At 39.4% G+C, this 1153433-nt stretch overlaps 3 protein-coding genes, 1 long non-coding RNA gene and 2 pseudogenes across 34 annotated transcripts; 2 read left to right on the top strand and 4 right to left on the bottom strand.

Moving 5' to 3' along the window:
• Positions 1–139797: 139797 nt before the first annotated feature.
• LOC129030147 (uncharacterized) lies at positions 139798–141435 on the bottom strand. Its single transcript, XR_008500568.1, has 3 exons — positions 141345–141435; positions 140385–140649; positions 139798–140242 (listed from the first exon to the last, which is right to left on the bottom strand). It is a non-coding gene; the product is annotated as an uncharacterized LOC129030147 (long non-coding RNA).
• A 5750-nt stretch (positions 141436–147185) lies between these two features.
• LOC129016069 (uncharacterized) lies at positions 147186–166344 on the top strand (annotated as a pseudogene).
• Positions 166345–210364: 44020 nt separating this feature from the next.
• Positions 210365–340775, bottom strand: CEP170 (centrosomal protein 170). 22 transcript variants are annotated; one of them, XM_054500986.2, is made up of 21 exons: positions 339917–340093; positions 311589–311734; positions 308154–308243; positions 298027–298105; positions 286962–287020; positions 286703–286865; positions 285252–285386; positions 277055–277531; positions 272275–272438; positions 271795–272088; positions 258662–258811; positions 255584–255710; positions 250221–252053; positions 242144–242378; positions 228258–228435; positions 225900–226070; positions 222118–222206; positions 215347–215440; positions 214221–214272; positions 212549–212674; positions 210365–212069 (listed from the first exon to the last, which is right to left on the bottom strand). In XM_054500986.2, the coding sequence occupies exons 2-21, from the start codon at positions 311691–311693 to the stop codon at positions 212059–212061; spliced, it is 4632 nt and encodes a 1543-aa protein (XP_054356961.1). In that variant the 5' UTR covers positions 311694–311734; positions 339917–340093; the 3' UTR covers positions 210365–212058. The 22 variants fall into 22 exon arrangements, with proteins under 22 accessions (XP_054356961.1, XP_054356970.1, XP_054357001.1 ...); XM_054500995.2 differs by having other exon boundaries at positions 228288–228435; XM_054501026.2 differs by having other exon boundaries at positions 228339–228435.
• On the top strand, positions 340191–585501 carry SDCCAG8 (SHH signaling and ciliogenesis regulator SDCCAG8). Of its 4 annotated transcripts, XM_054501156.2 has the most exons (19): positions 340751–341112; positions 355228–355393; positions 356112–356197; positions 359686–359799; positions 371379–371504; positions 378168–378296; positions 389605–389669; positions 392886–393074; positions 401639–401777; positions 415748–415900; positions 425884–426018; positions 429051–429167; positions 462734–462876; positions 499725–499852; positions 501991–502099; positions 510404–510535; positions 534495–534626; positions 574480–574606; positions 585166–585501. In XM_054501156.2, exons 3-19 carry the CDS (start codon positions 356186–356188, stop codon positions 585193–585195), a joined length of 1980 nt encoding a protein of 659 aa, XP_054357131.1. In that variant the 5' UTR covers positions 340751–341112; positions 355228–355393; positions 356112–356185; the 3' UTR covers positions 585196–585501. The 4 variants fall into 4 exon arrangements, with proteins under 4 accessions (XP_054357120.1, XP_054357131.1, XP_063524066.1 ...); XM_054501145.2 differs by lacking the exon at positions 534495–534626 and having other exon boundaries at positions 340191–341112; positions 355241–355393; XM_054501192.2 differs by lacking the exon at positions 534495–534626 and having other exon boundaries at positions 340768–341112.
• On the bottom strand, positions 352905–353362 carry LOC129009035 (rRNA-processing protein FCF1 homolog; annotated as a pseudogene).
• Positions 585502–587152: 1651 nt separating the features above from the next.
• Positions 587153–952296, bottom strand: AKT3 (AKT serine/threonine kinase 3). 7 transcript variants are annotated; one of them, XM_054501224.2, is made up of 14 exons: positions 952279–952296; positions 940002–940159; positions 789233–789358; positions 758359–758470; positions 737230–737374; positions 728701–728832; positions 699453–699518; positions 698029–698097; positions 657142–657264; positions 647915–648043; positions 636929–637143; positions 629724–629811; positions 598010–598112; positions 587153–590899 (listed from the first exon to the last, which is right to left on the bottom strand). In XM_054501224.2, the coding sequence occupies exons 2-14, from the start codon at positions 940045–940047 to the stop codon at positions 590814–590816; spliced, it is 1440 nt and encodes a 479-aa protein (XP_054357199.1). In that variant the 5' UTR covers positions 940048–940159; positions 952279–952296; the 3' UTR covers positions 587153–590813. The 7 variants fall into 7 exon arrangements, with proteins under 7 accessions (XP_054357199.1, XP_063524139.1, XP_063524162.1 ...); XM_063668069.1 differs by lacking the exon at positions 952279–952296 and adding an exon at positions 951275–951399; XM_063668092.1 differs by lacking the exon at positions 952279–952296 and adding an exon at positions 942927–942945.
• Between the last annotated feature and the right edge of the window lie 201137 nt (positions 952297–1153433).

The raw sequence follows: 1153433 nt of genomic DNA, 5'->3' as shown, positions 1-1153433 counted from the left end.
CTCAAGAGCCTAAGGGGATAGACCAGCAGGTGAATCAATATGAACACATTCTGAGATATGGCTGTATCTGCCAAGTATTATCACCTGGCTTCTATCACTCTCCTCACTTTCCTGCCACATAAATATGCACCTCCATCCACACCCACATATACATACTCCAGCAGTCTCCCTACCAAAAGAAAAAATAGTTATTAATCCAAGTCAGTGAATAAACATCTACCATATCCTAATTTCACGTGGTTAAAGGGTATCTGAGTGGATCAATTCTTTGGTATGACCTAGTTGTTATAAATGCAAACTGATGGCTGAAAACTTTCCATTACGATTATGGAAAGAAAAGCAGTTTTAAAATTAAGGGGAGTTGTATATGAAAAAATAAAGACATTTCCATTGTAACCAAGTCTGGAAGGACATAACCATGTCACACTAACATGTACCCTCCATTAGTTGCTTATGCAGTCTGAAATTATTGCTTTGATTTAAAGTATTAGCCACTGTTAAAAGGTATAGATTATATTCTGTGCCTTTTCCAGTCATTAAATGCTTAATGTGAATTAGCTTCTCTGATTCTGTTTTACAGCAAAATGAGAGTAAAATGCTGCTGAAACTGTTCAAACCCCTCTGCTATGTGTGAGAGCTGTGGGAGTTGATCCTGGCAGAGGTTCTGGAAAAGGGCCAGACTTAGGACTAAGCTAGGCTAAGGACTGTGGAAAGTGGAGCCAAGAGAGAACCAAAGATGGTATATGAGGCAAAGTCAAAGCTGAGACCCAAGAATAGAGCCCTAAAGAAATATTAATCCAGAAGGTCAGAAACCATGAGACCAGGCAAGGTGGCAAATCCAGAAAGAAATGCAGCACAGGACTAATAAATTAAAATCATGGAGGGAGGAGAAATTGGCCCAAAACTTATACAGATGTCTCAAATATGAGTTAGAAAAATCGTTTAATGGAAGTAGAGCTCTTCTGAATGTGATAAAAGGAAGAAATATATCTGCAAAGTCTTGCAGGCAAAGTCAGCTGGTCTAGTGCCAAATCCTATCACCCACCATTGAGATGGTACAGGAACATCCGTGGTCTCCATCTGCCTTTGGTCTCTCATTTTTTTTTTTTTTTTTGAGGCGGAGTTTCGCTCTTGTCACACAGGCTGGAGTGCAGTGGCACGATCTCGGCTCACTGCAACTTCTGCCTTCTGATTTCAAGTGATTCTCCTGTCTCAGCCTCCTGAGTAGCTGGGATTACAGGCACATGCCACCATGCCCAGCTAATTTTTTTGGATTCTTAATATAGATGGGGCTTCACCATGTTGGCCAGGCTGCTCTCGAATTCCTGACCTCGTGATCCGCCCACCTAGGCCTCCCAAAATGCTAGGATTACAGGCATAAGCCGCCACGCCCATCCAGGTCTCATTTCCTACCAGTGCTAGACCTCCACCTCCCACACATGTCCCCAGAGGAAACAGTCAGGATGGAGACATAGATTTTAGAGACTAATGGAACAACTGGCTTGGTAAAATGGCATTTCTTTGCCACTCGTTGATCCCCCAAACATCAGAGACACTGCTGAGTCAAACCCTCCCGAGTGCTGGACTCTTGCTTTCTTTTCCTATATCGCACCACACTCATGAGATGTCATTAGTAGTGATGTTTTATCTGTCTTCACCTCTATAAAAAAATGTTTCAGGAGGACAGGGATCTCTCTGTCTGATCTAATGAGTCCCTCATGCCTATTGGAATCTGGTTCTTAATACATATTTGTGGAATGAGTTAATGAAAAGAACACCCTTGCTCATTTCACAGATCAACCACCTAGATTTCATCTACAATGAATAACCACCCAAATCTCTCCAAACATAGGTTTCATCCTGAAGCCACTTTGCCAAGATTAGATACAAGTTCAGGATAAATGTATTAGGTTGCTGCAAAAGTAACTGCAGTTTTGGCCGGGCACGGCGGCTCACGCCTGTAATCCCAGCACTTTGAAAGGCCAAGGCAGGTGGATCACCAGAGGTCAGGAGTTCGAGACCAGCCTGACCAACACGATGAAACCCCGTCTGTACTAAAAATACAAAAAGTTAGCTGGGCGTGGTGGCGGGTGCCTGTAATCCCAGCTACTTGGGAGTCTGAGGCAGGAGAATGGCGTGAACCTGGGAGGTGGAGCTTGCAGTGAACTGAGATTGCGCCACTGCACTCCAGCCCGGGAGACAGAGTGAGACTCGGTCTCAAAACAAACAAATAAATAATAAATAAAAGAAAAATAAAAATGAGTCAGCTTGACACATCTGGATGAGAGCAGTTAGTCAGGTGATTATGATTAAACCAGATCAAACTTTGTTAGGAGGAGGGGGCATTAAGGGGTTTGCCCTGAGGTGATAGTTTATGATTTAGCTGTGGAGAGATTTCTCTCTCAAGCTGAGCATCACTGACACCAAACAGCGTGGGAACAGGACCCTTCTAAGAGATCATGAGGACGTTTGCCTGATATACCCCAATAGGACTGAACTGGAAGGTATTTGTGGCGAACAGAATAGAGCTCCCCAAAGATGCCCATGTCCTAATCCCTGGAACCTGTGAATATGTCCCCTTACATGTCAGAAGGGACTCTAAAAATGTGATTAAGATAAGGACCTTGGGATGAGGAGATTATCCTGTATTATCTGGGTAGTTCCAATCTAATCACCTGAGTCCTTAGAGGAGGAGAATCTTTTTTAGCCAAGTCAGAGAGAGATGTGCTGATGGAAACAGGCTCAGGGAGATGCAATGTAAAAAGGACTTGACCCATTATTCCTGGCTTTGAAGATGGAGGAGGAGGCCAGGAGCCAAGAACTGTGGGTGGCTTCTGGAAGGTGGAAAAGCCAAGGAAACAGATTCTTCCCCAGAGCCTCCAGAAGGAACTCAGCACTACCGACACCTTGATTTTAGTCCAGTGGGACCCATATTTGAATTTCTGACCTCTTTGCATTGTTTTAAGATACTAATTTTTGGTAATTTGTTATAGCAGGAAAAGAAAACTAATATGGCATTGGATATGCCAACATCATCTCTTTGTTGTCTATTGCTACTTTGACAAATTTTGTGTAAATAATATATATATATTTTTATATATATATATATATATATTTTTTTTTTTTTCCCCCTGAGATGGAGTCTGGCTCTGTCGCCCAGGCTGGAGTGCAGTGGCATGATCTCGGCTCACTGCAAGCTCTGCCTCCCGGGTTCACACCATTCTCTTGCCTCAGCCTCCCGAGTAGCTGGGACTACAGGTGCCCGCCACCACGCCTGGCTAATTTTTTTGTATTTTTAGTAGAGACGGTATTTCACCGTGTTAGCCAGGATGGTCTCGATCTCCTGACCTTGTGATCCGCCCAGCTTGGCCTCCCAAAGTGCTGGAATTACAGGCATGAGCCACTGTGCCCGGCCGACAAATTTTGTGTAAATAATAAAGCCATAATGTTGGGTTAGCTCCCTAAAAATTTTTTTAAGTAAATAAATAAAAGCTCTTTGGGCTTAAGACACACATCCATTTGAGGAGCCTTTCAGTATGAACCAGAAGTTTTCCTTACCAGACGACAATTTCTTTTTGTTTTTCTGCCCTTCTAGAATCACTTTCTGTTTACAATCTTTTCTATCTTAGCACACAGCTTTATAATGGTAGAAAAGATAAGCAAACAGAGGTCTGAAAAGATTATGAGAAAGCAGTTTTGCTTTGGGTTTTACCTGCTTAGATGGCAATAGACACTTCAGATTAAACTCTACCTGGAAATTTAAGCTCATTAGTGTTCCGTAAGGCAAAAGGGACCTCAACAGAGGTGAATTAAAAAAAAATAGAATTGGTAAAAATGAGCTATAGAGGAAAAAGAATGCAAGCACTTTTTTCCTCTGAAGGATGTCCCTTGGGGACAGACATGGGTGTTCTCTAATGTAATTTAGAAAGATTTCAATAAATCTTTTAAAAATTGTTTTAAAGTTTTGGGGTGTACAGTGTTAAATTCTCAGCCACCTTGAAAAACTCACCATTCAGAATAATATAATCCCCCGGGTCGCAGATAGTGAGTTGTCTGCCTAATTCCAGTGGCTCTCCCCTTCCTTCCTCATAAACACTGACACTGGCCACAACAAAGGGATAAGTACAGAAGGGAAGTAGATAGAGCCCTCCTATGGAAGTGGTGTAGCTCTGGTGAGTTGGAAGCAGAATTCCTGTGTTTTAGTCCTGCACTCACTAAGGTACAACAGTTTCTGTACTCAATAAGCACTTCCTGTACTCACTAAGGTAACAGCAATTTCACCTGCAATGCCTGTCTATACCAAAGTGATTCCTCTAATGTTCTATTTTCCCCCAACAGGCCTGTCCTGTTGGATACAGCATCTTCTCTGACTTTCACCCCAGGATCCAAAGAGTCATCAAGTTCCCTATATTAGCTTGAAAGTCTGTAGAGGGCAGGTGATGAGCAGAGTCCTGGCTCTGGCCCATTCATGGTGGTAATCTCCCCAGTTTCCAAATGCATAGGAATGTAAAGGAGGGACTTGGCAAATGGCAGAGTTCCTTACCTATGAAATAAGAGCTGTCATTAGGAAAAGCCAAGAAGCCCCCAAAACTGTCCCTTCCTCTGTCCCACCAAGATTGTGGTGATACCATGTTCTGAACAGAATGACAGATTAGTGCCACCCTCAAAGTCATAAAGCTTGCAATGGTGGTGAACCTCATCATTGTCCCCACTTAATTCCACAGTCTGGCCACTTAAATAAACAGATGGGTTATGGTGGAACATGGTAGGCATCCACAAACTTAATGAAGAAGTAGCCCAGGCCGGGTGTGGTGGCTCATGCCTGTAATCCCAGCACTTTGCAAGGCCGAGGTTGTTGGATCACAAGGTCAGGAGTTCAAGACCAGCCTGGCCAACATGGTGAAACCCCGTCTCTACTAAAAATACAAAAAATTAGCCAGGCATGGTGGCAGGCGCCTGTAATCCCAGCTACTTGGGAAGCTAAGGCAGAGAATTGCGTGAACCCAGGAGGCAGAGGTTGCAGCGAGCCAAGATCGTACCACTGCCGTCCAGCCTTGGCGACAGAGTAAGACTCCGACAAAAAAAAAAAAAAAAAAAAATTAGCCCAATTGTGGCTTCTGCGCTGGAAATGTTCTCCTTTCTAGAACAGATCAGCACAGCATCTCACGTGGGATGTGTTTGTTGATCTGGTAATTTCGTTCTGTTCAATACCCCATCAAGAAAGAGGACCAGGAGCAGTTTACATTCATAGTCTTATCCCAGGGCTGTTAACACCCCTGTTTTCTTAGTAACATTGTCCAAAGGGAGATTTTTTTGTCCACACATTCCACAGAGCAGCATACTGACTCACTATGTTGATAACATCATGTTCGTTGGATGGGATGGGCAGAAAGTGACAGGTTCCCCGGATGTACTAAGACAAATACAATCCAGAGAGTGGAAGATAAACACTATAAAGATTCAGAGACCTCCCACATTCATGAGTTTTTGGGGATCCAGTGGTCCAGGGCATGCCAGGATATTTTCTCTTCCAAGATAAAGAATGAGTACTACATCTTGCACCTCCTACCACTAAGAAAGAAGTACAATTCTTGCGATGCTTTTTCGGATTTTCAGGTAGCATATACCAAACTTGAGAATGCTACTCCAGCTCACTGATTAGTAGATTCAGAAATCTGACCATTTTGAATGGAGCCCAGAGCAAGAATAGAGCCCTGCAACAGCCCAGAAGATCCCATGGTGCTTGTGGTATCTGTGGTAGATAAAGACACTGAATTGGGGATCTGGCAACTCCCATGGGAGAGTTTCAGGGTAGAGTCCTAGGATTTTGGACCACTTGAAAATCATCTTCTAGAAGACTAAGGGGTCCTCTCCTACAGACTGAGCTCTGATGTTAGATCACCAAGTGACCATGCAACAAGAATTTCCCATCATGAGCTGAGCTATTAGACCAATCAAGTCATAAAATCAGTAGGCATAGCAGCAATCCTTTGTACAATGGAGGAGGAACACCTAGGCTTTGGCACAAGCAGGACCATCAGGCACAAGTAAGCTGCATGAACCAGTGACCAGGTTCCAAAATTTCCTACCCGCTTGTACCAGTGCCTCTCTGTCCTATGCTGGACCTCTCTCACCTATGTCCTAATGCTGGAGTTCTTTACAACCAGGTGTCAGAGGAGGAAAAATCCTAGTGCGGGTTTACACGGATCAGTTTAATATGTTGGTGTGAGCTGAAAAAAAAAATAAAAGCTTGCTGTTGCACTATGGTTTTATTTAAGCCTGGGCCTTAAACCCAGTGCTGAGAAGAAACACTCCCAGTGGACAGAGCCTCAGGAAATGCCTCTGGTCCTCCTTTTTTTTTTTTAGGAGAAAGAAAGAATATATGCAGATGTCTGCCCACTGGCAAAATGCTTAGCTGGTTTGTCAGAGGCCTGTAATGAGCTAAATTGTAAGATGAGAGACAAAGACATCTGAACAAAAGACATGTGGGTGAAATTAATTATGGGAATGGAATTATGGGAATTAAGTGTGCAACTCTTTGTGCTGTACATTAATGCCCATCAGAGAGTATCCATTGTAGGAGGGGCACTAAACAAGCAGGTGGGTGGGATGACTCATCCAGTAAATGTTTGTAACACTCTGTCTTTGCTTCTCCAGGACTTGTAAAATGGGTCAATGCAGAGCATGGCCTCAGTGCTACAGAAGGAAGCCATGGATGGGCCCAACACCAAGGGCTCCCTCTCACCAAGGCTGATCTACCCAGTGCCAGAGCTGCTTATCCAAACTATAGCAGCACAAGTCATCACAACTATGGTACAATAATGTCTGATTACCACATAGGATTTGGCATAACACCACCTTGGACTAAGGGATCTGCTTTTCTGCAAAGCACGTGCAACAGTGGTCCCTGACTATGCTATGCAGTGCAGTGGTGCATATGCTATGCAGCATACAGTACTGCACCACACAGAACCTACCAGCCTGACAGACTGATGGAATGGTCACTTCATGTGCAGCTGCACCGCTAGCCTGACGATAACGTCCTCCAACATCAACATGCTTTTAATACACATCCTTCAGGATGTGCTACATATTTCGAACCAGTGGTCCTTACACGATTCTGTATCCTCAGTAGATAGACTCCATGGGTCTGGAAACAAATGGGGTGGAAGCACAAGTGCCCCCACTCACCGCCATTGCTAGTGCTCCACTGGAGGACTCTATAGTTCCGGTCTCCACAAATTTAGTTTCTGATGGTCCAAAGAGCCTTATCCCTGTACCAGTGGATAAGACAGAGTAGAAGTCTCTCTATACATAAAGTTATGGTTACTATCTGGCCATTTGAGGGTCTGTATTCTGGTAGATCATTAGGCAGAGAAGTTATGATATCAGCAAGGGTAACTGACCAGTCGTAGAGTTACTGCTACTGCTAGAAACAGGGAGTGAGAGGAATATATTTGGAATTCAGATATTCACTAGGACATACCTTGGTGTTCTCATGCCTAGTTTTAACTTTGAACAAGCAATTAAAGCAACCACCACCTGTCAGGGCTATGGTAAGCAGGTGCTCAGAGCCCTCAGGGCTGGAGGTCTGGATCACCCAACTAGGCAAGCTATCTATACCAGCACACATGCTAGCTGTGGTGGGGGAAACTGGAATGGATGGTAAAGGAAATGGTTCATATCAGTTACAACACCTCGGACAACTGTAGCAGCTTCTCTCACTGTTGTGGGCTGACTTGTGTCTCCCTCAAATTCCTAACCCTCAGTGCCTCAGAATTGGACTGCATTGTGGTATAGGGCCTTTAAAGGGGTGGCCAGGTGCAGTGGTTCACACCTGTAATCCCAGCACTGTGGGAGGCCGAGACAGGAGGATCACTTGAGCCCAGGAGTTCGAGACTAGTCTGGGCAACATAGCAAGACCCTGTCCCTACAAAAATTTTTCTTTAATTTTCCAGTTAATCGGGTTAAGAAATAATTTTTTTAAAAAAGGGAGTGATTAAGTTAAAATGAATCTGTTAGCATGGGCACTAATCTGACTGATGTCCTTATAAAAAGGATAGATTAGGACACAGAGAGCCACCAGGGATGTACCTACACAGAGGAAAAACCACATGAAAATACACCAAGAAGACGGCCATTGGCAAGCCAGTGAGGGAGACCGCAGAAGAGCCAACCCTGCAATGCACTGGTCTTTGACTTAGCCTCCAGAACTGTGATAAAATACACTTCTGATGTTGAAGCCACCCGGGCTGTGGTATTTTGTTATGGCAGCCCTAGCAAAATAACACACCTACTAACACTTCACTTGTAAAGTTTCCCACAGGAAGTGTGTCCCAATGCCATCTTAGATAATTTGTGATGGGACTGAATGAACTTGTTGATATGTGAGTGGTGAACATGGCAGTAAAAGGGGTGGACTATGATGGCTGACGTCAGCCTTCCACCCAGGTCCCCTTGACCCCTTTTGCTGCCTTTGTGTGTCCCTTGCCCTCCTGCCCCTATGTGCTTCGCTCCCAACCACTCAAATGTTCACTGCATCTTTGCAGGACTGCCCTCAGGTTCCTGGAATCACTCTGAGCACAAATTCAGAGAACTGGGTATTTTCCTCCCCCAGCCCCACACCTGGTTGTGAACAAGAGGGTTACCTAGGCCTATGGCAAACTCTGTGACTGTGGAACAGAACAGGGAGACTCTGGGATGGAGGCCCCTGCCCACACATGGAAACAGCCTGAACTGATGGCTCCCAAACACCAGTTATCCATGCAAATATGTTAACAGTCTCAGGAAGGGAAAGGCAAGTTATCATTTCTTTTGAAAATTATATACCTAAAAAAGAAACTCTTTCACCAGAGGAAATCGACATATCAATATAACTATGATTGCTGCCAAGGAGGAAAATTAGCCAAAAAATACTTCTTTTTCAGAGACTTCACTGTCAAAGACAATGAGGTAAATACAGAGTATGTACTGACATGTCTTTTGCTCAACTGATCAAAAAAAATAAAAATAAAATAGAAAAGCAGACAAGGGGACCCCTTTTTATGTCAGATGGAAATAGTTCCTCTTTGTCTCAGAGGCAACACTAGCAATGGGTTGGGTGCTTTGAATCCCTCTTTTTTAGTGCCAAGCCCCTATGGACACTGTAAACAATGAGATATCTGCAGAAGGCCAGCAGTTATCTCTAATTTGCTCACTTCTCTTTTCTCAAAATCTTTCAGTTTCCTTATCTCTAAAATAAACCACTCTGGCTATTTTCTATTTAGGAAGTAGAAGGAGGAAAGATGGCTTATCTTTATTTATTTGATGATTTATATACTGTGTGCTTCAGGCCAGCTCACAGTTTTAACATATAGCACAAAGGCACAACAGGTCATTTAAACAGAGAGAAAAAGGAGTGCATGGGAAAGGAGAGGAAATAATTGGTGCTAGTAGATGCCACAGCAGAACAAATTCCTGCTGTATTAGTCCATTTTCACACTGCTATAAAGACATACCCAAATGCTTATGAATAGGAAGAATCAATATCGTGAAAATGGCCATACTGCCCAAAGTAATGTATAGATTCAATGCTATCCCCATCAAGCTACCATTGACTTTCTTCACAGAATTAGAAAAAACTACTTTAAAGTTCATATGGAACCAAAAAAGAGCCCACATTGCCAAGATAATCCTAAGCAAAAAGAACAAAGCAAGAGGCATTACACTACCTGACTTTATACTACAAGGCTACAATAATAAAAACAGCATGGTACTGGTACCAAAACAAGTATATAGACCAATGGAACAGAACAGAGGCCTCAGAAATAACGCCACACATCTACAACTGTCTGATTTTTGACAAACCTGACAAAAACAAGCAATGGGGAAAGACTCCCTATTTAATAAATGGTGTTGGGAAAACTGGCTAGCCATATGCAGAAAACTGAAACTGAATCCCTTCCTTACACCTTATACAAAAATTAACTCAAGATGGATTAAAGACCTAAACGTAAAACATAAAAACCCTAGAAGGAAACCTAGGCAATACCATTCAGGACATAGGCATGGGCAAAGACTTCATGACTAAAACACCAAAAGCAATGGCAAAAAAAGTCAAAATTGAAAAATTGGATCTAATTAAACTAAAGAGCTTCCGCACAGCAAAAGATACTATCATCAGAGTGAACAGGAAACCTACAGAATGGAGAAAATTTTTGCAATCTATCCATCTGACAAAGGGCTAATATCCAGAATCTACAAGAAACTTAAATAAATGTACAAGAAAAAAACAACCCCATCAAAAAGTGTGTGAAGGATATAAACAGACACTTCTCAAAAGAAGACATTTATGTGGCCAACAAACATGAAAAAAAGCTCATCATCGCTGGTCACTAGAGAAATGCAAATCAAAAACCACAATGAGATACCATCTCACGCCAGTTAGAATGGCAGTCATTAAAAAGTGAAGAAACAACAGATGCTAGAGAGGATATGGAGAAATAGGAACGCTATTATACTGTTGGTGGGAGTGTAAATTAGTTCAACCATTGTGGAAGACAGTGTGGCGATTCCTCAAGGATCTAGAACCAGAAATACCATTTGACCCAGCAATCCCATTACTGGGTATACACCCAAAGGATTATAAATCATTCTACTAGAAAGTCACATGCACACGTATGTTTATTGCAGCACTATTCACAATAGCAAAGACTTGGAAGCCACCCAAATGCCCATCAATGATAGACTGGATAAAGAAAATGTGGCACATACATACCACGGAATACTATGCAACCATAAAAAGGATGAATTCATGTCCTTTGCAGGGACATGGATGAAACTGGAAACCATCATCTTCAGCAAACTAACACAGGGACAGAAAACCAAGCACTGCATGTTCTTACTCATAAGTGGGAGTTGAACAATGAGAACACATGAACACAGGGAGGGGAGCATCACACACCGGGGCCTGTCAGGGGGTGGGGGGCTAGGGGAGGGATAGCATTAGGAGAAATACCTAATGTAGATGGTGGGTTGATGGGTGCAAACCACCATGGCACATGTATACCTACGTAACAAAACTGCACGTTCTGCACATGTATCCCAGAACTTAAAGTATAATTTAAAAAAAAAGAAAAAAAGAAACAACTGACCACAGGCTAATTCTGGCTGGTTTATAGAGGCTACACACTTCAGCTTTCACATCCCTGTTTCACCTTTTAATGTCAAAGACTTCATTATAATACATTTAAAGGTTACGTCTCCACCCCAAAGTAAACACAGGACACACAGCATATAACATACATGTTTGTTCAATACATATGCATAAGGACTCATTCATGAATATTCATAGGTGCTCCTATAACCTGTTAAACATGTGTGTTTAGCCTACCTGTTCAGCATAAACCCATGTTCCACCCTCTAATCCCTCAAAGTGCCTATTTCTGGCTTCAGCTGGAGATATCCTTCCCAGCCTGTAAAAACAGCCACGTTGCAGGCTGTAACCCTTTATAAGAAATAGTCTCCTAGGCCGGGCATGGTGGCTCATGCCTGTAATCCCAGCACTTTGGGAGGCTGAGGCAGGTGGATCACCTGAGGTCAGGAGTTCAAGACCAGCCTGGCCGACATGGTGAAACCCCATCTCTACTAAAAATACAAAAATAGCCAGCCGTGGTGGCAGGCACCTGTAATCTCAGCTACTCGGGAGGCTGAGGCAGGGGAATCACTTGAACCCAGGAGATGGAGGTTACAGTGAGCCGAGATCATGCCACTACACTCCAGCCTGGGTAACAGAGCAAGACTCTGTCTCAAAAACAAAAAAGAAAGAAAAAGAAATAGTCCCCTTTCCAAATTTATAGATCTCATGATTTTTCAGTTAACAATAAGATTAATACCCCAACAATCACAGGCGTGAGCTAAGGGAGAGGTGCTAGAACCACAGCAATGGATGTTGTGGGAGTCCAGGGTACTTGCTCAGGCAGCTTGCCCATGCCCTGTGGTCCTGCTCATGCTCGATACCAAATGAACCACATCATCTTATAATATATTGTTGCTGGACCCACTCCCCCTTGTGACTTCATGGGCCTGGTAGGATCTAGTTCCCGACAAGCAATTCTGGCCACATGGTCATTTCGTGCCCACAGTCAGGGTCAATTCTCCATCTCTAGGGCCCAGCAGCAGGCCAGGAGTTGTTCTTCAGAAAGGTGTGTAATTCTCTTTGGCAGATGGTGTAGCCACGTTCCAGAACTCTGAGGGCCTGCACTGTGATGCTCTGAGGCTTGCCACAGACTCTACACAGTATCTTTTTCCATCTCTGATACATGGACAGCCCTGTCATCAGAACTGCTCGATCACAGCCTGACCTGTGACAGAGCTCATTCCTGCCCTGGGCTCTATACTCAAAGCTGACACCTTTGTATCACCCAGTGTGGTATGGATTATGCTGCCCTTAAAACACAAAGAGGCCCACTATGTGTTCTACTCACTGCTTCTTGATAAGAAATGCAAGATTTAATTATTTATCTTCTAGTTTACAGGGGATATTCCAACGTACCTGTGAACCCCAGGCACCTAAAAATGGAACCAATATGGCCATCCCCTCAATCTTAGATTTCTCTCCCGCTCTCTGGAGTACATGTATCTTACAAGGGCCTCCAGCATGTTAGCCACCTCTTGCTTATCCAGACTGGTTGACATCATCTTTTTCATATAACGGGTGTCCGGATGAACAAGGTCTGTATTGCAGAGGGCAGGAGAGTGAGCATAGTCATGATACAAACTAAATATACACATATATACTGTATAATATACCATATATATAGTGGTCCATTCCATTAGATCTGAAAGTATTTCAGATTGTCTTTTATAAGTGGGACAAAAATAAATACGTTGGCCACATAATAGCCACAGACAAAGTACCCAAGGCTGTATTAACCTGCTCCAGTGGAGGTGCCACATTCAGAATGACAGCTTGGACTGGGGCTATGACTCAGTTGAGCTTGCAGGGTCCATCTAGCTTCTGCAGGGCCAGACTGATGAATTCAACAGAGATATGGTGGGGATCACCCTTGCATCCTTTACATCTTGAAGGTTGCTACTAACTTCTTCCATCCCTCCCACCACCCAACACCAGAAGGAGATACTGTTTTAATTTACTTTCTTAACCAGGAACAGTAGTTTCAAAGGCCTCCACTTGCCTTTTGTCACTAAGAAAGCACTTAGTGCAAATCCCGTAAGTCCTCAACAAACCCATGGGGAGCTCCAGAGCCCACTGGTGCCCAACAGAATAGTCCCATGTTGGGCCAAAATAGCCCCTGTGTCATTCAGTCACCTGATGCAGGTGGTCCTTGGAAGGGGGAGTCTCAGGCAAGGCAGGTCCAGGTAGCTGAGCAGACCCTGAGAGAGCTGACAGCTGAAGGGTGACCGCTAACCACGCTCCCCACAGCTGGGACAACAAGCCTTGTTGGAGGGGGAATCCAGGCAGTCATTCCCTGTCTGGCCCATGTCCTAGGAGTCAAGCTGCTCTGGAATCCCATATGGAGGGGTCTTCCTGGCCATGGGGCAGCTTGGTGGAAGGGCCACTTGTAAATTTCATCCACAACAACTGCTAAAACTGTGGTAATCAGCTGCAGAATCCACAGCATCCCTTCACCTCACACTGTTCAGTGAATCATGAGCCAGGCACTGTTTGCAGCTCTGTGCATGAGTTATTTCATTTGATTCTCACAGCACCCAATAGAGGGACTACCCTCACTCTGTCCCTGTTAACACAGCAGGAAAGCGAGGCTTAGAAAGTGGAAGTAACTTGCCTAAGGTCATGCAGCTAATAAAGGTGGAGCTGGGATGCCTTTCCTCTTACTGCTTTTGTAGCATCATATTAAATAATTAAATTTTTCTGCAAAGCCCAAAAGTGAAGGAGGAAATGCCTGGTGATGTGAGAAATAACTTTATATTGCTTTTTATTTGCTTGCTGGTTGATAATGGAAATAACTAGTTCTGCTTTATCATTATTTTCATTATCAGTTAATTATTCTTCATATTTTCTAATGTTTAAGAATGGCCCTGAATCTTTTCTTATTATCATTATTCAATTAGAAACTATGCCCCAGTTTCTATCCCTCAATAAATCCTGGAGTGGTGTCTGTTGAGAATGTGTATGGGTGAGAGAATAAGACAGCTTCTCTTTCTAAAAATACATTGAAGCAGGAGAAATAGGTTGTGCGTTAATTTTTTTTTCTCTAAAGCAGCTCAAGACGGCATCTCTCTCAGCTCATTAATTCTCGAAACAGCCCTATGAAGATGGCTACCAAGGAGCTTTCCCATGTTTCAGAATAAAAAGGAAGTAAGTGGATGGAGGAAAAGAAATTGAAACACCAGGAAGAGCTTATCTTGTTAGAAACTAAGTGTCTGCCAGTGCAGGAGCTAAAATCAGACTTAATTCAAACCTGCAGTTGGGAAATGATTCCTCTATTCTATGGGACAAGTAGAAAGGGCATGGAAAAAGTATTCTTAGGGCTAACTTGTTTTTAATCTAGAAAGGAGAATTTGTGGCTACACAGGTATTCATTATATTATTATTTGTACTTTTCTGTGTTTTCTGAAACATTTAATACAAAAAAAACTTAAATCTGAAAGAAAGAGAGATGAAGGGAAGGAGGAAGGGAAGAAAAAGGAAGGAAGGAAGGAAGGAAGGAAGGAATTATTTTTTCCACACACGTTTCTTTTTCCTGAAAGGAGAAAACAATTTTCTGAATCAATTTATAAAAATAAGCAACCCCAGCTTTTCTTCCTCTACCACCTTCCACATTTAAAAACAAACATGAAAAGCAGCATCCCCAAAAGCAGAGTAATAAACTTTAAGAAAGGCCAGGTACGGTGGCTCACGCCTGTAATCCCAGCACTTTGGGAGGCCGAGGCGGTTGGATCACAAGGTCAGGAGTTCAAGACCAGCCTGGCCAACATGGCAAAAACCCATCTCTACTAAAAAAAAAAAAAACACAAAAATTAGCTGGGCATTGTGGCAGGCACCTGTAATCCCACCTACTTGGGAGGCTAAGGCAGGAGAATCACTTAAACCTGGCAGGCAGAGGTTGCAGTGAGCCGAGATCGTGCCATTGCACTCCAATCTGGGCAACAAGAGCATGACTCGGTCCCGAAAAATAAAAATAAAAACTTTAAAAATAAGCTTGACCTGATCTTCTTGTTAAGTAGTTTCTTCTTAATAAGGACACTAAACTTATCAACAACAAAGCAGTGGAGGATATTGCACATTTGGGCAGTGTGATGACACCCGTAAAGCAAAGGCAGTGTGGCATGATGGGAAGAAGGGCCTTTGGCTCCAAAGAGACCTGCATCAATATGTGCAGCTCTATCATTTACTAGTGGTGTGGCTTGGACAAGTCATTTAATCTCTCAGCACTTTTCTCATCTGCAATATGAGGATAAGAAAATCTAGCTCCCAGATTGTGCTTAGGACTAAATGAGATGATTTGCTATAGTGCCTGGCATAAGCATTAGCAAACCCTCCTGCCTACCCACTCCTTTACTAATAAACAGGCTTAATAAGAGAGTTTTTTCTGCATAAGAAGCAGAGCTCTTCAGGTCATTTTCAGGTGCAGCACTTGTTACATGAGCCCTTCTCTGCAAATGAGCCAGGATGGCTTATTCCCGTAAGTCTTTTTGGCCATGTCCAGGAATAGCCAGGCATCTCTCTTCAAGGATGATATTGGAAGAGGCAAGGCACACACTACACCCTGACTCTCTAATAAGCCTCTAATTTAATTTGCGTGTCTCTGGGCCTATTTATTGTCTCTGATCTGATGGTCCCTGAAGCAGCTCTAACGAGGTTTCCACATGCTCCAGACTCCTGAAATTTGGGAGGTGATTGCAGGTAAAGAAAAGGTGGGTAGGGAGAGAGCATATTCACAGACTCGGAATGAAAAGGACAAAGAAACACTCTGGGAGTGTGATCAGAGGCTGCCTTCCCCAGGGTGGATCTCAGCACACAGTGGACTTTCCTTCTGACAGTATTCTGCATGCCCTGCAGGGGCAAGGTTTGCCGTGGACAGAATTGGAGAGAGTAAGCCCCAATATCTGAAGGCAGGGTAGAAAGACAAATTTTATGTAGAGCCAAAAGGCTCAGAAATACCCGTGGAGAAAAAGATAAAAGCTTTGTTAAACATGCCGCCTGTTCGACCGTCTCTGTTATGAATGGCCTCTACTCTCCATGGAAAGGAGAAAAGCCATGTTACCTAAAGCAGATTCCACTCACACGGCGCTCACCAGTCCTCACTGCCTAGCAAATAGAGCATGAACAGCTCAGACTTGTTCAATATCACCTCAATTCCGTCTTTTCAACCTTGTCTCCAATCAAGATCCTCTTCCCCAAGACGGAAGAAGATCTTGAATGGAGACAAGCTTCAAAAGACAGAATTAATAAAGGATAGACTAATTGGGTTTGGTGCCAATACTACTTACCTCTAAAACATCCTGTTGTTTTCCTGAATAGGGATTATGAAACGGTCAAAACTATTTTCATAAACATAGTAAGATAACATTTGACATTTTCACTTTCTTTCTCTCACAAGTGTAACAGTGATGTTTTCCAGAGGTTATATGATATATTCAGAATTATCTGAAAAGATCATTCAAATACTCCTCTGTTTTCTAACAACATATCTTTGTGAGGGTGAACTTTGTTCCTGTTCTTCAACCAAAGCAACATATTGTAATAGACTGAAGGCAGAAGCGGAATCCAGCAGTCTTCTGCTGAGCCAGACAATAAAGAGATTTGCCAAAATGTAAAGCAACACCACGCTTCTCTAGGAATATTTTTTTTGTTTGGGGAGATTAGTTATTTTTCATATATAAATGTTATTTATGCTAGCATTGAATGAATTTATTGCTGCTATTTTAAATAAATAAATGAACATTTAATGTTTTTAATTTTAACATAGTAAGAATTAATAGGGCCGGGCGCGGTGGCTCACATCTGTAATCACACCTGGGATGCCGAGTCAGGTGGATCACCAGAGGTTGGGAGTTTAAGACCAGCCTGACCAACATGGAGAAACCCCGTCTCTACTAAAAATACAAAAAATTAGCCAGGCGTGGTGGCACATGCCTGTAATCCCAGCTACTTGAGAGGCTGAGGCAGGAGAATCACTTGAACCTGGGAGGCGGAGGTTGCAGTGAGCTGAAATTGTGCCACTGCACCCCAGACTGGGCAACAAGAGTGAAACTTCATCTCAATAAAAAAAAAAGAAGAAGAAGAATTAATAGCTATGACTCATATAAACAAAAATTCTTTAGAGTCTGCAGTTATTTTTAAATGTGTAGATGTCCTAAGACCAAAAACAATTGAGAACCACTTCCCTAGCCCTAAACATTTAGAACTTCCAAATTTTTTCTGCAAGATGAGGTCTCCCTTCTAGGTAGCTCCCTTGAACACGATATAAAAAAATACGCTGCATCCCCTTGTGTGACCACGTCTGACCCATTAATAATGCTTTGTCTCAACCAATCAGTAATGCAGGTCATACTTATGTAATTTCTTCTTTTCTGCAGTGGCAAGGAAACCAGCCTTCCTCAGTTTCTGCCCCTTTATGCTTCTCAGGGTGAACCAGACACTAATTCACTATTCCCTCAAACTGCAGGGGACACCTCAAGCTCACAGTTTGAAGGAGACAGCACCACTCCCAACCTTCCCATAGCTAGGAAATGAGGCCAGGGGCAGTGGCTCACACCTATAATCCCAGCACTTTGGGAAGCCAAAGCAGGTGGATTGCTTGAGCCAAGGAGTTCAAGACTAGCCTGGGCAACATTGGTGAAACCCCATCTCTACAAAAAATAATTAATAATTTTAAATTAGCTGGGTATGGTGGCACATGCCTGTAGTCCCAGCTCCTTGAGAGGCTGAGGTTGGAGGATTGCTTGGGCCTGGGAGGTCAAGGCTGTAGTGAACTATGATGGCGCCACTACACTCCAGCCTGGGTAACAGAGTGAGACCCTGTCTAAAAAAAAAAAAAGAAAAGAAAAAAAAAAAACACCCTTCCATAGCTAAGGAATAGTGACTTTGACTTTGTCCAACAGCTGTCTCCAAAATTATCTTCCCTCCTCCAACAACTCTCAATTATTTCACATCCACAAGCTGGTGACAGGTTTAAGAACACTGTGAATTCTCAACCCTAACATCTCCTTCTTCTGAACCCCTGTACTGCTTATATTTCTCTTATGGTTTTAAAATCTGATTTGTGTACAGTTGTTTATGGCCAGATACACACCTTACCCAAATAGAATGTAAGCTACTTGAGGGTCTGATTTTTGCATCTTCTAATCTCTAGAACTTAAAACAAGTAATGCTGATTACGCATCGGTAGAATTGCTAGAAGCTAATTCTAATTCCCAAAAGGAGATGATCACAAGAAACAATTACTCTCACATGGAGTTCTTCCTCATTTTTCTGACACTTATTTTAGATTTCTTCTATGTTATTGGTAAAAAAAAAAAAAAAAAAAAAAAAAAGTGGAACAATGCCACAGGAAAGGTAAATCAGAGACTGCCAAGGATGAGCGCTCCATCCTCATAGCTTAAATAAGGATCTCCAATGAGGCTGTGGTGTGATTTAGGAACATCATGAGCCTGTTCCAGGGGATGTGGCTGCAAGTTCAAGACAAACTGACTGCACCCATTTATACCATCCTCCACAGCATCCCAGAGACAGTGTCACCACCCTTTTCGCACACAGATGTGAGCATTCACAGAATCATAGAGCATTTGTGTAAATAGGGCCTCCAGACATCTTCTGGCCTCATTTGCAAATGAGTTATATGTGTGCTGCTCAAATCCCTGGGTTAGCTAAGGGAGGAACACTCCCTCTGTGACTCCCAGGCCAGTGCCCTTTCAACTGCACTGATTACACAGGTATCTGGCTATGATACAGTCACATATCCTGACAGACACATAGATCAAGTCTGAATAGGAAGATGTCAACTTAAATAACAAGCAGAGACAGGCTCTCTAAAAGAAATTTATTTGGAAATAGAGTGTTGCAATGGAAATATCTGTGCCATGGTAAATTATGTGTGTATTCAAGGAAATAAAAGCAGACAAATATTTTTAAAGAACAAAATGAGAACAATTACATAATTATTTTTAAATAATGATCCTTGGCTACAAAGATCAAAAGATCAATAGCGGCCACGCAAGGTGGCTCACACCGGTAATCCCAGCACTTTGGAAGGCCAAGGTGGGTGGATCACAAGGTCAGGAGTTCGAGACCAGCCTGGCCAATATGGTGAAACCCCATCTCTACTAAAAATATAAAAATTAGCCAAGAGTGGTGGCGGGCACCTGTAGTCCCAGCTACTCGGGAGGCTGAGGCAGGAGAATCGCTTGAACCCAGGAGGCAGGGGTTGCAGTGAGCTGAGATCGGGCCACTGCACTCCAGCCTGGGCAAGAAAGTGAGACTCTGTCTCAAAAAAAATAAAGATCAATAGCATGGGTGATGCCAGTCTGAGATTAGACAGGCAGTTGCTGGAAAAATGACCCTGCAGAGTATTTTTCGTGTAAGCTTATGATGGCCTTTGTGCAAGGCTATGGTTTTTGTGGGGTCTTTTTTGCTGTCAGGCATATAAGCATGAGAGCCCTCTCTTCATGACCTTCCTTGACTCTGTTTGTCAGGGTTTTCTTAACATTAGTGGCTTCATTTTGGTTCTGATAACTTTTGCAAAGAGAAGCTTCAAAGGAAAATTTGTAGCGGGAAGAAGAGAAGCAGGAAGAGAGGGAAGGATGGTAGGGAGAAGGGAAAAGAAACTGGAAATAAAACGTTACTATGGGCACAAAAAACCTAAAAATACATTTACTTTTTAAAAAGAAACAAAACTCTGCCATTTCTCATTCTTCTTCCATTCATTGTCTACTGCTGCATAGCAAACTTCCACCAACAGCGGCTTAAACTAACTCTCACTTATTATCTCAGTCCTGTAGGTCAGAAGGCCAGGCAGGGCTCAGCCAGCTTCTCAGCTCAGGTCTCAAGAGGCTGTCATCAAGGTATCCACTGGGCTGTGCCCATACTTGGAGTTCAGGGTCCTTCCTGAAGCTCATTCAGATTCTTGGCAGAATTCAGTTCTTTGTGGTTGTAGGACTCATACCCACTTTATTTCTTAAGGCCAGCAAGAGACTATCTGTACTGCTTTGACTCTGACTTCAGAAAGTGCCCAGTGCCACCTCTTTTAAGGACTCATCTGATTAGGGAAGGTTCACCTAGAATAATCTCATTTTTTATTAATCCAAAATCAACTGATTAGTAACCTAATCACAGAGTCACATCTCATATCTTCATTAGCTCCATCCACACTTAAGGAGAGGGGACTATACAAGGTACGTACACCTCAGGAGGTAGGATTTTGGAGGGCCATAGCACAATTCTGCTCACCATCATCCACCCTCTGGCCCAGTGATTTAGGTTTCTCCCAAATACAACAGACATTCACTTCCTACCAGGGTTCCCAAGAGTCTCATTCTATTTACAGTAACAGTTCAAAGTCCAAAACCTAGGTCTGCTTTTCCATGGCTATGGTCCAAATGTTGGTGTCCTCCCAAAATATATATAGTGAAAACCTAATCACCAATGAGATGATATTAGGAGGTGAGCCCTCTGGTAAGTGATGAGGTCTTGAATCCTCATGAATGGGATTAGTGCTCTTACAAAGCAGTTCCCAGAGACCTCCCTTGCCATGCCAGGTAACAGCAAGAAGGTGTCATCTTGTCATCTTGCTGAATCAGAAAGTGGACCCTTACCAGACACCCAATCTGCCAGCAATTTGATTTTGGACTTCCCCGCCTCCAGAAGGGTGAGAAATAAATATCTGTTCTTCATAAACTTTCCAGTTTATGATATTTTGTGATAGCAGCCAAATGGACTAAGACAGCCACTTATGGATTTTCTAAAAATGAAAGTAACAATTCTAGGCCACCTGTCGGTTAAACAAAAGTGGATTTATTATTTTTAAACAAGAAAACACTTGTTAGGAATCCCATGCCTGTCCCCAAAGACTGCTCCTAGTTTGCAGGCCAGCAGTGGTTTTCCCTACCTCTGCACTATCATTAGAGGCTTAGAATTTGTCAGAGCACTAGGAAGGGGACCTCAAAAGCTGAGCAACACACACATATCCAGCCTCTGGCCCTGTGATTCCACCATGTGGGGAACTAAAAGGATGTCATTTCAAATGGTCTCTGGCCCCTTATTCATTGATTAATCTAAGCTTGTGACACAATAGTTCCTCCAATTCTTAGTATGCAAGAGAGTGGCAGGGAGGTGAGCCAGACAACTGGTTACACTTAAGGCAGCAGAGACAGCCCGGGATTGTCTGCTGCTATCTGCGAGCAGTTCAGATTCACAGCAGGCATGGGAGAGAACAGGGAGTTAATGGGAAAAATACTTTCCTGTGGTTTATCTTCTGCAGACAATATCTCCTATAACTTTCTGGACTTCATCAGTACTTCTTCCTTAAATACTACAGGAAGTTTGGAAGATCTACCTAATTTCTTTTCAAGCAATAACTTTCTGATTGTTTTTTAATTTTCATGGCTGCTATTACATATGTATTTATCTTTTTTATTTTTTATTTTTCCTTCTTTTTTTTTTTTTTTTTGAGGGAGTCCCGCTCTGTTGCCCAGGCTGGAGTGCAGCGGCACAATCTCAGCTCACTGCAACCTCCACCTCCCAGGTTCAAGCGATTCTCCTGCCTCAGCCTCCCGAGGAGCTGGGATTACAGGCCCCTGCCACCACGCCCAGCTGATTTTTGTATTTTTAGCAGAGATGGGGTTTCACCATGTTGGCCAGGTGGATCTTAAATTCCCAACCTTAAGTGATCCACCTGCCTCAGCCTCCCAACATGCTGGGACTACAGGTGTGAGCCACCACGCCTGACCTAGATTTGGTATATATCTTTGAAAATAAGTATCAAGTATCACTCATATTCTGCATTTTCTTTTGTCTGCATGATCTATCAAAAACTGAGAGGCATATTATCTACCACAACTATTGTGCTACTACCAATTTTTACTTATATTTACAAAGATACTCACTGGCTTTTTATACTTCAAAACTCTGCTATTCGATGTGTAAAATGTCATTATTTTAAAAGACTCATTGAGGGCTGAACCCCTCATTTTCAATAGCCCTCTTGACTAGTTCGTATTCTCACTTAGTATTTTAACTGGGGAACTTTTGGTCTTCATTTCCTTTTGAGGTTTCGAGTTACTTCATTTTAGCTGTTCCTCCTTTAGATGGCATCTTGCTAGATGTCTGTTTTTAAGTTCATTCTGAGGAATTTTTTTTTCAATAGGCGAGTTCACTCCCTTCTACTGTTAAGTCAGTTTAGTGTTGTCATTCATTTCATCTTGTATATTTGTAATGACTGGTTTTTTTTGTATTTTTTGGGTTTTTTTTTACATTATTCTATTTTTCTTTGCTTTCTCTTTGGGATTTTGATAGTTTTATAAGCTGTTGGGTTCTCTGTGGGCTTGGCTTTCTAAATTTAAGTTTTATGTCTGAAGTTGCATTACTCAGTACCTCAACTTCTGACATAGGAGGAAAAGCAAAGAAATAACACAAAATTGAGGGGAGTGGTTTTCTTTGGGAGTAGGCAGCAGGGTGGCATAGAGTGGAACACATAGGTAAACGCAAATTATGGATATTTGTTCAATATCTTAAGTTTGGGTGGTGGGCTCCAGGCACTCATTATACTCATGCTTGCTTTTTTTATTTATTTTTTATTTTTTATTATTTATTTATTTATTTATTTTGAGATGGAGTCTCACTCTGTAGCCTAGGCTGGAGGGCAGTGGTGCGATCTCAGCTCACTGCAACCTCCGCCTCCCAGGTTCAACCAATTCTTCTGCCTCAGCCTCCCGAGTAGCTGGGACTACAGGCACACACCACCACACCCGGCTAATTTTTTGTATTTTAGTAGAGACAGGGTTTCACTGTGTTGCCCAGGCTGGTCACGAACTCCTGAGCTCAGGCAATCTGCCTGCCTCAGCCTCCCAAAGTGCTGGGATTACAGGCGTGATATACTCATGCTTTAAACTTACATACATTTCATTTATATTCTCATGTATATGCCAAATATTATTTTAAAGAATGAAAATATAATTGTCAAATTCATAAGTATTGACTTCTTCCAAAGCTTTCATTGTTTTTGTTCCTATCAGCACTCTCTTCTCTATCTCAGCATACCAGTTTTTCTTGTTATACTCTTGACTTCTTACCCTGTCTGTTTTGGGTAAACCACTATTTTGATAATGTAGCTTTTAGTAAAAGACTATCAAAAACAAAATGACATGCACGCAATGATTTCAACAGTCCTAAACAAGCAAAACCTAATAAAGCATGTAAACAAGGACTACAGAATAAGATACAAAATGAAAATATTTTATGTTAGTGTTGTGAGATTATGTATTACAGTTTTTCCCTGGAATTGTTCTTTGCTACCTCATCATTTAAATTAAAATGTCAACAAGAAACAATAACTATAGCTGTGTAGCCTACTTACCCGTGCCACGATGAAAATATCACACTACAAAATTTTTTGTATTTGTATATTATGTTATATTCAAAAGTGTTTTAGCTAACCTGCACATTGTGCACATGTACCCTAAAACTTAAAGTATAATAATAATAAAAATAAATAAATAAATAAAGTTAGAAACAGTCTCTTTAGATGAATGATTTTGGCAGATTATGAAAGCCTAAAATTGTTGGCAAACTTGAACCTCAAAAAAGTAATTTGATGCCAATTAGCTATTTAAACATGCTTAAGATAACTGAAGTGAGAGAAAGGAATGAAAAAGAAAGACTTATCTGAATAGTAACAACACACAGGAAAACAGAATAATTTAGAGCTGGGGAATTAAAATAGTCCTCGTTTCCTCACAGAACAAAAGGAAAAAATACTCTGAAGTCTTCGTTGCAATGGTGTGGAAAATTTATGTTTGAACAAGCTGCATGTTTGAAAAGTTGCATTTTTAAAATTAGTTCAGATTTTAGCAATTAACTTCAAACTAGCACAAAAGTGTTCCTACATGGAGCAGATTCAATTCGAGGCTAAAGGAAAAACACCTGACATTTTAGTTAGCCTAAGCAGTCAGTCATGGATAAACCTCTAAGTATCTTTAGGATTTCTGAGGTGTGAAAAACAGCTCTGGACCTCAGAGTCAAAGGTTGAATCAGAGCTGAAAGTGGACTTTGCCGATCAAACCTCCGTCAGCAACAGCAAATGTTACACAGACGTTGAGACCATTGGGAGAGCTGAGTGCTTGTGACTGACATTATTTTTATCTGAACCCCCTCTCCAAATACCAGTGGATCCCTGGGGTTGCCAAAATAACTTAAATGCTCTTTATAAGAAAAGCTTAGGTCATTTTTGTCAATGTGTTCAACTTGCCAGATTCTTTGAAAGCACCGATTCTTGTCTTCAGTACCATAATGAAGAATCACTTCTAAGCATTTCTAAATAACAATCATCATGTTACTACATCCAAAAAGTCGTTTAAAGCATGTACTTCAGAATAATCATATTTAAATTCTTCCTTTGACTTCATGTCCCAGGGCACATGGAAATGACAGCTGCTGTGACATATGGAATTGGAGGAGTTTCTGGGAGAATTGGAAGGTAGGGGTTTGTACTCTGGCAGTTTCTGGGTAGGTATCGCTTTCATCTCCCACCATCACCAAGGAGCTGGAGTAACCCATGGCAGCCAGCTCTGAGAAGACACCATGCAGCGTCTTTGTGTCTTGGGCCACAGTGGGAGATGTGGGCTTGTGAGTCCCTTCTGCCCAGTTCACCAAAGATCAGGGACTGGCCCCAGATGATCTGCAGCCACCATGATGCTCTTCCCATGAGCCACGCTCCACACTCTCCAGCCACAGATGTTCAGCACTGCTTTCAGCTACATGATAGACTCATGGGAAGTGTTGGTGGCCTCCCAGAAAAACACACCACTCTCTTCACTGACAGCAAAGGACCAGGCATAACCAGCATAGATCTGGGGACCCCATTCCAGGAAAGCCAAACCACTTGGGGGAGGTGGACCATCTCGTTTTTCTGTTCCACGTGGTCCAGCCAGCAATAACCACCACCGCGTCAGAAGAAGATGTGCTTCTGGGAGTCCAGGACCAGCATGTGGTTAGCTCTACAGACCACATCTGCACAACCAAGTGTGGTAGTGGCAAAATCTCCTAATCTTTCTTCTTCTCCATGAAGACGGCCACTCGCCTGGGCATCAGCTCCCAGCTGGACTCTATCCACAGCAGTGGGGACATGAACTTCCCATCATGAGTTGCATACCAGGTGACCATATTCAGGGCTCCCAAAGGAATAAAGGTTGGGTTTTTTTATTTTTTGTTTTGGTTTGTTTTGGTTTTAGTTTTGGTTTTTGCAGTCCATCATCCTACTGAATTCAATCCCATGGGCCATTTTGGTGAATGGCTGGCCTCGTATACCTTCTGCGCAGGGCTAGGAACTGCATCTGTCTGACGACCAAGCCCCACCTTCTGCATCTTGTTCTTTCCAAAGGCAAATGCAGTGCCCACTTCCAGCAACACTGGGGTGTGGCTCCACCCATAGGCTGCTGACACAGTAACCCCAGGACTGGGACCCTCTGTAAGTTTGGGGGCTTCAGCTTTCTTGGTGTCACCATGTTTCAGCTGCCCCTTTTCATTTCAACTCCAACTCCACAGATTCCCTTCTGTGGTGATAAGTGGACTGTACGAAGCACATGTACCCAAAACCACTGCCTGCACCTGGACCCCCAGCAGGCATCCACTTCTATGGGACACCCACAAATTCTGACTGGGGATCATGGTAAGCATCTTGTTATGTAAGTACTTTTTTAACCAATCAAGTCCCAGCCAGTCGCTCTCAAAATCAAGGCTGCCATTTGCACTTAGAACCTTCATATTTGCTGCACACCTTGGTGTGTTTGGCTCCATGATGATGACAGCCACGCTTCCCACCTTGTTGGCCACCTGGTCTGCCATGCTGGGTGCTTGCTCCTGCAGGGAGCACCTCAAGTTCCAAGCTTTCCTTCTCGTTCAACTGTTTGATGCTGCTGCTGCTGCAGTACTTGGTCCTTGCATTGTTAATAATCACCTCCCTTGCCACCAAAGGGTTTATAATGCTTGCAATAATACATAGCTGTGATGTTACTGGCACAAAAACAGACACATGGACCAATGGAACAAAATATACAACCCAGAAATAAAGATGCACACCTACAGCCATCTAATTTTTGACAAAGTCAAAAAAAAAAAAAAAAAGGAATGTGGAAAGTACTTCCTATTCAATAAATAGTGCTGGGATAGCAGGCTAGTCATATGCAGAAGAATGAAACTGGATCCTTATCTGTCACCATATACAAAAATTAACTCAAGGTGAATTAAAGATTTAAATGTACAACCTCAAACTATAAGAATCCTAGATGAAAACCTAGGAAATGCCATTCTGGAAAGAATTTATGACTAAGTCATCAAAAGCAATTGCAAAAAAAATAAAATTGGCAAGTGGGACCTAACTAAACTAAAGAGCTTCTGCACAGCAAAAGAAACTCTCAACGGAGTAAACATACAACCTGCAGAATGGGAGAAAATATTCACAAACTACACATCTGACAAAAGTCTAACATCCAAAATCTTTAAGGAACTTAATCAATTGAACAAGCAAAAAACAATTCCATTAAAAACTGGACAAAAGACATGAACAGACACTTTTCAAAATAAGACATACAAGTGGCCAAAAAACATATGAGAAAAATGTTCCACATCACTAATCACCAGGGAAATGCAAATCAAAACCACAATGAGATACTACCTTATGCCAGTCAGAATGGCTATTATTTAAAAGTTAAAAAACCACAGATGTTGGCATGGCTGCAGAGAAAAATGAGTGCTTATACACTGTTGGTGGGAACATAAATTAATTCAGCCACTGTGAAAAGCAGTTTGGAGATTTATCAAAGGACTTAGAACTACCACTCGACCCAGCAATCCCATTACTGGGTATATACCCAGAGGAAAAGAAATCATTCTCCCAAAAAAGCACATACACGCACATGTCCATCATGGCACCATCGGCAATAGCAAAGACATGGAATCAATCTAGATGCCCATCAATGACAGATTGGAAAAAGAAAATGTGGTACATATACACTCATATAGTTTGGATATTTGTCCCCACTCAAATCTTATGTTGAAATGTAACCCCCAATGTTGGGGGTAGGGCCTGGTTGGAGATATTTGGGTCATGGTGGTGGATCCCTTATGGCTTGGTGTTGTCCTTGCAACAGCAAGTGAGTTCTCATGAGATATGGTTGTTTAAGTGTGGGGCACATCGCCCACTCTCTTTCTTGCTCCTGCATTCACCAAGTGAAGTGTCTGCTCCTGCTTCAACTTCTGCCATGAGTAAAATTTCCCTTGGGCCTCTTCAGAAGCCTAGGAGATGACAGTGCCATGCTTGCACAGTTTGCAGACCCATAAGCCAATTAAACCTCTTTTCTTAATAAATTACCCAGTTTCAGGTATTTCTTTATAGCAATGTAAGAACGGCCTAACACCTATACCATAGAATATGATGCAGCCATAAAAAGAATGAAATCATAACTTTTGCAGCAACATGGATGCAGCCTGGAGGCCATTATCCTAAGCAAACAAGAACAGATGGAAGAATAGAAAACCACATACCTCATGTTCTCATTTATAAGTGGGAGCTTAATATTGGGTACTCATTGACATTAAGACGGCAACAATAGACACCGGGGTCTTCTAGAGCAGGGAGGAAAAGGGAGGAGGGCAAAAGTCAAAAAAACAACTATTGGGTACTATGCTCAGTACCTGAGTAACAGGATCTTTCATACCTCAAACCTTAGCATTATGAAATATACTCAAGTAACAAACCCGCACATGTAACCACTGAATCTAAAATAAAAGTTGAGGGCTCACGCGTGTAATCCCAGCACTTTGGGAGGCCGAGGCAGGTGGATCACCTGAGGCAAGGAATTCGAGACCAGCCTGGCCAACATGGTGAAACCCCATCTCTACTAAAAGTACAAAAAAAAAAAATCAGCTGGGCATGGTGGTGCGCACCTGTAGTTCCAGCTGTTTGACAGACTGAGGCAGGAGAATCACTTGAACCCAGGAGGCAGAGGTTGCAGTGAGCCAAAATCACACCATTGCACTCCAGCCTGGGTTACAAGAGTGAAACTCCATCTCAAAAAAATTTAAAAATTAAATTAAAAAGTTGAAAAAAATATTGTAGGACAAAATGATACAATACACAGCTCTGGTCTACAGATGAATTTCTCATCAGGTGCAGTTGTAGTAGTCTAAAAACCCTAATTTGGGGCAATCTGTCATTGGAGAAAGTGAAAGTAGTTTATATTAATCAAAGAAGCTATGAGCTACCTCCCACATGTTCTGCAGACCATGGAATTGTATGAAACTCCTTTGAAAGCAACATGAGTATATCCAGATATAGTTCGATGAGGCAGTAAGACCACTGCCACCAATTATTTAAAGAAAGCCTGTCTGGTGACAGTCATGCCAAGCCCCTGAATCCACTTTAATGGCAGAAGTGGACACATAGGCTTAGGAAGTTCAAGTACTTTATGAGTAACGTTCTCTTATCATACATAGAATGCAAAATGACGCATTTTTTTTCTTTTAAAAAGCAAAAGACGACTGAAGCTGCATTGCTGTTGGACTTTCTGAGATCCTATTTTATAAGTGATTCAACTTGTCCTGTATGCTTTGAAAGTGCTTTTTTTTCTTAATGTTTAACTAAAATATTTACTCATAGTTTACTTACCAACCCTACAAAAGAGGTAGTTAACTTGGGCTGCTTGCATTTCCTGCCTGCCTGGCTGCTGAACTTCCTGGGCCCAGAGAGGCCATGCCATTGCCCAAGCTTGGCTATGGGGGGCTCCCCTGACTTCCTGCTAAGCTGGCCTGGAGTCCTTGATGCACAGAGATGCCTGCAACAACGAGGTGGCCCCAGATTCATCCCATGTGCTCCTGCTGGCCGTGGCACAATGATGGCCTCCACAGGACCCCTGCCACTAGCCCTCAATCTACTTCTTTGCTGTGGGAGCTGATGAAGCTGAAATGGCTTCTCCTTCTGAGCCAAGTGCATTGCCCATTTAAATTTTTTAATTGTTGAATAGTACTCTTATATAGATACACTTTTCTTTTTTCCTTTTGCTAGTTGATGATGAGTATTTGGGTTGTTTCCACTTTGGGTTACTACGGATAGTGCTGCTATGAGCTTTCACATGAGTCTTTGTGTGGACATAGGTTTCCATTTATTCTGAGTACCTATCTGGGAGTGAAGCTGCTGAGTCATATAGTAATTCTACATATGGCACTCTGAGAAACTACCTAATTGCTTAACAAAGTGGCTGCATTCATTTGCATTTCTGTAGGCAATGTCTGGGGGGTCCCTATTCTCCCTCTCCTTGTCATCACTTGTTATTGTCTATTGTTTGATTACAGCCACTCTAGTGAGTATGAAGTATTGCATTGTGATGCCGGTATGGATGTCTGTAATGACTAATGATATTGTACATATTGGAATAGTATATTTTCCTTGGAGAAATGCTATTGAAATCCACTTTACATTTTAAATAGTTTATCTTTTGTTAATGAGTACTATGAAATGTTTTTGTCTGAATAGTTCATGAGCAGATTTATCATTTGCAAATATGTTATTGCTTTTGGTGACTTGTCCTTTCATTTTGAAAGATAAATATGCAAATAGATAACAAGCAGTCTACATATAAAAAGAGAACTCTGAACACAACCTACAACAATCAGTCTCAACAGTCTAGTCTTGATTAGTAACTGACAGCTGACCTAACTTTTGCCTTTGCTTCCAACTTAGGACCAAACTGAGAAGGCCAAACATGCACTCTTACCAGGAAAATAGAATATTCAGCTTCTGCTAAGCCCTCCTGCAGCTTCCCCATGTCAAGAGCCTCCAATCAGGACACATCTGAAGCCTTGCCTCTTTTTCCACTCTGGAGTTTTCCCACTCCTCTTCTTGCCTTTGAGTCTCCAACAAACACAAGTGATGGTGGCTAATTCCCTTGCTAGCGCAAAGCTGGGATACACAGCTTTTCTTGTTTTCATTTTTGTGGTCTCCAATTATTTCCACTGCTATTATGGAGGTCCCACTGAGGTATCTCCTGCATTGTCCTTTGCCTTGGACCTTATAGTTTGACCAGCACCCACCAAGGCATCTTGTTTCTTCTGTTCATGGCTGCCACAGCAGCACTGTTGTGATACATGAGCACTGGTTCTGAACTCTCTGTCTTTGCATCGAGTTCCTTAGGTATTTATTCTGCCTTTGGTAGAATAAATACCTGGTTTTTGTTATTGGTTCCTACTTTTTTGACATTCTTGGTGGAATCTGGTCTTCCCATTCATTCATTTTGCTGTCTCTATGTTACTGTTTTGTCTTGTGTGACCCAAAAGTGTTGTCATAAGGAGAAGAATGAGAGGGTGAAGCGTAGTCATAGGCCCGAGAAGGCTGTTGTTCAAGCCAGCCTCACACACCGGCAAATTTGTGGTACTCATTGGTCAGACATCCATTTGGACACATTTTGCTATGGGTCACCAATGAAATTGGATGAAGTTCTCCTTTATACTTCCTTCTTAGTTCTGTGCATTCCAGTTGTGATCCAGAGAGTAATTTTATTTATTTATTTATTTATTTATTTATTTATTTATTGGCTTTCCACCTGCTAGCAGAACAGATTTTTGTGCTTTCATCTGGAAGTGACCAACTGTCAGGATGAGGACCCAAGACACAAGGTGCATAAGCATTACTCTCCTACTGCCTGCCACCAGCTCTCATGGGGCTAAGTCCGAGTTCTCTCTGCTTCCCAGAAAAACTCCTGCTCCTTGTGTGTACTTTCATTACAATGCTCATTCTTGTGCTGGCCTTTCTAAATAGCATTACTTCATCAAGAACCGGGCCTTCCATGACCATTCTGGGGAAAATTTGCTTTCAACAACATTGCTCATTTGAGAGGTTCCTTAAGAAAGAAAATGAATAAGATTTCTCAGGCCCAATGAGCAGTACATTTTGGTTGGTAAGCAGAAGCTTTCAAATGCTATTCTGAATCAAGAATCGTTTCATTAAATCTTCTCTGGCCAAACCTAAGACACAATTTGACACACTTAAGCAACTACAAACTATTAGGTTGGTGCGAAAGTGGTTTTGCAAAAACCACAATTACTTTTGCACCAACCCAATGGATTCATTTTCTTAGTAAACTCTCTCCCACTTTCTTGCCCTCCAGTTGACCCTTATATCCAGGTGTCCTTCTTCCCCTTTCTCATCCTAATCTCTCTCCTTCTGCACCTTCATCCTATCCTCCTTCTACTTCTCATTCAGATCCCAGACCCTCCCCAACAACTCTCCTAAAACTCCAAACGACCAGTTGCCTCTGAAGTTTCTTCTGTTCCATAAACAAGTTTTGCCAGCAACTGTAGAATTTAAACCTGGGACCCAGCTGAATCAAGAACTACAATTAAAGATTTTTCTAAACCCAGAGAAGTTTAGCAAACTCCAGAGGAGACCAGCAAATATTCATAGAAGATTATAGAATCCTCTGAGTGCAAGAGGCTCAGGGTAACCTGATGCTGTAGACCAGAGGTTTCTGTCCCCTCCAATTCACATGTTGGAATCAAAACCCTTAAGTGATGCATCTGGAGGTGGAGCCTTGGGAGATGATTAAGTCACGAAGACAGAGACCACATGAATGGATTGGTGTCCCTATAAAAGGGACTCCAAGATGGCTCCCTCATAGCTTCTGTAATGTGAGGACACAGTAAAAAAATAAAAATAAATAGCTGTTTCTGGCTGGGCGCGGTGGCTCATGCCTGTAATCTCAGCACTTTGGGAGGCTGAGGTGGGCAGATCACGAGGTCAGGAGATCGAGACCATCCCGGCTAACACGGTGAGACCTTATCTCTACAAAAAATACAAAAAACTAGCCAGCCGTGGTGGCACACACCTGTATTCCCAGCTACTCGGGAGGCTGAGGCAGGAGAATTGCTTGAACCTGGGAGACGGAGGTTGCAGTGAGCTAAGATCGTGCCACTGTACTCCAGCCTGGGCTACAGAGCAAGACTCCATCCCCCCTCAAAAAAAAAAAAAAAAAAAAGGCTATTTCTGAACCAGGAAGCCAGCCCTCACCAGACCACTTGACCTCAGACTTCACTATCTCTAGAACTGTGTGAAACACATTTCTGTCGCATATAAGCTATCTGGTCTATAGTATTCTGTTCTGGCAACCCAGATGAGCGAAAACACCTGACACATCAACTGGCACTCATAATTTTTGGAACCTCTGATGCTAAAACCTTGAGGGCAAAAGGTGACTGATCTGACTTAGAAATAAATCTACATGATCCCTGTTTCCACAATAAGCCTGAGAGTCAAAAAAAAAAAAAAAAAAAAAAAAAAGCCACGAGCAGGTCGAAGTGTCCTTCATTCAAGCCTAGGCGGCCTCTATGCAGGTCGGTTGGCCTGGATGGGGCCTGCAGCATCACGTGCACATTGCTTTTGTGCAACTGGAGCCTCTGGAGCCCATCGGGGTAGAGGCAGACAGTGAGGAGGCCTGCAGCCTGGAAGACTTTCCAGGGATGTTGTTTGGGGGCTCCAATTCCATTAAAATCTGTGCGGTCATTTCTGTGTTTAGAAAGGCCAGTGGAAAGTGACTGATGTTGGTGACTCATTCTCCTTTTCCAGCTCCTGCTTAATGTCTAGAGACACAGGCAATTCCAGTGCTGGCTCTGGTACAGGGGCTGGCTGCTCCGGAGCCAGAGTCACTTGCAGCCCTGGGCCTCCCACACATCGATCCAGCACCACGGCCAGCTCCAGAGCCACAGTCCTCCTGCCCCGGTCCTGGGACTGAGCCAGCCCCGGCGAGGCGTTGCCTGACATCGTGGTGTCTGTTGCCCCCACTCGCCTCAGCCCTGGAGCTGGAAGAGGCCCCCCGGAGAGGCGACGGCCAGCAGGCCTCGCGCTGCTCTCGGTCCTGGGCACCGGGACAGCCGCGCAGGCGGAGAGCAGGGCTGGCGGGCTGGCTCCTGGGCCTCACTGAAGAGCTTCCCGCGGGCCAGGCTCAGCCCCAGTACGACCTGAACAACGCCTGCTTCTTGCAAGCCGCCACCCGGCCTATGGGCGCGAACTCCACCCGCTCGTCCCCTCCACGTCCCTGCCTGGCCTGCCACTCATGGGGGCGGACGGGGCGGGATTCCAGCAACTCCTCCTCCTGCATCAGGACGTGGTCTCTTCCTCCAGCGACTGGGACCTGCCCTCAGCTGAGCGTCTGAGCTGGGGGCCTCTGATGTGCTGCCCAGGGCGGACTCTTCCTGGTTGGCAGGCAGGTGGGAATGTATTTTCCAAAGGGCACAGGCCCAGGCAGGACCTAGCAGCTGCGCCTTGGGGTCACCATTGCCCCCATCCTGCCCAAGGACTTATTTATGTTGTTATTACTTCAAATTTCTACAAGAATTTGGCTTTTTAATTAAAACTCTCATGCCTTCTTTAACACCCTGGTATCAGATGGAATTGTTGAAGCTACCATGAAAATCTCCCACAGTTTCCTCTTTTTGTTGTGGATGTTTCCATGAATGAATTGTGATCTGATCAACTGTTACTGTAAATCTTTCAGATTTAGGACAGATTCCTCTCCCAGCACCTAGGGCCCCCTGTTCTGTCTGTATCGAGGACAAAGATTAGCTAGAAGGAATCTCAAACTTCCTTTACAAATGCAAAAACAGATTTGCTGTCTATGTGCTTTGCCAAACAGAGAGAGACAGGGGCCATTGACACATGATGAAAACAGCTTCTTCTGAGACGGGGGAAAAGAAAAATAAGAAATATGAACAACCACAGTAGGTCCAGCAACTTTTCCACAGAGCCAGGCACTCAGGAGCCACCTGTCATGTCTTTGGCCATTTCGTTCCTACAAGAACCTCACTGAGATTCATCTTACTACTATACTTTTCAGAGGTGCAAGTTGAGGCTCAGAAAGCTGCAGTGGCATCACTAGACACAGCTAGTAGGTAGTAGGGTGTGCCTTGAAAGAAACAGACACTCGCCTGCTGAACAGCTGCTCCAGGTGTAGCAGGACAAGCCGCAGACAAAACCCCTCAGACACTGAGTTGAAGAAGTAAGGGCTTTATTCGGCCGGGAGCTTCAGCAAGACTCACGTCTCCAACAACCGAGCTCCCCGAGTGAGCAATTCCTGTCCCTTTTAAGGGCTCACAACTCTAAGGGGGTCCGCGTGAGAGGGTCGTGATCCATTGACCAAGCAACGGATATGTGACTGGGGGCTGCATGCACCAGCAATTAGAATGGAACAGAACAGGACAGGGATTTTCACAGTGCTTTTCTATACAATGTCCGTAATCTGTAGATAACATAACCAATTAGGTCAGGGGTTGATCTTTAACTACCAGGCCCAGGGTGTGGCACTAGGCTGTCTGCCTGTGGATTTCATTTCTGCCTTTTAGTTTTTAGTTGTTCTTTCTTTGGAGGCAGAAATTGGGCATAAGACAATATGAGGGGTGGTCTCCTCCCTTACAGGAACTGTAGGATGGTGGCGAAGTCCCACTAGGAGCCCAGGAAGCTCCTGAAGGAGGGGATGGTTTGACCCCGGAAGGCTGGAACCAGGGATTCCACCAGCCTCTCCGTTGTACCTGGCTGGGGGGTCCCTCCGCATAGTACAGATCTCCCCTAGGTTCAGAGTATGCTCATTTTCATACTAGAGAGGACCAGGAAGGACACAGTCAGTGACAGCATCATGAGCCACCAGGGAATTGGGATCTGGAGATCAGGCTAGGAAGCCTCAACCCTTCAGGGACTTGTGCATGTGGAGGACATGGGTGTTCATGGTGAAAAAGGTTTTAGACTTTCAATGTAAAATTTGATGGGGTGGGGGGACAGATATCCATTAAATCATTAATAGCTTCAAGGCATCATCATAGTATTTTGGCAACTGTGGAGCAACAGCACCCACCTGTATTAACAGCCTGTATGGAGAGCACTATCCAAGTGAGTCCTCAAAAAAAAATACACTCATTGTATAGATGAGAAGACACAGACTTTTGGATGTCAAACAGCTGCTCAACAGCACAGGAGTCAGAACAGAGAATCATCCACAAGGGAGGCTGCATGAAATTCCCTCTAAACTACCTGAGGCTCGGCCTGCTCCTGCCATGGAGGAGAAGGGCCTGGGGAAGCCTCCTTTCCTCTCCTTTTCAGAGACAGTGCACAGGGCAAGACACTCTAGAAGAACTCTTTGGACTTAAAGCAACATAATTTGTTTTTCTTCCTTTAACATTAAAGGGAGTCTTGAGAAACAGCTAAAACAATCCTACACCTGGCAAAAGGGAAAATGTCAGGAGACTCCAGGGAGAAAGCTCATCAGAGGACCTAGGGGATCTGAGCATTTGGCTCAGGGAAAAGAAGCCCCAAGCAGATATTAAACAACTGAAAGACAACAAACACATCCATTGGGAAACGGGAATGAAAGCAACAACGTGATTGTATTTGCCACACAGACACCAGGTTGGCAAAATATTAAAAGAAATGTTAACCTCCAGGGGAGGCTGAATGCAGGGAACCAGCTACCTTCAGGGACTGCTGGTGACAATGTACCTGCTACAGCCCTTTTGGAAAGTTATCGGGCTGTAGCTATACAAATCTGACATATGTGTACTCTGGAGGGAGTTACTATATGTTATAGGATGAATTGTGTTCCCTCCCACAAATTCATATGTTCACGCACTAACACTCAGTGCCTCAGAATCTAACTATTTGGACATATGCTCCTTAAAGAGGTAATTAACACGGCCAGGTGTGGCTACTACTCGCTCACACCTGTAATCTCAGCACTTTGAAAGGCCGAGGCAGGTGGATCACCTGAGGTCAGGAGTTCGAGACCAGCTTGGCCAACATGGTGAAATCCCGTCTCTACTAAAAATACAAAAAATCAGCCAGGTGTGGCGGCACACGCCTGAAATCCCAGCTACTTGGGAGGTTGAGGCAGGAAAATCGCTTGAACTTAGAAGACAGAGGTTGCAGTGAGCTGAGATCGTGCCACTGCACTCCAGCCTGGGTGATAGAGCGAGACTCGATCTCAAAAAAGAAAAAAAAAGTGGGTTCATTGGGGTGGGCCCTAATCCACTATGACGAGAGTCCTTATAAAGAGAGGCAGCAAGGACACAGGGAGGCACAAGAGAAGACCTTGTGAGCACAGAAATAGAAGACAGCTGTTTACAAGCCAGGGAGAGGGGCCTCACAGAAACCACCCCAGCCAGGAGCTTGATGTCAAATTTCTAGCTTCCAGAACTGTGAGAAACTAAATTTCTGTTGTTAAAGCCCTTCAGTCTGTGATACCGTGTTATGGGAGCTCTAGCAAACTGTTGCAGCCTCTTCAGACACACATAGAATGTTCCCTGCAGCCCAATGGGGCTCTGTGTTCTGTGAGACAACACATCGCAGACAAACAAATACAGTGGCTTCACCCACTTTTTGTGTACAAGTCCCCCTTTTGTAAAACAAAAACAAAAACAAAAAAAAACTCCCTAGTAAGACTGATGATTTGTTTTTGTTCTTTGTCGGAGTGCACTGGCATGATCTTGGCTCACTGCAACCTCTGCCTCCTGGGTTCAAGTGATTCTCCTGCCTCAGCCTCCCGAGTAGCTGAGACTACAGGTGCACACCACCACACCCAGCTAACTTTTGTAATTTTTTGTAGAGGCAGGGTTTCACCACATTAGCCAGGCTAGTCTCGAACTCCTGACCTCAAGTAATCTGCCAGCCTTGGCCTCCCAAAGTGCTGGGATGACAGGCAGGAGCCACCCTCCCCGGCCAAGACTGATGGCTTTTGCTTTTTTTGAGACAGAGTCTGCCTCTGTCTCCCAGGCTGGAGGGCAGTTGCACGATCTCAGCTCACCGCAACCTTCATCCTGATTCAAGAGATTCTCCTGCCTCAGCCTCCTGAGTAGCTGGGATTATAGGCACCCGCCACTGCGCCCAGCTAATTTTTGCATTTTTAGTAGAGACGGGGTTTCACCATGTTGGCCAGGCTGCTCTCGAACTCCTGACCTCAGGCAATCTGCCCACTGGGATTACAGGCATGAGCCACCACACCCAGCCTATACTGATGGTTTTTAAGGTTTGGAGAAGGTCTACCGAGGCAATGGAGCTTTGTGCTACACGAGAGAATTGCGGTAGATAGATAAAACAATAAAAACAGTGATAATGTGCAAAAGATACTCATGGCCTAGTGTAAAGCGCCACATGGTCAGGCTGTTGTGAGGACTCTCTTCTGAGTTGCAGACTTCAGACTTCAGGTATTATCCTCACCTGGCAGAGAGGGAGGAAAGAGCTCTCTGAGGTTCCTTTTACAAAGCCAGTAATGCCAACCATGAGGGTTCTATCATCAGGATAATTCCCTCTCATCTCCTAATACCATTGCATTGAGGATCAGAGCATCAATATTTTTTGCTAATTTCAGATTCAGGGGTACACGTGCAGGTTTGTTACATGGGTATATCGCATGATGCTGAGGTTTGCGCTTCTAATAATCCTGTTGCCCAAATAGTGAAGATAGTACCTAACAGATAGTTTTTCAACCCTTGCTCCCCTCCTTTCCTCTCTCTTTTCAGGATCTCCAGTGTCCATTGTTCCCATTTTTGTGTCCATGTATACCCAATGTTTAGCTCCTAGTTATAAATAAGAACATGCAGTATTTAGTTTTTTTGTTTCTGTGTTAATTCACTTAGGATAGTGGCCTCCAGCTGCATCCATGTTGCCGCAAAAGACATGATTTTATTCTTTTATGGCTGCATAGTATTCCATGGTGTATATATATGACATTTTCTTTAGCCAGTCCACCACTGATGGGCACCTAGGTTGATTCCAGGTCTTTGCTATTGTGAATAGTGCTGTGATAAACATACGAGTACATGTGTCTTCCTGGTAGAGTTATTTATTTTCCTCCGAGTATCTACCCAGTAATGGGATTGCTAGGTCGAGTAGTAATTCTATTTTTAGGTCTTTAAGAAATCTCCAAACTGCTTTCCACAGAGGCTAAACTAATTTACACTCCCATCAGTAGTGTATAAGCATTCCCTTTTCTTCACAACCTCATGAACATCTGTTATTTTTTGACTTAAAAAAAAAAGTTTATTTTAGGTTCGGGGGTACCTGTTAAGGTTAAATAGGTAAACTGCATCATGGGGGTTTGTTGTACAGATTATATCATTACCCAGGTATTAAGCCAGTACCCAATATTTATCTTTTCTGCTCCTCTCCCATCTCCCACCCTCCACCCTCCAAGTAGACCCGTTTCTATTATTCCCTTCTTTGTGTTCATGAGTTCCCATCATTTAGCTCCCACTTTTACAAGCGAGAACATGTGGTGTTTGGTTTTCTGCTCCTGTGTTAGTTTGCTAAGGATAATAGCTTCTAGCTCCATCCATGTTCCCTCAAAATATATGATCTTGTTCTTTTTTATGGCTGCATAGTATTCCATGGTGTATATGTACCACATTTTCTTTATCCAATCTGTCATTGATGGGCATTTAGGTTGATTCCATGTCTTTGCTATTGTTAATAGTGCTGCAGTGAACATTTGCATGCCTGGGTCTTTGTGGTAGAATGTGGTAGAATTTCTATTCATCTGGGTATATACCCAGTAATGGGATTGCTGAGTCAAATGGCATAATAATTCTGCTTTTAGCTTCTTGAGGAAACTCCATACTGTTTTCCACAATGGTTGAACTAATTTACACTTCCATCAACAGTGTATAAGTGTTCTCTTTTCTCTGCAACTTCGCCATCATTTGTTATTTCTTGATTTTTTAATAATAGCTGTTTTGACTGATGTGAAGGTGTATTTCATTGCGGTTTTGATTTGCTTTTCTCTGATGATCAGTGATAGTGACCATTTTCTTATATGTTTGATGGCGGCTTGTATGTCTTCTTTTGAGAATTGTCTGCTTATGTCCTTCACCCACTTTTTAATGAAGTTATTATTCTTGTTAAGTTCTTTATAGATTCTGAATATTAGTGATTTGGCAGATGTATAGTTTGTGAACATTTTCTCCCATTCTGTAGGTTGTCTGTTTACTCTGTTGATAGTTTCTTTTGCTGTGCAAAATCTCCTTGGTTTAATTATATCTCAGTTGTCAATTTTTGTCTTTTTGCATTTGCTTTTGAGGACTTAGTCATAAATTCTTTGCCTAGGCCAATGTCTAGAAGAGTATTTCCTAGGTTTTCTTTTAGAATTGTTATAGTTTGAGGTCTTACATTTAAGTCTTTAATCCATCTTGAGTTTAATTTTGTATATGAGAGGCAGGGATCCAATTTCATTATTCTGCATATGGTTAGCCAGTTTTCCCAGCACTATTTAATAGGGTATCCTTTGCCCATTGTTTATGTTTGTGGACTCTGAGGAAGATTAATTGCTTGTAGATGTGTGGCTTTGTTTCAGGGGTCTCTGTTCTGTTAGTCTATGTGTCTGTTTTGGTACCAGTATCATGATGTCTTGGTAGCTGTAGCCTTGCAGTACAGTTTGAAGTTGGATAATGGGATGCCTCCAGCTTTATTCTTTTTGCTCATGATTGCTTTGGCAATTTGGCTCTTCTCTGATTCCATATGAATTTTCGAATAGCTTTTATTCTAATTCTGTAAAAAATGGTGTTGGTAATTTAGTAGAAATAGCATTGAATCTGTAGATTGCTTTGGGCAGTACGGACATTTTAACAATATTGATTCTTCCAACCCATGAGCACGGAATGCTTCATTATCCATTTGTTTGTTTCATCTCCATTTTTTTCTCATCAGTGTTTTATAGTTCTCCTTGTGGAGGCACTTCACCTCCTTGGATAAATGTATTCCTAAGTATTTTGTTAGGTTGGTGTAAAATTAATTGCCATTTCTGCCATTGAAAGTAGGGGCAAAAACCGCAATTATTTTTGCACAAACAGAATATTTTTTGTGTGGCCATTATGAAAGAGATTGAGCTCTGGATTTGGTTCTCAGCTTGAGCACTGTTGGTGTAGAAATGCAAATTATTTTTGTACATTAGTTTTGTATCATGAAACTTTACTAAAGTTATTTATCAGGTCTAGGAATCTTTGAGCAGAATCTTTAGGGTTTTCTAGGTATAAGATCATGTCATTAGCTAACAGAGATTTGACTTTTCCTTTTCCAGTGTGGATGCCTTTTATTTATTTCATTTGACTGATTGCTATGTTGAATAGGAGTGGCGAGAGTGGAGAATTTGCTGCTTTTGGAGTCTTGGCTGGAGATGGGTGTATTATAATAGTTTGCTAAGTCTGCCATAACAAAGTACCACAACCTGGATGGCTTGAACAAAAGAAATAGTATTGTCTCACAGTTATGGAGGGTACAAGACTAAGATCAATGTATAGGAAGGGTTGGTTCTTTCTGCTTCATGCCTCTACCCTAACTTCTGGTAGTTTGCTATCTTTGGCATTATTTAGCCTGCAAATAAATCACCCAATCTCTGCCTTGAAATTCACATGGCACTCTGTCTATGTGTTTGTCTGTCTCCAAATTTCCCCTTTTTATAAGGACACTAGTCATATTGAATTAGGAGCCCACCTTACGCAAGCATGACCTCATCTTAACAGTTATTATATATATAAAATTGTGTCTGCAATGACCCTGTTTCCAAAGAAAGTCACATTCTAAAGTACTCAGGATTAGGACTTCTACATACACATTTTGGGGAGACACAATTCAACCCATAACTCTTTGGAGCTTTGCTTCTAATATGGCATTGATCTCCCCAAACCCATGTGAGGCACCTGCTCTCTGGGACTTTGAGCCTGAATCCACTAATGTCAAGAAGTAGGCCTGGTTATTATGGTTGACGCTGCTCTGCAGATGTTTTATAGGTGTGGAGGCAATGGAGTTAAGAGTCAAGAGGCTCAGCTGGGAGGATACAATGGTGTCTGTACCTGCACAGTTGCATTTGAACTGGCCTGGGCTCTTGGTGACCTACATTCCCTTGGTTCCTTCCTGTTCTCCTAGCTTTATTTGCCAATATGTCTCCAAATTTGTGCTATCTGATGACTTTCCTGTAAGTCCTGTTTAGCTCCCCTTAGTCAGAGTTGGTTTCTGTTGTTTATAACCAATACACTTGCCAAGTACACATGCTTCATCACATTTTACATGTTTGGGGCTCATCCTATACTTAAAAATAAGACAATAATTCAATGGCACAAGTTCAGAAAATTTTGTAATTGGACCTTTAATTTTGAACAGCCATTATAATGAGGAGATTCCATTGTACTGGAATGGGTTGTGCTCCCAATTGAGTTTAAGGTAAACTAACTTCTGCCTGAGCAAATGAGTCCTATGGTATGATTAAGTAATATATATCATGAATTCAATTCCAACTGACTTTATTTTCAGATAAAGTTATTGAATGAATGTGACTTATTTTCATTTTTTTCTTTTTCTCAGAATTTAAAAATACTTTCAATTCCCTGTGCTTAAAAGTCAGTGTGGCGATTCCTCAGGGATCTAGAACTAGAAATTCCATTTGACCCAGCCATCCCATTACTGGGTATATACCCAAAGGACTATAAATCATGCTGCTATAAAGACACATGCACACGTATGTTTATTGCGGCATTATTCACAATAGCAAAGACTTGGAACCAACCCAAATGTCCAACAATGATATACTGGATTAAGAAAATGTGGCACATATACACCATGGAATACTATGCAGCCATAAAAAATGATGAGTTCACGTCCTTTGTAGGGACATGGATGAAATTGGAAATCATCATTCTCAGTAAACTATCGCAAGAACAAAAAACCAAACACCGCATATTCTCACTCATAGGTGAGAATTGAACAATGAGAACACATGGACACAGGAAGGGGAACATCACACTTCGGGGACTGTTGTGGGGTGGGGGGAGGGGGGAGGGATAGCATTGGGAGATATACCTAATGCTAGATGACGAGTTGGTGGGTGCAGCGCACCAGCATGGCACATGTATACATATGTAACTTACCTGCACGTTGCGCACATGTACCATAGAGCCTAAAGTATAATAATAATAATAATAATAATAATAATAATAATAAAAAAGAAAAAAAAAAAAAAAAAAATTTGTCTCATCAATCATTAATTTAAATTTCAAATCTTATATTAAAATGCACATGCTCTTGACAAACAGCCAATATTTTATTTTATTTTAAACAATTTTTTGTTATAAAAAGGCAGTTTTATTTAGAAAGACCAACATGATTGTAAGCTAACTTGAACAGCTAGATTTTACAAGAAAATATTTGACAATGACTCACATCTGTAATCCTAGCACTTTGAGAAGCTGAGGCAGGTGGATCACCTGAGGTCAGGAGCTCCAGACTAGCCTGGCCAACATGGTGAAATCCATCTCTACCAAAAATACAAAAATTAGCTGGGCATGGTGGCAGGCACATATAATCACAGCTACTCGGGAGGCTGAGATAGGAGAATCACTTGAACCCGGGGGGCAGAGGTTGCAGTGAGCCAAGGTCGCGCCACTGCACTCCAGCCTTGGTGAAAGAGTGAAACTCCATCTCAAAAAAAAAAAAAAGACTTTAAAATTCTTTTTCTGATGTCCTTGAAGACTTGGACTCCATTTATTTGCACCTTTTTCTTGCTTTAGACCTCTATCTTCAGACTGGAATTAAGCAGAAACATGTTTCTAGTGTTAAAAATTTAAGTTTCTTCATATACAAGAAAAAAAGGTTAAAGATTATGGTTGCTAAAAATTAAAAGTGGACACACGAAATTCCTATAGTATTTCAAAATGAGGTCTTATTTTTATTTATCTATTATTCATTTTTCATAGATAACCCTAAGAAGTGTTGAGTCTGGTTTACAAGAAGCATTTATAATTGTAATGTAATTATTAAAAAATTGGCTAAATTTATGTCAAAACATCTTTTTCTCCCATACAGAAAATTCACTGTTGAAGAATTACGATACTATTTCTTAGTGAGATGGATGAGGGAAGGGAAAACATAAGATTATTAATTGTTGTTTTAATTATACTTTATGAGGTAAGGAATTTATAAAATGAAACAATAAGTATCATATTTTATGTCAATTTTGTGATATAAATCAGTTGTGTTTACAGATTCAAAGCCAAGCTTGAAAAAAACTCAGGAGTTAAGGGGCTGATAACCTTATAAACTGTAAAATGTGTTAACAGCAATAAATTGTGCTCCCTCAGTTCAAAGGGCATTCGATTATACTCTGCACTGTCAGGGCCACTCACATCGGAGCTCATCTTGGAATGATAAACAAGGCAGATCTGCAATGTACACCAGAAAGTGACAAGACACACCTGTCACTACAAGTTTTGAGACAAAACAGTAGGCACTTGCAGACAGCTGTGTCATCCATGAGTGAGTCTGCTTGAAGGCTTGGCAACAGGCAAGAAGAAACACCTCCAGTCAGTTCAGACTACTGAGACTGGAGGCCCATGTGCTAAAGGACCTTACATGTCATGGCCAGAGTTTGAACCTTGCTAAAGGCCAGGAGGAACCAAAGAACAACTATGTGAAAAGGTGAATATCATTTGCATAATTGTTTCAGATCAGTTATGGGATGTGGAGAATCTATTGGAGAAAGTCAAACATATTAGGAAAGCATGGTAAGAAGCAATATTGTCATTCTAACAAGAAATGATGAACTAAGTAGCCAGAAGAATAGGGAGAAAAGGATACATTTGAGAAATAGGACAGAGGTAAATCTAGAGCACCTCCTGTTTGGTTTGAATATGGAGAACAGAAGAAAGAGTTTGGGGATTAGGGGAATATTGATGATGGTGATGGGGTTCAGGATCACACTATCCTAAAAGATGGCACCTTGGTATTTGAGAAAATAGCAGAAGCAGGAACATCACTTTCCCTTCCCCCTCGCCTTCTCCCCTGAAGCTGGTCATAAAACCTAGGAAGGTCATTCTCTGACATTTTCCCACCCTTCTCCCCTGAAGCAGGTCATAAGACCCACATTCAAGAGGTGCCCTCTCTAGACCCAGAGGAAAGGAACATCCTTATCTCTGAAGGCACAGGGACACAGAAAAGAATCGGAACTAACAGGTCTTGCTAAGTTCCCCCCAGTTTGTTACCATTAGATCATACTTTTTGTTCCAAACATTCTTCACAGCTATCCACTTCTTCATCAAACCTAGCATTAAAAAGCCACTGGTTGGCTGGGCGTGGTGGCTCACACCTGTAATCCCAGCACTTTGGGAGGCCGACACAGGCAGATCATTTGAGGCCAGGAGATTGCGACCAGCCTGGCCAACATGGAGAAACCCCATCTCTACTAAAAATACAAAAATTAGCAAGGTGTGGTGGTGCCCACCTGTAATCTCAGCTACTCAGGTGGCTGAGGCACAAGAATTGCTTGAACCTGGGAGGCAGAGGTTACAGTGAGCTGGGATCACACCACTGCACTCCAGCCTGGGTGACAGAGTGAGACTCTGTCTCAAAAAAAAAAAAAAAAAAAGCCACTGGTTTACCTGTGTCTTTGAGTCTTCATTTCTTTATGAGGTTTCTCATGTCATATAAAATATATATTAAATGAATTTGTATGCTTTTCTCTTGTTAATCTGCCTTTTGTCATACAGGCCTCAGCCATAAACCTGCCAAACCTGTCAAACGGTGAGGAAAAGATTTCCCCAATCCCTACAGTTGTGTAATTCATCACATACAAGAGATCATCAATAAGATTATCATCAATGGATGAATGGATAAAGAAAATGTGGTATATATACACACTGGAATACTATGCAACCTTTAAAAAGAAGAAAAACCTATCATTCGTGACAACATGAATAGACCTGAAGGACACTGTGCTAAAGGACCTTACATGTCATGGCCAGAGTTTGAACTTTGCTAAAGGCCAGAAGGAACCATTGAATAACTGTGTGAAAAGGTGAATATCATTTTCGTAACCATTTCAGATCGGTTATGGGATGTGGAGAATGTACTGGAGAAAGTCAAACACATATTAGGAAAACATGGTAAGAAGCAATATTGTAATTCTAACAAGAAATGATGAACTAAGTAGCCATAAGAATAGAGAGAAAAGGATACATTTGAGAAATAGGACAGAGGTAAATCTAGAGGACCTCCTGTTTGGTTTGAATATGGAGAACAGAGGAAAGAGTTTGGGGATTAGGGGAATAAGCCTGACACACAAGGACAAATACTGTATAATCTCCCATATATGTGGAATCCAAAAATGTTGATCTCATAGAAACAGAGTAGAAAGGTAGTTACCAGAGGCTGGGGTTGGGAGACGGATGGGGAAAGGAAAGATGTTGATGACAAAGTACAAAGTGTCTGTTAGACTGCAGGAGTAAGTTTTAGTAATCTATTACACTGCATGGTAACCACAGTTAATAATAATGAATTGTATATTTCAAAACTACTAAAATAATACATTGTTAATATTCCTACCGCAAAAGAAAAGTTGGTGAGGTAATAGATATGATAATTTACTTGATTTAATCTTTTTTTACAATGTATATATAGATTAAAAAATCCCATTGTACCTTATATTTAAATATATTTATATTTAATATTTACATTCACAACCATTATTTGTGAATTAAATAAATAAAATTTCTTTTTAAAAAAGATTTAGCAATAGATTTGTCAGCAGAAACCTTTCAGATGTGAAGGCAGTGGGATAATATGTTTAAAGTGATGAAAGAAAAAACTGTCAAATAAGAAATCTGTATCTGCAAAACTGTACTTCAAAAATGAAGAAGAAATTTAGACATTCCCAAACAAAAGCTAGGGTGTTCATTACCAATAAACCTGCCCTGTAAGAAAGGAGATGAAATAAATGCATGATAGACAGCAACTCAATGACAAATGAAGATATTAAGATCTCTAGTAAAGATAAATCTATAGGCAAACATAAAAGCCAGTAATTTTGGCTTGTAATTTTGGTTTGTAACTCCACTGTTTATTTTCTGCAGATTTAAAAGCCAAGTGCATAAAAATTATTTTAAATCTTTGTTATTGGGCACACAGTGTATACAAAGATGTAATTTGTGACACCAATAACAAAGGAGGGGACAGAGCTATATAGCAGCAGTTTTTGTAGGCAATTTAAATTAACTAGGTATCAATTCAAATTAGGCTGTGAAAAACTATAGAATATTATATTTAATTCCCATAGTAACTATAAAGGATTCACAGAATATACAAAAGAGGAAATAAAAAAGAAATCAGGCCAGGCGCGGTGGCTCATTCCTATAATCCCAGCACTTTGGGAGGCCAAGGCAGGTGAATCACCTGAGGTCAGGAGTCCAAGACCAGCCTGGCCAACACAGCAAAACTCCATCTCTACCAAAAATACAAAAAAATTATCTGGGCATGGTGGCACGTGCCTGTAATCCCAGCTACTTGAGAGGCTGAGACAGGAGAATTGCTTGAACCCAGGAGGCGGAGTTTGCAGGGAGCTGAAATTGGTGTCACTGCACTCCAGCCTGGGTGACAGAGCAAGACTCCATCTCAAAATTAAAAAAAAAAAAATCAGAACATACTACACAAAAATCAACTGAAAACAAAAGAAGGCAGTAATTTTAAAAATAACAGGCAGGCTAGGCGTGGTGTCTCATGCCTGTAATCCCAGCACTTTGGGAGACCAAGGTGGGTGGATCATGAGGTCAGGAGATCGAGACAATCCTGGCTAACACGGTGAAACCCTATCTCTACTAAAAACACAAAAAAATTAGCTGGGTGTGGTGGTGAGCACCTGTAGTCCCAGCTACTCAGGAGGCTGAAGCAGCAGAATGACGTGAACCCGGGAGGCAGAGCTTGCAGTGAGCCGAGATCGTGACACTGCACTCCAGCCTGGGTGACAGAGTGAGACTCCATCTCAAAAAACAAATAAATAAATAATAAAAAAATAACAGGCAAAGAATCTGTAAGACATACAGAAAATAAATAATAAAATAGCAGAAGAGAACACTTTCTCATCAGTAACTATTTTAAATCTCAATGGATTAAACTCTCCAATTGAAAGCCAGAGATTGGCAGAATGGATACAAAAATATGATTCTGGCGGGGTGCGGTGGCTCACACCTGTGATCCCAGCACTTTAGGAGGCCGAGACAGGTGGATCACAAGGTCAGAAGATCAAGACCATCCTGGCTAACATGGTGAAACCCCGTCTCTACTAAAAACACAAAAAGTTAGCCGGGCGTGGTGGCAGGCACCTGTAGTCCCAGCTACTCGAGAGGCTGAGGCAGGAGAATGGCGTGAACCTGGGAGGCGGAGCTTGCAGTGAGCCGAGATCGCACCACTGCACTCCAGCCTGGGAGAAAGAGCAAGACTCTGTCTCAAAAAATAAATAAATAAATACATACATACATAAATAAATAAATAAATATAGATCAAAGTCCTAAATGTAAGAGCTAAAACTATGAAACTTTGAGAAGATTAACATTCAGAACATACAAAGTACTCATAAAACTGAACAAACACAACCAAAACCAAATAACTCAATTCAAAAATGGATAAAAGACTTCTACAGGTATTTCTCCAAGAAGATATACAAATGGTAAGTAAGCACATGAAAAGATGTTCAACATCACTAGCTGTTAGGGAAATGATAACCAAAACCACAATGAAGCACCATTTCAGACCCTTAAGGATGACTATTATCCTAAAAATAAATAAATAATAATGACAAGTGCTTGCAAGGATGTGGTGAAACTGGAACACTTGTGCGTTGCTGTTGGGAACAGAAAGTGGTGCAGCTGCTGTGGAAAACTGTTTGGCAGTTCCTTAAAAGTTACACATAGAGTTAAGTTAAACTGTATGATCCAGCACTTCCACTTCTAGGTATACACCCAAAAGAACTGAAAGCAATGGCTCAAACGGATGCTTGTACAGCAATGTTCATAGCAGTTTTACCTGCAATACCAAAAATTGGAAATCCAAATGTCCATCAACAGGCGAGTGGACAACAAAATGTGATCTATACATAAACAGAAAATTATTCAGTCTTTAAAATGAGTGAAATTCAGATACATACTACACTATAAATGAACCTTGAAAACAGCGTATTAAGTGAAGTAAGTCAGACACAATAGGACCCATACTGCATGATTCCCATTATACAGAGTACCTAGAATAGGAAAATTCATAGAGACACAAAGTAGAATGGTGGGTACCAGGAGCTGGGAAGAGGGGGCCATGGGCAGTTTTTCTTAATGGGTACAGAGTTTCTGTTTCAAACGATGAACAAGTTCCGGAAATGAATAGTGGTGATGGCTGCACAACATTGTAGATGTACTTAATGCTATTGAATTGTAAGCTTTAAAATTATTAAAGTGGTAAATGGGTAAATGTTATGTATATTTTACCACAATAAAAAGAAGGAAAATATTTTAAAAAGTGGTGTTTATTATCTGCACCAAAATGCTGATTGACATTTTAGACAACCAGTTGATTTTCTTTTTTCATTTCTTCTTCCTCCTCTTTTTTTCTCCTCCTCCTAGCTCCCTCCCCCATCCCCCATTCCCTTTCCCTCCTCCCTTCCCCTTCTTCCTCCTCGTCCTCTCCTTCTCTCCTTCTTCTCCTCCCCTTCCTCCTCCTCCTTCTCCTCCTTTTTGTAGAGATAGGAGTCTCCCTATGTTGCCCAGGCTGGTCTTGAACTCCTGGCCTCAAGCAATCCTCCTGTCTCAGCCTCCCAAAGTGGTAGGATTACAGGTGTGAGTCACCACACCCAGCCTTGATTTTCTTAATCCAATCAAATACACCATCATTTATTTTATTTAAAAAAATCTATCAATAGCCTGAATAGTCAATGATATAGTTTAGATATTTGTTCCCTCCAAACCTCATGTTGAAATTTGATCCCCAAATTTGGAGTTGGGATCTGGTGGGAGCTGTTGCCTCATGGACACAGATCACTCGTGAAAGGCTTGATGCTATCGTCAGCATATTTAGTGATTTCTTGTTCTGTTAGTTACTGCAAGAACTGATTGTTAAAAAGAGACTAGCACTTTCCTACTCTATTGCTCCCTCTCTTGCCATATGATATTCTGGCTTCCGTTTGCCTTCCACCATGAGTAGAAGCAGTTTGAAGCCCTGACAAGAAGCAGATGCTGGTGCCATGCTTCTCATATAGCCTACAGAAATATGAGCCAAATAAATCTGTTTTCTTTATACATTATCCAGCTCTAGGTATTCCTTTATATAAAGCAACACAAAAGAGACTAAGCAAGTCAGTTTATTCAAAATACTTGACCCAGTATTTCTGTGTACACAAAGTCTGCATGTGGCAACAAAACACCACCAAGATCCAGGGACAAATATCTTCCAATAAGATAGCTATCAATGGCCTATACCACTGCAGGACTTCAATCTCAAATAGGTCATATCCTACGTTTTGCAGTTTCCACAGAACCACTGACAAATCACAGCTCAAGTGTCAGGAGCTCCAAATGCCAACTCTTTATGTGATACGATATGGAGAGACTCCTTTCAAGCTGTTCCCTCCTGCCAGCCTCATCTCATGGCCAAAATTTTGTACCTTTTGAGGTGTTCTGAGGCCATGTACCTTTTGTGCTCCATTAGAGCCTCATGCTTCCTAAGTGTATGTAATTGTTTTATTAAGGCATGAGTATCAACTATCACATGGCAGCAAGCAGGTGCTTAAGGAATCAGGCAAGTGCGGTATGTTTCCCAGAGGTAGAAACATGGAGAAACCAAGAAGTCCCATGGGAGAGCCCTGCTGGGAAAGGCATCAGCTGGAGGCAACATGACAAAGTACCTATGACAAACTTTGCCTTAAACAAACAAACAAAAAAATCAAAATTCAAGTGCTGGTTCTACCTCTTATTGGCTTTATGAAAATGAGCAACATGGCCGGGCACAATGGCTCACACCTATAATCCCAGCACTTTGGGAAGCCGAGGTGGCTGGATCATCTGAGGTCAGGAGTTTGTGACCAGCCTGGCCAACAGGGTGAAACCCCGTCTCTAGTAAAAATACAAAAAAATTAGCTGGGTGTCGTGGCGGACACCTGTAATCCCAGCTGCTCGAGAGGCTGAGGCATGAGAATCACTTGATCCCAGGAGGTGGAGGGTGCAGTGAGCCAAGATCACACCACTGCACTCCAGCCTGGGTGGCAGAGCCAAACTCTGCCTCAAAAAAAAAAAAAGAAAAGAAAAGAAAAGAAAAAATTAGCAATGTCTTCAACTTTGAGATGAAAATAACCTTAGAGGTCTCAGTTCAAGCTCAGATTCACTGTAGATGTACCCTCTTCAGCATTCCTGGTGGGAATGAATTCATTCTCAAACACTAGGAGCCTACCAGTGCGATACAGTCTCCCAGGGGCTGAGAGTTCAACAGTGGACAAAACAAAGTTCCTGCTCTCATAGAGTGTACAGTCTACTAGAGGAGAAAATAAAAACTAGCCAATAAATACTTAACATATCAGAGAGTGATAAGTATAGAGCGGAAAAAGTGATAAATGATGGAGAATGACGGTGCTAAGCTGAGCAGAGGCAGGAAGTCGCAGTGAGCCACACAGATGAGCTGAGACAGTTATCAAGACAGTTACTTGCTAGCTGAAGCTAGTACAGTCTAAATTGTTCACATGGATTAACTTTTTTTTTTGAGACAGTCTTGCTCTGTCACCCAGGCTGGAGTACGGTGGTGCAATCTCAGCTCACTGCAACCTCTGCTTCCCAGGTTCAAGCAATTCTCCTGCCTCAGCCTTCCAAGTAGCTGGGATTACTGGCACACACCACCACGCCTGGCTAATTTTTGTATTTTTAGTAGAGACAGGGTTTTGCCATGTTGGCCAGGCTGGTCTCAAACTCCTGACCTCAGATGATCCGCCCGCCTCGGCCTCCCCAACTGTTGGGATTACAGGCGTGAGCCACCAGGCCTGGACAACTTCTTTAATTGTGTTTACTCACCATCCAATTCTCTGAAGGTGGATCATTTCAGGTAGAGAGAACCTGAGTTGAGCCAAAGACCCTGTAGTGAGGAGACAGCTTGACGTGTCTGAGGAATGGCCACGGAGCAAAAGAGGGAAGATTTACAGAGCTATGGCCAGAGAGGTGGCAGAGCCAGATCCCACAGTGCCCTGAGGGCCATTGTTGGACTCTGGAGTCCTCTGAGTGAAAATGATGCATTTGGAGGGTTGCAAGCAGAAAAGGCATATGAATTTTCCAAGGTTTTGGAAAGACCCCTCTGGTTGTTGGAGGGAGAATGATACTTGAGATGAGTGTATTCCTTTTCTATTGCTGCTATCTAACAAATGACCAAAGTGGTAGTGGCTTAAAACAATATAAATTTGTTACTTGACAGTTCTAAAAGTTAAAATTTTGACATGGATCTCACTGCACTAAAGTTAGGGCGTAGGCAGGGACACATTCTTTTCTGAGTGCTCTACAGGGAAATCCACTTCCTTTCCTCTCCTAGCTCTCAAAAGCCACCCACATGCCTGGCTCCCGGCCCTGCCTCCATCTGCAGATGCAATAATGGTGGGTGAAGTCCTGACCTCTCAACATTCTGGCCCTCTCTTCTGCCTCCCTCTTCTACTTTTAAGGACCCATGTGATTACACTGGAGCCGGCCAAATCATCCAGAATAATCTACCCATCTCAAGGCCTTTAACTCAATCACTTCTGCAAAGTCCCTTTGCCATGTAAGATAACATACTCACAAGTTCCAGGGATTGTAAGCTATTTCTTTTTTTTTTTTTTTTTTTTTTTTTTTTGAGACGGAGTCTGGCTTTGTCTCCCAGGCTGGAGTGCAGTGGTGCGATCTCGGCTCACTGCAAGCTCCACCTCCCGGGTACACACCATTCTCCTGCCTCAGCCTCCCAAGTAGCTGGGGCTACAGGCGCCCACCACTATGCCTGGCTAATTTTTTTGTATTTTTAGTAGAGATGGGGTTTCACCCTGTTAGCCAGGCTGGTCTTGAACTCCTGACCTTGTGATCCACCCGCCTCGGCCTCCCAAAATGCTGGGATTACAGGCATGAGCCACTGCACCTGGCCGACTGTAAGCTATTGAAGAGTGCAGGGAACTACTGCCTTGAATAATTATCTTAGACATTTATTCTTGAATAATGCACATTCTGCATCCTATATATATTTATTACTTCATTTAAATCTTATAAAAACTGTTTCAGGTAGGTATAACCATCATCCCTGCTTTATAGCTGATGAATCTGAAAGTTACAGCTTTTCTAAAATCACATAGCTTCTATGCAAAGAGCTGGACTTTGCACCCAGGCCTGCTTAACGTATCCCCACGCTTTTTTCTTTGCTTTTTAAGAGACAGGGTCTTGCTATGTTGCCCAGGCTGGTCTCCAACTCTTGAGCTCCAGCAATCCTCCCGCCTCAGCCTTCTGAGTAGCTGGGACTACAGGTGCAAGCCACTGTGCCAAGCTCCCCATGCCTTTTCTACTGCACTATGTCACTGCAATAATAGAAGAAAGAACAAAAGGTAGTAATTTTTTTAAAAGTTTTTTAAATCTGTTGGGATATAAGAGGGAGGGAAGGCAGGAAAGCCTAGAATTCTTCTGCCATGAGTTGATTTTCCAGCAAGATTGTAAAGAACAATGTAAGAGCCCTGCAAAGGAATTAACCTGACTTCCCGGCACACTACACTTCAGACAATTCTATCATGTTGAAAGCCATTAACAATGATGCTCTGCAGGCATCATTGTTATTTACATTAATGTTCTTATGGTAACAGACCATAGAATTAAAGCTTTCTGGACAGCAAGCCAGACATGAAACAAAAATGGGGAATGAATATATAAATATATATTTTCCTTTGACCTATTTCTAACAAGCTATTTATTGGTTATTTCAATAGAAAACTCAATTAAGGATTTTCTTCCCCCACAGACTTTCCATTTTTTTCTTTCTGCCTAACACACCCTCTGACTCTAATTCACTCTTGTTTAATGCATTCAGGCTTTAGACTGTAGTGCTCCCCAAATCAGATCCAATAATGCCTCAATCACTCATTTTCAGAGCCTTCCTAATTAGGACACTTATCTCCTCTCCACAGAAATGCACTATTAGTGCGCTTGTTTCTTTTCCCATCAAGGAGGCAACACAGGTGAGTTTGTGGGCAATCTGGCCAGAGCTCCAGCTAGACGGCTCCCCAGTTGCAGAGCAAAGCAGTATTCTTGTTTGGAGGACTAGGGAGGGGGTATCGTGTTTTTTTCTTTTGCATGACATTGCTTATGCTGTAAGCATACAGTAAAGTTTATGAAAAAGCCCTACCTATTGCTGCTCTTCAATTTACCTATTTCTACTATAAAGAGAATTTGGGGTAAAGGGAGATCTCTAAATCTCAGGGACAGGGGTTCTGTAGTTGGAAAAATCACTATGCCCCGGGCATGGTGGCTCACGTCTGTAATCCCATCACTTTGGGAGGCTGAGGCGGGCGGATCACGAGGTCAGGAGATCGAGACCATCCTGGCTAACACGGTGAAACCCCGTCTCTACTAAAAATACAAAAAAATTAGCCGGGCATGGTGGCGGGCGCCTGTAGTCCCAGCTACTCGGGAGGCTGAGGCAGGAGAATGGCATGGACCCGGGAGGCGGAGGTTGCAGTGAGCTGAGATGGTGCTGCTGTACTCCAGCCTGGGTGACAGAGCAAGACTCCATCTCAAAAAAAAAAAAAAAAAAAAAATCACTATGGATGATTTTGAGAGCCCTTCACTCCGCTGTAAAGTAATTATCATTCTTGAAAATCAGAGGCCAACTTGACTGAATTCATGGAGATGGGTTCTTTGAGGATTTCTTTGGGGGAGCAAGGGGTCATGACGTAGCATCTCCCTGATGCTCTTACGGAAACAACTTGCAAAGTTTCCCCATTACAGCCAGAGAGGTGCACAGTGTTCCCAGAGCTATCAGAGTGGCCAAGCAGAAGTCAGCAACTGTCACCCTGAGTGGCTTTCTTTCTTGATCATAGAAGACACCCCGATGCTCCAAGTGGATAGAAATATTGAAACTCACTACCTCCTCCCCAAAGTAAACTCAGTCTTGAGAAAGAGATCAGTCTTCCGAGTTGGACTTAGACCAAACTGTAAACAAACCCTTCTAAAAGGTCTCGACTTTCAGTTCTAAGAAAATAGAAAGCTACAACCTAACAGAAATCTAAGCAACAGAAAAGCTCAATTTTATGTGCCTTAAAAGAAGTCCTAAGCCCACAACTCATTGGAATACAATGGATTGGTTCTGCTCTTCTCTTATCTTGTTCACTGGACTTGAAGGAAGGGGGAAAAATGGTAATTGCCTCAGGGAGCCTGTGCTTTAAAGGACAGAACAATGTCACCTTAGGTCTGGCAGGAGCCAGTAGCAGCCTGCATCTATTAACATATTTTAGTTAAAGGAGATTCCTTCCTAGAGGGACAGCCAGTGGAAAGATGCTTTAACTTTTCATTTTTAATACATGACTGGTTTCCATAGAGACCAAGGTAAAGCTGCTACACAGATTTTTCTTGGAGCAGCCAGGTGACATCCTTATGCCTGAGGGGTACTCTTCCTGCCTCCTTTTCCCTCTACTGCCCTTGTTGCGACTCTCTCAGGGGGGCAACAGGCACTTTGCTGGAAGCTGAGAATGCAGACACCACGGGAGCAGGGCCAGCTACATAATTTGTGGGACCCAGTGCAAAATGAAAACGCAGGCTCCCAGTTCAAAAAGGAGGACAAAAGTGCTGTTAAAGGTGCTAAAAGACTTTCCTTTTCCTTCCACAGTCTTTCTCTCTCTCACTTGTCATGATGCTTTTTCTTTGCAATTGAATTTTGTTGTAAGTAGAACAAAATTGAAATTTCCAATTAAACAGAAGATTTTACTATTCACCTTTATAGTGTTCATCTTTAGAATGCCAGTTTTATGTGCGAACATAAGAGCATTTAATTAAGGCAGAATCACAGAAATTACCCAATTTCTATTTTATGGCTCATACATACGTAGGTATTTTGTCTTACCAGGATGGTGGTAATGCTGCACAAAGCCAACTCAGCTGTCTCTTTTCCACCTATTGATCGTGCACATATTCTATCAATGCACTCTATCTTCAACTTACTGATGGTTAAGGAAGAACTAAAAGTAAAAGGAACAGTGGGTTTCTCTACATTGCCTTTTCCTTCCATGTCCTCATTTTCAGCACAGGTGTTTGACTAACACTGGGAAATAACACAAGCAAGTAAGAACATGATAGGGCTCCCTCGTCATGCTTGTTTCCTAAAACTCAATTTCCTTTCTCCATTGGAAGTAAATTCTGGTCCAAACAGAAAGTGTGGCTTTTTGGGACACTGAGTCATGGACTGTCACACTGTCAGAAAAAAAGGAAGATTCAAAAGAAAAAGTTTAAACAGTGGCCCAAGATGGCTTCAGTTGGGCACATGAGTAATTAAACCTAGGCCTACAAACCAACGCTGACCTCTCGCCTGTATAACTGAAACCAGCCCATTTTTCCATAGAACTAATATTTATGGTTTTTTGAGTACAAATAGAAATTGACCCCATCCCGGAAAACCTGAAACTTACACTTGTCTTATCTGAGCTTCTTTCACAGGACATTGACCACCAGGCCCTCCAGATAGTATCAAAGAACTGAAACTTACCAGCTCGCCGCATCCAGACAATGAGATGCCAGACTTCACACCCATCACGATGGCCTAACCGACTACCTGCTTCCCATTGACCAACTCCTCTTCCTTATCTCTCCCTAATTTCTGTTTCCCATACATAGTTACATTCCTTCCTCATTCTACAAACCCCAAATTTTAGTCAATTAGAGAGACAGATCTGAGATTTATCTCCATCTCCTGGCTGATATCACCTGCATTAAAGCCTTTCTTCCCTGGAAATATGGCCAGACACCATGGCTCACGTCTGTAATCTCAGCCAATTGGGAGGCCAAGGCAGGAGGACAGCTTGAGCTCAGGAGTTCAAGGCTGCAGTGAGCTACGATTCCACCACTGCACTCCAGCCTGGGTGACAGAGTGAGATCCCATTAAAAAAAAAAAAAGAAAGAAAGGAAAAGAAAAGAAAAAGAAAGACAGAGAGAAGAAAGAGAGAAAGAGAAAGAAAGAAAGAGAAAGAAAGAAGGAAAAGAAAGAGAGAGAGAAAGAAAAAGAAAGAAAGAAAGAAAGAAAGAAAGAAAGAAAGAAAGAAAAAGAAAGAAAGAGAAAGAAAGAAAGAAAAGAAAGAAAGAAAGAGAGAGAAAGGGAGAAAGAAAGACAGACACAGTGTCTCAGTGACTTTCTGTGAGGCAAGCAACCAGATCTTGGCCGAACCTCTGGCAATCAGCAACATAATTGGAGTTTATTAAATATTTCACTGGCAGATACTGGTTGTAATCCTGTTTATCAGATGTAGAACAAAGACCGGATGAAATCAATCACCCTCCACCAGACCCTAAAATGCCTACACAGTCATTAACTTTCTCCCTACCCACTCAAACACACAGTTACCTTATCTTATGTATATAGTCACTGAGCACCAATCAGAATCACAAGAACGTAACTGTTGCTCCACCATCTGCGTTTGGTGCTACATATATCCCCCTGTTAGAAAATGTCGTATGTACCCTGTGCCTCATTTAAGCTACTTTAGGACATAGTCTCAGTCTCTGCTGAGTCTGTGCTCTCAGGTTGAGCACATATGTTCAAGAACAGATCTGTGATTTCTCTAAGTTCTGGCGTGTTATTCGACTTTAGGTGGAAACTATTTACCTTGTACTCACTTTGGGTCTCATGAACGGCCATGCTGCGTAAGTCAGCTGTGGTTCTATGCTCGCACAGTATTGCAAACGCTATATGCTCACGTGGCGGCATACAACAGTGGACATGCGTATTATGCATCTGTCCTTGGTTCATGCTCCATTGTCCCATCAGACTGCACTTAAAAAACACACATTCAAAGATAAAATTGTAAGGAATTTCAAGACGGTGTCAGATCATTAAACTCCACTGGTAGAGCTCTTCGGAGCACCTGGCCTTGTTTGACTAGACGGGCCCAAGCAAACAGCCCTGAGTTGGGTGATCTGGGCTGTAATTTTGATTCTTCCCCTCACACTTTATAAAGTACCTATTGAAAACTCGGTTTCCTCCTCTGTAATATTAAGGCAGAACATTAGCTCCGAGGTGCCTTGATATAAAAACTATGCTTCTGGACTGATGGCCAACCCAAGCCTGAGAACTGGTTTAAGTGGCTCAGCGCAGAGAACCTGAGGGAGCCAATGATCCATATTCCATTTTACCAGCTAGACATTGAAGAACTTGACTCACATTTACACATTCTCTCCCACATCCAACTCCCAGTACAGCTCAGTTTGACAAACTTGCCTGACATAAGAACCCTCTGGAATATTTGTAGGATCCCGAGCCCCTTCCCCCACTCCCTATTCTCCAAGGATCACATTCAGTAGCTATTCTTACCCTTAGGCAAATTTCAGAAAGCTGGTCTTCTAATTTAAAAACTCTTGCAGTAAGCAATAGAAAATCATTTAAAAGATGCCCGTTTTAACCAAAAGCTGACGTCTCATCTAACCAAGAGACTGATCATTCACTTTGGCATTCATAGGACCCCCTCGATCTGCGTGATGTGTAGGGCAAAAGAAGACAGGCTCGGGGTGGGCAAAGGCAGTGGCAGAAGTGAGGATCGCTTATTAGCAGGACAGTAAGGAGACCACCTGCCTCAAAAGCTAGATCAAGGTGACGAAAAACCTCAAACTGCAGTCACAGAGTACATTATCAAATCACGCCATCACCCAGACTAGCCTCTGGCATTAGCAGTTTAAAAGCCTGGAAAGGAAAGCTTGAATTTCAATCAAAACAAAACTCAAGTGAATTTTCTTACAGGTAAACCTGCTACACAGTCTAACTGCTCAATTTCTTTTCCCCTCTTCTTGACTTACAGTGCAGGCAAAAGCTGCTCTGTTTAAAACCGTCAGGTCGATTCAGGCAAAATTTAAGATCTTCAGTGGAGCCAAGTCAGTAAAGTCGGTTGTTTAGTTCCCACATCTGAAGACTGAGATTCGTTGACTGAATATTTCACTATGAAACCAACTGTAGAGACCTCATGTAGACACAGCTTAAGATTGTTCTTTGCTACCATGGTAATGTCTCCAGAATACTGAAACCTATTTCTAAGAAATCAATATCAAAAAATGAAAAGAACAGTTACGGAATATTCCCCAACACACAGTGCCTGATCAAAGTACAGATAGACTTGGAACTTGATCGCACCTGAAATAGGATCTGTGGCTACCCAGCATCCCCAGCTAATGATTCTATCTGAAGTCATGTCACAGAAACCACTGTAAGAATACTTCCTACCAACTTGGCAATAGAGATGGTGTTTGTTCCTTACATGAAAAAGAGCTATGCTGTCCAAGACCCAAGTGTGTGCTGCGTGAGTTAAGAAACGGGTAGGTGGTTGGCCATGTGCAGCGGCTCACGCCTGTAATCCCAGCACTTTAGGAGGCCTGGGGGGCAGATCACCTTAGGTCAGGAGTTCGAGACCAGCCTGGCCAACATGGTGAAACCTTGTCTCTACTAAAAATACAAAAATGAGCTGAGTGCAGTGTGTGGTGGCGGGTGCTTGTAATCTCAGCTACTCGGGAGGCTGAGGCAGGAGAATCACTTGAACCCAGGAGGAGGAGTTTGCAGTGAGCCGAGATCGCACCATTGCACTCTAGCCTGGGCGACAAAGCGAGACTCCACGAGACAGGAGAATCGCTTGAACCTGGGAGGCGGAGGTTGCAGTGAGCTGATATCACGGCACTGGACTCCAACCTGGGCGACAAAAGCAAGACTCCCTCTCAAAAAGAAAAAAAAGAAAAGAGAAAAGAAATGGGTGGGTGGGTCATTAAAAAAAAAATGCAGAGAGGGAGGGAGAAAAAAGACTCCCTAAGCAAACTTTGTGTATGTGTGCATGGTGAGGATAAAACTCATGAAGATAAAATTCACCTGATGAAATTCTAATTGTTATTATTAGCACAGCTTTACCTTTTACATAGAATGGTAACCCCTTTTGCACCTCTATGTTTTTTCCTAGAGAAGAGAAAATTAGCAGTTTTGCTGTCAGAATTACAGCTGCAGCAGTTTTGGTCATTCATGCCATAAGGTTTGACCTTCATTCACCTATGTACTGACTAAAAGCTGAAATGTATGGGAAGCAAAAACTCATAATAAAAAGAGAAGCTTATTGTTATAGCTTGGCTTTATTATATTCCCCAAAGAATGAAAGTTATTCTCTCACTAAATTTCTGCAGTTTTGTTTTAGTATTAAACATTAAATAAATATTATTAATTTACAAATACTGATTTTGGCAGAAACTTGCACAGCCTCAGACTTAGCCTGCATTCAAATCTGCTGATTTTGCTATGAGTTTGTTTTTTTGGAGAATAATGTTACATGACTGCATTTATCCTATTTCTGGGCTTCTAGTAGCAGCTTAAATCCTTAAAGTAATTAAAGTTTAAAGTGCCCTGCCAACCGCTGTAGGATGATTTCCTCACTCAATGCTTGAATTTCATCTCAAGTCCTAACACAGCTTCCTATCCCTGCCACTGCTCTTTTGACAATAGGAGTGGCTCAATATTTTCACAAATAAATATTAAGCACCTATTATGTGGCAGGTGTTATTTTTAAACACTAAATCCTTTAAACAAAGGATAAACAAATTAGATAAACTCTGTTTCATTCAGTGAAGGGAAGTGAAATAAATGAGCAAAAAAATTGGTTAATTTCAGATAGTCACAAATGCTATGATAAAAGGAATATAGGATGATACCTACAGTGATTCTCAAACATGTTCAATTGATAGTGGGCCAGGCACAGTTGCTCACACCTGTAATCCCAGCACTGTGGGAGGCTGAGGCAGGTGGATCACCTGAGGTCAGGAGTTTGAGACCAGCCTGACCAATATGGTAGAACCCCATCTCTACTAAAAATACAAATATTAGGTGGGTGTGGTGGTGCGTACCTGTAATCTCAGCTACTCCGGAGGCTGAGGCAAGAGAATTGCTTGAACCCAGGAGGCGGAGGTTGCAGTGAGCTGAGATAGCGCCACTGCACTCCAGCCCGGGCAACAGAGCAAGACTCCATCTCAATAAATAAATAAATAAATAAATAAATAAAATAAAAATTGATAATGTCCACAGAGCGCTGGAGTAAAGACATAGGCTGTGGGTAGCGGCTCCCCCAGGCCTTCCCTAGGGTGGAGAGGTCACTATGGCAGCATCCTTTTTTCCCACCAACAGCACGCCGATTACGGCAGTAACTAAACTGTTAGATAGAACTCTCAAGGAAGGCCTTTCTGAGGAGATGACACTTGAGCTGAGACCCAAATGATTGTTACAGGATTAACAAGATCATATGTCCGCTGCATAGTATCAGACCAATTACATTGAGACAGAAGCGTCTGCAGCAGAGAAAGAGTTTAATGCTCACTGGGCAACCAAGAAAGGAGATGGGAGGAGGCCAGGTGCAGTGGCTCATGCCTGTAATCCCAGCACTTTGGGAGGCTGAGGCGGGCAGATCATGAGGTCAGGAGTTCAAGACCAGCCTGGCCAACAGGGGGAAACCCCGTCTCTACTAAAGATACCAAAAATTAGCCCGGTGTGGTGGCGCATGCCTGTAATCCCAGCTACTCAGGAGGCTGAGGCAGGAGAATGGCTTGAACTTGGGAGGTGGAGGTTGCAGCGAGCCGAGATTGCACCATTGCACTCCAGCCTGGGCTACAGGGCGAGACTCTGTCGAAAGAAAGAAAGAAAGAAAGAGAGAAAGATAGAGGGGGAGGGATGGAGGGAGGGAGGGGAGGGGAGGGGAGGGGAGGAGGGAGATGGGAGGAAACCCTCAAACCCATCTCCCTAAGGAGTTCTGGTCTGGGGTTTTTAAGGGAATTATAGAAGGCAGGGACCTGGAAATTTGGGATTATTGATTGGTTGGGGTAAGGCAGATGAAATCCTCAGGATGTGGAAACTGCATCCTTTGGTGAGTCCACTTCTCCTGGGGTCCTTCAGACCAGCTGTCATTAGTGCCGCTGGTATGCAGAACCTGAAGGAATACGTCAAAGGGAAAACCTAATATTTTGTAATGTTCAAAATGTTACCTATAGAGCAGTTAAGGGGAGCTACAATCTAGGGTCTTTGTGATTCTAGGACAATAGGCACCAAACTGCTCTAAGGAAGCAGTTGAGAGAGCAGGCTGGCCTCATGATGAATGCTGAGTGTGCTGCAAGCTGGGTTTATTTTCATTCCCTCTGCCCCCCGCCTGCTTCTTCCTGATTAATTTTATAAAGCATATAGGGATGGTGTCACAATGAGAAGATGCCTGTGATCTGTGAGTCTGGGGTAGGAGCATCCCAGGCAAAGGAAAGAGCACATGCAAAATGCCTGAGGCAGGAAAGCACTTGGCATGTTTGGGGAAAGCAAGACGCAGAATGGAAGGTGAGGAAAGGGAGAGAGTGCCAGAGGCCAGCTATGGGACCCATAAGCCTTGCAAGGACGTGGGCTTGATCAGAATTGCAACAGGGAGCCGCGGGAAGGTTTTCATCAGGAGACTGACATGATCTGATTTACATTTTTTTTTTTTTTTTTTTGAGACGGAGTCTCGCTCTGTCACCCAGGCTGGAGTGCAATGGCACCACCTCAGCTTGCTGCAACCTCTACCTCCCGGGTTCAAGCAATTATCTGCCTTAGCCTCCTGAGTAGCTGGGGTAACAGGTGCCCACCACCACACCCAGCTAATTTTTTTGTATTTTTAATAGAGACAGGGTTTCACCAAGTTGTCCAGACTGGTCTTGAACTCCTGACCTCGTGATCCACCTGCCTCGGCCTCCCAAAGTCCTGGGATTACAGGCGTGAGCCACCACACCCAGCCGATCTGATTTACGTTTTAAAGGATCACTCTTGCTGCTGTGTGGAGATGATTCCGAAGGAAGAAATGGAAGCTGGGAGGCCAGTTAGTGAAACAGGATACTCCAGGCAGATTACCTGGATTTGCATCCTGCCTTGGCTACAAAACTTACCTAAGGAACTGGGTCTATGTTTTACAGTCTACAGAATGGAGACGACGATTGATTTTAATGTCCAGGAGACACTGTTAGAATCAAATGAAATGACACAAGTGAGAGGGCTTTGAAAAATACAAAATGTTTTATGCATCTAAGGATTAAGCCACCCATTTCTAATCTCATCTCCCTAAACTGCCCTAAAACACCACATCTGACACTGCTTCTTGCTCTATGCCCTTTCAGCTCCCTACTCATTAATTCTTTTGGATGTGCCATGATGTACTATAACAGAAAACATAGGTTATAGTATATAGTATGGTGCTATAAATACATAACCACAAAACATGGTCCCAATTTGCATTGCTTGAAATATATGTTTCTATGAAGAAGACTAGTATTTGGTGATCTGTTCTCCATATAGAAACTGTTTGGATGACCCAAAACACCATTCTGGAAAACACACACACATACACATACACACACACACACTCATTTCATACACACATTAATACGTGCAGAACTTTCTTAGAGGCCAGAAAACATTTCAATTAAGAATTCAGATAATTGGTGTCTTAACCAAAATCCACCTGTGTAAAGAAACAACGTGGCAATCAGAAAAAAGTTCATGAGGACATTTCCTGGTTCTGCCACTAAACCAGGCTCAAGGTTCACTCATCTGCAAATGTATTCATTCAGCCAACATTAAGTCAGTGCCCATTTTGTTCAGTTTTCTCGTTTAACTTCCATAGCACCCTGTGAGTAATTATCATTGCCCCCATTTGACAGGTGAAAAAACTAAGGCTTTGAGGAGCAAATGACTTACAAAAGTACTACTAGTTAGTGGTAGCGTAGAGCATACCCAAAGCGCAATCCCAGTGTGGAGTTCGTGGGGCTCAGAGACCACTCCAAAAGGAAGGCCTGAGGAGGCGCCTCAGAAGCAGATGTTTTTCTCTAACCTCCTCCTCCCTTCCTGTTTCTGGCCCCTACAGCTTCCCCGGAGTTAGCCATCGAAACTAGAATCCCTCTTCCCCAAGGCAGGTCACAGAAACCGGAATCCCTTTTCTCCAAAGCCAGCCATAAAACCTAAAAATATTACTCTAACTTTTCCTCCGCCATTCCATGTTAAAAAACTGTCCATGAAGAAATTATCTGACCTACCTTATTTGACTGCAGGTCATAAGACCCCCATTGCAGAAAGGGTCCTGCCCCACACCCCAGAAGGAAGGACTACACAGAGGCCAAGAAGGAAGGAATGTATACTCAGAAAGGCCATCCTCTCTCCTTCTATTCCAGCACAGAACAGGGTCACATCTAATGCACTCACAGAACAGCCCGTGTGTTTAATGCGTTGCTTTCAGTCCATTTCACCAGCGTGTGAGAGCTCATGTGGATGATACATGCTTTCCCCTTTAGTTTCAACTCAAAGACATCATTTCTCAAAATAAATCTACACAGACAGGCCTTGCTAGGTTTCCCCACTCACTCTGTTAGCGTTAGATCATTCCCTCTTTATCCAATCATATTTATACGTGGCTGTTCATACTATGTTGAAACTAAGCATAAAAATGGACACTGTCAGCCGGGCGCGGTGGCTCACGCCTGTAATCCCAGCACTTTGGGAGGCCGAGGCAGGCGGATCACAAGGTTAGGAGATCGAGACCATCCTGACTAACACGGTGAAACCCCGTCTCTACTAAAAATACAAAAAATTAGCCGGGCGTGGTGGCGGGCGCCTGTAGTCCCAGCCACTCGGGAGGCTGAGGCAGGAGAATGGCGTGAACCCGGGAGGCGGAGCTTGCAGTGAGCCGAGATTGCGCCACTGCACTCCAGCCTGGGCAACAGAGCAAGACTCTGTCTCAAAAAAAAAAAAAAAAGGACACTATTCTCCATTTTTTGGTCTTCATTCTGAAGGCTCCCTTGTATACATATTACATAAATGTGTATGCCTTTTCTCCTTTGAATCTGCCTTTTGCAAGTTGATTTTTCACCAAACTTTGAGACCTTTTGGGCACCTTGGCCCCTCCTCATCCCTCTCTAGACTGTGAGACCATTCACTGCAACTTCTAACTGCTGCTGGTGAGGGAGGAAGGCAGTGAGAAGGCATGCAAAACTGCATTTCAAATCAAAGGACAAATTCAGACCAGACGAGAACTAAGATAAAAGAGCCAGTCTTTGAAAAACATTGTTGTCTATTTCTCCTCTAATGTGCAGAGAGGTAACTGTTAAGAATCTGAAAATGAATCAAACACACTTGCTCAGCAATAAAGAAGATGTAATTTACTATATATTTCCTGCACTCTCATTCCAAGTGAGGGGACATGGGAGCAGCTTAGCGGAACAGTTCTGTACAATTTAGTTGGAAATGGTGGGTGGATATTAACACAACCCTCTTGGGACGGAGAAGAAGCTGTTAGCCCAACCTCCACCTCCACCTCCTGGAGTCTGGCCAGGCTCATGCTGTGCTATCCGGATATCCACAGTGAGCAGCCCCCAGGCACAGAGCCAAATCCAGAAGCAAGTAAAGTTCAACTCGATCACAGGAAAAGACTGGAAATTCACTCAAAGGGAGGCGTCGGTGACTTATTATGGCCTAAAACATGAGGCCTCAGCAAACCGTCTTTCTCAATGGTCTTTGTGCTCTCTCAGGACTCAGAGCCTTTAGGAAAATGTCCTGCTGGACCCATGTAAGAAAGAAGGACTGCACAGCATTGCTGAGCCTTGAGAAAGACCCTGAGAACACGCCTCCTGTTAAGCAGCTTTGGAAGATGTCTTTGACCTAGCCGTCTAGTAACCCACAAGCCAGTAACCTATAAGCCAGTTCTGCCAGAGATGCCTGCACAGGGTGACAATTCCAGGATTATACAACCCTCACAGTCTTTCCTAACATCTGCCTAACTCTGCCTATACAGTGCCCTTCTTCTGTTCTTCTGGAAAACAGAGAATAATCTTCCTTCCCTCCCCTCCCCCGCCTCCTCTCTCCTTTCTCTCTCTCTCCTTTTCCCTCTCTCTTCTCACACAAACACACACACACAACCATCAGTGTTGCAAGCCATTCCATCTGTCCTTCTCCAAATCCAGGCCACCTAATTAAACTCCTCCAGGCTGGGCGTGGTGACTCACGCCTGTAATCCCAGCACTTTGGGAGGCCAAGGCGGGTGGATCACGAGGTCAGGAGATCAAGACCATCCTGGCTAACATGGTGAAACCCCGTCTCTACTAAAAAAAATTAAAAAATTATCTGGGCGTGGTGGCGGGTGCCTGTAGTCCCAGCTACTTGGGAGGCTGAGGCAGGAGAATGGCATGAACCCGGGAGGCAGAGCTTGCAGTGAGCCAAGATCGTGCCACTGCACTCTAGCCTGGGAGAGAGCGAGACTCCGTCTCAAAAAACATAATAATAAATAAATAAATATTCCTCCAAAGAAGAAGAGAAAAACAGCAAACCATCTCCATTAACTTTCTTCACTCCTAGATTGCACATACAGATATCTTGTAAACCCTCATGCCCTCAAAGACGGCATTCATTACTCTGGGCCTGCCATGAGAATGATCTCAGCCCTTTGGAAGGCTAGGGCAAGGCTGTCTTCTGAAGTTCACCATACTAACTTCTTGTCTCGGACACACCCTTCATCGCTAGTACTTAAAGAGGCATTGAAAAGTGAAAATAACTCTGAAGACCTGAGAGGCTGATAACTTGGCTACTTTGCAGTAACGTGCTGGCCTGGGGATTCACAATCTCTGTTCCTTTCCCAGGTTATTTAAAGGGACACATCTCTTGATTAGAAAATGTACCACTCATGATGTCACCTGAGACAATCACGGGGGGGCAGTGAGTCCTGAGTATTTGTGTCACTCGTGTGGCCAACATTTCTGGATAATGAATACCATGCCTGGCACTCCTGCCCACGCTCTCTCAATCTATTCCAGCATAGAACAGGGTCACATCTAATGCACCTACAGAAAAGCTCTTGTATTTAATGCGCTGCTTTCAGTCAATTTCACCAGCATGTAAGAGCCCATTTGGATGACACATGCTTTCCCCTCTACTCTCCGTTCAAAGACATCATTTCTTTAAATAAAGTTTCAATCAGGACAATAAGCCCCTAGCTACTTGGACAGTGTTCCTCAGGCCCTTCTACTTACCCACACCTGCCACCCTGCTTAGCTGACCCTTCCATTCATTTAGCCAGTCGTTCCAAGAAGCATTTTGTGGGCACTTCCTATGTGGTAAAAGCTGGGCATACCCTGGGCCATGAAAATGAATTATCTCTGCCCACCAGAATCCCAGAGCCTAGCTGGGGAGACAAGTACGAAACTATCATAATAACACGACACCTGTGAAAGAAGAAGGACTCTTGAGATGCTACAGCAACACAGTGATGGAGAAATTACCAACCTGAGTGAGTCAGGAAAGGCCTCTCAGAGAGGGTGGTAAGAGAAATGGTATTTACTGTGGGACTGAGAAAAGCATAGATGCTTACCAGGTGGAAACAGAGGGCGTAAGGAACCAACACTGATCAACAACGATGGGGTCAGACACTGGGCACTCACCTGGTAGTTCCAGCATCAGACAAAGCCTCACTCCAAGTCCTTAAGACACTTGGCTTAGTCTCTGTACATTGAGAATCACGCACCTGCCCTTTCAGGGAACCTCTCATTTAATTAAGCAGGAAATCAGTGCTCGGCAGAGAGGAGCGGCTTGCTCATCGTCATCCCATGAGTGGTGCCTCTTGTTTTTTGTTCTCCCTGACTCCACTTCCAAGTAAAATAAACCCTTTCTTAAAGCATTCTGATTCTTCATGTTAAAGCTTCCCTTGCCGAAAGAAAAGCATCCAAATGCCAAACACTTGTAGGAAACAATATAGAGGCATCATCTCAGACAGCAATGTGTATAAGCCATTACTAAATCTCATAACAGCAATCACACTGGCACAGGCAGAAATAAGGAAAACTTAAATGTAATAAATATGGCTCTTTCTTTTTAGAATCCCTAGTACATGTTCAGTAGTAGCCAACTAATATCATTTAGGAAAACGATATTAGTTCTATCATTTAGGAAAATGACAGTTGAACGTCATTATTCAATAATTCAATAGATAGAATACCCATGGCTGGAGAGTCAAGATCTAGAACAGTCTCAACATTGACTCCACGTGAAAACCACCAGGGAAGCTCTTTCTGTAAGAATCAACGCTGCAGGCCGGGCGCAGTGGCTCATGCCTATAACCCCAGCACTTTGGGAGGCCGAGGCGGGTGGATCACCTGAGGTCAGGAGTTTGAGACCAGCCTGGCCAACATGGTGAAACCCCGTCTCTACTAAAAATACAAAAAAAAAATTAGCCGGGCGTGGTGGTGGGCACCTGTAGTCCCAGCTGCTTGGGAGGCTGAGGAAGGAGAATGGCGTGAACCCAGGAGGCAGAGCTTGCAGTGAGCTGAGATCGTACAACTGCACTCCATTCCATCTCAAAAAAAAAAAAAAAGAGTCAATGCTGCAAAGCGATGAAAACCTGCGTGTGGAGGTGGGGCCTGGTAGAGCTGGCCCTCAGGCAAGGGGAGAGCCATGGGTCTTAGAGGACCTGGCCCAGGAAGAAGACAACCAGCAAGGCCCTGGTCATGGGATGACAATGAGCAAACCACTCCTCTCTGCTAAGTACTGGTTTCCTGATCTGTAAAATAAGGAGAAATTTGGTTGTTTACAAGGTTATTGTCTGAGTCATGGGAGGGAGTTTGGATAGAAATGCTTTATAACTATCAAGAATCCTTTAGAGAAAAGGGAATGGTATCAATCAATAGCAACCCCTCTAATTGATGTACTGGGTTATGGGGACATGAAGTGTCATGTTGATATTTCTAGTACTTGTTTATCTCAAATGCCTTGGAGGGAAATGGTACATTCATAAAAATGAGCAACGTGGAGGAGCATGTTTCTGGAGGTGAGTTACCAACCTTGATTTTCATGTGTTAATTTTGAGGTGCAGGTAGAGAGGTCCACAAGACAGGCAGTTGAACAGGTAGAATATAGCTTGAGAGAAATTAGGACTAAAAATACAGATTGGGTAAATATCTGTGTATAATTTGGGTGAGATTGATACTTGCACAACCCATAAATCTGCTGCCTGGGCCGGGTGCAGTGGCTCACGCCTGTAATCCCAGCACTTTGGGAGGCTGAGGCTGGAGGATCACGAGGTCAGGAGATCGAGACCATCCTGGCTAATACGGTGAAACCCCGTCCCTACTAAAAATACAAAAAATTAGCCGGCTGTGGTGGCAGGTGCCTGTAGTCCCAGCTACTCGGGAGGCTGAGGCAGAAAAATGGCTTGAACCCAGGAGGTGGGGGTTGCAGTGAGCCTAGATTGCGCCACTGCACTCCAGCCTGGGTGACAGAGTGAGACTCCATCTCAAAAAAAAAAAAAAAAAAAAAAAAAAATATGCTGCCTCAATGTCTTTTGAGCCTTCCAGACTTTCCTTTAATAGTTCAGTAAAATGGCTCCAATTTCCATGTGCAGTCCATTTGAGATCAACTCTCCTGGACCTTGACTCTCCAGCCATGGGTGGAGTATTCTATCTATTGAATTCTTGAATAATGATATTCAACTAATATTATATTCTACGGGAAACCCAGTGCTCCCACTAAGATTTCTGTAGATTCCCAGAAAATTAGGGGTGTGGAGTGCAGCTTATGTTTATTACAACTTTTCCTTCCATTGAATCTTCTATGTCCTTTCTAATTGGTTTGTACTGACTCACCAAAGCCCCACTAACACAATGTCCCACACTTTATGTTTTTTGTTTTTGAGACGGAGTCTTGCTCTGTCACCAGGCTAGAGTGCAGTGGCATGATCTCAGCTCACTGCAACCTCCGCCTCCCGGGTTCAAGCGATTCCCCTGCCTCAGCCTCCTGAGTAGCTGGGACTACAGATGCGCGCCACAATGCCTGGCTAGTTTTTTGTATTTTAGTGGAGACAGGGTTTCACCATGTTGGCCAGGATAGTCTCCATCTCCTGACCTCGTGATCCGCCTACCTTGGCCTCCCAAAGTGCTGGGATTACAGGCATGAGCCCCACGCCTGGCCCTGTCCCACACTTTTATTAGGTTTGGCAGTAATGGCAGAAGATAAAACCAAGACCAGGAATAACTTCACCTTGACAGTTGGACATCCCGCCCCACCCCACCCTTGGAAAATTTCTCCTTGAATGGATTTCTCTGCAGTCCTCATCTGCTTCCCTGTTTGTAGCCCCCTTTCCCTACCCTGCCTACACACTCTACTCGGAGCTCTCTAATTCTCTTCACGTTTCTGCTTTTGCTTTCAGTTCTACTTCCTGAATTGCCCATGGAATCTCAAAATTCTTCTCCCTTTATCATGCAGACAAAGTCAGCTCTATCTTGTACTTAATGTCACCCAAACAGGTTGTGTCAAGGAGGCGTTGTACTTTTCTGTCCATAAAAGTTCCCCTCAAGCTGCATCAAGTCATATTCTTAAACAATAGAAATATCTACCCATAAAACAAGGTTCGTGACTTCTGCAGATGACAAAAGCAGCCGCAGCTATCTCAGAAAAGACATATTTTCTTCCCACGACATAAAGAGAAGGCTACAGTATTAACAAGTACAATAGCAATAAGTTTTTAAGCATAATCCATGTGATGAGGGAAGAAAGAATTCTGATATGTCTTATAGGCATTCTACTGTTTGACTCTCACAACAAATCCATTTTACAGACAAGGAAACTACAGTTCAGAGAGATTAGGCAATTTACCCAAGGTGACACGACTGCTTGACAGAGACTCAGAGCCTACCATATCATTCTTAAATGGCTACAGCCTCACCACTGCAGTGTGTGCTGACAAATGTTTAACAACCAGCTCTACAAAGACAAAATCCTTGCTTTGTACAGTGCCAATTCCCACAGTGAAAATACGCCTACCAAGACCAATTTCAAGTTACCAATGTGACATCACTGAATACAGAGCTGGGAAGGGATGGACAGCAGCACATCTTTGTAGAGTAAGTCCACCGTACAGATACAATACAATAGACAAAAAACCCAAGAGCATAGATGACAATAAAATGTAGTCCAATCATTGGAAAGTGATGAGTTTGGTCTGGCACGGTGGCTCATGCCTGTAATCCCAGCACTTTGGGAGGCTGAGGTGGATGGATCACCTGAGGTCAGGAGTTCAAGACCAGCCTGGCCAACATGGCGAAACCCCGTCTCCACTAAAAATACAAAAATTAGCCAGGAGTGGTGGCAGGCCCCTGTAATCCCAGCTACTCAGGAGGCTGAGGCAGGGAGAATTGCCTGAATCCAGGAAGCCGAGACTGCAATGAGCTGAGATCACGCAACTGCACTCCAGCCTGGACAAGGGAGTGAGACTCCATCTCAAAAATAAAAATAAATAAAAATTTTAAAAAGTGATGTTTTACATATTTATTACCTGTTTTAATATGTTAAATAACATAAACATGTACAAATAATATATAAAGGCTGTAAATTTAAGCAATTTTACCTTTTTATAATGGCTAGGTTTCATAACCAACTTGTGAAATTCCTGAAAATTTAACAATTGTTTCTAGCAAGCCAACATAAGGCATCTCTAGCATGCACACAACTGCTCCTTGAGGGTGCCATAAATATAATCCAGACTTAGAGGAATTAGGGACGGAAATAACATCAAGACAGAAAGAGAATCAGAAACATGTTCCGTGAAGAGGGCAAAACAATTCAAGAAGCTGGGGCTGGAGATTGGGAAGGAAAAATATTTTCTTTTTTTTTTTTTTTTGAGATGGAGTCTTGCTGCTCTGTCGCCCAGGCTGGAGTGCAGTGGCACGATCTCGGCTCACTGCAAGCTCCACCTCCCGGGTTAACGCCATTCTCCTGCCTCAGCCTCCTTAGTAGCTGGGACTGCAGGCGTATAACGCCACCACTCCTGGCTAATTTTTTGTATTTTTAGTAGAGACAGGGTTTCATTGTGTTAGCCAGGATGGTCTTGATCTCCTGACCTCGTGATCCACCCGCCTCAGCCTCCCAAAGTGCTGGGATTACAGGCGTGAGCCACCATGCCCAGCCAAAGGATAAATATTTTCTTAAGCAATGTGATAGTGTTTGGAGTTTAGATACATTTGTCATGAGTTCAGAATTCAATTCCATAGACAAAACGGTTAGGAGGCACCACGGGGGTGTTTGTTATTGATCATCTTAAAGTTATAAACAAAACAGGAGCCTAATGATGTCTCATAAAGAAAAAAAAACATGAAATCATAATGAATATCAGTACTCTGGGTTTAGGAAATAAATGCTGGCTTGGTTTGGGGAGCTAGGTATCTTTTTTTTTTTTTTTTTTTTTTTTTTTTTTTTTTTACTTTATTTTAGGTTTGGGAGTACATGTGAAGGTTTGTTACATAGGTAAACACGTGTCATGTGGGGTTGTTGGAGAGATTATTTCATCAGCCAGGTTTTAAGCCCAATACTCAATAGTGATCTTTTCTGCTCCTCTCCCTCCTCCCACCCTCCATCCTCAAGTGGGATGTTGTTTCCTTCTTTGTGTTTGTAAGTTCTTATCATTTAGCCCCCACTTATAAGTGAGAACAGGCAATATTTGAGATCTAGATATGTTAATCTACTCCAAATATCTTTTTATTATTAATTTTTAAATATTTTCCTATTGGAATAATCCTATGAGGATTTCATGCAGACTAAAGATCATTTTCCAAGACTTTTGGCGTCACTCCCATCTGGTGTAGGGGGTGGAAACAAAGCACCCCATATACCGTTCCTGCTGTCAGAGACTGGGGAACAGAGACCAAGAGAGACTAGTACTATCTAGTTTGGAGACCTGAGCCCAAACTTTGTAATTTGGGGACAAGTATATTGGCTTTTTTCAGCCTCAGTTTACATGCCCCCCAAAATACTGATCATCACGACTGGCCTATCTGGCTACTTATCCACATGATAGTGATGACAATGATAAAGCCAAAGTACCTGGAATCCAACTCACTTTGAGAAATACTGACTGAGCACATAACTTTTGGTCAGGCACTGGGGCTAAAATCATAAGCAACAGAGACACGATCTCCGCCCGTGAGGAATGTTCAGTGGATTGGTAAAGCAAAGGGTGTTTAGAGAAGCACAAGTCTATGTACGATGTATGCCTTTCTTTTGTGATTTGCTGTTCAAGAATATTCTTTGGCAAAACCAAAAATTAAAAAATAACCCATGGACCTCCAGAACTCGCAGGATTTTCTACACAGCCTCCTAAAATCCGTTCACTGTGACGCCACCATCAGACTGGATGAGCTGTGTTTATATAATTAAAAGAAAGGGACATAGTTACACTGAGATAACGATTTTCATAATAAAAAAGACCCGTCATTAGTACCAGCTTCAAAGCCAAGACAACTTCTCCTTCTTGACAATTTTTTTTATTTTAAGAAACTAAATAGATGGTTTCATCACAAATAGACAGCATATAGAAGATAATTATATGGTGAAATGAAGCCAAGATAAATGCCTAAAAGTTTTTTCATCCTTCCTTATATGGCTGTTGTTGGCAACAAGATTAGTTTTAAGTTGGACCCAGGGTATTTCACCTTGAATGTCTGTCTTTCATTGCATAACAATAAGTTCTGGCTATTGTACACTGTGTTCAAAAATCTAAGACTCTGTTATTACTGGCTTAATGGCCTGTGTAACCTAATTTAAAATAGGAAAGTGAACTTCAGGTTTTCTCTCTTCAGTTTACTGTGAAGTACGTATTAGCATATCACGGTCTTCTTGCTATCCTTCATCACTTACTGTGTCTCCAAGTGAGTTGGCCACGTCATGAGTTTGATTCAAAGATACTTGGTTACAATGGCTTAGAAGGACACAAGGGAACACAGTAGACTGCAGATGGGGAGGTTGTGGGCTTTCAGAGGCGCAGAAATTTCCATTTCAATCTAGATTCTACAGTTCACTGATGATTCAATGTGACCTTGAGCATGAAGGCAGATATATCTGATCTTTAGTTGCCTCATCTGTAAAATGGGACTAGTGACTGCAGTAGACAGCTTCTGTGGGGGCTGCCCTCTCTGCAAACACAGAGGTATGGGTCCCAAGGGGTCATGAGTGTACCAAGTAATCTTCCCACCTGTATTATGTATTAGTCTGTTTTCACACTGCTGTAAAGAACTGCCCGAGACTGGGTGATTTATAAAGGAAAGGGGTTTAATGGACTCACAATTCAGCATGGCTGGGGAGGCCTCAGGAAACTACAATCATGGTAGAAGGTGAAGGGGAAGCAAGGCAGCTTCTTCACAGGGTGGCAGGAAGGAGAACGAACGCAGGAAGAACTACCAAATGCTTATAAAACCATTAGATCTCAAGAGAATTCACTCACTATCATGAGAACAGCATGAGGCAAACTGCCCCCAAAATCCAATTACCTCCACCTGGTCTCTCCCTTGATGCATGGGGATTATAATTCAAGATAGATTCGAGTGGGGACACAGAGCCTAAGCATATCACCACCCATATGCTACAACCTGACTCAGCCCGAGGCGACACCTGGCCCAATATAAAACAACTCAATTCTCTTTCCTGGAAATTGGATGTTTGTACTGAAAGGCAGAAACCTGAGAGTCTTTAGTGCAATTAATAATAATAATAATAATGCAAACACAGATAGGGTTTACTGTGTACCAAACACTGTTCTAAGCACTCTTTTCTATTAACTTGTTTACATCCTCAGAACACATCTATGTACTATGTACTAGTAATATTATCACCTTTGCTTACAGATGAGGAAACTGGGACCAGAAAGTCGGAACTGAAGTCACATTCATAGTAACCTTTTGGGGAGAAGATGTTCAAAGTCCTGCCGCTCAGGTCCCTGGGGTTGCCCAGGCTCTGACCCTTCCTGAATCTTGTGGTCCAGCTGTTAGGATTCTATGGGAGACCTCAATGCTCCCTGAAAAAATGCCTCTGGCTAAAGTTGGCCAGAGTCAAGTTGTTTGCAAACATAAAAGATTGTGTGCAAACAAAAATAATAAAATATTTATGAATGCAATACTAACCATTATGGTTTTTAGAAATAGCTTAGGTAAAGCTGCTAACAAGGGGCCTAGCATAGGCACAGGAGAGATTCTAGAAAAATTTTAGCACTGAACCATCACAACTATCCAAGGTCCTCTAGTCCCCATAGAGTAGACCCTCGGGATATAGCTATAATACCACTAACAATAATCATTGTTGAAAGATTCTTCTGTGCTTGGCACTGCACTATGGGCTTTGCTTTCATTATCTCATTTGATTCCTACAAAGCCTCTGTAAGGTAAGTACTTTCCTTCTCTCTATTTTATGTGTGGAAAAGCACAAGTCTGTTTCCCTTCATCACTCCCCTTCCTCACCCCTGAGTGGAAGCAGGGTCTAACTTAGTATGATAGCGACAGATTCTGTGAATGTTAATGTCTGTGAGGATCTGACCAACATCAGCAAGAAAAGTTGGCTTATCTTGCAGATGCTCTGATTTACAGAACGGAAAAGCCCTAAGGCCTCTCTGACCTACAGTATCTGAATATAGAAACACTGGTCATCAAGATGGGAGGCACCCGCTAGAGGGAGCTGGGACTCTGAGGTGCAAAGAGTGGACCGAGGAAGAGAAAAGATCAGAGGAGGAAGGGAGACAGAGAAGGGGCTCCCCAACACTGCTGAAGTCCAGCCTGGAGACTTGATCGGGAAAGAAGGGGAATCCCGTGGATGCTGAGGCACCCATCGTCTGTCAAAGCCAAGATGGTTTCCTAACCAATCATGAACATGACCTGTGAGACACTATGGGCAGTGTTAGGGGTTTCCATACAAATGAGGACAGTTTAGCCGAGAGATGTTAAGTGATCTGCTCACAGTCACACAGCCAGAGTTGGTAGAGGCAGAATCAGAACCCAGGCTGTCTGATTCTGGGGTCCATGTTCCTCACCCACTATTCTACACTGCACCCTCTTTGGCTAGATAGAACTACAGGTTGTTCTGGGTTTCACACCTTGGAGCTTTATTTGACCTGGATTTGTTCACATCAATCCCCAAAACCTTTTTGAAATCCCCTCAAAGCCATGCTCAAATGCCACCTTTTCCAGACGCTCCAGCCTCAGCACCACTCTCTCTTCCTCACCCCCAAATGTGTGTGCCCTCCCCCAAAATTCATATGTTACTCTCCTAACTCCCAAAGTGATGGCACTAGGAGGTGCGGCCTTTAGGAGGTAATTAGGTCTTGAGGACGGAGACCTCGTGAATGGGATTGGTGTCCTTATAAAAGAGACCCCAAAGAGGCCCTTCCACCATGTGAGGACACAGAGAGAAGGCATCATCTATGAACCAGAAATTGAGCCCCCACCAAACACCAATTCTACTGGCACCTTGGTCTTGGATTTCCCAGTCTGTAAAAGTGAGAAATAAATGTCTGTTTTTTATAAGCCACCCAGTTTAAGATACTTTTGTTAATTTTGTTAATTTTCTACTTTTTTCTTTGTAGAGATGGAGTCTTGCTATGTTGCCCAGGCTAGTCTCAAACTTCTGGGCTCAAGGGATCCCCAGGCTAAGGCTCCTGAGTAGCTGGGACTTCAGGCATGCCACCACAGCTAGCTAAGGTATTTTTGTTATAGCAGCCCAAACTGCCTAAGACATCCCACAGCACTTTACCTCCCTAAACCTCACAAAATGAATTCTGCTTGGCATGAGAGCTGGTTGGATGTGTCTCATCTCCCCTACTAATTGAGGTCCTCAAGGGCAGAGGTATTTTATACATTTTCTACTTCCCCCGACTCCATCCCAACACACACACCACCACTGTCACCACCAGGACAGTGCCCTGCACTTGGTATTGAAATACCAAGAAATAGGTATTGAAGGAGGCAGATATTCAGAGATTTCAAACAACCACAAACACACCACAGGCTCAGAGAAAATGTCGAGGTCAGTATCTGCTCCTGCTCCGTCCCTCAAGGCCAGAAGGCCAGCAGGAGTCTTGGAGTCAACTGTTTCTGGAAGCTTCTTCCAAAGATAGTGATATGGTATCTTATAAGTTATCTGTTGACTCTTTATACGTGAACAGTTAATTTGTTGTCTCATCCAAACGCACACACAAAGAGACCAGAAGGAAGCTCCTACGGTAGAATCAATAGAATTCACCACATTTACTCCGGTAATTTCCCGGGAAGCCAGTTTGATATAGGAAATGCTTTTCTAACCGCAGGTGCCTCTCAGCTCCCTGTCCCCAAGCTTCAAGCTGTGCCCGGCGTCCCCTGGTGGTGACGCAGCCAGCAGTCGCCCCTGAGGAGCCACCTCCCGTGTGGCTGCAGGATGTCACCACAGCTCCTCAAGTTCCACACTCTGAGCATCGGCCCGGGAGCGAACTACCGACTTTGGGAGGCGAAATATCTTACAGAAGGAGTGTGGGAGAAGAAAAGGCATTATAAGTAAAGACCATCTTAGAACCCGTTAACTCAAACCACCACAGATTAGTGTCAGTGAGCAGTGAGGATGGGGCTTTTGAGAGAAACTGTTCGATAAACCCTGATTGAAAACAAGCCGGGGAGGCAGCCTGGGCTTCAGCTGGCACCCTTAATTGTGTTGCTGTTAAATTTACATACCCATTTGTAGGGGTAATTGCAAAATAAAAGAGGAGCTAAGAAGTGGTGCCAGCTTTCTCCCTAGTGGTCAGGTCTTGCGTTTGTTTGTTTGTTGAGACGAGTCTCGTTCTGTCGCCCAGGCTGGAGTGCAGTGGCACGATCTCAGCTCACTGCAACCTCTGCCTCCCGGGTTCAAGTGATTCTCCTGCCTCAGCCTCCTGGGTAGCTGGGATTACAGGTATGTGCCACCATGCCTGGCTTTTTTTTTTTTTTTTTTTTTTAATACAGATGGGGTTTTACCACGTTGACCAGGCTGGTCTAAAACTCCTGACTTCAGGTGATCCGCCTGCTCCAGCCTTCCAAAGTGCTGGGATTACAGGCATGAGCCACCACGCCCGGCCAGGTCTTCCATTTTACAAGAGCGAATGACCCAGCTGCAAGTCAGGGCTGACCTGCCAGGCAGGTGGGCTCATTCTTCTCACCCTGCACACCTCCCTAGTTCACAGACTCAACATGAAATATCTGCTCTTGTGGAAGTTGTAGGAAACATTTCTGTGTGCAAAGTTCTTACATTAGATTGCATGACTGTGCTTTTCTCCCACGTACTTGACAGCACTCTCATCCTCATGTGCTCAGGTGAGCTGCCCTTTTCAATTCACACAGGTGTTACCCTGTGCTTAGTCCACAGGCTCCACATAAGCCAGCTCTGTATTTCATTTTTTTTAATTTTTAGACACAAGGTCTTGCTCTGTTGCCCTGGCTGGAGTGCAGTGATGCGATCATAATTCACTGCAGCCTTGAACTCCTGGGCTCACGTGATCATCCCACCTCCGTCTTCCAAGTAGCTAGGATTATAGGCATGGGTCACCATGCCTGGTTAATTTTCAGAAAATTTCTTGTAGAGATAGGGTCTCATTATGTTGCCCAGGCTGGAGTGCAGTGATGGGATCATAGCTCACTGCAGTCTCGAATTCCTGGGCTCAAGCAATCCTCCCACCTCAGCCTTCTGAATCCAGCTCTCTATTTCATGTCTCTTTTGTGCTCTATCCAAAAAGTCACCCCAAAGCCCAGTAGCTTGAATTCCACTTCCTTGAAAGAGCATTATTAGACCCCACCTCAGAATTACCTAGAAACTACCTCCGGCTGGGTGCAGTGGCTCACATCTGCAATCCCAACACTTTGGGAGGCCGAGGCAGGCAGATCACCTGAGGTCAGAGTTTGAGACCAGCCTGGCCAACATGGTGAAACACCGTCTCTACTAAAAATTAAAAAATTAAAAAAAAAAAATTAGCCGGGTGTGGTGGCAGGCACCTGTAATCCCAGCTACTCAGGAGGCTGAGGCAGGAGAATCACTTGAACCTGGGAGGCGGAGGTTGCAGCGAGCTGAGATTGCGCCATTGCACTGGGTGACAGAGCGAGACTCCATCTCAAAAAAACAAAAACAAAAACAAAAACAAAACAAAAAAGAAGAAAGGAAGGAATGAAGGAAAGAAGGAAGGAAGGAAGGAAAAAAGAGAAGAAAAGAAAAGAAAACTACCTCCCAAACCTAGGATTAGCTGTTTGTAATGGTTCTGAGTAAATGCTATAAAATATACGTTTATTTTTGTTGCCTATCTGCCTTGTGCCTAGCCCTCTGCTAAGAAGGAAGGCAAACCTAGGTGCAATGATGATGGTAGATGATTCAACTCAGCCCACAAAGAAGGGCTAAGCTATAAGTTGTACGGGCTGCAGAATCCAGAAAAGAAAGAGAAATAAGTGAAGCCAAGTAATAGGGATGCGTAGAGAGAAGATTGGACTTGAGCTGAAACTAGAAGAATGGATAGGCTGTAGATATGCAAAATAGCATGAGGAAAGAGGATTCTAGACAAGGGAAGCCTCAAAGGTGGGAATGAGCCCAGTGAGCTCATGCTGCATGAGACCCAAAAAGAATGTTGTGCATCATAGGGAATAAGTTCTTGAAAAGGAACAATATGGTGGAGGACCGTGAAAGGATCTTGAAAATGTGCTTAGTGATTTAAAATTGACATATGGACTTTTCAAAGACTCCTCATCTCTCTACCCAAGTGGGCCAGCTCTTTTTACATTTTTAAATATACTTTTTACTTAAATACTGCATGCCTAACTGAAGCTTTAGCAAACATGTCTTGAGTGTCAGCTGTGCCAGGGCCCTAACTGGGGCTAGAAAATTGTAGATGAAACTCTTGACCACACCCTCAAGGAGTTCTCATGTGTATGAAGAGGCTCGCGTCCACATAGTTAGAAGTAGTGGTTGTCTCCAGGTGGTAGAATTTGGGTGGCTTTTGTTTTCTTATTTGTAATTTTCTAACTTTTTTCCAACTTTCTTCAAAGAGAAAATATTATATTTTTATAAAAATAACAACAATGTCAGCCGGGCATGGTGGCTCACATCTGTAATCCCAGCACTTTGGGAGGGCAAGGCGGGTGGATCCCTCGAGGTCAGGAGTTCGAGACCAGCCTGGCCAACATGGTGAAACCCTGTCTCTACTAAAAATACAAAAATTAGCCAGCTGTGGTGACGGGCACCTGTAATCCCAGCTACTTGGGAGGCTGAGGCAGGAGAATCATTTGAACCCAGGAGGCAGTGGTTGCAGTGAGCTGAGACCACGCCATTGCACTCCAGCCTGGGTGACAGAGCAAGACTCCATCTCAAAAATAAATAAATAAATAAAATAAAATAACAATAATGTCTATATAAAAATCTGATGTGACAAATAGGATAGAGTTTAAAAACAAGGTGCTTGGGGAAAGGGATGATATTTCCCTTGTGTCAAGAAAAGAAAAGAAAAGCTGAAAAACAAAACCAAACTGTTCTCGAGATTATTTTCAAATAAATTTGTAGAGAGACACTATATAGGATAGTTCTGAAGTTACACAAAAGAAAACGACAAGGGAAGATGTTCTAAATACACTAAACATACTATTGGAGACAGATCCCCAGGGATCAGCCATTTGAAGTATGTAACCTTTGATAAAAGGCCCTCTGAGAAGGTGGCATTTAAATCCAGGGACTCAGTGCTAGCTCCCTTTCTTCTCTTAGTAGCTCTGGGAGTGCCCATCAAGAACAGCTTGAACCAGGGTTCCCTCCATCATGCACTTTTCTACAGCGGTCTGTGAGCAGAGAGCTCTTTACATCACATCTGCCAGGGTCAGCCATGCAACACCAGTCTCAAAGGTAGAAGCAATCTTCAGAGAATACCTAATGTTCCCTCAGGTCTGTTACCTGCTTCTTTCACCATTTCCTCTCACTTGCCCTTTCACATGCAACAGATGAGAGGGATCAGGGCTTCGGTTTTAGAGTTGAACTGCTTCAGCTGAGTCTGGCTTCTCCCTCTGCTGACTGAGACTGGAGCTACTTACTAACCTCTCTAAGCCTGCTAAGCCACATTTTCACCTTTTGTAAAATGGGCATGTGGATAAAAGGATGGATGGATGGATGGATGGATGGATGACTGGATGGATGGATGTATGGATGGATGGATGGACGGACGGATGGACAGATGGATGAATAGATGGATGGATATAGAGATAGGTGGGTAGCATTTTGGGAGGCTGAGGTGGGTGGATCACTTGAGGCTAGGAGTTCGAGACCACACTGGCCAACATGGTGAAACCCCATCTCTACTAAAAATACAAAAATTAGTTGGGTGTGGTAGTGTGTGCCTGTAATCCCAGCTACTCAAGAGGCTGAGGCACAAGAATCGCTTGAACCTAGGAGGCAGAGGTTGCAGTGAGCTGCGATCACACCACTGTACTCCAGCCTGGGTGACAGAGTGAGATTCCATCTCAAAAAAAAAAAAAAAAAAAAAGAGAGAGAGAGATAGGTAAGTAGATAGATAATAGATAGATGACAGATAAAATTTGATCGTCCTAACTAGCTTCCTGCTTCCAGTGCTACCCCCAATCTCATTTTCAATTTAATCAGAATTATACTTTCCCATGCTTTTTTAAAAAATCAAATGATTCTGTAAGTCCTCTCACGAAACAATAGCATTCCCCAATCATTCCTTTACCATCCTATTTCCCCCTCTCTGAAAACAGCCACCTTCAATTTGTTTAATTAATCTGTTGTATTTACCTCCGTATCTCTGAATAAATCATGACTAGTCAGTTTTTGGCATTATCTATTGACTTGCTGCTGTGGAGAATGAGGGTGTGGCTTTTGTTCTCTGACTGTGCACCTCCTAGTTACCCTATCTTCACAATCCACTAATTTTGATTTAATAATCAGGATTTACACTATTATTACTCTGTAAACCAGTGATTTTTAGATCTGGCTTAATAATGCCCCTTAAGAGGAAATTGGAAGTGTGGGGCAGCATTTTGGTTTGTCAGAGTACTGGGGTAGGAGGAGAAACTGGATCAGTGGCATCTGGTGGGTGAGGGTCAGGGATGCTATAAATTCTGCAATATGCAGAACACTGCTGCACAAAAAATTCCCCAAATATCAATAAGTCCTCCCGAGAAGCAGTTAACACTATTTACTGCTAATCTATGCATATACAATGGTTACCTTTCTTTCTGGGGCAACTTTTTCTTTTCCCTGGAGTTAACAATTGCCTTGATGTTTTCGTTTTTATCCTCTGAAAGCTTTCATAATCATCTCTTTGTTCCTCAGTATTCTGATATTTCACAATGTATGTTAGTCTGTTTTCATCCACAGTGTCGGGCATTCAGAGAACCCTTTCAGTCTGAAGATTTCTGTACTTTAGTTCTGGATTATTTTCTAAAACTGTTTCTTGATTTTTTTTCTGTCTCTTTTCCCTGACTTCTTTGATTAACTCATGCTATTTAAGTTTTGAAATTCCTGGTCCTCAAATTTTCTTAACTTTTTTCTTTTTGTCTTTAATCTTTCTTTCTTTTTTTTTTTTTTTTTTTTTGAGACAGAGTTCGCTCTGTCACCCAGGCTGGAGTGCAGTGGTGCAATCTTGGCTCACTGCAACCTCCACCTCCTAGGTTCAAGCAATTCTCATGCCTCAGCCTCCCAAATAGCTAGGACTACAGGTACACACCACCACGCATGGCTAATTTTTGTATTTTTAGTAGAGATGAGGTTTCACCATGATGGTCAGGCTGGTCTCAAACTCTTGGCCTCAAGTGATCTGCCTGCCTCAGCCTCCCAAAGTGCTGGGATTACAGGTGTGAGCTACTGCACCCAGCCTAATCTTTTTGTTTGCTATATTTCCAGGAAGATTTCCTTAGCTTTTCCTTCGAATCATTCCACTGAGTTGATTTTTGTTTTGTTGTGTTATGTTTTTAATCACAGCTATGGCGGTGGGAGTAGGTCCCAAGATCTTTTTGTTTTCTAAATGTTTCTATTTTCTAGCATTCTATCCCTGATCCATAGATGCATTTTATCTTTTCAGGGAAATTAGTATAAATAACTTTTTGTCTGATTTTGCATTTTCTTTTTCTTACAGGGAAATCTCCATGACACTTTGTTCTGTTTGTGCATTTGTCTGGCTTTAATAATTTATATTATAATATAAACAATGGAGCCCAAATATCTGGTGATCCTTGGCAGTCTGTGAATATTTAAGTGAGGTGCTAAAAAGCTGGCTGACTGTGCACATAGCTGTAGACCTCCCCACAAGGTGATCTATTCACACTATTTCCTTGGGAATCCCCATGTCAATATCTGAACTTCTTTTCTTAGACTAGTACAGTTTCCCCAGAAAAAGCTTTTCTAATATCCTGCCCGAGGGTTATAAGTTTTGCTGTCAACTTTCTAAGAAGTCATATGCTATGTAAACTTTCATTTAATTCACCTGTTTTTATTCTGGTACCCCCTTCTCCCACTGTGCCTGGGTAACTCTAGAGACCCTCAGTTTTTACCCCTTCAAAGAATGAATCTTCAGTCTTCTGAAGGGGGCAGGAGGGACAGTCACCAACTGCACGGAATGAGGGAATCAATTTGCAAGTCTATTTTCTTCTTAAACTGACCATCAACCAATGCTTCAACCTTCACCTCGACCTCATTTCCAGAGGCACCTGATCTTGGTGATTCCTGAGCCTTTGCAAGAGCTTTGGAGAGGAGGGTTATCTACAGAATAAATCAGAATCTCTGCTTCTCCCATTGTCAACCTTATACCTGACAAGTCAGGTACTTTCTTGGAGCTGACAAATCAGATACCAGTCACCCATCTGTTTTTCAGCTTCTAAATTAGTGTTGCCATCATGTCCTCTTTAATTCCCATTGTACTTACAGGTTTTACCTTTTTATTTAAATTTATGGTCATTTTAGTAGGGTGTTGGGGAGAAGCAGAGCATAATGGGAAAATGGACCCACTGTCATTTTGAAAGTCCTATGATTCAGTCCTTACACAGCAGCCAGAGTGATATTTTTAAAATTCACATTAGATCCTATTACTACCCGGAAACCAAATTGTCAGTGGCTTTTCATTATCATTACAATAAAATTCAAACTCTCTCTGGCTTATAGTTACCTGGGCTCTGACAAATCTTTAGTCTCATTTTCTACCCCCTTGCCTCTTTTTCACTAGATCCTAGTCACTTTGGCCTTTGTTACTCATGCCATGCCTGTTCCCACCTCAGAGCCTTTGCACTTACTGTTCTCTCTATTGGGAAGCTTTTACCCCCAGGTCTTCCATCAGGCTAATATTTATTTATTTATTTATTTATTTATTTATTTATTTTTTTTGTGAGATGAAGACTCACCCTCTTGCCCAGACTGGAGTGCAGTGGTGTGATCTCGGCTCACTGTAACCTCCGCCTCCCAGGTTCAAGTGATTCTCCTGCCTCAGCCTCCCGAGAAGCTGGGACTACAGGCACATGCCACCACGCCTGGCTAGTTTTTTGTATTTTTAGTAGAAACGGGGTTTCACCGCATTAGCCAGGATGGTCTCGATCTCCTGACCTTGTGATCTGCCCACCTCAGACTCCCAAAGTCCTGGGATTACAGGCATGAGCCACCGCGCCCAGCCCTAGCACGCTAATCTTTTGTCATCATATCTCAGTGTAAATGTAACCTCCTCAGAAAGACTTTCCATGACCACCCAATCTAAAAGAGCCATCCAATCACTTACCACCATATTACCTTGTTTTAATTCTCTGCACAGGCTTGTGCATGATTTGATATCATCCTTGTTCATTTGTTTGTTTGCTGTGTTTATTACAAGAATTTAAGGTCAGTGAGAGCAGGGGCCTTATTTTCTTATTCACTTTATCTTGGTGCATAGAATAATTCTTGTATTAGTCAAGGTTTTCAGAGAAACAGAACCAATAAGCTGTGTGTGTGTGTGTGTGTCTGTGTGTGTGTGCATACAGAAAAAGAGAGAGATTTGTTATAAGAAATTAGCTCACATGATTATGAAGGATGAGAAGTCCAGACCCAGGAGAGCTGATGGTGATAGTTCCAGTCAGAACCTAAGTCAGAAGGCAGGAGAAGACTAACATCCCAGCTGGAAGACAATCAGACAGAGAAAGAATTCTTCTTATAGACCTTTTGTTCCATGTAGTCTTTCGGCAGCTAAGAAAAGATCCATCCACATCGGGGGAATAATTTACTTTCTTCAGTCTACCTATTCAAATAGTAATCCCACTTACTGGGTAAAATGTACATTATTTGAGTGATGGATACCCTAAAAACCCTGATTTCACCACTCCGCAATCTACGCATACAACAAAATTACACTTGTACATCATATATTTATAGAAATGTAAAAATAAATAAGAATTAAATTAAATTTTTAAAAATGTTAATTTCATCCAGAAACACCCTCAGAGAAACATCAATATTTGGTTAGAATATTGTCTAACCAGCCAGGCGCGGTGGCTCACACCTATAATCCCAGGACTTTGGGAGGCCGAGTTGGGTGGATCACAAGGTCAGGAGATCGAGACCATCCTGGCTAACACAGTGAAACCCTGTCTCTACCAAAAATACAAAAAATTAGCGGGGCGTGGTGGCACGCTCCCGTAGTCCCAGCTTCTTGGGAGGCTGAGGCAGGAGAATCACTTGAACCCAGAAGGTGGAGGTTGCAGTGAGCCGAGATCATACCACTGCACTCCAGCCTGGGTGACAGAGTGAGACTCCATCTCAAAAAAAAAAAAAAAAGAATATTGTCTAACCAAATATATGAATATTGTCTAACCAAATATTTGAGCACCCTGTGGTCCAGTAAAGTTAACACATAAAATTAACCATTACACTGCCTGACATTGTTCAATAAGTGTTTGTTGAAAGAACAAACAAATAAGTAGGGAGAGAGGGCAAGATGTCCAACTAGACACAGCCAGGTGGAACAGCTGCCACCAAGGGACTGGGTTGACTGGCGCAGTCCTAAAAGACCTTCAGAGGGAAGGCACTGAGAATGAACTGGGGGCATGGGGGAAGACACAGAATCTGGGCTGAAGCAGGAGGAAGCTGGGAACACTGCATGGGGCTACCATGCACTGGGACTCGTTCCTGGCCCCCAACAACTCTGGGGGAATGAGTGAGTTGAACTGGCAAGGAGCAACCCACTCTCACCATAGGCCTCTGGAATCCTAGCAGGAGGAGACCCCTTGACCACCACGCACACCCGAGTTGGCAGGGAGAGCTCTTAGAGAAGTGGTAGGAGCAGCATAGTAGCTGAAATAGAGCCCAGAGGGTTTGCTGTAAGAGTATGTGTAGCACAACACAGCCAGGGAAGCCCGTCTCTCTTGGCTCAATTTGCACCGGTAGGAGACTTTAACCCTAGGGGAACTGTCAGACCTGAACTCTGCATGGTGGTCTTGCATATCAAATGGGGCCAGTCTGATCTGACCCTGGCCTCTCCCAGGGTCCCAGCCTGGCCATGCCTGCTTACAGGGCAGCCTCAGGTCCCCTGGAGGCTCACATCATAACTCCTGTGCTGGCAGATCCTGTCTGTCCAGTGGACAGCTCCAGCAGTGTGGCCCCCATGGCCACTCACCAGCCCACCTGCTCCCTCCCCACACTGCAGCCTTCCCCCGGATCCATGGCAAACCCCCACATCACTTTGTCAGCACATGTGTGCACAGGAAAGTTTTGCCTTCCTTGCCCCAGCACTTTGGGAGGCCGAGGCGGGCAGATCACAAGGTCAGGAGATCGAGACCTTCCTGGCTAACACGGTGAAACCCCGTCTCTACTAAAAATACAAAAAATTAGGCGGGCGAGGTGGTGGGCGCCTGTAGTCCCAGCTACTCGCTCCGGAGGCTGAGGCAGGAGAATGGCGTGAACCCGGGGGGCGGAGCCTGCAGTGAGCCGAGATCGCGCCACTGCACTCCAGCCTGGGCGACAACGAGACTCCATCTCAAAAAAAAAAAAAAAAAAGAAAAGAAAAGAAAAAGAAAAAGAATGCTTCTGAACCGTTGGTGGGAGTGTAAATTAGTTCAACCATTGTGGAAAACAGTGTGGCACTTCCTCAAAGACCTAAAAACAGAATCCCCATTTGACCCAGCCATCTCATTACTGGGTATATACCCAAAGGAATATAAATCATTCCATTATAAAGACACATGTACACGTATATTCATTGTAGCATTAATCACAATAGCAAAGACATGAAATTCACCTAAATGTCAATGGTAGACTGAATAGAGAAAATGTGGTATATATATGCCATGGAATACAATGCAGCCATAAAAAATGAGATCATGTCCTTTGCAAGAATATAAATGGAGCTGGAGGCCATTATCCTTGGCAAACTAATGCAGGAACAGAAAACCAAATGCCACATATTCTCACTTATAAGTGGGCATTAAATGATGAAAATACATGGGCACATAGGGGAGAACAACACACACTGGGGCCTACTAGAGGGTGCAGGGTGGAGGGTGGGAGGAGGGAGACGATCAGGAAAAATAACTAATAGGTACTAGACTTAATACCTGGGTGATGAAATAATCTGTACAACAAACCCCCATGACATACGTTTACCCATGTAACAAACCGACACAAGTACCAGTGAACTTAAAATAAATTTTTTTTACAAAAAGAAAGGAAGAACAAATAAATAAATTCTCTGATTTTAACAGCGGTAGACCCTCTTCAGGTATACTTGAAAGTGAATGGAGTCTGTTTCCTTGTGCCCCCACACACCCTACCCACACACACGATGCTTCCACCAAGTATCCCCAGCTGCTTGCAAACTTAGCTCTAAACCTCTGCTTGGCATCAGGGCTAAGGCCAGTCTTCTCCCAGCCTCACAACCTCTGCCTTGGCACTGTCATCATGCCACACTCTTGAGAACATGCTCCAGAACCTGGCTTAGTTAGAGACTGCTCTTTTCAGCTCAGTAATCCCCTGCCCACCCTAGGTAGGGCCCATGGCAATGGAGAGGAGCATGTGGAGGAAGGGTTTGGTACCTCTGAGTTTCAAAAGGGGCCTACTGCAGGGATGGAAGGAAATCTGAGAATAGAGGTTTAGAATGACTGAAAATGCCACCTCTGTGCTACTGTGGGACTTTCAACAGCCCATTCCCACAGCTGTTCCTTGAACCCCCACCATAAGCATCTCCCTCCATGATCCACGGGTAAGGGCACATCTAGGAAAGCCTCTAATTGACAGGGCAACTCTCTCCTATGATGCTTTCCAACTGATGTGTCACCTATCAGTTCCTTTCTTCCAGCATCTACATATACAATTCCAACTCCTCAGGCTGTGCCAGCACTGATCAAAGCACTACCATCTAGTTATAGTAGTGACACTGTGGAAGAAATAAAAACAACATCTCCAGCGGCAAGATCACAACTCATCATAACTCTTGGTTTGGCAGGATACTACCTATCACTGATGCAGTGGTACTTATGTGCTGAGTATTTAAGTTATTAACCCACTGTGGCTGAGTGGGGAGAATGGAAGATTCTGGAGTATGGAGAGAACTTCTTGCATGTGGTTAGTGTATCTAACAAACATGTATTGAAATAATTGGTGACTCAATAATCTTTTCGCGCTTTAAATCTGAGTCCAAGGTACCCTCTGTAAGGAAGCTAAAATTCTAGCATTATGTTTCCTGATGTGGAAATACCCCTTCCTGAAGACCCTGGAATTCACATTTGATGGTTTTCTACAGAGGACAACTGTCCTTAAACCTCCTAGGAATAAAGGTCTTTGAGTACCTGCTCCTCTGTGCCTTCTACCTTTAGTAGTGCTTTAGCCACACTCCCAGCACAGCATTTGCTCCAGTGCTTTCTGGTGAGGTGTCTATTTCTTTGTCTTCCCTGCTAGACGACTAGCTCCTGAGAACACAGGCTACACCTTGTTAATTGTAATCTCCCAAGTAAATGCTCAAGAATTCATAACCAATGGCTACAGTGAATCCAGGCAACAACCATAATAAAACTGAGAAGAATCAGATTTCTTGGCTATCCAGAAAGTAGTAGAGAGTCCACTATGTTGTTCATTCTTAGCAATAATAAGTAGCTATTAAGCAAACTTAGCAGTCATATGCTAGGCAAAGGATGGAAAATTAAAATAGCAATTGTCAGACACAGTGTGTTTTATGTAAAATTGCTTCAGAACATTCAGGCAATTATGGGGATGGGAAACACACTGGGGCAGTCACAATTTCAGTGAAGTTTTCTCCTCTGTTCCAGCCGTCCCAATAGCAACCCTACACATTTGAACCATAGTGAATAGCCACACATTTGAAAGGCTTACAACCATTTCTTTTTCCTTTTTTTTTTTTTTTGAGATGGAGTCTCTCTCTGTCTCCCAAGCTGGAGTGCAATGGCAGGATCTCAGTTCATTGCAACCACCACCTCCAGGGTTCAAGCGATTCTCCTGCCTCAGCCTCCCGAGTAGCTGGGATTACAGGCATGTGCCACCACACCCAGCTAGTTTTTCTACTTTTAGTAGAGACAGGGTTCTGCCATGTTCACCAGGCTGGTCTCAAACTCCTGACCTCAGGTGATCCGCCTACCTCGGCCTCCCAAAGTGCTGGGATTACAGGCTGAGCCACTGCACCCGGACACAACCATTTCATTATCTCTTCCCACCTTTCCTCCTTTCCCCTAACCCCCCACAACACAAAAACTAATTAGAAGGTATCATCCTCACCATAGCAACATCAGATATTGTGCAATGATTGCAGCGCACTTTCTGGTGACTGTGCGGCTTATACCCCACTGGATGCAGAATGAATTCATGTGCAACCTCTCCCAGATAACTCCTGATTCAGAGCACTCTTTGTTCAGTTGCCAGAAGTAATAGTGCTTTTTATTTTAGGAATTTAAGAAGTTTCTTCTTTTAGAATCCTCACATTTCACAAATAAATTGCTGAAGGCCATTAAAAAAGAATGTCCTATTTTCTCTGCTATTTATTTCCTGCAGCACCTACTTTTTCAGAACTGAAGACTTAATGCCATTCATTCATTAGATATACATCCAATCAAGCTCAAAATCCATGGCAATCTTAGAAAGGTGCAATTTACCAGCCCCTATCTTGGACCTGGAGTTTACAAATATATAGAATCTTATCTTGTTAAGGCAGCTGAGGAGTTTCAAAGGAAAGATGGAACTTGATATCTACTCTGCAGTTGTGAATCCTACCTATAAAGTCAGTCTCTCTCCTGGGTTGCCGATAAGGCTTTGCCTTGTATTTTGATAAGAAAACAAGACTACTGGACTTGAACATAAGGGTGATGGTGAAGACTCCTCCTCAGAAAGTCATCTTCAGCCAAGCATGCCTTCCTAAAGTTAGCCAAGGCCAAGCAAGGTACATTTCAATTTACAAAGAATGGAAGTGGAAACTCAGTGTAGAAGAGGGTGCCTGGGAGGAACAGCCAGCCATGTGCACGTGGACCCACAAGCAGATGAGAAGGCAGACTCTTCCATCTTGCTACTTGTTACTGCTCTTCATTATCTACACACAGAAAGTGTAGAAGTCACAGATCCTTTTTTAGAAACTCTGCTATTTGTTTCATGTCAGACTCCCCAGAACATTTCAGCTGAGTATGACTAAGCAAAACTTACTGCTCTTTTCCTCTCCTTTAACCTTTACTCACTGGTGCTAACAAATTCAAAAATAGCCAAAAAGTGAGCTGGAAAAAGAAAATCGAGGACAAAAAAAAAAAGAGTTCAAATCAGAATAGCTGGTTCCTCGGACCTTGTAAAAGTTATTCTCTCAATGAGTGCAGATGCCAAATGACTCTAGATTCATTAACTGATTGCACGTTGCTGACATCTTCCCTTGAGAACTCCACTGACATTTCAAACAGTGATGCCCACATATCTGCACAGGAAACTTCTTGTATTTTCTCAAAGAAAGTTACCACTCACGCCTGTAATCCCAGCACTTTGGGAGGCTGGAGGCAGGCAGATCACGAGGTCAGGAGATCGAGACCATCCTGGCTAACACGGTGAAACTCCGTCTCTACTAAAAATACAAAAAATTAGCCGGGCGTGGTGGCGGGCGCCTGTAGTCCCAGATACTCCGGAGGCTGAGGCAGGAGAATGGCGTGAACCCGGGAGGCGGAGCTTGCAGTGAGCCAATATCGTGCCACTGCACTCCAGCCTGGGCGACAGAGCGAGACTCTGTCTCAAAAAAAAAAAAAAAAAAAGTAGCGATATCTCTTTAAAAACCTAAGAAATAGATGGCACATCAGAAAATCATTTTCAGGCCGGGTGCAGTGGCTCACGCCTGTAATCACAGCACTTTGGGAGGCCAAGGCGGGTGGATCAAGAGGTCAGGAGGTCGAGACCATCCTGGCTAATATGATGAAACCCCGTCTCTACTAAAAATACAAAAAATTAGCCAGGCGCGGGGGCGGGCACCTGTAGTCCCAGCTACTCAGGAGGCTGAGGCAGGAGAATGGCGTGAAGCCGGGAGGCGGAGCTTGCAGTGAGCTGAGTTCACGCCACTGCACTCCAGCCTGGGCGACAGAACGAGACTCCGTCTCAAAAAAAAAAATAATAATTTTTAATCAAGCAAATCTTCTAAAGTCAACCTGAGCCGTCCCAGTGTGGATTTCATCTTTGACCAAATTTTTTTAACCAGCATAGAGGAGAATAAGCGGGGGAACCAAGAAGATCAATCTCTGCCTCCTGTATTTTCATGAAATTAGAGCACCAATCTCTTTAACTGCTGTTCAGAGATATCCAAAATGCCACAGAAAGCCCAGAAGTAGTTCGTTTGCAGAGAAAGATATACTCTTCGTGGTCGGGGGGTAAGGGAGAGTTCTCTTTGCAGAACATGCAATTTAAAGGCTAGTTTGGTGCTTGATACACAGAGGACAATCACTCAATAAATGCTATTGACTGACAAATAACCTGAAAAGCCGTCTGAATGCTCCTGGAATTAATGAGTTCTTATCCCCCTTCAGCCTGTTTTTATGTTGGCATTTGAAGCATCATCCTCAGGCCTCTGTTTTAAATAAGTCATTTTGGATTCTTCTAGATCTTTAAGATGCCTTTTAATTTCATGGACCTTAAAGATTTGGGGTCAGACCACCAAAGATGATGAATGTGAATGGAGGAGCCATGGCTTCTATGATTTTAAATAATCTTTCTTCAAATTGGGTTGACAGTCACTGAGTACACAGAGAACTAAGCCATCTTTCTCCTAGTTGCAACTGATGTTCTGGCTGCCCTGGTAAATAGATGATTCCAGATAGCACAGAGTGATGCCCATTTCCTCTTCCCATAGGTGCCTCCACCTCCAGTCTTGACCTGTCACCTCTTAATTTGTAGATGTCTTGTGCGGTGTCACCAGAAAAGCAACATTACAGCAACTTCCCCTCTTTTGCATATTAAGGTGAATTGTGTCTTTGTGACCTTTCTTGGATGTCTGAAAATGGGGTAATAAGTGACAGGAGGGATGTTAAAAGGCATCAAAGTGGGCTGAGTTTATTTACATGGGAAATGGCAGATAATTTTGGGCCAATAAGTATAGACTACAGACAGAAGATAATATGGTATTAAAAAAAAAAAAAAAAAAAAAAAAAAAGGAGCCACCAGAACAGAGTTGGAAAGAGTTTTGAAAGGGGAAAAAGGCTGGTTGTGGTGGCTCACGCCTGTAATCCCAGCACTTTGGGAGGATGAGGTGGGTGGATCACTAGGTCAGGAGTTTGAGACCAGCCTGGCCAACAAAGTGAAACCCTGTCTCTACTAAAGATACAAAAAATTAGCCGGGCGTGGTGGTGTGTGCCTGTAATCCCAGCTACTCGGGAGGCTGAGGTAGGAGAATTGCTTGAACCTGGGAGGCGGAGGTTGCAGTGAGCAGAGATCAGGCCATTGCACTCCCACCTGGGTGATGAGGCGAGACTCCATCTCAAAAAAAAAAAGCCTGGGAGGGTGGGGCAGGAAAGAGGGCTCAGTTCAGATAAGGGAGGAAAAAACTACAGGAGTAACTGTCATGTTCATGAGTTGCTGAGAAAGGCAAGTGGGAAAAAGATTTTAATAAGCTTGCTCCATATTGAGAATGATCTAGAGAATTATTCATAGTATTAAAATTGCTTTTCAAAAATCGCTGCTGAATGTCAGGTCGCTGCTCTTGCGAATGCCACACTGTGCTAAGCCTGGGCCACCAGGGAGCTCAGCTTTATAGGAATTAGAGAGGTTGTCACAGTTTCATCCAGTTCTACTCTACCAGCTAGAAATGTATATAAATGCATCATGTTGTTTTACTTGTCTCAACATTGCTTGATAAGAAGTTCCTCCTTAAAACATAGCTCCACAGAATCTGAGAGCTGGGTAGGACTTCAGAGTCAATCAAAGCAGTCTGAATGCTCAACCCTAATGAACTTAATTTAAAAAAAGAAAAAGTAAAACCTTTTGTGATTTCTAAAGATTTTATTAATTTTAGAACTTGGGATATACTTGATATAGTTCTTTTTATAATAGACTTTAAATCCTCAAACTCTCAAGTTATTGATAAACTTTTTTGGTAACAGCTTTATGGAGATATAATTCACATAGTGTATAATTTACCCATTTAAAGTGTACAATTAAGTGCTTTTTAGTATATTCAGAGTTGTACAAGCATTATCACAATTTTAGAATATTTTCATCACTCCAGAAAGAAATCTCATAGTGTTTCACTATCACCTCTGAACCCTGCTATCAGCCTTTTCCATAGCCAACCAGTAATCTACCTTCTGTCTCTATAGAGTACCTGTTATAGACATTTATACAAATACAATGATAATTTGTGGTCTTTCATGACTGACTTCTTTCACTAAGCATCATGTTTTCAAGATTTATTCATGTTGTAGTACATATCAGTGATGTTTATGGACCTTTTTTAGCCACATAGTATTCCATTGTACAGATCTACCACATTTGCTTTATTCATTCATCAATTGATGGGCACTTGGGTTGTTTCCAACATTTGGCTATTTCAGCTATGATAAGTAATGCTGCTATGAACATTCAGGTATACATTTTCACGTGGACATATGTTTTTATTCCTCCTGGATATATACCTGGAATTGCAGAGTCCTTGAGCAACTCTATGTTTAACATTCTGAGGAGCTGTCAGACTGTTTTCCAAAGTGGCTGCACCACTTCCCATTTCCACCAGCAATATATGAGGGTTCCAATTTCCCCATATCTTCACAAACACTTGTTTGTATCTGATTTTTTTGTTACAGCCATTCTAGTGTGTATGAAGTGATTCATTGGGGTTTTGATTTGTATTTCCATGATGACTAATGGTATCAAGCATCTTTATGTGCTACTGGCCATTTGCATAAATAACAGAGAAACGTCTATTCATGTCTCTGCCCATTATTTAATTGAGTTGGTTCTCTTTTTATTCTTGAGTGGTATAAGGTTTTTATATGTGCTAGATACAACTCCCTTATCAGATATATGACTTTCAAAAATTGGCTCCCATACCGTGGGTTGTCTTTTTTTTTTTTTTTTTTTTTTTGTGATGGAGTCTCACTTTGTCACCCAGGCTGGAGTGCAATGGCATGGTCTCGGCTCACTGCAACCTCCACCTCCTGAGTTCAAGTGATTCTCCCACCTCAGCCTCCCAAGTAGCTGAGACTACAGGCACATGCCACAGCACATGGCTAATTTTTGTATTTTTAGTAGAAACGGGGTTTCACCATGTTGGCCAGGCTGGTCTCAAACTCCTGACCTCGTGGTTAGCCTGCCTCAGCCTCCCAAAGTGCTGGGATTACAGGCATGAGCCACTGCACCTGGCCGGGATGTCTTTTCAATTTCTTGATAGTGTCCTTTGGAGTATGAAGGTTTTTAATATTGATAAAACCCAATTGATTTTTTTTATTTGATTGTTTGTGCTTTTGCTCTATTTGGCCATTGCCAAATTGAAGGTCTTGAAGATTTACTTCTATGTTCTCTTCTAAGAGTTGTATAATTTCAGCTCTTACATCTAGGTCTTTGATCCATTTTGAATTAATGTTTGTATCTAGTGTGAGGCGAGGGTCCAACTTCATTGTTTTGCATGTTGATAGCCAATTGCCCTAGCACCATAAGCATCTTTCTTTATTGAATGGTCTTGGCACCCTTGTTGAAAATCAATGACCTATAGATGCATTGGTTTAATTTCTGGTCTCTCAACTCTACTCAGTTATGGCAGTACTCTCTTGATTGCCATTAGTTTACAATAAGTTTGAAATCAGAAGTGTGAGTTTTCCTACTTTGTTCTTTTTCAAGATTATTTTAGCTATTCTGAGTCCCTTGCAGTTCTGAAATTTAGGCTCAGTATGTCAATTTCTACAAAGAAGCTAGCTGGGATTGTGTTAAATCTGTAGATCAATTTAGAGAGGACTTCCATCTTAACAATATTCCAGTCTATGTCTATGGAATCTCTTTCAATTTACTGAAATCTTATTCAATTTATTTCAACAATCTTTTGTAGTTTGCAGAGCACAGAAGCTTTGCACTTCTTTGTTAAGTATTTTATTCCTTTTGATGCTATTATAAATGTAATTGTTTTACTTTCCATTTAATATTGTTTGTTGCAAGTGTATAGAAATATAATTAATCTTTACATATTGATATTATATTCTGAAATCTTGATGAACTCATGCATTAGTTTTTAAAGTGTTTTAGAGGATTTCTAAAAATTTTCTACATACATAATTAGGTTGTCTGTGACTAGAGATAGTTTTATTTCTTTCTTCCCTATCTGGATGCCATTTGTTTCATTTTCTTGATGAATTTCCCTGGCTAGAACCTCTAGCACAATGTTAAATAGAAATGATAAGAACAATATATCCCTGTGGGTTTTTGTGGACGTCCTTTATCTGGTTGAGGAAGTTCCTTCTGTTCCTAATTTGTTGACTGTCTTTATCAAGAAAGCATGTTGGATTTTGTCAAATACTTTCTCTATTGAGATGATCACATGGTTTTTGTTTTTTTATCATATTGATATGGTGTATTACATTAATTGATTTCAAATGTTAAACCAACCCTGCATCCTTAGGATAAATCCTACTTCTCCATGTGCTTAATTCTTTCTGTATGTTGCTGTTTTTTCTAGAATTTTGTTGAGGTTGTTTGCATTTATATCCATCAGAGATATTGATCTATGGTTTTCTTTTCTTTCAATGTCTTTGGCTTGGTATTACAGTGATACAAGACCCATAGAATGAACTGGGAAATGTTCCCTCCTATTCTACTTTTTGGAACAGTTTGTGAAGAATTTATATTAACTCTTCCTTAAATGTTTGGTAGTGATCCATTCATTTTCTTATTCATAAATATTTGTCCAGGGTCTCCTAGGTACAAGGTTCTATACCCTAAGGATACAGTAGTAAATAAGTTCCCCACCCTCAGAAGGCTAACATTTTTGCCAACTTTGAGGGTTTTGTTTCAATACCTGAAACGTGAATATTTAGTTTATTTCTGCCCTTCCCCATGATAACTTAAGATTTAATAACAACAAAATAAGTATAAGATAAGGACATAGATAAATTTAGTATTCTGATTCCCATGGGCTCCATTTAGGATTTAGCATAAAATGAACTCTCTTACTCTTTCTCTTTTTCCTCTCTTCCCACCCCACACATACCCATTTTCTTTTTCCCTCTTTCTCCCTCTCGCTCTTTCTCTCCTTCCTAATTCTAAGCTCTACCTCCTGATCACTGCCCTGCCTCCCTGTTGACACTTACTCTTGCAATCTAATACAGGATTTTAAAAAATATATGAGTACCTTACCTAAAATAATCCCTGCTACTGTGTAAACTAGTAAATGTGTCATCTTCCTTAGATTTCTCAGTCTTTGAGAAGTTATAAGGATTGCAGGTTCTACGGCATAGGGGAGGCATTCTTGGGTGTGTGTGGAGTGTCGAGGGCTTGCTTTATCACTCTAATCACAGCATCTTGACAGTTTCTACTACAGGCAGGACTTGTTCTGACCTTCCCTATACAGTTTTCCCCCAGGGGTTATAGGAATGTTTGCATTCAAAACAAGACGTCTGTATCTCTGCCACAGATTCTGGAGATGGTCAATGCTCCCTGAGATTGCTGAGGCTGAGAGGAACCCTTCAAACTGCATCCCCAGCAAAAGAACATGATTTTTCCCCCCATATAAGACACAGCAGAGAATTCAACCCCAGACAGCCACAGGATCCCCTTTGACAGGTTGGTTTAATGCTCTAGGAAGATTCTTCTAGACAGTCTTATCATCAGTGCCTGAGAACAGAAGCTTTAGAAGCCGACTCTAAGGAAGAAGCGAATCTCTACAGAATGGACCATTCACTGTTCTAGTGATCACAACCACAGAACCAGTACAATTCCTTCTCTGGTAATACATTCATTCACAGCCTTCAACAAACATTTGGTGACCACTTACCCTATATCCAGGACTGTGTCAAATAATTACGAAGCTAAGTAAGAAAAGACTCTATTTTCCAAGAGTCTGAACTCTGTGGGGAACTCCCAGTCCAGTGTAGTATATAGGACAAGGTACTTGCTCCCAGCTTAAGCTCCTCATGCTACCAGAGGACCCGGACAAAAAAACTTTATGATGGCCTGAGGTTATGAGTTACATTTAAAGTTTCAATACAATGTAATTAACATCATAATATAAACAGGAACATTTCAGGAAGTGTCTACACATCCCAGAATTCCATAATAAAGTGAATAAATGTCTATGAGCATCTCTTTGTGCCAGGGACTATGCCAAGTGTTAAAACACGACACTGAATGAGACACAACCCTTTCCCTTTGAAAGGGATACATTTAGTTCAGTAACTCAAATAAGAAAGCAATTCTGTCAAAAATGATAAACTTCTGAAAGAACCAAAGCAAACTATAAACCACAAGATTACTGTTACAAAATACACTAAAGCCCTTGTAAGGCACAACTTACTAATTAACAATGTTCCACAAAGACTCAAAGTCCCTGGCAATCTTCAAATCAAGTGTCAAACTACTCTTTTAATCGATTTGTTTTGTTTTGTTTTTGAGACAGAGTCTCACTCTGTTGCCCAGGCTGGAATACAGTGGCACAATCTTGGCTCACTGCAACCTCCACCTCCCAGGTTCAAGCAACTCTCCCACCTCAGCCTCCCGAGTAGCTGGGACTACAGGCACCTGCTACCACACCTGGCCAACTTTTGTATTTTTAGTAGAGATAGGGTTTTACCATGTTGCCCAGGCTGGTCTTGAATTCCTCACCTCAGGTGATTCACCTGCCTTGGCCTCCCAAAGTGCTGGAATTATAGGTGTGCGCCACTGCAACTGGCTGATCTGTGTCTTTTTAACCGAAAACATGACTAGAAAGATACCATTCCTGGATCCGGGTATCACAAACCATTTAATATCTTTAATAAGGCAGAAAGCAACATAAAATAAAATCTCCTCTAGGTCAAAATGCATACTTAGCATAGATTTGTGTGGGTTTTTTTTTTCTGATTTCCACTATTAGTTCCAACATTTGCCTTGTGCCCACTCTGTAGCAATTGTACAGCAGAGCTGAGGACTTTCATAAGAGGAAGGGAAACAGCCCAGGGATAAGGTCCCAGCCTTGGAGCAGCCCTGGATCCTGCTCCAGGAGTTTCTGCTCTAGGATAGGAGTGAAGACACAGCTACAATATTTTAGGGAGAAAGTGAAGTCCTGATTAAACCCTGTTAGGGCAGCAAACTAACAAAGGAAGAAATAAGGTATGACCCAAACCATATTTTTTCTCTTTTTTCTTTTCTTTTTCTTTTTCTTTTTTTTTTTTTTTCAGAGTCTCACTCTGTCACCCAGGCTGGAGTGTGCAATGGTGCAGTCATAACTCACTGCAGCCCTGAACTCCTGAGATCAAGTGATCTCAGTCTCCTGAGTAGCTAGGACTACAGGCGTCCACCAACATGCTCAGCTAATGTTTATATCTTTTGCAGAGACAGGGTCTCACTATGTTGCCCAGGCTGGTCTCAACTCCTAGCCTCAAGCAATCCTCCTGCCTTGGCCTCCCAAAGTACTGGGATTACAGGCATCAGCCCCATGCCTGGCCCCCTATGATTAGCATATGTTTATTCATGTATTCTTATTAGTTGAGAACCCCATCTCCTATGTCCGAAGGCTACATGAAAAAAAAGAAGATACTAAGACATACAAGATAAGCTACCAGGGATACATACACAAGTTCTTAGGGCTGCTGGAAGGATTGTCCATCTGGGCTCAAGCCAAGCACAAGCTGGGCAAAGAGGGACTGAGAAAGGTATCTGGACAAGAAGCCACATCCTCTTAAGGTGGTAGTTCACCACTTAGGTGAAACTAGAGGGGAAAAGGTCAACAATGCTAATGATCATTTCAAATGTACAAAGTGCCACTGCTCACCACCCTCCCTTACTCGATCCCACACACCCCTCTCCCCAGCCACACTGGGACCTTCTGGCTCCTGGATGTGACTAGGTTCTACTTCAGGGTCTCCACATATGCTGCACCCTCAAGTGGAATATTCTTTCCCCTTCTCTCCCTTGGGTAATGGCTACTCATTTGTCAGACGTTAGTTTAAATGCAACTTTTCAAAGCTCCTTTCTCTGAGTCTTCATTCTACAAAAAAATAGCTCTGTTGGCCTCTCTCATGGCATCTTACATACATTTGCTTCAGAGCATTTTTCAGTCTGTGGTTATATTTTTGTATTTAGATTTTAATCTGTCCCCACTACTAGACTACCTAAATGAGGGTGAGAATCACATCTGTTCACCACTGTATACCCAGTGCCTACCACATGGTAAGGTGCAAAAAGTTACATGACGCTAAATGGATTTCAAGTGCAAGAGAGATTTTCATAGGTCAGAGCTAAGACCAATGGAAATAAGACTGTACCAACACTATAAATAAGAAATTCTTATTTCCTTATTAGCATCACAATCAATATATTTGTAATATAAATTAATTATAATGTATTTCTAAATTATATGCCCTAATCATTATGCTAAGTAAGGAACTTGCCATGTCGATACATAATGAGATCTCAGACACCAACAGGGTTTGAGAGGAAGCAAGGTGATCCCCTTGATTCTGAAAACAAGAGGGTGTTGGGCATTGCCTGTGTATTAACTACTCTACTAGATGTTGAAGATACAAAAATAAATAAGAAAATATTGATGATCCCAAGGTGCTCCTCTTTCATCATCATTCTTTTTTTGGTGTTATTTTGTTTTGTTTTGAGATGGAGTTTCGCTCTTGTTGCCCAGGCTGGAGTACAATGGTGTGATCTCAGCTCACCACAACCCCTGCCTCCCAGGTTCAAGTGATTCTCCTGCCTCAGCCTTCCGAGTAGCTGGGATTACAGGCATGTGCCACCATGCCTGGCTAATTTTGCATTTTTAGTAGAGATGGGTTTTCTCCATGTTGGTCAGGCTAGTCTTGAACTCCCGACCTCAGGTAATCCACCCACCTCTGCCTCCCAAAGTGCTGGGATTACAGGTGCGAGCCACCACGCCTGGCTGGTGATCATTCTTAAAGAAAGCATTTAGACTAGAAGATCTACAATAATCCAGACAGAAATTTGTTGATCAGGTTATAGAAGTCACCTAGCAAACTCCATTGGGACTGACCTGCAGACAGGTCCACCGTGATGGGCAATGAGAACCTTCAAACAGCATCTTCTTGGCTCCCTCATGCCTGTCCAGCAACAGCACTTTAGGTGGTATGAGTTGATAGATGATCTCTAAATTGAATAAAAGGCACGCATCTAGAAGTAGATGGCCCCAGATGAAGCAATTCTGTGAAGAGACCTCAGAGATGCAAAAAAGTCCTTGCCTGCCCCATGAAGAGAGGGTTCCAGAAAGAATGTATTAGTATGCAGGGGTTGTTATAACAAAGCACCACATCCTGGTGGACTTAAACAACAGACATTTGTTTTCTCATTATTCTGGAGGGTAGAAGAGTGAGTTCAAGGTGTTGGCAGGGTTGCTTTCTTCTGAGACCTCTCTCCTTGACTTGCAAAGGGTTATTTTTTTCCCTGTGTCTTCATATGGTCTTCCTTCTATATGTATTCATGTCCTCATCTCCCCTTCTAAAAAGGACACCAGTCATATTGAAATAAGGCCCCATCCTGATGACCTCACTTAACCTTAATTACCTCTTTGAAGACCGTGTCTCCAAATACGGTTGCATTATGAAGTAATAACCCCTAGTAAGGGGTTGGGGCTTCGATATATGAATTTGTGGGGGAACACAATTTAGTCCATATCAGCGAGGAAGCAGAATATTGAAGACAAATTGCCCTTATTTCACAATTTTCACTTTAAAATCAACTTAGTCCCCTCTCCTTAGTCCTGTTCATATTAAAATGCCACTGCCCAGAAAAGAAAAACAAAGAAACCTGATGCAGCAATGAGCTCATGCTTACATTCACTAGGACACATGAAGCCAGTAGCTCCCAACACCTGGCTCATCAAAAGAAGGTCTTAGGATCAATTTTTTTTAATCTAGATTACTGGGCCCCATCATGTTACCAAAATATTAGGGGTTCAGTCTAGGTCCTACGGCTTGCCACACAGAAAGCCAATCGATCACTAACACAATGAGTATTTCTAGAAAAGAAGGCTTTAATCAGGTGCTGCAGCCAAGGAGATGGGAGATGAGTCTCAAATCCATCTCTTTGACTAAAATTAGGTATTTATATAGCAGGGAAGAAATTTAACCATGCAGGAAAGCAGGAAATAGGGAGAGGTAAGAACAAGCAGTTGGTCAACAGGAAGCAGGTAGTCAGTTAGGCAGTCATGAAGGGTGAGGGGTCTGTCATTTCATTGTCCGGATGCAGTGATCTGGTAAGTTTCAGTTCCTCGATACTATCTGAGAGGCTGAATAGTTGGTTTCCTGAGAAAGGAACTCAGATAAGACAAATGCAACTTTCTCAAGTTTCAAGACTAGGAGTGTCAATTTCCATGTTTATTCAAAAGAAACCATAAAAATCAGTTTGATGGGACAACTGGGTCAGTTTCAGTCATATACCAATGAGGCCGGGCACGGTGACTCACACCTGTAATCCCAGCACTTTGGGAGGCTGAGGCGGGTGGATGATGAGGTCAGGAGATCGAGACCATCCTGGCTAACACGGTGAAACCCCATCTCTACTAAAAATACAAAAAATTAGCCAGGCGCGGTGGCGGGTGCCTGTAGTCCCAGCTACTCAGGAGGCTGAGGCAGGAGAATGGCATGAACCTGGGAGGCGGAGCTTGCAGTGAGCTGAGATAGCGCCACTGCAGTCTGGCCTGGGTGAAAGAGCGAGACTCTGTCTCAAAAAAAAAAAAAAACCAATGAATTAGAAATATCTAGTGAGTCTGTATTTCTCTAAATCTCCTCAAATGTTTCTAGTAATTAGTAAGGTTTGAGAACCACTGCTTTTGACTTTCTGGAAAAACTAATAATTGTTTTCATGGGAAAAAAGTGTGTCTTGTCACTTCCATATTAATTCTCCCCCATCCCCCTACCCCTGCTAAGGAAATTCTGCATATGATAAGTCATATATAAATATTTGGATTGAGCTTTACCAATAAGCTTGCAAATAAAGTTGAGGCTAAAACTTAAAGAATTTACATGCATTCATCCAATCATTTATTAGAATCATTTAGCTACCAACTGTTGGTGAGTACTCACCAGATGCCAGGCTGGATGCTAGATGCTGGAGATGGTGTGGTGGACACAATGTGGTCCCTGCCTTTGGTCCTGCTCTTGTATGTTTCTGTGCATAAAGTCTCCTGCTTTCAGAGGAGGCAATGGGATTCTTCAGCTTCTGGCTGCTGTCTGAGGTTTAGACTCATCAAGGTGAGGAATGTATTTGTTGCCAGGCTGGAGTGGGGAGCTTCTCCTGAGGGTTGTGGCCCAATTGGAAAGCCAGCCACAAATCATGCTCAGATTGATAGTGCTCTTAAAAATAAGTTATTTCCTGGTCTTATGCCACTGATGGTCTTGTCAAGAAGGACATTAATCCTATGCTTCCTTTAATCACATGCCAGGGTTGCATACAAGCCAACTGAGACAAAAAAGGTACCTATACAGCTGCATATAGCAAACTGTTTAAATGACAGCCCTGGCTCAAACAACTTTTCCAGGATGTGAGTGAGTGTGTGTGTGTGTGTGTGTGTGTGAGAGAGAGAGAGAGAGAGAGAGAGATTAAGATTCTCACTGGCATTTGCAGATACATTTCCAACTCAGTATTAAGGGTAACAAATAGGCCTGGCCTGTTGGCCCAAGACTAATAGTAAGGACATGGCACTTAGCCAAGCTTAATTCCCCTGCTTGGTTTCTGGCTATTCAAAGATAGCTCCAGTGTCCAGACTGCAGCAGTCTTTGCTCCTCTGTTAAATACAATTGTGCCAATAGCCAAGGACACTAAGATATTCGTGATTCTTAAAGACATCAAGCAAGTGTGAAGGGGATGATGAAATACAAATTAGCCTCATCTAAGATATTGCTCTTTAGGCTGACCTTCCTATTAGTTAGTTGTGAGAATGCAGATTCCCTTGTGGTTTGAGAACCGTTATCCAGTCCAGCTGGTGCCCACAATCAGGAGATTCTTTGGGACTAAACAAATGAGACTTGCTCACTCTTATCTTGACCTCATCTTTATTCCTCAGCTCTTCCCTTGTCATGCAAAGTGGATCCTATTTTTCTGGGACTATATTCCAAACTGCATCCGCTTTAGAACCAAATAAGTCTCTCGCATTCCCCCTCCACTCCTTGCAATAGTTTTCCTTGCCTCTCTAATGTGCATATCCCCTTCAATTACATGACTGGACCAGGAAAAATCTACTTAGCCTTAAGCCAATGACTCCAGATGATCATAAATAAACACCAGAAATGCTAAAGTCGTCCCTGCATTGGCCAAGAGCTCTTTATTTCTGCATGCTCAATGGAGCAGAGAAAAATGGATTAGAGCCTGGAAGAACATGAGTGTAACTACTGTTCATTGATGATCAGCTACTGCTGTGTTTTCAATAAAAGGGTAGGTCTCCTCTCTCTGACCCTAATTTGATTCAAATATTTTTACCCTCTAGTTCAACAATTTGAATGAATGTCAGCTCCCATATCTGGGGAGAGAATTGGGGCCTGAGATAGATTAGGATATTCAGCTCTCAACTTACCCCAGCAAGTTCTGACAATACTGTACCATCAGACATAAACCATTTTAAATTCCCACTTATTCTCTGCAGAACCTGACTCTCAATGGTAAATTACAGGAATAAAGAGCCATCCTCTGGAGGCAGAAAGTGGGAGATTAATAACAAATAGCATAAAGACTAGTTAAATTTATTTATTTTTAATCTAAGTATTCCTTTTATTATCAGATTTGGAGCTCAGAAGAATAAGGAGGTCAAAGAGGTAGAGAGAATACATGTGGCTGAGATTATATAATGCCATTCTAACAAAGTAATAAAAGTGTCATAAACTCCCTGACATTTAATATCCTAAAGGACAGCTAGCAATCTCAAGGACTAAATAGCTTAGGAAATTTCCTTTAGAGATAAAGAGTGTGTCTTCAATCAAAGGGCTGTGGACTCGGTCACTCATTCACATTTTACGATGACATGGGATGATTTACTTAAAAATTGAGAAAACAAACCATATCCGCAAGCGCCAGCTTCGAAGCAAAACTGGGAAAACAAATCTACCTATACTGGCCATTTTAAATGAAATAAAAGCTTTCTGATTAAGGTTTGCAGATTTCTTTCCTTGTTTTCATCACAAAGAAAAGAGAAATGGAAAGGAGAGAAGAAAGGCAAAGCCCACTGCTCTTTGAAATACAGATCACAACGCCCACAGGACCATATTTTTCTTGGATATGTACATTTTTATGCAACTAAGCATTCCTGGATTTGGGCTCTGTTAGGAAATGTATCCAACAACCTGATCACTAGCCAGAAACCATAGAGTGAATGTTGAAGAAGCTGACCCACATATTTCCAAGGTACCTTTAAAATACATCTTTTTTAAAGATGATCAGTTCTTTTGGTGATTCACGTAGCTGGGCAATGGTCCAACTTCACTGTCTAATGTCTTTTTCCATGAACACTTTCTCAGCAGTGGTCAGGTGAGTAGCACTGACCACTCAATGCTCCACTTTAGTTTAGGACATTGAAAGCCACAAGAGAATGTTAGTACCACCTCCACAACCAGAACAAGTGAAAAGGTCTTCAAGAGAATAACATTTTTCAGGTCCTCAGAGAGCTGAGATTATAAAGTAACATATTGAATTAAACTCATGCTGCTCCAAAGAGAGAGGAACGTACAACCTTTTCATTCCCAACTTGTAGGCCAAAAGTGGACATAATCTCCAAATGGGGAAGAACCTGACAGGCCTCATCAACATTTCAAAAGTTCCTATCAAGCTAAACCAATTTAAAAATGCCTATTAGATGGCCAGGAACAATAGTGTATGCCTGTAATCCCAGTACTTTGGAAGGCTAAGGTGGGAGAATCACTGGAGGCCGGGAGTTCAAGAACAGCCTGGGCAAGACAGCAGACCTGTCTCTACAAAAAATGAAAAAATAAAAAAAATTAGCTGGGTGTGGTGATGTGTGCCTATAGTCCCAGCTACTCAGAAGGCTGAGGCAGGAGGATCCCTTGAGTCTAGGAGTTTGAGGTTACAGTGAGCTATGATTGTGCCACTGCACTCCAGTCTTGGTGACAGAGAAAGACTTTGTCTCTAAAATAAAAATTTTAAAACCCTATAAGTTGCTTAACAATTATTTACAAATAATAATAATGACTAGTGTTTAGCATGTTATATGCTCAACTTCATATATTATACCTCCTAACTCTTGAATCAAATACTGCCATTGAAAAATTTTTAATAGATAAATAACACATGGCTTAGCAAAAGTGAAATAATTTGCTCAGAAACTATTTTACAAAGCCTTTAGCCCAGACCAGGCTACTCTTCCACTGCTGTTCATGATCAGAATGCAAATCAGGAGGTGCTTATATTGCTAAAATTTTCTGAATATCTGGGGCAGATTTTCTTTTAAGTCCCAAGGAATCGTTGTGACATTCCCAGGGAAATGCAAAAACCTGAAGTTTTAAAACATATGCATGCTTTCAATTTAACTGCCCCAAATCATCTGAATTGATCATGAAACCAGCCCAATAGCCCCATAGAACTGAAGTTCACGGGTTAAAAAAAAAAATAAACATAGAAATGGACCCCTCTGGTCTTAAAACTTGAGAAACTTACATTTGTCTTATCCGAGTTCCTTTCTTAGGAAACCCACCATCAGGCCTCCCAGATAGTATCAAGAACTGAAACTTATTAGATCACTGCATCTGGACAATGAGATGCCAGACCCCTCCCTAATTCCTGTTCACCTACACATAGTTCCTGTTGACCAAATCCTCTTCTTTACCCCTCTCTAATTCTATTCTTCTACATGCAGTTAAATTCCTTCACTGCTGTATAAACCCCTAATTTTAGTCAGTTGCAGAAATGGATTTGAATCTGATTTCCCATCTTTTTGGCTGCAGCAATCAATTAAAGTATTTTTCCTTGGCAATATTCATTGTCTCCATGATTGGCTTTCTTCATTATTATTTTAATCTATTCATTTATTTATTTTGAGGCTGGGCTATGAGACTGGCTGATTTTTGTATTTTTGGTAGAGACAGGGTTTCACCATGTTGCTCAGGCTGGTCTTGAACTCCTGGGCTCAAGCGATTCACCTGTCTCAGCCACCCAAAGTGCTGGGATTAAAGGTGTGAGCCACTGTGCTCGGCCCCAGTGATTGGCTTTCTGTGCGAAGAGCAATAGGACCTAGAGCGAACCCCTGACATTTTGCTGACAGTTATTTAAATTCTCAAAGGAATTATGCAGGGAAATTAAAGATATGCAAAGACTAAATGTTGCTTGAAATAAATATTTAGATGCCTGAACCCCTCATTGCATAATCACTCTTGACTTTTTTTTCCTTAGATGGTATAGCTATGAAATTATTATAAAAGATATCATAAAAGTTAGAATTTAAAATGTAAATATTCATTCCATGCATGCTTTGTTCAGGAATGTTACAATGATTTAAAACTAGAATAATCTACATCATCGATGATATTTAACACACTACTTATAAAGGCTTAATATTTAGAATTCAACCCAATTTCTATTTCAACACTCTAGACTGAGGTGGTATCACTTGCCCTTCTCATTTAAACAAGCTGAAAGAAAGGCTGTTCAAAGGGGAAAACATGCTTCCTAATATAGATAAAAGAGGATTCTGTGTCTCAGCCAGCCACGGTGGTGGCCCGTGCCTGTAATCCCAGCACTTTGGGAGGCCGAGGCACGGATCACCTACGTCAGGAGTTCGAGAACAGCCTGACAAACGTGGTGAAACCCTGTCTCTACTAAAAATGCAAAAATTAGCCAGGCGTGGTGGCATGCCCCTGTAATCCCAGCTACTCAGGAGGCGAAGTGGCAGAATTGCTTGAACTCAGGAGACAGAGGCCGCAGTGAACTGAGATCACATCACTACACTCCAGCCTGGGCAATGGTGCAACACCCCGTCTCAAAAAAAAAAGAAGAGTATTCTGTGTCTCTTTGAAACTCTTTCTGGCTACGTATTTCCATTAGTTTCATAACAGTTTCCCATTCTTCACTGAGAAACACGGGCTCAGAGTGTAACCACACCGGACCAATCTGGCTCAGCTTTCATGTCACAATGTTGTAGTTGTTTTTCAGTTGTCATAAAGCACAGATTGAAGGTCACATAACCTGAGCATGCCCAGATGAACCAAGTGTGCAACCACAGGGGGAAACCTAAGAGCTCAGACTGACGGGAAGGGACTGAATTAAGAAGTGGATACAACATGGTAGGATCCAGGGTCTACTTAGATCAAGCTCTGGCATCACCCCATGGCAGGATCCAGACAGATCCTACCTCCCAGCATCATCTCATTGCAAGATCCAATCAGATCACATCTCATCACCTTATGCTTATAAACCCAACCCAAACCCCAGCACAGGGAGACAGATTTGAGTATTTCCTCCTGTCTGCTTGCCAGGTGACTCACAATAAAGCTTTTCTTTTCTCAAAAGTTGGTCCAATATTAGCCTCTCTGCACCTTGGGCAGTGAGCTCATGATTACTCAGTAATGACAGGCCTTAACTAAGAGTTACTCAGAACATGAGCCATCCCTGCCATGAACTACCTAGAAAGATGATGTTGATGGCAATGACGATGATGATGGATAATTGTGAAATAGTCACTAAGTGGCTGGCACAGTGGCTCACGCCTGTAATCCCAGCACTTTGGGAGGCCGAGACGGGCAGATTACTTGAGGCCAGGAGTTTGAGACCAGCCTAGGAAATATGGCGGAACCCTGTCTCTACCAAAAATACAAAAATTATCTGGGCGTGGTGGTGGGCACCTGTAGTCCCAGCTATTTGGGAGGCTGAGGCACGAGAATTGCTTGAACCCAAGGGGCAGAGGTTGCAGTGAGCTGAGATCACACCACCACACTCCAGCCTGGGTGACAGAGTGAGACTCTGTCTCAAAGACATAGATAATAAAAGTAAATAAATAAATATTCCCTAAGTGTTTTATGTTAGATTATCTGGTTTAAAAGTCACAACAGCTTTCTTAGGAGGATATTATTATTGTTGTTATTCCAACTTTATAGATGAGGAAACAGCAAAAAGATCTAAAGTGCCTTGCCCAGGACCACATAGCTAGAGAGTATTAATACCTGGAGGCAAACCCAATAATCTGATTCCAAAGCCATGTCCTTTCCTCCATTTTGCCTCTGAGCCACTAGAGCTTACCATATTATATACAGTCTCTTGGACTCCTAGTCATAACTTGTTAAACGAGACCTTTAGTCTACTGGTTTAAGATTCTGGATTCTCACAAATTCCACCCATGGAAATAAAGTGTGTGGATGCATAAAATGCACTGGAATACCCCTCACTTCTCCACCATGTCAATGTATTAATTAGCAAGTGCTTATTGCACGGTGGCAGCCTTTAGCTGGATGCTAAGGAATGCTCCTACTTCAGGTTTTTAGTATCGCTTAGAAATACTCATTTTACTGGGCCAGGCACAGTGGCTCACGCCTGTAATCCCAGCACTTCGGAAGGTCAAGGTGGGCAGATCACTTGAGGTCAGGATTTTGAGACCAGCCTGGCCAGCATGGTAAAGCCCTGTCTCTACTAAAAATACAAAAATTAGCCAGGCATGGTGGCGCATGCTTGTAATCCCAGCCACTCAGGAAGCTGAGGTGGGAGAACCACTTGAATCCAGGAGGTGGAGGTTGCAGTGAGCTAAGATTGTATAGCTGCACTCCAGCCTGGGCAAAAGAGCAAGACTCTGTCTTAAAAAATAAGAAGAAGAAGAAATACTCATTTTACTATTATTCAATAAATTAGAAGTTACTTAGAGATACTTTTTGAAGCAAGTTCTTGTCATCAAAACAATACTCAGGCTCTCAACCTTAGCGCCATTTTCTTGGAAACCTCTGCACCATGAGCGCCAAGTGGAGGAAGAAGCGAATGCGCAGGCTGAAGCGCAAAAGAAGAAAGATGAGGCAGAGGTCCAAGTAAACCGCTAGCTTGCTGCACCGTGGAGGCTACAGGAGCAGAAACATGGAATGCCAGACGCTGGGGATGCTGGTACAAGTTGTGGGACTACATGCTACTGTCTAGAGCTTGTCTCAGTGGATCTAGAACTTCATCGCCCTCTGATCGCCGATCACCTCTGAGACCCACCTTGCTCATAAACAAAACTGCCCATGTTGGTCCTCTGCCCTGGACCTGTGACATTCTGGACTATTTCTGTGTTTATTTGTGGCCAAGTATAACAACCATATAATAAATCACCTCTTCTGCTGTTTTAGCTGAAAAAAAAAAAATACTCAGACACACAGATCTTCAATGTTAGAATTTTTAAAAACATGAATTTTTAAATTTTTGAATTTAAATTTTTAAATTTAATTTAAAAATTAAATTTTTACAAATTTACAAATTTGTAAATTTTTTTTTTTTTTACAAAATTCATGCTTTTACAAAAATTCATGCTCAGTTGTCAACTGATGTCTGATCTCAATTCCTACAGCCAACTACCCTAAACTGCCTCACTTTGGATTATTTTTAAGCAAACCCCAGATATTAAATCATTTCATGTGTAAATAACTCAGCGTGTGTTAACAACTCAAGGAAAAAATTCCACAGAACCAGAATCTCATTATTATACTTTTAAAAAATAATATTAACTTGTTACTATCAAATGTTCAGTTAGCATTCCAATTTCTCTGATTGTGTCCTAACTTTTTTTTATACTTTGAGTATCATGTTGTTCTTTGTCGTAATTAAAGATTATCATTTCCCAAAGTGTCTTCCTTGAGATGTTAAGTGTTGTTATGCAATTCTTAAAAAACATCTTGTGGGCCAATAAATTTAGAGGACACTGAAGTAAAACAGAGTTAAACAGATTTCTCACCGCAGGACTTTCTTTTTTCTTTTCTTTTCTTTTTTTTTTTTTGAGACGCAGTCTTGCTCTGTCGCCCAGGCTGGAGTGCAGTGGCGCAATCTCGGCTCACTGCAAGCTCCGCCTCCCGGGTTCACGCCATTCTCCTGCCTCAGCCTCCCGAGTAGCTGGGACTACAGGCGCCTGCCACCGCGCCCAGCTAATTTTTTGTATTTTTAGTAGAGACGGGGTTTCACCATGTTAGCCAGAATGGTCTTGATCTCCTGACCTCATGATCCGCCTGCCTCGGCTTCCCAAAGTGCTGAGATTACAGGCGTGAGCCACCGCGCCCAGCCTCTCACTATAGGACTTTCTTAAGCCTTCGATATATTAGTGTGCATTGAGACCTTCAACAGAGGCACTTGGTATGCAGCTTTCCCCAAATCAGTTTGAACATAAATATTTTTTTCTGAAACACACCTTAGAAAATATTGCCAGGGGCAAAGATTTTTGTCTCAGTTTTCTTTTCCTTGTGTGAAATTTAATGGAGTTCATTTTGTCCTCCTAGAAATCTCAATGGAGACCAGTTTCACATGTACACAGCCTAAATTGTGTTAATGAAGGGATCGTTTCAGAAGAATGGTTACACAGTCAGCATGTGAGTAGAGCAATGGCCACCATATTTTCTGCAAATAAAAGTTTAATATATGTTGGATTGATACATGGTTTGAATACATGACTTAGCAAAAATGCACAATATTTAATCCAGCACTATTCTTAGAATTCAGCACGTGTGATAAAGCTTTTGGATAAAATGAAGCTGTTCTTTACCAGGGAAACAGCCCATTCTTGCTGTGTGACAACTTGCATAGTGACTATGCTTTCCAAAAACCGATAGAACATATTGTATGAAATAGGATTTCTGTATCGCAAGGGGCTAGAAGTAAGCGATCTGAGAAATATAGATTTAATTCCAAATGTAAGAAATGTCTAGGACATTTTATCAGTTTATAGACATAACAAGGCAAAACATTTGCAATTAGGTGTCTCTAAGAGGTTTGAGATGTGCTATCTTTGAATGAGAAATGGCTGCATAGAGTTATCTAGTTTAAGCACTGGATTTTCAGTTTCTCTCGAGGTACATGTTCTATGTCTAGCGCTCACTCCATAATCCTAAAACCAATACTATAAAGAAAAAGTGGCTCAATTTATGTTTCAAAATGAAAGCAGCTATACTGGCAGAGGACAATTATTTCCCATCTCCTATGAGGGACAGGGAGAAAATGGAAGGCTGAAATAATATTATATTAGGATTACACTTAGTTGGCCCAGGTGACCCTAACTTTTCTGTAATATCCCCAGGATCATACCCTCCACCAGGGCTAGTCTTTGAAATGCCCCCTATCTTTTAATCTAAAACAGTCACCATCCCCTATGTAATGAGAATGATGCATATCTGCCAAGGACCTTTCCAAAGCCTGTATCTTTTAGGACAGTCATATGAGTGCAGTAGCCCAGGGGTTATGTGTTGTTTCAGGATTTTACTTAGCTAACTTGCTTTCACTTGGGCAGAAACAGCAATCAAATTAAAATGAGTGATGCTAATTGGGAGGCTGGTTGATTTCTATTTTCTTTTGCATCAACTGCTCTGAGAGCAAAGTTAGAAAAGTTTGTTTTCGCTGGCAGGCATCGGGAACATGACTGCAATTACCACCCTCTCATTTTCCAAGCTAAGGCTATAAAGAGTGAAGAATGACAAAGTCTTCTTCAACTGCAGCCGCATTTTTTGAATTGCTGGTCTATGCGAAATTTCTCTATTGCCTCTAGTTAAGGACCAGGCACCCGTATTGAGGCAGTAGCACCAGGCTTGGCTACGGAGGTACAGAGTCAGGCCCTAGACCTTCAGGGGTTTGTAGTCTAACTGGGGAGAGATGGCTAAATTATCAATCATGGAGCATGTGGTCTCCTTTCTTTCCAACTTTTTATTATGAAAAATGTCAACAGTCAGAAAAGCTAAAGGAATATACTGAGCACCCACATACACCTTCGATTAAAAAACTAACAGCTGCGATTACTTGCTTTATCGCTGTGTGTGTGTGTGTGGTATTTTTGAACAACTTGAAAGTAAGTTGCAGAGATCATGACACTTAAAACCCCTAAATAATTCAGCCAGATCTCTTAAAAATAAGAACATTCTCCTATCTAACCAGAGTACTACTATTATATCTAAGAAAATTTTTAACTCCCTAATACCATTAATATCCCATATATATTCAAATATTCTAACTTGTCCCAAAAACATCTTTTGGTGCTGTTTTGTTCTAACCAGAATGCAATTAAGGTTTACACATTAGATTTGGTTGTCATGTTTCTTTAATATCTTTTTTTTCGAGACAAGAGTCTCGCTCTGTTGCCCAGGCTGGAGTTCAGTGGCACAATCTCGGCTCACTGCAAGCTTTGCCTCCCAGGTTCAAGCGATTCTCCTGCCTCAGCCTCCAGAGTAGCTGGGATTACAGGCGCCCACCACCACTCCTGGCTAATTTTTGCATTTTTAGTAGAGACAGGGTTCTGTCATGGTAGCCAGGCTGGTCTCAAACTCCTGACCTCAGGTGATCCACCTGCCTTGGCCCCTCAAACTGCTGGGATTACAGGCGTGAGCCATTGCACCCGGCCTCTTTAGTATCTTTTAATCTAAAACAGTCACCACCACTCCTCTTCTGTCAGGACACCGGCACCCTGACTTTTTGAAGCGCTCAGGCCAGTTATAGAATGTCCTGCTTTATAGATTTGCTTCATTGCTCCCTCATGGTATCCGTTAATGTTTTTCTCTGTCAATGTTCCTATAAACCAGAAATTAGGTCAAAAGTCTTGATTAACCAGATTAAACATGCTTGACAAGAAAACTTAAGTACAAATATGAGACGGTGCGGCAGTTTTAGAAAACAATCTGGAAGCTCCTCAAAATACGAAGCATGGAGTTCCCGCCTGATCCGGCAGTTCCGCTCTGAGGTACACACCCAAGAAAAATGAAAACACATCCAAACAAAAAGCTGTAACAAGCGTTCATAGCAACATTATTGATAATAGCCGAAAACTGGAAAACAACTCAACTGTCCATTAAATAATAGATTTTTTAAATGTGGCAAATTCACTGGTGTTGTGGCTCACACCTGTAATCCCAGCACTTTGGGAGGCCAAGGCGGGTGGATCACTTGAGGTCAGGAATTCGAGACCAGCCTGGCCAACATGCTGAAACCCTGCCTCTACTAAAAATACAAAAATTAGCTGGGCATGGTGGCACACACCTGTAATCCCAGCTACTCGGGAGGCTGAGGCATGAGAATCGCTTAACCCAGGAGGCAAAGTTTGCAGTGAACCAAGATCACACCACTGCACTCCAGCCTAGGTGAGAGAGTTAAGACTCTGTCTCAAAAAAAAAAAAAAACAAAAAAAGAAAAAATGTGGCATATTCATACAATGGAATATTATACAAGGAATAAAGTGCTGATATCTTGAGGAACGTTGAAAACATCCTGGGTGAAAGAAGCCAGTGACAAAAGACCACATATTAATAATATATGATTCTACTTATATAAATGTTCATAGTAAGAAAATACACAGAAAAGAAAGTAGATTTGTGGTTGCCTAGGGCTGGGGGTGGCAGGAGGGGGATACAGAAATGACTGTTCATGGCTATGGGGCTTCTTTGGGGGTGACGAAAATGTTCTAAAATTAGATTCTGGTGGTGGTACAACTCTGTGAATATAAAAAGCCTTTGAATTGTATCTTTAAATGGGTGGATTGTGTGATATATGAATTATACGTAAATAAATCTGTCAGAAGAAAATGTTCATAGATGCTGCTATGCATTTTGTATTGCGTCACATCAAGAGGCTCCCAAGTTCACACCATCCCCTGTTTAATGATGCTCAACCTCTTAGTTGAGATGGTGACCTCAGGTCTCTCCAAAGGAAAGGTTTGCTTTCCATTTGTACAGAGCGAGGAATCTGTGGGGTGACAGATTGAAAGCACACAAACAGCCTGCTCCCAGCATCTTCCCACCTCATGTTTTAGCAGACACTGCTAAGTCTGGTAAGACACTGCTAAGACTGACAAGTCTTACTGGAATCAATCATTTCACGGGATTACAGAACGGCCAACAGTTCTTCTTACAGATTCAAAAGCTCAGACGGTTTGACAGACTTTCCAGAGTCACTAGACAGGATGGTAGCAGAACAGGGACTAGAGCCCAGGGCTCCCTTTTCTAGCCCACTCCTGGTGCCATTGCCTTAGGCTGTAATTCACCTGTGTAGAAAGAGAGCTTCTGCTGCACTGAGGGGCAGGAAAGTGCTGAATAAGGAGTATTTCAAGGATCTGGCCGCAAAATTATTGCCTCACAACCTGGAGGAAATCTAGAAAGACTTCCTGGATGAGGTTGGGCTGTTGCTGTAGGCCTTGAAGGTTAATTAGGAAAACACAGGAGGAATCCATCTGTAGCAGAAGCAAAGAATCCCAGCAGGAACAGCCTCAGCACAGGGGAGAAACACTGTCAGTGAGCAAGGGAGTTAGAATTAGTTATAACCTAGCACTAAAGGGCATGAGCTCTAGAGAAAAATTGTCAGGATTTGAGCACCAGCTCTGCCACTTTCTACCATAACCTCTCAGTGCCTTGATTCCTTGGTTATGAAAAGGGGATCGTAGTAATACCAACCTCATGGGGTTTTTATGATAATTAAATGAGTTTGAGAACAGTTCCTAGCAATAGTAAGTTATCAAAAATATTGGTTACCTTTACATTGCACAAAATGTTTGGATGGCAATTTGCCTAGAATAGGAGTGCTATGGAAGTTAATGACAGCCAACTCCCTTTCCTTCTGGAAACATGGCATTGCACCTGCTCAGTAAGCACCCTTGGGGACTGCTACTGCAAGAGGCAAAGTGGGTTTTAGGGAAATAAGACAGGATTGAAACCAGGATATCCGGGTTGCAATCTCACATCTGCCGCCTACCACTGAGTGATGTAGAGTGAGTCCCCTCTCTTCTCTGAGCCTGTCTCTACAGTGTAAAATGGAGAGGTTGGACTAGTACATGTTCAATGACCTTTCTGCCTCTGACCTCTGACATGTGATTCTAAGAGTCTTCAGTGGGTATGGGTATTTCAGCTCCTGCATCCTGCTTAGAGCTGCTAGGTTATGTAGAGTTGGCTCCTAGAAGTCTAGGGCATTACTTCTCTGATGTCAGGGTTGGTACATCTCAGAGCATCCAAGGTTACCTAAGGTTAATTCCATGTATCCATTTATCCATTTATCAAAGGGGGTAGATTCTTCCCTCTGTTGCACAGAAGATTGGTTCTAGAATCCCCACATATTCCTCATTGACCATACTCAAGTACTATACTCAGCCCTGTGTACAGAAAAAGTTGGCCCTCTGTATACGTGGGTTTCTTGTCCAGGAATACTGTATTTTTGATCCAAGTTTGGTTGAAAAAAAAATCCACTTATAAGTGGACCCATGAAGTTCAAACCCGCGTTGTTCAAGAGTCAACTGTAGTTTTAAAAGACTCACCTGAATTAAACAATCCTACAGTGAGTATGTAATTATTTTTTTTTTGAGACAGAGTCGCACTCTGTCGCCCAGGCTGGAGTGCAGTGGTGCGATCTCAGCTCACTGCAAGCTCTGTCTCCTGGGTTCACGCCATTCTCCTGCCTCAGCCTCCAGAGTAGCTGGGACTACAGGTGCCCGCCACCACACCCGGCTAATTTTTTGTATTTTTAGTAGAGACGGGGTTTCACCGTGTTAGCCAGGATGGTCTCCTCCTGACCTCGTGATCCGCCCGCCTCGGCCTCCCAAAGTGCTGGGATTACAGGCGTGAGCCACCACGCCTGGCCGTGAGAATGTAACTTTTTATAGTTACTCTTATTGTGAGTCGTAAGTAGCTCATTGTGTCAATGTCATAAAAGTTATGTTTCTTTCATTGTTTTCTACTTTTTAGTCTATCTGCAACTTATAAATAAGCATGTTGGCTAGAAAACAGAATTCGTGGCGAAAAATGTAAATCTTTGTTTGCACAAAGGTTTCTTTGACGCTCATAAGTACACAGCATGAAGCACATCTAAATGTGTATGTTATATTTATGATTGAGAAATATCCGGTGAAAAACATAATTTTGATGTGTCCTCAACTCCACATTCCATAGATAATATTTTCCTTCTTTCCATTTTGAGACATAGTAGACAATCAGCAAAGATAACTGATTGATATTATACCCTACAGTGGAGAAAGAGGGCTGAAAACATCTCCAAGCTGACCTGTCCTCCCCTCCCCTCCCCTCCCCTCCCCTCCCCTCCCCTCCCTTCCCCTCAAGACAGGATCTTGTTCTGCCCCCCTGGATGGAGTACAGTGGCACAATCATAGCTCACTGCAGCCATGATCTCCCAGACTCAAGTGATCCTCCCACCCCAGCCTCCCAAGTAGCTGGGACTACGGGTACATGCCACCATGTCTGGCTTTTATTTTTTTGTAGAGATGGGGTCTCCCTATGTTCTCCAGGCTGGTTTTGAACTCCTGGGCTTAAGCGATCTTCCTGCCTTCACCTCCCAAAGTGCTGAGATTACATGCATGAGCCACTGCACCTAACCTCATTGTTTTCTTTATTCCTGGGTTTCCAATGCCTAGAACAGTGCCTGGTATAAAAAAGTTACTAGAACAATATTGGATGCTGTCGTGGCTTTCAAACACATCCACAGGTCGGGTGCGGTCACTCAGACTGAGAGATTCAAGAGAGAGTGGGGAAGAAACTGTGGTGCATTTTGTGATCTAGTCCCTGAAATTGTATGCCTTCAGTTCTGCTTTATGCTAAATCACTAAATCCAGCCTACACTTAAAGGGAAAGTAATTATGTTCTACTTCTTGAAAGGAAAGATGTCAAGGAATTTGTGTGTGTGTGTGTGTGTGTATTTTTTTTTCTTTTTTCTTTTTCTTTTTTTTTTTTTGAGACAGAGTCTCACTCTGTTGCCCAGGCTGGAGTGCAGTGGTGCAGTCTTGGCTCACTGCAGCCGCTGCCTCCTGGGTTCAAGTAATTGCCCTGCCTCAGCCTCTCAAGTAGCTGGGGTTACAGGCACCCACCACCATGCCTGGCTAATTATTCTATTTCTAGTAGAGATGGGGTTTCACGATATATATAGGCCAGGCATGGTGGCTCACGCCTGTAATCCCAGCACTTTGGGAGGCCGAGGTGGGTGGATCACGAGGTCAGAAGATCAAGACTATCCTGGCCAACATGGTGAAATCCCGTCTCTACTAAAAATACAAAAATTAGCTGGGTGTGGTAGCACATGCCTGTAACCCCAGCTACTTGGGAGGCTAAGGCAGGAGAATCACTTGAACCAGGGAATTGGAGGTTGCAGTGAGCCGAGATAGTGCCACTCGCCACTGCACTCTAGCCTGGTAACAGAGCAAGACTCTGTCTCAAAAAATATGTATATATATATCTATATATATACACACACACACACACACACACACAAATTCCCTGACACTTTTCCTTTCAAGAAATAGAACTTAATTACTCTCCCTTTAAGTGTAGGCTGGATTTAGTGATTCATTTCTAATGAATAAAACAAAGCCGAAGTGTCTGGGCATGGTGGCCCACACCAGTAATCCCAGTTTGGGGAGGCCAAGGCAGGAGGATGGCTTAAGGCCAGAAATTCGAAACCAGCCTAGGCAATGTAGCAAGACCTCATCTCTACAAAAACAAAAGTGTAAAAAGTATTACAAATTAGCATAAAGCAGAAGTGAAGACATACAATTTCAGGGACTAGATCACAAAACGCACCACAGTTTCTTACTCACTCTGTCTTGAATCTCTCGGTCTGAGTGGAAGCAGCTGATGTATTGTGAGCAGCCCTATGGCAAGGCCCACATAATGAGGAACTGAGGCCTCCAACCAACAGCCATGTACATGAACCCTTGTGGAGCAAATCCTCCAGCCACAGGCAAGCCTTGAGATGGCAGCATTCCCAGCCAACATCTTGACTATAGCCTAATGGAAGACCCTGAGCCAGAATCACCCAGCTAAGCCATTCTCACATTCCTGACCTTTAGAAACTTTACAAGAAGACAAATGATTGAGGTTGTAAGCCGCTAAGTTTTGAAGTGATTTGTTATGCTGCAATAGTAACTAATACAGATGCATAAATGAATGAATAGAAAATGTGTTGTACATTTATGTACCCGAAGAGTGTCAATATCCAAACATCTTTTTTTTCTTTTCAGTTCTCCAATTTATTCCTTTTTTGGTTGTGTCAGTAAACATACAACTCCGTGGGTAATTTTGTGGTAGAGCTGTCAAAATAACAATAAAAATATAATGAAATGTGATATGATCTGATTAAGATCAAGTAAGACGTGTGAGAAGTCTAGCAAACTGGAGGGAAAATGCTGAAAAGTCACACTGGCATGAGACAAAATTCTCTGTCTTGTCTTCTCCACACTCATACATAAGCTGTAAGTCCTCTTTTCCTCCTCCTTGTAGAGAATAAAGTTGCTTCCCCTGCTCCTTCCTTTTTGCTTAGGGGAAAAAAAAAAAGCAAGCTGTAGATTTTTAGCAGCAGCAACCTGCTCTAAAGTAAGCCATGTTATCTAGGAGAAACAGGAACATTTCAATCAGGGCTAAGATGATTTCCTTAAGGATAAAGAGCCCAATATATCTCAAATGGAATTTTCCAGGAAAGGAACATATTGTGAGTCTAGCTCCCAAGTTAGTCTGCTGGCTAATACACTGAGAAGCCAGGGTTACTGGTTGTATCTTTCCAAGCCAGTATGGTTAGTTAGGTTGGTTTCAACATGGCATAAATAAATCCAGACTTCTGAGTTTAGTAATCACAGTATTAGAGGTGACACTGACTGCTTCAACAACAACAAAATTAACCCCAAAATGTAGAATGGCTCTCAACATAATAGAAGTTTATTTCTCATGAACATAAAGCCCAAAACACACATCCTTGATCAGTAGGAGGCGCTCATCTGAGCCAGGCACCCAGACCCTTCCATCTTGCGACAGACATATGGCTTCCCATCTGCTGTCTTTGTCCACATGGAGACAGAGAAGGCACACAAAGAATTGCAAGGTAGAGAGTCTGTGGGCCAGGCAGTGAAGTCGCAGGCATCACTTCTGCTCAGATTTTCTTGTCTAAGCCTCAGTCACTTGGGCTCCTGACCACAAAGATCACTGATAAGCACAGGAAGAAGGGGAGACAGACGCTTGAACAGTTAGCCCGTCTCTGCCACAGTAAATGGCACCCCTTACACCTGCAAGGCCATAGATAACCTCCTCAGCCGTCTCCCCTCCAGAACCCATTCCATTCTTACCTGCACCCCTAACCCAAGACAGATTGAACCCCCTTCCTCTCTGCTGCAGGGAGATTCTTGCACCCATCTTATCTCCATCATATTAATTATTGCTCAATTGCCATCATTTATGGGCCTGTCATTCCACTACTGTGTTAGCATCTGGAGAGAAGAGAGCATGTCTTTTCCTCTGTATATCATGGTGTCTGGCAAAGAGTAGACACTCATTTTAAGAGATAAATTGATAGACTTAAGGATGAATAAAGTGTTACTCAAAACAAGTCCAAGTAAAACAATATGGAGAATTGTGTGTTAAGACTACTTTTTGATAGAACACAAGGTTGGGCCCAAAGGCTCATGCCTGTAATCCCAGCACTTTGGGAGGCCAAGGAGAGAGGATCACTTGAGCCTGGGAGTTCAAGACTGGCCTAGGCAACATAGTGAGACCCTGTTTCTACAAAAGAAAAAAAAAATTAGCTAGGCATGGTGGCAAGTACCTATGGTACCAGCTACTTGGGAGACTGAGCTGAGAAGATCACTTGAGCCCAGGAGTTCGATGTTACAGTGAGTTATGATCATGCCACTGCACTCACCCTAGGTGACAGAGCAAGAGCTTGTTTCAACACAATGTGAAAAGGAAATATAAGAAATAGCAGAGCCATGCCATATTCAAAAACAAAGGACAGCTCTTCTGGTTCCATCTCCTATCTGTGAAGTGCCAAGACAAAAGCAAGAATTCTAGTATTTATGACAGTCTGGTCATGGGCCATGCAAACTCTCACTTCAACACTCGTGTTTTTAGGGTGTCTAGGATGTACTGCCAGGGACCATAACAGGGTGAAAGTTGGACCTGGGCTGGGCACGGTGGCTCACGCCTGTAATCCCAGCACTTTGGGAGGCCAAGGTGGGCAGATCATGAGGTCAGGAGATGGAGACCATCCTGGCTAACACGGTGAAACCCCGTCTCTACTAAAAATACAAAAACAAAATTAGCTGGGCGTGGTGGTGGGGTAGTGGGCGCCTGTAGTCCCAGCTACTCGGGAGGCTGAGGCAGGAGAATGGCGTCAACCTGGGAGGTGGAGCTTGCAGTGAGCTGAGATCGTGCCACTGCACTCCAGCCTGGGCAACAGAGCAAGACTCTGTCTCAAAAAAAAAAAAAAAAAAAGAAAGAAAGTTGGACCTGTAGGGGAAATGACAGGAAGGCAGACTTGGTCATAATTGAAGAAAGGAAAAGACATGGAGCAGACATCAGATGCTCTGAAGTTCTAGTGTTGGCCCTGCCCTTGGCTAGTGGTAAATCCTTGGATAAATCATTTAATCTTTCCATGCCTCAGATTTCTTGCCAGGGAACGCATGAAGTTGGATTAATTGGCCTTCCATATCTAGAATCCTAAGACTCCTTGAACTAGAGCTTGCCAACAAGCTTAGGAGGCTGGTAGCTCCCCATCAGTGAAAGTATTTGAGCAAAGGTGAGATGACCTTAATAACCATGACAGCCTCCTTTATTCCGTGCTTACTGTGTTTCTGGAAGTGTGCTAAGCATTTCTTTTTTTGCATGCTTCCTCTTAAGAATACTATGGAGTAGGCACTAATATCATCCACATTTTACAGGTAAGGAAACTGTTTACAGAAGTTAAGTCACTTCCTGAAAGTCATTCTGCCGCCCAGTGGTGGTGCCAGGATTTGGGCCCTGACTAGTGTCTTGCTGTGTGTCTGTGTGCTGCATTTCTGTGCTTGGAAAAGTCTGACTGGATGGCTTCATAAGGACACTTCCCTTTTTTTTTTTTTTTTTTTTTTGAGATGGAGTCTCACTCTGTCGCCCAGGCTGGCGTGCAGAGGCGCAATCTCAGCTCACTGCAACCTCCACCTCCTGGGTTCAAGCCATCCTCCTGCCTAAGCCTCCTAGGTAGCTGGGACAACAGGCACATGCCACCATGCCCAGCTAGTTTTTGTATTTTTAGTAGAGAGGGAGTTTCTCCATGTTGCCCACTCTGGTCTTGAACTCCTGAACTCAGATGATCTGCCTGCCTCGGCCTCCCAAATTGCTGGAATTATAGGCGTAAGCCACCGCGCCTGGCTGGGACACTACTTACTTATGGAAACTATACGTTAAGAAATTGAGTGACTGGGCCGGGTGTGGTGGCTCACGCCTATAATCCTAGCACTTTGGGAGGCCGAGGCAGGCGGATCACGAGGTCAGGAGATCGAGACCATCCTGGCTAACACGGTGAAACTAAAAATACAAAAATTAGCCAGGCATGGTGGCAGCTGCCTGTAGTCCCAGCTACTTGGGAGGCTGAGGCAGGATAATGGTATGAACCTGGGAGGCGGAGCTTGCAGTGAGCCAAGATCACACCACTGCACTCCAGCCTGGGAGATAGAGCCAGACTCCGTCTCAAAAAAAAAAAAAAAAAAAAAGAAAAAAAAGAAATTGAGTGACTGGCCTGGAAGGAGAAAGGGGAAACTCCTGAGCAAAAAAGCCCCTCCTATTTTTACAGTCTTAGCATTTACAATCGCATGCTGGTCATGGGGCACGGCTCCTATGGGCCTAAGAAAGCTTTCTGAGCTGGGAGGACGAAAGTAAATCAAAGTGTTCTGCCCAGCAACAGCATGTGGGACACCAAGGCTCAACTGAGCTGAGCAAATAGAAGACTTGAAATGGCTTCATTTCAGTGGGGGTTTGTTTAGTAGTAGTTGTTTTATAATTTTGTTTCTGTTTGGTTTTTTGAGATGAAGTCTCGCTCTGTTGCCCAGGCTGGAGTGTAGTGTAGTGGTGGCACTATCACAGCTCACTGCAGCCTCGACCTCGTGGGCTCAAGGGATCCTCCTGCCTCAGCCTCTGTGTAGCTGGGACCTGACTAGCTGGCCAGCCATATCCCGCTAATATTTATTTATTTATTTATTTATTTATTTATTTATGTATTTATTTAGGAAGAGACAGATCTCCCCATGTTGGCCAGGCTGGTCTCAAACTCCTGAGCTCAAGTGATCCTCTCACCTCATCCTCACAAAGTGCTGGGATTACAGGCTGGAGCCACAGCAACTGGCCTTGTTTTGTTTCAGTGAATAAAATTGCCTTTTGAGGGAGCTACAGAGGCAGTATAGCAGCTTGGAACCCAGGAAGCTTCCTTGGTCTTGTGTTTCTAAGGGTCCCAGACATATTATAAGCAACTGCCCCTGATGGAGGCGCTAGCGTATGAAGGGCTAGGTTCTGGAGCTAGACCGCCTGGACTTCTGTCTTGATCATGTGCTTTTGGGAACACGACCTATCCTGTCAGTGCCTCACCCTCTTCACATGCAAAGTAGAAACAATGACAGCAGCTGCCTCGTTGGGGTTACTGTGATGATGGATGTCATGACTTAAAACACATAAGGTGCCGACAGCAGTGGCTGGTACACAATGGATACTTAACAGAGCCATTCCTTTCAGGGTCAATGGGGTGATGACTATTTTATTTTTTTCTTTTTTTTTCAATTTGAGACCAAGGACTCAAGAAAAAAAATTCAGGCCAGACGTAGTGGCTCACGCCTGTAGTCCCAGCACTTTGGAAGGCTGAGGCGGGTGGATCACTGGAGGTCAGAAGTTCAAAACCAGCCTGGCCAACATAGAGAAACCCCACCTCTACTAAAAATACAAAAATTAGCCGGGCGTGGTGGCACATGCCTGTAATACCAGCTACTTGGGAAACTGAGGTGGGAGGATCACTTGAACTCAGGAGGTGGAGGTTGCAGTGAGCTGGGATCATGCCTGTGTACTCCTGCACTGCAGCCTGGGGGACAGAGCAAGACTCTGTCTCAAAAAAAAAAAAAAAAAATCATCCCGAAGTCATCAAGCAAGAATAACAAAGGTGGGCAGGCAGGAACTACTCAGCAGTGTAGAACGGGCCCTAGAAGCAAGGATTATTCCAGAGTCATCTGAACTCAGACTCAGAAGCAAGGATTATTCCAGAGTCATCTGAACTCAGGCTCAGAAGCAAGGATTATTCCAGAGTCATCTGAACTCAGACTCAGAAGCAAGGATTATTCCAGAGTCATCTGAACTCAGACTCAGAAGCAAGGATTATTCCAGAGTCATCTGAATTCAGACTCAGAAGCAAGGATTATTCCAGAGTCATCTGAACTCAGACTCAGAAGCAAGGATTATTCCAGAGTCATCTGAACTCAGACTCACAGGCATCACGGACTGGCCAGTCCTGCCCCAGCTCAAGCCCTGATACTAGGGGGGCCAGGCTGGGTGGGGGCGGGTAGGGGGTGGCCCTTGCAAAACAGCCTCTATCCTGTGCAACAGTTTATAATTCAGCAGTGTGTTTTGTTTTTAAGATATGTCCAACTGGATATATGGCATTGCTGTTAAAGCTGTTTTTATTACCTGATGGAACTACAAGAAAGCCTAGGGATGTATTAATACACATAGGGTTGACAGGCCCATAACTATAAAGTAATGGCAGGCATTATCCATATATATTCATGGAAGTGGGAGTCCAGGGGCAGACACAGAACATTCCCGGAGGGAGCTGACCCACTTTATTATTTTTACGTAGGTTCAGATATTATTTCTCAGGTACAGCATAAAATGATGCTTTATTCCATCAACTATAACCCAGGCACACAGTCATTCCATTTCCCAAAGGAATACCAGCAAATAAACCTTCAGGCAGCAAACAGAAATGCATTTTCTCTCCTCTCCCTGCCTTCTTTTGAGGAACAGAATTAGCAGGTTTGCCTAGAGTACACTCTTCTCTCTTGAACCACATCCTCAATCCCCAAAGGGAACACAGTGAGATCTGCCCCAAAGGTAGTTCAAAGTTGGGGGCCCTTTCATTTGCTAGGATCTAACCCAGCTACTCAGGAGGCTGAAGCAGGAGGATCACTTTAGGCCAGGATTTCGAGAGCAGCCTGGACAACATAGTGAGACCCTGTCTCTACAAAAAAATTTTAAAAATTAGCCGAATGTGGTGGGGCATGCTGTAGTCCCAGCTACTCAGGAGGCTGCGGTGGGAGGATTGCTTGAGCCCAGGAGTTTGAGGTTATAGTGAATAGTGACGGCATCCCTGCCCTCTATCCTGGACGACAGACCAAGGGTCCAGCCCTAAAAAAAATTTTTTAATTAAAAATTTTTAAATCTTTAAAAATTAAAAATCTTAAATTTTTCTTTAAGATTTATAAGAGGACTCAGTAAAGGCTGTGCTGGCAATAACATCAAACTACTGAATTCTTTGAGACTCACTGGAGATTGTTATTTTGCATGACATAACTAAACATCTTAACGGTTGACTTAATTACTTAGATGTCAGTCTGTGTGTTTTTGGTGTCATAAGTACAAAGCTTAGAAATGTTACTTTTAGGGCCAGGAGCAGTGGCTAACACCTGTAATCACAGCACTTTGGGAGGCTCAGTCAGGCGGATCACCTGAGGTCAGGAGTTTGAAACCAGCCTGCCCAACATGGTGAAACCCCGTCTCTACTAGAAATACAAAAATTAGCCAGGCATGGTGGCAGGCACCTGTAATCCCAGCTACTTGGGAGGCTGAGGCAGGAGAATCTCTTGAACCCGGGAGGCAGAGCTTGCAGTGAGCCGAGATTGCACCATTGCACTCCAGACTGGGCGACAAGAGCGAAACTCCGTCTCAAAAAAAAAAAAAAAAAATTACTTTTAAAACAAAGTACTAGCTCATCTCTAAGTAATACTATTTAAGTAGGCAAAAGCCCCTGCAGGTAGCCTGAACTTTATATACCCTTAGCTGAGGGGACAGAACAGAAATGATATGACATTTACAGAAACCCCTTTGTGGCCTGGCCTCATTGGAATTTTTTCTGTTAGTTAAATAAAGACTATTTGTTTCTATTGATTAAAAACAAAATAATTCATATGATGGGTTCAAGAAAACAAATTATTTCCCTAATGGACAGTGTAGGTCAGGACTAGAAGCAAACAAGGATCTTCCATCGCTCACACATCTCAGCACTCAAGCAAAAACTCAAAGAAAACAATGATACTGACGGCCACGTCATGCCCTGTGCTCACACAAGGATGCCAAGAGGCTTAATATGTGTTCCTTACCTGGACCCTTTTCACTGGATCAGAAACACGGATGTCTTAGTCTGATAGGCATCCTCTGCTGATGCATTTTAAATGATTGAGTCAATAATTTGATGGGCCACTTTTTATAAGATGCTACGATACCCTATGAAGCACTATTAAAATATTCATTTTTCCGCACACCAGATGTGGCCCGATTGTTCATAACCGATATTGGTTCTCTGTCAAAAGGACCAAAGGCAGCCCTCTAAGATATTTCTCACAGATATTCCGTTTTTCAGTGGCTAGGGAGACATGAATAGGAAGCAAAGCTGGGTCCCTGCACCCACGATCTTTGTGCCATCAAAGTGCCACTACTGGCAGGTTCCTGGGCACCATCTAAGACCAACCCCACTGTGAGGTTGAAGGAGGCTGATCAGAACAGTGGTCCTCCACCTCTGCCCTGACTTCCCAAGTCATCTTCTATTTATGTGGAATTATTCCCATAACTGGGGCCAGATGATCCCACCCTGGGAAGACTGGGCAAATTCCCAGAATGCTGACCTGAAAGTCCAATTTTCCCAATGTTTCTGCTGTTCCCATGTCACAAGTCTTTGGGCAAAATCTCCCAGGCTTGAGAGATTTCAATCCAGCCTGGATCACCTCTCCACTTCCTCCATCCCAGAGTGAAATTAAAAATCCCGTCTGCTGTCGATAAGGAGTCCCTTCAGGCCCTAAAGTTTAGGAAGAGGAATCCCTATCTTGTCTTCTTCACTGTCATCCCGGCACATCAGTTACTTAAAACAATCCAATTTCAAGAACTGATAGACCTTCATTTCTGGACATGCCAAAAACAAACAAATTCCAGAGGATCGGCTTCAGGGTGGCAGAATGGAAGGAGTAAAAGCCAACCACGGGGCCAGGTGCAATGGCTCACGCCTGTAATCCCAGCACTTTGGGAGGCTGAGGTGGGCGGATCACCTGAGGTCCGGAGTTCAAGACCAGCCTGGTCAACATGGTGAAACTCCGTCTCTATTAAAACCACAAAATATTAGCCAGGCATGGTGTTGGGCGCTGGTAGTCCCAGCTACTCGGGAGGCTGAGGCAGGAGAATCACTTGAACCCAGGAGGCGGAGATTGTGGTGAGCGAAGATTGCACCACTGCACTCCAGCCTTGGTGGTGAGTGAAACTCCGTCTCAAACAACAACAACAACAAAAAGCCAACCATGGGATCTGTGGCACAGCTCTCACTTTCACCATTAGCTCAGCCAGGACTGGCGAAGGAGTGCCTACTGGAGAATCTTATCCTCTGTTCCTTAGCTGTTTAGATGTATAAAGCCTGAGGGCTTTGCACCTAATTAGGGTTTCAGAGCTTTGTTTTTCTCTCATCTAATTACATTTGCCCTGTGGGGAAGAGCCTCTGGTCCAGGAGGCGTTGCTCTCTGAAAATTTGTCTCAGCCCAACAACAGGTGAAAGGTGAGAAGGTGAACGGCTCCTCTCCCCACCAATGCAGTGAGATGCAGAGCCAGGCCCTGGCTTCTTCTTGCTCCTCTCCTTTCATTATCTCTAACTCCAGTGTCAGCCCTCAAGCAGTCCCCTGCTTTGTCACCCCTGGCAAGGTGGGGAATGTTCTCTTAACCTGCAGCTTTCTCCTTCGGGAACAAAGCGCAGCCTCTTAGCAGCTAGAAATCAACTCCTGCGCTCGGGGCCTTCCAGCCAGACCTTCTGCAGTGCACCCTGGTAGGGGGTAAATTATCCTGAGCTTGGAAAATGTGACTGAAATCACCATGGGTTTTCATAAAAGACGTTTCCTCACCTTTGGTTACAACTCAATTCAACTGATCATTTCCCACCCTGGATCTCAAAAGAAATTTCTGTTTTGCTTCTGGGTATGAGCCCGGGTGATAATGAAAGGTACTTAGGAAGCCAGGCCTATAGAAGCAGTGTAGCCCTCAGAGGGGCATGGCTGACTTGGCTAAGAGTAGGACAGGGTGTGGGGTTGAGGAATCCGTGGGGACTCAGGGCATCCTGTCGCAGACACAGGAGCTGACCCAGCCACAGGGTCACAGGACAGCCTGTGTCACCACAGTCTCTGTGCAGAGTCCAGAGTTCACAAATGAGATAAATGGACATTTGCTGACTGGGGTAACTCAGCATCTATTCACCCTATTTCCGGGAAAAGCCTCAATTTACATGTGGGAATGGACCACGCCCTTATTGTTATAGGAGTTATTAAGAAATTATTTTAGGCAGATAGAGAGGAAAAGAGGTCCTTGGGAAGTTTTTGTTTCTTTAAAAGCAGGTCTAGAAACCTTTCTTGTCTAACAGGAGAGCCCCAGCTCTAAGAGCCACCGGCAAGCTTTGATATGCAAACGCAGGCCACTGGAAACTGAGTCCACCCAAACATGGAGATTCCAGCTTTCTTCCTTGCCCCAACAGGTGGCTGGCAACACGGCCGCCCCCACATATCCCTACGTGTGTAGAACATCATGGCGCCCTGTATTTGCATCTTAAAAGGCTAGAGTGGGAGGGCCAGTTTTTTCACAGGCTATGTGAATGACATGCCTGGTCAAACCAATCCTCTGAGCCCTATGCAAGCCAGCACCGCCTCCTCCAGCCTCCTCATATAACTAGCTGATTACACCACACACACACCCTCCCCCTACATCCCCTCTCCCCACCAGGGTTTTCTCCTGTTCAAATCCCCTCTCCCGCTGTCTCTGTACTGGGGAGCTGTTTTCTTCTTCCTTCCTTCTTTCTTGTATATTAAACTTTTCACTCCTTAAAACCACTCCAGGTGTGTCCGTGTCATTTTATCCAAACGTGTGCTTGACCAAGAACCCTGGTGTTCCTCCAGTCATCTGAGCCATATCATTATCTCATTCTATTTTTGATGGCACTAACCACCACCCTACCCTGCTCCATCAGAGCACTCATCCTCCTGAGCTCTGTGAATGGCTCAGGATGCACAAGTGAGAGAAAAATGTAGCCAAGTGAGGAGGCAGAGAGAAACTGCCTCCTGGTAACACAGTGTGCGCCCCTGGATCAAGCCATGCCTGAAGGCAGGTTATTCTGAACTTTTACAATAAGTGCTCTTTTTGTTTAAATCATTTTGGATTGGGTTTTTGTTCACTTGTAAGCAAAAGCACACTATGATGAAAGGGGATATGAGACAAGTATCACAAATCCAGAAATGGGGAGGGCCCAACCCCAGAGCCCAGGCCAGTCAGGGAAGTGAAGAAACAGACAGCATCTGAGACGCCTATGCCCAGTATCCAGGGGCTAGGTCCATGGTCTTTGAGCCTTAAGATGTAGGAGATCCCCGTGGGGAACTTTACAACAGCGTAGATTCCCACTCATTCCCACAGCCAATTCTCATCCTTAAGTCTGGAAGAGGAACCAGAGGTTTGGTTTTTAACCAATATCCAGGCAATTTGGAAGCAGATAACACAGAGAATACTTTGAGAAACACTTCCCTACACTCTGAGCTGGGAGTTAAAGGACGGGGTTCCAGTCTCTGCAGTGAGGCAGTGGCAAGAGCTCCGTGGGCGGGAAGAATATTAGGCCAGAGCTTAGAACAGGACTACAGAAGCAAGCATGGAATGGAATGTCACATCTGGTGATTTGTGACATACAATGAGCCTGCAGATCACAGGCAATGATTTTTGGAAACTCATCACACAGCAGTTTGAAGCAGCAGGAACAACGATTTGATCCAAAGTGCCATGTGAACACTTCCGAGTCTACAAACGTTTTCATAGGTCAATCTAAGCTGTTCCTCCCAACTAACCTATCTGGCAATTAGAGATTAGGAAATTAAAACTCAGAGTGTCTAAATAGCATGCACAAAGCCACAAAGCTCACTGGTTCAGTAGCCTAGACCTGGGTCCCAGTCTGTCTGACACCAAACCCCACACTTTTCAAATAATTCTCCCTTCCACTGGGGGAAAGGCTGGGTCTCAGGAAAGGTCTAAGGGACACACAGTGTGGGGATCAGTGAGACCCTGCTCAGCAGGCCCAGATGACGGAAGAGGGTGCTCCACCTGACTGCACAGGAAGGCAAGGCCATTTTAACTTTGCAGCATCTTCAACTCATCTGGCTCAAGAAATCCCAGCCCAGCTTGGGGATGGAGAGTAGAGGAAGACAGGGGCACCCTTGCAAGTGAGGACTAAGCTCTGATTTTTTTTTTTTATCTTACCCAAATTCCCTATCTAAAGGGTCTGGGGAGTGATGCCCTACAAACCATAAATTCTCAGCAGATGGATTTTATTTAACCCTATATATCGTGACTTACTTTCCAACCTGACTCTGTCATAACATTATGAGACAAGGAAGAAAATCAAAATATTTTACCCCAAAACATGGGCTTTTTTGTCCATATCTTGAAATGGCCCTGCAAATCTGTCCTTTGTGGGGGAAAATTTGTATCTGTAAAGAATCTTTATTAACATAGCTAGATATTTTTCTTCCAGGCCCTCCCAATCCTAAAGAGATTAACTAAAAGTCTAGCACTTTTTTTTTTTTTTTTTTTTTTTGAGACGGAGTCTCACTCTGTCACCCAGGCTGGAGTGCAGTGACATGATCTTGGCTCACTGCAACCTCTGCCTCTCGGGTTCAAGAGATTCTCCTGCTTCAGCCTCCTGAGTAGCTGGGACTACAGATGCCCGCCACCACACACAGCTAATTTTTATATTTTTAGTAGAGATGAGGTTTAACCACATTGGCCAGGATGGTCTCAAACTCCTGCCCTTGTGATCCACACCCCCCTGGGCCTCCCAAAGTGCTGGGATTACAAACGTGACCCACCATGCCTGGCCAAGTCTAGCACCTTTTAAAGATCTGAATAGCAAACATTTGTCATCTATTGTCTCTGAAGACAGCCTCTATAAGACTTCAGAAGAACCTTGGTCTCCACCATCTTTTATCTTAACTTGAAAATTTCCTTTCTATGGATCCCAGGTCTTTAGACAAACTCACTGAAATTTACCTATAGCCTGGAAGTACCCCTCTCCTCCTGCTTTGGTTCCACCTTTCTGGACCAAACCAGTGTATTTCTTAAATGTCCTTGATTGATGTCTCATGCCTTTCTAAAATGCATAAAACCAAGCTGTACCCCGACCACCTTGGACACATGTTCTCAGGCCCTCCTGAGGGCTATGGCAAGGGCCATGGTCACTCATATTTGGCTCAGAATACATCTCTTCAAATATTTTACTGAGTTTGACTCTTTTCGTTTACAGGAGCAATGCAAATGATTTTCTTTGATCACAGTGTCAGCTCCTGACATTGGGATGTGCCCATCTGTGCTGTTGACTCTTCCCTTGGAATGAGAGAGGGAGATGGCTCCCAGTGTGGTTGGAAATCACCCCGCTCCACAACAACACAGTGCAACAGGCCCCGGCTTCATGCCCATTCAGTTCAGGACAAGTTTTTCGGAGCATCTATTCTGGGCCAGGCCCGTAGGATACTAAGATGAAATAGAGACAGTTCCTGCCTTTGAAGTGTGGTGATTTACTGGTGGGGAGAAAGGAAGAGGCCCATGAAAAGTCATGTCTGTAGAAGGTAAGAAGGGGCACAACCGCCATGGCAGGGGAGTCACAAAGGAGAAGCATTCAGCCCGCCGAGAGGTCCCAGGACCTTCCTGGAGGATCAGTCCCCAAACTGACTGTGACAGGGAGCAATACCCAGATAACAGCAGAGGCCCAGAATAAGAAAGAGTCTGTGAGTGGGCAGAATTCCCTCCAGGGTCATGCGGGGAGCTGACTTCTGATTAGGGCATTTCATCCTTCTCTGAAATGCAGCTGAGAACTGGTCAGCCTCACTCCCTTGCTGAGGCCAATAGCAATCCCTGACGACCTCGCCACAGGTCCAGCAGGTGCCCCATCCACACTTTGTCCCTAGCACCTACCTGGAAGCTCCAAACACCTACCTGAGGGGCCAACTCTGACTCCCAAGGAGGTGACACCTCCTGCCCCTTGTTGATAGAAATTGATAAGGAAATAGGACTGAGTTATAAGCTTCTTTCCATGTCAAATATTTAAAGGCAATATAATGTTCATGTTTAAATAATATTTCATGTGTAATTAAACAATCCCTTATTGTTAAATAGATGGGTTCCAATTTTGAACTGCTATAATCTGTGTATGTGTCCTTGATTAAATCCTTAAGAGAAATCCCTAGAAATATTATCTTAGGGTCAAATGGCTTGGATATTCTTTAAACTGCTGATAATTATGGGAAATTGCCTTCCAGGAAGGTTATAACAATTTGCCTGATCCCCAGCAGCAACAGACTTTACAAAGTACTCAGTATCTAATATTTAACTTTGATAAAGATAAGTTTCTCCCTTCTTTTTCACTTAAAATGCTGTGTCCCACCCACTTTTCAGTGTGTCTTCACACTGACAAGATGGTTGGCTAATACTTCAGAGCTTGCAAAGCATCTTTATAGACTTTTAATCCTCCTAACAACCATGAGAGATGGAGCTTACTATTATCATCCGTGTTTGCAAATGAGGCCCTGAGAAGTTGAGTGATTTCTGCAAGGTCTCAGAGCCAATAGACACTGGTAATGAGATAAAACACAAGGTCCCTTATCTTTGGAGCCCAGTGTTCCTTCCACATAGGTGGTTCTCCATCCAGGCTGCCCAGGAGAATGTGGAATCTCCAGCAGTTCTGACTTAACTGGCCTGGTGTGGATGTCTGTGATGGGTGAACATTCCCAGACCCTTTTGAGAACCTGATAAAACTGGTGGACCCATTTCCCAGAAAAAGGGACGCACAACAAAATAATTGTCCTGAGTGGGTCTGACAGAATCAAATGAACCCTTTAAATCTGGATCTAGAAGTCAGAGACTGAGAATGTCAGAGATGCAAAAGAGATGCAGTACAAGAGAAATCCTCCTACTGATTTTGAAGATAGATGTTGGCACCCTGTGTCAACAACCTGAGAGTGGCCTTGAGGAACTGGGAGCACCCCAGACTGACAAACAGCAAGAAGAATATGGGGACCTCAGTCCTACAACCACAGGAACTGAATTCTACTGACAACCAGTGAGCTTGCAAAGAGGACTTGGAGCCCCAGATGAGAAGCAACCTTGGCTACCCCGATCTCAGCCCTGTGACATCCTAAACAGACAATCCAGCCATGCAACACCCAAACTTCTGACCTATAGAAACCCCGAGATAATAAATGGGCATTGCTCTAAATCACCAAGTTTGTGGTAATTTGTTACACAGCCATAGGAAGTGAATCAACCTGATGTATCTGAGCGCCTACTAGGTTATCATTAAGATTACTCTTCAAAGGGAAAAATTATTTTTCAAAATGTTTCTGCCCTACCTTCCATGAACATCTGATGATGGATGGACACATGCACACGTAAAGGTAGACTGTGTTTAGGTGGGCATGGTGGTGCATGCCTGTGGTCCCAGCTACTCAGGAGGCTGAAAGAGGAGGATCACTAGGGCCCAGGAGTTCAAGGCTGCAATGAAGCTATGATTGAGCCATTGCACTCAAACTTGGGCAACAGAGCAAGACACCAGCTCTAAAAAAATTAATTAATTAATTTTAAAAAACTGCTGAATGCTATAAATAAGATTGGAACTTGCTCTGCTTTTACAAGATCACTGTTAGATGACCACTGACAAGAAGACCGTGCGCTGGTCTCTGCAGGAAGCAGGGTCCTGGGCAGCTCTGGGGGCAGAGGAGACAGGCTTGGGGCAGAGACACCTCAGGGCATTTTCAGAAAACAGCCAAAGCAGCCATTCCAGCTTGCCCAGGTAGATGGCAAGTCAAGGGGAAATGATTCCAGGAAGGTAGGGAAAGATGGAATTCTGGAGAGCATTAGACCTTAGATTGGGAGTCTGAACATCTTTCCGTATGCATCAGGAAGTCATGGAAAATTCACAGACTGGAGTGACTTTGGCAAAGGTGGGATTTAGGAAGACTGATCAAGGCACGGGATAGACCCACGGATGAATAGGTTTCTGGTCAGTTTGTCCCTGTGGTTTTCTATGCTGGGGAGGTGGGAATGTGCTGACTGAGTCAGCCGTGGATTTGTGTCCCTGCCTCACCTCACTCCCCACTGTCGTGGATTTGTTGGCTCATCTGTAGTGCGCTCCCTGAAGAAACACTCAGTTCACTCAGCTTGTTTCTAACCCAAAATACTCTGCAGGGCCCATCCTCTTGTCTTTGCCTGGGGATGCCAGACCACAGCACTGCAGCTGCCTTCCACCTTAGCACTAGTGGGCTAAATGATGACTGCCTTGCTGTCCCAACACCACCAATCAAAGGGAAGACATCACCACTGGGGTCAGTACAGCCCAAGTGACAAAGTCTATTCCCTCCTTTCTCTCCATCCCATGGACCCTTGATTTGCTAAGAGGGAAGATACTTTCTCATGGTTCAACATCACTTAATCTGCACAATTGCTTCTGAAGGCTGACTCAGCCAGAGACCCTTGATATCTGGGCAAAAGTGCATATAACTTTTAAAAGGGTTACTACTGTTTTAATATTCCATCTGTCTTGAGTCAGACCACCACCAAGGGCAGATCAGATCAGAGTTAATACTATATATCAAAGTCCTGCCATCAGCCTGTAGGATTTATTACTAGCATCTGTCCACTTCAGAGCTATGAGAACCAATGGAATTGGATCTAAGGTTTTGAGTTGGCTCTTCTGCATGGAAATTTGATGCAAACGCTCTAATTTATTGGCCCTAAAGGGCTTTGGCAAGTCATTTTGGCAAGTCACCCACTGAACATAGAGTGAAATTTGCAGAGGTTTCCCCTCTCTCGAACAGTGGTGTTCTCAGCACGTACAGGGAAGTTCTGCCCCCTTCCAGCCGGGTGAGCTAGGGGATTTTGCCTACCCTTTCTGAGCCTCAGTTTTCTCATCCATAAGATGGGAATAAAAACATGGTCCTGGATACATGTCTCATGCTAGGCACCAAGGCAGGGTAGTCTTTCCCCTGAACACCTTGCTCTTGACCCATCACCAGTAAGGCATGCATTCATTGCACAGAAACTTAGGCATAGGCCTACCAACGTGCCTGATGTTGTGTGAGGCCTGACCCCTGTGAGGATGCACTTCCATCTGTGTGAATGGATTTACAAGACCAGCCCTCACTCTCAGGACTGAGGGCACTGGTGCTCTAACTTGTCTGAATATTGGAATCAGCTGGAGAGATTCTGTAAATTACCGGTCCTATTCCACCGCTGAGATTCTGATTTCATTGCAGCCTGGTCATTGGGATTTTTAAAACTCTCCCTAGGAATTCCAATGTGCAGCCAAGTTTGCAACTACAGGGAGCCAGGCTAGTGGTGCGGTCAGCATGGTGATAATTGGGCTCAGGAACCTATGACCTCAGCTTCATCAGGAGACCCGCTGTAAGTATTGGCCCAACAAGAGGGAAAGGAGCTGAGTCAGATGATACCACTGAGGCGCATGAGCAAATGAAAAAACAGGAACCCAGATGTGAAGCTGGGGCTGAGTGTTGGAGATGCCACTATAGAGACCCTGGTCTTAGCAATCCAGACTTTTCCCCAGTAGAAGGGAGAGGCAAAGATTATCCTGGCAGGGACTGTGTAAGGCCTTTCAAGGTTGACCGTCCATCTCACCCTGCTCGCTTTCCCTCCTTCCCTGCAGAACAGCCTTTCACCTGAATACTCCAGGCTTTTGGTGAACAACCCCTGGGCTTTTGTACCCATTCACACTCAAAATCAGGGGGAATTCCTTGAAATGGTTAAAATGCAGAAGTGAAATTTAGAAGCCCTATGAATGAAACAACAATCCAACAAAAAATTCCCAACACTTTAAGCAAGTGCTTTTCAGGCAGAGCCTTTAAATTGCTACTGTCCCACAAGATTCTGGAATCGTGTGTGTGTGTGTAGAGCAACAGGTGAAGCAGCAACCATAAGGTAGCCTGCTTCAGGTCTGGCACCTGTTTTCACTGCTGTCATGCCCTCTTCACGGAGATCCTGACTTAAATATGTACACATGTGAATGCTGATTTCCTAGCATGAATTTTAACTCAGCTGCTGCTCAAGCATCAATGATTCCCAATTCCCATCAGAGTGAATGGCCCCTTCCTGGTCTCTGCAGTCAGTCCTCTGAAGCTGCTCAGCTGCACCCCTGGGAGCTGAGGGGCCAACTCTGACTCCCAAGAAGGTGACCCCTGTCTCCCTTCCAGGGCCAGAGATGCAACATCACACACACACTGCCTTTGGAACGTGTGATTAAGCTTTTGGCTGCCAGTAGCCTGACAGCTTCCAGCAGCTTTGTCTGCCACTGTGTCCGCTTCTCTGTGCCAAAGTCGCTGAAACAAAGGGACTGCAGATGTTGCTGTGAAGTCCTTCTGCTTCTCCAGGACAGAGGAAAGCACTACATTGGGTGGGGGGTGGAGCGGGGGGTGATGGGCTGTGGGAAACCTGCATGATGCGCGTGAAACAATAAAAATGAAGCTGATTTTCTTCATAGCATTTGCTGCTGTAGAGATACATTTGTTTCTGTGTCCCTCTCACTGGAATGTAAACTCTCTGAAAGCAAGGACTTGGCTTATTGCTGTATCCCAAGAGCCTGACACAGTACCTGGCACATGGTAGACACTCAATAGATGTTTGAGATAGGGAGGGAGGGAGGGAGAGAGGGAGAGAGGCAGAAAGGGAGGCAGGCAGAAAGGGAGGGAGGGAAGGAGCAAGTAAGGAAGGAAGGGAGGGAGGGAGGGAGGGAGGGACATAGACTGTGGAGTTGGATAGACTTGGCTTTAATCCTTTCTGTAGCAATTCTAGCTGTGTAAAAATACGCGAGTGAGTCATTTATTTTCTTTGAGTCTCTTTCTTCATCATAGTACCAATTAACAGGGCTGGGGTAAACAGAGTGATATATGTAAGGTTGCTAGCACTATTGGCAATCAAAACATGAGAGCTACTTATTTATATTGTGAGTATTACTACTACTGATATTATTAGTTCTGGACATTACTAATGATGTGAGCACTGGCCTTTCATCAGAGATTACTGGATAAGGAACATTTACCATCTGGTCTCTGCTCATTGTGCTAAAGTTCCTTCTTTATCCAACAACACTTTCTACTGTTTTCCCAATTTAGTGAAAGGATTAATCTTTTCACTCTCATTCTTCCTGTTTTGTTTCCAATAATATGGGTCCCATCCTTCCTCATGAGATGGGTATCTCAGCAATTGAGCCCACCCCACCCACATATTTGACCCTGATCTAAGACCCTCATTTCTGGGAATGAACCTCAGATCAGCCATGATAGAGGGTAGCCTGGTTTTATCTTTTTGCTTCTGACCAGGATCCAACAATTCTCATAAAATTTTCCCCAGCCTGTTCAGTGGAACTGTCAAAGCATCATTTTCAAAAAGTGAAAACATGATTCTTATATAAGTCTATAGGGAGTGTGTGTAAAGATCTGTTTACTTCACAAAAGAAAGAACCAGAGGATGGTAAAGCTGTTTGAAAAGAGAATTGGAAGGAGAAAGATTTGGATAGACTATCAGAAACAGCATGCTGACATAAGTTTGCTAATTTGGAAACCTCACTCGTTAATGTCCTGTAGAGCAATAAAATCTTTTTACAGGACAAAAATCATTTGTATCTCTACCAAGCAAAAATTAACATGTAACTTGGCAGAGTCTGGGCCCTAATCAATAGTAAATAGTAAGTCAAACAAAAGTTCATTCCCTTAGAGAGTTAAAAAAAGCTTTGGTGGTTTGTTAGGCAACCTTCCAGTATGGCATTAGAAAGACGTGCAGTCATCCTATTTTTACTTCCAAGTTTGGGATAATTTTTTTTTTTTTTTTTTTTTTGAGATGGAATTTTGCTCTTGTTGGCCAGGCTGGAATGCAGTGGCATGATCTCAGCTCACTGCAACCTCCACCTCCCCAGTCCAAGCAATTCTCCTGCCTCAGCCTTCCCGGCAGCTGGGATTACAGGTACACACCACCACATCTGGCTAATTTTTGTATTTTTTAATAGACACAGGATTTCACCACGTTGGCCAGGCTGGTCTCAAACTCCTGACCTCAAGTGGCCACCTTGGCCTCTCAAAGTGCTGGGATTACAGGCATGAGCCACCATGCCCGGCCAAGTTTAGGATACATTTTTAAAATAAAATTGGTCCCCCTCAGCCTGGTGGATGTCCCTGCAGAATGTAAAAATACTATTATGTTCTAGATGCCTGATGCTGTCAATTCTCAATGGCCAGAAGAGGGCATCTGCGCAGATCAGTTCAGGTGTCTATCCCTGGTCCGATCGCCGGTGCCCAGGGTAGCATATCAGGTACACAGGGCTGTTTCTTCACTGCTATTGGTAGAGCAGCTTTTCCAAGAAGGGGATAGGCTGGAATGGAAGAAAAGAGTCCAAAGAGGAAGGAACAACAACCGAAAGAGAATTGCTTTCTTTTCAGTTGTGGGAGCACCAGTTTAATGCCTCTTTTCCACACTTGCCCAGCAGAGGAAATGTTTGAGCCGAATGACAGAAAACCTAGGGTAGCCTTTTTGGTGCCTCCTGACAATCACAGAAGCAGGCTGGGATCCTACCCAGGTATGGCAGAGCAAGTGAGGCCACCTAGGTGGGAATCCTTACCCTCCTAATCCTGCAGGTTCACTTCACAATCTTGTGTAGACCTTAAACCGTCATTTAGACAGTTATATGAAATGGGGTTTTTTCTGGAGAAAAGGACAGTGAATGGGGATATGGGGATTTTTTTTTTTTTTTTTTTGAGACAGAGTCTCACTCTGTCACCTAGGCTGGAGTGCAGTGGCACGATCTTGGCTTACTGCAACCTCCGCCTCCTGGGTTCAAGTGATTCTCCTGCCTCAGCCTCCCGAGTAGCTGGGAATACAGGTGCCCACCACCACACCCAGCTAATTTTTGTACTTTTAGTAGAGACAGGGTTTCACCATGTTGGCCAGGCTGGTCTCAAACTCCTGACCTCAGGGTAATCCACCTGCCTTGGCCTCCCAAAGTGCTGGGATTACAGGCATGAGCCACCGCTCCGGGCTGGGGATTTCTAAGTCCACTTGGCTCTCTCCCCTCTGGGCCTCAATGGGCAGCATTTTATCTGTAGCCTTTTGATCTTATAATAGTTTAACTAATGGATCTATTTTGAGTAAGGACATGTACAAATCCTTTTGTGATTCCAGGAGGAGATAAGAAGTACAAAGTGCAATTATAAAATTATCATTGTCACCATCATCTCCAATGGATCTATTGCAAATAGAGGGCCATCATTACTGCTCTTAGGCTCCCTTTAGGATTAGGGATGCAGATTATCATCTAGGTCCTGTGGTCTCCTGGAGTGAGCAGGGAGCACCACCTCCATTAGCTGAAAGAAAGAAACGTAAATGTTATGAGATGAGACTAGGGCAATGACTCCCTGTTCTTGAGACAACCAGTCAATTCAGTGTCAAAGAGAAACTCAGTAAGCTTTGACGCCTTGCTCTTAACCTACAAACTCGGTACAGCCACAGAAAGAACATGGAGCAAAATGAAGAAATGGTTTAGTTCCTGTAAGAATCCTTCCATGCTTAGGCATTGTTTAATCCAGATGACTGATTTTTCAAAGAATCTTGCCATATCTGATTTGAAAGCACACAAAGTAAGTGGCTACTTCACGCCTTGTCTCTTGGCTCTAGGATCATATTGGGATCAGGCTTCAGGATCAGGTTCTTTGCAGATCAGAAATGGCATAGGGGAGTGTGCCGGGGATCAGACAAACCTAAGCACACATCCAGATTCTGCCATTTTTTTTTTTTTTTTAGCTGTGTGGGAAAATCTCTTTGCTACTGACATGGTTTGGCTCTGTGTCCCCACCCAAATCTCATGTTGAATTGTAATCCCCAGTGTTGGATGTGGAGCCTGATGGGAGGTGATTGGATCATGGGGGTGGTTTCTAATGGTTTAGCACCATCCCCCTAGTGCTGTCTCATGATAGAGTTCTCATGAGATCTGGTTGTTTAAAAGTGTATAGCACTCCCGCTTTAGCTCTCTTCCTCCTTCTCCAGCCAAGTAAGACATGCCTCCTTCCCCTTCTGCCATGATTGTAAGTTTCCTGAGGCCTCCCAAGCCATGCTTCCTGTATGGCCTGTGGAACTGTGAGTCAGTTAAACATCTTTCTTTCTTTCTTTTTTTTTTTTTTTGGAGATGGAGTCTCACTCTGTCACTCAGGCTGGAGTGCAGTGGTGTGATCTTGGCTCACTGCAACCTCCACCTCCAGGATTCAAGCAATCCTCCTGCCTCAGCCTCCTGAGTAGCTAGGATTACAGGTGTGCGCCACCACACCCAACTAATTTGTGTGTGTGTGTGTGTGTGTTTGTGTGTGTGTGTTTAGTAGACACGGGGTTTCACCATGTTGGCCAGGCTGGTCTCTAACTCCCGACCTCGTGGTCTGCCCACCTCGGCCTCCCAAAGTGCTAGGATTATAGGCATGAGCCACCGCACCTGGCCCACCTCTTTTCTTTATAAGTTACTCAGTTTCAGGTGGTTCTTTATAGCAATGCAGACTAATACAACTACTTTGAGTCTCACTTTTCCTTATTTGGAAAAATATTTTCATTGAAGTGTTATGGTGAAGATTCAATACAATTAAATGATATAACATATGTAAAGGGCTTATCAATAACCCAGTGGCTAATAAGCAGTCAAGAAGTGGTAGCTCTCAGTATAGTCAGCCTCTAAGAAGAGAGCAAATGTTTATTTTCAAGAAGAATTATGCAGAAGGGCCACTTTCAGTCTACCATCCCCCCAAATTCCATGAAGGAAGGATGGTGTGAGCAGCAGGGGAAGAAAGGAAAGTGGACATGAGATACCATAGAACCTGCGAGGAATGAAGTCCCTCTGTGTGTGCCTATATCAATAATTTAAACTTACACATTCATGAGATGCACTGTGTTTATTAGGATGTACAGTGCCCCTAAGAATCTGAGAGTTCCTGAGAGACAGAGACGGTGTCTTATTCATCTGCTCTCCCCAGGTCCTGGCTTACTACCTGGCACTTATTGGGTAATAAATGTCTGTTGAATGCATGGAAAAAGAAAGGTAGGAAAGGTATGAAGGAGAAGATGGAGGTCACGACCAGTAGAAATCTCAGCCATTCTGCCTGGGCTCCATGTCATCTCCCTGCTATTAGGCCCATCAGAATGTAAGCACAAATGCCTAGAGAATGACAAGCTTCTTTGGGACTCTGCTGACCAGACATGACATAAGGCTGGACAGCTCCTGGGGAACTTCCAAGAGCTGGCTCCGGGCAAAGTGACTAATCCTAGGAGCTGCTGGCTTGGCTGCCTCTCTCCCTTCCTTATTTCCAAGATTGGTCACCTCCTGCTCTGAAATAGCAATTGATTTTCAGACATGAGTTGATAGAGCCATGATTTTCTAATACTGTTCCAAAGGGGCTAAAGTACCTCTGAGGAGCAGTGCGGGCTAGGATCAAACTCTCCCTACCTTCCACTCCACTCCACTCCCTACCTTGCCCCTCCACCTCTGCCCACTTTCTATTTCCTCAGGCACAGCAGCTTCTACCTTATGGATTACAAATTCTGGTCATCCATCTATGGTTGCATTAGGAAAAGAGTACTTCTACTTATTTTCTTTTCTAACCACTGCCCTAGAAGAATAACACCTCACATTCTCTGGTAGACTGAAGCCCGCAGCTGCAAGGATGCTCAGAAAACCAGACTTCTATTCATTGGCCACTTGCTGCACTTTCTGTCCCTCGATCCTTGCAACATACCTTTGAGGTAAGCATTAAAATCCCCATTTACAAGTGAGAAAACCAAGGCAAAAGAGGTTCAGTTTATTTCAGGCTCAAATGTGCCTCCAATAGCTTATAGCCTCTACAGCTAGTGTTTGAACCCAGGTCTGAAACAAATAGGATTGAGAAGGGGAGGGAAAAGAGGAACAGAAATTCTTTTCTATAAAACAATTGTTTATGCAGCCAGCATTTCTTAAAATCCAGTTTGTGCCTACGGACATAATCTTTGAATTTGCTTTGTTTCTCGATGAATAACTTGGAAGCTATTCAAACAACTTGGAAGCTTCCTTTAAAAGGAACATCAGGAGGTGATTTTTGACTAACCCTAGGTGTACTTTCTAAGCCAAATAGATCTGCAAATAAGAAAATGAGAGGACGTGAGCTTGAGGAAAATGATAGGCATTCCGACCTCACCTGCTTGCTGACGACCTCCACGTGATTTCAACAATGATTTCAAATATTTCACTTTTTAAGTCAGTGTGACTTAAGCATGAAATTGGCTCTCCCTAAAGCTCCCCTAAGGCCTAAACAGTCATCATTACCATAGCTGTGACAGGGAGACTGTTGAATTTATAATCTATTGGCCATACACAGCATAGCGTATAAACCTAGCTCATGATTTCTTTGCAATAGAAGTGCACTTTTTCATCATATTCCCTTCACAACTTACTCACCAGATCAGACTTTGAGCTCTCCTCCTTGCTTAGCCTGGATCATTTGAAATGGTCATCCGTCCTTTGGCCCCAATACTTAAACTAAGGCCTATGAACAAGAAGATAATTTTCTTCAGTGGGACTTTTTTGTTTAATATAATATTAGATATTTCCCCTGATACAGGGCTCAATCTTTTTCTTTTTAAAGCAATATTTCTCAAAGTACTTTTCAAAGAACTTAAGTTTTATTATGCACTTCACTAAAAGAAAAGTCTGTGATCTAATAAGTTTGGGAAATATTGAGAATTAGAGCTCCCTCTCAGATATGTACTGTAGCCACTCAGCTTGTTACAGATGAAGTAAACATTGTAATATTCACCCAGCTTTTGAGGTCTATTAACGTCACCCAAATGAGTATTCCATGGAATGCACTTTGCAAAAACCTATTATTCAAGAAAATTCTGGAGCACAAAAGCTATTAACATAATCCCATTCACAAAATCACACCAAATATCTAAAATCATGTTTAAAATCTCCTAGAAATGGGTTGAATTGCCCACTTCAGAGACAAAGTGATTCTTTCGTAATAACAAGTGTTGTTTAGTGAGTACTTGTTATCTCATTGAATCCTGAGGACTACCTCACAAGGTAAGTATAGCTCTTTTCATTACACATGACAAACAAGGCTCGGAGAGGTTAAGTAACTTGCTCAAGGTCACAAAACTGCAGAGCGACAAAACTGGAATTTTGAATCTAAGCTCAAAGGGTCACCAAACCAAATTTGGGTCCACCCACCCAGCATATCAAAGTCAAGCACTGATATCAGCATTGGTGAGACAGAAGTTGAGGCATTTATTGCAGGCAGCAAGCAAGAGTATCAGGCAGCTGATGCTTACAGCCTAATCTCCCTGATGGCATATGTGTAAGGGTTTTTAAAGGTGGGAAGGCAGAGGTTGCAGGCAAGGTCATACAGTACATGGAGGCTACGTATTGGTTTGGCCAAAAAAGGCAAAACATCTCAAAGTGAGGGCCCACAGGATAGGTGACCATTAGATGAATTCAAAGATTTTCTGATTTGAGACCAGTTGCAGTGGTTCACACCTGTAATCTCACTGCTTTGGGAGGCTGAGGTGGGTGGATAACTTGAGGCCAGGAATTTGAGACCAGCCAGACCAACATGGCAAAACACCATCTCTACTAAAAATACAAAAATTATCTGGGCGTGGTGGTGTGCGCCTGTAATCCCAGCTACTCAGGGGGCTGAAGCATGAGAATCGCTTGAACCTGGGAGGCAGAGGGTTCAGTGAGCTGAGATCGTGCCACTGCACTCCAGCCTGGGCAGCAGAGTGAGACTCTGTCTCAAACAAACAAAAACCCAAAGATTTTCTGATTTGTGATTGGTTAAGTTTTGGCTACAAACTTGGGTCAGCAGAAAGGAATGTTCTGCTCTGGCCTGTGGGTGTGACTGCCTCCTGGTCCCTCAGGAAGAAAATTAGAACAAAGAACAGTTGTGAGAGTTCAGTCCTCAGTTCCTCCTTATCTGAGATCTACGAGCCAACAGGTGGTATTTTCCATTTAGCCGGGTCTGGGTTTCTACAAAACAACTCAGGGACATATGTTAAGATGTTATCTGTAGTTTCTATAGGGAAACAAACATTTTGTGGCTCTAATTTTCTTTTTTTTAATTATACTTTAAGTTTTAGGGTACATGTGCACAACGTGCAGGTCTATTACATACGTATACATGTGCCATGTTGGTGTGCTGCACCCATTAACTCGTCATTTAAGATTAGTTTGTGGCTCTAATTTTCTTGGCTATTGTTTTAAGCTATTATTACCTTCTTACTTATCAGGGTGCTCATCTACTTCTTGAGGCTAGCCAGGCGACTGGAATTTTCCCTGGAGGGACTCAAGAGTTTCCTTTATTTTTCATGCCTTAAATGGGTCTGATCTCCCTCTTCAAAGATCAAGCTCTTAAGGACTATGCTATTGTTGGATTTTTCGTATTGGAGCAGAACTTCCCTCCTACTCAAGAACACCCCTTCTTCAGACAGCCTGGCTGGGTCTTCATCCTGGGAGAGCTCATGAAACACAGACCAGATCTTGGCCCTCACATGTGTCTAGGCAGAGCTGAGCCTGAGCAACGCCAAGCGTTCCCCCGGTTTTACATGCCCCAGCCAATCCAGAGTCAAGATCCACGCTCAGCTCCTTCCCTGCAAAGTGCTAGTGATGAAGGATGGGGATCAAGTCAGCAAACTCCAGAAATGGTCTTAGACTAGGAGTCAAGCCTTGAGATCCTATTACACACCAGATTCATTCCCTGATTAGAGCTGCTGAATTCTTTCACTCCCACTGCACTCGTGCTAAAGTTTCTTTCCTCCAGCCTCCTAACCCCAGAGGAGGCTGAGCCATGATACCCATTGTCAAGCAACAAATATTTAAGGAGCCCCTGAGGTATGTCAGGCACCATTGTAGGTGCTGGGACAAGTGAATGTGACCAGGAAAGTCCCTCCCCTCTCAGAGGTTCTTAAGTTGGAGGACAGAAAATACAGAAATATAGAGTCTAATATAACAACAGGGAGTAATAAACACTTTGAAGAAAAATGAAGTGGAATAAGAGGGTAGGGTTGCCGTAGGGTTCTCTGGGCAGTCTTCTATGGGAAGGCCACTTGTTTGGGCAGAGAAACAAAAGATGTCTGAAAGGAGGACTATGGGCCCCCCATAAGTGCGCTCCGGTCCGCGCACAGGGCAATGGGCATGTAATTCCTATGATTAAGACCTAGAGTATGTACACTATTCCTGCAGTAGACACTGAGACTGCCTTAGCATGTTTCACAGCATCTGAGTTGCTCCGTTGGAGGAAAGTGCATGTGATGGGCGTTCATTTGCTTCCGCCATCAGACATATTCTCTACCTTTGTCCTTCCTACAAGATTCCCTAGGAAGGCAGGGCTCAGTGGCTCACGCCTGTAATCCCAGCAATTTGGGAGTCCGAGGCGGTTGGATCACAAGGTCGGGAGTTCAAGACCAGCTTGGCCAACATGGTGAAACCCCATCTCTACTAAAAATACAAAAATTAGCTGGGCGTGGTGGCACGTGCCTGTAATCCCAGCTACTCAGGAGGCTGAGGCGGGAGAATTGCTTGAACAGGGACCCGGGAGGTGGAGGTTGCAGTGAGCCAAGATCGCACCGCTGCACTCCAGCCTGGGCTACAGAGTGAGACTGTCTCATAAATAAAGAATAAATAAATAAATGATTCCCTAGGAAGCTGACTCCCACTGAATGTGCCACTCAGGAGTCCCTGCTCTCTGGATTACGATTGAGTTTGCTCAATGCAAGGCCCCAGCAGAAATGTTGAAAGTAAGAGCAAATAGATACTTAACCATTCTTTAAAACAACAATGATGTATACTTCTCTGGCCTCAGCTCCTGTGGGGACGCTCCGGTGCCAGTCCCTGGGTGCTTCACCATTTTTAGTTAGTTCCTTAACCTTGTAAACAGACCCTTCACTAAACTCTTCCTAGTTAACCCTTTGAGAATGAAACCATTTCCTGCCGGGACTCTGACAGACACAAAGAACCCACAGCCGACTGCTGGGTGTGCGGCAGAGCTAGCGCATGGCTCCACACTGCCATCTTGGGGGCTGGCACAGGCTGGCACCGAGTCTGGGGAAGGGAGCTGGGGCTGGAGGTGTGGATGGGAAGACCATGCATAGTTGCTTCCTGATCAGCTCTTTATCTGATTGAGAGTGAGGCAGGGAATATTAGAGGGAAACTTACAGTGGAATTCAGGGCTGAGGCTGCTATTCTTTTGCTCCTTGTAACTTCCTACGGTGTTGTCAGCATCCACATACTTCTCTGTGGGGTTGGTCTCAGAGCCAGGTTACCTCGTCTTAGGTCCAGTGGCACCCTGACTGGCTTGGTGTCCTTGAACAAGTTACCTAGCCTCTCTATATCTCAGTCCCTCAGCTGTAAAATTTAAAAAAAAAGAATAAGAGTACCTACTCTATAGCATTGATTTGAAGATTGAATGAGCTAGTATGTATACAACGTTTAGAAGCAGTGCCTGATACGTAAAAGGCTCTCAACAAATACTGTCCTTTACTAGTATCCTATGTGTCTGTATCAGAGTTGGGGGAGTGGGAGGACAGAAGGAAATGGGAGAAGGTAAAGAGATGGGCAGATGATCTCTAAAGTCTCTCTGGCACTAACGCAATTCTTTATTATGTGTTTTGTCTGGCTCTTCATATTGATAGCTGTTCCAGAGGCAATCAATACCTATTAGTCAGTTTTATTCTTATTTTTTCTGTCTGATCTTACAGGGGAGCAAACTGAGGCAAAGCATGAACTTACTTCTCAGGAAATTAACCATTATGTTGGCAATCACTGTGATTATTTGAATGGCAGCATCTGGACAAATTTAGTCACATGAAGCACAGAAGAGAGATTTCTCATGGTTAAAACAAAGCTCTCTTTATTTGCTTCTGCTGATTAAAAAATCAGAGCTAAAGATACTTAAACACTACAGTTAAAATGCCATGGCTGTCTATTGGCTTAATGAATTCTCTTATGAAATCAACTCTAAAATGTTATCCATCATAAATCACGAAAAACCATTTTTCTTATCCTCTTTAGAGCTTTGCAATTCATCTTAAAGATCAGTGTTTACATTCTCTTCTGTAGGTTGTACAATAACCTTTGGCCAGAAAAAATAAAACTCTGGCTTTCTGACTCATAGGTGTGTTCCCTTTAACAGAAAAAGAAAATATGTCCTCTTTAAAACTGGTGATCATTGGTCACCTCAATTTTATTGAAGTTCACTTCTGACCTCTTTAGATGTAGTTCTCTACATAAAACTGCCCAACAGAATTCTCTGTCTGAATGCCTCCTCCACAAACACAATTTTAAGAACTAAAATCATCATCTTTCCTTCCAAATGTACTCTCCCTATGTCCCCAGGGCTCTCCATGTGTAGAGCTGAGACCATTTGCCACTCAGTTTCCTCACCCAATTAATTACAAGTCCCAACAATTTTCCTTTTTTTTTTTTTTTAGACGGAGTCTTGCTCTGTCACTGGGCTGGTGTGCGGTGGTGCAATCTCAGCTCACTGCAACCTCCGCTGCCTGGGTTCAAGCAATTCTCCTGCCTCAGCTTCCCAAGTAGCTGGGATTATAGGTGTGTGCCACTACATCCAGCTAATTTTTGTATTTTTAGTAGAGAGGGGGTTTCACCATATTGGCCCAGATGATCTCAATCTCTTGACCTCATGATCTGCCCACCTTGGCCTCCCAAAGTGCTGGGATTACAGGCGTGAGCCACCATCCCTGGCCCAGTTTTGCCTTTTTAACATCCCTCAGCTCTTCAAATCCATATTCTCTTCTCTAACACCTCCCCATTCCCCAGCTCATAATGAACTCTTGAGTAGATTACTACCATCACCTCTCAAGTTGTCTTCCTGGCCCCATCAGCCTTGTGACCTTCAAGTTCATTCTCCACATGGATGTCAGAGTAACTTTCCAAAATGAAAATCTGACCACGTTACTCTCTTGCCTAAATCTGCCTATGGCCGCTGTTAGGAGCAAGTCTAAACTCCCGACACTGGAACATCAGGTCTTCGTGCTCTGTTCACTGCTTCTCTACCTCACCTGCAACCAACACCACTCCCACATCCATATTCTGCTCACTGTGTATCATCAACATGAACAGGAGGTGGGTGTTTCAGTCCCCAAGAAGACACTGGGCCTTTTCAATCATCTACTGCTGTGTAATAACCACCCCGCAAACTGACCACATGATTTAATTTTGCCAGGGTTCCTTCCCTGGGCTCTGTCCAGCAAAAGGGTTTACTGAGCTGGCAGGTCCAAGATGGCCTCCCTCACAGGACTGGCTGTTGATGGGAGCCTTGATGCTCTTGGGCTCACCCCTTATCCTCGTAGGTTAGAGCTTCTTACAGTGGTTTCAGGCAGCATCTGAAGACAGTAAAAGCAGAAGCTCCAAGGCTTCTTATGTTCTAGCCTTGAAAATCACACCACATTGCTTCCTTCATATTTTTTTTGGCAAATCAGGTTGCAAGGCCTGCCCAGATTAGGGTAAAGAGCCTCCTTTTCTTTTCTTTTCTTTTTGAGTTGGAGTCTCGCTCTGTTGCCCAGGCTGGAGTGCAGTGGTGCGATCTAGGCTCACTGCAAGCTCTGCCTCCTGGGTTCATGCCATTCTCCTGCCTCAGCCTCCCGAGTATCTGGGACTACAGGCGCCTGCCACCACACCTGGCTTTTTTTTTTTTTTTTTTTTTTGTATTTTTTTAGTAGAGATGGGGTTTCACCGTGTTAGCCAGGATGGTCTCGATCTCCTGACCTCGTGATCCGCCCGCCTTGGCCTCCCAAAGTGCTGGGACTACATGAGTGAGCCACCGCACCTGGCCAAGAGGCTCCTTTTCTTGATGAAAGGAGTAGTGAAGTCACATTGCATGTCCTTGCAAAGGGACATGCAGACCACATTAGTGAGAATATGTGCCTATATTTTGCAATCTCTAACGTGGGCATAAACTAAATGTTTTCCAAAGGGAACAGGGCAAAACAAAAAGGACCTTGACCACTCCTTTGGCCCTGAATAAATCCAGGAAGCCTAAGAGTATGACTATCCTGAGGTAGAGAGAGGGTCACATGCTGGATAAGAGGTACCTGGGCTCTCCACTTACAAGAAGAGAGCATGGTTACATTTATAATCACCATTCCCAACATGCTGTGAGTGCAGGCAGCTACCAGGAGGAGAACAAAGAAAATAACCAAGACACCCATCTCTAAACCTGTTAATTTAATCACACGGAACACTTCTATTTAAAATTCCCAGGGGTTAAGATGTAAGAATGCTTATCAAGGTAAATGCTGTTCACATTGCTTGGAGTGTCAGACCTAGATCTCTATCCATCAGAAACAACAATATCAATAACAACAGCAACATGATGATGGGGCAATTTCTGAAAAGCACCATGTATTTTATCGATACATGTCCATTGCAGAAAATCCAGGTGAATCCAAAGAAGAAATAAATGTCTTCCACAATCCCATAGCCCAGAGCTAACTAACCACTATAAAGAACCCAGTGTGGTTTTAACTAATGGACCAAAAGATGCTCATCAAATGCTCTCAGCTTTCCTGAGTGCCAACAGGAAACTTCCAGCATCTCTGGTCTCTCCAAGGCTGCAGGTGTCTTTGCCCATAGTGCCTGTTTTATGTCAGGGAAAGAATCAACCTGGGAGCCAAGCCCAGGAATCAGGATGACCAAGACATACTGGACAAGGAGGGAACAAACCCATCCAAGGACACTCAAGGACAAATCAAGCAAATGAATTCAAGGGAGACCTGCTCATGGTCTGTTTTGCTGCTCAGCAAGGCTGGGAAGCGCAGTGGAAGATCATGCATTCCACCCCTGGGACTCCTCTGCCAGAGCCTGAGAGCTTTCTGCTGCCCACAGGCTAGGGGTAGGACAGTTGGAATTGATCCATGCCTTCTAGCTAGATGGTGGGTCCCCTCAGTCTTGGGCATGGTGACAGCCCAGCATCAGACAGAGGTCAATATCAAACTAGAAAATTTAATAAATGCTGTCAGATTTGTAGACCCCAGGAAAATATAAACTGCCAATCACGGAGGAAAAAAATCTCTCAATGATCTTATCTTTATGATTCCCTTGCTGCCTGGAAATTGACATTTCCTTGGGGATAATCTGGTCAAAGGATTGGTGAAGGTGGAAGGGAGGCAACCTCCGAAGGTGGGGCCCTCTGCTCACCTGAGACTGGGAGGGCCTGAGGTAGGTGTCTGTGGGGGCTGGGGAGGAGGATGGGAGCAGTGCTTCTAGATGTTGCCACTTTCTCCTCATTAGATAATAACAAATGGGTGATTTCCCTAGTCACTGCAGTGTGAGGAAATCTACAAAAGTAATTTCCCAATACACTTTACAGGATAGGTGGAGAAACCCATGAAGCACAACTGCAGTGGGTTATAAAAAACGGCCTTCCAAGTTGAGCAATAAATTCGTTCAAGCAGCCATTCTGAAGGACAAACGTGGCTCTGTATTTAAGAGGGGCATTCCAGCACTTCTCTAGCCACTAGGTTGACAATGACTCACCAAAGCCTCTGGTAGCCACCACAGGACGCCCAGAGCATACGTTTTAAAGCTAAACACCGAACTGCAGACTTCGGGAGTAAGTGAGCTGATTGGTTTTTATTTTGTTTTACTGCTTTTAACATTACAGTAACTGTTATAGGTTCCAGCAGGCTAACTGGGTAGAAATGAGTTTGGTTTCATTTAGCCTCTCTAAAGAGAAAGCAAGTCAGTAGACCAATACCTAATAAAAGCAAAGCTGCCAACAATTGAAATTGCCTGGGCTGCTCTGTGTGTCCCACATGCATGGGTGTGGGTGCCAGTGTGTGTGTGTGCACGTGTGCATGCATGTGCATGTGTGTTGGGATAGAGTAGTAAGAAAATGGGAAATAATAAGAATGTTCAGTCCATAGCCTTTCATTATAAAAAGGTGAGCTGTAATAAATACTAGTGCCACATTTAGCCAAAACTTTACTCCAGCCAAAGGTGATATTTTCATGATAACGTCCTGTGATTGCTTTGTTCTTCATCTTTTATGTTCTTCCTAGATGGGCTCAGAACATGCAAGAATTAAGTACACATCTTATTTTCCAGTGATAATGCTACCAGCAAATTCTGTTGTTTGTATAAATATCAGACACGTTTATATAACTAAACTAGTGCTTTGTTTTGTTAATTCAGCAAGAAATTAGACCAAATGGTGGCTTAGTGCTGCATTGATTTGGCTATCAATTTGTTTTCACTTTTCTGCAAAAATTTAATACATTATTAAATTGAATTATGCTGATGCCACAGTTGTTCTTATCTCAATTATCTTAAAATTCATTTAATCTTTTTCCTTTGGCTTCATTATTCAAATTTTAACTTCAGTTCTCAAGATTTTATCTGATGGAAGAGATGGAGTCAATTACTAAGGACTCCATTGTGCTTCATCATGCCAGAGTTGTAAAATAAATCTTTTAAAGGAAATTTACTGTGATTTTTTTTTTATTTAAGAGCTTCCTCTCCAGTTGAGCATGTAAGAAAATTATACCAGGAGAATACAGTAAACTCTATGAGGCAAGCTATAAACATGTAGCATTGTGATTAGGGCTGGTTCTCCTTCTAGAAACATGGTAGGATTGCAATTTCTTACCATCCTTGAAGTTAGAGAGAGCCATGTGACTCATTTAGCCAATGAACTGTGAGCAGAATGACATATCACTTCCAGCAGAAGCTTTAAGAATCTGAGAGACATTCATACATTTTCCATGTGCTGTAGCCTTATACCCAAAGCCTGGGTCCCAAGTGACCATGACAGGTAGAGCTCCCTGTTGAGCCACAGAGATTTAGGGAATGGCTGTTAACACAGCATAATCTAGCCCATCCTGACTAATCCGATATTAACATGTATAATAAAGAATTCTATCAACACTGAGGGAAGATAATTAGTTAAGGTCCTAGGTTGCAAGTCTCAAAACCTCTTCTAAGGATTGTAGACAGGAAATTAAATAACTTCTAGTCCCCAGAGTCCCCAATCTCCTACCATCACATCCTAATATGACAGAAGTAATTCCTGAGTTGCTTCTGAAACCAGAGCTTCCCTCAGAACCCTTAGCCTGCCAGATGGCTTCTTGGAGAGCCCTCACTCACTTTTCTCCTTCTGCTATTGCTGCTCATTCACTACAGCTTTTAAAAATTCATCTTTATCCAGGAACCTCGCTTCTAGAAAAGTCATACAGGTGCTTCCAGGAGGCTACATGGACACCCATATTTCTCTAGCCACATTCATTAGACAAATGCAGCAGAGAAGAGAAGCCTCAATAATTATTATGACATGGCATGTTAGGATACCAAGTAAATTGCATTTGTAAAATGTGATTTTCTGTTGGTGTTCACTCCTGCTCTACTGACATTTGGTAGGTATTATTGACTGACTGACTAACTAATGTGGTCATTAGTCTTCATAAAGAAAGGCTCTCTATAAAAACAGAAGGATGCCCTTTTTCTGGCATTTAATATGTAAGAAATTGCTTCAGATAGAAACCAGAGTTGCCTGATTACTATTGGCACAGGAGAAATGTATTAATGTGCCTTTCTAGTAACAGGTTTTTAGAAAGTCAAATATAAACAAATCTGTCTATTTGTGTGTGTGCATGTGGTGGTGGGGAGGGAAGAAAAAGGGAGGGGGAAAGAAAGAGAAATAAGAACCAAGTTTATTGTACTGTATTCAGCGGGAAAAAATTTTCCCAAGGTCCTAACAGAAGAGCAAAGTGCCACTGTCAATAGCCTCAGTAGTGTTAGGGTTGCTTTTATTTATTTATTTTTCCTTTTTTTTTTTGGACAGAGTCTCACACTGTCACCTGGGCTGGAGTGCATTGGCGCAATCTGGACTCACTGCAACCTCTGCCTCCCAGGTTCAAGTGATTCTCTTGCCTCAGCCTCCCAAGTAGCTGGGATTACAGGTGTCTGCCACCATGCCTAGCTAATTTTTTTGTGTTTTTAGTAGAGATGAGGTTTCACTATGTTGGCCAGGCTGGTCTCAAACTCCTGACCTCATGATCCACCCACCTTGGCCTCCCAAAGTGCTGGGATTACAGGCGTGAGCCACCGCCCCTGGCCCGGATTGCTTTTATAGCCAGTCTTCAGGTGCCCACTGTAGGAACAATGTCATTTAACCCTCGGGATTATTCTGTGCCAAATCTGGATAATGACTAATATTCAACACAGATATTCTCAGCTGAGAAGAGCAATTAGCAAATTCATAAATTAAGTGCTTGCTTCCTTTTTAGTCAAATACAAACGTTTGTTAAAAGATATTATTTTGCTTTAAACTTTTTCTCTCAGAAATAAACAGATGTTTGAATTCCCCAGTGCTGCTTGAGCCTCACACCATGTCATCCTGCCAGGCACCCAGATCCAGTTCTAGAGTTTCACATGATCATGAGTGTTGGTTAATAAGTCAATGTGAACTGGGAGGGGAGATTTTTCAGGAGTGCCACAGGGCTCTCCCTTTAATCACATACACTCCCTGCTTTTATTGGAAAGTGTACAGTGATGTCAGAGTGCCCCAGAACGGAGCTAGTTGGAAGACTACAGTCACAGGGATGCCTTAGTGAATTAATAAGGTTTTAATTTCTGGCTCTCAACCATGTAGATGCAAAAGTTGATTTATCAATACGTGAGAAAGGATGAATCTTTCTGAAGGTTATGTCATCACACTCACTAAACACACAGAGAATAATGTATAGAATCTGAGTGCCATGTTATCAAATTATACTGAGACTCTTGCAGTCACACGGGCTGATATGTAAGCATCGTCATGCCTAGTACAGACTCTCTCTGCAGATGAAATTATATGGGTTGCTAAATTATAATCAGAACAATGTTTGGTGAGCCAAAACTACAACAAGGGAAGCTAATTGGATGAATTTATAAAAATATGCCTCAGCCAAAATAGCTTAATGCAGTCTCCCTTACCATAAGGATAATTGCCTAAAGGGACAGTAATATTAAAGACACTAGGAATAACCTCTCTACTTTGGACAGTAGACCTGCATAGCCCATTAGGCCTCAATGAAGTCTTATGCAAGACCAGAAGCCAATTTACCATTTTAAGGTGATTCTCCATGTTTCTGCTCTAACTGTGCTTCACAATACTCAAGACACCAAATCAGGATGTTCCCTGGAGTGCAGGGAGCTGTCCGTGGTCCTGAGCAGCTCTCAGCAACCCGAAGATTCTACTGACTCCTCATCAGACTTCTTTCTCACTGGAATTTTACACCTGGGCTGTTAACACCAGCCCAGGTCAAATTCAAAGGAGCGAAAAAAGCTCATTATGAAGGGTAAAATCCAAAACATTGTGCATAAAGATATGTGTGGACAACTTTTATACATAAAGATTTCATAAAGCCAAAGAATCCGGAAATGAAAAGAGATACACAAAGAAAAATGATGGTAAATGAGACATTAATTTACCCTTCTAATCTCTATCACAGCAAAAAGATAATTAAAAAATCCACATGAGGACCACAAAATACACAAAAATTATGTAGCAAAGCCTATAGCCTGAAAAAGTAAACATTGAAATTTGTACGTCCATAAAATGTTTACAAAATTGAGTACATATTACACATCCCGCCCCAAAAACATCTAAGCAAAGTAGAGAATGTAGAAGTGCTACAGATTATATTCTCAGATTATGACACAACAAAACTAGAAATTACAGCAAGGAAATTTAAAAGCTTTCTCTTAAATAATTCTATGTCAAAAAGAAATCCAGGCCGGGTACAGTGGCTCACGCCTGTAATTCCAGTACTTTGGGAGGCCAAGGTGGGCAAGTCACTTGAGGTCAGGAGTTCAAGACCAGCCTCATCAACATGGTGACACCCTGTCTTTACTAAAAATACAAAAATTAACTGGGCCTGGTGGCACATGCCTGTAATCCCAGCTACTCAGCAGGCTGAGGCAGGAGAATTCCTTGAACCCAGAAAGTGGAGGTTGCGGTGAGCTGAGATTGCACCACTGCAGTCCAGCCTAGGTGACACAGCAAGACTCTGTCAAAAAAAAAAAAAGAAAAGAAATCCAAATAAAATTTCCAGAATGTGTGGAAAATAGTGACAATAAAAATATTACACATGTGTAATCCCAGCATTTTGAGATGCCAAGGTGGCAGGATCAGTTGAGGCCAGGAGTTCGCAACCAGCCTGGACAACATAGGGAGACTCCATCTCCACACACGCAAAAAAAATTTTAAATAGCCAGGTATAGTGGTACTTCTTGTAATCCCAGCCACTTGGGAGGCTAAGGTGGGAGAATCACCTGACCTCAGCAGTTCAAGGCTTCAGCAAGCCATGATCATATCACTGCACTCCAGCCTCAGCAACAGAGCAAGATCCTATCTCAAAAAAAAAAAAAAATCACATGTGGGAAATAGCTATACCACAATAAAAATAAATGTATTCAGTATGAACAACAAAAAGCTAGTAAAGGTTGAACAACTATCCCTAGGAAACTGGAAATAATGTATTAATAAATATGAAGGAAGGCTAGGCACGGTGACTCACATCTGTAGTCCCAGCACTTTGGGAGGCTGAGGCAGGCAGATCACCTGAGGTCAGGAGTTCCAGACCAGCCTGGCCAACATGGTGAAATCTTGTCTCTACTACAAATACAAAAACTAGCCAGGTGTGGTTGTGCACACCTGTAATTCCAGCTACTTGGGAGGCTGAGGCAGGAGAATCTCTTGAACCCAGGAGGCGGAGGTTGCAGTGAGCTGAGATCATGGTACTGTGCCTGCACTCCAACTGGAGCCACAGAGTGACACACCATCTCAAAATAAATAAATGAGAAATCAGAAACTAATAAATTAGGAAACAGAAACAGAACTAATTTATAAATCAAAACACTATGCCTTGAAAAGAGGGAGAAAAATTCTGAATTAAGGAAGGGAAGAGATGGTTGGAGAGGAAATGGGAGAAGGCAGAGATAATTGAAGGAGCAAAAGCATCTGGAGAAGCAAAGCCACTGAAAGATGAACAGGGCTCTGAAAGAAATGCTTGATTGTTATCTTTTCAAATGACTGCAGTTCCCAGTGACATCATTTTTCTCCTCCCTGGCAGTCTGAGGGGCAGTTCACTTATCTCCTCCCCTCCCCTATTCCTCACCCCACACTCAAAACCAGTCTATGCTCCTCTCATTCTCATATGACAGATTTCAGATGGCATTCTTATTTCCCTGATTTCTTTTTGAGATAGCTTCCATTTCCCTCCTCTATATAAAACCGCCATTTATTAAATGCCTACGTGGACCAAGCAGTCCATAAGGGCTTCACAGACAGTTTTATTAAACTCATGCCAAAACTTTCAGGTTTTATACCTACCTTATAAAGAAATTGAAGCTTATAGAGTTTAAGTAATGTTTCCAAAGCCTTGTGGCTAGTAATTCAAACCTAATTTCTGCCTACTCCAAAGTCTATTTTTCCTCATGATACTATACTGCCTCTCCATGGATAAAGACAGAGATTACATATTAATAAAATTTGCACAAAGTCGGCAAATTGTTGGAAGGGAAGGCTAAGATGATTAATAAAATCAAGAGCCAGATGATCTCAACAACCTGAAATAACTGGCTGACAACCAACTTGAATAACTCCCTGCAGGTGAAGTTCAAAGTACTATTTGGGGGTTTTAAAAAAGTTTGACTGGGGGCAGCGGCTCACACCTGTAATCCAAGCACTTTGGGAAGCTGAGGTGGGCGGATCACAAAGTCAGGAGTTCAGGACCAGCCTGGTCAACATGGTGAAACCCCATCTCTACTAAAAATAAAAAATTAGCTGGGCGTGCTGGTGGACGCCTGTAGTCCCAGCTACTCGGGAGGCTAAGGCAGGAGAATCGCTTGAACCCAGGAGGCGGAGGTTGCAGGGAGCCGAGACTGCACCACTGCACTCCAGCCTGGGCGACAGAGCGAGATTCCATCTCAAAAAAATAAATAAAATAAAATAAAATAGTTTGATATATTCAGAATCAGGGAAGTCTGTTGGGTGCAGTTCATTTGAAAAATTCCTCAGCATTTTAGTGGTCTGTATAGTCCCTCTATCTGTCAGGGTCCTAGCAGGAAATTGTTGCACTCTCATAGGATTAAGCAGAAAGAGTTTAATGAAGGGTCTCTTTCCAGGGTTAAGGGAACTGCTAGGGTTTAGATATTTGACCACTCCAAACTCATGTTGAAATGTGATCCCCATTGTTGGAGGGGGCGCCTAATGGGAGGCGTTTTGGTCCTGAGTGTGGCCCTCTCGTGAATGTCTTCATGCCATCCAAGTGAGTTCTTGCTCACTCTCTCTTTTTTTTTCTTTTTGAGATGGAGTTTCACTCTTGCTGCCCAGGTTGGCGTGCAGTGGTGTGATCTTGGCTCACTGCAACCTGCACCTCGCAGGTTCAACCCATTCTCCTGTGTCAGCCTCCTGAGTAGCTGGGATTACAGGTGCCTGCCACTATTCCTAGCTAATTTTTGGTATTTTTGGTAGAGACAGGGTTTCACCATGTTGGCCAGGTTGGTCTCAAACTCCTCACCTCAGGTGATCCGCCTGCCTCGGCCTCCCAAAGTGCTGGGATTACAGGCGTGAGCCACCGTGCCCACCTAGTTCTAGCTCTCTTAATTCCCACAAGAGCTGGTTGTTAACAAGAGCCTGGCACAAACCCCTTCCTCTCTCGCCACATGATCTCTGCACATGCCAGCTTCCCTTCCCCTTCTGCCATGAGTGGAAACAGCCTAACGCCTTCACCAGAAGCAGATGGTGGCGCCATGCTTCTTGCACACCTTCAGAAGTGTGAACCAAATAAATCTCTCTTCTTTAAAATTACTCAGCCTCTGGTATTCCTTTATAACCACACACACACACACACACACACACACATACACACACACATACACACATGCACGCACGCAAAAGCAGACTAAAACAGGAACTAATTAGAAATGGTGAAGCACCGAGGGACTGGCACCAAGGCTTCCCAACAGGAGCTGAGGCCATAGATAGAAGGACACATTCATGTTATTTTTTTGTAATGGTTATTATTTGCTCTTACTTTCAAAATTTCTGCCAAGGCCTCCCATGAACCAAACTCAACTGGAATCTAGAAAGCAGAGAACCTCAGTGGTGCATTCAGCAGAAGTCAGCTTCCTAGGGAATCTTGCAGGAAGGGTGAAGGTAGAGAATCTGGTGGGGAAGCAAACAAATGCCCATCACATACACTTTCCTCCAACAGAGCGACTCAGATGCTATAAAACATGCTAACTCAACCTCAGGATCTGATTACAGTAACATACAATCTAGGTTTTAATCATCAGAAATCACAGTCCTATTGTCTTCTGCACAGACCCAAACACACTTGGAAGTCATGTTCAGTATGAATACCTCACAGAGAAGGAAATTTACACACGAGAAGTACATCCAGAGAAAGCCAGCTGGCATGTCAAACATTCAAAAACTCAGGGTGTTTGGGAAAAAAAGACTCAAGGAGACAAGTATGAAGCATAACCTGTGACACTCCATGCGGCAGACGTTAGACACATGCAAGAGAGTTGTTGGAAAGCGGAATTTATCTTCATATAAACAATACTGAGCTAAATCTCAATATTTCAGATCTCTAGAACTATCCATTAGTGAAATGGATTGCCAATAGAAAGAGTAATACCATATCACTTAGAATACAATCATGGACGAGGCTGCCACCTGCTGTTGGGGGCCACTGCAGAAGAAATTCCAGAACACTGGACTGGAGAGCACCTCACTTTCCTTACAGCTCTAAGTTTCTGACTCAGTGACCTGATGTCAGTACCATATACACAAAGACCCACTTACACAGATGACTGTTCTTCACACTAGGCCCGTGGAGACAGGTATAAAATTCTGAATTTGCTCAGATACCTTCTCCGCCACTGACATCTAGGCATTACATAATTCATGCCTTCATATTTAATCTTTGAAGTTTGCTACTTCTCAGAGAGACCAATGAGTAGTGACCAAATATCCTGAAGCTGAGAATGCTTCTACCTCCTCTCAAAACAACAGAATATTCATCAAAACACAGCAGTTCTGCACTTAACTTTAGGCCTTTTCTAACACCTCGTTTCTTGGCAGTAACTGTGGCCAGAATAGTTCTTTCCACAGAGAAAGGACCTTTTGAAAGGATAGGGTCTCTAGATAGAAAAGCAAATGCCTCATTCCAGAAGGTCTTCGAGAAAAAAATGCTGTGGTGATAACAAAGATAACTGATTATAATCTATTCTGTGAAAAAAGCTTATGAAACAGTATATGTATCTAGTCCCTAAGAGCTGAATGTCTATATATAAATATAGATATATACACATACTCTCAAATAAATAATAGTTATCTCTAACTAGAGAAATTCTAGTTGCCTTATATTTTCTTCTTTTTCCTTACTATATTTTCTACAATAAACATGTGTTTTTAACAAGAAAAGTCTTTTCTGGTGTGCTTTTTAATTTTCTTTATTTAAGCGAGAGTGAGGCTACATAACTACATGGCTAGGTAGACTTTTAGAAAACTTGGCTGCTCTAGAAAATTGACATATCCTGATTTCTTCCATAGCTTGGATCTTGACCTAGAGGGAAATATAAAAATGTTGATTTGAAGCTGAGGAGTGCCATTTTCACTGCTGAAGCAGTTTCATGGATCATGAATTGGAGAAATGACTTCAGCAACATAGGTGTTAAAAACAGAAAGCACAAGTGACCCACAACAGATGATGGAGAACAAAGAGCAAGCTGGGAAAAGTAGTGGCCTTTAATACACACACGATTAATTACCTTTGGAAATGAAGCAACACTCCGCTCTGCTCACCAAATTCCCTTATGCAATTATAACTTAAAATGGCTCATTTTATAAAACCCAAGGGTACCAAGTGATGTGCCACAGGCAGGGTGGAGGGAGCGGTCAGTCCCCACGGAAGCAAGAAGGCACTGTCTGCAGAGAATTGAAAAAGAGTTATGACACTGAGTAAAATTGGGTCGGCTTTTGAAAAATCACTATGCATCAGCAATGCTACCTGCCCTTGGTACATCGCCAAGGGCATCATAAAAGCCCCAGTGGAGAATTTGCTGATGGGACAAGGGACTTTCTTCTCCAATCTTGAAGAATGTAGCTTTTATGATGTTTGGTATATACCTCTATTCCCCCTCTTACTTTTGTATTTTCCTCCCTCTCTTAGCTTCTCGTCTTCTGTCTGTTTTGGTTTGTTTATTGGGTGGCAGGAAGAATATGTATTCCTTTAACTAGAAATACAGTCAATGGGGTCACCTCTGTTCCAAAAACCTGAAAAAGGGCCAATTTAAGACTGGATAACTTCTGTTGATTTGTTCCTTTCATTAGCATAACATTCCATTTTAACTTGATTTTACTGTCACATTGCTTTCTTTTTTATTTAAAGGTTTGCCCCTGAAGGCTGGGCATGGTTTCTCATGCCTGTAATCCCAGCACTTTTGGAGTCCGAGAAGGGTGGATCACCAGGTCAAGAGGTCATGTCCATCTGGCCAACATGGTGAAACCCCGTCTCTACTAAAAATACAAAAATTAGCTGGGTGTGGTGGCGCACACCTGTAGTCACAGCTACTCAGGAGGCTGAAGTGGGAGATTTGCTTGCACCCATGAGGTGGAGGTTGCATTGAGCTGAGATCACGCCACTGCACTCCAGCCTGTCGACAGAGTGAGACTTTGTCTAAAAAAAATAAAAAAAGTTTGTCCCTCAAATTTCCTCTGTTCTTTGAAAACCTAATATTTTTCTTCTTTTTTTCACTCCTATATTTATATGCAACTTTTCTATAAATATTGGGGCTTGATCACCCAAGGACAATGCTTTTGAGATAAATTTTACTTCTTATATGTTGTATATTATTTTTCCAGGTATCTTATCATGTTTTTATGCCATTGTGCTATTAGAATTGTATCACCTTGATTTTGCAAGGCTAAGTAGTTTCTCCGTTGCATCTCTGATTATATAAAGTTAATATGCCTACAGATTCCACAGGGCCTGAAATACTTTCAAAATTGCAGGCTCTCCTTTTTCATTCATATGGTATTTTTAGTTTTGAAATTCTTTTCAGGTAAAGTTGAAAACCAAGTACAGAGCAAACATCCAGAGGAACAATCCTATTCTTACAATCCTACTGTTTTAGTTCAACTGGATCTATCTCATTTTAACCACAACGAAACTGAGACATAAAGAGTGCTTTTGGTTTGTAGACTCGTATAAACCCCAGAATTCACACACTACACAAATAGCAGCAGGAAAGGCCAAGGCATTGAAAATGCTAGAACATGGTTCCAGTAGGACCCAGTGTTAATTCATTTTAAGAGTAAACTTTTTTTTAATTATTATTATTTTTTTTGAGGGGGAGTCTTGCTCTGTTGCTCAGACTAGAGTGCAGTGGTGTGATCTCGGCTCACTGTAACCTCCACCTTCCAGGTTCAAGCAATTCTCCTGCCTCAGCCTCCTGAGTAGCTGGGATTACAGGTGCCTGCCACCACACCCAGCTAATTTTTGTGTTTTTAGTAGAGACCAGGTTTCACCATGTTGACGAGGCTGGTCTTGAACTCCTGACCTCAGGTGATCCACCCCCACTTTGGCCTCCCAAAGTGCTGGGATTACAGGCATGAGCCACCGTGCCCGGCAAGAGGAAACTTTTATAGCTCTTTTTCCTTCTAGTATTCTTTAAAGATAATGAACTGAATCTCCATAGTATCGAATGTGCTATCAGGTAGTAATGCAAGGTGCTGAAGGGAGGTACGGTCACACTGGAGATGTTTAGCACTCTGAACATGCCTCTTTCAGGTTAACTTATTTATAAAAAATAGCTGTACCTTGGGAGCCACATTTTTTCAACAAAGTTATTTAGTATCGCTGCATTGTGTGAAATTTTATCAGAGTAGTGAATCACTTAAATGGACAAAACTTCCAATCAATCACAGAAACAAAGAGCATTTCAAAGATAATCCCCCTCTGACACCATTATGGTTCTTTACACAGCCATGTAGAAGTACCTACAAATAACAAGAATTAGTGTTATCATATATGCAGAGAGTAAAATTGTGGTTACCAGAGGCTGGAGAGTGAGGGGATCAGAGACACATTGGTCAAAGGATACCAAATTTCAGTTAGACGGGGGGAATAAGTTCAAGAGATCTATTGTACATCATGGTGACTATAGTTAATAACAATATGTTGTATGCTTGAAAATTACCAAGAGAGTAGATTTTTAAGCATTCACATGTTTTATACTGTCACAATTTATTCTTACAATAATTCTGGGAGGTAAGTGTTATTAAGCGATTTAATGGTTGAGAAGAATGACGCATTTTTACCCATGGAAACGCACTTCAATAATAATGGTTAATATTTGTTTTACCTTAAACACTCTAGTATGAAGTATATTTTATACAATTTGACAAAGCTATTCACCACTAAACATAACCTAGTGACCTACAAAAAAATAATTATGTGTTCATAATATGTGTTTACTGAGAGAACATCTTTAGCCCTAGAGAGAAGTTCTCTTATTCACGCTTATCAAAGACTCCTTATATAGGAATAGTTTACTACCAATAAAGAGACTGCACACAGGCATTTAAAAGTGACTTTCCCAAATGTTACATAGCAGATCAACAACCAATACTGGAACACAATACACACATCCTTACCTCTTATCTACTCTGTAAGCACTCAAAGGAGACCTGTTTATTTAAAAATTATGAAACTGTTTGTTTGTTTGTTTTTGAGATGAAGTCTCGCTCTTGTCCCTCAGGCTGGAGTGCAATGGTGTGATCTCGGCTCACTGCAACCTCCGCCTCCGGGGTTCAAGCGATTCTCTTGCCTCAGCCTCCCGAGTAGCTGGGATTACAGGTGCCCGCCGCCACGCCCAGCTAATTTTTGTATTTTTAGTACAGACAGCGTTTCACCATGTTGGCCAGACTGGTCTCAAATTCCCGACCTCAGGTGATCTGCCCGCCTCAGCCTCCCAAAGTGCTGGGATTACAGGCGTGAGCCACCACGCCTGGCCTAAAACTACTTTTAAAAAACTTTGGACATAGTGCCTTAAATTTGTGATTTATATAAATATCTCTTCTATTTTCATAAATTTTACTAGGAAGTAATGTTCCAGGATACACCGAGAAATCCTCATATGAGTTTCTTAAAGCTACGATGGCAGAGGCTACTAGTAGCTTCCCAGTATCTATTCTCCCATGTTTCTTACTAACACGAACCTGATTTTAGCTGGGCACACTGACATCTGGAATAAAAGACTTATTTCCTAGGATCTCTTGCAGTCAGGTGAGGGCCTATGAATAAGTTCCGACTGAAGACACACAAGCAGAAGTGTTGAGAGAGATTTCCAGGAAGTCTCTTTTATGGATCTGGCTTATCTAGGAAAAGTACTCTTTTGCCCTTTGGCCTCCCTCATCTTCCTTGAAAACCGCAAAGAAGTCTGTAATGGCTGGAACCCTAACAGCTATTAAGAACCCTGAGGTGACCACAGGGAGTAAAGTCACATACTAGAGTGGACAAAAGATAGAAGGAACCTGATTCCCTGATGACTATGAAACTGTCCTCCAAACCCTGGTCTACCTATGTCAAGACTTTTATTTTATGAGACCCAGAGATAATAGTCTGTTCTGGGAGGCAGAGGTAGGGATTCTGTTATATAGAGCCAATCTAACAAATACAACCATCACCCAAATACAGCTCCCCACTCCACTCACCACAGGAAAACTGAACTGATAGGCTAGCCCTATAAAAGTCCCCTCACTAAAAAATGACAAACAGAAAATTAAAAAAGCAGACCTGTAATCCCAGCACTTTGGGAGGCCAGTGTGGGCAGATCTCCTGGGCCAGGAGTTTGAGACCAGACTGGCCAACATGGTGAAACCCCAATTCTGCTAAAAATTCAAAAATTAGCCAGGTGTGGTGGTGCACGCCTGTAATCCCAGCTACTCAGGAGGCTGAGGCAGGAGAACCGCTTGAACTTGGTAGGCGGAGTTTACAGTAAGCCGAGATGGCACTACTGCACTCTACCCTGGGTGTGAGCAGGAGAAAATTATCAAACTGGAATAGAAATTCCCCCTCTGTCAATGGTTGATTTAGTGGTCTCAGACCAGTTCACTGACACAGAACAACTAAAAACTCTAGGCAGAGATTAAAAAAAAAAACAAAAACCCTAATTGTTTCAAGGTTTCAGAAATGTATGAAGACAGTGAGAATTTGGAGGGGCTAACATCCAGAAGAGGAAGGAATCCACAAAGTCAGATCAAGCGTCTGGGGCCACCTTAAACCTCATTATAACTGTTGATTCCCAAAGTAAAAGCAGCAGCCAAGAGGCAAAGGAACACAGCAGAGGTACTGGCAGTTTCACAGAGCTGAAAACACGAGAATCAGAGTTCAGGGCCCCCTGATGAGGACAGTCCTGATAAACACCTCAAGATTTTGATTGGAAACCCAAAGACCTATACCTGGAATAAAGTTCAACTTCAAACAATCTCTATTCCTGATCCTGATCCTACCTTAGCCTAGTTGATTGCTGAATAAGCAGTCAATCAAAAGAGAGAGAAACTAAACAGAAGAAACAGATCCCTGGAGCTTCAGATACTGGAATGATAAGAATGGCCAAGAAATTAAAGTACAAGATGGTAAATTTTGGCAGAAAACTAATGACTCTATGAAAGAGTCAAATGGATTTTCTATAACTGAAACTTTGGGAGGCCGAGGCAGGTGGATCACGAGGTCAGGAGATCGAGACCATCCTGGCTAAAACAGTGAAACCCCATCTCTACTAAAAATACAAAAAAAAATTAGCCGGGCGTAGTGGCGGGCGCCTGTAGTCCCAGCTACTTGGGAGGCTGAGGCAGGAGAATGGCGTGAACCTGGGAGGCGGAGCTTGCAGTGAGCCAAGATCCCGCCACTGCACTCCAGCCTGGGCAACAGAGCAAGACTCCATCTCAAAAAAAAAAAAAAAAAAAATATATATATATATATATATATATAAAAAACTGAAAATTTCAATGACTAAAATTAAGATATTACCAGATAGGTTTAACAGCAAATTCCATAAAGTTGGTAAGAAAACAAGAATACTCAAAAAATGGAAAGAAGTAGAAAATAAAAGCACTGAGAAGCATAGAATGCAAATTTAGAAAAGAGCTTAAGAGACATATCAGACATGGTAAAAGGTTTAACACACATATAATCAAACTTTCCTAGCTCTGTTCACGGAAAGGGCCTGGGAGCATGCAACACCTCAACAGCAACGAGCACACCTGCTACCTAGAACCTGGTTTCTAAAAACCATCCTCCTCTAAAAGAAAACAGGGCTCTTTGAAGAAATGGTAATTTCAAAGCTAGAGCAGAGAAGGTATAAGATGAGCCCAGAATATCTTTTTGTACAAGAAAGTAAGGCCATGCTCAAAGAATGATGGAGACATGACCAAAAAAAGCAGAGAAGCCAACTTGAAAAGATTCCAACAGGCCAAATATGGGACAATTTGAACATCAGAATAAAATAGTGACAGTAACAGAATTATAACCCATTGAAGAAAGTAGGAATTCATGACATCATATTAATATAAATAAAAATTGAATATTGAAATTTATTAAGGGAAATTAGATATTTATGTAGTCTTAAGGTATCTTCTCACAAATTACGTATTACTTACAAAGGGGAAAAGTACAGCTTGGCAGGTGAGAATCTTGGCAGAACCACTTTAATCAATAGGTTTAGTTGAGCATTATCAGTAACAGAGTAAATCAAAATCATGAGCCACTTGATGGATACAATGAGAAAACAAAGCATCACTTCTGTGACACCCTACAAAAAATGAATCTAATAATGAGGAAACATTAGGAAAAAAAAACAAAACTGAGGGATATTCTACAAATAAATTGTCCTGTAATCTTCAAAAATTTCAAGGTTATAAAAGTCATGAAAAACAGACAATCTTTTCCAAACTCAAGGAAACTAAAGAGGCATGAAATCTAAATGATTAATTCTGGATGTCATCTTTTTGATATAAAGAACAGTATTGAGACTATTGATGAAATTTGAGTGGGGTCTGAAGATTTGTTGGTAGTAGTAAGCTCAAGTTAATTTCCTCACTTTGATCATTGTACTCTGGTTTTTTAGAATGTTCTAGTCAACAGGTAATATGAATTAAACTAACTGAGGGTGACAGGGCATTATATCAGCCACTTATCAATAAACACTACAGAGAAAAATAGTTCCTTGTATTGTTATTGCAATTTTCTTTAAGTTTGAGATTGCCCCCTCCAAAACAGTAAGAATTTTCCAAAGCAAACAAAAGATATCAAGCCACAGATTCAAAGTGCTATAAACTCCATGCATGATTAGTTCTCACTCATAGGTGGGAATTGAACAATGAGAACACATGGACACAGGAAGGGGAACATCACACACTGGGGCCTGTTTTGGGGTGGGGGGAGGGGGGAGGGATAGCATTAGGAGATATACCTAATGTTAAATAACGAGTTAATGGGTGCAGTACACCAACATGGCTCATGTATACATATGTAACTAACCTGCATGTTGTGCACATGTACCCTAAAACTTATAGTATAATAAAAAAAAATCATACCTAGGTATATCACAATAAAACTTGACCTCAGAGTTTCTAGCTCTCAAGACCAATTCCTCTCATCCTGCCACTAACAGATTTCTCCAAACATCTCTGCACCTCAGAGTGCAAATACAATGAAACATTTCACTCTATTGATAGGAAGGATCCTTCACTATCCTCTACCAAGGACTTCCTCCTTTGTTGCTTCAGAATTTTATTGGAAAGGAACATCCATTTTATTCAAAGTACCTCCAAACCTGCAATCCTAAAGTCCAGGCAACTCAATCCCAAAAATCTGCTGTAGATGCCCAAAGGCTGTGATAATTAAGTCTTCAACATTTCTACTTTTATGGCTCCCAGTCAAGATAGAGCTGCACCAAGTTCAATTCCATTTCTCATCAAAGATGATTTTTTCCACTTTATGATCAGAACTATACAACCTTCTTGCTTTGTCTCAGCATGCTGTTGCACCCACTGGCAAATTCTTAGGTAAGACAAAAACACAGCCTCAAGGGCAGGTAGTAGTTTTTCCAGAAAAAGGTAAGGCAATCATTTATCTTGGTTTGCCCAGGAAAGTCCCAATTTATACACATATGTTCCCTCAATCTGTAGGCTGTCTTTTCATTTTGTTATTTCATTTAATTTTTTATTATTTATTTATTTTGTAGCATCAGATCTCATTATGTTGCCCAGGGTGACCTTGATCTCCTGGCCTCAAGTGATGCTCCAACCTTGGCCTCCCAAAGTGCTGGGATTACAGATGGGAATTACCGCACCCAGCCAATGTGCAGAAGGTTTTCAGTTTGATGTAGTCTGATGTAATCTTACCTATTTATTCTTGTTGTTGCCTGAACTTTTGGTGTGATATCCAAAAATATCATTGTCAAGATCAATATCAAGAAACTTTCTCCCCTATGTTTCTTATACAAATTTTATGGTTTCAGATTTTTCATCCACTTTAATTTTATGTATGATGTAAGATGAGGGTCCAGTCTCCCCAGTGGTGGATATCCAATTTTCCCAACACCATTTATTGAAGAAATTATTCTTTCTCCTTTCTCCATTGTGTTTTCTTGATGTTCTTGTCAAAAATTAGTTGAGTTTTATATGCTTGGGTTTATTTCTGGGCTCTCTATTCTGTTTCATTGCTTTATGTCCTTTTCTTGCCAGTGCCACAGTGTTTTGATTACTATAGCTTTGTAATATAATTTGAAATCAGAATGTGTAATGCCTGTAACTTCGTTTTTCTTCTCTAAAGATTTTTTTTTTTTTTTTTTTTTTTTTGCCATTTCAGGTCTTTCGTGGTTTCATATGAATTTCAGAATTGTTTTTCCTATTTCTGTGAGAAATGCCATTGACATTTTGATAGGGATGGTGTTGAATCTATATAATGCTTTGGGTAGTATGGACATTTTAACACTATTAATTCTCCCGATCCATGAACATGAAATATCTTTCCATTCACTTGTGTCTTCTTCAATTTATTTCATCAGTCTTCTACAGTTTTCATTGTGCAGATCTTTCACTTCCCTGGTTAAATTTATTTCTAGAATTTTATTCTTTTTGATATAGTAAATGGAATTGTTTTCTTGATTTCTATAAATTATTTCTTATAATACTCATACTAACACTAAATTATTTTGATTTGTCAGGTGGAAAAGTGAGGCTCGAAGAGGTTAGAAATAACTTTTCCAAGGTCACAGAGCTAATTGTCACAATTATAACTCAGCTCTAGTATGTGAACAAAGATTTTTTTTTATACCAAACCAAAATTATTTATTTCTACTCCACTGCTCTGTCATGGTGAGTTTTAGGTGCTAATGGGAAAAGGTGCTCTATGATGGTGTCCAGTAGACAATTAAAATTCAAATCTGGAAATGAAATCTGGACTGAAGATTTTTTTAAAAATTAGCTCTCATCACATGCAATCAGTTGTAGAAAACCTTAGCATGGCTGAAATTTTTCATATTAAGAAAAGACTAGAACTTGGCCAGGCTCAGTGGCTCACGCCTGTAATCCCAGCACTTTGGGAGGCTGAGGCGGGTAGATCACCTGAGGTCTGGAGTTCGAGACCAGCTGACCAACATGATGAAACCCCATCTCTACTAAAAATACAAAAAATTAGCCAGGTGTGGTGGCACATGCCTGTAATCCCAGGTACTTGGGAGGCTGAGGTAGGAGAATCCCTTGAACCTAGGAGGCGGAGGTTGCAGTGAGCCAAGATCGCACCATTGCACTCCAGCCTGGACAAAAAGAGCAAAACTCTGTCTCAAAAGAGAAAGAAAGAGTGAAAGAGAGAAAGAGAGAAGGAGAGAAGGAGAGAGAGAGAGAGAGAAAGAGAAAGAGAGAGAGAGAGAAAGAGAGAAGACTACAAATTGAGCAGGAACCTGGGAGGACCTATTGCTTAAGGGATGGGCCAAAGTAAGTTAGGGCAAGAGGCCAAGGTATGCCAGAGACCCAGGACAAAACACAGTGCAGAGTGATCAGACAGAGCCAAATGGGAGGGTCATCTATGGCAAGCCCTCCCAAGTATGTGTGGGTGAAACGCAATTAAATTCAAAATCTCTCAACCCAAAAATTTTCTCTGCAAACAATTAGAGAAACAAAACAGTTCATTATTGAAGAAGCATTAAACCAGAATGTGATGTGCACTATAGGCATTCCCCTAAGACACTCAGAATCCACAAAGACAGAAAGCAAGCTCACCCTTTTATACCGCCAAGCAGAAACAACCTATTACGTACATGTTCTGAAATAAACAATAACTAATCCTCAAGAAGAATTGACAGCACCATTTGTCACATAGTTTATCCTTGATTAACCTGGCAATGGGGGTTACCATCTATGTTAGTTAATTTGCTTTATACAAAGGAAAATAAATGTTTCATATCTTTGTGACAGGAGGTAGTTTTGAAAGTTGGAGCAAGGCACCCACTATCACCCAAGCTAAGTGTATACACTTCCACAGAACCTGGGAGACAGGGGTGCTATTTCCTTTCTTCCTTGATGTTTAAATTCCAAAGGGATTGTTTCCATGTATTTGAGAAAGACCCTACCCCTGGGCCATAAAGCTGCAAAAGGGGCTAGCTAGTTTTCCAAAGGGTTTACATACGTTTCAAAGACAGGAGGAAGAATTTATAATGACAAATTTTCTGAAGTAAATGCTCTACGGATGGAGAGAGAAGTTCCTTTCCCTATTTTCAACAGCAAAAAATTAAGCCACTTATTTTTAATTTGTATTTGCATTTACCTATGAACAGACACCTTCATGCATTCAATGAAGATCTAAACTGAAGTTTTTTTGTTTTGTTCTGTTTTGTTTTTTAAGATTAAGCAATGCAATGGGTTGAGGAGTGAGAAGATGAGGGGTATTAAGGACCGAGAGCCACAGTACTTTGCAATAAGTTTAATCAGGAAGAAAAATAGGGAGATAAGACTTCTGCTAGAGGATAATGTTTGCCGCAGAGATCCAGTCAGGTTTATTTGCTAAGGGCATGGAGGCAGTGGAAAGGACAAGTTTCAAAGACCAGGAAGGCTACCAATGATGGCGCAGCGTTTTGGAGAAAGTGAGAAGAGGGATAGTTAAGAGCTGGGTGGAGGGGTTCATCTTGGCCAGGAGGAGAGACAGACAGCCCTTCTCCAAGTCCAGGGGATGGCAAATAAAGGATGAAAGGAAGGATGGGGATGTATACGTTTGAAGGAAATGGTAGAGGAAGTAGACAATGTTTCTGTAGTCTCTAGGGAACTGGAGACAAAGAGATCCATTAAGAGGAGAATCATAGTTCTTCAACAAACCTAGGGGAAGGCAGTGTGGTGCCTTTGGTTTATGAGCCAAAGAGATGTGAGTGAGTCCAGATTGATATCATAGCATTGTGAGACTGAAATTAGATGATTATAACACGCTGTCTTAGTCGGCTTGGACCGCCATAACAAAATACATACGGTGACTTAAATTGAAACTTACTTCACAGTTCCTGGGGCTAGAAACCCAAGATTAGGATGCTAGCATGATCTGGTTCTGGTGAGGGCCCTCTTTCTGCTTTGCAGACAGATGGCTTCCTGCTGTTTCATCACATGGCAGAGAATGAGAGCTCTCTTTCATGTCTCTTCTTATAAGGGCACCAATCCCATTCATGAGGGCAGAGCCCTTATGACCTAATGACCTCCCAAAGGCCCTGCCTCCAAATACCATCACATTGGAGATTATGGCTTCAACACATGAATTTTGGGGGTTCATTCCGTCCATAGCATATGCCCAGCACAACACCTAGCAAACAGCAGTCAGCCAGTAAACAGTAACTGTTAATATTACCCTAAGGCAGACAAGCAAATGCTAGAGCCAAGACTAGAATCAGCACTCATTGTCCTTTCCTTTGTGCCAGGCTATCTTTTGCCATCTGGGTGACTCAGACAACTTGTTTATTCTCTGGGTCTCAGTCTCTTGCAAAATTAGGGGATTAACTTTATTGATCTAAGTTCCTTAATCCCCGCATCTTTGGCATTGGAGAGGAATCCATCAGTCAATTGGCATCCAGAAACACTGCAAGAGGGCATGCTGGGGCTTGTCAGTCCTCAGAGTGGAACAAGGAACCAGTAACAAGAAAACCTTGACACAGAAGCAAACTCCTTTAGCAGTTCAGTCCAACAAACTTCGTTGATAGCCCACTGTATTCTAGGTACTGTGCTGGGAACTTGATGTACGTCATCTCATTTAACACTCTTACCCACCTAGATTAGGTTTCATAATACCCATTTAACAAATGAGGAAATATGAGTCTCCAAAATCATGCAACTTTCCCAAAGTCACGCGGCTAGAACAAGCGGGACCAGGATTCGAACTCAGATATATTTGACTCTAGAATTCAAGAAATTTTCACGACTTCAGGCCCAGGAAAGATTCTTATCTTGTGTCTCTCTGCAGAAAAATCAATTGGTCAAGGTCAAATTAGGGGCTATAAGTGACTCAAGAGGGTGGAAAAACACCTATAATAGGGTAGTGCTCATAATGTATTAAATTGTAAGAAAAAAATCAAGAAAGATTGAAATTTAGTGGGCATCCTAACTGTCTCATCCATCTGGGTTATTCCTACCTTTCACTGTGATTGACCAGTCTATTGTACAACCCTGTGGAAACAGAAGTTACCTGCAGAAACATGTTAGTAATCAAATAATTTCTGCTATACAAAGATAAATTCTGTCCCAAGGAAGTTCAGTTGGCTTCCCTCCCTCAGGTGGAGGACGACAGTTTTTTTTTTTTTTCTCATGTGCTTAATGTAAATACATTCAGCATGCTTAATAATAGACTATAATTGTGTCTGCTGTTTGGATTTTCCTTTGAACAATTTGTAACAACTTTCTGGTTCCCTCGTGTCTCCATTTTCTATTTGTATGAGGGTCAGATTGTATTTTTTTTTTTTTTTTTTTTTGAGACAGTCTCTCCCTGTCACCCAGGCTGGAGTGCAGTGGTGCAATCTCAACTCACTGCAACCTCCGCCTCCCGGGTTCAAGCAATTCTCTGCCTCAGCCTTCCGAGTAGCTGGGATCACAGGTGCCCGCCACCATGCCGGGCTTATTTTTGTATTTTTAGTAGAGACGGAGTTTCACCATGTTGGCCAGGCTGGTCTCGAACTCCTGACCTCAGGTGATCCACGCGCCTCGGCCTCCCAAAATGCTGGGATTACAGGTGTGAGCCACCGCTCCCGGCCTGTATCCTCTTTTAAAATCAATGTTTTCTCATCTTCGGTTGTTCCTAGTTTCAAATAGTCCCATAATAAGAGTTGTATCTAGCCTTTCCGGGTCATCATCTCTTCCTGAGTGTCACAAAAGTACCCTGCCTGCCCTTAACCTAAGGCATCGCATTGTACGCCTGTGTCAAAATAACTCATGTACCCCATAAATATACACACCTGCTATGTATCCACAAAAGTTTTTTTAAATTAAATTTAAAAAATAAAAACACATTTAAAAAAAAAGACTAAGCTATGGAATGATGCTCATGTTACCGGAAAGAAGGAGAAGATGGAATAGAGGAAGTAAGCCTTGCTCTTTTCCGAACCCTGTGGAGTGCAAAAAGGAACCGGGAGGTAGAGAAAGATCAAGGTCAGACATAAGCAGTCTCCTTTCCTTACTTCCCTAAGATTTGAACCTCACGTGGGGATGGGGCTAAGGAAACGGGGAGGTAGCTAGAAAAGCATCCAAGAAAACCAGTCTGTTTCCCTGCTCGTGGGTGGAGAGAGCCTAGCCTCTTCTGGAAATCTCATGTTCAGCCTCACAAATGCGCGAGGGCAGGCTTCTGGCGGGGAGCTGACTAGAGAGCTGCCCGGGTCTACTCCAGGTTTCCACATGGTGAGCAGATGAGCCGGAAGTCTGCCATGAGGGGATGCGGAAGTGCTGTGGGTCACCCGACACAATACCGGATGCCCAGGTAAGTTTGAATTTCAGATAAACAACAAATAATAACAATTATTACTGTTATTATTTTAGAGACAAGGTTTTGCTCTATCGAGCCAGGCTGGAGTGCAGTGGCGCAATCACACCTCACTATAATCTGTAACTCCTGGGCTGAAGCAATCATCTCACTTCGGCCTTCCAGAGGCAAACAATTTTTAAATATTCATTTAGTTCCATGCTTATGCTAAAAATTATTTGGCGTTTATCTAAAATTCAAATTTAACTGAGTGTCCTGTATTTTATTTGCTAAATCTGACAACTCCCAGAGGCTCCACAGCCTCCTCCTCCTTGCTCCACCATCGCGGGTGTCCCGGAAACACACGCAGACACCGTCCTGGAGAGGGACCGAGAGCAGAAATCTGAAAGTCCATGTTATCCTAACAGGATCATCTAAAAAGGAAGAGATTTTGTTACCAGTAATTAGCAAGTTTAAAGTTGTTTTTCCCACCCCCTCCTGCAGGTAGGAATTCCTGTGAAAGTTTAATTGGATTAGATATAAAGAAATCAAGAAGCTGTTTTCCTTTGCACATCTAAACAGTATAGGTGTTAAAGTTTTGACTCTTGCTACGCTGGCTAGAAGAGATGTTTGGGGTAGGTGTATGGACAGTTCCTAAAACACAGGGCCAGGAGAGTGCCCGTGCCCTCCTGAAAGAAGTACTAGAGGTTCAGCTACATCCAGAGGCTGGGAGCAAATGGCACATGCCCATCCCTTCTTGTACCTGTTAGGGTATCTGGAAAGCATGTGGCTCCCCAACTTTCTATGATAAACGGTGAGAATATGTGCTTTGTTTTATATTCATTGCTTTTGCTTATGGCATATCCAGAAAACCACAGGGAACTTCTACAAATGACTAATGGAGCAATTAAATTATATCCAGCAACTAAAATGTCCCTTAAACAAAGGCACCTGAGCTGCTCTCTCCCGGAAGGAATTACACTTTCTACTTCACAAAGCTTTTATGAAGATTAATAAATTGATGTTTTCAAAGGTGGTTGAGAACTCTGGATAGCAGTGTCTACATTGACTGTTTTAGAAATTTATGATAATTTGCATTACTACAGTACTTATTTTTAGACTCAAAAAAACTCAGAAAAAACCAGAATCATGCCTTACGTGATTAGCACCTTGCCACATTGGTTATTGAGCACTTAAAATGTAGCTAGTCTGACTGAGGAACTGAATTTTCAGTTTTATTTAATTTTAACTAATTAAAAGTTAAATAATAGGCTCATGGAGCCAGTGGCTACATATTACACAGCGCAGCATTAGAACAATGACAAAATAGGAGCATTTAATATTTTAAGGGTCCAGCCCATAGTAAGGTTCTAGAAATAATCATTACAATGACACATGATTATTATACATATTTTAAACATCTAGACAGGGTTTCCCAGACTGATTTTGCAAATAGCACTTTTCCCTCAGGAAATATTAAGTTTAATAAAATGTTTGATTAAACAAAATTAAGCAGGACTTGTCAGATCATTTAATATTTATGTACATTATGCATATTATGCATATTTAAGAATAAGACATCATATGCAGGCTTTTTCAATGTTTCTTCCAAACTTATTTATTCCCAGAACCTCTTTTAGCCACAGAGTACACGTTAACATCTCATGAAACTTGTGTTTGGGACGTCTTCTTAAAGACAATTTGGGAAATGCTGGTGTGGAGAAAAGTGATGCAATAAACTTAAAATCTTGAACCTCTACAGTACTACTTTTGAAATAAGCCTATGTCAGCATTAGGAGTTGATGCTATTCATTATTTTACGGTTGATAACCTTTTTTTTTTTTTTTTTTTTTTTGAGACAGAGTCTCACTTTGTCACCCAGGCTGGAGTGTAGTGGTGCCATCTCGGCTCCCTGTAACCTCCACCTCCACAGTTTAGGCGATTCTCCTGCCTCAGTCTCCCAAGTAGCTAGGATTACAGGCATGTGCCACCATGCCCAGCTAATTTTTTGTGTTTTTTAGTAGATACGGTGTTTCGCCCTGTTAGCCAGGATGGTCTCGATCTCCTGACCTCGTGATCCGCCTGCCTTGGCCTCCCAAAGTGCTGGGATTACAAGCGTGAGCCACCGTGCCTGACCTTTCTATCACTAGTCTTACCCCATACATTGAACCTAAACTGCTCCACCTATATTCTGTTGTGGCAATCACTAAGAAAAGTTTCCACAATAGTGACTAAAACCAACTTATTCTTAAGCATTGGAGCACATTTTAAAAATGTATTCTTATAGAAAACTTGACAATTTCTATACATAATAGATTAAAACAGTATAAGTGCATGTTAGACATATACATTTACGATGACTTGTAATCATGATAGTAAATGAAAATAATAAGAAAAATTTCTTTTTTTTTTTTTTTTTGAGACGGAGTCTCGCTCTGTCACCCAGGCTGGAGTGCAGTGGCGTGATCTCAGCTCACTGCAAGCTCTGCCTCCTGGGTTCATGCCATTCTCCTGCCTCAGCCTCCTGAGTAGCTGGGACTGCAGGCACCCACCACCACGCCTGGCTAATTTTTTTGTATTTTTAGTAGAGATGGGGTTTCACCGTGTTAGCCAGGATGGTCTTGATCTCCTGACCTCATGATCCGCCTGCCTCAGCCTCCCAAAGTGCTGGAATTACAGGCTTGAGCCACCGCGCCTGGCCAACAAAAATTTCAAGTTGGGGCCTATGGACATCGAAAGCCATCTTACATCTTTCTTAGCATGTAATTGATTTTGGTGTTGGGAGGCATTACTTGGTTGGGAGGCATTTGACCATAGCAACTGTATCAGTCAAGGTCAACCAGAAGCAGAAGCATTAGATTTTATAGAAGATAGAAATAGAGATATAGATACAAGTGTTAGAGATATAGAAATGATAGATGAGAGAAACAGATAAGAGATAGAAAAAGAAATATAGAGATGAGATTAAAATAGAGATGGTAGAGACAGGGATAATAGAGATAGACATAGATATATACAGGGTTTTGTTACAGGTATGTAAGTTGTCAGAATCAAAATGGAGTCGCTTATGTTAAGATAACCTTGACAGATAGAGCCAGGGAAGGACATGAAGAGGATTCTCATGCTTACATGCCTGCTAACAGAAACGACCATCAAAAACAGTAAAAACTACAACTTTGCACAAAGGCTGTCACAACCTTACATGAAAAATACTCCTGCAAGGACATCTGCCCAGCTACTGCCTGTACACTCTCAGACGGGCATCACCCTTGCTATTGTTCTTTGTAGCCCAGGATAATTATTTCAAAAACAATTATGTAATCCTTCTTATTTTTTCCTTTAAAAATCTTTGTCTTCCTTTAACCTCCCTGAACACCAACATAGTTTACTGTTGCATGCATATTTCCATTGCAGTGCTTTATTCCCAAATAAGTATCTTTTAGAGAGCTTCTCTCTGTTATTTAGGTTGACAGAGGTATTTAACCTTAAGCAACTGTGGGAGCTGGTTAAGTCATCTCTGAAAAGCTGTTTTTGTGTCTGAGGGAAGTTGACATCTATAGGGTGGGCAGTTGAGAAGTGTGTTAGGCTGTTCTTGCATTGCTACAAAGAAATACCTGAGACTGGGTAATTTATAAAGAAAAGAGGTTTAAATTGTTCACACTTCTGTAGGCTGTACAGGAAACATAGCTGCAGTATCAGCTTCTGGGGAGGCCTCGGGAAGCTTACAGTCATGGCAGACGAAGCAGGAGCTTGCATGTTGCATGGTGAAAGTAGGAGCAAGAGGATGGGGGGAGGCGCCACACACTTTTAACTAGATTTTGCAAGAACTCACTACTGTGAGAACAGCACCAAGGGGATGGTGCTAAACCATTCATGAAAATTCCACCCCCATGATTCAATTACCTCCCACCGGGCCCTACCTCCAATACTGGGGATTACAATGCAACATCAGATTTGGGTGGGACAAATATACAAACTATTAATATATCAGAAAGGAAAGATGGATATTAAAAGAGAGCAGGCCGGGCACACTGGCTCACACCTAATCCTAGCACTTTGGGAGGCTGAGGCAGGTGGATCGTGAGGTCAGGAGTTCAAGACCAACCTGGCCAAGATGGTGAAAGCCCATCTCTACTAAAAATACAAAAATTAGCCAGGCATGGTGGCAGGCACTTGTAATCCCAGCTACTTGGGAGGCTGAGACAGAGAATTGCTTGAACCTGGGAGGCAGAGGTTGCAGTGAGCCAAGATGGCGCCACTGCACTCCAGCCTGGGTGACAGAGTGAGACTCCATCTCAAAAAAAAAAAAAAGAAAAAAAGAGGAAGAGCAACGTGAAACCACAATCAGGAGCTGAGCTGGAGCCCACAAAAATGGACTGAAGTCTCTTTCAGTTCTTGTTGCATCTGAGCTTGATGGTGACCTTGATGTCCTGCAGTAACCAACACCATCCCAGAGCTCAACACATACCCAGGAGTGGGAGAAGCTGAGGCAGGCTTGGGAGTGGGGAGCAGTTGCAGGCCTGACCCCTGCCTCATGCGAACAAGGTGAGCCAGGAGATGAGTGACGAGGTGTGTGAGCTACACAATGGCTGCAACTTTCCTTGCTCCCCGCAAAGATTCCTGGAAGAATCTGTTCTGTGGCCCATCCCAACCAAAAACCAATAGGAAAGGTAATTTTGGGAAATGTAATTCAACCAAGCTAAACTGACACATTAAAAAACCACCATAGCAACTAAAATAGCATTTGTGGGATAGCAGAGAATTTCAATTACGCATGTTCTTTCTTTTCCCAATTAGCATTGACAATCAAAAATGTGTCTGTGGGTGGTCTATCCAAGTTTATCACATAATGAATTGTTTTATAATCACCTTTCCCTGTATTTGGAAATCCTGCCAGAACACTGTGATGAATTTATCACGTACACATAGCTCAAGCTGCTTTTTAATGGAGAGGAGATAAAAAGACTTACAAGAGAATAAAAACCCACTAAATAATGCTAAAGAAAGATTCCATCTGTAGAGAACTTCCCCTCAATACCCAAGGTCACAAGGAAAGAGGTGAGGGTATCTGCTTTAAGAAAGAACAAGGTGGACCAACTGCAGAATGAGCCAGAGTAGAACAGGAGAGTTAATGAACTTGAATTTTAGTTGCCTTAAAAGGATGATGATCCAAGCATGAGCTCTCGAGGTTAATGTAGTCTGATGCAGGAAAGACCTCAGTGGTAACAAATTTTTTTCCTAGGGATGGCCCAGAGGTCATTTTCCATCGTGAGACAGGAAAGACCTGGAAACAGCTTAATTAGGACCCAAAGTGTTTTAGTGGTGCTAAAAACTGGTGAAAGCAGCGGCCAGAATCCTTCATAGACACAGTGGTAAAGGGACTGCATTTGTGAGATCCAGACCAACTTCAATTGATCTCCAGTGGATGCAACTGTAGAGCCATCCCTGGTGGTCTGAAGGGAGAAAAGCAGCATCTGTCAATGGAACACCTGATGAAGACAGGCCCGCAGCAGAGAACAGCTGGCAGCAGAAGGGACTGGGGGACTTCTCTTTAGGAGCTGGGTTTCTGGAAGCCAAGCAGGAAACACACACAAACACACACACACACACACACACACCATCACCATCACCTTCACCTTCACCTTCGTTGAAGGGGTAGGCGGCACTGTAACAATAAGGGCTGCAAGTTCTAAATGTTCAGAAGATTTTTTAAAAGCCATAAAGATGGAACAAGGGCCGGATGCAGTGGCTCACACCTGCAGTCCCAGCAATTGAGAGGCTGAGGTAGGCGGATCGCTTGAGCCCAGGAGTTTGAGACCAGCCTGAGCAACATAAGATGATCCTCTCTCTACAACAAAAAAACATAAAAATTAGCCAGGCATGGTGGCGCATGCCTGTAGTCCCTACAGGCTGAGGTGGTGCACATCTGTAGCACCTGAGACTCCTGAGTAGCTGAGGGACTACAGGGAGTCCCGGATTGGCCCCAATTGTTCATCCCTCCTTAAATCTATAATTTCTACTGTGTAAATTTGCAGTTCCTTCCACTCAAGATGTAAACTGCCCCAACTCATAGCATCGGGCTTGGCCATGTAACTTCCTCCTACCTCAGCCTCCTGAGTAGCTGAGGGACTCCCTGCTGAGGTAGGAGGATCACTTCAGCCCAGGAGGTTGAAGCTGCAATGAGCTGTGGTCACGCCACTGCACTACGACCTGGGTAACAGAGAGAGATCCTATCTCAAAAAACAAAAGATGGACCAAGACATGTATTAGGTCATTCAAAGGCCATTGAGTTCACAAGAGATGCAAGGAACATTGAGGATTTTGTGCTACTGGATTAAAGGAGAGTTATACTTTCTATACCTTAAATTCTGAATATATATGCGTTTTCAATTTCTTATCTCCAGGGGATTCAGGGACTGAGATTTCTGCCCCCCTCCCCCCAACACACACAAACACTTCCTGATCCAATAATAACAGACATACCCTTTCTATCCTTGCAACAGTCCTCTGAAGTAATCAAGGAAGTGGGATTTTTGGAACACTCAAGCTGATAAAAGCAGCCTGGGGATGGAAGCGTGCTGGGGATCACGGCGTGATGGAATAGGCCCAGGCCATCACACGGCATCAATCAAGAATCACAGGCAGCCCACGTCTTAAGTACCATTATGGACTAGAGACCTGCACTTAAGCTATGCAGTGAGCTTTCTGCCTGTTCACATAATTGCCTTTGCCCAGAAAGGACTAATGATTTCTCAGGATGAAGAAACTGTAGTAAGATGTGAGATGCCCATTTATGGCTAATTGAAGATTAATGAGGTTTTAGTGCCATTTACCAAGCGTTAAATCGCAAACAGGTAATTTCTAGGCATAACTACATGAGGGCTGGGATTTCACTTCAATTCTCCAGGGGAGATGTGTGATTGTGGGCAGCCACAACTTTTCACTGCTCACACAAATCCCACAGAGTTGCAAAATGTGAGGACTGAGTATTCTTTTGTTTACTTACTGTGTGTAAAACTACAATTGGCCTTCAATGTTCTTGTGTTTGGCTTATGAAAGAATGTCAAATGTTACGAATTATCAAACGCAGTCTTCATCAGCACATAGAGCTGGTAATTAGTATTATATTAAGCCTCCTAATGAATCTATGATGCTGGTAATTCACTGTCACCTTGAAACTGTCCTGCATCCCCATTTTCCCAATTCTGCCCTTCAGCAAATATAAAAAGTTGCTTTTGATCATAAATTTACTAGCAGTGGTAGATTGAACTATTGTCCCCAATTTTTCATCCCTCCTTAAATCCATAATTTCTACCACGTAAATTTGCCGTTCCTTCTGCTCAAGATGTAAACTGCCCTTACTCATAACATCAGGCTTAGCCGTGTGACTCCCTCTGCCTAAGTGAATGGGGGCAAAAGTGATGGTTTCCTGGTTCTGTGCATAAACTTTCAGAGGCTACAATGTATTTTACTTTTCCCTCTTGGGTTTCTGCCATTTCCAGGAGAAGAACACGCCCTAGCTGGCCTGCTAGTTCAAGGGCAATGCAAGACACGTGGAGCAGAGATGGACCCAACCTGTGGCTGACAGCTAACCTCAGCTGAACCAAGTGTAGATCAACCCACGCCAGCTGGCTCACAGCTCCTGAGCAAAAGCAAGACAGCTGTTTTAAGCCACTGAATTTTGGGATGGGTTGTAAAGCAGAGCCAACTGATTATTGATTGAGTATCTGTGATATTCTAGCCAGGGGTTAGGAGCAGGGCATACAGAGATGTGCAAAACATAAGTCCTTGCCTCCAGGAAGGGCCAATCTTACCGGGACATTGTGTCACTTCACAACAAAGTACTTCTGACTGGGAGGAGGGTGCAGAGGGCCAGGGCTCCAGACTCGTTTCCAGCATCACTTTATTTCGCAAGTTCGGCGTCAGTAACATAAACCATGACTGCCGTGGTGCCGACAGAGAAATCTAATGAAGAGGTTATGGGAATTCTTATTAAATTTGGGCTTTTGCCCAAACTCCAGCAGCTGCTTTTTCAAATATATTTTTTTTTCATTTTCTAAAACAAAGTCACTGAAAGATCCCTATAAACCTGTGGTTCTCAAAAAGCTGCAAAAGAATCCCAATGGCAAGTGAGTGGCTTTATTTTCTTTGGAAATTCAGAATCCTCAGGGATTCTGATTCAGTCTGTCTGGGATGTGACACTAGAATCTGCATTTTTTTCATGCTTCACTATTCTCCCTTTACCCAGCAAAATTGTGATGCTGTAAATCTAGAGGCCACTATTTGAGAAATCCTGCTTCAAATGGCAAGCTTCCTGGGGATAGTTACCATGGAAATTGACACGAATTTACAGGGACCTCATCCTGGATTTATTGGCAGAGCTCTTTGGCTTGTTCTTTAACTTCTGCAACCTTGTTTCCTGATCCCTGCCTCTTGACTTGATCTGCCTGAACTCTAGATATTTCTCTGAACTTAGTAGGTGCCTATTATGGTTTGGCTATTTACCCTCCCAAACCTCCTGTTGAAATTTGATCCCAGTGCTGGAGGTGGGGCCTAACAGAGGTTTGGGTCATGAAGGCAGATCCGTCATGAATAGATTAATGCCCAGGATGCGGCATGGGGTGGAGTGAGTTCTCACTCCATTAGTTTCCAGGAGAACTGGTTATTAAAAAAGAGCCCAGGCCAGGCGCGGTGGCTAATGCCTGTAATCCCAGCACTTTGGGAGGCCAAGGCAGGTGGATCACGAGGTCAGGAGATCAAGACCATCTTGGCTAACATAGTGAAACCCTGTCTCTAATAAAAATACAAAAATCAGCCAGGCGTGATGGCGTACGCCGGTAGTCCCAGCTACTTGGGAGGCTGAGGAAGGAGAATTGCTTAAACCTGGGAAGTGGAGGTTGCAGTGAGGCAAGATCGCGCCACTGCACTCCAGCCTGGGCAACAGAGTGAGACTGTTTCAAGATTAAAAGAAAAAGAAAAAGAGCCTGGCACCTTCCTGCTCTCTCTTGCTTCCTGTCTTGCCATGTGATCTCTGCACACACCTGCTCCCCTTTGTCTTCCACTATGAGTGGAAGCAGCCTGAGGCTTTCACCAGAAGCCCAGTCTTCCAGCCACCAGAATTGTGAGCCAGATAAACCTCTTTTTAAATAAATTACCCAACCTCAAGTATTCCTTTATCACCACACAAATGGACTAAGACAATGCCCAACCAATGTTTTTTAAATGAATTAATGAGCTTGTCACCACCTGGATCCAGACACCTGCCTGTCTGTCCTTGAGCGCTGACTGCTACAGATCTGAGCACTGGCCTGATGCTGTGAGCTGGCTGCCCTGATCTGTCCCAAAGTTCTGAACTGTCCTCATTCCTTCCTCCTCCACCCCACATCCACCCTACCTCCTTGTCTTTCTCTGTTTCCCTAATACTGAGGGGTGACTTTCTTAGCTTCATGTTCATTGGGATCTACAGCCAGTGGGACATCAGCTGCCAGACCAGCGTCTCTGCTATTATTGAGACTGGTCTGAACTCTCAAAGCTTCAACGCATCTTAACAGATCTTAAGGAGGAAGAGAGGTGGAAGGTTTCTATCTGTAAATAAGAACTGGCCACCTGTGAATACACTGAGGCAAAACAGAATCAAATGCCATCCCAGAAATGTCACAGTCAGGGTGCAGCAGCCATGTTTACAAAGCAGATTGAATCATTTAGAATTATTGAAGTCTAGTCCAGAATATGGTGCTGCTGGCTATTTAATAGGGATCGATAAATAATTTCAGCACATAGTGAAATTAAAACTCTGCGTTGCCATCTGGAACTTGGTGTTCACATGCTGATTAGAAACCAACTCGCTGATGTGATTCTATTTCTCACAATATCCTTGAGCACAAAGGAAGTTTTTCAAAAAAGACACACAAGAGAATGAGGTCAGGTCTGGTCTGCATGTTAAGGAGATGCTCTCAGATAGAGAACAGGAATTTTTTTTGTTTCGTTTTTCTAAATGGAAGTCTCTGTTTAGTGACCCCCTCCAACCTTGGGATTCTGCCTTTTTTAGATGCTGCTTAACATTAATTATCACTTAAACTCATTGCAATTTGGAGACAAATAAAAGGAGGTTATGGAGTGACATCTTTTAGCCAGTAAACACATAGCCAAAGGGCTGCATGTAAATTCATTTGTGGTAGGTCAAGTGACAGGTGTGTTTTGTTTTTGTTTTTTTTTTTGAGACAGAATCTCACTCTGTCACCCAGGCTGGAGTGCAGTGGCGCAATCTTGGCTCACTGCAACCTCCACCTCCTGGGTTTAAGTGACTCTCTTGCCTGAGCCTCCCGAGTAACTGGCATTACAGGCACCTGCCACCACGCACGCCTAATTTTTGTATTTTTAGTAGAAACAGGGTTTTACCATGTTGGCCAGGCTGACCTCAAACCCCTGACCTCGGATGATCCACCTGTCTCAGCCTCCCAAAGTCCTGGGATTATAGGCGTGAGCCACCTTGCCCGGCCTCCTGACCATTTTAATTCAATCAGGAAGGTTGTCATTTAGAGGAATCCTATGACAGATTCTTTAGTAAAATCAAAAATTGCCTTAAAATATATAGATGACAATAAAAGTTTCATATGGATGCACAGAACACATTCCTATACCTCTCTAAAAGCACATGTAAGTTTTTATTTGTTCTAGCATTTCTATGTAACTTTATTATACCTCTGGCTAGTCTGTTCACTCTTTTAGAATGGACCTTCCTGATCATTGAATTCTGTCAGCACCTATCTCATGCTGTGAACAAAGCAGGCACTTGTTTTTATTAAATGAGTATCTGGAGGGTGCAATTTATTTTGTTTAATGTGGCAGCCAGGTGACATATGCCTCTCGTTGGTATCAAAAGATGACACTTAAATCAACTTTGAAAAGAGTTTAAACTTGTGTTCAAGAATGACAGATCCATTGATGGTATTATCTAAAATGACATTGCCCAGAATTTTTTTTAGGACAGCTAGCATTGTCATATATATATATATATATATATGACTATATATATATGACTATATATATATATGACTATATATATGACTATATATATATATATATATATATATATATATATATATTTGGTTTTTTTGAGACAGAGTCTCACTCTGTTGCCCAGGCTGGAGTGAAATGACGCGATCTGGGCTCACTGCAACTTCCACCTCCCAAGTTCAAGTGATTCTCCTGCCTCAGCCCAGTAGCTGGGATTACAAGTACACACCACCATGCCTGGCTAATTTTTGTATTTTTAGTAGAGACAGGGTTTCACCATGTTGGACAGGCTGGTCTTGAACTCCTGATCTCAGGTGATCCACCGGCCTCAAAGTGTTGAGATTATAGGCGTGAGCCACCGCACCCGGCCTCTCTCTCATATATTAATCTCCCTCAATGCCACTGTCAGAAAAGGAATTCAGTAGTACATAGACCAAGGGTAGGAGGGCAGGAGATGGGGAGAAGCGGTACCCTGACAGAGCTAATGGTCCATCCAGGTGGGAACTGATCCACAAGGTTAGTAACCATCCCCCCAAGCCAGACTGGAAGTCAGGGCAAAGCCCCGATTTCATTAAAATCCCAGCACCCAGGTGACAATTACAGAAACAAATAAAAGATAATGATTCCAAATGGAGCTGTTTTTCCTATGTGAACTTATTACTTCTTCAAAAATAAAAGCATTTCAAAACCTTTTTGACAATACAAAAACAAAAGAATTAGAATGAGTGGGTCTTTAATTTTAAATGTGAAATGACCTTAACATAATTCATGCCTTCAGTGTACGTTTTGAACACCTATCATGGGCTTGCCTGTAAATCATTCCCAATCTCTCTCTCTCTGCCAAGTGAGGCCACTGTAAGAAAGCAAGCCCTCACCAGAATCCAACCATAACGGCACCCTGATCTTGAATTTCCACCCTCCAGAACTGTGAGAAATAAATGTCTATTGTTTAAATCACCCAGTCTATGGCAGCCTGAGTTGACCAATATAGCCTTTTGCATCTAAACAAGTTTTCCACACCTACATTTTGAGATTTAAATAATATAGCCATTGTGTAAGTAAGTCTTGTATTTCCGCAAATATAACATGCACTTTTAACATTCAGATCTGATGGTTTCATGTGACTTATAACCCAAGTATAAAATGTGTGGGTTTTCCAAAAAACCTATTTAATCAATGACGACCTGTGAGAGGAGTCAGACACAAACTACAGATACAATTTCAGCATAAGTGGCTCAGCTTGGATAGTGTGTGGATATGATTTATCCTAGAGAGTACTTTATATGACCTTTAAGGCACTTTTCAATCCTCATAGTAGATGGTTAACTGAACATACATTCTGATGACTGAAGATTCCTTTTTTTATTTTCCTTTAGTGATACGGAGTCGTGCTCTGTCACCCAGGCTGGAGTGCAGTGGCGTGATCTCGGCTCACTGCAGCCTCTGCCTCCTAAGTTCAAGCAATTCTCCTGCCTCAGCCTGCCTCAGCCTCCCAAGTAGCTGGGATTACAGGCACTAATTGGGATTACAGCTGGCTAATTTTTGTATTTTTAGTAGATACAGGGTTTCACCATGTTGGCCAGGATGGTCTCCATCTCCTGACATCATGATCCACCTGCCTCAGCCTCTCAAAGTGCTGAGATTACAGGCGTGAGGCACTGTGCCTGGCCATGCATGCCAATTGTATACAACCCAAAACAAGGCTGAACAAGGAAGATCAGGAGGCCAACCATTGCATAGCCCAACCTTTTTCTTTAAATGAGTAAACTAGCGTGAGTGTGTCACTTGATATAAACACCAGCAAGTAGAGGAGGAATCTGCTGCAGTCCCACCTGAGGCCAAAGGGACCATATGGCTGTGATGAAAGTGAGGGAGAAGAGATCTGTCAAGATTTAATTCACAAAAATGAATGATCACCACAACTTCCAAGGTCATAAAAAGCAAGGAAAGACTAAGGAACTGTCATAGGCCGGAGGGAACTGAAGAGACATGATGCCTACATGTAACGTGGCATCCTGGATTGGATCCTGGAACAAAAGAGGTTACAAGCCAGGCGCGGTGGCTCATGCCTGTAATCCCAGCACTTTGGGAGGCCGAGGCGTGCAGATCACGAGGTCAGGAGATTGAGACCATCCTGGCTAACATGATGAAACCCCGTCTCTACTAAAAATATATAAAAAAAATTAGTCGGGTGTGGTGGCAGGCACCTGTAGTCCCAGCTACTCGGGAGGCTGAGGCAGGAGAATGGCATGAACCTGGGAGTTGGAGCTTGCAGTGAGCCGAGATCGCGCCACTGCACTCCAGCTTGGGCGACAGAGTGAGACTCTGTCTCAAAAAAAAAAAAAAAAAAAAGAGGTTGCAAATGGGAAAGCTGGTAAAATCTAAATAAAGTCTATAGTTCAGTTAATAACAATGGACCAGTGTTGGTTTCTTAATTTTGACAGCTGTATCACCACGATAATACAAGATGTTAATAACAGAGAAAACTGGATGAGGGAGTATATGGGAATTCTCTGTACCATCTTCACACCATTTCTATACATCGTAAGCTATTCTGAAATAATAAAAAGTTGACTTTGAAAAAATTGATTAGTAACAGGAGAGAGAAAAGAATACATGCCCTCATCCAGCTGTTGGAAAAGACAGAAACTTGTTTCATTCATTCATCTATCTGTGCATTTATTTAATAACTTCCATGTGCTAGGTACTGTTATGGCACTGTAAAAACAGCACTGAATAGGCCGGGTGTGGTGACACATGCCTGTTATCCCGGCACTGTGGGAGGCCGAGGTGGGCAGATTACCTGAGGTCAGGAGTTCGAGACCAGCCTGGCCGACAGAGCAAAACCCCGTCTCTGCTAACTATACAAAAAATTAGCCAGGCAAGGTGGTGGGCACCTGTAATCCCAGCTACTCAGAAGGCTGACGCAGGAGAATCGCTTGAACCCAAGAGGTGGAGGTAGCAGTGAGCCAAGATTGTGCCACTCCAGCCTGGGAGACAGAAAAAAAACAAAAACAAACAGAAAAAAACAGCACTGAATAAAACACAATTTTTACTGTCTTGGAGTTCTAATTATTATTATATTCACCTTGTTGTTCTATCAAAGATTGCTAATGATCACCTAGGCACTGATACCTATAACTCGTGTCTTAAAATACTTTGTCCTGCCCAGTTCTCTTCTTTAATTTCTGCCTTGGAAATATTTCTAATGCATAATATATAGAGCATAATACATGCTAGTCAATGTGCTAAGGTTTTATTGCATTAAAATTATTATTATTATTATTATTTTTTAGAAAATTTGCTCTGTCACCCAGATTGGAATGCAATGGTGCAATCATAGCTCACTGCAGGCTCGAACTCCTGGGCTCAAGTGATCATCCCACCTCAGCCTCCCAAGTAGCTGGGACTACACCTGTGCATCACCACGCCCGGCTAATTTTTTCTTAATTTTATTTTCAGACAGGATCTCACTATGTTGCCCAGGCTAGTCTTGAACTCTTGGCCTCCTGAATCAAACATAATGAAACATTATTCAGCCTTAAAAAGAATGAGAATTTGATACCTCATAGTCGAACACCGAAGACACTATGCTAAGTGACATAGGCCAGTCACAAAAGGACAAAGATTGGATGATTCCACTGTTGTGATGGACCAAGAGTAGTCATATTTACAGGGAGAGAAAGTAGAATAAAGGTTACCGGGGGACTAGGGAATTATTTTTTATTTTTCAGCATATCCATACTTTTTTTTTTTTTTTTGAGACAGAGTCTTGCTGTGTTGCCCAGGCTGGGGTGAAGTGGCGCAATCTTAGCTCACTGCAACCTCTGCCTCCTAGGTTCAAGCAATTCTCCTACCTCAGCCTCCCAAGTAGCTGGGATTACAGGTGTGTGCTACCATGCCTAATTTTTGTATTTTCAGTAGAGATGGGGTTTCACCATATTGGCCAGGCTGGCCTTGACCTCCTGGCCTCAAGTGATCTGCCAGCCTTGGCCTCCAAAAGTGTTGGGATTACAGGCATGAACCACCACACCTGGCCCATATCCACACTTTGGAATACTGCTCAGCAATTTAAAAAAAAAAAAAAAAAAAAGGAACAAAATATTACTCAAAAGCATAGATGAGCTCAAAAACATTATTGCTAAGTGAAAGAAGTCGCAATCAAAAGCCTCAGACTATATAATTCCATTTGTATGAACTTCGAGAAAGGCAAAAGTATAGAGACAGAAGATCAGTGGTTGCCCTTGGCTGGGGCTTGCAAAAGATTGATTGCAAAGAATTATAACGAAACTTTATAAGGATAAGGTGCTATTCTGTATTTTGATTGCAGTAGAAGTTACATGACTGCACACAAATATCAAAAGTCATCTAACTGGGCCAGGCACAGTGGCCCATGCCTGTAATCGCAGTACTTTGGGAGGCCGAGGTGGGTGGGTAGCTTGAGGACAGGAGTTCAAGACCACCCTGGCCAATATGGCAAAACCCTGTCTCTACTAAAAATACAAAAAAAAATTAGTTGGGCGTGGTGGCACAGCATGTAATCCTGGCTACTTGGGAGGCTGAGGCGCAAGAACCGCTTGAACCCGGGAGGCAGAAGTTGCAGTGAGCTGTGATCGCACCACTGCACTCCAGCCTGGGCCACAGAGCAACACTCTGTGTAAAAAAAAATTATTATAGGGCATCGAACTGTATACCTGAAATTAGTAAATTTTATTGTATGTAAATTGTATCTCAATAAAGCTATTTTAAAATTATAAAACTTGGCTGGGCACGGTGGCTCACACCTGTAATCCCAGCGCTTTGGGAGGCGAGGTAGGTGGATCACCTGAGATCAGGAGTTTGAGACCAGCCTGGCCAACATGGTGAAACCCCTTCTCTACTAAAAAATACAAAAATTAGCTGGGCATGGTGGCGCTCGCCTGTAATCCCAGCTACTTGGGAGACTGAGGCAGATGCGCCTGTAATCCCAGCTACTCAGGAGGCTGAGGCAGGAGAATGGCTTGAACCTGGGAGGCGGAGGTTGCAGTGAGCCGAGACTGCGCCACTGCACTCCAGCCTGGGCAATAGAGCGAGACTCTGCCTCAAAAAAAAAAAAAAAATTATAAAACTTAAAAAATAATGTTAATGATAACAGAAGTTTGAGAATCAGAGATAAATTGTTTGTGTAATGATTTTTAAAAAAGGGGCCAAGGTCCTTCGATAGCTCAGTTGGGAGAGCGGAAGACTGTAGGTTCATTAAACTAAAAAAGGGGCCCAATTTTTTTACGGTTCAGTTTCTAGAACAAGAGTTATTCATCTGTAAGTCATCTGACAAATAGATAATTTTTTAGCACTCTTTCCAATTACTAGCATGTGTTTTCTTTGTCCCAAATCATGTTTAACACATCATTTATACTAAAAATGCTAATTAAAACAATTATGGCATACTTCTAATAATGTTAAAAATGAGTAATAATACTTAACCTAAAAGGGTAAATTTATAATAGTACAATTTCAAGTTTCAGAAAGCAGAGAGGGAAGGATATTTCAAGACTGGAAATATTCCTGCCATTCCTTAAATCACATTCCTCAGCATCTATTCATTTAACAAATATTTATTAAAGACCTGCTACACTCCGAACTCTTTCTACATGCTTCTGATCCATCAATGAGCAGAAAACACAGATATGCATCAATTAGGTTAGTTTGCAAAATCTCAGCGGCTTCTAGCACAATAGTTCATTTCTGACCCATGGGACCTGACCATTACTGGTTAATCACAGCTCTGCCACAGATTGTCATCTTTCTAGGACCCAGCCTGATGGAGTAGCCATTATCTGCAACTCTGAATAAACACATTGTAGTTCAGTCACATTTTGGAATACTATTCAGCAATGAAAAGGAACAAGGTGTCATAAACTCAAAAACGGGTAAACTCAAAAATACTACTGCTAAGTGAAAGAAGTCAAATGCAAAAGGCGTTATGGCAGGATAAAGAACATGGTAAACCACATGCTGACTCCTGTAACTTCTGCCTACAAGTAACAATGCTTTTGCTTATATGTCAGCAATCAGACCCAGTCACGTAGCCATGTCCAAGGCCAATGGGGTGGGGAAAGAATAATCCTCCTGAGAGGGTTAGAGTATGTATTTGAATAATAGCACAGTTTACCGGTTACCTATATATAGTAACATAGAAGGAAATAAGGGTTGTAGAAAAAAAGAATAGGGCATACAGGATTGGAATGCAATGATATGGAGCAGGATGTGGTGTTAAACAGTTCTCAGTTCTTCAAACCCTGAGAAGATTTGAAGGAGGTGAGGGAGTTGGCTAAGCAAAATATGAAGAAAGAGCATTTGAAGAAGATGGAACATCTAGAGCAAAGACCTTGGAGTAAGAGCGTGCCTGAGATGCCGGAGGAATGGTAAGGAAGCCGGGGTGGCTGGAGTAGATTAGGAGCACGTAGTAGCTACTCCTCCTACTGGAGGTCCTCACAGCAATGGGGTAGGACAAACAAAGAGGACTTTGTCATCATTGTAAGAACTTCAGTTTTTACGCTGAGTGAAATGAGCTAGTACAGGGTTCTGAGCAGAGACTTATTATCTAAGTCACCTGTTAAAAGATCACTCTGGGATGGGTGCAGTGGCTCACGCCTGTAAGTAATCCCAGCACTTCAGGAGGCCGAGGCAGGCAGATCACAAGGTCAAGAGATAGAGACCATCCTGGCCAACATGGTGAAAACCCATCTGTACTAAAACTACAAAAATTAGCTGGGTGTGGTGGCATGCACCTGTAGTCCCAGCTACTCAGGAGACTGAGGCAGGAGAATCGCTTGAACCTGGGGGGTGGAGGTTGCAGTGAACCAAGTTTGTGCCACTGCACTCCAGCCTGGCACAAACTCCATCTCAAAAATAAAAAAAATAAAAAAAAAACACCTTGGGCTGTGTGCGGTGGCTCACACCCGTAATTCCGACACTTTGGGAGGCCAAGGTGGGCAGATGCCTTGAGTCCAGGAGTTTGAGACCAGCCTAGCAACATGGCGAAACCCTGCCTCTACAAAAAATACAAAATAAATAGCTGGGCATGCTGGTGCCTGCCTGTGGTTCCAGCTACTCCAGAGGCTGAGGTGGGAGGATCGTTTGAACCAGGGGAGGCAAAGTTGCAATGAGCAGAGATGGTGCTACTGCACTCCAGCCTGGGTGACAGAGGGAGACCCTGTCTAAAAAAAAAAAGATAACTCTGGCTATTATATTGGGGACAAAGGGAAGAAGCAGGGAGACCAATTAGGAGGCCATTGCAAGAATCCATGCAAATGTCAACGGTGATTCAGACCAGGGTGACAGCTGTGAGGGTGGTGAGAAGTGGTCAAATTCTGGATATTTTTAAAGCTCAAGTCCATGGCATTTCATGACGAATCGGATGTGGGTGTGAGAGAAAAATAGAGACAACGATGACTCTAAGGATTTTGTTTGTTCGTTTATTTGCTTACTTGGGTAACTGAAAAAACAAAGTTGGCTTAAGGACCTGAAGACATTTTTCAAAGAAGACACCAAAATGTCCCACAAGTACATGAAAAGATGCTGAACATCATGAACCATCAAGGAAATGCAAATCAAAAACACAATGAGATAGCACCTTATACATGTCAGGATGGCTACTATAGAAGACAAGCCATAACAAGGGTTGGTGAGGATGTGAAGAAAAGTGAACACTTCTAAGCTGTTAGTGGAAACATAAACTAGTACCCCATTATGGAAAACAATATGGAGCTTCCTCCAAAAATTACAAATAGAACTACCATGAGATCCACCAATCCCACTTCTGATATATATCCACAGGAAACAACATCAGTATCTCAAAGAAGTATCTGCACTCCCTTGTCCATGGCAGCACTATTCACAATAGCCAAGGTGTAGAATCAACCTGTCTGTCAACAGATGAATACAGAAAATGGAGTATGTATATACACAACAGAATAATATTCAGCCTTAAAAGAAGAAAATCCTATCATTTGACACAACATAGATGAGCCTGGAGCACAGTATGTTCAGTGAAATAAAGAGTCAGAGAAAGAAATACCGGGTGACCACACTCATTTGGAATCTAAAAAAGTCAAACTCAGAAGCAGAGATTAGAGGTGTGGTTGCCAGGGGCTGGGGAGTGAGAGAAATGGAGAGAGGTTGGTCAAATGGTACAAACTTTCAGATAGAAGATAAGTTCTGGAAATCTAATGTACGGCATGGTGTCTATGGTTACTGATTATTATATACTTGAGATTTGCTAAGAGAGAGCAGATCTTAAATGTTCTCACCACACACAGACACACACAGAAGGTAATTGTACACCAAAAAGTGTCTGAGACAGGCCTTGATCAATTTAGAGGTTCATGTTGCCAAGGTTGAGGATGCACCGGGAAAAAGAAACACAAGTTACCATACAATCTGTGGCCCATGTATTTTCCAAAGAGGGTTTTGAAGACTTCAATATTTAAAGGGGAAAGAGCAGCAGGAGGGGAAAAAGGAAAGAAAAGAGAGTGGGTAGGTAGCCAGATAAGTGGTTATATTCTTGTGAAACTTTCATTAGTGCTTACTGAATTCACATGTTACATGTGAAAGGAGGGTGTAGAGGTACAGTCAATTACGCATTCTCGTCACGCTCAGTAAATCTGCATTTTACATAAGATAAAAATAGAGTAGAGAAAGAAGTCAAATATTCATTTGTTTTGGGGTGGGCAGACGGATGATTTCTAGTCTTGTCTTTGTTCCATACCCATGAAGATAAGCTGTTAGTTATTTTACATTGTCAGGGTGATCTGGTTTGGCTGTGTCCCCACCCTAATCTCATCTTGAATTCCCCACATGTTGTGGGAGGGACCTGGTGGAAGGTGGTTGAATCATGGGGGCAAGACTTTCCCATGCTCTTCTCCTGACAGTGAATAAGTCTCACGAGATCTGGTGGTTTTAAAAAGAGGATTTCCCCTGCACAAATTTTCTCTTTGCCTGCTGCCATCCACGTAAGATGTGACTTGTTCCTTGTTGCCTTCGCCATGATTGTGAGGCTTCCTCAGCCACGTGGAACTGTACGTCCAATTAAACCTCTTTCTTTTGTAAATTGCCCAGTCTCGGGTGTGTCTTTATCAGCAGCATGAAAATGAACTAACACACAGGGTGAGGGAAGCCACCTGGAGAGGTATGTGGCCTTCTATCCTGCAGCTATGAGTTTAGGAACAAAAGGAAAGCAGGTTTTGTTTTTTGTTGTTATTGTTGTTTTTTGCATGACTCAGCTCCCAAACTTAACTTTTCCCTTTGCCATAGGGGGTTTGAGGTCCCAGAGATTTTATTTTCCTTTCACATAACCACAGAAGGCAAGGGACATCTTAACTCACTTGATTATGGTAATCATTTCACAATATATAAACATATCAAATCATCACATTGTACCCCTAAAATGTATATAATTGTATTTGTCAGTTATAGCTCAATAAGGCTGGGGGAGAATAGATTTATCAAAAACACATGAAAAAAAAAAGAATGGCATTGCTGTAACTGAGGTGGGGAAGGCTGCAGGTAGAGTGGGCTTGGTATAAGATGGGAGATCAGGGGTTGAATTTAAAACACGGTAAGCCTGAAAACGTCTGTGGGATACACAGGCAGATTCCCAGTGCACCCTGGATGAAGTTAGTCTCAACTCGGGTTCTCCCGTGTCACAGAATGTCCCCTGGAGCCAGAGTCAACAGATCCAGGTGGTAATGCTGGCCTTACCACAAAGAAGCCCTGACTGTGGGGAGGCCACTAGTACACTCCATCTCTCCTCATCTGTGCGGTGGGTCAGTAAAACATGCCAACAGAGTTATTCTGAGCATTCTGTGACATAAGTATATGGCAGCACTTTGCCAATTAAAACATAGGATAGAAAATGGCCTGGCTGCTGCTGCTGTGGTTCGTGGTAATGTTCTCATCCAAGAGGTCAGCCGGCTGCTTTGGGATGAAACACAACAAAAAGTGGATCACATTTTCCTGGAGTCTCATGATCCCAGGTATCCAGAAACACAATTTGGAAACACGGAAGTTATTTTTCTTCCTTTGATGTGCTAATTTTTCATTCCAGCCTACTCCACTCTGGGCAAATCTCTGTAGAATTCCTTGAGCAACATGAGCTCTTTTGCTGACTCAGATAAAATTGGACAGTACGTAATGTCCTGTGACCCTTGCCTGGAAGCGATCCCAGCTGGCTGCCGGGGTTGAGTCTGAGACCCTCAGGACCAGGCTGACCCTGAGGCCTGGCGACTGCCGAGCTCCCTGTTCAATGTCTGGAGAGCAGCGGGCGTAGCTGGGAGCCGGACCCTGCGTGGTTTGGAGCAGCGGGACACTCACTTTGAGACAGACAGACCTGGAGGTGAGCAACCACTTTCCACTTCACTACGTGGCGCATGATGGGTGTTCAGCAACAAATATCAGACTGCTGTCTTCTCCGGGCCCCGCCCCTGGCTTAGGTGAGTGGTCTGTTTCTGCCAACCGTCTCTGATTTGGGGGTCATAGGAATAGAGTACGGAGCAGCACGCGATTCCCTTCCAGATGTCTATCCCAACACACCCCAAATGCCTTTTCATTTCTCTCACAAAACATTATGACTCTGTTATGCGTGCATTGCCTGGGTTCTTTTTTCAAGCAATTCAGCAGGATTACATAGAGCCTCTTGGTGAGGGGATGCCCATACATTTCCTGTTGAAGTATAAAATAATTCTGCCCACTGTTTTATTTAAAAACCACCTAACTCAAGGCTCCAGGGATTTCCTTTCCTCCTGGTAGCCCGGGGTTTGGTGAACTCATCAGGCTCCCCTCACTTTGCGCTGCATTCTTCCTTGGTTTCCCCAGATGTACAGCCAACAGTTGTAACTAGACAGGTGCAGACATGGCCTGTATATTGATATTTGACATTTCTAGCAGGTTATCGCAGGTGTTTGTAAGACAGCCTTAATTATAAGCTTCTCATTATGATCTTAGAGTCTAAGATAAAAACATTTTCATGTATTTTTTTGCTTTCTCCAAATCCAGTGAGGGTGAATCATGGCTACTTAGAGAATCCAAAGTTGAAAATCGAGAAAAATAATGCAGTTTAGGCCAGGCATGGTGGCTCACGCCTGTAATCTCAGCGCTTTGGAAGGCCGAGGAGGGTGATCACCTGAGGTCAGGAGTTTCAGACTAGCATCTGCAACATGGCGAGTCCCAGTTTCTACCAAAACTATGAACAATTAGCTGGGTGTGGTGGTGCATGCCTGTAATCTCAGCTACTTGGGAGGCTGAGGTGAGGTGAGAGAATCACCTAAGTGAGCCAAGGGAAGTCAAGGCTGCAGTGAGCCATGTTCACACCACGGCACTCGAGCCTGGGTGATGGGAGTGAGACCCTGTCTCAAAAAAAAAAAAAAAAAAAAAAAAAAAAGGCAGTTTAGGCAACATTTTGTCCTAATGAAGCCCCTGCATCATCATTATCCTTATAACACACATTTTTTTTTTTTTTTTTTTTTTGAGATGGAGTCTCGCTCTGTCGCCTAGGCCGGAGTGCAGTGGCGCAATCTCAGCTCACTGCAAGCTCCGCCTCCCGGGTTCACGCCATTCTCCTGCCTCAGCCTCCCAAGTAGCTGGGACTACAGGCGCCCGCCACCACACCCAGCTAATTTTTTATATTTTTAGTAGAGACGGGGTTTCACCATTCACAGGATGGTCTCGATCTCCTGACCTCGTGATCCGCCTGCCTCAGCCTCCCAAAGTGCTGGGATTACAGGCGTGAGCCACCGTGCCTGGCCAACACACACTTATAACATAAAATGTAAAGGGGGAAAATGCCTTCTTTTTGCTTATTTCATTAAGGATGTAATAACCCTAATGGCCTTTCATGAAGAGCATTTTCTCCAAATGCATTGCATCGGGACACTCCCGAGGGACTCTGGAATGGATTTACTGCTTTCTCTGAAAACCAGGACGTGGCCTATTTCATACAATATTGTTTGATTCAAACACATAATAATAAAAAATAATAATTTTCAGTGCTAAAAGTCAGCAACCCTGATGTACGGTTTTGCCCCCTGAGCGACGAGATGGGAACAACACATGGATTTGTCTTCTCTTGTGTGACTGAAGAAGGGTAGAGCAGTAGGTTTTCATCTCACACAAACCAGGAGATTGCCATTTTCTCAGGATCACCTGGATGGCACAAATCTTACGCCCTGGCTCATACCCTTCGTCCATCTCTTACTCTAGCTATTGCTAGAGCAAGCAGCTTCGAGCAGATGTAACCTTCCAGCACCTCCCCTCTGCTTCCGCTTCGAGCAGATGTAACCTTCCAGCACCTCCCCTCTGCTTCCGCTTCGAGCAGATGTAACCTTCCAGCACCTCCCCTCTGCTTCCGCTTCGAGCAGATGTAACCTTCCAGCACCTCCCCTCTGCTTCCGCTTCGAGCAGATGTAACCTTCCAGCACCTCCCCTCTGCTTCAGCGTATCTCTTGCATTTTGACCCCACAGCATGGAACACCTGCAGCAATCGGCCCAGCACTCACACAAGCATCATCCCAACGCACAAGAGAATTTGTGCCCCAAGAGCACCCCTTGAAGAATCGGAGCTGGAAACTGATGAATAAAGGCTCCCTCCCTCTTTCAGGCGCACAGGCAGTCCATTCTGAAGTCACTCCGTGGCTCATTAGGAGCCCCTGGGCAGTCATGCCCCAGCTGCCTCCAGGAGTGACCAAGCTGAGATTGCACTCTCATTCGCCTTCCTTCCTTCCCTGTGTCACTCTTCCCAATCCCTCTATCTTGTTTTCTGGGAACACTTTCCCAAATTAGAAAATTCTGGAGGCCAATTAAGGCAGTAAGCCAGGGAAATGTGTTATGTAACCCTGCGATGAGCTCACAAGAGATATTTGGGGACTTGGAGAAGTCCATTCCCTGTATCTAGGCGAGACCACAGCTAAGTCATTGACCAAAGGAACTTTGTATTAAAAGAAACAAACAAAAAAACTTAGAAAAATGGAATTCCAAAATCACCATTAGTAATTCTATTAGGTATTCAGATATTCATTGACTATAAATGTTCCTGAATGCAAAGCAGGAGATACAGAGGTCTGAATGTTGGATGTAAGACTCGTGTCTGTAATTGCACGAGCCAAAGAATAAGCTTAATGGATCTGGGTTCTGCGATTTTGTTCTTTTCGGAAGTGCTAGCTCAGTTTCAGAAAAGAAGCTCAGTGTCATTTTTTTCTTTTTACATTTATCTCCATCAAGTTCATGACAAGTAGATCCAACGATTTACTCTCCTTCATCAGAAATACCAGAAATTCACTCTCAATTTCAGTCCTTTAACTGATTGGCATTCTTTAAACATAATGAAGGGGAAAAGGAAATAGATCTTAAAACATTTTTTAAAAATGTGAAACAATTCAGGCTACAAAAAAAGCAGTAAATGATAAATTGTGTGATATACCACCAAGATAAAACAGCTATTAATATTTTATGTTATTTGCTTCAAACCCATCTTTTCAGTAAACAAACATGCTATTTACTTAATAAACAAAATATTACAGTCCAGCTACTGCCTCACCCAGTGTGCATCACCCTCTCTTTCCCTCCATCCCTGGACATAACTCTATTCAAAAATTAGTGTGTATCGGCCGGGCACAGTGGCTCACATCTGTAATCCCAGCACTTTAGGAGGCCAAGGAGGGTGGATCACTTGAGGTCAGGAGATCAAGATCAGCATGGCCAACATGGTGAAACTCCATCTCTACTAAAAATAAAAAATTAGCAAGGCGTGGTGGTGGGTGTGTCTAATCCCAGCTACTTGAGATGCTGAGGCAGGAGAATCGTTTGAACGTGGGAGGTGGAGGTTGCAGTGAGCCGAGATTGTGCCACTGCACTCCAGCCTGGGCAACAGAGCAAGACTCCATCTCAAAAAAAAAAAAAAAAATTAGTGTATATCATCCCCACATCTTCTTTCATACTTCTTCTGCATAAGTATACATCCATAAACAATATATATTAGTTCTCTGCATTCTAGTTTTTGTTGCTGTTAAGAAGTCTAGTTGAAGTTCTTGGTAAATAACCTTTCAATCACCTGACATAATATTGTAAACAGAGAAGCAGACTTTTATTAATGCCTCATCAAAAGTAAGTTTTTCACCAGGAATATGCTTGTGAATGCAACATAAACATTTATAAATGTACCATTCATCAGTTTTCTTTCCTGATGGGAATAGCAAAAGAAAATAGAATTCATCAGAACTCCTGTGCCTCTTTGGCACAAACTTATAGCAATACAATAAACAGCAAGTACACCTATGTGTGAAGTCTTATTTTGTACACCTCAACTATCAAAAACATAAACTTGATCAACTGTGCCGGAGGAAAGACTGAGTATCTTTCTCTTCTCTCCATGGAAAATGATATTACAAAATTGTTGTCACATGCTGGGGCCAGCAAAGAAAATATAGCCAGACAATACAGGAAATGACATTTCTCAAAAGATGACATACAAATGGCCAATAGCTATATGAAAAAAAAAAAAAGTTCAACATCACTAATCATCAAAGAAATGCAAATTAAAACCACAATAATATATCATCACATACCTGTTAGAATGGCTATTATCAAAAAGACGAAAGATAGCAAGTGTTGGAGAGGTTGTGGAGACAATTTATATTTGTAAGTTTGTATAGTTATTTGTATTTCAACACTATTGCTGGAAATATAAATGACTACAGCCCTTATGGAAAACAGTATGGCGATACTTCAAAAAATTAAAAATAGAACTGCCATGATACAATAATCCCACTACTGGGTATCTATCGAAAGGAAATGAAATCAGCATGTTGAAAAGATATCTGCACTCCCATGTTCATTGCAGCACTATTCACAATAGCCAAGATATGGAAGCATCCTAAGTGTCCAGCAGCAGATGAGTGGATAAAGACAACATGGGACGTACGGCATATATACACAGTGGAATGCTATTCGGTCTTAAAAAAAGGAAATTCCGTCATTTGTGACAACATGGATGAACCTGGAGGATATTATGCTAAGTCAGAGAAGCCAAGCACAAAAAGACAAATACCGCACAATCTCATTTGTGTGTTGTAACCAAACCCAGGTTCAGGTACTTACCAAAAGTCAAACATGAGATACAAGAGTTGGTGGGACAGGCTGGGTGTGGTGACTCATACCTGTAATCCCAGCACTTTGGGAGGCTGAGGCAGGTGGATCACTTGAGGTCAGGAGTTTGAGACCAGCCTGACCAATATGATGAAACCGCATCTCTACTAAAAATATGAAATTAGTCAGGCGTGGTTGCACGTGCCTGTAATCCCAGATGCTTGGGAGGCTGAGGCAGGAGAATTGCTTGAACCTGGGAGGTGGAGGTTGCAGCAAGCCAAGAGATCAGATCTTGCCATTGCACTCCAGCCTGGGCGGCAACAAGAGCTAAACTCCATCTCGAAAAAAAAAAAAGCGTTGGTGGGACAAAAGCCACGTTTGTTCAGAGAGCCAGTAAACCAAGAAGATAATAGCACCCTAAAGTGCCACCTTAAGTCAAGACAAATTTCAGTCTCTTTTTATGTTAAGAGCAGAAGAAAGAGGAGGGGCCTGGGATCAATAGGTGACTGTTGACCACAGACATCTGGGTGCCAGTAAGGATCCTAGAAGGTGGGGAAAGTCTCAGCTTTTGGTCAGATCACAATGCTCCTATAAATCTTTTTATTTTTTATTGTTAATAGGCTCTTGGTCTGTCACTCAGGCTGGAATGCAGGGGCATGATCATGGCTCACTGCAGCCTCAAGTTCCTGGGCTCAAGCAATCCTCCTGCCTCAGTCCCAGTGTCTGGGACTATAGGTACACACCACCATGTGTGGCTAATTTTTCCATTTTTTTGTAAATATGGGGTCTCACTATGTTTCCCAGACTGGTCTTGAACTCCTGGACTCAAGTGATCCTCCCACCCAAAGTGCTGGGAGTATAGGTGTGAGTCACTGTGCCCCGCTCCTATAAATCTTTAACAAAATATAGTTTACATACTTCTTCTTTAATCTCAGATGGCTGTTTTTGTGTTTTATCTCGTGCTCTAAAATTACCCTAGCCTATGTGCTGGAATGGGTGAAGGCCCCTTAAACAATAATGGAGTTAGTTATGTTCTTTTGCTGTTTCACTGTTATACAATGTGAAATCTAAAAATGTCGATTGCACGGAAACAAAGTAGAGTGGTGGTTACCAGGGGCTGGGTGGCTGGGGAGATGTTGGTTAACGGATGCAAAACTTCAGTGAAATAGAAGAAATAAGTTCAAGAGGTCTATTGTAAAACATGTTGATTCTGGTTAATAACAATATATTGGGCCAGGCACAGTGGCTCACACCTGTAATCCCAGCACTTTGGGAGGCCGAGGCAGGCAGATCACCTGAGGTCAGGGGTTCGAGACCAACCTGGCCAACATGGCAAAACTGTGTCTCTACAAAAAAAAAAAAAAACGAAAATTATCCAGGCTTGATGGCGCTTGTCTGTAATCCCAGTTACTTGGGAGGCTGAGGCAAGAGAATTGCCTGGACTTGGGAGGTGGAGGTTGTAGTGAGCCGAGATCGGGCCATTACACTCCAGACTGGGTGACAGAGTAAGACTGCGTCTCAAAAAAAAAAAAAAAAAAAAAGCCAACATAATTGTATTCTTAAAGATTGCTAAGAGTAGATATTAAATGTTTGAAGTACAAAAACATGAAAAGTATGTGAGGTAAGGCATATGTTAATTAGTTCAATTTAATAACCATTCTACAATGTATACATATTTCAAAACAACATGTTGTCAACAATATACAGAATTTTAATTTGTCAATTGAAAATAAAATTTTTTAAATCCATGAAAAATTGTAGAGGTTTATTTTTCCTGGATTTGGTGATGTGGCTTTTCTCCCTACCCACTCCCCCCGCACCCGGCTTTTTGAAACTTTTGGTTTGTTGTGACTTCTAGTCTCTTTCTAAATATTCACTTTACTGCCAAATTTTGTATTCATACTTTTGTATTCTTTGTCTTTTAAATGGCTTCCTAAATGGTATACATCATCAGGCCCTCAAAATGTGCTCCACCTCCTTTGAACCACAAAACCCCTGGGGATCCTAATCCAAACAGCTTCCACCCTCCCCAGCACTCTCTCTCGTGTTGTGCCTGCAGGCTTTCTGCGAATGCTCCAGGCATGCAAAGGAAGGAAGCCAAATGCTCCAAGCTGCTGGGTGTGTGACTCCTGGAGCCGCAGCTCGCATGACTTTGTAAAGGGCATGCCCCACACAGGGCAGGTGCCCCAGCACCAGGGCTCCCTCCTCCTCTCTTGGCTTCCGACAATGAGGCAGCAGGAAGTGATGGACAGCACTGTGGTCATCAAATGGGGATGAAGTTAAAATGTGTTAACCAAATGCAAACACTTTGGGGAGTGAAAGTGGGGCACTATTCTTTTTTTTTTTTAAGTCAGGATCTCACTCTTGCCTCAGCTGGAATGTAATGATGTGATCAGGGCTCATTGCGCCTGGACCTCCCAGCTCAGGTGACTCTCCTACTTCAGCCTCCTAAGTAGCTGGGACTACAGGTGCGTAACAACATACCCAGCTAATTTTTTTTGTATTTTTTGTAGACACGGGGTTTCACCATGTTGCCCAGGCTAGTCTCAAACTCCTAGACTCAAGTGATCTGGATGCCTAGACCCCCCCCCAAAATGTTAGGGTTACTGGTATGAGCCACCTTGCCTGGCCTTCATTTGCCAGATTGTCCCAGAGGAAGTGACCTTGGCTGAAACCCTGGCTCTGCTTCTTCTGGCTGTGGGGCGAGAAGTAAATAACCAAATCTGCCTGGGCTTGTTTCCTGGCCCCAAAAAATGGCAATAAGAACTGCCTCAGAGGCAAGGTACAGTGGTGCACACCTGTAATCCCAGCAATCTGGGAGGCCAAGGCATGAGGATTGCTTGAGCTCCAGAGTTTGAGACCAGCCTGGGCAACATAGTGAGACCCCACTTCTACAAAAATCAAATTAGATGGGCATGGTGTTTCATGCCTGTAGTCCCAGCTACTTGGAAGCTGAGGTGAGAGGATTATTTGAGTCCAGGAAGGCGGAGGCTACAGTGAGCTATGATCGCCCCACTGCACTCCAGCCTGGGTGGCAGAGCCAGATCCTGTCTCTGAAGAAAAAGAAAAAAAGAAAAAAGAAAAAGAACTACGTCAGTATTTTGTTAAAGGTTAAGGTTAGATTACCTAGATATAGGCTCTCTTTCTCTCCACATATATCTGTATATCTATCTATATACACACATATATATTTAGAGCTATGTATATATACAGAGAGAGGTATAGCTATAGATAGATCTATATAAATATATATAAACAGCTATCTGTCTTTACATATGGATATATATTTATGTATCAATCTACAATCCATAAACTTGGATATGCATGAAATATCACATTTTCTCTAAACCAGCTTAATTTTTATTTCAAACTCCCCTTCACAGCAGGCTGGGAAGATGCTTGAACTCAGTCTTTTCGAGGTATTCCACTGCCCCCTCCAAGATATGCTACAAACTCCCACACAGTGTCAAGCTCTGCACAGGAGTTACCTTGGAGAGCCTGTTGTCCCAGGAGCCTGACCCATAAGTCCTAGGGGTCCCTGCTGCTTCCATGTGGACATCAAATCAAGGGGCCTGTTTCCCAGGATGCCCGCAAGCCCGGCTGCCCAGACACACTCTGCTGCAGCTTTTCCTCGGGGCGTTGTCTCCGCAGTGGCTGTGCGGTGGCCTCTCTGGGGACCTGGGATCCTCATTGTTTAGTGCGGAAGAAATCCTTTCTTCACATCCAGCTAAGACATTCTATCAAAGCCTGAGAATCTGCTTCCTTTTCATTTCTCTTAAAAAAATCATACACATTCTAGGCCGGGTGCGGTGGCTCGTGCCTGTAATCCCAGCACTTTGGGAGGCTGAGGCGGGCAGATCACGAGGTCAGGAGATCGAGACCATCCTGGCCAACATGGTGAAACTCCGTTTCTACTAAAATACAAAAAATCAGCTGGGTGTGGTGGTGCACGCCTGTAGTCCCAGCTACTTGGGAGACTGAGGCAAGGGAATCGCTTGAACCCTGGAGGCAGAAGTTGCAGTGAGCCGAGACCGCACCACTGCACTCCAGTCTGGCGACAGAGTGAGACTCCATCTCAAAAAAATTCATACACATTCTACTAAGGGCTTTGGTCCTGAAAATCGCAAAACCAGAGAGAACTGCAGTTGAGTTTTGCTTTCTACCCTGCCACATCTCTCCTCACAGTACATGAGCAATTGGGTTGGCCAAAGGGAGAAACATGGGGAAAACAAACTTTCACAATACTGCACTGGCCACACAGCACCTGCCGTAACGAAGGGGTTCGGTAAGTGCTTGGCCCTTTTCCTGGAAATGATACCATAATCACTAGGATATACTGATCCAGCCCGAACCACTGGCAGCCTTTAGGTGGGCAGAAGTGAAATGAGCAAAACATTATGGTGAAGCAATAGGACTGAACATTTCTGAAAGAAGCAGCTGAAAGAAAAATAACTTCTGGATGAAAGAGTGAAAACCTGGTGAGTCACCCATTAAGCAGGACAGAAAGAGAGGCAGCATTACTGACAAAGAACTAACAAAACATTTCTTCCAGAAATCTGGGGGAAGAGAGCGAAGAGAACAATAGCTGAAGTCTGCAGAATAGCCACTAATACAGCAAGAAGATAACTTAGAGCTCAACTACTCAACATCGCCCCCACCCCATTTTGCAAATAATGAGGCTACAGCTGAAAGCACTTGCACAAAACCAATGACATATTAAGTTTAGCTGCAAGATTCCTAACTCCACCAATTGGCTTTTTACTATAATTACAATATGTTGTCTTTTTATGACTGAAAATAAAGAGCATTGAAGAAGTCAGTTGGACCAGGGTTCAGATTTTGACTCTCTCACTTACTTTGTAACCTAGAGTCTCTTATTTTGCTCTAGCCTCTACTTCTTCTGTAACATAGGACTAAGAATTCTTGTGTAAGAGTCTGGGTTGTTGTGAAGATTAAATGAGGTACTGAAGGACCCAATACAGTGTCAGCATATTGTAGCTGCTTGTTTTAGAGTGGTGACATTAAGATTCTTTCCAGTTCTTCCAGTATGCTTCATTTTGATAAACTAAAACTCTTCATGAGAAATATCCCGTTTGCTTTTTTTTTAAAAAAAAGAACACATATCCATGATCTTATTTAACTCATTAATTAATGACGAAACCAATAATACATTAAAACCAACACAGAGGAAAATCTAGAGGACATGGAGGCAAGGAGGAATGCAAATAAATGCAAAACTGGCCACTTTCATAGCACCGTAACCAGTTGCGTCTTCACCTGACATGTATCCATTCTCACAGTGTTATAAAGAAATACCTGAGACTGGGTAATTTTTAAGAAAAGAGGCTTAATTGACTCACAGTTCTGCATGGCTGGGGAAGCCTCAGGAAACGTACAATCATGGCAGAAGGCACCTCTTCACAGGGTGGCAGGAGCGAGAATGAGCGCAAGCAGGAGAATTGCCAGACTCTTATAAAACCATCCGATCTCGTGAGACTCACCCACTACCACGAAACAGCTTAGGGGAACTGCCCCCATGATCAGATGACCTCCACCTGGTCCTGCCCTTGACACGTGGGGATAATGGGGATTACAATTCGAAGTGAGATTTGGGTGGGGACACAGAGCTAAACCATATCAAGATGCATCATTCATTATTTTCTTTTTTTGTTAACAGCTTCATTGAGAGATAATTCACATACCTGTTATAAATATATATGCAATAATTTACCTGTTGTAACTGTACAATTCAATGGGTTTTTTTTTGTTTGTGTCTTTGAGACAGAGTCTCGCTGTATCACCCAGGCTGGAATGCAGTGGTGCGATCTCGGCTCACTGCAACCTCCACCTCCAGGGTTCAAGGGATTCTCCTGCCTCTGCCTCCTGAGTAGCTGGGATTACAAGCGAGTGCCACCACGCCTGGCTAATTTTTGTATTTTTAGTAGAGATGAAGTTTTATCATATTGGTCAGGCTGGTCTCAAACTCCTGACCTTGTGGTCCGCCCACCTCGGCCTCCCAAAGTGCTGGGATTACAGGCGTGAGCCACCCACCGCGCCTGGCCAATTCAATGGTTTTTAGTGTATTTACACCGTGGTGCAACCATCACCACAATCAATTTTGAATCTTTTCATGATGCCAGAAGGAAACTCTGTGCCTTTTAACCGTAACTCTTAACCTCCCACTTCTACCCCCACCCCCAGCCATAGTCAGCCCATAGTCTATTTCCTGTTTCTATAGATTTTCTCTCATGGACATTACATATAAATGGAATCGTACAATCTGTGGTCTTTTGTGGCTGGCTTCTTTCACTTGACGTACTGTTTTCAAGGTTCGTAGTTGTTGGATCATGTATCGGTGCTTCATTTCTTTTTCTATTTGAGTAATATTCCACTGTGTGGCTCATTTTAAAATACTGACTGCATTTAGTGTGCTTTCATGAGAAGCAAAATATGGAGAACTCTGAGATCTAATGGTTACAGCTTTCAGTTTCTCTCCATGAGAGCAGATTCCTGACACAAATATCAGTTTCTGCATCCAAGCCATGAGGTTCAGTACTTTTGTCTTCTGGCTCTTTGTTTGAAATTTATATTTGCTTTCATACAGCTTAGCACAACCTGGCTAAAAGTAAATCCCACTCAGGCCATTGGCCAGTTTTCCATGGTGGCAAGCACAGTGGACTCTTCTGGAACTGCATGTCTGGAAAAACAATATAAAACAAAGGAGTCTCTAGAGAACATCAGCCAAATATTATAATTTGATACGGTGACCTGAGGTCTGATCTGGGGGCATGTGCTTAGAAATATCAAAAGAAAGTAGGCAGCTTAACCTCCTCTTACCTCCTCTTACCCCCTCAGCTGTTCCCAGAAAGCTGTGGATGAGTTAAGTTTGCCTCCCCACCTTCCCGCTCACCCGTTGTCTGCCCTTTTACCTGCTAGCACTTGGTGTCCTTCAGGGCTGTTGCCACTCCTTCCAATGAGGGAACATCTGACCAAATTACTGAATTACTAAGAAATTGCTGATTCTGCAGGAAGTTTACATTTCCAGAGAAGAGGCCAAGGAAAGGGCCATATGATTTGTACACAGAATCTCTAACAGTGGGGGCTCCCTGAAGCCTTTTCCTTCAAACTAAGTGCATAATCTTCTTTTTCTTTTCTTTTCTTTTTTTTTTGGAGACAGAGACTCACTGTATTGCCCAGCCCAGGCTGCAGTCCAGTGGCATGATTTCGGCTCACCACACCCTCTGCCTCCAGGTTCAAGTGATTCTCCTGCCTCAGGCTCCTGAGTAGCTGGAATTACAGGCACCCACCATCACGCCCTGCTAATTTTTGTATTTTTAGTAGAGATGGGGTTTTACCATGTTGGCCAGGCTGGTCTCAAACTCCAGACCTTGAGTGATCCACCCGCCTCAGCCTCCCAAAGTGCTGGGATTACAGGTGTGAACCACCGTGCCCAGCCCCAAGTGCATAATCTTAGTTCAGACCCAACTGAGATCAGAATTCTGCTTGCTCCTTTTATTTATTTATTTATTTCTTTTGAGACGGAGTCTTGCTCTGTCACCCAGGCTAGAGTGCACTGGCGCCATCTCGGCTCACTGCAAGCTCTGCCTCCCGGGTTCATGCCATTCTCCTGCCTCAGCCTCCCGAGTAGCTAGGACTACAGGTGCCTGCCACCACGCCTGGGTAATTTTTTGTATTTTTAGTAGAAAAGGGGTTTCACCGTGTTAGCCAGGATGGTCTCGATCTCCTGACCTCGTGATCTGCCTGCCTCGGCCTCCCAAAGTGCTGGGATTACAGGCGTGAGCTACCGTGCCCGGCCTGCTTGCTGCTTTTAATCCATCCATCCATCCATCCATCCATCCATCCATCCATCCATCCATCCATCCATCCATCTATCCAATAAACATTTATTCAATACCAGTTTGGTCAGTCTTTAAGCCTAGTGCTAGGTAGAAGGGAGCAATCTGGGCTGAAAACTTTTTCACAAATTGTATTAAAATTATGTATTTGCCTCTCGTGGTAGGGTTTGAACTTCCTCTTCCTTAAGGACAAGGACTGTATTCATTCCTATGAATATACAGATGATGATTACCTAATATGCTTGATCATAGAGATACTTGAAAAAATGACCGCATATATGTTCAGCAGTCAGCCTAGTGCTCGTCTCTTGGTGGTGTGGATGAGGAACCAGGGATCTCTCCAAGTGGTAATAGAAGATTACGGAACCCAAGCTGACCACAGTCTGTTAGCACACTTTATTACACCTGCTGGAGCTAAATGAAAAGGAATACAGTTCAATGATGGCCCTTCACAATGACCATTGCTTGCTTTTGTCCTGTGAAAGTCAACTTCTTCCCTCTGAAGCCTGCTTGATTCCTAAATTGACCCTGGAGAGGAAAGCAGTAGCTTTGGAAAAGTCACAGTGACACTTGCTAGTAATAGGATGCTTTGGAGAGCTAAGAATCAGTATAGCAATGCAGGAGAAAGAGGTGACGTGCTCCCCAAAAAGCAGTTTGAGGAAGTAATTATGTGCATCAAAGTTATAGAGAACTATCCATACCATTTTAACATGGATCAACTTTATTGAGAAATAGTTTACATATGATAAAAAGGATCATTTTAAATGTACCTGGTGAGTTTCATGACATGTACTCACTCCTGTGAATAACTGCCGCCATGCCCAAAAAACTTGCTTGTGATTTTTTTGTAGGCAATTTCCTCTTACCTCCCACCCCCACTAGCACTGATCTGTTCTCAGTCACTACCAGTGTTTTGTACTTTCTAGAATTTCACATAAATTGAATCATAAAGCATGCCCTTTTTTGGGCCAGTTGCTTTAGCTCAGCATGTTTTTGAAATCGGCCCATGTTATTGTGTGTCAGTAGCGTGTTTGTTTCCATTGCTGAATGGAATCTCATTTTATGAATGTTTCACTATTTGTGATACATCCTATTTGTGATCCATTCACTTGTTGGTGAACATTGGAATGTTCCCAGTTACCAGCTATAACAAATATGGCTTCTATAAGCATTGTGTACAGGTGTTTTTGTGGACATATGATTTTATTTCACTTGGGTAAAATACCTAGGAGTGGAATGGCTGGGTTGTGTGGTAGGTGTACATTAATAAGGAATTTCTAGTTTTCCAAAGTGGTTGTACCATTTTTTCTTTGTGCCTTTTTGAAAATGCTGTTAATATTATGAAGTCTTATAGGGCAATTAAAAATTTAGGGTAAATTGATTTTTTTTTTCTCTCGAAGGGAAGACTCTGGGCTATAACCGTAGACAGACTGGTAACAGGAAGCAGACGTGGCAAAGTTCACAGATCCTCCATATGCTGGACATGATGGTCTTTGCCAAACAGCTGAAAGTCTTGGCCATGAAATGCTGCTTTTCATCACCGAGTAGACACTATGGAAAAGTAAGTGAGAAGCCAGAGCTCCAGAGACTTGGGTGCAAACATTACCATGGAAATAGCACAAAGAGACTTTGTGTGTTTATTTAGTTTCAAATTTGATGGAAATTTTTCTCATTCAAGAAAAATCCAACTGTCACTACCCTTGCTCATTATTGCAAATTGGCATAGGAGCCCCTACACTTTTTATTGTTTTATCTCTAAGTGTCAGGTTAAGACCATGCTGCTTTCTGCTTGCTACACTCCAGTCACTGTTTGTCTTGAGAAATTTCCATGGTCATGCTCTGTTAGTCCAAGGGGTGGTTATTTACTCCATTTTATTTGGCCTTGCTCAGAGACAAGCGTTGTAACAAATAGCTTGGGAGGCAGCCCACTGGTCACATAGCTCTGATGTGGAGTCACTGGAGTTTCTATTGCAGCCCTGGGTTTCACCTCTTTAAAACAAGCGGAGAGTACAGTCAGCTCATAAGTCGACATGGTTCTTCATCGCATTCTTCCTGAAGCACCCAACATCCAGCTTTCAAGGAGACAGTTCATGATCTCTTTCAAAGAATCTGTTTCACATAACAAAGACATTCTTAGCATTTGGTCATTGCTTGTCATCAGTAGAGAAGTTTACTAGGAGAAATGTCAGGATCCCCAGCTCTAGAAGTTCTACTCAAAAGCAGAGGAAGGGCCTGGTGACCTCTTTGGGTCTGTGGTCACGAGACAAAGCTGCAAAGGGTGAATACAAGTCACTTGGTTTGTCTAGGCTCTACCAGTTGTTTGCTGGGTGACAGCCCGTGGAGAATGGTTATAAACAGTTTGGATTTCCAAGTCAAATATGTGTTGATCAAATCCCAACTGGGCCGCTGCCTCAGTTCCTTCCTCTCTAATGTAGGAGTAACAGCTTATTAATGAGTCGTGAGCATTAAAAGGGACAGTGCAGGTAAAGCATTTATTATACTGCCTAGAAAAAACAGCCCCTCACTCCTTGTTATATTTGTTTGAATTACCCTAAATATGACGTTGCTGAACCAGTGTTGAGCATTTCTAGAGCTAATGTACTATGCCTCAAAATTGAAAGAATTTTTCATCCTTCAGTTCAAGGTTAGACCTCACAGTAGCAGTAGTAAGTTATAGTGGTAATAATAACTCTAAAATATTTTAATTAACAAAATCTACAAAATGTTTGTTGTACATTGTAGGATGTACAAGAGTTAAAGAGAACTAAATATTCAACAAGAATCTGTTCCAGGTGGTGAGGTGTTAGAGACAGAATGTGGCTGACGGGGAACTTTTCCTTATGGTCAAGATTCAGGAAAAGCAGCAACAAATGTAATAGTGAGATAGCAAAAGGACTAACGTAACCAATTCCATTTACTCCTAAGAGGCTTTGACCCATTTCTGCACGTAGGCTAGGACGCTTTTAGAGCACGGGGGTAAAACACAAAAACAGCAACCATGTAGTGTTTGAAACTAACTGCGATTAAAGCATGTAAACAACTATGTTGTGTTAAAGACTTACAGGAAGAAGCAGGCTTGGCTACTGTCACATGAGACACCATTACGCAAAGACAAAGACACTTCATAAACCTCCCCCAAACCCTTGCTGGCAGCCAGATGTCTGTGGTTGTTGGCCCCCCGCCTGTTCCCCTTACCTAAACATAGAAGACAAAAAAAAAAAAGCCTGCATTTGTCTCCTATGTGTAGAGATCCCATTCTACCTCACCTTAGAGTGAATTGTTTACACAGCCATCTCCCAATAGACTGTTTCTTGAAAGTAAATACGTACATCTCAATTGATGCTGATTCAATTAAATACATTTTTATTTTGGTTTCTAAGAAATTTCTGTATTATGCAAACTCAATGAAAGGAAGATTTGAAATGACAAAGAATCAGAAAAAGCTTTTTGAAGGAGAACATTTCATAAAGTCATAGACAACTTAGACTAAAAGGGACTTGGATAATAACACTAATGTCCTAATTTTGCAGATGAGAGGGAGGAACACACTGATAGCTAGAAGGGAGTGGGTCTGGATCTCAAACTTCCAAGTCTGATTTCCTTTCCAAGTTAGAATCCTTTCAGGCAGAGAGGTGGCAAGCAAATCCAAGGAGAGATGAAGGAGGCAAAATGGCACAGATGTTTCAAAGCAAAGGGACTATCCAGGAAATGAAGATTACTTTAGTTACCAGGGAAGAAACGTGTATATGTCATGGGGGAAGGGAAGAGAAAATGCACGTATGTGGCACAGCCCTGTGTGGTGCGATCAAGTGAAGGAAGCTTTATGAAGAGGTTGGCGGGACCTTGAAGCAGGAAGGGGAGGAAGACGCAGGGTACAGAAGGATGAAAAGCTCATGGTGGTCAAGAAACTTGTAAATGGTGGTAGAAACTATAATGGGACACATAGATACGCACATAAGAAAAGGGCCAGAACACACGAAGTCTTAAAAGGTTAAGCTGTGAAACTTATAATTCTGAATAATAATGAGACATTCAAGATTCTTGAGCTTGAGTGATAGGATTAAAAAACAGTATAAATTGATAGTTATCAAATTTAAGATGACAAAGGTATTTTAAATTTCTACTTTATTTCCCAAATATATCACTGTCATAAAGCTTTCTGATGATCTAAAGCTGCTTAAAAATAAAGACCTTGTATATGCACATTACTTTAGGACACTAAGCTAAGTGAATTATATCGATCATAATCTGCTAAGAAAATTTTTTCTTTAAATAGTCAAACTAATAAGAGATTTCACAGTAACCACATATTAATAGAACTGGAGGATTCTTTCTTTTGCTAAGCCTTGGGAAATGCTTTATAATCATTTGATAAGTTGATGAAGTATTAGCAAGCAAGATGGTAAAAGAAATAAAATATACAATCATTGTATAAAGTTCCAGAAACACTTTATTTAAAAATGGAGTTGTAAATGCATAACAAAATAACATAAGTAATAAATGTAACAAAAATAAATAAGGAGGATAATGTATTCATACAAAATAAAAATAACATAGTAAAAGGCCAAATGTTTATAATTGAACCAAACTGTGTAAACACTTAAACAAGAATGTAAGCAGAGTAGATTCTAATGTTTTCCTAAACTCCTTACCTTCTACTTCCATGTGGATATAATCAGTACCCAAATATTAAATAAAAGAGGGAGCAATGCTGATTATTTTGTCCAACTTTTTCTTCAAATGGATTGACCCTGTTTTAACGTTTCGTTTATTCCTTCAAAGCATTTGTATCTTTCCATTTATGTTCTTTAAAAACTTTTTTCAGTCTTCCTTTATTAGACAGAATGGGGAATTTAGCTTTACAAGGAGAATAGTTCATTTACCTTTTTCTTTTTTGAATTTAAAGAAAAATAGGAGATCCATTATAGTTTTGTTTTTACATCTCTATAAAGTTTTTTTGCATCTTTATTAATTGGTCCAACAATACAAGATTTTAAAAATCCTGTAAAGTCTTGAAGTATATGGAGTTACTTTGTTTCTTAAAACAAATATAGCACAGGATTATTGTGGAAATATTAAAGACCGTTTCATAAAAGTTGCAGTTTAACCTTTATAGACTGATGGGGTCAAGGGGGAAAATCCAGGTCTACTAATAATATTTAACTGAATTAAGATACACCCCAATTATAGTGTTCTGGAAACACAAAGGTAATTTCTTTTTAAAATTATCCAAATGTGAACTTACTGGAAAGAGAAAAAACAAGTTTAAAGAAGAAATTTTTCATAGGCTTCTTGTTTAGTAGCACAGGCCAAAGGCCTTTGTCGTTGTCTTGCAGGGTCCTTATAAATGTGTAAGACAGACAGGATTGACTATTGAGTCCTACAGGGAAACACACAGAAGCAATTCATTGCTTGGGAGTGAAACTATCAACTAATCTTATGACTACTGGTTCTCCAAGTCTCCTAATGAAGAAAATTTTAACCTCATGATCATTTCAAGGGAAATTTTTTTTCAACTGTCACATATAAACTTGGTAACACAGGACCAATATACATGTTCTGAGTTTTAAAAATATACTCCACCTAAACTATCTGTCTAGTTTAATCTTTCTAGTTATCATTTAACCTAAAATGAGAGACCAAATCTTATTTCCATTAAAAAAAAAATGAAAAAAAGTGCCAAATTGATCTTTTTGAAAGTGGAGTAAAACACTGTGGGGTTAAAACAAATACAGTATTATCAATCTCCTATGTACAAAAAAGACGGTTAGTCCTTATTGATATATAGATATGTCCACCTACCACTCCCAGCAAATCTTAGTGCAAACATAATAGTTAATTTCCGTAAACCCCAAGACAATTTACGTATCAACAAAGTTATATAAATCACATCTATGTTGGAAAATTTTAGGACACAGAGTGACTGTTGTGAAAGGTCTGCTTTACTGTGGAGAGTACTTATGTCATTGTGTCCAATGGTAATGAGTACTAATATAAATCCTATTATTAAGAAGCAAATAGAATGGTTTAACAAATCTGTACAGATGAAGAAGTCCATTTCAGGGAGCAGCTTGGCACAGGAGACACAGGGGTTCAGAAATGTTGGCTATTTAGTTTGCTTGTAGGTCACAGCATGGCTTAAAAAAAAAGAAAAAAGATCTATGAAGGGAAAGGGTGTAATCATTAAATTCAATTTGAAAATCATAAAACCACAAAAGGCGACACTGCCACAATCTGCTTTTTCCTATTTGTGCATCAAGTGGTTATCTAAATGGTTTGAAAGGATTGATATACTACATTATATGTCAAAAATAAATAAATAAAATTAAGAAGACAGGGATTCCAAGATTGTAGCTGACCAAGCTGTCTTGTTTTGTGTACGTCAACACTATGCTGCTTCCAATATTCCTAGTCATTCCACAGGTAATGATTTTTCAACAATCAAGAGAAAGTCATTCATGTGCTGTAACATCTTCCTCTTCCCCATCGGGGTTGAATCTATTGAAATGTATACTGAAATCAGCCTCAGATTCAGCATTCTCAAATTCAGCTGAGGCTGAAACAGCAGCAGGATGAAGAGCCCTAGCTTCTGGTTGGCCAAGTGTTGGTGTCTGACCCGGGCTGTGGTGGTTATTCACAGGGCTGGACTTCTGTTTCGGTGGAGATGGCAACATAGCACTGGGAAATCCCATGTTGTTCAGAGCCTCCAAAGTTCCATCAGGATCAATCATAGCATTGATTGCTAAAGGGCGGGAAAAGGAAATAATTCTAGATGCAGTTACATTCACATATAAACACTGTTTATGATTTGGATAATATTTAAACTATCAGTGCGTATGTGATCTTAAATGTGGCAAATCTTCCAATATTATATTTAAAACTCCATTCTTAGTTATTCTGTAGCTGTACTGTAAGTTACCCAGCCCTGAATACTTTCTCTGGGTCCTCTGATGTGGCACTTAGGGGCATTTCAGAGACTTGTAAGTCTGGTATTTGAAGATGTGGAATTCAAGAAAAATCTTGTTGAAATTTGTCTTCATTATTGTGAGAGGATAGAGAAAATACTGAATATGATTTTTAATAAACATCTAAACCCTATTTATCACTCAGATAACTGAGGTATTAGCTGCTAAGTCAGGGTTCAGAGTAACCTCAAGGCTGGAGAGGCCAGAAGAACATCAGCATACTTTGAATGCTACCATAGAATACAGTCATTTAGCCTGGCCAGAGTGCTAGGGTATCAGTTGTATATACCACTGAGATACAGGGGTTCCCTCAGAGCCTACAGACTAATATCACAGGGCAGCTTGCAAAGGCAAACAGACTTGCTGCCTGTATGGGAGGGGTCAGTTAAAGGTCAGCTTTCAGTCCAAAAGATCTTTGGGTTGACATGGAAAGTTCTCAGCTGTGACTTTCAATTTGGCATTGGACACAGTAGGGAGTGGGGAGAAGGAAGTAACACAGACGTAAGAATCATGTAGAAGGGACTTTTAAAAGTATACCCCCAGTCTACCAGCTAACAAGCACTGTGTTAGCAAGCCACTTTTACTCATGGGGTGTACCATACATAACCATTAGGTGTGTTGGGGCTAAATAAAGATTAAAAATCATTTTGATAGAATCCACATATGTACCTATGATTATTCGATAAATAAAGACTCAGTAGAATTAGCAGTTGACTATGGAACCTGCCTGTTGTACCACTGGGAACTTCGAGGTCAAGACATATATAGGCATTAATGCACAATCCAGTTCTGACACAAACCAAACAATGTCCCTGTCAAAGTTTAGAGGGCAGCCTCTTTCACTTTCTTCTCTCCTTTCTCTTCGGCTCTCTATGGCCAATATGTACTCATTTCTTGTCAACCAAACAACTAGTATTTCTATTAGAATGTAAGTTTGCTTCAGGTTACAGCACCAACATAATTTAAGAATTGTCAAATCACACAAATAATGCTAATTAACACAACTTTATTATATATTTTTCACATATTATTTATATGTAATACATAAAAAATTTCAATTAGTTTATGACATCTAGCCTATTGTCAAACCTATGAACTAAAATATGCCCAACATATATCTTTATTATATTTTAAATTTTTATACTGGGTTTAAAAAAATTCCTTTTTATGAGTAATGTGAATGTGTAGAACTCTATATTTTACGTATGTCATTACATTTAATCAAATAACATCCTAACAATAAGAATATTTTAAGAAATATCACTTAGAAGGCACTTATTCTAAATTATTAGCTCTTTATACTTAATTCAGTAGTAAATTTACCTTGTAGCTGCTTTTCTACTCTTTTCAGTTCCTGTAAGATAGAAGAAATCTCCTGCAGAGAAAGCAATAACAAAAATTAGCCTACTTTTAGCTAAATGTTATCACTTTACAAGCAATGAATTTCACTGTCACTTTATTTGGAACACTTAATATTATCTACATGGTACTTACTACATTAATAGCAACATGATATGAAATAATTATGATATCTAGTAAACAAGATTCAAATTAAAATATTTAAACTAAAATGAAATAGAATAACTTTTTCAATGAGATGATTGTAGCAGATGAAAAGTTTAAAGTCATTTACTACTATTTAAGCAAAGATTTTTTTTTATTTTTTTATTTTTTGAGACCGAGTCTCACTCTGTCACCCAGACTGGAGTGCAATGGCACAATCTTGGCTCACTGTAACCTCCTCCTCCCAGGTTCAAGTAATTCTCTTGCCTCAGCCCCCCAAGGAGTTGGGATGATAGGCGCCCGCCACAATGCCTGGCTAATTTTTGTATTTTTAGTAAAGACAAGGTTTCGCCATATTGGCCAGGCTGGTCTTCAACTCCTGACCTCAAGCGATCCACCCTCCTTGGCCTCACAAAGTGCTGGGATTACAGGCGTGAGCCACAGTACCCGGCTGCAAAGATTTTTTAAAATTTTTATTAATCAACCTTGCAATGACTACGTAAAAATGCCTTCAAATTATCTTTGTAAAAACATATAAACTGCAACCGCAATATTATAAATATATTCTGAGCAATGAAAATCTGTTCAAATTCTTTTAAAAAGAAGATAAGCATTATATTAAGTAAATGGAAACAACTTATGTCAACTTAATATTTTCATGTTAAATTTGGTTCTCTTTAAAAATTTCATGTTCTAATGTTCAATTATTACAAGAACAATCTATACTAGTAAGAAACACAAAAGGCTCCTCCTTCATACCCTCTGCAACTTTAAAACAATCAACATTTTAAACCTGTGAGTCAGTAGAAGAAATAAAATTTCCCAAAACTTTGCATTTATATCTTCTTTTGAAAAAGCATATCAACGAATAGCTCAAAAATAAGGGTCTTTTCCTTAAAATAAAACTCTATTAAAATGTTTTAATCTTCAAGAAAAATTACTATACCATGCTTGAGGTTTTCACAATAGGGACTTCACTTTCGGCTCTTAATTTGCTTTCTATGTCATCCCAATTCCGATCTTTGTCTTTAAATAATATTCTATAAATCAAAAAACATAAGCATATAACTTTTTATATTTTAAAAACCTATTACTTTTTTGTTAATAATACCAAAGCAATGTATCTTTTCAAAGGTACACAAAGAAAAAAAACCAACCATTGCATAAACTGAGAATTAAAATACTAAGCCAACAGTACCAATTAATTCATGTGTATGAGCTCCAATTGAATGCTTATGAATACATGCATAAATTCTTTACTGTTTATCTTATTCTTTATTGAAAACAAAATATAAAACAAATGTAAATGATGTTATGACCTCAAAACTTTAATATTTATAATTTACAATACAGTAATGCCCTCTTATCCACGGTTTCTCTTTCCATGGTTTTAGTTAGTGGCAGTCAAGCATGGTCCAAAACTATTACAGTATTTTGGGAGAGGGAGAGAGAGAGAGAGAAAAAAAAAGACCACATTCACATAACTTTTTTTTACAGTATATTGTTATAAATGTTCTATTTTATGATTAGTTACTATTGTTAATCTCTTACTGTGCCTAATTTATAAATTAAACTTTATCATAGCCATGTATGTGTAGGAAAATACACAGTATATTAGGTTTTTGAACTATCTGTGGTGTCAGGCATCCAGTGGGTATCTTGGAACAACATGTATCACCTGGGTATAAGGAGAAAAGACTGTGTAACTGTCACTTATAAAGAAAATGCAATTTTATTCAGACAGAATATATGCAGTATAGGAATAAGTGAGATGAAAATAGGTTGAATTAGGTATAAACAATTGTGCCTGTTAAGACCTCTTTATATAAGAATAAGCACCTTATTGATCAAGAAAAGTGTGTATATTATTTTAAAGACCAAAAATTGGGAGTACTTACTGTGCTTTTCTTTAAAAATTGTTAATTCGTGTTAGTATACTTGCACATAATAATCTATTAGGAATTAGGATGCTATCCTTTTGATAAAAACAATTGCCATAAAGATAATTATCCTATCATTACCCTAACATCAAATAACTTATAAAATAAAGGACCACAAAATTTTGATGTGTCTTTCAAATGTGGGACACTTTTCTAACACTTTAGAATCTATCAGACATGATTCAGTAGTTTTAGAAAGATGTAAATACTAGCTACTTTTTTGGTTTCTTTTAAAATTTTTTCAGTAAGTCTGGAAATCTAGTTTAAACAACACTATATAACCCCATGTAAATTTATTACTACTGCAAGCTGATCAGCATTTAAGTAGTAAACTAAGTTAATATTTGTGCTGGTATTTCTTCAAAGATCAACATGCCAGACATACCTTATTTAAAAACATGAAATTCATTAACATCACATCAAGTCTGGAACATTTGCTTAAGGTGGCAATGAGTCTAGAATCTGGTATATGAATATTCTTATGGCCTACTTATTAAATTTTCTAAACTCAAAAAAAATGAACACCCTTGCCAGCCATCTTTTCTAAATTGTTATGTTCTTGTAAAAGAGTCCTTGCAGCATTAGGACAGATGGAAAATAAGGAAATAATGACTATTTCATGGACCAACTTAGAACTGTAATGGACTTATACAATAGAGAAAGACTCTGTTTAGTCACACAGTGCTAAAAATTCAGTGAATTTTTCCAGAGGATGGCTACTGAGTATAGTGTTTGTGGATCTAGAACTGTTAAACTATAGACATTTCACCTTTGGTGAAAATGGGTTTTTCATGGGTTGCCCCTGAAAAAAAAAATGCCCCCCTGAAGAAATAAATGGTTTATTTTAAAATACAGTTTGTTGGCCAGGCACAATGACTCATGCCTGTAATCCTAGCACTTTAGGAAACCAAGGTGGGTGGATCACTTGATGCCAGGAGATTGAGACCAGCCTGGGCAACATGGCGAGACCTCGTCTCTATAAAAAATACAAAAAAATTAGCCAGGTGTGCTGCACATGCCTGTAGTCCCAGCTACTAAGAAGGCTGAGGAGGGAGGATTGCTTGTGCCCAGGGAGGTCGAGGCTGCACTGAGTGAGTGAGTTGTGAACATGCCACTGCACTCCAGCCCATCTCAAAAAAAAAAAACAAAAAACAAAAAAACAAAAAACAATTTGTAATATATAATAGAACAGATCTAAGAAGTCAAACTTATCATTTTGGCATTATGAAATAAACTTTACTATAATATTTACTATAATATTTAATATTTAAATACTAGAGAATCAGAAAATCAGACCAAGAAATTAGTTTAGACCAGGCTATAATGATCAGAACTTGTTTTTGTTTGAAGGTCCTTATCAATTTTAAGCTGAAAAAATAATAGCTTTCAAAGTGATATTCAGATTATATTATAGATTCAAAATAAGCTAAACTTCAGCATGAAAATACATAAAATTCCAAAGCTTATTTCATTCAATAATTTAAGAATTAAGTTAAAATACTTTTGATAAAGCCATTGGGTTTAGGGAAACAAACAAACAGAAGTCTCAGGCTCCTATTCTATGAGCCATAACCAATTCTCTAGTACTATCCCTTAAAACATGTGAACGCGGAGTTGCGAATTGAGAGTCTACCAATGCAAGGCCGTGCTACACAACCTAAGGGGGTCATTTTCACATGGAATGCAATGAGAATGCTGTACAACAGGAGTTCCTGTATAAATATTTAAAAATTGATTCCACAGACAGTGTTCATACAATGTAAATACGCGTGCCTCTAGGATGAACCCCAGTAGACATTTGAGGTTATAACTCCTGACACAAAGCTTAAAGACCAGTCGATTCTCAAACTACCCTGGCACTTTCCATGCAGAAGGCCCAGGTCTCTACCCCTTAGGTTTGGTTATCACAACTCAGACCTACCTTTGAATAGTATCTTCTTCCCAAAGCCTTCCCTAATCATCCTAGGTGAAAGTGATCCTTCCTTTGCCTTTATATCTCTAACTGAGCACTAATCTATTATATGCTATCTTGTACAATAGTTGATTGTATATGTGCCTCACCTTGCCAACTACACTGGAAACTCTTTAATAATAGAAATGGTTTTATCCTCATTACTTTCCATAAAGCCTGCCATAATGCTTTATGCATAGTAAAACTCAACACTCGAACTGAAGGCAATTCAAATACATTAAACATTCTGTATTTATGTATAACTTTATTGAGGCATTTTTATGCATCCTTTTTTAAACTTTATAAATTCTGTCACTTTCTGAGACAATACAGTTTATCAATCCATCAGCAATGTCTTCTTTGTTCTCAATTTTAGTTCAATGTCAAAGCTACAAAAAATATTTTTCTTTGGGGGAGACTACAGAATGTAGGACAGCTGCTCCGTGGTAAGGAAGAGAATGGTACAGGGCAGGCAATCTGTGAACATCTGCTGAATAAATGAATGAGTGGTTAAGAATCCAGTTATCAGGGATGGACCTGTATTTCAGTAGGTAGGATGAAAAAACATGGTATACTTGTTTACAGGTAAGGAGACTCCAGGGTTTTCCAGGTGCAAGCCACATGACCATACAAGACTCTCATGATATTTTTACAGATAGCACTGGTGTATCAAGAGGACCCATATTGGATATACTAGCTTCCTATGGTTTTTAATGATAAAATCCAAACTCCTTAACAAATTCTGCCAAAACAGATTCATCCTCATCTCTCTAGTGTCATCTCTCACCATACTCTGGCCCTTTCACTTCACATAGCCTTTGAGTAACTCCTCTCCTCATCATTCAGGACTTAAATTGCATGGCAATTTCTCTAAGCGCCCTTCTCTGAATTTCCCAAATGCCCTTGCTATGGGCTTCCATAGTAACCATCCTATATTTCCCTTAACACACTGAACTATAATTACCTGTTTACCTGCCTTCTACACTCAAATGTGAGGACATCAAAAACAGTGCTAGACAAATAACATACAGTCAAAAATCATTCAATGAATGAATGAGTCTGGAGACTTTATTCCCATATAAGATGATCTTAACCAATGTTTATTTCATTTATTTATTTCTTTGGTTAACAATCCTTCCATAATGCCCCAGCTTTAGAAAATAATTTTAGTGGAACTAAAATAAAAATGATAACAATTATATATTACATTTAACTACAATGAATGCTTGAGCCAAATCATGATATTAATAAGCAGCTGTGTGATTGAGGCCTACAGATTTGTTTATTCATGTGTAAAAACTAATAAGTTAAGCTTAAAATTTTTTCCCTACAAATTTCAGTTAGGCTTTACCCCAGGGAATGGTGGACTTCATTTGTCTCTGGCCGTAGGATATATTAGCAAATCATAGGTGAATGGGTTGCACGGTGAAGGAGATTCTCTTACTCATGAAAGAAGTAAACCTGGGAATGATGGAGTCACTAGGGGAAAACATGTACTATATCTCACGTATGACAATAATAGGGTGCTAATTACTTAATCACTGAGTGTGAGTAAAAGAAAAACAATGGACTCATTTATAAGCCCTATCAGGATTTATAAAATGTGGTATTTATAAACAGCATGCAACTAATTTAATTTCTCTAAAATCAATTATAAGCCTTAAAATTTTTTAGTTAATACGGTTCCAATTTATACCTGAAATTAATATTGTTATTATACTTTTTATCTCATCGTGTAACCAGTGATTTGAGTATTAAGAAAAAGTTGATGCAGGTTATTGGGCTTCAAGTGGAAACAGAAAATGTGAGTAGTAAAATACAGGTAATATTCAAGTGAAATAATGAAATTAAGTCAAATCATGTGTAGATAGCAGAAATAGCTAACTTAATACAAGCTGACTGGTTTACATGATATAGAATATAAATTCCATGAGAACAGGGGTCTTTGTTTTGTCAATGTCTAATTATAAAGTGCCTAGAATGTACCTAATACTTATTTGTTAACAAATAAATATTAAAATATTATTCTGTAGAAAATTAAGTCTATTTAAAATTCATAAGAATATATGGGAATTGATAAAGGTAAATTCTCTTTAAAAACAATGGATAGGTACGTAATGGTAGTCATTAAAAACACCTTCAACATTATTTATATGTACAAGGTACTCTTTACGAAAAGCCAAACGTTAAACATTCTATTGCTGTTTTTTGAGATGGGGTCTTGCTCTGTCGCCCAGGCTGTGCTGCAGTGCCACGATCATGGCTCACTGTAACTCTGAACTCATGAGCTCCAGTGATCCTCCCATTTCAGCCTCTCAAATAGCTGGGACTACAGGCATGTGCCACCATGCCCAGCCAATTTTTTTTTTTTTTTTTTTTTAAATCTCGCTTTGTGGCCCAGGCTGGTCTCCAAGTCCTAGGCTCAAATGATCCGCCTGCCTTGGCCTCCCAAAGTGCTAGGATTACCAAGCATGAGCCACTGCACCCAGACTCAGCTGTTTTTTCACTAAGGCAGCATGCCTCATATGCCAATCAAATATGGAGGGGTCTGTCCATACATTTCACTCATACTCTTTGGGGAAAGTAAAGATCTAATTAAGAGAAAAGATCAAGGTACAAAAGTAGATAAAATATGATCATATTTGTATAAACCTTTGAGAAATGAACCCAGACTGGGGAAACACACCCACTATTAGATATAATATATATTTTTCTGGAATATTTATATTTTTTAACCATGTTCATGTATTACTTTTGCTAAAAAGTTACATATTCTAAAATACATAGAAAAATGGGACAAGACAGTGCAGAATACATTACTTTTAACATAAGGAATTTTAAATTAATATTCTTTTAGGAGGCAATAAAGTGAAGAGAAAGTCTGGTACACCTTTAAGAAATTATTATTTATTTATTTATTTGAGACAGAGTCTCGCTCTGTTGCCCAGGCTGGAGCGCGGTGGTGCGATCTCGGCTCACTGGAAGCTCTGCCTCCCGGGTTCACGCCATTCTCCTGCCTCAGGCGCCTGCCACCACGCCCGGCTAATTTTTTTGAATTTTAATAGAGACAGGGTTTCACTGTGTTAGCCAGGATGGTCTTGATCTCCTGACCTCATGATCCACCCGCCTTGGCCTCCCAAAGTGCTGGGATTACAGGCATGAGCCACTGCGCCTGGCCACCTTTAAGAAATTTTTAAGATACAGGCTCAAGATAAAAAGAAAGCTCTGTTTCTTAACATGCCAAGTAAAATTTACCTATATAGGCCAACTTTCTATATTTCCTTCTGAATTTCTCAATTTTTCTAGAAGATGATGCAAACTTCGTTTACAGTAACTTAAAACAGATTGTTTTAAGTTAAATAGACTGTTTTTAAGAATACTTCAATTTTTAAATGGTGCTTTTGAAATTGTTTTTGAAAAAATTTAATGGCTTCTTGGTACTCATCAAATGCTGATAAAATATATTATTTCAATATGTAAGCAATATAGAATTATATTTGTGTGGAATATTACAATTCACAAACCATGTTCAAATACTGTTTCATTACATTTTAAATTTTAATTATAGGAATCAGAAATAAGCAATAGCAGCATGGATTTCTGAAGTACTGTTGAATAAAATCTGTAAGTCTATTTATATTTTGAATTAGTAATAAATTTAAAGTTATAAAGTAGTACTGGACAGATAAATTTACTTTGGGACAAATTTTTCTGAAGGTAAACATATTCATTCTGATGATACGTTTTTAACCTTGAGAAAAAGCAACAAAAAGCTAAGTGAGGTGATATTAAAGTTAAAAAAAACATAAGCTATATGTACATGTACCTGATCTTTCCAGCTGTCTTATCTATAGATTGTCTTATCTTCTTAGAGAACTGAAAGACGGATGACAGCAGCAGATTATCTCCCATGACCTGAAACAGCCAAAGAAAAAAGTAGATATTAAAATATTACCCCTGTATTGCATAACTACTGAGATCACTAGTCACAAGTCACTATAGTTAGGGGGAGTTAGTATTTATGCTTATTTTAATTATAAACCAATGAAGAATATAATTAATATGTAATTAAAATGAGAAAGTGAAAGAAACACTATTAACAAAGGAGTTCTTATTATTAAATAACTTGTCAAAGTTTCCGTATTATTTTGGTCATATCAGTTTCCAAACACAATCCATTTTATCCTCAGTTTATCTTCAATTACTGTTGTGATCCTGTCTCTCTTACTTCCAACTGAATTATAAAAGAGAAGATACAAATAACTTACAGTACTAAATTTATTATTTATTCTTTCACCAAGTAATGTGAATACAGAAATCAAGAAGAGTACAATCCTTGTTCTCCAGCAAAGAGTCTAGTGGGAAAGATACATTTTAAAAAATTTACACAAAACAGTAAGTTTTTATACTGGGTGTTGGTATTACTCCAGTTGAGATGCATGGGCAAAACCAGGGGTCACCAACCTCTGTAAAGAGCCAGAGGGTGAAGGTTTTAGTCTTTGAGGGACGTAGGGTCTCTGCCACAATTCCTCAACTCTGCCTTTGCAGAGTGAAAGCAGCCATAAATAATGAGCAAATTATGCATGTGGACATAGCTGTGTTGTAACAAAACTTTTACAAAACAAGTGACAGGTTGGATTTGGCCTATGGGCTGAAGTTTGCCAAGCCCTAGGCCAAATCATGAAAGGGAAAGCTAATGAAGCATGGTAGAAAAAGGACAAAATTTGAGTCTAGACGTGGGTTTCAAAATGAGCTCCTTATATTGTCAGTACTATATCCAGAGTCTGAAAGAAAACAGAAAATAAGGCCCTAGATGGCAAAAAGGTTTAAAGGCCACTGGGGGAGGTGACGGTAATATACAGGGAATACGATTACATGTTTTATCAGAAAGCCTAAGGCCTACAAAACAAGAAGAGACGTTCATATACATTTTGGGATTCAGTGCTGTAAGAATTCTAATGAGGCCGGGCGCAGTGGCTCACACCTGTAATCCCAGCACCTTGGGAGGCTGGGGCGGGTGGATCACGAGGTCGGGGGATTGAGACCATCCTGGCCAACATGGTGAAACCCCATCTCTACTAAAAATACAAAAATTAGCAGGGCGTGCTGGTGCGTGCCTGTAGTCCCAGCTACTTGGGAGGCTGAGGCAGGGGAATTGCTTGAACCTGGGAGGCAGAGGTTGCAGTGGGCGGAGATAGCACCACTGCCCTCCAGCCTGGTGACAAAGTGAGACTCCTTCTCAAAATTCAAAAAAAAAAAAAAAAGAATTCTAATGAAAGAGAGTTCATTGATGAGTGGCATAAATAAGGAAGTGATCATGGAAAAACGTGAACTAACTTCAGAATGACAAGGATTTGAATTTAGTGGGTAATAAAACTTTATTTAGGTTGTGAAAAATAACATTGTCAAGGAAAGGATAAATAAGCAAAATGGTTTTTGTGGGCCTTAAGAAAACAATCAAATAAGGATGGAAGACATATACAAATTAGGAAGGCATGAGAAAGGGCAGGAGAGTCTAAGGAAAGATTGCAACACAGAATAGGATATTTCTTTTTTCTTTGCTCATGAAGTTTAGTTTGTTGTCACAAAGTATTAAATAAATTCCTGATATCAACCTTGAGATAACTATCAATCTAGATGTTTCCATTCTCTTTAAAAGCATAAACTTCTTCCACATAGTTTTATTATGTTTGGAGAAATTTGTCTTCCTAGACATCAGGACAGAATGAGTATGAGTAAGTTTAGAGAATAGGCCCTTTTCCTGAGACCAAGAACAAATCAATTATTAGGCCAGGACAGATCAGGTATGCTGTAAAACGTTTTAGTATACTTCAATTGTAACTTCCAGGCTAGTTGCATACTTTTCCACCAGGTAGATCTTTTTCTACTCAGTACCACGAGAAACATACATATTCTTACATAATAATCTCAAGATCTTATTCCTAAATCCAGGGATCCACAAATATTAATCTATGATCAATCTCTTCTTGTCAACTGTTTCTTTCTACATTATTCCTCTACCCAGCCCTTAAGCCTATACCACCTCTGTGTGTTGTTCCTAAATCACCTCTTTCCACAGTAGTATTTGAAATAACCATTCTTTTATGAAGAAACTCCTTTATATCTTTGAGTTTTTTATTACTCTATTATTGTTCGATTTGGGAATATACCAGTTTATACATTCACTTTTCAGCTGATGTAAACAGTTTCCAAGTTTTTGATACTGTCAACAATGTTACTATAAATTTAACTTCTACTGTCAATGGGAAAGGGTTTTTCTTGTACATATACTAGCAAGAAAATTGCTAGATCATGTGATGTCTTTATTTTCAACTTTAGGAGATAGTGTCAAACTGTTTTCCAGAGCTGCGGCACCAACTTAATTAACCTCCACCAGCGACACATAAGAAAGCCTATGTATCTACCTTTCCTCCAATACTTAACATTTTAAGACTTTAACATGTCAACAATTGAATGACTATAATCTCACTGTAGTCTTGACATGCATTTCTCTGAATGCTCGTTAAGTTAAACATCTCTTCATGTTTTGTAGGCCTTAAGTATTTTCTTTTTCTTTTTCTTTTTTTTTGGAGACAGAGTCTCACTCTGTCGCCCAGGCTGGAGTGCAGTGCTGCGGGTTCAGCTCACTGCAACCTCTGCCTCCCGGGTTCAAGTGATTCTCCTGCCTCAGCCTCCTGAGTAGCTAGGATTACAGGCACATGCCACCACGCCCAGCTAATTTTCGTATTTGTAGTAGAGATGGAGTTTCACCATGTTGGCCAGGCTGGTCTGAAACTCCTGACCTCAGGTGATCTGCCCACCTCGGTATTTTCTCTTTGGTGAAATGTTGTTCATGTCTTTTGCAGATTTTTCTATTGTGTTTTTTAATTGATTGGAGGCAGTTCTTTATATATACTGTATACTAATCCTTCATAGGCTGTATGTTTTGCAAAAGTTTGTAACTTGTATTTCTACCTTATTTTTTAATAAAGAAAAAGTCCTTAATTTTAATATACTCAAATGTATCAATTTTCTAAGGCCAAAACTTTGTGTTTCTCTTAAGAAATCACTCCCTAGTACAATATTGAAAGATATTTGTCTATATTTTTTAAGTAAAAGTTTTACAGTTTTTCATGCATTATTTAAGAACTAAATTCATATTCATGAACTTAAATGAGAAAAAGCAATTACAATATTATTTTCACTAACCTCTAAGTGACATAATTATTTGTATATGATGTGATGTCATGGTGAAATTTCATTGCATTTATTAAGGAGAATCACTTTCTCCCCAGCCCTACTTACTGAATGGTTCCTCCTTTTCTCACTTACGGAACATGCTTCATGTTCTAAATTCATTTGGAGAATGAATTTAAGAACTAAACTCATATTCATGAACTTAAATGAGAAAAAACAATTACAGTATTATTTTCGCTAACCTGTAAGTGACATAATTATTTGTATATGATGTGATGTCATGGTGAAATTTCATTGCATTCATTAAGGAGAATCACTTTTTCCCCAGCCCTACTTACTGAATGGTTCCTCCTTTTCTCACTTACGGAACATGCTTCTTCTGCCATATGTTAAAATTTATAGTTTACTTACTTCATCCCTGCTCCAGGTTCTCCGCCTTGTAATTGTTAAGTGATCAGGAGGCTCTGCTGCTTGAGGTCTTGGATCACCAGATCGACCGTTGTTTCCTTCTGGTGTTTTAGAATGAACTAATGGAGGAATCTTTCGGAAGTTGAGGCTTTCATCAAAAACACGATCAACCAACTAATGGGACAAAAGCAAACCTTTATGAGAACACAGTAATTTGAAAAAGTACCAATATTGGCATTACAATTTTTATGATTAGACAGAAGTTATTCCATTCTCAAGTAGTAACAGAGGCATGACATCTTCAATAAACCAATTACTCTTTCTTTTTATAAGCACTTCAAATGTATTTCCTTTATAAAATCGAGGTTCATCTACATAGGTTTTATTTTATTTTCAAAATCCAAAATATATAACTATGTTAAATTTAATTCTTCCACGGATAAGATTTTCTCCAAATGGAAAACAGATGGTAAATAGAAAAAAAGCTGAGCCATGTAGATGGACAATGAGTTCATTTTACTCACATTGCCTTACCAGTGTAAAATAATGTTTCTTTTTCTTTTAGTTTCCTATCTTGTTTTTTCCTCCCCAAATCCAGGTGTCAAATTTCTTCACAAGATACACAAATCGCAAATTCCAATTAAGTTTACAAAAGGAAAATTTTTTTTAATCCACAAAATAAATATTTTGATCTTAGTCAAATAAACTTTTAACAATGCTACAGAAGTTGCACATTCTAATAGAAATGATATACTGCCATCTACGGTGCAAATCACAGACATACAATACTAAGTAACTCGGGTTTACTGAAGAGGGAATCAACCTAGTACAATATTCTGAAATAAAACAAAAAGAAAATGAAGTTTATTCAATGAAATGTTTAAGTAATTTTACTGGGTCTGAGTGAATGTATAATCATGTTAGGTAAAATTTAGTTAGAAAGCTGAGAAAATAATATCTTCATCATTTTAAATGTACCAGAAGAATTGTGTATGTCTTGCCACCAGGACGATCCTTAAGGTTTTCATCAATAAGGATGATTTCATTTACAGTTACATTTGATCAATGTGGTAACAAAACTCTACACAGATTGATGAAGTATCATTTAATAAGTTAAACAACACACCGAAGGAAAACAAACAAAAAAGTGACCATTGAAGAATCAGATTAAAGAATGTGACAAAAAGCAAATGAAGAAAATATTATTGGCACAGTTTACCACAATTAAATTTGTCAAAAAGGCTAGCCATTTTTTGCCTACTATTTAGGATTATCTTGTAAAACTGAAGAAGCAGAATAATCAATACCAGGGGCTGGCAAACTTTATTTATAAAGAGACAGATAGTAAAACCTCAGGCTTTGCAGCCATACAATCTCTGTCTCAACTACTCAGTTCTGCCCCTGTAGCAAAGTAACAGCCATAGATGATAGTTAAACAAATGAGTGTGGCTGTGTTCTAATAAAACTTTATTTATGAACACCAAAATTTGAATTTCATGTAATTTTCATGTTGCAAATTAGTATTCTTTAGATGTTTTTTCCTGCCATTCAAAAATGTAAAAACCATTCCTAGTTCTTTGGTCTGTATTAAAACTGGCAGCAAGGCCAGTTTGCCAAGCTCCAAACACAGAAGTTCATTCTCTTAAATGCCAATCCTTTGCTTACATTTCTGCCCCAGATCAAAGCAGCCAACACGGCCAATGAATACCATTAATTTTGTATTATATGTTAAAGGCGCTGTCTGGAGCAATGTTATGCAAATGGTGCCTCCTGGAGTTGTACTGTAAGAGGCCCTGATATTGGATGGGTAATAGTCTATACATGGTAACTTGTATTCCAGACTTTATAAAAATGTTCTGAATATGTATTTGTATGTGTGTATATTACATATATATTTCAATTTTTCAAAATATCTTTATGTGTATGTGTTTGTATTTATCAACAGAATTATTAAAGCAGTGAAACTGTAGGATTTTTCTCTTTGTTATCAGAGTATCTTCTAGTTAACTAGTGATAAAAATACTTTTAATTGGAGCATTTTCATAGTCAAACTGTATAGAAACTTTATACAATCATTTATCAAATTTTGGGTTGCTTTTCAAGATACCATTTATATTCATGTTTCAAGTGAAGTTATGGACCAAGAATTAGCAGGCAAAATGCTGTTTCTAAAGAATTTTCCAGCTTCATGTTAATAGTAGACCAAATGTTAGCCTTCACTAGTTTTGTTACAAAAACATAAAATAAACTGTTAAAGCAAAGTTGGAAAATGCAGAGCTTCATGCAAACAGGGAGGGTGGACATAACTAAAATAAACTAAGCAAAAAGCTAAAAGCAAAAGAAATAAAGAAAAGAAAGAACCTTATGCATTTCTCCATGAAGATCTCCTACCTCTTCTCTAGTGTCTATGGCAGAGCCAGGGGTGGTGGCAGCAGTGCTTACTGTGGTACTAGGGGCAGTGCCTGATGAAGTCACTGAATCTATCTCTCCTGCTACATCGTTGATCTCCCGAGCAATGAGAGCAAGATCTTGGCTGATCCTGGTAATAATTTTAGAAAAGAAGTTTAATCCCTTTTAAATAAACAGCTCTAGAAACAATCATTTATGAGATAATCAGTCATGTAAGTTGTATATCTAATTAAATATTTGTACCCCAAATTAGCTATTAACTATTTTGATAATCAAAGTCTTAAACCTTAATTCCAAAATTAAGATTAATGAAACTAAACTCCAAATAACCTACAAGATATCACCTTGACAAATGTATTTTAAATGCCCTTGAGTAGAGATATGCCCTTAACATACACTGTGTTAATGACTAGCATTAATATATCACAGGGGTTCTTAAACTTGGGGAATAATGGATAGAATTCAAGGAGTTCATGAACTTAAATGAGAAAAAACAATTAACAATATATTCACTAACCTCTAAGTGACACTTAGCATTTCTTTCAATTATAAATACAGGCAACAAACCACAGTGGTATTAGCAATACTGGTGATTTTTGTCATCAACAGAGATCACATTACAGTTGCTACATGTATATTTAAACATCATTTATGGTCATCACTACTTCAAAACTACTGAAGTCATTAAACACATAACAACATTTTATTTAATGTTAATAAAGAACCATAAATTACTCTATTACTTTCAAATATTTTGATAACTGAATTTCAATATAATTGGATTTCTTTGTAATTCGTTTATGTTTACACCTGAGAAGGACCCTACAAGCTTCACAAAATGGCCAAAGGGGTCTACAGTACCAAGAAATTAAGAACTCTGCACTCTTTCATAGAGCACTTTATACTATGCACAGCACTTTCCAGTACATGTTATGTCACTTGAGACCCACAAAGTTCTTTTGAGGTAGGATTTATCTGACTTTATCACAATCTCAGAGAACCTGAATGGCTTGCCCATGATCACACCTTTAGATGTAGCTAAGGCAGGACTGGATCCAAGCTTTAGTACTCATTTCCATAAAGCCATTTGCATTTTTACCTACATGGACCGAAGAACTAAATAACTGTTACCTGTGATAATCAAAGGTGAAAATAGAGATTTTTCTTTTAGATTTTTTTTAAGAGGGAGAAACTTACAAAACCTACCACTGATATTCTTGTTTTTTGAGAAACATTTCATTTCAGTAAGACATTAACGTTTTCCAAGCTGCATCCACTGCCCATAAACTCAGTGTGGCTATTTCCACAGGGAAGGTTTTGGAATGACAGAATATTATTAAAAGTATATGTCAAAGTTTCTGCAGCTTCAAAATCCAAAGGAAATACAAAGTAACTTAAAAAGAAAAAAAAAAAAAAAGAGCCTAGGAGATCTGGCTATATTGCCCAGGCTGGTCTCGAACTCCTGAGTTCTAGCAGTCCTCTGACCTCAGCCTCCCAACTAGCTAAGATTACAGACACGTGCCTGGCTTAAAGTAACATTTTTTAACTTACGCAAAATGTGAGTTTGAAAGACTTTCAAGCACATTAGTAATTACATAAAAATTTAGATTTAAAAAGAGAACTAAGTTGAAGTTTATGGACCAACAGAACCAATTTATGGTCAATATATAAACTTTGTAAGAAACGTCAGTTAATTTCTCATTTATTTATCAACACAAAGAGGCAGGAAAAACACCAACAAATATTTACTGATTGCTTATGATGTGCCAGGCACTGTGCTAAGTCCTAAAGACTACAGCAATGAAGAAGCACACAGGGTCCTTGTCCCCATGAAGCTTAGAATACACAGAAGGCACCATTATGAGTACATTGTAAAGCAGCTTCATAGTCCTCAACTCATTTAATTCCCACAGCCACTCTGTAAGAGAAGTATTAATCATCTTGTTTTACAGATGAGGAAAACGAGGCACAGGAGAAGACGTGCGACCATTTTTTTGGCCAAGGTCACACACAGTTAAGTGCCATAACTAGATCTTTTCACTATGTCATGCTACATCTCACATGATTGCTCCATATATAATTTTTTAAAACATATTAACTGTTGATGTGATTCTTTTGAAAATGTGTTTAAAGTGTTCCCTTATATAATATAGCAAATCCTTGCAATTCCCCAAAATAAATGAACTAGAATAAGAAACAGAATAACCAAGCTTAATGAGATAAACTACAGATAAGCATCATTGTATCCAAAACTCTATTTTTCATTAATGGTTTTTTATGCAGACGATCTGTACAATGAAGTTTCTAATATTTGTCGAAAACAGTATAAATTAATTAGAAAAAACATGGACAACAGCAATCTCCACATGTGATATAGTAAAATATGTATTAAAATGAGCAATTCTTAACATATACACAACATATATTGTTGATTTGAAAACCTAATAGATATTTTCACATTTAATTCCATTTTATTACAAAATATGGATAAGAAAATAGCACTGAAGGAACAAAACAGAAGCTAAGGGTTCAGTTCTCTAACATTAGTCCTAGTCTTTATGTTTTCCCGAGTGTCAGAACCACTGACTCAATTTCAACAATTCTGTAGAAATAAGTATGCATTATTTAAGAAAAAAAGGTGAGATAACATGAGAAATGTACTTTAAGTCATAAAGTTTATAATTTTCCTATGTAAATTATCTCAGTCATAACACTTTTTTTTCACTGCAGGGTTGTATACTGGAAAAAATAATTGTACATTTGGGTATATTGGAAGATTAAAGGATATATTAAAAATCAGAGTTCTAGTGATGTGTATACCCAATTAAACATACAATCTTTGCAAGATTATATATTATTACAACTATAGTAGAAACAAACAATCAGACTTTATTGATTTAAACTGCCAACAAAACATTGTTTTAAACTAGCTATTTAAAAATTTGCCTTTTATTATTTTTTGAGGTGGACTCTTCACTCTGTTGCCAGGTTGGAGTGCAGTGGTGCAACCTCAGCTCACTGCAACCTCTGCCTCCTGGATTCAAGTGATTCTCCTGCCTCAGACTACCGAGTAGCCAGGATTACAGGCGTGCACCACCACGCCTGGCTAATTTTTGTATTTTTGGTAGCAATGGGGTTTCACCATGTTGGCCAGGATGGTCTTGATCTCTTGACCTTGTGATCCGCCCACCTTGGTCTCCCAAAGAGCTGGGATTACAGGCGTGAGCCACTATGCCCAGCCAAAAATTTGCCCTATTTTTTAATAGCACATTCGTTTTCAAACGTTTTTACATGTAAAACTTTCCAGAAGATACACACATGAACCTCTGGAATTAAGTTTCCTTTGATATTACTGGAAAAAAGCAACTGGTGGGCTACTAATGAAGTATACTAGCTTTAGAATCCTAAAACCAAAGCTTATGACCGCAAGTCAAACCTCCTGTTACTTTAACATTGGCTAAGAGATCATAACTGTAATGACTCAGCTTTCAAGAAATAATTTAAGTCTAGTTTGTAAATGACCAGAAGTGTTAAAATGTAAAATGAGTTTAAGGAGAGACATTTAAGGGTCATTCCAGAAAAGCTCATGGTTTCCACACTATCTGGAAGAGTTTAGTAAGCAAAAAAAGTTTTGTAAGAGGAAAGAGGGGATATCAGCTGAAAAGTACTCAGGAAAACTGGAAAAAGAAAATATAAGGAAAAAAAAGTCTAACGTCAATTATTCTAAGTGAAGTAACTCAGGAATGGAAAATCAAACACCACATGTTCTCACTTGTAAGTGGGAGCTAAGCTATGAGGATGCAAAGGTGTAAGAATGATATGAATTAGCTTTTAATCCTTGTATAAATTATGAACTCGTTTGGAACACAGGCTCTGTGTTTTAGGTTTATTTGCCTCCCCAACTGTGACAAATATGGTCAGCAATTCATTAAAAATATGGTTTATAACAGGATGCACCAGGAAAACTTTCAAACTGAACAGAGGTCATGGCAATGAGATACGGGAAGAAGAATGCAGAAGAGACTAGCGACCCCTCTCCTTCCCAATTCCTTGCAATGGTATAAAAGCCAGTCAGCCAAATAATGAAGAGCCATATTATTTTTGAAGAGTCAAGGATCCTGTATCAGGCCCCAAAATTTCAAAGGCAGGTATAAAGTAAAAATTCATAAGCATGTGGCTAAAACATTTTTTTATTTCCATAGGTAAAAACAAATTTTGTTTCATTAAGTATTTGGTTTAGCTTGTATTTTTCCTTCTAAGTTATTAGCTCACTCATGCTCTCCCCTGCACCTCAAATAGAACAAGTATAGTGGTTTAAGGTTTACAAGGCATGGGAAGAAAAAAAAAAAAACCCCGAGATATTAGCAAATTAACTTCACTTCATTTAAAATTCTCATTGCTTATACAATGCAGGAAAAAGTACACTTGTAAGAGACCCTATACTAGCACACAGAGGCAGTAAAAAGTCAAGTTAAAAAGTACACGAATGCAGGCACCAACTGGACTTATATAACAGGACATGTAAGGTTTTTACTTTGTGCATGAGCAAAAAGTTCTAGATGTTCCCTAACCAGTAAAGACCAATTGTGAATCCCCTATCTAGAGGCAATCCAGATGGAATGCTCAGCATCATAGGCTACGAAGCATGAATACTTAGCAAGGTCAAATAGATACTTGGAAATACTATCTCCAAATAAAAGACAGTATTCTTATTACTACACTGCCTACAAATAAAAATACAGTATTTTTATTAGTATATAAAAAAGTACCCAGATGTGGCTTTAATGTGATTAGGCTATAATTTTAAAAAATGTACATGCCTTGTAAATACTTGTAACTACATTTTCCCCTGAAGCCTTTTCCTGGTTTTGGCCCATCATTCAAGATTATTTTTCTCAGCTGTTAAAAGCAATGAACATAACCACATTTATGCTATTCTGCCAGTTAACTGGATCTCTTCTTTCTTTTTTATTAGACAGCACATAATTTTAATACAGCCTTTGGCTTGTTGTGAAGCCATATCTCATCTTCAGTTCTTCTTGACATGCCTTTCATACAGATGTGTTACCACTGTAAACAGCTCAAGCAGATCTTAAGAAATTCACTTAAGGTTTCCTAGAAATGTGATTCATATGAGTTCTGTATTTTAAATCATGACTTTCAAAATGAGCTAAAATATTGTATAATGAAATCAACATATGCAGGTGTGAATATAAACAAGCAATACTGACTTCCATATATGGCTCCTTGAAATGTTTCATTACTGGATGATTGTATCTTATACAGTGAATAATGCTATTATGATAAAACAGAAATACAAGTTCTCACATCCTAATATTTTTTTCCCAAAAAAATTAACTGTAGCTAGGTAAAAATGGGGCTAAGACAAGGAATTTCTACGTAAAAATTTTTAGAGTTTGACTTAAAAATTTTCAATTTGGAATCTTGAGCATTTAAACTATTCAAAGCCTACTGATAATGAGCTAGATATCTTTTTTTAAAAAAAAAAGAGGCTGGGCACAGTGGCTCACACCTGTAATCTCAGCACTTTGGGAGGCTGAGGCAGGTGGATCACTTGAGGTCAGGAGTTCAAGAACAGTCTGGCCAGCATGGTGAAACCCTGTCTCTACTTATACAAAAAATTACCCAGGCATGGTGGCATGCACCTGTAGTCCCAGCTACTCGGGAGGCTGAGGCAGGAGAATCTTTTGAACTTGGGAGGTGGAGGTTGCAGTGAGCCGAGATCACGCCACTATACTCCAGCCTGGGCAACAGAATGTGAGACTCTGTCTCAAAAAAAAAAAAAAAAAAATCCAACAAAGCAACAACAACAAAAAACAAAGGAGACATAGACAAATTTGGGAAGACTCCAGGCATCATTTATTCAACAAAATTTATTTGGTATCAGTATCAGCTGGGCGTGGTGGCCCATGCCTGTAATCCTAGCACTTTGGGAGGCCGAGGTGGGCGGATCACCTGAGCTCAGGAGTTTGAGACTAGCCTGGCCAACATGGTGAAACCCCATCTCTACTAAAAATACAAAAAAAATTAGCAAGGCGTGGTGGTGTACACCTGTAATCCCAGCTGCTCAGGACGCTGAGGCACGAGAATTGCTTGAACCTGGGAGGCAGAGGTTGCAGTGAGCTGAGATCGCACCACTACACTTCAGCCTGGGTGACAGAGTGAGACTCTGTCTCAAAATAAAATAAAATAATTTAAAAAATTTATTTAGTATTTACAAAGCAATAGTTAGGAATGATTCCATGATCTCACAGTACAGTAAAGAATAAAAAGTCCAGGCAAGAGGCTTAAAGTTTAATTCATGTATTGATTAACTCATACATTTGACTTACATACCAACTATAAAGAAGGTTCACAAAAAAAAGTTTCCTAATGATAAGGAAAGATCTTTCTCTTCCATTAGTGGAAACTGTCAGTTAATTTGTTAGATGTTAGTGGCATTTTGATTCAATAATAGAAGACCTTAATGAAAAAAATTTGGCAAACCCCATTCTTTATGCAACAAAAGCATGGAGAACTGGGAAAGAGTTACGCTGAGCCACAAAAGATTTAGGATGGGATAATAATGAGTTGAAATTGGAGGTTTCTTTTGGGCAGCAAGAGCAATTTAATGAGTGGCCTAATTAGAAAAGCAGTTTGAATAACGTATATGGAGTCTACTTCTAGCCATCAAAAGAGATAGAGATTTAATTTTTTTAAAGGCATCTCCCATTATTGTGAATGAAATGTTTATCGCTACAGATAAGTTACATTTGGTAAAATGTAGAAAGATTCTAGTCTCGAAACCAGACTTATGAATATGCTTCAAATAAGCAGAGGAAGTCGCAAATAAAGAGGTAATTAAGAGGATAACTTTAAATGTTTTAGCAAACCCATGCTATCTCCACCAGAGACAAAACCGGCAAGTTAAAAGAAGATGGTCTGACGTCATCTGACAGCAAAGTATTTACTCAATAAACAAGACCTGAGATAGCCAGAGTATTTTTAGAGACTCAGGTACAGACTATGAGGAAGGAATAATGAAGTTCCAGGAAATGTGGAAAACTACAGAGAAACTGAAGAATCACTGTCATCTGAACCTGTGGGCAGATGGTTTATTTCCCCACTCTTGTTTGGATCTGACCTAGCCCAACAAAATAACAGGGCCTAGACTTTAGATATTATGAATCAACAAATTATGTCTTAAAACTGACTTGGCAGATACGCCTTATTCCTTGATTAAGGTAGTTTTTATATCCATAGTATTTTCTCCAAAACAAAAAACATTTTGGTATTATCAAAGCTCACCTCCAATCACAACCCAAAATGTAGTATATCCTTCAATTATATTGTAATTTGAAGACTTGTTAGCTAAATTGCAATACACAGAAAAGCATTACATTACCTTACAGACAATAAGAAAACCCATACCACTGAATTCCGACAACTAAATTAAATTGGTTCCTACCAACAAAACAATAAAAGCACAAAGCTTTTAATAATGTAGTAAAATTACAAGTAATTTGGTTTTTTACTGTTAAGATTATCACTCATTCATAACTTTAACTGTAAATATTTTAGGCTTGAAAAACATAAACCATAGTTCTATTTTAAAATATTTTCAAATATATTTGATCAGTATTCTTTTTATTTGAATTTCACTAATAAAATTATGTGTGAAAGACTTAGTAATAATAAAAGCTTTTTGTCTTACCATGCCAAGTGAGTTTCATTGGGGCCAACAAATCGGGGAACGGGACTGATAGGTGTTCCGTGATACATCTATTTTTTAGACAGAATCTCGCTCTGTCACCCTGGTTGGAGTGCAGTGGCGCGATCTCGGCTCACTGCAACCTCCGCTTCCCAGGTTTCAATGATTCTCCTGCCTCAGCCACCCAAGAGCTTGGGATTACAGGTGCATGCCATCACACTTGGCAAATTTTTGTATTTTTAGTAGAGACAGGGTTTCACTATGTTGCCCAGGCTGGTCTCGAACTCCTGACCTCAGGTGATCCACCTGCCTTGGCCTCCCAAATGCTGGGATTACAGGCGTGAGCCACCCCGCCCAGCCAACACAGCTATTTAACGATCACTTTAATAATAAAAAACAAACTACTTATATACCACTGTTTTTACTAGGAGGACAAAAAATTTTTTAATAAATAAGTTTGGATGGAAATTTGAACAGAACATAGGTTGAGATTCTTAAGCACAAATAAGGTAAGCCCAGCATTTTATAAACTGTAGAATGTAATGCTGATTCTGAAATTCCAATTATATCTGGATTCTCATAAATTTAAACATGTGAGATCTATACAAAATTAAAAGCTCCAAATAAAGTTCTAACTACAATCATAAACCACTGTTTTCTCTGTATCCCTCTTAAATATATCATTTATTGACTACTGACTATACGTCAAGCACTAGGTTAAGTATGTGCATCAACTTGTCAACTCTCTCAGGTTGGCACCATTATGTCCATTTTACAGATGAGATCACTAGAACACAGTTAATTAACTCACCCTAGGTCACACAGACCTTGTGGTCAAGTTGGGTTTGAATCTCAGACCAAGAATATGGTCTGAGTCCAGAGTCCATATTCTTCACCATTCAGCTACACCACATCCCTGTCCCTGAGGTTATCTCAGAGTTCAGCCGCATTTGCAGCTCCCTCACCATTCTCTGGTGATACCATCTACTACAATGCCTCCAAGTATTTACTCTTTACGAATGACTCTACAACGATGAGTCTGGCCCTCATGGCTTCCTGTTTCACAGCCACAGTTCAACTGTCCGCTAGATTTTTTCACAGGACTATCCTTTAGGCATCTTGGTGTCAGTATGACCAAAATACAACCTATCTTCTTTTCCCATGCCTTTTGTGTTCCCTACTCCCACCAATCTCCCATCTGATCAACCATGGAACCATTTTAAATTCTGTCTTGCTATTCTGGCAATCATCAAAAGCTGGGCCTCTTGTGCCATACAGCCAAGTTGTGAATGCAAAGGAAAAGTTCTTGAAGTAAATTAAAAGTGCTACTCTAGTGAACACAGGAATGATAAGAAAGCAAAACAGCCTAATGCTGATATGCACAAGGTCTGAGTGGTCTGGATAGAAGATCAAACCAGCCACAACATTCCCTTAAGCCAAACTAATCCAGAGCAAAATCTGAACTCTCTTCAATTCTGTGAATGCTGACAGAGGTGAGGAAACTGCAGAAGAAAAGTTTGCAGAGGTCAGTTCATGAGGCTTAAGGAACGAAACCATCCCCCTAACATGAAAGTGCACAGAGAAGCAGCAAGTGCTGATAGAGAAGCTGTAGCAAGTTATCCAGAAGATCTAGCTAAGATAATTGATTAAGGTGGTTATAATAACAACTGATTTTCAATGTTGATAAAACAGCCTTTTATTGGAAGAAGATGCCATCTAGGACTTTCATAGCCAGAGAGAAGGCAATGCCCAGCTTCAAAGCTTCAAAGGACAGGCTGACTCTCTTGTTAGGGGTTAATGTAGCTGGTGACTTTATGTTGGAAGCCAATGCTCATTTTCCATTCCAAAAGTCATAGGGCCCTTAAGAATTATGCTACATCTACTCTGCTTGTGCTCTACAAATGGAACAATAAAGCCTGGATTACGGCATATTTACAGTGTGGTCTACTAAATATTTTAAGACCACTGTAGAGACGTACTGCTCAGAAAAAAATGATTATTTGCAAAATATTACTGCTCACGGACAATGTAGCTGATTACCTAAGAGCTCTGATGGAGACGTACAAGGTGATTAATGTTGCTTTCATACCTGGTAACATCCATTCTGCAGCCCCTGGATCAAGGAGCCATTTTGACTTTTTTTTTTTTTTTTTGAGACGGAGTCTCGCTCTGTCACCCAGGCTGGAGTGCAGTGGCGCGATCTCGGCTCACTGCAAGCTCCGCCTCCTGGGTTCACGCCATTCTCCTTCCTCCCTCAGCCTCCCGAGTAGCTGGGACTACAGGCGCCCGCCACCACGCCCGGCTAATTTTTTGTATTTTTAGTAGAGATGGGGTTTCACCGTGTTAGCCAGGATGGTCTCTATCTCCTGACCTCATGATCTGCCTGCCTTGGCCTCCCAAAGTGCTGGGATTACAGGCATGAGCCACCGTGCCCAGCCATTTTTTTTTTTTTTTTTTTGAGATAGAGTCTCGCTCTGTTGCCCAGGCTGGAGTGCAGTGGCACAATCTCAGCTCACTGCAACCTCTGCCTCCTGGATTCAAACAATTCTCCTGCCTCAGCCTCCCGAGTAGCTGGGACTACAGGCACGTACCACCATGCCCAGTTAATTTTTTCTATTTCTAGTAGAGATGGGGTTTCACCGTGTTAGCCAGGATGGTCTCTATCTCCTGACCTCATGATCTGCCTGCCTCGGCCTCCCAAAGTGCTGGGATTACAGGCGTGAGCCACTGAGCCTGGCCCATTTTGTCTTCTAAGCAGAAAATGTATTCCTTTATTTAAGAAATACATTTTGCAAGACATAGCTGTTGTAGGTAATGATTCCTCTAATAGATCTGGACAAAGTAAATTGAAAATCTTTTGGAAAGGATTCACCATTCTACATGCCATTAAGGACATTTGTGATTCATGGAGGAGGTAAAAATATCAAGATTAACAGGAGTTTGGAAGAAACCGATTCCAACCCTCATGGATGACTTTGAGGGCTCAAGACTTCAGTGGAGGAAGTCACTGCAGATACAGTGGAAATAGCAACAGAACTACAAAGACTAGAGTTAGAAGTGGAGCCTGAATATGGGACTGGATTGCTGCAATCTCGTGATAAAACATTAACAGATGAGAAGTTGCTTCTTATGAATGGGAAAAGAAAGTGGTATCTTGCAATAGAATCTACTGGTGAAGCTGTTGTGAGCACTGTTGAGATGACAACAAAGGATTCAGAATATTACATAAACTCAGTCGATAAGCCGGCGGCAGGGTCTGGGAGGACTGACTGCAGTTTTGAAAGAAGTTCTACTCTGGGTAAAATGCTGTCAAACAGCATCACATTGCTACGAGGAAATCTTTCATGAAAGGAAGAGTCAATCAACGTGGCAGACTTCACTGTTGTCTTCTTTTAATTAAGAAATCACCACAGTCATCCCAGCCTTCAGCAACCACTGCCCTCGAATAAGTCCACAGTCATCAGCAGGGATGTAAGACCCTATGCCAACAAAAAGCTGATGACTTACTAAAGGCTCAGATGATCACTACTGTTTTTTAGCAATAAAATATTTACTTGTTTAGGTATATACATTTTTTTAAGAAGCAGTGTTACTGTACACAGCATAGTGTGAACATAATTTTTCCATGCACTAGGAAAAAAAAAATTGTGTGACTTGCTTTGAGATATTTGCCTTACTATAGCTGTCTGAAACCAAACCTGCACTATCTTCGAGGCGTTACTGTAGATAATCTTCCAGTATAATTTGTAGGTTGAATGTATTTCATTTGGTCATCTGTAAAGCTGGTATTGTAGCTCTGTTTACCCTAATATTCATAAAAACCTGCATCATGTCTTACATTCCTACTAGATGGAAGTCAATATCTGTTTTCATAACAGAGAAACTGAGGCAGGAGCTACCAAAGCACATGCATCAGGGATACCTGAAAGAAACCTTCCCTCATCAAATTGAAGACCAAATTTGCCATATCTCGCTTATATACTTCATATTCTAAATGGAGCTTGCTTTTGTGCTTTAAATTTAAATGCAGGTAAACAGTTATTATGTACAGATTAACAAAGTGCTGATCAAGTGAAATAGTCCTAAATTCTAAACAGAAAGAGTATGCTAAAGCATAAAATATTTTTGTAATAAATTAAAAATCACTATTATATTTCTCAAATAAAAGTGTCTTTATCTATTACTCTTTAAATATTGCTCTCAGCACAGGAGTCTTTTAGGTGACAGTAGTTCATTTAAATAAATAAAATTATTTCTCATATTCTACTTAGTTTGTGATTCATAGCCATTTGAAAATAAATTTTCTCACCCTAAGCAAACTTATCACTGCTCTATAGAAACATTAAATATCAGCATTTCCTTCCATATTTTGTATCTTTCCTTCCTTCCACCACCCTCCTTTTTTCTCCACATAAAACAAACAAAAAAATCACTTCTCTGGCTTTGAGATATATAGCTGGAAAGTATAACTTGAAAAATTAAAATCCCAAAGTCAAGTTTTATTAGCATAGTGCTACTGACAAACTAGAGGGATAAGGCATGAACATCACTGTAGGATAAATAGCCTGGTCTTAAAGTCCTGCCATAGATAATAAAAAGTACACATTGATAATAGTAACACTATGCACATAGCAAAATGGAACCAAGTGAAAATACAGTGTATAGCCCTTATTCCCTTTTCTCTTTGTATTACAACTGTTTTTTTATTTGGGGGTAGGGAAGTGTATTTGGCTCAGAAGAAGGTTTTTAGTCTTTCTAGTTTGGGGTAGAGGGAGCTTGAGAGAGGAGGCCTCCTGCCAGGAGGCATCTAGACATACAGGCACCACTGGATCTTGTGTAGCTGGACATCTTTTTCAAGGGAAGGGGAAAAATGATGAGACAAGAGTAAGACCTGTTGTTGCTAGCTGCGCCTGGAAGTACAAAAAATATGTCAAGATGCTCTCACTACAAGCATTGTGTTGGCCCATAATGATCCATGGATCCCAAAGCACATATATGCCTTTCCTCTAACTAGAACTGGCTTAAAATGCTTCAGTAATTACTCTCCTAAAAAGCTATTTGTATCATAAAGCAAAAATGTTTTAAGCAGCACAATGAGATTAGAAAGGCATGTTCTCTCGAAGAATAAAAGCAATGACAAGTGAATAGTCTTTAAAAATAAAAAACTAAACATTGCATCAAACCAATGAGCCAGAAAAAACACAATTCACAGAAGTCAATGAAATAAAGAACAAAAAAGATGAACATTAACATAGAGTAAAAGTTTCTTGTTTTTTAAAAGCATCTATGAAATATTATGTATAAACTCTTTAATAATGTTCTCAAGTATACAACTTGAAGATTAAGGTCTTAAAGACAGAAGTAAGCTTAGTATGTATACAGTGAAAATGTTTAGGTAACATATGGTATACTGCAGTAAAATTTAACATCTCACAAACTTAAAACAAAAAATCCTTATATTTTAACTACTATAATATCTGCTTGAGTATAATCTCTCTTCAAAGTTCAGCCATAGTAAGTTATTAATTTCCATAAGTTATTAATTAAAAATCGTATCTGCAGCATAAATTTTTTTGTACATAATCTAAAGGTTACTATAAACAGATTTAATCTTCAAAATAGTCATAGTTTGTTTTACTTACAAAGGGTTGAACTTACCACACTTAATGAGCTCATAAAGTATTAGTGAAAATCTGCTTACCCTAATTCTCTCCAGAGAGCAGTAGCCACATCTCTAACAGGTATACTATTACATCTTTGGAAGTTTAAAGGAAAGTAATCCATAAATTGCCTGCAGTTCTTAATTATGTAGATCTGATACTGCCTACCTTTCAAAGTTATACTTACTTATCACCATCTTTAAAAGAAATTCTTAAAAAAGGGAGGAGGGGGGAGAGAGAAAAGGTCAAAATAAATTAATTCTACAATATGTTAGTGGTACAGGCATAGAAAAAAAAGGAAAAAATCTGGATAGAGAGTACTACTACTGACTAAACGGAGTTCACAGTTAGCTGTGGATTTCAGTTCTTAGACTTTTAGTAAAAATCAAGTACAAGCTAAACTTTGTTACCAAGTTGTAATGTTCATAGAAATTTTCAATTCTTAAAGATAAGTCCTGAAAACCAACCTGGCTATCTCTTCTCGATGAGCAGTCCAATCTCGGATGTAGTCTTCCTGCTCTTTAATCCGGTGCTTGAATGAAGAACTAGTAGGCATTGCTGATCCAGTGCTCTGCAAGCGAGTGGTTTTCAGGGCTGGAGAAGTACGTAGACGGGTATGTTTAGGGGAATTACGGTTTGATCCAAATTCATCTTCTGAGGTGGAAGCATAATCAGTAGGCAAGCGCCTCCATCTTGAATTTACTAAATTAGTTTAATTATTAAAAAAAGAATTATTATGTTATCATTTAAAGGAGGTAAAATAAAAGTCATGACTTCAAAACACCATGAGAGCGCACACACACCACAATTTTCAATAACTGACGTACACATACCTCACAAAAACCATAAGTCTACTACTCCTTAGAGATAGAAACATTACACTTCGGTGAATTAAAAACAATGAAGAATCAAAAACAATTGAAAGACCATGTTTTCCACAGTGTGGTGAGTAAACATTCAGATGAAAAATTTCACTAATGATAAACAACTAAGCAAGCTCTATCCATCGATGTTTAACTGGAGTACTTTTCAATTGCAAATATTTCTTATTTGAGTGAAAATATGAATTTTTTTTTTAAAAAAAGACAGTAACAACATCAACGACAACACAAATAAAAACAAGGGAAAAGATTTCCTCATGCCACATGGACTTTCAACATGGAGATGGTAAAAACTCTCTTTTCCCAACATACAGATGTGCATAATTCCGGCTGTGGAAATTATGCCTTTATGGCAGAAAAAAAAAAACATTACCTCTGTCATTCAACATCCTGTTACGCTATGGTTGGAAAAAATCTTTTTACGTGGTAAAAAAACACAACAAAGCATCTTCAGTACAACTCTCTGCTGCTTTGACACTGAAAGCATATGGTGAAAATAGACAATGGCATAAAATCTACAAAAAGCAAAACTGTACAAGCTTTTGTCACAACCATTGACACTGAAGGCACAGGAGATACTGTGAAGAGTCACATTAAAGAAAGTGGCAATCACTTTCTTATTTACAGTTAGTAAAGACATTAAAAAAATGGTATTGCTCACACATTTAAAAAATCAGAAGACAATGCAGACACTTTACTACTGTTAATATGAGAATCAAACATACAAATAATTTGTGAAGCATAAATAGAGATAAAAAAGAGAGATAATGGCTAATTCCTGGTAAACTTAACAAGGGCAGGAACAATGTCTGTTTAATCCAATAATGTATACCTAGCACTTAGCTGAGTGTTGGCTAGCAAATGTTTAACAAATATTTTTGAAAAAAATGCAAGAATTCCTGGATATAAACATTTACTTTTCCGAAACCCAGTGAAAAGCATTAAATGTTATTGGTGTTTAAAGTGATAAAACATTAGCATCTTCTTCCTTTTTAACAGAAACTGACCTAAGCTGCACAGAATCCAGAAATTCCTCCACTCTAATTTTATGCCTTTTATGTCTTTTCCTCCAAAAACTACATTTTCAGCTGGGGATCTCTAAGGCTGAGGTTGCTCTCAGATAAAACTGGCATACATTGCCACCAGAACTGGCTTAAGAAACAGAGAACTCTACAATGAGGAATATGCCATAAATTAGAGCTTATCAATTTGTCCTTATTCACACCCCTATTTGGAGATCCTGATGTTTGGAACCAGATTCATTCATAGGTATGAGAGAATGAACATATGCAGAAAGTTCATGGCTCTCGGTAAAAGTGTATGCAAATACATATACTAGGTAATTAGTCATAGACTTTTTTTGAGGAGCTTAAATATAATTTCTGATTTTAACATTGTAAGATAATTTATTAACATAGATAATACTTTTACCATGGTGATAATGTACTCATTTCTAGATATAAAAACTTTCGTGAGTTGAAGTGATCCTGAGACTTGAAACCAATTTTAGGAAAAGTTTAGAACAAGAGTAAAGAGGTTTAGAAAAAAATTAAGAAATATGGCAGGCAAAATCAGAAATAGTGTAAACAAATTTGTACTTTTCAAAAAAGCATTTCATTAAATGCTAAATGTGTGTTTATTTTGCTATCTTACAATAGTGTTCATAAATAAGAAAAAAATCATTTGTTACATCAAATGTCCTTATTTTTGATTAGGCAACTATGGTCACTATACATATGATTGGAAACTAGAGAGAAAAGAAAAGCAATTAACAAAGAGCTTTAATAAACTGCAGAACACATGAAAACATAAGTATGATAAAACTAAGACAGTTAATTTTGAGGTAACTTAGAAAGAATGGCATCGATGGCTGATATATTTCGTGGCAGACTACATGAAAGCAGAATGAGAAATTGAGTACCAAGTGTTATTAATATATGTTAAATGTCATGTGACCACCTATAAGTAGAGTCATGCTAGAATTAACTTTTAATAGTCTGAGCTTAGGATCAAAATGCAATTACATTTTGAGGAAAAAAGTAAGAGAAAAACTTCCTTTTCACAAACTTTCCATCTCTTTTCATAGGCTGGTCTACCTAGAAGTCAGTAAGAATAGTAAAGCTACTAATAATATCTTTTAAAAGCAATCGGGGCCGGGCGCGGCGGCTAACGCCTGTAATCCCAGCACTTTGGGAGGCTGAGGTGGTGGATCACAAGGTCAAGAGATCGGGACCCTCCTGGCCAACATGGTGAAACCCCATCTCTACTAAAAATACAAAAATTAGCCAGGTGTGGTAGTGTGCGCCTGTAATCCCAGCTACTCGGGAGGCTAAGGCAGGAGAATCACGTGAACCCTGGAGTCGGAGGTTGCAGTGAGCTGAGATCGCACCACTGCACTGTGGCCTGGTGACAGAGCCAGACTCCATCTCAAAAACAAAAAGAAAAAAAATCAAACGAATACAGCATATTTTAAAAAGTAAAAGGTAACATCTTTAGGTACGTTCTTTAAAATTGAGGAGGAAACTGGATAAAATAATCAGCATACAGCAGAGAAATAAAAATGTGATTAAAAATCATTAAGCAATTAAGAGCTCCCTTTGCCAGTGGAAAACATATCACACATGGGATGCTATGAAGAAAAGCTCCAGTTAACTCTGGACACAGTCTGTGTAACGACAAAGAGCAGAGCTGAGACTGAGTGAAATGATGGCTACTGGTGGAGAAGGGACTGGGAAAGGGAGTTCAATGCTAGGCCCTCTAACCTGTTATTTCTCAAAGAATTTATTTCAAAACTTTTTGCTTTCTTAACATTTGCTTCCAAACTATAGCAGCTACCCAACCTTATTTTTTTCTGAAGAAAGTTCCCTATCACCTGCTAATTAACACCAAATAAACTTCAAGTTAAAATATTTTAAATTTTCCCCCATCTACTTATTTCATATAATTTTAGAAGAATGGCCTTTGACATGAGTCTAAATTCTTCCATTTACAGAGAAGAAACAGGCCCAGAGAGGTCTTACCTTGCTAAAATCAAAGTATAAGCCAGGTCTATGGACTCCCAGAGTTCAAAACGAATTCTCTGATATTCCAAGTGTTGTATACATTCTACATTTTTGTTTCCAATAAGGTTTTTGTGTGTGTGTGTGTGTTTTTGAGATGGAATCTCTCTCTGTCACCTAGGCTGGAGGGCAATGGCGCCATCTTGGCTCAAGCAATTCTCCTGCCTCAGCCTCCAGAGTAGCTGGAATTACAGGCATCTGCCACCATGTCTGGCTAATTTTTGTATTTTTAGTAGAGACGGGGTTTCACCATGTTGGCCAGGCTGATCTCGAACTCCTGACCTCAGGTAAACCATCTGCCTCAACCTCCCAAAGTCCTAGGATTATAGGCATGAGCTGCCGTGCCCAGCCAAGTTGTTTTAAAAAGACATCCTAAATTTCTCATGTAATGATAGTTTTTCTGATTTCTATCTGTGTTGAAGAAAAATTTTATTTCTTTCTCTTGAATTTTATTCAGCTTAAGTAACAATTTATAAAAATAAATTTGATTTTCTTAATATATTATTAGGCTCATTTGATGGGTTGATATTACTAAGGCATTTGAAGGTGTTTGAAATGCCTATCTCTAAGAGACTTATTCGTTAGTAAAGGCCTAGACAGCATATATATTAAAATGAAAGTTCCAAGATGGGCTTGATTAAGCTTGTAGCTAGAGCTACAGCATTCATTACAAAATTTATTTTTTAATTATAAAATAGGCAACATTCCCTCTTGTGTTGTAGTACTAAACTACTATATTCACTACAAAAACATACTATCACTTATGATGTCTAGAGAATTAAAAAGGAAAAAAAGAGTTGTTAGTATCATATTTCTGTGAATGTTCCAATTTCTTTGTTGGCATTAAAACATACAACTATAGATTTTGCAAACACACTTCAGAAAACACACATTGCATCTTCATACAATATAAGAATATTTTAGTGGAAAATTACCACAAACATGTTTTGAATGTATATTTATGAGCATTCAGCAATAAGATCAGTTGGGGAGAAAAACTGCTGACAATGCTCTGTTTTGTCCTTTGACCTGGAGAAAGAGTTAATTCAAGCCATGCATGTCTAACAAATGTTAGAAATGCAAATTTCTACTGCCTATAAATTTTGAAGGTTAGAATTAGAAAGGGACAGCAAACAGTCTAAAAAACTTCTAAGGATATTAATATAATGTTTTTATTTTCTAAAACGTGCACTTAAAACATAATGAAAACCAAGTGCTTTATTTTGATAATTCAAGGTCTTTAAATTTAAATATATCTTGCCAAAATAAATCTGGATATTTCAGTTACAACTTGATATCAAGAATCACTGAAGGAGACCGGGTGCAGTGGCTCATGCCTGTAATGCCAGCACTTTGGGAGGCCGTAATGCCAGCACACCTGTAATGCCAGCACACGGGAGGACAGACCAGCCTGACCAGTATGGTCAAACCTCTCCTCTACTAAAAATACAAAAATTAGCCAGGCATGGTGGCACACGCCTGTAATCCCAGCTACTTGGGAGGCTGAGGCAGGAGAATCACTTGAATTCAGGAGGCAGAGACTGCAGTGAGCCGAGATTGTGCCATTACACTCCAGCCTGGGCAACAAGAGCAAGATTCCGTCTCAAAAAAAAAAAAAAAAAAAAAAAAGAATCATTGAAAGAATGTTTTGGGGGAAAAAAAACTAGTTAAACTCCTAGAAGCAAATTGCAAATTACATCAGAGAAACATACAGAACTCTTCTCTTAATATTGCTAAATCTGAGATTTCTAATCTTCTATTTTTATCACATACGTTTCTTTAAAAAAAAAAACTTTTTTTTAATGGAGACAGGGTCTCACTTGTCCCAGGCTGGAATGCAGTAGTGTGATCACAGCTCACTGCAGCCTTGAACTCCTGGGCTCAAGTAATCCTCCAACTTTGGCCTCCCCTAAAATACTGGGATTACAGGCATGAAACACTGTGCTGGCCTAAAAATATTTTAAAGACATCATCTAAAATACAGAATTGGAAACATTACGGAATTATTTTTACATATCCAATTGGGACAATATCACAAGTGCTAGGTTCAGATTATTTCCAAGGTCTTTAAAGTTTATACTGTGCACAGCAACACTGATCGGCATGATTTAACATTCTTTTAAATCATGTTTCAAAAGTTAAAATTTTTCTTTTCTTTTTCCATTCAAAATATTATAATTATCTTAAACAGAAATGTTATAATATCAAAGGCACCTAAATTAGCAAAATCAAACAGGTTTGTTTGTTTGACCACCTTTTCCATACAGCTATTATAGTATGTTCTCACTGAATGAAAGATCCTGGCCACTGTCATAGGTAAGCTGTAATACTATAAGTGGGTATCTTGAGAGAATCTGAATATACAATCGTAGATTACAATGTGGCTTTACGTTCATAAGGTGGAATAGAGAATATAAACTGGGTAAAATATCAGAACTGCAAAGATTTTAGTAAATAATACCAAAACCTTTATATTGTATGTTGACCTTGCATATACTCCTGATAATAATCCAGTAGATTCTAGCTGTCTTCTGGAAGCTTGCATACAAGTAAACACTCAAACTATTTCTTAGAGCTAGAATAAATATGGTAGAAAAACAACAGGCTGGGGATTAAAAGTCTTTGATTCTCATTCCGCCTCTGCCACTGCCATGTGCCCAGGGCAGGTTATTTCCTCTCTTGGCCTTCGTTCCCTTAAGGGAATAATAACCCTTCTAACTCTTAAATTCCATGATTCTAATTATTTAATATACTGCTAGTAAGTATGAAAAGACCAAAATTATATACCTCAATTTGTCCTAGGGAATTTCATACACAATTCAAGGTTCTTTTTGGACACAGAAAACTGAATATTTATCAAGTTCTGTATTCAAAGAAGCGGAAAATAAAATTTATCTTTATATATAGCATCTTAACAGTTGTTTCTTAGACTTGCTGAAGTAATCATATTTAGCTTGCCTCTCAAGCCTTATCCTAAATATCGAGGAATAAAACCACATCATGTGTTAAGAGGTACTCCAAGCTACCTGGTAACACAGAAATTATGTTAAGACAGGAAAATACATACATATCGTAATGGAGATGAGGTGATAAAACAAGGAGTAGAGCAGAAGAAATTTCATCAGGAAATGCAGCACAGATGAAATGTGAACTGAAGAAGTAGAGCCATAAGCAAAAACAGAATGAAAATAAACCAAAATATAGTAGTTTTAAAATATTTGGCAATAAATTTGTGAACCACCAACCAAAGCTTCAAGTGTGGAAATGAGAACTGGGGTAATAAGGAAAATGTTGTCTATTTTTTTTGGAATCATGATTATATGTTATCTGGCTTCAGCCTACATCCATTTCCACCATAGGCAGTGACCATCATTACCAAACCCACTGACCAGCAAAGAGAGACAGGTGAATGGAGTGGAGGAAAGCAGCAGTGAAAAGAGGAAGAAAAGTGAAAAAAGTGTCATATGCCAAGTACTGTTCCTTTAGGGTCTTGTAGGATATAGTGTGGTAGATGTAAACCAATCAAAAATAAAAAGATGAAATTTCATATCAACTTCCCCTCCACTCTTAACTCAAGACTTAGGGCTCACTTAGATGTCTGCCTACTGAAAATAATCACACATCTTCAAGTCTGTTATAACAGCTGGCCTCCCACACTGGCCTTTGCAGCCACGCCCACATATGAGGCTCATTATGAAGTAATGAGAACATGCTTATAGGACACAAACAAATATCCACCTCATTACTCTTTGGTCACACATGTATCTCAACGGCTTCAGCTCTGAATACAAAGCACATAAGCAAACAAATATAACAACATCAGTTAAATTCTGGTGGAGAGTAAGTAGTTTTTGTAGTTGTTATATTCAATTACACCTAATTACTAGAGTTAAATGATATAACAGCACTTTGTGAGATAATGCTCATAACCAGTTAAATTTCTACAGCCCAGTTTGGCCAATGTATGCTGAGTGATTCCCCATGAATCCATCTTCTTTCACTGAAATAAACTAAGGGTTAGTTTTCACCTGCTCCAACTATAAACAGATTTAACTTTAAAAAGTATAGGTAAAGTATGTGAGACATTTCAAAATGGGTAGGGAAAAAAAAGAACAAAACATTGATTATTTCATTTAACTCTGAAAGGAGTAATAAAGCATATACTGCTTTTCTTCAAGTTCGTAAGGGCTTTGAATTATGTGAGGATATTTAAAGGTTAAACATATGCTTTTAGAAGCACAATGTTAATTCCTATACTTTAAACCAGATAATTCCAGATAATTTAATTTTGACACACACATCCAAATATATCACCAACTGGAAAATTAAAACTCCTAAATCAGCTCAATGAATTACTAATTTTGAAATCACTATTTTGCTCCAGGACTCTAATTGTAAGTATGTATAACTTCTGACTTTTCCATTTACTATGCTAAATAAAACTATTTTATAGACCCCCCAACCCGCTGCCCCGTGTATCATAACTTTTGTTTTGAATGAGTATCTTGGGAGGACAACTAGAACCTTACTTTTTTTTTTTTTAAAAAAAGAAGCCCCCAAATATACAACATGCTAATGCTATTAGAAATCTGGATCCAATTTACCTGAAGCAGAGCCATGAGCTGAGGTCATGCTTTTGACCTTGGAGTCTGAGAGTCGAGAGATACTGTTAGCTCTAATTCTAGGAGAAAATTTATCTGATGGTACTAATCTGGCTCCACTTCTAATGATGGCTTCTGCGGTCCTCGAAGAGGCACTACTTCTAGAAATTGTTGCTTCAGAGTCACTACGAGCTGACAGTGAGCCAAGTCGTGTTCTACGAGGCTGAGCCAATAAATCAATCCGAGAGATGTTACGCCTTCCTGTGGGAGGTTTTGATGTAGAACTTGTTGTGGATACTTCAGAAGCAACAGATGCTTTGTCAGCATCGGCAAGTTCACTGTCTGAAGCTTCACCAAGTCGTGCTCTGCGCAAGAGGGAAGTCCTGGTAGGTCGTGGCCTTGGAAGGGTGGTTGATTTACTGGATGAACCAGATATCACCGGAGAAGTCTTAGATTTCGTTACTTTACTTCCTTCCAGTTTGGAATGTACATGCTCATCAGCTGAGGTAAGTGGAGTCCGTCCATGAGGTTTACAAGAGTAAGTTTCTTGATCAGATGACATAATATCAGAGATGGCAGAATGAGGTACACTAGAGGTTTGGTCATCATCTGTTAAGTCTACTGAAGGCTGTCTTATTCTCCCACTGGACTGAACAAATTTACGACCATCTGCTCTTGAACCCACATCTGTGGAACGACTTTTTGTTTTCTTTTCCATTTTATCCCTAGCACCTGAAGATGATGATTTTGTAACATCTTTGGAAGGAGAACCTGTGGAACACCTATCTTTATAGAGGCTAGTGAAACTCTTTCGCTTTTGGGTTGACTTTCTTTCAGTTTCTCCAGTAACCAGACTGATTGTACTAGCTGTATCTACATCAGATTCTGGTGAAATAGAATTGTCTCTATTATAACTGGGAGTATCTGGTCCTTCATCAGTTTTATTATCTTCACGTAGTTTAGCTTCTAGAAAAGCCATTACCGCTTCTGTGTCTTTTAGAATAAGGGTTGTGTCCATACTAGAATCAGGATCCAAAGACTCACTTCTTTCTCGTATTCTACTTGCAGATGTTAATACTAAAGAAGAAGGAGTAGAGGAAGTCTGTTTATTTATATGGGGAATAAGTTCTATGGGTATGTTTGGGCTGGGTTTTTCTATAGTGAAGCTCCCTTGTCGCACTAATGACTTGGAGGATTCCTTCTTGTCTCCTCCCTTTGGAGTCTGACTTTTCAGAATTTCCTCAGCTTTTCTTCTCTTGCTCTCACTTTGTGCCACTCTGTCTCCTTTGCTTGTAGAATGTCCTGAATTTTTTTCTGGAGGTTGTGATTCTTGTTTAAAAGGTTCCTCCCTACATTTATCTGTCTGACCTGAAACATTTTTGGAAGACAATTTAGTAGGTGTCCACTGAGCCTCCTCCCTTTGTTCTTGTTGTTGAAGTTTTGCTAATGTTTGCTTTACCAAAGAAGTTTCCTTATCAGTTTCACTTTTCTCCTTTCCAGGAGCAGAGCTGCCTAAGTGAAGTAGGGTTTTATTATCTCCACCAGTTTTGAGAGTCTCTCCATTTACTGCCCTGTTCATTTTACTCAAGGGTCTGTCAGCATCTTGTTTATCTTTCTGGTATACCTGTGTAGGTGTTTCCTTCTCCTGAAGTTCTGTGTCTTGTTTTTCTCCTATCTCTGACCTCTGTGTTACAACCTTTGCTCTGTGGCTCTCAAGAGACTTTTCTTCATTTGGAAGCTGGGGAAGAGTTCGTCTCCTTCTCTCCCCCTGGCTAGCCAAGGAGGTTGCAGAGCCAGTACTTCTCACTGTCATGCCAGACTCACTGAGCTCTGTCTCTATCAAATAAAAACCATAAAGAAGGAATTGATTAAGACAAAAAAAATACAAATAAAAGGAGCATCATACAGCTGTCTGTCAGTATCCATGAAGACTGCTTCCAGGCCCCTTATTCCCCCAGGATACCAAATCCCAAGGATGCTTGAGTACCTTATATAAAGTGGTATAGTATGTGTATATAACCTACTCACACCCTCCCATATACTTTAAATCATGTTTAGATTACTTATAATACCTAATACAATGTAAAAGCTATGTAAATAGTTGTTATACTGTATTGCTTAGTGGATAAGTACAAAAAAATAAAGACCATACACGTTCGGTGGGGATGCAATCATTTCTTTTTCCCCTCTCAAATACTTTCAATCCTCAGTTGAATTCACAGACGCAAAACCCACTAATACAAAACCTATAGATAGAGAGGGCCAGCTATATTACATTACATTTTGAGATGTAAGTTAAAAATGACTTAAGTATACAAAACAAATGAGCCAGCATTGTGACTAAGTAGTTTAAGTACAATTTCAAGCTGCACAAATAAGCAATTCCTAGAGAAGTCAGGAAGGCCAATTGTATGAGATGAAAATTAGAGTCATCTGATCATTTTTCTCCTTCCATATATTTAATTTTCTATTTATGAATTGACAAAAATTATATATATTTGTGGTGTATAACATGATGTTTTGATATATGTATACCATTATGGAATGGCTAAGTCAAGCTAATTAATATATCTATTACCTCACGTACTTATCTTTTTTGTGGTGACAACATTTAAGATCTACTTTCAGCTATTTCAGATATACAAGGCATTGTTATTAACTATAGTCATAATGGTATAAAAGGGTCATCTGATCTTAAACCTAAATATATTGCTCTTCTTTCCTCTTAATGTGTTTTATAGAAGGGAAGTTCACTGTGTTCATTCTCACTTTTGTAACTTTCCATCCTTGAGGTTTACTCAAAAAACCAGAATCTATTGTAGATTTATACAGAGAATGTCAAATAAACATTGTTTGTTTTCTATATTTTCAACTACATAGTAGAGAAGAACAACATATCTAGTTTTTAAAAAGTATTATCTACTTGAAAGAATGACAATTTTGGATTTCCTAAGTAAAATGAAAAATGCAGAACTTTTAACAACATTTAAAAAAAATCTATAGCTGATTAAAAGAATTTTAAAAATTGTAAGTATGTTAAATAGCAGACTTTTCATAGTTAGGACATAGCAAAATTTTATAAATTGAGGAATTTTTAAATTATAGTCTTCTGGTTATTAATGCCACATACGGAAATACAAAATCCCTTTCTTTTTTTTCAAGTAGAAGCCAATGAGAAAATACATATTTTGATTTTTCCACATGAGAGAATTTGAGAATATTTAAGGATTTTCCTGACTATTAAAAATGGAATGTATTTCTGAGAAAACGGAAACATCTTTTCAGGGAAATATAAATTAACATATAAAGCTTCCTAATCTTTTAGGGATAAATGGAGAAAAGATACTAGATATAGCTTCAGTGGGTCTTTTTTTTTCTCTTTATAATCCTAAAAGTTTAGTATTTAAATATCATATCAATACAGTGGTTATTATGGAGGAAAATCCATACTGAACTGATAGATTTAACTTTAATTTAGTCATTAATCATGTTATATCTTGTTTTGTTTCTTCTTTCATATATCTTATCTCCTTAGTGCTAACTGAAGCATCTAGAATGTAATGGCTACTTTATTTGTATTTTTCTAGTATTTCTCATACTGCCCCCTCCTCATATACATTCAACATGTTTAACAAAAACGTTTTATTATTTAAGTGGATTTATCAGCTTATGTAAATAAGTTCATTTAAATATGATGAAATAGAAATGAGATCATGAAAGCTAAGTGATCTATTATTTTTTATAACAAGGATAGAACTTTGCTTTTCACAGATAGATAATACTTAATAATTTTATAATAGATTCTTTGGTAAATTAATCTAGCCTTCTGTCTGGTTTCTTTGTTTCCTAAACACAGTTTATATGAACCAAATGACTCTGTTCCCTCAAAAGAATTTCTGGTAACACTATCAATAACTCCTAGATTCTAATATAAATAAATGATGTAGCTTTTCTAGTACACTGCTATGTAGCTTCCTCAAATACTTCTAATACTTACAAAATTCTTAAAACAGATTTTTGGGGTGCCACAAGCCTGAGACAAAACAAATTTCCATTTTCAACCAGGATGAAATTAAGAAAACAGATAAAAGCCACATACAAAATCTCATTGAGGGTCTTTTTGTTTTTTAACTATAAGTATTTATTTTTCAACTTGGATAAGTTTTTTATTTTAATTTTTTATTGTAAGTTGACAATTTATATTGGAATACGTTTATGGTGTATAAAATGTTGACCATAAATACAATGTGAAATAATTAAATCAAGCTACTTAGCATATTCATCACCTCAAAGAGTTAACATTTTTTGTGATGAGAACATCTAAAATGTACAGTACTATATTATTAACTATATTCACCATGCTGTGCAGTAGACCTCAGGAAAAAAAAGCTTCTTCCACCTGTCTAACTGAGATTTTGTACCTTTTGACCTTCATCTCCTCATCCTCCTTTCAGGGTCTTATTGTTAATTAGAAAACTAATGAACAAAAAATAATGATGAAATCCTTGAAGGTACACAATTTCATTTTGTTTAAAAAGTGTTTATATTTCTGTTCAGAGAAATATAAAAGGTAATAAAAATCATACTACATAGATTTGTAAGATTATTAATTTCTTTTTCACTAAATGTACCACATGAAGTAGGCACTCAATAAATATCTGTTGTATTTATGAATGAAATCGTTTGGACCTGTCTTCAGCTTATTTTTAAATTTTAACTTACATATATAATATATATGTGCTTCATCTTTATATGTAATATATACACACACATATATATGCTTCATCTACAAATTATTTCCTTATCTTCAGTTAAGATTATACTTTAATAATAGCTGCATCATTGGTCAAAATCATATCTTAAGATATTAGCATATCAGAAAGAGTAGGAAGAATTTTCATTTAAAAGTAAAGACAAAATTTAAAAACCATTCTTATTTTCAACAGCAGAAATTTACAACTAAAATTAAAAGTGCCTCGGAATGAACTATTAAATCCAAGCTGGTGTCTGTCCACCTGTCCTTAGGAAGTCTCAACTTATGAAGTCCACAAAATTTCTCAAAAAAGAGTTTTATCACTTAGAATTTGTCCCCTGCTTAAAATCCCTCAAAATATACAATATCTAATAAAAATCAGCTTTTTACTTATAAAATAAATTCATTTATCAGCATGAGAATATGTGAATATGTTCATTTAGGTTTAACTTACTTCTTACTATATAGATTTGGCTTGTTTTTTATAATAACAACTGATATATGATTCACAAAAAGCAGAGAAGAGTAAGAGAAAGAGAGAGAAATGGAGAAAGAGAAGAAAAAAGGGATAAAGAATGAAAGGGAGAAAGAATGAAAGGGAGAAAGAGAATACCATTCTCTAAAGGAAGAGATGCAGAAAATTCCACTATCCTTTCTTCTTGATCATGCCTTGTATGATTGGCAGCCAAACTAGCCCACTGTGAAACCCAACGTTTGCTTCCAGATGAAGATGTGCCTTCCTAAAGGAGAAAAATAAGAAAACAAAATCATGCAGCCTGGTCATATCTGAGTCTCATGAAAGAAAATTTCATTTAGTCACATTAACTTGTCATACAAACACATAATTAAACCTCACCTTGCTATATTATCATTGATTAAATTTTCTCTTATATAAAATAAAAATTCTCTAGAAAATAAAGATTTTCTCTGAAAAAAACTGTGTTACTAAAAATGACACCACTCAATGAAAATCCAAGACAAGCCAAGGCTTCATATGAAAACTATAATGACAACTAGGGAGTGGAAAGCTATGATGAAAACTTTATTACGAACTAGTCAAAACAAATATTTTATTAAGAGTGTCAGATTTGGGCCGGGTGTGGTGGTTGATGCCTGTAATCCTAGTACTTTGGGAGGCCAAGACAGGTGGATAACGAGGTCAGGAGATCGAGACCATCCTGGCCAACATGGTGAAACCCTGTCTCTACTAAAAATACAAAAATTAGCTGGGCATGGTGGCGTATGACTGTAATCCCAGCTACTCAGGAGGCTGAGGCAGGAGAATTGCTTGAACCCAGGAGATGGAGGTTGCAGTGAGCTGAGATCGTGCCACTGCACTCCAGCCTGGCAACAGAGCAAGACTTTGTCTCAAAAAGAAAAAAAAAAGTGCCAGATTTAATACATTAATAATGACAAGCTAAACACTGAAGAAGTGAAGACTTCAAATAGATAAATCACTATAAGATTTCAAGAATAGTAGGTAAGAATAGTAAGTATAGGCCAGGTGTGGTTGCTCCTGCCTGTAATCCCAGCATTTTGGGAGGCCAAGGCGGGTGGATCACCTGAGGTCAGGAGTTCGAGACCAGCCTGGCCAACATGGCAAAACCTCGTCTCTACTAAAAACACAAAAATTAGCCAGGCATGGTGGCATGCACATGTAGTCCCAGCTACTTGTGAGGCTGAGGCAGGGGAATCACGTGAACCCGGGAGGCAGAGGTTGCAGTGAGCCGAGATGGCACCGCTGCACTCCAGCCTGGGAGACAGAAGGAGACTCTGTCTCAAAAAAAAAAAAAAAGAATAGTAAGTGTAGAGAATGACACACATACAGTGAAGCCTCCTAAGGATACCAAAGCCTGCTGCATCCTTAATCCCATCCAAGGTTTTCTGTTACCTGCCCACATTTCTGAGTAGCAAAGGTGGTACCAGAGCCATGTGGACCATACTACGAATACCAACAGTGTAAGTGTCACTGACACACGCTTATGTAAAACCATTCTGTGAAGAGTGTTCTAAATGTCCTGTTAGGTAATGTTAGGTTAATTCCTACAAAGGAACCTACTAGGGCTATAGCTTTTGCTTGGCAGGGGTTGAGGGAATAGAGAAGAAAGAAGAGAGTCTATTTAAATTCACATTTACCAAAACCATTCCTGAATTACTCAGAATGGCAACATATTGCCTCAAATAACTATCACCTGCTTTCAATAAGTAAATTAAATATCTCATAAAACAGAAACCAGAATAAAAATTCTCCCAATCACGGGGAAATAATGATCACTAAAATACAGTAATTGCTTTGACAGTTTTCAGGAAATAGGCCATAAAAAGAAACAATTTTAACATTAATAAACAAACATATAGGTCTATTTACCTGTATGTAAAAAACAAATCTTATTTATACTTCATACAAATGTAACATTTTATTTATATTTTCTTTATTTATACCTTGATTTTCTTCTTTTATATTTTATTTTCTTCTTTTATTTTCTATTTTCTATTAATTTATATTTGTATATTACAAATTAGTTCATTTCCTGAGAGACAATATAGCATGAGTCAGAGAACGAAAGCTTCCATTGAAGGTTAGCTCTTATTATCTGAATAAATAATAATTAGTACTTATGCCTTAGATACTTTTTTTACATTTCTTTTTGACACACCAGTGTGGTATGAAATTCTAATATCATTTCTGATAAAGGTAAAAAACATTTGTTAAGTGCATAAATCTCAGGCAAGTACTATGCTGGATGCTTTATATACTTCATTAAATTCTCTGTAAATAGATTTTATCAAAAATGCCATTTGTGTAGATGAGAAAACAGAAGATTAGGGAGAAGTGACTGATTCAAAAGCTTTCAGCTAAAAGTGGCAGCTCTGGGTCAGATCTTTCTAGCTCTACTAAGCATACTGACTCTGTAATTATCTTAACCAAGCAATCCTTAATTAATTTCATATTATTCTAATTATATCCTGGGCTGTACTGTATTTGCAGTTACTGAGGTATATAAATTGTATCTATCAGGTAGTGCCCTCCTACATGTTTCCTGGTATGATATACAGGAAACATACTTCCAAGAAAGTATAAACAGCGTATGTTTCTTGTTTTATCTCATAATGCCAATCAGAACCATGAGCATATAGCTCATTAACTGCTTACTGAAAACTAATATTTTCCTCATTGACAAATGAATATTTCTAAAATCTAATAAAAATTGAAGTTGAATTACTGCAAAATTGCTTTAGGCTTTCATTAGAAAATAAATTTCAAAAAATTTAGCTTTTAGAAGCATTTTACAAGGAGATACATTAATTGCTTAAAATAATGTAATTTACAAATGATAAGAATTCAGGCCAAGTGCGGTGACTCATGCCTGTAATCCTCACACTTTGGGAGGCTGAGGCGGGTAGGTCACTTGAGGTCAGGAGTTCGAGACCAGCCTGACCAACAGGGTGAAACCCTGTCTCTACTAAAAATACGAAATTAGCCAGGCATGGCGGTGCACGCCTGTAATCACAGCTACTTGGGACGCTGAAGCAGGAGAATCACTTGAACTCAGATGGCAGAGGCTGCAGTGAGCTGAGATCCTGCCATTGCACTCCAGCCTGGGCAACAGAGTGAAACTGTCTCATACAAAAAAAAAAAAAAGAATTCATACTTTATGCATACAAATAGGTACACAGAAGAGATGTATACCTCTGAGTGGTGAAATCCAGATGTAGTCAGTGGTTTTCTTTCTTCCATTACTGCTGCAGCAGAACTGAGAGCCCAATCTTTTATTAGATCTTTATGTTTTTCATTGATAACAGGCCTATTATAATCCTGATTGTCATCTACTCCAAACACCTAGAGGGAAAAATTATTTTATAAATGAAAATGAAAAGTCTGAACACAAGATTAATATGTGAATAATATAATTAACTTCAGAGGCAAATAAAAATATTCCAAATTATTTTTAATAGTTAATTTCAAAACAAAGGAAAACTTCTTGAATGACAGTAACAGCTAACTGTGATAGCTAGAAACGAAAGCAGGCAGTCACAGCTTATGTGAAAGTAATTATCCTTTTTTTTTTTTTGAGACGGAGTTTCGCTCTTGTTGCCCAGGCTGGAGTACAATGGCGTGATCTCGGCTTACCGCAACCTCCGCCTCCCGGGTTCAAGCGATTTTCCTGTCTCAGCTTCCCAAGTGGCTGGGATTACAGGCATGCGCCACCATGCCCGGCTAATTTTGTATTTTCAGTAGAGACAGGGTTTTTCCATGTTGGTCAGGCTGGTCTCGAACTCCCGACCTCAGGTGATCCGCCCGCCTCGGCCTCCCAAACTGCTGGGATTACAGGCATGAGCCAACATGCCTGGCCGAAAGTAACTATCCCTTTTTTAACATTTAGCAAATGTCTTGTTTGATTAAAAAAAAAATATTCAAGACGTATTTTATTTGTTAAAAGATTTAATAGGCCGGGCATGGTGGCACACACCTGTAATCCCAGCACTTTGGGAGGCCGAGGCGAGTAGATCACTTGAGGTCAGGAGTTCCAGACCAGCCTGGCCAACATGGTGAAACCCCATTTCTACTAAAAATACAAAAATTAGCTGGGCGTGGTGCCACGCACCTATAGTCCCAGCTACTTGGGAGGCTGAGGCAAGAAAATAGCTTGAACCCAGGAGGCGGAGGTTACAGTGAGCTGAAATCACGCCACTGCATTCCAGCCTGGGGGAGAAAGTGAGACCCTGTTTCAAAAAAAAAAAAAAAAGATGTAATAATGCTGTTAAACACTACAACAATGCAAAGAGTTAGAAAAAAGTATCTCCTCAGTTTCTTTTCAGCTTCTTTGCTCTATTATTTTTGTGACACTTGTTGAAAAACTATAAACATGTGGCTCATTTTATCTGTTCCTTCCCTAGCAAATGTTTACCATTTACATATCTGAGTTACATTTACACATAAAATTTTCTAAGATGCCATTTTATTGTATAATTGCCACATAGTAGATAGCATAATTCTCAAACTATATTTGCCTAACAATCCCTTAAAGACCTTTGTTTGAAATGCAGACTCCAAGCCTATTCAAGATTAACTGTTTCAAAAAGCAAGTTGTCAATGTCCAACACTTCTGAAAAGTTCTAAATACAAAGACCAACAATGGCGTGCTTCTTTTACGGGCAGGACCTGAGTCTTACTCATTCCCTGGCACACAATAGGCCCCGGATGCCACAGAATGGAATGGAAAAATTTCAGGCATATACAGTTTAACATTCTATTCTGCTATTAAATCTCCACTCTGTTCCCAATTTTTATTCTTTATAGTTATTGTTTGTGGCTCTGATTATTACAATCTAGAAAAATATCATGCATTTGAATGAGCAATTTGCAGACAGGATCTTTAGGATATAACCAGAGAGCCTTCATTTTCTATAAGGAGAAGCTACCTCAGGCTAAACTATTTTCTAGACATAAAGTTTTAATGGTCTTATAGTACAGCTATCTGTATCTAAAGTTCATACTTAGTGAAACAGATATCAGACTTTCTCATTCACTAAAACTTGAAAATTTTACCACTAGATGGCCTTATTACTTAATATTTAATTCTAACATAACTATAATTGTCAAGAATTATGATTTAATATTCTCCTGAACTCAATATTTAAATATCTTTGCTTTAAGAGCAAATTATATATTGTTTATTTTAAATCAAATATGAATTTTAATACATGGAAGCACAATGTACAGAAGGGAAAAAACAAAAACTGCTTCATTTTGCTTAACATTAGCATTAAGTTTAACAGCAGTGAAAAAACCAGAGTATAACCTGTGTCCTCTACCTTTAACCCCCACTTGTAAAGAAAGCAAATTATAGCTATTCAAGTTATTTGTGTCCGTCTTTAAAAAAATTAATCATTCCTAACTCAAGTCACTGAACTCCAATTTTACTGAAGTTTATTTCCTTATTTTATAATTACTAACAAAAATCTAACTCAAGTTTTAAAGTTAAAATAACCACATGAGTACTTGCATTTTGCCTCTCTTTGACATGTAATTTAGAAATTACCTTGAGTGATTTTCTGATGAATATTCTAATCCACACTAAAAACTTGATTTCCTCAAACATTTTAAGCACCAGCAGTTTCAAATAAAATATCATGAACCTCTCTAAATCACTTCTGACACCACTTTGAAATTCAGACAACAAAAAACACACGAAGAACTAATCCTGTGAGGAAGGGGAGCTGAAGCAGGGCAGAAAATACTTGGATGATGTTCGAAAGATTCCTTTTAAAGCATTAGAGACAGCTATACATACATTATTAAGTAACAATTATTTCTTCTCCAAACAAGTGGTAGGGCCTGACCTACTACAGTGTGGGGAAAGAAGCCTTCAAATTTCACATCTGTTTTGACAGCGTTTTGACAAATTAATGATAGCAATGACTACCAATCCAGATTGAAATCCGTATCTATGCGTTTCTGCCTCTAAGTAGAAACACATCCACTTGTGACAACTTTTATGTGAAAACAAAGATATAAAGTTTATACTGTCTATATACTTAAAGTTAGTGTACTTTTCACACTTATAAAAAAGGTACCTACAATCTGAAAAAAGAGCTGATAATTGTACAGAACTAGAGAGCTCCTCAAAACCAAAACCAAGTATGCTAGGTTCTCTCACCTTTCATTTTAGATTCTGTTCCCAGGTGATTTCACCTAGGAACATGCAAGGCTTCACTTCAATTACCAACTATATAGACTGTCGCTTACTGTCATCCCACCTGCTGGAAGGCTCAAAGGTATTTCTTTTTTTTTTTTTTTTTTTTTGAGACGGAGTCTCGCTCTGTCGCCCAGGCTGGAGTGCAGTGGCGGGATCTCGGCTCGCTGCAAGCTCCGCCTCCCGGGTTCACGCCATTCTCCTGCCTCAGCCTCCCGAGTAGCTGGGACTACAGGCGCCCGCCACCACGCCCGGCTAATTTTTTGTATTTTTAGTAGAGACAGGATTTCACCGTGTTAGCCAGGATGGTCTCAATCTCCTAACCTCATGATCCGCCCGCCTCGGCTTCCAAAAGTGCTGGGATTACAAGCGTGAGCCACAACGCCCGGCCTCGAAGGTATTTCCAACACAGTATCTCAGCTCGAGGCTCATGAGTCTCTTCTCTGGCCTGGTCTCAATCCAAATTCCAGACACGAGATAGTACAAAATCCAGGTCTTTCACTCAGCTAGGAACTTCTGTAGGCTAGAAGTCCACAGTGGGGAGGGAGATGAGATACCTAATTTTTATGCTTGTATCCCAAGTTTGCCAGTTTCTAATTCTTCCAGAGTAGGATCAAAGGAAGGCGGAATAGGACAGGAGTAGAAAACTTCTTTGTGAACTTGCACTTGCATGGAGAGCTGTCTGGGCCTGGCAGATGTTCAAAGACAACTCATTCATATTGGGCGTAGGAAGTGGCTTTCACATATTCTCTCCTACAGGTCCCCCGATCCGAGTAGATACATCTCTATTTGTGGAGTGAGCCACAATCCCTCTGCCATGGCCTTTAGGTCTGGGGTAAGAAGGCAGTACCTCCCTCCCTATCCCACTCCAATAATCATGAAACAATCTTTTCTTCTGAATACATTTGTATATTTGGCATTTCACTTTGGGATTTCAAACCCAAAGCTCAGTGGCTACTCTAAACAATTTTAACAACCTGTTACTGAGGAACGGCACTTACTCTCCACAGGCTACTTGGCTAGCCACTGCAGGGGATTACAAAATCTGTATGACAGTCTTTGCTTTTGAGAAGGTTAGGTCTGATAAAGGAGCTTATAAAAAGAAGAGGCTGTCACCTGAAAGAACCATGCAGGAATATTCTGTAATTAAAACCAAATATCCATAAGAACCAAACTATATTTTTAGATTTTAAAGTTTAAAGAGACTAAACATTCTCCAGATAACAAACTCGTACAATACAAACCAAACCTATGAAAAGTTTGACTGATTTTTTTCACTAGCATATTATGATCACAGTCATTATTGTTTAAAAGCTCAGTCTGTGCAAAGATCCACAGTGTCCAATTCTGAAATCAGAATGGTGAGGATGGGGGATACAGGGTCAACTTTCACGGGGATAAATATCCTACCTATTGAATATTTGCAGAGAGGTGAAAATTTACATTTAGTAACATCAGATACAGGAAGCTTGCTGATTGTGACAGAAAATAGAGACCATTGTGAAAGAAGAGAAGCGCCATGGGGTAAGATGTAGGCATAAAAATATAGTAATACAATGTAGAGCAAAATGATAATTCAATAGCAATAGTGCTAATTTATCAGTTTAAAAAATATCCAAATCAGTAGGAATTCAGAATTCATATTCCCACAGAAATGAAAAATATAATGGCAGATTAAACATCTAACTTCTACAGTCTTATTTTAAAGTAACAACTGAAAAACAGTATTGCATTAGTATATCACATTAAGGTGTCCAAGTAAAAATGTACTCAAGTTTCAAGTTTCAACCTCAGATAACCAGAACATCTTTCTCCTCAATGAGCAAAGTCTTCTTGGGTAAGGAGAGCAGGGTCTCTGTTGGATCAAATCAATAGTAGAGGTTCCCATGGCCCATGAAAATAATTTGACACTTTAAGAATTAAGAATTATGCAGAATTCTAGCCACTAGTTTCAAGGAACTAAATCAGGATGACTTAAGAGGAGAATTTATTTTTGTAATTGTCTATGAAAATCTAATTTTACTTTTAAAAATAAAAATCCCTTAAAATTCAATGGAATAAGTTATTCTGAATATTTAACACTGTGATTTTTATCACATATTTGTCATCAACTTTTAAATTTAAAATTCAGACAAAATTATTAGAAGAGCACAGAAAGGTAGCCAGGAGAGACATTTTATAATTTATCCTGGTACACAAATAAATATGTGTACATGCACATTCACAGCAGTGTTACAACAGCCAAAGGAAGAAACAACACAATTACCCATCTGTGGATGAATAGATGAATAAAATGTGGTTTATGCAAGCAATAAGATATTTATTCATCCATAAAAAGGAATGGGCAGGGCGTGGTGGCTCATGCCTGTAATTCCAGCACTTTGGGAGGCCGAGGCGGGTGGATCACCTGAGGTCAGGAGTTTGAGACCAGCCTGGCCAACATGGCGAAACCCACCTCTACTAAAAATAGGAAAATTAGCCAGGCGTGGTGGCATGTGCCTGTAGTCCCAGCTACTAGCGAGGCTGAGACAGGAGAATCGCATGAATCCAGGAGGTGGAGGTTACAGTGAGCCGAGATCAAGCCACTGCACTCGAGCCTGGGCGACAGAGTGAGACTCTGTCTCATAAAAAAAAAAAAAACACAGGGAATGAAGTACTGATACAGGTTACAACACATGTGAACCTTGAAAACATTATTCCAAGTGAAAGTAGCCAGACACAAAAGGCCACATATAATATGATTCCATTTATATAAAATGTCTAGAATAAGCAAATCCATAGAGACAAAAAGTAGATTAGTGGCTGCCAGGAGGCTGGGAGAGGAAAGAATGGGAAACGACTGCTTAATGATTATGAGATTTTGTTTTGCAGTGATGAAAATGCCCTGAAATTAAGATAGTGCTGATGGTTGTACAAGCTTGTGAATCACTGAATTGTACACTCCAAATGGCTAAAATAGTCAATTTTATATTATATGAATTTTACCTCATATTTTCTTTAAATGGGACTCTATCTTCTTTTTGTTTTGATATGGGTCTTGCTCTGTCACCCAGGCTGGAGTGCAGTGGCGCGATCTTGGCTCACTGCAACCTCCGCCTCCCGGGTTCAAGCGATTCTCCTGCCTCAGCCTCCCAAGTAGCTGGGATTGCAGGCTCATGCCCCATGCCCTGCTATTTTTTTTTGTATTTTTAGTAGAGAGGGGGTTTCACCATGTTAGCCAGGATGGTGTCAATCTCCTGACCTCGTGATCCACCCGCCTTGGCCCCACAAAGTGCTGGGATTACAGGCGTGAGTCACTGCGCTCAGCCTCTATCTTCTTCCTTTGCTCCCCTGTCTGGGTGAAAACATGTTCTTAAATCTTTGTTTTCCCTTTTAACCTATCTTGTGTCCTTGATTCTCCCCATTACTTAGAAGTCTTACATCCATAATCTCTTCCCTCCCATCACTTCCTACATCTTTCTCGATTTGCTCTTTCTTTCCTATCTTCAAATTATACTTAGATCTCATCTAATTCCTCTAAAATTTAAATGTCCAATTTCTCTCCTTTTTATGGTTCATTCCCTGGTCACGCATCCCCTCTTACAGTCCCTATAAGCTGGCTGTTCATCAATAATCATATTCCCCTTTCCTTGCCAAGCAGATTTTCCAGCTGGAAGCTGTCAGGTAGGTATTGCTAGGAACTCAAAGGTAAGTCTAGTCTATTTATCACAGCATCTCCCTGAAATGTATACATTTCTTCTTCTAAGACTATCTTTGCAGCTTTCATACTTAATATTATGAAGCTAAGTTTATAATATATACAAGGTTTTAAACTATATATTTTAACAAGTTATTTTGGAATAAAGATATAAACTAGTTTCAGCATATAAAAATGCAGAAAAATTTCTTTGTGGGGGCCTGGTTGGATTTAATTAATCTATAACTTCATTGAAATAAGTTAGCCAATATACAACGAATCATATACAAATGCTAACAAATGAAAAAGCAGGTCACAAATTTTTCTTTCTCATTCATTCACATTCAAAAGATATTTATTGAGTGTCTATTACATGCCAGACACTGTTCTAGACACAAGGGATACAGATGTGAACAAGACAAATAACATCATCTTAGAGTGGACAAACAGAAAATAAACCAGATGGAAGTGAGTTCTATAAAGAAAACAGAACATGACAATCTGATGGAGAGACAGACGAAGTGAATGATGCAGCTACTTTAAATAGAGTGGTGAGTAAAAGCCACTTCAAAGTGAAATTTATGAGATGGGTATAGAGTTTCCATTTTTCAAGACAAAAAGTTACAGAGATGGATGGTGGTGATGGTTGTGCAACATTTTAAACGTATTTAATAACACTAAACTCTACACTTAAAAATAGCTAAGATGATAAATTTTATGTTATATATATTTTCCACAATAAAAAGATGGAAGGAATAAATAAAATGAATTATGAGAAGCTAGGCATGCCAAAAACACAAAGAAGAGCTTATTAGATTGAGGGCACAATTTCCTCAAAGAGGAAAATAAATAGAATTTCATACAATAAGAGAGAAAGGAAAATGAGGGCAAACCTACTATGTTAGGCCTCTGGCTGAATAAAAGGTGAGGGTTCCCTCATGAAGCTTTGGAAATTAACATAGCAGGAGAGGGTTTCTTAAACCCAGGAAGGAGGCAGCAGAGGTTAAGAAGGGTTGAGGAGAACTAATCAGAGAAACCAAAAGTAAGCTCTCCTGGTAGAAATTAAAAAGAAAAAATTCTCAATATAGAAAAATTTGCTCAGTCAAAAATAAAAATGCTGACTCTGTTGTCAAAGTCTTCTCCTATTGTCCAAGGCTCTTACTTGATCTCCTACTCCTTGAGTTCCCATGCACATCTAATTTTCTATTTGAGTGGACTTTGGACATCCTGCCTTCCTCTGAGTTCTATGTAGCACTGTCTACATAGATTTTGATTCTGGTTTATCATCGTTTCCCTAGCTCTTACTTGGATCTCATCTTAAATCTAGTTGTGACTTTCAGGGTTTGGAATATTTTCACAGGGTCCAGATCCTCAGCACTGACTTTCTTGAGCTGTTTGACTCACTACTGTAAATGTTCTTCCTCCTGTGTTTCTAGTTTTGTTATAGGTCTCCTGGCTCTAGATTCTTCCATACCAACTGTTGCTTATAGAACCAGCAGTGACCAGGCCCTATGAGGGAAGAAAAGATGCTAATAAGAGGCTTTGTTGGGGGGGATATATTGATACAATGAACAAGAATCAAAACTCAGGACAAGAAAAGTATCTGGCAGAGTTGGTCTATGGCATGAAATTTATGAGGAGAAATATTTCAAGAGGATAGTTCCTCAAGCCCTCCACAATGATCATTTTTTCTTGTTCCTTTAATGTTTAGCTTTCTGTTCTTACCACAAGTTTCTCCTATTTAGCTTAGGAGGTTAGGGAGTAACCCTGACAAGGTCTTCCTCTTGCCTCAGTGGTTATCTCTTTTGATGGAAGAGTGGAGAGAAGAAACTGGTACTGTGATGGGAAGGCAGTTATCAGAGAGGCCAAGGGAGAGAGGGTTGGGAGAGATAATTACTACTATGAGAGATAAATGCCTTTAATCTAGGCAGTCAACAGCACTTTCTTATAGTGTATTTCCACGTAAACTTAGAAGTAAAACTTAAGAGGTCTTTATCAATATCAGGTATTTGTGTTAACATTTTAAAGGTGAATTTGAGGACATGCATAAAATAAGGTGATCTATTGAGAGAGACAGCCCCAAAATACAAACCCAAATGCTGTAATCTCATAACTTGGCGACAGAAAAAGAGGGTAGGTAGTTCACTATCTTTTAACTACTACCAGCACAGAAAAATAAGGATACAGCAGTTTAGCTTGGTCATCTCTTTAAAGAAATCCTATTTTAATGTTATTCAACTCTTCCCAAGGTAAGATGCAAATACATGGTTTGCTCATCTTCTTTAGCCCAAGAATTACAATGTATTTTGGAGAAAAACTGAAAAGGCATTCTGTGCTCATCATAGTTAACATCAGTGTCATGTGATACTGTTGCTTACTGACTTCTCTTGGCTCTGCTTTTGATTCCAAGATGCTACATATTCCTTTGGTTTTCTCTTATTCCTGTTTCATACTTTTCAGTTTCCTTTGTTCGCCCTTCTCCTTTGTCCATCAATGTTGGTGTTGCTGAGATTTTCATACTTTATTTCCTCTCACCCTATACATTTTCTCTGACTGATCTCATCTCTTATTTTGTATTCAATTACTGCTATGGTTTGGATGTGCTTTGTCCCTGCCAAAACTCACGTAGAAGTTTAATTGCCAGTGTGACAGTGTTGGGAGGTGAGGCCTAGTGGGAAGTGTTTGGGTCAAAAAGGCAGATCTCTCATGAATATATTAATGCTGTCTTGTGAGTTCTTGTTCTTATGGGAATGGATTTGTTCCCTTCATAGTAGACTGTTATAAAGTAAGGCAGCCCCTCTTGTTTTGCCTTTTTGCATATGTCCACTTCCCCTCTGACTTTCTCTACAATGTTTTGACCCAGCATGTAGCCCTTAACATAAGCCAGCCATATGTGGAGCTATGCTCTAGAATTTCCCAGCCTACAGAATTGTGAGCTAAATAAACCTCTTTTCTTGATAAGCTACCCACTCTCAGATATAGCAACACAAAACATACTAAGACAGCTGCCCTCTATTGTCTAATAATTCCCAGATCTGTATTTTTAGCCGAGACCTCTTACCGAAGATCTACTCATTAACTGATTGACTACTGGACATGACAGCAGCTTTTAGATTGCCTTCTGTGCTTCTGACATGTCCAATGTTCAATCCATACTTCATACTTCTGACAGTGACTCGACCATGTCATTGCCCTACTTAAATGTTTTCAATGATTCCCCACTGCCTTCAGCATTAAAGTCCTCAGTATGATATATAATGAGCTTCAATATCGAGTCCAATCTCATCTCTTCAATAGTAACTGTGGTCCTCTGAAGAACTCATGTGTGATGCTGTGCTTTCGAATAGGCTATCCATATTTCTGGAAAACTCTACCTAGAATGCCTGCTATGGGATTAATTACGTATGTTTCATGAGTAGCTCAGCTGGCAATATTTATTGAGGACATTTTATATGCTGGCACTAGGTTCCTACAGTCATGGAGTTTACCACATTTGTTTGTGTCTCTCTCCAATGGGAGTGGGGAGGCAAATGAATAATCAGTGAACTAGTGAAGCAGTAATAAAGCTTATGATTAAAATGAAACAAGTTGATGACAGTGACTACTTTTTTTTTTTTTTTTAACTGAATGACTGAAGACTTCTCTGAGGAAGGAATGTCCTCTGAAGACCTGAGATCTCCTCTTGGAAGCTATTGGTAGCTTTCCTCCAACAGCTTTATTTTTAAAGTATTGGTTTTCGTCTGTGTATATCTATTCTAGTACACAGCCATTTCTTGAGAGAAAGAGCTCAGTCTTTTCATTATGAATCACCTTCTCGTAGACACAAAGCCTGGCACATAGTTAATGTTGAATTAAAGTTGCTAAATAAATGAATCAATGAAATAGAACACATCTCAAATGATGACGTGAAAAAGAAGAGTTAGACCACATGAACGTTTCCAGGACCAAAGAACATTTAAATTCAGACAAACAACAGCTGATGGCCCCAACTTCCATCCCACACACCCAAATTTCAAAGTGGAGAAACTGGACGACAACACTCATCCAGGCAACTTGATATGATGCCTGTATCTACTCCTATCCTCCCAAAGTGCTTTTTCTGCCTTCCTTCTGGCTGTTGTTGGTCTTTGTTCTCTTCATACCCACAGGTTACTTCATCTTACTCAGACATATGATTCCTGCTTCTATGCTTTTGTTTTCCCAGAGCCTGACTTTAATTAGCCCGAATTTGGCTTTAAGCTTTATGTGGATTCAAGCTAATGGAATCTTAGCTTTTTTTCTTTGGTAGTCACAAGATAATGTAGTGAGCTTTGTTCTTCCCAGCAATATGGTGTCAGCTTCATTTTCTGGTTTATACAAACTAACAATGACTCTGAACTATGTACGCAGTCACATACTACCATTACCCCTTTAAATGACCCCTGCTCTAAAGTCTTGGGTTTCTCTATCCATAGCGTGACCATGTAATTTGCTGTCAAAATGGACTCTGAGAATAAAAAATGATGCTTATGATAATTGTAGGCAACAGGTGTAAAACAGGTTTTGCGGCCACTCTCTCTATCCAGCAGTTTCCTGAAGAGTTTCATCTGTTACAATGACTTCTTTCTTGGCTTTCTGCTGTCCTGGCCAAGCTAGCCCCTCACACTGTCACTTTCACTGTGGTTTTATATTTAACCCTTTCAGTGTTGAAAGAACATTCTGGGATTTGTCAATACTTTATGTAGAGATTCAAATGTGGAAACTCCTAATAACAGTAATGATAAAGCAACACTTATAAAGCAATATAATAAGACAGGTATTGTGATAAGCCTTTTATATGTTTTATTGAATTCTTTTTATAATCTAGTGATATCTCCTCTGTTTCAGAGATAAAAGAGACAGGCTTAAAGAAGTAACTTTACCCAAGGGCACACACTAGCACATGCAAAGTTTATATTTAATCCCAGATCTGTCTGCTTACAAGTGTCCATGTTCTTAAACTGCACTCTCTCTCTCTCTCTCTCTCTCTATATATATATATAAAATCCTTTACTGCAAAATAATCCTTTAATGGGAAGACATCAGCCATTATGATCAGTCATTAAGAAACATTAGATGTGTCTTAAACGCTATACTTTTCACATTAACAACTATAATATTGCTCACCTATTTCCCAGACAATGGGTCTCCAAAAGTTTGGAGTTAAGCAGCTCAGTGGTAAACTTTAAGCACGTACTCCACAATAAATGTATGTTTAGAAATTATATGTACTCTCTTAGAGTGTAGTAAGAGATTTTATACACTATAGAACACAATCCAAAATAAAAATTAAAAATATGAAAATAAAAGTAAACATTAAGTTCTGATATTTTTCCTGCATCCCGAAGGGTTATCTTATCTCGCCCTCCTCCCTGAGAGGCCATTCCAGAAACTCATCATCTAAATACGTGCATCTCAAATGTTAACGTGCACATTAGTCAACTGGAGATCTCATTTCTAATGTAGATTTTGACTTGGTATATATAGGATGGGCCTGAGAAGCTGCATTTCTAACAAGCTTCCAAGTAATATTTATGCTGCTTGGAGCATATTTGAGTAACAAGAGTGGATTTGAGTATGGAGCGGATTTGAGTAACAAGAATTCAAACAAAAGATTAACGTTTAGCCAAACGGATACTGCTATTTTGCAAGAGGTAATATTAGCTTGGTGCAAAAGTCACTGCGGTTTTTGCCATTACTTTCAATGGCAACCTTGATAGCTGATTCTAAAGTCAACCTTTCACGACCATTGGCAAAACTGAGAAAAATTACTTTTTAAACCATGCAACAATCCTTATACACTCTAACCAATAATATCAAAGAACATACTTGAAATGTAGATAACCATCACGACTGGTCATATACATGACTAAACTAGTAAACTAAATCATAAACAACTGATTTTGTTTTCATATACTTCTCCTCTATCACCAATGACAGCAGTGAATAGAAATTAAGAAAAAATACAGACAAAGAACAAAGCTAAAATAAGTATTTTCATCTGCTTCCAACATGAAATCAGCAGGCAGGAAATCTGTGGTTAACTATTCTTGGCTAATATCTACATTTATGTTAACAGAGTTATAGCAATGTTTGTTGGTTGTTTCTTTTTATTTTTTAAATAAATGCAAAGCAAGAATGTCCAAAGCATACTATTTTAAAAACCTATCTTTAATTTACACAAATTTCAAAGGTCCAAACCTTTTAAATGTACAGAGCTTTATGTATGAAACTCAGGTAAATTCAGAATATCAGCAAATAAAATCACAAAGCATGTTGGTCTTACTGTTAGTCTTGCAGTTCCCTAACAAAACCCTAAAATTCACATACCACTGACTGCATGACAACATCTCATGCTGACTCTCCAATAATTTCCACCAGTCAAATACACCACACAACAACTAAGATCACACTCAAATTTCAATTATTTACCTTGTCAATCATTTTTCTTGCTTCCACTTCCTCACTGTTGGGATTCTCTAACTCAATGGTATAAGTACCCTTGTCACTTTGGTCATCATCATTATCCTTTTCAGAAGTAGCAGAAGTTGCTTGATTTTTTAACATTTTATCCATCTCCTGGCTTGGTCTGTGCCCAAGACTCCCTGAACTTCTTAATAATGCAGTTTGTAGGAAGGGTATTGACACCGATGGCTCCTCTGATTTCTGTTTTAACAATTTCCCATGTGGAACACCATGCCCCCCTCTGTGATGCGCAGAGCTAGTCTGTAAAGACAAAGAAACCACTTTGGCATCTGCTGTTGGAGACTTTGCTTTCTCAAGTTTTGTATGTGGTGTTGAATGTGTAGTTTCCTGACACAAGATTCCCGCACTTTGAGTAAAAGAATATGACCTTCTTTTTCTGGGATTGTCTTCATCAAAGAATGCAATCATAAAAGCAGTTTGACTTACAACAGCTTGGTCTTGATGGTTTTCAGTAGCCTGGACCTTCTGTAGCTTTTTGTGTTCTGAATGGTGGCGTCTTAAGTGTTCCTCAAGAGTTGCACGTTTGCTACAGCGCCTGTGAGCCCCAGCGTTCTCTGAATCACTTTGCGTACCATCATCATGTTTATTTCCTGGATACAAAAAGAAACCACACAATAGAGAAGGAAAAAGTCCCATGTAGAAATTTAGAAGCATACACAAAAGTGCTATTTGTTTTGCTCCCCTCCTCCTTTTCAATCCAAAGTCATATGTTCTCTTCAGTAACAGGCTCGGCAAACTTGCTCAATTGCAATGGTTACATTCAAATTTTATCAACTAACAATGAGGTCCTTTATGAACAACTGAATAGGATCGCCTTTCTCCAAATTTTAACTTTATAATGTTTCATCAATGTCTTAATAGATAATCGATGCTCTATCTCTGCGATATTTGTATTCCTAACATCAATAAACATTAATTCTGCCTTCAAATTATACACCTTATTTAGCAATAAAAAATTTGACTCTAGCATTAGAGATGAAAAAAGACAAGAAAAAGGGTAATGTCACTGAAATGCTTACTGTTACACAGGAAATGAGAACACAAGTATTGTAAAAATGTGATGAATCTTAAGCTTCACTGATGTTCAATACTTTCAGAAGCTCAGCATATTTTTCCTTTTTATTAAAAAGATTCAAATTTGTAGTCCCCACTAATTATTGCAAAATTTTTTCCAAATATCTTTCCAGCTATGAGAATTTTTGAAAACTGCATTTGCACTTGAAACTCTAGTGGCTTTACAGTTAAAGAAAGCATGCTGAGAGGTCTATCAATGCAAAGGGTCATCTATGAAATCTCCACCTAGATCTAAGGACCACTGGGCAAACAGCATGGTGCTAAATATAACCAGCTATTTTCCCCATGAAGCATACCAGGTTAGAATATATTTGAATTTTGAAAGATCACCTCTTTAACAAAGGTTTTTCTATTTTAGAGCAAGTAAAAGCCACTAAATAGTTACCCTTAATGGTTCTGTTAGGTTTTGGATGTGATGACACAAAAATTATTTTTTTCCTGATTTAAAAATTCTCATTATCTAAATAATAAGTATATGATAAAAATAATCAAATGATATTGTATTATAGCATGAAATTATTAGAAAGTCAAGTTATTCTATGCATGTTTTAAATGGAATCACAAATCAGAGCTTAAATTAGTTTTAAGCTTCTTTAGCTATAAATGAATTTAGTCAACAAGGTACATTCTAATGCTTCCAGGACTAAATCTGATTTTTAAATTTACCTGGGCTACAAATTTTAATCTGAACACCCACTGAATAATATGGTACCAAACAAAATATGGTACCAAACAAATAATAATATGATCAGACATGAAAGACTTGGGGGTGGGAGAAGCAAATGACCTATGTCTAGGGAAGTTGAGTGTTAATGTTTATAGGTTGTTCCTAATGAATTTAGAGATTACTAACTGGTCCCAATGATTTAACACAGAAACGCTAGTTATAAAAATGTGGTGCATAAAAGGAATGAGAAGACACAGAAGAGAGAACTGCAGAACACACAGAAAAGGGTCATGTCTTGGAAAAGTAATAGGCAAGGGAAACAAAGGAAGTAAGATCAAAATGAAGGTGATTTGGAGATCACGTCTATCAAATAGTGATTAATACTATAAAAATCATATGACAACAAATCTGAAGATCTTTCTTCAAATTGTTGACTACTCAAAATGCAATCTGAAAAGAAAAAATGGGATTAATTAATGAAATCCCTGCCTCAGGTAATTAAGCTAGGAATAACAGATAGCAGATGAAAGGCAAGCCCAAACAAACTCACTAGTTCAAATATAGACTTCATTAAAAACACTAGATTTTACAACCTATTTCACTGTTGTATTGGCTCTAATTGAAAAGGAATCCAGTTTCTAAGAGCTGAAAATAACTAAATTCCAATATTCGCTGTACCATAAGAACAAATAACAGATCACGCACATACAGAAAAATTTTAATGAAAATATCATCTTCACAGAATTTAATTCTGATTCCAATACATAAAATCTGGCACTTAGTGGTATCAGGCCCTTTCAAATATCTTTCCTATAACTTGTAGTTCAAAACTTTTCTTATAAATTAGTCATTTTCTTTTTTGGAAAATTACCATTCCCTCTTGTATTTTGTCAGGGTTATACCAGTCAACATCTCATAACAGCTGCAATTTTCTGTTTCTTCTCAATAAAAAAGTCACCAGGAAACAGTCCTCACCAAGTTCTTTACTTTCCTTTGCTTATCATTAACCAAGCCTAAATACGTTGAAGTCCTTTTAATATTTTTAGGGTAGGTTAGCTGTAACAACTCAGTGTGGCCTAAAGCAGTGGCAACTCTCCTAAAGGGTTAAAGTGTATGGGGTTTATTTTCCTCACTGTCCCAAAGCACTTGCACTTTACTCTTGTAGGAGCGAAGTTTTTTGTTTTAGTTTTGTTTTGCCTACTTTCAATTCTTTAAACAGTTGCTGAAAACCTAATTTTTGTAAAATTTTTATTATTTGCTATAATTACATTTATTTAGAGTCTGGCTATATACTTTTTATATCCTACATCATGGAAAATTGTTATTTAATGATGGAAGCTCTGACTTTTGGAGAAACTCACATGTCATTTATACACATGTCCAGAAAAGTAAAATGAGTCTATCTTGGATCAAAAATGAGTTATATTCACAAAAACACTATCTTCAATGGCTTGTAAAATGGTCTGAAGGCAAATCCAAAAGAAGAGTTCTCACATTGGCACCATACTGGAATGTAGGTCTACCTATAAATCAACTTTGAAGGACAACAGTAAAATGATTACATAATTTCTAGTAAGGGCTTAAAAGATCTAATCATTAAAATACAGATACAGTATACATGTGGACATTAATCCCTCTATTTGGAATTAGGCCCACAAATGGGCCTCGTGAAGAGAGAATGTTTTAAAATAATGGCTTAAAAATAATAGTCAATACAGGCTGGGCACGGTGGCTCACGCCTGTAATCCCAGCACTTTGGGAGGTTGAGGCGGGCGGATCACGAGGTCAGGAGATCGAGACCATCCTGGCTAACATGGTGAAACCCCGTCTCTACTAAAAATACAAAAAATTAGCCGGGCGTGGTGGTAGGCGCCTGTAGTCCCAGCTACTTGGGAGACTGAGGCAGGAGAATGCCATGAACTCGGGAGGTGGAGCTTGCAGTGAGCTGAGATCGCGCCACTGCACTCCAGCCTGGGCGACAAAGCAAGACTCTGCCTCAAAAAAAAAATACATAAATAATAACAGTAATAATAATAGTCAATACAGAAAATACTTATAATGACTAAAATAAGTTATAAATGGGTTTAATAAAGGTATTTTTAAAATGATTATATTTTAAAAGGATATTTTACCTCAGTTTTTGTTTATTAAGAGTGGTTTTAAAAAGTCTAAGCTATTTCTAAATTCTCAAGGTTCAGCTACCTCTTATACTGTACTAGGATATGAATATTATTTATCCAATTCATATAAACAGCCTATTTATTTGTGAGTGTTAACCTATATAAACGAAATGTCTCAATTACGTATTGTCTAGAAGTAAAAGGTCACAATCATGTCTCAAAAATACATATGCCAGGTAACTGCTGATAACTATAATTAAATATTGTGATAGGCTCCAACAAATAATTAGGTAATCACATCATCTCGCTGTCAGGAAATGTCTTAGAAGCAAATCAGAAATAAGTGTACAAATACTATTTCTTCATTACTTGATCAGAATGCCAGGACACAAGGTACAGATTAAATCAGGGCCAGTCTTGTCATTGACAGAGAAGTCACCCATTGTTTATTCAAATTAGTACCTATCACATGTTCGAGTACTAGATGAAGTGTTAGGAGTACAAAAACTCCTAATATAGTAAAAGAATGGTCAGATAAACATGTAATCACAATTTGTTCAAAATCGTTTTCCTTATAGTTAGCTTATTAAATAAAAGATAGAGTAACATAAATCTATATTCAATGAATTCTAAATTTAACTGGCAAAACCAATGAGAAAAAACGATTATCTGATATATCGATGTACAAACATACAAATTTTACTAATTTTGGCTAAGTTCTACACAAATGAAGTATATATAACTGTTTCAAAAATGAACATTCAGCTCTAATTTTCATCAAGTCCTAATATTAAAAAAATTTTTAAACTGGATTAATAGATCCTACCAAATATTTCTAAACCAAAAATCTTTGTTTTATGTGTAAACACTGAGAATACTTTGAAGCACTCCATCAATGATGTGACTGCATTACCCAAGTGGAATTTTGGCTCAGACCAAATGGCTTAAAATTTCTTTCAGGATCTAGATATTGATCTCAATAGAGAACAGAATTGAATATATCTTTTCCTTAAATCAAGAAAATGATGGAACTCGTTTTCTAGGGAACTCTACTGGTGAACTTAATAAATTTTATATTTCTAGAAGAAAAAGAAACATGTTTTACAGCATAAATATAAGCTCATAAAACCAATCTGGTTTTGTCAAGAAAATGAAGAAAGACTATTTTGAATGAGGAAGTTGGACATGGGCAGTGTGGCTTCCTGTTGAGTTTTAAGACTAAATATAACCTTTGAAAAAAGCAGAATGTTTTCTACCATGTAAGTATCTATGAGTAGTCTAGTAACTGAAGACCAGATTTTCTTTATCGTAAAATAGGAAGTTCTGAATGATCAAATCACTTTACCTTTCAACCTTTTCAAGTACACTGGAACATCACTTTTAATGCTTTTAGAATCCTCTTCTGTTCTTTCCCATAGCATTTGAGGAGGGTTGTTTTGTGCTAGCCAGTCAGCGACTTTGTTTTCGGGTGCCATCATTCCTGTTTGAATCCCCGGCAAGTCTTGAGTTCCAGGAGAAGACTTCTTGGACTTGTGGCGCTGATCAGAAGTAAACTTTGTCACATGGTCTCTAATAGTTACCTTCCCTGGGGTACTGTCATCAAATTCAATGGTAAATGAAGCATGCCCTGCACCTGTTATATGGGAACTTGGTGTGTCTTTTGTTGGGATTTCATGAATAGTGCTTTCTGTTATTTGTGATGGTTGCTGGAATTCTTTTGTAGGGATTTCAAAATAACTTGGTTCCCTACAGAAAGGAAAAAGTACTTCTTCATTTGCAGCTGCAGATTGTTCCTCAACTTGCTTGGCATCTATGCTGCACCCTAATGAGAAAAATAAGAGAAAATTCAAAATATTTGATTGCTTCTGGCACTTGAGGGAGTCTGGTAATGGCCATGTGTACTACTCTGTGAGAACCAGAAGGCAGATCACAGTCTGGATGAAAACCAATGGCATTTATATCACAGAACAAATGTCACAGAGAAGAAAGAATCTTGATTGTAAACATGCTATTGGATTACCAATAGGGGATGGAAGATAAGCAGCAGCAATGGCAAATGAGAGCAAAGCAGTTAAGAAATGGATCTTGCATGGCTAGATCCGTATTTTTTCCAACTTGGATCTAGAATTCATCAAGGTCCAAAAGAATTAAAATAAAATGTAGATGGAGATGCATGTTCAATGTATATATAAAAAGTGACAGAAAAACCATGAACTCCCTTCTCAAGTCACCAAGATGAGATATCTGAAATATATATGAACACATGTAGTGCTCCAAAGGAGAATAGGTACTCAAATGAGAATACAAACATGAAGTAAATATGTAAGTGATCTTCTGGAAGTAATGATTCCACTTACCATTCTTCACCATTACATTCAGAAACACTACTTTCAGAATGACAAAGATATTGCTGAAGTGCGATCCTTGCAAGAAGATACAAACATTTTATAAAGACTAAAACATGTGGTTTGCAATCCAAGCAGCAGTGTGAAAGAAATAAGGTTAAAATAGGAAATTCAGTTTCCAGACAATAACTCTGGAAGTTTACATTTCCATACAGCAGAATATGCAAAAGTGTCAAAAATCCTTGGAGGAAAGCTGAATTGTAAACCTCAGATTAACATGAGTTGGCAGAAGGAGCAAGCAACTCTGGAACACTATCACTATTCTTCTGTTGCCTCAGAATCTAATACAAAAGTATAAAAATAGATGCATTTATGAATAAAATACATAAATGAAAATGACAACTAAAACGTTTTCGGTATGCAAATGCAAAATAAAAAATTAAAGATGCTATTGTCCTGTTGTTGAAGAAGCAAAGCATGTCCATTATCAAAATGAAGAGCAAGTTGAAATGAGACATATTTCCCTAAAGCTCAAAAAGAAATTCTGCTTTTAAACAGATTAATAGAAAAATCACTTACAATTTATTAGGAAAACAAGGCAATACAGGGAGACTAGGTTGTTTCCAAACATTTTCTAATTAAGTGAAGCATTTGGTCTTTTGAAACATCTTTTCAAAGATTAAATTTTAGTGGGATCTGTCAGGTACTATAATTGGTTTCTTGACAGCAGTCTGAATATGAAATAATATAAAACCTGACTGCTTTTAGGTTACAGAAGAATGATATAGTAACATCTCTCTTTCATAATCAAGCATGTGGGATAGGGCACGGAAGACAACAAGCTCCATTTCCACAATAAATATCATAATAATAAATTGTCCAAAAAATCTAAACACAAGGCAAAGAGAACATATAATATGAAAGAATAAATTGTAATTTTCACTGTGAAAAATTATCCCTTTTAAAATCTACTCAGCTTTCCTATCATTGAACATGAAAGGAAAGTATTGGAAAAACTCTACATTATCAGAGAAATAATCATACATTTATATGACATGACCTAAGTTTAAAAAAATGTTTGATTAAAGAGTTAATTTATCTTTTTCTTAAAAATAAAATGTTCAGTTGGACTTTTGAGTGTTTACTCTGAAGTCATGTTAGTTAAAATTTCCATTAGAATAAAATGTATTAACTGCTTCTCATATATTAATAGTTCATTAATGTTATTTTTCTATTTTTTCAGACATTGATTTTTTTACTATGTACAATGTACTGTACTTGATCAAGTCCATACAGTACAACTGGTTCATAAACTTGTCCTCTCTCCCTCCCCCCATATAGATATATACATATAGTTTGTTTTTGCTTTGCTCATCCTTCAGGTGACAGAACAATGTCAAGGTGGTAGTTTCTAATACCACTACACAGAGAGCCAAATCAAACTGACCCACTACACAGAAAGCCAAATCAAACTGATCCACTATATAGACAGCCAAATAAAACTGATGTGGCTCAGCTATGAAGCAAGTAACACAAAAAAGCTGGCCAGGGATATAGCACTTATCAACCACTTGTTGCTCATGATTCAAAGGAATATTATCTCAATTTTCCTCCCTTGCAAAACAAGCTCACAGTTAACACTGACATGTTTTAACATGTTTCATGCATTAAAACAGCTGAGATCAACAACTGCACCGCACTGTTTTGAAGGTCACCATTCCCACGTTAGTACTACTTCAAACTCGCATTCATTCAAAGCTAGAAACTTGAGACTTATACAAGTTAATAACTAATTCATCTAGATATCAAGTACCTAACCATGTCAAGTAGCACAATAGAGTGGAAAGGCAGCAGGCTATGATCTGATGATCATAACCAGGCAGCCTGGTTTCGTGCAAAGCCCAGACAAGATCTGAAATCAGATAAATCTTATCCCTAATCAGTCTGCAGTCCTCATTTTCCTCATCATAAAGTGAGAAAACAGTATCTTCCCATAAGATTGTTGTGAAGATTTAGTGAGATGAGTATTAAGTGAGATCATGTAAGTTACCCAGAACTAAGCAGGTACACAAATAAATGCTTCTCCCTCAAACTTCAAAAACAGCTGAGAATCAGGAAGACAAAAAGCTAATACCAAAACCTAACTCTAAAAAACCCAAGACAAATATGACAATGCCTATCCTTGAATATTCATAAACATTACTAACAGTTAAGATCTTCACCGAGAGGTTTTTACTATTTACTCAGATCACATGTAGCAAAGCTTGGGCAGGGTACAAAAGTGAGGATTAAGGACAGACAAATTGCACCAAGTGGTAGAGATAAGATGAAAAACAAGAGCAGACAAATGGCCCCAAAAACATGGTAGTCCAGTACCATTGAATATATAGGGCAAACAGTCTTATATACTACAGTCTCCTGAGGACATTATTGTAGGGCAGTATCAGTATTATTATATTACTAATATATTTGATTATTGATTATATCAATATTGCTATTGATATATATGAATAATAATAGTAATACTGATATTGATGATTGATGATTCTGAGTCATAAGAAAGTTTTAAATTATACTGAACCTTCTCCGCTTAACAAGGTAGTAATATGGGTAATTAATTTAATAGAAACTTAGGAAATGGTTAAACTTTAAAAAAACTATCAACTGTAAAAGTAAAGTTCAATCATCTGGAAAATTCATTATGTGGAAGGATTCATTTCTCTAAAGATGACAAAAACAGATGAAGTGTGGTCCAACTACACTTGAGAAGTACCTAATAGAAAAACTATAAGGGGTCTTCTAATCAACATAGAAAAATAAAACACCTTTCCTCCCTCAGAACACTAACAGAACATATTCTGGAATTTAGAAATTTAACATTCATCTATCTTCAAAACTCATTTTGTTATACCAAATTAAACTAAATAATATAGTAAATACTTGTTTAGACTAATATTATATTATTAATCTCAATTACTAGATTTAAAAAATTATTTAATGATTGATTATGACATAATTAATTCCATATATCTAAATCAGAAAAGCAATTGGTAATAATCTGCTTATGTTCTTAAGGTATTTTATGGCTGTGTTACCTTAACACAATATGTTATAAGGGATACTTATACTTCATCCAGAATAAATGTTCTTTTCATTCTTCTGTACTAAATTCAATGAAATATTAAACTTATTTGAGATGACAAGGACTATAATTATAACAGCTCATTCTGCTTAAGACATCCATCCAACCTAGTCTGTTCAAGCATGTCAAATTAAGAAGACTGGGAAGCTCCTTTTGCTTAAAAGGAGCTACGACTTGAAAATTTCCAAATTTAGTTTCGCTGGATTAAAAATCAACATAAGAGAGCCAAAAATCTACGATTCCCAGTTGCACATGCCATTTCAAAATGTGTGCAACAGTTAAAGGCCTTTAATTATAACCTAAATTAATTGTTGAGACCAAGTTAGGAGGTAGAAAAGCATAGCTGTAAATAAATTGAGGACAAATTTTCTGTCTTAATATGATTAAAAATAGTCACACAATTTCTGGAGAACGAAATTGCTCTAAAGTAAATATTTGCTTAAACCAGGGCTTTTTAAGCTATATGGCAAGTCTTCAGGAGTTTCTGGATATGTATGAACCCACAGAGAGGAACGTTAAAAATTACTAGGTAGTAAACACTCTATTATCCTTTCTGGAATGCAACTCTAAAAATTAATAATGAAGAAGCAAATCACTTTTTGCTTTCACTAAGAGTATGCTTATAGGATAAATTATTAAACTAATCACGTATATTCCACAATTTGAAACTTAAAAAAAAGTTTAAATTTTTAAAAATACCTTAATTTCAAAATGACCACATTAAAGAACACTTGATATACATTTCAAATCTGATTCTACAATTTCTGCTGGCTTCATAAATTATTTCAAGACAGTAAACTATTTTCCTCATCCTATATTTTAAAAAGCTGCAAAAGATAAATCTGAAACAGTAATATCCTCATACTAACATAAGAAAGCAAGTGAGAGTCTCTTAAGGCTATTACTAATCAGCTGTATCTGACAGGACACTTTAAGGAATTTGACACAAGACATAAATCACTGAATTATTACTCAAAAAGAATCCCAAGATTATGAGACGGCTTTTGGTCATCTAGCAGAAAGAGCACACAAGCTGAGAATTCAGTTACATTCATATAGATGAAAGCATTGCTGGATGCTTCACATTTGAAATTTATTTTATTATGCTGAGCTAGGAGGGATCAATTTTTATGGCTATTTGATTTTGGAGTGTTTGTTTAAATCTTTGTACCCTATGAAGTATATCCTTTTAGAGTGATTGTGTTTACAAGAGTAATGATGGCTGAAATATTAAAACTTCTTATGGTTAAGAGCGTGGACTCTGGAGTCAGGCAATCTAAGTTCAAATCCCAGCTCCATTATTTGTAGTTGGGTGACTTTGACAAGTAAATTAATTTCAGTATGCCTCAGTTTCTTTATCTACAAAATCACAGTAACTACACCTTTAGGTATTGCTGTGATGATTAAATAAATGCATACAAAGCACTTAGAAGAATGTTGGATAAAGTAAACACTATTGAAGTGTTAGCTATTACTGTAAATCATGGTTGTGCCTTCTGTACAAAAATTACATATACACTTGATTGTATAAGTTACGCGCTTCAGATTTCAAAAGCTGTTTTGTGTGTGACAGGGGAGGGCTAAAATTTTAATGGCAAGATAAAAATTACTATCATACTGATTTTCAGAGTTTGGTGATAATTATATTCAGCTATGTTTTCTTAATCACCTAATTGGTAAATCTTTCCCCCTCTCAGTACTACTAGGTGGCTCTAGGGCACAGTGATAGCATATTATGTGCTACTTGAATAAGACATGTATAGTTTAGTTGTGGGGAGGAGGCACACACACAACATAGTGAATGAAACTGTAACGTACTGACGACAAATATACAGACATCATTTAGAATGTATCTCTTTATCATTTAATGTATGTGTGTATTTATGTCTGTGGGAAAAGAGCAGGCAGGAATCAGCATAATTTATGGGGGATGCATTGGGAGAGACCACTCAAACAACCGGTAATGGGATGTAAGGCTGACCATGGAAATTGGGACAAAATTAGAAAACTTTGACATGAACAACTTAGTTTAAAATCTATTTGGCAGGCAAAAGACAGTCATTGTAGTTTCTTGAACAAAGAAAATAAATATCAATTTAGATGCGTTATACAAAATAAACTGCAGGAGGGATGAAACCAGGAGGTTGGTAGCCCAATCATGACTCAGGACGGGGGGCAGCGTGGGGAAAGGCAACAGACCTAAGGATTAGACAAACAAGGTGAAGGGAAGGGAACACACAAAATTTACAAATAAAGCAGACATCCTTGGTTTTCTTTCAATATCCTTTCCCTGTTCTTTCCTCCTCAAAGGACTCCAAAAATCTCTGGCATCCACTCTTTCCTGACATAGATCATGTGGCTTAGGGGAAAACTAACACCACACACAGCTTCAAGGTGAGCAAGACTGGTTTAAGGATAACTAACTTGCCTTGCCAAGGACTGGTTCAGAAATAAGCAGGTGCCCCTCTCCTGAACCTGTGAGAGGCCAATGAGATGAGAGATGTTAAGAACTTTTGGCAAAGTTCTTCCAAATTCTGGAAGGTCTTCCGGAAGTAACGTTTTCGCTTTCCTGTTGGATGTGATCAAAGTAGCATGTACCCCTTCCTGCTACTGGCAGGCAGCCTATGAGAGTGAGGGTAAACTCCTCAGTCTGCAACCACTATGAAGAGCAAGACTGAGAGATGGAGAGAAGCTAGCTAGCTGATGACGACATTGTTGAGATGCTGAAGTAAACAACCCTCATGGGGTTCAGTTATGTGAGCCAGTAAATTTCTTTCCTGTTTAGTCTCAGGCAGCATTTGTTATTGACATCTGAAAGCATGCTAAGTAATACTGTTTCTGTGCATAGGCATGAAGAAAACTGCTGGTGACAGAAACAATAAAGCTGGGATGGGAATTTATTTGCAAAGTTGACAAGTTCAGCCTTGGGCACTGTAAGATCAAGTTGACAATGCTCGCTTTTCTAGACTTGTATCCATTAGAGCATACCTAAAGAACCAATGTTCTTATTCTCCAGCTAAGAAAAATGTCCTATTTATCTTGTAGAATTAGGGTGAAAAGTAGAAAAGTGAGAAGAGTTCTCATGGAATTTATCCTTGTTTCAGAGCCAGACTTAGTCTTCCATACTGAGCCCAGATGCCTGTACTTAATTCCTCCAGTTCTGGATCCTTGTCTGCTGTTATCTCAAAAACTGGCTGCTCCAACTTTCTGTTCTCATGTCTTTGCAAGGTCCTTATGTGGCAACTGACACCTCCATTTGCTTCCTGGAAGTCTTGATTTTCTGGTTTATGGACTGAACCACTCCATTAACAATATCAGAAATATCAAAAATATGCTCCTTGACTATTAATCTGAGAATCTGACCCAGAACTATTTTTTCATTCTGGCTGCCAAACTCAACTAATCTTGTTGCTGCCATTTCTCATTACAATGAGCACACTGAGGTTTTGAAGAATTTGTAATTTCATATCACATTTCTGAACAAAGTGGGAATTGTTCATTTAAAAATATGATTAAGCCGGACATGAGATGGTGTGTGCCATAATCTCAGCTTCTCGGGAGGCTGAAGTGGGAAGATGGCTTGAGTCCAGGAGTTCAAGACTAGCCTGGGCAACACAGTGTGATCCCATCTCAAAGAATAAATTAACTAATTTATTTTAAAAATATGATTATATTCTGGGGATCTAATGAAAACACAAAATTAGTGCCTACTATTTTGGTCTAATTGATATATTTTAATAATTATTTTTATATACTTAAAATGCCTAGTTATATCATTAATCTACTTTCCAAATCTTAACATCTCCTTTAAACTGTAAAAAATATTTTAAATAGAAGTGCTTTATAAAGATATTAAAATTAATACTTTACTTATAATCACACATAATTTTAAATTTTACATTAAAATAACAAGGCCATTAAAACATTCATCAATTTAAAAAAATCAAAGTATAGAATACTAGATCATCTCTTTTCATGGTCGACAGCTGTTTGCTTAGATTACAGATGCTTCCCAAAATATCCATTTAATGTCGCAGTGATTGAGATTTTTTTACCTGATGTTGCAGCTTCATGATTTTTTTCTTCAGGTTTGCCGTTTGACTTGAGAGCTCTTTTTTCATCCACCTCATCGTCCCCCCACCATGACGGCTGCCCATATAATGGAGTACCACGGGGCAGAGCAGAAATATCTGGAAAGAGGTGGGAAAAATCTGTCTAAAGCAGATGAAACAGAAAAGAATACACTTTCGCAGAATGCTAGAACTGCCTGCTTGATTAATTAAATTAAAAAGCAAAGTACAGTCTTGATGGCTAAAATGTACTCTATACTGAATTAACTTGGTATTTGTGGAAGATCTTATACAATGTTGGACATGACTAAATAAATAAGATTTCCACTGGGTGGTATCTAAGTAACACAACGTGCTACATATCTCAATAGCTTTTTGTTAAAGTGTTATGAGTTGTTTGCTATATAATTGAACCGCTTGTAACAAATGGCATTTTACTTGAATTTAGACAGAAAGTGACCTCAGAAGAACAAGTTTGTTGAAACTAGCCAATAATCAACTAGGAAAGAACAAAACCACTCTGATCAGAAATGGCTCATTAAGGCTAAATGTAAAAGACAAAGCTAAAGTAAATTTTCACGAGTAGCTATTTTCCAATTTTTTTCAGCCCAAGGGCACAAAAACTAGCTCTTAACAGAACATATTTTTGTTTGAGCAAATGCAGTAATGCCTATTCATTTAAAAACTTGTTTCTGTTTGAATGGGATTATTTATGTAAGGCATTTTATAACGTTCCTACAATTGTAAATTATTATATGGTGATATAGCCACATTTGATTTAAAAAATTTTCCTTTTAATTCGTTTTCGTTGTTATGCTGCAGAAGAAAATGCAGACAAACATGAAACAGTAAGAATATTATAAGGTAAACTACACAGTTAACCCTCTGAATCTGTAGGTTCTGCATCCATGGGTTCAATTAGCTGCAGATGAAAAATGTTTTGGGGGAAAAAATTCCACTACATTCCAAAATGCAAGACTTAAATTTGCCTTATGCCAAGTACTATTAAACAAATGAAGTGAGGTGTATGCATTGTATTAGGTATTATAAGTGATCTAGAGATGATTTAAAGTATACAGGAGGATGTGCACAAGTTATGTGCAAATACTATGCCATTTTACATAAGGAACTTGAGCATCGTGAATTCTGGTATTCATGGGAGTCCTGAAACCAGTCCCCCATGGATACTGAAGGATGACTATATTTACTTCCTTTAAACATTTAAACATATTAAGTACACCTATATACAACTGCTATATATAATTATGTGTTTTATAATGTTTCCTAATGAAAGCACTGGTAGCATTAAAACACACTCTGAAATTATCACTATTATAAATTATTTTTATACGGACATGGCCAACTTTCTGAGAACAAAGCATGCAGTGTCTTCAAGATCAAGTATAAAGATGGTCTTTCGAGAGAGGCCAGCTTACCCATGGCTTTTTCCTCGGATTTCAGTGCTTCAGTAGTTTTGTGCTGCACTTCAGTAGCAGCGTCTGCTACCTTTGAATCTATGCTTTTGGCACTTGCAGATTTGGATAATTCTGATTCTGAAGATTTTTGGGACAACTGAAGCTGAATGGTAAACTTCTCATGCTATAAAACATTTAAAAATGGAAGTGAAACATCAAGAAGTAAAATCAACCGTAGTGAATAGTAGATCTGCAAAAGAAGTTAAGTAAAAACTGTTACCTTAAGAGCTTCTTCAGGGACCCTCATTTCTCCTTGTACTACAGTGAAAAGATTTGTATGTAAACGGGGCTAAGGAAGAATATAACCTCAAATTTCTGGTAATTGAGCTAAAAATCGTCATCAAATGCAATTTAGAAATTGTTCTATTTCAACAGGTAATTATAGCAGAATTATTATATTTCTCCTGAATAGTTAAATATTAAAATATGGTCACCAATGTAAACATTTTCATTTTAAAATACTAAAAATCTTAAGATCCAGCAAGTTTTCTAATTTTAAGTAATGGTGGCCCTCAAGAAGCAAACAACTGGGTAATTAATCAGAGCACAGAGACATTTTCAATTTTCACTAACAATAATATGAGATAACTACAAAGAAAAAGTACATGCATCAAATTATATTGAGAGCTAATCACAAAAATGTAAGGAAATATCTCTTCAATGATTAACCAACAGCAATTCCTAAAAGAATTTGATTACTCAAACTTCATAAGCAGTGATAAAAATGAAGTTCATTTTGCAAGTGCAAAAGAAATGCTATAATTAGGGTCCTTACAGCAACCACAACCGTGATTGTTCCCCATGAACTGCAATCAAGGTCATATTACATTATCAAACAATGGATTCTATACCAAGATTAGATTAGAACCAAGTGCTAGATATAATGAATGCCTTCATTATTAAGCCAAAAAGAACAATGCCTCTGTACATTAAAAAGATCTATTCACTAAAGAGTAGAGGCCACATTTCCCACCATTACTTAACTCTGTAATGAAAGGACTTTTATAACCATGTACTAAGTTCTATTCCTTACCAGTTCAGAGCACTCATGACTTCAAGGGCAGAAAGCTGTTAACTATCATGACTACTTGGGGGAAAAAGATGACTTCCCAAGGATAAGGGAAGTAGGAAACTTGTATTTATTCTAGGTTTCTACTTGTTAAAATAATAAAAATTCAGAATTGTAAATATAAAGAGTTTTGGGAAATATTCTGTTCAATTCCATTAATCCTTCCTGTTTCATAAATAAAGAACTTGGGTAATGGACGGACAGAAACCAAAACAAGAGTCTAGTCAACTGAATCCCAGGCCAGGGCTCTCCTATTCTCTACATTGCTTTTTCCTATACCTTTGAAATATTAAAATTTTCCTTTTTGTCACATTCACACACTGGTGTATATTTGCTGGTACATATGGAAGTACACATCTCATAACTAAGTATATTTAATAAAATATAATGTCTAAATTGCAAACATGTGGAATCAATCTAAATGCCCATCAGCTGATAAGTGGATTAAGAAAATGTGGTATATATACACCATGGAGTACTACTCAGCCATAAAAAAGAATGAAATAGTGTCTTTTGCAGCAACTTGTATGGAACTGAAGGCTATTATTCTAAGTAAAGTAACTCAGAAATCAAAAACCCAAATACCACATGTCCTCACTTCCAAGTGGGACCTAAGCTATGGGTACACAAAGGCATACAGAGTGGCATAATGGACATTGGATAATCAGAAGTGGGGAAGCCAGAAGGCGGGGTGAGGGATGAAAAACTACCTATTGAGGTACAGTGTATGCTACTCAGGTGGTGGGTGCACTAAAATCCCAGACTTCACCCTTGCACAATTCATCCATGTATCCAAAAAATCACTTGTCCCCTAAAGCCAGTGAAATTCCTTTAAAAAGACAAAAAATGTGATTAAGCTATTATAAGAAAAAACCTAGAATTTGATAAGTATACATACATTCACATATTTATATAATATGAATTTTATATAAACACATATATATAATATAGAAAAACACTGGCACGACTACTGCAGATATTATTGAAGTTTTTCATTCTTTTCTGAAAATTGCTTTTTATCTGATGTGGTTACAGATGTGAGTTCCCTGAAGCAATATTATGGTAAAAACTTTGCTTTAAATATAATAATAATACCGTCTAGTAACTTTGTTTTATCCGCAAAAAACTCATAAACAGCTAGAGAAAATTCATAGCATTCCTACTTTTTCTATGAAAAAAGGCATTAAAAATGGACAGTCATTACCATTTTTTCCATGGAAAACACAAGTGATTTCAGCCTGTTGTGAGGGTTTTCGGGTGCTTCAAGCTTACCTCCTGGGAGTGCCTGAAGGCAACTTCCCAGGGCTCATCTGGGGTATCCTCTTTAAACCTAGACACTCTTCATGTCATGGAAAGCTTGAGAGGAGCCATCCTTCTCAGGTTCAAACATTTTACCTTCCAAAAATGTTTCTGTGTGTGGAAACGAAGAAGACCTCAAGAAGCCTCTTGTTTGGGTCATTAATTCATCTGGGAACTCTGGTGTAACTGTGAAATCTGGAGACTGCTCTAGCCCCAGCTTTTCCCTCCAAGGCTACCATCTTCTTAGTGGTGCAGGCCTATGTAGCTATTAACTTGCTAATCAAGAAAAATGACAAACTGAGGTAGAATAACGCATGGTATCAGTAAGTTATAAAAAGTTTGAATTCTTATTTATTAAAAAACATAATTTGACAGGTTATTTCTCCACTTCTTTATATAAAACTATGATTGCTATTCTAAGCCATCCCCCTGTACTGACCTAAGTCAATTTATTCAAGAAATGTTTATCTAAAAGTAGGACTGTGGAAACTCCCCTGAATACTAGTAACGTGTTCTTAGATACGGTTCCTCCCACTCTTTTATTTTAATAACAAAATAAAAAACAGCAAAACTTTAAACAACGTTAGTCATTCCAAGGAGTATGACCTAAAATATGAAGTGTCAGATATCACTGTAAACATATCTTTCAAAAATCATGTCAGATAAATAAGAATACTTGAATAAAATTATTTTATACAAGGAAAGATCAGAAAAACATATTTTTTAAAATTAATATATTTCATACATGCGATTTTAAAAAATATGTAAGGCTATCCCTAGAAATTCTTAAGGTTACCCAAAAATGTTTCCTTTTCATTAAAAATATGGAAATGTTCTCTCACTTAACAATAATTGATAACAAAACATACAATTATGATAAATTAGAGTCCACAGAGCATTAGTAAGGTAGGTCCTAGGAGACAATAAGGGTTTAAAAGAAAGTTAACAGCAGGAAACTTTCTAAGGGGAAAATTGTATCTATTTGCTTAATTTTGCCTATACCTTCAAAAAAATGTATCATTTTATTTTAGGAGATGACTATCTTTCCAACTTGTAGAAGATCCTGTTCTTTAAAAACATAGTTTTCAAACAACTGATTTAAACTTCTCTATCACTTCATTTTTTCATCCAAAAAAGCTCATTTCCATTAATTTTTAAAATTTAGTTCTTTTAAGCTTTGAGAAATGTCCTCTATTTTTGAAATTTGAAAAATATTAATATGTTCATGTTTTGTTACGGATATCAACCACATAAATAAGGAAAAATCTTAACTTCTGTGAATGAAAGTTCTTAATTTTTGCTTACGTTTAACTTCCCCTTGATCATTTCAGCAGCCGTTATCTGGACAGCCCACCAAACAGTGGTACATACAGTGCTGGAAGTACAGGTTAATTATAGTTTTAGATGCTATGACATGATGTGTTGGAGTTTTCTTTAACCTGGTTTCTAATATGACTAACCCAATCATTTTGTGGGCCATTACGCAGGAATATACAACTTCTTTGGGAAAATATATAAATCACAATTTTAAAGTAGAAGGTACTGGGTTCTTACTTATGATGACTTATATGATTAAAATGATTAGGGGGTGGATCTTGTGATTCAAGATGTTTAAGTAATGTGTAAATAATTTCCCACAAAATGTGGAAACCATACTATACTCTGCTTTTCCTCCTAGCACATTAGTGGTTTCTCCTTAGTCTCTTTTACTGGTTCCTAATCTCACTCATCTCTTAATATTGGAATGTACCAGGTGTCAGTCCTTGAACCTCTTATCAAGCTATATTCATTCCCTTAATGATCTCATTCAGTCTTACGGTTTTAAATATTATTTATATAATAAAAATCCCCATATTCATATCTTCAGCTTCTACTTCACCCCTGGATTCAACTTTACATTCAACATGCCCCAAATCAACTTCTCAGTCTTCTGGATAAGATGGAGTAAAAAGAATTGGATTTATTCTCCTACATTAAACAACTAAAAGATGGGTAAAACACATGATACAATGTTTTACAAGACAATTGGCATCAGGCAACAAAAGACAATGATCTCCGAGAGAAGGGCAACAAAGCAAGAGTCCAACCACTGCCCCAACTCACTGCCCTGTGAAAGTTTCTAGGTCACACTGCGAGGAAGAATAATCCAGACAGAGCCTGGCAGACTCCCTGAGTTGTGATGGAAATGAAGTCAAAAGTCCAAGCAAATCACCATTGCTGGAATTCACAGGACTGAGGACTGAAGAGAAGCCTGCACAGAAAGAGAATTCCAGAGATTTTCAGTCTCCGGAAAATATCAGAGATAATAGTACCCAGTGCCCACACATAGGGCCAGGAATAGTACCTACTCTCAACAGCTAGACTGTAAAACCTCATGCATGATTCATGAGTCACTGGGCAGAGCACAAGTCAGCAAACTTTTTCTGTAAAGGGCCAGATAGTAAATCTTTCAGGTTTCTCAGGCCACATGATCTCTGCTTCAGCTACTCAACTCTGCAGTGGTAGAGCAAAAGTGGCCACAGAAATATGTTAATAGATGGGCATAGCGATGTTCCAACAAAACAGCCTGAGGACCAGATTTGGTCCATGAGTTTACTGACCCCCCCACAGTAGAATATACATACAGAGAGGTCTTGCCTCAGTAGTTGGGAATAATTAGCCCAGAATAATCTTAGAAGCCTAACAAATCTTAAAGGAAAGACTCAAAGTGATAAAACTGTTTCCAAATAACTTGTATTCCAGAAGAATGCTCAAAAATACTTCTATAAATACTAAAATATGCACATAACACTCAGCAAAGTAAAATTCACAATGCCCGCCATCTAATAAAAAATTACTATGAATGTAAAAATTAATCAATGGAAATTAACCCAGAAGAGATGAACAAATTTTAAAATAAATAATGGTGGAGATTTTTTCCAAATTGGATTGAAACTATAAAGCCACAGGATTTTAGAAGGTCAACAAACCCCAAGGGAGTAACAAAAAAACAACAAACAAAAAGAAAGAAGAAGAAGGAAGAAAAAAGAAAGAAGAAGAAAGAAGGAAGAAAAAAGAAAGAAGAAGAAAGCTACACCAAGACACATCATAATCAAACAGTTCAAAGCCAGGGACAAAGGAAAATAATGTGAGAATACAGTGGAGCAACATCTTTAAAGTGCTAAAAATAAGAAAAAGCCAATTTCGAATTCTATACCCAGCAATAGTAACTTTTTTTTTTTTTCTTTTTTGAGATGGAGTCTCACTCTTTTGCCCAGGCTGGAGTGCAGTGGTACAATCTTGGCTCACTGCAACCTCTGCCTTCTGAGTTCAAGAGATTCTCCTGCCTCAGCATCCCGAGTAGCTGGGATTACAGGTGTGTGCCACCACGCCCAGCTAATTTTTGTATTTTTAGTAGAGACAGGGCTTCCCCATGTTTGCCAGGCTGATCTCAAACTCCCAACCTCATGATCTGCTTGCCTCAGCCTCCCAAAGTGCTGGGATTATAGGCGTGGGCCACCGTGCCCGGCCAATATTATCTTTCAATAACTAAGATGAAATACTTTTCTACACATATAAAAGCTGACAGAATTCATCACCAGCAAAGCCATAGTACAAGAAATGTTGAAGGAAGTCCATCAGGTAGAAACAAACTGACATTATGTGAAAATATGGATCTGTACAAAGGGATGAAGAATACCAGAAATGGAAGGTTCATGGGTTTTAGAAATAAATACAACGGATATAAAAATATGTATTTTAAAATATGTATTTTAAGATTTTAAAAATTATTTAAACCTCTTTAAATGACAATTGACTTTTTACTAATAACAATGTAGTATGGGGTTTGTGACACACATAAAAATAAAATATATGACATCATAGCACAAAGGTCAAGATAAAAGAAAGTATACTGTTGTAATGTTCTTGTACAACATGTAAAGTGGTATAATGTTACTTGAAGATAAAACTCAAAATTAAAGACAAATTATAAGTCCTAAAGGTACCACTAAAACAACAACAAAAAATTACTGCAAATAAGCCAACAAAGGAGATAAAATGAAATAATAAAAACTATTCAAATAACTCAAATGAAATCAGAAACGGGGAAAAAGAAAACATAAAACTAATGGGTCAAACACGACACAAATTTCAAGATGATAGATTTAAACCTAACCACATCAATTATCACATTAAATGTGAATGGCCTACATCACCAAATAAAAGCAAAAATTATCATATCAGATAAAAAAGTAAGAACAACTATATGCTGCCTACTTTACATGTAAAGACAAACAGGGTAAAAATTAAAAGTATAAACAGACAAAAGAAAGTTGGAACAACTATAATATTAAGACAAACTAGATTTCAGAGCAAAGAATCTTATTATGGATAAAGCAGGTCATTGCATAATGATAGAGGGGGATAATTCATCAAGATAGCATAATAATCCAGGTTGTCTATGCAACTAATAAAAGAGCTGCAAATGACAAAGCAAAAAGTTCTGTGCAAGGAGGAGGGGGCGAACCCGTAATTATAGCCTGAGATTTCAATACCCCTTTCTTAATAATTGAAAGAGTAAGAAGACAATAAATCAGTAAAATACAGCAGACCTGAACACCCACCAAGCCAACCTGGCCTAACTAACATTTATAGAACATTCCAACCCCCAAATAGCAGAATGCATATCCTTTTTAGGTACATATGGAACATTTACCAAGATAGAACATATTCTGGGCCACAGAACAAGTCTCAATAAATTCAAAAGGATTTGAGACATACAAAGTATGTTCTCTGAGCAAAATGGAATTAGAAATCAGTAACAGAAATATATCTGGAAAACTCCCCAAATATTTGGAAACTAAACAAACTTATAATCTATGACTCAAAGAAGAAAATAAAAAAGGAAATTAGAAACATTAAGGTAGTAATTGGGGGAAAATTTATAGCTCTAAACACCAGTATTAGAAAAGAAAGGTCTCAACTGAATGACCTCAGCTCCTACCTAGAAAAAAGTTTAGAATAAAGGTAACAGAAATCAAATAGAAAACAGAAAAATGTGAAAACTTGGTTAAGCCTAAGGCTAGTATTTTGAGATGATTCTTCCCATTTTCTCCACAAAACTTGCTCTACCTACAGAATTCTCTATCAGTTATTAAAAGGATGCCTTCCTTTTTCATATTGCTCAGGCCTAAATTCTGGTTCATCCTTGACTCTTTCTCTTACTCTACATCCAGTCGAATCAGAAAATTTTATTGGCTACATCTTCAAAATATACACAGAATCCTTTCATTTCTACTTCCAGATATATCACCCTGGTCCAAACCTCTTTTATTGCTCACCTGAACTACTGCAATAGCCTCCTAACTGGTCTCTCTTTTCATACCCCTGCCCGCTCCACCCTTAGTTTTCTTTGAACAAGAGTAGCCAGATGATCTTTTTAGATGTATGTCATTTATCACTCCTCTGATTTAAAAAAAACAAAACAAAACAAAACAAAAAAAGCACCTCCAAAGACTACCCATTTCACTCACAATAAAAGTCAAAATCCTTATAATGTCCTACAAGAACTGATATATTCTGACCCCTAATATACTCATGTTCTTTGCTGGCTCCAACCACACTGGCTTTTAAATGCTATTCCTCCAATATGTCAAACATGTCTCTGCTTCAAGTCCTTTGTACTATACCCTCATCTGTCTGCAGGACAATATCTCCATATATCCATATGGCTAACTTCTTTACTTTCTTCACATCTTTGCCCCAGTGCTGGCTTCTCATTGAGGTCTTCGTGAATATTATTTTTAAAACTCTAACTTCCCACTTACCAACACTAGCTCTCTGCCTCCCACTTTCACTTTTTTCCATAGAACTTACCATCCTCTAATACCCTCACTTCTAGTGTGTGCTGTCAGTCCCTTCAACCCCATTAAAGTGTAGGCTACAGGAGGACAGTGATTATGATCCATTTTATTCACAATTATATTTCCCAAACCACTGGGACTATGCCTGGCACATAGGAGACATTTAATAAATAATTAGGAAATGAATAAACTTAGGTTTCCTTATCAGCCTCATTTTTGGCTACCTGAAGATTTATTACCACTTTTTGAAGTTTTTCTTGATTACTGCAGCATTTTAGTACTCCTTATGAGTTTACAGTCATTTTAAAAGCTTGTATATTTCACTGAGTATGTGCTTTTCCAAATCACTTATTTCTCCAGTTACAAAAAAGACTTATGTTGCCTAATTCTAGTCTCAATCCATGTTAAATTGCTCCTTCTATTGATGTAGCATTTTATTTCATTTATTTATTTATTTTAGACGGAGTCTTCCTCTGTCACCCAGGCTGCAGTGCAGTGGCACGATCTCGGCTCACTGCAACCTCCGCCTCCCAGGTTCAACCAATTCTCCCTACCTCAGCCTCCTGAGTAGCTGGGATTACAGGCACCTGCCACCATGCCTGGCTAGTTTTTGTATTTTTTGGTAGAGACGGGATTTCGCCATGTTGGTCTGGCTGGTCTTGAACTCCTGACCTCAACTGATCTGCCCACTTTGGCCTCCCAAAGTGCTGGGATTACAGGTGTGAGCCACTGCGCCCGGCCTGCTATAGCATTTTAATTAAAATAGTTTTCCTCTACAAAGTATAGCAGTTTATAGACTGCCTATTAAGATTAATTTTAATTAGAATAAAGTACAAAAATGTCTTCAATCTAGTATAGCTAAATACAGAAACAAGTAAATACATAAAATCTGCTTTTAAAATTACGTATATAATACAATTTCTGCCACCATAACAGATACCTTTTTTTTTTGAGACGGAGTCTCACTCTGTTGCCCAGGCTGGAGTACAGTGGCACGATCTCGGCTCACTGCAAGCTCCGCCTCCCGGGTTCACACCATTCTCCTACCTCAGCCTCCTGAGTTGCTGGGACTACAGGCGCCCGCCACCATGCCCGGCTAATTTTTTGTATTTTTAGTAGAGATGGGGTTTCATTGTGTTAGCCAGGATGGTCTCGACCTCCTGACCTCATGATCCGCCTGCCTCAGCCTCCCCACGTGCTGGGATTACAGGCGTGAGCCACCGTGCCTGGTTAACAGATGCTATTTTAAAATAATAAAATTATATGAGCCTCCTCTGGGCATCCAGACAGTAGTTATGGCTCAACACTAAGTATTTGGGACAAAACATCTGTACCAACAATTTTAGACAGACATATTATGAGCTGGTACATAAGAGCAAAATGTCTGTTTGCTGTTAAGAAAATAGTATACTATGTGTAAAAGCATGAGGTTTTTTGCTCAATAGTTTCTTCTTGATATAAAATTCAAAGTTGACAGAGTTTTACTAAAACTTGAATTTTCTAGTATTTTCTCATGATTTGAAACAGTTGATGCCAAATGGATTAAAGGAGGTATCTAAATTCAAAATATACTTGTATTTGTTCTTGATGAAACTTAGGCTGGTAGAAAATGACACCCATTCATTAAGGCTTTAATGCCAATTCTTAATTATTTTGCGTGAAGCATTTTTTTTTAAAGACTTAAAATATATACAAGCATTACTATTTAATGGTTTGGCTTTTTGTTTATTCCTCTGGCTCTACAAGTGTGAACATTATAAAGTATCCTACAAAACTTTTAGATTTAAAATTTAAAAAATTGTAATATTATTTTTCGCATTTTTTTTTTTTTTTTTGGTGATGGAGTCTCTCTCTGTTGCCCAGGCTAGAGTGCAGTAGTGTGATCTTGGCTCACTGCAACCTCCGCCTCCTGGGTTCAAGCGATTCTCCTGCCTCAGCCTCTGGAGTAGCTGGGATTACAGGTGCGTGCCACCATGACTGCTTATTTTAAAATTTTTTTGTATTTTTAGTAGAGACGGGGTTTCACCATGTTGGTCAGGCTGGTCTCGAACTCCTGACCTCGTGATCCGCCCGCCTCGGCCTCCCGATGTGCTGGGATTACAGGTGTGAGCCACAGCACCTGGACTATTTCTCGTAAATGTCAAGGAACACTTTTATAGTGTTAATACATCTACTTTGAGCATCTACTCTTTTTTGCTGAGACTATGCTTTTTCTGCTACAGTGACAAAAGTCCACCCAAATTGCTATGCTTAATACATTCTTTATTACCAAAGTCCCGATAAAGGTAGTAATTCCAAAAAACTAAAACTCAAAAAAAAAAACCTTCAGCATAATGTGGAATAGGTGTATTTTAATTAAACGTACATAAATCCTTTTTACAAAGCTTCTTGCCTACTATGAATGGAAATGTCTTTCTTCTTCTGCAATCATGCTCCTTCCCTTCACTAGAGATTCTTCATGCTGCCCCATGCAGTTTAATACAGTCATGTCCTTGTTCAATTATTAGATTCCTAATTTTAAACATAAGAATTTTAAATACACACTAAATGCATAATGTGGATTAATCAGAGAGCGTAGGTCTTAGAAGACACAGGATATTGAAAAGTTTGAATTTAATAGGCAGTATAGCTGTGATGCATAAAACAGTTAACTGGAGGGATGGAAGGAAAAGTAGGTTTAAATTCTTACATTCATCCCAGGAGGCTGATTCATGCATCATGTTCCACCTGAAAGCAATCCCTAGGCTGGACTAAAATTAAACATTCCCCTGTCCTCTCCCCAGTTACATTCTTTGATGCTCAAATTATATATGCAATAGCACTTCAGTGAGACTGATGCTGAAACTATACAAATAGAGAGGAAAAAAAAAAGCTGAGTCCACCAACTTTTCCATGATTATTTTTAGGAACAGGCATAATAACTAAAAATATATATGTATTTTAGTATAGGAATGCACCCAATAAATAGAAATTCTGGGATATCTATATTGTGAATTGTTTTAAAAATGTTAATTTACACCAGAGTAAACATATTTGAATAAATTTAATAAGTACATAAAACCATTTAAGGATATCATATCCAAATCTCAGCTTATCTTCAAGTTTCAAGGTGATATAAGTCTGTTCCGGAATCCTTACATCATTCACAAAAGTCTACAAGGAAATAAAAAAAGATGTTAGGTTACATATGAGGTATTAATTCTTACATTTCAGATAAGCAAATTCTCAAATCTGAGAGTTAAAAGCACATATCATATGGTGGCTAATACAGCCTGAGTATCATAAGATGTGCCACACAACCTGTAGGCTCATAAATGATCTTATACTAAGCCTTTTATCTCTCTTACTGGTAACACACAAAGAACCCAGTGCTGCCAAGATGAATTTAGGCACTTAGAATAGTTCCTAAAAATGGTGCCAAGAAAAGCTCCTAATCTAAAGCTGGCAAACCACAAAGGGTAAAATATTTAACTGTTAATATGCCATCAGGGTTTGCTCAACCCAGTTTTAGCTTTTTGAGAAATTCTGTCTATGTGTAAGCATTGACATCTCATTACTTTTATTTTTGGAATTATTATAAAGAAGAAGAAGAAAATTTACTTTAAGAAAATAGAATAAAACTCAATTTAGTTTGGAATTCTCATATGGGTCCTTTGGATCCCTTTAGGAATCTGAGATACATTATAAGGTTTCAGTGATCTTATTTTTCTGATATGTTGAAATTCTGCTATTTTATCATCCTAGCAACTATTTAATATTTACTCATCAATTATTCCAAACAACGCTAAAAGTGATCCAAATAATAAGACAAAAGAATAACAGAAGCAATAACCAACAAAAAAAATCGTAAGCCACATTTACTATTATATTTTCTTTCTTTTCTCTCTCTCTCTCTTTCAGGGTCGCGGTGGTGCAATCATGGTGCACTGCAGCCTTGATTTCCTGGGCTCAGGTGATTTTCCTACCTCAGCCTCCTGAGTAGCTGGACTACAGGTGCATGCCACCATGCCCAGCTAATTTTTGTGTATTTTTTGTAGAGACAAGGTCTCCCTATGTTGCCCAGGCTGATCTCAAACTCCTGGGCTCAAATGATATGCCCACTTTGGCCTCCCAAAATGCTGGGATTATAGGTGTGAGCCACCGTGCCTGGCCAAATTATATTTTCTAGTGGGCATATAAAAAAGGAAACAAGATAGAGGTGAGATTAGTTTTAATAATATATTATACGTTTCACCTAATATATCCAAAATAGTACCATTTCAGTAAAGTACCAATATAAAAACTAACAAGATATTTCACATTCTTTTTTTTTCTTTTTTTGGTACTATGTCTTTAAAATTTAGACTACTCCACATTTCAAGGGCTCAACAGGCACACATGGTTAGTGGCTACTGTAGTGAAAAGCACAGACCTAGAAGCATGATGCAATAGTGAAATAAATCACTATTTCATCATTCTTTAGTTATCTTACTGCAGTGGCCAAAATATTCCTCATCTTTCCAAGAAGATATAAAAGACATCTGGAGATATAATCTTTATACATTTTGGGGTTTCTTTTTTCACCTATTAAAGAGCACAGTTGAAAATTCAGAATTTCTGATTTAACATTCATAAAGGCAAAGAGAAGAAAACAGACAGGAAGATATTTCATAATTATAAGATAAATACAAGCGACAGCGGGATTCTAGACTATGATAATGGTGATAAAGCTGACAGCATATGCAAAATTATCAGACTCTGTCTTCAGATGAAGACAGTCACAGACACATTTTCTCCAATGCAAGAATCAATGAGAAAGAATGTGTCCACGGAAAAAAAGAAATTTTCATCCAGTTAGTCATTCAGTAAGAATCACGTAGTATTTTTCAAAAAGAATCTGAATGATTTTGGGTTTTGTGGGGGTTTCGTTTTTGGGGTTCTTTCTGAGACAGGGTCTCGCTCTGTCACCCAAGATGGAGTGCAGTGGCATGGACCACATCTCATTCTGAAGCCTCGACCTCTCAGGCTCAGGTGATTCTCCCACCTCAGCCTCCTCGGTAGCTGGGACTACAGGCTTGTGCTACCACACCCTGCTAATTTTTAAATTTTTTGTAGATGGGGTCTCACTATGCCATCCAGGTTGGTCTTGAATTCCTGGGCTCAAGCAGTCCTCTTGCACTGGTCTCCCAAAGTGCTGGGATTACAGGCATAAGCCACCATGGCCAGCCTCATTTTAAAAGAAGTGTCATATTTTAAAAGAAATATTGACAGCCTTCTTTTTTTCCATCTGTGTTCCAATACTTATTTGATATAGTATGTAAGTGGACATATACTCAACACAAGTATCTACACAAAGGTGACTGGAAGAGATGATGTAGACATAAAATTATTGGATTGAGCTTCTAATTATTGTTTATAAATCTAAAAATAACAAGTGTTTTGCACTTTATGGAGGAAAAAAGATGGCTATCCTATTAACAAAATTATAAGCTGTAAAGTCTTTTTTTTTTTTTTTTTTTTTTTTGAGATGGAGTCTTGCTCTTGTTGCCCAGGCTGGAGTGCAATGGCGCGATCTCAGCTCACTACAACTTCTGCCTCCCAGGTTCAAGCGATTCTCCTGCCTCAGCCTCCCAAGTAGCTGGGATTACAGGCGCCTGCCACCATGCCTGGCTTATTTTTGTATTTTTAGTAGAGATGGGGTTTCACCAGGTTGGCCAAGCTGGTCTTGAACTCCTGACCTCAGGTGATTCACCTGCCTCAGCTTCCCAAAGTGCTGAGATTACAGGGGTGAGCTACTGCGCCCAGCCAAAATTTTTACAACACTGTGTTTTGACCATGCAAGAACAAGAAGAACCAGAAATAATACACTAGAATTAACTAAAGACATACAGTACTTGAGATCTGGAATCAACATTTATAAGATGGATATATGTTCCAGGTGAATACATGTCAACTGATGAGCAGTTAGTTACATTCAAACAACACTGCCCATTTTGGGTAGTATATACATTTAAACACCAGGAAAACATGGAATAAAAATTTGAGTTTGTCATGTCTAATTTTTTATTAAAATTTCAAGTTGTTTTAATTACCCTTTTATTTTTACTTTTGTAAATTATTTGTACAATATTTTTTTTAAAAAGGGTCCACTGGATTGTTGCCGGAAGTCAGCGACCCTGAACAGAGGGACCAGCTGAAGCCATGGCAGAAGAACATAATTGTGAAGATTTCATGGACATTTATTAGTTCCCCAAATTAATACTTTTAAAATTTCTTATGCCTGTCTTTACTGCAGTCTCTGAACATAAATTGTGAAGATTTCATGGACATTTATCACTTCCCCAATCAATACTCTTGTGATTTCCTATGCCTGTCTTTAATCTCTTAATCCCGCCATCTTCGTAAGCTGAGGATGTATGTCGCCTCAGGACCCTGTGATGATTGTGTTAACTGCACAAATTGTTTAAACAATATGAAATCTGGGCACCTTGAAAAAAGAACAGGATAACAGCGATGTTCAGGGAACAAGGGAGATAACCATTAGGTCTGGCTGCCTGAGAGCTGGGCGGAACAGAGCCATATTTCTCTTCTTTCAAAAGCAAATAGGAGAAATATCACTGAATTCTTTTTCTCAACAAGGAACAGCCCTGAGAAAGAGAATGCGTTCCTAGCGGGAGGTCTCTAAAATGGCCACTCTGGGAATGTCTGTCTTTTACGGTTGCAGATAAGGGATGAAATAAGCCCCAGTTGCCCGTAGCACTCCCAGGCTTATTAGAACGAGGAAATTCCCACCTAATAAATTTTGGTCAGACTGGTTGTCTGCTCTCAAACCCTGTCTCCTGAAAAGATGTTATCAATGACAATGCGTGCCCAGTGGGACATGATACTTCATTAGCATTTTTAATTTCACCCGGGTCCTGTGATCTCGCCCTGCCTCCATTTGCCGTGTGATATTTTATTACCTTGTGAAGCATGTGACCTCTGTGACCCACACCCTATTCATATACTCCCTCCCCTTCTGAAAATCACTAATAAAAACTTGCTGGTTTTGCGGCTTGGGGGGCATCACGGAACCTGCCGACATGTGATGTCTCCTCCGGATACCCAGCTTTAAAATTTCTCTCTTTTGTACTCTTTCCCTTTATTTCTCAGACCGGCTGACACTTAGAGAAATAGAAAAGAACCTACATGAAATAATGTTGAATTATCGGGGATGGGTTCCCCCGATACTGGATACAGATGGTAAATGGTGATGACTATTTTTACTGGCATACTGAGAGTTAAGGGCCTAGAATTTGCTAAATTTATAGAACACAGAACAAAGGTTATGGTTAACTGCCTATGCAGACATCAAATAAACACCCAACAAGTTTTTCTTTGATAAACTGAAATTTAAAAAATTACTTTATTCTTTCCTTTTATTTTATTATTATTATACTTTAAGTTTTAGGGTACATGTGCACAATGTGCAGGTTAGTTACATATGTATACATGTGCCATGCTGGTGTGCTGCACCCATTAACTCGTCATTTAGCATTATGCGTATCTCCTAATGCTATCCCTCCCCCCTTCCCCCACCCCACAACAGTCCCCAGAGTGTGATGTTCCCCTTCCTGTGTCCATGTGTTCTCATTGTTCAATTCCCACCTATGAGTGAGAACATCCAGTGTTTGGTTTTTTTGTTTTTATCATCTTCTATTTTATTAGATTTGAGATGGCCATGATAGCTTATTTGAGAAGACTGCCCTTCCATGATGAGGAAGTTACAGTAAAATACGTAAAGGGATTAGGTTATTAAACTCTCATATTTCTATGCATAAATAGCTCTTTGTAATATGCCATAAAATAAGTTTTAAGTCTACAAAAGAAATTAGAAAAAGTTACAATCTTAGTTTCAAGCATATATATAGAGACAGGGGAATATCATTAAGACTCTAGATTATATCTTGGAATGATTTATGAGTAATCCTAAATCAGAAGCTTCCAACATGTTTTAAAGAAAGGTTGAAATTGTAATACAAAGAAAATTCAAAGGCTTCAGAGACTTATAAACTCTAACTTCAGGTTCACTTCCAAAATGAAGATTTCAGTGTTTTAAAACTTATGTCTTGAGTTTACTAAAGTATTCGGAGGATACAGTCATGCATTGCTTAACAATGGGGCAACATTCTGAGAAACACATCACTAAGCGATTTACTTCACTGTATGAACATTATAGAGTTTACAGTACTTACACACACCTAGATAGTATAGCCTACTACACACCCAGGCTGTATATCCTATTGCTCCTGGGCTACAAATCTATACAGCATGTTACTATACTGAATATTGTATGCAATTGTAACACAGATAGGAATTTTTCAGCTCCATTATAATCTTATGGTACCACTGCCGTGTATGTGGTCTGCCATTATGGGATGCATGACTGTAATTACAAAACAGGAGAACTGAGGAAAATGATGCCAAAGAACGAAAGAAAATGTTAATTTACTAATGTCTGGTAGGCAAAAGATAAACAACTAGATACAGTATTGAAGAGGAGTGCTACAGTTCTGAAGTTCTGAGCCAATTTTATTTGAAACTTGTCTCTAATAACCTAAAACACCACATTTACTCAAAAGGCCTGTGATGACCTAGAAGATCCATTTAAGTTTAAGATTGCATAACTCTCTTAAATATTAAGCACCTGTTGTGTGTTGAACATGTGTACTAGGCACTTTCAGAGATCGAGAAACATACAATTTTACATGCTGCCATTTATGACAGAACTATTCCCTAAAGTCTAAAAAGGCTTAGGAAATATGAGCCAGACACAAAATTTCAGTTCACAAAAATGCAAGTGAAAACATCTGTGAGGAAACAGTCTCCTGAAGGTCTAAAATTACCAGTGGAAAAGAGAAAATTTCAAAGAGCAAGAGGAAAAATCATTTAACTAGATCAAATTTTAATAACTTAGATACGGAAAAAAAAATGAGTTTTGTTTCTTTGTCAGTGCCATTTCAACACACCAGGTAGAGACCTGGTGGTGAGGAAAATGAGGCAAAGTGAATGAAGTAGCCATCAAGATGTTGGAGTCCAGAAGTGGCAATGTTGGGATTCGAACTCAGGTCTCTGAATTACAAATCCTATGAGCGTTCCACATGAAGAAAGATTAGGTGCCCAAGCTAAACCAGCTCCCAAAATTCCTCCATTCAAACCACTAACCCCACAGAAGTAAACCAAACTTAAATAAATACCTATTTAATTTACATACAACTAAATGACACAATTGATAGTATAAAATCATATAGCCAGCATACATTACATTGATGATCTGGGAAAGTGAACAGAGCACAACCACCTCAATCTCTCTGCCAGCTACGAAAGCCTCCTCTCCTTCCCTAAGCTTTCCTTTCAACCTTTAGTGATGACCATTCTCTACGCTGTACCACACAGGTGTGATGCTGGCAGGAACTCTAGTGTGCAAAGGGGACACAATGTGTCTGGAACGCAGACTGCCGATGGGGGCAGTCCAGTAACAAATGGCAGGTTTGCAATGGCACAGGAGGGGTAGGGCAGACGCCATGGTGGCTACCAGAGGGGCAAGGGCCCCAGTGCAGGAGGCAGGAGGAACTGAAGGCAAACAGGGGTTCCCAAAGAAAAAGAACCTTCAATGGGTTTGCAGGAAAATGGCCCGTTAAAATATCAGCAACGGAACCGATTGTAGCTTTCTCAGGCAGAACAACCTCATTTCTGGTGGCAATTCTGTAAATTGTAGATCTAGGTCCCTTGGGAGTGTATTCTGGGCTAGGGTGAAAGGGGACAGGAGTGGAAATGATCATTTTTAAGTTGAATTTAGTTGGTAAGTGATTTTTCTAAACAGTAACAGTGAATTCTTTGAAAAGTATACAGTCTACAGGTTGCTAAACTTGTCTTTGCTGCTTTTCTTACCATAATAAAAATAACTTATATTTACTGAATGCTTACTATGTACTGTTGTTTAAAATTATTAGCTTATTTATATCTTCACAACACATACAACACACTCACACAACCTGTGAGTACCATTTTATTATTTCTATTTTTTAAAAAATTGAATAGAGAACTTAGGTAATTTGTCCAAGGTGACATCAAAGCTGGGTTCATAACCACTACACTGTGTCCCCCTGCCTCCAAAATTACTACTTTTAACCTGATTAACTTAAAGTTCTAGAATAATATGGATAATAAGAGTAAATAGGTTGTGAATAATAGTCTACAAGTTCTCTTATGACTAAAATGCATGATAGTTGGTAGTTCATAGACTTTTGACATTTTTTGGCTGCCAAAGACCTTTGTGGCATGTTTCTTAGCCTGTCATTTGGGTAACAGTATATTTATCATTTATGTAATGCTTTAAAGTTCTATACTAAGCGCACACTCAAATGTACTGTTACATTTAATCCTCATAACAATACTACAGAGCGGGAATTATTTCATCATTTAATAGCTGAAGCAAGATTCTGCACTGCATCTTTGCTTTCATAAACTTCAACTCATTACATGTTTACACACTTCGGAAGGTAGTATATATGAGGAAACTGAATTTCAGAGAGATTAAGTGATTTGTCCCAGGTTACACTGCTGATAAATAACAGATCTGAGTTTCAAATCCTGGTCCTGATTTCAAGCTCAAAATGCAGATGTTGCTCTCAATGAGTTAGTATCTTTCACAATATTATTGAGTATAATCAAATTATAAGAAAGGCCAACCTAGAAAAATGCCATGTTTCACCTGATTATTTTTGGAACCAACGCCAAGTAATTTCCGTATTTGATCACAGGCTTTTAAAGACTAAAACCCTGATGTAATTCCCGCTTATTGTTTTCCAAAATAACAATGTAAAGACATACAGACTACCACTGTTCATCTGTTGTCAAGATGAAACTTTCTAGACTTAATATAACATTGTTAAAAATTCCACATATAGAAGTTAAAATTTTTCACTATAAATTCTTCAAGTAGAAAATTAATTCAATCCCACTCAAGAAAGATTTACTGGGTTCATGCACCGTGCAGAGCCCTCTGCTAGGCACTGTGGTCACAGAAGCAGAAGGTACATGAACTTATTCAGGAGCTCATAATTCAGCATAGCTACAGAGGTATAAAAGTAGATTTAATACTAGTCTGATCAAGGACACAAAGGCTTATGGGTGTGGAGAAGGAGGAGAGAAATTCTAGCAAAGAGGAGTTGAGAATCAAAATTGCTAACATTTATGCCTAATGTTACAACAGTTTCTACCTACTTTGCCTATCTCTGTTAATTTTAATCCTTTCAACATGTCAACATCAGCAGGTTAAAATTCCTAAGTAAATGGGCGTCTGTTTCATCTCTTCAAAAAGAAGTAGAATTTGAGCTTTATTTTAAAAAATGTGTAAAACTTTTATAAATGGCAAGGCAGATGGGAGAAATAGTAGACTGAAGAAAATCTAACAAATTATTTGAAGAAAGACATAGCACAGCAGGAAGACTACTGTTTCGGAAGAAGAGCAAGGGAAAATGTAATGATGGAGCATCAATCTGGAAAGGCGGATAATGCTAAATGTGAGAGTTTTCAGGGCAAACATGAAGAACATACACTCAATTCTATGTGCTTTGAGAAAAAAAAAAGGCTTGAATAAAACCAACAGAGAAAAAAAAAAAGGCTTGAATAAAACCAACAGGAAAACATGCCTATAAAAAATTTGTATTTATCTCAAAGAATAAATATAAAAGTCCTTCAGTAGCAGGCCAATTCAGAATTGATAAAAAAAATGTATTACCATCTTTGCCAAATTTCTGCATGTTCTTGTACATAATGTTTGATGTACATTTGAAAAGCATGAATAGTCTGAAGCAGTTGGGATGCACTTATTTCTGTTAAATTCATTTTAAGAATTTCAACAGCACAGATAGGAACAACACAGTATTTGCTTGTATTAGCAGAACCATAAGAAAATGATGGTTTTTCTTCAGCACTCTTTTTAGTTTGTGGCTACTTATAATATGCCAAATGTAGACAGACCAAATGAAGAAACAAGAAAAAATTCACTTCAGTAACACAAAAATATATTTAAAGTATGAATTCCAAGAATAATGAACAATGGCGTTTAGATAATGTACTATATTTGTGAAGGCAAATGGTTGTGTTGTTTCACCTTTTTTACCCTAGCAGAGAAAGTTGTCTACCCTCTGGCACCTTTCCATCTTTCTTTTCTTTTTTTTTTGAGACGCAGTCTTGTTCTGTCGCCCAGGCTGGAGGTCAGTGGTGCCATCTCAGCTCACTGCAACCTCTGCCTCCCAGGTTCAAGTGATTCTCCTGCCTCAGCCTCCTGAGTAGCTGGAACTACAGGCACGTGCCACCACGCCCAGCTAATTTTTGTATTTTTAGTAGAGACGGGGTTTCACCATGTTGGCCAGGCTGATCTCGAACTCCTGACCTCAGGTAAACCATCTGCCTCAGCCTCCCAAAGTGCTGGGATTACAGGTGTGAGCCACCGCGTCCAGCCCTGGCTCCATCTTTTTTTTTTTTTTTTTTTTTTGAGACAGAGTCTCGCTCTGTCGCCCAGGCTGGAGTGCAGTGGCGCGATCTCGGCTCATACAAACTCCGCCTCCCGGGTTCACGCCATTCTCCTGCCTCAGCCTCCTGAGTAGCTGGGACTACAGGCGCCCACTACCACGCCCGGCTAATTTTTTGTATTTTTAGTAGAGACGGGGTTTCACCGTGTTAGCCAGAATGGTCTCGATCTCCTGACCTCGTGATCCGCCCGCCTTGGCCTCCCAAAGGGCTGGGATTACAGGCGTGAGCCACCGCACCCGGCCCCGGCTCCATCTTTATTTTCTAAACTTAACCATTACTTCTCTGTCCCTGAGAGTACTTTTTTGCATTCTCACTACCATGACTTTTTACCGTTTTCCCTCATAAATTACAGTCATATAGTGAAGTCAAGCTTAGGTTCCAACTCCTTAAAGAAGTCTTCTTTAGCCATCACAGACAATGACAACCACCTTCTGGATTCATCTGCTTATACAGTTTCTTTGGAATATGGGCTAGTTTCATATTCCATTGGATGGTCCCCAAAGTGCTATGTACCTGATAAGCATTTAAAAATAACATACAAAGTAAAGAAAAAGAAAATGTAGCTAGGAAATGTAATCTAATTTTTCTTCTTACAATATTAAACAAATGTTCAAACAAGACAAAAAATAAACCGTTGACTTACCCCATTGAGGCTGCCCAAATCCTTCACTAAATGCTCATCTGTAGACGCATCATAGTTGATGACAGCATGTTGCTTATCCACACTACGAGACTGAAAGGAATGTTTTCAGTTAATAAATACAAGAAAATACTAGAATAAATACCAGTCACATTTTGGCTAGATACCTAATATTAATAGGACAGTAAATACAGGGAACTATCAAAGTAAATGTGGATTAAATGAGATTAAAATAGTGCCACTATACAACAAAAATTTTTAGCATCACTCCCCAAAGAGGAAAGCATAAATTTTTAAAGATATTCTTTTCTACTAAATTCACATGTTCTACTATTAAGAATTTACATCAGCTGACTTCGTTGAATGTATTAATTTTTTTAAATTTAAAACTGTTATAGAGAAATCATGTGAATTATAATTTTACCATGTTTTACATATCTTATTGTAAAAAACATTTACCTTGTAGGATTTTCTTCTTTCAAAACAAAAAATGAGCATAAACTATTTAAAGAGTCCAAAGATTTAGAGGAAAAGGGACACAATATGACATGTTTCAGAACAAAATTATCTTCACTTAAAATATGGGCTCTAAAACTGGAATTCACGGGACAGCTCTAAGAGGGAAAGGGACTGGAAGTAAAAAAAAAGGTATTTTAATGGCAAACTGTGGTTTTTGAAAATTGCTTTTAAGTTTCTTTTAAAGTTTTCTCTCTCTCTGTCTCTCTCCAGAGCTTAGTAAGTTGTCTGCAGATGGAAGCACCCAAAAGCAGAGCGATAAACCTGTGGAAATTGGCATTGAAAGGAAATATCATTATTGTCACAGAAGAAACAGTCTGTGAACCAGTGAATCTGAACTTGATCACCATGTATTACGGGGTTACTGTGTGAACCCTGGTATACTAAAAGCAAAGAGAGTATGAAAAATGGGGAACAGACATGACTTCCAATTTTTGGTCCAACATGGAAAGAATCTGAAGTCATCACTCCCATCTTCATAATAAGAAAAATGTTGAACAAACTGAAAACCAAAAACTCATCTTAGTTTTTCAGAGACCTGAGGTCACAAGGCAAATTACCACCCTGAAAAGTAGAGAGACAAGCAAATACAGAGAGAATCACAGCTTGCCAGGAGCAGAAGCCTCCGCCAGAAACAGCAACCAGTAGGACAACTTAAAGGTGAAGTGATTAATTGCTGGAGACTTGAGGGTGGACCAACTTGAGATTTTAAACTCCTGCATTAAATCTAAATATTACTTAAAATTCATTTTTGTTTTCATTATTTTAAATTTTTATTCTTCTGGTTAAACTAATGAAATACTAAATTCAGTTCTTAAGTTGTCAAGAAGCAACAAAGCACCACTCAGCAAAATAATTTCACCATATTGTTGATGTATCAAGCTGATCTAGTCTAAGGATAAAACCTCCAAATGTTGTTAAGAGAAGTGAGATTTCAAGTACATGTAGGCTCTCAATAAATACTGAACGGATCCTCATAAATAATCTCTCTCTGAGGAAAAGAGTACATAGGAAAAGGGCAGAAATCCTTTGGACAATGGACTGAAATTCAAAGAAAAAAATCTAAATTAGAGTTGAGAAAAGGCAAATTCCAAAGCAAAGTGAAATGTTACCATTAGATATAGGAATAAAGGAGTCAAATGGCTACTCATGGAGCCAGAGAATGGTGGCTTTCGAAGGAGTGTGATAAACACAGATGAGGGATATTGAGAAAAAATGATTTGGGGAGGAAGTAATTTAGGACAGGCTGCTTCACTAAGTCTACGACTTGTTTGAAATCTGGAATATCCTTAATCTACAATGTACCCTGCCCTCCAACTGCTTATGGTGAACACTGATGGTACATAAACACCTACAGCAAAAGATAGAGCACACTTAAGACCTAAGAGAACAACACAGTCCACTGAGTAGAGTGAGACGCCATTACAACTCTGGGGATTAGGGAGTGAGGAGTGGGCCTGTTATGTGGGATCACAAGAATACATCGTTTGTTTGTTTAATAAAGACAGTAACAATTCAAGAAGAGTAGTCAGGAACTCAAGGCAAAGAAGATCAGTTTAGTACTCACAGAACAAGACAATCCCATTTGTGTAACTATTTTTTTAAAAAAGCAGCCAACGAAAAAAAATTCCTATGTTTTTAGTTATTATGAAGTGTATATAAAGTATCAATGTGTTTCAGCACCCATGACAGGAATTAAGCAGAAGACCAAGATTACAGAACATAATACAGATCTAGTGACTGAGTCAAGGAAAACTGAGGGAATAGGAAGAATATGTAATGGATATCTAACCACTTAAGCATTAAACTGTTTTCATTTCTACATAATCAAATTCACATTTCCTCTAGATTAAACTGAACCAGAAGGTGCATGACAACTTGATGTTCACAACCCATTTGGATATTTCAATGAAAATTTAATAAAAATCTCTCTGAAATACATAATTTAAATCCTAACAAAGACTGCTAACTTAATCACGTTTCTGATACTAATGGGAAAACCTTAGCTGATCTGAGCTTAAAACTGCAAAGACAGGCAATTTTGACCAGGCCCTTTTTTTCCTGTTACTTAAACTTCTGGTAAGAATGAAAGACTCCAGTCCCTGTCCTTTTATAGCAAGGGTGTCCAATCTTTTGGCTTCCCTGGGCCACACTGGAAGAAGAAGAATTGTCTTGGGCCACACATAAAATACACTAACAACAGCTGATGAACTAAAAAAAAAAAACCTCATAATATTTTAAGCAAGTTTATGAATTTGTGCTGGGCCGCATTCAAAGCCGTCCTGGGCCTCAGGTTGGATGAGCTTGTTTTATAGTGTTTTCCCTGTAAGAATCTATGCCTCCTCCATCTGATTCTTACTCCTGTAGAGACCCTCTTCCTGAGACTGTGCACTCTTGAGGATCCATTTTACTTGGAGTAACTTACAGTAACTTTTATACTATCTGTGTGTATCACATAACATCACGTTGCATACCTTAAATATACACAATAAAATTTACTTTTAAAAATTGTCAATAATCTTTACTTATGCTTGAACTCCTGGCAGGTATCATAATGAACATCTCTAAAAGTGATGAAACTAACTTCCATTACCACTGAAGTATCAGTGATCAAAATTCAGTTTTACTCCATGCTATGCTGATTTTTGCAATGTCTTATTTTAAAAGCATATAATGTGAAACTTTCTGCTTACTAATAAACTTCTTTATTCTGAGAACTTATTTTTCTAAATTGAATCCTCAAGACTTAGAACTTTTATTTAGATGATTCATGGGGGCAAAAAATTAATTAGAATGATAGCTGGAGCTAAAAGGAGAGAAAGTTCAAATCTAAATAGCACTGTTTTCTAAAGGAGTAGAAAAAGATTTTACACTAATTTCAAGTTTTGAACAAACACATATAGAGAAGGTTGATGCAATTACCTGCAACATGAGCTCACAGTCATCTCTTCCAACAAAAATCATTTCTCGTGGCAGCCTGTGGCGAGTGCCTCCACTGCTCACCAAAAACCAGGATGTTAAGCTCATTTTCTGCTTAGCTTCTAAGTCTTTGGCAAAGCTACGTCATCCTGAAGAGAAACATGAAGAAAAATATACATTCAGATATTTTTAGCTTTAGTGGCTATTCACCAAACACTGGAAGGCCTAAGAATAGAACTGCATTCATCAACATTTATACTTAATTAAATGAAGTGTCCACAGGTCCCAGGAAATGACATATACACTAAATTCTCATCAGTGAAGTAAGCCCACAGAATCCACTAAGAGTCCAGTTAAAAAGGAAGAGATTAAGGCAATAAGTGGGTGCTCAACTAGCAAACTTTCATAGTTTTCATACTTCTGAAAGCCTTTTAGCATAGTTTATAAAGGTCTATAATCCTCAAGTAAATGCTCATGTTAGCATCATGTTAGTATTAGAAAAATAGCAATACTGTACCAATAAATGTCTTAGGTACAAATGGTCTGAGAAAGACACAATGAATTCAGTAAGTATATAAGATACCTGATTAAGAACTATGTTGACCAAATAAATTGCTCCTTTGTCTACCAGGTGTAAACCACAGAATACAATTTCAATTTCTTTTTCCTCACATGTACTTTATTTTCTTAATACGTTTTCCTAGAGGAGCAATTCTGAAACATTCTGTCCTTGGGACCCTTTTATACTCTTTAAAAAATGAACTCCAAAGAGCATTTGTTTACATGGGCAATACATATCTATCTATATCTATATCTATATCTATATCCATATATATCTACATATATATAGATAGACATGTACATATATACACATATATATGTACGTATATATATAGTTTACATATTAGAAATGAAACTGGTATTTATTAATTCATTTAAGATAACATTAACCCAATTTCATTTAAAAATTACTAACATTTCTATAACAAAGTAACCATATTTTCCAAAACAAAAATAAGTGAGAAGAGTAGCACTATTTTACATTTTGCAAATCTCTTTAATGTCTACCTTAAAAAAATAAAACCGGTATCAGCTTTGAATTTAATCCATTGCCATATACTGCTTAACTTGAACTATATAAAGAAAACCTGGCTTCATACACATAAACAGGTGGAAAAGAGAGAGGTATTTTAATAGGCTTTTCAAATAATTGTAATTATTTTGTAATTTCTTTGATACTACATAAAAATTATATAAGCAGTAATTTCTTGAAGGTTTTTTGCAATATGGAATCTGAAACCACATTAATGAACTTTTCACACAATGTTATAGGAAAATCCATCTTATGGCTGGGCACGGTGGCTCACGCCGGTAATCCCAGCATTTTGGGAGGCCGAGGCGGGCAGATCACCTGAGGTCAGGAGTTCAAGACCAGTCTGACCAACACGGAGAAACCCCGACTCTACTAAAAATACAAAATTAGCTGGCATGGTGGTGTGCACCTGTAATCCCAGCTATTCGGGAGGGTGAGGCAGGGGAATCACTTGAACCCGGGAGGCAGAAGTTGCAGTTAGCTGAGATCACGCCACTGCACTTCATCCTGGGCAACAGGAGTGAAACTCCGTCTCAAAAAAACAAAAAAAGAAAAACCATCTTATACTTTGATGGGATTTTGTAACACCATGTATTGGTCCTTGGGAAAATATTCATTTCCTGAGTAATGCAGACCTTCCAAATGTTGACGTGTTTCATTATACTATTTTAAAACATCACACTCGTTAACATTACCACCTATCTTACCATAAAAGTCTTTTAAGTACAGGGCAGCTGTGAAGCTCATGATGGCAGAATCAAGTTTTCTAAAATTCTAACTTCCTCTTGACAGCTCAAATATTATCATTGGTCAAAAAAAAAAAAAAAACAAAAAATCCTGTCACTTAAATTCCTTGAAGTGACAAGCTCACATTGTCTGTCAAACACCCAAGTCTATATAACCAAAATGTGTCTCTCAGTCATTTGTTTAAAGTAAAGTGGTATTTTATTAAATCAAGCGTCTAGTTCTGCAGACAACTCATATAAGGACACAATTTCTCCTTCAGAAAACCACAGCACTTTGGTATACAGCATAAGTGCTCTATGTATACTTCTATTTAGTCACATAGAATATTCGAAAGATGTGACTCAAGGGTCAGATTTAACAAAATTAATAACTTTTACCATTTCATCGAGAACATCCTTAAGTGAAACTGGCTTAAAAAACAAACAAACTCAGGAGTATACAGCAATGATGAATACAATTACTCCTTGGAGAATTTGGTGCCGCTACTTTGATTTATGCTAAAGAGTCAAAAACTTCCATTGTTTTTGTAATGTCAGGGCAAATGTCAATACAATAAAAAAGGCAAATAATGCTTTGATGTCATTACAAAAAAGGTTTTGACCCTGTGGACCCTTGTAAGGTTTACCGAAGGCCTGTGGACTGAGAGCTTTGAGAACGGTTATCCTAGAGAATGGGGCTTGGTCATTAAGGGAATAAGCCCTGGAGTCATATAGACAGATATGAGTCTGAATCCTGGTTCTACCACTTTTTATTCTGCATGACCTTAGACTAGCTATTTATCCCATGTCCCTTAGTTTCTTCTTCAGTAAAATAAGAATAATGTCAGTTTGCACTCAAGTTCTTTCTTATGAATCAAAAGAATAATACTTGTAAATATTTTCCCATTCAATGGTATACTCTACTACACTTGAGTTAGAGGCAAACTATACTACAGTAAAATGAAATATTCTGCAATAAGAAATATATCTCTATATATTAAACCAAAATCCTGTAAAATGCAGAACTTTATGTTAAGGTAAAATCTTGAATATCATATGTTATCTATACACACATGAAAAAACAATGGGTTTCACCAAAGCAAGTAAATAATTTTCTGTAAAGCTACAACAATCAACTCATACTCCCTCCTCAGCTTATCTGATATAGTAGATTTATGTGGATTATTAAATCTCCCATTTACTCAACTCCTTAATGCAGATGTTGTTGGTTTTCCCTCTGTCTACTTTGTCAATTTGGTTTTTAGCATTTCTTTCCCTGGTTCAGAATATATACTTCCTGGCCAGGTCTATAAAGGGGAATCCAAATTTTACTGGAGAAAAAAGCCCTCCAATCTAAATATAGTATATAATTTGCATACTGTATTTTCAGGGGACGATTTTAAAACACAACATGAATAAATAGGTCAACAGTTACAAGTTTACTCAAGGGAACTGAAACAAAACCCAATATTAAGACATGTTAAAAGAAAATAAATCCAGCCTACATAAACTAAAACATGACAGCCAAATACGGATAACAGAAAGTTTCTTAATATAGCAAAGTCCCAGAGTTAATAAGCATTATTCATATGCTCTAAAAACATACTTTAAGTATTTACATAATATCAAGCATAATTATATAAAACACAAATAAATATGTAATATATAATTGTACAATATAAACATACAATAATTATACAGTTGGATAAAATAAAATAAAAACAATGGCTTTTTACATATTTCATCTTGACTTTAATAAGACTTAAAACAATACATAGTTTCTGAAAAATACAAACAAAACACATAATACTCAAGATGTGGAATATTTATTTCTTGAGCTGGGGAATGACTCTAAGTCCACTTACAGCTTCTCTGCTGAGTGGGAATGTGATATAACAGGAAGCTACTGTCTGTTTTTATATGAGACTTTCTCCCTGTCAGACAGCTTTCCGACTGGTCCCTCAGTACTAGATACTCTTTTTCTACTAATTGGATATTACTAACACCCACACATGCATAAAACTGAAACCTGGTTGGTAGTTTCTTCAGTAGCCAAGGCACGTGATTCAACTCAGGTTCCGCTAAATGGTGGGAAAGGAGCCTTTGGGTTTGCAACTTGTACAGAACACAACCAAGGTCTTAACCAGATGTGATAGCAGGTATATTTCTTTCCAGAATTTCTGGATTAGTCAAATAGACATGGGTTTTTGAATAGACTTTCTGAATTAAATTACCAGTCCCTCATGCTTTCTAAATGACTGCAAAAATATATACATTACGTTTCTGCATTTCAGGTATCCTGCTTGTAAGGGGGAAAAAAAAAAGGACAAGAAGATAGCATCTAAAGATGCAATTGACAGAAATGATCTGAAGTGACTATTTTGGAACTCTGGAGTATAGTAAAAGAGGGTGATAAATGTCATAGAATTTCCATCTTTCATGGTAGCAGCTATCACTCATTCCACAGCCACAATCCCAACAGCTCCAAGAAGCAGCCTGGAGACAGCCTCCTGCATTCCTAGTGTGGCTTCCTGGAGCCAGGGTACGCAAAAAGGAACTAGTCTTCCAAATACTGGATTGCATGATCTCATTGTTGCTTTTGATTACTGAGAAACCAACACAAAAGCTGGCCACCAGTACTTCAATACCCACGGACCTAAGAAACTTCCAAGGAATTTATTATATAAAGACAATGTGTGTGTGTTTGTTTTTCTTTCTCCTTTTTGAGGCCAGATATCGAAAGCAATCTTTATCAGGTCAATAGCTGACCACAGAGGAAATAGAAGAAGCTTCAGTAACCACATTATAACAAACACTACACACCTTGCAAAAACAGTTTACAAAAGTCACAAACAGTTCATCACTTCAACCCTCAACAAGTAAGATTCAGCAATCCCTGGAGAGTGGAAGGATTACATTTCCAGATCTACCACAACATAATGTTTAAAAGGTCTAGTTCTCACCAGGCATGGTAGCCCACATATGTAATCTCTCCACTTTGGGAGGTGGAGGCAGGAGGATTCCTTGAGCCCAGGAATTCAAGACCAGCCTGGGCAACATAATGAGACCTCATATCTATGAAAAATTAAAAAAAAAATAGCTGGGCATGGTGGCATCCAAGAGGTTGAAGCTGCAGTGAGCCATGATCATGCCCTGCATTCCAGTCTGGGCAACAGAGTGAAACACTGCCTCAAAACAAATAAATAAAAATAAGATAAAAAATACAGTTCTCAAAAAATAAAAAATAACATAATGAAAATAAACAACAAAAGATTTGACAGAAACTCTCCCGTTAAAGCCCATTGTAGTTATTAGTCAAAGGTGTTAAATCAACTATCTACTGTCTTAAACATGTTGAATGAGCTAAAGAAAACCATCAACAAAAAAATTAGCAAAACAGTGTATGAGAAAAATGAGAATATCAGTAGGAAGACAGAAATTATGAAAAGGAACCAAACAGATTCTGGAGCTGAAAAGCAGAATAACTGAAGTAAGAAAAACTCACTAGAGGGGCTCAAAAGCAGATATGAGCAGGAGTTAGAAAGGTTCGGTGAACCTGAAGATAAGAACACTGAGGTTGTCTTATCTTCAATATGAGAAGCAGAAAAACAAATGAAGTAAAATGAACAGAGCCTGAGGCACCAGTAGGATATCATCAAACATACTAATATATACATTTAGGTGTCCCAGAAGGAAATATGACAGAAAAGTATTTGAAGTCTTAATGGAAAAATACTTTCAAAAGACATCAATACACACATCCTAGAAGCTCAATAAACTACCAGCAGATAAACTCAAAGAGCTCCACACAAGAAACATTACAGTCAAATTGTCAGAACCTAAAGAAATAGAAAGAATTTTGAAAACAATGACAGAAGTGACTCTTCATGTACAAAGGAGCCTCAGTAAGATAAACAGCAGATTTCTTCTCAGAAACTATGGAGACTAGAAAGCAGTGGGATAGCAGTGGGAAAAGAGAAGAAAAAAAAAAACAACTGTCAACCAAGAATTTTATACCCAGCAAAACTGTCTTTCAAGCATTATTATTATTATTATTATTATTTTAAGCAAGCAGAAATTAAGATATTTCTAGTTAAACAATAGCTGACACAGTTTTTTTTTTGTCAGCACAGTGCCCTACAAAAAATGTGAAAGATATTTGGGCTGCAATGAAAGGACACTAGACAGTAACTTAAAACTGTGAAAAAAATTTTTAAAACCACGGATAAAGGTATCTATAAAGGTAAATATAAATCCACTGTTTTCACACTTTTCATATGGTTTGTAACTTCTGTTTTTCATATATGGTTTAATAAACAAGTTCATAAGCAATAATTATAATATGTTACTGGAAAGGGAATGTATAAAGGTGTAATTTGTGACAATTATATTACGGGGGAGGAATGGAGATGTGCACAAGCAAAGTTATCTGTATACTCTTGAAACTAAATTGATATATTCAAACTAGGTTTATAAGTTTAAGATATTAATTGGAATCGCCAAGGTAACCACTAAGAAAATACATTAAAAATATACAGTAAAAGAAAGGGAAATCAAAACGATACACTACAAAAAAGTTCAATTTTTAAAAAGACAATAATAAAAGAATAAAAGAAAAAACACATAACATACAGAAGACAAACAGATCAATGACAGAATTAAAACCATCTTTATGCTGGGTGCGGTGGCTCATGCCTGTAATTCCAGCACTTCATTTAAAGTGATTAATAATATACCTAAAGCAAACCCCCAAATTCTTCCATTTTTCCACATCAGCAATCCTCATTGTCTTTTCTTCTTCTTCTTCTTTTTTTTTTTTTTTTTTTTGAGACAAGGTCTGGCTCTCTACTGCTCAGGCAGGAGTTCAGTGGCAAGATCTCAGCACACTGCAACCTCCACCTCCCAAGCTCAAGCTCCAGGCTCCCACCTCACCTTCTTGAGTAACGGGGACTACAGGTGTGCAGCACCACACCCGGCTAATTTTTGCATTTTTTTAGAGATGGAGTTTTGCCATGTTGCCCAGGCTGGTCTTGAACTCATGAGTTCAAGCAATCCACCCACTTCAGCCTCTCAAAGTGCTGAGATTACAGGTGTGAGTCAACATGCCTGGCCTTCAGTGTCTCTTCTAATACTGTAGTACTCGTTCTTGAAAGCAGACTAGACATAATACAAAATTATATCAGTCTCTATCTTCTGTGCTTATCAATTTCAGCATTTAGGAAATCTCAAAGAGTATGAGAAAGTACAAAACTAACATTTCCTTTTGGTAAGTTTATTCCCATTCCCCCAGGGCAGAGTTAGCCATACTTTTCTCTGTAGTCCCACAATATTTTGTTCAAACATTTATTATGCTACAATTTAAAGTATAATTTTTAGTATTAATAATTCTATACTGTAATGATATGATTACACCTCAAGTTGATGAGCTCTTTGAAGGCAACAAAACTGTCTTCCTCCATTCCTCCCTTCTTTCAACAGCTATTGAGAAGCCTGCAGAATCCAGACACTGAGGATCAAGGACACATAAAGATAAAACAAACAAAAATATCTTGCCTCAAGGAACTCACTACTGCAGGGAATGGTAGTAGATGCCATGACAGAGATAAACCTAGGGTGTTCCTAGAACAACAGGAGGTTGTCATTACTCCAGGCGTGGATGGTGACGGTAGGGATGGTATCATTCTAAACCAGCACAGAGACACTTTTTCATCTTTGTATCCCTTGAGCCTACCCCAATGTTTCATCTACAGTGAGCATTTGACAAGCTATTTTTCAATGAATGAGTAGCTTTGGAGCTGCTACAAGTCTTGAAGTGAGGATAACCTAGAAATCTCCAGGGGCAGGAGGTGAAATTAATCATCTAACCTTTGACAGCAATTCAATCTAGCCGTTAAAAAATCCTAGTTATAGTCCTCTTTGATTGTCTCTTTCTTATTCTTTATCTTTTTGTCACATAAAGCTGTTTTCACGAACGATCTGAGAAAAGTTGAAAGCTCAGACACTTGGGTGTCAGATGGACGTGAACACTGGGCCAGCATCACAGTTCTATTTACATGGAACTATCATTACATTTACATTTAAAGCTATCATTAACTTTAAAAACTGACTTTCCTGCTAAATCTGAGTTCTTTTCATGATTCAGTGGACTGAAATGTTAATATCTAAGTTTTACATTCTAAATAAACATGAAACAAAGAAAAACTCTGCAGTTATTGAGCACAGCACACAGCTTCACTACACAGGTTTCAAAATTACATACATTTTACTGCTTTTTAAAAATATTTCAGGCCGGGCGCGGTGACTCACGCCTGTAATCCCAGCACTTTGGGAGGCCAAGGCAGGCAGATCATGAGGTCAGGAGATCAAGACCATCCTGGCTAACACGGTGAAACCCCGTCTCTACTAAAAATACAAAAAATTAGCCGATCATGGTGGTGGGCGCCTGTAGTCCCAGCTAACTGGGAGGCTGAGGCAGAAGAATGGTGTGAACCCAGGAGGCGGAGCTTACAGTGAGCCAAGATCACGCCACTGTACTCCAGATTGGGCAACAGAGCAAGACTCCATCTCAAAAAAAAAAAAAAAAAATATATATATATATATATATATATTTTTTAAACGTTGCTCCTAGTCACATATTATTCAAATTGAGGAATGATGGCAAGAGGGCTCTGAATGATGTTAATTACTATAATACTTAAGTTGAGACAGGCAATAATAAATAAGTGCACTTGATATATGACAGTATTACAAGAGAACTACAAAATAGTGCACCATATCACCCACAAAAAGAAACTGGTTTACTCAGATTATTAAGCCTGAGAAAAAATCATTATTCTATAAATGATAGTGTATACAATTACTTGAGCTAAAACACATGTTAAGGGCAGTCTATCCTTATGCTCTGGCAATTGGCTGGCTGATTCATCACCAGATGGCTTTACAGAGATTAAACCTCCTCTTACCCCACAACTCCTGCTATTGCAGAGAAAGAAATAGCTGGCCTCACATTAGGACTATCGGTCTACACAGTAGAGAAAGAAATAGCTGGCCTCACATTAGGACTATCGTCTACACAGTAGGAAATGCTTTTCTCTAGCCTATGCATTTCTCATTTTAATAAGATATTATCTACTTAGGCATCCATGTGACAACTTTTCTTTTGGTACCAACAGGCGTGAAAGGGTGACAATATTCTCCATAGGGTTGGCCCAGGACCTAGCTTTGTTTCCTGAAAGAATAAATCGTAGGAGAAAGATGATCTGGTTTTCTTAATAAAATCAATGAAAATCTAAACAAAGGGGGGTTAAAAGTGATACACTTTACCTTACAAAATTGTAATCTGAACCAGCAGTAAAGCTTATCAACTGAAATAAACACACTAAGGCATTGCATCAACTGGCATCTGTAATTTTGCCATGTCATTTTACCCCATCATACCAAGTATCTAAAAGATACAATTTTAAACAAATGTATAAATTCAGGAATCCTATTTTACATTTTCACCCCTAAAAAGTCCCTAACAGAAAATATATCCTCAACACCAGAAGTCTGTCTTTTGATGCCACGTATTTCTGAAAATGAAGAAATAATTAGGGGTGGCATTTCAACTAAGGATTCATTATCAAATAAAGTCCAAATATACATCATAGTAACTCAGGATCAAGTAAAATGCAAATCATATATTATAAAAGCAAATGGTTTTATTCATAATTGGTAGCATTTATTGACTACTTAATATGAGTCAGGCACTGTTCTAAGAATTTCACATATAGGTGTGTATATAGACATAATAGGTTTTAGCTACAAAAATTCTTCAAGTTCTAGAAAATGGACATAAACATTATATACTGTTACACATGAGGACCCCATTTTATAGAGTACTATAAAATAAAACCCAGTTTGTTTCTTCATTCACAAGTAGTAAGCACTATAAGATACTGGGGAAAGAGAATGGATCAAGATAGAAAAAGTTCCTAATCTCATAGAAGCAAAAATAAACAAATAGCTAAATAAATGAATAAGAAAACTTCAGGGGCAGTGGGAGGAAAGAAACATGAAAAAACAAAGAGGACAGGATAACTTGGGTGGTGCTCTTTAGGCTGGGGTGGTCTACGGAAATATCTTTGAGAAACTGACATATGCTTAGAACATATTCAAAAATTCAGCTCTGCTGTATAATTAATTTGATGTGGCACACATAATGAAATATAATCTTGGAAAAAATTCATGTATTTAAAATCTCCACCCTTATTTATATAGTTACTCCAAAAGGATAAATCCACAGCTGTGCTTTTTTTGGATACTTACCAAGATACTTGTTTCATGCTCATGTGAACAAACTCATTACTGGGAAAATTTCTGCTTTCATACACTCATGATTATTCTGGAATGACTACTCTAAATTTTACCTTTATCATCTGCCATATACATTATTAATTCTTTTGTGAAAGGCAATTAAAGCAAATAGGTATAAAGAAAAAATATAAGCTGCAACTTAAATCTGATATAGCATTAAAACTAAAAAAAAAAAAAAACTTCTCATAAAAATAAGTGAAAATGACATTCCAAATACCAAGCCACATATTCTATGTCTGAGTTTATTATATATTTTTAACAGAAGATTTAGATTTGATGGGAAAAGCTAGCAAGCCAGTGATTTAATAAAAGATTTCTTCATAAAAAACATTCAATAAAGTGCTTAAAGAAAATACTTAAGAAAAAACAAGTTATACTTTTCCATAAATTATCTAGGCATTAAAAATTCTTGCTAGTTTTCCCTGCCAGTTTATGAAAAATGTAAAGTCTGACTTGTTTGCTTTTGTAGAACTGTACTACCCTCACTAAAGCATACTTTTGTTGCTTTACACCAAAAAATCAATTGACTTAGATTCAGACATTTATCAAGTACCTCCTTTGTGCCAGTAATTGTGCTACCTGCTTCTATTAATACTTGCATTCTTTCATTTAACTCCCAAAACAAGCATTCAAGAAACATTTTTCCCTTAAGAAAACTAAAGTTAAAGGCTTACTCAAGGTTACAAACGCAGTATAAACAGGAACCACCTAGATTCAAATCTGGGCCTTCAGCTACCAAATATGGGGCTTTTCCCACAAATCACTATCTCCTTTGTATTTTTCTTAAATATACCTTAAAATGATGCAGGTGATTCTGCCAGTCTCGGATTTGGCTAGAGTTGGAGTATGACTGATATGCAATATATTTTAACAACGAGTTCTCTAACACTCTGTTTGGGCAATAAATGCTGACAGTTCATGTAAATTTCAGCCTATTTTCAACCTTCTCAGCCTCCTGTTTGGCCACCAGCAGGCTCCAAGATTCTCTCCTTGAGAAGTTCACAGACAAGAAAGAATCAATCATTTATTAAAACCAAAAACCAAAAATCAGCTGGCCAAAAATCAGCGGATCAATCTAGAGAAATGAGGGAAATTTAGTAAACTGGGGTACAGCATGGATTAGAAACCTAGAATCTGAAAGAATAGTAAACTATCTGCAAGTTCACTAAATAACTATAAATCTAAAAAACTGTCAGATCATAGAGTACTAGGAGCAGGAAAAGACACACAAAGCTGTTTCAAAGAGCGGAAACTGTCTACAGGAGGGAGTGACAATGGGAAGAAAGCAGTCTGGGTTAAGGGTCTGTCAAGACCCTGAAAGTCAAATGCTTTGATTCACTGTTCTTAGCTCACGCATGACAACAATTTCTCTGCCATGTGTCTGCAATTAATTTTAGCATATCACTAATTCTTGTGCCCTTAAAAAGTGGTTTCTGTTCATCTTCAATACCTTTTCTGATTCACTATACATTAACTATTTGGGAGGTGGGTACGAATTATTTCCACTGCAGTATCAGTATAACATATGAAAAGTGAATTGAAACTTCAAAGTGTAGAAAACTGAAACATCTCAGAGTCTATTTTAAGCAAGAATGTACTTAGTGAATATATCACTAACACACTTTACTGTATAACAGTAAGTTGCTAATTACTAGCCTGAATTATGCAGTTTTTCTTTTTATCTTCATGTTAAATTATAATTTTTACAAATATCTCTATACCAGCACTGTGCAACAGACTGTGATGATGGAAATACTCCTGTCCAATACATTAGCCACAAGCCATGTGTTAACTATTGAGCACTTGAAATACAGCTAATACAACTAAAAAGATGAATTTTAAGTTTCATTTAATTTTAATTTATTTAAATTTACATATTCATACATGGCTAGTGGCACTCTAGCTAGTTCAGCTCTCAAACTAACAAATGACACTATTATTTACCTTAAGGATCGCTTTCGTTAAATAACTCATACTTATAGCATATAAACATGCAGAATAGTTGATAAAATAATGCATGCTGGAAAAGAAAATTTTAATCTAATCAAAAGAAAATAAAGTGCTTTGTATTTTAATTTAATTAAGATAGTATCACTATAGGCCAGGCATGGTGGCTCATGCCTGTAATCCCAGCACTTTGGGAGGCCGAGGAGGGTGGATCATCCTGAGGTCAGGAGTTCGAGACCAACCTGTCCAATATGGTGAAACCCCCGTCTCTATTAAAAATATAAAAAATTAGCTGGGCCTTGTGGCGGGTGCCTGTAATCCTAGCTACTGGGGTGCTGAGTCAGGAGAATTGCTTGAGCCTGGCAGGTGGAGGTCGCAGTGGGCCGAGATCGTGCCACTGCACTCCAGCCTGGGCAACAGAACGAGACTCCATCTCAAAAAAGATAGCATCATTATGACTTTCATACAAAGTAGTAAATTATATAAACAATTGGGTTTATCTTTTGTCCAAAATTTTAAAATATTCATTGTATTGGCAAGACTGTTCTTTCATATACTGTAATTCTTAGGCTATGGATGTTTAAAGTGATTCGGTTTATCTTTACCAGAATGCCATGAGGTATGTAACAGTTCAATGGAATTGTTCTGCAGTTTGATTATTTCTGAGAAGGTGAAATAGAAGAATTCTCTTAAGGGAGGGAATCGCTAGGCACAGCCAGCCTAAAGAACACTGAACACTGGGAGGCCGAGGTGGGAGGATCACTTGAGCTGAGGAATTCAGGACCAACCTAGGCAACAAAGTGACACCCTGTCTCTACAAACAAATGAAAAAATAAAAAAAATTGCCGGGTGTGGTGATGTGCGACTGTGGTCCCAGCTACAAGGGAGGCTGAGATAGGAAGATCACTTGGGCTCAGGAGGTCAAGGACGCAGTGAGCCAAGACTGTGACATTGCACTCTAGCTGGGGCAACACAGTGAACTGTCCTGGAAAAAAAAAAAAAATAGTGATATATTTCATTTAGAGAAGAGCTTCTGCAATTTTGAGGGTAAAAAGAAGCTAACATAGATAAAAGATTATTGGTATTAATAGCCAACAAGTGGAAGTAACCCAAAACCTAATGGTAGATACATTTTTTAAAAGTATAATTTTCCTCATTATATTTGAATTTTCTTTTAGCAAATGTACTAGAGTGTATGGTATATATACGTGTATTAAAGAAAAAATCAAATCATCTAATTAGAAAGTAATTTTATAACAGAACTCAGTCCACATATTAGTAAATTTGAATTTCCAAAGTCAAAGTAATTTTTGGAATTTGAACTATGGTGCTAATAGTTCATGGTTGAAAATGTCCTCCTGTTAAATCTAATGATCTCTAGTATTGCTATCTTAAATTACCTCTCAATATCTTTGACCATTCTTGCCTTCTACAAGTATCAGTCTGGTTTCCTCTCACTTCTGTGGGCACTCCTCAATCTCTTTGAAAGTGTCTACTTTTTCTTTAAATTCTGTTTTTAGGGGGTTACTTCCCTATACATAATCCCTTTGGGACTTCTTTGAAAACCCTGGGCTTCCAATATTGCTTATTATAATGTTACACATATAATTTCAAATCAAAACCTTTTTTACAAGATCAGACCTTCCCTTTGCTTATGAGTCATTTCCAGTTCAAGGTCCTCACGGACTCCTCAGATTTAATTTTTAAAAAACAGAAAGATCCCTTTCATCTAACGAAATGTGCCTTTTTTCCTGTTCTCCCTGTCTTAGTGAATGGCATCACCAACTGCCCAGATATTTTCTCTCCCACTCCCGCTTTATTTAGGTAAGTCATTATGTCCCTTTGATTCCACATCCTAAATATCTTTTTTGGTGCCTTTCCTCTTATTCCACTGGTTCTTACCAGTAAATTACTGCAGAACTCTTTTACCTGAATCCCTTGTCTCTAGCCTCCCACTCTCCAAATCCTTCCTCTCTCCAGCTATCAAAATTACATTTATAAAAGTAGATGTAATAATTTCACACCCCAATTTTCAACAGCTGCCTGTAGAGTTCAAGATAGAATTCAAACTCTTCAGTTTTGAATAAGAAGCCCTGTTATCTCCCCATGTTACTCTGCTCCTCCGTTGTGCTCCATGTCCAACTGAATTTGAAAATGAAAGCTCTATGCTGTCCCAAGACCCTTCACAGTGAGCTTCCCAGCAATCACTGCCCCCAGAAAAACACCCATAGAATTCCCAGCCTCTCAATTCTGATCACCCGTCTTGCCCTTCACATATACCTACAGCAACTCCTAAACTTCTTTGTACAGAATATATTTATTTTTGTTTATTTCCCTTATAAACTGAGTTGCTTGAGTAAAGTGGCTATTACTTCGTAATCCTGGTATCTCTTGTACCTTGTATGGATGCCTGAAACTTTAGTAAATGTTCAGCAAATATTAATAGGTAATAGCGGCACAATACAAACTTTTCTGGTGAAGTTTTATCAATAGGCCAATAGCCATACTAGAGATCTGACATAAAATTCACTGGGAATTTTCTGATTACTTAGTAATATGAATACAATCTGGCCGGGTGTGGTGATGGCTCACCCCTGTGATCCCAGCACTTCGGGAGGCTGAGGAGGGTGGATCACCTGAAATCAGAAGTTTGATACCAGTCTGGCCAACATGGTGAAACCCCGTCTCTACTACAAATACAAAATTAACCGGGCGTGGTGGCACATGCCTGTAATCCCAGCTACTCAGGAGGCTGAGGTAGGAGAATTGCTCGAACCTGGGAGGTGGAGGTTGCAGTGAGCTGAGACCGCACCACTGCACTCCAGCCTGGGCAACAAGAAACTCCATCTCAAAAAAAAAAAAAAAAGAATACAATCCATTTAATACAAAATAAATCAGACTAGAATTGCAATAAGCAATTCATAAGATCAGTTTCAAGATTCATCTCCTCACTTCGAAAGTGAAGCCGTTCACCACCACGGTTAGACGTTCCACCTTATTTCCTTAGAAGACAACCCTTAGTTAAGGAGATCACCTTAAGCTAATGGCTCTTAGACCTGGAATCACTTGCGGAGATTTTTACACACAAGAACACTTCTATGTGTATATGTATTTATCAACGTCTAGGCTTCATACTTGAAGACTTGAACTTATAATGTAACTGGTAAGGTATGGGTACCTGTATTTTTTTTTGAAATTCTGCAGATTTCACTGTGCACAGATTAAGATGCACTTATTTGTTTATTTATTTATTTTTGAGACAGAGTTTTTGCTCTGTTGCCCAGACTGGAGTGCAATGGCACAATCTCAGCTCACTGCTACCTCTGCCTACTGGGTTCAAGTGATTCTCCTGCCTCAGCCTCCCAAGTAGCTGGGATTACAGGTGCCTGCCGCCATGCTTGTCTAATTTTTGTATTTTTAGTAGACACGAGGTTTCACCATGTTGGCCAGGCTGGTCTTGAACTCTTAACCTCAGATGATCCTCCTGCTTCGTCCTTCCAAAGTGCTAGGATTACAGGCGTGAGCCACCGTGCCCAGCCAGAAGCACTAATTCAAACAACAAAGTGCTTAATGTTCCATTTTCACACTATGAAAACAAAGTTCAAAGTTTTAATAATATCTAAATGAACACAGAATTGTAGAAGGCAAATTTCATTTTGTGTAGGAGGGTGCCTCTGAACATAAAAATGAAAAGTTAATGAAACACAACTTTTTGCAAGAATTACTTAGAAGTACTAAGGAATATGAATATTTTGAATCACAGATTCGGTTCAGACCAAGTGTTGCAAAAACTACAGGTGTGCTCCACATTAAGACTACAAAACTAGAATGTGCAAAATAGAAAAACCAGACACTAGCAATTTAATCGCCTTATAAAACAATGTTAACAACATCTCTTTCTTTACCAAAATGCTATTATAACTAAAATAATTGCTTTGTGAATTAAAACATGATAAGAATGCTTCACCTTCTATAAAGGTATTTTAAAATATAAAAGAAGGTGATGATATGATGAGAGCTATAAAGAGATTATCTTAACTAAATCAAGAAAATGTAGGCCGGGAGTGGTGGCTCACGTCTGTAATCCTAGCACTTTGGGAGGCCGAGGCGGGTGGATCACTTGAGGTCAGGAGTTTGAGACTAGCCTGGCCAGCATGGCAAAACACCGTCTCTACTGAAAATATGAAAATTAGCTGGGCGTGGTGGCAGGCGCCTGTAATCCCAGCTAATCGGGTGGCTGAAGCACGAGAATCCCTTGAACCCGAGAGGCAGAGGTTGCAGAGAGCCAAGATCTCGCCACTGCACTCCACCCTGGGCGATAGAGCGAGACTCTGTCTCATTAAAAAAAAAAAAAAAAAAAAAAAAAAAGTATATATTTCTAATCTCTCAAACGGACTCCTTCAGCTTGGATTGCATGGGGTGACAATACAGGAGGGTAGGGGGAGTGGGCTATGAAGTTGACTAGGAAGATCAAAAAGAAAGAAATAGAAAAGGTATTAGAGCACAGGAAAAGCACAATGTACTGATTTAGAATGCAGACTGGAGGAGGAGACTACAAATTGGGCCCAAGAACAAGAGAGAAAGGAAAGTCAAACATTAGAAATCCTAGTGGCAAAAACAGACATCTGAGAAGTACATGAAAGCAAATGGTTGTCAAAACAGCATTCTTTGATGAACTATTCCTACCCTCATCTTGTTATATTTGAAGGGCAGAGGATGTTAATTTGGAATCGACCCAATATCCACTAGGAAAAGGTGCCAGATTCTAGTGATGAGTTATGTTCTTTTTTCGGGACAGTCTCGCTCTGTTGCCCAGGCTGGAGTGCTGTGGCGCGATCTCTGCTCAATACAAGCTCCACCTCCCGGGTTCACACCATTCTCCTGCCTCAGCCTCCCGAGTAGCTGGGACTACAGGCGCCCGCCACCACGCCTGGCTAATTTTTTATATTTTTAGTAGAGACGGGGTTTCACCGTGTTAGCCAGGATGGTCTCGATCTCCTGACCACATGATCCACCCGCCTCAGCCTCCCAAAGTGCTGGGATTACAGGTGTGAGCCACCACGCCCCGCCAATGAGTTATGTTCTAAATGTTACTCACAATAAACACTAGACCTGCTTCTGCCAGATACCAAACAGTCCCATCCCCTTGTCCGCAGGGTATGGTACCCTCCCCAAAGTTCTAAATTTTACTTTATTTACCTTTCACCGACTTGGATTCTATTTGTTCATACCTCTCCAATTCATGAATTTTGAATCCTTTTTTTTTTTTTTCTCCGAGATGGAGTTTTGCCCTATCACCCAGGCTGGAGTGCAGTGGCGCAATCTCAGCTCACTGCAACCTCCGCCTCCCGGGTTCAAGCAATTCTTGTACCTCAGTCTCCCAAGTAGCTAGGATTACAGGCATGCGCCATCACGCCCAGCTGATTTTGTATTTTTAGTAGAGACGGGGTTTCTCCATGTTGGTCAGGCTGGTCTCGAACTCCCGACCTCAAGTTACCCGCCTTCCTCGGCCTGCCAAAGTGCTAGCATTACAGGCATAAGCCACTGTGCCTGGTCCTAAATTTTGAATTGTTGATTCTTTATAGTAGATCCTTAACATTCTGGAATTTGTTATACACCACTTAGAATCATAGACAAAAGGCTAGGCGTGGTGGCTCATGCCTATCATCTCAGTGCTTTGGGAGGCCGAGACAGGAGGATCGCTTGAGCCCAGGAGTTTGGGGCTGCAGTAGGCTATGATCATGCCACTGCACTCCAGCCTGGGCGACAGAGTGAGAGGGAGGGATGGAGAAAGGAAGGAAGGAAAGAGTCATAGGGTAAAACTTAAAGCAAGGGCTCTCATTTTTTACTAAATAGACCAACACAGAATTCCTCATGTAGGTAAAGAAGGGTAGAGGGAGAGTGGAAGTGGAATGTAGTAAGATATAAAATTTAGAACGAATAATTTACTCCTGGATTTGCCACTAAAGGGTAGAACCTCTAGATCAGAGAAACAATATAAGCTTCCCTAAATAGCTCTTTAGCTTAAAAAACAAAAACAAAATTCAACTTACCATTCTGATTTATTTATTTACTTATTTTTTGGAGACGGAGTCTTGCTCTGTCACCCAGGCTGGAGTCCAGTGGGGCGATCTTGGCTCACTGCAACCTCTGCCTCCCAGGTTCAAGTGATTCTCCTGCCTCAGCCTCCCGAGTAGCTGGGACTACAGGTGTGCACCACCATGCCCGGCTCATTTTTATATTTTTTTAAAGTTGAGACAGGGTTTCACCATGATGGCGAGGCTGGTCTTGAACTCCTGACCTTGTGATCCGCCTGCCTCAGCCTCCCAAAGTATTGGGATTACAGGCAGGAGCCACCACGCCCGTCCATCATTCCTCTTTAAAAGTAGACACCACACACACACACACATATACACACATACACAGATGCCCTACCCCCAAAAGGAATAACTCAATATCATCTGTGTCAATTTAGCTACCTGTTTACAGAAACACCTAGTTCACCAATACTACTGGAGTGAAAAACAGTATGTTCATTTTTTAACTATCTTTTTTTTTTAATATAATAGTGATTGGTTGGAAAATATTTCAATAGTACATTCGGAAAATGTAAAACTGAAACATAATTAGCCTCAATTAATTTAAGAGCACTTTAGTTAAACACACACAAATACTAATATCTGCAATTTACTTTGAAATGCATCAAAATACAAGATACGCTGATGAATGGAATGATAAATAAATGGCTAGGTATGTGATAAAACTGCTATCGTGTTCCTAGTAGAATCACAATGGTGAGTATATGAGTAGTCATTGTGAAATTCAACTGTCCTGTACATTTGAGAATTTTCATTACAAAAAAAAGAAAAAAATCTAGAATAACCCCCCTGCCCAAAATAGAGAGCTCCTTGTATCTCACACTCACTCACACATACACACACACCCTCAAAAACTTACATCCCAATTTAACTCTAGTGAAAAGAGGAAACTAAAAAACAAATAGTTTAGAAAGTAAAAACTCTGGGCCAGGACCCGTGGCTCACGCCTGTAATCCCAGCACTTTGGGAGTCTCAGGCAGGCAGATAGCTTGAGCTCAGGAACTTGAGACCAGCCTGGGCGACACGGTGAAACCCCATCTTTACCAAAAACACAAAAAAAGTAACTGGGCGTGGTGACATGTGCCCTGTATTCCCAATTACTTGGGGGACTGAGGCGGGAGGATGGCTTGAGCCCAAGAGATCGAGGCTGCAGTGAGCGGAGATCCCCCCACTGCACTCCAGCCTGGAGGACAAAGTGAAACCCTGTTTCACAAAAAGAAAAACAAAGAAAGTAAAAACTCTGGAGAGTTACACAATAAACTGACACAGCAGGCTATATATGACTAAATACATTCTAAAAAAAAAAAAAATCAATTAACACACTTGTATGTAAAAATTCAAATCACAAATATAATAGGCATGTATTTAATAAAATTTTATGTAGTGAGATTATTTCATAAGGAAAAGGAAATGAGAAATTTGACTATATACATGTTAAAATCTTTGTTGGGTAAAAATAACAAATTTAAAAGGCAATGACAATCTGGGAAAAAATTTTACAGTATCTATTACCCAAAAATTGTTACAAGTGAGGGTAGCAGGGTGATACAACAGAAGTATGGTGATCCTAGAATCTGCTACAAGTGAATATAATGATGAACATTCCTTTAGAAAAATAAGCAAAAGGCACACATACAAGCAATTCAGATCAGAAATACCATGGCCAATAAGCATACTTTTTAAAAATGTTAAGTGTTATTGATAAGAGAAATTTAAGTAAGGTTTTTTTTTTTTTTTTGGTTGTTGTTCATCAAAGTGGCAAAACTGTCCAGATTGGGTGGCTCATGTCTGTAACCCCACCACTTTGGGACGCTGAGACAGGAAGACTGCTAGAGCCCAGGAGTTTGAGACCAGTCTAGGCAACAAAATGAGACCTTGTCTCTATAAAAAAATAAAAAACCTTGGCCAGTGCGGTGGCTCACGCCTGTAATCCCAGCACTTTGGGAGGCCGAGGTGAGCGGATCACAAGGTCAGGAGTTCGAGACCAGCCTGACCAACATGGTGAAAAAAAACTTAGATGGGCATGGCAGCCCATGCCTACAGTCCCAGCTACCTGGGAGGCTGAGTGGGGAGGATCCCTTGAGCCCAGGAGGTAAAGGCTACAGCAAGCCATGATCACACTACTCCACTCTAGCCTGGGTAACAGAGCGGGACTTTGTCTCAAAAAAAAGAAAAAAGAAAGCAAATTTTAAAAAAGATATGTAATATTCAGCACTGATGAAGGGGTGAAGAAACACACAGTTTCATATGCCAGTGGTAGAAGAATAAACTGATATAAACTGGAGGAGGTAATTTTATTAAAAAGTTAGAAAAGGTTTAATTAGTAGAATTCTGCATTTGTATCTGCATTGTATTTTAACCATAATTTGTTGAAATCAAAGAAAAACATTGATTTGCACAGAAATTCAGAGTTAGAAATGTCCATTACAGTGTTGTTTACTTTTTTTTTTTTTTTGAGACAGAGTCTCGCTCTGCCACCCAGCCTGGAGTGCAGTGGAGCAATCTCAGCTCACTACAACATCTGCTTCCTGGATTCAAGCGATTCTCCCTCCTCAGCCTCCTGAGTAGCTGGGATTACAGGCCTGTGCCACCACGCCTGGCTAGTTTTTGTATTTTTAGTAGAGACAAGGTTTCACCATGTTGGCCAGGCTGGTCTCGAACTCCTGACCTCAGGTGATCCACCCGCCTCGGCCTCCCGAAGTGCTGGGACTACAGGCGTGAGCCACTGCGCCTGCCCTGGTTGTTTTTATCCTCTTTCTAGCATCAAGCCCTTTTTTCTACCCTCAAGAATATTATAAAATGATGTGCAAAACTGCCTACCGGGATAGAATGCATAGGAAGTAAAAAACTATTCCTACAGACTCAAAATGAAAAATATTTTTATTTGCCAACATAGTTCTTCAAATCTAACACTATCAAGTTGGTACCACACTTGGGGCAATAAGGGAAGGAGACCCCTACCTGCAATTATACCTTTCATTTGGTTTTTACATCTACCTCATTTGGCTACCACAATAAACCTCTGAGGTAGCTGGACTATCACTAGCTTCCTGATAAATTCTTCCCATGAAACAGCATCGCTTCTCCTGTTCAAACATCAGAGGAGGCAGCAGCTGCCATACTCATCCACGTAGGAAACAGCATTGGCCTCTTTATGAGTAAAACTTTGTTCAGGGCTTTAGATTTAGTAGTTGCCAGGGGAGAATAACTGTGAACATTCATGTTGATAAACCAGATTGAAGAAAGGAAATTGCTTTCTCAGAGACCATTCAGAAAGAAAGAGGATACTGCCTGATTTCTTATGAAGTATTTAGGTGATTAAAGGTGATACAGGTGACTGATCACTCCTTATCTCTGAAAATACTTCCTTTACTTGGCTTGTGGGACAACACACTCTTCAGTTTCCTCACACCCCACTGGCCACTTTTCAATACTCCTCGATGGCGCCTTCTCTTCTGCTCAGCTTTCCATGTGGAAGTACCAATTCTCAATTCTTGGATCTCTTCTCAGTCTAACTCCCTAGCCAAGAGATCCCTTTAAGTCCACTGGTGATGCTTAACATTTAACTATCTTCAGTCCAAACCTCTCCTCTGAATTCTTGACTTACATATCTAACTGCCTACCTGATGTGTCCACTTGGGTGTTTAACAGACACTTCAAACTTAACATATCCAAAACATTTGACTCTCTAAAGCCAGAAACTAGTAACTTTCACTATGGCCACTACTGTCGCTCTAGTCTAAGCCATTAATGTCTCTTAAACCAGATCATTCCAATCATTTCCTAGCTTATCTCATGGTTCCCAGTGTTTTAAAGAATTCCCAGAGCCATTCTTTAAAAATATAACCCAATTTTTTGGCTTTGCTCAAAATCCTCCAACGAACACTCATAGCACTTAAAATCAACGAATAAAATCTCTATGCAACCTCATTTCCTCCTATAAGCACCTTTTCCTCACTCACCTTCAGCCACAGTGTTCTCCAAATTCACTTATCCCGTTCCTGCCTCAGAACCACTGCACCTGAGCAGAATACTCTCCACTCAGATACCTACAAGGCTTGCCTCCTTACCTAATGCAAGTTCTCTGCTAAATGTCACCTCAGAAAGAGGGATTCCCTAACCACTCTAAGATAGTTCTCAAGGTGTAGCATAGTGGATAAAGAGGCTATTTTTTTGTGTCATAGAGGGGACACAAAATATATATTTATATTTGCTTGAGGTGAAGAAAAATTCATGGCCAGGTGTGGTGGTTCATGCCTGTAATACTAGAACTTTGGGAGGCTGAGGAAAGAGGATCACTTAAGCTCAGGAATTCAAGACCAGCCTTGGCAACATAGTGAGACTTCATCTCTACAAAAAATTAGCTGGGCATGGTGGCGCACACTTGTAGTCCCAGCTACTCAACAGGCTGAGGTGGGAGTATTGCTTAAGCCCAGCAGGTCGAGGCTGCAATGAGCTGGGATCCTGCCCCTGTACCCCATCCTGGGCGACAGAACAAGACTCTGTCTCAAAAATAAATAAATAAAAATAAAAAAAAGTTCACTGAAGAATACATAAGAAATAATAAAAATAGCTACTTACTGGATTGGCAAAAGTGGTAACTCAGCAGATAAGATGTAGGGTGAAGAGGTTTTTCATATTATTTCTTTTCAAAATATTATTTGAAAACTACCTGAATGAACACTTGAAAACAAATTTAAAATAGCAGTCCTCCATCACTATCTCTTTACCTTGATTAATTTTTCTTCATAGCATCTATCCTTACTTGACTTTATATCATAAAAGAATTATCCATATCCTCCGTTATATTGTAAACTTCATCTAATTCCTTTACTACTGGAGGATATAATGGTTTTCTCTTTAATTTAAAAAACAAAACAAGGCCAGGCGCCATGGCTCACACCTGTAATCCCAGCACTTTCGGAGGCCTAGGCAGTGGATCATGAGGTCAGATCAAGATCATCCTGGCCAACATGGTGAAACCCTGTCTTTACTAAAATACAAAAAATTAGCCGGGCGTGCCTGTAGTCCCAGCTACTCGGGAGGCTGAGGCAGGGGAATAGCTTGAATCCAGGAGGTGGACGTTGTAGTAAGCGGAGACTGCGCCACTGCACTCCAGCCTGGCGACAGAGCAAGACTCTGTCTCACAAAAACAAAAACAAAAACAAACAAAAAGCCCCAAAAAACAAACAAACAAAAAAACCCATCCAAATGGTTTTCATTATTTCTGTGTCACCTTTCCTCCCAGCATCTTTTATTTATGTAACATTTATTCTATTTATAAATGTGCATGGCTTCGTCCTTGGCTATATTAAGTATATGGCCAGGATGGAGACATAAGAGTTTGGCTTGTTAAATTTATAAATGTCAAAAAGCCAGGAAGGAAAGCTAATCCCTTGGATGACAGAATCATGATTCAAGAAGATCTCAAGTTTTAACTATGGCTACATTCACGGAGATGAAATTTAATAGGGGGCAATGGTAAAATACTGCTTTAAAAACATCATCTGTGTGTTTATACACAATGGGAGAAATCTAGCTAAGTTTAAAAATGTTGATTTATGTTGACTACATCAGTGGTTTCCAGACCAATTTTTCAGAAAACAAATTAAGAATCAACATAAGGCTGCCAACTTTTTACTGGTTCATTAGGAACACTAAAAGAGAACAAAACGCCATGACCAACATCAAAAGAAACAACACCTATCATTAATTAATATGTGTTCCTAACACTATCATTTTTAATAAAGGCCATTTATGAACATTAGAAAAGGAGAACAAAATCTCGAAAAATAATCCCTTGAATTACATAAATATAACTTGAAAAGCCATGTAACATTTCTCTCTCTCTGTTTTTTGCTTTGAATTAGCAGAGATGACTGTTGTTAAAGAGTTGATACAATTTTAGACTTTAAACACAAGTGTATGGCTTGAAATCAGGAAAGGGACAATTTCACTGCACTTTGCATTCAGACCATAACTGCAGAATTAAATATGGAAACAAGATCAGAACACAAAGAACAGCACTGACAAAACTGATTGAATCCAGCTGAGAGATGTGAGAGATGGCAAAGGAAACCATATGAAATTGGAGGTGTTTCAACATTTAGACATGAGAAAATCTAGCTAATATATTGAGAAAAACCTTACTTCATCTTACTCCTAAAGACTGAATTGCAACCAATGGGAAGAAGTTATATAGTAAAAGCAACTACTAGCTCAATTTAAGTGAGATTTTCCTATTACACTTTTTGGAAGCTACAGAGGTTTTCCTATGTCCAGGGAAGGGTTTGTGGAGAAGCTGGACCCAATAACATCTCAGAGATATTAATAGTGGGTGGCACATTGTATGAGTTGACTTCTAAAGTTCCCTTGAACTCTAAAATTTTATGAACCAGAGTAAGGAAATAAGTGGTACCCTTTAACTTACTAAAAAAGATGAGTAGAATGAATTTTGGCTTTAGCCAAAAAGACAAAGGTTCAATTATAGGCCCTATCACTTAGGAATGTGCAACACAGAGGGCAAAGTTATTCACTAACTCTATGCTTCAAATTTTTTCAATGTGTAAAAATAATACCTTAATTTAGAAGTTTGTTGCATAAATTAAATACACACACACCACACACACATAAACTTCCTGGCACTTAGTAAATGTTCAATATTTGGTAGGTATTATTCAACGATTCAATAAATACTGTGTTTCAAAGGGTAATATTTTCTAATCATTTATTAATTATGGATATACTTAAAAAATAACTTGTTCTCTGCTATGTGTCATTTGTTTTTCAGACCTCAACAATGCATGCTTGGGATTCTTTTCCACTTCTATACTTTGTGCAATTCCTGTTTGCATGTAAGTAGATTTTATGAGGTTTTCTTTAACCTTGCTTTTGCTGTTTTGTTTTCCCACCTTTATTTGATATAGAAGTGGGCTTTACCAGTAACACACATTGGCTATGTCACTGGCTTTGGCTAAAACATTTCTGCTAAACTGGACAATATATCCAGTTGAATCAACCACACTACCAGACAGATGTTTTTTATCTCTCACGATGGCTAACTCACTGCTGAACAATCCTTCATGAAATTTTTGAGTAAGTAAATCAAAACCTAGGGTATTTGATTCGAAATTTTGGTTATTAATGAAATAAAGATATTTCTTCCCATCAAAAGTATCCCATTTCTTAATGAAACAGATCAACAATGAACGCTCCAGTCAATATTATCTACCCACCCAGCATTCTTCAAACGGCACGTAACTGCTCTTTTGTTATACTTCCAGAATAATTTGCAACTGTACAGATATTTTAGTTAGCAATTAAATATCAGGTTGTCTGTCAGATACTTAGTTGAAGAGTACACTGCTTAACATCCCAGTGTTTGGGACAAATAAGAAAGAAAAGTCTTTACCTATTAATTAGTATAGAAGAAATATTTTTCATGAATAGAATTTTGTTGAATAAAAAACATTTTAACAAAAAAGCTTAAGCATATACAATATTTAGTACTAGATGAGCATTATCTAATTGCAATCAGATACAATAATAAAACTAGTTCTTTTTTTCAGTAGATAAAAAGGAACAAGAAATTGATACTTAGAACAAATCAAACAAATCACGAAGCACAGAATTTAAAAAAGTGCCATAACAGCATTAATATGCAGAATGTATGCTAAGGTTTACAGTATAAATTTCACTATTCTAATGTTAAAATAGGGAACAGGCAGATTATTTCCATACAAAATAATCTCAGAACACAATGAAATTTACCAGTAAAATACATTTAAAGCATGATTGAATATAATTCCACATACCGAAAATTAGTTACAGACTTTTAAAGTTGAAATTTAAGATAAATAATAAATCCTTTAAAGAAGTCTATTAAAATGCAACGTAAAATTAAACGATTAAAATTATAAGGGAAGAAAAAAGCACTTTATGACAAAATCAACCCAATATAAAACATAAAGTTAATATATCTTAACATGTAAATTCTAGTTTAAGTTGAAAATAATCACTAATAACTCATTAATGATTACAACTCATTAACTGTGGCAAAATAAACATCATAGGTTCTTGTTATGCGGAAATTTTATTTTTATCACAGCCTATAGAGTTGATCATCATACTATTATAAAATACTATTGATTTTCAAGAAATAATATTAAAACCTACCGTTAAGTAGCTACCATTAGGTAGTAGGGAAAACACTGTAACACTTCGTTTTTATGAAAAGCACATGTCAGGACATCTTTCCTCATTTAGTAAGTTACTTTATAAAAGTAAAGGTCCATTTCAGGAGAATTACTACCTTTACATCACAAAGGCAAGAAGTAGATTAATAACCGTGAGAATCAAGTTCAGTGATAGTCACAGCCTACTCAAGGAGCACACAGAGAAGCTTTCTATACATTTTCACAACGTAAAAGGGCTAGGGGGACACAGGAAAGATCACTCTGCAGAATGGACCTTGAGTTTCATTTGGCTCTGCCTTCCATTAACAGTCTGGCTTGGGCAGACAAGTCAGTTAACTTTCTGAGTTTTAGTGTCTTCCTCTGTCAAGTGCACTTGGGCTCTTCCGTGTTATCTGCAAAGTTAGGAAGAGCTAAAGGCAGCCCTAGTTTTACTTTTTAAAAAATAATGACAGAAAAATACATAAGTTGCTATTCATCAGTGTACTGTTTCCAGAGCTGAATTCCTAAGTCTCTGAAGCATACCCAGTTAGGGTTATACCAGTGAAGATCCAGATACTATAGTCATAATGTCACTCTGTCCTCTCCCATTATTCCTCCACCTGCTCCTCCCCATCCTGCTTTATTCTCTCTTCTGGTGTGTTTTAAGAAGCAACGCCAGCAAACGGCTGTATGCACTGTAAGCTTAAGGATGAAATATTTTTAAAAGATGCATTTTCAATCAAATGTATCATCTGCTTCGCCAAAATCCTCCCAAATGGCTGAATTCTCATTAAGAGAATAAAAATGAGTTAACAACTTCGGAAACAGAAATGTACTGGGCCAGTTGTTTTGTTTGTTTTACTTGCTTAAAAAATAAAGGGAAAGATGTATCTATTCCCTCAGGAACATAAATGCATTACCCGCCCAGTGAAAAAACAATTCTGCTGGTTCATTTCCCTGACACAACAGCTTCGTTGTCAGGCCCTCTGTAGCCCAGGCTCCAACGTCACCTAGTAATTTTATATTGATCACCTTGGCAGTGCTTGGACTCCAGCAAGCATAGTCCCTGTCTTCCTTACATTCCTCAAAATAAATAAATAAATAAATAAATAAATACATAAATAAAACTCTACGAAACACCACCGAACAGAGATTCTGTGACTTAGTATACAAATCCCACGTCTTCCCGCCCTGTGTTAGGCAGCTGCAAATGTTATTTTTTCATCGCTTGCATAAAATGGAAGAGAAACGTACCAAAACCCTATATTTGAATCCTAGGACAATGAAGCCGACAGGAAGCCACTCTCTCCTCCCCCGGGTTTACTACCGAGCCAGAGCCTCCGCGGGGTGCAGTCGCCTGGCAGGGTGCATGACACCGCGTCTTCCACGCCCTCCCAACGCGTCCAAAAGGCTGCTCGCCTGACCTCGCCAACAGCCTCACACCCCAAAACCAACCACACAAAAGGGATCGGCCCGGGGAGCTGCTCCAATCGGGGAAAAATCCCTTCCCCAGCGGCAGCGCAGCCATTCCCTCCAATGCTCCGCCCGCACCCCTCGCAAACTGCTACGGCGGAGGGGGGAGGGCTGCACAAAGCCAGGGGAAAGCTGAAAATGATTCAATGCACTTAGGGGATGCGGAGGCGGCGGGAAGGGGCTCGGGAAAGCCGGGGGGCCGCAGGACTGGAGCTCCCGGGGGCGGCGGGTTGGGGGATGGGAAGGGTGGTCCCGTCAAGCCCGGGGTCCCAGGCGGGCAGAAGGTGGGGGTGGCGGCGCCGCGCGGAGCATCCGGGAAGCGCCCCCTTCGCGGTCCAGCCCCGCACCCCCGCCCCGCGGCGGGCCGCGCCCGAGTCCTCGCCGCAAACCCGAGGAGCAGGATGTGGAAAAGCAGCCGCGGCGGCGGCGGCGGCGCCTACACCGAGCAGCCGATCGCATCACTTACCCCTTACCGTGGAGAGAGGGACCGGACGGGGGAGGCGGGGCGCGTCGCGTCCCGTGAGTCTCTCGCACGCCGTCCTCCCCCCACCTCGTCGTCGTCGTCGTCGCCGCCGCTGCGGTCGAGCTCCGGGGCCCTCAGCTCCGCCGGGCAATAACGTTATTCCACACACGCCCCACACATAGCGGTAACGGCAAAGAGCGACTGCCTAGTGCGCAGGCGCCTCGGGAAAGGGCGAGGAGCCGGACCCTATCCCCTCCTCCTGCCCAGTTCCAACGATCCCTTACTGCGCAGGCGCCAGACACAGACAATGAAAAGGGGTTGTGCGAGGGTCTCACCCACACGCTTTTCCAGCTTGCCCACTGCGCAGGCGTGCCCCGAAAGACCAGCTTGAACAATGAAGAGGAAGGACCTCGGCGTTAGGTGGGACCGCAACCAACAAGGACTACAGTTCCCAGCGGGCAGAGCGCCAACTCCAAGTGGAGGTCCGGTTGCTGGGCATGCTAGGAGTTGTAGTGTCGGCCGCCTTTACAATCTAGGCTGTTTGGAAGATTTAGAGCTTCTACTTCTTGAAGATTTATTCGACCGTTTTAAAAAATCTCGCAACTGAAGCAGGGTTCAGAGTTTACTGTCTGCGTCCTTGAGTAGCCTAGGGATCAACTGCTGCATATTAGCAAATTTCGAAGCGTCAAGGCCTTCAGTGAGCCCTTTCTGTCATTTGGGTGGTCTAGGCAGCCGAAGAGTGGGATGGTGGCGGGACTAAACCAGGCTGCTGGGTTGGAAGAAAAGGGCGGGGCCTGCAAGCCTGTCTCTTGGCAGCAGGCTCTGGCAGCCAAACCGTCCAAGCTAGCGCCTGGAGCGCAGTGGTTTCTGGGAATTGTAGTGTAGCTGGAAGGCTCTCAGAATTGTGGAACTTGCAGGTTCTGAACGTGAGGACTACAACTCCCGACGTGCAAGGCGAGGGCCAGTGGGTGGGAAGAGCCCCCAAGAGCTCTGTGCGGGATTCTAGGCTCCCCTGTGACAGCCGCGGCAGGAAGCAGGCGGGCGCTCCCCGGCCAGAGGCCTGTTGTTCTCGGAAGGGAGAAAGCTGGACATTTCCCCACGTAACTCCCAGCTCTGGGCCTAGAGTGTGTGCATGGCGAAGTCCCCGGAGAACTCTACCCTGGAGGAGATTCTGGGGCAGTATCAACGGAGTCTCCGGGGTGAGTTGCTCCAAACCGCTGTCCCTAGCCCCGAGGTGCCCAGGGCCTAGTGGGCGGGAGCAGACCAGGTGCGTTTCCTAACACCTGGGTTCTGCCCCGTCCAGGCTACAGAGGAGCAAGATGGATATTGCTGTGGTCTTTTGAGGAGGATGAAATAGTTTGATTTAGTTTTTACAGTTAAGCAACGATGTTTCCTCAGATTCCCGTAGTTACCTGAATCAACTCCTTGATCTTAACTTGGCATCTTTCTTAACCGGCGACAGCAGAAACTCTTGGATAGCTCTATGCCATTTTTGTTCAGTTCCCATGCGTTGCTATTTAATCCAATAAAAGTCTGATTCACAGTTTTTACACATTTAAATTATGGCACAGTGGATTGAATGTGATTTATGGGATCAGTGGGGGGAAACACTAATAATTATTTTAATCACAACAGCCCCCCCTTTAATTGGTCTAGGCTATTTACATACAGTAAATCATCTGCAGCTTACACCAATCGTATGAATATTTTACACATGGGGAAATCGAAGCTCAGAGAGGTTGAATTACAGGCCAGAGCCCACACAGCTGGTTAGTTGCAGAGCCAAGTATTATCAGGCTTGCCTTCAAAGCCTATGTTTGTATTTAGCAATCAAGCCATAATTACTATTATCAAAACCTTATTAATTTAGATTTTCTTACCACATTACCCTATGAGCAAGTATCTGTACAAGTAATGTCTGTATTTATTTTCCTTTAAGCTCTGTTGGACTTAATGTCTGTACTTTTAGATGGCGCTGTCACCTTGGACAGCATATATAACATCTAGAAATTTCTATTCTGTTATAATGGAAGTTATGGAATTGTCCATAGGGTTATTGTAGGGAGCAAATGAAATAATCCCCATAAAGCAGTGATTTTAATACTTCTTAAAATGTTTACCTATAGTAAGAAATAAATTTTATATGGGACATATGTGTACATATAAACTATAAGTTTCACTGAAGAATTTTTATTCTACTAAATGTAATAAACTCTGCTTTCTATTCTGTTGCATTTTCATAACGCTCTAGGTCATGACTGTTTACGACATTTAGAATACTAAGTTATGAAGCATATGTTGTTCTGCATAATATGCCTACTATGTGTCAGTGCCTCCTACTATGTGTTAAGCATACTAGGTGCTAGGCATGCAGTAAGGAACAAGACAAAGTTCCTATCCCCATGGAGCTTCTGGATTAGTTGGGGAGAAAGACAAAAAAAAAATAATTATAGATTACTATGATAGAAAGTAAGGGTAAAGATCAGTGCTTACTAGACAAGCACTCATTAAATGTTAATTGTTATTTATACTTGTTACTTAGAGCAAAGTGAAGGTTTTTCAATATTAGAAAGTTTATCTTCTCATGACTCTAGATTTTATAAGGGTTACTATGTATTGTTACATCTGTCAATTGTGTTACAAACTGTCGACATTCTCAGTATTCAAACTGCAGGAGTAAAAAAATCGGTTTTTAATGAACACCTTCCTCAACCTACTGATGTTTCAAGATCTGTTAGATACAAAATAAGCACTTCTAACTTTTCATTTGGAAGCAAGAAAAATACTTTGCACAATGATATGAGTAATTGTAATTTTTAAGATTAGCAAAAATTTTTTGTTTTCATTGAAAGTTTTTCCTGATGCTTCTCTTCCTTTGACCTTATTTTAAGTCTTTATATAATTGTTGGAGGCTATTTAACATTAGGCATTTTGATGCAGTAAAGGGGTTCATTTTAAATTAATGTTATAGTAATATGTTTAATATGAGTGGTACTGCTTTCAATAATTACAGAAGGAAGAGTTTTCATTCAAGGATAATACATTTTAAAATTAGTTTGAAATAAAATTTAACTTTAGTGTGATAACAAAATAAGGTAGTGGAAACATTTCACCAAGAGCAAATACAAGGGATAGAAAAAGTTAAACAACTTTAAAAAAAAGTCATAATTTTAACAGTGAATCAAGAAATGTAACCTGAAATGTTTACGGGTTTTTCAGGACATATCATTTATTTAGTAGCACTTTTATTTTTGTATGTTAGCTTATATAACAGCTTCTGGAAGGAAACAAAACAGAATTAACCCTGAACTTAAGTACAGTCAGAAGTTCTTCACAAATATAAATTGCTATTTTTGAGTAGTATAATTTATTTATTTATTTATTTATTTAGAGATGGAGTCTCACTCTGTCATCCAGGCTGGAATGCAGTGGTACCATCTCGGCTCACTGCAGCCTCTGCCTCCTGGGTTCAAGCAACTCTCCGGCCTCAGCCTCCCGAGTAGCTGGGACTACAGGCACGCGCCACCATGCCCGGCTAATTTTTGTATTTTTAGTAGAGACTGGGTTTCACCATGTTGGTCAGGCTGCTCTCGAACTCCTGACTTCAAGTGATCCGCCCACTTCAGCCTCCCAAAGTCTGGGATTATAGGCGTGAGCCACCACACCTGGCTGATAATTCCCTTTAAAGTATTCTGTTCCTTAATAAACAATGCTGGAGTTATGTGGAAATTCCTTATTTTGAATGTGCCTAATAATTTAAGAATTGTATTACTATGGAGTAAGATAAAATGCAGTTTAAAGTTCTATGTCTTACTTTGTTTTGGTTTTGTTGGTTTGTTTGGTTTTGTCTACCCACCATTACTTCCCCAAATGCCTTGCGTAGTTTATGATTAATGGAAGCCTAATAAACAGTCTTGGTCTTTCCTCACCGGTTATTCCTCTAGCTTGTAAATAACTGCACATGTAGTCACTACTAATATCCCTTCATTGATATTCAGCTAGGAAGTAGCCGCATAAAAATGCAAAATGCTTTTCCTATTTTCCGTGATCGTACTTCCATTTTAAAAAGATCTTTTCCTGGGGCCGGACGCGGTGGCTCACGCCTGTAATCCCAGCACTTTGGGAGGCTGAGGCGGGTGGATCAAGAGGTCAGGAGATGGAAATCATCCTGGCTAACACGGTGAAACCCTGTCTCTACTAAAAAAAATACAAAAAATTAGCCGGGCGTGGTGGCGGGCGCCTGTAGTCCCAGCTACTTGGGAGGCTGAGGCAGGAGAATGGCGTGAACCCGGGAGGCGGAGCTTGCAGTGAACCGAGATCGCGCCACTGCACTCCAGCCTGGGCGACAGAGCGAGACTCCGTCTCAAAAAAAAAAAAAAAAAAAAAAAAAAAAAAAATTTCCTTATTTCTTTAATGTTGGTACTATTATGGTTTATCAAAATTTGAAGTTATAATGTGAAAACTGAGTCACCATTTACTTTCATGTTTTTAAAATGAGGTTGGGCGCGGTGGCTCACGCCTGTAATCCCAGCACTTCGAAAGGCCGAGGCTGGCGGATCACCTGACGTCTGGAGTTCGAGGACAGCCTGAGCAATATGCAGAAACCCTGTCTCTACTAAAAATACAAAATGAGCCAGACGTGGTGGCAGGCACGTGTAACCCCAGCTACTCGGGAGGCTGAGGCAGGAGAATTGCTTGAACCTGGGAGGCTCAGGTTGCGGTGGGCGGAGGTTGCAGTGAGCTGAGATCGCGCCACTGCACTCCAGCCTGGGCAACAAGGGTGAAACCCTATCTCCAAAACAAACAAAAAAAGATCTTTTCCTCATTTCTTTAATTTTGGTACTGTTATCGTATATCAATAATTTGAAGTTGTAATGTGAAAACTGAGTCAGCGTTTACTTTCTTGCTTTTAAAATGAGATCCTTGCCTCATTTTGACCCTGATGATCTTGGAGCAGCTCCACATTCACCTTTCATCCATTCCCTTACACTTTTCAGTGGATTTGCTGTTTGACTTCTCTAAAGATATCTCTTGCTTTGGGTCACCTATGCCCCTTTACAAGATATTGAAGACATTTAATGATTCTTCTTCAAAACCAGAGTTCTGGCAGAAAAACTGGAAGGCTTTGTTGCCCCCACAGATCTGTTGTATTATTCCTACATAGTAAATGGTCTGAAAGTTTCCAGTGTGGTTAAAAGTGTATATATCCTGGGTATCCTGGGAACCACAGAATTTAATCTAGAACTGGAAGTGATTTGGGAGGTCTCTTGGCAGTAAGGTTAGGTGTTCATTTACTCTATGGGTAGTTATAATTCAACACCCACAGAATGGCCGAGAACTACATTTGTAAGTGGGCAAGATAGCACATGCCCCTTCTCTAAATTCAATACATCGTTGTATAAAGCCAAGAGGTATGAAATGAACTATTTCATAGCCAAGAAAGGGTGAAAAAAAGCCACAATCACAGGCAATCCAGGCCCTATTTTAAGTACTGCACACTTGAGTGTAAGGGGATATCAGAAAGGAGAAAGATTGCTAGAAACGCAGTATCTTAGCCTTAATAACAGAATCGTGTCTCATCTCTTGCTGCAGCGTTGGGAATAGATAACAATTTTACCAACAACACCTGTATACATGACTCACCTATTCACCTCATTCCTAGCCACCTTTGGTTGGGTGAGTATAAGGAAAAATGAAACAAATTTCCTGTATGACAGGAACTCATAATTTTCTACATACATTTTGCATTCTGGTTTTACCTTTTTCTTTCAATGTTTTGGTGTTTCAGCCTTTAGATGAACTTATGGGAAGAGTGTGGTGGAGTCAGAGGAGAGAATGTGGAACTAGGAGCCAGGTCACTGAACTTACTTTTGCTTTGCTGACAACCATCTGTGTAACCTTAGGCAAGTGAAAGAAACTGCTCTTGGATTCCCGTTTCCTCAACTGTAGAATGAAAAGTTTGGACTGGATGTGAGAATTATTGCCTTTAGGTGCCAAGCAAATGATCAAAAGGTATGATGGAGTCAGTGGAAGACATTAGGGAAATGATGAGGCTTATGGCCAAATTGGGCAGTTTCTGCTTTTTCTAAAAACATTTCAATTTCTTTCTTGCTCCCTCCCTCTTTGCTTCCTTTTTTTTCTTCTCTCTTTTTCCCTCTTTTCCTCACTCTTTTCTTCCAAGAAGGAAGCCAAGCAAAACACACCTAGAGCCTGATTCCCCTTTAGACACCACTCTCTGACCCTTTGATCATTAATGTTCCTTCCAACAGCACTTGGTTGGACGAGATGAATGATAAGGGCTATGTTATTGTCTTATGGAAATGAGAGTAAGGAGTTGAACCAGATACACAGAAAGTGAGAGGATGAATATGGGAAGAAAATATATAATCTCAGGGATGGGCCTTGTCTTTATGAATTGATGTAGTTCAAGAAAACCAAAGATAAGGTTGGCTTTCTATGTTTTGCTTGTATATGATTAGCACATCTATCCAAATCCTGCAAAGTGGCTCACAATTGTAGAAGGGCTGTGTTAGTCTTACTAGCCAACAATTTGGTCAGTGTATTAGCCAGCAGTGATATCATCTGGCTGTCTTAAGAAAACATATGTGTAACTCAAATAAGTATTCCTGTTTTCTTGTAAAACTTGTATTTCTTTTTTCTTTTCTCAAATATTTTCTGGATTTTTAAATATTGTTTGCCATATACACTATATAGGAATATACACACATAAACATGAGGGGTTTTTTGCCGATAAAATTCAAATTATACATATTCATTTTTTGTTTTATATATTCATGTGGCTTTTCTTTCTTTTTTTTTTTTTAATCGCAGCTCACTGCGACTTCCACCTCCCAGGTTCAAGCGTTTTTCCTGCCCTGCCTCAGCCTCCCGAGTAGCTGGGTTACAGGCACGTGCCAACACACCCGGCTAATTTTGTATTTTTAGTAGAGACGGGGTTTCTCCATATTGGTCAGGCTGGTCTCCAACTCCCAACCTCAGGTGATCCTCCCGCCTTGGCCTCCCAAAGTGCTGGGATTACAGGCATGAGCCACGGTGCCTGGCTTTTTTTTTTCTTTTGAGACAGGGTCTTATTCTGTTGCCCAGGCTGGAGTGCAGTGATGCGATCTTGGCTCACTGCAACTTCTGTCTCCTGAGTTCAAGCGATTCTCCTGCCTCAGCCTCCCGAGTAGCTGTGATTACAGATGCCACCACCACGCCCAGCTAATTTTTTTATTTTTAGTAGAGGCAGGGTTTCACCATGTTGCCCAGGCTGGTCTGGAACTCCTGGCCTCAAGTGATCCACCTGCCTTGGCCTCCCAAAGTGCTGGGATTACAGGCGTGAGCCATTGTGCCTGGCCTCATGTGGCTCTTCTTAGTGCCTTTAACTTTTATGATCTTTTATTTTACTAGAACTTAAAAGTACAATCTCAATTTTTCTTTCCTACCACTGATGAGATAAAATCGGCAAAAGACAGGATTTAGCAACCAGAAAAGAAATGAATGTTCTACAAGTAAATAGTCATCCCTGGAATAATCTAAATCAAAGCTATGTTTCAGTGTTAGGAGATTGTAAGGGTACTTTTTCATGTTCTTTGTCAGAAATAGGTATAGAGTAAGTTTTTTTCAAACTATTGAGATACTGAGAGTAATAATATTCTCTCCTGGGATGTTTAAAGACTTATGATCTGATCACATTGCCAGTTTGTGCTAAGATTTTCACCGTTTTACTTGATGATAACTCTTATCAGAGTCCAAAAGTAGACAAGGTAGCTAGAAATGCCCTTGTGCACTGGCTAAAGCAATCCTGATGATGGCAGAACTTCATCAAAGCCCACTGGATACTTAAAGGGATGGCCTTAGGGCAAATATTGCTTTTAGGCCCTGAAACAAAATTAAGCTAAATATGAATTCTGAGCTCTTGCTTCTGATGGATATAACACCTATTCCTGACACCTGGATCAGATGTGTCCCATCATGGCACTGTCGGTCTCAGGCTGTGTCCTCCCCACCAGCACTCCTGTGGCAGAATAGCTCACTGTCATGCTCATTTTCCATCAAGAGGCGGCAACAGTTACAATGTAATGTGGTCAGCGTGATAGCAAGTCTCCCCTCAACACTGAAAACTCTTGTTTTATTGATCTTGTTTTATTGACTTGAAAACTGTCTTGCTTTATTGATTTTTTTTTTATTGTCACAATTGGGGGTGGAGATGAGTGCTGCTGGCCTCTAGTAGGCAGAAGCCAGGGATGCTATTAAACTGGCACAACAGAGCCCCTTCCAAAAGAGAATTATCAGGTCCAAACCGTCAATAGTACTGAGGTTGAGAAATCATGATCTAGAAGTACAGGCTTTGCTCGTAGCCCTTGCTCTGCGAGAATCCTACTTTACAGTAATTACAAGTAAGGATATACAGATTGTATTTGCTGGTGATTTTACCTATGTTCTTTGCCAGCCTGGCTAGGTTTACTTCTTTTATCAGTGGAAAATGACAGGTGCATCAGTCCTCTCCATTGGTGCCAAAGAAATACCAGGTGTATCCCTCAGAATGCATATAGCCAATCTCCTGGATTTGCCAACACCCACATATCTTTAATGATCTTCCAGACATTGCTTTCTTAAGATGTTTACATTGTTTATCAGATTATCTTTTACTCCTGGCGCCAACCACTTTAGCATGTTTTCAGTTATTAGAGTCTTAGGATAGTATTTTCTTTGAGATTTAAACAAAAAAGTATTCTACATAGTACTTCTAATCTCTTTCACAATTCTAATTGCCTTTCACAAAGCCGGCATTGTCTGATTTTTCGATTCTGCTGTTTATATCTTGGTAGTGTTACCTGTTGGTCCTCTAGTAAACAGTGACAGCAATCTTCTGAACTAGGCTGAGGCCCAGTCAAGTGTGGATAGACATGTATTTCTTATCTCACTGTGGTTTCATTTTTCTGCATGTCTGCCCTAATCGAAGCTTGTGCTGGGAGCTGCAGTGCATCTCATATCTTGGCCTCGGGAGGAATGGTTCATTGCATATTTTCTCAGAGACAGCTGGGCGCTTCACAGGGAATGGTCCCCCTCCCTGTCACCAGGGCAATTCTCTTTCACATCTCCCAGGACAGATGGAGAATGAAGAAATTAATAATTCATAGTGTGTATTTAAGTGGTGATTCTTCCTAGACTGAGATGTACTTGCATTTTGTTCAAAAACATCTTGATGAAGAGAGGCCCAGTGGTGACCTAAGAGTTAGAACATAGGAAGTAGGGAAACTCTACTAAGAAAATGGACAAGACAGGCCAGGCAGGGTGGCTCACGCCTGTAATCCCAGCACTTTGGGAGGCTGAGGCGGACGGATCACCTGAGGTTGGGGGTTTGAGACCAGCCTGACCAACATGGAGAAACCCTGTCTCTACCAAAAATACAAAATTACCCAGGTGTGGTGGTGCATGCCTGTAATCCCAGCTACTCAGGAGGCTGAGGCAGGAGAATCGCTTGAACCTGGGAGGCGGAGGTTTCAGTGAGCGGAGATTGCACCATTGTACTCCAGCCTGGGCAACAAGAGCGAAAACTCCATCTCAAAAAAAAAAAAAGAAAGAAAATGGACAAGACAGACTGAAATTAGCCAGCAGCCATTAGCTCAGGTACCTTTTAAGTGCTCATTGTACTGATTGATGTTTGGATAGTGCATTAGCAGAAATATTATTTACTTGCACTTATGTTCATGTGATTTGTAGGACTCAGGGGTCCTGTTTGTGTCTGTAGTCATAGTTAAGTTTATAGTCAGTTCCTGGTTGGTGCTGGGGAAAAGAAATCAGGATGCATTCATTGTGAAATACCCTTACTGTCCTCTCAGGAGAGAAGAGGAAATGAGTCTGTTCTCTCTCTTGGTTAGAAACAGATAAAGCTGTGTCCCATTAGCAGTTGGATAGGAAACGATAACTGGAACCTTCTGTCTAATCTGGTTTCCTTAAATTTAAGGAGCAGATAACTGCATGTGGGGAGTAGTGCTCTTAATAAGGATTATGGGGGCTTCAGTTGCAATGGCTCCAGTTGAAGAGCCACGGGATTTCATCTGTCCTGAATCATCTGAGTGTTCTTCTTCTTCAGATTAACTGTGTTTATCTGTTATAGTGTATAATTATGCTGCTTTGTTATGTATTTGAAAAGCACTTAGCATGTTTTGAAATGTAGAGTTGAAATGACTTTAAAATGTCAACTCTGTAGTTTTAGTTTTAGGGCACAGTTCTTGCAAATTCCTGCTTTTCCTCTCTGACTCTAGTAACTCTGAAGTCAGTAGTTGCAAACAAACAAACCCTAAAGCCTTGTGTGTCACTTTTCTTTGGGATAGTTGTTGAATTCAATAGCTCATTATTTCACATAATATGTTCATAGTGCAATTTAACATGTAGTCTTTGAACGTTATAAATTCTAAAAGATTAAACAAGAACATTAGAAAAGGAATGAAAAGTGCTCTTAAAATCCTGCCCTAGGCCAGGCATGGTGGCTCACTCCTGTAATCCCAGCACTTTGGGAGGCCAAGGTGGGTGGATCACCTGAGGTCAGGAGTTCGAGACCAGCCTGGCCAACACGGTGAAATCCTGTCTCTACTAAAAATACAAAAATACAAAAATTAGGTGTGGTGGCACGTGCCTGTAATCCCAGCTACTCGGGAGGCTGAGGCAGGAAAAACGCTTGAACCTGGGAGGCAGAGGTTGCAGTGAGCCAAGATCGCGCCATTGCACTCCAGCCTGGGGACAGCAGGGAGACTTCGTCTCAAAAAAAAAAAAAAAAAAAAAATCCTGCCTTTCTTGTAATCTGATGAAAGAACTCTGCCTACAGAGGCTTTTAACTATGTAAATTCTTTCCATATTTTTTTTCTTTTTCCTAATATAGTTTATTAGCTTTTACTCAGACTAGGTATAAATAAATAATTATCCCTTGCCTTAAAGGTGAAGTCATTTGAAAGCTCCATGGAATACATTTCTTTTTTAAAAACGCAACAAAAATTTTTTATTGTAAATTGACAATTTATAATTATATAAATTTATGGGTTACAAAGTGATGTCATAAATTGTGGATACAATGTGGAGTAATTAAATAAAGCTAGTTAACATATCCAATACTTCCAATACATTTCTGTGATGAGAACATCAATTTTGAAATGTGTAATACTCTGTTATTAAGTATATGCACCACACTGTACAATAGAACTCAAAAAAAGTATAAAACATATTCTTCCTGTCTGAGATTTTGTACCCTTTGACTATCACTGAAATTTTTTTTTCTTTTTCTTTTTTTTTTAATGAAACAGTCTCACTCTGTTACCCAGCCTGGAATGCAGTGGTGTAATCTCGGCTCACTGCAACCTCCGCCCCCCGGCTTCAAGCAACTCTGTTGCCTCAGCCTCCCCAGCAGCCAGGACCACAGGCACACAACACCACACCCGGCCAACCTTTTCTGTATTTTTAGTACAGATGGGGTTTTGTCATGTTGTCCAGGCTGGTCTTGAACTCTTGACAGCAGGTGATCTGCCCACTTTAGCCTCCCAAAGTCCCGGGACCACAGACGTGAGCCACTGTGCCTGGACTAAAATTTTTATGAGACAAAATATCAATTTCAAAACAGCATCAAAAAGTGAGTAGGCCAGGCACGGTGGCTCATGCCTGCAATCCCAGCACTTTGGGAGGCCGAGGTGTTTTTTTCTGTACTAAAAATACAAAAGTATTTGTCTCTACTATAAATACACACACACACACACACACAAAATTAGCTGGGCACTGTGGCGTATGCCTGCAATCCCAGCCACTCAGGAGGCTGAGGAAGGAGAACCATCTGAACCCTGGAGGCAAAGCCACAATGAGCTGAGACTGCACTACTTGCACTCCAGCCTGGGCAACAAGAGTGCAACTTCGTCTCAAAAAAAAAAAAAAGGCTGGGCGCGGTGGCTCACGCCTGTAACCCCAGCACTTTGGGAGGCCGAGGCAGGCGGATCACAAGGTCAGGAGATCGAGACCATCCTTGCTAACACGGTGAAACCCTGTCTCTACTAAAAGTACAAAAATTAGCTGGGCGTGGTGGCGCCTAACTGTAGTCCCAGTTTCTCGGGAGGCTGAGACAGGAGAATGGCGTGAACCTGAGAGGCGGAGGTTGTAGTGAGTGGAGATCGCGCCACTGCACTCCAGCCTGGGCGACAGAGCGAGACTCCGTCTTAAAAAAAAAAAAAAGAGAAAAGAAAAGAAATATACATGATAGGAATTCCAGGAACCTTATAGATTCTTCTTTTAAGGTCCCGGTCACCGGGCGTGGTGGCTCACGCCTGTAACCCCAGCACTTTGGGAGGCCGAGTCAGGCGGATCACAAGGTCAGGAGATCGAGACCATCCTTGCTAACACGGTGAAACCCTGTCTCTACTAAAAGTACAAAAATTAGCTGGGCGTGGTGGCGCCTAACTGTAGTCCCAGTTTCTCGGGAGGCTGAGGCAGGAGAATGGCGTGAACCTGAGAGGCGGAGGTTGTAGTGAGTGGAGATCGCGCCACTGCACTCCAGCCTGGGCGACAGAGCGAGACTCCGTCTTAAAAAAAAAAAAAAGAGAAAAGAAAAGAAATATACATGATAGGAATTCCAGGAACCTTATAGATTCTTCTTTTAAGGTCCCGGTCACCGGGCGTGGTGGCTTACGCCTGTAATCCCAAGACTTTTGGAAGCTGAGACGGGCGGATTTCACCTGAGGTCGGGAGTTTGAGACCAGCCTGACCAACATGGAGAAACCCCGTCTCTACTAAAAAATACAGAATTAGTCGGGCGTGGTGACAGGTGCCTGTAATCCCAGCTACTAGAGAGGCTGAGGCAGGAGAATCGCTTGAACCCGAGAGGCGGAGGGTGCGGTGAGCCTAGATTGCACCACTGCACTCCAGCCTGGGTGACAGAGCGAGACTCCCTCTCAAGAAAAAAAAAAAAAGTCCCGGTCAACTGTGGGCACAATGTAACACTTACACACACTTAAGGCTGAGTTACTCTCTGCACTAAGCAGTCAGTGCATAGGTTCCTGTGTGTGTACATGGTAATCGTTCAAATCTTGGATCCTTGGTGATCCTTAGAGCCACTCGATACTTCTGCCCCAATTTCTCAATTTCAGCCATTACACAATCAGTTATACAAGGGATACACTTGACATACAAACAGTCCATCATTGACTGCACTAAGTCCAGTTTGGCTTTTATGGAAAAGTTGATAAAGTTGGTATCAACGAGGATGTGGTAGGGTGGGCCCAGCTGTGTATTATATTGGCAAAATAAGCAGGAAGGGTGTTGGCGAACTTCTCTTTCCTTTAACGGGCTGGGATCCTTCTTTTCTTTCTCTTTAGGTTTTAATCTATCCTTTTCTTTAAGCCTCTGATCTCTGAGACTAAGCGTTTGCTTCATGGTTGCATAGTTCCTTGTTTTCTTTTTCTTCCTCATGGTCACGCCACACTCCTTTTTCTTCCGTAATCAACAACGGCGGAATGCTTTTACCTGGAATACGTTTTTATGTTAGTCAAACGGTCTCGTTCCTTTCTAATAGATTCAATAAAGATAAGTGTTTTATTCGTGGATTTAAGGGTATAAATCTAAAGCTCCGTGAACTGAATTGCTTATCATGTAACACTTTGATTTTCCTTTTCCATGACCAAATCGCTTTTCTATTCTATTTTCTAATACTAAGTTATTGTAAAACTATCACAGTTTCATATATTCCCAAAACCAGGAATGCGTCTTATCTGAACTTCCTTAAACTCATGATGAGTCAGAGGAGGCCAGTTTTCATTAGTAATCAGCGCCAAATTCATTTCAAAGAAAGATCTGTGTGGACATAGGACTGGTATGGAGAAAAATATGGAGATAAATTAACTGTGTCTCTTGCATAGTTGAGTAATAGAATTTCATTGTCGAACCCTGACCTGAAATACATGTTTTCTTTTATCAAAGTAGAAAATGAGTTGCTGCAAGTAAGGAAACTGTATTAGATATTGTATAACATAGACATTTTTTTCTATTAAGTACTAACATTGCTTTTGTTTCTGTTCCAAACTTTGAAATCAGTGCACTTGGAGAAAATGGAAACTGCTTTTCAAGGTCCTACAGAATATATGTTTATAAATATATTTTCATACATGATTGGTAATGAATCAGGTCTCTGGTGCCATTGCAGTTACAGGGCCTCTGGTGCTGGAGTCCTCTGGAGGACTGGGCTGTCAGAGTTGGGCAGCGGGGTGCAGTGCGGGGAGGGTTTTTCTCTTTCTTCATGGGGTCTCAGGGCCTCTCTCTTCCTCTCCACGTATGCTCTTCACAGGTCTCTCCAGCAGGGTAGCCAGATATCTTACATAGCGGCTTAGGGCTCCCAAAAGCAAACATTCCAAGAGGAAGCAGAAGCTGCCAGTCCTTTTAAAGATGAGGCTTGGGTCTGACATGGTATAACTTTTGTTGCATTCTATTGGTTAATGCAGATTACAGGCCCAGTCAGTTTCAGATTAGAAGCGAACAAGGGAATGAGGCTGGGTTCCTTGGAGGCTATTTTTTTTGAAACAGTCGCTCTGTTGCCAGGCTGGAGTGCAGTGGTGTGATCTCAGCGCAGCCCCTTGGAGGCTATTTTTAGAGATGAACTATCGCAGTAATATACCTTAAAAATACTTCATTTTAGACAGTTTTTGTGTGTTCTAGGGGTGGTCAGTTGCACTAACCAAGAATCTATGAGGTGTGGTTAGCCAGCAGTATATAGGAAGAGCTGTACTGCCGGGGCTGCCACTATAAGCACTTCAGCTATGCAAATTTTGATCAAAACTAGGCCAGACATGTGGATGTCTCTTGGTGGGGGAGGGATTTCCTGTCCCCAGGGACAATGAGGCTTCCCTAGGTTGGAACTGGGTGTGACGCAGTCCCTCTTGCTGGCTCTTCCCACCTCCCCACTGCTCCTCTTGTCCCGCTCTGTCTCCAGGTTGGTAAAGGAGTCAGGCATGATGGGAAGGAGAGCACTTCCCTTAGCAAGTTATTGTTTAATGGGAGCTGGTGGGAAGAGTCCTGTCATTTAATCCTCCTCGCTGGTGGTGCTATATGTAGTGAAATCAACTGCTACAGTGGTAGGGGCCTTAGAGATCATCAAGTCCTACCTCTAAACCATGAAGTTAACCTTCTCTCACCATCTTTGGCACATCCCTCAGCAAGCTAGAAACAGAACTCTGCATTTTTTCCATAAAGTACGAGAAATAATGATTTCACTTTTAAAAACCGCCTTCTTGAGCAAGTGTCCGTTTGGTCAACCAAATTTCATTGATCCTAACTTTCATCAGGTTGTTCTTGCAGAACGTGCCAGTAGAAGCATTCACCAACTGAAATGTGCCCTGAAAGAAGGTGATGTCACTATTGGAGAAGATGCACCAAATCTTTCTTTTAGCACCAGTGTGGGAAACAAGGATGCCAGGACAGCCTGGCCCGAATTACAACAGAGCCATGCTGGTGAGTATGAATGTCAATCCTAGTCTGAATGATGCATAGTGAATTTTTTAAACTCCGTAGAATAATAACTCCATTCATTCTTCATTCTGCTGCTATGATGTTATTCCTGAAACACAAATCAGATAATTTAATTCCCTCGCTTAATCTTTTTTTCCTTTGACTTCCCAATGCTTATAGGCTAAAGCCCAAAATTCTTAGTTATAAAATAACAGTGTTTTCCTAAGATAGCTCCAACCTGCCTCTTCGGCTCATCTTTGTATACTTCTCATGCTAGTCATCCATCTCACAACTCATATTCTAATTATAATAACCTCCTCTCTATGCTTTTATGTTTTGACATGTGCAGTGACTTCTAATTGGAATTTTTCTTATCCTTTTCTGCTTGGTGAACTCCTTCCTGTTCATCCTTGCAGTGTTATCTCCTCTGTGAAAACAAGCACAGTTAGGTTCTTCCTCTTCTTGTAGCACTGTGCATAGCTTTAGGTCTACATACAAACTTATTTTGTATCTATTAGTGTCTCTCTCTTCCTTGCTAGAGTCTTAGCTCTTAAGGGGTAGAAATTCTTTTTTTTTTTATGTTGGTCTTGTATCCCCAGTTGATAGCAGAATTCTTGATGCACAATATATCAGCAATTTTTATTAGTTGGAAGGTTGGATGGGTGGTAAGAAACCATGGATCTCAAATAAGGTTAATAAACCCTCTGCTTTTGCTGTATAGTTAATCAGCTCAAAGATTTGTTGCGCCAACAAGCAGATAAGGAAAGTGAAGTATCTCCGTCAAGAAGAAGAAAAATGTCCCCCTTGGTAAGTATCAACTTTTCCAAGTTGACAAAGCATTCCTATGTTTTACTGTATTGTGTTATTTTGTAGTACATGTTGCAGAAAAAATTTAAGCATGGCATGCTAATAGTGAAAAACATTAAAAGTAATTCTCTTCCCTCTGATTATTTTGGCTGGAAAAATAGATTTCCATGGCAGAAGGAATCTTGATTTTTTAAATTTATTATTCACTTGGGAAATGGGAACAAGGGAATAGTTTGGAGAATTTATTTTGCAACTGTTAGCAAAATATGTAATATAAATATATAATATATAATAAATCAATAAATTATATAAGTCAGGAGAATATATGTAAAAGATAAAGTCATTATTTTAGTAATTTCTTTTTTAGAGGGTCATATCTATTGTTGATCATTTTTAGAAGTTACTTAATTATAATTATAGCCCTCCTTTGTAATATTTTTTAAATTTTGAGTGTCAAAATAATACATTTTATTTTTAATTAATTAATTATTTTTTTTGAGACAGAGTCTCATTCTGTTGCTCAGGCTGGAGTGCAGTGGCATGATCTCGGCTCACTACAACCTCTGCCTCCCTGGTTCAAGCGATTCTCCTGCCTCAGCCTCCCTAGTAGTTGGGATTACAGATGTGCACTACCACACCAGGCTAATTTTTTGTATTTTTAGTAGAGATGGGGTTTCGCCATATTGGCTAGGCTGGTCTCCAACTCTGAACCTCAGGAAATCCATCAGCCTCGGCCTCCCAAAGTGCCGGGATTATAGGTGTGAGCCACCGCGCCCGGCCTCAAAATAATACGTTTTAATATGTAATGTTCTTCTATATGTTAAAATATATGGTTATAAAATAGTATGATATATAAGAAGTGGTGCTGTATTTCTTCTGAAGTTGTTTGTTATTGCTTTGGCAGAGTGTATTATTTCTGATTAAAGCATTTTATGTGCTAAAGGCTGAGATAGATGTGAGTGAAAGAACTCTGGACCAGATTTAAGTGGACAAAATAATAGTCAAGGGCTTAGTTCTATCTAGGGTCTATCACATACTCTCTAAGATATTGTGCCTGTCTCACGGAGTTTTTGGAATAATGAGATAAGATTACATACTTAAAATTCTTTAGAAACCTATGAAGTGTTACATAAATATAACATGTCATAGCAGCAAGTAACCACCTCACATTTTCAATGTGTTTTATAGTTCAATACAATGCCTATATGCTGAAAAGTATGGAGACATGTCACTTTCTTTTCTTCACCACTGAAATATCAGAATATCACTCCCATACGAACACTTCATTCCAGGCTGACACATGCTTTTAAGCTTAATTCCCACTTTAGAGAAATGTACTTCATATGCATATTCTAAATTTATAGATACAGATTTTATAATGTTAGTAAAACTTCTCATTATTTAATAAATTTATTACTATTGACATCTGGTTTCTAGCATGCTCTTAAGCACAGACTGGTGGAATGCTTTTAAGTCTACTAGATGAAGTTGCTTTATCTGTTGAATGCTCAGACATGCTTATTTGCTTTTTAAAGTCTGAGCAGTGATATTATGGAGCTTATTGAATCCAGACAGGCAGGAAGACCTTCACTAAGAGAATCAGTTTAGTACATACAGAGTGCATTTTAAAATACACAAGTTTATTTATATGGAGCTATGTAAAAGAATGGAATTTAGACTCTATATGTATACAGGCTACATGTAATAATTATAAACCATAATAGTAATAATTAGCTTTTTAAGATTATACCTTTAGAATGCACTTGCATAGCCAGTATAACATATTAGAAATACATGCATATATTGAAAGTAAAACTGAGGCACTGTTGAGATGGAAAAAAAGTTATTACTTATTGTCTTAAAATGTAGATATCCAAACTAAAGCCCTTCAAAGTAGACACAAATAATTTCATGTGAACATTTTTCATACAATATTAGCTTGAGCTTTTAATTTTTCCCATTGACTTCCTCCTGTATACTCATAGTAGTAATTTATATTTGCCTAACTTCTGAACCTATTTCTATTAATGGAGGATGATTATAATTGTTTGATTTCTACTCATGACAGATAATTCATTTAATTAGAGTTACTTTGGTTTTTAAATTTCTTAAATATACCAAAAAGCAAAGCTCTATTTTATTTTATTCTGCCATGATAGCTGGTACTTGATTATCATTTAAAATGTCTGCTGTGCTGAGAAAGAGAGTGGCTGAGAAACAGACACTGTGCCTCATTTCAAGCTTTCCTCTGGCTTTGTTTAACTGGTTGACCCTTGTTTTCCCTTTTCCTGATTTCCTCATCCTTTAAAAAAAAAAATCATGTGATGGGTATATGATTTTACAAACTATTTTAAGATAAGGTAAGCTATACATTAACAATCAGTTCCAGGAATGCTACAGAGCTAAAACAGCATTAGCGTTTTTTTGAAATCTCTTTGTTGGACCCCTCAATGCAGTGTATCTCTACTTTAGGGCTCTACTCTTGGAGGTTCTATGCTCCAGAACAGCATACACTTGAATTGCCTTCAATACTAGAGTCAAAAATCAAAAACTACATTTTGCTAATGTATCCTTTTTGAAATGGAATTTTATCGCATTGACACAGGCTTGGCATCAAACGCTTCCTAAAGAATCTCTCCTTCACGGAGCTGCTGCAGTTTTAGCTAGCAAATCCTCTTCCATGGCAGTTTCTTGGAGAGAGTTGTCCCTTGTATCTCAGCATTACTGAATGGAATGTTGTTTTTCCAATTTGTTAAAATAGTTTATTCCAAGCCAGTTATACTACTGCTACCCCAGCATTTTTCCATTCACTATATGTGCTTTTTATAACCACTTTCACCATCCATTTTTAAAAAAAAATGATATTCACATCCATGAATCTTGTGTATTTGTGGAATTTATAGGATAGAGAAGCAAGTATTTGTATTAGTCCATTCTCGTGTTGCTAAAAATAAATGCCTGAGGCTGGGTAATTTATTTTAAAAAGAGGTTTAATCAGCTCATGGTTCTGCAGGCTGTATAGGAAGTGTGATACTGGCATCTCATTCTGGTGAGGGCCTCAGGAAACTTTCAGTCATGGTGGAAGGTGAAAGGGGAGCAGGCATTTCATGTGGTGAGAGCCAGAGCAAGAAGTGGGGAGAGGTGTCACATTCTTTTAAACAACCAGATCTCACCAAAACTCAGAGCAAGAACTCATTATCATGAGGATAGCACCAGGATTCATTCATCATGACCTAAACACCTCCCCCAGGCCCCACCTCCAATGCTGGGGGCTACATTTCAACATGAGGTTTGTGGGGGACAAACATCCAAACTGTATCAAGACTATAAGCTACATTGTGATCAATCGTATGTTTCTATCACATCAGTGCAAAATTGAGTATGGAGAAGGTAACAACTGATTCTTTGCTAAATCCAAACATGCTTAATTTGGCTTTTTAAAATTTATTTCTTTGTTTGTTTATTTATTTATTTATTTATTGTCATAGAGGTCATTAGAACATGAGGAAACCAATATGCCTACTATGCACGACCTTGTTCATATTATTTATGACCAGTCTCAATATATTCATCATTTAGAGGCAGAAGTTAAGTTCTGCAAGGTAAGTTTCTCATTAAGAATTTAAAACTAAATAAATTAAAGCTTATATTAACTATACATTGTATTAAAATTTGCTACTATAAATCTTCATGTTTGTAGCAATACATTGACAATTGCTATTCTTACGTGATTGAGAGACTGATGTGTCACAAGAGCTTGTCAGACTTGGGAATGATGCTCTTGACCATACCACTTCTGATTGCTTGATTTCCCAGTAGTTCATTACTATGTCTAATGATTTCATAAAATGCTCTCATATTTCAGAAGTTTTCCTTCTCACCCCACTTGCTGTAGCCCAGCAAATGGCAAATGTTTTGGAATACAAATACCAATCATTCTCCCACACTTGTCAACCTATTGGAGCAGTGGTACAACAATCAGGGATTCTAAACTGGTAGACCAATTCTTCTCCACTGTCAGTATTAAGGCTCTTACTTTGACTTTGAATGAGAATGGTTCATAGGGTACTGACAGTAATGATCAAGAAACCAAACACATCATATATAGCTTGTGACACTAGAAGGTTATAAGCTCAACTGCGTGCAGTTTGCTAATGTCATTAATGCTAATAGAGCCTTTTCATCTTCCCAAAGTATGTCGTGTTTTACTTCTTTTTTTTCTATTTCTTTCTCTCTCTCTTTCCCTCCCTCTTTCTTTCTTTCTAGTATCAGTGTATTAGATTGTATGATATTTTGATAGGAATTACTGATATCTCTTGCATCATGTTTTTATATATAGTATATGGTATTATGTATTATATTGTTGACATTTTAAGATGCAAGGCCAGTATGTAACTTAAGGAGGCTTTAGATGTTTCACTGTCCTGATTTTACCAGGGAGTTTCTGATCTTAACATGTAATTTCCTGTTTGTTCTTGGAGGACACAGTCATTAATATACACATGGTCTTGGATTACCAGTAAAGATGAAGTAATATCCTAGGAACTATTTCATTAACAAGACTCTATTAATCCCTAAGATGTTGTGGATAAAACTTGAAAGATATAAAGCAGAATAAATTTACCATCTAGTTGAGAAGACAGAACTATTCCCTATTAACACCATAAGGAGCATATTAGAGAAAATAGTATAGGCCTTTACTTCTTGGTATAAGCTATAATTATAATAAGAGAAGAAGGTTAGGAAAAGCTACTGTCTTTGGGAATGTTTCTATGGGAGAGAGAGATCTTGAACCAATCTTTTTTTTTTTTTTTTTTTTTGATGGAGTCTCGCATTGTCACCAGGCTGGAGTGTGGTGTCACAGTCTTGACTCACTGCAACCTCCGACTCCCTGGTTCAAGCTATTCTTCTGCCTCAGCCTCCCGAGTAGCTGGGATTACAGTCCTGCGCCACCACGCCCAGCTAATTTTTGTATTTTTTGTAGAGACAGGGTTTCACCATGTTGGCCAGCATGGTCTCGATCTCTTGACCTCGTGATCCGTCTGCGTTGGTCTCCCAAAGTGCTGGGATTACAGGTATGAGCGACGACGCCCGGCCTAAACCAGTCTTAAAGGAATAGGATCATTTAGATCAGCAGAAGGGAGATGAGTTTCATAAAGAGAATGGCAACAGTGAAACACAGTATTCAGGATGAATATGGTTTGTGGGGGCCATAAGGCATCTACTTTATCTTCCTACAATGGAGAATGTCTCATAGAAATAATGAAAGTAATCCTGAACTGGTAAAATGGAAGATTATGGAAGCCTTGACTGTCAGACAGAGTGTACATTTGATACATTTTAGTAAGAGAAGAATAGAATTAAAATAATGTTTAAGTGGCTTAGAAAGATTTTGTTTATTTAGTTAATGGACTTTATTTTTTAGATCAGTTTTAGGTTTAAAGAAAGGTTGAATGGCAAACACATAGAGTCCTGTATCCTCCTTTCAGTGACATCCCTCACCTAATAGTTTCCCCTGTTATTGACATTTGTTACAACTGATGAACCACTATTTTAAAATTATTATTATCTAAATCTCCCAGTTTGCGTTAGCTTTGTGTTATACATTCTACGAATTTGACAAGTGTATAATGACATATATCCACCATTACAGTATCATATAGAATAGTTTCACTGTCTGAAACATCCCCTTGCGCTTCACCTATTCGTCCCTCTTCCCCTCCGCCCCTTCCCTCCCATCCCCTGGCAACCATTGATCTTTTTACTCTCTCCATAGTTTTGACTTGCAGAATGTCATATACTTGGAATTATTCTGTATGTAGCCTTTTCTGACTGGCCTATTATACTTAGTAATATGAATTCAAGGCTCCTCCTTGTCTTTTCATAACTTGGTAGCTCATTTCTTTTTATTATTAAGTAATATTCAATTATATGAATATACCATAGCTTTTTTATCTGTGCACCTATGGGAGGGCATCTTTATTGCTTCCAGGTTTTGGCAATTGCTAATAAAGCTACTATAAGCATTTGTGTGTCAGTTTTTGTGTGGACATCCGTTTTTACCTCTTTAAAGTAAATACCAAGAAGCTCAATTTCTGCATCATATGGTAAGACTAATTTTAACTTTGTAAGAAATTGCCTAACTTTTTTAAAGTGGTTGTACCATTATGCATTATGCAGTAAATGAGAGTTCCTAATACTCCATATACTCATTAGCATTTGGTGTTGTCAGTGTTTTAGATTTTAGCTGTTCAAATAGATGTGTAGTGGAACCTCATTGCTGTTTTAATTTCAATTCCCTGATCACAAATGATGCTGAGCATCTTTTCATATGCCTATATTCCACCTATGTAACATCTTTGAGTGAGGTGTCTGTTCAGGTCGTTCACCCATTTTTAAAATCAGGTTATTCGTTTTCTTATTGTTGAGTTTCAACAATTCTTTCTGTATTTTGGATGCCAATCCTTTATCAGATATGTCTTTTTCAAGTATTTTCTCCCAGTCTTTGACTTGGCATTTACTTCTCTTAACAGTATCTTTCAATGAGCAGAAATTTTTAATTTTAATGAAGTTTAACTTACCAATTTTTTTCTTTCATAGATTGTACTTTTAACTTTGTGTTTAAAAATTTATTACCAAATCCAAGTTCACTATATTTTCTCCTTTCTTCTTCTAGTATTTTATAATCGTTTATTTTACATTTAGATCATGTTTGAAGGATAGTTGTCCATATTTTTGGGTCTATTTCTGGGCTATCCTGTTCTATTGATTTACTTGTCAATTCTTTGGCCAGTATCACTCTATCTTGATTACTGTAGCTTTACATTAACTCTTGAAGTTGGGTAATATCAGTACTCTAATTTTGTTCTTCTTCAATATTGTGATGAGTATTCTGGGACTTTTGCGTCTCCCTGTAAACTTTAGAATCAGTTTGTTGATACCCACAAAATAGGATTTGGATTGGAATTGTGTTGGATCTATTGATCAAGTTGGGAATAACTGGCATTTTGATACTATTGAGTATTCCTATCCATGAACATGGAATATCTCTATTTACTTAGATCTTCTTTGATTTGTTTAATCAGTGTTATGGTTTTCCTCAAATAGATCTACACATTTTGTGAGATTTATACCTATTTTATTTTATTTTTGAGGTGGAGTCTCGCTCTGTCACCCAGGCTGGAGTGCAATGTTGCAGTCTTAGCTCACTACAACCTCCGCCTCCCAGGTTCAAACAATTCTTCTGTCTCAGCCTCCCGAGTAGCTGGGACTACAGGTGTGTGCCACCACACCTTGCTAATTTTTGTATTTTTAATAGAGATGGGGTTTCACTATGTTGGCCAGGCTGGTCTTGAACTCCTGAACTCGTGATCCACCTGCCTTGGTCTCCCAAAGTACTAGGATTACAGGCATGAGCCACTGTGCCCAGCCACCTATTTTATTTTTTAGTAGAAATGGTATTATGTATTTAATTTCAAATTCCAATTATTTATTGCTAATATAGAAGAAAACAATTGACTTTGTATATTGACCTTGTATTCTGCAACCTTGGTATAAGTCACTTATTAGTTCCAGCATTTTTTGTTGATTCTTTGGGATTTTCCTCATTGACAAGCATATTATCTGCAAACAAAAGGCAGCGTTATTTTCTCCTTTCCAATATATTTAGATTTTGTGTTTTTTACATTTTCATTTATTTTAATTAAATTTTTTGAGGAAGGGTCTTGCTGGAGTGCACAGGCTGGAGTGCAGTGGCATGATCATGGCTCACTGTAGCCTTGACATCCTGGGCTCCAGTGATCCTCCTACCGCAGCCTCCCTAGTAGCTGGGACCACAGGTGCACACCACCATGCTTGGCTATTTTATTATTATTATTTGTAGAATTGAGGTCTCATCATGTTGCCCAGGCTGGTCTTGAACTCCTGGGCTCAAACAGTCCTCCTGCCTGGGCTTCCCAAGGTGTTGAGATTACAGGCTTTAGCAAATGTGCCCAGCCAGATTTTATTTTTTTAATTGTCTTATTGCATTAGCTAAGACTTTTGGAATGATGTTGAATGGTTGTGAGAGGGGCCATCTTTGTCTTGTTCCTGATCTTAGTGGGAAACTACTTTCCTACCATAAAGTATATTAGCTATAGGTTATTTGTAGATGTTCTTTATCAAGTTGAGAATGTTTCTTGTATTCCTAGTTACTGAGAGTACAGATGCCTCACGACTTAAAATGGGATTGCGTCCTGATAAACTCGTCGTAAGTTGAAAATGCATTGAATATACTATAGAATATTGGTTGTTTACCTCTGTGATTGCATGGCTAACTGGGAGCTACAGCTCACTGCCACTGCTGCTGCCCAGCATCATGAGAGAATATTATACTATATATTGCTAGCTTGGGAAAATAACAAAATTTGAAACTTGAATTATGGTTTCTACTGAATGCATATTGCTTTTGCAGCATAATAAAGTCAAAAAAATATAAGTCAAACCATCACAAGTCAGGGACCATCTGTGTTTATCATAGATGGCTGCCTCATTTTGTCAAATGCTTTTCCTGCATCTTCTGTTAAAATTACGATTTTTCTTCTCAACATTGTTGATGTGATGGATTACATTAACTGATCCTCAAACGTCGAACCAATGTTGTGTAATTAGAATAAATCTTACTTTATCCTGGTGTATAATTATTTTTTACATTGTTGGATTTGATTTGCCAGTATTTTGTTGAGGATTTTTTCATCTATGTTCATTAGACATATCGATCTGTAATTTTCCACTCTTGTAATGTTTTCACTTGGTTCAGGTATTAGGTTAATGCTGGCCTCATAAAATGAGTTAGGAAATACTTCCTCTTGAATTTTATGAAATATATTATAGATAATTGGTATAATTTCTTTCTTAAATATTTGGTGCAATTCACTAGTGAACTTACCTAGGCCTGGTGCTTTCTGTTTTGAAAGGTTGCTGATTATTGATTTAATTTTCTTGATAAATATAGGTTTATTCAGATTATCTATTCCTCCCTCTGTGAGTTTTCATGGATTGTGTCTTACAAAGAATTGGTGCATTTCATCTAGGTGACTAAATTCATGATCATGGAGTTGTTCATAGTATTTCTTTGTTATCCTGTTTTTTAAACATTTCTTTATTATCCTTTTAATGTTCATGGGATCAGTAGTGATAGCCCCGTTTTCACTTCTGATCTTAGTATATGATAGAATCTAATTGGTATTTTCTCTCTTTTTTTTCTTAACCTGTATAGAGTCTTATCAATTTTATTCCTCTTTCAAAGACCCAACTTTTGATTTTGTTGTTTTTCTGTATTGATTTTCTATTTTTAATTTCGTTGATTTTCACTCTAATTTTTATTATATGTTCTTTTCTGCTTACTCTGGAATTAATTTGCTGTTGGTTTTCCAACTTCTAAAGTAGAAGCTTAGATTATTTATTTGAAATATTTCTTCTTTTCTAATTTTTTTACACTCCTTTTTGCTGCATCCTTTTAATAAGTATATAGCTTTTTATCAGTCTTATTTTAATTTTTACTTAGTTGAAAATATTTCTAAATAGATCTTGATACTTCTTTGATTCATATGTGTCATTTAGAAGAGTGTTGTGTCATCATCAAGTATTTGGGGAGTTTCCCAGCTATCATTCTGTTATTGATTTCTGGTTTAATTCCATTGTTGTCTGACAGCATACTTTCCTATTCTTTAAAATTTGTTAAGGTTTGTACATTGTAGTCTGTCTTGGTGAATGTTCTGTGTGAGCCTGAAGAAAACGTGTGTACTGCTGTTCTTGAATGAAGTAGTCTATAAATGCTAGTTAGATCAGTTGATTGATGCTGTTGTTCATTTCAATTGTGTCCTTTGTGATTTTTATCATTTCTGACAGGGGATGTTGAAATTTCCAACTGTAATAGTGGATTCATGTGTTTTCCTTTGCCTCATACATTTTGATGCCCTTTTATTAGGCACATATACATTAAGACTTGTAACGTCTTCTTGGTGAATGGACCTCTTTATCATTATGTAATGTACCTCTTTATCTCTGATCATTTTCATTGGTCTGAAGTCTGCTTTGTCTAAAATTCATATTGCTACTCCAACTTTCTGTTGATTAGGGTTAACATGATATGTCTTTCTTCATTCATTTATTTTTAATCTATCTGTGTCTTTGTATTTATAATTGGCTTCTTTTTTTTGTTTTTAGATTTCTTTTTTTTTTTGGTTAGAGATGGGGTCTTACGATATTGCTCAGGCTGGTCTTGAACTCCTGGGCTCAAGGGATCCTCCCATCTCAAGCCTCCTAAGTAACTGGGATTACAGATGTGAGCCACCTTGCTTGGCTATTATAGGCTTCTTGTAGACAACATATAGTTTGTTGTTCTTTTTTAACCATTCTGACAGTCTCTTTTAGTTGGTATATTCAGACCGTTATATTTAAAGAGATTCTTGTTATGATTGGATCAATGTATAACACATTTGTTACTATTATCTTCATTGCCTTTATTTTTTGTTTCTTTAAAAAATTTTTCACTCTTTTTCTACCTTCTCTGGCTTTTTTTTTTTTTTTTTTTTTTAGAGATAGAGTCTTGCCCTGTTACCTAGGCAATGATGTAATCAAAGCTCACTCCTGGGCTCAAGCAGTCCTCCTACCTCCTGCCTGCTGAGTAGCTAGGATTACAGGCATGCACCACTATGCCTGGCTAATTTTCATGTTTTTTTGCAGAGATGGGGTCTCACTATGTTGCCCAGGCTGGTGTCGAACTCCTGGCCCCAAGTAATCCTCCCACCTCAGCCTTCCAAAGTGCTGGGCTTATGAGGTGTGAGCCACTGCACCTGTTCCTTCTGTGGCTTTGATTGAGCATTTTATATGATTGCATTTTATTTTTTATTTTTGGAGACAGAGTCTCTCTCAGTCACCTAGGCTGTAGTGCAGTGACGCCATCTTGGCCCACTGCAACTTCTGCCTCCTGGGTTCAATCAATTCTCATGCCTCAGCCTTCCTAGTAGCTAGGACTACAGGTGAGCCACCACAACCAGCTAATTTTTGTATGATTGCGTTTTTCTCCTGTCTTAACATATCAATTGATCAATTGTACTTCTTCTTCTTTTTTTTTTTTTTCTTTACTGGTAGCCAGTTGATTGATGCTGTTGTTGTTTGCAGTAGATATTTATAACTAACTTGTTTACTTTCAAGTAACCCTATGCCACTTCTTGAATCGTGTACATTCCTTATAACAGAATTCCCAAGCCCTCTCTCATCCTCTATAACATTTCTGTCATTAATTTCAGTTATTCATAAACTAAAATTACTACAAACACTATTGGAATTATGATGTTGAACACAAAGTGTCATCTGTCAAATTAACAAGAAAATATTTTATCTTATATCCACTTATTCCTTCTTTAATACGCTTTTTTTCTTTATGTAGATGGCAGTTTCTGACCTTATCACCTTTTCTCCTTTCTGAAGAACTTTTTTAGTATTTCTTGCAAGGCATATATGCTAGCAATAAATTCCATCAATTCTTGTTTGTCTAAGAAAATATTTTTCTTTCTCTTTTGAAGGTTAATCTTGCTGAATCCAGAATTCTAGGTTCGTGGGTTTTTTCTTTTAACACTTTAAAAATTAGATTCATTTTATTCTCTTCTTGTTTGCATGGCTTCTGCAAAGTACTCCCAGGTAATTCTTATCCTTGCTTCTTTATAGGTAAGGTTTTTGTTTTTTTGTTAGTTTGATTTTTGTTTTTAAATTATTATTATTTATTTGAGACTGAGTCTCGCTCTATCGCACAGGCTGGAGTGCAGTGGCGAGGTCTTGGCTCACTGCAACCTCTGCCTCCTGGGTTCAAGCAATTCTCATGCCTCAGCCTCCCGAGTAGCTGGGATTACAGGTGCCTGCCACCACACTTGGCTAATTTTTGTATTTTTAGTAGAGACAGGGTTTCACCATGTTAGCCAGGCTGGTTTCGAACTCCTGACCCTCACATGATCCGCCTGCCTCGGCCTCCCAAAGTGCTGGGATTACAGGCATGAGCCACCGCGCCTGGCCTGATTTTTGGGTTTTGTTTGTTTGTTTGTTTACTTTGGCTTATTTTAAGATTTTTCTCTTTGTCTTTGATTTTCTGCAGTATGAATATGATATTCCTCAGTGTATTTTTTGGGGGTATTTATCCTGCTTGGTGTTCGGTGAGCTTCCTAAATCTGTGGTTTGGTGCCTGTCATTAATTCAGGAAATTTTTCAATCATTATTGACTGAAATGTTTCTTCTTTCCCTTTCTTTCCTTTTTTGTGTTCCTGTTTATTTATATATATATACACACACACACATTATATATATTCATTACACCATTTGTAATTGTACTGCTGTTCTTGTATAATTTTTCTGTCTTCAGTTTTTTTCCTTATTGCACTTTTTTTTTGGAAATTCTGATTGACAATTCTTAAAGTTTACTAATGCATTCCTCAGCTATATCCAGTCTACTGATGAGCCTTTCAAAGGCACTCTTCATGTCTGTTAATAGTTTTTTATTTTGAGCATTTTCTTTTCATAGAGTTTCCATCTCTCTGCTTGTATTACCCCACTGTTCTTGCATATAGTCTATTTTTTCTATTAGAGACCTTAACATAGTAATCATAATTATTTTATTTATTTATTTATTTTGAGATGGAGTCTCACTGTGTCGCCCAGGCTCAAGTGCAGTGGCGTGATCTTGGCTTACTGCAACCTCTGCCTCCTGGGTTCAAGCGATTCTCCTGCCTCAGCCTCCCAAGTAGCGGGGATAACAGGCATGCACCACCACCCCCGGCTAATTTTTTTTGCATTTTTAGTAGAGATGGGGTTTCACTATGTTGGTCAGGCTGGTCTCGAACTCCTGACCTCAGGTGATCCTCCCACCTTGGCCTCCCAAAGTGCTGGGATTACAGGTGTGAGCCACTGTGCCTGGCCTTAGTCATAATTATTTTAAATTCCTGGTCTGATAATTTTAACATCTCTGCCTTATCTGAGACTGTTTCTGATGCTTGTTAAATCTTTTCAAACTGTGTTTCAGTCTTTTAGCATGTCTTGTAATTGTTTGATGAATGCTGGACATGACATGTTTGGTAAAAGGAACTGAGGTAAGTAGGCCTTTAGCATGAGCTTTTATGTTTATCTGGCTAGAAGCTAGGCTGTGTTTGCTGTCACCGTACATGTCAGAGGCTAAAATTTCCGTCAGTGTCCTGGTCTTGTCTCTTCTGTTGTCTATGGATTACCCTAGTGAGTTTTTCCTAAATATAGTCTGAGATATGCAGTTCTTTCTGTTGAATTTCTGTGTTAGTATACGGGAGCCCTAGTGATGTGGTCATTAGATGTGGGAGTAGAGGGAAGCATTCAATAGTCCTATGACTAGATCTAAGTCTTTTAGTAAAGCCTTTGCCTTGGGCTGTGACATTCACAAGTGCTTCTCAGTCTCCCCTGCCCTTTAAGTTAGACGAGATAGCTAGAGGAAGCCGGAGGCCCCTTCTCCCACACGGAATGCAAGAGGGGGCTGGAGTTGGATTTCTCTTTTTTTAGGCCGGTTAGGTGGCAGCAGCCCTCCAGTCATTTAGACTCTGGTAAAGTCGTTTCCCTTGAGGCAGGCCTGTTACAAGGGACACAGCGTGCCGAGCATATTTCAAACTGGCTGCTTTTCTTCTTCCTTTAGGTTGCATAACGGGATTTTTCTCTAGTTTTTACTGTGAAAACCTGGTAGTGTCCTGGAGATAAAATTGGGGAAGTGGGGCAGTCCTCCTATGACTGGGTCTTCCTGGAATTTTTTTTTTTTTTTTTTTTTTTGAGACGGAGTCTCGCTCTGTCACCCAGGCTGGAGTGCAGTGGCGCGATCTCGGTTCACTGAAACCTCAGCCTCCCAGGTTCAAGCCATTCTCCTACCTCAGCCTCCCGAGTATCTGGGACTACAGGCGTGTGCCATCACACCCAGCTAATTTTTGTATTTTTAGTAGAGATGGGGTTTCACCGTATTGGCCAGGCTGGTCTTGAACCCCTGACTTCATGATCTGCCTACCTCAGCCTCCCAAATGCTGGGATTACAGGCATGAGCCACTGCGCCCGGCCTGGAATTTTTAACTCTCAAACTTGCTGACACTGAGCTTCCAGCAAGTCATCAATTATGGTTTAGATTTTCTACCTCCTACAGAGGTTTCTGATTTCCTCCTGTAAATTCTGTGTCTCAGCGTCCACCCATCTCTTCAATTTTGGGGCAGCTGTTTTCCCTATGACTTCACTTCTCTGATGGATCTAAGAAAAGTTGATTTTCAGTTCATTCAACATTTTTCCTGTTGGGAAGATGGGAGTGAGGTGTTCCAAGCTCATTACATTCCAGACTGAAAATTGAAAGTCCACAATATTTTTTTAATTACAGCTTTTTATTATAGCTTTGGGTTTTTAAAAAATAATAATTGAGAGGAATTTTCACATGTTGTACAATAGCTTTTGATTACACTAATAGTGAATATTAGGTTAAGTATTATATGATTGATATGTTGATATTATTGAAATGTTTTTCCAGAGACTGAGGTGCCACTCAATAGCTATTCTAATTATTGTTGACCTGTAATTTCTTATGTTACATCCTGTAATTTTAATTGTTATTGATTCGTAATTCTTTATATTACACCCTGTGAGGACAAGGAAATACTCTTTCAGAATTCTCCATGAAATGTTTTACTACAATTCTCTCTTATTTGGCTATCATTTCATAGATAATCATCACACCCGTCTATGCCTTTCTATCTCAGAGCCTCCCTCTATTTAATCTTCCATCAGTTTTTAACAAGTTGATGGTATTTGATCATGAGTAATAATATATCTTATTTTTCAGAATCTACTCCATTCTTTAAAATCTCTTGGATAACCCTTTTAATTAAGGCTTTTCTTTGAGCCTCGATTCCTTGGAGAAAAGGAAATTATCAGAAACGACACACTTTTGTGATATGCCACCAGCAGGCCCATTACTATACCCCAGCCTTCTCTTTGTTATCTAGCTAATGGTTAGGTTGCCTTGTTTGTCTGAATATAATTATATTTCAGGAAAAGGAGAACATAAGTCTTCCATACTTTATATCATGCTGGGTCCTCTAATAATCAACAGATAAAAACACTGCTTAATAATGCTTAATGTATTTGGTTTTGTTTATTATAGGAGGAACTCTCTGGAATGAAAAATAAAATACAAGTAGTTGTGCTTGAAAACGAAAGGCTCCAGCAAGAGCTGAAATCTCAAAGACAAGAGGAGACACTGAGGGAACAAACAGTTCTGGAAGCATCTGTGAGCATTATTTTAAATCATAAATTTTATTTTAGTGTGAATATTCCCTTCTGCCCTCTCTCCTCGCCTTCTTAGCTGCTTAGATTTTCTCCCTGAAGTGTGGCCAAAGTACTAAGTTGGTATTTGTTTGAGACCTCAAATATCAAACTTCACTGTGGCGGAATGAATCCTCAGATGAAATGATCTCGTGATGTTTGCTACAGTTTCCTCTCTGAGCATACCATTTCTGCCTTACCATATGGAAAGAGCCCGTCTGAAAGCAGGAAGTGTGTTATACAGGAAGGACTTTGCTAAGTCTAGAAACTGTTCAGAACCTTAACTTAGATTTCTGTTGAATTTCTCTAAATTTTCCTTGAGGTCTGAAATCTAATGTCTAATTAGCTGCATGATGTAGCAGAAAAAATGTTGGCCTTAGGATCCAAGAATCAAAATGTTAGTCTTCCCATTGTCACTAAGAAGGCTGGTGTTTAGCAAGTAATTTTAGAAGGCTTTACATAGCTTAATCCCATATGTCCTTTATTTCTTTATTGGCAATTTGAGAGGATTAACCTATACCAGGAGTTTTCAGTGCAAATTCCTGGACTCCATCCCCTGTGAGTCTGATTCACTTGGTCTGGTTGGCTCCTAGGAATCTAAACTTTTATCAAGTTGCCTAAGTGATTCTAATGTCAGTGGCCCAGAGTTTGAAGAACGTGGGGTCAGATTATCTCTATAATTCTGTGACAGAGAATTATTGTGGTGACATTTAAATAGTGCTTAAATCTTATGACTTATCAGAGTACTTTTGTCTTAAACTTTTTTTAACTGTTTTGCTATAAGATATAGTCACAGCTTGTTCTGCTTTTTGGGACAAATTCAACTTTCCATGCGGAAGTTTTCATACTTGCCTATTCCAGCTTCACTTTGCAGTTTACTTTGGTGGTTTTGACTTTGTCATCATTAGTAAATCAGCTGTCAAGAAAACATGAAAGTCTTGATGTTTCATTGGGATATCCTCTAATTTTCGTTTTTGAAGTTTTTTTTTTTTAACTTGAATTGATGGTTTATAATCCTTGAGTTGTATATGTTAGGGTTTGCTATTGAGAAGTATAGGAGTGTATTAACTCTGATAAATGAAGTGGGCTAATTAGTATTTCAGTTTAATTTTCTGCAATTGCATTTAAGTTTGTGATCAGTTCTTTTCTCCTCACTGTATAACTTTTTCCTGAAGGTTTGTATAATTATTAGTGGTAAAAACTCCATCTTAGTTGCTTATGATTTTAATGTCAATTTGAGGAAGATATCACCATATAGAAAATACTTAGAAGTAGCTTATTTTAAAAATATTCATTTGCTTTTCTTCCAAACACGTGGTCACTTAGCAAGCAATGATTCAATTATTCATAGTCCTCAGTATTTATGTAATGCCAAAGAAGTGGAAGAAGGGGAAGTGAAGTGAGAAAGGAAATTAGGCAGACAAGTGAATCAGAGGGCAAGAGAAATGAGTAATGCAAAAGGGGAAGGAAATGATGGTCAGAGCACACATTCCTTGCAGCAAGAGCAAAGAAAATGTGCTAAACAAAACTACAGTTAGAATCATAGAAAGGATAAGGTTTTAGAGAGGTTTTGTTGTTTTTTTAAACATTCATGTGAGCTAAATGTAATGCAGATATTGAAATGATTACTGCAGATATGCCAGATGACCTTGATATCTATTTTAATGGTAGTCTTCTGTTATTTGTTGTTGTTGAATTGTTACCCCCACGTTTTACCTGTGTAAGTGAATTGAAATATTTCAAGGCCAGATACAGTGTCTTATGCATGCAATTTCAGCAGTTTGGAAGGATGATCACACGAACGGATGGATCACTTGAGCCCAAGAGTTTCAGACAAGCCTGGGCAACATAGTGAGACCCCATCTCTCTAAAAAAAAAAAAAAAAAAATGTAGCCGAGCATGCCGATGTACACCTGTGGTCCCAACTACTTTGGAGACTGAGGTCAGAGGATCCCAGGAGGTCAAGGCTGCAGTAAGCCCTGATCACGCCACTGCACTCCAGCCTGGGCAACAGAGTGAGACCTTGCCTCAATAAAAACAAGACAAACAAAAAACCAGACATTTCAGCAATACATGCATGGTGCTGTGTTACAAATTGTAACATGAATAAAAATGTTTAGGATATCTTAAATATAAAAAATCAAGAAATATCTTCTTTTGGGGGGAAGGGGTTTTTGTAAAGAGTCAATTAAAATGTTGGTGCTAAATCTTCCCTTGCTATATTGAAATTTGCTGATTTCAATATAGATTTTCAGTGTTTCATAATGCCTTTTAAAAAAGATAATTGAGGTGGCCAGGCGCAGTGGCTCATGCCTGTAATCCCAACAGTTTGGGAGACCAAGGTGGGTGGATCACGAGGTCAGGAAATAGAGACCATCCTGGCTAACATGGTGAAACCCAACTCTACTAAAAATACAAAAAATTAGCCGGGCGTGGTGGTGGGCACCTGTAGTCCCAGCTACTTGGGAGGCTGAGGCAGGAGAATGGTGTGAACCTGGGAGGCGGAGCTTGCAGTGAGCTGAGATTGCGCCACTGCACTCCAGCCTGGGCAACAGAGCGAGATTCCATCTCAAAAAAATATATATATATAATTGAAACATTTATATGATGTATTAGATTCTCTCAAAGGACAGAACTCATAGGATATTATATATATATATTAAGGGGGGTTTATTAAGTAGTATTAACTGACACAATCACAAGGTCCCACAACAGGCCATCTGCAAGCTGAGGAGCAAGGAAGCCAGTCTGAGTCCCAAAGCTGAAGAACCCACAGTCTGATGTACAAGAACAGGAAGCATCTAGCACAGGAGAAAGATGTAGGCTGGGAGGCTAAGCCAGTCTAACCTTTTCATGTTTTTCTGCCTGCTTTATATTCGCTGGCAGCTGATTACTTGGTGCTCACCCAGATTAAGGGTGGGTCTGCCTTCCCCAGCCCACTGACTCAAATGTTAATCTCTTTTAGCAACATCCTCACAGACACACCCAGGATCAATCCTTTGCATCCTTCAATCTAGTTAAGTTGACACTCAGTATTAACCATCTCATATAGTAATAACTAACATTTATTGATGACTACATGGTTATAATGTGCCAGGCACTGTGTCAAACACTTTATTTACGTTATATTACTTCAGATTTGCAATAGCCACACAAGGCAGGTGTTATTATCTCTGTTTTCAGAGGAGTAAATTAAGGTACACAGCTGTTAAGTAACCTAAGTAATTGGCCTAATGTCACAGAGCTAGATAATGGCAAAGCAAGGATTCAAACCCAGGACTATCTAATTCTCTAAATACACCCAGTAGAACCTTAAATTATACCGCCTTTCTGCGTAAGTTAGGAAGAGCTTGTCGACATTGAACCAAACCATCTTTGTTTGCAGAAGATAGAAGTTTTCCCTGGCAGAAAAGAGAAGAACCTCCTTTTTATTGTCTCCTGCTTGTAGCCCTGGACTTGGATGGTAGCCTGCAAGGCTTTCAACTTTTGGTCTAGTTTATGACCTAGAAGTTAAAGAAGCAAGCCATTCAAAGTATATTTCATTCCTGTCCTGATTTTTCATCACTTTTCCTTCTCATAAAATATTTCCTCATGGAAAGCTTTTTTCTAGAGTTCACAAAATCAAAATAATACGAAAACATGTTATTTATTCAACATTTTGTCATGTGTCCAGGAGTTTTTTCTTAAGGAGAAAATTTCTCGGCCAATATTTTTCACGTTTGTTTTCATCCCGTCTCTTACCACGGCTCCCGCCCCCCAATCCCCCGCCACCCAATTAAGAAATCAAAGGTTTTGAATGATCTTCAAGGATGTAACGTACTTAGATTTTTAAAAACATCTTGGTTAAGTAGCATTCAAGTTTTTTAAAACTATCTGTGAAAGAACAAAATGTCCATTAGACTAGCAATTCTTTCCAAAGAATGATAATATTTTATATCATAAGTCAGTGATCTGTGGTCTACATGCTTCCTCCAATTTCTCCATAGAAAATTAGTACCACCCTCCTTCATTGATCTCAAAAACAACTTTAAATGCAATCATATCTTAGGGGATTTGATTCTACCGAGAGAATCAAGTGCAGACTCATTCCATGGTGTGGTATACTCTCAAGTCTCTTACTTGATTCTTTAGCTTCATCTTCTGACATTCATCACCTTATATTTTGACCTCTAGTAATGCTGAATTGTCTAAGACCCCCCTGCAGGCACCATGCTGTTCCATACCTCTGTGACGTTTATCATGAGGTTCTCTCTTCTTAGAATGCCCTTTCCATCTAGCTTACCCTTACTTATCCTTCAAGATATCACACCAGTGTCAATTTTTTTCTAGAAAACCTTCCTTGGATTTCTGGGTGCCCTTAGTATCCCTCCTGTGTTTTGGCAGAGGCCCCTGTTCACACCTTTGGCCTAGCACTCACATTATTAAATTGAAATTACCTGCCTGGGTGTGTGTCTCCCTTATTAGACTGTAAACTCCTTGGAGCTAAGATTGATCTTGCTCATTTTTGTCCTCCAAGCTCTTAGCACAGTGTCTGAACACCATAGGTGTTACACAAATGTTTGCACTAAACTGAACTTCCAGAAGAATATGAAATAGAATATCAGAGTACTACTTAAGATGAATGTAGTTTACCACATTCTAGCGTGATATGACACTGCAGTATAGTTCAGTGTCTGGGGACCTGTCCTGTCTTGTGACTACTACCATATCCTTTGGCCCTTAGCAAGTGTTCAATAATTATTTGTTGAATTAAATTAATATACATATTTTAATCCTTGTTGTACACATAAATTCCCCAGATCGTTGGGCTGCTTACTACATTGAATGTTGAGAGGGTGACAGAGGTTGCAACTAACAATGGGTACACTAAATTCAACTTAGGCATGTTTGGTTTGTTTGATCAGTTTTGAGCCAGTGTTTAATAATGTTTCACATGAAGGACCAGATATCTGGTCATATGAATTTTCACTCCCACATGGCAGTGATTGACTGGAATTGAGTAGTGGCTGCTTCCTTTGGATGGTACACATTTCTGTGGTTTGTCACAGAGCCTACTATTCTTCCTTTTTGAATCCCTGGCATGCAGGCTGCATGTCAACTCTATCACCCTACATGCACCGTTTCTTTTTACTGAAGATAAATATTTTTCTGGAAAGGCAGAAGATCATAATAATAAAGGACTTTAAAGGAAAAAACTGTTCCTTTTTCTCATAACGCTTCTGACACCAAATGTTTGGGATTGTTTTCTCCTACACCTGGCCATTCTCTGTTTCTCTGTAGATACCAACTAGGTGTCCAGTGATTCAGTTCAATTCTGACACTCACTGTACAGTATCAGACCCACAGGTTAAGGGCTCAGTTCCACATGACTGCCTGCTACTTTAGATACCAACTGCAAATAGTAGGTCTCTTGGTTATCCACAATTCTGTCTGATTTGTCTGTAAATTGGGGGTTCCTACAATCCCTTCCTCATGTGTGATAATCTGCTATAATGGCTCACAAAATTCAGGGAAACACTTTGCTTGCTATTACTGGTTTATTAATATATAAAGGATATAAATGAACAACCAATCGAAAAGACACATAGGGTAAGGTCCAGGCTGGTCCCAAGTAGAAGAGCTTCTGTCTGTGGAGTTTGGTACGCCACCCTCTTGGCATGTGGATGCATTCGCCAACCCAGAAATTCTCTGAACTTCATCATATAGGATTTTTATGGAGGTTTTATTACACAGGCATGATTGGTTAAATCATTGGCTGTTGGCGATTAAGTCAATCTCCAGTCCTTTCCCCCCTTGAGGTGGGGGAGTGGGGCTGTAAGTTCTAGTCTTCTAATCATGGACTGCAGCCACCAGTCATCTTATTAGCATACGAAAGGATACTCTTATCACCATGGAGATCCTAAGGGTCTTAGAAGCACTTGTGTCAGAAACCCAGGACTAAGACCAAATATTTTAACGAAAGATGCCCCTATCACCCATGTCACTCAGGAAATTACAGAGTTTTAGGAGTTCTGTGTCAGGAACCAGGGACAGAGACCACATATATATTTGGATTCAGATTGACAGGTTTCAGATTCTAGTGCTGCCACTTATTAGCCACGTCCTACCTCTGTGACCCTCAGCTACTCTATGTGACTCAGTTTCCTCCTGTGTAAAATGGAGGCAACAATGTAACCTCTCTATCCCATAGAACTGTAGTGATTAAATGAGTTAATATATATGACATACATAAAATGGGGTCTGGAACATAGCAGCATTTTGATAAAAATCATTATTAGCCATGCGTTTATGAAACATGGAAAATGAAAGACAAACTAAGAGAGAGGTGTGTGCTTCAAGAGTATATGTCTTCAGAGGAGTAAAGAATGATTCCATTTGTTGAATGCACTGAAATCTAGCCCTCTTTGCTCATATTTAGATTACTGCCTGTATCTGAAGGAATTTTACTTTGCAACACTTGTAGAATATGACCCTAATAGCCTGAAAATGTGAAGTGATTCTTGACCTGTAGTGTAGAAGCATATGCTTTTTCTTTTCATCGTAGGTAAGAATCGGTATTCTATTTGTAAAATATGCATGTTTATTTAAAGTTGAATTCAATTGCAGTTACTGGCATATTTTATTTTAGGGAAACATGCAGAATTCTTGGATTACAACAGGTGAAGATTCTGGGGTGGGCGAAACCTCCAAAAGACCATTTTCCCATGACAATGCAGATATTGGCAAAGCTGCATCTGCTGGTGAGCAGCTAGAACTGGTGAGTATTTGGGTGCTTTTCTCTTATACATCTTTTTTTCTTTTTCTCTTTTGTACTTTTTTTTAAATTCTGGTAAAATATATATAACAAAATTTACCATTATAACCATTTTTAAGTGTACAGTTTATCTGCATTAAGTACATTCATAATGTCACTCAATCATAAACATTATCCATTTTCAGAACTTTTTGATCATCTCAAACAGAAACTCTGTACGTATTAAACAATATCTCCATTCCCCTCCCTGCCAACCCCTAATGACCTCTCTTCAACTTTCTGTCTTTATAAATTTGCCTATTTCAGATACCTGACATAAGTGGAATTAAACAATACTTGTCCTTTTGTGTCTCGCTTATTTCCCTTAGCATAATATTTTCAAGGTTCATTTTGTTGTAGCAGGTGTCAAAATTTCAAGACTGAATAATGTTCCATTGTATGTATGTTACCAAACTTTATCCATTCATCTGTTGACTGATAATGGGGTTGTTTCTATCTTTTGACTGTTATGAATAATTCTGCTGTGAACATTGGCATACGAGTATCTATTTGAGTCCCTGTTTCAATTATTTTAAGTATATACCCAGAAATAGACTTATTGGATCATATGGTAATTCTTCATTCTTTTTTCTTTCTGCTCCTCAGACTTGATCATTTTAATTGTCGTTTCTTAAAGTTCACCGATTCTTTTTTCTACCTGCTCAAATCTGCTCTTGAATACCTTTAATAAATTTTTTATTTCAGTTATTATACTTTTTAGCTCCAGAATTTCTGTTTGGTTCCTTTTTATAATGTGTTTTCCTTATTTTCTTTAGTTCTTTGTCCATGTTTGTCTCTTGGCTCTTTGAGTGTATTTAACACAGTCATTTTAAAGTCTTTCCCCAGTAAGTCTGATGTCTGTGGTTTCTCAAGCATAGTTTCTGTCAGCTTATCCCATTCTTTTGAGTGAGCATGTTTTCCTGTTTCCTTGTATTCCTTGTTATTGTGTTGTTGAAAATTGAGCATTTCACTATCATAATGTGATAACTCTGGAAATCTTTAACTCCTTCTTTTCTAGAATTTGCTGTCTTATTTTACTGTTGAAGGCTGTAATAGTCCTTTTGTTTTGAGACATTTCCGTACTATTTTTGTGAAGACTATTCCACATCATGTGTGATTATTGAAGTCTTCGTCTATTAGCTCATGTTCAGCTAATGTTTGACAGAGATTTCCTTGAATTCCAGGAGCTGAAAACAAACACCCCCCACTCCCCCCAAAACGTGGGGGTGGTGGGGGGGAGAGAGAGAGAGAGAAAGAGAGAGAGAGAGAATAACCCACCTCTCCCAGTCTTTTTAGATTGACTCTGTGCTGGGACATTCTTTTCCCATTTAACCAGGCTTGCTCTGAGCCTAAGGATCAGCCATAGGTGAAAGCTTATAGTCTTCTCAGGATGTTTCTGAGTGTGTATCTTTCCTAGGCATACTGTGACTTTCTAAATTCCCCCCCACACAGCTGCTTTTGAACGTCCTAATTTCCCAAAGCGTCAAAAACAATTCTATTTTAAGACCAAATAATACTTTTCAATTCTTTGATGTATGTAACAGACGTTTATTCTTCTCTTGCTAACCTCAAGTCTTCTTTGCATTAAATTTGACATGTCAGAGTTGATCAACGATGATGAAAGAGTGAGATTAACACTGTAAATGGAATGTTCCAGGGGAAGATAGAATGAATCGTAGTTCAGGTTCTCATTATCATCCACAGATGTTATAGTTTTCTAAACATTACTTCTGCCCAGTCGCCCTCTCCTGTCTTAGTCCCTAATCCAAGCTTCATTCTACTTGGGAAAGAGTACCCTTCTTCAAAAAAGAAAATTGGAAAGACTAAGTAAATTGTATCTTTTTTTCACTATGTGAATAATTTACAGTAGCTACTTAATACCTACAGGATAAAGACCAATGCCTCAAGTCATCCACAATTTGCGTCAAACTAATGTTTGAGACTAGTTTCACACTCTTCTCCTGTCTTTTGTTTTTTGTTTCTTGTTTCTTTTTGAGACAGTCTTGCTCTGTTGCCCAGGCTGGAGTGCAATGGTGCCATCTCAGCTCACCACAACCTCGGCCTCCCGGGTTCAAGAGATTCTCCTGCCTCAGCACCCCAAGTAGCTGGGACTACAGGCGTGCACCACCATGCCCGGCTGATTTTTGTATTTTTAGTAGAGACGGGGTTTCACTATGTTGGCCAGACTGGTCTCAAACTCCTAACCTCGGCCTCCCAAAGTGCTGGGATTACAGGTGTGAGCCACTGTACCCAGCCTCACTCTTCTCCTGTCACTCTTACAAATCTTATCTGTAGGCATGCAGACCACTCACCAGTTGCTGCTTCATAAATTTATAATCCACTTTCATTTCTCTTTGAAGAACTGGCTTTGGTTTATGCAGTCCTCCCTCCCCAAAATGTTCCCTTCTTACCCTCTACCTATTGAAATGTTTCCAGTCTTCGGGGTGTAGTTGAAATGCGCCCTCTCATTCTGCTTTCCCGATTAGCATGTCTTCTCTCTTCCCTTTTCTGCATTAGAATTCCTTTCTCTTTTATGCCTCCCCCTAGCACTGTGTTTATGACTATTGGAGACTCATCTTTTTTCCCTGTTTGTGAAAAAGGTCAATTTCTGCATTTGTGTGCTCTACCTCACAAATGTTTTTCACTTTTTCCAAGGGTTTCATTCTGGGACTTTTCTGGGACTTTTCCAAGGGTTTCATTCTGGGACTTTTCTTTCTCTTGTATCTTTTCCCTCTCAATGGTTTATTCTTTTTATTTATTTATTTTTTTGACATGGGATCTAGCTCTGTCACCCAGAGTGGAGTGCAGTGGCTCAATCTCAGCTCACTGCAACCTCTGCCTCCTGGGTTCAAGCAATTTGCCTGCCTCAGCCACCCAAGTATCTGAGACTACAGTCATGTGCTACCACACCTGGCTAATTTTTGTATTTTTGGTAGAGATGGGGTTTCGCCATGCTGCCCAAGCTAGTCTCAAACTCCTGGCCTCAAGTAATCCACCATCCTCAGCCTCCCAAACTGCCGGGATTACAGGTGTGAACCACTGCACCCGGCCAATAGTTTATTCTTAGCAGAATATGTTCTTTAATAGCTCCCATAAAGCAAATAAACCCAAAATATATTCTCCTGACCCTACATTCACTTCCAACTATCACCCTACGTCTACGTTCTCCTTTTCATACCAAAATTTTTCCAAGCAGTTGTCTATATTTATGTCTCCACTTCTTTACCTCCTATTCTTGCTTCAGTATGCTTCAGTTGAGCTTCGTCTCCCTGTAGTCCACCCCAACTGCTCTTTTTAAGGTCATTAATGACTTCCAGCTATCAGTCCTCATTGCTCTAAACCTAGTAGCAGCTTTGTATAACATGTACATTTGTTCACTATACCCTCCTCCTTTATATTTTCTAAGACACAATTTAACATAACATTCAGTAAAGTACACAAAACAAAAATTTACAGCTCAAAGATTTATCTGTAAATGAACACCTATGTAATTATCACCACTTTATGCTTCTTCCTAGTTACTGCCCCTTCATGCCTTTAAAGATAATCATGATCCTGAATTTTCTGAAAAATACTCAAGAATGCATCGTTAAACACTTTTGAGTTCTGTTTTTTCAATGTTATATAAATGGAATTGTATAGTATGTATTCTTTGTATCTGGCTTCTGTTGTCCACCATTATATTTGTTAGATTCATCCATGTTGTTGCGTTGGCCGAAGTTTGTTCATTTTCTTTGGTGGGTCTGCTATATGAACGTATGACTTCATCCATCTGCTGTCAAGGAACGTTTGTGTTGTTTTCAGTTTGCAGCTGTTGTGAGTAGTGCTGCTATGAACATTCTTTCATCTGTTGGTGTGTATGACACAAATTTAGGTTGCATATGTATGTTGGATTGGAATTTTTGGTCTCAGGATATGTCTGTGTTCAACTTGAGTAGGTAATGACAGCCTTCCAAGGGGTTTTATCAGTTTACACTCCTACCCATACAAGGGGTTTTATCAGTTTACACTCCTACCAGTAGTACATGAGTTATACCTTTGCTCCATGTCCTTACTAATCATATAGTATTGTCAATTTTTCTGGGGAACTTATAGTGCTATCTTGTGATTTTCATTTGCATTTCCCTAACTACTAGTGTGATTGAGTATTGTTTCATACATTTATTGTCCATTTGATGCCTCTTTTGTGAGCCGCCTATTCAGATATCCTTCTTCTTATTTTTATTGAGGTATGTATCTGACATATTTATTTGGGGAGGTCTTTATATACTCTGAATGCAAGCCCTTTGTCAGTATATGTATTATAAATATATATTCCTACGCTGTGGCTTCACTTGTAACTCTCTTGATAGTTTGCTTGCTTGGTTGCTTTGATGGCTAGAACTTCAGTTTGTTTTCCTTAATTATGCAGTTGTTTTTTATGTCCTTTTAAAAAAGTTTTTTTCCAACTACAGTCATGAAGATATTCTTCTACATAGTCTTCTAGAAATTATAAGTTTCACTTTTTTTTTTTTTTTTTTAAGATGGAGTCTCACTTTGTCACCCAGGCTGGAGTGCAGTGGTGCGATCTCAGCTCACTGCAACCTCCACCTCCTTGGTTCAGGCAATTCCTCAGTCTCAATCTTCCAAGTAGCTGGGATTACGGGCGCATGCCACCATGCCCAACTAATGTTTTTGTATTTTTAGTAGAGATGGAGTTTCACCATGTCGGCCAGACTGGTCTCGAACTCCTGACCTCAGGCAATCCACCCGCTTTGGCCTCCCAAAGTGCTGGGATTACAGGCATAAGCCACTGCACCCTGCCTTTTTTTTTTTTTTTTTTTTTTGAGACAGAGTTTCGCTTTTTTTGCCCAGGCTGGAGTGCAATGGCACAATCTCAGCTCACTGCAGCCTTTGCCTCCCAGGTTCAAGCGATTCTCCTGCCTCAGCCTCCCGTGTAGCTGGGATTACAGGCACATGCCACCACGGCCAGCTAACTTTGTATTTTTAGTAGAGACGGTGTTTCATCACGTTGGCCAGGCTGGTCTTGAACTCCTGACCTCAAGTGATACACCTGCCTCGGCCACTCAAAGTGCTGATGCAAGCACCATGCCCAGCCTATGGTTTTACTTTTTGCATTTAGATCTACAACCTACCTGGAATTTATTTTTGTATATAGGGTCATAGTTTGTTTTTTTCCTATGTGTTTATACATCCAAGCACCATTTCTTGGAAAGGTAGTCCTTTGCCTTTATGATAGTACCTTTCTCCTAAATAAATTGTCCATATATATTTGGGTCTATTACTGGACTGTGTTTTAGTTAATTGCACTAATACTATACTGTCTTGATTGTTATAGCCTGAAATCTGGCAGACCAAGTCTTCCAACATTGTTCTTTATCCTTTGGCCTTTAGCATTTCCAAATACAGTTCAGAATTGTGAAGTTCCAAAAGTCATTTTGGGAATTTGATTGAGATGGCTTTAAATTATAGATTATAGGTCATTTGAGAATCAACATTTTATGATATTATCTAATCCTTGTAAACTGCATATCAGTCCACTTATTTGAGTCATCTTTAATTTTTGTCAATAACCTTTCATAGTCTTCTGAGTAAAGGTTTCATACACCTTTCATTAGAGTTATTCCTGACTTTTTACTTTTTATGCTATCATAAAGGACACATATCTTCCAAATTTTTATTTTCTAACTCCTCATTGCTAGTATAGAGAAAAACACATGAGTTTTGTATTTTGATTGAATGTCACTTTCTTTTGATTAGTGTTAGCATGGTATATTTTTTCCCTCCTTTTACTTTTAACCTATTTGTATCTTTTTTGAAGTGAGTTTTTATAGAAAGCATATAGTTGGGTTTTGCTTTTTTATCCAGTCTGACAATATTTGCTTTTTTTCCTCCCTCCCCCACCAAAGGCAGGGTTTCGCTTTTGTTGCCCAGGCTGGAGTGCAATGGCATGATCTTGGCTCACTGCAACCTCTGCCTCCCAGGTTCAAGTGATTCTCCTGTCTCAGCCTCCCAATTAGCTGGGATTACAGGCACATGCCACCACGCTCGGCTAATTTTTGTATTTTTAGTAGAGACGGGGTTTCATCATATTGGTCAGGCTGGTCTCGAATTCCTAACCTCAGGTGATCCGCCTGCCTCGGCCTCCCACAGTGCTGGAATTACAGGCATGAGCCACTGTGCCCGGCCATATTTGCTTTTTAATTTGGGTATCTAGACCACTGACATTTATTGTGATTATTTATACAACTCAGTTTAAATACACCATCTTGCTATTTGGCTTCTTCTTTACCCATCTCTTATTTGTTCCCCTTTATCTCTTTTTCTGTCTTCTTTGAATTTTTTTTTTTTTTTTTTGAGATGGAGTCTCACTCTGTCGCCCAGGCTGGAGTGCAATGGCATGGTCTTGACTCACTGCAACCTCCGCCTCCCAGGTTCAAGCAATTCTCCTGTCTTAGCCTCCTGAGTAGCTGGGACTATAGGCGCATGCCACCACACCCAGCAGATTTTTGTTTTTGTAGTAGAGACGGGGTTTCACTATGTTTGCCAGGCTGGTCTTGAACTCCTGACCTCGTGATCCACCCGCCTCAGCCTGCCAAAGTGCTGGGATTACAGGCGTGAGCCACTGTGCCTGGCCATGAATTAATTATTTTTATGATTCCCTTTTGCTTTTTTTTGTTGGTCTGAAAAAAATCTTTAGTACCAGTATTCACTTGATTGCTCACTTCAGAAACCCAGGATTATTTTTAGTGTATTTTTCTCTCCTATATCTATTCTGTCATAAAATTCTGTCAGTTTTTCTCTTAAATATGTCTATACTAAATCCTTTCTTTTTAATTCCTACTGCTTGATTGCTTTTGTTCATGTGCTTATCTCTTACCTATGTATTTGTAATTACTGGTTTCCCTTTCTTCACACTTCAATTATGATTTAAGACTCAATTCTGATAAAAAGTTTTGAGTGGCCCACCAGTGTTTCTTCTAGAGGGAAAGTACAGGAGACATGTGTACCAAATAAAAGTCTTGATATTTTTATTCTCCTTGTGGCCCACCTTTACCTATTTTGCCCATCTCCAACCACCTCTCCACCTCACATTTTACATTCTAGCGATACTGATCTACTTACTTTCCAAACATGGTTTGGACAGCTTCTGTGCCTTCTGCTCTACTGGAAATTATCCTTCAAATCTTAACATTTCCTCTGTGAGGCCTTCTTTACTTCTCTTTGGCTGGATTAGGAGTTCCTTCCTCTCTAAATTTTTCAGTTTCCATATACTTCACTAGAGCAATTTATGAACAGTTCACCCTTGAATAATATAGGTTTGTATTGTGTGGGTTCACTTATATGTGTATTTTTTTCAAGAAATGTATCAGAATTTTTTTTGAGATTTGTGGCAGTTTAAAAAAACTTGCAGATGAACCATGTAGCCTAGAAATAAGAAAAAATTAAGAAAGAGGTATGTCATAAATGAATGAAATATATGTAGCTAATAGTCTATTTTATCATCTACTACCATAAAATATACACAAATCTATTGTAAAAAGTTAAAATTTTTCAAAACTTAGGTACACTGTCACTTACAGACTGTACATGGAGTCATTCTCAGGAGGAATGCAAAAAACATAAAGATGCAGTATTAAATTATAACAGCATAAAGTTAAATGTAGTACATACTGTGCTACTATAATAATTTCATAACCACCTCCTATTGCTATTGTGGTGAGTTCAAGTGTTTCGAGTGTCTGCTTAAAACATCGTGTGACACCAGTTAATCTCTGCATAAACAGTTTGTCTTTCCAGTAAATTGCATATCACAATAAAAAGTGATCTCTTGGTGGTTCTCGTGTAGTTTTCATCATGTTTAGTGCAATGCTGTAAACCTTGAATAACACCATGAGGCCCATACAAAGTGCCACTAGTGATGCTGGAAGGGCTCCCGTGAAGCAAATTCATGACATTACAGGAAAAAGTTACATTGCTTGATATGTTCCATAGATTGAAGTCTGCAGCCCCATTTCAAGTCTGTTGCCCCATTTCAAGATAAATTAATCCAATATAAGGACCATTGTACAAAAAGAAAAGGAAATTTGTAAAGCCATCACTGCAGCCGTGCCAACACGCACAAAAACTTTGTACTTTTGCACAATGTTTTGTACAAAGTTTGCACAACGTTTTGCACAAAGTTTTGTACAAAAACTTTGTACTTTTGCACAATGTATTTTTATCTGTCATGGAAAATGCAGATTTTATATGGGTACAGGATTTCTATAAGAAAAGCATACGTGTAGACTCTAATATAATTTGAGAAAAAAAAAGAAGTCATTTTATGACAACTTAAAACAAAAGGAAAGTAAAGGTATAAAGCTGGAAATTTTAATGCCAGCAAAGGATGGTTTGATAATTTTAGAAAGATATTTGGCTTTAACAATGTCAAGATAACAAGAGAAGCAGCTTCTGTTGACCAAGAGGCAGCAGACAAGTTCCAAGATGCCATTATGAAAATTATTTAGGAGAGGCTGGGTGTGGTGGCTCACACTTGTAATTCCAGCACTTTGGGAGGCTGAGGTGGGCGGATCACCTGAGGTCAGGAGTTCAAGACCAGCTTGGCCAACATGGAGAAACTCTGTCCCTACTAAAAATACAAAAATTAGCTGGGCATGAGGTCACGTGCCTGTAATCCCAGCTACTCGGGAGGCTGAGGCACGAGAATCACTTGAACCCAGGAGGTGGAGGTTGCAGTGAGCCAAGATTGCACCATTGCATTCGAGCTTGGGTGACAGAGTGAGAATCTGTCTCAAAAACAAAACAAAACAAAAAAAAGGACGAAAATTATTTAGGAGAAATGATATCTGCCTGAATAGGTTTTTAATGCAGATGTAAGTGCTCTACTCTGGGGGAAAAAATGTCACAAAGGACATTTATTAGTAAGGAAGAGAAGTGAGCACCAGGATTTGATACAGGAAGGGATAGGCTAACTCTACTGTTTCGTGCAAATGTACTCAGGTTTATGATCAGGATTGCCCTTATCTATAAAGCTCCTAACTCACGAGACTTGAAGGGAAAAGATAAACACCAACTTCTAGTCTTTTGGTTGTGCCACAAGAAGGCCTGGACAATGAGAAACCCTTTTCTATACTGATTTCATTGATACTTTGTCCCTGAAGTTAGGAAGTACCTTGCCAGTAAGAGACTGCCTTTTAAAGTTTTTTGATATTGCACAATGGCTCTGGCCACGCAGAACCCCATGAGTTCAACACTAAGGGCATCAAAGTGGTCTCCTTGCCTGCAAACACAATGTCTCTAATTCAGCCTCAAGATCTAGGCAGTCATAAGGACCTTTAAGGCTTATTACACATGGGTACTCTATGGAAAGGATTTTCAACACAATGGAAGAGAACCCCAGTAGCAAGAACATCATGAAAGTGTGAGAGGATTACAGCATTGAAAATGCCGTCATTGTTGTAGAAAAAGCCATGAAAGTCATCAAACCTATAACAATGAATTCCTGCTGGAGAAAACTTTGTCCAAATGTGGTGCATGATTTTATAAGATTTACAACAGTCTGTCAAGGAAATCATGAAAGAGATTGTGGATGTGGTGGAAGAGGTTGGGAGTGAAGGGTTTCAAGATAGAGATCTTGGAGAAATTCGGGAGCTAATAGACACCACACAAAGGAATTAACAGAAGATGACTTGATGGAGATGAGTGCTTCTGAACCAGTGCCAGAAAATGAGGAAGAAGACATAGAAGAAGCAGTGCCAGAAAACAAATTGACATGAGATAATTTGGTAGAAGGGTTCTGATTATTCGAGACTGCTTTTGACTTCTTTTATGACGTGGACCCTTCTATGATATAGGCACTGAAACTAAAGCAAATGGAAGAAGGATTGATATCATATAGAAACATTTTTGGAGAAATTAAAGAGCGTAACAAAGTGAGACAGAAATTACCACGTGTTTCCATAAAGTTAACTAAGTTTGCCTGCCTCTCCTGCCTTCCCTCCTAACTCCTCCATCTCTTCTGCCTCTGCCATACCTGAGAAGACAAGACCAACCCCTCCTTTTCCTCCTCCAACTCAGCCTACTCAATGTGAAGATGGTAGGGTGAAGGCCTTTATGATGATCCACTTCCATTTAATGAATAGAAAATACTATTTTCTTTTCCTTATGATTTTCCTAATAACATTATCTTTTCTCTAGATTGCTTTCTTGTAATAATACAGTATATAATACATATAGCATACAAAATATGTGTTAATTGTTTATATTATTGTTAAGTCTTCTAGTCAATAGTAGGCTATTAGTAATTAAGTTTTGGGGGAGTCAAAAGTTATACATGGGGCCAGGCACAGTGGCTCATGCCTGTAACCCCAGCACTTTGGGAAGCTGAGGTGGGCAGATCACTTGAGCCCAGGGGTTCGAGACCAGCCTAGCCAACATGATGAAACCCCATCTCTACTAAAAATACAAAAATTAGCCAGGCGTGGTGGCACACGCCTATAATCCCAGCTACTTGGGTGGCTGAGGCACAAGAATAGCTTGAATGCAGCATGTGGAGGTTGCAGTGAGCTGAGATTGTGCCACTGCACTCCAGCCTTGGCGATAGAGTGAGACTCTGTCTCAAAAAAAAAAGAAAAAAAGTTATACATGGATTTCCAACTGTACAGGGGTCAATGCCCCTAACCTCCATGTTATTTAAGGGTCAACTGTGATTGAAATTCTTCATTTTTCTATTCCTTTCTGGGATATTTTATAAGTAAGTTCCTTGCAGTTCAAGCCACCTTCATCTTAGATACACAATAAATATTTGTTGAATGAAAGAATAACTGGATACCAACAGAGGCTTGTAGGAGTTAGTCTATCATCACGTGATATAAAACTTTACTTTTGATCATTCATCTAGCACATATTTATTATATGTCAAATATTCAACAGCCACAATGAAGGATTCTAATAAGATTTGATCTTTGCCCTAGTGGACCTTATGGGTTACAACTGTTTTTCCCCAGAGTCACACTTTTAGGGATAAGACCTGATATATGCAATTTTGAAAGACAAAGAAAATCAATTTTATGACTCAGCAGTTCTTTGCAGGCATTCACACAATAAAAATAGAAAATTTCAGGTGGACTAGGGAAAATATTTTCTAAGAAGACATGTTTCCCGCATGTTGGGTAAAAAGAAAAAAATTGAGTTTAATATTAAAAATTAAAGTTTACTTATAAAATACAGGACATAGAGAAAAATGTACTTCTATTTTTCTTTTCTATAGGAGAAGCTAAAACTTACTTATGAGGAAAAGTGTGAAATTCAGGAATCCCAACTGAAGTTTTTGAGGTAAAGTGAAATCGTCCATTTATATTCATACCAAAAGCATAATGATCTTAAAATATATTTGAATGTTTGCTGAACTTCTAGTTTTAGTCATTATCAGACTTACTTGATGACATTTTATATACACTTTAAAAAATTTCCTCAGATTATTAAAGGATAAAAGGGCCTAAAATTGAGTTCTTTTCCAAATCACATTCCCATTTCTTCATCAGTTGTAAAATATTTGTGTTTTCTTGTAGAAATAAGAATCACGGCCGGGCGCGGTGGCTCACGCCTGTAATCCCAGCACTTTGGGAGGCTGAAGCGGGCAAATCATGAGGTCAAGAGATTGAGACCATCCTGGCCAACATGGTGAAACCCCGTTTCTACTAAAAATACAAAAATTAGCTGAGCGTGGTGGCGCACGCCTGTAGTCCCAGCTACTTGGGAGGCTGAGGCAGGAGAATCGCTTGAACCCGCGAGGCGGAGGTTGCAGTAAGCTGAGACCACGCCACTGCACTCCAGCCTGGCGACAGAGTGAGACTCCATTTCAAAAAAGAAATAAGAATCACTAACTGCTCTTGTAGAAATTATGATATTCAAGAAAAATAATGAAAATAAAGCACTTTAGTTTTCAAATTATTAGTATTTTTTCTCTGTAGTCTTCATCTAATTTTAAAATTGCAATGATAATATAATAGTTTGAGTATTTGTATACATGATGAATTTGAGTATATATGACAAATATTCATGTACTTTTTATAGAATCTATCTATTAGACATCCCAGTAAGACCTATATATTATAGATTAACCATTAGTGATTTATGTATAATGAGTAGAAAAAGACAGCAGGAATTAATATTTTTGTTGTTAAAGATTATTTTTAAATAGTAGTAATGAAGTAATTTTAAATCAAATAAACTTTGAAATACTGTTTATAATTTTATTTTAATAAGTCCGATTTGAAATTTTAAAATCTTCCAGGCCATATCCTATCTAGAGACATAACTAGAGTAATACTAAGAGCCAGAACTCAGCTGATTGTGGTGGCTCACGCATGTAATCCCAACACTTTGGGAAGCCAAGGCGGGTGGATCATTTGAGGTCAAGAGTTCGAGACTAGTCTGGCCAATATGGTAAAACCCTGTCTCTACTAAAAATGTAAAAATTAGCTGGGTGTGGTGGCACACATCTGTAGTCCCAGCTACTCAGGAGGCTGAGGAGGAATCACTTGAACCTAGGAGACGGAGGTTGCAGTGAGCCAAGATCATGCCACTGCACTCCAGCCTGGGTGACAGAGGGAGACTCCATCTAAAAAAAAAAAAAAAAAAAAAAAAAAAAACAGAGCTAGAACTCATAGCTTTCACCGTACATGCTCGTTTATTTTTTAAATATTCTTATGTTTTTCATAGATTACCCTGATTAGTTTTAGGATTTCTCTAGAGATTTTTACTTTTTTACAAAGAAACGTTAACATTTAAAAAATACTCTAATTTTTGCTTTCATGCTTTTTGTCCTATTTTATTTTATTTTGATTTTTTTTACAACTTGATTCTTCAGTTTTTAAAGTGATGTATTTCTAGATCATTGTACTGAAGGGAATGTGACTTATTTTGTCTCATTCAGAATCCATATATTTCATCTTTAATTACATTAACATACCAACTTGTAATGAACTAGACTTTGTTCTCTGAATCCTTCTGTTTCTTCATTTTCTTTTACTATAATTTAAGATTATTTAAAGAGGCATTTTCATAAATAAATAAAATCAGTCTTCTTTTCAACTTTTCTTTTTAACTTTCTCTTTTGCCATTTCTAGTAACCAAATCTACTTGAGTGTTTTGAGTTTGGAGCTGACCAAAATTAGTAATGGGGACCCTTTGACTTTGGAATGTGCTTCCCAAGTTCTTTTTATAAAGCCTTTGAAAGTCAGACGTTCCCTACATGATACTGAAAAAGAAAACTTATCATGTTGCTGTTATTATTTTGGGGATAGGGTAGAAGCAGCTCCTTTTTCTTCCCCTCAACTTTGGAATGCCATTCCAAACTTTTTCTTTAACCCTTAGATTGCCTGTGAGTCTTTTGTGCCTCTCCTGGGTTGCTTGAAATCCCCCAAAATCTCAACGGTTGTCTGACAGCCAGGCTGTTGCCTTCTCCTCTGTGACAGTGAGCCAGTTAAGATGGCCACAGTCCCTGAGCATGGAGACTCTGACAATGACAACAGAGAGTAGACAGAGATGGAGATAAAGTTCCTGCCTTCAGTAGTCTCATTTTTCAGCTAGAAAGTTTTTTTTTTGTTTTTTTTTGTTTTTTTTTTTTTAAAGTACAAAAGAACCATCTAGGCAAGGAAGCTCAGTTGCCAAGGTGACTTTAGCGCAGCTTTACTGGGATAAGGTAGGAAAATACAATCCATGTACCAGTCATTTAATCCTTAAAAAGTCACCTTGGAGAAAAACCTCATCCAGAGGTGAGCTGATAAAGTAAAAACAAACAAAAACTGCACCCACACCCACACTCACACCACCCCCACCCCCACCATTCCCCAGCCCTTTCTGTAGCAGTCTGTATGTTTCCAGCTAATAGCTACTACCCCTGAAATCGTATGACTGGCAAGTTCTATGTAACTTCCTTCTGTAACTTACTTTCTTTTGAAACAGATCTTTGTAGAAGTTCGTTGTTAGATAATTATCTATCTAACAGTAATGTTTTCCTCCTGAAGAAAAATGGGCAGTAATAAACTAGTCAAGGATAAAATCCCATGTTTTTTTATGTAAACTTTTAAGACACTCTAAAAATTTTAAGAGATTAATGCTTGAAATAGGGTATTTTCCTCACCTCAAGTGTGTTGTCTTATATTACCCCACCCCTTTTTTAAGGAAAATGATTTGGGATTTATATTTGGAATTTTATTTTTGTTTTGTGGTTAATATAACATTAATGGAGGTTGGATCCTGGGACAAGAGAGCCAGTATCAGGCAGATTCTAATCTATATTAAAATCTTACAAGAACTTAAGCTAATTATGTAATTTATTCAAGTCTCATCATATTCAATGTGTCAATTAGAATCACCACACCAAAGTTTCAGGGTCGTGGTAAAAATTAATAAGGTATTGGATGTAAACTAAAGCATAAGGTGAACACCCATAAGCGATAGTAGTAGTTAACATTTTGATGATTCATTTTAAAGTCATGTAATTTTACCTGGCCATTTTCTAGAATTTTTTCACCCTCTTTTTAGGAACGACTTAGCTGAATATCAGAGAACTTGTGAAGATCTTAAAGAGCAACTAAAGCATAAAGAGTTTCTTCTGGCTGCTAATACTTGTAACCGTGTTGGTGGTCTTTGTTTGAAATGTGCTCAGCACGAAGCTGTTCTTTCCCAAACCCATACTAATGTTCATATGCAGACCATCGAAAGACTGGTTAAGTAAGTATGCTTCTACGCACGGAGACTTTGGCAATATGGAAAATTCTGCCTTTAAAGGGGCATTGTGTTCTTTTAGCCCTATGCTAAGTCACATGTGATTATTGTTAATCTTCAAATACAATGGATTTTAAAAGGTTCCTTCATTGTAGCTTCCTTGAAGACAAATGGGTAGGTTCTGCCATGTCACCATGTCACTTTGAACAGAAACCATGCCACTTTGAACAGATAATAGTATCTCTTGGTTTCAGTCCATCTTCCAGTGAGAGAACTGAACTAGACAGTTCCTTACAATTCTGTCCAGTTCTATGAATCTATGATTACAAATCTAATACTATTCTTAACAAAACTGAATGTAATAGAAATTCCTTTGGTTTTGCCATATCTTGGATTTTTCTGCTGTACTTCAGGTAGAATGAGTTATTACCACATCTTCATCATGTGTCTGTTGTAAGGAATATTATAAGGACCCACTGTATCCCACTATTGATATTTGAGGGTTAACTGAGAACAAGTTACAGATGACCTTTTGTGTTGTCCAAGTTTTCATCTAAGCTGAGTGAAACAATTCTCTCTGTACATCTGTTTTGTTCTGTTTTCACTATTCCAGAGGAGACCTTTTCCTGTGAAAATTTTATTCAGTGGAAATTGAGAATTATTATGTAATATAGAACCCAGTGGCAGTTTATAGTGTATGTTCTTCCATGTCCCCTACTTTTCTCTGTGCTCAGTGTCACCTCTCTCTATCTCCTGTGCTCACTTAAATAACCCCAGACCACTTCCTTTTAGAAGAAGTCTCTCACCAGCTCTGCCCCATTTTGTCCTCAACTGACTTACGTTCCTTTCTTCTGTGGTCATTAAGATCAGACCGATTTTGCTCCATGTCCTGACCTTCAACAAATTCCTTTTCTTTTCTGAGCCTGGCATCTTCTGTTGTTTGGAGGAAAGTACCTGCTTCTTGAGATTTAAGACCTTTCTGGGATTTTACTAAGGCAGGTTAGCCTGTGACCAGAAGTACTGCTTTTGAAACTGACTGCTTGGGTTCATATTCTGGTTCTACTGCCAACTTACCATGGAACCTTGCAAAAGTTACTTAACCTTTTTGTGCCTCAATTTTCTCATTTTTAAAATGGTGACATAAGTACCTAACTCATAGAGTTACCTTCAGGGGTCACTAGAGAAAACCTATGTAGTGCTTAAAACACTTCCTGACATATAGTAAATGCTCAATAAATATTAAAACCATTCTGTACCTTCCATACTCCCAAGAATGATCAATATGTCTTGTAGCTGTGGTTTCCACACATGGCTGACCCACTCAGGTGGGGGGTGGGTTGCTGTTGTTTTTGAGTTGAGGTCTCACTCCATTGCCAAAGCTGGAATGTAATGGGACAATCATAGCTCACTGCAACTTTGAACTTCAAGTGATCCTCCTGTCTCAGCCTCCTGAGTAACTGCAGACATGTGCCGCCACACCCAGCTAATTAAAAAATTTTTTTTTGGTAGAGATGGGGTCTCACTGTGTTGCCCAGGCTGTTCTTGAACTCCTGGCTTCAAGTAATCCTCCCACCTCAGCTTAAAGTATTGGGATTACAGGCATAAGCCACCACACCTGACCTAACCTACTGATTGTTATATGAACATAGAATTTCCAGTGTAGACTGACTGGTAGTTTTTTTTGTTTGTTTGTTTTGTTTTTGTTTTTTGAGATGGAGTCTCTCTCTGTTGCCAGGCTGGAGTGCAGTGGCGCAATCTCGGCTCTCTGCAACCTCCGCTTCTCGGGTTCAAGTGATTTTCCTGTCTCAGCCTCCCCAGTAGCTGGGACTATAGGCACCCACCACGATGCCTGGCTAATTTTTGTATTTTTAGTAAATACAGGGTTTCACCATGTTGTCCTGGATGGTCTCGATCTCTTGACCTCATGATCCACCTGCCTTGGCCTCCCAAAGTGCTGGAATTATAAGTGCCAGCCACCACGCCCGGCCCGACCAGTAGTTTTTATGATCTATACTGCTTGGTTCTGTTTTTGTTAAGTATTTTAAGTATTCAATATGTTATTAATTTATTCATATATACTCAATATAACTATTAAATATGTATTAACTATTTTCAGATACAACGAACAAATGTAGTAAACATTTATTATATGTCAAGGACTGTGCTAGACAATTTAAGAACATAATTTTTAAAAATCTTAAAGCATTCATGAGGTAGATATTATTACCCCCGTTTTATAGCTAGGGAAATTGGGGTTCAGAGAAGTTAAAAATTTGCCTGTTTATATTTGAAAAACAAGAACAGAACTGTACCTTACAAAAATAAATTCATGGTAGTTTAAAGGTTCAGATGTAATTCAGACTATAAAAGCTTTAGAAATAAATATAAAAAATATCTTATAGTTGTGGGTTATAGTCCTAAGGATGACGTGAAAAGTGGAAGTCATAAGGGAAAAAAAGATACATTTGTTTCTATTAAAAAATAAATTCCTTACAATAAAACATTACATATTCAGTTAAAAGGCTGAGAAAAAATATTTGTACTATACATGACAAAAGACCGATGGAATAAATTTCCTTTGAAACAAACAAAAAGGACAAGCTGCCTAGTTGCAAAGTAGGTAAAGAATAGAAATCAGGGAGCAATAAAAGAGGAAGATGTCAGCATATGAGAATGTATTTATTCTATTAGTATTTGAGGAAATACAATCAAAAAAGAACAACCCATCAGACTGACAAAATAGAACAAGATTGATAATTTCAAGAGTTGGGGAGGTCATGAGTACACAAGTATTTTCACACTGCTGGTGGGTTCATAAATTGGAAATACTTTGGAAGTAAATTAGTACTGTCCATTCATATTCAAATTGTGCATTTCACTTTTCAAAATCTACCCTCAAGAAAAAAACTCATGTACATGCATAATGGGGTATGTATAGGGAATGCTTTTTGCAGCATTGTTTATAATTATGTGAACAACCTAAATATCGTTCAAAGGAGAGTAACTAAACATTGTTTAGATAAACTATGACATTTTGTGCATAGTGTGTAAAACGAAAGTAGTTCTATGTGTATTAATGTTGGACAATCTCCAAAATATATTGTTGCAAGAAAACAAAACAAAATGGCTAAAGATACATCTAGTATGAAACCTTTTATATTTTTTAAGTCCATATACAACCATACTACATTTTTCCCCTTCGAGGTTCATAGATATGCACAGAAAAATATTTGAAAGAGTAAACACCAAATATTTAACAGAGATTACCACTAGAGAGGTGGACGAAGGCAATGAAATTGAAAGGGTGTCAAATAGGCCTTTAACAATATTGGTAACTAATTTTGCAAGGAGAATATCGTTTAAAAATTAATTTTAGAAAGAAGAAAGCATATGAAAAGTTGCACATAAAAAGAGGCAGAGCTTAAAACTAGGTAGTCTAGCAAAACTAATAAGCCAGGCACCATGGCTCATGCCTGTAATCCCAGCACTTTGGGAGCCTGATGCAGGAGGATCACTTGAGGCCAGGAGTTTGAGACCAGTCTGGGCAACATAGGGAAACCCTGTCTCTACAAAAAATTTAAAAATTAAAAAAAAAAAAAAAACCAACAGATAACAAATTATTATGTTGCCTTTTATATTATCCTTCTAGATTATGAAAAAATATTTTTAAAGGAAGCTATAATGTTTCGGTTACTTCCAAGCCTGGCAGTCATTCAGAAATTAAGATTCTTGATCAGTTATATATTCCTTTCTCTCTATCCTAAATTTGAGCTTTTAGCCTCTTAAAGTAAATGTCAACCTACTTAGTTCAATTTTCTGCCTTGTCAGCATATCACTGTCTCATGTTCTGCTTTAATGACAGAAAGGATATTAAACCTATTAACACTGAACGGTTTCTGCTTTTATTGTCAGGGAATTCTTTTTCTGTATCATTCTCTTGGCCTAACTTACTAATGTAGAGTGCTGGATATTGAGTGCTATGCTAACTTTGAAGAGTGTCCAGCACCTTTTGGGTTTGGATTTCTAGTTTTATGTATAGTTGGAAGCCTGACCCCTCCATAAACTGTTATCATATTAGCTGAATGACTTTAACATGGAATGTTTAAAAATGATACCTTAAATATGATAAATCAAAAATTTCCTTGTAAATGTGGTATTGTGACAGCAGCTTTCAGCTCCTTTGTTGCATCCTTTAGCATTTACTATTTTGAATATATATTCATGACATAAGAATGGCTTGATGGCTGGGCATGGTGGCTCACACCTGTAATCCCAGCACTTTGGGAGGCTGAGGCAGGTGGATCACTTGAGATCAGGAGTTTGAGACCAGCCTGGCCATCATGGTGAAACTCCATCTCTACTAAAAATACAAAAATAGCTGGATGTGGTGGTGCACGCCTGTAATCCCAGTTACCTAGGAGGCTGAGGCAGGAGAATTGCTTGAACCTGGGAGGCGGAGGTTGCAGTGAGCCAAGATTGCGCCACTGCACTCCAGCCTGGGCAACAGAGAAAGACCTTGTCTCCAAAAAAAAAAAAAAAAAAAAAGAATGGCTTATACAGTTGACAAGGAGGGGATCAGGCATGACTTGGAGACTAGGCCACCCATATGTTTCTGTGGTTTCTTAGGACTCAAGGACTTTTTGGAGAATATACTTAACAACTGTTGATGACATTGGATGTATTTTGACGTTGATTTGAAGTCTTCATATTGTTTCTGACCTTTCGCCTTTCACTTGGCCTCTTTATGCCGTGAGGGAGGTAGGAGCAACAGTCGCCTCTTTTTCTTGCTTAATGATCGAAATAGCTTCACATGGTAATCAAGATGGAACTGCTTAAATTCCTTTCTGTAGCTCACAGTACCTTGGAGAAGTTTCACTATACTTTTCAAAAAAGAGAAATGATTCCAAGGGTACTTTTGTGGGGCTTTAGTCCAGGTTGTGATTTTGGAGTGGATCATTGGCCTGCTCTGCATAGTTGGCTTTAAAAGACTACAGCAGGAACTTCCCAGAAATGAGGAACAAAGAACTGTTGTAGTCAGCCTTCTAGACTTTCTTTTTAAAAACGGTGTAGTAACACTTATTAGTGATGCCTAATAATGCTTAAAATTAATAATAACTGGAGTAATTTAGAAATTATAAGACATTTCTTAGCCACTCCACATTTCAAGGTGAAGCTCATGCATATACAGTAGACCAACTCTTTTGCTTAAACACTTGGCTGAGATTGTTAAGGGACTTTCTCAGTCCTTTTGGCCCTGATTGCTGTGCTAAGTTTCTTAAATATTACATGCTCATTAGTGCATGTAAGTACGTGCTTTTCACCCCAGAACACTCATGATCTTTACATCATCTTTCTGCCTCAGCTGCTCTTTCATCTGGATCATGGAATGGTGCAGGGTTAACACAGTGTTGCTGGCTTTGCTTCAAGAAGCTCCTTGAATACATTCATCAACACATTCACATGGTGTTTCCAAGCACTCACGGAACACTTGCCATGGAGGATGGTAATTTGGAGAACTGCCCTTTCACTCTCACATTGATATGCCACATGTATCTGTACAGCTTCCCATTGTGAGAGCCTCATTCAGGTGTGGCTCTGGGCTGGCCCTGTGGACTGCGGGACCTAGAGCAGGACTGTAGCTAACTGGGCAGTTACCCTGGGTGGCTGGAATCGGCTGTTTCTGAAAGGCAGATTATATAAGTAGCACTGTTAGTCCCAGGGGATAAGTGGGCTAAAAAGTGAAAGCTCAGACAAGATGAAGCCAGATGGACACAGGAATAGAGTAGGAAGCAAGGCCTTGTGTTGAGGAGAGGGGACTGCCAGCCCAGGGCTCTTTCTAAAAAAATTATTTGTGGGGTTGCTTGCTGCTATTTGTTATGTGGACTGGCTGAGTCAAAACCAAACCAAACCAAAACCAAGATTTAGTAACACCTGAGTGAATGAGTAGATAATCCTAAATGCCAAAATGATTACCTACCTGCAAGCTTCCCAGGTGGGCTCAAAGCTACCTTGAAGCATGCGTTGCATTTGCCTTACAGAAAGGTGGAGTGTGTCAGCCCAGTGGTTACATGGAGTTTGAGTGTAATCGTTTTGTGGTCTCACTGTTGAATGATGGGCTTAACAAGATATCTGTATATTGGAGTTTTATATTTGATAATTTCTGTGGTTCCATAGTGTAAATTTGGGGAGTTAATATTCTGAAACACTTTTGAACCAGAACAACTGAACTCTAGTTTCTAATTCAAAATAGGTAATGTTTGCAGCTTGGACCATGAATGTTAGAACTGAGAGGGAGCTCTACTTCACCTCTTTTGACACTGTCCTATAGCAGACTGTTTATTCATTTATTTGTTTTCTTGTTGTTTATTCTGTTGAGCATCTACTGTGTGACAAACACTACTCTTGACAAGAGGATATTCTGAAAAGAGATAAAGTCTATTAAACATAAGTTTCCCATAAGCAGCAAGTTTGTTAGATTTTTATCCTGTTGTGGATCTGTATGTTTGCATACTTATAAACACTGAGCTTTTTTGATCATTCTTTTTTGAGATGGAGTCTTGCTCTGTCACCTAGGCTAGAGTGCAGTGGCACGATCTCAGCTCACAGCAACTTCCACCTCCCAGGTTCAAGCAATTCTTGTGCCTCAGCCTCCCAAGTAGCTGGGACTACAGGTGCGCACTACCACACCCAGCTAATTTTTGTATTTTTAATAGAGACAGAGTTTCAGCATGTTGGTCAGGCTGGTCTGGAACTCCTGACCTCAAGTGATCCGCCCACCTTGGCCTCCCAAAGTGCTGGAATTACAGGCGTGAGCCACTGCGCCTGGCCTTTGTTGTTCATTCTTTTTCTGTGGAACTTTGGCTTTGGTGATTGCATGGTATCAGGAACAGATGAGAATCTCATTGAATAGTTAACTTTTGCTCTTCATTAAGTCTTAGTGATTTAAGAAAGGTGACTGTAAGATGCCTATATTGACTTGCTGTCCTTAAAGAGTGAATTTTTCTTTTCTTTTGGAATCATAGATCCTAAATGGATTGCATATCCTTGATAAAGCTAGACCTCTTTTACATTATAGAACTTTTATGGAAATGCAAATAGACATATATATTCAATTTTGCTGGTGTTTATTTTTTTACTTAACTAGGATAATTTAATCTTGCCTTGATTCTTCCACTTTGTTACATAGTAATTGTGTTTGATTATATTCGATTAAAACAATTTACTTCTTTTTTCATTTCCTTGGAAGAAAAATTATTTTTATCAATTTAAAACAAATCAGGAAATTCTAAAGTGAAGATCACTCTGCTTTCATGAATTTTACATTTGCAGCAACTTATTCTTTTTTAAACAAAAAGAGCTTTTATGAAACTGCTAATAATTGTAACTTTGTTCAGTATTACGTTTCTTCAAATGTGGCTGCTTTCCAAATACCACAAATAGTTTATTTTACCTTTAAGAGATGTTTTAAATTGAATCATTGGTTAATTCTGAAAGTAATTCAAGCAGAGTTTATAATCCTCTAAACTATGACTCTTTAAAACTTGCTAATTTAAAAAAAAAATCATAGTTGGCCCTTTTCTCATAGTTTAGAACTTGGCAATGAAAAGGAAACTGCAAGCATTTACTTCAACTGAATTTGAAACCGTGGTTTAGTCTTCAACTCTTTAACAAAACAGGGAATACCATATGTAACAGTCCAACATACATTTTTTGCTTGTTGTGTCTTGAAAGTTTCCTGCCTCACTTTCTCTTTGTCTACTGGATATTTTTATTCAGTTGATAAATTGCAAATATCCTAGAATATTTTATATGGGACTTATTTAATCTATGAGATTGTATCCTTGCTGTTTTACATGCCAGAGCATTTTGGCATTTGGTTCACTTCTACTCCCAATAAACAGCTTAGGATAGAGTACTTCTGAGAATTGCTGAAGAGGGGTGGGTCTTGGCAATGATCAAACCCAGTGGGATAAGATTGTGTTAAATTGTGAATGTTATATGCATAGCCAGGAGATTTGAGGAGTTCAACAGTACTAATCATGGAACAACAACAAGTGTTCATAAGTAACTGAAAGAATGTAATTGAAAGAGAAGCGCAAAAAAGAGGATAGTGGAGAAAGATAAAAAGGAAAGGACATATATTTGTTCAAGTAAATGAGAATCTGCTGCACGGACAAAGCCTCAGTCCTTCCTTAAAATGTTGACTGCTACCTTGATTTACAATTCGTACCTTCCCTATTTTGCTGCATTTTTCCTTTTCAGCACCTCCCCCAATTTTTAAAAAACTAATTTGCTCTTCTCTGGGCTTTCCCTGCAGCCCTCTCCACAACAGATGATTGTCCCACACAGATGCAGTCCTGCCACAAAGGCTCTTAGCCTTTCTGGCTGCTCTGCCTGCCGCTCGCCAAGTGAGGACAGAGGGTCTTTCTCTGGGGTGTGCTTTATTTAATATGTGCTCAGCCGGCCTACCCTGGCTCTTCTAATACATATTAATACTTTCTTCTCCCTGACTTATGAGGACATGATCGTTTGATCATTTCTTGTTTTGAATGTTCTTTTTGTGCTGACAGAGAAAGAGATGACTTGATGTCTGCACTAGTTTCTGTAAGGAGCAGCTTGGCAGATACGCAGCAAAGAGAAGCAAGTGCTTATGAACAGGTGAAACAAGTTTTGCAGATATCTGAGGAAGCCAATTTTGAAAAAACCAAGGCAAGTCTAATAAGATGCAAATAAAAGTGTCTTTCTTTTTTTTTTCTTTTTTCTTCTGAGTATTTATTTGGTTATTCTTCTATAACTAAACTCTGTTTTTCAAACACACAAAGTGAATTATCAATCTGTTAATGTTGACTTTTCTGAATTAAACAAATTTGCTATTTGGAGAATTCTTACTCCTCTGCAAATACTGTTGTTGTATCACTGTTCAGAGAATGTAGTACAGTATAATACTTTGAGAGACGTATATGCTTAATCTTTTGATTTGCTGATAATTTGCAATGCTGCAAAAATCTTAACACCCAGGCATTAGTTTGTGTATGTTCGTATATGACTAAAGACAATGTTTTTCCTCAATAATTGGGAAGTTTTGAGAAAATCCAAATATACCAAAGACAATAATATATACATATTTAGTAGCATTTTTTTTTTTTTTGAGACAGGTTCTTGCCCTGTTGCCCAGGCTGGAGTGCAATGGCACGATTGCGGCTCACAGCAACCTCTTCCTCCTGGGTTCAAGTGATTCTCCTGCCTCAGCCTCCCAAGTAGCTGGGATTACAGGCACGGGCCATCATGCCCAGCTAATTTTTGTATTTTTAGCAGAGATGGGGTTTCACCATGTTAGCCAGGCTGGTCTCGAACTCATGACCTCAGGTGATCTGCCCACCTCGTCCTCCCAAAGTGCTGAGATTACAGACGTGAGCCACCGCGCCCGGTCTTAGTAGCATCTTTGAGTCTGGACTTACTGTAAGATAACTCAAACATACTTAATGAGAATAACAGTTTATACTTAGTGATCAGACGGTGTTATAGGCACTTTGAAGAACAGGAGGTTACTGTTGATTCATTACTGTATTTGGGGACCACACCATAATCCGTTAAAGTTGCATGTATTTTCCCTAGACACTCTAGCATACAATTCAAGTTCTTAATGGCCACATGTAGCAAATATTGGACAGTGCAGATATAGAGCATTTTCATTATCATGAAAAGTTTTGTTGGATAGCACTGGTCTAAACCATATACAAATCTCAGTGTTTTATTAAAATATTAGGGCTACATTACTGGGTATATACCCAGAGGAATATAAATCATTCTGCTGCAAAGACACATGCACGTGAATGGTCATTGCAGCACCCTTCACAATAGCAAACGTAAATGATGGAATTGATGGAATCAACCTAAATGTTCATCACTGACAGATTGTTTAAAGAAAATATGGAACACAGACACCATGGAATAGTATGCAGCCATAAAAAGAGTGAGATCAGATCTTTTGCAGGAACGTGCATGGAGCCGGAGACAATTATCCTTAGCAAACTAACGCAGGAACAGAAAGCCAGATACTACATATTCTTACTTATAAGTGGGAGCTAAATGATAAGAACTTACGAGCACAAAGTAGGAAACCACAGACAGTGGCATCTCCTTGAGGATATAGGGTGGGAGGAGGGAGAGGAGCGGAAGAGATCACTATTGGGTACTGGGCTTAATACCTGGATGATAAAATAATCTGTATAACAAAACCCCATGACATGAGTTTGCCTATGTAACAAACCTTCACATGTACCCCCGAACCTAAAATAAAAGTTAAAAAAAAATTAGGGCTATTCAATTCTGCATTAAGCCTCTTGTCAGCCATTGCTATGTCCATTTGTCTTTATCCAGTTCATCCATAACTCTTCCCATTTGACCCTCCTGCTTTCTGAAACTTAGGTTCAGTTATGACCAAACTCCCCAACATACTGTTTCTTCAAACTCTCCTGTTTCTTCATTTGTTGTGAGCTCTAGCTGTCCCTCGATACCATGACTTTCAAAACCTTCAGTGACGGCCCTTGTGTCAGTCAAGTCGTCTTATGTGGGTGTGATGGAGGAAACCCCAGTTACTTCACTCCTGACTGCCATTTCCAGGGCTTTGTTTTGGCACTTACTCTCAGGTCCTATTCCTCTTTGAAATTAAGCTACCACTCTGTGTTAATCTGTTTTGCATTGCTATAAAGAAAGAGCAGAGACCAGTAATTTATAAAGAGAAGTAAGTGGTTTATTTTGGCTTATGTTGTGCAGGCTGCATATGAAGCATGGTGCCAACATATGCTTCTGGTAAGGCCTCAGGAAGCTTTCTCTCTGACAGCAGGCAGAGGGGAGCAAGCCTCACAAGGGAGCAGGACTGAGCGAGGAGGAGAGGGGCCAGGCTCTTTCTAACAATCAGACCTCAGGATAACTAATAGGGCACCAAGCCATTCATGAGGGATCCACCACCATGACCCAAACACCTCCCACCAGGCCCCACCTCCAACACTGGAAGTCACATTTCAACATGAGAGATTTGGAGAGGACAGATATCCAAACCATATCACACTCCTCTTTGAAATCAGTGTTGTCTCTCTTCTCCCTAATCAATAAAATCTCTCAATTGAGAAGGCGCTTTTTGACCCTTTCTATTTTATTTTATTTTTATTTTTATTATCCTTTTTTTTGAGATGGAGTTTCATTCTTGTTGCCCAGGCTGGAGTGCAATGGCGCAATCTCAGCTCACTGTAACCTCAGCTTCCTGGAATCAAGTGATTCTCCCACCTCAGCCTCCCAAGTAGCTGGGATTACAGGCATGCGCCACCATGCCTGGCTAATTTTGTTTTTTTAGTAGAGACAAGGTTTCACCATGTTGGCCAGGCTGGTCTCGAACTCCTGAGCTCAGATGATGCACACATCTCGGCCTCCCAAAGTGCTGGGACTACAGGCGTGAGCCACTGCACCTGGCCCCTTTTTGAAAGTTTTAACATCTGACCCTTTCCCCTTCATTCTATCTCTTTCTTCATCCTTCAATGTTTGAATTTCCATGTTGTTGATACACAAAACACTAATACTCTTCAGCTTCCTTAACTCTACTATATCCCCTACTTCTACGCTAACCTCCCACATGAACTGAAGTGCCCCTAAGATCTCAAACTCTGAAACCACACTCTCTGACTAGGGCCTTTTCTCTTCTTTCCTCCCTATCAAAGTTAAATCTACTCCATGTCTTCATTTTCGCCTCTAGTTCTTCAGCATTCTTTCGTTTTATCTCTCATTTTATCTGTTGTGTCCAGGCTGGTCTTCTTTTCTTCCCATTTAAATATAAATTTTACCATCTCAAATTGAACTCACATATTCACTCTCCCAAATCTGCTACGCCTTCTGTATCCTCTTACTGGATGGCACTTTTATCCACTAACATGCTCTGATCAGAAAACTGTATTTCACCCTGTCCTTCACCCCTAACTTTTAGCCAGTCACTAAGTACAGATCTGAGTTTCTAACGTTTTCTTGAATTCTTTCCCTCATTAACACTTTTCTTATGGAAGCTAAGTAATCTCTGGATGTATCTATTACACTTCTTCCTAGCTTGCCTCCCTCCTTCGTTCCACTCCCTACACTGCAGCCGGAAGCCATCTTTCTTAAAGACACATTTGATCATGTGACTCTGATTTAAAATCCTTCGGTGAATTTTCACTGCCTTCAAGACAGTCTCCACATTCTTTCCCATGCCCGTGGTCTGTCATAATGTGGCTGCCTTTTGTCCTCCAAGGCTGCTGCTGCTTTCCTCCTCTCGCAGCCTGTCTCCCAGTACACTCAGCTATCATCAAAGGCAGGAGGGTTTAGGGGGTGAACATGGGCCTACTAGAGTTAGCCAGACCTAGATTCAACTTCTGGCCCCACCATTCACTGGCTGTGTGACCTCGGACAAGTTACTTTAACTTCTCTGTGTCCCAGTTTTTCCTCATGTGTAAAATGCAGAAATATGTGACTCCTAGGATTGTGAATGAGTACTGCATTTTAAAATGTATATTGGTTATCTTATACAAACCCAGGCAGGCACAAAATATTTTCTCAATAAATAGCAGTGGTGTTGATAACCCTGCTGATTATCCCATCCTCTCTCCAGCCTCTGAGTCTTTGTATGTGCCATGTGCATTCTTCTCTGCTCCAGTGCCTGTATATTACTCTAGCCTTACTTGTCTTAGCCTACATGGTACTCCCTCTAGGAAACCTCTGATCTCCCCTGTCTAGATTTGATGTACCCATTATATGCCTTTATAGCAGGGTTTTTCAACCTTGGCGCTATTGACATTTCGGGCTATGTAACTCTTTGTTTTGGATGCTGTTCTGCACATTGTAGGATGTTTAGAAGCATTCCTGGCCCCTACCTACTCAATGCCAGTAGCTTACCCTCCTCCCCCAAGTTGTGACAACCAAAGATGTCTCCAGACATTGTCAAATGTCCTCTGGAGGGCAAATTCACCCCCATTTGAGAACCACTACTTATATAGCATTTATCAAATGTATTATTATTGCTTGTTTGTCTGTATCCTTCATTAAACTTCAAAAAAAAATTTCAGCTTTTATTTTCGATACAGGGGTACATGTGTAGGATTGTTACATGGTAGACCCAGGTATTGAGCATAGTGCCCAGTAGGTACTTTTCCAGCTCATGCCCCCGCTCTCCTCCCACAAGTTGTCTGCAGTGTCTGTTGCTCCCATGCTTATGTCCATGTGTACACAACGTTTAGCTCCCATTTATAAATGAGAGTATATGGTGTTTGGTTTTCTGTTACTGCATTAACTTGCTTAGGATTATGGCTTCCAGCTCCATCTATGTTGCTGCAAAGCACATGGTTTCATTCTTTTTTATGGATGTATACATTCCCTGGTGTATATGTACCACATTTTCTTTATCTAATCTGCCATTGATGGGCACCTAGGTTGATTCCATGTCTTTTTTTTTTATTTTTTATTTTTTTGAGACGGAATCTTGTTCTGTTGCCCAAGCTGGAGTGCAGTGGTGTGATCTTGGTTCACTGTAACCTCTGCCTCCAGATTCAAGCGAGTCTTCTGTCTCAGCCTCCCAAGTAGCTCGGATTATAGGTGTGCACCATTACGCCTGGCTAATTTTTGTATTTTTAGTAAAGACAGAATTTTGCCATGTTGGCCAGGCTGGTATTGAACTCCTGACCTCAAGTGATCCACCCGCCTCGGCCTCCCAAAGTGCCGGGATTACTGGCGTGAGCCACCATACCCGGCCTCCATGTCTTTGCTATTGTGAATAATGCAGTGATGAACATTTGAGTGGATGTATCTTTTTGGTATAATGATATATATCCCTTTGGGTATATACCCAGGAATGGGATTGCTGTGTTGAATGGTAGCCCTATATTAAGTTCTTTGAGAAATCTCTGTTAAACTTTAAAATTGTCACCAAGCCAAGGGCTTGCTTCCCTATGCACATAGAAGCCAATGCTATGGCACTGGCTTTTAAGAAAATACAAGGCTTTGTTGCAAGTTGACTGGCAAGGAGGCAAGAGGCCACACTCCAATCTCTCTCCTTACCCTGTGGCAAGGTCAGGAAGATTGGTCTCGGAGGCATTTCGAAGTAGCCCCAGGTGATACCAGTGCAGCCAGTCTGCCAGGGTGCTGGTATTCACAATGAGGAGGTTAAACATCTCATGTACCCCACAAATATATGCATCTACTATGTACTCAACAAAAATTAAAAATAAAGTAAAAACAATTAGGAGGTTAAAGCTTTTTCCCAGTGCACATGCCTGGACTACATGACTTGCAATTTTGGCTTAGTGCTATCTGTAACAACTTAAACAATGGTTAATCAGTCTGCGCTAGTCCCTTGGTGACAAAATCTGTGGCATTACGGAATTTCTCCATCCTGATCACTGTTAAATCCATAGCATCTGGCATAGATCTCAGCACATAATAAATAGGTACTCAGTAAATATCCACTGAGGAAGGAAATTGCAACTCAGTTCTCACTAGCACTCTATAATTCCTTTATTCTTATCTTTCCAGCTTACCTACTTTGCCAGCAAAAGTACCCAGTGAAAATTAGGCCCAATCACACTTTTTTTTTTTTTTTTTTTTTTTTTTTTTGAAGGCTAGTTTGAGCCTCCCAAGCATTGCTGAAGGAAGTCATTTAACAAAGCCACTTAATAGCCAGGCACAGTGGCTCATGCCTGTAATCCCAGCCCTTTGGGAGGCTGAGGCAGGCGGATCACGAGATCAAGAGATCGAGACCATCCTGGCCAACATGGTGAAACCCCGTCTCTACTAAAAATACAAAAATTAGCTGGGTGTGGTGGCGCACGCCTGTAGTCCCAGCTACTCGGGAGGCTGAGGCAGGAGAATCGCTTGAACCCGGGAGGTGGAGGTTGCAGTGAGCTGAGATCATGTCACTGCACTCCAGCCTGGCAACAGAGTGAGACTCCATCTTAAAAAAAAACATCCACTTAATGAGTTCCACTGAAGAGTAATACTAGTCACCTTCAGTGGTTGTAGGTACTGTTGAACAATTCCTTTCTCTGCAGTTGAAGACCTTATATACTCTAGCCAGGAACTCCACTTTCCTCACTTTTCCAACTCCACTGCTGGCACCTCACTTTCATCGGATGACCTACTTCTCACTTTACTAAGATTAGGACCAACTGACAAGAGCCTCCTCGGCATCTTCTCATCCCTCGAATGTCTCCTCTCCTCATGTCTCTTTTCTTTTCTGGCCCTCTTATTTCCCAAGATGAACATCTTTCTCCCAGTTTTTGATGTCTCCCACTTCTATGTCATCACATTTTTCTTGCATCCTTTATCCTTTTCTCTCCACTGTTTTTCCCCCTCATCCTTCCCATAGCCTTTGTTTAAGTAAACAAAAAGCAGCTTTGCTGTGATCATCTTTCACTTTGTTTATTACCATCCATTCCTCATCTCACTGGCAGACATCTCACAACAGTTGTCCACCCTGGTAGCTTTCCTTTCACTTCTGAGCACATCGTAGCCAGGCTTTGAACAAACTGTAGCCTGATTTCTTGTTACTGAAGTGCTCGCTTAATGATCACTGGTCACTTCCTGATTACCAAACCCAGTGACCTCATCTCAATCCTCATTGGACTTAAACTCTATAGATTTGGAACCCTGTTAACTATCCTATCATAACATACCATCTCTTTCCCTTGATTTAGCTGATATATTACTCTCATGGGTCCACATTGTACCATTCTTGTCTACTCTTAAGTCTCTTTTAACTTGTTTCTTGTTTTCCACAAGTCTTAAGTGTGGACGTTCCTCAGAGTTAGTTCGCAGCCCTCCTCCCATGTTGCCTTGACTTCCTGGGATTCATTTCTCCTCACGTGGCCAAATATTACCAGTGAATACGCCGACATTATGCCTTTAGCTTTAACTGCTCTTCTGAGCCCCAGCCCTACATGTTTTGCTGCTACTAGATCTTTTTTTATGGATGATACACTGCTGGCGTCTGAAACTTTACACAACCAAACCGTTCATTGGCTCCACCTTCCCATTTACCACTCCTTTTCTTTCTACCATTTTCTCTATGATCGTCTTCAAACAAAGGCATCACCATCTTGACCACAGTCCTGGCTTGCGTTCTTTAAAACATCTCGGTTCTTCCCTATGCTTGCTCTTGACATTCCATCAGTTCCCAAGCTCGCTCGCTCTCTCTCTTCAGAGTCAAATTTCTATTTAACTATGCCTATCTTTTCATTCTTATACCACTGCCCTGGTTCAAGTCTTCACATCTTCACATGCTTTTTTTTTTTTTTTTTTTTTTTCAGAGACAGGGCCTCACTCTGTCATCCAGGCTCGGTGGTGCGGTCATATCTCACTACAGCCTTGCACTCCTGAGCTTAACTGATTCTCCCTCCTTGGCCCCCCAAAGTGCTGGGATTACAGGTGTGAGCCACCGTGTCCGGTGGTATACTTCACGTATTCTTATACCGAGTATGCAGACAATTACAATAGCTTTCTAATTGGTTTCCCTCAAATTTCATCTAATTCCAGCATACTTTTCACAGTGCTCTCATAACATTTATAATTCCTAAGTTATAAATCTCCCTGTTTAGGTAGCTCCCCTCTTGCAGTAGAATAAAAGACAAATCTGGCCCCATTCTAACTTTGCTAGTCTTCTCTTTCACTCTGCTCTTTCATATCACCTTCACTGTTTCCAGAACATGACTTACAGTTGGCCATTTTCATTGATTTGCTCATGCTATATTTTTCTGCCTTGTAATAATCTATGAAATATCTATTCAATCTATGAGGTTCAACTCAAGTGGCAGTCTTCCTGAAGTTTTCCCTAGCCCCTTCTTGTTTGAATTAACTTCTTTTTCCTCTGTATTCCTATTGATGTGGTGTATAATTTTGGTAGTTGTTTACACAGTTTTCTCCACCAGAAGACCTTGAAATCAGGTCTGTGACATCTATCATTGTATTTCACACATGACCATTTACGTCTTAATTAACAATAAATGTTTGTTCAGTGGAAGACAATTATTATTAATGTGAAATTTGTAATTAATTTTTTTAAAAAAATTGATAACTGAGAGCAAGCAACACTTGTCCATTAGGAATCTATAGCATTTTCAGTAAATTAGTAATAATGAATGCAAGGACAAAATGTATTGCAAGTCTAGTAATTTTTATCTAGAAGGTATGTTAAAACACATTAGAATTTTTGCTTTCTAAGCACATTAAAAAGCCAGATGGTATACATATTTTAATTTAAAACCCAACTACTTATATTACGGAGCGATGAAATGGTTACTTTGTTTAGTTCCTTGACGTTTGTTGCCATCTAGTGTGGCATTTGGGTATCACACGCTAAGTAGAAGGAATTACATATTTACATTCTTTGTGGCAGTGAAAATGCCTGAGGATTTTATAAGAAAATAAATATATAACTTGAGAAGTATATAATGCCATGCAAAGATTCTTGTGTGGCACTACCTTGGATAAACTCCCTACTCTCACCACTTTCTAGGTCTCTGATTTGGGCAAGTTACTGAATGTCTCAAAGTACCAGTTTCTTCAATTGAGTGATAAGAACCAATTAAAATGTATTGAGAGGGTTAAATAATCCATATATGCCACTTAGCAAAGTATCTGGCGCATAGTAGGTGCTCAATAAATATTTTTGTTTGAAAATGGAAGTTATTTCAATTGGTGATAATTTTAAAAGAGGAAAAAAATTCACCTGGGACTAAATGGTGAGAAAAAGTAGAGGCTTTTGCAGTCACACCTTGATAAAGCTACGAGACACCTTGATAAAGCTATGCAAAGCAGATGAAAAGGTTAACCAGGCCTTAGGCCTGCCTGCTTGTGTTGGAAGGGAAATTGTTGAGAGGTATGTGGAAAGGCCTGAAGGCAAGGGCTGTGGCATGAAGTTACCGTAAGCATATCTGTAATGACATAACCCTCTAAGGAAAAAAAAATTTCTTTTTTACTCATAACAACTTGAACAAAGTACGTATTTCAAATTTGCTAAGACCTATCCTGCCATATACATACCTTTGTGGGTAAGTGGTGTGAACTTTTAAAAAAAGTTAATTATTGTGTATACATAATAATTGTACATATTTGTGGGTTACATGTGATATTCTGAAGATTAGTTTTTAAAATAGCAACCTGGTAGGTTGAACAAATATTTACAAAGACTTTTTCCCCCTTTTCAAATATCCAAATTATTCTGTTTCTTGGATTACAGGGAGTCAGAAAGGCAGGAATTAGAAACCTGGATTAAAAATAAAGTCAGAAAAGCATTGAGTATTTGGTTATAGTCACAAGTATAGAAAATAATGCTTCTTGATTTGCACGTTATCTGTCACAAAAGAAAAGTATAAATATCTTGAAAAATGGTACATAGGAATAGATTGGTAAATTTCTGGTTAGCAAGGGTTTATAAATTAAAATCAATAGTTTGCATTATTCATAAGTTAGATGCTTGAAATGTGTTAATCTTTTTAATTTTGTGGGCTTTATTATTACATAAAAATAAAAATGTTTATAAGCTTTAAAGTTCATGTTCATAGGTGTGAGCTGTGTATTTTTCATAAGATCTTAATTCCTTAGTTATGAATTATTCTGTCACAAAGATTTCTTGAAAACTAACCCTAGCAGTTGGGAAGTACTTTTATATTATCTACAATAGGTTTCCTGTTTTAAAATTTTAGCTGACTAGATATAAATTTTGTTTTCGAAAATATTTTGACTGCCTAAGATAGTAGTGCCTACCCTTTGGCTTAATAAAACCAGGACTGGGAATATCAAGTCCAATAAACTGTGTTTGAAAAAAAGTGTTAATATGTCAACACAGAATGACCACAGCTAAAGAAATTCTCAGAGAAGAAAAGGTACCTTCAGGAATGAGTCTGCTGGGTGGGGGGAATGTATAATTCCCCAACTTCCCAAGACCTACAGCCATTTCCACCAAGGAAAGGGCTGTGTTCAGGGAAAGGGAGAGAAGCCAGGACTTGGGAACTACTGAGAGAAATAACAGCCGCAGGCCCCAAATTAACTTTGTCACCTGTAAAGATCTATCATTTAATGGTAATTGCCTGTTTATAGCATTCAGTTACTATAAAATTATAATTTATAATTTTATATAAATTAAAACTATAATCATTTGATGGTAGTTGACTGTTTACTGACCTAGCCTTTGAGAAGTCGGTTATTATGTCTTTACTGAGTGGTTATAGGGGTACTCAATCAATAGGGATTCTGGAAAATAGGAGAAGAAACTCTAGAATTAAGAGAAAGCTTTAATGGAGATAGTGTATAAATAATTGTTTACTAGACCCAAATCTTTTAGTATGTGCGGTCCAGTGTGAGAGAGTTATCTTTAGAAAGAATAAATCATTTTTCTGATTCCAAGTGTTAGTACGCTTTTCTATTTTCTTCATTGTGACCGGACATATATGTTAAAATCAAAGCAAATAAAAGTAAAAGCTATTTTTGTTTGTTTGTTTGTTTTTGAGATGGAGTCTTGCTCTGTCGCCCAGGCTGTGGCATGATCTCAGCTCACTGCCATCTCTGCCTCCCGGGTTCACGCCATTCTCCTGCCTCAGCCTCCTGAGTAGCTGGGACTACAGGTGCCCGCCGCCACGCCTGGCTAATTTTTTGTATTTTTAATAGAGACAGAGTTTCACCGTGTTAGCCAGAATGGTCTCGATCTCCTAACCTCATGATCCGCCTGCCTCAACCTCCCAAAGTGCTGGGATTAAAGATGTGAGCCACTGTGCCCGGCCTTAGAAGCTATTTGATAATATGGAATCGTTGGTTACATGCTAAGAGACATTAGTAACCAGTTTTTTGTTTGTTTGTTTGTTTGTTTGTTTTGTGTGTTTTTTGGGGACGCAGTCACACTCTGTTGCCCAGGCTGGAGTGCAGTGGCACAATCTCGGCTCACTGCAACCTCCGCCTCCTGGGTTTAAGCGATTCTCCTGCCTCAGCCTCCCTTGTAGCTGGGATTACAGGCATGCACCACCACGCTCAGCTAATTTTCATGTTTCAGTAGGACGGGGTTTCACCATGTTGGCCAGGCTGGTCTCAACCTCCTGACCTCAAGCAATCCACCCGCCTCAGCCTTCCAAAGTGCTGGGATTACAGGCGTGAGCCATCGCACCCAGCCAATAACCAGTTTTTAACCTAATATTTTTATTCAGTGTTTTGTTGCTCATTACTGATCATCAACCATTGGTGGTGGCCAGTCCTAATAGAGAGAAGACCATCCACAAAACCAAGGCCTCAGCAGTGGCTTTGTTTACATGATTTTACAGCTTCTCACTTTGTGCTTTTCACTGTATCATCCTATCTTGGCATTACACCTCTTATCCTGCCAGGATTATTTACTGTTGCTTGTTCCTTAGTTGATTATTTGAATTGATTCTGTAGGTGCCTTTCATGGTAGCCTGGTTTTAGATCTTCAGTCTCTTCCCCTGTTCCTATACTTAATGATGATGACTCCTGAGTTTTTGTTCAATTGAAAACTTTCTGATTGGATATATTGGTTTATATTAAGTAAGCATTTTGTGTATTCATGCCAGTAGTATTCATTATATCAGGGAGAGTTATGAACATTTACTAGATTCATGTGAAATACTTTTCACAAGAGCAATTACATTTTGAATCACAAAAGTAACTCATTCCTATTTCAAGCTCCAAGGGCTTAAATTATAGAAAAAGTATGCCTTTTCATTTATTTTAATATCTAATTTAAAATTTCCTTTTCCAGGCATTCTCAGCTGGAATTTGGACTTGGGACTACCTCCCTAGAAGAATCATTTTTTACTCATTGTATTTGTTTATTAGTTAATCTGAGACAATTGAATTTTACCTTTATATTTTATGCCTGGGAGCATAGAAACTTTTCAAAAGAGACCAAAAGAAATTGGAGTTTAATGTTTTCCAGATGAAGAGAGGAAAATTCACATATCCTAGATATTTATTGTCTGTATTTATTATAGCTTTCACCAGAGGGAAGCATAACTATGCATAAAACTTACAGTGCTTACTGAGGCCATTTCCATCTCCATTAAAGTCAAATGTGACTATGAAATTTATAATCACACAGCATGTAAGTCATATGAGACCTGGGGTTCTTTCTACCATTTCAGGAGAAAAGAGAGGTTGTGTGAGGTGGATATTGTACATAAGGGCCACTGGAATAAGACTATAAGATACTATAGTACCTTACTTTTATTAGGATTTTTAAAAATTGGGATTTTACTATGCAATCTATGTATGTAACTAAATTACATTTGTACCCCATACATTTATACAAAAAAAGTCCTCCCCAAATTGGGATTTTTGAAGTCATATTTTATTATTGGGTGTTATAAATAAAGATATTGTAAAAGTGGCCAAAATGAAGTTAGAGAGTTTTTATTTCTGGAAATGCAGAGTGGGAAATTTACAGTAAAGAATAATAATGAACTTTACCAGAAATGGAAGATCCTTATAAAACTAAGTAGTGAATACTGTCTTGAGTCTTTCCATTTAACTTACGATTATTACATAATTTTTACTTCAGTTGCATGTTTAAGGAGAGTGAGCTAAATTTTCTCTTAGTTATATTTAAAGAAACTTGATTATTATATAGTATTAAACAAAAGATGCCTGTGTGTAATGATATATTCAACATTTCATTTTAGTATTTTGATCTATCATTTGAAGTATTCCAATAATTTTTATCCATGAGCAAATAAGAAATCAGTTAAATTGGATACTTACGTATTTCGTGTAGTATCAACATGATATATAATTGAAATATTAGAGGACTTGGATACTTACGTATTTCGTGTAGTATAAAGATGATATATAATTGAAAATATTAGAGGACTTGGATACTTACGTATTTCGTGTAGTATAAAGATGATATATAATTGAAAATATTAGAGGACTTGGATACTTAGGTATTTCGTGTAGTATAAACATGATATATAACTGAAAATGTTAGAGGACTTGGATACTTACGTATTTTGTGTAGTATAAAGATGATATATGATTGAAAATGTTAGAGGACTTGGATGCTTACGTATTTCGTGTAGTATAAAGATGATATATAATTGAAAATATTAGAGGACTTGGATACTTACGTATTTCGTGTAGTATAAAGATGATATATGATTGAAAATATTAGAGGGCTTGGATACTTACGTATTTCGTGTAGTATAAAGATGATATATAATTGAAAATATTAGAGGACTTGGATACTTACGTATTTCGTGTAGTATAAAGATGATATATGATTGAAAATGTTAGAGGACTTGGATACTTACATATTTCATGTAGTATAAAGATGATATATAATTGAAAATATTAGAGGACTTGGTGTTTCTGGTTCCCTGTTTTAAAATTCTGACTCATCTGTAGCCCTCCTCAAGGTTCATCACCTGAATTTTGTCATTGATTAATTAATATGGCTTTAATCATGAAAATTGAAATATGTCAATAAATGTAACATTTGGATACTCTTTTAGGTCAATAAGTGGTATTGATAAACAATAAAAAATTATTCTAATGGGCTTTATAGTGAGTTTTAACTATTTTAAATATACTTAAAGCTTAATTATCTCATTTTCCCCATATTTTTTCCCAATTCTAAACTCCTCTTTCAATCTGTTCTATCCTGGCAGGCTTTAATCCAGTGTGACCAGTTGAGGAAGGAGCTGGAGAGGCAGGCAGAGCGACTTGAAAAAGAACTTGCATCTCAGCAAGAGAAAAGGGCCATTGAGAAAGACATGATGAAAAAGGAAATAACGAAAGAAAGGGAGTACATGGGGTCAAAGGTACTTAAGGACTCTGCTGTTATCCACATTGCAGAAGAAAGGTTTTTTATGATGCCATTGATGATTCCATAGGCTGGAGTTCTTGAATGAACTTTAAATTTTAAAATCGTTATTATATAAGTAGTTAAATTTCCTATAATTTAGAATTCATAAAAATGTTTTATCTTTTCATATATTTCTCAATAGTTTATGCTGATCTTTTCAAATAAAATAATCAGTTACATTCCATACAATGAAATTACAAAATTTACTTTAAATCCTGCCATTCTGTTGGATTCCCTCTCTCATGTTTCCCAGAGGCGTGCTATGATACCCAGATTTATTTCAACCTTGGCTAAATCAAGGAGGGATGACTTCCCTGCATTATCTCCTACCCCTAAATTAAATATGCAGAAGATGAAACACTTGTAAAGAACTGAGTAACCAAGAAAAAGTGATTATGCACTCTGTATGAAATCAGTTCTGACAAATTACATGATGAATAATGACGGTAACCAGATGAAGGGAGAGATTTAAGGCAAAAGGAACAGATAACATGAAATGTTTTCAAACACTTCACAAACTAGAATAGAGTTTGAAAAAGAGTTCACAAACTAGAATACAGAGTTGAGTGGGACCTAGCTTTAAAATTGCTAACTAGACTCGAGCAAGTTGTGGTCCATCAAGTAACCAAAACAACTGTGTTACATGTTTGTTTTTAAAAGTGGACTCAGAGCTTGTACTCTAAATGTTATGTTGTTATCAGATTCCAATGTGTGATAATTAACTCATTCAATAAATATATACTGAGTATGTGCTGTGTGCAAAGCAATGTGGAGCCCTAAGGATATGTAAAGAGAAAAATCACAACTTCTGCCCTGTGAGTTTTAAGTCTTAATAAGAGTAAACTCAGGCATTTCCTGTAAATGTCCTTGTCTTCTTATCCATTTTTAAAAATTGTGTCTGTCAAAACCCTACTACCTACCTTCTCTGCCCTGGATTGGTGATCTTAGCTGGTAAAAATCACACAGCCTTGCAGATGACACGGCTGTAGACTCCAGGTCTTCGGTGTCCACGGTCCTTTCAGTGCTTTCCAGCAGTCCTCTTATGCCTTCCTCTCTCTTCTTCATTCCACACTCAACAGATATTAACCAGAGGGGCTGGGAATGTTGTAGTCACAGGAACGATGCAGTTTCCTCATGAAGCTTACAAACTCGTAGGAGAAGTAGACATTACACAAATATTTTCATAAGTGAGTTTTCGATCATCATTGTGATAAAGCCATAAGGTTCGGTTTAGGATATCGTGGGAATGTGTAACAGGAATCTGACCTCGTCTAGGCAGTCACGAAAGACTTTCCTGAGAAAGAGATGTTGAAAATGAGACCTGAAAGCATTGATGAGTGGTCGGGTGAAGAGGGGAAGAGGGTTTCAGGCCCAGGAAAATAACACACCCAAGACTCTGGACCTGGAAAGCATCGCACTTTCTAGGAATTTGGAGAAGGCCCTGATGGCTGGAGCATAGAGAGAGAGGAGCAGAGTAGTGGGAATGAGTTTGGAGAATTATGTTGGGATGGAATCATGAATGGCTTTAAAATGCATATGAAGGATTTTCAATTTTGTCCAAAAAGGGATGGAAAGCCATTGAATGGCTTTGAATTTGTCAGTTTCACGATGCCATTTATATTTGAGAAAAATCATTTTGTCAGTGGATTGGAAGGAGAAACAGAATAGATGCCTGGAGATCAGCTGGAGATGATTATGGTAGTCCAGGTCTGGAGGTGACTATCACAGTCCAGGTCTGGAGGTGATTTTCGCAGTCCAGGTCTGGAGGTGGTTATCGCGGTCCAGGTCTGCAGGTGATTATCGCAGTCCAGGTCTGGAGGTGATTTTCTCGGTCCAGGTCTGGAGGTGATTATCGTGGTCCTGGTCTGGAGGTGATTATCGTGGTCCTGGTCTGGATGTGATTATCGTAGTCCAGGTGGGAAGTGATGGTATCTTAAATGCATTTCTTTAAAGACTGTTTCAAATCACTTGTTCTTCTCAGATTCTCTATAATACCACTTTTCCTCTTGTTCTCAGCAGAGAGCCTTACTTACCTAACAAAGAAAATTGAAGCCGTTGGGTGATGACTGCCTCAACTATTTATCTTGCCCATGCCTTAAAATAAATTTTCACCTGTATTCCAACCCAGTCTGAATGGGAAAGGCGTCTTCCTAATCCTTTCCGCTTCCCATGGACCTCGTCTCCTTTCACCCCCTCAAGGAGCTCATTCCGTTTGTTTGCTCCACTCTTCTGAATCAATCTTTCCTTCACTACAGTCTCTTCCTTATCCTCAGGAAAATACTTTCAGATGTCTCTTACTGTTGAAAGAAACAATCTTTCCTGTAATCTGTGGTTCTTAATTTTTGGTACGCAAGAAGTTCTAAAAATCTGATTGTCCAAACAGTACCCCACACCCATTACATCAAAATGTCTGAGAGGAGCATCCAGGTGTCAGTGTGTTTGAAACTCACCTAGGTGATTCCAACGTGCAGCCAAGGTTGGAAACCACTTCAGAAATTCCATCTCCCTCTTTGACTCTTTCTTTTAATAGTCGAGTTTCTTGAAAGATTTGTCCATACATGTTGTCTTTATTTTGTCACCTCTCACTTACTCTTCAGCCCACTGCATTTCAACTTCCATGCTACAGCCAATGAAATTACCATTGCTATGTTCACTGAAGATCTGTTTATACTATATTTACTGATTTTTTTTCAGTCTTATTCTCCTTAGAGGATTCTCTTTCCTTTTATGATTTCTTTGAATTCATATTCTTGATTTGGGAGAATGATGATGTGTGCTTTTTACATTACTCTGAGTTTAAAGTGCCTTTGAGGCAATAAAGGAGACACATCCAGAAAGCAGCTTGATAGGAGGTTCTGGAGTTTAGCAGGGAGCTAAAGATTTAGGTGTCTTTAGCAGTACTATAGCTTGAATTCCATGTATATATAGCCTTAGGACCTAAAGCTTCAAGACTAAAGCTATTTGATTTCTAGATCCTTAACTGTATACTGAGCTCCCAAACCAGCTTTACTTTCCACCTTCCCTATCCCAGTGGACCTACTATTTATCCAGTTATCCAGCACAGAAATCTTGTCACCCTTTTCTCCCCCGTCTTTCTCACCCCACACATCTCATCATCACCAGGCTCTAAGACTTAAGTCCCTGAGCATTTACATTGCCCTGTCTCTCTATCCTACTGCTAACCATATCTCATCCTTGGATGGTTCCTATAGCCCCTGTGGTGTCCTTGCCTCCAGTCTCACCTCCTTCCTATCTGTTCTCCAAACTGCAGCTGGGATGATCTTTCTCAACATGTCAGTCTCTTGCTTTAAAAATCCTTTCACGTCTACCTGCAACCTTGGATAAAATTTAGGATCCCTTATCATAGCATGAAGACTCTACCATATTGTTCCTCTCTTTGGCTCTCCGGTGTTATGTTCCTTCGTTTTTCTTCTTTGCACCCTCACCACACTGACCTACTTGTGCTTCCCCAAGCATGCACATATGCCTCTCTTCCATACTGTTTTTTCCAGTGCAGGATATTGCATGTGCTTTGCTCCCTGGCTAGAGGAGTCTTCCTCTGCCCTCTTTAACTGATTCTTCAGAGTTGTTTGTTTGTTTGTTTGTTTGTATTTGAGACAGGGTCTCACTCTGTCACCCAGGCTGGAGCTCAGTGGGGTGTTCACAGCTCACTTAGCCTCGACCTCTCGAGCTCAGGTAATCCTTCCACCTCAGCTTCCCAGGTAGCTGGGACTACATAGGTGTGCCACCATGCCCGGCTAATTGTTTGTGTTTTTTATAGAGACAGGTTTTTGCCATGTTGCCCAGGCTGATCTCGAACTCCTGGGGTCAAGCAATGCACCCTCCTTGGCCACTCAATGTGCTAGGATTACAGGCATGAGCCACTGCACCTGGCCCGGAATTTTTCTTGGTACCACGTCCTCTCAGCGCCTCCCATAACTGAATTGGGATTGTCTCCTGTGGGCTTCCATAACTCAATTCATTACAAATTCATGTTGAATAGCTTGCCTCCCCTAGTTCAGTGAGTCCCTTGCATGTAACATCCTCAATGCCTGGCACATTCCTCTCATATAAAATATGCTCAGTATATATTAGATGAATGAAGGAATGAATTACAAGGAAAAGAAAAAAGTCCCTATGCCATTGGGAAGTTATGGCTAAAATGCTGAGAGTTCAGAGCATCGGAACTGATTGTCTGCAAGAGATCGTGGAAGGCTTTGGGGAAAAGATGGCGTTTTAATTGAGCTTCCAAGAATAGATGCGGTTTAGAAATGCAGGGTATGGGGGAAGGAACGCCACTTGTAACCAATATGAATAAGACATGGAAGGGAGATGAAGTTGCGAATTCAGTGTTGTGTGAGAGAGAATGGTATCAATAGCAAACACCAGCTATTGTTCACACCTAGGAAATTTGTATTTTTTGGTTGTTTGCTGGAAACCATTTGCCTTGCTGAGTTCTACTGTATAGAAGTATGTTGATGAGAATTCCTGATAAGAAAGGAAAAACAAAGGCTGATGTGTGCCTGGCAGTGTTCCAGGTGCCTTCATATGTAACAGAACCTCTCTCTTTTACTGACAGTTGTTTCATGAATAAAGGTGGTGACAGAAATGCAGCACATTTTTTATGTATCATTTGTTTATTTATTTATTTTTAACTTTTAGATTCGAGGGAGTACATGTGCAGGTTTTTACTTGGGTGTATTGCATGATGCTGAGGTTTGCATTACAAATTATCTTGTCACCCCCTACATAAGCATAGTACCCAGTAGTTAGTTTTTCAATCCCTACCCCACTCCCTCCCTCTCCTCTCTAGTCATCCCCAGTTTCTGTTGTTGCTATCTTTCTATCCGTGAGTAGCTAATGCTTAGCTCCCACTTGTAAGTGAGAACATGCAGTATTTGATTTTCTGTTCCTGCGTTAATTCACTTAGGACTGCGGCCTTCAGTTGCATCCATGTTCCTGCCAAAGACCTGATTCCATTCTTTTTTATGGCTGCATGGTATTCAGTGGTGTATATGTACCACATTTTCTTTATCCAGTCCATTCTTGATGGGCACCTAGGTTGATTCCATGTCTTTGCTATTGTGAATGGTGCTGCAATGAACTTGTGAGTACATGTGTCTTTTTGGTAAGACAATTTGTTTTCTTTTGAATATATACCCAGTGATGGGATTGCTGGTAGAATGGTAGTTCTAAGTTATTTGAGAAATTTCCAAACTGCTTTCCACTGTGGCTGAACTAATGTACATTCCACCAACAGAGCAGAAGTGTCCTTTTCTCTGCATGGTCTGTTGTTTTTTGACTTTTGAATAACAGCCATTCTGACTGGTGTGAAATGGGATCTCATTGTGATTTTGATTTGCATTTCTATGATGATTAGTGTTTCAGTCTGTTCTCACACTGCTATAAAGAAATACCTGAAACTGGGTGGTTTATAAAGAAAAGAGGTTTAATTGGCTCTTGGTTCTGCAGGCTGAACGGGAAGAATGGCTGGGGAGGCCTCAGGAAACTTTCAGTCGTGGTGGAAGGGAAGCAGGCATGTCTTCTGTGGTTGGAGCAGGAGGAAGAGAGAGCAGGGGGAGGCGCTACACCCTTTTAAACAGCCAGATCTTGTAAGAACTCACTATCATGAGAACAGCGAGGGGGAAACCGCCCCAACGATCCAATCACCTCCCACCAGGCCCCCCTCCAACATCGGGGATTACAGTGTGATGTGATATTTGGGCGGGGGCAGAAGTCCAAACCATATCATTGCTGAGTGATCTTGAGCACTTTTTCATGTTCGTTGGCCATTTGTATGTCTTCTTTTGAGAAGTGTCTGTTCATGTCTTTTGTTCATTTTTTAATGGGGTTCTTTTCTGCTTGTTCAATTGTTTACTTTCTTTATAGATTCTGGATATTAGGCCTTTGTCTGATACATAATTTGCAAGTACTTTCTCCCATTCTGTAGGTTATCTGTTTACTCTGTTGATAGTTTCTTTTGCTGTGCAGAAGCTCTTTAGTGTAATTAGGTCCCACTTGTCAATTTGTGGGTTTTGTTGCAATTGTTTTTGAGAACTTAGTCATAAGTTCTTTCCCAAGGCCCATATAGGAAACACCCAGAATGGTGTTTCCTAGGTTTTCAGCTAGGATTTTTATAGTTTGATATCTTACATTTAAATCTTCAATTCATCTAGGGTTAATTTTTGTATATGGTAAAGGGTAAGAGCCCAGTTTCATTCTTCTGCATATGGCTAGCCAGCTATCCCAGCACCATTTATTGAATAGGGAATCCTTTCCCCGTTGCACATTTTTGTCAAGTTTGTCAAAGATCAGATGACTGTATGTGTGTGGCTTTATTTCTGGGTCTCTATTCAATACCATACATTTCTGAGCTAGAGTCATTGAAGTTGATTTTGTCCCTAGTAAGCCCTGGCTGACATTTGATCTCAAGATCCTGCTCTAAATAAAGATGTATGAATAAAGAGCTCACAGTGGTCCTAGCACTGAGGTCCCAGCTCTCACCAGGAAATGGCAGAAAGTGGTTTTGGAGTAAAAGGATTTAGAGTTGAATCCAGCTTGACCTTTCTGTGACCTTGAACAATTCACTTAACCTCTCAGTTTCAGAGGAGTAAATAAAATTAATAATACATCAAGAATTGATAGGATTAAGTGAGATAATGTTTAGAAAATATCTAATATAATGTCTGACTTACCGTGGGCATTTAATAAATTTTAGCTTGTGGCTGTTGTTTTAGAGAAAGAGAGAAGGAGCCTTATTGGACAGATTTCTTGGCCCTTCCTGTTAGTAAAAGCAGACAGACTTTTATATAAAGCCCAGCTTTACCTTTTACTTATTAGTTTGAATGAACTTGAGCAAGTTACTTAGTTTTCTGAATCTCATTTCTTCAAATGAAAATTAAGTCTATATAATTCCTTCTCTAGGGGATTTAATTATTTATTTATTAGAGACAGGGTCTCACTGTCACATAGGCTGGAGTGCAGTGGTGTGATCATAGCTCATCATATCCTCAAGCTACTTGGCTCAAGCAATCCCCCTGCCTCAGCCTCCTAAGTAGCTAGGACTACAGGCATGTGCCAACTTGCCTGGCTAATTAAAAAAAAAAAAAAACTGTAGAATTGGGGTCTCATTATGTCGCCCAGGCTGGTCTTGAACTCCTGGCAGTCCTCCTGCCTCAGCCTCCAAAAGCAGTAGAATTCCAAGCATGAGCCACAGCACCCGGCCTTTCTAAGGGGATTTAAAGAGAGAATGCATATCACACTGCCTGGCACCAGAACATAATGACTGACCAATTAATCATAACATTGTAAGTGCTAGGTAGTTAAAGTTAGTGCTAGAACAAGAATCTCTGCTTTCCTAACAGTAGGAATACTTGTGAAATGTATAGATTTTCTTTCTTTCTATGTTTTTTTTTTAATTCCTCCCTTACTTTTCTTTTTTTTAAAAAAAATTCCATTTGTGTGGGAAGCTGTAGGAGAACAGATGCCTTCTACCTAGACAGGTTTGAATCATTCCCCATCAACAGTACTTGCTGTGAGTTTGTGTGTTATCTTCAATAATGGTCCTTGGTTGCACTGAGCACTCAGCTTTGTTAGTTCATTCAGTCATTGATCATTTATTTATTGAGCACCCCCTGAGGTCCACACGTTTTCTCAATTGCTTTCCTTGACAGTATCCATTGTTAAAATCCTTAATTCTTGTATCTCTTGCATAGGGAGTACAGCTTCATACCAGGTTCAATACACTAGGGACTGCTCTGCAGAAATTTCTATCAGCCTCTCCCAACCTGGGTGTCCTTGCCTCTTCCTTACCCCTGTCAAAGTTTAAAGGACTTACCTGATGTCAGCGTCCTGGACATCCAGCAGTGTTGCAGCTGTGTCTGTGTTACTTCTGGCTCTGCAACAGATGTGGATGGAGAAGCTCCTGCCGTGTAATGTTGACTTCCAGATGGTGGGCGTGGGGAAAAAGAAGGTGTGACAACAGGAGGGGAGACCTCAGAAAGTGGGCGACAGGAGGTAGCAGACAGGTAGTGGGCAAAGGAAGGAAATGATGGGTGGCAGAGGGAGGAATCCTAAGGAAGGCGAGAGATTTGTGACATGCCTTAGAAGAGAAATGGACTAGAATTTATAATTAGCAAAATAAGTGTCAGTATATTTACTTCAAAAACCATACAATGTTAAGATGTTTACCATCAGTTATGTATGTCCACATAAATAAGCAAAATATGATTTTTAGTAGCTGATAAAGTTTGTTGCTGTCATATGGTTCCAGAAGAGCTATAATTACACATTCATAATATATATGCTCATGAACTCGAAATTTTAAATTAAGAAATGAAATTGATATTTTTGATTTGTTATATTTAACTTCTTTTCAACCTTAGGTTTATATTGTAATGTGCCCAAGAATATTTTTTAGTTTGTTATCAGTAAAGCTAATTGTATGTGAAAATTAGATTTGTAGACAATCCTTTGATGATAGGGACGTGTAAACAACCATAAGTCAAATATAAAATTCTCTACTACCTTCAGAAAAGTTAATTAATATATCTGCCTAAATTATTTTCATAGGGTCAACTTTAACTAGTTCTGTAGTTCAAAGGCAGACACCTTTCTTCGTTTTATTGATGTCAGGGCCTTAATTTACTAAAACTTTGGTTCAAAGTTGATTTTTATCATAGAATTTTAGTAATTGATTTCAGTTATAAAACTGAATTCACACCCATGTCAGCATACAATGGTAAATTTCAAGCATCATTATTTAAAATGTGTCACCAGTTCTTGTTTTAACAGATAAAAATTGATAGGTATTCCTATATGTTTTGCTGCTTCTACATTTTAAAAACTGCCAGTACAGTAAGATATTAAGAGCCTAGAAGAGTGACTTCCTGGAAAAGAACAAAACATAATTGGAAACCAAAAACTATAAAGGATAAATCTAAGCTCTAGAAAGCATTTCTAATCTTGAGAAGAAAAGCTGAGAACCTAATATCCATAGAGTCCATTGGAAAGCCGTTTATTCTAATTATTTATTCATTCATCAAATATTTGGTACCTCTTGAGGAACTTCTACTCTAATGAGGAAACAGGCAACTAAAAATAGTGGGATGAGTACTGTGGTCGAGGTACACAGAGGTGGTGGTGTGATGGAGGTATATATACTGAGATTGTAGGAGCACATGCCATAGTGATATTCAAAATATTAATCTCTACAGTGTAGGAAATAGTGAGAGTAGACACAGGCTACAAACAACAGTCATGACTGTCCCAGTGCACACTAGCTGAATATCAGCCCTGAGCGTGGGAAGGGTCACCTATTTGTGGTGGGAACTAGAGTCAAGGAGCACTTCCTAGAGGAGAGGAGATAATGGCTGAGCTGAAGCCTATAGGAGAAATGAGGGAGAACTAGATAATAGGGGCAGCTGGAGTTGTGCCAGCAAAGGGCACTGCACAGAGCCTCTTCTTTGCTGGTTTGTGGGAAGGGGAGTGGGAGCCATAGCAGAGCAGTTGCTCTCTCTAAAGAACTTCCTCCCTGACTCTCCCCATCAGTCCTTTCATACCTTCCATATGGAAGAAGGGTTTAAGAGTTGTATGCTCCTGTATCTCCTTGGAATTTATTTATGGCACTCTGTTTCATAACTTAATTGGGTGTTTGATAACTGTCACTTTAGGGTTTCAACTAAAACCTTGATTTTATCATCTTGTTATACATTTTTCAAAATGAGGTTAGAGATCAGGGGACTGAGTAGAAGAGAAGTACATATTTCAGTTCACTGGGCATAGGCGAACAGACGAAGGAGAAAAATGAACATACCCAATCCACAGAGAAATGGCTCACAGAGCCCAGTGACTATGCTGAGATGCTACTAATTCAAGAAAGTTTTAGTATTTGATTTGTCAAATGACATTATTGTTTAGGACTTATATTTTCCCTTACAGATGTTGATCTTGTCTCAGAATATTGCCCAACTGGAGGCCCAGGTGGAAAAGGTTACAAAGGAAAAGATTTCAGCTATTAATCAACTAGAGGAAATTCAAAGCCAGCTTGCTTCTCGGGAAATGGATGTCACAAAGGTACAGAAAGAGATTTTAGTGTAATCGTTACTTAAGGAAATATTTTATTTGAAAAATGTTTTCCTAATGTACAAAACTCTTACTGTTATCAGGAGGAAGTTTGGAGTAGAAAAGTTTTGTGATTTCAAGAATAATAAAAGGCCACCTAATGGTTACTCAGCAAACATTCAGTTACTGTATGCAGCCCCTTAGTGGGTATTGCATGTACAAGGATGAATTAGACACCAGTCATGGCCTTGAAGAGCTTAAGGGTTAAGTGGCAAAGACAGACTTACAAATAAATAAGAGTTATATTACTTTAATTATTGAATATTTGATAAACCTTGTTTTTCTAAATTAATTAAGAGTGCCTTGTTTTTGCCATAGATAGCATAAGGTTGGTGTTTACAATAATTGCCAAAGACATATACTGACAACTTAAAAGGTGTGCTTGACATAAAAAATCTTCCACTTCCTTTTCCTTTTCAGACTTGGTCATTAAAATAAAGATTCTAATACTACAGGATCTTATTGGTGCTTAAATTTATACTTTAAAATACTACATTGTGCTATGGGCATCACTGGTTTGTGAATCAAGAACTAAAATGTTTAGTGGTCTTTACTGGCAATGATTAAGATACATATTGTAAGAAATACTAGAAGTCCATCTAGATTTCAATAGTTAATTGCTTTAAAACTAAGAAACTAATAAAATCAATTTTTTTTACCACTAAATACACAGGTAATTTGCTTAAAATACTCTTTGCATATTACCTTTTATTCCTCAATCTATTTTCCTAAATTTTGACATATTTGTAATGCCATTGTTGCTCTATAATTCAGTAATTAAAATTAATTTTAACATGTATTAGGAAAGGGAGCCATTTTACCCTTTTTCTTGAGTTTCTATAATTCTCCATTTGCTTTTAGAAATTCCTGTTAGCTAATGTAGAAGTTTAAGAAGCTCAAATTTTTGTGTGGAGATAGGGTGGAAGCGAAGGAATTAGTTCAGAAGGATGAGAATACTTAACCTAGATTTATAGGTGAAAGCTATGATAAGACAGTTTTCAGTTGTTAATGGAGAGGCAGCTTTCTGTTGAAATCAGTACAGCAGAGAGAGAGTTCTCTGTCTCAAGAACTAGCTGAAAGGACATATGCATCAGAAGAGCGATTGGACTAAATCGCCTTGAAGTTGCTTCCAACGTGGAGATAATATAGTTCTGGTTCAATTTAATGTGTTAATTTATTTGAAATAGAATTTGAGTGCTGTGGATAAACATAGCAAATGCTGAACTGAAAGTAGTAAAGCAGGGAACCGTATGAGTAAAATGAAGGGATAAAATAATTTTAAATAAGACCTGATGCTTAAACAGTTTTTACATAACAAGTTTGTATTGGTGTTGGGTTTTAAACATCATGGTTGTATAATTATTATCTTCTGATGTTATCAATTCGGGGTTTTATTCCATTTTATTCATAGACATAAATAGTAATAGTGAACAATTGAGAAAGAAAATAGAGTATGGCTCCTCATTTTTTTCCTGTCACTCTGAATTTGTAATTTTTATTTAGGTTTAAAATTAATAGTTTTTATACATTTATAATTTTTGAAATGGGAAGAATAAACTCTCTCACATTGAAGGCATTTGAACTTCCAATAGAATTTTTAATAACTTCATTATTGTTCTAACTTTCTGAGGGCTACTGGGGAGAAGCCTGTTGACTTTTTCTTCTGTCTTGTCACTATAGCTTTTAAACGTAGGTTAAATTTATTTTTAAAATTACTTTTAAGGTTCTCTTTTGTTTGTTTGGAGACAGGATCTTGTTGTATTGCGCAGGCTGGAGTGCAGTAGCTATTCACAGACACTACCACAGTACACTGCAGTCCTGAGCTCCTGGGCTGAAGCCATCCTTCTGCCTCAGCCTCCAGAGGAACTGGAACTACAGGCATGCGCTACCATGCCTAGCTTAAATGCGTATAGGTTTTATACCTTAGTCTGTTCTAATACCTCAGTAATGATGAAACTGATTTCTAAAGTTTCCAAAATCATTATTTTTGGAGAAATACCAAATACTTGAAAAGTTCCAAGAAAGCATAACCATGAGATAATATATTAAGAGCCATATATTTGTAAATTAGAAGCCAACTTAGCTGACTTGTACATTAATTGAACTTTCTATAGGTTCTCAGTTCTCTCAAAAGGCCCATAATTTGCTTGTTTAGATTTATCTACTGATTACACTTTTCAAATATATTTCCATTTCTGTAGCAGTCCTAGATTCGAAAAAATAAATAAAACAAAGTTCTTAGTGTTAAGTATAGAGGATGATACACAACACTTTTAAGATACTATGTATGTTCATTATTGATGCTGTATTACAATTATTTCATTTAAATGTGTATTTTCCTTTTATATTGAATGTTACAGTCGTAAGTGCATGGTGTGCTTAGTTCCAGTCTATGGCTTTTGCCAGAAAATCTTCCTTAACTTGAATACCTCTTATTGTGTATGATAAGATGACATCTGCAAACCTTGCAGTCAATGCTGGATATTACAGACCTAAATATCAATAGTATGTCTATCAGCAGACAAAACTTCCTTTATACATTTCCTTTTAAAGAGCATAACTGATGAAGTCTTTAGAAGAAAACTTTGTAATATAGAGTGAATATTTAACTGTATCAATGTGAATGAATAATAACATAGCTTAACATTTTAACTACTAGCTTTACCTATTTAAAGGTTAGATGATAGTGCATTTTGGTTGATAATATGCAATTGAAACTGTTATATAAAATAATATTGGAAATATTACTTAAATTCCTTAGTTATGCATTTATCTGTAATTTCAAGTTGTTAGAATCAATAATCCCTGATGTTGCTTCTGAATCTTAACAAGCTACGTTGAATATTCTAATAGAAAATGGCATTCTTAGAAAAGTTTTGCTGTATTTTATCTATATGACCTCTAGGGGGCACCAAAAGATCTAATTGCAGGCATTGCCTGGTAGATTCCAGCAGGTAATCATCCAGTTTTTTACAATCTAACAGGTGTGTGGAGAAATGCGCTATCAGCTGAATAAAACCAACATGGAGAAGGATGAGGCAGAAAAGGAGCACAGAGAGTTCAGAGCAAAAACTAACAGGGATCTTGAAATTAAAGATCAGGTAAGAGAGGACACAGCATAATTGCAGCAATTACAGATATGAGTAGCATTCTTTCTCAAGTTGATGTTGTTTTATTCCTAATTTATTTATTTGTATTGTTTCTAACTAATGGGATGATCTAGTTTACACTGTTAGGAAAATTTCTTTTATAGTTGCCTAAAATTATCACCTTTCACATGAAATGGTGAGAATACAACAGCATGCATATAAAATTCCAATCTGACAGGTCATAAATATACATTTGGATATGTGTATCTATTACTTACAAAAGTAAAAAGAAATGTTCTAATGCACAGTTTGAACCTAAAATATACATACATAAAGTTCTTGAAAGATGCCAACTTGAATCCAATTTTAAATGAAAAAGTTTAAAATTCGTAAGATGAGATGAGTTGATATGTAAATATGTCAATCAAATTGATTGTTGGCAGAGTGAAACCAGTTTTAACTAAGATAACCATGAATACGTTTGTTCATGAAGCCTAAATACAGTGACATTAGAAATGTTAGTGGATAAAAGCTGCGTACTTTAATTTCAGTTTGAACAGATGTTTTATGTTATATCTTTATTGAGATGAAGTAGATAACTCCAATTTTAGTTGACAACATGGATAAAGTTTTTAGAGAGGCAGTTCTAATAGGCTGACTTTTGATTTTCTATTTTTATGTTACAGTACAGGACCTTGAAGGTTTTCATTCTTTATATTCAATGAAAGCAGGTTGTTTATTCGATTAAAATAATAAGACTGGGTTCTTAGTGTCAATATTTTAAAATAATTGTTTTAGAATTTAGAAGTAGGTCACTCCAAATAAGTGTTTTCAAATATGTTTCTCGTTCGAGGTTTTTCATCATATTTTCCAACATATTTTCTCTTTTGAGCCAATGAAGTCTTTACAACAAATGATACAAAGACAATTGGGAAAAGTATTGAAAATGAAAGTGATAATGAAGATTACAACAAAAAGCTTTTCAAGTCGTAACTGAAATCCTAAGTACTAAATTAAAATCCTGGCAACCAAAGTAAAATTCTGCTTTTGTACCACTATATTTGGTGTTGTAATGGGTTTTACATTTTCAGAAGACTTTTAATTATTAACATGTGCAAATAATGAAACATTTTATTTCATCCAGTTGGGGGCGTGCCTGATAGTGGAATGGAAAATGCTTTCTGTCAGGGACTGAAGGCCTAGGTCTACTAAGTTTATCACAGATAACTTTTCTTTCCTGATATATTGTAATTTTTTTAAAAGGAATCAATATATTGGCATACTTTTGGCCTTTTGTATTATTCTACAGCATTCTGACAGCATAATATTTTGGACTAACTGCAAAAATACATCAGGAAAGAGTCTCAGTTATTTAAAATTCCATTATAATTTTCTAGAGGAATAAAAAATCAGGAACAGTAGGAGTATAATATCACTTGTAAAGGAATAACTTGTTTAGAAGCATTTGCAGTATTAAATCTCATTGTAATGACTCCGTGATGGTATGGAGGCTAAAGTTGCAGGATTTACAAGGAGCAGTTTTCATTTGTAAACATTTTCTGATAATAGTGAAACAATAGTAGTTTTCATAATGACGTTTAGTGGTATGTTTTTAGATACAGATGAGCCTTTTTAGGAGGTCACAGCTTTAGGAATAAAACCTCTGAACAGTTACAAGATGTTTGTGATGTGATGTGAAGTGATGTGCTTGTTACCATTTTTTTTCCCAGACAGAATGTGAGGAAATCTTATAGGTACTCTTTTTAACTATTTTGTATTGAACAGACAGTTTCAGAAAAGAAAGTCGTGGTGTCTCATTCCATGGATGATTTGGAGTAGCAAAGCAGCAATTGTTCTTTGGTCTTTCAGCCATGACCTGACCTTCTGTCTGTGAGACCAAAGAACTACTTTGCTTGGCCACCATCTGCACTCAAGAGAGAAATTTACATTTAACTTTTAAAAGCGGGGCATGTTGAGCATTTATCTGAAATACCTACAATAATATAAAGTAGATTAAATGTTTAAGTGTTGTGTATCTTACAATTCAGCATCACAAGCAGGCTATCTGTAGGTTTGCAAACAAGGTGTTCTTCATAATACAGTCATTTTATTCATATTTTAGTTCTTCTGACCACTTGATACATTTTTAAAGTAGGTGGGAAACTGTGAGATTGGAATGTGTGAGAACAAGAGCTTTTTTGATGTATACAAAATAGGGCAAATGGTTGACCACCAAAATAATTTTCCTTGTGACCTGAGCCTTGGCTCTGGCATAATTAGAAGGAAAGGTTAGGAGAGTAACAATGGCAGCCTCTTCCACCCACTTTCTTCTTTTCTTCTTTATATTGTGTCAGGAACCGATGGGCGGATTATCCTTCCCATCAACTCCTTTGTGTCTCTTCAGCTTAGAGAATTCCTGTCAGCCTCAGAGGATGCTTCTTGCACCAGAAAAAGAGGCATTTGGTATGGAGGAGAATGTGAAATATGCACTTTGATTTTTATTAGAAATTTTTTTAGGCAATGGTTATACACACACACACACACACACACACACACTCGATCAGGGGAATTTAAAAACATATATGAGGGTATAGGGAATATTGTAATGAGTCCTCACATTTCCATCACCTACACTCATCGTTTTGCCAGTCTTCTTCCACAATCCTATTCCATCTATCTCACTTTTTTTCTCTCCACTTCTGTCCTCATTGTCACCTTCATCTTCTTTATCATGTTTTTTCTGCTCCACCTTCTCATCTTCATCTTCTTCCTCTTCTATCTTCTTCCTCTACCTCTTTTTCTTCTTTTGCAGAAGTATTTTAAATGGATCTCAGACCTTATGTTATTTTACTCATAAATACCCGTGTGGATCTATGAAGGATATGTTTACATACTATGTCATTATCATACCGAACAATGGGAACAATACTTCTTTAATATCAAATAACACCCAGCCTATATTCACATTTCTTTGTTTCAAAAATGTTTATTTTACAGTTGATTTATTCAAATTAGGAGAACAAGTATGTTTTTGTATGTTAGAATTATCTGGTGTTACCCTTTTTAATAGGAAATAAACAGAACTCTTAGAACAATTTCATCTTTCTTTGTTGTTGTCTGTTAAATTTTGTACATAATGTTTTGATTGTGCTTTATTTTTATAAAATGCTTCATTGTCATTCTAAAGAGGTAAAATTTAATCCTACAGCAAAGTATGTGAAGGAAATGGCTACCACGCAGCATTCCTGATAATCATATCCCAAAAGGAGCTTCCTAGCATCCGAAACCCCAAATTCGTCATTGATTTCACAGCCTTGTATTTAAGATTTGGAAATGTTGCAGGAAGCCCTAACATTACAAGGATGAGCTGACCTGAAATGAGTGATGCATAAATAGAGTTTTTTTGTCGACTTCCCTTTTGGTAAATGAATCTCAGAAGACGATTCTTTATAGCCGCTAACCTTTGATTAGGGCCCAGTGCAAAGTGAAAATACAGGACCCTTTTGTTCAGAAAGCAGGAAAGAAGTGATATTAAAAAGAACTAAAATATAAAACATTTTCCTTTCTTCTTCAGTCTCTCTCTCCTTGCCCTTCCTGCCTCACCAACCCAGGCTGGACATGCCTTTTTTTTTTTTTTTTTTTTTTTAGGACGGAGTCTCCCTCTGTCGCCCAGGCTGGAGTGCAGTGGCAAGATCTCGGCTCACTGCAAGCTCCGCCTCCCAGGTTCACGCCATTCTCCTGCCTCAGCCTCCCGAGTAGCTGGGACCACAGGCGCCCGCCACCACGCCCGACTAATTTTTTTTTTGTATTTTTAGTAGAGACAGGGTTTCACCGTGTTAGCCAGGATGGTCTCGATCTCCTGACCTTGTGATCCGCCTGCCTGGGCCCCGCAAAGTGCTGGGATTACAGGCCTGAGCCACCGCGCCTGGCCTGGGGCGGGAATTCTTACCTCCCTGTCCTGCTCTAAGATGGCAGGGATGGGCACACTTGACTCAATCCTCTCTAAACACACATTCAGGATTCTGCCAGGGGCAAAAGACACAGCAGAACACACACCTCCCCCAGTGACATACACACCTCCCCCAGTGACATGCCCTGGTCCCACCCTGGGTGGAGGGCCCCACCTCAGCAGCAGGGCAGGGCGGGATAGAGGAAGCTGGAGAGGAGTATATTTCTGAGAACTGCCTAGGGCTGCAGTGGGGCAGTGGAAAGATGAGACCACATATAGGAGTTCAGTCTCCATTGTTCCATCAGAGTACACCTACAAAACACAATTCTAGCCGGCCACAGTGGCTCACGCCTGTAATCCCAGCACTTTGGGTGGCCGAGGTGGCGGATCACCTTAGGTCGGGAGTTTGAGACCAGCCTGACCAACATGGAGAAACCCCGTCTCTACTAAAAACACACAAAAAAAATTTAGCCAGGCATGATGGCGCATGCCTGTAATCCCAGCTACTCAGGAGGGTGAGGCAGGAGAATTGCTTGAACCCGGGAGGCGGAGGTTGTGGTGAGCCGAGATCGCGCCACTGCACTCCAGCCTGGACAACAAGAGTGAAGCCCTGTCTCGGAAAAACACAAAACAAACAAACAAAGCGAAACGAAAAAAAAAAAAACCACAATTCTAGGATACAATTGCTAATAATTTCAAGACATTGACCACAGAGTATTAACCTGCAAGTGTGAGGGCCCTTCTGAACAGCACATATGTGACTGCACTGATCACGTGCCCAAGAAACTGCCATGACCAGGGGGATGGGCAAATGGAGATTTTGCATACTAATATATGTGTATATACCCCCACTTACATATACAGACACATGTGCATATTCAATATGCTAATGTGCCCAGTATTCATTAAAAAGTGTTAGCCAACTACAGCTCATAGGTCAAATCTGGCCTGCTGTCTATGTTACAAATAAAGTTTTATTAGAACTCAGCCATACCTACTCATTTATGTATCATCTATTGCTACTTCCTGCAACAACAGCAGAGTTGAGGAGTTGTTGTAGAGACCATATAGCCCACAAAGCCTAAAATATTTACTGTCTGATCCTTTACAGAAAAAGTTGCCAATCCCTACCAGATGCTTACCTAGTAAGCATCTGACTTACTAGGATGCTGCGCTTTGAGTTTGAAGATCCATGTATCTTAAATAATAACAATGATTTTAGAGTATTTTGCAGTACAACAAATGTGCCACATCTTTAATCTCTTAAAAATCTAATGGCATTACTAAGCGAGTGTATCACTGATAATCATGGCATTCTCTTATTAGTGGCACATGACTTACTAGTGGCTTGGATGGCAGTGTAAATACAGTATTATTTTATATTTACAATTTTGTTTTTAGGTTGGTTCCAATTTTATTTTTCAGAGATAAGAAGGCTGATATAGAAAGCTTTTTTTTTTTTTTTTTTTTTTTTTTTTTTACCGGTATTGTATAAATTATAATTTTGGAGTTGTGGCTACTATTGAGTAGAAAACATCAAGTTTGAAATGACTTTAATGGATCAATCAAAGCAAATATTTAGGGTGGGGTATCTCTGCAAAATAAATAGATCTGAAAATTTTGGCTGGAAAAATGAGGGCAAAAAAGGATTTGAGGGTTGCTCATATCTACAGCAGTGATTCAGCACTTGGACATTGACATTAAGGATGGAGTATAACGACACAGGAATTATCACCTAAATTCAGTTGAATTAACTAGACTGTTGGAAGAAGTGCATCTATATTGTATGGCTTTGTGTAAGGAGAAGAAGGCCTGCCTGCAAGCCCTAAAAGTCAGTCCTTTTTTCTTTCTTTTTTTTTTTTTTTTTGAGACGGAGTCTCATACTGTTGCCGAGGCTGGAGTGCAGTGGTGCGATATCGGTTCACTGCAACCTCTGCCTCCCAGGTTCTAGCAATTCTCCTGCCTCAGCCTCCCAAGTAACTGGGACTATGGGAGCACGCTGCCACGCCCAGCTATTTTGTTGTTGTTGTTGTTTTTTAGTAGGGACAGGGTTTTACCGTGTTGCCCAGGCTGGTCTTGAACTCCTGAGCTCAGGCAATCCACCTGCCTCGGCCTCCCAAAGTGCTGGGATTACAGACGTGAGCCACTGCGCCCAGCCTATGTCAGTCCTTTTTAAAGTTAGAGAAATGTAAAAGCAATAAAGAAACATTGAAGAATTGTACCTTTTACTTAGAGAAGACTTCAACATTGCTTCACATCTTCAAGGATTTGACAGATTATTTCAAAGAAAAAGTTAAACACCTGATTTGAGTATTCAATATGGACAGAACAAGAACAAAGGGATTTAACTACAGCAACTACAAATCACAATAGCCTAAAACAAGAATTTTCTGACAGTAAGAAGATTGAAATTGCTGCAACAGGCCATGGAACCTTTTCCCTGGAAGTTTTAGTTTTAAATAGTAGCAGCAATATGATTTACCTGAAGACCCAGCTCTTGGACCTCTGAGGTCCAGTCTTCTATTTGATTCTGCAAGCGTCCTAGAAAGACATCGTTGTATCTTTTAAAAGCGGATAACAGCAGTGTTAGTCTTTTCTACTTGAAACCTAGCACTTACAGATTAAAGTAAAATCCTGTTCCGTTCTATTCTCTGCTTTATGTCTGTAAAGCTATGTACTCTTTTTCAGAAGGTTTTTGGGGAATATGCTAAGATAATGGATGACTTCTCAAGAGCCAGACTTCAGAAACTTATCCAACTACCACCTGCAGTCTCACTTCTCCCTCTACAAAATGACTGGGAGAGGGGCCATTTGGGCCTGCCTTTGGTACATGTAATCACTCGGTCCTGGTGATGACAGAGTTGCTCTCCAGTATTCTTCACACCCTCTTTCAGTCTGTAGGCTTAGCACATTCTTGTCCCTGCTCTCTACGAAGACAACAGCAGTTCCAGAGGGCTTGGCTTACCCAGACCAGTATGCTAGACACTGGGGGGGTAATAACTGGGAGACCCAGGTCCTACCCTTAGGGAGTTTATATTCTAGTTGAGGAGTCAGAGTACACATTCGAACATGCCTTAAGAATACTTGCAAAGCAGCATATCGACAAGTGCAAATTAATGTAGTGTGAACTTCATGCTGGCTACAGCCCATGAGAGGGAGAATCTGGTTCCATGTGTGTGATGCAATAAAGCTTTTTTATAGCATCTTCTCTAAGTATGCCCTAAAGCATTGTTCAGCATACTTAGATAAATTTGTGTTCTTATCACAGCCTAACCAAGAATTCTGAGAAAATTCTTCAGCCTCACATATGTCTAATAAATCAGCCTCTTTTGTTCTTGTCCTGGATGATGCTTGAATGGGACAAGTAGGATTTATTGGATTATGCAAATAATTTAAAATATGTTCATTTAATAAAAGTCTAAGTTATTGATTGAACTTATTTTTCTAAAACGCTGTACCAAATTACTTTCTTCATTTAAAATCATCATGTTGGTAAAATCACAAAATTAGCAGTAAAAAAATACAATTCAATTTTTCTGCATAAAGAAGCAGTTCCAGATCAATCCTGCGAATAATACCGAGTTGGAGATCATTGGGGCATTTAGCATTTAGTCACTTTCTTAATGATTTAGGCAGTTGTTTTCTGAGGCAGGGTATGTATACCTCATTCATAGAAACACTGAGTTTTCAATTAACATGCTCAAAAAAGAATCTATTAATTTCTACTTGTTATTTGATTTTCCAACAAAGCTGATAATGCGATTTAACATAATAATTTATTTTACAAAATCAAATATGTAAGCAGAGACAACACATCTGAAAATAGCAGCAATTTAGGTATATTTAGAAGATAAGAGTACAAATAGGAAATAAAACAGGCTTTCTTAGAAATAACATGCCTTATAGGAGAAACATTAAGAATAAATGTTTGCCTTTGGATGGGAATATAAAACTGTAAACTGGACTCTAAGAATATTCCTGTGTGCCCTGAAGAAATATAATGTTTGCTATATTTTCAGTTTCAGTGGATGACAGGTATTTTGGTTCTTTGAACGTTTTTTTGCATGCTTGTTTTGACTGTAAAAGTTGACTTACCAGCCAACTGCCAACTTGCAAAGTGCCTTCTCAGGTACCAACTCTGCCGTTCTTTCTGGTAGCTACCAGGTAGTGACAGTTCTTTAAATGTGTCCATGCAGCCCAACAAGCTGAGAGACATTAGACATAAGACAACTACATATGCTTTCTTTTTGTTTATAGTCCAGAAATATTAGTACCAATATCCAATATAAATATCACTAATTACTACATATGTATACATTTAAAAACATTTATTGTATAAACATAAGCACATTAACAGAAGCCAGTAATTCCATCACGCAACAGTGCAAATTGTTTTTATTTTTCTGTTTTACCTTCCACTTTTTGTACATATGCATCTATAATATTTGCAAATATAAATAGATTCTAGTTTTGGTTTTTGCTTTTTTCATTTAACATTATCTTAAGCATTTTTTCTGTGTTGCTCCTTATTCTTCATAGTGATCACTTTACTGTGGCCATTTACATATACCTGTAAGGGAAAATGATAGTAAGTTAGATGTTGAGAACAGCCACTATCACAGATTTAGAGCCCTTTTGCCCTAAACTTCATATGTTACTTTAATCCAATAACCATATATTATGTGCACTCTACTTGGCTATAATCAATTTATGTAAGAAAGGAGTATATAAACCAGGTATGCCAATAAATGTATGTCAAAGAGAATATAGTAACTATCAGCAAAATGCAAAAGGCATGGGAATTTGGGAGGGGAAAGATAACATCCTTGCAGGATGGTTAGAATGTTGCCTAGGGCCAGCCATGGTGGCTGATGCCTGTAATCCCAGCACTTTAGGAGGCCGAGGCAAGCAGATCACTTGAGGTCAGGAGTTCGAGGCCAGCCTGGCCAACGTGGTAAAACCCTGCATCTACTAAAAATACAAAAATTAGCCAGGTGTGGTGGCGGGCGCCTGTAATCCCAGCTACTCGGGAGGCTGAGGAAGGAGAATTGCTTGAACCCAGGAAGCGGAGGTTGCAGTGAGCTGGGATTGTGCCACTGCACTCCAGCCTGGGCAACAGAACAAGACTCCATCTCAAAAAAAAAAAAAAAAAAAAAAAGAATGTTGCCCAGCACGGATAGAAGAAGGAATTTATTTGGTTAGAAGGTTCAACATGGCAGCTTGAGCAAAGGAATGGGGGTGAGAAAGGAGGGTGCATCCGAGAACATATGTGTCTTTTGATTCCATAGCATTTTTGTATAACTGACCTCCATATTTCAAGTGCCACTTCTCTGTTGTAATAGATTGCTCATAGAAAATGGGTTTCAGTAACAGAATCCCAATATAATTGTCTACTTATAATATACTGTATGCCCTGCAGTCAGGCATGGAAGTCATGTTGTCGTTTGGGAATGTATGCATATGTATTTCATTTGCTTTGTAGTAGTTTTTATGTAATGGAAAAATTTTAAGACTTTTCAAATTTCAGATAACATAAATAAAACATCATTTTATTTACAGTGTTAGAGTCATATGGGATTGTTTTCCTAGAAATAAAGAATTGACAATTGTCTTGATTTGTGGAAGATTAGCACATGACTGTTGATGAAAGGTGAAACACAGATCATACAGGGTACTACTTTACTTAAGGACCATGCGTACAAAGACTTGACTTTCTGATTTGGCTTTTCCAGCTAACTTCCTGAGCAAACCTCTCAGAGCCTCAGTTTATTTCCCAGTGAAGTGAGAAGCTTGGACAAGTGGTAGCAAAAGTTTTCTCTAGCTCTAAATTCTTACATTTCTAGAAACACAGGAAATATTTCTTTGCCCCTCTTAATTGTGAATTAAATATTCATAAAATCAATAGAAATTCCATGGAGCCTCCAGTTTTATTCTGTATTTTCCAGTTATTCACTCTCACTTTATAAACATGACACTTTTGTTAAGATTATAAAAATGAATTTTGACTGTCATCTGCAATTTTAGATATTTTCGTTATCATTGGTAATAGAACATAAAATGTCTAGCCTTGTAAAGAGTTAAGTTTACTTACAAGACAGACATCATCTAATTTGCAACAAGGATTAAAGCCCCACTCTGAATTAAAATTTCAGTTCTACTGGAAAGATCTGAGGCACTGGCAAACTGTCAAAGGTAGTATTGTGCGAGAGTAGCCAGCTTTTGCAAGACCTGTGAAAGTAAATCTCTTCGGCCAGAGTTTCTTAGGTATGTGAACTTATGATGATCAGGAATACATTGGTGGATTCCCACTAGAGAAATGCACCATTAATAGTTAATGCTTTCACTTTCTGTTTTCACTTGGTGCCCTCATAAATGCAAGCATGGAATGAAAAGCTGTGGTAGTTCTGGACATAGATGACCTAGAATATAATCATCTTAAGATTTTGCTCTGGGGGTTCTTTTTAAAATAAATCATCAAAATGAAACCAAAAACAATTTTGCAATTGTCTTAGAGGTTTTACAGATCCCTGGCATGTTTTTCTGACCCTCACTGGAGTTCAGTGTGAGACAGACCACGCTACAAAGAGATTCCTGATCTAACTCTAGGCTGCTCATGAGTGTTAGACACACAGTGTGAGACGGATCACCCTACACAGAGATTCCTGATCTAACTCTAGGCTGCTCATGAGTGTTAGACACACAGTGTGAGACAGATCACCCTACACAGAGATTCCTGATCTAACTCTGGGCTGCTCATGAGTGTTAATGAGTTGCAAGGTGTTTCGAGTTTTCATATTACTCTTCTTAACAGATGGTCAAGTTAATTTAACTCTTTTTGGTGTTAACATCTGTACTTAAGTGGATTCGTTACACTTACATTTAGGAAAAAGACAAGAAAGCTGCAGGGTCTTTATTTCTGGCCTGCCTTCTGCCATCCCTGAAAATTTCTGGAGTTCCCTATAGGAATGGAAAATTCTTTGTATAAAATCTCTCTACTTACAACTGAAGTCCTGATACCTTCTCTCTCTCTCTCTCTGTCCCCCACCCTCTCTCAATGCTAATAAATTATACAAGTAGTAGTATTAGCCTTTCTTTACGAGTCAAGCTGTCATTGAAAGTTCCCATTAAAGTGCAAGGGGATGCTCATATCTTTATAGAAAGTGTGGCCACCAAGGAAACAAGGGAGATAAAAATAAACTTTTAAGGAGATCTTAAGATGGAAGAGAAAGAATTGTTCTACTCGAAAGATTATTTCAAATGCTACCTTTTCTGTTGGACTCTTCTTTCTTTCTTTCTTTATTATTAATATTATTATTTTTGGATTTGGGGTTTTACTCTGTTGTCCAGGCTGGAGTGCAGTGGCACAATCTCGGCTTATTGCAGCCTTGACCTCCTGGGTTCAAGTGATCCTCCCGCCTCCACCTCCCAAGTAGCTGGGATCACAGGTGCATGCCACCACACCCAGCTAATTCTTTTTGTATTTTTTTGTAGAGTCAGGGTCTTGCTATATTGCCCAGGCTGGTTTCGAACTCCTGAGCTCAAGTCATCCCTCCACCTCTGCCTTCCCAAGTGCTGGGACTGCAGTCCTGGGCCACTGCGCCTGGTGTGGACTCTTCTTTAGCTTGCTTAGAATGTTCTGCAAAGAAATCTGAATTCACTCATATGGAGAGGTGATTGTCATATCCTAGTTTGCATTAGAAACTTTAGGGTGTCATTTTCAACTAAATTTATCATAGAACTGTAGGAGGGTCAGTGTTTCTTCCCTAATTTACTGAAGGTCCACTATGTGTATAGCGAATTAAGCTATGCAAGGTTTTATATAATAAGAACCAGACATGTTTCATTTTAAAGGCAGCATCAACACAGACTAACGAATAGGTCAAATATCTGTATGTATTTTTAAATATATACGTAGATATATAGCTTTCTATATATCTTATTAATCTATAACCTTACTGTGACTTATTGATGATTTTTCTTGAGCAGATCCTGAAGTTTGAAGTATCTCAGTGCTGAATTTGACATACCATGGACTTACTTCAATGGCTAGGAGAGCAAGAAAGATGCTAGAATTATCTTTAGTTATAAAAACAAGAAGAGAAAAGAAAAGTAGCGGCAGAGGGGGATGGTGGGGGAAGTGGGAAGAGAAAATGGGAAAGATGTTAGAGGAAGACATTCTAAAGGCATTTATACTAAGAAGAATTGGGCTTTTTTTTTTTTTCCTGTTTATACTGCTTCACCTTAAACTATAACTTAGAAGAGGCAAACATGACCACCTATCTATCAATATAATAATGCATCAGGATTTTCGGAAGGGAACCACAATAATGGATTTTAAAAAACTATTACTGGTATGAAAATCCCTTTTCCCCTACAACCACTGCTGATTGTCGAAAATAACTTCATGCCAGACATGGTGGCTTACTCCTGTAATCTTAGCACTTCAGGAGTCCCAAAGCAGGAGGATCGTTGAGCCCAGGAGTTTGAGACCAGCCTAGCCAACATGGTGTGACCCCATCTCTACAAAAAAAAAAAAAAAAAAAAAAAATCAAAAAATTACCCAGGTATGGTGTCATGTGCCCGTAGTTCCAGCTACATGGGAGGCTGAGGTGGGAGGATCATTCACACCCAGAAGGTCAAGGCTGCAATAAATTGCATTCATGCACTGCACTGCAGCCTGGGCAACAGAGCAAGACCCTGTCTGAAAAGTAATAATAATATATAATAATAACTTTATGTACCTTGGCATTTTTCAGAAGATGCTTCTTATCCACATAGCAATGGAATTTATGAAGGAAACTTTTGGGCTGGGCGTGGTGGCTCATGCCTGTAATCCCAGCACTTTGAGAGGCCGAGGTGGGCGGATCATGAGGTCAGGAGATCGAGACCATCCTGGCTAATACGGTGAAACCCCGTCTCTGCTAAAAATACACAAAATTAGCCAGGCGTGGTGGCACACGCCTGTAGTCCCAGCTACCCCAGAGGCTGAGGCAAGAGAATCGCTTGAACCTGGGAGACGGAGGTTGCAGTGAGCTGAGATCGTGCCACTGCACTCCAGCCTGGGCAACAGAGCGAAACTCTGTCTCAAAAAAACAAGGAAAAAAAAAAAAAAGAAGGTAACTTTTGTCTTTAGTCTTTCCTATTTCAATGGCCACATATAAAGGATGGAAGGAAGGGCCTCAGATAATAAAGAGCAATGGCTTGGTGGGCACTAAGGGTCAAAAAGACTTTAATAACTTAGTCCACCTTCTCCGTTCTGTATATGATTAGACTGTGAGTCAGCTGGGAGTAATGAACTTATTTCCATGCAGCCATTTATTTAACTAATAGTTAGTGATAACCTATTATGTGTTGCAAACAAATAGGCACAGGGGTTGCAATGAAAAATAAAAATATATTTACTGCTCTTAACAACTCTTATAGTCTGGTGAGGAAGTTAAATGTGCTGGGGGCTCGGCGAAGGGTGTGGCCTACTGTGGCAGGAGAGGGTCCAGAAAGATTTTACACATTTACAGTCAATTGATTTTCAGCAAGGATAATAAAACTCAATAGGGAGCGAACAGACTTTACAGTAAATGGTGCTGGGAAAACCTGATACCCACATGTAAAAGAAAGAACTTGGGTTCCTACCTCATAGTGTAGACAAAAATTAACTCAAAATGGATGAAAGACTAAATGTAACAGCTAAACTTAGAAAACTCTTAGAAGAAAACATAGGCATATATCTTAGTGATTTTGGATTAGGTAATGGTTTCTTAGGTATGACGCCAAAAGCACAAAGAACAATAGAAAAAAATAGATAAATTGAATGTCACCAAAATTAAAAACTTTTGACCTTTAAAGAACATTATCAAGAAAAAAGACAACCCACAGAACGGGAGAAAATTTTTGGTGACTCATGTATCTGATAAGAGACTTGTATCTAGGATATGTAAGGTACACTTACAATTTAATAATAAAAAGACACCTCAATTTTTAAATGGGCAAAAGATCCAAATAGACTTTTTTTAAAGAAGATATGTTAATAATAACTATATTATTAACAAATGATTAATAAACATGTGAAAAGATGCTCAACATCATTAGCTATCAGGAAAATGCAAACCAAAACCAAGATGAGAAGCCATTTCACATCTACTTTGGATAAGTGTAATAAAAAAGACAGATAATAACAAGTGTCGGTGAGGATGTAGAGAAACTGAAACCCCCCCATAAGTTGCTGGTAGAATTTAAAGTCATACAGGCTGAAAAACATTCTGGCAGTTTCTCAAAACGTTCAACATAGAGATATCATATGACCCAGCAATTCCAGTCCTGGGTCTATACTCAAGAGAAATCAAAACATGCTACTCAAAAACTTCTACATGGATGTTCATAGCAGCATTATTCATAGTAGCCCAAAACTGCCAACACCCCAAATGTCTATCAACTGATTAATGGATAAATAAAATGTGGGGTGTGTGTATATACATACATATTACATGGCAGTAAAAAAGAATGAAGTAACGATGCATTCTACAGCATGGTAGACTTACAATTGAAAACATCATGTTAGATGAAAGAAGCCAGTCACAAAAGACAACATATTGTATGATTCAATTTATATGAAATGTTTAGAATGGGCAAATCTATAGAGACAGAAAGATTAGTGATTGTCCAGGTCTGCAATTGGGGACAAATGGGAAGGACTCCTGATGGGCATGGAGTTTCTTTGGGGGTGATAAAATGTTCTAGAATCGATTGTGGTAATAGTTGCACAACTCCGTGAATGTACTAAAAACCATTCAATTGTATACTTTCGGTGGGTGAATTCTATGGTGTGTGGATGATCTTAATAAAGTTGTTATTTTAGAAAAAAAAGATATCATCCGAGTCATATTTTAGCCCAGTCTGGAGGGAGCAAGAGAATGGGAAGTGAAGGCCATTCAGGCAAAGAGGACAGAGTCACAAAGGCACTGTTCTGTGTGCACCTGGAGGGCACAAGTGGGTGCAACAGATAAGGAGGGAAAGACAGAGCCCCACAAAACTGAAATGACATGCCAGAAGTGGCTGTAAGGTCCTTAAAGTCAGGGTCTTAGCTTACCCTTCATCATGTGTCCGGTACTCAGCACAGAGGAGACCTACTGCAGATATTTATCTGTTGATTGAGTGAATGCATAGTGAGCTAAGAACAAACCTTAAATACTTAGTGATAGTACCTAAATGAGATGACTGAGCTTCTCACTCCTAGGTCAGTCTTTGTTGTGCTATGTCTGATGGAAAGTTTTAGAATCAAGATGAGAATAACTCCTTTTATAATGATATTCATATTTTAGCAGTTGTATGTGTTGAAAATGTTTGATCAGTCTTTTTTATATTTAGTTGTTCTAGTAAGTATGTAATGGTATCTCATTGTGCTTTTAATTTTCATTTCCCTGGTGATGAATGGTACTGAGCATTTTTTCAGATGCTTTTCTTCTGTCCATATATCTTCACATATGTCCACTGCTACCGTCTAGTTCAAGGTACTGTCGTCTTCAGCTGTGTTATTGCAACAGTCTCTTTTTTTTTTTTTTTGAGTTGGTGTCTCGCTCTGTCACCTAGGCTGGAGTGCAGTGGCGCGATCTCGGCTCACTGCAAACTCCGCCTCCCGGGTTCACGCCATTCTCCTGCCTCAGCCTCCCAAGTATCTAGGACTACAGGCACCCACCACTATGCCCGGCTAATTTTTTTTTTAATTTGTATTTTTAGTAGAAATGGGGTTTCACTGTGTTAGCCAGGATGGTCTTGATCTCCTGACCTTGTGATCTGCCCACTTCGGCCTCCCAAAATGCTGGGATTACAGGCGTGAGCCCCCATGCCCGGCCAGCAACAGTCTCTTAACTGGGGCTCCCTGCTTCTCCTCATCTAGCCCTTTCACAGCATAAGGACCAGAGAAAGTCTGTTAAACCTATATCAGCCAGGCGAGGTGGCTCACTCCTGTAATCCCAGCACTTTGGGAGGCCGAGGCACGTGGATCAGGAGGTCAGGAGTTCAAGACCAGCCTGGCTAAGATGGTGAAACCCTGTCTCTACTAAAAATATAAAAATTAGCCAGGCGCGGTGGCAGGTGCCTATAGTCCCAGCTACTCGGGAGGCTGAGGCAGGAGAATTGCTTGAACCTGGGTGGCGGAGGTTGCGGTGAGCCGAGATTGCACCACTGCACTCCAGCCTAGGCAACAGAGTGAGACTCCATCTCAAAACAAAACAAAACAAAACAAAAAAAACAAACAAAAACCTATGTCTGATCTTGTCAGCCTTCTGAAACCATCCAGTGGTTCCTACCTCAGTAACAGTCAAAGGCAAAGTCAAACAGTGACCTACAAGGTGCTAACCAGTCTGTCCCCACAACCACTTCAGAGCCTTTGGACTCCCTCTTCTCTTCGCCGGGTTCTCTGGGATATCCTGTGGATCACAAAATAACCCTTCAAGTCATCGCTGAAATCATCTGTGTGAGACTTTCCTGACTACCTTGTTTTACGTTGTAAACCAGTTTCCAAGTACTCCTGCCCCCTTTCTGCTTTATTTTACTCCATATCTTACTCATTTGTTTATTATCATCTTTCCTTAACGCAACCTTAGCTTCATAAAGTTATGCCCTCTTTAGTTCATACTCCGCACATTTGCAAAAGCAAAATGTGAATTGCATTGCATTGCTCTTTCATTTAGCAATTTGGAATGGCTTCCCATTTGCATTTAGAAACACGAGTCCAAACTCCTTTCTACAGTTTACAAGGCCCTGCATAATCTCTCCACTGCCTGTCTTTCCACCCTCTTCTCATCCACCCTTCCCCTCTCCATTCAGTGGAGCCTCCGTGGTTTGCCTTTAGCTTCTCAGACATGCCACGGCCTTCGGACAAACATCTTCCACATATATTCTTTCCCACTCTTCCTTTGCTTAACCAGCTCTTTTTCTTTCTTTTGATTTCCAATTCAATGTCTTTACTTCACTGGCTACTAATGTATACTCTTATTCTCTCACAGCACCTCATTCCCCTCGTTCATGGCGCTTATTATAAGTTTTTTATTATTTTATTGTTCATTTGCTTTTAAACAATCAGTTTCTTCCATTAGAATGTAGGTTGTTTGAGGACAGAGACTTTTACTTGTCTTGTTCTCTTTTGTATTCAGTGCCCCGGTGCCCTGATTGCAATTAGGGTCACAGTAACCGGATGGATAGGTGGGTGCAGAGATGGCCAAGTGACTGCCTCAAGTAAATTTCTCATTTTACTACCTACTACCTGACAAACCCGCGCAAGTTACTGAAAATGTGCGAGCTTCAGTTTTCTTCTTTGTAAAATGAGGATCGCTACAATGCCCACCTTACAGGATTTTGTAAAATTTTAGGTCATCTATGTTAACCTCATAGTACAATGCATGACATGTAATAATTGCTCAATACACACTAATAATTACCAGTTTTACTAATACTGTGATCCTTACCTTTTCCACTTTCATCTCTCTCCCATCTGTGTCCCATTTTATCACATTCCTTTCCAGAGTCGTGATGATTACTGAATATGAGACTGCTGGTTTGAACTGCCCAGTGCATAGCAGTGGAGCTATTGCCTAAGCTTACGTTGATCTGGCGTCAGAGCCAACTATCATTTGCCTTATTGTTTATCAAATATGTCTCATTGTAAATTCTTATTGAGCTTAAAATTCAATTAAAACCCCTCATGGCACGCATCTGCTGACCTACAACTGGGCAGTGAATATAGGCATTTGCATTTACCTGTCTGGAACTTGGTCATTTTCGTTTGGGCCTGTTGCGTCAGCTTGTCCGAGCTCTCTTGGATCCTCTTTTCAGCATATTGCCATAATAAATTAATCCTCTCAGGTTTATACCACAGACACATTTGATCAGCATGTCGGTGGCATCCTCATTAAAGTTAGTGGTCTAAATAGTATAGCACAGAGAGCATCACAGAGCCTGTGACCTGTAGCTTCCTTATAATTTGATATTTGCTGTTCTGTCTTCCATATGCTTTGTTCTAATTGATTTTTAAGAACCAGATCATGTTTATTTTTCTGTTTAAGAACCAGACCATTGCCTTCTTCAAAATAATTCTAGTCAAATAAAAAATTATTTTTATGCCTACTGTGTATAAGTAGTTTGCTTAGATACCAATGAACCATGTGACAGAAGCTTGCATTGATGATGGGTAATGAAGAAATTGGGCATGGATGGCTAAGAAATCAAAGTGCCTTTGTAAATATGGAGCAGATTTGTAGTTTGGCAGGATGTAAACCCGTGTTGGGAAACTCCCAATAAGAGGGCAAAATTGAAATGGGTCTGCCTGAAATTCCATTTTGTTCATCTAGATAACCTGGATAAATGGGATAAATGGGATAAATTGGATAAATTGGAAATTTGAGTCTTAAAATCATTTTTTGAGATTTCTCCTATTCATTCTATTGACTTATTCTCCATTTTAAAGTGTTTTGTCGTAATCATTTACCCTATATCTCTCTGTTCTATGCCTATTTTATTTTTCTTTATGAAAATGGGTGAAAGCAGGAATTTTGCTAGTTTTCTAATTATCACAGCATATAAATTCAGTAGTGTATATGAAAGTGTTTTCTAAACTATGAAAAGCTGTATACATACATAGGAATAGAATGGATGGTCAATAAATTGAAGAGATGAGTTTACTCCTTTGTATGTGAAAGCTGTTAATTTAAAATAACACACTCAAAATATTAGCTAAAAATCTACTTCACATTTTGGTGCTGCTTGCTAAAATTAGTTAGAAAATATAGGTTATTTTTGAGTTAAAACCAAGTTCAATAAATTCTCAAGTTCCTCAAATAGAATTTTACAGAAATATTTACATAACCCACAGCTAAAGTGAGTTTTCTAAAAACTCCCCATAAGGTGAGATCACGTACACCATGTCTCAGTACAGAAGGATTTTTTTTTCAATCAGTTATGTCTCTATAAATAAACCTAGTTTTGTTGTTAAAATTGCTGTTTCCTCTTCACATAAGAACATTTCATTAATTTTGGTGAAAACCTTCCAACAAAATAAGGTTAAATTGTCCAGTTTTCCAGTGGAAGAAGAATTATTTTGTGTCACCAACAAGCAGAGTAACAGCTTAAAGGTAAGTTGAACACAGACATGCTGTTTGGGTGGTCAGAATATTTTGCATCCAAGCATAAATGTTAGTAAGAGCCTATAGGTGAGAATGCTTTAGGTATGTTTTTAGTAATACTTTACCTCTGCTACTCTCTTTAGGATTTGGGAGCCAGAGCATTGATACTGATGTTCTCTGTAATTAGGTACACCAAGGAGTAACAGAAACTGGGTAGGTAGGTAGGTAGAGAGAGGTGACCTCAGCTAGAGCCGGTGTGTTTGTATAGGCAAGAAGAGGAGCTGTATTCCATGGTCTGAACTATTAAGTGATCCAGACTACAAGAATATGACTTCCTTTTCTCAGTTGTTTGAAGTTCATTTAGTGAAAAATTAAAATACAGTTTCCTACAAAACAAAATCATTTAGTTTGAACTGGAAAAATGTTTGAGGTTTTCTTGGTTTGAGAGAAAATAAACATTTTCTTTTGTCCTAGCACCTATACCAAACAGTAATATTGACAAAAACCAAACCTAAGAAAATGCATTTTTTCCCTCTAAATTAAGAAATAGTATGTATGGCTTTAAGATGCTGCTTAAAAAAAAAAAAGAATAAGTCTTACATTTGTTCTAGTTGTCAGAGATTGACAGAACTAATAAGAGAATAAAAGAGCAAAATGAAAAAGTTCTTGTTGATTAACAGTTGTCTGAGGAGAAACAGACGATATGTTTTCTTTATTGCATTGAAAAGTTAATTATTGCCAATAGAAGCTTATTTATGCTTGTAACTGAGTTAGCGTTGTGGCTTGGCATTATTCCACATTTGAAGGGAAATGGGTATCGGCGAAGAGTCTGGAGCTTGAGTTCTAGTGCAGCTGAGTGGGCTTAGCGAGTGGTTTAACTTCACTGGATCCCACGTTCCCTCCTGTAAAGTGAGGCGATAGATTAAGATGATGACTGAGGTGTCTTGTGTCCCTAACTGCATGTTTTTTTCCTAAAGGCCTATTTTGTTTTTTATGAAACAAAATGTTTTATGTTCACAGGAGAGTTTACTCCCAAATGTTTTTGGGACCATTTACATAGGAGTACACTTTAGAAAAAAATATAAGCAGCACAGTATTTAAAGGAGAATTGTATTTGCTAAGTGAATACTGTACATCGAAGTCTTGAAAGTTAGGTACAAAATAACCCAAAAGTTTCATTGTATATTCCCTTTAGCAATCAGAGTATTTTATTATTTTCTAGACAGTTTCTGTAAGAGTACCATTTGGTGTAAGAGTTTTAATTTGTGATAGTAGAAAAGTAATAAAAATGTGTACACCATCTAAGAGACAAAATAGTTTTGCCAAAAATTGCCTTTTGTTCTGGTTAAGAATAAATGGGCCAATTTCTTTTACACAATAAGTTTTAGTAGCAGATACCATATCTAAAGAACTATATTTACTATGGCAATAATAGCAGACTAATTATCTAGCTTTCTTTGGAAATTGTGACTTTTGTAGTTGTCAGTACTTTTATATCTACACTAAAAAGTTTTTGGCTTTGAAAAGTATGCCTGCATATATGTTTGTTTTCCTGTAATTTTAGTATCTGAGAAAATATTCCATCTGAAGCATATGTAGAAGTATAGAAAATTGTTGAAATTCAGTTTTGAAATGACCTTTAGGCTGCTCTTCATTTAAGGTAATAGTGTCAATTTTGAACAAACCGTTTCAAAAACTTTATTTAATTTAGGGTTATGAATGGCATCCTTGTTGGTTTTTAAGTATTTTTAACCTCATGATGAGAACCTGAGAGCATTGTAGATACATTTAATAATGAAAAAGATATTTTCTAAACTTGAAGTCAATAATAAACTTCTTGTGTTTAAATTGACTTATGAAGTTTTCTTAAGGCAAAATCAGTTATAACTTTATGAATAGCAATATTTTCAGTTCATTTAAATTTATTTTATTTTTATAGTGAAAGCATCTTTATCTTATTTGAAAGTGCCTGTCATTCTCTTATTTATTAAAATTGCTTTAGTGTGGTTTTTATATTTAGTCTTGCTTTTTACTTGTGTTTAGCCATATTTCTACACATAGGGAATGGTGCAGGAGCTACACCACTGTAATTAGTAGTGGGCAATGTGACCAAGTTTTTTTAATCTTATATTTCAATATAATATCAATGCAATTACTCTATTGAGTAAGTAATAGCTTTAATGTTTAGACATAAGTGAATATAATTAGCCCAAAATGTAATAACATAATGTGAAAATGATGTTTAGACTTCACTTAATGAGTCCTGAAGCCCTAATATTAATACTTATAATTTCCTGCTGTAAATTTTTATGAAAACTAAATAAGAGTATTATAATAATTTCTGTTATTTACTGTAGCCCAGATGATTGTAAATTTGAGGAGGAAATGATGTACCTTAGATGTCTCATTGGACTTGCACTTGTTTTTTATCAAAATGATAGGGAATCAATTAATATTTTAATAGTTACAAAAGAAAGTGAAGAGTGAAATAACTTGGATATTATTCATATATAGTGTGTATATGTATGTGCACATATGTATATGTAGATATATATACATATATATAAAATTATCTGGCCATCTGGATCATATATATATATATATATATATATATAAATAATGTCTGGCACATTGCACATAGCAGGCACATAGTATGTGCTCAAAAATATTTATTGTATTGAATTGAGAGCTTGGGAAGGAATAGTTTAAGGGAATAAATTAACAGTTTGCTTTCCTAAACTGGAATTATTTTATTATATTTTATTTTTGCTTTGGATGATTTTCTCAGTTGGCAAAAAAAACTATTTTCAAATGGTAATAAAAGTCAATAACTGTAATGAATATTCCTTTTATTATGCTGTGATATGTTTTCCTGCATTTTGGGTAACTGTTTAAAGATAATTTTTCTTTGGTAATTCTTTTATCTACCAGCTTTTATACTTTTTAGATTTTTCGCTTTTATTCGCCATTGGAAAGACTACTTTTTTTATATGGAGATGTCCCACCAGAAAAGATTGTTTTCCTGGTTTTTTGCAGTTCATTTTGAAAGAAACAACTCCAGGTTTATTTTTTATTTGAATACAGCTAGTGTAGCAAGAAAAAATCCTTTTGAAGTGCTTTCAAAAGGATTAGGTCAGGGTTAGGTGTAATTTTTTTTTTACATAAAGTAAATTTAGAGTTGCTATTTTTAAAAATTGTGCCAATTTGTTAGCAAACACAGGTCAAAGGTACCTTTACACTGGTGACTTTCACCTCAGAAACAGTGAGGTGATCTTCACCAGTCACCCTCTTCCTGCTTTTCTCCCAAGGGATCATGGCTTGGTCTCAGGGAAGAAAGGAAGGAGTCCCAGTTTCTTCCTGGTACTTTTGTTTACTAATGTACCAAGGGCTATTTTATTAAATAGCATTATAAGTCAACTTGAATATATTACATATATTTAATATATGCATTCATATATAAATATATTATATGTATATCTTAAAATAGATGTATATATCTAAATATTATATGTAAATATACATGTGTATAAAATTAGTCTTATATATTAACATTTTAAGTGGAAAATGATTTTTTCTTTCATAAAATTGGAATGTCAACTACATGGCTGACATAATTTCCTTTTAGAAAATAAGAAGCCAGCTAGACACAGCGGCTTATGCCTGTAATCCCAACACTTCGGGAGGTCAAGGCAGGAGGATCGCTTAAGCCCAGGAGTTCAAGACCAGCCTGGGCAACATGACAAAACCCCGTCGCTACAAAAAAAATACAAAAATTAGCCCAGCATGGTGACACACACATGTAGTCCCAGCTACTTGGGAGACTGAGGCACGAGAATCTCTTGAGCTGGGGAGATTAAGGCTGAAGTGAACTGTAATCTCACCAGCCTGGGTGACACTAAGACAATGAGACCCTGTCTCAAAAAAAAAAAAAAAAAAGAAAAAGAAAAGAGAAAAGAAAAGAAGGGCCAAGCTATTACTTTTTTGAGCCTTTCTTTCTTTAGAAATCGTAACATTTGGGTGGTCATAGCATATTAAAGGATTCCTTTTATATGTATACCAAGCAAAGGAATATAGTCTTTTTAGTTATGTTCTCTCCACAAACATTATAAGACCATCATATTTAAGTATTCCAATATAGCATTTTATAGTATGTGCAGTAGAATAGATGCCATAGAATTACCAGCTTTGCAAAACAAGGAACTGCCAAATATCCAAAATGTTTTGAGTTTATTAACTTCGTTGACATAGCTCTTGTGATACAGCTCTGAACAAAACATAGAAACATTCTCTTGGATGATAGTTCATTTAGGTGGATTTGTAAGTGATTGAGCACCATTCCTGGGATGTTTTTCCTACAGAAACAGTAAACATTGTAGTCCTCCAGTAGTCAGGTACTAAAAACATTCAACTCCCAGCTGAGTGAGGGGGAAGAGCGGTATTAGGAAGCCGCTTTCAAAATCTTTACAGTGATATCAGACCCTTGATATTTGTAGGGACAAATCTAAGATCTTCACAAGTGAAGGCAAAAACAATGAATTTCTCCTAGTAAGTGTAGTAAGGTATAACGGGTCCCTTCAACCTCTGGAATGTTTATAAACATGGAATAAAAATTATTTGTGAAGCCAGTGAAATAAATCCTACTACTAAGATAAACTCAGTGTATTTCATCCCAGTGGAGTGACATTTCAGGAGGGGGTTATGTTCCAAGTTCAGCCTAAAAAGTTGAATATTGCATGTGATCAAAATTACTTTAACAAAATCTCATAAATTCCTCATAATTTAATAGTCTACATAGATTTGTCTGTATTGATTTTATGTGCATTTAGAGCCATATATTCCTGCCACATTGGAGACGTTCATACCCTGTCTCAAAGATTTTAACCCATATCATTTTACTTTCATTGTTGGGATAGATTGCTGTTTAATCAAATGGGGAGTCGATAAACAAGTTGACTTGTGTTTGGCAATGTTTGTGCTTTGTATGAAAAATGTACGTGTTTCTTAAATGAAATTACCACATAGTGTTGTCAGATGGTCATACTATGAAAGGTACACATGTACTGTGACCGACCAAGGGCTCAGTGGATTCATGTCTCACTCTTCATGCTCACTCCAAGGCATTCACTCATTGAGTTGAATGGTGGGTGGAGTCACCCATACTTCTTCCATTTATCTCTTTCTGTTACATGTTGCAACTCTACTATATGTTCCTATTGCAGTAACTATAAACCATCTGATTTTATGATCATAATGTTTGAAGACAAGGATGAAATGTACCACATAGCAGGGTGATAAGAGATTGCATCTCTTGAGGGCCATTTACATCAAACTCAAGAGCAGAAACAGGGGACCTTAAAAGTAAGAAATGAAGGATACAACCTGGGCAAGAGACAAGTGTGCTTCTGAAGTGGTAGGTTTTTAACATTGTGATTGATGGCTGTCTTTTATAGTTCAGCTCTTGATACATTTTCTGGTATTGAACCAATGCAAAACTTATTGTCAGACAGTTTTAAAACTCCACACCATTGACAGATGATAACTGGTGTGGTCAACAATTAGGAGATTTATATATTTGACTACTTCATTATTTTAAGACTTTTCTATTTATTTCAACATTGTCTTTTTTCACTTTACCTCTTTTTACTCACAATTTCGGGTTGTCTTTATCCATTTCAATCTGTAATCTGAATCTACCTCTCCCAGTTACCCTTGACAATATTCACAATACCTTAACAACTCTTTTGCAATGCATCATTTGAAAAATGTATCACTTCTCTTTTATAGCTTTCCAACAATCACATCTTATTTCGGATTTTTCCCTCATCCAGGGCTATCTTAATGTTCCTTTACACCTTTTATGTCTGCTCCTAGCATCAGCAGACATAAAAAGTCAAGATCTCTATCTATGTATGCAAATATGTCAGCATACAATACCTTGAACATTGTTAATATTTTACTCATTTAGAACACTGAAAAAGCATGATAGGATTAGGGGCCAAAAAGGCCCTATATTATTTTAAAGAAAAAAAATTGCAGATTTAATGAATGGCCTGATATTTTGTTTATGATGATTAGAAACTTACATTCATAAGAGTGCAAAGCAAGTTTTTTTTTTCATTTTTAGCCAACGTAAAGTCTTTATTAAACCTGTCCCAAAAAAGTAGAGATATCACCTGAACTCATTTTTGCAAACTGACCGCAGAGTTGTAATGATTCTTTTGCCACTGAATCTCCTGGCATGACAGAATAGTGGTGTAAACTTGGCTTAGTCAAAAAGTCTGCTGTATTGTCACAATGTAATACAGTCAGCTTTATATCAGATGTCTTAAATTCTTCTCTTCTTTAGACACATACTTTTAGAAAGGCACTTCTTTCTTGCCACAGTTCCATTTCATCTGTTTTGAACACTTGTTTTGGCTGAGAGCTACGTTAGCTCTGAGGAAGTGCTTCTGAATTTAAGTGATCAGTTGATGCCACTTCTGTTAACATTATGCAAAGAAAAAAAAGTTTCTTAAAATTCCTTAAAGAATATTTGCTTAGAGTAAGGATTGATTAAATAGCCACATTGGAAGCAATTGGAAAACTGAAAAGTTCCACAAAAATGTTGCGTATTTTATTGGGAAGGCTGAAAGGTTAAGTTGCACGTTGATTCTTAGGCTGGCGTGGAGTTCATCATGTTGTAAAAGGTGTAGACAGTGGGACCTGAGGCTAAACAAATCCAAACCTCAGGACGTCTTCAAGTCACTAGCCCTAAAATCTCCGGCAGAAATGCTTCTTCAGAGTGAACCAGGCCCAGGGCTTTGCACATTGAGATCCCTGTGTTTGGCAGCATGATATTTGACCCATGTCATCTGAGTTGTATCTTCTCCTTTGTCTCTGTGCTATTTGTGTCTTCCACCTATGTCACATTATAGGCCAAGAGGTTTTAGAAGGCAGACTGTGTCATTTCCTCTTTATTTTCTGTTATATCTAGGATTGTTTAGGGAGACAATATGGTGTAGTAGAAAGATTATAGGACTTGAAATCAGACTAACTCCGTTTTGAATCTCAGCCCTGCCACTGTATAATCTTATGTAAGTTACTTAACATCTGTGAGCTTCAGTTTTCTCATCTGTAAAACAGGAATAGGATACTTATTTTTATATGGTTGTCATGAACACAGAATGGAAGTTTAAAATATAAAATGCTAAGACAGTGCCTGGTACATGGTAAGCACTCAAAAATGATAGCTGGTATCAGTGTTACTATTAAGTCCACAATAAAAGCATTAAGTCAGCGTTATGTGCAATCAACAATGGTAACCGTGAACAGGATTTCTAGAATGGTATCAGCAACCTTCTACATCTGCTACAGTGAAGAGGGCAATCATTTTTGGCTGTTTCTAAAATGAGTTACTACTTATAATATCCTTTTGTTCACATAGGCTGGTTCCCCAAGTGTCTAGCTTGGAGAATGAGTCTTAGAAATAAATTTTGCTATATTCTAGACCAGTGCTATGCCAAAAAATTTTCTGTGATGATGAAAATATTTTATACCTGCACTTTCCAATATGGTAGCCATGGAATCATCATGTGGATACCAAGCACTTATACTATGGTTAATGCAAGTAAGGAACTAAATTCTTTACTTTAATTAGCTTAAATTTAAATAGCCAAAGCAAACTAGTGCAGCTCTAGACAAAAATTTACTAATGATTTGACAAAATCAATCTTAACATCTATAAGTTAATAAAAGTATGAACTGGTAAATACTAAATTTCCAATGAATACATATTTTACACACACAGAACTTTATATAAATGATTATTTTCTCCCAAGTGATAGATTATATGTTTCAATTTTCAGTATTATGTACTACCTTACTTCTGGAAATATATTCTTTGAATTCATTCATTGGCTTCTGAGTGATAAATTCACATTGTCAAAATTTGTCAGCCTCAAATCCACCAGTTCCTTCTTTTAACTTGTGAGGATTTTTGAATCTAGTCTTCTTACTATTCTGTAATTTTTCTTCTCCCCATTCTCATCTTCTGTTACACAAACAAGTCACCCTATATTAAAGATGGTGAAATAATTTTTAAGCCACATAATGTTTACTAGCAGGAATAAATCACTATCATTGAGGTATTATAGTTTATGCTTCTTTTTCTTTCTAGGCAAATTTATCCTTTTGAATTAAGATGTTATATAATTTTTCAAATAGGTTTTGCATTCATTTCTTTGGATATTTTTTCTTAGGAAATCAGGAAAAATGTATAGTAGAATTTCTTTTAATGAAACTTTTTATTTGGTTCTACTTAATTTATGTAAAAAATATATTTTAATTATCTGAAGTACAGAATGCTTCTCAAATTGTAGGATTGTGAAATCAATTTTATAGATTGAAGCAAGAAATTTTTTTTTTAAGAACTGGAATTGGCCAGGCATAGTGGCTAATGCCTATAATCCCAACACTTTGAGAGGCTGAGGTGGGAGGATTGCTTGAACTCAGGAGTTCAAGACCAGCCTGGGCCATATAGCGAGACTTTGTCTCTACTAACAATTAAAAAAAAATTATCTGGGTATGGTGACACATGCCTGTAGTCCCAGCTACTTGGGAGCCTGAGGTGGGAGGATCACTTGAGCCCAGGAGGTCAAAGATGCAGTGAGCTGTGATCACACCACTGCACTCCAGCCTGGGTGCCAGAGTGTCTCAAAAAAAAAAAAAATATATATATATATATATATATATATATATATAAAAAAGATAAGATAAAATAAAAGAAGTAGAATAAAATAAGATGGAATAGGAAATGTCAGAGCACATCACACATAGTAAGAGTTAATATTATTTCATGAAATGCTTCTTACATTTATATGTGTGTGTGTCTCTGAATTGTGATTTAAAATGGATTTTTTACTATGGATCTTGGCCAAAAAAATGTTTGAAAGCAACTGCATAATTTATTGTACGATGTGGTGAAGGCAGTGAAGTCAGAAGATCTGGTTCAAGGCTTGAGTGTACTGCTTTAGACAATTTTCAATGTCTTCGACCCAAAATTTGTTATATGTATAAACAGAGATACCTGCCCTGTATGTTTCATGCAGTTGTTTCAAAGATCAAATAAAATTCTAAGGTGATGTATAGTTGTAACACTCCTTATTCCTTTCAAGTAATAATTTTATATTGACAAAACTCAGTGGCTTGCGCCAACAATCATGTATGTTTATATTTATAAGTCTGCAGGTCAGGTAAGCTTTGGCTGATCTGTGCTCTATTTGACTGGGTGTTTCTGCTTCAGATTGTGGGTTGTGCATTGTCTGGGCTACGGTTGGAGTTTGGGTCTTATCTCCATGTATTCTTTCTGTGGTCTAAGCTGAAGGGGCAGTGGCTACCCAGTGCATACACTTCTCATGGTTAATCACCACAACATGAGCTAAACATAAACATATTTATGATTTTTGCTTACATTATAGCCATGCAAATTCCACTGGCCAAATGAAATTATATGGCTAAGCCCAAAGTCCCTGGGGAGACATAATATATTCCACTTTCAGTGGAAGGGAGATGGGAGTGAATATTTGCTGAACAACAGTCTAAATAAACTATCATATTACCCCAAAACTTATTAAACCCATATGTTTATTAACTGCCTCATTCTTAAATATAAAAGGATAGCCAAGTGTTATCCTGTATTTGAGGAAAACCTACAACATAATGGAGAGTCCAAATCAGACAAACAAGAAAGGAACATGGAGGAAACTGAGGCAACATATAATAAGCAAAGGAAAACATTTAAATACTGTATATTCTAATAGGTAAAATATTATATTCATAGATTAAAATTAGCATGCTATGTAAAAAAGTGTCAATAAAAACAAGAAATAGCTCATAGAAATACAAAATGGGTAGAAAATTTTCTTAACGTTCAAAATGAGGTGTCATCAGTCAAAGAAATCTTCCAGAAGTTACAATCAGAAGACAGAGATGGAAAATATAAGAAAATGAGATAATCAATCCAACAACTAATGTCCTGAAGCTAAAGTGTATGGCATTAAAATATTTTAAAATAGTAGAAGAAAACATCCTCAAACTGAAAAAAAATAAGCCTTCAGATTGAAAAGGACTCACTGAAAACTCCGCACAAGGAATGAAAAACAGCTCCATTCCAAGATTCAGCATTGCAAAATTTCAAAATGACAAGGAAAAAGAGATGACTGTAAAAGTTTCCAGAAAGAAAAAAATGTAAATCATAGACCAAGTACCAAGAATCAGAATGGCCTAGGGTTTTTCAGTTGTGCTATTAGGATCTAGAAGACAGTGGAATAGTTCTTAAAAATCCTGAATGAAAACTAATTTCAAAATAGAGTTTTATACCCAGCCAAACAATCAAGTGTATGCATACAATAATAGCATTTTCAGGCACGCGAATACTCGAAAATGTGTTTTTCGTGTACCTTTTCTTATTAAAGCTACCTGGAGATTGTACTTCGACCAAAAAAGGGAATAAATTGAGAAACATGATGACTTATGACAGAGAAAACAGAGAACTCTAAAAGAGGATAGGGAAGGCTTGACACAATGTAGAGATCAACCAGGCCATCCATAAGGTGCCAAGAAGGATATATCCAGGAAAAAAATTCTTAAAAGAACATACACTTTATCTAATATGTGTGGTTATTTAAAAAAATATTATTGATGGTTGTTTAACAGATATGTTTGAATATTTGGGGGAAAATGTCAGTTATCTAGAAAAACAAACTATTAAAAAACTAGACAATTCTAGAAATAATAAAATGATACATAAGAAAATTAATCTAAACAAGATAATGCTTGTCTCAGCAGTGAGCAAATTTTTCATAATCATTATAATGTAAATGAACTACTGACTAATGCTTTAACCAAAATCATTATATGGGAGCATGAGGTGGGTATGTAGGGTGGGTTGTGCGAGACCTAAATTGTCACCCTTCTTCACATAAGGAAGGTCTAATATTGAAAACTTAAGAAATAGCAGTATAAGTTTGTCTTTTAAAAATATGAAGATAAACATCAGAAGAACTAATGGTGTGTGCCATTGGAGATTAGGTTTCAAATCGGGGAGGTAGACCATGGGCCCTGCTGTTCCTTGTTATGAGCCATTTAATACTATATGACTTAAATTAGGTGCATTACTTTGATGGGCAAATTTAATCAACAATAAAAAGAAAGTTAACATATGCCCATGATTAAGAAAAAAACTTCCTACAGTGTGGAAGGATATAAATGAACAGCATCAAGTCTCCCCTTTTCCAAATTCGATCCCCAGTACTGTTTTCTTGCAGTGACCACTTTTAACAGTTTCTACTTTGAGTTTTTCTGGTGGTTATAGTCATGACTTGAAAGATACCCTTTGATAAGGTGTAAAGCTATCTGGACCTGCCTTTGCCCAGTTAGCCAAAAGATGGCCACATCAAACTGCACTGTAGACATGCAGGTTAATAGTGTGCTTTGGGAGTGATGTACAATTGGCCTATGGCTGTTGTTGGTCTTTCATCCCCAAGCTACTATATACGGCCAGGGAAGCAGCCCTGACCTAGTTGGGTGAGGCAAAGGGTTATCCTGCCAGTGGGAGCATGGCATTTCTGGCAAGAGATTTCTCTTCTAACGGTTGGACTTGGTGCCATGGCAGATTTTCCTGACTCAGGGAGTAGGTGTTGAGCCCTGGTCCAGCTGGTTAGATTATTTGTTGATTTTGATTATCTGCACCAATAAGCTCTTTTGCTGGCATGGTTAATCAGAAGCAGGCAGTAATTTTCCATCTTCCTAACAAAAATGCATTTCACATTTTGAAATTACAATAGATGAAGTTTTATTCAGTTTTCACCAAAATACTGCTTTATTGAGAAGGGGGAAGTTTTATGAATTAAATTGAGAACTCTTTGGAGATAGTCATATATTCTTAGGTGGGTCATTTTTTCTTGTCACTTTGCTGTTCTTGAAAGACAGAGGGAAAAATCAGTAATAATGATATTCGCTGTCTTGTATTCAGCTTTTACTATGTGCTAGGCACTCTGCTAAGTATTCCTAGCCTAATTTAATCTTCACAACAGCTTTAGAAGCTTGTTATCACTCTGATTTTGGAAGGAAGAAACTGTATAATAGTCTAATGACTTGTCCAAGGTCACAGAAAAGTGCCAGAGCTGTGTCTGGAGGCCTGATTTGTGTTGGCTGTTAGACCCATGTTCTTTACCTCTGTGTTTGGACTGTCTTGCAGTGCAACCCTTGACTTTTTATTACATGAGGAAAAGAAAGCAGCTAATTTATACTTAAAACCTAATTACCAGTGTAAGGTACATACGTTGTTACTGTTGCATAGTGCTTACAAAAATTGTATCCTTTCTTTTTAAAAAAGTTTGGAATTTTATACATTTTCTGTTACTGTCATTCTTTTGTCTTCTCTCAATTCAAAATTCCGGAGTCATCTTTGGTCTTCCGATTCCTCTCCTTTTATTTCCATAAAATCACCATTTTCTCTTTATATTTCTGTTTTAAGTCGCTCCACTCCTCATGTCTGGAATACTGCAGTTATCTTTTCATGGTCTCCCTTCCGCCATCCTTTGCCACCTTAAACTGATTGTGCACATCCATGCAGTTTTCTCAAGCTCAACCTCTGTCGTACTGCATACCTGTTTAAACCATTAATGTCACCCTGTTATCTATAAGAAAAATGGAGCGTTATTAATCTACAGTTAAAGAGCTTTCATAATGTGATCTAAAGTATCACTCCAGAGCTTTCGTGCCCTTACTTCTTTCTCACTTTTCTTGCTCATGCTAATATATCCCTCATCTGGCTACTGAGGCATGAATTTTCTCCATAACTCAGTTGGTGTTTTTATATGCTTTGCATTTTGATAGTCTTCTTGTGTATATATGTCTCATTTACCCAGATGAATTATTAACTACTGAGTTGAGAGATGGGAACTCTGAATTCATCATATTATGTAGTATAGTTTCTTACATATAGGACTGTGTAAGAAAATTAATGAATAAATTTTTGAAGTTTTAAAGTTAACATATAATTCCAATTCTGTATTTCTTTGCTTTTGTTAATTTTATAAATGTTAAACAATACAAATTTAATAGTCTTTATTATTTTTATCTCTTTAATTATATTTAATTATGAAATTGGAAATATATGGGTATAACTTTAATAACACAATATTTTAAAGAAATAAGTCAGTTTAACTTAGTATTCCAATTTGAAAAATACAGAAAATCTACACTGAATGAAAATGATACAATTATTTCATAGTTTTTCAAATAAGCCAATATTTGAGAACTGTACTAAGTTATTATATTGTTGGTTAATGTATGGTTTTGATGGAGATAAACTGAATATTTATACTGTTATGAATACAAGAAAAAATGTAAATGAATTATTTAATTTATCCTCCATGATGTATCAAAGGTAGTTGGAGATTGTTCAGAATATTGAATAAGGACATGAGGAAATTTGGAAGTTTATTTAAATACTAAATTTAAATCCCTCTACTTACACATGATTTTGTTTTCCAAAAGGATGTTGCAATTTTTTCTGTATCAAATTTGCTTCTTGCTTTTTGCTGAATTTGAAAATGTTTCTGCCCTTTCTTTTTTTTTTCTTGTTTTAATAGCCTAAATATTTTTAAAGGTTCATCTTTTATTTTCTTTGGCTTAATTTTACAGATGTTCTATTGATAAATAAATATTTCTACTTTAGTATATAAATTATTTAAAATTGTGGCCTGTATAAGGTATTTTTGCTTTGAAATATTTGAGTTTCAGTAAGATAAGGATAATTTCATCCTGAAACCAAAAAATAAACCTTCAGAAATTTTATATATTCATATTTATTAGTCTTAAAGTGTTCTTGTTGACTTTTTAAATTGCAAATTTAAATGGAAATATTATTTTAGCTCAGAAATCTCATACACTCTCAACGCTTAAATTTCTCATGCTGTTTTTTTTTCCTGGAGTATTTTTTCCAAGTAATATTGAACATCATAATCATGCCATTTTTTACACCTCACATTTTTCTAAAATATCTCTTAAATTATTTATTTTACCTTTAATTTGGGTTTCGAAACACCCAAATGAAGCCATACATTTATCTTTTAGAATCAAAAGTACATACTTGATGTAAATCACTACATGTGTCTGATTGAATCTCACACAAAAATGTCACATTTTAAAGGTAGTGGCATTTTAAGTAAATATTACTTTTTAAAGGGAACGACTCTTAGCATGAAAGTGCAATTATCCACTTTGACTACTCTCATTTAATCATTTCATTTTTAAAATTAGATTTCAGATTTCATTTTACAATCCACAATAAAACCTCATTCATGTGCATTTTTGGATGTGCTAATTCCTTTTGTCATAAAATGGAAGCTAGCCTAAATTTTCTAATAATTTTTTATCACATTGAAATTCATGGCAAAAAATAAAAATGAGCTAATTTTGAATTCAAGTGCATGTATTTATATGGATGCTTTTCCCCCTTCTCTCTACCTAAGGAAATAGAGAAATTGAGAATAGAACTGGGTGAAAGCAAACAACACTTGGAACAGGAGCAGCAGAAGGCAGCCCGGGCCAGAGAGGAGTGCCTGAGACTAACAGAACTGCTGGGCGAATCCGAGCACCAACTGCACCTCACCAGGTACTCCCTAATCCCATTATGCGCCATAGCACCGATTTCATTCCACTGATTTTTGCCACAGGCTTCCAAACAGTTGTTAGAGTTAGTCTTAGTCATTCAATTCACACATAGCTTTCAGGCATATTAAGAAAAGTGGAGATGTGGTAAGCAAAACACCCAGACATGTGAATGATAAGTGTGGCAGGGAATTACTGATAGATTACAAAACCTTTCATCTACAATGCTCAAATATTTAGGTGATTCTCTATCAATATAAGCAAAATGACATATTTCTCCTACCACCACTACTACCTCTTCTGCTAATTCTACGTCTAATAAAAATCTTGAACTGAAGGATGTGAGGAATTTATTTAGGAAAATAATAAAATACTGTCAATGGTGAGAGAGACAAAGTAAATAAATTGTAAGATGCAAATTGAAATGGAACTGATACGAAATAAGGAATCTGCATCCTAAGGAGGTGTAAAATTTCAAGATGAAATAGATTGGCACTGCTCATGTTCAAATCATTATTATAACCAGGCTTACACCACCGAGGTTTCAAATTACTTCATTTCCATCATGAGATTTTGTGATGTGATCATCATTGTCATCAACTTTAGTAAGTATGTAGCTCGGCCCTAAATTACAGTAAGACTCTTTAGGTTGTAAGCATTGTGAATTTGCTGCATTGGAAACACACACACACACACACACACACACACACACACATAAATACACACATAGAAAGAAAAATTCAAAAGAGAAAGTAGATATTTCACTTTATCATATGTGGTTTCTTTTCACTTTGAGTTTTATTATGATTTTTCAGTGTTCACATCAAGCCTTTGGGGTTGCTCAGTTCTTAGAGTTTTTCAGTTTTTAGAGAGAACTTTGTTTAAATAAACATGTAAGTTTATGATATTTGGTTTGGTTTATAAATTAGAAAAACATTGGTCTTCCAATCATAGTAATATGTTGAATTTAAACTATGAAAGGGGACTGATCCCTTTTACATTAAATATGACAATGTAATTCTGAGCACGGTATGCTAACAGATGGAGAAAAGCACCACTTGAACAGCCTGCATTTGGAGAAAAAAAATATTCTAGAGGTTGGTGAACCTCCCAAAGTTTTGGGTGAGTGTTAAGATGCCTCTGGTTCTGTTAAAATCAAACCTTGTATAAAACATTTTGTTATGATAATATTCCAAATGATTTGACATCTTCCCTTTTAAACAATAAAAGAAAGAGGAAAGAAAGAGAAAGCAAAGAAAGAAAATAAATTATTAATACATGTATGGTATCTAGAAAAAAATCCTAATAGATGGAACACATATATGAGAAAAAAATTGCTTAATATTGCAGAATAATAACTGTTCTTTTAATGCTCATTTAAAGTATTGTCATTGTAGAACTGAGAACATAACGTTAGCATAATTCCTGTGGTTATTTAATCTTAGAAGTTTCAGAATTTAGCTTCATCATGGTAATGTTAATAGTTTTTCTTTTCTGTCAGACTTCTATTCAGAACCAACCATTTGTGTGCTAAGCACTGCTAAACCTCAGAAATAGGACAGCTTTTAACGTCTCAGTGTGGCTGAGCTTCAGTAAATAAATATTAATGCTGGTTTTGCCCCTTTTGCCATTCTGTCTTATTCAGAGAGTTAATTTCTGAAGTCAAAGTCCGTAGAGAGGTTTCCCGTGTAGTATCAATTTGTAGTGTTTGACAAGATCAATTTCTTGCAAGTAGAGCATATTAAGATGCAGCAACTGCTGAAAATGGACGAGTGGTAACTAATTCCTTTGTTCTTAAGAAAAACGGTTTTGCTTGGTTCCATAGAAAGCTTTTTTTTGTTGAGCTTTATTTAAACCAATTCTACTAAAATTTAAACGTAGTTTTACAGGAAATAAAAATTATTTTCTAAGTGCGGTACTCTTTTGTAAGCATTTTATGCTTAGTCTATGTTCATGTTTTATAAAATCCACATTCATAAATTTAAAGATGACAATTAGAAATGCAAGGAACTGTGTATATCTCCCCTTTGCACTGACAATGTGATTTGGTTGTTGGGCTATTTCTGATATATGGTACTTTTTTGTTTTTTCGGTTTTTTTTTTTTTGAGTTTGCCACCCCTCACCATGCTTTATTGATTCAGTATACTCAGGTGTATGACTGAGAAATGTTGTGTCGTTCTTTTTCAGTGTAGATCAGCTGAAATACATAACTCCCACACAGATAACACCTTACCACACAGTCTCAACTTAAACACTTCAAATGGCATATTCTAAACAAAGTTTAAAATTGAATATGAAAACCATGTTTAAAGTAATGATGAAATAAGGATCCAAATCTTTAGAGGCAAAGAAAATTTAAAAACTGTAGTAGAAATCTGTACATCAACCTAAAAGAAAAATAGCCTACCACTTTTTTGGTGTTTCTCCGTATTGGATTTTAAAACAGTAAATAGAGGCCAGGCGCAGTGCTCACACCTGTAATTCCAACACTGTGGGAGGCCAAGACAGGGGAATCACTTGAGGCTAAGAGTTCGTGATCATCCTGAGCAACACAATGAGACCCCATCTCTACAAAAAAAACAAAAAATATTAGTCAGGCATGGTGGTGCACCTATAGACCCAGCAATTAGGAGGCTGAGGATGGAGGATCACTTGAGCCCTGAGGTTCAAGGCTGCTGTGAGCTGTGATTGTGCCGCTACACTCCAACTTGGGTGACAGAGTAAGACCCTGTCTCAAAAAAAAATAAAATAAAATAAAAGGAAAATAGACATTTAGCACTAGTTCAAGGACCCAAATGGGTGAGTGTAACTTTCACTTAGTCAACAAATATTTATTGAGCACCTACTATCTTTTAAGTACTTTGCTTGGTCCTAGGCATAGAGAGAAAAAATAAAACTCAGTTTCTACCCTTAGATTGCTCATACTCTGATAAAGAAGCCACATCTGTATATGCAAATATAATAGAGTGTGACAACAGTGCAATGATGAAAGTGATGATTACCACAGGAGCACATAGGGAGGGGGATTGACCCATTCTACACCAGAGGTGAAGGTGATAGTCAAAGAAAGCTGATATCGGGGAAAGCTGACAGTGAAAAGGGATAGTCAGGGAGGTGGAGATATTTGGCAGCAATCTTGATTAGTGAGTTCATGAGTAAGAATTCTGAAAGTGGAAGAAAGTGGGTTGGGTACCCCAGGTAGAGATACCAATATATACAGAGACATAAAGATGGGAGAAAACAGAAACTCTACTATCAGATTAGGTGTTTGGTAGGAGATAAGACTGGAAAGGGGAGCAGGGACCAGCAGAAGAGCCTTATGGGCCATCTCCGGAGTTTCACCCATTCTGAGTTACTCTTAATGCATTTTAGGCAGGGGCATCAACATGATTGACTTTCTGGATTGGGAGCTTGACTCAGAGAGCACTGTGGAAAGTGAGCTTTGAGAGTTGATCTAGGAGACAGGAAGACCAGTTAGCCCAAGGTCAGCAATTGCAACCCATGGGTCAAGTCTGACCCATCATCTGTTTTTGTGTGACCATTAGCTAAGAATGGTTTTTATATTTTTAAGTGGATAAAAAAAAGGGAAAACAATATTTTTTGACACATAAAGATTATACATCCATAAATAAAGTTTTATTGGAAAACACTACCATTATCCTTCATTTATTATGTATGGCACGATCACACTTGAGTTGAATATGGTCCTCAAAGCCTAAAATATCTACTATCTGTCCCTTTACAGAAAAAGTGTACCAACTCTTCAGGAGGCTGTTTAGTTCAAGTAAGAAGTCAAGAGGGCTGGAATAATGACAGATTCAAATATGTATTTAAAGAAGGTAATTGAAGAGCTTTGTGAAAAATGGATGGGTTGAGAAGAGATGACTGGCAGGGACCCCAATTAGAATATAAGCACCATAGTCCAGGGGGAGAGTAATGAAGCCCTTGGCTGTGGCTGTCTCGTGAAGTGGAAAGGAAGTAGCATCTTCAGGGGGTGTTTGGAGTCATGAATAAGAGAGGACACAATTAAAGGTAACTGTAAGTTTTCTAGCCCAAGTTGACTAGAGGATCTGTTAAGCCAACTGAGGAACTTAAAAGAGGTAGCAGAGGAAAAGAATACTTTTCATTGTGCAACCCCAGTGGAGATGTCCAATGTTGGCTTGGTGTGAGGAGAAAGGTCGTGACTAGAGGCTTAGATCTGGATCCCCTTTTACATAAAGCTATTCGTTGTAGCTAAGGGAGTGGTTAAAAGCACATAGAAAGGATCATGTTTTAAAGTACAGTGGAAGAACAGCCACCAGCCAATAAGACTGAAATGGGGTCTTCGGATATATAAGAAAAGAATAAAGAAGAATGATTCAAAGAGTATTTTCAGGGGGCGGTAACAATTAAAACCATATGCTTTTCTTAGGGGAGGTCCCCAGACAGCCTAGGATTGAAGAAACCTGAATTATAGTATCTTCTGTAGGCATTCACTCCAGGCATTCTTTGCAACTTTTGACAAATTACTTAACTCTTTGGGCCTGCTTATGTACCTATAAAATGAGGTGAGACTAGATGATTTATAAGTTTCCTTCTAGTTCTGATAATCAATGATTCTAATAATGATTTAAGACAACCCATTATTAAGTTCCTATTTCTGGACCTTAGGCATTTAAATTGCTTGGATGATCTTTTGTTTAAGGTATTTCCTTAGTTTGAACTTCAGAAAGTTCATTGAAATGACCCTCGGACCCACCACTTAAATTCTTTGTAACTTAGGTTCTGCTGACCTCTCACAAAGGTTATCAAAATTGTCTCAACACCCTTCCAGTCTCTTTTGCTGACCATTGCCCAGTGAATATTCATAAGCCTCTGCCTTGACTCTGTTGCTATACTCTGAAAACCTTCCATGGTGCCACTTTATTAGAGAAAGGCAAATGACAGCATGGCATGTGAGGTCATCCTGATAGGCTCTCAACCTTCCAGTCTTATTTCATCCAAGATGAAACCCTCTTACCTGCTGATTTCCAGACAAATGTCAGTACACACAGCTCCCCTTTTCCCCTCCATTTGCTGTTCTCTATATCTAGAATACCCCTCTGACCTTCTCTAGCTCTATTATAATCTTACCTTCTTACCAAGGTCTCCCTGAAATCCTGATTTTTCTACCTAGGCCTCCCCGTTGATTCTTGTCAGAAGGGAGCACTTCTCCCCTTGAATCCTTCTTCCCGCTTTGAGCTGATGGCATTTGAGTAAATGAATTACTCAAAGGAGGAAAAAGCAAAATCTGGGGGAAAAAAAGAATTAATATTTGGAAGTTTTTTGTGTACTTGCGATTTTTTGCTTCTGGATTGTGTTATTCTTCAAGTAGGAGGAGAGGTCTTATCAGTATTATATTTCTCAGAGCCCCTAGCTCATCACTTTGCGAAGAGTTGGAGCTCAATAAGTCATTAATAAAAATGGTGACTATATTCCAAATGTGTGACTTTCTTTCAAGCTCAGTACTGCTATACAAATAAATATCTTCTCACATATATCAGAGTACAAAGTATAAGAAGGAGATAAGGCTAAAATTTTTTATTGGTAATTTTACTTGTCCCTATGATACTATATTATGATTTTGTAATCACTTTTTTTAATTTTTAACTTTGTGTAAATATATATGTTTAAGCATATCAGAATCAAATGATAATCATTCTAACAATGCAAGTAGGTTTAGTAAAGTGCACCAGGCCTCTCACTTACATGTACGTGTTTAAAAACCACACACACACACACACACACACACACACACACACACTCTTAAACTAGAGATCCCCATAACTAAAAGATGACAGTGGAAGCCATGTACTGTGGTGCACACCTGCAGGCCCAGATACTTGGGAGGCTGAGGTAGGAGGGTCGCTTGAGCCCAGGAGTTCAAGGCCAGCCTGGGTAACATAGCATGACCACATCTCTGGGGGGAAAAAAAAAAATGACAAGTGTTTGAAACAGGTGCCTCGTAAGCATGTTCACTAAACTTGTCTAGCCTAGCATGTATGAAAACAAAGCAAGGCTGCTTTCTTCCAGTTATTACTGTTAATATTATTCAAACAACTTCTTCCTTTTCCATAACAGACTTTCAGGTACATTTAAAAATGTTCGTCCATTTATTCACCCATTCTACATGGAGCATTTTCTGTCATAAGACACTGTGCTAGGGATGATGGGAGATAGAAAGATAAAGTGGCCTCAGCTGCTGCCCTTCAGAAGCTTACAGGCTAGCGGGGAAGAGAAGAAAATACATGAGTAGATCGGGTGTGGTGGCTCACACCTGTAATCCCAGGACTTTGGGAGGCTGAGGCGGGCAGGTCACTTGAGCCCCAGGAGTTTGAGACCAGCCTGGGCAACGTGGCGAAACCCCATCTCCACAAAAAATACAAACATTAGCTGGGCATGGTGGTGCACGCCTGTAGTCCCAGCTGCTCTGGAGGCTGAGGTGGGAGGATGGCTTAAGCCCAGGAGGTCAAGGCTGCAGTGAGCTGTGATGGCACCGCTGCACTCCAGCCTGGGCAACAGAGCAAGACCCTTGTCTCTAAAATTAAAGAAAAAGAAAATACACATGTAGTTGGTAAGATAAATGATAAGATCCAGAAGGGAGGTTCTAGAAAAGGATTACAGGGAGAGAGACAGATTACTTCTTACTGATTTTGGTAGGATTTGGATGTAGGAAAATGGGAATGAAGGGCATTCCGTGTAGGGGAACCGATGGTATTTGGGAGGTGCGCATGTATGCATAAGAGTAAGTTAAATACAGTACACACAACGATCAAACAGACACCTAACAAGTATCACCTCGGAGGTTAAGAATATATTCATCTTAGGCCAGGCGCAGTGGCTCACGCCTGTAATCCCAGCACTTTGGCAGGCTGAGGCGAGCGGATCACCTGAGGTCAGGAGTTCGAGACCAGCCTGACCAACATGGAGAAACCCTGTCTGTACTAAAAATACAAAATTAGCCAGGCATGGTGGTGCAAGCCTGTAATCCCAGTTACTCGGGAGGCCGAGGCTTGAGAATCACTTGAGCCCAGGAGGCAGAGGTTGCAGTGAGCTGAGTTTGCACTATTGCACTCCAGACTGGGCAACAAGAGTGAAACTCCATCTCAAAAACAACAACAACAACAACAACAACATATTCATCTTAGTATCTGCGTGGTACCATGCTACATGTAGCAGCTCTTTAAAAAATAATAGAGTTGTAGCTAACAGCAGTGGCTAACATTTGCTGAGCCCCTGCTGTTCCAGGAACCAAGCTGAGAGCTTCTCATATAATCCTACCAATAGCTCTATAAGGTACAGACTCTTATTTTCTCTAATTTGCAGCTGAGGCAGCTAAGGCACAGAGAAGGAAAGCAGTCATCTAAGGTTACACAGCTGATATGTTATCGAAGCAGGTTTTGAACCCCAGTAAGTTGCCTGCAAAGCTTGTACCCTTATCCATTAAGCTGTAATTCTATGTAAATTACTAGATAAATGGATTAATGCAGTTGTTCTGAAAAAGACAACTTAGAAAATCAGTAACATGAATTTATAATATAAATAAATGTTAGCTGCTTCCGGCCGGGCGCAGTGGCTCACGCCTGTAATCCCAGCACTTTGGGAGGCCAAGACGGGCGGATCACAAGGTCGGGAGATCAAGACCATCCTGGCTAACGTGGTGAAAACCCGTCTCCAGTAAAAATACAAAAAATTAGCTGGGCGTGATGGCACGCGTCCGTAGTCCCAGCTACTCAGGAGGCTGAGGCAGGAGAATCTCTTGAACCTGGGAAGTGGAGGTTGCAGTAAGCCGAGATTGCGCCACTGCACTCCTGCCTGGGTGACAGAGCGAGACTCCGTCTCAAAAAAGAAAGAAAGCCAGAGAGAGAGAAAGAAAGAAAGAAAGAAAGAAAGAAAAGAAGTGTTAGCTGCTCCCTTACGCATGACACGTGACGGTGAATTTTGGCTTGAATTTTTCCTAAGAAACATAGCTTCCTTTGGCCCATTATTTGCCATTGTCATTTAAACATATTATAATGCAATTGTCATTCTCCTTTACTTACTTACTTAATTTTCACCCAAGAAGAAAGAGAGGCTTTTATTAAAAAGTAGAAATTTTTCAAGTATTTATTTTTGACATGTCCAAATATCTGTAAAGAGCTATAGGTATCACCTCGGAGGTTAAGAATATATTCATCTTAGGCCAGGCACGGTGGCTTATGCTGCTCATATGACTACCATTTACACACACGTGGTTGGGTTAACTTACGATATGGCTGAATAAAGCAACCACTTCTTACCGTTTATGTGATTCTTATTAACTGCTTACTGAGACATTCTTTTCCATACCTTTTGCCCATGTACTGAAACACATTTTTTTAAATACTGCATTTTTTTTTTCTTGTATCTGATCTTGAGGGGAACTACTGCAGGAAGCTTTCTTTTGTTTATTATCCAGAGAATTTAGAACTCGGATTGCCCTAAGTACAAAACCTTAAAAATTCTTATTTCTCCTTTTACGTAAATGATCTTTTTAATAATATGTATGTACTTCAAAGAATTTCTCAGAGCAGGAATCTAAGTGAGAGTCTACCAAACAGGTATTATACTGTGACCTACTTTTGTGATCCAAATGGGAAGATCTGACCTGTGACCTAGAGAGACAGCAACTTGACCTATAGGATTTGTGTCTTTTTGCAAGTGAGAAAAAGGTACAGCAGAGCAGTCACTAGGTTAACCTGTTATGTTGGATAGATCATGTGGGGAGAGTGATAGAGGCTGCCTTTCCAGGGCTTTCAGTTTCCACATATAACTAGTACAGATACTTTTTTTGTTTCTTTAATTTGAAGCAAGTCTTGCTCTGTTGCCCAGCCTGCAGTGTAGTGGTGTGCTCTCGGCTCACTACAACCTCTGCCTCCCGGGTCCAAGCAATTCTCGTGTCTCAGCCTCCCAGGTAGCTGGGATTACAGGTAGGCACCACCATGCCTGGCTAATTTTTGTATTTTTAGTAGAGATGGGGTTTTACCATGTTGGCCAGACTGGTCTCAAACTCCTGACCTCTGGCGATCTGCCTGCCTTAGCCTCCCAAAGTGCTAGGATTACAGGTGTGAGCCACTGTGCCCAGCCTCTAGTGCAGATATTTTCTTGAAGTTAATTGTTTGACCTCCCAGCCTATCAATACAAGTCAGGACTTTTTGGGTGAACTGAAATCCAAAAAGGAGAAATTGATAAATTTTTATAATCAGACCATGTACAATCCAGGTGCAGCTGGCCTCAGGGTTTCCTGGAGCCAGCATGCTATCATATTCTAACTTTCCAGAACAGGGCTCAATTTCTGTCTGAATTTTGCTAATTCTTTCAGATTCTTTCATACCATGAAGTAAAACATCTTTCATTCTGAAACTGATGATAAAGGAAATACCCTTGATTTCAACTGTAAGAATGTGACTTCCTAGCTCCTTCACTTCCAATTTCAAAACCTTTGGTTAGGATCACCCTTGGGCACACACATGCACTTTTGGGTGCTGTGGCTGGTAGCCTTTTCAGAACCACATGGAATAAGGGAAGAAAGTTGCACTAAGTAAGGGGAGGTGCTCTTAGTAGGGGAAGGGTGTCAGGGATCCTGGGTGAGTAAAACACCAAGTATCTGCACTGTTGCCCTTGTTGTCTTTTTAAAAATATAATCCCCGGTCAGGTGCCGTGGCTCACGCCTGTAATCCCAGCACTTTGGGAGGCCAAGGTGGGAAGATCACTTGAGGCCAGGAGGTCAAGACCAGTCTGAGCAACATAATGAAACCCCAGCTCTACCAAAAAAAAAAAAAAAAAAAATTAAAAAATTAGCCAGGCATGGTGGTGCATGCCTGTAGTCCTAGCTATTTGGAAGGCTACATGGTGGTGCGTGCCTGAGTCCTGACTGCTTGGGAGGCTACGTGGTGGTGCATGCCTGAGTCCTAGCTGTTTGGGAGGCTACATGGTGGTGCATGCCTGTAGACCTGGCTATTTGGGAGGCTACATGGTGGTGCGTGCCTGAGTCCTGGCTACTTGGGAAGACTACTTGAGCCTCGGAATTTAAGGCTACAGTGAGCTTTGATTGCCGTCACACTCCAGCCTGGGCGACAGAGCGAGACTCTGTCCCAAAAAAAAAAAAAAAAAAAATTAAGAATAATAATAATAAATAAAAATGCAAGCCCTGATTTTTCCTCTAAGAAATGGTTTCAAGTGGAGAGAGAGGAGTGAAGAGCACATTTTTGTCCATGTATGTTGGAAAATAATATTCGCCATTGTCAACATGTGATAAGTCCAAAGAGGCATCATCGGTTCTTCACAACAACAGGGTCTCTTTGTTGTTTTACTTAGAAAACTCTTAGAATATAAAAAGAAAGAAGCACAGCTAAATCTCTAGCATGCACATGTATTGTGCTTGGTCTCTGCATAGTGCTGTTCCAGCTGTGGCCCATGATGGCTGCCTGTTATTGTCTATGACAAGATAAGTACCGAAATCTATAGAAGTATTTGGCAAATTTTATATCAATTTTAAATTGTCACAATTTTCAAGCGCATGATCAATGAGCATTTTTGGGGGGGTATCTTTTAAATTTTTTTCTAGTAATTCGTTTTTATTGTGTTTTGAAAAACTATTTGCAAAAGATTAGAAATTAAAACAAATATGCTGATCATTTACCATAAGAAGCTTGAGATGCTATGCTTCTTTCTCACTGCTTCCAGCAAGCCTAAGAAAAAACAGTCCTTTATAGATGAGGAAGCCAAGCCTCAGAAGATAAAGCTTGAGGTTGGGCATCCAGGAGGGAGGATAGTAGGCAGGGGATGAAGGGCAAAAGCTTGTTTCAGACTGAGACAGAAATACTTTTGGTGTTGTAAAATCTCAGCACCCAGACCAGGAACCAGGTCTCTTTTATCTCTGTGCCCCCAGCACCAAGTTAGGCACTGAGTGTTTAGCAGGTTTTCTATAAACATTGAATAAAGTTCCCTTTGCTCTTTATTATTGGGAAAATTTAAAAAAAAAAGTTGGGGGGAACTCATCTTAAGATAACAACAAGCTGAGGTCAAAAAGCCAAACTCATTGTCTGTTTATTTGAAGAGGATATTATAACATTGATGTATATTCTTGCTATTTTACAGTGAACTTTATCTTTTTTTTCCTCCTGAGTTTTATTCAAGAATTTTTAGCCTAAAGTTTCCATTTCAAAGTTAAGCTCATTTTTTTCTTGTACTCCTTTCATGAATAAATTAAGCAGAGAATGTGTCAAAAATAATTTTAAATGGATATATGTGCAACCAACATCTTCAAGGCTTGAAATAGATGGCCTTGGTGCTGTTTTAAATTGCGTCCTCTTTTCCTTCCCCCACCCAGTATCAGAGAAAACAGGCTGTCAGAGAGCCAGGAAAGAAAAGGCATTTCATTTTGCTCTGGTGGACACCACACTGCCTGAGCTTGCTCTGCTCCACCTGTTTGAAGGGCTCAGAACCCTGGTCTCAGTGTGGCCCGGGGCGGGAGAGGTTCGAAAGTCAGGCACTGCCAGGAAATGTGTGTTTGCAGGTTCTACTTAACGTTCCCTGGCTCGCTCCTCTCAGTTCTGTGAAGCCCAAATGTGAATGCAATGAAAATCTCCACTGGGGATGCACTCGTCTCCCCTGCTACATAGGCCCACAGCCTGGAGCATGGTGGCAGCGGCAGCCAACTCATTTCCTGAAGAAGCCTAGAGGAAACCGAGAATGTATTGCCCACACCACTTGCCTGACTCAACAACAATGAGCATCAGGTTCAATGAAAATAGGAAAGAAAAAGCAAAACATAGAATTGTTCTCATAGTAGCCCTAAGCCAGAGTGTGTCTCTAAAAGAAAGTTCTGCTCTCCAATATTATTTTTAAAGTAAAAGGAATATAACAAAAGCCCATCACCTTGATGTTTAATTTCTTCTGGTAAATTTCTAAAATTAATTAACATTCTTTTATATATATTTTTAGAGGCACAGTCTTGCTGTATCGCCCAGCCTGGCTTCAAACTCCTGGGCTCAAGCGGAACTCCCGCCTGAGCCTTTCAAGTAGCTGGGATGGCATGTGTGTGCCACTGGGCCCGCCTTTGATATTTAGTTTCTTCTTAAACACCTCCTCCTAGTGAATGTGTTCTTTACATCAAGTTATTAGGCATTACTCCCTTGTTATTTAATGTTTCTGTGATACTCACAAAGTACATGGTGATTTGTTGATTGATAAATCTTGGAATTAAAGCTCATTTTAAGGATCCTGAGCAAGTAAGAGGCTTGGGAAATATTCAGTCTGCTCAGTGCCCTCTCCCAAGCCATGTCTCATGGGAGACCAGGGCCCACTTCAAGTAAACACATTTTTATTATGTGGCAACTCTGTTAGAGTCGCCAAGCAAAGGATGCAGTCAATCTTGGGAGCTCAGAGTAGGCACCAAACAGGTCAGAAAATGTTTGGAAGCAGCTTGCCATCTAGCTGAGCTAAGACTGTGCTCCGCCTTGGCTCTGTGTGGCCTCTCCCCAGCAGGCAGGGTCACCTGTGATAGGGCTGAGCATCTCCTGCCTTGACCAAGCCATGGGGGGTAGGGAGGGAGAGCTACAGGCTGCTTGGGTTTCAGAATATCAAAGGGATTCCTTCCCCAGGGTGGGCACCAGTGAATAAGCAGGGTATCCCTTTGACACCTTTCCTGTATCTAACTTCAAGAAGCCTATTCCTGACCAGGAGATTTACCAAAAGAATGAACCCAGTGTTGAGGATATAACCATTAGAACCATATGAACAAAAGAGGTAAACAAAATAAAGAGCAAGTCACTATCGGAATGTATGCAGGAGGTGGGGGTGGTAGGCGGTCAAGGTGAAGCACTCAGAGTGGGTTTGGGCAGTGGTTTGGGCAGTGTTCCAGATTTGCCCTTTGCCCAGTAGCTCATCTGAAGTGTGGTTCACCAGGCTGGACGTTGCTTGAGCTTGACACTTGTCCTAGTTCTATTTCTGATTATTTTTTGTCACCTTGGGGAAAATCCCCTATTGTACTTGATTTCCTACAGACCTTAACTGTGATTTTATGAGGATATATATATGAGTATGCAAAATCATTTTAACTCATTCAGTGTTTTGTAAATCTGAAGCTTATCTATTCAGGCACTCCAATGATTTTAATATGAGTTCAGGTAAAATAAATTAATGAGTAGTCAGTGTATTGATCAGTCTAGAAAACTTTAGAGCAATTAAGGGCATGACCACCTGACTGAAGCTCTTTATGGCAAGGCTATTTGGGGCACAGAGTAATATATTGTTCTTTCTACATCTTAAATATATTGTCTACATCTAACTTATTGTTCTTTCTACATCTTAAATGATCCTCTTTGTCTTTAGAGGGCAAACTATCTTGCCATTCATGATATCAACTCTTTGTCAAAACAATATCTAATGGAAGCAGCTCTGTGCCCTAGGGGCTCTGTAAGTTGTGCTTTGTTGCACTGATGGCAGTTGTCTATTCTTAGCCTATTTCCGAAGTCAGGCATTTATTCGGAATCATTCACTATTGAATTAGTTAACAATGTTTGGTTTGAGGAAAGATGATAATGATATTAAGGAATGATAAAATCCATCTACAGTGAAAATCGAGCCCAGATCAGAACTGTGGAGGAACCCAAATTCAGATCCTGCACTCAAACTGATTTGCACAAAGAATTATCTGTTAAAAGTGGGAAAAAGATGGCAGCATGAGACAACTCATGTAACTAATAAACTTTTTAGATGCTGTTTCATATGTTTGCTTTTCATTAAATGCAGGAATGGTTGGGACTATGTTGTTGTGATTCAGTCAACATTTATTCCTCTCTGTTTTTCATATACAAAGGCTGAGGGATGCCAGAAAATAAACTGTTAACGGAGAATTAACTTCTTTGGCATGCTTTCATACTTATCTTCCAAATTAAAGAAAATGAAATGGGCAGAAACAGAGTGTAGATTACCTCCTTTTTGTCAAAAATGGTGGGAATTTGAAAATTAATAATAAAAAAGGGAACAGATGCAGTAACATGCCAGAGGGAGATTAATGTGGAGAGTAAAATCTGTGAGCAACAAAACTGAAGCAAACTGAATCAGTGGGAGGTGGTTGTACAATCAAAATCAGGATAAAAGAGAAATTACAAACAACCCTGCACTTGTCAAAGTAGTAGTAATGAAATCCTGACTCTGCCAGCAGTGAGAACCTGTGTTAGCACTTTGGGGTAAGGATGGTAGCCGGGTGCCAGGTAGGAGGGCAGTGTTAGGTTGCTGGGCAGCAGCCATCTTGTGTAGAACAGATGGCACCGAAAGCTGGCAGGGGAGGGGCTCCTTAGCAGAACTAATCAGACAGTAACAGATAGGGCAGCTGGGAAGACTGACCACAGAGAGGGAGTCTGCGGGGTAGCCGAGTGCCATGATGTTTGCAGTGGTGTGCCCATTGGTCTGAGATAAGACCTTGCAATGTCTTTCCCATCTACAGAAGAACTGAAACTTTGTTCAAAAAGGAAAATTGAGTTGAATTATGTCAAACTTGGAGGGTGGGGGTGGGCATTGGGGTAGTGACTGAGAAAGGCAGAATTGTCCATCTCTGAATTTGTCCTGTGAGTTTTCAGTCCCAGCTACCATGGAACCTTGATTTTTGCTGTTTGTATGGTTCTGCCAATCTAACGTATACAGTGTAGCACATGGGATGATCACTTTATACATTTTATGCATCAAAGAGTTTGCAGTATCAAGGCTATAGTTAAAATTAGAAAAGATTTTTTTGATATGCTTTCTACCACATATGTCTTTCACAAAATGAAAAACTAAAAACAACCATGTGATACAGGCATTTCTACTTAATAATTTTTCATAAGCTCATTTAAGCTGTGTTTGATTCAGAGTCACTTGCCCTTCTTTTTTCCCCCATGTAACTGTGGGTTGAACATCAAAATATAAGCATAATTCAGAGCCAAAAACCTTAAAACAAAAATCAAACCAACTCGTTCTGCAAATAAAAGAGAAAACTGACCTGTTAAAATTTGATAACTTATTAAGGAGTCGTGGTTCTTGAAGTATAGAGTTGGGACGTTTGTATTAAAATGACGACTTTAACAAAGAAACCCAGATCTCCTACACCTGCTTTTGAACTTGTCTATTTATTTTTTTGCAGAAGGTTTATAGCTTGGCTCAATTTATTCATTTTGGAGGGGGAGGGGGAAACATTACAGGATTTGAAATAGGTGGTATAACATAGCCATATGCTATTTATGCAGCAGTTTCTGCAATAAATCTAATTTGGTGCTGTCAAAAAATTAGACTTATTTGATATAGCAGCACATTAGTAAATGATTGTGGCAGATTTAAAGTTGTCATTTAGTCTCTTCTTACTCTTAACAGAATCTCGCAAATTCATTTTCCCCCTTGATCAACTCTATGAAAATATCCCAGTTCTTTGTCCTGCAGCCCTGAAAATATTTCCACATCTGAAAGAAGGTCTTGCCTTAAGGTAATTGAGGAAGGGGGTGGAAAAATGAATATCCTCTGTCGTTAAAAGACTTCATAAATATATAGGCAGAAAAAAAAATAAACCAGAGAAAATTACAGTATTTTCATCATTTGCAGTTCTTAGAAAAACGGAACTGCAAGTCTCATTCAGAATGTAGATAAATTAAGGTCAGTTCTTTATTAAGGAGTTTAAATATTTTACCTTCCATCCTACGTCCATATGCTGTTTTAGGAAAACTGATATTAAAGAATGTGAGTGACATCAGCTCTTTGCCTTCACCTAGCAGTGCCCTTAGAAACGGCTTTACTCTTCGGTAGTGTAACCTGGCAACATTGCTTCAATGCCTCTTTTTCTTTTTTTTTTCTCCTGTAAAATTTGTGTTTCAGGTGTTAGTATCAAACTATCTAAATTTTTTCCTAGTTTTTCTGTTTGAAAGATAAGATAAGCAATGACGCATTAAGCAGGTAAATATTAACGGTGTTCTCTGAGTTCCTGAATTAGTCCATTTATAAAAGTAATGATTTCGTTTCCCGTTTCTTTTTCTTGAGTGTTTATGGAAAAGTGTATGTGTGTATCACATTTATGTGTCTGTATGTGACTGGAAGTGAGTTAAAACTGAGTGCTTTTCATTTATGTTCGTATCATACAAATTATCCAAAAGAAGGCTACTAGTGTGTTTTTGAAATGCAGTTTACTCAGAGTGAAGAGTTCCTTCACGGTGATTTAAGCAGCCTCTATTAAACTAGCATCTTGCAAATGCTTCTTTCTTTTATATAGCAAATCAGACCATGGAAGTGATCAAATTACCAGGATTCTTTCACCGCTATTCAGAAGCAGGGATCCAGGTGACCAAAGTACTGTCAAGCACAGATTACACTAAAGGAAAAATATCCAGAAAAGTAGTAAAAAACTTGCTGGGAAAACTTAAGCAATATTTTTGAAATTTCCTCCACGTGAAGAGAAATTATTTAGAAAGGATATTTTAGGAAGATAAAGAAGAAAACACCTCCTAGAATTCATATTTTGAGTATAAAATCCATATATTAAATTACATTATATATTACATGAGAATGATTTATATGACACTGGGTATTTTGAAGGTCAGCAATAAAATTGAAATTATAGCTAAGAAGCATGTCTCAGTACTTAGATTTTAACCTATCTTTTTGATTTTGTTTTTGTTTTTAATTTAGCCTCACAATTTTTAAAAATATGTCTGAAAAACTGCTTTGATAAAATCCTATTCATAAATTATAAATGTTTAATCAGTCAGAACTTTAAGATTTAAATTTTAAATTCAATGTTTTCTCCACTGCTTTTGTTAATGAAATTGACATTCAATTTTATATCAATAAAAAATATTTAATTTTTATTTTTTCTAAAAATTTAGAAAATTTTACAGACTTGATTGATTTTACTTAATACAAGCATCTGCCATAAGATTAAATCTTGGGATAATCCTTCAAAATATAAAAGCAGCCTTATGAATGAAGTGCCATTTAGGTTCACGTTTAAGTTCACATTTGTAACAGTGTTACTTTTTTGCCATATATTTTCTCCTAAAAAATGATCTTCCATTTTCTTATAAGAAATTTGAATTGAGTCATTGGTTTGCCCTCTTCCTAAAGAATATGATATCTAAAATACTAGTAAATAATTCAACATTGAGTGATTTCATGTCTGATTTATGAAGGGAGAGTAAATACTTGATAGCTATAGATGCCACAAAATAAATTCAATTGAGAGTATAATTTTCACCTAATTTCTATGAGTTTATTTTTTTCACAGAACTAGACTATTGATACAACTTACATTTCTTTGGATAGATTATGTGTTTGCCTGGCAGCATATATTTGAACATTATTGAAACAGAACTTTATTTTTTAAATGATGGAATTTATAATATACATGAATTGATTTGTATATTATGGGTTAAGTTTTTCAAAGCAGTAATGGAGCTGTGTGTTAATATATAGCTTATAATTGAAATGGTACATATTTGTACATTTTAAGCCTTTCAGTGTAAAATTTCTTAATTGGAATACTCTCTCCCTTGGCTAATTCATTAGTGAAAATATTTATTCCTCAAGTTAATGCTATATAGTATGATGCAATTTTTATATAGTGTAAACTTGTTTATGATATTTTGATTTCACTTTAAAACTTTTATTTTGCTTCTTAGACATATAGTTCATACTCAATATAATGAGAAGTGCAGACACACATGAAGAAAATACATATCAGCTGTCTGGTTTTACAAATGATCATTAAAACCCCATGTCTTACTACTTTGCCTCCAAATTATTGTCTTCCTGAACCCAAAAGGAATTTTCACAAGTACACTACACAACAGAACTTCATCTTCTGCTGCTTAGCAGTAGAGGATTTAAATCCATGCCGACAGTTCATTTGACAATGACCTTGAGGGGCTTTGCTTCTTGAAGAAGAAAGCAGAAGCTTGCGGTAAACAAAGTTCACTTCTGACAGATGGATTGAATGACAGAAAGGTTGCGAGTGCCAGAATAGCCCTGGCAGAGGAGGAAATGTTCAGTGGAATCCAACAGGAGAGGAGGTGTGAACAGGTGCAGGGTTGCTGACGGAAGGGGAACCAGATGGAAGGAGCCAGAGCCAGTTTATTTAAAGGAAAAGGCAGAAAACATTGAAAGGCTGTGCGATCAGTGGCTAAAAGTGTTCATAGAGGAAGGTAAAAATTCACAAAGCAAAACTGCACAGTGGGGTAGCTAACACTTAGCATAATGGTAGTAATTTGTGAGTTTAGTTTGGAAGTTGCAATTGAAATACATTCATCTTGGCTCTTGACACTGTCAAGTATAGATATTTGAAAGTTGTTTATTTTTTTCAAGTTTCTAAGCTTTTTAAAATCCATCCATTAATTTAATTTTTTCCAGCCAGAAGCTCCATTATGATAATACTAAAATTATGTCGTCAGCTAGGAAAAGAAAAAAATTTAAAGTGAAGGTTAACATTCCATTCAAATTTATCTTGTGATGCCTCAGTTTTGTTCACATATGGGAAGCAAATGCATGCACTGTTGGGTGACATCTGTAATATCTAAGAAATTTGCAATGTTAGAATAGATGCTGTTGGTTGCTTTTGTTGTTTTGGATTCTCTGTTCATTTTATGAAGTCCGGTTTGATTGTTTCAGTAGGAATAATGCTCTTTAAAATACACATTTGCCTGCCGCAATCTGCAGGTTAATTTCTGCTGCTGAGGTTGACCTGATTTTCATTGACTTTCAGTGACCTGCCTTTGGGCAGACACCTGCAAACCTAAGTACAATTTACAAAAGGAACAGTATGCATACAGTGGAGCAAGAAATGAGGACTTTCTTGTTTTCTAAGACCTATTAAAATGTAACTTTCTCCACTGCAAACCAGAGATAGCCCTGCTAATGCTCTGTGTGGTCAATTCATACATACCACTTATGTGGGCCCTTGTCTACCACAGTTTTCCTTGAAAATTTTACTACATTACATTTCTGACAAAGAGACGCCAATAGAGGAGGAGCTATTAAGAAGCTATCACTGGGAAAAATGATGACAATGCACAATTATTTTGAGGTTTTAAAGATCTCGTAAATAATCCACAAAAGTTTCTGCACACTGCTCACAGAGATTAAACACACAAAGTAAATAAGTACTATATTGACATTGCTTGTCTCAGAACTGCCTGTATCAAATAGATTACATTTGATTAAGGCTGGATGTTTTGGGATGTTTTGAGTTTAGAGAGAATGTCTGTGATTCATGGCATGCTTTTGTCAGTAAATATAAAGAATTGAAATCAGATTAGCAGTTATAGAAGATGTTGATTTACTCCTGTGCTGTATATCAAGATCATCAATTTTGGTCTCTTTTTTAAATCTGGATGAGGCAGTATACAACTATATTTTGAAGGAAAAATGGTAAGTGATTTCTTCTAGTAAAAGGAAGTTGATGACCTGTATTTTAAAATCATCTGCAAAATGTACTTTTTTCTCCCACTTGTTAAGGAATTTTTATCTAATAACTTCTTATTAATCTAAAATTTTATATAAAATCGATTGGAGTATCCTTGCTTTGATTATAGGGTACTGATTTTGCCATCTCTTCCATCATAATTATCAAATTTATTTATATAATAATGCTACTAGCATGGTGCTGCTTTGTAAAATAATAACATAAAACTCGCCTAAACTATGGGGTTCAAACTGAAAGATAGTAAAAAGAAACTGCAACAATCAGTGTCATCGTTTGATAGTCATATCACAAATTAAATTGTAAACTTCTTATAGGTAGAACCAATAGCTTCCCAGAAATATGTAAATTTAGTTGTACCTAGTAAAGTGTCTTATCTGATATGAGTCTTTAATTTTTTTGAATGAAGGGATAACAAGTTGATTGCTGCTAAGCAGGTATTCAGTCAACGTTTATTGAGCACATGTTCTGTTCTAGCTACACCAGGCACTATGTAAATTTTCAAAATAAAGAGCCCATGATCCTTTTTCACAAGTATCCTACAACCTACCAGACAAGGTTTATGTAATTACATATACACATACGTGTGTGTGTAAAATCTAGAAAACAGTATATAAATTTGTGACTCATGATCATCTTAAATGAATTAATGAAACTCTCATCTAGCCCAACACTTATAATGTGTGAGAATGTTGAGAGAAGCTAAGTGATTTTCCTAATACCAACAGTAGTTGAGTGACAGCAAAAAGTAGAGTCTGAATTTCCTTTCTCTAAGTCTAGTGCTCTTCCTGCATCCCACGTTATACTTCTTTGTTCTCATTGATGATATGATTTGTCTGAGAAACCCCATTAAAATCCTTCAGTGCAAGTCTTTCACAGCCTGTTTTGGAAAGGAAAAAAAAATTATTTTTGGATTTTGGCACACGGTTACTGGTTCTTGAAACAAACAAAACACAAAGGTTCTTTAGCTTGCAAACAGTAATTACCAAGTTCACTTCTTAGAACTTTTTATTATTTATTTATTTATTTTTTTTGCTGGAGTCTCACTCTGTCGCCCAGGCTGGACTGTAGTGGCGTGATCTCAGCTTACTGCAACCTCTGCCTCCCGGCTTCAAGTGATTCTCCTGCCTCAGCCTCCCGAGTAGCCGGGATTACAGGCGTGCACCATCACACTCGGCTAATTTTTGTAATTTTAGTGGAGACGAGATTTTACCATATTGGCCAGACTGATCTCAAGCTCCTGACTGGGCTCAAGCAATCACCCGCCTCAGCCTCCCAAAGTGGTGGGATTGCAGGCGTGAGCCATGGCACCCAGCCCGTTTCTTGGAACTACTTCTGGGAGTGGTAGTAAAGATAACCTCCCGCATAAACACTGCTTACCCTGTAACAGGCACATTCACTTAATCCCCACATAACCCTGCCAGGTAGACTCTGCCATAAGCCCCATTTTACAGATAAGAAAACTGAGGTATTCAGAGGTTAGTACCTTGACCCAGGTCACAGCGCTACTAAGTGGTGGAGTAGGCACTTAAGCCTAGGCAGTTAGGCTCCTGACTACGATTTTATCCATTACACTATATTGCCTCTGATGGTGGATGTTGTGAAAAATAACTTCTGTCGCCAGCTCCTTTTGGAAAGTTGTATTCAACAGGCTAAATCAGGTTTCTTGACAGTAGGGCTTCTCAGCGTTTCTAATATGTTAGTACACACTGTGACTGTCTTAGAAAGGAATTTAGTTTTCAGTGTTTCCCAAATTTATATGACTTATGGAAGCTTTTCTATTAAATCTCCACACATCTTCCAGGAATCAGGTTTTTAGGAATACACTTGGGGAAAAACTGAACTAAACTAATTTGTAGTAGGACTGCTGAAAACTATCATCTGGGGATTATTCGTTATTGTATCTCATCAGTGCCTCTGCAACACCCTACTCCATCCCACCCTGCCCTGCAACTTCACTTTCATTAGAACACACACGGTTCATGGAAAGAGTAGATAGGTTGGTAACTTTCAATTTTCATTTAGTCATTTCTCTAAAATGGGGGTGTGGGGTGGGGAAGCATCTTTGACCAGACTTCAAGAGTAGCCGGACAGTTAGCTGTGCCAGAGTCACAGTCCAAGTTCTTCCATATCTTACTGTCCCAACTTTGCCTTTATGTGATAATTCTATTTATTTTAAATTATGTGTTTATTCTAGAAAACAAATTTGACAATTACATAACTAGATTGCCAGTCAGTTCATTGAAGTTAGACACCTTTTAAAGCCTGACTCTTTGAATGAGATGTCATAGAATAAGATGTTATTGTGGATGCTCTCCTGTATAAACGTTTTAGACAATCTCCTGCCAGGAATTATTGGCACAGATTTGAAGTATGGGCCCCTAAGTCAGACTGCACTAGATTTTATTTTCCTTCAACCCACGATATGGCAATATTCCTCCCTTTTATGTGTATTCTTTCCTCTGTTAGGAAGAAATAGAGCAACTCATGGGCAATAAGCTCTGGAAGTCGAGAAGTTTAGCACTCATAATGTGCTAATTTTTCTGTAAATACACTTCGAGGTGCCTATAATTTATAATTATGTCAAGCAGTTTCTACTGGTGAGGTTTTCTATAAATAACCATCTTGTAATGATAACGACTGGAATTGTGATTCTCATGAAGACTTACTATGTGTGCTCCTAGCTTTCCCACCCACCCCACTTTCCGGGTTCTCAAATTACATTTCCGTCAACAAATCAACTCCAGCAATTTTTATAAAAGTTTGAAACCATTCACTGGCTTATTTGTATTCCTCAAGGTGCAGAAAATGTTTGGGAATAAGCGAAAACTACAAAGGCAGCAGATTAAATCCCCAGGCAGTGGGATAGCTTACTAAACTGACTGACACATTGATTGACAAGCTAATATGACTGCAAGGTCCTCTCGATGAACTTTGAAACTAGTCGTTTCTTACTAGAAACAAGTAATGAATGATATGAGGATGATTACTAGAGATTGAGTAAAGAAATCCATGGGGAAACATTTCAGAGAATCTATTTGCCATTTAAAAATTATAGAAAGACTATCCAATGATGAAGATTTTCCAATTTTATTTACATTCACTTATTAGGAAGGAGTCTGCAACCCAGGTACATAAGTGAACATTTTTAAAATAATTTGCCAGCTTGGCTGTATGGATTAACTTTTTCATAATGCTTTGTAATTTAATTTTAAATTTGAATATGTTTTTTGGGAGTTGCCTCAAACCAAATCTGATTTACAGAAAAAAAAAAAGAAGAAGAGGATCATTTTGGTATACAGCTTCAGTTGTTCTTAGTGTTCTATCAGAATTCTTCTCCTTTGTTTCTCCTTTCAAATCATAGGTGAGTGGCTGGATTAAATGAGAAACTTATCAAGGTTAAAAAAGGTAATTTTAATAGTTTTTGAAAATTATGAGTTTTTATATCTTCATGAGGCACTTATGTTTAGTAGTTTTGGGCACCTGGTTATTTTTATTTGTGGAATCAGGATTTAAAATGCTGCTTTGCTATAGGGTGGTAGACAAAGGAGTGGCACTCAGACCAGTGCTGTCCAGTAGAAATACAGAGGGAGCCACAAAATGTAAACCACACATGTCATTTAAAATTTTCAAATAACCACATTTTAAAAAGTAAAAGGAGGCTGGGCGCGGTAGCTCACGTCTGCAATCCCAACACTTTAGGAGGCCGAGGCAGGCAGATCATTTGAGGTCAGGAGTTCGAAACCAGCCTGGCCAATGTGGGGAAACCTTGTCTCAACTAAAAATACAAAAAAATTAGCCAGGCATGATGGCGCACACCTGTAGTCACAGCTACTCAGCAGGCTGAGACAGGAGAATCGCTTGAACCTGGGAGGCGGAGGTTGCAGTGAGCTGGGCAACAAGCAAAACTCCGTCTCAATTTCAAAAAAAAAAAAAAAGCAAACGGAAACAGGTGAAATTAATTTAAATAACAACTTATTTAACCCAATGTATAGAAAATAGTATTATTTCAACATGTGATTTATATAACACATTATTAATGACATATTTTTAATTTTTTTCCTAAGTCTTCACACCCCTTTGTGTATTTTGCACTTACAGCATGTCTTGATCCAACCTAGCCATATTTCAAGTGCTTACTAACCCCACGTGGCCAGTGGCTGCCACTCCAGACGTCACAGCTCTAGATTTTTGTTACTCAGTTTACCAGCTTTCCCACAGTGCCCAGCAGAGATGCAGTTAGATTCCCATGAGCTTAAACCCTGAATTGTTTCTACAAAAATGGGAACCATTTTATTAAAACAAGAAAATCATGTCATCTTTTTCTTGAATTTTGGAGGCAGTAGCCAGGACTCATACTTATTAGTCTTTTTCTGAAGAATCGCCACTTTGAGGAGGAGGAGGAGGAAGAGAGAGGAAGCTACCATTTACTGGCCATTACTTGAAGAGCAGATGAATGATTAAATATACCAGCATCACATTATAATAAGTTCTTCTATATCTTACTGTCCCATCTTTGCCTTTATATGTTGAAGAGTTGTTGAAAATAAATTTGACAATTAAATAACTAGATGTCAATCTGTTAACTGGATTTAGACAATTTAGGAACCTTTCAAATGGTGATCTGGGCTGGACATTGCCAGTTGCCTTATGTGGAGCTTCTCACATAATCCTAATAATATCATTTTATTAATGAGAAAACAGAGGCTTAGATTGAGATGAGGTTCTGCCTTGACGTGACACAGCTAGCACATGGTGGAGCCGGGGCTGAAGCCCAGCCCTGTGTGTGCAATGCTGGGCAATGCTACCTCCCCCTGTGTAGCTTATGTCAGGAAATTGAGGAAAATTTTTATTCTTTCTTCAAGGCTGTCTTTGAGATAATTATATTGATTGTTTCAGTTTGAGTAGTCGTCTTCCAGGAAACAATAAGGATAACAATAATAATAATAAGTACTAATTAATATTTTTAACTTACTATATGTCACTGCTGTACTAACAGTATTTTATATGTAATATCCTCATAGTCCTATGAGGAGAGGTACTGTTATTAACCTTATTTTTCATTCAAGAAAACTGAGTCGTAGGTTATGTGGCTTACTTAGAGCAGGAGTTCCCAACCCGGGGCCACCTGAGCTCCACCTCCTGTCAGAGCAGCAGCATTAGATTCGCATCAGGGCGCTAACCCTATTGTAAACTGCACATGCCAGGGATCTAGGTTGTACACTCTTTATGAGAATCTAATGCTTGATGATCTGTCACTGTCTCCCATCACCCCCTGATGGAACTGTGTAGTTGCAGGAAAACAAGCTCAAGGCTCCCACTGTTTCTACATTATGGTAAGTGTTATAATTATTTCATTATATGTTACAGTGTAATAATAATAGAAATAAAGCGCCCAATAAATGGAATGCAGTTGAATCATCCCCACACCCCCCACCCTGGTCTGTGGAAAAATTGTTTTCCACGAAACCAGTCATTGGTGCCAAAAAGGCTGGGGACCACTGACTTAGGGCACACAGCTACTAAGTGGAGGAATTGCAGCTTTGATGCTAAGTCTAGCACACACCAAAGCCTGTTCTCTGAACTTCTGCCTCCTTGTGTACAGATGCCCTGCTGGCAGTGGAGCTTACATGCGAAGGGATAAAAGCTGGAAGTATCCTACTGTTTTTAGGGGTATTTTAGGATTTCAGTTGCTTATATTTATTTTCTCAGAACACAAAGTCCTCGGTTTGGATATAGTCAGGGCAGGCTACATTGTGGAAATTAGTTTGAAGATAGATTTAGAAGGCTGGAAGAAGCAGGTTTCCAGGAATGGAAAGGGCAGCTCTGTAGCTACAGGAATGGTGAGGATGAAGACTAAGAAATGGCTAGAGGAAGAGAAAGATCCAGCAGACACAGGTTATTGAAGCAGAGGAAATAATTAAAGATGTAGATAAGAATAGTTACAAGCAAGTATTACAAAGTCAAATAGAAATAATGTTAAATCATAAAATGACTGAAAGCCAAAATGTTTTGATGAAGAAATTGACTTAATTATTGTATCAAGAACAAGAATTTTCTTATTTAGAAGAATGAGAATAGTGGAGTAGGAATCAGAAAACTTGGGCTCAGGTCGGTTTTTTTCTTCTGTAAATGTAGTGCTTTTTACTTCCAGAATTGTGTGCAAAGATGGAGAGGTTACAGAGTTCTCAATCAAACTCTAAAAATGGACTACAGTGGTCTTGTTGCCAAGTCAAGGTTACTAGTCCATAGAATACAGCTGTAATTTCTGTATACATGCACATTGGATGTTTGACCAAAGGCACACCATCTCAGCAATAATGAAAATTCTACTATATTACAGAAGTTCCCCACTTACTCAAACTTAGACTTCTTTTCTTTTTTTTTTTTTTTTTACGTTTTGAGACGGAGTCTTACTCTGTCGCCCAGGCTGGAGTGCAGTGGCACGATCTTGGCTCACCACAACCTCCACCTCCCGGATTGAAGCAATTCTCCTGTCTCAGCCTCTTGAGTAACTGGGATTACAGGCACGCACACCATGCCCGGCTAATTTTTGTATTTTTAGTAGAGACGGGGTTTCACCATGTTGGCCAGGCTGGTCTGGAACTCCTGATCTCAGGTGATCTGCCCGCCTCGGCCTCCCAAAGTGTTGGGATTACAGGCGTGAGCCACCGCGCCTGTCCCAAGCTTAGACTTCTGGCTAGTTTGAAATATGGCTGTAAATTGAGGTATAAATTAAAACGCACTTTTAAGAAGCAAGTAACTATAACAAAGCCCTTGCACTTTTCTGTGCAGCATCTGTGGAACTATCCTAACACACTTTTAGGTGTTAAAAAGCAAAAAGGAAAAAAATTAAAAACAAAATAAAAAAACATGGCAGCAAATCACAGCAAACCAACCAATAAAAAATTATAAGAAGACCAGTATGCTTTTGGTTCTTTAGAATAACATCTGAGACCTTTCTTGCAATAAATATTGAATGCCTTCTGTTTCTAGCCACTCTATTAAGCACTTAAAGATCTGGCAATGAGCAACGATCTGTAGGCACTTACTAGCAGAAGGAATAGCAATAGTAAGTATGCCTACCTTGTTTTAAATTATGAACCTTAATTATTAAGGAGAGCTTATTGTATCTGGTATAGTTTGCTTAAGAAAGCAGAGACATAATTAACACATTTTAGACATATTTCTACTGCAAATGGTGAGAATTCTGTGGATCTAATACCTGGAAAATTCTCGTATGTGGAACATATTCTCAACATTCTAGATAAATGATGCATTACTCTGTCATACTTACGAGATAAAATATAATAAAAAATATATAAATTATAATTCTTACTATTATACATATTTCTGAATAAATTTTATAGCCACAAGGGAACCAACATGTTCCCCATTTAATACTATGTCCTAGAAATTAATTCCTAAAGCATTTTAATAATAGAATAGAAACTTTTCAATTAATTATGCTACAATTTGATAATAATGCATTTCCATTGACGTGTTATAGAAACGCCACTAGAATGCATATTGATCCTACTGATACCTGATTTGAAGTTACTCATCAGAGGGATTAGTTACTGGGAATTTGTAGATCAAGTGATATTTTTCAAAGAAGAAAGCCAAGAATGCATAAAAGTCATTAGTTTATACAGACAAATTGAAATGGAAACTATGAATTTTTGAAAATATGAAGATACAAAGGCAAAATCACGATCGAATTTATTTTAGGTAATAGCATATTTGGCCTTATTATTTAGGGTGATGAATTGGGCACAGGATGTTGTACAATAGGATACGGTAGTGCTTTACTATCTCACAGGATCTTTGCCCCATGCAATCACTTAATGCATCGGGCACCCTGAGCTATTGAAAACATTTGAAGACTGAAAATTAATGAAGTGTGCATTATCAAATGCGCTGAGGCTGTTCAGTCTCAGTATCTACCTATGGTATCTACCGTATCTAAAGAAACCATTACAGAAATTGCTCTTACTATTGCTGTAGTAATAAGTGCTTTCCCTGATTCTAATGTTGTCCCTTCCCCATCTGTTCCCCACACTGCAGCCAGAGTGATCTTTCTAAAGCACGAGTGTGATCACAACACTCCACTGCTTAAAACCCTACATTGGCTCCCTATTTCCCTCAGGACGAGGGCCTTAAAAATAGCTTCATGTTCTGGCTCCTGCCTACATCTCCAAGTCTCATCTTTCTTCAATAATCTCCCCTCCACCAACTGTGCACTGCTGCCCCACAACATATATCTTCCAGCATCCAGTCATGCCAAAACTGTTTGCCGTGTTCTCAGGGCACCTGGTTATCTCTCCACCCTGTGTCTTTGCACAAACTGTCCACTTCACTTGTAATAATCTTCTTTATATTCTTTGTATGGCAGATTACTACTCATATTTTAAGCTTATGATTTTTTTTAAGCTTCCTGAAATCCTTCCTCCCTGTCCCCAACTACTCCCCAATTCCTATCCTTTCCACCTGTATAATGGCAGGAATTTAGCCCTACTTTAATATTTACTATACCATGGGTTGTTTTTTTCCCCAAAACTCATTTATTTTGTTCACTAGACCATAGACTCTTTGAGGCCATGGTCTACATCTTGCACACTGATGCGTCCCCATACTTTTGTGCTTGGCACAAAGTAGTTGCTTAAGTATTTGTTGAATGGATGCGCAATCCACTGTTTGATTAAACAAACCCATCATGTGAGGCAGTGCCATGGAATGGAAAGAACACTGGACTTGGAGTGAGAAGACAGATTTGGATTCCAGCTTTGCTACTTACTAGCTGCATGGCTTTGAGAAAAATCTCTTAATTCCCGAGTTTGAGACACTTTATCTATCAAACAGGAATATGTGTTCCATCTCTCTGCCCCACAGAGATGTTATGAAGAATAGAGAGGTCGGTGCATTTGAATGTGCCTTTTAAAATAGAAAGTACAGACATGCAAAGGGTGATGCGATAGTAACTGGAGTTGATAGTAAGAGTCTGCGGTTTTGCTTAGTTATGTTTACAGCACTTGGAATTGTGTGTTCTTGTACATTTTGTATTTTAAAACCTTTATGGGAGTGCAGTGCTCCTTACACAAATACAAAGGGAAGAAGAGCCAGCAGTTGAGGCTCCTCAGTTTTAGTGCTGAAATAATAAACAGTGACAGGTCAACAGTAAAAAAAAAAAAAAAAAAAAAAGTAAATGGGAATTGTGCATATGTAATAGAAACAGGCAATAGCTAGTCTACTATACTGTCTTTTGCCTTGAAGGTAAGTTTTCAAATTATTTTGGAGATACTGTAAGAATATTTTTGGAGGGAAAATTATTTTTAGAGATGTTTCTGTTAAATATTTCCTTTCTTTTGTGTATATTCCCTTGAAAGAAGTTGACCTCCTTTCTGTTTCTGCTTTCTTCCCTAGAAGTGACTCATTCTCTGATCTGATAACTCATCTTTCAACATTGTGCTTGAAGTTCTGACATACTTTGCAGTGAAGAAAATAGAAGTAATTTACTCCAGGAAATATGCCATTAAGTCTTTTGCATACTTAAGGAAGTAGAGATTCCTTAATCTCATTCCTGTGTTTTCCTTTCTGCTTCTTCTCAGTAGTTCTACATTTGCTCAAATAAGAGAATATAGCCCCTGTTAGCTGTAAATAAGCATAGAATTTTGGGTTCTTCTCAAACGTGGAAGACATCATGCTGTCTACCAATTTTATTATTGTTTTTGTTTTGTTTTATTTTCAATAATAATAATAAATTCTTGCAAAAATAGAGATTATCTTATCACATTCTCTGACTGTAGTCAGTAGACAGGATGATACTTAGACCTGTGAGGATACTTAGTACTTTCCGTCTTTTAGTAGCTGATCATTCATTCATTCGTTTATTCATTCATCAAATGTTCATTGACCACACAACTGTATACCAGGCACTATTCCAGATTTTCGGGATAAATTAGTGAGCAAAACAAAGGTTCCTATTCTCCATGGATTTACGTTCCAGACTGATGCACATGTCTTATCTTTTCTAGAGTCTGTGCCCACTTGAGGCAGGAGATGTGTTTGTGGTACCTTTCAGTGTTTTTGCAAAGGTGAATATATGTCTTCGAGAAGGACACAACTAATTGATGGTGTCATTGTAGGAGAAAATAATCCAATAGCTTAGGGGACAACAGGGAAAAAAGAAGGAGAACTAGCTTGGGATTTGGCTGTCAAGATGGATAATATGGCTATTAAATGGCACACTCCCATGTAGATAATTGAAATAGACACTTGTTATCCTTTCAACCTTCTCTCATTTCTCTACATCCCTGATAAAAGAAGAGATTGAAGCACAGTGATTCACTGTGGACTTTGGAGTCAGATAGCCCTGGATTTCCTGGCTATAACCTTTAATAACTAAAGAACTTGGACATACTGTATAACCTCTCTAGGCCCCCATTTTCTTATCTATAAAGTGAAGATACTAAGAGAACCTACTTTATATGGTTGGTATGAGGATTAAATAAAAGAATGCATGTAAAGACCTTAGCTTATGTGTAAACATTAGTAATTAGTAGCTTCTTAAAATGATTAGTCCTTTAAGGTTGGATTTTCTTTTTGTTCTGCTTGAATGAAGAACCCCAGGATTAAAGGAAGAAAGTTATTAGTCTGTAGTCACACAGGTGATAAGGTGGTAGATGCCATACTCTGACCCTCTAGCTCTGTGAGTTTGGCTGTACTCTGTTGCCTCTCAAGGTGTCATCTTCCCAGAGCACAAAGAGAATAAACTCAAAAAGTACCTATACATTTGTTTAAAAAACAAGGCAAAACAAAACAAAACTGTAAGCAAATATTTAAATCTAGTTACTAGTAGATTTGCTTTCCATAGATTATTAATTTTGAAACTACTTTCTGTGTATTCCAAGTTTGAACAAACAAGTATGTCGAGAATAATAGAAACCAAGTTTCTTACTATTGAGGAAAAAATTACAATTATGGAAGAAAGGGAGACAAGGTTCTATGTATGTTGTTGGGTTGTAATTGGAAAGACCAGTATGAATGTGTATGCATATATTTATATAGGATACAGACAAATATTTATATTTATATTCACATTTATACACTTAAATGTATATTCATATCCAGACTTAGTCCACCAAGGTGACCTAGAAGCAATGATTTTGCAGTAGCAATGAGCACCACCTAGTGACAGATCCTGGTTTCTAAATACCATTCTCCATTAAAGGCACAAAAACAGCTGCTTGGTCAAATGCTGATTCCAAGACTGGTACAAGGACATTACAAGATGAGCCTGCGACATTTTGTGGAAATAGAAAGCCACATGAACAATACAGACATGTCACATAGGAACCACCTTGAAAGGGTTCCCCCTGGCCAAATCCAGGATAAATTGAGCATAAAAATAATAATCATAATGGATTATAACCCACTGAATAAGATATGAATCCATGACTCCATGCTGATATTAATGAATTAATAAATGAGAGAGAAGGGAAAGCTCTTTCTTATAATACAATGTTAACTAAAAAATAGAGAAAGAATGATGGAGTAAAAAAGTCATTTTTGGATGTAAAACTATTAGGTGAGAGCTCGATGAAGAATAGGATGTTTGCATAGTCTTGGCATCTCCCAACAAATTACCTCTTACTTACTAGGTTGGAGCAAAAGTATTGTGATTTTTGCCATTAAAAGTACTTTTGCGCCAACCTGATACAGCGAGGAAAAGAGTAACTTTACAGTAGAGAGGCCTGGGAGAGCTCAGCTAACTGCTGTTTTGCTGAGTCTGACTTGTACCAGCTCGTGAGAGCCAATTATGTGTATTTCTTCCCAACTTGGTATTCAGTGATGTCACTTTGGTAGCTTAAAATAGAGCATGGTGGAAGTGTCTACACTGAAAATTGGTGAATACTACCAAAGAGGGATTTCCTGTCCCCTGGAGGCCTGTCGTTAAAATCGTCTGGCACCCCAATGATGTTAATCAAGCTATCAAAGCTAATAGCACCAATATTGGGACAAATGTACATTTTCTGTCTAAACTCACATCAGTACCCAGCACCTCCCTGCCCCTTCTATCTGTATTCCTTAATGATTTTCAGCCAGTAAGCATGTTATAAATTCTCACAAGTTTTTTCATACCAATATGCTACTATCACAAAGCTCACAAAATTTTATCTTAGAAGGGAAACACCTTTTAGCCAAAAGAGTTGTATGTCTTACATTGGAACTTCAGACATCAGTAAAAATGTGAGTAGGAACATGGAAGGTGGGATTGGTGCCTCAACCCCACAACTACCAGGTCCTTGTTCCCAGACTTGAGCCTTTCATTTTTTCTGTCCCAGGCTCATTGTTGAGCTAAATTTAACATCATTAGAAAATGCACTTTAAAAAATCTGTTTAACAAATCATTTTTGCTCTGTGACATGAACATTTTTTAAATTGCAAGATTTAAAATAATAAATGATATGAAAAAGTTGAGTATCAAAAATATAAGCTTAATGCTTCAGTCCCGTTTCTAAAAAATGGGATGGTAAATATCATTGTGACCATTTTTAGAAAATGCAATCAACCAGAACTATAATTGGTAAAAAGGAATGACTATGCTTCCATGTATATGTAGTCTGTGTTTGAGGCCTAGCCAGTACTTGTTCACTCCTTTAATTCTGAATTTTTATGAAGAAAACATTGACATGGCCTACATATGCCTGGATTACAGGCGATGTGAATAACTTGGAGGATAAAGGTGGATGTTCCTATTCTAGACCATTTGCTCCTCTTTTAATTAATTAATTAATTTATTTATTTTTATTTTTTGAGACAGGGTCTCACTCTGTCACCCAGGCTGGAGTGCAGTGGTGCAGTTACAGCTCACTGTAGCCTCGACCTCCCTGGGCTCAAGTGATCCTTCTGTATCAGCTCCTTGAGTAGCTGCACTACAGGCACACACCACCGCATTTGACTAACTTTTGTATATTTTTTTGTAGAGATGGATTGTACCAGGTTGCCCAGGCCGGTCTCGAACTCCTGGGCTCAAGTGATCCACCTGCCTTGGCTTCCCAAAGTGCTGGGATTACAGGTGTGAGCCACTGATTTGCTCCTTTTAAAAATCAGCTTTATTGGGGTAAATTTAAATATAATAAAATATCACCAATTTCTAACTGTGCAGGTAGATATGGTTTGACAAATATATAGAATTGTGGAAAGATCATAGTCATAACATAGAAGAACATTTATATCAACCCAAAACATGTCCTTGTGCCCTTTTGCTCCCTGGTACCCCTCTCCTACTTCCAAATCCTGGCAACATAGATCTACTTTCTGTCCCGTAGTGTTTACTTGTCTTGAATGGCCTGTGAATGACATCATAATACATGTCTTTGGTGTCTGGCTTTTTAAACTACGTGTACTGCTTTTGAGATTCAGCCAAGTGCTGTATGTAGCATTGTTCCTTTTTATTTCTACTCTTCCTAGCCATGGTTAGACTATACCACAGTTTATCCATTGAACAGTTGATGCACATTTAAGTTGTTTCCTGTTTTGAGCAATTGTGAATAAATCTTTCAGCCCCATAACTACCAAGAAATTCTTTTTTACTCAGTGTTTTGAGTGGGAATTAAAGCAAACCAATTGGAGAGACTAGCTTGACCATCCTTCACCAGGCTTTCACACCCAGCTGGATTTGACTCTCATTTTGTTATGCTTTGGTAAATTTTCCCCTTGTACCTTTCTTATGAAGTATTTTACCATCTACTTTGTGTTTGGCCATTTTGAACTCCCTGCTAGGGGCAAGGAGCATGTCTTATTTATCTTTATTTGACCCAGTGCCTAGCAGAGTGCCTTTCACATAAGAGAGTTCTGATAAATATTTAATGCATTGATTTACATTCTTCTCTAGTTGCTCCTTGAATGCCTACGTGCTTTTTATAATTTTTTCAATCCATTATTGTATTACCTCTAGAGCAGTGTGTCTGATCTTTTGGCTTGCCTGGGCCACACTGGAAGAAGAACTGTGGGCCACACATAAAAGACATTAACATTCATGATAGCTGATGAGCTAAAAAGGAAAAAACAAAAAGGCCCGTGCATAAATCTCATAATGTTTTAAGGAAGTTTATGAATTTGTGTTGGGCCACATTCAAAACCATCCAGGCTGCAAGCTGAGTAAGCTGTCCAACTGGTGGCCCAGGACAGCTTTGAATGCAGCCCGATACAAACCGGTAAACTTTCTTAAAACATTATGAGATTTTTTGTGTGTGATTTTCTTTTCTTTTCTTTTCCTTTTTTTCCCCCAGCTCATCAGCAGTCGTTAGTGTTAGTTTTAGTATATTTTATGTGTGGCCCAAGACGATTCTCCCAGTGTGACCCAGGGAAGCCAAAAGATTGCATACCCCTGCTCTAGAGTATTATAGGGTTCCCTAAATAAAAACATTTTAATCCTACCTCTGCCTTTAAATCATTAACTATGCACCCTATAAGCAGACTTCAAATTCTTTGTGACCCTTGGGGATTTTTTAGTAGGTTTTTTTTTTTTTTCCAACTGTAAAGTGAGAGGGTTTGATGAAACACATTTGAGGTTCCCTTTTAGTTCTAACATTCTGGGAATTTATAAAAAGCCTACCAAGTCAGAACCTGCAAGAGAGGAGAGAAGGCAACATAGGAAAGTGGAAGGGGAAAGGAGGTTGGAAAGCAAGACTATGTCATGTTCCTAGGCAATGAAACGTAATGTGTAGTTTCCCAAATAAAGGGAAATTTGGGGAAGGATTCAAGAAATATCAGTTGACGTGTAACTCAACATTTGTTGGTAGAAGTCTTTTAAATTGTTTTATTTTATAAAAAGGACTTCAATTATGACAGTAGTTCTTTTCTATAGTCAATTTATTTTTTATTTTTATTTATTTATTTTGAGACAGAATCTCACTCTATCACCCAGGCTGGAGTTCAGTGGCACAATCCCGGCTCACTGCATCCTCCACCTTTCAGGTTCAAGTGATTCTGCTGCCTCAGCTTGCTGAGTAGCTGGGATTACAGGCATGCACCACCATGCCCAGCTAATTTTTGTATTTTTAGTAGAGATAGGGTTTTGCCTTGTTGGCCAGGCTGATCTCTAACTCCTGGCATTAAGTGATCTGCCCGCTTCAGCCTCCCAAAGTGCTGGGATTGCAGATGTGAGCCACCGTGCCTGGCCTGTAGTCAATTTAGAATATCGGTAGTTAGGCAGCTTATTCTAAAAATTGATGGTGAGATTGACAATCACTTTACACTGGGGAACCTTAAGTGCCAATTTGTGATGGGTAGTTTCAGTTGTGACTGTTATCTTGGTATAATTATTAATGGTGCCTCTTTCACTCTCAGATGGGTATTGGTGTTGGAGAATGCATTTATGTCAGCCAATTGTTAGGGGTTGCAGAGCCCCAGGTTTCTATCTCTGTCTCCTGTCCCAGCAGGGGGTCTGACTTGGGGATGGTTAGAGTCCACAGGGCTTTTTTTTTTTTTTAGCTGACTCCTTTAGCAGCACGGTCTCCAGCTGGCAGAGCCATTAGAACCATTCTCTTCCAAGCACCTTTTTCTAACATGTCTGAAAAGTTTTTGCCTCCTCTTGTAAGACTTAAGCAGATTCTCCAGCTACACATAAAGATAGCAGCCTTCCTTTCCCCTATGACAAGAGTATAACAACATCCAATCATGAAATATTCACTGCCCACTTCCTGTGTGCCAAGCACTGAGCTGGGCTGAGGGTATAGAGAGACAAAGACGACAAAGGAAGCAGACATGTAAAACAATAACTAAAGTGTGATCAATACTATCTTTGTACGAGGTACACAACATATATTGAGGTCATTGAGGGAAGAATAGTTAATTCAGGAGAGAGGAAGGAGAGGGGAAGAATTTTGAGCTAGGTCTGAAGGGGGCAGTCGTATGTATACATCTTACAGGGGGATTGAGTGGGCAGGTGGCGGGGCTTTCCAGGAAGAGGAAGAGACATGTGCAGTGATCCATGGCCAGAAAAGACATGGTGTGACTGGGGAGGCAAAGAGTAGCCTAGTCTGACTATCCATTTGTTGTATATACTAGTTTGGAACTGAGTGCGACGCAAGACCTTGGACCACATCCCGGGGGGAGGTGTTGTTATTAGAAGTACCAGACAGGACCTTATTTCACATTTAGCATGGACCCCCAATGATTCCATTTGAGTGAGGTGTGGGTGTATTTTCATTCCAGAATTTTACACTACAGCATTACCACATGCATTGACCAATTTTAATACAGGCTTTCCTTATGTTGCTTTATAATTAGAAGCCAGTGAATTGAAGTTCCACAGCGGTACATAGACTAGTAGTGATAGCTTTATGGAATTGTTTATTTTTAGTTTGGCAAAGGCTAAGCAGTAAATATCTCAATTAGTAAACTAAAGCAGCATGGATGAGACATGCCCACAAGGAGATCAGGAGTTAGAAATAACTAAGTCAGTTAATTGAAGGAAACCCGCATACCACTTACCCATATTTAGAGTTTGAAGAACTATCCTAATGTGTGTGTGTGTGTGTGTGCACACATGTACATGCACACACACACACTGTCAGTATCCACAGTGCTGCCAGCATTGAGGTCCTTTGCATTCCCCAGGTTCTAATTGTTTAGGAAGTTTCTCTCTTTGGAGCCACCGTGCTTGGTTATTGACCCAGTGGGATAGGTCAGTGTCCTATCACAGTACGATGGGATGTTGTCTGACTACAGAAGCTTTTCATCCTGCAACTTCTTTCAACGTGACCCAAGAGGGATTTTATGATGAAGGGCTGGGGGAAGTTATTCATATTCATATTTGTGTTTATATTCCCATTATATGGCCTGATGTGTGAAGATATTTAGTGAAAACATGTGGCACTGCAGAATCAGTTACTTGCCTCTAGATAGAGGCTCCTGCATTATATTTAAGATTCCATTTTAAGTTTAGAATGAAAACAGAAGTGGTCTACAAAGCTTAATTTTAAGAATTTAAGTTTTGTTCCTAGAGTTCCAGTATCTCGGAAACATTGACCACCCAGAAGATGAAACATTCATTGGTAGTGTAAAACATTAAGAATGTTAGAGAAAAAAGGTTTGTGTTTTAAAGTTACAAAACACCATTATTTAGTTGTTATGATGTTTTGACACTGCACACTTTAGTCCATTTGGATTCATGGCACGTATTTAACATTGTGTGGAAGGTTGTTTGGATCTTCCCCCTAAAGTGGGAGAGGGTCAGTAGAAAGGTCCTTGTCTTTTTATGCTTAACAATTTACTATGTATCAGCTCTCTCTGGTCTATAGGGGACATGATGGGGGTTTGTGCATTTGCAGATTAAATTTCTGTATGTCTCCTCTCTGTTTTGCAGACAGGAAAAAGATAGCATTCAGCAGAGCTTTAGCAAGGAAGCAAAGGCCCAAGCCCTTCAGGCCCAGCAAAGAGAGCAGGAGCTGACACAGAAGATACAGCAAATGGAGGCCCAGCATGACAAAACTGGTAGGTGGTAGGGAAAGATTAGAGCCTGGGCACTCGCTCACAAGCCAGGCCCACGCCTTACTGTGAAATGACATCAGGAACACCTGTAACCTTTGGCTGGCCGAAGGGAGCAGATGCTAACTACACCGGAGATTCCGAATTACATATTAGTTAGCGTTTAAAAGAGAAAATGGAAAGTATTGCCCACTGTCTGTTGATTTCAGAGTGCTGCTCTCACATCTGTTGCACCATCTGGATTATGAGTTTATTTACCTGTGTTCAAGAAACGTAAAGCTGAGAGAGACCACAACAAAGTAGAAAAACAAAGGGCTTGTTTTTGGCTGGGTTTTCAGGCACACATGTTATATAAAGAAAATAGCATCAGAAGCTCTGCGGGAAATGCTCTGAGCTTACAGTTAGAGTCTCCTGAATAGCATTGAACAGTTCCCACAGTACACACATTATAGCTACTCTAAAAGCCTAATGAGTTTGCTTCAGCATCCAAACTGGAGAAAAGCTTTAGCCATTAATCGGTTCTTAATTCACTGTCGCAGCTGGATGTAATTCAGTGGCTCCAAATTGATATGTTCCTTTATTTAATCTTTGCAGCTTCGAACATTTTTAGCATTTGTATGATTTCCCCACCTCCCCCAACCCAATCTAGAGTGATGTTTAATCCTTTGCATTCTTCAAGTTCTCACAACTGCTGTTAAAATTCACTAATACAAGGCATTGACCACAGCTGGCAGCTTGGCTAAAAATTGCCATCTTTCATCACATTGGCACTATTCTGCAGACTGAGTTGGCCAGTAACTCTTTACCTTTAATTTGAAAGTAAAATGCACTTTGAAAATAGACAGTTTGATTTGTTCAGTCAGAGCATTATGTAGTTTCTTTCACTTTTGAGTTGTGTGTTCACAGACAGTGTTAGTCAAAACAAGACAGTGTCAGTCATTATAATTCCACACCACATACTCCACACTGATTGTACTATTAAAACAAAAGTTTAATTGATCCTGTCTCTTCCAGAAAAATGTTGCTTAATTTTAGTGCCTTGATTTATTTTGATTTGTATGCTATATGCTTTTTGCCAATCATTGGCTAAAATTGAAAAGAAATAAAGGCCTCTTAAAACTTATGCTTAGAGGTAATTTTCATATGATTTAATGTATTAATATATTGTATTTGATGACACAGTAAAAAATTATTTCTTATCCTATGGGTGAAAAATTGCTAACAGGCAAGTCATTAAATAATCTATTTACTTATGAAGAGGCAAATGTCATATTGACTCACATAATTCCCTCTAGCACTTTCAGTAGAGATTTTCTTCCAACAGCATTTGGCCAGAAGAAACGAAAATTCACCAGGTTTAGTAGATGTTTTTCCTCTAAAAACAAAAAGAGGAAATTGTAGGATAAATTATTGTTTTTGCCCCCACTGCTAGCATGATCCTAGTGATCAGAGTCTTGGGCAGAATCTAAGCATTAGATTAGAGTGTATTTAACTGTTAAAACCACCTTAAGAACATTTCCTTTTGTCTTGTACACACATACACAAAATCACACTGTTTTCAATTTCTTTGACCACATCTCCATTGAAGCTCATGCTGTTGACAATGAAATTAAAATTGTGAAGAAAATACACATTTTTACCTTCATAATTAGAGAAGTGTATGCAAGACTGGGGGTGGTGGTGGTAGTAAACCATGTGTGCAAATATGAAACAAAGCATGGATTACAGTGTAGAAGAGAATTCCTCGATGATTTTAGTTTTGAGTTATCTGGTTGTGATAATTTTTGACACTCTGTTTATAGTAAAATTGTCAAAATAAAAATATAATATCTTGCATATTGCAAAGATATAAGCATCTATTCTTCCACTTGAGGTATTTGACACTTTATTAACATGTTAAAATGTTACACCAAGCTGGTATGATGAAAAATGTTTCTAGTGTATAATTATGTTGAAAATAAATGACTCCCAAGATTGAGTGTCTTTCCAGATGATAAGTCCTTTGACTTAGGACATTGAAGGTGATCTAGTGGCTTATTGGAAATGTGTAGGGGTCTAAGCACTTTACCACTCTGTGTATGGAAGCACTGCAGAGTGACAACCATAAACATCTTATGTTGGTGGGGGTTTATTGTTATTTCTAGAAAATGAGCAGTATTTGTTGCTGACCTCCCAGAATACATTTTTGACAAAGTTAAAGGAAGAATGCTGTACATTAGCCAAGAAACTGGAACAAATCTCTCAAAAAACCAGGTAGGTGATGTTATAGAATACTTTCAAGAGCACTGTTTGTGTGATTACTCTAATTTTTCCTTAAAAAACAGCATTTGCACTGTTTTATAGTTTAATGTCAAAATTAGGTATCTGCTGATGTTTTCTTTGAAAATATTTTCTACATATGGACATTTTCTTAATTGTCCATACGCTTTTATGTTTTTTCATGATTATGTGTATGTACTATTATTTGACGTTTTAATGTTTAGAATTGAAAACTGAAGTTTCAGGAAAGAAGGATCAATATGGTAATAACATAAAGATGCAGATAAATCAAGCAGTTATAAAATCTTACATTGGTATGGTTAACACATTTTAATCTATTGTTACAATTCACCATGAACACAAAAGCTGACTTTAGGTTAAATGATAACAGATGAAATGTGTATATATAAAAATGAAAGTAGATGGTACTTTGAAATAAATAAACCAAAACTATTCTTCCCTTCTCCTAAAATTGTTATATTTTAATAGAACAGCCATCATTCATTTTATAGGCATACTACTCTTTTATAAATCCATTGATTGGAATCTTAATGACTTTTTTCTGTACACTTTCTAGTCAGATTATCTCAATGAATAAATTATTTCATATTCTAAACTGCAAGAAGCCCGACTCCCCATCTCAGCTCCGACAGTAACTGAATAATCTTGGACAAATGTATTTGACCTACTTGGACTATGGTTTCTTCTTTTGTAAATGAAAGACATTGGACAGAATCGCTTTAAATTGAACTATGGAAGGCAATATTCACATAACTGATAAGATGTCAAATACTACTTTATATGATAACTTAATGAAAAAAATGCCTGTGTGTCTTCTCTTCTGCATTTTTCTGAAACTCACATAGATCTATTGAGAGCAGGAAATATGGCTCAGCAAACAAACTACTGACCTAGATGTTTCATTCGGAAAGGATTTCTGGGAGGATCAGGGCATATCTGATCACTCTGAGCTCCATCTTGGAGTCCTGCATCAACAAGCTGTCTTAGCTGATAGAACCCCCATCCCTGAATCTTTTGGGGAATCAGAGGGCTCGTGCATCCAACTCTCCCTGCTCACAGGAAGGCAGAGGCTCCTGTAACCACCAAGAATGAACTCTGACATGCGCACCTTCCTAGCATATACTAAGATTGTATTTCGGTAGGGGAAAACCTAGGTGCCAAAATACCAGATAGTTCAAGGAAATTTGACCAAGAAAACCAAATGATTTTGTCATGAAAGAGACCCATAAAATATCAACAGTAGCTATTCTTAACCAGAAATACTTGATTTGCACCACATAGATCCAAAAGTAATTTGTTAGAAGCAAACAAACAAGATTGTGTCATTTAGGGATAAAATGATATTAATCTGGGTTTTATATAAATGTGTTAGGTCTAAAATTGGTTTGTGAATGATTACTGATCTTGCTCTCCAAGGAGACCTAATTAGGGAAATTTATTATATAAAAGAGACAAAAAGGTGCTTGGTATATGTTATTTAATTCTCACCACAACTTGAGGCAGGAATTATTATCTTCCAGATAAGGAAACCAAAACTGTTTAAATAACTGGTGAGTGGGAGAGCTAGGGTTCTAACATAGGTATTTCTGGTTCCAAAGTATATGTTCTTTCTTATGGTAATTACAGTATTTTGGGAAGGAAAAATTAACCTTTAAATTTCCGTGGAGAAGTAAGCGTCCTTGGCATGTAACGGTTAACTTACTCTGTGCCCCTAGGCCCTCTTTTTCCTCCCCTAGATCTGTCATCTTTGCCTGTACTGGTCTAACTCAGCACCTCTATTGCTCCTCCTGCTTCTCATTCCTCCAGCTTCTGAACACTACTTTGTAAACTGGATGTATTCTTTTGTATCTGACATAGATGGCACTTAATGAATAAATGATGAATGAATGAAACAAATAGGTGTGGTGCTATTCGCACCTCCTGATCTGACTTCTGATGCCAGTCTGTTCCATTGTTGATGGCTGGCAGTGTGCAGTAAAGAACACGTGGCAATTCAGAGGAACTAGGTTTGAATCTCACTCTCCCACTTGGAGCTTTGTAACCTTGGGTACCTGGCCTCATCTCCCCAAGCCTCAGCTTCTCCTTCTGTAAAAACATTTCTAAAGCCACACTGAAGGATTGTTATGGGAATTAGAATTGTGTATATAGATACACATACATACACGTATCAAGTGCCTAGCACAGTGCCTGACACATAGTAATACACAGTAGCTGCTATTATTTTCACTGGTGGCATTTTTAAGGGTCTTGACTGGTAATTTGGGTATCATTTTACATAGCCATTGTCTTTGCCAGGGAAAGTCTGACTGTCATTTTCTGACGGACATAAGTCTATGCCACAATGAAAGCCTTTTTAAAACAGCCAGATCAGGAAAATGTAGATCTAGTTGTATTTTGTAACTCTGATGAATTAAAGCAGGCACCTACTGTAACTTTACAATTTGACTCAACCAAGGCCTGGCAAGTAGTAAACACTTGATAAATTGTTACTTACTATTTTTAAAACTCTCAAGCGCCCCTAAAACTTACGAAAAGTGCATTTTGTGCGCCTCACAAGAAAGTAGTGAATAGGACAAATTGTGATTTTAGGGTTGTTCTTAATTTCTTTAAGTTCCAGTTTCATTTCTCCCTGGCTTCTTACTATGACATTTTCAATAACTCATTCATGTTAAGTTTTACATTCCATTTTGATGTTACCTTCTGCTTTGAATCCACCTATAAAACTTGAAGGGCTTAAACTGCTTCTTTTAAAATACAAATTATTAATGTAGTAAACCCTGAAGAAGCCCTCCAGGAGTGTGCCTCTGCATACCCCATGCCAAACTATTGGGATAAATAATTTTCCCTGTGCTTTGAGGTAAGGAAAATCTTGGAGTTTCTAAAGTTTTGTCATTGTGGAAACTCAGTCTCCAAATTTATACTTATGCAATTCATATGGTAATTTTGGTCCAGCTTTTCCTCAGAGTATTACAGTAAAATTCTTCTTGAAAGTAAGTGTATTTATTTTGTATTGAGCAATAATTAAGACATATTTTTCCCTCTTCTGTTACTAGCAACATTACTCTAAGAGTCTTGTTTTTCAAAATACCAACTAAACAAATAGATTCCTACCATTTAAAACAAGATTTTAAACTCACAGATCTAGTCATTTGACTGAAGCCCATGCAGAATGACGGGAAAGCTGACAGCGTGGGCTCGGCGTGCACGTACACCCTTACTCTCTGCCCCAGCTTCATGCTAGGCTGCTCTGTTGCTCTGTGAAAATGTTTTGAAATGGTACCTCTGTGTGTGTGTCTGTTGTATGTGTTTTCTCCCCAAGTAGACCGTAAGTCGCATTATGGCAGTGACGACTGCTTCTGTTTTCTGGAAGCCTCCATAATGATTAGCACAGTAGTTTGCGCACTGTGTGTACTCCACACTGCACGTAGTGGTGTCTGTAACCCCGGGGTTTGTGAATGGCACGTCCCATTTTAAAACTTAAAATGAACTGCCGATTCTGTGCATTTTATATAGCTTGTTTTTCACCATCAGGCAAGACAATCAATTCCATTTTGCTTTTAATTGGCACCAGGCAGACATTCTGGCTGATTTTAGTTGAAGCTCACATAAACTTTCGCTATCCTTCCTTCTGTATTCCCCAGTACTCTGAGAGCTTATTACAGTTATGGGGTTGTTTTTTGAGGGAGGTAAACGGAGCTATTTAAATATCTTTGGTACAACTGTGATTTTTCTTTATCAAAGTGAAGGAAGTGTTCTCTCTCCCCACGCGCTTAGATGAATCAGCAGTAAAACGTTGCAGTGCGGTTTGCAGTGCTATCTAACACCTGGCCTGGGAGAGCTTGGAAGGATTGGGTGCTGGCAAGGAGTGAGCCTCTGCCAGCCACAGAGTGGAGAGAAGTGTGTGCTAGGTTTTAGTTTCCACCTCTTGCACATTGAAAAGAACAGGATAGAGCATAGAACCAGGGTCTATGTGGTTTTGCTTCTTTCTTTTCTGTCATTGTCACTTTCTGGGTTGTGAGGCTTGTGGACTGATGTCTAACACTGCCTATTGTGTATTTGTGATTTGAGTTTTGTAATTAAGAGGAACAATGGGAGTCCATGGGGTCTCGTTATATATAATGGTTGGTTTAATTTGTTTCACTTCTATCTTGTTAATTGTAAATTGATCATTAAGATTTGAATTCTAATCTGTCACCAGGGTTGTGAGTATTGAGGCTAGAGCAATGATCCTGGTTTTAATCACTGATGATGAGAAACAAATTTTATAATTTTGGTACATATTGCAGTTCATATATTTTAACACTATACTTTATGGTGTTATAAATATTGTTAAATGACTTTTAGTGTAGTTTTACTGTGTGGACTATAATGTATAAATTATATTACTGTTTTGGCAACAGTAGGTATCCAACTGTGTGAGTTTAATTGAGGTGAAGAACACACACCCGGTTGAACTGTTTTTTTCCTTTGCATGTTTAGATGATGTTAGGTTGGGATACTATAAAAATTATATTTTCTACAAGAGGAGACTGATGTTGGCCTCTGCTAATTGTTACCAAAAGTCAAACTAGAACCTAAAAGAATAAAAAATTAAGATATTGTATTTCCCTTTGAAAGCAATTATCATTTTAATCCGAATTATAGTAGTAAAATATATTTCATGCAAATGCAATTATACAACATAACTGGTATATAAAAATACAGGGGAAAGTTCATGCTTCTGTAAAGCCAGAAATTGCCTAAATTTTCTATGAAAATGGATTAGAGTCAATTATCCTTTTATATGACACAGGATAATCATGCCAGAAATGTATCTCTGAACTAACAGAAAACTTGTAAGTTTACTCTTTGAGCTTTGCAAACTACTAGTTCTAGGAACATATCATGAGCTCCGGACAGAAAAAGGATGATGTGCAGGCATATATGTCAAATTTTTATTGAAAAATGGAAGTTGGTAGGCAAATTACAATTACAAATAAAGAAAAAAACAAAAATATGCGAAGCAGAAGAAAGGATTGTTGCAATACACACTTGATAGTGATATGTACTTTATAAATAACATTTATATTTTTGGGATTATGTAAGACATCCTCAATGCAGGGAATTTGGAAAATACAAAGAAGAATTAAGGAAAATTTCCTGTGCCACTACCATCCAGAGATAACTGTTCTTACCTCTCATATATTTCCCTTCAGTCATGTTTCATGTGTATGTCTGTGTACATTTATAGTGTGATTGAGATTATACCATATATACAGTTTTGTGTCTGCTTTTTCATTTGATATCTAATGAACATTTTTCTATATCAGTAAATACTCTGAAAACAAAACTTTATTAAATGATTTGCGTGTATGGGAATTATTAGGCTTTTAAGATGCTTCCAATTTTTAACCACTTTTTAATAATAATACAACAAAAACTTTGTACCTAAATCTAAATTTTTGATTGTTTCCTTAATTGCTGGTCTAAGACGATGAATCCTTTTAAGGGTATTAATGTGTTTTACCTTGCTTAAGTACTACACTAACTTCGAATCACTGTATATGTAGCCATATTAGTAAATAACATTACAAAGAAGTGAGATTTTTTTTAAAAAGAATGAGAGGCAATATTGCACAGTGGGTGGAACCACCCCTTTAGAGGTGGACTAAGTGGTATCTGGGCTTGGCTACTTGGATGACCTTAGGCAAATTATTCAACTTCATGTTTACTTCACAGAGAAAAGAAAAGAAACCCTTACAATTACCTTATAGGATTAATTGAGATCATGAATGTAAAGGATGGATTTCACTGTTTGTTATACGGTGGCGTGCAGTAAATATTTGGTGGTAGTATCTGGTTTTGTTGTGCTATTTTTTGAATAATAGTGAAATTGAATATGTTATGAATGTTATTGATCATTTGTGTTTCTTCTGTAGATATTTTCAATATTTCTTATACTTTTTAATTGGAATTTTGATGGAGAGTGCAGTTAGTGTTTCATTAAATGATGCTTTTAATGTTTATTTGTCTTATTTTTGTAAATAATTTCCTGTTGTTTACATTGATTTTAATTAATAAGCTTTATTTTTTAGAGCAGTTTTAGGTTCACAGCAAAACTGGACAGAAAGTACAGAACTCCCATATATTCCCTGTTCCTTCCACACAGAACCTCCCCCACCAGTGGCATCTACATTTTGTTTTATTATGATTTTTTTCAAAATCAGAATGAATTTATTTAAAAAAAAATAAAATACATGTCTATTTAAAAAATTTAGAAAGTATGGAAAAGGATGAATAAAGAACAGAGAAAACATTCCTGATCCTACCATCCAGCAATAACCAATATTAATAGTTGGTATGCATGTCAAAATATTTTTCTAAATTATAAAATGAAATCACATTATACATGCTGACTTTTAATGTTTTCTCTTTTTTACCAATATTTCACAGTTTTAGATCAATAAATATCACTTATAAATAGCCACATTATCAGAATAATAAGTAACATAACCAAGCTCCTGTTGATAGATTTCTTGGTTAAGTTTCCAGATTATGGGTTGCAAAGAAAGGTTGTTTCTAGAAACAATGCTACAATGAATACTCTCACACAAACCTATGATATATTTTAAACATGTGATTTTTTTATGCATAAAAGTTTTGTATTTTTATATTGTAAAATCTATTTTTTTCTTTGTGATTTTTCTTTTTAAAAATGCCTTTTGCTTGGAAAGTGCCTGAGAAAAGATCAATGTTCTGCATTTTTTCTAATCTGGTTTAAGGATTTTTTTTCTTCTTTTGAATTTTATTTTAGTGCATGGTATGATAGGAGATACTAATCTTGGAAGGGATACCAGATCAAAAATTTATTATAACTGCCTCTAAATTCTTTTGTATTGTATGTGATTCTGAAAGGAGAAACCTAAGTCATTATTAACTCCTTTTGTACTATTTCAAATATAGGTGGATGCTTATTAGGAGAAGCAAATGTAGAATGAGCACTTGATCTGAACTTGAAAATGAGATAATCCATGCTCTCATACAGAATCTGGTAGGAAAGACAAGGCACAGAGCACAATTTAAAAGAATAAATTATAAGCTAATGTATGCATAAAGGCTAGAGGTAGCTTCAAAAAACGTGCTGACATATTGAGACCTGCAAGGTATTAATCAGGGCGAGCCTCCTTTGGGATGACATTTGAACCAAGATGAAAACAAAATGAAGAATGAGGTGAACTAAAAGAAAGAGTTTTTGTTCCATACACTTGAGCAGCCTGGTCCTTGGGATGAACAATTTGTAAAGTAAGATTTCCCTTAGCAAATCCAAATCCTTTCCTGACCAGGAAGAAAAGGCTATCTTGCCTACTAGAAGAATCCTTTCTTTAAAGGGAATTAATTTTATGTCAGGAGTCTTCGGAAAACAAACCAATCATTAACGTGAAAACGACTCATAACATAACAAGAGTTTTATACTTTCCATTCTAACTGATGAGGCATTAGTGGGTGAGGAGATGGTGGCAGTAGGCAGTAATTTAGAGTTTACTTAATACAGGGAAAGGAATATAACTTTTCTTGGATAAACATCTTTCTGATCTTCAAATTTTGAGACTTGGATTGTCATCTAAGACACGAAAAATAGGATATTGCCATTTTGCTCAGGGGAGGTCAATCTTTTTTCTATTAAGCTCTTCAGTGGATTGGATGAAGCCCGCCTGCATTGACGGCAATCTGCTTTTCTCAAAGTCTACTAATTTAAATGTTAATATCATCTAAAAAACACCCTCACAGAAATGTCCAGAATAATGTCTGGCCAAATGTCTGGGCACCATGGCCCAACGAAGTTGACACATAAAATTAACCGGTAAAGAACTATTTTCATTTTAACCGTGTGCCATTAAACTGGTTATGTTAATTAAAAGAAACTCTGTTATAGAAATTAGGCCTAGGGTTTCTTCTTTGACAGCATAGTGTTTGGCCTATAACAAGCACTCAGTAAGTATTTGTTAAATGAACAATAGTCTTTTGAAAAAGAGATTTGATCATTATCATTTTTGTCTTGTTCCTTAGGGAAGCCATTTCTATTAGAATAAGTTGTTATTCCTTTTTCTGTCTAACACGTGAGTCTCTACAATGTATCTTGCCATTTCTGAAATATTTTCTTTTGCAAAGGATATAGTTTTCATTATACTATTATGTTAAAGTATGCAGTTTAAGATAATGTTAAGGTTATATAATAACAATATGCCCTAGTAATAAGAACCTTTAACATCTATTATTTTTGTGTTTTCACTTCTCTAGATCTGAAATAGCTCAACTCAGTCAAGAAAAAAGGTATACATATGATAAATTGGGAAAGCTACAGAGAAGAAATGAAGAATTGGAGGAACAGTGTGTCCAGCATGGGAGAGTACATGAGACAATGAAGCAAAGGTAATCAAGGTTTCATGTCAACTCTTGTGTCACGTATTGAATGTGTTTGGTTTACACACAGGAGGGGAATTGCTGTGGAATAAGTAGAATTCATCATCATTATGCTACTTGTGACATGCTCAAAATCTAATACTTTTATTTTATGTGTTTATGCTTCCTTAATTTAGGTTGTTCTTATTATACACAAAGAGGAGAGTACATCCTCTTTTTGTTATTCTCTGAAGACACAGAATTAGGTTTAACATGGAAGAATGAAGGAAAGCCATTTTCCTTTAACGTGTAAGTTGGTAATATTGTAATATGGAGGAATTTCAAATTATCTCTCCTAGAAACTAGGTTTTATATGCTTTTTGTAAGGTAAAGCACATAGTAGGTCTAAAGAGGTTAAACATCTTATCAGAGGTTGCACTAATAGCATTGCTAGAGTCAGAACTTGACTACAAACAAAACCTTCACTTCTTTCTGGTGGCATTACTTTGAGCAAGTCACTGAAGTTCTCTGAGTGACTGTTTCTTCACCTATATATTGGCACTAATCATATCTACTTTGCATTTTGATAGAAAGATCAAATATAATATAGCAAAGCACATGGCTCATAAAGGCCACCCACTCAATGTCATCAATGATTATTATTCTCTTTTTCTAGATGAAGAAATTTGGCTCAGAGAGGCTAATAGGTTTGCTCAAAGTGACAGATGGAATAAGTGGTAGAGTTCAGACTTGAATCTTGATCTTTTGACTCCAAAATCCTTTTCTTTTTGTGCAGTAATGGGGATTTTTTTTTTTTTTTTGGCAATAAACACAGCCTCTTACTATTTTTTATCCATGTGCCATTTCTCATTTCTGTGTGATAATGGATTCCCTGGGCAGAAAATAATCTCAGTGTTTCACAGCAGACAGTGAATGGGTTTCTGTAGACTTGGACTTCACATGACAACTGTGTGCACAATGATAGCAGCCACCCTTCCAGTGGACACGGTTCACGTGGCCTCCAGCTCTGCATCCCCACACCATTTCCCAGCCATCCATGCCTTCTCTGTTTCAAAAACAGTTCTTGATATAATTGAAGGAAATGAAAATATTTATAGACTCCTTGTATTTTTTTAAATGTAAAGTAAACATATTAGCCTGGCGGGGGGAGGTATTTTTACGTTGATTAGTTGCTTTATTGAATGAAGACAGGCAGTCAGATGATGGCACTGCTTGTCAGTTATCAAAATACCAAAATATGGATATATTTGCAAAGTAATAATTATTCACTCACTATTAAAATGTTTACTGAAGCCCAGGCACTTCTGTAGGCCAGGGGTCTGCAAACGTTTTCTGTGAAGGGCCAGAGAGTGAATATTTCGGACTTTGCAGGCCACACGTGGTCTCTGTGGCATAGTCTTCCTTGTTTTGTGTTTTTTACAACCCTTTGAAAAAGTAAAGACCATTCTTAGCTAGAGGACCAACAAAACGAGCCAGAGGATTTGGCCATTGGGCCAGCCTTTGCCCCAGTCCTGTGCACCTGGGGCATCTTTCCATTTATTTTCTTACATTTGTGTATTGCTTTAGAGTTCCCAGAATGCTCTCACACATATTACCTTATGTATCTTGAAGCAACCTTGAAAGTAGCTGCATTTATCATCTCCATTTCCAGATGGAGAACTAAGCCTAAGAAAGACAAACGTGCTGAATGAAGGTCAGGTGGCAAATTCATGATTCGTTCATTCAGCATTGATTGATTGATTGATTGATTGCTGCTATGTGTCACATTTTCTACCACATGCTGGAATAAAATAGCAAAGTAGATATAGTTCCCACTCTAATGGAGCATACATCCTTATAGGGAAGATGGATATTAGCAAAAGAATTTCATAACTGTCTAATTAATTATAGTTGACCCTTAACACAGATTTGAACTGTCTGGGCCCATTTATACAGAGATTCTTTTCAATAAATTTATTGGAAAATTTTTTGGAGATTTGCAACAATTTGAAAAAGCCTGCAGACAAACCATGTAGCCTAGAAAGAATGAAAAGAAGTTTTAAATTTAGGTATGTCATGAATACATAAAATATCTGTAGATACTGGTTTTTATCATTTACTACCATAAAATATATGCAAATCTATTATAAAAAGTTAAAATTTATCAAAACTTACACACACAAGCACAGATCATACATGGTACCATTTGCAATTGAGAGAAATGTAAAATGTGAAGATGCAGTATTAAATCATAACTGCATGAAATTAACTGTAGTACACACTGTACTACTGTGATAATTTTGTAACCACCTCCTGTTGCTATTGCGAGGAGCTCAAGTATTGTAAGTATCCACTGAAAACACTGTGTGTACTAAATTGTCTGCATGTGAACAGTTTCTCTCTCCAGTAAATTGCTTATTGCAATAACAAGTGATCTGTTGCAGCTCTTGTGTATTTTTCATCATGTTTAGTGCAATACATAAACCTTGAATAACACTGTGGGACCCATACGAAGTGCCACTAGTGATGTTGGAAGTACTTTCAAGAAGCAGAGAAAAGTCATGACATTACAAGCTAAAGTTGCATTGCTGGATATGTAGCTTAGATTGAAGTTTGCAGCTGCAGCTGCCTGTCATTTCAGATGATTCATCTTGTAAACAGACATTATAAACTTACGGCATCAATATATAACAGTACAGTACTGTAAAGGTATTTTCTCTTATGATTTTCTGAATATTTTCTCTAGCTTACTTTATTGTAAGAATATAGTGTATAACACATATAACATACAAATATGTGTTAATCAACCATTTATGTTATCAATATAAGGCTTCTGGTCAACAGTAGGCTATTGGTAGTTGAATTTGAGAGGAGTCAAAAGTTACGCATGGATTTTTTACTGTACGGGGGTTGATGCTCCTAACCCCCATGTTGCTCAAGGGCCAACTGTACAATAATGACCAGTTCTATGAAGGAGAAATATATTTTGTGGTACAAGTACATTTAATAAGGGAACTTGTTTTTTAAAAAATTATTTTTAAGAGAATATCTCTGTCGCCCAGGCTGAAGTGTAACCTTGAACTCCTGGGCTCAAGTGATCCTCCCTCCTCAGCCTTCCAAGTAGGTAGGGCTACAGGTACATACCACCATGCTCTGCTAATTTTTTTTTTTTTTTTTTTTTTTTTGAGACAGAGTCTCACACTCTGTCGCCCAGGGTGAAGTGCAGTGGCGCGATCTCGGCTCACTGCAACCTCCACCTCCTGGGTTCAAACAATTCTCCTGCCTCAGCCTCCCGAGTAGCTGGGATTACAGGGGACTGCCACCACGCCCAACTAGTTTTTGTATTTTTTAGTAGAGACAGGGTTTCCCCATGTTGGCCAGGCTGGTCTCAAACTCCTGACCTCAGGTGATCCGCCTACCTCGGCCTCCTCTGGGATTACAGGCATGAGCCACCGTGCCTGGCCTAATTTTAAAAACTTTTTGTAGGTACTAGATCTTGCTATGTTGTCCGGTCTGGTCTTGAATTCCTCGCCTCAAACCATCCTCCCGCCTCGGCCTTCCAAATCTCTGTGATTACAAGTGTTAGCCACTGTCCCCAGCAGGGCACTTAACATTGATTAAGAAAAGCTTCAATGAGAACATGACATTTGAATCGGTAAGCAGTGGGATTAGATCAGGAATTGGCGAACTATCTGGCCCTCTCTTAAAAAATTTTACTGACTCCTGTTCTAGAGAAAGAAAATCTATAAAATGGAAGTTCCTGAGATAAGAAAGCATAGTACTCGAGGAAGAGCAAGAACTGTGTGTCCAACATAAAGGAAAAAAGAAAGTGTGGCATACAATGAGGTCGGAGAGGTAGGCAAAGGCTGGACCTAAAGGCAGGGTCTTTATGTTTTTATTTTTATTTTATTTTATTTATTTATTTTTTGAGACGGAGTCTCGCTCTGTCGCCCAGGCTGGGGTGCAGTGGCGTGATCTCGGCTCACTGCAAGCTCCGCCTCCCGGGTTCACGCCATTCTCCTGCCTCAGCCTCCTGAGTAGCTGGGACTGCAGGCGCCCGCCACCACGCCCGGCTACTTTTTTGAGACGGGGTTTCACCGTGTTGGCCAGCGTGGTCTGGATCTTCTGACCTCGTGATCCGGATCTTCTGACCTCGTGATCCACCCGCCTCGGCCTCCCAAAGTGCTGGGATTACAGGCGTGAGCTACCGCACCCGGCTGGTCTTTATGTTTTTATCACGGACCTTTTATTTTATCTTGTTACTAATGGGAAGAAATCAAAAGAGTTTTTTAAAAACAGAGGAGATGTGATCAGATTTGCATTTAAAAATTGTATTCTAGCTCCACAATAGATAACAGATTGGAACAGAGCCATCATGTTTACTCAAGACCAGTTATGGGCCGGGCGTGGTGGCTCACGCCTGTAATCCCAGCCCTTTGAGAGGCCGAGGTGTGTGGATCACGAGGTCAGGAGTTCGAGACCAGCCTGGCCAACATGGTGAAACCCCGTCTCTACCAAAAATACAAAAAATAGCTGTGCGTGGCGGCGAGCGCCTGTAATCCCAGCTACTCGAGAGGGTGAGGCAGGAGAATCACTTGAACCCGGAAGGCGGAGGTTGCAGTGAGCCAAGATGGCGCCACTGCACTCAAGCCTGGGTGATAGAGTGAGACTTTGTCTAAAAAATCAAACAAACAGAAAAACAATTAGGGAGCTTTTGGACTTAGTCAAGCAATGATGATGCTTGGACAGGAATGCTAATATTGGTGACAGAAGTAAACACTGGCGAAATGTATAGGAAGTAGAACCAGCAGGAGTTACTTGATTAGCAGTGCTGGGTGGAGATGAGGAGCATATCAAGGATGACACCCATATTTCTGACCTGAGCAATGGGTGCCTAGTGCTGCTACTTACTGAGAACTAGGGAACACTCTAAAGAAGCTGATTTGCGGTTGAGATGGCCTGGGTTTGGGATGAGATCAAGCGTTACGTTTTGGCCTTGAATGTGATGTTCAAATGATTGTAAAGATCATTCAAGTTGTAAAAATGAAGAAAGTTAAATTTTCAACTGGTGGTTTGGAACCCCTGGTGTCCACAAAGGCAGTCCAGGGAATTCACGTTAAAGATGGCAGTGCCATTTTTTTTTTTTTCTGTTTTTATTTTAAATAGTATCAATTCACCTATTTCTCCCTAGAAAATAGAGCTGTGTGAAAATCCCCCAGTGTATACAGAGTGGACAAGCCCCAGAGCCAGTGGAGCACTGCTGAGCACCTGTGTCCTCTCATCTGGGCGTTCACTGTCACCAGCTCCCAGTAATCCCGGGGGTTTCGTCAGTTACACAGTTTTACAGGAGTTTTTTCCCCCTTTTGTACGGTAATATGTTGTTTAAAGTATATCCATAAAAACCGTTGTCTAAAGACATACAGCTTCTGATCGAAGTGTAACAATCTAGTAATGAGTTTAAAATAGGTAATTCTTCTATAAACTAGATTCAGGATGATCTTTACCAAATCCATAAGTCCTATGTTTGTCATAGAAATTTGATTCTTCAAAAGCCAGTGTTAAAAATACAAAATATAATATTGATTTGTATGTAATTTGACATTTTAATTTGGGGAATTAACACTATTTACTATTTTCAGAAAAGTGCTTGAAAATAGAAGCCTGAAATCTTAATCTTTATCTCATAATTTAAAAAGAATAAGAGTCCTTTGCAGGAACATGAATGGAGCTGGAGGCTATTATTCTTCAAAGTAGTGCAGGAACAAAAAAACAGATACCGTATGTTGTCATTGTAAGTGGGAGCTACATGATGAGAACACATGGATACTTAGAGGAGAACAGAAGACACAGGGGCCTGCCGGAGGGGAGGAGGTGGAAGAAAGGAGAGGATCAGGACAAATAACTAATGGGTACTCGGCTTAATACTAGGGTGACAGTTACAATCTCTTCACAATCTCCCATGACGCAAGTTTACCTATATAACATACTGCACGTATACCCCTGAACTTAAAAGTTTAAAAAAATGGGAAAATTAAAAAAAAGAGAGAAAGCTATAATAGTAGCAGTTGAATTTTATATTCAAAAGACAAACATTTCAAAACAAATCATGAAATTGTTTTTATCTGTTATTGATTTTATAACATGTGTTTAATTTCAAATCTGTGTTTTAGAGTATCTTTTGGTGTGAAGACATGTTATTAGCCAATAGTGCCTTTTTCTTTCATAATTAATTCACTATGGATTTAATTTATGTAAATGAAATAGTGGCATTATTTATTGCACAGGAAAATTAAAATTTTATGTTATAAAGTTCAAACTTATGCTTATTTTAAATGAAATGCTTTTACTTAAAAGTGAGATGGTTTAATAAATTCCATGTGTTTCTATGAAGGGGGTTTGAGAGTCAAAAGAAATTTGGAGACACTGAGGTAGACAAAGTGCGGCGTATAAGGTTCCTGAGAAGAGAGGTGGGTTGGGATACCAAGCACTTAGCAGAAAATGATAGTGGACTGGGCAAAGGGTCACCTCCTCTGTTGCCATCTGCAGCAGCTGTAGCAGAAGAGATTATATGAGCTGATAAATGCAGGCTTATGGATACGGTGCTGGAAAGGTAACCTGAGGCCAGACTTAGTTTATTCTGTGTTTATTGGGCATCTGTTTTGTACCAGTCACTGTGCTAGGTCTGGAGACACAAAGATGTAAAAGACATACTCTGCCTCGGAGAACTGCATGAACTTGGAGGGCGGAGGTTGCAGTGAGCCGAGATAGTGCCACTGCACTCCAGCCTGGGCAACAGAGTGTGACTCTGTCTCAAAAAAAAAATAAATAAATAAAGATATACTCTGCCTCACTCTCGTGGCTGCAGACTTCCTCTGTTTGGGCTGGCCTAAGTATTGCAGTCCTGCAGTGCAGAGTAGCCATGGCAGCACCTGCCATCTCCTGGGAGGTCATTCCTGCCTGCTGCCATGCCTCCAGAAACCCAGATGCAAGAAGAAAGTCTCTCCTGAGGAACCAGCCTCCCTTGGCAGGCTAGACAGGAGTTGGCTGCCCTTAAAGTGTTTATTTGTTTAAGTCTCCTGTTCTCTCTGTTTTATATAAACCTAAAGGTCTGTTATTGAGATTTGGGGTGTGTGGTCAAAAAGTTCCACTGCCCCTGGGGAAATGTCTTGAGTTGTTCATCTTTTGCTTAGAAAAGTGATCAGGGTGTAGACCCAAGCTTCCTGAGTAGTGATGACCAGAAGACTCACCCCGAGTTATAGGTGTTTTTGTCAATTCTTATGGACAGTTTCAAAATCTATTAAGTAAAAAATTTTAAAGTACTGAAATTTGGTTTTTATAAGCCAAAACAACTTACTGAGAATGCTAACGCAATATTCTACTGGCCGCCTCCACACCCGGCAGAGCTTGTGCGATGTAACGTAAGCGCTGCTAGTTTGACTTTTGATGATTTGGGGAAAGGATTCTAATTATTACTAGGTTATCAGCGTTGTTCTGAGGTCATCTTCGTTTTCAAATGCTGCTCTTCTTGCTTTTAATTATAAATTGCTGTTAATTTAGCTTCATCACAATAATTTAGTTGGTTTTGGATTGTTTTGTTAACCCTCTACGGTGCAGTATTGCATACTTGCATCAGCGGTATAATGGTTTCCCAATAACTACATTTTAAGTCCCATATGACTTGTAATTCAGAAATGAATCACCCATTATCTCTTTTGCTAAAGCAGATATATGATCCCTGCCTCCTGCCACCACCTCAGCAATTTGCTATAGAGAGGCACTCCTTTGATTTGCTGCTTGCAAATCTTTGTTTTTAAATAACTGATAACATGCTATTAAGAGCAAATTAACAAAATTGGATTTATATGCCATTATTTTATAATATAAAATTATACTCTTATGAAGAAATGGTAAGAGATGTATATGTTGCTAGAAAAATATCTTATTACATCTTGTTTGTTTTGAAATGTTCCTGTTATCCCTAGAGTTTGTTTCACTGGACCATTGACATGTTTGGATTAGGGAGGCTGTCTCATCTAAGGGGTCTAACAACAGACAATCGAATACTAGAAATCACATAGAAAAGTTTATCCTTTTTCAAATTATTCAAAAATTATAAGCCAATTGGGGTTCAAACAATCCCTTTATCATAAGCCAGTTGTATGCATTGAGAACTCCCTGAGAGGACTGGAAGACACATTTGTTTATACTGTAGTGGGAAGGCCAGATCAGACTGCTGCCCTCCCAATAAGTTGGGAGCTTTGCCACTCTGTGGGAGTTACAATTTTGATCTGGGAATGGATAATGAGTTATTTAAAGCAGGCTGTGCAGTTACCTTCGTTGGGACAAGGCAGCTGCTATAACTGATTACGGGGGAGAACATTAAATGGGAAAAGGGGACAACAAAACAAAGTTGGGACAATGCCAAAGAAATGATAAGTTACACTTTTGCCTAGGATAGGCCCACTACCCGGGAAAAAGAAAAAGACACCCTTTGATTTATTCATCAAATATTTACTGAGTGCTTATACACTGCTGATGTGCTTGGGATACATCAAAGGACACGTAGACAGCCTTGTCCTTATGGAACTTACATGCTTTGAGCTACCTTCAAGATCTAGTCCTTTGTTTTTAAGACCTAAAGCCAAAGTAGAGAGATAGTATGGATCGTACTTAACAGCATCCTTCCTAAAACCAAGTTCTCCGGGCTTTCCTCAGTTTACTTCTTTGTAGCTGCTTTGTAGCTACATGAGCTAATTCCTTAATCTTAAACTTCATCTTCCTCACTTTCTTGATCTCCAAAATGCTACCTTGTAGGGTTATGAAAATTGCCTAAAATAATCCACGAAAAGGTCTTTAGAATAGTTCCTGGCACAACGTTAGTGCTTAACAAATGTTTCACATTGCTATTCATTCGTATCCTTCATTCAACATATTTATTAGGCCCTTAATACATGCTGAGCTCTGTTCTGGATTCTGGGATTGCAGCAGGAACTTCAGAGACTTAGATTCTAAATGGTTGTTTATTTATATTATAGGTTAAATTGACTCTTGTGAGTTAGTCTGTGAACCAAAATACCATGTTTACATAATGTTATTTCTTAGGCAAAATGCCTTTTGAATTTTCAACAACTGATTTATGGAACGACATTTTGGACCACAACTTGGGATATGCCCATGATGTTCTAAGTGTTTGTGAACATGTGAATGTGTGTGTGTGTGTGTGTGTGTGTCCTCTATTCGGTGGTGAAAATTTCCAGTATGAGCCCCAAATAAAATTTCAAGAGGGATACATCTATCTAGTTGCTTTTTTAAAATTGTATTTTCAGCATAGTTAGGAATAAGGAACACTCTAAAAAAAATTTTTACGCAAGTTTTAGGTTCACAGCAAAATTGAAAGGAAGGTACAAAGATTTCCCATATACCTCATACATGCATAGCCTCCCCCATTATCAGTATCCCCCACCAGCGTGGTATAATTGTTACAATTGCTAAGCCTTCATTGGGACATCATAATCACCCAAAGGCCATGGTTTACGTTAGGGTTCAGCCTTGGTTTTGTACATTCTATGGTTTGGATGAACACATGATATATATCTACCATTGAACATGCTCTGTATGATATCATATCATGTTTGTCAACTTTTTTTTTTTTTGAGCAGTGGCAAGGTTTATTGTGAAAGCAAAAGAACAAAGCTTCCACAGCATGGAAGGGGTCCCCAGCGAGTTGCCCCAACTTTTTTTCATGGGTCATACCTTTGGTGTTGTAGCTGTTGTCCTACCTGTGGTCACCTAGATTTTCTCCTATGTTATTTTCTATACATTTTATAGTTTTGTGTTTTACAGTTAAATCTGTGATCCATTTCAAGTTACGTTTTGTGAAGGGTGTAAAGTCTGTGTCTAGATTCATTCTTTTTTTGCATATGGATATCTAGTTGTTTTAGCACTATTTGTTAAAAACTGTATCTTTGCTCTGTTGTACTACTTTTGCTGTTTGTCAAAGATCAGTTAACTACATTTATATGAGAGGAACATTCTTTTTAAATTCCCAATTGTAACTTCATTAAGTCTTTAGGAACAGAAAAACAAAAGGCTAACAGAGTTTAACTTCTACTCCTGGGAGAGAAAATTTTATATTAGTACTAGGAAATAACTAATGCCTGTTTGGAGGCAAAAATTCTGACAAACCATCTATAACCTGCCAATTTTAATATTTTTATAATGTTTATTATTTTTGCTTTTTCTACAATTAACTCTGGATAATACAAAAATATTAAATTAATAATAATTGCTACACACATGTTAGCATTGTACAAAGAACCACAAGAGGCTATGAGTATTAAACATCTATCTTGAGACAGGTCTTCTGCCAAAAAGACAGAATAGGTAAATTTCTGTTCTTATATTAGAGGGGAAAAAAGGTGCATTTTCAGTGCTGAAAGTCCCTGAAAAATTTCTTCCCTGTATCCAATGTAAACCTCTTTCAGTCAATTCACTCTCTAAAGCTAATTTTCTCTCTTTGGTTTATCTTTTTTGGTAGATCTAGAACTTCTGATTAGAATTTTCATTATCTTAACTCTTAAGACTTAAAATTTAACTTAGAACTTTTAAGTTAAATCTGATTTTTCATTTCTGTACTTGTGTTTGTTGCTTTGCCTTAGACTTTATAATTTTAAACATTGAATATTAAATTTGAAAACCTAAACTAGATTGCCTGGCTTTTGCTTTATTTTGCACCTTCTAACTTATTAATATATCCCTATATTTATTAACATGCATTTAGCACTAGGTACAAAAGGAAAAAAGACATGATATTTACCCTTTAGAAGCTTCTAATCCAGTGCGGGAGGTATACGGTAATCATACAGGTGTAATAGACTATGGTAAGAGTAAACCCAGGATGCTCTGTGTGCACATCAGACTGGCATATCACCTAGGTTTGGAGGTACGGGGCACAATTCTTTTGAGAAATAATATCTATCGTCAAATCCTAAAATGACATGGAAGAATTCTTTTTTTTTTTTTTTTTTTTTTTGTATTGTAGCGGAGTCTCGCTCTGTTGCCCAGGCTGGAGTGCAGTGGCATGATCTTGGCTCACTGCAAGCCCCACCTCCCGGGTTCACGCCATTCTCCTGCCTCAGCCTCCCGAGTAGCTGGGACTACAGGTGCCCGCCACCAGGCCTGGCTAATTTTTTTTGTATTTTTAGTAGAGACGGGGTTTCACCATGTTAGCCAGGATGGTGTCAATCTCCTGACTTCGTGATCCGCCCGCCTTGGCCTCCCAAAGTGCTGGGATTACAGGCGTGGGCCACGGCACCCGGCCAGAAAGCTGTTTTTTAAACATTTACCATCACACCACTGATGGATTTTGCTTTTGCCCTCCCTCAGTGACAGTTCACATTTTTCCTAGGATGGGGGCAACAGGTTGCCACCCATTTCCCAGAGGAAGACAGCTTTTGCCTCTCACCTTCCCCTGGAGGCAGTGGGCCTTTTCCTGAGAAGGTTTCTTGCCCCTCGCCCAGGAGCTTGAGGCGTTTGCTTCATATGAAAACATAGAGTCTAGTCAGTGGGCAGTGGATGTGCTCATGCTCCACCTCGGAGTGGGGAAGCTGCTCGCGGGTTTTTTTGCCCCATCTCCAATCTTTCCTGTGCGCATCCAGGGGGAGAAAGGCTGTGGAAAAGTGTTCAATAGTGAGTGCAGGTTTCTCTTGTCCTCTTGTGTTTGGGGCTCCCAGGGATTCCAGGCTGGCACACTAGCCCACACTCTTAAGATCCCATTAAAAGGTTGGCTGCTTTCCTTTTATCTACTTTTACAGTGGCCATTTCCCCTTTCCATGCTATGGCAAAGATAAAACAGTTCAATTGTTCTGTCTTCAGAGAGACATGTCACCTTTTAGAATTTACATCAGCTAGTTACCTTGCAACCTCAGCTCTCTGATTGGCTCAAGAAAAAATATGATTTTGAAGATTATCTGGCTTTTGCTCATTGTTAAGAGTGGGAGTGATTGTGTGTGTGTGTGTGTGTGCACGCATGCACGCATGCACCTGCCTACCTCCTAGTAGGAGGTAGACCCCTCAGAAGTTAGACCTGGAAGAGTCTTTCTCTTGAACCATGTAGAAATGTTTAGGATTTCTTCTGAGCACTCCGAGAGGGGCCTTTGAAGGGTTTTAAATAAGGGAAAGACATTTCTGTGATGTTAGCGTTTTCAGTACCATGAGGCTTTTCTCGTACTTGGTGAGCCAGAGTGGCTCCTGATAACTTTCTGCTGATCATGGCCTATCTTTAACTTTGTAGTTTGTTTCTGATCTCTGAGTTTATTGACATTTTCCCCAGTGATTTTGCTTGCATTATCCAACTACCTCCATTCCTATGACATTCCTCTGCTTTGTATCTTTCCATATCTGTTTTAAGATATGTTAACTAACCAAGTGAGTGACTTCAATGAAGATTCCGCCAATTCCTTCATTCCTACTGTCTTAGAACCTGCGCAAGGATTAAATATGAATGTTTATTTTGGCTGCAATCCCTGGGCAGTGAGAGTGAGGGGTCGGAAGGTGAGGCATCAAAGAATGGAAAACAGCCTGTGATAATGTGTTACAATACTGGTGACTGCTGCTTCTTTTATTTTTATTTTATTTTTTATTTTTTGAGACAGGGTCTCACTCTGGCACCCAGGCTGGGGTGCAGTTGTGCAGTCATGGCTCACTGCAGCCTCAACCTCCTGGGTTTAAGTGACCTTCCCACCTCAGCCTCCCAGGTAGCTGGGACCTCAGGTGCATGCCACTGCACCCAGTTTACCATTTTAAATTTAATCATCTGGCCAGGCGCAGTAGCTCATGCCTGTAATCTCAGCACTTTGGGAGGCCAAGGCAGGTGGATCACCTGAGGTCAGGAGTTCAAGACCAGCCTGGCCAACATGGTAAAACCCTGTCTCTACTAAAAATACAAAAAATTAACCAGGTGGGATGGTGGGCGCCTGTAATCCCAGCTACTCCAGAGGCTGAGGCAGGAGAAATGCTTGAAGCCAGGAGGCGGAGGTTGCAGTGAGCCAAGATCATGCCACTGCACCCCAGCCTGGGCAACAAGAGTGAGACTCCGTCACACACACACACACACACACACACACACACACACACACACACACACACACAGAGATCATTGGAGCTATTCTGTAGAGATAGTAGTATTGCCTTCTGTTTCTAGAGGGGGAAATTGAGGCTCTGAGAGGTTATAGAACTTACCCAACATCACATAGCTAATATGTGGCATTGTTAGTCTAGGAATGCAGGGTTATCTGATGTCAGAGCCCATGCTTTTAGCTACCTGAGTTTCATCAGCAAGCCAGCCTCTCAGCGGGGCTTGGACTACAAGGCCCCAGACTCCCAGTTCATGAAGTGCTCTGGCAGATTTTCGCATCCCAACTTGGTAGTGACAGTGTTTGTTACATCTAAGAGTCAAATTCCCTCTCTACTAGGGGCCTTTCAGGCTAATATGTCTTAGAAAGCTTCCCAGGTTATAGCAAGACTAAACGAGCTTTTAAAAAGACTTTTTAATAGCTAGTGGAGCATATGGTGCATAATGGTTAATAATATGCAGTTTCCGGAGCTTTCTGCCTGGTTTCTAATGCCAGTCCCACCACTGAACCTGCTGTTGGCCTTGTGCAAGTTACTTCACCCCTCGGTAAGTCAGTGTCTTCATTATAGGAGAGAAAAACAGCAAAGGTCCCACCTCATAGGGTTATGAGACTTAAATGAGCTTCGCATTTGCCTGGCGTGTACAAAACAATGTATGTTTTTGTTAAATAAAATAAGTTATTTGGTTTTGTTCTGCAATTCACACTTAATAGTATATCATTATTAAATTAAAAAAAAAAAACCAAAGGAAAAGAAAAACATTAACTAGCAGGTCTTCCTTTAAAACTAAATAAGCTCTGCTGCTAGACAGGACCCTGCTTTTGTCTCAGGAAACACTCAATTTCAGGCTGCCTTTGAGAGGTTTTGTTCCGAGGCAGACACTTTTCACCTGAATTGGGAAGGGCAGTTCACTTTGCCTGTCAGAGAGCCTATGGGTCAGTTCCAGGAAGAATTCCAGGAATTCTGGGAAATGACTGGAAGGCATTGACATGGGGTTGGAGCTGTGTGTAAGGCCCTGTAGGCAGCAGTGTTCCAATTGTGCACTTTTGATGTTACACAAAGGATTGAAATCTAGACTCAATCAAACATAATGAATTAACTGCTTTGTGGGATACCATGGCTTTTTGACATTTCTTTGGTAATTTTGAACAAAATTACTTCTGAGGTGATTACATAAGGAAAGCAATGCATTTAGTGCTTTTGGAAAGTGTTTTCCTTTGTTGAGCTGAATGTGTATATTTAAGGGGGAAAAGCAATTTCGTGCATTGTTTTGGCCACGTGTAGCATGCAGTCTGCTGGTGATGGGAATTTAGCAGATTAAAGTGAATGTTTGGTTTTGTGATAATATCTTGATGATATATTCTTGGTGATATTTTCTGGGCTTTTGTTTTCAAGAAATTAATTGGTTTAAAAATGGCCATTATCCATAAAATAATTTATTTTGTATATGAACATGGGCAGAACCATTTTCTCCTTCTTATCTATGGAAAATATTCAGCTTTAAGGAGCAGGTATTTTAAAGGCATTTTGTATGAATATAGAAAAACAGCATTAAAGTGGCTTTTGAGTCACTCGTTTCCAACAAATGTAAATTTTAATATTTATATGTTAGGCAAATGTGTCATTAAAAGAAAGTAGGCATCCATCTAGCTGATGTATTGCTGACTCTGGCTGCTAAGTGAAGCTCACACAGTCCTCTGCAAATGTGGATACAGGGGATGGATGGGTATTAAGATGCCAAACGTGCTGTTCATGCTGAATTGTTTTCTAACCAGCCCATGCTACTTCTCTGCTATTTCTTTATCTTTTTCTTTGTCTGATACTCCCCTCAATTTTACATTACTTTCCTGCTCTCTTTTCACGGTCCTGTTGCTTTGGTTCTTCATTTCTAGAATACCCTCTTTATTTCTAGAAGGAAATATGTGGTCAGAATTTGTGCTCTTCTACAGTAAAATGGTAAATGGTGTGCCTAGGAGTGGCATTTTATTCAAATTCATATGGCTAGATTTTATTATCTAAAATCTGAGATGTACTAATTAGGGAACAAAGAATTTTAATCAAAAATCTAGTTGTCAGAAAACTCTAGGTTTGTTAAAATATATATATGTAAATATAGGTACAGATATATCATACAGACTTTGAAGTATCTTAACATTGAGATTGTTTTATACAAGTCAGATCAGCACATAGGAAGAGTCACAACTGTCATTGATCATAATTTATGGCCCTTTCTAGACTTTCTGAATGTTATTATAGAAAGAAATGCCTTATATTGAGCTTGATTCTTTAACATCATAGAAATTCATTCAGAAAAGTTTGATGAATAACAGAAGAAATCTTTATTCACTGGCCCAAAGCTTAGTTTATACTCTGTGCTGTTACAACATCTATATGTGTGTCTATATTAGTACTGTCAGTTTTCTATGGCAAAAAGAAGCTCTTTAAAGATGGAAATTATTATAATAAAACTTCGTATTTTTACAAAATACCTCAAATTGGTAGCATTCAAAATGAATTCATGTTGGTTAATAATGAGGTGTAAATTTTGCTGTGTAAGTGAATAGATCATCATATTACACCAAGAGGTGATTTTTACATCTATATCAACAGTGTTTCTTGAGATTGAGGAATTGTGAAAAGGATTTTAGTAGAAGGGTGGCAATTTGCAGCAGATGTATATCTGCACCTCTGGTATCACTGGTTGTAATTGAACAATAAAAATGTTGCAACCGTCTGGGTAGCAAGATGGCTAAGGTCGGCTCTTGCCTGTGATAGTAAGAATGGAGGAGATTTGTTTGACGTCGTAGACTCTGGATTATAAGAAGGAGACATGTCAAACAGTAACTACGTGGCATGTGGCTGTGATGCATCTACAGCCAACCTCCTGGTGTGGCCTTCCCAAAGACAGGGAAGCGTCCCATTCAAGTGTGTCTCAGCGCTTGCATGACACAATGCCTCTGGATTTTACGTCAGTTCTGCCTTCAAGGTAAAGCCCTGATTTTCATAGGTAACCTAATCTGTAGGAAAAAAGAACATTAAAAAAAAAAAGTATAGCCACAAAAGTTCTTTCCACTCATGTGTGGATCTTTCCAGATTTTTCAGACAGAAACCAAATGACAGCCTCACAGTCACAGAATCTTCCAGCACTGGAGGTTAAAGCTGATTTCTTCTTCATGGAGAAAAGCTTACAGACCTTTTCAGACTACTTTAGTGTCAATTCTTGGAACCACATCTTCTTCCTGATTTAAATGTTTGGCTGTGTACCTCCAGCTAGAGCTATTAGAGTTTTTGCTGATTTGCTTGGCATATCTCCAGTAAAATAGTCCATTAAAATTCAAGTCCTTTCCCAATAATTGAGACAATCAATTTACATTAAACAAGGCACAAATATAATTTTATGTACAATTTAAATTCTATAGAAAATAATCAGTATGCAATAAAGAGGGACACTTATTTTGATGCAAAGAGATGTTTTTATAGTCTGCATTAAACAAATCTTTCATATTTTCAAAATAGTTCCCTCATTATCTTTGTGTAGAGGAGCTCTATTGTGTTTTATTTTGATGTAGGAACAAGTGTGTGTCCGTGGCTGCATGTTTGATAAGCAGTGTAACTTTCTCTCAGTGACATGTAAAGGGAAAGGTTTGAGATAGAATAATGAAGGTATTTGCTTGCTATTTAACTTGGAATAATTCTTACAAAAAGGGCAAAGAGGATGCATGGAGAATTTATTGCCTTTATACCAGTATTAGTGAAATGGGCATTTTGTTCATCTTCATCTTTTTATGATAGACCAGGTGGTTGTTGCTCTGCCAGAGGTTGTGTGTTAGGTCCTAGGCAAATCACTCAATGGGACTTGGGAAGGTTGCATAGGATGGGGGCCATGTGCACACACATAATTGTGTGCCTTAGTGCTGAAGAGTTCCTGGGAAAGTTTTAAACCCCCAGCATGTAACCTCGCAAGGCAGCTAGACTCCACCAGTGTGCCTGAATCCTCCACAGTTCTCATTTGTAAGCTCTTAATGAGACTGGTATTGTCGGTCAGGAAATCTAGAACACTGGAGAAATATTATTAGGAAGAATATAGTAAAAATAATGACAAGATCGAAAACAAATCCTGTCAGAGCCCAAGAATAAATTTGGCTTCCGCTTGCTGTGTCTGTCTGTTTCCATAACGGTCCAGAATAGAAACCGGATGTTTAAAATCTCTCTCCTTTTCACATGCTCTCCTCCCCTCCTGTCTTCCTTCCTCTTCAGTATTAGTAGACTTACTATTTTTATTATTTTTTATTTATATTCCTAGTTTTCAATATTTGCCATTTGTGTGGATAACACATTAATTTTTAATGAAATATTTTCAGACTCTTGGAACTCTTGGAATAGCTGAATCATAAAAGAAAACTTGAAATTGATACAGACTCCAAGGCAGCACACAAACTGAAAATTACACTTGTTTTTATTCTTCCCACTGACAAATGGCAAATGGTTATTTGAAAGGATCATGTGTACTTAGATTTAAACTTCTTATGTTTCTATATGAGCCTAGTTTGTATAATTTTTGTGGCACAGAAGGTAATTCAGACACCATTTTAATTAATAATTAAAATGAAAGAAACAGCAAAACAATGTGTTAGGTAGTGAGCTCCAATAATTTTCTTTTTATCTAGAAATACTTATTTTTGACAAGCCACGTTGCTAGTAAAGGAATTCAAGCGTGATTTAGATTACGTCGTAGGCTTAACTTTATTTTAGTTCTGTTGCAGCAGTAAAGTTTTTTTTTGTTTTTTTTTTTTGAGACAGAGTCTCACTCTGTTGCCCAGGCTGGAGTGCAGTCGCACGATCTTGGCTCACTGCAACCTTCAGCTCCTAGGTTCAAGCGAGTCTTCTACCTCAGCCACCTGAGTAGCTGGGACTACAGGCCATGCTGCCATGCCCAGCTGATTTTTTATATTTTAGTAGAGATGGGGTTTCACCATGTTGCCCAGGCTGGTCTCAGGCTGGTCCCAAACTCCTGAGCTCAGGCAGTCCACCTGCCTCAGCCTCCCAGGCGTGAGCCATGGCGCCTGGCCAGATCTAAAGATTTGAAAGAAAGTGGCATTTGTTTCTTTGGGTAATTTATTTCCACCAATCAATAATTGTTAGTGAAATTAAAGTTAATACTGGATATTATTTAATTTTATACTGCGTGGTATTCTCAGAAATGCAACTTTGTAATCCACTTTGGAACTGTAAATTAATAAGAATAGTTTCTTCTAAAAGTTTGTTTGTTGTTATAGATAGCATGGACATTTAAGATATAACATCTTTTAGATCTTTTCTTATTCTCAAATTATAAGGGTATCAATTTCTATTTTATGTTGGTAACTTAAATCTTATTTTAATCATTTATATATGTGGTTACTTTTGTATTTTCTTCTTTTAAATTAAAATTCCTAAAAAAAAGTCTACTTATCTCAAGTAAATTTACTTATTCTCACATTAATAACAAACATATATTTTTCCAAATATTAGTTTCTAATGTATTTCTAAAGACTAATAAATTTTTAAGGAGCTCTGCCTGTCTTATATGACCCAGGTTATGTAGAATGGCATTTTATAGAATCAGAAGAGGCCTGAAAGATTATCTAGTCCAACTTCACCTCTCATTGTCTACTGCCACCCTCCATTCTCATCCCCATCCCCAGCACCACATTTTATAGATAAGAAAACGGAAGCCCAAAGAATCAGGTAATGACTCCAGTCTGTTTTCTGGCATCAGGTCTAGTGTTTTCTACTGTACCCACTCAATAACTTATATGCTTCCAGAAATAGGGAGGTGGACTAGTACTAATGATGAAAAGGAAAATATACAATGGACATAAATAATCAGATATTTACCAGAAGCTATTTTGTCCAGTGACCTTGAGACCAGAAGTTGGATGGTTAATTGGAAGGTCAAAAAATACATGACAAGTGATGGATATGTGGAGCTGAGACATATTTTTTGTGTATAAGGATCACCTGATTTGGCACGCCATGTCATTTGCCCTGGATAAACAACACCCAAAATACATCTTTTATTGCACCCAATTTTGATTTCTCCAAACCGAGTGAGGACATAAAGACACTTGGGAAACAGCCTTCATGCAGAATTTGCTATTTTAATGGCCCTTGCCCACCAAATCTTTTACATTTATTTCAGGCACACCTAATTGGACAAACTTTTTGTGTAGGGGGGTGGAAATTTGGCTTTGTTGAATGCTTCTAAATCATTCCACTGCGTTTTCATACAATCAGCAACTCTTTTTTTAACAATCATACTTCTGAATTCAGCAAACATGGAATTACGTTTATGTAAGCAGCACACACAGGCTTGGGAAGAAACACGGCTGACTTTAGGAAGTAGAGCACAACTGGTGGGAGCACAAGCGCCCATTTGTGCTGGAGAGCAGCAGTCATTGGCCATAGTACTGACTGTGCCGTGGACATCATTCGTGTGTTTGACAGAGGGAAAAGGAAAGGGTTAGTTGTTGGGTGATCAGGGTAAGTGGTACTCCATTTAGAGAGCTTCTACTGTTCTTTGGAAGGAACTACCTGCATCAGACAAGTAAAGATGTATAACATAGTAACTGGTTAAGAAGAATCTGCATTGCATTCTCCATGCACTATCTTTCCTCCTTTTTTTAAGACAGGGTCTCACTCTCTTGCCCAGGCTAGAGTGCAGTGGCACTATCACTGCTTACTGCAGCCTCAACATCCCGGGCTCAATTGATCCTTCCACCTCAGCCTCCCGAGTAGCTGGGACTACAGGCTTGCACCACCACGCCAGCTAATTTTTATATTTTTTATAGAGACAGGGTCTCACTTTGTTGCCCAGGCTGGTCTCGAACTCCTGGGCTCAAGCCCTCTGCCCATCTTGGCCTCCCAATGGGATTATAGGCATGAGCCACTGCACCTGACCAATTTTTTTCTTTGTGTCAGAGAAAAGCCAACTTGGAGGCAGAAGAAAGGGAACTTTATCTGTTCCCTTTCTGCTTTCTCTGTTCCTGGCTTAAGAACATCAGCCTCACCCCACCCAGAAACTGGGCCAGTGGAGCTTTTATATACTGAGCAAACCATCCATAGCCACTTGGCAATAAAAGCAGTGGCCACTGTTCAGCCTGGAGAATATACCTCATTTACAGGTTTTCAGGCGACCTGCTGCCCAGTTGGTGCTGCTTGGGGGAGCAGCCATGCTTTCTCGGATGGGGAGCTCATCTACTCCTTGCATAAAAGTCATGGAAGGACTACTTTCTTAGGAGACTGTATGGCTGAAAATACAAATAGCTTCAAATGGGTTTAGGAAACTCTTGGATTAAGAACCCATGCTTGGCCGGGCACCGTGTCTCACGCCTGTACTCCCAGCACTTTGGGAGGCTGAGGTGGGCGGATCACCTGAGTTCAGGAGTTCAGACCAGCCTGACCAACATAGTGAAACCCTGTCTCTACTAAAAATACAAAAATTAGCCAGGCACAGTGGCACGTGTCTGTAATCACAGCTACTCCGGAGGCTGAGACAGGAGAATCACTTGAATTCAGGAGGCAGAGGTTGCAGTGAGCCGAGATGGCGCCACAGCACTCCAGCCTGGGTGACAGAACAAGACTTCGTCTCAAAAAAAAAAAAAAAGCATGCCTCATTCTTAAAAGGCATTATGAATGCATTAAGTCTCATTGCTAAATGAGGAATGAACAAATCAATAGGTAATGAACAACTATTCTCTCTCTAAATTGGGTGACTATAATCCTTCCACTTTTCCTTTTATTTTGGGGGAGGAAGGGGATCTGAGCATCCATTCTATTTTTCTTCCTTAATTAGGTCTTAGTATCTATCAAGATGGTGATTATAGTGTGTGTGTGCGTGTACACACACACACACACACACACACACACACACACACTATCTTACATAACTGCCTGTTTACTCCTTTGCTACACTGTGACCCAAAGGGGTGGAGCAGCACTTTCGCAAATGTGTTTTATAGACAATCCGTCCTTCACAGATAGTCTTTGAAAAAAGGTTTGCATGATATCTTAGTTTTGGAACATACTGCATAAACTATCTACTTTTTAGAGAGTCAAAATGTACATTAGGATATTAAAAGCATTGATAAGTCTTCAGAATTATTAACCGTTTTTTAAATTTGTTATAGTTAAAATAATATAAATAAAAATATTTGTAAACATTTAAAACTTTACAAAGAAAGGTAAGAGGATATGGTGTGAAGAGCTACAGACTTCCCTGTGGGGTGGTTGTTGGGGACATGTCACCAAGCTAAGCGTGTAAATGGTTCCCTGTGGCATTTCTTAGAGGAGCTAAATAGTCTCTGCGTGGCCTTGTGATCATATTTCACCCTTCCTGTCCCAACTGTGACTTTTATTTTGGCTTTATTTCCCTTATACCATAGTGTGCAGCAGGATTCCTGAGTCCTTGCTTCCTAACTCATGGGTTGGGAGAGCTGCTCATGGCTGTAGCTGCTGCAGGCGCCCGCATTGCTGAACAATGGGAGGTGTCATCCACAGGTGAAGCTTGAGGTGTGGTTCATCCAGGCCTTGTCAAGGCATAGATTTAGACAGAAACAGGTCCTCCAGGGCTTGGTTATGTCCATTACTAAATCTGGCTGTAGCAAACAAGGAGAGTAAACATCTTTTCTTTATAGTTCATGGACTCTGAAAAGGGATTTTCTGTTGTTCTGTTCTTCCTTCTTCTCAGCAATCTAGAATCATGTGTGAATAGAAGTAGAGAGGTGGTTGGTGTTTGTTCATGTATTTATTTTATTTATAGTTCTTTCACTCTAGATACATACATTCTTCAGATATGAATTGTGTTCTAACAATGGTAACAGGGGCCTGTGGTAGGCTTCGGGGTTGAAAAGATACGTAAGACTTAACCCTTGTCTCTGAGAATTCACAGTCTGGGTGCTCTTGCCTGGAAGACCTTTTCCTCCCCTGCCTAGAGACCTCTTATTTCCCAAGACCCAGGTCAGCCATCATCTCCAGTACAGACTTCCTTAACGCCACTCTCTGTGTTACTCAGTACTTCGTTCAGACAGCAGTTTGCTCAAACATATAGGACATTATAATTATTCTTTGACTGTCCGACTTGTTTAGACTGTGAACTCCTTAAGGACAGAAACCATACTCTGGTCATCTTTGTATCTCTTGTCTATAGTTCAGATCCTGGCCCTTAGAAGGCATTTACTAAATGAATTTGTAGTCCTTTTTATCTTCTTTTTTAAAATCATCATATTTTTATCATCTTTTTTATCTCCTAAAATTGTAGAAGGGTAAAAATTAGACAAAAGCAGAACTTGATGTGTATGTGCAACATTTAAAAAATATTTTATAACCTCTCATGTATATCTTCATGTTTGGAAAACCTACTCAATATATGTGTGTCTAATTACTATTATTAAGTAATAAAAATCTATAGTTTTATTATATAATGATGCACATCCAGTGGACACTCAATAAGTATTAATCACACTATTAAATATGCTTTGATCTCATTATAACTGGAATGGCTCCCTTGCTTTAGTTAGGCTATTTAACAACTCATTGTGTTATTAGTTGATCCTTATTTTTCAAGGTTTGTAGGTCATGCTTAATGGAGCGACTTGCTAAGGTTGTTAGCAGTTACATAAATGACTCTGACTTTACAAATTTTATGATAGCCATTTGGAATGAATTATATATTTTCCAAGCTTTTGGTTTCCCCAGTGGCTGATACATTAAAGAATAATTGGTAAGTTGCAAAATTTGTGACAGTTTTGTTTTTAAAAAATCAGCTAAATTTGGCTTTTTACATATTGCTAGTGATTTCTGTATCATAGATGAAGGAGATAGCATAGACTTGAGGCTGGGAAACACGTTTCTTCTTTCACATAGCCAGGCAGAACAGCCCTTGGAAGACGATCCTTGGAAACACATTATCATTTCTTGTTCAAACCAAATATACTTAACTTCTGTATCTCTTCCACTTTAAAATCATTATTTTTGTGACCGATCTCTGGAAGTGCCCCAGTTTTTCCACATGGCCCTTAACACATAGTGTTAGTGTTTCATTTCATAGTTCTGATTTTGAATTATGCCTCTGTGTTCACTAGCAGGGTTACCTCCTGTTAGGCCTGACTGGATCATGGAGTCCTGGACTCCTTTTGGCTTTTCGCCTAGAGTAGGGAGGCCTCAGTGACTGCAAATGTGGCAATTCGGGCAGTCCCTTGGCCCTTTCTCCTTAGGTCCACACTCCCATCTTGGGATTCTGTCTTCTCCACTTCAATAAATGGCTCCAAGGAAGAGCTTGAAAACGTGTTTGGATCTGATTGCCAAATTTCTCACCAGAACTATTCTTTCAGGGTGGGATTTTTGAGGTTGGGTAGGGGCAGGGTTAAAAACATGAGCTTTCTCTAGAGGCCAACATTCCCTGATTCTAGGCAGTTAGTCAGTCCTTGTTCCTATGGTAAACGTCTCTGTTTTCTAGCACTTAGATCACTGTATTCATGGCATTCGACATCCTTCTCCCCTCATTAGATTGTGGGGTCTTCAGTGTGAACCATGTGTTATCAATCTCTGAAGTCCCAGTATATGAAACTGTATTGAATTAATGAATGATTCTCTAGGAACTGACATTGTTTTCATTTAAAAGTTGTTAGGTAATGGTTAGGATGAATATAGGCTGATTCCATATGTGTCCTCAGTTCTTTCCACCACGCCATTAGGGTTTGAACTCCTCTGGCTTCATTAGCTATTTTACAACTCCTTTAAGCTACTGTATAGTTTGGTTCATTTGAAACAGAAAACCAGCGAAAAATACAAAAGTGATTGAATACCTATTACGTGATAGGAATTCTGCAGACCTTGGAGATATGGAAGATAAATCAATCACTGACTTCCGGGGATTCTCGTCTGGTGGGAAAGCATGTATTCCAGCGTTGCTAGCCCCTGTTTTAGTAGAGATATGCGTGGACAGCATAGGGTATGTATAACCTGTTTATTTTTGTTTGTTTGTTTTGTTATATAACCTGGTTTTGTTTGTTTGTTTGTTTTGAGACAGAGCCTTGCTCTGTTGCCCAGGCTGGGAGTACAGTGGCGCCATCTCGGCTCACTGCAACCTCCGCGTCTCGGGTTCAAGCAATTCTGCCTCAGCCTCCCGAGTAGCTGGGATTATAGGTGTGCTCCACCACGCCCGGCTAATGTTTGTATTTTTAGTAGAAACGGGGTTTCACCATGTTGGCCAGGCTGGTCTTGAACTCCCGACCTCAGGTGATCCTTCCACCTCAGCCTCCCAAAATGCTGGGATTACAGGCGTTAGGATTAATATAGCATTTAATTCTAAAATGCTGCTAAAATCACTTGTTGAAAAAGAAGTGTTTATTGATATGACAAAATGTTCAAAATATATCCCCTAAGGGGAAATAGGATAAAAGTAGTATACATTATTTCATCTTTTGCATACATAGAAGATATATAATTATAGATCTATAGATGGATAAGTACCCCAAATGTCACATCTTCTTCATACTCTAACTTGTGTATCTCACACATGTAGACTCAAATTTTGCCCCATGTCAGTTTGTACATAGAGCTCAGCATCTCCTTGAGTTTCCCAAAAGATTTCATAGGCACAAACTTACTGCTGATTAGCATGGATTTTACTGAAGATATTATAAGAAGATGGAAAACATTCATGCCAAACCTCCCTTAGAAACAACATAACAATCTCCATTAATACTTAGTTCTCCCCTCCATAGTCCTTTCCTGGGTGCATTCCCAACTTGGAACTTTTTTTTTTCCTATCTCCCGCTTTCCTTAACCCTATAACTTTCTAATTCTTTGCCTTCTCATATTTCTAGGAGCCAAATGTTCTCACCCCCTTCTATTATGCAGAACCATTCAGTTCTGCCGCAACTCTTGTCTTAAATGTACATATTCAGAGTAGCCTGCTTCTTGAGTAAGCACACATTGTACACATGTGCATACGGACACTTACATATATATACTAAATGAAATTTAAGCCAGGCCCGATGGCTCACGCCTGTAATCCCAGCACTTTGGGAGGCCAAGTTGGGTGGCTCACTTGAGCTCACAAGTTCGAGATCAGCCTAGACAACATAGAGAAACCCGTCTTTACAAAAAAAGAAATACAAAAACCAGCCAGGCTTGGTGGTGCGTGCCTGTAATCCCAGCTACTCAGGAGGCTGAGGTGGGAGGATTGTTTGAGCCCAGGAGGCAGAGGTTGCCGTGAGCTGAGATCATGCCACTGCACTCCAGCCTGGGCAGTAAAGCCAGACTTTGTCTCAAAAAATAAAATAAAAAGTTGATTGTGGCCTGCTAAAGTAATTTTGTAACCCACTAAATGGTCATGACCCACAGTTAAAAAACCCTTCCATCAAAGGCCCTTTTAACAACCACACAGCTGCTGAATAAAATTATCTCCCTCTTGCTACATCTCGTTACACCTGCGAGTACATGCTCAGGCGTTTCCATGTGTGCACACACATACAGACAATAGGCCACACACCAGAAAGGAATACAGCAGTGCTCTCTGGGATTACTGGTGTGCCTTCTTCCACTGCACTTTCTGACCATTTCTAAGTTTTCTGCACTAAGCACGTGTTAATTGTGTAAAAGGAAATGCAAACAGTAACAGGCTCAGTTGAGGGTTTTCGTCTTCCCCTTTTCGTTACCTCCCCTAGTAACCCTTGCAAACAGTTAGACTCCTCTATCTCTTTCTGTGTCATACCTTTTTGACTTCTCCCTACCTTGAGATGATCTCTCTTTTTTTTTTTTTTGAGACAGTATCTGGCTCTGCTACCCAAGCTGGAGTGCAGTGGTGCAATCACAGCTTACTGCAGCCTCGAACTCCTGGCCTGTAGGGATCCTCCTCCCTCAGCTTTTTGAGTAGCTGAGACTGTAAGTGTACACTATCACACCTGGCTATCTATCTATCTATCTATATATTTTTTAGAAATGGGGTCCCACTGTGTTGCCTAAGTTGGTTTTGAACTCCTGGACTCAAGTGATCCTCCTGCCTCACCCTCCCAAAGTGCTGGGATTACAGGTGTGAACCACCGCACCCAGCCTGCAATGAGATTCTTACACTGAAATGCATAGATGGGCTGTGAACCTTCAGAAAATATATATAAAACTTAATGTTTACTTATTTCTTTTCTGAGAAGCAGATGCAATTATTCCGTGAGGGCTTTTGTTGTGCCAGGCAAGGTTCTAGGTCTGATCCTTTAGCAGCCTCTCAAAACGTTGAAGAACTGAGTGACTCTTCTCACTCTGTTGTTTTCCTTCTCTGGACTGTGAGCGCCATGAGGCAAGGACTTCATCTGTCTTGTTCATCACTGATTTCATGCTGCTTAGAATAGTGCCTGGAACATAGTAGGCACTCAAAAAGTGTAGTGTTCTGAATGATTAGGCATTGTGAAGTAGAAAATACATTTATCTTATGACTCTCCTTTTCCGGAGTTGATGAGATGTCATGATGTTATTTGAGGGTGCAGGAGGTAATCAACAGTATTCTAGGACTCTGGGAATTCAGACTGGGGATCGCAAAATTTGGAGCAGGTTTTGATTGGCACTCAGGTGGGCATCTGTCTCCGTCCCACCGGCTGTACTCTGCAGTCACTTGTAAATTACACTCTTCTTGGTGGGCTCGAGGCCCCAGCCCAAGACTGCAGGGTCAGTGCAACATAAAAGTCCAGGTCTCCTGACTCGGAGTTGAGACTATGGCAGCACTCTTGAGCTTGACTTTCCCTGGGCTTCATTTAATATGGTTCATTTTGTTTTTGAAGGTAGTTTGTTCCATAGAAACCAGACAGGGTGTTGTTTAAATAGTAGGCTGATGTCTCAATGTAACATATTGGCCCACTGAGCTCTACAAGAGTGTGAATCACAAACCCGCCTCTGTACATTTCTGATATAGTGTGAATGTTCTGGATGTAAGAAAATCCTGTTAAGAATGATCAGGTTATCTCATTTTGCCATCAATCGTATTTTGAAATGTTAAGTTGATAGAATAACTGCTGTTCCTGGCTAAATAGATTCTCTCAACTCCAGCAAAATATTTTTACAATCAGGTAATTCAGCCACTAATCCAAATTTTATTTGGTTTATTTTCTTCAGACTGTATATATAATACTGAGACTGAGTGTTTAAAGTTCAGCTCGTTGTGTAGTATTCCTGTGATAATTTCAGCGCATAAAATAAGATGTTTACAAAAGCCAACCTGAGACCGATATTCTCCAGCAGTTTAGCAGCAAATTCCTACTCTGGGTATATAACAATAATTGGGATCTTTCTATTGGCTTTACATAAACTCAGATTAGTAGTAAAATCTAAGTACCATCCCATTTGGCAAACTCTTAACTTCAAGCAGTCACAAATTTGCTTCTGATTGTGCTTTTCATTCGCACCTAGCTCAGATTTTTGCCTGATGCTTTTTTAAATCCTCTAATTTACATACTGTGGTAAATTTAAAATGAGAACAGATGAATGCTGCTAAACTTTTCTATTTCACTGATGAATATGGTATTTTGCTTTAACTATCTAGCTGTTATATATTCAATGACCTTTAAAACATGAAATAGATACTTCTTTTCATATATACTGTGCAAGATGAATTATTAGTATTGTCTTCCTTTGAAACTATGAAACTGAGACACAGAGGCCAAGCAGAGCATCTGGGAACTGATTTCCACAGGCCTAAAATCAGAGTTTCCTCTTCCCGGGACTCACATCCCGTCAGCCAGGCAGAGAGGCCTGATTCACTCACGTTTGGTTATCTTGGAACTCTGGGAGGTAATGCGTCTACTCTGAATGCACTTCTTTCCTTACCCCACAGCCCCAGTGCACCACAGTCTACATCATTGTACCCGTTTGGGCATGTTGGAACAAGTACCAGTAAGGGAAGAGGTCGCAGGTTTTGAGTGGCTAATAGGAATTTGGCTCCAGCTGAGAATATGTTATCTCACATATTGTTGTTAATAATAATAATAATCGTGTTCTCCAAAAGTGCAAAAGGAGAGTTGGAGAAGTTAAATTATTCAGCAACTGAGATATCTAAAGCCCGTGCTCCTGTACTGTCTTCTGTTTGTCCCTGTTATCTTGTTTAGTGAGCAGCATAGCATTTTGCAAGAGTGGACCGTTCACCTGGTCAGGATTTTGGTCAGCATAACAGATGTGCCATCCACTGTGGTAGGTGTCTGGGGTAATCAGAGAAAACTTCCCAGATACGGTGGAAATAAACTGCTTGACAAAACGAGTCGAATCCACCATCATGTAATTTTCTAACTGTTCATTTGTTTTCAATAACCAAAATCAATATTAATTTTGAAATTATATACACTACTTATGATTAAAATGCTGTAATTCATAAGACAAGGAAAATCTAGGGCACATTTTAAAAGAAAAGTATAATTTTGAAAGGAGGAAATCTATTTCAGAATGAAGAAATGAAAACTTTTGAAAGCTTTAACAAAAAATTCCTAGGGAATTTTGAAGTTTTATTTTGCCCTAACATGAAAAAGTAGGCCAGTTGCTAAACATTAATTGCTTTACTTCCATCTATCTTTATTTTTATTTTTATTTTTTGAGATGGAATCTCGCTGTGTTGCCCAGGCTAGGGTGCAGTGGTGCTATGTCAGCTCACTGCAGCCTCTGCCTCCTGGGTTCAAGCAATTCTCCTGCCTCAGCCTCCCAAGTAGCTTGGATTACAGGTGTCAGCTACCACGCCCAACTAATTTTTGTATTTTTAATAGAGTTGGGTTTCACCATGTTGGCTAGGCTGGTCTCGAACTCCTGACCTCAAGTGATCCGCCTGCCTTGGCCTCCCAAAGTGCAGGGATTACAGGCAAGAGCCACCGTGCCTGGCCTATTTCCATCTATCTTGATCACACTTGATCATGCTGAGAGACTAGAGGCTCTGGAATTTAATAAATGACCCTAATTCAAAATATCTTACTCCAAATTCAGCTTGATAGAAAGCCAAACTGTTGTCAATATATCTCACTTTAAGCAAACCCAACATATTAATCCATATTTACAAAATGGATTAGTTAAGTAGTCATTCTTCACTTAGCAACATAATTCATTGTAGTAAGTTCCCCTTGTAATACGTATACACGTGATTTAGTTTATTAGAACCCTCTGTGTGTGCCACATTTCAAGTGCAAAGTACATTTGATAATGTTACTCAACAAATTAGTTTCTCATTTGTCCAAATATTTGGTTGGGCATTGTTGTGGCCCCTAAGGAAACAAACAAGTGGGTCAGAATGGCCTCTGGACCGAAGGGATGCATGTTGCAGGAGCAAGGACTGTTGGCGTGGGCTGATCACTGGTCTAGAGGCTGTGGGAGCTCAGAGCATGGGCCCAGTCAGTTCAGTCTCCATCATCCTAGTTTTCTGGATCTTCCAACTCCTTGTGTCATCGAATGAACCAGGAGCATGCAGAATTTATCTTGGTGGAAAGCCTTTCTCCTCAGTTTTCTCTCCCTGTTTTGGTTTACTGAACAGGAAAGCCTGACATAATTAGGTCTGAGAAGAGTCATCGGATTCTGCTCTCATCCTTGATCCTGCCGTGGTTGGTAGGGAAATTCACTGATTAATTCTGTGGCTGGCTTGGGTCATGCAGATGACCCAAGGTCACTGGGCTGTTCGGGTTATCAAAAGCTAAATGACGTGGGACACTTCTGGGGATTAGTTTGATGAAGCTGCACAAATATAGTCAGATGACAAATTTGGAGATGTAGTGGCAGAGAAAATAGTATTTTTTAAAAATGCATGCCTCTGAATGTAATAGTAAACCTGTATGAGAGGCTCTGCTTAGAGAGAAATCAGAGTGAGCTATTAGCTGTGCCTATATGTTTATTTTCATATAAATACATCAATAAAGCTAGATTTTTTGCTTTTATTTTTATACCAATATGCCTAGGCTAAAATGGGTCATTCCCAGCATTTAAAAAGGGGGTTAGAGGGAGGGCAATTGGCTTGGTTTTGGTAAAGGGGTAGGGGATTATTTTTTATTTTATTTTATTTAGGGGGCAATCTTCCATCTTTATCTCTTCGTTCTTGATGTGCTTTTCCTGGACCTCGTATTCTGATCATATTTAACTTTCTATTGTAGAATTGGGATGGAAGACCTAGAGTTCAGCTTGAAAATCTTTTGGTAGATGCTATATCTTTAATAAATGTTAAATACAGGCATCACACTTTTAAAGAACATTTGTTTTTAAGGGTCTTTGTGCATTCATCTGAGGAAAAAGCAACCAAATCTGTTTTATTCAAATTCCAAATTCTAGGGGAGCAGATTGTCACAGAATATACAGTGATAAACTTCCAAAAAGGAAAATGGGCGGAAGAATCGTAGGTATTTATCACGCATGCTAGAAACATGGATGCTTTCTGAGGAATCAACAGATCTTCGATTCTCTTTTGGTTGAGTGCACCTTATTTAGTAAAAAAATAGTTTATTGATTATTTCATATTTTCTTCTTTAAGGAAAAATCTTATAAATATTCATATTCAGAATAGCATGTGTCTATTCTGCTGATCCGGAAGCCATAAAAGAAGTTTCATTCTCAGTGTCATGTCGACAATGAAAATTATCACAAAACCAAAAATAATTCATGTAAATGTCCGCATTGTTTAATCATCAGTTTTAGATCCAAAGCATCATTCTTTCTGTTTAAAGTGGTCATTCAGAACTGAATATTTTAAATGACTTATAGGAGCCCTGTAGAAAATATACAGAAAGAATTCACCGTTTAAGTAAAAATATATTTGCTTTGCCTGGCCTGTCAGTTTCCATATTTGCAGTGGCTTCCCATTATTGACTAGCATCACGCATTGAGGATTAGGTTTTCAAATGCAGTGTATTTACTTTTGAACTTCTCTGCTGGTAACAGTCTGTGCATACGTGACATTTGTAATGCTGATGGTTGATTTCAAAGTATAGTATCTAAGTCCAATTTTTCATGCATTTCATGAAGCTTTTGTCCTTAACACATTGATTTAAGTCGCTCAAAATTGATTCTTAAAAGAGAGATCATTTCTATGTTTACATAATTGCAACCTCAAGCGTACTTTGCAGATTTTAGCTGGCATTCTCCAATCCCTCTGTTAAGTGGTTATCAAGGGTGGTTATTACCATTTACAATATGAGGAAACCAGGAGACAGGGATTTTATTGACTTACACTGTGAGACAGCATTGCTGCTAGTCTGTTAATATGTGTTTTCTTCTCTTTTCTAAACAGATTTTAAAATTTGGCTATAATATGTAAGGCATCACTCTCTGGCAGAAATATAATTGTCAGGTGTGCTGCTATGGATAGAGGTCCTGCAGAAAGCTTCAGGACCCATCCCAAAATGACGAAGACACAAGATACAGTTCTGTCCTCATCTTGACTTTTGTGTAGGTCAGAGTGAGTTACTAATTTTAGAAGTGTTCTTGTGAAGACACCTGACTACTCAGCACACACAATCTTAAGGTCTTTGCTGTAAGAAGCTCAAACATCCTTTAGCCTCCCTGGCCAGGGACCCTGGCCTCTGCTTTTGTGTTTCAAGAATTCTCGGTTCTGGCCCTTTCCTTGATTCCCTAATTTCCACAGTTTGACAGCACTGAACGTTGTGTTAAGCTTCTTGCTACCATGTAAAAATTTCCTGACACCCCTTGCAATAATAATTGCTATTATATAATATATAATTATGTAAGATATAATAAATATATAATAATCATCATTGTAATTCTTATCACTGTAGTAGCAGCAGCTAACTTTAGAGCGTGCTTGCTATGTACCAGCTCCTCTTCTAAGCACTTACCTTTTAAACCCACTGAATTTTCATAACCACCACATGAAGCGAGTACTAGCAATATCCCCATTTTACCAATGAGGAAGCTGAGGCACAGTGAGGTTAAGTAACAGGCTGAAGGTCACACAGCTACTATGTGATAGATGCCAAACTTGAACCTGGGCAGTGTTGCTGCCAATTTTGGGAAGAAGGGATGCTGATTTGAAGAATCTTAGCAATATTTTAGCTCCCATAATAGTAAAAATTTTTAGAAGTGCTTCCTGCGATTCCAATCAGATATGGCATTGTTTTATATTCCCATTCTCAGTGATCTCTAAACAGCATTCCTGCCACTAAACTGCCACTGTTTTCCTACAAGGGACATCTGATCAGTTTCTGAATTGAGTCCCAAGATACGTGCTTTAAGCTATTGCATGAATATCTCTATGTGGGAAATTCTTGTGTTCTGATAGATGGAGAAAAATGTGTTGGAGATAGTAAAATATTACCAGTTTCAAATGTGTTTATGTTACCTTAAATTTGAGGCAGATTATGGAGAGTGAGAAGAAAAAGAAGAGGAGCAATAATTTGAAATAAAAGAGTGACAGAAAGGACAATTTGGTAAAGCCTTTCCTTCCCATAATGAAAAAAGTAGTCCCTAGTTATTGACAATTCACTCAGACATTACTGTACTTTACAATAGTCTTTACAATAGTCTTTCAAGGTTTCTTCCAATTTATGATTGAGGAAGTGGAGGCTCGGAGGGAGGAAGTGTGGCCACAGCTGCACAGTCCTAGGAGGGAAAGCTAGAATTTAAATAGATTTGCCTGACTGGAAAGCTTGTGCTCTCACTGAAAGATCATAGTATCTTTCTGCCTCTAAAGAGAAGATGGTCCTGTTGAACCTGGAAAATCAGTGGCTAACATGGGGCTTTTCAAGATGCAATAAGATGGAGGAGGCAAGAGGTTCAGCACGTGCTGCCAGAAACAAGTCACTGAAGAATGGAGGTGTATTACAGAAAGGCTTGGGGGGTGGGGGGTGGAAATAATTGTACCTAAAATGAAAGAAAACACAACCTTTTCAAAGAGTAGGAATGGAAGGTGATACTAAAATATTTAGAAAGCTAATAAGTTTTTGTTTTTTAAGAGACAGGGTTTAACTCTGTTGTGCAGGTTGGAGTACAGTGGCACAATCATAGCTCATGGCAGCCTTAACTCCTGTGCTGAAGCGATCCTCCCACTTCAGCCTCTTGGGTAGCTGGGACTACAGGCGTACCAACACCCTCAGCTGATATTTTTATTTTTTCTGGTGATGAGGTCTCACTACATTGCCCAGGCTGGTCTTGAACTCCTGGCCTCAAGTGATCCTCCTGCCCAGGCCTCAAGAAGCTAGTAAGTTTCTAATCAGTTTGCACATGCTTCTGAGTATGCTAATGCTTTTTTTTTTTTTTTTTATTACCACTCAATGGTAATAAATGGTGATGTGGTAATTCCAAGCTGTTTAGAAAAATTTGTACTACCAAATGTCACTGTCACTCAAGAGATTATTGCATATAGGTCTTATTTTGTTTGTTCTTTTTTAAGGCTTTCTCTGCCTTTCTCCCTTCTGTTAGCATGGCAATATTAATGTTATTGATCTGAGTGGAACATGATGTTATTCACCAGTGTGACATACATTAGATTTGTAAAGAATCTATTTATTAGAACAATTTATCAGGTGTTAATGCTCATACATTATAGTATTTTTTGGTCACCCAATATAGAAATCTCTATTGAGATAAAGAGGCATGATTTTTTTTTCACAAAATGGATGATTTCTTATTTTAAACACAAAGTGTGTGTAGTGAGCACTACTTTCTCTAGGAGGATCTATGGGAGTATTCTGGTGGCACATTGGTCAGACTTCCCTGAGGCGACCTGCAGGAATGGAATTGGTGCCAGCAGGGAACAGTCACTCACAGTCCACCCAACTCACAGTGTGACTGATCACCACGCCAGCCATGTCAAAACTGGACATTTCCTGTTCGCAGAAAGTTGAAGCAGGTTCATTTTGAAGAACATCTGATTGGACATTTAAAAACGGATAAAGATGATTCAGAGGACAAAAAGACCAATTTTCCATTTTCACAAGCTATAGGTAGAGCAGCCCTAGCTAACTGGAACATAGTGTGACTGAAGCATGTTTATCGTGAAGAAAGAGATGGAAATACTGGAGATGGGCCTTGACTTAACTCTATTTCGGTAATGTTGTGGCCACACCAATAAGTCCCCAGCTTCCCTCTTCCCTGTGTAGCTTTTTCTCCTTTTTCTATTTGTTGCATCCCTGACGGCAGCATATTCGACTTGTTCCCTTTCTCAGGTGGTGGAAGTCTGTGGCCTCTTAGCCTGTGCCTCCCAGCACACCTGAAGAAAACCACAATTCCCAGTAAGGCACTGACGCTTGTATCTTATTGCTTAATTATTATATCTATTTAATGCTACTTAGAACATTGTCAGCTGTTGAGAAAAGGTAATTATCACTAGTCAAATGAAAAACACTTTTTTGGCTGCCTCATGGATACACATTTTACTGGTACCTTGATACATAATGAAGCCTGATAGCAAAACTTTTGCTTGTCTCTTCTTCAAGCCACAGCTGTTTCCCTGCTAAATTCATCCCATCTGTCTTCCCTTCCGTAAAGCTGTAGGCAGTATAGCATAAGTACAGAAGCAGTTCAGTGCTATTTTGGATAAACATAGCTGAAATTTGAATCTTTGCCATTTGCGATGCACACATTTTGTTTTACTGCTGTAAAGAGAGCTGTCAAAATACAACTACATGGATAATTTACTAAAATGCACTCAAATATAAGGTTGATCAAAGGGAGAGTACATTGGGCCACTCTGACTATTCCAGTCTGTGCTCTGAAAGGTGTCACTGACCTCGAGGTCCCCATGAATTCTGTTTGGGGAGAGTAGCATCTGAAGTCTTTGCTTTAATTCCGCAGCATGGTTTTGAGGAGTTACCAGTTCCTCGTAACTGTGTCTGTGACATGACTTTCAGAGTCTTTAAGAGGATTTAGAAGTCCATTTTCTTCATCTTCAAAAAATTTGCACTGATGAGAGATGTTTTCTCTTTCTTGGCACAGTCAGAGCTGAGCTACATGACCATTCTGCTGAGTTCTGACATTTATTTCATTGGAACCTTTGTTACCACTGAGGCAGTCTGTTTCATTTTCATCCCATTCCTTATTTCTGGACTATTGGTGCATCTAAATGTACCATGGTACATTTTTAAAACTCAATACTATACAATGCTTTAGAGTCAAGGGAGATGTTTTCTTGAATGAATTCCTCTTCTGAATTCTAAGGAGATTCACTTTCACCTGGCCCACAGCCCTCACACACATATTTACTGCTTTTTCCCATGTGCAAAGGTCTTTTCCAAGCCCAAATGGGTCATGACCTCTTTGAGGGGAAGGGCTAATACCTAATATATTTTGGTAGCCACTGTGATCAGAGCTCATAAGAGGTACTTGGACTTCAGGTAAGTGAAACACATCTTTGGAATGAGATCTTATCCCATTGGTTCTTTACTCTAAGATTTCACTTTACCTTACCCTCTCTCCACCACTTCTCAACCCTGCATCAGTGTAGCACAGAGGGAATGAAGGGGGCTGCAGGAAAGGTTTGGAGGCCAGGCCGAGGATTGAGCCCACTACTTTCTGCCCTTCCCCATTTGCCAGAACTCAAGTCACCTGGCTCACCCAACTGCAGGAGCTGGGATGCATGATCTAGAAGAGGAGGAACCTGTGGAGTGGTGAGCTCCAGTGTTCTCGTTCCTATCATCCCTGCCTCTAAAAATAACCCTCCACAAACAAATGATAGCAAAAGTCATCTCATGCATATAAAGACATGACAGAAAGCAATATCTTTTTAGGTAAGGGGCTGTGTGGCTATGAAGGTAAGGACAGTAACCAGTGAGGTTTCCCTCCTAACACTGTCATACACACATCCTTTTCACAAATGTCATCTTGCTAACAACTATGCAACCTCCTCGGAGTGAAATCTTGGCTGTCTTGTTCTCCACTGTATCCCAACGCCCAGTAAAGAAGACATTGTAGGTGCTCAGAAAATATTTGCTGAGCAAAAATGAATGCATGAATAGTAGAACAAATTTACATTGTATTTTTTTTCACATTATCTTAAAACTCCTACCTTTTGTACAGCCAGAAGACACCAGCATCTATGTGTGCACTGCATTTAAACAGCTTTAGCAATATCATTAGTGCTGTTGGGTCCCCAGCTGCTGCCAGTGAAATTGTTTACCTAGAAAGTCCCCAAGGCCTTTTCTGCACCAAGACATTTGCCTTCTCTCATCTAGTTTTCTTTTGGCAAAGAAAAAAAAACAACCCTAGGCTCTTTGGAAGACAAAAAAAGTATATGACTGCCACACATGCAACCAACTCTCTGCTTCCACCAAAGGTGGAAATGGTTTTGTCAGTGGTTCTTTGAAAGCCGTTTATTTTAAAAGATAAATAAATCTTTCCCCTTACCCTGTGAGGACATCTGATCCACGGCCAATAGGAGCTTTCAAAACACAGTCAAGTCCACTGATGCTGTTCTTAAAAATGCATTCTTTCATTCAACAGCTGCATGTGTTGGACACTGTGCTGGATGCTATGGGTACCAGCAGGGTTCAGTCCTGACTCTCAAGGAGCTAACATTTAGTGCAGGAGGTCGACAGGCACAGTGCACTGTGGTAAGAGCCATGCGTGGGGTATAGAAGAAGGAACAGGTAAGCATGAGGAGGCCAAGAGGGGCTCTGTAGAGTGGCAACACTTGATGGCTAGGGAGAGGCAGTGTATGCAGAGGAGAATAAGGCCCTTTCTCTTCTAATATTTTTTTGGGTTGCACACTTTAGAAAACGATTTTAGACTTAAGACCCAAAATGAGGAGAAGCACATGACTTCTGGCTGACAGCCCTGACATCCCCAATATGAGGACATGATTCTGTGCCTTGCTGGACCTCCTGACTGCCCAGGCAGCCAGCCAGGGCTGCTCCTGTGTCTGTCCAGCCCCAAGACCAGCCTGACAGAAGCCACTTCCTATAATGCCTAATATAGCACAGTCCACTCACGGTATGGGTCTAAAGCCAGATTTTTATCTTGGGAGGGAAAAAATAATATATGTGACAAAAATGTTATCCATGGTAATATTGCTCATTAAATTCACCATATGATTAGGTTTTTGAGATTTTTAGTAATCCACTGACATCCTCTCCCCGTCTTTGTGATGAGTCCAGAGCCTGTGCCTTCGACTCTGTTTGCATGGGTGGTACTCCGACATCTTTTGATAGGGAGGGTAATGAGACCATTCTGCCAGTAGGGCACATGGCCACATAGACTGTTTAAATAATGAAATCTCTTGGAAATACCCATCCAAGGGATGGATGTGAACTCTCAGTGTTCCCATGAGAGCCAGCAGGGGTAGGTGCCATTGGCTAGAGAGAAGGCTGAAAATAACCCTTCATTCAGAGCCTTGTGTAGAAAGTTGGGTTGCTGTGCTCATGTCCTCTTGACCCAAAATTGTTAACATGGTTGGATGAAATGGTGTTCCTAGAGGGGAACACAAGTGGCTATCACGATTAACATGGCCCTGTTTGACACCTGATCCTAAAAGTGATTTTTGTAAATTACAGTTTGAAGCATGTGGTGGCGTTGGTGGTGCTTTTTCTGAATGTTGTTCACTTAGGTTTTCCAGTTACATGAATTGTTTTTGGGGAGCTTACACACCTGTTCTCGTCCTCTGGGGTGGGCTAGTTGCTATGTTATGAACCTTAACCTTTGCATATACCTCTGTTTTATTCATGGGAGGTCACAACTTGGTAATTCTGTCTAGTATTCAAGCAGATTATTAGAAGTGCTTAGAAGACTAATATAGTTAGCATTTGATTTGAAAGGGACAAAGACCAGTTAATAGTTTTCTGCAACTATACTTAATATTTCATCAGGCAAGTAAGGTTGCTGGCACTTAGTTAACTGGGATGCCAAGGAATTGCTAAAAAAAATCAAATTAATACACATTATTACACATATTTACACACATTGAACTATTTCAAACCAGTATTGCTGGAATAAAGACAAAATAATACTGTGTATTTACATAACACCGTAACACCTTTCATCAGAAAAATCTCAAGCCTTCGCAAACTAACTAAGCTGCACAACACCCTGTGAGGTGTGTAGGAAGTAAGGTAGAACAATAAACAAGAAGTCGATGAAGGGAAAAGGCAGGCAGGCAGGCAAGCGTGCTTGCATAGGGTGAGCAAGACTCCTGCTGGATGACCCACTGGCATTCAAGTCCTGGTCACCCCATTGTGAGGACACCTAGATTGAAAGCTCCAGTACATGGTACAGGTGATTACAGACTTGAGTATTCTTCTATGTGTTGTTTTTCCATTCTAATGTCTGTATTTTAATCGAATTGACTGGACAAAGATACAGCATTCCACCTCTACTGGACTGTAACAGTGACTCTCAGTGTGATCAATGATTTGATCATTGTTTCACTTTCCCTAGGGCCAACTAAATACAGTTTCCTTTATTTTTCCTTAGCCAGAATTTTTTTACTAAAGTGTGACAGTTTATTCTCTAGAAATGCCTAGAGATGGCTGGGTACATGGGAAAGGCATGGGTAAGTCATGGTCTCTTTTGGGAGGGTCGGGGCTGGTGGGAACAAATTCATGCCCAGGCCTGCCTCAGTGGCTGCCATGCCCAACACCTCCCATGACAGGCCTGGCCTGGCACTGTGAGCAGAGGGAGCTGACCAGGCCTTCTGTGGAGCATCTGAGACAGGTCTGGAGCTGGAGGCAGTAGAGTGCCAGGGGAACCAACGTGAACACAGGAATAGCCACAGGCCAATGGGAGTCATGAATTTTGCTTTTAGAATTTTGGAAGAGCATACATTAACATCTTTAAATCAATTTTGAATGTACTATATTCTATTGGATATTCGAAAAGTTTAGTCCTGAAACTTAGTACTCATTCAATTATCCCATGCAAAGGATTTATTCACCTCATCCTTTGAGAAAAAAGAACTTTCTGTATGTTAGTCTTTCACACAGCCTCTGTTTCGGCTTAACCTTTCAGATTTTCAGATAATTTAGGTGTCACAGATACCCATGATAGGATCGTTTTTCAGACACTATAATTTAAATGTCTCTGAAATGTAATAAATAGAGCTTTGTCTGGGTTTTGGAAATGATGTTTTCTTCCCAAACAGCTGTTCATTTGTATTAACACTTTTTTCTGTCTCTAACAGAAAGGCAGCATTTCTTTTTTATGTATAGTCTCATCTGCCTTTTCATCATGTTAACTGTGTTCAGTCTCTTGTCTTGGTATTATTTTTAATATCCTGTACCACAGGCAGATGACTAGCATGACCTCAGGGCTTTCTGAAGAGAAGATACCATTCATTTTTCCATAGCCAATTCTAGGGCAGACTCTCACTATCTTCGTGAGGCTGGCTAATTTCATTACCTATTCAATTCATCTGAGACCATTTTGGTAAACGCGTCGAAATAGCAATGCAGTATGAGCAAGTCTTTGCTCCTGTATTTAACTGGCAAAGCAAAGGACTTTGGTTTTCATTTTGAGGGCCCCAGTTAACACCCAAAGGATGGAAATTTCTGAGGGCCTGATGAAGATGGTGAGAACTGGCATTTGATATATATCAACATTTGATTTATTTGATATATGTCATCTTCTAACAAACTTGTGACGTAGGTAGGAGAAGTATTGTTAAAATTAAATTTTACTTTGAAGAAATTCAGGCCCAGAGAGGCTAAATGTCATAGATTCCCATGGCTGGTAGGCTGGGCCTCATACTGTTTCCTACTTAATGCCTCTGAGATTCATTGGAGAGAAGAGTAGTTAACAGTGCGGGTTCTGAACCCAGACAGTTTAAGTTCAAATCCTGTCTCTACTATTTCTGTGCTATGCGATTTTAGGGCAAGCTACTTAACATGGGAGTAAACTTCTTCATCTGTAAAATTATGACAGTTGTGTTACCTGTGTCACAGTCTTCTCTCAAGGATTGAATGAGTTATTACACAGAAATGTTAAGAACAGTTCAGAGCACATAGTAAGTACTCAACAAACATTAGCTAGGTGAATTGTTTAAAGTGTCCAGCACAGGAGGCAGCCTGTAATAGGAAATGAGCCTGTATTATGCCTGGGAGGTGATGTTACACAGGTCCTATTGAGAGTAGACAAGCTGACTAAGGAAGGCGCTCAAGTCCGGCAGGGAAAGTTCATTCTGCCCATACTGTTAGCAAAGTTAGAATATAACAATACTTCTGTTTTTGTGGTACAACCCAGGACTATTCCAGCCTATTAAATTAATGAGAGGCAAATAATTGGCAGTGTCTCCCATTGGGGAACCAAGTCTCACCCTGGGTGGAGCAGTTAATATGCAGGTCTCCACTCTGGAGGGATAGGAGTGCTGCTTCCTCATGCTGCATTCCAGAATCCTTTCTAGATGCCTTCAAGATTTATACCCTTAAAGTTGGAAACCTGGAGGGCACCTTGTGCCCAAACAGCACTAAATTCCAAGTAACACATCTCCATTCATAACCTATTGTGCATAGACCCTCCTGGACACTGCTATTGGCCATTGACTGATTATGTGATCAAAGATTGATGAATCTGGAAGCACTGGAGGGATAGCAAAGGCTTTCATTTTTTTGTTTGTCTTTTTAAATCCTGTTCCATGTTCCACTTTGAACTGGATTGAAGTCAGCAGTGAAATCAGGAGTGTGGAAGCTGTGGTACCAGATGAGAGAACCAGTGAGAGAGACTTGGCTTATGGCAGTCAGTCCAGCTCCAGTCAGATAAAGGAGACACCAGTGAGGGAGTGAACAGAATGGTAGAGAATAACCCAGCTGAGATTCCAGCATCCTTTTCATCTATCATCAGATACAAGAGGAGAGTTCACAAGAGCAGCCCAGTGGTTTTATTCGGAGAGAGTTGTCTGGTTAAGCACATATGTGCACCACAGATCCACATTGGAGTTCCACCTGTTTACATTTCTTCATATCAGCATCTGATCAGGAACCTCCAAATGTTCTAGCATCCTTTGCAAATAATTTTGATTTAGAAGCCTTCTCTGGATAGTTCATTTTTACTGAAAGACTATTCGCTTGATAAGAAATTTCTGACAATTTTAGTTATGTTAAGTCAGATTCCACATATATAATGACAGCTTTGTTGGTGTGTATTTGTGTGTGAAGCATTGAAATGCATGTCACGTCCTGCCATCTTATAAAGAACACTGCCTTAATTTTTAACTATGCTGTAGGGAGCACCCAGCATTCATACACATGTATGAGTGTATGGCAACATACATAGGATGATTGAACCATGAACTCTGTAAAGTTTGGTAGCATACACAGAAATTTGGTAAGGACAAGGATTTTTGTGCTACAAAACTTCATTGTCAAATGCCCAGTAGCTTTAGGTGAGTTCCACCCAAGGACCTTGTTGTATGGACAAAAGGGCACAGGATTTTCCAGCCATTGCTAAATAACGGGTTTAGAAGACAGACCTGGGATTGTGTTCCAGCTTTACCACTTACTCCCTGTGTGAACTTAGGCAAGATATTGTAGCATCTCTTAGCCTCAGTTTCCCTGTCCATAAAATGAGGATCATAATATTATCAATAATACCTTCTTCAAAAGGTTGATGTTAAGTGTTGTTTTTTTTTTTTTTTGAGACGGAGTCAGCTCTGTCACCCAGGCTGAAGTGCAGTGGTATGATCTTGGCTCACTGCAACCTCCGCCTCCCAGGTTCAAGCAATTCTCCTGTCTCAGTGTCCCCAGTAGCTGGGACTACAGACGTCCACCACCATGCCCAGCTAATTTTTGTATTTTTAGTAGAGATGGGGTTTCACCATATTGGTCAGGCTGGTCTTGAACTCCTGACCTCAGGTGATCCACCTGCCTCAGCCTCCCAAAGTCCTGGGATTACAGGCATGAGCCACCATGCCCGGCCTGATGTTAAGATTTTAAAATGGGGCCAGGTGCAATGGCTCATACCTGTAAACTCGGTGCTTTGGGAGATCAAGGTGGGAGGATCACTTGAGCCCAGGAGTTTGAGGCTGCAGTGAGCTGTGATCATGCCAGTGCACTCCAGCCTGCATGACAGAGGAAGTCCCTGTCTCTAAAAAAATTAATTAATAAAAATAAAATGGCTGAAAAAGCATTTAGCATAGTAACTGCACATAGAAAGGGCTCAATACATATTGTTTATTGCTTTTGCTATTTTTATTATTGAATCACAATTACCTCATTCATTAGATAGAAGATATACTTCCTACATAACAGAGCTGGGTTTCAGAGTTGACTAAGCTAATGTATGTGAAAAGTACTTTGTATATGCTCTGAAGCACCCTGTGAAAATAATAATGATTGTATGTTTATTTACTGAGGATCTACTAAGCACCAGTCACTTTATATACTCTCCAATTCTCACAACAATCTTGTGAGAGACATAGTATTATTTTATATAGCAAATGAAGAAACAGGCTTACAAGGATTTGCTTAGGATCATGCTCAGATTTCAACCCAGATCTGTTTATTTTAAATTCAGATTTATCCTTCTACAAAGCCACATATCAATGATGATAACCTTGAGAATTGCTAATAATAGTTTCTTGACTTTATTAATGGTTGAATTGGACTCATATTATCTAGTTTAGGCTGATTTGTCATTTTTTTGAGTAGTATAGCACCCATGGCCTGCTTTTTTTGTTAAAATGTATGATTTTGATGAAATGCACTTAATACATCCTCACTCACAAACTTGCATATGTAGCTACCTACAAAAGATATTTGTACCACTAAGCCCTTGGCTGTGAAGGCAGTTCCAAATAAAAGAACATGTCAGCAGAGTCCTAAGCAATGGCAGTGTGGTTGAAATATACATGCTGTCCTCAAGGTGAATAATTTGAAGGGCATACTTTTTTGAATGGATAAATTCTGATTTTTATTATAATTTTCAATGCTTTTTCAGTCACTCCTCATGTTTTTACATTTCAGTTACATGAATTTTCATTCATATTGTGGATTACAAGTAAACTGAATTTACAATTTGATGCCCCTGCCTGCATACTAATGATAACTAGCTTATTGCTCACCAGCTCACAGTGATCTGCTCAGATTGGCATATTGGACCCTGGGCATATTCATGAGGTAATGTATCTGCCTGCGAGTGCATGTGTGCATCTGGAACCTAGCGTATTGTAGGGAGATAGGCATGGCCTTTTCAGTTTGGTCCCTTCCTAGCTACAGGGCTTTGTGAAAATGTTTTTTTTTTTTTTTTAATCTTCTAAGCCTCAGTCTCCTCATCTATTAAACTGGAATAATAATACCCATCTCTCAGAGTTTCTTGGCAAGTAAAGGGGTACTTCAGATAACGTGCCCCATACTCAAAACATGTAACTTCCCCTTCCACCCTTCTTTGTTCCAAAAAAAAAAAAGTATAACAACAGTAGAATATTTGCTTTGCTTTTTCACTGGATCCTCGTTCCACACACAGGAAAAACCATGTCTGATCAACAACACAAGGTCTAAACAGATTTACAAGGAGATCAGATGCTTCGCCTTTCACCTGACTGAGATGAAGCCACCAACGAGGCTGTCCCATGTGTGCAGTGCCTTCTGCCCAGATGTGGCGCAAGTGCTCCAGCTGCCCCTGATGGGGCTGGGGCCTCAGAATCCCCCTCAGTCTGCCTTTTGGGTTTTTGCTCCTAAAGCATCCTGGCCATCATCACTCACATGTGCTCACCAGGTTTCGTTTCTAGTTCAGAGGAAACCCATACTTTTCACCTGTGGTTTTTTGATCCCTGGCCTGATGGAATATTTTTCTAATGCCTCCACTTTTCCCAACTGCTCTAAGTTACAAATGGCCAGATTTCAGTCATTAGGAGAGTAGAATTTTTTTTTCTTTTTCTTTTTCTTTTTTTTTTTTTTTTTTTTTTTTTTTTGCAGCCTGTCTCACTGGGGGCTGGATTCCAAGGAAGCAGCCCGTGCACTCACAGGCCAGGAGAGCCAGGATTTCAACGGTGTCAACAATCTTTGCTCATCACACCAAAAAAGCCCTGTGTCGGTGCCGACTCATTAGCATACAGCCGTGCTGTGCTTGCTAACAAAGCAGGCTCTGGGTATCTGCTAGTTTCTCAGCTTGTCTGTCTTCCTTGACCGAAAAGAAGAGAAGAAATAGATTCAGGCAAGGGTGCTGTCCCCCTCCTGTGGCAAGAAAGCATCACAAGGATTCCCAGAGAGAGCGAGCTTTGAAGTGATTTTAAAGTCACCATCCTTGGGAGAAAGGAGGCTGTCCACCCTTTGTTTTTCTCATCTTCTTTTCTAGCATCAGCAAGCAAAAGAGAAATCGCTATGTTCTCTAGTTAAAAATGATCGAGCCCTGAATACTTCCTGGTCATCTCTTTCATAGTTTTTGTTGTTGTTGTTGTTGTTGTTAGAGTGCATAAGAAGAAATATCTGTATAGGCAGAGGTACACAAGCATGCTCTCCCCTCAGTCTGTCTCTATCCCTCTTTTGTTGGGGGGATGGAGGGAAGAAGAAACGTACAAGCAGATGTGCTGCTAGATCTACAGGCTTCTGCCAACCATATGGCATCTTAAGGAAAGATGGTTGGAGCGTCTGGATTAGCAGAGTCGGGATGGGAAGCCATGTGTCGTGTTGGTACAGGCAGTTGTTTGAGCTCTCTCTAAATGGCTTCAGGAGATTGTGTAATGGAACAAATGGTCCTGCGAGCCCAGGAACAGCCTTGCCGCTGCTGGAGAGGCAATTGGCCCTCGGGCGGGTACTGCTTCCCTTTTTTCCCCCAGTATTACGTATTCTTCATTTAATGTTCTTCGAACTCTGAGACTTGACTCGGAACTTTTCAACTTATTACGCTCGTGGGTTCTGTCTGCCTCTGTGTCTGCCTGAACTCTACTCTCTCCCTAATCTGGTAATTAATAATGCCCCAGTCCTCTTCTGTGTCCTCTCTCTTGGCCCTCCACAGGGGGTCCAGGCTCAGCAGGCCGGCCTTTCGTGCCTCTTGACAAAGGCCTTTTCGGAGGAGGCTGCCCTGCTATTAGGGGTTGGGGGGTGAAGGGAGGATGTATCCACCCATCAGAATTCCCAGAAGCCTCAGGAGATGGAAAATCTTTCATTTCTTAATAAGTTAACTGGGAGTTTTACGTCGTCCTAGGTGTTAAGCACATGAGAAATATGTACCGTCACTATTTTGGACCTCATGTGTGGCATTAAAAAAATTATTCTAATTTCATACTAGTGAAAGCAGTGGACTATTAGGTCACAGGTGCCATTTACTCAGCAATATGAGACCTCAGGATTCTACTCTCTAATACGTAATTTAAATACTGTATGAATATACTGTAAATTGGAGAACTGAAACACTGTGAGGCTGGCAACACATGGGCAGTATTTCAACTGTGGTCAGGTTCTCAGGCCATTCTTATTTTGGGAGGCTGGAGGCGGGAGAAGCAGTGAGACCTCGCAGCTAGAACAGATCTGGTGAGTTTCTTCTCTCAGAAAGGCTCTTTGGACCTTTCAGCTGCCTTTTAGGGCAAACATCTTGTTTTGTTGATGTTTCAGGGTCATGGCACATGCAGTGCAGTGTCTTTAGCTGCTGAAATAGTTAGGTCTGCCTCCTCTCTGGGGTAGATAAGGAAGCCTGAGGCTCCAGGAGTGTCATACATTGTGCTTAATGGAAGATAAAATGGCTAGTTGATTCAGTCAAAGAACCTGTCCATTTATCTGACTAAATCATCAAACCAGTTTGAATTAAGTCATCAGCTTGAGTCCCTGAGAGTAGGTGGTCAGTACCTGGTGGGCGTTTTTGTTTGGTTTTCTGTTTCTAAGTCCAGGGCTGGAGAAAGAGGTCAGTACCTGGTTTGTGCTGCACACCATGGGGGCAGAGTGCCCTTCCTCCTTTCTCACAGGCAATGACCCCAACTGCCCAGGACCCCAAAAACGGGAGCAAGTAAGAAATGCAGCATCCAGGTTAAAAATGAATTCACCTATGGTCAGCTGTGTCCAGGTTGAAAATGAGTCACCTATGGTCAACTGTGGGAAATAGGAAGCTGTCATGCCTATTGCAGCTTCCCTCAAAGGTACTTCGAGCAATGAAAATACATTCTAATTTATTTGCTGTGGAACAATGCAAAGGCTTCCTCAAAAAAAGAAATGAAACCTGGAGAATGTGTGACTGAACTCCAGCAGGAGAACAGGACACAAGTCTAGAAATCTCAAGTGTCTTCAAACTGTTATTATTTTTATGGACTTGTGACTCCAGGAAACAACTTTTGCTATCTTAAACAAGGTCATCTGAAAATCATAAATTCCTTCATAAATATTTTCTACCAGCATAAATGTCAGCCAGAAATTTCAGATAAAGTACTATTTCTCCTGTGTGAATTCTTTGTATTTAAAATTTATCTCATATACGTAGGTTTTAAAACACGTTTTTAAATTTTCAGAGCTCATTTCATGCTGAACATGTTAAGTGCTAGGATATTCTTACTTTGTCTTCCGAGTTTAGGATCTGTGCGGGGGTGTGGGGGGTGTGTCTGTAGAAAGCATAATTTTGATTGTTATCCACCAATTGGAAGAAATCCTACTTTAATCTCTTTTACCTTCCAAGTGTACATGGTCCCAAATTTGTCAGTCTTAGAATTTCTTGAAACAATGCAATTAAACTGCAACATATTTCCTAACATTCTTAATTAAGACAGTGACTGAAAAATGTAGATTAACAGAAGTTACTGTTTTTATCAACATATTTTCTCTCTCTTTCCCGCCACCATCACATCCCCCTCCCCCCACCCCTTCTTGCTTTAAATGTCTGATGTCAGTTTCATCCACATGTACATTATGCACATGGCACTGAAGAAACAAAGTAAAAAATTCTCTTTTGATTCTGAGCTGCATGCCCAGCGCCACATGCACTGTCTGTTACATGTCGCTTCTTATGAGGTTCATGCTGGGAAGTTTCTTTTTAAAGGCGAAGTGTTTCTGAAGGAAAGAGTTCAGGTTGGGCAGATTGTGTTAGAAAAATCTCACTGTCTCCGAGTGGAATTAATATACTGATTATTCTGTGCAGGCTCAAACTGGCAGCGTGTGCAAAAGTTCAAGAGTGTCTGGGAATTGAAATATGGAGGAGAAAGCGGGAGAGTGAGCAGAGACAAAGAATTGGAAGTAGGGCTCAGAAGTGAAACTAAACGGTAACTTTGTAAAGAGGGGAAGGGAATTCAAGTCTGAACAACTGTCATGAAGCAGTACTTACTGAAAATATTTTTATGGAATCAGGAAGCTCCATTTTCCATGGCACGTTTTAGGAGGGGTCTTAAAAATGAGTTTGGTTATTGGAGGAGAGTTGACAGGGGGAGAAATACTTCTTTGAGTTCTCAAGATCCTTGCCAGTTTCAATTAAGTCACATGAGAAGCTTAATCACTAACATAGAAATGTAAACGGGTTGCAGTATTTCTTTGGCCTATTAGCCAAGATTTTTTTTCCTGTTTATTAAAATTTGAGTCCTTCATGATCACTGACAAACGATGATTCATTGGTTTACAAATAAGGAATTAAAAGGTAAGAAAAGCAAATGCAATCATGCAGCACCTTTCCCATCGCGGGGAAATCAACCTTTTTACTCATTGCCTCTCAGGGGAAAGAACTTGGGACGTGAGCATGGAGTTAATGAAGCTTTCACCCATCTCCTCCTCTCAACCGTCATCCCGGTTTAATCCTCTCCTTCTGCCAAAGTCCAGAGGCCCTGCGAGCCCCCGTGGAGTCGCCTGAGCCAGATGCTCCTCACCCAGCCTCCCCAAGCCCCGGCCGGCTGCCCTCCAGGTGCGGGCTCCAGGCCCTCTCGCGCGGCTTCGGGGCTCGGCCGAGCCCGGGCCTAGTATCCAGAGGCGAAGCAGCCGCCGGGAGGTCTGGGTGGGCAGGCAGGCCGAGAGGACGGTGCACCGCCCGGCAGCGCTGAGACCTGGCTGCCTAGGCCACCCTGCCCGGCGAGTGAGAGGGGTGTCTCCTGCCTGGAGCGCTCCGCGGTGTCCCGAGAGCAGGTGCTGGCGTGCGGGAGGCGCACGTGGAGCCCTGCGGTCTGTTCCACCTGCAGAGGCACAATTGCCCAGCGTGGGGTGGAAGGCGGGCTGGGAGCTCCCGGGACGGTGCGTGGCAGCGGAGGGCTCGGGTTGTTGCGCTCCTCGGACTGGTTGAGTAAGGGAGGAGGCTTGTCCTGAACGTGCACAGCCGCTCCTAACTCCGTCAATGGAATTTCACTCAAATCCGAGACTGAAGCATTTTATTGGCAGCATTTAGAATCGGGGAAAAATCTACCTTCTGTTTAGCAGTTGCTCTCTTCTGAAGCAGAAAAGTATCTCTAGGGATGACTTAGTAATAGGGTACCCCATTGCCATGTGGGTCAGGGATTGCGAGAATGTCCGGATCCTGCCAATGCACCTCTGTAAAAGGTGGCATTCAGCCTGGGAGGAGACGAGCTGGCAGGGCAGGCCGCCCCCAGACACGCACAGGCCCAAGCTCTGTCCTGCAGCCCCTCCCGGACACGCACAGACCCTAAGCCCTGTCCTACAGCCCCTCTCCTGTTGTCATTGCTAACAGGGCAGTTCTGCTGCCACTAAGCCTTGCTTCTCCCAACACAACCAAGAGACGGGCATATAGCAGTGAATACTGTCTGGATGGTTTAGCATGTGTGGGGCGGGGGTCTTTCTATTGCCTGCAGGGGTTTCCGAGTCTACCCAGCAGGTGCTCACCAGGAGTGGGGGCTGTGACTGGGACCCATGGCCTGTGATGTGAGGGGTGAGGGGCCACTGTGTACTGTCACCCGGAGCAGCCTGGAAGAAGGCCCCTGCTCCCCCTTCCATCCGGCGCCTCTTACTCAGGAAATCTTAATGTGGGAAGGATGTGTATGGGGCTCCATAAGCAACACTGACCCAGTCCTGGGGAGAGACAAACCCCTTGCCTGCTCTCAGACCATCCTCAGAGATCCTCTGGGGCCTCTGAGTTGAATCCCAGGCTCTCCCCTGCTTTCGCGAGGACCCAAGGCTTATGCACACAGAGGGTTTCTGGTTGGAACACCTAAAAGTTGATTGATGACAGAGAGATGGTGCTAAACTGGCATATTCCAAAGCAATCTTGGTATTTGTTCTTTGTCACCTTCCTCAAGGCTCAAGGTGCTTTTTGGGCTAAAATGGGGCATTCTGTGAACGTGTGCTACTTTTGAAAAATAGAGGAAGGAGTGTTGGAAGCCTAGACTGGCTCTCTTGCCACTCCTCAAAAAGCAAAATTTTGCAGCCCAAATATTAAAAATTGACTCCGCATATTCCTTCTCCCCCACAGTGGCACACAACTGGGCAGGCTCCATCTCGTCTGCTGCTGGAGCCCACTAGAAACCAAATGAGCCCTCCAGCAGGCCTAATCACTCTGATCTGTCATGGACCTTCTAGCTGGAAGAGTTATGCCATCATATTATCCCAACACTCATCACTGTGTGGAGGACCCCCTTTTACTAAATGATTTATTGCTCTTTGCAGAATTCCTTTGGCTGCAGATTTTATTTCTGAGTCACTCTGTTCAGCTCAATTGGTCGCCTTCAGTTACCGTGGCAACCAGCAGATGGGGTTCTTTGACAAGGGTCAGCGGGGAGGCTGCCTTGGTTTAGACAGAAGAGGAGCTAAATAAAAAGCTTTCAGCATTGACAGTTCTGTAGTGGATGGCCAGGAGTTGTTATCAAATTACTTGCATTGAAACCTAATTAAGATGTGTGCCAATAAGTGTGCCGTAGTGATTGAATCTGGTTACTTAGCTGCCGTGGGCCCAGTCTTATGCCATCACACCTCTGTGGCTAGTTTGGCTGTCCCAAGAATGGTCAAATATGAAGGAAATTGAGGAAGACCTCACCACAGTGTGGAACGTGACATACTCTGGGACCACACCAGGAGGGTTTTAGTCTCTGGGAGCACCAGGAAGTCCCCATTCAAACAGAAACTTCCTGAAAACACAGCAGTGTGCCCCCCAAACCCAAGATGGCAACTGAACAGGACCTCCATGCGTCTGATAGTTCCATGTCTTCCATTAAGACTATTGGTAATTTAATTGCAAATAGCATTCAACAAAATAAAACTGGCCTGTCATCATTCTGGGTTAAAGAAGTCTAAATAGAGACATGCCAACTAAGTATGAAAGATCTTTTCTGGAGCGGGAAGAAAGGAACATTATTGGGCCAGTCAACAAGATTAGAATCCAATTCAGTAGGTTAGATGAAGCTATTAGATCAACACGAAATTGACTGTAGTTGGTGATATACTGTGGTTCTGTAAGAGAATGCCTTTATCCTTAGTAAATACACACTGTAGCATATAAGATAAAAGGGCAATGGTGCATGCAGCTTACTGTCAGCTGGTTCTGTACACACACACACACACACACACACACACACACGGAGAGAAAGGCAGGAGAGCATAATAAATCAGATGGGGTAAAATTATTACAGTAGGTGAATTTGAATAAAGGGTATGTTGGTATTCTCTGTAATATTCTTGCAACTTTTTATAAGTTTGACATTATTTCCAACTAAACCCATTTTTAAGGACGGCTTTAGGGTGAGGCAGGGTATAGTGTGTGTGGCAGTGTGGTTTTTCCTGCTGGTGCTTCTGTATGGCCTTGAGCCACGTGCAGCATAGATACTACTCTGCAAAGATTCTGATTTTCAACAATTTCCATTCCTCTGTCCCATTTCCTTTGCACAGTGGGGCTGTCCTCACCATTACTCTGTTCTTGCTTGAGACAAAGTTGATTAAGGTAACTGTTGCTTCAGGCAGATGGTCTTCTAGGTTCTTCAAAGTCTAAGATTTATAACGTGTCAACTCCTGTTTCATGGTATCAGGATCCTTTATTCCTGCCCAGTCTTCCAAAGGTATTACAAACTCAGCCTTGGTTAGATAGCACTTGTATTTTAAGAAGGGTACAAGGTAGTGATACAACAGATCTAATTGCCCTAAGATGAAGCTGTGCCTCCTTTTTGGTAGAAGCACTGTTTTAAGAAGTTAGTCTTTGACGAGCCTCGGTAACATTGTCAGAGGCTTTAGGTTCCTGTCAGAGGCAGCAGTGCTGGAGCTTGAAGAGCTGAAAGTGTCCCCTTGGCCATGGGCCCATTCACTGGGGGCCACTGTGGCACTGTGGGCTTCCCAACGTGCTCTTCCAAGCTTCTGGCCTCCTTTTTTGCATCCTTTGTGCCAACACCAGTCTGTGGATGAGATCATTGTGGCTCAGAGTATGGTTTCCAGAGTACGGTCCTCAAACTGTTACTGGTCTGGGATGAGGCAAGAACTGAAATTGAGTCCGAAATTTTCAAAGCAATCAAACACTGCTTCCTCCTTTTTATTGTACTCCACAAAACCATTAGTCTGCAATAGATTGGAAATTTTAAAAGAATTAAAATCAAATCTGTTCTCCTCACTGAGCTCATTGGAGAAGCCCCGGCCTAGGGATTTCTCTCTTCTTCCGCCCCCAGGCCTCGGAAAATGAGCTGGTGTCAGCTGCTGCCCAGAAGGTTGCCCAGCGTGTTCTCTCTCTCAGGGTCCTTCCCTTAAATTTTTAAGTTTAACATGGAATAGAAGAATGTCGGGCCTTTCAAAAAAGGATTTTGAGATGCTGCAAAGCTCACTGGATTTGGAGTCAAGAGATGTGGGCTCTAGCGCCAGATTTACTACAGACAGGCTGCCTGACCTTGGGCAAGTCACTTATACTTTCTTGGTTTCACCATAATGGGCTGAACTGAATGTTCTCTAAGGTGCCTCTCAGCCCTAACATAATATGATTATTTTCATGAGAAGAGCAGGACTTGATCCCCCCATCACTTGGGGGCATCCCCAAGGAGCCCCCTGTTCTTCCTCTGCAGGCAGCCAAGGCTAATTAGGAATCTGAGAGAATGAGCCAGGAAAGGGGCAGTGCAGGACATACATTCTCTTCATTCAAGGTGGTACCTCCTCCCCACTGCACGATCCTCAGGAAGAATTCCTCTAGTGAAACCAGTATTGAATAGGGTAGATTTAGGCACAGGAAATTTAAACAGCAAACCAGCCACTAAAAGTGCCTTAATGTCACGCCTGTAATCCCAGCACTTTGGGAGGCTGAGGTGGGCGGATCATGAGATCAAGAGATCGAGACCATCCTGGCCAACGTGGTTAAACCCCAACTCCACTAAAAATTAAAAAAAATAAAAAAATTTAGCTGGGCATGGTGGTGTGTGCCTGTAGTCCCAGCTACTCGGGAGGCTGAGGCAGGAGAAACATTTGAACCTGGGAGGCGGAGGCTGCAGTGAGCCGAGATTGTGCCACTGCACTCCAGCCTGGCCACAGAGTGAGACTCTGTCTCAAAAAAAAAAGAAAGTGCCTTAATATTCTGAGCAAGGATAATGGGCTAGAGCGTGTTCCAGAAGCCTCAGCACACTGCTTGTTCTCGCTGATAGGACCTTGTTCATGAGATGGAATTATGTAAAATGCCGCAGCAATGGTTAAGTGTTGGAACAAAGTAATACAACTTTACATTAACATGGTTTATTCACTAGAATTAATGACCTAGAGCAGTAATTGCATTTTCAAAACTTCACCTTGAGTAATTGCATTTCAAAACTTCACCTTGCTGACTAGGTGTATTGCTGTGTAAGTAGCTAGTGATATTTGAAGATAGGAACACAGTAAAATCTGTAAAGTAATAGGATTGTAGAAATATGGAGCTGGAAGAGAATGTAGTCATCTTCTAGCCCCGAGGCTGGCAAACTTTAAAAGGTCAGGTAATAAATATTGTAGGCTCCATGGCCATATGGTCTCTGTCGCAGCTACTCGGCCGTTATGGTGCAAAAGCAGCCATAGACAAAACGTGAATGAATGGGCATGGCTGGGTTTCAATGAAAGTTTATTTAGGGGTGCTGCAAGTTGAATTTCATGCAGTGTTCACATATTGTACTCCTTTTGATTTTTAAAAATCATTTTAAAATGTAAAAATCACTCTCAATTGGCAGATCATACAGAAACAGGCAGTGGCCTGTAGTCTGAAGTTTGCCGACCTCACTTCTAGTTTTCTCCTCTCATTTCACATGTGAGGAAACTGAGATTCAAAATGATCACAGGATTTACTTAAGTTCTCATGACTGACGCCAGAGTATTTTAGGAGCAGACTAGGAGAGTTTTCATGTAGACAGTTGGTTGTTTTGATGATGAAAATTGAAGCCACACAAAAATTATTCTCCAGAAGAACTCATTTTGTATGTGTGATTAATACTGTGAATTAGAATGTACCAGTGGTTCTCATGCTTAAGAATTCATCAGAGTCATCCAGGGGCCTTATTAAAACACATGCTGCTGGGCCCCACCCTCAGAGTTGATGGTTCAGAAGGTCTGGAGATCTTATTTTCTGTTTTACAGATGGAGAACCTGAGGTTGAGCGAGATACTCAGTTTTGGGCGTAAGGTAAAATAGCTAGCTTGTGATAGGGTTTCGAACCCATGTCCCCCGTTTCCAAGTTCAGCACTCACAGGATTAGGATTAGAGCTACAGGTAATCATCAAGCAGAGAGGCAGGGCTGGAGTTTTGTTTAGAGAGATCCTTCTAGTCTAGCTGTTGTGGGGAGTATGGATTCCAGAGGGCCATGTGGAAGCACACAACTCTATGAGAAGGCTGTGCAGGAACCTGGATGTGAAGTGCTGGCAGCTGGACTTCAAGAGTGAAGGTCACGGAATGGATGGGTGGATGGATGAGTGGGTGGATGGATGGGTGGGATGGATGGGTGGATGGGTGGATGGATGGATGGGTGGATGGATAGGTGGGATGGATGGGTGGGTGGGATGGATAGATGGGTGGATGGATGAGTGGGATGGGTGGATGGATGGATGGATGGATGGATAGGTGGGATGGATGGGTGGGTGGGATGGATAGATGGGTGGATGGATGAGTGGGATGGATGGATGGGTGGGATGGATGGATGGATGGATGGATGGATGGATGGGTGGATGGATAGGTGGGATGGATGGGTGGGTGGGATGGATAGATGGGTGGATGGATGAGTGGGATGGGTGGATGGATGGATGGATGGATGGATAGGTGGGATGGATGGGTGGGTGGGATGGATAGATGGGTGGATGGATGAGTGGGATGGATGGATGGGTGGGATGGATGGATGGATGGATGGATGGGTGGATGGGTGGATGGATAGGTGGGATGGATGGGTGGGTGGGATGGATAGATGGGTGGATGGATGAGTGGGATGGGTGGATGGATGGATGGATGGATGGATAGGTGGGATGGATGGGTGGGTGGGATGGATAGATGGGTGGATGGATGAGTGGGATGGGTGGATGGATGGATGGATGGATGGATAGGTGGGATGGATGGGTGGGTGGGATGGATAGATGGGTGGATGGATGAGTGGGATGGATGGATGGATGGATGGATGGATAGGTGGGATGGATGGGTGGGTGGGATGGATGGAGGGATGGATGGGTGGGATGGATGGGTGGGTGGATGGATGGGTGGGATGGATGGATGGATGGATGGATGGGTGGGATGGGATGAATGGGGGATGGATGGATGGGTGGGATGGATGGATGGATGGATGGATGGATGGGTGGGATGGGATGAATGGGGGATGGATGGATGGGTGGGATGGATGGATGGATGGATGGATGGGTGGGATGGAGGAATGGGGGATGGATGGATGGATGGGTGGGATGGAGGAATGGGAGATGGATGGATGGGGGGATGGATGGATGGGTGGGACGGATGGGTGGATGGATGGGTGGGTGGGATGGATGGATGGGTGGGTGGGATGGATGGGTGGGACGGATGGATGGATGGGTGGGACAGATGGATGGATGGGTGGGACGGATGGATGGATGGGTGGGATGGGTGGATGGATGGATGGGTGGGATGGATGGATGGATGGGTGGGATGGATGGATGGGTGGGATAGGTGGATGGATGGGTGGGATGGGTGGATGGAAGGGTGGATGGGTGGATGGATGGATGGGTGGGTGGGATGGATGGATGGATGGGTGGATGGATGGATGGGTGGGATGGGTGGATGGGTGGATGGGTGGGTGGATGGATGGGTGGGTGGGATGGATGGATGGATGGGTGGGATGGGTGGATGGATGGATGGGTGGGATGGATGGATGGGTGGGATGGATGGATGGGTGGGATGGGTGGATGGGTGGGATGGATGAATGGATGGATGGATGGGTGGGATGGGTGGATGGGTGGGATGGGTGGGTGGGATGGATGGATGGGTGGATGGATGGATGGGTGGGACGGATGGATGGATGGGTGGGATGGATGGATGAGTGGATGGATGGATGGATGGATGGATAGGTCGGATGGGTGGATGGGTGGGATGGATGAATGGATGGATGGATGGGTGGGATGGGTGGATGGGTGGGATGGATGGATGGGTGGGATGGATGGATGGATGGGTGGGATGGATGGATGGATGGATGGATGGGTGGGATGGATGGATAGGTGGGATGGATGAATGGATGGATGGATGGGTGGGATGGGTGGATGGGTGAGATGGATGGATGGGTGGGATGGATGGATGGATGGGTGGGATGGGTGAATGGGGGATGGGTGGATGGGTGGGATGGATGGATGGGTGGGATGGATGAATGGGGATGGATGGATGGGGGAATGGATGGATGGATGGGTGGGATGGATGGATGGGTGGATGGATGGATGGGTGGATGGATGGATGGGTGGGATGGATGGATGGGTGGGTGGGATGGATGGATGGATGGGTGGGTGGGATGGGATGGGATGGGAGAGGTTCAGAAGGCCTAGAGGGCTCATCTATGGAACCAGGAGACTGAGCTTTGGGGATGGTGACTAGGGGTGGTCCCACCCACATGAGAGGGTCACAGAGAGAGGAGCATTAGGAGATGACTCCACTGTGTCAGGTGGCAAGTTTGAGGTAGGCTTGGAAATGCAGGGGAGAGGCCCGAGGCTGAGATCAAGTGCTCAGGATCCTTGGCCTCTCCACTTGGAGTCATGAGTGTAGATTTTAAAAATCATGCAGGCAGAACATTTCCAGTCAGGAGAGCACTGAGCCCAGCCCTGGGTCACACCAGCATTTGAAGGTCTGATGGAGGAGGAAGAGGGACCAAAGGGGAGTGAGAGACCTGGACAGAGTCTAAGAAGGAGAGTGATGAGTCACACTGTGGGCCTTGCTCTGTGGCCTTGGTGGCTTAAGTAATCCTGGCTCTGCCTTACCTTGTGTGCGCTTCGGCAAATGATCGCTTCTCTGCACCTTGCTTCTCCTGCATAAAATGCAGATGATAAAGTAACGTGTAGTATTGTTATGAGGATTAAATTAGGGAACGCAAAATGCTTACAATGTTGGGCATTTAGTAAATGCTCAGTAAACATTAGAGGAGGCCACTGGGAGGAGTAGAAAAGTGAGTGCATATTTTACAGTTCATGTATTTGCACCTTTGAAATCCATATGTTGTTTGAAAAATGTTCTTCATTTCCATGAGGAAGATGCTGCTCCCAGGGAAATAGTGAGTCTAAGCACTTTGAGAACACTTATCTAAGAGGAAGGACAATCTTAGCTGTAGTCAGAGTGACCACAGGGAGGAGGCTCTGGTCTGAAAACGTTTCAGAACAAAGGATTTTACCACTACCACCAAAACCAAACCCAAAACAAAACTCCAAAACAACTAAAACCTTCCACTGTAATCCGTAGGTAGCTCCCAGGGGGAATTGTCCAGTGAAGCAAAAAACTCTCATTGAAAAACATATACGCATGAGGATATGGGCCCCCTCTGGGGAAGGAAGGGGCTGGCCTGGAGAAGAAATCCATTGGTAGTGGCCCTGTGGGGCTGGTGCTAGGTTCACAAGTGTTCATTTGGTTATTATACCTTATAACTTATTTATACATTGCATATATTTTGTATGTATCACATACAACATAAAAAAATTTAAATATATGTATTCACTTGCTTTCACAGTATTCATAGCAAATGAGTGTCTGAAGCATAGGACCAGAGCTGGCAGCTTGCACCGCTTCTGTTTTGCATAAGATATTTTCCCCAGCCCACTCAGCTCTATAAAGTTGTTTTGTATTTCACCACTTGCTCCATCTTATCTTGAAGCCTTGCATATTTTTTTAAATGCTGGTTCTGATCATGCTTGCAGGGTGTGGCTCAGAGGATCGCTGTTGGACCAATGGAGATCTGCCTGGGCCCAGCACACGTATGAGTCCCCTGTGATTTCATCGGCATCTGCCTTTAGAAACCCGGGCGTGTTAGTTCCCATGGTAACTGCTGCCCCTGACACGCCTGAAATTCCTGGCGATGCCCTTGCGTGGAAGGGGAGCCCGTGCTGCCCATTCCAGCCCTGCATGGGGCAGCTGCTTTTCTCCCCCAGGGTCCCCAGTCCTACGCAGGCAGGGGTGGCAGTTGTACATCTGCAGATCCTGAAGGACATGGACCCTGTCCCTGAGATTAGGACGGCCACACTAGCCTGGGTGCAGGCTCCCTCAAGTGTCCTTCCTCATGGACCCGCGGACCCTACCCTGTGCTGTGAGGGCCGGGGAGCACGGGGGCTTCCTGGGAGGAGGACTAGCTTCCTGCCCCTGATGGGGCCTGGCCACAGCTCCCAGGGCTCCATGACAGCACAGTGAAGATAGCAACCACATCCTGGGGGCCCTGGATGCAATCCCTGCCTGTTGCAAAGATGAGATAAAGGCGGGGGAAAGAAGGGTCTGAATTAGGGGTTGAGCTCTGAAATCTGGCGATTCTGTTTCCTGCCGCATGGAGGGTGTGTGTGGTTCGGAGGGTGTGTGTGGTTCGGAGGGTGTGTGTGGTTCGCAGGCTGTGGGGTGCTTCTTGCAGCGGGGGCTGCTGCCTAAACAGACTCCGCAGGCCCCATGATGGCAAAACCCCCTCGCCCCGTTCATGACTTAATGCCTCCTAGAAGAAAAGGCTAAAAACAAGACACACAGAACAAGAAATTGCACTCTCTCAAAACGACAGTTGCCCTGAAACTGGAAGGCTGAAAGAGGTTTCCAGGCCCCTGGCGACGGTGAAGGGGGTGAAGGTCGCAGGTGGAGGGCGCGGGGCGGCGGCTGCGGAGCCGGGGGAGGAGGCGGCGGGCGCCCGGGTCTTCCTCAGAGCGCGCCCCCTGGGCTGGGCGGCGTGTCCCTGCCTCCCGCCGGCGCCCTCGTCCCCGCAGCAGCTTCCCCGCCGCCACCCCGCTGCCTCGTCCCCTTTCGCGCAAACAGTGGTGCCCTCTACGTGGGGGATCCTGGAGGCTGCTGAGCACGAGCGCCCTCCGCGACCCGCCCCTGCTCCCGCCTCCACTCTTGCCTCGGGGGGAGGGTCTCAGTCTTTTGCCTAAGGCGCCCTCCTCCCTCGGGAAGTCCGCCGTCCTCTGCCGTGAAGATTGCCCCTCTCTCCTCCAGGGCCTCCTCCCCAGCGGCTCCGGTGGCTCCCACCCTCCGCACCCCGTCTTGCGGAGTGCACCCCTCCCCGCCAGCCCAGCCCCTCACCAGAAGAGCCTCTCTCTTCCAGCCCCTGAAATCTGGCTTCTGCCCCAGCCAGGAGCCTCCGCAGGGCGCTCCGCCACCAGGTGGCATTTCCCACAAACCGGCCACTCCGCCTTGACCCCTCTCCTCCCTGGACCTCCATCTCCCAGTTTTCCTCCCTCCAGGATCCCAGTCTCAGTGTCTTGCCGGATTCCTGTCCACTGCCAGCCCTTGAATGCGGCGGTTCCTTAACCCCTATCCTTGGGCGAACCCTTCCCTCTCACTGCAGAAGAGCTTCTCAGCCCGGGGAGGGGGGGTCGTGCGGGCCCGGATATCTGCATTTTTAACAAACTCCCCACACTGACAATCTTTGCCAACCTTTCCCAGGCAAATCTTGCCCCCACGTTCATGGCCTCGCCTCCCAGCAGGTTTGGCCCACTCAGCTAGAGCTCCAGCTCGGCCCTTCCTAAGCCCCAAGCTGCATAGCTGCCTGGTGGGTGCGTGTTCCACAGGTATCTCGGACTCGCCCTGACCCCAGAACTTCTCTTCTACTCCAGGCCGGTCCCTCCTGCCATCCTGTCTGGTAAATGGCACTGCCATTGCCTGCAGGACGAAGTCCATACTTGTTGGTTTGGTTACAGAGTCCAGCGTCACCTCCCTCTGAGCAGCCTGCAGCCTCTGGTCCAGCCACACTGTACAGCTTGCAGTTTCCAGACACGCATTGGCCTTTGCAGTGCCGCCCCCAAGTGGGAAGGCCCCGCCCCTGGCCCTGGCCAGAACAGCACCCACTCATCCTTTCCCATCCCAGCTTGCCCGCTGAGTGACTTTGAATGAATAATTCATGTCGTCTGTGCCTCAGTTTCCTTAACCTTAAAGTGGCATAATAGTTCCTGCCTCATGGAATTGTGAGTGCTAAATAAACAATAAGTATAGTGCCCGACATAGTAAGTGCCCAGCGTATGATGATCATGAGCCACGTCTAAGCAGGTGCAAGCCCTCCCAGGCTTCTCATCTGCAATATTGGCCATTTCTCTTCATGCCTCAGTGTCCTGTTTGAGTTGAGCGTGTTTCTTTACAAGTGAGTCTCTCCTCCATTGTCCAGGAACCGCCCGAGAGCCGGGAGCATTTGTCATTCTTGATGGACCCCCATGTCTTAAATTAGTACTTGACCCTTAAGAGGTGGTGGCCGGGCGCGGTGACTCACGCCTGTAATCCCAGCACTTTGGGAGGCCGAGGCGGGCAGATCACGAGGTCAGGAGTTAGAGACCAGCCTGACCAACATCGTGAAACCCCGTCTCTACTAAAAATACAAAAATTAGACAGGTGTGGTGGTGCGCGCCTTTAGTCCCAGCTACTTGGGAGGCTGAGGCAGGAGAATTTCTTGAACCCAGGAGGCAGAGGTTGCAGTGAGCCAAGATTATGCCACTGCACTCCAGCCTGGGCAACAGAGCAAGACTCCATCTCAAAAAAAAAAAAAAAAAAAAAAGAAGAGAGGTGTTTACCAAGGGTTGGTTCGTTTGGTGAATTAACTCAGTGAGTTAACCACCATTAACAATGGTTAAGGACACCTGGGCGCTGGCTCGATTTGACTCCAAGCTCTACCGATTATTTGTGTGACTTTGTGCAAGTTAATTAACATCTCAGCTTGTTTTCTTATCTGTGAAATGGGGATGATACTAGCATGTACCTCCTAGGACTATAGTGAACTTTTAATTAAGATAATTATTGAATGTAACAGGTAGTTTATTGATTAATTAAATTTACATAGGTAATTGTGGCGCAGTGAGCCCAGGGGCTCAAGGTGTTAGCAGTCATCAACGGTGCTATTTGAAACTGTGGGAGGATGAAGAGGTGAACTCAAGACCACAAATATGACAGAGCAGTAACCACCATGGAAAACAAAAGAGAGCTTATGTGTCTAGGACACCCCAAGAAATCTCTTCTGAATGATGGCAATGAAATAGCCATTAACAGAGGGTAGGCTGGTTTGTGCAGGGTTGGAGGCTTTTCCAAAAATAAATAACTTTAAAAAAATCTCAGCCAGGCGCGGTGGCACATGCCTGTAATCCCAGCACTTTGGGAGGCTGAGGTGGGTGAATCATGAGGTCAGGAGTTCAAGACAAGCCTGGCCAAGATGGTGAAACCCTGTCTCTACAAAAAATATAAAAATTAGCTGGGCACGGTGGCAGGAGCCTATAATCCCAGCTACTCGGGAGGCTGAGGCAGGAGAATCGCTTGAACCCTGGAGGCGGAGGTTGCAGTGAGCTGACATAGCACCACTGCACCCTAGCCTGGGCAACACAGCGAGACTTCGTATCAAGAAAAAAAAAAAAATCAATCTCCGGCTGGGCGTGGTGGCTCATGCCTGTAATCCCAGCACTTTGGGAGGCTGAGGCGAGTGGATCACCTGAGGTCGGGAGTTTGAGACCAGCCTGACCAACAGGGAGAAACCCCATCTCTACTAAAAATACAAAATTAGCCGCCGTTGTGGCAGACGCCTGTAATTCCAGCTACTCTACTCGAGAGGCTGAGACAGGAGAATTGTTTGAACCCGGGAGACGGAGGTTGCGGTGAGCCGAGATCGTGCCATTGTACTCCAGCCTGGGCAACAAGAGCAAAACTCTGCCTCCAAACCTCCAAAAAAAAAAAACAAAAAACAAAAACAAATCTCTTTTCCCAATATTTGTAATATTGGGAGTCTTCAAGCTGATTTAAAAATTGAGTCAATTGGAATCCATCCTCAGCTCTTAGCTGAGAAGGGAGAGCTGCCCCTTCTCAGGGATCTCACTCCTCACAGCAGGGGTGCTTCTGTGTGTGGAAATCCTGGTCATTTGGTCCCCTCCTGTCTTGTGGGGCTCACACCCAGGCACTTGATTCAGCGGGGTCTGGGTGGTGTCTCCTTCCTCCTTCCCACCCCAGTAATCGCTATAGCCTTCCCAGGCCCCCAGGTTGCAAAGCACTCTGGACTAAACCTCCTCCAGGTTCTGAGGGCTCCATAGGAGGAAGGTCTAGGCCAGAACCGGCCCCATCGCTGAAGGTGGAGCCAGGGTGGCCTGCCATGACCGGCGTTTATGCTGTGAGAGCGGCTTTGGCCCTGCGCATTGCCCTGGATGGGCTGCCATCCCTTTTCAGGAGTTCAAAACCACATACTGAACCCATCGGTCCAAAGGACCATCATCTCATTTGATCCAAGCACAAGGCAAGGGACCACATGGACAATGAATGGCTGTTCGTGGCACTTTCTTGCCATGCAGCCATGTCATGGTGTCACTTGTCACGTTTCCTGGCACCTTGCCATGCAGCGATGTCATGATGTCATTTGTCACGTTTCTGTTCCATTCTTTTCGAGCAAGCAGGAAGCCACGGGGCTACTACCTCATTTGCTCTTAGCCAGTAGCTCTCTCCACAGATAGGCCTTCATCGGAGGGGAAAAGCCACTTTAGGGTTCCAGAGCTCAAGGGCAAATGATGCTTTTCACCCGCTGATTTAAATACGAAAGCATCAGATTGTCTGCTTCTCAAGGAAAAGAGCTGTTACCATCTCTGTCTCTTCAACTGGACCCACTTCTGGGCCCCACAGCAGGGCAGGTGCTCAGATGAATGGTGGCTGCCTGCCTGTGTCAGAGGGTCGGCCTACGCTGGCCCGGGACGTCCTCCTCTCTCCCGGCCGCTCGCTGCTCAGGACAGCCCGGGCCCTCCCTCCGGGGCCTTGCGGGAGAGCTTCTGTGATCCACTGGGTGGCTTTGAGAGTAGCTCCCAGGAAAGGCTGCCTCAGCCCCAGCGTGATGGGGACGGGTAGGGGCCGATGAGGCTTCCCAAAGCAGCGATGGCCGAAACCTACTTTTCCTCCAAGATCAGAGGGAAGGATGGGGTGGGGTGTTGGAGCATCACCATATATATACATCACACACACAGGGAAACACTCCTACTTGGATGCAAGATCTTTGCTGTTCTGTTGAGGCCAGCCTGATCCTGGAGGCAGGGCAGGGCCTGGCTGTTGCCCAGGCTCCAAAGAGGCGCCAGGGCGTCCCTGAGTACTTACACTTTCTCCAGAACCTGCGGGCAGCAGGAGGCCCTTGTTGGGGTAGGCGAGGGGGGTGGTGGTGCGGAGTTGTGGGCGTGGCAGTCGGAGGCGCCCCCCGGGGGGGCGGGGCTTCCTGGGAGCATGCGTAGTGCCGGCTCTGCCTGGGCGGGGTCCTAGGCTGCTGCTCCCGCCTCCCCCGGCACAGGCAGGGCGCCCCGCAGACCCGGACAACGCTGGGTGTGGCTGAAAACAGGGAGTCATGGTGCGTTCTGGGGAAGAGCCAGGGCTGGGGGCTCGGGCCCCTTGACCAAAGACTCCAGCCAAATCCATCCGAGGCTGAGAAGGACGGTGGGGCAGGGCCGGGGGAGCCGTGGGGAAATGGAAGGGTGCGGGCCGAGCAGCGCGGGAGGCGGGTACCGACCATCGCCGGGTTTCCCAGAGGGCAGTGGTACCTGTGCCCGCATGTGCGGCCTTTTTTGTAAAGGAACCTATCCCAACCTGAAGGCCCAAACATGTGGCCGTGTACATGTTTAGTTGTGCTCGGAGTCCCAGGAGAGCCCGAACTGAGGGCAGCCAGAGGCTGGTGTCCGCAGAACGGCCCACGAGGTCCTCGGCTCAGTAGCCTGGAGTTTGAAATGCACCTTGCGCTTTAATGGCCTTTTCCTTGTGAGAATCCGAGTTAACGTGCCTGCTGGTGCTTTTGGTGGGTGAGGACGGTGAGGCAGGCCACACATCTCGCTTCTTTCCCGAACACTTCTGGGTAGTCATTCAATTCCAGATTTAATCCAAAGCCAGCAGTTCCATGGGTGACTGTGCTGCTGGCTGTAGGAAGCCGACTGTGGACAGATGAGGATAATGGTCTGAGTGAATTAGCAAGTCTGGAGAGGAGCGCCCATCAGCAGAATGACAAATTTAGGATCTTTAAAGACATCTGGTCAGCGATGCCGGAGCTCGTGATTGACTGAGTGATTAATAATGGAAAACCCTTACTTCAGTGTTTCCACGGCCCTCACCCACTTCCCCAGCCGGGGCGGTCGTCTGCTCATCCTGCCAGAGACCTTTCCAGCTGAACAATGGCGGCATTTAGGCCCCTCATCTTTGACCTCTGCTTGGGAGTTCAAAGTTTCCTTTTTTCTTCTACTAACCCCACTTATCTGCGTGTTTTCTAATTGATAGTGTACTGAGATGGCTCCCAGTTCCCACGCACATTTGCTAGAATGTTACTCACCTTCACACAGTGCGTACCAAGGGCCTACTGCTAGCCAGAGCCTGGCACCTCAGGGTCACCCTAGGCGTCCTGCTCATGGTTCCTTATCAGGGGCTTCCCTCAGATACACACAGCCCCAGGGCCTTTTGAAAGGCTGACGTTATCCCTCTTTAATTCTGCGCTGGATTTTTCTCCAGGCTAAGGCAGCTGGATAAGCACAGCCAGGCCACAGCCCAGCAGCTGGTGCAGCTCCTCAGCAAGCAGAACCAGCTTCTCCTGGAGAGGCAGAGCCTGTCGGAAGAGGTGGACCGGCTGCGGACCCAGGTACTGTGCAGAACGCGGCGCAGGTGGGAGTCCTTGGGCGGGCGTCTACAGGTGGGTCTTTTATGCACCTCATCGGGCGGGCTTTCTCACGGATCACATCGGTTAGCAGTAAGCTGGGAGGGAGATCCTGAAGACTGTGCTGGGCACAGTGCAAGACCCAGAGAAGCGGAGCCATGGGCCCGTCCTGGTGAGGGAGTTAAAGTCCGTGCAGGTGAACAGACCCAGGCCCGCGAATCAACGAACCACACCGAGTGCCAAGTTGCGCCGTGCAGGCCGCGGAGGGTGCGAGAGCAGGGAGAAGCGGGAGGACGGCCGTGGGCGGCAGAACAGGCTTTTTGGAGGAGGGTGGCCTTGAGCTGCCTCTGAAGGTCTTGTATGGTTTGAACTGGTTGAGGAAAGAGGTGTTCCCAATTAGCAAAGTCGTCTTGAATGGCATGCAGGTATCTCGTCCTAAATTAGCTGACTGATTACTGGGCTAATATCTGGAGTGCTTGCAGAGCACCCGGCAGTGTTACACACAGAACATGCATTAATTCCCTTTACCCTTGAACAAGCAGGCGATGCTGACTTTATTGTCTCCATGTTTTAGACAGGGAAACTAAGGCCCAGACAAGCATTAGAGCTGGCAAGTAGGGACACCGCAAACGGAAGCTAAGCCTGACTCCACAGCCCAGGCTTTCCCCATTCAGGTTAGATCCGGGGCCGCCAGTGGGAAAAGGGAGGAAGGAAAGTGTCTGGGTGAGTTTGGAACACAGTATGAAACCTCTTGTTTTCTAAATCGCTTCTCTTCCTGTCAGAGAGGCTGTGCGTTTTGCCCCATCAAGCAGTTTGTTAGGATAATGAGGTGGTCCGTGGGCTGACCAAGCCCTCCGCCTTTAATTAGGATTGCACCCAGGTGCTTTGTGAGTGCCCTGGGGACTTCAGGCAGTAAGTGCTTGGAATGATTGATATGAAAAATGCATCTGGAAATGAAAACAAAGAGGAGTCTCATTCTCCTTACAAAATGACCCTGTGCTCAAGGAACCTGTTAAGTACTGGCTTTTCCCACTCGGTCCAAAATCCCTCTGCAAAACATGTGTTCACAGATAGTAAATGAGCACAGCCAGGCACCACGGAGCTAAGGCCTGGAGGTGGAAACGCCTCTACTGTCCCCATGCTTCTGAGACTGCTCCCAGGGACCATGGGGGAGCGGGCCGCTCAAAGGTCTGAGCCACAGCCACACTGCCACAGCTAATCTAGGAGGCGAGGCCTCACCTGGCACACTCCATGGCAGGGCCCTGGAACCTGAATTTTGCCAAGCTGTTGGGATGATTCTGGAGGACACTACATTTTGAAAACCTTTGAAGTGTTTGGAGCTGGAAAGAACAGATAGTTATTCCAGGCTGTGTCACTGTGCTGAAGCCCCCGCCCCCGCTTCGGACAAGTAACTTAAGCCTTTTTCCAGCCTCAGTTTCTCCTCTGCATAGAGAGCATGGTGCACGCCTGGCTTCACGGGCTACTGGGCGTGCTGAGTGCAGGCGGGATGCCCCACAGGCCCTTGGTCACACAGGCTGAGGACATGTGAGGGTGTTTCCTTTCTCCCTCGTCTTCAGAGGGTCCTGGGAGAGGTTCAGGGAAGGCAGAGGCCTGCAGAGCAGCAGCCGTGGGACCAGTGCCACTCCCCTCCCCTCTGCTTTCAGGATGACCCCCCATCCTTCACCAGACCCAGCCCTGTGGGCAGGTCCCCAAGGAGGGCCCCAGCAGCACCTGCTTTAGGCACAGCCAGCCAAAGATCAGGGCCACTGGGGCCACTAGGTCTCCTGGCAGCTGACTAGGCTCTTGTCACATAGGAGGGAGGGACCGTGACTCCTGGCGTGAGTGAATCTTTGGCCTCTAAAGCCAAGAACTCAGTCAGACCTCAGGTTGTGGGGAGTCTTCCGTGGAAGCTGGAGCACACGGCAGCTTCCTTTGGGCTCTGGACTAGATCAGGAGAACGTGGGCTTTGCCTTTTAACTCCCCATCTGCCTGCTTTACAGCACACTTAGATCTTAACATGGATCACCGATGCTTAGAAGCCTCTTCCAGGGCTTTAAAAATCTGGTTATTGCCAAATGAGTTGCAACATTTTCACAAAACGCATTAAAAAAACCCCAAACCTCAAAAAATCCTCAGAAAAACTAGCAGGTCTTTCTTCTTTTGCCTGAAGCAACAGCAATGATTTGCCCATCCTGTGCTATCTGATACTGGCCCATCTGGCTCATCTCTAAAGCGGCCTTTCAGATTCAAATATTACACTTGCAGTTATTTTCATATGAACATGACAAAAGAAGTTTGGTAGAGGGAATGTTGGCTTTCAGTTGCAAATACTAGTGGTCAGAGGAGGCAGGGATCCAGGTTTGCAAGCTCTCTGCTGAATATCTAAACCCAGAGCCCGCTTTTTCTGGCTAAGCCTGGCCTTCACCTCTAGGTAGGGGCTGTCAGGGGGCTTCAGCCTCTGCGGTGCCTTCTTGTCATGGAATCAGCTTGAGTTGTGAGTTAGGCTTCTGCTGAGCCGTGATGTGGGCGAGGCTGCTGTAGGTTGGAGCAGGTATTTTGGAGGAGGTGCCGCCTGAGGGCTCCGGAGTGCTCAGCCACCCTCTCTGTTTTCCTGGAGTGGCCTGTGGGTCCAGATCTTGGGCAGCTGAGGGTTAGAGCTGCCCTCCTGTCCGGATTAGAGATGGTTTAACTAAAGGCTTCCATTTTCTCAGCCTGGATGAGTTAAGCTTAACTTAATTTTGCATGTCAAACTCTAAACATCTCTGTCCACTTAATACCCAGAAGAGAATGGGTCGGGCAGTGGTTCCAAAGCAAAGTCCACCCCTTTCCTTCACTCCCTGTCTTGGGTCCTGAGCCCCGCTGCCCCTGGTGGTGGGGCTTAGGCTGTCCTGTGGCCTCCGACAGGAAGTGTCTAGCCTGTTAGCAGGCTTCATTGTTCTAATTGTTTCCGCTGGAATTCTGAAACACTCACAACAACGTGGCTGGCAGAGGGAGCCCCTGGTAGTGGTAGCTGCCACATGAATGCTTTTGGCCACGAGAACCCCCATCCTCCCCACTCCCCGGGACTGTCTGCAGTGGGCAGGCCTCAGGGCACTGGCTCAAGCTCTCGGCTCGTTTCTTGGCTTTTTTTTTTTTTTTTTTTTTTTTTTGAGACGGAGTCTTGCTCCATCACCCGGACCGGAGTACAGTGGTGCAATCTCTGCTCACTGCAACCTCCACCTCCCGGCTTCAAGTCATTCTCCTGCCTCAGGCTCCCAAGTAGCTAGGATTACAGGCACCCACCACCATGCCCAGCTAATTTTTTTGTATTTTTAATAGAAATGGGGTTTCACCATGTTGGCCAGGCTGGTCTCGTACTCCTGACCTCAAATGATCCGCCCACCTCAGCCTCCTAAAGTGCTGGGATTATAGGCATGAGCCACCGCACCCAGCTGTGTTTCTTTTTTTTTGAGATGAGTTTTGTTCTTGTCATCCAGGCTGGAGTACAATGGCATGGTCTTGGCTCACTGTAACCTCTGCCTCCTGGGTTCAAGCGATTCTCCTGCCTCAGCCTCCCAAGTAGCTGGGATTTCAGGTGCCTGCCACCACGCCTGGCTAATTTTGTATTTTTAGTAGAGATGGGGTTTCTCCATGTGGGCCAGGCTGGTCTCAAACTCCTGACCTCAAGTGATCTGCCCACCTTGGCCTCCCAAAGTGCTGGCATTACAGGTGTGAGCCACTTTGCCTGGCCTCTTGGCTTGTTCTTAGTTTAGGGTGACTACAGATAATGGCATTATTGATCTCCTGCCTCACCTGGGGGGGGAAACAACTTCAAGAAAATAGCTTTTAAATGTCATGAAATGGCTCTTACTTGTCCTTGTGGAGAAACACTGAAGCACTAGCCCAGCTTTGCCTAGACGCAGTTCCCCACACTCTGTATTCCAAGAGGGTCAGGGCCTCCAGACACACACCCTGGCCTGTCTTTTGTTTGAGACTGGGCTGGGTAGTCGCACTCTCGCCTTTTCTTGAGAGGCAGGCCCTGGCTGTGGGAGGCCGAAACCTTGGTGGTGGGGGTCGGGGGAGGGGGATTCAGGGTGAGGGCCGTGGGTCTCAGGGGAGTTTGGGCGGGGCCTGACAGCTTGGAGCAGGGTCAGGGGTCTGCGACCCAGAGCCTGGGGGCTCTAACATCTGGCTAGGAAGGTTGGAGCCGGCTGGTGAGGAAACATGAGTCTTGGGGAGAATGGCATCTGGGACAGGGGAAAACAGAAATTATCTGTCCACTTAGAGGATGGTCTCAACCATCAAGATGATTTTCTGTGTCTGCTTTCTTATTTGGTAATGAATACGGTTTCGGCTGACTTGCATTTTCTGGTAGCCGTCCTATCCTGAGCAGGCTGCTTGGTTCTGTCTGCAGTGTTCAATCTGGGGAGTGATTCCCTCTTAGTCCCCTCATATGAATCACTTACAGTTTAGAAAACAGAGTCGGAAACTGACTTGTCAGTGGTTAATCAGTTGGCCCTATGACTTTTAAGCATTCTTGGCAGTGAATTTACTTTCTAATTTGATTTAAACTTGTGCATGGATCCAGCAGCCATATGTGATTATATTCAAGATCATCGACATTATCTCATTATACCAAAGGACTCATAGAAGAGAGCCGAAAACAAGCAGGGGACGCAGAGACACAGAAGATGATGAAGGGAGGAAAGGCCCATTGCAACTGGAAGCAAAGGGAGAAGGGAGGCTCTAGAAAAGTGACAGCTCTCAGGCAGCAAGACTCCCTGCTGAGGGAGGCCTGGCTGCAAGGCGGAGCTGCTGCAGGCTGCCCATGTTAGGCCTTGGAGGTGTCACCTAATTTACTGTGGTCCTTCCAGGAGCCCTGGGGGCCTCGCCCAGCTGACTTAGGAGCTACCACAAAGTTAGCTACCTGTAAGACAGATGGTGCTTGAATAGAACAGCAAATACATTGAATAAAATAAATTAAAAAGCCTCCTCCTGAACCAAGATTTTTTGGAAAGAATTCTAAATAGATGAAAACAAACAATTTGATTTCAACCAAATTGTTGTTTTTTTGTTTTTATCCTGATTTTCACCCGAATTGTCAGTCTCAAAAATAAACACTGATACATTCCCAGAAAATATTTTTCAAATAAAAACTGACTCTGTTAAAGTTTGCCCTGATTCTTTCAAAACTGTGTACAAGACACTGTCAACCAAAGTGACTTGCATATTTTTTTAAATAAACTTGAACATATGCAGCTAAAATGTCATTAACTCCCTGCTGCCTGAGTGTTTTTAAAAAATGACACGAGACCCCGGGTGCTGCATGTCTAACATAAGCATCTCGCGACCTTCGGAGAAACTTCCCCAAACACCTCCAACAGCAGACAGTTAAACTTTTTGTTTTTTGACTGAGCACCCTGTGTATAATTAATATTGAAAAGCTCATAGGGCTTCATTTTAGCCAGACTTGCTCTTCTGTTAACAGTTCACTTTGTCCAAGAGTGAGTACTTTCAGAATAAGAATCATGGGAGAAAAGTCAATTGAATTTTATATTCCTTCAGATACATTCGCTCTACTTATTGCTTCCTGAGTCAGACATTACATTTCACAATATAAATTCACAATCAAGATTTTAAAGGGAGCTAAATATTTTAATCCAATTAGACAAGTGAACAAAACACTGAATATTACATGTAGTGTAGATAAGTGGTTCTTGCCTTTAAAAGACTGTAATTCCGTCACATTACAACCCCAAATGTCAGTGTTGTCTTTATTTTTAACACTTTCAAACATGAGGCAGCCAGAGGCTCCACTCTCTGCTGTTGGTGACACTGTCTGTCCTTTGGGAATTCTTAAAATCTATTTACCATGGAAACATGGTTCATATAAAACACAGACCTGCCTGTGTGTAGAGGAAGTTCTCATGACTCAGGGGACTTGAGAAAGCTGGAAGATGACAAACTCAGACCCCACGGTTGGGAAGGAACCCTTGGGCTTGGGTGCGCCCTGGGGAGGACAGGCGGCACCGCAGAGCCAGGGCCTCCACCCCGGCCTTGTGTGTGCTGGGGCCTCCCTGGCCTGTGCGGGGGCCGCCTCCCTCTCCCCGCCAAGTCCAGCTCGAGATGTTCTCTTACGGAAAGTCCCACTTCATGTCTGCAAGGCGGCCTTCTCTGTGGATACCTTTCCATTTCTCTGGTTTCTACGGCCCCGTTCCTTTCTCGGATCCCAGAAGCAGCAAAGCCAAGCCCTGCGGTGGAAGGGAAGGAGGGCTTCGAACTTTGACTGTGGTGTGGCTGCTGTTGTCAGAGGCCCAGCTGGGCAGCCAGGAGGCAAGAATGGCCGCTGCCCTGCGATGGCCTTAACCGTGAGCCCCTGCCTGCTTTGCAGCTGGCAGAGCCAGGTTCCTGGAAAGGCCTGACCCGGAGGGGATGAGGCCCCTCAGCGAGAACTTCAGTCACTGTGCTGGGGACAGCAGGGCCGCGGGGGCCTGAAGGTGGCTGTAGAGGAGTGCTCCCTTCTAACAGGTGGGCGGTCCTGCGCGAAGGCCGCGTTTCCACAACGTTCTGCCCAGCATGCTGAGGGCACCTCTCTCCTCAGTGCGTTGGTGGCGAGCCAGAGCTCACGTGGCTTATTTCATCCAGGTTGCCTTCCCAATTTGGCAGCTTAATTCCGTAGATATCAAACTGGCTGCCCCTCATCTGCCAGAGCAAGCAGGAGAGCCTCGCATGGGAGAGTCTGGACTTTGAGGTCAAACTGCGTGGGTTCGAATCTCAGCTCTGCGTCGCTTCAGAGACGTGTTAGCTTTCATGCCACTTGATTTCTGGCAGAAAAAAAGAAAAAAGAACCAGCTTCCCTTTAAAAGGAAGTGCCTCATATTACCCAGAGCCCAGCACAGATGATTATGAAACCAACAGGATTAGTGCTGAGATCATTGTGGGCTTGAAAGGGCCATTTGAGATAAATAACCATTTTGTACAGATAGAAAAATAAGGCCCAGAGAAATGAAGTGAATGGAATTGGGAAGTGGCTGGGCAGGGAAATGAACTTCTTCTCAGGCCACAGGATGTGTGATGGGGGCAGGTACCCGAGCGGGTGCGGGCGGAGCCGGGCCTGGCTGAAACAGCTGCCGAGCCCTGGCCCTGGTGCCCGGAACACGAGGCGGAGGCGGGAGGCCACCAAGCGAGGCAGGGGCTGCCCTGGAGCTCTGTCAACTCAGGGCCAGCTTTGAAATGCCCCAGATGGAGGTGGGGGAGGGGCCTGCCCTCTCCAGTTACAAATGGATGCTTTATTGCCAGACACATGAGGAACAGGACCACGTTCTGATTGGCCAAACAGAGACAGCGTGCCAGTGCGCAGAGCGGATAGCAGGGGGGAAGGGGATGTTACCTTCAGAAGGGTTGGCTAGAGCCACCCATGGCGAGAGTGAAGTGCAAAGCCCAGGCAGGTCTCCCATGAGCAGGGGCGAGGGGTGCCACCATCTCCCCGGGCTGCCACTTCTGGCCTTTCTGGCTGGCTTGGGAACAAAGCAGCAGCAAAGGCTGGCTGGACCCCACAGTGTGGTTGCCTGGGGAACAGTTCAGGTCACCCAGAGCAACTGATTTCTTACACTCAGAACTTAACAGACTTCAGAAATAAAAGAGGCAGGGTTTGTGGAGAGAAGACTCCGATAGGATTTAAAATGAGAATAAAGAAAATGGGTTAGCAGCGGTGTGCCTGCAGATGGGGGCACGTTTCCACCACCTGTGGACAGCACGGCAGGGGAGCAGTGGCCAGGGCGCCCTGTCAGCCCCCTCTGAGCCGCAAGACAGCCTCAGGAGGGCCACATGATGACAAATGGAACAGCAGAAGGACGGGAGACACTGGCTGAGGGCTCATGTCCCACTGGCATACGCACGCGCTTCTCTCCTGGAGACCATGATCACTGGCGTTGATGACAGGACTTTCTGGAAATAAGCATCGTGGATATCCCTAATGGCAGATAAGCCAGATGTGGGCAGTAACTAAGGCTTCTGTCTCGGTCAGAGAAATGTGTGTTACCAAAGAGTCAGCAAATGGAGGCGACAAAACGGTGACCTCCTAGGACAAATTATCCAGCCCTCCAGTGCTGACTGAACACTCACCATGGGTCAGGCACGGCCGTAGGCACGGGGGGTTGAGCAGTGAACGGTAAGTTCGACAGTGTGAAAGTGGGGATGGATATGGGGCTTCTCACCTGAACCGCAGGAAATACAAAGCCCATGCAGACGGCCACGGCCGATCTGCCGCAGGAAGGAATCAGGCTGACTCTGATTGGTTCCTGGTGAGGCCCACACATCTGTGCCATCCCCGTGCAGGCCCACGGAATTGGGAGGTCACCCGTTTCTGGAACAGCTCCGATAGTGCTAAATTGCTAGGTGGCCTGGGAGCCCACAGGCATTATGTAGACTCATCATGAGAAATGCCTGTTTCCTGGAGCTTATCAAAAAATTCCATATTTTACTTTTACTTCAGGTCTTTACGCCTATTCTGTATTGTGTGTATGTGGGTGTGTTTTCTACCCAAAATTCATCACTGCAGCCTTGAATTCTGGGCTACAGCAATTCTCCTACATCAGCCTTCTGAGTCGCTGGAACTACAGTTGTGCGCCACCACACATGGCTAATTTTTACAATTTTTTTGTAGAGCTGAGGTCTCGCTCTGTTGCCCAGGCTGGTCTCGAACTCCTGGACTCAAGCAGTCCTATTGCCTCAGCCTCCCAAAGTGCTGGGATTACAGGTGTGAGCCACTGTGCCCAGCCAAGAGTTGGGTTTTCTTTTGAAGTGTTATCAATTGGGATTTATGCTTATCCCTTTTGTATTCAGTCATGCTGGCATTTCTAAGGTTGGGAAGGCACTGTGTCAAGAGCGAGGCCACCAGGCCACCTGCCTTACGTGGCCAATCCATGGAGCAGGGGTGGAGGGCCATTCAAACCAGTCATTTAGCAGGACTGTGCTGGGTCAGTTCAATCACCTGGCCTGGAGGGCAGGTCAGCTCGGTGCAAACCCTGCGTTTGACAATCAGATCGCATTGGTGGCAGTCTCCGTGCTGTGAGTATCCCACTGAGGACAGAAGGGAGTCCCCTCTGCAATGGCAGGGCTCTAGGGCATAGTGCACGGGGTGGACTCCTCAGGGGCCACTCAGACAGGGCCTGGAGAACAAAGCATCCTGTGGGCCCAGGAAATTGTCCACCTGGCTCCACGGGTGCGGGAGGGCTGCGTGCCTGGGATGGCAGGTTTACTAGGAGGAGTGAGGCCTCCTGCCGGAGCCCCACCTGCATTCAGCCTGAGGCCAGGCCCCCCACCTACTCTAACTACCCTGCTGAGACCACCCCACTACTCACAGACCTGTTCAAGAAAAAGTTGTCCTCAGGGTCTCTCACACACTGGGAAATCTACTTGAAATGTAAACATTACTTTTTCTCATTTTTTTATAAAAGGCAACTGGCTGATGTTCACATATTTCTCTTGAATGCGGATTCTTTTTCACTCATTGTCCTGTCTTGGAAATCCCCATCTAATGATGGCTTAAATTAGGTTGACAAGAGTCCTCCCTTGGAGTCCAGCTTGGAAAATCCTCACTGGGGAGGGGCAGGCCCACTTCTCTTTTTGGAACATGGTTCCTAACTAAAAAGAGGGACCAGACTGGGCCCCTGGCCCTGCAGTGCGTTCCCATTTATCTGACGTAGAAACCGGGATTTGGAAAATACCATCCTGGCTTTTCTCCGGACTTCACAACCTAGAGGGCGAGGACTGTGGCCCAGTCGCCTTCCCACAGAGTGCACGGTAGAAACTCCAGACATGCTTTGTGGAGTGGAACCACTTCCAGTGGCTTCTGACTCGAGTTCCTGATGTGGTTTCAACTAATTTGGGCAGCCCTGGCAGCAGAGGCCAGGAACAGTATTCAATACTTTCTGAACTTGTGATTCTCCCCCAACCCGATTTGCATGAAGCGGCTTTGGAACATTTGTATCCGTGTAAAACTAAGAGACCTCAGTACACCCAATCCCCTCTTCCAACACATGCGAGGTTTCCATGTGAAAATACTTTTTTATAGGTTACAATAAATTGTTTGCAGCTACAAATTTGGAGGTGTTTCAGCTTGTATTGTTTCATGAGGAATTTCTTAGGGGCACTTGGCCTACACCCTGTGTTTGTTCTAGAATTACCTGCCGTAAGGTCAGATAAATTTTCAGTAAACAGATTCTGGCACAAATCAATGTGTCCTTTCCCGGACAGAAGAGATGGCTCTCTGGCCATGTCCTAACAAACACCAGACTGTCCTTATTTAAGAGGCAGGAGTGTCTGTAGTCTAGGTTGTCTTCAAATTTAACCCATTAAACCGGTTAACCTTATTTCATATGTGACAAGGGCTTTGATGTGGACAAGATGAGGCACAAACTTTTCATATAATTTCCACATTTTTAGCAACAGGTTTTTTTCTCCAACAGTTTTCATCATAAAAGGTGACTAAACCAGCAAATGAGAAGACAAATCACATTGAAGAACATGAGCTATTGAAACTTACTTTTTATTATTTTTTCCAGTTACCCAGCATGCCACAATCTGATTGCTGACCTGGATGGAACAGAGTGAAATAAATGATTTACAAAGAGATATTTACATTCATCTGATTTAGACTTAATATGCCACAACGCACCACGACCTTCCCAGGGTGACACCGCCTCAGCCTGCAGTGGGGCTGGTCCTCATCAACGCGGGCGCTGTCCCCGCACGCAGTCGGGCTGGAGCTGGAGTCTGACTCTAGCTGAGCAGAGCTCCTGGTGTATGTTTTCAGAAATGGCTTGAAGTTATGTGTTTAAATCTGCTCATTCGTATGCTAGGTTATACATATGATTTTCAATAAATGAACTTTTTAAAGACTTGAGTTGTAATGTTTCCTTTTTATCTTGTAGTGATGAACAAAACACACCAAAAAGGCACATATTTTAACTAGGCCAAAGTATATTAAGGACCAGACTTTTTTTCCTGCCATTCATTTTACTTTTCATGATCTATATTATCAATCAGTCATCCTTCACCTTTAATCAATGTCCCATCAGACTCCATTTTATTTATCGTCCTAATTTGTGCACAATCAGGAGACACCAGGAAGCACTATGCATTATTCTTTCCATTCTGTTAAACAACGAAAACAGACAAAAAAGCATCTTTGGCTCGGTGGTGTCAGATTTTTTTCTTCAATATGCAGTATTTGAGAGGAGCCTAAAAACGTACTTAGTGAAATTAGAAAATTTACTTAGAGTATATCAAATATCTGTACACAGATAATTATTTGTCTAAAATAGTATTTCTACTATACACAATTAAGCCCTCAAATGCTTTAAAGTAATAAAAATGGACACTGGACATACCGTGTTGTATCTGAGAATGACAAACACTAAAGGCAAGGCTGCAGTTAGGACAGGTCCCTGACCTTCGGCTGCCCTGCCTGGCCAGCGGGCCATCATCCTCATCACCATCTCAACACAGAGCTGATGTCACCATATGCTCAGCCTTGCCTCTCAGAAGTGATGTGGATTAGGCTTTGGAGGCGGTGGCATGATCTACACACACAGACCATTCGAATCTCTTGAGCATGTAAAAGGTTCAAGCCTGAAACAGTAGAACTTCTATTCAGATTCAGAAGTTTTTTATTTCATCAAATGTGCTAGACATAAAGGCTGTCACATAAGATATTTTAATTGTCCTTAATTCTGTTTTAGATATACTGTGAATAAATTATACAATATTCTAAAAATAGCACCTTTAAAGAATTATAGAGGTCACTTTATTTTAGCCTCCTGGATCTGTCAACCCCAGTGGTTTTGAGAGAAGAGCACATGTGAGAATGCCCTCAAATTTGGCCGTGTGACATACACATACATGCTTGACTCACTCTGGTCCCAAAAGCCATTCCTCTGTCTGGCTTCGTCACAGGAGCAAAGCCAAGTTTCTACAATAGTAGCTTTATGAGGTAAAATCAGAAAAAGGCCCCATCCAGAATGATTCAACGTGAAGTCAGACTGCAGTCCAGCCACCCTACCCATCTACATCACCCAGGTCTAGGTCTGTTAATTTGCCATGACATGTTAGAAATACACTCTAAGAAAGGAAGTATGCAGAGCAGTACATTATCAGGAAGACGTTAATGAAAAGCTACATTCCTTCAGATTCTGGGTCCAAACCATGTGTTGTATAGACGATTCGGGTCTGAATGTCCCCAAGGTCTGAGAACTCCTTCTTCCCTGGCTTCACAGTACATCCATCCTAAATCCAGTGCTGAGAGGTCAGCGTCTCCCCTCAGAAGCAGCCCTTCATCAAAGTTTGCATAACCGCACTACTGCCATTTCACTGAAGTAAAAATTATCCCCTATGTGTGTGTGAGCTACAAGGAATTTATACATTTTCCTGTCACATTTTATACAAGGTAGGTTAATACCAGCTGGGGCTATTAAAAGTCTGTTTTCATTAAAGAAGATTTAATTTGGGGGGATTATAGAACCACATCCAACAACAATAAACAGAGAAGTAGCAGATTGACATAGTGCTTTATTTAAGCTGTCTGTACGAAGGAAAATCATGTTCATCCCTATCATATACGTGTAAAAATACTAAGGATGTACAGTGTACAAAAACAGTTTCTCCTAGTTAGTTCACATCCTTGTGGGTCATATACTTAAGGAAATAGACAGTTTTAGTATGACCAACAGTAATAGTAATACAGTTTCTTGGGTTTATAGTTGCATCTGCTTAAAATCCTTAACCAGATGACTAGATCTTGTGCAGATCTAATGAAAGAACTAGCAAGGTCAAGAAATGTCACAAACTATAAAGCTACAGGGAGGTAATTCAATTACCAATTTAGAGGTTTTCTTTTTATTTAAATAAATACTTTACATTTCATGCTTGCCTGTAATGCACTACCAGGAGCAAGATAAGGAAATTCTACTGTAGACAGTACAAACAGTAGCAGCAAAGTGTGTACGTTGAGGTGTAATATAGAGACCCTGCAGTTAGTAAGGAAGGCCCTTACTTTTGTACTCTAGGAGAAGCAAGTGGCCCCTGCAAGAACAGTCAGCTTTAAGAAGCTGGAAATCAGGGATGGGAAATGGAAAACAATACTTGAATAATGCTATGTAATTAGTGTAGAAAGCAAAGCTGAGCACGACCCTGCCAACCATCCAAGCAGAAATGGCCAATTTCCTCCAAGATGGCTGCATTATGACAAGAAGTCAAGCTTCATGACAGTTAGTATGGGCTAGAGTCTGCAAAGTCTGAACTGTATTCTCATAGAATGATTCCAGGTTTCAGGGTGTTCCGCCTGCCAGAACCCAAAACTACAACTATGGGCGACACAAGGGAAGTTTTAGAAATCTCCCTCTACACACATTTCTGGTTTTCTATTTTTCCTCCATGGCAGCTGACAGATCTGGAAGTGAAAATAGGGGATTCTCAAAATCAAAGCCAAGAAGACACCTTGTGTGACAACCAGTGGAGTCTCAGAGGGTGGAATAGAAGTGACTGAGCCGCAGGCATGGCTGGGGACTGAGAGCCAGTGTGAGGAGTGGCCCACCTGGGGCGACGTCAGTGCCAGTCATTGGCTGGGGACTGAGAGCCAGTGTGAGGAGTGGCCGCCTGGGGCGATGTCAGTGCCAAGTCATTGGCTGGGGACTGAGAGCCAATGTGAGGAGTGGCCGCCTGGGGCGATGTCAGTGCCAAGTCATTGGCTGGGGACTGAGAGCCAGTGTGAGGAGTGGCCGCCTGGGGCGATGTCAGCGCCAGTCATTAATCTTTAAGAAGTGTCCTTGGCCAAGGTCATGGGGATCACTTGAAGATTTGGGGGGAAAAACCAAAACAACAAACAGCTGTGTGCTTAGTGTACGGTGTCATGCTTTCCCGCCAGAGGAGTAAGTGCTCTGAACATCAGCCAGTCTCAGCTTTCTGCTCTTCCTCTCACCTGTTTCTTTCTTATATAATGGATGCAAGACAACTTAAAGAACATACCTTCTAGTCTACTTTTTTGTCAAAATGAAACATTCAACATAATTCCAAGTGAAAAAAAAAAAAAGATTAGCTATGTGTGTAAGTAAGAATGAACTACCATTTACTGTAACTTCCTACTCAATACTAAGGATGAACTTCACTCAGGTAGAAATATGAAAAATAAGGATAACGTTGATGTCTGAATATGTCTTAGCTGCCTTAGTAAAATGCCCTTTAACCCCCGTCAGTCCCAGTGGCCCACCCACTGCCAGCAGTGGTTTCATAGCTATAAATCCACACTTCCAGCATCAAGAGGCTAAGACATCTGCATATGAATATGATTCATCCTACTTAGAAAGTCACTTGCTCTTTCATACAATGCAATCATAATACTACGTCATGCTGTAGTCTTCCATTTGGGAGCTGTCAGAGTTTAACTAAAATACATTTCCATGATCACTCCAAGGAGTAGGATGGCCTTCTGCTTGCCGCAAGAATGGCCCCCAGCCCCTAGGACTTCACAGGCTGCTTTGGAAATTGTCAGCTCCTAGCACCAAAGGGTTTAATCTGAAGATCATCATTAATGAAGGAGAAAGATGAGGTTTGCATACATGCCCCCTTTCAGTGAGAAATGTTGGAATCTGGGGACATGAGTATATACAGAAAAAGAAAAGCTGGAGGTGTTCTCTTTTTTTGTTGTTTTTTCCCTGATGGCTTAATTCAGTGATAAATGTACCATGATCCCAAGAAACACACCAGGTTCTTAGCCTTCACTGCCCACTTCCTAAATACTCAAGATGTGTTCATTTTGCCAAGTAAAGATTATTTCTTATCTTCACTCAGGTCTCAATTTTCTTCATTACTTTTTCTTGCCAGGTCATCATAACGTTTCAATTCTTAAATGAGCAAACGTCAACAGCTATTTGTTTCATTAACCCCTTGGCATGGATAGTTGGGGATTTTCTCATTTTCAGTACCAAGGGGTTAAATGGCAGCATCTCTTCTCCCAAAGCCAAATTCTAACCAATATATTCCATTTCAGAGACTTATCATTTTTTTTTAACAGAGGAGAAAAAGTGCATGATTCTCATCAGCGTGTACAATCCTTGCACATGGGTCAAACGTAACTGCAGTAAGTCTATTTTATATAAGTTGGAGCTGCGTTTGCTAACATGACATACAATTCTCATCACTAAAAAATAAATACTACTGCAATATAAACAAAATCATAAAAGGACATTCAAAGTTTTAACATCTGAGAAAAAGCTAATTCACGTAGAACTGAAAGTAAAAAATTAAATAAGGCAAACACCTGTTTACCTTGGTGTAGAAATTTTGGTGAAAAGCAGTATCATTATACCTGTCTACATTCTTCAGCCATCAGAGGTGATAAATGTCAAGAAGGAAAAAAGGTTTCCAAGCACAGGGGAAAGATGCTCTCTGGCTCAAATTGTTTCATAAGACCCTTTAAGTGACCTTGACTGTGCATATGCCTTCATTTCTTGGTAGAACAGTGTTCACTTGCTCATGATTGCCCGTGAAGTCTCGACATCCACATGTGATATGGGCTTCTTCTACAGTATCCACCAGGAATTAAAAAATATATATATATATATCCCAACAGTTGTTCAGTCCTTCCACCAAATGCTTCCTAATCAATTCCAGCCACAGCTTAGTGATATATGCCTACTTCACGCATGGATCTGATGTGCTTTACATATGCACGCCACCACCCTTCCACAATTGCTTGTTCTGAATTTATAAACTAAATCTTCTTAGTCTAGTTAGTTTTTCTCTTCTAGAAAGTTAAAAAATGTACCTAGAATCAGTGTATCTCATTTAGCCTTCACTGAGGGAAAAACTAAAAGATCAAAAGATGATAATTGGTGCACAAATGAACAATGGTGGGCTCATGACTTCCAAAGGTTGGAAAATTACTTCTTAAAGTTGCTATAATAGTAAGACAGTAGCAGCAACAGCATGAGACCTTAGACTGAGATACAATTTCATGCAAAAACAAAAACTGGAGTGTATTTGCGTGTATGTGTGTTTTCATGAGGGTGAAAGGTGGCGAGGGGTGAAGACCCTTGGCTGGTCTGGGATGTTGGAAGGTGCCCCTGCTATGTGTAAGAGCTAGGACTGGTGATGTCCAGGAATCATTTTCAGTAATAAATTGAAGATGACAGTGAAGTAGCAGAATGAAAGAGACTTATTCTCGTCCACTTGCAGAGTAGGAAAATTGAGGGAAATGCGGCCGCCTCTCATTGTCCATGCAGTCCATACCATCCTCATCATCTGTGGGCAGGAAACATCTATTTTAATTTTACACATTCATTTTTTGCAACATTATCTCTAGTCTATGTTTTTTAAACTCTGAACATAGGAAAGATGAACAGAGGCAATAGCTCCCATAAACTTGTTTTTATCAATAAGCTATACAGTAATTATACTTCAAAAATCATCTGATTTTCATAAATACATAGTCTATGAAGAAATAATACTATAGAACCATCTCTAAGACATCAAAATTTCAAGACTTAATGAAACAGTGAAAAAAAAATGGTGTTGAAGAAAACAGAAGTTTTTAAGAAGGAGCAGTCTTCAGTAACCTTTCATTTCATGTAACCACATATATCAAAATTGCAAGTCAGTGAAATCCACAGCATCCAAAGTCTGTATAGAATTCATCATCGAATGTCTTCAAGTGCTTATATTTTTTCTTTGTGATGCTTTCAGTGCAACTGCAAAATAAAGCTTCTTATGAAATTTCATTCAACATCTAGCATCTGGCTTAACTCACCTTTCCCAATTTCCCTATGATAAAACTTTAGCATGAAGGGACTAAGTGAAAGAAAAAGAGGGAAGGATGTCAACATCTGAGTCCTAGCTCATCAGAAAACAATGGAAGAGACTTGAAAAGCATCAAAACAAGCCGCTTACAATCACAGTGTTCCTTCCTGTCAGCTTTCCTGGTTTCCTGTATTTCAAAGATCACAGATGATCAGCACCCTCTTCTCATAAATGTCCTGTGATGACAGTCCTGTGCTGTTGGAAGCTCTTCCTGATATGTGACCACATGGTCAGCCACTCAGTCAACATGCACTCCCAGGCATCTGCTCTGGGCTGAGCACCCGTCAGGCCCATGGACCGCAGAACTCTGAACAAAGTCCCAAGGGCCCCCTGGCCTCACAGTCTCCAGAGGGAGGTGCTCCATTTTAAATCCCCCATGCTCGCCTCTAAGCTTGTTTAATCATATGCTGTCCTGCAATGGAAATCAGTGAATCTTTCTAATACTCAACCCTTTTCTCTTCAAGCAAAATAATTCAATGTCCTCAAACCCATATAGGAAGTACATTACTAATTTTTTTAAATATTCTAACCTCTCCAGGGAGCATCCGCTGGACATGGGTGTAAACAAAGAAAGCATACAGGCCAGATCCCACTGCACTGAGGCTCTGACTCTGTCACCCCGAAGAGGAGGGGGTTCTGCCTTTGTCTGAAGAATAAACACTTCCATTCTTGTATCACTGTTTTTCTTTTCTGTATCCCACTCTTAATGCAGAAGATTCTAAGAAATGGGATCAAGCTGGCATTAGCCAAAATTTCTGACCCCTAATGTACCAGAAGATATCCTTGTATTAGGTGAGAACTGATCCATCAAGAAGCATTTGTGGCTCCCTGCTCTGTGTAAGACACTGAACTCGGAGGCCCTCTCTCCTTCTGCAAATAGACCACTGTAACTGCAGTCAGCATTTCTAGAAGGTATTGAGATTTGAGGAAATCTCTACCTCCTTATAAAGTTATTGGTTCCAATATTTGTACCAAGCAAGTCACACGCATCTTTTAGATCAAATACCTTCAGCAGTATTTTTAGCTACAGTAAAAACGGAAGGAGCTGGGAATGATGGTGTATCCGTGGTTGAGCCCCAGAGTATAAAAACTCTCTAGAGAATACAGGCAGCTAAAACCTTAATGTTCAGATTCTGACATGTGCCAATCACATTTCAAATAAACAATTTTCCTCACCAACAGCTTTATTTTGCTCAGTGTTTCTGCACAGCAAACATGCAGCTGGCTCTGGACAGCAGTGGGGAGCTTGGTGCTTGTCCTGCTCAGCCAGGAAGGGCAGGAGCTGCCTGGGCTCCTGGGGCCACGGCCAGGACTCATTCCAGCCCGGCGAGGTTCAGCACCCAGGTTAGCCAGATGCTCAACAGGGGCAGGTGCTGGACACCTTTTTGGAAGAGGAGGGACTCTTGCTGGTGTCAGCTAAGAATTGAGAGACAGCCTTCACTCTGTCACTTCAGTAACACATTCATCACAATTCTGAATCTAGGACATTTCACAGATATCCCTGAGGGCCCCAATCCTTGATATTCTTTAAAGCCAATGATCTCCCTCCATCATTCCTGCCCCTTTCTGTTGTCAGGCTTGGTAACAGTGAGGCGTGAACATCTGCTCATGGTCCTGAAAGAGCTGAGGGCCTGGGCAGGGGCTGCGGTGGGAGGGGAGCTGGAGGAAGTGGCAGCTGACTCTGAGTCGGAGCCTGTCAATGTACACAAGTTAGTTCCTGCTGTGAGAGGCTGTGCATAGGGAATAGTGATGATAATGAACATGAACTATGTTTTTCAAAAACACTTATCTGGAAAAAGAAGACAATGATCAACTCTACATGCTACATCCCTTGAATCCCTGCATCCAAGGAATATCAGTTGCCTGATTTTCTTAGAACATTTAACAAATGGCATTATAAGGCAGTAAAAGCGACCAGATCTCAAAGAAACCCTGTTTTTCTGTAAGAGGAAGGCGGAGGACCATCGATGGCGGTAACGGAAGATGACACATTCCCAAATCTGTCCCATGATTAACACCGGTGAGGACAACCTGGCATGTCACTACAGCTGTTTGTAGAAAATAGAACATTTTGCCTTTCTAACTGCTGATTTATTCTAAACAATAACTGTATTCTGTTTTATACAAGCAAGGTGGCAAATGGGAAGACAATTGCTAACGAATGGTACTACCCTGGGCTTTTATCAACAAAACCTCTGTGTGTTAGCAGTTAGGGAGCTGCAACGGTTTCCTACCAGTTAAACTATTCAAAGCTGCAAGAAAAAGGTTATGTTCAGTGTAATCACCGTTCAAGGTTTCACTAATTCTCATTTTATCTGCTCCTTAAGGGAATCTGGGATATATCCAGGAACAGTCAAACTAAAAAGATTGCCCCTTTGCCCTAGAAGAACCCAGAAGCTGCCGTTAACCACCATCACGGCTGCTCCCCTAAGACAGGAAGCCCAGGGCCCCACGGCCCCCAGTGCTGAGCGCCGCGCCACACAGACAGCAGGAGAGGCTGCTGAACAGAGGTGCCTGCAGATGTGTCGATGCTAGTCTTTGCCTGGGCACACTCTGCTGAGCTCTTTCATCTGACTTTCCTTGCTACAGAGGTCCTGAATAGGGAAAAACACAGCAAGTCCACAGCGCCCTCCCCACCCCTCAATTGTGGTGTGCCCTGTCAGAAACAGATGACACTGCTGGGCTCTCATTTCCGTACTGTCCAGGGCCCAGGAGCAGGGCAGGACCACACTCCATTTCTGACACCCACAAAAGCCAGACTTTTTTTTTTTTTTTTTTTTTTAAAGACAGAGTCTTGCTCCGTCACCCAGACTGGAGGGCAGTGTTGTGATCTCAGCTCACTGCAGCTTCCGCCTCCCAGGTTCAAGCAATTCTCCTGCCTCAGCCTCCTGAGTAGCTGGAATCACAGGCATGCACCACCATGTCTGGCTAATTTTTGTATTTTTTTTTTGTAGCGAGGGGGTTTCACCATGTTGGCCAGGCTAGTCTCAGACTCCTCCTGACCTCAAGTGATCCGCCCGCCTTGGCCTCCCAAAGTGCTGGGATTACAGATGTGCACCACTGCGCCTAGATAAAAGCTAGACTTTTGTGGTCCTACAATTGCAGGTGGATTTTGATAACCATCTTGAAAGTTACTACAATGTACAGGCTTCCTAGGTATCTCTGTCTTAATCTAGAAGTGAACCTATTATCATTTAAAGACACCAAGGTTGTAGGGCTTTTACAGCAGGATCCATGTCTGAAATGACACATGTTATTTAAGAACAGAGTTGCTGTCAGTGGTAAAATATGACATGCCAGGAAAAACATTCTTGATGGCTTTTATATTGCTGATTAATGAAGCCAAGGAACTAGGTTCAAATTATGTTCTAGAAACTGTGCTGGGGGACTTCTAACACCTTCTAACATTTCAGTCTCATTTTAGAAGTCCTAGAAATTGAGCAATAAAATGCACACTAATGACAAATTCTCATCAGGACAAGTGCCCTGTGGGTGTGGAGTAAGGAATAAGGCAGGTAAGATGAATTTCGAAGAGATTCTGGTCCTTGAAAGCTAGGGCTTTGAAATTCAAGTCAATCATGAAAAAATGACTGACTAGCTAAGAGGCATATACAACAGTTTCTAATTGACCTTATTTGTAACCAAATCCATTTTGATGAATTTTGAAGAGATTCTGGTCCTTGAAAGCTAGGGCTTTGAAATTCAAGTCAATCATGAAAAAATGACTGACTAGCTAAGAGGCATATACAACAGTTTCTAATTGACCTTATTTGTAACCAAATCCATTTTGATTTGCTCTGGTCTTTCTAGTCTCACATTTCTGAGCACCGCATTAGTCAGCCCTGTCCGCCGGCCCTCCACTACACCACTCCTGCAGCCAGGTGCTTGCTGCATTGGGCCTATCATCCCCCTAAATGGACTGGCCCACAGCATACAGTAACACTATGGACTAGCCAATCTGGTGCTTGAGCAGAATTGAAAATAGGGTGATTCAAATTGGCAGAACTCTCAGTGCCTCTCCTAAAGAGACGGCTTCTCAGGCACACGGGAGGACAAAAATGCCACCGAGAGACTATCAGCCCTGCTCCCTGCTTTTCCAGAGGACAAAGTGACTGGCCATCGCCCAGAGCTGTAAGGGGCACAGGCAGGACACAAGGCAGGTTCCCCAGGTCTGAGTCCTGGGCTTTTTCAACCTCACTCCATGTCCCAAATTGGGATTTCACTTTTAGCTTTCTGAAGTAAAATATCTACTCCTGGCTTGACATTTTAGAGCCTTCTTATTTCTATGACTTCCAAAATAACATATTTACTTGCTCTAAAGGTATGCAAATGCCAAATGCTCTATTTAAGAATGGAAACTTTCTCAAAGAGGCTGAGACTGGGGAAAGAGACCTTCCTATCAAGACCTTCCTATCCCAATATCTGCTTTGGATATTCAGAGGGGAGGCAAGCCTGGTTGTCCTCCCGGCTCTGAAGTTCCTAGGCCCTCACCATATTGTGTGTGTTCATGCACCTAACAAGTATTATTGAATGCGCACACTGTGCCAGGCATCTAACTAGGAGCTTGGGCTAACAACGAATGAGACAAACTAGATCCTTCCTCTCCAACCCACTGCATGTTAGTGGCGGAAATAGACACTAACCAAACAAACAAAAATACCAGCAAGTAAAGGTGCCAATGTCGAGAATGAAGAGAGAGAGGGAGTGTTGTCAGACTGATGCTCTTCAGACTTGGAGGTCAAAGAAGGTTCTCTGATGGAATGACATGTAAGCTTAGAGCTGAAGGACAAGAAGGAGCCATCCAAGTAAGATCAGGGAAGAAGAGCATTCCAGGAATGGACACCATAAATACTGTCCCCAGAGCCCAAGGCATGGTGACGTGTGGCATGTTCAAGGTGTGGCTGGAACCCAGGGACAGTGGGGGAAGATGGAACAGGAAGAGGTCAGAGAGGTGGACAGGGCCCAGATCAGTCAGTGCTGTGCAAACCAGTGTGAGCAAGTTTGGATTTAGAGTGCAATGGGATGGCACCGGAAGGTTTTAAGCAGAGGAATGATGTGGTCTGATTACAGTTAGGATTATACCCAAATGAAGGGGCCTAGCAAAGGCTGTATGGCAGGAACTGCCCCTGGGCCAATCCAAAAACTCACTGGTGTTACCCAGCATTTTGGACAATTCTAATGCCACAGTCTATGCTGGGGACAGAGGCCAAGGCCTATGCCCATTATTTCTACTCAGCCCTGAGCTACTTGCCCATGACTCCACAGGCTTTCCAACATTGTCTGTGACTCTTAGTGATTCTAAAATTCTAGCAATGGCACAAGACTGAGGGAAACTCTGCCTCACCACAGGATAGACCATGAGTAGCTCACTTCAATGTACTGGTATTTCACAACTTAGCCTGGACATCGGTCAAGTTGGTAAGCCCTGCTTCTGGCTATGGCTGACCCAACTTCAGGACCTGGAGCACCTTACCTTTATGTGAATCTAAAGAAAGAAAAGCACACACATGTCATTATATCTTCACTTTCAGGGTGTTCACAGTCCCCTGTTGCCAGACCATGGCCCCAAGATTAAGACCTCTTGGCCCACATGACCCCTTATCTGCCTCGTGACAGTAGAATCTGTTGCCTGTGACTATGTCTGGCACAGCATTGGCCTCCAGTCTCCCCTCTCCTGGACACTGAGTCCACATCAGCACTATGGATGAATCCGCCTCCGAAAAAGGAATGAGAGGAGAAGACATATAGGAAATGAATCAGAAAGAAAAGGAAAGAAAAACTATGATGTGAACCCAAAGATGTGGGACTTGAAGCATTCTTGCAGCCATCCAAATATTGCCCTGAAATGCAATCTTATCCACATTCTTAATGATGATACACACAGACCTCTGTCAGCATGAAAACGTTTATCAATTATGTCTGATCACCTTTTCCCTCATTACAGCTCCACTTATTTATGGTATTTCTCTAAGTGTGAGACATACTAATGGATATGAATTGACTTGAAGTGGTACATGAACACACAGTTTTCATAAATATGTAATTTATATGTATCCAAAAGTACCAGCAAACTAAATTATGTCTTCACAGATAATACTATTTAAGACAGGGCTAAGTAAAAAGGAGTGACTCTACATGAATTTTAAAACTATTAAGTAAGTAAGAGGCCAGAATTGGCAAAATTCTGAAGGTGATGTGGGAATGAATGAAGTCTAGGAAAGAGGGGAGTCTCTATTTCACAATCCTTTCAGTTGGTGTCAAAACAGTCTATTGGAGAACAGCAAGGAAGGGCTAGTCTGTAATTTCATCTACAATTTCTCTCTATATAATTTGTCCTACCCAGAAAAGCATTTCTTGCAGTCTTTTGATATTACCACTGGGAACTCAATATTCTTAAATTCAATTCAATATTCAATATTCTTAAATAGAATGGAGTAAGTCACTGTGGAATTTGATCTTGAAAATATCAGATGAGTTTTTAAAAGACTGTTTTCTTCAATTACATTAGGAGAAATTATATTAGAAATTTATCAATTGCCTTCTAAATTTACTTACATTTTTCAGGTGGTGTTATTGTAATAGTCTGAGCTGTAAATTCTTCATCAAAATATCTAGTATCTGTCTCAGATGTTACTTGAGGTTTAAAAGGAGGTACAAGCTGTAAAAAGAAAGAAAAAGAGTTTTATTAACTGATTTCAATTCAGGAAAATTCCTTTCTAGGAAAAAAGCAGAGAGCACGTAGTTAAATGAACAGAACAAAAGTCTACAATGCTGAGTCGCTGTGTAAGGGGGACATGATATTTGGCTTCCCAGTCAACAGTCTAAACAAACCGGTGGGTAATTGGTGGTTCTGTATAAAACCTAATGGATCACGAAAAACAACAAAGGAAAACCATAGAATAGGATGGGAGAGGGATATTGAAAAATCTGTCCTGGTTTTTTCCCCCAATAACAAACATACATGCAAAACCATATTGATGGGGAGCAGTGTGCCAGGATGTGGGCTCTTCCTCGGGAAACCTCTTTCTAGTGCTAGCTGAACAGGGTAGTTAATAAAAATACAACTTCATAATACAGCTATCACCAGGTTACAGATGAGAGTGCTGCTTCTGCCCTTCGTAAAGAACTACAACTTTGTACTTTGCTAAGAATTTGCTGATAAGAGATGGGCATCGATGCCTGCCCTGCTCTGGAAAAGGGTTTCTTGGCAGCCCCTGACGTTACATGCAAAATCTTGCCCAGAGCTTTCATCAGATCCTCAAAGGGGACCACAACCCAGAAGAGATTACGAGTAGCTCCCCTGGGATTGACAGGGCAGGAATCATCTCATTCGCGCTGCACCTGCGGCGGGCATGGGGTTAGGGGAGGCAGGGGTGGAAGGAAAGTCTCGGGCTACTGGAGGTTTCAGGAGCTGGAGCCCTGTGAACCTCCACTGGTTGGGAGGGAGGAGCTAACACGAGGCTCCTGCTTCTCAGGGCTCTAGCCTTGAGGGATAGGTGGAACCCACAGGTTCCTTCTAGCACAGCATGCCCAGTCCCAGAGCATTAGGGTCAGAGTGCATGCTCTGCAGAGTATCATTCAGAACAGGGGATGCTGCTTTAGTATACAGTTCTCACGGGGATAGGAACATGGCAAACAGAATGACAGAAATCAGCATGTTTTATAAAAATTTTACAGAAACAAATACACAATTGGCTTGAGATCAGTACATTTTCCCACTCTTTCTGTCACCAAATTTATGTTAAATAATAAGGCAAAATCTTTAAATTATTCTCTAGACAGAATTATATTTTTAAGAATCGTGGGATGAGCAGAATTAAAAGCAGGTTTTCAAAATAAAGGACATTTCAGTTTATGGTACATGCTACAAAGAATTCTTAATCTCTTCTTTTTATAATTCTTCCTGTTTACCCCCAGCACACAGCTATTCTGTCTTCATGATTAGCAAGCACTCCTTTTGGGATGAACCAACTCTACGTTCCACTGATCAGCTGGTGATGGCGACTAATCCCTGAACTGAAACAAACTCCTCCGCCAGTGGCAAGGAGAAGCCTGCCATTGTGCCAGACCATATTTCTTTCTAGCTGCCCTGCTGGATACCCTGGACATGAGCAAGCAGGTCACTCCACTGCTAGAAACCCTCCCTGTGACTCTCAGGCTAAACGCATTCTCTTCACCAGCCTCACATATCACATGCACATGCACAGGGAACTCCAGAGGTGACAGAGGCTGGAACAATTTTGTTTTTTTTATTTTTTTTAGAAAACCAAAGGGGTAATTGCCCCTATCTGGCAGGAAACGGGAAGACTGGAATTCTGGTTGGGTTTTTCTGATTTACTATTCTACAGATGTTCACAAAATAGGTCTTTATCCTTCCAATCAAAAGTTAACCACAAGAAATTCCTGTGGCTGGAATCGGCTTCTCTTGGGCACTAGGAGTAGGTTTGCTCACCTCTGCCCCATCCTTTTCATCTGGTTCTTTGTGATGTCAAAAATTTAAATCTGCCTTCAAGTTAGGGGAAACTTGTCCTTTTAGATGAGAGAATGATCACCTGTAACTTTAACAAACTGAAACCTATCTTAACACAGTTTTCAAAAGATTACAGGGGAGCTTAAAATAGTCTCTGTTTCAAATGCCACGTGTACTGAGGACTTTCCTGACCGCCTTCTTACATTAAACAGCTATCCTCCCCCTCACTTTCTATCTTCACATTGCTTTTTCTTCAAGACTTTGCGACATCTGATACACAGGCACGTATACATACACACATATGATATACGTGTATTTGTTACTATCAGTGTCATCACCAATAAAATATAAGTTCCACGAGGGCAAGGACTTTAAAAAAAAGTTCATTGATGCGTAATGAACATACACTAAACAGCACACATTAAGAATATACAACTTGGGCTGGGTGCTGAGGTGGAAGGATCACTTCAGCCCAGAAGGCAGAGGTTGCAGTGAGCCAAGATTATGCTATTGCACTCTAACCCAGCCTGGGCGAAAGAGTAAAACCCTCTCAAAAAAACAAACAAACAAACAAAAAACATGCAACTGATACGTTTTGACATATGTATATACCCATGAAACTGTCACCAAAATCAAGATGATGAAAACATCTACCACTTCAAATGTCTTCCTGTACCCATGTGTACTTCCATCCTCCTACCCCTGCAGGCCACGACCGACATACTTTCTGCCACGACCGACATACTTTCTGCCACGACCGACATACTTCCTGCCACGACCGACATACTTCCTGCCACGACCGACATACTTCCTGCCACAACCGACATACTTCCTGCCACGACCGACATACTTTCTGCCACGACCGACATACTTTCTGCCATGACCGACATACTTTCTGCCATGACTGACATACTTTCTGCCATGACTGATTTGCTTGTATTTTAAAGAATTTTATGCAAATGGATCATATAGTATGTACTCTTTGTCTGTCTTGTTCATTTAGCATGATTACTTTGATATTCATCCATGTCACCACATGTATCAATAGTTTACCCACTTTGCTGGGTAATATTTCAGTACACAGATGTATCACAATTGACCCACTCATCTGTCAATGAACATAGGGCCTGCTTCCAGTTTGGGGCAATTACAAACAAAATTGCTATTAACTTTTATGTCCACATCTTTGTGCAGACATATGATTTAATTTATTTAGGACAAATACTAAGGAGTGGAATGGCCGGGCCATATGGTAGGTATACATTTGACTTTTCCAGAAACTGTCAAATTGTTTTCCTTTACCATGTTAAAAAAAAAAAAATCCCAATTCCTAATTCACTCAGAGCGTTTCATTTTTTGTTTAAATAAATTTTTAAAAGGATGGATTTTTCTTAGTTTTTTCTTTGCATCATTTGATATAATCATTTCCTTCTTACTCTGTTAATAGGTGAACTATAGTGATTGGTTTTGAATGTTAAATCAATCTTCTATTCCTAGTATAGACCACACTGGTAGTGATTCTTTGTATCTATTGTTAGGTTTGATTTGCTAAAATTAAATTAAACATTTTAGCACATATGTTCATTAAGAATATTGGTCTATAGCATTCTTTTAAAAATCTATTTGCGGGCCAGGTGTGGTGGCTCACGCCTGTAATCCCAGCACTTTGGGAGGCCGAGGCAGGCAGATCACCAGGAGATCAAGACCATCCTGGCTAACATGGTAAAACCCCTGTCTCTACTAAAAATACAAAAAATTAGCCGGTTGTGGTGGCGGACGCCTGTAGCCCCAGCTACTCGGGAGAATGGCATAAACCCCGGGAGGCAGAGCTTGCCATGAGCTGAGATTGTGTCACTGCACTCCAGCCTGGGCGACAGAGTGAGACTCCATCTCAAAAAAAAAAAAAAAAAAATCTCTTGCATATTGATATCAAGTTAATACCTGCCTCACAGAATGAATTGAGAAATATTCTCTCATCTTCAATTTTCTGGAATAATTTGTATATAACTGATAATATTCCTTAAATGTTTGGTAGACTTCATTGGTGAAAATATGTGGGTCTGGTGTCTTTGTCAGAAGGATCTTAACTACAACTATAATTTCTTTAGCAGGTACAAGGCTATTCATGACATCTATTTCTTCTTGGTAATTTGTATCTTTCAAGATATGTGTCCATTTCAGCTAAATAGTTGAATTTATTGGCATAAAGTTATACATAATGTTTCCATATTATCCACTTAATACCAATAGAATCTGTAGCAGTGTCAACATTTATTATTTGTCTTCTCACTTTTCAGTCAGGTGAGAAATACATCAATTTTAATGATCTTCTCAAAAGCCCAGTTTTCCTTTCATCAATTTTCTCTATGATTTTTTGTTTTCTATTTCATTGATTGCTATCCCAATCTTTATTTCCTTTGTTCTGCTTACACTGTGTTTAATTTGTTCTTATTTTTCTAATTCCTTTTTCTTTTTCTTGTCTTTTAGAGACAAAATCTGGCTCTGTCACCCAGGTTGGAGTGCAGTGATGTGATCATAGTTCACTGAAGCCTCAAAACTCCTGGCCCCAAGCAATGCTCCTGCCTCAGCCTCCTGAGTAGCTATGACCACAGGTGCACAGCAGTATGCCCAGCTAATATTTTGTTATTTAGAGATGGGATCTCACTATGTTGTCCAGACTAGTCTCGAACTCCTCTACCTTGGCCTTCAAAAGTACTGAGATTATAGTTGTAAGCTACTGCGCCCAGTCCTAGTTTCTTAAGATAGAAGCTAAGGTCATTAATTTTACACTTTTCTTCTTTTCTAATGTTTAAACATATCTTTTAGTACTATAAATTGTATTTAGTACTATAAATTTAAGTATTGCTTTAGCTGTATATCACAGCTAAACACATTGTGTTTTTGTTTTGAGTCCATTCAAAATACTTTCTCATTTCCCTTTGATTTCTTCTTTGATCCATGGATTAATATTTAGTTTCCAAGAATTTGGGGATTTTCCATAGATCTGTGTTTTTTTAATTTCATTTCCTTCAAAGAGAAAATGTTTTACAGTACTTGAATCCTTTAAAATTCATGGAGTTGTTTTGCTCAACATATGGTATACTGTGGTAAATGATCTGTGACCTTGAGAAAAATAAGTGTTCTTATGTTGTTGGGTAGCGGGAAAGCTTCACCAGAGAGTCCTCCACCACCAAGATAATGCTCCTGCTAAATCCCTCTCATTAAACAGGGGTATTTCGTGAGAGCTTTCATGGGAAATCATTAGGCATCCACCTTACAGTCCTGATTTGGCTCCTTCTGACTTATTTTTCCCCTAAACTTAAAAAAGCTTTTAAAGAGCATTAGTTTTTCTTCACTTAATAATGTAAAAAAAGACTGCACTGACATAGGTAAATTACCAGGACGTTCAGCTCTTTAGGGATGAACTAACTAGCTGGTATCATGGCTTACAAGTGTCTTGAACTTGATGGAGCTTATGTTGAGAAATAAAGTTTATATTTTCTGTTTTTATCTTTTAATACCATTTTCCATGAAATTTTGAAGTTCCCTCATATTTACTTTAAACAACAGCTGAACAAATTTCAAATATTATATTATTATAGGTTGAAATGTGTCCCTCCAAAGTTAGTATGTTTAAGCCCTAACCCCAAGTACCTCAGAATGTGACTCTATTTGGAGATAAGTCTTTAAAAAAGTAACTGCATTAAAACGAGATATCAGGATATGTCTTAACTCAATCTGGTATCTTTATAAGAAGAGGAAATTTGGACACCCAAGTAGACACACTAAGGAAAAACCACATGAAGACACAGGGAAAAGACGGCCATCCGCAAGCCACGGATAGACACCTCAGAAAAAACTAACCCTGCCTGCACCTTGATCTTGGACCTTCTCCAGAAATATGAGAAAATGAATTTCTGTTGTTTAAACCACCCAGTCTGTGGTATTTTGTTACAGCAGCCCTAGCACATAAATACATTAATTTCCTATTTCAGCTTTAAACAAGTATCTTCATCTCTTCTTTTTCTCTAACCACATCTCTCAAAACATTTCTGTATCAAGTGACTGAATGTAAATTCCCATTTAGAAAAGATAGTCATATTTCTGTGAATCTCAGCTACTTTTATGGATCAACTCAATGAACAGCTATAGTGTCATTAACTGCAAACAATGTATTTTTCTGACAAATGCACTAAGCTTGAAACAAATCTTTATTTGAAAACCAATTTGCTTTCAGAAAATGTAGTATCCAGTGATCTTAAACAAGAGGATAAAGTTTCTGGGTTCAAGACATCAATTTCATCTCACTGAAAATATGCAACTTCAAGTCTATATGGTGACAGCAACGTTGAAGCTCCCTAAATCCTTTCCACACTGATCTTTTATCAAATTTTAAATGTTATGAAATCACTCTACCATTTACTATCTTCCTAAAAGTGTCAATGAAAGAACAAAGAGATAATTTTCTGAAGGTTGTTCGAGTAAGTCACATTTGGTATTTCTGGTATGGCTGGAATGATCACATGAGTGTATGCATGAACACCAAGGTCTCTGAAGGTAAGAGACTCCACAGACCTTTCTTGGTAACAGGTCACGTGCTACTATCAGATATCTATATTCTTTCTTCTATTGTTCCTTCCAGGGGCTTAAGAAATAGACTGGAGAACTTGGAACTTTCTGGGACAGCTGATGTAGACCATGATTATGGTTCTTAATTGCCTTAACAACTGTGGTTATTTCCACCACTTTGTGTTGGCATATAGGGTCCAAAATCCAGTGAACATAGATGTTTGCAGTAAAGAATTGCCAACACTATTGCATGTTTAGATTTCCCAGAGACAGTAATCTGGTGCTGTAATTTTCACTTCTCTGAAACAACATGAGAAAGTAGTCAATCATAGGTGGAGATTCTGGTTTATTTAATCTCTATTAAATACTGGCTTTACACTTTGTGTATATGTAGGTGTGCATGTACTGGAAAAGCAGGAGTATAAAAGAGGATTTATGTCTAACGAAACTAATGGATATATGGCATACATTATTTAGTTACTTTGTATGCTAAGCTGTGCCATACCAAATAATTCTTCTTGACATAACACTAGAAACTAAAATAATTATATTTCATTTTTACAAAACTACACAGTAATAATTGAAGTTCATGCTGTTAATCTTGTGCCTACATAAAATGTACCAAGGGGCCCAAGGTATATAACAAATTAATATACCACTATTGTATTATAATATTAGACCTGCCAAAATGAGTACTTTAACTATAAAAGACATTAAATGTTTAATTAATACATCTGCTTTCCTTGCTGGAATTCTGAGGGGTTTGTTAACATATGATATGGATGAGCTGCATTACTTTAAAAAGTAATCCCCAGAAATTGGAACTTGTATTTTCTTTTCTGTGATAAATTTTCTCATTCAAAAATAACTTCATAAGCACTCATTTTATTGACTGTAGGTCTATGTCCAGGTGATGTTATTCACAAACATCCATAGATACGATACATTATTTGAAGATCTCAGTTATACCTGGAAAGGATTCACCTATAAATTACAACAAAAGGGATCTCATTAGTAAAACACTGGGAGCCTTTTTAAAAGGCATGAGAGGGTAACAAAAAGACTTTGCATCTAGTAGTGTTAATGGACAAGTTGCATTTATTATAACTGTCGGAACTTCACTAAGAGCCTAGTGAAACAATCTACTTTCTCCCTTCTTCAGCTGATTTTATAGGCTCTGTCCAACATCAGCAGTGTGGCAGCCATTAATCACTATTTCTCTTAGAAATATTCAAGAACATGAGCAAAAGTTGAATAAGTATGCAGACTGGGGAGAAATGACATAAAGGCAATTTCCAACTTACAAGCTAATTTTGTTATAAAAGCCTATATATGTAAGGCTGGGCACAGTGGCTCATGCCTATAATTCCAACAATGTGGGAGGCCAAGGTGGGCAGATCACTTGAGGCCAGGAGTTCAAGACTAGCCTGAGTAACATAGAGAGACTCCACCTCTACAAAAAAATTTAAAAATTACCCAGGTATGGTAGCACATGCCTGTGATCCCAGCTACTTGGGAGGCTGAGGTGGAAGGCTGAGGGTGAAGTGAGCTGTGATTGCGCTACTGCACTCCCCTGGGTGACAGAGAGAGACCCTGGCTCAAAAATTTAAAAAAGAAAAGAAAAGAAAGAAAAATGCAGCCTACACATAAACTGGAAAAAACTTGGGACCTGTTTCAATAGATACACACACATACACAGAAAGGCTATATAATGTAGGTAGGTTACTAGGCAGTAACATTAAGGTCTATTAAACCAGAAATATATAAAAAATATAACATTAAAGCTTCTAACAAGTATCTATTATTTTTATAGAGAAATTCATATTATATTTCTGTAAAGATGACGTGACCAAGACCCTCTCTCTCTCTCTGTCCAGGTTCTAGCACTGACAGCCACAGCCACTCTCTTAATACCTCACCAGATGAATGCTGGAGAGACCCAGTGATAGGGAAGATTTGGGTTGGGGGATGAACTTGTGGTGAGAAGGAAAGATAGGGGTTTTAAAAGCTGAGGAGGAAGAGGTAGAAGTTCAATTTGAGGCACAGGGGCAGGCAGCAATTTCTATGTTCGGCAAGGAAGCTATTGGGGAAAAGAACCTGTATTTATCCGGAGCTACTATGCCCAGGTGCTGTACTAATTAACTGAATGCAGGAAAACAACTGGAATTTTATGAAGGACACAGAAGATGCAAGCTATGTTTTGAAGCTCTGGCTCCAAAAAGGGGTAAAAGAATAGCAAGGGGAGCAGATGAGGTTTTACACACACACACACACACACACACACACACACACACACACAACCCCGCTTTCAGAAACCAGTTGGATATACACACACACACACACACACACCCCGCTTTCAGAAACCAGTTGGATATCCAAGGCTCCCCTTGCAGGTGTGTACCGGGCAGCTAAACATCAGAACAAGAACAGGCAAAGAAATCACAAGGAGTACTTCCTGTTAGCCTGGTAAACTCTCAAATAGGACTTTAAATGATCTGAAATACTCTATTCCCTAAAAAGAAAAAAGAAGTATGTTTTTTGAGCATCTCTTCAATGTGTCTTTAAACTGACAAAATATTCACATTGAAAATAATCTTATAGATCTAGTCCAATCCCCTCATTTTAAGATGAAAACACTGAGCCCCTAAATATTCATACTAAAGTCATCCTAAAGCATCACAATATCAACCACCACCCAATTAATTTTAATCCAATCCTAACTGCAGCTTCTATAACAGGTCCTTTACTCTTAAAATCTGGGTCAGGCAACCTCTGAAATACTTCTACCACCTCTGAAACACAACCCACATCACATGAAAATGTAAATCACCTGCTTATTTATCTGTCTCTTCCACTAAACTGTAAGCAACCATTTGAAGACAGGGACTTTATCTTAGCTATCTTTGCAAGGCTAGCTGTTGGCACAATACTTACCACAAACTACAGTCATGTGTCACTTAATGACAGGGGTCTCTTCTAAGAAATGCATGTTAGGTGATTGTGTCATTGTCAAACATCATAGAGAGTACTTATATACAAGCCTAGATGGTATAACCTACAACACACCTAGGCCATATGGGATGGCCTACTGCCCCCAGGCTACAGCCCTGTACATATTACAGTGCTGAATACGGTAGGCAACTGCAACACAATGGTTAAGTATTTGTGTATCTAAATGTAGAAAAAGTACAGTAAAAATACGCTATTATAATCTTATAGAACCACTGTGGTATATGCGGTGTGTTGACTGAAGCATCGTTATGTTGTGCATGACTTATAGATAAGCACTAAATATTTGGTGAGTAAACACAAGAAAATATTCACAGAAGGTTCTTTGGTGTTTCGGCCACTGGTGCCTACTCACCAGGCATCAGCCTCTGCTGACTGCTGAACCATGCATGCACAGGGCAGCCTCCAAGCTCCCTAGTGAAGTCTAAAAGGCACTGTCAAAAGGTAATGAAATTACACGTTCTCTAAAAAGAGGTCTGAATTTGTTACTGAGAACTGGGACAAAAGAGAAGGGGAACAGCCATGAATTATGTTTTGGCTGCACTGAACTAACCATAACATTCACTGGTAATTCACACGGTTTAAATAAGCTCTCTCACACAAGCTCTTTAGAAGGTTGCACAAATGTGAATCTGTGAGATACTTCTTTGCATGAATACAAAACACTGCTGTGCCACATGAAGAAAAGGTGTGCATCTGGCATGCAGTAATGCAGAATTAAGAACAAATACTCCGTTTCACTTCCAATCATGGTCAAGCAGCTCCGATTGGATTAACCCTCCTCCATATAACTGTAACCTCAGGAAAAAAACATGAAAGGTTCTGGGAAGCAACTGAAAACAGGCAGGTACTGAAGAGGAGGTGGGCACTAGGAATAAGGAATGGCACCAAATGAATTTCTCATTTTTATGGCTTTTTGCCTGAAGGTGGGCCCCAGCTTATGCCATTTAGGGTAAAAATCTTAAATTAGACACCCACAGTTCTACTGCCATGAACAATCAGAGGACAGAGCTTGAACAAGTACAGCAGCTTTAAAGTGAAGGAGGTGAAATTCCAGAAAAGAGGCAGCCAAAGAGAAGAAGCCCTAAAATCTCAGTATAAAGTCTGCCCAGATCTCTGACTCTTGAACCACACATGCACAGGGAAGGCTCCAAGCCCCCTAGTGAAGTCTAAATAAACCAACCTGAAGTCTTAACCCACTGGAAAAAAGAAAGCGTTTGCAGTTTGAGTTCATCCATGATAACTGGCCTAAGAAAATACAAAATTCAGTACTCTCTGCTGCAACCTAACCGAATTCAGAGGCACAACATACCAGTCACAATGCCCAGGATACATTCCCAAATGACTCAGCATTAAAAAAACAAAGGAAACAGAACCCATATACTAGAAAAAGACTTCAAAGGAAACTGATGCTCTGATGATCTCATGTTGAAATTAGTAGACAAAGATTTTAAAGCAACTTTATAATTATCTTCAATGACGTAAAGTAAAATATGTTCATGAGTAAAAAGGTTGAAAATCTCAGCAGAGACACAGAAACTATTAGGAAAAGGACCAAATGGAAAAACCTAAAATAAAAAAAAAAAAAAATATCTGAAATAAGAAATTCTCCCTATGGGCTTAGAGCACATTGGAGATTATATAAGAGTCAGTAAACTTGATATACCAGCAGAGATTATTATCCAATTTGAATAGCACAGGAAAACAATGTGAAAAAACAAGCAGAACTTCATACCTGTTGGACAACTTCCAAAAGTAAGAAGAAAGAAAGAAAAAGAGAAAGAGAGAGAGAGAGAGAGAGGCAGGGAGGGAGAGGGAAGAGGGGAGGGGAGGGGAGGGGAGAAGGAGAAGAGGAGAAGAGGAGGAGAAGAAGAGGAGGAGGAGAAGAGGAGGAGGAGAAGAGGAGGAGGAGAGGAGGAGAGGAGGGGAGGATGGAGAGAGGGAGGGGGAGGACGGAGAGGGCGGGAGGATGGAGGGGGGGAGGATGGAGGGGGGAGGGGGAGGACGGGGAGAGGGAGGAGGAGGGGGAGAGGGAGGAGGAGGGGGGAGAGGGAGGAGGAGGGGGGAGAGGGAGGAGGAGGGGGGAGGGGGGAAGACAGGGAGGGGGAGGAGAAGGGGAGGGGGAGGGGAGGAGGAGGGGGAGGAGGAGGAGGGGAGGAAGATGGGGAGGGGGAGGAGGGGGAGGGGGAGGAGAAGGGGAGGGGGAGGGGGAGGAGAAGGGAGGGGGAGGGGAGGAGGAGGGGAGGAGGAGGAGGGGGAGGAGGAGGAGGGGGAGGGGAAGGAGGAGGGGGAGGGGGGAAGGAGAGGGGAGGGGGAGGGGGAGGGGGAGGGGAGGGGAGGGGGAGGGGGGAAGGGGAGGGGAGGGGGAGTGGGAGGAGGAGGAGGAGGGGGAGGGGGAGGAGGAGGGGGAGGGGGAGGGGGAGGGGGAAGGGGAGGGGAGGGGGAAGGGGAGGGGAGGGGAGGGGGAGTGGGAGGAGGAGGAGGAGGGGGAGGGGAGGGGAGGGGGACGGGGGAAGGGGAGGGGAGGGGGGAGGGGGAGGAGGAGGAGGAGAGAGAGATAATAAGACAGAAAATATATTTCAAGAAATAATGGCTAAAAGTTTTCCAAAGTTAAAGAAGGATATGCAAGAGATTCAAAAAGCTCAGGCAACTCTAAGCAGAATAAATAGAAAACCTCACCTAAACACATTATAGTCAAAAGGCTTAAAACCAGAGTCTGTCACGGTTCCACGAGAGAAGCAGAACTACTCTGTGTGTGTGTAAAGAGATTACAGGTAATTGAATTTACCTGATTGTGGGAGCTAGTTACGTTGTCTCTGTAAGGCTGTTGTCTCCAAGTTCACTGCTGGGGCTTGACGTCCATAGGACAGTAAGTTGAGAAGGGAAGATGCAAGCCAAGCCAGGAGAGGAAAGATGAAATGGAATCTAGAAGCACAAGCTGGAGCCCAGGAGGACAGACTGAAACCCGTGTTAATTCGTACTGCCTGACCTTGCCGGTGTGGATATCCTGCAAAAGCTGGGACCTTCATCATGGAGCTAAACACACACTCCAGCCCAGAGGTAGGCTCAAAGGCTAACAGGATGCAGGAGGAGGTGGAGCTGATGCAGGCCTGACCACTGCCACGTACCAATAAGATGGTCTAGCAGACAACATGAATGAGCTACAAAATGGCTGTTCCGTCACATCTATCCTCCAAATCTCCCATGAGAATCTTAAATAGCAAAAGGAATCCTGGGAAATGTGGCTCAGTCTAGTCAGCTGACATATTACAAAGCCATCACACAAACAAAAATATCTTGAAAACAGCCAGTGATATATACCACATAACTTGCAAGGAAGAAATATTTAAATATGTACTCACTAAACTATCAACCCACAATTTTTATATTCAGTAAAAATATCCTTTAAGAATGAAGGCAAAATAAAGACATCATCCCATAAAAGAAAACAAATTTTTTGCCAGCTGCACTACAAAAAAATGGTAACAAAAAAAAAAAAAAAAAAAAAAAAAAATTTAGACTGAATGGGAATTACTCAGAAGAAAACATGGATCTTTAAGAAAAAAAAATGAAGAAATGAAAGTGTTCTGAAATTAGACAGTGGTGATGGTTGCATAAGTCTGTCAAGACCCTAAAAACCATGGAAGTGTATACTTTAAAGGGTGAATTATCTCAGTAAAAAATTAACAAAAGAATAACACTGGAAATAGCAAATACGTTAAGAAAATAATAAATACTAAGAGTCCTAACTTAGAATCTGGGACAGATAAGAAGATTAATCTTCAAATAGAAACACAGATGTTTAATGAATAAACTGAAACACTTAAAATTAATATAGTAAGGTCTGAAAGATTCACTTAGGCCCTTTCAGAGAAGACATTATTTCATCGAGGCCTCTCTGTGCCTTGCACATGATAAAAATATTATTTAATCAGTTGCCATCCTATTGAAATGAGTATCAACCAAGTGACCAAAATAAACTATAAAGTACCTAAATTACTCTCTAGAGGCAAGATTTTTTCTTCTTTTCTGAAGGAAACCTCTGAAAGATAAGTAGGAATGCAGTAAGTATTAAGATCCATTTCAAAATAATCCAAACATTCTAAATCAATCTTCCTAGAATACCTCTTAAATCTTTTCTAAGTTGTGCTTTATATAATACTTATATAATTATGTTTTATAATCATTATAATTTTTTCTTTCGAGGAACAAAGCTTTAGCAGTCAGCATAAAATTGGGCTTTGGGATTTTCAACCTCAGCTGGGCCCTCCAGCAATCTGTACTTCTTTATAGGTCCCTATTTGGGTTTCTCTCTAGCTCCCTCTGAGCCTATCCCTACATGTGACAGTCACTGTCTTAAAACTTCTAATATCAACTATAAAACATTCTTCTCACTCTTAATAAGAAGGCAGAACTTCTGCCATAAAGATGGTGGGACTTATACCTGTAGTCCCAGCTATTCAGGAGGATCCCTTAAGGCCAGGAATTCGAGGCTGCAGCGAGCTGTGATCATGCCACTGCACTCCAACCTGGGCATTACAGCAAGACCCCATCTCTTAAAACACACACACACACACACACACACACACACACACACACACACACACACACACACACACACACACACACACACACACACACACACACACACACACACACACACACACACACACACACACACACACACACACACACACACACACACACACACACACACACACACACACAGAGAGAGAGAGAGAGAGAATTTGAGGCCTTCAGTCAGAAACTACCATAACTTTCTGCCTAAATGCTTATAAACACATCTCTGGTGGGCAATCTTACTTCTTTCCAATTGATGTCACTACAAGGGTATCCCACCTCCTTTCTATAGGTTAGCTATGCTTCAGAGATCTTACATTTTTTTTCTGTATTTATTCACTTTACATCTTACTATCTGTATGTTTTTATGTTAAATATTACTTTTTTTCTATGTAGCTCCAATTTCACACTCCCTTTTGGATCATTCTCCTGAGTATATGAAATAAATAACACCCATTCTATGTGTTCCCTTTAGCTACAGCTCCTTTCTTAACTCTTCAGTTTTCTCTATTTTTTAAATTTTAGGTTGAGTGGCACACACGTAGGTTTGTTATACAGGAAAACTGTGTGTCATGGGGGAGTTTGGTGTACATGTCGTTCCATCACCCAGATAATAAGCACAGTACCTGGTAGGTCGCTTTTTGATCTTCACCTTCCTCCTGCCCTCCACCCTCAAGTAGGCCTTGGTGTCTGCTCTTCCTCTCTTTGTGTTGATATGTACTCAATGTTTAGCTCCCACTTATAAGTGAGAACATGTGGGATTTTGTTTTCTGTTCCTGTGTTAGTTTGTTTAGGCTTATGGCCTCCAGCTCCATCCGTTTTGCTGCAAATGACATGATCTTGTTCTTTTTGATGACTGCATAGTATTCCATGGTATATCTGTACTACATTCTTTATCCAATCTGTAATTGATGGGCATTTAGGTTGATTCCATGTCTTTGCTATTATGAACAGTGTTGTAATGAACATATGTGTGCATGTGTCTTTATGGCAGAAGAATTTACATTCCCAATAATGGGACTGCTGAGTCAAATGGTAATTCTGCTTTGAGTTGAGATATTGCCAAACTGCTTTCCACAGTGGATGAGCTAATTTGCATTTGCACCAGCAGTGTATAAGTGTTCCCATTTCTCACAATCTTGCCAGCATCTGTTATTTTTTGACTTTGTAATGAGGGCCATTCTGACTGGTGTGAGATGGTATCTCACAGTGGTTTTAATTTATATTTCTCTAATGATTAGTGATGTTAGGCATTTTTTCATATGCCTGTTGGCCACATGTATGCCTTCTTTTGGGAAGTGTCTGTCCATGTCCCTTGCCCACTTTGTAATGGAGCTTTTTCTTTTGTAAATTTGTTTAAATTCCTTATAGATTCTGAATATTAGACCTTTGTCAGATGCATAGTTTGCAAATATTTTCTCCCATTCTGCAGAGGTCTGTTTACTCTGCTGATAGTCTCTTTTGCTGTGCAGAAGCTCTTTAATTAGGTCAAGTTTTGTTTTTGTTGCAATTGCTTTTGAAGTCTTTGTCATGAAGTCTTTGCCATGAAGTCTTTGCCAAGGTCTATGTCCAGAATGGTATTTCCTAGGTTATCTTATATGGTATTTTTTATAATTTTAGGTTTTACATTTAAGTCTTTAATCTATCTTTAGAGTTGATTTTTGTATATGGTGTAAGGAAGGGGTCCAGTTTCCACCTTCTCTGCATATGGCTAGCCAGTTATCGCAATATCATTTATTGAAGAGGGAGTCCTTTCCCTATTGCTTCTTACTGTTGACTTTGTCAGAGATCAGATGTCTGTAACTGTGTGACATTTCTGGGCTATTTATTCTGTCCCATTGGTCTATGTGTCTGTTTTTGTACCATTTCCATCCTGTTTTGGTTACTATAGCCTGCAGTATAGTTCAAAGTTGGGTAATGTAATGTCTCTGGCTTTGTTCTTTTTGCTTAGTATTGCCTTGGCTATTCAGGTTCTTTTTTGGGTCCACATGGATTTAAAAATAGTTTTGTTTTTTTTTTTTCTAATTTTGTGAAGACCGTCATTGGTAGTCTGAATAAGAATAGCACTGAATCTGTGAAATTGCTGTGGGCAGTATGGCCATTTCAACAATATTGATTCTTCCTAACCATGAGCATGGAATGTTTTTCCATTTGTTTGTGTCATCTCTGATTTCTTTGACCAGTGTTATGTAGTTCTCATTGTAAAGATCTTTCACTTCCCTGGATAGCTGTATTCCTAGGTATGTTATTATTTTTGTGGCTATTGTGAATAGGATTGCATTCTCGATTTTGCTCTCAGCTTAGATGCTGTTGGTGCATAGGAATCCTGACTTTTGTACATTGATTTTGTATCCTAAGATATTGCTTATGTTAATTTGTCAATTTTTTTTTAAGTTGTTTGTTGGATTGTAGCGCTTTTGGGCAGAGAAGATAGGGTTGTTTAGGTATATAGAACCATACTGTCTGCAAACATGGATGGTTTAACTTCAGCAAATTTTTGAAAACCTGAAATCATACCAACCACACTCTCAGACCACAGCACAATAATAACAGAACTCAATACTAAGAAACTCTCTCAAAACCATATAATTACATGGACATTAAACAACGTGTTCCTGAATTACTTTTAGGTAAATAATGAAATTAAGGTAGAAACCAAGAAATTCTTTGAAACGAATGAGAACAACGATACAACATACCAGAATCTCTGGGACACAGCTAAGGCAGTGTTACGAAGGAAGTTTATAGCACTAAATGCCCACATAAAAAGTTAGAAAGATCTCAAATTAACAATGTAACATCACAACTAGAAGAACTAGAGAAACAAGAGCAAAGCAACCCCAAAGCTAGCAGAAGACAAGAAATAACCAAAATCAGAGTGGAATTGAAGGAAATTGAAATGCAGAAAAAGTACAAAAGATGAACAAATCCAGGAGTTGGTTTTTTTGAAAGAATTAACAAAATAGACTGCTAGCTAGAATAACTGAAAAAGAGAGATGATCCGAATAAACACAATCAGAAATGACAAAGGGGACATTACTACTCTTCAATTTTCTTGAGTAGCCTAAGCTTGGTGTTCTATTTCTTTTAACTTACACTTGAATTAAAAATAAAAAAAGAACTAGTTTAAGCATTAAGAATAGAAAATAAGATGACCAAGTCTAACGGATGTTAACATTGTACTATATGTATTTTCAAACATCTGTTTTTTTCAGATGTAAAATAGTTACTGCTAAATATCTACTTCTTCCTACTCATTAATGTTCAACCATTCTATCTATCTATCTATCCATCCCTCTCTGCCTCTATCTTTTGAGATGAGGCCTCAATCTGTCACCCATGCTTGGAGAGAAGTAGCGTGATCACAGCTCATTGCAGCCTTGATCTCCTGGGCTCAACTGATCCTCCCACCTCAGCCTCCTGAGTAGCTGAGACTACAGTTGTGCACCACCATGCCCGGCTAATTTTTTGTTATTTTTGGTAAAGGCGGGGTTTTGCCATTGGTCTTGAACTCCTGGGCTCAAGGAATCCTCCTACCTTGGCCTCCCAAAATGCTGGGATCACAGGAAGGAGTCACTGCACCTGGAAATGTGCAACCATTTTAACCTGTGAGAATGGCAATCACCTATGATTCAAGCAAATATTGTCCTGAAGTTACTTCATATCATTTGCATGCAAGTTTTTATACTTTTCTCCCATATATATATTTGGTCATAAATACAATGCTTTTTATGGTGCATTTTCAATTTTTGTAGTATGGTATTCTGTAAATATCCTCAGTAATTTGTTTTTCTGTGTTTGTTTTTTGAGATTTATCAATATTGATACTTATAAATTTGAGTTACTCGTTTTTTTATTCTTGAATAGTATTCTACCATAAGAATAAGAAAAAACTGCACTGAATCTCTATTACCATTTTGAGTACTCTCATCTTAAATTAAATATCCAATATATAAACATGAGATGTCTTTCCATTCATTTATGTCTTCTTTTATTTCTTTCAGCAATGTTTCGTAGTTGGCAGTGTATAAGTCTTGTGCCTCCTTGGTTAAATTTATTCCTAAGACCTTTTTTATGCTATTTTAAATGAAATTGATCTTCTTAAGTTCCTTTTTACATTGTTGATAGCTAGTATATAGAAATACAATGTATTTTCTAGCTTGCTTTTGCATCCTACAACTTTACTGAATGTATTAGTTCTAAGAGAGCACAAGTGTGGCGCGCGTGTGTGTATGTTTTAGGGTTTTCTACATATAAGATTATGTCACCTATTAGTAGGGGTAGTTTTATTTCTTCCTTGCAAATTTGATTGCTTTTTATTTCTCTTATTTAACTCCTCTGGCTACAGCTTCCAGTGTCATGTTAACAGAAGTGTTGAAAGTGGGTATCTTTGTTTTCTTCCTTATCTCAGGGGAAAAACTTTCAGTCTTTCACCATTGAATATAATGTGAGCTGAGGGTTTTCCAAACTATAGAAATGATCCCTTTAAGGACAGTCTTTCCAAGAATTTTTCATATATGACCTTTATCATGTTGTGGCAGTTTCCTTCTATTTCTAGTTTTTTGTTTTTTTTTTTTAGTGTTTTTATCATAAAGGAGTGAATTTTGTCAAATGCTGCCCATCAGTTGAAATGATCATGCAGGTTTTCTCCTTCATTCTATTAATGTGGGACATTACACTGATTAATTTCTATACGTTGAACATCCTTGCATTCCTGGAATAAATCTACTTGGTTAAGGTGTACAATCCTTTAATTATACTGCTGAATGGTTTGCTAGTATTGTTAAGAAATTTTGCATCTGTATTCATTAGGGACATTGGTCTGTAGTTTTCTTTTCTTATAATGCCTCTGGTTTTGACATCAGGATAATGCTCCCTTCATAGAACAAGTGAGAGAGTGTTCACTCCTCTTCAAATTTTTGGAAGAGTTTGAGAAGGACTGGCATTAATTTTTCTTTAAGTGTTGGGTAGACCTCCCCAGTAAAGCCATCTGGCCCTAGGCTTTTTTTTGGTGGGAGGTTTGTGATTAGTGATTTGATTTCTTTAAGAGTTACGGGGTCTATTTGGATTTTCAATTTATTCTTAAGTCATTTTGGTGATTTGTGTATTTCCAGGAATGTGTCCATTTCATCTAGGTTACTCAACTTGGTGGCATACAGTTCTTCAGAGTATCATCTTATAACCCTTTCTATTTCTCTAAAGTCAGGATTAATGTCCTTTTTTCATTTCTGATTCAGCATTTCATTTTCCTCTTTTTCCTCCTTAGTCAATCCATTTAAAGTTTTGTCAGTTTTGTTGATTTTTCAAATAACCAACTTTCGGTTTCGGTCATTATTCTCTATTGCTCTTCAGTTATCGATTTCATTTATTTATGTTGTAATCTTTACACCAATAAATTGGTTAATCAAAATAATGAAGAGGTAAAACTACCAAAAAGATATAACAATACTACAATTTGGGTGCCTCTAAACATGGAACCAAAAAAATGTCAAAACTGATAGAACTATAAACAGAAATAGTCAACGCCATAATCATAGTTGAAGGTTTCACTTCTCTCTTAGTAACTGATAAAAGCAAGCCATTAAGCTATCAGTAAAGATGCAGAAGACTTAACACTATTAACCAATTCTATCACTGACATTTACAGAATATTCTACACAAGAACAAGGTACCTATGGCAATTGTACTATCTGTGAAATGATATGGTGCTATTTAAAAGAGGACTTGAATTAGTTATAAATGTATACTTCAAACTCAAGGGCTGGCAGTTAAAAAAAGTTTAAAAAGTATAATTTATTCAATTCATATGTTATTAGAGGGAAAAATGTTGCCTTATACAATGCTCAATTAAACCACAGAAGGCAGAATAAAAATGGGATACACACACACAAAGTAAGAGCAAGGGCAATGAATAAAAAACTGTAAGAAGGCCAGGCGCAGTGGCTCACGCCTGTAATCCCAGCACTTTGGGAGGCCGAGGCGGGCGGATCACGAGGTCAGGAGATCGAGACCATCCTGGCTAACATGGTGAAACCCCATCTCTACTAAAAATACAAAAAATTAGCCGGGCGTGGTGGTGGGCGCCTGTAGTCCCAGCTACTCGGGAGGCTGAGGCAGGAGAATGGGGTGAACCCGGGAGGCGGAGCTTGCAGTGAGCCGAGATCGTGCCACTGCACTCCAGCCTGGGCAACAGAGCGAGACTCCGTCTCAAAAAACAAACAAACAAACAAACAAAAAAACTGTAAGAAATATGGTAGATATTAATCCAACTGTATCAATTATCACTTTTAATGTCAGTGGTCTAAAGACATCAGCTAAAAGACAGAGACTGTCAGAGTAGATTAAAAAAACAAGATCTAACTATATGGTCTACAAGAAACCCACTTTAAATATAAAGACACTGATGGATTAAAAGTAAAGGGATGGAAAAAGATAGGCATGCTCACAGTAATTTAAAGAAAGTGGGAGGAGCTATATTAATTTAAGACAAAGTAGGGCAAGGAAAACTATCAGAGACAAAGAGGGGCATTACATAATGATACCTGGGCCAATTCTCCAAGAAAACATAACAGTCCTTAATGTGTATGTGTCTAGCAACAGAATCAAAATACGCGAGGCAAAAACTGATAGAAGTGGAAGGAGAAACAGATGACTCTACTATTATAGTTAGACACATCAACATGTCCCCCCAGTCAGTTAAGGACATAACTGAACTAAACAGCACCATCAATCAACTGGATTTAATATCAACATTATGGAATATTTTATCCAAGAAAAGCAGAATATTTAACTCTTCTCACACAGAACATTCATCATGACAGACCATGTTCTGGGCCATAAAATGCACCTTTAACAAATTTTAAAAAATCATATAAAATTATGCTCTCAGACCACAATGAAATTAAACTGGAAATCAGTAACAGAAAGATAGCTGGAAAGCTCCAAAATACCTGTAGACTAAACAACACATTTCTAAACAACACACATATTAAATAATTCAATAAAACTTAAAACTATTTGTAACTAAATGAAAATAAAACATCAAAATGTGTGAGATACAGTTAAAATAATGCTTAGAGGAAAATTTATAGCATTGAATGCACAAATTAGAAAAGATCGAAAACAAATAATCTAAGCTTTCAGGTTAGAAAACTAGAAAAAGAGCAAATTAAATCCAAAGTAAGGAGAAGAAAAGATATAATTAAAATTAGAGCAGAAATCGATGAAACGGAGAACAGAAAATCAATGGAGAAAAACTAACAAAAGCAAAAGCCAGATCTTTGTAAATATCAATGAACTGATGAACCTCTAGACATGTTAAGTAAGTGTATTTCTATCAGCTCCCTTGCATTAAAATTTTAAAATATATTTAAAAATTTCAATAGCTTTAGGGGTACAGTGGTTTTTTGTTACATGGATGAATTGTATAATGGTCAACTCTGGGCTTTAGTGTACCCATCACCCAAACAGTGTACGTTGTACCCAACAGGTGACTTTTCATTCCTCACCTCCCTCTTCCATCCTCCCCCTCACTCTGAGTCTCCAGTGTCAACTCTACTACTCTGTAGACCTCTGCATACCCATAGCTTAGCTCCAACTTCTGAGTGAGAACATGCAGTATTTGATTTTCTGTTCCTGAGTTACCTCACTTAGGATAATGGCCTTCAGTTCCATCTAAATGCTGCAAAATACATTATTTTGTTCTTTTTTATGGCTAGTGATATTCCAAGGTGTGTTTGTGTGTCTGCGCGTCCCATTTACTTTATCCACTCATTGGCTGATGAGGACTTAGGTTGATTCCCTATCTTTGCAATTGTGAATTGTGCTGCAATAAACATATGAGTATATGTATCCTTTTGTATAGAATGACTTCCTTTCCTTTGTGTAGATACTTACTAGTGGAATTCCTGGATCGAATGGTACATCTACTAGTAGTTCTTTGAGAAATCTCCATACTGTTTTCCATGGAGGTTGTACTAATTTACATTCCCACCAACAGCATGTAAGCATTCCCTTTTTACCGCATCTACATTAACATCTATTGTTTTTTGACTTTTTAAAAATGACCATTCTGATTGGGGTAAAATGGTATCTCACTGGTTTTATTTTGTAGTTTCCTGATGATTTGTGATGTTGAACATTTTTTCTCATGTTTGTTGGCCATTTGCATATATTTTCTTTCGAGAAATGTATATTCATGCTCTTTGCCCACTTTTTAATGGAATTATTTGACTTTTTTCTTGCTGACTTGAGTTCTTTATAGATTCTGGGTATTAGTACTTTTTCAGAAGTAAAGTTTGCAAATATTTCCTCCCAAACTGTAGGTTGTCTATTTACTTTGTTGATGATTTCTTTTGCTGTGCAGAAGCTTGTGAGTTTAATTAAGCCACATTTATTTATTTTTGTTTTTACTGTATTTGCTTTTGGGACTTAAGTCACACATTCTTTGCCTAGATCAATCTCCAGAAGAATTTTTCATAGGTTTTCTTCTAGAATTTTTTATGGTTTCAGGTCTTACATTTATGTCTCCAATCCATCTTGAGTTAATTCTTGCATTTTTAATAGTGTTTGTTTTGTGCATGTAGATGCTGTTATTTGGTACAAATAATATGTTTCTCATTTATACTACAAATGATCTACTTATCACATTTAATATCTGAAATCTGCTTAGCCCCAAATTATTACTGTTGCTTCTGTTTACTTTTTGTGTCATTTGATGATTAAGCTTCTCCTCATTCTTATTTTTTCCAGTTTGCTGGGTGATTTTATTCTAGGTGAGATTTTTTTGTAAGGAACATCTAGTTATATTTCCTAAGCCAATTTGAAGGCTTTTAAAGCTTTAACTGTATATATTTTATGCCAGAAATAATACTGGTTTTGACAGCTGTTTGTGTTTTTATATCCTAAGTACAATGCCTCATGACCAAAAGAAGACACTAATTGTAAGGCTTAGCCATCAGAATGTCTAGCAGATATTTGGAACACATCTTTCTTTGACCCAAAGTTTAAAAGTGGGCCATTATTTGAGTGTGATAAGGGAAGTATCAAATAGAAACCTATTTTCAGCCTTTCATCTCTCTTCCACTGTTCTACTCCTCTGGCCTTGCTTCACTTGTAAAAGCAGTAGCTTACAATCATTATCCTCTGCGTAACCGCCATCAATCACCGAGCTCTTCAGGCTAAATATCTCAACCAGAAAGTAGAAAGTCACAACTCAGAAAAGTTCCACTTCAACTCTGGCATGATGCTTCACCAATGATCTTGATACACCTTGCAAAAATGTGTCCTCAAACCAACTTCCATTATTGACCATGAATATTTTCCAGCACTCAATCCCAACCTTCCACATTCTCACTGCTTCCCTCCCTCTTGACTTCCCTTTCAAATTTTGTCTTCCCTCTCTCCTATCCATTTCCTTAGCCCTCTCCTCCTTAATCATTTCCACAGCTCTAATTTAACTCGGAATTTCCAGACATATTTATTTCCATTTTCACTCCCAAAAGTTAGTGCTACATTTCTAGCCATTAGACAATTCTATCTGAAATTAATTACTAAAACCAACTATAATCCTCTTCCTTAAATTTTCTCCCAGTATTTTCCCTAGTATTGTCAGACTAAAATAGGAGTCCTCAATTTCTTGATAATTTCTGTGGAATTCACACTTCCTTTCCCTTCGTTGCCTATGTTCTGCTTTAGTAAGGGCTCTGTCACTTAACACTGTATTACTGCAGTAGTCTCTTAATGAGATTCCCTTTTCCAGACTCTTCTCTCTCAAAGTCTATTCCAACAAAACTTGAAAAAATCGAATTGCCGCGTGTCATTTCCTTACTTCAGCATCTACAGTTCTGGTAAGTGGATCAAGCAAACACACAAGGTCGACTTTCAAGAAGCCGCAGTGTATTAACAGGCCACCTGTCTGCTGTTTACATCCAGATTCTATCCACCACAGATTCCCAGTTCCTCCAGTCAGCATATCTTCATTCACTTCTCTTGTTACTACTTTTTTTTCTCACATTGTTTTCCCATTCTGAAATGTCCCATTTCCTTCATTTCCCAACCCTGTATTCCTTCAAACACATTTTTCCATGAATTTTTCCAAACCCAGGGAGGTGGAAGTGGAGTTAAAGGAGCCTTATAATAAAGAAAAACAATCAAGAAAACGATGGCAGGTAGAAGCATAGTCTATATAAAGGAATGGAGAGTCTATATAAAGGAATGGTTAATGTGTAGCATTTTCAACCACTTTAAAATATAATTATCTAAAGCAAAATCTAATTACCATTACCATGTATTGTGGTGTTTATTAACATATGTGAAAGTAAACTGTAAGAAAATAATAGCCTAAAGAATAGATGGAGGAAACAGAAATATGCTGTTGTATGAGAACTGGTTATGACTCAAGGTATACTAAGTTAAACATGTGTACTGCAAACTCTAGAAACAACCTCCAAACAATAAAACAGACATACAAGAAGACAATAGCAGTGATAAAATGGAACCATAAAATATTCAACAAATCCAAAAGAAGGCAGACAAAGAGAAAAAAAGGAACAAAGAAAAAAAAAAAACAAACAGCAAGATGGTATATTTAAACCCAACTATGTCATTAAGGGCACTAAATGAAAATGGGCTACCCATTACATTAAGTCATATTTTCTAATGAATAAGAAAAAAACAAGAATTGACTATATGCTGTCTAAAAGAATATCCACTTAAATATAATTGGCATAGGTTAAAGGTATAATGATGGGAAAAGATATATTACACAAAAGCAAAAGAAACGTGGAGTACTTATATTAATATCAGATGAAATATAGATTTCAAAACAAATATTGCTGCCATCTATACAGAAGAACATTTCCTAATGATAAGGAGGTAAAGATGAGCATGGTGATGTATGTCTGCAATCCCAGCTATTCAAAAGGCTGAGGCAAGAGGACTGCTTGAGCCCAGGAGTTCAAATCCAGCCTGGACAAAATAGCAAGACCCCATCTCTTAAAAAAAAAAAGAAAAAGAGAAAAAGATGAGGTAAATTCACCAAGAAAACAATCTTTAATCTAAATATGTATGCAACTAACAATGAGGCTTCAAAATACATGAGGCAAAACCTAAAAGATAAAGCCATGATTATAGTTGACGATATTAACTATCTTTTTCAGAAACCAATAGAACAAGTAGGCAGAAAATCAGTAAGAATATAGAAGACATGAACAATACTACCAGCTGTCTTGACCTAATGAACACTGGTAGAACAATTTATGCAATAAAAGCAGAATACAGTTGAACCTTGAACAACATGAGTTTGAATTGCATGGGCCCACGTACACCCGGATTTTCTTCTGCACCTGCCACCTCTTGAGACAGCCAAGTCCAATCCCTCCTCTTCCTCCTCTTCCTCCTCTTCCTCAGCCTACTTAACATGAAGACAATGAGGAGGAAGACCTTTACGATAATCCACTTCCACTTCATGAATAGTAAATATATTTTCTCTTCCTTATGATTTTATTAATATTTCCTTTCCTGTGCTTACTATATTATAAAAATACAGTATATAATACAAATAACATACAAAATGTGTGTTAATCAACTGTTCATTAAGGCTTCGTTAACAGTGGGCTACTAACAGTTAAGTTTCTAGGGAGTCAAAAGTTACTGGGTTTTTGAGCATGGTGCCCCTAACTCCCGCAAGGGTCAATGTATAGGTTCTTTCAAGTGTATATAGAACATACAGCAACATAAGCCATTTTCTGGGGCATAAAACAAGTCTTTTAAAGTGTAAAACAATTAAAATCATATAAAATATGTTCTCCAACCACAAGAGAATTAAGCTAGGAATCAGTAACAGAAAGATATCTGAAAAATCCATATATTTGGAAATTAATCAACACACTTACAAATAATCCTTAAGAAGGAATCACAAGGGGAATTAAAACTCTTTTGAAATAAAAACACAGCACATCAAAATGTGCAAAGCATGACTAATAGTCCTTAGAGAGAAACTTAACTTAAATGATAAATTCCTTGAAAGACACAAAGAGCAAAATTCACCTGAGTAACAACAGATAACCACAACAGCCCTGTAACTATTAAATAAATTGAATTCACAGTGAAAAACTTACCAACAAAGACAAAACTCCAGGTCTAGGGAGAGCTTCACTAGTAAATCCCACCAAATATTTCATTAATAAATAATACAAATCCCATACAAACAATTCAATAAAATTAAAGAGAAAGGAGGAGTACTTCCCCTTTTGTTTTTAAAAAGCAAACATGATCCTGAAGTGAAAATTATACAAAGACATTTTAGGAAAAGAAGATGACATAGTAATATCACTCAGGATTTCAGGATGCAAATATCCTTAGAAATACAATGTACCAACGCTAGCAATATATAATAACATATCATGAACAAGTGGTTTTTTCAACAGGAATGCAAGGTTCACTCAACTTTGGAAAATCAATGTTAATTCACCATTTTAACAGAATATAAAAGAGAAAAGCCATATGATCATTGCAGTAAGTGCAGAAAAAGCTTTAATAAAATTCAATACCCATTCATGATTTTAAAAACTCTCCGTAACCTAGGACTAGAACTTCCTCAATCTGATAAAGGAGGTATAAAACACCTATATTATAACATCATGTTTTTATAACATATTCAAATAATTTTGACTTAGAGAAGACTTACAGAAATATAGTACACATGGTTACCATATGCCCTTTACCCACCTTCCTCTAATGTTAGTATCTTGTATAGCCATAGTATGAATATCAAAACAAAGAAATTAACATCAGTGCGATACTATTAACTAAACTGCCAACTTTATTTCAATTTCACCAGTTTTTCTACCAATGCCCCTCCCTAGTCCAGGACCCAACCCAGGATCCCACATTGCAGTTAAGTCATCATGCCACTTTAGTCTCTCCAATCTACGAGCGTTCCATCATCATTCTTTGTCTATCATGAGGCTGACACTTTTAAAGTTATCAGGCCAGGTATTTTGAGGAATGTCCCTCCATGTGAGTTCTTCAGGTTTCCTCATGATTATACTGAGGTTATGCATCTTTGGAGGAGAGCACTTCAAAAGTGCTGTGTCCTTCTCAGAGCATCTCATCATGGGTTCCATGAAGTCAACATCTTACTTACTGGTGATGTTAACCGTGATCACTTGGTTAAAACTGTGTTTTCCAGATCTCTCCACTGTAAAGTTAGTCATTTTACCTTTGTAAATGATAAATGTTCACAGGGAGATATCTTGAGAGTATGGAAATATCTTCTTTCCTAAACTTTTGCTTACTAATTTTAGCATTCATAGGTGAATTCTGAATGAGCAATTTTCACTCTGGAGTTCTAATGGTGATTTTCTACTTTCCTCACCTCTTTTACACTAATTGGAATTCATCTGTAAGGAAGACATGTCCCTCTCAACACTTTATTTATTTAGACAATCAATCACTTATTTATGCAATATAGACCTTTGGATCATAAACTAACACTATATTTATTTTGTTACTGAAATTGTTTCAGCTTTTGCCACAGGACCCTTCAGGTTGGGCTGTTTTCTATGTCTTGCCTTTTTTTTTTTAAGGCTCCCTCCTTACTTTCTGACACCACAAAATTCTCCACGCTCATCTTTTTTTCTTCCCTTATACTAGTGCTGAAATCAGTCACTTCCTCAAGGAGCCTTGGTTCCTTTTATTGGAGAATAATATTTAGAAACCCAGATCTGGCTGCTAGATGTGCTCATTAACATCATATTTAATGGTAAAAGGTGCTTTTCTCCCTAAGACTAGAAACAAAGTCAGGATGCTCACTCTTACCACTATTCAACATTATAATGAAGGTCTTAGCCAATACAGCAAGGCAAAAGAAGAAAGAAAATACATACAGATTAGAAATGAAGTAAAACTTTATTTACAGAAGTTATGATTGTCTGTGCAGAGAATTGTAAGTAATCTACAAAAAAGGTTACTACAACTAATTCTTGCAAGCCTGCAGGAGAAAAGGTCAATATGAAAAAACCAACTGTATTTCTATATACTGGCAGTAAAACAAAGTGAAAATGAAATTTTAAATATCATTTCCCTTGGAAGACATGAACCACATAAGGATAAACCTAACAAAATTTGTGTAAGACTTAAACATTGAAAATTACAAAACATTACTGTGAGAAATTAAAGACCACCTAAATAAATGGAGAAATAAATTGCATTCATGGATCTGAAGACTCATTGTTAAGATGTCAGCTCTCCCTAAATTTATCTAAAGATTCAACACAATCTCACACAAAATCTTAGCAGACTGAGTGTAAAATTTACGTAGAAATCTATATAGGCATTAATCTAGATAAATTCATGCTATAAAACACCCTGCTAGAGAATCTTAAAAGCTTGAAGGTACTTAAAGGATCATATCTTTTGCATGAGTAAATGACCTGTCCATTTCCACAAAGAAAGCAAGAAGCAAATCCAGGACCAGGATCCAACTTTGTTCTTTCATGTTTTGATACTGTGCTCTTTAGAGTGGTACATCATGGTACTTGTAATTAAGATTACTTTCACTTTTTGCTTTGCCTAGAAAGAGATTCAGATCTCCTCAACAGATGCCAGAATCTCTAGATGTGCCATCACCTCTCGATGTGCAGCAATAAGTAGAAAAATAACCAATAATTATGTGATAATAAATTAAGAATAATAAATTTATCAAAACTTAATAAAAATGTAACAATAATCCCTGATCTTAGGAATGAATTGACTTTTACAATAAATTACACATTTTAAAGATACAAGGACTCCATTAAAATGTTTTATTTTATAAATTATTTAGTAATTTACATTAAAACATTGAAATTTTAACTGAATTCATTAAAACAGCTACTAACCCCCAGGCTGGTTCTCAAAATTAATATCATGTTCATCTGTGATATGATACAAACCCAAATAGACTCAATCACATTTTCCTTTTAGAAAGAAACTCAAATTTAAAAGTGCTGCTACAATAAAGTTGCTCCTTCAAGTATGTATGGGGCGGCAGAGAACACCAGAGCCTCGCGGGTCACACAGGACACCATGAGTAAGCCTGTAGATGGCACCAATCCACGACCAATCTATTGTTTACAGAAACAGTCATTTTGGGTTGTGCTTCTTTATGCAAGATATTTAACACCTTTGCTCAAATTAAGTGGCACCCATTAAAAAAAAATAATTATAACAACTTGAACGAATTTATCTACATACGTCATCAGAAGGTGTTTAGGCAGGTCCTCCTCCCTGCCAGAGCTGCTGGCTCCCCTAATTCCATTCTCACGTGGTAGTTCTGGCTGTCTTACTATCACCTTTACACTGGGCATGTCTAACCCAGTGGAGCTGAGATAGGATAGGCCTTGCTTCCTTACTGGTATACTGTTTGGGCTCTCAGAGCTTTCTCCAGGTGGGGCCAAACTCTTATTTAACATGAATAGCTGAACACTGAGATAAGGAAACTTTGTAGCAAATCTCATTTCCTCACAGGACTAAGAAGGTCCATATTTTGGCCCTTCCTTGAATTTACAGGGCCATATTGGTACCTCAACCATTGTCTCTTAAAGAAATGGTTCTTTTCCTCTTCTTTTTTTTGGAGTAAGTCCTCCTAGAAGAGGGTGTCTAGAAGGGATGATATTTAGTTGTAGCTTATTACTAGCTATTTATTAAAAATAAAACCATGCATGATTTCTGGGAGACACAGCAAGCCCTTCTCTCTTCCAGGTTCTTTTGTAGTGTACTGACACGATGAAAACAGTACATAGCTCATTAGAGGCATTCCTATATATGCATGCCACTCATAAGGAACATCCTCAGTGATACAAAGTGGATGTAAAATTGTCTATAAGAAGTGAATAAACATTTAGGACATTTAAGAATGCTCAAGTGCTTCTCATAAAGGTTGTGAAGGATTCAGGACTTAACATGGTACTTTATACATAGTAGAAACTCAAGATACGTGAGTTGAATCTAGTAGAGGTGTCTAATATGATGCACCTATTTTAAATTCCTAGTTACAAGAAACAGAAAATCACCATACTCCCAGTGACCAATAACATAATACAGACATGAAGTGCTTGTGTGACTTCCTCCTAACTCATCTAATTCATACGACATAATTCTATCTTTACCTTAAGGCTTAACAGAGAAGAACACTTGGCACATAACAGACCCCAAATAAATGTTGTTGACTAATAAATGTTTCAGATAAAAATATGAAATGTTGGAATAAACTGAAATGGATGAACTAAAAATAATTACAGAAAAATTCTGAGTAAATTATTGAAGGAAAAACATTTTATAGTAAACATTTTATACAAGCATCTGAAAATCAAAATATCAAAATCCCTGTCTGTACTAACAATATCTGAGGTAGGGAAAAAAAAAAAAAGCAGGGGGAGAGGGGGACAGACATCATAATTTCCTGTTCCTGAACTTAAGCAAAAGTTGCAGTATTAAAAACAAGAAGGGTGGGTGCAGTGGTTCACGTCTGTGATCCCAGCACTTTGGGAGGCCAAGGAGAGAGGATTGTTTGAGCCCAGGAATTCAGTACCATACTGGGAAACATGGCAAAACCTACAAAAAGTACCAAAAACTTAGGCAGGTATGGTGGCTCATGCCTGCAGTCCAAGCTACTTGGTAGGCTGAGGTGAGAGGATCACCTGAGCCTGGGGAGGTAGAGGCTGCTGAGCTGTGATCGTGCCGTGCCACTGCACTCCAGCCTGGCCAACAAAGACCTTGCCTCAAAAAATAAATAAATTAAAAAAAAGTAATAAGCAGATCACAATAAAACTAAACATATATAATTAGTAGTGGGTTTTTTTTTAAGAGATTGGGTCTCACTCTGTCATCCCGGCTGGAGTACAGTGGTGTCATCACAGCTCACTGCAGCCTCAACCTTCTGTGCTCAAGCGATTCTCCTGCCTGCCTTAGCAGCCTTCTTAGGAGTGCGCCACCACACCCAGCTGATTTTTTTTTTTTTTCTTGTAGAGATGGGGTCTTACTGTGTTGCCCAGGCTGGTCTCAAACTCCTGGCCTCAAGTGATCCTCCCACCTCAGCCTCCCAAAGTGCTGGGATTACAGGCATGAGCCACCATGCCTGGCCTAGTAGTATTCGTTTTGTGGGCAATAAAGTTCTGTTTCAAATGACAGAGAAGTCCAAAATAAGACACTGTGTTTACTATCTTCATTAAATATTAAAAACAAATTTCTTTAAATTCCTTTTAAAACAAGGATTTGTATAAATGAATCTGAAGTGTTCACTTCAAAATTAAAGACATAAGGGCAAATTAAAAATTTTTCACTAGTTTTCTTAAAGAAAAAATAACACTTGGTATCTTTATTAAAATTAAAGAAATAATGAGAGGCAAACAAATTATTATGGGAAAAAATAGAAAAATAAATTCTGTGATCATGTTGAGTAAAATCTCAAGAGGCATTTGGGGAGTCAAAATCATGAGTACAATTTTGTGCACAGAAGTTCAATAATCACTTAAATGTCGGTAAAATGGAAAGTATCATTACATCATTAACTTTTATTCACTTAAAATATTTTTGCTATAAATTCATTTTAGCAGTGCAGCCAAAATATATACACACTATGCCATAAAGAAATCTTACCTTTTTATCATATACATCTTGCCAGTTTACTCCAGAAAAGAAACTGTGTCTCATAATTTCTTTTGCATCATCTGGTCCTCCACCAAGGCTATGAGAACAGAAATAAAATTAAATAAGTATAAAACATTTACATAAGCTCAAAGCATAACAAAAAAGGTTTTGTGAAAGTGTAATTTTCTGTGTAATAAATAGTTCTTGGGATAAATAGCTCTAAAAGTAAAAAGCTTTTGCTATAAGATCTATTTTTCCTAATATACTTATAAGAACTAGCTTCAGAACAGTATGGTATTTGGAAAAGAGCAGAGGCTTTAGAGATAAATCTGGAAGAGGCAATCATGTCTGGCACTTATGAGATGTGTGACAACAGAAAAGAGGCTTAACCTCAGTTTTCTAATCTGCAGAGTGGGGAATGATAACGTTTGCTGGTGGGTCACTGCAAGGGTTAGAAACAACATAGGAATATGGTTTGGCTGTGTCTCCACCCAAATCTCATCTTGAACTGTAGCTCCCATAATCCCCTTGTGTCATGGGAGGGACCAGGTGGGAGGTAACTGAATCATTGGGGCAGGTTTTTCCCATGCTGTTCTCATGATAGTCAATAGGTCTCATGAGATCTGATGGTTTTATAAAGGGCAGCTCCCCTGCACATGCCCTTGCCTGCCACCATGTAAGATGTGCCTCTGCTCCTCCTTCACCTTCTGCCATGATTGTGAGGCCTCCCCAGCCATGTGGAACTGTGAGTCCAATAAACCCCTTTTTCTTTATAAATTATGCGGTCTCAGGTATTTCTTCATAGCAGAATGAAAGTGGACTAATACAATAATAGGTAAAGAAATTTCAGTGTTTTCTGGCATATTCAGTTTAATATAGTACATATTACTAAGCATAAAAGAACTAAAAGTGAGAAATAGGAAGAACAGGAGGAAAAGAGGGGAAAAGAACAAGGAAAGGAAGATAAAATAAACCTATTTAAATCTGAATTTAATATAGTAGGCTTTATTTGGACTTGTTCATTATTAGAAATGATATGTGCTGGTAAGTGCTTAACAACCAGCTCTATGTGAGCAATCATGCATTTATACAAATATAATTTTTTTTCTTTTTTTTTTTTTCAAGGGCACAGTAGATACCAGGTACTCAGAGCAGAGCAGCCATGGAGCTGCTGGGACCAAATCTTGCCTGACCTAGCCACCACCACACCCCAGACATATAAATTTAAATTTTACTGATATAAAGAATGCAAAACACAAAATTTACAAAGATCATAAAACATGCGATGTTGTGTATTGTAAATTAGTCACCTGATTCTCACAGAAAACTTGTTAATTTTTGCTGTACTCCAAAGCCACTAATGGATGAACCTTACGATTAGTTCCAACATGAATATTGGTTGACATTTTTGTTTATGTTAAAGTCAAAGCTGAAAGTGATACAATGGAGACTTCAGAACTTCACTTGTCAGCTATGTGAGTGACTTCTTTGCTAAATGGTTAGTAACTTTGGGACAGTGGAAGAAGACTCATTTTTTGGTGCTATTTACAATGTAATGAATCTGCATTATTAATATTTTATTTTAAGTCTAAACAGTCAACAAAACAGTAAGTCCAGCCCCAACTCATAGTATTTGCCAATTCTGGTGGTATAAATTCTCCTGCCGTGGCCAGTTTCAAGCTACAAATAAGATGTCACTGAACATGTGGGCAGGAAGAGATGCATAGTAGCAAACCATTATATATTATGTCCATACAGATACAGCAGACATAACTAATCTCAAAAATACAGATAACAGTGAAACATAACAAATTAAGGAGTAATGAGTTTTTAGTATTTATGATCTTTGACTTTCCTATTCTTAATTAGTAAATTTATATAATTTTTAGTAATGACTATAATATACAACCAGCTCACAAAACTGGTGAAAATTTAACAGTTGGTTCTTGAGAGCTGGTATATGCTAACTCCAACACACCACTGGGTTGGAAGAAAACCAAATAGGTCATAGAAAACAAATACAGATGCTCCTAAACTTAACGATGGGTTATGTCTAGATAAACCCACATTTCAACTTAAGATGGGTTTATCTGGATGCAATTCCATCATTAGTTGAGGAGCATACTAAATACGATCAGTTTCGCACCATCATAAAATCAAAAATTGTCAAGCCATCGTAGGTCAGAAATCATTTATAATTATATAATTCTAATGAATTCTGGTTATTAGATCTAAGAAACACATGACTGGGAAGGACCTAGGATCCTTTGACACACAGTTAAAATGGAAAACAGTCAACTGATACCTGAATATCTTTAGTGATGATAAATAATTCCCACCAGCTGGGTCTCCAACTCCCAGATCCTTATAAAATTCTCTAAATGAACTATACCCCAGAGACGGGACTTTCAGGTTTGATCATAATAGTGCTGTTCGATGTTTGCATTTGGAATTTTCAGACTGGTAGTTCTGTATTCAGTGAGAGCTCAGCATTTCAGACCCTGCCCTCTTTTTCATTCTATTTCAGTTGTGTAGGTTTCTTTCCCAGGAGACTGCAAACTCCTTTGAAGGCAAGATCAGTGCTGGATTATCCAAAAGGCATTCTAAGCTTGTGCTTAGGGAACCAGAGAAGCAAAAGCACCAAAACACGTTTCTGAAAAGCATTTAATATTTTCAAGCATGTGTCAACATAGTCTGCATGAGAAACATCAAAGCTCCATGGCATTTTCTTACACTTATGTTGTAGTTTATTTCAATACTGTTTTCATTTGAATTGTACTTGAGATGGGAGTTGGAGAATCATAATCATTTTGTAAATAAAATGTTTTAATCTAGCTTTAGTTATCCATTTTTGTAACTCCTCAAGTTTTCTAGCAATACTTTGGTTTTGAACATAGCCAGCATTTATTCTATATTTATCAAATACATATAAAACTAAAATATCAGCTATGAATACTATGCAAAGTCTGAGAATACAATCAGACTTCCATTTTAGAAGCTAGGAGAAATTCTTTAACACACTTCCTCAATGTGTGAAACTGTCAAAAATTTCAGTGTCAATGACTCTCTAATATACAATTTAAGACTTCAAAAATAATAACAAAATATGCTTTGAAGTAAGATATTTATGTCTAGAATACTAAACTCCAGTATCAGAATGCCAAACTAAATCCTCAGCTACTATGAATTCCTTTACTATTAGGAACATCACAGAATTCACATTTTCCTAATGTTACTGAATACATGAGGTCATGCTTTTCCTATCAACTCCACATAGGAAGATAAAGGAGGGGCTAACAGAATGAACATAAAGGATGGAGACTAATAAATAAAAGCAAAATAATAGTTGACCCTTGGATAGAACTAACAGCAATTCAATAAGAAACACCAGAAAAATTCCAGTAGTATTTAAAATAGCTGCATAGAAAAAATGAAGAGGTGTATTATAATGCTATCATTACTTATGTTTCCAAAGGCTTTTCAAGGTCCTTGTTAGCTTTCTTTTCCTTCTACACTTGAAACTGAGGTTCCCTAAGATTCTGTCCTAGGCCCTCTTCTCCTTATCCACTACCCTCGCCACTACTGCCTCAGCTCTAGCTACCTCCTGGATGCAGTTATGCTTCCCAATCCAGGTAGTCAGTTACTGTGTTTCTTTTAAGCATTCATTCTATTATTTCCAGCTGCTCACTTGACATTTCCATCTTGGTTTTATATAGAAACTTCAGACTCAGTGTACCCAAAGTTATTATCAACATCTAGCCCCATCAAGCCTCCTTGGTTTGCATACCCTGTCTGTTAATCACCCTAGCTGGAAACCTCAGAGGGATTCCTAACTCCTCCTACTTCCTCACAGTTTCTAGTTAATCATAACCTCTATCACTTGGGTACTACTGCTTCAGGGAGGACTCCATCTATTATCTGAACAATTCCATAAATATTCTTTTTTAAAAAAAGACAGGGACTCACTCTATTGCCCAGGCTGGAGTGCAATGGTGTCACCTTGGGTCATTGCAGTCTCGACCTCCTGGGCTCCAGCGATTCCCCCACCTCAGCCTCCCAAGTAGCTGGGACTACAGCATGTGCCACCACACCCAGCATTTTATTTTTTTTTTAGTAGAGATGAATCTTGCTATGTTGTCCAGGTTGGTCTTGAACTCCCGACCTCAAGTGATCTTCTTGCCTCGGCCTCCCGAAGTGCTGGGATTACAGGCATGAGCCACTGTGCCCGGCCCCATAAACACTTTTAACTGCTCTGCCTGCCCCTGGATCCTCACTCATCTAATCTGTCCATGACAAAGCTGCCAGAGTTACCTTTTCATGACACAAATCTGATTATACTATCCCTTGCTTTAAACACTTAAGCAGTATCTCACCCTCTTCTGAATGAAGACTAAATATTTTCTAAGAAACCTAAGATCCTTATAATCTAATATATCAGCTTCATTTCCCAATGTTACCCAACTCATATTCTACACTCTAGTCACTGAACTTCTCAAATGCCATGTTCTTTTGCAATCCTAGCTATACTCTACATGTAAATTTCTGTGCTTGAGTGCCAATGCAAATTCAAACTCCTTTCTGATTCAGCTCAAGTCCCCCAGTCCCCTAGACAAAGCCAATAATTTCAACAGTACTTTGTACGTAGTTTGACCTGAACATCTGTGAGTATATGTTTTGTGCCCCAAATTATTCTATGAACATCTAGAGCAGAGACTGGTTCCTCTCACTTATCCTTGTATTCCCTGTATTTTGATGCAGCAGTGGAGGGGCTTGACACATCTATTATAAAAGAAATTATTAGATCATTGAAAATACTGCATCTTCTCATTAGATCAATATCAACCTCCTGGTGAACAAACAGTTAGGAATTATTCTATTAATACATACCAGGCGGTTAACATTCTAAGAATTTGCCTTACATTCATTCAATAGTTCCTAAGTACCAACTATGTGCTATTCATGGAGTGGGCTGACAAATAAAAAAAAATGAATGAGACATACACATGAAAACCACAAGTATATTTTGTTCTACTAGCCACTTATATAAAGAGGGCCACAAAGTAAAGGGTGGTCAAAGTTGCCTGCAGGAATAAGAAAAGGATGAGATAAATATTCACTGCCTTGAGTACCAAGCCAAGTATTAGACCAAAGAATGAAATAGATAAAAGTCGGCTGGACACGGTGGCTCACGCCTGTAATCCCAGCACTTTGGAAAGCCGAGGGGGGTGAATCACGAGGTCAGGAGATGGAGACCATCCTGGCCAACATGGTGAAACCCCATCTCTACTAAAATACCAAAAAAAAAAAAAAAAGCCAGTGTGGTGGCAGGCACCTGTAGTCCCAGCTACTCAGGAGGCTGAGGCAGGGGAATGGCGTGAACCCAGGAGGCGGAGGCGGAGGCGGAGGTCGCAGTGGGCCAAGATTGCGCCACTGCACTCCAGCCCAGACAACAGAGCGAGACTCCCTCTCAAAAAAAAAAAAAAAAAGATAAAAGTCACCACTCTGTTTAAAGTTACCTATCATTGGGTGCCGCTCCTTACTTAATTGTAAAAGAATGCTATTAAACGGAACACATTTCAAAACTTAAACTGAGAAATTGTTGCATTGTAAATAAGACACATAAGAAATACCAAATAGGCACCAAGAAACTTGACTTCTACTCTTGGTCTGCATGAATGTTCTGAGAGACCTTGAATAAATCACCTAACCCTCTCTGGGCCTTTGTTTTCAACTCAGTGAAATGGAAATGAGAATAGTATCTCCACTATCCACCCAACAAGGCTACTGAAAAAGCAAGGGAATTAATAGATGTGAAAGTGCTCTGAAAAAGAAAACAAAATCACTTTACACATATAAATAATATCTGTAGCTAGGATTACAAAATGTTTCTTGAATGATTCTTCACAAAGCAAAAAGACAATATCTCTTTTATTATGTTTGCTTATTTCTGCTGAAGATAAAGCCATGTTTCTTACAAGGTTAAAAGCTAGAAGAATGCAATGAAAACCATTTCTCAGATAGACTTAAAAATCCAACTTTTTGGGATTCACTCATTAACCCAGTCATATATGTGTAATATATATATGAGCATCAACTATAAATAAAACATTTTCATAAAACTCTATGTGAGGTATTATAAAATATTCAACAATATGTGAAATCATCTATGCTTCAAATGAGCAGACTCAGAGAAATACTGATATGCATAGATACCTAGATGGGAAGGCAGATATATACATATACAAACACACATATTAAGAGACATTTTAATATTAATAGTCATTTCACATATGATTTATGAATTTATAAACATGAATGAATGTATAAACATGAATAAAAAATACTGTAGCTCATTGAACAAAGCAGCAAGAGCCATAGGGTTCTTCAGTTCATAGCTGTAGCTACAAAAACAGAAATACAAAGTGTGTACAATTATTTTTTGCCATTAACCCTTTCAGCTCTGCATAGAAAAGATTACTTTCAAATGACAAAAAAGCAGTTAGAGGCTGGGTGCGGTGGCTCACGACTGTAATCCCAGCACTTTGGGAGGCCGAGGCGGGAGGATCACTTGAGGTCGAGAGTTCAAGACTAGCCTGGCCAACTTGGCAAAACCCCGTCTCTACTAAAAATACAAAAATTAGCCAGGCGTGGTGGAGGTGCCTGTAGTCCCAGCTACTCAGGAGGCTGAGGCAGGAGAATCACTTGAACCTGGGAAGCGGAGGTTGCAGTGAGTCAAGATTGAGCCACTGTACTCCAGCCAGGGTGGCAGAGTGAGACTCCATCTCAAAAAAAAAAAAAAATGCAATTAGATATGTTAACACAGGTTGCGGGTGGGAGGAGAGTATTGAAAAATAGGTCTATTCCTTTTATAAGAAATAAAAAGGCCCAGAGACCGAAAGAAAGAAAGGGGATTCTCCTATCCCCACAAGATCAAGTAACAGAGCAATTAAGAAATTTTCACTCGTAATATGGATAATGAAACTCTCAAAAATCCTTATTTGGTAAATCTGCATAAAATTTCCAAGTTAGGAAAGAGTTGAGAAAAATTTTTAAATGTTCTATATTATGCAGTTAAAAATAAGTCAGGATCTCAGTGGGAAGATGTCTACACCAAATACATTGCTTCTTGGAGTTAGTTATATTTGAATTAATTTCCATATCTCAATTTTTAACCACATTCATCAGTAATTCACTAAGCGTTATTTGAGGCTTACCGTTTATTTGGATCCTTTATCAAGAGCCCTGAAAGCAATGATTTTGCATCTGAAGAGAGTGTTCGAGGAAATTTAATGTCTTCCATTAATATTAATTCAAAAAGTTTCTCATGGTCCTGGTTGTAGAAAGGTAGCCTCCCACACATCATTTCATACATGACAACCCCTAGGCCCCACCAGTCTACTGCTCGGCCATAGTCGTTATCTTCTAACACCTAAAAGTGAAATCAGTAAAGAGATTAATTATTACATGTTAACTTTTAAAGCATTATTCATAAAACATAAGATTTTTACATAAAAATGAATCTTAACTTTCGAAGCCTAGGTAGTCTGAGTTCTTGACATTTAAACTGTGAAGCATCCTACAAAAAATACAAATCACATCAAATATGTGAAATATTCAATATATATCCAGAAATGGCCAGTGTACAAAAAAAGGGGCAGGTCGTACAAAAAAAAATCCCAAGTACATGAATATACATAAGGATCAAATGAAAAACGTTAGCTAGCATATTTACATATTTTTTCTTAGGCCTACTGACTTTTTCATTCTGGTTCCACCCATGTGGACTTTAAGTAACGACTCAGAGCTAGGGTGTGCTGATTACAGAGCACATAGCGTGCACTGCACGTTCTTGCCTTAGGAAGAACTAAGTAATACAAACTAAACAGTGAAAGACAGTAGTAAACAAAGGCAATGGAATGGAGAAGTCTACAGGGCAGGACAACCATTAAAGTAAGTTTGAAAAACCTTTGGATGCCCCTATATGTTTCAGCTCTTTCTAGAACTATTTAAGAGACAAAGTGAATATAAAAGCTTATGGTATGAGCTGTAATAAACTTTGATAGCCACAGCTTTATACCTCCCAACAAAAATTTCTGTTACAGCAAAAAAATGGATTTAATATCTGTGTGGTATATGTCCTTAAATTTTTCCCAAAATATATTACATGCAAAATAAATTTAGTTAGAAATGATACAAAAGTATATCCGTTTGCCTATGCTGGAGCAATCTGTTCAAATGGGAACATGGTAACCTACCATTTGCCCCAGGAAAAATTTGGTTTTACCTTTTTATCAGATTTGTTCTTCATCCAATGGAATATTCCTCATCTATAGGCAACTTTGAATATTTTATTTTAAAACTATATTTGATAATCTTAAAGCTTATTTTATTTGATCCTCTCAGCTTTGGAAAACCAGATCAGGAAAACCAAATATATGAATTTATCAATTTAAAAACACTTATAACTGATTACAAAGGAGAACATTTGATAAGGACAAAGCAGTACTTGTGTTCCAAACTTTCTTGCTTCGAATTAAATATTTTCTGGAAGATTACTCTTACATGACTTTTATTTAAAATGTACCAATAATCTCACAGAATTACAGGTGATATTTTTGACAGTTACATTATGATTACCTAAAAATACTATGAAAGGCATTTTGGTAGGATATTTAAAGACAAAGGATATAATTTATAAGAAAAAATATGTTACTTAAAAGATCTATTCAATAAGCATTTCTATTATGAAAATATTTTTAATTCAATTATATCAATGTTTGTTTTATGGCTAAAAAACTGAAAACTTCACTGGTAAGATATGAACACAAGTTTAGATCCTATGCTTTTCTAGAAACGTTTTGTAAATCACAAACTAACAAAAAAACATTTTCTGGAAGAACAACAAATTCTAGTTTTCCTCATTAGCGCAAAGAATGTCATATTTTTACTTGTTTGAAATAAGTAATTTGAGAACAAACAGAAAACAAAAAAAAACCTAAAAAAGCAGAAGAAATTCTACTTCATATTTACGTTAAAGGAAATGCTGCATACATTATTTTAAAATACCATTGACTTTTGATGATTCAAGGATCTATCTCATGGCCAATTAGTACAATGCACTGTTTGTGGGCCCTTATCTAATTGACACAAGATTTTAACTAATAACAACCAAAAATTTAAATCTAAGTAACCTTTAACTGCATTCCTACAACACCAACACAACAGTGGCATATACGAAAAGGAGCCAAATGTGGTTTTTAACCTCTTTTTTTTCATAAAACCATAAAAAGCATAAAAGCTGGATTAACTGCCTCCCGAACCCACAATTCACCAGCCGGGTTCTCATCCCCAGCTGGCAAAACTGGCAATCCTTTATTTTTGTTTAAATACCTGGTTTGCAGCCAGAAGGGAAAGTGAGTACATAAAAAAGGGAGGTTTTATTTTTGAAGAGAAATAAGCAACTGAAAAATAAAACTGCATTGTAAAAAAATCTGTTTGATAAAATAAAATACATTTTATTTAGCTTTGTAAAATGAATATCGATTCTTAAAATAAGTGATTTTGCCTCTGAACATACGTGCCTTAATTGATCTACAGATACATAATGCTATAAATAGAACTGTTTGCCGTATCACTTTGTATTGAACAAAACTGACGTAACGTATTGTCTTCCTGACATGTAAACTTAAGGAATGCTGAGGAGAAAACACCCTAACAACTAAAATCCCTCTTTACCTGAGAGACTTCACTATCAATTAGAAAGATTTTTGTCCAAATCCTATCTCCAAACAGCTATAAGATGAAACATACATAAATAATGATTACAGTATCCCACATGTGGATACATATGTTCCCACTTTTAAAACAACATCCTTTCTCTTTCCTGAATCTAAATTATTTCAAAACACAATACTTTTAAATACTCTGGAAATCCCACAGTCAAATTAACCAATTCGAATCCAATAACCTCTTTCACATTATTTTAGGAAGACAATTTTTCTCCCTCTACTCAAAGCACTTATTATTCTATAAATACATAACATATAAAATTTACATTTTTTTAACTTAAAGATTGCAAATTCTTTCTGGCTACCTCTGATAATTTTTTTTCTAGCTAAAAGGCTAATTTATTTCATGGTTATTGTGAGGGCTGGCTGAAAGGTATGATAAACAGTGGTATAACGGACAGGTACAACAATGGTAGAGCATATTTCAACTTCATTAAAAGGTAATTTCTCATATAATTTGGATATAAATGCAGAACAAAATATGCTCCTGAAAAAAATCCAGTGAAAGATTTATCTTGAAGAAATAAACTTCTGTCTCCTTTCCATAAAACCAACATTACTGACTTGTAAATGAAACCCAACTTTAAATAGGAAAGCAGACATTTGGTATTTCCTGTACCCCTACAGTCCTTTGTAACCACAGATGTAGTTGTACATTATACCTACCTTTAATACAAATGCCCAAACAGAGATGAAAGAGGAGATGTGGAACATCAAAAAAATGTAATTGTTAAAAAATGATGAGAGGTCACATCAACTGAAAACTTAAACAGAGCACAAACTCTAGAAAACAAGGCTGTATTTCTAATAGGAGCCAGAAATTGCTTTACTTTATGATACGATAAAACCTAAGACTCAAAGAGGTTACAGCAGATACAAATTAACATTAAATATCCTGGAAATATTTGATCAATATTTGATGAAGACACTTACATTTATAAAACAGCCAGGTGAGTTAAAACAATTAGTTCTTGAATTGTTATTAATTTCAAAGAATGATATTGAATGAGAAACTATATATTTTTAAATGATACTACCAATTCAAGTTACTAATGTAAATATTTATTTGGCTAATGGGCTTTTTCAAAACAAAAAAAAAACCTATTCATTCCAATATTCGTTTACCAGGAGGATTTACTAGGAGGTTAAAGGGACCCCTCTCTCAGCTTGCCCACCAGGCCACACAATGCACCCAAGGCAAGCAATTATAAGGAGGCTATGTATGCCCTGGAGTGGCTTATTGCTCAAACAATAATCCTGACAGAACAGATGGGGGAAAAAATTAAACATCTAAACAAACTGTCTGCACACCTATGCTGTGAAAGTAAACTGCGAACTTGGATGAACCAATTTACCACTAATTCAAAAAAAAAAAAATGTTTTTTCTGGTAGCCTTACATTTCAGGTAACTGATAGATGTGTGTTTTATACCTAAACATACATCTATATCATTTATCATTTATGGGAGCCCTTCAGATATTCTTAACATCACAGGTATGGGCTAAGAAAAAAAGACCTATAAATCTTCTCATTCAGATTTTAAAGTAAACTGCAGCTTCAGGAAAAGTATCCATTTCAATACATAAGATTATAAATTCTACAGTTGCTTGGTATTTTCTTCATAAATATATATTTTATAACTATTTCTCAACTGTTTTAATAGTTCTTAAGTGACAGCAACTGTCAATGCCATTTGCTATGAATTAGAATGTTGTACGCTTTATGGCCACCTCTCCTAGCACACACAAATACTTGTACACAGTTAACATCATACTTTCAAAAGCAAACTCTGGCTAGCACAGGAAAAATCCTTTGACAAGAGAAAGGCTAAATGGATACAATAATGATGATTAGATCATACTTACACATATCTTCCAAGAGATTTCTATACTTCTTTTTTATTCTGAAGCAATAGACATTATGGGATTCCAAGAAACTGAGCCTTCATAACCCAAGTAACAATAGCCATTGTAAAATACTATATAGGTAATCACTAGTGTTTCCAGTTAGGGTTAGTTTTGTATATGTTCTCATGGTACAGAGAATTTAAAATTAAACTTTGTGCTTAAACTAGAATCACACCAAAGTACTGAATGCAAATATTCTGTTAAAGCCAAAAGACCATATAACATTGAAAAGAAGTTAGGGCGAAAAATAGCTACGTTAAGAACTGACAGACCTCTAAGTAAGTAAAAGATGCCACTTATAAACATTGAGAGGCGTTAATTCCATTTTAGTTCATATTTAAACAATGTCCAATTATGAGATAAAATGGAATGGCTTTTAATATTACCCAGAAAATCATATAAAATAGCAACATACTATAGAAGGAAATTAAATATATTCAACTAAATAGTAAGCCAACTCATATGAGAGTTAGAAGTTCTTAAACATGAATTCTAACTACAGAGCAGACAGCTTCTATCTGAACTCATCCCTCTACTCCTTTAATGTTCCCTTCAATCATGGTGATGAGACCTTTTCCGAATTCCCAGGAAGATGAAGGTTTTCAAAATTACCCCAGGTGGACAGATATCATATGAATTATTAATAAGTAAATAAAATGTTAGGGTTGTCCACAATTTTAGAAAGGCTACTAAAACAACTCTTTCTTTTCACAAAAAGCATAGAGATTCTAAGACTAGTTTTACAATCTGCTGGAATATAGTAGAACTTTGTGCAAAGACTAATCAGAATGTAACTACATGTGCTACTATTTTTACCTACAGATTAAATGTGCAAACATATGTAACTTTAGCCTCATTCATTTCTCTTCAGATCTCCTAAAAACAACATTGGCAGCACCCACAAATGACATATTTTACATTTATTCTTTGTTGGATTTAAAATAAAGAAAATTCTGTTTAATACATTTCAAGCAAGTTAGCTTCTATTTCCCACACCTACAACACTAGTCCACGCCCTGGCACCGCCTTTACTACCTTTTGTGGAAGTTAATATATATCTTTGATTTTTAATTTATATAGAATTTAATCTCCATTTGTACTATGAGCTAACACAATGACTTTGAGCAAATCTTTGTATCAAAATAGTTATGAAAATATTCTCATCTATTTCAGCTATTTTAAAAATGTTACATTATATGCAAGATATTAAAGATAGTAGGTTTCAAAGAAAAAATCAGGAAAATTTTAGCAAGCGAAATGTTTTCTAAGAATGGGGTTCTAAAAAACTAAAAAGAATGCATCAAATACTGCACTTCAGCCACTGGAAAAACAAATCATTTTACATTTAGATGAAATAAAATTACATGCATTTTTTCTCAATAGCAACCACAGCTAGATATTATATATTTCCCAACAATCAAGTCATTTTTTGTAATCTTTGTTAGTTCTAACTTGATTATCAAATAATTTTTATTTTTACACTATTACAGAAGTGCATTTCTCTAGGTTTCCAAAACCACCTTATTCAACCTTCCCCATCTGTCACCATCTGCTTCTTTTTAGCATGTACTTTTTGTGTGATCACATAAGCATGTGAAAAATAACTAACATTCAGATGATTATCTGCTGGTACATTTGAGGACTGGGCATAATAAAAGTGAACTGCCAAAACGCACTTAACACTTTTAATTTTGTTGGGTCTTGCATGTAAGCTACATTTGATTTTCAAACTGTTTTACAGTTGGAAAGTTGATCAGGTACTGCTAACTCAAGAGCAAAGCTGAGACTCTAAATAATTAGCACTGCATAAAATGGTTTGGATTCAATAGGAGCCAAATCAAATAATAAAATTTAACAGTAAGAGTTTATATGTGATTTCTAATTTCTTTTATAATTTCTAGGTGTGAAAATACAGCACAGATTATAAAAGCAAAATCCCCTCAAGACATCATATGGTCCATAATTTACTATAAGTTTATTTCCTTCTAATGTACAAAAGAGCAAAAGTACATTCATTGAAAACTATACATACAAATGCAGTTTTCAGGATGTAGCACACTAAATGCATAGTGCATAGGCCAGCTAGAACTGAACCACTGTAACCTGTTACAAACACAAAACAAAACAAAAACTAGCCTTTTCTACAGTAACAGTATTGTTAAATGCTTCCCAAGTTGGAAAACTGCATTGTAAGCTGCATTCTTCATCAAAAGAGATAAGAGAACAAATAACTTAAAAATATTCTTTTTTCAACAAATGGCATATTTATACTGTTTTATGTTTTCCTAATTTGCCATAAGAAACAAATTAAGTTCACTTAAAACTTAAGTTTATTTTAAAACCTGCCATGTATCTGACATTGGACATTTAATAAACTGGTTTTAAACTGATTTCTAACACTCTTTGTGAAGTATCTTCAAAATACCCTTCACCTGTCTTTATACCAGATTAAAACAACGTAAAAGGTGAAGGAACACTATTGTTAGATGAAGTATAGGTTGCAGCAAGATTCCTACATAATGTGTAAACAAATCTTCTGTAAAGACAGAAGGGAAAATGTTGACAGTGAGTCATTCACAAGAGAAGCAGTAGTCAAGAATGTATTACAGATTTGATACACAACTACTACTTCTAGTACTGTCACAAAAAGCCCAGCATTAATAATGGTAATGTACTAGAAATTTCAAGGTCCAAAAAAAGTGAGAGACACCATCCGAGGTAAAGGAAGAGGCTGGCTTCAGCTCCTGCCAATCCCTCCCTAACACTGACCATGTAAATCTGATCACAGTATCGCCTTGCTCTCAATTCACAAGTGATTTTCCCTAGCCCACAGGATCAAATCTAAAACTCTGTTACATTTCAATCCCTATCTATGTGTCCAGCCTCCTCTCTTCTTGCTTCCCCTTATCCACTGCCGGACCCTCCCTGCAGGCTTAGGCACTTTTCCTTTTCCTTCCACTCCACTGTGTGGAACTAGCAAAGCAGGCATTATCCTGCACAGTAATAACTGTTTTCCAAATCTTATCACCTTATTTAACAGCAAGCCACTTGAGGGCAAAAACATTTTCTACCATCGTTGTATTCCCAGTACCTAATGTAATGCCTGATACTTAATAAATATTCAATAAATAATTCTTTGATGAATGAATGAGTGTCCTTCAGTAAAATGGTCCACGCCAAAGACCAGAATAAAGGAATTAAATTCTTATTTTTTTAAGGGTAAACACAAAGTTTAAAAATGCAATATGTGACACGACATTTAAAATATAAAAGTTACAGTTTCATAAGTTGTTTCAAGATTTCTCATACTCAAATAATAACAACAATAATCACTCTTCCCTATAAAAACATGGTATCTAAATTTGAATTATGAATCAATGTGTATCCACCAAGGATGGGTATATAAACCGTTTTTAAAGACCAGACTTTTGAAGTATTAAAAAAAGGTATACAGAAATGTTTTCTTGTCTTTAAAGAGAAACTGATAATTTTGTGGGAACTATAAACTTTCCATTCAGAAACAAGTGGACTCTTCCTGCATTAAATTCTTAATTTGTTCTTCAGTTGATGACATTGCATAGGAAATATCTTTGTTTCTCAGATCATCTGCTTTTTAAATGAGATGTATTCATCTTCTTCAGAAATAATTTACCCTAATTGTGACACAATTAATTTTGTTATTCTAAATATGGCATATCTTCTTCCATAGCAAATTTATAGCAGGGGTAACTGAACTCCAGAGAAACAAATAATTTTTTGTGACATTTATAAAAACAATTCTATTCTAGAAAATATTTTATTTGAATAAACAAGAAACAGTGTTACTAAAGTTACACCTAATTCAACCACAAAAATAGAGAATTCTAAACTACAAATTTTTAAAGACAGAAAATTATATTTTTGGCAAGCAAATAATAGTAGGAAATTTGTTGTATTTTAAATAGTAGCACTTATTTACAATAACTTAACATTGTTGAAATGTAAATTTAATCCCTAGTTGAAAAGAACTATTAGAATAATAGACCAGCATGAGTTACTTTATGTTTAAGGAATGCTAGTATCATTGGGGATTTATTTTACTTCCTAATTTATTTTGATTACGTTTTCCTGTTGGACATTTACAAAACATTCATTTAAAAATTACGATTATTTTTATTTGTAAGTGGTCTTCAAATTAGGATTTTTTGAGGCCAGGACGTATGTAGTTTAAAAAGTAAAAGTGGGCTTTACGGTCAGACACACTAATTAGAATCTTCATTACACTTCTACCACCTCTTAGTTGTGTACAGATAACATTTAAATATTCTGATCTTATGATCCCTCACCTTTAAAAAATTGTATTTGCTATCTATCATCAAAGATTATTCCAAATGTTAAATGAAATAATAGATGTAATGCACTTACACAGCATGTGGCACATAGTAGATGCTCATTAAATAGTTACCCTCACACATCAAATATTAACACCTCCCTATTTGCCTATAGCCACAATAACTGTATTGGAGTTTGAGGGGAAATGGAGCACCAGCTGCTCTCTTTGGAAAGCTCTTCCCTTTTACCTTTGCAATAGGTACCATCACTTTCCATCAACCATCACTTTCCCTGAACATAGTATCTGTGAAAGATGTTATTTTTCAAAGATGGCTGTGGCAGTATCTCCCATCTCACATGCTCTTCTATAATGTAAAGGTGTGGTCTCTATCCTACCACTTAAACCTGTGCAAGCTTACAACTGCTTCAGGGAGTAAGGGTATGACAGAAATGATGTTGTGTGACTTCTGAAAATAGGCCATAAAAGGAGATGCATAAACAAATGTTCATAGCAGCAGCATTATTCATAGTTAGCCAAAAAATGGATGCAACCCAATGTACATCAGCTGCTGAACAAATAAACAAAATGTGGTATATCCATATAATGGAATATTATCCAGCCATAAAAAGGAATGAAATAAGTATAACATGCTAAAACAGGGAGGAACACTGAATTTTATGCTAAGTGAAAGAAGCCAGTCACAGAAGACTCCATACTGTATGATTCCATTTGTATGAAATGTCTACAATAGGTAAATCTATAAAGACAAAAAGCAGATCAGTGGTTGCCTGTGGGGGAAGGAAGAATGAGGAGCTAACAGGTATGGGGTTTCTTGCTGGAGTGATGAAAATATTCTGGAATTGGACAGCGATGATAGTTGTACAACTCTGTGAACATACTAAAAATCACCAAAGTGTGTATTTTAAAAGAGTAAGTTTTATGGCATATGAATTGTACTCCAGTTATAAAAATATCTGTGAAATCAAGTTTTTAAAAAGTTAATAGTCTTGATGGTTTACTAGGTGGAAACAAAGGCACCATGCAGCTTCTGACGTGTTCCCTAGGACATTTGCTTTTAGGGCTCAGAGCCAAAGTCGTCTGACTGCATTGAAATTGTCATTATGAGGAAGTCCAGACCCATGGAGAGAAGGGCTACATATAAGTGCTCCTGCCAACAGCCCAAATAAGGTACCAGTGGACAGCCAGCAGAACTGTCAGACATGTGAGTGAAGATGCTTCCTGATGATTCCAGTCTCCAGCCATAGAATCATGCTCTCACTGTAAAGTCTTTCAAGCTGAGACCTCATACATAGTGGAGCATCAACTAGCTATCCTTGCTGTGCCCATCTGCATTCCTGATTCAGAAAATCCATTATTTTATATAAAATGGTTGTTTTCCACTGCTAAGTATTAGGGTGGTTTGTTACACAGCATTAGTAACTGGAACACCATCTACAACAGCCACACCACACCCTCACATTTAATCTTGCTTTTTTGTTTGTTTATGAAACTTAAGACATTATGTTATTTATTTATTTTTATTCTGTCTCCCTCCACTGAAAGTTAAGTTCCCTGAGACTAGGATCCTTTTCTGTCTTGCGCCTGTAACCACATCATCCAGAAAAGTACCTGATATACAGCAGATACACAATAAATATTTGATGAATAAACAAATTAATAAATTATTGTGGAACCCTTAGCATAGGGAAGTTATCAGTTTGGAGCTTCCTCTGACATGAATTCCAAAATGTAGCTACTGTCATTTCAATAATTTTCCCAATAAAATAATTTTAAATAAACCCACAATACTATAAATTAAAAATCACTGTTGTTTCTAAGGAAAGTCCAAGATGGTTTATAAATATAAATACTCTTGCTGAAACCAATTATTCTATTTTAATAAATGAATCAAAATGGGTACAGCCAAGATAAAATGGATATGGCCAAGAAATAAAAATTGATTTAACTGACTATAGCTAGTACCTTTGTGCTTATAGTTTATAAAATTTAATTTCAGTATATTCTTGATCCTACAATACCCCATTATAACAAATTAAGAGCCAAAAAATTTTGATTCCGGTTGAAATATAGATAAAAGTAGTAGGTACTACAGTTAATTTTTAATGCTTAAATGGTTTACTTTGCAAAACCTTCTGTCAGTGTTACTTTCCTATTAACGGAAGCGAAGCCTACCTCTGGTGCCAGATATTCTGGAGTGCCACAGAACGTCTTCATAGTGGCTGCATCTGTGATCCCTTCTTTGCAAAGTCCAAAATCTGTAATTTTTATGTGGCCATCTTTGTCCAGCATTAGATTCTCCAACTGTGTATTAAGAAAAATGACATAATTTGTTCTATAGTCTTCAACAACACGAAAATACCATTTTGAAAAACTACTGAATGTTGAGTAAGGTATTTTGGAAATGGGACACAGTTGTAGCTAATAGAACGTTCAGTACTTACAAACTCTGTTGCTTCACGTGTAAAAAGAAACATGTTTTATCAAATACTTCACGATGATAAAATTATCTATTTTTAAACCGATGGGAATGAGTGATATAGCTTTAAGAGCCATTATTTTGTAAGTTCTGAAATTAAAGCCTAATCAACTTTTCAAAGCAAACATCAATCCTCTTTTTTTAAAAAAGAAAATGTGATCTAAACAATCCCAAAGAGATGAGCATCTTCTTCTAGATATATACAGATGGTTTTCAACAATTTCTCCTGGGAATCTATTGCTATTATAAAATATTCACTTACAGAAATGTTTTTTGGTGGTGCTTGTAAATCAAACCTAAATCTTATTTTGTAAGGTAAGGCGATATCCTCTTTTGCAGTTCTTTGTAATAAAGAAATACCAACCCTTTTAAACATAAAAAGAAAAAGAATATCAAAGTCAAACATTCAACAGTTAATAAAAATATATAGCATAAATGTTATAAAGTTGGACCCTCTTTGAACCCATTAATTCAAAACACCAAAGAAAATCTTAAAGATTTAACCAAGTAACAGGATCATGTGCCGCAAGTGGAAAACTATGAAATGTAAGAGAGGAGGAATTTGTGCAAAGCCAACACAATTAGAAATAACAATGTAACCAGCCAGTTCCCCTAGAGCTAATTTGAACCTAAGATTATGATTATCATCAAACAAAGATACAGGTGAGTTCTGAGTTGTGATCATACAGCCTTATGTATTCAGGGCCCATCAAACTTTGCCTAGTCATGTAGACACAACCTAAAGGTATTTCTTCTGTCATACTGAAAAAATATACAAAATGTGAAAAGTATATTAACAGGATAAATGATAGTTAACTTTTATTTAAGGAATAGATTCTTATTCTACTCCTTAATGTGATGACATTTGAAAGAATGTACCTGGACTTTGAAGTTAATATCAAATTTAAAACAGATCTCCACTTAAGAACATAAACATATCAGTCACATAAAATATGTTATCATACTCTCTGCCATATTGTCAAATGTCTTATAAACCAGACACTAAATACAGTTAGGCAAGTTGTGTTCACTGAAGCAAAGATCAGAACAGACAAAAGTCCTTTTTTATAGTACTTCAATGTGCCATCTAACTAAACCAAACACTTGATATACATTTCATGTATAGCATATCTCACAGAGGTAAGTCTGGCTTCAATTTTTTTCTACAGAAAGCTGAATGAACCCATAAAATATACTGCTGAACCTTTAAAGAAAAAATTTTCCTTTTTGAGACAGAGTCTCACTCTGCCACCCAAACTGGAGTGCAGTGGTGCAATCACAGCTCACCACAACCTCTGCCTCCGAGGCTCAAGCCACCTCAGCCTCCTGAATGGCTGGGAACACGGGCACGTGCCACCATGCCTGGCTAATTTCTTAATTTTTTATTGTGACAAGGTCTCACTTTGCTGCCCAAGTTGGTCTTGACCTCCTGGGTTCAAGCAATCCACCCACCTCAGCCGCTCAAAGTTCTGGGATTACAGGCATGAGCCACCATGCCCGACCAAATTAAAATTTTTTATTTTATCCAAACTGTTATTTTGCATCTTCCTGTTTCTCTACCAGCCAGAACCTAGAAACCAAGCCCAATTTGCACAAATGACAATAAGTCTCGCATATTGAAACTAATCAGAAACATCAAGAGTCTTCAACTCTCCTATTTTCTCTTTCTGCCTTGGTCTGTCTCATCTCAGCCTCTGGTTTCTCTCTTTTTTCCACCTCTTTCAAATAACCTCTCTTCTTCCTCCCTCCCACTTTGCCATAATGAGAAACGTTAAGTATATACTAAAGCTTCTGTTGTTTTACTGAATAAAAATGTCTATGCCCTGTTATTTTTAAAAATATGTTTAATATATAAATATAATATATAAAATGCTGAAGATCTTTAGTGAATACTCTTTTACTAATTTAATACATTAACAATTCTTGTAAAAATTCCAAATAATACATAATATTGAACAAAATGTGAATGTACTTTTTACAGCATTCCATTCCCATCTAGTTTGGTGTGTAATGTGCCAATACTCCGCACATGCTTTGTATGCACCGGAAAGTCTTCATGGAAACATGACAGACAGGATGCACTATTTCTCCACATTTTGACAAAGCTATTTTTGAAGTGGCTAGATACAGAAAAACCAAAATGTATAAACACTGCTTTTTAAAACCAAGCTCTGTGTGTGTGTATGTGTGTGTAAAATTCTGACTTGCACCTAATTCTGTAACCTCGTATCTCATCTCTGAGCCTCAGATCATGGTTGTGAGAAGAAGAATGAAATGAGATGCAAGGATAGGTTTGGGTAAGGAATAGGCTGAGGGTGACCAACTCCCAGTTTGCCCAGAACTGAGGGGTTTCTCAGAATGCAGGACGTGTAAGTGCTATAACTGGGCGGTCCTGGGCAAACCAAGACAGCTGGTTACCCTACTTGTTTTATAAATTAGCTTTTTTAAAAATTACAATGATATAGTAAGAAATTAAGAGAAGCCTAAGGGATGATTGAGAGAGATGGGGTAAGGGTCATAGCCATGGGGAATGGTAGCATACTGCCTGGGAGGCAGTAGAGAGCAAAATGGATAAGACTATGGGTTCAAGTCAGAGGGTTCATATTAAAATTTGAGCTTTATCCCTTATTCACTGTGTGACCTTGGGCATATTATTAATTTCGATGTGCTTCAATTTCATCTATAAAACAAAAGTAAATAACAGTAACAATCCAATGTGACATTTTTGAGAATTAAATAAGATGCTAAATGCAAACTTAACATACCATAAGAATTGAATAAATGAACTCATCTTTTCTTAAAACATGAAGAGTTTAATGGCTTATTTGTAAATTGTCATGATGTGGGCTCTTCTAAACAACACTGTATTTTAAAGAAAAGAACAAAGTTCAAGAGTGGAACCCCATAAAACATTTCTGTTGGCTCAATGACTGCATTAAAAATACTTTTCAATATGCAATAATTTATTTTAAGTAACAAAACACAGGCTAGGCACTGTGGCTCATGCCTGTAATCCCAACAATTTGAGAGGCTGAGGCAGGCAGATCGCTTGAGCTCAGGAGTTCGAGACCAGCCTGGGCAACATGGTGAAACCCTGTCTCTACCAATAATCCAAAAAATTAGCTGTGCGTGGTGAATGCGCTTGTGGTGCCAGCTACTCTGGAGGCTGAAGCAGGAGGGTTACTTGAGCCTGAGGTGTGTGGGGAGGTTGTAATATGCAGAGATGGTGCCACTGCACTCCAGCCTGGGTGACAGAGTGAAATCCTGTCTCAAAAAAACAGAACACAAATATTTTATCATTTTCTTATTTTTGAGACAGGGTCTCGCTCTGTTGCCTAGGCTGGAGTACAGTGGCACAATCACAGCTCACTGCAGCCTCAACCTCCCAGGCTCAATTGATCCTCCCACCTCAGCCTCCTAAGTACACAGGCACGCACCACTACCACGCCCTGCTAGTTTTTGTTTGTTTCTTCCTTTTTTTTTTCTTTAAGAGATAGTATTTTGCCATGTTGCCCAGGCTGGTCCCGAACTCCTGAGTTCAAACAGTCCTCCCACCTCTGCCTCCCAAAGTGCTGGGATTACAAGCTTGAGCTACTGTGCCCAGCCTCATAATTTCCTAGTTATTTTGAAGTAGTGTCCACATTCTTCTATCAATTACTTTGTCTTCTCTCACCATGCTAAAATGTCGTTTTGCTGAGCATGAATGACTAAAACTTGTCCACCAAAATATTAGCTTAAAAAATAATATCCCCAAATCTAATCTTGTATAAAGATAAATCAGGAGATAATAAAATGTCCACTTCTTTTATACAATACATGATAATTTTACTCAGGATGCATTAACAGAGTTTCTGTAAAATACAAGAACCATTAGTAGGGTGATTTGTAAACCTGCAGAATGCACAGAAACACCTGTAAGTCCTTCCAAAGCATATCAATGGCCTAGATATATCAATAACATCTGGAAATCACTGTCTTGGTTCATTTAACACTAACATAATGTAAGTAGTATTTACATTGTTTACAGTAGTCATACATTTTTAGGAATCTTTCTACTGTGTAAAGGAGGAAGAAACATATTTACAAATGATCTTTCTTTAGTCTTCTCTTCTAAATCACTTTCCTTCTTCCCTTTGTTAGCCACACAATATGTAATGCATATTGTCACTGACTGCTTAGGTACTCTAAATTTATGAAACTTTACATGCATCTGTTTGATATTCACAGCCAATCTTAGTTTCCAAGATAGAGAGTAGGGCAGCATGCTTATGCTTAATGGATGCATCCACTAACAAAAGTAGTGATGAAGTCAAATACGAAGTCATAAGAAACAAGATTGTATATTAAAAATCTAAGTAATGCTTACTATTTCTATCAGAGGGTTGTTATCTAAAAGGTCATGCTTTTGAGGAGAGAGAAAAAAAAAAAAACTAGACATAATATGTCATAGAATTTCCATCAAAAAAAAGGCAACATTTTTTGCCCAGTTGAAGTGGACAGGCATTACTTGACAGAGGGTCTTGATTCAGTGTGTATATGAAGAAATGGTAGATTTTAAAATCTTTTTTCCTGTGCTTAGTGGGCACAAAATTGTAACAAAAATTACTATGTTTCCTCCTGTTCTTGCTGATGGCTAGCATAAAATTAAACTTTAAAAATCCTAGCTGTCTTTAATACAATGCTTTCCAACCTTTTACATTTCACAGTAAAATAACAATTGAAAATTGTGGGGCATACCAGATTCACTGGAAAAGATGCTTGAAACCAGAACTCACTGGCCTGGAAGCTTCTCTGAACACTTTGCAGGCCGAGGCATGGTTGTAACCTGTTTATTGCACCCAGTCTGAGAAGCTATGCTTGAATGTAGGCCAGACTAAATATTTGAAAGTTTAAAAACACCATATATATGGTATCATTTTAATTAAATGACTGACATTGTGATTAAACAAAGGAATGAAAATAGCAGTTCCTAAGGGCTCCGATGACTACTGCAGCAATAGCAATAAACAATTCCTGTCACTCACTCATAACACCACATTTTTGCCCACATACATCAAACTCAGTTTTAGGCACCAAGACTCACTCAGGCCCAAGAAGGTAGTAAGGAACTCCTACTCTGCACGTTGCAGGTTTAAGTTTATGGGCATCCAGTGCCACAATGTCACAAGCTGACCTGCAGAAACTGAATGACCATGGAATGAGGAAGCAGTGCTGAAATTCCAAAAGAAAAACGTTTCTTCACTTCAGCCGCTTAATCCAGGAAAGGACTCATCATGTAAAGAGACCCCAAATAGGTTGCCAGGCTATTTACAAATTTATTACGAATAAGGAACATAGTCCGATACCAGTACAATTTGATTTTAGAAGTGGAAGGAATGAAGAGCAGTGGCTTAAGATTTCTATATGGGGGAAATCCAGTGACCATCTGGTTAGAAGTGGGAGCTGGGGAAAGTGTCTTGAGACTCAGCAAGGAAAGCAAGCATGCTTTCCCCACCCAAACTGCATTTATTTGAGGTGAACATCAGGGAGCTGATGAGGACGAGGAGGGCTATGATAAAACTGTCTGAAGCCACCCCTTCATGCCATTACTGAGTGTTAGAAAGTATCTAAATTTATTTGGTGCTTTCTCATATTAATACTGTAAATGGTTATCTTTTCTCACATTAGGTGGAAAACAAGATTAGATGTTCTACAAATAGGAAATAGCAACAACTTATGTATTATTTTCTCCCATAAACTAGCAAGAAATTAATTCTTAATGAATTCCAATATAGTTATATTCACCTTTGCAAATGTCCCTGTTCAGCCTACGCTGTGCTTAGATGGCCACGGTCATTGGTTGTATTTGTAAAATAAGAGCTAAGCAGAAAAGAAGATTTTAACATATAATTTGCACTACTGAAGAAGTCTTTGAAGAGATTTCTTCGAATTTTTGGGCAATCATGAAGCAACAGCAGTTTTCCTTAAGTAATCACAAGGAATTTGGGTCCTTAATAAAAATAAAACTTCATTACATGATGTATATTGACAAATTAAATGAACTTACTTTCTAAAGTACAACAAAGGTTTCAACAATTTTTCTGTTGCTATAAACACCAATTTATTAGGAAACTGGAACTGATAAAAATATCTTAAGTTAACCTGCACATAAAAGGCGGCTCTGCCTCCAATGTGAATGAGACAGCGGCAAACGGGTATGGATTTACTTGAGAAGTGCTGCTACTGTAGGCATAGCAATTGGATTTGCATTTGAACAAAGTCAAACTTATTAGTAATGAGAACAGAGACAAATCTGAGACTGATCAAAGTGGGCACCTAAATCAGTTCATGATAATGTTCTTTAATACATCTGGTATAAATACATTTGAAACACTCATTCTCTTACCTTCTGCAGTTTAATTTGAAGTTTAGGCTTACAAAGATTTCCCAAAGTTAATCCAATGCATCCCCCCTCTATAATTTCATTTCAACTCTACAAGTCAGAATGATATAGTGACAAGAACATTCAATAAGGAGCTAGGATTCATGAGTTCCAAAAATCCTGACTGCTATCAACTTAGGTCATTACTTTTAGTAAGTCATATACTAGGCTTCTAGGTTTGAAGGAGATCACCTATAAATTAAAGAACAGCTCGAAATTTCTGTGATCTTACCTAAAATATGTCATTGTATTATAAATAATCCTGTTACTATGGATATAAATAACATTCGTGTAAGTTTTGGATGTTTGATTTCTCATGTTGCATGGATGTTTCTAGGTGTACCTTCACAGTTTCTGTCCTACGCTAAATATATACTTAGATCTTTAAGTTAAGGCTATATTTTTTAAGAAATAAACTCAGGGAGCAGAGACCACTTAATTGTCTAGTAAACTTGGTGAACTGTGCATGTGGTAACTAATTGACTGATATTCATATATAAAGTAGGTACTTTATATTGCAGTTTGACAAATTTAGTCTAATTCCATCATCAGAAAGAATGGGGCAGTGGAACTCACTTAATGAGCTTCAATATACCAATATGTTGGCTGGGGATGGTGGCTCATGCCTGTAATCCCAGCACTTTGGAAGGTCGAGGCAGGCAGGTCACGAGGTCAGGAGATCGAGGCTATCCTGGCCAACTCCGTGAAACCCTGTCTCTACTAAAAATACAAAAATTAGCTGGGCGTGGTGGCACATGCCTGTAATCCCAGCTACTCAGGAGGCTGAGGCAGGAGAATCGCCAGAACCAGGGAGTTGGAGGTTGCAGTGAGCCAAGATGGCACCACTGCAATCCAGCCTGGCGACAGAGCGAGACTCCATCTCAAAACACACACACACACCGCCCCCCCAATATGTTGATTCATTTGATGAGAAATGATTAAAGAAGAAATACTGACCAAGACCATAATCAATTCTGCAATCAAATGAACATTCTTTTCTTTAGCAGTCTTTAAGCTAATAATTCAATCTTCTGAATTTAAGCTTTCTGGATGTTACCTATTACTTCAAAATTGTTCTAATTTCCTTAAATCTAAGCCTCCATGTTTCTATCCTTCCCCTTTTCACCCCTACAAATAGGATTCATAAAACATGTAGTGGGAATGCGAGAAGTGGACTCAGGAAGAGCAGAACTAACTACTTCTAAGTATATTTGGAAAGTTAACACATTTTGTCATGCCACATAACTAATTCCTTTAAAGAAATTGATATTTAAGACATTTAGACAGTATAGGATTATCTGGCCATGCAGATACATGAATGCTGAATTCTGCCACATTTCCTAGTTATAAAAAGATTCAGGCTAAATACAATCGAACTATTAATTTGTATTAATCTTTAGCCCATTTTGGCACTTAAACAGTTGGTCATCTCTGATCTAGGTGTTTTATAGGTACATAGTTCAGTTTTTCCAACATACAACATCTTATAGCTTCTATACACCTCATTTCAAACAAAACAGAATTTCATAAAAGCCTCATGCAACTTCTGTTTCTACCAATCATTATGTTACATGAAATAGTATTTGATCAATAAGGCAATTCTGTGTCAAATTTTATACACAATTTGCTTCTTACAAAAGTAAGACTGTAACATCTAGAATTTATTCAAAATGTGTCGTGGTACAAATTCCTTTAATGTCGCCAACCTAATTCATAACACTGTCATGAGAATCACTATTACCTCGTATGAGTTACTCCAGGGATCAACAAATGACAACCTGTGGACTAAATTGAGCCCGTCGCCTATTTTGTTTACTGGAATATAGCCAAACATATTCATTTACATACTATCTGAGGCTGCTTTTACCCTACAATGATGGAGTTGAGTAGTTTACAAAAGAGACTATACGAACAGCAAAGCCTAAATTATTTTATCTGCCCTTTACAGAGTTTGCCAATCCTGAGCTATCCTAAGGGTCTCATCATAATGGAACTTAGAGCAGTCAAGACACTATTACCAACAGAACAAATAAAGTGCTTTCATAAATAAAACACGAGGCACATTAATAAATGGTTATTATATTAAAATGCTTCAGGTATTTAAAACCACCCAAAGTTAATGCTAAAATCAAAATGAATATGTTCCTTCCAATAGTCTTACTACCTTTCTTCATAAAACATTTCTGTAAACATAATAAAACTTGTTTTAAATGTAACTTGTGAAGTTATTTGACTTAATCACGTTTAACATTTTTATTTGATCCAAGCAGTCGAGCAGAAATTACTTTGCAAATCAAAAACTCACACATAAATCAACTACATACATGTTAGTGAATAAAATTTCCTTCAAATGTAGTGAACTAAATTTTTAAACATAGTGCTTTTTTCCCAACTAAATCTGCTTTTCTCAAAACTGTATAACGTAGTAATTACTTTATGTTTGTCCCTATAGTCTCTGCAAAAACAAATTTTGATTACTTTTTTTTTGTTGTTGTTGTTTACCTTGAGATCACGGTACACAATCTTTCCGGAATGTAGATAGTCCAAGGCAGAGACAATTTCTGCACCATAGAAACGTGTGCGGTCCTCAGAGAACACCCGCTCTCTCGACAAATGGAAAAACAGCTGCAGGGTAAACAGCAGGGACAGGATTGTAATAATTACTGATTTAGTGGGGGAAATTAACACAAACATAAAACACCTCTCATCACCATATTGTGATGATAGATAGTGTACTCTCAGTGGACACTGAGCACTCTTAGACAGCAGCTGGCTTATCTTTTCCAGGTTTCCAAGGGGAAACTGCGAGCTGTTAAATCAGCGTTTTAATCAATATACCAATCTTGTTTAAGGCATTCTGCTTGCTACCCATTTAACCTTCAGTTACCAGAGGAAAAAAGTATGCATCATCAGATTGCAATTTCCCCCTCACTATACTGTTGCTTCACTCTTCAAGGAGTAGGTATTGAGACATTACTAAAATAAATGAACACAAGCATAGATATATTTTCTACTTAATTATTTGATTTCAAAGACAAGACTGTCAATTTGCTGAAACTGATTTACGCAAACTTGTTATATTCTACAATTTTTGATTAATCGTGATATCTCTAGAAATATTTTCAAAGTCAAAGTCAAATTATTATTGAAAATAGAAAATGTCAATAATTTGACATTTTCTATGCTGAGAAACTTTAAGGTTTTACGTTTTTAATTTATTTTAGTAATGCCCAAAATGAACTGAGAAACATCCATTATTCCCATTGCAGTTCTCAATGTATATTCTATTTTCAATAATAATTAGCTACAATGCCAGTCCTTTCTCATATAATCACTTAAAAGTATAAGCCCATCTATTTCCTAGTCAACTTCTTAAAACATATACCATTCGATAGTCAACAAACATTCACTGGGTGTTTACTGTGACCAAGCACCCAGCTCTCCAATAGGCCACTTCTTCATTAAAGAGACTACAAATATTATCTCTCAACTGGACAACATACATGAAGAAAGAGCAGGTTTCAGGCACTGTGAATTGACTATCAATCTTTGTTGTTGAAACATGCTTAGAACAATGAAAGATTGTTCACAGTGCTGAGTATATTGCCAGGTATCATGGTTATTAATAGATACACAATACATGTGTGTGAAAAAATGAACCAATCAGCCAATGTATCCTTGGCTGCAAGATCAGCAATTATTCCCTTACATGGATCATTGACTCGTAATGTTTCTACAAAATTGGTGAAAATTATGGTTAACTAAGATTTGTTCTGCACACACCAAAGTCATTATTTCAAGTAACATAAAACAGGCTCCCTACAAATTCATTCTTCCCCATTCCCACCCCCACCTTCGCTTAACAGCGTATTATAAGATAAGCTTTATGCATGACCCATTGGCATAGTAAACAGAGAGAGAGAGAGAGAGAGGGAGAAAATATCACCTATAGCCCCCAAAAGTGTAGCACAACAATAATTATATTAAAACTAAAATATTTTGCAGTCTCTAAACTTTAATGCTTCCTACTATATTACTGTATTTTATCAAATCTCATATGCTACCAATTGGGACTGCATCATCATTTTATAAAACACCAAGGTAAAAAAGGTTGTCAGTTAAAACCATAACACATGATCTATTCTAAAAGGCATTCTGATTACAGAAATGTTAAGTATGTCTTCTAAATAATCATACAGTATGTGAAAAATCAAGTCATTTATACAATTACTCAGGGATATTTTTAAAAATTCATTCATTTCATATAGTTAGATATATATTATCAATGTATTACCAGCCTAACAAGGATAGAAAGTAGAAGGAGCCACGTTTTCCAGGTTAAAATAATTTCTGCCATGGAAAATATCACTAACTTTGATGAAAAGATCGTGTGATCTCTATGTGGAGTTGCGGTAGTCTTCTAATGAGATGAAAATAGTGATTAGGTTTCTAAATTTTCTTAAAAGAATGTCAAGCCTACTTACCCACTCATTTAACTTTACAAAAAATATGGATCCTCCTTAAATCAATATAATATATGCAAGATTCTAGATCTTTATTTAGACTATGTATCTTCAATGTGTCTTCCAGCCAATTTCTATAAATATATCAGCTAAAAATTATATTTAAGGGAAAGAATTTACTTCTCAGTCTGCTATCTGATGTGTACCCTTACTACTTTATGGAACTTATTCCTGTTAAGATAACCAACAAACTCTTAATCGCCAAATCCAATAATCTATTTACAGTCTGCACTGCTTCTTCCAATTTTGAAACTGAGGACATCACCTACTGCCCTCTTTCTTGAAACACATTTCTGGGGTTTGGTAACATGACTCTCTCCTGATTTGCCTCCTAACTCTCTGGCTAATCCTTCTCAGTTTCTACTTTGGCTCTGAACCAACTTTTCAATTCAGCATTCACTTAGTGAGTATCAATTACTTTAAAGTCACTGCTGGGCACTGGAGAAGAAAAAGAGGGAATACAGTGATAAGACAGAATCTCTTATGTTTACAAGCATTGATTGTGGTAACATTCTCATGAGTATACACTTAACTCCAAACCCATCAAGTTGTTTCTATTAAATAGATACAGCATTGTGCATATCAGTCATAACTCAATAAAGTGGTTTAAACAAAAGACAATTCCTGCCATTAAGCAATATGAATGAAGAGGACACAGGTATTGATTTTTAAAAAAAGAGGGTTGTGATAAATTTTATAACTCAGATATTAAAAGTACTTTGAAGGCAAAGAGGGATTAACCTGTGCTGGCATCATGTAAGGAGACTTGATAGACAAGAAAAAGCTTTACCTAAGTTTTGAAGAATGGGTTTTTCATAATGGAAAATTTAAGGGAAAAATCTCCAAAAAAGTGCTACTCAAGTTTTATCCATTTGTATTTCCAACACAGCCTAGGACAGTACCTGCACATAGGAGGTGATTAATAAAAATTTAGAAAGCATTAATACTAAAGAGGAAAAACAGCAATGGCAAGAAAACACATGTAGGGAACACATGTAGCCAAAAAATAGTATACAATCAGAGAAATAATAGGACTTCTGGAAAAAAAAGATGAGATCAGATTGGTTAGGATCTTTACTAACATGACACGAGCATGAATTTTTTTTCTGTAGATAATAAGTATGAAAGAATTTTAGGTTAAAAATTAGCATAATTTGGTTCCACATATGCAAATCAATGAATGTAATTCATAATATAAACAGAACTAAACACAAAAACCACGATTATCTCAATAGACACAGAAAAAGCCTTCAAAAAAATTCAACATCGCTTCATGTTAAAAATTCTCAATAAACTAGATATCGAAGGAACATACATCAAAATAGTAAGAGCTATTTATGACAAACCCACAGCAAATATCACACTGAATGGGCAAAAGCCAGAAGCATTCTCCTTGAAAACCAGCACAAGACAAGGATGCCCTCTCTCACCACTCCTACTCAACATAGTATTGGAAATGCTGGCCGGGGCAATCAGGCAAGAGAAAAAAATAAAGAGCATTCAAATAGGAAGAGAGGAAGTAAAATTGTCTTTGTTTGCAGATGACATGATCCTGTATCTAGAAAATCCCATCCTCTCAGTCCAAAAGCTTCTTAAGTTGATAAGCAAATTCAGCAAAGGCTCAGGATAGAAAATCAGTGTGCAAAAGTCATAAGCATTCCTATACAACAACAACAGAGAACCAAATCATTTATGAACTCTCATTCACAACTGCCACAAAGAGAATAAAATACCTAGAAATACAGCTAACAAGGGAAGTGAAGGACCTCTTCAAGGAAAACTACAAACTACGGCTCAAGGAAATAAGAGAGAACACAGACAAATGGGAAAACATTCTAGGCTAATGAATATGAAGAATCAATATTGGGAAAATGGCCATACTGGCCAAAGTAATTTATAGATTCAATGCTATTCACAATAAACTACCATGGAAATTCTTCACAGAATTAGAAAAAACTATTTTAAAATTCATATGGGACCAAAAAAGAACCCACAGGCCAAGACAATCCTAAGCAAAAAGAACAAAGCTGGAGCCATCACACTACCTGACTTCAAACTATATTACAAGGCTATAGTAACCAAAACAGCATGGTACTGGTAACAAAAAAAGACACATAAACCAATGGAACAGAATAGAGAACTCAGAAATAAGACCAAATATCTACAACCATTTGATTTTTAACAAACCTGACAAAAACAAGCAATAGGGAAGGACTCCCTATTGACTGATTGATTGAATGATTGATTGAGACAGAGTCTCGCCCTGTCACCCAGGCTGGAGTGCAGTGGCATGATCTTGGCTCACAGAAACCTCTACCTCACAAGTTCAAGCAATTCTCCTGCCTCAGCCTCCTGAGTAGCTGAGATTACAGGCATGTGCTACCACACTGGGCTAATTTTTGTATTTTTAGTAGAGATGGGGTTTCACCATGTTGGCCAGGCTGGTCTCAAACTCCTGACCTCAAGTGATCTGCCCATTTCAGCCTCTCAAAGCACTGGGATTACAGGCATGAGCCACTGCATCTGTCCAGCACTCCCTATTTAATAAATGGTGCTGGGAGAACTAGCTAGCCATATAAAGAAAACTGAAACTGTACCCCTTCCTTATACCTTATACAAAAATTAACTCAATATTGATTAAAGACAAATGTAAAACCCCAAACTATGAAAACCCTAGAATAAAATCTAGGCAATACCATTCAGGACATAGGTACGGGCAATATTTCATGATGAAAACATCAAAAGCAATTACAACAAAAGCAATAATTGACAAGTGGGATCTAATTAAAGAGCTTCTGCACAGAAAAAGAAACTACCATCAGAGTGAACAGACAACCTACAGAATGGGAGAAAATTTTTGCAACCTAGCCATCTGACAAAGGTCTAATATCCAGAGTCTACAAGGAACTTAAACAAATTTACAAGAAAAAAAAAACCCCATTCAAAAGTGGGCAAAGGACGTGAGCAACTTCTCAAAAGATATTTATGTGACCAACAAACACATGAAAAAAAGCTCAACATCACTGATCATTAGAGGATGCAAATCAAAACCACAATGAAATAGCATCTCACACTAGTCAGAATGGTGATTATTAAAAAGTCATGAAACAATAGATGCTAGTGGGGCTACAGAGAGATGGGAACACTTTTACAATGTTGGTGGGAATGTAAATGAGTTCAGCCACTGTGGAAGACAAGTGTGGCAATTCCTCTAAGACACAGAACCAGAAATACCCTTTGACCCAGCAATTCCATTACTGGGTATATACCCAAAGGAATACAAATCATTCTACTACAAAGATACGTGCATGCATATGTTCACTGCAGCACTATCACAATAGCAAAGTCATGGAATCAACCCAAGTGCCCATCAATGATAGATGGATAAAGAAAATGTGGTACATATAACCCAAGGAATACTACGCAGCCATAAAAAGGAATGAGCTCATGTCCTCTGCAGGGACATGAATGGAGCTGGAAGCCATTATCCTAAGCAAACTAACGCAGGAACAGAAAACCAAACACCGCATGTTCTCACTCATAAAGTGGGAGCTGCACAATGGGAACACATGGTCACAGGGAGAATAACACCACACATTAGGGCTTGTGGGGCAGAGCCAGGGGAGGGAGATCATCAGGAAAAATGGCTAATGCATGCTGAACTTAATACTTAGGTGATGGGTTGATAGGTGCAGCAAACCACCATGGTACACATTTACCTATGTAACAAACCTGCACATCCTGCACATGTACCCTGGAACTTAAAAATAAAATAAAATAATTAGCATAATGTTAAAAAGGCAATTCGGGTAGCAATGAGAGAATCAACTAAAAATGCCTGAGACTACAGACTGCTAAACAATTTTTAAAGTACAACAAAAAGTTATTGATCACCACTGTTATGAAAAGCTGCAGACACAATGAGAGAAAACCAAACCAATCTGCAAGAACATCACTATCTGGTTACAAGAGCCAGATACATAAACTTTTCTACCAAAGTTACGGTAATTATTATAAAGCAGAAAAGACAAAGAATAAGCGTGTTTGGAAATATCAGAAGTTATATTTGAGCTCGTAGAGAGCTTCTGAGGGACATCAGCTAAGGTAGTAGTAACAGACATATAAAGAGAATCAATATTCCAGCGGGAACTAGCTTTTACCACTTGGGTCAAGGGAGAAATGAACAATGTTGAGGTTTTTCTATGGCTGACTGAGTAGATGCTGATACAAAGGAAAAGAATGGGAATGGGGACAGAGGAGCAATGGGTTTTATTTTGACATGCTGATATCTAAATAGGCATTTGATAACACAGCTTCGCAAGGTCATGAAGGTAGCTATGGGAATCATTCATAGAAAGGATATTGTTAAGACTAAGAAAGCAAAGAATAGTCTAGGAATTCAGTAAAAACTGAAAAGATAAGTGAAGGCAGAATCTTAGGGTACTACTATACATAGGACAGAAAAAAGCAGAACAGGACATTCAGATGGAATACTAAGAGATATAAAAAAAGGAAGGAAGAATACAAGAAGTGAAGGGAAAATAGTTTCAGAAAGACAGGAACATTTGCTGTACTTAGGAATTAGGTCATCTGTTACTTTTCAAAGGTGAGCTGTCATATGTAGGGGGGCTGAAAGGAGAATGTGAAGGTAGAAATAATACACCCTTTAGAAAACAATGAATGAGGTGAGCCAAGGTATTATTGAACCAGAAGGCTTTTGGTGCAACATATTAAATAGTGCCTTCAAGAAAAAGGTTTGTCTAAAGAAATTGACTTATATAACTACAATTCATATGGAATAGGTACACAAATGAAACACCAAAGAAATAATGAAGCAAGGAACAGGTTATTTTAGGTTATAAAAATTTAATACACAATACTCGAACATGACAATATATGATAAAGTATATGGGAAAATGACAAATAGAGCAACAATAATTAACTCTGAAGAAACATAAAATTTAATTTTCACCTCATAACAAAATAAAATTTTTATGTATTAGTCAAATATAAAATTAAAAAACTAGAAAATACGTACAAGTAGTTATCTAGTCTCAAGATGAAGAAGAATTTTCTAAGCATAAAAGAAATGGAAGAAATAGACTTTTTGCTTTTCCCCAAGATGGTGGGTTACAGGCTTTCTGCACGCCTCAGCCACTTGGACATAGCAAGATAGCAGATAAAGATAAACTCTGAGAGCTTTAATTCAAGAAGGAAAACAGGGATCTACTGGAATCATGAAGTACACTCCAGATCCCAGAGAGGAGAAGGCCAGCAAACAGCCCCAGTGATGGCATTCAGCTGATAAAAGTGAAGTGAAGCCCCAGTGCGTGAGACAGGCAAGGAGCCTCCCCCTCTGTGACTCACCCTTCCACTGGGGATCCAAGCAACCCAGGCCAAGGGAGAGCACTTTGTTTCTCCCAATCCTGGAGCTAACTTGGGGAGTGGCCTGGAGTCACTGTGAGGGAAAAAGCTGAAGGCATTTTTCCAGACCCGGGAAAAAGAGCAGGACAATGTTTTAAATTTGGGCACATAAAAAGTCAGCCGTTCCTGGGTGACCCAGCAGTGTGGCTGCACAGGCATGTCAGTCTTGGACCAGAGATCAAAACACCTGCTCTGGAGTGGGATAGGGGCTTCACAGTCAAAACTGTGGAAAGTGCCCCAACAACAGGGCTAGAATTGTGCTTTCACCAGTTTCAAGCCTGGGGCAGCAGGAGAGCCACTACAGCTGCAGTTTCTCCTGGGCTGCAAAACTTGCAGTCACGACCAGCTTGGCAACCTGGAACAGATTTGCATGTGCCATTGCTGGGTAACCCACTCTATTCTCCTGAGATCGTGGTGCAGTAGGGCCCTTGCTGCTCCATCTCCAAGCACATCTCTGGCATCCAGAGTAACCATTTGCCTAGTTCAGCAGCCTGAGCCACCGCACTCCTCCTGGACATATGTTATGGTGAAGCAGAGCTCTCTCTGCTCCATACCCAGGAAGATCTCTAGGCATTCAGAGCACCTCCTTGCCTGCTTCTGGAGTTTGAGTCACCCCACCCCTCCCATCCAGAGATCTTAGTGCAGGGGGTCTCTGCGCCATGCTCTAGGCATCTTGAGCACCTACTCTCCTGGACTAGAAGTTTATACCATCCCCTATCCCTGTGCAGAGAACTTGGGGCTGAGGAAGTTTCCCAGCTACACTACTAGGCACATCTCTGGGCCCTTGGTGGCCACCCACTGCATTCTCCCTTGGCACTAGTGCCTGTGTCTGTCATCAGGGGACCTGTAGGTGGACCTGTCAGGTCTGGCCCTGCCATTTCTGCCCTCTGCCAACCCCCGACCCTGGGGCTGGGCAGTGAGCTCAGACCATGGTACATTCCATGAATTGGCCATAGCCTATGGCAACAAAGAGCTTCTGCCAGTAAACAAGTATCAAGGTATATACTAAGCCATGTTGGCTGCAGTTAGCTCTTACCTCTAAGCACCATCTACAGGCTTGCAGGCCAAATGCCACAGCCCAAAATAAAATTGGCCAAAAGAAGCACAGAGGACTAAAGAAACAAAGTCAAAGACCCTACCCAGAATTCTCTATAGTCACATCCTGAAGGGAGGGGAAGAAAAAGGAAAGGAGAAAAAAATATATAATAACATTATAGGGAAAGAAAAAGAAAGAAAAAATCCTACCCGCATGAAAATAATTACAAAAGTTACAAGTGTTAGGGTCTCCAGATAAGAAAAAAGCAGCGTAAGAATTCTAGCACTATGAAAAATCTGAATGTAGTGATACCACCAAAGGATCACACTAGCTCTACAGAAATGGTCCCTAACCAAAATGAAAACTCAGAAATGACAGATAAAGAATTCAAAGTATGGATTGCAAGTAAGCCCAATGAGATCCAAGACAAGGTTGAAAATCAACAAAAAAATACTTCTGAAGTAATCCAGGAAATGAAGGAAGAAATAAGCATCTTTAAGAGAAATCAATCAGACTTTCTGGAATTGAAAAAATTCACATAAGGAATTTCAAAATACAATTGAAAGCTTTAACAATAGACCAGCCCAAGCAGAAGAAAGACTTGCAGAGCCTGAAGACCAGTATTTCAAACTAATCCAGTCAGACAAAAATAAAGAAAAAATAATTTTAAAAAATGAATAAAGTCTTCAAGAAATATGGGATTACAGAAAGTGATAAAACCTACAATTACTGGTATTCCTGAGAGAGAAGAAGAAAAAGTAAACAATGTGGAAAATATATTTGAGGAAATAACTCAAGAAAACTTTGGTAATCTTGTTAGGGAGACAGATATCCAGATACAAGAAATCCAGAGTACAACTGTGAAATACTATACAAAATAAACATCACCAAGGATATTATCACCAGACTGTCCAAGGTCAACACTAAAGAAAAAAATATCTTAAAAGCAGCTAGAGAAAAAGGGCAGATCAAAGGGAATGTCATCAGGCCAACAGTCAACTTCTCAGCAGAAACCTTACCAGCCAGGAGAGACTGGGGACCTATTTTTAGCATTCTTAAGAAAAAAAAGAAATTCCAACCAAGAATTTCATAACCTGCCAAACGAAGCTTCATAAGTGAATAAGAAGTAAAATCTTTTCCAGACAAACAAGCACTAAAGGAATTTGTTACAACTAGACCAGCCTTATAAGAGATCCTTAAGGGAATTCTAAATATGGAAACGAAAGAAAAATAAATGCCACCACAAAAATGCATGTAAGTACATAGCCCACAGACCCTATAAAGCAAAAACACACACTAGAAAGTGTAAGGCAACCAGCTAATAACTTCATGATAGGATCAAAACATCACATAACAGTATTAGCTTTGAATGTAAATGGTCTAAACACCTCATTTAAAAGGCACAGAGTGGCATGTTGGATAAAAAAACAAGACTCATCCATCTGGCTGTCTTCAAGAGACCCATCTTATATATAATGACACCCATAAGCTCAAAGTAAAGGTTTGGAGAAAGAGCTACCACGCTAATGGAAAACAAAAAAGAGCAGGAATCACTATTCTTTCATCTGATAAAATAGATTTCAAACTAACAGCAGTTAAAAAAAAAAAAAAAAAGACAAAGAAGAGTATTACATAATGATAAAGGGTTCAATTCAACAAGAAGACTTAACTATCACATATATATCTTCCATATATATATATATCTTCCATGTATGTATATATCTTCCACATATATATATATCTCTTCCATGTATATATATATACACACACACACATATATCTTCGATATATATATTTCACATATATGTATGCACCCAATATTGGAGAACCCAGAGTCATAAAACAAGTACTACTAGATCTACATAAAGACATAGACAGCAACACAATAATAGTGGGGGACTTCAACACTCTACTAGCATAAGTGAGATCATTCAGGCAGAAAACTCACATATTCTGGACTTAAACTCAACACTTGACCAACTGAACCTGAAAAACATCTACAGAATACTCTACCCATCAACCACAGAATATACATTCTTCTCAGGTGCACATGGAACAATACTCCAAGACTGACCACATGCTCATCCTTAAAGTAAGTCTCAAAAAAGTAAAAAAAAAAAAAAAAAAAAAGAAAAAGAAAAAGAAAAACAAACAAACAAAAAACCCTGAAATCATACTAACCATAATCTTGGACCACAGTGGAATAAAAACAGAAATCAATACCAAGAAGGTATCTCAAAACCACACAGTTACACGAAAATTAAACAACTTGCTCCTGAATGTCCTCTGGGTAAACAACAAAATCAAGGCAGAAATAAAAATAGTATTTGAAATAAATGAAAATAGGTACACAACACACCAAAATTCCAGGGATGCAGCAAAAGCAGTGTTAAGAGGAAAGTTGAAAGTACTAAATGCCTACCTCAAAACATTAGAAAGATCTCAAATTAATACTCTAACATCACATTTAGAGGAACCAGGAAAACAAGAACAAACTAACCCATAAGCTAGCAGAAGAAAAAAAATAACTGAAATCAGAGCAGAACGGAACGAAATTAAGACCTAAAAATCCACATAATGAAATGATGAAGCCAAAAGTTGGTTCTTTGAAAGGATAAGGAAGATTGCTAGACTGCTAGTGAGATTAACAGCGGAAAAGAGAGAAGATAACAAATAACCACAATTAGAAACGACAAAGATTACATTACAACTTAACCCACAGGAATATGAAAGGTCCTCAGTGGCTATGTGTCTATACATACAAACAAGAAAATCTAGAGGAAATGGATAAATTCCTGGAAACACACAATCTACCAAGACTGAATGAGGAACAAATTGACACACTGTACAGACTAATATCGAGTTCCAAAATTGAGTCAGTAATTAAAAAAAAACCTACCAACCAAAAAAGTCCCAAACAAGACGGATTCACAGTTGAATTCTATGCGAGGTACAAGGAAGAGGTGGTATAAATTCTACTGAAACTATTCCAAAAAGATGATTTTACAAAGCCAGTAACATCCTGATACCAAAACCTGGCAAAGACACAATGAAGAAAGAAAATCACAGGACAATATCCCTGATGAACACAGGTGCAAAAATCCTCAACAAAATACTAGCAAACTGAATCGAAAAACACATCAAAAAGTTAATTCACCATGATCAAGTAGGCGTCATTCCTGGGATGCAAGGGTGGTTCAACATTTACAAATCAATAAATGTGATTCACCACATAAACCAAATTAGCTTTCAATAAAATCCAACATCACTTTATGATAAAAACCCTCAACAAACTAGGCATCAAAGGAACATACCTGAAAATAATAAGTGCCACCTATGACGAAAAAACAGCCAACATCATACTGAACAGGCAAAAACTGGAAGCATTCCCCTTGAGAACTGCAACAAGATATGGATACCCACTCTCGCCACTCCTAGTCAATATAGTACTGGAAAGTGCTAGCCAGAGAAAATCAGGCAAAAGAAAGAAATAAAAAGGCATCCTAACAGGCAAAGAAAAAGTCTAACTATGTCTCTTTACTGATAATGATTCGATACTCAGGAAACCCTAAGGGCTCCACCAAAAGGCTATTAGAACTGTTAAATGATTTTTGTAAGGTTTCAGGAGAGAAAATCAATGTACAAAAATCAGTAGCATTTCTATATACTGATAACATCCAAGCTGAGAGCCAAATCATTTACAATAGCCAAAAAAAAAAAAAAATCCAGGAATACATCTAACCAAGAAGGTAAAAGATCATTGCAAGGAGAACTACAAAACACCGTTAAAAGAAATCATAGATGACACAAACAAATGAAAAAAACATTCCATGCTCATGGACTGGAAGAATCAATATCAGTAAAATAGCCATATTTCCCCACCCAAAGCAATCTACAGATTCAAGGCTATACCTATGAAACTACCAACATTATTTTTCACAGAACTGGAAAAAAAAAACTACAAAATTAACAAGAAACCAAAAAAGAGCCAGAATAGCCAAAGCAATCCTAATCAAAAAGAAGAAAGCTGGAGGCATCACATTACTTGACTTCAAACTATACTATAAGGCTACAGTAACCAAAACAGCATGGTACTGTACAAAAAACAGACACAAAGGCCAATGGAACAGAACAGAGAGCCCAGAAATAAGGCCAGCCACCTACAATCTTCTAATCTTTGGCAAGGCTGACAAAAATAAGCAATGGGGAAAGGACTTCTTATTCAATATATGGTGCTTCGACAGCTGGTGAGCCATACACAGAGGAATGAAACTGGACCCTATCTTTTACCATATACAAAAATTAACTCAATATTGGTTAAAGATTTAAATGTAAAACCTCAAACTATAAGAATCCTAGAAGAAAATCTAAGAAACACCATTCTAGACATCGGCATTGGAAAAAATTGTATGACTAAGTTCTCAATAGCAATTGAACAAAACCGAAAATTGACAAGTGAGACCTAATTACACTAAAGGGAATCTGTACAGCAAAAGAAACTATCAACAGGGTAAACCTACAGAATGGGATAAAATATCCATAAACTATCTGACAAAGGTCTAATATCCAAAATGTATAAGAAAGTTAAACAATTGAACAAGCTAAACACAAGTAACCCAATAAAAAATGAGCAAATGACATGAACAGACATTTCTCAAAAGAAGACATACAAGGAGCCACCAAACATGAAAAAATGCTGCACATCACTAATCTTCAGGGAAATGTAAATCAAAACCACAATGAGATATCATCCCATACCAGTCAGAATGGCTGCTATTAAAATGTCAAACAATAATCAGTCTAATAGTACAATAACATATTGACAAGGCTGCAGAGAAAAGGGAATGCTTGTAACACTGTTGGTGGGAATGTACATTAATTCAGCCACTATGGAAACCAATTTTGAGATTTTTCAAAGAACTTAAAATAAAGCTACCATTTGACCCAGCAATCACATTACTGAGTGTGTACCCAAAAGAAAACAAATTGTTCTATAAAGTAGACACAGGCACTTGCATGTTCATCGCAGAACTATTCACAACAGCAAAGACATGGATAGACCGGATTAAGAAAATGTGGTGTATATATATATGCCATGGAATACTATGCAGTCATAAAAAGAACAAAATCCTGTCCTTTACAGCAACATGGATGCAGCTGGAGGCCATTATCCGAAGTGAATTAACACAAGAACAGAAAATCAAATACTGCTTGCTCTCACTTATAAGTAGGAGGTAATCAATTGGTACTCATGGACATAAATATGGTAACTATAGAAACTGGAAACTACTAGAGGAGGGGAGGGGGTAAAAAGGGTGGAAAAACTAACTGTTGGGTACTATGCTCAGTACCTGATCATGGGATCATTTGTATGCCAAACCTCAGCATCATGGCCATATACCCAGGTAACAAACCTGCACAAGTACCTCCTTGAATTTAAAATAAAAGTTGAAAAAAATAAAAAAGAAATGGAATAATAAAGGGAAAATCCAGTAGATTTAGCCATATAAAGTAGCAAAGATAGAAATAAAATGGAGTATTTATAACATGTGACAAAGCTCATATCCTTAATATATAAAAAATTTAAAAGACTAAAACACAAAAAATTGGGTAAAGGTACAATTAACCTGAGAGGGCTACAAATTATTAATGAATATGAACATGAGCCACCTTATAATAATCAATGTAACAGAGACAAAACTTAAAAAGGGACAATTTTAAATCCATGAAAAATTAGCATTGTCAGTGAGAGTGAGGTGAGATAATCATCTTTACACACTGGTGGCTAGTATGTAAACAGATACTCTTTGCAAAACAATCTGGCAATAGACAGCAAGATAATTTTTTTAAAGTTCGGTAGTTGCTCTCCTAGAAATTTCCTTAAAAAATAAAAATATACGCTGGGTGCAGTGGCTCACGCCTGTAATCCTAGCACTTTGAGAGGCCGAGACAGGCAGATTGCCTGAGCTCAAGAGTTCGAAACCAGACTGGGCAACACAGCGAAACCCCATCCCTACCAAAAACACACAAAAATAGCTGGGCGTGGTGGCGGGCGCCGTAATCCCAGCTACTCAGGAGGCTGAGGCACAAGAATTGGTTGAACCCGGGAGGTGGAGCTTGCAGTAAGCCGAGACTGCACCACTGCACTCCAGCCCAGGCGACAGAGCAAGACTCCGTCTCAAAAACACATACATAAATACATACATACATAAAAATATAGAAGCCATCTTCTACACAAGGATATTTTCAGAAGTACATACATTGAGAAAAATGTGAAAACGGCCTTCCAACCAGGTTGAAGAAAAATTAGATTTTTACCTCACAATATAATACGATAAATTTCAGATTTTTTAATATTTTAAATTTCAATTTTTTTATATGTTTTAGTTAACTACTAGTTAAAAACCAGAATATATGAGTGAAAAGTCAATGGGACTGAACTCACCCAACTGCCCTAAACATTTGATGGGCATATCTAAAACAGAAAATGAAAACTGAGCAAATATATAATAGAATTCTCATTAGATACTGGACAAGAGGAAGTGCATGACGATGGTACCTGTTACAACAGAAACAAATGAGGTGAGCCATATGATTATCCACCTGTTGTCTGGGGGCACTTTCTGACACATTATTGAGGAAGAAAAATCACAAACCTAATTCAAGGGTTTCACTGCTGAAAAGATAAACATCAGATTTTGAGGATGATGAGGTAGATGGCATTTGCAGGACAGAACACTAGTGAGGAGGAAGCTATACAGAATCTGCACAGTTGAGTCTGCGGTTGAGTATTAAGCAATGCATGTGTAGGGTTTAACTTTATGAGGACAAGCAGAAAAGAAAGGAAAGCTGTATATATGTAGTAGTTCTTAGAGCTCACACTGAGCTGAGAGACATTCAATTTCTAAGCAGTCAGAGAAGAGTCATTAGTGAACTCTCAGGCATTCAGTAGATATCTCAAGAGTCAGAGTGAAACCTGAACTTACACAAACAAAGCTAACATCAATACTGAAATATCAATCATATTTGTAAATACTGCCTTCCAGAATAAAAACTAACATTCTGACGGAAGAAAACAAAATCCAGTAACTCACGTAAAACTCAAATTATCTAATCAATGAAGAGAATCAAAAGCCAAAAGTAAATCCATGCCTATATGGTCAACCAACATTTGACAAGGGTATTGAAAATACATAAGGGAGAAAGAACAATCTCTTCAATAAATAGTGCTAGGAAAACTGGATATACACATGCAAAAGAATGTAATGGAGTCTTATCTTTCATCATATCGAAAAACCAACTCAAAATGGATTAAAAACTTAAACATAAGACCTGAAACTATAAAACTCCTAGAAGAAAACATACCAAAAAAACCTCCTTGATATTGGTCTTGGCAAGTATTTCTTGAATATGACACCAAAAGCACAAGCAACAAAGGCAGAGATAAATAGGTGGGACTACTATTTATCTCTTTGCTTATGTGAAGCAAAGAAAACAATCAACAGAGTCGAAAACCTATGGAATGGGAGAAAATACTTGCAAATAATATATCTGATAAGAGGTCGATATCCCAAATATATACAAAACTTGGCTGGGCACGGTGGCTCACGCCTGCAATCCCAGCACTTTGGGAGGCTGAGGAGGACAGATCATGAGGTCAGGAATTTGAGACCAGCCTGATCAACATGGTGAAACCCCGTCTCTACTAAAAATACAAAAATCAGCCAGGCATGGTGGCAGGCGCCTGTAATCCCAGCTACTCGGAAAGCTGAGGCAGGAGAATCGCTTGAACCCGGGAGGCAGAGGTTGCAGTGAGCCGAGATTGTGCCACTGCACTCCAACCTAGACAACACAAGCAAAACTCCATCTCAAAAAAAAAAAAAAGAAAAAAAGAAAAAAAAATCTGATCAAAAAATAGGGAAAGGACCTGAATATACTTTTCAAAGAAAATATACAAGTGGCCAGCAGATACATGAAAAGGTGCTCAAGATAGATCACTAGTCATCAGAGAAATGCAAATCAAAACCACAATGAGATATTACTACACACCTGTTAGGATGGCTATTATAAAAAAGATGAGATAGCAAGTGCTGGTGAGGATGTGGAGAAAAGGGAACCCTTGTGCACTGTTGGTGGGAATGTAAACTGGTATAGCCATTATGGAAAACAGTATGGAGGCTCCACAAGAAATGAAAAATAGAACTATCATATAATCCTGCAATCCCACTTCTAGGTATATATATATATCTATCTGAAGGAAATGACATCAATATTTCAAACAGATATCTGCACTCCCACATACACTGTAGCATTATTCACTGTAATTAAGGCAGGACTGCAGGTATCTCTATTCCAAGAATGGAAACACTCTATATATATAGATTTCTTGGATATGAAGAAGCAACATCTATCAGCAGATAAATGGATAATGAAAATGTGGTATATTTATACAATGGAATATTATTCAGCCATAAAAAGAAGGAAGTCCTACCATTTGTGACAACATGGATGAACCTCAAGGGCATTATGTTAAGTAAAATAAGTCAGGGACAACAAATATTGTACGATCCACTTATATGGGGAATCTAAAAGAATCAAACTCAAAGAAACAGAAAGTAGAATGATGGTTGCCAGGAGCTGGGGTAGGGAGGTAAGTAAAATGGGGAGATACTTGTCAAATGGTACAAACTTCCAGTTACGGGTAAGTTCTGGGGATCTAATGTACAGCATCGTGACTATAGTTAATGATACTGTACTGTATATTTAAAATTTGCTAAGAGAGTAGGTCTTAGGTATTCTCATCACACACATACAAAGGTAACTGATAGGTGACAGATGTATTCACTAATTCAATTGTGGCAGTCCTTTCACAATACATACACATCAAATCACTACACTGTATACCTAAAATTTATACAATTTTATTTGTTCATTATACCTCAATAAAGCCAAGAAGAAATAAATTAAAAAAAGAAACCCCCAAGAACAAATGATTTAGCATCCAATCAACATTTACTAAACATGACAAGAAGCAAGAAAATATGACCTATAACCAAGAGAAAAATCAGTCATTAGAAACACACCTAAAAATGATAGAGATGATGGAATTAATAGATACTGACTTCAAAATAGTACATGAACATAAAAAAGAAATAAAGGGAAATAGAAACAAATGAGACTGTAGAGATAAAACAAACAACATCTAAAATAAAAAATTCACTAGATGGAATTAACAGATTCGAAACTGAAAGAGAAAGGACTTATGAATGGAAATCATAGCAAAAGAATCGATATAAATTACAACTGGGAAAAAAAAGCCTCAGTGACCTGTTGGACAGTATCAAGGAATCTAACACATGTGTAATATAAATTACTGAAAGGAGAAAGACATTTGAAAAAGAATGCCCGAAATTTTCTAAAATTGGATAAATAACTAAATGCACAGATCTACAGTTGCCCAGGAGAAAAGGGAAATGAATAAGTTGATAGTTATGATTACTCCAGCTTGCTACCTAGAAACAATGTCCAGGCTGTAACACAGGGAGAGGAAAACAAAACAAAACAAAAAGAGCCTACAAGGATCCTTGATTTAATGATACTGAGTTCAGAGATTGGGGAGACCAAGGTATCTAGAATTCATAAGACAGGTGACTAGACAGAAGACAGTACCAAAGACAGAGCTCGAGAGATCTACAATGGATTGCCTTGGAGTCTCATTGAGCAGCACCCGTATGTTGGGAAAGGCTACGGAAAGAGCCACTGAAAAGCACCAGATGAAAACAATCACCAGGCTAACACAGAGGCAAAAATATTTCATGTTCTCACATGGCAAAATAGAAAGATCTCCTAAAAACTACTGCATCTAACAGAGTTTTAAAAAAATACTCCCTCAATAGTGCAGCCGTGTTAGTGCCAGAGCAAAAGATATTCCAGACCAGTTCTTACTAAGCTTAAAAGCAAGCACTGATAGGATCATACTGTTTATACATAAGAATAATGCCTAAATATATTTTTTAATCCTCAAATTTCCAGCATCTGACAATGTAAAATTCAATGTCTGGCATCCAATAAAAAATTAACGGACATAAAAAGAAACAGGAAAATAATAACCTATAATCAGCAGAATAATCAATGAATAGAAACAGACTGAGAAAATGACACATAAGATATAATTACACGAATACCATAATAAATTAGCTGTTGAAAATATAAAAGTTCAAAAGGTAGAGGGAAGCACAATAAGGTGAAGATGAAAAAAAAAAAAAGTCCCAAATCAAACTTCAAGAGATGAAAATGTCTGAAATAAAAAATATACTAGATGTTACTAGACACTGGAGAAGAAAGTATTAGTAAACTTAAAGACACAGGCGGAAAAATCCAAAATTAAAGACAGAGAAAAGACTGAAAAAAAGAAGAGACCATTAGTAAACAGTGAGATAACATCAAGATGTCTAACATGTAAATAAGTAGATTCTCAGGATGGAACAAGAGAAATGAGTAACAAAATACTTAAAGAACGATATTCAAAAACTTTCCAAATTGAATAAAAACTATATGCTTACAGATCCACAAGGCTTAAAACACCCTAAGCCTGGCCGGGCGCGGTAGCTCACACCTGTAATCCCAGCACTTTGGGAGGCTGAGCTGGGCGGATCACGAGGCCAGGAGATCGAGACCATCCTGGCTAACATGGTGAAACCCCGTCTCTACTAAAAATACAAAAAATTAGCTGGGCATGGTGGCACGTGCCTGTAATCCCAGCTACTCAGGAGGCTGAGGCAGGAGAATGGCGTGAACCTGGGAGGCGGAGCTTGCAGTGAACCCAGATCGCGCCACTGCACTCCAGCCTGGGCAACAGAGCAAGACTCCGTCTCAAAAAAAAAAGACAAAAAACAAAAAAAAACACAAAAAACCCTAAGCCAAAGAACTGTGAAGGAAACCATACCAGGGCACATCATAATCAATAGCTGAAAGGAAATAATAAACAAAAAAGCTTAACAGCGACCACAGAAAAAAAGACACATGAAGCACAGAGGAACAAAGCAGACTTCTTGACAGAAACTGGATACGCCAGAAGAAAGTACAGTGACATCTTTATAGTAATGAAATGTAAAAATGGCAAATTAGAATTTTATACATAGCTAAATATCTTTCCAAAAATCAGAGGAAAATAAAGCCATCATCAGACATATAGGTTAGAGAACTCACCACCAGAGACACTGAACTAGAAATTGTTCAAGAAAATGTTTCAGAATGAAGGAAAATGACACCACTCGGAAAACAGGATCTACCCACGGGAAAGAAAATACTGGAAATAGTAGCTGTGTCGGGGAACAGAAATTAATTTTTCTTCTGTTTTAAATTTCCTTAAAAGATAATCACTGGTTTAAAACAAAAATAATAATGCATAGTGGCATTTATAACACATACAAATGTAAAATGTATTGTAACAACAGCACAAAGGCTTGAAGGAGGAAATAAAAGTACACCAGTGAAAGGATCTTAGGATATATGTGAAATGGTATAATCTAAGCGAACACAAAACGGGAAAAAAAGTTAAATACGAGTTTATAGTTAACAGTCATCCCACACTAAAAACTGGTGCTCCCAAAAAGTTACTGATGAATTCCATCACCCCTTTAAAGAAGAAATAATTACAATTTCATAGCAACATTTCCAGAAAATAAGAGAACAGTTATTAACACATTGCATGAGGCCAGCATTGCCACAATACAAAACCAGACAGAACTATTACATGAAAAGATGAGTACAGATCAATATCCCTCAAAATCATAGATGTAAAATCTTAACAAAACTTCTCTAATTCAATTCCAACAATATATAAGGATGATAATACATTATGAATAAAAGATGGTTAATCTCAAGAATGAAGACTGGCTTAACATTTGAATATCAATGTAATTTATCAAATGTACAAACTAAAAAGAAAGCCGGGCACAGTGTCTATAATCCCAGCACTTTGGGAGGCCTAGGTGCGTGGATCACTTGAGGGTAAGAGTTTGAGACCAACCTGGCCAACATAGTGAAACCCTATCTCTAATAAAAATACAAAAATTAGCTGGGTGCAATGGTGGGCACCTGTAGTCCCAGCTGCTTGGGAGGCTGAGGCAGGAGAATCACTTAAACCTGGGAGGTGGAAGTTGCAGTGAGCCGAGATCATGCCACTGCACTCCAGCCTAGGCGATAGAGTGAGACTGCGTGTCTAAATAAACAACCATATGATCACCTCAATGGAGGCACAAAAACCTTTAAAGAAAAGTCAATGGCCACTGATAGTAAAATCTTCTAGGAATAGGAGAGAACTTAACCTAATAAAAGGTATATATGACTAACATCACACTTAATAATAAAAGACTGAATCTTTTCCGAGACAAGGAACAAAAACACAATGTTCACTACTTCTGTTCAACACTGTACTAGCAGTCATAGGCAGTGAAAGATGCATAGACAGATAGATAATTAAACAGACAAATATATACATGCCATACAAACAAGAATGGAAGTAAAACTGCCATTATTTACAAAGAGCAAGACTATCTACATAGACATTTCAAAGAAATTTAGAAAAAGGGTTTCTAGAACTAGTAAGTGAGCTTAGGAAGGCCATGGAATACAAGGTTAATATATAAAAACCAACTATATTCTTATATGCTAACAACAAACAATTGTAAATGGGAAAAAATGGGAATACGTAAAGAAAAAACGAAAAATTATACAAACCTATACACTAAAACTACAGTGTTTCAACAGACATTAGAGAAATCCATAAGCAAACAGAGTATGTGTCCATGGATTAGAAGACTCAATATTCTTAAATAGATTTACGGACTAAATGCAATCATAATGAAAGTTACAGCAGGCTTTTTTGTAAAAATTGACATGATAATAAATTTATATGAAAATGCAGAGGACACAGAAGAGTCAAAACAATTCTGAAAAAAGAACAAAGTTTTTCTCTATTTCAAAATATACTCCCAAAGCAACAATTATCAAGTGAGTGTGGTACTGATGTAAAGAGAAACTCAAAGACCAATTAAACAGAATAAGACAGTGCAGAAACAGACCCATATGTGTGACAAACTGATTTTCAACAGAGGTACCCAAGTCACACAATCAGAGACAGGGTCTTGCTGTGTTGTCCAGTCTGCAATGCAGTGGTATGAACATGGATCACTGCAGCATCAACCTCTTGGGCTCAAGCAATGCTCCCAGTTCTGCCTTGCACCACCAGGCCGGGCTAATTTTTTAAATTTTTCATTTTGTAGAGACAGGGTCCTGTTGTGTTGCTCAGGCTGTTCTCAAACTCCTGGACAGAAGTGGTCTTTCTGCCTCAGCCTCCCAAAATGCTGGGATTACAGGTATAAGCCCCCATGTCTGACTAAAGGACAGCCCTTTCAATGAAAGATAGTGAAAGAACAAGATGTCTGTAGGGGGAAAAAAAAATGAACCTCAACTCTTAGCTCACAGCATACATAAAAACTAAAATGGATCACAGATCTATACATGTAATAGGTATAACTTAAAAGTTTTAGAAGAAAATACAGTCATGCACTGCTTAATGACGGGGATACATTCTGAGAAATGTGCAATTAGACAATTTCATCATTGTGACAACATCCTAGGGTTTACTTACATAAACCTAAATGGCATAGCCTGCTACTCCTAGGTACAGACCTGTACAGCATGTTACCCTCCTGAATACTCTAGGCAGGTGTAGCACAATGATATCTGTACATCTAAACACATCTAGAAAAGTACAGTAAAAATATGATATAGAAAATTTAAAAACGATACACCTGCCTATTGCATTTATAATACCATGAATGAAACTTGTAGGACTGGAAGCTGCTTTGAGTGAGTGAGTGGCGAGTGAATATGAAGGCCTAGGTGATTACTATAGACTATGAACACTGTATAATGTATAAAATAATTTATTAAAATTATTTTCCTTTCTTCAGTAATGAGTTAACCTTTGCTTTCTATAACTTTTTCACTTTATAAACTTTAAGATTTTTAAAAACACCTTGACTCTTTTATAACAGTTTAAAATATGAACACATTGTACAGCTATACAAAAATATTGTTTCTTTACATCTTTATTCTATAAACATTTTTCTATTTTTTTTAACGTCTTCAACTTTTGGTTAAAAATGAAAACACAGCACATACATTAGCCTAAACCTACACACAGTCAGGATCATCAATATCACTGTCTTCCACCTCCACATCCTGTCCCACTGTAAGGTCTTTAGGAGCAGGCATCGAGCTGTCATCTCCTATGCTAACAATGCCTTCTTTTGGAATATCACCTGAAGGACCCACCTGATGCTGTTTTAAAGTTACCTATTTTTTTAAAAATAAGTGAAAGTAATACACTTTAAGAAACAATGAAAAGTATAATATATAAAATACATAAAGAAGTGACATAGTCATGTACTATCACGATCAAGTATTATGTATATAACTGCATGTGCTATATTTCTACACAACTAGCAGCACAGGTTTGCTTACACCAGCATCACCAAAACATGTGAGTAATGCACTGCTGTATGACTTACAACATTTATGTCACTAGGCAATATGAATTTTTCAGCTACATTATAATCTTATGGGATTGTCATATATATGGCCCACTGTTGACAGAAACTTGTTATATAGCATGTGACACATAACAAATAGGAGAAAGATGTGTGACCTGGGGTACACAAACATTTCTTGGACAGTATACAAAAAAAGTGAAAACCATAAAAGGCAAGAATTGATAAATAAGACATCAAAATTAAAAACTTCTGTTCCTCAAAAGACATCACTGAGAAAATGAAAAGGCAAGCTACAGTCTGGAAGAAACCATTTGTAATACAAATATTTGGCAAACTATTTGTAACCAGAACATCCAAAGAACTCCTATAATTCAGTAAGAAGATGAACAACCGAATAATAGGTGAAATATTTGAATAGACGGGTCACAAAAGTATATGCAAATGGCAAAAAGTATGAGTAAAGACATTTACTATCATTAGTCATAAGAGAAATGCAATTTAAAACCACAGTAACATACTTCTACATACTCGCTAGAATGACTAAAATGAAAAACACTGACCACAGCAAGCATTGGTGAGGATGCAGAACACCTAAAATTCTCATTACATTAATGCTGAGAATATAAAATGACACAACAGTTTTAAATTTTTGTAAAATGTAAGCATATGCTTACCATAAATCCAACAATCATACTCTTCAGTATTAATTAAAGAGAAAAGAAACAGGCCTATCAGCTTTATTCATATTAGGCAATGACTGGAATTAATCCGCATGTACGTCACCAGTGGGAGAGATTAACAAATGGTGGTATAGCTGTGCAAAGGATAATGACTTCATAATAAAAGAAATAAATGACTGAGAAATGCAACAAAGTTAAGAATCTCAAAAACATTATGCAGAATGAAAGAAGTAAATACAAGACAGTATATATTGTATGAGTTCATTTCTGTGACATTTTTTAAAAGATGAATCAAATCTTTAGTGTCTGAAAGCAGACCAATGGTTACCTAGGGCCACGTGTCAATGTACTATGGGTACAGGGAAGACTGACTGCAAAGAGGCATGGCAGAACTTTTTGAGGCAATGAGAATGTTCTTTATTTTTATTGTGATGGGGGCTACATGCATATATATGTTTGTCAGAAGTCATCTAATCATATACTTAAAATGAGTTCATTTCATTATATGTAAATTATACTTAAGTTGACTAAAAAATGAAAACAACCTAAATGTTCAATGATTTGGGAAGGTTTTAATAAGTTAAAGTATATCTACATAATTAGTAGGCAACAAGTAACATATTTTAAAATGATAAAATTGAAAATATGTGTACAGTATAAACAGAGGAAAATATATTAACATGGTATTAGCAATTATTTCTAGATGGTAAGATTTAGAGTGGTTTTTATCTTCTGTTTTATACCTCAAAAATTACTTGTAATTATTTAATATCCATTCCCCAGAATACTATGCATTTTTTTTTTTTTTTTTTTTTTTTGGTGACAGGGTCTCACTCTGTTGCCAAGGCTGAAGTGCAGTGGCATGATGGCTCACTGCAGCCTCAACCTCTTGGGCTCACTCAATCTTCCCACTTCAGTCTCTCGAGTAGCTGGGAGCACAGGCACTGGCTACCACATCCGGCTAATTTTTAACTATTTTGGTAGATACAGGGTCTCCCTATGTTGCTCACGCTGGTCTTGAACTCTTGGGTTCAAGTGATCCTCCTGCCTTGGCCTCCCAAAGTGCTGGGCATGAGCCACTGGGCCTGGCCTATGCCCTTCTTAAATGCAGAGACCATCTGTCTTGCTCATGTAGTATACTAAGTACATAGTACAGTGCCTGCCTCGAAGATAGCAGCATTCAATAAGTACTTTTTTGACAGAATTAAAATAATTTTTTTGGCTTTTTGAAGTTCTCTGTAATGAACGTACATTATCACTTTTGTAATAGAAAAAAATTGTTCAAAAGTTTCAAATAAATGTACTAATAATTAATGTACTGATTTATGCTTATTATAAATTTAATGCTCTATTTTTTTCTTGGCAAAGGCATAGGAAAATGAGAAAATTATGACAGTACACTGCATCTTTGCATCTTCAGCACCATGCCTAGTATATGACACATATTATATTCTTCACAAATATGTATTGTAAAAAATTAAATTAAATTCAGAAATACCTCTCAAAAAATTATAAGAAAAATCATCCTTAAGGTTTTTGAGGTAAAATATTTTCATTGGAAGTATTAAAAATCATATCTAATAGTTGAATAATCTTATCTTTGTTCAAAAAGGAAAGTGAGTTATTTGCTGCTAAAATAGGGAGCTTATCTTTATCAAGTTAAATTCCTTTATAAAGGCAAAGACTACATAGTTTTTTTTTTTATTGTTAAGCTTAGCCATGCTACAGGAATACAGTAATGTAAATGCATTAACTCAAACTACTAAATATACAAGCATATTTCATCATTCTATTAGGAAGAAATTTTCTCCATAACTCTCTCTCATAATAGCCTAACAGGAACTGCACTAGAGTGTAGCTGTACTCCCACGGTTTAGTAAGTGGACAGGTATTCAACCCACCCTTGCAAAAAGATGACTGCATCTACAGCCGTGCACTACAGTCTCATGCTCAACAGGCTTCTCTCATCAGAGCACAGGAAGTTCCTTCCCACGTACCCTTCAAATGTCAACCTAATACTACTTCCTCAAAGAGATAACTGAATTTATAGTAGGTTCTCCATTATTCTCTCTCATACCACAGCACTCTGTTACCATTATATTTATTGGGTTTATATTGTTTTATTATTTTATAATATGCATCTCCTTCTAGAAATCATGACTGTTTTATTCATCTTAGCGAACGCAGTAAGCATTTAATACATACTTTTGAGTGAATGAGCTAATCTTATTTGGGGACCATAGCTGCCCTTGAAGATTTAGTTCAAATGCACCTTTCCTCCTAAAATCTCCTGTGTAGGAGAACATTTGTGGGGATGTTCATTATTTTTATCGTGGTGATGATTTCATGGGTCAAAAGTTATCAGATTGTACACTTTAAATATGTACAAATTATTTATAATTTGTTATTAACTCAGTAAAACTGTTTTAGAGAAAGGGAGACATCTTAAGACAAAATGCAGATTTTCTCACACAAATAAAAGCTAACAAAAGTTATGGCTATCAGACCTGCACTACAAAAACAAATGCTAAAGGAAGTTTTTATGCAAAAGGAAAATGTAATAGATGAAAATGTATACCAACACAAAGGAAAAGAGAGCACTTAAAATGACTACTTTATGAATATAAAACATTTTTTCTATTAAAAATTATTTTAAAGATAATTGCTTACAGCAAAAACAGTGTATAGTAAAGGTTAAAAAATATATGGAAGTAAAATTCTGAGAACAACTGCAGAAAAGACAGAAGGCAGGGAAACAGATGTATGCCTTTTAAGGTTCAGATAGAAGGTAAGAAAATAGACATATGCTGCTATAAGGTTCTTATAGTACAAGTAAAGTGACACAGCATATTGTTTGAAAGTCTACTGTGATGAGAAAAGATACATATTCTAAACCCTAAAGCTACCACCATAAGAACAGAATAAAGAAGCAGAGCTAATCAAACTAAGATTATTTAAACTCATCAAATTACTAATAGAAATTCTTCAACTTTTAATAAAGAGCATCTACGAAAAATCTACAGCTAACAACATGGTTAATGGTGACAGTATGAATGTTTTTGCCCTAAAATCAGGTATAAAGCAAGGATATTTGCTCTTATCCTGCTCTTTAACACTGTTCTAAACGTCCTGGATAGCTTAATAAGGCAAGGAAATGTACACATATTAGAAAATAGCAGTAAAACTGTCTTTGTTCTCACCTGACATGATCATCTACATAGAGAAATCCAATATATTTACAATAAAAGACTACTAAAACTAATATTAGTATGGCTAATAAGTAAACATCAACTGTATGTCTATATATTAGCAAGAATCAATTACAAATTGAAATTTTTAATAATGACTGATAAACCATTTATAACATAAAAACATAAAATAATTATAAAGTATCCCTAAGGATAAATTTTTAAAGCTTTCAAGACCTGTACACTAAAAACTACATAATATTGTTGAAAGAAATTAAAGACTTAAATAATGGGAAAACATACACCGTATTTATGAATCAGAAGACAACACTGTGAAACTGTCAATTCTCCCCAAATTGATCAACAGATTTAACACAATCACAATTAAAATCCAGTAGGCTTTTATGTAGAATTCAACAAGCTTATTCTATAATTTATGTGGAAATGCAAAGGAAATTGGATAGCAAAACCAATTTTTAAAAAGAATAACACAATTGAAAGATTCAAGCTGTCTGATTTTAACACTTATTCTAAAGTAAGTGTGTGGCATAGTGAAGACAGTGTGGTATAGGTTTCAGGATAGATATAGACCAATACAACAGAATGCAGAGTCCAGAAATCAACCCACACATATATGATTGATTTTTGACAAGGGTACCAAATCATTCAATGGGAGAAAGACAGTCTTTTCAACAAATATGCGGAACAGTTAGATATCACTTTGCAAGAAACAAACGAAACATGACCCTTATGTAGCAGTATACATTAAAATTAACTGGAAATAGCTCATAGACCTAAATGCAAGAGCTAAAACTATTAACACTTCTAGAAGAAAGCATAAAAGAAAATCTCCCTGACCTGCCGCCACCCAACAGGTCTAGCTTTGACTTTAGAAAAAAATCTTAACAAATTTGAGTTAGAAAAAGATGTTTAAAAAACAAAATGTATAAATCATAAGAGAAAATAATCAATGAATTGTGTTTCCTCTCATTTAAAAGTCTGCCCTTCATACTGGTTGGAAAGCCTATCAGTGGTTTTCAGGGTGAGAGTGAGGGGAGAGAATTGACTATAAAGAGACATGCGAGGCTCTGTTGTGATAGAAACATTCTAGATCATGATTGTGGTGATGGGAAACTGCTTTATACAGCTGTCAAAACTCACTAAACTGTACAGTCAAAATTGATAAATTTTAGTGAATGCAAACTATGCATTAAAATGCTGATTACAATAGATTACAACAAAAATATATTTTGGAACAATTCCCCATTATGAAATGAAAAGACAAACTATAAAATGGGAGAAAATATTTATAAAATATATATATGATAAAGCCCTTACATGAAATAAAGAAATCTGACAACTCAATATTAAGACAACAACCTAATTTTTAAAATAGACAAAAGATTTTAACAGATACTTCAAAAAAGATGATGTATAAATGGCAAATCAGAATAAGAAAAGAAGTTCAATATCATTAGTTATTTGAAAAATTCAAATTGAAGCTTTAAAATACCACTATACATCCACCAGAATGAGTAAAATTTAAAAAGACTACCATGCCAAGTGTGGTGATGTTGTCAAGTAACATCCTGGGAATGCAAAATGGTATGGCTGATTTTGAAAAGAGTTTGCAGTTTTTAATGAAGTTGATCATAACAAATGACACAGAAATTGCATTTCTATGTATTTACCCAAGAAGATTAAAAATATATATTCACACATAGATTTGTACTGGAGTATTCACGAGCTTTTATTCTAATAGGCCCAAAATGTAAAGAACCCAAATGTCTATCCAGTGGCAACTATATAAACATATGACTGTACATCACACAACGGAGCAAAGCCATAAAAAGAAACAAACTACTGATATATGGAACAATATCTATAAATTTTAAAAGTATTATGCTAAGTGAAAAATGGAGAACACAAAAGCCTGTAAGTATGTTTTCAGATTATAGTTTTTCATATTTAAGTACTGTTTTATGTCACTGCCCTGTTTTTCCTCCTCAGGGTTTCCAATTATGCATATGTTGCTTCTTCTGTTTTCCCTCCCTTGAAATACCCACTCTGTGGTAAGCCAGCCTTTGTGTAAGAAGTTTGACTACCTTGAAATGGCCATGCTCTGCCATAACCCCATGGAAAGGAATCATGTAAATACCCAGATGCCTGGTAGGCCCCTGCAGTTCTAGCCACTTGATCTGAGATTTTAGATTTGTAAGCAAACATGTTACATGTTGAGGCTTGTCACATCTCCTAATAACTATATTCAATGCATTCAATTACATTTAATGCAGTGAGATACTGGTTTAACCATTCATTTTTTAAAAATGTCTTTGAATTATGAAATTATATACTAAAAATGCTTCCCGACTTTATATTGCCTTTAGATGCTAATGTAAACATTGTAATGCATCCTTCTTGACTTGGGAATTTTGAAAAAGCAATGGGTGAAAGACAAAATTCTGATATAACCTACATAATATATTAATAACTAAAATAGCAAAGAAATTAGCTTGTCAGACACCTGACAATAAAGATGTTTATATACCTGAAAACTTTGTAAAATTTTAAAAATCATCACTATGAATATGAAATGATAATTAAATTAATTTAAAAATCACCCAGATCACACCTCCGTAAATTAGTAAGGAGAACTAGAATGCTGACTACTAGTGCTTTTGTCTTATGTGAATTTAAATGAGATAATTTTGGTTCACTGATAACAAAATGCCAGCCAAATGAGAAATCTGAATAAGCATGAGAATCTCAAGAATGGCATGAACCTGAAAGCCATATTGCAAAAAAATCAAATACATGTTATCAAAGAAATTAATATAGAGTTTACAATGAACTAAGTATGGACAAAAATAGTAGTACATAACTGAAACTGTTAGCTTCATTACAACCTACATAAAGAAAATAGAGGCATGTGAAGAATTTATCAGATGAATAGCATTTCTACACAATGATTTTCCTTTACTCCCCTAATGAATCTTTAACTTCAAGAAATTTCAGACTTGAGAGAGATTTGCAGAGGTCCAACAAATAAGCCTGAAATGAATGACGCTATGAGTAAGATTTTGGAAACAAGTCCTAAGTGGAGACTTCCTAAACCAAAGGAAACAAAAACACCTCCTTAGTCAATTTTGTCTGCTTTATTCTCCCAGGATATTTCTCTGCTTCTCATGTAAATTTAGTAACATTTAAGGAATAAAAAGAGAGCTGCCTGGATATATTAGCAGTGTGACTGGTCATATTATTAGAGAGATTTTACAATCAGTTCTACAAATGCCCCACCGAAATTGCACTGAACTCACTCTTACAACCTTGTTCTACTGGGCTCCAAACCAATCCTTTTACACTCTGTACTACAGCCAAGGTGCATACCTTGTACCAAACCAGAAAAGGAAAAATCCCTGGTAGTCTCCATAGGAACTATTAGAGGGCAAATCCAATGGACAATTCTCAGTTATCATCGTACAGGATTTAATATACTCAGTTGTACCTAATCTCTCCTTAACTTCTAAGGCTTCTCTTGTCTGGCTCCTCCTGCCCAGGATCCTCCTTAGGCTTCTCTCTGCATCTACACCTGTGCACTAGTCTCACTGCATCTACAGCTGTGTCTACAGCATGTCTTACTCTGGCATTTCCAGGCACCATCCTTGGCCACTGATGTTCTAACTGTACATACTTTCCTCACATTGGATATTTCCTCACTTCCCGGGTTTTAACACCGCTCATGATGCCTATTTGTATCTCTGATTTAACTCTCCCCACTCCTTAGCTGCCACACTAGGTGCCTCAAATATAGCATGATCTGCTTAAGAACTCATTCTTCTTCCTGTGTTTTCTATTTTTATAAATACTCCAGTATCCACAATTCCCCAAGCAGCAAACACGAAATCGTATGATACTTCTCTGCGTATTTATTCATTAAATCCTGGTGATTCTAATAACTAAATATTACTAGAATTTGATTCCTTCTAACACTGCTTCAATTAATAATCTTATCTTTTTTTTTTTGAGATGGAGTTTTGCTCTTGTTGCCCAGGCTGGAGCACAATGGCGCAATCTAGGCTCACCACAACCTCCACCTCCCAGGTTCAAGCGATTCTCCTGCCTCAGCCTCCCAAGTAGCTGGGATTACTGGCATGCACCACCAGGCCTGGCTAATTTTGTATTTTTAGTAGAGACGGGGTTTCTCCACTGTTGGTCAGGCTGGTCTCAAACTCCTGGCCTCAGGTGATCCACCCACCTTGGCCTCCCAAAGTGCTGGGATTCCAAGCATGAGCCACCACATCCGACAAACTTATCATTTTTATAATTGAATTACTGAAAACCTTCTAACTGCAGCAACCTCCCAAGTATTTTCCTTGCTTCCACTTCTGTCCTCTCTACTTCAAGCTTTATACTGCTAAGTATTCTTTCTAAACATTTCCCCAAAGAAATTCTTCTATGATGCTCCACTGCCTTCATCTAAATGACTTGAGAGTGAAGATCTGTCTTAATGTGATTCTGACTACCTGTGCAGACTCTCTGGCTTTCCTCTGCAGAACTCTATGCATTATCCATAGTGTGCTGTATTCAGGGGGTGGGGGAACCTGTCTGCTCCTGTGTACTCTACACATGCCATTTTACCTGTGTAGGAATGCTCTCCTTCCCAACCTTAGTGATATAATGTATAGTTATTCTTACGTCTTAGCCTAGCAACCACTTTTTAAGAAGAGTTTCCTACCCTGGCACCCTTTACTTTCCTTTCCTCTGCTCCTTCAGATTCATTAAAGTGCTCACTCTCTCCATGCACAGTAACCAGTATTATCAGAGCAACCACGTCACAGCAGTGTATACAAGTATTTTCTCATCTATCTCTCCAGTTAGTCACTCGTCAAAGGAAAAATATTATGTTTTCCTTATTTATGAATCTTCTGAGGTCTAGCCCACAGAAGTTGTTCATTATTTAATAGATGGATGAACTATAATGTACTAGATTAAAGTATCAAAAATAATCAAATCACTCCCAAACATTCCTTAGAACGGTATTACACTGGAGACCGACATACTGTCATCTCTCGACATAGTTAAACCCAGGACAGTTTTCTATCTTTGGTACAAGAATATAGCCTTTTTTCTTTTATTTTCTTTAGAGACAGGGTCTCACACTGCTGCCCACGCTGGAGTGCAGTAGCACAACCATGGCTCACTATAACCCTGAGTTCCTGGGCTCAAGTGAACTTCCCACTTCAGCTTTCCTGATTAATTTACTAGGACTACAGGTACACATCACCATGCATGGCTAACTTTTTTGTTTTTTTGACAGGGGATCTCACTATGTTGGCCAGGCTGGTCTCAAACTCCTGGCCTCAAGCAATCCTACTATCTCAGCTGCCCAAAGCACCAAAATTACAAGCATGAGCCACCAGGCCTGGCCAGAATATAGTTTCTTTAAATGAACACCTGCAGTTACAATACACTCAATGATATTTTATGTAAGTTTTGTATTTTAAAACACCAGAGTTTATATTCCATGAAGCTCTATGCATGGAAAGTAGGAAGTAACAAGGAGTAAAGAATAGCAAATTTATATCTCTCATCCTAAGGTCACTCTGTAAATACACTCATTGAGAAAAAGAGCAGAATAATCACATCATTTAAATCAACTTGTCTGTCTCAGCTATATCTTATTGAGCCCACTTCTTTGAATTCATATAAATTACATCCAACTATGATGAAATTCCATTGTACCAATACGATCGTAAGAAGTTAGGGTTGATTTTTCACAGCCAACATTTCTCTCACAATCCACTTCCATCAAAAATTTTTAGTGCTCCAAACACAGTCATGCATTACTTAACAACTGGGATATGGCCTGAGAAACTTGCTGGTAGGCAATGATATGGTTCGGCTGTGTCCCCACCCAAATCTCATTTTGAACTGTAGTTCCCATAATCCCAATGTGTTGTGGGAGGGATCCAGTGGAAGGTAATTGAATCACAGGGCTGGTTACCTCCATGCTGTTCTGCTGATAGTGAGTTCTGATGAAATCTGATGGTTTTATAAGGGGCTTTTCCTCCTTTGCTTGGCACTTCTCTCTCCTGCTCCTATGTGAAGAAGGACGTGTTTGCTTCCCCTTTCACCATGATTGTAGGTTTCCTAAAGTCTCCCCAGCCCTGAAGAACTGAGTCAATTAAACCTCTTTCCTTTATAAATTACCCAGTCTCGGGCAGTTCACGGCAGCATGAGAAGAGAGAACGGACTAATACAGTACATTGGTACCACAGAGAGTGTGGTGCTGCTGTAAAGGTACCCAAAAATGTAAAAACGGCTTTCCAACCAGGTAACAGGCAAGGTTGGAACAGTTTGGAGGGCTCAAAAGAAGACAGAAAAACATGAGAAAGTTTGGAACTTCCTAGAGACTTCCTGAATAGCTTTGACCAAAATGCTGACAGTGATATGGACAATAAAGTCCAGGCTGAGGTGGTCTCAGATGGAGACGAGGAACTTACTGGTAAGTGGAGTAAAGGTGACTCTTGCTATGCTTTACCAAAGAGAATGGTGGCATTTTGCCCCTGCCCTAGAGATCTGTGGAACTTTGAACTTGAAGGAGATGATTTGGGGTATCTGGCGCAAGAAATTTCTAAGTGGCAAAGCATTGAAGAGAACACAGAGAAGAAAAGTTTGCAAAATTTGCAGCCTGACAATACAATAGAAAAGAAAAATCCATTTTGGGGGGAGAAATTCAAGCCCACTGCAAAAGTTGGCATAAGTAACAAGGAGCCAGATGTTAATCACCAAGACAAAGGCGAAAATGTCTTCAGGGCATTTCAGAGACCCTTGCAGCAGCGCCTCCCATCATAGGCCCAGAGGCCTAGGAGGGAAAAACAGTTTTGTGGGCCAGGGCCCAAAAGCAGGGCCCCCCTGCTCTGTGCAGCCTTGGGACATGGTGCCCTGCATCCCAACTGCTTCAGTCCCAGCTGTGGCTAAAAGGGAACAACGTATAGCTCAGTCTATTGCTTCAGAGGGTGCAAGCCCCAAGCATTGGCAGCTTCCATGTGGTGCTGGTCCTGCTGGTGTGCAGAAGACAAGAATTAAGGTTTGGGAACCTTTACCTAGATTTCAGAGGATGTGTGGAAACACCTGGATGACCAGTCTGCTGCAGGGGCTGAGTCATGGAGAACCTCTGCTAGGGCACTGCAGAAGGGAAATGTGGTGTTGTATCCCCCACACAAGATTCCCCACTGGGGCACTGTCTAGTGGAGCTGTAAGAAGGGGGTCACTGTCCTCCAGACCCCAGAACGGTAATCTACTGACAGCTTGCACCGTGCACCTGGAAAAGCCACAGACACTCAACACCAGCCCATGAAAGTAGCTGGGAGGAGGGTTGTACCCTGCAAAGCCACAGGGGTGGTGCTGCTCAAGGCCATAGGAGCCCACCTCTTGCATGAGCATGATCTAGATGTGAGACATGGAGTTAAAGGAGATCATTTTGGAACTTTAAGGTTTAATGACTGCACTATTGGACTTTAGACTTGCATGGGGCCTATAGCTCCTTTGTTTTGGCCAATTTCTCCCATTTGGAATGGGTGTATTTACCCAATGCCTGTACCCCCATTTTATCTAGGAATTAACTAACTTGCTTTTGACTTTACAGGTTCACAGTCAGAAGAGACTTGCCTTGTCTCAGATGAGACTTTGAACTTGGACTTTTGGGATATTGCTGAAATGAATTAAGACTTTAAGGGACTGTTGGAAAGGCATGATTGTGTTTTGAAATGCGAGGATATGAGATTTGGGAGGGGCCAGGAGCAGAATGATATAGTTTGTGTCCCCACCCAAATCTCATCTTGAATTGTAGCTCCCAAACTCCCCATGTCATGGGAGGGCCCTGGTGGGTAATTTAATTATGGGGGTGGTTACCACTATGTTTTCTTGTGATTGTGAGTGAGTTCTCACAAGATGGTTTTATAAGGAGCTTTTCCCCCTTTGCTCAGCATTTCTTCCTGTCACCATGTGAAGAAGGAAATGTTTGCTTCCCCTTCCACCATGACTGTAAGTTTCCTGAGGACTCCCAAGCCCTGCGGAACTGTGAGCCAATTAAACCACTTTCCTTTATAAATTACCCCGTCTGGGGCAGTTCTTTTTAGCAGTGTGAGAACTAATACAGGCAATTTCATCATTGTGTGAACATCACAGAGTGACTTACACAAACCTAGACAACATAGCCTACTACACACCTGGGCTATATGGTATAGCCTATTGCTCCTAGGCTACCTGTGCATGTTTGTCTTATGGGACTATCATTGTGCTATCCATCATTGACTTCAACATTGCTACGTGGCATGTGACTAATATTGACAAACACATAAAAATCAGAAGCATAATCAAGAGCATGCTAAACCCCTAACTCAAATTATAATTCAAGGTAAACTTTCTAGAGCATAGACTAAGAAGAAGATGCTATTGCTAATTAAAAATCACTGAACAATAAGCATAAATTGAGTAAAAATTGGGCTAAGTTATTTCAACGAGGCCACTAAAACAGCTCATCTTAGGGCAAAAACTTGATATAAAAAGATTTGTGTGTGCTGCCATTTTGGTATTATGAACTTACCAAAGCTTGCTTACAAAAGGCCAGTATTCTCACGCTCAAGTCCTTAGATGCCACACAGATCCTACCCCACTGGCTAAGTCTTGGTATATGTGTGGATTGTGCTAGTGTGAATTGTTTATGTGTGTTTATTTTTTCCCTTACTTTAATCCTATTTCAAAAATATAACTACTATGTTTAATACTTTTTCTACAGTAATTAAGTTTTCTGTTTTTTTTTTTTTTTGAGACGGAGTCTTGCTCTGTCACCCAGGCTGGAGTGCAGTGGCGTGATCTTGGCTCACTGCACCCTCCGCCTCCTGGGTTCAAGCAATTCTCCTGCCTTAGCCTCCCAAGGAGCTGGGATTACAAGCACCCACCACCACGCTAATTTTTTGTATTTTGTATTTTTAGTAGAGATGGGGTTTCATCACGTTGGCCAGGCTGGTCTCGAACTCCTGACCTCGTGATCCGCCCGCCTCAGCCTCCCAAAGTGCTGGGATTACAAGTGTGAGCCACCACGCCTGGTCGTTTTCTGCATTTTTATAAGGCACCCCTGGGCAGCATAAATGGCAAGGTGAACCCAAAGCAAAACCAAAATTAAACAAGTTGCCACAAGGATAAACACATCAAGCATAGATTTCCTCCTCAGTCATGATAAACCAAGAATTAAAATAACCCTACTATACTCCAAGTATTAAATAGCTATTTTAAAATACATCTGATAATCTAAAAAAATAAAAAATTGTGGTTAAGTATATAAAATTCTATTTCCTACTAAAGTTATTAAATATAAATAACTTTTCATTTTCTCTGTGTGTGTGTGTGTACCAACACTGTAATTATCTACGCATGTTGAAATTATACACCACATACAGGCAGGCCGAGGTCGGCAGATCACTTCAGGCCAGGAGTTCAAGACTAGCCTGGCCAACATGGCCAAACCCCGTTTCTACTAAAAATACAAAATTAGCTAAGTGTGGTGGCGCACACCTATAATCCTAGCTGCTAAGGAGACTGAGGCATGGGGATTGCTTGAGCCCAGAAGGCAGAAGTTGCAGTGAGCCGAGATTGCACCACTGTACTCCAGACAGGGTGATGGAGTGAGACCCTAGAGAATCAGTTCACTTGCTTCAAAATATTAAATAATATAGTACTTATCTATAGCCCAATCCACAACAGAAATTCTGAAGAAAAACAATGATATGCTGAACAAGAAAAATAATGTAGGAGTATTAATGCTAAAGAAAATCATCTGGCTAATCTGAAAATCTGCTTTTAGTGTAAAATTTTTTTCAATAATCATCAATTAATTCATCTCTAAGTACTCTGGGTTTAGAAAAGAAGTGCAGATGCCAGTGAGCACCCTCTGGGAAGCTTTCCCTCATCCCACCAAAGTCCCACAATCTATCTATCTGTCACGATAGAAGTGATAATTATTTCACACTTAGTATTGTTTTTGTACCCTTTCTCCAGTAGACTATAAACTCTTTGAGGGCAAGATCTATGTTTAATTCAGATTTCTATGCCCTAGATATCTACCAGAGTGCCTTCCACAAAGACTTAATACATATGTATTTTATAAATAAAAAGATATCCTCTCCTAAATTTACACTTTCAGCTTTTTTAACAAAATATTGTATACTACATCACTTTCTATTTTTCTTCCTACTCCTCAGTAGTTCCTATTTTACCACTTTTAGCTAACTTCTCTTATCCCTAATCCCTGAGGGAATGTTCATCCATTTGTTCACTTATTCATTCAAATAATCCAATGAATATTTGTCAAGCACCAACTATGTACAAGTAGTGAATAAGATGCTAGGGTTATACCGTGAACAGGCCTCTTAGAAAGCTAACACTTTGATGGGAAAGATAGACAAGTAAATAGGTAATTGTAAAACAATGTGAAAATTGTTACTATAGACATGAATACATAATACCGTTTAAAAAATAGAGATATTTAATAGTGTTTTTCCAAGTTTTTGTCTGCGGACTGTTTTATCTGTCTTACTGTTTCCCTTGGTCATCCATTCATCCAACCATTTATTTGTCTGTCTACTTTCAACTATTAGATAACACATATACGTGGCACAAAACACAAAAGATACAGAAAAATACACAAATGAAAAATCTTCCTCCTATCTTATCCCCAGCCACTCAGTATATTTTCCCAAAGACAAGCACTAATATCCAGTGCATAATTTCAGAGATACTCGATCACTAGACAAACATATATACACATGTTTACGGTCTAATTTTATTTTAACACAACAGAAGTATGCTTTATACTCTGTCTGCACCTAGTTTTTTTAACTTCTATAAATGCCCATATTGGGCTGCCTCATTCTTTCAGATGGATATAGAGATTCCACTGCATGAATGTAACTTTATTTAAGCAGACTCCTTACTGAATACTCATTTAAAGTACTACAATGCTGCAATGAGTATACTTATCTATATATCATTCTGTGGTGCATCTGTATGTCTGTAGGATAAATTCTTAGAAATGAAATTGCTCAGTCCAAGTATAAGCGCATTTTAAATTTTGATAGATACTGACATAAGAGGTTTCATCAATTTCATTTCCACCTCCATAACTTAAATTATAATCTTTATGGGAATGGATGCCAAAACTGCATCCACAGTTTTGACTCTTTATCCACTCTCCATCATAGTTCCACACATATATTACTTTAAAAGCTTAGGAAAAACTTTTTTAAAACCAAATTTATAAGGTTAACATGTTCTTCATAATTGCACTGTATCTGCTAAGGCTCCCAAATTCCAACCAAAAATCACTTTTCACTGTACCTTTTTGTTTCTATCAAGATCTAATTAATTGGTCATTAAGATGTAACAATATGGCCAGGTGTGATGGCTCACGTCTGTAATCCCAGCCCTGTGAAAGGCTGAGGTGGGTGCATCATTTGAGGCCAACAGTTCAAGACCAGCCTAGGCAACATGGCAAAACCCTATCTCTACAAAAAAATACAGAAATTAGCCAGGCATGGTGATGCATGCCTGTAGTCCCAGCTACACAGGAGGCTGTGATGGGAGGATACCTTAAGCTTAGGAGGTGGAAGATGCAGTGAGCAGAGATGGCACCACTACAATCCAGCCTGAATGACAGAGCCAGACCCCATCTCAAAAGAAAAGATGTACCAATCCTACAGTTTCACAACATCCATTTTCTTCGTATTTTCTCAGACATCTTACTGCAAGGTCCCAGTTCTGTATGCCTGGGTTATTATTATTTAATTATCTTGTCCTATCACCCACCAGTGATTCTGCCCATCCCATCCTCTCTGCCTGAAACAACTTCTTACATCAATTCCCTGGGTGAAATCTCATTAAGCCTCCTCTAAGTGCTAGATCATCCATAAAGCATTTTCTTTTATGACTTTATTAGAACTTAGGTCTTTCACTATGCATTCTAATTTGTAATACACTAAGGGAAGTTATATACTCCTTCACAGCAAGGATAATATCTTAACACATTTTCATAAATCTATACTGCCTAGGCACTCAAAATGTCTTTACCAAATTAATGAATTAAGTTTTGGGTTTTGATTTTTTTTTTTTTTTTTTTTGAGACAAGGTAATGCTCTGTCACCCAGGCTGAAGTGCAGTGGCATGACCATGGCTCACTGCAGCCTTGACCTCCCAGGCTCAAGTGATCCTCCCGCCTCAGCTCCTCAGTAGCTGGGAGTATAGGAGCTGGGTGTGTGCCACCATGTCCAGGTAAGTTTTTTATTTTTTGCAGAGACAGGCTCCCACTATGTTGCCCAGGCTGGTTTCAAACTCCTGAGCTCAAGTGATCCACCCGCCTCAGCCTCCCCAAGTGCTGGGATTACAAGTGTGAGCCACCACGCAAGCCCTGAATGAATGAAGTTTTGCAACAAATTAATTCCTGCAAATCAGATAATTCTACAGGAAAAAAATTCCATAAAGGATATTTAATTATTTATTTTGGAAAATAAGAATATTTTAAGTTCATGAGACACAAGACCCTATATAATAATTAAATTTATTTCAGAAAGCCCACAATAAAAATATTTCCAGTTAGCTTTTCCAGTACATTTACTTTTCCCTCACATTGACTGTGACCAAACCAAGGAAGAGAAAGGAGAAGGAATAAAGGAATGAGTGAAATGTGCTAATAAAAATATTAAATTTATCTCCAAAATATTGTCAGTCTCTTAAATATAGTCATGGTGGGCCGGGCGTGGTGGCTCATGCCTGTAATCCCAGCTCTTTGGGAGGCTGAGGCAGACGGATCACGAGGTCAGGAGATCGAGACCATCCTGGCCAACATGGTGAAACCCCGTCTCTACTAAAAATACAAAAGTTAGCCGGGCGTGGCGGTGCGCGCCTGTAGTCCCAGCTACTCGGGGGCTGAGGCAGGAGAATCGCTTGAACCCGGGAGGCAGAGGTGGTAGTAAGCTTAGATTGTGCTGCTGCACTCCAGCCTGGCGACACAGCAAAACTCCGTCTCAAAAAAAAAAAATTATATATATATACATATATATATTTACACACACACCCATATATATACATATACATATATACATACATATATATACACATATACACACACACACACACACACCCCCATATATATACATATACATACATATATATACACATATACACATATATATACACCCACACACACACACACACATACACACATATATATATACATATACATATATACATACATATATATACACATATACACATATATATACACCCACACCCACACACACACACACACCCATATATATACATATACATATATACATACATATATATACACATATACACACACACACACACACACACACACCCACCCATATATATACATATACATATATACATACATATATATACACATATACACACACACACACACACACACACACACACATATATATAGTCATAGTACTCTACTACAAAGAAGAAAACTCAGCCATAATGTGCCCATGGACTATTGTTCCACTGAGTTTAGAATGGGTAAAATAACTTTTCACAATGTTCACAGCCTACTTGAAAAGAAACTTTGTGAAACAATAAATCTTGTATTTCTAGTTTTCAAAATTTAATAACATGATTTCAAAAATCATACTTCTGTTAAAACTTTTTACATTTAAAAACACAGGAAAAAGAAGAATATGATTATGCTTTCCAACACATAAATGTAGTTATATAAAAACAATCATACATCTCATCAGAAATAATTTCGCTCCCATCTGTTCAATAGTATTAAGAGCTACACAAATTCCTATCAAGAAATGGAGAACTGCTATATTGTAACTTGTATTTTAAAGTAATGTTTTTAAAATAATGAAAATACTACCATGCAAATACTGGATTTACTTCTTGACTCACCTCGCCCCCATTAACATATTCCATCACAAAACACAAACGGTCTTTTGTCTGGAAGGAATATTTCAAGGACTTGAAATAAAAAAAAGAAAAAAGTTATATTATAATCCTGTATTCTTATAATTATAATAGTACTAAAAATAGAACACTTAGAAATAGTAAGCATGAAAGATGGAAAGAATTGTTATTGTTTAAGAGTTTATTTACTACTTAAAAGTGCTTAACAGTTTATGAGAAACATAGAACAAATGTTTAGTTCACAATAGGTATTATTACAAGAAAAACTAAAATTAAAATTTCAAGTAAAAGTAAACTTAATTGCAACAAGCACTTCTCAATCTAATTTGCCATTGATTTGAAGCTGCATTAGTACTCAAGGTTCTCATCCATGCAACCTCACAGCGTGGGCAACAAATTACACTAGTTGAAGTTCCTTAGGAATCTAGCTACGGCTGTTACACTCAGGTTTCTAATACAATGACAACATAACTTTTTGCATATTGGATGCACAACAGAACCCAACCCAACAGAGTTGGTTTATATAATTTTGTAGGTTATATATAGGTTATTAAAAAATACCAAAATGCTATCTTATTACACTAGACAATAAACACACCAAAAAAGGTAGCAAAGTAAGTCTAGGTATCTACTGACAGCTCTGAAAATGTCTATTTCAGATATTCCAAACAGTGTAAAGGGTTCCACTTTGGAAAGTCTAGCTATTATTTTTCATCTCAATATAGTTCATTGGAACCAGGAAAATACAGAAACTTTACCAATTATCCCTATATTACAAGGAATCTAAGAACACAACTAAAAAATCCAGTTTCTTTCAAGACAACTAAGTTGTAGGCATATCATATAATCAGTTTATACTTTGTCTAGTGAAAAAAACGTAGCATGGCTTATCCTACCTCTAATGTATTTGGCATTCCCATATTTCTTAAAGTACTCTATCCCTCAAAGAAGTCTCATTTCTATAAAATATATTCAATAAACATTTCTGCCTTCCATATTTGAAGAAATGCTTCTGATCATTAAAATATTTATCAGAAGCCAATAAAACAAACATAAAATCTTCACATTTAAGAAATTTTTAAAAATCAGCCATTTCCTCAATAGTCTCCTTAAAATGCCAGAGGTAATCTATTAATTCTACGGTTTGTTTTTGTTTTTAATGGCAAGAGATTCATGGGAGAAAAAAAATTCTCAAAAAAGTAATAAATGCATAATGGGAGGAATTATCAACGCATACATACTGTAAAAATCCATACATTCTAATAAGTTATAAGAAATTTGACTTACGGTCTTTCCACAAAGAAAATGGGATATCTAAATGAATAGTATTTTTCACAATTTAATTTCTAATACAAAATTCCTTAAATTTCAAATATTACGATTATAACATCTGTCCTCTAGTCACTTACTGTTAAAAAGGGATGTCTAGTGTTCTTTAATACTCTGCTTTCAGTTAGAGTGTGTGCCACTTCATCCTACAAAAGAAAAAAAGCAAACCTTCAATATATGTTTTGAGCACTGATAATAATAATTTCACTATTTCTCTAAAATAAGAAGAGGTTAAGCCCAGAGATCGAAAAAGATTTTAAAACATAGTGGCATGCTTCCTTTACCACTCAGTATTCTCTCCACCAAAATATAAAAAAACTCAAATTATTTAATTCAGATGACTGTATAAGTTCATATAAATTCACTCATACTTAATCAAAGTATATCAATAATGATACAAAAATCAGTCAGAAAATTATCAGGGACACAGAAAATTAAATATTGAGCTTTTCTCCTTGAAGGGAATGATTTATCAACTAATATTTCAGCATGAGGTAATTTAATATCTCCATGTTTGTAATACATTTTATTCAGGGGGATGAAAGGATATATTTCACAATAAATATCAAAGAATTTAAAAGTCTCCTACTTTAAATAAATTAGTTATTAGAACACAGAATACACACACAATATTTAGTTCTAAATTACACATTTTAGAACTAGAACAGAATATAAAAATATATACCTTTCTGCTTGTGGCTTTTTAATTTGCTTCTTATTTTTTAAAGACAAGTTCTTGCTCTGTTGCCCAGGATAGAGTACAGTGGTACAATCACAGCTCACTGTAACCTTGAACTCCTGGACTCAAGCATTACTCCTGCCTCAACCTCCTGAGTAGCTGGGATTACAGAAGTGAGGCACCATGCCCAGCCTTATATGCTTCCTTATGTATTTTTTTAGAGATAGGGTCTTGCTATGTTGCCCAGGCTGAGCTCAAACTCCTGAGAATCAAGGAATCCTCCCGCTTCAGACTCCCAAGTAGCAGAGACTACAGGTTGTTTTTTTTCCTTTGGTTGGGGGCGTGGGTGTTACACATTTTTTTTATTTCAATAGGTTTTTGGGGAACAGGTGGTGTTACATGTGTAAGTTCTTTAGTGGTGATTTCTGAGATTTTGGTGCACCCATCACCTGAGAAGCATATGTTGTACCCAATGTGTAGTCTTTTATCCCTCACCCTGCTTCCATCCTTTCCCCCAACTCCCCAAAGTCCACTGTATCCTTCTTTTGCTTTTTCGTCCTCATAGCTTAGCTCCAGAGACTACAGGTTTAATGTGCTCCTTTTTTTAAAAAAAAAGCTCACAACCCTCCTACTGTAGGTGACCATTTTAAAATGTAAGTGTATTTCAAACCAAAAATAAACTAAGAATGTTTTTCCCAACTTTGGGCATAAATCTCATATTGATATCAAAAGCAAACTAGTGTTTTCTTCAACATATGGAGAACTGGAGATAATGTTTCATATTTCAAAAGTAACACTATCTTAAAGAAGAAACGAAAGGAAGACAACTGCTGAAACTAACACAGCATCTCTGTTCTTCATTTCTGGCAAGATCTTAAATAAAGCCCTTGCTGAATCAATTTCTTAACACTGTCAGAAAATCAAAATTAGATATAAGAAAGACATGAAAAGCAAAACAACAGGACACTGCATTATATTTGTTATCTTTATAAAAATATTTGACCTTAAACTCAAAAGATAATGATAACTAGATTAATCAAAGAAGCTAAGATCCCACAACCATTCGAAGAAGGTCAGATCAATTGTATCTGAACAGAAAGTATAATTAACAACAAGTGAAGGAAAGCATAAACATGAAATCATCTCAGTCTTATTTGTTTTATAGGAGTCAGTTTTCAGTGCTCAATTTGAAAGCCAGTGTCATATCGTACTATAGTTCCTACGTTAATTAGAATAGCAAACATTGTAAAACAAAATAAATCAGAAATGACACCAGAACTTACCGATTTCCATATACACTGTGCCTAACATAATGGTAAGCAGACAGCAGATACTTAATAAATGTCTATTGAACTGAATTGTGTATCATAGGAAAGAATTCCAAGGTGTCAAGTGTGCAAGAGTTCATTCATCCATCCATCCATCCACCCACCCACCCACCCACCGACCCACCGACTCCTTCAACACATATGAAACAAGTATCTTCTGGGTATTCATCTGCATATCAGAGACAGGACACTGAACAAATAGACAAAATTCTCTGCTCTCATGGAGCTGTAACCCTGTGTACATGGTGATCAGTGTTAATGGGAAAAACCAGAGAAGGGGATACTACAGTTAATGAGCACCACAGAGGGAATATGAAACACATAATTAAGCATTATACAAGTGGCTATTTTGTGATATACTGAACCAAGTCCATTCACTTAAAAAAAAAACTGCTGATGTGCACTCACTAATTGCTAAGAACAGTGCTGGTATAAAGTAACTTAATAAAAAAGATAAGACCCCATTGCTCATGGAGTTCACAGGCTAGTGGAAAACACAAACAAGTAAATTATCCAACTTAAATAATTACTCTTTCTGATAAGTGATATTAAAGAAAAAGTGGAGGTTATCCACTATTGTCAATGGGGCTGTAAGGGAAAGCCAATGCTATTGGAAGAGTGTAAGTTGGGTATTGTGATGGTGTGGGACACAGAGAAAGTGATGGGGTGGGGGTGACATAATGTTTGTAAAAGTCTACTCATGTTCTTCTAAGAAGGATCAATTAGGAAAGCATTACAGTACCCCAAGAGAGAAGTGAGGATGGCTTGGACTACTATGGTGGCAACGGAACAAGAAAAGGGGATAGTTCTGAGATATAAAGTTAACAGTGATAATATAAAAGTTACATGCCTCCAACATGAGAGTGAATCACAGACATTTTTATAGGCAGTTCAGAAAGAAATTCACAGAAGATAACATTTACCTGTTATGGTTTAAGATGTTAAGTGACCTGGGTCAATAAATGAGGAAAAGACTAAAGAAAAGTATGTATGAAATTTATTCGGAAATAGAAAAGATATTCTAGTGCTTTGAAAATTTTCAGTGGGATATTACATTCCATTTTGTTAAAACAGGCTTATCACACATAATAGTTATTTTTCTAAATCACTTAGTAACTTTCATGAGGGAAGACTTTTCTACCCCCTAAATTTGTAATCTGACCACATCCAAGGAACCAAGTAAAGACGAATGGAGGCAAAAGCAAAAACAGTATTTGTTATGAGAATGGAACTGGAATGAACACCATGTACATACCAAAATGTATTTTCTAACATATTTTACAGCTGATCAGATTAGAATTTCTTCCCATTAATGCATATTTAATGGTACAGTATTTCACATACTAATTAGTTTCTGCTATGAAGATAAGGTATGCGCAAGCTAAAAAGTAAACACAGATGCCAATAATTTTTAATTACAGTTAAAAGCAACATATCAAAACAAAAACTTAAAAATAACAGTAGTAAAACAGTGACTAAAACAATGTGATGCCTTTTAAAAAATCCATTTGTTGATCATAATTATGAAGAGTTCTAGAAATGCTTGGGGATACAATGTATTTTTTTCCATGGAAAAGCTTTTGAAATACAAATTTACATATATTTATCCACGGTAAAATAGTAAATAACGAAGTTTTAAATCTAATTTCTTTCATAGAAAGAAGAATTGGGAATGGGATTTTATTTCTTGAGGCAGAGGAATAGTCTTTTTAATATTTTATTTTCCCAATCCTCTCCAATTTATCATTCACCCTCTACTACACATGATCTAAAGTTCTCCTTTCATTTGACCCTCTCAATGTTTTGTAGTAATTAGGTTATTTGAGGGAATGAGGTGTAGGAGAGGGCAAACAAGAGGAGAAAAAGAAAATTTCTACCCTTAATGATCAAGAACACCATGAGTGTCATCTCCTTTAATCCCTGCACCAACTGATCCCACATCTAAGTTCAATACTAAAGGTCATTTCTACTTCACAAAACTGCCTCCCATCTTCAAACAACCTACTATCTACTTCACTAGGTACTCTGCTCACATTATTTTCTCCAAATTGACCACAAGGCTAGTTGAAATCAAGACACATTCTGTCTAAACCATTTCCTCCATCCACCCAGAGCTATAAATGAGACCTAGAGGAAGACATGTATCAGGTGGGGGAAACGGGAAGAGGGTAGAGAAATGTTACTTTGGCACATGTTTTTTTTGATACATAATAGTTGTATACATTTTCGGGGTACATGTGTTGTTTTGACACATTCCATATGTGTAATGACCAAATCAGGGTAATGGGGATATTCATCACCTCCAACCTTTAACTTTTCTTTATGCTGGAGACATTCAAATTCTTCTCTTCCAGCTATTTTAAAATACACAGCAGATGGTTGTTAACTATAGTCACCCTACTGAACTATCTAACACTAGGTCTTATTACAACTGTACTTCTGTACCTATTAATCAACTCCATCTCCCCATCCCCCTACCATTCCCAGCCTCTAGGAACAACCAATCTACTGTCTATCTTGATGCAATCCTGTTTTTTAGCTCCCACATAAGAACAAAAATGTGCAATATTTGTCTTTCTGTGCCTGGCTTATTTCACTTAACATAATGGGTTCCATTTCCATCAATGTTGCTGCAAATGACATTTCATTCTTTTTATGGCTACATAATATTCCACCCTGTACATATATCATATTTATCCTTTCATTCATTGATGGGCACCTAGGTTGATTACATATTTTGGCTGTTGTGAATAGTGCTGCAATAAACCTAAGGGTGTAGATGTCTCCTCGATATGATGATTTCCTTTGTTTTGGATATATATATATGGTAGTTCTATTTTTAGTTTTTGAGGAACTTTCATATGGTTTTCTATAGTGGCTATACTGATTTACATTCCCACCAAAAGCATAGGAGAGTTCCCTTTAGCATCTGTGATTTTTTTTGTTTTTTTGATAAAAGCCATTGTAACTGGGGTGAGATGATGATATGGTTAGGTCCCCACCCAAGTCTCATCTTGAATTGTAATCCCCATAATCCCTACATGTCGAGGGAGAGACCTGTTGGGAGGTGACTGGATCAGGGGGCAATGTCCCCCATGCTGTTCTTGTGATAGTGAGTCAATTCTTAGGAGATCTGATGGTTTTATAAGTGTCTGACAGTTCCTCTTCACACACTCGCTCTTTCTTCGCCTGACACCACACAAAACATGCCTCTTCCCCGTTCAATCATGACTGTAAGTTTCCTGAAGCCTCCCCAGCCATGCAGAACTGTGAGTCAAATAAACCTCTTTTCTTTATAAATTACCCAGTCTTGGGCAGTTCTTTATAGAATGAACTAATACAGATGATATCACATTGTGGTTTTGATTTGCATTTCCCTGATGATTGGTGATATGACACACTTTTACAAATTAAACAATGATTACCAGTGATTATTATTTACTTTTCCACTGTCTCAACAAGCTATATGTTGGCAATCTATACTTTTTTTTTTCCTGCCAGAGGAGAGATGTCACACTTATCAAGCTCTAAATTTTGGGCTCTAACTTTTGTTTCTTGAAAACTTGAGCACTGGCCCAGATAATGACTTCTAATACTTCTTCCATTCTCCAACTGTCAGACTGTCTTCTGTTCCTTGATTTCTATTCCTTTTTTTGAAGATTTCTCACCTTGATGGAGATGAAAGCACCGTTGTTCTCTGTTAACTACAAACATTATTGCACCTTTCTCGAGTATTGTGTTTGATATTTTGTTCTTGATGCTCCTGTTCCAAATAGTCCTTAGATGAAGGCCAAATGAACTCCTTTGACTTCCGTCATGATATAATCACTTTGGACTCCAGTCTTTCTTCTGCCTCTCTCATTCGCGGTATTGGGACAAGTCCATCTCTACCCACTTAACTCTATATTTCACATCTAAAGATAAATTTACACAAACATATTGACTAACACCATTGGAATCTTCCTAAAATCTCAGTTGAATCTCCTGAGGCCTCTTTCATCCATCGCTACTTAGGTCACTCTTCAATTTCTTAGGATGGTTGTTTCAAATCTTTCCCAGGCCTTCTTCCTTGCCTGGTAGGTATACTTAAATGTACACACTAACCCTTACCTAGTCAAGCTACTAAGGTAAGACTAGAAGCCAGGTCTGTCTGTGCTGACTCCCAAGCACAGGAGCTTTTCATTTATTTATCTCTCTTTATCTCAATCTCACTCGTTCACACTTTCAAAATACGATCTTACTTCCTACTCAGAAGAGAAGCCATAAACGTAACATTTAACACATCTGATCACTCCTTCCTCCTGAAAACATGTTCTTCTTTTGGGTCCCAGGACATCCTAATCTCTTCATCTTCCTCCTCTTAAGTGGCTGTCTTTCCTCAGTCTCATTTGCTGCTTCCTTTGCTCTGAAACCCTTATTCTGTAAGCATCTCCAGGACTCAGTCCTCAGAATTCTCTTCACTGGGTACACTCTTCCTTTGGTGAACTCATTCAGACTATGGTCTAATACAGGATATATGCTGACAGACTTCCAAATTTATACCTCAAATCTAGACTTCTTTCCTAAACTTAAGAAATGCCTACTTGGCATGGATGTATAATCAATGACATAAACTGGAGTATCTAACAAAAACAGCAAATTTGACATGTCTAAAACCTAATTCCAAATCTCCCCTTGAAAAGTTTCTCCTGTAGTCCACTTCACTGTACTGAGTGGCAATACCATGCTTTCAGTTGCTTAGACGAAACATCTTAACAATGATCTCCAACTCCTTTTTTTTCCACTCATACCCTACATTCAATCTGTCAAGCAATCCTGTTGGTTCTTCATCAAAATACACCCAAGGTCTCATTATCATCACTACCTCCATTGCTACTACTCTAGTAAAAGACACTATCATCAATTATCTTGCTTACTTCTGCAATTAGCAAACTATCTGCTTCCAATCCACAGTCTATTGTCAAGACTGCAGCCAAAGTGATACTGAAAACTAGATTGCATAACTACACGGCATAAAAATTTCCAAAGGCGGGAGGGGAGCCAAGATGGCCGAACAGGAACAGCTCCAGTCTACAGCTCCCAGTGTGAGCAACGCAGAAGACGGGTGATTTCTGCATTTCCATCTGAGGTACTGGGTTCATCTCACTAGGGAGTGCCAGACAGTGGGTGCAGGTCAGTGGGTGCGCGCACCGTGCACGAGCCGAAGAAGGGCGAGGCCTTGCCTCACTCGGGAAGCGCATGGGGTCACGGAGTTCCCTTTCCTAGTCAAAGAAAGGGGTGACAGACGGCACCTGGAAAAGTGGGTCACTCCCACCCGAATACTGCGCTTTTCCGACGGGCTTAAAAAACGGCACACCAGGAGATTATATCCCGCACCTGGCTCAGAGGGTCCTACGCCCACGGAGTCTCACCGATTGCTACCACAGCAGTCTGAGATCAAACTGCAAGGCGGCAGTGAGACTCGGGGAGGGGCGCCCGCCATTGCCCAGGCTTGCTTAGGTAAACAAAGCAGCCAGGAAGCTCGAACTGGGTGGAGCCCACCACAGCTCAAGGAGGCCTGCCTGCCTCTGTAGGCTCCACCTCTGGGAGCAGGGCACAGACAAACAAAAAGACAGCAGTAACCTCTGCAGACTTAAATGTCCCTGTCTGACAGCTTTGAAGAGAGCAGTGGTTCTCCAAGCACACAGCTGGAGATCTGAGAATGGGCAGACTGCCTCCTCAAGTGGGTCCCTGACCCCTGACCCCCGAGCAGCCTAACTGGGAGGCACATCCCAGCAGGGGCAGACTGACACCTCACACGGCCAGCCAGGTACTCCAACAGACCTGCAGCTGAGGGTCCTGTCTGTTAGAAGGAAAACAAACAAACAGAAAGGACATCCACACCAAAAACCCATCTGTACATCACCATCATCAAAGACCAAAAGTAGATAAAACCACAAAGATGGAGAAAAAACACAGCAGAAAAACTGGAAACTCTAAAAAGCAGAGTGCCTCTCCTCCTCCAAAGGAACGCAGTTCCTCACCAGCAACGGAACAAACCTGGACGGAGAATGACTTTGACGAGCTGAGAGAAGAAGGCTTCACACGATCAAATTACTCTGAGCTACGGGAGGATATTCAAACCAAAGGCAAAGAAGTTGAAAACTTCGAAAAAAATTTAGAAGAATGTATAACTAGAATAACCAATACAGGGAAATGCTTAAAGGAGCTGATGGAACTGAAAACCAAGGCTCGAGAACTACGTGAAGAATGCAGAAGCCTCAGGAGCCAATGCAATCAACTGGAAGAAAGGGTATCAGCGATGGAAGATGAAATGAATGAAATGAAGCGAGAAGGGAAGTTTAGAGAAAAAAGAATAAAAAGAAACGAGCAAAGCCTCCAAGAAATATGGGACTATGTGAAAAGACCAAATCTGCGTCTGATTGGTGTACCTGAAAGTGACGGGGAGAATGGAACCAAGTTGGAAAACACTCTGCAGGATATTATCCAGGAGAACTTCCCCCAATCTAGCAAGGCAGGCCAACATTCAGATTCAGGAAATACAGAGAACGCCACAAAGATACTCCTCGAGAAGAGCAACTCCAAGACATATAATTGTCAGATTCACCAAAGTTGAAATGAAGGAAAAAATGTTAAGGGCAGCCAGAGAGAAAGGTCGGCTTACCCACAAAGGGAAGCCCATCAGACTAACAGCGGATCTCTTGGCAGAAACTCTACAAGCCAGAAGAGAGTGGGGGCCAATATTCAACATTCTTAAAGAAAAGAATTTTCAACCCAGAATTTCATATCCAGCCAAACTAAGCTTCATAAGTGAAGGAGAAATAAAATCCTTTACAGACAAGCAAATGCTGAGAGATTTTGTCACCACCAGGCCTGCCCTAAAAGAGCTCCTGAAGGAAGCGCTAAACATGGAAAGGAACAACTGGTACCAGCCGCTACAAAATCATGCCAAAATGTAAAGACCATCGAGACTAGGAAGAAACTGACTGCATCAACTAACGAGCAAAATAACCAGCTAACATCATAATGACAGGATCAAATTCACACATAACAATATTAACTTTAAATGTAAATGGACTAAATGCTCCAATTAAAAGACACAGACTGGCAAATTGGATAAAGACTCAAGACCCATCAGTGTGCTGTATTCAGGAAACCCATCTCATGTGCAGAGACACACATAGGCTCAAAATAAAAGGATGGAGGAAGATCTACCAAGCAAATGGAAAACAAAAAAAGGCAGGGGTTGCAATCCTAGTCTCTGATAAAACAGACTTTAAACCAACAAAAATCAAAAGAGACAAAGAAGGCCATTACATAATGGTAAAGGGATCTCAACAAGAAGAGCTAACCATCCTAATTATATATGCACCCAATACAGGAGCACCCAGATTCATAAAGCAAGTCCTGACTGACCTACAAAGAGACTTAGACTCCCACACATTAATAATGGGAGACTTTAACACCCCACTGTCAACATTAGACAGATCAACGAGACAGAAAGTCAACAAGGATACCCACGAATTGAACTCAGCTCTGCACCAAGCAGACCTAATAGACATCTACAGAACTCTCCACCCCAAATCAACAGAATATACATTTTTTTCAGCACCACACCACACCTATTCCAAAATTGACCACACACTCGGAAGTAAAGCTCTCCTCAGCAAATGTAAAAGAACAGAAATTACAACAAACTATCTCTCAGATCACAGTGCAATCAAACCAGAACTCAGGATTAAGAATCTCACTCAAAACCGCTCAAGTATATGGAAAGTGAACAACCTGCTCCTGAATGACTACTGGGTACATAACGAAATGAAGGCAGAAATAAAGATGTTCTTTGAAACCAACGAGAACCAAGACACAAAATACCAGAATCTCTGGGATGCATTCAAAGCAGTGTGTAGAGGGAAAGTTATAGCACTAAATGCCCACAAGAGAAAGCAGGAAAGATCCAAAATTGACACCCTAACATCACAATTAAAAGAACTAGAAAAGCAAGAGCAAACACATTCAAAAGCTAGCAGAAAGCAAGAAATAACTAAAATCAGAGCAGAACTGAAGGAAATAGAGACACAAAAAATCCTTCAAAAAATTAATGAATCCAGGAGCTGGTTTTTTGAAAGGATCAACAAAATTAATAGACCACTAGCAAGACTAATAAAGAAAAAAAGAGAGAAGAATCAAATAGACACAATAAAAAATGATAAAGGAGATATCACCACCGATCCCACAGAAATACAAACTACCATCAGAGAACACTACAAACACCTCTACGCAAATAAACTAGAAAATCTAGAAGAAATGGATAAATTCCTCGACACACACACCCTCCCAAGATTAAACCAGGAAGAAGTTGAATCTCTGAATAGACCAATAACAGGAGCTGAAATTGTGGCAATAATCAATAGCTTACCAACCAAAAAGAGTCCAGGACCAGATGGATTCACAGCTGAATTCTACCAGAGGTACAAGGAGGAACTGGTACCATTCCTTCTGAAACTATTCCAATCAATAGAAAAAAGACGGAATCCTCCCTAACTCATTTTATGAGGCCAGCATCATCCTGATACCAAAGCCAGGCAGAGACACAACCAAAAAAGAGAATTTTAGACCAATAGCCTGATGAACATTGATGCAAAAATCCTCAATAAAATACTGGCAAACAGAATCCAGCAGCACATCAAAAAGCTTATCCACCATGATCAAGTGGGCTTCATCCCTGGGATGCAAGGCTGGTTCAATATACGCAAATCAATAAATGTAATCCAGCATATAAACAGAACCAAACACAAAAACCACATGATTATCTCAATAGATGCAGAAAAGGCCTTTGACAAAATTCAACAACCCTTCATGCTAAAAACTCTCAATAAATTAGGTATTGATGGGACGTATCTCAAAATAATAAGGGCTATCTATGACAAACCCACAGCCAATATCATACTGAATGGGCAAAAACTGGAAGCATTCCCTTTGAAAACTGGCACAAGACAGGGATGCCCTCTCTCACCACTCCTATTCAACATAGTGTTGGAAGTTCTGGCCAGGGCAATTAGGCAGGAGAAGGAAATAATGGGTATTCAATTAGGAAAAGAAGAAGTCAAATTGTCCCTGTTTGCAGATGACATGATTATATATCTAGAAAACCCCATTGTCTCAGCCCAAAATCTCCTTAAGCTGATAAGCAACTTCAGCAAAGTCTCAGGATACAAAATCAATGTACAAAAATCACAAGCATTCTTATACACCAACAACAGACAAACAGAGAGCCAAATCATGAGTGAACTCCCATTCACAATTGCTTCAAAGAGAATAAAATACCTAGGAATCCAACTTACAAGGGATGTGAAGGACCTCTTCAAGGAGAACTACAAACCACTGCTCAAGGAAATAAAAGAGGATACAAACAAATGGAAGAACATTCCATGCTCATGGGTAGGAAGAATCAATATCGTGAAAATGGCCATACTACCCGAGGTAATTTACAGTTTCAGTGCCATTCCCATCAAGCTATCAATGACTTTCTTCGCAGAATTGGAAAAAACTACTTTAAAGTTCATATGGAACCAAAAAAGAGCCCGCATCGCCAAGTAAATCCTAAGCCAAAAGAACAAAGCTGGAGGCATCACACTACCTGACTTCAAACTATACTACAAGTCTACAGTAACCAAAACAGCATGGTACTGGTACCAAAACAGAGATATAGATCAATGGAACAGAACGGAGCCCTCAGAAATAACGCCGCATATCCACAACTATCTGATCTTTGACAAACCTGAGAAAAACAAGCAATGGGGAAAGGATTCCCTATTTAATAAATGGTGCTGGGAAAACTGGCTAGCCATATGTAGAAAGCTGAAACTGGATCCCTTCCTTACGCCTTATACAAAAGTCAATTCAAGATGGATTAAAGACTTAAACGTTAGACCTAAAACCATAAAAACCCTAGAAGAAAATCTAGCCATTACCATTCAGGACATAGGCATGGGCAAGGACTTCATGTCTAAAACACCAAAAGCAATGGCAACAAAAGCCAAAATTGACAAATGGGATCTCATTAAACCAAAGAGCTTCTGCACAGCAAAAGAAACTACCATCAGAGTGAACAGGCAACCTACAAAATGGGAGAAAATTTTCACAACCTACTCATCTGACAAAGGGCTAATATCCAGAATCTACAATGAACTCAATGAACTCAAACAAATTTACAAGAAAAAAAACAAACCCCATCAAAAAGTGGGCAAAGGACATGAACAGACACTTCTCAAAAGAAGACATTTATGCAGCCAAAAAGCACATGAAAAAATGCTCACCATCACTGGCCATCAGAGAAATGCAAATCAAAATCACAATGAGATACCATCTCACACCAGTTAGAATGGCAATCATTAAAAAGTCAGGAAACAACAGGTGCTGGAGAGGATGTGGAGAAATAGGAACACTTTTACACTGTTGGTGGGACTGTAAACTAGTTCAACCATTGTGGAAGTCAGTGTGGCGATTCCTCAGGGATCTAGAACTAGAAATACCATTTGACTCAGCCATCCCGTTACTGGGTATATACCCAAAGGACTATAAATCATGCTGCTATAAAGACACATGCACACGTATGTTTATTGCAGCATTATTCACAATAGCAAAGTCTTGGAACCAACCCAAATGTCCAACAATGATAGACTGGATTAAGAAAATGTGGCACATATACACCATGGAATACTATGCAGCCATAAAAAATGATGAGTTCATGTCCTTTGTAGGGACATGGATGAAAGTGGAAATCATCATTGTCAGTAAACTATCGCAAGAACAAAAAACCAAACACCGCATATTCTCACTCATAGGTGGGAATTGAACAATGAGAACACATGGACACAGGAAGGGGAACATCACACTCTGGGAACTGTTGTGGGGTGGGGGGAAGGGGGAGGGATAGCATTGGGAGATATACCTAATGCTAGATGATGCGTTAGTGGGTGCAGCACAGCAGCATGGCACATGTATACATATGTAACTAACCTGCACATTGTGCACATGTACCCTAAAACTTAAAGTACAATAATAATAAATAAATAAATAAATAAAAGAATATCCTCAAAAATTTCAAAAGGTTTCCCACTTCATTCACAGTAAAAGCCAATACCCTTACAAACATCCTACACCATTCTTGTTCCACACCATGCTAGACTCCTAGCTATTCAAAGAATGTGTTAGAATGTGCTAAGTAAGCTCCCTCCTCAGGGCCTTCTCAATTGCTATTTCCCCTTGCTGGAACATTCTTCCTTCAAAATATCTAAAGGACTTGCTTCCTGATCTCCTTCAAATGCTTGCTGAAATTTCACCTTTCAGTGAGGCCTTCCATAGTCATGCTATTTAAAACTGCATTAAGTCCCAAAAATCACTACTTAATAAGGAAATATTCCTTATTTCCCTACTCCACTTTTCTCTGTAGTATGGATTAGTTTCTTACATACTCTATGGTTTATTTATTTACTATGTGTATTATTTATTCTCTAGTTGCTGACTTGAATACAATTTCCCAAAGGAGAGGAGTCTGTCAGTTTTATTCATTCAAATAGTCCCAGTGCCTAGAGCAGTACCTAGCAAATAATTAGGTGTTCGACATGTATTTATTGAAATAATGAGTGAATGAACTAGTAAATAATGAGTAACCTTGGTACATGCTGCTGAAGAATAGAAGCTACATGAACTGCATGAAATAACTCTAGAACATAAATCACTGAAATCATACTCCCAACAGAACAATGACAGTTGATGAAGGTATAGCAGATCAAACCATTATCTGCTTCCTACAATAAACCACAATCATTGATGCCATGTTTAATACAGAGGTTCAAAAGAATATGAAATAAGAGAACAAAGTAACTGGCTGATCACGTTAAGAGATTTTGGTTAAGATCCACCAGTAAGAACTTAAGAGTCCAAGGAAAAAGAGATGCCAGTAATCAAGCAAATGCATTGGGTTATTTTAATGTACTTACGTGCAGAAAAAGGGTAACACATCAGGCCTGGGTTACCCAAACTCTACACATTCCCAAGTCAGTCAGTCTTCAGAATTGGCCCTTGGCCAACTCCACGGAAATGAATTCTGAGCCTTTGAAATATTCTGCCTGGTCAGAGTATTTTTGTATGCTGGCGATCTTGGGCTACATGGTACCAGTTTGACTAGACAGTTTATGCAAACAACAGCATGCATGATTAATACTTTGTGCCTGATTTTGCTCTGAGAGGTTGGAATCTGAGCATCTCAGGGCAGTCATGCAGGTACTGCTTGCCTATGTGACTGACTTCCAGTAAAAACCCTGGACACCAAGGCTCAGGTAAACTTCTTTAGTTGACAACATTTCACTACTGGGAGAATGAAGTGCATCTGTGATGGTTAATTTTATGTGTCAACTTGACTGGATTAAGGAATACCTACAGAACTGGTAAAGCATTACTAATAGCTGTTTCTGTGTTTCCAGAGGAGACTGGAATGTGAATTGATGGACTGAGTGAGGAATATTCACCCACAATGTCAGCAGACACCATTCAATCAACTAAGAGCCCAAATAGGACCAAAAAAAGAAAGAAAAGGCACTCTCCTGGAACGGGGACACTCTTCTTCTCCTGTCCTTGGACATCAGAACTCTAGGCTCTCTGACATTTGGACTCCAGGATTTATACCAGCAACTCCCTAGTTTCCCACCAAAACCCAGGTTCCTGGCCCTTAGCCTCAGACTAAGAATTATACCATCAGCTTCCAAGGGAACTTGGACTGAGATACGTTACCAGCATCCCAACGTCTCCAGCTTCCAGATGGCCTGTCTTGGGAATTTTCAACCTCCATAATCACATGAGCCAATTTCCCAGTGAATCCTCTCTCATATATGTATATGTATCCGATTGTGTCTGTCTCTCTGGAGATCCTTGACTTCACCACATCATCCATGTGACTCCACTGGAAGAAGATACCTTAAAGCCTGCACTTGGTTTCTCCAGGATTTTGCTCCATGTGGTTTTCCCTTTGCTGATTTTAATCTGTACTTTTCACTATCATAAACAATAACCATGAGTCTTTTCTGAGTCTTATGAGTCATGACTCACTGAGCTTGAGAGTGGTCTTAGGGACAGCTGACACAGTTGGCATTATAAGTGGGACTCATTAAAGCATGGCAAAAACATTGTTTCAAAAAAGGAAGAATGACGGGGCAGACAATGACAAACTCTGATGCCTAAATGGGTATACAGTCACCAATGGCATGAGACGGCAGCTGTACTGTGCTAAGTTACTACATATAGAAGTTGTCAATGGAATTTAGAAATGACAGACCAAAATCTCAAGGACTTAGATCACTGGATACATAAAGAAATGCAAAATGATGAGAAACAAGCTAAATACACAATCCACTGGTAACTTGTACTTTTTTCCCCACATGTAAGATTTTTATTCCAATTTGATTTGCATTTCAAAGGACATTATAAAATGTATCCACTTTTTTTAAGACAAAAATTTAATTATAAAACATGATAAACTTCCAGGTTAAAATTAGGCTAACTGCTTGGAATAACAAACTCTTAAATCACCATTTTCCACCTCCACACCAAGAATAACCATTTAATCAACCATACTGTAACAGCAGGATAGCACCAAGACTTGAGTAAAGAGGAAAACTAAAGAGCTCTTCCAGCTCCAAACCATGAACATTTTTATGCCTTCTTATAGTGGTGAACGGCAACCACATCATCACCAAAAGTAAGTCATAACCATTTCACCATACTTAATTTCTCTTATAAAATATGTTTCTTTGTCATCCCATTTCTGTATGTGAATGAGTTTGTCTCTATCCAGACTAACAACAAACTTGCAGTTTCTATCATCTGTAGCGGTTTCATCAAACTCTTCTCCCAGATGGAAACTAACCACTGTGTTCTTGAACATACTTTGAATCCTTTGATCATACTTGATCATTGAACATACTTTGATCACCACCTTTTGTCTCCTTCTTGACTGATAATCACTGTTGGTTTGTCCACATTTCCCACCTGCCTAGTGACAACGCCCATGCCTAGAGCCTTCATGTACTCATCATCATGTAATACCGGTCAGCTTCCAGGTATTACAGAAAGCCTCCTCCATCCTTGCCCTTTCCCCACTTTAGAGACAGAAGTGAGGAGCTTCTGGTATTATTGCCACTGCAGCCTGTTTTTTTTTGTTTTGTTTTTTTTTTTTTTTTTTGAGAGGGAGTCTCGCTGTGTCTCCCAGGCTGGAGTACAGTGGCATGATCTCGGATCACTGCAACCTCTGCCTCCTGGGTTCCAGTGATTCTCCTGCCTCAGCCCCTCAAGTAGCTGGGATTACAGGCGCACACCACCAAGCCAAGCTTATTTTTTGTATTTTTAGTAGAGACAGGGTTTCACCATGTTGGTCAGGCTGGTCTCAAACTCCTGGCCTCGAGTGATCTGCCCGTCTTGGCCTCCCAACATACTGGGATTACAAATGTGAGCCACTGCATCTGGCCCAGTCTGCTGTATTTTAAAACAGCTAAAATGAAAGTAAAAGAGCATGTTAAGGAAATCCTGATGCTCAAAAAGCTCGGATTTTGGTTAGCTTGAGTGATGGCTGTTAGCCTCCAGGATACAACCCAATGGAAAATTATGCTGAAAAAAACAGACAGTATTTCTATGGCCTTTGACCACCAGGAACATTGTCCAAATGGTGGGTGACAAAACCAAGATAGTACTGGAAGCAGGGGTTATGTGTGAAGGAGTTATCTCGCCTTGTGAACTGGTATTCATCGGGTTCCTGAAAAACATTTAAGAAAATAGATTGTGAGAGTGACTAACTTGGGAGCAGTATCTTTGATTCTGAATGTTGCAGAATGAAGAGGTCTGCTTGGGGTTGTTGCAGGAACCTTATTACTGAACAATCATAGATGGTTGTACATGATCCAAACAAACAACAGATTGTTCCTAAAGGGGCAGCTAGTCTGGAGGACTGGGTAAAAGCCATTGTAAAATTTGTTTACCCTGAAAAGGGAAATGGTCCTTCCCCGCCTTTAAATGCCAAGTGGCACTCCATAGATGACATAGCTAGTAAGCTGCATATGCAAACCATGCTGGATTAACTTCATGGTCATCAGGATGTTTGTTCATCCTTAATATGCCCTTTAAATCATGGTAAATACTGTGACTAAAGGGGCCCCTCTAGGCAGGCATCTGATATAACTGCTGCAAAATCTATCAATGGTCCAAGAAATGTGTCAGATTTGTTGTCTCAGCTTCTTAATATGGGTCTTACAGATGCTAAGAAAATAAGACTGAATCACAAGTGAATGGGTAAACACAAAAGAGATAGTCAAGGAAGTCCCAAGCAGGATGAAGTTTTAAACGGTTACTAAGAGATGGGATGAATAAAATGGACACTGATGTTAACACAAAGGTCTTAATGCTGCACTATCAGAAGTTAGGTTTACCAATGGGAGCTCCTCTTAGTCCCCCAACACTGAAGGGCCCTAAACAAACACTCTATGTACCCTAATTTCAAGGAATGCACCAAGCTGGGAAGCAAAAATGACAATGAAGAACCTCAGTTCAAATCATCAGAGGTGACGGGCTACCAAATTAATCAGGATGAGGACTGACACAGAACCAGGGCTTTCTTTTAACTAATCTCCTAGTAGGGACTGAAGGCCATATGCACACCTGTAGGTACAATAGAAGGTAAAAAAGAAACCTTCCAGGGGTTCCTGACATAGAATTCAGTGCCTCTGATTCCAAAACCTATTGGTAAAATCCTAGCAGGGGCAATAACTAGAAAGACAGGATATGAGGATGAAATGGCTGATAGAATTAAAATTTGGATGAAAATTAGTATGTTTGAATGAATCATGTGAAGTACTTGCATCCACATTACCTGAATATGTTTTGGGGAAGGATATTATGTCTGACCAGGGAAAACTTCAGCTACTATACTGCAGAAAGTTTGTTAGTTTTCCCTTCAGTCAGAACATGCTAAATGAGAATCTGTGCAACTTCCCCAGCTCACAGAGGTTGTTAATATGAAACAGTATCATGGTGGACCAAAAGAGATTCAGCATATGAATTAATGACATGTTCAACACTGGAGTGCTGTTACCAACAAATTCTGTGTCGTGCGTGAAAAAGGTGAATGATTCATGAAAACACAGCAGATAATCGAGACTTGAATAATGTAGTGTCATCTACAGCATCAGCAGTCTCTGACATGGTTTCAGAAGTTCTCAAAATAAAACAATCTAAAAGAGACATACTCAGCCAGACATAGTGGCTCACACCTGTAATCCCAGCACTTTGGGAGGCCAAGGCAGGAGGATCACTTGAGTCCAGGAGTTCAAGACTAGCCTGGACAACATTGTGAGACCCTGTTTCAATTAAAAAAAAAAAAAAGAGAGAGACATACTGATAGACCTTGAAAATACTTTTTTCTTGGTCCCAATCTCAGGAAAAAAACAACTGCACTTTGCCTTCTAGTGGGAATGATCCCAATTTACACTTACTGCACTGCTGCAGGTTTATCTGCATTCATCAGCTTACCATTATAATTTGTTTTGAAGGGATTCTGACTTGATACAGGTCCAGAATACAATAATATACTATACTGATGACATTATGATGGTATCAGAAACCTAAGAACAAGCTAGGGCTGACTTGAAAATAGTGGTGGCTCACAGGAATACCACAGGCTAGAGGATAAATCCAGCAAATACCCCAGCGTCTAACCAAACTGTGAAATTCTTACGAATAACCTGGGCAGGAACCACCCATAACATTCTACAGGCAACTAAAATTAAATTGCTCTTATTACATAACCATGAAAGTAAACAAGAAGCATGCATTGCACCTGGTTTGCTTGAGTTTTGCAGAAGAAAAATTCTGTATCTGGGGACTCGTGCTAAATCCAATCCATAAAACTACCTGAAAGGACACATATGAATGCAAACCTAAACAACAGCAGGCTATTATCTAAGTTGCAGTGGCTCAATTAATGCCTTTGGGTCCTTACGATATACACTCAGATATGATTTTAGAAGGATCTGCAATTCATACTTAGACTGGAGCTTATGGCAAAAAGCCCATGAATGCTGTCCAGCAGTAACCACTGGGACCATGGGCCAGACAAGAAAGTATAGAACACATCATTAGAGAGATGATTATTGGTTTGCTCCTGGGCATTAACTGAAACTGTCTTTATGACTAAAGGACATAACATAATCCTAAAACCTAAAATATCCATGTCTTGGGTAATGTCAGAGAAACACTCTAACGAGTAGCAATAACAAAATGAAAACGGCTTAACAGGAATGTGCTGAGGAATGCAAGAAGACACTTAGCATATTCAATAGAAGAAAACCCTTTTTTTTTTTTTTTTTTTTTTGACAGGGTCTCACTTTGTGTCACCCAGGCTGAATACAGTGGGGGCAATCACAACTCACTGCAGCCTTGACCTCCCAGGCTCAAGCAATCCCGCATCTCAGCCAACTGAGTAGCTGGTATCACCAAAGGCATGCCACCACACCTGGCTAATTTTTATTTTTTGTAGAGATGGGGGTCCCACTATGTTGCCCAGGCTGAGTCTGAGTCTGAACTCCTGGACTCATGAGATTCTCCTGCCTTGCCCTCCCAAAGTGTTGAGACTGCAGCCATGAGTCATCACGCTTGGCCTCCTCTTTTCTTCCAGACCAACTTTGGAACCATCTGTAAAGCTACCAGATCCTATTGCCACATCCTACTGTTCAAATGCTAGTGTCTTACAAAGAGCTCTCACTGACCACCAAAAAGTGGCTTGTTTTACAGATGATGGCAAGTTCAAAGGTAATCAGCCAGCATCCTGTTTGGAAGGCTGTCACACTATAACTGACTGATGTGAAACTGACTGAAGAACAACAAATCAGCTCAAAGGGCTCAATTGTACACTGTTTTCCTTGCAATGATGGATGAACTAAACAAACATTACCTTGATGTGTGGATATACACCCATGAATGGGCTGTGGCCATTTGCCTGGCCATATGGTCAGGCTGATAGGCAGTGAAAAACTAGACTATTAAATGGATGTGCTGGGCACGATGGCTCACGCCTGTAATCCCAGCACTTTGGGAGACCGAGGCAGGTGGATCACCTGAGGTCAGGAGTTTGAGACCAGCCTGACCAACATGGTGAAACCCCGCCTCTACTAAATACAAAAAGTTAGTCAGGTGTGGTGGTGCATGCCTGTAATCTCAGCTACTTGGGAGGCTGAGGCAGGAGAATCTCTTGAACCTGGGAGGCGGAGGTTGCAGTGAGCTGAGTTTGCACCATTGCATTCCAGCCTGAGCAACAAGAGCAAAACTCCATCCCAAAAATAAGTAAATAAACTAAATAATGAATGGATGGGTGATTAATGAGGCATGGCTCTATGAGAATAATTATGGGAATTTAAGGGGTGAATTAAAGTAGGACATGTTGATGGTCATCAAAAGAACTTCCTTCAGGATCAGGAGATGATTGGAACCAGCAAGTGGATGTCCCAGCATGCTTGTTTGAGGTGGCTATCTGGGTCCCCAAAATGAGTAGATATGGGAGATACTGGCCGGGCACGGTGGCTCATGCCTGTAATCCCAGCACTTTGGGAGGCCAAGGGCAGGCGGATCATGAGGTCAGGAGACCGAGACCATCCTGGCTAACACGGTGAAACCCTGTCTCCACTAAAAATACAAAAAATTAGCCAGGTGTGGTGGCGGGCACCTGTAGTCCCAGCTACTCGGGAGGCTGAGGCAGGAGAATGGCATGAACCCAGGAGGCGGGGCTTGCAGTGAGCCGAGATCGCACCACTGCACTCCAGCCTGGGCGACTGAGTGAGACTCTGGTCTCCAAAAATAAAAATAAAGATAAAAATAAAAATAAAAAAGATATGGGAGATATGCAGCAATGCAGACAGAGATGGGCTGGCCATTAATGTATTCCTCTTGTACCCTCTGATGCACAAAATTCCAGAAAGAGCCATCCTGTCTGCCAGAAAGGGAGAAAGAGACTGCAGATGACTATGGCATATATTCCCCAGAAAAAAGTCCCCCCACTCCCATATATAGTTGGCAAGTACACTACACTGAGCTACTGCCACTATCCCCAGGAGGCTATAAATGGTCATTCTTGGAAATAGACATTTACAGTGGATTGGGCTTTGCATACACAATGGTAGATACAAAAGCTCAAAATACTGTAAGATGACTGGAACAGAAGGTACTGCACTCTCACCAAGTTACATGTCTTCAGACCAAAGAACGTACTTTATAGCCCATACCCCATCCCAATATCCCCAAAAGTCTCAACCAACGCAGTATCAAGTCAAAGTCCAAAATCTCATTTAAATATCATCAGCTCAAAAGTTCCAAGTGTTATAACCCAAATCAGGAATGGGTGAGACTCTGTACATAATCCACCCTGGGGCAAAATTCCTCTAAATCTGTGGCCTTCTCACACTAGAAAACAAGTTATCTGCTTCCAAAATACAATGGTAGAAAAGGCCTAGGACAGATATTCCCACTCAGAAAGGGAGAAATTGGAAGACATAAAAACATCACTGATTCCAAGCAAGTTCTAAACCCAGCAAGGGAAATTCGATTTCAAGGTCTGTACCTAATCCTCGATAATTTGTATTTCTGTCCTCTAGGCCCATGGTGGCTCCATCACCCTCCGCCTTTGCAACCCTGGTGGCCCCATCACCCTCCGCCTTTGCAACCCTGGTGGCCCCATCACCCTCCGCCTTTGCAACCCTGGTGGCCCCATCACCCTCCGCCTTTGCAACCCTGGTGGCCCCATCACCCTCCGCCTTTGCAACCCTGGTGGCCCCATCACCCTCCGCCTTTGCAACCCTGGTGGCCCCATCACCCTCCGCCTTTGCAACCCTGGTGGCCCCATCACCCTCCGCCTTTGCAACCCTGGTGGCCCCATCACCCTCCGCCTTTGCAACCCTGGTGGCCCCATCACCCTCCGCCTTTGCAACCCTGGTGGCCCCATCACCCTCCGCCTTTGCAACCCTGGTGGCCCCATCACCCTCCGCCTTTGCAACCCTGGTGGCCCCATCACCCTCCGCCTTTGCAACCCTGGTGGCCCCATCACCCTCCGCCTTTGCAACCCTGGTGGCCCCATCACCCTCCGCCTTTGCAACCCTGGTGGCCCCATCACCCTCCGCCTTTGCAACCCTGGTGGCCCCATCACCCTCCGCCTTTGCAACCCTGGTGGCCCCATCACCCTCTGCCTTTGCAAACCTGGTGGCCCCATCAACCTCTGCCTTTGCAACCCTGGTGGCTCCATCACCCTCTGTCTCTGGCCTCCAATTCATTCTTGCTTTTTTTTTTAAAAAAAAAACTATAACATGCTTTCAGCTGACATCCATCAACTATACCATTTCTTTTACACTGACAGGGTTTATAATATTTTCATTCTGTTCTGTAACTATACTTAAGTCTTTGGTGCTTTGTCTATTGATAAATTCTAAAAACTGAACACCAATTTGGTGTTTGCAGTGGTATAAGTAAATGAATATTATCCATGGGACAATCAAATAGTATGGTCAGACCTGTAATGAAGGAAAGGTTACTCAACATCAATAGACCTGGGCTTCTCAAGAACCAATGTTTCATGTCTCAACCAAATAGCCTCTTTTTTTTTTTTCCATACAGGCATACTTCAGGTTTCATTCCAGACCACTGCAACAAAACTATTGCAATAAAATGAGTCACACTAACTTTGTGGTGTCCCAGTGCATATAAGTTATGTTTACACTACACTATACTGTAGTCTATTAAGTGTGTAACAGCACTATGTCTAAAGAAATGTACATACCTTAATTGAAAAATACTTGACTGCCAAAAAAGGCTAAGGGTCATCTGAGCCCTCAGCAAGTCGTTATCTTTTTGCTGGCAGAAGATCTTGTCTTGACGTTGATGGCTGCTGAGTGAACAGGGTGGCAGTTGCCAAAGGTGAGAGTGGGTGTGGCAATTTCTTTCTTTTTTTTTGAGACGAAGTCTTGCTCTGTCACCCAGGCTGGAGTGCAGTGGCATGATCTTGGCATTCAAGCAATTCTCATGCCTCAGCCTCCCAAGTAGCTGGGATTACAGGCACCTGCCATCACACCCAACTAATTTTTGTATTTTTAGTAGAGACAGGGTTTCACCATATTGGCCAGGCTGGTCTTGAACTCCTGACCTCAAGCGATCTGCCTGCTTTGGCCTCCCAAAGTGCTGGGATTACAGACATGAGCCACCATGCCCAGCGTGGCAATTTCTTAAAATGAGAAAACAATGAAGTTTGCCATATTGACTTTTTCTTCCAAGAAAGGTTTCTCTTTCGCATGCCATGCTGCTTATCCACAACACAACTTTCTTCACAATTGGAGTCAATCCTTTCACAACCTGCCACTGCTTTATCAACTAAGTTTATGTAATTTTCTAAATCCTTTGCTGTTATTTCAGCAATGTTCATGGCATCTTCTCAAAGAGTAGATTCTATCTCAAGAAATCAGTTTCTTTGCTCATCCATAAGGAGCAAATCCTCATTTGTTCATGTTTTATCATGGGCCTGATAAAATTTAGTCCTATCTTCAGGCTCCACTGCTAATTCTAGTTCTCTTGCTATTTCTGCCACCTCTGCAGTTACTTCCTCCACTGGAGTCTTGAACCCCTCAAACTCATCCATGAGGATTGGAATCAACTCCTTACAAACTCCTATTAATGTTGATATTCTGACCTCCTTCCATGAACATTCATGAAGCCTGAATGTTTTTCAAGGCATCTAGAATGGTGAATCTTTCCCAAAAGGTTTTCAATTAAGTTTCCTTGGATCTATCGGCAGAGGAATTACTATCTATGGCAGTAATTACTATCTATTACAAAATGTATTTCTTAAATAATAAGACTTGAAAGTTGAAATAATGGTCTGTAGAATGCACGTTGATAATGAGCTGCAGAACTGACGCTGGGTTAGCAGGCATGAAAACAACATTCATCTCCTTGTATATCTCCATCAGAGCTCTTGCATATCTGGTGCATTGTCAATGAGCAGTAATATTTAAAAAGGAATCTTTTTTTCTGAGCAGGTCTCCACAGTGGGTCTAAAATATTCAGTAAAACATACTGTATGCAGATGTGCTTGTCATCCAAGCTTTGTTGCTTTACTGATAGAGAACAGGCAGTGTAGAGTTACCATAATTCTTAAGGGCCCTAGGATTTTTGAAATGGTAAAGGAGCAATGACTTCAACTTAAAGTCACCAACTGCATAGCCACTACTGAGAGAGTCAATCTGCCCTTGGAAGCTTTAGAGCCAGGCACTGACTTCTCCTTTCTAAGAAAGTCCTAGGTTCATCTACATGGAAAATCTGTGGTTTCGTGTAGTCATCTTCACCAATTATTTAGCTAGATATCTGGATAACTTGCTGCAGCTTCTGTGTCAGCACTTGTGGTTTCACATTGTACTTTTAGGCTATAGAGATGGTGTCTTTCCTGAAACCTCACACACCAATCTTTCCTAGCTTCCAACTGTTCTTCTGCAGCTTCCTTACCTCTCTCACCCTTCACAGAATTGGGAGAATCAAGGCCTTGCTCTGGATTAGGCTTTGGCTTAAGGGAATGTTGCAGCTGGTTTGATCTTCTATCAAGACTACTTGAACTTTTTCCATATCAGCAATGAGTCTGTTTTGCTTGCTTATCATCAAATACAAGGGAACCCTAATAAGATTATCGAATATTTCTCATCAGAAACATTGAAGGCCAGAAGGCAACTGGTTGATACATTCAAAGTGCTGAAGGAAAAAAAGTAAAGCAAGAATCCAGCAAAACTATCTTTCAAAAAATGAGGGAGGTATCAAGACACTTCTAGGTAAACAGAAACTGAGGGAGTTCATTAGCACTGGACCTGTCATACAAGAAAAGCTATAGCGAGTCCCTTCAGGTTTAATATATAAGGACATTAGACAGTCACTTAAAGTCAGATGAAGAATTAAAGATCTGGTAAAGCTAAATACATAAAAAATTATAAAAGCTAGTATTACTCTAAGCTTGTGTTGTAATACCACTTTTTGTTTTCTACATGATTAAAGAGACTCATACATTAAAAAATTAGTAGTCTCATTTTGGGACACACAATGCATAAAGATGCAATTTAAAAACACCAACAATTGAAAGGAGTAAGGACAGAATTGTAAAGAAGTGGAGTTTTTGAGGGTTATTAAAGTTAAGGTGGTATAAATTCAAATTAGAGTACTATAACTTCAGGATATTAAATATAACCTATACAAAGAAAATAGCTATAGAATATACACAACAGGAAATGACAAGAGAATTAAAATGTTCCACTAAAAAATCAATTAAACACAAAAGAAGGCATTTATGTAGAAAAGGAGGGACAAAAAGCAATGAGGCATATAGAAAATAAATAGCAAAAGGACAGAAGTAAGTTCTTATCACGACTCACTTTAAACGTAAATGGATTAAACTCTCCAATCAAAAGAAAGAGATTGAGAAAGTCGATTAAACAAACAATAAGCATGATCCAACTCCATGCTGTCTCCAAAAGCCACAAACAGGGTAAAAGTGAAAGAGAAAAAAATTATTCCATGAAAATATAGCAGTTCCCCTTATCAGTGGAGGATATGTTTTGAGACCCTGGTAGATGCCTAAAACCATGGATAGTACCAAACTCTATAAAGTCATCCCTTGATATCCATGGGGGACTGGTTTCAAAATCCCCCTGCAGATAACAAAATCCACAAATGCTCACGTCCGTAGTATCAAATAGCATAGTATTTGCATATAATCTATGCACATCTTCCCATATACTTTAAATCATCTCTAGATGAGTTATAATATCAGATATAATGTAAATGTTATGTAAATAGCTGTTACATTACATTGGTTTTTTTAATTTTTATTATTTTTATTGTTGTATTATTATTTTTGAGTATTTTAAATCCACATTGGTTGAACCCATGGATATGGAATACAGAGAGCCAACTGCATATACCATGTTTTTTTCCTACACATACTACCTATGATAAAGTTTAATTTGTAAGTTAGGCACATCCTTTATAAATGGATATTAAAAGTAGATTAACAGCTACTATTAAAAGTAAATTAACAACCATAATAAAATAGAAAAATTGTAACAATATATTGTGACAAAAGTTATTGTGATGCATGTGGTCTCTCTCTCAAAATATCTTATTTTACTATACTCATCTATATTTAGGCTGTGGTTGATTAGGGGTAACTCAAACCATGAAAAGCAAAACTGCAGCTAAAGGGGGTACTGCCATAGTAACCAAAAGAGAAAAGGGGTGGCTATACTAATATCAGACAAAATAGACTTTAAATGAAAAGGCCAGAAAAGACCAAAAAAAGATATTATTAATAAAAGAGTTAATACAGCAAGATATAACAATTATAAACACTTACATACCTAATAACAAGACCATCAAAATATATCAGGCAAAAATTGAAAGAACTGTAGAAAGCAATGACCATTTTACAATAATAGTTGGAGATTTCCACACCCTACACTCTCAATAATGAATACAACAACCAGACAGAAATACGTAAAGCAACAGAAGACTTCAACAACTCAATAAAGCAACTAAATCTAAGACATATACACAAAACGCTCTATTAAATATACACAAAATACTCTACCTAACAACAGAATCTACAGTCTTTTCAAGTGCACAGGGGACATCCTCCAGGATAGATCATATGTTGGATTACAAATACAGTCTCAATAAACTTTAAAAGACAAATACAAAGCATCTTCTCCAACTACAACATGAAGTTAGAATAATATAAAGAAAACAAGAAAATTCCAAAATTTGTAGAAATTGAACAACAGACACAATCAATGACAAAGGAAATTAGAAATACTTTGAGATGAATGAAAACAAAAACACGACAGACTAAAATTTATGGGATGCCACAAAAGCAGTGCTAAGGGAGAAATTTAAAGCCATAAATGCTTATACTAAATAAGAGAGATCGCAAATCGACAATCTAACTTTATAACTTAAGGAACTAGGAAAAAAATAAATTAACCCAAAGCAAGCAATAGGAAAAAATAAATAAAGATTAAAGCAAAGACAGATAAAACAGAGAAAAGTCAACAAAGTCAAAAGTTGGTTCTTTGAAAAGATTAACAAAATTGATAAACCCTTAGCTTAATTGACTAAGAATAAATGTATAAGGAATGAATGAAATAGAAAATCACCATTAGAACACAACAGTAATAATTATTATGGGCAAAATCCACTGATATGGATGTTAAAATTAGTACATAAAAGTTTAAGAAAAAACAGGTTATTTATATAGTCCCAGAGTATTTCCTCTAAGATACTGGTTAGTTATGAATGGAAAAATAGCAACTTTAAAGTGAAGAAACACAGTAGACAGCACTGTAGTCAAGCAATCAAAGTTAACATCACCAGTAAAAAGATATCAAAATCATTTCTTCCCTGATATGTTGCTCTGAGAAGGGCACAGCAGGAACCAAACCCCAGGTCTTGTCACACCCCAAATCTTCATAGTGTTAATCATCTTGCTATAAACGAGCATATTTTCTTTCAAGAAACGATAAATAGATTTGTTGGGAGAAAGCAGCAAGGCACTACATCAATCAGAATAGTCTATCATTTGTGAAATATACGCAGTTCTGTACGGTTACTCAGAAAAGTGTAAGTAGTGAGATAAGACAGTGTCTAACAGGATATTCCCCAGTCTGATGAATAGAAATTAAATAATGGGATACAAGTGAGGCTAGTATATAAAAGAAAAAACAGAATGGAATAGATATTTACTGATGCTTGATACACAGTAGGTAGTAATAATACACAGTAGGTAGTAATAATAGTAATAATAATTATAGCAAATATTTATAACAATAGCATATTTTAATTTCATTTGATTTGTAATTTAATTTGTTAAGTTTATTTAATACTGATGGCATGTACTATTATATTTATCTATTCATTTAACCCCGAAAATAACCATATGAGGCAGGTACTACTATTAGCCCCACTCTGTAGATAAGAAAATAAAGGCATAAAAAGTTGGATCACTTACTAAGCAGCAAAACCTACCTGACATTATACTGCCTCCCAGAAAATATCAGCTTAATTAATAATAAGTGCCAGCTAGGATGCTAAATACCTTACATATCCCAATCCTCAAAATATTCCTGTCCAGAGGTTTTATTATACCAATTTAAATGAAAAAAACTAAGGCTCTGATTGGCTGCCCAACACACTGCAAGATATTTAGCACATTTGGCTTCTACCTGGTAACTGTCAGAAGTATCCCTCCTCCTCAGTTACTGTGATAAGCAAATATGTGCCCCCCATAAACATTTCCAAATGCCCCTAAGAGACCAGTACTTCCCCACAGTACTGCTTTAAAAAGTACTGATTGTTAAAGACTATTAGGTGAGATGTGAACCTAGGTGTGTATGATTCCAAAGTCAATGTTCTTTCCAATAGGGGCACTGACTTGTAAAGGAGTTGAGATCAAAACAAATGTACAAAGACAGGGAAACAAAGTTTCACAAAGTGTAAGGGGCAATACAGTCCAGATGAGGAAACTACAGTAGCAAATAACTGGAAGTTGAAATAGTCCATAAAGTATAACAGTAATTTATGTCATTTGTTGAATTAAGTAAGACATAAAGCATGGACCAATTTGTAAAGTGTATCTCCTGAGGGAATTGGGATTTCGTTCAGAACTCTGAGTGAGAACTGACATCATTAACATGTTATTTATTTAAAAAGGTCTAAGCTGAATAAAGGTATGGGGGAGGGAAGTAAGTCTTCCTAAAATAATTTATTTTAATTTCACCATTCTAGTATTTTCAAATCTATTTAGGATGTTTTTCCATTCAATGTTATATAAGCTTTAGAATTTATGAGTAAAAATCATCTACACTAGTCAATCTTAATAAGAAATTCAGAACAATAGGAGAAATTATTAAAAAGCAATCCTAGTATAATTATGATATAGATCACAAAACATTCTCCCAAACATGCAAACATAAACATTTCTATTTCCTTAAGAGAATAGCTTTAGTATGTAATACACATATATTATGAATGTCTGAAAACTTTTAAAATTACAAATATTAATACACAAAAACTTACTGTAGCAGTAGTCTACAACCATATTTTGGTTGTTTAATGGAATTTGCATACATTAGCATGTAAATTCATGAGCCCACAAACACATGCACACTGCAAACAAAAATTTAGTAATCAACTTTAATAATCAGTTACCTTTGCAATAATGACTTCTTTCTTCAGAATCTTCATAGCATAATATTTTCCACTTGCCTTCTCTCGAACCAAAATAACTTTCCCAAAAGTGCCTTTACCTAGTAGTTTCAAATAGTCAAAATCATTCATTGTCTGAAAAATACAAATTAAAAAATATAAAATAAAGAATTTGATGCAATTTATTTGTTAGCATATAGGTATGTGTTTGCAATATCCACTCAAAAACAAATTTTACCAATTTATAAGCACATTTAAATGAAAAAAGAATCAGACTGGCATTGGCTGTCTCATTAGCAACCATGGATGCTGAAAATAATTTAAGCAGTTCTCAGATGTTGGAGAAAATGATTTTGAACCTAGAATTCCTCAGCCAAATTATCAGTTATGTAAAAGGGCAAAGGAGGAAAAAAATTATTTTCACTCATTTTTAAGGACTCAAGTTTTCAAGGATTTAGTAGTGCTGCTACCCCCAGAAAATGTGATAATCAAAAATGTTCCACACAAACATTCCAAATATGCCTAAAAAAGCAGTGCTTTGGAAGGAGCTATCTGAGAATTTACCCTAGCAAAATAAAGATAAAATCCAAGAAAGAGAGAGATATAGGATATATTTATAAGAAATGTCGAGAACCTCATATATTTCAGTTAAAATAAATCAAAGAAAGCAGTTGTTATTCCTGAGAGAGTACTTTATGCAATTCAGAACAGCAAGGCAGGGAGCTCTAAGAAGAATATCTTTAATTAATCTGCCTGTTTTCAGTTTCACTTCTCTTTCTTAAGTCAGGTAATTCTGAGGATTTTGCCAGTCACACGTGCCACTTGTTCTCTACAGTCCCCTCTGTGTACTCTTTTCCTGCTGTGCTCTATCAACATTCTTCCAGAAACTTCCAAACTTTTGAAAGCATTTGTGCCCTAATGCCCCTCCCCAACCCAGCTTTTCATTTTTGTGGACTTGCCTCCTTTTGAAATTCCTTTACTTTCATATTAATAGGTTTTTGAACAGAAGAGAAGGTAATTGTATATGATCAGTTTACTTAAATTTAAACTCAGTTTAGAGGTTTATAAATATCAAGTAAGTATTTGGGTTTTATCTTGAAATTACAAGTCATTGAAAATTTTAATGCCTTTTATAACTTTTTTTTTCTGTTTATCATTTATCTAAAGTAAACGTGAGAAATATTTCAAATCAATTGCTTCAGCTTCCACCTTAACAAACTTAGAAAAAAAGCAAGTTAACCCAAAAGAGTTAGAAGAAAATGATACAGATCAGAGCAGAAATCAATTAAATTTTTAAAAGAAAGAAAAAGAGTAGAGAAAAAAATCAGTGAAACCAAAAGCTAGTTCTAAAAGATCATAAAAATTGATAAACCTCTGGCCAAGTTGGTCAGAAAAATAGAGAAGACACAAATTACCAATATCAAGAATGACAGAGGTGGCATCACTACAGATTCTACAGATATTAAAAGAAACGTTAAGAGACTATTATAAATGGCATTTTGACAATAAAATTGACACATTTGATGAAATAAATTGCTTGAAAGTCTCAAGCTATGAAAGCTCACCCAAGAAGAAACAGATAACTTGATAACCCCATATTTATTAAGAAAAATTGAGTTTGTGGTTAAATACCTTTCATCAAAGAAAACTCCAGGCCCAGATGGTTTCACTGGTGAGTTCTACAGACATTTAAACAAGAAATGACACCAATTTTATACAAATTCTTTCTGAAAATTAAAATAAGGAATACTTCTCATTCATTCTGAGACAAGCATCATCCTGATACTGAGATAGGAGTTTGGCAGGTCTCCTTTCACAAGATGCAGGTCACAAAGACCCTCCTGGTAAAACAGGATACAGTAAAGAAGCCAGTCAAAACCCACCAAAACCAAGATGGTGATGAAAGTGACCTCTGGTTGTCCCTACTGCTCATTATACATTAATTATAATATATTATCATGCCAAAGGAACCTCCCATCAGTGCCATGACAGTTTACAAATGCCATGGCATATCAGGAAGTTGCCCTGTATGCTCTGAAAATGGGGGAAACTGTCAGTTCTGGGAATTCCCTTCCCCTTCACCAGAAAACTCATGAGTAATCCACCCCTTGTTTAGCATATGATTAAAAAATAACCACAAAAATAGCCAACCAGTAGCCTTCAGGGCTGCTCTGCCTATGGAGTAGCCACCTTTTATTCTTTTACTTTCTTAACAAACTTGCTTTCACTTTATTCTGTTGCTTGCTCTTGAATTCCTTCTTGTGTGAAGCCAAGAACCCATGTGGTCTCCCAGGCTGAACCCCAATTTTTTGACAATACCAAAATGAGAGGAAAACAATGCAAGAAAACTACATCCCAATATCTCTCATGTATATTACATAAAAATTCTTAAAATTTTATAAATTAATGCCTATGTTCACTTTCAACATTTTTTGCTGCTCATAATTTTGATAATTTTCCCCAAATGTCAAATTAGAGTGTCTTCCATTCAATAATATCTCTAGTCCAAAGATAAAGTAGCAAAGAGATAGCAGGGAAAATAAGATATATTAATTCAGCTAAAAATCAAACATGTAGCTCTAAATATCAAATATAGTAAATCAGCTAGTGTCATCTGAACAAATAACAGGTAATATTAGATTTAATTGCATTAATAGAGTAGAAAAAAATCAGGGAATACTACATAACAAGCTATTTGTGCTAGGTAGTCTGCAAAGATGGCTGCCACAAATTCCCATTTCTCCCTGTATGCATATTCCACTCTTCCCATGAAGGGGTGGTGGAGTCAACTTCCTCTCTCCCTGGGCTATCCCTGTATCTTGCTTTGAACACAGAATATGATCAAACTGATACTATGCCAGTAACAGACAAAGCCTCTAAGCCTGGCAGTTTATGCATTCTCTCTCTTGGAAAGCTCTAGAAAGCCAGCTCTAATGCTGTCAGTTAGTCCATATTATCCTGCTGGAGAGAGAGGCCATGTGGAGAGACCTTGGAAGATAAATTACCACTCCGAGAGAGACCAAGTGGAGGAGAACCAAGACACCATAGCCAACAGTCAGCACCAAGACCCCAGACACGTAAGGAAGGTTTTGTTGGATTTTCCAGCCCACTCATGTATAAGCTGTAGGCAGCTACTTGAGAGACATGCATGCAAGACCAACAGAATGGCCCAAACTACAAAATCATGAGATATTTACAAGGCTATTGTTTTAAGACACTAAATTTCAGGTAGTTTGTTCCACAGTGTGAGGGTTAATACCAAGTGTCAATTTGATTGTATTGAAAGATGCAAAATATTGATTCTGGGTGTATCTGTGAGGGTGTTGCCAAAGGAGATTAATATTTGAGTCAGTGGGCTGGGAAAGGCATACCCACCCTTAAGCCAAGTGGGCACCATCTAATCAGCTGCCAGTGTGGCTAGAATATAAAGCAGGCAGAAAAACATGAAAAGGCTAGACTGGCTTAGCCTCCCAGCCTATGTCTTTCTGCCGTGCTGGATGCTCCCTGCCCTCGAACATCAACTCCAAGTTCTTCAGCACTAGGACTCAAACTGGCTTCCTTGCTCCTCAGTTTGCAGATGGCCTATTGTGGAAGCTTGTGATCGTGCGTTTAATACTCCTTAATAAACTCCATATATACATATATACACACACACACATATATATATACGTGTGTGTATATATATACACACATACATACACACATATATATATACGTGTGTGTATATATACACACACGTACATACACACATATATACACACATGTGTATACACATACACACATACGCACGTGTATACACGTGTATACATACGCACATGTATACATGTGTATATATACGCACGTGTATATATGTATACACACATGTATATATATACACGTGTATACGCATGTGTATAAACACATATATACATACATACACACGTATATATACACATACATACACACATATATATACTATTAGTTCTGTCCCTCTAGAGAAACCTGACTAATACACATGGCAAGTAACTCAGAAACATTATTTTCATAACCAGGTCAGAGTGTCAATTTATTGCTCAAAGTTTCATTTGGACAGCATGTTCCTCATTTTTTTATTTAAAAGCACTAGAAAATAATACTTGCTGTGCCCTATTACTAAATATCATAGAAAATGAAATTTGAATTATTGGGGGGTAAAAATTAGAAAACAATCTGTAAAATGCTATATGACATTTTCAGATGAAAAACAATATTTAATTATAAAATACTACTATATTCCTTAAGAATTGCAATCCTTATTCTTGGCTGGGTGTGGTGGCTCACACCTGTAATCCCACAATTTGAAAGGCCAAGGCAGGTGGATCACTTGAGTGCATGAGTTTGAGACCAGTCTGGGCAACATGGCAAAACCCTGTCTCTACAAAAAAATACAAAAATTAGCCAAGTGCGGTGGCAGGTGCCTGTAGTCCCAGCTACCTGGGACGCTGAGTTGGGAGGATTACCTGAGCCTGTGAAGTCAAGGCTGCAGTGAGTCACGATTGTGCCACTGCACTCCAGCCTAAGTGATAGGAGTGAGACCTTGTCTCAAATGAAAATAAATAAATAAGTAAATAGTAAAATTGCAATTCCTAGGAACAATGAGGTTAAAAAAAAGTATGACAGCCTTCACTCTGAACTTCACAGCTTGTCAGTTTGACTCTCAATCTTTAAAAAAAAGATAATTTACATGGAAATTATTATTAGTTAAAAAGCACTGTATGTGATAAAATCAGAAACATATTTCCCATCTATTTTGACAAAACTTCAGGAAATTAAAAAGGTAAGGTATCTTTGCTATCAAATGCTCATGTTCAGAATGGTATACACAGTAATTGTGTAGTCTTTACAAAAGAAATGTTCGCTATTACAAAATGTTTTGTTCTCCTGGATGATGTTATGGAAAAAGATACAGTAAGTCCTTTTTTGTTTTGTTTTGTTTTGAGACGGAGTGTCGCTCTGTCGCCCAGGCTGGAGTGCGGTGGCGCGATCTAGGCTCACTGCAAGCTCCGCCTCCCAGGATCACGCCATTCTCCTGCCTCAGCCTCCTGAGTAGCTGGGACTACAGGCACCCGCCACCACGCCTGGCTAATTTTTTGTATTTTTAGTAGAGACAGGGTTTCACCGTGTTAGCCAGGATGGTCTCGATCTCCTGACCTTGTGGATCTGCTCGCCTTGGCCTCCCAAAGTCCTGGGATTACAGGTGTGAGCCACCACGCCCAGCCACAGTAAGTCTTTAATAAAAATATAGGAGTATGAATACTCTCCAGAAAAATAATCCTCCACCAAAGCCTGATCTTAAGAATTTATTGGGAAAATACTTTACAGTTACACTCTTCCCTTTACTGTTTACGTAGCTGTTTTAAGTAAAGAGATACATGGGCATATATAACAAATGCTTAATAAATGTGTTCAAATCAGGCACACCAGAATATAAGACACTGTCTAGCCCACAAATTAGATTAAAAATAAACAAATAATCAATGAGGAACATAAAGAACTTCTAAGAATACCACAGTATTAGCATATTTGGTCAAAAAAAGATAAATTCCAGATACATTTACAGTGTAATAGCAAAACCAAGTAAGTAAAAAGAGGAGAAGAGCTCTGACGAGGTTCACTCCTCTGCCTCCGTCTCTGCCCACTTCTCCTGGTGCTCTTTCTCACGGGAAGAGGTGGAGCTAATGTTATTAGTCAACTTCTACAGTGGTTACGTCGCTTCTCCCTTTTAAATAAGCAGATTCATGCAGTGTGAAATCATTAGATTTCAGCAGGCCTGGCCATTGTCTGTTCTTTTTTTCCTTCTCTTTTTCTCTGGATACTGGCCACTGGTATGAGTTACTGCAGCCAGGAATTAGGTGATACAATCCCAAGAACTGGAGTCAAACTTACTGGGAAAGCAGGAGGCACTGCTTATACTTTAAACGTAAATCATGAGATTATAGCCAGTTGATCCCAGAGAAGCTTACGCTAGTCTTTAAAAATGAAGCAGAACTTGGACTCTCACTTGGCTTTTCACCCTTTTATGCTATGTCCTTCGCACACTTGACAAAGCATACAAGAATGGCAGCTTGGCTGACCAAGATTAGGCACTGATGGGTTCTCGAAGCAAATTCCTCTGAAACACTATCTTTTAATTAAAACATAGAACCACATTTTCTTTTAATTCAAACACAGAAGAGCACTTAAATCTGTCTGTGAGGCCCTTGCCTCTTTACTACCCAACATCCTTCCTTTCCAATTGAGTTTTTAACTGGCAGTGCAGACACTGTAGTGATAGTCTACCACTAAGGGAGGTAATGAACCCTATTTCATGCAAGAAATAGCAGTCTGACCACTCTCACCATAGCCACCATAATCAGTACCTATTCTTTTAATCCTATTGCCATTTGGCAAAAATTAAAGAAGGAAATGTATCCTATAAATTATTAGAACAATATTCTTATTTCACAATGTGTGGTTATAGTCTTAAAAATAATCCAAACTTCTGCAATTCTTTGCATGATAATTGATATACATAAGGGTATAGCTCTAAAATCATTTATCTTATGAAAATGACAGTAATATTTTGCCACGTGAGGCTAAGTCATTAGGACCGTTATAGAGTTAGTAGTGGTACAAATGTTCTTCTTCTGCCCTAACTTCTGCAGTAATTCAGAACTATTTTAAATTATTTCAAAAAAGATAACAGAACCTCAAACATATACGATCTTTTAACTGTATACTGTAACATGTCAATATACAGCTTATTTCTTTTTCTTGGTTCATATATCTTGAGCCTCTCTAATCTCTATAATTTTTATGCTTATAATGAAGTTATATTAGAAATAAAATTATGCAGATATTCTCTTATGACTATACTCTTGTTTCTCAAAATATGAAAAACTGTTGTCCTTATATGACATTTGGATATTAGTTAATTTCAACTGATAATAAAGCTTGTAAACTCTTGGAAAAATCAGTAGAACTTTAGTATCACAACATAGTGCTAGAAAGTTAGGAGTTCAGATCTTACTGCCTGGGTTTAAGTACTGGCTCCCACCCCATGTGTAATTAAGGGGAAAATTTCTTAATCCTTCCATCCTTTATTTCCCTTAACTATAAAACAGGAATAATAATGGTACTCAACTTATAGTTGGAAGTTCAAAATGAAAAAAAATGTTTAAATTGTTCATGTAATACGTGCTCAATAAATATTAGCTATTAAAGTTAGCTACTATTCTTTGTCCACATAAAGATAATTAAACATAAACATCACTCTAAAACAGATTCTCTGAGAATTTTTTTACTCCAACTGAGTCTCCAAAATGAAAAATTCATAGAAGTATTTTGAATTTGGGGTTCAATTACTTAACCATATCAGATTTACACTATTCTTCATTTCATTTCATTTTAAATGAAATAATTTACACATGTACAAAAGAAGCTTTCTTATCTCTGAGTAGGTAGGTGGGTGTAGCTAGACTTTGTTTTTCTTTTTGCAATGATGGAGGAACAAGGCAGATTAAACTGACATAAAAGAAAAGAGGGATTCAGTTCAACAAACAAATAGAGAAGAAATTTACAATGAAGACAGAAAGGGATCTCAGACATTTGGCCCAGATCAAGTATAGAATATTATTCTTATTCACATAAGGAAAGGATAATTAACTTTATGTTGTGGCTGTATAACTTCACCAAGTCCACAAGTTTAACGTGGAAAAGGGAAGATATGAACTTAGGCAGTCTGTCTCCAAAGAGTTCTTAATCACTGTGCTAATACCAAATTTCATGGATAATACCTTGAAAATTTGTGTTTTCCTACCTGAAGATTAATTTACAACCTATTAAATCAAACATATTCTAAAGTGATAAATGGCAAGCTTATCTCAACACCTCTATCTTTAGATTAATCATGAAAATATCATTTTTGTAATAAGGAAATTGCTTTTCAATTTTCTATAGCAATGAAAAACAAAATTTATATTTCACATAAAAATATAAACTGGTACTTATTATGCTGGAACACTGAGAGAAGGAAAAGTCTACTTCCCTACTGACTCAGAAGCAGCCATTAAATAAGAGTTATTGTTTCCAAGATTGTTCACTTTCCTGCTGACTTTACTACGACTGAGGGCACCAATCAGGAAGTACACCCGAGCCATTACTGCTCGTGCTTTTCGGGAGAATATGAAATGCGAAATGGAAAAGAACAAATCATCAGGGAAAACATTTTATTACAAAGTTTCTAAAATTGTATTAAAAATAATAAGGAAAAAATGCAAATTATAAAGTAGTGTGATGGCACATCAGTCACACATGAGCCCTATCAGCATTCAGTGCTAAAGTGCTGAATCACTGAAACGATGTTCACCTATTTGGTTTTAAACAACAGGTATTTCAGATTCATGTGAATAAGACCCACCACTATATTTACATATTGTAAGAAAACTGGCTGACATCTTTCCGCAAATGGTAGCTTTTAATATGCTTCTTCCAGACAAATGAATGCTGTGCTGGGAGTAAGTTATTATTTTCTACCTTTCTTTTATGATGGGTTGTAGAAGCATCCATCTCTTCCTCTCCTATATTATCAATTTGTGAAGTTGGACTACAATTCATTCTCTCCTCTTCTTGCCTCTGCAGTCTGTCCGCTACAGCCTGGATAGCTTCTGTCCATTCTTCCCTATAAAAATGAGTAAAATTTCCCATTAATAGAAGATAGTAAATGATTTAAATATTTCCTTTTATAAAATACAAAATCAATACAAATAAAATCTATTCAGAGATCAAACACACTCAACACACATAAGCATACACTCTCACCATCACCCCAAAGTGAAAATAATCCTAACAGCATTTCATTCACCACACGCCTAAAGTCTGTAGTAGCATTTTTTGGAAGTATGTTAAAGAAAAAAAGAGAAGAAAATAATTGTTGAAAACTCGAGTTAAAATCATTTACATGAAAAGTTAAATTTTGTCTGTGTATATATATATATATATATATATATATATCCTTTTTTTTTTTTTTTTTTTTTTTGTAAAAGCTCTCACTCTGTCGCCCGAGCTGGAGTTCAATGGCATGATCCCAGCTCACTGCAACCTCCACCTCCTGGGTTCAAGCGATTCTCCTGTCTCAGCCTCCTGAGTAGTCGAAATTACAGGCATGTGCCACAACGCCTGACTAATTTTTGTATTTTTAGTAGAGACGGGGTTTCACCATGTTGGCCAGGCTGGTCTCGAACTCCTGACCTCAAGTGATCCATCCGCCACGGCCTCCCAAAGTGCTGGGATTACAGGCATGAGCCACCACACTTGGCCAATCCTAACTATTAAGCTGACCCCCTAAAAGTTTGCTGCAGTTTTTAAAAGTGTTTTGCTTAGCGATTTTAAGTCCATCATTGACATCCTGAAGATTTCTATGAGGTCCAACAGACATTCCAAGGAAAGGTTTTCAAAGCCAAAACCTTTCATTGTTTCCAGATCATAGTAAATTTCTTAGGAAAAAAAAAAAAGGACACAGCTTGTAGTTTGAACAATCAGTCTCAGGAGCACTTATATCAAGCATTTATAGTGTCTATCAGACCAAGGATCATTATTTTTCCATGTGAATTTTAAAATCAGCTTGTCTACTTCTTAAAGTCTATTTGGATTTTGACTGGAATTACATTAAATCTGTAGATAAATTTTGGGAAAACTACCATCTTAATCATTTAAATCTTCCAATCCATGAACATGGCATAGCTCTACATTTATATAGGTCTTTAATTTCTCAATGTAATGTTTGTAATTTTCTGTGTAAAGATCTTTCACATCTTTAACTGAATTTATTCCTACATACAATCATGCACCACATAACAATGTTTCAGTCAATGATGGACTGCATATACGATGGCGTTACCCTAAGATTATTACACTGTATTTTTACTGTACCTTTCCTATGCTTATATGTTTAGATACATGAATACTTACCATTGCATTACAATTGTCACTACCATTCACTGATATTGGGTTTTCTAATGTTTTCTTGGGTGTCAGTAATTTGTGTCTTCCCTCTTTTTCCTTTAACAATACCCCAAAACGTTTTTCAATTCTATTAATTTTTTTCAAAGAAGTACTTTTGGTTTTATTAATTATTCTCTACTATTTTTCTGTTTTCTATTTCACTAATTTCTGATTGCTATTCTTTCTGTTTTCTTTTGGTTTATTTTTCTGGTTTCTTAAGATAGAAGCTTAAGTTAACAATGTGAGAACTTTCTTCTTTTCAAATACAGGTATTTAAGGCTACAAATTTCCTTCTAAGCATTCATTTAGCTACACCCCACAAATTTTGATATGTATTATTTTCATTATTGTTCATTTAAAATTATTTTCTAATGGCTCTTGTTTTTTGACACCATGATTATAAAAAATTATGTTAATTTCCAGTAATTGGCATCTATTGTCTTATTGTTATTGATTTCTAATTAATTCTACCGTGATTACAGAACATACACTGTATAACTTTCATCTTCCAAAATGTACTCAGAATTATTTTATGACCAAGAATATGTTATGTGTATATGTATATATATATATGTTGTGTGTGTGTATATATATATATACACACATACACACATATATACACACTTTAAGTTCTGGGGTACATGTGCAGAACGTGCAGTTTTCTTACATGGGTATACACGTGCCATGGTGGTTTGCTGTGCCCATCAACCCGTCACCTATATTAGGTATTTCTGCTAATGCTATCCCTCCCCTAGCCCCCCACTCCCTGACAGGCCCCAGTGTGTGATGTTCCCCTCCCTGTGTCCATGTATTCTCATTGTTCAACTCCCACTTATGAGTGAGAACATGGGATGTTTGGTTTTCTATTCTTGTGATAGTTCGTTGAGAATGATGGTTTCCAGCTTCATCCACCATAGTATTCCATGGTGTATATGTGCCAAACTTTTTTTATCCAGTCTATCACTGATGGACATTTGGGTTGGTTCCAAGTCTTTGCTACTGTGAATAGTGCCACAATAAACATACATGTACATGTGTCTTTATGGTAGAATGACTTATAATCCTTTGGGTATATACCCAGTAACGGGATTTCTGGGTCAAATGGTATTTCTAGTTCTAGATCCTTGAGGAATCGCCACACTGTCTTCCACAATGGTTGAACTAATTTACACTCCCACCAATAGTGTAAAAGCATTCCTATTTCTCCACATCCTCTCCAGCATCTGTTTCCTGACTTTTTAATGATTGCCATTCTAACCGGCGTGAGGTGGTATCTCATTGTGTTTTGATTTGCATTTCTCTAATGACCAGTGATGATGAGCATTTTTTCATACGTTTGTCGGCTGCATAAATGTCTTTTGAGAAGTGCCTGTTCATATCCTTTGCCCACTTTTTGATGGGGTTGTTTTCTTCTTATACATTTGTTTAAGTTCTTTGTAGATTTTGGATATTAGCCCTTTGTCAGACGGACAGATTGCAAAAATTTTCTCCCATTCTGTAGGTTGCCTGTTCTCTCTGATGATAGTTTCTTTCGCTGTGCAGAAGCTCTTTAGTTTAATTAAATCCCATTTGTCAATTTTGGCTTTTGTTGCCATTGCTTTTGGTGTTTTAGACATGAAGTCTTTGCCCATGCCTATGTCCTTAATGGTACTGCCTAGGTTTTCTTCTAGGACTTTTACGGTTTTAGGTCTTACATTTAAGTCTTTAATCCATCTTGGGTTGATTTTTGTATAAGGTGTCAGTAAGGGGTCCAGTTTCAGTTTTCTGCATATGGCTAGCCAGTTTTCCCAACACCATTTATTAAATAGGGGATCCTTTCCCCATTGCTTTTTGGTCAAGTTTGTCAAAGATCAGATGGTTGTAGATGTGTGGTATTATTTCTGAGGCCTCTGTTCTGTTCCATTGGTCTATCTATCTGTTTTGGTACCAGTAGCATGCTGTTTTTGTTACTGTAGCCTTGTAGTATAGTTTGAAGTCAGGTAGCATGATGCCTCCAGCTTTGTTCTTTTTGCTTAGGATTGTCTTGGCTATGCGGGCTATTTTTTGGTTCCATATGAAGTTTAAAGTAGTTTTTTCCAGTTCTGTGAAAAAAGTCAATGGTAGCTTAATGGGGATAGCATTGAACCTATAAATTACTTTGGGCAGTATGACCATTTTCTTGATATTGATTCTTCCTATCCATGAGCATGGGATATTTTTCCATTTGTTTGTGTCCTCTTATTTCCTTGAGCAGTGGTTTGTAGTTCTCCTTGAAGAGGTCCTTCACATACCTTGTAATTTGGATTCCTAGGTACTTTATTCTCTTTGTAGCAATTGTGAATGGGAGTTCACTCATGATTTGGCTGTTTATTATTGGTGTATAGGAATGCTTGTGATTTTTGCACATTGATTTTGTATCCTGAGACTTTGCTGAAGTTGCATATCAGCTTAAGGAGATTTGGGGCTGAGACAATGGGGTTTTCTAAACTACGATCATGTCATCTGCAAACAGAAACAATTTGACTTCCTCTCTTCCTATTTGAATATCCTTTATTTCTTTCTCTTGCCCGATTTCCCTGGCCAGAACTTTCAATACTATGTTGAATAGGAGTGGTGAGAGAGGGCATCCTTGTATTGTGCCAGTTTTCAAAGGGAATGCTTCCAGTTTTTGCCCATTCAGTATGGTATTTGCTGTAAGTTTGTCTTAAATAGCTCTTATTATTTTGAGATACATTCCATCGATACTTAGTTTATTGAGAGTTTTTAGCATGAAGGGGAGTTGAGTTTTGTTGAAAGCCGTTTCTGCATCTATTGAGATAATCATGTGGTTTTTGTCATTGGTTCTGTTTATGTGATGGATTACATTTATTGATTTGCATATGTTGCACCAGCCTTGCATCCCAGGGATGAAGCTGACTTGATCGTGGTGGATAAGCTTTTTGATGTGCTGCTGGATTCGGTTTGCCAGTATTTTACTGAGGATTTTTGCATCCATGTTCATCAGGGATACTGGCCTGACATTTTCCTTTTTTGTTGTGTCTCTGCCAGGTTTCACCAAGGTTAAAATGAAGGAAAAAATGTTGACGGCAGCCAGAGAGAAAGGTCGGGTTTCCCACAATGGGAAGCCCGTCAGACTAACAGCGGATCTCTCTGCAGAAACCCTACAAGCCAAAAGAGAGTGAGGGCCAACACTCAACATCCTTACAGAAAATAATTCTCTTTTTTTTTTTTTCTTTGAGACGGAGTCTCACTCTGTCGCCCAGGCTGGAATGTAGTAGTGCAATCTTGGCTCACTGCAACCTCTGCCTCCTGGGTTCAAGAGATTCTCTGCCTCAGCCTCCCGAGTAGCTGAGAGTACAGGTGTCTGCCCCCATGCTTGGCTAATTTTTTTTTGTATTTTTAGTAGAGTTGCAGTTTTGCCATGTTGGCCAGGCTGATCTCGAACTCCTGACCTCAGGTGATCCACCCTCCTTGGCCTCCCAAAGTGCTGGGATTACAGGCAAGAAAAGAATTTTCAACCCAGAATTTCATATCCAGCCAAACTAAGCTTCGTAAGTGAAGTAGAAATAAAATGCTTTACAGACAAGCAAATGCTGAGAGATTTCGTAACCACTACAAGGCACTAAACATGCAAAGGAACAACTGATGCCAGCCACTGCAAAAACAGCCAAATTGAAAAGACTACCAACACTATGAAGAAACTGCATCAACTAACAGGCAAACTAACCAGCTAGCATCATAAAGCATCAAATTCACAGGTAACAATATTAACCTTAAATGTAAATGGGCTAAATGCCCCAATGACAAGACACAGACTGGCAAACTGGATAAAGAGTCAAGACCCATCAATGTGCTGTATTCAGGAGACTCATCTCTCGTGCAGACACACACAGGCTCAAAATAAAGGGATGAAGGAATATTTACCAAGCAAATAGAAAGCAAAAAAAAAAAAGCAGGAGTTGCAATCCTAATCTCTGATAAAACAGACTTTAAACCAACAAAGATCATAAGAGACAAAGAAAGGCATTACATAATGGTAAAGGGATCGATGCAACAAGAAGAGCTAACTATCCTAAATATAGACGCATCCAACACAGGAGCACTCAGATTCATAAAGCAAGTTCTTAGAGACCTACAAAGAGACTTAGACTCCCACACAATAATAGTGGGAGACTTTAACACCCCACTGTCAATATTAGACAGATCAATGAGACAGAACTCAGCTCTGGACCAAGTGAACCTGATAGACATCTACAGAACTCTTCACCCCAAATCAACAGAAAATACATTCTTCTCAGTGCCTCATCGCACTTATTCTAAAATTGACCACATAATTGGAAGTAAAATACTCCTCAGCAAATGCAAAAGAATGAAAACCGTAACAAACAGTCTCCCAGACCACACAGTGCAATCAAATTAGAACTCAGGATTAAGAAACTCACTCAAAACCGCTCAACTACATGGAAACTGAACAACTTGCTCCTGAATGACTACTGGATAAGTAACGAAATGAAGGCAGAAATGAAGACACAATGTACCAGAATCTCTGGGACACATTTAAAGCAGTGTGTAAAGAAAATTATAGCACTAACTGCCCACAAAAGAAAGCAGGAAAGATCTACAATTGACACCCTAACATCAAAATTGGAAGAACTAGAGAAACAACGGCAAACAAATTCAAAAGCTAGCAGAAGGCAAGAAATAACTAAGATCAGAGCAGAACTGAAGGAGAAAGAGACACGAAAAAACCCTTCAAAAAAAAAAATCAATGAATCCAGGAGCTGGTTTTTTTAAAAGATCAACAAAATAGATAGACCTCTAGCCAGACTAATAAAGAAGAAAAGAGAGAAAAATCAAATAGACACAATAAAAAATGATAAAGGGGATATCACCATCGATCCCACAGAAATACAAACTACCATCAGAGAATACTATAAATATTTCTATGCAAATAAACTAGAAAATCTAGAAGAAATGGATAAATTCCTGGACACATACAACCTCCCAAGACTAAACCAGGAAGAAGTTGAATCCCTGAATAGACCAACAACAAGTTCTGAAATGCAGGCCGCAATTAACAGCCTACCAACCAGAAAAAGTCCAAGACCAGACGGATTCACAGCTGAATTTTACCAGAGGTACAAAGAGGAGCTGGTCCCATTCCTTCTGAAACTATTCCAAACAATAGAAAAAGAGGGAATCTTCCCTAACTCATTTTATGAGGACTGCATTATCCTGATAAGAATATGTTCCATCCTGATCAATGTACCATGCTTACCTGAAAATAATGTCTCCTCTGCCACTTTTGAGTGTAGTGTTCTATAAATATTAGGTATATCAAGGTGGTTGATAGTGTTATTCTGTGCCTTAGCTAGTTTTTTGTGTAGCTCCTCTACCAAGTGCTGAGAATTTTTAAATCTCCAAATATGGTTGTGAAATTGCCCATTTTTATCCCTTTAATTCTGTTATATGCGTTGATGACTGCTATATCATCCTGTTCAACAGACACTTTTCTCATTATAAAGTATCCTAGTAATCTATGGTAATACATTTAATTTGAAATGATATAATACAGCAATCCATTCTTCTTATGCTTACTGTTTCCATGATCAATCTTTTTCAATCTATTTATTTTCAACCTATATCTTTATCTTTTTCTCCTTTCCTGCCTGTTTTTTAATTATTTTACACTTTTTCAGAATTCCATTTTAATTTTCCTGTTGGCTTTTCAGTCATCGTTTTTTGCAATTATTTATATATACATCCTTAGCTTTACATGGTCCACTTATGTAATATATGCCAGAATAATTTCTAATTCCATTTCTCCTCCAATTAGCCTGGTAGCCATCATACTCTCACTATCTTTTTAGTAGTTGTAACTTAAATTATAATATTTAACTGTGACTTCGCAAAGTCTAAAATGTCCATATTTTTAACTCTTACCAGAAAATACAGCAACCTCACAAAAAATAACTCCATTTTTGTCAGGATCTCAATTTATGTTATTACTTCAGATATTTTTCACTTATATAATTAAAACACAACATAAATTATTTAAAAATCAAGGCTTATTTTTATTTATTGGTTTATTTAAGCATTTTGTTTTTCATTCCATTCTATACTTATCCTCTTATCTGAGATTATTCTTATTGTGTCTAAAGAATACTAGGTTAGTTATTACAGGTGTGCCAGTGACAAATCTTATCAAATTATTGGGGGGTGAGGGGAGTAGAGACAGGATCTCACTATGTTGCCTAGGCTGGTCTTGAGCTCCTGGGCTCAAGTGATCCTCCTGCCTCAGCCTTTCAAGGTGCTGGGATTATAGGCATAAGACACAATGCCCAGCCTCTATCAACTTTTTACTGAAAATATTTTCATTTTACTTTTATTCATGGAAAATAGTTGTTTCTTAGCACTCATTTTCTTTCAGAACTTTGGGGATATCATTTCATCATCTTTGGAAATATTCCATTATTTGGGAACATTATTCCATTATATTTCATTAGTATTCCATCCCACATATTGACATTACCTTTTGGTCTATGTGCTGCTGCTCTGAAAGCAAACATTTTTTCTCTGTCTACATTGGGGATTTTCCCACTATCTTTGTTTTTTAATAGTCTAATGAGATTAGGGATTTTCTTCATATTTTTCCTACTTGAGATTTATAGGACTTTTGAAACTATGGTTTGGTATCTTTAGCCATTTTTAAAAAATTTCAATCATTATATTTTCAAATACTTTTTGCTCTATTCTCTCCTCTCTAAGGCTCCAATTAAATATATGTAAGATGAGGAGGAGCCAAGATGGCCGAATAGGAACAGCTCCAGTCTACAGCTCCCAGCGCGAGCAACGCAGAAGACGGGTGATTTCTGCATTTCCATCTGAGGTACCGTGTTCATCTCACTAGGGAGTGCCAGACAGTGGGCGCAGGTCAGTGGGTGAGCGCACCGTGCGCCAGCCGAAGCAGGGGCGAGGCATTGCCTCACTCGGGAAGCGCAAGGGGTCAGGGAGTTCCCCTTCCAGGGGTGACAGACGGCACCTGGAAAATCGGGCCACTCCCACCTGAATACTGTGCTTTTCCGACGGGCTTAGGAACCGGTGCCCCAGGAGAGTATAGCCCGCACCTGGCTCAGAGGGTCCTACGCCCACGGAGTCTCACCGATTGCTACCACAGCAGTCTGAGATCAAACTGCAAGGCGGCAGTGAGACTCGGGGAGGGGCGCCCGCCATTGCCCAGGCTTGCTTAGGTAAACAAAGCAGCCAGGAAGCTCGAACTGGGTGGAGCCCACCACAGCTCAAGGAGGCCTGCCTGCCTCTGTAGGCTCCACCTCTGGGAGCAGGGCACAGACAAACAAAAAGACAGCAGTAACCTCTGCAGACTTAAATGTCCCTGTCTGACAGCTTTGAAGAGAGCAGTGGTTCTCCAAGCACACAGCTGGAGATCTGAGAACGGGCAGACTGCCTCCTCAAGTGGGTCCCTGACCCCTGACCCCCGAGCAGCCTAACTGGGAGGCACATCCCAGCAGGGGCAGACTGACACCTCACACGGCCAGCCAGGTACTCCAACAGACCTGCAGCTGAGGGTCCTGTCTGTTAGAAGGAAAACTAACAAACAGAAAGGACATCCACACCAAAAACCCATCTGTACATCACCATCATCAAAGACCAAAAGTAGATAAAACCACAAAGATGGGGAAAAAACAGAGCAGAAAAACCGGAAACTCTAAAAACCAGAGTACCTCTCCTCCTCCAAAGGAACGCAGTTCCTCACCAGCAACGGAACAAAGCTGGACGGAGAATGACTTTGACGAGCTGAGAGAAGAAGGCTTCAGACGATCAAATTACTCCGAGCTACAGGAGGATATTCAAACCAAAGGCAAAGAAGTTGAAAACTTTGAAAAAAATTTAGAAGAATGTATAACTAGAATAACCAATACAGAGAAGTGCTTAAAGGAGCTGATGGAGCTGAAAACCAAGGCTCGAGAACTACGTGAAGAATGCAGAAGCCTCAGGAGCCGATGCGATCAAATGGAAGAAAGGGTATCAGCCCTGGAAGATGAAATGAATGAAATGAAGCGAGAAGGGAAGTTTAGAGAAAAAAGAATAAAAAGAAACGAGCAAAGCCTCCAAGAAATGTGGGACTATGTGAAAAGACCAAATCTACGTCTGATTGGTGTACCTGAAAGTGACGGGGAGAATGGAAACAAGTTGGAAAACACTCTGCAGGATATTATCCAGGAGAACTTCCCCAATCTAGCAAGGCAGGCCAACATTCAGATTCAGGAAATACAGAGAACGCCACAAAGATACTCCTCGAGAAGAGCAACTCCAAGACACATAATTGTCAGATTCACCAAAGTTGAAATGAAGGAAAAAATGTTAAGGGCAGCCAGAGAGAAAGGTCGGGTTACCATCAAAGGGAAGCCCATCAGACTAACAGCGGATCTCTCGGCAGAAACCCTACAAGCCAGAAGAGAGTGGGGGCCAATATTCAACATTCTTAAAGAAAAGAATTTTCAACCCAGAATTTCATATCCTGCCAAACTAAGCTTCATAAGTGAAGGAGAAATAAAATACTTTACAGACAAGCAAATGCTGAGAGATTTTGTCACCACCAGGCCTGCCCTAAAAGAGCTCCTGAAGGAGGCGCTAAACATGGAAAGGCACAACCGGTACCAGCCACTGCAAAATCATACCGAAATGTAAAGACCATCGAGACTAGGAAGAGACTGCATCAACTAACGAGAAAAATATCCAGCTAACATCATAATGACAGGATCAGATTCACACATAACAATATTAACTTTAAATGTAAATGGACTAAATGCTCCAATTAAAAGACACAGACTGGCAAATTGGATAAAGACTCAAGACCCATCAGTGTGCTGTATTCAGGAAACCCATCTCACGTGCAGAGACACACATAGGCTCAAAATAAAAGGATGGAGGAAGATCTACCAAGCAAATGGAAAACAAAAAAAGGCAGGGGTTGCAATCCTAGTCTCTGATAAAACAGACTTTAAACCAACAAAGATCAAAAGAGACAAAGAAGGCCATTACATAATGGTAAAGGGATTAATTCAACAAGAAGAGCTAACTATCCTAAATATATATGCACCCAATACAGGAGCACCCAGATTCATAAAGCAAGTCCTGACTGACCTACAAAGAGACTTAGACTCCCACACATTAATAATGGGAGACTTTAACACCCCACTGTCAACATTAGACAGATCAACGAGACAGAAAGTCAACAAGGATACCCACGAATTGAACTCAGCTCTGCACCAAGCAGACCTAATAGACATCTACAGAACTCTCCACCCCAAATCAACAGAATATACATTTTTTTCAGCACCACACCACACCTATTCCAAAATTGACCATATACTTGGAAGTAAAGCTCTCCTCAATAAATGTAAAAGAACAGAAATTGTAACAAACTGTCTCTCAGATCACAGTGCAATCAAGCTAGAACTCAGGATTAAGAATGTCACTCAAAACCGCTCAACTACGTGGAAACTGAACAACCTGCTCCTGAATGACTACTGGGTACATAACGAAATGAAGGCAGAAATAAAGATGTTCTTTGAAACCAACGAGAACCAAGACACAACATACCAGAATCTCTGGGATGCATTCAAAGCAGTGTGTAGAGGGAAATTTATAGCACTAAATGCCCACAAGAGAAAGCAGGAAAGATCCAAAATTGACACCCTAACATCACAATTAAAAGAACTAGAAAAGCAAGAGCAAACACATTCAAAAGCTAGCAGAAGGCAAGAAATAACTAAAATCGGAGCAGAACTGAAGGAAATAGAGACACAAAAAACCCTTCAAAAAATAAATGAATCCAGGAGCTGGTTTTTTGAAAGGATCAACAAAATTGATAGACCGCTAGCAAGATTAATAAAGAAAAAAAGAGAGAAGAATCAAATAGATGCAATAAAAAATGATAAAGGGGATATCACCACCGATCCCACAGAAATACAAACTACCATCAGAGAATATTACAAACACCTCTATGCAAATAAACTAGAAAATCTAGAAGAAATGGATAAATTCCTCAACACATACACCCTCCCAAGACTAAACCAGGAAGAAGTTGAATCTCTGAATAGACCAATAACAGGAGCTGAAATTGTGGCAATAATCAATAGCTTACCAACCAAAAAAAGTCCAGGACCAGATGGGTTCACAGCCGAATTCTACCAGAGGTACAAGGAGGAGCTGGTACCATTCCTTCTGAAACTATTCCAATCAATAGAAAAAGAGGGAATCCTCCCTAACTCATTTTATGAGGCCAGCATCATCCTGATACCAAAGCCTGGCAGAGACACAACAAAAAAAGAGAATTTTAGACCAATATCCTTGATGAACATTGATGCAAAAATCCTCAATAAGATACTGGCAAACAGAATCCAGCAGCACATCAAAAAGCTTATCCACCATGATCAAGTGGGCTTCATCCCTGGGATGCAAGGCTGGTTCAATATACGCAAATCAATAAATGTAATCCAGCATATAAACAGAACCAAACACAAAAACCACATGATTATCTCAATAGATGCAGAAAAGGCCTTTGACAAAATTCAACAACCCTTCATGCTAAAAACTCTCAATAAATTAGGAATTGATGGGACGTATCTCAAAATAATAAGAGCTATCTATGACAAACCCACAGCCAATATCATACTGAATGGGCAAAAACTGGAAGCATTCCCTTTGAAAACTGGCACAAGACAGGGATGCCCTCTCTCACCACTTCTATTCAACATAGTGTTGGAAGTTCTGGCCAGGGCAATTAGGCAGGAGAAGGAAATAAAGGGTATTCAATTAGGAAAAGAGGAAGTCAAATTGTCCTTGTTTGCAGATGACATGATAGTATATCTAGAAAACCCCATTGTCTCAGCCCAAAATCTCCTTAAGCTGATAAGCAACTTCAGCAAAGTCTCAGGATACAAAATCAACGTGCAAAAATCACAAGCATTCTTATACATCAATAACAGACAAACAGAGAGCCAAATCATGAGTGAACTCCCATTCACAATTGCTTCAAAGAGAATAAAATACCTAGGAATCCAACTTACAAGGGATGTGAAAGACCTCTTCAAGGAGAACTACAAACCACTGCTCAAGGAAATAAAAGAGGATACAAACAAATGGAAGAACATTCCATGCTCATGGGTAGGAAGAATCAATATCATGAAAATGGCCATCCTTCCCAAGGTAATTTACAGATTCAATGCCATCCCCATCAAGCTACCAATGACTTTCTTCACAGAATTGGAAAAAACTACTTTAAAGTTCATATGGAACCAAAAAAGAGCCCGCATCGCCAAGTCAATCCTAAGCCAAAAGAACAAAGCTGGAGGCATCACACTACCTGACTTCAAACTATACTACAAGTCTACAGTAACCAAAACAGCATGGTACTGGTACCAAAACAGAGATATAGATCAATGGAACAGAACAGAGCCGTCAGAAATAATGCCACATATCTACAAGTATCTGATCTTTGACAAACCTGACAAAAACAAGAAATGGGGAGAGGATTCCCTATTTAATAAATGGTGCTGGGAAAACTGGCTAGCCATATGTAGAAAGCTGAAACTGGATCCCTTCCTTACACCTTATACAAAAATCAATTCAAGATGGATTAAAGACTTAAATGTTAGACCTAAAACCATAAAAACCCTAGAAGAAAACCTAGGCATTACCATTCAGGACATAGGCATGGGCAAGGACTTCATGTCTAAAACACCAAAAGCAATGGCAACAAAAGCCAAAATTGACAAATGGGATCTAATTAAACTAAAGAGCTTCTGCACAGCAAAGGAAACTACCATCAGAGTGAACAGGCAACCTACAAAATGGGAGAACATTTTCGCAACCAACTCATCTGACAAAGGGCTAATATCCAGAATCTACAATGAACTCCAACAAATTTACAAGAAAAAAACAAACAACCCCATCAAAAAGTGGGCAAAGGACATGAACAGACACTTCTCAAAAGAAGACATTTATGCAGCCAAAAAACACACGAAAAAATGCTCACCATCACTGGCCATCAGAGAAATGCAAATCAAAACCACAATGAGATACCATCTCACACCAGTTAGAATGGCAATCATTAAAAAGTCAGGAAACAACAGGTGCTGGAGAGGATGTGGAGAAATAGGAACACTTTTACACTGTTGGTGGGACTGTAAACTAGTTCAACACTTGTGGAAGTCAGTGTGGCGATTCCTCAGGGATCTAGAACTACAAATTCCATTCGACCCAGCCATCCCATTACTGGGTATATACCCAAAGGACTATAAATCATGCTGCTATAAAGACACATGCACACGTATGTTTATTGCGGCATTATTCACAATAGCAAAGACTTGGAACCAACCCAAATGTCCAACAATGATAGACTGGATTAAGAAAATGTGGCACATATACACCATGGAATACTATGCAGCCATAAAAAATGATGAGTTCACGTCCTTTGTAGGGACATGGATGAAACTGGAAATCATCATTCTCAGTAAACTATCGCAAGAACAAAAAACCAAACACCGCATATTCTCACTCATAGGTGGGAATTGAACAATGAGAACACATGGACACAGGAAGGGGAACATCACACTTCGGGGACTGTTGTGGGGTGGGGGGAGGGGGGAGGGATAGCATTGGGAGATATACCTAATGCTAGATGACAAGTTGGTGGGTGCAGCGCACCAGCATGGCACATGTATACATATGTAACTTACCTGCACATTGCGCACATGTACCATAAAACCTAAAGTATAATAATGATAATAATAATAATAATAATAAAAGAAAAAATAAAAATAAAAATAAAAATAAAAAAATAAAAACTAAAAAAAAATAAAAAATAAATAAATAAATAAATAAATAAATATATGTAAGACATGCTCACTACATTGTTTTTATCTTACATTCTATTCTTAATTATTTTTATTTTCTATCCTCTTATCTTTGCATGTTTCACTATAAACGTTCTGTTCTGACGTATTTTTGAGTCTGCTAATTTTCTCTAATGTGAGGTCTAGTTTGCTATTAAAGCCATCTGCTAGAACTCATAATTCCAAATGTTTTGTTTTCAATTTTAGAATTTCTATGGTGCTCTTTCTTTTTAATTTTACCTTGATTACAAATGAAAGCTATTATCCATTTGTTTCTTTTTTATACTTTCCCTCTGCAGAATCAAACAATCTTAACATACTTGAACATACTAATTAATGTATAGTTCTTTTATCTAGAGTTCCTATGAATATGATTCTATTGTCTTTTTTTTCCCTCTATTATTTTGGCCACATTGCATCGAACTTTTGTGTACTCATTTTTTAACAAGTCCTGGACACAACACATGAAAATTGAGGTAATGTGAGGTCTAGGAAGATATAATCTTCTGTTAGAGAGAATTTACATTTGCTTTTAGCAAGCCCCTAGAAAACTAGCAAAGTTGAATCACCTTCACTCAATTTCAGGACTGAAATAATTTATAGTTATATGTCAATCCTCTCAAAGCAAATCTATTTCCAGTTTACTCTTTCTTATAGGGTACAGTCCTTTAAGCTACCAATACCAAAATGTAGTGGTTTACCATGTCTCCTCTTTGGCAGATCCTAGATTCCAAAATATCACTCCCAGCTCTGGGAGCTACTCAAAATCTCTCCATCTCCAATACCACTTCAAGAACTAGCAGGTAACCCAAAAGGAAAAGTAGGCTCACTCTCTGGGTTTCTTTCTTCAATAAAGTTTTGGCCCAATAAATCTTAGCCTTATCAGCTCCCTGGTGTCTTTTTAAAAAACAAAAACAAACAGAAGTCTTTTCCAGCTTTACTAGTGGTAGTTAGCTGGACTACTGACCCAAATTACCTAATTCACCATAATTCATGATACTTAAACTATAACCCTACACCATTTGGTGAGGGTGGGAGGGGTGTGGGGAGGTAATTCCTGCAAAAGAGTATCAGGCCAAAGTACCTGACTAATTGAAAGAGGGCATCCAATCTTTTAATTCCTAAGTAATGTTTAAAAATGTAATTAATTTGAAAAACAGAATGGAGATCCCTATGAAACAAGTACATTAATCTTTTAAAAGTACACATACTACTTATACAGAAATCAATTTTCACCAACTGATTATTTACTTACTAATAAATATTTAATTAAATGTCTAATACATGTGTGCTACTAAAGTTTAAAAAAGGAATGGCTTAGGAAGAACTTACAGTCTGATAGGGGGAGCCTTGGTATTGTAGGGAAGTATAATAAAATGTTATGGGCAAAATGATACAAGTATACGCTAAGTACAGTGGTATCCTAACAATAATAATAGTTTGTGATGGGAACCCAAAAAAAGAAAGGTAATTCTTGAATGTAGATGTGAAAAATGAATTGGTACTTACCAGGATGAGCAAGAGACAAGCAAAGGATATGAGGTGTTCCTAGCAGTAGGGGCAAAAGGGCAAGAAGGAAAGAGCTACAGGTAATGTAAGAGCACAGTATAGCATTAGTACTTGGGAAACAACAAGGAGTTCAATGTATCTGGAACATGGTGGGGGTGAGGCATATGTGTGCGCACATGTGTCTCTGTATGTGAGTGTGAGTGTAGTGGCCATGGCTGTGACAGTGAAAGTAGTTAGCTGTTAAGAAAGAAAAATGACCTTTGTCTATATTGTGGATGGTCACGTGCAGCATAATAAAGTACATATACAAATCATATTTAACAGTAAATTAGTGAAGTGTATCCAATAAATTAAGAAAAAAAGGTATATTGCTATGATCAAAATTATTAAACATTGCTTAAAAACACACAGAAATAATACATAAAACTATCAGAAATGAAGAGATAAAATTGTTATTGTCTGCAGATACTAGGTCTACAAAGAACAAATGTTTTGGGTTACTTAACCCCAGAGGTGATGGTATTAGGAAGTGGGCCTTTGTGAGGTCATGATAGAACTCATAAATTAAATTAGTGCATTTATAGAAAAGTCCTCAGAGAGTTCCTCTGGCACTTTTACTAGGTGACAATACAGGGAAAAGACACCTTCTATGAACCGTGAAGAGGGCCCCCTCTCTAGACACTGAGTTTGCCAGCACCTTGAACTTAAACACCTGGCCTCCAGAACTGTGAGAAATGAATTTCTATTGTTTATAAGCTACTCGGTTTATGATATTTTGTTGTAGCAGCCCAAAGGGACTAAGGCAAATCCCATTTACAAAAGCATCAAAAAGAATAAAGTACTTTAGGAATAAACTTAACCAAGAAGGTGAAAGATCTGTACACTGAAAACTACAAAACATTGCTGAAAGAAATGAAAGGAGACACAAATAAATGGAAAGACATCCCATGTTCATGCACTGGAAGGTTTAATATTGTTAAGATGTCAATACCACAAAGTAAGCTACAGATTCAATGCAATCCTTTTCAAAATCCTACAGCATTTTTGCAGAAACAGAAAAAAAAAATCCTAAAATTCGTATGGAAACCATAAAGAATCCCAAACAGCTGAAACAATCTTGAGAAAGCAAAAAGCTGAGGGCTTCATACCTCCTGACTTCAAAACGCATTCTAAAGCTTCAGTAATTAAAACAGATTGGTACTGGCATAAAGACATATAGACTAATGGAACAGAACAGAGAGCCCAGGTAATAAAACCATATATATACAGTCAAATGATCTTTGACAAGGGTGCCACGACTAACACAATGTGGAAATATAATGCTGCTGGGAAAACTGGGTATCAACATGCAAAAGAATAAAAGTGGAGCCTTATTTTACACCACACACAAAACCAACTCAAAATGGATCAAAGAATAAATATAAGACATGAAACTACAAACTCCTAAGAAAAAAACACAGGAGAAAAGCTTCATAACTTGGTCCTTAGAAATGATTTCTTGATGCTGACAAAAGCAGTAATAGATGAGTAGAAATATATCAAAATAAAAAGCTTCTGCACAGCAAACAACTGAACAAAACAACAAACTACAGAATGAGAGAATATATTTCCAAACCATATGTCTGATAAGGGCTTAATATTCAAAATGTATAAGGAACTCCTACAACTCAATAGCGAAAACAAAAAACAGAAACACAAGTAAAAACTTGGCAAAAGACTTGAATAGACATTTCTTCAAAGCAGACAAATGATACACAGGTATTTGAAAAATGCTTAGCATTACGAATTATCAGGGAAGTACAAATCAAAACCATGATGAAATATCACCTTACACCTGCCAGGATGGCTGTTATTTTTAAAAAACAACAACATAAAAAATAAATAAGTAAGTGTCAGCAGGGATGTGGAGAAATTAAAACCTTGTACACTATTGTTGGGAATGTAAAATAACGTAGCTGCTATAGAAAACAGTATGGAGATTCTTCAAAAACTTAAAAGTAGAACTACTATACGAACCAGCAATCACATTTCTGGATATTTATTCAAACAAAGTGAAATGAGGAACTTAAATAAATATCTGCCCTCTCATGCTCATTGTTGCATTATTCGCAATAGCCAAGAGGTGGAAACAATCTAAATATCTATCAGCAGATGAATGAATAAAGAAAATGTATTGGCTGGCAGTGTGGCTCACGCCTGTAATTCCAGCCAAGGGAGGAGTATTGCTTGAGGCCAGGAGTTCCAGACAAGCCCTGGCAACATAGAGAAACCTTGTCTCTACAAAAAAAAAAAAAAAAAAAAATTAAATTAGTTGCGTGTGTGGCTGTAGTCCCAGCTACTGGGGAGGCTAAGCTGGGAGGATCCCTTGGGCCTGAGTTCCAGGCTGCAGTAAGCCATGATCACACCACTGCACTCCAGCCTGGCTGACAGAGCAAGACCTTGTCTCAAAAAAAAGAAAGAAGGCAAATATGTTATATACATACAATGGAATATTATTCAGCCTTAAAAAAGAAAATCCTCTAATATGCTGCAACATGGATTAACTTTGAAGACATTATACTAAGTGAAGTAAGACAGTAACAGGACAAACACTGTATGATTCCACTTATGTGACGTGTCTAAAGTAGTCGAATTCACAGAAGCAGAAAGTAGAATGGTGGTTTCCAGGGGCTGGGGGTACAGGAACGGAGAGCTGCTGTTCAATGGGAACAGAGGTTCAGTCATGCCAGATGAAAACATTCTAGAGATCTGCTGTACAACAATATGCACATAGTTAACAATACTCTATTATACCCTTAAAAATGAAAGAGGATTTCACATTATGTAATTTTTACCATAATTTTTTAAAAGAATGCACTAATGTAGCTAAGAACATTTTTATTAAAAAAAGGGATATGTTGCTATATTAACAGTTAAAAATTTTATAGTTTTCTCTAATTAAAGCCATGTGGTGTTAATGCTAGAATACAGAAAGGTCAAAGGGGAAAAAAAGACTAAATCCTAAAAGCCCAAATATGTATATGTGTTATCCACAATCAGTGAGAAAAAAATGGATTATCTAATAAATGGAGATGAGACAATGGGCTCGCCATTGAGAAAAAAATAAGAGTCCAACCTTATATCATGTACTGAAATAAATATAAGATAGGTGAGAGATATACATTTAGTTTATGACAGGTAAAAATTTTAGACTGGGCAGAATATTAAAAATAGAGTTTTTCTAACTCACACTAACCCTAAGTCTTCAATGATAGTACACTAAAGTCATATAGAATGTCCAAACACCAAATTCTAGAGGTATATAGAAATGCACATACCAATGGCAAATATGAGTATGCTGTTTTTCATTTGTATTAATACTATTTTTTCTTATAGTTATAAATGCAAATGAAAACTGATTGTTCAGAAGAGTAGTGTATTATTACAGGAATAGCAGAGGGATTTTAGAGTCTTAAGATCTGACAGAAATCCAGCTTTGTAAACACAAATGGCAAAATGAATTGTGCTTCAATAGATGTTAAAAATCCACTAAGAATAACATTTTCAAAGAATATATATTGACATGGGAAAAGTTCCATTCATCCAGCCAGTCAATAAATACTGTGTTGGGCCATGGACTATGTGCTAAAGATTTTTTAAATGAGCAAGGAAGCGATGATCTTTGCTGTCAAGAATCTTAAAGTTTAGTGAGAAAGGCAAACAAGGATTACAGTTATAATATAATTGATAGAAAAGGTACAAAGAAAAATATCTAAGTACCTAGCAGGGGAACCTGCCTAGTCTATAAGAGTCAGAGGTTTTGTAGGAAAAATAACATTTTAAGCTCAGATCTGAAAAGATACATAGGAATTAGCCCAACACAGTGGTTATGGATTATGGGTGGACACATCAACAAACTGAAAGCTCAGTATTAATTATCAAGCGAGAAAAGGCCCAGGATTGATGGTGGGGAGGGGAGGGTGTGCAGGGAGGGAGGGTGTGCAGGGAGGGGAGGGTGTGCAGGCAGGGTAGGAGTTGGGGGACCCATACCCAGAACTGTATCTATATGAAAGGCCTAATTACATCTGCACAGAGTAAGATTGGAAGTGCACAAAAGAAAATATTATCAGTGTTTAATTCTTTTCTATATTTCTTAATCAATCATACATTACCATTTACTCTACTGATCAAAAGTGTTATTAAAATAATACTTTACCATTCTGCTTTTATTAAAATTTTAGACAAGAATGTTAAAACTTAATGTATTCATTTGGAAAATAAGGCTAATAAGATTTAACTTAACAAAGTTGCTGATTAGGATCAAATATAATAATGTGCAGGATGATGGTTTTGTTAGCTGGACCTAACTCAGTATCAGAGTGAGCAGATATAGAATTGGGAAGTGGTTGTAAAAACTGATAGATCAGGAGGATAAAAATGTGGACCTGATGAAGTTGATGAGTTGATTACTACAGTGTTGTCACTACCCACTTTAGCAATAATGACAGTCAATGCTAATTAATCCTCTCTCCCGCTCCTTAGACCCAATCTCAGAATCCTTAGCAACTTAGTGCTCCAGACAGCCACTTACAACTAATTTAGAATGGCATGTTACTTGAAATCTTTTACTATCACTAGCCTTGGAATTTCAAGTATGAATACAATCAATCATACAATTTTTTTAAAAAGGTAGTTTGGCTATAAAAATGCCTTTTTTTTTTTTTGAGACGAAGTCTCGCTCTGTCGCCCAGGCTGGAGTGCAGTGGCGCAATCTCGGCTCATGCAAGCTCCACCTCCCAGGTTCACGCCATTCTCCTGCCTCAGCCTCCTGAGTAGCTGGGACTACAGGCGCCCGCCACCACGCCCGGCTGATTTTTTTTGTATTTTTTTAGTAGCGACAGGGTTTCACCATGTCAGCCAGGACGGTCTCGATCTCCTGACCTTGTGATCCACCCGCCTCGGCCTCCCAGAGTGCTGGGATTACAGGCGTGAGCCACCACACCAGGCCAAAAATGTCTTTTTAAATTTATATTTTAACCTTTAAATGTTCTGTTTCTCTGAAAGTATATCTTCTAGCATGCCCAGAGGTTCTGATATATTAAATATTATTTTGTAAGCCACTGTTATTCATGTATTATGCCAGAAGCAAGAATTTAGAGACTATAGCATTTAAAAAATATATTTATATGTATTTACAAATAATAAAGTCAGATACGAATACATCTTTAGATTGAGTGTTGCTTTTTCACAAAATGAAAACAAATGAATTTCTTACCTTTCCTCTGGAGTATCTACATGAAATGTTCTCTCTATAACAGTGGTCCATTGGAGACATCTGATTATAAATGTGTTTGGCTTTGGTCGTTCTGTTTTCATTAACTGGCATTCTAAGAATAAAATAAAATGTTTCTTTAAATATGGATATATTTAAAACAAGAAGTAAATAATTGAGAACTACAGAGTTCTATTTTAAACAAAACCCAGTGCGAACTCACAGCTTTCTATGGATCTCCACTCAAGATTATTTACAGCCTGACCTTAGTCTTCCTTTCCAATCCTTCACCCATTCTGGCCACATTAACCACCTCAACTGGACTATATAATTTTCCCCAAACACATCTTACTCTTTCATTTATTTATGCCTTTGCTCCAGCTGTTCTTGCTATCTAAAATACTTTCCCCACTTATTTTACCTCTATCCATATGCATCACCTGCAGTCACAACAGTACTGATCCTTGAAGGTCCAGATCAAATATTATTCCTTCCATGAAACCTTCCATAACACCTGGCCCTAGACTTACCATTTCATCCTCTCTATTCTCTTTACTTATTACCATATCCCTCATGTGTCACTTACCATAGACTACCTTACAGTATTACTTATCATTTTAAGAAAATGACAAATATCACTTATCCTTACCTAGATTATAAGCCTTTTGACAATATAAACTGCCTGTAACTCTTAGTATCCACAGCCCCAAGAGCCAGTCAGTCTAAACATGATTAAATTCTGTTAGTGAATAACTAGGAAGATGTCAACAAATATGAGCCTAAAGTATGGATTCTCTGACACTGGTGTGCCTGGATTCAATTATTTTTTCATACCATTAACTATACAAACTTGGACAAATTAATTAAACTCTCTAGTCTTCAACAGTTAAGTGGGAAACAGTATCTACATCATAGAATTGATGTAGGAATTAATAATAAGTTCATGTAATATTAGCATAATATGAGACCTGTAAGCTTTCAACAAACATTAACTATTATTTGGCATACATCTGAGCTGGGCTTTAAAGGATAAATGGTATTGGACACCAAGAAAAAACAGGGTAGGGTTGTCTGCTGACTCTGCTCTTTTGGAAGAAACTAATTTATCTCCGTTGAAAACTTCAAGTCTTTTCTTAGTGCTTATCTGCTGTGTCCTATCTCCATCATTAGCAACTATCAACTACCATTTCTATGTCTTTATAGTTCCAATTCTTTACTCAGATTAGCTGTGTTTTTGTTCGTTTGTTTGTTTGAGACAGAATCTCGCTCTGTCACCCAGGCTGGAGTGCAGTGGTGCGATCTCGGCTCACTGTAACCTCTGCCTGCTGGGTTCAAGTGATTGTCATGCCTCAGCCACCCAAGTAGCTGTGATTACAGGTGTGCACCACCACGCCCAGCTATTTTTTCTAATTTTAGTAGAGACGGGGTTTCACCATGTTGGCCAAGCTGATCTCGAACTCCTGACCTCAAGTGATCCAACTGCCTCGGCCTCCCAAAGTGCTGGGATTACAGGATTGATCCACCGTGCCCAGCCCCAGATTAGCTCTTTATTGGCCCTTTACACTGAGACAAATCATTCACCCAAGGGTCTCTGCTTAGTTTTCTAACAGTTTTCATATTTTCAGCAATCATCTCTGGTTACCAATATCAAAATCCAAACTTTTTTCACCTTGCAGTTCTACTTTAAGACACACATGTCTAAACACATAGTGAATATTTCTAGCTGGTTGAATTACTGGACCACCCCTAAAACCAAACTCAGTATTTTCCCCCTAAAATTCATTCCTCCTCCTGGCTTTCATAATTTTTCCATCACCCAGGCTGAAACATAAAGTGATCTTCCTTTTTGATACTGGTACTATTTGTCATTACAGGTGCTCGACTTATGACTGTGTTACATTCCAATACATCCATCGTTAAGTCAAAAATATTGTAAGGCAAATATGCATTTAATACACCCAGACTACCCAACATCATAGGTTAGCCTGACCTACTCTAAACATGCTCAGAACACTTCCATTAGCCTAGCGTTGGACAAAAATCATCTAACACAAAGCCTGTTTTGTAGTAGAGTATTGAATACTACATATAGATGGGTGTTTTGTCGACATGATGAGATGCGAAAACACAAAAACTAAGAGCATCCAGAAAAATGCTGGCAACACAGTACACTGTAGAGTATCTACTGTGCATGTTGTGATCACGTGGCTGACTGCAAGCTGTGATTTGCTGCTGCTGCCCAGCATCACTAGGGAGTATCACACAGCAAATCACTACCCCAGGAAAAGATAAAATTTGAAATACAATTTCCATTGAGTGTGTACTGCTGTCAGGAGCATGGTAAAGTAAAAGACATCGTTACATTGAACTACGGTAAATGGGAGACCATTCGTAACTGGTTTTCCACTGCTGTAACTCTACTTCACATTCTTTGTGCCCAATGCCTAAACCTCCCGGCTGCCCTAAGACGAGATGCTTCCTATTTAGAGATGCTGAGCGACTATATAAGTTAAAGACAGAAACTGTGCTCTGGGAGACATCTGAACATGTCCGAACGTGAACTCTTGACCTCTCTCAACCGTGCTCCTTCTTCTGCCAACCTCTACTGTGGCTTCCTCTATCTGACATGACACCTCCATCCTTTCAATTGCCCAAGCTGAAAACCCAAGAATCCCCTTGGAGTCCTCTCTTCTCTGACACCGCATTCACTCCTCCTGCAAATCCTGGTGTTTCTACTTTAAAAACATAACCAGCTTCTGATAACTTCTCACCACCTCCACTACCTCAGACTAAGCCATCATTGTCTCTCACCTGATGATTCCAAAAACCTTAGAATAGCTTTTCCCTGCCCCTCATTGCAGTCTGTTCTCAACACAGCAGCCAGAAATCTTCTTAAAATGAAGATCTGCAAAAGCTCTGCAGTGTTTCAGTTCACTAAGAATAGACGAGTAAGGCCTTTAAGTGATCAGCAGGTGTCCTACGTGATCTGACCCTCCCACTGACCCCACTGAAGTTTCTGACCTACTTCCCTAGTACTCTCTTTCAGGCTGCTCTGCCAGCCACCCTGGCTTCCCTGCATTTCCTCAACAATGCACTACACTCTTTCTGCTTTAGAGCTTTTTGCCCTCTGCCTAACATTCTTTCCTCCCTCACACATCCGCACAGCTGCCTACCTTAAACATCCTATTTAATACTGCAGTCTGCACCCCTTACCTAGGACTCTCCCTCCATCTTCTCTTACCTGCTCTATTTTTTATTTTCCATAGCATGTTACCATTTTCTAACATTTGATATGAAGTTTTTTAGTATATTTTTTGCTTATTGTCTTTTCAACTAGATTGTAAGCTCCATTCACATATTCTTAGCACTTAGAACTATGCCAGACACATAGTAGGTACTCAATAAATATTTTCCAAATGAATTCTGATAGTAATAATCCAACAAAGAAGGTAATTTTGATGCTACCAAAAGATAATTTCTAAAGCAATGTTCCTATATAAGCAAGAACAGATTAAATTTACTGGACAAGTAAAGGGGTAGCTCTAATCAGGAGTATAAATAGTTTAGTAATGAAATAAGAGAGAAGATATAAGGGCCCAAATGCAATTAGAAGTACAGAAGCAAGTAAGAGCTGATAGAAATTATTTTCTCACTGCTTCTGTTTTTTTCAGTGAATTAGGATATAAAGTCATCGGGAATAAGGTTGCAAAAGGATCCATCAGGCTTTGAAGAAAAAAAAGATATGAAATAGCACTCTGGGAAAATGAAAGTACAAATAGGCTAAGGAGACCTACCATGACTGCCGAGAAGGATGAAGGACCAACCTGAATTTAATAATGAAGAACTTAAAGTAATAACAGAGATCATGGTTGTTTATTTTCTCCCAGATATATTCAGCTGCATGTGTACAGGTGAGGAACATAGAGTAATGAATTTAAGCAAGGCTGTACTTTAACCAAGTAAGTTTGTCAAAGCAAGAAGACAGAAAAGAATAGAGAATGCAAGGCAAGGGAGTGATTTATGATACTCAACTAAGAAACTTAAAATGGGTATGGAGGAAAGTGAGAACCTGGGGATGTACAAGATAATGAAAAGGTGGTAGAATCAATAGGTCATAAAATCTATTATATCACAATTCAACTTTGTATAGCAGCATGACATATTTTTTGAAATATGAAAGTTAAAAAATACAAAATATATATTCCATAAAAAATAAGCAAAAATATTGTTCATTTGAAAGATATAAGTTTTAAAATACCAAAGACATTATACTAATTTATACTAATAAAGAGCCAACCAATTCCTATGACTGACTGCCCATCAGTCTCATTCTCTTTGAAGCCAACTGTTCCTCCCCATATCCTTCTTTTCAAAAGTCCTATTAAATTTCCAGCCAGTAATTCACGAGCTAAATTACTTAAAAGTTAGGAATTGCGTGCACAGTTCTTCTTATAGCACCTAGGACAGTGATAGGACATAGGAGTATACAATAAATACCTGATGATTGGGCAACTGATTGGCTGGCTTTAAATGTAAAGAACGGAGGACAGACACTTAAATGAGGGGCGTGCCCAAGAGAAATACTATGGGGTACAGAGAAATACAGCACAGAAGCAAAGAAAGAATGCCCGGTCTGAGGTTCACTACTTCAGTTTTACTTCAGGTTCCCATTATGGTGACAAGGTAATTAAGATAATCGACTTTGCAATCAGAATAAGAAATTCAAATCCAGGTTCTAACACAATCAGCTGTGTGACCCTTTTGAAAGTACTTTATATCTAAGCCCTCAGGTTCATCATCTTTAAAAGCACTATCATGAATTAAAAGCATATTTTCAACACTATACCTAAATGAAGTTTAAATGCTATAATTTAAAGAACTTCTCAACACTAGACTGTTAGAAGCTACTCAAAGTGCTGTTATAAGATTCCAAATATCAATTACTATAATTTATAAGGCTGCTAAAAACAATAAAAGATATTACTATAATTACCATTCTCAAGCAGATCACTGAAAAGGATCACTGAAAAGGAATGGCTTAGAAAAGAATAAAATACCTGTATTTATGTATGGAGTGGTTTGGAAAAATATTAAAATAGTAACATAATGACTAAGTAGTTATGCACAACTTCACTGTTCTTGCTAAACTTACTAAACTTACTAAACTTGTATTCATGAACCAAATGACATATATGAAATGTCAGTTATGGACCAGGCACTATGCAAAATGCTGGGCACACAAAAATGAGTAGGAAACTCTATGAGTTCATGGCACACACCATACTACTAATCATTCTGCCCATGTAATTATAAAGTAGTATTTCATTTATGCTATAAAGGATTTAATCAGGTCCTATGAACCCTCTAGTCCAACAAAAATAATGTTACGTGTAATTACAAATAAACAGTATAATAGAAATAAACCTATATTTTATAGGTCTCAGTATGAAACACTCTATAAACACATTTGATCTCTACACCAAAATATTCAAGTGGTAGTTGGATCACTACCAAGAGAATATCACAATGTCTTATGGTTTGTTGCTGTACAAAACAAATGTAATTTAAAAAGCTGAATCCAAATTCAAAAACGTTAAAACTCTAAATTACCATGTTAAAACCAGTGATCGAGTAAATAGAAAAACTTTTGAGTTCTTGCATGTTCGCAATAAGGAATCGGAAACACGTGATTCTTAAAGGAAATGGTGGTTAATAAATGGATTAGCCAATACTTCTTTAGAAGGATATTTTCCTTTTGGTTACGTAAAGATTCCCAAAGCAAGGTAGGGCAATTTAAATTTTAATAATCAGAAGTAGAAACTTTGGATAGAGCTTCTAAAAAGCTATTAACCAAACGATTATCTATGATTTTTAGAATCATTTAATATGCATCAGTAAAGTAAGTGTGCTTATACAAAATGCCAGGTAGCTAACTTTTATTATAACATATACTCTCAGTGTTATTTGTTACACTGTTACTTATATTAAGATAGTTATAAACTAGTTAAACTCTCCTGAGCAACATGAACCACAAGCTGAATTTTAAATGTTCTGCTTACTTTACACCATTCTGAGCCACAGATGACAAAGTCTGTACAAAGCTGTAATTACTCTGCAAACCTGAAACCCAATTAGAGAGACTGCAACATGTCAGACCAAAAAAATATAGAGATCATCTGTTTAGATTAAAATGTTTAAAGGTTTCATTTCAACCAACCTCTTTAGCCATTTAAACACTAATTTTATTCTTTCTAAAATAATATCCAATGTGAAAAACAAAGGCATAATAATAGATTCCTTTTTTTTTTTTTTTTTTTGAGACAGAGTCTCGCTCTGTTGCCCGGGCTGGAGTGCAATGGCACAATCTCTGCTCATGCAAGCTCCACCTCCCGGGTTCATGCCATTCTCCTGCCTCAGCCTCCCGAGTAGCTGGGACTACAGGTGCCCACCACCATGCCCGGCTAATTTTCTTGTATTTTTAGTAGAGGCGGGGTTTCACTTTGTTAGCCAGGATGGTCTCAATCTCCTGACCTCATGATCCGCCCACCTCGGTCTCCCAAAGTGCTGGGATTACAGGCGTGAGCCACTGCGCCCGGCCAGATTCCGTTTTTTATTAAATCACATAATGAAATAATGCTGGCTGTGAGTTATGATGACCATAAATCAAGTTTATTTTTCAGGTCTTAAAAATATGATACACCATGGAGGTTCTTTGAAGGGGACAAAAAGCATTTCTATCTTTTGTTTAATGTTTGCACTAAGGGCAAAAAAGCATAATACCTATTTAAGACTCAATACATCAACCTTTAAGAGATTCATTTAATCCAATGAGCGGAAGGTGACTTAGGTGAGGCAGGTGTCCTGGTAGAGAGCAATTCCAGCAGCAGATAATTGTTGAGCGATCACTACATTCCAGGCACTGCACAAAGAGTGGTGCACAAATGTTACTCATTTAATGCAAAGGAAAAACCTAAAAGGTGTTATTATCTTCCATTTTATAAATGGGCAAATTTACAAGACTCAGGCAAGCTAAATAACTTGCCCCAAAACACACAACTGTGAGTCATTATATAAGGATTTATTCCAAGTCTACCTCAATCCCAATCCCATGCTCTTCTGAACAGAATACACTGCTAGGAAAAGTGCCTTAAAAATCAGTAATCATCTGTCAAAGCCATAGGACTGTCTGTTCCCTCTTCTATACCTTCTCTATACCTTCCCTGTGCTTGGCCCTTCTCCCATCTATGACACTTTTTGTCATATAAGGAAATCCAGGATAAGTTTCAACTGATAACAGTGTTTGAGCGGGAGAGGGCTCCAGTGTGTTTGCATCTGGTTCTCTCCACAGTGTAGGGATGGACAGGAATGAGGGTTATCCCCTAGCAGGATGCTGATCCTTGACATCTCGTTTCTCCAGGTAGGAGTAATGGGAGGTGGTTTAGAATGAGAAGCTGAAGGGAAAGAAAGTGGTAAGGATAGCAGAAAGGAAGGCAAGAGAGCCTTTGGGTTCTTTCACTGCTGGCTCTCACATTCTCCAATACCAATGAAGTTAATGATTAAAAAAAGTTCAATTACTAATAATGGAAAAGTGATCTGCAGACTCACATGAATCCAGCTCCACATTGCTAGTTATTTTTGTCTGAACCATTTGCGTTTTATCACCCAAACTCAACATATCTCTCTCCACATAAGCAAACAGGAGAGAAAACAAAGTTCTTACATTTGATTCCATAATACAAGGGGTTCAATAAATAATGGGAGTCAGACTGGATTACTAACATTACACTTCCCTCTAGAAGATGTTTTTCACTTTATCATCCACATTCCAAATTGTGACATTTTAATTATCATAAACCACCACTTTGGAATTAACATGAAATACTATTTATGAACTTGAGTTGAATTTGAAGTCACGATATGTTAATGTGAACTTCTCCTAACACATTTTTCTTTTTTGAATTTGGTCACTACAGATACTACCATTTACCAAAAGCACATTTACAGAGCCAATATTTTCCCTATCAACATCTCTCTATCTTGTTTGCCCACCGAATCCTGCCTCTAATTAAACAAACATACACCTCAAGAGTCTTCTGGAACAACTGTTCTTTGCATACTTTCTGCCTACTTGAAATTCCAAATAAACATGCTGTGGTCATTTTGAGACAATAGTTAAAATATAAAAATGACATAAGGCATTTACTAAAAGAATTATAAGAGGCATGCAAACATCTAGTGGACTCAAGGAATTAGGCATGTTGGTTTTTTGGCTTTGATTTTGGTTTTTGCAGTATAACAGTCATGGGCTTTTTAAAAATGTAGTAAAATATACATAACATAAAATGTACCATTTTAACCATTTTAAGTATACAGCTTGGTGACATTACTAAATTCAAATTGTTGTGTGGGCAAGATGGTTTTCAAACATATTTCTTGATTTGCTTTCACTGTATAAATCATCCATGCTTAATACAGAAAAATACATAAATAAGTATAGGCAAAATAAAAATACTCATAATCCTACCATTCAGGTATAACCATTATTAGTGTTTGAATATATACATTTTTAGACCTTTTCTAAGCACTTTTTAAAAATAAAAATGAGACCATTATTGATGATATTATATGTTTTGGATATTTTCCATTTCAGTAAATAAAGATCTACATCATTATATTTAATAGTGGCATAAAACTCCATTGTACTCATACACCAGAATAAGCAGTTTATTTATAGTCATAATGCACGAAACAGAAGTAAATTACTCAGATGTACACAGGATATTTAACCATTCATTACATAACATGCTACTGAATAACATGGTAAAATCTGAAAAATAATTATGTTTTTTTTTTTTTGAGATGGAGTCTTGCTCTTTCACCAGGCTGGAGTGCAGTGGTGCGATCTCGGCTCACTGCAACCTCCAACGCCTGGATTTCAAGCATCTCCTGCCTCAGCCTCCGGAGTAGCTGGGACTACAGGCGTGCGCCACTAGGCCCAGCTAATTTTCGTATTTTTAGTAGGGACGGTGTTTCATCATGTTGGCCAGGATGGTCTGTCTCTTGACCTCATGATCCGCCCACCTCAGCCTCCCAAAGTGCTGGGATTACAGGCGTGAGCCACTGTGCCCGTTCTATTTTTAAGAAAAGCTATTTATATTTGAAACATGATGAAACTGGGATTTGATAACAAAATTTTTTAACAATTCAACAAGAATGTACATTAGATTGAAAATTCCCTTAGGGGAAGGTCCATACTATTTGATTTCTGGTACTATGCCTAAACAGGGCTGGTCTCAAATAAGTACAGAGTGACTAACACACTGCCCCAATTTATCTGTGCCTTGGCTAATTGAAATCACATTAAAAAATACCTAAAAGATAATCTACCCCTAATAAAATAATTAATTCAGACAAAAATCACCAATGGTAAAATCATTTGGTAAATAACTAATTAAGACTAAATATTGCACAGTGCCAACATGTCAAACCACAGATTATCTGGTAACCACATGAGAGAAACTTAAGTTTATAATGAAGAGATGACACCGTCACCACCGTAATCCAGCGAACAATGATAGCATTACCAACAGCTGGTCAACCAAATACTAGGTACCTCTTGACATAACGCAATATGAAGTACACAGACTCACCAAGGAAACAATCTTGATAAAAATTCTGAGTATGAATCTGATAGAATCCTTAGATCTAACTTCCTTTTACAGTAAATACAGAGGTAAAGGAAAAGTTAAATGACACCTTGTAGAAACAATCAGAGAATTCCAGAAGACAGAACTTTCACAGGACAAATGACGTAGTCTCTTTAATAAGTGAATGTACCCAAAAGAGGGGTGAGGAAGGTAGTCTAATACGTTGCTGGACTAGTAGGGACTTAAAAGATTTATAAAAACCACATGCAATGCGTGGTCTTCCTTAATGCATTCTGGTCTAAACAAACCAGTTTTAGGCAACAAACGGGAAATCTGAATATGAATTTGTACTTGGTAATACTAAAGATTAGTTTTATTAGATGTGATTGTGATACAGCTTTTTAAAAAAATTTTCAATTCATGAAGTACATGTGCAGGTTTGTTATATGGGTATATTGTATAAAGCTGAGATATGGGCTTCTAGTGAACTCATCACCCAAATAATGACCATAGCACTCAACAGGTAGTTTTCTGGTCCTTGTCCCACCCTTCTCCTTTTTGGAGTCCCCAGTGTCTATTATTTCCACCTTTATGTCCATATGTACCAATTGTATAGGTCCCACTTAGAAGTAACTTACAACTTAAATGCCTCAAGATTTCCATCTGTACCAATGAGACAATTTCTACTCACGTATCTTCAAAGTAGCTTATCAGTGCACACATACCACAGCGAAATAAACAATAAACATATACAAAGACCAAGATGCAGATTCAAAGTCACTTTTTTTTTTTGAGATGGAGTCTTGCTTTGTCACCCATGATGGAGTGCAGTGGCACAATCTCAGCTCACTGCAACCTCTGCCTCCTGGGCTCACGCCATTCTCCTGCCTCAGCCTCCTGAGTAACTGGGATTACAGGCGCACACTACCATGCCCAGCTAATTTTTTGTATTTTTAGTAGAGATGGGGTTTCACCATGTTGGCCAGGCTGGTCTCAAACTCCTGACCTCAGGTGATCAGCCCGCCTCCACTTCCCAAAGTGCTGGGATTACAGGTGTGAGCCACCACACCCAGCCTCAAAGTCACTCTTTAAAGCACTTGTATTAAATGCTGCTCCTCTTCCCCCTAACTGCCCCATTCCTCTCCTTCATTTTGCTGGTAAACCACTCAAAATAATCTACAAGGCTGGCCTCTGTTACCTATGCCTTAACCAATTAGCTAAATTCTGGTTTCCACCACTCTACTGCAGTCTCCTTTTCATCAGATATATTTTCCTTGTTCTCATTTTCATTTCTTTGCAGCATTTGATGTTCTTGGCTCCCTATCCTTTGAGTTCCTTTTCCTTGACCTCCATGACACTGCCTTGCCTGGTTTTACTACCATCCCATACCATGCATTAGTTTTTCTTAGGGCCTCTACTTCCAAAGTAGAGGCTCAGACCTTTACCTTCCAAAGGCTCAGACCTTTCTGTTATGCTTTTATTTTTGACATTTTTTCCCATAGTAAATCTAGACATTAATTACAAAATATTCGTTAGGTATCCACAGTACATCAGCCAATAACCTAGGCATTGAATAGCAGTGAACAAAACAAAGTCCCTATTTTCCATAAAGCTTATATTTTACTGAGGGGATGAGTAGTCAAACAATAAACAAGCAAAACAATTAATTTATAATATAGTAGGTGCTTGTAAACAATATGAAGAAAAATAAGGCAGGTCAACGAGTTGAAGTGACAGGGAAGTGATACTATTTTCAAAAGATTAATTAAAAAGGGTGTCTCTAATGAAATGAGAGGCCCGATGCAGATTACCTTTGGGAAGAGTAAGTTACACAGAATGAACATTAAGTGCAGACTCACAGCTGGAGGGATTTCACAGATGGATTTGTGAAACAGCAAGAAGCCCAGTGTAATTGGAGTCAAGTAAGTTAGGAAAAAAGGTAGGAGATGAGGTTAGAAAGATCTTCAATGAGTTGGTAAGGACTTTGGATTTAATTATAGATAGGCTCTCCAGTAGCTCTGCATCAACTGACACCTGATGGCTGATGACTCTCAAACCTGCTTCTTCAGTCCCGGCCCTTCTCATCAAGCTCCATCCCCATATGGCAAAACTAGCATCTCCTTTGATGCCCTATACTGCCTCATCCTCAAGATATCCAAAAGGGTTTTGTTTTTGCTTGTTTCAGCTTCCAAGTTGAAAATCACTGTACCAGTACAGTTTTTCTATTTTATTTCCATATCATCTTCCTAATCACCCAAGAAACACTTCCTCAGTCATCTTTGACTCGTCCTTCTCTTTCAACCCTCATGGCTAACCCACCAACATTCACTCATGTTAACAGTTTGTTCATTATGACTCTTGGAATCATCCTTTTTTTTCCACTGCTGACACCCAACCTGGGAACTTATTATCAAAATCCTCATCACTGAAATGACCTCTCAGGTGGTCTCCCTTTTCTACCCTTCTCCCTAAGTTGTCCTACATACTATTAGTAAGATGAGTCCTACCCAAATTCTTAAACTATATTTCATTCTTTTCAAACATATTTTCCTGTCTGCAGGACAATGTTCAAATACATTTCTTAGCCTGACTTTCAAAGCTATTCATAAGGAAGCCCCATTAATTAAAACAAAAAGTTTCAAACTGTATTCCTCACTGTCAAACTATGAGTACTTTCTGCTAATAAACATGTCTCTTCACTGTCCCCTAAAAATTATCTGATTATTATTAACTTCAGGATTTAACAACTCAAGCTGTTTCTCTCACCTGACATACTCCCTTCCTTTTTACTTAGATTCTAGTCACTCAAGATCTTCTCTTATTCCAACTCATACTCTCTATCCCTGAAGATCTACTACACTTATTTGTATCCCATATGGTGGTACTTCATCATATGCTGTGATTTATTTGACTGTTTTGAGTGGAACTCCTTAACTATAAGTTTCAGGGAATTTGGAATACTTCTCATAGTTCTTTTCTATTCATCAAAATCTAAGCACATACAGACTGAATTCTAGGAAAAGCTTCAGGAAACATTTCAGAAACAATATAATTTCTCACAACTTATTTTTTTCTCATAAAATTTGTATTTATATATAAAATATATATTTATATATTTCATATATATGAAAAAATATTTTTTCAAAAAATATATTTTTTAAAATATATATATTTTTGAATCCTAATCATATTCTTGATTTTGGAGCAACAGCTCTAATACTTGAGATATTTTTCTTTCCATAGGAAAAGTTGAAAGGATTAGATGTAAAGAATAAAGGATTTTTCCCCCTTGGAGAAAAATAAAAAGGTAGGTCTACTTATCCTGAGTAAAGCACTGTCCAAATAAACAATGAATTGTGGAGGATTATAAACAAATCAAGTAATTCCATTAAAATCAACTATAGAGGGCAGGTGCGGTGGCTCATGCCTGTAATCCCAGCACTTTGGGAGACTGAGGCAGGTGGATTACCTGAGGTCAGGAGTTCGAGACCAGCCTGGCCAACATGGAGAAACCCCATCTCTACTAAAAATACAAAAAATTAGCTGGGCGTGGTGGCGGGTGCCTGTAATCCCATCTACTTGGGAGGCTGAGGCAGAAATGCTTGAACCCGGGAGGTGAAGGTTGCAGTGAGCCAAGATCGCACCATTCCACTCCAGCCTGGGCAACAGAGCGAGACTCTTGTCTCACAAACAAACAAAAAAAGTCAAATATAGAGATAGCCTATCAGTCATTATCAGAATACCACCTCTTTGGAAAGCACTCTCTAACTTCTTTAAACTTTAAGGGGAAGGTACAGATGTGTTTTCTTTGCATTTAGGAATTCTAACTCCAAATAAGGTAGCCTGGCTTTGAAAGATGGTTCCAACCACAGACATAAAAAGGCCTCTTGGGTATTTACTACAGCAACAACAACAAAAACAACAAAAACACTTTATTTTAAAATCTGGTTTGATAGATAGCAAGCTATATGAAGTAAAGTAAAAGAATCAGCTCATTCACTGATCTCTAGAAGAACGGGGGGAAAATCTCATCTTAAACCTCTGCCAATTTAAATCAGCAGGAAAATTTTGCTTTCTATTATATCTTTCTCCAAAACTTATTTTTTAAATAGTAACTACCAAGTAATTATCTTAGCATATTATCAGTTGCTTCACAACATTAAGATTTCATATACATTATTCCTCACTTAATCCTCTCAGCTGAGTTCTAAAGTATGGTCATTTCCAGTTCACAAATTTTTTAAAAAGGAAGCTATTTAATGTCTAAATCACTTATTCAAAATCCTCAAGCCATTAATGTGGTAAAACTGAGTCTCAAATCCAGGTTTTCTAGCTCTAAGTTCATGTCTCTTTTCGTATCACATACTGTTTTTAGGATGTTGGTTGTTTATGAAAGGAAGTAAAGTTTTCTTTCTTTCTAATAACCTTTATACACAGTTGACTCTCGGAAAACACAGGTCTGAACTGCGCAGTTCCACTTATACATGGATTTTTTTCAGTAATAGTACACCAAGTGTGCCTATCTCTCCTGCCTTCTCCTTCCACCTGCTCCATATCTCTTCATCTCTGCCACCCAAGACAGAAAGACTAACGCCTTCTCTTTCTGCTCCTCCTCAGCCTACTCAACAAGAAGACAATGAAGATGAAGACTTTTATGATGATCCACTTCCACTTAATGAATAGCAAATATATTTTCTCTTCCTTATGATTTTCTTAATAACATTTTCTCTTGCTTACATTATAAGAATATGGTATACAGTACATGTAATACACAAACTATGTATCAATTAACTGTTTAGGTTATTGGTAAAGCTTCTGGGCAAGAGTAGGATATTGGTAGCTAAGTTTGGGGGAGTCAAAAGTTAGAACAAGGATGTTTGACTATACAAGGGTTGAAGCCCCTAAACTTTGCACTGCTCAAGAGTCAACTGTATTTCACTTTCTAGTTTTATGTGAATTAAATTGATACAAACAGGTGACAGAGAGCTGAAATATGTTTTCTCCCAGAGAAAACTGACCAATCTTTTATTTAGTATTCATGCATTAAAAATAACTGCCATCCTCATTGACATTATATTTAAAAGCCCCAACAAGCTCTGATCACATAAGACAAAGTTCTGTAAGTGACAGATAAGCTGTCAAGTAATATTACACTGCTTCAGGACTTCTTTATAGAAGTTGTATTTAAATAATGTCTTTCTGTCAATATCAGATTATTGGAACAAGGCTGAGAACACATTTAAAGTGTTCATTGGCCAAAATGTTAAAAATCTAACATGAATTAACATGTAACTAAAGTTGCCCGGAGTCTAATATCGTAATTTATTCAGGCTTGTCAGTCTAAGCCAACTTTGGTGATTCCTTAGTCATAATAAAATAATCTGTCTATAAAAATAAAGACCCATCAATAGGTAAAGAAGAGAGATGGAACTTCCTAGAGGCATAGAAATATCAAACAATTTATGAAGCAAACAGTAAATCTGTAAATAATACAGTTTAACAAAAATATTTTAACAAAATGTTACACAGGACTAACGTGAAGTTCAAAGGAAACAATGCATATGAAATAGTGCTGCAAAGATTATTACATGTTTATTTTTAATTATCTTATAAGAACACCCTACAGAGACAGAAACTTTATCAGTGTGCTTTTGGAAGCAATAACTGTTGCTGGTTGGATGATTCAGTTATCATGAACTATTCTGGCAGGTTTCAACAGCAGTGCCATTTTAAAACATTAAAAATGTCTAAAAATGCAACCATAGTAATAGATTCTGAGTGCATGGGTTGGGGGGTGAGGGAGAAAGACAATGACAAATTGGTCCAAAAGGACATTGAGACTTCATAGTTGGAAGACTATTGTGCTGACAATTAGTAACAGAGGAAGCAGAGCACAAAACAAATGAATGAAAAAAGCTGAACTTGCAATGAAAGACCTTATTATAGTTCAGAAACATTATTGTAATAAAGGGGCAATGTACTCTCCTCTATAAAACTTCCAAACAGGCACCCTAGTCTCTTTTCTCTTCCCCTGCATTTCATTTTTTCATTAGCATCTGCTTGATTATGTATTATTTCCAACCCAAAAGAACGCCTCTATATCTTTCCTAAATTCCAAGGCTTAAAGGTCCTTCCTCCCAATGTGGCCTTAGGCCTCATTTAACTTTACTCAAAGTATAATAAATGCTTTTAAATTAAAATAAAGATATAGGGGTGAAAAAATCAGAAAGCCAATAATTTAGCATGTATCAACTCAGAGGAAGCAACAAAACATGTCCCTCAAGTTCAACTTGTGAAAAATGCAATGATTATATAACTTACTGCAAATATTCAGATGATTCTGCCTCTAAAAAGATCAGTGTCTCCCCTATGGCTTCTATGACTTAGCTGGAAAAGCAATGTTGAAATCTTCACATACTAGTGAATCATCTACATTAAGCTGCTGTTTCCCTAAATGTTATCCAAAAGTTCTCAAATACATCTTCATGTATTAGTCAAGAATGACAAGATCTGATCCATGATACAGACAGACAGACTAATCTAGAGGCATGGAAAACCCATATCTTCTGAATTGCCCACACTAGACAACCTCTCACCTCAAGGCCCTAATGTAAGGTAGTCAGAGATCCTTTAGTTAAGTAGGAATATGGAAAAAGCACTGGTCTGGAAACTTGAAAGCTGCGGGTTTATCTCCCAGCTCCATCTCTGAAAGAATTCCTTGCCACTGGGAAATTCCATGAGCCTAGTTTCTACAGCTATAAAATAGACTGTTTGTCCTCCAAGGATGTTAGTAAGATTAAATATATCTTACTAATACACACATATATGTGTATGTATGTACATATATGTATGTATGTACATATATATGTATGTATGAACATATATATGTATGTATGTAAAGTACGAGGCAGAAGGTACTCAACAAGTGGTAATTTATTACTATACTACTCCACAATATACTCAATATTTCAAGACATAATTATCTGCTGCTGATAGGCAAACCACTGAATTTAGAAGAAAGGACTTTAGAGATCCTTCACTCTAACTCCCTCACTCTACAGATGACAAAATTCTGAGTCCCAGTATGGTTAAGCGACTGGCCCAACATTACATAATAAAACTCTTATCAAATTTATCAGCCACCCATCTACAACATCTATATTTGTTCCTTTGCTCTAGCAGAAAGAAGTATCGCTATTATATATAATACAACTCTTGACAACAATGAGAGTCCACTATTAACCCACTGGGTGATACTTGGCATAGCACGAAAGTTCTATGGGTGCTGACTACGTATTACTTGAAGAGAGTTGTCATCTCTGAACACCATATATGATTAAATGCATTCAAACCAGGTGAGAGTTCAAATCACAGTTCTGAAATGTACTTGCTTTGAGGTTCTGGGAAAGTTTTTCAGTCTCTCTAGGTCTCAGATTATCTAGTTTTTTTTCCTTTAAGTAATAATATTTATTTCATGTTTTTCATGTGATGACAAAATGCAATTACACAAATAAAACACCTTGTAAAAAGCAGGCTGTTGAAAAATGTTAACTTTCTTCCCTTACTTCCTTAATTGCTCTCCTAATTTCCAATGTATTAATTATAAAATGGGATTAAAACACCAAATATAATGGGCAAACATCATCTTTCTAATTACAATTTCAAAAACTAATTACACACAATCCTCTTTCTAGAAACTAAACATTTAAGTTTAAAATGATACACCAAAAAAAAAAATTTCAACAAGTAAATCAAGTAGTTATCTACATTCAACTTAACCAAAATAATCTATACATTTAATAAGGTCATAAAAAAATTATACAGTAAATACACTACAGTTGCCTTATCACACACAGGCTGCAGGTGGTGATCCTCCTACCCCACCCTCCACTTCCCATCCACAATACTCCAACTTCCCTACATAAAAGAAGGCAAATTTTTTAAAAATAAATATATAAAGAGATAATGTACCCCTTTCCAAGCTACAGTTTATAACCTTTTTAGCTTAAATTTTAAAAACTCTGTAGGTAGGATTTTAAAATGGAGTATTTATTTGTCAGTAAAATTATTTTATATTCCACCAGGAGAGAAGATGAACAGCAATGTTACTACAGAAACTACAAATAAAACACGAGGTAAGCTAACAAACAGGGTAGCTAGTGCCTAACTGTGGCCCTGAGAAAACAATGTCTGACATGATTAGGGCATTCTGCTAAGTATTTCAAATGCCATATTTATTCCTATCATTTATTCTTTTTCCTCATTTGATATTTTTCACTCTATACAGGGATAAGGAAATAACATACCATCTGGAGCTTTCATTCATTTCTGAAGATTTCATACCCACTTACTTCGACAAGATGAAAAGAAATTCAGCCAAAGTTTCTCAGAAATAATTTTTCAAATTAATGCTATTCTTGTTACCTGGAAAGTAACCTTTATCTTCTGAAATCTTTCTATTTCTCCAAACAATCTCAATTTCCAAAGAAGCTTTTCTTGATGATCCCATCTTTAATGAAACCTCTTTTTCCTAAATTGTAACTGCATATATTAATTGCAAAACTCACTTCAAAACTTAGCCATAAAACATCTCAAAATACCAATTCCAAGGGTCTGTGGCATATTTTTGCTACTAGACTATAAATTCTTCAAAGCCAAGGGCTAGATCTCGTATCTATGGAATAAGAAAATGAACACAAAACTCTAGGTTCACTCTGTTAGACATGGGTTCATGCTGTGGGCTCTGCCATTTGCCAAATAGTGGCCTAAGCAAGTCATATAACCACTCTGAGTTCCTTTAAAATGGGGAGCATAATACTTACCTCACCGTGTTGTGAAGATAAAATGAGAAAACATATGTGAAAGGGCTTGATACATAGTAACGCTCAAAGAAAGGTTGGTTTCCTTATTTCCTTCTTTTTTCCCCTCAGTACCTGGTACAATGTTGAGAACATAATAACCCTCAATAAAAACTTCCTAAATATTCATTACAATTTAGACTTCCTAAAAAATATATTTAAATATTAATTTTGATGGCTCCTATGTTTCCAAATTGTGTTACTTTAAGTCAAACACATACACACAAGGTAGAAAACTTCAAAACACAGTAGGTGCAAATGGTTGTTATTTGAGATGACTAGAAAAGAAAATCAAGGAAGGAGTCAGAAGTATTTAAAAATAATTGAGTGATACTAATTATATGTAGGGTGTTCCCTTACTTAAGCACCTATCGACAAGTAATAGTTGATTGCTGACCTTTGAAAAAGTTGAGTGAGAGAGAAAAGGGGGAAGGCAGATACAGAGGAAAGGAAGGAGGGAAAAAGAAAGGAATAAAGGAAGGTGGTCATGCTGGAATCTCTTCTATGTCCTCAGTATAAACTATTGAAGCTGATAACTACTTGCCTGCCTTCCTTTAAATTTAAACAATCCCCATTGCATCCTCCACCTTTCAATAAAGCAGTAATCTAGGAAGCAAATTACCTTTAATTTTTCCTCCAATGGATGGGATCCTCTTCAACCAGTCAGAAAAATACTGAAGGATTTTATTACTTTTAGAAAAAAACAACTTCTGACTAAAAAGGGAATAACAATAGTCACACACGGGTCTTTCTCAGCCTGCAGCAGCTTTGTCTTCCAAAGCCCAAGTTTTGAAGAATTTGGTCTATACCCCGTTCCTCTTGCCCTCACCCAAACTCTTGTCTCTGATCCAATGGTGTTAGATCTTATTTATTTATTTTTTTTAGCAATCAATATATGTTAATTGAATACTTTTTTTTGTATAAATGTTTTTTACATTTTTTAATTATACTTTAAGTTCTCAGGTACATGTATAGAACGTGCAGGTTTGTTACAAAGGTATACACGTGCCATGGTGGTTTGCTGTACCCATCAACCTGTCATCTATATTAGGTATTTCTCCTAATGCTATCCCTCCCCTAGCCCCCAACCCCTCAACAGGCCCCGGTGTGAGATGTTTCCCTCCCTGTGTACATGTGTTCTCATTGTTCAACTCCCACTTATGAATGAGAACATGCGGTGTTTGGTTATCTGTTCCTGTGACAGTTTTCTCAGAATGATGGTTTCCAGATTCATCCATGTCCCTGCAAAGGACATGAACTCATCATTTTTTATGGCTGCATAGTATTCCATGGTGTGTATGTGCCACACTTTCTTTATCCAGTCTATCATTGATGGGCATTTGGGTTGGTTCCAAGTCTTTGCTATTGTGAATAGTGCTGCAATAAACATACGTGTGCATGTGTCTTTATAGCAGCATGATTTATAATCCTTTGGGTGTACACCCAGTAATGGAATTGCTGGGTCAAATGGTATTTCTAGTTCTAGATCCTTGAGGAATCGCCACACTGTCTTCCACAATGGTTGAACTAATTTACACTTCCACCAACAGTGTAAAAGCATTCCTATTTCTCCACATCCTCTCCAGCATCTGTTGTTTCCTGACTTTTTAATTGATCGCCATTCTAACTGGCATGGGATGGTATGTCATTGTGTTTTGATTTGTATTTCTCTAATGACCAGTGATGATGAGCTTTTTTTCATATATTGGTTGGCCACATAAATGTCTTCTTTTGCATAGTGTTTGTTCATATCCTTTGCCCACTTTTTGATGGGGTACTTTTTTCCTGTAGATTTGTTTAAGTTCCTTGTAGATTCTGGATATTATCCCTTTGACAGGTGGATAGATTGCGAAAATTCTCTCCCATTCTGTAGGCTGCCTGTTCACTCTAATGATAGTTTCTTTCGCTGTGCAGAAGCTCTTTAGTTTAATTAAATCCCGTTTGTCAATTTTGGCTTTTGTTGCCATTGCTTTTGGTGTTTTAGACATGAAGTCTTTGCCCATACCTATGTCCTGAATAGTATTGCCTAAGTTTTCTTCCAGGGTTTTTATGGTTTTACAGTTTTAGGGTTTTTATGGTTTTTGGTCTTACATTTAAGTCTTTAATCCCTCTTGAGTTAATTTTTGTATAAAGTGTAAGGAAGGGGTCCAGTTTCAGTTTTCTGCATATGGCTAGCCAGTTTTCCCAACACCATTTATTAAATAAGAGAATCCTTTCCCCATTGCTTGTTTTTGTCAGGTTTGTCAAAGATCAGATGATTGTAGATGTGTGGTGTTATTTCTGAGGCCTCTGTTGTGTTCCATTGGTCTACATGTCTGTTTTGGTACCAGCAGCATGCTGTTTTTGTTACTGTAGCCTTGTAGTATAGTTTGAAGTCAGGCAGCGTGATGCCTCCAGCTTTGTTCTTTTCACTTAGGACTGTTTTGGCTATATGGGCTCTTTCTTGGCATTCCCTTCGAAAACCGGCACAAGACAAGGATGCCCTCTCTCACCACTCCTATTCAACATAGTATTGGAAGTTCTGGCTAGGGAAATCAGGCAAGATAAAGAAATAAAGGGTATTCAAACAGGAAGAGGGGAAGTCAAATTATCTCTGTTTGCAGATGCCATGATTGTATATTTAGAAAAACCCTTCATCTCAGCCCCAGATCTCCTTAAGCTGATAAGCAACTTCAGTAAAGTCTCAGGATACAAAATCAATGTGCAAAAATCACAAGCATTCCTACACACCAGTAACAGACAAACAGAGAGCCAAATCATGAGTGAACTCCTATTCACAATTGCTACACAGAGAACAAAATACCTAGGAATACAACTTACAAGGGATGTGAAGGACCTCTTCACGGAAGGCTACAAATCACTGCTCAAGGAAATAAGAGAGGACACAAACAAATGGAAAAACATTCCATGTTCATGGATAGAAAGGATCAATATCATGAAAATGGCCATACTGCCCAAAGTAATTTATAGGTTCAATGCTATCCCCATCAAGCTACCACTGACTTTCTTCACAGAATTAGGTGTTACTTCTTTAGCCACAGTGATGTCTTCCTTTTTGGCCAGAAGGAGGCCATGAGCAGGGTTTGGGAATGTACCTCACTCTGTTTAGTCATTAAGAAAGAACAGCCCTGACTAATCAAAGTCCTAGGCATTAAATGAAACTAGAAATTTACCTCCAACCAAACAATAGTATTTGGCTTCAACTGCAACAGACTGTTGTAAGCAAGTTCTCTAAAACCTTTAAGACTCTTGAAAGAAAGCTCAGTAAAGTGGTTTCCTCCTCACTCCAATGTAATTTAGCTAAAGGAGGAATGACTGCCAGTTAATTCAGCAAACATTACTAAGTACCTTCTATCTTATGTTAATACTATTTGGATAGCATTTTACAACACACGAATTGTTTTCATATATATACATATATTTTATATATATATTATATACATATATATACATATATATACGTGTATATATATATATATATATATTTTTTTTTTGAGACAAAGTCTTGCTCTGTCGCCAAGGCTGGAGTACAGTGGCATGGTCTTGGCTCACTGCAACTTCCACCTCCCGGGTTCAAGCAATTCTCCTGCTTCAGCCCAGTAGCTGGGACTACAGGTGTGCCCCACCAAGCCCAGCTAATCTTTGTATTTTTAGTAGAGATGGGGGTTTCATCATGTTGGCCAGGCTGGTCTCAAACTCCTGATCTCAAGTGATCCACCCACCTCAGCCTCCCAAAGTTCTGGGATTACAAGCGTGAGCCACACCACCCGGCTATATGATCTTACTTGATCCTCACTGTAAGCCTGTGAAGAAGGTATTATTAGCTCCATTGTTCAAAGATGAGCAAAATGAAAATCAGAGAAGTTATGTGATTTGCCCAAGATCACATAGCTAGTAAAGCAGTAGAACCAAGTCCCAAAGTCAGGTCTTCTGACTACAAGTCCAATGATGTTCCAGTATACCAGATATTGTAATAAATACTGTGGGACATTTTTAAAATGAGTATGCGCGGTCACTGTCTTCTACAAGTTTACCATTCCCTTTGATTCTAAATAAGACCCCACATTCCTTATATTTTGATGAAAGAAGTTCAGAAAGTAAAGACTGTAACTAAAATGATAGGGTTGGGAATACAAATCAGGAAAGGGCTGGGAGATCGTGGAAGCTACTAGAGAAGAGGAAGCAGGCTCTAAAACAGAAATCTGATCAGGTCACCTGTAGTGTTATAATGAAGGAATTATTAAAACAGTGAGATTATTTAATACGAAACTCAGATGATACACATGAAAAGTTATGATTATAAAGGAAAATAACACTGATGAAATCTTTCAGAGATGCAGAGGGTTGCTTTCACCCCTAGCAGCTGGATTTGAAACTCTTGACTGCTGCAGTCATTTTCATTAAGATGGGATACACTTTTTCTGTTTTTTTTTTTTCTTTCCACATTTGTTGTATAATGTAAGGAAAAAGTAGGAAAGAATGAACATTTTGTGGAATTTCTGTTCTTGTCAAATTGGAGTATGATTTGAATTGGAGCCTGAAGAAGGAAATATGTGACATTGTTACATTATAGTTCTCTTAAAAATGATCTCATTTTAAAATAATTTTTACAAAGGTTTTCTCCATTCCCAATTCTAAACTTGGTTTAAGGTTAAATTCTGCAAATATGTGAACGTAACACCACCTATGAAAATAGAAGCGAGAAGCAAAATTTGATTAAATTTATGGTAATTCACTTCTTAAGATAAGGCAGCTATTCCTTACAGTGGATACACCTGTTAACAGATATAACTTTTCATTTGTCTAAAAATTTGATAGCATAAAGAAAAAAACAAGTATCTAAGGTGATAGATTTATCAATTACCTTGATTTCATTATATGAATGTATCAAATAATCACATGTACCCAAAAATATGTACATCTAATATGTATCAATTAAAATGTTTTTTAAATAAAGTAAATCAAGAAAAAAAAGCACCAAATCTTCAAGTGATCAAATGATTACATATCTAAAAATCATTAAAAACAAACACAGGGTTAGGAATTTTGTATGTAATTAAACCTGACCAGAATATAGCAATGTATGTCAAAAAGAAAATGTATAGAACATTAAAGAGTAACAGAAAAAAAAGAATGAAAAGATATAGGGTATAAACACAGTTATTATTTGGGCAAGTGTTTAATTGTGGATATATATTAAAAAATAATTCAGCTTTTCCTTGTCAAAAATGGAGAACATCTGAAATTTTTCTAAGCAAGGAGAACAGTATTTGCAAAGGAACTTTTTTTGGAGATGAATCTATCCTATGTATTGTTTCCAAATATTCCAGAAAAGATAATATTCGAAGGTAACAGCTTGATTAGGAGACTTAACATAATCCAGAAAGGAAGTGATGGAGCACTGAGATGGTAGCAGTAAGACTGAAAAGGATGAGGACTAAACTGTATCTTGCTGACTGACTCACAGCCTGTTTGTTTAAGGATGTATCCCCTCCACTGCACACTATAACCAGGTACGTCCTTTTAAAAAAATTGAATACTGATTTGGAAACCAGATGTTCAAAAATTTCATCACATTGATATTCAAGACTTTCCATAATCTGATTACTAACTCTCTAATCTGAGCATTTTTTTCCTCCAGCATAAATTCTCCATCCATCTAGGATATTGCCTATACTATTCACAAAACAAGCTACTCCTTAATACTTGCCTTCATTTGTTTGCTTATGTCGTTAACCTCACTGAGAATGTCCTCTGTCTTCCAAAAACATAATCAAATCTTCTTCTTCAGGGCTCATGTTAACCCCATCTCATTAGTAAATTCTTAGTCACCCTTGCTAACACTTACCTATTGCTTCTCTCAACTTCTACAGCTGCTACTTTCTATAGAATTCATTTTGGCAATTAATCCTATTTTTCCTCCCACTGCTCTATGTTCTATGTGAATGTCTTCCACAGTCAATGACAAATTCTTACATATAAAAATTTTATTATATACTCCTTTCACTATCAGGTATGGGTATAATGATCAATCAACACTTCAAAGGTGAATTATTCTGATCTCTCATAACTCATATACATTTATATAGTATATATTTACATAGTCTATAGTTTTTCTAGAATTACAAGGTTATTATTCTAGGTTGTATTATCTGTTACACACGACTAAGAATCAAGTCATAAGCTTTTTCTCTATCCCCATGTATGTCCACTAGAAGCATTAATAGGAATCAACTGATTTTTCTAAATACTTAAAATCTCTGCATATAATATTTATTCAAAGTTTTTTTTTTTTTTTTTTTTTTTTTTTTAAAGAGACAAGGTCCCTCTATGTTGCCCAGGCCGGTCTGAAACAATCCTCCCACCTTAGCCACCCAAGCAGCTGGGATGAGATAAAGATGTTCATTAGTAGGTTTAAGTCCCACAATTCCCTTACTTTCAAAGAGAGAGAGAAAAGTCGGTTAGAGAGTAAATACTTTGGGTCATGCACAGTAGCTCATGCCTATAATCCTAGCACTTTGGGAGGTCAAGGTGTGGATCACTTGATGAGCCCAGGAGTTCAAGACCAGCCTGAACAAAATGGTGAAACCCTGTCTCTACAAAAAATTGGCCAGATGAGGTGGCATGCAGCTGTAGTCCCCACTACTCAGGATGCTGAGGTGGGAGGATCACTTAAGCTTGGGAGATTGAGGCTACAGAGAGCTGTAATTGTGCCACTGTACTCCAGCCTGAGTGACAGAGTGAGATCTTGTCTTAAAAAACAAAAAAGAAAAAAGAAAAAAAAGAGTAAATATTTCATTTCATCTTTTAAAATTGTGCTTATAAATGCAGAAATGACCTATTTTTTAAGAAGGGACTGAAGAAAGGTTTCAGAGAAGAAAAGCATATTGTCAGGGTGGGACAATATTTGCAGCATAGAATAAGGTAGAATTCTAGGAGAGGCTTCTTAGGACACAGGCTAGCACTTCTCCCATCCCACCACAGAGAGTAAGAAGGAATTGATCAGAAGTAGGATAAGCCCAAGACATAGGGGCAAATGCACACGTCCTCCATGTGGGAACTATTCCCACTCTGGAACTGAGCAAGCTAGTAAACTCAAGAGAAGTTCATACAAATTGTCAAAATGTTAGCAAGACCATGACTCCTGGACAGACAAACTGTTTTACTCAAAATAAAATAAAATGCAGCCCTGAGACAATGTATGTACCCTATATTATTTTTTAAAGTGCATGTTTCTTGTATACAGATTATCTCAATCTACAATCCTTAGAAATCCATCAAACCATAATTCTGATTAGAGATGTACTATGCTTGAAAAACCTTATTTTTACTTACATTTCTATAGCACTACATTGGCACCTATATATTAATAGTTCATATGTGATCCACCCAAAGAAGGGTGAATGTCAAATATTGCTATCCACATTCTATAGGGCTTGTGGAGTTTCCATGCTCCATGTCAAAGGATACCTAGCAATTTAAGTGCTGGAAATGGGGCCCAAAATCAGGTCTCATCACCATAAATCTAGGGGAAATGTTATAATATAGGGGTGAGGGAGGGGAGTAATATTTAAGTGATAGTAAAGACACTTGAGTTTTATTCTTGATACTTAACTACCGCTACCTAGTAAGGCAACCTTAAAAAGATCACTGAATTTCTAAAGCCTTCATTTTTCTCACCTAAAAAAAGAGAAATCCAGACTAGATGTTTCAGATGTTCACTTAAAAAGTTATTAAGTCATAAAATACAGGCACTAGGAGATATAAGATAAATAAGACTAAGCTCTTTCCCCTAAAATAACTTACTGATCAGTGAATGAGACATGCACAGGAACAAGATAACCAAGAAACAATGTGTTAACAGCAGAAGATAATAGATTTAAGAAGGGCAGAGAGGACTAATTTAGCAAGGAATAGGGATGGGAATTAAAATCTGAATTAAGTCTTAGAAGACAGAAAATTATCCAGGCAAACAGAAGACCAAAGGACATTCCAATCAAAGGGAAGAGCATAAACAAAGCCTCAGAGTGGAAAAGCAGCATAGGTTATACAGAGAATTATAAACAGTTCAGTATTGCTGATACATAATTGTAGAGCAGAAGAGAGATCTTGCAAGAGTTGAAAGTAGTGGCCAGATTGAAGAGATCTATGATGTATTAAGGAAGCTGAACTTTATCCAGTAGGCAATGATGATCCAAGGCAGGGCTTTCACAGGGGAATGGCATAGTTATGATATAATTTTAAGAAAGACCACTTTGATACCCGCGTGAAGAAAGAGTATGAGTGGTACAAACTAGAAACAGAGAAGCTAGTTAAGAATCTACAGCAGATATGATGAGGCCTCATTCTGGGGTGATTATAGAAAAGGATCACAGGTTCAAGAAATATGCAGAATCAGCAGGACTAGAAATGGATTGGGAGTGGGGTAAAGATGTGAAGGAGAAAAAAAGGCATGGAAAGAAGCCATGTTTTTGATCAGGCAGAGACAGAACTCAGATACTGAGTATAAAGGAAGAAACAGACAAAATTATCTTGAGTTTAGCTTAGGACACACCCGGTCAAAAAATATCTAGGTAGAGATGTCCAGCCAATTGAACAGAGTAACCTAATGCTCAGGAGAGAGGCCTAGCCTAGAGATTTAAGTGTGGGAGTAAGCTGCATACAAGGTTGCAACTGAAACCCCAAAAGTCAACGTGTCCGCCCAAGAGAAGGTACAAAGTGTGAAGGGTCTTCAACCAGAACCCTGTTAAATACCAGAACTGTGCATTAGCCTAAGGGGTAGGGGGGAACAGGAGACAGGTATATCCCAGAACACAGTGGGAGTGGTCAAAAAGGAGATGGTGATCAACAGTATAAAATGCAGCCCAGCTATAAATCCAGGAAAAATAAGAACTGAAAGGTATCTACTAGACTTACTGACAGGGTTCATGACATGATCTCCCAAAAGATAGCACCTTAGCATTTGAGAAAACAGCAAAAGCAGGAAGGCCTTTCTTACCTTCCTCTCATCTTTCTCATCTGAGACAGGTCATAAAACTTAGCAAGAATTTTTTGATCTTCCCCTGAAATAGGTGTAAGATCCCCATATGAGAGATGCCCATCCTATACCCAGAGGGAAGGAATATCCTTATTTCTGAAGACACAGGGACAGAGAAAAGAATCTGACAAACAAGCCTTACTAAGTTCCCTTCAGTTTATTACCATTATAACCCCTTAGTCCCTATGACTATCCACCTCTTCATCATCCCTAAGCATAAAAATACACAAGTTTGGCCAGGCATGGTGGCTCATGCCTGTAATTCCAGCACTTTGAGAGGCTGAGGCAGGTGGATCACCCGAGGTCAGGAGTTTGAGACCAGCCTGGCCAACATGGTGAAACCCCATCTCTACTAAAAAAAAAAATACAAAAATTAGCCAGGCGTGGTGGTGTGTGCCTATAATCCCAGCTACTTGGGAGGCTGAGGCAGGAGAATCACTTGAACCCAGAAGGCGGAGGTTGCAGTGAGCCAAGGTCGCGCCATTGCACTCCAGCCCAGGCGACAGAGTGATACTGTCTAAAAAAAAAAAAATTTATGTGTTCATTTGGGTCTTCAATTCCAAAGGCTGAATTGTCACATAAAAGTTTTATTACTTAAATTTGTGTGTTTTTCTCTTGTTAGTCTTCCTTTTGTTATAGGAGCCTCAGCCATGAACCTAAAATGGGAAGAAAAGATATTTGTTTTCCCCTACATTAGCAATTAAGTGGTCACTCAATAATTTATTATAAGTAGTTTCAATCAAGTGAGTAAGGGAGGAAGCTAGACTGCAGTGGGATATGAAGTGGAAACAATGAGTATAAGACTATCTTTTTGAAAAATTTAAATCAGGAGGGAAGCAACTCAAAATTTAATTAAGATTGGAAGTTCTCAAGCCCCTTACAGTTCTCATACTCTGTTTTTTTCCATATAGATAAAAAGCCTATTTTGGTAAAATTTCATTGAAACCCATATTGATTAAATATGAAGTAATATCTTTAATTATCAGAAAAATAAGGGATATATATATCCCTTTGGTAGCTACAATTTGATACATATATATATAACATTTCCCAACATACCTTAGAAATACCTTGTAAAATTATCTTTTTAAAAATGTACTAAAGGGGGCTAGGGCAAAGGGAAAAGCAATGGTGAAGTAACCCTCTCTTGCACCAACTGTTCTTTCCTTAATTCCTCATAAAGACATTCTTCATTGCCCTCTGCCTGGAATACCCTTCTTCTCTGTTTTAATTTGCTTAACTCCTACTCACTCTTCAAGGACCTGCTCAAAGTCCACCTCACAGAATCACAGAATATGAGGGACAAAGATCCACTGAATCCAAATGTTTCTAACATGCTGATGAAGAAACCAAATAAAGGTCAGGGTTTCAGAGAATAATCTGCCCAAGGTCCTATTACTTGCAGCTTGTGGCCAGGTTGGAATTTGAACTACTTCTTCAACTAGTACCCATTTCAGTAGACTCATTATTTCCTCACATAATTGTTATTTACAGAATTTAAGATTGCAGTAAGTCAAGCTTTAGTAATAATCAATTTTTAAAAGTTATTTAGTGTAAGATCCATGTTACTAATACTTTTTAAAACTAAGGAGCTGACCTACAACTTACTTGTTAGTTTGAGTCAACTACCTACAGCTACTTGATTATACAAGATTACAGATGTCAAATAATATTTATTTCATGGATAAATAAGCTGACTGTCAGTCACTAAATAGGATCCTTCCCCAAGAGTGCAGCATTTATTTCAGCCTCTGCCAGTGGAAGTGTTGGAGCAGATGTTGGCAGACTGTGACATACAGTATGTCTTTAAAACTCGTTGGGGTGTGAAATTTCATAAGGTCAAAAAATGCTGCATTTTGATCAGCAGATACAAGAATTCTGTACTTTTATAAATTATTTCACAAAAACCAATAACATTTGCTAGTAAAATGGATAAACTAAAAAGCTACACTGGCTTTAGGTAGGGCATTTAGATAATGTATGCTGCTTATGTTCTAAAAGCTAATTTCTATCACTTTAAAGCAAATGTTCACCCAAAAAGTCTTTAAAATGAAAATGTGTTCTTAAGTCAATATAAAATACAACACATTATTTCAGTTGACAACAGGGTTTAAAAAACAATTTTCTATTGAAAGAAAACCATTATTATCTAATGAGCATTTTGGTAGGAAAAAAGATGTTTTCCTTAACTAACACACATACTTCATAGTGATTTCATTTAAAAAATATCTATATAAGAATCCACTAATATAAACAGAGAAAGCCTTTTTTATAAGTTAGTATCCATATCGTTCAAATGACTTCACAAATCTTTTAAACCTTTGGTTTATTGTTTTATCTTTTTCTTAAAAAAAAAAAAAATACAGTAGCCATTCTAACCCACTAACAAGGGCTAACCTGAATTAAACAATAGGAGTAAAAAAAGATCACGGCTTTTATAATGGTAAAATGAAATTTATAACATTCAAAGACTTATTTTCTTGAATTTTTTGTTATATTATTGCATTTTTTAGCTTCAAATTTCCCTTATATCTTTTTTTCCCAAATATGGCTAATAGATAACATATAATCAAAATCAAAATTAAGGATATTGTCTCGTTAAAGATTTTAGCTTAATAATACAGACTAGCTAGATCTTAGACAAGTTTATTTAACTTAGCGTAATTTAAAACACTTTATTTCCGAATTAACACAAAGATTCTCTAATTGATTAATCAATATATTTGAAAAGTTGGAAGAGCCTGGTAATAACATAACAATAATAATCATTGTCATTATCATCATTGTCATCTTTCAGTTTATTTTGTCCTATGTTCATGCAAATACAAAATTTCTAAGTAAGTTTTAAACATTTTTGTTAGATATTTGCAAGGAAGAAAAATTTAACTACAAACATAAAATTTCCCCAGAAGACGATTTCTAATATAAATCACCTGTTTCTCATCACACAATCAAAAGAGCTAAGATTATGACAGGAAACTGATTAAAATGCATTAAGTACCACAACATCTTATAACCATGCTAAATCGAACAACCAAGTTCAAAGGTCCTTGTTTTTATGTTATAAAGAAAAACTTGAAGTATATATTTGGGGAATTATATTTATCACATTCAAGTTCTACATAAAAATATTAAACTCTATTGCATTGTATAAGACCAAATATTATCGATAACCTCTATGCTAAGGAATCGAAATTCTATCAAAGCTGAAAATTTCTCTATTAAATATAAACCAAAACTTTTTCACAGGTTTCTCATATAGCCTAAGATATCTGACACATAAAATCATAAAAATAAATAAATACAAGGTGAATCAACAATTATAATTAACTTACTTGCCACTGAAAAGTTGTTGAGGGGATAAGGTAAATCCACATCTTGAGGTTTCTCTTTATATCCTATGAATGAGCCATCTGTCTTCAAAAGGAAGTATCTTGGCCTCCAGTTTTTTATATATTCTCCTACATGAGGAAAGCACGCATGTTAATGCTGAAAAAAATGAACAGCAGCTTTTATGCAAAAAATAAATTTTGGTACAATATATGTCCTACAACACTGGCCTCCAAAAATTTAGTTATGCAATTTTCTTTTAACTTAGCTTACAAAAGAAAATACATAAGCCTACAATTAAGAGTCAATAAAAACCCAAACATGTTTTGTTTTTAATGATTTCACACTTTGATAATTCATTTGCACCATTATTCCTTCAGAGAATCATCTGAGTACACATTTTGTTCAGTTTTTCATTTTATCAGATGGTTGTTAGAGCATATTTTCAGCTGTTTTAAAAAGCCTTGGTAAATCATCCACACAGTATCAATGAATTTCCATTAAAAACATTTATCATAAGAGGGGAAAGAAATAGATGTTTCTCTTCCACTAATTGTGTCTTTTTTTTTCCAAAAAAGAAAGAAAAAAGTCTATTTTCATTAATAAATCTTGACTATAACTTGTTTAAGCAACACTTTATTGTTCTTCATAGAAAAATAACGTTTTTGCAATGCTGTACTTAAGAAAACGAAAGAACATGGGTTAACAGGGCTTTAAACGATATGCAAACTCACACATACACAAACATAGTAACTATTAATATATGGTACAGTGTCAAGTACATAATAGTCAATAAATGTATACTTTATTAGAACTTAACATAAGGTACCACCTAGCGACCAAAATACACATTTTTAGCAACCACATTACAATTTGCCTACCTACTAAAGGACAACTTATAATTTTAAGCAACAGAGGTGCTCCATGATGCTACAAGAGCTAGAAGGCTATCTGGTATTGATTCCGTTCTCTACTGGTTATTTCTACCTGCTAATTAAATCTCAAATGCTTAGGCAAAGAATTACAAAAAAATTGAAAACAGTTCTATTTTCCCTACAAATCAGCTTCTTCTTGTGGCCCAAAGTCAAACCCAACATCTGACGGTTCCTCCTTATCACAGTTAGGTCAGTACTGCCATCACAAGTCTCTCTGACTGAGCCCAATCAACTGAACCCTTAATATGTTATATCTCCTCTTCTGTTAACACTGTTTTTCCCCACTCCACACATTCCCCACTTCCATCCTAATGTATCTATCACCTCCAGATTAATCTTGTGTGTACCACTTTATCACTTTTCTGCTCAAAATATCCTGTGACTCCTTACTGCTTACTGTAAAGTCCAGTCTCTTACCATAAAATGTAATCCAAATCTTTTACTATAAAAGGCAATCTCGCCCCAACATGTATTTCAGATGTGGAATCATTCCTCTGAGTCAGCAATTCTTAAACTTCTTAGAACCTCTTTATACCCTTAAATATTACTTAGAGCACCAACAAATTATGTAGATTTTTATCTATGTTTACTGTATTCGAAATTGAAAATAGATTTTATAAATTTTTTACTTCATTTGAAAATAAATTTATTATATATAACATATAACAAATAACATATTTTTATAAAAAATAACTATTTTCTAAAAAAAAAAAAAAGAAAAAGAAAGAAAAATGCAAAGACCAGCACTGCTTTCCATTTTTACAAATCTATTTAATGTCTGGCTTAATAGAAGACAGCTGAATTTTCTTAGCTGTTCCTGCCTTCAACATCCTGCTGCAGTATGTTGTTTTGGTTTAAATTTAGGGGGAAAAAATCTGGCTTAAACAGATATGAAGCTGAAAAAGGGAAGAATATTCAGATAGTTATGGATATCATTCTTTGATACTACACCAGAATTCAACAAGGGATAGTTTCTAAAAGGTTAGTTGCAATGTAGAACTTGAAACTTTATCAATGAACTTTCTGTACTATTATGCGAAAATCCATTGATCTATATTGGACTTTGAATGAATATTTTAACACTGTCTATAATTTTATAACATTATGCATTGGTCACACAGAAAACCCTGGCTTATCGTGCTACACTGATCTTCCTAATGTTGACACATTTCATTATACAATCACATTTGTTATCAATACCAGTCTCATGAAAAAAGTAAACATTGGAAAGCTGACAAGCTCATGACGAGAGATCTGTTTTCCCAAATTTAATCTTTGCTTAAAAGCTCAATTTCCATCACTGATAGCATATACTGTCAGTTGTTTTCCTTGCAGCGATAATACTCTACATGCCCAAGCTGGTGCCCACCACTTAATGCTCAATCATGATTTATTAAACAAATGAATAAGTAGAGGATATGTAGATCAGTATCTTCCACATAAGTATGTAAGGGCAAAAAAGAAATTTAAAGAGAAAAGAAAAAAAAGTGATGCTCTTCACTTTATTTTACTGAAAAAATACAGCCCTAATATTAATAAGCACATGACTTAAGCCAATTTATAAAACTAGAATGCCTAATACACAATTCCCATGTTGAAAAATAAAATAATGCCTTAATTGCTCTTATTTTATTTTTCCATTTCATTTATTCCTATATAAAATTCAAAATCATTAGGTATTAATTCTCCAATTAATGACATATTTAGACTTCAAATGTTGTTGTACAGCAATAAGAGATTTATACTGGTACAAAATGCTGTAACTCTGTCAAGGTAAATCACAATAGTTTAATAATTATACCAAAGATAAAATGAATCAAATCCATTTGAAAAATAGAAAACACAGAATAACACCATTTCTTCTTATTTTAAAATAGTACTGAATACACTTATTCAAGAAATGTAAACTTAAAAGAAATCAAATTTTCAATTCTAAGCATAATTTCCCTCTACGTACATGCTCAGATGAAAAACACAAAAACATCATTATATAAATCTTGTATCTTTTTTATTAGGCAGATTTTTAAATTTTTAAAATATTTTCTGTGACCTGTAGCAGGACTTCTGGTTGCCAAAAAGCTATTTAAAAATAAATGTATTATGCATCCTTTAAACATAATACAGTATACCAAGATAGTGATATACTCACTCACATGGAAGAAAAATTTAAAAATAAGAATTTCCCTTCTTCCTTAAAAAAAGTATTATTTCTCACAAACTTTTTAAATAATTTTAAATTGATTTGGTTAATCAACAATTATACTGTGATACTAAGCCAGAAGTAGATCTCTAACTTCCAATAAAGACTCCTAAATCTATTTTCTTGTCATTTTTTATCTATAATATGAATGAACTTTCTGAGAAGATGCTTAGAATGCATTCATTATTAATTTGTTACAGAGGCTGGACCAAAAAAAAAAAAAAGACAACTTAATAGAGCTTAATTCCAGTATTATACCAGATTTCAGGTGCCTAGCTGTTCAAAAAGGAACTGAACACTTTCGTCTCTAGCTCAGAAGTTGAAGCAGTGCGAGTTCAGATAAGGCACATGTTGTCAGGTTGTTCTAAAATATGGACAGAAAGTCCTAGCTTTTATGAGGCTAAGTACCCAGAACAAAGTACCCTCCCTGCCACCAATCCTTTTAAGACAGACTGCTAGAAGTCAATCTTTTATTTTAAACACAGAATTTGCATCTAAGTTTACACATGATGCATCAAACCCAAATTGCATCGTACTTTTATGTTTATGGCCCATAGGTTTCAACTAATTTAAAACACAACCTGGTTATAATGGAAAGTCTTGTCAAAAAAGAAGCATTTATGATGTGCCAAGTATCCCAAAGAGATTGTTCAATGGACACCCACCAATATACATCCAAATAATAAATGTATCGTCAAGATAAACCTTCAGCAAGCACTGCAGTCACAACTGGTTAAGACTTCCAACCCAACCTCTTCCACTTTATATATATATATAATCTTCATGGGTGCTTCCACTTCTTTCTCACATTCTTTGGCTGGAAGCTATATCTATGTTAAAGTATGCTGTTATCAATACCAAAACAAATACATTTCCCAACAAGGATTCTGGTATACTGGCTTCCGGTAGTGAGGTGAATGGTGGACCCTCGAATGATGTATACACCCTAATCCCAGGAACCTGCGAATATTACCTTATGGTAAAAAAGAATGACTATTACCTTGTATGGCAACACATGTGATTAACAATTAAGGATTCTGAGAAGAGGGACTTTTCCCCTGGAGAATTATCTGGGTAAGCCCTAAATCCAATTACAAATGTCCTTTTAAGAGTAAACTGAACACACAGAGAAAAGGAAGGGGGAACATGGCCACAGAAGCAAAGATTGGAACTATGGGCCAAAAGCCAAGGAGCACCTAGAGCCACCAGAAGCAAGAAGAGACAACAAGTGGGTTCTCCCCTGGAGCCTTCTCAGGGAGTGTGAATCTGCTGACACCTTGATTTCTAACTTCTGGCCTCCAGAATTGTGGCAGAATAAATTTCTGTTGTTTTATGCCACCCACTTTTTATTAATTTGTGACAGCAGTCCTAGGAAATCCAGCTCCTGAACACTATGACCAATGGCTTGCTAACGGAGCCAAAAACTACTACTTACTCATTGAGTTCTTGGCATAGGACATGTACAGATTCAGTTAGTACCTTCTGAATGCAAAGAGGAAAATCCACATCACTACTGTAAATGGTAGAGAATCCTATTTGTGAATTATGAGGGTGGAAAAAACTGCTAGAATTCATGGTTTTACTTAGTCCTAATAACTTCAGATTCTGGACCTTTGCCACCTTTCTTACCTCACTTAATAACATTCCCTGTAGTTAAAACAAACGATCTCAATGGTTTTGAGTAAATTTTGGCCATAGAAAACATCCTGAATTTCCACAGCTGAGTAAAAATACTGCATTATTTTGGACCTCAGGCTTAGTCTTTTTTTTTTTTTTGAGACACAGTCTTGCTCTGTCGCCAGGCTAGAGTGCAGTGGTGCAATCTTGGCTCACTGCAACCTCTGCCTCCCAGGTTCAAGCGATTCTCCTGCCTCAGCCTCCCGAGTAGCTGGGATTACAGGTGCACACCACCACACCCACCCATTTTTTGTATTTTTAGTAGAGACGGGGTTTCACCATGTTGGCCAGGATGGTCTCGATCCCTTGACCTCATGATCCACCTGCCTTGGCATCCCAAAGTGGTGGGATTACAGGCGTGAGCTACCACGCCCGGCCAGGCTTAGTCTTTAATAACAACCTGAGATGGGACCTGGTATGAGTTTAGACTCATGCTCACTTTCCACCTAAAAGATCCGGATAGGATATTCAAATAAATCATCTTTATCACAGATTATATACTCTCAAACCAGAGCTCACCAAAAAGTTGACAGTGTTCACTTCCTACCATTCACCTGATAACAACAAACTGTATTTTTACTTAATAATCTTCAACCTAAATTAGTCCATATATAAAGATTTTATTTCATTATTCATCAACACTCTACTGAGAATCACATTTTGATTTTTTAAAAGCTTAAGTCATAAGTGTAAAAGCTGAAGTCGTAAGTGCCAAAGCAGAAGCTAGAAGTGTACGTCTCTGGACTAAACAGTGATTGATTAAAATGTGCAAATAGTCTTTCATCTAGAATAACTAAGGAATATGTAGATTTGTTCAGACATGCAAATGGAAAAGACCTTCAGAAATAATTCAGCCTTGTGACCTCACAAACAGATCATGTTGATGAATATCTGATCCTTTTTAAGGCTACATCGTGTTCCAGAACCTAGTTCTAATTCTAACTTCATGAAAGGTAGAAAGATGTGAGGTGAGCTGGGTACTGGTTGAGAATACTGCAGAAATACTCATCTCTACCTTCAACTGTCACAGACTATGCTAAAAACACAATCGGGCAGATTCACTGAGATGTAATTCAACAAATATAGATACAATCCAATTGAAAAGAAATCTATAAAACCATAGCACTGTTTTTCACAAATCCCATAAAATTCATTTGAAATTCATTTAGTTCATTTAGAATTCAATTAGAAACAACACAATCACCATTTTAAAAATATGCTTCTTACCTAAGATAAAATGCAAAAAAAAAAAAAAAGACCCTAATTATCAAGAGTTGCATAACAAACAAAAATTCTAATTTTCTGATACAGGTGCTAGCTTTTTAAGATACCAATGCTCACTCAAACTTGTTGTAACATAGGCTTCAAAGCTAATCACTGCATAAGGAAGATGGTGGGAGCATCCTCACAAGTATGTCAGGAATAGATGTTACTGTTTCATCATAAAGCTGAAACAAGTATAAGCTTAGCTTTCCTCAGAATGCTGTATTTTAAATATTTAATTTTCATGTTTAATCACAAGCAAAGTCACAAAGTTTTTACCATGTATGATTATTTGTCCTTATACATCTCTGAGGAAAAAAAATGTATAGATTACATCTATACTTAATGCATGTGTTAATGAAAAAATAGCCTCTTTCACAATCTTCATTATTTACAGAGGGAGAGAGCCATAGAATTTATGCAAAAAAAAAAAAAGAAGCTGGCCATACTGTCAATGTGAAAAGCATGTGGTCACATTTTCAGAACAAAAGAAATTTTAATGTAAACAAATGCTATGTTGTGTAACAAAAGGTACAACAAATTGTTGTGATCAATATGAGGTCAACAAACTTCTCAAATTAGCCTTCAGTTTCTTTCCCACTCAACCTCATCATTAAAATGCTCCAGGTAGAACAATGTAATGGTTAAGAGCAAGGACTCTGGAGTCACACAGCTTGGGTTTGAATCCTAATCACATCATTTATTAGATGCATGAACCTAACCTCTTTACATCTCAGGGTCCTCATCTGAAAAACAGAAATCATAGTTTTTATCCACCAAAGGGTTTTTGTAAGGACATAATGTAAAAAGCCCTTAGAACATTGCCTGGCATATTTCAAACATTTGATTTGGTTGCTATCAAGTGATACTAATACTAATACCACTTATGATAATATAATTTATAATCCAACTACAAACCACACATTAAATTTTCTACTAATCAGTATTGCACTTATTCAGAAGTATTTACATAAATGAGGTAACAATTAATTTTTTTAAGTCTCTTTGGCTAGTGTCAGGTATATAAAACATGTATCTTATGTAAAGAAATGAAGAGGTTATCCAACATCTAAACACAGTATTAATTTGATTAATACTTTTACTTCTTTTGGATATCAGAGGGGTAAACTAGTCTTCCAAAGAAAAGAGCAAAAGTCAGATTCTTCTGAATTTTTATAAATGATACACACAAATGTACAGTGCCATAAAAATATAAACATTTTATGAATTTTCAAAGAGCAGCTTTAAACCAAAAAAAAAGGCAGTTTTCAGTAAAAATAAATATACATGCTTTAAGAAACTATCTTTGGCAATACTCCTTAAATAGAAGTCTTCATGAGCCAATTTTTACCTGAGACAAAAACCAGATATAATGTTAATTTCAGCATAAAATCTATTTAATTTCATAATTCACAATGTAGTAAATATTTAGTTGCCTGTTGACAGACACCAAATTTTCACATATGAACTACCTAGAGAAGAATATGGCAAAATCTTTTCTACTAATGGATTTCATAAATAAATATTAGCACAAAAAATACTGTATAGTCCATAATTATGTGATACATCTTAAGTATCAGTAATCAATTATAGTTACTGAAGAAATGCATAACGATAAATATAATAAGACATCCGCAGTCTTTAAAATTACTGATTACAGTTTTATACAGAGGAGTACAATTAGTTCTGAGTGGAAGCCTATTCATGTCTCTTAGGGAGTCAAAGAAATGTGCTTCTCACTCAATTTATCATAACCATGTTTTATTGATGTCTTAAAAATAATTCCGGGCCAGGTGTGGTTGGCTCACTCCTGTAATCCCAGCACTTTGAGAGGCTGAGGCAGGCAGATCACTTGAGGCCCAGCCTGGCCAACATGGCAAGACCGTCTCTACTAAAAATATAAAAATTAGCCGGGCGCTGTGGCGGGCCCTAATAATCCCAGCTACTCGGGAGGCTGAGGCAAGAGAATTGCTTGAACCCGGGAAGCGGGAGGTGGCAGTGAGCTGAGATTGCGCCACTGCACTCCAATCTCAGCAACACAGCAAGACTCCGTCTCAAAAAAAAAAAAAAAATCCTGAAGAATTTTGTTTATATTATCTACATTGCAATAAACTAGCGTAAGTTTTCAACTGCACAGGGACAATATGAAATGTAACTTTTTAAAGTGATTTTGCATATTATAGGTACTTATTAAATATATATATTGATTAGATTTTCCAACTCCTAAAAACCTGAATTTTTAGGTTATCATTTATCTTTTATTGAGTCTTGAAACATGTTCTTTCCTTGCCCTCAGTCAACTTAAAAGTGTTAAATTCTATTCTGATGTCTATGCAATGTCTTTGACCACTTGTCATCAACCAGCTTTGGATGTGTGTTGATAGTCTGTGAAAATTGAGCAATGTCTAAGCATTATGAACTCCTGCCCAGCTCACTCATTTTAAGGTGCTGCTGCTCAAGAGCACCTAGATGAAAAAAGCCACTTGAAACATCTTTACTTAGATTTCAGAAAAATGGGCTAATAGTTATTCAATCAAAAATACTCGGTGAGTGTCAAAATATGTACAAGTACTAAGAAGGCAGCAATAAATGATACAAGCATAGTCCCAGCCCTCGTGGAGCTTTAATAAATGATACAAGCATAGTCCCAGCCCTCGTGGAGCTTTAAGTCTAGTAGGCAGCTGTGAGAGGTGGAGAAGAAAAGGGGATGAGTTGACTAATTAAAATTTTAAGTGAAAATTTCTCCCATTTCTTTAACCATTCTTAGTGATCCAGAGTGTCATACTGGTGATGGCAATAGCCCCTATTCCTTGGCATTTCTAAATAGCATCTCATGTGGCTTCAGAAAAAGGTAGTCGATGATATTTGTTGGTTTGACGTATAACTGTGGGGAAGGGACTGGGAAGAATATCAACATAGGATTCTTCGATTTGCTGCTATGTTGATTCCAAGATGAGGCACTGTACCCATTCCTCCTTGAAGCCTCACGATAATACAAGCAAAAGCATGGCAATAGGCTTACGATGCTTTTCATCTAGAATAATAAATAACACATCTTTACATTTCAGGTTTTAAGATATTGCCCATTCTTGTCTTTCTCACTGATTTCTGCATAATACTGATTAATAAGGTCAGATTTTTAAACACCTGAATTTCTCTTTACGGTTATTTCACCCGGTAAACTCTGGGTCATAGAGATGTTTGTCTGCTCTTGGACTGGTCAATGTTGCCACTGCAGCTGGCCACATGGAAGGTGTTTACAATTTTCGTGATTTTGTGTTGTGCTTCCGAGATGGCTTAAAGGCTTTCCAGATGTACCCACATTCCTCTGCTTTGCCACATATGTTCCTTCATGATTATTTTGAAAAGTATATTATAGTCAAGAAACTCTCATTCTAATGCATAATGCATGAACTTGTCATTTTTACATTAAGTATAGTTTTCACTTGATCTTAGCCAAAAGTCCGAGAAGCAATATTGTGAAGTACAGTTTTCATATCGGCTTCCTAAAGAAAGCTGGGGTCCATGTTTTGCTTTGAAGCTGATGAGATGACGAGAAAAATACCTATGCATTGAATACCAACCACAAGATGTTAGAATGCCAACTTCTCTAAGATCTCAGTATGGCTGGTTTGTTAGTACTTTTATCTGCTTTACAATTTTCTTTTGTTTTCCAGAAAACTGCATAATTACCATCTACCCTTAAGTATCCTGGTATTTGTTTCATGATATTCGGTAAATTGATTAATCAAATCCTTGTTCTACTTGTTTTTAGGAAACATTACATTTTTAACCAAAGCAATGCTTTTAAATTATTCTCTTAAACACAATAACATCTTAATAGAGTTATAGTACCCAGTTTTACTCTAAGAGAAAAGCAAGGTGAGTAAGGAAGGCACAGGGGCATTGGGTGGAGACACAGAGAACAAAGCATCTACACAGACTAGCCAACAGAAAGCATCCTGGCAATTTAATGAAGAATAAACCGTGACTTTAGTTTACATAGCAGTAGATATGTTGTGGAGAATTACTCAATCTGTACGCAGCCTCCTGCTGGAGGTTAAGTGTGAGCTAAGTTATTATTTTTCTTACATTTGCGCGCTTGTAGGCTGTGAAAGCAGAGCTTTCTTTTTAAAAATCTGTTTTCTGCATTAGAGCAAAGTTTCCAGTTCCACACACCGGATTTAACACAAAGTCATTCTTGCACCATTTTCAAAAAGTATAGTCATAGAATTTTAAAGTATTATAAATATAGACCAATTTAAAAAAGATAATTTCATCAGAAACTTTAAAACTTCCTTATTGTAAATATTTCCCATTTTACCACCTTATATTATCTAAACATAATATCATACGTAGTATATACACTGCAGTAAATAACCTTAATGAATACCAAATATGGAAGCAGTGAGTCCATAATGCAAGAAACTACCACAGAGGTGAGCAATAACCATTAATTCAATGACTAAATAAACCTACCACCATTTGAAATAAAGACTATACTCCTGTCAGAAAAGCTCTCTCAAACAGAGAAGTCTCTCTATAACACAACCTCGTATGGTTCAATCCACTTTTCTGTTAGAACATGCCTGATGGATATGACAAATAACAATAATGGTGCCTCACTACAGCAGTAATTGGGAGTTTGCAGAGAAGGCAGGCTGTAGTGCTTGCTCATCAGGAGGTGGCCTGTGCCATCTGAAAAAACTCTCAGGTGGTTCAACCCACCCATCCCACTCCTATACTAACATCAATGCTCTACAGAATAAAAACTAATAGGACTTTATTAGACTCTTACCAATCAGTTTTTCCTCTAATAAAAATCTGTAGTATGGACCCTAAAATGGCACTGCATCAAACCGAGAGCTCCACTATTCTGAGGATGAATCCATGCCCTTCATAACTCCTCTCTTCCCTGCTTTGTTTTCCTTAGACAATGTACTGATTGAGACTTGTACCACAGCATGTTAAGTGGTGAAAGGAAGAAGAGGTAAGAACAAGGAAGAAAAGGAAACATGAATGTCCTCAGCCAGGCACTGTGCTCAGGCTTCACTTACAGAGCCCTCTTCACAGCAACACTGAGACTGGTGCTACAGTATTCTCACTTTTCACAGAGAGCCATGCTGAGGCTCTGAGACACTGGGACAAGCTAGTAAAGGACAGAGTTAAGATTCAAAGAGTGGTTGGGAGAGCACACTCTCAAGCTGGACTGCCTGGGTTCAAATGCCAGTTCTGTCACTCACTAGCTGTGTGAGAGACAGTGAATGCTGTTTAATCTCTCTGGGTCTCAGCTTCCTCTTCTGGAAAATGGGGACAATAATAATGGAGAAATAAATTAAAGTTTGTAAAGCATGTAGAACAACATCTAGCTCACAGCAAGCATTATGTAAGCATTTGTTAACTGAATAAAACATCTCAGAGTAAGGCTAAGGAAACCAATCAAAGGAGATTTAGTGAGTACCTAATATGTACAATATGTTAGACTACACAAAAGTAACTAGAGTGCTTAAAATAAAATGGAATTTATTTAATTTGTCTAGACTATCACTATTGCACATTAGCTGAGCAAAGGAGGTATTGATTTTTTGTGGATAAAATTTATATTTTTGTTATTCACTTTGCTTATGTCCTGTCTTCATCCCTCATTATTACTAAGAATAATGAACTGAGTGTCGCTTATGTTTAACTCATTGAAATCTCTAGTGAAAAACTGACAATACCAACTGTCACAGAAATCATCTTTCTTAACTCAATAACAAGCAACTATAGGGCAAAAAAATCAAAAGCGTTCCACTGAATTTACTACTAAACATTGCAATGTTTCTTTCAAATTATAAGAAAGTTACTCCATACAAAAAGAAAAAAGGACACACCTCATTACTCTGGTTTTAAATTTTAGATTCAGAAGGTACATGTGCAGATCTGTTACATGGATATACAGCATGATGCTGAACACCTCATTATTTTGACATCAGGCCTTCCCCACTCTTCCTTTCTTATTACAAAAATTAATCATCATTTAATCCCCAGTATTCTGAATTCAAAGAAGTGTTAAGCCATACATCAATATTAGGTCTTTACCTCTACTTTAAAAATGTATGCTTTTATAAGTGCACAGGAATAACAGTATATTTCAACTTCTAGTATATTTATATATAGCCATTGCATATACAGCAAAGTAAATTACTCTTGATTCATATTATATTTGAAAGATGTGATTATGCTTAAGTTTTTAAAACTGAAGGGAATCTATGCTTCCATTTTAATGAATACTGCTCTATATTCAAAAGTGTGGCTTCGAATAATTTTGAATACTAGAATATCTGCTATCAAAGACACAAAAAGTAAAACGCACCCGCCAAGTAAAATCATCTTAACTTTTCCAGGTAATTTTCTTATACTCTCTATGAACCCATCTAATTTGACAATTTATGGCCAGTCATGTTAACATTTTCTTAGAATAGAACTGAATATGTTTAAATAACATCGTCGAATTGAAGGGCACAGATATATCTAACATTTTAAAAGAACACAACAAATCAAAGAAATGCAACCACAAATCAAACACTATTCAATTACTCAAATAAATAGAGTACTCCCCAAAGAAAGCTTATAGATAATATAAATAGAAAAGCTGCTTCTCAATGTTAAAAATGAATTTACTTACCTTGGCCCTCTGAGGGCAGTATTACCTAACACATAGAAATTTCAGAAAACAATCTTTACCTATCATTCTAATAAAAACAAATTTTTTAAATGAAATGGGCATATTTGCTCATTATACATACATATTTCTTTCTTCATCATTATCTGCACCTCAATAAGCATAATAATGCTGTTTTCAAATGTTTCCAGCGACTTTGAAAGGAAAGATTTTCTTAAAACCAAGGCATCAGGAAGGAAAATGCATGGAATCATCAGTATCATTGAAGTCATCCAAAATACAATAAAACAAAAAAGTATATAAGAATTTTACATTGCATAAATAGTCTAAGTTCCTATTTTGCTCTCTGTAGAATAATTTGTTTTTAAAAACTGCAGGACATCAAAATATACAATCTTTCAGTAAAGACAAAGTAATTTGAGGAGGATAACAATTCAGTTCCAAAGTGTCTTCTTAAAAGCAGCCAATACCAATACACTCATTTGTTAGAAATCACTCATTTATTAATGAAATATAATGCAAATGACAAATTGGCAATGTGGAGTTGAAGCACCCACTGAGTTTTCATAACTGATTCTTACACTAAGAATCTTTACGTAGCATAAGGATTATCCATTCTAGAAACTAAGTCAATCAACGTACACTGGGTGTTTTATTCCTTTTGCTATTTCACAGAAAGGAAAAGTTTTCTAGCATTCACTTATCAAAGTTTTTTTTTTATATACAAAACACTGAGTAACTAACCCTATATAATCCAGTGGCATGATAGACCTTTAATTTAAGAATATAAAAAGTGCTAATCTTTATGTCAGAGTTTTACATATAAGTTAATTAGTAACTATCCAACTTTCCAGGTCCCACCACTTCTCCCACATAGAAAAAAAAAAACAAAACCTAGCATTAACAGAAAAAAAAAAAAAGAGCTTCTATTGAAGGAAGATAAAAATTATTACAAGCAGGTAAACAGCAAATTTACTTTCACACAGCAAGATCTCAGGTGGATGACACTGATTGCCATTTAGCAAAAATGTGTTTTATTTATTTTGTATTTACTTTTTCAAAAAAGTCCTTGCTTCTATAATTCAAAGTATAGTAGTTCTCCACTCAGGAACTATGCCATTATTTAGCATAACTTTGAATAAATTAGATTTTTTAAATTTGAACTACTAAACAGTTTTGTTCTTTTTAAAGTATATAATATCATGGATATTTTAAGATCAAAAAATTTTAAATTATATTTAAAATCCTTCTTTACTAAAACAGAAGGTAAAAGGAACTAGCTTAACAGTTGAACATACTACAAATTCAGGGAAGGGAAAGAAGGTCATTTGATAAAATTCTTTTCTATAATAAATATATATACTTACGTTTAAATATCTCTTCAAAAAGATGCCAGGAAACAACAACTGCTGTTCTATGCGTTCTTGCTTAGAAGTATAAAATTATGAACTTTGATGCTGTGTTCCAGTCTCAAGCAAATAAGTGACTTGCTTGGCCAAAAAAAATAGACAAACTTCACGATTTATGCTTTTCCTGCCTTTGTATCTTAATCATCTTCTGTTCTAAAAAGTGCTACCACGTTTACCCACATCTTTAATCAGATTTTTTTGAACTAAAACACATTAAAAAATTTAAGCCAAAACATTTAGCAAGATGCCTTAAAGAATATGTCAGACAGTGAAATACTCTGTTTCCAACATACTGGCCAATATTTTTAAAAATTACTATTCATGCAGTATTTTGATAAGGCACAATTGAAATATACATTAAAGCTAGAAGTTTCTGAAGTTTTCTGAATTATCCTGAAAATATATCAAGTATGGTTTCATTTACTTGTGAAAATGTCCTCACAGTTTCATCCTCATTTGTGATATATTTCATAGGCTATGGATATTTCCACATCTTTGGTACTATAACTTGTTTTTTATAAAAAACAACAAAAATTATTTGTTTATAAATTTAGACTGTAACACTTAACTATCTGTCTAGAAATACTGGCATCCATCACCATGTGCCATTAAACATTAAAATATCCTTATATGAAGCTACTAGCACTCCATTCAAAAGTGAGGGTTATTTTTCTAGTGTAACCAATTTATTCTTTTAAACCAAAATAGAAGTTCTTAGTCACTATACCCTGTCCTATGAAAGACTCTTAAATACTAAATTAGGTGGCTCTCCCAGGTACAACATCCCTTGACTCATCATCCAAAATTATTCAGTAATATTTACTAGCGTGGAATGCCGGACGAAAACAATTTGAAAAGAAAAATGTAAAGAACCACCACCTACATCTGTATGGGAATTAATCACACTCTTGAGTTTACTGACTTCCTCATGTCGACCAAGCCATATCCTCTTTACTTCTCTAAGAAAACACTTCTGCTTATCTCAGCACTTTCATCCCTATGTGAGCTTGATTAGTTTCTTCATCTGCAAAATAAAGAGTTGTGACAATCAAATAATGCTTTAAACCTCCAGGAGGAGAAGAAATATTATTTTTAGCTATGTGTTCCAAAGTCTCATTTTAAAGATAATAACCCAAATACAGCTTATGTATTGGCCGTAGCAGAGAAAAGTTCAGCTCCAAAATAAGTTGAGGTTACTTTTTTAAGTATGAAAAATAATTTTGTATAACAAAATGTGAAATCAGCTGGCCAGGCACAGTGGCTCACGCCTGTAATCCCAGCACTTTGGAAGGCCAAGGCGGGTGGTTCACAAGGTCAGGAGTTACAGACAAGCCTCGCCAACAAAGTGAAACCCCGTCTCTACTAAAAATACAAAAATTAGCCAGGTGTGGTGGCACGTGCCTGTAGTCCCAGCTACTCGGGAGGCTGAGGCAGGAGAATCGCTTGAACCCCTTGAACCCAGGAGGTGGAGGTTGCAGGGAGCTCAGACCATGCCATTGCACTCCAGCCTGGGTGATGGAGTGAGACTCCATCTCAAAAACAAACAAACAAAAGAACAAAATTTGAAATCATCATCACTAAATAACCACTAATATCATATATCCAAAATACTTTTATCCAACTGTTCTCTTTATATTTTCTTTAAATAATTTATTTCCCTCCATATTTATAAAACAATCATAAATTCCTAAATAAACATAAGGTTCCAAGAAACAACCTTCTATCTGTGACTATTCTCTCAAACAGCCTCTATAGCTTGGTATTCTTATTTTATAATAGTCAGAGCATTATATAAGTACTCCAATTGTAATAGCTACAGAGCTCTAGACTTGCACACAACACCTAATAAAAATACTAACAGCTACTACTGAATTCATTCAAGACATTCTAAATATATTATCTCATTTTGTCTTCACAAGATCCTTGAATAGCAAGTATTGTTTCCTTCTTTCAAAAGATGAAGAAATTCACATTTAAATAGTTTAAGTGACTATGAGTAAATTCACTCATCTAAGTTAAGTGATATTTAAATCTGGTCTTTGTAACTTCAAAGACATTCTGCCTCTAATATTTCAATCACCTTAATATGTATACTTGCCTGTACTACTAAAATTTAGCAAATGGCTCTGAAAGAATTAGAAGTAACATATGATTAATAAAGCATAGACCCGAAAGTTTGCTTGTGTATAAAAGTTGGTACAAGCTTGCTTTTCCCAGTCACTCATTAATATCCTGGCCACTGACAAACCATACTCTCTCACTTTAATAACAAACACCTTCTACTTAAAAAATGGCATACTGCTCGCCTCCAAACTTGGTAGGGATATTAGGATTGACTATGAAACTATAAATACATGGACATAATCCTACACACAAATATGGATATATTCATGGCCACCTATATAAAAGAAATAAAGACATGAGACAAAGGAAAAGTCAAGGTGGCTGATGATTTTCTATGCCTTTTCAGCAAACACGGATTAGAGTCACTTGAGTAAAAATTGACGGTGAGAGAGAAAGTTTTTCTAGATAGAACTGACCTCTATTTCTTTATGAAAAGCAGAAAATAACAGATAACCTTCCTTTAATCCTTTCAGAAAGACATTACTCTGGACACAAAGCTCTGTCAGTACATTGGCCTTTCAACCATGCTTTAGGCAATTTCTGCTTGATAATTATGCAACAAAACCTTAAATGTTTTAGGAAGGCATGAGTTCCAAAAGTCAAAATAAGCACTTTTTAATTCTCCACACATATTTTTTTTTGAAATATAAGTCCACATTGGGTGGAAAAAAGAAAAAAGGAGAAAAGTCAGAGCTTCTCTTTTTTGTTTTCTAGTTATTCCATTCATATTGATTGGTTCTGAAATGTTACAAAAATTTTTGGTGTTCTAGAAAATAAGTAATATGGAAAAATTTTACCTAGGGTCACTGTTTCAATTATTTAAGGTGAAAGTAATAAACCAGACATTTAAGTAAACATACTCACTTCCATCTAAATATAAATGTTATCACAGCATTTGAAAACATTCCAGATATATCAAATCTCTAACACCTAATGACAAGAATATACCAGAAGGAAATATACGACCAACTCATTAATGCTTGATAAAAATGCATGCTTGTCATTTATAGAATCCATGACAACCACAAGAAAAAGAGTACATACTCATCAAAAAGGCCAGGTTACTATATAACTTTGTTTCACAACAAAGGACATTTAAGTTCAAAGTATTATGGAATTACTTACAAAATAAACTGCGTACTTCTCTACCTCACCCCTAGTGGTAGGCTATAAAACAAATCGATTCAGTTTAAAATAGTTTATGTGCTGACTAGTGTTAAAACCTTCATGTATGCATTAAGATCATACCAAATCACCTGACTGATTCCTTAATCAAAAGCTCTTCTTGTCAGTTAGCAGTACACACCTAACATTAGCCAAACAGGTTATCTACCATCAACACGGAGCAATAAGAAAGTTTGTATTGCCATTTAAAGAAGTTGCTTTCTAAAACTAGACATGAATAAGGGAGAGAAGAGGAAGTATTAAACCCCTAAACTAATTAACGAAATAAGGGAGGGGGGATGCAGGAAAACAATGATAATTAGTATGTACCCTTGGTTAACCAAATCCACACATACATTCATTCTGTATATGCACAAACATCAGCAGCATCATAAACCGTCTCAAGTTCTAGCCATTATTCAGTTCGACATCTGCACATGTTTATGCGTCTCTCCAAACAACCTCTTGAACACCCTGCTGGAGCTGTCATTTTTTTCTTCTCCCTATCTGGCAGATGGCAAGTCAACAATCGGCATCAACAGCAGCCGAATATCTCCCCCTCCATCCTACCCCCCTAAACAGACACAATAATAACTTCTTTGTGCTTCCCTACAATGCAGCTGCTTAAACCATTTCGCTACAAGGCTGCTTTGCCTTAATAAAAAAAAAAAAAAAAAAAAAAAAAAAAAATTCCCTTCTGTCAAGTCTAAAAAGCAGCATAATGTTAAGCAAGCTAAAGCCACAGCACAGCTGCAAACGGGCAGACACATTGACAGCTCCTCCCTTAACAAAGCCCTGTGAATTGAAGGGGGTTCATCTGAGGCTCACACAGTAATTAGTATAAAAAAGTCCGACAGCCTCTATTATGCTAAGGGAAAAAAAAACTGGACAGAACTGGGCTGCTGTTTTGCGTCAAGAGTTCTGCTGCAGAGTAGATAAATCATGTTGGGTTTTTTCCTCTCTTTTTAAAGACAGTAATAAGGAGGATGAGAGAAGCTAATTTGAAAACTTGGACACAGTAATTGTACCATATGGTGAGCATTTATCCTTTCTGAAATGCACGCTAACAGTCACTTACATGCACACTGCTTTGTTTTACAGTTGTTATTCTCTCTACCATATTCATAAAATGGATTTGAATATCTGATACTCAAGAGAAGTTGTGTGTAATTAGCAACAGAACTGCCTAGGTTTAATTTATTGGCCTTGCACTGCAATCTAGTAAAATGCAAAACAAAATTAAACAATGTGTCCACTTTGTAAAAATATTTTTTCTTTAACATAACAAAAAACTAATGAATACAGGTTCATTGGAGTGTTTCTAAGGTACAGTATATTTTGAAAATTCCAACAGAATAAACTACAGCTGTTGATAAGATTTCTGATATGTCACCATAAGAATAATTTTTCAGAAAGATCACCTGGTTTAATTTTGTATTTCACTGAAGCAGATGTAACTCTTCCTCACACACATCAGTAAACCTAGATACAAGAGAATTTCCTTGCATATGTCCTAAAAATTTTAGGAAAAGAAATTCTGTCATTTATTAAATAGTTATTAAGTACTATGTGCCAAGCACCTAGCTGGCATGGGGAGGAGAATATAGAAAAGCTTTCACGTTTTTTTAAAATCTAAACATAAATTGACTTATTTTGTCTACTTCAAAATTCTATAAAAATCTGTCTACTATTTGAAGAAAGACTTTAATAACACTAGTAGTACACTGGTTATCATGGCACAATATATATCAAAATATATAGGGAACAAGATTAGTTTAATCAGAAGTAAATTCACTGTAATGACATCTGTGTGCCCCTTTTAGGTAAAATATTCTGTGTTTACTCAATATAAACTATGTTCTAAAACTGACATACTCAACTGAACTCATATGAATCCTTTAAATTTCAAGTGGAGTAAAATCACTGGTTTGAATTTCTACAGCATCCATTTGACCACAAGTATCCTTCTGATCAATATTTTGGGGACATGAAAAAGCAGAATATTTTAAGGTATTGTTAGCTCAAGACAGAACTAAGAGTCCCTACTAAAGCTTGAAGTAATCTGTCTTTAGAAGAAAGACTGTGACTCTACCCAGGAAATTGGGCGTAATTAAATTAAGAAGGAATGGCTTCATCCAAAAAGTACCACTAATAATTTTCTATAATAAATCTCCATTTTGGCTTAACAGAAATAAACTTTGTCACCCACTACTAGTATAGTGGCTTCCCTTTATGCTACTGGTATTGGGCCATATGACCAATTTACACCTTGGATAAAAATATTCACTTTTGTATACTGCTTTACAGTTTACTAAATATTTTTAAATATTAACATGGGTCTTAAAAGTTCATTATACTGGGCTGACTTTGGTTTTGACATAGACAGATGTTTTGATTGAGAAATATGTGACCAACAACAGAAGTCTGATTCTGTATACTTTCAAACTGGGTGAATCCTACTGTATTAACAATGTCATGATACTATCTGGTGTTAAACAAAAAATGGGATCATTCTCTACAAAGTGGGGGGAGATCATTCTTTTTCTAAAAATTTGCAGAAAAACATTACATAATAACTCTTCTTGTTAAATAAATGAGGGAAAGAAAAAAGTATTTTTAGAAGAGAAAATTTTCATTATTTTGAAAACAGGTTCAAAGGTGTTACCAAATGACTTATCTTTTTATCACATATGAATAAAAAGCCATTCTTAGTGGAGAAAAAAAAAATTGTTTCCATTTAGGAAAATCAAGTTGAGGGATATGTCTGTAAGCTGAATACTCCATTTAGTGATAATACTTAGGGTAAATGGGATGTGAATATAAGATCTGAAAATTTAACAGAATAATGATGACTTTGTCCAGGAAAGGTGTTGTTACAGCATTTGATCAAAAGTTTTTCTTCGTTAATCTGTCAACAATTTCTGAACTACCTGAAACCATTTTGATTATATCAATGACAACACTGCAGAAAAATCTGTCTGTAAGGAAAAATTAAGACTGTTTTAAAAGCTTCTAATAAGAAATATTTGCCAAGAATACATGATTTTTAAGAAGAACCCTTCTTCATATAATCACAATTCTGATATCCTTTACCTAAAGGGGAATAGGGATAATTAAATTAGAACAAAGCTGTAAGAAAATGTTCATAAATAAGAATTACAGAACCAAATGATCCTAGTGGGTCTGGTAAACATTCTCATTTTTATTTACCTACGCTGCATCTTTTAAGAGCTCATATCTGCCACAAAAGTAACAAGTTGCTGTTTTCTTATTAAATGTGAATAATTTCTCATAAGGTCTAGCAGGTACCAAATACAATTTAATTTATAATGTATGGGGTATTATTAAATACTTGCAAATATTAAGCCAAAGACTGACATACCACTAAGAAAATAATGCAGTGGTCTATTGATACACTAACAATGATGGCAAAACCTAATCCAAGACTTTGGGATGCAAAAAACCTAACATATGCGTATGGACTTCCTCAGCAGAAATTCAAGTAATGCATAGTTTAAAACAAACTCTTCATTTCTATAATAAACACAAATCAAGCAATGAGAATACCTAACATAGAATTTTAAATTCAGAAAGACAAGAAATTAAAAATGATTACTTCATATTTTATAATGATGATGTGGAAAAAGGAATGAAAAGAGGAGAGGTCATGTCTAGAATACTATTCAGAAGTAGGCCTCAGCCAAATATTTACCCCTGATACTTGTCTTTAACCTTAGTGCTCTATTAGAGCTCTTTCAGTTACAAGGAACAAAGATCCACTGAAGCTAATACAAGTAAAAATGGGTCATTCTAATAATACTAACACTTCATCCAAAGAATATAGGTAGCCCTTTTGCAAGTAAGATCTGGAAGGTGATTAAATCACTTTGTTTTATCTTCTTCAGGGATTGTGTCAAGTCTGGCTTCCGTCTCTGGTCTCTCTCCCATTCCCCTCCCAGGCCTGGATGGATCTCAGTCTGTCTGCTCCATCTTCCACACTCTACCCACCAGCTCCTTAGCTCACTCAGAAGTTTTTTTCCTTCATAAACTCAGCTTGCTGCTACCTCTTACAGGCAATGCTACCGATGACACATAATACATTAAAGAATGTGGTTTAGTGTTACTTTAGAAATGTTTAAGTAACTTCCATATAATTTCAATTTGTATTAAAGTCTTTTAGTTACTATTATTGTATACTAGGTAATTGAAATGTCTTCCCAAGAGTCATACCCAGTGGCTTTTAAATTGTGGGTCAAGATTTTTAATTTTCAAGGACTAGGTAGTATCAAAAATACTGGAAGCACTGGCAGACTTCACCTGATAAACAGGCTGGGTTCCAATGGTCATTGTCAGAGATTTCAAATTTAGTTTATCATTTTAAAAAATTATTAATACAAATGGTAACTAGTTCCCACATGTCATTAGTTAAAAAAGCACTGTATATCTAAATACTACTTGCTACTTTAATATTTGCTTTCATTCTCCTTACTTCATATGAGAGAGACAAGTCAGATATTAATATTATCATCAGTATTCTATGCTCAAGAGTTTCAAAGCTATAAGCACCTGATTAAAGAATGAGACATTGAGCACCCTATCATTGGACGGCCACATATCAAAGATGTTATTAAAGCAATTTGAGTTCTGAGTTAAAGGTGGCATCAAACTGCCCCATAGGTTACTTTCAACACCAAGATTCTAGTATATTGGTGATTTTACAGATTAGGGAACCAAGATTTCAAGTGAAGACACATGTTATTGAACTAGTTCTTTTGACTTCAAGTCCAGCTAATTTCGATCATAAAACATACATTCTACATTATACTTGTAAGAAATCCTGGAATCTCAAATCCCTTTTAATAGGACTTTTATTTTTAAAATAAATTATAAGTTAGAATCCAGTTATGCTGAATATGCAACATTTCTATGATTACACCCATTAAAGTATGCAAATAAGAGTAAGGTCAAAGAAGAGAGCTACATTCATTTTACATTGGATGCTATGCATAAGAAAACAGAGGACCTTTCCTCTTCAATTAGAGGTAGCAATTGCTTCTAAAACACCACCCAAGGCTCAGTTGAGGTGGTCTCTTACCATTTGTTTAGAAGGGAATCTGATCTGTAGCTGAAGCAATTATGAACAGGAGGTAAGAAAATCCCCATGTCTTATAACCATTTCCAACATACACACAACTGGGGACATGGGTGTCCACAAGTCAATGATTGTATGCATTCTCTGTATTGTTATTTACATAGGAGATGAAAATTGGAAACATCAAGTGAGTCATGTAGTGTATTTTTAATTTATAATTATTAAATCTTCACTTTAAAGCTTTCTTTAAAAAAAAAGCTATCTAAAGCCACAAACATTTTACCTATCTAATGTTTTTTTTTTTTTTTTTTTTTTTTTTCAGAGTCTTGCTCTGTCGCCCAGGCTGGAGTGCAGTGGCATGACCTTGGCTCACTGCGATCTCTGCCTTCTGGATTCAAGTGATTCTCCTGCCTCAGCCTCCCGAGGCTGCTACCCTTATAGCTGGGATTACAGGCCCTCACCACCACGCCCGGATAATTTTTTTTTTCGTATTTTTTTTAGTAGAGACGGGGTTTCACCATGTTAGCCAGGATGGTCTCGATCTCCTGACCTCGTGATCTGCCCGCCTCGGCCTCCCAAAGTGCTGGGATTACAGGCATGAGCCACCACGCCCAGCCTCAGCTTCAATTATGAAGAGTAAACGCTAGCAAAATGAATTGATGAATTTTTTCTTTTTAAATATTCTATCCAATATTTTGCCTGTCCAAAACACAAGGTAAATTTCACCTATATTTAGGTGTTGTAGAAGTCCAACAAACTGGATTTCATATGTGCACAAAACAAGCCATAATCCAATTATTTTCATGGGATAAGTCATTCCCTAAGGGGATAATTCCCTTATGGATAATTCCCCTAAGGGAATGACTCATTAGGGAAATTATTCAAGTAATGAATCTAACTCCCAGCAAACAAGATATATAGGTATACAGTTCTATTCATTTAAACATTCCACCTTCTTCTGAGTATCACGTATGTCAAGAGAGTCATTGCAAAAACATTTGCAAGCTGCATGTGGAATGTGGCAAAATTCCTTTTTAAAAAAACCGATAGTGTTTAAATCCTATCCCAACTCTCAGAGACTTTTCTTATTTCATAATGCCCCCCTACTCCTACAACTCCCAAAATTACTCTTATTTATTCATACTATAACTCTCCGCTAACTCTAAGTTTTTTGTATCAATTCCCTAACAAAACATTCCAAATTGTTCTCACTATCTTTTATTCATCTCATCGAGTTCCACACCAAGTCTTCCTCCAACTGGAGTCACACCCCAATTTCTCGCTCCTCAGTTCAACTTTAGTTTTCCTGACTACCAATTCCAATTGCTAAGAAACGAGAAGTATACTTTGAGTAAACTAAATTACGTACTCAAATCACTGTTGAGTGTATCACTGAAGGTAATGCCGGCTGCTGAGAGAGGTAAATCATGACAACTTAGTGCTTTACTACAATGAAAGCTTTGTTTCTGGCTCATGTAAGGTCAAAACAATGTTTCCTTTCAATGGCAGTGACTGAAGGACCTAGACTCCTCCCTTTTAGAGGCTCTTCCATCTCCTTGGTTTCATGACTGCCATCAGAAGGGAAGAGAGAAAGAACACTGAACAGAGATGTTCACGACCCAAGCCTAGAGGAGGCATGCATGAATTCTGCTCACATGTGAGTGGCCAGAACGCAGTCGTATGGCCACACCTAACTCCAAGACAGCTGCAAAAAACAGTCTAGATTGGTGCTAGGGCAGAGTAGGTGTATTATGTGCAAACGGATTTGGCCAATCTCTGCTACACTGAACATCTCTTGTATGTTCTTAAATACTTACTTAATAACCTTGGTGTTAAGAGAGAGACGTAAGAAATGAAAGCAACTGTATATCTAAAAATGGTGGCCGGGCGTGGTGGCTCACACCTGTAATCCCAGCACTCTGGAAGGCCGTAGTGGGCAGATCACCTGAGATCAGGAGGTCGAGACCAGCCTGACCCCATCTCTACTAAAAATACAAAATTGCCCAGGCATGGTGGCACATGCCTGTAATCCCAGCTACTCGGGAGGCTGAGGGAGGACAATCACTTGAACCCAGGAGGTGAGGGTGCAGTGAGCCAAGACCGTGCCATTGCACTCCAGCCTGGGCAACAAGAACAAAACTCAAACTCAAAAAAAATTAAAAATAAAATAAAAATAAAAATGGTTAAAATGGTAAATTTTATGTTACATATATTTTGCCAAAATAAAAAGGATCGTAAAATCTTTTTGATGAGACCAAAAGAAATAGTAAAAAAGAAAATAAAAAAGTTCTAAATCAAACATGAGCAAATGTCAAAATATAATTAAAAGCTAAGTATAATATAATCTTCATGTGTTTTATCAATACTACACAGAGTTCTATGATTTTTATCGTAAATAGGATCTCAGCCTGACTTGGCCTGTCTGCTCTGGTCTAAAAGATGTGAGGAGAAAAAAAGAGACTTGTTAATATCACAATATTATCTTAAACCAGTAATTTGAATAAAGAGATCTCCTCAAATATTAGTATCTTAAAATTATAAAGTAGATAAATAATAAGGGTTAATGCAATTTGGAGCCAATCAAAATGCAACAATCTCTTGTCCTTTTCCTTTTATTTTTTACGTATTCCCAGATGGTCCAACTATTCCGAAAAGCTCTCGGTATATACTCTTGGGAAAACAAGCATGTAAACCATTCTTTTAAAGTACTCGCCACACCGCCACACCATATTCCATTGGCAAATAGGGTTAATGCTGGCGCTCAGAAAACAATACTCCAAAATATGGCACTTCAGCACACAAAGTACTTTGCACTAAAGGACACTGGAAGGCATCAGAAGCAGCCTCAGAACCCAGATCTCTCTCATCTTCTCCTGCCCTCCTGTCTCTTGCCCCTCATTCTCCCCCAAAGCAAGTACAGACACCAGAATTCCTCCTCACCAAGGCAGATAATAAAGACTAGAACTCTCTCCTCCAAAGCCAGCCAAAAAAACTACAATTACTACTCTAACCTTCCCCTCACCTTTCTGTCTAGGAACTGGCCTAGACAGAAATTCTGTCTAGAAATTCTCTGACCTACCCTTGTCCCAATAATACAGGTCATAAGACCCTCATCAGAGGGGTCCTGTCCCATACCTGGGAGGAAGAAACATTACAAGAGAGAGGCCAAGAAGAATCTGAACAGACAGGTCTTGGTGAGTTTTTACATGCAGTCTATTAATATTAGATCATAACCTTTTTGTCCAGTCCTATTTCTACATAGCTGTCCATTTTTCACTGAACCTAAGCACTGAAAAATGGATAGTTGTCCCATATGTTTGGGGTCTTCATGCTGAAGGCTCCTGTGTCATGTAAAACTATAATTAAATAGATTTGTTATGCTTTTCTCTTATTAATCTGTATTTTGTTATAGGAGTGTTGGCCATAACCCTTATGACGAGGAGGAAAGGGATCATTCCCTTTCCACTACTATACTGGCAAATATAAACTAGTAGTACCCTTATAATTCTTATGTTGTCTTACTATTTTTTACATAATGGAGAGAAAAAGGAGTTAATAACTCTGGGAAATTTACTATGCCAATGTAATCCTACCTACTTTTAGAAGGTATCAAAATATTTGTAGAATTAAACAATGCCACTGCTAAAAAGAAACAAATTTGTGTAGTATTAGATAACACTTCTGTTGCTTCCAGGCAAGGCACATCAGAGGTGAGATTACCCTACAGATAACTTTTTTAAGAAAAGATAAAAGTAACCTAGGTATTATAATTTTCTAGGTAACTTTTAAGTAACATAGACGTTATAATAATTTTCAACTTTTATAGCAGACTTAAATTTCTACATATTATATAATAAAATCTCTAAAGGAGCCAAGCATAAGACATTCCAAATAATTTCCAAACACATTTTGGCTATGAATACATTTTAGTTTTACAGTCATTAAAATTTACACAGCTTAGTAGGTCACAGCAGGTGTTACGTTATTCTCACGAACAAAAGTTTAACATTAAGAACAATTCATATATTCTGACACATCTGCTATATTCGTGTTGCAAGGACTAGACTGCGAGCTTAAGGTTTTATTATATTATGCTTACATTTGAACTGGTTATCATAAAAAAGAAACATTATACTATAAAACTTCAGAGAAAAAGATATACATTAAAATAGCAACAACCTAAATTTACTTTATGATATAAAGTTCCATTAAAGCAGCTCCACGTAAATTTTAACATGTCTAAATATTCTGTGCATGCTTCTGAGTACATGCATATGAATAAAATGCTAAGGGGAAAACAACATAATTGCCAAAATTTGTTTTATAAAAGGTATTTCCCCCATCACATAACTTCACCATTTCTAATGATCATCACACCCCCAGACCAATGCATGAAGTTAAAAAAGGCCCTTATAATACACATAGAAAGTCAACAACTTCCTTCAGACTAAGAAGAACAAATTCTAAACTAGAGAACCCTGGATGAGAGTGACCTGCCCAATCCCCACTGAAAAAGATGGAAAATTTTTTCCTAAATGGAGAGAATCACATAATGATTCATGTCTTCAATAAAACATCGACTAACTCAGAAAAAGAAATACCATGGCAAATTACACCTCAAATATCATATTAGACATGAGCAATGTAAAAACAACTATCACCGTAAGAACCTTGTCTAGGAAGCAATTAATCTTTCTCGAGAAATGCAGTAAGTCTGGGCACCCATTTTCAAAATTATCAATTCTGAAATTTAAACACTTTTCATTTAAACATTAACATTTATTATTTTCATTTAAAATGTTCAAGGTGAAATTGTTAATATGTGTTTTAATACATTAGTTTATAAGTAGTAATAAGGTCTGAAAAACAATTTATAAAAATGACTATATGCTGTTATGCTCAAAATAAATGATAAATATTTTTCCAGCTCACACCAGGCCCTTTATCTGAGGGATTATTACAAAGCAACTAAAAACTCAATCACAATATAACGAAAATAATGTTAGCTGGCATAGGAGAGTGTTTTGAAGTACTTTCTGAATACCTCAGTCTCACACTCAAATCAGGAGCATCTGTCCACCAACTGTCAAGATAACGTCTAGCCTAGGAGTTTTCCTGAATTCATCACTATTCATAGATGCCTGTCACTATTCAGAAAAAGAAGAAAGAAAGAGCCATACTTTCAAAGCTATTTTCTTTTTCTATATGTCCTAGTAGAGGCGAATATAGAATTTATCACTTTGAAGCCAATGTAGTCTGAATCAACCGGCCCTCCATCTCCAGATCTAAGAATGCAAGTTAAACGTTCTCTAGAAATTATAGATAATTCACTATGTCATATTAATACTTCTCACTTATAGTACTACTGATTCAAGGATCTGATCCCTAGACTCAAAGCCATTACCTCACCGTTACTTTCACCACTAGAAAGTACAATCCAGCCACCAATCCCTATGGAAAATGGCACAATCAAGAATAAGGTGTCTCCACTGAGGCCAGGCACTGTGATTCATGTCATCTCAGCACTCTAGGGGCCAAGGCAGGAGGGCTTGAGGACACGACACGAGTTTGAGACTTGGGTAGATCCTGTCTCTACAAAAAATACAAAAAAAAATTAGCCAAGAATAGTGGAACCTGTCAGCAGTTCCAGCTACTTGGGAGTCTGAGATGGAAGATCACTTGAGCACAGGAAGTGGAGGATACCGTGAGCCATAATGCACCAGTGCACTCCAGCCTGGGAGACAGAGTAATATCTGCCTGGGGAAAAAAAGGTGTTTTTATTGGCTTCGTTTTAGATGCTGCTGCAAAATTCAAGTTAAAGCTGTCTCTCTCAAGAAACTTCATTTAAAATGAATTCCCATGAAATTTATATCCTTATTTTCCACGTCAGAAACAACAAATTTCATTTTATAACAAACATAAATAATCCTCAAGTTACTCAGAAATGCCTTTCTGAGCCACTGTAACAATGCTGTGTGATACAGGAAGGAAAACAAGAACGTCATCCCTGCAGTCCTCAAAAGAAGAAGTTACACCAAACAAACAAATAAGATAATACAAGGTAGGCCAAAATCTAGAAAAACTGAGGAAAAAAAGAAAAAACAAAGAATCTAGAAAAGGTAAGACTACCCGTTACTGAGTATGCAGTTGTACTATTTTCTACTTTACATACCAACTAGTTCAGTCAGTAATACCTTTATTTTTAGTTCCTTAAACCTACATACATTAGAGAACTATTAGGTGAGCAAATCAGTAATCAAGACCAAAAACTGAGAATCAATAAGGAATTTAGTTTTCAAAGGCATACTTTTTTCAAATGCAAAAGTAAGGAATTTTTTTCTACATTGTAAGACTTATGGTATCTTAATGTTTATTTATTTCCATAATAATTTAAGGCAATGAATCTTAAGTTTTCGTGTAAATATGACTTACCATGGCACTTAATACAAATGCATCAATCTTCTAGGATCCAGACCTACAAGTACTAATTTCATTTTCTGGAAAACTACACTTTTACAAAGGATTAAGGGGGTTCTAATACAGGTGGACTATTGCCCTCCCTTTAAGAAATACTAACTTAAGAGCTGAGTATCTCCTGGGAGAAAAAACTGAATTTTAAATTAAAATCATTCTTAAATCATTCAAATCTCTGGCCAACAAAATACTTCCCAGTTTCTGAGGGAAAAAAGATGAAGAAAAGGCAACTATTGTTATAAAATATCCTACAATACAGAATAAAAATCAGGTACACAAGAAACAAAAGTAGGGTTAGGCACAGTGGCTCACACCTATAATCCCAGAACTTTGGGAGGCTGAGGCAGGAGGATCACTTGAGGCCAGGAGTCCAGGACCAGCCTGGGCAACATAGCAAGACCTTGTCTAGACCAAAAAAAAAAAAAATTAAATTAGCCTGGCATGATGATGCATGCCCGTAGTTCTAGCTACTCGGGAGGTTAGCTTGAGCCCAGGAGTTTGAGGATGCAGTGAGCTATGATAAGGCCACTGCATTCCAGCCTCAGAGATATAGCAAGGCCTTGTCTTTAAAGAAAAAAAAAAAAAGAGAGAAAAAGAAATGAAACTGCAATAAGGGCAGTAAGAAAAGTTCTGGAAAGTGTTGACAGTTTCTGAAGGAAGAGTTTACTTTCAAATGGTGACAAGGGAAGACAAGATACAAGAGGTGAAACTTGAGCTATAACTTGAAGGGTTGATGAGTAGGACTTCACCAGTGACTAGAGTGAATGAAGTATTCCATGGGGGCACCGTGCTATCTGCAAAGATGCAGGAAAAAAAAATTATAACACCACTCTCCAGGAATATGTGACCAATCTAGCAGAATAACCGAACAGAACTCAGCCTTTTTTGTGTCTCTACTTCAGAGACAAGAATAATATACTACAGCAGTAACACTGCTCACTGCAAGGGTTAAGGGTCGGGGGCATAACCACAGAAATAAGGTCCTTGTGACAACTAAATAAAATAAAATATTATGTTTAAGATCATTACATTCCTTTTGAAGGTCATTTTGACTACTTCAATATACAGTTCAAATATATTTAATTCTTCCAAAACACCATTGCCAAGAAAAATCAGTGAAAGTGGTAACTGGCTTATATAATTTCAATGATTTAATGAAAACAATACATATGCCACATATACATGGCTAAAAGATGTCACAGTTGATTCAAAATGGATAAGCAATATATATGTTGTTACAATTTTCAAAGTAATAGCTAAAAAGTACACACAGAAAGGTGTTTATGCACATTCACTCATCTATCTGGCACTTCGTAGAAGACTAGGAAAGCTACTGGCCTTTTTAAAAGGTTAGTTCTCATAAAGGCCTAGTGCAGGCAGCTCTGGAATTTCATGCCTCCAACATTAATGTCTGAAATTTCATACCTCCAACATTAATATCTAGTATGCTGGTGGGTGCTACTCATCTTTTCAAATCTGTTTTAATTATTCTGCTGCTGGGCATTATAACGGATCTTAAGTCTGATAAATTTAGAGTTCCAACTGGAGGTTAACCCACGCCCCAATATGTAAGCCAAATCCATTTCAATTATTTACGAAAGGCAGGTAATAACAGAACAAGACTGATTATTTAGGTATTAAAGGATGTATAAGTAAATTCCGGTGGTGAAATTGGGAAAAATTATCTGGATGAAGAGTCAGGTGTTTTTTAACGTGTGGGAAAAAATTGTGGGGTTAATATTATTTGATCTACTTACTAAATGTAAAAATATTTTACACCTATAAAGTGAACTCAATTAATGCAGGGAACAATCCAAAATATGGCAAATATTTAATATGGTTGTTTGGTAATATTTAAGTTCAGTTTCTATAACTTACAACAGTAAATTCTCAAAAGAAGTTATCAATTTTCTGAAAATCTCAGTCTGTGGTTGCTCAACTTATCAACCAATATTCTCTTTTTCAACCCAAAAGAAAGTTAAAATTTATCTATGAACAAGCACTCAGTCCCACAGCCATGAGAGTTGTCAAAATAACAGGCAGAAAAATGGACCAAGGATATATAAAGCTGAAAATGGGTCAGAATGCTCAAATTAAGAATCAAATTTATGTTTTTATTTTTCTTGCTTTTTCTTGCAAGCCAGGGCATCCTCATGAAAAAACAGGTAAGAATTTGACAAGAGTAGGGATAGAAAGCAGAAAGAAACTTGTTTTCCCAAACATCTGGCATCCTTCAACAAACTCTGGCAATGAAAAGTCAAAGCAAAGCAGATAAGATTCTACCAATCACCTTCTACTTAAGCAGTGGCAATAGGTGGCCTAGCCAAGGCTTCCTGCCTGAGCTGAGAAGAGAGATGTCAGTATTGTGGTAAAGTCTACCTCCTTGGTCTTCAACAGATTCCTTCCATACCCCCAGGTTATGACAGAAAATGAGCAATTCACACAAGCATAAATGTGAAACATTAACATTTAAAAGGAGCCTAACCTACATAATAAGTGCTGAGGCTGAATACACACTGTGGGTCAAAATCAGGACAAGGCAGCTCAACATGGCATCTCTTAAGGGAAGAAAAATAAAGGGCAGACAAAAAAACAACACTTAATCCTAGGTTCAGCCTTCACAAATCAGCATACAATACCAAAAGTAAGTTAGTTGATTGATTGATTGATTGATTGCTTGATTGAGACAGGGTCTTGCTCTGTTGCCCAGGCTGGAGTGCAATGGTACAATCTCAGCTCAACACAGCCTTGACCTCCTGACTCAAGCAATCCTCCCAAGTAGCTGCGACTTCAGGCATGCACTACCATGCGTGGCTAATTTTGTTCACTTTTTGTGGAGATACGGTCTTGCTATGTTGCCCAGGAAGGTCTAGAACTCTTGGCCTCAAATGATCCTCCCACCTCAGCCTCCCAAAGTGCCAGGATTACAGGTGTGAGCCACTGCTCCCAGCCCCAAAAGTTTATTATTATAAGGACTCTTACTCTTCATTGTAATTTATAGGCTGAAATTGCAAAACTGAAAACCCTATTCTTGCAACAATAACTTGAGGTATTTAGAACTCATGAAACCAAGTTTCACATCCTCTTTCTTAAGTCTACAGAAAAGGAACCTCCACCCTTATAGTTCAAAGTCTTTCTAGCAAACAAAAAAAGAGAACCAAGAAAAAAAGCATCATAACTATTTTGTAAGTATCAAACTAAAAAATTTGATATAATCTTAGTTTAAAAAAATAATTATAACACTGATTTGATATTTAGGCATAAAGGGATGTTGGCATTTTATAAGAATTGACCTAACTATAAGCAGCACTCAGCTACATCTCTCAAAAATAAGTGAAAGACATTCTAAGAGCTTGAAGTAATATGTTGTAGTCCTATGACATTAATAGTTTAACGGAAACCACATACAACTTGAAGACTAAAACTACCAACTCCCTAAACAACTTACAGTGTACGTTAACATGACTTGACTATTCAGGGAGAGCCTCACCCTGGCAAACGGTTTGATTGTTCATCACAGCAAACTCCTGAAACACGCATCAACGATTCAATAGAAAGCTCCAACAGTATGAAAGATTCTTGGACTTGCTTTCTGTTGCATAATGGTCATCATCCAATCTTAATCAAACACACACACACCCAGTATTGACTCAACCTCAACCAAACTTTGATTCTCAGTACATACTATTCTTGCTTTCTTCCCTCCAAGAAACTGCCAAAGTTCTAACCAGGTGGTGTACTCCCTTTCTGTGACAGGCAATAAACTCTATCTATAGGTTGTGAGGGAGACACTTGGGCAGCCAGCACTTGATACTATGCCAGTTGTAAGTTTTAATCATTCAGGAATATAATGCAAAGAGTTCTTGTGAACTCATGGCGTGCTAATGCATCATACTAGCAATTGTGAATTTAGATCATAAAACTTTGTATTTCACCTAAAACTTTATGGGAACAGATAGGACAGGACAGGCAATCCCAATGCTTTTGTAGAAAAACTGTCTGGTCATATGCTGTCAGTTCTTCACGATTTCAAAGAATAACCACTTGAAAGAAAATTTTCAAAAATCTAAAGCCTTAATAAAACTAAGATCAATGAGTTTTAAAGTACATGTCACTAAAAGCACAAACTCATTTGCAGTCTATGGACTCTAAGGCAAGAGTCATATGCCAGACATCCCAGAAGAGGAAAAAAGTTATTAGAGACAAAAAGGACTTCAGGGAAACTTAGTTTTTCCTTAGGGAAAGGAGTCCTCCATGGAGCAACATGGCCCTCCAATAAGTAGGCATCACGTAGTGTATCAAGAACTGATACAAGATCAGAAAGGAAGAGCCAATGAGTTAGGAGAAACCAAGACTGGGTTTCAAGAATTGAGCTGCTACTTGTGCTGAATGATATTAAGAGATAGAGAAAAAGAAAGAGAAAAATGTTCACGCGGATGTCAATGATTTTTGCTAGACTCTTCAGAGGAGTAAGAAATCCAAATAAACTAGAGTTTAGGGCAGAAAATTAACTACAAGGTGAGAATATGAAAGATGCCAGTGTGGACAAACCATGCAATAAATTTTATTAAAAGAGAAGCAGAAATAGAGGCAGTAGTGGAATGGGAAGCAATATGTTAAGAGGGGGCTTTTCTTTTTAGGATGGAAGATACTATTGCACCTTTATATGCTGGTGTGAATGATAAAGCAGAGAGGGACAGACTGGTAATACAAGAGAGGGAATGATTTGAGATTTCGAAAAGATTAAAAAGATGGAATTCAACATACTAGTGAAAATAAGAGCATATGCACTGAGTTTAAAGCATGAGACTATGGTGAGAACATAAATTGGTACAGCCTTTCCAGGAAAAAAATCAAGTACCTCATAGATTATAAAGAGACATGAAAGTAACCATATCCTTTGAGCCAGTAATTTCACTCATAAAAATCTACCTTAAAAAAAGATCTGAAATCTATCTTAACTGTCTAATGATCAGGGAGAACTGTTAGGTAAATAATTATAAAATGCTATTAAAAGTCCTTAATGATATGGGAAAACGTTTATAATATTAAGAGAAAAAAGATATAAAATTCCAAATGTTGTATTTTAAAAATATATAAATACGTGCATAGACAAAAGATTAAGGAGACATAAAATATTAGTAATATCTCTGGACAACAGATTATAAATTACAGTGTTCTTCTTTACATATATTTTTCATTTTCCCTAATAAGAATGGGTCATTTTATTACCAGAATAATTTACTTTCATCTTGCCTGCATTTTCCAAGTCTCTCTACTGACACCTTCCTAACAGCTTTAAATATTTGTGTATTTCAGAAATAAAACTGTGATAGTGGCAGGAAGCAGACAAATTCCTAGGCAGATTGGGACAGGTCCCCAGTGAAACCCAACCTTCAGGCCACACACAGCATGAAGCCTGAAAACCTGGCTGCCAGTTCTAGGTGGAATCCACAACCTGGAGGGAGAATTTCCTTTATGCCTTTCAGCCAATCAAATGGTGTTTTTTCCAGGTCCACCCATGGACCACTCAGCACGCACTTCCTCCTGCCCAGGGACCAATCAGAACGCACTTCCTCCATTCTGAGCCCATAAAAACCCCAGCTTCAGCTGGACTCAAGGTAAGTCAAGACTACCCTTAGGAGCTGCCCACTTTGGGTCTCCTCTCTGCTGAGCTGTTCTGCCACTCAGTAAAACTTCTCCACCTTGCTCACCTTCCAGTTGTCCACATAACCTCATTCTTCCTGGACAAAGGACCAGAATTCGGGACCCACCCAACAGTGGGCATGAAAAGGGCTGCAATGCTTTCCTGGCCAGCTCACCAAACTGTGGGTGGTGACATGCTCCCATTTGCTGGACTGCAGGAGTGAAGAGCAGTGACACTTCTGGGGGCCCAGATATCAGGATTTCCCGAGCCAGAGCTGTAACACTATAGCCCTCCTGCCTTCTGCCTGCATTGGGCAGCTGCCCCATGTGACAGGAAGTGGCAGTGGAGCTGGGCCAGCCTGGGAGCCGTGGGCTGGGGTGAGGTGGTGGGACTGATACAAGCTGAAACATGCTCCCCCTGCTCGCCGAGCCGCGGGTGGCGAGAATGAGAGAGCACGCCTCACCCACTCCTTGAGGCTCTGCAGTTGCTGGCGTCCCCAAGTTTTTGGGTGCCACCGCATGCCCCTCTTCCAGACACCAGCACCTGCACCAGAAACTGCGTGTAGTACGCCTGGTCCAGCTGCAGCCTGGCAAGGAGCTGGCACCTGTGCCAGCACCCAGAGCTGCCTGCCCCACCACAGCTGGCCGGACCCTGTGTTAGCTCTCTCACACACCCTTCACTGCTCTGAGCCTGGCTTGCCCTCGTCAGGCGTGGGATCCGGGTTGGGCGAACTAAGTGCAGCCTGCCGGGCTGAGTGGGGGGAACGAGCACAGTGGGAGTGAGTGAAACTCAAGCAGGGGCGCCACAGGCCACAATGGTTCCCGGCTGGCAAAGTGACACCTGAAGGATCCCGTGACATTTCGATTATTTCTGCTCATAGCATAAACTCTTATATGTAAGTATCTACCACAAGCCAAAATGAAAGCAAAAAAATATATAATAGCCTGCTGTAGATATATATTATGTTGTTGTAGCAGTTCATGTTTTCTACCATCCATACTTTTAAGATAAATGGCATGCAATATCACCAATAATAAGGCAATAGAGAACAAAGAGTCTACAAGAATTTAGAAAACAGTTGCTTTGATATACAGCAAGAACTAAGGGGCAAGAAGAGGTAATGAGCAAGCTCTGAGTCACTCTTACCGGATGGTCTCAGTACAGCAACAGTAACTAGGATAAGCCAAGGCGTCCTCTACGCACATAGTGAGGCCAACTTGAAACAAGGAAGTACATAGTTGCAGACTTGGAAGCTAGCCACCGCAGCTATTTAAAAATCAATAGAGAGATTATTTTTTAAACCCTCTTTATCCAAAAAGAGTGTTCTGTGAAGAGAAATAGAAGGCACTAGAAGTGAAGCACTGAAAGATCTCAGTTCACGGAATGATCACATTTGTAAACTAATAGTTTGTGCCTCTTTTGAGTCAAAAGTCAGTAAGCTCAGGTCAGTAAGCTCTGGGTTGGAATTCTAGCTCCTGTTTATTAGCTGCGCAACCATGGACCAATGTACTTCACTAACCCTCAGAATCCTCATTTATAATTTCAGGATTATGGTATTGTACTTACAGAGTTTTGAAGAGGATAAGATGAAATAAAATGGGAAAACACTCAGTGAAATGCCTCATATGTAATTACCATGTAACGGTTTTTCCTTTCTTCCTAATTTCATTTACCACCTTCACAATTTGTGTCATATTCACATGCCATCTACATTATTTACTTAATATTGTTCTTCATATAGATTTACATATTTTTTTCTAAATAAATTTCGCCTCATCTTAACAACACTACCCACTGAGAGGCTGAATATAAAATGGACAACAGTGAGATCATGTATAACCACAGAACTCTGAGCCACAACCTTTGCAACCAACGCAGGATGGCAAACCACAAGCTCTGCAGCCAAGAGCCCAGAACGGTCAGGACTTGGGCAATGACAACCAAGGACCAAACAGAAAAAGCTAAGATGCTCCCCAGACCAGTCACACAAGATACCCACACCTCCAGCTTTCCCATGCCAATAGCCTTCCAACCACAGCATACCTAAAGCTGCCTCTTTCTTCCATTAAAAAGCTTCTCCACTCCCTTGCTGAGCCTACCAAAGGGAAGAGATGGTGGCTGATTGGATGTTTCTCAATCTTTGGAATTACTAAATACAGCAAATGTGTTTTTAAATAATACCCTCAGACTCTAGGTAGTCTAGAAATTTACAACACTGCTTCTTAGTGATGACAGAGTTGTTATATAACACACTGGTTCATTTAAAAGAACAGGAAAAGTTTGTGTACTGATAATAAAAATTTAACTCATGTTGAGAAAAATAAGTAATAAATACCAATGAACAAACAACAAGCACTCTCAAGGACTATATGGTGACATATCTATTGTTATGTGCATTTGCCAATCAGTATTGTTATGGTTCCACAAAGAATCCAGTGCACCAGACTGTAGCTAATTATGTATATTCAAGTGATTAGCAAGCACTTGTTGCCTCTTTCACACCACCCTCCAAACAGCAGCCTTTGAGAGGAGAATAGACTGCAAATTTATTGAGAGAACACTGTTAATCCTTTGGGGAGAATGTAAATGTAAACAGGACTACTCTACATCAAGGTGCTTTGACAACAACAATCATCTGCATAAACACATGCTCAACAACAAACAGGTGTTCTATTTCACAACTAGCACCCATTTGATGCTTTCAAGTAAGCATTACGCACAAACTGTTAGAAGTACTTTGAAACCAGCTGCAATTACTATAATTAGCTGCTTTCCTATACTTTGTTTCCTTTTACCTGTTCAGTACTGTGCTGTGCCAATTCATACACTCCAAGTAAAATGACCAGTTCAGGACTTTTACTGGTAAGGTATGAAAAGCACACAAACTAGACTCCATTTAAACTAAGTCAACTGGAACTTTCTGCAAAATATCAAAAATACTAAAGGCAAAATTCAAATACTTCTATTTTAAAATTACATTAATGAGACAAAAGATAGCTCTTTTTCAAAGCTGTTTAAAGTTTTGACTCATAACAGACCTCAATTATTGTAGTATTAACTGACTAGAAGAGGAAAAGGGGAAATATTCTAAAAGTCTATCGATTAAAGAATAAATAAAAAGTAGTGCTACATATTCAAAATGGAATACTATACAGCAGCTAAAAGGCATAACCTACCAATAGCTTTAGCTACAGCTGTAACTACATTGCACACGGACAGAGCACAAAAACAATATTAAGTGAAAAAAGGAAAATTTCAGAATGCCAGTAAGTATAAGCTAACAATCATAAACATATGTAGTGACCAAATCAAAATCTATATACAAGTTATATCTCAGGGAACTTTTGGGTTCAGTTACAGACCTCTACAATAAATATGGCAATAAAACAAGTTATATGAAATTCTGGTTTCCCAGCTCATATAAAAGTTATATTTACACTACACTATAGTCTATTAAATGTGCAATAGCATCATGTCTTTTAAAAAGTATGTATCTTAATTAAAAACATTATTGCTAAAAATGCTAATGAAGTGAGCATATGCTGTTGGAAAAAATGACACAGATAGACTTGCTCAACAGAGTTGCCACAAACCTTCAATTTGTACAAAATGCAGTATGTGCAAAGTGCAATTAAACAAAGCACAATAAACTGAGGTGCACCTGTAACCATTAGCCTAATTCTAAAACCAAAATTTTCAAATGTATTAAATCTCAGAAAATCCAAAAGTCAAATATGGCATGAACTCTCAACAGAAAAAAATTAGCTAATTCTCTTAAATCCAATCCAATGATAAACACACTGTCAAGTCCATGAGGGCTGTGACTATTTCAGCACTGTATACTGCTGTATCTCCTGTACCTCACTGGCACTTCCAGTAAGTAATATTTCATCAATAAAGTATTTATGAAGGAGTGAATGAATGCATGTATGAATGTGTAAATGAGTGCACAAATCAAAGTTCACAAATAAACTGAAACACTGAAGTATTGTTTAAAAATATACAGTGTGAACTACAAAAAGGAAAAAGAATACCAGGTCACATTACTCCATTACAGTCATGCATTGCTTAATGATGGGGATACATTCTGAGAAATGCATCATTAGGCAATTTCCTCACTGACTGAACATCATAGAAACACCTAGTTTTTAGGCTACAAAGCTGAACATGTTACTGTACTGAATATGCAGCTCTAACACAATGGTATCTGTGTATCTAGACAAATCTAAACATAGAGAAGGTACAGTAAAAATACAGTACACAGGGTAAAAAAAAAAAAAGTGGTGCACCTCTATAGGGCACTTAACCACGAATGGGGCTTGTAGGACTAGAAGTGACTCTGGGTGAATCAGTGGTGAGTGACTATGAAGGTGTAGTATATTACTGTGGACTACTGTGGACTTCATAAACACTGTACACTTAGGCTACAATAACAAAATATTTTTCTTTCTTCAATAATAAATTCACCTTAGCTTACTATAACTTTTTTACTTCATAAACTTTTTAATAAATTTTATAGCTTTTTGACTCTGGTAATAACACAGCTTAAAGCACAAATACACTGTACAGCTGTACAAAAGTATTTTCTTTAGGTCCTTATTCTATAAGCTTTTTTCTACTTAAATTTTTTTTACTTTTTTGTTAAAAACTTAGATATAAACATATATATTAGCCTAGACCTACACAGGGTCAGGATCATCAATATCATTGTCCTCCTCCACATCCTGTCCCAGCAGAGGGCTTTTGGGGGCAATAATGTGCATGGGGCTGTCATCTCCAGTAACAACGCCTTCTTCTGTAATACCTCCTGAAGGACCTGCATGAGACTGGTTTACAGTTAACCTTTGAAAAAGAAAAAAAAGCAGAGAGAGTACACTCTGAAATGACAACAGTATAATAAATACATAAACCAGTAACATGGTCATTTATTATCAAGTACTATGTACTGTATATAATTGTATGTGCTATACTTTTATACAAAACTGGCAATGCAATAGGTTGGTTTACACCACCATCACCATAAAAACGTAATGCATTGTGCTATGATGTTACGTCACTAAGCAATAAGAATTTTTTAGTTCCATTATAATCTTATGGGATCGCTGTCATATATGCAATCCATCATTGACTGAAACATCATTCTGCACCACATGACTATTTTTCAGGATGTTTCTAAAAATATCATCTAAGTATGATATTTGAAACTTTAACAGGCTACTCATACCAAAAGCAATTTGTAACATTACTTTATACCCAGAAAAATATTTCGTTGTGTTTCCTCTCATAACATTTTTCACCATTTTTATTAGAGACTACTGTAGCATACCTAGCAAGAAACATTAGCTTGAGTAGCCAGCTCTTACTATCAGTCATCACCAGTCATTCTCACAGTTTATACGAGTTGTCCAACTATTTCCATCTTTTTATTAGATAGCTGCAAAAGTGGGTGCATGCTCACCACAATCACCTGTGGGAAACCAATGTAAACCCAACTAATGGGTCAAACTGTAGAGGAGAGAAGCCAATGACAGGTATTTCAGACAGTGCCATGGAAGAATAAATAGAATGAGAGAATGAATTTGAAGTTCAAAGTAAGTATTTCAAATATTATTAAAAAGTAAAATTATTCTTCCTTTTGCTAGTGCTAAACACAAAATACATCCTAAATAAATATTAAGTACAGCGGTAAGTAATTTAGGGGGAGATGCATTTAGCTTTGGTTATATTTAGCCTAAACCATCTGCCACATACTTTTTTTAATCTGTAAAAATAAGAAAATGCAAGTGCTAGACAGAAAGCTTGAGATGGGGGTAAAAAGTATATGCTTTGTAGTCAAATACATGGATTCAAATCCTGGCTCTGCCACTTATTATCAGTGTAACCTGGATAACATTAATCCCTCTGAAACTCCCATTTCTTTCACTACAAAACTGGATGATAATAATTTGGTAACACCTACCACAGAAAGTTGTTATAAAGCTTAAGTTATTTTATATAAATCAATTAGCATAGTGCCTGGCACATACCATAGTGAGTAATCAATGTTAGAAATTACAATTGCCAATCATTGTCGTAGTGATAGATCAATATTCAGATTCCAAAAACCTGGGGTCAAGAAAAACATAAAAGGCCTTAAATGGCTGTACTTGATGCCCAATGTTAATGGAATTTACTAGAAAGAAAGGAACTAAAGAAGGCTGAAGGAATCATAGTCCCGGAAGAAAATGAGAAGCAAGAATTAGAAAAAAGAACGACTCTACCAATAAAGGTTTAAAAGTCAGAAAAATCACAGCTATAGAGGTATTTTGTTCTTAAAGCTATTTCAAAGGCAAATCAAAACAAGAATGAAGTGAGTGGTATTATACAGCAATCTTAAAGAAATTAGGAGCCTTGCAAGTACTAAGTTCAAAGATAAAGAAATGGAAGCCTCATAACAAAATGAGAAAGTCAAGGCATATGCTGATTTGAAACAAAACAGACATACTAAGACTTTGCTTAAGATTCATCTACTTTAAAACACCTCAAAGTCCATGTAACTCCATGCAGATGTATGCCACCCCTATTTTGCTATTTTCTTTCCACCTTCCCAACAGATAACAGCCACACAACTGGCATTTCATAGACACAAGTATTTGCTGAATAAATGAACCATCACATACAAATAACATATGTAAATTATCTGAACACAGAGTAATCTTTCCAGCATCATTTCTCACTAGTCCCTCTCTCACAGAATCCCTCAAACCCTACTAATCTACTTTCACTTCCAGAAAGGTGCAAGAGTCCTTTCTGTCACACTTTTGCTGGTCCCTCTTCCCATAACCTGCTTCCCATTCACAGTGTACCAGGCAACTCTTACTCTACCTTTGGATCTCAGCTTCACGCTCAAAACTTCTAGAAAGCCTTTCTTGGCTCTATCATACACAAAATGTGAGTTTGGACAAGTCACTTTATTTCTCTGTGCCTCATATACTCATCTGCAAAATAGGTATGATAGCGCTTTCCTCACAAGGTTGCTATGAGAATTAAATGAGATTGATTCAGGTAAAACACCTAAAATAGTGCTTGGCATGTAGTAACAGCTCAGTAAGGCATGGGTGTAATTGTTATTCCCTGACTCCTAAATCCAGGCTAGGAGCCCCTTCTGTTATTCTTTCTTCTTCTTACTAGTATTATTTCCCTTTCCCTACCACAGCATTTATCAAAGTGTGGGTTCTACAATGTTTTGCTAAGAAAGATGAAAAGTAGAAAGAAAAGAACTAAGGAAGAAGTAGAAAGCAAAAGAAAAAGTGACCACTCAATACAGGGATGAACAAACAAAAGAAAGTGAAAAGGAGAAAAGGGACAGGGTAGACTTCCTTAAGACATTAGTAAAATAAAGCAATTCTTGTTTTAAGGATTTCAGTAGCTTTCCTCTTGAGCCAAAAATTCTACAATAAATAGGACAACTATGAGAATCCACTGGGAGAAGTCATTGGATGACAATGACTAGAACAATATTTTGTTATAAATCAGATGAAATAAAATCAAGAGCAAAAAGGATTTCCCATCTAATCTAGAATAAAAATCACATATAAAATTGATCTAGACTAAAGTAGGATGCACTTGTAAATTATGAAAAGATTCCAAAACATGGTCTCTTCCTACAAATTAACTGTTCATTTTAAAGTAATACAGGATAGCATTATGACTGAAGATAACTAATATACTCAAATTGCACCAACTACATCCCTGGCCCAGAGAAGTTAAAACAGAAGAAAGCAACAATGACTAGACTCTTCACCAAAAAAGAAATGTTTGTTTTTGCAGGTTAGCTCCACCATTTTTTTCACATTTGCATCCTAATAGTTCTACTTGGTTTCTCCATTATGCAACAGTTCTTTACAATACAGCCAGCTACCCTGACAACTGGGTTCCTTTGCCAGGTTGGCTTTGTCTAAATCCTAAAGCTGTGCTTGGCTTTGCACTGAGCCCAGTGGCTGCCTGTGATCTGAATGCCAATGAAGAGTACAGACCCTGTTGTCTAACAAGCCAGAGACTAAAAGGTCTCTTTAGGGTCAACAAACTGTCTCGACTACTTTCATAAGCTTAAGAGACTGGAAAATGAAGCTAGAAATGCATCTTATTTCTTAGGAGGACAATGGGGGAAAGTATTAAACGTTTAACATTCATCAGATACTGTTAGGGCTTCAACTTTAAGGAGGGGTCTAGTAAACCTTCACATGTAAATAAAGTACTTGTTCTTTTAAGAAGGAATAAGCTTCATCTTAAAGAAAATGTAAATAAATTTTATATTATCAAATTTGAAAATGTTTAGAGGATTTATATGCTCAAAAGTATACATAAATGTCTCCAGTCCCACTTCCCACTTAGTACTGGTTGAGGATGAATAGATAATGACACGGAAGTAAAGATGGTAAACCATTACACTGTAAAATTTAGTGTTCAGTTACAATCTAAGAAATGCAAAACTACATAACTCTAAAGAAGCAATTAGGTAGCATATACTAAAAAGCAAACATTAAAAATGCTAAAATCCAATGGCAGGAGAATATTGTTTTAACTACATTATTTTAGTTTGTCAATAAAAAATAACATGCATTGTTTTTGCTTGTTTACATGTCTGAATCTGTCATTCCGCTACCATACATTTTCTTGTATTTTTGTGCTTGGAGGCTCCCTTTTCCTTCTTTATAACGAATTCACCATCTCTCATTTAATCAAATGGCAAATCCTATGTTTTATTTCCTAGATCACTCTCAAATTCACCCACTTTATCCTGTTGCCACAACCCTAGCACAGATCACGGTGATCTCTCATCTAGATTCTTATGAGAGCCTCTGAACTGGAATCTGGCCAGAGTAGTCCAATAAGACACATAATGTGACATATACATGTAATTTTAAATTTTCTAAAAACCATACATAAAAGAGCAAAAAGAAAGAGTAAAATTTAATTGAATAATATATTTTACCAAATATATCCAAAATATGATCATTTCAACATATAACCAATAGAAAAAATTGAGATATTTTACATTCTTGTTTTTTATATCTTGAACTCAAAATCCAGTGTGAATTTTACACCTATAATATAGGTCAATTTGCACTCTAATTTTTCAATAACTTATGTGAAATGTAGTCCAATCAAAATACTAAAGTTAAAGGAAAACATATTGCTTAAAATTTTAAGTTAAATTTTTAAATAAAAATTAACGAAAATGTAAAAACTCACTCCTCATCACACTAGTTACCTTTCAAGTGCTCAACAGCCACTTTGGCCCATGGCTACTTTGTTGAACAGTACAAATGTAGGTCTTCAATTTTTGCCTCTTCTAACCTAGACTAAACATATTCAAAAATAGAGATCATTCACATCATCTTATGGCTTTAAAGCCCCTCAACCACGTCCCGCTGATCTGACAAAACCCAAGTGCTTACACAGGTTTTACAACCTAGGCTCCCTCCTCCTTTTCCAGCCTCAGCTGTCTCCACTTTCCCCTTACTCTCTGTTCCCCAGGTAAACAATGCTTTCTCCAAATCCCGGAACATGCTGAACTTTGTCCCCTTTGGCATGTGCTGCTAGTCCCTCAGGTTTCAAATTAGAAATCACTTTTTCTTTTTAGAGCCCTTTCTGTTACACACCACAAGCTCTTGTGAGGGTAAGAACTGGATCACTATTGCTCATTATTGTATCCCCAGCATTTATCAAAATGCCTAATATTTTGTAGGCACTCAAAAAATATGAATCAATCCACAGAGTAATCTGAGCTGCCGAAAATAGGCCAAAGGCATGTCCTCATGTCACCACATGTGGCCGGAAGAGAAGGGTCTTCCTGGGAGCTCATTACATGGTTTTACTATCACTAACCAAAAAACGAGAGAAACTATGCCAAAATTAGCACCAAAACACTTAGACTCTCAAGTCTGGAAAATGCAGTACAAATTAATACTTTGTGTTTTATAGGTTCTTTTTAGTCCACTGGAAGGGCAGTATACCTGAGTAACAGAGTAAATTCTAGTGTCAAGGGACTTGTGAGAAAAGCGTTTGCCCCACTTCTTTCAAGGATAGCTCATTAGTATTATTTCAGGTTTCTTTCTCTCCCTTTACTCCCTCTAATTCTGGTAAGATGGAGTATTTTATCTGGTGAAAAACTGGTGAGGAAAAATCCTCGGTATGCAGGATTCTGCTGGGCCCCTTTTCTTCCTGTTGAAACTAGTAGGCTGCAGAAAATGCAAATGTGCCTTTTTCTTCTATGCAAGAGAGCAGCAAACTACAAAAGGCTGATGCCTATTTTTCTAAATAAAGTTTTATTGGAACACTCATTAGCTTACCTCTTGTCTATGGCTGTTTTCTTGCATCACAATCACAGAGTAGCTACAATTGCAACCAAAACCATAAAGATCCCTGCTCTATGGCACTGTCTTATTTATATTACCTGAAGAGTGCTTGAAAAAGTTGGCCTGGTTCTGCAATTCAATCAGCAGGTCATTTGGCTCTCAAACTCAGACCTCCACTTGGACTTTTATCATTAGTAGGTACGTTCTGGCCTCTTATCTTTACTCTTCATTTTGTATCTGGTATTGTACGAAGGCCAGGTAGGAAAGAACGACTTACACCATGACCTCTAGAAACCCCAATCCTTCATCTACATAAAATTTCCAGGCATGTTTATTAAGTTCTAGGGTATAAAATTTCAGGGGAGGGGTCTCATCAAATATTTGTTCAAGCTATGAAATACCTGAAAATCTGATTTTTGAAGAAGTGTTAGCCCTACATCTGGGAAATTTATATCATTAATGTTAACTTCATCACATATATAACTGTACGTTCCTTATATCGTCAATAAAGAACACTAGCAGTATAAACTCCAGCCTAGTTCTTCAAAGACTTTTAGTATTTTCATGATAGGACCTTTGTTTCATGCAAGCACATACCTGTATTCTCTGCAGAAATTTTGTTAGTCTTTGTTGTTTTTGTTTCCCTGAGTGTTTCTCTGTTTCTCTCTCAAAACATCCACATTACCCAAAAAGTGACACTAAATCACTCATATCCAGTAACACTAATAAATAATTATTCCAATACTTTATTAAGAAGCATTCACCTTTTTCTCATGCCAATGTTTTTAAAAATAAAACTTTTTTACAGTGACAATTCTATCATACATATTTGTAAAAATATACATGTAAGAATATTAATCTTGGCAATAACTATAAGGAGTTAAAGAGAGGGAATCAAGATTTCCCTTGTAAGTTTATAAGACAGAGTCCAACAATAATCTTATATAAGCTATTTTAATTAGGTCAATGAGAGTGTTGCATATTTTCATAACATGCTTTTTATTCATTTCAATTTCTTAACCAGTTTTGTTCCATTTAAGATCATTTCCTTGCGCTAAACATCCCACATTTCCAAATTTCCTATAACAAAAAGTTGCTTAAGTAATTTAATAGAACAAGACTAGCAGACATGATAAAATATAAAATACTTCCTACCTTGGTACAAACTCAGGCTTACTTTTGGTTGCTGGGAATTCTAAAATGAAACCAAGTATAAGAAACAGCTTTTCCAAAACATTACTTTTGTGCAAAGAATTAGAAATTAAAAAGATGAAAAGAACTTTATTTTTCTCAGTATTTTTATTCCAATTAGACTATGAGTAATCTGTGTATTAACAGTATTCAAAAAAATACCTGTAAACTACAGTATTTTTCCATAATCGTCAGTTTGTGATAGGCCATTCTGAACCCATGAGTTTCTCATGCACAGATTCAAACAACTACAGATAGAAAATTTAAAAAAAAAAAAAAAAAACAGTAAAAAATAACAATAGAACAATATATGCAAATGTTACACCATTGTATATAAGGGACTTGAGCATCCTTGGAATTTGGTATCCGCAAGGGACCTAGAACCAATCCCCTGTGGATACCAAGGGGCCACTATGTCTGTGTCATATGCCTCTCTGATAGTTACCACCTTGCTAAATTGAAAATTTTTTTTAAAAAGCAAAACTAGTTAAAATCATTTTAATGTTATAAAAATAATCGGATTTTATGTAAATAACAAATATACTCTGAGATCAGCCATGGTGGTTCACACCTGTAATCCCAGCACTTTGGGAAGCTGAGGCAGGCGGATCACCTAAGGTCAGGAGTTCAAGACCAGCCTGGCTAATATGGCGAAACCCCGTCTCTACTAAAAATACAAAAATTAGCCGGGCATGGTGCTGGGTGTCTGTAATTCCAGCTACTTGGGAGGCTGAGGCAGGATAATCGCTTGAACCCAGGAGGTGGAGGTTGCAGTGAGTTGAGATGGCACCACTGCACGCCAGCCTGGGCGACAGAGCGAGACTCCATCTCAATAAATAAATAAAACTCTGATAATCAGAAACCTTAAACATTTCTTTTTGTGAAAGTTTTCTTCTCGTTTGGTAGAATGATAAAACAAACGTTTGTCCTTTTTCATTTTCCCATCATAAACCGATTTCTCCTCATAAGAATATTCTCCAAACCGTGGTCTTTTTTTAAAAGCAGCACTCTACTCACAAAAAATTATGGGCATAAAAATATTTCAGGGGCTCCAGGGTATCTTTTTTTTTTTTTTTAATGTGTAGACCATTTACTAAAATGAAACTCTATTAGGTTACTTAACATTGACTGCAACAACAAACACTGGCTTAATACATAAACTTTAGAACATGTACATGTTCACCACTGCAACAGAAGAGGTCAGAAGGAGGTAGCTCTTAACTGACTCAGGCCAAAGTGACACATACTATTTTCACTCCCAATCCACTGGCCAGAAATTAGTCACATAGATCCAAAGGAAGTGCACGGAAGGCTCGAAAATGTAGGAGCACATAGAAAAGTTGGTCTCCATCTCAAAAACAGCTCTAAAATACTGCTCAAGAATCTTCCAAACTCTGTGTTCAATGATAAGGTTGTAATTGGCCAGTAAACCTAAAATTAGGCAGATCAACTTTTAATTATACCCTCTACAATGCCTAATAATTTTACCCTGGAAGGAAAAACTTTGTATATAAGGGACTTGACCATCCCAGCAAAGAAATTCCCTGGAGAAGACTTCTCTGGAAGGAAAAACTACTGTTTGTTTAAACCACTTCATTTTTTCTAGTCTTGTTTTCAAAAATATCAATAAATAGTCTTAATAACACTTAGAAGGTAGCATTTGAAATCAATTCCATGGTTTGAAATACATAGTTTTATTAAGGAGAAAAATATTTTCAAAGAATTTCACAACTTATCAAATACAGAGATAGACCGAAGGATTATGCCAAATGTTTTAGAAAATAACTAATTTACAACAGCCCTTCTTAACATAGGAAAGTTTAATATTTTAAAATGCAAGTGTCATAAAATTTTTTTAGTACTCCAAATGAATAGTAAATATATGAAAAAGAGTTCCACTTCATCAGTTATCAGGGGAATACAAATTAAAACCACATTACTGGCCAGGGTTGATGCTACACCTGTCATGCCTGTAATCCCAGCACTTTGGAAGGATTGCTTACACCCAGGAGTTTAAGACCAGCCTCAGCAACCATAGGGAGAGGTGCATCTCTACCAAAAATATCACCAAGTGTTGGTGAAGATATAGAACAAACGAAACTTACAAACTGCTGCTGGAATATAAAGAATAAACACTTAAGGAACGCATCTAGCAGCATCTACAAAAGTTGAACATATGCACGTTCTATGATCCAGCAGTCCCACTTCTAGGTACATAGCCAACAGAAATGTGTGTGTATGCACACCCAAAGACATACAGCCAAAATGTAAAAACAAAACAAATCCAAAAATAGAACAGATAAACTGGGGTCTAGTCATGTAGTGGAAATATAATACAGCCATGGGCCTGAATGAACTGTTAGTACAAACAACAACATCAATAAATCTCACAAATAAAATTTTGAAAAAGCCGCCATATGATTTCACACTCAAAAGCAGGCAAAACTAATATATGCTGTAGAAGTCATCCTGTTTGCTTGGTGGGACATAGTGACTGGAAGGGTAGAGGAAGGGAAGGCTTATAAGGTAGTGGTAATATTCTGTTTTTTTTTAAATATAGGTGTTACATGGTGTGCTTACTTCATGAATATTTACAGAGCCATATTCTTATGATTCTTTCACTTTTATGTACCTCATACTTTAAGAAAAAGTTTACCTTAAAAAATTATTATACATAACAGAAATAGACTCTCCTGATTGATCACATTTTACACCACCAACTATTAGTTCCAGTATTCTTTACTATGTTCAGTGGTAATTTCTGAAATGGCTATTCTCATCACCATGAGGGGATCTCATTTGTGATCACTGTATTCATGAGTCCTTGGCTCATTAAAAAAAATAAAAAAATTGTTTTAATTTCTCAAAAAGATGTTCTTTTACAAGTAATGGGGGAGATTTTAAATTTTCCTGTTATGATCTTACTGAAGCTCTCAGTTCTAAAATAAAAGTAGGCTGGGGGCAGTGGCTCAGGCCTGTAATCCTAGCAGGATTTTTTTTGGGAGGGGGGAGGCTGACGCAAGAAGATCACTTGAGCCCAGGAGTTCAAGACCAGCCTGGGCAATATGGTGACCCCGTCCTCTACGAAAAATTTAAAAATTAGCCAGGCGTGGTGGTGTGCACCTGTACAGTCCCAGCTACTCAAGAGGCTGAGGTGGAAGGATTACTTGAGCTCAGGAGGTTGAGGCTGCAGTGAGCTAAGATCATGCCACCGCACTCCAGCCTGGGCAACAGAGGGAGATCCTGTCTCAAAAATAAAATAAGAGTATTGGGCATATCAATTTTTAAGAAAATGAGATATGACATCAAAATTATTTATTTTAAAATGATCAGAGCATACTAAAAACATGTACGGATTTAGAGATGATTTTGATCAATCCTTCTTATTTTACAGAAACAGGAAAAGTGATTTGCCCAGGGTCACAAAAGTATGTGGTAATAGATGATATTAGTCAGTACTCAGCTCTCTGGAATGAGAATTTGTCCCTATTCCCTTTAAACGAAGCTTGTCCAACCTGTGACCCTCAGGCCACATGCAGCCCAGAACAGCTTTGAATGCACCTCAACACAATTCACAAACTTAAAACATTATGGGATTTATTTTGAATTTTTTTTAGCTCATCGTGTGGCCCAAGACAATTCTTCTTCCAATGTGTCCCAGGGAAGTCACAAGACTGGACACCCCTGCTAAACCATTCTGCTGCTCATTTTATCACTGGCCCTAGGAATGGAGGTTTTATTATGCAAAGGAATTTCCGATACATGCCTTTGAAGTTGGATTTAATTAATTCAAGACACATAATTATATAAAGTGAGCATCCGCAGTACCCGTAGTATTCATCCTGAAAATAGTTTCCAAAACTCAATGCATTCAGAACTTCAAAAAAATTAATGTAGCAAAATCTACATTAACTCTGAAATACAGCTTTAATGCAAGTATCAAAAACTTCAAAAAAACAAATTCCCTATGTGGAATCAAAAAGATCTTTCAGGTTCATTCGATGATTTTTCACTTTGCTTTGTTTCTGTTTCCATTTAGCCCTATTTTAATGCTTATTTTACTAAACTCAAACATAGGGAGTACTTTATTTTCTAACATGTTTGTCTCCGTATATTTTTTTCAATAATTTAACGTCCATTTCTAACTTGCCTATCAGTCCCAGGTCTTTTTAGATCTTTCTCAATTATGGTTGTTATTTTCATAATATCTAAATCATATCATATGTAATTGGTCTATTAAAAGGTATTCTGTCTTTACATTTCAATGAGCTAAACATGCTTTATCTTGAGCGATAAATATTTTTTCCCCTAAATAATACCAACATAAGCCTATACTTGATACAGCCAGTTAAAGTTAGAACAAAAACTTTAGAGAAAATTTCTGGTCAATTAGTGTGTCACTGAGTTAATAAATCATTTAATTACCACTTGCTTGGGTTAATTGTACCCTCATTTTATCAATAAAGAACATAGTATGACATAAGAAACTTCCAAGTTTTAACTAAGTCACAGCCAGGACCTCTGATTTCTAATTTACCTGAAACTAACATGCTCTACAGAAAAGATGAGGGGTCTCATAACCTCTGCATATTCAATGCTTTGATATTTAATTGTTTGTTTTGTTTTTAAAGAAATTAGTTTATTAGAGACAGTAAAGCATGAGAGAGACAGAGAGAGAACGAATCTTTCCCATGATAATCTCCACTAAACTTTATAAATACACTTAGAATGGAAATGAATGAGAAGAAACAGAGGATGAAGGAGGCATCAGAAATTTTCAGCCCTGTGTTTTACCTCTGGAGAATTCTTATCGTCATGAAGAACATGAACATGGAGGGTGGGGGGCAGTACAGGAAAGGAACAACTGCAAGCTGCCATGCTGAGTTTAACAACAATCATCAAAAGGGGCTTTGGGAGCTCACCAGCTGCAAAGTTTTTGTATTAGGCTGTGATTCCACTGGGAGGATGGGAGCCCCTAAATAATGATGTCAAGGGGGTTTTTACATGCCCAGGAAGCTATTTCAAGCAAACAAAAATCTACATTTATTCCTAATGGAGGTTAAGGCCTTTGGGGATTAGAGATAGAGAGTGTAGATGGCTATTATCTAAATAAACTTATTGTTCCTAGCATAACAAAGGAATATATTCCTAAAAAGAAATATAGGATATTATTTTCACCGTAAAACTGCAAAGAAATGAACACTTTTTCCAAGAACAAACAAAAACGTCAGAAGTTTCATTTTGAAAGTTATATGGCAAAGTGAATTTGAGAATTAAAAGGGAATTAGAGGATAATTTCAAGAGGAATTTCATTAACAGAGATTTTTGCATCATATTTTCATCTTTTTTTATTATAGAGTGTAATTCTTAATGACTGCTTCAACAAAATTTGGGGAAAGTAAAATTACATTGCCATTGCTGCTCAGTTTTAACTGACCTTCTCTCTTGTATTTGTATTCTACCCAGTACAGCCCAGCAAATGCAGCATGTTCACGTTCACTTGTCTAAAGCAAAATGACTTCTTTCCCAAGAGACAATGAAGAGATTAAAGGGAGATATCTTCAATGAACAGACCAAAATGTTACCTAACAACATGCTTAGTAAATAGGTACCTTTCCAAACTCTTAGTATTACATTGGGAGTTACCATAGAAAACCACATTATTGTAAACTGACTTTATCCATAATCACAAAAAAATTCAAAAGGGATAAATGTAAGACAGTTCACTTAAGACACAGTATAGGATTCTTGCAAACATGGCTAAAAATTACTTAAGACCGTAATGAATAACAAGGATCGGTAAGAGTCAATAATGAAATGATGTCTGAAGCAAGCACTGGAACATACCTAGGCATAGCACATGCAAAAAATGTGATGCTATGCTTTTTCGACCATAATGACCTGTAAATTGTTTTACACTAAGGCCCAACGGTTCTAGCAATGCTGTATAATCTCACATCTTTCCCCTGTCAAATGAAGAAAAAATTAAAATATACACAAACATAAATATATCTTTTAAAACATGTAGTATGCCTGGGTATTGTTTATATGTTTCTGGGGAAATCAACGTGGTTTGTTGGTGTGTCTGGTTTTTTGCGTTTTGTTTAATATTTATATTGCATAGCTATCCAAAATTGTTCAGAGTTTTGAAAGAACCAAGTTGTAAAAAATTGTGGGTAGGCAGGAATTCTGACAAGCTTTCTCAACATGACCCTTTATTTCAACATGAAGATAAAGAGGCAAAGCTATACTGATTGAACAGAAAACAAGAATGAGACTTAAAAAAAAAAAAGAGTTGGATAGACAGTGTTCTTCCTTCCAGTTGATAGGAAGGCCACACAGAGTAAAACTATACTCACAACTTTGGTGTTCACATGCACAATCTTCACCACTTAGAAAGCAGCAGCTTTATTAGTGCTTATAAAAATTCATTAGTCCCTATAAAACCAGAACCAATTCAGCAGATAAGTAAATAAAACAATATAAAGAAAATAAATTCACAAACTTTAATGTAGAAGTTCAGAAAATGTTAAAGTTCACTGAGAAATACTATTTAGTGTGATTAAGATAATAAAAATAAATCAATAATGCAAAGACAGTATTCATCACTTGAAGTTTTCAAATTTGAGGGTTTTTGTTCTAATGAGAATATTCTCTCAAAAGTAGTTTAGTTATATGAGTAAGATTTCTGGATAATAATTGATCTGCATAGGCTATTAAAAATTGCCTGTTTATACAGGTCTGACTTTCAAAGCCCCAATCTTGAGTACGTGTCAAGGTTAGCCTTACCATACGAATCAGAGTGACATCTAGTGGCAACTCCATTGAAGTACTACTTGGTACTTCATCTGTTGTAAATACAAATGAACGGTACCTAGCATATGGCAGGCCCTCACATACTGTTGCATGAATACTTTAATATTTTAAGCTAATATTATAATTTCCTCAGTTCTACTCAACTTCCTCCTTCCTTTTCCTTACCACTTCTAGTCCTTCATTCTCTCCCTATTTTCTCAGTTGAAAAGTTCCCTTCTACTTGTCTCATTCTATGGAATCCCTGATCATTCTATATTTTTCTAATCCGCTTTTTCTTTCATTATACACATCTTATCAGTCTCCATCCTAGGTATATGATATAATCTATTTTACGTGGAACTCTTCTGACTGCTGCTATACTAAATCATGAAACTAAACCAAATAAATCTATCATAATTCATGCAAACCTGGGAAATTATTTCATTCATCTCTAGTTGACTTGATCATGATTGTTTTCTAAAGGAATCATGCCACATCTTCTTTACCCCTCTTCAAACCTCTCTCCCCCAACCCCATCTTTCTCATTTTATAATATCCTTACTTCCTAGAAAGCAGGGAAACCATTAAATGTGAATAACTTCAACTTCCCAGCTCTCTACTTGAAACATTCAGAATACCCCCTTTACTTATAACAAAGGAAGTCATATACATTCTAGTTTTTAAAAACTAACCCCTCTTTCTTGTGTCCCATCTTTACTGTCATCTAAGATTTGATTATGTCAAATGATGAATCTCTCTCTTGGATCTTTCTGAATTTCCCTCTGTATTTTGACTCCATTCCTTCAACCTATGAACATGCTCAAAACACCCCATCCAAAAATCATCTTTCTTTGGCTTGCTGTAATCTATTTTCTTTCATCAAAAAATAACTCAGAAGAAAAACCTATGATTACTGTCTCCATTTCTTCAATATCCATTCACTCTTCAACTCCTGCCAATTTGCTGTTTACCATCACTACTACTGATCTCCAGAAAGTCACCAATGAGGTTATCAGTGGCCTCTTTACAGGCCTGTTGTCCTTGAATCCTGAAATAATGCTGTAATAATTGCTCTTGCTTGGGATGTAAAGTGCAGTGATCTTTTTATTCTCTTCCAATCTCCCTCATAACTCCTTCTCTGCTTTCTTCTCCTTCTCATACAGGCTAAATGCAATATGGCCTCGTATATACTTGAGCAAATAAAGAGGCAAAGTCTTGCTTTTATAAAGAAAGTGCTTCAGTTTCTAAATAGAAATTGATTTGCCTATGAATTTAGCTCAAAATTATGTACTGCTTACTACCCTCCTTTCCTTCAAAGGAACGCTTTAACCCTACTTGGTTAAATTTGCCCTAATTATTTCCAATCATAATTCACTGTCCCTAATAAACCAAATTTTATCTTGCATTAACATACATTTTGTATCATCTTTAGATGTGTCCTAAGGTTTTAAAAATTCTCTATTATGTTAACTTGCAACTACTGTATGCCTCCTTCTCCCACCTTCTCTCCCCTCTCACATGCATGCACGTACACACACACACACACGGTATTGTATTTTACAAGGACAGCAAACTCAATGCCTTTGTCCTCCACTTCTGGGCATTTCTTCAAAATGTTTTAAATCTGAATATACTACTCTTTACCAGTAAGTTATTAGTAAATGCTTGTTGATTAAGGCTAATCTTCTTTTTTTTTTTGAGACAGAGTCTTGCTCTGTCACCCAGGCTGGAGTGCAGTGGCGCAATCTCAGCTCACTGCAACCTCTGCCTCCAGGGTCCAAGCGATTCTCCTGCCTCAGCTTCTTGAGCAGCTGGGACTACAGGCGCCTGCCATCACACCTGGCTAATTTTGGTATTTTTAGTAGAGACGGAGTTTCACTGTGTTGGGCAGGCTGACCTCAAACTCCTGACCTCAGGTGATCCGCCCGCCTTGGCCTCCCAAAGTGCTGGGATTACAGGTATGAGCCACCACACCTAGCCAATTAAGGCTAATACTTCAATAACTGTTCATTAAAAAGAAATGATAATGTTTTTTAAAAGAAAAAAACTGACTTTTGTTTTAGCTGTTGGTACTGATACTATTAGTCTACAAACACTATAAACACACAGAAAGTGAGATAATGCTTTGGAAAAAGATTAATTTTCTAATTCTGAGCTAACTGGCCCAATTTTACTTGTGAAAACTGCTCTATAATTTGTCACAACTCTAATTTACACCAAACTCAACATAATTTTCTTACATGCTTCTCAAAAAAAAAAAAAAAAAAAGAGACTCTGAAAGAGAAGGACTTCTGGAAAATTAGCAGCACAGAATCATGAAGAACAATATTTGAAGCATCTATACAACTTTTATAAAACATTTGCCACAAGGCAAGTTTTGGTGTGTGCAAAAATCCATTTGTAGACCAGCTGTGACAGACTCTTTAAAGCATATCCAAGGCAATGATAAATGAAGCAGACATTCATGCCAAACGCTTGGATTTAGATTTACGTATCAAGAAAGCTTTATTAAGTAATCCTATAAGGAATACAGTTGTATCTACATTTTGTGTAAGTAATAGTTGCTCATTTCTTTTTAGGGGAGGGGGGAATGCTATATTCATCTTTTAAAATAAATTTTTCATTTTTGTTTTGTTATTTTCTTTTTCTCCTTAGTCTAGTGAAGAGAGAGTCAGACAGGATATTCTGCTATGAGGCCCTGGCAAATCTAGTCCATTGCTGTGGGGAGAGGGGCACTTTGATCTGGAAGATACATAGGGACTCAGATTTAGAAATGCAGCCTGGAAAAAGCATTCTATTGCTGAATGGACCTTTGTCTACAGGAATAGTTCCTGAGACATGCATGGAAGAGCTGAAACAGGACCCAGCCCACAGGGGAACAGAGCTTGCAGGGAAGGTGGGGAGGGGGACAGAAAAGTAGGCTGTAGCTATTCCAGGTGAGTTCTTTGGTATCAAGAGAGTTTAGGGAGGTTGGATTATCCTCCAGGAACTTCAGCACTGGAGCCTACGACTATCTAGGACCATTTTAATTAGCTAATCTGCTATTCACATTTATACCCCACTCAACCAAAACTCTACTAGCTTCAGGGAAAGGTGGAGGACACTACAGAATTGGCACTCTGATTGGCTAGCCAATCACAGCCAGCTGTTGAGCTGGGTTAATGCTGTATACAGGGTCCAGAACAGTGCAAGTTGGGCGACCTCTGTTTTATTATTTAAGAGATAACTGAAAGTTTCTTTGCTTTTGATACAAAACCAAAAATCATTAAATGAGAGAACATTTTTAACTAAGAAAAAAATGTTTATACTGAAAAGTACAAAAAATATACTTATCCAAAATCAGGCATATATGCATCTGAAAGGTATATCTATTAAAGTGATATGACATAACAATTTTAAATAGTCCTGAAATGTTGAATTAATTATAGTAACCATGAGCAGTGCTTTCCGAACAGCTTTGATTCTGAAATGAACATTCTTTGTATTTGATGACACTAATTCAGCCTTTTTGTGGTCGATGCTATAAATGTTACGGAAATTATGTACTGCCCATGTTCATTACCTAAATTTCACATAATAATAGGTTTGTTAAATTAATTTTTCCCTAAAATAGATAAAACAATTACTCCTTATTAAGCATTAATCACTTGCCAAATTTAATTTTCTAAAACAACCTCATTTCAATTACACACAAGTCTTAGATTTGGTATTTCCAACTTTTCATTTTATTTTTTCAAATTCAAATAGACTTTAGATTTTAAAATAACAGAAACACTTTGCAGGTAGTCCCTTGGTTTATAAGTGGTGTGAAATTCACTGTAGCTTCTGGGAACTCTGAATGCTTTGCTCCAGAGAACAATTATATAAATAGTTAACTCTGAGGATGCTGTCATAAAGGCCTATTAACAGTACTAGTTAGTTTAACAGTACTAGTTAGTACCATTAAATCAGCTCTAACTCTAGGCTCTTGGGATGAAAGCATGGGGGAAAGGAAGTTAAAGTTTTCATCCCTTTTCCCAGGCACAGACTTCGTCCCAAGCAGACATTTGAAGTGGGCAAATGGAACTTTGGCATAATTCCTACCCCCTTTCCCAATACAAATTCTTTTCCTACATCCTTTTGTTGTTTCTACCAGTCGCAAGGTTTTCATGCTTCCTCCATCATGTTATGCCATTTTGATTTGCCTTAAGTTCTCCAAATGTCCCATATTTCAAAATTTAAGCCCTACATCACCACCCAATTTCACAGGCAGCACAAAGAATGCGAACTGCTTCTAAGGAGTAAGTGAATGAACATGCCTAAACCTTTTTAAAAGTAATTAAGTACCATGACTATGAACTTAAATAAATGTATAATCTACGGGGTCTTAAGCAGTGTAAAAAATTAAAGTAAAAGCAACATTTTAAAAAGAAAGCTAGGGAATATAAAGCAAGGTATTTGGATGGAGAAAGTTCCTACGTAAGCAGATTAGCACTAACCTAAAAGTGTATGCTTTTTCACTTTCCTACAGTTTCTTCCCCTTTCCCCCTAAACATAGTTTCTCAAAATCTAGTATCTTCAAAATTGACCCTAAAAATTGAAAGAGAAACAAGCCAACAATGTCCATTTAGATATATATACACACAAATGATCCTAGGAAATCTGTTTTCAATTAAAAACTTCCAGAATTTGGTTTAAGAAAGAAATGGTCTTTCAGTATGTACATCTGATAGTTGTATAATACTGTTCTTTTGTACCTCGATGCTGATCAAGGTTGGTAGAGAAATGAATGTTTCTTCTAGGAGTTGTAACCATTTCATCATAATATATTCCTCATCAAGACTCTCCAGTTGTTCTCTATTGTCTGCTATGTCAAACACAACTCTTGAACAGGTTAGGGGCTTAGGAAGTAGAGTGTAAAATAACTGAATAGGAACATTGAGATATTTTATGGCAAACCTCCAGAACTAAATTGAAGAGCTAGAATCCCATCTTTTCCCATGAAGCCTTCTATAAAGCAAAGATGGAGAAGTAACAGTGAACCCTCTCTTCTAATAATGTGACATAGGTTAGCACTTAATGTATATACTGTCTTGAATTATTCTCTGTGTGTTTCATATACTGGTCTTATTCTCTGGGTAGATAATGAAAGCATGGAAGTAGATTATGTACAATTTGCCTCATCTCTATTTATTTTCCCAGTTTCCTTATTAATAGAGCACTCTTTCACTCTCAAAAGGGTACTGGTTTGGAAGATACACAGCCAGCTTATCATTAAAGTAAAAGACCATGTCTTGAGTTTCTTTTCTCACATCAAATACCTACTATATACTCAAGAGAAACTTTGATTTGTTTGACTGAACTCCAAATTCATTATGGAGTCATTATTTTATTGGTTACAGTCTCATGGCCCTCTGTACTTTCCATAATTAGCATTTACCACGGTTGATAATTACATTGAATGATTAGCTGTAGAATGTCTGTATCTGCATTTGATTTTACCGTGAGCAGTGGTACTCAAAACCAGGAGTAGTGATGTGCTCCCCACCCTCACTGGACATTTGACAACATATAGAGACATTCTTGGTTACTGCCAATGTGCTGAGGGATGGAGAGGTAGGAGGTGCTGTTATCGAGTGCAGGGTCCCCACGCCTGGGCCGCGGATGGTGGCTGTTAGGAACCAGGCCACGCAGCAAGAGGTGAGCAGCAGGTGAGCGAGCATTACCACCTGAGCTCCACCTCCTATCAGATCAGCTGCGGCAATAGATTCTCATAGGAGTACGAACACCACTGTGAACTGTGCAAGCGAGGGATCTAGGTTGCATGCTCCTTTGAGAACCTAATTAATGCCTGATGGTCTGAAGTGCAACAGTTTCATCCCAAAACCATCCCCCCCACACACACCACCCAGGTTCATAGAAAAACTGTCTTCCATGAAACCCGCCCCTGGTGCCAAAAAGGCTGGAGACAGCTGATCTCGTGGGCAGAAGCCAGGGATGCTGCTAAACATCTTATAATGCACAGGACAGCCTGCTATGACGAAGAAGAATTATCTGGTTCAAAAATGCTGAAGTGAAAAAACTATTCCATGAAGTCAAGAACCCTATTTTGACTCACAATCTTCCAGCAGAACTGCTTGATATGTATGAAATCATCAATAAATATTTGCCAAATTAATAAATGCATCACTCAAGTCCTTTTTAATTATTATTGGTTTTTTTTGGAGACAGAGTCTTGCTGTGTCCCCCAGGCTGGAGTGCAGTGGCACAATCTTGGCTCACTGCCACCTCCCCCTCCCAGGTTCAAGCAATTCTCATGCCTCAGCCTCCAGAGCAGCGGGGATTACAGGTGGGCAACACCACGCCTGGTTAATTTTTTTTTTTTTTTTTAGTAGAGACAGGGTTTAGCCATGTTGCCCAGGGTGGTCTCGAACTCCTGAGCCCAAGTGATCTGCCTGCCTCGGCCACCCAAAGTGCCAGGATTACAGGCATAAGTCGCCGCGCCCAGTCTCCTTTTTAATTCTTATACTGGCTCCTTCTTACTCCTTGCCTGTCTTGTCATATGTGCAAACCCACCTGAAGCACTGGAAATTGAGGTTTAAAGTGTAAGCATATCTTTGAAATTCTCCAATTACTACTAGTATAGTATACTGATAGATTCACTGATAAGAAAGCAAAACTACTGGATAAATTTAGAACTTCATGTTAATCATGTTCTCTATGTTACAGAATTATAAATTATAATAAATTACAAAGAAAACTCTCAAGATTCCCCAAAGTGTTTTCTTATAACCTTATCATAACAAGCCTTAAGTTAGTCATTAGATAAGTTTAGAAAATAGCAAATCATATTTGTAAAGACCAGAACAAAACCCTAAGACTCATCCACATCATCCAAAATGGACAGTAAAAGAACCCTTTTATCATAAAGCAATTCCACCTAAAGATCAAAGCATAAGCTTTGGTGGGATACGGGAATCCCCAAAGTATGCATTAAAATGTGAAGGCCTTTCTTTTCTTAAGTATTTAGGCATGGCCAAAGGAAGTAAGAATCTGCTGGTACTGTAGGGGGAAGCTAGGAGAAAGGGTCAAGCCCAATCAAGGAAGTGACCACAAGAAGTAGTGGCCAGCATGATTGAGAGATTGGTTATATACAGGAGATGAACCATGTAAGTCATATATTGTAGATAACTGAACCCCTGTTTCTCACTGGAAGTTACAAATATAAAAAGGATGAAGCTAGAATGAACTCTTTGGTGTGAGATAGAAATTGAAATAATGCAAATTCAGTTTTTAATATACAGATGCAGAAATCATAAGCATAAGTGAGTATGTCATACAATTATTTCCTAATTTTATTTTTAATGAAAGAGCTTGACAACAGTGACACTCAATACAGGGAACACAATTAATACCCAGATTTAGCGTTCTAAATACCATTCTCCACACAAAAAGGAATCAGGAGTCTCTGGAAAACTGCTGATTCCAGGGCTGAAGCAGAGATATCACAAGCAGAGCTGGGAACATCTTATTGTGCCAGAGTAAGAAGGTGCTCAAAGAATGATGGAGACATGTTAAAGGGCATAGAAGTTTGAAGGGAATCCCACTGGCCAAATCTGAGACAATCTGGACATCAAAATACATAATACTAAAACATTATGACTCATTTGTTGAATAAAACAAGAATCCATGAGCCCATATTGATAAAAATAAATAATGAATCTACGAATGGAGAGATTCCTTATAAGAGAATCCCAACTAATGAATGTTGAAGAAACAACAAATTAGAAAGTCACCACTTGACATTCATCTTAGTCACAACTAAGTTAGGCAAGAAACATCAATAAATGCTAAAACTAATGAGTCAAAGAGAAACATAATATTTACATAGTCTCAAATTACCTCCTTAGGAAATAATAACAAAAGACAAAAGAGTACCTCTACAGTGGAGAAAACTAGTAGTCACTACCTTCAGGTGATCAAAGTTAACATCAGTAATAATGGAATAAACCAAAATTGAGTATCAATTCCAAATACAGTAAGAACAAAACATCACTTTTGTGATATTGCTGCCAAAAATGTATAACCTACATCTAATCAGGAAGAAACATTAGACAAACCCTAATTATGGGATGCTCTACAAAATAACTGGCATGTAATCTTTAAAAGCACAAAAGTCATAAAAGGAAAGACTATGAAGCCATTCCACATGAAGAGACTGAAGAGCCCTGACAATCAAATGCACAGATCCTGGGTTAGAATTCTGCAATGAAAGACATTATCGAAAGAATTGGCAAAATCTGAATGGGGTCTGATGATCAGATGGTAGTGACTGATATATCACTATTAATATCTTGCTTTAATAGTTATACTCTTTTTACATAAGAGAATGTCAATGCTACAAAAATGCACCAAAGTAATCAACAGTAAAGGAGCATCTCATTCTCAAATGGTTCATTAGAAAAAGCATTATTGGCTCAGTGCACTGGCTTATGCCTGTAAACCCAGCACTTTGGGAGGCTGAAGCGGGCGGATCACCTGAGGTCAGGACTTTGAAACCAGCCTGGCCAACATGGTGAAACCCCATCTCTACTAAAAATACAAAAATTAGCCGGGCGTGGTATCAGGCACATGTAATCCCTGCTACTCAGGAGGCTGAGACATGAGAATCGCTTGAACCCGTGAGGCGGACGCTGCAGTGAGCCAAGATCGTGCCACTTCACTCCAGCCCGGGCAGCAAAGAGCGAAACTCCATCTCAGAAAAAAAGATAAAGAAGATAAAGCATTATTCTTAGAACTTTTCTGTAAGTTTGAAATTATTTCAAAATAAAAATAAATGCAATGTCAAAGTTCTTACACTTGTAGTCTCTACTTACTTTTTGATACAGATTTATCTAATTAATACTTTTTTTTTTTTTCCATATGGAGTCTTGCTCTTTCACCCAGGCTGGAGTATAGTGGCGCGATCTTGGCTCACTGCAACCTCTGCCTCTCAGGTTTGAGCGATTCTGGTGCTTCAGCGTCCCGAATAGCTAGGAATACAGGTACACGCCACCACACCCAGCTTATTTTTTTGTATTTTTAGTAGAGACGGAGTTTCGCCATGTTGGCCAGGCTGTTCTCGAACTCCTGACCTCAGGTGATCCGCCCACCTCAGCCTCCCAAAGTGCTGGGATCACGGGCATGAGCCACCACACCCAGCTATCTAGTTAATACTTAAAGCTCTTAAATGGGTTATGGTAATAAATTTCATTCATTTGTTATTCACTTGACAAATATTAACTGCCAGACTATTTGACAGGCACTGGGAGGACGGTAGACAAAAATCACTGCTTTCATGGAGTTTATATTTCCATGGGGGAGAAAAAAGGTTATATAGTATGAAAAATGCTAGGAGAAAAATATAGCAAAGGAGGGAATATAATACTTTGGGGAAGACTAAAGTAACCAAGGGAAGTCTCACTGAGAAGGTAACTTTTAAGGAAAATTAAAACGATGTGAGGAGGCTCGATATAGATACCTGTGGGAAAGAGCTTTCTTGACATAGGGAATAGCAAGGCTTTAAGATGGAAAATGCCTGATATGTTCCAGGAAGACAAAAAAGCTGCAATAAGAGCATGAAGCAAAGGGAGGAAGTAGTAGAAACTGAGATCAGAGAGGTAATGAGGAGCCAGATCATCTAGAGCAGCAGTCCCCAACCTTTTTAGCACCAGGGACCAGTTTCATGGAAGACAATTTTTCCATAGACCTTGGAAGAGGTAGGGGGAGAAGGTGTCGGGCTGAAACTGTTCCACTCAGATCATCAGGCATTAGATTTCATTAGATTCATTAGTCAGATTTAGTAAGGAGCATGCAACCTAGATCCCTCGCATGCAGAGTTCATAATAGGGTTCACACTCCTATGAGAATCTAACGTCGCATCTGATCTGACAGGAGGCAGAGCTTAGGTGGTAATGCTCGCTCACCTCTTGCTGTGTGTCCCAGGTCCTAACAGGCCAGGGACCAGTACTTGTCCACCGGCTGGGGGTTGGGGACACCTCATCTAGAGTCCTATAGATCCCTGAAAGGACTTTTGGCTTTTACTAAGATGGGATGCTACAGGAGGTTTCTGAGCAGAAGGGTCAAATCATTCTGACTTAAGTAAGATCAGTGGGGCTGCTCCCTGAAAAACAGAATAAAGGGATGTGGCTCATGCCTGTAATCCCAGCACTTTGGGAGGCCAAGGCAGGAGGATCACTTGGGTCCAGGAGTTCAAGACCAGCCTGGGCAAAATGCCAAAACCTCATCTCTATAAAAAACTACAAAAATTAGCTGGGCGTGGTGGTGTGCACCAGTAGTCCCAGATACTCGGGAAACTGAGGTGGGAGGGGAGCTTGAGCCCAGGAGGTCGAGGCTGAAGTGAGCTATGATCGGAGCACTGCACTGCACTCCAGCCTGAGCAATAGAGTAAAACCCTGTCTCACCAAAAAATAAAATAAAATAAAATAAAATTTAATTTAATTTAATTTAAATTTAAATTAAATAATACAAGGACAAATTTGATGAGAGAATGTCCATCAAATTTAACTTTTTCATGACAGCCAGTCCTATATTATAAAGTACAATAAAAACTTAGGTGAAAGCTAAATTACTAAATCATATTTTATGCTATACCTTTCCAAAATAACATGATGGGTAATGAATATTATTAGGAATTAAAAAGAAAAAATAAAAATAAAAATTCAAGGTCTTGTTCCAACATCCAGATTTCTTTTTAAAATCAATGAACTTATTTCTTACATTATTAAAGTAATCTGAAGGCCACATCTTAGTGTAAGTCTAAGAAATGTACTTAAATGAGAACAGTTATTTAATCTTATAACAACTGTAGTAAATGCTTCACAAACCTAGGAAAGAAGACGGAAAAAGAGGAGATGGTAATATGAAAATCACAAGGCAGGAGAAATTAAAATTAAGAAGGATAAAAGGAAGGTTCTGCTTCTGTAAATATCAGATTGAATAATTCAGATGAATACTCCACTGAGAACAATTTAAAATGTAAGACAAAATTAGGACTCTGATAAGTCAATTCCCACATTAAGCTGGAATCACAAATGGCTAATCGTTAATGTCAATGGGGAACCAAAAAATAAACTAAGTCTTGCACAGATCTGCACCCTAGATTCATGTCAACTGAGTGGACCAGGAAACTTTAGGCTTTAAACTTGGGTTAGGCTACTCCTAGATTGCTATCCAAGGCATCCAGCAGATACAAAATGAAGGTAACTTTACTCAAGGCTTCATTTTCTTTTTGTCTTTTTAGAGACAGGGTCTCCCTCTGTTGCCCAGACGGGAGTACAATGGTGTGGCCTTCGCCCACTGCAGCCTCAACCTCCTGGGCTCAAGCATCCTCCTATCTCAGCCTCTCAAATAGCTGGGACTACAGGCATGTACCTCTGTATCTGGCTTTTTTTTTTTTTCATGGAGACAGGATATTGCTATGTTGCCCAGGCTAGTCTTGAACTCCTAGGCTCAAGTGATCCTCCAGCTTCAGCCTCCCAAAGTGCTGGGATTACCATGGGAGCCACCATGTCCAACCTAAGGCTTCATTATTTCTACAAATAATTTTCAAATACCATGTCCAGCAAACACATTTAATCCTCATTATTCATGGATTCTGTATTTGCAAATTCACCTACTCACCTAAAATTATTTGTGATAAAAAATCTGGGTGCTTTAGGGGTCATTTGCAGGCATAGAGCAGCAAAAAAATTTGAATAAACCGATGCCCATGTTCTCACATGAGGCTGAACAAGGTGCCACTCAGCCTTCTTCCTTCAGCTCTCCTATTACAAACAATGTCCTTTTCATGGTATTTAGTGCCATGTTTTTCACATTTTTGTGCTTCCTGTTGGTGATTTCAGTTTAATGGCCCTTATGGGTAGTGTTGAAGTCTCATCTAGTGTTTCTCAGCAAAAGAAGGCTATGATATGCCTTATAGAGAATAAATGTTTGTTTAAATAAGCTTCATTCAGGCATCAGTTATAGTGTTCGTGGCCATGAGTTCAATGTTAATGAATAAATAGTATTAAATAAGATGTCCTCAAACAGAAACACACACAAAACAAGGTTATGTAATTGATCAGCTGATGAAGACGTGACCAGAGACTTGCAAGAACCCAGCCCTGTATTTCACCTAGAGCAATGGGTCAGTATCTGTGGCCCCTTTATGTAACATAACTAACATGAATAATAACCAGCATAGCCAGTATTTACAACCAGCACCTAATCAGCCAAGACACCAGAGCAGGGACTTCAAATACTGGAAGTATCAGACACAGAGTGTAAATGAAACAACTACATTTACTCTATGTACAAGAAAACAGAAGCCAAACTTGAAATTTTCCTCAGTGAAATATAAAACTATACAAGAGACATGTCTAATTTGGGAGAGAAACAAATTTTGAGAACTGAAAAATACGATGTCCAAAAATAAAGCCTCAATGGACAAGCTAAATATCATAATTTAGATAGAGGAATGTTATCTTCAGTGAGTAAAAGAAAATAAACCCTGACCTAGAACGGTCTTACTCAGTAAAAAACATCCTTTAAAAATATGGAAAAAATGAATGCATTTTCACACAAATAAAAACTAAAAGACTATCAATGGATAAATGGATAAACAATATGTGGCATATATATACAATAGAACATTACTCAGTCTTAAAAAAAGAAATTTTGACACATGGTACAAAATGGGTGAACCCTAAAGACATTAAGCTAAATGAAATAGGCCAGTCACAAAGGGAAAAATACTGTATGATCCCACTTACATGAGTTACTTTATCCTTAACCATTTAAACACATTAAATGACAACTGCAAGCAAAGCCCATAGCACCATGTTGGATATTTAATAAGAAGTAAATGTTAGCTGGGAAGAGATACCATTAACTTAATGATGTTAAATTTTTTAAGGAAAGATGAATGTACTTTAAAAAATATGTATACATTTTAAGAAATATAATAAGTATTTTCTTACTGAAGCAAAAATGCACAGAATTTTGATTCCTTTATCCTGGAATCTCTCTTGTCTCAACGTTGCACTGTCACTAATCCAAATTGAGTACCTCATAAAAAATTGGGATGCTAGAACAATTTCTAAATCAAAACAACACATTTTGGTCAGGATACCTGGCAACTGTAAATGAATAAAAACATCTACAGTTACCCCCAAATTTCTGAAGAATACGTTTAATATCTTCTTAGGAATTCTGAGTGTCTAAGAATTTCTGGCATGTATTTAGTGACTAAATCATGTGAAATGGATACTTAAATTATGTTTATTAAAGTTATCTTTCATTCCTAGAGGGGAAAAATAATCATTTATTCTGTTTAGATTGCTGATCATCTGTTCCTAAATTTATGTCAACAGAAAATACTAAAAATCATAGACAATAAATTTGCTATGTAATATGTATATTAAATGCCCCCTTTGAAAATCCTTTGTAATAATTTGATCAAGCTAACACACATTTTTCAGAAGCAAGGTATTTCAGGAAGAAGAGATAATGTCAAAATTATCTTTTTTATCTGACTGATGTATAATCAATGATCCACCCTCTACAGATGGCTATGAAAGCATCCAAAAACTGTTTCTATGTGACAGAGTGCATCATGCTCCAAACGGACTGTTTTCCGTACTATTAATAAGACTATTAAAATACTTTCTTTCAAACCCTTCGTTTCAATCATAAGTCCCACTTCAAGACTCATGAAATAATTTCATAAAATAAATAAGATATGTGAATGGTTAAAACATTGACCTAAGCACATCTGGCAACACAATTTATGCATGGCAAGGTAAAGATCATTGACACTGTGTTTAAAATGTAAATCTTCTAATCTCCCAAAATCATGTACTCACTGTTCCAGAAACATTTCTAGAATGAACCAGAGCTTTCAGGATTAGGGCCAAGTATATTATAGTGAATTTTAATGTTGGCTTATGGATCTGATATCTGTCATTTACTTACTTTATGACATAAAGACAGACTTATCTGAGTAGAAAATATTTTAACAACTTATGAAAGCAAAAAATTGATATTTCTAAGTATAATTACTCAACTATGAAATCAAATATCAAATTTTTCTACTGAATGAAAAATTATCCCCTCATTCTCCATTAAGTATTGCCTACTAGCTATACAAAATTGTACGGCTTATTCTCTAATAAAGAAAAATGATAAAAAGTTTATTTTACTACTGTTAACTAATAAACTAAAACCAATTTCTAAATCATCATTTTATTCTACTGAAATTCGCATACACTTTTAAAAAGTGTATAAATAGCCTACTCAGTAGAATTTTTGTTTCTCAAGATTCTAATAAGAACAATTTTATCAATTAAAAATGATATAAACTTTATAGCCTCAGAATACATCACCCTAAAGTAATTTTCCAATTGGTAAGCTATATTTCAGAGAATCCTGCTGTCTTTAAAATCCTATCATAACTATGTAATAATATAAATTTTATCAATCGTATTCAATGAATGAGAAGCTAGTGCTTTACTGTGAATCACTTGGAAGTTCACCTTAATATCTGCCTTTAGGCTTGAGCTCAAAACCCATTCAGGACAACAGACTCTACCAACCAGCCCTTCATGGATATCTGTGTATCACTATTGGCTAAAAGCATGCCAACTGATTGGGGAAAATTTTGCAACAGATTTAAAATAAGGAAGGAGTCACAGAGCAGATGTACACATCAAAATTCTATAGCATACTCAAATTTAAATGAAAACGATTAGAACAATGTCAAAAAAACTTTAGTAAATAAATTTGGGATGTTTCTATACTTATCAGAACCTCATAACTGCATATAATTTTTTAAGCATATTCAAAATTACAGTTATTACTGACCAATGTCTTTGAGTAAAAAGCAAAAGAAAGTTATTTGCTTACTAATTTTAGAATTTAAATATCATATTTCCTTTAAGGTTTAAAATTCCTTTTCTGTTTATTTCCATTTTAGACACAAATAGTACTTTTGCTTTAATTTCAAAAGACTTGTAAATGGACAGTCTTCACTTTTTAATCAATCTAATCAGCAGAATACTGAGACTAAGAAGTTAACATGAACACCCTCCAGTGGCTGGCTCTGCAGCACAACAGAAACATTTTTACCCTGAACTCGGATTTCACTGTGGATATTTCTGAATGACAGAAAATTTGGGGCTTATACAACAGATTACAATCACATAAATTTTGGTAAAATTCCAAACTTTAAAAATAAAAACATCTAAGTCGCTACTTTATGCCTCTATTTGCAAAATTCTCATGTCAAAATTTTCTCTACCAAGGTGTTAAGATACTATTTTAATAACAGATATAAAAATAATTTTAATTCCCTTTTAATCTGTTGTCATTTGTCATTATTAATATTCAGAAACTGAAATAAAACTCTATAAAGTAAAAGGGGCTGGAAGAAAATTAGTCAACATGCAAATAATGAATCCTTATGGGAAAAAAATACATTTGTGCTGTGTATCAAAAGTAACATTTTTTAAGTCCTCATTCAATAGTAATCTCAGCGAAACACTGTGTACTGAGAGTACAATTCCCTATACATTTGATTTAATCTTAAAAGTATAATACACAAATACATTGGTAGGAAATAGCTGTATTTTTAAGAAAACTTTCACTAAAATTTGTTTCAATTTCAAAGAGAAGTATCGTATTCCTATTAATATTTTAAGTATAGATTGTTAAAATCCCAAGTACTGACCTCTATTACAGAAAACAAAATTGGTTTAAAAATACACAGTACAAAGAATGGTAATAAAATAAATAAAACCAAAAAAGTCTATATTTAACTGGCTGCTCAGTCATTAGAAAGGTGCCCCATAACTACCATATGTTACTCAAATATGTTATCACACCTACAATCTCATCATATGTCTCCCAAGAAATTAATTAGCTCTAACTTTTTCAACTTTGACAAAAACGTCTGCATCAGTCAGATTACTAGCTGTTGCAAACATTTCAAAATTCAAAGCTTTCTTCAGCTTGTATTTAACCTTTTAATTACTATTAATCATTTAGCAACATTTAGAACAGCATTCATTAGACAGATGTCTAATTCTAGAATTCTGAATAATGTAAATTCATTTATACATATATTTACTTTTGGTGCATATTTATTGATGTTAAAAAATAATCCAAAACCACTTATTGATATATCATTTCACAGCTGTGTTTAGGGTAAAGAGAAAAATACCTAAAAGTTTTACTTTTTCTAAAAATCTAAAAAGTTCTAAGTATTTGAGATTATATGGCTTACAGTAATACATTTAATGTGTATAAAACTTATTTAAATTTTAAAAAGAAACAAGACGACTTGTTAATTTTAAAAGCCTTTATAAGTTACCAGCAGTAAAAAGAAATAGAAGTGACTAAGAAGAGAATTTTCATAAATATCTTCCTTACCACCAAACTTTCAAAAGGAAAAGAAAAAGAAAAAGAAAAAGTACTACTATTACTGTTTGATTTTGAACCGCAAGCCCAGGCAACCCTCAACCATGTAAAACCAGCTTCCATCTCCACCACTTTATTTAAACTACCCTGGTAAGGCTACCAATGACTTCCTAAGTATTCATTTCACAAATATTTATTGAGCAAAGAACAAAAATCCCTTCTTATAGAGTTTATATTCTAGCAGGACTGAAAGGGAAAATTAACAGGATAAATAAGTTACATGATGTATTAGTGGGAAGTGCTAATGTCTCCTGATTCCCTTGTTAACCAAACAAAAATTAAACAATAAAGCTTGAACTGGCTTCAGTAAAGTCACATAAAACATTACTAAATTCTCCTTTCAATTATCTCTGCTAACAAAATAATGGATAATCTAAAAATAATCTCTATTTAGTAAGGAATTAGATTTAAATTACAAAGTTACTCCTCAGGCTGAAGTAAACGTTCAAGTTAATCAGAATGAGGGCAGCCTCAGAACAGCCAAAAACACCCTGCTGGCAGCTATCTGTTTTCTCTTTGCAGCTACCAAGGTTTTTACCTACTGCCACAGAAAAGGGCACCTGTGAATTATACAATTTTTTGGCTGAAAAGAACCTTAAAGATATCAGGTGTCCTCTACAAAATTTTTCTTGGCCTGTCCAAGGAGACTTAAGCATTTCTTCCTCTTTATTTCCAAATTCCATAAAATGCAGGAATTATGTCTTTATTTGTGCCTGTATTCTCAAAACTTATTGTAAGTCTGGCACAGAGTAAGTTTGAGTGAACTTTTAAAAACACTATTTTAGAAAGATCAGTCTGGTAGCAAATAGAGCAAAGGCTTAAGGTTTGTAATCACTGTTAAATAATTTGTATTACGTATATGTGCACTGCTCTCAACTGGTGAGGAGGGGCATCCATTCATATTCAATAAACATTTACTAAGGCCCTACTGTGTGTAAGGCTACCATTACAGAGGGTATCCCAGGGGGAGAAAGAAAATTAACAATAATTTTAAATTGCAATTAGTCCTATGATGGAAATGTACAGGGTACTTTAATAGAGAATCTACTGTCTTCATTGGCTTCACAAAGAATTAAGATCACTTTATACACAATGTTCTGCCAGGGAAAGGCAAGACCTTAGGTAGATATTGCAGTAATACAGGTAAAGAGATTAGGAGTTCAATTAACATTTAACAAACATTAAAATGTCTCATGTTCTATGGCACAAATATAAACAACCCCCAATCTCTAATCTCAGCCACTCAAGAGCTTGAATTCAAATGAGTAAAAGACACATAAAAATATTATCTTGATTGTGGAGAACACATAGACTTTATGGAATCACAGAGATGAACATTTAGCCAACCAGAGTAGTGAAGAAAAGTTTCCTAGAAGAAGAAAATGCCTAGAATAGGCAATAAAACATAAATAACATGTATTTTGAAGGAATAATTAACAGTAGACGATAACAGCACGTGCACAGGGGACTGAAGTAGGTAGAAGGTATGAATGTTTCTAGTCTGGCGATTTGTCAGTAGAGGAAAGCTGAAAGGGAACTGATATTAATGAAAAAGAAGATATTGTCAGTTTTAAAAAATCTGAACTTATGATGACAATGGCATACCCATGGGGAAGTTTTTTTCAACTACAACACTAAAGAGAAGTTCTTCAATTTGTTATTTTAATAAGTACCTGGAATTCACTGATACACAAAGAAGATTTGTAGCCATGACAGCAGAAGAGCTAAGACTTTGCAGAGGGCAGAAAAGGCTCAAGAACAGAGTAAGGATGGGATATAGTCACATTATGTAGGTATCAAAAGAAAGTATGTCAGTAAAAGAGCACAGGCCAATGCAGGGATGAACCAGGAAAGTCAAACATCAGGGAAGCCATGGGAGACGAATGTTTCAATGAGGAGGGGGCAATCAATAAATTAAATGATAGATACACCCAGAAGGCAAAACAGAGTTAAGGCCATTGGTTATGATACGAGGAGATAATCAGTGGCTATAGAGAAGAGTTTTATCATGCCTATGGTTTTGTTCATCATAATTAATCACAAAGATGAGCATAGACTAATATATGAACCACATTCTCATAACCTCAATTTTATTATTTTTATAAACATACCTAATATTTATTAGAATGGACATATAAGCAAATAAAAAATTATACAGAGTATTATAACTTTTTAATTAATACTTCTTCACAAGAAAGAAGTATCTTCAAGTTAAAAAAAATACCCAATAGTATATATTTTTTAAAAGATTTGTCATTTAGAGATAATAAAATTTACACATAAAATGATACAATATCTGAGATTTGCTTCAAAATAATCCAGTGGGTAAAGAAGTAAGTGGATATATAGATAAAATAAGATTGGTCACGAGTTGAAAATTTTTGAAGCTGGTGATGATTACATGGGTGCTGATTATACTTGCCTCTCTACTTTGGTATAAGTTTGAATTTTTTTCTTAATGTCTTATTGCCTACCAAGAAACAGAAATATTTTAATTTTCCCTAATTATATTTACTATTTGCTTACAGGGTTCTGAAACTAATCTCAAACTGTCAAAAGTAATGAAAACAGTAAAATTTCTATAGGATCAAAGCTTAGAAAATTGCCTTATAAAATATATAGAGAGGGGGAAAAAATCAAGCATAAACAGATTCTAGAATTTAGTTCTGGCTTCAAGAATATTTAAAATTATAAAATGCCATATACTATAATTTAAAAATATTTAGAATCAAAAAATAAAAAATAAATGCCCTGTTTTCCCCAGAAGCTAGGAGATATACATACATATAGATACATATATATATATTTTATAACAAATATTATATTGCTATGGTTCTCCATGGGATAATTACATTACTTAAGGCAAAAAGTCTTTGACAAAATCTTACATAGTGACAGAAGTACGATCTTATACCTGTTACAGCTAAAATTGGCTTTTGGCTGTTAATTTTAACTGATATATTCTTAGATGTTTCCTCATTTCCATTGCTAACAGTTTTTTCACATGAGTAACTCCAATTCATTTTTCAGTTCTCTGTTGAAATATTACTTATTTCAGGAGTTTGCTGTCAACTTCACACAGTAGGTCAAAATGTCATTCTGTATACTCCTACAGAACCCTTCTCTATCCCTACCAAAGATAGTTCATTTTAGTTAGGTGCCACATCTTTTAAAAAACTGAGATATAGGCCGGGCGTGGTAGCTCACGTCTGTAATCCCAGCACTTTGGGAGGCAGAGGTGGGCAGATCACAGGTCAGGAGTTCGAGACTAGCATGTCCAACATGGTGAAACTCCATCTCTACTAAAAATACAAAAATTAGCAGGGTGTAGAGGCACGTGCCTGTAATCCCAGCTACTCAGGAGGCTGAAGCAGGAGAATCGCTTGAACCGGGGAGGCAGAGGTTGCAGTGAGCGAAGATCACGCCTGTGTACTACAGCCTGGGCAAGACAGTGATCCGCCCCCCCAAAAAAAAAAGAGAGAGAGATAGTTCACATACCATAAAAATCACCATTTTAAAGTACACAAGCCATAGTTTTTATTATATTCACAAGGCAGTGCAACTATCACTACTAATTCCAGAACTTTTCATCACCCCAAATATAAATCCAGAACTCATTAGCAGTCATTCTCCATTCCCTCGTCCCCTCATCTCCTGACCATGAAACCACTTTCTGTCCCTACGGATTTTCCTATTTTGGACATTTCATATTAATGAATCATACAATATGTAGCCTTTTGTGTGTAGTTTTTTTTTTTCACTTAGCCGAGCCTTTCAAGGTTATTTCATTTCTTTTCTGTCTGAATAATGCTCCATTTTATGGATAATCATAATTTGCTTATCCACTCTACAGTTGATTGGACATTTGTGGTTTGGGAGGCAATTACAAATACTACTACTACAAACATTCACATACAAGTTTTGTACAACCATATGACTTTGATGCCCTTAGAAATACACCCAGGTGTAGACTGCTGAGACCTATAACTCTATGTTTTAAGTTTTTGAGGAACTGCTGTTTTCCAAAGCAGCTGTACCATTTTACAAACCTACCAGCAGCTTATGGGGATTCCAATTTTCCATATCCTAACCAACACTTTTTATCATTGTTTACAGACATCCTAATAGGTGAGTTGATATCTCACATGATTTTAATTTGCATTTCTCTGATGGCTAATGACGAGCAACTTTTCATGTATTACTGGCCATTTGATTATCTTCTTTGGAGAAAATATTCAGATTGTCTATTCAGATTTGTTAATTGGGTTGTCTTTTCATTGTTGAGATATAAGAATTTCTAATATATTCTGGATACTAGGCCCTTATCAGATTCATGATTTACAAATATTTTCTCCCATACTGTATTCTTTTCACTTTCTTAAAAATTGTTGTTTCCTGAAGACCCTCTCACTTTCTTGACAGTGGCCTTTGACATACAAGTTTTTTATTTTGATGAAGTATACTTTCTTTTTCATTGACTGCTTGTGCTTTTGGTGTCAAATGTAATAAACCATTGCCCAATCCAAAATTACAAAGATTCACCCCTATGTTTTCTTCTAAGAGTTTTAGTTCTTATAATTTAGGTGTTTAATACACATTGCATTAATTTTTATATATGGTGTGAGGTAAGGAGTCCAAATTCATTCTTTCGTATGTGGAAATCGGGTTGTCCCATCATCATTTCTTGAAGACTCTTCTTCCACACTGAATCGCCTTGCCATCCTTGTTGAATACCAATTAGCCATATATGTATGGTTTAAATTCCAGATTCTCAATTATATTCCATTGATCTACATCTCTCCTCTATGTCTCTTTTTGACTGCACCTAGCACGGGGCCTGAAGGTGGGAAGCACTCAATACAGATTTGTGAGTTGAACAGCCAACTCCATCAATAATAAAATGATAGAATTTCTGGGGTAGGAAAAGCCTTAGAGGGTATTATCCTATCCCATTATTTAATAAACAGGAAAACTGAAACCTAAGAGAGGTTAACTGACTAACTCAAAAAGAACAAATAAATCATAGGTCAAAGTAGGACCTGAATTTCAGTCTCCCAATTCCAATCCAGAGCTCTTGCCATAATATCATGCTGTTTTTCAAGTAAAACTAATTGCTTTAACATCCACCAATGTGCCTGTCTGGGAGAAGCTACATGTACATGAGAAGACAGAGATAGGCATGTATATGTAAGCTCAATCAGAGTGGAATCCTTCGTATCACCAAAAAGCCTTACAACCAAAATGTGCCAGAAAACAGTATACCACAGAATACAATGTTCCTTTCCAGACAGCTGTTTCCTAGAGATACCTAGTCACACTTTTAAGCCTGGAGATTGTTCTAAATAGAAGAAAACCATTTTTGTGACAGCAAAAATGATGAAATATTCAGGGACCTAGTTCCATTACTCTGTTCTCTTCTACATTTCCCACCACCGTTGTCATTCTTCATTCATTAATGTTTTAAAGACTGCAGAAACAGAGTCTGCCTGCTTCCAAAAGCCAGAGAAATTTAAAAGCTGGAGAGCAGAGAACTAAAGGGAAACAACTGAGAAGCTCTGACAGAAGTCTTCTAAAAAGATATATGGGGGGAGGAGAATCTACATGATCATGCATGATTTCAGGGAAAAAGGAAAAGGCTAGATGTTCAAGCTAAATACTGCATTCATATGTACATGTGAGGGAAATGCTGTTTGTGCAAATGTTGTATATGTAAAATGTATAAGCAGACCATGAATTTTCTTGTAGTCAAAATATTTAAGCCTCAGTTGAAACTACAACCTCTTCTCTGAATCTTTCCCAGAGTCCCTCAAACACAGTTAACTATTCCTTTCCTATTGCTCCCACTCTTCCTACTACACACCTCCATTACTATGATTATTAGACTGTATTCTATTAATTACATCATATTTGCCTCCCTCCTAAACTACGTTCTCACTGAGGGCACAGACCATGTGTTTTCCATGTTCTATTCTGTGCAGAACCTAACACAGCCCTGGCACATGTAAGTACTTTGTAACTCTTTGTTGAATGGATATTTTAAGACTGCTTATGATACTGAATACATCTATTCTAAAGTGTTAATAACAAGAAATTTGTTAATTCTTGCTGTAATAATTCCAAACATTATTCACACATAACTTGCCAATACTTACTTGCTCTAAGTACAAACTTCAGAGTTAGCTAATCTGCAAAAAGCAAAACAAAACAAAAACCTAACAATATACTTAGAACTGAATATTGTAGTTGTCAGTCATCTCTGCTAATAAGGCATTTCTATATACTCTTAGCTAAAAATACCACAAAAGGTTCAAGTAAGACTAATCAATGACAAGCAGAACGGTCTCATCTGGTGATTCAAAAAGAAACTGGATGCCACGCTACCTGACTTCAAACTATACTACAAGGCTACAGTAACCAAAACAGCATGGTACTGGTACCAAAACAGAGATATAGACCAATGGAACAAAACAGAGCCCTCAGAAATAATACCACACATCTACAACTATCTGATCTTTGACAAACCTGACAAAAACAAGAAATGGGGAAAGGATTCCCTATTTAACAAATGGTGCTGGGAAAACTGGCTAGCCATATGTAGAAAGCTGAAACTGGAACCCTTCCTTACACCTTATACAAAAATTAATTCAAGATGGATTAAAGACTTACATGTTAGACCTAAAACCATAAAAACACTAGAAGAAAACCTAGGCAATACCATTCAGGACATAGGCATGGGCAAGGACTTCATGTCTAAAACACCAAAAGCAATGGCAACAAAAGCCAAAATTGACAAATGGAATCTCATTAAACTAAAGAGCTTCTGCACAGCAAAAGAAACTACCATCAGAGTGAAAAGGCAACCTACAGAATGGGAGAAAATTTTTGCAATCTACTCATCTGACAAAGGGCTAATATCCAGAATCTACAAAGAACTCAAACAAATTTACAAGAAAAAAACAATCCCATCAAAAAACAGGCGAAGGATATGAACAGACACTTCTCAAAAGAAGACACTTATGCAGGCAAAAGACACATTAAAAAATGCTCACCATCACTGGCTATCAGAGAAATGCAAATCAAAACCACAATGAGATATCATCTCACACCAGTTAGAATGGCGATCACTGAAAAGTCAGGAAACAACAGGTGCTGGAGAGGATGTGGAGAAATAGGAACACTTTTACACTGTTGGTGGGACTGTAAACTGGTTCAACCATTCTGGAAGTCAGTGTGGCGACTCCTCAGGGATCTAGAACTAGAAATACCATTTGACCCAGCCATCCCATTACTGGGTATATACCCAAAGGAATATAAATCATGCTGCTATAAAGACACATGCATACGTATGTTTATTGCAGCACTACTCACAATAGCAAAGACTTGGAACCAACCCAAATGTCCAACAATGATAGACTGGATTAAGAAAATGTGGCACATATACACCATGGAATACTATGCAGCCATAAAAAATGATGAGTTCTTGTTCTTTGTAGGGACATGGATGAAGCTGGAAACCATCATTCTCAGCAAACTATCACAAGGACAAAAAACCAAACACTGCATGTTCTCACTCATAGGTGGGAATTGAACAATGAGAACACTTGGACACAGGAAGGGGAACACCACACACCGGGGGCTGTTGTAGGGTGGGGGGAGCGGGGAGGGATAGCATTAGGAAATATACCTAATGTAAATGACGAGTTAACGGGTGCAGCACACCAACATGGCACACGTATACATATGTAACAAACCTGCACATTGTGCACATGTACCCTAGAACTTAAAGTATAATAAAAAAAAAATATATATATATATATAAAAAACAAAAAGAAACTGAAGAATCATCTCTTCAGAGGCATGTAAAGGAATTCTGGAGGGTAATTAAAGATATTGCCATGTTCACCGAGTATGAGTAAAACAGAAGAGTAAAATGACTATGAAATACTGGCTTGGTGGTAAAAGTAGAGGCTTTGAAATCTGAAATCCTGATTTTAATGATTTACCTCCACTGTGACCTCTTTAGGAAGGTCACTTCATCTTTCTGTGCCTCTTTTAGTTTATCTCTTATAAAACTTGAATAAGCTGTAGTCCCAGCTACTGGGGAGGGAGAGGTGGGAAGATAGCTTGAGCCCAGGAGTTCCAGGCTGCTGTGAGCCATGACCACACCTGTGAATAGTGACTGCGCCCCAGCCTGGGCAACATAGTGAGACCCCATCACCCCACACAAAAAAAAAAGTTTTAAAAAATGAGAATAAGAATGTCATACTCACAAGCTCATTGTGAGAATCAAATTATACTGTGTATGACCTAGCACAGACACCCAGACACTAGCATATAATAAGCATTTAACAATGTTAATTTCCTTCCCAACTGACAACAGGTTGTAAATTACGGGGCAGACTCAAAAAGTTCTCTTCTCTATAAATATCTCCCCTAACAGATGTCAATGTTTGAATTTTACCATAAGAAAATTCTGTTTGGACTTTCAAGAGTCCCAATTAAATGTGAAACAATCCATCAATACTTTAGTGTGTTTATTCATCATTTTAAAGATAACTTAACAAAGCCTACAGGTCCTGGAGATCTCTTTTGAACAGAGTGAACAGAGAAGGATCTATGGATGGTGACCACTACATGAGGAGTTTGAAAGAGCAAGGAAAAAAAAGGTCACAAAAGGGTGCTAGAGACAAACTTTTCCTACTTTGTAGTATTTACTATTAGTCCCATCTAACAGAATAACCTCTACATAAATTCATCAAAAATTCATAAATTCATTAGTAAACCAGTATATCAATTTATTTTTTACACTGTGAAATATAAACACCTGCCATAGTTCTACATACTACAAACTTTTCCCTTTTTCACATAATTCCACATTTGCAGGCTCCACTCCTTTCACAAGAATTTTTCCTGTGTTTATACCATTGCTACAATACTGCTTTGTGTATAAAATCACAGCTTTGAGTTAATATCTATAAAATTGATTTTGGGCACAGATCATTTTTCTTGTGAAAAGGTTTGTCACCTCATGGTTATTTTATGTTCATGTTAATCAGAGACTCTCTCTCTATAATTGTTTGTATTTCTTCTCTCAAGTTTGATTTCTGTGGTTCCAGAAGCATACCTGCCTTCTTATCACAAGTAAAATAGTATTTATTAAGAGTTGAAATTTTTGTTGTTTAAAAAAAAGAAAAGCCCCAAACCACAATTTAAGGATATCTTTTTAACCACTACAGCCAAAGAAAAGATCTACTTAGGGTATACTATTTGCTCTATGCTTTCCCAAACTGTTAACTGCATGTATTTTGGTAACATCCTAGTACATACAGACGGCATGATAGCTCTGCCATATAAATTATTAATAAAATTAACATAAAGAAAAAACTCAAAACCATTACATTGTATTTACAGATTTCACCAAGACAATGTAATGTCCAAATTTCACATTTTATTCCCATTATTATTAATATTGAGACAGGGTCTTGCTCTGTCACCCAGGCTGGAACGCATTGGTGCAAATATGGCTCTCTGCAGCCTCGACCTCCCAGGCTCAAGGGATCCTCCCACCTGAGCAGCTAGGACTACAGGTACGTGCCATCATGCCTAGCTAATTTTTGTATTTTTTGTAAAGACGAGGTTTCGTCATGTTCCCCAGTATGGTCTCACACTTCTGGACTCAAGTAATCCTCCTGCCTCAAATTCCCAGAGTGTTAGCATTACAAGCGTGAGCTACCACACCCGTCCTTATTCCTATTATTTGTTTGTTTGTTTGTTTTGAGACAGAGTCTCACACTGTCTCCTGGGCTAGAATGCAATGGCGCAATCTCAGCTCACTGCAAGCTCTGCCTCCCGGGTTCACGCCATGCTCCTGCCTCAGCCTCCCGAGTAGCTGGGACTACAGGCGCCTGCCACCACGCCCAGCTAATCTTTTGTATTTTTAGTAGAGATGGGGTTTTACCTTATTAGCCAGGATGGTCTCGATCTCCTGACCTCGTGATCTGCCCACCTCGGCCTCCCAAAGTGCTGGGATTACAGGCGTGAGCCACCGCACCTGGCCAGTTCTAACCCAAATTCTAAGTCACTCACCCACCGGGCCATCTTATGAATCCTGTCTCCCCTCCCAACCTGTGGGATCCACCAAAGAGGACTCTATAAAGCAAATGTGGAGACAATTACTGCCAAAAACGAAAGAATAGGAATTATTAACAGCTCCAGAAAGGCTAACAAAATCAGTCCTGGACTCATTAACTTAGAGAAGAAAAAGTCTAAATCCAAAGGCTAGAGAACAGAAACTGATTATACTCTAATTTTAAAATACCAAAATATATTTAAGATCCAAAATGTTTAATACAGAACTTTACAAAATCCAGCAAAATAAATTTAGTACTATTTATAGACAAAGATAAAAATGGTATTTCTGCTTTCCCAGGCTCACTGAAAAACCCAATCTATCAATTAAATCAGAGAAAAGAAAATAAAAAATAAAGATTTGAATAAAAACAAATTAAAGGACTGTATTTTAAAGGCCACATAAATATAAAGAACACTAAAGCATCTCTTTTCTTCTATTCACAGCATACTGAGGATTCATCCATAAACCTGAGGTTGACAACCATCTTCTTCTCTATTGATACAGTGAAGAAAGCATCTCTCCACAGCATGCCTACAACTGTCTCTTTCTTCCTACACTGCCGTTCTTAATGAATGTTATCACTTACTTTCCATCAATGGAGAGCAAAATCACCAAATTAGTTCTGATTTTTCTCCACTATCCCATATGCGAAATTTTAGGCCAAGTCAAAATGATGATGATGATGATAGGTTAAATAAGACATTTTTTATGTTAGAGGCACACTGCTGAATGCTTTCCATAAATTAATTAATCCTGCTTGTCTCCACTGAAGACTGTAACAAAATCCGTATGTTGAAACGCTAACCCCCAGTGTGATATTTGAAATGAGGCCTTTGGGAAAAGATTAGAGTTAGATGAAGTTCAGGAGGGTGGGGCCCTCACCCTCATAAGATTAGTGCCCTTATCAGAAGAGACCCAAGAGAGCTTGCTCACTCTCCATCATGTGAGGCACAGCAAGAAGCCACAAAGAGAGCCCTCACCAGAACCCCATCATGCTGGCATCTTATCTCAAACATCCAGCCTCCAGAACTGTGAGAAAACACCTAGACTATGAAATTTTGTTATGGCAGGTTGAACAGACTAATTCAGATGGAAACTATTATTTCCCCCATTTTACAGAAGAAAAAATTATAGCTTACAGAGACTAAATAACCTCCCTACAGTGGATCTAAGAGACAGTGATAGGGCCAGAATTTAAACCCAACTTTTAACCAGTACTGTTCCGCTGATGTCTCTGATATGATTGAGTGCCTAAATGTATCATGAGTTGTGCTAAGTGCAACAAAAAAAGATAAGGTGCCCTTAAGGAATTCGTATATCTAATGATAATCAAGTAATATAGTCAAACACATGAACTGACAAAGAATGACTTCCTTGAGGTCTGGCATCTAAGAAATGTTTGATGAAATAAACAGAAAACCATCAGACAGTAATACAATGTAATAAGTGTTATACAAGTGTGTTAAATAAAGTAAAACAAGGGTTTCCAGGAGGAAGCAATTGTGGTTGTGATTAAGGCAAACACTTTAACAGCGGCCCTCAACCTTTTTGGCACCAGGGACCGGTTTCATGGAAGACAATTTTTCCATGGGATTGGGGGGAGACGGGGGCAGTGGGGAGTGAAGATGGTTTGGGGATGATGCAAGCACATTACATTTATCATTAAATTCTCATAAGGAGCACGCAACCTAGATCCATCGCGTGCACAGTTCACAATAGGGTTTGCATCCCTATGAGAATCTAACACCACAGCTGATCTGACAGGAGGTGGAGCTCAGGTGGTAATGCACACCTCCTGCCATGTGGCCCGGCGGCGGGGCGGTCCTAACAGGCCATGGACTGGTACTGGTCCACAGCTCGGGTGTTGGGGACCCCTGCACTGTAAAACAGGTAGGGTATGAGAAAAATTCTAACAGAAATAAATACAATGCAGTCAGAACAGGATACAGTTATTAATAACATTTGGAAGGAATTTATCAGGGATCACTAGTGGAAGTAACATATACGTTGTCTTTCTCATGACAACTTGAGATGAACAGAATCACACTGCTTGAATGAGACATAATTCTAGGTTGAAGGGACTATCTGGTCAAAAACATGGGATTTGGAAATGTGGCTGGCTGTTCCTTTTTTGATCCCATATTCAACACTGTACTTTATAATATAAAATATATTAACAGGTGCCCCATCTCTCATCTTTTTTGGAAGACATTACACAAAGCATAAAATCACCCTGAAAGTACAGATACTGATTCCTCGTTCAAAAGCATTAAACAATCCTACTCCGCCCACAAGATAATATTCAAATTCAAATTCCTTAGAATGGAATGTTAGACCTCTCACAATCTGTCCCTGTTTTTCCTTTTCTCCCTGACTCACCTTGAGGCATGAATCCCTTATACTGCAGCTACCCCCACATTATCTGGGGCTCCTAAATAGGCCCTGTTAGAATGTTTCCATCTGGACTCTGGGACCATCTTCAAGATTCATTTCAAAGACTGGCTTCCTTTGAAAGTATGACCTTGCCTATGACCTTGCTTATTACACTCCCTCTTATGTTAGTTGCATTCCTACATGTCTCCATTAAAGACTGTAAGTTGTTTCAGGCATGGCAACTACCCTGCAGAAAAAGACATCAAATAACATACATTAATGCTTTTCTACTAGGAATACAGTGAAAAAAATACACTAAAGCAAATCTTTGGTTATCTGTGTCTAAGTACAATAAAAAAGCTAATCATTACAATGCAATATAAGAGCAATAATAGACAACTATACAGAGTATTATGACTGAATCACTCAACTAAGCCTTGCAAAGGTTGAGGCCGGCTTCCCAGAGAAGATGACACAAACTGATTCGAAGAAGATATACGTAAAGCATACACAAATATAAAACAGTACCACATGTGGAGAACTACTACCAGAAATTCAGTGTCACTAGAATGTAAGGGATGAAGCTGGAAGTGGCAGAGTATCATCCTATAGAGACAGACAAAAGGCTTTCCATACTGTGTTAAGAATACTGTGCTGTAGGCCAATGGTTTAGAGGTACAAAGTATAAGTGTGTGCTGTGTCAAAACTAGGTTTAAGTTATACTGGAAATCATTTTTTAAAACTGAATTAAACAGATTGTACATGTATATGTCAAAAATCAAACATTAAAAAGGCATACAGTAAAAAGTCTCATCACACCCATCCATCTGCCTGTTTAACCCTGTTTTCTGGATAAAATATTAGTTGTTTTTCATTCCAGAGTTTATGACAATATAAGCAAATACAACTATAACATCTTATTTCCTCCCCTTTACATAAATTGAGGTGATTTTTCCATGATTTTCCATATAAATACTATTCTTCCTATTCTTTTTTTTTCTTGTCACTGAATGGACCTCATCCTACCATTCTTTTTCAACTATGTAATATTCCATTGTATTGCTGTACCATGATTTACTTAACCAATTTCCTATTAATGGACATTTGGGCTTTTCCCTACTCTGCTGCTGTATGTTGTCTTGGCATATATGAAGAAAATCCAGCCTTATGCAGATATGAATAGAAAAAGGGAGAAAAATGTTAACAAACTTTTTGGATTACTGTTGATAATATTCAAATCTTTTGCTGTTACACACAATAGTTGTACGAATCACCTTGTATATATCACATAACAAACATTCCTAAGTTTACCTATAAGATCCACTTCCAGAAATGAGAAGATACATTTGTAAGTTTGATATATATTGTCAAACTGTCTCTAAAGTTTGTAGGGACTCCTACAATGTAGATTCTCCTCTAGCAATATCTGAGCAGTGACAATGCCTGGTTTTCCAGAGCAAAAAGAGAATCCTAGGGAACTCTACCCTTTAAAAATCTCATCCAGGAAGAATTCAAAAGAAGAATGAGAAGAACATTCAAAGAGATCAAAAAGAAACAGGAGATCATGAGGTTCCAGGGAACCAGCAAGAGTGGTTTCTCACCAGTGTCAAATACATAGAAATATTTAATAAGACAAATAATTAACCAAAATACAAAACCTAAATGATTAAAACAGTATGGTATTCATGCAAAAATAGAATGGATCAGGACAGGATAAGGAAAAGAAAAATACTGCATGAAGAACAAAGGTAAATAAAAGAATTAAAAATAAAGGAAAGTTAATACTATTCTCCACTAAGAAGAACCAGAGCTCCCTAGAGAGCTGCTTCTAGAGCTAGGAAAGTATATGACGAGCCTGGAATAACTTGTTGTCCCAGCAAGTCCTCAAAACTTGATGGAGACATGTCAAAAGAACTTAAGAGCTATCCTGAAAGTGCCTTCATGAGCCCAATCTAGAATCATTTAAGCATTTCAAAATAAATGATGATAGTAAAAGATTATAACCCAATTGAGTAAGACAGAATTCATGAGGGAGAAAGAAATTTCCTCCTTATAATAAAAAGCCAACTAAAATGAAAAAGGAATGTCAGAATTAGAAAATTACCATAAATCATTAATAATGTATTCAAGTAAGAACGCTAAATGGATGCCAAAATTGGTGGGCCAAAGTTTGAGGAGCAACCAGATATTCACATAATCTCAAAGAATCATACTACAAGATTCCTATTAATTATAAAGAAGGAAAAATAACTTTATAATGAAGAAGAAAGTTGGTAAACACTACTGTAACCAGGTGATCAAAATTAACACTACCAGGACTAGGACAAATCAATATGATGTGCCTCCTGATTAAAGATGATTAGAAAGACACAGCAATTGAATTCAACATACGATTCAAGATTATTTTTTGTAGAGTGAGAGCTATAAAGGCAATTATTGGCAATATCTGCATAACCATATTATATCAATGTTAATTTCTTGATTTTGGTAACTATAATTATGTAGGATACCACTTTTGTTTCAGGAAACATGCACTTAAGTATATAAGACTAAAGGAGGCATCATGTCTCAAATTTACCCTAAAATGGTTCAGGAAAAAATTCTGTATTTGAACATAAATATATTTAAGTATTTAAAAATATGCTTAAAATCTATATAAATATATTTAAAATACATACAGAAGGGGAGAGAGAGAGAGGGAACAGAGGGAAGAAAGGAAGAAGAGGAAAAAAGAAAGATAATATAACTGTGGAAAAATGTTAAAATTTGAGTAATGAGCATACAAACTTTGTAATTGTTCTAACTTTTATATAGGGCTGAATTATGTCAAGATAAAATTTTCAGTAGATCTGGAATTATAACCTAGATTGATTCTAACTCCAATTTGCATTCAAATATTCCTTTGAATGAATCCTTCCACTGAGTGAAAAATTTTAAGAACACAACTGTTCGTTTCTATAGATTACTACTGTTTAAAAAAATAAGTAAATAAACTTATGCCTAGGGAAAAAAACAAACACTAAGAGGAACTACACCAAAAATGTTTTAAATGTGTTTTAATTGCAAAGTAGGGCATAATTGTTTTTAAAAAATCCAAATAATAGAGTTAAAGTCTCTTCTCTGGCATACTCCTACACTCTTGGTAACTACTGTTAATAGAGCTATAAAGCCTTCTAAAATTTTTTTCTATGGAAAAAATTATGTATATATAATTTTCTTTATAAACATGATACCACATATATAAACTATTGTTTTACTTTACATTTTTAAAGTTAACCGTAGACATTCTTTCATGTTAGCACATAATCTTTTTTTAATGGTTGGTTAGAATTCCATAGTACTAATGAATGCATTTGTCCATTCGTCTTTTGGTGAGTACTTAAGACTGTCTCTAACTTTTTTCATTTCATATACTATGCTGTAAAAATGGGGAAGCGTTGGTTCATTTTGTTTCACTTCACATTTTCCTCCTCTTTTTATTTGTTCTTAGCCATTTGTACTTCCCTCCTCTGTCGAATGCCTCTTCACGTTCTTTGTCCTTTCTTCTATTGGGTCATTTATCATTTTCTTAATGACTTATAGAAACACATTGTATAAGAATATTAACCCTATTTTTTACCCAGTATCTATCTTTTGTTGTAGAGATGATTTCACTTTTACAATATCAAATCTTTATGGATTCCTAATGCCACAATAATGTTGATGTTTGAGTGACAGACCTATGGATTTTTTTAACAGCTTTTTAAATGTATCTAATACCTTTAGTAAGTATCTATTACAAGTTAAAAAGGTCAGATTTTTATATTCCTTAAAATAAGCAAAATTCCAACAAGATTTTTGATGAAACCTGGAAAACTGATTCTAAAATTCACATGGATTGATGGATTTATTTAATCATTCCTTTTTTAGACAGTGTCTTGCTCAGTCGCCCAGGCTGCTGCTGCACAGTGGCACAATCACAGCTCACTGCAGCCTCGACCTTCTGAGCCCAAGCAATCCTCCTACCTCAACCCTCTGAGCAGCTGGGACTACAAGTGCACACCACCATGCCCAGCTAATTTTTGTATTTTTTGTAGAAGTGGAGTCTTGCTATGTTGTTCAGCCTGGTTTCAAACTCCTGGGCTAAGTGATCTGCCCACCTTAGCCTCTCAAGGTGCTGGGATTACAGGTGTGAGCCACTACACCCAGCCAACTAGTCTCTCTTAATGGCCCTTTGGAGACAAGAGAACCAAGCCAAACATGAAGAACAAAAAGGGGAGACTTGCCTAAGAGAGATCAACACTTGTAAAGCGGTATTGGCATAAGAATAGAAAAATAGGCTAAAGGAAAACATCTTAAGTCTGCTTGGGCAACTATAACAAAAATGCCATAAAGTAGGGAGCTTATAAACATAGGAAACAACTTATTTATTTCTCATAGTTCTGGAGGCTGGAAATCCAAGTACAAGGCACCAGCAAATTCAATGATTGGGAAGGGCCCATTCTTCATAGATGGCACTCTTCTTGTTGTGTCCTCATACAGAAGAAGCAGCTAACTACTTCACTGGGGTACCTTCTTGCCCCCATTTATGAGGGCAGAGCCCTCATGACCTAATCACCTCACCCAAAGCCCCTTTTCTTAACACTATCATATCCGGGATTAGGTTTCGACATAGGAATTTGGGGAGGTAGGGAGGCACAAACATTCAGATCATAGCAGAGAAGTACAGAGAACCCAGAAGCAAACCCATATATAAATGGAACAATGCTGATGAATTGTTTAACAAATGGAATTGGGACGATAAGCATATCTTTGAAAGAATAAAAGATTAGATTCCTTTAACACCATACACAATACATGTATGGGCACTCACGCATGCACACATACACACCCCATTCTGAGTGGATTAAAGAAGCAGTAAATGTGAAAGAACTTTAGGTATTTTATAAGGAAATATATGAGACTCTGGTAGCTACCCTCCAAGATGGTTTCTAATGATCCTCACACCCTGGTATTCAAGCCTGTAATATTGTAATATTACAAGAAATAAATATTTTTATCTTTCTCCCAAGCTCCTGGGTCCCTAGCACAGAGCTCCTAAAACTCTTCCCACTTCCTGAGTAATAGGAGTGATAAAGCATCTTTTATTATAAATTTGATCTCAATCCCCAGTTCCTAAAACAAGAGCTTCTAAGAATTTCTGGAGTGACAAGAGTGTCCTTTGTATATTAATGAAGTCAACTGGTGAGTGGGGCCCCTAGATCGGTTCAGGATAATGGCCAGTGACTAGAAAGACTAAATAAAGCATGATTAGAGGGTTAGAACTTTCAGCTTCACCTCACCCTCAGCCTCTGGGAAGGAAAGAGGAGCTAGAAATTGAGTTGATCATCGATGGCCAATGATTTGATTAATCATGTCTACACATAAAAGCCAAAACCATGGGGCTTGAAGAACTTCTGGGTTAGTGATGGCATCCATGTGCCAGCAGGGTGACGTACCCTAACTCCACAGGACAGAAGCTCCTGTGCTCAGGCCCCTTCTGTACCTCACCCTATATCTTCATCTGGACTAGGTACACCTCTGGATAAGTAGGGAAAAACGAGGAGTAAGATGAGAGAAGAATGCATAAACTTCAGTTAATTAAGGTGAATTTTTTAAAAAAATTTTAAAATTTGTAAATGAAAAGTTAACTTAAAAAATTTTTAATTCTTAATTAAAAAAAAATCTGGTGACAAAGTATGACAAAGCTAGGACATGGGTACTTTAGTGCTCACTTTATTCTTCTCTATAGTCTTCTGGCTGCTTGAATAGTCTATAACAAAATATGTTTAAACAAAATGAATGGTAAATAATAACTTAGTCAACACTTTCAGCAGAAAAGATCAAACGAGTTTATACAATTGATCATAGAAAGCAGTACCACACACAAACACAAAATTAACAATAAGAAATTATGCTAGTATTATAAATAAACCCATGGGAAAATGTACAAATTCCAGCTCTTTAGTAATTTTTCATCCAAAAAATACCTGTTGAGTGCTAATAAGTCCAGCCATTATGCTAGACTCTGGGAAGACAGCAGTGAACAATACAGCTCTCATATTAATAGACTGAACTTATATTCTAAAAGGCAGAGACAGCCAACAAAAATATAAACAAATAAAAAAGTAAGATGCTGATAAATGCTATGAAAACAAAATGGATGACATGACAGAGATGAGGGAGGGAGAAAAGATACTTTAGACTGGGTGTTCTAAGACTGTCTGAGAAGACACCCGTCCTGAGAAGTACATAATGAAAAATCCTTCAAAAAGCTAAGGAAAGAGGAGACCAGGCAAGTGCAGAAATCCTGACATGAGAACAAACATAATCCATTTGAGGAATAGAAAGATTAAAGTGCCTAGACTGCAGGGAATGAGGGCGTGAGTATGAGACAAGATTAAAAAGGCAGACAAGGAAATCCAGGGGTGAATCCAGGTTTTAACGGAATTTTAAAGCTTATAAAATTGGGAGAAGAGCCCTCTTCAAAAAAAAGGAACACAAAACTATAAAAACAAATTTAGGTCCTAAACTGAATATTTATTCAGAATAAGAAAGAAAACGATATCAAATTACAAATTTTTAGAAGCTGCCAATTACATCAAAAAATACTAAATAAGAGTCTGGCTCCTCCGAGTTCTGGCACCAGGCAAGCTCACACCCACAGCCGGTGCACCAGCATCTCCCTCATGCCAGGTGATACTGCCAGCTCTCCAGCCACCACGATCTCCCTCACGCTGGGCACTGCTCTCTGGGCACCACCATAGCCCTCATGCTGCACATGCTCTTGGTCCATGCACAGTAGCCACAGCCAGCAGGGCTGGCCCTCACGGCCTCCTGTGCTCCCCTTCCCACCCCTAGGCTGGAGTGCAGTGGCGCAATCATAGCTCATTGCAGCCACAAAGGCCTGGGCTCAAGGGATCCTCCTACCTCAGCCTCCCGAGTAGCCGGGACTACAGGAGTGCACCACCACGCCTAGCTATTTTTTATTATTATCTCTGTAGAGACACAGTCTCATGATATTGCCCAGACTGGATTTGAACTCCTGGCTTAAGTGATCCTCCTGCCTCAGCCTCCCCCGTAGCTGGGATTACAGGTGCAAGCCACTGTCCAACTCAATTTTTTTTTTTTTTTTTTTTTTTGAGATGGAGTCTTGCTCTGTCGCCCAGGCTGGAGGGCAGTGGTGCAATCTCAGCTCACTGCAAGCTCCACCTCCTGGGTTCACACCACTCTCCTGCCTCAGCCTCAGGTGTGAGTAGCTGGGACTACAGGCGCCAGCCACCATGCCCAGCTAATTTTTTTTTTTTCTTGTGTTTTTAGTAGAGACGGGGTTTCACCATGTTAGTCAGGATGGTCTCGATCTCCCGACCTTGTGATCCGCCTGCCTCGGCCTCCCAAAGTGTTGGGATTACAGGCGTGAGCCACCGCGCCCAGTCCCAACTCAATTTTATAATATAATTTTCTACAGAGAGAACACAGAAAATAGTTCAGTCTTTTGTTTACAATAGAGAATCAACGTTTATTTTTTACTACTTACAGTTTAGAAAAGTTTCAGCTTCACAACTATTGGTGATGCTATGTAAATGTCTCAAATTACTGAATTTGTGAAAAACTCTCATGTTTCTTTCACATGTGAGTTATAAGATTAGAAGATTATTTTTAAAAACTTGCAAAAAGTCAATCTTGGTTTCTCGTCCATTACCCACAGCCTTCCAGTGTTGGCTAGATGTGTCATAGGATGCATTCATATTGCTATGCAAACCTTCGGCCAAGCATCCTATAACCATGCCAGCTGCACTGGCAGAGTGCACAGCCATCAAATTCCTGGAAGGTATTCTTACATGGAGTCAGCTAGCAACAGCTAAACTTTAAAATGACTGCAGGTCACAGAAACATATCCCACTCATCTTCTCCTTAGGACTCCAGAACTGTCTTTGTCCATCCCAACACAGCCTGAAAGGATAAGGTGTGTGACAGGAAAGAAGACAAAGTGGAAAACTACAATGGCCTTAACCAATTTAGTCCAGCTTCAGAAAGATACTCTGCAAGTGAGAAAGGCCTATGCTTTATGAGCTTCAAGGTAAATACCTCTGTCCAGATCATTCTGAGCCTTAAAGATCATCAAGAACAGTTAAGATTTTTTCTTCTTCATGAGACAAGAAACCAGTGGAGGGTTTTAATCAAGGGATCTGAACTATGTTTTAACAAAAACACACAGGGAAATGCACTGACCTAAGGTTATCCTCTAACCCTGATCAAAAAGAGGTATTCAAGCACAAAGTAGAACAAAGTTATGCTTCCATCTCCTGAAAATCTGGGTTTCCTCTTTTTCCTTATCTCTGGATTATAGATATACACAAATCCAGTCATCCCATAATTTTCCCAAAGACTTCTAATTGAAAATAGAAGTAATAATTTCTCTACTTGTAGAGAAACTTGTAGGTTTTACAAACCTACAAGTTTGTAAAAAAAAGAATAGCAGTCTTTAAAAGCAGGATAGTCAGTTATTAAGTGTTGTTCTACAGCTATTTTAGGAATGGTGGTATTGTTGTTCCTAGCTGTGCTGCCCCAATCTTAATAGCCTGGCCCTTTCCATCAGCTCAAGAGACCACAAATATCTTCAATTAATTCTTTTTATACTTAAATTAGCAAAAGTTAAATAGTAAGTTCATTTCTACAAACAATTAAGAGCTCTGAATCCAACAAATAAGTATGTAATAAGCAAATAAAAGTAAACCAGTCAATCATGAACCCTGAAGTTATTAAAAGCACAGGGCGGGGGGGTGCGCGGTGGAGATGGTAAAAATGATTAGAAGCTGTTGAACCAGAAATGCTGGAGGGTGATGGCATTCCTCAGTCCTTCCTACTCACCCACAGGTCTCTTGCTCTGCCCTCCCATCCATGTTTGGGGAGAAGGGTCAAGAGAGAAGCACACAGTAGCTTCTCACTACACAAAGTCAGCCCTGCTACTGACATGCTAAAAAAGCTGTGAAGAAAAGGAAATTAAAGAAGGCAAAAAAAGAAGAGGCCCATGTAAGAACTGACCTGAGAACACAGTGTGTAATGTAACATGCACATAAGAGAATACAGATACAAAGTTTAAAATTTAGGAGTGGGAAACACAGAATAAAAGGACTGTAGGATTAGGTTAATCTAGAAAACCTTGGTCCCAGAGTGGTTGGTGTGGAATAACTGCCAGTCATCATCTCATCCATAAGTAAGATCTTTGTAGCTAAATCATAAAGGCAACGACAAGTGAATTTACATTTTTCAAATCCAATTACACACTGTGAAACTTTAACCTAGTAAGACAACATTTCAATGAGAAGCTAAAACAAGTGTAAAAATTTTGATCTAGAAAAATATCTGATAAAGGTAAAAATAAATGTTACCCATGCACATTTTTTTAAATTAACTAGATCTACAAGGCTCGTTATGAAAAACTAGTCCCTGCTCCCTCTCCAATATTTCCTTTTCCCAAAAGCTTTCTTTAGTTTATTCAGTGACTGTCAGTTGAGGAAGTTTGAGATATAGCTGTTTCCTGGTCCTGGCATCCTCCACACTTCCCACCCCCGACATCTCAACACAATCCTAACTTTGGTTAGATCAATATTTGAGGCTTATGTCATTATAACTACACAGTGTATTCAGAGCTGAACCAAGCAGTAAACAATAATTACTTTTCTTTTCCTGCATAACATTTTGTTTCCCTTGCAATTAATAATGGGTTTCCCACTTATTTAGTTTTCTACATACTTATCTACTATATATTTATCCCAATTCACCCCAGACTCTCCAGTCTAACAAAGCTCCTTTGAGTATACCAATTTGCCTCAGGTTTCTATCAATTTCATCTTCTGGAAGAAGTCTCTCCCTGTCTTCAGACTTGCTACCATCTGGACTGAGGAACCTGGGCCAGGTACACAGCTACTGTCCTAGGTGTTCCACCCACTCCTCTCCTACATTAATCTTCCTCCTAAAAACACCACTGCCACTCTCTCCCCCACCTCCATTCCCCTCAGATCCCACCACAAAAGTTTCATGGGAAAAAAAAAGTGTGTCGACAAAGCTTGGAAAACCTTGCAACATACAGTCGCTTTCTGGAATTCCCTAATGTATATATTTGAGAACCCTATTCTAAAAAAACTTTCAATTTTGATTAATCCAGGTATCTCTGAAACTTAATCAGAGACAATAATCTATTTTTGAGGAATACCTACCTGCTAATGATGTACACTTTGGGAAATGGTACATGGATGGTAAGCTACTTGAAGGCAGGGAATATAGCTTATTATCCTTTGCAAACTCATGACATCTAACATGGAACAAAACATAGGAAAAAACACATGCTGAAACAAACACAGGTTTATATAATAGTAGATGTCATATATCTTGGTCATATTCTAAAAGCTATTCCAAAGTACCAATGATCATCCTAGGTATATTATAACAACTCTATATACATTTCATAGAATCTCCACTATAAATTCATTATGTGTGAGTGCAGCTATCCCTGGGTATTCGTGGGGGGACTGATTCCGGGACCCACTAAGGATACTAAAATCCACAGATATTCAAGTCTCTTATATCAAATGGTATAGTATTTGCATATAACCTACACACATTATCCTGTATACAGGCATACCTTGAGACATTGCAGGTTCTGTTCCAGACCACCACAATAAAGTGAGTAACACAAATTTTTTGGATTCCCAGTGCATACGACAGTTATGTTTACACTATACTATAGTCTTCTGTGTAACAGCATTATGATTTTAAAATGCACATACCTTAATTAAGCATCATCTGAGCCTTCAGCAAGTCATAATCTTTTTGCTGGTAGAAGGTCTTGCCTTGACGGCTGCTGACTGATTGGGGTGGCAGTTGCTGAAGGTTAGAGTGGCTGTGGCAATTTCTTAAAATGAGACAATAAAGTTTGCCATATCAATTGACTCTTCCTTATGAAATGTATCTCTGTAATGTGTCATACTATTTATCCACAGTAAAACTTTCTTCAAAATTTGAGTTAATCCTCTCACACCATGTCATTGCTGTATCAATTAAGTTTATGTAATATTCTAAATCCTTTTGTTGTCATTTCAACAATGTTCACAGCATCTTCTCAAGGAGGAGAATCCATCTCAAGAAACTACCTACTTTGCTCATCCATAAGAAGCAATGCCTGGCCAGGGGTGGTAGCTCACACCTGTATTCCCAGCACTCTGGGAGGCGGACGCAGGAGGATTGCTTGAAGCTAGGAGTTCGAAAACAGCCTGGGCAAGAAAGCGAGACCCTGTATGTACAAAAGATAATTTTTTAAAAAAATCAGCCAGGCACAGTGATGTGTGACTGTGGTCCTAGCTACTTAGGAGGCTGAGAAGGGAGGATCGCTGTAGCCAGGGAGTTCAAGGCTGCAGTGAGCTAGGATCGTGCCACTGTATTCTGCTCCAGCCTAACAGAATGAGACTTTGTCTCTAAAAAAAATTTTTTAATAAACAGATAAAAAACAGCAACTCCTCATCCATTAATGTTTTATCATAATACTGTAACAATTCAGTTCCATCTTCAGGCTCCACTGCTAATTCTAGTTCTCTTGCTATTTCCACCACATCTGCAGTTACTTCCTTCTTTAAAGTCTTGAATCCCTCAAAGTCATCCATGAGAGTTGAAATTCAACTTTTTCCAAACTCTTGTTAATGTTGATATTCTGACCTCCTCCCATGATTCATGAATGTTCTTAATGGCATCTAGAATGGTGAATCCTTTCCGGAAAGTTTTTCATTGACTTTGCTCAGGGCCATCAGAGGAATCGCTACCTATGGCAGCAGCCATACCCTTAGAAAATGTATTTCTTAAATAATAAGACTTGAAAGTTGAAATTAGTCCTTGATACCTGGGCTGCAGAATAAATGTTGTGTTAGCAGGCATGAAAACAACATTCATCTCCTTGTCCATCTCTATCAGAGCTCTTGGGTGACCAGGTCCACTGTCAATGAGCAGTAATATTTTGAAAGGAATCTTTCTGAGCAGTAGGTCTCCACAGTAAGCTTAAAATAGTAAACCATGCTATGAACAGATGTGCTGGCTTCCAGGCTCTGTTTTTCCACTGATAGAGCACAGGCAGAATACAGATTTACTGTAATTCTTAAGGGCCCTAGGATTTTTGGAATGGTAAAGGAGCACTGACTTCAACTTAAAGTCACCAGCTGCATTAGCTACGACCAAGAAAGTCACTATCCTTTGAAGCTTTGAAGGCAGGCATTGACTTCTCTCTAGCTATAGAAGTCCTGGATAACATCTTCTTCATCAAATAGAAGAGTGTTTTGTTTACACTGAAAATCTATTGTTTAGCGTAAACACCTTCATCAACGATCTTCGCTAGATCTTCTGGATAACTTGTTGCAGCTTCTACATCAGCACTGATTGCTTCACCTTGCATTTTTATGTTACGGAGACGGCTTCTTTCCTTAAACCTCATGAATCAACCTCTGTTAGCTTCCAACTTTTCTTCTGCAGCTTTCTCACCTCTCTTCATAGAATTAAAGAGAGTTAGGGCCTGCCTCTGGATCAGGCTTTGGTTTAGGGAAATGTTGTGGCTGGTTTGATCTGTCCAGACCACTCAAACTTTCTCCTTATCAGCAATATGGCTGTTTCGCTTTCTTATCGTTCATGGGTTCACTGGAATAGCACTTTTCATTTCCTTCAAGAAATTTCCCTTTGCATTCACTTGGCTCAAGAGGACTAGCTTTTCACCTCTCTTGGCTTTCAACATCGCTTCCTCACTATGCTTCATCATTTCTAGCTTTTCATTTCCAGAGAGACGTGTGACTCTTCCTTTCACTTGAACATGTAGAGTCCATTTTAGAGTTACTGACTGGACTAATTTCAATATTGTTGTGCCTCAGGAGTGAGAGAGACAGGGGTACAAGCCAGTTGCTGGAGCATTAAGAACATACACATTTATTAAGTTCATCACCTCACATGGGTAACAGTTCATGGTGCCCCAAAACAATTCCAACAGTAACATCAAAGATCACTGATCATAGGTCACCATAACCAGTATAATAATAATGAAAAAGTTGAAATACTGCAAGAATTACCCAAAATGTGACACAGAGACACAACATAAGCACATGCTCTTGGAAAAATGGCACTGACAGACTGCCTCAACTCAAGGTTGCCACAAATCTTCAATTTGTAAGAAATGCAGTATTAGCAAAGTGCAATAAAACAAGGTAGGCCTGTACTTTAAATCATCTCTAGATTATTTAAAACACCTAATACAATGTAGATACTATATAAATAGTTGTCACACTGTATCGTTTAGGGGAAAATAAGGGAAAAACGTATACACATGTTCAGTATGAACGTAACCATTCTTTTTTTTTTTTCCTCAAGTATTTTTGACACACGATTGATAGAACCACAGATGCAGAACCCACGACGGGTATGAGAGGCGAACTGCATACCTATTATCTCAACTCCACTCCACTGGATAGAACATGCTTCTCTTTGCTTCCAAAATTAAGTCCATCCTCAAAAACACAATACGCCTAAAAACAACTCTGATTCATTATACCTTTAAACAACAGATTACTCAAACCAGAGCATTAAGTAAAATGGTTTTGTAAAAACTGTAAATACATGACACTAAGTTAATAATTCAACATGTATATTACAGTATGACTGTATATACTTTATGTTAATGACCAGAATTTAAATGAGACGAAGGATAAATGGTGAAGAAATCTTGCCTCCTTCCCTCATAAACAATTCGGACAAACCTAAATAAGGGGAGTCACTTATTCCAGTCCCCTTCTCTCAATGAGGAGAGGAAGAGAAACATTCTGCCCCTGGGCGGCATAAAGAACAAACTGTGCTCCTGCAAGCTTCATTCAGTAGCTCTGGACCAAATGAATCAACATGTTTATCTGCTAATATAGCTGAGCTCATTTTAAAGTGTTATGCACTTAAAAGGAAACAAACTTTTTAAAAAATGAAACTAGTAAAAATTAGAAAGTTTTTGTTGTTTTAGCAAATTTAGTTAGGTTTATGAAGACCAAAAATTAACAGAATAAATCTTCTATTTTGTCAAAATGTTTATTCTCAACTGAAGAAGATTTAAGGAAACTCAGGCTCAAAAACATTTGATCTAGGGGTCAAGGACAGTCTGACTTCTTAGTTCTGCCAGCAGTTTTTTAAAGCTGCTTCCTGTACTAGGGAACGTTCACTGTTCTTGCACAAACAATAATAAAAATCATTTATACAAACACCTTGGTTATTCTTTCCTTTTAAATTCACTGTTCAGTAATAACAAAGACTACCATCATGATTCTAATAAACATTCTGAGCTTTTATTTACCATTAAATTTCTATCAATTTATTATTTGTGGGGAAACAATTTATTCACTTACTCAAAAATATGTCCCCAATGCTGCTAATCATGTGCCTGACATTACAGATAAAAGTCAGCAAAAGAGATACAGTCACTGCCCTCCCAGAGCTTCCAGTTTTGCTGACAAGATATTATGAAGTTATATATATATATATATATATATATATACACATATATAAAACCCGGACTATGAAAAGGGAAAAATATACCATGAAAGCAAACAACATGATCTGGCCCTGGGGGTCAGAGGATTCCTTTAGCAGTGATAATTAAGCTGAGATTAGCCTTACAATCACTAAACATGATTTGAGAAACACACATTCCAAATCATCCTAGGAGTAGGAATGCTTACAGCTACGTGGAGGAGGGGAGAAGAGTTTATAGGAGCCAAGGTAAAATCCATGACTTTAAAAATAAAGGTGAGAGCTTCATGTGTGCAACACCAGGAGATCACTTATCTCTGTAGGAAGAAAAGCAATGGCCATTCCTAGCATACTTTCACTCAAAAACAGGTTTCGTAGCTAGAATTATTTTCCAATAATAAAGCCAAACATCAGCTATCAATCTAATAATCTCCAATCATCTCAAATCCTCCAAACACATTAAAATGAATTTATAACAGTAAATGTATCACAAGCCTCAACACCCCGTATAAGCCCAGTAATGAAAAAAGATGTCTTAAGCTTCACATATTACTGGTCATCTAATGTTAGAACAGAAACAAACTTCTAGAAATCATCTTGTAATAAAACTCTTTTCACTATGCAAATCAGGAGTAACACCCAAAGTGAAGAAGCAGCACTTACAATGTCACACATCTAGTTCAGAGTAGAACAGGAGGCTAGAGCTTGGACTGCCTGAGTCCACTCTCTATGCTTTTTCTACCAGCATACAGCAGCAAATACATGACAAGAAACACACGTTGCAAATAAATAAGGCAGAATTTTAAGATACAAATTGCATTTCAAAATTTTTAATTTTAAATTTTTTAAAAATATTTTTAGGGACAGGGTCTCACTATGTTGCCCAGGCTAGTCTTAAACTCCTGGCGCAAGCAGTCCTCCCTCCTCAGCCTCCCAAAGTATTGGGATTACAGGCACAAGCCACCATGCGTAACTCAAAATTTTTATACATTTTCAACTGACCCACACATGCCGCAGGCTCTAAAAAACAAATGCTCCCTCTTACCACATACCACAGAAGAGTGAAATTTAAAACAACAGCTGGGCACAGTAGCTCACACCGATAATCCCACATGCTATGGGAGGCTGAAGTAAGAGGATCTCTTGAGGCCAGGGGTTCAAGACCAGCCTGGGCAACATAGTGAAACCCTGTATCTATAAAAAAATAAAATTAGCCAGACACAATGGTGCACACCTGTAGCCCTAGCTCCTCAGGAGGCTTAGAAGGGAGGATTCCTTGAGCCCAGAAGATCAAGGCTGCTGTGAGCTATGATCGCACCACTGCACTCCAGCCTGAACAACACAGCAAAACTGCTTCAAAAAAAAAAAGAGGTGAAGAAAACGACTATTTATTGACTCCCTAGGGTCTAGGAGCTCGACTGAGTGGCTTATCTACTTTAATATCCATTACTCATCACAACTACCCTCTGCTTAGATATTATTCTCATTCTACTGAGACCCAGAAACACTAGAAAATTTACTTATGGTTACATAGCAGAAAAATGGCAGAAGTAGGATTTGAATTCAAGTCTAAATCTAAATCCATGTAGCCATTTTACCATTAAAAAGCATTTTTTCTTTTTTTGAGACAGGGTCTCATTCTGTCACCCAGGCTGCAGTGCAGTAGCACGATCACAGCTCAGCGCATTGCAGCCTCAACCTCCCAGGGGTAGGTGATCCTCTCGCCTCAGCCTCCCAAGTAGCTGGGACTACAGGTGCAAGCCACCATGCCCACCTAATTTTTCTGTATTTTTTTGTAGAAATGAGGTTTCACCACGTTGCCCAGGCTGGTCTCAAACTTCTGGACTCAAGCTATTCATCTACCTTGGCCTCCCAAAGTGCTGGGATTACAGGCGTAAGCCACTGTACCCAGCCAGTGTTTCTTCATTAAAAAATACTATACAATGCGGTTAGGTTTCCCTGGGAACTTACAAATGCCCATCTAATTGCTAATGAAACATCTTTTAAAGTTTGGTCTATGATAACTGCCATTTATAACATTATATCAAAAAGAACTACCAAGTTTTAAACAACTACTTTACAAACAAAATTTGGAACATATTCTTAAGTTAAATGTTATTCATATTTTCTTTTATAACATTCTTTTCAACCCTGCTGTCAGTGCCACCAGAAATGGGTGTTATCTACTCCTATGAAATGTTGGCTCAGACACAAGAAGAAGAGTATAATGCATGACTGCTTAAGAGAACCATAAAAATACAAGAACTACATTTTAATCATTCTGATTTCTCCATTGGTGGACAGCCCATTAACAGCTTCAACTGGGAGAGAGCATACTGCTCAAATAAAAGAACCCAGCAGTCCAAATAGAGCAAAGCACATCATTAATTAAAAGAATACCAGTTTTTACACAACTACCCACACCACAGGACTTTCTGCTTTCTCAGCTCTGCTAAATTCTGTTACCACTCACGCACCAGGTTCTCAGCTTCCAATATTTAGTTGACGTTGTTTGCCTGCTGTCATCTCTCATCTCGTTCTCTTTACCCTCATGGATTTCTGCTTTTATATGTGTTCACTATCATTTGAGTGGGGAGGGAAATACATGTCTTCTCTGATAATACTGGAGATTTTTAAAGTTTTCTTTTGATCCCTTATGGTACCTGTTTTCTCCCAGTGTTCCAAGTATCACTCCCTCTCCACCTCTCTATGTCTATTTTTTTTTTAATGTTGGAGTCTTCCCCCAGATGACCAATGGTGTTAGACTGTTCGTTCATATTTAAGAATAAGCCCCTGAAAACAACTAACTGAAAGATCTGTGTGGGAGAACAGGGCTTAACGATTGGTAGAATTCACTTAAGGTACTCTCAGCAGAAAGCCTATCAGTATCTGAAGATGCTGTTATCTTCAGTCTTCCACAGGAGGAGGATAGGACAGGCTTGACTGTGCAGTTCTGGAAGGAGAGCAGAGGAAGAGAGCTAACAGTTCTATAGTTCAGGCGTAGATTTCCCTTGATCTCCTTGTTTTAAACCAAGCAACAATCCACTGCTCCTGGTTTCAAAGTCCAGACAGCTCTTCATTAATTTCGCAGAGAATAAACCTTGTTCTCCTGAGGCCAGGGAGTTGGTAGTGAAGGGACTCACCTACCCACAAGGGCACATAGGGAGAAAATCGTAGGATTCCACCTGTCAGTGTACACAGATTTTCCAACCAGCTTCCCTGTTTTCAGCTCCATTTCTGACCCCTATCTTCCTTAGTATCTGGTGCCTCCAAATGCTGAGCCTCTTGGGAGCTTTGGACAGACACAGTATTGCATTTCTTACGGGTATTTTTGTGCACTTACAGGTACTGTGTGATTCCTCTGCAAAGTCAGTCACTACCTGTCCATCTGCTCATTTGAAAGAGGTATAGCAGCTTCTGTCTCCTTTTGTAACCTCTCCCAGTCTCTTTGTTTTCTTTCTTCCATTTAGGCAGGGATTAGGAAATAAGAAGAGATGTACAGGTGTAGCCAATCTGTCATTTTTGGTCAGAAGCCCTGAGAGAGCTCTTTTGAAATCAGCTATCTCAGGATACTGACTTAAGGACTAAATTAGTATTTCTCAAAGTCCGATCACAGACTTGCATTAGAATCCACAAGGATGCTTGTCCACACAGCAGTCTGGGTGATTTTTGCTTTTGCTGTTACATGGAAATCAGATTAAGTCACTCCCCCACTTAAAACTTCCTAATAAGCAGCTTCTCACTCCACTTAAAAGCCAAGGTCTTTCAAAGCCTAAAATGATATGGCCAATGTCTGTCTATCTCTGATCCCATTTAATACCATTCTTTCCAGCCACTTTTCTCTACTATTAATATATCCTGACAACACTGGCCTTCTGCTTATTCCTAGACCACCAACCAGTTTATTGCTATCTCAGGGCCTTTGCACATGTTCTTTCCTCTGCTTGTAATGTTCTTCTTCTAGTTCTTTGCATGGCCCCTTCTCATTCTTCAGATCTCAGTTCCAAGGTGGACAGACAAAATGTGGTACATCCATATTATGGAGTGTTATTTAGCCTTAAAAAGGAAGGAGATGCGGACACGTGCCACAGCATGGATAAACCTCGAAGACACTACGCTAAGTGAAATAAGCTAGTCACACAAATATTGTACGATCCACTTACATGAGGCACTAAAGCAGTCAAATTTATAGAAGCAGAAAGAATGGTTGTTGTTAGGGGCTGAGAGGAGAGAGAAAACAAAAAATTACTGTTTAATGGCTGCAGAGTTTCAGTTTCACAACATGAAAAAAGTTCTGGAGGCAGATGGTGGTGAATGGTTGCAAAACAATGTGCATGTACTTGATGCCACTGAAACGCGCACTTATAAATGGTTAAAATGGTAAATTTTACGTTATATATATTTTACTACAACTTAAAAAATACTTTTTTTAAAAAAGCAAGATAAAAAATAAGAGTTATCTCTTCAAAAGACACCTCCCAAGATCACTCTATGCAAAGCTCTCGCTCTCCTTTCCCCTGCCAGGTAATTATCTGGCACATATCATGATATACTTTCTTCCTAGAACTTACCACTATATAAAATTATCCTGTTTGTTTATTATCTGTCTGCCAATTACAGAGTAGGCACCTGGGATGTCTTCTAACACTACCTACACAATATGGTAATCAATATATGATAGGAAGACACTCAATACACATTTGGTGGCTAAATGAATTAACTATCTTCTAGGTCTCAACCCAGATCCACTAAATGGGAATCTTGGGATTCTCAGACATTGCTTTATTGGGAGAGAAAACTTGTTATTTATGACCCAAACAGCACCTCCCAATCCCAACAGCTGTTAGGACAATTTGACACAAATGACCTTTAAAATAGATATTCTCTGTTTTTACCACAAATATGCGCTTTTGATTGGAGGGTTAAACAGTGGGGAAGGTATAGATGAAAGAGGAGTTTCTAACATTTTCATATAGGAACGCCTCATAACATGACAATATAGTTCCTTTAATTTTTCTTAAATGATTAAGCATGTATAACTATTAGAAGAGCTTCCACATAATAAAACAGATCACTAAACATCTTTATGAAGTAATTCAAAAGTTAGGATAGAAAAAAAAACAGTTTTTCTTTTTTGTTTGTTTTTGTTTTTGTTTTTTTTTTGAGATGGAGTCTCGCTCTGTCACCCAGGCTGGAGTGCAGTGGTGTGATCTTGGCTCACTAAAAGCTCCGCCTCCTGGGTTCACGCCATTCTTCTGCCTCAGCCTCCCAAGTAGCTGGGACTACAGGCACCCACCACCACGCCCGGCTAATTTTTTGTATTTTTAGTAGAGATGGGGTTTCACCATGTTAGCCAGGATGGTCTCGATCTCCTGACCTGGTGATCCGCCTGCCTTGGCCTCCCAAAGTGCTCGGATTACAGGCCTCTCAAAGTGCTGGGATTACAGGCGTGAGCCACCGCGCCAGGACTTTTTTTTTTTTTTTTTTTAAGACAGGGTCTCACTGTGTCACCCAGACTGGAGTGCTGCAGTGGCATGACCACTGCTCACTGCAGCCTGACCTCCTGGACTCAAGCGATTATCCCACCTCAGCATCCTGATCTCCCATGTAGCTGGGACTACAGGCATGCACCACTACACCTGCCTAATTTTTAATTTTTTTTTTTTTTTTTTTTTTTTTTGTAGAGATGTGGTTTTGCTATGTTACAGGCTGGTCTCAAACTCCTGGGCTCAAGCAATCTGCCTGCCTCAGCCTCCCAAAGTGCTGGGATCATAGGCATGAGACTTTGTGCCCAGCCTTCTATTTATGTTCTTGATATTATCTAATTTCCTACAGGATTTTGTTCTCATATCTTCTCTCTCTTATCTTTCCATCTCACCTGGACAGTTCTATAGCTCACTCCTAGACAGCAAACAAACACACGTATCTCCCCATTCTAAAAAATATTCACTCACTCTTACTACATGTTCAACCTCTAATTTTCTCTATTCCTCTCCACAACATCCAGCTTTTTTGAAGTCTACTTTCTCATTTCCCATTCACTCCTTAACCCCCAACTCCACACTGGCGAATATGGTCATCAACCCCTTAACACAGCAGTTGCTCTCTCATTAGTCACCAATGAGCTCCTTTCTGTTACTCATCATACCTCCTTCACTGTTTTAATCTTGCTCCTCCTTTTAGATGACTTAAATTCTGTTCATCCTTAAAGTATGAGTGGAAAGTGGGGTAGTGAACCCAGACAAGACTGGGTGTGGCCCTAGCTTCAACAGTTACTGCACTTTTCTGAGCTGGCTGACATAGGACTGGTCTGTCTTCCTAAGGGATAACTGAACTAGGGCAGGCACTAGATCCTCATTTATCTTTACATCCTTGAGCTCTTTATATCTTTATATACTGTGTGCTTGGCACATTAAGCAGACACTCAATGGGGCTGTGGAAGGTAGGAAAGAAAGAAAATGGGGAGAGAATGGGTGGGGAAAAATGCAGGAAACAATTTTACTCATCTTTTTATCCCTAAGTACAAAGTAGAAAAGTTAACCATAATAGAACCTCAATTAATGTTTGGTGACTCTTACTGAATACATATATACTACCTATTGCATGAAGATTTGGGTTTTGTTTAATTTCATTGAACGTTTACATTTAAATTCTGAGAACTGCACATTTACCACAAAGCTATGGTTGTAAAAAATATACTGTTAATTATAGTTATAGTTGCTGACTCATTAAGCAAATTCATAGTTTTAGAAACATAGTTTTAGTCAATGAAGCAATAAAATATACTTTAGCATTCTTCAACATTCAGACTGGTGGTAGGGGATGATAAAGAGAGACAGCGAAGTTAGACTCAACATGAAATGAGGTAGAAATAAAAAGAACAACACTGAAGTCTGGCCATAGGGTGGTTAAAAGGCTCTGTAATTTTCCTAAAATTAACTTTCAAATATATGACAAAATTGTCATAAATAAGTTACTCTAGGTTTAAACAGCTTTTTTGAAAGTCTGATTTCTGTTACTTAAGAAAAAATAAAATGTCTCTAATTTTTAAACAAAGCACACATAAACAAGCTGTTTTCAATAAATGCTCTTTTACTATATTTCAAAGGAAAACTATCTAGCACTTTGGGGCACTTATTAAATAGTGAAAAGAAAAATATTTCTTTCTAGTTAAAAAACGATGAAGACAATTCTTGGGGAGTGGGGGGATCCAAGTAACTGAATTCTGTATATAACTTAAAGTTCATTTTTTTTTAGCTCTTATTCTCTGTCTTATTTCCAAGTTTCTATTTCCTTTACTTGCTTTAAATGTCAGTATTCTCCAGAGTGCTATCCTCTCATCCTTCTCTTAAACATGTTCACTGAGCAATCTCATCTGTAGCAGAAAAGCACACTGTTTAGGAGTATACCTTCTAGGACCAAATGTGCCTGTGTTTGAATCCTGACCCTACTACTTGCTAGGTGTACAACCTTAGACAAGTTACTTAACTTTTCTGTACCTCAGTCTACTCATCTGTAAATCAAGGATAAAGCAGTGCCAACCTTACAGGGCTGTTGTGAGGACTGAGTTAATATATATCAAATGCTTACAATGCTGCCTGGCACATAATACGTTTTCTAACTAAGAGTGTTAGCTATAAGAGGGCCATATAATTTACCCACGGCACTTCTAAGATTTAAAGAAGAGATTATGGGCCAGGTGCAGTGGCTCACACCTGTAATGCCAGCACTTTGGGAGGCCAAGGTGGGCGGATCATGAGGTCAAGAGATCAAGACCATCCTGGCCAACATGGTGAAACCCCGTCTCTACTAAAAATACAAACATTAGCTGGGTGTAGTGGCGCACACCTGTAGTCCCAGCTACTCGGGAGGCTGAGGCAGGAGAACTGCTTGAACCCACAAGGCAGAGGTTGCAGTGAGCCAAGATCGCGCCATTGCACTCCAGCCCGGCGACAGAATGAGACTCAGTCTCAAGAAAAAAAAAAAAAAAAAAAAAAAGAAGAGCTTATGTATTAATAATCACACTGGAGCAAAAAGAGTAAGCCAGAACTACCTCAGGCAAATTAAGACAGTATCACCCAACTAGTTAGGATAAGCCATAAAATACGATGATATGCACCATTTCTGTCCTATAAATATCACATAATTAACCTAATAATGTTCAGTTCCAGTTAATGAAAACCTAGCAAATACTTAACTATTATTTCTGAAAGTGGGTTCAGTAGGGGTGATGGTTGAATAGGTCAAAACACTTCAGAAACATCAAGTTAAATAAAGCTAAGTATGTTGGAAAGATGAAGTTTACCATCTAGCCTACCCAAAAGTCACTGGTGTGCTAATTGACTTTATAGCTTAAATTAGTCTTATTTTGCAACTACAAAGTTATTCTGAAATGAAATTAAAATGAGCTACTAGCTTTTTAAAATATAAGGCATGTTATCTATGTTATTCCTCAGGGCCTATCCCATAATGAGTATTAAATAAACATTTCTTGAATGAATGAATGAATGAATGAATGAATACTAAAAACAATTTCTATTATCTCTGAACTATGAGAGATATGGAGATTGTAACAAAGAATGAAATCCTTAAAAGAAAAAAAGGTAATTCAAATTTTCTTGTTCACTACTTAAAAATCATTAAAAGCCATTTTTGAGCTAATAATTCCATCAACCCATGTATTTCATATGTAAATGATGAAACAGGACTTGCCATGCCATGGATAAAGTTTTAAAGACAGTAATAAAAATCTTTTCAGGGTTATTAAATATTTTATTTAAACACTACTGATGTTTATCCAGCCAACAAAAAAGTATAATAGCGCAAAGACTGCCTTCTGAATACTCCCTAGAGGCCAATCGGCCAGGTGTGAGAATTCTGAGGTTAGGGAAACTCTTTGAAACAGAGTTCAAGAAGCGCTACTTAGAAATAAAGAAACAAATTCAGATCATGATAGCCATAAAGCAGAATTTGCAGAAGGGAGCATCAAAAAACCAAGTGCAGTTTTGCATATTTACCAATTTAATCAACTCTTTCAAAAAAGCTGAAGCACTAGTCTTATAGTAGTGACCTGCAAAAATTATCGAGCCACATTTAGTCAACAGCAAATATCCAAGGGAAAATCTAATGCAATTTTTATATGGATGCTACTGGAATCTTATATCCAAAAACTGAAGAAGGCCAACCGAAACCCCAAACTATAATTTTATTCTTTCTGATCTTACGTTAGTTCCTGAAATCTGTTATGAGGAAAAATATTCCTATAGGATAAAAACAATAGTGGGGGCTAATACATATGGAAAATACTATGCTAAAAAGTTTGCATACATTCTTTCCTTTGGTTTTCACAATCATCTTAAATAATACCCGCTTGACTGTAGGAATCTTAACAGACCCCAAGGCCACAGCTCATTTCCAAATGCCTGGTCAGAATCTTCCTTTTTGTAAGTTTGTATACTTTTCTGCTGGCATAATTTCTCTTTCCTCAGGTATACTCCAACACAATACACTATTAAGCCTAACTACTGGTAAGGTAGAGTCAAATTCTGTTACGAAAAGTTCCATATGACCCCTCTACGCTACACGACATGGTAGCAAATGAAACCATGACAGGCAGCTATGACGAAAGTAGCTATACATTTATAATTTAAAGTAATATTCCTGGCTAGAATTTATTGGAAAGGAAATATCAAATATTGGAACTAGAAGAGACTTTAGGGACACTAATCAAAACAAAATTTTACTGAACATAAATAAGATGCATTTTTACTGTAAACTTTCCAGTCATTATTGTTGTTCTTAAAGAGACAAAGTTTGGCAAGTTTGGGAAGAGAAGCTGGAATTCTTGGTTTTACATCAAAACCAAGATCATTAATTTTCCTATAGTATACTAGGATTCCTTCTATTTTATATTTTTGTGTAACCCAAATTACTCTATTAAATAGTAGAAATTTGAGCTAGACAAAATTTCTAATCCATCCATTTATTTTTACAGGCAAGAAAACAAAGGCCCAGTGTGTCAAGTAGTTTTATATTTTGGTTGCATACACTTGGTTACCAAAAGAGTTAGGACTAAAACCCAGGACTTGATTCACATCCAGTGCTTTTCAGCAAAACAAAAAAGTCAATGCTTATCAGTAAGAATTTTAACAGGCCAGGCACGGTGGCTCATGCCCATAATCCCGGCACTTTCGGAGGCCAAGGTGGGAGGATCGCTTGAGGCCAGGAGTTTAAGACCAACCTGGGAAACACAGCAAGACCCCATCTCTACAAAAAAATTTAAAATTAGCAGGCATGGTTGCATACATCTGTAGTCCCAGCTACTAGGGAGGCTGTGGCAGGAGGATGTCCTGAGCCCAGGAGTTCAAGGTTGCAGTGCGCTATGATCGCACTCCAACCTGGGTGACAGAGTGAGACCCTGTCTCAATAAATTTTTTTAAAAAATTATAACAGTTATCACTTATCAAACACATATTATGAGCCTAGCACTACTATATTAAAGATTCTATGTAATAATCTCAAATCCTCCCAACAACATTAAAAGTCCAGATCTATCTGCCTCCAAAGCCAGCTGTACCTTCCCTTCCATCATACTGCTTTCATAATCCCAAGGAGAAATCCAGGTTGGTAGGGCAAGTCGGGGACAGGATGGTTGTTTTGTTTCTTTTTGTTACTACTGAAGTTATCCACGTAGAGTTACTTCATTTTTGTGAAGGACTTAAAAATATTAGGTTATGTACATGAAAAACACTTTTACTTATAAAAAAGAAAAGGCTTCCACTGTATCTTTATGAAAACATAAACTAAAAAAGTTGTGAAGACTCACTTATATAAGCAATCAAAGATTAATTCCTTCCTAAGGAATGTGATTTTAACACAAGGCTTTCATTTGACCACTTGGTTTGTTACAGAACAAAGATGTACATGTACATACACACACACACACAGACATACATACATAAGACTGAAAGGAAATGTGCCAAAAATGTTAAAAGCCACTACTCCCCGACAACTCATAACCACAGTGACCTCCTTCAAGAAATGAGCACATAACCCAGGATCCAGACAATCAAGTTTGCCGTCCCCCTGACCCCTGGCTACCGTGATACATTAAGGGATGAAAAACTGACATAAGGAGCAACACAGAGTCACCTCTGAAATTTACCATATAACTGGTGAGAAGGAGTCTTCCTTCCTTTCAGATAGTGAGCCGTGATGATGTTGCCCTGAGGCTATAACCACACAACAGAAGCCTGCTTGAGAATGAAGCCACAGCAGGTGGAAACAGAGCCAGCCCACACAGCAGAAGAGGACCTTGACATCATCATCAGGGTTCTAGATCCACGCATGCCTGAGATCAGTCCATCTTGGATGCCCATTTACTTAATCTAATATATCCACTGTCTTTTACTTTTTTGCTTGACTGCTTGAGTTGGATTTGTGCTGCTTAAAATTTTAATAGTACTGACTAGTCTCAGAGAGAAGTCCTCAGTTAAAAAATAACACTACACTGCAAAATTTGAAACATTTTAAAATTAGGTCAATTAATCATTTTGTCTATCTAAAATATACTTTTAAATTACTGTAACAAAACTTTTAAAATTAAACTCGTAATACATTTAGTGTTCCTAAATAAGGTTATTCTAAATCTTTATGTATTAGCAATAATTGCACTTATTTACCACGTACAACATGATATTTTGAAGTATATACACATTGTAGAATAGTTAAATCTAGCTAACAAATGCATTACCTCACATAGTTATCATTTTTGAGGTGAGAACACTTAATATCCACTATATCTGCATTTTTCAAGAATACAATATACATGGCCGGGCGCGGTGGCTCATGCCTGTAATCCCAGCACTTTGGGAGGCCGAGGCGGGTGGATCACGAGGTCAGGAGATCGAGACCATCCTGGCTAACACAGTGAAACCCCGTCTCTACTAAAAATACAAAAAATTAGCCGGGCGTGGTGGCAGGCGCCTGTAGTCCCAGCTACTCGGGAGGCTGAGGCAGGAGAATGGCATGAACCTGGGAGATGGAGCTTGCAGTGAGCTGAGATCGCACCACTGCACTCCAGCCTGCGTGACAGAGCGAGACTCCATCTCAAAAAAAAACAAACAATCAAACAAAAAAAGAATACAATACACATTATTAACTGTAGTCACCATGCTGTATAATAACTGCATTTGTAAATAGTATTAGAGTGTTACATTGCCTGATATTTTGTTTGTATTAACATTTTTCTAATGGTAGAACATACCACAACTTTACTCCCTTGCCTTTTCAAACTTCTGCCATACCACTCACCAACTATAGGTTACGTCAGGTGGGCAGAGATTTCTTCATTCACACTCCCGGGATACATAAATAGAAGAGGAAGTTCTAAAACCGTGATGATTCTGCCTTCTCCAAATTCACAGAGAACATCACAACCATCACAGAGAAGTTCCTCTTTTTCCCTCTTCTGTTCCTCAGTAATTCTTCCTTCCCTCTGCTCATCCCTCATGCTCACCTTCCCTCTGGACCAACTGGGAGTTTGCCTCTCCTCCTTTCAAAGATTAACCCCGTCACCTACGTTCTCATCTCCTCCCAACCTTCACTCCATCTTATTCTTTCTCTGCCAGCTATAGTATTTCCTACCACACTAGCACGTTCCCCTCTGCCATCACATATACAAAAATTTTCTCTAACTTAAAAAAAAATTTCACTTGACCAAGCTGCTCACTTTATTGCTCTCCTACTTTTCACTGACAGATTTTTCAAATGAATGGTTTAAATCTGGTATTTAAGCATCACTCTTCCCTTATTCCCCAAAAGTCTAGCTTCCTCCCTCCCCTCAAATCCCTGAAACTGAATTCGTGATATTTCTTTTATTGTCAAATCCAATCCCTTTAGTTTCATTTCCTCATGCACACTGCTGTATGTGGCGTTATTTACCTATCCTCTTGTAAAAACTTGCCCATTGGTTCAATGACATTATAATCCATTTTAGCTCTCTTGCTTTTGTACTTCTCTAAAGAGGTCTCCTTTTCCTCTCCTTCCCTTTTAGTAAAGTGTGTGTTTCTCATGTTCACTCTTCAGTCCATTCTTCAATGTTCATTTTCCATATGCTTTCTCTGAAAAATTATATCTACCATTAAAACTGTGTTGTTCTCCAATATAAGGCAAAATTACAACACACACACAAAAGGCTGAATAACCATTTTCCCTCCCAAATTAGGACTACTCCCAAATTTTCTGAAAATGGCATCACTTGTCTTCCCTAAAACCATGGCATGCGCACACACACTCCTCAGCATGCTTCCTATTTTCTATTGCCTAGAACACCCTTCTTCCTTTCTAACCCGAAAAAATTCCTATCAGTCTCAAATACCCCTTCATCTGTGAAGCCTTTCCTGCCACACACCCGTCACCCAATGAACATGACTTCCTAGTTCTCCCTTCTATAGAACCATGGCACTAAGTAGATACCTTCACTATAGCACTTTTTAAATGATTTTAGGTTGCTGTGTTTCTCATCTCACCCAATAACTATGTCCAGGTGCCAGGAGCACGTTTTATTCCTTTTGTTTCTTTAGTTGCTATAACATGATAGGCATGTACTTGGTAAGTATTTATTAGGGAAAAAAAAAATGCTTGAAAGGTCCCAGTTCAGAATGTCAGAAACATAATCAAGACACTTCATATACCTGCAGTGCTTTGCACGCGTCAAAGTTGAAAGTGCTAGCTTTGTGAATACCAAAAGCATTAACTGACTACACCAGTCATTCAGCATTTTGGTTTCCTGCCACAAATATACTTCTATCTTTACATGCATATGTGTCTTATCTTCTTAAATGGATAAGTACTTGCAGGCTACAACTTTTAATGTTAAGTACATTATATTATCTAGTGTGATTCCTTGTACCTTAGTACGGTCTCAATAAATATCACATAGCTATTTGATGTGTCTCATTGTTAGGAGTTCTAAAACTATCTGAGAGATGTCATTAACTTATTGTCTTAAATTAAATCAAAGTTTTTCAAAATTACTCATTAAGGAAAATATGCATACATGGAACTCAAATACCTTCAAATCCATTATCCAAATAATATATTAACTTTTAAAAAGAAAAGACAAGAGTGGGTTCTTTCAGTGGTAGTAATGCATCTTTCCTTGCAAATATGGATCTCAAATATGGATTACATATGGCCATTAAAAAGCAATTTCCCTATAATTCATAACGTAAAAACTGATTCAGGCAATATCATCAATGGAGGTAAAAGGCTATTGGGAACTATCATCCCACAGATTTATAAATGAGAAAAATAGGGAGCGGTTCCAAGACGGCCAAATAGGAAAAGCTCCAGTCTACAGCTCCCAGTGTGAGCGACACAGAAGACGGGTGATTTCTGCATTTCCAAGTGAGGTACCGGGTTCATCTCAATGGTGATTGTCGGACAGTGGGTGCAGGAGAGTGGGTGCAGCGCACCAAGCGTGAGCCGAAGCAAGGCGAGGCATCGCCTCACCCAGGAAGCACAAGGGGTCAGGGAATTCCCTTTCCTAGCCAAGGGAAGGGGTGACAAACAGCACCTGGAAAATCGGGTCACTCCCACCCTAACACTGTGCTTTTCCAATGGACTTAGCAAATGGCACACCAGGAGATTATATCCCATGCCTGGCTGGGAGGGTCCTATGACCACAGAGCCTCGCTCATTGCTAGCACAGCAGTCAGAGATCAAACTGCAACATGGCAGCAAGGCTGGGGGAGGGGCGCCCACCATTGCTGAGGCTTGAGCAGGTAAACAAAGCAGCCGGGAAGCTCGAACTGGGTGGAGCCCACCACAGCTCAAGGAGACCTGCCTGCCTCTGTAGACTCCACCTCTGGGGGCAGGGCATAGCCAAACAAAAGGCAGCAGAAACCTCTGCATACTTAAATGTCCCTGTCTGACAGCTTGGAAGATAGTAGTGGTTCTCCCAGCATGGAGCTTGAGATCTGAGAACAGACAGACTGCCTCCTTAAGCGGGTCCCTGACCCCCGAGTAGCCTAACTGGGAGGCAACCCCCAGCAGGGGCAGACTGACACCTCACACAGCCGGGCACCCCTCTGAGACGAAACTTCCAGAGGAACAATCAGGCAGCAACATTTGCTGTTCACCAATATTCGCTGTTCTGCAGCCTCTGCTGCTGACACCCAGGCAAACAGGGTCTGGAGTGGACCTCCAGCAAACTCCAACAGACCTGCAGCTGAGGGTCCTGACTGTTAGAAGGAAAACTAACAAACAGAAAGGACATCCACACCAAAAACACATCTGTACATCACCATCATCAAAGACCAAAGGCAGATAAAACCACAAAGATGGGGAAAAAACAGAGCAGAAAAACTGAAAATTCTAAAAATCAGAGCGCATCTCTTCCTCCTCCAAAGGAACGCAGCTCCTCACCAGGAACAGAACAAAGCTGGACGGAAAATGACTTTGACGAGTTGAGAGAAGAAGGCTTCAGACAATCAAACTTCTCAGAGCTAAAGGAGGAAGTTCGAACGCAACACAAAGAAGTTAAAAACCTTGAAAAAAGATTAGACGAATGGCTAACTAGAATAACCAATGCAGAGAAGCCCTTAAAGGACCTGATGGAGCTGAAAACCATGGCACGAGAACTACGTGACGAACGCACAAGCTTCAGTAGCCAATTCAATCAACTGGAAGAAAGGGTATCAGTGATGGAAGATCAAATGAATGAAATGAAGCGAGAAGAGAAGTTTAGAGAAAAAAGAAAAAAAAGAAATGAACAAAGCCTCCAAGAAATATGGGACTATGTGAAAAGACCAAATCTACGTCTGATTGGTGTACCTGAAAGTGACGGGGAGAATGGAACCAAGTTGGAAAACACTCTGCAGGATATTATCCAGGAGAACTTCCCCAATCTAGCAAGGCAGGCCAACATTCAGATTCAGGAAATACAGAGAACGCCACAAAGATACTCCTCGAGAAGAGCAACTCCAAGACACATAATTGTCAGATTCACCAAAGTTGAGATGAACGAAAAAATGTTAAGGGCAGCCAGAGAGAAAGGTCGGGTTACCCACAAAAGGGAAGCCCATCAGACTAACAGCTGATCTCTCAGCAGAAACACTATAAGCCAGAAGAGTGTAGGGGCCAATATTCAACATTCTTAAAGAAAAGAATTTTCAACCCAGAATTTCATATCCAACCAAACTAAGCTTCATAAGTGAAGGAGAAATAAAATACTTTACAGACAAGCAAATGCTGAGAGATTTTGTCACCACCAGGCCTGCCCTAAAAGAGCTCCTGAAGGAAGCACTAAACATGGAAAGGAACAACTGGTACCAGCCACTGCAAAAACATGCCAAATTGTAAAGACCATCGAGGCTAGGAAGAAACTGCATCAACTAACAAGCAAAATAACCAGATAACATCATAATGACAGGATCAAATGCACACACAACAGTATTAACCTTAAATGTAAATGGGCTAAATGCTCCAATTAAAAGACACAGACTGGCAAATTGGATAAAGAGTCAAGACCCATCAGTGTGCTGTATTCAGGAAACCCATCTCACGTGCAGAGACACACATAGGCTCAAAATAAAGGGATGGAGGAAGATCTACCAAGCAAATGGAAAACAAAAAAAAGGAAGGGGCTGCAATCCTAGTCTCTGATAAAACAGACTTTAAACCAACAAAAATCAAAAGAGACAAAGAAGGCCATTACATAATGGTAAAGGGATCAATTCAACAAGAAGAGCTAACTGTCCTAAATATACATGCACCCAATACAGGAGCACCCAGATTCATAAAGCAAGTCCTCACACACCTACAAAGAGACTTAGACTCCCACACAATAATAATGGGAGACTCTAACACCCCACTGTCAACATTAGACAGATCAATGAGACAGAAAGTTAACAAGGATATCCAGGAATTGAACTCAGCTCTGCACCAAGCGGACCTAATAGACATCTACAGAACTCTCCACCCCAAATAAACAGATTATACATTCTTCTCAGCACCACACCACACTTATTCCAAAACTGACCACATAGTTGGAAGTAAAGCACTCCTCAGCAAATGTAAAAGAACAGAAATTATAACAAACTGTCTCTCAGACCACAGTGCAACCAAACTAGAACTCAGGATTAAGAAATTCACTCAAAATCACACAACTACATGGAAACTGAACAACCTGCTCCTGAATGACTACTGGGTACATAATGAAATGAAGGCAGAAATAAAGATCTTCTTTGAAACCAATGAGAACAAAGACACAACATACCAGAATCTCTGGGACACATTTAAAGCAGTGTGTAGAGAGAAATTTATAGCACTAAATGCCCAAAAGAGAAAACAGGAAAGATCTAAAATTGACACCCTAACATTACAATTAAAAGAACTAGAGAAGCAAGAGCAAACACACTCAAAAGCTAGCAGAAGGTAAGAAATAACCAAGATCAGAGCAGAACTGAAGGAGATAGAGACACAAAAAACCCTTCAAAACATCAACGAATCCAGGAGCTGGTTTTTTGAAAAGATCAACAAAATTGACAGACCACTAGCAAGACTAATAAAGAAGAAAAGAGAGAAGAATCAAATAGACACAATAAAACATGATAAAGGAGATATCACCACCGATCCCACAGAAATACAAACTACCATCAGAGAATACTATAAACACCTCTACACAAATAAACTAGAAAATCTAGAAGAAATGGATAAATTCCTCGACACATACACTCCCCCAAGACTAAACCAGGAAGAAGTTGAATCTCTGAATAGACCAATAACAGGCTCTGAAATTGAGGCAATAATTAATAGCTTACCAACCAAAAAAAGTCCAGGACCAGACGGATTCACAGCCGAATTCTACCAGAGGTACAAGGAGGAGCTGGTACCATTTTCTGAAACTATTCCAATCAATAGAAAAAGAGGGAATCCTCCCTAACTCATTTTATGAGGCCAGCATCATCCTGATACCAAAGCCTGGCAGAGACACAACAAAAAAAAGAGAATTTTAGACCAATATCCCTGATGAACATCGATGCAAAAATCCTCAATAAAATACTGGCAAACCGAATTCAGCAGCACATCAAAAAGCTTATCCACCATGATCAAGTGGGCTTCATCCCTGGGATGCAAGGCTGGCTCAACATATGCAATCAATAAAAGTAATCCAGCATATAAACAGAACCAATGACAAAAACCACATGATTATCTCAATAGATGCAGAAAAGGCCTTTGACAAAATTCAACAGCCTTCATGCTAAAAACTCTCAATAAATTAGGTATTGATGGGATGTATCTCAAAATAGTAAGAGCTATTTATGACAAACCCACAGCCAATATCCTACTGAATGGGCAAAAACTGGAAGCATTCCCTTTGAAAACTGGCACAAGACAGGGATGCCCTCTCTCACCACTCCTATTCAACATAGTGTTGGAAGTTCTGGCCAGGGCAATCAGGCAGGAGAAAGAAATAAAGGGTATTCAGTTAGGAAAGGAGGAAGTCAAATTGTCCCTATTTGCAGATGACATGATTGTATATCTAGAAAACCCCATCGTCTCAGCCCAAACTCTCCTTAAGCTGATAAGCAACTTCAGCAAAGTCTCAGGATACAAAATCAATGTGCAAAAATCACAAGCATTCTTATACACCAATAACAGACTAACAAAAAGCCAAATCATGAGTGAACTCCCATTCACAATTGCTTCAAAGAGAATAAAATACCTAGGAATCCAACTTACAAGGGATGTGAAGGACCTCCTTCAAGGAGAACTACAAACCACAGCTCAACGAAATAAGAGAGGATACAAACAAATGGAAGAACATTCCATGCTCATGGACAGGAAGAATCAATATAGTGAAAATGGCCATACTGCCTGAAGTAATTTATAGATTCAATGCCATCCCCATCAAGCTACCAATGACTTTCTTTACAGAATTGGAAAAAACTACTTTAAAGTTCATATGGAACCAAAAAAGAGCCCGCATTGCCAAGTCAGTCCTAAGCCAGAAGAACAAAGCTGGAGGCATCATACTACCTGTCTTCAAATTATACTACAAGGCTACAGTAACCAAAACAGCATGGTACTGGTACCAATACAGAGATACAGACCAATGGAACAGAATAGAGCCCTCAGAAATAATACCACACATCTACAACCATCTGATCTTTGACAAACCTGACAAAAACAAGAAATGGGGAAAGGATTCCCTATTTAACAAATGGTGCTGGGAAAACTGGCTAACCATATGTAGAAAGCTGAAACTGGATCCCTTCCTTATGCCTTATACAAAAATTAATTCAAAATGGATTAAAGACTTAAATGTTAGACCTAAAACCATAAAAACCCTACAAGAAAACCTGGGCAATACCATTCAGGACATAGGCATGGGCAAGGACTTCATGTCTAAAACACCAAAAGCAATGGCAACAAAAGCCAAAATTGACAAATGGAATCTCATTAAACTAAAGAGCTTCTGCACAGCAAAAGAAACTACCATCAGAGTGAACAGGCAACCTACAGAATGGGAGAAAATTTTTGCAATCTACTCATCTGACAAAGGGCTAATATCCAGAATCTACAATGAACTCCAACAAATTTACAAGAAAAAAACAAACAACCCCATCAACAAGTGGGCGAAGGATATGAACACACACTTCTCAAAAGAAGACATTTATGCAGCCAAAAGACACATGAAAAAATGCTCATCATCACTGGCCATCAGAGAAATGCAAATCAAAACCACAATGTGATACCATCTCACACCAGTTAGAATGGCGATCATTAAAAAGTCAGGAAACAACAGGTGCTGGAGAGGATGTGGAGAAATAACACTTTTACACTGTTGGTGGCACTGTAAACTGGCTCAACCATTGTGGAAGACAGTGTGGCGATTCCTCAGGGATCTAGAACTAGAAATACCATTTGACCCAGCCATCCCATTACTGGGTACATACCCAAAGGATTATAAATCATGCTGCTATAAAGACACATGCACACGTATGTTTATTGTGGCACTATTCACAATAGCAAAGACTTGGAACCAACCCAAATGTCCAACAATGATAGGCTGGATTAAGAAAATGTGGCACATATACACCATGGAATACTATGCAGCCATAAAAAATGATGAGTTCATGTCCTTTGTAGGGACATGGATGAAGCTGGAAACCATCATTCTCAGCAAACTATCGCAAGGACAAAAAACCAAACATCGCATGTTCTCACTCATAGGTGGCATAGGTGGGAAGTGAACGATGAGAACACTTGGACACAGGAAGGGGGACATCACACACCGGGGCCTGTTGTGGGGTGGGGGGAGGGGGGAGGGATAGCATTAGGAGATATACCTAATGTAAATGACGAGTTAATGGGTGCAGCACACCAACATGGCACATGTATACATATGTAACAAACCTGCACGTTGTGCACATGTACCCTAGAACTTAAAGTATAAAAAAAAAAGAGAAATATATATCTTTACAGTGAAAAGATCCAGCAGTCACCTTCTTGATTAAGTATGTATCATGTATGCAGTATTCTCACCAAAAAAGGTTCAACCTGAATCTAACAATGAGGAAAAATTGGACAAATTCAGAATGTGGTATATTCACAAAACAACTGATATAAAATCCTCAAAAAAATTAGAATCAAAATCGGGTTCAGTGTATATTGCTTGGGTGATGGGTGTACCAAAATCTCACAAGTCACCACTAAAGAGCTTACTTGTGTAACCAAATACCACCTGTTCCCCAAACGCCTATGGAAATTAAAAAAAGAAAAAAAGTACATAATAAAAAAAAATTAGAATCAATGTCATAGAAAGCAATATAATGTTAGATTTTTATTTTCTAGAATAAAACAGTCTCAGGTGACATAACCAAATATACTGTAAGGACCCTGGATTTTAAAAAATGTATAAACTTTTATGGACTATCATATTAGGCATAATTATGAAATATGTTTTTTCTTAGTTGTGTTAATGATACTGTGATTATGAATAGCCTACCCTTGGAAATTCAGGCTAGAAGAACTTAAGAGATAAAGTGATATCTACAGCTTCCATTCAAATGATTCAATTAAAAATTTTAAAAAGTATATGGACTGGGAACAGTGGCTCACACCTGTAATCCCAGCATTTTCGGAGGCCAAGGCAGGAGGATCACTTGAGCCAAGGAGGTCAAGATTAGCCTGGACAATCTAGGGAGACCTCATCTCTTAAAAATTAAAACATTAGCCAGGTGGTGGTGCACACCTGTAGTCCCAGCTACTTGGGAGGCTCATACAGGAGGATCGCTTGAGCCCAGGAGTTAGAGGCTGCACTGAGCTTTGATCCACTCCAGCCTAAGCAACAGAGTGAGATCAGGTCACAAAATAAAATTTTTAAATATATGTAAAGCAAATGTGACAAAATGTTAAGGATGTTTTTGTGCTCATGAACACAATACATTCAGCTTTTCTATATATTTTTAAATCTTCAAAATAAAAAGTTAAAAGTGAAAGTAATTTTCTCTTCTTTCCAATCACTGTAAATATTAGTAAATTGATAGAGGAGCTTATCTTGAAGAGATTTAGTTTAGATTAAGTATAGAACCCTATTATATCTAACATTTATTTTAAATACTTTTACAAAATAAATAAACTAACCTGAGAATATAAGCTATGCCAACATAACTTCACAATCTAAGTATAAAACAAATGGAAAAAATTCTTCCTCATTCTACACATAAAATTTTGTAGTTCTTAGAAATAATTATTGGTCAGAAAACTCTTCTTACCAATGTTTAATAGAACATATATTCATGAATATTCTTGAGCTTACATCTTCCAATGATACACAGTCATCCCATGATCTAACAATTCATGACCTTTGGAATCAGAGATCTTATTTTTACTCTGCATCAGATGTTCTCCCCCAACCCCACTACCTGCCTCTGTTGCAAGGCTGCCATCTTATCAGCCTCCCAAATTCAACTTAACTGTCACTCCATTAGCTATCTATCACTGCATAACAGATTACCACAAAACTCAGTGCTTTAAAATAACAATAAGCCTTTATGATCTCACAGTTTCTGTTGGGTCAGGAATTCAAGACCAGTGATGCAAAAGGCATAGCAAAACTATGATCAGCACTCCTGTTCAAACAAAGGACAATTAGGAGGTGTGTGGGAGTCACTGACCCACAGCAATTCTGAAATCCAGCAGGTGTTTTGAGGCAACACTTTGGATCTTTCTAAGATCTGAAAGGACTTTAAAGTCACAACTTCAAAACACCTGGATATTTCTAAGGTCTTAAAGGACATTAAAGTCACATCTTCAGCTTGATCTGTAGATCATGTTTTCCCATGAGTGTCCTAGATTGGATCTTTTCTAGAATCCATTTCTTAATTTTAGTATCAATGATCATATTGAAGAGGCTGGGAATTTTCAAGCCCTACAGTTCCCTGCTCTTTTTTCTTTAACAGTATTTCATTTCGCTTATCTCTCTCCTTTTACATTTTATATATAAGTAGCAAGAAGAAACCAGGTAGCTTCTTCAACATTCTGATAAGAAATCTCCTTAGCTAAATCACTTCATTCATAGGTTACATTTTTCTATTTTCCATCTTATTGCACATGACAGAGTTGCTAAACTTTCTGCCACCACAGAACAAGGATCCCCTTTCCTCCTGTTTCCGTTAATATTTTTCTCACTTTCCTTTAAGGCCTCAAGCAAAGCCTTCTCAAAGGCTTCTACTTCTACATCAAACTTCTACTAACAGTCAACTCAAGGCTCTACATGCTTTCACTAATGCTTCAAAATCCTTCAAGCCTGTGGCCACTTCCAAATTCAAAAGACAGTACTACATTTTTGTTACAACAAAACAAAACCACTCTGATGCCAAAATCTATATTGCTTTTTTTTTTTTTTGGCAGGATCTCACTCTGTCACTCAGGATGGAGGGCAGTAGCACAATCTTAGCTCACTGCAACCCCCGCCTCCCAGGCTCAAGAACTTAGAGATAGCGATCCTCCCACCTCAATCTCCCAAGTAGCTGGGACCACAGGTGTGCACCACCACGCCCAGCTAGTTTTTTTGTTTGTTTTTTTGTAGAGATGAGGTTTGACCATCTTGCCCATGCTGATCTTAAACTCCTGAGCTCAAGTGATCCACCCACCTCAGCCTCCCAAAGTGCTGGGGTTACAGCTGTGTGCCAACGTGCCCTGCTCAAAATCTCTATTATCTATTGCTATAATTACCCCCAAAATTAGCATTTTCAATACAATAAGGTTTTATTATACAGTTTCTGTGGGAAAGGAGTGACTTAGCTGGATGGTTCTGCACCAGGGTCTGTCATGAAATTGCAGACAATATGTTAGCAAAGGATGTAGTCATCAGAAGACCCTATTTGGTTTCTACTATGGCTTGCTCACATGATGGAAAAGTTCATGATAGTTTTTGGCTTATAACTCCATTTCTGGTGGGAATAGGAGCTTAATGGCCATTCCACCTTTAGATGGGTCAAGATGGTGTTTTTCTAGGTCACACAGCAGTTTGAATTGCTTTTTGAACTAGCATATCAACAGCTTATCTACCACATTTTAAATCACAACATTTGAGTAATTCATAGTTTCACTAAAACATGTAAAAACTCAGTAGCGATGATCAAAAGCTGAGGGTATCTCAGGCAAAAGGGGATAGCTGGTCATGTTCCACTAGATCCCCAAACCAAAGACACAGGGTCACTAACATAACATGGTAGGCACCACCCTACTGTTTCTGACACTACCTTTAGTTCTACTACTGCAACTATTATTTATATTCTGAGAAAAATTTTTAAATAGATTACATAAAGTTAAAATTAAATGATATCAAGAAAAGGCATCTAAAATGTAGGATACATGACTAGTAAACTAGAAAAGATAAGAAAAGCATATAGGCAAAGTAAAACAACACAAAGGCAGAACAAAAATCCACTGTAGAAAGAAACTGTATCAAGAGAATAGAAATCTGAACCAGTGAAACAGAAGACAAACTATAAATATTCATGGAAAATTAAGGACAAAAAGATAAAACATAAAACTTACAAGGGGAGAAAGGATAGATAAGGAGGATAGGCTACAAACGTCTAATCAAAGATAATAAGGTGCTATGCTACCATGGTGGATTACAGGAGGCCACATATTCCTTATCATTCTTCCTATGAGGAGATGGACTCCATTTCTCCTCCTCTTGAATCTGAGCTGGTGAATCTTGTGACTTGTTGCACAAATAAAATGTATTGGAACAATGATCTGCCACTTCTGCAACTAGTCTTTAGAAGAACTGGTGGCTTCCATTTTTAGAAGTTAGTAACATGCTCTAAAGTCATCCAGGATGTCCTGCTAGAGAGAGGCAACATGAAGGAGAACTGAGGCACTATGAGCCAACATTCAAGCACCAAGGACCCAAATATGGGAATAAACCATTCTATCATCCTTCAGTTCAGTGCGGCTACCCTTCTAAGTGCACCCATAGGAATGACTCTAGGTGGCATCTCCCAGAGAACCATGGACTCAAACCACAGAATCATGAAAAAAGGATAAATTGTTGTTTTAAGGCAATAAACATTGGGGTAGTCCATTACACAGCACTGGTAATTGATGTAGCTATAATGATCTACAACAACATGACACTGCCAAAATATATGAATAATATATGTAGTCTGTAGTATAAGATATTTGTATTTCAAGACCCTGCCAGAAAATAATATTTTAAACTGTTTGAGGCCAGGCATGGTGGCTCACGCCTGTAATCCCGGCACTTTGGGAAACTGAGGCAGGCGAATCACTTGAGTTCAGGAGTTTGTGACCAGCCTGGCCAACATGGTGAAAGCTCATCTCTACTAAAAATGCAAAAATTAGCCAGGCGTGGTGGCCCATGGCTGTAGTCCCAGCTACTGAGGAGGCTGAGACAGGAGAATCGCTTCAACCCAGAAGGCAGAGGTTGCAGTGAGCCGAGATTGCGCCACTGCACTCCAGAATGGGTGATAGAGTGAGACTCTGTCTCAAATAAATAAATAAGCAAACAAACAAACAGTTTGAAAACCCAGCTTGTTTCAAAAACCTGGCTGAAAGTAATAGCTTTTTTATTTCTTAAACTATCTTCCATTATTTACTTACTTGAAAAAATATTCTAAATTCTATCCATGAATTAACTCAGACATGGAAGATAAATGCTAAATTGTAATATTGCATCTTCAAATTTTATTGACATCTATTTTAAGATGTTTAAAGAAACTGTCTTAACAATCCCACTTAGGTAAGTATATTCCTATTCTTTGCTTCATTCATTCATCCAACAGTTTTTGAGGACTTACTATGCACAAGGAAACTATGAAGTAGGATTGAGAGCAGATTAAAACGGGATCACTCCCCTAACTTTCTAGTAAGTCAACACCTGCTTAGTGTGCACTTCCACAGCACTTTATACAAATCTCGATTTTGCAGAAATAATAACAGCAGCCAACATTTATGGAACACTTACTACGTACCTGGCAAAATTCTAAGTCATTATTACATAATTTAATTCAGTTAATCCTCACAATAACCTTCATGAGGTAGATAGGTACTATTACCCCCATTTTATCAATGAGGAAACTGACTCATCTTGAAGTCTTTTTTCCCCACTAGACTCTAGACTCCATGAGGGCAAGTGTTTCTTCATCTCAGTATCTCACACATCCCAGTTTCTGGCACATATTTCGCTAGAAGTAAATAAAGAAATTAGTTTGTCCAAAAACTAGATACAAACATGCTCATTTACAAGAACAATTTTTTACTCCTCAAGAGTATAAGGCAATAACACTTTTTTGGACTAAGAAAAAATGGCTTGGGTTCAATAAATATAGTATCTCTAACTGGTAAGAAAACTTAACATAAAGTTTACCCAACAATTGATGAAAACAATTAAGACTTAAATTTCTTAAACAAGTCTAATTTGATAATTTTATTCAGCAATATGTTATGCAGAAGTCCATAAAAATCACAATGACAGGTGCCAAGATGGCCAACTAGAAACAGCTATGGCCAGAGGCTCCCACCAAGAACAAAACCGGCCAGTGAATCCTGCACCAGCAACAGAGGTATCCAGGTTCGCTCACTGGGACTGACTAAGCAGTTGGCGCGACCCATGGAGAGTGAGGAAAAGAACGGTGATGCAATGGCCCACATGGGAGCCACAATGGAGCAAGGGGAGCTCCCACCCCCAGCCAAGGGAGGCAGTGAGTAACTGTGCTACCCTACCCGGGAAACCATGTTTTTTCCACAGATCTGTGCAACCCGTGGGTCAGGTCAGGATATCCCCCTCATGAGCTGATGCCACCAGGGCCTTGGGTCCCAAGCACAGAGCTGTGCAGATGCTTGGCGGCCACTCAACTGGAGAACGCCTAAGACTACCGAATTCCCAGGGAAAGGGGCCACCGTCATCACTGCGGCTGCCTGCTGTCCAAGATGACTAAGCTCCCCAGGGAAGGGAGAGCAGCCATCACTGCAGCTGCCTGCTGCCTAAGCTGACTGAGCTCCGGAAGGGCAGCAGCCAACACTGTAGCTCCAGTTCGCCGTTTTTTCCCTGCTGGTGCCAGGGAGACTGGACGGCTTGGACCCAGGAGAAATTCCCCACAGCAAAGGACACCGGCTGTGGCAGACTGTGGCCAGACTGCCTCTTTAGGCCAGATCCTGACCCATCCTTCCTCACTGGGCAGGGCCTCCCTGCAGGAATTTTAGCAACTCCAGCAGGGGTTTAGGAATAGAACTCTGCTCTCCCTGGGACTCAGCCCCTACAGGGAGAGGCAGTCGCTGTCTCTGTGGATCAGCAGACTTAGTCTTTCCCCCTGCTGGCTCTGAGGAATCCAGGTAGTCCAGAGGAGTGCGACAATCCCCAGCACAGTGCATCCCCTCCGCCAAGGGATAGCTGGACGATTTCATCAAGCAGGTCCTGGATCTTGTGCCTCCTGACTGAGAGAGACCCCCCCGCCTCAACAGGGGTCACCAGACACCTTATATAGGAGCATTCCTGCTGGCATCAGGTCGGTGCCCCTCTGGGACAGAAATCAAAGAGGAAGGAGTAGGCAGCCATCTTTGCTGTTCTGCAGCCCCAACTGGTGACACCTCCAGGTGTGGGAGGGATCCAAGCGCATAGGGTCTGGAATGGGCCCCCAGCAAACTGCAGCAGCCCTATGGGAGAGAGGCCTGTTTTTGTTTTGTTTTGAGATGGGGTCTTGCTCTGTCACTCAGGCTGGAGTGCAGTGGCACCATCTTGGCTCACTGCAACCTCCGCCTCCCAGGTTCGAGCAATTCTCCTGCCTCAGCCTCCTGAGTAGCTGGGACTATATGCGCATGCCACCACGCCCAGCTAATTTTTTGTATTTTTTAGTAGAGACAGGGTTTCACTGTGTTAGCCAGGATGGTCTCGATCTCCTGATCTCATGATCCGCCTGCCTCGGCCTCCCAAAGTGCTGGGATTACAGGCGTGAGCCACCACACCCAGCCCTAACTGTTAAAAGAGAAACTAACAGAAAGCAACAACAGCAGCATCAACAAAAAAGTCCCCACAAAAACTCCATCTAAAGCTCAGCAGCCTCAAAGATCGAAGCTGGATAAACCCATGAAGATAAGAAAGAATCAACAAAAAAAACATCGAGAACCCAAAATCCAGACTGCCTCTTCTCCTCCAAATGATCACAACACCTCTCTAGCAAGGGCACACAACTAGATGAACGCTTAGATGAACTGACAGAAGTAGACTTCAGAAGGTGGGTAATAACAAACTTCACTGAGCTAAAGGAGCATGTTCAAACCCAATGCAAAGAAGCTATGAACCATGATAAAACATTACAGGAGCTGTTAACCAGAATAACCAGTTTAGAGAGAAACATAATGACCCAATAGAACTGAAAAACACAACACGAGAACTTCACAATGCAACCACAAGTATAAATAGCCAAAGAGACCAAGCGGAGGAAAGAATTTCAGAGCTTGAAGACTATCTTCCCAAGATTAGAGAAAAAGGAATGAAAAGGAACAAAGAAAACCTCTGAGAACTATGGGACTATGTAAGAAGACCAAATCTATGACTGATTAGGGTACCTGAAAGAGATGGGGAAAATGGAACCAAGTTGGAATATACACTTCAGGATATCATCCAGGAGAACTTCCCCAACCTAATAAGACAGGCCAACATTCAAATTCAGGAAATCCAGAGAACTCCAGTAAGATACTCCATGAGAAGATCAACCTCAAGACACATAGTCATCAGATTCTCCAAGGTCAAAAATCAAAGAAAAAATGTTAAAAGCAGCCAGAGAGAAAGGCCAGGTCACCTACAAGGGAAGCCCATCAGACAAACAGCAGACTTCTCAGCAGAAACCCTACAAGCTAAAAGAGATTGGGGACCAATATTCAACATTAAGAAAAAAATTTCCAACCCAGAATTTCATGTCCAGCCAAACTAAGCTTCATAGGCTTAGTTTGGAAAAATAAAATCCTTTTCACACAAGCAAATGCTGAGAGAATTCACCACCACCAGGCCTGCTTTGCAAGAGCTCCTAAAGGAAGACTAAATATGAAAAGGAAAAACCATTACCAGCCACTGCAAAAATACACTGAAATACAAAGACCAATGACACTACGAAACAGCTACATCAACACATCTGCAAAACCACCAGCTAACATCGTGATGACAGAATCAAATTTACAAATAACAGTATTAACCTTAAATGTAAATGGGCCAAATGTCCCAATTAAAAGACACAGAATGGCTAGCTGCATAAACAGTCAAGACCCATCAGTGTGCTGTATTCAAGAGACCCATCTCATGGGCAAAGACACACATAAGCTCAAAACAAAGGAGTGGAGGAAAATTTACCAAGCAAATGGAAAGCAGTAAAAAGCAGAGGTTGCAATCCTAGTTTCTGACAAAACAGACTTTAAACCAACAAAGATCAAAAAAGACAAAGGACATTACATAATGTTAAAGGGATTAAATCAACAAGAAGAACTAACCATCCTAAATATATATGCACCCAATATAGGAGCATCAAGATTCATAAAACAAGTTCTTAGAGACCTAAAAAGAGACTAAGACTCCCATACAATAACAGTGGGAGACTTTTATTAACACCCCACCATCAATATTAGATAGATCATCAAGACAGAAAATTAACAAGGATATTCAGGACCTGAACTCAGCTCTGGATCAACTGGACCTGATAGATATCTATAGAACTCTCCACCCAAAGACAACAGAACATACATTCTTCTTGGTGCCACATGGCACGTACTCTAAAATCAATCACATAATTGGAAGTAAAACACTTCTAAGCAAATGCAGGAAAACTGAAATCCTAACAGTCTCTCAGACAACAGCACAATCAAATCAGAACTCAAGATTAAGAAACTCACTCAAAACCACACAACTACATGGAAATTGAATAACTTGCTCCTGAATGACTCCTGGGTAAATGATGAAATTAAAGCAGAAATCAAGAAGTTCCTTGAAATCAATGAGAACAAAGAGACAATGTACCAGAATCTCTGGGATGCAGCTAAAGCAGTGTTAAGAGGGAAATTTATAGCACTAAATGACCGCATCAAAATATTAGAAAGATCTCAAGTTGACAACCTAACATCACAACTAAAAGAACTAGAGCAACAAGAGCAAACAAACCACAAAGCTAGCAGAAGACAAGAAATAACCGAGATCAGGGCAGAGCTGAAGGAGACAGAGACACTAAAAACCCTTCAAAAAAAAAAAAAAACAAATCCAGGAGCTGGTTTTTTGAAAAAATTCATAAAATAGAACGCCAGCTAGATTAATAAAGAAGAAAAGAGAGAAGAATCAAATAGATTCAATAAAAAATGATAAAGGGGATATCACCACATCACCACTGACCCCACAGAAACACAAACTACCATCAGAGAATACTATAAACACCTCTATGCAAATAAACTAGAAAGTCTAGAAGAAATGGATAAATTCCTGGATACATACACCCTCCCAAGACTGAACCAGGAAGAAGTTGAATCCAGAAATAGACCAATACAGGTTCTGAAATTGAGGCAGTAATAAATGGCATACTAACCAAAAAAAAGCCCAGGACCAGATGGATTTACAGCTGAATTCTACCAGAGGTACAAAGAGGAGCTAGTACCACTTCTTCTGAAACTATTCCCAACAATTGAAAAGGAAGGACTTCTCCCTAACTTATTTTATGAGGCCAGCAACAACCTGATACCAAAACCCAGGAGAGATGAAACAAAAAACAAAACTTCAGCCAATATCCCTGATGAACATTAATGCAAAAATCCTCAATAAAACGCTGGCAAAGTGAATCCAGCGGCACATCAAAAAGCTTATTCACCACGATCAAGTCAGCTTCATTCCCAGGATGCAACGCTGGTTCAACATATGCAAATTAATAAACATAATTCATTACATCAAAAGAACTAAAAACAAAACCACATGATTATCTCAAAAGACTCAGAAAAGGCCTTTAATAAAATTCAACATTCCTTAATGTTAAAAACTCTCAATAAATTAGGTATTTATGGAACATAGCTCTAAATAATACAAGCCATTTATGATAAAATCACAGCCAGTATCTTACTGAATGGGCAAAAGTTGGAAACATTCCCCTTGAAAACTGGCACAAGACAAGGATGCCCTCTCCCACTATTCCTATTTAACATAGTATTGGAAGTTCTGGCCAAGGCAATCATGCAAGAGAGAGAAATTAAGTGTATTCAAACAGGAAGAGAGGAAGTCAAACTGTCTTGTTTGCAGATGACATGACCCTGTATCTGGAAAATCCCATCATCTCAGCCTAAAAGCTTCTTAAGCTAATAAGCAACTTCAGCAAAGTCTCAGGATATAAAATCAATGTGTAAAAATCACAAGCATTCCTGTACACCAACAACAGACAAGCAGAGAGCCAAATCATGAAGGAACTCCCATTCATAATTGCTACAAAGAGAATAAAATACATAGGAATAGAGCTAATAAGGGAAGTGAAGGATCTTTTCAAGGAGAACTCAAGGAAATCAGAGAGGACACAAACAAATAGAAAAACATCCCATGCTCATGGATAAGAAGAATCAATATCGTGAAAATGGTCATACTGCCCAAAATAATTTATAGGTTCAATACTATTCCCATTGAACTACCATTGAGTTTCTTCACAGAATAAGAAAAAACTACTTTAAAATTCATATGGAACCAAAAAAGAGCCTGAATAGCCAAGACAATCCTAAGCAAAAAGAACAAAGCTGGAGGCATCACACTACCTGACTTCAAACTATACTACATGGCTACGGAAACCATAACAGCATGGTACTGGTACCGAAACAGACACATAGACCAAGGGAACAAAATAGAAATCTCAGATATAAGACCACAGGTCTACAACCATCTGATCTTTGACAAACCTGACAAAAACAAGCAATGGGGAAAGGATTCCCTATTTAACAAATGATGCTAGGAGAACTGGCTAGCCATATGCAGAAAATTGAAACTGGGCCCCTTCCTTACATCATACACAAAAATTAACTCAATACAGATTTAAAGACTTAAACATAAAACCCAAAACTATAAAAACTCTAGAAGAAAATCTAGGCGATTCCATTCAGGACATAGGCATGGGCAAAATTTTCATGATGAAAACGTCAAAACCAATTGCAACAAAAGCAAAAATTGATGAATGGGATCTAATTAAACTAAAGAGCTTCTGCACAGCAAAAGAAACTATCATCAGAGTGAACAGACAACGTACAGGGAGAAAATTTTTGCAATCTATCCACCTGACAAAGAGCTAATATTCAGAATCTACAAAGACGTTAAACAAATTTAGAAGACAAAAAAAACCTTATTCGAAAGTGGGCAAAGAACATAAACAGACACTTTTCAAAAGAAGGCATACATGCAGCCAACAAACATGAAAAAAAAAGCTCAACATCACTGATCATTCGAGAAATTCAAATCAAAATCACAAGGAGATACCATCTCACACCAGTTAGAATGGCAATTATTAAAATGTCAAGAAACAACAGATGCTAGTGAGGCTGTGGAGAAAGAGGAACACTTTTACACCATTGGTGGGAAAGCAAATTAGTTCAACCATTGTGGAAGATAGTGTGGCTATTCCTCAAAGACCTAGAACCAGAAATACCATTTGACCCAGCAATCCCATTACTGGGTATATATCCAAAGGAATATAAATCAATCTATTATAAAGATACATGCAGGTGTATGTTCATTGCAGCACTATTCCTGATAGCAAAGACATGGAATCAACCCAAATGGCCATCAATGATAGACTGAATAAAGAAAATGTGGTACATATACACCATGGAATACTATATAGCCCTAAAAAGGAACAAGATCATGTCCTTTGCAGGGGCATGGATGGAGCAGGAAGCCATTATCCTCAGCAAACTAACACAGGAACAGAAAACCAAATACCACATGTTCTCACTTCTAAGTAGGAGCTGAACAATGAGAACACATGGACACAGGGAGGGGAACAACACACACTGTGGCCTGTCAGGGATGAGGGGAGAAAGAGCATCAGGATAAATAGCTAATGCATGTTGGGCTTAATACCTAAATGATGGGTTGACAGGTGCAGCAAACCACCATGGCACACGTTTACTTATGTTACAAACCTGCATGTCCTGCACATGCATCCCAGAACTTAAAAAAAAAAAAAATCACAATGACAACTATTCAAATCTGCATCATAAAGTATTTTAAAAGGAGTCAGTGACAGAGGAATAAGAAAATGAGGGATAATAACCATTAAAATATGTGGATTTAAGACAATCCAAGTAACTAAAACACCTAATACTTCAAACTATGTAATTTGGATATTTTTGGCTGACCATTATTTGGGTTGGTAGAGGTGGAGTCATAAGCTATAAAACCTGTGACTATCCGTTTCATCGCATACTGTAACTTAAAAACAAAAATGAAAACCCTTACATAATTGACTTGTTACATTAAAAATTCACAATCCTCAGATTACCGGCTAGAAACAGGAATTTGGATTCTACAAGGGGAATAAAACTAATTGAAATAATTTACCAAACATACCCCATAATTCATTATCACTTCAGGATACCAAAACTATCTTTTTTTTAAGAAGGGAGCATAGCCAGGCGCGGTGGCTCACACCTGTAAACCCAGCACTTTGGGAGGCCAAGGCGGGCGGATCACCTGAGGTCAGGAGTTTGAGGTCAGCCTAGCCAACATGGCGAAACCCACCTCTACTAAAAATACAAAAATTAGCCAGGTGTTGTGGCGGGTGCCTGTAATCCCAGGTACTTGGGAGGCTGAGGCAGGAGAATCACTTGAACCCGGGAGACAAAGGTTGCAGTGAGCCGAGATCGCACCACTGCACTCCAGCCTGGGCGACAGAGCGAGACTTCATCTCAAAAAAAAAAAAAAAAAAAAAAAAAAAAAGAAAGGAGCATAAACCTAGTACTCCTAGGACCAGACAATATGGCTACATTTCAGAATAACCTGCGACAAGGGTAAATTTTAGAGAATGTTGGTGTGTCAAATTTTCAATCTGACCTCTAGAAAGGCTACTGTCTCTCCTGGGTATCTGATTGAGAACTGAAGTACAAACATTAGTTATATTTGCCAAAACTTTTTGTAGCAGACTGCTGGTTGTCTAACACAACATCAATTACCAAACCCCTTTACTCTTGCCATCTCCTGCTACAGAAATTGAAAGCCAAATATTCACTTTCTAACAGCTAGGAGTGGCACATAACCTAGTTCTGGAAAAGTAAGTCTGATAGCGAGCTTCGGAGAAAGCTTTTGCATTCCTAACATAAGGGACCACAGTGTGGCTGACGCCAGCCATCTCCCATTTGACTGCCTTCAACAGAGATGTAATGCCCATTACCACAGCCATCTTGAAACCTTGAAGCAACAAGTATATGAAAAGCAAACAAGGTAACGGTGATGGACCAGAGATAGCTTCAATCTTTGATGATTCTATCCTGATCTGCTAACTATAACCGCCCACCTATACCCTTCAGTGGAAAAAAAGAAAATGTCCTTTTTTGTTGTTACTGTTCGCTAGGTTTTCTGTTATTTTCAGCAGGATGCCAACCTTACTAAGCATGCAAAGACTATGATGTACAATTCCTTTAATTTAAAAAAGTTCTAGTAATTGTACAAATAAAAAGCAAACATTCTAATGCCAAATAAGTGTGACAAATTAAACCCGGGACAAATTAAATTAAATGTTAGGAAGTCCTAAATAACTTCTCTTAATAATTTTTTATATAAATTAATAAAATACATGCATTTTAGAAATTTTACAAAATACAAAATAATATAAGGAAGGAAAAAACTCAATACCCAGAAATAACCACTTATAATATTTTGGTATATTTCCATCCAATTCATTTTTATACATATATCAACATATAAAAGTATGCTTTTATCTTTATAAACTGGAATCCTGTAGGATGTTTTATTAACTAATACAGGTAGAAAGTGATAACTCAGTAGTACATAAAAGCATGTAAGACTCAAAAATAAAAGTATCTCTTCCACCATTCCCATACACACAGGACCACATATACACAAGCCCTCATTCTCCATTCCACTTCTCAAAAACAGCCACTTTTAATACTTTTGGCATTGTGGATGTTTCTTGATTTATCACCTATTAACCACATCAACTGACTTCTTACTATAAAGATTGAGAAATTAAGATACCCTCTGCCCTTTCTTCCCAATTTTTGTTACTTTCATTTTCATTTTTAACTTTTCTACTGGTTTGTATTCTACATTAAAAAAAATACACTTAAGCCTCTATTTCTTGACCCAGGAATTTTAGATGGAAATGTCTTAGCTCCTAACTGTGTAAGATAAGGAAATTAGTGTTCTTATACAGCAAGCATTTTTAATCATAAAGTTTAACCAAAGAATTAAAATATGACTATTTGGCCTTACCCAATCCTGAGTGAGAGGGAAAAAATGTATGTATGTACTTGTTGCTTTAGTACTATTTCATTTAAGAAAAAGTGTTGAAAAATATAGAAGCAGTATCATAATGAAGACCAAATCTAGAAAACAACTATTAGAACTTGGAAATCCTATAATGAATTTTTGTAATTACTACAGACAAACATGAATTTTTAAATTATGAAAGATGAAGCCTGAGGAAGAGAGTACAACATGAAGGTCAGTTGACAGGAAAGGAATACTGATCAACTCCTCTTTTACATTGGTCTTCTCCAAAGAGAAATATCATAATGAAAACGTTGATATTGATAGTTAGCAAGTAGATTATCACTTTGAGTTCCGGTCAGCATCAGTGATTTTTGATCAATGTAAAAGCATTTGAATAATTTTTTAAAAACAACAACAACAACAACAACCAAAAAAAAAACTTAAAAGGGCAAGTATCCTGACTGTCTATATAGAAGTAAACAATGGGTGAGTTAAATACTAAATATTAGTAAAGTTGATGTCAAACTAGTAATATTCTACAGATTAGTTATTTACTATTTAATATGTCCCATGCAGTCTGATAAGAGCTAATCACACATTATGAGCTTGGATTCTTACACCCATATAAAGTAGCCACTTTTATCATCTCCATTTTACAGATGAGAAATTTAAGACAGATTAAGGATTTTGCCCACAGACACTAACAAATGGCAAAGCCAGGATTTGGAATTCAGTCCCATCCTCTTAACCATTACGCTCAAATGACATATATAGGTACAGCTGACCCTTAATAACATGGGTTTAACTGAATGACTCCACTTGTACCTGGATTTGTTCCTTCTGCCTCAGCCACTCCTGAGATAGCAATACCAACCCTTTCTCTTCCTCTTCAGCCTACTTGACTTGAAGACATCAAGGATGAAGACCTTTATGATGATCCACTTCCCCTTGATGAAAAATAAATACATTTTCTTAATAACATTTTTTCTTACTTCATTGTAAAAATACAGTACATTATATATAAAATGTGTGTTAATAGACTGTTTATGTTATCAGCGAGGCTTCCAGTCAACAGCAAGCTATTAATAGTTAAGTTGTAAGGGAGTCAAAAGTGATATGCGCATTTTTGACTGTGCAGGTGGTCTGTGCCCCTAACTCCTGTGTTGTTTCAAGCATCAGATGTACTTTGAAATTGCAGATGGACAAGAAGTAAGAATAGATTCACTAAGAGCAGGTTAAGTCAAACTAGTCACTTTTTCTTTTTTGAGTTCCAGGTTCCCATGGCATGGATAAATCTCCAAGACATAGTAAGTGATTACGGTATCATTTATGTAATGTGAGGCAAAACAGAAAGATGCAATGTTTACACAGAATAAAGTGTAAAAGTCTCATTTTCTTAATTATCCCCCTTCCTGTCCCTGCCGAATCTCTTGACAAGGGCTAATACTACCTATAATTTGGCATTTTCTTCTAGTTCTTAAGTACTTCTTAAAAATTTTAGCTTTATTTTGGCATGACATACTTGGCAGTGGTTATTTCTGAGAAAGAATATGGAAGAAAGGAATCACACCATACCCTATATATTTACTGCTTGGCTCTTTTAAAGGAGAATATATTACTTAGATAATACAAAATGTTTTCATCATAATGATGCTCAAAGGAAAAAGGTGAACAGTTTATAAGTATGACCTCAATGGTCTCCTTGAATGGGAAAAGTCTGACATATTAAACTACTTAACAACTAAAAAATTTTACAAGGCAAAAATATACCGTAACATTAAAAGGTATATTCAAACTAGAAAAATATTCACAACAAAAAAGATTAATCAAATAAAAGTATTCTCAATACACAAAAAGCTCTTACCAATAAATAAGAACATAAAATTTATACCTGTTTAAGGATAGGCCTCATATTTAAAACTTAACTAAGAACAAGAATAATAATTCATTTAAGCAACGTTAAACCTCAGTAACAAAGAAATGTAAAATAAAACAGCAATAAAATGGCAAAAACTAGAAAGAATAACACCCAGCAATGGCTACGGTATAAGAAAGTAGAAACCTTCACATATTAGCGCTAGGAACGTAAACTGGTAACATCTGGACAATAAACTGACTTTGTAAATGATTTATATAATCAAAACATAATAAAAGTTTCCTTAAAGAGTGAAACTGAGAAAAAGTGGCTGCAGCCTTTAATTGCACTGAAGGCCACTACAGTGACAGACTATGAAAAGAGGCTAACAGTCTCACTGTGCTTTTTCCCTGCACCGATCACATCTGCAATAACACATTCACTTCTGGGCACTACGTTGTAAGAGAAGCATTGACAAACTGAGCTATTTCCACAGTAAGACACCAATACAGTCAGCCCTCCATATCTGTGGGTTCCCCATCTGTGGATTCAACCAACCACAGATCAAAAATATTCAGGAAAAAGAAATCATCTGTACTGAACAGACTTTTTTTCTTGTCATTATTCCCTAAACAGGACAGTGTAACAACCACTTACATAGAATCTTTACATAGCATTTGCAGTGGATTAGGTATTGTAAGTAATTTAAAGATGATTTAAAGCATACAGGAGGGTGTGTGCAGGTTGTATGCAAATACTACACCATTTCATGTAAGGGATTTGAGCATCGGCAGATTTTGGTATCTCCAGGAAGTCCTGGAACCAACCCCCCATGGATACTGGGGGACAACTGTACCATGTATGAGAGGGCTGCAAACCCTGTCTTATAATAATTATAAACATAATAAAGAATTGAGAGCACTTTGCTCAGAAAGAGGGATTTTCGGGAAGACAGGATAGCAATCTCGAAAAATCCGAGGGCCTATAAACTGGAAAACAGAACTTGTTTTATAATGCTCAGGAGGGCAAACAAAGACCACCAGTGCTCAGAGCTGTTAAATAATGAAACAGATAATAGTGCAACTTTAGTTGCCCACAATATCTAAGATAAGTGATCCATTAGAAACACAGTAGAAAAGATTCTTCTTATAGGCTTAGAAAGTTAGGTTTCATGAAATCAGAGGTACTTTACAGTTCTAAGAGTAAAGCAAAAATTACCCTTAAGATATGCATTAATCTTCCAAACCATAAACACTACAATATTCCCAATCTTTTATTCTACTTACCTAATTTAGACACCTTATTTACTAGTCCATTCTGGGACAATCAGGGTACAACCCACTATCTTTGTCAGGAATAACCATTCAGTCAAATCTACCAATTCCTACCTATCCTAGCAAAACAGTCAGTTCTGTTTTGCTACACAAAAACCTGACAGATATATAACATGGTTCTAGAATTCCAGTGCTGCCCTTACCGAAACCCTCTCCTGAACACTAGACTGCTTTCATAACTGTGATCTAGTCTGTTTCCTACCTTGCCTCAGCTGTCCCAGTTCTAGTTCCTTGCCCTAATATCTGTGACATACTGTTATCTGAACTTCTAGAATCATTATTTTCTTCCCCATTTTTGTATCACATACTGATTAAAAGACTACTGTGCTCAAAATAATGGTGAACTGTATTTCAGAAGGAAAATTAAAAACTGTACAAAATATAAAGTTGTATTGGACACAGTGCTGTCGAGGAGGTTACAGTGGAAAGGAGAAATAACAGATCTATGTAATAACAAGACAATAGAAAGTCATAAGGAGGCCAAGATAGGAAACTGTTGCAATATTATACAGACAAAAGAAATCATTCTAATTTTGTAAGACCATGATCTGGGTAAATAACTTAGCTTTGAAGGACACAGGAGATTTGTCACTTAAAAAGACAGAGGGGAAAAAACATGCCAAGCAGAAAAACTAGCATAACCAAAAACACAGAAAATTGGTGGTAGGTGCATGGCTATCACACACAAAAAGGTAATGTGATTGATTATAAAATGCGAACACAGACTAAAGAAAGTTTCTCTATGTCAAAGGATATAGAAACTATGGAAACAGTTACTCAAAGAGAGAAAACACAAGTTCAAGAGGTGCAGCTTCTCTGCATTCTCCACTGGGAAGTAGAGCAGTGAATAATATTACTCAAACAGTGTGAGGATTCCACAAGGTGGAAGATACTCCCCCTTTTCCATACTCAGAGGATTTTAAATCTTTCCACCCAAAACTTCTGAGCCCCTCCCCAACAAGATACAAAATATTTTTTGAAGAAATTCAATCTATTCCTAAACGTCAAGAAAGAAACAAAATGTGAAGTATCTAAGATCAGCAAAAAAGAAATCTCAGGTACTAGTCCTGGCTCTATACCTAACTTGAAATATGGCCTCAGTTTTGAAGTCTGTCAGATGAATGGATATAAGACTAGAGAGGCCACCAACAGTGGCTCCTGCCTGTAATCCCAACATTTTGGGAGGCCGAGGCATGAGGACTCCTGAAGGCCAGGAGTTGGAGACCAGCCTGAGCAACATAAAAAGACTCATCTCTAAAATTAAAAAAAAAAAAAAAGACTAGATAGCTTTTAAAGTCACTTCTAGCTTGAAATTCTACATATGAGCTTAAGAAAAAGCTATCTTTCTAGATAAGTGATTCAACCTCAGTTGATTTAAACTATTAGTTTCATACGCCTCATAACTTGTAGTACTCATAATTTCTGATAAATTTTTATAAACTGCACTCCTACTTCTCATAAACTTCTCCTCATAATTTAAGCATTAAATTGGAATACAGCAGTATGTGAATCATGAAGCTTAAATAAATTTGTGTATCTATACATTAAAACACATACCTAGCAAAATTTCACTTCCAGTAGTAGTATAGTAACTTGTATCAGACTAACCTTCCTATATATAAAATTATAAACTCTGTATAAAATATAAAGAACGACAATTTGAAGGCAATAGAAAAGCTGCAAAAGCAGGCAAAAATTGAAGGAAACTGACTGTAAAGAAGGGAGCTACAAATGAGATTCGCACTGATGCGGCTTTTTACTCAAGGCGCTCTCCCATTCCTTGTAACTAGAGTGGAATGGCGAGAACTCAGAAAGTCTTACTAGTTTGAAGGGACAGAGTTCAGAGCTGCCAAAATAGCTGGAAAGTGAGAGGAAGATCTCAGTACAGCACGTTACTGTACTGAATACTGTAGGCAGCTGACACATAATGTTAAGGATTAGTGTATCTAAACATATCTAAACATAGAAAAGGTACAGTAAAAATATGGTATTATAATCTTATGGGACCACCATCATTAGCAATCTGTTATGGACCAAAACATCATTATATGGCTATATTAGTCCATTTTCATACTGCTATAAAGAACTGCCCGAGGCCGGACGCAGTGGCTCACACCTGTAAACCCAGCACTTTGGGAGGCTGAGATGGGTGGATCACCTAAGGTCAGGAGTTCAAGACCAGCCTGGCCAACACGGTGAAACCCCGTCGCTAATGAAAATACAAAAATTAGCCAGGCACAGTGGCACACACCTGTAGTCCCAGCTACGGGAGGCTGAGGCAGGAGAATTGTTTGAACCTGAAAGGCGGAGGCTGCAGTGAGCCAAGATCACACCACTGCATTTCAGCCTGGGTGACAGAGCAAGACTCCATATCAAAAAAAAAACCTGCCAGAGACTGGGTAATTAACAAAGGAAAGAAGTTTAATTGACTTATAGTTCAGCATGGCTAGGGAGGCTTCAGGAAACTTACAATCATGGCATAAGGTGAGGGGAAGAAGGCACCTTCTTCACAGGGCGGCAGGAAGGCCGGGTTAAAGGGGAAGAACCCCTTATGAAACCATCAGATCTCATGAGAACTCGGTAACACGAGAACAGCATGGGGGAAACTGCCCCCATGATTCAATTACCTCCGCCTGGTCTCTCCCTTGACCCGTAGCGATTACAATTTTTAAGATGAGATTTGGGTGGGGACACAAAGCCTAACCATATAAATGGCAATATAAGGAAACAGCAAGTCAAAATAACAACAGGTGACTTTTCATCAGAAACAATGGCAGCCAGAAGAAAATGAAATGACATATTTAAAATGATGAAAAAAAACCACAATTATCAAATTAGAATCCTATATACAATTTAAAAAATCCTTCAAAAATGAAGATGAGCCATGCCACAGTGGCTCACACATGCAATCCTAGCACTTTGAGAGGAAAAGGTGGGAGGATCGCTTGAGGTCAGGAGTTTGAGACCAGCCTGGACAACATACTGAGACTCCAGCTCTATAAAAAAAAATTTACAAAATTAGCCGGGCACATATACGATTTTTAAAACTGTATACAGGATTCTAATTTGATAGTTTGGATTCTAATTTGAGCCACTGTGGCTGGGCTCATCTTCATTTTTGAAGGATTTTTTAAATTGTATAGGATTCTAATTCGATAGCTGGTCGGAATGTAAATTAGTTCAGCTGCTGTGGAAAGCAGTTCAGCAATTTCTCAATGAACTTAAAAGAGAACTACCATTCAACCCAGCAATTCCATTATTGAAAATATGACCAAAGGAATATAAATCATACATATATCATAAAGACACATGTACACATATGTTCATCACAGCACTACTGACAACAGAAAAGACACAGAATCAACCTAAATGCCCAACAACAGCAGACGAAAATGTGGTACATACACACCATGGAATATTATGCAGCCATAAAAAAGAATGAGATCATGTCCTTTGCAGCAACATGGATGGAGCTGGAGGGTATTACGTAAGTAAACTAATGAAGGAGTAGAAAACCAAATATTACATGTTCTCACTTGTAAATGGGAGGTAAACACTGAGTACACATGGACAATGTATACTCAATGTTTCAAGTACACACTGAGGGTGTACTTTGTGTACACATTGAGTACACATTTGAGTACACACTACTTAAGAGAGTATACACTGAGAGTGTATTTTGAGGGTGGAGGGTGGGAGAAACGTGAGGATCTTAAAACTACCTATAGGGTACTATGCTTATTACCCAGATGACAAAACAGTGTGTATACCAAACCCCCTCAACACGCAATTTACCCATATAACATCTAACCAATAATGTATTCTGGAAACTAAAAGTTTAAAAAAAATGCTAAGGAAAAGTTCTTCAGGTGAAAAAAAATATCAGACAGAAAATGAAATCTATAGGAAAAAAATTTTTTAACTGTAAACAGGTATATTAGTGTAAAAGACCATATTTTCCTGCTCTTTTTCAAAAGACGTATGAATAAAGCAAAAAATATATAACATTATAACAGAGTTTATAACATGGTGATATACTATACAGGAGAACAACAGCACAAGGCACTCTCAGAAGTGGGTGCAAAAATAAATATAGTATTGCAAGAGTCTTATATTTTATATGGAGTAGTAAAATACTAACCCTATATAGACTGTAATAAATTAAGAATGAATATTGTAATCTCAAGAATAGAGTTTCTCAACCTCAGCACTACTAACATTTTGAACTGGAAAATTTTTTGTCATGGGATACTGTTCCGTCCATTATAGAACATTCAGCAGCATATCTGGCCTCTACCCACTACATGCCAACAGCAATCCCATCCCCACATCATTTCAAACATGTCTCCAGACATTGCCAAATGTCCTCTGGGGACCAAAATCACCCTGGTTGTACTTTAGAGAGTATACACTGAGGATGTATTTTGAGGGCGGAGAGTGGCAGAAAAGTGAGGATCTTAAAACTACCTGTAGGGTACTATGCTTATTACCTGAATGATGAAATAATCTGTATACCAAACCCCTACAACATGTTATTTACCCATATAACAAACCTGTACATGTATTCTGTATTCCGCTACCTTAGAACGATACCTAAAAAAGCAATGCAAGCTAAAATGACAACAGAACTGTTTATCAAAGGTTTTTCCTTGGCTCACCTAAGGAGCCTCTTTAGAAAACTCCCTCTAAATCACTTCGGTCCCCACCAAGAAATTTTAATACCACAGATATATCTGTTTATATAATGGGATTGGAGAGCCACAAACAATTGTAATATAAAAGGATATTCTGTACCCTTTTCCAAGAACCTATGATTGCCCTGTAGGAGAATTACCACTCCTGTTGAGAATGCATACTGTTAGTGGAATATACTGAAAAAAATTCAATTAACTCAAAAGAAGATAAGAAAGTATGAAGAGAGGAATTTTTTTTAAAAAAATAACAATATGCCTAAGTTCAACCACACTAACAATAGCATTAACTATAAATTTTTAAATTGCTTTAAAATAAGACACATAAATAACAAGCCAATAGGAGAGATAAAATAGGATATTGAAGAGATACTAAATCCTAACAAAGGCAAAAAAATAGGAAAAAGATACAAAGAACACATGACACAAACAGAAAACTCAATCATATCAATAATTACATTAAATATGACTGGCCTAAAAACTCCCATTTAAAAGGTAAAGATTGTCAAATTAGATTTTTTAAAAAAGACAAGACCCAAACATATGCTGTCTACGAGAGAAACAGTTTAAATACAAAACAAAGACTAAATATAATAGGACATTTGAAAAGATACAAGATGCAAACACTAATCATAAAAAATCAGGAGTTACTATATTAATATCACACAAACTGAATTCCAAGATAAAGAGTATCACTTAAGAAAATGGTGAACATTTCATAAGGATAAAAGAAGCAATACATCAAGAAGATATAACAACAATAAAGGCTCTAATAATAGAGCTTCAAAATATATAAAATTAAAAAGGTAGGACTAAAGAGAGAAACAGATAAATTCACAATCATAGTTGGAGACTATAACACTGAGTCACAGAACTAGAGGAAAAAAAAAACAGTCAGTAAAGACACAGAAGACTATGACCCATTACCAATCATCTTGACTAGATATTTATAACACTATACCCCCCAAAAATAAAATAAAGACAGACCAAATGATAGACCACATAATGGATCATTTAAAAAATCATTAAAAAGTTGGCCGGGTGCAGTGGCTCACGCCTGTAATCCCAGCACTTTGGAAGGCCAAGGTGGGTGGATCACCTGAGGTCAGGAGTTCAAGACCAGCCTGACCAAAATGGAGAAACCCTGTCTCTACTAAAAGTAGAAAATTAGCCAGGCATGGTGGCACATGACTGTAAATCCCAGCTACTCAGGAGGCTGAGGCAGGAGAATTGGCTTGAATCCAGGAGGCAGAGGTTGCAGTGAGCTGAGATTGCGCCACTGCACTCCAGCTTGGTGACAAAGCGAGACTCCATCTCAAAAAAAAAAAAAAAAAAAGGTTTCATAAAATGAATAAACTCCTAGCAAGATTATCAAAGGAAAAGAGAGCAAGTACATAATTTACCAATATCAGGATTTAATAAGGAGATATCGCTAAGATCTTACAGACATTCAAAAGATGAGGGAGCCTGTAATCCCAGCACTCGGGGAGGCCAAGGTGGGAGGATCACTTGTGCCCGGGACGTCAAGGTCAGCCTGGGCAATGGAGCAAATCTTGGCTCTACTAAAAAAATAAAAATAAGGATAAGGGAATATTAAAAACTTTACACCCAGTAACTTAGACGAACATCTTGGATGAAAAGGAAATCCTTAAAAAATACAATTTACCAAAAATGACACAAGAGGAAATAGAAAATATGGATAGCCTTGTATCTAAAGAAATCTCATTTATTATCAAAAATCTTCCCACAAAGAAAGCTCCAACCCACATGGCTTCACTGATACATTTTGTCAAACACTGAAGAAAAAATACAATCCACCTTATGAGAAACAAGTGCTTCCCAACCTATTTTATGAATCCAGTATAACCATTATATCAAAACTGAAAAGAAATTTACAGATCAATACTCTTGTAAATGCAAAAAAACCCTTAGCAAAATATCAGTAAGTCCAAATTGGTAATATATTTTTTTAAATACATCATGACCAAATGGAATTTATTCCAGCAATGAAAGTAATTCACCATATTAAGAGAATAAAAGGAAAAAATCAAATGACCATTTCAATAGAAGCAGTAAAATCTTTACAAAAAACTGACCACCCACTCATGATAAAAACTCTCTGAACTAGAAATAGTAGGGAATTTTTTCAACCTGATAAAGGGCAGCAAGAGAAAAGGAACAGCTAATGTAATACTTAAGTGGTAAAATAAATGCTTTCCCAATAAGATGAGCAATAAAGCAAAATATCCACTCTTACCACTTTTATTCAACAATGTACTGGAGGTCCTATCCAGTGAAATATGATCAGAAAAAGAAATTAGAGGCATAAAGATTGGAAAGGAAAAAGTAGAACTGTGGATGTTTGCAGATAACTTGACCATCTATGTAGAAAATCTTTAAACTAACATTAATAAGTGAATTTCATTAAGACTTCAACTTACAAAATCAATACATAAAACTTGATTGTTGATTGAGAAGGAGCAAGTGTGTGTGTAACAGCAACTTTACAATTCTATAAATAACTCTAAAATGTATATGAAAGCTTATTTGATGGTTTGCTCCATGTGGTTCTATTGGTTGAAACTTTCAAAAATAATATATTGAAACTCTAAGAAAAGCTAATTTCACAGTATTGTAAATACATTAGTTAAATCTCAGAGTTTCAATACCATTAGAAAATAAATTTAATTTTCTTATGTTTACTCTCCATGTATAACCTCAACAGTCAAAGTGAACTTCTCCAATGTACCATGTGGTTTACACAGTCACTACCACAGCTCTTTACTCTCTATGGAAAAAGCTTACTGCTGGGTAGTAAACAGGAAATCATACTGTCATTTTCTTTCTCCTAATCATTTTATAACTTATTTCTAAAGTCATTTTGTGAATAAAAAATGAACAAAAAAAAACACATGCATGCACAAAATAAAGGAGAAGAAAAGGCCCCTGGACTTAGATAAACACTCAAAAATGTAAATTGTTGTCTGTAACAACTTGTTAAATTTGACTAGGTAACAACAATCACATCTTACAGCATAACCAAGTTCACAATCTTTATGTTGCTAAAGTATATTTTGCTCAGCAGAACTAAGCTATCTTGTGAGACAACTCATAGACACAAAATCTTTACCCTGGAATTACCACATACCAACACTGTAGTTCATCTAAATAAACCATTTCATGGAATATAAGAAAAATATTATTCAAAGGATAATGTTAGTACAAGGAAAACTAAGGGAAAAAGTTATGTGAAAGCCAAAACTGGTTACACATAGAGAATAAAACATGAAAGTTCAATTTGTTAGATACTAATACAAAAAGTAGAATAAAGTAACACGAGCATGCAGCATTTTCATCAAAATGCTTTTAATGATAAAAATCACCTCTTAGAGTTATGACAATCTCAAAACAGTAACATTATGAATTGACTAGTTACACATTATATTTTAACTTATTATCAAGGAACTAGCTTTCCACATTTATAAAAGACTACTTAGGTTTTTATGAAATTTTATTAAGCAAATGAAAGTTAATAAATTATAATAAGCCCTTAATACTATTGCAATTTATTTAATTCTATAATTTAGACCTTTTAAACTGGCTAAATTTCCTACTTTATTAATACACTAAGTACCTTCATAGTAAATATTACCACTACCTACAAGGGAAAAAATTAAGAGAAGTGCTGAAATCGAATTTAGAGATTTAGAGTCACCCAAAACATACCTACAGGCTCATCTTTGAGTAAGATAATTTCATAAGTATTTAATATATACATAGATGCCTCCTATGCTGATATGCAACCAAGTTGTAAGGAGCTGTCCTGGATCCATCAAGGAGGAAAACGCAGACAATACTTTATTTGATGTTTGCTCCATGATGTTTCTTTTATTGCCATTTCTAACACCAACAATACTATGGTAATGTGTTAATTAATACTTATCATTTTCAACTGTCCAGAAAAGTGTAAAAAATAGGATTTCACTATTAATATATCACTAATAACCAAGGTTAGGAAAGCATTTACCCTACATAATAATGAATATTTATCTTTCAGCCCTTTTTTTATTTTCCAAGAAGATATTTACTGAAAAGCAACTTATTCACATTAAAAACACAAATCAGATTATATCTGGAGATAACAAGAATTGATGCATATAGTCTTAAGAAAAAAGACTAATATTCAAAGTAATAACTATATTATAACTTTATTATATCAATTTTTTGTTGTTGTTGTTGATGAGACAGAGTCTCGCTCTGTCACCCAGGCTGGAGTGCAGTGGCGCAATCTCGGCTCACTGCAAGCTCTGCCTCGCGGGTTCATGCCATTCTCCTGCCTCAGCCTCCCGAGTAGCTGGGACTACAGGCGCCCGCCACCACGCCCAGCTAATTTTTCTGTATTTTAGTAGAGACGGGGTTTCACCATGTTAGCCAGGATGGTCTCGATCTCCTGACCTGGTGATCTGCCCGCCTCAGCCTCCCAAAGTGCAGGGATTACAGGCATGAGCCACCGCGCCTGGCCTATATCAGTATCTTTTATTGAGCACATAATTTTAAAACACTCTATGCACATTATCTCATAATGCTTACAACCACACTGTGAGGTAAAGAAGACAGATTTTATCATATTTATTTTCAAATGAGTACACCAAAGTTCAGGTGATAATATTCTGCCCAGGATAAATTGGCAGTAACTAATAATGCTATTCTGGGAGAAATTCTTTGAACCAAAATTCAGCCAAATTACAATTAACTATACAGGCAAATTTCGTTGACTAAAATAAAAAATTATTGCTAAAATAATACTGAAAATCTCTAAAGGAATAAATTAAAAATAGTAGAGGAAAAACATGTCAAATTTAGTTTCCCCTAGTATTTCAATGAATGCTTTCAAGGGTACAATTAATTACTACCATCACAAATCCTCATTCAGTGAATCTGACTTGTTATAAATACAGGGAAAAATAAAAAATAGAGGGTACTACTAGTAAATCTAGTACTTTTCATAAATGTACAGGCAGAGATTACCAGACATCTGAAGAAAACACCACCCAAAAAAGAACTATAACAAACTGAAAGAGTTATTCAAAGAGGAGAAAAAAATGTGAAATCTATGTAGTGTCCCAGTATTAAAGCTTACATCTATAAAAGTAGGTGACTATGACTAGAAAAAGTTCCCAGAAATATAAAGTAACAGCTGAAATAAACAAATCAGTAAAGGGCTGGAAGAAAAAGTCAAGGAAATCTCCCACTTAAAAAAAGAGAGAGAGAGAAGGAAAAGACATGGAAAATGAAAGAAAAATTATACCGAAGCTCCAGAAAAATAAATAAATACAGAGAAGATACAAGGAAAGAAGTAATCAAAGAATTATAGAAGATTTCCCAGAATGGAAGAAAAACCTAAACTTTCATATTCAAAGGGTTCACCAACATTTACAGGATGAACATAAAAAGGACTACAGACTGTAGTCCTACCTCGGAGAGGCTGAGGCAGGAGGATCTTGGGCACAGGGGTTCAAATCCAGTCTGGACAACATAGCAAGACTATCTTTAAAAAAATAAATTTTTAATTTCAAAAATAAATAACAATTTTAAAAAGGACTGTAACTCATCCTCCTTAAATTTTATAATTCCAAGGAGAAGGAGTCATCAACACAAAAAGCTTCTGGAGAACAAAAACAAGTTACCTACAAAGAAATGGTTCATATTAGCATCAAATCCCTTATCAGTAAAACCGATTACTAAAAGGCAGTGGAAGGAATGCAACCTTCAAAATTCTGAAGGAGAATTATTTTAAACTTTAATTCTATACCCAGCCAATGTATGTATCAGGTGCGAAAGTGAAAAAGACGTTTTTTTTTGTTTTCTTTTATTATTATTATTATTATTATACTTTAGGTTTTATGGTACATGTGCGCAATGTGCAGGTAAGTTACATATGTATACATGTGCCATGCTGGTGCGCTGCACCCACCAACTCGTCATCTAGCATTAGGTATATCTCTCAATGCTATCCCTCCCCCCTCCCCCCTCCCCCCACCCCACAACAGTCCCCGAAGTGTGATGTTCCCCTTCCTGTGTCCATGTGTTCTCATTGTTCAATTCCCACCTATGAGTGAGAATATGCGGTGTTTGGTTTTTTGTTCCTGCGATGGTTTACTGAGAATGATGATTTCCAATTTCATCCATGTCCCTACAAAGGACATGAACTCATCATTTTTTATGGCTGCATAGTATTCCATGGTGTATATGTGCCACATTTTCTTAATCCAGTCTATCATTGTTGGACATTTGGGTTGGTTCCAAGTCTTTGCTATTGTGAATAATGCGGCAATAAACATACGTGTGCACGTGTCTTTATAGCAGCATGATTTATAGTCCTTTGGGTATATACCCAGTAATGGGATGGCTGGGTCAAATGGAATTTCTAGTTCTAGATCCCTGAGGAATCGCCACACTGACTTCCACAAGGGTTGAACTAGTTTACAACCCCACCAACAGTGTAAAAGTGTTCCTATTTCTCCACATCCTCTCCAGCACCTGTTGTTTCCTGACTTTTTAATGATTGCCATTCTAACTGGTGTGAGATGGTATCTCATTGTGGTTTTGATTTGCATTTCTCTGATGGCCAGTGATGGTGAGCATTTTTTCATGTGTTTTTTGGCTGCATAAATGTCTTCTTTTGAGAAGTGTCTGTTCATGTCCTTCGCCCACTTTTTGATGGGGTTGTTTGTTTTTTTCTTGTAAATTTGTTGGAGTTCATTGTAGATTCTGGATATTAGCCCTTTGTCAGATGAGTAGGTTGCAAAAATTTTCTCCCATTTTGTAGGTTGCCTGTTCACTCTGATGGTAGTTTCTTTTGCTGTGCAGAAGCTCTTGAGTTTAATTAGATCCCATTTGTCAATTTTGGCTTTTGTTGCCATTGCTTTTGGTGTTTTAGACATGAAGTCCTTGCCCATGCCTATGTCCTGAATGGTAATGCCTAGGTTTTCTTCTAGGGTTTTTATGGTTTTAGGTCTAACATTTAAGTCTTTAATCCATCTTGAATTGATTTTTGTATAAGGTGTAAGGAAGGGATCCAGTTTCAGCTTTCTACATATGGCTAGCCAGTTTTCCCAGCACCATTTATTAAATAGGGAATCCTTTCCCCATTTCTTGTTTTTGTCAGGTTTGTCAAAGATCAGATACTTGTAGATATGTGGCATTATTTCTGACGGCTCTGTTCTGTTCCATTGATCTATATCTCTGTTTTGGTACCAGTACCATGCTGTTTTGGTTACTGTAGCCTTGTAGTATAGTTTGAAGTCAGGTAGTGTGATGCCTCCAGCTTTGTTCTTTTGGCTTAGGATTGACTTGGCGATGCGGGCTCTTTTTTGGTTCCATATGAACTTTAAAGTAGTTTTTTCCAATTCTGTGAAGAAAGTCATTGGTAGCTTGATGGGGATGGCATTGAATCTGTAAATTACCTTGGGAAGGATGGCCATTTTCATGATATTGATTCTTCCTACCCATGAGCATGGAATGTTCTTCCATTTGTTTGTATCCTCTTTTATTTCCTTGAGCAGTGGTTTGTAGTTCTCCTTGAAGAGGTCTTTCACATCCCTTGTAAGTTGGATTCCTAGGTATTTTATTCTCTTTGAAGCAATTGTGAATGGGAGTTCACTCATGATTTGGCTCTCTGTCTGTCTGTTATTTATGTATAAGAATGCTTGTGATTTTTGCACATTGATTTTGTATCCTGAGACTTTGCTGAAGTTGCTTATCAGCTTAAGGAGAAGACGTTTTCAAACATTATATTGACAAGTACCCACACATATTCCTCCCGAAAAAGTTACTTCAGGAAGTACTCTAGAGAATGGTAAAACAAATCTAAAATGGAAAGATGTAAGATCTAAGAAAGTATAGAATTTGTCCAAGAATTAAATCAAATAACATGATGTTAGTTGAGCATCATATCCAAAAAGAAGTAACGTCATACTAGAATGTCAACAAACAGTATGATTAAAAAGCTGGATAACCAGGTGACATAATGAAGGCATGAACTCTTCCACCAACAGGGGGTAAATGTGGCAATTAGAAAATACAGGATGTGAGCCAAGATTGCACCACTGCACTCCAGCCTGGGCAACAGAACAAGACTCCATCTCAAAAAAAAAAAAAAAACAGAAGATACAGGAAAAGGACCAGTGCGGTAGCTCACACCTGTAATCCCAGCATTTTGGGAGGCCAAGGCAGGCAGATCACGAGGTCAGGAGATAGACACCATCCTGGCTAACACGATGAAATCTCGTCTCTACTGAAAATACAAAAAATTAGCCCGGCATGGTGGCAGGCGCCTGTAATCCCAGCTACTCGGGAGGCTGAGGCAGGGGAATCACTTGAACCTGGGAGGCAGAGGTTGCAGTGAGCCGAGATCATGCCACTGCATTCCAGCCTGGGTGACAGAACGAGACTCTGTCTCAAAATATAAAATAAAATAAAATAAAAATAAAGAAAATCCAGGAAAAATAGCCACAGTCCAAACTAGAAACCAAATTAAAGTATGGCAGCTCTGGAGTACAAAGAGAGTGTAAGAAATCCATTTGTTCTCCAATGAGAACACATGGACACAAGGAGGGGAACATCACACACCAGGGCCTGTCGGGGGTTGGGGGCAAAGTAAGGGAGAGCATTAGGACCTAATGCATGGGGGGCTTAAAACCTAGGTGACAGGTTGACAGGTGCAGCAAACCACCATGGCACATGTATACCTATGTAACAAACCTGCACATTCTGCACATGTATCCTAGAACTTAAAGTAAAATAAAATAAATCCATTTGCTCTCTAAGAATCTCATCATACCACTTTGTTTAGCCATATTATTTATATAATGTAAAATTTTAAATGCTTTTCAGAATCAGCAAGTGTAACTATTATAAACCCTGACATATAAAATAAATGTTATAGCTGAAAAACTGGAAAGGGAATGTGAGGAATTCAAGGGAAAGATGAGGAGGAAAGCTAATTTTTTTTACAACTTATAAAGTGGCAAGTTTAGAGACAATGTCTGAACACTCTAAAGTTAACTGTCAAACAGATATAAGTGTAATCATAAAGGCAACCAAAAAATAAATAAAAGGAAGAAGGCAGAATCAGTATTAAAAGTTAAATCCTTCTATTTTTCACAATGGGGAGATATTAGGTTACTAAAGGTTAAAGTTTAGTATATTATATAAAAAATTGGCATAATGATGAGAAGATTAAAAATAGGAAAAAAGTTCTAAAATGATTCTCTCTGACAAAGGAGGTAGAAAAGATAGGGAGATTTTTATTTTTCATTTTATACCTTTGTGTGTTATTCAAATTCTTATGTTTATGCAACTATTCATCTCAAAATAAACACATACACTTTCCCTGACTACTACAGGAAAAATGATGGGAAATTCTTATTCATCTTTTTTTCTATAGTCCATGGACTAAATACTTTCTATTATGGTATTTCAAAGATATAATTAATTAAACACTCAAGAATCATCCTAAACCTTTGATAAATATGTGGAGATAGCAACAGCTTACACTGTGTTAGAACTGTCAAAATACATCCACAACCATCATCTCATTTAACCCTCAAAATCATCTTGTGAAAGCAGATTTTAGAGATTAGTAAAGTAAAACTCAAAAAGGTTCAAGTGATTTGCCATCCCCCTCCAAAAAAAAGTAGAATAATATAAATACGTTTAAAAAGTAAACCAAAAAAGCCTTTATAAAGCACTGAAATCTGAAAATGCTTTCGTAATTTACAACAGGAGAATGACATTGAAAGAAATTACGCTTGACAATAAAAATGGTCAGGCACATCGGAAAACAGCTGGGCAGTTTGTTAAACATACTTCTCATAAAGTTAAACATACACTTACCATATGACCCAGCAATATCATTCCTAAGTTATTACCCAAGACAAATGAAAACACATTACACAAAGACATGCACTCTAACGTCCAGACTCTTTATTCGTACTAACCAAAAGCTAGAAGCAGCCCCAATGTCCACGAGTGATTAACAGATAAATTGTGATATATCCAGACCATGAACTACTACTCAACCATAAAAAAAAGCTAACGATATACAAGACATGGATGAATATTAACAGTATTATGCTATGTAAAAGAAATCAGCCATAAAAAAACCATGTATTGCACGATTCCATTTATATGAAATTCTAGAAAAGCAAAATTATAGTAACAGCAGATAAAGTGGTTGCCAGGGTTAAGGGATGAGGACTGGCTGCAAGGGAGAACAAAGGAACTTCTCGGGGTAATGAAAATAACCACTACATCGCGATCAGTGTTTGTTACACTACTGTATATCTCTGGCAAAACTCATCAAATTATAACTTTACATTGCTTAATTTTATTATGTAGGTTACAACTCAATAAGGCTCATTTTAAAAATAATCCATAATCACATTTAACTATAACAACAGCTTTTCAGCATAGGTATTTACTACAGACCTTCAAAAAATATTAAAATCAATATTTAGGAGGGAACTTGTAACCATAAAGTAGATATACAGGAACTAAAAGGTTCTGAGAATGGAACAGTCCTCATCCTACTCAACGTGGCCATGTGGGTAAACAGTAGTTGCCTAGCAACTAATCTAAACACTAAATTTCTAATAAATACATTGACCACATAAGCAGGTGATCTCAGATGATTAACTGCTTTACATTGAAGAGTTCTTCCTTTAATAATAAAAAATAATAATGTGCTTAAGTTATTTATCTAAAGTAGGAGTGAACAAGGTATATTAAACCTAGATAATGAAAAATAAAAATATGACATTAAACATAAACATACACACACAAAAAATCCTTGTCCTCATTTGGCCTTTTATGTCAGGACTTTACTTACCAAATTTATGGGATTAATCCATGAGTTTGTGGGTGAACCCTTTCCCCTTTTCTACTTTAAGCCATTCCCCTACAACCATTCAAACTGGCTTAATTCTCTTATTTATATATTTACATGTGATTAAATGCATATGGGATAGTACTTTTACATATATTAAATGATTCTAAAGATATCTCTCCAGATTATAGAACCTGTAGACACCAGAGAAAAATACAACACTTTCTGTAACATGCATACACACAACATACCAGAAAGTCAAACCTAACTTAACTAGACTATAAATGCTCAAAATCAAGAATTACAAAGAAATCCCTTAATAACAAGCAAATTCCTAACACACATGTTAAATATATCATTTCTCTCTTACTAGACACAGCATGTCACAGTTTAACAGCATCAGAAAAAAGATCAACTTCTAAGACACCACTCACTGCTAGCACTCTTACCAACCGTATTATTTTTGGTTTGTGGAGCACTTACCCCTCTTCTGAACCCAACCTTCTTTCACAATGGTAACATCGCTCATGATGACTCCCCTCTGAGCCCCCAGCTTGGAGAAATGGTACTTTGTGATATCAGCTTTAGGGTTGGGATTCTCTGCTGCTGCTGCCCTTCCCTCTCTCTAGTGATGACTCAGCCTGGAAGGAAGTATTGAAGAAAGAATTTCTTTTTTTCCATTCTTGCAACTCACAGAGCAATAACAAACAACTAATTCTTTGTAAATGTCTTCAACTGGCCTGACCTCACATAAAAGTCTGGCTCTTCAAACTGGGGAACTTATTTATTAAATAGTTCTATAATGAAAGCACTTCCCTAGTCTTATGACCAATTTCAAATGATAGTGAAACTTTTAACCTAAGAGGCTGCAACAAAAAAAGTCTTAAGAAAACCAGTCACGCCTACCCAAATAATACAGAAAATTTGTTTGGTGGTGTGTATTTGAGGTGAAGAGGGAGGAGAATGAAAGTTAATTGCCCTAAATCCCTGTAGTTTCAGAAGCAATTGTGAATTTTTTTTTTTTTTTTTGAAACAGAGTCTCACTCTGTCACCAGGCTGGAGTACAGTGGAGCGATCTCTGCTCACTGCAACCTCCACCTCCCAGGTTCAAGCGATTCTTCTGCCTCAGCCTCCCAAGCAGCTGGGACTACAGGTGTGTGCCACCACGGCCTGCTAATTTTTGTATTTTTAGTAGAAACGGGGTTTCCCCATATTGGCCAGACTGGTCTCGAACTCCTGACCTCGTGATCCACCCGCCTCAGCCTCCCAAAGTGCTGGGATTACAGAAGTGAACCACCACAACCAGTCGTAATACTTTAAGTGATATAAAATACAATGTACCAAGAAATCATCATTTATGTATTCTTACTCTGCCTGTTCCAAGAAATATTTTAAGGAGATTAAAAAATAATTGATTTCATATTATGTACTTATTATAAAGTAAAGTGAAACAAAGGGAATATGAAAGTAGAAAAAAATTGAGTATTCAAGATGTGCCAAGAACTGTTACAGGTGATTCCATCTATTATTCTTACGTGATCTTGATGACCTTATGAGGATACTATTAATTCCATTTCACAGATAAGGAAACTGAGGCTCACACAGATAAACCAACTTGCTCGATTTCAACACACCTACTAAATGCGGAGCCAAGATCTGAACCCAGGCTGTCTGACTCCAGAGCCTGCATTCCAAAACTACACTGCCTTAAGATAAAAAGAAGTCAGAGTAAAGGCATACATATTTGGGAAAGATACGTCACAAATTTGGCATGGAGCTCTTGGGAAGACAATGCAAATAAGAAAACACAATAGGCTTTCCTATTTACAGTATCCAAAAAAAAATTTTTTTTGAGATGGGGTTTCCCCCCATCATCCAGGCTAGAGTAGAGTGGTACAATCATAGCTCACTGCAGCCTCCAATGGGGCTCAAGCAATCCTCCCACCTCAGCCTCCTGAGTAGCTGGACTACAGGCAGGCAACACCATGCCTAGCTAATTTTTTAAAAAAAATTTTGTAGAGATGGGGTCCCGCTATATTGTCCACGCTGCACGAATTTTTTTAAAAAGCAAAAAAAGTTCCTCAGAAGAAATACAACTTTTCCTGGGACAAAAATCGAATTTATCCCATGGGTCTTCTTCATAAGATGTGCGGGAAAGTCCTCAAAAACATCCTCCCATATACAGCAATGAGTTTTACAGGGGCATTGCTCATTGTCACTCTCAAACTAAAAAGGAAAATGCCAACATAAAATTAGTAAATCCATTTGCACAGAAGAGGACTAAAAAATGTGGTCCAGGTACACCAGTGTTACGTGGTCAAGAATCATATAATAAATTTTAGATAACTAGAAAAATGGACAGATGGACTACACAAACATACTCTCTCAACTTGGGTTGTGATAAATGATACATAGCAGTTAAGTTCAGTGTTAGACTCCCAACCTAGTGCTAAATTAGACTACAGGTCTTTCTTCAATGCAAATTAAGTGTGGAGCCTAGCAGTTCAGCAGTCAGGAATCAAGACTAAACATTCTCTAGACAGCCTGACTAAATAGCCTGACAAAAGCTACGTAGCTGAATGCAAGACCACCAGCCTCATGTATTATGAGGTCACAGGCAGAACCTATAGGTAAGGCTGAGACTCCTCAAAATCACCATGAGTCTGTTGCTGTAGAGTGCAAAAAGGGATATTAGCTTGTAATCCCAGCACTTTGGGAGGCCAGGGCAGGAGGATCGCTTATGTCCAGGAGTTCAAGGCCAGCCTGGGCAACAAAGTGAGACTATGTCCATACAAAAAAAAAAAAAAAAAGAAAAATTTAAAATTTGCTGGGCATCATGACATGAACCTGCAGTCCCAGCTGCTTGGGAGGCTGAGGTGGGAGAAATCACTTGAGCCCAGAAGTTTAAGGCTGCGGTGAGCTATGATTGCACCACCACACTCCAGCCTGGGCAACAGAGCAAGACCCTGTCTCTTCTTTAAAAAAAAAAAAAAGGGGGTATTAGAATCCGGATGTATTTTCCCAAAATATATTTGTTTGACAGAATATTAAATTAGAGAAATTCTAGAAAAATAATGAAAATAAAGAAAAAGAGAAATTCTGTGGGCTAGTAAGTGGGATATTCCACAAATCATATTCTCTTGAAACATCACTATTGGCATATTAAAGGTTCTAAAATAAAGAAATATGTATAACTTTATGTCAGCAAAGTCTAAATTTATTACTGTCATAGGAAATGGCCACATAATAAGACTCATTTCACCACACACGTTAAAAAAAAAAAAGCCAAAAAACCTTCAATAAAGAATCTAAACATCATTTTAATTTGATGTAACATCCTAAAGAATCCAACATGGCCAACTACCTACATAATATAGGGCTAGATAAATGAAAGGGTTAACTACTTACACTGCATAAAGAATTATAAGTTAAATACCAGCAGACACTGGTGCATGGTATCTCCAGAAGAGCTGCACTGCTGCCCTTCTCTTTGGTAATACTTTGCTGGTGTTGAGCAAGGGGCTCAACCTCTATTAGGAGCATTCCTGGTTTTGTACTAAAAACTATATAATATGAGTAAGAGACAACTCAGGTCTTTCCACTCCTGGAGTGGGAACGGCAGAGAGAGGTCAGGGTAATACTTAGTAACAACAAAAATAATACATATCCAATAAACATATACAAAATACATGCTTTCCTATTAAAATGGCTTGTATTACAGTATCTTTTTAAAGAACACTAAAAAATTTTCAAAATTGATTCTGTATTTTGAAGTGAACATTTTATTATCAGAATATTAAAGCCGGAGGGACCATCATTTTATAGCTGAAGAAACAGAGACCAAGACAGATGAAGTAACTTGCCCAAGATCAAACAGTCACCAAATGGCCAACCAGGACCAGACAACCAGGCATATGCTATTTACACTCACATTACTTCTTCAGTATAAAACGATACACTGAAATATCCAGACCAACCCAAAAATCAATGAATTTTCTTTTATAACAAAACTGTTTCTAAAAACTAGTGCTTTAGATAAATTTTTTTTTATCAGTGCTCATATGTGTAAGATTAAACTGTTAAGATGTATGTTAAATCAACAGGACAGAATTTACAATCTTCATCAGAGGCAGTGAACCCAAGCATACGTTATAGAGATGGCTTTACCCATTTTCACTTAAAACTATTATCAAATATTACCCATAATTTTCAGCTTTAAAAATTGCTCCTGGGTCTTTACCGGCTAAAATGATACATTCTTTGAAAATAACTTAAAAGATGTCACAGGTACACTACTCTGGAATTATGATCAATAAGTTAGAAATAAACAATTATATTGACTAGTAAGCAGCAAACCATGTTCTTTAATTTTCCTACAGCAGCAACACTCCTGCACCACAGCATATACACTGTCCCATTCAGTCTTCCATATTAACTAAAAACAGTAATCCACAAGATGAGCTGGAACTTTGTCATCTGTTTCCAAGGGTAGACAAAAGTTCACCTCCTTCTACAGTCCTAACTTTTCTACAAATGTGTTCCATCCAACGAACTATAACAAAATTTGGTTTCTCTTTTTAGCTTATTGCATTAAACATTTCATTGCTAATTTAATTCTTCCCATTCTTATAAAGTTTCACACAAAATTCTTGACAGATTCCATTTAGATTTTACACAAAACAATTACACTAAAGGTATCTTCATTCAGAACTGACTGCTTGAGAATTTGATGATAATAGTAATGGCATTTGAACATCATTTTATAATTTACAAAACATTTTGCATATTTTACTTCATTCAATCACATTATAATTTAGTAAAGCAATCTGACAGTGCCTAGCACTTACGCGATGCCGGCAAATATGGAACAAATCAATGAGTGGATGAATGATGAAGATGCAGCCTTAGATAACTAACAAAGAACAGGCTAAGCAAACAAATATAAATCAGCAGAGAGAATGGTCTTAAGCCATCTTAAAAATAAAACTGAATTTAAACATTAAAAAAGCACTTATATAGAAATTATAATTTAAATTATAATAAATACTCTGCCCTATTCCTTAAGATATGTTTCCTACAGACCTCCATTAATTACAAGGACTAGAACACAATAAACGTTATCTTTTTCACCATTTTTGTTGAGATCAAGTTTCAACTTCAAACAAAACCACCATCAGTACTATAAATATATAGTACTATAAATACATATCAATATATTGATAATAACATATTGATAATATATTTATAGTACTGATGGTGGTTTTGTTTGAAGTTGAAACTTGATCTCAAAAAAAATGGTAAAAAAGATACGTTTATAATATATCGATATATATTATAGCATTAATCTAACCAAAATTATCAATTATGGGAAGAAAAATGGGAAAGAATGGCATATTTTCTTAATGATACTTTTAAGAATTTGTAAAAGATACGTGTTTGCTTATAGTAACCAGCCATTCAATTTTAAGCAAAAAGTAAACTACTTCAAACATCTTTTGAAAATATTAACTCAAAAAATTTGTAACATACATATACTTATTCAGTCAATAAATATGTATTGATTGTCTACTCTGTGAGAAGGATTATTACAGAGAGGTAAGTAAAACTAAGTGGTTTCTTTAAAAATCTTTTCCAAACTTGTAACTTATCAAAGAGTTTTCACATATATCAATTCATTTGACTCTAAAAAACAAATCTGTGCCATAGTTATTACAGCCACAATTTTGAACCTGTGACCAACTAATAATAACATTACTTCCCCTAGTTACAATAAGTTAGCAACAGGTAAAAAAAAAAAAAAGTGACTACCTTCAAGTCTTCTATCAATTTGGTATGCTTTCTACCAAGTAACATAATATGAACTCTCAAAAACATGTAATTAACATTTGCAAATAGTTCTGAACATTTTTTCTTTATCAGATTTTTCAAAAGTCCAAAAAGTAAAATGTTTTTAAATAAATTAAAAATTAAATATAACTAAAGCATCACAAATGAAATAACAGAAGACTAAAAGTAGGTTAACATAAAGCTAAGTCTCCCAACAACTCTGTTTTTTATGAATAAGGACAAAATTCATAGGTTAATAGTTTCCTATAAGTTAATTTCTAAGTTAAAAGCCAGAATACAATTCAATAATACAACTTTCTCTAATCTCTGTGTAATTAATACTATGTAGAATGTATTTGCTCCCCACAATTTTTTAATATTCTTTATATATGATAGCCAAAGTGAATTAGTAAAGGACATCTGAAGTTCAAATACAACAGACTGTTGCAAACAAATGATGGTCAAGGGTAACCACAATATAATTCTGTGGCATTTTCTGATTTCAAGAAGTAAGTGAAACTAATATGTACCATAACAAATACATAGGGCTATATCAAACTTTTAGAAGGATATGAGGGACAAGAAACATTCTGAAATGGAAAGGAAATTCAAGGCAATTTGCTCTACACTTCAAATAATTCCAAGGCAGTCTGTCCTTATTTTCAGAGTTGTTATCCTGTTAAAAAACACATCATATAGAGAAAGTGAGACACATAAACTATATACTTTGGATATCTTTTCTCTCTTAAGAGCACTTTGTGGGATTTTCTTAAAGCTCTTTCTATAGATAACTTCACTGAGGTTCAGAATATGGCAAAATACCTGAATAGGCAAAATTCCTACTTTCAAACAACGTTATCAGTTCTTCCAAACTGCCAATTCTGAAAAATCAATTTTATTAACTTTAAAACATTTCTACAAAAACATGAAGCATTTTCTTGGCCGTTTCCCTACTCCTGTTTAGGGCATCTGAGTGCCATTTCAATCAACATGTCCGTTATTAAAAATAAAAAAGCAACTTGCACTGCATGATATACTTAATATTTTAATTTGAAACTAATAGAAAAATGCTTATTAGATTCCTATTTTACCTAAATCACTGAACAAGCTATTGATAAATTATTCCCTCCATTTCTCATGTAAAGAGTAGGCTGCCTCTATGTGAAGGCATCTATAATACCATGGACAGGTTGGGAACTGCTACTAAAAGAATTTCAGGTGGCCAGGCACAGTGGCACACGCCTGTAATCCTAGCAGTTTGGGAGGCTGAAGCGGGCAGATCACTTGAGCCCAGGAGTTCACAACCAGCCTGGGCAACATGGCAAAACCCATCTCTACAAAAAATACAAAAATTAGCTGGGAGTGGTGGCAGGCACCTGTAGTCCCAGCTACTCAGGAGGCTGAGGTGGGAGGATCACCTGAGCCCAGGAAGTCTAGGCTATGCTGAGTGGTGACCATGCCTGGGTGACACAGTGAGAACCTGTCTCAAAAGAAAAAAAAGAAAAAGAAAAAGAATTTGGTTGCACAGTTGGCCATATTTTTCTAATATACATGTAAAATCATTTTAAAATCTGTCTTGGGAGCCTAATTATAAATTTTTAAAAATCCATCCATACATATAAAATGCAATTGATATACGGTCCATGAAACACCAAGAATCAGCTTGACAGAATTTACCCCCAGATTAAACTGAGCTACCCAACAGGTATGGAATCCCATAACAAGGTTCATCACAATGGTGTATTAGGAAGAGCACCAGAAAGACCAAGAAACTTGAGTCCCTGCCCCACCCAGAGTGATGCTGTATAAGGTCACTTTAATTATCTGTGCCTCAGTTTCCGGAGCCATAAAAATGAAAGTGTAGCATTAGATGAACTCTGAATAGCTTTATAGCTCTTCCAGAGCTAATATTTATGATTCTGCAAGTTAAAATCTACGGATGGCATCATAAGTGAAAGACATGATTATACATACATAGTTCATGTCCTCAAAAGTTTGATAATTGGAAGATAAAACATTCAAACAGCATTTCAACTAAGACAAAATTTGGGCTAAGCTCCGTTATTGGAAAAATACTGTCCTCCTTCCCCTCCCATCCCCTAGTCCCCCAAATATAGTCAGAGGCTTTCTAATACAGATACCAATATACACATAAAATCCTCCTAAAATCTGTCTTGGGAATCTCCCTAATTATAAATTTGTTTAAATCCATCCATATATATATAGGAATTATCTAATATAGGGAAGAAAAATTATCATTTGAAATTCTAGTGTTTTCTTCTAGTAAATCTTTTTACTTTCCCCTCATAATATTTAGAAATGAGAAATATCTGTAGTTGGTGATAGAGTACTGAAAAGAAACAGAACTAAAAAACACATCAACAAGTCAAGAAGCATATATTAATTTTATCTACCCATTAGTATTCAAAGATTACTTGGCAGACAAAATGAGTTTACATCTAATTTGATGAAAGACTATGATGCTATAATAAAATATGTAAACATTTGAGTTATTTAATTTGGCATTTTAAACAAATGAAAGGGGATGTTAATGGGCCAGTCAATACACTTTTATTAACTTGATGCTATGGAAATTATTGTACCAAATTATGCAAATTTAGAATTGTCACTGTTAACTCTAATAATAGGTACAAACAAGTTAAGAAAAACACTAGAAATGTTGCAGAATTAGGAAAGTTTAAATAAAAGGTATTTTTAGAATGCCACAATAAGTTTTTCTTATGTGAAAACCACTTTCAAAAGTGTAGCAGGGGTTGTTTGAAAGATTAAATGAATACAGGTAAAGCACATAGAACAGTGCCTGGCACATGGCAACTGCTTACCAGGCATTGGTTAGCATGAACTCTAAACTGAATCTAATCCTATCACATGTAAAAGATCAGGACAAAGTATTTGTTGTCGAAGATTCAAGACTATCTTTCAAAAGAAGGTATGCTGTGTGACCAGGATTTAAAATACTGATGCACATGCTGAAAGCTGGAGTAACACAAATCTTCTAACAAAAATTAATTGTATTATTAATGCATATTAACTTAAAAATAAAAATGCCAGTCAGATCACAAGACTGATTTGCTCAAAACAAAATGAAAATGGTTTTTCAGTTCTTGCATTTTGTTGCTCAAATCTAAGATAGTTTTAAATTTTTCTTTTTAACACTTCAAACTTAATCACACTATAAAGACAAGCTCCTATCAAATCATGCTAAGCATCCAACTAACAAGTTGTTAACAGTGATTGCCTTATCTTCCCAAGGACAAATTCTTGAACTAAAAGATATCATAACAAAAGAAAGCATAGCTATCTTTTCACAAAAATACACAAAGTTTAAGTAAAGGCTAAACTTCCACAAAATCAATTTGTAAAACAGGTTCCTCATTTTAAAGAAACGCAGATAGCTGGAAATTTCCACTGAATTTTTATGAGAAAATTTCTCATATGTTTACAACAAAAGCTACAGTTTAAAAAATAAGTCCTTACTTTCCACAAGTCTCTATGCTAAGTTCATTTGCTCCCTAGTAAGTTTAATCAACACATTTATTTAGATTTGCAGTGATTCTGAAAACAAATTCCTTCTGACAGCGATTTTCTGAATGAAATGTAAATATTAAAAGTTTTTAATTAAACCAGCACACAGTTCACTCCAGTATTTGTTAAATATAATCTTATTTAAAATATTTTACAGCTATAAAATTAATTTTTTAAAAGTCCAAAGCAAAACCTTAAAGTACTCTGACATATACAACTTAGAGTCGATGTCAAGATTATTAAGCCAAAAATTAATTTTAAATTGGAAAACAATTCACTCCAGTAATAATTATGGAAAGAAAACCAAATGAATACAAATAATAATTTCACAATTTTTGCAGGATTACTTTGGACTATTTTTAAAACGCTGTAAGAAAACATGCTGCAAATCCACAATGCAAACACACAACTGAAAACTAAAACCCTACATTCATCTAAATTTCAACATTGTCTCATTCACGTAATATTTGTCCTCCCTCACTTTAAAACTGGAACTTCAAGCCAATCAAAGATATTGGGGTCAACCCCAGTAAGGAAAACAAAAAGATCTTCAAGTACCATCTCCCTGTAAACTTTCAAGTACTATCTCCTTGGTAAACTTTCCAAGTCAAGATAATGTACTGGCAAAAGGAAAACAATTACAGTCTGGATATATATCTTGCATATAATTGTGCATTAAGTCATAAACCTTGGAAAACTAGTAACTCAGTAATAAGTTGCTATTTTAATTATAAAATATTTTCATGTTTTAGACAACCACCTCCTGGAATGTGTGTATTCGTTTATACATATTTTGCAAGTGATACTCAAGTTCTGAAGACTAATCTTCATTTCCTACACCATCTTTTCTTTATTAATTAGACTCTTCCACCTTCGGTTTCCTAAGTAAATACATAACCTAAACCAATGAGTTTCACTCATTTGTCAGCTTCAAACACTGACAAAACCCAGTAGTTGCCTAGTGATTTATAGTTCTACTAAAAGATATATATGACCATGCTTTATCAAATATGGAACACATGTCTAAACTGTTGACTTGAGACAACTGCCAATGTATTAACTACAAAAAGCCATTATTTTATACTTTAGCCTCAACTAAAATCAAAGTGTGAACACTTTATTATAGCTAGAAATTACCCACTATAGATACATAGGTTTCACTGTTGACTTTCTATTTGGAAACTTCATCAATTGCAAACTACCAGGCTTTCAACCAAAATGCCACATTGGTGAAATGAGTTGGTTTTATTTTCATAAAAACATTATTTTGATGGAAGAAATGTGAGCATCCCAGCTTTGACTTGTGGGTAAGCATTTCCCCTGCTTTCAGAACATAAACAGTAAATACCGGTATTGGAAAAACCTGGCCCCAACGAGATTCTTTATCTCTAGGCTAACTGTAGATTCCCGGGAAATCCCAAACAAGGGATGGTGACCCCGCCTCGGCGTCAGGGTCAACACAGCAACCAGCTAGGCTTCAACTTTGGGCTCTGAAGGGCCCCACCGGCATCATGGCTGATGCGGACCGATGCGCCGGAGGAGGTGGACAAGGAAGAGGCTGGTTTGTTTACTTGCAGCCAGAGCTGCCGCCGCCGACAGCAGCGACAGCATCACTGGATCAGCCAAACCCAGCATCTTCCGCACATTTCTATTCTTAGCACACAACTCCCAAGCGGATCAAAACCCCACTACTATTAAAAACACAGACAAGCACGTTACCCACCTCCCACACACACCCCCCACCCCACCAGTGCCGTCTTTTCCTGCGCGCCAGTGGCGGGGAAGGGTGGGGGAAAGAAGGAGACCCCGGGGACGCCTGTGCATCCTCGCCTTCACCCCACCCCACGCGCAGACAGCCTCAGCGCCAGGGCGCGCGACAGACGGCTCCCTCCCCCCAACCCAAACACATTGACACCGGCGCTCCACGCGTTATATAACCTCGCCGCCGCCCCCGGTCCAGGCGGGCGCCCCCTCCCCATGCCGCGCGGCCCGGGCGGGGAGGGGCGAGGGGAAGGAGCGAGAGTTGCGCAGAGACAGCAGGCGCCGGGCCGGGGCAGCCCAGACACAGACGGTACCGCTAGGCCGGGAACACCCCTCCCCCGGCCCGCTGCGCACCGCCGCCCCCCAGCTTCCCCCGGAAAGCGGGGGGTGTCAGTGTCAACCGCGCTGGGCATCCCCCGGCCTCCACACCCACACCCGAAGCCTCCGGTGACCCAGCCCCCGCCCACGCCCCCGGCGCGGTGACAACCCAGAAGCCCCCGCCTCACCCCACCCCGCCGCCATCCCCCGCCTGAGGGAGGCAGGGAGGGCGGACCGGGGCCCGGGGCCCGGAGGGAGTGGAGGCCAGGCGGGGAGGGGGCAAGAGTGGGGGCGGTGGCTGTTACCTGCAACGGCGGCGGCGGCGGCTGCGGCCCCGCAGCTGCTCGGGCGGCGGCGGAGGATGGAGCCGGGGGGGGCGGGGGGAGGAGAGGGGGCGACTCGGGGGTCCCCCCTCCCTCCTCCTCCCCTCCTGTCCTCCCCCCACCCCACAGAGCCTCTGGCCTCCTGGAGCCCGGTGCGGCCGGCGGGAGGGCAATCGAAGGGCTGCAGGGGAGGGAGGGAGGGAGCCGGCCGGGCCGGGCCGCGGAGCTGGAGCGGGAGGCGGCGGCGGCGGCGGCGGCGGGAGGGGGAGGGAGGAGAGAGGGCGGCGGCGGGGAGAGGAGGAGGCGGAGACTCTACATGGGAATCGGATATCGGCTACAAATTCATCACCAGAAAACACCGCTCGGGCGGGGGCCGGGTCACGCCGGCGGGGCGGCGGCTCTGGGCCCCGGGGCGCGCCCGGCGCAGGAAGGGGGTCTGCGGCCTCCTCCCGGGCTGCGCCTCGCTGAGGGGACCCCCGCCGCCTCCCCGCCCCCTTCTTCCTCCCGCTCGGGGCCGCCGCCGATCGGTTCTCGCCGCCGCCGCGGGGCTTGTTGTTGACTTTGAGGAAAACTCCTGACGTCAGGGGCTGGCTCTCGGCGACTGGCGGGAGCGGCTTCCCCGCGTCCCCGGCCCTGCCCGCCGCCTCTGCTCCCCTCCCTGCCCGGCCCTCGTCCTCAGGCTTCCCCGCGCCCCCAAACCCGCGGCGCCCCGCGCCCCCTCTCCTCTCGCGAGAACATCCCCCTAGCCAGCCAGAGCCGGGAGCGGGGGCAGTCGCTCCCGGGCGGGAAGTTCTGGGTTTCCCCCTCGCCCGCGTGGCCCTTGGCGGGCACCCGAGGCCCGGGAGCGGAGGCTCCTCGCCCAGCCGCTTCCTCGGCGCATCCACCCACCCGCCCTGGCCGCGGACGCGCGCGCCGCCAGGCCCCAGGCGTCTCCTCCAGCCCGCCGCGGCCCCTCGGGGAGATGGGCCCGGCGCGAGGGCTCGCACCTGGAAGCCCACGAGGTGGGCGGTGCCCAATGAGGAAGGAACCGGAGAGCGCGGAGCCGTCCAGGAGCCGACCCCACCCCCTGCACCTCGGGGAAGAGGGAACCCGGGTCAGTCCGTAGCACGAATCATTTCTGACTATCCCAGGAGACCACGGCAGACCAAGAACACCTCTCCAAACAGCCTTCCGCACCGCTCGCTGCAAGCATTCGTCCACACACGGTACACAGATTGCGGGCGGATCGTAATTCACTCTTAAAATCACACCCTTTTTAGGGATATTCGTTTTCAATGACTTTGGGAAAGCCACGAGGTACTACATTTACTACGAAGAGACCGTTTCTTTATTTTGAAGTCAGTGACTCCTGAGACTGCATTGGGGACACTTTTTTGCACAATGACCATATTTTACCATGCAGCGCACTTCAGAAAATTATAAAAGTTTACAAGTTTTGTCGCTTCTGGAAACACCTGGCCAGCATCCCTATTATCCCGCCACGTGGCTCTAGCCTTGTTGATGTACCTGTTTTCTCCCATTGCAACATTTTTGTTAATGTCTGTGTCTTCTTTCTGCAGAAGAGTTCCTCCTGACATGCACTTCATTCTCTGCTTTTCTATGTCTTGACGACTCTCTGATGGTAGTCACTTTCTTATACTGTAGCCCCCTGGTATTTACATACTCTGTGGTATTAATATTTATACTTCCAGGTTCACATCTTTTATGAACTGCGCATCTGTTGGGATTGTGGACAGGAGTAGGAAACCAAATAAAAGGGTTTTTTAAAAAGTCAGTTTTCTCCGTTTGTAAGGGAAACTTGTTTCCCTGACCACCCTGGAGCAAAATTTGCCATTTTAAGATAACACAGTCCGTCTGAGAGAAAGTCCTGCACCATGCCTTTCCCCTTTTGCCATACTTCCCAGCATGCTATGAGCTGATGAATAAACAGACTGTCCTATTTTCGTTTTATCTATAAAATGTACATAACGTATTCCCATAATTATCAAACCTCTCACAGTCACTATTGGTAAAATTATTGGGTTACAGGTTTCTTGCTGTAAAACACAAAAGTGGGTCATATTTTTATTCCATAGTACCCCAACTTGCTTTTTGTTTTTAAGAAAATAGTCCCTTATGACACCAGCACTAAAAAGAGTGTCTGAAACTTTAAATACTTGACTTTTGAGAGTTGGAGTATCCGGAATTACTGAATTACTAGATATCTCTTATCAGTGAGATGTTCATTTGTTCCCAAATTTAACATCAATATATTTACGAGAACTGAATGTGTCTTATGAGCCATACTACCTCAAAATATTTCTCCCAGTCTGGTCAGATTGCATTAAATCTTAGGTGGATTAAACCCTAAAATTCAGTATGTGAGAATGGATTATATACTCTCGGCTTCATGTATTTGAAGAATTATAAGTTTTTATTTCTGTTCTATTTTTGCTTGTGGACTATAGTAGTTTCATAAGTTTCCATAATAAAAGCCTGTTTGATTTTATTATTGAATTACTATTAATTAGGGATATTATTTATTTAAATAACGTTGTTCTTTCTCTTAGACTATGCCGGTATGAATTTGGTAGAATCTGCCGATTGTGGTATGTCGGTACTCCGTACAGAGTGTGTGCTAGATTTCTTCCCTATTTTGTCATCACATCCAGTAATATGGAGTGCAGCCAGCATGTTCATCCCTGGGAATGTCCCTCCTAAATTTTGCAAAGAAAGCCTTCATTCTTTATTACACCAAATATTCTTAAGATTAACATTTCTCAGTATTAGTTATTTATGCATTTTAAGAAAAGTGTTCATTCTTCTTTACTACCAATGACTAGGTTTGATACTGAGCTATTTCTTGGTACTTCCCCCATTTCTTGGGAGTAACTAAAACTGGAAGGATATTTAGAATTTCAGAGCATCTAATGTCTTAGTCCATTCAGGCTACTATAACAAAATACCATGAACTAGGTAGCTTATAAAGAACAGAAATTTATTTCTCACAGTTCTGGAGGCTGGGACGTCCAAGATCAAGGCACCAGCAGATTTGGTGTCTAAAGAGGGTTCTGTTTCCTGGTTTGTAGATGGTGACTTCTTGCTGTGTCTTCACATTTTAGAAAGAATGAGGGAACTCTCTTGGACCTCTTTTTCTTTTTCTTTCTTTCTTTCTTTCTTTCTTTATTTAGAGACAGGGTCTCATTCTGTCACCCAGGCTGGAGTGCAGTGGCATGATCATAGCTCACTGTAGCCAGGAACTCCTAGGCTCAGGCAACCCTCCTGCCTCAGCCTCCTGAGTAGCTGAGACTACAAGCATGAGTTAATGTTCCCAGCCATCTTGAGCCTCTTTTATAAGGGCACTAATCCCATTCTTGAGGGCTCAAACCCTCATGACTTAATCACCTCCCAAAGGCCCCATCTACTAACACACTTTGGAAGTTAGGATTTCAATCTATGAATTTGGGGAAACACAAAAATTCAGACCAGGGCATCACATAACAAAAATGAAGTGACTGCTCTTCTGTCTTAATAGAAAGGGTGTGTCATCCTAGGAGAGGGCCTGGAACAAAGCAGACACAGAATACCTGTTTGTGGAAGAAATGCATGTTCTAATGTTCTAATGAAGGCTCTAATAAATCTGTGTACTATGTACAGTTTATATAGTTTTCCTCTTGGGATGTAAAGTGATTTGTTGGAAAGAACATAAAAGTGCTTTGGAGACTTGCAGACCAGAGTTCAAATCCTCTCTCTGCATAGTTTGTCTCATCTCAGGCAAGTTGCTTAATTTTTCTAAGCCTTATATTTCCTTATTTGTGAAATGGCAGTTACAACTACTTCAACAACTTATGTGAATTAAATTTTATGAAATATTAGTATCTAAAACACAGTGAGTGGTCAGCAAGCTAAGATTCCTTTATCATAAATGTGAATATATTTATGTTAAACTAACAATAGCTGCTACAAACAAATACAAAAATCTGTATTGGCACTCTCTGCCACAGTTGGTTCTGAAATAACCACGTTAAGTCTACAGCTGTAATTAGTGAATATATCCTAGATGATTAATAGAACAATTTCTAAAAGAGTATAGCTTAAATTTCTGTTGGTTAAGCCTCCCAGTCTGTGATATTTTTCTTATAGCATCCCGAACTGACTAAGGCATACAGTTTATTACAATAGTTATCAGTGCTAATTGTCTTTTTCTCCCTTTCCCTGATGTCTGTCTGTCTGTTTTTTTTTTTTTTTTTTTTTTTAGACAGAGTCTTGTTCTGTCACCACGCTGGAGTGCAGTGGCATGATCTCGGCTCACTGCAACCTTCACCTCCTGGGTTCAAGCGATTCTCCTGCCTCAGCCTCCCGAGTAGCTGGGATTACAGGCGCCCGCCACCACGCCCAGCTAATTTTTGTATTTTTAGTAGAGATGGGGTTTCCCCATGTTGGCCAGGATGGTCTCGATCTCCTGACCTCGTGATCCGCCCACCTCAGCCTCCCGAAGTCCTAATGTCTTTCTTAAGGCACAGGCCAGCTGCCAGTACAAGAACATATGAGCGTAGCCAAGGGCCAGAAATATCACTAATCTGGTGCTGTGTGAATCTGGGATACTTAAAGCCCCGTGGAAACCTCCCTCTTATTTTGTTCTTAGGTTTTATTTTTTGCTATGTTATTAGAGTATGAATGAATTTTTTTCATTCATATTCTCATTGTCAGACAGCTAAATCTGTTAGCAACTTAAGCAGTCTCTGGACGTTACATTTAATATTTCAGGACACTTGGGTCACAAAAAGTTACTGACCACGAATAAATAACTGCTTGTGGAGCATTGAGCTAGAATTCATGTTCTAATTCCAAAGCAACAAGCATACACAATTATTATTCCTAGCTGTGCAGCAGAATCGTGGTATGCGATAAATTAATACATATTAGAATCCTACAGCCTCATTTTAGTATGTAATGTTAACTTCCTGAGGTGGTGCGCATTTCTAGTTGTTTCTGAATCGGCTCTATGGGGATTGGACTTTCCCATGCAACAGCTAGCAGTGAAATAACAACAGTAAATTTCCAACCTTCACCTGGATAATTACGTCAACTTCTTCCTCGGTTATCTCATGTAAATACTGTCCTGTTCCAGAAAGTTTCCCCATCCATTTTAAAACACAGTTTCTTCTGCCAATCAAAACACTTTCACAATTAACTGAAAAGTTTCAAATCTACATCTCACTATTTTAACCCTCTATGAAGTCCTTCAATTGTTGATTCTGTGCTATTTTGTTAAATAATACTGGCTTTTTATAGTAGGAGAAAATAAGTCTCAGAATTCTTCTGTTGACTAGACAGAACTATGACCATTTTAAATTGCAAACACTATCTCGATTCAGTAATTGGATTTGAATCAAAGCTCTGAATTTGATTTAGAATTCAAACTTTGTAGTGGGGAAAGCAGGCGGGCTCAGCTTCTCTATTTCTCTATCTTATTTTCCTCTTCCACTCCACAAGTCAGTCTCTGGGTGAAGGACAAAACAGTTCTCACCCAGCTGGTACTGTTGTCAGCCAGCTTTGCACTCTCTCAGCCTAGCACACAGAACCAGCTACCCGATTTGCAAGGCCCAGTGCATAATGAAAATGCTGGGCCCCTTGCTGGAGAAGAGTTAAGAATTTAAAACTTTGAGAGCAGAGCATTAAGCCAAGTACACAAGCCTGTATTCCATACAGGTAGCACGCCCATGAGTCTGCCGGCATGTGCTTCATGCTAGCTGTCCAGGGGCTTTTCGGAGAGTTGCTTCTGGGCTACCCTAACTGCAATCTCTGTGATGTGGGTAATGCACCCTTACCTTCAGCCGGCGCTCCTGATGGCCCCTCAGCTTTAGTTTCTTCAGTCCTATTGGAGTCTTCTCACCCCTCTGGGAGAAAGTCTCATAGGTGCAACTCCAGATGGCTCCAGGCAAGTTCTCTCCCTCCCACAGGACTCTGGGCTACAGAAAACATTGGAACATCCTTTGCCCAGCAGGCCATTCTCTTCCAAGCAGTTGGGCAGCCTGTTTCCCAGTTTTCTGAATGGGAGTCAGATCCCAGTCCACAAAATGCCCCTGCCCTGCATCCAGCCCCCATTGCAGGAAACACATTCCAAGCTCTCCACACAATCCGTAGACACCCGTGGAAGCCCCCAGCATGAGCCGAAGAAACATCCTCCATTTTCTCTGCACAGGAGGTGATGAGCGCAAGGCTCCCCTCCACAAACCTATCTCGAATTTTCTCCACTATTGTATATGTTTTAAGTGGATGAGAATATTTGAGTCATAGATTCAGTTTTGAATTCTTTCCTTCATAATAGTGACGAAGCTTGAAATTTCGTACTTTTGTATCTTGAGATCTCAGTTGAAACTTCAATTTAAAATTCCTATTAAAAAGCATATTCTCTTGCTTCATTCAAAGTGCAGTGGCTCATGCCTGTAATCCCAGCATTTTGGGAGGCCAAGGCAGGAGAATCACTTGAGCTCAGGAGTTCAAGACTAGCCTGGACTACATAGCAAGACCTTATCTCTACTAAGGTTATTTTTTTTAATTATCCAGGCATTGTGGTTCATGCCTGTAGTCCCAGCTATTGGTGGTTGAAGGGGTTGAGGTGAGAGGATAACGTGAGCCCGGGTGGTTGAGGCTGCAGTGAGCTATGATTGCACCACTGCACTGCAGCCTGGGTGACAGAGCACGTCTCTATCTCAAAAAAGAAAAAAAAAATCTTCTCTGTGCTATAACTATTTTCTCTGTTGCTTATTTAGATGTGTGCTCACATGTATTAAAAAATTATCAGCTATTACTGAATAAGATATTTAACAGGTGTTCAAGGCACAAAATTAATTAAAATAGTGTCTTCTCTACATATTTGTATTTATGTTTGATAAATATGTTCCAACAAACTGCCTTTTTCATATATTATTACCTAAGTTACTATTAAATATTTTTAGAGACTCTTGCCCTTAGCTAATTTCTCAAATTTTTTATTAAGCAATTTAAAGTTGAACACTTTGAATTTTATCTCAGAAGATGCTATGATATAGCTGCCACAAAATCAAGTATAAAAAAGGATAAATGTACAATTTGTATGAGAGTTGGTCACTTGCACAAAGGTCATGCTGAGCTATGAAAACCTCTAGATACAGGCATGAATCATAAATGATGAATTTTTTACATACTTTTTTTTTGAGATGGAGTCTTGCTCTGTTGCCTAGGCTGGAGTGGAGTGGCACGTTCTTGGCTCACCGCACCCTCCGCCTCCCAGGTTCAAGTGATTCTCCTGCCTCAGCCTCCCGAGTAGCTGGGACTACAGGTGTGTGCCACCATGCCTGGCTAATTTTTTTTGTACTTTTAGTAGACGGGGGTTTTGCCATGTTGGCCAGGCTGGTCTCGAACTCCTGACCTCAGGTGATCCTCCCGCCTTGGCCTCCCAAAGTGCTGGGATTACAGGCATGAGCCATCACACCTGGCCAGATTTTTAAAAATAATGTAAGACTGCCTTGATTTCCCTTTAATATCTATGATTACCAAAGAGAGGGTTTGCCTTCCTTTGTTCTTTATCAAGGTATTAAAAATTGAGAAAATATTGGACTTTGGGGCATAGTTTAAACTCCTTAACTTTTTCTTGCTTCTTTCAAAGTGCTATTGGGATCCTTGAGTAAACAATGTTCAGAGAATAACAATTCGCTAAATACCCATGTCATGTTTGCCTACCATGTCTCTTTCCACCCCTCATCTTCTGAAAAGTTACTTACTTATAGCTGTCTTCTTCTTCCAAATATCTGAGAAAGTCTTTGAGTTATGTGACATCTAGAAATCGTATTTATGAGCAGAAGCTTCTTCAGATAATCCATAAGGGAAAACTTACGAAGAGTGAGGAAAAAGACTGCAACTTTCATTACTCTTTATGCACTCTCTCCTTAATGATGGTTATGATAACCCTCTTTTTCTTAAATCTCCACTCAGGGTATCATAAAACTTATTTGCATATTTACCTAGTCCCATTGTCTTCCCTGATAAAATGCTTTAAGCCTTAGATCATACAGTTCCTATTTTGGCATTCACTTCAACTTAATTCCATAAACGTTTCTTGACTCTCTCTATAGATAAAGGTCTAGAGATAGATTTAAGTTCAACACAGAGTCTCCTTCCAAGAAGCTCCAGCTACCAGGGAGACCAACATGAATAAGTAACTATAAAACAAATAAGTGCTATGAGAGAAATATGTATAAAACGATATGAGAACACACCATTGGGAGTAATTAATAGTGAAATGAGAGGGAGTAAGTCAGGTCAACCTAAAGACAGGTTACTGATATTTTAGCTGAGCATTAAAATGAGGTCCAAAGTTGATCAGGCGGAGGGAGGAGGACATTCCTGCAGTGAAAAGAGCACCCCCAAAAACACAAGAGAATAACACCGGGGACTCCAAGAAAATAAAATAGGTGGGGGAAGGTCTCAGTGACATGAGTGATACGATAATTCAAGTCCAGTTTGAGCTGTCTATATGAATGCAGGAGCAGTGGAGAGGGAGAAGGAAGACTCTGAAATAACTTATGATATAGAATCAACAGGAATGAGTGATCAGTTGGTGGGCAGAGGGGTGGTAAATAGAAGAAGGAGTGAAGGATGATGCCCAGAATTCTCTCCTCCCTGGCACTGGGAGGAGGAATGGACTGTGTGTGTATGGACAAACATGCACACACTATGGTTATTGTTGCTAATTTTGGAGAATAAGATTGGCAAGAGGCTGGGTTATGAAGAGAAAAGAAGATGAGTCATTTTGGACATGTTAAAATGCAAATGCACCTGTGAGACTTCCAGGTAGACAGAGCAATCCACACTATAGCTAACATGGTTGAGTTCTTACTTTGTGCCAAGTGCTCCACTGAGCACTCTACTGATTTAATATCAGAAGCATTTTTGAATATGGAAATGGAGGGATCTGACTAAAAGACTTGGTCTGGATGTAGGCTTGCATCAGAGCGTGGGGTAAGTGGCTATGAACAGCAATGTGATATAAGAACCAAACCTTAGGAAGCACTAACACTGGAGGGCAAAAGGAGGTGGAGGAAAAAAAGTCAAATAGGTGGGAAGAGAAACAAAACGAGTTATGAAAGCCAAGGTGGGACAGAATGTCAAGAAAGGGCAGCATTTGGCAGTGGGAATGTTGCACAGACGTGAAATAAAAGATCAACTCTGATAAGTGCCTACTGAATTTTACAATTGGGAAGTCATTGCTTACCTTGGTTGAAGTAATTTCATGGTGTAATGGGATTGAAAGCTTTGTTGAACTGCATTTAAATTGAGGAAGAGGGAAACAAGGAGAGATGAGGGGAGAAACCGATATTTATTGAAACCTGCTGGGAGCCAAGTTCTGTGCCGGCACTTTGCTTACATGTAGCTGCACGTTACAGTAGTCTGGGATATTAACTGTTGTTCCCTAGTTTCTGACTCCCCATGGCCCTTACCGGCTGTCGAGTGAGCTAGAAGATCCTTGCCTCAGGAAGCAGATGACAGAGCAGAGAGATGAGGAAAGGACCTTTTCTGGCTTTTTAGTTTCAGAAGCCTAGCCCTCAGTGGGAAATAGAAATGACTCTGGGGCTTAAAACAGTGGATGAGGGAGAAGATGTGATGCTGTAAGAACAAGGTTTCGTGCACATCACCACCACCGCCACTAGAAAGAATTTCAGTCTAGCAGGAGGAAGAGAGGACAGGAGTAGATGGATGGGTCTCTGGGGAAGGGTTGGTTCTATTATCTGCCCCATGGTGACAGCACAAGAAAGAGGGTGAGTCAACAACCTGACAGGCTTCAGGATTCCCAAAGAAGAGGGAAGTTGTGCTTCCTTTCCTTAAGGAAGCTTGGATGGAAGGAAGGACCAGACGTAGATATGTCCTGATGGTGAATGAAGGCAGGCCCCTCGGGGCATCCTGGGGCCCAGTGTAACCTGGGCAGCAACACAGTAATCCCTGTGCGATCAGGATTTCTGAGTTTGCACAGGCTTTAGGACGATTTCCGAGATTCCATGCCCTACAATGGTGCAGGATCAGCATCATGGTTCCAGCACACCAGCAAATGGAAATGAGGGGACAGAGGAACAGATCAGAAGTAACTTTAAGGACCGACAATCAAGGGGCAATCAAGATGACCAATATCTCAGAGGACAACAGTATGAACAGACAACGAAGACAAGTAGCCCTTCTCTGTCTAGATGAATTGCTCCCATGCAAGTCGCTCTCCCCACTGCCTTCCCTCCAGAGCATCATCACAATCCCAGGCAGATAGGAACTTTCCAACCACGCGGCAAAATAGAGACTCAAAATAGAAATGGAGTTGAGTTCTAGAAATAATGTTACGTTTCCTACACACCTGAATTTGGGAAATGAATGATAGCCAGAAAGGGATCCAAGGTGATGAAACTTCTTTTTAAAAAAAAATTAAGAATGAAGAGCCAGGCATGGTGTTCCAGCTACTCGGGAGGCTGAGGTGAGGGGATCCTTTGAGACCATAAGTTTGAGGCCAGCCTGGGCAACACAGTGAGACCCCATCTCTTTAAAAATTTTTTAAATAATTTTTAAAAAAGAATGAGAGAAACTAGATAATATAAATGGGGGAAAGGAAAGAACTAGTTGAGAGGGAGAGCTTGAAAATGAAGGAAAAATAGATCACATACTAAGGAATGATTCTGAAGGATATGGGAGGAAAATCAACAGAAAGGGATACACCTTGAAGGGAAGGTGTACACCTCTGGAAGACAAGAGCGTATGTGAAAAGGATGTGCGTAGACAGAGTTCTGTAGAGAGCTGGGAGAAATGTGACAGGTTTCATGCTTCATGGCATGGAGGAGAAAGGGCCACGTGGCAATGCTTGTTGGATGCCTGTTGGAAATAACGTAGGATGAAGACAGAACCATAACACATTTTAGTTCCTTGAGCATTAGGTGGTATATGTCTTGCGTTCGACTTCCTTCAATGAAGTAGTGGATGCTGCAGTCACTGCCGGGATCCGCAGCCCCCTCCTTTCAGGATGGAAGCAGCCACTTCACCAGCTGCTGGAACTGTTGGCCACTGACACTTAAGCCCCTTTTCTAGGAACTGCCATCTACTGAGAGAGCCACTCTACCACAAATTACACCCCTTCTCAGTGACCGTACGGTCTGAAAGTGGAAAGTCCAGCCCCCTTGCTTCAGTTCAGGAGGAGTCTGCTGGCCTATATAGATGGGCACACTGGGCGTGTCTCTCCCATCCCCACAGCCCCTACCAGGAGATCAGCTGGGGTCTTTGTTGTGACTGCACAGCACTTTCCCCCTGCCTAATCCTGCCTCCTTCACCCCCGATAGGCATTGATTGTGAGAGCACACCCCACAAACATCCTGCAATGCTGTCTCCATCCCAGAGTCTGTCTCACTGGGAATCCAACTTGAGAAAACACATCAGCCTTATGACAGCACTGGTCCCTCAGAATCACAGTCAGTACTGTAGGAAGGAACTCCATCATGCCTTGGGAAAATCCAAGTTTAAAGAACGAATAGCTGTGTGGTGGGACAATCTCCTTTCTTTCTGCCCTCTTGTTTCCATGTGGATGAAAGTTACATTCCTAGCCTGTGTCATCCCTGACTCCCGCCTCACCAGAGACTTATCCGATGGAGGAGTCCGGGGGAAAGTACTGGGCACTTAGCCCATTCTGGGGTCCCCTGTTTGGAAGACAGGTTGGCCCAAATGCTCCCTCATACCAAAAGAGGCCTGTCCTGTGGTGTGGCATGTACTGTTCTGGTTCTAGGGGAAAGTGTTTGCAAGCCCATTTGTCTGTAGGCCTAATACACATCCTCCAATCCAGCTTTTACTAATGTCAAGCTGCTATTTTCTTTGCCAGTGTCCACTTTTTTTATATTGTATTTCTCAATTGGGATCCACATTTACAAGGGGGAGAAAGGGTTAGCTATTTAATTCTCTGAAACCTTTACTATAGTACTTTTGGAAGGGAGGGAAAACTGTTTAGTGTTTGGGTGTCTCTTTAGGATAAGAAACAGCAAGTCAAGAGTGACAAGGAATGCAAAAAAGAAACATCACACAGACAGAAGATAAAGAAAAATACAGTCGTTTCAACATTTAGAAAATATCCATGAACTCTAGTCCTGTATGCAGGTAATTCCTGCCTGAGAAGGAGTGGATCACAAATCTACCCAGGTCCCCAGCCATTGGATTTAAATCATTGTTCCTTTATTCTCCAAATGTTTGGCTTTGTTCAAAAGATGCATAAAAAAACCAAGCGTATTGGCTCTGTTACACAGAAAAACTGCATCAGCTTTTTGCTAAAATCAGTTTTATCATGAAGTTAATTACATTTTATTACCAAAAGATAAGTATGCTAAATGAATCCACATATCACAACATCTATTATAGGTTTGTAGAAGTGATGGTAGGGATGCACTATTTTTATTAATGTCTATTTTTAAATTACCTTAATTTGACCTCATTTTGCCCCAAATTACTCCTTGAGATGATTTTGCAGGCTGAGCTGAGTCCCAAGTTAAGGATGGCGCTGAAATTTTTCTGTAGCAAGAAGTTAGGTATGATTTGGTTTGTTTTGAGAATAAACAAGATTAAGAAAAATTTACATTTTAGACCAGTCGAGTGCTTTAGGTGTCATCTTTTACAGATTTCACATTTAATGCAATTCTACTCCTGACATTAAATTTTATTACTCTACGAACTAGCCAGAAGTCATAAGGTTCTAAGAGCTATAAAACATGTATTTGGCTTTTCTCAGCTGTTTGAGGCGATGGTAGAATTTCTGAGGTACCCTTAAGTGTTAATGAAATGAATTCGTAAATCATTTGTTGCTTGTCAGTCATATTGTTTATCAATAATGCTATTATCAATTTCCTCTAAAGCATGTAGATTTCATGCAAAAATGGAAGCTACGTAAATACAATTTTTCACCTTTTATAGTAACATTGTGGGGTGCAGGAAGTGGAGGCACAGAGGGACCTTCAACTTCTCCAACCTACTGTAACATTCTCTGGCGTGTCTGGGATGAGGGATGTATGAGATAACAGGAGGGCTCTGCTCTCAGAGGTGATGATGGGTTTGTGCTGAGCTATCGACACTCATACCTGGGCCTCTTGTGATCAATGACACTCAATTTGGAGACGGCTGACTGGGGTTAATGGTGCAATCTGTGGCTTTGGAACAGAGTTCTTCTCTATGTGAAACTAATTGGCCCATATGGGGATTAAACTGGTAACAGTGTCCTCATTTGTCAACCCATCTATTCAGCTTTTGAATCTAGTCGTGTTTGAGGACCGCCCCAAATTCAATGTCTTTTCAAATCGTAATATCATGACTTCAGAAAGAGGAAGAGGTAAATTTTTAAATATATCGACCCAAATCACTGTAAGAAAATCATTATAAATTAAATAACAATTATTCTATTGCCAATTCTTCTTAAATGATTATCCCTGTGCCATGGGAAACAACAGGAAGCAAGTCTGTTTCCCATTAGATACCTTATTCCAGAATTACTTTTAAATTTTCAAAACATGCCTTCAGACTCCCACCCCTGACTGCCCAATGACGGTTTCAAGGGTTGCCACCTGCAGCTTCCCCCAGCTCTTTTCCAAAACATCAGATTTTAAGATGGAACTCGGTTTTTCCCTCACTTGATCTTCCTTTGTTTCTACGTTCACCAGAAGCCTTTCGTAAATCCTGACGCCAGAGTGCTTTTTAAATCCATTTACCAATTACATGATTCACGTCCTGACTTTGAAATAAAAAAAAAAAACACCCCTATTTGCCACATCCTTCAATTCAGACTTAAAGGACATATCTCGACAATACAACATACTCAAATTCAAAAACTCTTTTTAGATCCATTTACATTTTCTCTCCATTTATTTCATAATTAACCTGATGCTTTTCTCCAATTCACCCAATACTTAATATCTAACTAATGCATGTAAAAACGAGCCCCAAATTGTTAGTTAAGTGTGCTGTGGTAGAGACTATAACATGGTGGACATGATATAGGAACCCTAGAAAGGCTGGATAATGATGCACCAGCTGGCAACATTTATATCCAATAGAAAAGCATTTTCATTACCTAACTCTCCAGTTAGAAGCTATTTTTTCCTTCCAAAAAGATTTTCAAAAGAAGTAATCTTTGAGCAGTCACAGAAACACGGAGCATTTCTCACAAATAATAATAAAGAACCAAACATGAGGAAGTGGCAGAGAAGCATAGACCAATAAAAAAGTGTGAGATACTAGAAAAGCATTGGCAGAACTTTGACAAAAAGAGAAGAGTTACACAGACTAGACTCCAAAAAGAGATTATATTTTAGCCCTATTCTATTGGCTAAGAGTTTTCTTTTAATTTTCAATTTTTTTTTAGAGATAGGGTCTGGCTCTGTTGCCCAGGCCAGAGTGCCGTGGCATGATCATAGCTCACTGCAGCCTTAAACTCCTGAGCTCAGGTGATCCTCCCACCTCAGCCTCCTGAGTAGCTTGGACTACAGGTGTGCACTACCACCCTCAGCTAATTATGTTTAAGAGGACGCCCAGACATCTAGTGAGCATTCTTTCTGGGTGTGCCTGTAAAGGGGTTTCTGGAAGAGATTATTAGCATGTCAATCAGTAGACTGAGTAAAGCACATGCCCTCCCTGGGTGTGGCTGATCATAGTCCCTCCCATAGAGGGCCTGAATAAAACAAGAAGTGGAGGAAGGGAGGAATCTCTCACTCTCTGCCTGATGAGCTGGAACTGCCCTTGGTGCTCCTGGTTCCCAGGCCTTCAGACTAGGACTAGAATCTACAGGGGTGTCCAATCTTCTGACTTCCCTGGGCCACACTGGGAGAAGAAGAATTGTCTTGGGCCACACAGACATAAAATACGCTAACACTAATCATAGCTGATGAGCTAGAAAAAAAAAAAAAAAAGAAAAGAAAAGAAAAAAAATCTCATAATGCTTTAAGAAAGTTTACAAATTTGTGTTCAGATGCCTTCAAAGCCATCCTGGGCCCCATTCCACCCCCAGGCCGCAGGTTGGACAAGCTTGATCTACACCATTGGTTCTCTGTTCTCAGGCCTTCAAATTGTACCGCTGGCATTCCTCCGTCTTCAGCTTGCAGAGGGCAAATCATGGGGTGTCTCAGCCTCCATAATCATGTGTTAATAACTTTGAAAAGAATGCTTTTGTTAGAGTGTGCAACATACTGTGTTTGAATGAGAGAGAACTAATGAGTGAAATAATGTACCCACATGACTTTCTTTTTAGTTCTGTATTGATTATTTTTTAAAAAATTATGGAATGTAATATTTATGTAGAAAGTATATAAAACATGTATGTAGATTGGCAAATATCTTTTTTTGTTGTTGTTTTTTTGTTTGTTTCGTTTTTGTTTTTTGAGATGGAGTCCGGCTCTGTTGCCAGGCTGGAGTGCAGTGGTGCAATCTTGGCTCACTGCAACCTCCGCCTCCCAGGTTCAAGTGATTCCCCTGCTTCGGCCTCCCAAGTAACTGGGACTACAAGTGCGCACCAGCAAGCCTGGCTAGTTTTTTTTGTTTGTTTGTTTGTTTGTTTGTTTTTTTGAGACAGAGTCTTGCTCTGTTACCCAGGCTGGAGTGCAGTGGTGCGATCTCCGCTCACTGCAAGCTCCGCCTCCCGGGTTCAAGCCATTCTCCTGCCTCAGCCTCCCGAGTAGCTGGGACTACAGGCACCCGACACCACGCCCGGCTAATGCTTTTGTATTTTTAGTAGAGATGGAGTTTCACAGTGTTAGCCAGGATGGTCTCGATTTCCTGACCTCTTGATCCACCCGCCTCGGCCTCCCAAAGTGCTGGGATTACAGGCGTGAACCACCGCGCCTGGCCGGTTTTTTCTTTTTGTTTTTTGTTTTTTTTTAGTAGAGAGGGGGTTTCACCATGTTGGCCAGGACGGTCTCGATATCCTGACCTCGTGATCCGCCCAATCCAATCATTTTAAAGCAAACACCTATGTAACTATTAATACCACCCAGGTCCAGAAAGCAGCATAAGCCGAACTCCGGGATGCACTGTGCTCTTCTCCAATCATAGCCCCTCTCCCCTCAAGAGTAACCACTACCCACTCCCCCCATCTTTGGGATAATCATTTCTTTAGTTTTCATCATGGTGTTTCCTCTGATGTATCAGTTCATATGTAAGTTTATTTTTGATTTTCTCCTTGTTCTCAATAATATGTATTTAAGTTTCATCTATATTGTTAGTGGCTGTATTTTTTCATTTTACTGCTACATGATATTTTATTGAATGAATATATCGTGATTATTTTAGGAATTTATTTCATTTAAACTCAAATTTATTGACAACGATTTTATAATACTTCCTTATTTTCTTTTTAATGTCTAAGAATCTGTAATATCCTCTTTTTCATTCCTGATATTGGTTATTAATGCACTCTCTTTCTCCTTCTCTTTCTCCTGGTTGATTCTCACCAGAGGTTTGTCAATTTTACCAGTGTTTTAAAAAATGCAAATGTGGGATTAGTTGACTATCTTTATTTTATACTTGTTTTGTAATTCGTTGATTGCTGCTGTCTTTATTATTGTCTTCTACTTTCTTTGTTTTATTTTGCTGTTCTTTTTCTAACTTCTTGAGATAGATGAATAGCTTATTCACTTTCAGCCTTTCTTCTCAAACAATCCTCCAGCCTTGGCCTCCCAAAGTGCTGAGATTACAAGTGTAAGCTACCGTGCCCACCTTCTTTTTCAACATATGGATGTACATCTATACATTTTTCTCTAGTAACTTATTTAGTGACGTCTTATATGTTTGAGATGTCATATTTTAATTATCTTTTAGTTCAAAAAAATTTTTGTGTTATGATTTCTCCTTAGAATTTTATTTCTCAATTCTCCAAAATATGAGAATATACTTTGCACAATTTCAATCCTAAAATTTATTAAGGCTTGGTTTGTGTCCCAGTCCCAGCTTTTTGTAAATTTTTGTAAATATTCTACGTGTATGCTTGAAAAGAATATGCATTCTGCAGCCGTTGGGTGTTGTTTTCTATATATGTTCATTATAACATTTTTTTAAAATTATAAGCATATTGTTAAAATTTTTTATATCTTTACTGATCTTTTTTGGTCCCCATAATCTATCAATTACTGAGAGAGGAATGTTAAAATCTCTCACTCTGATGTGAATTTGTCTATTTTTCTTGACATTTTGTCAATTTTTTATTTATGTATTTTAAGGCAATGTTATTAGAAACATATAAATTTAGAATTCTTATGGCTTCCTGATGAATTGAACCTTTTATTATTATGAAGAGACCCTCTTTAATAATGCTTTTGACCATAGTATCTATTTCGTCCCATGTTGAAAACTATACACACACATATGCACACACGCACACACACACAGTCATGTGCCACATAATAACATTTTGGTCAATAATGGACCACAAATATGACAGTCGTCCCATAAGATTATAATACTGTATTTTTACTATACCTTTTCTATGTTTAGATACACAAACACTTACCATTATGTTATGCTTACCAGTAAGCCTATGGTATTCAGCACAGTAACATGCTGTACAGGTTTGCAGTATAGGAGCAATAGGTGTGTAGTAGGCCTAGGTATATAGTAGGCCATACCATCTAGGTTTGTGTAAGTACATTCTATGATGTTTGCACAATGACAAAATTGACTAATGAAAGATTTCTCAAAATACATCCCTGTCATTAAACAATGCATGAGTGCATGTGTTCCTGTGTGTTTGTGTGTGCACACATGTGTGTGTGTGTGTGTGTGCATAGAGAGAAGAGACAGAGCACAACAGAGCTATATACACATATATAGTTATAAGTATATATATACACACATATATACATATATGTATATACATGTAATATACATATATATCTGAGTGTGTGTGTATGTATGTGTGACTATATCAGCTTTTATTTGGTTAGTATTTACATAGAGCACCCTTTTTTGTCCTTTTATTTTAAACCTTTTTATATACTTATGCTTTGTATGGATTTTTAAAGTGAAGTCTGAAATTTTTGTCTTTTAACCAGAGGGTTTAGTTCATTTACATTTAATATAACAATTGACAAAACTGTGTTTTTAAAAAATCACTATCCTATTTGACAGTTTCTGTTAGTTCTGCCTATTCTAGACTTCTTTTCCTCTCCTTTTAAAAGAGATGGTCCTAATTTTCACCTTCACTTTCTGTAGCTTAACAAGCAGCTCATTTGGAAGAAACTAGCTCAATAAAAGCACATAAAGTTTCTGGAAAATACTATTAGCTGAGTTCCAGAACCCCCAACCTAAAATCATTTTCTTGACCAGGAAATCTTAACTATTAGAGGGCCTCATTGGTGACCCCTGCCTCCTTCCATGTCCCTCATGAGTACATAGAATTGCAGAGGACAGGATCCTTCTGCTGGAGCTCTGCTCCTCAGGCGTGCCTTCCTGTGTGATACTGAGAAGTGAGAGCCTGGGTGGTATTTACAGCTGCTCTCTGCCTTCAAGTTTCCCTAATACACCTGACTTTGCATTTGTGTCCTGGCCTGTTAGTGGTGCATGTGTGTATGACCCTTAGCCTGACAGTGTTCTTACCTTTTTTTTGACTGATTTCTTCTTGTCATTTTCTTTCCTCTATGAATTTGGCAACTAATCTCATTGTCTATTATTTTAGTAATGACTTTAGAAATCACAACACACACAATTACAGTTTTGAAGCCTAAAGGTAATCAGTACCTTTACCCTCTTCCTAGAGTGATGGAAGGGATAAAACCAACAACAAAAAAATTCTTTTTTGGTCTCCATAATCGTAATGCTTGAACCCTATTATCTCCACACCTACCAACTGAATATATTTTTGCAATAGTGTATCTTTAAATATCATTTTTTAAAAATCCCCACAAGATATTATTATTAATGTTGATACAGTCACTAATTGTTTTGTTTATACAAATAGTTACCATTTTCTTTCCTCTCCATTATTTCATGCATCTTGGATCATCCTTCCGGAAGTACCTCCTTTAATAGAGTGCTTCTTAAAGTATCTGTGGTGAAAGACTTGTCTTTTTTTTCTTTTAATCATCACAGCCCAGTATTTTTTTAAAGTACAATAATATGAATTACTAGGGGAAAAAATTAAATGAAAAAAACAAAGACATGCAAAATACAAACCCCACATGTTTATTTTTGGATTCGACAGACATAAAGGTACTCTGTCAAATTGTTGTAAAGTTTTCAGAATGCTTCCTTTCAGTTCCTGGACTTCTGTCTTCTGCACTGGAAGCAAACCCTCACAGGCTGACATTAATCCATGGACCTGACTTTGAGGAGCACTGCTTAATATTTTCCTTAGTGAAAAGTTTCCCTGAGTTCTGTGAACTGCTCCAGCAAATTAAGAATGCAAGGAGGGGGCTGTGAGAATCCCAATTTATAGCCAGTTAGAAGAGTAAGTGACAGCCTACTACTTATGATTAGCATCTGAATTTGGGGGAAGTCTTGTAGGACTGAGCCCTCAACCTATAGGATGTAATGCTATCTCCAGGTAGATAGAGTCATAATTGAATTGAATAGAGGACACCCAGCTGGTATCCACAGGAGAAGCTATGAAGATTGCTTGGTAGGGAGAAATCTCCAAAGATTTCGGCGACCGAGGTCACAGAAATATTCCATGTTGATTGTTGAGTGAAAGACTAGGAAAAACACTTTGTGTTTTTTTGTATCACAACAACTGGAAACAGGAATTCCTGTTATTACTTTGTATTTCGTAGGAGGGTCTCTTGTTCCAGGTTGATTAAGAATTCCTACTTAGAAATACATTCAGAATTTTAATATACATTTTATTAAGTTCCAAATTCGTTTTGAGTACAGGAACTCTGAGGCACATGTGTGTGTACATATTTATAAGCATAACTATTTATAGATACATTGTTATATTTGTCTTATTATTAAATATTATTTTGCCATTTGATAACCCCTTTTCCAGTAGCCCACCTTACATTGATATAATGTGGAGGAACAGTGTTTTTTTCTAAAGATGTTAATTACATAATATTTTATGTTTCTCTATTCTTTAGTTAGATCATGGAGTTTAGGACTTCGGCTGCCATGTTACACCTGTTAACAGTATGCGATATAAAAGAGATCTAATACTGTGAGTACAAAATGAGGGAAGTCATAAGAGATTCCTAAGAAGAGAAACTTGAACTGGGGAGAGACTTACTGCATTAAAAATGTATTAAGTAAGTTAAGGACTCAAGGGATCTATGCTGATGCTAAGTACAAGACTATTCGTGTTGAACAATAGGAAAAAAGGAAATTAGATGTAGCTCGAGATCACTTGCTCATTAATTTCATCATTGTGTTAAGGAAGAAGAGACTTAGGATTCTTAATTTTTTTTTAGAAAAACCTGTTAATAACTATAAAATGGAATGGATCAGACAAAGGATTTGAGAAGTTGAGATTCTGGTTTGAGTCCCAGCTTTGCTATATAAGAGTTATGTGAAATTGGGAAAAATATGTAATGAGACTTCATTGTAAAATTGAGATAATAATAGTATTTAAATCAATAGTTGTTGTAAAGTTAACATAAGAGACTTGTCAGAAAACTTGGTGTGATTGTTAATTTTCTGGGTCACAACTGGGCTCCGGAAGGCCCAGAGAGCTAGTAACACATTGTTTCTGGCTGTGTCTGTGAGGATGTTTCTGGAAGACTGAGTAAAGAAAATTGCCCTCACCAATGTGGGACAGCATCATTTAATCTGTTGAAAACCCGATAGAACAAAAAGGTGGAGGAAGGACAAATTCACTCTTCTTGAGCTGGGTCATCCATCATCTCTCACCCTGGGACATCAGAGTGCTTGGTTGTCAGGCCTTTGGACTCCAGAACTTATGCCAGTGCTCCTATCCCCCACACTCCACTTCCCCAGCCCTGAAACCCCCTTCTCACGCCTTCAGACTTGACTGGGAGGTACACCACCCACTCCCCTGGTTCTCAGGGTCATGGATTTGGACTAAATTACACGACTGGCTTCCCTGGGTCTCTAGCTTGCAGACAGCAGATTGTGGGACTTCTCAGCCTCCATAATCATGTGGACCAATTCCTCATAATAAATCTCTCTGTCTCTGTCTCTCTCTCTCTCTCTGTATATATATATACACACACACACACAAACACATACATTATACATCTTACATATATATGTATATATTATACATAATATATATATATTTTATATCTCCCATTGGTTCTATTTCTCTGAAAAACCTTGGCTACTACACTTGGTAAACTGTAGAGCAGAATTCTGGGTCACAGATATATGACCTTAGTTTAAAAGGTTTTTTTTAAGTTTGAATTAGGTGTCTTTTTTTTTAACTTTTAATTTTATTTTTAATTTTTTTTCTGTTGAGATGACATCTTGTTATGTTGCCCAAGCTGGTCTCAAACTCCTGGCCACAAGCAATCCTCCTGCCTCAGCCTCCCAAAGTGCTGGGATGACAGGTGTGAGCTACCACACCCAGCAAATGTCATAGTTTAAAAATTTGAATTTCTAGCTTCTTTTTAAAAAATCAACTTTATTCAAGGATTATTTATATAAGATACAACATCTTATTTATTTATTTATTTGAGACAGGGTCTCACTCTGTCGCCCAGGCTGGAGTGCAGTGGTGCAATCATAGTTCCTGCAGCCTCGAACTCCTGGATTACAGTGATCCTCCCACCTCAGCCTCCCAAGTAGTTGGGACTACAGGTGAGTGCCACCAAGTCTGGCTATTTTAAATGTACAGTCCCAAGAGATTTGTACAAATGTATAGACCTGTGTAACAATGACCATAGTCAAAATAAAGAACATTTCCACCCACCGAACAAGGCTCCCTTGTGCCTTTTTGCAGTCAACCTCTCACCAGGAAACTGGTCCCAGGGAACTATTTATCTGCTTTCAGTAACTATAGCTTTGTTTTGCCCTTTCTGGAATTTCATGTAAAGGGAATCATGCAGTATGTACTCTTTTGTATCTGGCTTTCTTTGCGGAGCATCCTGTTCTTGAGAGTCAACCATGCTGTGTGTGTCAGTTATTTATTCCATAATACTGCTGGGAGTCATGGTGTGGATATCCCAAAATTTGTTTATTCATCTATTGATGGACATTGTAGTTATTCCCAGACTTTGGTTATGATGAATAAAACTACTATGCATATTCCCATACAGGTCTTTGGGTAGAAGTATGTTTTCTTTTCTCTTTAGTAAATACCTAGGAGTGCAATAGCTGGACTATATGGGCCATTTGCTTAACTTCATTCTGTCGCCCAGGCTGGAGTGCAGTGGCACAATCAGAGCTCACTGCAACCTTGACTTCCCAGGCTCAAGTGATTCTCCCACCTCTGCCTCTGGAGTAGCTGGGACTACAGGCTTGCTTTACCACACCCAGTTAATTTTTGTATTTTTTGTAGAGCCAGGGTTTCACCATGTTGCCCAGATTGGTCTCTGCAAACAGAAAAATTAACTGGGCATAGTGGTGCACACCTGTAGTCCTAGCTACTCAGGAGGCTGAGGTGGGAAGATCACTTGAGCTCGGGAGGTGGAGGTTGCAGTGAGACAAGATGGCGCTACTGCACTCTAGCCCAGGTGACAGAGTGAGACCGTGTCTCAAAAAACAAACAAACAACAACAACAAAAAAAAAAGCAAAAAAGAAATCAAATTTCTAGAAAAAAAAGAAATTGAATTTCTAATTCATAATGATGGCATATCTCACTGATTTAGGTAGTTTAAATTTTTCCTTAACAATTTTTTTTTTAGTTTTCAATTTACAGGTCTTACATATACTTGTTAATTTTATTCTTAAGTATTCCATGGTCTTTGAAGCTATTATAAATGGTACTTTTTTAACAAAGTAAAAAATTCCGGGTAATTTGTTGCCAGCATGTAGAAATCGAATTGATACTTGTGTATTGATCTTATATCATAAGACTTTGCTAAATGACTTATTAATTTCTAATAGCTTTTATGTAAGCTCCATATGTATATGATCTTGTCATCTGCAAATATAGGCAATTTGATTGTTTCTTTCAAATAAGTATGCTTTTTATGTCTTTACCTCATTATTCTGGTTAGAATCTCCAGTATAACGCTGAATAGAAATGGTAAGGGGAGGTGGGGTATTTCACCATTAAGTAAAATGTTAGTTGTAGTTTTTTCGTTGGGGACTTTTATAAGGTTGAGAAAAATTCCTTCTATTCCTAGTTTGCTACGAATTTTTATTATAAATTTATGTTGAATTTTGTTTGAAGCATTGTTTTGCATCTATTGGGATACTTATTTAGTTTTTACTTTTGTTCTGTTAAGTTGGTAAATTACGTTAGTTGATTTTTGAATGTTAAACCAACGTTGCATTCCCTGGATAAATCCCATTTGGTCACAATGTATTATCCTTTCTATATATTGCTGGTTTTGAGTTGCTATTCTTTAAAAGAATTTTGCATCTCTGTTCATAAAAGATATTGGTCTGTAGTATTCTTTTCTTGTAATGTCTTGTTTTCAGGGTTATTTTGTCCTCATAAAATGAATTGCAAAGTATTCCTTTTACTCTATTTTCTGAAAGAGCTTGTGTATAAATGGTATTATTTCTACCTCAAATATTTAATGGAATTCACCAGTAAAGCTCTGTAGGCATGGAGTTCTTTTTCTGTGGGAAGGCTTTGAAAAATTCAGTTTATTGAATGGATATGGAGGTATTCAGATTTTCTGTTTCATCTTGTGTCAGTTTTGGCATTTCATGTCTTTTAGTAAATTTTTCTATTTCAGGTAAATTGTTGGATTTATTGGCATAAAGTTAATCATAACATTCTTTTACACTCCTCCTAAAATCAATATGTTTATAGCGATAGCCCTTCCTTCATTCCTGATACTGGTAATTTGAATCTCATTTATTTTTTAATCAGTCAAGATAGAAGTTTATTAATTTTAATACAAATATTATTTTTTTAAAAGACAAAAAGAAAAATATTTTAAATATTTTCGTAGAAGTATAGAACCATCTTTTGACTTCATTTTCTCTATTGCTTTTCTATTTTCTATTTTTATTGATTTCTGGTCTGGTCTTCGTTATTTTCTTCTTTCTAATTGCTTTGAGTTTAATTTGTTTCAGTTTGTTGAGATGGAAGCTGATATGGTTTGGCTCTGTGTCCTTACCCAAATCTCATCTTGAATTGTACTCCAATAATTCCCACGTGTTGTGGAAGAGACCCGGTGGGTCCTGACCTCAAGTGATCCACCTGCCTCAGCCTCCCAAAGTGCTGGGATTACAGGCATGAGCCACAGCTCCTGGCCAAAAGAAAGAATATTTTCTGTTGTGGGATATATTGTTTTGCAAATGTCAGCTAGGTCAGGTTTGTTGTTAATGTTATTTGAGGCTTCTATAGCTTTACAAATTTCATATCTACCTTTTTTATCAATTGCTGAGAGAGGGCTGTTGAAATTTCCAAATATAATTGGGGATTTGACCATTTCTCCTTTTAGTTATGCCATATTTTCTTCATGTCTTTAGTATCATTGTTACTGGGAGCATACACATTCAGGATTATAATGTCTTCTCAATAAATTGATCCTTTATCATTATGAAATGTCCCTTTTTACTAATGAGCATATACTTTTTCATGATGTCTACTTCATCTGATATTAGTATAGCCATTCCAGCTGCTTCAGGATCAGTGTTTGTATGGCATATTTTTATTATTCATCTACTTAACCAATTTGTGTTTTTATACTTAAAGTGTCTTTCTTGTAGACAGCATATAGTTTGGTCTTGCTTTTTTTTTTTTTTTTTTTTTTTTTAACTCTGTATGATAGCCTCTGCCTTTTAATTGGAGAGTTTAGACCAGTGCTCATTAATGTGTAGTCTATGGACCCCTGGAAATCCAAAGGCCTTTCAGGGGTGTTTGTGAGATGAAAACCATCTTCATAATAATACTAGAAGTTTATTTTCCTTGTTCATGTAGGGACATTTGCACTAATTGTGTAAAAGTGATGGTGGAGAAAACTGCCTTAGCATAAATCAAGGCATTCACAACAAACTGTAGTGTAGTCAGTGCTATTCAACGTGTACTTGCAAAAAAAAAAAAAAAATTCAAATTTCACTTAAAAATCTCTGGGTCAAGGAGTAAAATATTAATTTTATTGAATACATGTCACTTAAATATTCGATTTATTGAGTTGGAAATACATATAAGGCACTTCTGCTGCATATTGAAGTATAATGTCCTAAGTAAAAGCATTTGTGGGATTATTTTAGTTGCAAGCTGAACTAGCCACTTTTTAAATGTTTAAATGGAATACCACTTTTACTTGAAAGAACAGCTAACAAAATATGTTAATTCAAACTTAGATATATGGCAGCAATTTTCTCAAAAATCAATGTAGTGATCCTGACACTTCAAGGAAAATAAGTGCTGTATTTTTTGCCAATGGTAACATTTGAGCTCTCAAGTAAAAATTCGAAGTTTGGAAAAATTGCACTTGTCACCATGAACTTGACAGCTTACAATAGATGAGATCAGTAGTGATATGAACAACTATATTTTCTCAATATTGTATAACGTAATGTATCTACAAAACTCAGCGAGCCAATACTTTCCAAATGATGAATGCATGATGCCATGTCGGTAAAAAACCATTCAAATTGCTAGATAGACAATTGGATCTTAATGTACTTAACAGTGAGAAGTTCAATTGATCTGATTTCATTTCCCACATTTTAACTAACATTTAAGAAACTACCACTTGCCAAGTTTTAGTATAGTATCAAAGATGAATATCCACATGTATACAAAAAAGATATTAACATATTCCTCTTTTTTCCACCTACATAACTGTGTGAAGCCAGATTATCTTCACATACCTCAACCAAAACAACATATTGCAACAAATTGAATGCAGAAACAGAGAGGAGTATCCAGTTGTCTTACATTAAGCTAGACATTAAAGAAGTTTGCAAAAATGTGAAACGATGTTGTTATTCTCCCTAAATATTTTTGTTTTGAAAAATATAGTTATTTGTCCAAAAAGTATGTTGTTTGTGTTGTTATCTTATTTTATTTAATTAATTTATTTATTTTTATCTTTTGAGATGGAGTCTCGCTCTGTCACCCAGGCTGCAGTGGTGTAATCTTGGCTCACTGCAACCTCCGCTTCCTGGGTTCAAGTGATTCTTGTGCCTCAGCCTCCCGAGTAGCTGGGATTACAGGCTCCTGCCACCATGCCCAGCTAATTTTTTCATAGAGACAGGGTTTCACTATGTTGGCCAGGCTGGTCTCAAACTCCTGACCTCAAGTGCTCCACCTGCCTCATCCTCCCAAAGTGCTGGGATTACAGGCGTGAGCCACCGTGTCCAGCCTGTATGTCTTCTTTGAATCAAATGTTGTAACTGAATGTTTCTGGAGGAAAGAGATTTCTGGTTTTTTAAATTTCATTATTTTTTAGTTGGATTGCATTATTGTCAGACAATTCTTTGGAATTTATTGAGGTTTTCTTTATGGCCTGATATGATCATTTTTCATGAGCATTGATGAGAATTTAAGAAATAGGTAGTTTCTAGTATTGGGCTTGAGAGCTCAATATATACCTGTACATCTACCTCATTGATTTTTGTATTCAGGTTTTCTGTGGCTTCACTAACATTGTTATCCCTGTGATCTGTCTTGGTTTGAGAACTATGTTAAAATGTTCTATTATTTGTATGTTTCTTTGTTTTTATTATACTTTAAGTTTTAGGGTACATGTGCACAACGTGCAGGTTAGTTACATATGTATACATGTGCCATGTTGGTGTGCTGCACCCATTAGCTCGTCATTTAACATTAGGTATATCTTCTAATGCTATCCCTCCCCCATCCCCCTACCCCACCACAGGCCCTGGTGTGTGATGTTCCCCTTCCTGTGTCCATGTGTTCTCATTGTTCAATTCCCACCTATGAGTGAGAACATGCAGTGTTTGGTTTTTCGTCCTTGTGATAGTTTGCTGAAAATGATGGTTTCCAGCTTCATCCATGTCCCTACAAAGGACATGAACTCATCCTTTTTTATGGATGCATAGTATTCCATGGTATATATGTGCCACATTTTCTTAATCCAGTCTATCATTCTTGGACATTTGGATTGGTTCCAAGTCTTTGCTATTGTGAATAGTGCCACAATAAACATACGTGTGCATGTGTCTTTATAGCAACATGATTTATAATCCTTTGGGTATGTACCCAGTAATGGGATGGCTGGGTCAAATAGTATTTCTAGTTCTAGATCCCTGAGGAATTGCCACACTGACTTCCACAATGGCTGAACTAGTTTACAGTCCCACCAACAGTGTAAAAGTGTTCCTATTTCTCCACATCCTCTCCAGCACCTGTTGTTTCTTGACTTTTTAATGATCGCCATTCTAACTGGTGTGAGATGGTATCTCATTGTGATTTTGATTTGCATTTCTCTGATGGCCATTTCTCTGATGGCCAGTGATGAGCATTTTTTCATGTGTCTTTTGGCTGCATAAATGTCTTCTTTTGAGAAGTGTCTGTTCATATCCTTTGCCCACTTTTTGATGGGGTTGTTTGTTTTTTTCTTGTAAATTTGTTTGAGTTCATTGTAGATTCTGGATATTAGCCCTTTGTCAGATGAGTAGATTGCAAAAATTTGTATGTTTCTTAATTCGCCTTTTCTGCTCTGTTCTATTGCTTCGGTTTCCTCTTTTTGGTTCCTATTATATGTATATTGGCTTTTGTCTATCTTCTATATCTATCTCTTTCTTTTAAGAATCTGCTAAATTTTTCTATTATTTGCATGTTTGTTAATTCTCCTTTTCTTTTCTGTGTTCCTGATCTGTGAAAATTTGTACTATTTTATTAGGTATATAACTATCAATAACTATTATATCTTCATTGTGATTGTAGCCTTTAACACTATAAAGTGCTTTTAACATCACTTTTTATGCTATTTTATTCTGGATTTGACCTTGTAAGATCATGATTGTAGACCCTGTCATTTGGTCTCAGTTCTTCATGTGACTATTTACTTATATAGGGCTCAACACTAGTTCTTGTTTTGATGTTTCTCTAGTCTTTTTTATTTTTTGAAGCCCTGGTAGATTTTTCTGGATGTCCCTATGGGAATAGTATTATGCGAGTTCTTGCCTGTTTGTAGCAATTTACCTGTGACCTTCCTACTTGAAATTAATTTTGCCTGGATATTAAATCCATGATTTACATTTTCTGCTGTAGAAAAGTCTGATGACAATCTGCCTTTTATCCTTCCTTACAAGAGTCTTAGTTTTTTGTTTGATATCTGAAGCATTGTTTTTACAAAAAAAATCCAACATTTTTACTAGCTGTGTACCCTTTCAATATATAGTTTCAAGTCATTTTTTATTTCAAAAAGTTTTTTTGAATTAAAGAAAACTTTTGTTTTGTTTTGTTTTGTTTGAGACAGGGTCTCACTCTTGTTGCCCAGGCTAGAGTGCAGTGGTGCAATCTCAGCTCACTGCAACCTCTGCCTCCTGGGTTCAAGCAATTCTCCTGCCTCAGCCTCCCGAGTAGGTGGGATTACAGGCGCCCACCACCATGCCTGGCTAATTTTTGTATTTTTAGTAGAGATGGGGCTTCACCATGTTGGCCAGGTTGGTCTCGAACTCCTGACCTCAAGAGATCCTCCTGCCTTGGCCTCCCAAAGTGCTGGGATTACAGATAAGAGCCACCGTGCTGGGCCTTGAATTACAATTTTTAATATTTATTCTGTTCTATTGTTTTGATTTTCTCTTTCAGGTTCCTGTTACATGAATGTTAGCCTTTTGTTTATCTTCTATATTTGTCTTTCTTTCAAATTCTTATCTTTTCCTTAATGTGTTTTTTTATTATTATTTTTTGAAACTTTTACATTTCCATTTTCTATTTCTCTTAAAGCATATGTGTGTTCCTTCTGGTTTTGTTTTTATTTCTAAAATTATTTTTATTTTTTCTAATTCTTTCTTGAGTTCTGTCACCTGTTTTCTTAAATATTTGTTTTCAATAATTATCTGATTTTTTCAATTTTGCTAATTTTGATATGTGTTGTCATCTAATAACTTTTACCATGCTTTTTTTTTAGTTTTTAAAAATATTAAATTATAATTTTCATGGGTTTTTTATGGGCTCGTTTTTCTGGCATGATTTTATTATCTACAGGCATGTTATTCTACTCTTGTTTTCTTTTTTTCTTATAATAACTTTGTATGAAATTTTACTGTAATCTTTTTTCCTATACTTTTAGGAGAAGCACAGAAGAGATTTTCTTGCTCTATAGATCTAAAAAATCTGTGTGGGGTTTTTTTCCTCCAAAGTGACAAAGAGTAATTTCTAAGATTTGTTTCCTTCTTCTCCTTACTTTGCTTTCCAACTTTTAACTAGATCTTCTCTTTATTTGCCCTTGTAGTTCAAATCCTGCCTAATCTGAATTCTCTTTTCAGTAGTTTGCCCTCAGTGCAGAATTTTGTCTTGTAGAGGAGGTTTAGTTTGTTAATTTTGAGAGTTTATGAGACCCCGACTGCTCCATTTGATCTTTTCTATCATTAGGCCTGATTACAACATGATCCCTGTGAATTTGCCCATAAGTTTTAACCTGCAGACCCCCCTGTCAGTTTCAGCCATTGTTCTCAGATGAACTTGCACGTTGTAGTGAGTACCACATGGTGACTTTTGTTGCTGTCATGATCTCAAGGCCATTAGAGGATCATTAGTCATTACTTTTTTCCTCCAATGCAAATACTGATACTGCTCACATCCTGTAGGTGAGGGTGTTGTGTACTTGGGGGACCACAAAAATACTTGTCACCTAGAATTATTGTGAGAGATCACTCGTGAGTCTTCTGTTTCGCTATCTTAGTTGCTGTTTATGTTTTTCGGGGAATTTAAGGAGATTATACTGTCTTGGATGCCTCCTTCTTACTAATTCTTTTTGATGCCCAATTTGTGCCATTTTTAACCTGTGGAAATACATTTGATTAGGCTTCTGTTTCCTTTAGACATGATCTCATTAGTTCTGGATAATTTTCTTACCTTATGGCACAAAAGGACACTCAAGGCTTATCTTAGTCATCGCCTGCTCCAGTCTTTGAATGAACATTTCTACAAAGAGCTTCCATTCCTTTTATCCGTCAGACTTTTAGTTTATCTATCTAAGCTATGAATCATTATCTTTATTTTTTATTTTTTTTGGAGGGGTTGGGGGTGGACACGGTCTGGCTCTGTCACGCAAGCCTGAGTGCAATAGTGCAATCGTAGCTCACCACAGCCTCAAGCTCCTGGGCACGCACCATCATACTTGGCTATTTTTTTTTTTTTTTTACTTTTTGTACAGATGGAGTCTCACTGTGCTGCCCAGGCTGGTCTTGAACTCCTGGCCATAAGCAATCCTCCTGCCTCAGCCCCCCAAAGTATTGGGATTACAGGAGCATGAGCCACTGTACCCAGCTAAATCATTTCCTTTAAAAACCTAAGCAAAGCATTGGAAAAGAGCCATCTGAAATTTTCAAAAAAGGGGAAAAAAAAAGAATTTTACAAAACCCCCAAAACCTAAGCAAGTCCTCTTCAAGAAGTTTCATAATTGTAGAAACTCTCTCAGTTAAAGCCACTGTACCTTGACCAAAGAAAAGTGTCATATCAAAGAGAAAGGGGAAAACTATGATATAATGGAGCCAGAATTGTACTTGAAACCCAGGTGAAAATAAGGATTCATCAAGTAATGCAATACAAAGTGAAAGAAAAACAAGAAGGAAGGAAAGAAATTAATTTTCACTCAGTGTCTGTCATTTATCAGGTAGAGGGTTGGGGTTTTCACATTACCTTGTTTGACCCTTAGAAAAACTCAGTGGGCATGTAAAGTATAACTATCCCAATTTTACAACTACAGAAACAGAAGTTCAGGGAGTTTACTCAAGGTCATCCCACCAATACACAGACTGGGTAATACAGTAGAGGTACAGAAATATTCTTATCCTAAATTAGTGGCTTCAAAATTCATTAAAACAAAACAAAACACCTAAAGGTTGTAGTAATTTTACCAGTAAATAGATACATACATACATACATAAACGCACATGTGTTTTCAAATTTTGAAACTTTTTATTTTTGGAATAATTGTAGAGTGACAGCAAATTGCAATGATGGTTCAGAGGGGTCTTCTGTATTCATCACCCAGTTTTCCCCATTGGTTACATCTTATGTAACAATAGTACCACAGCAAAACCAGGAAATTTACACTGTCATAATGTGCATGTATAGTTCTATGTCATTTTATTACATATGTAGATTCATATAACAACCATCACAATCAAGATACAGATCTATTTCATCACCATAAAGATCTCCTTTGTGCTACTGGTTTATAGTCACACACACACCCTGCCTCCCAACTATCCATAACCCTTGTCAACCATTAATTTGTTCTTCATTGCTATAATATTTTTTCATTTTGAGAATATTTCATGAATAGAATCGTGAAGTATTCCATTTGAGATTATTTTTTCCCACTCAGCATAATGCTTTTGAGATTTATCCAAGTTGTTGCATGTGCTAATAGTTTGTTCCTTTTTATTGTGGAATCGTACGCCATAGTATGGATGTATCACAATTTATTTGACTCTTTACCTATTGTAGAACATTTTGATTGTTTCCAGTTTGGGGCTATTAAAAAATCCAGTTGCTATGAATAATCAGGTATAGGTCTTTGTGTGGATATAAGTTTTCATTTCTCTGAGATAAATGCTCAGGAGTGCTATTGCTGAGTCACAGAGTAAATGTATATTTAGATTTTAAAGAAACTGCTAAAGTATTGTCCAGAGTGGTTGTCCTATTTTACATTCCCATCAGTAATGTAAATGTATGAAAGATCCATCTTCCCTGTGTCCTTGTCAGCATTTGATGTTGTCACTATTTTTCATTTTAGCTGGTCTAATAGATATGTAGTGATAGCACATTGTGGTCTTAGATTCCATTTCCCTAACAGCTAGTGATGTTGACCATCTTTTTATGTACATATTGCCATTCACATATCCTCTTGAGTGAAATGTATTGTCCTTTGTCTACTTTCTAATTGGATTTTTTGCTGTTGTTTGGTTTTGAACTGTTGAGTTTTTAAAGAACTGATAGTCCTTTATATACTCTAGGTACTAGTCCTTTGTCAGATACATGAGTAAAGGAGATACAGAGAGAGAGAGAGAGAAAGAGAATGCTGTAAGGAAAATAGATGTGCTTTAGTCAAGAATAGGTCAAGGCAGACATCTGGGCCAGTGTGACTCAGCAAGTTTGGAGCACAGGCGCCCAACTCCACTCATTATATAACCTGTTTGTGTAAGCTCATACTTACTCTGGGCCACTGTTGTCTGTAAAAGGTATAACTGCCCTGCTGACACTGTACATATGGCTCACACCCAGAGAGAGAGAGTGAAGCTGCTAACCCTGTAAGGAAAAGCCGTAGGGGTGGCAGGAGCCGCAGAGCCAGCTGCTGAGAAGGGCTGCAGCTGGATCAGGCAGCCGAGACAAAGGCTGGCAGAGAGAGAACATAATAAAAGCCATATTTCACCTGCCTATGCCCCCCTTGAGTGTTCTTTCAGCTATCCACTACCCATCCACCCACTCCCCTCGGACCTCAGCATGGGCTGGAACCTGACACTTGGCAGGACACATGCACATGTGCTAGTTCTCTGATGTCGTTTCTTTTTTTTCTTGAGACAGGGTCTTGATCTGTTGCCCAGGCTGCAGCCTCGACCTCCTGGGCTTAAAGTGATCCTCCAGCCTCAGTCTCCCAAGTAGCTGGTACCACCAGCTTGGTGTGCCACCAAACCTAGCTAATTAAAAAAAAAACAGATTCTTTTTGTAGAGACAGTATCTCCCTAGGTTTCCCAGGCTGGTCTCAAACTCCTGGGCTCCAGCAATTCTCCTGCTTCAGCCTTCCCAACTGCTGAGATTACAGGTGTGAACCACTGCGCCCAGCTTGGTGTCCCTTTTTATAAGGACACTAATCCTATCATATCAGAGGCCCACCATTATGACCTCATTTAACCCTAGTTACCTTTTTATGGGTCTCATCTGCAAATACAGTCACTTTGGGTGTTAGGGCCTCAACATGGGAATTTTGTGGGGACACAGTTTAGTCCATAGCATGATAGATGATCATGGAAGCCCTGAATCTCCTCTACTGGCCTCTAGGCCTCCCCTGACATAACTCCAGAGGAGAAAGGGAGGAGCGTCTCATTCCACCGAGTCAGGGTGATCTTTATCGACTCCTAGTGTCACAAAGATGATGGGGACGGTTACTCTTGTGAGTATGCATTAGGTTTTATGGGACTCTACCTTATCAGAATGGATGAGGTGTCCTGCTGCCATTGAGAGGCAAGGTATCATGTCGTGAAAAGGCCGGTGAGGGGGCCACATGGCAAGGAACTGTATATGGTCTCTAGGAGTTATGAGCGGGTTTGCTGAAAGCCAGCCCCAGTCCTACAGCTTTAAAGGATAAGAGAGTGCCAATAACCACATGAGCTTGGAAGAAGGTCCTGAGTTTCAGAAAGGAATGCACCCCACCCGATGCATTGATGGCAGCCTAGACCCTGAGGAGATGACTCAGCTAAGCTATGCCAGACTCCTGACCTACAGAAACTGTGAGATAATACATGTATGTTGTTTTAAGCCATTGTTGTGATAATTTGTTACAGCGTGATAGAAAACCAATATAGCACTCCAATTTCCATGACTTTCCTTTGTATCTGTGATCTACTTATCCCCCACCCTACACACTGCACCCATGACATAAAAAGTGGTAAATATAAACATTTTTTGGACATGCTTAATAATTTGTCTATAGCGAATTCTGACAAAAACTTGATACATTTCTTGCCATATGAAGTAAGTGAGCTTATTGGAGAATAGTCTCTTCTGCCAAAAGTTGCAGGAAACAACAAAGGGTAATAAAATTTAATATCTGAGGAGATGGTAACAGATGGACTGTAGGCTTCTAAAAAAATGAATATTGGAATCTCTAAGGTGAATGAATCTTTTGTGACTAAATATGGAAGACAGGTTTTATAAGTATTCAACAAAAAAATAAAATAACCAAGCAAAGTTGAACTATCATGAAAAAGATGGAAAATAAAAAGTTAAAAAGGCACAAATCTATGATTAGCATAAAAAGTACATCTGTGCCAAGAAGTTAATCGAATAATAAAATAAAACAATTTTAATAAGAAAGATCGTAATAATGAAATGTCTCATGTTAAGAAACATGAAAATCAGGATACAATCAGTATGGAGCAAATAACGATAATGCTGGCATGGGTGCTAAAATATCACCAAAGAAACAAGTTTTCAGTCCAGAAGCACAAACATGTCAGTCATTTCTTGCCCGTTTCAAAATTCCAAAAGAAGTTGGGTCCAAGATACAGCATGAGTTTCATGCTAGCCAAACATCATATTATTTTCTCCTCAATTAAATCTTCTCGGTGAGCTACAAATGTTTCTTTTGTCACTAACCACTCCAGGTGGGCCTTGTTAGCTCCCAGTTTATTGCCAGATTGCTAAGCCCACTGCTCAACTGAGTGCTGTCATTCCCTCATCTTCCCACATTTGCTACCTCCACGCTCTTAAATCACAACTGCTTAACACTCCCACTCTTGCCTTCTACTTCCACCTCCTCGTGTGCTTCCACATGGCCCTAGATGGTGGCAACAAAATTCTCTTATCCATCTGACATCACCTTTTTCCTACGTATTCCTTCAAAAAAGCTCACCTCTTCTGAGGAGGTGATTCTGAAATGATTTTAATAACAAATTTAAGTAGCACAGAAGCTACTAACAAAAATAGTCTCTCTTTGATCTCAATGAGATCCATACTTCGCTCTTTAAGTGCAACCTCCTCCTTTCCATATGCCCTGGGTCTTGACTGCTATGCAAATATGAATTACAAGCCCAAGAGGCAGAGATGAAAGCCATGAGAATAAGTGCTAGGTAGTGTCTCCTGTTGTTAGAGAAGAACAAACATAAATTATAGTTGACTGGTAAAGACATTATTGGGAACAGAGCCTGTAGTTTTGAAAATTACATTAGTCAATTGATTCAATCGCTAATTCAATAAGTGCTTCTTGTGTGCTGATTATGTGCGAGGTATAGCTTTGTGCTATATGTACACTGAGGGGAAACAGAACTACCAGTGTGGGAAGTGATCAAGATTAAAAAGAAGCAAAAATACAAGCTGTGATAGGTATCTCGAATAAAATAGAGTTCAACAATGTGGAACAAGATAGGAAGGGAGCAAGGTAGTCATGGAATGTAACAATTAATTTTATGTGTCAACTTGACTGGGCGAAAGGATGCCCAGGTAGCTGGTCAAACGTTATTTCTGGGTGCGTCTATGAGGATGCTTCTGGAGGAGATCAGCATTTGAGTTGGTAGACTGAGTAAAGAAGATTTGCCCTCACCGGTGCAGGTGGGCATTATCCAATTCACTGAGGACCCAACAGAGTAAAAAGTGGAGAAAGAGTGAATTTGCTCTCTTTTCTTGAGCTGGGACATTCATGTTTCCTAACCTTGGACATTGGTGCTCCTGGTTCTCTAGCATTGGACTTGGACTGGGACAAACATTGGCTGCCCTGGTTCTTGGGGCTTTGGGTTTGGATTCAAACTATACCACTGACATTCCTGGGCTTCCAGCTTACAGATGGCAAATTGTGGAACTTATCAGCTCCCATAATCACCTGAGCCAATCCCTCATAATAAATCTCTATCTATCTATCTATCTAATCTCTCTCTGTTATCTATCTCATCTATCATCTATCTTATCTATCTATCTATCTATCTATCTATCTATCATGTGTCTATCTATCTCCTATTGGTTCTACTTTTCTAGAGAACCCTGGCTAACCTCACTAAAATTATTTTTAATGACATTCTTGTTATTTGCCTTTATAAATTTTCTTTCTTTCTTTTCCTTTCTTTTTCTTCTTTTCTTTCTTTTTTTTTTTTAAGAAACGAGGGTCTCACTATGTTGCCCAGGCTGGTCTTCACCTCCTGGCCTCAAGCAGTCCTCCAGCCCCAGTCTCCCAGTGTGCTGGGATTATAGGTATGAACTACCATGCCCTGCCTCTATGTGTCTTGTTTGAGCTCTGCTCTTTGTCTCTCTGTTCTTCACAACTTTCATTCATTTTCCACTTTCACATTTCTAACCCATGTTAGTTTACTTTCCTTTTTGCTCCTCGGAAGACAGTACCTACCTGCTGCTTATATTTCAAAAAAGGAGGTAAATTTGTACTGTGTGATCCTGGACAGAGTGGTCTCTGGGGTCACATCTCCCATGGCCTGGAATTCTGGCTCTGCTACTTGCCAACTGTGCAAACTCGTGCAAATTTCCTTTTAGTTTCCTGAGATATAAAATGATGATAATTATGGTTCCTAGATTCTGAGGTAGTTGAGAGAATTAATTAAAATACAACATGCAAAATAATTAATACAGTGTCTGCCATATAGCAAAAATCAACGGATGTTAGCTGTTCCTGTTATTTCATCTTGCCTGCGTTTAAGATAAGCTGCCTTTACAGGTATGAGTGTGTGTGGAGGGGGTGCAGATTTATGGTACTTCAGCCCCGGAAGAGCCAAGAATCCCATAAGCATAATTAACTGAGTTAAAAACATTATTAATTTTAATCACATATATTTTTATACAAATATATTTCTTAATTGCAAGGGCTTTGCACGTGTGTTAAAGAATAGTATAGTCAGTTGGACTACACTAGAGTAAAATGTAAAGAAATATAAATATCTAGGCAAATATAGCACCTTTACAATTAATCTATTTGTAATCACGATTTCCTCCAGCCCCAATTTTCCTGTAGAATTTGCAACAAGCAATAGAAGGAAGGAAATCGAACTCAAGGATCCTTAACTCTTTTGGAGTCAGACCACTTCTAGGAGAGTTCTGAGACTTTAAGCCAGGTCGGCATTAACAGGTTTCTGGGTTACAAGACTCAGCTACTCTAATTAAGAGGGGACTTTATTATTCTCTTTGATTCCACCGCACTCATCTGCTTAGGCTTGTGTGAAATATACCTGGGCTTCTACGCAGCTCCTGAACTTCGATGTTTGAGTCCCGTAGACTCTTTCATAGCACGTGTTGTGTGCTCTCAATCTCCACATTGCTTTGCTACTAAACTGATTCCCTGAGGATTTTTAGCGTCTTTCCCTTCAAACTTCAACTTTTCTCTTCAAGAAAAGATTATGGCCACACTATTAATCTAATTTTGGTGCTTTTTTTTTTTTTTGAGACGGAGGCTCGCTCTGTCGCCCAGGCTGGAGTGCAGTGGCCTGATCTCGGCTCACTGCAAGCTCCGCCTCCCAGGTTCATGCCATTCTCCTGCCTCAGCCTCCCGAGTAGCTGGGACTACAGGCACCCGCCACCACGCCCGGCTAATTTTTTGTATTTTCAGTACAGACGGGGTTTCACCGTGTTGGCCAGGATGGTCTCGATCTCTTGACCTCGTGATCCGCCCGCCTCGGCCTCCCAAAGTGCTGGGATTAAAAGGCGTGAGCCACCGCGCCTCGCGTTTTTTTGTTGTTTGTTTGTTTGTTTTTTACCTAAAAGTTTATTTATCGTTAGCCCAGCTGCCTCTCTTGTTCTTAACTCTTCGTCTCTTAAAACTAGAGGCGGCTGGGCGCGGTGGTCACGCCTGTAATCCCAGCACTTTGGGAGGCTGAGGCGGGTGGATCACAAGGTCAGGAGTTTGAGACCAGACTGGCCAATATGGTGCAAACCCCGTCTCTACTAAAGATACAAAAATTAGCAGGGCGTGGTGGCGGGCACCTGTAGTCCCAGCTACTCGGGAGGTTGAGGCAGGAGAATGGCGTGAACCCAGGAGGCAGAGCTTGCAGTGAGCTGAGATCGCGCCACTGCACTCCAGCCTGGGTGACCGAGCGAGACTCCATCTCAAAACAAACAAACAAACAAAAAACAAACTGGAGGCTTATAATTTCTAGTTTGTGCACAAGTCACTCAACAGCCATTCCCTCATGCTTTTGGAAAGCTTTTACCGTGATGCTGTTTACACAGCCACCTCTATACTGATGCATCTCTCTGAAGACGGAGACCACGTCTTCTTCAGTCACCACAGCACTTACAACAGTGCTGTACACATAGCAGGTGCTCAAGAAGCTTTGCTTCTTGAATAAAGAAAGAAGCAATGCTTAAGTGTGTTCATATACTTGCTGCCGTCTATAATAAGGGCATTTCCTTAACATAGAGTCAGAGCTGCTACGCCAATCTAATTATGTGTAAAATTTGACAAGGTCTAAAAAACAGACATATAAATGGTTTCACTGTATTTATAGTGTAGTAGATGGTATTTAGATAAGCAGCACGGACTTTCTTTCTTAAAGGTTGTGTTAAATATTGAAACGGTTCTCAAGTGTGGCAAGAGAAGGTGCTAGCCTGTTTGCAGTCCTGAGTAAATCAAAATATACTTCACTATTTGTATGTCTGGATTATCTATCAAGGTCCATTCCATGTCTATGACTTAATATTGGATTGTGCATGTATAAATATTATAGCATACTGAAGAGTTGAATCACATATGGAGAAAAACTATTAACAAGATCTAGGCAGAAAATTAATAAACCTTAATAAATATTTTAAAAATACAGCCTATCTGGGAAAAACATGAATTTTATTTTTATTCATTAGGGTGATCCACTCACTGACTCATTGTTCTAACTTCCTTTACTAATTTGGAAAAATTAGTCACTCTAGGTGGTGATGTGAATGTTGCAACTAAAGATTTCTTATATTTTCAATTTGCGTAATTAGTGAATTCTACCTATAAATACTAGTAGTTTCCTCAAAGTTGGAAATTACATAATAATAAAAGAAAACTCAAACCAACTATTAGGGTAACGTGTAGAAATTTCTTTTAAAGCCTGGCCATGGTGGCTTACGCCTGTAATCCCAGCATTTTGAGAGGCTGAGGCAGGAGGATTGCTTGAGGCCTGGAGTTTGAGACCAGCCTGCGCAACATAGCAAGACCCCATCTCTACAAAACATTTAAAAATTAGCTGGATGTGGGCCGGGCACAGTGGCTCACACCTGTAATCCCAGCACTTTGGGAGGCCAAGGCGGGTGAATCACAAGGTCAAGAGTTCAAGACCAGCCTGGCCAACATGGTGAAACCCTGTCTCTACTAAAAATACAAAAATTAGCCAGGTGTGGTGGCACACACCTGTAATCTCAGCTACTCAGGAGGCTGAGGCAGGATAATTGCTTGAACCTGGGAGGTGGAGGTTGCAGTGAGCCAAGATCATGCCACTGCACTCCAGCCTGGGCGACAGAGCAAGACTATCTCAAAAAAAAAAAAAAAAAAAGAAAAAAGAAAAAGAAAAATCAGCTGGATGTGGAGGTGTGCAATGTAGTCCCAGCTACTTGGGAGGCTGTCACGGGAGGCTGGTTGGAGCCCAGAAGCCTGAGTTTTCGGTGAGCCAGGGCTACAGAGTGAAACCCTGTCTCAAAATAAATAAATAAATACAATTATTTCAAAGATCTTAAACAGAAAGTTTTATTTGAAATGAATCCAAGAATAAGAGGCAACTTTTGGACTAAGTAGTGTTTTCCTTAACAATGTTGTATATCAACATCCACACTTTTAATAAAACATTTACCTCTTCCCCTTATCTGCCCTCCCCAAAATAGACTTCATAGGAAAAAGAGTATTCTAGAAACACCCTGCCCTTTTCACACTTCCTAGGGGTTACTTTCTTCCTCTCCCTGCTATAATTTTCTGCAAACAGGCAGTACTTATTCCAAGCCAGAGGCGATAGCTTCCCATATACTTGTTTTTCCTTTGAACAGGTATTCCCCTTAACGTAGCCTTACTTGGGAGTGAGATGGGGTAGGGTAGGGTAGGTTCTAGTTAAAGCTCTTCATATAAGTTTTGATAGTTGAAATATTTTTTCCTAAACGTTCTATCACAAAGATTCCAGAATATTCTTCTTGAAAACTGTACTGAAGCTATCCAATACTATTATTGCCTCTCAGAAGCACTTACTATCCAGAATATCACTGTGGAAAGGAACAGAGAGAGAAAGGACAGAGAGGCAAGTTTCACAGAGCAAGTGAGGTACTCAAGAGACTGGGTTTCTGGTAGAAAAAGGAACAGGTAGAAATTTTAGACACATCATTGTATTGTGTCTGAGCGTTCGGTTCAATGCATAAGGCTGCTTGATGCATGCTTATTTATCTCCACTGAATCTAACAGAAGAAAGCTTTTTGGACTCCTTGCATGTGGAGTGGTGGTATTATGGAGTCTGCAGCAAAGGACTTGTTTACAAATCTTTTGAAGATGCTGTGGGTTTGCAGTGAGCCGCATTGCATTTTTTCTCTGAGGGACTTTGAAGATGTGCAACTGAACTCCTGAGTGAATTTTTCAATGGTAACTGCCTTTCTCTGTGAGGAGAGATCGTATATTGCAGAGCCACAGCGTGAGTTACAGTCTCTGAAAAGTCCATTGCCAAGAGGCAACTTGCTCCAAATTCCCTGGATTCAGATTTTAGTGCAGAGAGGAATGCTTGAGAATGCATGAGTCATGATGTACTCTTAGTAATTTTGCTAGAACTTCAGGAAAGAGGTGCTTGGTGTTGCACACTGCTTGCATCTGGATGGAATTAGAGCTTTTAGCTTTTCCTCAAGAAGGGCTTATTAATAGCAGAGGACTGAAGTAATAAGTGTGTTCCATGTATAGCACTTGAGGAAATGAGCAATGCCAGAGAAGGTTTATCAGAACTCACTGTTAGTTCTTTCTCTACCCCTGGGGAAACGGATCTATTGATCAGATTCTTGCAGAAAAACAGCCTGTAATGGGTTTACTGTGCTGAGATATCATAGACCAGGAGTGTCTTTTATGATAGCCGAGGAACTATCCTGCCAGAGAGACTTGAAGGGCTGCTGACCTGCGTGGCAAAAGGAAGGCTGTAACACACAGGGAAAGTAAAAGATGTCAGGGTTGATTTCTGGTTTAAATTCTCTTAGCCTGGTAAGTTAAAATGGCTGGCTTTGATTTTGATCTTACTCAAAATCATTTTATTTCAAACACAAGGGGTCACTGATGAAAATTACCTTAAAGATTAACCACCTTTTCTTCCCCATCCCCACCAGTAAATCTACAGCACTGTAAAATAGATCAGAAATTAAAAACACTTCGTGCAGCTATGAAATTGGAAAATGAACCACGCAAGTGCTTAAAGATAGCAGTAACTCAATAACAAGTTAAGTGGGCACAACATAAGCCACACTATGTTTGTATATGTGCATAGAAGCTACAACATTTTGGTTTTTCCTTGACTGAACCCATACACATGGAAACGCACAAGTGGATATAAATCCAGAAAATAAATGTGTTGGCTCATATAATTGAAAAGCTCAGGGAGCTAGCTTCAGGCTGAGCTGGATCTAGCAACTTGATGTTATCAGGATTCTCTTTCTCCATCTTTCAGCTCCGCCTTACTCTGTACTGGCTACATTGTCAGGAAGGTCTCCCCATAATGAACCCCATAATAGAAATTACAGGTTTACATTCTTAACTTGGTAAGAATGTAAAAGAAAGCAAGTTTATCTCTTTCAATAATTTCAGCCAAAGTCCTGGAACTAAATTTCATTAGCCTAGCTAGGGGTTAGGGCCCATCCCTGAACCAATTATTGCAGCCATGGGTGATGGAACGTGTCTGGTTGATCTGGTCTGAGTTGTGCACTTCCCTTGCCCTCGCCCCAGCCCTCCCCAAGCTAAAGGCACTGAGAGTGGGTGAGAGAGGCTTTTTTCAAAGGAGATCAGTGTACTGTTATCAGAAGAGGGAAGCAACAGGTTTACACTTCAACTGGTCAATATTTGGGGTATATTTAGGGACATGAAACTCTTTTTTTTTTTTTGAGATAGTTCTTTACACCCAAATATGAGCAGCCCCCAGAAGAAGCTATATGTTTATTCAAATCATGTTGTCTTTGGCTCAACGTATTTTTGGAACTCCTTTTTTGAATTGCCTCCTGAGTCAGTTTAAAAACAATAAAATAAAATTTTGTCTTGTTGGTATGTACAATTACATAACATTTTACCATGAAATACCCAACCATATTAAATAGATTAGGATTCTTTCCCACTGTTTGAGAATAAATATGCAAAATAATGTGAAAGAAAATTCCAAGAATGGAATTTTTAAAATGACACGAATAGAAGAATTGTTGGATTAAAATAGACCCTACTTTGAGAGGGACAATACTCATTTGCATAGATAAGCTATCTTAACATGTAGTCCCTGCCCTTAAAGAAAGCTTAGCTTTACTGTCTTTCTAACTGTGAGTTCCAAGGGAGCCAGAACTTTGATGAACTCTTTTCTGAGATTGAATTTCTTCCTGTGTATTTGGAAGATGGAATGGTTAAATATCAAGGAGCAACTTGTCTACCAGCAGAAGAATCGAAAGCAGTGTGCTCCCCCATCCTCAATAATGCCAAGATTTGGAGAAGGGTGCTCCTGAGCAGATGGTTTGACAGACTAAAGCATTAGTTTGCTGAGCCTCCGTGCTTGCTAATTAATTCTTCAGTTTACTAGGATTTAAAATGATTGTTCAAAACAAGACATCCCTTAAAATAAATGCTAGGTGAAAGTCTCAACACGGTATTGATTATTAAGGTGGTTATTTCAAACAGATGAGGGTTGTCATTAAATAACAGAATTGCCTTACCTGCTCTGTTGGTTTAATTAAGCTGTTTTCAATTTGTAAAAAAAGATTATCTACAGTTTTAATATTTGTATTCACGCGGATTGTATTTTTTCAATTTTCTAGTTAAAACAATAAATGGAATTCTATAGTAGATTTCATTTTACAATTCAGATAAATAATGTAGTCGACATTTATTATCAGGAAAGCAGACTTTGCAGGACTGTGGCTTGAATAGCCTGAGTATTAAGAATTAAAAGTTGTAAATTCTAGTTTTGACACAGCTGCTTTCTACATTACCACATGTCACCTGATTTCTGTGTATTCCTTCATCCCTGGAGAGAATGAGAACTGAATACTGACCTGTCTTACACAGTGCAATGAAACTTAACGATCTATTATGAAGGATATGGAGGTCATGTGATATTTTTACTCTATAAAAGCCTTAGGCTTCAGATTTATTTATTTATTTATTTATTTGAGATAGAATCTCACCCTGTTGCCCAGGCTGGAGTGCAGTGGTGCGATCGTGACTCACTGTAACTTCTGCCTCCAGGGTTCAAGCAATCCTCCTGCCTCAGCCTCCCAAGTAGCTAGGATTACAGGCACCCACCAGCACGTCCAGCTAATTTTTGTATTTTTAGTAGAGACGGGGTTTCACCATGTTGGCCAGGCTGGCTTTGAACTCCTGACCTCAGGTGATCCGCCCACCTCAGCCTCCCAAAGTGCTGGGATGACAGACATGAGCCACCATGCCCAGCCTTCAGATTTTTATTATATAGAATTCTTAAAATTTATTAAAGGCATTTTTGGGTGGGTTCTTTTTATAGTGGCATCCTGATATTGAAACTGAGTCTGTGCAAATATGAGCCATGCAACTATTTATTTAGAGCAGTTGAAGGAATCTCAAGAGCATTTTTGTAATAAGACAGGCTCTCCACACATGTATTATTCCCTTAGAAAAATGAGCGCATTTTGAAAGATTTAATAATTTGCATAGGTTGCTAGGTCATTGCTGTCATTTGAAAAAGAAGCACCATAATCTAAAGGCCTGAGGGCTGAAAGAATTCAGGACACAATCAATTTTTAAAAAATAGCATCAGACACACATCATAAAAATAGGTTAGTGTGCCTGGGGAATGGGGAGATGTTGGTCAAAGGGTAGGAAGTTTCAGTTAGAAGAGTAAGTTCCAGAGATCTATCATACAGCATAGTGACTGTAGCTAATAATGATGTACTGTATCCTTGAAAACTGCTGAGAGGAGATTTTAAATGCTCTCATCACACGCACAAAAATAAGTATGTGAGGTGATGGATATGTTAATTATCTTGACTTAGTCATTCCACAATGTGTAAGTATATCAGAATATCAGGGTATACACCATAAATATATACAGTTTTTTTTGAGACGGAGTCTCGCTCTGTCACCCAGGCTGGAGTGCAGTGGCGCAATCTCGGCTCACTGCAAGCTCCACCTCCTGAGTTCAAGTGATTCTCCTGCCTCAGCCTCCTGAGTAGCTGGGACTACAGGCATGTGCCACCACGGCCGGCTAATTTTTTGTATTTTAGTAGAGACAGGGTTTCACCATGTTGGCCACGATGGTCTCAATTTCTTGACCTTGTGATCTGCCCACTTTGGCTTCCCAAAGTGCTGGGATTACAGGCGTGAGCCACTGCCCCGGCCACAATTTTTATTTGTCAGTTAAAAAAAACAGATTATCATAGGGAGAAAATAGGTTAGTAGGTATAAATGAAGTTGAGATACATCATCTCCTTCTCTTCCTACTCCATTTTTCATTGTCATGAGCATTTCCCTTTGGGAGGGATCTTTAGAGGACATATGTAAAAGCAGTTGCTTGTGATCTCTTAATCTGGGAAAAGTGGGAGTGGGAATCTCATGAGACTATCAAAGTCCTAATTGGAGCTAGGGAGGAGAATCTTTATTACTCTTTATTAAAGAAAATGGATATAATTTTTATAATTTTAATGAAGCTTGTGTTCTAGTAACTTACGAAAACTATTAGAAAGTTGGGTTATCCATAAGCAACTAGCAAGCCACATGCTATTATCATGTTCTAAAACACTAAATTTGCCTCTAAACTATTCAACACTTTTTTTAATGTTCACTGTATACTGAATAAGAAGAAACCCTGATGCCTTAGAGTTTTATTGTACAGAATTATTAAAATTTATTAAAGAGGCTTTTCATTGGGTTCTTTTTATTTTGAAATTTTGTTACTGTGACTGGGCATGTTTGATGCTGTTTGCTTAAGTCTCAAGATCAGACCTGCCTTGTTTGACCACCTGCTGAATTGAATGTCTTGCGTGTACCTCATACTTCCCCCGGCCAAAAGAGAATTCTTCGTCTTCTCCTCAAACATGTTCTTTACCCAAGATTTCTCTTTCTCAAAATAACATCACCATCCACCCTGTTGCCCAAATCTGAAACCTAGAAATTATTCTTGATACCAGTATCTCTCAACTCTACTACATCAGCCAGAGTTCTATCAGAGAACAGAACTGCCAAAAGATTTGTGTGTGTGTATTTTACATATATATTAATTTATTGATAGATTTAAGTAGAAAGCACACATGTACATACACACATTTTAAAGGACTTGTTACAGGGACTTGATCTTACATAGTGTTATGGTTATGCATCTCTGAAAGGCTGTTCTCTTTGCATTTGATGTTGGAGCTTAAAGTCCTCTAAATGGGCAGTCAAAAGGGAAAGGTAGATGTAAAGAGGACAACAAAAATAACCTGGAACCCATAAACGTGAGCTGGAGCACCCTCGGACAGAGTGAGATCTGGGTCAGGTCTTGTTGCCTCTGATCGTGGTAGTGTGAGCTGAAGGCTCCAGGAGAGGGTGGAGCAGTAGCAGGCCCAGCCACTACCTCCACCAATGAAGTGTGTGTGAGTTACAAGACGGCTGTCGCTTCACTTCCATCCTCCAAGTCTCCCACCAGAATCTCTCTCATGGGCCACCTTCATGGGAAATATACACAGAAGGGAATTCCAGGATGGGTAGTTCAGCTCAGCCAAGTGGACACATTACAAGGCCACCACACCTACATTGAACCAGTCACCAAGTCCTGATCATTCAGCCCCTTCATCTCCCCATTTCATTCACTTCCCTTACCTCCACTGCCACCATAGATTACCTAAGTTATTCTAATGGCCCTCTAACTCACCTGCCTGCCTCACCTCTAACTGATACAAAAGTTAGTTGATCATTAAAAGTAAAATCAGATTCCCTGATTAACAGCCTTCACTGGCCCTTAGAATAAAATGCCAAGTCAAGAGCATGACCCAAACGCCTCCAGTGGGTTGACTACTGCCCTCTCTCCCACTCGACACCTGCCACTCACCTTTGGACACTCTAAGCTCCACAGAGCTTATTTTTTTATATGAACGTACCAAGCTTTCTCTTACCTTAATGGTTTTACGTGTGCTGCCTCCTTTTCTGCTGACATCTTTCTTTGTTTTTTCCCCTTTTCTTCTTTTGACAAAACTTTCCTGTGGAGCCCTGCTCCTCACTTAGGTCTTATGTGAATATCTGTAGGTTACAACAGCCTTCTCCAATTGTGCTGTTGCCTCCCACATACCGTCTTTTGCTCTTGACATAACACCCACCACACTGTGTTATTGAATGCTGATTGTCCCTGCCACACCGTAGCTCTGGGAAAACAAGGACTGTGCCTGTCTTGTTCGTGGTTGCATCCTCAAAGCCTTGTGCATGTAAGTGTCCAGTAAATATTTGCTCAATAAGGGAGGGAATTAAGGCTGCTAGGAATTACTAAACAAAGCCCTGCTTTCCCATTCCAGCTGGAGGCATATCAGAGGCTGGAGCTGGAGGCAATATCAGACTAACTACAAGTTTTTGAAAGTTTACAATGTACATGATGATCGCTTTCTTGGGAGTCTGTAGAAGGCACTGCCTGGGAAACAGTGTTACCGGGGGAAAGGTGTTACTGAGGGAAGAGTGTGTGAGCTGAAACTTGAAAAATGAATTTATCAGGGGGACAAGAGGGTGGATTGAGGCCGAAGGAAGGGTGCGTAGAGTCAGGCATGTGAGACAGCACAGCATAGGCTAGAGTTCATCTGGGCTGGAGTGTAGGCAGAAGCCTTGGGCCAGGGAGAAAAGCCAGGCCCAGATGGTATGACATGCTCAGGACTCGAGATATTTGTCCTGTAAGGGAGGAGAAGTTTTAAGGAATTGTAAGGCAGGAACGAACCCCATGTTTGTATTTTGGAGACTCATTTACAGCCACATAGGAGATGGATTGGAAGAGGTAAGCAATGTTGGGCTCCTTAGAGGTTTAAGCAATAGAACCTCGCTTAATTCATGGGGGATAATTGAAAGGATTCATGAGGAGAGTAGGGAAGACATCTAACCATGTCTGTCTCTGCACAGCTAGACCTCATAAAAACAGGAATGACGTTGTTCCCGTTTTTCTTGTTTAGACAGCTCTGGCCCCTGTGCTGTCCTATTGCCCATTCAGCTTTGGGCAGTCCCTGGTGCCTCCTCATGCAGAGATGCAACTGCTTTTTGCAGCTTCTTTGTGTGTCTTGGCTCTCCAAGAGGGAGGATTTTGTTGGCAGCCACTTTTAATCCAGTGCAAAGCACCCCCACTGTGTTAGTCTATTCTCATGTTGCTAATAAAGACATACCCAAGACTGGGTAATTTATAAAGGAAAGAGGTTTAATGGACTCACAGTTCCACGTGGCTGGGAGGCCTCACAATCATGGCTGAAGGAGAATGAGGTGCAAGGTCACATCTTACATGGCAGCAGGCAAGAGAGCTTGTGTAGGGGAACTCCCCTTTATAAAACCATCAGATCTCATGAGACATATTCACTATCATGAGAACAGCACAGGAAAGACCCACCCCCATGATTCAATTACCTCCCACTAGGTCCCTCCCGTGACAAATAGGAATTATGGGAGCTACAATTCAAGACGAGATTTGGGTGGGGACACAGCCAAATCACATCACCCACCCCTACCCACTTTTGGGCAGGTCTCTGATGCTGGATCTCCTCCTAGGTCTGGGATCCATCAGCTACTACTGGGGCAGATTCCGTCATCAGCTGTGGCCAGGTGTGGGGCTTGTGGTAACATACAAGCAATTTGGCTTAAGAATGCCCTAGGAGGAGGGTAGTGGGTATGGCAGGCACTTTGAAGCTTCCCAAAGACAGTGGAGCTGAAAGACCCTCCACCTGGCTTGTGTGGCTCAGGGGCTTAGGCAGGGGCAGGAGACTAACTGGAAGACTTTTGCACCAGTGAGAGGTGGCAAGGGCCAGAACTGACAGCAGCAATGTGTGTGAAGAAGAAGGGGTGAATTAAAGCATATATTGAGAAGGCAGAATTGACAGAACTGAGGGACTTGATTGATTGGCTTTGGGACCTGAGAAAGGATGACTCCTAGGTAGAAACAGGCTGATTTGATCTAGTAATATTTAGTGAGTTAGGAAGCACTGGGAAAGAAGCAATAATTTATCATGGGAGAAGAGGGCAGTTTGGCTTCAGATATGTTTGTTTTCTGGTATCTATAGAACCCCCAGGTTGATCAGCCTAATAGGCAGTTGATTAACGGGTCTGGAGGAGATCTGGGTTGGCTGTCCAGTCCTCAGCATTCAGGAGAAAGTTCAAAGCAAGAGAATGGATGGATCCCCTAAAGAGAATATGCAGGAAAAAAAAAAAAAAGCAATCCAGGGAGCAAGCCACGGTGGGCAATTCAATGGAGACTGAGATGAAGTAACCAGGCAGTTATATCTGAGAAAAATATGAAACAGTTATAACACTAATATTTTAGACATTGATGAGGCAATTTATCAATTAGTCTCTGAATGTATTTAAAAATTAACACATTTATGTCTTGGATTTTCCTCTGCTGCTTCATGCAATGTTTGGACATATGTCTGAAAACTTCTAACTGTGTCAGATATTTGCATCACTTTGATCTTCCCTTTAGACTGTAAAAGATGTAGTGTGCATCTTTTACTTGTAGTGTGCAAGTGTGGCAAATGGAAACAGAACAAAAGATTAAATTTAAGGAATTTTTATCTGTTCATTTCTTCCCACATATACCATCATTTGCTATATAATCAAGGCCTTAACTACCCTTTATAAAGTGGTACCTAATTGGATCTACGCTTACCACTTCCACGTCGAAGAATGTCCCATATTTTCTGATGAGCAATATCTTTCTTAAGGTAAATCAGGAGAAGTACTCTAACATAATTCAGTAATGTCTTTTGTTTTTATGTCCAATATACTTCTTATATTTTTAGCGGCTTACGGAGCTACAGCAAAAGACTCCCAGACTGCTGTTTTTCAAATTGCAAATTGTGACTAATTAGTGGGCTGTAAAATCAACTTAATTGGCCATATAAGTCTTTAAAACAAATTAAATGAAATAGAAGAGAAAATAATGCACTGTATCACAGATAGAAAGAGGAAGTTTGATTTGTAAAGATTTTGTTTCAGTTGTGTGTGGTGTGCCTGTGTTTGTACAAATACCTGCGCATGAAGATGTGTATATGCGTGTATACGAGTACAGGGTTGAGATATTAAATTTTTTTCTTACAGTAGATTGTGGTTAAAAAAAAGTTTCGACTTTGAGAAACACTGGCCTGACCACTTTTGGATTGATACATGCCAACCTAGATCCCATCACACGGTGAAATCTTTTTTTCACCTTGGTAACCCCAGAATTTAGCACAGTGCCTTGCTTGGGGTAGACATGCAGCAAATGATGGTCAAGTAAATGATTGAATGAATGTATGAGCCTTAGTATAGTATGGGTTAATTTTCCCTGAACTCATTATCCTACATTTGCTGATGTTCAGGATAGGCTGTAATACGGGGAGAAAATAAGGACAAGAAATCAACTCAGTCCCTCCAGGAGCTTTAAAAAAGGAAACCTGATTTAGACAGAAACAATTATTATGCATTTCAGCCACTCTACTGGGCAGAGAATGCCTAAAACACGAAATGAAAAGGCTATGTATAGCACATTTATAAAGTTCTGAATATTATCACACAGCCACAATCTTGTTCATTCCACTTAGGAAACACATCAGTTGTTTTAAAAAATTCTTTGTTCTGTTGAGAAACAATTTATCATAATTCTTGTGCTTCTGTATAAAATGGCCCAGCCTAGTAAATATCTGATGATGGCTAGGAAAAACAAAGATGATATTTTCATATTTTTTTTCTCTTTCCTAAGGAACGAAACTGCAGAGCTTGTATTTCTCAGACACCTAGGTCATGAGACTTTATCCAGTGACACTTTCCCAGTGGGAGCTGTTCTCTCTAAAATGAGCTAAGTTTAGTCGGGTTCTCAGATGGAACTTGAATGCAGAGAAACTCACAGCTAATAGAAATAGAAAACAGCAGATGAATTCCACACCGCTGGCAAAGAGCAACTGAAATCACCGGTGCAACATCCTGAGAAATTGAACCTGCCACCTCCTTACACCTGGGGGAAAATGTCAAATGTCCTCTGTTACAATATCTGAACAGCTTGTGCAATTTTATCAATAGAGAACAATCTGCGATCGATTTTTTTCTAGTTTCTTTCTGTTAGCTATTTAAGTGAATTCATTGTATGATGGTGAGTAACCAGAATTAAGTGATGAAAGTATCAAACTGTTTTTCATCAAAACTCTGACTGATGGCAGAGACTCTCAAAATTTGAAGTCATCCATAGCTTTACAAATAGCTGCTCACATACTCTAATTGAAAAGTGTTATTTTGTGCTAGAAAAATAGTAAATAATTTTGTTTAAATATGTTTATATGATCATAGTATCTTCAGGTTGAAAGGACTTCCCAACTACTACCAAATATTAGCCCAACAACAGGCGCTGGCCTCAGAGGAAGTTTTTCAGGTTCACAATAAAACAAGAACTCTAAGAACAATGTAGTCAGTTCTTCAATAAAAGCTAAATGATTATACAGATGCTCCTTGACGTATGATGGGGTACACCCTGATAAACCCATCATAAGTTGAGAATATTGTAAGTTGGAAATGCATTTAATACACCCAGCCTACCAAAGATCATAGCTTAGCTTAGCCTACTTTAAACATGCTCAGAAGACTTACATTAGCATATGATTGGACAAAATCATCTAACACAAAGCCTACTTAATGACAAAGTGTTGAGCAACTCATGCAATTTATTGAATACTATACTGACTATGAAAAAAAGAATGGTTGTATGGGTACTCGAAGTATGGTTTCTACCAAACGGCGTATCACTGTCACACCATTGTGAAGTGGAACCATTGTTAAATCAGGGACTGTCTGTATTTGGAGGATTGTTGTTTATCCTGTGATTATACCTATTCCACTTTTTCAGTGTTAAGATACCCTCTGCATTTTTTAAAATGAAACGATGGTGATAGCTGATGATTTTTTTTTAACTTGCGGGAAAAGGTTGACAAGCCTAAAATGGTAACTACTGATCTAGCCCAAACCTTGATCTAGTATTTGAACCCCCTCCTCCATTCTTCTGTGGTGAGTTCATTTAGTCTTTGCCAGAAACGAGGAAGAGCCATCTCCTGAAGAGCATGCCTCTGAAGAGAATGCTCTCAGAATGCTCTTTAATGTCTCTTAGAACATTCAAGTACTCAAATACTCTTCACTGAGGATGTATCTCTCTAGAAATCTCCCTAATGGTCCTATTATAAATTTGGTACCTGAGAGGAGGTAATTAACCAGAAAATATGCAGAACTGTTTCATTTTTTGGTAAGCCTTTTTCAGATATATTCTAGATTATTTTAATGATCCTCTTTACCGTATATGCATTAGAAAGAATATTGTTAAAATGAAAAGATTTTTGTTGAATCAAATTACTTCCTTCCCCTTCTAATGATTTTTCAGTTTTGAACAATTCATCCGATGGAATGAAATCCCAGCAGGAGAAAATTGAAGTGTATTTTGAATTTATTATAATAGTATTAACTGGTGCTTGGGAAAATAGGTTGACAGTAATTTAAAGTGGCTATCCTCTGAACTGTGATCCTTAATCTTGACAGCTTGTACCATTTCATAGCCACTGTGTTAAATTGTTATCATAGTTACTAATCCCTTGCTTTGTAGAGTATTTTAGTTTACAAAGCTGGTTCATATTATGGTCTCACTTAATCCTGACGATAATCCTGTGATATAGTCAGGAGAGGGATTTTACCTTTATTTTATAGGTGGTAAACTAGAGCTCAAAAATAGTCAGTCACTTGCCTATGCTCCAGCAACGTAGCAGGGCCAGGGTTCAATCCCAGGTCCCCTGATTCCAAATTCCTAGCTTTCCCACCAAACCAGAAAAACCTCTCTCCAGGTACAAGGATAAATACTTTTCCTCTTATCTTCAGGTTTGCTAACATCTGATGTTAAATCCACGAAAGAGAGGGTACATCAAAGAATACATGATCAATGATAAATCTCTGGTAAACAGACTTTCAGGTCAATTTGTTCTATCTAAATAGAGCCAAGCAAACAATAAGATCAGCCCTCTACTGTTCTGTGTACACATGAGCTCACAGTAAATATTGTTGACAGGCTGCTGTGACAAAGTTAGCACACAAAACTTGTAACTATAAAGACATGATACTTCTGACTTAGTACAAACCCACAAAAGAATCTCAGTAAAAATTCTGGAGATATATATATATATATATATATATATATATATATATATATATATATGTTTATACATTTATATTTGCATCTGTGTGTAATATCTATCTATCTATCTATCTACCTATGTGAGTGCATGTATATAGGTGGCACATAGAATTTCTCCCAACTTAGATTAGGATTTCGAGTGACCAACCCAGAATCAGCTTTCTCTCATATTTTTTTCTTTCACGAGAGATCAGTTCAGAATAGTAATAGCAATTAGTATTCTGTAAGCAGCAACCCATCTTCAGCTGCAGTGGCAGGATCCAAACAGCCTAAGCCAGAATCCATATGACAGGAGCTCAGTTCTTTTTATTTATTTATTCTAAACACATGTGGTCTCTGCAACTCAGTGGCTTGGGATTGTTATTATAAGGGCAGGATGACAATTTCTGCAAAGGAAAATGGTTATTTGCTTAGCTAAAGTTTAAGGCTGCTAAACAGACTACTATGAAATATAGAATTAGCTTATCCTTTTACCTGCTGGTTATAACAAGTCAGCTATGTTCAACAGTTTCTCAAGGACAAGAGAGAATTCGTGCTGGCTTTCTATCAAGAAGCTAACTCCAAATAGACAAGAGAAACAAAAGCAAGAGCAGGACCAATAGATAAAAGAGCCCTTGTTAGTGGACTAAAGCGGTTGCTACAAATAGGACAGCGGAAGGAGAGTTGGGAGGGGGAAGAGTGAAGCAAGGTCAAAGAAGGATGATATCAATAGAATATCTCCAAATAGCACAGAATGCAGCAAGAAGTAGCAGCAGATGTCAGTCCAGCCCAATGTCAACCCCCGTGGAGCTATGTAGAAAGACTTGGAAAGAAACAGCATCGCTGCAGTTGGTATTAGGAGTAAAGAGACAGCAGATGATACCTTTCTCCCCATGAATTGAAAGCCATGACTTGCCACTGGCCACAGCCTCATCTCCTTTCTGCCTGGCCCCTTTCAAGCTTTTAGGGTATTTTTTTCTTTATTTCAGATCTTTACTCCCCTCCTTTCCTTTTGATTTCTTTTCTTATTCCAGACTCTCTGGCTGCCAATTCTGATTCCGATCCTCACCCCAGTGGCTGTTTCTTGCCTATGCCACCAGGTACCCTGGTTCCAGATGCTTACTCTGGCCTCAGCAACATTCCAGGACTGATGATACATATCCAAGAGAATATATTTACTGCGGCACTCAAAAAATTCCCATCGTGATTTTAGACATTACTGGCATGGATTGACTTTCATAACTGTGGAGAAAAGCCAAAAATGTATAAAGGAAGTCTGTTTTCAGAGTTCATATCCCTTAATTTTAGTGAATGGATGTGGGTGTGTTGAAAACTTAGTTTCTTAAGAACTGCCTAAATTTCATAATTATTTCATTTTCATCCGCTCACAGATGGCTTTGCCCTGGGTGTAAAAATTGAAGAGCCAATATAAAATGATGCTACCTTTACTCTGGCAGTTAAATTTTAAATTTCAAACATTGGTTTTCAGAACCTTGGAGAGCATCAAGCGCAGCCCTCCATTTCCCTCACTGGAGCCAGCTCAAGTGTAGGCTGATTTCTCCTGTAAAAATGTGAAATAAGAAATAATGAGATAAGTTGACAGTGAAGCTAGTAAATTCTGTAACAGAAATGCCTTCCGCAATGACCTATTTTTATAGTTTTAAGTTTCCGTTGTATAGTGTTGTGTAGCGCTTAAGAGGATGGATGTGGAGCCAATGAGATATGACTCAAAGCCAGATTCTGCCAGTTCCTAGTTATATAACGTTGGGCAAGCTGATCTCCCCGAGCCTTAGCTCTTCTAGTCTGTAAAATGGAGCTGCAAAGAGTAGCTACTTCGGCCGGGCGCGGTGGCTCACGCCTATAATCCCAGCACTTTGGGAGGCCAAGGCAGGCGGATCACGAGGTCAGGAAATCGAGATCATCCTGGCTAACATGGTGAAACCCCGTCTCTACTAAAAATACAAAAAATTAGCTGGGCGTGGTGGCGGGTGCCTGTAGTCCCAGCTACTCGCTCCGGAGGCTGAGGCAGGAGAATGGCGTGAACCCGGGAGGCGGAGCTTGTAGTGAGCTGAGATAGCCCCACTGCACTCCAGCCTGGGCGACTGAGCGAGACTCTGTCTCAAAAAAAAAAAAAAAAAAAAAAAAAGAGTAGCTACTTCACAATGTTGAAGTTCTGATTACATGAGATAATGCCTGGAAAACCTTTTGTACCTAGGCGGCACTCACTGCTTTCTCCATGCTTTCAAAAGAGTTGTTTCTGGTCCGCTTGGCAACAGCTGTAGTCTCCAGTACTGAGGGTTTGGGGCTCTTCAGATTTGCCTTCTTGCTGTGGGTGGGGATCTGGACCGCCAGTAGAGATGACATACCCGGGGCGTAAGGAAGCAGACCAGTGCTAGCCTTGGTAGTTTCCACGTGTGCTGCAGGAGGGGCTCCATGCTAACTCGTCCACTACCTGTAACTTTCACTTGCGTGCGCTTTCTGGTTTGCCCGTGTCAATCATGTTATTAGCTATTGATAGTGTTTTCCTGCTTTTCCCTGTGTCCCTCCCAGAGATAACTGGATCATACATTCATTTCTTCATTTCACATATATTAGTTAAACATCTATTTAGTGGTAGGTATTATGCTAAATGCTTAAAACCCACTTATGCTGGAGGTTGCAAAATTTTTTTGTGAAAAATCAGACCTTGGCGATGACCTTGAGCAGTAGGATATAAATAACTCCCACAAGCTTAAAGTTCCAATAATGGAATACTAGGCATAAATGGGTTAAGATATGGTGATGAACAAAAAAACCTGGCCTTTTTCTTCTTAGGAGGAGATTTCTCACCATGGGAATCTTGGTGCAAGTTAGATCCCACCCTCACTATTGAGAAGCTGAAAGGGTAAGACTACTCATTTCTCAGTCTTCCTTGCAGCTGGCATCTGGCCCATGACCTAGACTCAGCCAATTGGACTCACCTGTTCCAGATTTCGGATTAGGATCTGGTGATACAAAAATGCAGGTAGAGTGAAAGATTCTTTCTGGTGGCAGCAGTGGTAGCTGCAAAACCCGATTTCCAAGGTATCGAAGAGCAGTGGTGCTGGCATAAATGTCCAGTGCCCAGTGCTAGCATTATTGGGGCTGCAGGTCGCTGCCACTCATGTCTAATGTGACTGCACAGTGGAATCAGCCAGGCTGGTTTAGTAGCATGATTGGGCCTGTGGTTCTTCCTACATAGCTTCCCTTTGTTCCTGTCCACTTTTTTTTTTTTTTTTTTTTTTTTGATGGAGTCTCTCTCTGTTGCCCAGGCTGGAGTGCAGTGGTACGATCTCAGCTCACTGCAACTCCGCCTCTGGGGTTCAAGCAATTCTCCTGCCTTAGCCTCCCAAGTAGCTGGGACTACAGGTGCCCACCACCACGCCCGGCTAATTTTTGTATTTTTAGTAGAGATGGGGTTTCACCATATTGGCCAGGCTGGTCTCGAACTCCTGACCTTGTGATCCGCCCGCCTCAGCCTCCCAAAGTATTGGGATGACAGGCGTGAGCCACCTTGCTTGGCCGTTCCTGTCCATTTTCTCATGGCTGTTTTTGTAGCCCTCCTGGAAATTCCATATCATCTTTTAAATAATTTTTTCTTTTCGCTAAAACCAGCTAGTCAGTTTCTATTTTTGCCACTAAGAATCTTGACTGCTTCACCAGAAACCCAAATCCCAGATCCATCCTTGAAAAATCTTGGGCAAGTGACTTATTCTTTACATGCCTCAGGCTTCTTATCTGTCAAATGGACGCTATGGCAGGGGAAAGAGTGTACACGAAGTGTTTTCATATCGTATCTAGGACATAGTAAAGTGCACAATCTATGTTTGCTCTTATTGACATGTTTAAAAAATAATGAGGACAGGAAAATTCAGAAAGATGGCAAAACTTGTGAGCAAATCTCTTGACTGTAACATATGCTACTCAAACAGGGAAGAAAATGACCAACTTTATTTTAAATTATTTTAGTAATTGAGAATATGAGTGCTCTATAAGGTGGCAGGCTTATAGTGCTTCAGGCTAGTATAATTTCTTTCTCTCTTCATGGCATTAAATGAGGTTTCCAGATACCTGTTTTTTAAAATCTCAAATACAGACTAGATAATAAGGACTGATTGAATTTTTAAATTACAACTCTTTATTTAAGAATACATATATACAGATGTAGAAGGCTGAGGTATGAGGACCCTCAAAAATTCACCTATTACAAGTTCCTGTGACTAGCTAGTGTGGTCCTAACATTCAGAATTTAAATTTGCCTCTCCTGTTTGCAAATGTCTCCATTTATGATTCTCACATTTCCTGAAAAGAATTGAGTGCTCACCATTGTTCCAGGGGTGGCTGTGGTAGCCTCTCATTATTCTTGTGCCTTTCTGTTCAGGAACTTGTGTCTTATATGCAAGCTCAATCTTCTTATAGCTAACAAAACCAAATGTGCTTTGTACTGTTTATTGTCAAAATCAGCTTAAACCAATAGATGTTAGTCTTTTGGGATATTTTGTTATGGAGAACCATGACAGACACAGACATATAATTAATATAATAATCTTTCACGTGAAGCTAACATCGTTTTCTCTTTTCTTTTCTTTTCTTTTCTTTCTTTCTTTTTTCTTTCTTTCTTTCTTTCTCTTTCTTTCCTTCTTTTCTTTTCTTTTCTTTCTTTCTTTCTTGCTTTCTTTCTTTCTTTCTCTTTCTTTCCTTCTTTTCTTTTCTTTTCTTTCTTTCTTGGCAGGGTCTCACTCTGTCACCCAGACTGGAGTACAGTGGTGTGAGGTGTGAACACAGCTCACTGCAGCCTCAACCTCCTGGGCTCAAGTGATTCTCCTACTTCAGCCTCCTGAGTGGTTGGCACTACAGGCACATACCACCACACATGGCTAATTTTTGTATTTTTTGTAGAGACAGGCTTTCACCATGTTGCCCAGGCTGGTCTCAAACTCCTGGGCTCAGGCAACGTGCCCACCTCAGCCTCCCAAAGTGCTGGGATTACAGGTGTGAGCCACCGCATCTGGCCATCATCTTTTAATACTTAAAAAAAAATCCAAACTTTAGTCCAAATTATTGCTTTATGGTTTGATATGACTGTTATTTTTTTCTATATTACTTAATTCTATAATCTGTATACCAGTAGTAAGTTGTGCAAACCTTTTGGAAGTTGTATAAGTACCTTGACTTAAGGGAAAATAACTAGAATGTTAGCCTAGAAGCATCCAAAGGGATATCAGTTTTATTGGGTACTCAATAGTCTTCCCTCAAATTAACCTCTTTTCTATAACTAGCCACCAAACCAAAAGAGCTTGATGGGCAAAAGCCCTAATATGGACAAACAAAACTAGAGCATGAAGATTTAAACAGCTGCAGGAACGGGTTGATTGGAATGAAGGTCCTAGCTTATTGCCCATGTGAAGGGTCCCTCCCTCCTTCCTTCCTTCCTTCCCTCCTTCCTTCCTTCCTTCCTTCCCTCCTTCCTTCCTTCCTTCCCTCCTTCCTTCCTTCCTTCCTTCCTTCCTTCCTTCCCTCCCTCCTTCCCTCCTTCCTTCCTTCCCTCCTTCCTTCCTTCCCTCCTTCCTTCCTTCCTTCCCTCCTTCCTTCCTTCTCTCCTTCCTTCCTTTCTTCCCTCCCTCCTTCCTTCCTTCCTTCCTTCCCTCCTTCCTTCCTTCCTTCTTTCCCTCCCTCCCTCTCTTCTTTCCTTCCTTCCTTCCTCCCTCCCTCCCTCCTTTCTCTCCCTTCCTTCCTTCTTTCCTTCCCTCCCTCCCTCCTTTCTCTCCTTTCCTTCCTTCCTTTCTTCCTTCTTTCCCTCCCTCCCTCCCTCTCTTCTTTCCTTCCTTCCTTCCTCCATCCCTCCCTCCTTTCTTTTTTTCTTTCTCTCTCTCTGTCTTTTTCTTTCTTTCTTTATTTCTGAATCTCGCTCTGTTGCCCTGTTGCCCAGGCTGGAGTGTAGTCACAATCTTGGCTCACTGCAACCTCCGCCTCCCAGGTGCAAGCAATTCTCATGCCTCAGCCTCCCAAGTAGCTGTGATTACAGGCATGCACTACCACACTCTGCTAGTTTATTAAAATATATTTTTAGTACAGATGGGGTTTCGCCATGTTGGCCAGGCTGGTCTCGAACTCCTGGACTCAAGTGATCAGCCTGCCTCAGCCTCCCAAAGTGCTGGGATTACAGGCGTGAGCCACCATACCTGGCCCCATGTGAAGGTGCTTCTAACAAAAAAAGAATGTATTTTTTAGGGCAGGGAGATGGAACGTGGAACAGTATTTGCAACAGAACCAAACATTGAGGAATAGAATGGCAAATGATTTTTTCTTTTTAATTAAAATGAGAGACTTCAGGATAGATTCACATAAACAATGAAGTGTTGCTAAGTAATAAGTTCTTGGGGAAAAAGTTTTCCCTTTAATTAAGAAACTGGTTTCAAGGGCTTCGATCAATAAGAGATTCCCTTCTAACATCAGCGGCTGTTTGGGGTTCTTTAACAAAATCCTATTATCCAGGAAAAAAAGGCGACTATGGGCCAAAATTGTGCAGGAATAACTGTGGTGGCACTTACAATTTTTATCTTTGAGCACCCTCAAATTACTAGGTTCTTCACTGAATAGAATGCCTTAGTGATTCACATTTTGTAGTTAGGGTTAGATTATAACTTGACTTCTTACCTGTATTTATTTGAAGTTGTAATAACTTTTATTAAAGTTACTAATGGAAATCACCTATAATGAAGGACTTGTATCTGCATATTAACTCCAGCAATTTGTTCTCATAATCCTGAAATTCTAAAAAAAAAAAAAAAAAAAAAAAAAAAAAAAAAAAAAAAGAGAGAGAGAGTCTTTCAAAGGGTAAAGCCACTGGTTTGAAATCGTCGCTTGTCCTGTTTCATGAACATTTTCATGTCACTTGACCAACTGGAGAAGAATGCAGCTACACTTTCATTTTCTACTTCTTTTTTTTTTTTTTTTTTTTTTTTTTTTTTTTTTTTTTTTTTTTTCTTTTATTATTATTTATTATTATTAAACTTTAGGTTTTATGGTACATGTGCGCAATGTGCAGGTAAATTACATATGTATACATGTGCCATGCTGGTGCGCTGCACCCACCAACTCGTCATCTAGCATTAGGTATATCTCCCAGTGCTATCCCTCCCCCCTCCCCCCACCCCACAACAGTCCCCAGAGTGTGATGTTCCCCTTCCTGTGTCCATGTGTTCTCATTGTTCAATTCCCACCTATGAGTGAGAATATGCGGTGTTTGGTTTTTTGTTCTTGCGATAGTTTACTGAGAATGATGATTTCCAATTTCATCCATGTCCCTACAAAGGACGTGAACTCATCATTTTTTATGGCTGCATAGTATTCCATGGTGTATATGTGCCACATTTTCTTAATCCAGTCTATCATTGTTGGACATTTGGGTTGGTTCCAAGTCTTTGCTATTGTGAATAATGCCGCAATAAACATACGTGTGCATGTGTCTTTATAGCAGCATGATTCATAGTCCTTTGGGTATATACCCAGTAATGGGATGGCTGGGTCGAATGGAATTTCTAGTTCTAGATCCCTGAGGAATCGCCACACTGACTTCCACAAGGGTTGAATTAGTTTACAGTCCCACCAACAGTGTAAAAGTGTTCCTATTTCTCCACATCCTCTCCAGCACCTGTTGTTTCCTGACTTTTTAATGATTGCCATTCTAACTGGTGTGAGATGGTATCTCATTGTGGTTTTGATTTGCATTTCTCTGATGGCCAGTGATGGTGAGCATTTTTTCATGTGATTTTTGGCTGCATAAATGTCTTCTTTTGAGAAGTGTCTGTTCATATCCTTTGCCCACTTTTTGATGGGGTTGTTTGTTTTTTTCTTGTAAATTTGTTGGAGTTCATTGTAGATTCTGGATATTAGCCCTTTGTCAGATGAGTAGGTTGCGAAAATTTTCTCCCATTTTGTAGGTTGCCTGTTCACTCTGATGGTAGTTTCTTTTGCTGTGCCGAAGCTCTTTAGTTTAATTAGATCCCATTTGTCAATTTTGGCTTTTGTTGCCATTGCTTTTGGTGTTTTAGACATGAAGTCCTTGCCCATGCCTATGTCCTGAATGGTAATGCCTAGGTTTTCTTCTAGGGTTTTTATGGTTTTAGGTCTAACATTTAAGTCTTTAATCCATCTTGAATTGATTTTTGTATAAGGTGTAAGGAAGGGATCCAGTTTCAGCTTTCTACATATGGCTAGCCAGTTTTCCCAGCACCATTTATTAAATAGGGAATCCTTTCCCCATTTCTTGTTTTTGTCAGGTTTGTCAAAGATCAAATACTTGTAGATATGTGGCATTATTTCTGACGGCTCTGTTCTGTTCCATTGATCTATATCTCTGTTTTGGTACCAGTACCATGCTGTTTTGGTTACTGTAGCCTTGTAGTATAGTTTGAAGTCAGGTAGCGTGATGCCTCCAGCTTTGTTCTTTTGGCTTAGGATTGACTTGGTGATGCGGGCTCTTTTTTGGTTCCATATGAACTTTAAAGTAGTTTTTTCCAATTCTGTGAAGAAAGTCATTGGTAGCTTGATGGGGATGGCATTGAATCTGTAAATTACCTTGGGAAGGATGGCCATTTTCATGATATTGATTCTTCCTACCCATGAGCATGGAATGTTCTTCCATTTGTTTGTATCCTCTTTTATTTCCTTGAGCAGTGGTTTGTAGTTCTCCTTGAAGAGGTCTTTCACATCCCTTGTAAGTTGGATTCCTAGGTATTTTATTCTCTTTGAAGCAATTGTGAATGGGAGTTCAGTGATGATTTGGCTCTCTGTTTGTCTGTTATTGGTGTATAAGAATGCTTGTGATTTTTGCACATTGATTTTGTATCCTGAGACTTTGCTGAAGTTGCTTATCAGCTTAAGGAGATTTTGGGCTGAGACAATGGGGTTTTCTAGATATACTATCATGTCATCTGCAAACAGGGACAATTTGACTTCCTCTTTTCCTAATTGAATACCCTTGATTTCCTTCTCCTGCCTAATTGCCCTGGCCAGAACTTCCAACACTATGTTGAATAGAAGTGGTGAGAGAGGGCATCCCTGTCTTGTGCCAGTTTTCAAAGGGAATGCTTCCAGTTTTTGCCCATTCAGTATGATATTGGCTGTGGGTTTGTCATAAATAGCTCTTATTATTTTGAGATACGTCCCATCAATTCCTAATTTATTGAGAGTCTTTAGCATGAAGGGTTGTTGAATTTTGTCAAAGGCCTTTTCTGCATCTATTGAGATAATCATGTGGTTTTTGTCTTTGGTTCTGTTTATATGCTGGATTACATTTATTGATTTGCGTATATTGAACCAGCCTTGCATCCCAGGGATGAAGCCCACTTGATCATGGTGGATAAGCTTTTTGATGTGCTGCTGGATTCTGTTTGCCAGTATTTTATTGAGGATTTTTGCATCAATGTTCATCAAGGATATTGGTCTAAAATTCTCTTTTTTTGTTGTGTCTCTGCCAGGCTTTGGTATCAGGATGATGCTGGCCTCATAAAATGAGTTAGGGAGGATTCCCTCTTTTTCTATTGATTGGAATAGTTTCAGAAGGAATGGTACCAGCTCCTCCTTGTACCTCTGGTAGAATTCGGCTGTGAATCCATCTGGACCTGGACTTTTTTTGGTTGGTAAGCTATTGATTATTGTCACAATTTCAGCTCCTGTTATTGGTCTATTCAGAGATTCAACTTCTTCCTGGTTTAGTCTTGGGAGGGTGTATGTGTTGAGGAATTTATCCATTTCTTCTAGATTTTCTAGTTTATTTGCATAGAGGTGTTTGTAATATTCTCTGATGGTAGTTTGTATTTCTGTGGGATCGGTGGTGATATCCCCTTTATCATTTTTTATTGCATCTATTTGATTCTTCTCTCTTTTTTTCTTTATTAATCTTGCTAGCGGTCTATCAATTTTGTTGATCCTTTCAAAAAACCAGCTCCTGGATTCATTTATTTTTTGAAGGGTTTTTTGTGTCTCTATTTCCTTCAGTTCTGCTCTGATTTTAGTTATTTCTTCCCTTCTGCTAGCTTTTGAATGTGTTTGCTCTTGCTTTTCTAGTTCTTTTAATTGTGATGTTAGGGTGTCAATTTTGGATCTTTCCTGCTTTCTCTTGTGGGCATTTAGTGCTATAAATTTCCCTCTACACACTGCTTTGAATGCATCCCAGAGATTCTGGTATGTTGTGTCTTGGTTCTCGTTGGTTTCAAAGAACATCTTTATTTCTGCCTTCATTTCGTTATGTACCCAGTAGTCATTCAGGAGCAGGTTGTTCAGTTTCCACGTAGTTGAGCGGTTTTGAGTGAGATTCTTAATCCTGAGTTCTAGCTTGATTGCACTGTGATCTGAGAGACAGTTTGTTACAATTTCTGTTCTTTTACATTTATTGAGGAGAGCTTTACTTCCAAGTATATGGTCAATTTTGGAATAGGTGTGGTGTGGTGCTGAAAAAAATGTATATTCTGTTGATTTGGGGTGGAGAGTTCTGTAGATGTCTATTAGGTCCGCTTGGTGCAGAGCTGAGTTCAATTCCTGGGTATCCTTGTTGACTTTCTGTCTCGTTGATCTGTCTAATGTTGATAGTGGGGTGTTAAAGTCTCCCATTATTAATGTGTGGGAGTCTAAGTCTCTTTGTAGGTCACTCAGGACTTGCTTTATGAATCTGGGTGCTCCTGTATTGGGTGCATATATATTTAGGATAGTTAGCTCTTCTTGTTGAATTAATCCCTTTACCATTATGTAATGGCCTTCTTTGTCTCTTTTGATCTTTGTTGGTTTAAAGTCTGTTTTATCAGAGACTAGGATTGCAACCCCTGCCTTTTTTTGTTTTCCATTTGCTTGGTAGATCTTCCTCCATCCTTTTATTTTGAGCCTATGTGTGTCTCTGCACGTGAGATGGGTTTCCTGAATACAGCACACTGATGGGTCTTGAGTCTTTATCCAGTTTGCCAGTCTGTGTCTTTTAATTGGACCATTTAGTCCATTTACATTTAAAGTTAATATTGTTATGTGTGAATGTGATCCTGTCATTATGATGTTAGCTGGATATTTTGCTCGTTAGTTGATGCAGTCTCTTCCTAGTCTCGATGTTCTTTACATTTCGGTATGATTTTGCAGTGGCTGGTACCGGTTGTGCCTTTCCATGTTTAGCGCTTCCTTCAGGAGCTCTTTTAGGGCAGGCCTGGTGGTGACAAAATCTCTCAGCATTTGCTTGTCTGTAAAGTATTTTATTTCTCCTTCACTTATGAAGCTTAGTTTGGCAGGATATGAAATTCTGGGTTGAAAATTCTTTTCTTTAAGAATGTTGAATATTGGCCCCCACTCTCTTCTGGCTTGTAGGGTTTCTGCCGAGAGATCCGCTGTTAGTCTGATGGGCTTCCCTTTGATGGTAACCCGACCTTTCTCTCTGGCTGCCCTTAACATTTTTTCCTTCATTTCAACTTTGGTGAATCTGACAATTATGTGTCTTGGAGTTGCTCTTCTCGAGGAGTATCTTTGTGGCGTTCTCTGTATTTCCTGAATCTGAATATTGGCCTGCCTTGCTAGATTGGGGAAGTTCTCCTGGATAATATCCTGCAGAGTGTTTTCCAACTTGTTTCCATTCTCCCCGTCACTTTCAGGTACACCAATCAGACGTAGATTTGGTCTTTTCACATAGTCCCACATTTCTTGGAGGCTTTGCTCGTTTCTTTTTATTCTTTTTTCTCTAAACTTCCCTTCTCGCTTCATTTCATTCATTTCATCTTCCAGGGCTGATACCCTTTCTTCCATTTGATCGCATCGGCTCCTGAGGCTTCTGCATTCTTCACGTAGTTCTCGAGCCTTGGTTTTCAGCTCCATCAGCTCCTTTAAGCACTTCTCTGTATTGGTTATTCTAGTTATACATTCTTCTAAATTTTTTTCAAAGTTTTCAACTTCTTTGCCTTTGGTTTGAATATCCTCCCGTAGCTCGGAGTAATTTGATCGTCTGAAGCCTTCTTCTCTCAGCTCGTCAAAGTCATTCTCCGTCCAGCTTTGTTCCGTTGCTGGTGAGGAACTGCGTTCCTTTGGAGGAGGAGAGGTACTCTGGTTTTTAGAGTTTCCAGTTTTTCTGCTCTGTTTTTTCCCCATCTTTGTGGTTTTAACTACTTTTGGTCTTTGATGATGGTGATGTACAGATGGGTTTTTGGTGTGGATGTCCTTTCTGTTAGTTTTCCTTCTAACAGACAGGACCCTCAGCTGCAGGTCTGTTGGAGTACCTGGCCGGCCGTGTGAGGTGTCAGTCTGCCCCTGCTGGGGGGTGCCTCCCAGTTAGGCTGCTCGGGGGTCAGGGGTCAGGGACCCACTTGAGGAGGCAGTCAGCCCGTTCTCAGATCTCCAGCTGCGTGCTGGGAGAACCACTGCTCTCCTCACAGCTGTCAGACAGGGACATTTAAGTCTGCAGAGGTTACTGCTGTCTTTTTGTTTGTCTGTGTCCTGCCCCCAGAGGTGGAGCCTACAGAGGCAGGCAGGCCTCCTTGAGCTGTGGTGGGCTCCACCCAGTTCAAGCTTCCAGGCTGCTTTGTTTACCTAAGCGAGCCTGGGCAATGGCGGGCGCCCCTCCCCCAGCCTCGCTGCCGACTTGCTGTTTGATCTCAGACTGCTGTGCTAGCAATCAGCGAGACTCCGTGGGCGTAGGACCCTCTGAGCCAGGTGCGGGCTATACTCTCCTGGGGCACCGTTTCCTAAGCCCGTCGGAAAAGCACAGTATTCGGGTGGGAGTGGCCCGACTTTCCAGGTGCCGTCTGTCACCCCTGGAAGGGGAACTCCCTGACCCCTTGCGCTTCCCGAGTGAGGCAATGCCTCGCCCCTGCTTCGGCTGGCGCACGGTGCACTCACCCACTGACCTGCGCCCACTGTCTGGCACTCCCTAGTGAGATGAACACGGTACCTCAGATGGAAATGCAGAAATCACCCGTCTTCTGCGTCGCTCGCGCTGGGAGCTGTAGACCGGAGCTGTTCCTATTCGGCCATCTTGGCTCCTCCCCCCATTTTCTACTTCTAATAAATGTTTAGATCCTAATTTTCCTTTTTATGTTATCTCTTGATCTTTTTATTCTTTTTGAGACTTATTTTATTCAGGTGCTTTCTTTTACTCAAAAGCTCATTTCTTCTTTTATTCCTGTTATTTGACATTTTTTAGAAGTATGGTTTGAAAATACCCTCTTCCTTTAGACAAATTACTTTTTTTAAACATAAATCTTCCTCAGGGTGGTGATGTGTCAAAATAGTGTGCAGGAGGTAAAAGCTCTGAGGCTGTTATTTATCAATGGGAACTGCATGTCGATTTTTGTAGAAAGATTTGAAAATTACCCATAAAGAACAGTGGGAGTCTAAGCTGAATACAGATATGAATCCAAGTCAGCATGATTGCTGGGGAAAGGATTTGTTCAAATGCAGTGCTAGCAAGAAAGAAATAAGTTTGTTACGGCCTTAAAAAAATTCTTCATAAATTCCTTGTTTGCAACTGCCTATTCTGTAAAGTGTGTGGAGGTTTTTGTTTTTTTGGGGTTTTTTTTGTTTTTGTTTTTGTTTTTTGAGACGGAGTCTTGCTCTGTCGCCCAGGCTGGAGTGCAGTGGCCCGATCTCAGCTCACTGCAAGCTCCGCCTCCCGGGTTCACGCCATTCTCCTGCCTCAGCCTCCCGAGTAGCCGGGACTACAGGCGCCCACCACCACGCCTGGCTAATTTTTGTATTTTTAGTAGAGACGGGGGTTTCACTGTGTTAACCAGGATGGTCTCGATCTCCTGACCTCTTGATCTGCCCGCCTCGGCCTCCCAAAGTGCTGGGATTACAGGCATGAGCCACTGCGCCCGGCCGTGTATGGATTTTTTTTTTTTTTAATCTTCATTATTTCTGACATTAAATACCATAAAATAAGACAAAATAGGAGCTCTGTAAGGTTCCTTGCAACTGTAAGTGCTTGCTTCTTTTTAGGGGATTCGCTATAGTGGTAAATGAAAATGATACTATAGAGAGAGTTTGCTATGTGTACTCTAAGTCTGTTATCTCACCCAGCATTCACAACCTGTAAGGTACATATTGTTACCCTTGTGTACAGCTTAGGACATTGAGGCTCAGAGGCATTGAATAAATTGCTAACATACTATGGTGGGAAGGAAAGGAACAGGGACTTGAACCCAGAAAGGATCTCCTGCCTCCAAAATTTGTATTCTTTCTGATCTGCATTTATTTTAGCAAAGTGACCCTGCATTCCCCAAAGGCATTTCTATTTCTGCATGCCATATTCTCTTTTGTGACTTCAATTGATTTCCAGTTTTGTGTTTGTGTCACTAGGAGGACGCATTTGTCAGACCAAGCATGGATCATCTCCATGGTGGTGCTGGTATCATGAGAAAGTGAGGACTCTGTCAGGGGAGAACTGACTGAGCACTCGCCATGAGGTGGGACAGTTTGAGGGATGAACTTGCATTGTTTTGATTAATCTTCAAAAGAACTGCATATTAAGTGGCTGGTTAAGTATTTATTCATTTAACACATTGTTAATGGTCTCTTATGTGATCAACGAATGAGACAGACAAGATTCTTGCCTTCATGGAGCTCACATTCTAGCAGGGAGAAACGGACAAGAAACAAGCAAGCGACTTGTGTGGAAATACAGTGACAGGTTGGAAAATATGCTGTCGATGACGTTTGAGCTGAGGCCCGGAGGATAAGGAAGTGAAAGACACATGAGAATCTGGAGAGGCAAAAGGAAGCAACAGTGAGTGCAATGACCCCAAGGGGACAGCAGGCCTGGAGGGTTCGGGGACAGAAAGGAGTTCTGCGAGGCTGAGTGGAGCGATCAGAGCCGCAGGAGGTTCCAAGGGGGTGGACTAAGAAGTTGGCAGCCGTAACATACAGAACTTGCTAATGGGGGATGAAAGAAAGGGAGGAAGAAATGAAGAATGACTCCTAGGTTTGGGTGTAAGACACTGAATGGATGATGGAACCTCTATACTGAGATATGGGCAGCAGGTTTGGGGAGGAGAATCAAGAGCTCTATTTTGGATGGATTAACTTTGAGATATTTATTAGACAGTCAACTAGAGATGATAGGAGAGAGTTGGCTTTATGAATCTACAGATTGGGGAGGGGGTTAATAGTAAAAATAGCCCCCCCAAAAGACAACCATATATAGTAATATGTATGGGTCTAATAACTACTATAATTTTCAAATTGTGATGAGCATTGTGATGTACTTGATCTTTGGAGATATCCATAAAACTATAGTGCAATATCAAAACATCTGTGATTTCTATTGCTCAGAGGTGAAAGTCTTACTAATATGACTGTGGTTTGTTGGATTAGTGGAAATAGAGATGTAATATTTTTCCCACCGAAATTTACAAAACATTTGAATTCTCCCTGTGAGCCTCTTGTGGGTCTCTGGACCCCAGGTTAAGAATCTGGCTTTTATTATTGCTTTTAGTAAACTAACACAGGAACAGAAAAACAAACACCGCATGTCCTCACTCATAAGTGGGAGTTGAACAATGAGAACCCATGGACACAGGGAGGGGGACATCACACACCGGGGCCTGTAGGGAGGTGTGGGGTAAAGGGAGAGAGAGCATTAGGAGAAATACCTAATACATGTGGGGCTTAAAACCTAGATGAAGGGTTGATGGGTGAAGCAAACCACCACGGCACATGTATACCTATGTAACAAATCTGCACGTTCTGCCCGTGTATCCCAGAACTTAAAGTAAAATTAAAAAAAAAAAAAATGAAAAAAAAACCAACTTCAACCATGTTATACCGGTAATAAAAGGATTAGCCCCGGCACAAAAAAAGAAAGAAAGAAATGTAGTCTTCAATGTGTGACAGTTCCAACCTCATCACAAATAAATAAATAAATAAATCAAAATCTGGCTTTTATAAGAGCAAGGAAAGACATTTCTTCCATTATAACTGGGGTGGTAGAAAAGACGGGAACTGGCTGGGCACAGTGGCTCAGGCCTGTAATCCTAGCACTTTAGGAGGCCGAAGTGGGAGGATCACTTGAGCCCAGAAGTTCAAGACCAGCCTGTGCAACATAGTGAGACCCCCATCTCTATCCCCCCAAAAAATAACCCCAAACAAAAGTTAGCCAGGCATGGTGGCACACGCCTGTAATCCTAGCTACTCAGGAGGCTGAAGTGGGAGGATCACTAGAGGCCAGGAGTTTGAAGCTACAGTGAGCCAAGTTTGTGCCACTGTACTCCAGCCTAAGGGACAGAGCCAGACCCTGTCTCTATGAAGGAAAGAAGGAAGGAAGGAAGGAAGGAAGGAAGGTGGGAAGGAGAGAGAAAAGAAAGAAAGAGAGAGAAAAGGAAAGAAAGAAAAAGAGAAAAGAAAGAAAGAAGAAAGAAGGAAAGAAAGAAGGAAGGAAAGAAAGAAAGAAAGAGAAAGAAAGAAAGAAAGAAAGAAAGAAAGAAAGAAAGAAAGAAAGAAAGAAAGAAAGAAAGAAAGAAAGAAAGGAAAAGAAAAGAAAGGAAAAGAAAAGCTGGGAACTGACGAACGCCAGTTCATAGATTTGGTGGCTTCTAGTTTCTCTAGGAAAGCAAGGTCATCAGCTGAGGGTAGGGAGGGAGGAAAGGGGTTATGGGAGGTATAAAACACTCAACTCTGATGGGGAATACCAACTTTAGGGAAGAGTAACAGGCTTTCCGGGCTGTACATGACTGTCATTAAGAAGAGGCATGGGTTCAGAAGGCAGTCATCTGTGGTTTGAATCCAGGCTCTGTCTTTTTTTTACTGTATGACATTGAGAATGTTATTTAATATTACCTTATGTGCCTCCATGTCCTCATCTTTAGAATCAACATAGTCTTTGTACCTACTACATAGAGTTGTACTCAGAATTAAAACAGTTAATACAAATCAAGCACTTGAATTGTGCCTGAGATGAGCTAAGTGTGTACTAAATGCCAATCTTTATTTTTAATAGCACATCGATTCAAAAGATACTTATAAGGGAGAACTGGCAAGTCTTGGAGATTAATTTGGTAGAAGAGATGGATAGGAAGGAGTCAAGACGGTTTGTCTGAATAACCTAGCAGATGGTGGTGCCATTTTGGGTCAAGGAGAATAGTGGAAGAGCAGGCTTATGGTAGTGGGTGATGTGCTCACAGTGGATGATGTGCCCAGTGAGCCACTGCACAGACAGACGATGCACTCCAGGACCCCAAATACTGAGGCCCACAGTCCCACAGTGGCTCCCCTCTGTTCATAGTCATGGCTTTGGAGTTTATTTTAATGGCTTCATTGGAAGCACACTCTATTTTTTTTTTCTATTCTAGTCCATCCCTGTTCAGGTTAGATATGAAGAAGCTAAACATTGATTTTTTTTTTTTTTTTTTGAGATGGGGTTTCACTCTTGTCGCCCAGGCTGGAGTGCAGTGGTGCAATCTTGGCTCACCACAACCTCTGCCTCCCGGGTTCAAGCAATTCTCCTGCCTCAGCCTCTGGAGTAGCTGGGATTACAGGCATGAGCCACCATGCCCAGCTAATTTTGTATTTTTAGTAGAGATGGAGTTTCTCCATGTTGGTCAGGCTGGTCTCCAACTCCTGACCTCAGGTGATCTACCTGCCTCAGCCTCCCAAAGTGCTGGGATTACAGGTGTGAGCCACCACGCCTGGCCATTGGGATATAGCTTTTTAATCTATGTATGATGTAGTGGTTGGAATTTTATTTCAAGATACAAATATCATTTACACAAGACCAGAGAGTTGGTTTTAAAAAAGTTAGCTCTGTAGGAAAATGTTATGGGTTGAATTGTGTCCCCTTAAAAGATATGTGGAAGTCTTAAGCCCTAGCCCATCAAAATGTGACCTTACTTGGAATACGGTTGTTGTAGTTGTAATTACTTAAGGTGGGGTCATACTAGAGTAGGATGGACCCTTAATCCAATATGGCTGGTGTCCTTACAAGAAAAGCAGAGAAACACATGAGGAAAAGATAGGCATGTGGTGATGAAGCCAGAGACTGAAATGATGTATCGACCAACCAAGGAATGCCAGGGACTGCCAACCAACATCAGAAGTTAAAAGATGTGAGGAAGGATTCTCCCCTATCTGTGTCGGGGAGCATGGCACTGTGAACACCTTCATCAGATTTCTAACCTCCAGAATCTTGAGGCAATGTATTTCTGTTGTTTTAACCCACCCAGTTTGTGGTACTTTGTTACTATAGTCCTGGGAGACAAATGTAGTATATATTTGTGATCTTCACATCATTTGTTTTATTCCTTTTTATTTTTTAAAGAGACTAAGGTCTCACCATGTTTCCTGGGCTGGTCTCAAACTCCTGGGCTCAAGTAATCCTCCAGCATTGGCCACCCAAAGTGCTGGGATTACAGGTGTGCACCACCATGCCTGGCTTATTTTATTGTTTCTTTTTTTGTTTTTTTGTTTTTTGTTTTTTTTTTTTGTTTTTTGAGATGGAGTCTGGCTCTGTTGCCCAGGCTGGAGTGCAGTGGCATGATCTCAGCTCACTGCAAGCTCCGCCTCCTGGGTTCACGCCATTCTCCTGCCTCAGCCTCCCGAGTAGCTGGGACTACAGGCGCCCGCCCCCATGCCTGGCTAATTTTTTGTATTTTTAGTGGAGACGGGGTTTCACCATGTTAGCCAGGATGGGCTCGATCTCCTGACCTCGTGATCCGCCCGCCTCGGCCTCCCAAAGTGCTGGGATTAAAAGGTGTGAGCCACCGCATCTGGCCATTTTATTGTTTCTTTTAAAAAAAAATGATCTTTGGCTTGTTTCAGTGACATTTAGAATCTTCCAATTGTGAGGTCATACCTCCAGAAGCAGTGACTTAAATCTGTGTTGAATTTCTTTTCCCTCTTTTAAAGCATCCCAAACTAGCTCTGATCAAGGTGGTATCAGATTGTGTCTTTCCTAAGCAGCTCTGTGGTTGCCATGTATTTGGCATCTGCGATGGAACAAGTAAAGGTAGAGTCCTCTGGTGGAAAAGGAGCTTGGTCCCTCAGCCCCCACAGCAGCTTCTGGGAGCTCGGTTTAAACATCACTGCTCTGGGGGGATTTTATCAGGAGGGTCAATACACAGAGACAGTGTACAACATTCAAAACTTCTGCAGCAAGGGATTTATAGAAAAGGTATTTTTCTTTTTCTTTTTTTTTTTTTGAAGTTCTTTTTTTTTTATTATACTTTAAGTTTTAGGGTACATGTGCACAACGTGCAGGTTAGTTACATATGTATACATGTGCCATGTTGGTGTGCTGCACCCATTAGAAAAGGTCTCTTCATTTCAAACCCAGAAGGAAGTCAAGGGTAAAACATAAAAGCATAACCCAGGAAAGGCATTTCTGTGCAGTGCTCGTTGAATGAGGTTTGTGCTAAGCACACCTGCAGGAGCAAGTGGTCAGCAAACCGCCTGGACTGTCTTCTGTGAATATCACTTCTCTTGGATAGGCATTGCCCAAGCATGGGATAACAACACTTTTCAGTTAAATTCCCCGATGTGAACCTAAGACCCATGGACTCTCTGTTGTTGACTGAAGGACACGCTTATGCATGGGTACCTGACACCCATGTGGCAAGATTCTCATTCCATGATGAAAGTCACATAGCAGGATGAGTATTCTCGCCTCCTTGGAGGACTGTCCTGCCTTCGAGTCAGAGGCTGCTCTCATCAATTATTAACGAGAAAGATAAATTTGTGTTTTCCTCAAAAATCAATATTTCAATTTTCTTTATTACTCATATAATAGGTATTCATTGATGATACATTGGAAAATATGGAAACACAGGACAACATAAAACTCATTCACAGCCTTTAAGCACAGCTAACATTTTACATGCTCTTCCAGACATATTTCCTTATGCTTTTTTTTTTCAAAAAAGGTACTGAGATATGCAAATTCGCTTTCTTTCTGTTACCAATATATCGCCAACAGTTTTCGTTTGTATGGATTACTGCAACATTTCTAAACAGTTTCCTGTTGATGGGCATGTGGATCTGTTTCCATTCTTTTGGTATTAAGAACAGCACATTGACCCTTCTTCTATCCAAGTTATCTGGCATACTGTAAATTATGATCTTAGGATAAAACTCCATAAATAGAACTATTGGGTCAAAAATACACATATTTTGAGGCATTTGATAAATATTTCCAAATCATCTCTGAAGTGGACTCCCACCAGCAACATATGAGATGGCACATTCTACATCATTAGATCTTATCTCCACTCCCTGTTTCATAGGTGAAATCTGCTATCTCTGTGCTGTTTCATGTCTTTAATCTGTAATGAAATTGAAACGTCCCCCTCTCCCTGCTCCAACATATTCAACACAGTTTTCTGACTCATGCTCCAAAATCTTTACAAATCTCCCTGAACTTTCCGGATTTTGTTTCCTGCCTTGTTGTTTTCAGAATTACTGCATGGTTCCCAGGTATGCAGCATATTATTTCCGGTATTTTCCAGAATACCAAGGAGATCATTTGTCATCTATTAATAACCCCCTCTTTCATCCCTGTTTTTCACAGCTTGGCTTTTAAACCCCCTTCTTCCTCAGTTCCTTGAGGGGAAAGTGGAGCTGGTAGAGGTGACAGCGCTCATTGAAACTGCATCCTTATTGAAGCAAGAGAACTTCCGCCCGGGCCAGGTTTTGCTGGTGGAAAATGCTTTAATAAACTAAACCGTCTGTTCCACGTCTTCTCCATTCGACTGGCGTGTGAACTCGTTGCTCTCTCTAAATGAGGCCGTTGAGATGGAAACATAGATGTGTTTATGACAGGGTGACAGTGCAGGTAACAGGGAAGTCCTTGCTAGTGACATCAGCAACTTGTAGCTTAGTGGTGGAGAAAGCACGCTCTGGAGGCCTGGTTCCACATCCAGTGCCCCCTGGGCTCGTGTGTGCCTCAGTTTCCTCATCTGCAAAATGTACCTACTTCACAGAGTCTTTACAATTCAGCCACTCCCTGCAAGGCTGTTATAGCCTGGTGCATTGAAAAGTGCGAAGAGAATGGAAAAGGAGAGAAGCGCGGGGAAGGGAGGGCTTAAAAAGTGGGGGAGAGCCTGGGTAGAACAGAGAAGCGAGCAAGAACAGGTTGGAAGAAAAACACCAGCCTGATCCGTCTTGCTTTCCCCTTTTCTCCATGCAGCCAGCACTTTTCTTTCTCACTCTCGCCGCACGCCCACACCCACCCGCTTCTGCACCGAGAACCTCGAGGCGCGCACGCACGTGGAGGTGACGCCAAGCCCAGCGGCGAGGTCGGGGCCGGGGGTGGGTGGGGGGAGCCGGCGTCCCGCGGGCCCCTGAGGCCGGGGAGCTCCGCCAGCGCATTGTGCGAGCGAGCTGAATGCAGCCGAGATGTGTGCGCGCGGGCTCGCACGGATTAGCCGTGCTTTCCCATGAACCACAAAAGAATGCCCGAATCTGGGACATTTGTCATCAAGGGGCAGGCTGCTCAGGATGCAAGGTAACCAGAGCTTTCCCGGACTGCTTCAGTCTTTGGGGACGTGGGGTCACCCTAATCCTTCCTGTTTATATTGTGAACGCGTAGGCAGCGAGACTTAAGCTCTGCGATGGTCAATAAGCATCACGACGTAGGCATTCCTGAGCGGCTGAGTCCTCCGGTTGCTTTCTCGGTTTTTTGGAAGAGGCAGCGTTGCCTCCCATTTATTCAGTCCCCTCACAGCAGCGCGGCTGTAGCGCTGCCGCAGAAGCGCACCCCAACGCTGCCGGCCCCTGTTTTGTTTCTTCTTTCTGCATTCATCCACTTTGCCCTCCTATTATGGCGACGAGTTCAGAAGATTGTTAATATGCAATTGTCCAGACACGTCTAATCGAAGAGTTAATTCTCAGAAAATGACAAGTTTATTATGGTGTTTGTGGAAGCCAGGAGATAAATTAATTGGTAGAACCCTATTAAAATGTACTCAGAATTCTCCCCCAAATCACACGTGTTTCTCTTTCATTCAAATTTGATGCCTTTCAGAACCTGGACTCTCAAGGCTGCAATTTGTGCAATTAAACGTCTGTTGTTAAAGTTTAATACTGTTTTAACTCCACTCCTAGTCAAAGGAAAGCGAAAGCATCCTGGAGTTGAGCCTGAAGTCAGAGCTCACAGAAGAAGGGCTATCCCCGTGGGGCCGCAGGGAGGTGATCTGCTCCTGGAGACAGAGCCCACCCGAAAGGCGCAACATTAGAGGGTTCCGGCAGACACACCTGAGTACCAAAGCACCAGCCCCCAACGAAACCTGTTTATCTTCAAGAAATAGTGAACGTGTTTTTCCTAAGTTGTTTATTTACTGATTCATTCCATAACCATGTATGAAGGGGTCAAAGATTCTGAGCCTTGTGCTAAGTATTGGAAGAGGAATCGGATGGACCTACTTTTGAGGGGTTCACGGGGAGAGGATGAGGAGAGGCAGGGAAGCACATGGTTGGGTGTGCGGAGTGACAAAGTCGGGTTACAAGTATATGATGTTTAGGAGAACAGAGAGGAAGCTGAGAGGATTGGGTGAGATTTCCAGAGAAAGTGGTATTTGGAGAGGGTGTTAGCGTTGGTTCTCAATTTGCTCGTGCTTTGGAAGGTACTTAGGGAGGGGACAAAAATTCACATTCTTTGCCCGCCTCCCCTACCAAGTTATAATAGAATCTCCGAAGCTAGGGCAGGGAACTTGTATTTCACAAGCGACTTCGCTGACTCTACGGTGGTCAGCTGAGCCTTTGGTCCCATTGAAAGCGTGAGTAACAGTGGCGTGAGAGGAATGGTTTAGGGCTAATGGAACAGCATGTGCAAATACAGCAGGGGTGAGAGAGACCTTATTTGGCCAATGGTGAGTTGTTAAACCATTCGTCTCAAGAGCCTGTGGTTGGTATTCCTGCAACAACTGCGTAGAAAGCCTTTACTTCTAGAATTTATTTGTTCTCTTAGGTTGACAATTTTATTACCCTAGTAGGAATCAATGGAGAAAAAACACACATTACAGTACAGTTAAGTCTGAACGTGGTCGATAGCTCTTGGAAACTGCAACTTTAAGTGAAACGAAGTATAACAAAAATATTTACCATAGGCTAAATGATATAAACAAGCAAGTCCTTACGGCATATTTCTGGTCACAAAAACATTACCAAAATTCTAAATAAAGACTCAACGCCCTTCTAATATTAAATATTGAAATAAATGCGAGCTATAGACACACTTAAGAAAGATTAATAAAAACAAGTAAGAATTATTTACCTGATTATTCCAGTTCAGGATTGAGTGTGGCCAGAGCCCGTCTTGGTTGCTCAGAGCAGCAGTTGGGAACCCTCCCTGGACCCTGGATGGGATGCCATCCCATTGCAGAGTGCATTCACACACACAGCCACACTCACACTGGCATATTGTAGACACACCAATTTATCTAACATGCACATCTTTGGGATGTGGGAGAAAACCGAGTACCTGGAGAAGACTCATACAGACATGGGAAGAATGTGCAAACTCACACAGACGGTGGCCCTGGTGGGGAAGCAATTCTTTTTTCTCATCAGTGTTTTTTTGAGGCAGAGTCTTACTCTGTTGCCCAGGCTGGAGTGCAGTGGTGCGATCTCGGCTCACTGCAACCTCCACCTCAGGGGCTTGAGTGATTCTCATGCCTCGGCCTCCCCAGTAGCTGGATTACAGGTGCACGTCACCACACCTAGCTAATTTTTGTATTTTTAGTAGAGACGGGGTTTTGCCATGTTGGCCAGGCTGGTCTCAAACTCCCAGCCTCAAGCAATCCCCCCCACCTCGGCCTCCCAAAGTGCTGGGATTACAGGCATGAGCCACCGCACCTGGCCTTTCTCATCAATGTTATTTTGAAAAGATGTTGAATAAAATGACGGTATTTGAGGACCTGCCGGCTGGATTTAGGGCCCCTCTCCAGCAAGACAAGCACACACAAACACACTGCTGAAATGTATCCAGTTACCATAATGAGAGAGACCTGTTTTTCTAAGAGTTGCCAGATATCTCATACAAAGTCTTACTTAAAAGGTGAATTCTTATTTTTAAAAACTAGATTAACGGCTGAATATTTATTTTATAAGTAAATAATTATTTTGCAACTGCATCATAAAATATGTAGTCATAAAGGCTTTCCATGTAATCAGCTGTGACAGAAAAAAAAAAGCCTTTGAGATGCTTGTGGGGGAAAAGTTATTTTACAGAACTGAATTGTAAAGCAACTGACCCTTTCTATTTTAAGCCTTGTAACTAGCCAGTGATATGAAGTGTTGAAGTATGAGAATAGAGAGATTTATTAAATTTTCTCAACTAAGGAGGTATTCAAACTTGATTTTCTGTTTCATAATTAAAGCTTCAAGTCTTCTGACAAACACTACGGTAATACATGTCACCTCTGGTTATTTTTTCTTCCTTATTCTTAATTCAGTGCTGAATGTTTTAAATAAGTCATTCCTTCTGTCTGCATTAACATTTAACTCTACACCTGCATGCAAAGATTTCCTTAAATCTAACCTTCCAGTGGAACTTTTTCTAATTGAATGAAGGGAACTTCCTCTTCAGCTGTTACATTAAATAGCCGCTCCTCAGTAAAACCTTTTCTGATTCCTAGACCTTTCTTGGATCCTGGTCCTCATTAGCACTTACAAGTCTTCTCCTGAATTGCCCATAAATATAGTGTTTGTTGTTTAATGTCTCTTTTTCACTCCCTTAAGCTCCTGAGGATGCAGACCATATGTATCAAGTTCAACAATGTATCCTCAAATCTAGCACATATAATTGTTCAATAATATTTGCCAAATTAGTGAATAACTACAGATTTTCATAAATTGGAAATACCATCTTTCCTTAGACCAGTAACTCCTTCTGAGAGGCCAGGAGACATGCTTTTCTACCAAGGGATGTAGGGGGGACTTACCAAACATTTGCTGTCTGTGATTAGTAATCAGAGATATACCTATGCTTTTAAAGTCTTTCATTATACCAGTCTGTTGCTTTTGTAAGGCTCTGAATGGCTATGTCAATTATCGTCTATTGAGCATCTATTAAACAGCCCTCTGTTAAGCAAAAATGCAACATTAGATTTGGTCCCTGCCCTCAGAGATGTTATTTTTGGTAATTGTTTTTCTACTCATTCTCCGGCCTACTCAGGGAAGAAGCCCCACCTCACTCCTGAGGTGAATTTTGATTGGCCCAAGCCATTCCAGCTGGTCTCATTCCCCTTGCTAGTAATTGGTTAAGCAGGGGCATGTGATACATTTCCCAATTCTGGTCAACTAGATATAAAAGGAAAATTGCTGAGTGGTGGTCTTCTGTGAAAGGATTTTTTTTGTTTTTCAAAAGAACACATTAGAGAAACTTCTCTTTTTCTTCACCCTGTGTGTTATTGTATAAGGATAAAGTCCTTGGAGCTATTGCAGACATCCTGGGACCATGCAGCAACCATCCTGAAGACAAAAGTCACTGCACTGAGAAAGCAGGGAAGATTCCAGGCCCTTAATTGCATAGGTGTGGGTCCAGTCACTGATTAACCCTAAAACTGTTCCACCTATAGTCTTACTGTGCGAGATAGTACCTGCTCTATGGTTTCGGGTACATTTAGCTGTGTTTTCTGTTCTCGTAACTGAAAGCACCCTAACAGATACATGTAATCCAGGGAAGCACTGTGACATGTACATTAGTCTTGTGATGGGAGCAGAAAGAGTCTCTTAATTTTCTTCTATAAGACCCCGAGTAAAAGTAGAGAGAAGTTTTATTTGTTGCAATTCCATGGTTCCATTTTAGTTCACACCTACATGCACAGAAGGCTGTCATTTATTGAATACCTATTCTGTGTGAAGTGCTTTATCTTATTAATCCCCATAACAACTGTAGACCTACTTTACAGATGAAAACTGTGAAGCACCAAGATTTCAAGGACAAAGCCCTGCTAGGAAGTGGTAGAGCTAGGATATGAAACCAGATCAAAGTTCTCTCCAATAGCTGGCATTGCTTCTCAGTCATCAGGTTGTTGATATCTGTTGCGTAGCATATCCATTAAACAATTTATGACAAATAACAAGGCACCAACGTTGAAATGTGTGAGGACAGATTCAAGGCTATGCCTACATAAAGTCGCTCTCATGAACTTGCATTCCAGTGTGTTTGCTTTCTGTTGTGGGAGGGAAGAGGGTGGAGCTCCCTCCAGCCCTCAGAAAATTGTGCCCACCCTACAACCCACCTACAACCCACCTGATGTGTGCTGCAGCCCTGAATGTGGGAATGAGTAGAAGAAGGGGCAAGGCAGGTGAAGGTTTTGCACCTGAATGTCCTGGGAGAAAGTATTAGGAACTTCAGCCATAGGACTGGGATACAGGGCTCTTCTTTGTTACTGTAAGGTAATCTTGATTCCTCACTCCATAACTACGAGGGGTTCTGGTATAATTGTGATTTTAAAAGCAAAGCTGTTACATGTGTTAAGAGTCACAGAACTATGTACCAAAAAAAAAAAAAAAAAAAGAGTCAATTTTACTTAATGTAAAGAGAAAGCCCAGCTGGGTCACTGCAAAGGTGTGCCCCTCTGGAAATGTGGTTTCCTTTCCTTGACACCACCAATGATAAGTATCCAAGGACATGGAGGTCCTGGTCACAAATTAGCACTCAGAAGACAGGTTGAGGGGCTGGCAGCAAAAAGATGCTTGGAGTCTGGGGCGTTGTCAAATGGCAGAGAATTAAAGAGGAGTAACTAGTTTATTAAAGAGGTCAGAACTTCTCAAGAGGCAAGTGGAAACAGACTTCATTTTCACCCCAGTGATCCCATTGAACTTACTCTATGACCTCACTCTAACTTGCTCTTTGGAAGAAGTCTTGGTCAGATCACATAACCTTGGTGGTTATTATTTGTTTCGTTTCCAATTTTTAAAAAAATTGTGGTAAAATATGTGTAACATAAAGTTTACCGTTTTAACCATTTTTAAGTAGATTCACATCATTGTACAGCCATCCCCACCACCTGTCTTCAGAACTCTTTCCATCTTCCCAAACTGAAACTCTGCACCCACGACCCATTAGCTGTCCATTCTCCCCTCCCCCAACCCTCGGCAACCACCATTCTACTTTGTTTCTATGAATTTGACCATGTACTTCATATAAATGGAACCATACAATGTTTGTCCTTTTGTCACTGGCTTATACTACTTAGCATAACGTCCTAAGGACTCATCCATGTTGTAGTGTGTGTTGGAATTTCCTTCCTTTTTAAGGCCAAATCATATTTCACTGTAGGTATGTACCACATTTTGTGTGTCCTTTGATCTGTCGTTGGATACATTGGTTGCTTCCACCTTTCAGCTATTGTGAACCCTGCTGATGTGAACATGGGTGTGCAAATGTCTTTATTCAAGTTCCCTGCTTTCCATTCTTTTGGGTGTATACCCAGAAGTGGAATTGCTGAATCATATAGTAATGCTATTTTTAACTTTTTGAGAAACCGCTATACTGTTTTCCACCGAAGCTGTGCCATTTTACATTCCTGGATCGTTATTCTCAGAGAACCAAAATCCCAGTCCAGTCTGACAATCATATGTCTCTGGTTCAGCCTGGTGCAGTTTCAAAATGTGATATTTTTATCATACAACAGCTTCTCTCCTCCGCAGCTTGGGCCTTCTTTCTACTTAGAAACCCGCCAGGGAGGGACACGGCTGGCTCATTCTCCCTCCTTGCTTTCCCTCATCTCACGCTCACTGGCTGGCTGCTTTGGCTCCCCAGGGTCAGGCACTGGGTGGGGTGCAAGGAGTTAGGGACACCATTGACGTCTGGCAGTGGTCCCTTCTGGGTGGGACTTATGTCCAAAATGACTTTCTCTCCTTGAGGCCTTTTGCGAGTTTCTCAGAAATCCTTTCTCCAGCTATTGGGGAGACTGAGGCAGGACTGCTTGAGCCTGGGAGGTCAAAGCTGCAGTGAGTTATGATTGCACCACTGCACTCCAGACTGGGCAACAGAGCAAGACCCCATGTCTTTAAAAAATTCCTTTTTGGAATCTGTTTCTGGCAATGCTTTTCCTCTGGCTATGTGTTTGTGGGTCATGCTCAACCCCTGGGATCCTAGCAATCTGTCCCCGTGCAGGGGGATGTCTGTTCCTCCAGAGGGTCCTTGTAGGTAGAGTCTTTTTTTTTTTTTTTTTAATGGCACCCCTAGCCCAGCCCTTTTGTGCTGTGGGTAGAAGTGTAGCTTCCTTCCTCTGAAGCCTTTCCTCTGGTTGCTCTGCCAATGCTAGTCAGACTCCTGTGTTTAGATGTGTACCCTGGAAGAGCCGGTTACCAGCTCCTCTTTCTCCTAAATTCCAGAGGACCCGTGTCAAGCTGCTGGTATGGATTTCTTGAAGTCTGCTCTTACTCAGGCTTAATGTGGGGCAACCACACCCTTCCTCTCCTGTGAGCTGCAGTGATTACTGGTGACTTTCTAATACACAGTCCTTCTTGCCCTTCTTCTCCTCCCCTAGAAGCCTCCAGGTTGGTTACGGTGCTGGGCTCATGCTAGCAGAATCAGTTCCACAGTCCCCTGTTTTTCTTACAAAGGTGAACTAGTGTCTTCCTCCAGGGCAGCGTTTCTCAACCACAGCCCTACTGACATTTGGGGCCAGAAAATTCCATGCTGTGAGGCCTGCCCCGTGCATTTCAGGATGTTTAGCAACATCCCTGGCCTCTGCTCACTAATTTCCAGTAGTATCACCTCCGGTTGTGACAACCAAGGATGTCTCCAGACATTGTGAAATACCTCTTGGAGGGCAAAATTGCTCCTGGTTGAGGAGCACTGCTGTGGTGTCTTGAGCTGCTTTTGGCATTTGGCATTCCACAGAGCCCCCTTTTGTTATTCTGTGGTAGATGGCTTCTGATATACGGGAGCTAGAGCCAGGCTGCAGGCAGACCCTGAGGAGACTTGCAGGAAGCTAAATTGAAGTCGTTTCTGTTTACTGCCATCTTCTTGTCTCTTTAGAAAATTCTTGTTTATGTGTTGCAACCTCACCTCAGCTGTAACCCAGGAGGTCAAAAAGCAGATGACATGGGCACAAGGGGAGGGATTGCAGCCCCTCTGCCGACCTGCCCCGGCAAGGCCAGCCTTGGCTGTGGGGCGGTTGATAATTAGTGAGCCTTTGCAGAGAACAATAATCTGGGCTTCAAAATCCTGCTGCCTCTTCCTACAGGGAGAACCTCCCTTCTTTGTTAACCTAAGCAGATTTGGATTTCTTTCTTTTTTTTTTTTTTTTTCTTTTTTAAGGAAATCAGCAGTTTCCTTATTATGTTCTATTGGGATTGGACAAACCCTAAGAGCCAGGGTGTGGGAGCTGAGCTGTTTGAGCCTGTCCTGCTTCAGGTCAGGTTTGTTCTTGGGACCTGGTACAGAGCTGCGCCCTGCGCAGGGGAAGGGGGAGAAAAGTAGCCGTTATTGACTGGACAGTCTGATAGGAACCCTTCTTTCAAAGAAGATTGTGTGTGTGTGTGTGTGTGTGTGTGTGTTTCTCAACTAAGTGTATCGGTTGCTCATGGGTGATAAATGAGTAAGGGACCCTCTTGGGCTTCCCAACCCAGCTGCAAGCCCCCATAGAGAGTGCTGAGCTCTGGCCTCTGGCCCCACTCTCTGTTGCCCTCGAGAGCGCTTGGCCAGGGAACTTGTCTTGCTCTTGGCAGCTCTGATCCCAGAGACCGAAGTCACAGCTTTAACAATATAATCCTGAATATAGGAGCCATAAGCAGACTTACCTGCATTTCTGTACTTTTAGTGAAACAGAAGTATAGGATGAGTAGATGTACAAGTAAAATATTATTAAACATGAGAGGTGATAGGAGAGAAGGCTCAGAGACAAACAAAAGAGTAAGAGACAGATGCTGCCAGAAGCAAAATTACACACATACATAGACCAACAGAAGAATGAAAAATAATAGGAAAATATATGGAAACACATAAAGGAAACAGATTTGAAATATAATATCCCACCTTGTGTGCAGCTACTTTACATGAGCCATTCTTGAGAAGGTTCAAGGAAGTGCCATGGGATGGAACGGTTTTGGAGAATGAGGAGGAGGCAACCTGGGTTATTGAGATAGACATCGGGATAGGGTTCCCTGCCTACGTAATAGCCATTTGCCCATAATTTCCCCCGCCACCCCCCACCTCCAGCAGGTATTGGGCAAAGATGTTATTCCAGGAGTGAGTCATGATGGGCCTGAACTTATTTTCGTTGTGTTAAGTGATTGATCTGGGTATCGCCGTGAGACCCAGTGCAGCCAACAAGATGCAAAGAGAAGTCTACAGAGGGCTTCCCTTCCTGAATCCAAAGGGAGCCCAGCAAGGGCAAAATGTTTTTGCCTCTGCCCAGTTCTCACTTGCTGGGGATGCCGGTGAGAGAATACGATACCGGAAGCTTTGTTAGCTAACTTTGGATTCTGAGCTGACAAATATTAGAATGAAAAACCAATCCACAGAGCATGGTGGAACAGAGGAACAGGAACAGTCTGGCCCGTGAGGGGACCCTTGAGCTGCTGAACTACCCTGCACCACCCACCCCTCCAGACTCTCGTGAGGGCAACAGTGAATAATCCTTACTGTTAAGCCATGGCTAATTGTTTTTTTCTCCTGATCTAACACATGCTAAGGGGATGCACCAAGCAACTCCTATATTATATGTTTCCTATTTCTTTAAGTGGTCTATTAAACCAAGTTCTTAGGAAATGACTTACATTTTTCTTTAAAAAAAAAAAAAACTTAAAAAAATCCTGAGAGCTAAGTAAAAGGTTATGGAAAAATAGAATTCTTTACAAAAATAACACACTGCATACATATTTGCTTGATATTGTGAGAACTGCTCAGGCTTAGAGAAACATTTTTTAATGTCTGGTGTTGTTGATCTTGGACATGGTTATCTTGCTCTCTGTCAAATGCTGGATTCCCACCGAGAAGCAGCCGCTTACTTTTCCCTCACTTTTTGTTCTGATGATGCTAACGATCCCTTGTATGACAGACACAGAAAAGAATGCAGGACACAAATGGGGGAATGCATTCAATTCACATAAGAATTTAATGAGTCAATCCAGATTACAAACCCCTCACTGGCAAGGTTATATCTTTGCAGTGATTTGTTCTCACCTCCTTCTATTATTGTTTACTTTCTCTATGCCAACAACAGTAGTCAGAGATTAGAGTGACTCTCGCCGTTTGTCAATAGAGGTTCAGTGGCCTGAGGTTTCGAGCTGTGGCTTTTGTTCCAGCTAGATATTTTCATGTAGTTTAAATTAATAAAACATGAAGGAATTTCCAGTATAATGCATGTGCGCTGCTTTGCTCTTTGATTGCTTATTAAGTGTACGCATATGTCTTCCTTCTAAGGAAATAGAATTATACAGCTCTAAGCTTTAACTTGCTGTCCAGGTTCCCATTTGATTCTCCCTCTGTTTCTTTTTTTAGGAGAAAATATGTAATAAAAACAGGGACAAGAACTTTGGTTTTTCTTGTTGCTAATAACAGAGAATTACCAGAGCAGCTCTTTCTCTTGTCCTTCATCATGGGAAAGAATGATGCTAGCAACGCCTGGGACTGAAGGTCATGCTGCCTGGCTTTGTGGGGACAGATGGTCATTGCTCATCATGTTAGCAAGGAGCTTGATGCTCACTTCTGGACATCAGCTGCTCACTATGTATATTAAGTGATAATTTAGCTTCAGGTGGCACTGACCCTGGTGCTTCTCATCTCCTGCCACCTTAATGGGAAATATTCAGGCAGCAGTACCTTACTTGCCAGTCTTCCATTACAAAACACAAGCAGACTCTTTCATATACCAAATAATGATAATAATACATGCTATTGCATCTTATCATTTGGATTTTGCTTTGCCACCTAGACATTCTCAATTCAGAAGCCCAAGGGACAATTTTGTAAGTTATATGAAAAACAAACCACCTTGTGAAAACAAAGCAACAGGAGCCACGGGGCTGAGGTGGATGGGAAGGAACAGAGCACGGCAGGGGTTGAGGCAAGGTCGCATTCATCAAGAGCTGGACCATCACGAGGATTCAGAAGAATATGAACTTCTTTGGTTTGGGGGCTTTACTGAGAAGTTCTCTGCTTCTAAAGTAGCTTGCAGTTCTCTGAAGCAGCTGCATCATTAATTCTCACTGAATTCCTATAAAGTCAATGCCTTCATGGGTAAGTGGAAGAGCCAGGCTCCCAGTGCCAGCCAGCTCTTCTTAGATGTTTCTTAACCCCAGGGTCCCACTTAGATGGTCCTAGAAACATTTATTTTATATATATATATATATATTTTTTTTTTTTTTTTTTTTTTTTTTTTTTTTTTTACCACATTCCGTGATGGTCTGGGTACAGTATCTACCATATATATTATATAGTACCGGACAAAATATTGAATCAGGGCTATGGAAAATATGGATAGGATAGGAGGACCACAATCCAAAAATCATAAAATCTTCACTTCTGCTAAAATGGACTGACAAATTTGGAACTCAGTTTCTTGGTTACCAGAGGAAAATGGGAAATATGGTAAACTGTAAAATTAAGGAACATATTCTCAACTTCAGAATTCAAATTTTCATACAGAAAAAAGCATGCCGCTTTAAAAAGATGCAAATTTTTCCTGACTCTCAGGTCTTCATAAGAGTTCTGGCTTGTGACCAGGTGCGGTGGCTCACGCCTGTAATCCCAGCACTTTGGGAGGCTGAGGCGGGCAGATCACCTGAGGTCAGGAGTTTGAGACCAGCCTGACCAACATGGTGAAACCCTGTCTCTACTAAAAATACAAAATTAGCCAGGCGTGGTGGCATGAGCCTGTAATCCCAGCTACTCAGGAGGTTGAGGCAGGAGAATCACTTAAACCTGGGAGGCGGAGGTTGCAGTGAGCCAAGATCGTGCCATTGCACTCCAGCCTGGGCAACAAGAGTGAAACTCTGTCTTAAAAAAAAAAAAGAGTTCTGGCTTGCATCTTTTTTTTTTTTGAGATGGATTCTTGCTCTGTCACCCAGGTTGGAGTGCAATGGCATGATCTTGGCTCACTGCAACCTCCATCTCCTGAGTTCCAGTGATTCTCCTGCCTCAGCCTCCCGAATAGCTGGGATTGCAGGGGTGCACCACCATGCCTGGCTAAGTTTTGTACTTTTAGTAGAGACGGGGTTTCACCATGTTGGCCAGGCTCGTCTCAAACTCCTGACCTCAGGTGATCTGCCCACCTCCCAAAGGGCTGGGATTACAGGCGTGAGCCACCACACCCAGCCTGGCTTGCCCTTCATAGGCCACAGATACTCATGTAATAGGCAACAGGCAATAACTTTACCAATAAATCCATTAAAAGTCTTCCTGCTGTGTGCATACAGCAATATCCACAAGTCTGAAGTGCTCTTGAGCCCATGCCACAGTGTACCTTGCGGAAACCATTTCTTCCACTCTGTTGTATGGGCTTAGATCTTCGTATGCCAGTTCTAGAGTTCTAGGGAAGCATTTGCCTTCAACTATGTTGCGGAAGACACACTCCCTTTCCGGTCCAGATATGTGCAGAATCTTGCATGCTCCCTTTTTCTTTCCAGAAGCATCTCTACCAAGCTTTCCTGACTGATTTTCTCAGACATGCCCTCATACAGGATTTAAAAGGAAGGGGGGGGCCTGAGAAAACCTCACCCCAATTATCGTAGAGCTGTGACCAGAGCAGCAAATAAAGACATAGTCAGTGACTTCCCTAGCTCAGCCCCCGGGCTTAAAAAAGCCAGGCTTGTTTTTTTGTTTTTTTTGTTTTTTTTCCCTTAAAATCCATAGAATCATCATTAACCATAGAATCATCATGATGCCTGCTAATTTGCTTCTAAGTTATAAGGAAATACCTGTGGGAGGCAACTGAAATTCAGTAGTACATTCAACATGCTGAAGAAGGAATTCTGTTAAAGAAGGAGGCCCCCTTGGAAAAGGGGCTTTTCCAATGTCTATATAACAAATGGTGGAGGTAGAAATTTCTCTGGTGGATGATGAGTACACATGGGTGCCCTTCTCGGCAGATATGGTTAAGGCCTTCCCTCCAGGGATGGACTAGGATAATGGGAAATTATTTTCTATTTGCTAAATGCTTTCTACTTTGCAAAGTTCATGCAAACACATGATCTCATTTGATTTTCACAACATACCTGAAAAGTCAACAATTATCACCCTCATTTCTGATGAAGAAACTGGAGCTCAAAGAGATTATGTGGCCTGTGTAAGCTTTGGAGCTAGAATTTTCCTCAAACCGTTAAATTCCTGAGGGCCTGCCAACTAGCCAGGTTTTGCAAAACAGACAAGGAGTGGTACTAAGCAGAGTTCCTCCATTCAATCCCAAATTCGTTTAACACATACCTCTGTGCTTTGGCGTCCTCATCTGCAAAATGGGAATAACATGATCTATCTCACACTCAGAGAATGTGGTGCAATTCGAACCCTATCTGTACCTGGCATCTAGATCTAGACAGTGTTCAAGGAAGGCTTGCTATCATTTTATCTTCGTTTCTTTCCTTACTGGTTGCCAACCTCCACCTTTGAATCTTGCTTCCTTGCTTGCTTGCTTACAGAGTCTCGCTCTGTTGTCCAGGCTGAAGTGCAGTGGTGGGATCTCAGCTCACTGCAACCTCCGCCTCCTGGGTTCCAGCGATTCCCCTGCCTCGGCCTCCAGAGTAGCTGGGATTACAGGCACCTGCCACTATGCCTGGCTGATTTTTGTACTTTTGGTAGAGACGGGGTTTTGCCATGTTGGCCAGGCTGGTCTCGAACTCCTGACCTCAAGTGATGCACCCACCTAGGCCTCCCAACGTGTTGGGATTACAGGCGTGAGCCACCACGCACCCTGCTGGAATCTTTCTCTCTGCTTCTCTCTTGAAGGCCTTTCTTATTCTAAGTTTTACCCGGTGGCATTCTGTGGAATATTAGAGACAATAGTCATCCCAGGAGTAGAAAATTCAGTCCCAGCTGCCCTGTTTTCCTCCTAACCCTGCAATTTTGGACCAGATCCTGCCATCCTGAGCAGCCAGTGAGTCTGAAAGAGAGGGCTAATTCTAATCCTTTCCCCTGGGACCTCTTAGTGTGGCTTCCGTTTTTGTTGTTGTTGTTGTTGGTTTGTTTGAGCACAGCCACTTTAACTTTTAAGGGGCCCCCAAAGTGTTTTCTTGAAAGGGCTGGGTTGGAAGGCCCCCTCTCGGGCCCCAGGCTACGGCCGGGCCGCTTCCTCCCCTCATCAGAATGCACCACCACCCCCAGACTGGAGAGTGTGGGAAGAGCTGCCTGGGACGCTGTGGGTCGAGGAACTCGCTGGAATCTCTGCCACGGGGCCCAGAGCTACCCCGTGCATGACAGAGAGGGACTTAACGAATGAAGGAGGCTGGTCTCCTGCGCGTCTTTGGACCTAGAAAGGGAAAGGAATTATAAATGACTCAGGGAGCACAAAGAGGGGATTATGGCCTGGCTGTGAAAGGGGGCGAGCCGGCTGATAATGCACTACTGCAGCCTCGGCTCATTCCGCTCATGCCTTTGAAGATTTCCCTGCAGCCAGTGGCGCAGGAACACAATCCCGTGGACCGTAGGGCACCACCGCGGCCCCTGGCAGGCCCCACCTGTAGCCGCTGCGCCCTCCCCGCGGGCACCGGGCTCTGCATCCAGGAGGCTCCAGGAGGCCCAGGGGCCTGTGATTCCCCGCAGCTCGGTCCATGTTAGCCGCCCCAGGCCCTCCTCGTGATTCCAAATAGAGGGGAGCGCGGTGCCCATTCCTTGTTTCTGATTGCTTACCGCCCGGGCCAGCTGCACAGCATGCGGCGGAACTGCGGGGTGGTTAAGGAGGGCCAGCTTATGAAAAAGGTAGGTGATGTGCAAAAGAGAAAACTCCAAGCATACGCTGGAGTTTTCTTAAAATGCAGATTCAGATCTGATGGCATAGGGATTTCACTCTGCTGCAGACCTTTCCGTGACTTATCTTAGAACGGAACAAACATTTGATGCTTGGCCTTTTATGTGCATAATCTATCAGTTTACAGGTAAGAGGACTGAGGTGGAGAAAATGACTACATGACTAGGATTACAACCCGGGTCTCTGGCTTACTACTATGCCTTTTAAAGTAGGTCACCCAGCACTTTGGGAGACGAAGGCAGGAGGATCGCTTGAGCCAGGAATTTGAGACCAACCTGGGCAACACAGCAAGACCCCATCTCTATAAAAAATTTAAAAAGTAGCAGGGCATGGTGATGCACCTGTAGTCCCAGCCACTGCAGAGGCTGAGGCAGGAGGATCACTTGAACCCAGGGATTCAAGGCTGCAATGAGCTAGGATTTCACTCCAGCCTGTCTCTTAAAACAACAACAGGCTGGGCACGTTGGCTCACGCCTGTAATCTCAGCACTTTGGGAGGCTGAGGCGGGTAGAGCACCTGAGGTCAGGAGTTCGAGACCATTCTGGCCAACATGGTAAAACTCCGTCTCTACCAAAAGTACAAAAAAAGTTAGCTGGGTGTGGTGGCCGGCAACTGTAATCCCAGCTACTCGGGAGGCTGAAGCAGGAGAATCACTTGAACCCGGGAGGTGAAGGTTGTGGTGAGATGAGATCGTGCCACTGTACTCCAGCCTGGGCAACAAGAGCAAAACTCTGTCTCAAAAAGAAAAACAAAACGAAACAAAAAAACAACCAACAACAAAAGTAGGTGGGTTGAAGCCTGGTCACTCTGAGCCACATGACCTCAGGTCCTTTTGTGCCTCTGTCCATGTAGCCTTTGGAAAATTCAGAATATTGGAGTGGGTACTGAACCCGGATGGGAGTGGATAGGTGAGAGAGAAGGTATGTGTGTGTCTGAATTAGGTTCTTAGTTTAACATTTTACGTGTCTGTGAGTGGTACGAAGTTGGTAACCTCTCACTACTGCTGCATTCTCGTGGGTCCTCTGAATTTCAAATTCCCTTTGGCTAGAGAGAAGGTAGGGCCGGAGATTGTGAGCTATGGGCAGTAGGGGATAGCTGGGACTGAACTGTCTCTGTCTGGGCATGTAACTCCCCCCCCCATGCTATGAACTATGAACAATTCCTTGCCACCTGGCCCTCCGCTCTCAAACATCTCTGCCCCAAGCTCATAGATAGGCAGAAGCGCACTCCCACTAAAAACCAGGGTTCTAACGGCATGATGGCATTATTTCCCACAGTAAAACCAGCCGACCAAACAAACGTCAGAAAGACATCCTTTAGGTCTTGCACACATGGAAATCTTCTTTTTATTATAGCTAAGAATAAAATGTGATTTTGTGGAAGCTTTTTTTTAATAATTAACTTACGGTTTTTGATGACTAGTCCAGAAGAGTAAGCAGGAGACTGACTTTCAAACTTTGGTCCTACCTTTTCCTCTTACTATGAGCCTGGAACAAGGCACTAACCCCTCTAGTGTTGGCCTGTTTATATGGAAAATGAGAAAAATGCATTGATCAACCAAAAATAATTAAAAATTTACAACGTGGCAATTACTAAGCCTGGAGATTTAGTTCTCACATGGAACTTACATTCAAATGGGGAAAACAGATATTAGGTAAGAGACACGATGAGAATGACATATTATAGTGAGTACGATGACAAAAGTGACCACGGTGAGCCACAATCACAGGTGACCCTTTCAGAAAGAGAAGCACTTTCCAAAATGTGGTCTGCAGACTCTTAGCAGGGAGTAGCGGCAGAGGTTGAAACCCTTTCAGGGAGCCCACAAAGTCAAGATAATTTTTATAATAATGCTAAGATGTTTTCCTCCCCTTCCCCTTCCCCTCCCCTCCCCTGCCATTCCCTTCCCCTCCCTCCCCCTCCCTCCCTTCTTTTCCCTCTCCCTCCCTCCCTTCCTCTCCCTTCCCCTCCCTCCCCTCCCCTTCCCTTTCCTTCCCTCCCTTCCCCTCCTGTCCCTTCCCCTCCCCTCCCCTTCCCCTCTTATCCTCTTCCTTCATCTCCCCTCCCCTCCCCTTCTCTCCCTTTCCCTTCCCTTCCCCTGTCATCCCCTTCCTTCATCTCCCCTCCCTTCCCCTCCCCTCCCCTTCCCTCCATTCCCCTCCCGTTCCCTTCCCCTGCCTTCCCTTCCCCTGCCTTCCCCTCCCTTCCCCTCTCATCCCCTCCCCTCCCTTTCCTTTCCTTTTTTTTGAGACAGAGTTTTGCTCTGTTGCCCAGGCTGGAGTGCAGTGGCATGATCATGGCTCACTGCAGCCTCGACCTCCTAGGCTCAAGCAATTCTCTCATCTCAGCCTCCTGAGTAGCTGGGACTACAAGTGCATGCCACCATGCCCAGCTAATTTATTTATTAATTTTTTGTAGAGACAGAGTCTTACTATGTTGCTAGTGCTGGTCTCAAATTGCTGGACTCAAGCAATCCTCCTGCCTCAGCCTCCCAAAATGCCGTGATTACAGGCATAAGCCACCATGCCTGGCCTCCTTTTTTCATTGTATTTACATTTGCACTGATGAAATAAAAGTCATAATGAGTAAAACTGCTTGCACCTCAGCAAGAGTGAAGCAATACCACCAAACTGTACTAATAGCGATTGTACCTCTTACCACCATACGTTCTTAAAAACAAACAAATAGTATGCCACTTTCATTTATGAGTTTTCTTGATGAAATACTGAAGTGTTTAAATTTTATTAAATCTCAACCCTTGAATACGCATTTAAAAATATTCTGGAGGAAAATGGGAAGTATGCATATAGTATTTCTGCTACATACCAAAATACTATAGTTATCTTGAGGAAAAGCATTTGTGCAATTGTTTGAGTTGCTAGCTAAACTAGCTGCTTATATCATGGAATACCACTTTTACTTAAAAGATGATTGACAGAAAAATTATTGTTATTCTGACTTGGATAACTGGTAGACATTTTCTCAAAAAAAAAAAAATAATAACTGAAAGTATTTGTTGCCAGTAATAAAGTTTGAACTTACAAGTGAAAATTGGAATTTTAGAAATCTTATATCTTCCGCCTTGAACTTGACAGAATCTCAGTGCTTAAATACTTTTCTGATGAGATCAATGTTGATATTAATGAACATGGTTTTTTAAACTTCGTGTAATACAATGTGTCAACATTTGAGAGATCTCCATAGCTCAGTCAACTACTATTTTTCAAATGATCAGTGCACAATGTTACAAAATCATAAATGGGAAAAAGATCCATTCTAAGTGCATGTGTGCCAATGGATTTTAGTGTAATGGAGTAGAAACATTCATTGATACAATTTCAGATTCCACATTGCCACTAAGCTTTTAGAAACTCCCACATATCAAATGTTGGTATAATATCAAAGAAAAATATACACAACTATCTGAAAAAGCTATTAACATACTCCTCCTTTTTCCAATTATATAACTGCGCAAGATCAAATTTTCTTCATATTACTTCAACCAAAAGAATGCATCCCAGCAGACTGAATGATGAGAGAGATACTGATGAGAATTGAGTTGTTTTCTCTTAGGCTAGACATTAAAGAAAGTTGCAAAACTGTAAACCAATGCTACTCTTCTCACTAACTGCTCTGGACAAATCTACTCATTTCTCATAAAAATATGTGATTTATGTTGTCATGTAATGAAGTTGTTATTTTAAGTGGATTAACAAAATTTTTAAAATTTCTCAGTTTTAATTCTTATTAAGGAAATATTGATGGGATATAACTCATATAAACAAAATCCCTCTGTCTTTTTGATAGAAAAAGAGTCCTGAGAAATAGTCAAAATATTTGAGAACTTTGAAATGAGGTATTCAAGGGAGGCCTTTCTGGGGAGTGTTGAGACCCAGAGGAAGAGCATTCCACGAAAGGAAATGTGAGAACAAACGTCTAAAGATGGGGAAAAGCTTGAAATATTCAAGGGAGAGAAAGGATAGCCATGCAGGTTCACAGAGATTATTAGTTTAAATGAAAAAATGTGCATGTAACTCCTTGGCATTGTACCTCACACATAGTATATGTGAACTAAGTAGAATCAGATGCTGGGAGGGCTGCATGGTGAGTGGCTGGGGCTTTGCAGTGGGACCACCTACCTTATGTGCTCATGGCCATCTCTTCTAGGTCATTGGGTAGCTGCATCTTGCATTCTTTGTTTTTTCCTTCTAGTCCTTGGACTATATGTCAAAAGATCCACCTTTCAATCCTGGTGCTACAAAGTTTAACTCTGGACCAGAGAGTTGACCCTGCAGGATCTCAGTTCTCTCTTCTGTAAAATGGTGATAATCATCCATGCTTCCTTCCCAGGATTTTATGACGGTCAGATGAGAAGGCATAATAATAATTCAGAAAATGTAGAGACCAAGTACTCAACACTATGCTTGCACTGCCTAAAGGCTCAATAAGTGTTTAAGTAAACTGTGTTTGAATAACACACACTACAGTCATCCCTCAGTATCTGTGGGGGATTCGTTCCAGGACTTCCTGCAAATACCAAAATTTATGCATGTTCAATTCCTTTATGTAAAATAGAGTGGTATTTTCATATAACCTATTCACATCCTCCTGTACACTTTAAATCATCTCTAGTTACTTATAACATCTAATATAATGTAAATGCTATATAAATGGATGTTATACTGTGTTGTTTAGAGAGTAATGACATGACAGAAACGTCTGTACCTGTTCAGTACGCATTTTTCCCGAATATTTTTGATCTGTAATTGGTTGAATTTATGGATGTGCAACCCACAGATACAAGGGGCTACCTGTACTTTGTTCCGCTGAATGAATGTATTTGAAAATACAATCTCATGAATCAAACGCCACGCCTGACCCTCCACAGCACAATATCTGGGGAAGCATTCTTCCTTTGGCTCATTGAGCATCTGCAGGCTTCATGACAGCTTTCCGGAGCCCACAAACATGTAGACATGTAGTCAGGAATAAAGTTATTGCCCTCAAATCTTATGATTTGACTTATAAGAAATTACATAACAAGATAGCGTTACAATTTCTTACTGTGGTTGTATGCTACTTACCAATATATTCTTTTACATCACTGCAGTGGAAAGGTAAGTCAGCCAGGTAAACTCTATTGATTCCCTTCAAAAAAACATATGGATTGCCTACTATGCACTAGGCAATTGCTTTTCTGGCCTCTTTGTAGAAGCTGTTTTGGAGGAGTTGAAAATTGCTCTCTGCGTTGAGATTAGGAGGGCATTTTTGTATTTATACCCTTACTATAATCTCTGGTTTTATTCATAGTCTTTTCAGGATTATTCCTAAGGGCCGCCATGCTTAGGAGTGAGCTTAGAACATCTCAACCTTTGGTGCTGCTTGAGGGAAGAGGCATTTTGCTAAAAGCCAAGATCAGTTAGTGAAAAAGAATTCAGTCTACCAGGCAGGAGACTCATGGGCCTCTCAAGTATATACTTTCTCGTGCCACATGACAGGGAACAGATGTCACAGAAGAGACTGGAGGTGATGGTGCTGTTTTTTACTGTTGTTTGTTTACAACAGTTTCTATTTTAAGGAGTCTTATTTTATATTTTACAAAAACATTTCATCACCTATTTAACTCTAAATTTTACTTAATTATTCATTGTAATTATTTTACAGGTTGCTTCCCTCTTTCTAGAAATTTGTTTCAATTTAATTTTTGTTTTGTTAGAGTACTTCCTTGCGTGAGTTTTACAGAAAGAGAATAAAGTGGAATACACTTAGAATCCCTGCAGAACAAAAATATTTTTAGTTTTCCCTCACATATGAAAAATTTATTGTCAGGTATAGAAATCTTGGATCAGAAAACTTTTTTTCCTACAAAGTCTGAAAACATGGCTCATGGGTGTTAGGGTTGAGTAGAGGATAGTGCCAAATGATTTCCTTTGCTTTAAAAGGGGAATGCCCTCTTGTCTGAGGGTTGCAAGATATTTACTCTAGAGGAAAAATTGTCCCAGACCTGGTCTGGGGAAAACTTTTCTCATGATGTATGTCTCCATTTCCTTCTGGGAAGAAACTAAAATTTCTGATAAAATGCTTAAGCAATTTTAAAATAGACTTTAATGAGCTTAGAGAGCCTACCTTTGAGAAATTAGCATTCTACCCGCTCAATTGACTGTCAGCCAAGAATTTAATGATCTTGAACCAGTTCTTCTTTTCCAAAAACCTCTCTTTGCCCCTACAAATGTGTCTACCAAGAGAGAAATCCTTTCAGTTGGTCTGTTTCTGGACTCTTCTTTTGAATCAAATTTGAAAGGAAACTTTGACAAGTGCTCATGACTCAATTTCCTGAAAAGTTTTGTTTTTTCTTTTTAATCATCATTTTTGGAGTTCAGAAATTTCCCTGGGACATGTCAAACTGTGAAGGATGACATTGCTGTTGATGAATCGCAACTAAGGAAGGCATAAGAAAGCCATTGATTTGTTCCAGAATTCTTATCATTATTATTATTTCAGACAGGGTCTCTGGACGGCAGGTGCTGGAGTGCAGTGGTGCAATCATGACTCAATGTAACTTCAAACTCCTGAGCTTAAGTGATGCTCCTGTCTCAGCCTCCTGAGTAGCTGGGACTATACATGCCCACCACCATACCCAGCTAATTAAAAAAAATTTTTTTTTTTTTGTAGAGACAGAGTCTCACTATGTTGCCCAGGCCATTTTTAAACTCCTGGGCTCAAGCGATCCTCCCACCTCAGCCTCCCAAAGTGCTGGGATTACAGGGTGAGCCACCACTTCCACCGTGTTCCAGGATGTTTAACCTGTAAGTAAAGAGGATGCTATGCGGTTGTGGAGGAGAGGTCTTCGGTGGTGGGCAGAGACAAAAGCAGAAACATGCTCATATCACACTGAACACCCTAGCAGCTGCTTGTCAAAACTCTGTGCTTGAAAAGTCAATTGTAAGAGCTGATTCGAACCATGTTTTTACCTCCTCCAGAGGTCCTGAACTTGAGCCCCACAGCAGACCAGCTGAATAAAAATTACTTGGGCTGGGGTTCAAGTATCATGGCTATTATTTTTCAATCTCCTCAGGTGATTCTAAGGGCAACCAGGGTTGAGAAGCACTAGTATAACTATTTTGCTGCTGCACTGGACCCCCTCCATTATTATTTTCAGACACAATCCCCAACCACTCCTGCCTTTGTTCAATTTCCCCTCTACCTGGTTGCTATAAAGTATCTCCACTCACTTAGATGTATTTTTACCCAATTTAGTCATCAATGCAACAACTATTTGTAGAACTTCTTTTTATGCCAGAATCATGCTGCATGATGGAGGGCCTCTTTAGAGGATCCCAGATAGCATGACTAAGCATTCTCTTTCCTTCCTGCATGACTAAGCATTCTCTTTCCTTCCTGCATGACTAAGCATTCTCTTTCCTTCCTTATTTGGATCCCAAAGGCGCTGTTCCCAGACTCTCACTGTCATTGCTACCTGGGACATAGAATGCCTTGCTTGTCCCTGGGTTCTTAAGGATAATGTTTCCCTGTTCTTATCCCCGAATTACTTGTACTCATGATTTATTGACTATATCCCTACTACTGAAAGCAGTAGATAGGTAGGGGCAGCAGCCTCCCCAAACAGTTATTTATTGGGGCAAACCTATTCTGAGCTGAAACAGTCTTTCGTCATTGCGGCATGCAATACTAGAGACTCAGAATGAGCAGAATATCCATGTGAATGCAGAAGGGAAAAAAATGGCTCAGAGATGGACTCTCAGAGGCTCTTGACCCATATAACACTCCTTTCTCCAATCATTCCAGTGTTTTCTGCTGTCCTTTTCTCATGAATAAGGCTTCGGGGCCCTTTCTCCTTATCTTCTTTGGGTAGACAGAGCCAGGAGGCACAACAGAGTGACTGTATTTGGCTGAGTATAAAAGGGAATATACGATTTTGTGGTCAATTTATTTTCACCTCATTCATTCTCAGGGGTACATGATTTTCGTCTCATTGATTTTCTGTGTTCATTGACTTGAAGCCTGCTGTTTATGGGAGGTTACTTCACATCTTCTCAAGCCATCTTTTTTTTTTTTTTTTTTTTTTTTTTTTCTGCCTTGGCAACTCTCTGCTTTCAGCTTGAACTAGTTTGAACTAATCTCAGTGGTTTACCTACTTAATAATGATACTTGTCTTTTTCATAGAAGTATTATATGATATAATCTTTTTATTATAAATGTTAGAGTTTGAAGGGATCTTACAGGTTATTCTAGTCCAGCTCCTTCATTCAATATGAGGACACTGAAAACCAGGAGGTTAAAGGATTTGCCCAAGGTCACACAGCTGGAAAAGCAGAAAAGCTAGACTGAGAAGGGAGGATGGGAGATAGAAGAAAGGAATGAAGAGAGGGAGCGACAGAGAGAGGGATGGAGGGAGAAGGATTTTACTCCAGATACAACAGTTGAATGCTTTTGGCTGCAAGTAACATTTGACTCAAACTGGCTTAAATAATCTGGGTATTTATCATCTCGCATATCAAGAAGTTCCGAGGCAGGGCAGGCTCCAGGTGTAGATGATTAGGGCTCTGGCTCTGCTTCTCAATGATTCCTTACCTAACCTGTCTCCATGTGTCAGCTGTGTTCTCAGAACGGCTTCCCCCATGGTACCCAGATGACCATCAACAGCAACAGGGGGAATGTGCTCCTCTGTTTACATCCAGATGGAGAGAGTGAGAGAAAGCATGGATCAGGGGTCCTGTCCTTCAGGCCAATTGGTCAACTTGGTTCATACTCATGTGCCTGTCCCTAGGCTAGCACAGTTGGTAAGGAAGGCCATAAGCTTGTGTCTGCATTCCCCAGTTCATCTCTGGCAGGGAGAACGTGCTCACTATGATTCATTTAGACCCATCAGCACCTCGCTCTGGAGATGGGTCGGAGTCCATTTCCCATGTGTCACTTGAGTTTCATGGGGGAGAGGTTGGTCAGGATTCTCTTAGGAGAAAAGAAGAGAGGAGTGGATGGGTCGGGTGGGCAGCCAAATGTATCCCTCACACAAGAAACCAGTAGGCAGTATCTCCCAGGTGAAGCACACGGCACAGAGCCCGTATGCAGCAGATGGTAAATGACCAGCCCTTGGGGCCATTCTTATTATTTGTTAAGCCCTGCTGACATGTGGGACTAACTATACCTTTTAAACTTTACCTGTGTTGGGGAGGGAGGGGATGAAGAGGGAAGGGGACCAGCCTTGCCTCCTCTTGCCTATGGAAACTTTATCCTATAATGAGAGTGGCCAGCAGGAAAGAAAATAAGGAGGGCACCCCATCTGATTTGTAGAAGACGTACCTGTGCCAGGCCCAGGGTGGAGGCAGGTGCATATCTTAGGGCACGAGCTGTGTGGGAACTCTAGCCTGAGTAGGAATCCTTACTGCCTCAATGGGATTTTGGAGCTAGCATGAAAGAGAAGGAAGGTTATGAGCTTCACCTGAAAATCCTTTCTGTTTTGTTTTTGTTTTGTTTTGTTTTGTTAGAGACAGGGTCTCACCCTGTCACCCAGGCTGGAGTGCAGTGGTGCAATCCTAGCTCACCACAGCCTTGAACTCCTGGGCTCAAGTGATCTTCCTGCCTCAGCCTCTGGAGCAGCTGGAACTACAGGTGCATGCCACCTTGCTTGGCTAAGAAAATTCCCTTTTGAATTAATTATAATCCTCTCTTGCCAAAAAGTCGTCCTTTTCAGATGGGACTGGCAGTGTGTGCCACCTATCAGAGCAACCATGAGACTCCCGACCAGCTATGTGCTTGCCCTTCTCCTGGGCTGTGCTTTTTCCTTCTTATTAAAGTTTTTATTTATGACATCCATGAATGCCAGTCTCAGAGCAGAATTCCCTCCCCACCATGGTGCATTGTCTTGACTTTAGGTCATCCCTAGAACTTTTTACTATTCTGAACACTACTCATCTCAATGTATTTTCCTGGCCTTCTATGGCTGCTCCATTGGTTATGTTTGATGCGGGGAGTGCTTTGAGGTTTGTGAAAAGCGTTTTTGAGAAACTTGCTGTTAGATAACATCCCCAGGTCTCAGTGGTCCTTTTTTAAGCACCACCATCATCTACATTAATCATCCTGTTTTTGATGCATAGACAAAGGATGTGGAACTGTTTCTGTAGGGCTTGGGGAGAGGGCTGTTTCTAGGAGCTGTTTCTTCCAGTCTGGAGAGGCAGCTTCAGTCTGAGTTGTGGGGGCGGCGTGGCAAAGCTTCTGGCTCCTGAATTACAATAAGGATTTGAATCAAGAGAGCCCACAAAGATTCTGCCCATAAAGCTGTTTCACTCTCATTTTCTTTTTTTGGAAGTGAGGCCCCAAGTATTAATGTTTTCCCCCACGGAATGCAATGATGTATGTAGAGTGCAAAAAGAGGGGAAACTCAGAAATTATTCCATAGCTCTATTTTTTTTCCCTGAATAACTTACTTGAGTTCTCAGAAGCTTTGGGAGCATGTGCTGATACATTCTGAGTCTGAGTGATCCTGTCTTATGAGGCTGAGGTGTTCTGCCATTTTCTCAGGCTTGCCAGCAGCGCCTGATGGCCTCCGACGCCGCGGTCTTCAGTCCCCCTTGCTGACTGTTCTGACACCCTCGCTGGCTGGCTCCGTCTGGCCCCAGGTCCTAGAATCAATCCTGATGATAGAAAGATGTCTGCAATCTCAGCCCGATTCCCCATCCAGTAGCTCTGAGAATTCAATCAAATGCCCCTGCAGATTCAGAATGCCACGCTGTGCCACGTCTGCTAACTTTCTATGCCTGCCAATGTCCTTTGCTGCCAACCAGCTCCAAGGGTAAGCCCTGATCTCCTGTAAGGCCCTTGAATTTCTGCATCCCACTGTGCCCTGTGATGCTGCATCCGTCGATGACTGCCTGCCTTGTTCTAGCACCCCTACCTCTAATAGCCCCTATTAAGCAGAGTCCTTGACCTGAGCCCCAGCCTCCCGGGTGGATTTCTTGCATGGTACATGGCTCTCGCTAGCCTTCCTCCCTGGAGCTGATCCATGGCCTGTGCCCACCCCCAACACTAGGTCAGCAGTCTCAGCCTCTGCCTGGCCTCTGGTTCCTGAGGGGATGGCTACTGCCTGGGTTTGTCACCACATTGAATAAAGCATATTGATGGCTGGCTGCATCATACCTGAAGGGCTAGGCCCTTTGACATAGTAGGTTGGACCAATGGTTAGAATATGAGGGCTGTAGATGCCTGGACAGTGCAGGGGCATTGCAAAGAATTTAGGCATCTACATATCCACCAAGATTTATATGTGGAATGTCTTATAGAAATATCTTCATTATGTTTTGAAAATGTGTACAGATGCTTCTGTATCTAATGAGATAGAGATCCATTTAAAAGCATTACTGAATTCATAGCATCTTTTTGTCACTGTATATCTTCTCAATCACTCAATGGATGCCAAAAGTCCAAGTACAACACAGCACAGTGTTGACATCTGAGCAAGGCCTCTTTTGCAGTCGTTGTCTGCACTGCCCAGCACTCACGGATCTGCCGGCTCCCTCGGGTTGCAGCACTCTTGACAGCAGTGGCAAACCTCCTAAGAAACAGTTCATTCTGCCCAATGTGACCCTTTGCTGGAAGTTTCTCCTGCCAGCTGCCATAGGCAGGGGTGTGAGAGTTCACCCCCTCTGAACTGTCTCTATTGCTCTCTTGAGGCAAATGGACTGCAGAGTTACACTGGCCTCAGAGCCACTAACCATGTCATGACTGCCTCATGGGGACAGTTCCAAGGGGAACAGTCTCTGGTTCCAAGCCATGTTTTGATTCAAGTCTCTGAGGATGTCCATACCCTTAATGGCTAATAGAGGAGTGGGGTCCTCGAGCTTCCCAAGACATACGAGGACCCTACTTTTTTCCCATTAATCTTAGAAGCAAGCTCTAGCTTCTGAGATATCTGAGCCAGCATTCACATAAACACCCCATTCTGTAGGAATGAACAGAAGGAAAAGGCAGCCGGAACAAATAACTTCCAAGTTAATATTTTGCCAAGACTAACACAGACTGGACCAGACTGTAAATTCCTGATGGAAGAAGCTGGGATTCCCCTCCTCCACCCATCCCCCTAGGCCCCGCCTATACTCCATTCTCCGTGTACTCAGGTGTAAGTCTGAGATACAGCATTCCAAGGGAGAGTCCCTGAGCTCAGGGCTGAGTGAAACCTGGCGTTGAACCCAGTATAACCTTCTAGTGGCCCTCTGAACCTCTGAGGCTATGACGGAGGAAGAGGGGCCCAGAACCCTAACAGAGGAAGGAGTGGGGCACAGGGCTGAGTCCGGGGAAGCTTGTTCAGCACCAGGGCAGAAGGTTTCCCTGCCCCCATTTCAGAAGAGCTGTCCTTGGTGTTGAAGCAAACCTCGGCTGCTTGTCTCCTCTGCAGGGGAGAGTTACGTAAATAACGCCTGCGTCTCTGGGAACTCCACCGTCTCAGGTAGTGGAGGGAGCCCTCGGTGGAACGTGGTGAGACCATTCAGTCGGAACGCTGTGCATCTCCCTTGGCCTGCCCTTGCTGGGTCAGTACGCAGGCCAGCTTGTTGGGGAAGGTGTGTGTAGGAGAGAAAATAGAGGCCTTGGAGATGCCACACTAACACCAGGAACCTCGCAAAGGAAAACTCCTGAACTCGGAAAGAGACTCTGATAATAACTGAGTTCCCTTGTTTCTGACTATTTAGGGAGAGCTCTGTTACGAGCCTGGGACAAATGTGCTACGCCTCTGTTGTCTGGATTACTAAAAAAGCCAGGACAAATGAAATGATCTGGCCTGTCGTCATGGCAATAGCAGCCCTTCCGCAGACATCGACGGAGAGCCCGCCGTATGCTGTGCTAGAGACTGTGGTGTGTGCTGCGGACACAATGCAGGAAAAGATGGCCTCAATTCTTGCCTTCATGGAGCTTATGGTATAAAGGAAGACTCAGAAAAAAAGAGAAGTAAACAAACAAATACATATATAATTATGTAGTCTGGGAAGGAAACAAATGTGCCCGAGAGAATGACAGCAAATTTACTGTAGACAGGTAAGACCACTCAAAAGAGTGACGTTTATTTATTTATTTATTTTGAGACAGTTTCACTGTCGCCCAGGCTGGGGTGCAGCGGCGCGATCTCGGCTCACTGCAACCTCCGCCTCCTGGGTTCAAGCGATTCTCCTGCCTCAGCCTCCAGAGTAACTGAGATTACAGGTGTGCACCACCACGCCCTGCTAATTTTTGTATTTTTAGTAGAGATGGGGTTTCACCATGTTGGCTAGGCTGGTCTCGAATTCCTGACCTCGTGATCTGCCTGCCTCGGCCTCCCAAAATGCTGACATTACAGAGGTAAGCCACCGCGCCCAGCCAGAGTGATGTTTAATAGTGTGTTGTGATGGATGAGAAGGAACCAGCCCACTCATGAGTGTGGAATAAGAGTACTTTGGGCTGAGGGAAAAGTGAGTTCAAATGCCTTGGGGTAGGAAAGAGCTTGCTCCTTTGATGAACTTAGAGAAGGCTTCTCTGAGATGACGTCATAAGAGCTGCTTCCCGAATACCACCCAGTGGAAGGAGAGATGCCCAGATGAAGACGGACTCATCGAGTAACTGATGGTAACTAGTAATCTGAAGTTTAATCCAAATTATCATTTCAAAGAGAGGTACAAATGCTCAGGAATCTGTCTTAACCAGGCTACCCTTGAATCCTGCTGCCTAGTTTTACATTAAGACTTTCAGGCCTGGCACCCTGGCTCATGCCTGTAATCCCAGCACTTTGGGAGGCCAAGGTGGGAGGACTGCTTGAGGCCAGGAGCTTGAGACCAGCCTGGGCAACATAGTGAGATCCTACCTCTACAAAAAAATACACACACGCACAAATCTAGCCAGGCATGGTGGTGTGCATCTGTAGTCCTAGCTACTCAGGAGGCTGAGGCAGGAGGATTGCTTGAGTCCAAAAGGTCAAGGCTGCAGTGAGCTAGGATTGCACCACTGCACTCCAGCCGGGGTGTCAGAATGAAACCTTGCTTCAAACAAAACAAAACAAAACAAAACAAAATAAACCTTTCAGTAGTTCTGTGATTTTTACTACCAAATGGAATTGTATTTTGTATCATGACATGTGCCTTTAAAAACAGGAGAGAACTGCGGATTCTCCATGGCAAAAAAACCAAAAAACTAGAAAAAGGAAGTCTTAGAAAAAACAAAGAAGCAAGCCAAGGCAGACACAAAGCTCTTATCTGCACAACCCCAGATTCTGGTCAAGAAAAGCTCAGCGAGATCAGAGAGGAGTTGTAATCTCTGATAAACAGATGGGGAGACACGGAGGGCTACTGATGGTGGGGCCTGGGAAGAGCCTAAGGGATTGGATTTGGAGAATGGAATTTTCTAGTCCAGGTCAGGCTGCCCTCACAGTGTGTTAGTCCAAGAAGAGCTTTTATGCAAGACCAGGGATGGATCCTGGCATGGGGGCCTAAGTTTATAGAACGTGTGTCTATGTATGTATGTCTGTGTCTACACACGTATGAAGAACTTTACACGATGAGAAATGCAACATTGTTGAGCACCCTCCCAGAGCCTCAGAAGAATCCTCAAGTGAGGGTCCCTGAATCTTAAACCTCATTTGCTCCATGCTACCTGTGCCTGTGTACCAGACACCTCATCCAAGGCCAAATGACTTCACTTTGCTTGGCATGGAAAAAAGGCACTAAACTTGGATCACACGTTGAGTCTCTGCTGTGATGGTGGAGAGAGAGTGTGGGGAGAAAAAAGAACCAGATAGGTTGGAGTTAAGTGTCTCAGAGGCCATGAGGGCAAAACTGGAACACAGCTGCTGCCTGCTGCAGGGACAGGATGACGAGAGGGAAGCAAGACAGACAGGTGACAAGTCTTCCGCCGCCTCCGCTGCAGGTAGCAGGGATGCTTTCTCCACTTAGGAACTTCTACTAGCTTCACCTCTAAAAAAAGATTGCCATTGTTGTTGGTAATTAGCACATGAGAGGTATACCTTAGGCTACCCTTAAACGGGCCTGACCTTCTGAGAAGAGCAACTGTAGAAACAGCCTAAGTCATTTATGAAAGTGGAGAAATGCTTGCTTCCAGGGCCCCAGTGCCCCCTAGCGCTCACCCACCCCGACTCCAACCCCTCATCCTACTCTGCTGGCAATTAGTTTGCCGTCAAACCTATAATTTTCCAAAATAGATCCCTAAACTTTAACTCCACCCCTCCTGCTGTCCCTATGAAAACATAAGCACACAAATCACATCTCATTGTCTTAGTAATCTGTGAACTAACTACTTTGATTAAACTCTAATACAATGAATTTATACTCAAATTGGAAAGGTAGGCCTCATATACTGTCTTTTCTAGAAATAGTGTTTTTTTTTTCATTGAGCAAAAATTTACGGAGCATTTAGTATGCATCAGATACTGAATTAAGGGGTGACTATGAGAAGGTCCCTGCCTGGAGGAATCTGTCACCCAGAGGAAAAAGCAGACTCAGTGATCTGTGCAGAGCACAGTCAGGGCATTTGGAAAGAGCGTCCTGGAAAGAAAGCAAGGGTGACTGTTAATTGTTGAGAAACTTAAATGCTAGTTCCAGCTGGCAGGGGTCTACTCTAGGATAGAGAACCTTAGCATGTGCTCTACATGCTCTCCTATGGAGAGTCTCCTAGTGCAGCGTGGCCAATCAACGTGATGGGCACTGACTTGGGAAGCTTAGTTCACAAGTCTTAAGTATTTTCTGCCCCTGTCCAGACAGACAATGTCTTTGTTTTTGTTGTTTTTTTTCTTTCTTTCTTTCTTTTTTTTTTTTTTTTTTTGAGATGGAGTCTCGCTCTTTCACCCAGGCCGGAGTGCAATGGCGCTATCTCAGCTCACTGCAAGCTCCGCCTCCCGAGTTCATGCCATTCTCCTGCCTCAGCCTCCCGAGTAGCTGGGAGTACAGGCACCTGCCACCACGCCCGGCTAACTTTTTGTATTTTTAGTAGAGACGGGATTTCAGCATGTTAGCCAGGATGGTCTTGATCTCCTGACCTCGTGATCCGCCCGCCTCGGCCTCCCAAAGTGCTGGGATTACAGGCGTGAGCCACCGCGCCCAGCCTGTTTTTTTTTTTTTTTTTTTTGAGATGGAGTCTCGCTCGGTCACCCAGGCTGGAGTGCAATTGGGTACTGACTTGGGAGGCTTAGTTCACAAGTCTTAAGTATTTTCTGCCCTTGTCCAGATAATGTCTTTTCTGTTTTTTTTTTGTTTTGTTTTGTTTTGTTTTTGTTCTTGTTCTTGGTTTTGTTTTTGAGATGGAGTCTCATTCTGTCGCCCAGGCTGGAGTGCAATGGCTGGATCTCGGCTCACTGCAAGCTCCATCTCCCGGGTTCGAACAATTCTCCCACCTCAGCCTCCCCAGGAGCCGGGATTGCAGGCACCTGCCATCATGCCCAGCTAATTTTTATATTTTTGTAGAGACAGGGTTTCACTATGTTGGCCAGGCTGGTCTCGAACTCCTGACCTCAGGTGATCCTCCCACCTCAGCCTTCCAAAGTGCTGGGATTACAGGTGTCAACCACCATGCCTGGCCTGTCCAGACAACTTCTGAGGTCTCTTCCTCCTCTTAACTGGGCAGAATCTTGCTTGGAACTATTTCACAGGAGCTCAGATGAATGGCAGAAAAAAACGGCTGCTCACTTACTCTTTTTAAATTGTTAATTCATTAATTTATTTTAAAAAACTGATTCACTAAAATCATTTATTCTTGAGTCTTACTCTGGTAGAGAGCAGTGCACAGTGAGACTGACTTTAGAAAGCCAAAGATAGATTTGGCCAGTCCTGCTGTCCTTTCTATTTGCAATGACTTGTAGATATTAGTGGGAGTGACAGAGCCTACCTGCAATTTTAGAGTGGCTGTAAATCCATTTGTTCCAGATTCTAGTATCCTGGGGCTGATCCTCACCTGTTTAACTCCATGAGAAAGTCATGATTATAAAAGGGACTGTCCAGGCAGGGTGTGGCCCACAGAAAGTGAAATGCTGCAAATTGCTTTAAAAACATGTTACTGTGGAGATCTGAATTGAAGGGTGATAGAGCAATTTGGTGTTGCTGAAAGAGATGACCATGTAAAAGCATAACATCTATGGTGATTCTTTTCAAAGCAGCATGGAGTGTGTCTTTGCTAATTTAGATCACATGTCTGGGCTTAGTATCAATGGTCAGTGCTTAGTTATGTGAGGCACCTACTGAATTTCTTGTGATTGACACTAGGACAGTTACAGGTTGCAAATATCTATATAACCTTAGTTTCCTGACTCTGTGTGCCATGTTTCTGCAATGGGAGTCTTAGATGTTTAAAATGACTGATAGGATATGGAGGTGCTAAAAGCATTACTGCCAATTCCTAATCTTTGGGGGCTCAAAGAATTGTTTTTACTTCCGCGTGCATGTCTGCACAGTGATCCCAACAACTGCCACCCTATGGGGGTTCTGTCTCTGTACGTCTTCATCAGTCCTATTAGCATGTTTGACTCACATGTTAAAAGTTCAAAATAAAATTAAATAATGCTAATAACATTTTCAAATTTGTGGATTTTTAAAATTATTTAGAATGCATTTTAAAATTATGGTAAAATACCTCTCTGCTTCACATAACTTTGAAACTGTTTTTTTCTTAAAATTTGCAGCCTCCAGGATTTGTAAAAAATACAATTTTTTATGTCTTTTGTGACAAAGAACAAAGGCCAAAAACCTGCAGTTCCCTTCTATTGTGGGTTGAAATGTGTCCCCCCAGAAAGATTTAAGTCCTAATCCCTGATACCTGTGAATGTGACCTTATTTTAAAACAGGATCTTTGAAAGTTAAATAAAGTTAAAATGAGGTTGTCCTGGATTAAGGTGGGCACTAATCCAATGACTGGTGTTCTTATAAGAAGAAGGAAATTTGGACATAGGGACACAGATACACAAGGCCGCAAATGAAGGAATGCCAAAGATTGCGGGCAATCACCAGAAGCTAGGACGGCAAAGAAGTCTCCTCCCTTGGAGCCTTTGGAACAAGCATGGCCCGGCAGACACCTGCAGGTTATGAATTAGGACTTCAATCTTCCAGAATTGTAAGAGGTTAAATATCTGGTGTGTATGTGTGTGTGTGGTTTTTTTTTTTTTTTTTTTTTTGAGATAGAGTCTCACTCTGTTGCCCAGGCTGGAATGCAGTGACACAATCTCAGCTCACTGCAACCTCCACCTCCTGGGTTCAAGTGATTCTCCTGCCTCAGCCTCTAGAGTAGCTGGGACTACAGGCACGTGCAACCATGCACAGCTGATTTTTGTATTTTTAGTAGAGACGGGGTTTCACTATGTTGGCCAGGCTGGTCTTGAACTCCTGACCTCATGATCCACCTGCCTTGGCCTCCCAAAGTGCTGGGTTTACAGGTGTGAGCCATGGCGCCCAGTCAAATATCTGTTGTTTTAAACCACTCAGTTAGTGGCACATTTATTGTGGCAGACCTAGGAAACAAACACACTTTGCTTCCCCTAAATTCACCTATTAGATATTGGGTCCCTAATACAGTGTTTACCTTTTGAAGGGTTTGTGAACACCCGTGCTTATTTCTGAGCTAGGCATGTTGGATCTTACAAATGACTTCTTGTCTTGTGGGACACACAGAATCCCAGAGGAATGTTAGCGGCCAAGAGCCAAAGTCTCAGTTTACTGGGCCCTAGTGAAACAGCCCAAGGGATGAGTCAGGGAGGATTGCAATGCTGTTTGTTACCCAAGTTGAGAACTTAGGCTCACAATAGTGCTCCTGTGCTGTTAATAACTGGGGAATTTCCATTACAAGGTATCTGATCATCTTGGGATACCAATGAAGGATTTGAGTTCAATTAAGTGATGACAACACAGGCTGCCTGGTTTATCTTCAAGAAATGTAGCTCCTTGTTTTGACCATGGTTTAATGGGTTCCATAAAGGAGGTGGTGGCATTTGATATGTTTTTATTGTTTTATAATTTGTGGTTTGCAAGTTTCAGTAGTCAGATTTCTTTTGCCTCCCCTTCTCCCTGCAAGAGCCTCCCCCGCAATCCGGATAGGCTGTCTCATGATGCCTGGTGGCATCTTGTCTCATCACTGAAATAATTCATATGTTTTGCCTAAGATCTAGACGACAACCACATTTTATTTTATTTTGCCAAAATAGCCATTATCAAACCAGATAAACATACTGGCCATAAAACAACAATGAATAATCTTATAGCAGGTGATAAGAAAATAAACTCCTCTGTACAGTTTGATCTTTTTATATAGGAGATTTCTAAGCATTATGTAGTTATTTAAGTCTCAGTCTTGTACTCAGACGCTTCTTAAAAAAAAAATTCCAGAATGAATTTGGAGAGTATAGGCTGGGATGGAAGGGATACCTCCAAAACTCAGAACATCAAGTTGAATCATAGGAAGATGCAGGCTTTCTCCCAGACCCACAGAACAGGGGCCATTCCGTGACTAACTATGCTAAATAAATATTCACTAGCCCAGCTAGTGAGACCATGTGCCCACAGAAAGGATATGGTCAAAACAGAAAATAGGGTTCGAAGAAGGAGAATTTGTTCCTGGGAAAAACACTGATGACTTTTTTTTGCTTTGTTTTGTTTTCCCACCCAGGCTGGAGTGCAGTGGCAGAATCTTAGCTTACTTCAGTCTTGACCTCCCAGGCTCAAGCAATCCTTCCGCCTCAGCCACCTGAGTAGCTGGGACCACAGGCGTGCACCACCACGCCCGGCTAATTTTTGTATTTTTAGCAGAGATGGAGTTTCACCATGTTGCCCAGGCTGGTTTCTAACTCCTGAGCTCAAGTGACCCGCCCTCCTCGGCCTCCCAAAGTGCCGGGATTCCATACCTGAGCTGCTGTGATTCCATACCTGAGCTGCCGTGTCTGGCCTTGATGACTTCTTAATGGATATCTCCGTCTCTATTGCCCTTTTGAGCTTGATTCATGTTTAAGATGAGTTAAACTAACATTTCATCTCGGTATTCTGATGGTACTGAAAACCAGTATGTCCCAAACTAGCACAGTTCAGCAGGTGCTAAAGAAATATTTTTGATACAAAAAAATTAGCTGGGTGTGGTGGCGGGCCCCTGTAATCCCAGCTACTCCGGAGATTGAGGCAGGAGAATCGCTTGAACCTGGGAGGTGGAGGTTGCGTTGAGCTGAGATGGCGCCACTGCACTCCAGCCTGGACAACAAGAGTGAAACTCTGTCTCAGACAAACAAAAAAATAAATATTTTTGAAAGATAAATGAATAAATGGCTCATCTGTCCTGCCCCAAACCCAATTGCTCAGAATTTCCTTTATTAGTGAATGGCACTAATGTTTGCAAGCTAGAAACCTCTAAGTTGATGATTCTTCCCTCTGATACTCTGCATATCTCATCAATCACCATATCAAGCTCATCAAGCTTACAATTCCCTGAAATAAAAAGCACACACTGTCTAGTTTGCCTGAAATGGGAAGGCCTGATGCTTCCCCACCACATGGCTTGAGCAGAAATCTTCCCCACCTCCCCCAGGCAGCTCGAATTCCTCCCTCTATTAAAATTCTCACGAGCTTCTATGGTCATTATCATATGTCTCCCCAGCCTGATTAAAACCCCTCAACCAGAAGCCCTGTCTTATTCACCTGTAAATACCCAGTGCTCGGTCTCCAGCCTGTTGAGATACGGTGGATGACGAGGACACGCTGATGAAAGCAATGAAAGGACACTATGCCGGCCGAGGGGAGGGCGATGGGGCCACCAAGCGCAGTCTCTGCCGTCTCTGGCTGAACCTAGCCTCAGATGCAGCCACCAAGGCCTCGGAGAAGCACTGAGTTCAGGGATGGCACAAAGCAGACGCAAGAGCAGCTGGCTGGAAGTGGAGGGCCTGAGGTGGGCAATGTCAGTTGTAATCCACGGCAAGTCTTTTTTAGAAGCAGATGAGTGCCCATTTGAAAGAAATTGGCACCTGAATTATGATACTTAGGTGAGCTCTGTTCTTGACGTATTCACCGTATTCCGTCCTCATCAGCAAGGTGCAGGTGCAGCTTCAGGAATAGAGTGACCACCTATTGAAACAGAAGCAGCTGCAAGTCTTCTGTCTTCCCTGGCCATGGAATGCACCTTACAGGATGCAGGGAAAGCTCCAGATGGCATGGAGAACAGCATCTGGGGGGGCCGCAGTCTTGCCCCTGAGAGGAAGACAACTGGCACCCCACAAACACTGGTGGATGGGTCCCAGGAGGAATCAATGGCCCTGCCTGGAGTCGTTCTCTGTCCTGAATTCTGTGTGCATGCGCTGTCCTCCTCATCAGCATCACTAAAGAAGTCCCTTGATGAAAGTCAGGGTGCCATGATAGAGCTTCACTCATGCTTGAGTGTTTCTGTTTTATCGTCCAGGACTTGAGAGATCTGCAATAAATGGGGCATATGATAATTCGGACATTCCTGGCACCAAGCAAGTTCAGGAAGCAGGCGAGGGGGCGATAGAGCACCGTGAGCCTCTCCACCCTGTGGCATCTGCAAGCCTTGCTCCAGTCCTCAGCAGTACCCCGGGTGCCTTGCACCTCTTTAAAGCATGGGGCTCGTGGGCAAGTCAGCCGATGCAGAATTCTAGTCTCTTTAGTTAACTGTTCAGTAGACCCTGAGCCCCAGAACATTTTCCTTTGCGCACAGACAACATCCAGTGCAAGATGAAATCATCTTAGCCTACTAGATTGATTGGAAGGAGCAACTGCCCTAGTGCATATCTAAGTGAACCTTGGCAGAACTCAGGCCGGTCCTCTGAAGACCTGGGGGCTTATTCTAGGGATATCACTGACTGGTAGATGGACTGTGGTGGAGTCATTTTTATTCTGTAGGATGAAGGTTGCCTAATGCTGGCCTGTGGAAAGTGCCATTCTGCGACTAAGTTATTGACGCTTCACAGGGAGTAGAAGAGAGACTATGGAGAGAATGTCTCCATTAAAATCAACGGATTCACTTAGTCTGAGATTGTATCCTTCCTCTTTATTGCAGAGTTTTTAAAAATGCTCTTTCTACCTGAATGAGCAAATGGGCAAATTTAGAATGTGGAGCTGGAGCATTCTACAAGACAACTTCTCTTTCTTCAAAGAGTCAAGGTCATGGAAAACCATTTTTTTTTAAATGTGCAGGGAGGATTCCAGACTGAAGGACTTATGGAGACATAACAACCAAGTGTAATAAATGGAACTGGATTAAATCTTGGAAGGAAAAAGATCTATAAAGGACACTTCTAAACAGCTGGGGAAATTCAAATATGAACTGCCTATTAGATTATTAGAATTTATGCTAATTGTCTTAGGTGAGACAACAGTATTGTGATTGTTTTGGAGAATATTCTTTTCTTTAGAGATGCATGAGAAAATATTTAGGGGTGAAGTGACATGACTTCTGTAACTTTCAAATTGTTCTTTAGGAAGAAAAGTTAGATGGAGATAAAGCAAAAATGTAAACGATGTGTGAATATAGCTAAGGGGGCTATTGATATTCATCGTGATTATCTTAGCTTTTCAATAGGATTAGAAGTTTTCAAAATAAAATTCGGGAGGAAAAGATTCAATTCCTCTTGGTGAAATATTTTATCGGTACCATATCTTTGGGCTGCAGACTCTTGCATGATGTAAAGTACTTTAAAATGAAAGCATTTTCGAAATAGCACAACAATCCTCTTTCTTTTATGGAATTACAGTCATAGATGATAGTTTCTTTGTATTAATATCCAAAATAAAAACGTGTGAACCCCACATTGTTACTGCTGCTGCCTCCTCCTCCTCTTCCTCTTTCTCCTCCTCCTTCTTCTAAACATGTTACTGGTCTAGGAATCTGGATGTCTAGAGGGTGCTGCTCCAGTGGTTGGCTTGCGCTATTCAGGGGTCCAACATTCTTCACGTCGTGGCACATACAGAAGATGGTAATACTTGGCCAATGGAGTGAGACTGCTAATGTCTGAAGGTAAGTAGCCCAGAAGCTCCGGCTGTCCCCAGGATGAAGGGGTTACTATCTTGGCACTCCCGTGAGCCATCTGGGCCACGTAAGTGTGCCACAGTCCACAGGTTAGGAAACTCTGCTTACATGCACAAAAGTGCTATGAACTGCTTTAATTATGATTTGAAACATTTGCTTGGAAAAGTTATCTAGTATATGTCCAACACACTATGGATTCCTACTTTGATGCTATGAATGAGGTTTAGGTATCACTGTGTATTTGTGATAGTGCTGAATATCAGTGCAATGGCTTGCCTCTCTAACACGTTTCCGTCTGTATCATCACTCATCACAAGACTTGTTGTAATGGATCTTGAGTTGTAACAAGGTTAACAGAGATGCAAACTCCTACAGGAGCATATGGAGCTAACTCAGGAGCTAATGTTCTATCTCTTGCTTTTGAGATTCAGTCCAACTTGAATGGATTCAGATGAAGCAAGAAAAATCTGAGAACAGGAGCCTAGAAAGGAAAAGTTAACCCAATTTAAACCAACCTTTTCAATGAAGCAACATTTCATGTTTGGAGTTCAAACTTCTGAAGTTCTAAATAATTAATTTAAATGCATTGAAATTTATCTGTTTGGAGGCCGCTCTCATGAAGAGACTGAGCTTAGAAAAGTGGTTTCTCAACCCTCTCGGTGCATCAGAATAGCCTGGCGAGCTTCTGACAAACACGGATACGTGGTCTTCATCCCTAAGAGATTGTGAGTCAATTGGTCCAGCATTCTACTTTTCAGAGGCTGCCCACCCAGGGGATTCTAGTGTGCTAGCAAATACTGAAGCCTGGAATCAGAAGCTCATAGTAAACAACTGGGAAGTATAAAGTGCTTTGCAATTATGAGACATTATTTTTATGATATGCTACTATAATTTCTTTTCTGTCTTCTCTTAATTTCTCAACATGGTTAACTCATTCCATTTTGAGTGGAGTTTTTTTGTTTTTTGTTTTATTTTTCCTGGAATCCCTGTGGCCTCATTCTTTCTATTGCTCAGCAAGAACCCACATACCTGTGACCGGCACAGAAGACGTAACTGAGAAGTATCTTCCTGGGCACGTGCGAGGGTGCTACTGATGGAGAGTGTGCTTTCTTTCTAAAGCCAGATAATACTGTTGTGTCGTTTCTCAGTCTAGATTCATTGTGACTTTGCTTCCTTCCATGAACTTGGACAGTTCTGAGTCCCCTCCGTCAGTTGGATGTCTGCGTCCTGTGCCAGAGAGTACACAGGAAATCAAGTGGTGGGGCCATTGCTTACTTCCAGACTCAGATTCCAACTTCTTTGTTCATAATGCAAAATTTGATGGTCAGAATAAAACTATGCAAATAAGATGATCCTATAGCCCAAGATAAACGTCGGACTTTATTTAATTTTAATATTTTTTAGAAACAAGGTCTCACTCTGTCGCTCAGGCTGGAGTGCAGTGGCGCCATCATAGCTCACTGCAACCTCGAACTCCTGGGCTCAAGCCATCCTCCTGCCTCAGCCTTCTGAGTAGCTAGGACAAAAGTAGGACTTTAAATTGATGCTGAGATTTGCAAGATTCAGTTAGTAGGAGCCTAGAGAAGTTAAATCACACAGGTTGAAGTATCCTAATGATAATGATGATGATGATGATGATAGCTAATGCACAGTGTTTACAATCTGTCAGACCCTATTCTAAGTGCTTTACTCCCATTAACTCATTTAATCTTCACAACAACTCTATGGGTTAGGTACTACTATTATCATCCGTGCATTACAGATCAAGAAACTAAGGCACAAAGAGATGCTTTCGAGGCTTGATTTGCCATTAATGAGCTATGTGAGCTTGGATACACCACTTAACCTTTCAGGATCTCAGTTTTCTGGTTGGATTAGTGCATTTCTTCAACTCCTTTCTACTCGATGGTTCAGTAACTTTGTGAGTCATTCATTCCTAATGATCTCTGATCTCTGTTTCATTTAACCAGGACATTCCACTTCTGCCCATATATCCTATTGATTTGGTGCAGTGATTTATTCTTTTTCTGTCCTTACCCTACTTTGTTTTCTATTAACCTCTGTTTCTTTTCCTTCAAACTCTTCTACATTCTTTTCCTTATTAAAAACATCTGGAGAATCTTCTACATTTTGATAGGTTTCATTTCTAGAGGTAGAGAGTTTATCTATGTACATCAGAATTGGAGTTTGAGGACTTCCATTTAGGAGCCAAATGCAAATCTTAGAACTTTAGTGAGTCAAATAGTGTCATTTTCCTTAAAAAATAATAGTATAGAAATGAGTGAGAAAATGATGAAAATGAGCTGAAGTACTGAACTGAAGCACGTAGTAACTGAAGTAGCAGCTGGGTCATGGTACCCAGTGTAAGTTGTTGTGCTGACACTATTTTAATGAATACATTTTACATTATTTTCACGAATGTTAATATAGAGCAGCTACTATACTTGTGATTCAAAGAATGAAATTTATAGTATACCAATACACCCAATAATGATGCAATGAAGAAGCTAAAATTTTCCATTCTTTTCCAGATTTGAAAGTGTGGACAGCAAGATTAGGGAAGCAGGTAGAACAGTACTTGAGAAATTTAAGAGGACTAAGGTTCTCTGTTTACTCCAGATGTCCAGAGGATCAATAGACAGTCTTTTTCTCCACGGTGACTTACTCATTCCAGAGAAACAACTATCTAAAAGGGGAAGCTAAACATAATGATCTCACATTTCTATAAACATTCAGGGCCTTTTTCTGCTTTGCACTGGAACCTGAAAATGTGTGATTTTCTATTTTATCTGCAAATCAGAAGGTTCTCATGGTCACCATATTAAGAGCTTATATAAAAGGGGCCAGATAGATGAAGAAGAACATTCTCAGCTCTGTATGCCTACCTGGCACTTCTAACACTCAATTCTCTATTTTCCATGAAACCAGGAAGTTTGTGGATTCCTGCAAGGATTCAGGTGACTCACATCAATGAAGGCGGTGAATATGTTGGACCCAAACACCATCAGAAACATCTTTGTCAGCAGGGAGCAGAAGTTATATTAATTAAAATGTACTAAGAAGGCACAGGGTGCCCTCCCAACAAGTTACAAATTATTTTAATCCTAAATAAGGATGTTGCCTCCTGGCATCTTGTACTGCAGGGAATTAGAATAGAAACGTCTGTGGCATTTCTAGAAGTAGGGTCAGCAGGCTCAGATGGGATCTCTTAAGTTAGGAGCTGGGCACATTTTGATAGAGAGCCACCAATTCAATTAAGTGATATTTAGTCAATCTCCTCTACGTATTCAGAGAAGATTAGGAAAAGGTTCAAAGTGAAAGGATCAGAAACAGATAAAACTTGGAGAGAAGAGTGAAGGACTCGGTATATTAAGAAATAGTCGGAGACTGGGCGCGGTGGCTCATACCTGTAATCCTAGCACTTTGGGAGGCCGAGGCGGGCAGATCACCTGAGGTTGGGAGTTCGAGACCAGTCTGATCAACATGAAGAAACCCCATCTCTACTAAAAATACAAAATTAGCCAGGCGTGGTGGCAGGTGCCTGTAATCCCAGCTACCCGGGAGGCTGAGGCAGGAGAATGACTTGAACCCGGGAGGTGGAGGTTGCAGTGAGCAGAGATCGCACCACTGCATGCCAGCCTGGGCAACAAGAGTGAAACTCCATCTCAAAAAAAATAAAAAGAAAAGGAAAACAAAAAAGAAAAAGAAAAAGAAAGAAATAATCAGTGACCCTATAAAGGAAGAGTATGATTGAGTGGAAGGTGCTGGACTCATACAGGAATACTGGCACATGCTGAGACAGTTGCCACGTGGGGGTGGCACCTCAGCATACAGACCTTTGTTTGGGAAGATAAGCTATCACTGGGATTTTTTAGCCAAAGACCTTGATAAATTCATTTGTTTTAGAGGAACTTGGGGATTCACTGTGGAAACAGTGTTTTCTTTTTTTTCTTTTTTCTTTTTCTTTTTTTTGAGACAGAGTCTTACTCTGTCACCCAGGCTGGAGTGCAGTGGCCCGATCTCAGCTCACTGCAACCTCCGCCTCCTGGGTTCAAGCTATTCTCCTGCCTCAGCCTCCCCAGTAACTGGGATTACAGGCGGTGCCACCACGCCTGGCTAATTTTTGTATTTTTAGTAGAGACAGGGTTTCTCCATTTTGGTCAGGCTGGTCTCAAACTCTTGACCTCAGGTGATCCACCCGCCTAGGTCTCCCAAAGTGTTGGGATTACAGGCATGAGCCAGCACCTGTCTGAAACTTAGTGTTTTCTGTGTGGATTTTGAAAACCTAATGAAGTTGTTGAGATATTTCCTCACTGCATGTCATCACGTATATAAACCCCGTGCAAATCTTTGGACATGATTGTAAGCTGACTTATTATCCGTTGTCAAGAATGTTATCATTAACACTTTCAAGCATTAGTGTATGGATGCAACTTTCATTATTGGAAAGAGCAAGTTAAATGATCCAGGGTGGGCAAATAGGAGGTAGCCTTGTGTCCTCTGGAACCCCCATTCCTGGTAAGCCATTGCTTTTCAAATGGCAAACGCTGGGCTCAGCCTCCACATCTGCAAGTGATTTGAGAAGAAAGAATTTGGGTTAAAATTCAGAGATGAATGTTAGGATGCCTTAAAAAGACTTCCCTGAATGAAAAAGGAAAAGAAAAAAAACGCTATTTTTTGGTGTGTGGTGATGGAGAATATTAGGATTGTGAGTACGAAAGTACTTTTTTTTTTCAACTGTAAAGCTGGAAGAGCATATGAATAAGAATGGCTTGTGCTGGCAGCAGCAGAGTTGACATTTGGGAGAGGAGAGAGAAGCTAGCTTCAAGCCGGAGGACCAGATTTTGAGCTTGCTTAGTTCTACCAGGAAACAGCAAGGGCAGGAGGTCTGGCCCTACCACCCGTGTGCACCCTTGGTTAATACTCTCTAGAGCAGAACCCAGAAAATGGGAGTCTGTAACATAAACATTAATCCGCATGTATAACTCCGTCAATTAAAAGACCAATAAACAGGCAGCTTAATAGGACATTATGCCATAGATGACTCTAATCGGCTCAACATATTGATTTCTGAGCATTCTCAATTTGTTTATCAGAACCAAGTGTATTCTTTTTTAATTACTTTGCCAACTTATCCCTATGTTTTATGGCTTTTGCAATATATAGTCTTACACGGTAGGAAATGCTCTACCACACTTAATATTGAGCTGTTTTAATAAGATCAGAATAACATTGACCAACTTCATGTTGTCAGATATAAAGTTGGGGTTGCAAAAAGATGGATAGATAGATGCAAAATCGCTGAAAGGGGGATTTTGCCTGGATTCAATCAAAATACAAATCAAAAAATTGTAAAATAGAATCTACCAGCTAAAACTAATGAGCACAAAACTGCATTGATTTGGCCCAGGGTGGACAAATAGAACATCTGGCGTATTTGGCACCAATGACACAGCTGGCATTGTTGGAAACGTTTCTGCAGAAGGTGCAGATGCAGAAATGGGAGAATTGGTACAAACAGTGCAGATGGAACAGTTGGAACAGATGACAGTGGGCAGAGCTGGCGATGCTGGCACAGGTGTCACAACCTCAACAGCTGGCACAAGTTGTGACAATCCTGGGATTTCTTAGTACAAGGCACATGTTCATTTTGGCTTTGGCTATAGAGAGATAAGAGCATTTTATAATTAGTAAATGTGCCATTTAAAAAAGAACTTTTTTCCCCTCCATCCTTAAGGACATCCACCTCCAACTGTTAAAGCTTGGAATATGGAGCATTTTTGCAAATTAGAATTTCCCCGAGAAAGCCATAATTGATAAATACAGATTTCATAGAAGAGGCAATTAGATATTTTTGTTATGATATAGATAAAATTCATGAATGGGACTTCTTCATAGGAGTTTTGTGAAAAATAAAGGTCAGATTTTTGGAAATGAAAGTACACTTTGCATTTAAACCAAAATTTATTTGTTATCAACTTAGAGGGTTATTTGTTTCTGAAATATCATGAGTATTCCCCAATTATATAAAATTTTCTGTAGAATCACACTTGAAGATGTGGTACAAAATTGGAAACCTGTCTGCAGAACAGGTTGGGAAAAGAGAAAAAATGCTGGAATACAAAATATGGAGAAATCATGATATTGCCACTTTCAAATACCAATGGGACTTGGCTCTAATTTCCTCTAAAGTGCTGTAAGTTGGGCTTGAATAAAAATACAATATAGTATAATCTTTTGGGCAATGACATTTAATATCAGATGTAAAGTTGAAAGAACAAAGCAACTTTTTTGTTAGCGGCTAGAAATTATTATTCTAATATTTTTATTGTCACTAAAGTCTAGTCATGTCACAGGAAGGCTAAAAGCGATTACCTTGTAAAAAATTATAAAAACAAAACAAGGGATTAAATAATGGGTTCTTAAATATAGAAGCACATGCTCTTGAACATGGTAGGTACCCCACAAATTCTTGTTGAAAAAATGAACCTATGGTCTAAGAAATATCAATGTTCAGAATTTAAAAAAAATCACCCTCACTAATAATAACTAAACTTCTATTAGAAAGAAGCAAAACAAATCAGGCCTCAGTCTTCCTTAAAGTCTTAAATTTTATACATATATTTTAGCTAGCTTCTTTCCCCCAAGGGAAATTATAAATGAGAAAAACTGGTTGGATGTCACCTACTCTATGTCCCCAAGGAAATTCATAATTATTTAGATTTTCCAGTTAATATTGAACTAAATCAGCACCATAAATCAGCTTCTATTCGTGATCATTGCAGTGCAGTGAATGTTTTAGATGTATTTGGAGACTTGGGGAACCACTGCATTAAAGGTTAATTAATTCTCCCTGGTGTCAAGTTCTTGACCATTAACAACATGCTGTCTTTATTTCCAGTTGGCCCTGCATATATTACCTTATTTAATAAAAAAACCCAATAAGTTAAAGGCATTTAAACATATCTGATTGTAGTTTCTCCATTACTTCTACTTTGTTATAACCTCATGTTGAACCCAACAAAACTATTCTTATTATTCAGAACTTCAGTTCTATCACTTGGCTTTACTTCATTTCTTGACTGAGCTGACAAAAATGTTTCTGCTTAAAACAGATACATTAATTTGTTAATTGTACTTTTGTGACATAGATCAACTAGGAGATGGAGGAGGTGGTGAGAGGGCTTCCTGTTCCCTCAGGGCACAAAGATGATGAGAGATAAATCAGTTCAGAGGAAGAGGCTGGACATGTCCACCCTGTACATCTTGCCTTGGTCTGAAACACTACTCTGTGGCTGAATCTCAAATGAACACTTGTCCTCATCAATAAGTACTTTATGGAAAATGATCAATCCAGGGGAGCAAATAAGGATATTTCTAGGCCTTGATGTTTGAGGGGTCAGCAAAAGTTTTTCTGAAGAATGAGGATGAGGGTGAGTCATTCCCTTGAGCGCCTGCCGTCTTCAGGAATTAAAGGAAAATTAAACGTGAAACATGCAATCTGTTGGAGCAATTTGATTCCCCTATACTTGTCCCAGCCACTGTCTATTTCTAAGCACATTGAACTTCCCAATGTATTGGTGTCTCATCTTGTGTAAATATCCTTTTCCTTCTCTTAGCTCTGAGACATCAGGATGTGCTTTTCTTCCACCCTTCAAATGGTTGCTCTGCATTACACCTCTCTGCTGTCCCTGGAGGGCTTTTGAGTACTTTGTGAGCTGGGATTTGTGGGAACGGGATGTGAACGGGGGCACCTTCATACGGGGCAGCTTGTCTTTTCTGCCCATGGTAAACTGGAATACATTTTTTTTCCTAGGCTTAAAAAATAACTGTGTTGGAGAGGTGGTGAATAAAGTAAAGCCTATTTACCTAAAATAAAACCATCTACAAAAGCAAAACAAAATTAAAGAGAAATTTATATATTAATTTTAAGACCTCATCTTCTTCGGCTTTCTCTGCATTCTCCTCATGCACCAGCTACAGACCCCTAACAAGACCCCAGCCCCAGCTCTTTTTTGAATGAAAAGCATCAATTCATGGATCAGACATAGCCCCTAGGCGTGTTAGCAATGAGCTTGTTTGTGCTAAGGCACTGTTTTCCCTCCCTTGCCCCACCAGGAGGGCTGTGGGATGGTTATGAAGACACAATCATGTAGCTGTAAAGCAACTCATTCTTCTGAGTCTGCTGGAAGTGGGAAAAGAGGAAAAGAGAGATAGGTAAGAATTCGGTGTTTTTTGTTTTGTTTTTAATGAAAACCAGAGCAGTCCTGTATGGAGATTATTGGGCTATTGTTTCACTACAGTTTAAAATTGAACTTACTGAAGATTCATGATTTAGAACTTGCAAGCAAATCAAGATTTAAGCTGCCATCTATTCCCCTAAACTACTGTGCTGATATCTATCACCGTGTTATGTAAATAAACAATTAAATGGAGTGTAGATTCATTTACTCATTTAAAAATGTTTCAGTGTGAAAAAATGTAAGACATACTAAAGAAGTAGATGGTAGACAGACTCAGGTACCCATCACGCAGGTTTAACCATTACTAACATTTTGCTAACTTTGTCTCATCTTTCTCCCTGCCATCCACACACATATTTTCTCCCCACTTTCCTGGAGTGTTTTTAAGTAAATTTGAAATGTCATTTTACCCTGAAATACTTCAATGTTCATTTTTAATGGGCAAGGGCAATTAAAAACACACAACAACCCAGAATAATATTTCTTCAACATCATCTAATTCCTAGTCTAGCCTCAGAGTCCTCTGTTTGTCTCAGTGGTACATTTGTACAGTTAGTTTGTTCAAATCAGGACCCGAACGAGGTTCTGATAATGGCTCTATGGTTTATTTTCTCTCCTTTTTTTATTTTTACTGATTATTTAGATAAACCAGGTCATTTGTCCATAGAGTGCCTTGCATTCTGAGTTTGGCCTGTTGTTGGCTTGTAAAGACATTTAGCCTGGTCTTTTATCTCCTGTATTTCCTGTGAATTGGTATTTAGATCTCTAGGCTTGTTAGGATTCAAGTTCAATTTTTTAGGCAAGAATACTTCATAGCTGGTGCTGTGTATTTCCTATTGCAACACATTATGGGGCAAATAATACCTAGTCATCCCATGTTTAGTGGTGCTAAGATTGCTCAGTGAGTTCAGCTGATATATATTTTTGATGCTTAAGACTGTATTCATCTGTTTTCAAGCTTCTTTTCACATATGGATATTGCTAATTTTATCTCAATCTCTTTGTATAATCACCAGGGAGTCCTTCAATTGTTAACAAATATTCTTTGATATTCATTTTATTAGCAAACTTCCAATGGGCAATACCAGCTTTCCATACACACACACACATATATCTGGAATTTTTTCATAGCACATTTTACATGTATTTTTCTTGCCTATATATCATTGGAGGTTAAAACTAAATTATAACACACTTTGTGTGTCTAAATGCATGACCATTTTCAGGTTAACCAATGAATACTAGGTTAGATCAATACATGATCAGTAACAATTGCAGGAATCAAAGTAAATATTTGTAGTCTGGGTAATTTTAGTCATATTTGCAACCAAAGTTCATCAACTGTTCATTGATATGTAACCAGTCTAAAAATGGTTGATCCAGTTGTTGCAGGAATCCTAGTGGCTAAATGAACTTAACTATACTGCTATATCATTCATTGCTTGGCAGTTCAACTATGACTATCAAATGTTTGGTAATTTCAATATAGTCAGTATTGCATGACTTGCTCTTTACTTCACATCATTGGTAATAAGTATGTGGTCATAAATAGAACACATGGGCCAGGCGCGGTGCTTCACGCCTGTAATCCCAGCGCTTTGGGAGGCCAAGGTGGGTGAATTACCTGAGGTCAGGAGTTTGAGACCAGCCTGGCCAACATGGTGAAACCCCATCTCTACTAGAAATACAAAAATTAGTGAGTCATGGTGGTGGGCACCTGTAATCCCAGCTAATCAGAAGGCTGAGGCACAAGAATCACTTGAACCTGGGAGGTGGAGGTTGCAGTGAGCCAAGATGGTGCCACTGCACTCCAGCCTGGGTGACAGAGCGAGACTCCGTCTCAAAAAAAAAAAAAAGAAAAAAAGAAAAGAAAAGAAGTAGAATACATGGAAATATAGCAAACTACTTAGAAGCAGTTAAATGATAGGATAATTCCAAAATATAAACATTCATAATTGAAATCCTACGAAAAATGCATACTAAGTTTGATTGTTCCAAACAGATTGTTACTGAATAAATAGAATCAGAATTATATGCAATGAAGTATTAAATAGACATTCTGAATATTTTAAATATTTTTAATCCTTATTTGTTCCCTTGTCTGAAAATGGAAGTGTTAATATCATTGGTTTAGGATTAATAAATACAGAATTGAATGTTTTTCCAGTGGTGATTAATAGTAACCATAAACACTCTCAGTAACAATAAAACATTTCAAGTTGTTGTGAAATCTTTTTTTTTTTCTTTTTTTAAAGAGGCAGGATCTCACTCTGTCACCCATGCTGAAGTGCGGTGGCACGATCATAGTTCACTGCAACTTCAAACTCTTGGGCTCACGTTATGCTCCTACCTCAGCCTCCCAAGTAGCTGGGATTATGGGCCACCATGCCTAGCTTTTTTTTTTTTTTTTTTCTGGAGAGACAGGATCTCACTGTGTTGCCCAGGCTGGTCTTGAACTCCTGGGCTCAAGTCATCCTCCTGCCTTGGCCTCCTAAATTGCTGGCATTATAGGCATGAACTGTCAAGCCTGGCCATTTTTTGAGAAATCTTTTTTTTTTTTTTTTGAGACAAAGTCTTGCCCTGTTGCCCAGGCTGGAGTGCAATGGCGTCATCTCGGCTCAGTGCAACCTCTGCCTCCTAGGCTCAAGCAATTCTCCTGCCTCAGCCTCCTGAGTAGCTGGTATTACAGGCACACACCACCACACCCGGCTAACTTCTGTATTTTTTGTAGAGACAGGGTTTCGCCATGTTGGCCAGGCTGGTCTCAAATTCTTGAGCTCAGGAGATCAGCCCTCCTAAACCTCCTAAAGTGCTGGGATTACAGGCTTGAGCCACCGTGCTCGGCTTTTTTGTGAAATCTTGATTAGGAAAAATGTCTTATTTCTGTACGAAGTTTGAAGTTTCACTTCCATCAATTCAATTGATCATTACTATAATCCAGTGGGAGAGGATATTTGAGTAGATTTAACAGATGAGAAAGCTGAGATAGAAAGAGAGCAGTTATCTTATGTCCAAGAAAGGACAAAGGCAGTAAGCACAGTCAATGCTCAATGTAATTTGGACTTACCTCATTTTGTTCTTGATAAAATGTTTAGTTTCCTTTCACCTACAGATGTTCTGAAGCCTGGGTCTGTCCAAGGCATTGTGGAAGCTTCCGGTTTGAGCACACTCACTTGCTTCAGGGTTCCAGGAAAGTTTGCTGTCAAAAGTTTTCTACAATCTGTTTTCAGCTTACCTGATAGAGAACATTTGGTTGTCTTCATAATTCTTGTCTGTCTTGGGCATCTCTTGTCTATAACCCTTTTCTTCCTTTTCTATACTCACAGGAAAGCTGGATTTTTAAGTAGTTTCCTACTTCATTTTCCTTATTTTATAAGAAGGGAAGAAAGTTGGAGAGAGGTAAGGTACAAGACTTTTGTAAAATATTCATTAGATCCTGTAATGTGATTTTCTCCCCCAAAAATATGAAAAAGTTTTCCCTGGCAACCAATCCTTTTAGTTCATTTCTCTCTCCTTCCTGATGTTTGTACAATCTATGTTGGGAAGGATTTCTTTATTAAGCTCCACAAGTTTCCAACATGACTTCTTCCAGAGACCTGATTTTAAAAAACATATTGCCTTTTTTCTTCTTCTGCTTCCATGTTAAAAATACATTTAATTAGAAAGCATTCTAATTAAATACATATTTAAATGGAGATACATATTATGTTTCTTATGATGTTTTTCTAATCTTTTGATAAGACTATAACCATTAAAATTGGGAAATAATATTTTCTCATTGGTTAGTATCCCACTTTTAGATCTTTTCACTGGATATGGAGAAAGTATGCGTTGCTTTTGAGACAATTGCTAAAGTGAATAGCAAAAGATCAAGAACTTGAAAGTACTGAGCCCAAAGAAGAAACAGTAAAAGGACATCTCTTCAAAGCCCTATGATTTGTAATCATTCTGAAACAGATCTTGCCAGTCATCTTATTTACTTTAAAAAACAAAGTGGATTATACTTACATGGTAACAAAAAATCAGAGAGATATAACACAACACCTTAAGAATAATTGTTTATTGTTTTGTTGTTGTTGTTGTTTTGAGACAGAGTTTCACTCTTGTTACCCAGGCTGGAGTGCAATGGCATGATCTTGGCTCATTGCAACCTCTGCCTCCCGGGTTCAAGTGATTCTCCTGCCTCAGACTCCTGAGTAGCTGGAATTACAGGTGCGCACCACCACGCCTGGCTAATTTTTGTATTTCTAGTAGAGATGGGGTTTCACCATGTTGGCCAGGCTGGTCTTGAACTTCTGACTTCAGATGATCCACCTGCCTTGGCCTCCCAAAGTGCTGGGATTATAAGGTGTGAGCCACTGTCCCTGGCCTAAGAGTAATTGTTTAAATAGCAGAGCACGATTTTAAGAAACTCTTGGAATCTTTAAGAACAACAAAAAACAATCAATGGTCTTTGATTACTGGAAATCTGGGAGATGGGCTGGAGGTTTACTAGAAAAGCAGGTCTGCATTTTCCCCTCCCTGAATCTAGGAGTTTCATTGCTTCTCAGAGTCCCCTGTTTGGGTCCACTCCCTCAGTAGGTTGAAATCTTTTTAGCATCTGACTCTGAATTTGGGTCATTTCTTCTTTCCTCTTCCTTCTCTCAACCTCCATCTTCACAATGACAGACTGCATTCCGTAATTGCTGTCTTTTGTAATTGTTCTATCTCCAAATTGGCTGATTAGGGTAGAGACACAGCTGTCCATCAAAATGGTATAAAGTGGCTGAAACAGCCATCCCCTGGGCCGGAGAAAGTTAATTGCACTTTCTGAGGCTATCCCGGTAGGAGAGGAGCTGAGAAGAGCCCCGGGAATCCCTGTTAGTGCTATTTTTTTTCTGAGCATGTCCATTTCTAACGTGAAAAAAAAATGTAGTAAACAGCATGTTAATTAGATTTGCAGATGAAATTAAATCAGGAAGTATTGGAAACACACCAGTGAATAAAGAGAAATGCTACACGGGTTTCTGAGGTTAAAAATATAGAAAGGATCAAACGAAATGAGAATTAAGTCAGACAGGTGTAGCCTCAATGGTTTAGAGAGGGGAAAAGCTGTAAAGGTAACCAGTGAGAGGGAAAAATCCAGAACACAGTAATGCCAGAGGGACTGGGGGAGACTGGACAGGACAACAAATTAGACGAGTTTGCAATATGCCACAGAAGCTAATGTGATTTGGGCCTATATGTGTAGAGACATCACGTCATGAGGGAAAGGTGGAGTAATTTAGTGCATTTGGCAAAGACACACCTGGAATATTGTGTTCAGATCTGTGTATCTTGGGAGCAGACAGACATGGAAGAACTAGAGGGAAATCAGCATAAAGCAACAAAAGTGATTAACACGATGGGCTGATTTATGAGAAAAATGGACTGTGTGATTGGGCCTAAAAGTAACAGGAATGGAGCATTGAAATGGAAGAGTGTTTTCCTGATCTTTTTTCTAGAAAACTCAAGAATTATTGAAGTGTAATTAGAGTGAAAGTATATACTGTAGTTTACAAGGGAGAACTAAAATTTGCAAGGAGGGAAACTGGCTATGAGATTATTAAAGTGTCTTTTTAGGGGAGTGAAAGAAGGGCCATGGCTGAAAAACAAATGAGTTTACATTGTTATCATACTTTTCATTCCAAAGCCGTTAGATTTACCCTGACCACGACCTTCGACACTGAAGAATTCAGTGGAACTGCTCATCTCTCAGGACCCCAGAAAGCTTCCTGGATGCTTGTTCCTCTACAAAGTTCCTCTCAGAAGGAGCCATTTTAAAATTTGGTTTTAGTAACGCTCCCCAGACAAATGCTGGTGTCAGATGGCTTCGCTTTTCCTCCTTTTTAGTACTTGGATGTCTGCAAAGGCAGTGACCAAAAGCAACAACTGATCTGCCAATATTAGCTCTATGTGTGGCTGAAGGCTGTCATTTAATCCGAGGATTGGCTTCTGATGGCAAAGGGAAGATAAATCTAATTTTTAAGGATCTCAAAATGATAGCTGGAGGAGCAGCATTTTGCACTAGCTAATGAGGCTAATTTGTTCTTAAAATACAAGTTGCTGTGCCTCTTAAATTAAAATTCACTTCTGATGTAAATACAGAAGATATAAATACAGAGAAGAGATATATGCTGTAATTTTTATTTTGCAATTTGGAGCCTGTTCTAAGAGGAGCTGTTAGGAAAGTGATTTTTTTTTCTCTAAATTTGAGGAGATCTTCACTTCCAGCCTTCAAATACGCGAAAGGACAATGATTAGCATTAATTTTATAAGAAAGAAAACAAAGTAAGATGTTTTCTTTCTGGCTAGAGATTACAAAATGCATTGTGCTAGAGATTATTTCCTAAATCATTGTGATTCTCCACTTTCTCATCTGAAAATGAATTGTGGGGGAGTGAATTGCTTTCAAAGTAATTAAATAGTCCACTGACAAATGCTTTATTAACATTTAGATATTTAATTAAATCTGCCAGGGAGAAAGTTCATATTCCTAAGTCAAGGGGTTTCTCTTTTTCCTCTCTTCACTGTGGTGGGGACAGTGAACGTTCCTGTGTGGTCTTCCTTTTCATTTTGAATGTTACACAGAGCAGAGCAGGATCTTAAGATAAATTAAAGCAAATAATAAAAGACCTTGAAAACTAAATGGCATTCATCTTCTAAGTACTATTTGATCAGCTATTTAAAATAACAGTTTGCACCACAATCTAGAAGAAATAGATACTCTCTTAATGGGGCAATGATATTTAATGCCTACATTAACAAATTATACAGAGTGAAGCATTTAATATCTAGTTTATCTAAGGGATTTATGCCGCCCTTTTACTCTAGGTTTTGCTTCTTAACACTGGACTCTGATTTTTTAGTGCATAACAGAGAAATTAGCTACCCCAGTCTTATCTCAATTTAAGTTCAGGTCATGGAACAAGGAACAAACTACATTATTTATCTAAAAGAATTAATGAATTGTGTCTGGAATTTTGAATGGGTCTGTAACAGATAAACTTTTCTCTTTCTGATACCCAGAATTCACATTAAAGCAATTAAAACTGTTACTCAAAGGAACTGAATTTACTGTTCACTGACCAATCTTTGTCATCTTTAACACACCAGATGAGAGTCACCACAGCTTTAAAAATAGGAGCACAGGGACTCAAGATGTATTTTTTCCCCTTTCCATCTAGATTGGCAAAGTTTCTTTAAAACTTGCTTCCTTCCTCTGCTTTTTCTTCTTTAATTTAGCATTGTTGAAAAATTCTGGTGTAGGCAATTATTGTTAAAGTTGGAGGAAGTGTCTGCCATATGAAAGGAAGGAAGGATCTTCGTGGGGAGCCCAGACTGTGGTGTGAGTTGCTGATATGTTAGACATGTTTTCATCATCAAATGCAACCTCCTTACCATGGTCCCCAAGGCCCTGTGTGATGTGACAGCTGTCCACATCTCCAATCCTGTGCTGTACCCCTGCCCTCCTTCTCTGGCTTGAATATTATAGTCTTCTTTGCCTTAGGAACTTTGTACTTGCTGTTGCTTCTACATGGAATGTGCCCCCCCAATTTTTTTTTTTTTTTTTTTTGAGACGGAGTCTCACTCTGTTGCCCAGGCTGGAGTGCAGTGGTGCGGTTTCAGCTCACTGCAGCCTCCGCCTCCTGGGTTCAAATGATTCTCCTGCCTTAGCCTTCCGAGTAGCTGGGATTACAGGCATGCACCACGATGCCTGGCTCATTTTTGTATTTTTAGTAGAGATCAAGTTTCACCATGTTAGTCGGGCTTGTCTCGAACTCCTGACTTCAGGTGATCCGCCCACCTTGGCCTCCCAAAGTGCTGGGATTGCAGGCATGAGGCACCGCGCCCGGCCCTCCCCTGACTTTTAAGTGCTGGCTCTCTCTTCCCTTTAGGCCTCAACTTAAATGTCACTGCTTCAAAAAGGACTTTCCCACGTGCTTAATCTCAGCCCTGGTGCTGCCACCTTTTTCTCTGTCGCATCCCCCTGTTCAGCCTCCCCCAGCTTTCTGCTCTGCCTCCTCCTCGTCCTTTGTTCCCCTACAGCACTCAACACAAATGATCCTGCTTGTTTGGTCCTCGTCTGTATATTAGCCATTTCTTCCCTTAGAATGCATGTTCCACCAGAGCAGAGGACTTGTCTGCTTTGTTCTTTGCATTTTTTCCTGTGCTGAAAACAATGCGTGGCCCCCCAAATGTGGGCCAGTCATCCTTAAATGTTGAACATGATTTTAAGAAAACATCTCACTGCACATTTCCAAACATGTCAACTTGTAAAAATGGAGGAGAAAAGAGACATGACAAATCATTGTCTTGGAATACATTCAGGCATGTTTCTTAACTACAGCCACATTAAGCTACAAGGATAGAATAAACATTGCCCACTTCAGCAAACTTGTCTGAATATATACGTGGATGCCAGAGTATTACCAGCAGAAAGACAGCCAGTCAATAGGTAGGGTTCCTGTCAATGCAAAGGAAATTGAAAGACTAACAAAAGGATACAGGCTGGAAGGTCCTTGAGACCAAGAGCTTTCAGTGATTCTTTTGGGGGCTGTAAGACAATCGTAGGACACAGAACACATCCATGGCCTAGGATATGGGGGTAAGATGGAATAGAGCATTGTCAAGAGATGCCAGGGAAAGGCCAATGGGAAGGATGTGACGTAGGTTCTATTCTCAGTCAGAGGCATTATCAGCACAAGGCCTTGAAAACTGCCCTCTTGCCTTTCCCACATAACAGAAGCCTGAAAGGAGGGATAAATCTGTGGATACAAAGGAGAGAACCTGGGCCTGGTTTTTTTGTTTTCTTTCTTTCTTTTCTTTCTTTGTTTCTTTCTTTCTTTCTCTTTTTTTTTTTTAGACGGAGTCTCCCTCTGTCGCCCAGGCTGGAGTGCAGTGGCTAGATCTCGGCTCACTGTAAGCTCCGCCTCCCAGGTTCACGCCATTCTCCTGCCTCAGCCTCCCGAGTAACTGGGACTACAGGCACCCGCCACCGTGCCTGGCTAATTTTTTGTATTTTTAGTAGAGATGGGGTTTCACCATATTAGCCAGGATGGTCTCAATCTCCTGACCTCGTGATCCGCCTGCCTTGGCCTCCCAAAGTGCTAGGATTACAGGCTCGCTTTCTTTCTTTCTTTCTTTCTTTCTTTCTTTCTTTCTTTCTTTCCTGTCTCTTTTCTTTCTTTCCTCTCTCTTTTCTTTCTTTCTTTCCTTCTTTCTTTCCCTCCTTCCTTCCTTCTTTCTTTCTTTCTTTTCTTTCCTTCCTTTCTTTCTTTCTTTCTTTCTTTCTTTCTTTCTTTCTTTCTTTCTTTCTTTCTTTCTTTCTTTCTCTCTTTCTTTCTTTATTTCTTTCAGAGTCTCACTCTTATTGCCCAGGCTGGAGTGCAGTGGCACAATCTCGGCTCACTGTAACCTCCGCCTCCCGAGTTCAAGCAATTCTCCTGCCTCAGCCTCCTCATTGGTGGCACCCACCACCACACCTGGCTAATTTTTTGTATTTTTAGTAGAGATGGGGTTTCACCATGTTGGTCAGGTTGGTCTTGAACTCCTGACCTCAGGTGATTCACCCGCCTTGGTCTCCCAAAGTGTTGGGATTACAGGCATGAGCCATGGCGCCCGGCCCCTAGGCCTGTATCAATGGCATATTGAACAGAAAACAAAAACTGAATCTCCCAAGCCCAGTAAGTCTAAGTGCTCATAAGGACTCCTGTCAACCATGTCATGGATCTAGAAGAAGTGGAGAAATCTCTCGAGGGTCACTGGCTCAAGGGCAAGGGGAAAATGTGCCTATAGGGCAGCAATGGCTAACAGGTGCTTTCCAAGGGTCAGCTAGCATCTTAGCGCTGTGCGTACATTAACTCGAGTAATCGCACCATGACCTTGTGAAATATGTACTGTTATGATTCCCACCCTCACAGATGAGGAAACTGAGACACAGAAAGGGGGAGCAACTGGGCCAAGGTCCATCAGGCAGTAAGTGGCAGAGTTCACATTTTGGACCTGGACAGGCTGCTTCTAGAGCCTGTCGAGACAGAACTTTCATGTTCTTGACTCCGAAAGCTTAGTTTTAAAAGGAACGCTGTTTTAATTTTTTTGTAGCCCTCTTGGGTATATCCTGTTATCTCTGGAAGCAGGAAAACCAGAGTCTAATATTAGGGAATAATTTAAGGCTAATCATGCCTTAAAATGCCTGAGAACATGATAGAAAGAGTATGTAGGGACCCAGCTATACCTCAGCTGCCTCCCCGGGGGTTTGGTGGAAAGGAGGCTTGCTTCTTTCTGTGAACACTGCAGCATTATGTGTAGGGCAGCGTGGAATGCATTTGTGACATCCCGAACAGGTCCGCTGGGCTTTTTCTTTTGCTGTACTTCAAGCGATGCTTCATCTCAGCCCCTGTCTCACAGGTCCTGCACTCACCAGGAGAGGCAGCAGAGCAGGGAAGAAAGCGTGGAGATGTGGAAGGAGGCAGTCCTGGATTGAAATCCCAGCTCGGCCACTGATTAGCTGCATGAACATTGGCAAATTGTTTCACCTCTCCATACCTCCATTTTCTCATCCACCAGATAATGTTAGCAAGATTCACCTTCTAGAGCTAGCGTGGGTGTGATGAATGAAATAAGACTGGTGCAAATGTGTAGCCCATGGAAGGCATTCAACAAATGCCAGCTCTCTCTCCCCACTACCAGGCCAAATCCTCACTTGTGTTTGCGATTATGTTCAAGATCATATTTAGGATCTTGCATGGTGTCTGACTGTTTTTCAGCAGAGGCTAAGGAACATGCCAAATTAGTTTACTAATTTGCAGTTGCATATAGAAATGGAAGGCATGGAGCACAATTTGAATTCTAAGTCCCTGTCATGCACACCAGTTTCATTACTGAAGGTACAGACCCAGGTTTAGTGATATAGACATGCGATGGGGGTGATGGGGAACAATGCTTACCCTGATGGCAACAAGAGAGTTAAGGCAATTAAACTAGATTTTACCCCTCCAGAGTCCAACACTTGTTTCTCCAAGTACAGTGAGTTTCAGAGATAGCACATAATGTACCAATAATGAAAATAACTCTGTGAACAGCACGGAAGTAAGTTGGGGCTACTTCCACCCACACAGAGATGAATTTTGTGTGCAGAAGCCCAGTGGAATATAAATGAACTGCTGTATATGAGAAATAAGGAACAAAAAGCTGAGACTCTGGGATATACCTCAAGAAGAAACCTGCAGACTTTTTCTTACCATTCTCTCCCTAGAGTATAAGCATGGAAATAAGGATTTCCTTCTTGCAGGGGTATGGCTGGTTGTCATAAATGCCATGAACAGCAAGTGAAAGCTTGTGTGTGGAGATTCCTAATATCGAGAGCCTCTGATTTTCATCACAAACTCTCTAGATGCTCTTCTGAGTGTCCTTATTCAGGGCACGAGTCACTGGCAGCAGGTGTTTGTTCATTTTGATAAATGTCAGCTTCTTAACACTCGCTTTGGAGAGGGAAGGAGGACAGACACTGACCCTGCCCTGGCGGAATTGAGGGCATGCTGGAAGGCAAGCAGCTTCTACGCGTCAGAGCCACGTGGGCTAGAGTTGGCCCCAGCCTCCTCTCCCCTTGTCAGTGTAGGGACAACTCAGCACTGGCAGACATGCTCCAGATGTCCTGCCATCATCTGGCTGATGTAGACTCTGGGGAGCCCCCAGCCTCCTGTGATATACAGAGACAGGAAGCCTCAGGCTTCCAAGTGGTACCCTAGGGGTTTCTGAAGTGCACTAATGCACTAATTGAGTATCACTGTTTTGCCGTCTTTCCTGCGGCTCCCATCCCTGCCCACTCCTCTTCTCCTAGTTGTTTGCTGTCTGAAGGCTCACTTAATCAAATATCCCACTCAGTCAATTGAATGAATGTTGAACCACACAACGTGCCAAGGCGCTGTCCAAGGTATCAGAGTTCATTACTGCAAATTGCTGTTTACTACCAGAGGGTATGCTCTGTTTTTGCTTCTGTGAAATCTCCTGCTTACAAATGTGAAGCATAATGAAGAATAAAGAATAAAGTGGGGCCAGGTGCAGTGGCTTATGCTTGTAGTTCCAGCACTTTTGGAAGCCGAGGCTGGTGGATCGCTTGAGCCCAGGAGTTCCAGACCAGCCTGGGCGATATAGCAAGACCACATTGCTACAAAAGAAAAAAAACACTAAAAAATTAGCTGGATGTGGTAGGATGCGCCTGTAGTCTCAGCTACAGAGGAGGCTGAGGCAGGAGGATAGCTTGAACCCAGGAACTTTAGGCTGCAGGGAGCCACGATCATGCCACTGTACTCTGGCCTGGGTGACAGGGCAAAACTCTACCTCAAAAAAGAAAAAAAAAAGTGGTTAATTGGTATTAATTGAGAATTTTGAGATAAAATGCAGTAAGATGAGATTTTATGATTTTCCATGAAGCTGCCTTCCCCCTATTTATTGAAACCTTTAAGAGAAGCATCAAATTGAGGTGTGTTTTATGAAAATTCTCTTTAATCAATAATTATTGATGTATGATCTGCTGTGCTACAGTACTGTTAGAAGTCTTGAGAGAGACTTAGAAAAGGTTGAGACATGGCTTAAGCTTTCAGGAAGTTTCTCTCAATGAGTTAGAAAGATTTAATGTATACATGTGAAACAATCCAGGCAATATTCAGTTAAGTGGTACATTTTTTAAGGGAAAAAATTATGTAAGTGCTTTATTTTTAAACTCTTTAGACTTAAACATGGCCTTGGTTAAAATAAACCCATACTTTTTTTCTAATTTTTTTTTGTTGGAGTAAATATGCATATAAAATTTACCATAAACTTTACCATTTTTAAGAGTACATTTCTGTGATGTAAGTGGTAAATTTTGTTGTGCAGATTAGCACAGAGGGAGAAGCTGGGAAAGGTGGAAGATCAGAGAAGTCTAATGCTCTCCTAGGAGCTGTGACTTGAGCTTTGATTCAGAGAGGGCGGTTAGGACTAAATGGATAGCGGGGCAAATGGAGGTATGTTTGTGGCACACCAAGATTTACCTGAATGTCCACATCTAGGATTGAAATATATGTAAAATATTTTCTTTTATCTTTTGTGGCTGCTTGAATGGGAAATAATAAGCTATGAAACAAGAATTCTGATAAATGTGGAAATTTAGAATAAAATGTCTTATTTTAAACAAATTAAGAACTTGAGGGTCATTTTGCAATCTGGTTACAGCTTTTGTTTTAATACATGGATTTTAAAAAAATCCCCAGTGGCTGTCTCGAGGAATAGCTCATTAAATATTGCTGTTCAACAAAACTGGTTTCAATCTTTTTATTTTTCTATATAATAAATGGTCCACTTCTATAAAAGTGACAGTTGCTATATCATCTATTTGCAATGGGAATGGCTACTGGAAACTTCAGATTTTTTTCACAATGAAGTTATCTTTCTAGCAGCAATGTTGGCCTGCTGAAGACTATGCTATGACACATCAAAAGGTTTACAGATATCATCCTCAGGGAAATGCAAAGCAAAACAAAACAGAACAAAAATAAGAATGAATTCCATGGTCACATCGGGAAATTCTGATCAGAGTTTATTATGAAGAGCACTAGGGTGAAGCACAAAGAACACGGAATCAGAAGACCTGGACTCTGGTCCTGATTCTGGTGCTAAATCACCTTGGCAAAGTAACTCAAGCGGGCCTCAGTCTCCTTGTCTAAACCAGTCATGTGGGCAACATACCTTCCTCACCACTATGTGTCGGGTGAACTTACATAAAACGGAGATAAGGCCTGACTTTCCTAATGTGGGGGATTCTGGGGAGTGTCAAAATGGATCGTGGTACAATAACAAGATGGAAAATGTCATTATTAATACAGAAGCCATCCCAGAACAAATGACATACAGAAACCAACAAACAGCATGTTAGGAGTTTTTTTGAGGCACATTTGGACCACAGAGGTAAAGACTGGACTCCTACTGATTCTGGGCATAATTTAAAAACTGCCACCCATGTGACTTTGGGCTTTTTTTTTTATTTTCTAGGTAAGCTTGTTTATATATATGTTCAACCATGACTCCCTCATTATCTTTCTTCATGCAAGGGCCCTCAGGTGGCATTTGCATTGAGTGGAGTGATTTTTGTTTTCTAAGAGGGAAATTTTACAAACTGTGCTTCACTTTTCTTTCAGCTTGAGCTGTTTTCTCCTGGGAAAACAGCTTTTTGCTTGGCAAAAATGGATGTGAGGCATTGGCGAAAACGAAAGGCCGTTTTCATTGCAAAGAAAACTGCCTTTTGCTTTTGCCAAAAAAAGCAAAACATATGAGACAAAACCACAAATATTTCCCTGTTTGCAAACCCTGTGAAAACGTGATTTTTCACCAGTGGTGAGAATATTTTCTCACATTACTCTTTCCATTTCTAGAAATTAGGGTTTCAATGGTGAAAGTCGTAAGTTACACCTGCAACACCTCATGACTAGAATCAAATATCATGAATATTGTTGTTAAACATGTTGAACTTATTTTCCATCAAAGGTAACACTGAAGGAGATGGAGGCTTTGCTTTAAGATTAGGGTCTCAACAGAGTAGAATGAGAAAAGTGTTGAACCACCGGGTACCACTGACACTGAGCAACGAGGCTCAAAAAGGTGTTTGGGGTTCAACTGGGATTTAGTATAGAGGGTGTAGCTGAAGGAATAGACTAAGTCCAGCAGTGAAAGAGCATAAAAGGGTGGTAATAACACAGTGCAGCAGAGAGAACGTTGAAATAAATTTTTATACAAGGTGTGGTCTCCCGCCCCAAGTGCGTAGTCAACTGGCTGTGCAACCTTTGCCAAATCAGCTCCACCTCCTGGGGTCTCAGGTGCCACCGGTGAAAGCGCTAGGATTCAGTGAAACGACCATTTGGATTCCTTTCCATTCTAAAGATGGCCAATAACGAGATTGGAAGTGCATTTGCAAAATATAGAAATTGTGAATATCAACGGATCTCCACTAATTGACTCCCTCGATTCTGAAATAGCCCGTTAAAGTCAGAAGCTACTTTGGTGTCTAATGATTTATATGAAGGTGTTCACATAACAAATTTAATTTCGTTGTGTTTGTGACTGCTCTTAATACCAATATGCTCTTCCTCATGCCTATGCTAAGCCCTTTTTACTAGAATTAAGCTAATTTCTTCTAATCTTCCCCAGGGAAGTAGTGAGCCTCCATTCATTATTTTTATATTATTAAGATATTTAAAATATTAATATAGATGTGAGTCACTCCAAGAAATAAATTTGCTCAGGGAAGTGGCGTGTAAGTAAAATTGTGATATGTGGAATGATATCTTGAAAAAGATTTACTTTTTAAAGCAATTCTATAATGACTTTTTTATCAAGTAAGAAATCACTTTATCAAAATAGAGATTCCCCAGATGAATTTATTTTATAAAAATTTATTTTTACAGATATTGTCAAGAACCCTCTGCTCTGCAGTTATTTGCTGTTCTTGACCCACCTCCTTCAAACTTGGATTATCTGTTTCTTCTTCTAAGAGCTGCCTGCTGCCTTCTGGTAAGTGACAACCATGAGGCAGACACTGGACTAGACACATTCATTCTTACTCCATTTATCAGTTGTTTATTGACTGCTGACAACATGCTAGACACAGTAGGGCACTTGAAATATGTTTTCTCATTTATCCCTATAGCCAGCCGTAGGAAGGAATCATTATCATCCTTGTGTAATCAACACTTTTTTTTTGAGCAGGGTCTTGTTCAGTTGCCCAGGCAATGCTGCCGTCATGGCCCACTGCAGCCTCCACCTACGGGGCTCAAGCAGTCCTTCTGCCTTAGCTTCCCCAGTAACTAGGGCTGTAAGCATGCACCACTGAGAGGTGACAGCGTGCTGGCGGTCCTCACAGCCCTCGCTCGCTCTCGGCCCCTCCTCTGCCTGGGCTCCCACTTTGGCGGCACTTGAGGAGCTCTTCAGCCCACCGCTGCACTGTGGGAGCCCCTTTCTGGGCTGGTCAAGGCCGGAGCCGGCTCCCTCAGCTTGCAGGGAGGTGTGGAGGGAGAGGCGCGGAGCGGAACCAGGGCTGCGCGGCGCTTGCGGGCCAGCTGGAGTTCCGGGTGGGCGTGGGCTTGGCGGGCCCCGCACTCGGAGCAGCCGGCCGGCCCTGCCACCACGGTCAATGAGGGTTTTAGCACCCGGGCCAGCGGCTGCGGAGGGTGTACTGGGTCCCCCAGCAGTGCCAGCCCACCGGCGCTGCACTCAATTTCTCGCCAGGCCTTAGCTGCCTTTCCGCGGGGCAGGGCTGGGGACCTGCAGCCCACCAGGCCTGAGCCTCCCACCCCCTCCGTGGGCTCCTGTGCGGCCCAGCCTCCCCGACGAGCACCGCCCCCTGCTCCACAGCGCCCAGTCCCATCGACCACCCAAGGGCTGAGGAGTGCGGGCGAACGGCACCGGGACTGGCAGGCAGCTCCACCTGCAGCCCCGGTGCGGGATCCACTGGGTGAAGCCAGCTGGGCTCCTCAGTCTGGTGGGGACGTGGAGAGTCTTTATGTCTAGCTCAGGGATTGTAAATACACCAATCGGCACCCTGTGTCTAGCTCAAGGTTTGTAAACACACCAATCAGCACCCTGTGTCTAGCTCAGGGTTGGTAAATGCACCAATGGACACTGTATCTAGCTGCTCTGGTGGGGCCTTGGAGAACCTTTGTGTGGATACTCTGTATCTAGCTAATCTGGTGGGGACTTGGAGAACTTTTGTGTCTGGCTCAGGGATTATAAACGCACCAATCAGCACCCTGTCAAAACAGACCACTCGGCTCTACCAATCAGCAGGATGTGGGTGGGGCCAGATAAGAATAAAAGCAGGCTGCCTGAGCCAGCAGTGGCAACCCGCTGGGGTCCCCTTCTACACTGTGGAAGCTTTGTTCTTCCGCTCTTTGCAATAAATCTTGCTACTGCTCACCCTTTGGGTCCACGCTGCTTTTATGAGCTGTAACACTCACCGCGAAGGTCTGCAGCTTCACTCCTGAAGCCAGCGAGACCACGAGCCCACCGAGAGGAACGAACAACTCAAGACACGCCGCCTTAAGAGCTGTAACACTCACCTGGAAGGTCTGCAGCTTCCCTCCTGAGCCAGCGAGACCACGAACCCACCAGAAGGAAGAAACTCGGAAGACATCTAAACATCAGAAGGAACAAACTCCAAACGCGCCACCTTAAGAGCTGTAACACTCACCTCGAGGGTCCACGGCTTCATTCTTGAAGTCAGTGAGACCAAGAACCCGGACACACTACCACGCCTCGCTGATTTTTAAATTTTTTTGTAGAGATGGGGTCTCACTACGTTGCCCAAGGTGATCTCAAACTCCTGGCCTCAAGCGATCCTCTCGCTTTGGCCTCCCAAAGTGCTGGCATTGCAGGCCACCGCGCCCAGCCTCCCAGGCGGTCTTCTACACGGCTTGAGTTGCTGATACAGTCTGCTACTTATTGGGTACTATGCTCACTATCTGAAAAAAAGGAAAAAAATCTGCTACTGTGACCCCAGGGGCTGTGCTTGAACTGAGTCCCCTCCCCACAAAAAGCCAATCTGTCTGCAAGGCTCTAACCCTCTTGGTAGGGTGTTGACAGGAATGTCTGAGATGGGGTGGTGCTTGAGGGAATCTGGACCTTTCTGCTGCAAAGGGACAATGCACGGTGTGAAGAGGCTGTGCTGGGAGTCATTTAAAGTGCAAAGCTGGTGAAGCCCGTACCTCCTGTAGCAGTCGCTCATCCCAAGCAGCTTCTGCTGTATAGTGCTGGTAAGTGTTCAGGAGTGGACTGCCCCGCTTTGTTACATTTCATGGAAGGACTGTGGCCTCCATGCCAGAGCTCTTCGAACAAAAACACTTTCAATCCCCTCATTCTCATTTTGTGGGGGTTCCCAGCTGAACGGGCTTGGCTTTTTGGGAGAAGTTTCCAGCCCGTAGCTGCATCGGCCAGGAGTGTGGCGGGGGTGGGACGGAAGGTACCCACGAGGGTGGCGTGTGGGGCCATCGGCCAGGAGTGTCGGGGGTGGAAGGGAAGGTACCCACGAGGGTGGCGTGTGGGGCCATCGGCCAGGAGTGTCGGGGGTGGGACGGAAGGTACCCACGAGGGTGGCGTGTGGGGCCATCGGCCAGGAGTGTCGGGGGTGGGACGGAAGGTACCCACGCGGGTGGCGGGTGGGGCCATCGGCCAGGAGTGTGGGGGGCGGGGTGGGACGGAAGGTACCCACGAGGGTGGCGTGTGGGGCCATCGGTCAGGAGTGTCGGGGGTGGGAGGGAAGGTACCCACGAAGGTGGCGGGTGGAGCAGATGCTAGGCATTCCGGATAAGGCAGATCACAGGCAGGCAACGAGCATGCTCCCCACGGAGCTTGCTTTCTAGTGGTGAGAATCAAACAAACAAAAAACAGAGAAACAAGCGAGAAAGATATCAGTTAGCAAGAAGAAATCCAAGGATGGCTTAGTTGCTTATTAGTTGCTTATCAGCCCCATTAAACACAGAGATAATAGTTTGAGCCAGGCATAGTAGTGCGCTCCTGTAATCCCAGCTACTCATGAGGCTGAGACAGGAGGATTGCTTGAACCCAAGGGTTCGAGGCCAGCCTGGGCAACATAGAGAGACCTCGTCTCTAAAAAAAAAACCCCAAAAAGTTTGCAATGCTCCATTTACTACCTTGATATAAAATTTATAGAAAATATATCTCCAAATATAATGCACTTTAAATATAAAGTGTACTTATAAATATTATATGTAAATATATAGCAAATAAAAATAAAATATTTTAAATTTATGTATTGATATAAAATATATTTATTTGTATACTATATATTTCATTTATATATAGTATATGAATTTATTAAGACTATAAAAAGGGCATAAATAAAAGGAAAATAATTTATCAAAAAACAAATATATATTATAATATGTGAAAAATGCTTGGGCACACCTACATCAGATGTTGCTGTTTCTCTGGTGGTTATCCCCAGCTTTATTTAGATTTCCACTTACATTTCTTTTTCCCTGTCAATGCTTAAAGCGTATAAAAATTTATATCTTTCCCCTGAATGAGAAGAAACTCTTAATATGTACCATTGTTAGTCTATCTCCTCCAAAACTCATATTGAAATTTAATCCTTAATGTGGCAGTATTGAGAGGTGGGGCTGTTAAGAGGTGATCAGATCATGAGGTCTCTGGCTCCATGAATGGATTAATGGTTAATGGATTAATGGGTTATCACTGGCGTGGAACTGGTGGCTTCTTAAGAGGAAGAGAGACCTGAGCTAACATGGTAGCTCACTTGGCCCCCTTGCCACGTAATGCTCTGCACTGCCTCAAGACTCTATAAAGAGTTCCCACTAGCAAGAAGGGTCTCGCCAGATACGCTCCCTCTAACCTTGGACTTCTCTGCCTCCAGAATGGTAGGAAATAATTCCTTTTCTTTATAAATTACCAAGTTTCAGGTATTCTGTTAAAACAACAGAAAACAGACTAAGACGGTATGATTTTTGGTCTCATCTTCCTTCACCCTCCTTCCTGGCATGTTACTATTCTCTGGAGCTCTAAGGCTGGTCTGCTATAGATATTTTTGGTGGGTGGGGAGGTGGAAGGGAGAATCATTCTTCATGCTTTTTTTGTTTTTTGGTACTGTGGCAAAATCAAATTTGCAGTAATTTCATCTGTTTTTTGTTTTTGTTTTAAGAGACAGGATCTTGCTCTGTCGACCAGACTGGAGTGCAGTGGTGTGATCATAGCTCATTGTAGTCTTGAACTCCTGGGCTCAAGTGATCCTCCCACCTCAGCCTCCCAAGTTGCTGGGATTATAGGCGTTAATCACTGCACCCAGCTTATTTCTGTTTTTAAATTGACTTTCCTAATATTTATTTTATCTGTTTATTTAAAAATTATTTTTAAAGTATACAGTTCAGTGGTTTTTAGTATATTCAAAAGTTGTGAAACTATCACCACTATCTAATTCCAGAACATTTTCACCACCCCACAAAAGGAACCCCATACCTATTAGTAGTTACTATCCACCTACTCCCCTTGGTCCCTGACAATCACTAATCTACTGTTTGTCTGTACGGATTTGCCTGTTCTGGACATTTCATATAAATGGAGTCATATACTATGTGGCCTTTTGTGACTAGTTCCTTACACTTAGCATGGTATTTTCAAGATCGCATCATGTTATATCATGTATCAGTACTTTACTTCTTTTTATTTCCTAATATCTTGTTGCTTCTTTCTGGATTAATTTCCCTTCTTGAAGTGTATCCCCCAAGAATTCTTTCAAAGGGGGATAAAACTGTGGCATAAATTTCCCTTAGACTCAGTATGATTAAAAACATCTTCATTTTGCACTCACATTTAAGTAAAAGATTGGCTGAATATAAATGTTTAGGTTCAAAGTTCCTTATCTTCACTGTTTTGAAGATGTTCCTCCACTGCTGTCAAGAATTCTCATAGCAATCTGATTCTTGCTCCTTTTAAGGTGACCCGTTTCTTCCCTCTGTCGGCCTTTAGAATTTTCTCTTTAGCATTGATATTCTTTCATTTCACTGTGTAGTATCTAATTTTGTTTTTCCCCACCCTTTTTGATCTTGTTTAACACTGGATGAAACCTTTTCATCTGAAGCATTCAACCTTTCTCTAATTCCGAAAATTATTTCTTCAAGTATTTTTCTCCCTGTTTACTTTTTTTCTTTCCTTTGAGGACTCCAATTGTGCAGAGAGTGACAGCTTTACTTCTGTTTTCCATACTGCTTAGCTTTTCTCACATTCATTCCTTTCCTGATGCTTTCTTTGGGAGTTCTCTGACTTGATGTTCCAGCTCACTACATCTTTCTGCATCTGTTATCCATTCTGATGTTTAATCTACCAGCAAATCTTTTACTTGGAAAATTATACATTTCTGTGTACACTGTTTCTAATAGTTTTATCTTCATAGTCACTCGTGCCTCTTGCAGGTATCCAATGTCCTCCCATTTATGTTGGAGGCTATTAATTGTGCTCATTTAAAATTCTTATTCTGTCTTTCCCATTACTTTTGCTTCCTCTAGAGCAGGGTTTTGCTGTTTTTCTCGGTGAACTCATCTTTTATTGTGTTGGGACCGTCAACGGCATTGGCTTCAGTGTTTGCCTTTAGTGGGAGATGGTAGAAAGCCTTGCTTGTGCTTTCCAGGCTCCTTTAGGTTTGGGGAGTGGGGCTGCCTCTGCAGTTGAACAGACCCTCATTGCATACTTGTTCCACTACTTTCTATTTCCCTACTTTCTGCATCATCCACCCCTGCAGGGAACTACCCAGGACTTCTGTCTCAGGAAAGGTGGTTGTAGGTGGTGGCAGGGAGAAGATGCTCAGACTCCTGCCAGCCTGCCTGTCTTTGCCATGTTTCCTATTCCAGCAGGTGCTGATGTTGCCCTCATGTTACCTCTCCAGCCCCACTTGCCCTAGGCTCTGGGCTAGTGTTCCTGTACAAGGGGATCTCCCCAGGCAGATACAATGGAAGGAAATGGGAACAATAGGAGAGAAGGAATCCAGTGGCTCTGGCTGCCTTCCACTCTAGACCACACTGTACCATGTTAGTTGCTGAGTTTGGCACTGCGGCCCTCCAGACTCAGCTTCCCACCTCTTCTGGAGTGTCCCCAGGTTAGGGTCACTGAAGGGAGTCAGCATCCCATGCTACCTTGTTATTTTCCAGTCCTAATATATTATCATTTGTCTTTCCAAATATGAAAGAAATAGTCATTTGACTTAAACCAAAGCTCTTCCAACATTTGATTGGTAGGGCCTTCAGAGTAAACTGTGAAAGCCATGGTATCTTAAGTGCACTTGAATAGCTTTTAGATACAAAAAGAGACAGTTTCAAAACACAATCAATGCTCTGATTAATATTTCCTCTTATCAGAAGCCAAGACACTGAGCCCAACTAGTAAGTCTGCTTTCAGTCAGATAGGATTCAGTTGCTTGGTGTTTGACCTTCAACTTCCAAATATAGAAAATGGAAAAATGCTTATGAGGACATCCGTATAATTGTCAGCCCTGATTTCAAAGGCAACCCATTAATATAACTATTGGAGAGGGTGTTTTTTCGTGGAGGAGAAAAAATTTAAATCATTTCTTCATTCAAATAATATTTATTGAGCATCTCTACTGTGCGAGAACCTATGCTAATATCTTCATAAGATGTTCTTTTATGTGAGGGATACTCAGAATTATAAAGTATAAACCGATCACATGTTTCATGATAATGACCATACAGTCTGAAGAAAGAGTCTCGTTTCTTGTTCTATTAAAACTCTAGTCCCAAATAGAATTTAGACTATGTGATCTATGAAACTGTAGTTCAGTAGTACTTCATGGTTCTAGAAACACTGTATTGGAGGGAGAGCTATTTCTTTTTTTTTTTTTTTTTGAGATGGAGTCTCCCTCTGTCGCCCAGGCTGGAGTGCAGTGGTGCCATCTCAGCTCACTACAACCTCCACATCCCGGGTTCAAGCGATTCTCCTGCCTCAGCCTCCTGAGTAGCTGGGATTACAGGCGTGTGCCACCACATGCGGTTAATTTTTGTATTTTTAGTAGAGACGGGGTTTCACTATGTTGGTCAGGCTGGTCTCGAACTCCTGACCTTGTGATCCGCCTGCCTCGGCCTCCCAAAGTGCTGAGATTACAGGCGTGAGCCACTGTGCCCATACAGGGATAGTTAGGCTATCCCCTTCAGACTTTGGTATAGAAGAAGGTGCCATCCGGCCTGCAGGTGCAGGGAGCTGAGAGAAGAGAATTAGCAGAAGGCACTCCTGGGCGAATACCTGGGGTAGGTGCTATGGCCTAGATGCAGCAGAATACATTATCTGGAGTGCTAGTTAAAATGCAGATTCTGGAACCCTTCCAAGAGATACTGAACTAATGTCTCTGAGGTTAGGGACCCAGACATCTGAAAAGTTCAGGGCCTTGGCTACGTGTGGGTTTTTCCCGTGCACCTAGGTTGAGCTAGGTAGGGGCTGCCCGTGTGAGGAAACAAAGGAAGGAGGGGCCCAAGGGATGGGTAACATTGGAGGAGCACAGGAGCCATGATAGCTCATGAAAGCATATTCGGAAGACAGCCAGAATCCTAAGTCCTGAGAAATAAGATTATGCATCAAGAGAAATGCATGAGGTGATCCAATCATTGCCAGGGTGGGTTATAGAAAAAGGAATCCAAGGATCAGGTGTGGGATGTGTGAGGAGAGTGATTTGTGAACTGAGATCTGCAACACTGGGCCACAGTAGGACTTAGCTTTTAATTAGAGCCTTGTGTCTGTTGTCAGGGCATGAAGATTCCTTCAAGATTCAGCTGGTGGCTAGAGAGATTTTGCACAGTCCTAAGGGGAAGTCCTAAGGCATACTCATCCATCTACCCACTCACTAATTTATTCATGTATTCAACAGCTAGATGTGGCATATTCATTACTCAACACCTATTAAGGGGTTCCCTACGCACCAGGCATTGTGTCAATGTCGAGACTGTGCAAGGTCACATGAAGTTTTGTCTTTATCCTAAAAGCAAATGGAAGCCACTGAATGCTTTTACTAAGAGATGTAACACAATCAGATGGCACGTGGAAAGGCCGCTCTGCCACAGTAGAAGGGACAGGCATGGCTACAGGCAGGCCAGCTGGGAGGCTGTCACAGGTTAGGCATGAAAGGTGGTGGCTTGGACAGGGGTGGTGCAGAAGGTACAGAAAACAGACTGATGTGAGAGATACTGATGTGCTAAACTTGAATGGGTAGGACATAATGCTGGATTGAATATGGGAGAAGGGAGGATTTGAGAGAGAGGGAGGTGCCAGAAATTACTCCTGGATTACTGGTTTGAACCACTAGATGGATGATGGTGCTATTCATTGCAAGAGGAAACCCTGAAAGGAGACAGGTTATGAATTGGGATGCTCAGAGTTAAGCCATTTCCTCTCGTTAGTCCTGCTCTCCTATTGCAATCATAGACCACTTTGACTACCTCCGTGGGCTCCTAATGGGCCACTTTTGTTACCTCCACAGAGCATAGACTCATTGCTCAGAACCCTGCTCTAGGAAAGTTTGCTTTTTTAAAAAACTTTTTTTTATATATTTAGGAAGTACAAGTGCAGGTTTCTTACCTGCTCATATAGTGTCATAGTGAAGTCTTGGCTCCTAGTGCACCCATCACCCGAATAGTAAGCGTTGTACCCAATAGTAGTTTTTCAGCTCTCAGCCCTTCCCACCCTCCCACTCTGCTGCCTTTTGTAGGAGACGAATGTCTTCTAAACAAGTTGGTGAACACAATGGGAAAGCCATTAGGTGAAATAACCGGAAGGGGATCTGAAAGTCCTACCGCAGCAACAGTGGGTAGGGAAGAACCTGGATGGGTTAGTCTCGGCAATTCTTCAAGACGGCTACTGAGCCGCTAGCGTCAATCTTTCTGGCTTTCATAAGCTTTTCCCACCACCCAGCCCCACAGAGTCTGTTCCACACATCTATCAGTGCCACCTGTTTTGATGGTCCTTTCCTTTAGTTTTTTTCTGACTCCTTTGGAGCTTATGAACAGAAAAATGTCGAAAAGGCAGGCCAAAGACATTACTCAGCCAGACAGTGATATTTATTGAGCCAACTGTGTAAAAAACACTCCACTAGTGTTTTATTTGTTATTTGTTATTTGTCTGTTTGTTTGTTTGTTTTTAAGCAGGGTCTCACTCTATTGCTCAGACTGCAGTGCAGTGGTAAACCGGCTCAACTTCCCTGGCTCAGGCGATCCTCCCACCTCAGTCTCCCGAGTAACTGGGACTACAGGTGTGCACCACCATGCTGGGCTAATTTTTGTATTTTTTGTAGAGACGGGGTTTTACTGTGGTGCCCAGGCTGGTGTCGAACTCCTGGGCTCAAGCATTCACCTGCCTCAGCCTCCCAAAGCGCTGGGACTACAGGCATGAGCCACTGTGCCCAACCTCTACCAGGGATTTGAAGAGGTAAAAAAGAAATGGCTCCCAAGAAAAGAGAAGGTAGAAGCAAAACATCTGGGTAGTTCACAAATTGTACAACCAACTCCTGAAAAACAGAAAAAGGCATGGTTGATTTTCAGGAGGTTCCACGTACAGAAGCTGGGATCTCAGCATAGGGAGGCAACTGAGCTCCCAGCTTTGCTGTTTTAGAAGGGAGGGCTGGCAGACACTTGAAGCTCTTGGGGGTGCTGATGGTAGGATTTTACAGACTTTGACCACATCACTTCCTCTCACATTTTCACTGGAAAGGACAATGAAAACTCCCTACAGGGCAAGTGAGCTGCTGATGTAAATTACCGAAGTTATAATGACATCTTCCTGGAAAACATCCCTTTTTATATGTAATTTCAAAGAAAATGAAATTCATTCCCTCTGTCTAGTGGGTGAGTTGATCACAGAGAACTATTTAGGTAAAGCAGAAAATGTTCACAGAATGTTGCAGTGTAAATTATGAGGATAAGGGCTTTCCCTCACTCTAGGACTCATAATAAAAGAGTCGATCCACATTTGGGGTCTAATGACCCCTGAGATTTTTTTTTAAACAATGTCATCAAACTCACTAGGGCCCAATTGTGGGAAACCCAGGCAGGGCTTGAAATACCATTCCTGGCCATGTGCTGCATACCTGAGTCAGGCACTGCAGGAGCTTCATAGACACTATTCACTTAATTGTTGCAACAACCCTATTAACTAAGTACTGTATCCCCAGTTTTACAGAAAAGAAAAATTTCAAAGAGTCAAAGGCGTTGGCCACAGCCAGTGCAGGACAGAACCAGATCCAAGAGTTCTGCCAGATTCCATTGTCGGTGATATTGTGTTGTCTCCTCTTCCCAGTTCCCTTTCCACCCTTTTGATCTTTTTTCCACTTGGAGAGAATTAATCTTCCTGAACCCTATGAGCCACATCAAGAAGATCCTGCTGAAGCCTCAGCATCACCTGAAACTTGTTAGCCATCTAAATTCTCAGGTCCTGCCCCAGAATTTCTGTTTCAGTCTGTTTGGGCTGCCATAATACAGTACCATAGACTGGGTGGCTTATAAACAACAGACATTTATTTCTCTCAGTTCTGGAGCCTGGGAAGTCCCAGAGCAGGCACTGTGTCCGGTGAGGGCCCACTTCCTGGTTCATACATGGCACCTTCTTGCTGTGTCCTCACATGGTGGGATGGGCAAGGGAGCGCTCCAGAATCTCTTTTATAAGGGCGCTGATCCCATTCATGAAGATAGAGTTTTGGTAGTCACCAAAGTCTCCACTTCCTAATAGCATCACACTGAGGGTCAGGAATTCAACAAGCATTTGGTCTGCAACAACCACTGAAGATGAAACTCTGGGGTTGAGTCCAGCAATCTGTGTTGTAACAAGCCCTCCAGGTGATTTGTAGCAAATGGGAGACTTAGAGGGATTCCTTGGGGATCTTTACTAGGACATGTCCAAGAAATACTCTGGAGTAATTCAAGGAAGTAACCAAGAACTCTTCAGGGCTCAACTATCCATGAGTGGCAGATCACTTCCTGGGGGACTGCCAGGGGTTCTCTGTGTTTACATGAGTTGAGGAGCTGGGCTGGAGGGAGTGACCACCTGGGACCGGCTGTGCCTGCAATCTTTGCCTGCACATAGGAAAACCTCCTGCGGTTTTCATTTCATAAGGACTCTAGCAGCCCTGGTTCTCTCCAGATATTACAAAATGGCCAGCATAGTTTACCCTCACCATTGCAGGGCAGTCCAAGCTGAGCTTTTCTTGTCACATTTCCCACCTTGTCTGAGTCTTCTTCCTGGCAGGGAGGCTGGCACTGTGGAGGACAGCGAGCTGCTCTAGCAGAAGTTCCTCCAGGCATTGGCTGGTGGTGGGAGGCCTCCTATTTGAAGCTGTTGGTGATGCCATACCTGGGGAAGATGTACAGTTGGTGAGAAGCAGGTAGGGAGCCAAAGATGGTAAGCTGGAGAGAAGACTCCAAACGGACCCCCAAACAGGAGAAGATGCAGCTGTCCAAGGGTGACCTGAACACCAGAGGGCTGAGAGCAGGGAAGTAGCAAATGCCTGGGGTGAGTGTTATGGTCCAGGAGCTGCACATCAGAATTATCTGGATAAAATGATAGGTGTTAGAGCCCTTCTACAGGTTACTGAATAGGAAACTCCAGAGTTGGGGGCCAAAGAATCCATTACAAACATTTTTTTAGAGACAGGGTATAGCTCTGTCACCCAGGTTGGAGTGTGTGGTGTGATCATAGCTCACTGCAGCCTTGACCTCCTGGGCTCAAGTGACCCTCCTGCCTCAGCCTCCCTGTAGCTAGGACTCTAGGAGCACACAACCATGCCTGGCTAATTAAAAAAACAATTTTTTTTCTAGAGAAAGTGTTGTGCTGGGACTCCAGGCCCACTGCATCCAGCCAGAATCCATTTTCTTTTTCTTTTTCTTTTTTCTTTTTTTGGATGGAGTTTTCTCTTGTTGCCCAGGCTGGAGTGCAGTGGCATGATCTCGGCTCACTGCAACCTCTGCCTCCTGGGTTCAAGCGATTGTCCTGCCTCAGCCTCCTGAGTAGCTGGGATTACAGGCACGCACCACTACGCCTGGCTAATTTTTGTATTTTTAGTAGAGACGGGGTTTCACCATCTTGGTCAAGCTGATCTCAAACTCCTGACCTCATGATCCGGCTGCCTCGGCTTCCCAAAGTGCTGGGATTACAGGCATGAGCCACCATGCCTGGCCCAGAATCCATTTTCTAAGAAGCTCCTCGGCTTGCTGATTCTGACATGGTTGGCCAAGCCATGATCCTGGGATTTAGAAGCCATTGCTGCCTTCTGTAACACTACGTGAGCTCACTCAGTATAAAGGCCAGAAATAGGGTGGGTCACTTCCCTGGGATTTGTGTGCACTTCCGGTTACAGATTCAGCTTTTCAATTAGTATATTTGGTGTGGCTGTTTTAACAGAGATGGAAAGCAGAGGGTTAGACCAGATAGTAGATTTATTTCTCTTTTATATGAACGTCTGAGGTGGTAGGGCATCCAGGGTGGCACACTGGCCCTGCTCTACAGGGTTATCCCAGAAGCCCAGGCTCCTTCTCTGTTGTCACCTGCCATCCCTTGAGATGCTGTCCCCATCCGATAAAACTGGCTCACAAGCACCACATCAGGGTTCCAGCCCAGATGAGGGGAGAAGAAAGCGCAGTGAGCAGCTTCTTTGGACCGAAGTAAACCAGAAGTGGCAGGTGTCTCTTTCACTCACATCTCATTGGTTGCAATCTGCTCATATGGCACATCTGTTGCCGGGAAGGTAGGGGAAATAAAACCCGTAGCTTGGTCACCATTACCCTGCTAAATTTGGGAAGTTTGATTATTAAAGGGAAAATAGATATTGAGGGTTAATCAGATGTCTTTCCAAGTGGCTTGGAGTCACTATACCCCACTATACCAAGCTAACATTTTCTATCATTATGGTCCATTCTTATCCATCCCTTGAATGCCACTCTCCTCTGTTTACATGTTATGGCCCTAGACATCATGGAGGTTGTGACAGGGTCTGTAGCTGCCACACTGGAGATCATATTTTAAGCTGCCCAGGGCTATGCTTCCTGGGTGGAGTGGAAGGGTGAGGGTGGGTGTATTAGTCTGTTTTCATCCTGCTGATAAAGACATACCTAAGACTGGGCAGTTTACAAAGAAAAGGCGGAAAGCAAGGAGGAGCAAGTCACATCTTACATGGATGGCGGCAGGAAAAGAGAGCTTGTGCAACTCCTTTTTTGTTTTTTGTTTTTTGTTTTTTTTTTAGACAGAGTTTCGCTCTGTCACCAGGCTGGAAGGCAGTGGTGATATCTCTGCTCACTGCAACCTCCGCCTCCCGGGTTTAAGCAATTCTCCTGCCTCAGCCTCCCGAGTAACTGGGACTACAGGTGTGCACCACCACGCCCAGCTAATTTTTGTGTTTTTAGTAGAGATGGGGTTTCACCATGTTGGCCAGGAGGGTCTCGATCTCCTGACCTCGTGATCTGCCCACCTTGGCCTCCTAAAGTGTTGGGATTACAGGCATGAGCCACCGCACCCAGCCGGAACTCCTCTTTTTAAAACCATCAGGTCTCATGAGACTCATTCACTACCATGAGAACACTACAGGAAAGACTTGCCTCCATGATTCAATTACCTCCCACTGTGTCCCTCCCACGACCCGTGGGAATTCAAGATGAGATTTTGGTGGGGACACAGCCAAACTCACTATCAGAAAAAGAGAGATTGTGCAGGGGAGCTCCTCTTTTTAAAACCATCAGATCTCATGAGACTTATTCACTATCATGAGAATAGCACAGGAAAGACTGGCCTCCATGATTCAATTGCCTCCCACTGGGTCCCTCCCACAACACTTGGGAATTCAAGATGAGATTTGGGTGGGGACACAGCCAACCCATATCTGTGAGGTTAAGGGGTCAATAAATGGCAGTGGGTTCCGTGGTCCTGGCCTCACTCCTAGCACCTGCTCACACATCAGTTTAAGGTACTTCTCTGGATTCTTAAACTAGGATTTCCCAGTTCTGTTTGTTCGTTAACTCTCATTGAATCAGTACACATTCACCTACAGCTCTCACATCATAAACATCTGTGTTGCCACAGAATAAAATGCAATATTTAGCCTATGGCATCTTACCCATCATATATTCGTAACCAACAAAAATTCTTAAATGTAATGGGAAAATCACTCAACAAAATGTTATAGATTGTGGGCTATGAGCCAAGAAGTGTTTATGGTTGGATTTCTAGCATCTGACACAACACAGGCATACAAGAAATGTTCTTTGAATGAGCAAACGATTGACTGTGAGGATGTGGAGTTGAAGCAAACTGAATGAGAATTCGTCATTCAGTGGGGAAAATGCACGTGCAGGCAAGACCTCATAATACCACTCAGGGACACTTCAGGTTCCCTGTTCATCTTTCATGTCTCAGTGATGGAGCTTCGCCCCATCACTGGGTCAGTCCGCTCACCTCCCTGCAGGTGTGTTTTTGAATTAGCACATTCAACAACACCACTGTTGACATTTTGGATCTGTCGATTCTTTCCTGGGGTTGAGGGGAAGAGGCTTGTCTCTCGCATTGTAGGATGTGTAGCAGCAGCCCTGGCCTCGACCCACCAGATGCCAGTAGCATCCCTCTTCCGGTTGTGACAACCATACATGTCTGCAGACATTACCAGATGTTCCCTGAGGGCCAAAATTGTCTTCTTTTGAGAACCACTGGGGTAGACCCATTACACATCTCTTTTACAAGGTGTGCCACAGATGCCGACCAAGGACTTGTGCAAATACTTAAGGACAAGTCACAGCTTTGCTCTCAGGGATACTGGCTCTTCCCACAGGCCCCCAGCTCATGCAGGGGAGTGGATTTCTGTCTTGGTGAAAATATACATCTTATTGTTAAAGTTTTACAACAGGATGACACCTTTGCCTCCCTCACATCTGGTTTTAGGGCACGTGGTTCTCATTCTAACCATAACACCAAATGTTAGCATCAAGTCAATGGTTAAAAATTTATTCAAGAATTAATGAAATCCAGAAACTGGCTGGGCGCAGTGGCTCATGCCTGTAATCCCAGCACTTTGGGAGGCTGAGGCAGGCAGATCTCTAGGTCAGGAGATCGAGACCATCCTGGCTAGCACAGTGAAATCCCGTCTCTACTAAAAATACAAAAAATTAGCTGGGCGTGGCGGCAGGCGCCTGTAGTCCCAGCTACTCGGGAAGCTGAGGCAGGAGAATGGCGTGAACCTGGGAGGCAGAGCTTGTAGTGAGCCGAGATCGCGCCACTGCACTCCAGCCTGGGTGACAGAGCGAGACTCTGTCCCAAAAAAAAAAAAAAAAAAAAAAAGGAAGAAGAAAAGAAAAGAAATCCAGAAACTGTCAGGGTTCACCGTGAACATCCGAGATTTGAGAAGCAGGTTAATCATTCTTGTTTACATCCTTGTGCACATTGTTATGTACAAACTTTAGTGTGCAACAGAAACATTTGGGGAGTTTGTATAAATGCATGTTTTGACCCCATTTCTAGAGATTCTGATTCAGTTGATTTAGGGTGGTGCTCAGGAAGCTACACTGTCGGAAAAGCTCTTTTAAGTAATCCATAGGTTACGCTTTGAAAAGTGATGTTTATTTCTCCAAGTATTATTTCTAGATGAAATTAGACAACCAGAAAGAAAAACTCTCTTGAAATCTAGTAATGTTAAGTCATTACATTTTATTCCTTTTCAAAATGTTTCTGACGATTATAGAAACTTTGTATTTCCATTCAAATCACCTTGTCAATTCCTACAAAAATATCTTACTATTGTCTGTCTATTTCATTGATTGGTTTTAATTCTCTGCATAGCACTTAAGTACTTTTAAATTATCACTGATCTCCTCCCACTAGAAGATAAGCTTCGTGAGGACAGAGGAATTATCATTTCTTTTTTTCTTCAGTATATCTCCAGCTCCCTGAGTAATGCCTTTCACATATTAGGTTCTCTATACATATTTATTTTGTTATATTTTTATTTATTCATTCATTTATTTATTTATTTATTTTCGAGGCAGTGTCTCACTCTGTTGCCCAGGCTAGAGTCAGTGGTGCGATCTCGGCTCACTGCAACCTCCACCTCCCGGGTTTAAGTGATTCTCTAGCCTCAGCCTCCCGAGTAGCTGGGACTATGGGCACGTGCCACCATGCCTGGCTAATTTTTTATATTTTTAGTAGATACGGGGTTTCCATGTTAGCCAGGATGGTCTCAATCTCCTGACCTTGTGATCCGCCCACTTCGGCCTCCCAAAGTGCTGGGATTACAGGCGTGAGCCACCGCGACATATTTACTGAAGAAATGAAAAAATAAAAATAAGAGATACCAAATTGTGTACTCAAGTCCAGTTTAAGGGTATTTTACTGGACAGTAACATCTAACTTTCTATTAATCACTGTATTTTATTAGCCGGAACACCTATCTTGTTAAACAGTTACTTTGTTTCTAACAAATAGGAAAATAATTCATGGCTAAATGATGGCTGTGTCTTGTTCCACGGTGGCTGCTTCTCATTAACCTTCATAATATGCAGATCTGCTGTTAAAACGGATGGGTTTCAGGTGATTTGATCAGCCTAATGAAGTGTAGAGCAAGCGTTTTGTAAAGGGACGCAACGGTCAAGACTCCCTCTGTCAGGAAGGCAGACTCACTGGAGATGGCAGTGCGGCACCCAAGACCTGTGCTTTCATCTATCTCTCAAACTCACTATTCCTTTCCCTCTTTTTCTCTAGCACTGTTTCTTGACTCATGCCTAGAACTCCGCAGCTTTAAGATAAGTATCAGGACTCCTAGTTGCAGGTGAATGAAATCCCAACTCAAATGACTGGAGAAAGATGGGAATGCAGAGTTGAGAGAGGGGAGGGTTGATATCAGGTCTGGTGGGGTGTGGCACTCAAGTGGTCTCCTAAGAATCCTGCTCACATTTCCCCTGGGTCAGCTTAGTTCTGGGGAAGCACTCTTTTCACCGTGGCAAGTGGATGTTGGTATCTATGGCCTTACCAACTCTCACCTTCTCAGGATGCCCACAGAAAGAATTTCCCTTCCCCAACAGTTCCAATAAAAGCCTTGGAATTGGGCCAGGCATGGTGGCTCACACCTGTAATCCCACTGCTTTGGGAGGCCAAGGCAGGAGGATCCCTTGAGGCCAGGAGTTGGAGACCAGCCTGGGCAACATACTGTGACCCCATCACTACAAAATAAAAAAGAAATTAGCCAGGTGTGGTGGTGCACACTTGTAGTCTCAGCTACTTGGGAGGCCAAGACAGGAGGATTGCCTAACCCAGGAGTCTGAGGCTGCAGTGAGTTATGATTGTGCCACTGCACTCCAGCCTAGGCAATGGAGCAAGACTCTGTCTCAAAAAAAAAAAAAAAAAAAAAAAGTCTTTGAATTGAGTCTCATCTGTTCTAATTGTCCTGGCCTGGATAGCTTGACTACCCAGATGTCACTGTGGCCACTGCACCTGGTGCTCTGCAGGAACAGCCTAGGTCTCACATCCACTTCTTGGGCCAGGAATGAGGCTAGCCCCACAAAACCCTGGTGGATCGAGGGTGAGAAGACGGGTAGATATGGGGCAGGAAAAACTGCAAATGTCCACTTGAGCACTAAAAGGGGGCCACGGTTCATGCCTTTCAAAGGTAAGGCCTGAGAGGGGTACTCCTTGCAAATCTGCCAGTGCTGTGTCTTTCCACATGCTGAGTCCTGGCTCACTGGAGCCCTTGGGAAGCTCCTGGTTGGGCATCTCAGGTGCATGTTGCCCTCTTAGCTCCAGACCTTCGGTTTTGATGGTGCTCTTCCATTTGTACCCTTGCCCTGCATGATACTGTGATATAATGAAAACTATATTTGGTTTTTGTCCCCAGTTCCTGGCACAGAGTTCCTAAAACCCTTGGAATTTCCATTGTGTTAGGGGTAAGAGGAGCACTTTTGTTATTCATAACAAGTCCCTTTCAACCACACCTCAGTTTATGTTAACGAGGTGACCTCTACAAAACCCCTAAGGATGAGGGCTGATTTCCAGGGGAACCGTGAGATTAGAGGTTGAAGCTTTTAGCCCCAGCACCCAGGAAAAGGAAAGGAGCTAGAGATTGACTTAATCAACAATGGCCAAAGATTTTATCAATCAATCATGCTTACATAATGAAGGTAATGGAACCTCTATAAAAACCCTAAACAATGGGGTTTGGAGAGCTTCTGGTTTGGTGAACCCATGGAATTGCTGAGAGGAAAGTGTGCCCAGAGAGGGCATGAAAGTTCTGTGCCCATTTTCCTATCCCTTGCCCAGTGCATCTCCCCCATTTGGCTATTCTTGAGTTGCATCCTTTATAATAAACTAGTAAACATAAGTAAATATTTCCCTGAGTTTTGTCAACCATTCTAGCAAATTATCAAACCCAAGGAGGGGAATCAGGGCAACAGCTGATTTATAGTCAGTCAGTCAGAAGTTTGGGAGGCCAAGACCAGATGGGGTTAGTGACTGGCATCTGCAGTGGGGATATATATTTGTAGGGTACATATATTTTTAAATGTATGATGAAGTTATCGACTATAATCACCCTGTTGTGCAGTCCAATAGTTTGTCTTATTGTGGGACTGAGTCCTTAACCTAAGGGGTCTATGCTAACTCCAGGAAGTTAGCGTCAGAATTGAGTTAAACTGTAACACACGCAGTGTTCACCAAGACTTGAAGAATTGGTGGGTGTGGGATAACCCTTCTCCCTTTGGTGTCAGAAGTGTGAGTGTAGTGATAACAGAGTGGTCCTCGGGTGCCACTTCACTGTGACCCTCGGGTACCCTCCTGTTCTCATTTCCAACTCTGACTTTAATAGCCACCTCCACTCAGGCAACATCCCACAAGTTGTCCACATGCTATCCCTGACCATATGCCTAGAGTTTCAAACGTGACAACCCAGCACTTCTGCTGACAGAGTAGAATGTATGAAATCTGGATATGGATGGCTAATGGGTACATTAAAAAATAGAATGAATAAGACATGCTCTTTGATTGTACAGCAGGGTTACTCTAGTCCATAATAACTTAATTGTACCTTTTAAAATAACTGAAAGAGTATAATTAGATTGTTTGTAACACAAAGGATAAGTATGTGAGGAGATGAGTGTCCCATTTTCCATGATGTGATTCCTACTATATACTCACAAAATTTTTTAAAAACTAAAAAGAAAGAAATCTGAACATGATTCTGCTGTAATCCAAATGTCATCCACTGGATTCATAAAACACCACCACACATCTCTACATAGAAAAACAAGGACAAGGCCAAGAGTTGGAGATTCAGGAACTCTACCCACCCCATCCCCTTCCCTTTGGATTCAGTGTAGGCACATCCTGTCTCTCAAGGGCCATAATGAAAGTGTTGTCTCTGGCCATGACCTTCTATTATTTTTAAGTAGCTGTGGCTGAACAAAAGACAAATAAAAACTTTCTCTGCTTGACATTAAAAAAATTACTGGCATGTCATATGGTAATTCATTAAAGAATTCTCATTCATCAAAACAATTCATTTTTGTTTGAAGAGGCTGAATCAGCAGTTTCTTGCTGATTTCACTGTGAGCCTCTCTGGCCACATGTGGCTCTGGTTCATATGCAGTAATTTTATTCTCAAATATTAAGAGCTTTGGGGGGGCATATGTGGAATATTTTAAATCAAATGGTGCTATTTTACTTAGACACCTCCATATAAGCTCATTTCCCTCTTTATGTTTTTTTCTTTTAAATTCTAACACCTAGAACTTGCATTCAGTCACTTTTTTAAAGATGGGAAAATACACACCAAATAGATTGATTTGAATCTGCTATTGAACTGCATATAGGAAAATGGTCTCGGTAATTTTAAAAGATTTTTTTAATAATATCCTAACATGGGGGAATTATTCCAGAGTTTCCTGGATTTCTGAGCATAATTAACCCTTGTAAATGTGTGCTTTTCAAAGTCCTTCATGATAAAGAACACCCAATTCATTTTTTATGGTAGTTTTGTTTCCACACCACAGAAAGATAGCTTTTGGATTTCCCCAAAATTTTTTCTCAGAATTCTTTTTTTTTTTTTTTTTTTTTTTTGAGATGGAGTTTCGCTCTTGTTGCCTAGGCTGGAGTGCAATGGCATGATCTCGGCTCACCACAACCTCCGCCTCCCGGGTTCAAGTGATTCTCCTGCCTCAGCCTCCTGGGTAGCTGGGATTATAGGCATCTGCCACCACGCCCAGCTAATTTTTTGTATTTTTAGTAGAGACGGGGTTTCACCATGTTGCCGTGGCTGGTCTTGAACTCCAGACCTCAGGTGATCCACCAGCCTCGGCCTCCCAAAGTACTGGGATTACAGGCGTGAGCCACCATTCCCAGTCTCAGAAATCTTTAGTCAAGATGGTTTCCCAATATCTAACTTGTGTTATTCATTTAATAGATTTTATCTTTTAAAAGACTCTTTTCCTTTTTTTAGCCTTTCACCTTCTTCTTCCATGAACCCAGTTTCCTTGGTGAAATCTGAAATCTTAATGCCTCTCCCTCTGACCCCTCCTCATTTTCTTTCCTCTCCTCCATAGAACAGAGACTGTAAACCCAAAATGCTGAGGTCAGATAGGGTATTTTAAATGAGCAAATAGGTTGGGAACGACAGAAAGGAAGCAAAGGGTATATGGGAACTCTGGAAACCAGAGATACTAGACTAAGGAGAAGGTTGCCACCATTTAGCACCAGCTAAGAGTCCCCATAAGAGATGATCAGCAGCAAGATTGCCAGAAGGTACACTTCCAAGAGAAACCAGAGATCTAGGTTTTAGTGTGAAATGTTGCAGTTTTAGAAATAGTCAATTATTTAAAAATTTTAAGACTACCCCTTCCCAAAGCCTGTACACGTCCCACAGCCACTAGAAATTCTTTTACTCATGATTGCTCCATGCTTTCACTAAAGTTACTTCCATTAAAATCTGATTAGGCCATACTCTTTTTTTTTTTTTTTTTTTTTTTTGAGACAGAGTCTCGCTCTGTTGCCCAAGCTGGAGTGCAATAGTGCCATCTCGGCTCACTGCAACCTCTGCCTCCGGGGTTCAAGCGATTCTCCTGCCTCAGCCTCTCAAGTAACTGGGCCTACAGGTGTGCGCCACCACGCCCAGCTGATTTTTGTATTTTTAGTAGAGACAGGGTTTCACCATGTTGGCCAGGATGGTCTCGATCTCTTCACCTCGTGATTCGCCTGCCTCGGCCTCCCAAAGTGCTGGGATTATAGGCGTGAGCCACTGCGCCCAGCCTAGGCCATACTAATTCTTAATCTTCCCCTCACCTCCTTAGTAGTTGGGCCAGAGTTTTACAAGTTACAGTAGTAACCTGGTGAGTATCTAATGACGAGAGTCCTGCTCCTCCCCTGCTGATTATTTCAGGCACTGGGACCAGAGCTCTTCCTGGGAAAGAGTGAATTGGGACCAATTTCCCTTGGTGGAGCTTTGCCACTGGCCTGTGGACAGAGACTGAGGAGATAGTTGGTGGTCAGGAAAGAGGTGGTTCTGCCCTTAACGCTGGAAAAGAAAGAACTGCTGGATTCCACCCTCCATCTGTCCACTTCCCCCTCTAATCACTTGGTACTTTTCCCTCTGCCCTTGTTAATCCAGCACCTCTGCCACCATTGTCAACACCAGGAGAGGCTAGATACAGGCTCATCCCGTGTACCCCATGTTACCCCCACACACTGCACACACATAGACACTCACAGACGTATACACATCCACACAAAGACTCACATACACACATAGACACACACATACCCAGACATAGAGACACATACATTCACATACACACAGAGACACATTGACACATACGGTGACACACACATCCACACACAGAAACACACATTCACTTACACACATATGCACTCAGACACACATAGACACATACACATATTCATACATTCACACACACAGACACATAGATACATGCATCCACACACAGACACACAGGGAGACACGCACACATCCACATGCAAAAATATACACATCCACATCCAGACTACACACACAGACACACACACACACACACACACACAGAACTGTCATGCCCTGATTTGTTTTCTTCTCAGCTGCTCTTGATGTTCGTTTTTATTTGATTTAACCACAAAAAAATGTGGTGTGTCTGGGATTTCCAGTGCCGTGAACAGGACTGAAGAAGTGGCATGTGCTCAGTCATATCATCCCCCAATTGGTCCACAAGTGTGTGTAATCGGGAGTTAATGGTATTGAATTACACCTTGCTTTTTGATAGTACTTAAGTTTTTAAAACATTTTTGCAGTTATCATTTTATTTTAAATTTTACAAATAAACCCTGTGGCTCTGGTAGTGAAATATTGTCACTTTTTTTAACAGATTTGAAGACTTGTCAGTAAGGCTCAGAGGTTTGCTTGATGATACTGGGTGATCAGACATATAAGGGTCTCCGAAGACATCTGGACATCAATTTTTTTTTCAGACAGAGTCTCACTCTGTCACCCAGGCTGGAGTGCAGTGGTGCGATCTTGGCTCACTGCAACCTCTGCCTCCCAGGTTCAAGCAGTTCTCTGCATCAGCCTCCCGAGTAGCTGGGACTAAAGGTGCATGCCACCATGTCCGGCTAATTTTTGTATTTTTAGTAGAGATGGGGTTTCACCATCTTGGCCAGGCTAGTCTTGAACTCCTGACTTCGTGATCCACCTGCCTCGGCCTCCCAAAGTGCTGGGATTACAGGCGTGAGCCACTGCACCCAGCCACATCAAATATTAAAGTATGACAAGGGCTGACATGGATTTTCACTGAATTTGTGTGTGCGGTTTTACTTTTCCTATGATTTTATTTTATTTTCTAACAAAAGTGATTCGTTACCAATGGTAACTACACAGGTGATTGAATCTTTATAGTGTAGTTGACTATGGTGTCCCAGTTTTTGGTTTTGTTAATTTGATCACTGTATTTATGATGCCACTCAGCCAATTAGTAGGAGATCAAAGACCAGTATTCATTTCCTGACTATGATGATCTGTTTGTTTTTTTTTCTAATTAGACTGGGTCAAGCAGTTCAGAAAGAAGGGTGAATATAGGGTTTTCATGCAATGTTCTTGTTTGTGTATACCTTGCTAAAAAATTTTAAAGCATTACCCTACTAACTTATTGCAAACTTATGATCTAGCAAACTCTTCTTTGGGGGAAGCTATATCAATTGGGAATTTTCTGTCTACAAAAACCAGAAAACCCAACTGAATGTAACTGTAAAAAAACACAGTATCTCTCCCAACAGCCAAACTTGGAAGAATTTTAACAACAAAATAAGTAGTATTGGATTGCAACGTAAAGTATAAAATAAATATCCATGAATCCATACTGATATAAATAAATGATTGCATAAATAATTCAATAAATGGGGGAGAAAAGCCAAATCCTTGCAGAAGAATTCCAAATAATTTATGTAAATACCCTGCCCTCAAGGAGGTGGACCATGCTTCCCGCTCCTTCAGGGTGGGCTGCCCATAGTGACTTCTATCTCAAGAATACAGTATAGAGAGGGGTAGGAGGAAGAGTAAATTGACAGTGGAGAAACCTCACAAACACTACCCCAGGCAGGAGGTCAAGGTCAGTATCAGCAGTGATAAATCATGTTGAAAGTGTGTACCCTTGATATGTGATGAAAATGGCACTTTACCTCTGGGGTCTTCCTCCTCCAAACCCCATAACCCCAGTATAATCATGAGAGAAACATCAGACAAATCCCAATAGAGAGGTATCCCACAAAATATGTCACCATTACTCCTCAAACTGTCAAGGTAAATCTGAGAAGCTATTGCAACCCAGAGTAGCCTAAGGTATCATGACAACTAAATGTAATGTGGTGTTCTGGGTGGGATCCTGGAATGGAACATTAGGCAAAGCTAAGGATATCTGAATACACTCTGGGCTTTAGTTAGTAATAATATATCCAGTATATTGGTTCATTAATTGTAACAAATGTACCATACTAATGCAAGATGTTAACAATAGGGAATCTGGGTGAGGGATACATGGGAACTTGCTATACATCTTCTCGATTTTTCTGTATATCTAAAACTGTTCTAAAAAGTGATTTTTTTTTTTTTTGAGACAAGATCCCACTCTGTCACCCAGGCTGGAGTGCAGTGGCAGGATCATGGCTCACTGTAGCCTTGAACTCCTGGGCTCAAGTGATTCTCCCACCTCAGCCTCTTGAGAAGTTGGGACTACATGTGTGCATCACCACGTCTGGCTAATTTTTTAATTTTTAAAATGTTTTGTAGAGGTGAGATCTTGCTATGTTGCCTGGGCTGGTCTCGAACCCCTGGGCTCAAGCAATCCTTCTACCTCAGCCTCCCAAAGTGCTGTGGTTACAGGTGTGAGCCACCATGCCCAGACAAATGTAGTTTTAAAAAAGTCTTATCTTACCTAAAAGAGAGGACTCACAGGACATGGCCAGAGTCGGTTGATTAAGCAGAGAAGCAATCCTGGAAGCTCAGGTTCTTTCTGCCTGCCTGTTCTGCTCACCTGACATGGGCTGATCTCAGTTAGTGGGTCTCATGGTTGTAACAGAACCACTGCACTTACCAGGACACAGGCAGACACAACAACATCCGACAGGAGGCAGAAACCATTTTTCATTATGTTTCTTTGTAAGTGTGAAGGTCCTTTCCCTAGAAGGCCCCAGGAGGTCTTCCGTCGAGACCACTGGATAGAACTGGTGCCATATCTGCTCCGGGACCATCACCGACAAGGGAATAAGATGACCCCAGCGTCTGACAGGAACAGGACTTCCCTTGAGTCTTATTGTGGGGACATCTGAACCAACTGGGCTCTTCCAGCCCCTAAGAAGAGGCTGAGGAACTGGCCACACTGCTGTGCAAGCTGAAGCAAAGCAAATGACCTTCCTACTTGGAAGGATTGTGGTTGTATCTGCTTCCCCAGGTTGAACACACCACTCCAGTCCCTGTTAAACCCCATCCTCTTTGTGTGTCCATTTCTCCAACTTGTGTGAGTCTTTTTGAAGGTTAATGCTTAGATATTCTATATTAAGCTGCGGGCATATTCTTTTTCTGTTTTCTTTCCAGTGGTTGCCTAATGGCTTTGCTACTCACTGTAACTCTTCCCATCTCTCAACATGAATAGGGAAAGCTGCTTGGCTCAGTTCCCTGCTTTGGGTTAGTTTGGAGGCACTTACTTGCAGTGCTCTCATGTCTGTGCTCTATTTTCAGGGCTCATATGGAGCTCTGCTAAGGAAAGTCATTTTCCCCCTGCTTTTCATCAGAAAAATGTAGATGGCAAGTGCCTATATAACAGACCCTTCATCAGAGTCCTAAACACCTTTCCAATGCCCCGGCCCTATTATGCTACTGCATCCTGTCACTCTCAGTCTCTCTAAATGGTAATATGTGTTATTAAGATGCTAGATTTTCTACTTGCAATAATGTGGTTTCTAATAGGTTATGGAATAATTTTTGTAAATAATTATGATCAGTAATCTGGGTCCCACAGTCTTGTTTTCAGAGGCAAGAGAGGAGAAAATCCTTCAAAATAATATAGGTAAACCTTTTATATTTTCAAGTGAGAAAAAAGATTTACAGTAACCACAGTTGCTTTCTTTCCTAAAACCAAGAAAAGGAAAAAAAAAAAAAAAAAGAAAGAAAGAAAGAAACAAGTGAGAATAAGAGTGAACTAAGTATCTAGATTCTACAAATGTACTTGTCAGAGAGTGGTGAGTCCTATGGTAAAATAAATCCAACAGGTTTGGAAGCCTGTACACTCCTGAGAAGGGGTATATATCAAGGAGACTTTGTTCAAGAAGCAAAACCAAACAAAAACAGAGGAAGAGACTTAAAACCACATTATTTCCTGGCGAAGAGTGTAAGCTGAATTGGGTGAAGGAATATGGACTCAAGACAACCCCTGGGGGAAAATTGGTGCTTCCTCCCAGCCCCCACACCGCTTACTTCTTCCCTTTATCTGCCAATGTAGATAATAAGCCAACAATAAAACAAGCAAAGAAACCACTATCTAATGATCATTTCTGAGCCTTCTATGCCTCTTTTTCTCACCCAAATCTCTAGAGAGGCGATGGTATGGACCTGAGTTTTATAATAGCTGATGAACTTGTTCTGGGAGGAGTGTATGTGTGCATGCATGTGTGTGTGTGCTTGTGCACACGTTCATGCATGCGTATGTGTGTGTGCCTGAGTGCATGTGTGCATGTGTGTCTGTGTGTGGCTGAAGAGAGGAGAGAGAGACACAGAGAGAGAAACTATGGGGGCACCTGTACTTGTCTGATTTGAAAGGATAATGTTTTGAGTCAAAATGATTTAATCTCTACCTCATCTAGAAGCTGCTTTAGAACCACAGAAGCCTGAATCATCTCTACAAAGGGTGCAAGATGAAGGTGTTAGGACAACTTAAAGAGACGGGAGGTGCTAGGAATCGGCAGGTGCCTGATTGCCAAGGTGAGGCTTGAGAATCCTGCTCTCCCCTTAGTCTCTCCCAGGTATTGTTCTTCAGATGCTCCCTAAGGCCCTTCTTGTATGGAAATGTGTCTCAGATCTATCACCTGGTGTAAGACAGTTAGTGCCGGGGGCAGGTCTAAGTGTGCCTACTCTGAAATGGGCTTTGGGAATTAGATCATCCACAATCCCCTGGCATAGTTAGTGGGCAGTTATTAACATTTTCACCAGTGATGAATTGAGGTGTCCTCAGGTGCTTGAGGAGTTTAGGGTATGGAGGAGAATAGTAATGAAAAGTACAGTGACATCAGATAGCTCTTTCTGAGTGACACCGATACACTGGAGAAAGACAATGAAAGGCTGCGAGTGAATAATCACTAATTTAAGGCAAAGTGTGAGAGTTGGAGGACCTCCTTGGCAGCACACAAAGAGTTCCCCATCTCCTGAAGTCAGAGGCAAATAATAAGAATAAATAAATTGAGGATCATGCCTTGGACTCCATTATAAGTTTACTGGAGCTCCAGAGAAGATGGGATCCTCAATCCCAGCAAATTCTCCACCCAAATCATGGCCCTGGTTGGGAAGAAGTGGGAATCTGAGACTTGGGATGGGGATATCTGGGTTGATCACTCTTGAGTGAGCCCTGAAAAGCTGGGTTCCCCGCTGTCCTCGGGCCTGCAGAAGTGACCCACTTCTCCCTGTTAGAGGCTAGCACCCCCACCCCCACTTCCATGAGAATGATGCGGAGGTCTTCACCTTGCAAGGCAACACATGCCCCTCTCCACCTCAGGATCCGCCCCCACATCCACTCCCTGTCAGACCAACCACTAGGACCAAGTCAGAGCATAACCTGGTTGAGGAAATGTTGGGCCTGGTGAGGGAAGAAGGGAACTATATGTTGAAGAATCTGTAGGAACTAGCAAACATACAACAGCAAAAGTTGGGAACGTATGTATGGCGCTGGGTCCTGAAAGAGCTAGATCAAGAGGGAAAGGATTATAAAGTTGGACAAGGGAGTTTGTTGATATGGGAAGTCTCTCCCATGCTATGGAATTATACATCCTGGCAAGGACCTGGGAGATTATACTCTGGGAATACACTGTTAGGTTGGCACTCAGAAGTATAGCAAGAGTGATGAGCTACCAGGACTACTAGAACTTCTGTGGAAAATGATGGAGGAGGGGATCGAAAGGCTCAGATAAGTGGGCATGCTAGACTGGGAATACTATTCAATCCAGAAAATCTACCAGCTGACTATGTTACATGGGAGGCCTCTGATGATGCTACAGAAAGTGAGAGAGCAATCCCATGAGGATCCCGATCCACATGTGTGTGTGCCTGAGGGCATGTGTGCATGTGTGTCTGTGTGTGTGGCTGAAGAGAGGAGAGAGAGACACAGAGAGAGAAACTATGGGGGCACCTGTACTTCTCTGATTTGTCAATGAATATATAGGGATCCAGTACTCTAAGGGATCCCAAAACATCCCCTCCAAAGCAATATGGAATCTATTGATAAAAGGGGCTTCTGATATGGTGGAGAAGCTCACTATTGGTTGTCCTCTGCAGGCAGGGACTGATGGTGGGAGATGTTGTTACAGAACTGGGCTTCCTGATAGCATTGAGGATGAAAAGATTCCAAAACAATAGATTTAACCAGCAGAATCAAGGTGGGTACAATTATTATAATGGGCATCTAGGATAGAGTTGGGAAGGGGGTGCTCTGCAGAGAGCTATGGTAATGGTTAATAGAGCTTGGTATTTCTAGGAGCAAGATAGATTGCAGCTGACAAGGGTATTGCTCAAGCTATACCTCAAAAGAAATTAAGAATGAGTGATCAAGAGGCCAAGGGCAGCCATCCCATTAAAACATCATGATCCCTTATTAGTTTCTACATGTGGGCCAGTTTTCAGACCTGGAATCCATTGACTAAAGGATAACCTGGGTCCTTAGGAGGAAGGATCCTGTATCACCATAGAAACTGTAGATAATGATGATTTGCCCAATATTTCTCCAAAGGAACCTATAGCCTTTTACTGAGGTAATCATCTGGTTGGGAAAGAGGGATACCCAGACATGTCCAGGATTGTTGGATGCAAGGTCTGTGTTCACATTAATACCTGAGGATCTGGAGCATCATCATGCTCCTCCTGTTAGAACAGGGTACATGAGTATCATGTGATAATAAAGACCTGGAAATGGACTGATTCACAGTGGGTCCCCTCGGTCTTCAAACCTACCAAATGGTCATTTTCTTAGTCTCAGTGAATCATCGGAATGGACATACTTGGTCTTTGGCAGAACTCCACATTGATTTCTTGGTTTGTGAGTTTGTGGAGTGATAACTATTGTAGTAGTGAAGGTTAAGTAGGAAAACTCTGGCCAGGCATAGTGGCTCACGCCTGCTGTCCCAGCACTTTGGGAGGCCAAGGTGGGTGGATCGCTTGAGTTCAGGAGTTAGAGACCAGCCTGGGCAATGTGGTGAAACCCCATCTTTACCAAAAAAAGCCCCCCCAAAATTAGCTGGGCATGGTGGCACGCATCCATAGTCTCAGCTACTCAGGAGGCTGAGGTGGGAGGATCACTTGAGCCCAGGAGGTCAAGGCTTCAGTGAGCCATTATCACACCACTGCACTCCAGTCTGGGTGACAGAGTGAGACTTCGTCTCAAAAAACAAACAAACAAACAAAACTCTGAAACTGCCCCTCTACCCTGGCCAAAAGAGTAAATGAAAATGAAATCAATATTGCATCCTAGGGAGAATGGTAGAGATTAGTGCCACCCACAAAGACTTAAAGTTCCTAGGAGTAGTGGTTCTAATCATAGTCCCCATTTAATTCACCAGTCTAGGCCCCACAAAGACCAGAAAGATTCTGGAAGATGTGAACTATGCAGACTCAAGCTCAACCAAGTAATAGTTCCAATTTCTGATGTTATTACAGACACAGTTTTGTTGTTGTAGTTGTTTTTGCTAGAATGTAGTAACACATCCTCAGGTACGTGGTGTGTGGCCTTGGTTTGGCAAATGTGTTCTTTGCTATTCCTATCAGAACAGAGTGCCAGAATCAGGTTACATTCACATGGAGTGGATGACAGTATACATTTACCATCTCTCCCCAAACATACATTAACTCTTCTCCCTGCAATAATTTAGTCCAAAAGGAACTTGGACTGTCTGGACGCTTGAAGAACATTACATTGGTCCACTCATTTGATGACATCAGGTTAATAGGTTCACATTAACAAGATGTGGCAAGTAATTAGAGACCTGCTAACATATGTGCTTCAGAGGGTGTGAGAAAACCCCACAAACACTGAGGTGTCTATCATATCTATGAACATTTAGTAAAGAATAGTTGACTGCATTTCATATTTCCCCTCACTAAGAAGACAGCATATCACCTGGTAAGCCTCTTTGGGTTCTGAAGGCAGCATTTTCCTCCTTGCAAATATGACTTTGCTACATTTTCCAAGTGACATAGAAGGCTGTCAGCTTTGAGTGGGGCCCAGAGCAGGAAAGGGCTCTGCGTCAGGTCTAGGTTGTGATGCAGGCAGCCCTGCTTCTTGAACCGTATGATCAGCAGACCTTCTGTTATTAGAAGTATCTGGGTGGGAAAATATGCCATGTGGAGTTTATGGCAAGCCCAATAGGAGATTCACAATGTAGACCCCTAGGGTTCTGGAGCAAGGCCATGCCATCTGCAGCAGAGAATTATATACCATTTGAAAGAATAGCTCCTGGCGTGCTAATGGGCCTTGGTTGAAATGAACGTGGGACATCAGGTGACCATGTGGCCAGACTGCCCGTGATGATGTGGGTTCTATTCAACCCATCAAGTCATAAGGTCAGGTGGGCCTAGGAGCCATCCCTCATAAGATAGAAGTAGCACATCCAGAATCGAGCATCAGCAGGGCAGGTGGACACAGGGGAGCTGGATAAGCAGGTGGCCCAGACCTTCCTGTACCCACCCCTTCCACATAGCCCCTCTCATGCCATTCATATTTATGATGACCACCTGCATGACCGTGAGGGCTGCAGGGCCTCTTATTGATCAACTGATGGAGGAAGAAAAAGGCCAAGCTTAGTGTATGGAAGAGTCAGATTTGCTCGTGGGTACAAGCCAAAAGTGAATAGTGACTGCATGCCATCCCTCCTAGGAGTGTCCTTGAAAGACAGGCGGAGGGGAAAATCCTCTTCCCAATAGGAGGAGCTTTGGACTGTGTTATCATTCACTTTTGAGGAAAAAAAAAAGTGACCTATAGAGAGATTCATGGGTGATGGCAAAAGGCTAGGCCAGGGCCCTGGGAGGAGCAAGAATGGGAATATCAGGGACAAGGACCCTGGGGAAAAGGCATGTGGATGGAACACTGGGAGGAGGCCTTGCATCCCCTTTTAATGCCTACCAGAGGGCATCTGCTACAGGAGAAGCACCGAACAACCAAATAGACACAAAACTAGTGGCCCATGTATTGTACCTATGGGGACACAGTACCACATAATGGTCACTGACTTAGGGTCCTAGAGGATGGGGTCCCAAGAATGCAGGGTTTCATCTTCAAGCCGGTAGCTAATCTGCTCCTTTAAAAGCCCATCTCATCTCTCCATCAGGCCAGCAGCTTCTAGGAGTTATAATAAGTGACAGGATGAGCAGAGTCCACGGTCAAATGCTCCTTGCTGCAACTTCTTTGCTGTAAAGCGATTCACCCGCACATGTCAGCTAGCCTCTCTCATGGCCGCCTACGTGCTGGTACAGCTGGTGCATAAACATGGTGGCTGCTATCTCAGGGATGGAGGGTCCGTGTGGGCTCAGCAGCATGGGCTGTCACTCCTTAAGGTGGACTTAGTCATTACTACTTCTGAATGTCCAACCTGCAAGTCACAGAGACAAATGCAGAGCCCAAGTTGGAGCACCATCCCGCAAAGGGACCAAACAGCCACTTAGCAGGGAGTTGATTCCTTGCATCCTTTCCACTCCAGAAGAGGATATGATTTATCTTGATGAGAATTGATCCATATTCCAGATAGGAGTTTAGTTTTCCTGCCTACAGGGCCTAAGCTGCTACGTGAAGGCCCACAGAGTGTTTGCTCCACTGACATGGGAGCCTGCATCACATGCATGGGACCAAGCAATCAACTTTACAGCAAAGGAGGTGCAGCCCGAGCGTTGGACCATGGGCTCTGCTCATCCTATCCCATGTTCTATCTCCCAGAAGCTGCTGGCCTGGTGGAGAGATGAAACAGGCTTGTAAAGTATCAGTTCAGGCACTGGCTTGAAGGTGATACTCTGCATATCCTCCAGGACTGTAAGTCAGTGACCATTATATGGTACTGTGTCCCTGGTAGGTAGAATACACACATCTGGGAACCAAAACACAGAGGGACGCACAGTCCTGCTCACCATCCCTCCCAGCGACCCGCTTAGGGAATCTGTGCCTCGCATCTCTTCTACTCTGGGTTCTGTGGGGTCGGAGGATTTGCTCTGAGAAAGGGATGCTTCAACCAGGGGGCAGAGCAAGAGTCCCATTAAACTTTAAGCTGCCAGGGGCCAGGCATGGTGGCTCATGCCTGTAATCCCAGCACTTTGGGAGGCTGAGGCAGGTGGATCACTTGAGGTCAGGAGTTTGAGAACAGCTTGGCCAACATGATGAAACCCTGTCTCTACTAAAAATATAAAAATTCGCCGGGTGCGGTGGTGCACGCCTGTAATCCCAGCTACTCGGAAGGCTTAGGATTGCTTGAACCTGGGAGGTGGATATTCCAGTGAGGTGTGATCATGCCACTGCACTCCAGCCTGCGGGCAGCAGAGTGAGACGCCACCTCAAAACACACACACGCACACACACACACACACACACACACAAATTTAAGCTGCCAGGCATGGTGGTGCGTACCTGTAGTCCCAGCTACTCTGGAGGCTGAGGAGGGAGGATCCCTTGAGCCCAAGAGTTTGAGGCTGCAGTGAACCGTGATTGCACCGCTGCACTCCAGCCTAGGAGACAGAGCAAAACCCCCAATCTCTAAAAAAGAGAAAGAAACTTTAAGCTATGGCTGCCACCGGGTCTTCCAGGACCCTTGTGCCTAGAAACTATCAGACAAGGAAAAGAGTTTCCCCCCTGTCGGGAATAGTTGACTCTGATCATCAGGAGGAGGTAGCGCTGCTATTTATACAATGGGGCAGGAAACTATATGTCTGCTATGCATATCGTTTTGGTGTCTATTGGTGCCCCTTGGCAAATTGTGATGATAAACAGACAAGTGCAGTATGCACAGCCTGAAAGCACAGGTAACCAGGGTCCTAGGGATGAGGCTCAGCTCCACCCCACTCTGTAAGCCACCTGCATCAGCAGAGGTGCTGGCTGGAGGTGAGGGGAATATGGAATGGGTAGAGGTGGAGTGAGGGGATGGGTAGCAGCTATAGAGTCAAGACCAGCTATAGCTACAGGGACTATAGTTCCTCCCACTAACCTTCCTTTTGAAGTTTCTCCAGGACAAGAGAAAAAGAGAATCCTGAAGGCATGGTTCCCAGATGGGGTGAAATAGATAATACAGAGTAAGTAGATTCAAGCATATGAGAGTGGATGTGGCAACTTATAGTCCAGATCCCTGCTCAGGACCCAGGCACCATTTCCCCAGCCTTTGGAAGGGTTTGCAGTCAGCTCATAGATGTCCCCCAGCCAAAGGAAACTCCCCACCCAAGCCTGCACCCCTCCCCAGTGGCATGTCCAATGCCTGATGGATACAGGGGTGAAAAGACTCAGCCCCAATATCTCAATTCCATCCAACACTGAAGGGACATCCCAGCTCCAGAGCACCCCGTGTGGTTGGCTGCGGCCCCTGCTGCAGCTGCACCAGAAGTCAACGTCTCTTTCCACCCACTCTTGTGCCCTAACTCCGTCACAGGTGTGACTCACCAACACGCCTCACTTAAGTGTGCTGCGGGCTCATCTCTGAATCCACAGAGTCCGGTTTCAGGGAACTTTAACCTAAGACAGCCTGAGACTAGATGGATCTACAGTGGATAACCAACAGAAACAGAACAACAATTTCTGGTTCCATCAGAACATCGACGGCATACTTTTCAGGGTTGTTTCAGCCTAAATTGGAACATTGGGCTCAATGCTGAAGAATGATATTTGTTGTTTATCGTTTTACAGAATTCTTCTAACTCAGGCCCAAACATCTCCACACTGCCCCCATCCTCAAACCCTGCCATCCACCCCACCCCTATTTGTACAGGAGCCATTTAATAGAGCAAACAGTATTTGTTTGGCAGTTTATTTGTGCTGCACCAAAAAAACAGAGAAGCCAAAACAGAAAGAAAAAGGAAAAACAAAAAACCAGAAATGGAGAAGTGTTCCCTTTCCAGACAATCATGTAAGTATCCATAATTAACTTATCTCTTTTTATAGAAGTTACGGATTTTTGTGTTTAAACACTGACCACAAAAAGTGACTAGGAAAATCTCTGAAAAGTTAAAGGAAGTGCTTAAATTCCAATTTTAGTAAACTTGTGTCCAATTCAATTTTCTGTGATTTTTAACAAATGGAATGTTGGGGAGAACTGGGAAAAAAAGGTAGTATTCTGGTTTGCATGGTAGACCCCATGTTAACAGGTGTTTAAAATTCACTGCTAGGTAAACTAGATTCAGATTCAAAACTTTTTTCAAGCAATGAATATTTCAAACTTTTACTTTTTTTTTTTTTTGCTGACAAAACCTTGTTTTTTTCCCCCTTCCTTTTTTTTTTTTTCCCCAGCAGGAAGGCACAATCATTCTACAATACTGCCAAATATAACAAACATCTACAGATGGGTTGGTCTGCAGCTGGAGGCTTTAACTTTGTAGTATTTATTTGAAATATCCAAGCCAGCAGAGCAGGGCTAAAGCACAGTGGGCACAATTCACAATGTTTTGGCTCTGGAGCAAATAGCAGTTGAACTTAGTTTTTTCAGCTAAAATGGAATTTATGCAGATGTGCTTTGCACTAAATTCATTAAACAATTACATCCTGGTGCAGTTTTCACATTTTTGTAAAGGATCTGCATAAGCACTAATTAGATCTAAAACAATGTTACTGGGCAAATTACAGTGCCGATTGTTCGCCTCGGCTTGCATTCCACATCTGCTTTGCAATGATAATGATAATTTAGGTGCAAGCAATACAAATGCCGGTTTTTGTTACATTTAATAGAAATATTTATTTAAAACATACTATAGATTAATTGATAATGTAACCATTTTTAAAGAGCCTCCAAATGTTTTCTCACGGACGTTGAGTGGAAAAATGCAATCTGTGAAAATACAGTAGCTGAAACTTCTCACAATTACTAACTGGCATTTCCTCAGTGAGGTTTGCTATTGAAAGGCAACTTTGCATTTCATTTGGCTTCAAGTACAAGCTGGGTTCGCTGAATTACAGCAGTGCCTTTGAGAGTGCAGCGGCATTTGACATAAAGGCATAAAGACTTTTCTAAACAGCTCCCAGTCGTGGCAACCCACGCTACCTCTTCTTTGGTCAATCAGTTTCAAAGTCTGACTTAGTATTGGAAAATTATTTAATGGCTTAAGTATTTCAGATGTTAGAGTATGTTTTCTTTCTTCCATGTTCATCTTCTGTCTACTTTGTATATTCATTAAGTATAAGAAGGCATATTAACGTTTAAACATAAAATCAATTCTGCTGAAGCGAGGACATTCAGACAGGGTTTCTATGGCAACTTTGAATGTACCAACTTAATTCAGGGTTTGCTCCAAGCCAGAGTCACCTCCATTATCGCTCTTACCCTAGACATTCTTTAACTCGCCTGGCCAGCCATGTAGTCGGGAATCCTGAAGTGCGATCACTCTGCTCCTGCCCAGGCTAACGGCTACGACGACTAGCTAGCATTATCTCTCTCCCTGGGAAGGAGGCCAACCTGGTGAATCAGTTTGGCTTCTGGTTTCCTAAAAACCACTCCTGTTGTTTGACTTTTTGAATGGGTTACTTTTATTGTTTGATAGAGCCAGACATACAACAGCAAGCTTGGTGCCAGCGCTGACAAAGATGAAAAGGCAAAATGAAACTCCAAGGGTAATTGTCATGAAAGTCCAAGTTTGGACATATCTCCTCTCTATGAGGGAACACTGTGCTAATTATTAATGCAAAGCACAGCCAGCATTCATGGTGCTCTCAAAATTTAGCATCCATGTTCATTCACTCAGTTTACTGGAATGCTTCCCTAACCTTTATGCGGGACTTTCCATTTCATTCTGCGGTTTTTGCTAGGTAAGAGGGATTGGAACTAGAAGAGTGATAATTTCTTCTACAGACTTAATTGGTAAGCCTGAAAATGCTGTGCTGGTGGAATATGAAATTATATCCTCTTTGAAGGAAAACATAATTTAGTACTGGGGCTTTGGGTTGTTTGAAGGTAAAATGTATTATGCCTGTGGAAAAGCCAAAGCAATATTTGTAATAAAAAATGTCATTTTTTTAAAGACTCAGAAAAAAGAGAATGATTAGTATTTCCTAACTTGAACCCAAAATAATTCTTGATTCACCCTGGGAAGATGTGTGGTTCTATATTTTATTTCTATTTTGTGTTTTACCGTAAGGGGGAAAGAATGAGGATTTAATTTTTACCAAATTAAAAGTAATGTGAGAGTTATTTCCCAAACTCCCAAAAGCTGCCTTTGGACTGATGAAAAATGGAGAAAACTCTAACCAAAACACTGAAATTTATTTATTTATTTATTTATTTATTACTTATTTGTTTACTTATGTAATCATTTATTTGAGACAAGGTCTCACTCTGTTGCCCAGGCTAGAGTACAGTGGTGCAATCATTACTCACTGCAGCCTCAAACTCCTGGGCTCAAGCAATCCTCCCTCTTCAGCCTTCCGAGTAGCCAGCACTACAGATGCATGCCACCACACCTGGCTAATTTGTAACAATTTTGTAGAGACAGGGTCTTGCTATGTTGCCAAGGCTGGTCTCCAACTCCTGGGCTCAAGCACTCCTCCCACCTGGACCTCCCGAAGTGTCCCTGGTGTGAGCCACTGGCCAAAGACACTGAAATTTTAGACAGTTATGAACAATGAAGAAGTTATTATGGTAACTTCTTCAGTCATAACAGCATTAATCACTCCCATAGCTGATAAAAAGTTTAGGTAACTTCTGAAGTGATAACTAAATGAAAGAACAGAGCTCTTGGCAAAACTGACTTAATGCAACTGTTGTACCTTTTGGCTAAAGGGAATCTCATTTGTGGTTTGATGGCACAGACGATACCATTTGCTGCTCCTAACTTTCTAAGTTGCTAGATAGTGACCATCTATGGCCCTATGGGGCCAGAGGCAACTCTGGGTTCTATTTTATCCCTCTCCTCCTTTCTTGGCCTTCTTCTTTCTCCTATTCAACAAGAGTTTCTGGTTCTTTTTCTGGGCCAAGGAATCTATTAGGCACTGTAGAACCAGAGATGAGTGTGCCAGAGGACCTGCCTTTGTGGATTCACACTCTGGTAGGGAAGAGTCACGCATCCTTATCCAACAGGGCACACACTTATCATCCCTGATAGAGATCCTAGGCCATGTACTGGGAAAAACCCAGAGGTTGGGTGGCTATAGTCTTTAGGAAATAACCTTACTTCCTGGACTTCTTTGTATTTGCTGGATTGAACTCCTGAATTTTATTAGTCAGAGTATATTATCCAATATTATGTTACATATTATTGCATATCCGATATAATATTATGTGTATAAACTGATCCACTAATGTCCACCAGGACAAATACAAATTCGTTGTAATTGAGGATGCTGATAATGGAGGATGCCGTTCCTCAGCCCTCAGAGTGTCCCTTCATACGGCCTTGTAGAAATTGCCAGCATTAAAATTCCCTCTTAAGTGAATCTTCTTTAAGGAGCTTACCCTTTTAACCAGTTTAACTTTATATTAACTGGATTAACTTTAAATCATCAGCACTTTCAGGCACTTCTGGTAGAAATTTGCCAGTCTAGATGTTGCTTCTGCGCTGGTCAAGTGGCTACGTCTCTCCTTGTAGTGGTGTCATCTGTGTGTCCCAGACAGCAAGAGCTCCTTGCTGTATATGAGAGGAGAAGCTCACATTTGGGCTTCTGTGTCAGAAAGGCTAACACTATAGAGAAAGGAACACATGAGAGATTTTATTTTATGTATTTATTTATTTATTTATGTTTGAGATGGAGTTTGCTCTGTTGCCCAGGCTGGAATGCAGTGGTACCATCTTGGCTCACTGCAACCTCCTCCTGCTGGGTTTAAGCAATTTTCCTGCCTCAGCCTCCAGAGTAGCTGGGATTACAGGCACGCACCACCACGCCCTGCTAATTTTTGTATTTTTAGTAGAGACAGGGTTTCACCATGTTGGCCAGGCTGGTCTCAAACTCCTGACCTCAAGTGATCCACCTGCCTTGGCCTCCCAAAGTGCCAAAAGAAAGGAGGAAATAACAGTGACGGCAGAGGGAGCCAGGTGCCTAAGCATAGCTAAGACAACGCTGGGTATCTGAGGCCTGGTGGCCCTGCAAGAGAAAGCTTAAAGGGTGAACATGAGCCTAAGAGACACTTACACTAAATTTTACCTGGAATTTGTCCTGCCCATTAGCTTCTTTAAAACAGTCAACAAAACACACATATTAGGAGGAAGTTCAGAACTGGGCTGGGCTGTCCTTTCTGTACACATCCAATTCTGGTTGTTTCGACAACATTTTAAAGCACCTACTATGCGGCAAGCTAGTATTATGCTTTGAGGATATCACAAGGCTCAAAAAGTTTGATCCCTTCGTGCCTGCAAACTCTGCTTAGTGGGAGCAGGAATCATATATGCCATTCTGCACAGCACAAAGCATAGCACATTGTCTGGTACATGGTAGGTGTTTTCTGCATATTGGAGATAGACACCTAGCAGATCATTTCAATATAAAACAGTAGGTAAGGGAAGCAATGAACTTCTGTAGAAGAGGCCCCAACCCAATCTCTTTGAGTCCTAAAGGATTTGTATATGTTAACTGCCCCAAGAAAACTGGAGAGGGCTTTCAGATGGAGGGAATGGCATAAACAGAGTCATGGAGATATATGAAAAGACATGGTGTTTGGAAAAACTACAAGTAGTGTGGTGTTATTAAAACCTAGAGGCTGACGTGGATCACTGGGGGAGAAAACTTGAGAAGCAGATACAAATCAGACTTGTGCCCTGTGGGCCATACCGAGGACCTTGGGTTTTACTCTGTAGGCAATGAGAAAGCATTTGAAGTGTTTTAAGCACCAATCACTCTCATGTATGATACTATCTCACTGCCTTGTAATAATAATAGCTCATATGTATCGAATGTTTTTTGCTAGGTGCACATCTCAATACTTTACAGGCCTTTTCTCATTTTACAGATGAGAACCTTGACACTGAGAGATTAAGTAATTTGCCCAAGGTCACAGTTTTAAGTGCAGAGCTTGGACTGGAACCCAGGTCTGTCACTGCAGCAAGAGGCAAGGAGAGTGTGCGGGATTTCACAGAGAAGTATAATAATACCATGGTTTTTGATATTGTTAATCATCACAGGGGATGTAAATCAAAACCACAAGGTACCTCTTTACACCCACCAGGATGGCTAGAATAAAAAAGTCAGATAACAAGTTTTGGAAGGATATGGGAAAGTCAGAACCCTCATATACTTCTGGTGCAAATGTACAATGTTTCAGTTGCTCTGGAAAACAGTCCGGCAGTTCCTCAACTGATTAAACATGGAGTTACCATAGAATTCAGTAATTCCGCTCCTAGGTATATGCTATAGACTGAATGTTTATATGTTAAAACTCATATATTAAATCCTAATGCCCAATATTTGAAGGTGAGGCTTTGGGAGGTGACTACGTCATGGGGGCAGATCCCTCATGAAGGGAATTAGTGTCTTTATAAAAGAGGCCCCAGGGAACTCCCTTTTCTTTCTGCCATGTGAGTTTATATCAAGAATACGGCCATCTATGAACCAGAAAGTTGGCCCTTACCAGACTTGGAATCTGCCTGCTATGCTTTGGTTCTGTGTCCCCAGCCACATCTCATCTCAACCTGTAACCCCCACATGTGGAGGGAGGGACCTGGAGGGAGGCGATTGGATCATGGGGATGGCTTCCCCATACCATGCTCATGATAGTGAGTGAGTTCTCATGAGATCTGATGCTTTGAAAGTGCAGCACTTGCGCTTTGTGCTGTGAGTCAGTTAAACCTCTTTTGTTTATAAATTACCCAGTCTTAGGCAGTATCTTTATAGCAGTGTGAAGACAGACTAATACATTGCCAGTACCTTGATCTTGGACTTCCCAGCCCCTAGCACTGTGAGAAATAAATTTCTGTTGTTTATATGCTGTCCAGTTGATGGTATTTTGTTATAGAAGCCCAAAGAAACTAAGACAGTATATAGCCAAGAGAAATAAAAACCCATGTCCACACGAACATTTGAACATGAGTGTTCAGAGCAGCACTGTTCATATAGCCAAATGGTGGAAACAACCCAAATATCCATTAATGGGTGAATAGATAAACAAAATGTGCTATATCCATAAGTGGGATTTCATTTGGCCATAAAAGAGCATAAAGTATTGATATTGATATATGCTACAACATGGATGAACCTTAAAAACATTATGCCAAGGGCAAGAAGTCAGTCACAAAAAAACTATATACTATGTGATCCAATTCATATGCAAGTCCAGAATAGGAAAATCAACAGAGGCAGAGAGTATATTAGTAGTTGCTTAGGGGCGAGGGGAATCAGGCGAATAAGAGGCAATGGCCAAAGGGTACAAAGTTTCTTTTTGAGGTGATGAAAATGTTTTAAATTGACTATAATGGCATTTGCATGTATCTGTGAACATACTAAAAACCACTGAATTGTACACTTTAAATGGGTGAATTTTATGATAGGTGAATTCTAGCTTAATAAGGCAGGTTTTAAAAAGAAGCTTTCAAGTTCTCTGAAAGGAGTCGTATTCAAAAGGTCCCATGGTACAGCACATTTTTAATTACCCTCCAATTGATCAACTTGAGTGGAAGGGTGGTGTTTTCTTATGAAGCTCCACCGAAAGGGTCACGTGTAGGAATCAGAATATTTGGGTTTTTAAATAGTGAGTTTACAATAATGCATAATTTTTTCAATTTTTATTTTTTTAGAGACAGGGTCTCACTCTGTCTCCCAGGCTGGAGTGCAATAGTGTGATCATAGCTCACTGCCAGCTTGAACTCTCAGGCTCAAATGATCCTCCTTCCTCAGCCTCCTGAACAGCTAAAACTACAGGTGTGCACCACCATGCTCAGCCTCCTGAATAGCTAAAACTACAGGTGTGCACCACCATACCTGTGTAATTTTTTTCACTTTTTTTGTAGCGACATTGCCCCATCTCACTATGTAGGCTGGTCTTGAACTGGCCTCAAGCGATCCCCCCACCTTGGCCTCCCGAGTGCTGGGATTACCTGTGTGAGCCTCCATTCCCTGCTGGAGTCAGAATATTTGGATTCAAATCCCAGCTTTACAAGTTTCATAACATTGGACAAGTTACTTAACTTCTCTCTAAGCAGCCTTTTCCTCATCTGTCACATGAAAACAACACTGGTGAGCATCTACTTTGTAAGGTTGTGGCAAGGACTGAATGAGAATGGTTGCATAGCACCCAGTTAATGCCTGGTTCCAGTAGGTGCTCAGTATACACTGCTCATTACTATTAGTAATAACCATGTTAGTGTTCATTATAATAGTAATAGAATAAATAACTCTGCAAAATAATCTCTTCAGATTCCAACAAAACAAATAATTAGATTAGTAAAAACAAAATCAACTCTAATGGTTTATTTGATTTTGTCATGGAGACATGGATTTCGTCATGGAGCCCTCCTCACATCCATTAGGAGGACTAGTCTTTTTAAAACAACAGAAATAAAAGTGTTGGTGAGGATGTGGGGTATTTAAACCCTAGTGCACCATTGGTGGGAATGTAAAGTGGTGTAGCCACTGTAGAAAACAGTATGGTGGTGTCTCAAAAAATTAAAAACAGAATTATCATATGATTCAGCAATTCTACTTCTGCATATATACCTAAGAGAACTGAAAGCAGAGTCCTGAACAGATATTTGTACACCCATGTTTATAGCGATACTCTTCACAATAGTCAAGAGTTGGAAGCAACCCAAGTGTTCATCCATGGAGCTTTGGGTCAACTAAAATGTGCTATATCCATACAATGGAATACTATTCTGCCTTCAAAAGGAAGGGGTTTCTGACACATGCTACAACATGGATGAACCTTGGGGACATTATGCCAAGTGAAAAACAAGCAGGTCACAAGAGGACAAATACTGCATGACTTCATTTCTATGAGGTGTCTACAGCAGTCAAATTTATAGAGATAGAAAAGAGAATGGTGGTTGCCAGAGGCTGGTCAGAGGCTGACCAGAGGAAGAACGAGGAGTTGTTGTTTTGTAGAACAGAGTTTCAGTTTTGCAAGAGTTCTAAGAGATTGTTTGCACAGTAATGTGAATGTACTTAACACTTAATGAACTGTACACTTAAAAATCGTTAAGATTTTGGCCGGGCACGGTGGCTTACACCTGTAATCCCAGCACTTTGGGAGGCTGAGGTGGGCAGATCACGAGGTCAGGAGATCGAGACCATCCTGGCCAACATGGTGAAACTCCGTCTCTACTAAAAATACAAAAAAATTAGCTGGGTGTGGTAGCGGCGCCTGTAGTCCCAGCTACTCAGGAGGCTGAGGCAGGAGAATGGTGTGAACCCGGGAGGCGGAGCTTGCAGTGAGCTGAGATCATGCCATTGCACTCCAGCCTGGGAGACAGAGCAAGACTCTGTCTCAAAAAAAAAAAAAAAAAATCATTAAGATTTTGTTATGTGTATTTCACCACATTGTTTTTTAAAGCCGTGGTTGCCTGCATTATTAGCTCTGTGTCTGAGAGGTGATACAGGGTCATGATGAAGAGCTGCTTTGGACTTCCACAGACCTGGATCTGAACTCTGTTTCACTGCAGTCTAGCTAAGTAACTCTGGTCAACTTCCTCCAGACTCCGCTTTTCTGAGATGGAAACTCTATCAGGTTAGGAAAGACTGCTTTATCCAACAGTGAAATGATAACTAAAGAAGGCTATGCCTGTGCTACCTGTTTAATTCTTTTTCTAAAATTTTGTTAAGTGGCTGTCTTAACTGTTACTAATTTTTATCAAAACAGGGCTTCCTTATAGTGTTTCAGGGGCACTATCTTTACAATTAAAAATCTGCTTTTGGGCCGGGCACAGTGGCTCACGCCTGTAATCCCAGCACTTTGGGACGCCAAGGCGGGCAGATCACCTGAGGTCGGGAGTTCAAGACCAGCCTGACCAACATGGAGAAACCCCATCTCTACTAAAAATACAAAATTAGCCAGGCCTGGTGGCGCATGCCTGTAATCCCAGCTACTTAGGAGGCTGAGGCAGGAGAATCGCTTGAACCCGGGAGGCGGAGGTTGTGGTGAGCCAAGGTCACGCCATTGCACTCCAGCCTGGGCAACAAGAGTGAAACTCCATCTCAAAACAAAACAAACAAACAAAAAAATCTGCTTTTGAGGAAAATGAAGGGAGGGGGACATTTCACAGATGCTAGGCATGCATAACCACAATGACCATACATCTAGGGTTGCCAGGTAAAACACAGGACACCTAATTAAATTTGAATTTAACATAAACAATGAACGTTTTTATAACAATTTTTTAGTTTAAGTCATGTCCTAAATATTGCATCATGTCCCATGCAATATGTGGACTATACTTATATGAACATTTTAACTGGGTGTTATGGTTTGGATATTTGTCTCTGCCAAAACCTCATGTTGAAATTTGATCCCCAATGTTGGGGGTGGGGCTAATGGGAGGTGTTTGGGTCATGGGGTGATCCCTCATGAATAGATGAATGCCCTGGGGGGTGGAGAGTGGTGAGTGAGTGAGTTCTCACTCTTAGTTCCCATGAGAGCAGGTTGTTAAAAAGAGCCTCCACCGGCTGGATGCAGTGGCTCACGCCTGTAATCCCAGTATTTTGGGAGGCCAAGGCAGGCAGATCACCTGAGGTCAAGAGTTTGAGACAAAATTAGCAGGGCGTGGTGGTGCATGCCTGTAATCCAGTTACTTCGGAGGCTGAGGCAGGAGAATCGCTTGAACCGCAGGAGGCGGAGGTTGTGGTGAGCCAAGATCACACCACTTCACTCCAACCTGGGTGATGGAGGTCTCAAAAAAAAGCCTAGGACCTCTCATTCTCTCTTGCTTCCTCTCTCGCCATACAATCCCTGCACACACTGACTCCTCTTCACCTTCCATCATGAAGCAGCCTAATGCCCTCACCAGATGCAGATGCCCAGTCTTGAACTTTCCAGCCATCAGAATCATGAGCCAAATCTACCTTTTTTTCTGTATAATGTACTCAGTCTCAGGTATGCCTTTATAGCAACACAAAAGAGAGTAAGACACTGAGTGTCCTGTATTTTGTTTGCTAAATCTAACAACCCTACATATAACATTATTGTTTTTATAGCTCAAATAAGTGGCAAAAGTTAGCTCTAAGGAAGAGGAATAACTAGGTTTTGGTTTTTTTTTTTCTAGTACTACAGCAATTCTTCATTCTTGTCCCAATGTTTGTGTTTGGCTATTATCAAAGACACATGATAGGCATATGGCTTGATGACTAAAATGGCAACTGATAATGGGTCTGATATATTGATCTTTTATTTCATCTCCTAATTATAATGGCTTTGAAACAAACAAAAATATACATGGGCTAACTGCCTTATTTTCTTTTCTGCCTCTTATTTTATTAAAGCATCTGTGAAATATCCTTTACTTTGTGCTGGGTCCCCCTCCCCCCATTTTCCTCAAAAGCAGATTTTTAACTATGAAGATGGTGCCCCTGAAACACTATAAGGAAGCCCTGTTTTGATAAAATTAATAACAGTGAAGACAGCCATCTAACAAAACTTTAATTAGGGAATTCTCCTTCCATCTTGGAGTGCCTACAGTGTTGAATGTGATTTAAATACTGCGGGCCCCACTTGCATTCAGCAGACAGGCTCCTGCTGGGGACAGTGCTGTGTCATTAAAATGGAGTCCACTGAGAGAGACAATAGTCGCACTGTACAGAAGCATGAAGGCCATGGCAAGTATTTTTCAGCCTTATCTCAAGACAGTCATGTAATATGTGCTTACAGATTTGATTGATCTGCTCCATGGGACCTCTCTGCTTCTCCATGAGAGTTTGTATTTGATTTCTCGGGACAGTGGAGTGTGGTGGTGACAACCTGAGAACCAGGACCCAGGAGACACAGGGGCCACCTCAGGTTCTGCTGCCTGTAGGCCTGGGACTTGAACATGTCACCAACCCTCATACAGTGTCAGCTGCCATGGCTGAACAATTGGGGATAATGAATGCACTTGAGGGCAGATGAGAAGGTGCCCTCAAAAGAGCTCTGAGAATAGCACCAAGCTGAAGCATGTGTGCAAAGGGCTCTTCTGTTTTCTGGGGCTCCAGCCTCCCTCAAGGTTGATGGGTGGCTGGCCTTCTCCACTCCGCCCCATCCTCCCTGCCCCATTGGCCCCTCTCCTTGCCTGCTGTAGCACCAGTGAGACACCACTAGAAAATGACCTGACTGTGGTCTTCTTTGAAAAACTCAGTAACAAAGACGCCTGCCCAACAGTGGACCTCATGGTTGCTTAAAGAGTTGAGAAGCCACCTCCCCACATCTTCAAGGGGCACAATAGACCTGGGCGTTTTAGTGTAATATTTAATTTATTAGAACAACAAATGTAAAAGCCCAGTTTCCTAGAGCCTTTTGTTTTTGTTTTTGTTTTGTTTTGTTTTGTTTTGTAGAGACAGAGTTTCACTATGTTAGCCAGGCTGGTCTCCAACTCCTGGCCTCAGGCAAATTCTCTGTTACCCAGGCTGGAGTGCAGTGGCACAATCATAGCTTACTGTAACTTCAAACTCCTGGCCTCAAGGGATCCTCCTCCATCAGCCTCTTCCAAAACACTGGGATTGCAGGCATGAGCCACCTCATCCAGCCCTTTGAGTAGTTTTTGACTGGCTTGAGTTGAAAGGACTAAATTCCCCTTAAACTATTAGTGCCATTTATTTTAATTATTAGTTTCCTTTAAGCATTTTAAACTGCAGTGATAAACTTAATACACTTAATTAACTTTCTAAGCAACTCAAATATCTGATCTGGCTTAAGTTAATAACCCTAACAAACAAAACCTTCCAATGATTTTAAAGGTTTATAAATCTGGTTAAATTGGGAGTTACGAATATTGTGACTCTCAAGTTCTATCAAGTATTCTAATAGTGTTTAAAAGTTAGTAAACTTATTTCATAACATTCAAGTTACCACTTAAAAGTCTCAAAATCACACTTATAAAATTGTAGTCAGCAGGTTTCGGAGCACGAAAGAGATGCGGGGCCAAGGTGACCTGGGTTGTGGGTTGACAGAGACTATGTCTTACAGAGAGCTGGAGTGTGTACATAGGACAGCGGGAGGGTGGTGGGGGCGGAGAGAGAGGCGGCACGTAATTCTGTTTTACATGCAAATATCGAGAAGTGTCTAGTAGGCAACTGGAGATATGGGACTGAAGGTTGAGGTAAAGATTTCATTGTCAGAGAGAGTATAGGGAGAGGAAAGAGCAAAGGTCCAACTGAGCCTAGGACATTGGGAGCCCCACACAGGCTCATGATGGACCCAGAGAGTAAATCAGGGGAACAGCTCAGCCAGTCCACAGCTCTGGGTCCTGTGCTTTCACCCTTTCGGAACGGAAAGGCAACCCCGGAGGAGCTGTGGCTGACCTTGCACTTGCCATGATCTTACCGTGTTAGCTGTGATGTCTTTAACTTTGGGGCTCAAGTTTCCCTCTCTGTGGGATTGAGATGATAATAACGGTTTCTACTGTAAGAGAAGAAAAGAAATTGCTATTCAAAGTCCAACTCATTTCTAAGGAAAATGGCTCTGTAAAAACAGAAATTGACTAAGCACAAATAGGCCCGGGATGTAGGAGCAGATACCAGGGAGGGGCTTGTAAAATCAAGAGGAATTTGAACTTTCCTGGGACTATTTGTGAGCGTGTTAGGAAGGGCTCAGGAAGGGAGGCTGGGGTGGAGAGAAGACCAGGCTGGCCACTGAGGCAGCCATGAGCCACATTTGGCTACTGAGCTCTTGAAATGAGCTCAGTAAGTGTAAAATATACAGTGTTGAAAGACATTATGAAAAAAGAATGTTAAAACAATCATTAATACTTTTAAATATTGATTACATGTTGAAATTCAAATTCCCAATATTGGATAAAATAAGATAGATTAAAATCAATAAATTAATTTTTAATACCACTACCAGGAAATATTAAATTGCATACATAGATTGTTTTTCTGTTGGATGGTCTGGGTTACAGTTATTAATAAAAGGAAGAGTCAAATATGCCCTATAACAGAGTGGGTGATTTTATTTTTAAAGCACTGTGATGTCTAATATTCAATTTGAACTTGTTTTGAGTCATAGCCATGTAAACATCCTCTTTGCCTCCCTCCAGATCTTTGCATAAGTCTATTCCATACTTAATTTGCTCTTTGGAAGTGCATTTTCTGGGAGCAGAAATAAAGTTTCACCTCTGGGTCTCTGGTACAGTCCAGTGACAGCACTTGTAGGAAGAGGTGATCATGAGAAAGACAGATTTTCTATACCAGGAATTCATAGGTTCCTTGCGGAGGGGTTTTAACTTCTGCAGGATGAGGATTTGGAGATCTGACCCAAAATCATCTAAGTGTCAAAAGGTAGCAGTGCTCCTGCAGGCAACTGGGTGGCATCGTTTTGGAGGAGTTGTTAAGTTTATAGGTGAGAAATTTAGAAGGCACCTGGTCTAATCCATAAGAAAGATCAGCGACGACAGGATCCAAGCCCCCATGATGAGTGGGGGGAATTGCCTGCCCATCACTTTAACTATTATTGGCTGCCTTCTGGGATTCTCTGAGTAAGCAAATTGGATGAGATTGGGGAAGGACTTAGTGACCAAATGCAAACATAAATGTGGTGTGGGAGGCAGCAGAGCCTTTCTGTTAGAGCAGTTTGTGGTCTATACACCTCCTGTGTAGAGCTGATGTTTTCACACTCATCTCCGGACACCCTCCTGCTCTTTAGGGCTAACTCTCGACCCATGGATTATTGAGGGAAGGAAAATATTGCTGTTGCTAAGACCCTAGGGTTTGATCACCCATGCCTTCTGTGTCTCAGTTCCCATCCAGACACCTGTTACACATTTTTACAGCAAGCCTCACATTCACACAGCAGTAGGTTCAGGAGAAAAGACTTCCTGGAACTATTAAAATATTTTGTCAAAGTCTCTCTCTTTCTCTCTCTCTCTCTCATTGGAGGCTCCATTCTTTTTTCCACCTTCTGGCTTTGAGGCAAGAGAAGAAGATTCCATGAAGCTCACATTCCAACACTGGAGACAGCATGGAGCTGTCAATGACCTCCCCATTTCCAAGCAGAAATCATCACATGTAAGAAGGTACGGGTCCATAATCCCTCATCTGAAATGCTTGGGGCCAGATGGGATTTGGAATTCAGGACTTTTCAGATTTTAGAAAGGTAACATGGTGCATAAATCACATAACATGACATCCTAGGAAGACTTGGGGCAGCACTCATAAGCAAACTCATCAATGTTTCTACAGTGAAACATACGAAGATTCACTCAGTAAAATAAATAAAGACTCCAAATAGCCTCATCTCAGTTCAGGACAAGCTTTGATGCCAAATGAGTTTGTTCTTCATTTACGAAAACAAACAAACAAATCTCTTTGACTGTCAGAGCTCTTGGATTCCCTAATACAGAGGTGCAAATGTGGGTGTGCTACCAATGCCACGGCTCGGTTGGTGCTCAGCTGAGCTGAGCGTGCCAATGTGAGCTTTACTCCCACTAGCAGTGCTCCAGTGGATCCTGCTGGCCCTAGAAAATCTTCAGTCTAACTTTGGCGTATCTGAGAGAGTCATTTGCTGTCAGGTAGTTAGCCAAAGGCTCTGAGAGTCTTCTGAATTTGAGTTCCCTATACAGCCTGTACCCATCGCTCTTATGGAGGTCGGCCTAGGAATGTTTTCTTTTCTGCCTTCTACCTTGAAGTATTATGGAGAATAAAGAATTTGTATTCTTGGTGTTCGACTTCCCAGGTAGTTCATGAATTTTTTTACTTTTTTTTAAGAGTAAAATGTTGCCCAGGCTGGAGAGCAGTGGTTACTGATAGGCACAATTATAGCACACCGCAGGCCTGAACTCCTGGGTTCAAGAGATTCAGAGCAGCAGGGACTACAGGCGTGCATCACTGCATCTGGCAATTCATTTCTATTTAACAGACACTTTAATTGCATGCAGTATGTCAGGTACTTCTTTAAGACAGGGACAGTTATAATCCTCATTTGACAGGTTAGATGATGCCCAGGACGGTTGAGGAACTTGCTCAAGGTCACATAGGTATTTAAGTGGTGGAGGAGGAATTAAAATCCACGAATCTACCTCCAGAGTCTGTGCACTTAATCATTATATCATACTCCCCTATGAAACATTGGGTTTACAGAAGGTTAAAAAAATGGTACACATGGCGGGGCACGGTGGCTCACACCTGTAATCCTAGCACTTTGGGAGGCTAAGGCAGGCAGACCACTTGAACCCAGGAGTTCAAGACCAGCCTGGCCAACATGGTGAAACCCCACCTCTACTAAAAATACAAAAATTAGCCAGGCATGGTGGTGCACTCCTGTAATCCAGCTACTCAGGAGGCTGAGGCACAAGAATCACTTGAACCCGGGAGGTGGAGGTTGCAGTGAGCCCAGATCGTGCCACTGCACTCCAGCCTGGGCAACAGAGTGAGACTCTCTCTCAAAGAAAAAAAAAAAAAGGGGGAAAAAAAGGTACACATAAGAAGAAAGTTTCTTCTTTAATTTTTTTTGAACCAGAAATAAATATGATTTACTCCTTCCAGAGAGTTAAACTGTACTTTGAAAGCATTAACTTTCCATCTGTGGTCACTTCTACCTCAAAATAAGATTCAATATAGATTCTTTATTTTTAAAGAATTGAAAACTAAATAAAAGCTTGTTGCCCGAACAATAATATATTGTAATAGAATAATTTGAACTTGAGTCATATTTATAAGGATAAACTGAATTTCTAGAACTCGGGAATCATTTACATTTTTAAAGAACTTCCTTACTCTCTTCTGTGCATGAATAGGCTTAAAATACGACAATGACTATTATTGTTCACAATGCTGTAGCTGTTACTTGGAACGTACAAAGTGCTCTAACATCACAAATTAATTGTTAATGAGAATATTGCTATTGAAGAGTTGTATTGTTTGGAGGGAATATGATTGTTCCATAGAAAAGACGGTGTCTCCTATGCTGTTGTAATCTTGGGTAGATAAGCAAAGCCAGTATCTGGCCAAGTCATGAGGTACCTCAGACTCCCCTTTCTGTTTTAGGTATGTTTGAACTGAACGCGTTCAGGATGCAACGATCAAAACATATCTTCCCAATGTTATGGAAAAGGAGGATCAAATCCATTTTGATTAGAAATCTATACTCAGCAAATCCATCTGTTTCTATACATTTGTACTTATTTTATCTTCATTTCTTACTAATGAAGTTTCACTTGGAAAATCCCAATCTTGCCTCCACTAAATTGGGAAGAAAAGAGATAGGGATGCGCTGAGGCTGGACTACCCGAAGGCATCGGGGTGTCCAGAGAAGCTGGGCTTGAGGGAGGCAGCAGCTCAAACACCTTAGAGCCTTGGGAACAGTCCCTGTGACAGCCACACTGATTGAGAGGAAAAAGCACAGCGGGAGAAGTTGGTCTCTTTCCACTGGGAGATTGATCTGCACTAGGTAAGTCTATTAATCCATAAAGCCTCTTCATCTCTACAGAGTCTGTGATTTCTTGTCTTCTCTAAAAGTCCTAGGCAAAACAGACATTTATTAATGGTGTGAAACAGGTACTATACTGCAGTACAAAACAAAAGCAAAAACGAAAAACAACCTCCACGTCTCAGTGCCTTTTCTCACTCCTGAGGTCCGCCTCAGGCTGGGTGACCCTCCCCGGCATCCGCCCTTCATGCTGTAACCCATGCAGCTCTGCCGTCTCGGCAGGAGGTTTCCTTGACTGCCTGGGCAAGGGATGAGACAGCTGGAGCGTTGGGCGCTGCCTCTTCGATTCTGACCTGTAGGATTCACAGGTCCACAGTCCATCAGACAGAATTAGTCACAAGGCTCCACCTAAGGGAAAGTGGGGTAGGCAACACTGTCACACTCGTCAGAAAGAGAATCATTTATGCAGAAATGAATAGGTTCCAACCCCTTTCTCTTAGGGTAAACTCAAGGAACTGTAGTGAGAGTGGCGTACTTGTTGGCAATATTATTATTCATAGATGCCAGGATGCATGGAAGTGCTAGAAGGCAGGGTGGTGTTCTGTGCTTCTTGATATCCCTCCTGCCTGCCACAGTGCATGGCATGTGAAAAAGCTCAACAAAGCCTTAACAACTAAACTAATGAAGAAGGTATTCTATATCCTTCACTTCCCAAGGCGTTTCTTTTTTTCTTTTTTTTTTTTTCTGAGACGGAGTCTCGCTCCCTCCCCCAGGCTGGTGTGCAGTGGTGCGATCTCGGCTCACTGCAACCTCCACCTCCCTGGTTCAAGTGATTCTCCTGCCTCAGCCTCCTGAGTAGCTGGGATTACAGGTGCATGCCACCACATCTGGTAATTTTTTTTGTATTTTTAGTAGAGACGGGGTTTCACCATGTTGGCCAGACTGGTCTCGAACTCTTGACCTCAGGCAATCTGCCCGCCTCGGCCTCCCAAAGTGCTGGGATGACAGGCGTGAGCCACCACGCCTGGCCCCAAGGTATTTCTTATTGTTCTTCCTTCCCAGCCCATGCCAGGTCTATCACATCGACAAGGCATTCTGCATGTCCAAATCGCTTCTGATTTGCTGCAGTTCATCTTGATGAAATGGGAAGCTGTGGTTCTGCAGCTCTGGTAGCAGTTAGGAAACTGCCAGCAAAGCAGTAGGAAGTAAGCAAGGTGCATTTCAGTGTTAGCTGAAATTGCTGCTATAGTTGGTCCCTTACCTGACTCTCTTTCCTAAGAAGTAAATTGGTCTTCAGATAAATTTTACCTGTCAGATTCCTTGGCCAAGTCTTTAGCCAAACCAACCAATAAGCCATCCTTTGAATAGCAAATGCCCTGATCACCATCCGTGGTTATGCTCCTGGCTATTTTTCTCATAATAGCAATGGGCCTGTGTTAACCACACATTGTCTCTCGTTTGGTTCCCTGGGTGGCGGATGGCACTCCCCTTGTGAGGCGGTTTGGCCCTGCAGCCATTGCCTGGATAATGGCCTATCTTGATATCTTGGCTTTGGACTTCTTAGAGCACACTCTCATGAATGAGCAAATGGTCCTTGGCCAGACTCCTAAAAATAACTTGTTTTGCCTGCTGCCTCGATATCTGACTGCAAAGTTGGTGATATGTATTATTAAGTAAATGTGAATTTAACAAAAGTGTGCTGTGGTTTATGCACTGTTAATCTTACGCTGTGCTTTGAAACAATGTCAGGGTTTCTATGGACTTTTTTGAGTTGACATCTGAATCTGGGTATACCAGAGCCCTGGGTTCTTTTACTTACCCCGTGAAATCTCGTATGCAGGCGTTGGCTTGGTTTTCTCCTCGAGGCCTGGTGTCATGCAACAAAAACTGTGTATGTGCATGGCCATATTTTCATCTGTGTGCAGGCTGCCCCCTTGGGGTTTCAACATTAGTATTTGCTGATTTTTCCTGCCATATACATTTAAGTGCAAAGTTTCATTTAGACGTAGAAAGGCCTGGAGGTGTGAGGAGGTGTAAGTTTTCAGTAATGAGCTTAGCATATATAAAAAAGTAATGGGCAGTTTTATAAGGACTATTTATAAACTACTGAAGGGGAAAAAAGCACACTCCATTCTTGTTATTAGGATGAGGCAAGCTAGACGAAAAGACTGTTCATTCGAGTTTAACTGATCTATATCAAAAGACTCAGAATAGATGAAAATCGGTATTTCAAAAAGACAGCAGGCTAAATAAAAAATTCCATATAACGTTCATCCCAAGTAGTCTTTTTTTTTTTTCCTTTCTGTCTGTAGCTTGAGCACTGGCGATAATAAAGGAATCTGAAAAATGATAATCTCATTGTTTAGTTATTTGATAGTCTCACAACTGTAATCCAATATTTTGACATTGACTGGCCTCTTGTTTGAAAGTATCTTTGGTTATAGACCAGGTTGTTCTGAACTGGAAATGATGTACTTTCTGGGTTTTCTAAAGAAAAAAAATATTAGGCATATTTAATCATACTCTAACCACTTATTTACCAAGAAATGCATTAATTCTTTTAATGGTGTTAAATGAGTATCCAGACTGTTACGGTTTCTGTAGTTGTTAATAGTCCACCTGCACTTATTCAGTCTTTCTTTTTTTGAGTGTTCATATGTTCACAGAAACTCAGTCCAGATGGTTAGGAATTGGATAAGTTGCTTAAGACGGTGGCACGTTATAAAGATACCCAGACTAGTCCCTGCATCTTAGGGGTGGGGACAGAGACTGCAGTGAGGTTAAGCATTTCACTCATGATCACACAGTCACTGGTGACTGAGGACATGAATTTAGTCTTTTCAGATCAAGCTGGTGACCAAAGGCTGTGACAACTGCATTCAAAGCGCCAAGTAACAATATGCTTCGTTCAACTGCAGAGGTAAACCAGGCCAGGGTTTCTTGATCTTTGACGAGCAACAGCTTCAACAGGGAGGTTTTAAAAGGCACATATCCTCAGATCCCATGTCAAGACCCTACCCTTGGAGATTTGGGCTCAATAAGTCTGAGGTGGGACCCTGGTACCAGTATTGTGGGAAAAGCCCCCAGGCGATTCTGATGAGCATTAAAGGTTGTGAATTAGTGACCGAGGCCCATGGTCAGATCTACAAGCCTGGATACATGGAGAAAGATTTGGGGGAAAGAAGGGATTAGTCTAGTTCTGGCTCCATACCAGAAGGCACAGGAAGGCTGAAGAATTCCTGATGGTTTTCCTACAGCTCAGAGCCACGGTCAGGCAGCTGAGCAATCCCTCCTCCTCCCCTAAGCCACAAACCTCTGGCAGATACTTGGTGATTTCCTTATGGTAGACGAGAGTGGAATAATTACATGTTAGGAACTTTATCCTCTACATCTCTTTAGAGATGCTAGGGTTCCCTGTGGGCTGCAGGGCTAGGCATTCTCAGGCAACCTCTCATTCTTTACCAGAAAGGAAGACCATGCCCCGCCTCTCAAGTCTCCCTCTTCTTGATCTTCCCCTCCCAGTCCTGTGGGGTCCTGGTCATTCACATTCGTGGTTCAAAAACTATTTCAGTGCCTGCTACGTGCCAGGACTGTTAGACATGTGACCCCGGTAATTCTAAAACCAAATAACCCCCAAATGGGGCTTCCTTGAAACATACAGAAAACAAATCAAAAGTCTTTTCATTTTTAACTTCAAATTGTTTCCTGGTTTTAGAAAAGTGTTTTTGTACAATTTTCTCTTGTACCCTAAATAAACATCAATACTTCAGATTTTAGTTAATAGAAAAATTTTAAATTCATTTTTGTATTTCCAGTGAACAAGTCAAAGTGTTAAATCTTGCTTCATTTTCCCCCTAGGAAATAGACAAATCCCCTAAAATTTACCTTCTGCCTGTCATATGCCTCAAAACTCTGAAAAAGAGCTGAACTTCAAAAATCAAACCATTAAAGGAAATAACAGTGAACAGTAACAACATCTTCTGGACAGTTCTGAAAATAGAGGCCGTAAAATTTTTATAAAAATGCAAGAAAGAGTCTCCTGATGAAATGTGATGGATAATACTTGCCTTATGATGCAGGCCACAAACTCATTATTAAGCCGAAATGGAATTTTAAACATTATTCCTTTTGCATCTATCATTTTTATCTCAATCATGTTTCCTGAAATGGATTGTCTTTAGTAATTGTCCAGAATTTGTGGGAAACAGTGGTTCAATAAAACCATCATGATTGATTTTTTGGAGGAAAATAGAATTCTATCTATGTATCTGTCTGTCTGACTGTCTGTTTTTGAAGTGTCTAACCCTGTTAAAAAAATACCCTAAATGATCTTATTTTGCACAAGTATCAGGTAGCTTATAGTAACAATAGCCTATAAAATACACAACAGTAGTATAAAAGGAAATGAAAAAGCTCTATCTGCCTCAATGATCCATTGTTATCTCTAGCAATATACTCCCAGACTACCAGTTAAGTGAATTTTTTTTTTTGAGACAGGGTCTTGCTCTGTCTCTCAGGCTGTAGTGCAGTGGCACAATCAGCACTCACTGCAGCCTCTATCTCCCAGGCTCAAGTGATGCTCCTGTATCAGCCTCTCAAGTAGCTGGGACCTCAAGTGTGCACCACTATGCCCGGCTAATTAATTAAAAAAAAAAAAAATTGTAGAGATGGGGTCTTGCTATGTTGCGCAGGCTGGTCTCAAACTCTTAGCCTCAAGTGATCCTCCTGCCTCAGCCTCCCAAATAATACTTGACAATGATGCTAAACTCTGAATAGAGAAATTATGAGCATGAGCCACCACGCCCTGCCTCTTTTTTTTTTTTTTTTTTTTTTTTTGAGATAGAGTCTCCCTCTGTCACCCAGGCTGGAGTGCAGTGGCGCAATCTCGGCTGACTGCAAGCTCCGCCTCCCGGGTTCACGCCATTCTCCTGCCTCAGCCTCCCAAGTAGCTGGGACTACAGATGCCCACCACCATGCCCGGCTAATTTTTTGTGTTTTTAGTAGAGATGGGGTTTCACCATGTTAGCCAGGATGGTCTCGATCTCCTGACCTCATGATCCACCTGCCTCGGCCTCCCAAAGTGCTGGGATATAAAGCGCTATGGAAGCTTTTCTTAATGTCCTCTATAGATATTCAAAAATTATGCCTCATCATGGGAAAGCACACAAACAAGGAAGAAGGGCAACAGTAGGAATAAGAAGAACAGTTGCTGGCCAGGGCTTGAGATTAAAGCCACACCATTTTGGAGAGCTCATTTTCCATTATTAGAAACGTTTGAGTCTTAGATGCTTCAATATTAAGATGACGTAAGAAGACGATTTTGTGACATGGTGAGTTGTATCCTTGAGCATGTGGCCCTTGTTAAGCGGGCCTTTAGAAAATAAATTTAAAACGGGGATATTAGAAACTATATATTCTGTTTATTTACTAGGTAAGAGAAGGCTACGCTCTTGTTTCTTCTTTCTGGGAATACAGCTAGACTAAATTTCTCAGACTCTCTTGCAGTTAATTTTGGGCCATACGACAGAGTTCTGGCCAATAGCATGTTGGTAGAAGTGTCAAATGCCACCCTAGGCATGGACCATGTTAAATCTCCTTGTATAATCCTATGTGATATCTATTTCTATTCTGTGGGGACTTGGGAGGCCATATATGGAAGATGATTGGAGTCTGCGATGGCCAAGATGGAAAAAGATTGGTCTCTGAACAATTGCATGGAACAGAGGGTCCCACATTCTTCTCCCACCCAACCAGAACACATTGGGCTAGTCTATCCTCAGAAATAAACCTTTCTGCCCTTTGATCAGCATCTCCTCATTCTCCTCACCCCTGGTAACTGCCATTCCATTCTCTACTTCTATGAGTTCAACTTTTTAGATTCCACATATAAGTGAAATCATGCAGTGTCTGTCTTTGTGTGTCTGTCTTATTTCACTTAGCATGACAGCCTTTCAGTTCATCCATGTCACAAATGACAGGATCTCCTTTTTAAACGCTGACTAGTATTCCATTGTACATAAACCATGTTTTCTTTATCTATTCATCTGTCGATGGACACTTAGATTGATTCCATAGCTGGACTATTGTGAATAGTGCTGCAATGAATGTGAGAGTGCAGATATCTCTTCAACATACTGACTTCATTTCCTTTAGATGTAACCCAGGAATAGGAGTGCCAGATCATATATTAGTGTCATTTTAATTTTTTTAGGAACCCCCCCAACCTGCCATACAGTTTTCCATAATGGCTGCACCAATTTATATCTCCACCAACGTTGATTTATTTATTATAGAAACGAAGTTGGGAAGGATGCAGTCCTGGGCTGGTATGGTAACTTTAGGAAGTCATTAAATTAAGAAGCTTCCTCCAGCTCTCCTCTTCAGCCTCCTTATAATGTGGCTCTCATCCTTGTGGTCCATCATGTCAGCCCAAGCTCCAGCCATCACATCCATATTCCAGACAATGGAAAGCAACCAAGAAGAAAGGGTCAAAAGGCATATTCATCGTCTTTTAAGGAGGCTTCCTGTAAACTGCACAAAACACTTCCACGTGCATTTCATTGTCCAGAATTTGTCATAGGGAGATATCTAGCTGCAAAGAAAGCTGGGAAAGCTTTACTTGGGGGCAGTCATGTACTTGAGAGTTTTGTCACTAAAGAAGGAGAGAACAGCTATTGGGATAGGGGACCGAAAGACTTTGCTACAGTTAATAACTGCAAGCTTCTTACTGTGAGAGAAAAATTAGCTTACACAAAATGCAATTTTAGACACACACATGTGTTCATGTATACACTTCTTTGTTTAGACTTAAACATATGTAACATATAGAGCTTGCCATTTTCACCCTAGTCTTGGCCCATCAGAATTCCTCTGTAGTCAGTGAATTAACTATTCTCCAGTGTTTTGGGCATAGATGTAACTTTACCTGACGGCAAAAGAAAAATAAGGATACTTTACATTCTGTGTATCAGCATGCTTAGAAATACAGTCATGTGCCACGTAATGACGTTTTGGTCACCAATGAACTGCAAATGTGATGGTCCCATAGGGTTATGAGCTAAAAACTTCCTATCACTTAGTGACACAGCCATTGTACTATCACAGCACAATGCATTACACATTTTTCCAGTGATGTCGGTATGAACAAACCTACCTGTGCTATCAGTTGTATAAAAGTACAGCACATGCATTTATGTACAATAAATAATACTTGATAATGATACTAAACAACGACGTCATTGATTTATGTTTTTACTACACTACACTTCTTATTATTATATTTTAGAGTGTACTCCTTCTACTTATTTAAAAAAAAAAGTTAACTGCAAAACAGCCTCAGGCCAGTCCTTCAGGAGGTGTTCTAAAAGAAGGCACCGTTATCACAGGAGATGACAGCTCCACGTGTGTTACTGCCCCTGAAGACCTTCCAGTGAAAGATGGTGTGACATGGATGATCCTGACCCTGTGTAGACCTAGGTTAATGTGTGTCTTTACATCTCAGCATTTCACAAAAAAGTTTAAAAAGTAAAAAATGAATTTTAAAAATGGAAAAAAGCTCATAGAATATGGATAGAAATATTTCTGTACAGCTGTACAATAAATATATTTATGTTTTAAGCTAAGTGTTATCCCAAAAGAGACAAAAAGTTTTTAAAAAATTGAAAAGTTTACAAAGTAAAAAAGTGACCGTAAGCTAAGGTTAATTTACTAGTGAAAAAAAATATTTTTAAATAAATTTAGTGTAGCCTAAGTGTACCATGTTCACAGAAAGTCTACAGTAGTGGACAGTGACGTTCTAGGCCTTCATGTTGACCCGCCCTCACCCACTGACTCACCCAGAGCAACTTCCAGTCCTGCAAGCTCCATTCATGGTACGTCTCCTATACTGGTGCGCCATTTTATATCTTTTATACCTTATTTTTACTGTACTTTTTTTTATGTTTAGAAACACAGATAGTTACCATTGTGTTACAATTGCTTACGCTATTCAGCATAGTAACACGCTGCCAGATTTGTAGTCTAGGAGCAACAGGCTACACATTATAGCCTAGGTGTGTAGTAGGCTATTGCATCTAGGTTTGTGTGAGTGCAGTCTATGTTACGATGACAAAATTGCCTAACCATGCATTTCTCAGCACGTATACCTGTCATTAAGTGATTCATGGCTGTAAGTAATTACATGCATGTGTCAGTATAACATGCTCTGCTATTGTTTCAATGTAAGCACGGCAAGTATTGTGCCCATCGCATTGGATTTAGGGATGGATATTCCCTATTCTGAGTCTGTTTATGTCAGTGCATGTGTTTGAGTGAATCGCAAGAACTTGCTAATAACTTCCATTTCTATAGTACCTACTACTTTATAGAATTGTGGAGACATTCTGTTAGAATAAATATAAAACAGATAACTCTCTTTACATTGGATGTATGGTAGATACCTTTCTTTATCATGTTTCCTGTGTACTCTATTTCACAGGCACATAATACATACACCAAATTTCCTCCCTATTTTCTATGACATCAAGGACCATGCCCCACTCCCATGTAATATTATATTATTTTGTTTTAAAATTTTATCTATCCTTCTCCCTTATTCCCCACCCACCTATCCAGGTACACTCCAACATCGTATTTGTCCATGCAACTACCCCCCTAATATAACAGAATAAGGAATGTTTCATACCAAAGATGTAGGATTTTCAGTACCCTCAGAGATCAGGTGTTGGAAGCATCCAAAAAGTCACCTCTAGAAAACTAGGGCTAAATGGTTTACATTTTACACTGTCTAAATGCTTTACAAAGGACTATCTCTTAATTTCCCACTAACCCTATAATTCAAGTGCACGCTATCATCGTCATCCCTGTTTTTACAGAAGTGGAAACTAAGGCTTGCCTAAGTTAAAGTACAGTTACATAGCGAGGGGCAAACTGATGCCAACTGCAGATGGTCTGCCCCCAAAGCCCATGATTCGAATCACGATGCCATGATTCGAATCATCAGCATGGCCCCGATGATCAGTATCCAGGGTCCCCACAGAGCCACTTTGCCAACCACGCACGTTTGGGGAGCACCGCTTTGTACAGCGTGCTCTGCTCGGAGACAATCCCTCCCTGGGAAGGCCTACGGTCTAATTAGGAAAATAACGTTATCATATAAAATGACTGGAATACCAAATACCCTATCCACAAGAACCCACTGATGTCCAGGCCGAGGCGGCCACGTGACTACAGAAGAATTAAGAATCGTGGGGGATTCGTGGCTGCTGACATATTGTTGCAGATCACCTTGCCTCACTATAAAAGATGCACTAGTTTGAGGCAAAGGCTTTTTGGGTTTTGTTTTCAGGCAAATCGTGTCTTGCCATGAATTAACCACCAACCCTCTTCATGTGCACTCACTCGTCCCCCTGCCACCCCAGTCATTTATTTGCAATCACGTTCGCATATTCTGGGCACTGGAAGTTGGTTCAGTTAACAAGGAAGAAGGAAACTGATAAAGATATTGTTAATGGATCTCTTTGTGCATAAAAAGAACTCCCATCTTCCCTCCCACATGCTGTCCTGAATTCCCCTTTTCCTTCTTCTCAAAGTTTTACTTTTTCTCGGAATGTCTGTGTGTGCCATATGACAGCGATTTTCTGTGGTAATTGCTTTATTCTTCAATAAGAACCTTTACAATAGCAAACTCCTACAATACTTATGTGTAAATTAGGGCTGTTCCAAGGCAAAAAATTGAAACTTGCACGTCGTCATTTTTGATAAATTAAAAAAAAAATCCCCTTGAATGTGAGAATGTTTGTCTTGTGCCAAAAAAAAAAAATTAATTCTTTTCTGCATCTAGAGTTTCATGCGTTTGGGTTTACGTTACAGGATCTCAGAGAGAATAGATCATTAATTCATTTCAACACAGCTTACCAAGAAAAAGTGTGCTTTATTCTGCTTTATACAAAAGTCGGGTGCAATTCTATAGAAATGCAATTTTACAATTAAAGTGCTCTCGGGCTTATGAACACTGTTCATAAGTCGGCTGGCTGTGGAGGGTAGAGGGTGGCTGCGTCCCCAAACAGCAGGGCCCAGCACGAGGGAAAAGCCACACACCTTCCCTGAGGGGCCCCAAAAGAAATGATCGCGGTAGCAGTAGCTTTATTTTGCTCACTTGCAATAGCAACAACAAAATGATGCCACAGACGAAAACTGTCATGTCCCACCCGCTCCATCTGTCCTGTGCTGTGCACCCTCATTCTACAAATTAATCTTTCACACATTTTTTAACAAAAAAGTGTTCATGTTATAAAAGAAAAAAAAAACAAGGAAAACAGAAAAGGCTGTGTAGAAAATAAATTAAATTTAAATTTGATGGCAGTTATGACTTTTTTTATTGACTATAAGAGCAAACAGTCACATCAAATTGGTACCACTGGCATATAATTAAAACTACAGGGCACCCTTAATGATCTCTGACAATGATCGCGTGTGTTTTTTTTTAAATATAGCACGCACATTTTGTCCAATTTGGGCTCTTTTTTCCTGTTGCTTTTGTCCTCTTTCTGAGTGGATATTATTCATGAACTGAGTCTTTATTATCTATTTGGCCATCTGCATAGCATTGGCCATAGTTCCCTGTATTGTAATTTTGAGTGAAAATAAGGACTGCTGGAGATTGCAACACTAAAAATAAATAATAGTAATAACACGCTTTAAGAACTCAAAAGTAAAAAGCATAAAGAAAAACATTTGGGCTGGAGGTGAGCTTTGGAGATACGTGGCTTGAAGGTGGGGGTGAAACAGAAATCATTCCATTCTCTCATTCAGCATAATAGAAGCTGGATATTCACTCTGACCAAACTAACATCTAGTTGCCTTGATAAGATAATAGGCAATTCTGAAAGCGATGCTTCCTCATGCTGGATTGTCTTTGAAAGAAAACAAATATTTGTTCTCTTGGTACTCTCTTGCTTCAGAAGTCCACAGACTTCTTCGTGGAGGGACAGCCAGTAGCACAGCCTCCTTTGGCTATCAAGAATTTAGCTACTGAATATTCATCTTTACCACGTATTAGGTCCCTTGCTTTTAGTTTAGTGAAGGCAGATTTTTTAAAAAGTTAAAATAATAGAACACATTTCCAATTAAAAAAATATGCATGGGGGAAAATGAACTAACTGAAAACTAATATAATTGTTTTATTTCTAAAACTTTGTCTAATTTTATTTGGTTTCCTCCATTCTTCCCCCCAACCCTTTGGATCTTTTCTTTTCTTTCTTTCTGAAATTCTCTTCATCAGGGTTTAGTTGCCTTTTTTTCTTTCCACTTGTCAGATCTTCCCTGCAGCCTCTGGAAGCCCATGAAACCAGCTGATTGAAAGACGAATATGAGTTAGCAAAGAAACACCTTCCTGAGCAGAGTAAATACGCAAGACTATCATATACGAAAAGAACATTTTTGTTTCAAGTGAAAATGTATAGTATTCCATTTGATTTTTAATGTTTCTTGATTTTTTTTTTTTGCTCGTAGTTTATTCCTATTAAACTTGAGGAATATACAATTAAAGCTTTGCTTCCTCTCTCTCTTTCTCATGCTTTCTCTCTCTCTTTTTCATGCACACAAACTGCTTGGGCTTACTACCAAAGCAGAATGAATTCTGTCAATTATCTCATTATTTAGAAAATGAGTTATTTACTTGCATTGAATTATGGTTTAAAATAACTTTCTTCTTGTATTTCTCTTTCCTTCCAAAATTGGTTCATGTATGTATACAGTAATAGGCTGAATGGCATAAAATTTTCAAATTTGGAAAGTTTGAGCTAATCACTTTAATATCCATATTGACTTACCTAAAAATAATGAAGAAGTTCTAAAATCAAAAGAGATAACCCAGTTTCCAAAATAGCCACATGTGTATTTGCTCATGGCGGATAAAATTTAGGGCATATGTATTTATTTATTTTCATACCTATTTAACTTGTATAGAGAGGGTATGTTGGTCATTTAAAAAAATGATTAAGAGTTAATTTATCGCTTTTAAGACTAATTTAATTCCAAATATTCCAATAGCCCCATAATACTAAACTTTTGTATCTAGCATTAATATTAACTTTAATTAGCATTATATGTTTATATATTAATATTATATCTGTTAGTTACCTCCATGAGATCTGCAGAAAATAAAAATGTAATGATATTTTACACACCTGTTTTAAGCCACATCGTTCCATTTTCTCTAAATTGGTGCGATAATCATTGATATTTTAAAACCTTATCCAGATGTGCATTTAATAATACAGTACAGATTTCTCTTTAACAAACTATATTTCAAGTCTGATTCTCTAAAAAAAAAAAAAAATTCCTCCCCCCAATAGCAAAATCCATAGAGTATGCACAATTGATAGTCAAAATTTCCACTCTCCTAACATAAGAATAAAGTGATAAAAAACCATGACCTTAAAAATATTCTTTTAACAATATGATATAATACGAATACTTTAAATAATACTAAAAGACATTATACTTGTGTGAAATGGTCTGGGCCAATATCACATGCCTCAGTCCTTCCTTTGTGTTGTTCCTCTAGTCCCCACCTCCTGCTGAAGTATTATACCAAATATTATCTGATACTAAACATTAACTCTTAACCATAGCCTACAACTGCCCTGAGTTGAACTAGAAATTCCAAGGCAGAATAACAAACGGGGCCTCTCTCTCCACTCACTCTCATTCTGTGGGAGTTTTAGAGTTGTTTAGGAAAGCAGGATTTGAAGAATGACATCCTAGCATCCTTAGGTAAAGTATGTTCATTCTAGAATATTTCTGTAGCTGTTTGTAAATGTCACAGACTGATCATCTCAGAAGCTATGTAAGAAGAAGGGATCTCAATCAAATGTCTGACCAGATCCCTCCTTATGGCCGTAAGAGTTGAATTTTCATTTAAACAACAATAAATATAGGCATAAGGGTTTGAGATGAATTATGTAAGCCCTTTAGCTACAACCGTTACATTCTGCCACCAAATGAGCTGATGTTCTCACTTTGTTTTATGGGTTCCACGTAGCCTGTGTTATTATATCTGCCAAATAAAACCCAGCAAACCATGCAAATGAAAATATAATCTTTTATCTCTCATAGTCACCGGATGCACCCAAATATATAATTTTATCGATTCCTCTGCACCAAATTTACTGCTATTAGGACCCTACTGTCTTAATAGGACCTACAGAAAGGGAAAACATTTCTTGCTTGGAGGTATCTTCATTTATATCCACCAATAGCATATGTCTGTAGTTGAAGCTACACTTGAAAAGTCAGGAATAATTCCTTTCATTACATTTTTAGCTCGTTTATGTGGTTCGATTGAGATCATGGATGTATCCTCAAGGATAAACACCCAAATGACTGCGTTTTCAAAGCATGGCAGATTCTAATTTGTTTAAAAACAATGGAGTTTTTTTCTTTTGATTTCAGAGTGGCCTAAATATCTGAAGAAAAATGACTTAGTGAATTGTTGATGAACTAGCTCTGCAACTCACCAATCTTAATTTGTGGCCTTGGACAAGTCACTTAGCCATTCCATTTCAACATTCTCCTCCAAGTAATGAAAATAACAACACATCTTACGCCTATAAGCGATGTTTGAGGAATAACTCACCTCTAAAATGCCTCAAGGATGAAACATCTCTTCTATATCCTAAAGAATTGCTATGCTTCTCCCAGGAGTAAAGTCTCTACCACATCCATCTGGGATATTTCTAGGTTGGGTCAGAGTGCACCCCAAAAAAGTAAATAGATGCTTTTCTGGTAGTCTACATAGTAAGCTGTCCTTCATCCCAAGTTTAAAGGGAGCAGTTGAACATGTAAAGCATTGCTATTCCCGCTAACCTTGGAAAAATGCAAAGCTGTAAGTTATTTCTTTTCATTGTCTCCCTTCCCTTTTCCCCTCCTTCCCTTCTCTTTTCCTTCTCTTCTGCCCTCTCCCTTCTTTCCTTCTGTTCTCTCCCTCCCTCCCTTTCTAGACTATTTCTTGAATGCGTATTATGTGCCAAGCACCATTCCAGGTGCTAAGGATACAGCTATTATCATAGAAAGAGTCCCCATCCTGAGGAAGCTTACATCCCACCAAGGAAGATAGGAAACAAAAAATAGGGTGGGTATCTTTGATAATGGGAATTTTCCTGGTTCACTTTATCAAAGTAGTTCAAGAGTGTTTCCTTCCAATGCTAATTCGTGCATCTGGTTATGAGCCAGGCCAGATGTTTTGTACAGAGGCTGATGTAATTCCAACCAGGCCTGATGCATGATAGGGATTCAGTGGCTGTTGAAGGAATGAATGTATTTCTGAAATGTGATTAGTTAGGTTAACAAATAGTTCAAATTACTCAATGAAATGTCAATACATACCTACAATTTCCCTATAAGGTCAACCTAAAACTACGCAATGAATGTGCTATGAAATTCTTTCTCTATTAAGAAAAATCTAGTTCATATTAAGCCAATCTTACCAGAAAAACCAGCCGAACTAGTGACTTAGGTATATGAGTGTGCATGTGAGTACACACACACACACACACACACACACACACGCCTTGCCCTGATCGTAGCAACCTCATGTCTGGAAAGAGTTAAATACTGAGTATAGTCTACATTATTTTTTTAAAATTCTTTACTCTTTTATCAAGTGCTGTCTTGGCAAAACCAACTGAGTATATTCTAGTCTGCTTTACTTTGGGGCCAGCTATTTCATGAAGTATTATTTAAAAATAATTTGCAAGACAAAAAATAGTGGCATACATCAGCAGAGCCCAGGAAGAAGTATTCACATCTCTGCTTTATTTACCTTGCTGCTGCCACCACCAACTCTGCCAGCACCATCGCCACCACCATGGCCATAGACCACTTCCCAGTGGGATCTTTCCTTCTCTTTACCTCTCTTCCATTATCCTTCTTCTATAGTGTCACCATCTTCTCACCATTCTTTACAGCCCTCCTGTCCCTGTAAAGCTATTGTCCCATATATTGCTCTACTCTGTCGTTTGTCTCTGTCTAAAATGCCCTATTGTGCATATGTCTTTGTCACGCAGTCTCTTGCCACTGTCTGTTTTAGTGAGCCTGTGTTCCTGCATCTGTCCCATATCCCAAGTGCTAAGGTATGGCGTGGCATTGTACACCAGTTGTGAGTCCAGTTTCTTTTTTTGAACCCAAACTTTTTTTTTTTTTTTTTGCCATGACCTTGCTGAACAGCCTTAGTTGTGTAAAGTTACTTCAGAGCAATGGGTTTTCAGTTAAAACATGTGACATTTATGTACAGAGACAGAGAACAAAGAAAGCTTCGAGGCCCCTAGAAGGAATGTGAAATGTGTGTTCTCTGAGTTCATATTCAAGAACCACTTTTCCTATTGTCTCCCATAAAGCTATTACTGCAGCTTCAATTTAAAATGCTTATTTTTACTGAGTTTAATTTAGATACACATTTGCATTGTAAAATGGGTACTTTAAAAATAATCATTTTAGTCTTAGGCATAAATGCTAGTTCTTTGTAAGAGAAGTAACTTCCTGAGTTGCATGTTATTGCTAAGGGCGAAGTAAATTTCTGGAGTGAGATTTAACCTTCTATCTGCTCTTATTACCGGGAATAGTCTGAATTTGGTTATGTATCAAGACTTTTGTGTTAAATTTATAGAATTTCTTTATAACCAAAGAGTTGTATTAAGACAATTTTACCTTATTACAGTAGTTAAGATTGGTAAACACTTATTAGGCATCAGCAACATATTAGTCACTGAAAGAAAAATGAAATCTCATCTTTGTCCAGTGGATTCACAATGACATTTATGTATACATAATGAAGATATAAGAGGGAATGATATTATTTCATGTATTGTTGGCACCCAGCACATGGTGGGAACTTAACAAGAACCATGATAATGCAGTTTTGTGTTTCTCTAACATATACTAAGTTCTTAGTAAATAATTTCTAGATGTATCATTTTCCTTTCTGCTTGTTTAAATCCAAGAAGGTGCTGCATTCAAGAGTGAAGCAAGCACAAAAGAAAAGGAAAAATCTCTCCCTGGAGGAGAATGCAGACAGACAGACAGACGCTATTTGTATCTTTGGGTCTGAAGCACAGCAGCTAACACACAGTAGGTGTGAGGCATCAATATTACCTGGTAACCTCTCTTGTTCTGTTCATTTCACCTTTTCTAAGTTCATTTGCAACCCGAATTTCTACAAACTCCAATTTAAGCAACGTAATACAAGTAAGAATATTAGCATTCAAATATTTAGAAGTTTTATCCTCTCATTTTGAACAAAACAACTTCTATTTACTAATACTGTACAACATTTTAGCACAATTGATACCCCTGAAGACTTCCATCACTGAAGAAGGGGTTCTGAATATCATAGGTTCATATTAAATCTTTCTTTAGTAGAATTTACTCATCTGGAAGTCACATGTTTAGTTGGGTTATTTTAAATGGTAAATCTTAAAAAGCCCACAGATGAAACGAGTGCATCTTTTAATTACCCAAAGTAATGCAGGCTTCAACACCACAGATTAACTCCAACATCTGGTATTTGAAGGCATGTGATTTTTAAGGATGGTAGACTTGCCTTTAGAAATTTGTTTTGTTTAGGATAGCCT

The sequence above is a fragment of the Pongo pygmaeus genome, chromosome 1 (assembly GCF_028885625.2).
Source record: "Pongo pygmaeus isolate AG05252 chromosome 1, NHGRI_mPonPyg2-v2.0_pri, whole genome shotgun sequence".
Lineage (NCBI taxonomy): Eukaryota > Metazoa > Chordata > Mammalia > Primates > Hominidae > Pongo > Pongo pygmaeus.
This window is presented reverse-complemented; position numbering and strand designations above follow the sequence as displayed.

Bases quoted from the DNA above. Each gene is read 5' to 3' on its own strand.
- AKT3 (XM_054501224.2), bottom strand. From the start codon at position 940,047: ATGAGCGATGTTACCATTGTGAAAGAAGGTTGGGTTCAGAAGAGGG. The intron at 699,519-728,700 runs GTAACTGATTAT...TTTCTTTTGTAG, and splicing joins AAGAAGTCATTATTGCAAAG to GATGAAGTGGCACACACTCT. The intron at 657,265-698,028 runs GTGAGTCAAGAA...TTTACCCTGCAG, and splicing joins AATATGTTAATGGGGGCGAG to CTGTTTTTCCATTTGTCGAG.
- SDCCAG8 (XM_054501145.2), top strand. From the start codon at position 341,046: ATGGCGAAGTCCCCGGAGAACTCTACCCTGGAGGAGATTCTGGGGCAG. The intron at 389,670-392,885 runs GTAAAGTGAAAT...CCCTCTTTTTAG, and splicing joins TCCCAACTGAAGTTTTTGAG to GAACGACTTAGCTGAATATC. The intron at 510,536-574,479 runs GTAATCAAGGTT...ATTTTTCTCCAG, and splicing joins CATGAGACAATGAAGCAAAG to GCTAAGGCAGCTGGATAAGC.
- CEP170 (XM_054500939.2), bottom strand. From the start codon at position 311,693: ATGAGCTTAACATCCTGGTTTTTGGTGAGCAGTGGAGGCACTCGCCAC. The intron at 258,812-271,794 runs GTAAATAATTGA...TTTTCCCTCTAG, and splicing joins CAAGAAAAATGATTGACAAG to GTGTTTGGAGTAGATGACAA. The intron at 215,441-222,117 runs GTACATGTACAT...TTTGATTTATAG, and splicing joins AAGACAGCTGGAAAGATCAG to AATATTATTTAAAGACAAAG.